General features: G+C 43.0%; 1 protein-coding gene and 1 pseudogene across 1 annotated transcript; both read left to right on the plus strand.

Annotated features, from left to right (window-relative positions):
- The first annotated feature begins 22,123 nt into the window (after positions 1–22,123).
- On the plus strand, positions 22,124–22,241 carry LOC126253795 (5S ribosomal RNA; annotated as a pseudogene).
- A 214,632-nt stretch (positions 22,242–236,873) lies between these two features.
- Positions 236,874–801,743, plus strand: LOC126253282 (delta-sarcoglycan). Its single transcript, XM_049954506.1, has 8 exons — positions 236,874–236,920; positions 275,982–276,091; positions 495,503–495,689; positions 690,290–690,479; positions 707,366–707,485; positions 749,509–749,581; positions 771,017–771,140; positions 799,526–801,743. Exons 1-8 carry the CDS (start codon positions 236,888–236,890, stop codon positions 799,712–799,714), a joined length of 1,026 nt encoding a protein of 341 aa, XP_049810463.1. The 5' UTR covers positions 236,874–236,887; the 3' UTR covers positions 799,715–801,743.
- The last annotated feature ends 351,690 nt before the right edge of the window (positions 801,744–1,153,433 follow it).

The raw sequence follows: 1,153,433 nt of genomic DNA on the forward strand, positions 1-1,153,433 counted from the left end.
GTGATATCATTTAGATAAAAAAAAGTGACCCAGTCGATAGGAATGCGTTGATCAGCATTTTAAAGGATTTCACCCTCTACAGTAAAAAAACAGAAATAGTTAAAGGAACTTTAACAAACACATCAATAGTAAAATTTACAGGGAACTGGCAAACCCTTTTGAAATGAAATCAGGAGTAAGACAGGGAGATTGTTCATCTGCCCTACTTTTTAACTGTGCATTAGAGAAGGAGGTGAGAGAATGGACAAGATCCATCAGTGCTAAGGGTGTTGAACTTGGAAGAAACCAAAAAAAGTCACCATAGATTGTCTAGGTTTAGCAGATGATATGGCGTTAATTACTGACTCACTGGATAGTGCTAAAGAACAAAGCACACAACTACAGAAACAAGCAGACAAAATAGGAGTAAAAATATAATTTGAGAGAAAACACATTTCGTGACAAATGTCAAAGATGCCCCTCCTGATCTTAAAATTCATAACTGCACAATACCTAAAGGTAACTGTTTCAAATACTGAGGAGAATGGATAACGTACGACACAAAGGAAAAGATAGCCTTAGGAAACAGAGAACATAAAATGGAAAGAAGATTATAAACGATAAAAAATAACAAAGAAAAAACAAGATTTGGGGAGATTTAAAAACTGGATACATTTGAAAGAAGAATTCTAAGGAAAATACTGGCACCTAGAAGTAATACAAATGAAGATCAAACACACAGCTCTGTTTGAAATTGAAAAGCTAACTGATGTAATGAGGACTAGAAGACTACAGTTTTACGGCCAAATATGCCGAATAGATAGTAACAGACTAATCAAACAGATCTTCAATTTACTAAACAGCTACAAATCCAAACCCACATGGTTCACTGAAATTGACAAAGATATGAAAAATACAGGAATGATAAAGGGCCTAACAGATAATGGAATACTTTTTAGAGGCGCAACACAAAAGGCAGTATTTCAGGAAAGAAAGGGGTCTCAAAACGGAAGGAAGTGTACCCACAAGGGAAAAGGAAGGACGCTTCCGAAGCATAAAGGAAGTCTGGGAGCACTGAAAATTAAATACAAAGGAGCAAAACCAAAGTTATCTTACCCCCAAAAACGGTTTTCTGATTAAAAAAGTACTACAAAGGGTCAGCATTTCAAAGCATAAAGGGAGGAGTGGTAGTATTTTATGAACTCGCACTTAAAGTACACGTGGGAAGCAAGTTTTTAACATGACTCGTACTCGGTTCAAACAGTACACGCTTAAATTGCCATGGTTACCCTAAATCACTTAAAAGAATACAGTGATGACTCTGTTCAAGGGACAGAGACTGCTTCCGTCGCCATCCTTCCGAAACCAGAGTAGATTTCGCTCCGCCTGTAATGAATTTGTCGTCTACAGGACCCTTAATTCTATTCTGAACCTCCTCCATAGTCACTAACTTTTTTTCTTTTTAATCAGCTACTCTTTCAGTCCTCATGTCGTCATCTCCTACACTGCGACAGCAGAGAAATGGTTGTCTGGCTCAACCAGAGTAAAAGTGCAAGGCCTTAAAACTGCAACAACAGGAAGAACAGCAAGTATGAAAATTTGACTCACAGTGCGTACAGAATTTAGTGTACAGTTTAGAACAATACGTTATTAAATTTGTAGGTGATTTTTAAGTACACACGGTACGAAATTTAATAAAGTGAGTTGCCACTTCTGGCACCAACAACGGTTGTACCACGGTTGGGCATCGAATCGATTTCTGAACACATGTGGGTACGTCATACACTGCTGATTCGATTCTTTACTAGACTTCATCAGTCGTAATGAATGGTGTCAAGGGCAGCGGCAACAGGCGTCACCACGATAACTGTCTGTGGAGCTCCGAATGTCATCCACTGTCTGCGTGGATACTTGTCTTCTTGCTAACAAGCCCATGTCGACAGGGTATGTGGCATGGCTGTTCGATCATATGGAGCTGATAAAGTAGATCTGTCCATTCGGACGCTAGTCATGTGTCGCATGATATTATAATTGCCAATTCCGAAACGTGCTGGTAGGCGTTTCTCGTTCTTACACAAAGCTTAACATGTGTCTTTTCACACATAATCAACATTCAAATGTGACATCTGAATGAGGAAACCACTGTGCAATCCCCCTAAGGTACAGAAAGTAGATGACGTTTCCCTAGCCTGCTACTTCCAGAGGCACTGAAATGATAATCATGTGCCTATCGAAACATGTAGTACACTAAATCTCAATTTTACGTTCGGTGCAAGGCGTCTTCATGGTGCAACAATTTTAACGGTCAGCATTGTATATACCAGAGCCATTCAATACATAATGCAACACTTTTTTTCTCGGCCTGTTCTGGTCGTCAAAATGCAGAATTTGTTGTAGGACGTAGTGGAATATTCCTACTTCAAACTCTAAAGTTTCATAACGTTCCGATATGTGGCGGCGACATAAGTAGCCTTCGAAATGGCGTCTGGAACGGATGTGCATTCCAAGAAGAGACGTGTCATTGAGTCTTTTCGCGGAAAACCAGAGCATCGTAGACATTCACAGGCGCTTGTAGAATGACTACGGAGAGCTGGCTGTGAGCAGAAACGCGGTGAGTCTTGGGCGAGGCGTTTGTCATCATCGTAATGAGGTCACACAAACCTGTCGGATCTCCCGCGTGCCTGCCTGCAGCATACACCGGTGACTCCTGCAGTGTTGGAACGTGCGGACACTCTCATTCGATATGATCGACGAATCACAACCAGATACTACGGCACTCAACTGAACGAATGCAGATATTGGAAAATATCCAAAAAATAATGGAGAAGGATTGGTGTAATTGGTATCCTGCTCACTCTTTCCACATAAAAAGATAGCAACACGGAATGTGTTAAAGTTTTTTATTTATTTATTAATTTTTTAAGAGAGTATAAGCAGCTAGCAGCTCTTCGCATTCGCTGCCTCACGATGTCAGCATCGTAGTTGGATGTCAATACGAGGTACGACTAAGAATATCCACTTATTGCACCTGACGACAACAGTCTTTGTAAATCCAAAAGAAAGCAAGACAATATACATAACGAGAAGAATTACTCCAGTCGCATCACCTTACAAGATTGATACATTACATAGCCTGTTAAATCATTGAAATAAGTACGAATTGATTCAAAACGGAATGAGCCGGTGAAATTAGTAGTACGAAGGACGAATGGAGGGGAAATGTACTGGGAAGTTTTGGAAAAAGTGAGTTACATCTTGTAATCTTAACCTCCCACACAGCACCAGTAAATTTTCAGTCTCTTCATTCATTTCAAAAGCTTCGAGAGGCGTAAGATGTACAAATAACTTTTTTACTTATCCTCATTTCATTTTCTCGTTGTTGGCTGCAGTTCTTCACGTCTAAGGGTAGGTTCTTGACGATCATTTTTTTTTAACTTTGTGGGTTCTCGATGACTAGATAAATATTAAGTAAGCCTGTTGCTTAATTTCTGTTTGCACGTGATTTTCTTATGTTACATTCTTCTATGTCACACTGACTTTACAATTTCTACTCCTATAAAACCAGAAATTACATTGTTATTTCCAAAACTAAAAACTCGTCCGATTCCATCAGGGGAATGCCCACCACTCCCAACTCATTCTGCCGTACTAACAATATTCCAAAAAGTTTACAAAACAAAAGAGTTTACGAAATTTCTCGACAAAAGAAACATCATCATCAACTTAATTCATTATTTTGTAAATGAAACCAGAAATAAATTTAATGATTAGCGTTAGATTGTGGAATTAATAGTATGAATTTTAATTATGCCACATATTTCGTAATTTCAAATATTTCTGAGAGAAGAGTAATTTTATCTGTACATACAGAGTTAATACACATCGATTGTAACATATTAATTTCTTTTTTAAATTTTAGCATGCACATCGTATACAAAATCATATGAAGCTCTTTTAGTGAAACAGCAGAGATAATGTTCACCTAGACAAGATTCGAAAATATTCCTGGTATCGACTATTTCTGTTAAAGAGAGGTAATGTTCGAACAGTGTGTCCCATTACAATCTGTTAAGCTAATCACACACAAGACGCTAATATGACAAATTCTGCAGTATAGCTGCAGTGTTTGGAGTCGCTCTTTAACAGCAAATACCGATCGACGGTGTAATGAATAAACTAAGTGAATTTTTGGTCCATCGAATCAGAATTATGCTGTAATTTAACTGCCGGTGCGAGCAACGTTCACCTGTAATGCTGACACTGTTACGTCGTTGTTGGCTCTATGAGCAGAACTTTTATCTCGCCTTCCAGGGAACTCAGAAATGCAAAATGGTAAATGAAAAACAATATGTGCGCTTTGAATGGGATATTTAAACTCTAACATTTCACTCATTACTGTTCTGCTGCTCGCTAAATATTTGTGATGACCGCTGCGATGGACAGCCTTTAGCTATCAGCGTTCTTTTCACTGGCCATCAACGCAGTGCCGCAGTTTGAAATGTTTACTGCGTGCCATGTATATTCAGTATCGCATACCACAGATAAGCTATTGGAATTTGATAGCGCTGAATGTAATTGTCATTTCCATTTGGCAGGTGGGAGTCGAACATCGCTAATTCTAAACAAATTTGCACTGACTCTGAATACAGAGGGACGGCAGGTGTGAAACTAACAGTCTGACGAGTACTTACACTACCTAGTGTTCCGTTCCTCACACGCTTTAGCTTTCTTGAAAGATTGTGTCTTGGAATCTGTTTTCGCGGATCCTTGTATGACAATATTATAATCAGCTCCCAGACCAGTTGTGTAGATGTGGTAGAATGTAACTGACTTTTGGCAGTCAGTGTCAGATAAATGTGATTATACACACCGTAACAGGAACAGTACACATGTCATGATCGCACAGCATTCATTACCTGATGTGTAATCCCTTTCACGAAAAATGAAACAGTGTTACACATTTGAAAAAGTAATGGTGATATTTTAAAAATGCTCTGCCGGGATGACATTCATAAACTAACTTCAAGGGCTCATGTACGTGAGTGGAAACAAACTCTAGACCAGCGTCCTAAGCGTATACTATGACGACAAAGCTACAATTACGCTCATCTGCCATAATTTGTCTTCATATCCACCTACGGTATGGTCCTCTTCCTTCGACTAAAAATCGTTTGTGGCTATACCTTCGTTTCGCAGTTAGTTTAATTCAGTGATTCTTTATTTTCCCTCTCCTATGGTTATCACATAATTACAGTACATCTACGATCACAAATGTACTCGATCTTCGTTATACGTATCTCAGTCGCTCTTTCCGTGTCATTTGTTGTCCCAGTTTATGTATTTATCTGATACACTAAAGAACCAAAGAAAGTGGCACATCTGCCTAATTTCATGTACGGCCCCCGCGAGCACGCAGAAGTGCCGCAACACCACGTGGCATGGACTCGACTAATGTGTGAAGTAGCGCTGGAGGGAACTGACACCATGAATCCTGCAGGGCTGTCCATAAATCCGTAGGAATACTAAGGGGTGGAAATCTCTTCTGAACAGCATGTTGCAAGGTATCCCAGATATGAAACTTTCTGGCAGATTAAAACTGTGTGCCCGACCGAGACTCGAACTCGGGACCTTTGCCTTTCGCGGGCAAATGCTCTACCATCTGAGCTACCGAAGCACGACTCACGCCCGGTACTCACAGCTTTACTTCTGCCAGTATCTCGTCTCCTACCTTCCAAACTTTACAGAAGCTCTCCTGCGAACCTTGCAGAACTAGCACTCCTGAAAGAAAGGATATAGCGGAGACATGGCTTCCGCAGGAGAGCTTCTGTAAAGTTTGGAAGGTAGGACACGAGATACTGGCAGAAGTAAAGCTGTGAGTACCGGGCGTGAGTCGTGCTTCGGTAGCTCAGATGGTAAAGCACTTGCCCGCGAAAGGCAAAGGTCCCGAGTTCGAGTCTCGGTCGGGCACACAGTTTTAATCTGCCAGAAAGTTTCATATCAGCGCACACTCCGCTGCAGAGTGAAAATCTCATTCTGGAAATATCCCAGATATGCTCAATGACATTCTTGTCTGCGGAGGTTGGTGGCCAGCGGAAGAGTTTAAACTCACAAGAGTGTTCCTGGAGCGACTCTGTAGTAATTCTGGACGTGTGGGCTGTCGCATTGCCCTGCTGGAATTCCCCAAGTCTGATGGAATGCACGATGGACCTGAATGGATGCAGGTGATCAGACAGGATGCTTACGTACGCGTCACCTGTCAGAGTCGAATCTTGACGTTTGAGGGGTTCAGGGGTCCCATATCACTCCAACTGCACACGCCCACACTATTACAGAGCCTCCACCAAGTTCAAAAGTCCTCTGCTGACTTGTGGAGTCTATGGATTCATGAGGTTATCTCCATACCCGTACACGTCAGTCCGCTCAATACAATTTGATAGGAGACTCGTCCGTCCAGGCAACATGTTTCCAGTCGTCAACAGTCCAATGTCGGTGTTGAATGGCCCAGGCGAGACGTAAGGCCTTATGTCGTGCAGTCATCAAGGGTACAGGAAAGGGCCTTCGGCTACGAAGGCCCGTATCGGTGATGTTTTGTTGAATCTCCCAGCATTGAAATCTTCAGCAATTTGCGGAAGTGTTGCACTTCTGTCACGTTGAACGATTCTCTTCAGTCATCGCTGGTCCCGTTCTTGCAGTATCTTCTTCCGGCCGCAGCACCGGAATCTAAATGTTAATCAATTTCACACTCTCCTCATTCCTATTAACGGCGTGAAATTGAATGACATTTGGATTCCGGTGCTGAAGAAGATGTGTACCAGTCCTCCACCGCGGGATGATAGAAACAGCGAACGATGGCCAATTGCGCTAACGTATTCAAAACGTGTGATTTCACGTCACTGTGAGAAAGCTCGCGGAAGCGGAATTTCACTGTAGTCAGTAGCGAGCCATGGTTTGAATGGGACCTTCGAAACGCTACGATCACCCTTGAAACTGTCCCCCACAAATGGGGACGAAACGTCGAGTTTTAAGGTGACATCCATTCGACCACGGAATAATGGCTCGGAACATTTTATTAATTGTGAAGAGGCTTTCACAGTGTAGACTAGCGTTCAGAGTTGAACCAAGTCAGATTTCGGATTAAAGACAACAATAACAGCAAAAACACAGATTTAACCACAATAGGCTAACAGCTTTAAAGGATCTCTAGGACAAGAGATTAACAAGCCTGGCCTGAGAAAAAAAAAATGAAAAGTAAAAACAACAAAAGAAGCCACAGATAGAAATTTTCTAAAAAAGGATGTGATAAATTTATTAATGTATAAGAGATAAGAGAATAAGTGTGAAATGGTCTAAGCGAAGGCAAGGGATACTTTCTGGAAAAATATGAGATCACTGTAGGAAAAGCAAACATCATTTGCGAACAAGTGAAACAAAGTTTGGTGGTAGGAGTCACTATTTATTTATTCCCACAAAACGATTCGGAGATTCAAATCTTCATAATCAGGTGGATTTATGTGGATTAATAGGGCATATATGTGCTGCATTAGGACTTTGGAGTAAACTGTGGCATTGTGCCACTCTCTACACAGTGCCACAGATAACCCCCAATCTCGCAATAGAACAGGTACATGTTATATGAATCCACATAATTCATCTGATGATGAAAGCTGAAACCTCCGAAACGCTTTGCGAAAGATAATAAATAATGACTAATAGTAGTAAATTCTTTGTTTCATTCGGTATCATTAGCAGTCATGGTGAAAACTAACTAAACATGTTCGCATTAGAGATTCATTGAGGCTGAACAGAAATTCGTAGCTCCCCATTAAGGAGAAGAAAGAAGACACTAAACTACAGAGAAATGCACCAATAGCCGTAATATTGAAGTAAGTACCAATAACACGTAACATTCATTTTAATGTGTAACCCTTCTTAGAAGACCGCTAAATTGTTTCTGTTCCTCACAAGACAGTTACAGCATTCAAATTGCAGTTGGGCAAAATGGTACATAAGCGTAGATGTCATAGTGGGTAGTGCTCTTACCACCTGAGCTGTCCTAACGCATATCGACTCAAGACATCGCACCACCCAGTCGACATGTGTGCGAGACGGAACCGTTGTCATGAGGGCGTCGCCCTGGAGGTCGTGGCAACACACACACACACACACACACACACACACACACAAGCACACAAACAGCAGCCACAAGGGACAGCGCGCTCTAATCGGCCTATCTGAATGGTAACCGAGTCGTGCTGCATTATTCGGCGCCGCTGTTCAAATATTAGCCGTTCAATTAACAGAGGGCCTCGCCCGACCGCGCCATCACTAATTCATCGCCCTTTCCCCCCCCCCCCCCAAACTTCCCGCCCCTACCACAGCCTACCTCGCCAGCCAACCGTTCCTCGCACCGCACTGCTGTTTCGCGTGCGTTCCGCGGCCATCGCGAATTATTTGTGACACCGCAAATAAATTTTAAAATTTACCTGTCGACAAAATTAATCGCAGGGAGGTGATCTCGCAGCCGCTCTGCGCCGATCCCCGCACTGCAGTGTTCGCATTCCTGCAAAGTGCCGCAGGTCGTTGCCGAAATTATTCAGCAGCTAATTAACCTGGCAGCATAGCCCGATTTTCGCTCTGACGGACGTCCGTCACGATGTGCTATACGTGTTACACGTATGAAAGCTTCTGCGACTATCTCCGCGCAAAGACAACAGTTCATTAGCTAATAGTTGGATAAAATAGCTCATCTCTTCAAGTCCTACGTGTACAGGATTCCTACACGTACATACAGATCCCAAGTCACTAGCGGATGCTTCTTGGTACCATAGCTATATGTTTCTTTCCTTCCGGAATTTGATACAGGAAAGAAATCAGTGATTGTACATCTCTCTGCAGTTCCTGATCTCTTTTATAGGGTTCCCTACCTCAGTCGGTAAAAACGGAATCCTTATGGGAACACTTGGTTTTCCGTCTGTTTGTCCTTCTATTTTGACCACTGTTTCTCAGGAACGGGTAGAGCTATTAAGTTGAAAGTTATGTAAAATACCATGGTCTACGATCCCTAAGTGATGTAAGAAAATTAAGCTTCTAACTAAGTCAAATCAAAAGATGCGGCCAATTATGTCATGTCTTTTATACTCGCAAACTCTCGCCCCAAACCCTATAGAGGAACTATCTGAATACAGAATTAAGTTTTTATGGAAGACTCAGAGCAAGTGTCCTACTAGCATTTGATCGGTATCTTCTTTTTTACTTTGCGTTCTACATGGGAAATTAACTTTAGTGGCAATAAATTCGTGACACCGTCTGCTGCAAATACCATTTCCCTGGTGTTGTTGTTGTTGTTGTTGTTGTTGTAGTCGTTGGAATTTTCAGTCCGAACACAGCTCTGATGCAGTTCTCTATGATAGACTGTCCTGCAAATCTCTTCATCTCTGACTACTGCTACCTACATTCTATTGTCAAGATTTGGTCTTACTCTACAGCTCACGCTACCCTCCACTACCAAATTGACTATTCTTCCGTCTTTCATACTATGCCTATGAACCAATTTCTTTTAAATAAATTGTGCCACCAATCTCTATTCTCTGGAATTCGGTTCGACACCTCTCCATCAGTTATGAGCTCTACCCATCTCATCTTCATCATTCTTGTGTAGCACAAGACAAATCGAAAATAATCCTCGAGCACCATTATTTAGGTTTGTCGGGGGGTAGTGCACAGGCGTTGCATTTTATGCGAAGTTTTATGTGGGATTATTTTCGAAATAGTAGTGCAGCATCCTTTCCTCGACATTCAATTCAAAAGAGATGGAGCGTCACTTCAGTTGTGAAGGACATATAGTAAGAGGTGTTAAGGATACGCTATCGATATTTCTCAGCAGAGGTCTAGAATATGAGTTATATAAATTTGATTGGAAGAAGGAGCCTGTACTCTCACTAACTGTGTTACAGTGAGCTGTTAATAGCAGTAAGTATGGCGATTCGCTGTATAACTATATCGTTATTTAATGTTCACCAAGTAAACGTCTCCAAAATCAAAATCAACTCTTTCCGTTGTTGAGAAACGAAGGAAGATTACAGTTTAACCTCCCGTCGACATCGGGGTTATTAGAGACGGGTAAAATCTCAGAATATTTCAAAGATGAGGAAAGATGTCATGTGTGCCCTTGTCGAAGGAACCACTCCTGTAGTGATTTAGGAAAATCACGCAAAACCTCTATTTTTGCCCGTCTGTTCTTTTACCCTTCCTGTATACCCGGGTCACCTATGTTTTTTATTTTTTTTATTTTTATTTATTTATTTTGTTCAGTCGCTTGTGACTTTGTGCTGGCGAGAGGTTCACAATAAATGCGGATTAGGTAAGGGACCAATGCCTTAAAGTACTCTTTGTAAAACTTTCCTGGCTATCCAACGTAATTACTTAGCCTAACTCGCAGCGTGCTGGCATGCGATAGAAGAAAGCGAACCAATTCGGGATAGAATCCGCGCGGTGGATTAACGACCGTGGCTGGTGCTCCATCCAGTCTGAGTGTGGTTTTTAGGCGATTTTCCAAGTTAGTTTAGGTAAATGATGACCTGGACCCCAATAACCACCTCAGAAAATAAGAATCACAAACACTTAAAATACGACAAAGCATGCAACGAAGTTCACACAGTTCAAAGACGGTAACGGTAAAAAAATTCCGTACTTTAGGTAAATGACTACTGCTCTGAGATAAAGAACATCCGACCGCAACAGAAGCTGCCGGACCGTGAGTACAGCGGAGCCCGTCTTCGACGGAGTAAATCAGAAGAACAAGGAAAACACAAGCTGTCCTAGTCCGAAGTGAGAGAAGGCCTGGCTGTGTCTGTGTCTCTACATATGAATGTGTCGGTCTATGTTCTAGGACACTTTGGAGCAATTAGAGCAATTTGCGCCGAACCTCAAAAATGGTTCAAATGGCTCTGAGCACTATGGGACTTAATATCTAAGGTCATCAGTCCCCTAGAACTTAGAACTACTTAAACCTAACTAACCTAAGGACATCACACCACCCATGCCCGAGGCAGGATTCGAACCTGCGACCGTAGCGGTCGCGCGGTTCCAGACTGTAGCACCTAGAACCGCTTGGCCACTCCGGCCGGCTTGGCCTGGTAAGAATAAATAATATAGCTGCAGCACATACTTAACTTTAGTGGGAGATATCCTAAAATCCTTTCTTATTGGAGGGGGGGGGGAGGGAGTGGGGAATTAGAAAATGGCAAGCTTTAAGACAGTAACGCCCGGTGTAGTTTTAACCACATTTGTTACATGTATGACTTACTGACTCTAAACAAGTATTTGCGAAGAAATGGCGGAATAAGGTATCCATAGAAACGCTGAGAATGATGGTGGCTGTGAGAATTCCTTAAAACGATAAAATAAACAGAATCGAATGGTTTTTGTGTCGAATTTATATTTTCCATCATTTTTTGGCTGATTGTTGACAGTTACGATGACGTTACAACCGTAGGAGTTTTGTGAGGATGGGGAAGGAATGACTCCTGGGTGACCTATAAGTTTGTGACACGTGGAACCATTTCAAGCTTGGCACCCATGCGAGGGAATGAGGGGAGAAGGGAGGGGAAAGAGAAGGAAGCTTAGGGCTTAGCGCCATGTACTTACAGATGACAAGGCAGCAGGACTCTGTGAGGCGAGAGTTGCGATGTGTTGATCCAAAATGACTAACACTACTGCAATTTTTAATTACCGTCGGCCTTGTTGGCTGATTGATGACAATCCCGATTATTTTGAACATTACTAGTAGGTCAGAGGTGGGTTCTGGTTGAGACAATCATATGTAACGCGCAGATACATCAATAAAAGAAATACGTGACCAGCATTGCACACTTGGGAGACACGTGTGGCAGGGGATAAAACAGTCACATCCTAAGAGTTGTTTTATTTAAACAATTTGCCTCTCTACTGTTCGTCTCTCAATCAGTCTGTGAGAAAAAATTGAAATAATTCTTGATCGTTTCTCGGAATAACTAGTTTCAAGATGAGCAGTCCCATTTTCTGTATGTTCTACATCACACACCTCACAATGAAAACCAACCAGAATACTTTGCGAAAATGAACAGATTATCATGATGACCGCACGTCATACGGCATATCCATCTGTAAGCGTCGATAAAATTAGAGAAAGCCTCGCAAGACCCATCACCAGTAGCCACAGTAATAAATGCTCATATCTCAGCATTTCTCGAGAAAGGCATATTGTTTCTAAATGTGAGAGAGTTTCATCGAAAAACGAAATCTGAGAGTATCCATAGCGAGAGATTTAATGTGGAACGACCACATAAAACATAGGACAGGCGGATTCCAATCTGAGGTGAATTCTAAAACACTCTAAGGAACAACGCTTAACTCAAGTAGGAGGGTTTTTCATGAGATTTTTCACTCTACAGCGGAGTGCGCGCTAACACGAAAGTTCCTGTCAAAATAAAACTCTGTGTCGGATCGGGACTCCAACCCAAGATCTTTGCCTTTAGCGGGCATGAGGTACTCAAGCACGACGCACGACCCTTCCTTAAAGCTTAATTCGGGCAATATCTGATCTCCAACAATCCAAACATAGCAGAAGGTAGGAGATTAGTTTCAAGTAGGACGTAACTTACAATACCCTCGTTTGACAAATACATTATTGCCTATCAGTCTGGGTATCTTACAAGGTACGACTGATAGAGAACATCCAAAGAAAAGCAGCACGTTATGTTTATTCAGCCACCAGTGCAGACGCTAAGTGAGAACCATTATTCACAGTGTGGTTTACTGTTAAAAATTCTAGTGCGTACCTCCAGTCAGGTAACATAAACCTCGCGTGAGGTCCATGAAGGTAAAATTAGAGACATTCGAGTTCATACACAAGCTGACCAAGAATCGTTGTTCCCGCACATCATTCTTGGCTACAAAATCAAAGAGGACAGACGACAGCGGTACAAGAAATAGCCTCCACCATATTCTGTAATGTGCTTTTTTGAGTATAAATAGAGATGAAAGGAGCTGGTGTACTTTTGATAGTGTAGAATGCATCAAATGGGATGGATTTTGTCTTAGACTGTAATGAAATGATTTTCACTTTATTTTGCAATTACCGATTTCGGGGCTTCCAGAATCATCATCAGATGTATCTGGTATAAAGAATGTTCTATAATCCACATTACACTCTGCAGAAGAGACTTAGTACGTAAAAGTTCTATTAGAAACCTATGCCCGGGAAATAGCCTTCCGAAATTCCTTCACCAAAGAAGACGAAGTAAATATTCGAGAACTCGAATCAAGAACAGCTGCTAACATGAGTAATTAAATATCCTCGAAGTAGTGAAGCAACTTGAAACACTTAATAAAAGCAAATCTTCCGGTCCAAACTGTACACCAGTTATGTTCGTTTGAAAGTATGCTGATCAATAGCTCCATACTTAACAATCATATACAACTGCTCGCTTGACGAAAGATACGTACCGAAAGACTGGGCAAGTTGCACATGTGACACCAGTATTAAGGAAATGAAATAGGGGTAATCCATTCCATTGCAGCTCTTCTAATTAACGTCGATACGCAGCAGGATTTTCGAAAATATGTTGTGTTGCAACATAAGGAATTATATCGAAGAGAACAGTCTATTGACACACAGTCAACACGGTTGTAGAAAACATCATACTTGCGAAACATAACTAGCTCTTTACTCACACAAAGTATTGAGTGCTAGTGACAAATGATTTCAGATTGATTCATACTTGTGAAATATGACTAGCTCTTTACTCACAGGAAGTAGTGAGTGCTAGTTACAATGGATTTCAAATTTATTCCGTATTTCTAGATTCCTCACAAGCGACTTCTAGTGAACTTGCGTGCTTATGGAATATCGTCTTAGTTATGCGAGTGGGTTCTTTATTTCCTGTTACAGAATGCACAAGTCCAAGTAACTGACTAATCGAGTCATCGAGTAAAACAGAAGTGATTCCTGGCCTTCCTCAAGATAGTGTTGTAGTCCCTCTGCTATTTCTTATCTATATATACGATTAGGAGACAATCTGAGCTGCCGTCTTGTTGTCTGTAGGGTATACTGTCGTTCACGGTCTAGTAATTTTCTCAGAAAATCAAAATAAATTGCAAAACGGCTTAGAAAAGATATCTGTACTGTGCGAAATTTGGCAGTTGACAATAAATAGTGAAAATGAGGTAATCCACATGAGTGCTAAACAGAACCCTTTAAACTTCTGTTACACGATTAATCAGTCAAATCTAAAGGCCATAAATTTAACTAAATACCTAGGAACTACAATCACGAACAAATTAAATCGGAAAGAATACAAAGAAAATGTTGTAGTCTAGGCGAACCAAAGACTGCGATATATTGGCAGAACACTTACCAGATGCAGCAGATCCACTAAAGAGACTGCCTACACTATGCTTGTACGTCCTCTTTTGGAGTACTGCTGCCGGTATGGGATCCTTACAAGATACCGTTAACGGAGTACATCGAGAAAGCTCAAAGAAGAGCAGCACGTTTTTATTCATCGAGACAAAGGTCAGAGAGTGCCACGGAAATGATACAGGATTTGGGGTGGGCACCGTTAAAACAAAGGCATTTCTTTTTTCGGTGGGATACTCGCACAAAATTTCAATTACCAACTTTCTCCTCCAAATGGGAAAGTATTTTGTTTACGTCGACCTACGTAGAGATAGACCATCAACGTAAAGCAAAAAGGAAAATCATATCTTTCACGGAAAGATATAGGTGTTGGTTTTTTTCCGCACGCTGTTTTAGAGTGTAGTAAAAGATAATTATTGTGAAGATGGTTCGATGAGCCCTGTTCCAGGAACTTAAGTGTGATTTTCTGAGAATCCATGTAGTTGTAGATGGACAGTTGTGATGGAAAGCAAGTCTGAAGATCGGGTCGCTTTGATATCTCCCGCTTCACAGTAGGCACACATCGGAGACGTTGGTCTGCAGTAGGGCATGGCAGGGGCTGTCTCTTGGGAACTTGTCGTCGGATTCTCTTCAAGTGACGAAGGACGTCCTCTTCAAGGTTTAGGGTGGGGCGTTTGTGGAGAACAACAGACAATCCTACTAGTTGAAAATTACCAGATTCTCGCGGTTGATGTTGTAGTCGGACTAAAACGAAATTTTATGTCGTAATCACAACAGAGAATGATATCGATGCCCCGTTGTCAGTTTGTGTGCTCACAGAGAAGCGGGATTTTGGAAAGTTGTCTGATATTTCCGAACTTAGATCCTAACGGTACATTTCTGTACACGGGTTCCTAAGGCCCCTCTTCATCCCTTAAACGCCTGTAATAGGAACTGTGAAACACTCTGGTTATGTCTACAGGATGTAAAACAAAAGAAGTGTTGAGTATTTTCAGAGGTGGTGGTAGTCGCCAAACAATAAAAATGTCTAGTCAACATGGGCTCTAAACGCATACCTGAAGATCTATAAGAACTTGTTCAATAGAAGAGATACATATCACAGTAATTAGGATGAACAAGTGCTCATAGCTTCTCTTTGCTAGCCATTTTTTCTTGTTTTGGTGGATATTAAGCCAGAAAAAGTGCTCGATACCGTTTTCTATCACTCTGTATATTAAATCGGAATGTGGTATATACAGGGTTATTCTAAATGCTGGACCCATTTTAAAAACTTGCTATTTATTCAAGTACAAATGCAGAATGAACAAGCTTTTCATTAATGAAAAGAGGAAGTTTCATTTTTTTTCATAATGTTTCATATAAATTTAATAAATTTAATGATTTGTAATAATTTGTAATTAATTAGCTTTTAATAATCAATTAATTATTATAAATGTGATAAATGTTATAAATGTTCAATGAGGCCACCGTAGACTTCACGGCAAACATCGACGCGGTAGCCAAACTCGCCCCACACACGCGAAAACGTATCTGCCATTACTGAGTGCACGGCAGCAGTGATCCGCTTCGGCAGATCTTTCAGAGCGCTTGTCAGAGGCAGGATGCAAACAGCTTCCTTCAATTAACCCCATAAGAAATATTCGCAGGGTGTGAGATCAGAAGTGAAGAGCCAGGTCCTCAAGTCCCCTGCCACGAATCCAGCGCTGATGAAGGGGGTCGCTCGAAAATCCTCGTACATCACGGTGCCAATGGGGCGGAGCTCCATACTGTTGGAAAATGAAGTCCTGCGAATCTTCCATAACTTGAGGGAACAGCCGTTGTTCCAACATGCCCAGGTACATTTCTTTCCGCAAAGAAAAATAGTCTATAAATCTTTGTACACGATACGGCGCAGAACACGTTGATCTTCAGTGAGTCTCTCTCGTGTTGCAATAGTGAATGCGGGTTTTTCAAACCCCATATGCGTACATTGTGTCTGTTGACTTTTCCACTACGGCGGATCGTCGCTTCATTGCTAAAAATTACACGCTGTAGAAACGCGTCATCCTCCATCTTTACTCACACATAACCGACAAATGCGAGACTCTTCTCTTTGTAATTGGCGTTGAGAGCCTGCACAAGTTGTAATCGGTAGGGTTTGTGCAGCAAACGACGTCTCAGAACATTCCATATAGTTGGTTGGGATATTCCCAGCTCTCGAATTGTTCTGTTGATAGTCTTATTGGGACTGCGCACATAACTTTCTTGAATCCGTCGCACATCATCCTCTGACACACGTGGTAATCCTGTGTTTTTTACTTTGCACACACTCCCAGTCTGTTTACATTGCTTTTGCGAGTCAGCGCTTGAACACCGAATTTGATACAAAATGCTCGCTGCACTGTAATTTGCGATTCACTTTTCGCGAAATCAAGAAAGCAGAAAACCTTGTGTTCCACAGTCGCCATCTCACTCATTACTGACAATAACACGGAATGACGACTCGATTGCCGCTCGAACTCTGCCGGCCGCTGCTGAAACCATCACCGCCCGCCTACTGCCGCCCGCGAAAATCTTTGAGACTTCCTCTAATCATTGGTATGAAACTTTTCCATTTTGGATATTTACTTGAATGCATACGAATTTTTGAGAATGAGTCTACCATTTACAATAACCCTGTTCACTGTAGAACCATGTAGTCTCAATATGAACAGTCCTACGAAAGTGTCCAGGATGGAGTAGCATGGAGAGCTGCATCAAACCAGTCTCCGTACTGAAGACCACAACAACAACAACAACAACAACGAAAGTGTCCACTGTCAAAACACCGACTTTTAGCACCAGTCACGAAGCGACAATCTCTGTTGCTGCGCTGTATTCTCTCGTGTGTATTGCCATAGAATTTCGTCCAAACACCGACTACAGAAAATACATGTGTATATTTTTGGACCGGATCAAAACCTTATGCAGCTGTGTAAGAAGTATCTGCTTCGATATAAAACGTCCTTTTGATGTTCACGTTTTAGGACTGGCAGTTTTGGCAACATTTTATTAGCATGCCGCAAGCCAAATCTGATGTGATACCGTCATAGTGGAGCCTAAGACGTCTTTCCCACTCTGTCACTGACGTTGTCAAGGACGTGGCGGCTACGACAAGAAGATACTTGGCCAATATATGTTTAGTCGGCGGCGTCGACCCCTCCCCATGGTTCAGGGCGACACCGCTAACCCCGGCCTTAATGAGCCAAGTTTAGCGGGCGGCACGCATTCTTGACACCGCCGACGGGACTTCGCTTCTCCTCGTGAACATTCCACGCCAGCGGTCGGATCGACGCTGCGGTAACGCTAAAGGCCGCTAGCGGAAAACCCCGTCTGAAGCATAACTGTTTCTAACAAGACACATTTATAGGCACAGGGTAGTTAAAATTCTCAGAAATTTATTTTGTATCGTCTGCTTATGTGTGGCATACCTCACGAGGAAGTGAAAGAAAAAACCTTGCAAAAATAAAAAAAAATTCATCGGCAAATAAAGTAGAACTTAGCTGCTACATTACGTGCCCTGTTGTACGTTTATATCATGTGTCACATGCTGTCCACAATATACTAGTGCGGAAAACTGTCCCAGGTTCCGACGCCCAGCCTCCTAAGAACTTCTACAATATTACTCGCTGATGGAGAATTCAGCTGAATTAACTAACTACTAGTGACACATGATTTTTATCCTGGTTGTCGCGAGCGGCCGCCTTCACTACTTCGGCTATCCGTGCACACTCCCCAGACCGATAATAACTTCCATACGCCACACTGTCTACATGCCCATATACTGGCACGTGATGTGATTCCCACAACAGGGAGAATGAGACAACAATGAAACAAGGTAGTTTTAGTAACGTCGTAGTGCCCATCCAAACTTGAAGTACTTATTCAACCTACAATTAAGTTGTAATTTAAATAATCCACGTATAGTGCCAGATAATTTATCTGCTTAATTTACACTTACGACGCAAAGCGTTATAACATCTGGTTAATAGCTTCTTAAGGACATATTTGGACACAAATACAGCAGACATTGTACGTGGCGTAGTTTTGAGAACTTGTTAGTAGGTTTCCAGAATGAGATTTTCACTCTGCGGCGGAGTGTGCGCTGATATGAAACTTCATGGCATATTAAAACTGTGTACTGGACCGAGACTCGAACTCGGGACCTATGCCTTTCGTGGGCAAGTGCTCTACCTAATGAGCTACCCAAGCACGACTCACTCCCCGTCATCACAGCTTTACTTCTGCCAGTATCTTTCCTGTCAAAGGAGTCATCCAGGCATTTGCCTGGAGCTATTTAAGAAAATCACGCAAAACCTAAATCTGTTTGGCCGGACGCGAGTTTGAACCGTCGTCCTCCTGAATACGTGTGCAAGCTACTGCCGCACCTCGCTCGGTCTGCTGTCCATACAGTTCTTTCAACCTGCGATAAATTTATGAAGCACGCTCCCCTTTTGCGCCAAGAAGCTGCATAACTACTCTTTGTACTGATCGGGAGGAATTCATCGTGCAACTAACTGCTGAAATAACTCTCCAGAAATGAGGAAATTGCTGCGAGGTATTTAGCTCCGCTTTTGCAGTTGGTAATACCACCTCGCCATCTCTCGGCAATCACATTCATGCATTGGGATTACGTAAGTGCCTCTACAGGGATGGTCTCCTTTTCAATAGCGAATTCCTTACAGAGTCAGCCTCTGTAGCACCGAGTTGTCAGACGATCCCGACCAAGATTCGATTCACGGTACTGCCAGGAATTTTTACTTTCTGAGGAAACTGACACGGGGAGCACTCAGCCTCTTGATGCCAATTGAGTAGTTAGTTGGCTGAGTAGTAGCGGTTCCAATGTATGGAAAGTCGGCAAAGGAACCGAGAGGGCAGTGTGCTTACCACACGCCATTCCATACCGCAAATGCATGACGCCCCGAGACACAGGGTGACATGGCGGCCGGTAGACGTCCCTTGGGCCCTCACGGCCTGAACGAGGAGCTCGTTATATCTTATACAAACTACGCAAGCTATGAGGGTGCTGCACAGCATTACTCGAGCAGTTTGCAATTACTGGAATTCAGAGTTCAGATTCAAAGTTGCTTAGTAGAAAACGCAGGCCGCGTACGTTGACATACGAGACGTCTGACCTGAATCCTCTGGATTTTTCATTCTGGGACGATCTTAAGAGAGGACTACTACATACTGCTGAATCACTGGAGCTATGAAGTAAACAGTCTTATCCAGAATTACGATATAATTCTCGAGTGATCCGCAACTCACTCCGGAGGCGGGTGCATCTAAATGGTAGTAAGACACGTGGAATAGTCACTTAACAGGCACGAAAGCACTTTTATTTGTAACATGAAACTTGCTGTAACAGCACTCTATTATTTATTAAGGCAGCTCATGGTTGAAATTTGAATCCATTAAGATACAGACTTGTTGCTAAATTTACGTAGCAAATACATTTGTATTAATTAGGATACTATTTCGTACAGATGTGAGTGGCGTATGGTAACTACACATTAGCAATAATCTTGCAAACAGGGTATTCGTGAACCCATGTTCTCAATGACATTTCATCTTCCTATTATATCCACAGGATGATTTCTTCAATCGTTCACAAATTCTATGGGCTGATCGGTGAGGGGACAAATGGTTCAAATGGCTCTGAGCACTATGGGACTCAACTGCTGTGGTCATAAGTCCCCTAGAACTTAGAACTACTTAAACCTAACTAACCTAAGGACAGCACACAACACCCAGCCATCACGAGGCAGAGAAAATCCCTGACCCCGCCGGGAATCGAACCCGGGAACCCGGGCGTGGGAAGCGAGAACGCTACCGCACGACCACGAGATGCGGGCGGTGAGGGGACACGAAACAAAAACGTTCAAATGGACGTATGTCCGGAAACGCATGGTTTCCATGCCAGAGACCATTTATTCAATCACACATTGTTACGAACAGTGCGGTCTATTACGGGCTGTACCATGCAGCCATAGTTACAGTACGCATGGTATCGTCCTAGAGGGTGGTACTGTTCATCTCCTAGCGACCTCTCCTGCCATAGCCATTGGCAATGTTGTGTCTGATTCACTTATGCTGGCTCACCTTGCCGCGGATGTGATACAGCGTCGTACAAACGATTGCATATTCGAATCGAGAATTTGGCGACATGGTGTTCGTTTACGGGAAAGCAGGTGGCAATGGGCGGTGGACAGTAAGGTTGTATCAGCGGACCTATCCCCGCCGACCACGACCACTGAATTCAATGTTTGCAACAGTGTTTCGCCGTTTGTCTGAGACACGCTCGTTTCAGGCAGCCGGTAACCATGAAGGACGTACCAAAAATGTTCGGACGCCTCACTTGGAGTAAAATGTGTTTAACACTGTGGAAGGCGACCGCCGTGTGAGTACCAAGCAATTAACCTGCCAGTACTGGGTAAGCCAGACGACCGTGCCGAACGTTCTCCATCACCATTGTTACGACGCTTATCATTTACATCTTGTCCAGGGCTGACTAGTGACAGACTTTCGACACTGGCAGCAGTTTTGTCACTGGTTTCTTCACCAGGCAACCTCGATTTCGGGATTTACGTCATGCATCCTATTGACAGATGAGGTCACCGAAGTGTTATCTTCGTCTTTGATAACAGTCACCTGTGGGATAGTACGCTGAATCCTCATGGTATGGTGACAGAGAGTTATCACCATCGGTGTATCCGTGATGTGTGGTCCGGGACAATTGGCAACCGTACTTTGGGACCAGTCTTCCTTCCACCTCTCCTAGGAGGAATGAACTCTGGGCGTTTCTTGCGGGTGACTTTGCCTCCACTGCTGAAAGAAGAAGTGCCATTGGAAGGGTTGTATGACTGTCACATGATGGTGCTCCAGCCCACTTCATCGTTAACGTCCGGACGCATCTCAATCGTGTCTTCCCTCGTTGAAGGATCGGACGAGGTGTCCAGGTGCATGGCCTGCTCATCCAACTAATCTAAATCCTTGTGAGATCTTGTTGCGGGGCCATCTCAAAAGTATCGTGCATGCAGAACGCATTCCAGATGTGGAGACACTTGAGCAGCGTATTCATGCTGCGTTTGACACTGTTCACATGAAGAAAGTCGTCTAACCCACAAATGTAAAAGCTTAGAGATAAGTGTTCCCATCTGTTTCTGGGTACAGAAACTATCAAAATTGACATTGTTCTCACCCATAACTGATATTTATGGATGAGACCAATGGCAATTTTGAGGGTTAGCCCGTTTTTCCGCTCATGTCTTCATATGCAGCCTCGCCGATGTGACGTGTGAGACAGAATATGCTACGGCGCGTACTCGCATGCTTTGAGGCACATGGAAACCATTTTCAGCACATAATGTAACTGTGATTCCATGTTACAGCGCATATTATTCCGCGGCCTCTGTAACAATGTATGACTGGATAAATGATCTCTAGCATGGAAACCATGCATGTCCAAACATAAGTTGATTTCAAATTTTTAGTTCCGTATCCTATCCTCGAGCAATCCCTAGAGCTCGTGCGCTGTGGAAAAATCACTTTTCGCTATTAATTATGATACTTCCTGTAAATATGTCTCTAGCTGTCATTCTCACACCACATTCCTATGTGGCCAAAATCCGCACTTCGTCAGACACAGTCGGTGAACGACTATAGATTTTGTGTCCACACACATTTGGCCATATCGGAGAAATATGTGCCACTGTAGTTCCCGTGAGAACCAACGGCCTTGCCGCATTTGTAACACCGGTTCCCGTCAGATCACCGAAGTTAAGCGCTGTCGGGCTGGGCTAGCACTGGGATGGGTGAGCGTCCGGTGGACCGAGCGCTGTTAGCAAGCGGGGTGCACTCAGCCCTTGTGAGGCAAACTGAGGAGCTACTTGATTAAGAAGTAGCAGCTCCGGTCTCGTAAACTGACATAGAGGTGGGGGAGCGGTGTGCTGGCCATATGCCCCTCCATATCCGCATCTAGTGATCCCTGTGTGCTGAGGGTGACACGGCGGCCGGTCGGCTAGGTTGGGCCTTCAAAGCGCTGTTGGGACGGCGTTTTGTTCCCTTGAGACGCTCATTCCATAAACTCACATAAAGCCTATTGAACTTCATGAATAATTTCTTCCTCATGTATCGTGAATGAAGCTTTCCACAAAACATGATGCGACAGCAGTATTGGGTAGCCCCCTTGTTCCATTTCATTCCAACTGACCGTTTTTAAGCCTGTTTGGTTGGTTGATTTGGGGGAGGGGCCAAACAGGGAGGTCATCGGTCCAATGGGATTAGTGGTGGATGGGGAAGAAAGTCGGAGGAACCATCCCCCTATTTGCCTGAAACGATTTAGGGGAATCACGGAAAACTAAAATCAGGATGGGCAGACGCGGCTTTGAACCGTCGTCCTCCCGAATGCGAGTCCAGTGTGCTAAGCACTGCGCTACCTCGTTCGGTGCTTTTAAGTACTATCTGTCCATTTCATAATAGCGAATGACGTTGATTGCGGGCAGAGTGATTAACTCTGCATATTCGATATTTTACGCTTAAGCATAAAAATTAAATTGCTATTCTTTGTGAAAAATATATTGCACCTTTCAGTACTTTTAGATACTGTCACGATGGAGATGTATATACCACTCATACCCTATTTTCCATAGACGCCTACCTCATCCTCTCTCTAAAGAAAGGTTGACGGCAGTAAGGGTGAAATTCATGGTCGCCAGTTCTTACAATCCTCGTTGTTTTCTAAAATCGAAGTTTTTAAGTCTCCGTCAAGTGTCTCGGCTGCTGTCCTTACGGATCTAAAACGATATGTGCATGCTTCCCTCGAAGTACCAATGCGTGGTAAAACCAGGTATAACAACCGACACCACGATATGATGACTGCTTATGACGGAAAGTCAGTTACCGGTCGGACAAATTATCAGCCATGCAAATATTAGGTCGGTGCATATGTTCGTAGCGTTTTTGTTCTGAATCTTGGTACTCCAGTTGCTAAGGATTTATTTGTCCATTGTCGTTTTTTATTTGTTGTTCATTGTTGCTATTTGAGTTTACATATTGTCATTTTGCCATTTAGAGACAGTGAGTGGAGCAGTGGACGCTAGGAAATGAAGTGAAAAGTGAAGAAATTGAAATATTTCTGACATATTCTTCTGTATGAGTTCGGTAGAGGTCTGACAGCAGCGGAGGCAACCAGAAACATATGCACCGTATATGGCGATGATGCCACAGGACAGCGCTCGATGGGAAAATGGTTTTCGCGTTGTATGAGAATCGTTTTGATATTAGTGACTCCCCACGTTCAGGAAGGTCTCCGTGGTTTGAAGAAGATCGTTTAGTCGCATTAATCCACAATTATCCAGGTCAGTGTATTCGAGAACTGGCGAATGTGATGAACTATGATCGTTGCCCCATTGTATGACATCTGTATGCAATGGGAAAGGTTAAAAAATCGGATATGTGTGTACCACATGCTCTACGCCAAAATCACAAAAATCAGCCAGTGACCCTGTGAACACCTGTGCTTGGTCGTTATCAATTCCCTCGTGAACAACACCAACCATTGATATGCTGTGTCGTTGCTGGAGGCGTGAAATGATGTCTAAAATAAGGAAAAGAAATGACTGGTAGAGTCCAAACTGATGCGGTGTACCACGAATTGCTTCTACGAGGTGAAAATATCATTGCTACATTTATTATCAATAACTGATACGTCTTGCAGACGCAGTCCAAGAACAACAACGAGGAATATTGCGTGAAGTGATGTTACTCCATGATAACGCCCGCACGCATACTATATAGGCGTTGTGTTGGAAGTCAGTCATCACCTACCTTATTCACCTAATCTTCAGCCATGTTCCTCACTTTCTATCGAACAACTTTGAGGGAACTTCCTTTCGGGATGAAAATCCGCTCCGAACACGGCTCAACGAGTTTGATTTCTACAGTCGCTGAACCGAAACAATGCCCCAGCGTTGGCAGACTGTTGTACATAGTAAAAATATATTACTGATGACTGAAGGCTCTGTAGTGTGTATCTGTTGTGTTTATTAAGGGCCCAAAGGTACCTACTGACGGCCATGTCATCCCAGCTTCACTGGGTGCGGCGATGGACGTTCATGTGGCCAGCACACTACTCTCCTGGCCGTTGTCAGCTTTTATTACGGGAGCCGCGAGTTCTCAGTAAAGTAGCTCCTCAACTGTCCTCAAAAGGGCTGAGTGCACCCTGCTTGCCAACGGCACTCGTCAGAACCGTACGGTCACCCATCCAGGTGTTAGCCAGGCTCGACAGCTTTTTAACTTCGGTGATTTGACCGGAACCGATGTTACCACTGTGGCAAGGCCATTCGCCATTGTGTTTATTAAATATATGGAAAAATTCACCATGCCAGTAATATTGCAGAATCGTCTGGTACATCAGCAATCACTGACACAAGTGATATTACTCTAGCAAAATGGCGCCCGTGAATTGCTATCATTCTTACGAGAAATCTGCTATGAGGTGATGTGATTCTTACATAAATAAATAATAATAAAGTGAAATAATATATTTGTAGACATCAGCAGCGTACACATTACATTCGTTTCAGGAATACACCCTTTTCCGTCCTACACCCCTTCCACCATAAACAGAAAAAGATGAACATATGACGGATTATTCATAGCAACTGATTTGCCTTGCTTGGTGGAAACACTTCACTTGTCACCATATTATGTTTATTGTTAAGAAATTGCTTATGTAAGGCGCTGGTAAACTTTAAATACATCAGCATGCCTTTTTTCTGCATCTGATGTATTCTGCACATCGCCGATCACTGCGTGTGTAGTTAGGTGCAAAATAGGCTGGTTGAGTCCAGTGATGATCCACCGCTATATGTATTCAATTAACTGGGCCCAATTATCGCCGGAATCCGTATGTATACAGGTGATAATCACCAGGTCCGTGTTACGTCCCCCGCTTAACCTGAGTGTATTTGCTCCTCTGCGTGGGTAGCGTAACTAATGCAGGTTCGCATCTGCTTCATTCAGGGAGTAGTCACAACGATATGAACTAGCTCAAGATATACTATTTAGCTGTAAAGGAGGGCAAATGTTTTGTCACTTCTTTCACATTATTATCTTCCGTTTTACTTAATTTTTGTTTCGGGGTACTAGACAATTAGTAACTTATATAACAGCTTGAAATATTGTGGTAGAGTGTCTGTTGGAAGTGGTTCTTTACATTTCTCAGTCAACTCTGTTACTATGTGCACCCTGTGGAGATGTCTTTCCGTCTGCCTGTCACCTTCTCTGTTGTACTCCTACGTTATTTCTTCTGTATTATTTCTAATACTTTTTCTCGAACTCTGTTGACAAGAGCATAAATTGGCTCTAAGGTAGGGCACGTTTTCCCAACATCAAGAGCTTTACGAACACTGTTACATCCAGGTGACGTATAAACAGTTCTTTTTGCAAATAAAAATCTGTACTCTATACGCCTCGAATGACATTTCCTTGTAATGTATGAGTGAGGTATTACCCTCGTTTGGTAACTGTATGACCGTTTCGGGGAGTATCACTATTAATAATAAAAAATGTTTCATGTGGAAAAATTAATCAATGAGCGCTTTTGTTAATATTTCACTATTAATGCCGCTATGTACATTTTTAAGAATGCCTGCTGCCATTTCGAAAAATGTATGGCCGTATCAGTTCCTGCAGATGCTCTGTTGTGAGCAAAATAAGTTTTGGATTGATGATTGCTTTACTTTTCGTAATTAAAAAAATACTAGCAAACACCAAAATGCTTCCCAGTTGCTAAATATGTATGGTAATTGGATACACGTTCTAAACCACTTTTTCCCTCTCTCTGTCCATCTCATTAACCCCATCTCTGTTTCTCCATCTTCTCCTCATCCACTTCCTCTCTCTGTATCACCTCACTCCTCCTCTCTCTGCCCATCTCCCGTATGATCTTCTCTATGTCCACTTCTTCCCTTCCTCCTCTCTATTCACTTCTTCTTCCCCGCTCTCTCTGTCCATGTCTTTTTTATTGGTATTGCAAACAAAACTTTCATTGGGAATTGAAGTCGCTTAAAATGAGTGGGTAAATCGGTTGGGATCACTGGTATATAGGGTACGAGAGACACATCTCCAGTTGCCTGATCTGTGAGGATAGTTGCTTCAGTGGTGGTATTTTTATAGATTTAATCTGCAAAGTTTCGAACGATTCAGATTCTGTAATACTATTTTAATAGCCTATGTCTGTCCGAATGTCCATTAGAGCATCCTGTCAACATTTAAATTAAATCTAAGAATTTTTCAGATTTTTGATAACAAGGTCTCCCCTTTATAGCATATGTATTCATTAAAAATATATTTACTCTGTGTCAATCGAATTGTTCATTAAAGTGTCGCCGGTCGGCGTGACGAGCGGTTTTATACGCTTCAGTCTGGAACCGCAGTTAATTAGGTTTAAGTAGTTCTAAGTTCTATGGGACTGACGATCTCAGATGTTAAGTCCCATAGTGTTCAGAGCCATTTGAACCATTTGAAACATTAAAGTGTCGTGTAAATATTCGAAGGTAATCGGCCAAGAATTTTTCGAGATATTTGTTAATAACCTTTCCCTTTTGTATATTACATATACTATAATGTCTTGTATATATCAAAAATATGGTACGTATTACCGTCCGAATGTTCATTACAGTATCTTGTAAAAATCCGGAGTAAATCGGTCAAGTACGTTTCGAGATTTTTGGTAACATCGCGAAACGTTAATAATTTTTCTTTGACGTGGAAGACAGTTTTACTTGAGTCTCATGAACTCATGCAGATAATGCATCAAAAACCAATGAAACATAAACAAGGAATGCTCAAGTCAGTTCTTAACAAGTGTACTCCAGAGTTTATCAGTTTGTGCTGCTAAAATCAGTCTATCAAGACGCGAGAAAATTACTCACAGTTTATCATCCGACCGTAGAAACAGGAGAATGCAAGAGCATACACAGGATTTGAACGTCTAACGTGAGGGAATTGAGGGTGGGGAGGAGGGTGACCTCATATTAGTTCCACGGCCAATGGAGAAATAGATTTGAGATTTCACAACAAACAGTAATTGGTGGACTTGCTACTAGTCAATAATATCCGTCCTGCCTTCCTTCCAATATGGTTAAATGATACGTCTGTCACTGTACCACAGAAGCATTCGACTTCGGTTTGTAAAGGTAATTTGTCTATGCAACCTCGCTGGATACATCCAAGTGAGCTTCTCCCATACAGAACTTCACTAGCCTATGAGTTATTGTTGATGAAACGAGCTCAGATACAATCATACTGTTGTTTTGCCACGAGAAACAATTAATAATGGACACAAATTAAAAATAGAAGCGATTACAGCACAGCTTGGCTTTTATACACTAAATATTATCAGTTTTGGAACTATGGGGTGGGGGTGGGGGGGGGGGTAAGATACCTATGATTCAGTAATAATTTGCCACCAAACACTCAGGTCAAATTTTACTCACTCAGATCCTTACCAACAACATCATTACCATTAGTAACCACGGCTGCTGAATGGCATCTTAATATTTTTGAGATACATTATCAGCATGGTTGTACAAAAACTGCATGTGAGACTTTTCCAAAATCCGGAAAGTTACGATTTAAGTGAAGTGTTTCTTTCACTCAGAAAGAGTTCCGCTATTTAAAATCTGATTCACAGGAAGACGGATATCACCGAGTCACAGACACGTAGGGACAATTCGTGAAAGCACGGGTGTTTTCTTTAGCAACAAGTAGATTTGTTGTTAGGTCTATACTTTATTGACAACTTAGGAATGCATACAAATGCTTGAAGAAAATCGGTAGCAGTATTCAGTAGCCTAGAGATTCAGCAGTCAGCACTAGGAAGTGACACAACTAGTATCTCCGGAGCGCGACGTGATATTTCCGAGATTTCACACCAGCCACCGCAAGGCCAGAAAGTTTCACTGTATGAAGGTTCAGATGTGTAGTTACACAGGGTCGATCATTCATTAGGTGAGAATGCAGTTTCAGGGTATCAATGACAAAGATGATGCTGAGGGAAATTCAGTGCCCTGGAGGACGGAGAAGGGAGACAAGTAACATAAGTGCCAAGCAGGAGCAGTGAGTAAGCAGCAGTCAGTCTGACGGGTCAGTCAGTCAGCAACCAGACAGAGAAGAATCAAAAAGCAGGAGAGAGACTTTGAGTTTGCCTTATGGAGGCATGCTGACGTATCGTAGACTCAGTTGTAAGACATGAGTCAGATCCCGCATTCATTCCGATATGTATCGTCAATTTGTGACTTTCTAACTTTCCATTCCTTGCCGAATAGAGTCCCTTGCAGTTGATGCTCAAATCGTGTAACGTCCTCTTAGAAAAATTAATGAATTACTGTGTTGATAAACCTCTTACATTATATGCTTTTCAAACAGCTGAGCAAAACTGAACGTACTCAGACGTTAATCTCTTTACTTATTCTGATCAACACTAAACTGACACACAATATACTTAGCGCAACGCAATCTGACTTTTAATAATCCCTACAAAAGGATGGCCCTGACTAACAATAACCTATATCTTTCATCAGTTCTTACCTCACAAAAATCTTCGTTACTCGAACTACTGCAATACAGCGAGCGCCAATACTGCCAGCTAAATAAAAGATTCTAACTACTGAAGGCACTAACTACTGATTGGCATAGTTAGCAAATGAAAGATTTTGATAAAGAACAAACAATGTATTTACCTTAATAGTGTTCTAAATTCATAATGTATATATCAGTTCATGACATCCAGTCTTACAATTTTACTGTCTCTGATGGACACACGTCCAGAACATCCGCTCTCAAAACTCCGCCATCTCTCTACCCACATCCACCACTGCTGGCGGATCACCTTCAACTGCGCATCGCTACGCGCTGTTAACAGCCAACTGCCCAACACTACAATAGCAACTTTCAACAATGCGAACCAGCTACAGACTGCACACAGCACAGCCAGTGATTTTCATACAGAGCGCTACGTGGCGTTACCAATATAAAAACCTAAACAGCCTACTTACAATCGTGAAGCATTCAAGTCTTCTTTGCCAGATGGCACATTCAAATTGTTACATTGACAACGCCTATGAACGATAGCCAGATAACATTCACTAAGTGCAGTAACAACAGTACCACATTGGCCATCTGGGCCATATTCTATGTAAAGGGATGAAATCAGCCAGCAGTGATAAGGGAACGAGTTAAGCCGTCCTAAGCGTCACCTCCCAGCCGCAGAACGCGGAAGATGAAAATGACCAGCTGTCACTCCACAGCCACAGAAACGTGGAGGGATGATCGATGCACTTCACCAACAGCATATTCATTTCACCCCCACCCTTCTCTCTCTCCACCTACAGTCAATTGTTGGGACGTGTCTGTATCTACTCAAGAAGCCCCTGGGAATATATATGTATTGTTGATTGAATAATAAAGGTGAACAATTTGTTTGTATTAATTTCCTCATTGATTTCCTTTTGCGTTATGTCTTTGGTGCCCAGCTTGCCAATATGAAGCGACATCGTTTTCTACGGCACAAAAAAAAATTCAGTTTACTAGAAGTGGTATAGGATTTATGTTTCGAAGTTGAAAACTGTACTTTTATCAGACAGGGTAGAAAAGCTTCGCCGGCCGCAGTAGCCGTGCGGTTCTAGGCGCTCCAGTCCGGAGCCGTGCTGCTGCTACGGTCGCAGGTTCGAATCCTGCCTCGGGCATGGGTGTGTGTGATGTCCTTAGGTCAGTTAGGTTTAAGTAGTTCTAAGTTCTAGGGGACTGATGCCCACATCAGTTGAGTCCCATAGTGCTGAGAGCCATTTGAACGATTTGAACCAGATAAGCTTCAACAATTATTTAGCGTTTTCATTGTGTTTGAGAACTGTTATAGCACCAGGATTTTTTATGTCAACGTACTGATAATGTGTGGAAACCCTCATGGCAAATATGCTAGACCTTGTGAAACTCAGTTTTCGGCGGTATCAAGTGACTTCAGTTACGAATGACAAGCAATACAGTTTTTCACCGTCAGCTATGAGCAGGTCACAACTTTAGGATGTATCGAAAGCCATAGTAATTTTCTAGGAGACATAATGGGGAAGGAGTACCAGATGTGAAATGAGATTCGCGAATAGTATTCAGGAAGGGATGTAGGTCCGTTACAGCTCATAATACACATGAATGTTCTCTTGGCGACCTCGAAAGCCCCATGGAGAGGTTTGCGGATGATGCTGTTTTATGTACTGTGCGGCTGATCCCAGCGGAGGTTCGAGTCCTCCCTCGGGCATGGATGTGTGTGAATGTCCTTAGGATAATTTAGTTTAAGTAGTGTGTAAGCTTAGGGGCTGATGACCTAAGCAGTTAAGTCCAATAAGATTTCACACACATTTCAACATTTTTTTATGCTGTAGTGTACACAGACGTCAAATTGGCAGAAAGCTGTAGCGAAAAGCTCCTAAAGTTCCCTAGGATCAATATTTCGCGCAGGATCTGTTAACTGACTAACAAACACAACTGTATGTATTCGGCCTAAGTAAGTAGGAGAAAGCAAAATTTTACAACTGGACCTACACAGTTAGACTTAACAGATTGGGTTTTAATCACTAGTCGCATTTACAACCATAACGTATTACACCGTCCAGGCACACTGATGTCACCAGCTTTCAAAAGCTTCAACTCTTGAAGCACACGCCGCTGAGAGAGGAGGATGAAGAAAGATGATGAAGTTCTGGAAGGCACCAACAGGGATGTGGAGCTATGCTGACTCCAGTGCCGTAGTACCTGCGCTGAGTTTCTCGGTTGAGCATCCAGTGGGCATCCAGACCTGCCCACAGATTCTCCATCAGGTTTAAATCTGGGGAGTTTGATGGCCAGGGAACAACAGTAAAATTAATCTGTTGCTCGTTGAACACATGTACACGGTGAAGTGAGTGACACATTACATTGTTCTTGTGCCAAATGCCATCGCGCCGAGGAAAAAGAGTTGGGGTGGTCCCTAAGGATGGATGTATTGTTTGTGGATCTATAGTGTTTCCCAGAATGACTATATCACCAAGGGAACGCCACAAAGAGTTCCCCAGACCATAACACTGCCCCCCTTCGATCTGGGCCCTTACAGCAATTGTTGCAGGGTGTTTGCTTTCAGACGTTTCACACCAGACATGCTAACGGCGATTTGTTCCAAGGAGCATAAAACGCGATTCATCTGAAAAGACTCCCTGTCGCCACTCCGTGAACGTCCAGTTGCGGTGTTGTTGTTGTGGTCTTCAGTCCAGAGACTGGTTTGCTGAAGCTCTCCATGCTACTCTGTCCTGTGCAAGCTTCTTCATCTCCCAGTACCTACTGCGACCTACATGCTTCTGAATCTCTTGAGTGTATTCACCTCTTGGTCTCCCTCTACGATTTTTACCCTCCACGCTGTCCTGTAATACTAAATTGGTGATCCTTTGATGCCTCAGAATGTGTTCTACCAACCAATCCCTTCTTCTAGTCAAGTTGTGCCACAGATTTCTTTTCTCTCCAATTATATTCAGTACTTCCTCCTTAGTTATGTGATCTACCCATCTAATCTTCAGCATTGTTCTGTAGCACCAGATTCCGAAAGCTTCTATTCTCTTCTTGTCCAAACTATTTATCGCCCATGTTTCACTTCCATACATGGCTACACTCCATACAAATACTTTCAGAAACGACTTCCTGACACTGAAATCTATACTCGATGTTAACAAATTTCTCTTCTTCAGAAACGATTCCCTTGCCTTTGGCAGTCTACATTTTATATCCTCTCTACTTCGACCATCATGAGTTATTTTGCTCCCCAAATAACAAAACTCCTTTACTACTTTAAGTGTCTCATTTCCTAATCTAATTCCCTAAGCATCACCCGATTTAATTCGTCTACATTCCATTATTCTCGTTTTCCTTTTTTTGATGTTCATCTTATATCCTCCTTTTAAGACACTGTCCATTCCGTTCAACTGCTCTTCCGGGTCCATTGCTGTCTCTGACAGAATTACAAAGTCATCGGCGAACTTCAAAGTTTTTATTTCTTCTCCATGGATTTTAATTCCTACTCAGAATTTTTTGTTAATTTCCTTTACTGGTTGCTCAATATACAGATTGTATAACATTTGGGATAGACTACAACCCTGTCTCACTCCCTTCCCAACCACTGATTCCCTTTTATGCCCCTCGACTCTTATAACTGCCATCTGGTTTCTGTACAACTTGTAATTACCCTTTCGTTCCCTGTATTTTACCCCATGCCACCTTTAGAATTTGAAAGAGAGTATTCCAGTCAACATAGTCAAAAGCTTTCTCTAAGTCTACAAATGCCAGAAACGTAGGTTTGCCTTTCTTTAATCTATTTTATAAGATAAGTCGTTGGGTCAGTATAGCCTTACGTGTTCCAACATTTCTAGGAATCCAATCTGATCTTCCCTGGGGTCGGCTTCTACCAGTTTTTCCATTCGTCTGTAAAGAATTCGTGTCAGTATTTTGCAGCCGTTACTTATTAAACTGATTTTCACATCTGTCAACACCTGCTTTCTTTGGGATTGGAATTATTATATTCTTCTTCAAGTCTGAGGGTATTTTGCCTGTCTCATAGATCTTGCTCCCTAGATGGTAAAGTTTTGTTAGACCTGGCTCTCCCAAGACTGTCAATAGTTCTAATGGAATGTTGTCTACTCCCGTGGCCTTGTTGCGGTACTGACGCGCAATTCCAGCCTTAGTCGCTGATGAACAGCAATCAGCATGGGTGCATGAGCCAGGCGACTGCTACAGGGGCTCAAACGCAACAACGTTCGCTGAATGGGCGTTTAGCAAAAGCTGTCGGTAGCTCCTTGGTTCATTTGGACTTTCGGTTGCTCAGCAGTTACATGTCTGTTCAGCCGTACATATCTCCACAGCCGTTGTTCACTTCTGCCATATAGGCCCTTGGTGCTCCTCTACATTTGCCTCGGCGTCGGTGGAGGATGGCGTCATTCCGCGATACACTTTTACCCCGCTAGCACGTGAACTGTTTACAAACAGCTTAGAGATTCGGGAAATGTTTCCACCCTTGGCTCCAAACCCAACTGTCATTCGTTTTTGGTGGTCAGATAAATCGCTGCGTTTATGCATTATGACAACGACAGAATTGTTGTCCTCATACACTACTTCCCCCTCCCCTCTCGCCCCCCCTCCCCCAACCAACACGCCTTATATACCCCTCACTGCTAGTGCTGCCACCTGACGTTTGGGAGTGATTATTGCACGTTGACGTCGAACATAGGTCGTGGGCACGGTAATGGTACTGGGTCGTGTGTTAAGCGATAAGCACGATTTAAAGTGAAAATCATTCGTAAATGAAGTTTAAGAATAACTGAGGCCAGTTTGATTATTATTAGAAACAGCTGCCCTGGTTTTCTGTGCAGTTCTCAATCCTTATGTTGCGCCTCACCTCACCTAAGAAGACTGTCGCTACATTTCTGGGCCATCCTGTAGAGGAAATGTGCCTAATATGAGACACATTTTTGTAAACCCATTTGAAAGAGTTAAGAGTAAGGGCAATTGTATTTTTATAATGTTAATAATATCTTGCATTATTTAATTTTATCATACCATTATCGTATTTGCAATAATAAACAATCTTTGAGAGTAGTTATTAAATCTTCATAAACAAGGCAGTTCTTAGAAATGAGATGAAGGTTTCCTAATGTGAGACAGTAATAATATTTTGGTTTAATTATTTTACTACAGGATAATGACATATGAATATACAATTTTTACATATTTATTCATTTCAGTTATCCTTCACTCAGTTGACAGTACTTAGGTTTATATTTACGACTTCCGGGGCAAACAAAATTGTCTTCTGTGACACCGCAATCTTCATGAGCCCAGCGATAACATTTCGTGCGCTGTGCCCATTTCTCCCTGTGCTTGTCTTCAGAATAGCGCTCAGTACAGAACAGACACTCTGCGTCATCGCCATCACTGCTGTCTGAATCCCCACTGTCATCAAGATGGACATGGGATGTCGAGTCAATAGACGATTCTTCTGCTTTAGGTCTACCATTTAAAGATTTTCCACTCTTCTCCCCAAATAAATTTCTGGCCGCTTTCTTAGCTTCAGCCCTGATTTCTTCTGTTTAGATTCTTGCAGTTGCTTCACATAAGGAGTTGAAGTTTGTAACGCAGCAGATCACGAACGCGATGTTTGACCTGTCTGAATATCTCCAGGTAGTTTTGCGATGTGTGGGAGAGGTCTGATGTCTGCCGGGCTGACAGCTTGACCATCACCATCAGTAGTTTCATTTTCGTTTCAGGCATCTCTTTCTTGAAGAGCGTCAGCACTGCGATGAATTTAAAAATTCATGTTCCCTAAAGATGTTTTTGTTACGTGGGATGAGACGTGTTTTTCTGAAGACTCGATGCGGGTTGTAGCTGACTTTAGATAGCACAGATTTGTAAGTATCAAAAATCTCCACACATTTTCTGGAGTAAAAGCTTTCACTCTTGCAGCTGAAAGACCCTGAGGAGTTCTCATGGATAAGATGGGATGTCTCTTAAGGAAAGCTCGGAGCCATTTCTTTACTGCTGAAGCCTTTTCTGGATTGAAGGGATTCTTCAGCCTATTCCTGACAGATAACTGGAAGGCCATGCCTCGTGTGTCTTCCATTGCAAGGCAGTATTTCACTAGTTCGTTTTCCAGTAGAGATGAGAGAACAGGCCTTCTGCCAAGATTAACACCAACCAGCTTCTCGGGTGTACGAGTTTTATCCTTCACGTACCTTTCCAAACTACGTTTTGGTACAGCAAAAACTTTTGAGGCTTTGAAGTACTCCATCTCGCAGTATCTCACACATTTAATGGCACGAACCATGGCTTCTTTATCCCACGTTTTCCTTTTAGGTACCAATGCCATGTGCAAGGAATAAGTACAATAATATAACATACTTCATAAAGGACTTCAACGTCTATGATTTTATTTGTTAGACTATTTTTTATAATTAGATCCCCATACTATCGCATATTAGGAATTTTGCCATCTTACACAAAGAATCACGCACTTGCTAACAACGTTCGCTGGAAAATGAACCTAATTGTCAATAATTATAGGTAATACCGCCACAAATAACAACAATAAAAGAGTGCAGTAATATCCACTCACCTTTAAGCTGAAATATTGTCTTAACAGCGATGTCACAAAAACTCGAAACAGAAGAAATTTTGTATCAACCCCTACTTACTATGTGTGGCTCAACTACGGCGTCCTACTCGCTGTGTCATCGTCTGGCACGCAATAGACGTGTTTAAGAAACTCTCCACCAGAGTGCAACCCCTAACATGAGCACAGTTGGGGTGTCTCATATTAGGGAACTATCGCATAATAGTCACCTTTCCGCTACATACTTACACTTACCAGCTTACTTTCCGTGGCAACCACCAAAATAATTAAGAGATATAGAATGCCAAAATCACAGTTTTTCCAAGCCACAGTTTGAAACCGAGAGCTTGTCCAGGCTGTTGCAATACCCTACCCTTGGCCACTGCCTTACCTCAGAAGCCTCATAGTTGGTGAGACACACAAACACTCCCGCACGCAGGCACGCATGCACACGCACACGCAAACATTCAGCGGGAACGAGCAGTGATAACACTGCATAGATTTCAGGTGCCAAGAGCGTGCGTAAACGGGCTATTAGACGACGATCCTCCACAAACGATACAGGTCTTGCGCGGCAGCCATCTGGCGGTAGAACTGGTGCAACTAACAGAATTAGCAAACGAATTATCCGCACGCGGAAACTGATATCAGCTCTAAAGTCCTGCGAATCCGCGCATGCGAGCTAGGAGGTAATAGCGTGTGCATGCACAGAATGGTGTACTCATAGTATGCTTTCTGCTTGTTATTGTTTGTGGTGTACGGTTATAGTTGACGTCTGTGGCGAGCAGCTAACTTCACGTTTTCATACTGAAGATTTTTGAGCATCTTTCAGTGAACAAATTTGCACAAATGCAGTAAGTAAACAAAAGCACCATTTTCTTCAGGCACCCTTCTTTCACACAATCTCTTTGCGAAAAGAAGTATTTGCCTGGATCGTTTCATGTTCTAGAAATGGAGCGGACCAAACAAGAATTAAGCGTCCAAATCCAGGAGTATAGAGAGTAAAAGTGTCTACATGACCCTCAAGAACCGCTGTATCGTAATTAGGTATGTTAACAGCCTTATTTCTGAGTACATGTGGCACAGCTCTACATGCTTGATTTCCGATTGTATACGTAATACCTTAATTAACGAAAGTTCACATTTGATTTGATCACATATTTTGGTTTAGTTCGCCCTTCTACGAAACAGTAACTGGCTATAGCTGGCGAGAGACTCCGCTGACGAAGTGAATGAATAAATGATTTAATTCCTACTTCCGACTAGGTCAAATGCCCTCCTACATTACTGTGGCACTTGTGCGAATTTCTTTTAGTATCTCTGACAGCAGCTTGTCACATCAATCCACGTCCTCTCTGGAAGTTCTGAAATTCCTCCTGATCTTCGGCCCTCATTTCTTTCATTAATAGTAAATATATCACCCTGCCATGTTCCCTTCGACTTAGGCAGAGTCGAATGCAACAAACCTTTTCGTCGTCGTCGTCATTACGCCCTAATCGTAAGGGTTACAGACAGTGTCAGGGTAACAGCTCCAAAAGCAACTCCGCCCCCATGTACAAGAAGCTGTATAAACGTAAATTTAGATAAAATGACATCGTGGAAACAAGAGACGCAATGTAGTACGAACAATTGAGTCCATAATTTTAGAATTATAATAAGATAATTACGTGATAGGTAAGTATTACAACAACAATCACTCAATAAATAAGAACCTTGAGTTCTCAGAAATTATTAATCCCAATGAACGACTTTACAACGACTACTGCTCCTCCCAGTTTCGCCCGTTATTGGCGTTTACTGCGCATGCGCAGATTCGCGCCCTACATATCGCGCTTGTATCGTGTAATTGGTCAACGTGACCCAGCCGCCAGTCCCAGACATGTAGGCTTGGGGCACTGTTGCAGAGGTGTACACTTTGGGTGCATCGTGTAATAGGGCCGGGCACGCTTCGCGGGTAGCATACATAGCAGGGGAGCCACCACCGGCGACTACTGACTCACCCAGAAGGACGAATTAGCTCAGGCGGGAACAGAGTATCTATATTGAGACCGAGTTCTCCAACATCAGCTTAGCTATTCCCTGCAAGAAAAGCGGTCAGCGTGAGGCCGTCATTGAAACTTTCTATACATTCCAGACTGGGATCTCTAATACAAAAGTGCTGTTTATCGCGGGGAGGCTTAAGCTCGGAATTCCGAAATGATACGAGCCAATATGAGTCAAGGAAAATGTTATTTCTTTCAGTATACGAGGGGCAGTGATGAAAGTTTTATTGTTACTTGGGAAAACACTAAATAATTAATATTTGCAATCATGGTCTGCTTTCTTGGTTCACCTTCCGAAAGCAGTACAGCAGTGATTCTGGGTGTCTTAGCTTTAACAAAGTCTTGGTAGGTTTCCGGATGTAAGTGGCACCAGAAGTCTACGCACAGATCATGCGATTACTATAAATTACTGCCCGTTGGCTTGTCGGCGTTGAGCTAGCACCCGTTAGCGTCCAAGATGTGTTCTATCGGGTTCACATCAGCCGAATCCGGCGCCAAAGACGTCACCAATAGCTCGTTATCATGTTTCTCAAACTACTGTTAAATGATTATGGCTTTGTGACATGGAGAGTTGTCCTATTGGACGATGCCGTCGCCGTCAGGGATGACATTAAGAACGAAGGGTACAGATGGTCACGTGTACAACAGGAACACAGTAGCTGCTATTACTACCACAGGTCCTATGGAAGCACAGATGAATATCCTTCATAGCATACCACTGCGTCCAACAGCCAGCTTCCTTGTCATGGAGCATATTTTGAGCAGTCTTTGGCCTGGTTGATGACATATGCAGATACGACCATTGACCTGGTTTAAAGAAACAAAAACGTGATTCGTCCGGCCAGAAGACACGCTTCCATTGATCCTGCGTTCAATCTAGATTGCCCCGTGCACACTACAACAGTAACTGATTATGTAGTTGGTTCAACATGGCACCACGTAAGGCTCGCCTGCTGCGGACCCCAATGTTCAACAGTGTGTCCTTAATCGTGTTCCGCGAAACACTTTTGTCCACAGCAGCATTCCACTCTGTCGTCACATCTTTCTTTTTTATTACTGGCTTCGGTAACGTGCGCTACACCCATCTCAGCAATAGAAATGTTACACAACAGTTGGTTTTGATTATGTCACAGGTTGCACAGAGGTAAAAATACTACTGGCAACACAATAAGAAATGATAAATCGTGATTGGCACACATTCATTTGGCATAGTCCTGTTCAATACATATTAATCATTATGTATCTAAATTAACTATCCCTAAACCTGCGGACAGTGAATTGAATATTTGTGCAAGTCTACCATCTAGACAGAACACGAGAACAGTACAGAAGAAACAGATTTGGCTTTTACAACCATACGCATAGATACAGCAGTACTCAGACACATAGACGTACATTTATAGTCTGAGCGTTTTATATCCTGCTGAGAAGTACGTGGGGACGTAGGAGCGTAGCCAGCTGACTGTGCTTTGGTCGTTCCCTGGAATTCTAATTATAAAGACCATTAGATTATCAGCACATTGAACTATATCGGAATGTTGACAGAGTTGACGAACTCGTACAAGATTTTATATGTTGCTATATCGTAGGATGCTAACAAGGTTTGGAGGCTGCCTAGGAACTAATGACCAAGAGCCAGAAGATCACTTTCAAGTACGTATATGTGATACATGCTACGAGGACATTGCAGGAATATGAGATTTCTATCTTTGTTCTCTACGCAAACCCAGCGGGCGGTGGCGCTGAGGTGAAGCCTATAGAGGTGTTTATTGAACTTCCAACGATACGATCTCAGACGTGCTATAACTGTCGTGATGCTCCTCGATGTTTGTATCTTATTATACTATGATACTGTTGAAATCTTGGAATAAATTAGTACTAACGTTGATGTTAGAGGTCCTCGACCATTCCTCTTGCCAGTCCGATGACAGCCGCTTTCTGAACATGGGTATCTTATCGGTGAGAGGGAGTTTAACACAAGTAATAGTTCCATGTAGAGATGCTTCCTTTCCTAGGACATCTAGTATCCCGCAGTGGCCTTTCTTCATGATCTTGTGATAGGTCCTCTGCCCCCGAAATAAAACGTCAATAATTCCTGCCATTATGGGATTAGTATTCCTATATGACGGATTCCCATTAAGTGTAGGGCAGACATACAATCAGAGCTGACGGGAGTTTGGCTGCAGATCTTGTTCAGGGAGAATCTTATGAGATGGTTCGGTAAATGAGAGACCGTCCAAACTTTGTTAAAATGAAACGAAATAAAAGAATAGAACATGTTAAATGGAATGCAGTGATAATCCACGTATTCCACATGTTGTAGATGAAAATTTTAGCGGTAGATGGAAAGAAGAGATGAAGTAAGGCTTGACAGTATTTGATACGGTCACGACTTGAGAATAGAGAAAATACTTAACGTTCAACAAATTTCAACTTTACCTCCTACATGTAAACTGTCCTTATCGTTTGATATTCGTGTAAATGAATGAGATAAGCAAATTTTGGCCAACATTTGCAACCATTAAACAGCCTCGCTTTTCGTTGCGGTTCTCTGACCCGCCTTACCACAGCAAAGCAAGTTCAGAACCTAACATTTCCGTCCGGTCGTGCTTCGTCGGAGCAAGTATTTCTGCTGTAACGAGACCCTCACATCAAACATGTAGGCGTCGCGCTCGTGTCCGTATTTCCGCCGCTGCTGCAGACGAGAGAGCCGTAGCGACTTACAGGCCGTCGCCCAGGGCCCAGACACCGACGGCGCGCATAATTACTTATTATCCCCAAGAATGGCCTTTAAATAATTCAGCCGCTCTAAGGGCGTCACAGGATAGTTGCGGCAACTGCGCCGCCAACTCAGATTACACGCGAATTCCTCGAGGACAGATTCGCGGCTGCCACACGCTGTCGGGACGCCGTGTCGCCGGCAGCACTGGGACCTTCCGCCCCCTCCTATCGGGACGCGGAGCAGTCGGAACAATCCTCAGCCAACGCCCCCGCCATGAATATTTAGCGCGGGGCGCCAGTTTTGCGGCACGCGGCGGTCGGTCGCTCGCTATGTGGTCAGTAGTCGGCTCCCCTCAAAGCCAACCCTTCTCCGCTCCTCTCCTCTCCCCTCCCCAACACCCCCCACTTCCCCCCACCGCCATCGCAAACGACTAACCCGAGTGATCGAGCAGACGTGAGCGCTAATCCCAAAGACCGACTTAACCCTGCAATCCCGGCCGACTCAAAACTTAATTAAAGAGTGATACCACCCTCGCCTGGGTGAAGATTCCGATCCTACGACTCCGCAACAGCCTCTCGTGTCCCGCAGGGGGCGCTGCTGCCTCTCGGCGCACCCCCGGACTTCATTAAGGGACCGATATTAGAGCCGGCTGTCTTTGCGGGCCTCTTGAGGAGGCAGGGTCCTCTTTCCCGCTCTAAAGGACCGGCCAGGGGCAGAGGGGTGCGGGGAAGTCTTCCGCGTACACCCTTAACAGGAAAGTGGCTTTAAGATGTTTGATGTGGCCAGGCCCACCTTAGAGAGCCTCTGTTAGACTGGCTTTTATGTCAAAAGGTTGCGACAAAACTTTTATCGCTTAGAGGAAGATGTGACACATCAGAATCACATTGTCGCTGGAAATACAAAATGAGCTTATTCCAGAGTGATAATATTCCTTTTGTAATCTCGTTCTCCACATTAGTTTTTTATGAAGATCTGAGAGGAGCAAAGATTACAATGAACTTTCTAGTTTACTTAGCTCGTCATGTGGGGTTGGCTCCACTTCTTGCCTAGGGTCTGATTCTTGAAGCTGAAATTCTCACTTTTTAGGTCCTCGCGGTTGAATTGAACTAAATGAATTTGAAGATTGTTGCTGCAGAATTTTTGTTTTTACGTAAATATGTTTTGTCACATTTTAGTATACTTTGAAAAATAATATTGGTGTCGACAACTACTGTTGAGGAAAAGTAATACTAGAGGAGGATGTCCGGATACACTTCTAGCTCTCATATTTTATTGCTGTGCTACCTGACAAACACCACAAAGCTCAGATATTCATTTTGTCAATTTTATATTAGAAATGCCAACAATAATGAACTGTGTCTATGCTGTAATATCGAAATAATTTCATTTCCTTGCATTTGTGAAAACATCTTTTAAATTATGAAACAGTCATACAAAGAAATATGTATACAGAAAAAATGCATAACTACATCTGCTCCGTGTGTCAACGCGATTTTGTAAACGTCTCTATGGCAACGCCCCATCATTGCCTTATAGAAAGCTATTGTTTGCTCTTACAGCGAATTGTGCTTCCAGTTGTAAGCTGTCAGAAGCGCCGCCAGGTGTCAGGATCTGCTTAAGTTGCATAAACTGCAAGAGTGTCTAACTAGTAAAGAGTAAGTGTACTAAAGCTACATCCACGATGTGGCATTTTCTCACTCAGCTCAGTGTTCGTGACATCATATCTGTTGAAGCATGTGCCGTACAATGATGTAGTGCTGTAGTATATGGTTATACTGTCTGCGAAATCTGTTGAGAATAGGTTTAGTAGCAAAGAAGCAATAAATTTAAGTTTCATGCATGGTGTGGCAGTTTTTCACGCATCTCTGTGTTTATGATTTCATATCGCCTCTTCTATGTGCCATCCAATGATATATTTTTATACGAACATTCTGTGACATATGCGGATCCATTCTGCTAAATGTATTGCAAATAGAGATAGTAACAAAGAAAGTAATAAATTTAAACTTCACGCACTCTGCGGTAATTTTAGACGCATTTCAGTGTTCGTGACACTGTATCTACTGAACTTTGTGTGTTACTATGACATAATTTTATAGGTATAAGTAGCGGCCTATGTAGATATTGTCTGCCAAATGTATTGCGCACAGAGTTAGTATCACAAAAGTAATAAATTTAAACGTCGTGTATGATGTTACCGTTTTTGACACATATCATTGTTTTGTGAAGTCGTATCTCCTGAAATACAATAGGTAGTTAGTTTTTACCATGACAGAAATTGTTGGAGACAGTGAGGCAAATGTGTACCATGGTTGGTTGAAATCGGTCAAGTGGTTTACGAGAAGATGTGGCACACACAAAACCTATCATTTTTATAATATGTACGGATACTGTACTCAAAACGAAGTGACTCGTAAAGTCCTTCTTATTTTCATGTAGGAAAGGGTGTGGTATCTAAAAGATAGTGAACGTAGGAATAAGACGTTGCTTTGTCGGTGTTTCAATCTGGTGATCGATATTAGTATCATCCGAAGGAATGCGCACTAGAGACTGTCATAAAAAGTTTCCTACATTTTCTGCTGTTTTTGTTACTGTTTCTGTTTTTGTGAGACATGAGGTTGCGTTTAATACAACATTTGTAAATATTATGAGTCCTACACATTTAAGTTATGTGTGATATATTACAGCTGTTTGGATATACATGACTGATTTACCATTCGTAGAGTACTTAACAGCTGTTTTCTTACAGGCGTCAAAACATTTAAAATATGAAACTAAAAGAAAACCCCAATACACAATAGCTGTATTTATTGAAGTCGGTTAGAGACTCAGATTCGCATCTTCTAAGTTGCATCTTGTGGTGTATATCTTTACAGAAATTTTTATAAATTAACAACTTGATGATGAAAAAATGATGTTTTCTGGGATATTTTCAGTGTACTTGGGGAATTGATTTAAATAAGGCAGAAAGTATCGTGCATCTAGTTAGGAAACCAGGTGTGGATCACATACGCCCCACAAAGAGTGGGCATGTTCGTGTATGACAAATAATATTTGTAATTTCACACGAAAAGATGGTTACTTACAACGCTATATCATATGGAACAGGAAGCTATTAGAGAATGCCGCAGTCAGCTCGGTCAGGTAAGGTTCCCAGCCGTCTTCAACTGGTAAAATCATCATCAACCATGAATGTTCAATCTAAAAAGCGAAGGAATGAAATTAGGTATGAGAAACTGATCCTTGACTAAAAGAACGTATAGCAGTATGTTAAATATAAAAGGGATAAGGATAGTCCCATGTGACATGGAACAAGTGGCAAAAACGGGACTGACAACAGAACTGGCAAAATTAAAATATGTTCCAGCGCTTCTACGACCTGTACTCGTACATCCATTATGTAGATTTCCGTACAGGTCAGACGTTGTACTTGAAAGTCGCTTCCCCGGTGCTGGCAGATAAATATGTTATTGCAGTGCCTGTGTGATTTTGATTACGGTGCAAAGTTCCTTTGGACGTGCTTCCTTTGGACATGCATGGAACTGACAACACTTGACCAATTAAGATACGTTCCAGTGGGCCTTTCCCAAGCAATGGATCATGCTCACTCGTAAATATTATTCAGAAAAATATTGGGTCCTGGAGGTACTGAAGAATAAACATAAATAATGTTAATGAAGAAAACTAATAAAATTAATGAGTGAAAGTAGACCAATATAATTATTTTTACAATGTTCTGGGGCCACTAATGATCGAAAGGGAGATCATACTGCAAGTCAAACTTTCCGGAAGCCGACACGCTTGTATGTGTTTTTCAGCAACATAATAGTAATCATAGCGCCAATTAATTATGAATAATTACTTCACCTGTGGCTGACATATTTGGAATACATTGTTAAGTCTTCAGTTACAGATTTTAATGCTGAGTGAAACTCTATGCATTTTTAGATCTAGTTGTACAACATGTGGACAATTAAGTTATGCTTCGTCACTCTTCCACCATCTTCTATTTCTAAACGTAACGGCGTCTTCTGTCATGGGGTGTGTACTATTTGCAAATCGACATAATTTTTTAAATGTCTTACCTATTTTACTTGTACTGAAAATGGAAGTATGTGTTGGTTCCTAATAGCATTTATTTCAAAATAAATTTACCTTGTAACTGGTTTTTGATAATACTTCTACTTACGTTTGTGTCACTCGCTGATTATTGGTATGTAATAGATTAATAATGTACCATACAGACTATTAACTATAGTATTTTCAAAATTTTCTCCATTGCAACACTTTTAAGTTTCAATAGAATGTTTGTTCGTAGCTGCATGACGATATTGTATCTTCGAACATTTTTTCACATTTAGATAAACCTTACTGTACCAAAGTAATTTTTGTAAGGGCTGATCTGTCATGCTTTAAAAATGGAGTAGGAAAATACGTTAAACTTCTGTAGCAGCGGAAGCCTGAAAAGCGTTCCAACATGCAGCACTCTCCTCTACTCAGTACTTTAGATTTGGAACTTGGATCAACGACGGGAGCCTTTTTCACTACATCACGAAATACGAGTATACTGAAACCAAAAAGCCAAGAACACATGTTAAACGACATATTGGTCTGCAGTTGCAAATGCGATAGTATAGGTCAATAGCAAATCAGTCCTAAATTTCCGGCACTGTAGGTATTTCGTGGTATGCACAATAGTAACACCAAAGCAAATGTCACAGAAAGGATATCGGTAATTCAAAGAAGATTATGTTATCAACAGAGCGTACTATAAGGACTCTACTACTTACAGTTATGTGAGAGATGTATCCAATATGATGAAAGATAGTTTCATTTTAATATTATTATGAGTCAGTGTGGTAGTAGGTCATATACTCAATCCTTATTCCTTAGTGGCATTCATCATATTTTTAAGCATTGAGTAGGAACGTGTATTGATTTATCACAGTGTATTGTGCATGTCACCAACATCAAACGGGGTTCGTCATCTGACTTAAGTATTATTCTGTAACATTTCACTATGCGCCAAAAACGAAACTTTAACGTTACAATAATTTTCCCTGTTTCAACACTTTTATTCATTCGGAACAGGTATGGTGAATAATTATTCCTGATTCCTGATGCAGATGAAAGTCGAAATATGTCAAATGAGGCAGTTTTGCATTTCATGTTGGAAATACACTGCAACGGATTGGTTGTAGTTATCATACTATTAAGAGAGCATATATATGTATCATGCGAAGGAACTACTGAGACTGTGGTATATGGATCTTCCCTTCAGGTACACTTTGTCGAAAAGTGTACACACATATTGATTGGCAGCAAACCACCACATTACCTAATTCGTCTAGCACTTTGAAATATGTGGCCACACAGTCACGTAATACTTAAATAAGCTGTGTCTCGTTATTTTCCAACGTATGAAGTGTCTCTTACTAGTGTGGTAACTACGACTAATCCCTTCTTGCATTTGTCGTATAACAACAATAACGTGATCCGAGCTAGGAAACTAGTTGCATACAAGCGAAACGTCCTCACGATTGCCTCTTCAAAGCTTTAAGCCAAGATAATTGCAAATATCACATACAAATAAATCAAACTGGCTATGAATCGTGTGAACAAAATTCGAGACACTTTTGAACCGAGTATGTCTATACCAGGGATGCAATGACACTCAAACTCTGCAGGGCATTTACCAGCAAATCTTAGTTTGCATCACATTCGTGTGACTTCGTAGGCAGTGATTGCAGGTGACAAGAATGCCGATGATGGGGACTACGAATTTCGAAACACTTCGCTGTGTTATGCGAACTACTTTAAAGTTTGACCTATAAAGAAACTACCTGCAAAACACTTTGGTCATTTACTACCCCAATTTTCTGAGTATTGCCCTGAGAATGTATTCCTTTACCATTAGTAGAAAGTACAACCCCTAAGTACCTGCTGTGGTGCAATAGTTTAAGTGCAAAGCATCCGTTAAACTGAGTACTTAATTTTGTTGGTTCCAGTTCTACGGGGAGAGGCAGAGAATTCAGTGCAGACACTTTTTTAAATTGCCGTGATATAGGTGTCCAAAACAAATAATATAACATAATAACATATACTAAATATAATTTCAGTTCTGAATTTGAACTTTCACTGACCGTCGTTCGTTCCACGATTTTTAACACATTTTCAACATCTACAGTCAAATGTATCCATGGTTGTTTCGTAATAATACAAACTGACTAAATATGGCTGTTCACCAACTTATGCCAAAAATAATAAGCCCCTCCTAGCACTCAGCCCAAAGGGACTCTAAGCTTTCTTATAAGAACCCCTTATTAAGTCACGCGTCAGTTCAGACCGATATATAGATCGATGGGCAGTAAGTTATTCATTTATGTGCCTCATCAAAAAACATCAAGACATAACTTTTCGAGTACCTCAGACAACAGATGAGCTTACAGCAGGCAGCAGTTTTGGCAAGACAGAAAGAGTAGTATTAATTTGAAGATCAGTTTGAAAGAAAATCTGTAATTTTAAAGTATAATGTTAACTACAGAACTAACATTTACGACACTACTTTACAAATAGTTCTATACCCATCTTTAACCTAGGTTATACTGATATCTACGTATGTTATAAAAAATAGTCAGTATTTAGAAATCCTTCTGAAATTCTTATTTCTATTCTGAAATCTGTAGATTTCTGTCACAACAATGAGCACGAATGAGTTCTTAAGGTACCATAGACTTGTATATAAAAGCTTAATGGTTTCCAGACAGAAATATTTTTCAACATGTGCTTCACGTGAGACAGCATGTAATACAAAAATATCATAAAATTATAAAATAATTATAATTTGGTCAGTTTCTTTATAGTAATGGAAAGCTAATATGTAACAGAAATGTTTATTCTGAATAAGATGTGACGTCATGTAACATTGAATGAAAAGTGCACAGCTTAGTTCTTTCAGCTTATTTTCCTTCAATGCCGTTACTCATTTAGAGAGCACACATGATCTCCGTACACAAACATTTTTATCACAGTTTAAAATGGAAGATGATGGTTAGGTCTACGTAATTCATCGTGGATTCTCTGTTGTTAAAGCTCGTGGATTTTATTATCACTTGTACTTAGGAACACTTGTAAAACTGACAGAAAACTCTCCGTCTACTGCTTTACCACCCTCCTCTCGTCACACATCATCGTCGTTCAGTTCTTCTCGGTCATTTCCTTAACATGCGGCTTGGTGCGTGCTGCGGAGGCGTTTGTTGCAGCTTATATAAGAGGTGACCCGCCACGAGTGGGCACCGAGAGATAACTGAAAGCCCCTGTAGGGCTGTAATGTACGCCAGTCCACTCAGCGATCCACAGAGCTCTGCAACAGTTTGACCTGCCTCTCAAATAGTTCAAAGACTTTTTACTTTCTCAAACAAACACCGAAGGAGACAGACGTCGTTAATACTTATAACTGAAGGAAAAACATTATATTTTGTATCTGTTTCCCTGATTATTTATTGTTTTAAAATGTACAGCCTCGGCTGCCATTTGTTAACCCTCTGCAACACAAAGACACTATTGTGTAACCTGGTACAAAGTAAATCAAACTTAATAATATGGAACTGTGAAAAAAATTACCGGCTGATATTAGACAAACAAAATAATGCATGTATTTATGTGTGTAGGTACACTATGTGATCAAAAGTACCTGGACACACCGAAAAACATATGTTTTTCATATTACCTGAACTATACTGCCACTTACTGCCAGGTACTCCATATCAGCGCCTCACTAATCATTAGCCATCGTGAGAGAGCAGAATGGGGCCCTCCGCGGAACTAGCGGACCTCCAACGTGGTCACGTGACTAGATGTAATTTGTGTCATACCTATATATGCCATATTTCCACACTCCTAAACATCGGTAAGTAAACTGCTTCCGATGTGATAGTGAAGTGGCAACGTGAAGGGACACGTGCAGCACAAAAGCGTGCAGGCCGACCTCGTCTGTTGACTGACGGAGACCGACGACGGTTGAAGAGGGTCGTAATATGTAATAGGCAGACATCTATTCAGAACATCACACAGGAATTCCAAACTGCATCAGAATCCACTGCAAGTACTATTGACAGTTAGGTGGGAAGTGAGAAAACTTGGATTTCATGGTTGATCGGCTCCTCATAAGCCACGAATCTCGTCGGTAAATGCTAAACGACGCCTTGCTTGGTGTAAGGAGCGTAAACATTGGACGATTGAACAGGGAAAAACGTTGTGTGGAGTGACGAATATAGGTACACAATGCGGCGCTCCGATGGCAGGGTCTGCATATGGCGAATGCCTGGTGAACGTCATCTGCCAGCGTGTGTGGTGACAACAGTAAAATTCGGAGGTAGAGGTGTTATTGTGTAGTCGTCGTGTTTTTAATGGCGGGAGCTTGCACCCCTTGTTGCCGGCCGATGTGGCCGAGCGGTTCTAGGCTCTTCAGTCAGGAACCGCGTGACCGCTACGGTCGCAGGTTCGAATCCTGCCTCGGGCGTAGATGTGTGTGATGTCCTTAGGTTAGTTAGGTTTAAGTAGTTCTAAGTTCTAGGGGACTGATGACCTCAGATGTTAAGTCCCATAGTGCTCAGAGCCATTTGAACCATTTTTTGCACCCCTTGTTATTTTGCGTGGCAGTGTCACAGCACAGGCCTACATTGGTGTTTTAAGCACCTTCTTGGTTCCCACTGTCTAAGAGCAATTTGGGGTGGCGATTGCACCTTTCAACACGATCGAGCACCTGTTCATAATGCACGACCTGTGGCGGACTGGTTACACAGCAAGAACAGCCCTGTAATGGACTGGCCTTCACAGAGTCCTGACCTGAATCCTATAGAATACCTTTGGGATGTTTTGGAACGCCGACTTCGCGGCAGGCCTCACCGACCAACATCTATACTTCTCCTCAATGCAGCACTCCGTGAAAAATGGGCTGTCATTCACCAAGAATCTTTCCAGCACCTAATGAACGTATGCCTGCGAGAGTGTAAGGGTGGGCGAACTCCGTATTGAATTCCTGCATTACCGATGGAGGGCGCCAAGAACTTGTAAGTCATTTTCAGCCAGGTGTCCGGATACCTTTGATCACAAGGTTTATGTTCACACATCAACAGAAGTTTTGCATCACCCCGGTTCCCAAAACTCCTGAAGACACACGTTGACTGTGGACAGTGTATCACAGACACAGTCCCTTTGACTGTTCAGAGATGTCACTAAACCCGGCCAAAGATGTAAACCATACTCAACCAACGCCTATTACACGGAGGGAGTCCGACAGCCGATCAGTTCCAGTCCTTTTACTACGAAAGAGGTAGATGGCTCGTATTGTCTGTAGTTCAACCTTGCCTTGGTGGTCAATACCACGGTTCGATCGCGTCCGCATTTTTAGTTTGTGCCAGGAAGGGTTCTCAACAAGCGAAGTGTCCAGGCGTCCCAGAGTGAACCAAAGCGATGTTGTTCGGACATGAAGGAGATACAGAGAGAAAAACTGACGATGACGTGCCTCGCTCAGGACGCCCAAGGGCTACTACTGCAGTGAATGACCGCTACCTATGCATTATAGCTCGGTGGAACACCAACAGCAACGCCACCACGTTGAATAATGCTTTCTGTGCAGCGACAGGACGTCGTGTTATGACTCAATCTGTGCGCAATAGGCTGCATGAGGTGCTGCTTCACTCCCGACGTCGTTTGCGAGGTCCATCCTTGCAACAACGACGCGGTACAGATGTGCCCAACAACACGACGCATGAACTGCTCAGTATTGGCATCACGTTCTCTTCACCGAGGCGTGTTGCATATCCCTTTAACCAGACAATCGTCGGAGACGTGTTTGTAGGCAACCCGGCCAGGCTAAACGCCTTAGACACACTGTCCAGCGAGTGCAGCAAGGTGGAGGTTCCCTGCTGTTTTTGGGTGGCATTATGTGGGACCAACGTACACCGCTGGTGGTCATGGAAGGCGCTGTAACGGCTGTACGATACGTAATTGCCATCCTCCGACCGATAGTGCTGCCATGTAGCCAGCATATTGGTGAGGCACTCGTCTTCGTAGACGACAATTCGCGCTGCCTACGTGCACATCGTGTGAATGACTTCCTTCAGGATAACGACATCTCTCGACTAGAGTGGCCAGCAGGTTCTCCAGACATGAACCCTATCCACCATGCCTGGATTGAAAAGGACTGTTTATGGACGACGTGACTCACCAACCACTCTAAGTGATCTACCTACATTCGCCGTTGAGGAGTGGGACAATCTAGACCAACGGTGTCTTGATGAACTTTTGGATAGTATGCCATGACGATTACAGGCATGCATCAATCAAAGCCGACGTGATAATAGGTATCAGAGGTACTGGTGTGTACAGCAATCCGGTACACCACCTCGGAGGGTCTCGCTGTATGGTGGTACAACATGAAATGTGTGGTTTTCGTGAGCAATAAAAAGCGCGGAAATGATGTTTATGATGACCTCTACTCTAGTTTTCTGTACAGGTTCCAGAACTCTCGGAATGGACTTGATGCTAAACTTTTTTTGATGTGTTATGTATGTATGTGTATTTCTCATCTCCTCCTAATCTACTGGACCAGTTTCAATGAAACTTCGCTCATATATCTTTTTTTTTCTGGAAAGAATCGCTGTGAGGGTAAGAACCACCCACCTTTCAAAGAGTTGGATATTCGGATTAAAGACCAGTGTAGCCAAAGACGCGAGAATACCCATGCTTTTGTCTTACAATATGTGAAAATGAGAGCACTTGGAGGCTTGCATCAAACGTTACACATAATTTCCAACCATTTCGCAAGTTTATTTCGCTAAAGAACCCCCAAAAATAATGAAAGGAAAAATGCTTGTTAAATGGTTCAAATGCCTCTGAGCACTTCAAAAATGGTTCAAATGGCTCTGAGCACTATGCGACTTAACTTCTGAGGTCATCAGTCGCCTAGAACTTAGAACTAATTAAACCTAACTAACCTAATGACATCACACACATCCATGCCCGAGGCAGGATTCGAACCTGCAACCGGAGCGGTCGCTCGGTTCCAGACTGTAGCGCTTAGAACCGCACGGCCACTCCGGCCGGCAAAATGTTTGTCGCTTACTACGTTTTCGCTGTTCATGCAGTAAAACTCTCCCACAAAGGACCTTTTAATTTATAACTTGTTTGTTACTAACTCCATTTGCAACACATTTTTCAGGCAGCATCAGCATTTGCCGCTGTATGTACTTAGGAAAATATGTCATTTTATGGCCATAATTCAGGAGGTATGATGTCATACACAGTGAGATGAGTGAGGATCTGACACTTCATGTATGATGTTTTAATTTATTACTTCAATATTGTTATCTCTAGTCACATTTCTCAGACAGTCGGCATGTATACTACTGGATTTGCCTCCAAAATTATATCATTTTAGAGCACATAGTTCAGGAGATATGACGTCATGAACCTTAAACTGCATGAAAATGAAACTACTGGGTGAAATACGCTAGACAAACTGGTGGAATATGTGTACAAATACGCGTGAAATATGTTAGATAAGTGTGGAATACGTTTATAATGTGCGTATGCGAGCAAAGCCACGAGTAGATGCCGCGTCCTGAACCCCTGGAAAGATTTCAGTCCAATTTGGTGCACGTGTTAGTTACAATCTGGTAAGAAATACTGTAGCGGTAGGAATCACCACCTTTCTATTTCAGTGAGTGTGATAACTTGGAAACAAAGGGGTGAATGAGGAGATGGAAGGATAGTGAGGGGGAGGGAGAAGAGATGAACAGATAGGAGGTGGAGGGAATGGGCAGAGATATGGGAGGGGGAAATGGACAGAGAGACAGAAGAGGAAGATATGGACAGAGATAAAAAAGGAAGTGATGGATGGAGACAGGGGCAGTCAGAGACAGGCAGGGAGATGGGGGAGGATTAGATGAATGGAAAGAGTGAGTGGAGCAAGTGGACAGACGAAGGGAGGAGGAGAAGATGGATAGACTGGAGAGGAGGAGATGTAAAAGGAAAGGAAAGCGTAGGAGATGAACAGTGAGATGGGGGGAGGTGATGGACAGAGAGAGAGGGGCAGGAGGAGATTTAGAAAGAGAGGGGGAGAGCAGATGACCAGATGGGGAAGGAGCAACTGGACAGGCGGGGAAGGAGCAAATTGATATAGAAGGGGGAGGAGCAGATGAACAGAGAGAGGTGCAGGAGTAGATGAACAGAAAAGGGGGAGTGGAGGAGGGGAGAGAGAGGGTGTGGTGGAGGTGAACAGAGAAAGGGAGAAGTGGAATTGCTGGGGAGGAACTGGGGGAGGCGCGTAGAGAGAGGAAGGAAGAGAGGTGGATAAAAAGAGAGGATGTATGGCTACTCGACTAGTATTAAATAAAGTACTGAGATATCTATTTATACTAGAGCTCAAATTTCATAGGTGACTTAGGCAAGTAGTGTCACAGCTAGCTACTTAGTCAGTACAGGTGGTGGAGAGGAAGTGTAGTCAGTTTTCTGAAATCAGAAGTGTTCACGATGGTGCCTCTCGTACTTCTTGATGTTCAGTATTTGAGGAAGAGACTGTTTCTGCCCGTTACACCAGAAATGTAGTATTCCGAAGTCTGTTACAGAACTGTGCCTAGTTACTAACAATGATGCACGAAGGTGGCTGTTTTCTTCATCTCCTAGTGTCTCTGGTGTTCTTTAAGTTTCTGTAAACAGTTGTATTTGAATTGTTATGCTGTACTCAACGGGCAAACGGTTTTATCGCTGGTGCTGAATTGTGTCGTATGGCAGTGCAATCTGAAACTACCGACAGACCTAAAAATGCGACAAAATTTTTGTCAGTTACTGATAATTCAAAAAATGGTTCAAATGGCTCTGAGCACTATGGGACTTAACAGCTATGGTCATCAGTCCCCTAGAACTTAGAACTACTTAAACCTAACTAACCTAAGGACAGCACACAACACCCAGCCATCACGAGGCAGAGAAAATCCCTGACCCCGCCGGGAATCGAACCCGGGAACCCGGGCGTGGGAAGCGAGAACGCTACCGCACGACCACGAGATGCGGGCTACTGATAATTAACACTGAAATTGTTAGTTTTTGTATTTTCAGTATTCCATCTTTCGTTTGCAGTGATGATATCGTAGGGAAATTCAGATAACACACTTTCATATTTCGTAGGCACTGCTGCCGGGTTCCATTACTTCCACTGTAACTAATGACGTCCTTCTTTTGCGTTTTCTGTTTTGAACAGGAAGGAAGAAAAATGTGAGTTTAACGCTTGAGTGAGGATGAGATGATTAGGGGCGGAGCTGAAGTTTGAATCGCATGTGGGTGGGATGGAAATCGGCTGCTTTTTCAACGTAACCGTTCTGGCTTCTGTCGTCAGCAGTATACTGAAATCACGAGGAATATTGATCCACGATAATATAAGGTAATACAGTATCAGGTAAATATATTGTCATAGTCGCTGTCCCCCCACACTCGATTGCTGTATATCGGGGTGGGAAGACGATTGTAACGCAGCTGGTCTGTATGTAGTTTTTCTAAAACTGTACAGTAGTAAAATCGCTGTACAGGGTGACTATAATTAAAGTTCCAGTTTTAAAACGCTGTAGAAAAGCTGCTGCTGAAAACGACGTCAAATTTGAATGGGCTGTTATAGCAGAGGGGTGAAACGTTATAGAAACAAAAAAAAATAACGCAAATTTTCCTACTCGTTTGCGCTGTAAGCGTCATAACGTAAATGGGTTCGGACAGAAATGACATATGAATCGCAATACGATGGCCATGGCGAGAGCTGCACATTAAACCAACCGTACTGCGCCATGTGCATGACCTCAAACGTTTTGTATTCAACAGTTGTGGCACTGCTAATTAGGCAGCTAAACCCATCCACCACGGCAAGGTCGTGCTACATCGGACGGGGAAAGTCGATTTTTTACTGTCCTGAGACCGAAAAATGTAATTTTTTTCTTTCCATAACGTTTCCGCCATTCTCGATAATACTGTATATCGCAGAAATTGTACGTCATTCGGAGCATTGGTTCTTTTTTTACAGCGTTTTGAAAGTGTAATTTTACTTTTATAGTCTACATCAATATACACTAGAGGTGTCGATAAATATCCATTGGATTCATGATATAAACGACATATTCCGAACATATTCTGTGTACGTACAGTTTCTCATCTGCTTTTTTGTTAGTGTAAGAAATAGTGATAGAATGAGTCACATTTGACCGGAAGCCATATGAAGTTTCTTCACACATACGTTGCGAATCATTATTGCTTTTTGCCACATTACTGCTCCTTTTATGGGACCCTACACGCAACGAAACACTTGCTACCCACTTCGAAGATCACGGGGATAACAAAACACTCTACCATGTGACTACTAAACGTACCTGTATTTGCACGTGATGCCCTTCTGCCACCTCGCCCCATTCTATGTATTCCAATTCAGTGTAGTACTATCTACACTGCAATCCGACGTAGTATAAGTTGCTAATTGCAGCAAGGAGACGGTAATTGCAAATAAGAATCATTAATTGTGACATAAACTGTACATAGCAAGGCAAAATATATATTCATCACTATCTGAACTTACATAGTTCTTGTTACAAAATTCGGTCTCGCTACTATTTACACCACAGGATATCACTAATTACAATCGCCATCGTCTGTGTTACGGTGATAATGATGATTCTACAGACTAAGTACGATTCAGTAGAGCGTACTGCGCCTGTTATCACAGGCGAGAGGGTGCGGTATGTGATCCCTGTTCCCTATTTGAACATGCCTCGACGCGTCATTTCAAATTTAGACGGTGCACAATGTCGCTCAGAGGATGTGCCTTATAGTGATGGCTCGTGGTCGCCAATACAAACTGATTCTCGATACGAGGGTCGTTTCATGTGTCTGGCAAATTTCCATGAAAGAATGAAACATATTTGTTGCGCTTTCTTGGTTGGTACGCTTGATTATTTCAAGGATCGTATAAATAATTTCAACCATGTGCAACTACAGTTCATTCGTAACAGCCCTGTGTATTGGTCGGTGTGTCGACTGTGAGTGAAAATGGAGAAAACCCAGTTTTTTGCTATTATTTCACATTTTCATTTAAATAGCAGGAGTAGAACTAAAACCAGAATTGGATGAAATTCACGCAACCTCTACACCATCTCTGAAGACCATTTACTTATGAAGTATTGAATTTTAACGTGGTTGGAAAAGCACCGAGGACGAAGCGCGTTTCAGCTGTTCAGCTGGGGTCGCCATAAAGGAAACCACTGCCAAAGTCCACGATATGCTAATAAAGACCGCCGAATAAAAATTCTAGAGATTGCTGGGACCGTAGGCATCTCGTCTGACTTAGTGCGTTAAGAATTGGCTATGAAGAAGCTGTGCGCGAGAAGGACCCTGCTATTACTCACAATCAACCAAAACGCATCCGGCTCACAATTTCAACAAAATAACTGGTTATGTTTAACTGCAATCTACAAGACTATTACGCCGATTTGTGACTGTTCATGAAACGTGGATTCATCATTACACACCAGAGTTAAAATGGTAGACAAAACAATGGACAAAGACTGGTAGAAGTGCGCCACAGAGGGCAAAGATCAGTTTGTCAGCTGCTAAGGTGATGGTTACCGATTTTTGGGATTTAAAAGGAACAATCCCCACAGATTACTTGGAAAAAGGTAGAACAATAACTTAAGCCTATTATGCGTCCTTTGTTGGAATGTTTGAAACTTTAGACTTGCAAGCGGAAAAGTGCTGTTTCACAAGGAGAATGCGCCTTCCTAAACATCAGCGATAAAAATGGCGAAAGTGCATGAGGTGGTTACTGAATTGGTTCCTCATTCACCCTATTCACCAGACTTAGCCCCAAGTGGCTTCTTCCTGTTCCCTAACATGAAATTTCGTCTTGCTGGGGAGAAATTTTCATTAAATGAGGAGTAGATAGAGTCAACGAGTATTTTGCTCAAAGAAGGCTTTGTCGAGAAGTAAGGTGAGTTGCAACCGACACAAGAAATTTTTCTTGCTTTTTTACCAGTCTTGTCAAACCACATAGTTACTGTGTAACAGAAATAAAGGTCATTCTGTAGTGTCAGTAAGGTTGAGCAGAGCAGTCTGTGCCTGCTATCACCGACGGGAGGGCGCTGCTTTTGATCACTGGTCCACCGCTGGTGCGCAATATCTTGCGGAAGGTGTGGCTAATAGTGATGGCCCATACTCGTCAACACAAACTGATTATCGCTATGTAGGAACTATCCGTCATACATGCCCTGTGGGGAACGCAACATAACAGTTTGATGACTCCTTGGAGGAAAGTGCGAGGAGTATATGACCTCAGCCGCGCACGTAACCATCCCCGAACGAACAGACTAGCCTCTAGGCGTGATTGTAACAACGGTAGAACCATTACAGCAGCATGTTATGGGAAGCAGATAGCGAAGGAAATAAATCTAGTGGAACATGAACTAATGGCGTCGGAACCTTTTACCTTAAGAGTAAAAGAATACAACCTATTTCTATCCAGCTATTTACAGTTCAGTCTTCAATCTGTTTCTAACTGTATCATGTTCAGTGTAGCGTTAAACTCACATATTTTCTCACTGTTCAAAACAGAAAACGCAAGGAGTGAGGGACTCCAGTAGATACTGTGAACGCCGTAAAAGCGTGGATATGGCCATGCGCCGCCGCATCTCTCATTGGTTTAGCAGGAAAGTGTACCAGTCACATTTTCGGCATGTACAGTGTACGAATATCGCACAAATTTCATGGCTAACGAGAGTACCTCTACAGTTGTTGTGAAATATGCGATTCAGCCACATTAATGTTGTTGTGTCGATTCCCTAAGGTCTCGACACAATGAGTGGCTAGGTGCACGCGAAACTAACGCAGACGGGCGTAAATTCTGAAACAGGAGACGGGATGAAAACTATAAAGAAAAGAAGAGAGATTGTCATCTACTTAACTTTTAATGATGTTCTTCTTGTTGAAATACATCTCTTGCATAGTAGTAAGCAATTAGCAATGATACACATGGCGCCTTGCTAGGTAGTAGCGATGGACTAGCTGAAGGCTATTTAATCTGTCTCTCGGCAAATGAGAGGAATACTTGGTAGGTCTAGTCGCAAGCTATGTCGTCCGTACAACTGGGGCGAGGTCATGTCCGTGTCTTGTGACCTGCCCTGTGGTGGCGCTACGTTTGCGAATACACAGTGGCGACACGCGGGTCCGACATGTACTACAGGACCGCGGCCGATTTAAGTTACCACCTAGCAAGTGTGGTGTCTAGCGGTGACACCACATTCCTCCCCCGCAAATCGGCGAACGGTCGTGAGATAAGGCTTCCGCCCGCCGTGGGGAGGACCCCATGTTGACGTATGCGATGAGGTGGGGAGCCTAACAACAGGCGAGGCTGTGCCACCCGCACCCGGCCATTCGGTCCGAGGGGAGCTAGGAAACGCCTGCAAACCTAGTCCAGGGTGCACGTCAACATGAGGTGTATGCGCACGTAATGAGACAGAAGGGTCGACCTCCATGTGGTCGGAGCACCCGACGGGCGAAGACGACATCTGGTCCGGAGCGGGCAAGAGGTCCATGGCGGAGGACGGCTGGTCACGGGAAGCAAGCGGCGGCGCGTGACCCAGGGAGGCGCGAGGCGGCTGCAGCGAAGCGTCCGCTGCTGGCGGCGCCGGCGGCGGCTGCGGCGGCGCGACGCCATGAGGCAAAATGGAAGGCATCGTCGGTAACACCTGGGGATGAGGCGAGCCAGTAGATGGGTCCCCAGGGCGCTGACCCGACGGCTCCGTCGCTGAAAGCAGACGGGGAGCGGCAGAACCCAGGCGACGACAGAGGCGCAGCTGATTGAGATGCCGACGCACCTCACCAGAGGCCCCCAAAACCAAATACATCGCGCGGCCGAGGCAGCGAAGAATGCGCCCTGCGAGCCAACGCTGTGAACCGCGATAGTTGCGATAATAGACAACGTCGCCAGGAGCAAAAGCAGGAGTCTGCCGCTGCACAGGAACCTGATGTGGCGGATGCAGCAAAGACATCAGAGTTCGATGAGATCGACCATGGAGCAATTCAGCCGGCGAGCGACCATCGCGGGGCTGAGAGCGATACGAAGACAAAAAGAGCAACAAAGCGTCCTCCCGAGAATGCGACTCTTTCAATTTCAACATCTGGGACTTGAAAGTCCGGACCAATCGTTCAGCGGCACCGTTTGACTGAGGCGAAAACGGCGCGGATGTCAGATGTTGAATACCATTGGCCTTGCAGAACGACTGAAATTCTGCGGACATGAATTGTGGGCCATTGTCGGAAACAATAGTCTGCGGAAGACCCTCAATGCAAAAGATAGCAGACAAGGCTTGGATTGTGGCAGAAGACGTCGTGGAAGACATCCGGACAACAAAAGGAAAATTACTGAAAGCATCGACCACAACCAACCATCGAGCATTCCAGAATGGACCAGCAAAATCGATGTGCAAGCGTTGCCAAGGGGAAGTGGCTTTCGGCCAAGCAAAGAATTTCCGCGGCGGTGCGGATTGTTGTTCGGCACACGCCACGCAAGAGGAGCACATATTCGCAATCGCAGCATCGATTCCGAACCAAGTACAGTGCTGTCGAGCAAGTTGTTTCGTTCGCACTATACCCCAATGTCCTTGGTGAAGAAGCTTTAAGACAGATGACTGTAACGAACGTGGGACTACGACTCGAGACTGATCATTATCGGAACGCAACAACAAAACACCACGTCGTACAAAAAGTCTCTCCTTGTGAGCAAAAAAACGGCGAACCAAAGGATCCTCGATCCGTGACTTTGACAAGGGCCAGTGCGTAGCAACAAAACGCAAAACAGTAGCAAGGACAGGGTCAGCAGCTGTGGCTGTAGCTACACGACGAAAATCAATCGGAAACGATGCGACCACGTCATCGGTTTCCGAATCAATGAACATGCAAGCAGTTCGGAAGAATCGAATGCTTTATCCTCAGCAACAGGCAAACGGGACAACGCATCAGCGTTTCCGTGCTTAGCAGTGGACCGATACAAGATATCGTAGCGGTACTGCGAGAGAAAAAGAGACCAGCGAATGAATTTCTGCGCTGTACGAGGAGGTACAGGCTTGTTCGGATGAAAAAGCGATGTCAAAGGTTTGTGGTCCGTGATGATTGTAAAGTGACGACCATACAAGAAATCGTGAAACTTTGTTACACCAAACACAAGAGCCAAAGCTTCCTTCTCTATTTGGGAATAATTTCTTTGCGCAGATGAGAGCAATTTTGACGCAAAGGCAATAGGGCGATCATGCGAACCATCTTTGTGCGCAAGCACAGCACCGATCCCGAAATCCGATGCATCGACCATCAACAAAAGGGGTTTTCGGGGATCGAATGGCGTAAGGCAAGTATTTGAAAGTAACGCCGATTTCAACTGGCGAAAGGCGCGTTCGCATTCCGTCGTCCAGACGAACGGAACACCTTTACGGCGCAAGCGATGAAGCGGAGCTGAAATGGAAGAAGCATTGCGCACAAATCGATGATAATAATTTACCTTACCCAGCACACTCTGTAGCTGTTTTAAGTTCTGCGGTGACGGCAAGTCCTGAATGGCACGAAGGTGCTCTGGACTCGGATGGATACCTTGGGCGTTAAGGACATGGCCCAGGTACGGTAAGTCACGAGCAAAAAACACACATTTGTCCTTTCTCAAGCGAAGACCATTCTGACGCAAGACCTGAAATAATGTCCGGAGATTCTGCAAATGTTCGGCTTCTGTCTTTCCTGAGATCACAATATCGTCCAGATAGTTCGCAGCCGTAGGGACCGACGCACAAATAGTTTGTAAATATTGCTGAAATAAAGCAGGGGCGGATGCACACCCGAATGGCAGTCTTTTGAAGCGATACAAGCCAAGATGCGTGTTAACCACTAAGACGCGCTGGGATTCTTCGTCCACAGGGATTTGCAAGTACGCATCTGCTAGGTCCAATTTTGAAAAATATTTTCCCGGGCACAGTTTGTCAAAAAGATCTTCCGGGCGGGGCAAAGGAAAAGTAGCAGTCACAAGTTGTGGATTCACAGTTGCCTTGAAGTCCACGCAAAGTCTCAATTTTCCGGAAGGTTTGGGCAAAATTACTAAGGGTGAAGCCCAGAGAGAAGCCTGCACACGTTCAATTACACCTTGAGATTCTAACTCGGCCAATGTTCTTGCGACCTCATCACGCAATGCGTGGGGAACATTGCGCGCTCTGAAAAATTTCGGTTGCGCGTTGTCTTTCAATTCCAAATGCGCTTCATAGTTCGTAGCGCAACCAAGGCCCGGTGCAAAAATGTCTGCAAATTCTTCACAAAGACTAGAAACACTGGCAGAAGGCACAGTCTGATTCACTGAGAGGACCTGATTCACTATAGACAAATTAAACAATTGAAACAAATCTAAACCAAACAAGTTCACTGCACTAGAAGAACGAAGAACATAAAATGACACAATTTTTGTCTGTCCCTTGTATGTGGCAATAAGGCTGCACTGTCCTAACACAGGTATATGCTGTCCTGAGTAACTAGTTAACTTAACATTTGCGGCACGCAATGGCGGTTGGCCCAGTTGTTTGTACGTGTCGTGATTGAGCAATGAAACTGCAGCTCCGGTATCGAGCTGGAATGGTAGCACTTTTCCTGCAAAGTCTAAGTCCACAAAAAGTTTATTGTCTTGTTGACGACAAGAGCGACTGTCTCGTGCAATTTGAACTGATACAGGTCCAGAAGCACTTGCAACTTTACGGGATTTCCGGCGACGTCGACGCACACTTTGGGTGGGACGAACACAGTCACTGTTAGCTAAAGTGTCACTGGACGGGTGGAAATGAACTACATGAATGTCCATGGGCGAAGGTCCACGAGCCTGATTGTCCTGGGTTCGATTCCGGCGCGAAGCAAAGGGCCTGGAATTTGTGTGATTGTCTGATCTTAACTTTTTCTGGCAAACACTTTGTACATGTCCTTTCTTGTGACAGTAAAAGCAAATAGCTTGGCGTGACGGGCAATTTTCACGCGAATGTCTAGTTGCACACCGCGGGCAAGATTTCACTGCATTTGCTTGCTTACGCGGCGCACGTGGTTGCAAGCTAGGCGGCCGCAGCGAAGTCGGGCGCGAGGGCCGCTTAGCGTCCCGTGCAGCGGGCCGGGCGGGCCGATTAATGTGACACACTGCTGGCGAAGTTTCAAATGATGCCTGAGCAAAGTCAAGTGTGTCTTGCCTGTCCAATCTGTCTATCACTTGTTGCAGGGAGGGATTAACTAGCTTCAAAATCTGTTCCCTTATGCGAACATCAGAAACGTTCTGTGCAATTGCATCACGCACCATAGTATCTGAATATGGGAGGCCACATTCACAGGCAAACGCGCAGTCTCTAGTAAGTCCTTGCAAAGTTGCTACCCACTCCCTGTTAGTCTGACCGGCGGTACGTTTTGTACGAAAAAACGTATACCGTTTTGCAACAACATTAACTGTTTCTTTGAAATAGGCATCTAAAGCCGACAAAATTTCCTCGTAGGTCAGAGTTGCTACGTCGCGTCGGGGAAACAATTTCACTATCACCCGGTAGGTAGACACACCGACACAAGAAAGCAAAAACGGCTGCCGCTCTTTACCTTGAATTCCATAAGCAGTGAGGTGGAAGTTGAACTGATCGGCCCACTCAGTCCAGCGTTCGGTTGTGGCCTCGAAGGGCCTAAATGGCGGTGCGACAGCGTTGTGTGGCTGCGGTAGCGAAGAAGCGGCTGCCGCCGCATCGGTTTGCAGCGCACGTTGACCCTGGACGAGCTGTCCAAGGGCTTCCAATAACGCCTGCGTCTGCTGATTCTGCAAGCGAAAAAATTCGGACAGTACATCTGGAGAATGCGGCGAAGCCATGACACAAGCAAATTAGAGCAAATATAACACAAAGACTGCAACGTGGGCGCGGCACCACTCCTCGGCGCCAAAATATTTGTTGTGTCGATTCCCTAAGGTCTCGACACAATGAGTGGCTAGGTGCACGCGAAACTAACGCAGACGGGCGTAAATTCTGAAACAGGAGACGGGATGAAAACTATAAAGAAAAGAAGAGAGATTGTCATCTACTTAACTTTTAATGATGTTCTTCTTGTTGAAATACATCTCTTGCATAGTAGTAAGCAATTAGCAATGATACACATGGCGCCTTGCTAGGTAGTAGCGATGGACTAGCTGAAGGCTATTTAATCTGTCTCTCGGCAAATGAGAGGAATACTTGGTAGGTCTAGTCGCAAGCTATGTCGTCCGTACAACTGGGGCGAGGTCATGTCCGTGTCTTGTGACCTGCCCTGTGGTGGCGCTACGTTTGCGAATACACAGTGGCGACACGCGGGTCCGACATGTACTACAGGACCGCGGCCGATTTAAGTTACCACCTAGCAAGTGTGGTGTCTAGCGGTGACACCACAAATGTAACAACCGTCAGTGTTCTACATCAACGTGCAATAACCTCCGACAAACAGTAGCAGCGGAGGGAATATAAAGCGTGACGGGGGACGTGGAAAACGCCACAGTTGTTGTCCTAATGCAGAAACGGAGCCAAAGTGCATGATCATTGCCTTTCGGGAAAAGGGTGGAAGATTCTTCGAAACGGCTGATTTTTTAAACTGCTTGTGTGCCGCTGCGGTTATTGTATACGGTGCACGGCAAAACGGCGCTATCCAGAACCAGCGCCGATGCAAATAGGTTCACCACAGACCGTAGATGAGAGGGGTGAACGATGGCTGTAGTGATGTGTATAGGCGAATAGACGTGCAGCTGTTTAGTAACTGACCACCCAGATGAACCAAGGGCTACCAACAGAGTCTTCTCAGCGACGGTTCACGGAACTGCGTAAGGGCCTCCGCAGCAGGCGCCTGATTCACGCATGCATGCTGACTGTTGTTAAATGAGGGCTTGAAAACCCAGTACGGCAACATATCTGCAATTATGGACCTCTGCAGAGGCAGAATCGCTCAATATTTCTGCAGAAATCTTCCAACGACTTGTTGAGACCATATAAAGTCGATGCATTACACCAGGCAGAAGGAGGTCCGATAAGATATCGAAAGGTATCCCATGACTTTCGTCACATCACTGTACTACCATTAAATCAAGTAGATCTTCTGGCTGTCGACAATTAGTGCTGTCCGTGCGGAGCCAGTGCAGGCCGCTAGTTTTATATAAATAATTCGTACTCCTCTCGTATTTGTTCCAAGTGTCAGAACAATTTCAGGCAAACAAGCGTGAAGGAGCCTTGTTTCCTTTCTGCTAGAAAATTAATTTTCAAATGTTAGCAGTTCGGAATAGGCCACGTGCAAATAGGCTCAGATCATCGAGTGCCTGGTTTAGCCGTTTAGTAGTATAGATACTGCCTACCCGCAGCAAATTAAATCGTATTTTTACCCCTTTCGGTGTCACTACGAGGCTTGTCCAGAAAGTAACGCACCGCATTTTTTTTCTTCAAGAATTCTTTATTGAACACAATGAGAATAATACACAGGAAAGAAGGGTGTTTATCTACTTCACTGTGTGAATCACTCCCCCATCGTCCTCAAAACGTCTTCCACGAATGGCATCCTACCCTAGGTCAGGGTTGTAGTGTGGATGGGATGCCACCGTCCAATCCCGTTTTGCCACCTGTTCAGCAGTCCGCAGTCTTGTGTGGGACAGAGCGCTATCGTGTTGCAGCAAAACATCTCCTGGGTTGATGTGGCGCTTAAGTCACCGGAAGCGCCTCTCGAATTTTGTAAATGTGTGGATATATGATTTTTAATTAATGGTACCACCTCTTGGCATCAAATCAATGAGAATCATGCCTTCACAGTCCCAGAACACGGTGATCATGACCTTACCGGCGGAAGCAGTTATTTTTTTAAATTCTTTCTTCTGTGGAGAGTGGAAATGGCGCCATTCCATCGATTGTCACTTTGTTCCGAGCTCAAAAGGGTGAATCCAGGTTTCATCACCTGTCACAATCCAGGACAAGAAGGCCTTCCTCTCAGCTTCAAAACGTTGCAACAAATCACGAGATTTTTTTTTCTGTGCGATTTGTGATCCACCGTTAGACACCGCGGGACCCAAATTGCACACTCTTTTGAATATCCAGAAGTGCAGATAACTGTAGCCACACTTCCTGTGCAGATCGACAGATGCAGCGCCAACTTCTGTGTCATAATCTGTCTGCCCTCGTGAATGACAACATCAGGTGGCAGCAACATGTCACTTGTGACAGCCGTGAATGGTCTCCACGGCTTCTCCACTTCGTGGAGCTCCGCGCTGCCGCATTCTGATAACCTCACCCTCCGTACCCAGTGACTAACTGTACTTCTGTCGACAGCAGATGCTCCGTAGCCTTTGCATAAGCGTTTGTGAATATTCCCCACAGTTTCTTTCCCCGCAGTGAGACATTCAATGACGACACGTTGTTTGTAACGTACATCACCTACAGACGCCATTTTGAAGTTGTCCTGCAGCTATGCTATCTGTCGGAAGTGGTGGAAACTTGGCGCGCTCAATCAGGATACTTCAGGTAATTCATACACTCTGTAATCAAAAGTGTCCGGACACCTGGCTGAAAATGACTTACAAGTTCGTGGAGCTCTCCATCGGTAATGCTGGAATTCAGTATGGTGTAGGCCCACCATTAGCCTTGATCACAGCTATCATTCTCGCAAGCATACGTTCACTCAGGTGCTGGAAGGTTTCTTGGGGAAAGGCAGCGCATTCTTCAAGGAGTGCTGCACTGAGGAGAGGTATCGATGGCGGTCGGTAAGGCCTGCCACGAAGTCGGTGTTCCAAAACATCCCAAAGGTGTTCTATTGGATTCAGGTCAGGACTCTGTGCAGGCCAGTCCCTTACAGGGAGGTTATTGTCGTGTAACCACTCCACCACAGGCCGTGCATTATGAACAGGTGCTCGATCGTGTTGAAAGATGCAATCGCCATCCCCGAATTGCTCATCAACAGTAGGAAGCCACAAGGTGCTTGAAATATCAATACAGGCCTGTGCTGTGGTACTGCCACCCAAAACAACAACGGGTGCAAGCCCCTGCATGAAAAACATGACGACTACACCATAAAATCACCACCTGCGAATTTTACCGTTGGCACTACACACGCTGGAAGATGACGTTCACCGGGCATTCGCCGTACCCACACACTGCCGTCCGATCGCCATAACGTCCACCATGCATTCGCCATACCCAAGGTTTTTGCACTGCTCAATCGTCCAATGTTTACGCTCCTTACTCCAAGCGAGGCGTCGTTGGCATTTACCGGCGTTATGCGTGGCTTATGAGCAATCGCTCGACCATGAAATCCAAGTTTTCACGCCTCCCGCCTAACTGTCATAGTACTTGCAGTGGATCCTGATGCAGTTTGGAATTCCTGTGTGATGCTGTGGATAGATGTCTGCCTATTACGCACTACGACCCTCTTCAACTGTCGTCGGTCTCTGTCAGTCAATAGACGAGGTCGGCCTGTACGCTTTTGTTCTCTACGTGACCCTTCATGTTTCTACTTCACAATCACATCGCAAACAGCGGACATAGGAATGTTTAGGAGTGTGGAAATCTCTTGTAGAGACATCTTACACAAGTGGCATCCAATCACCTGACGTTGTAAGTCCACGAGTTCCCCAAAGCGCCCCATTCTGGTCTCTCACGATTTCTAATGACTACTGAGGTCGCTGATATGGAGTACCTGGCAGTAGATGGCAGCACAATGCACCTAATATGAAAAACATATATTTTTGAGGGTGTCTGGATGCTGTTGATCACATAGTGTACCTATCGTTTCGCATTTGTAGCATTGTTTTCGCCTGAGAAAGAAAATGCGGTGCGCTACTTTCTGGGCAACACTCGTATTGTAATGGCCAGTATTGTGGCTCCGCTCCCACTGTCCAGGCGCCAGACACTTGATGCGCTATGATGATGTGAGTAAACGGAATTACACGTCCGCGCTTGGGTCCTACAGTAATACTGAGCCGGCCGGTTACTCCAGCGGTGTGAGTGGGTGGGGGGGGGGGGGGGGGGGTGGTCAGCGCAGGCTCGGGTGACCTGTGTAAGCGCTTGCGCCCTCTGAGGCGGGGCCGGGCGGTCGCAAGAGCAGTCGCCTGCCATGCCTGTCCGGCTTCGCTTTAATCTCTGGCCGCCGCTCAGGCGTCGGTGCGGCGCGTCCATTAGCTGTCTGTGAGCCGCCGCCAGCGCGCGTGTGCGTGCGTTCGCGATCGTTCGCAAGCGTTCGCGAACGCTCGCCGGCGACGTCGCACGCGGGGCGGCTCTCACGGCAGCCGTAAGACGTGCCTCGCCACGCCGCCGCTAACGCGTTTAGGCGCAAGTGAGGGCGGCGCACATCAAAGCCGACGACAGCGGCCGTCGGCGCGGCGAATGTTGTAACAACTCGCAATTACGTATGCCGGCCACGAGTGGGTTTCGCAACTTTTTTTCTTTTTATTCCGGCTTTCGTCTAAATTCAGTTAAAAATTATCATTGCAATTTGCAGTGACCGCCGCGGTCCGGTGAATATTTAAAAACCTGCTCGCTGACCATTTGCCGTCGCGCTCAGAGTTCACCTTGACTGCGTCCGAATGCCTCGCCTTTTAATGCTCTTCGGTGTGTGCTCAAAGATGGGAAAGAGAAGTAGTTATCTCTTGAAAGTGGGCACTTGTAAGCTTACAGTACTCTCAAAACAGTCACAAGTATTCAGACAAACCAGTAAATAATCCACATGGGTGCGTCAGAAGGTAATTTTAAACCCACAAAGCTAGTATACTTCACTCTTTCATCATTCTAACGTGTACGCGACAAGAAACACAGAATGACCATAAAGTTTTTCCCCGTGCAACATCTCCACCCTTACAACGAATCACGTTAGTACGAGGTCGCTACTTCACTCTTTAGCAAGGTTCTCCTCAAAATGGTGTGTTAACTAACACGAAAAATATTAACTGATAATGACTCACCATGTCTATCTGGAGGGAGACAGAAAATCAGTGTCTGGGAGGTGCAGAGATCAACATTCTGTGGGATGTATGTATTCCACTTCACAAAATGGACATCGTCGACATTCAAGAAATACTCGAAACTAACCAACAGCTGGCACCATGAACCTGAAATGAAAAATGGCGCCGGTCGGAGTGGCCGTGCGTTTCTAGGCGCTGCAGGCTGGAGCCGAGCGACCGCTGCGGTCGCAGGTTCGAATCCTGCCTCGGGCATGGGTGTGTGTGACGTCCTTAGGTTAGTTAGGTTTAATTAGTTCTAAGTTCTAGGTGACTGATGACCTCAGAAGTTAAGTCGCATAGTGCTCAGAGCCATTTTGAAAAATGGCGCCCTAGTGATCACAAAAGACACGCACCGCCAACATCGAAGGCGAAGTCCTCGGGAGTTATAAATCGTGCAAGACGTTCAGCTAGGTATCTACTATTAAAGAATTGATATAGAAACATAATGCTGAAACGGGGTGATGAGAACGGATGGAATGTGATGGCACGCAACAGAGCGCAAAATGGTTCAAATGGTTCAAATGGCTCTGAGCACTATGGGACTTAACATCTATGGTCATCAGTCCCCTAGAACTTAGAACTACTTAAACCTAACTAACCTAAGGACAGCACACAACACCCAGCCATACGCACGACCACGAGATGCGGGCAGAGCGCAAAACAGTCTTCCGTGGTGCTTACCGTGAAATTGGCTATCCTTTATGGCGTAGCTGCAATTTGTGCGATAACGTATTTTATAGGCACGGAAAAGAACAGAGATCCAGAGGCTCACTTTGTCCATTGGTTTCAGGTTGTATGAACTGTAACGTCACAAACTTTTCGGGAGGGACAGTTTGCAGTGAAGGACACCTCTCTTGCCTTTAGCAGACACCCCTGTCGTTGTATGGTACATAAAACGTGGGGCCTCGAATGTCGTGAATATCATTGGCCTTTAGCGATTTCGCACTCAGAAGGTTCCATGTTAGTCTGATAGGCCACTGTAACTGGTTGTAACAGACTGACCGTACATCAGGGTTGGTGGTGGTACGTTCCTATAGGACCAAACTGCTGAGGTCATCGATCCCTATTCTTACACACGACTTAATCTAACAAACTAACTTACGCTAAGGACAACACTCACACCCGTGCCCGTGGGAGGACTCGAACCTTTTACGAGGGAAGCTACACGAACCTTGGTGAGATTCCTGAGACCGCGCTGTTACTCTGTGCGGCATGTGATGTTTGTCGTTGTAGATATACAACAGTAACACTTCAAAATGTTTCTAGTTCTCCTATCTGACGTCTTCTAAACATATCCGTCTCACTACAAAAGATAATACTCGGTCGTGGCTTCGTTTATGATGTGGTGCTGAATTGTGACAATCGTAGGAAAATACAGGAGCACTTAAAATTTGTTGCAACGTGTTGTAACCAAACGAAAACAACTGTCATCCGGCCATAACTCTGGATTCTTGGATTCCTTTTGGAGATGGCTCATCAAACTAGAAGACATGAAAGGTTGGTTTGCTTTCTTACATAAATTAATAAAAGATTTACTTAACTTTGACACACTTTTATGCCACAAGAGTATCACATAATTAACAACTGTCGCTGACTATGAAAAATCAGTTGATGGACTAATAAAAAACTGCTCCCTAGATGTACAGTGTTAAACATTTTCTTAAGTACAAGGTCACCAGAAACTTTAGAAACTCATTGGCCCCACATTAAGATGTTGCCTCCTTCGGATGAGGTCACGAACTGGGGCTGAGCTCGCGCATGCTCGACGCTACAATGACCTCTGTGTGAAGAAACTGCTATGCTGAGAAGGAGGCAAGTATTGGTTCCACTTCTTGACACAGTAACTCTAACTTTGTACGTGAGATATTAAACAACGTAACACTTGGGTACATCAGTATATGACACTTGTGAACAATAGTAATAAATTAACACAATCTTACATACTCGTTTATCACATGCGAACACATTAGGGCTGCCCATTTATAAGTGTCTCTGATAAAAGTTTAACAAGGTTTTTCAAAACAACTACTCAATGATTTATGATTCAGGACCTCTCCCCCGCCCCTCAAGGTTCTGGCCTGCATGTCAGTGCCTCTGTTACGGAAAGGAAAATGTTTATGTGTTGAGCGTTTCTGATAACCACAACCCAGGAAAAGCATACTGCCTTATGTGGTGGAGCCTTAGTCAATCTACCAATGGTGAGGACATTGTTTCCACGTGGTTGTGACACTGTAACTCGTCATGACAACGCCCTTCCCAGACAGTTCGTCTTCTGTCATATTGCACCATATTGCGATACACCCAATACCAGTTTCGTTTATGATGAGTATCCATCTGATTACAGTAATTTATTTCTGAGCAACAATGCTACTTATAGTAATCCACTTTGTTGCAAATGATAGCTTAACTCATAAGGTTTTTTTTGTGGGTACACTTGCACACATACTCCGTCTGTTGGCCGTAGAACATCTAGGAGATACTAAATTTCTCACGCTGTTTTGGCCAACATCTCTACCGTGACCGCTTCTACAGCATATCGTATTCATGCTCTGAGGGTTTTCTCATTATCAGCTAATTGAAGAGTGTTTATGTTTGGTGAACGTGGTGGCATGATGGTGGACTGTCTCTATCGATCTATCATTCCGGGAAGCTTTCATCCAAGAATTGGAAAACAAACAACCCTCAGCGTGGTGGTGCACCATTGCGAGCTGACATCCCGAAGACGTTCGGGCTCACATGCGGTTCCTCTTCGTCGAAATGTCTTGGTTCAAACTCGTTTAGGGGTTGAACAGCACGTGTCGCATTACACGCCCTAAATTAGACACTTGTGACCCTTTGGTTAAATTGTCTGGCTGATGGCAAAATTCGCGAGACACAAAGTTAATATAACATATAATGTGGCACGTTTGCTAAATAAAAAGTTAATATAAAATTTAATAACAGTAATAATAATATCGGGAACTAAATTAATGACCCATAAATGATGTAGGCCACACAGTTGCGATTTTGTTAGAATAATGTTTACCCATAAAGCAAAATAATATCGACAGTGGTCGTATTTAGAGTTAGTGTTGCACTCGAGCGCATATCCATTTGACACAGTTCGATCACTCACAGTCTCTTCGCGTGTTACGATTTCGATACTCCACCTCGTTATTTACACGAAAAGTTAGAGTTCACACCAGGCGCGCGGCTGCTCACCCCTCAGAGACGAAGACCTGCGATTCCATACAACGCGAAATTTTCTAAGTCGTTTCACTCCCTAACTGCCTACAGAACGACCGTCCGCTTTCTCGTCTCAATCAGAACTGTACCATTTGGTGTCTCCAGCCCAACTGTCCGTTTTCGCGTCTCCATTCGAACTGCCCCTTTGGTGTCTCGACTAGAACGGTCCCTCTATGCCAGTCTCCGGTCGCGTTTTTCAGCGCGCCGAACATCGTCGCTCAACTGACTAGGGCAGTTCCCTTTAATAAACCCGTCCATCTGATTGTCTACACCTTACTCTACATTATTTTAGGTTTTAACATATTTAAATAATCAGAGCTTGACCACTTTCACGTTCTAAATAAAGTAACAATAATGCTATTTTGTCGAAAGTCGACATGTTGAGAAACGTGGCTGTTGTACTTAAGGTTTATAATTTATAAAAAACAGCTACCAGCCACATGTATGGTTTAAAAAGTTTTATTATCACTAATAAACCTTTTTAAACCATACATGTGGCTGGTAGCTGTCTTTTATAAATTATAAACCTTAACTAACAATAATATCCATTACATAAAAAGGTTAAATTCTATTACATAAAACCAATACAATTTCGTTCTTAACTCTGAATGCCACGGCCAGTAGACTTGCACCAATGTGCCTTCTGATAAATAAATAAAGAACAAAAGTAACTGTTGTGCTCTAACTCTTACAACAAATATTCTATTACCTAATGATTCAACAAGGTGTTATGCTGTCATAGTTCAGTTGTTTTCTGTGGAGGAAATGATGATCTGATGCTTGACTGAAAAAACTGATAATTTAAATGTACTACATCTTTTAAACAAATTAACTTACAGAGTTGATATTTACAACGTTTGTCATTTTAATGATCCTCTTCTATACGAAATATCGATATTTAAGATCGACCAAAGCGTTCAGATTTTAACATTCAGATCTTTGTTACAAAACTTGTTAATTTCACTTTAACAGTAAATCCTAAACTGATCAGTATTCAAGTTTTATTGTGATCACCATGAAAGTTAATGAAGGATGATAGATTAAATTTACTGTGGCTCCATTCCCTGAATAACTACAGAATAAAATAATTTTCATAAGTGTTTCCCTTTAAGGCCGATCATAGTTCCGCCATATTTAATACTGCTACGTTTCTTAGCCTCAAACAGCTCCTACGAGGTTTCCCTATGATGTAGGTTCTCGTCCGTCTCTTTCGCACACTACAGCGTTTAGGCCCCATTCAGCACAACAGACGCCTGTGAATTTCCCCATCTTGTGGCGAATCTGCGCTCTTTGTGGCACACGGCTCGTTAACTCACAACATTTATGTTCCTAACTTTGAATTTAATCAAGTAAATAAGACAGAGTAATTCAAGGGTTAGCACTTCTTTCTGCCGAACTCAGGTTTATGTTTAGGTACATTCACTTTTTTACCCATCATTCTTGAGTCATGCTCCTAAGTGAATTGCAGTGGCCGCGGTGTGCGACGTACCATAGCCAAACTGTTTTAATGATTCGGTTTCTTTGCCTTCAGCGCTTTGTCCAGTTATAATCCTTCGCGCATATGTATCTCCATCTAGCATTTAATGCCCAAATATGTAGTGTGCATGAAATTTAATCCTTGTCAACAGGTTTTAAAGCTGATGCACAATTATTCATTGTTACTTAATATTCAAGTTTTCAGAGACTTTTTGTTTCAGTAAGTTCAGTTCTCAGTGATTTGTAGGATTTTTTTTGAGATGACACATTTCAACATGCATCAGCTTCATACTCTGTTGTGTAATCGACGAACATAAATCAGCCACGTATTTAACTATCTTTTCATTCTCTAACCTATTCTTCCTCCTCCGCAAATGTAATTGCAATTAGGGAAACCGTGAGATATGATCTAGGTTTCTGCGACCAACTTAAAACTGAATAAAACTATAATATCATTGACCTGGAACGTCAGTTTTTTTTTTTTTTAAATTGTTGTTTCTTTCTACAGTATAGCACTTTACTGAGGCAAATAAAGATTTCCTGTAATGAAAATTTTTGGGTTGAACGTTATCAGTAGTATCGTACACTTGCGAAATATGCCGAAAATTAAAAAAGAAAAATCGATAGGACTGCCGCACGATAGAGCCTAGGAGATGCAAGCTGGGAGAATAGACTGAATATGCAAACGCCACCGGACAGTTTTCTTTAACGCTTTTATTACTACTGACAGCATACATTATCTGCATTCCATTCCAGTTAGCCCTGAATAATATCCTTCATGAGTGATAAAAATGAAGTACCATCTAGCACATTACTCTCGAACAGAATGTTTCTGTGATGAATGTGGTTGAAAAGTCACCTTCACTCTCCAAAGAAATCCCCGTCCCATACTATCCCATCTTCCACGATCTCTTCCTGCATTCACTGGTGTCATCACAGAAGCGTCACGAATGGAATTAATGCACATCCACATTTAGCAGTCACGAACACTGAGCATTCCCAGCAATTCTGCTGAGAAATATATCAGTATGGTTCCAGAATGAGATTTTCACTCTGCAACGGAGTGTGCGCTGATATGAAACTTCCTGGCAGATTAAAACTGTGTGCCGGACCGAGACTCGAACCCGGGACCTTTGCCTTTCGCGGGCAAATTTTGGAAAGTAGGAGACGAGGGACTGGCAGAAGTAAGGCTGTGAGGACGGGGCGTGAGTCGTGCTTCGGTAGCTCAAATGGCAGAGCACTTGCCCGCGAAAGGCAAAGGTCCCGAGTTCGAGTCTCGGTCCGGCACACAGTTTTAATCTACCAGGAAGTTTGTTATCATTATGGTCTTTACTGACTCATCCACCAATACTTATCACTTAATTCTAAACAGTAAATTCATGTATCATCGTTGGCATAGGTTCGAATCATCTAGAGCAGACAATTGCCAAAGTTACCTGACATACAACGATTACTAAACAGAGAACTACAAAAACCATCCCATAAGCCTTCACTGCAAAGAACGTCGCTCCTCGTGAAATGTCCAAAGCTCAACTTCTCCTCCCGCCCTCCCTCTTCTGCACCAAAACCGGTAATACATATGACCAGTGTTATCTTACCTATTCCTACATGTGGTTGTTGTTGTGGTCTTCAGTCCTGAGACTTGTTTGATGCAGCTCTCCATGCTACTCTATCCTGCGCAAGCTTCTTCATCTCCCAGTACCTACTGCAGCCTACATCCTTCTGAATCTGCTTAGTGTATTCATCTCTTGGTCTCCCTCTACGATTTTTACCCTCCAAGCTGCCCTCCAATACTAAATTGGTGATCCCTCGATGTCTAAGAACATGTCCAACCAACCGATCCCTTCTTCTAGTCAAGTTGTGCCACAAGATCCTCTTCTCCCCAATTCTATTCAATACCTCCTCATTAGTTATCCTCTCTACTTCCCACATATGTAAATCATAACCGTACCTATCCGACAGTTGACGTTTTTCTGAACCCAAACATTTCCTGCAGCACTCCTCGTACAGAAAAATACATTATCTGCTTTATGACAGAAGTTCTTCAGAATATGCATCCCTTCGAAAAGCCCGCATCCTATCTCAAAAGCTCTTTCTGCTAACACAGTTTTTACTATAAAGGCAACCTACTCTCAAAACAAATCTAATTATATTTTATGGTGGCAAGACACAGTAGTATAGCTAGTTTCTTCCTCCCCACATATCTACTGACTCCACAAAAACCACAGCATTTTCACCCTTAAACATCCCATAACTTACGTCCAGTTCGCACTACAATACACTAGTCCTCAAACATCCACTAGTAATGCCTCAAAATACCGCAGTACGCAGCTCCCTCCTCCCACACACCGTCATCCTCGTCGTTTGTCCACAGAGACCAGGAGCCTTTCATGTAAAATAAAATGATGCTCCCTGCACAACAGCATCACACAGACTACCTGCAGCAATTTCACTGATAACGAACTGTAGTACCATCATCACCTGGCGTACCTGTAGGAGCAACACATCATCATCAGCAGCAGCAACAAGAAAGATAAAATCAGCATCACATAACTTCATTCCATGTACTTACAGCCACTCCTGTTTTGTTCTCATCTACATACATGTACCTTTGTGAACTTATCATTTCTGAGAAAGCATGCTGTTACAGCGTGATTACCTGCAAATACCACATTAATGCAATAAATGCTCAAAATGATGCCCGTCAACCTCAATGCATTCGGCAATACGTGTAACGACATTCCTCTCAACAGCGAGTAGTTCGCCTTCCGTAATGTTCGCACATGCATTGACAACAAGCTCACGGTGGATCACGATAGCAAATATCCTTCAACTTTCCCTACAGAGAGAAATCCGGGGAAGTCGGACCCGGTGAACGTCCGGGCCATGGTACGGTGCTTTGACGACCAATCCACCTTTCATGAATATGCTATTCAATACCGCTTCAATCGCACGCGAGCTATGTGCCGGACATACATCATGTTAGTACATCGCCATTCTGTCATAAAGTGAAACATCTTGTAGTAGCATCCGTAGAACATTGCATTGGAAATCAGCATACATTGCACCATTTAGATTTCCATCGATAAAATGGGGGCCAGTTATCATTCCTCCCATAATGCCGCACCATACATTAACCCGCCAAGGTCACTGACGTTCCACTTGTTGCAGACATCGTGGATTTTCCGTTGCCCAATAGTGCATATGATGCCGTTTTACGTTACCGCTGTTGGTGAATGACGCTTCGTCGCTAAATAGAACGCGAGCAAAATATCTGTCATCGTCCCGTAATTTCTCTTGCGCCCAGTGGCAGAACTGTACAAGACGTTCAGAGTCGTCGCCATGCAATTCCTGGTGCATAGAAATATGGTACGGGTGCAATCGATGTTGATGTAGCATTCTCAACATCGACGTTTTTGAGATTCCCGATTATGTCGCAATTTGTCTGCTACTGATGTGCGAATTAGCCGCGACAGCAGCTAAAACACGTACTTGGGCATCATCATCTGTTGCAGGTCGTGGTTGACGTTTCACATGTGGCTGAACACTTCCTGTTTCCTTAAGTAACGTAACTATCCGGCGAACGGTCCGGACACTTGCATGATGTCGTCCAGGATACCGAGCAGCATACATAGCACACGTCCGTTGGGTGCTTTGATCACAATAGAAGAACATCAACACGATATCGACCTTTCCCGCAATTGGTAAACGGTCCATTTTAACAGGGGTAGTGTATCACGAAGAAAATACCGTCTGCACTGTCGGAATGTTACGTGATACAACGAACCTATACGTTTGTGACTATTACAGCGCCATCTGTCACAAAGCGAAAAAAGGTTCAAACTAAAACATTCATATTTCTTTACGTACTAGAGGAATATGTGATAAAAATAGGGGTTCCTATTAAAATAAAACGCAGTTGATATCCGTTTGACCTATGGTAGCGCCATCGAGTGGGCCAACCATAGCGCCATCTGGTTTCACCCTTCTAGCTAGACGAGTTTCCTTCTTTAAAGTTTTTAGTTTGATGTTTATTTCGTGAGATATTTGGCCCGGTCACTATCAATGGACCACCCTGTATATGTCTACGTTTTATGTTCATCATCTTGTATGGCTCAAGAGCAGCGTCCTCGCTGGTTCCAATCCATCATCGTTCAGGGAAATAAACTAACAACAAAGAGAATAAAAGACCTTACACAGCGTTGATTCAATGAGTACAATAGCGCTATATAATAGATTCTCAGTTTTCTGTTCATGTTTGTTTTGAATTGCCCTTCGAAGACGTTTCAAAGTCTGGCAGTATGCAGCAGCATTTATTGTCGTTCCATGAGGCATAAATTCCAACAGAGGAATGCCTTGTCTGTCCCAAAAAGTCCCATTCTAACATATTTTTCAATAACAGGAAAAGAATAAAGTTACAAGGACACAGATCAGGAGAATATGGGGCTGTGGAACAACACGAATACCTACTGAGGTAAAAAATTCCTTGATGGAAGTGGCCATGTGACATGGAGCGTTTCATAATTCAACATCCATTTTCTTGCAATGTGTGGTCTCACTTAATTCACCTTTTTACTAATCCTTTGATGGACATCTTCGTAAAATACTTGGTTGATAATTTGTCCAGGAGGAACAGCCTCACAGAAGCAAGCACACGTTCGACGTTTTCGTAGGTTTTCGGAGTTCAAGGTTTTCCTGGACGGCGTTTCAAAATTGATTTTTGTCAGCGAAAAACTTGGAATGTTGATCAGGCATGCTCCCCGAAGGCTTGTTTATACACTCCTGGAAATGGAAAAAAGAACACATTGACACCGGTGTGTCAGACCCATCATACTTGCTCCGGACCCTGCGAGAGGGCTGTACAAGCAATGATCACACGCACGGCACAGCGGACACACCAGGACCCGCGGTGTTGGCCGTCGAATGGCGCTAGCTGCGCAGCATTTGTGCACCGCCGCCGTCAGTGTCAGCCAGTTTGCCGTGGCATACGGAGCTCCATCGCAGTCTTTAACACTGGTAGCATGCCGCGACAGCGTGGACGTGAACCGTATGTGCAGTTGACGGACTTTGAGCGAGGGCGTATAGTGGGCATGCGGGAGGCCGGGTGGACGTACCGCCGAATTGCTCAACACGTGGGGCGTGAGGTCTCCACAGTACATCGATGTTGTCGCCAGTGGTCGGCGGAAGGTGCACGTGCCCGTCGACCTGGGACCGGACCGCAGCGACGCACGGATGCACGCCAAGACCGTAGGATCCTACGCAGTGCCGTAGGGGACCGCACCGCCACTTCCCAGCAAATTAGGGACACTGTTGCTCCAGGGGTATCGGCGAGGACCATTCGCAACCGTCTCCATGAAGCTGGGCTACGGTCCCGCACACCGTTAGGCCGTCTTCCGCTCACGCCCCAACATCGTGCAGCCCGCCTCCAGTGGTGTCGCGACAGGCATGAATGGAGGGACGAATGGAGACGTGTCGTCTTCAGCGATGAGAGTCGCTTCTGCCTTGGTGCCAATGATGGTCGTATGCGTGTTTGGCGCCGTGCAGGTGAGCGCCACAATCAGGACTGCATACAACCGAGGCACACAGGGCCAACACCCGGCATCACGGTGTGGGGAGCGATCTCCTACACTGGCCGTACACCACTGGTGATCGACGAGGGGACACTGAATAGTGCACGGTACATCCAAACCGTCATCGAACCCATCGTTCTACCATTCCTAGACCGGCAAGGGAACTTGCTGTTCCAACAGGACAATGCACGTCCGCATGTATCCCGTGCCACCCAACGTGCTCTAGAAGGTGTAAGACAACTACCCTGGCCAGCAAGATCTCCGGATCTGTCCCCCATTGAGCATGTTTGGGACTGGATGAAGCGTCGTCTCACGCGGTCTGCACGTCCAGCACGAACGCTGGTCCAACTGAGGCGCCAGGTGGAAATGGCATGGCAAGCCGTTCCACAGGACTACATCCAGCATCTCTACGATCGTCTCCATGGGAGAATAGCAGCCTGCATTGCTGCGAAAGGTGGATATACACTGTACTAGTGCCGACATTGTGCATGCTCTGTTGCCTGTGTCTATGTGCCTGTGGTTCTGTCAGTGTGATCATGTGATGTATCTGACCCCAGGAATGTGTCAATAAAGTTTCCCCTTCCTGGGACAATGAATTCACGGTGTTCTTATTTCAATTTCCAGAAGTGTACTTTTCAAAGGCCATACTCGCGAATTCACAAAGTTTAGCAGAAAATTTGTTGACATGACGTTGGTCTAGATTCCGCTCTCCCATTTTCGAAATACAAACAAAGCCACATCTTTACTGGTGTTGGTCTTATGATTCACATGACGGCTGTACGGAGATGAAACTCGGACTCAGCATCCAGAAAGGATGAACACACCGGTCTGCACAACTAGAACAGCGCAGCGTTGCCATATCGCTCGCAGTGTTGATATCCTCATGACTTTTCCCACACACCTTGTACATGTAGTTGGCCATCCTTTAATCTATTTTCTATGAAAAGGTGACTGAGAATCAGTAGCGAAATAAAATTCACTGTTGTAAATTGCGAACACGGTTGTTTCCGGAGAGAGGAATGTCGCACTTCATCATTGATAGTTTGTGATCTCACAACGAAAGTATTTTCCTGGAGCAGCTTTTACACTGCAGGCGCTCCCAAACTTGCGACGTCTCGAGGAGACGGCGTCGGTTCCTCAGTTTCGCTTCCACGGAGCACAGCCCAGCCCACCCTCGGATCCCTACGCAGGTCTACGCCGCCTCATTACGGCACAAAGCGGACAATGCTGGCGCCAAGATTAGCCGCCTTGTCTGCCATCTTCATTTGACTTGGCCACGGGGCCTGGCCGTCTGTGGTGGAAATGAGCGCTCGTTTAGATATGTTCCCGCTCCGTGCCAGACCCTCACCCCACCCCCTCCATTTCCATCCCGCTGAACCTACCGAGCCACCTTCACCCGACCCCCGACCATTCCCACCCGCCACAACCAACAACTTAACGGGACCCCTTCCCCGGGAGTCACCGTTCTCTGCGACTCTACGTGATCACGTCTAGGGATGCACCGACCCATAGCCTCCGGAGTATACGTTGTCACGTCCGAAACTGCAGAATATCCACAGTGCCAACCTCCTCTATCCTGTGCAAACCTCTTCGTCTCTTCATAGCTACTGCAACCAACAGAAATTTGATCGTGCTTACTGTAATCATCCTTTGGTCTTCCTCTACAATTTTCACTCCTATGAAGTATTTGATTTTATTATTGTTATAATTCTACTCTGGTAACTAATATGTAGTTATTTGTAGTAATAAAAAGATGATCCACTTCTAAAAAAAACTAATGTGTCATAAACATGTTTGCTAAATATTCAATGATCCCATTTAAGACAAAGAAACTTCCAGAGAACATAAAGGTGGTGTACGGAAAGCCACTGAGAGCACTGTTCATCTATCTTCAGCCACCTCTTGTTCTTAATCTCTTGAGCTGTGCAGACCTAAGATGTATAAGCAATAACTGTTTGCTGAATAAATGTTATTTATATCTATATGTTTGAGCCGATTCCATAATTAATCCAAGTCACTGCCTTGTCTCATTACCGCTGATGCAGTTTACGTTGTAGCTAACATACGTTTCAGGAAACAGCTGGCGAGGTTGGTTTCGGATTTTCCGGACACTAACGATTGGACACAATTGGTGTTCTTTCGTTAATTACTTATCAGCTAAGTGCTCAAACCCTCCTGAGATAGCCGACCGGAGTGGCCGAGCGGTTCTAGGCGTTACAGTCTGGAACCGCGCGACCGCTACGGTCGCAGGTTCGAATCCTGCCTCGTGCATGGATGTGTGTGATGTCCTTAGATTAGTTAGGTTTAAGTAGTTCTAAGTTTTAGGCGAGTAGTGACCACAGAATTTAAGTCCCATAGTGCGCAGAGCCATTTGAACCCTCCTGAGATACTTGTTCCGATCATTCCTCAGCTGTATGCAACATTTTTCAATCAAAATTATGCAGGTCTGATCGTTCGCATAAAAAACACGAGGGTGAATTTCTATAATGTTTCTTTCCTGCGATGCACCAAATTGTGCGCATCTCAGTAGAATTATCCATCCTTAACAAGGTTTGCTTCCATGTTGCGGCTGTTCTGTTGTATGAAGTTGCACTATTTGCAAATTGTTAAAATGTCGACGCATCTTTAGTAAACCTTTTATTTTAATCCACAAGGAGGGAATACAACAAACCTCACACGATTTAATGCGACGATGCTTGGTGACTTGGGATGTCCCCTTTCAAGTGGTCCCAAATTTTGGTCAAGTTTCAATGTAAAATTCTTTTCTGACATATTCGATTTAGTAATCTTCAGTAGTTATTCTATCTACCCATCTAATCAGCTTTCTATTGTAGCACCATACTCCATAACCATCTATTCCCTTCTTGTCTGAACTGTTTATTGTGCGCGCCTCACTTGTGAACATTGCTACTCACCAAAGAAATACATTCCGAGAAAACTTTTTAATATTTAAATTTATATTGGATGTCAACAAATTTGTTGTTCTCGGAAACGGTTTCCTTGCTACTGTAATTCTGCTTTTTATATTCTCTCTACTTCGGCCGTTGTCAATTACGAGTATTTTGTTGGCATACTTTAGAGCTTCTATACTACTTTCAACGCCTCATTTCTTAATCTAATACCCTCGACATCTCCTGATTTTATTAAACTCATGCAACTTCTCTTGCTTTATTTATGTTGGTATTCATCTTCTAAGCTTTTTTCACGGCACTTGTGAATGCACTGCAGCGCCTGACGGAACTCCGAAGTTGTTTACTAACCTGTAAGTTTCGGATCGTGTTATTTCTGCTCCGTAACTATAAGTGTTTTTCCCAAATTTCACGTTTTTTTTTTTCTTTACTGTTTGCACAACGTACTGACTGAATAGCGCGGATGTTAAGCTACTGCCCTTTTCACTCCGTTATCAACTACTGCCGGAGTTATTCTAACGTTTTATACGCATACGAAGTTGTTGTAATGAGAGAAACACTGTTCAGTCGTCCAATGTTTACGCTCCTTACACCAAACGAGGCGTCATTTGGCATTTACTGGCGTGATGTGTGGCTTATGAGCAGCCGCTCAACAATGAAATTCAAGTTTTCTCACCTCCCGCTTAACTGTCATAGTACTTGCAGTGGATCCCGATGCAGTTTGGAATTCCTGTGTGATGGTCTGGATAGATGTCTGTCTATTACACATTACGACCCTCTTCAACTGTCGGCGGTCTCTGTCAGTCAACAGACGAGGTTGGCCTGTACGATTTTGTGCTGTACGTGTCCCTTCAAATTTCCACTTCATATCGGAAACAGTGGAATTAAGAATGTTTAGGAGTGTGGAAATCTCGCGTACAGACGTATGGTACAAGTGACACCCAATCACCTGACCGCGTTCAAAGTCCGTTAGTTCCACGTAGCGCCCCATTCTGCTCTGTCTACTGAGATCGCTGATACGGAGTACCTGGCAGTAAGTGTCAGCACAATGCACCTAACATGAAACACGTATGTTTTAGGGGTGTCCGGATACTTTTGATCCCATAGTGTAGCTTCATGAAACCAGGACCTCACATAGGAAGAACTTCTACAAGCTAGAAGAGAAGGTGACTGAAAGAACCACGTAATGAGACGAAGAGAACACTGAGCGTAACTACGATTTGTGATTGTCTCCTAGACACAAATAGTTGGGACATGGCTCTTAACAGGGTACGTGGTCAACATGGTGAGCCGTACATACACTTCATCGTTCCCCTCTGCTGGACACAAGGTTCGAAAAGAGTCCCTGTGTTAGAGCGTTGCATACTTACACCAGCGCGACTGAGGACTGTGGATGGGCGTTGGCGTAGGTGAAACTGCTGTAAGTGGTCTCGCCAAAGCATCCGATGCTTGTTCGAGGTGATTTCAGTCGGGGAAATGGGCAGGCCAGTCGATGCGCTGAATGTCGTCTCGTCCCAAGACCTCCCTCACCTGCACAGTTCCATTGAAATCAGGGCCGAATGCATCGACATGCACGCCCATGCACAAGACTTATGGTGTCACAATAATGTTCACCGGTTACTGTGCCGTGTTAAAAGATTTTATGGTCAGTAAATCATGCAAAATTGTCCTTCCCACACAATAACACTTAGACTGCCAAAACGATCACGTTCGACCATCGTTCCTGGGAGAAATGCAGTCGCTCATTTGGCGAGAGACGGGAACACGTAATGCACCCAGGATGAGAGACTTTCAGTAGGACCCCAAAGCAGGGTAGCCATGACACACTTTTTAACTGGACTTCAAGTAGATACCGCGCGCTTCCGCGGTCGCTATAGCCTGCACTGAGATACATGCACGTACGGCTGTGACGCCATGTTGCTATGAGTACTCACAATGTGCTGAAGCCTCAGAAGAACGAAGAAAGCAACTAACTCGATGAACATTTACTGTATTCTTTATTTCATAATTGTGTCTCAATATCACACTTGCTAATTTAATTATAGAGGCATGGATATAGGTCTACCGTCGACGCCGGAGAACAATCAAGCTTCCACTCAGGCAACCGCCAAAAATAGTCTACTTACCACCGTATCATGATGTGCCAATATCTCCATTTTTCGCTCTCCTGATTATCTAATCTGTCGTGCTGGCAGTTCATTTTTACTACTGTGTCATCCAGGCGAAGTCTGTCGAAATTTTTCTCATGTCTTTGCGTGATTGTTGATGTATCATGTCAGTACTATTTTCGTTTTCAGTCGGTGTGATCTACTCACAGATATATTACAGTACTATAGTATTACATGTATGCTATATTCAGGCACGACTAACCTTCAACCATTATTTGTAAATAACGGTTCTTGTACTACGTTTTATATGCATCGTTAATCATGTCAAAGTATGGCAGAACAAAAGTACGGGACACAAATTTATCCAATAATTATGGACAGGAAACTAATGCTCTGGTGTAACACATTCCGAATATAGCATTTCGTATTGGTTTCCGTTTTATTTCGGAGCTTGGCTAACGGCATAGGACTCCGTTGAGGAATGTTTTCTAAAATGTGTTCCGTGGAACTCTCGTTTTCCGTGACAAATGAGTAAGTACTCCACGGAAAACCATTAGTAAAATGGATTTTCCTCTCCCGACGTTTTTCCTCATTTTTAAAAGTTATCATGATTCCTGTGTTATTAGTTATGATTAAAACTGAAGTAATCACAAAATAAAACAAGTCTTTTTTTCTAATTTTAATTTTTTAAAATTATGTTAGCCTTGAGAACAAACGAGTAGCTGCATCAGAGTACCAGGCTTCTCAAATGTTGCACCAGAGGAACAGTTTGAGATCCTGAGCTCTTGAGGCTAACCGTAATAGCAGTGGGTGCATTTATACATTATAAAATATGTAGAACTCACAAGTCGCAAAATAGCAACCGAGTATTGTTGCGATGAGAATCATGTCGGTTTTGTTTCTGCGTAGCAGTTAACTCGTTAACTAATCCCAGTACCGTTAGTTTGAAACGAAAACTGCAACGTGCATTTTATGCATTATTCTGTATCTGAATGAGCATCCTCCTTTGTTTAACGTAGCTTTGGACAATGTATGGCATCTTCTTTGATTCGATGATTGTTTTGGCCACGACTGTTCTGATTCTTAAGGACAAAAAATTATTATTTGAATTCACTAAGCATAATATCTTTCTGAACACCTATTGTACGTTAGGAAATGTGTGTTACCCTAAATCAGAAGGTTGGGACGAATTGTCAATTAAGCCTGGGCGTAATTTCACATCTTCGGTGAAGTGCAAGTTTTCCTGGAGCTTCTTCCACGTTCCACTGACATTAGGTAAGATCCTACACGTTATAACTGAAGCAGAGGCTGCACGAACGTAACACACTTTTATTCAACTTGAACCAGTTTTTTAATTGTTTGTGCTGGTACTGTATTTCGAAATACAACGGTATTACTAACCAAGCTACTTAGATAAGTTTGCAAATTTTAAAAGTGATTAAGTAAGGAAACTACACTACTAATTTTACTCGTATTTTACTGCCGTCGTTATCTATGTATAGTTTATAATAGGAATGATTTGTGGGAGGTGTCCATACAGCCATAGTTTTTATTTATGTTTGCAGATTAAAAATCCACACGTTGCGCCAGATTTCCAACCAACTCACGTAAGTACATCGGCGAAGTTTGAGACGTGTTTGTCATTTTAATCACTAACTCCTATAATAAATAAAGCTTACAGATTTTGTCTTGAGTGAATGCTCATGTTCAGCTTTAAGTTTTCATTCACAAATTATTTTTCGATTAAACATAGCATTAAATGGCTAGCAGTCTAGTAGGAATTTCTGATCTTCGCGTCAATGATGAACCTTGTAAAACATTTAACCCCAAACCGTTAGGATCTGTTCAGACGTGCTGCTGTTCATTATTTTGACTAAAAACAGGAATGGTTCAACAAACCCCGACAGAACCTTAAATGCTTTTATTTCGTGTATTGTCAGGGGAACTATTTCTTCCGTAGCATCGTATGTTCATATTATCAACAGTGGACAAATGTTCGGTTTTTTTGTTTCAAAAACTTATTTCAAAGCCTCCGTCAAACTAAGAGTCCCGATGAACGTAGTCTTATGAGCATTTGTGAAGGAACTAAAATGAAGATACAAAAAAGCACGTAGGCACATAATATTTTATAACACGAGAAATACAAATTTGAAATCGGCGATGAGTTTAGCGCTATACTATACTGGACGTGTAGAAGCTATTCATCTATTCAAGGCCATAATATTCAAATACTCTCAAACCGCCCCCCGCCGCTCCACACGCACAAACACACAACACAGGCACACACATACACACATAAACACGCGCGCGCGCTCCATTGATACATGCAAACGCTGGTGGACGACAGAAAGGTATAAAAACAATTGTTTACAAGAGAGAGACATTCTGTACGTAATGAGACATTATCACGAAGCTTCTGGTATTACTCGAGCGAAATAGGATAAGTTTTAAGCAGATATCTTGCTTTCCTATCATAACATTCATAAAGATATTAGAAGAGATATAGACATGTATCGTTCCATGCAAGTAAGAAGAAAATGACATCGCAGGGAAGCAATTTCAAAGGATATTCCCTCTTACATAATTGTATTTATTTTATCCTACATACCTACTTTAGGGCGCTATTTGTATTGCGTGAGCTATCTGGCAATTGCTGTGTTCTGCTTCTTGTAGCGGAAAAGCTGATAAGTGGTTGGTGTATGTGAAAGAAACACAACAGCTTTTGTACCGTGCCTTCTATCCAGTATGCAGAGTGTAACGACGTCAAGTGTAGATGTTTTTATATGCTGCACCTTAGTATGTACACACATCAGTGTAATGGTCGTTTTTATTTGCGTCGAACATTCTTCCCACAGACACTTCACAAACATTACGACGTGATATTTTCTCCACTGTCGTATTGCAACGCCCTTAGGTGTCCTATGCCTGTCAGTATAGACTGACCGTTTAGCGTCCACACGTACGCAATTCAACACCTGACCTACTGCCCAGAAGAAAGTAAACATTAATGACTTGCTTTTGTCTCATGTCTCATGTACCAACCAACCTAGGGGCATACTACTTAGATTGGCTACAGTTATTAATCTACGAATGACGTAAATACTGATGTAATATTTCTCAGTATACCATCCACAGTCACTAACAGAAACATCTGCTCTTATACTGATTATTTCTATAAGAGGCATGAGAACAATATGAGCATGCTGTCCTAATGTAGCTGTCAGAAAGGTGTGACACTGTCAAATGAAATAGAAACCTGTTTTACAAATGAGTTCATTCCGATGTCACGTGACCATATTTTGAGTGCATTTTATCAAAAGTTTGATTTTTAACTTTATTTTGTGCTACCGTTACTTTCCTTCAATTGGAGATAATACCAAACTGCTAGCAGTCAAATATCTACAGATTTAACAGACTGCTGTAGCGTCACATAACATGCTATATCTTATTGTGTGGCGTTGTGTTTAAGGACCGATATTTTATGTGACATCAGCAAAATAGAGGAGGACGAATATTAATTGCTGCCATCAGCTGCAAAATGTGAGTAGTCATGGCAGCACTGATGGACAAAACGTAGGCATACTTAGTCGTGGAAGGACCACAGACAAACGCAGTTATCGCTTCCCGCGCCCGAGTTCCCGGGTTCGATTCCCGGCGGGGTCAGGGATTTTCTCTGCCTCGTGATGACTGGGTGTTGTGTGATGTCCTTAGGTTAGTTAGGTTTAAGTAGTTCTAAGTTCTAGGGGACTGATAACCATAGATGTTAACTCCCATAGTGCTCAGAGCCATTTGAACCATTTGAACACTCACATAAATTATATACATTTATTCCATGGCAAATTACGGACAAATAACACTTTCAATAGTTAACAAAAATTTACAAATTACAGTAATATTGTTATTCAACAAACTGCATAGCCTCCAAACAAACAGCCCCTATTGCTTTGCTGAACTCTGTTTTAACAGAATACGTTAACGAATGTTGGGTAGAGTCAAAATCTGAAACACAAACATTAAAAGAATCGCAAAACTTACACTGGCTTGTAACCATTCACCATAATTATAGGAAACCTGCTTGAAACTTATGTAGCCCATCTTAGGGTGGAAATCAAATTAAACTAGAAGAGTTTAAGAATCAGCAATAAAATTTAATATTCACTGAAAGGATTATGGCGAGGTGTTCCAAAGAAAATTTTTAACAGCAAATTCACATAGTTTGAGGAACAATTTCAACGATTGCAACCTGCGTAAACTCAATTTAGACTCAGTATAACCAAGTGACAGAACTACAAGGCTTTACAAGTTATCCGTAATCTTCCTTAACTTGCCTCCGGCATAATAACCATTAAAATTCAAAAGAACTACAGAAAGTTTATCCTAATAAAATAACTTTGCTCACACAATAACAACTTTAAAGGTATGTGTCAACAAATACACAACAATATTTAAACCGTTGAAGCTCTATTCTTAAAAGAATCAATTCTTAAAAAAAACAAAAGCCTTATGCCCAATTAAACTGAACATCTTCAAGGCCCAGACACACACCCAAAAGTTGAGAGCACAAGGGAGTCTCTTGTCCTAATACCAGTGAACAATCCATTGGCATCCAAATGTGATGCTCACCGTACACTGAAGTGATGGTTGTGTGTATTGTGCATGGGGACCTAGAAACGACGGAGAGGGTTCGTCCCTTCGTAGCGCTCAGTAGTTCACAACCCCACAACAGTCCACAGCAGTCCACACACCTCACCGCCGCCCCACACCGAACCCAGGACTATTGTGCGGTTTGGTACCCAGTGAACCCTTCCCCTCTTTCCCCCTCTTCCCCCCCCCCCCCCCCGGAGAACGTCTACCAGACGAGTGTAACCCCATAACGCCAAATGTATACGTGGTAGAGTAATTATGGTGTACGCATACGTGGAGACAGTGTTTGTGCAGCAATCGCCGACATAGTGAAACTGAGGCGGAATAAGGGGAATCAGCCCGCATTCGCCGAGGCAGATGGAAAACCGCCTTAAAAACGATCCATAGGCTGACCGGAACACCGGACCTCTACACTAATCCCCCAGGCTGGGGACTGGCAGACTTCCCACTCGGGAAGCAGCGCGATAGACCGCACGGCTACCCGGGCAGGCAAGTGATGCTTTATTCTCCATCAACAAACACACCTCTGGAGACTTACACAGTGGGCAACTGATGTCAGGAGTTTTTCTATGTCTACAGTTCTCACTGATGGTTTGAGGGACTTCGCTCGTTCACTTACGTAATAAAATGGAACAACTACTGCCATCCTTCCTATGTTATTTATTATATGGCTACCAGTTTCGGTGCTTCAGTACACCATCTACAGGCCTTAACTGACGCTGAGGGGGTAACTCCAGTCGTATACACGATTCCATCAGAGGCCAACATATGTGAAACTGTTGTAGCACACTATCTGTAAAACTAATTTGTGTCTGTATCCATCAACTAAAACAATTTGAACATTTACAGAACTTGCACGCTTGCCAATGGAAAGGTTAGGATCGTCACGAACAGACCGACTTGCACTCTCCACGAATTCGCCCATTCTTGATGATCCGATCGGATTAAAGGAAGAGATAGAAGTAATTCAGAGGCGAGTTGACAAATTTGTTACTAGTAGGTTTGCATAACACGCAATTGTTCCGGAGATACTTTGTTAAGTCAAATGGGAATCCCTCAAGGAAAGGCTACGTCCTTTTCGAGGAACACTGTTGAGAAAATTTAGAGAACCGGCATTTGAACCTGACTGCAGAGCGATTCGTTGCCTCTAACATGCAATGCGGATGACGAAGATAAGAGATGAGAAATTAGGGCTCATACGAAAGCATGTCGACAGTTGTTCTTCTCTCGTTCTATTTCCTGATTTCGGTTTGGCTCATGTTGAACCACATGTAATAAAATGCAATAACAGCAGCCGTCATTACAATGTGATTTATTATCCAGCTACCAGATTCGGTGCTTCAGTACAATATCTTCAGGCATTAACTGAATCTGAGAGAGTTAAATCTAATTTAGTTGGTGGTTGATGGTTAGAGAAACAATACGTTGTCTGCGAAAACCAGTTCTTAGATTTTGGCCACTAATGCAATCGTGTATGTCATTGGAGTTAGCCTCCTCCCAGGCCGGGAGATGATACACTGAAGTACCGAAACTGGTAGCGCCGCGCGGGATTAGCCGAGCGGTCTTAGGCGCTGCAGCATAGACTGTGCGGCTCGTCCCGGCGGAGCTTCGAGTCCTCCTTCGGGCATGGGTGTGTGGGTATATCCTTAGAATAATTTAGGTTAAGTAGTGTGTGTAAGTCCCATAAGATTTCACACACATTTGAAACTGGTAGCCGCATAATAAATAACATCGTATGGACGGCTGTAGGTGTTCCATTTTATTACATAGCGATATGAGAAGTGACTGACAACCCTGTCTGGTGTTACTGCTCGCTGGCGTGCAGTGCCCCTGTTAATAGACCGCATGAGACAACTATACACTATGCCTACCAAGCGTACTCCACTGTTAAGTGCACTATGTCAACCATGAAGGACACCAGGCATCCAACCACGAGAGCCTACTGCACAAACCCTGCAGTATCTCCCGTCAAAGCACAACGACTGCCTCGCCGGTGCAGGCATGACTTAAACCACTGCTCACAGACGGGACCCACAGACCATTTAGCCAGGCCGTGCGCGTGCCTTTGTTTGGCTGAGCAGCGACTCCACCGCCTTCTAGCGCAGCAGCACGGTAGCGAAGTCTCTAGCGCCGCAGAACGTCTTTAATAGTCGATCACTGATCGTCTCAGAATGTACAGAAAAAAATACGATTGGCGTACTAAGGAGATCAAATCTTTTGTCTCTGGGAACGTACTTTTCTGTTAGGTGGAAATGTCAGGGCCCATAGCAAGAGTCAACAGGTTAGAGAGGAATGGAGAGAAGCGAGCGTGGCTGGAGGGGAGGTTCATGGCTGTCGGATGAAAGTCGGATAGAAATTAGAAGGGGAGCCCCACGGCGATGAAATATAAGGGTCGGCTGCAGCCGCTGCGTGCCCGGCAGAGCCGGCCCGGAATTTAGGGTGGGTGAGCGGCGCGGCGCATACCAACGAGGCCAGCCGCAAGAAGAGCGGCAGCGGCAGCCGCAGCTAGAGCCGCTGGTAGCGCCACGGCGCGGCCAACTTGCTGCCATCACGTGCTGCATGGCTTACCGTCCCCAAAAGTCTCCCCGTTGGCGGAGAGGGGGGGGGGGGGTGGCTGGTAGTACTTGTATGCTTTCGACCAACTCTGCTGAGACAACCGCGTGGATACTATGTCTATCTTATCGAGTAGGGTGCGGAACTCGGCTGTTTGATAGTCGATGTCAAAACACCTTTCAGTAGTCTACTTTCCAACCTTATTTTATTTCGCAACCAGTTTCAGCGTTTTACTGCGCCATTTTCAGTCCCCTGACCGACGTGTAGGAAGAATCTACTCTACTGGCCATTAAAATTGCTACACCACGAAGATGACGTGCTACAGACGCGAAATTTAACCGACAGGAAGAAGATGCTGTGATATGCAAATGATTAGCTTTTCAGAGCATTCACGCGAGGTTCACGCCGGTGGCGACACCTACAACGTGCTCACATGAGGAAAGTTTCCAACCGACTTCTCATACACAAATAGCAGTGGACCGGCGTTGCCTGGTGAAACGTTGTTGTGATGCCTCGTGTAAGGAGGAGAAACGCGTACCATCACGTTTCCGACTTTGATAAAGGTCAGATTGTAGCTTACCACTATTGCGGTTTATCGTATCGCAACATTGCTGCTCGTGTTGGTTGAGGTCCAATGACTGTTCGCAGAATATGGAATCGGTGGGTTCAGGAGGGTAATACGGAACGCCATGCTGGATCCCAACGGCCTCGTGCCACTAACAGTCGAGATGACAGGCATCTTATCCGCGTGACTGTAACGGATCGTGCAGCCACGTCTCGATCCTTGAGTCAACAGATGGGGACGTTTGCAACACAACAACCTACTGCACGAACAGTTCGACAACGTTTGCAGCAGCATGGACTATCAGCTCGGAGACCATGGCTGCGGTTACCCTTGACCATGCATCACAGACAGTAGCGCCTGCGATGGTGTACTCAACGACGAACCTGGGTGCACGAATGGCAAAACGTCATTTTTTCGGATGAATCCGGGTTCAGTTTACAGCATCATGATGGTTGCATCCGTGTATGGCGACATCGCGGTGAACGCACGTTGGAAGCGACTATTCGTCATCGCCATACTGGCGTATCACCCGGCGTGATGGTATAGGGTGCCATTGGTTACACGTCTCGGTCACCTCTTGATCGCATTGACGGCACTTTGAAAAGTGGACGCTACATTTCGGATGTGTTACGACCCGTGGCTCTACCCTTCATTCGATCCCTGAAAAAGCCTACGTTTCAGCAGGATAATGCACTACTGCGTGTTGCAGGTTATGGACGGTCCTTTCTGGATACAGAAAATGTTCGACTGCTGCCCTGGCCAGCACATTCTCCAGATCTCTCGCCAATTGAAATCGTCTTGTCAATGGTGGCCGAGCAACTGGCTCGTCACAATACGCCAGTCACTACTCTTGACGAACAGTGGTATCGTGTTGAAGCTGCATGGGCAGCTGTGCCTGTACACGCCTTCCGGGCTCTGACTCAATGCCCAGGCGTATCAAGGCCGTTATTATGGCCAGAGGTGGTTGTTGTGTGTACTGACTTCTCAGGATCTATGCACCCAAATTGCGTGAAAACGTAATCACATTTCAGTTCTAGTATAATATATTTATCCAATGAATACCCGTTTATCATCTGCATTTATTCTTGGTGTAGCAATTTTAACGGCCAGTAGTGTACTTCGGTTGTGATCAAAACAGAGGCCAGCAATACTGGTATTAGTAGATTTTTGTTATATTGATCACTTCAGCCATCACATGGCGGCAGCCATAGCAGCAGCGCTAAAATTTTTCGTAATTTTCCGTTTTTAAATTAACCATTTTTTAAGGAAATAATTTAATTTCAGTTCGTAATACCTGTATTTTCGTTTGAAATATTGCGTTATTACAGAAGATGGGGAATAATTTAATTTCAGCTCGTAATACCTGTATTTTTGTTTTAAATATTGCGTTATTACAGAATACGGGGAAACCGATCCGTGCTGTTTTGATAACAATGTCGACAGAAACGAGCAACAAATGCATGAAATAACAATTGGTACCATATGTAATAAAATGCAATAACTACAGCCGTCCTTGCAATGTGATTTATTATCCAGCTACCAGTTTCGGTGCTTCAGTACACTATCTTCAGGCATTAACTGTTGTTGTTTGTTGTGGCGTAAGGTACGCGTGTGCTTGCAGTGTTCAATATTTGCCATCTCCTGTACCGTACGCCCGCTCTTGCCGCCGGACCAATTATAGTCTGGAAATGTTTTTACGAACTGACTTAGCAACGAAGTACAGTGCATCATTTGCTTTAAAAGACTGAAAATTTGTCTGCTGTCTCTATGAAATAAAAGAAGAGGAAGGACATTTTGGTAACAATAATAAATTAAAAACTTAACAACAGTTCATTCACGGTATACAATAGAAATTGAAAGTAGCTGATTTGCTGCCCCTGTCTACATAATATGCTATTATCTGCTTGTACCACTATTAAACGGACAAATTAATACGAAAAACAGAATTGTTAAATTTCAGTTTTCACCCTTTAGCACTCACTATTTGCAGTACCAAAGTAGTGATATGACCCTCTATTACAACATGATTTTTGAGCAGAGTTTCCAAAAATTATAATCACAGGGAGAATACTGGTGACATTTTATAATAGTCTACCACTTATCACTTTTAGAGAAAAACTGAGAACTGTTAGTGGAATAAGTTTCCTTTTATTTGCCTATTTAATTTAATATTATGATTCTATGTATCTTGCAACTCAGTCAGTCAAAAAATTTCCATCCCGTAGACTGATTTCTATGTTTCTTACAGGAAGTAATAGGAATAAAAAACGAAAATCTGTTATTCCAGAAACTAAGTATTTTGAACGGTTGTAATAGCCAAGTTAAACTGGAATGAAAAAAATAATCGATGTAACCGACAACCTGTTGTTTCAAAGACGACCGCTTTCGCTATGTGTCCATCCACTGCTCACGTAAGTTGCGGCATTGAAGTGGTGTTAGGGCGCCTGCCAGTCGGTTGTATGACGTAAGTACGAGGAGATTTCATTGAACATGCATCACAGTCTCTTTTTATGAAAACACGTCCATCTTATTGAGGATTCCAATACAAAATCCCGCTTTTGAGTATAATCTCCATTCAACGCGACGGCCTGATACTACCTTACTGGGAGGGCCAGAATGCCCTCATAGTACCCCTCTACTGATCGATGTAGCATCCAGCATCTTCTGCGAATAAATTTAAATGTAGCTGAAGTACTAGAATTGTAATTGTACCTACTACTCTCCGAACGAGGTTGCTTCGTTTTGATACACGACTACTTGGCGTACTTTTCATGGAGTTTGTCTTACTGCAAAATACGAGTACAAAGGCAGTAACGCGCATTGCTTTTAATCCTGTTTCCTAGATAGTTTAAATTTAATCAGACACGATATTCTTTTTTTAAATTCCGTAACGGCACATAAAATGCTATTTACAAATGCACAAGCATACACGACTTATTAACTTATAACTAACAGTATACATTACTCGGTTATTCATTTTGCTTAGATTTAAAGCTCATCTTGACGTTCTTCCGTGTTTGCGATTTAAAAATGGCGTTGCTTTTAAAATCCGCCTTATGCACAAGCAAATACTTTTTTTATATATATATTTACCCAGACATGTTTCGACACTTGTATGTCTGTGGTTCATATTTTGTTTCTGTAAAATACAGTATCAAATTTATAATAATTTAACTGTCGTGGGCTTCATATTTACAATATGTGCAATTTGCTTTATTTTGTTTAGACGTTCACGTCAAAATTGCTTCGCGAAATAAACTGCATTATTATATACTGTTTTTGTCCTCTTTTTCGTCGTTTTCTTGACAGCATGTCATATTCAAACTAACCATGAAGAAAATTATTGCGTATTTGTGAAGAACTGTTTCGTGGGTAGAGGTTATGTGCGTTTCTGTACTTGCATTGTCCATCCTGTTTCGCGCCTCTGGTTGGTGTCTCTACCAACTGCTCAAATTTTCGCCCACCAGTTCACCTCACATGCACTTTCACAAAATGTGGCGACACTTGATCCGAGCAGACACTTCTGACTCCATACTCAGTGAGAGGTGTTAATGTGTGTGTGTGTGTGTGTGTGTGTGTGTGTGTGTGCGGAGTAAGAGAGAGAGCTGGAAAGAGGGATGGGGATGGAGAAATGAGAAGTTCCTTTTCTTTAGACTGTTTGATTGTTATGTTTTATGTGGGGAGGTGCCTTTGTATGGTTCTTTGAGAGATCCAAACAGTGTTTTGTTCCCCAGTGTTGTATTTTGATTTAGGACTCTCTTTCCTTGTATTAAAAGTTTTTGTATATGGTAGTTCTCCTCTATTGTTAGTTTCTGATAGAGGCTATTGCTTTCTCTGAGGATCCTAAGACCAGTCTTCATGGTTTTAGGTGCTCGTTTTCCTGTATTAGACGATCTGCAGAACTGGAGTCTGTACTGTCACTTCTTAGGGCTCCGAGGTGTTCAGAGTACCTCGTTTTGAAATTTCTGCATGTTTGGCCTATGAAGAAACACTGGCATGAACTATCGGTTAACTTATTCTATCTTTGGAGTGTGCGGAATGATATTTGTAGCCGTTGTTTCTTCAAGTACGTTTCTCACTCTGTGGACGTTTTTGTTACTGTACATTAGTATGTGCCATGCTGTACACTTTTTAGGGTGTTCCTCCTACCCTGTGTTTGGCTGGAGGCTCAACAGAGCTCCACTGCATCAACTCTGCTACACATAGGAAATAAACACAATACAACAAATAGCCAGAGAGAATGGTTCCGATGCACAAATCATAAACAAACTGAATAACCAAATTAAAAAATAAGTTTAAAAAGAACAAATCATGAACGCCTCACCAGCCACAACAGAGAACCAAGAACACAAACTCCAGCTGCAAGAAGTGCTCTCAAATAGCGCAAATGGTAGCGTCCTAACCATGCAGTGGAATGATCCTAGCTGTAGCAACTGTATCGAGAATAGTCAATACACACAATGTCAGGGGAGGCCACCTACGAAGACCACGCTGACATTGAGACAGAATGTTTGATTTTAAATAGGTCATACCGTTTGTAGGTCTATTTGTCCTACTGTGTTAACAGGTAACACTACCACATGACACTTGTTCTTAATTGTTTTGGAAAATTGGTTAATCACATCTCCGTAACACGTGACCACATTAAACCTTCGTAGGAACATCAGTGAGTACCTTGCAAGTCACTCGCCATATCAAAGTATAGGTCACAGATTTTCAGCTGAGAACACTTTCTACACAACACTTCCTCACTCTCCCCATTTATTCGCTCTAAATCTATTGGCTTTGGTGAAACTGAGGGAACACGTGACCAAATTAAAATAGACCATCTCACAAAATCTGAGAGTTTTTGGTGGTCATGGCACTGACACCATAATGTCCATCGCATGAGATATCCGGATCGTCTCTACACTCTCTAGTGTCGATAAAATAAAGCTGTAGGCCTCTTTCATTGTTCTGAGGTAAGATCCCTTATTAATGTTGAATACTGATAAAAATATAATCTCCTGGATTTACTTAGTACTTCTTCAATCATTATCTACAAAGAAATCACTACATAACTATAGCTTTAATAAATTTATGCATTTGTTTCCTTTTTTGGGATTCTAAAGACTCTTACATACCTACTGATTATTATTTTGCTGAGTAACCTTACCACTACAGAGACCTATGCATATTCATGCATAATTTATTGGTATGTCTAGTTCGTAGGCATTTTTCATAAATTCTTCAAACTATTGAGGTACTAGGTTAGTCATGTTACTACGGGAAAAGAATGGTATACACGCAGCATACAAATACAATGAAATTTAGTGAGACAATGTCGAAATTTATTTGGTTTTTAGCAGTATTTTAAACCGACCGAGTCGGCTTCCCTATTGTTGTTGTTGTTGTTATGGTCTTCAGACCTGAGACTGGTTTGATGCAGCTCTCCACGCTACTCTATCCTGTGCAAGCTTCTTCATCTCCCAGTACGTACTCCAGCCTACATCCCTCTGAATCTGCTTAGTGTATTCATCTCTTGGTCTCCCTCTTCGATTTTTACCCTCCACGCTGCCCTCCAATACTAAATTGGTGATCCCTTCTTCTAGTCAACTTGTGCCACAACCTCCACTTCTCCCCAATCCTATTGAGTACCTCCTCATTAGTTATGTGATCTACCCATTTAATCTTCAGCATTCTTCTGTAGCACCACATTTCGAAAGCTTCTATTCTCTTCTATTCTTCCCTATAAAAATATCTTATTTCAAACAAGATGGATAAACAGCATGCATTTGGTAAATCTGACCACTAAAAATTTGCCAATTCTTCAGGTGCAATGTAGGCTGAAGGTTTAAAAACATAGCAGTCTCGTACGGAATTCAGTTTATTCCCGAAAATTAGTGTTGGCTTGTCTCTAGTATTCATTCATTTAAATATGGAATGAAACAGAACGGAACTGAGGAAGCAGATTCCACTGTGTGTTTCGGAACTACAACTATCAGTTCATTTGCTGATTTCCTAACACGACAGAAAATGTTTGCAGAAGGAGACAGTAGTTGTAGATTTGCTGTAATGACATGTTGTGATGTCAACAATATGTACAACTTCGAGATCTAACGTTGACCATTGCAGGACCGAAGTTCCACCTGGTTAAAACAGTGACTGTAAATCAGGTGGGAGGGCGATTATAAGAAAGATATTGTTGTAAATCTGCATGTTTGTCGTTTTGAATCTTAGTGTAGGACTGTGGTTCTCAGAAAGTTCTGGGTTGTAGGTTCGTGTCCCAGTCTGACACATACACTCCTGGAAATTGAAATAAGAACACCGTGAATTCATTGTCCCAGGAAGGGGAAACTTTATTGACACATTCCTGGGGTCAGATACATCACATGATCACACTGACAGAACCACAGGCACATAGACACAGGCAACAGAGCATGCACAATGTCGGCACTAGTACAGTGTATATCCACCTTTCGCAGCAATGCAGGCTGTTATTCTCCCATGGAGACGATCGTAGAGATGCTGGATGTAGTCCTGTGGAACGGCTTGCCATGCCATTTCCACCTGGCGCCTCAGTTGGACCAGCGTTCGTGCTGGACGTGCAGACCGCGTGAGACGACGCTTCATCCAGTCCCAAACATGCTCAATGGGGGACAGATCCGGAGATCTTGCTGGCCAGGGTAGTTGACTTACACCTTCTAGAGCACGTTGGGTGGCACGGGATACATGCGGACGTGCATTATGCTGTTGGAACAGCAAGTTCCCTTGCCGGTCTAGGAAGGGTAGAACGATGGGTTCGATGACGGTTTGGATGTACCGTGCACTATTCAGTGTCCCCTCGACGATCACCAGTGGTGTACGGCCAGTGTAGGAGATCGCTCCCCACACCATGATGCCGGGTGTTGGCCCTGTGTGCCTCGGTCGTATGCAGTCCTGATTGTGGCGCTCACCTGCACGGCGCCAAACACGCATACGACCATCATTGGCACCAAGGCAGAAGCGACTCTCATCGCTGAAGACGACACGTCTCCATTCGTCCCTCCATTCACGCCTGTCGCGACACCACTGGAGGCGGGCTGCACGATGTTGGGGCGTGAGCGGAAGACGGCCTAACGGTGTGCGGGACCGTAGCCCAGCTTCATGGAGACGGTTGCGAATGGTCCTCGCCGATACCCCAGTAGCAACAGTGTCCCTAATTTGCTGGGAAGAGGCGGTGCGGTCCCCTACGGCACTGCGTAGGATCCTACGGTCTTGGCGTGCATCCGTGCGTCGCTGCGGTCCGGTCCCAGGTCGACGGGCACGTGCACCTTCCGCCGACCACTGGCGACAACATCGATGTACTGTAGAGACCTCACGCCCCACGTGTTGAGCAATTCGGCGGTACGTCCACCCGGCCTCCCGCATGCCCACTATACGCCCTCGCTCAAAGTCCGTCAACTGCAAATACGGTTCACGTCCACGCTGTCGAGGCATGCTACCAGTGTTAAAGACTGCGATGGAGCTCCGTATGCAACGGCAAACTGGCTCACACTGACGGCGGCGGTGCACAAATGCTGCGCAGCTAGCGCCATTCGACGGCCAACACCGCGGTTCCTGGAGTGTACGCTGTGCCGTGCGTGTGATCATTGCCTGTACAGCCCTCTCGCAGTGTCCGGAGCAAGTATGGTGGGTCTGACACACCGGTGTCAATGTGTTCTTTTTTCCATTTCCAGGAGTGTAGTTCCAGCCTGGCAGGAAATTTCAAAACAGCGCACACTGCACTGAAGAATGACATACTTGTTCTTAAAACCATCTCCTGTTCTTTGTGTAAGCCAATTCTCGGTAAAATCCCTCCTTCCTCCAGCGCTAGTCCTGCTAGGTATGCAGGAGGACTTGTGTGAAGTTCGCAACTGGGAGACGGGTAGCGGCGGAAGTAAAGCTGTCAGGATGACTTATGAGTCTTGCCTGCGTAGCTCAGTCACCGTGGGCATTTCCTGCAGAAGGCAAGGTGCTACGATCTAAAAACCCACTGATGCAGTTTCAATCTACCAGGAATTTTACAGGATTGTACTCTGTTAGACAGTTAAATCTGCTTCAGATTGCAGTACTTGTTCTGGAACATAGGATACAATCATTATAATGATATGGTATGCTAGACTCCTTCTCAAAGATTAACAGCATACGGTACTCATTTCCTTTCTACTACCAAAACTTACTTTACGCCCTCCGGTTACCAAGAGGGGGTGGTAAGGTAATCCTGGGTCTACATTGTAAAACTTATTGTTATTAAAGTCAGTCACAAAAAAATCGGAACGCCAATTATTAACGTAAACTGATGATGTACTAAAAATCTGAAGCATTCATTAGTAATTTATATTCCAAACATGCACAATTTAGGATCCAGTTTGCTGACAGAACAGAAAATTATAATTCTAAACAAAAAACAAATTTAATCTTATTTGATCAATTCTTCTAAATTGACAATATTTTTCGAAAAATGTGTCGCTTCTGAGGTTTTGGCAGTCTCTTTTTTTGCACTTTACGCACATTATCTATTTTTCCTGTCTTCCTTTGTCGGATACAATGCACTTCTTTTCCTTGTTGGTAATTTTGAAGCCTATTATTTGGTACTTTCCGTAAAATGTATCTTCTTCATTTCCAAAAGCGTTAATGTTTCTTAGAGCTTCTGTGTGCGGTTGAGTTGGATTTATTACTCGTTTTTCCACGAGACGTTTCGTTAACTTAAGGCCAATTTGTTGAAGGAAATACCTCCTCCCTCTTGTGGAAACTTTCTGACAGTCTGTATATTTTTGTGACCACAAAATATATGCATTAAGATCTGCGATGTCCACCATTTCCACGAATATTCAGGGTAACCAGTGATTTGTAGTATGTACACAGCTGCATAATCTTGTCACCAAATCAGTCTCATTATAGTGGGCAATAATGGTAAGGGTCTTGCTTTTTTTTTCTTCAACAGAATCATCACAGTGTTGGGTTGAAAGCAAAATAACACAGTTCATTTGCTTTGTAGCATTTGAGGCAGTGGTCATCTTTTCTGCGAACCCAGATAATGAAGATTTGCCTCTTTTGTTGTATTAGGCAAAGACTTTTGTGATATTTCTCCACTGTTTGCTCTAAGAGTTCCAACTAATGTTAAACTGTGACCCAACCATAATTTGCATGCAGGCAGAATGCGCTTTCATCGCTGAAGATTATGGCGCGCCACACCATCTTGTAAGTGATCCTCTGACGTCACCAGTCGAGCTGTGCACGTCGATGCTGTGGTATGAGAGGAAGACGGGCTAGAGATCTGTGTGCCTGTAATCCCACTACAAATAACCTGTTCACAACAGTTCGTTCAAAAATGGTTCAAATCGATCTGAGCACTATGGGACTGAACTTTTGAGGTTATCAGTCTCCTATAACTTAGAACTACTAAAACCTAACTAACCTAAGGACATCACACACATTCATGCCCGAGGCAGGATTCGAACCTGCGGACGTAGCGGTCGAGCGGTCCCAGACTGTAGCGTCTAGAACCGCTCGGCCACTCCGGCCGGCGCAACAGTTCGTGTTGATATGTCTGGGCTCACACTTCCTCTTGTCAGTGATGTGATGGCTGTGTGATTGCGACTACACTTACAATAAGACGATCCTAGCGGGAGTCTGTACTGCGTTTCTCTTCAGAAACTGATCCAAGGATTTGAGAATGACAAAGTGACCTCTGATACCAGCATCGTTACAAAATCCACTCAGAAGGCCTTTCAAACTCATTCAGTTGGCTGTAAGAAGCATGAGTGCGTCTGTGTGGTATGGTAGCCTCCTTTCTTCAAATGTTTGCACTCCAATGAGTCTTCTGGCTGTGAGCATTCAATACTAAAGGCTAGAGGCAAGTGGCACACTAGTAGCTATGCAACTACGCTACCTGCTTTCGGGTGACGTTGAAACATTATCAGTACATGTGCTATGCCCCAGGTTGCATATGCCATCATCGGATCAAACCTGAGGTCGTCTTTCCTGGTGCATTAATTTTTTTCCAGCAGTTTAAACAGAGAAAGTACACAGCCTTTCAAATTGTAGACAGATCTTAAAGTATAAATACACGTGAGAAATTGTAACTGGGTTAATTCCATTACCCTCCATTGGTACCAGAAGGGTTACTTGCGAGGATCTGAATCGTAATCCAGTCACACTTGCTGCGGTGTATCCGCCGCCAATGTCTTCCGGCCGGACTGTAGCGCGCTCTGGCGCCCCCTGCAGTGCAGCATCTGGCGCGGCGAACTGCTTGAAATGAAAATTGTAAATGAAAATACAGTTCGCCTGTCGGGGCGCGTGGCTGGCGCCGCCACGACGGAGACAAATTGCGGGGGTGCGTGCAGCGCGGGCGGGTATAAAGCGCAGGGGCCGCGGGCTCCGCGCCTGCGCAGCGTGATTCATACTGCAGGGTGAGACAGGGCGGTGGGCCGGCCACCCGGGCGCACAGACTGATTTGTTGCTCACGCGCCACCTGGCTGTCAGCGCGATGACAGATAAATTCACCGCGCCGGGATAGCCGCGAAATGGTCTTCACCTGTGATGAAGCCGGCACGTCACCCATTTCATTCGCGAGTTCCATGGACCAACATCGGTTCTAAGCAGTAATTTAGCTTTCATGGTTCACTGTGTGCCACTCCTACCTTTCTGAATAGCAGTGCACCTACATCCACACATATACATATCTATTCAGCAGTACACCAATCAATGGGTTTATCCACGATTAATAGTCCTCTTTCTTAATAACTACATCAGAGTTTTGATTGCAACATGGAAAAAGTGAAGCTGTGAGCATGAAACTTGGTAACGATGTTATTTCTTCTCTACATATTCACCTTTCAGTGCGACATATTTTTCACATCAATGGATGAAATGGTAGACAACTTCATTGTAGAAATATTTTGGCTGTTTAGGGCTGGTTCCAAATTCTCGTCACATTGGAGTGTTTCCCCAAGAAATGGTTTCGCCGTCCGAAGAAACAGAAAGAAAATGTTAAGCATAAAGAAGTCTGTGGTAATACAATTGCGGAATGAATGACATAATGCTAAGCATTAAAGTATCTGCCACAGAGAAGAAAAGGGCTCCTTCTTTTCTTCTTCTTTTCTTTCACCTGTCCCACATCAGTACAAGGTTGGAATGGTTATTAACGAATTTAGCATGGTTAATTTAAGGAATGGCCAGATGGTCTTCCTGTTGCCAGTCTGTAACTCCCTGGGACGGAGCATATATACCCCAACTGTCTACGTATTCATGGGAGAGTGAGAAATATGTCCTAAATGTTTGCAAATCATTTCACAGGGGCGGCACTTGGATACCTGCCCAGTACTCACCTATTGGGATGTGGAAAATTGCCTAAAAACCACATCCAGCTAGCCTGCACACTGACGCATTTTATCCAATTCCAGCGCACTTCCCCATCCCAGAAGTGGGGCCTCAGTATGCATAGCTGTCCAGACTCGTCACAGAAGAAAGAAAGAACACATAAATACCGCATTCACCATGAAGATTAACGTGGTTGTATGTAGTGATACCTACTTTTTATGACAAATGAAAAGAAATTTCTACCATTCAAAAAAGTTCCAGCTTTTATCTAACAGCAATGAAACTGAAAAAAATTTGCTGTCTGTGGGATGTGAGTTTAGAAATTTCCTACAAAGCTTAAAGAATCACGATTAAAGCAGCCAGTGTTTATTCATATGAAAGATATGTTTTATACTGAGAATAAAAGCTATGACAACGATAGTGCATGAGGAGTAATGTTAAACAAATCAGCAGTTCAGTGTTTAACTGATATGTTATACAGGGCATTGGCATACAGATGTACATTGTATGCCAGTACATCATTTGTAAGAACACTAGACATTATGCTGTTGCTATCTCCCTCCATTTTTCCCTGGAGTACACACGACAGTGCTGCCAACCTAACCTACAGTTCCCTTTGGTGGTTAATATCTCCCTATGCCAGCTGTAATGTGTATTTGTTGACATACATATCTTTCTGCGACTGCAGCAGCTTCAAACTACTGACCTGTCAAACACAAGTCACATCGTGAGACCTGAGTTTCCCCTGGCGTATACAATTTTCAAATAACTTCCGGGAATTCAGCCAGGTAACACTTTCAGCGACCGCCGATATTTCGGCGGGAGAACACCCCGCCATTTTCAAGGCAAACTGCAACGGACAGGCGGCGTACATGCAAATTTAATACCTCGGTTTTCGGACAGAAGCAGGAAAGATAACACACACACACTAAACATTAGTGCCACCAAAGATGACCAAAATCAGAGCTATCAATAGTGAGACTATGAATTCGCAGGTGAGGCAGCATTGACTCTGTTCCTCTGTTTTTTGACAAGGGAGAGAGCCGGATTCCAAACAGAGTTTAAACAGAAACCTCCATCCCTGTTACCGAGGTTGCTCGCTAATTTAATCTCAACTGCCTCCCTAATGACACTGTCCCAATAGCTGGACGTGCATGCCAATATCTCGGTGTTATTATATAACATGGGGTGACCAGTATCCAAGCAATGTTCGGCAATAGCAGATCTATTTGGCTGCTGTAATCGTGTGTGCCGTTTATGCTCAGTACATCTGTCCTCCACGGTCCTGATAGTTTGACCAATACATGCCATGCCGCAGCTACAAGGAATACGATATACACCCGCCTTACGCGGTCCAAGATCATCCTTAACGGAACTCAAAAGTGCTCTAATTTTAGATGGAGGTCGGAAAACACATTTCACATCGTATTTCCGTAAAATACGACCGATCTTATTGGACGTGTTTCCTACGTAAGGCAAAAAGGCAGTAGACTTAGGTTCAAATGGTTCAAATGGCTCTGAGCCCTATGGGACTCAACTGCTGAGGTTATTAGTCCCCTAGAACTTAGAACTAGTTAAACCTAACTAACCTAAGGACATCACAAACATCCATGCCCGAGGCAGGATTCGAACCTGCGACCGTAGCGGTCTTGCGGTTCCAGACTGCAGCGCCTTTAACCGCACGGCCACTTCGGCCGGCAGTAGACTTAGGTGTTGACTCAGTATTATCATCAATCACCCGATGTACAGTTGGTCGATAGCGCATCGCACGTTCAATCTGTCTATCGCTATAACCATTTTGACGAAATGTAACTTCAAGATGGGACAGCTCAGCTGGCAAAGTCTCAGCGTCAGAAACGACATGTGCCCTGTGTACCAAGGTACGAAGTACCCCTTCACGCTGAGCCGAATGGTGATAACTATTAGTTTGTAAGTACAAGTCGGTGTGAGTACGTTTCCTGTAGACTGCGTGTCCCAATGATCCATCATCCTTCCTCCTAACCAAAACGTCGAGAAAGGGAAGGCAACCATCCTCTTCCACCTCCATCGTAAAACGAATGTTCGGGTGGATCGAGTTCAGATGTTCTAGAAAGACATTCAAATTCTCCCTACCGTGAGGCCAAACAACGAAGGTATCTTCAACGTATCTAAAGAAACAGGCGGGTTTAAAAGGCGCCGACTCCAATGCACGTTCCTCGAAGTCTTCCATAAACAAATTTGCGATCACAGGAGACAACGGACTACCCATCGCAACTCCATCTGGCTGCTCGTAATACTGGTCTGATTCGTTGCGGTTAATTGAAGCCAGGTTTGGTGCCGATTTAACTAATCTCTTTAGGCATGTGTTGACATCCACTTGCTTTTTATTTAATGACCAGTATTACGAGCAGACAGATGGAGTTGCGATGGGTAGTCCGTTACATTTCGTCAAAATGGTTATAGCGATAGACAGATTGAACGTGCGTTGCGCTATCGACCAACTGTACATCGGGTGATTGATGATAATACTGAGTCAACACCTAAGTCTATTGCCTTTTTGCCTTACGTGGGAAACACGTCCAATAAGATCGGTCGTATTTTACGGAAATACGATGTGAAATGTGTTTTCCGACCTCCGTCTAAAATTAGAGCACTTTTGAGTTCCGTTAAGGATGATCTTGGACCGCGTAAGGCGGGTGTATATCGTATTCCTTGTAGCTGCGGCATGGCATGTATTGGTCAAACTATCAGGACCGTGGAGGACAGATGTACTGAGCATAAACGGCACACACGATTACAGCAGCCAAATAGATCTGCTATTGCCGAACATTGCTTGGATACTGGTCACCCCATGTTATATAATAACACCGAGATATTGGCATGCACGTCCAGCTATTGGGACAGTGTCATTAGGGAGGCAGTTGAGATTAAATTAGCGAGCAACCTCGTTAACAGGGATGGAGGTTTCTGTTTAAACTCTGTTTGGAATCCGGCTCTCTCCCTTGTCAAAAAACAGAGGAACAGAGTCAATGCTGCCTCACCTGCGAATTCATAGTCTCACTATTGGTAGCTCTGATTTTGGTCATCTTTGGTGGCACTAATGTTTAGTGTGTGTGTGTGTGTTATCTTTCCGCTTCTGTCCGAAAACCGAGGTATTAAATTTGCATGTACGCCGCCTGTCCGTTGCAGTTTGCCTTGAAAATGGCGGGGTGTTCTCCCGCCGAAATATTGGCGGTCGCTGAAAGTGTTACCTGGCTGAATTCCCGGAAGTTATTTGAAACAAGTCACATCCACGGATCAGTGTTTGGTGTGTGACTGAATGGCATACCTTTGGATAACTCTTCCTTGGGTTTTAAGATGTGTATGTAGAAGAGAATATCATAAGCTTTACTTCAGATCTTTTAGAGTCCTTTGTAGCAATATAATTCCAAAATCTTGAACGGCAAGAGTAATCAGAAAATTCAGTTACTATTGGGCATGATAATCAGTGAAACATTAGAAAATTCAAAAATAGCTTTCTTGACTTTCACTGCCACTTTCCTCGGTTTTCTGGAATCTGATGACTGTCCCAATTACAGCTGTTTTAAGCTGTGAAGTGACTAGGATCGATATGTAAATTGATAGATAACCAGCTTCCTTGAATACATGCAATCCATTATTTATTTTCTCTAGATTCTCTTGTGAGTAGTTCTTTAAATAGTTTTGTGTACTGACAATAGTCTCAGAGTACCTTTACTCACTTGAGACTATGTTCTCAGTAGTCGATTACAGTTTCAAAACAAAAGCAACACTAAATTTAGATGGCATTTTTCCATCTAAGGTGCAATGATGATCTTTAAAACAACAAGAACTGTACATTTTGTTAACAAAATGAATAGAAGCATACTATGTGACAAAACTACCATTTTCATATGTCAAACATTCAGTGATCCCCTAAAAAACCAAACTAGTTTGGGTTTGAGGAACGTGTTTAAATAAATATAGACTCTATGGGAAAATTCTGCCTCATTTAATAAATTTGTTACTGTAGTCCCCACTATGAAGAACACCAATTCCTAAAAATTTAATCCTAGAAAGAGACATGCCTTACACAATACATCACTCAGCATTATTATATTACAGAAATGACGGCATATTATCTCACAAAGGATTTGATACAAGGAGTCTGACTCAAAAAATGTAACCTCAACTGCGTATAGAAAACATGCTTGCTTGACAATAGCTTCTACTTCATAGACGAATGTCTGAAAAAGTAATAATACAGTGCATGGAGATGTGGGAGGGGACTTTTAGGAGAGCAGAGAGAAAGACAGAGAGGGACTGAATTCAGTTACAGGTAAACTATGTTTGTTGTTGTTGTTGTTGTTGTTGCTTTTTGGGAGAGGAGACCAGACTGTGAGGTCATCGGTCTCATTTGATTAGGGAAGGATGGGGAAGGAAATCGGCCATGACCTTTGAAAGGAATCATCCCGGAATTTGCCTGGAGCAATTTAGGGAAATCACAGAAAACCTAAATCAGGATGCCCAGAGGTGGGATCGAACTGTCGACCGGTGTTGCTGTGCGGTTCTAGGCGCTTCAGTCTGGAACCGTGTGACCACAACGGTCGCAGGTTCCAATCCTGCCTTGGTCATGGATGTGTGTGTTGTCCTTAGGTTAGTTAGGTTTAAGTAATTCTAAGTCCTAGGGGACTGATGACCACAGATGTTAAGGCCCATTTGAACCATTTTCGAACAATAGTTTCGCTATTCAGTCTGTATAATACCGAAATATTGTAATTATGACCTATGGAAAGTGCAAACACCAAATTTTGTGGTAGGTCTACAGTTTCAGGATGTAACATTTCCGAAAGTACTTATTAATCCATTGTACAACTGAAAAATGTCACAACATATTAATATATAGACTTCAAGACAAAGAAGTACAGGGAAGTTAACTACCTAAGAAACGACATGCGATAAGTTGGAAGGTAAAAACGTCATCAATGCAAGGCTACAGGAGATGAACTTAGCATTTCCCATTACAAAACTTTCACAGTTTTGTTGGAAATAACAAAAAGCTGTTAACTAGGAAACCAAAAATCCATGATTACACTACGATAATTCGCCAGAACCCACATAAGGATTTGAAACACTAATTTCAGGATTAATGAAAGAAAATGAAAATATCTGAAAAAGAAAAGTAAATTGCTGTTTCAGCTATTAGGAGACAAATCAACAGTACTAACATTTAGTTTAAGAGTAGCACAAAAAGTACAATCATGTAGCAGAAGTCGCAGATGAGATTAGGAAAAGAAGACCGATGCTCCATGGGCACATTCAAAGATGAGTCTTAGAAGTCTGACTAGAAAGAGATGTAGAGCTTATTGAAAAATCAAGTGAAATCCGACAGCCTTAGCAGACTGCATGAAGACCTAGAAGAATCTGGCAAAAAGGAGAACGATATACAGAAATGAAATTAAAATTAGGGAACGTTTTCAATGCTAAAGTTTCCAAAAGGTAGGAGAAAATGAGGAGCGTAATGAAAGCGTAATGCAGCAAGTGTAAAGCTGTCTCAGTGGCGTAGGCGTGTTCATTAGCTGGGTTTTAACCCAATGAGGTGACATTGTTATGCTATGAATGTGTTTTTAACTATAGTATTTGCGTTGGTGAGAATTATTCGAGACGTGTTACCGACGACTTTATTAAATTCATGTGGAACCCCATGTATGCTTCATGAGAATGAACCTATGTCAGATCTTGACGGTATGCTCAAATTTACTACCGTAAATGCTTATGAAGATGCAACAAAGGTTGTTACTGAATGGGGAACATAATTGTATCTCCCGAGAAAGTAATAATTCTTTCATGTTTCTGCTTCTCACAAAACAACTTAACGAATATCGTGAATGGTTGAGGACATTGCAGAGACTTTGTCGTAAAAATTAGGCACCTCTGAATTTCGGTTTTCATTCCTCAGAATATTAATTCTGATATTAAACAAAGGAAAGTGCATGTAACTCCCTATACTTTGCTACGAAGCACTATTCTTTCGAGAGTGGTGGGACAAAACGAAAACAATTGTGAAGAAATGTGACACAGAATTCCAATGTATTATTAATACCGTATCTTTAAGCCAGTTATGCGACTATTCTAGGAATGTGTTTTCTGTTTCCACACTTTTAAAAATTGAGATCTTTTTAACCGACACGAAGATTCCCAGTAACGAATAGTTGAATTCTGTGAGTTTCGTGAACATTTGGTGTTCATTACTATTTGTTATATTTTTCGAGAGATTAGTTGCTTCTAATTGGTACCTTACTTAATTATTGCAATTCCGTGCATTCGTTCATTTACTACAATATTGTGGTTTCCTCTGTCAGTTACAATACGTATATCGGTGATACCTTAATACATCTTTCTCTCTGGTATTTCTTTCCCTTTCTTATAGAACGAATTTTGCTCACGACTTTCTGCTAGTGATTGGCTGCTGTAATGAATGAGTATTTGGTAGTGTATTTTCCAGAAGTAGGTTTTTATAGCCATATTTCTAGCGACTGTTATCACATAATTTACGAGATTTTTGTGGAGAATAACACGTGTGTTCTGCAAATAACTGCGGAACTCTTTTGTAGATCTATAACTACGGGTTTTTCTTACATAAAACTCTAATTAAGAAATATAGCGTCAATTTTCACACAATTCAACAAAAACATGCTGGGTGATCCACATGCCACTTCCTTTGAGTTTTATGTAACCCGCAACGTCTTCAAAAACCATTTGCGTGATTTTCGTATTCTGTCACTCGCTGTGGGCCAACTATTAGTCCCACAGAAAAAAAAAATGGACAGTCCATTTTTGTAGGAAATTTAATGTAGTTATGTTTTTTTACGAGGATACGTTTTCACTGGAGACCAAGGGTTTAAGTTATTCAAGAAAAACGCGTTAAAAGGTCACTTTTGTACGTTTGTCTTGAATAATTTCAGAACTACGGCATCTAGCAAAGAACTATCTCAGCAAAACATTTGACTACATTAAATTTCGTCAATAAAGGTCCTGTTGATTTTTTCAGCAAGTCTTATACTTTCCACGTAGCATGCGAGAGAATATGAAAATGTTGCTGGTAGTATGTGACGGAGTTGCGGACTGCATAAAACCCGTGGGTATGGGCAGCTGAATCAGATTATATAGGGAGCTGGAAGAGTAGTATCGAATCCTTACGTAAGTAAACATACAATGCATCAAGGAATGATATATAATGCAATCCTGAAAGCAGGAAGCTAGTATTATCAGCCTTAGTACTTCGTGCATTAGCTACAGTACTGTGGTATGCTCTATGACCAGGTACCTTGTATCGATGATTCCCTAATATATCTCTCTCCCTGATGAAGAATGAGTTTTGAGTAGCGTATTTCCCAGAGGTAGGCGTATATATCCACATTTCCAGCGACTATTATCACATAATTTTTGTGGAGACTAACAAGTGCATTCTGTAAACTACTGCAAAACTTTTTTGTGCGTATGTAACTACGGATTTTGTCTTCATGACACATACCGGCTTCGTTCTGACTTACAACGTACTACCGTATCAGCGGTGAATAACCTTGTGTTGCTTTCGTTCACTGCAGTGGACAGCTGTTAATGTCACTACTTCGGCGTTTTCAGTCAGTGCTGGGGCGGCAAATGCACGCAGTTCACTGGTGTGGACACTTCTTACTGATGCGGTAACCTGAGTGGATTGCAGTCTTAAGACTAACAGGGAACACCAAAGAGGTGACCATTAACAGCTGTCCCTGCATTGGACATGTACACCACAAGCATAAGACAACAAAAATATTCACACTAAGACCGACGGAGAGTTTTTTTAAAGAAATATACTGTAAGTTTTCCAGTGATATGCAATGCGCCGACACTGCTGACTGTAGTAATGAATTCTTTAAGGAAATTTCTAATTATGTGTGACATGTTATTCAAATAACAATCATTGACAATGGTAAGGTTGGCAGGTGACGTTAAGAATATCATTATGCTAATTAATGAAACTACTTTAGATTTAAAAATGGCAGATAATGTATAAGTCCTGTTCTTTAGAACAATTTTAAAATTTTTGTGTTCCCCATGTCTTACGACTTTTATTTTAATGACTCCCATTAATATTTTACCGTGTGACACTAATCACTTACTAAAATTAATTTTCACCTTAATTTCTGTATGTCATTCAGTATGTGATAAGACTGTATCTTCTATGGGTCCCAGGTTGTAACATGCAATTAACTGACTGTCTCAGAAGTCTTTTAATGTCATTACTGAAAGAGCATCTCGTTTACACAAATATTCATTCTGTGTGGGGTGATTTGTTTTCCATTAATACATTCATGCTTTACCGTCAACAGTCCTCTGTTTGCCGCTGCAAGCGCAGGAACCATCAGTTACCATAACGACCAATAGATCGCCCAGCTACGTATAAGACGTTACGTCTTTATGGCTCCTGGGGAGGGCCGTAGCCATTTTACTACGTAGCACCGTACAGCCAGAAGCACTATTTCTGCTCCATAAAGCATCACCAACGACAGGCAGAGTTTAGTCTACCTCTGTCCCGTTGTCGGAATTCAGAGACCAACTGCACACCGAGATTAAATGGTAGCAGCGTCCAGAAATTGTTATTCACACTGCCACACTCCAATCCCGTGAGCGGGTTTGCTTGAAATGTTAGCTGCATACAAACGGATAGAATACCAAATTATACTTGATCCTCTAGTGCTTCCGAAGCACCGAATGTCTTTTTATGTTGATATCACTTCGGAGAAATGGTGAATCATAATTTTATGTCATATATATATATATATATATATATATATATATATATATATATATATATATATATATACTCCATTTCCCAGTTATTTATTTTTGCGACGTAGCATAAATGCAGCAGAGGGCCACAAGCATAGACAACACAGTGAACTATATCCTGTAAGATATGTATTACTCTATATTTTAATCAGTTTTACGGAGAAACCATTGTTATCTAAGAGACTTATGTTGCAAAATGATTAGGTACTAACATAAATTCGAGAACAGATACTAACTATGCACTGAGGTGACGAAAGTCACGTACTAGCGACGTGCATATATACAGACAGCGATAGTATCGCGTGCACAAGGTATAAAAGAGCAGTTTATTGTCGGAGCTGGCATTTCTACTCAGGTGAGTAATTTGAAAATATTTACGACGTGATTGCGGCCGCACGAAGGGCAGTAACAGACTTCGAAGGTGGAATGGTAGCTGGAGCTAGACGCATGGGACATTCCATGTCTAAAAATCGTTAGGAAATTCAGTATTTCGAGATCCACAGTGTCAAGAGTGTGCCTACAATACCAATTTTCAGGTATTACCTCACATCGTGGACAACGCAGTAGCCGACCGCCTTCGGCCGGCCGAAGTGGCCGAGTGGTTCTAGACGCTACAGTCTGGAACCGAGTGGCCGCTACGGTCGCAGGTTCGAATCCTGCCTCGGGCATGGATGTGTGTGACGTCTTTAGGTTAGTTAGGTTTAAGTAGTTCTAAGTTCTAGGGGACTGATGACCTCAGAAGTTACGTCCCATAGTGCTCAGAGCCGACCGCCTTCACTTAACGACAGAGTACAGCAGTGTTTCAGTGGAGTTGTCGGTGCTAAAAGACAAGCAACACTGCGTGCAGTAAACGCATAAATCAATGTGGGGTGTACGGCGAACGTATCCTTTAGGACAATGCAGTGAAATTTAATGCGCTATGGCAGCTGACGACCAATGCGAGTCTCTTTACTAGCAGCTCTACAACACCTGTGACGCCTCTCCTAGGCTCTTGATCATATCTGTTGGATTCGGAATGACTGGAAAATAGTGGCCTCCTCAGACGAATCCAGATTTCAGTTGATAAGATCTGATGGTAGGGTCCTAGTGTGGCACAGACACCACGAAGCCATGGATCGACGTTCTCAACAAGGCACTGTGCGAGTTGATGGTAACTCCAAAATGGTGTGGGCTGTGTTAACGTAGAATTGGCTATCCTCTGACTTTCGTCGCCTCAGTGTAAACATAGACCGTACACAGAAGGTATATCAAATAAACACTGAATTCACATTTCTATTTTGGCCAAACACAAGAAAAATGGTTCAAATGGCTCTGAGCTCCATGGATCGACGTTCTCAACAAGGCACTGTGCGAGTTGATGGTGACTCCAAAATGGTGTGGGCTGTGTTAACGTAGAATTGGCTATCCTCTGACTTTCGTCGCCTCAGTGTAAACATAGACCGTACACAGAAGGTATATCAAATAAACACTGAATTCACATTTCTATTTTGGCCAAACACAAGAAAAATGGTTCAAATGGCTCTGAGCTCCATGGGACTTAACTTCTGAGGTCATCAGTCCCCTAGAACTTAGAACTACTTAAACCTAACTAACCTAAGGACATCACACACATCCATACCCGAGGCAAGATTCGAACCTGCGACCGTAGCGGTTGCGCGGTTCCAGACTGTAGCTTTCAGAACCGCTCGACCACACTGGCCGGCAACAAAAGAAAATGTAGGAAGTGAGGACGTTCACTTATTACTACGGACTTCTATTTTAGCCTTGAGGAAGCTCGTGTTGTACAGTTCGTATATTGTCTGTGTTACTGAATAATGATGAGTATATTTACGGCTACTGGTGTCCACATTTAATGTTAACCTTTATCAGTAACAGATAAATTTTCTTTTGTTTATTTTGTGTGTTGCAGTAATAGGGATTTGTACTCACTGTCTGAAGGCAGAACGACGGCCTACTTATCGTGTCGCGTCTTTTAAGTATTGTGTTCTCAATACGACAAACCTGTAGATTTATTATACACAGTCCGAATTAATATGCTGTACCACTTTTTACGTGAAAGTCAAGACAGTATTTTCACGATCAATGGATCTTCAAATATTGACGATGTACAATAGCCACCAAGGTCTGATACATCAATAGATCATGATACAGTAGGAAACCTGATTACATCTCGATATGTGAAACATCATTATCAAAATCTCGTCATTGAGCTTATAACGAGTCTTTCCCCAGGCAAGCATTTACTCATGTACTGAATACTTTTTTGAAATTATTAATTATTTCTTTCACTTCTTATCTGCAAGTCTAGAAAGATCAGTTACAACAGATTTCAAAAGCATCAAAGAAATTAAACGCTATTTCTAAATACACAGATTGAATCTCTGCGCAGCATTGTCTGGAGACTAGACGCAGCTATGTAATAAATACAGGAATACTATAGTCCGGTTGCAATGGGGAGAAACTGTCACTGTATGACATACAGGAGTTCAAAATGCGCTACAAGAAAAGCTACGGAAGAGAAAATCGACTTCAGGTACACTTCGCATCTTGATATTGCCTGATTTGACTGAAATATTTTCACACTAATTTATTTATTTTGGCGTCCTATGATCGTGTATTTATTAATAGCAATTTGTTTCTTTATTATCAATAACAATATACACTGAACAGCCAGAGAAACTGTTACACCGGCCTAATATCGTGTAGAGACCACGCGAACACGCAGAAGTGCCGCAACACGCCGTGACATGGACTCGACTAATGTCTGAAGCAGTGCTGGAAGGAATTGACGCCATGAATCCTGAAGGGCTGTCCATAAATCCGTAAGAGTACGAGGGTGATTGAGATCTCTTCTGATCTGCACGTTTCAACACGTCCCAGATATGTTCAGCAATGTTCGTGTCTGGAGAGTCTGGTGGACAACGGAATTGTTTAAACTCAGAAAAGTTTTTCTGCAGGTACTCTGCAGCAGTTCCGGTCGGGTGGGATGTCCCATTGTCCTGCTGGAATTGGCCAAGTCCGTCGAAATGCACAGCGGACATCAATGGATGCAGGTGACCAGACATAATGCTTACGAACGAGTCACCTGTCAGAATAGTATCTAGACACATCAGATGTCCTATATCACTCCAACTGCATACGCCCCCCACCATTACAGAGCCTCCACCAGCGTGAAGAGTCCCCTGCTGACGTGCAGGGTCCATGCATTCATGAGGTCGTGTCCATACCCGTACACGTCCATCCGCTTGATACAATTTGAGACGAGTTTCCAGTCATCAACAGTGCAGCGTTGGTGTTGACGGGCCCAGGCGAGGCCTAAAGCTCTGTGTCGTGTAGTCATCAAAGGTACACGAGTGGACCTTCAGCTCCGAAAGCCAATATAGATGATGTTTCGCTGGATGGTTCGCACGCCGACACTTGTTGATGGCCCAGCATTGAAATCTGCAGCAATTTGCGGAAGCGTTGCATTTCTGTCACGTTGAACGATTCTCTTTACTCTCATTAGTTGCATTCTTGCAGGATATTTTTCCGGCCGAAGCGATGTCGGAGATCTGATGTTTTACCGGATTCCTGATATTCACGGTATATTCGTGAAATGGTCGTACGGCAGAACCCCACTTCATCGCTACCTCGGAGATGCTGTGACCCATCGTTCATGCGCCAACTATAACACCACTTTCAAATTCACTTAAATCTTGATAACGTGCCATTTTTGCAGCATAACCGATTTAGCAACTGCGCCAGACACTTGTTTTATATAGGCATTGCCGACCGTAGTACCGTATTCTGCCTTTTTACGTATGACTGTTTTTGATTACATATGCTTATACCAGTTCTTTGGCTTTTCAGATTATTTGTCAGTTCTGTACTCCTGTTTTTCTCTTTTCCCACTCTCGTTCCCTCATGCATGGAATGATTTAATTCAACTACATTTATTAACCCTTGATTTACTGTTGTTAATATACAACTTACAACCACTTTTTAAGGCACTATCCATTCCGTTGGACTTATCTTACAAATACTTTGCCCTCAACGAGAAAATTACAGTGTTACCGACTAAAGTTTTATTTCTTCTCCTCCAAGTCCAAAGGCTTTTCTGTACTTCTTTTTCAGTTTCCTTCACTGTTTGATCTCTGGACTGAATAAAATCGGGGTTAGGCTACACTCCTGCTCACTGTCTTTTCAACTACTGCTTCCCTGTCCTATCTTTCAACTCTTACAGCTACAGTTGACATTACGGTGACTAGTATTGCAGTAACGGGACGCCTCAGGACAGTTTCTCAGAGTACACCGGTATATTGTTCATTTAAGGTGAAAAAATGTTTCAAATGGCTCTGAGCACTATGGGATTTAACTTCTAAGGTCATCAGTCCCCTAGAACTTAGAACTACATAAACCTAACTAACCTAAGGACATCACACACATCCATTCCTGAGGCAGGATTCCAACTTGCCACCGTAGCGGTCCTGCGGTTCCAGACTGTAGCGCCTAGAACCGCACGGCCACCCGGCCGGCATTTAAGGTGAAGCCCGTCTTAATGGAAGAGGAGTTCAACGTCTGTACGAGGAGTATTTTCAAAATCGTGTGACTCCATATCATCCCACGTTTGCCAGAGTATGACAACGGCTACAGTAAAGTGGGAAATTCGCAAGAGATAGAGAAAACTGTGGGGCTCCAAGAAGGTGGCACGCTGTCGTATTGGAGGAAGAAATGCTACATCAAGTTGGGGACAAACCATTAAGAGTACTCGAGCCACTGCATGTGTCTTGCATGTGTGTCAGTCGTCTTTCTGGCGTGTTCTGCTTGAGCACCTACGCCACCGTTATCACCCTAACAACATTCGTTCCATGCACCCCTTGGATTTTGTAACATGTGTCAACTTCTGTACTAGAATTTTACATCCCTGTGTGGATTTTCCTTAATTTCCAGGGCGAATTTCGTTCAACAGCGAAGCGCATTACAACATGGAAGGTGTTTTGAACGCTGGAAATAGCCACGTTTGGGATCGAGAAAACCCCAAAGGCACAAGTGCGTGAAGATTTCTGCACACGTTCGGCATCAGTGTCTGGGCAGGTATCTGCAATGGTCGTGTTATTAGGCTGTACATCCTCCGTCCCCAAGATATTAGCAGTAAATTTTCAGAGTATTCGGAATATAGTTCGTGAATTTACTGCCCTCCAGGAAGCGTGTGGCGCGCAAATTATTCTCGGGACTGAGACCTGGCTGCACCCTCAGATAGGAAGTTCAGAAATATTTTGTGAGGGTTGGAACGTGTATCGGAAAAGACAGATTAGACACCGTAGGAGGTGGTGTCTTCATTGCAGTTGACAAAAATATTGTGTCTACTGAGGTAGAAGTAGAGTGTGATTGTGAAGTTATCTGGACCGTTTAACTGGGCTAGGAGAAATAAAGTTAATTGTTGGGTGTTATTACCGGCCACCAGGTTCCACCGTGACAGTTCTAACATCATTCAAAGGGAGTCTACACTCTGTATCGCGGAGTGCCCAGATCATGCTATATTAGTCTGAGGTGACATCAACCTACCTACTATAGACTGGGATGTCTATGGATTCATTACAGGTGGTACAGACAAGCCGTCGTGTGAATTACTTTTGAACACATTATCCGAAAACTGTCTTGAGCAGCTAAATCGACAGCCAGCGCAAAATGGAAATATTTTAGATCTGGTAGCCAAGAACAGACCAGACCTCATCGACGGTGTCAGTGTTGAGACAGGGATTAGTGATCATGATGCTGTCATTACGACTATGGTTACGAAAGTTAAAAAGTCGGTCAAGAAGGCTAGGAGAGTATTCTTACTAGAAAGAGCAGATAAGCAGTTGTTAGTATCCCACTTAGTAAATGAATCGACTTCATGTATTTCCGGTGCGAAGGACGTGGAGGAATTTTAAACACATTGTAAATCACGCATTGGAGACGTATGTGCCGAAAAAGTGGGTTACGGACGGAAAAGACCCACCGTGGTTTAACAGCGCAATTCGGAGAATGCTCAGGAAGCAAAGACAATTGCACTCGCGGTACAAGAAAGATCGGGAGGATGAGGACACGTAAAAGTTAGTAGGGATTCGTGCTGCTGTAAAACGAGCGATGCGCCAAGCATACAACCACTACCACCGTCATACCTTAGCAAAAGATCTTGCTGAAGACCCAAGGAAATTCTAGTCTTACGTAAAATCGGTAAGCGGGTCGAAGGCTTCCATCCAGTCACTCACTGGTCAGTCTGGCCTGCCAACGGAAGACAGCAAAACGAAAGCTGAAATTTTAAATCAAGCATTTGAGAAATCTTTCACGCAGGAGGATCGTACAAACATACCGCCGTTTGAGTCTCATACAGATTCCCGTATGGAGGACACTGTGATAGATATCGCTGGGATTGTGAAGCAGCTGAATGGGTTGAAAATAAATAAATGGCCAGGTACTGATGGGATTCCAATTCGGTTTTACAGAGAGTACTCTACTGCATTGGCTCCTTATTTAGCTTGCATTTATCTCTAATCTCTTGCCCAACGTAAAGCCCCTAGCGACTGGAAAAAAGCGCACGTGACGCCTGTATATAAGGGTAGAAGGACGGATCCTCAAAATTACAGACCAATATCCTTAACATCGGTTTGTTGCAAGATCCTCGAACATATTCTCAGTTGGAATATAATGAATTTCCTTGATACAGAGAAGTTGCTGTCCATGCATCAGCACGGCTTTAGAAAGCATCGCTCCTGCGAAACGCAACTCGCCCTTTTTTCACATGATATCTTGCGAACCATGGATGAAGGGTATCAGACGGATGCCATATTCCTTGACTTCCGGAAAGCGTTTGACTCGGTGCCCCACTGCAGACTCCTAACTAAGGTACGAGCATATGGGATTGGTTCCCATGTATGTGAGTGGCTCGAAGACTTCTTAAGTAATAGAACCCAGTACGTTGTCCCCGATGGTGAGTGTTCATTGGAGGTGAAAGTATCATCTGAAGTGCCCCATGGGAAGTGTGGTAGGTTGGCTGTTGTTTTCTATCTACATAAATGATCTTTTGGATAGGGTGGATAGCAATGTGCGGCTGTTTGCTGATGATGCTGTGGTGTACGGGAAGGAGTCGTCGTTGAGTGACTGTAGGAGGATAAAAGATTACTTAGACAGGATTTGTGATTGGTGTAAAGAATGACAGCTAACTCAAAATATAGATAAATGTAAATTAATGCAGATGAATAGGAAAAAGAATCCCGTTATGTTTGAATACTCCATTAGTAGTGTAACGCTTGACACAGTCGCGTCGATTAAATATTTGGGCGTAACATTGCAGAGCGATATGAAGCGGGACAAGTATGTAATGGCAGTTGTGGGGAAGGCGGATAGCCGTCTTCGGTTCATTGGCAGAATTTTGGGAAGATGTGATTCATCTGTAAAGGAGACCACTTATAAAACACTAATACGACCTATTCTTGAGTACTGCTCGAGCGTTTGGTATCCCTATCAGGTTGGATTGAGGGAAGACATGGAAGCAATTCAGAGGCGGGCTGCTAGATTTGTTACTGGTAAGTTCGATCATCACGCGAGTGTACGGAAATGCTTCAGGAACTCGGGTGGGAGACTCTAGAGGAAAGGAGGCGTTCTTTTCGTGAATCGCTACTGAGGAAATTTAGAGGACCAGAATTTGAGGCTGACTGCAATACAACTTTACTGCCGCCAACTTATATTTCACGGAAACACCACAAAGATAAGATAGGAGAGATTAGGGCTCGTACAGAGGCATATAGGCAGTCATTTTTCCCTCGTTCTGTTTGGGAGTGGAACAGGAAGAGAAGATGCTAGTTATGGTACGAGGTACCCTCCGCCACGCACCGTATGGTGGATTGCGGTGTATGTATGTAGATGCAGATGTAATGTGCGCCAAGTACTTGATATTCCTGCAACGAGTTCTGGCGTAGTTTTTAAAAGATACGCCATTGGATATTCGGGTCCCATTGTGTTTCCAAAATGATGCCGCGGCAGTTCACGTCAGAAACCATCTGAATGTAGTCTACTTGGACCGGTGGATCCGTCGAAGTGGACCTCATGCTTCGACATCAAGATTCCCAGATTTAACCCCTTTGGAATTTTTCCTGTGGGACCACATGAAGAGACTTGTTTATGAGATCCCTGTCTAGTCGGAGGAAGATTTGTTGGCACGAATTGTGACTGAATCACAAGTGATTAACCATACGCCACGCATGTTGGACAGAGTTTATGCGAATTTAGTGCGTAGACTCACTGTGTGCATCGAACTTGATGCTCATCATATCAAACAGCTGTTGTAAATCACAGTAAATAGGAGTGAAATCTGTGCATCTTGTTTTTCTTGTAACATGGAAACTAACCATTTATGCACATGGGTTTCTATGTAAAATTGATCACTAAGTTCCCTCTACAACCTCTAAAAGTTGTAACATGATTTGTGAAACAGTCTGTACATAATGTGCGAGATTAGGTTGTCACCCAAGAATGACCACTAATGGAAATTTGGTCGAGATTTGTGTATGGATAGTGGAAGCAGTTAAGGCGAGCACCCGCCTAATGTGAGGAATATGAGTTCAAGGCCCAGTATGGTACTCAGTTTCACTGTCGTTATTCTGAATAGAAAGGAAGATGATTCATATTTGTAACTGCTAATACATTTTCTGCATTTCTTGATGGTTATAACCGCTGCTGTGGCTGTTCCTTCGGACGTGAATTGTACATCTTTATAACACGGGCTATATCGTATTCGTAGTCAATTATGGTCAGATTCCACAGCTTATATTTTAAAGCTTAAAATATGTTACGAAATCTCTGCCCAACTATTATATAATCTATTTGAGATCTTCCCATTTCTGCTGGGCTTATCCTCTTATACTACCTTCTTTTAGGTTTCTTAAGCAAAGTGTTACCCATAGATAAATTGAAACTTGAGCTGTATTCTACAAGACGTTTCCACGTGTCATTCAGTTCCCAACAGTCCATAATCTCCTACAATTTTCCTTTTCTTCCTTTTCCAACTATCAAATTCAGTCTACCATCACGATAAAATTTTCGCCTCCTTCGACGATCTGAATAATTTTATTTATTCCACCACCCATTTTTTCAGTATCACAATCTGCGAAACTAGATAGCATATAAAAATGTTCTACTTTGGTTTTTTAACATGATATTTGTCTTGGCTATGATGGTTTGTTCACTATGCAGTTCAACTACCTCACCTGCATTCCTATTTTGTTATTTATTACTGGACCTACTTTTTCATTACCTCTCATTCGTTTTGTATTGATGACACTGTTTTCACTTAAAAAGAAGTCGTATTCTTGCTGCTACCACATTTCACTAAATCCTTTTTCATTCTATCCATTTCTCCTTTTAAATTCTCCATTGTACCTACTGGAAAAGGTGATATGAGGTTCCAGATTACATTCTCCAATCTTAGGAAACTAAATTTGTTTTTCCTGATCATAAAAATCTTCTGAACAGTCTTTCCTTGGAGATACGACTGGAGGATTACTTTACCTCCAGAACATTTTACTCAAGAGGATGTCATCATTGTTAAGCTGATCAGTACAGTCGCATATCTTCAGAAAATCTAATGGCTACATTTTCCCTTTGCCTCCAGCCTTTCACAGTACCAACATATGAATATGGCAATATTGTCTAATACTAGAAGACCAGATGTGTCAGCAGCAGCTGAAAAGATTTTGTCACCAATTTCAAATCCTACAAATTGTTCCAGGCAGATTTTTCTGTGGGTTCGTCTAGCCTCAATTGCCTCTCATTTATATTGCAGTAACAGGATACTAGGTTTATGGCAGTTTATGAAGTGCATAATTTCAAACATTTAAAGCAAGTAGCCAAACTTTACACTACTTCGAAATTTTATCAATATACCACTTGAAGACACACGGCAACCAGTCATATTGTACACAGTTTTACTTATTCCGTAACTCATTTCAGGCTTTTACCCTTCTTCCGTTGGGGTAATGTTTCTATCAACAGCATTTTGAATGCTAAATGTGCCTTTTATTCGGCTGCATGACGAATGCTTCGTTGGATTGGTGCATCGGTGCCATGCACACAAGTGTAAAAGAAATCATCTACAAGTTACAGAAATAAAGGCAGATACAGTTTTGGAACTGCAATCGACAAAATGCTGCAGTGATTAGTCTGAAAACTGCTGCTACCTGTTAGACTTTAATGAGAGAGAGTAACTGTTGTGACTCAGGTACTGATGTCACAAAAATGTTCCCATTCTTGTACTAAGTTTTGGACGATGAACGAAAAATGCAATCTGTCTTCTGTTAATGAAATATTACCTAGTAAGCATACTTTCGCAGTGCAAAGAACTATATATGTTCAAGTAATGCAGAATTCTAAACAAGATATTCAGCCACTCTAACACAACCTTCAATTGTAGCTTCATCTGTTCTTGTAGAGACAATGCGTGCACTGCAGACGTAGACTCTACTTTGCATTCCCTAACACCTAGCGAGAAGCATCAATCACAAAAGAACCAACTACCTATGCATTTAGAACTGCAGCATTTGTCTCGAATTTCTTTAGTGATCAGATCTGTCTTACTCCGACTGAAATATACACGCAAAGAAGAAAAATGCTCTGTGTGCTGAAAGCAGTTTATCACACTAATCATTCTACAGAAAACAGATTATTTTCAGTAAGCTGTGCTCGCATTAGCTATGAGGCTGGAACGAGGATAAAAAGGAAATGTGGACTTATGATTCGTATAGCTTGAAAGTGATTATGAGACGAAAAAGGATAAAGGCGGTCTTGAGGTTAAGACCAACAAGAAAGTATGAAAGTTTGAAAGGAAACAGTTTGTTGCATCTCATTACAATTAGATTTTTGTTGCATTATACGTTCAACATTTTTTTAGTTTAAACAGTGTGATATCTCGAGTGAAGAAGTGGACTACCTGTTTATTTAATTCAATTCATAATTACATAAAAGCACTTCCTTTCACTAATCCCACTACGTTGCCTTAGGTTGATTAAATTTGGGGTTTGTATTAAGAGTTCGTCTGCAGGTAGTGCCAAGTCAGAGATGTGGTCATTGTGTAGGTCGGTTAGTGCCAACCTAAGCCTGGAGTAAAGACAGAGATGATGTACCTGTTTGCCAGGGTGTAGTCCGGGTTTGGTAACAGGTCCCCCTCGCCTCCATGTAAGGAAACGACCGTTGAGATCCGCCATGATAGAGTCATTCTTGGGGTAGCGGCTGAACTGAGCGGATGGAATCGAGGGTAATCTCCGCCTTTGCCTCCAATTTCATCGTGGGATGAGGTATTATGTCTTACGCTGTTATTAATCCGCTCTTCTTCAGGACTGAAATAGTTAGCGTGTCGTTACGGCCATTCATTCATTTTTTTAGAAAGTTTGCCTTTACAATGAAAGTTTTCAGTTAGGGTTTCTGTTTCAGAGGCGAGCATGGGGGCTCGCGTTATCCCTTTAAGTGCAGCAATCACTTGATGCCTTCAGCACACGAGAGCAGCAATAGCCCTAATAAAGAATCGTATAGTTTCACTTTTAGAAGCAGCATTTTATTTGCAATGTTAAAGTAACCTGGGGCCTCACCCCGACTAGTTAACACGTGGTCGTAACGGCAGATGAGTAATTTGGATGACTATTACGTGTGAAACCTGGTAGGAGGTGCGTGTTTGACACATTTAAGGTGACGTAAAATTTTTCTAGGCCATCTCATAAATTTTGTTCACGGTTCCTTTTTAACCCCCCTTTGCAAGCAGCACGTCCTAACTACTTTGTTAAAGATTTGGTTGAGCGTGTGAATGATTGTATAGTATGGAAAGCAAGAAAGAACAGAGGGGTGAGTACAAAGAAATTAGCTGTTGGTATCGGTCACCAACGTGGTGCCGACTTGCACTACCAGCGAGCTACCAGTTCGTTCTTGGAAATTAGTTAACGTGAGGATGGTTACGTGTGCTGTTAATTGATTATTTGCGTGTGCCGTATTTCACAGGATGTTTTATTTTAAGAATTTGCTTTCTTTTGTGAATATGGGAGATGTTTGTGTCTGCTTTGTTCCTCCGTTTTTCTGCCAAAGAGAATATTTGTTATTCGGTCCTAGTAGTAATATTGGGTGCGAATTTCGATCACTATCCCAGCAGACGGACCACAAGGGCAGCAACATAGTCCCATCCTCCTTCCCAGTGCTAAAAGATATTTGACTTAACCTTGTTTGCTGCAATCATTAAATTTGTAACGTTTTGGGGAGTATAGATAATAAATATCATATTACGTTTGTAAAATTTCTGGTATCTAGGCAATAAACGACCTACAAAATGGATGTCGTGGATTTAGTGGCCATTACAAACCCCAATCCTGCTTCGAGAGCAATGTTACCAACAAAGTGGTGTTCTTATATATCGTGATAGATCGTGCCTTTCATTGACGTGCCCACTTGGTTGTTTGAGCCCTCCCCCGCCTTATCCGTTGCGCAATATTAACATAATAATCATCAGATCAGTTAACTAAACGTCGGCCGGCCTCTTAAATTCAGTCCTTCCGAGCAATGTATCAAGGGGACTAGCACGTGTCAATGAGGCGATTTGGCCTCGCAACGTCCGGCACGCTCTAGCATATATATAAGGAAAGAGAGGAAGAGAGATACAAAAAGGTAACGATGCATAACAAAACAGAAGGAACCTTCCAAGTTCACAAATAACAAATAGAAATGTCCTCCAGGAAAACACAATAACACATATTCAAAATAGATAATTTAATAAACTGGGGAAGCCTTAGTTAAGATAATTATACATAATTGATTGACAATTCATACAGTACAATAGGCTTTCCAACTCAATGCTTTCCTGGAAAACATTTACGAAGAGCATAATGTGTTACTTGATATAGGCCGACAGGAGCGTTGTTTAATCGATAAAGTGTAGACAGTCTTCATTTTTAACACAGAGTGGACATCCATCATTTATGATGTTCTTTATCAGTTGACGAGGGTTACAAACTTCGCCTAGACACGTCTACTGATCCTCTGCGACATTGTGGAATTTATATACATCAGAAGACGCATCTTAAAAGTTTCGAAACCGGTCGGGTGTGTCTCTAATCGACTTAAATAAATACAGCTACAACGGACTAGTGGGCTTTTCATTGAATTTTGTTTTTTATAGGCCTTAACATCTGTATTTACGGACATGTTGTACTGTATGAATTGTCAATCAATTATGTATATTCTGAACAAGAAAAAACACCCCTAAATGGGTGGTAAAATAGTGTAAATTATGATCTATATCGGCGGATGGCTTAATGTTGACGTTTGTCCAATTCACAAAGTCTTGATCAAGACAGAGATTTTATCTTCTATACAATTAGAACACATATACAAAACTGAAAAATTGTTTGAAATACAATTACACCGTTGCAGCGTTAGCAAACAACGATCCCGCCAGAAACCCCGAATGCTGAAGCTTAGAAACACTCACCTAACAGTCCCACTTCAGAGAAAGATATCCTTTTTCCGCATTGGCTGGGGCAACCGAACTCAAGCCCTACTCTCCTGGCCACATGGAGGGTAGTCAAGTCTCTGCCTTCAAATCAGAGAATGCATATATGCTTCACTGTGCAGCCAAATACCTGAGTTCCGTTGCAGACGAAAACAGCAAACTGACAGCCTTTGAACCATTCTGGTGACTTATAACTTGTGTACCGATAAATAGTATACAAGACTTTTTACAGAGGTTTTTGAAATATAGATTCATTTGCCAACTAAAAATGGGTGAAGGCCTGAAATACGGTAGCATAAATAAAACTGTATAAATAATGGCTGGTTGCTGAATTTCTTGAATTAATTGATTCCACAGCCACAAAGATAAGTCTTCAGTCTTATGGATAAAATAATGTCATCAAGATCTGCATGAATGTTTGTAAAATTTTTTCCCATCATCATCACCGTAGTCGTCGTCGTTGTCTACCAAGGATTAGATGCTATACTCATCTGTTCTGGTCTCCTGTCAACCATTCACCTTTCATGAGGTGTACTTTGTTTTCTCTTTCCCATCTTCTGATAATTCATTACTTATTTGACAATATATTTTATACCATTCTATCAACATTCTATTCTCTCCTCTCTAGTCATTAACTGAAAATGTTTTTAAATCTGGTCTTATTGTTAAGTATTTTATTTTATCCATTTTATTGCAGCCTTTTACATATCTCATAAATTCCATCTCTGCTACATGTACACGTAGTTTTCCTTTTTCCATTACAGTCCGTGATTCGGGACCATATTCAAGAGTAGCTGGAGCCATAACTTTATAGAATTTCATTTGCGTTTCCTTTCTTGTTTTTCATCCTAAAGTTCTTAGAATTTTTCCACAGATAACTTGAAAGTTATTAACGTTCTTTACAATGTCTTCACCGTAGTTGAAATTAATATCACATACTATGTAACTGAAAAGGGACATTTGTTCTAAAATTTTCTTATTTATTATTATTTTCGATTTGGTTGCATTCTGCTCTTTGAAAGCCATTATCTTGATCTTACGTGCAGATACAGTTAAATCGTACCATGTAGTGTTCTATCTCAATATATATAGCATTCCTTTTAAACCATTTTGTATTTCCTTCATAGTTATCTGGTCATCAGCATATAATAATGTATGGATATTCTATATCCAATTTTCTTTGTAACTGTATTCCATACTTCCACTACATTGCTAGATAGGCAATATACAAACTATGTAAAGTGGGTAAACTATCTTTGTATATTAAAATCTGACAGTTTTGAACATGAATTTCTTAAAACTATTTTCGTACTTACGTATAGACTCTTTAAGGTATTAAGAAGATATTTAGGCTACATTTTATTTCTCATATACTTCTCAAAAGGGGTTTTCTTAATTTATCTGAGACTTTTTCTTTACCTGCAAATCCTAAATGCGTTTCTAAGCCAAATTTCCCACGTTTCTCAATATTTTGTTTCATTATAAATACAATACAATTGCAAGAATGTGCGTTCCTGAGGCCTGATTGTTCTTCTGAAATTATTGCATCAAGAATAGTTTGCATTCTTTGATTAAGATCTTGTGTAAATTTTAGATCCTCCACTTTGTGAATTTACTCCTCTGTAGTTCCCTGTGTGTTTCCTAATGCCATTACAGGAATAATTTTACCTGTGTTTCATTCCTCTGGTATGGAACAGTCCTTCCAACACATATTTAAATAATGCGAAAGCAAAATTCTAAATGGACTCCTCCATATTTGATTTATTCAGCATTAATCCATCAATTTTTGTTACATTTAGGGCTAGTTTTAATTCTTTTGTATCTGTTTGGTCTACAGAGTTAATGTCAGTTTCAATATAACGGCTTTCTCACTACCTTTATCACACTATAAATTTTTCTAACTTTATATCCAATGAATTTCTGTTATGTTACTGTCTGCAGAATATTTCTCCATTTTTCATATGATTATTAAGTTTGAACGCTATATTCAATCTTCCATGAATGCTGCGTTCAACATTGGCGATAAATTTTTCCCAGGATTTACTACGATAGCCTTTTCTTAACATTTTTGATTTATTTCTTTTCCCTTTATTTAATTCCTGCCGTAGTAAATTGGTTTTTCTAAACAGTATTGTAAGCATTTTGTTTTTCTTTAATATTTTTTGCTGTTTCGGTATTCCATATTTTTAAACCAGTTTTAAAGCAGTTCGATGCATTACATTCCCTAGTACCTGAAAAGCCATCTTCAACATGGTCGATTTTAATCTTTCCTATTCGTCTTTATTATTGTCTTTAGTTTCAGCCATCTGGAGTTCACATGTGACTCATTATTGGAACGATTTCTTTATGCTTCCTTCCTGTAGATGATGAATGTTAAATTTCAAGTTTTGGCTTTGGGTTTTCGTTACACATGTCTGTTTTCCACCATCTTGCTCACATCTTATTAGATATTACTGAATTATGTGTAACTGCACAATTTCCAAAAAATGTGAGGTTGCTATTAACATTGTCTGCTAGGTCATTAATGTACAACATTAGCCAACTAGGCAATTATTTCCAATTGTTAACTCTATATGGAGATTGGATATAGATTCTAATAGTCTTATGCCTCTCTCTGTCCACCTCCTCCTTCCCCCCTCTCCTTGTGCATTTGTCTCCCTGCCCTCTTTCCATCTCTCTCTGATCTTGAGCCTTATTTATTATTATGGCCAACGGCCCCTTGATTGTGATCTGAATTAACTTAAAATGAATGGGTAAAATGGTTGGGATTACTGCTTTGTGGGGTATGATAGACATCTACTACTGCTGGATTTCTGAGGATAGTAAATTCAGTGATAGCATTTCACATAGTATCATTGCACAAAGATGTAGGATTACTAAGTTTTGGATGACTCATAATCTGGAACGATATTCTAATCATATGTCAAGGAGCTGTAAATACAACTTTTCTGCTTTCTGTGAAAATCAGTTGTGAGGAAGAAAACAAAACACCACATAATTCTGTACACAATTTTTGGAGAAAGAATATATATGGGAGGAAAAAAATGTCTAATGATTAGAATACTGTGTACAAATTTGAAGTAAATCCGTCTACCAAAGTTTCCCTTTACATGTTAAATTATATAGTTATGTAACATATGTTAAAATATATATCTCCTGTCCATCTGAACATTTTCCGAACGTAATTGAAATTCTGGGCGTCAAGAAATTTTCAGAATGATTTATAACAACGTTTTCCTTTATAGAATGTATATTTATTTATATATCACATATATTAAAAATGTATATTTTAGACTCACCTAAATGTTTATTAGAACATCATGTAAATATATGAAGTAAATTGATCAATAACTCTTCGAGATTTTTACTAACAATGTCTCCCCTTTACCTATATTAAAATATGTGGCCCCTGACTGCCCAAATTTTTTAGGGTACTGTGTTAATATTTGGGGCACATAGCGCAAGAAGTTTTCGAGATTTTTTCGTAACAACGTTTCTCATCATGTAGTACGTACATATTAGAAATATGTAGCATTTATCTGTCCAAAGTTTTATTAGAGTATCGTGAAACATTTCAAGTTAATCAGTCAAAAACGTTTCGAGATTTTTGTCAACAGCATTTCCTCTTCATAAGGGTATATATTTTTATATATCTCACATATTAAAAATGTGTATCTTTTGTCCATCCACACACTTAGTAGAGTATCGGGTAAAAATTTGAAGTAAATCGGTCAAGGAATTTGCGAGATTTTTGGTAAGAACCTCAAAAAATAACTTGTCTTTGTATAGTAGTATGAATAGAAAGGGTCCCTAAATTTACCTCTACCACTGTGCGTGACTGTCCATTCTTCCCCACAAAAACATCGTTAATGCAGTCACGGTTTTCTTTTGTGGCCCGATTCATTTCTTCATTCCGTTAATATGCGTTGGTATCGTGTTCAGTAAATTTTTTTTGCGAGGAATTTGTCAATACACGTATTACTGTGTCTGGAGGAAGTAAAATATTTCATCGTAAAAGTTTATTTGTTTCCTTAATGTCGGGGGAATCTAATTAGAGGAAAATCATAAAATGTGTACAGGGCGATGCAGTTCACTGTTGTGCAATGATGAGCCTTCCGACACCAGGCAGCGTTCCCCTGTTCGACGACGCGGACTCCAGAGCGGATATAAACGTCACGCCGCCCTAATTCAGAGGATTCCTTCCTGGAGTTAGTGCCTCATTTACATTCAGAAAGAGATCTGAGACGCCAGTCGGGCCGCGTTCGTGTCTCGCGAACCACCAGCAGCGGTGTACACGGCTGCACGGCCGGTCGCGCCTTAGTTCCTAAGTCGCCGGCGCCGCCGGGAACGGGGTTTACGGCTGACAGTAACTGGGCTGCAGTAACGCCAGCCGGTCGCACCGGTTTCATAGGACGATGAGACAGCCGGAGTCGTCTCCCTGCGGTGGGTCCGTAAAACGCCGGCGCTCCGGCGTCCCCTTAGTGTTCCCGTGCTTACGTCTATTAGGAGCGGCGAGGAAGGAGCGGTGTAAGCTGAGTGCATCACAAAGTGAGTCGACGCGTATAGGAATGTCAATGCAATGAGCGTCCAGAAGTGCGCAACAGAGATTTTGTGGCCAACTTTCGTCACCTACAGAGTCATGTGGTGACGGTATAAGGTGTAGTTAGCCAATAAGCGTCCCGTGGATTTTACATCTCTTACATCTATTGTACAGACAGTTCCTCTTCAAAAAACAGGGATTCTGTGCATAACATTCACATAACGTTTAACAATTTATATTCGGTATACGAAATAATTGGGCTTGAAGCTATGAAGATTACAAACACAATTGAATTTTGGATCTTAGCAGCAAGTGTTACTAATCCGGGGCTGTTGTTTTCCTTACTGTAGGAAAAGGAAGGATAGATAACGCTACTTTTTAAAATTTTTGCTAGACCTTGTTGTGTTTACGAGTTATAATAATTATGCTTCGGCAGCAGTACGAAATGGTTTTAAAGTACTCGAAAGTGGAAGTGCCCCAGTTAGGATTTACAGCTATAGTAGGCGACAAATTATTTAAACACTTTGAAATATTTTAATGATAAAATTCCTCATTTTTAAATATCCAGTCCATGTTTTCATTGAGTGCTCATCCTTGTCGATACTAAAATATTAATGAAACATTAATCGTACCTAAAGTATTCTTGCATAAGTATGTAAGTATTGGTAATACAGTTACTTGTTGAGACTACATTCAAAATTATCAGAGCGGCTACACGACCTGAAAAGACGATATATATATATATATATATATATATATATATATATATATATATATATATATATATATATATATGGTGTTACAAAAAGGTACGGCCAAACTTTCAGGAAACATTCCTCACACACAAATAAAGAAAAGATGTTATGTGGACATGTGTCCGGAAACGCTTAATTTCCATGTTAGAGTTCATTTTAGTTTGTTCTTCCACCTACGCTCAATGGAGCACGTTATCATGATTTCATACGGGATATTCTACCTGTGCTGCTAGAACATGTGCCTTTACAAGTACGACACAACATGTGGTTCTTGCACGATGGAGCTCCTGCACATTTCAGTCGAAGTGTTCGTACGATTCTCAACAACAGATTCGGTGACCGATGGATTGGTAGAGGCGGACCAATTCCATGGCCTCCACGCTCTCCTGACCTCAACCCTCTTCACTTTCATTTATGGGGGCATTTGAAAGCTCTTGTCTACGCAACCCCGGTACCAAATGTAGAAACTCTTCGTTCTCCAGGGCTGCATCAGCGCATCAGGGATTCCATGCGACGGAGGGTGAATGCATGTATCCTCGCTAACGGAGGACATTTTGGACATTTCCTGTAACAAAGTGAAGTCACGCTGGTACGTTCTGTTGCTGTGTGTTTCCATTCCATGATTAATGTGATTTGAAGAGAAGTAATATAATGAGCTCTTACATGGAAAGTAAGCGTTTCCGGACACATGTCCACATAACATACTTTCTTTCTTTGTGTGTGAGGAATGTTTCCGGAAAGTTTGGCCGTACCTTTTTGTAATATATATATATATATATATATATATATATATATATATATATATATATATATATATATATATATATGGGACGAATCCAAAGATGTGAAGCACTAAGGTCTTTGAAGGACAACGAAGGTCACAAAGGTGGCATGAACTTCGATTTACAGAAGGTGTTCTTAAAAAGAATTCTCTAAAACTTCATTTCCAAAGCTTCATATTGTTTCGTGTCCCTCTTTTCCGTTTTTCATATTTCATAGTCATAAAGAGCTGCGTCAGCAACGAAGTTTCTAGTTGTAACTTCCTGTGACCTTTGCCTTCCGCCGTCATACACAGTTCTGACTGAGCTATCCCATCATTACACATGGCCAGCACTACAGCGTTATGTCGGCCAGTACTATCTAACTTGTCTTACAGACTCCTACATATCTCGCCTTACAAGAATTCCTTTCTTCCACAATAAATAGTCTTGCAAAGTACGTAGAAGAACTGCGAGGTTTGGACAGGAGGTGAATGGCAGCAGCTGTTGCTGCTGCTGCTGCTGCTGATTATGGGCTAAAGCACTACGTCTTCAGGCCACAAGTGGCCCATCCTCAGCTGAGGATGCGGATAGGAGGGGCGTGTGGTCAGCACACCGTTCTCCCGATCGTTATGATGGTTTTCTTTGACCGGAGCCGCTACTATTCAGTCGAGTAGCTCCTCAGTTCACATCACAAGGCTGAGTGCACCCCGAAAAATGGCAACCGCACATGGCGTCCCAGATGGTCACCCATCCAAATGCCGGTCACTCCTGACAGTGCTTAACTTCGGTGATCTGACGGGAACCGGTGTATCCACTGCGACAAAGCCGTTGTTCCATGGACTTAAGGACACTAAACAGTTAAGGTCATCAAGCTCCTATTCAATTTCGTGAGAAAATGTGCGTAAATCTTGTAAGGGTTTGCTTATCGTGTAGCTGAAGGAGTCATGTGTAGCATCCAGGGATTGACCCATTGAGTTGTGGTAAACCGCCTAAAAATCACATCCAGGCCGGCTAGCATATCGTCAATTTCCGTTAATCCGCCGAGTGGATTCTAAACGGGATCAGAGGCCTTCCCGTCTCGGAAGCGGACCCTTTAACGCTCATGGCTATCCACGTAATGAGATACCAGTGGAAGTGAATCTGTGAGGGCGGGTACTGAATCATGCTTGTCTTCCTTGCATATGAGAGTAAAGATCCCGGAAACAAGAAAATCAGTAACACGTGGAAACTTACTTGACAAATACTCAATGTTTGAGGCAGTCTAAATTCGAGATTTAACGTTTGGGGCATTCCACATTCAGGGAGAGGTGTTTAATAAAAGCGAGAAATTTGAACTGGAGCAGATTCAAAGCAAGTAGCGCAATAAATCCTTGAAACACACCTTGAAAGTTTTATAACTCCTCTTTGCGAACATTAATTACAACCATTTGTTACCACAGCTGCGTCGTTCACCGGTCAAGACTGGATATACTGTGTCAGTCTTACAAGGTTAAGATTACACAAGCATTATAATAGAAGAACAATTTAGAAAAAGTATACATAAGAATACAAGAAGAAATTTGCATGAATATTGCATAACAGTTAATGACGTATAGAATGAGAACTTTTTCACAAATACACGTTCACTTCGTTCCATATCGTAGTGCATTGTTTAACCAGTCCATATTCCTGTTTCACTCTCAGAGAACTCATTTAAACTGTGCAGTGGTCTTTGGCGTAGATTTTGCGACATCGTTCCTCGAAATTCCACCAAGCCCAAGGACTGAATTCTGGTTTATTTTTGTTTATTTACTTGCAACATGCTCTATTACAATATTTGTAATACTACATGTACGTATTGTTTGTTTGCGCGTGTGTGCGTGTGTGTGTGTGTGTGTGTGTGTGTGTGTGTGTGTGTGTGTCTGTGTGTGTGTAGTGTAAATAATTTTGCAGTGGACCAGTTTTCTGCTTGATGTTGTGATCCCTATTACTTTTTTCTAGCAGTGGTAACGTCTTCTTGCTGCGTGTAGAGTGACGCTATAGGCCATAGCAGATGTGGCTGGGGAACTGTGAATAATCCATCATCGCTGGCCGGAGTGGCCGAGCGGTTCTAGGCGCTTCAGTCTGGAACTGCGCGACCGCTACGGTCGCAGGTTCGAATCCTGCCTCGGGCATGGATGTGTGTGATGTCCTTAGGTTAGTTAGGTTTAAGTAGTTCTAAGTTCTAGGGGACTGATGACCTCAGATGTTAAGTCCCATACTGCTGAGAGCCATTTGAACCAAATCAATCATCAGCAGGTATTGATCACTTGTGACATGCTTCAGTTTCCTCAGGAAGTATATCACTCCTGACATATTGTCACACACATATCCAGTATGATCTTGTCATGTAAGTTCACTATCTACCACGAATCCCACAAGTTTCACAGTGCCTGCAGGCTTTAGGTATCTGTTGTCAGTGATGTTATATCCCAATTTCTGGGTTTTTTCTTCATTTATATTCATTTTGTTTATAAGAAACCATTTCTTTGTAACATCAAAGAAAGCATCTACTTTTTATTGAGCTTAGGTGGCATCAGTGTCTTTCGAGTACAAAGTTGTGTCATGCGAAATGCAAGCTTGTCCATGAGGGCTTCAAATCATTTAAAAGAACAAGGAACAGGAGAGGCCCCATTACTGATCCATATGGCACACTGTATTCCTACCTCCATTTGCATGATGTGGCCCTGGATCTGCTTTTCATTTTCCAAATAAAATGTGACGGCTTCCAGAACAGTGCCTACAATTCCATATTTGCTGAGCTTGTTTATTAAAGTCGCAAAGTATCGATCTAGACATTGTTTTTTTTCTCAAAACTGTGCTTTTCCCTGTAACCAGATCAGTTCTGCTGTTGCAGATTTGCCATTCCGGAAACCATGCGCTGTATCTGTGAAGAGTACATTAATTTCAAAGGTGTCTGATATTTGTTTTTCATTGCAGTGTCAATGACTTTATCGAAGAATGGAATTACTGAGATTGGTCTGAAACTTGGTATCATGGCTAGTTCACCCTTTTTATGAACTAGCGCCGTACAGGCATGTTTCAAAAAGTGTGGAAATACACCAATAGTGAAATACTTACTGATTACCACAGTTAATGGTTGAGCACTTTCATAGACAATTGTCTAGGCTACATTACTCGACATACCGTATGTATCCTGACTATCAGATGGTTCATATTACTTTACAGTCTTTATTATTTCAAATTTTGTAATCCCCTCCATTTCATCATGGTACACAATTTGTCATTTGTTACACTAGCTGCAGGGTCTATTTTGAGATCTGGGATTATTTTCCACAATGTTAATAAAATAACTGTTAAAATAACCTGGACTACACAAGCTTAAGGAACAGGTGGTTTTCTTCCTACATTCATTAATCATGTTCCAGGCTGCCTTGCATAGGTTTTGAACTCATTCAATGAACATATCATTGCTTTTTGGCTTCTTCTGCATCCTTTCTATGCCTTTTTGTTGGTAAATACTAACAGCAGAACACTACCTTTGCAGTGGGCTCTGTAGTTTTCTAGCAGTGACCATGTAAGAGCAGTACTACGCATTCTGATATCTTTTTTTTCAGTTTGTCATTGCACCACGTTTTTCCTTTCACACTGCAGCTGTGTGGTGACATGCTTGCAGAATATTTTTTTTTCTCTTCCGTGAAGAGATGTACTCAAATTTGGCTCTGATGCTCTTGAAAAACTCTATAAATACATCAGTTGCTGCCATTTTCTGCAATCCAGGCTTCCACTTTACCGAAGATACTGCTGTCCGAAAAGCGTTAAATGTTTCATTATTTATGAGCGTTTTTGCAAATACATAATTGGAACTCCAAGTAAGAGTTGACTGCTTTTTTTCTATTTTCGTATTTAGCTCCATAGCTCATGCACTGTGGTCGGAGACCATTGGGTTCACTACAGTCATCTCATAGTCCTAAGGATTTAGATTTGTGATCACAGTGTCAAGGCAGGCACCAGCTCTGGTTGGTAGATGGTTTGCGCATAACAAGTAGCGCATAACTGAACATTAATTTCTTAAATTCTCTTTCCTTAGTTCACTCTTTACCAAAGTGTGTACTGAAATCATCACACAACGTAATTTTTGATTTTAGGACCATTAAATGGTACAGGCACGTTTCCATTTGATTGACAAAATTTTTGAAATTGCCATTTGGAGAATGGAGTTCTGAGACAACAACTACATTAAGATCTGATAACTCAAAAGCAGCCAACACTAAATCTAGGTCCATAGAGTAACTTCTTAAATTAATTTCTGTAATACTGAATTTTCCTTTGCCACATAAAACTACACTAACAAAGGATGCAGTTCTTCTGTACCAAGCACGTTCTAAGTTTGATTATTGAGTACAGTCGTAGTACTCAGGTTTCTGAGCTGATAATCACTGTTCACGTAGATACAGCACATCTGGCTTCATTTATTCTATAAAGAATGACAACTCGTCGAGTTTAGTACTAAGACATTGTACACTGGCATTGCTTATAGCTATAGGAATGACAGCCTGAGTAGTATAAGATCAGTTTCCACTTAGTTGCTCTTGGTACCATTTTGTCACAGAGGAGCCTATTTCGCAGGGATATTGGTCATTCTTCGGAATAAGAAAAAAACGCTTATAATATTTTTGGGCCGTATACCATTGCCCGTTACGTTATCTCTTTGATCGAAGCCAGCACTAACTCAGAAACTGTCATTAACTCCCTTAGTTTCAAGCTTCTCAGATGTAAATTTATTATCTTTAGTGCTCAGGAAACGTGTTTTACAGGAAAAAGAAGAGAGACAGTTTTGGCAGCCTACTTCATATGGTCACAAGAACCGTCTGGTCTGCACGCATGTAGTATTTGAATTTGTAGACAACGCCGTGACAGACTGTAACATGGAACGTAGAATGTATATAACACTTGAAGTCATATTTTGCAAGACCAGTGATAAACGGACAGTGAAATATTTCACAAATTGTCAGTTTCGTCGTACGGTGCTAATGTGTAACTGAGGATTGTCTATGTTAATGTTGTTACTCCAACTTGAGATCATAATAGATACATCCTTTATACTTCAAAAAAGAGAGTTGGCACCTTTAATGGAACTTGAGCAATGTTTTAACGTTATGTGCTCCACTTATTAACTGGTATGTCTCGGCGTATGATACAATGTAGTACAAGTAATTTAGTCGTAATTATTACAAAGAGAACATTCGTGTTTTGAGCGATAGTAATACGTAACATGTTCTCAGAGCATACAAGTACTGCCGTAAGCAGCTGTTAGACGGGAAGATTACGCTCATATTAGCCGTAGTTGGGCTCCTTTGGCTTTTCAGTTGGCTCTTTCCTCATTAGGCGGCAACATTTCTTGCAAATGCTGAGATTCCTTCTGTGAGAAGCACTACGTCATTTAATCTTTAATTAAGAACACACGCGCAAAGGACGGGCAATTAACTTCAGCTTCAATTTTGAAACCATTTTCTCAGTTTTAAAATCAGTGTTTGTGATGAAAGTAATTTATGTAATTACTGTCTTCTAATGTGTATTAAGAGATTACATGAAATAATAGTAAAATACCATAGCAACCGAGGAGCCAGATCACATAAACAATTACACTTAAACTAAAAAGGCAATTTTATTTTGAAAAGATGCACCAAATAGTTATAATGTATTTATTTAACATGTGAGGTGTGAATTCAAGCCAATGAAGGTTACATGTTCCATAATAATAGATCCAACATCAGTGAACGTTAATTCTAAGATTAGAGCAGACAACTGGCCACTACAAAAAACGAAAAAAAAACAGTGAACTAACTGGTGAACGGCAACGAATGTACCCGGATAAGTACAGGGAATTACCAATAGATATTTAGTAAATAAACTTGAAGTTAAATAGAGATACGCGAAATTATGCAGACGTTGATCTCACTCAGTTGGCTTTGCCACTACATAAATCCATTAAAGCTTAATATGAATTCAGTTACTGCTGGAACAAGCAAAATATTTGTAATCAACACATGTTCCCAGACTATAAATAAAGCATCACAACACAGTCGATGGTTCAGTTAATCACTGTAAACACAGCAAATCAGAAGAGGCTAAGAACGATTCTGAAGAGTGTGAACTACTGTTTTTGTGCCAAAATAAGAAAACACCATGAGAAACGCACATGAATACAAAGATGCTAGCCAAACATACAGCTTGGGTTCTTATTTTAGCACGAACGGAAACAGTGAAACGTCCTCAAAATCATTGCAAGTGTCAGTCATGAAGCCAGTCATGCAGTTGTGAATGCATTATGTCAGAGCTAAGTGAATTCTACCACCGGCGAATTGTTGGCGATCGTATGGTGGATACACCGCCGCCGAAACGTTTCGCATTTCGAGAGGTGCCGTACTGAAGATTTATACCACATACGGGAAAAGTCGGGAACCGTCATCGGCTAAGAGACATCGCGGACGAAACTGTGTGTTGTTTGATTGTGACAGACAGGTCACTGAAGTGGATTGTGACGAAAAATAACTCGATAACAGCTTCAAAAATAGCTGAAGAACTGAAGTCACAGTCGCGAACTCTATCATCATCGAAATTCGAAGGGTGCCCCAGAATCAGGGAATTATCGGGCGAGCTGGAAATCCAAAACGAATCATTTGTGATGAAAATGCTTGAAACAGGAAAACGTGCTGCGAAAGTTGTAAATCGTGGAATATAATCCAATAGAAGAATGTATTTTGGCCGGAAGATTCTTTCTTCACACTGCTTCCAAGTTCTCGTCATGTTTACTTACCAATAGTGAAACATGGCGCGAGTTTGGTGACGATTTGGGAAGCCATTGCGTTGAAATCTATGGGGCCCATGGTTACTCCAAAAGGCCGTATGACTCACGAGAATTATGTGACCATGTTGGCTGGTCAGGTCCATCCCAAGGTACAATGTTTGCTCTGCACTTGTGATGCTGTATTCCAAAACGACAGGTATCCTGTTCATAAAGCTCCAGACTAGTTTCGTGAGCACAAGAATCAAGTGTCACATCTCCCCTGGTCACGACAGTCACCAGATCTCAATATTCTGGAACCTTTGTGGTCTGCTTTGGACAGAAGGGTGCGTGATTGTTATCCACATGCATCATCGTTACAAGAACTGACACTATTTTGCAAGAGTATGGTATAAGATTACGTGCAAAACCTTACAGGATCTGAATTAATCCATTAAGAGACAAATGGAAGCTGTTTCGAATGCCAACTGTTTTCCTACATCGTATAAGCCACTGTAACATGTTACGTTTGTGGTGTTTCCATATTTTCGTCGATCCCCTGTATATTACTTGGAACCTGGTAAACAATCAAAAAAATGCAAATCACAGTCAAAGAAAAGGGTAGAAATGAACGTCATTCGATTTCTAAATCAAGATTACTCACGCTAGCTCCCTAAAAGATAAATAAATTCAAAGAAAGAGTCAATGTCTTCCCTTAAAACAGCAAGTAGTAAATGGGCTGGTGGGTATCACGCCAGATGAAAAATTTCAACAATTTACATACCGGCCTCATATAACACAATGAGAGAATGCCTTACCACTGTAAACCAGGACGACCGGTAAATTCCTTCAGATAACAGAACTTGAAACTTCCTGGCAGATTAAAATTCTGTGTCCAGAAGAGCCTGAAAGCGCAGGATTGCACTATGCACAACAGGACGAAGCGTGTCCGTAGGTATGCTGGCTACCTCTCTACATATGCTGCCCTTCGTATCAGCTCATGTATAAATCTTCCCCTGGTAAACCCTGTCCTTCTGGTAGCTCCACAACCAGAAATCACAGGGAGTGGGATCAGGGATCATGTCGGCCAGGCATTTAGAAACGATCGGCTGAAAATTCGATCGTTTGCAAATGTTTTTCGGAGAAGCAGGTGAACTTCAGGATCGACGTGCGTTGGGGCCCCATCTTGCATGAAAACTGTTGGCTTCAATGCGTCTCTCTCCTGTAAGGCAGGTATAACATGCTGGCGAAATATATCGCGGTAACGCTGGCCAGTCACACTGCACGTCTTTGGTCCTCGAGTGCCAACCTGTTCAAAAAGAATGGGCCACTGATGAACGTAGCCGTGAAGCCACACCATATGGTGACGGATTCACCACACCAGAGAAACTTCACGCACAGCCACTGGAGGTGAAGATCCCCACTCTCGGCAACTCTGTGTGCTCTCATCACCCGTCACTGATAACAGAGTTTTGTCTGTCCATAGAATGGTCCAGGGCCAGCCTCATCAACTTCAGTCATTGTGAGAAAGTGGAGAGCGAAGTCAAAACGTCGCTGAGCGTCCTGTGGTGCAAGCTGCTGCACGATACGGATCTTGTACGGATACCATTTAACAGTGGCCCGAAGCACCGTCTGTAGAGTGGACCGCGGGATGTTCAAGTGTCATGGCACAGCACGCGCACTGCCTGACGATCGGGAACTGCGCGCAGCGTTGCGTGCCATAGCAACAGCGATTTCATCAATCACCTGTACTGCAACAGGTCGTCTGTCTCTTCCGAAGCGATGACCAGTTCTCTAGTTGATTCAAACTTCTTCATCATGCTCCGGACAGCAGGTGGAGAAAGATGATCCTTCCGTAATCCTTCCAGCCGGAAATATTCTTGAAGTGCAGCTGTCGCATTCTTATTTGTTTTGATAAAAGAGCTTCACCAATATTGCCCTGCTTCTTTTGTCCAAGCTCATGTAGACACGTTACAAGTGCACTGTGACTGGTCAGGTGCGTGAGTCTATGAATCGCCATGACTGATCACGGCTCCTGGTGGGCATAATTGGAACTGGACTGCGGTGCTATGACGCATGGAAATCATGCACCCCATACTCTGGACACTATTGCTGCCAAATTTGGTAGTCGTGCTGTGATTAGTTTCTGAATTATAACGTATTAAATAGCGAAAGTTTAATTATAGCCACCCGGTACCTCCTGTTGTGATGGACTACATTTCCTGAGGCTTCTTCGAATGAATATCAGCCTGGCATCTGCCTTACCCGCGATTAATTTTGTTTGTTCGTTCCATTGCAAACCCTCTCGCTCCAGTTACTCTCAGATATTTTATGCAAGTAACTGCTTCCAACGATTGTTCTCCAGTTGGTCCATCATACAACAACGGTTCTGTCTGTCTATGCATTCGCAATACTTTATATTTGCTTATGTTGAGGGTCAGTCGCCACTTTCAGCACTAAGCGTCGATCCTTTGCAACTATTCCTGCATTTCTCTACAATTTTCTAACATCGCGGCTTCCCTGTACACAATATGTAAATTGACCGGTTAGCAACGCACACTCTCTCTCAAGGTAACATTCAATCCTGACAGTTCCTTGCAGCGTCCATGTCCAAGATGACCGCTAGCGGTTGACATTCTCCAGTTATCGGTGGTCAGCGAGTGAGGCTGCGCTCATGGGGACCGCCGTTAAGTCGGGGGAGCGCCTACCCGCTGGCGTGGCGCGAAAGAGGCGTCTGCTTAGCTACCGGCAAACAAGTTATATCTGTCTTTGGATTCCATATTGAAGCAGCGCACCTGTCGAATAGATTGGATTCTCCTATTTTGAGAGAGATGGAGGGCGATCTTTTTAATTGTTAAAAACCATTCAACAGGCAAGATCGCATAAAATACTGTCTTTCTTAGAAAAACCGGTTTTCAACAGTTTATGCTTTCATCTTCAGGTCTTCTTTTCTTGAAAAACGAAAAGACTTTCCAACCTGGAGATGAGAGCATTGATTGTTGAAAGCGACTGTTTTAAAAAAAAATGCAATCTTCGCTGTTGAATGGTTTTTAAGGGTCGAATAGGTGTTGTGTTTAAGGTTTTTCTTTAAAAATTAGGTTAGAGGCAGATTGTAGTTGCTTGGCTGCTGTCAAAAAATAATGCATTACGATGAAACTAAATCCGAGAAGACCTTTCACTTTGGTCAAGTTACGTACTAGAGCTGCTCAATAAGTAATGCACTATACGTTTTTTCTGAAATCTGGTTGGTTTCTTCACGTTTCCAATACCACATATAACTCCCCACACTGTTGGCTACAGAACCCTAATTTTCAACATAATTTCAATTCAGTGCAACCGTCTTACGTCGACTCACTGGAAGGATCCGTATGCTCTCATCGTACCACTCTACTGGTCGACGTCGGACCCAACGTCTTCCTGCATCATAAAGTCAACTTCCTACACGTACTGTTTCCCACGGAGTGCACCCTTCATTAGATCAAACAAAAGGGAGTCGGAAGATACGCTATAAAGGCTGTAGCGTGGATGAGGAAGGACAGACCAAAGAAGTTTTATGAGCTCCTCTTGGGAACGCAACCTTGTGTGAGGCCTTGCGCTGTCACGGAGAAGGGAAAATTCGTTTCGATGTTAGAATTTTTGGAGCGACGAATACGTTGAAGTCGTTTCTTCAGTTTCCTGGCCGTAGCACAATACACTTCAGAGTTCATTGTTTCACCGCGACCGAGGAGATCAAACAGAACAACCCCTTTAGTGCCCCAGACGACCGTCGCTGCCACTTTAGCGGTTGAGGGTGCGGCTTTGAACTTCAAAGACGAGTGGATGTGGATGCTGAAGGAAAAAGTGATATAGTTCATAGACACAGCATATGTGCAAAAGGCAGACGTAGATGCCGGTACAGAAGGAAGAAAACGATGTTATTTATTGCTTATTTACAGACACACAGTCCTAGCAGAAGACGACAGTCGTATATGCAGATGCAGAAAAAGAATGCAGTTTAGTTTAGAGACACAGTTCCTTTGCAAAAAAAGGACAGATGTAGATGCAGATACAGAAGGAGGTGCCAGATGTAGACGCAGATGGAGATGTCGATGTAGAATGACGAAGACGATGGTATTTATAGACCTACTGTCCTTGTAAAGGAAGACGGACATACATGAGATGGAGAAGGAAACAAGCTACCCATGCTATTTCCCAACAGAAAGATGTTCCCATTGCAGCACAAAAAATGCGAATATGTCCTGCTTATGTAAAAGAGTATGACTGGAAAGTCTGATGCCATCTGCACCATTCTGTCTAGTTCAGGACCTTTAAAAGTTTTCCAAACAGTTACAGCATTCGAACACATTCGCTTTTTTTTTTAACGCACAACTCACCTCTAACTCCCACAAGCTCCCCTAATTCCAACTAACACAAACGCGCTGGTCCATTGCTATAAGTCGCTCATGTTGATGTATCATTCCTTTCTTCCTGATGCTACTGTCTCTTCTCACTGTCAGCATATCTGGATTCCTCGTTGTCGTTACCATATCCTCTGTCTCATTATTACTAGGTCTCACTCACTTCCACTTTCTCTTTCTCTTTATTCCTACCTCCATCCCCCCCCTCCACCACACACACAGGAGTGGCTCCCTGACGCTTTTTCTAGCACTGTTCTGTCACTGTCAACTATGTTGTGCTACTAGTGTGTCCGTGTATTTGTCCCACGCTGCCTTTGTCTCCTTAGCTCTTTCTACTGTCTACTGTCTTCTAATATTTATTACTTTCTCGTCTCTTTGCCACTCCTACTGTTTCCTTTTCCCTCAGCAGAAAAAAAGCGCAAATATTTTCGCGTGACAAATTTCCGTGAGAATTTTTAAAGGAGCCGGTTCCCCACTTTTCGGATAGAGTCCTTTAAACAAACATGAATACATTCGCATTTTCCGATAGGAGCATATTTCCTCTGGTTCCTTTCTTTTCCTTGCTGCAGCAGGCACGCAACTCAGATGAAAAGAAATGTATTGGGTAGTAAAATTTAGATAGTTTATTTACGTGAAATTGAAATAACGGAATCTAATGTTACACCTCAGATGGGATTTTACGAGCAAAAAAGTTTGGATCTGTTTTAACACTACAATATGCGGCTCCCAAATGATAACAAAGACACTTTACGGCACACGTCTATGTGCTACGTCACTTTGTCAAATACCTTTTTGTCTCACACCGAATTTTACTTGTGTAGTTTATATGTACAAGTTGGGTGTCATTATCTCGGGGACGGGCAAAAATATAATGAACAATTTCAAGGATGCTTGTCATCTGGATCTTAGGAATACATCTTAAGAATTATAGCCAATTTCTGGGCATATTTGTCTCCGAATCAGCCGCTGGGTTTCGGTAGCAATAAAATAAGTATGGGATGTTTTTCGACAACGGATACAGATTTTTTAAAACTGGGAGATGGCTCTTCTAGACAAATGTCGAGAGAATATACCGTTAAAATTTGAGCAATTTGTTGCTGTTATTTATTATTTACATTTCGCCTCATACCGGATCTAGGATAAGTTTGAAAAGGATATAGATAGTAAGAAAATTTTCAGTCTTGTTATAAACCGGGATCTTCGGTATATATTGTGAAAAATTCAGCCATTTTCTGTGCGTAGCTGCCTTGGAATCTTCGGCTGGGTTTTAGTCCGCTAGTGACGAAGAAAATATAGTAAAGAAACCACATTTTTGTGGCGTTTTCCGAGAAACAACACATGACCTAAAGGTGCATCCATAAGTTCAATAATGTCCACTGTAGACCACATGAAATGTAACATGAAGCAACCGAATCTCTTCAATTACCGAAGAAGGAGGAAGTGTATACTCTTCACATTTTGATCGTGTACTGGAAGATTGTGACACTAAGACGATCCTTCTGTTGTGTATACAAACGGTCCATAGCCAATTGTCTATGGGAAACACTCGACTTTACCTTTTTATCACCAGTAGAACCCGATGTATGAGCACTGGAAGACCAGTTTCTACAGGCAGTGTTTTGGAACGTGTCGCATGCATAGCAATAAACTCAATGTGATATGTCTGCGTAAGCAGAAGGAACTAATGGTCAAAGTCCGAAAACAATTTCTTGGACTGTTCAATTAGCCAAAACAAAGTCTCCGAGAATAACACCAACACAAAACAGTGATCCGTCCTTGAATCACAACTACATACAAGAATAAGAGAGAAAACAACTGAAATAATTTCCTACTCGTCTCCGCCAGAGACTTCTCCGATACACCAAGCCAAATCCAGAGATCAGCGAGAAGATCCAAGCCGGGCTGACGGGGCGGCAGCTATCCAAGTCTGCTGGCGGTCGATGAACTGCCGATGTGCGGCCGAGCGCCGGCCTTTATAGCGCTTCGGCAGATGAGTACCTCGGAACTATTTTCCATCACGTGGTTTGACGTTTGAAAAAAGTTACGGGATCTTCAGCGACCTCTTCCTTATGTTTATGTGGGCCGGTAGTAGCCCCTGGTGGCCGCTGGTGTCTTTGCAATGGTGTTTTTGTTGTGGTTGTGGCTGTGGCCGTTCATCAATATTGCCTGTCGGTTGTGTAGTGCTTCGGTGTGCCTGCGAGGCGGGCAACCCGCGGCTGCAGGCTGTCAGTCTGGTTGCTGATACTCTAGGCGCCGTGATGTATGGTGGAGAAGCCCACAGCACACTGTGCTCGATAAGAAGACAGTGGTAGATAGATGCTGAAGGATGGAAACGATGTTACTTATAGGCATTCTGTTCTAGCACTGATCCGTCGCTTTATTTCTACTGGAACTGAAGCGCGAGTAAGTTGTGAACTCGCGTGAGAAGGGCACCGGTTGTGGTCTCCTGGCTGGTGCTAATGGCGGCCCCTTGTAGCGGCGAGGGCAGACGTAGACGGCGGCTGCCTCCTGCGACGCACAGCAGCCGCGGGAAGACGAGACGAGACAGCCGCAGGGCGGCGGCGCGCGCGGAGATTAGGCGGAAGGCGGCGCCGCTCCTTCACAGAGGCATTGTAATTAAGTGGCACTTAGAAAAGTCATTAAGAGCCGGCGCGCCTCGCCGCCAGATTGCACCGCCCAGATTGCGGCGGCGGAAATCATATGTATGCAGATGTGTAAGGCGAGCAGCGAGCAACGAGCAGCGGGTAGCGGGTAGGCGGCTCGGCAGGGGCAGGTGAGGCGCTGCGCTGTGTTTCTCAGAGCGCCGACCCGCTCTGGCCGCGCACTTAATAAGAATGCTGATGAGTGGCTGCAATACCCCGCGCTTCCACCTGCCGCTTATATTTAGCATGGCCAGGTATTTTCAGAGCGCGGTCTGAGAACGCCGTCAGCGGAGAGTTCCGCCGCGACCTTCCATCCCGGCAAGGCGCCCTCTATATATTTCATTTCGCTCAAGCGGCGCCCAGCTTTGCATTGCCTTTCGCGTCTCCGAGATTATTCTTCCGAAAATTCGTCTACGAAGAGTCTCAGCCGTGGTAGCTGGTGTTGACACATCAGAGAGCTTCAGTCCGGGTTGACATCTTGGTTTAGTGCAAGGTTTTAGACAGTTCGACAGCTGCCGCGGAGAGCAAAAGACGAACGCCATGAATGAATTTGTCCCTTCTGAGACAGCAGTGTAACTTACAGGGTGACAGTTATTGACGTATATGAATAGAAACGTAGATTAATGACAAACTACGGTGTGCACACATTATTAAACATGTAGACTGAGCCGTGCACAGCTCGCGTTTATCCTATTGTTTGTCATATTCTATTACGGTACTGCCGCCTCGTTTTCTAATTCCATTTACTGGTGTCGCTAACTTCCTGCCGTAGTTGCCCGTGTGCGGCAGTAGCAGCACGTATCGATAAGGGCACTGTCGTACCATCTCTGGAGCGACCGATTGTATTTCCGGGTCGTGGTGTGTGGCAGTCAGTTGGAAGTTGGAGACGGACCAGCAGTGCAGTGGCACGCAGCAGCAGTGAAGTCGGGACGAAGCGCCGGTGAGGCGCGGACAGCCAGTGCTCGCGGACCGCTGGCGACACATATGAACTGTCCGACGGAGGGAGATTGGAGCGGGACGACCGTTGGTTGGTCGTTCTGTTGATCGTCTCATCGGCCGACGTATACTTGGTCCTTTCACCGTTTCCCGACCTGGAGTTGGTCGGTTGGTGCGGAGCAGCGAGGAAATCTCCGCGGCGCGTTGTTTGGCCGAGGCCGCTGGCGGCGTCCACACGCAGTCGGAGTGTTTGGTGCTGTTCCCATTGCTAAGAGGTCTGTGGCTCACCGATCCTGGACACGAAACTTGAGTTTTGATTCAATCTACCAGAAAGTCACGACTGTTCACATTGCGTCTTTTTGATTTCGTTGTCGGCTGTTGGTACATTCCCGCGAGCAACAACGTGTGTTTTCAAGTTGGAAAATTTTAGCCACCCTCCGGTGGAGGTTAACTGTACTTGCTTATTCTGAATTGAAGTCCACCAGCGGAATCTTCTGCCTTGTGGCCGTTAATGTTCCGGAAACCGGGCCTGAGCGTTGACGTGAATTAAGGCAGTGTATAATTGGTTGTGGGCGCCAATACCTTCTACGTTGTTCCATTGAACTCTCTGTTGTGTACTGGTCGGGTGAAGCGGAACTTATCTTGTTGGTGGGTCCGTTGACTGTACGTCGGTTGGGTTGTCGTCGGATCGAGAATGGTAGGGCCGACTGCCTGTCTCACCTAAGCGAGTGTTAGTGTTTAAATTCCAGGCCGACCCTCGGAAACTTCTGTGCGCCGTTGGGTGTACTGTTTTTTCTTATTTGTTCTTTTTGTTTGTATTTGTATGGGTTTTAGCCGATTTTTAAATTAAGGTTGTTTTGCCCTTAAGGCGTGAGATTGTATGGCGCATTCATCCGGTAGTTAAGTTACAAAAATTAATGATGTGGTTTTTTTAATTTTCTTGGCTCTTGTAATGTTTGGTCAAATAAATAAAGTTGTATGTTCCAGTGTAACTGACAGGCGCTTATTTGGCCCCTTTCCACAATTTAAACTACCTGTCCTGTCCTGCCGGTTTAGCAGGCCGTCTCATAGACATAACTACAGATAATTGGATTTAGGTTATGACGTGTTCGATACGCCTGCCGTCATTGGGGATGACGTAGCGCAGACGAATAACGAAATTCTGTATGACCCGCTGAAGTGTAGGAACATCGATGTTGTCGATTACCTCCTGTATGGCTGTTTTCAGCTCAGTAACGGTTTTGAGGTTATTGCTGTACATCTAGTCTTTAATATAGCCCTATAAATAGGAGTCGCATGTGTTCAAATTCGGAGAATATGGTGGCCAATCGAGGCACATGATAATGGCCTCTGGGTGCCCCAAAGCAAGAATACGATCCACAAAGTGCTCCTCCAGTTTTAATCCTGCCTAGTCGTCACATATGGGGTGTCTAGGAAACCTGCCTTCTCGGATCACTAGACAACAATTCAAACAGATCATATTAATGAGTTCCATTAAGACAATTACTTCAAAATACTTAACTTTGAGAATTACATACACTGCTGGCCATTAAAATTGTTACATCACGAAGATGACGTGCTACAGACGCGAAATTTAACCGACATGAAGAAGATGCTGTGATGTGCAAATGATTAGCTTTCAGAGCATTCATACAACGTTGGCGCCGGTGGCGACACCTACAACGTGCTAACATGAGGAAAGTTTCCAACCGATTTCTCATACACAAACAGCAGTTGACCGGCGTTGCCTGCTGAAACGTTGTTTTGATGCCTCGTGTAAGGAGGAGAAATGCGTACCATCACGTTTCCGAATTTCATAAAGGTCGGATTGTAGCCTATCCCGTATGCGGTTTATCGTATCGCGACATTGCGCTCGCATTGGTCGAGATCCAATGACTGTTAGCAGAATATGTAATCGGTGGGTTCAGGAGGGTAATACGGAACGCCGTGCTGGATCCCAACGGCCTCGTATCACTAGCAGTCGAGATGACAGGCATCTTATCCGCATGGCTGTAACGGATCGTGCAGCCACGTCTCGATCCCTGAGTCAACAGATGGGGAAGTTCGCTAGACAACAACCATCTGCACGAACAGTTCGACGACGTTCGCAGCAGCATGGACTATCAGCTCGGAGACCATGGCTGCGATTACCCTTGATGCTGCATCACAGACAGTAGCGCCTGCGATGGTGTAGTCAACGACGAACGTGGGTGCACGAATGGCAAAACGTCATTTTTTCGGATGAATCCAGGTTCTGTTTACAGCATCATGATGGTCGCATCCGTGTTTGGCGACATCGCGTTGAACGTACATTGGAAGCAGGTATCCGTGATCGCCATACTGGCGTATCACCCGGCGTGATGGTGTGGGTTGCCATTGGTTAAACGGCGCGGTCACCTCTTGTTCACATTGACGGCACTTTGAACAGTGAACGTTACATATCAGATGTGTTACGACCCGTGGCTCTACCCCACATTCTATCCCTGCGAAACCCTAAATTTCAGCAGGATATTGCACGACCGCATGTTGCAGGTCCTGTCCTGGATACAGAAAATGTTCGACTGCTTCCCTGGCCAGCACATTTTCCAGATCTCTCACCAATTGAAAACTTCTGGTCAATGGTGGCCGGTCAACTGGCTCGTCACAATACGCCAGTCACTACTCTTGATGAATTGTGGTACCGTGTTGAAGCTGCATGGGTGGCTGTACCTGTACACGCCATCTAAGCTCTGTTTGACTCAATGCCCAGGCGTATCAAGGCCGTTATTACGGCCAGAGGTGGTTGTTCTGGGTACTGATTTCTCAGGATCTATGCACCCAAATTGCGTGAAAATGTAATCACATGTCAGTTCTAGTATAATGTATTTGTCCAATGAATACCCGTTTATTATCTGCATTGCTTCTTGGTGTAGCAATTTTAATGGCCAGTAGTGTAAATGTGTCGCAAGCAAAGGGCGACATCCGAAATAAACCTCTTCAGTATATACAATTCCTAATTCGCTGCTTTACAAGTTCCTAATGTTGATGCCGTGACCAGTCAGGCGTGGCACTTATGTCCTCTTCGCATAGAGGCCGCTGCTGTCGTGTTGTCATCCTGGAGAGGGGTCGGTCAGCGCGCAATCGACTGACCTCTTGTCACAGCCCTCTGCACTCTGTCGTTTCCGACTGGCGTGGAGAGCCCTTGACTTTACGCCGTAACATCCAGGACATCAAACACTCTCCTGCTTCGATGAAATCAAGCTCCGTCTAGTATGATCCACATCTCGTCGAAATCAGCGTCGCTTTGGATGACGGAGTAGAAATTACCTTCTAAAACCTTTAAGTACCGTTCGGTAGTCACTGTGCCATCAAGGAATATCGCACCGATTATTCTCTGGCTGCACACTGCACACCACACAGTCACCCGTTGAGGATGAAGAGACTTCTCGATCGCGAAATACAGATTCTCAGTCCCCCAAATGCGCTGATTTTGATTATAGACGAACCCATTCAAATGAAATTGGGCTTCGTCGCTAAACCAAACCATGCATGCGCATACTAATTCCAATCATACCCCGCATTTGGACGTCCTAACGCAAACCGTCCAGAACTTAAGACAATTTTATTTTATGTAATTCAATAATTGTCACCCGGTTTTTCGCTGCAGGGTTTAAGCTTTCCTGATGACTGGAAAAATGGCACAGGTTATTTCCGTTGTCAAGATGGGTCGTCGTACAAACGCGAGAAATTACAGGCCTGTACCTATAATGAAAGTATACAGCGTGTTCGGAAATTCCTGTTAAATACCATTACCAGGTACCAAAGTTTCCAGTCTATGTTTTTAAGATTGTAAAAATAAAACAATTATGCTACTTTTCAACAATCTAATCCGTTATTTGAATGCACTTTACACATCCGTTACTTAACAACTAAATGCTTTTCAAAAAATTATCTCATTCTTTCCCGCCAAAATGTCCCAATATAGCAACTTTCACTTGATCACCATCATCATCATCATCATAACACTTCCTTTCTCGAGGATCCTTTTTTAGATTGGAGAAGAGATAATAGACACCTGAGGCTACATCTAGACTAAAGGGTGGGTGGTCAGTCTCCTGGAGGCCACATTCCTTTACTGTAACCTTCGCAATTACCGACGTGTGCACTGGAGCATTGTCATGGACAACACGAACACCGCGCGACAGTCTTTCCCCTCCTCTGAAGATTCATGGTGTCGCGTAATATGGGCAGACGTGAAGCATGGTGTTATGCGTCCACAGTGAAATTCCTGTCTTTCAAGTCATCCTGGAGAACTCCTCTGGAATCCCAGAAGATTGTAGCCATGACCTGCCGGCCGGTGTGGCCGTGCGGTTCTAGGCGCTTCAGTCTTGAACCGCGCGACCGCTACGGTGGCAGGTTCGAATGCTGCCTCGGGCATGGATGTGTGTGATGTCCTTAGGTTAGTTAAGTTTAAGTAGTTCTAAGTTCTAGGGCCCCCCCATGAACCATGGACATTGCCGTTGGTGGGGAGGCTTGCGTGCCTCAGCGATACAGATGGCCGTACCGTAGGTGCAACCACAACGGAGGGGTATCTGTTGAGAGGCCAGACAAACATGTGGTTCCTGAAGAGGGGCAGCAGCCTTTTCAGTAGTTGCAGGGGCAACAGTCTGGATGATTGACTGATCTGGCCTTGTAACATTAACCAAAACGGCCTTGCTGTGCTGGTACTGCGAACGGCTGAAAGCAAGGGGAAACTACAGCCGTAATTTTTCCCGAGGACATGCAGCTCTACTGTATGATTAAATGATGATGGCGTCCTCTTGGGTAAAATATTCCGGAGGTAAAATAGTCCCCCATTCGGATCTCCGGGCGGGGACTACTCAAGAGGACGTCGTTATCAGGAGAAAGAAAACTGGCGTTCTACGGATCGGAGCGTGGAATGTGAGATCACTTAATCGGGCAGGTAGGTTAGAAAATTTGAAAAGGGAAATGGATAGGTTAAAGTTAGATATAGTGGGAATTAGTGAAGTTCGGTGGCAGGAGGAACAAGACTTTTGGTCAGGTGATTACAGGGTTATAAATACAAAATCAAATAGGGGTAATGCAGGAGTAGGTTTAATAATGAATAAAAAATAGGAGTGCGGGTTAGCTACTACAAACAGCATAGTGAACGCATTATTGTGGCCAAGATAGACACAAAGCCCATGCCTACTACAGTAGTACAAGTTTATATGCCAACTAGCTCTGCAGATGATGAAGAAATAGATGAAATGTATGACGAGATAACAGAAATTATTCAGGTAGTGAAGGGAGACGATAATTTAATAGTCATGGGTGACTGGAATTCATCAGTAGGAAAAGGGAGAGAAGGAAACATAGTAGGTGAATATGGATTGGGGGGAAGGAATGAAAGAGGAAGCAGCCTTGTAGAATTTTGCACAGAGCATAACTTAATCATAGCTAACACTTGGTTCAAGAATCATGAAAGGAGGCTGTATACATGGAAGAAGCCTGGAGATACTGACAGGTTTCAGATAGATTATATAATGGTAAGACAGAGATTTAGGAACCAGGTTTTAAATTGTAAGACATTTCCTGGGGCAGATGTGGATTCAGACCACAATCTATTGGTTATGAACTGCAGATTGAAACTGAAGAAACTGCAAAAAGGTGGGAATTTAAGGAGATGGGACCTGGATAAACTGAAAGAACCAGAGGTTGTAGAGAGTTTCAGGGAGAGCATAAGGGAACAATTGACAGGAATGGGGGAAAGAAATACAGTAGAAGAAGAATGGGTAGCTCTGAGGGATGAAGTGGTGAAGGCAGCAGACGATCAAGTAGGTAAAAAGACGAGGGCTAATAGAAATCCTTGGGTAACAGAAGAAATATTGAATTTAATTGATGAAAGGAGAAAATATAAAAATGCAGTAAATGAAGCAGGCAAAAGAGAATAGAAACGTCTCAAAAATGAAATCGACAGGAAGTGCAAAATGGCTAAGCAGGGATGGCTAGAGGACAAATGTAAGGATGTAGAGGCTTGTCTCACTAGGGGTAAGATAGATACTGCCTACAGGAAAATTAGAGAGAACTTTGGAGAGAAGAGAACCACTTGTATGAATATCAAGAGCTCAGATGGCAACCGAGTTCTAAGCAAAGAAGGGAAGGCAGAAAGGTGGAAGGAGTATATAGAGGGTTTATACAAGGGCGATGTACTTGAGGACAATATTATGGAAATGGAAGAGGATGTAGATGAAGAAGAAATGGGAGATAAGATACTGCGTGAAGAGTTTGACAGAGCACTGAAAGACCTGAGTCGAAACAAGGCCCCGGGAGTAGACAACATTCCATTAGAACTACTGATAGCCTCGGGAGAGCCAGTCATGACAAAACTCTACCATCTGGTGAGCACGATGTATGAGACAGGCGAAATACCCTCAGACTTCAAGAAGAATATAATAATTCCAATCCCAAAGAAAGCAGGTGTTGACAGATGTGAAAATTACCGAACTATCAGTTTAATAAGTCACAGCTGCAAAATACTAACGCGAATTCTTTACAGAAGAATGGAAAAACTGGTAGAAGCCGACCTAGGGGAAGATCAGTTTGGATTCCGTAGAAATGTTGGAACACGTGAGGCAATACTGACCTTACGACTTATCTTGGAAGAAAGATTAAGAAAAGGCAAACCTACGTTTCTAGCATTTGTAGACTTAGAGAAAGCTTTTGACAATGTTAACTGGAATACTCTCTTTCAAATTCTGAAGGTGGCAGGGGTAAAATACAGGGACCGAAAGGCTATTTACAATTTGTACAGAAACCAGATGGCAGTTATAAGAGTCGAGGGGCATGAAAGGGAAGCAGTGGTTGGGAAAGGAGTGAGACAGGGTTGTAGCCTCTCCCCGATGTTATTCAATCTGTATATTGAGCAAGCAGTAAAGGAAACAAAAGAAAAATTCGGAGTAGGTATTAAAATTCATGGAGAAGAAGTAAAAACTTTGAGGTTCGCCGATGACATTGTAATTCTGACAGAGACAGCAAAGGACTTGGAAGAGCAGTTGAACGGAATGGACAGTGTCTTGAAAGGAGGATATAAGATGAACATCAACAAAAGCAAAACAAGGATAATGGAATGTGGTCGAATTAAGTCGGGTGATGCTGAGGGAATTAGATTAGGAAATGAGACACTTAAAGTAGTAAAGGAGTTTTGCTATTTAGGGAGTAAAATAACCGATGATGGTCGAAGTAGAGAGGATATAAAATGTAGACTGGCAATGGCAAGGAAAGCGTTTCTCAAGAAGAGAAATTTGTTAACATCGAGTATAGATTTAGGTGTCAGGAAGTCGTTTCTGAAAGTATTTGTATGGAGTGTAGCCATGTATGGAAGTGAGACATGGACGATAACTAGTTTGGACAAGAAGAGAATAGAAGCTTTCGAAATGTGGTGCTACAGAAGAATGCTGAAGATAAGGTGGGTAGATCACGTAACTAATGAGGAGGTATTGAATAGGATTGGGGAGAAGAGAAGTTTGTGGCACAACTTGACTAGAAGAAGGGATCGGTTGGTAGGACATGTTTTGAGGCATCAAGGGATCACAAATTTAGCATTGGAGGGCAGCGTGGAGGGTAAAAATCGTAGAGGGAGACCAAGAGATGAATACACTAAGCAGATTCAGAAGGATGTAGGTTGCAGTAGGTACTGGGAGATGAAGAAGCTTGCACAGGATAGAGTAGCATGGAGAGCTGCATCAAACCAGTCTCAGGACTGAAGACCACAACAACAACAACAAGTTCTAGGTGACTGATGGCCTCAGACGTTAAGTCCCATAGTGCTCAGTGCCATTTGAACCATTTTTGGAGTCGATAACGACGAGAATGAAGACAATGAACCAATCACTAGAGTTTCACGTATATATGCTAAAATTGCATTTGATATAGCCCTTCAGTACATCCACCAAAGATGTAGAAAACTATCAAGGATTCAAATCATAATAGACATTTTGTGGATTAGGAAATGGCGGCACATAGCGGCAAAATCAATGTCGTTGTCTGCCAAGCAAGAGAGCATTGCAGAGATTTCCGTCCTGATTACGAAAATAGCATTTTTACCGTGTAATTTCTCATGTTTTAAACTCCTAAGTGCATATCAGTTGTACGTCAGTGCAGTATCGTTATATGTAGAGATGTGCTGTTTGAGGCTTTCCCGGAGCTGCATCTCCTTGATAGGTTCCCGGGAATTACGCCGAATAATACTGTAAAACCCGCACAATATTTCCACGAGACAACTACCCGCCATCTCCAGATGCTACAATCGCGTCGCTGAGAAGCTCGCCAATTTATATGTTGGCTCTCTAGATCAGTTCAGGCGCCAGCGGGGGCCTAACGTCATCGAAGACCAATCGTAGACGGCGTCGAATAGCAGAGCCCTCTGCTGGAGAAACGGGTCGCGGTCTGCGGAAGCGCACCGGGGTGCGGGAGAATGCGCCCGGGAGCGACGGAACCCGTTCGCGCGCGCGAGTCGTTCGCGCGCGCGAGTTGTTCGCGCGCGATTTAAGCATCTGCGCTAAGGTTTCCCATCTGCGTTGACTCGGTGCAGTTGCTAATCTGCAGCTAACGATTCATTAGTGCCGCCAAGGCTGGCTCCCAGGCTTTGCTCAGGTGAAACCCCGTGTCTCTGTTTATTGGGTCACTGCATATACGTATTTCGACCGCCTCTTAGATGATGGAGTCCCAATATGTGAAAGCATACGAGAGGATCTTGGTTTCTTAATAGTTCATGCCGTGACCCGTGTCAAGGCAGTGTTCAGCAACCGCAGATTTCTCTGGCTGACCCAACCTCGTGTGGCGTTTATGTTCGTCGAATCTGTCTTTAACCGTACGACACGTCTGGCCAAAATATGACTTCCTACGGTGGAACGGATTTAATATATTCCTGGTCTTCTCAGCATCTGTAACAGAGCCCAGCATTGACTGCACTCGTGCTGGAGGCCGGAAAATACATTTAATCCGGTAGTTCTTGAAAATTCTGCCCATCTTAAAAGACACACCGCTGACATGCGGTAGAAAAACCAATCCCCTTGTGTTCTCTGCTTCTTCAAGCTGTTCTTGAGGTTTGGAGCGTGCTGGTCGAAATGCATTCCGGTTCTGCTTCTCGGAGTACCTGCTCTGGGCAAACACACAGCGGAAATGGCTAAGCTCTGCAATAAGCTGTCCTGATCTGAGATGGCTCTAGCCCTATGCACTAGCGTACGTAATACACATATGTGCTGTGGGGGATGATGACAGCTCGTAGCTTGAAACTTCCTGGCAGATTTTAAACTGTGAGCCCGACCGAGATTCGAACTCGGGACCTTTGCCTTTGGTAGAGCACTTGCCCGCGAAAGGTAAAGGTCCCGAGTTCGAATCTCGGTCGGGCTCACAGTTTTAATCTGCCAGGAAGTTTCATATCAGCGCACACTCCGCTGCAGAGTGAGAATCTCATTCCAGCTCGTAGCTTGTAAATACAAGTCAGTGTGCGTTGGCTCCCGGAACACACTGTGACCCAAGGAGCCGTCTATTTTTCTACGAACCAAAACATCCAGAAACGGGAGCTGACCATCTTTCTCCACCGCTATGGTGAAGCAGATGCTTGGATGGAGGGAGTTATGATGTTCCAGAAAAGAAGGAAGCGTTGCTGTCCCATGCGGCCATACCACATACGTATCATCTACATATCTCCAAAAACATTTAGGTTTCAAAACCTCCGTCTGAAGTGCTATGTCCTCGAAATATTCCATAAAAGATTAGCTACTATGGGAGACAGAAGGCTATCCATAGCAACACCGTCAGTCTGCTCAAAGTACTGGTCGTTGAATGAAAAGTAAGTCGAGGTAAGCGAGTGTTAGAAAAGGTGTAAGATGTCCTCTTCCAGCGTAGCTCCTACGAGTTGTAATGACTCCATCAGAGGCACTCGTGTGAACAAAGAGACCACATCGAAACTCACTAGTAAGTCGGTAGATTCAAGGCGCAGGTTCTTCAGTCGCCGTATAAAATTTTCCGAGTTTCGAATATGGTGTTCACATTTCCCCACCATGGGACTCAGAAAAGAAGCCAGATGTTTAGGTAGATGGTATGTTGGGACACCTATATTACTCAAAATGGCTCAAATGGCTCTGAGCACTATGGGACTCAACATCTTAGGTCATAAGTCCCCTAGAACTTAGAACTACTTAAACCTAACTAACCTAAGGACATCACACACACCCATGCCCGAGGCAGGATTCGAACCTGCGACCGTAGCAGTCCCGCGGTTCCGGACTGCAGCGCCAGAACCGCTAGACCACCGCGGCCGGCCACCTATATTACTGACGATAGGGTGAAGCGGAACAATCTCCTTCTGTATCCTTGGTAGGCCATAAGGTCGTGGCGGAACTGTTGCTCGTTCTCTTAAACTCTTCTTCAAAAAAAATGGTTCAAATGGCTCTGAGCACTATGGGACTTAACTTCTGAGGTCATTAGTCCCCTAGAACTAAGAACTACTTAAACCTAACTAACCTAAGGACATCACACACATCCATGCCCGAGGCAGGATTCGAACCTGCGACCGCAGCAGCAGCGCGTTTCCAGATTGTAGCGCCTAGAACCGCTCGGCCACCCCGGCCGGCAAACTCTTCTTCAGATGGTCAGGAAGTTGGGTGGATTTGAGGAGAGTAGATCTCTTCCGTTGTACGGCATCCGTCAGATCTTTCTGGAGATGACGATAAACTGTGTCCAACTTCGGCATGAGGAGACCAGGAATCTATATAAAATCCCGTTCCAGTGTGGGAAGTCTTATATTGGCCAGACGTGTCTTACGGTCAAAGACAGATGCGACGAACATAAACGCCACACGAAGTTGGGTCAGCCAGAGAAATCTGCGGTTGCTGAACACTGCCTTGACACGGCATGAACTATGAAGAAACCAAGATCCTCTCGTATGCTTCCACATACTGGGACTCTGTCATCAAAGAGGCGGTCGAAATACGTATAAGCAGTGACCTAATAAACAGAGATACGGGGTTTCACCTGAGCAATGCCTGGGAGCCAGCCTTGGCGTCAGCCGCAGATTATCAACTGCATCGAGTCAACGCAGATGGGAAACCTTAGCGCGCGAACGGGTTCCGTCGCTCCCTGCCGCACTTTCACGCGCCGCGGCACGCTTCCGCAGACCGCGACCCGTTTCTCCAGCCGAGGGCTCTGGTATTCGACGCCGTCTACGATTGGTCTTCGGTGACATTAGGCCCCCGCTGGGTCCTGCGCTGTTCTAGAGAGCCAACATACAAATTGGCGAGCTTCTCAGCGACGTGATTGTAGCACCTGAAGATGGCGGGCAGTTGTCTCGATGAAATATTGTGCGGTTTTTACAATATTATCCGGCGTAATTCCCGGGAACCTATCAAGCATATGTAGAGATGTTAAACTGTTACTCGAAGTAACAATATCTTACCGTACGATACAGACGTATTTTACAATATACGTACTATTGTACATTACACTTTTGTCTAAGATGTTTTAGTGTGTCGTCGTTTCCTTTTCGTTTTGTTTCTGTTTCAACATGGAGCAATATTTAAGACAGCATTTCCAGTTGAAATTAAAGTTGTACTGTATTGTATAGTGATGCTACAGGTTACAAAGTGCTTTTGCTCTGGAAGACGACAGATTCGCGCCCTTCCATGGGCATGATGAATAAGATACCGAGATTCATCAGATCATGCAGCGCTCTGCCACTGCATCAACGTCCAGTGCCCACGTTCACGTGCCCATTTCAGTCATCGTTGCTAATATCGTGGTCTTAACACTGTTACGTGCATGAATCGTCGGCGACAGAGACCCATCGTTAGGTGTGTTCAGTGCACTGTGTGTTCACACACACTTGTACTCAGCCCAGCATTCAAGTCTGATCTTAGTTCCGCCACAGTTCGCGGCCTGTCCTGGTTTACCATTCTGACCAGCCTACGACGTCAGACATCTGTAATGAGGGGTGGCCGCCCAATCTCACGACGTTTGGATGTGGTTTCTCCTTGGTTTCCCCACGTGTCGAAGACACTCACCACAGCACTCCTCGAACATCCGAAAATTCATGCAGTTTCCGAAATTACAAACTGCCTATTGACTTCTGTCTCGGGTTCTCTAGCCGACGTTCATCTGCTGATTTTACTGACGTTTCCGAAATGCTCGTGCTGGGCCTCCAGGCCATCACAGTCTGCCCTCGGTCAAACTCAGATAGATCGAGCGCCTTCCCTATTCTACACACGTGCAGCACGCACACTGGTACTGCAGGTACCGCGCACGTGTCTGACTAGCAGTCATTCCTCGCCAGGTGACGCTGCTACCGCCTGGACGAGTTTATATCGACGGAAGGTCAGTGGTCAGATACTCTCTCTCTCTCTCTCTCTCTCTCTCTCTCTCTCTCTCTCTTACAGCACCAAATATTCCTCTCTTGTCCAACATGCAACTGTCTTCTATGTATAGGTGCTGTAAGCGAATGAATTGCAGGTGATATACTTGTGGGTTCTTTGTGTAGTACAAACTATCAGTTTTTATGTGGCTTTGTTGAGCAACACTATTGTGACAATCTATATTACTATATAAATACAGATTATTGTTTAACGTTGTTACCGGAAATCTGGAAACTGTATTGGCAGATTTACTTCAGATCCCACAAGATACTCTACTGAACATTTGGAAGAACATAGGCTACACCTTTATTAAATATACGTGATAAATAAATGTAGCTGTATTATGTAAATGGAAAACATTGTTACCAAAAGTTCTTGATTAATTTGCTTCAAATTTTTACAAAAAAATGGTTCAAATGGCTCTGAGCACTATGGGACTTAACATCCATGGTCACCAGTCCCCTAGAACTTAGAACTACTTAAACCTAACTAACCTAAGGACATCACACAACACCCAGCCATCACGAGGCAGAGAAAATCCCTGACACCGCCGGGAATGGAACCCGGGCGTGGGAAGCGAGAACGCTACCGCACGACCACGAGATGCGGGCGAAATTTTTACACAACACTTAAATGTACATGCATATGGACATAAGCTATATATTGCTAATATGTTAATGTATAAATACACATACAATATATAAAGGAGAAACGCTGTTACCAAATGTCTCGAAAAGTAATTGACATATTTAATTCACATTTACGCATGGTACTCTAATGAACACTTGGAAGGACAAGGGCTATAAATTGTTTTATTACCGACACCGAGAAGTAAAAGGCTGTACAGTACTCTGCTATGAAAAAGTGTAGTACTGTTTTCTTTCTCGCACTTAGTTTTAACTAAGACAGCAGAGCATTTTAAAACATTAGACAAAGTGTTTAGCCCATAAATATTCTTCCTCATTGTATATATGTTTTTAAACAAAAATTATATAGACAGTTTTGTTTTCTTCGTCGCAGTCGGTTTACACAGAAAACAGGGAAGTTTTGTTTCTTGTTAATCGGCATCTCCTAAGATCAGAGGAGAAAGGAAGAGGGAAATGGACAGAAAGGGGGGAGGGCGGAGGGCGGAGGGAGGAAATGGACATATAGAGGTGGAAAGAGGAGATGAACAGAGAGAGGTAGGGCAGGAAGAGACGGGGAGAGAGTGGGAAGAAGCTTGATCGACAGAGGGAGGTAGGACAGGGAGAGACGTGGAGAGAGGGGGAAGAAGGTTGATGGACAGAGAGGGGTGGAGGATAAGGAAATGGACAAAGAGAGGAGGAGGTCGAGATTGGCAGAGGCATGGAGGGAGAAGGAGACTGGGAGGTATATCCAGTTCCTAAAGAAATTTAGCGGTTGTGAAGCATTGTCATGTTTACCAGTAGCGCATAAAGCATTGGCGTCAATTTGTTAATATTCTCCCGAGTGGGGACTGCTTTTTGCGATTACTTCCTAACTATAAAAAAAATCAGCATTGTTGAACCGCGGAATTTGAAAAATATGATGAGGGACTGTTACTTGTGTTGCAAAATATTATAGTCACACTCTTTCTTACGGCGTGTCTTTAGTTCGCATACAGTGACTCTTCTACGTGTTTTCTGCTTTCCAATCGCAGTCGTTTGCTAAGGATTGGATGTTAAGCTATGTGTCAAGCAGCTGGCTTCACGGAACTGATGGCCGACATACTTTATCGACCTGAGACTATGAGTTTCAGTGGTTAGCGACTGTTGATGTCTATCTGGAGCAGCCAGTAAGAGCTACTGGTCACGCATGCGCCGTACAGCCCACAGCGACAATACCTGTCGGCTATTATTGCTCGCCTACCTGGCGCTGCGAAGGTGGGAACAAGAAGGAAAAAAAAAAAGGAAATCGAAAAAGGAATAAAAGACGACCTTTGGCCGGTCGCTAAATCACAGGGAGAAGAAATACGGGGCGAGAAAAGAACCTTGCAGAATGTTCTGTAATTTGCGGTGTGGTGTTTCGTGAGCCGGCCAAGTGCCGGTTGGAGGAAATCCGTGTACTCGAGTGTGTCATTAGCGTTTCTGTTTTCTACGCATTCGAAGGCTTCGAAATGACCCCGGAATTAATCGACGCTCCTATCAGCATCCATCGTTCCATAATTCTCGTCACCTGCAGTTCTGAATTCGTTGCGCAACGTACCGAATACGGACAAGTAACGTCACTCAGAGCGGACGGAGGACAATATTTTCTGAAACTCACCTGCGTTGTTACGCACATGCACGATCTTATCTTCCCCATTGACAGAACAAATAATGCTCCCAAAATGCACACTGCTACGTCGGCAGATTGGAAGGCGAGACAGAAACGAGTAATGTGTTACGAGTCATACGCTGTAATGAGACGACCTGATTTTAAACTTACGTGCTGAAGACTGTCACTTCAAGCTATAACTTTGAAACAGATAGCAATGCACTTTCTGGGTGAGCAAAACGAACTGCTCACGGAATGGCTTCAAAGTTCAGTCTGTAATTCATCCAGTCCGCCCACCTCGAGATATTTATTTATCAAGTTTAAAAACTACGTTATAAAATACACAGCTATGCCAATATCTTTTATTGAAGACAGTTGACTTCTGTTCAGCATCAGGCCACCTTCGGGGGTCGTACGCGAAAATAAGAAAACGAGATAAGAAATGTGTACAATTCTAACACATAGCCATTATGTGTGTAGACATTACATGCAGACCTTCACATATTAATACAAGAGAGTTATGTCATTTAATTGTGCGTACTTGTTTTCTGGCTTTCTCCTTTTCGTCAAGGAGACCCGACGCCGGTCTGCTGTTCGCCCGAAATAGATTTTAAAAAGCAAAAATGATGTTACAGGTATCTACTTTATAATGAAACTTTTAACCTTCCTAAAACCTGTTCAACATTGCCCATACAAAATACTTATTTATCAGGTTTCTTGGCCCATGGTCATGGGACGAGTAAGATCGTAACTTACACAGTGCTGATCAGAAAATTGATTTACAAAATATGGATAAGATTCTTTTGTGACGTGCTAATAAAAGAAGTATTTGGACCCACATATATCTCTTTCACACAACGTAGGAGACGGCATCAATTACTTTTTACAGTGGATTTTGCAAAGGGATAACTCCTTTCAGTTCAGCAGTACCAAACTACATCAACGGTGAATATGCAAAACGATTCAGTTCGAAACGCAATTCTAAACCACCTGGTTTAAATGAATTCGCTTTTTTTTTTTACTTTGTGGATTCAGGTTAATGTTTATTCAAGAAATCACTACGAACAGCTATTTAGATTACATTGCTAGTCTAGCTTCAGCTAAGAGAATTTAAGTCATGCTCTGCATTGTTTCCCTGAGCGAAATGACGTAAAAAAGTATTTCTGCGTTCGGTAACCAGTCTTCCACTGAAAATGGAAGTGCATTCTGCTACAAATCATTCTCCTGTGTATAGAAGCCTACAGCACATATATTCAAACCACCACAAAACAAAAATTAGGAATAAGACAAAAGATGTATAGTGAAAGCACCATAACATTCTTTTTTTTGTCAGCAAGTGCATGCTGAATTGTTAGCATTCATTCTTTATTTTCCATACCTCTGCTCTGTTTCCAAACTTACATAGATCTTGCTGCAAGTATATATATATATATATATATATATATATATATATATATATATATATATATATATATATATATATTATCTTTACGGAGTTTCTGTAGAGACCGAGGTTTTAAATTCGCTAGCACAGCGCTTACTTGCTGCAGTCTTGACTTGAAAATGATAGGGTGTGCTCCTGTCGAAATATTGCTGGTTTTCGAGCACTTCACCCTACTGCATTCCCGCAAGTTATTTGAACATTGTATACACCGGGAGAGACTAATGTCATACATACATTAAAATTATGTACCAACTGGTGATGAGCTGCTAGCCAACTTCAAACCACTAATGCTAAGGTTAATAAATAAATAAATAAAAATAAAAGATAATGTACCAACACAAAGCGCGAATCGCTTTAGCCACTTTTATAAACCTTTATTTATCACAGTCGCAGTGTTCACATTTATAATGGACAAAAGTTTTATTTTTTTATGTCTTCATGACGAAGAAGTTTACAGTTGCTAAGATCAAATTGCAAATTGTAATATGTTTCCCGAATTTCATACAGCAGTCCCTGAGTTTTCTTGCCTTGAAGTATTTAGAACAAATTACGAAAAGTTGTACAGAGCTGTTTTACTGTCTTTTATGACCGAGTTGTACGGTTTGAAAGTATTGAGTCTGCTGAAGAGCGAATTACTTCGTCTTACACAAACATATTTTACAGTCATCAGGGAATTAACAGCCAAAATAAGGAACATACAGAAGATATACAGTGAAAAATTCAGTGACTTGTTCCACTCTCGTTACCTTTCTATTCTCCAGTATCTCCAGAAGTTTTTCTTTCTTTTTATGTCAGCTATTTTAGTTTCTGCCAAGCTACTGCACGTGCCACAAATCTCGTGCTGCATGTAATTGTAACCTCGCTGAAAATCGCAAATACACCAGAGACGTCCTCATTACTCACTGATTTAATTTCGTAGACTATGACAGGTCACAAACTTTCACGGTAACAGCAGTCTCCGTAGTTGACTTTTCCATCTTAGGAAAACGCGTCAGCTGATCAAAGAACAGATGGAAGACAATATACTTGACCAAGACAATTAGTTTCACTTTCAAGTTCGAGTAATTTTTATGCACAAGAGCTTTCAGATTTGTCAGTCTTCAGTCGCCTGTCGCAAATCTTTCTCTTTGACTCCGCTACGGGGACTTGCGCGTCAATGAATATGGGATGAAATGATTCGCACAACAAAAACACCCGGTCGCCGAGCGAAGAAAATCAATGACCCGGTCGGAAATCGAATCCGGAACCCCACAATCTAGAGGCACTGTCTTTTTCTTCAAGATCCTTTTCTTTGTAGTTGTTGTTTCTTCGAGCATATTGCATGACATGTTTCATATTCCACATTCTATCGATGAGAAATTCACGCAGTTTTTGTTTTATTACAGGGGAATGACAATCCCCTGATCCCAAAAGCGGAACTAGACCACGCGCTGCCGCCTTTCAGATAATTTCTCGGTAACACGTTGTGTATGGCATAACATGCTAGTGTGAGTCACCTAACGTTACCGCTGGATGTATTTCGTAAACCACATCAAATACTGACGAATCGATTCCACAGACCGAACGTGGGGAGAGGGGCTAGTGTAATTGGTTAATACAAACCATAAGAAAATGCACGGAAGTATGTTTTTTAACACAAACCTACGTTTTTTTAAATAGAACCCCGTTAGTTTTGTTAGCACATCTGAACATATAAACAAATACGTAATCAGTGCCGTTTGTTGCGTTGTAAAATGTTAATTACATCCGGAGATATTGTAACCTAAAGTTGACGCTTGAGTACCACTCCTCCGCTGTTCGATGGTATGTATCGGGGAGCTCCGAATTACGTAGGGATCCAAAGGGAACGGTGATGGACCTTAGGTACAGAAGAGACTGGAACAACACATTACGTCCACATGCTAACACCTTTTTATTGGTCTTTTTCACTGAGGCACATGCACATTACCATGAGGGGTGAGGTACACGTACACACGTGGTTTCCGTTTTCAATTACGGAGTGGAATAGAGTGTGCCCCGACATGTCAGGCCAATAGATGTTCAATGTGGTGGCCATCATTTGCTGCACACAATGGCAATCTCTGGCGTAATGAATGTCGTACACGCCGCAGTACATCTGGTGTAATGTCGCCGCAGGCTGCCACAATACGTTGTTTCATATCCTCTGGGGTTGTAGGCACATCACGGTACACATTATCCTTTAACGTACCCCACATAAAGAAGTCCAGAGGTGTAAGATCAGGAGAACGGGCTGGCCAATTTATGCGTCCTTCACGTCCTATGAAACGCCCGTCGAATGTGTACCTCACCCCTCATGGTAATGTACATGTGCGTCAGTGAAAAAGACCAATAAAAAGGTGTTAGCATGTGGACGTAATGTGCTGTGCCAGTCTCTTCTGTACCTAAGGTCCATCACCGTTCCCTTTGGATCCCTACGTAATTCGGTGCTCTCCGATACGATCGAACAGCGGAGGAGTGGTACTCATGCGTCAACTTTAGGTTACAATATCTCCGGATGTAATTAACACTTTACAATGCAACAAACGGCACTGATTACGTATTTGTTTATATGTTCAGATGTGCTAACAAAACTAACGGGTTCTATTTAAAAAAAACGTAGGTTTGTGTTGAAAAACATACTTCCGTGCATTTTTTTAAGGTTTGTATTAACCAATTATACTAGCCACTCTCCTCACGTTCGGTCTGTGGAATCGATTCGTCAGTATTTGATGTGGTTTACTAAATATATGCAGCGGTAATGTTAGGTGACTCACCCTGTATATATTCACGCATATGAAAAAATTAGCGCCATCACAAACCAGAGATGAACGATGTCAGAAATTATCGATAATGAAATTAATAGTCAACGGTTGAGGTAACATAAACTCTGTCTCTTTGTTTTTTGAGAAGTGAGAGAGTAAGCTGCCATACAGAATTCAAACAACAGCTATCATGGAAGACATCGAGGAACGTGCCATGGAGTCGGTGGCTCTGAAACCTGAATGTTTTTTTAGATATGTAGACGGTACTTTTGTTGTCCGGCTTCATTACAGTGAAAATTTTAACGACGTTTTTGAACATCTGAATTCAATCCACCGGAATATTCGTTTCACGATGGAGAAGGAAAAGGATGGCTATCTTCCCTTCTTTGATGTGGTGGTCACGAGGAAGTTGGATTGTATGTTGGGACATGCTATTTATGGGAAATTTACACTGATTTGAACCTGCAGGTTGACAGTTGTCACCATCCGTCTAAATGTGAAGGGTAACTTCGTACCTCGATTCACAGGGGCCATGTCATCTCGGATTCTGAAAGTTTGTCAGCTGAGTTAGCCCATCTCGAAGTCACCTTTCGTCAGAATGGTTATAGGGAAAGACAGATGCGACGTGCGTTGTGCTATCGACCGACTATGCATCGTGTGAGTGATGACAGTATCAAGGTGGCACCAAACTTTGCGGCCTTTTTGCCTTGCCCAGGGAGCATTTCGAACCGGATTCGTCGTATTTTGCGTAAATATGATTTGAAAAGTGTTTTTCGACCACCATCTAAGATCAGGGTCCTTCCAGGTTCCGTAAAGGATGACATTGGTTTTCATAAGGCTGGTGTCTACAGTATTCCTTGCAGTTGTGGCATGTCGCTTAATGGTCAGACCAACAGTACTGTGGAGGATCGGTCTACTGAGCATAAGTGGCACACAAGCTTGCAACAGCCGAGCAAATTCGTCATTGCAGAACATTGTCGTAGCATCGGTCACCCTATGGAATATAAAAACACGGAGATTCTGGCATGTGCATCCAACTATTGTGATAGTGTTATTAAGGAAGCGGTTGATATTATATTTGCAAGTAATCGTATAAATGGAGATGGTGTTTTTTGTTTGTATTACGCATGGAATTCAACTCTCTCACTTGTCAAAAAACATAGGGACAAGGTTTATACTATCTCACCCATTGGTTATTGATGTCACTATCGATAATGTGTGAAGTCGGTCATCTATGGGTGGTGATGGCGCTAGTGTTTACATTTGTGTGTGTGTGTGTGTGTGGATTTGTGTGTGCTTTGTAAGTAGGCTGTTTAGGTTTTTATGTTGGTAACGAGATGTAGCGCTCTATATGAAAATCACTGACTGCTGTGTGCAGCCTGCGGCTGGTTTGCATTTTTGTTTGCTATTGTAGTGTTGGGCAGTTGGCTGTTAACAGCGCGTAGCGTTGCGCAGTTGGAGGTGAGCCGCCAGCAGTGATAGATGGGAGAGAGATGGCGGAGTTTTGAGGGCGGATGATCTGGACGTGTGTCCGTCAGAGAGAGTAAATTTGTAAGACTGGATATCATGAACTGAGATATATATATATATATATATATATATATATATCTAATGACTTTTGAACACTATTAAGGTAAATACATTGTTTGTTCTCCATCAAAATCTTTCATTTGCTAACTATGCCTATCAGTAGTTAGTGCCTTCAGTAGTTTGAATCTTTTATTTAGCAGGCAGTAGTGGCGCTCGCTGTATTGCAGTAGTTCGAGTAACGATGATTTTTGTGAGGTAAGTGATTTGTGAAAGGTATAGCTTAATGTTAGTCAGGGCCAGTCTTTTGTAGGGATTATTGAAAATCAGATTGCGTTGCGCTAAAAATATTGGGTGTCAGTTTAAGCACAGTCATTTATAATTTATCTAAGGTTACGTTTCATTTTTCTTTACGAAGTTCGTGCGGAAACCGAGGTTTCAAATTCGCTTGTGCAGCGTTTAGTCACAACTATTTTGCCTTGAAAATGGCAAGGTTTGCCCCCATCGAAACATTGACGATTGTCATCGATGTCATTCGGATGCATTCCCGTAGGTTATCTGAAAATTTTAGTGGTTGTTTGTAACATCGTGGGGATCGTTGCGTGGCTGTCGCTAAACAGAAATACGAAACAAGTAGACACTGGATGTGACGAGATATCTAGAATTATTTACATTACAAGGTTTGGTTCAAAATGGTTCAAATGGCCCTGAGAACTATGGGACTTAACTTCTGAGGTCATCAGTCCCCTAGAGCTTAGAACTACTTAAACCTAACTAACCTAAAGACACCACACACATCCATGCCCGAAACAGGATTCGAACCTGTGACCGTAGCTGTCGCGCGGATCCAGACTGTAGCGCCTAGAACCGCTCGGAATTACAAGGTTTACTTGAAGTTATTACATACAGTTATTTGCATCTATGGGCTCAATCCTAGTCCATAATCAATATTTAGTAAGCAAGAATAAACCTGTTAAACGTCATTTCACTACCAATGACTATAGAAGAGCACGTGTTAATTTTGTAATAAAGAATATGTACGTGTTACTGCTGTAGTAAAGAAAGTAGTTTACATAGATACTTACTGTCCTTAACAATACACGAGCTACTTTCGATGTTTGGTTTGTGGGGCGCTCAACTGCGCTGTCATCAGCGCCCGCACTAAGTCCAAATTTTTACGCCGTTCAATTGTTACACAATCCAATCTAGCCACTGTCACGAATGATAATGATGATGATGAAATGATGAGGACAACATAAACACTCAGTCCCATGTCTGAGAAAATCCCCAACCCATCCGAGAATCGAACCTGCGATCTCATGATTCAGAGGCAGCAGGGCCAGCCACTAGACCACGAACCGCGGACCTGAAACTTTCGAAAATGCGAATTTCAACCAACGAAAACATATACTCCATTGCAATATCTTTCTATATTAGCTTAAGTCACACTCATTGTCTTGTTTAAGGTCTGTAAAGTCCTGAGGACCTATTACCTATGGCAAAGATTGTATCGTGCTGAGTGAACAACATAAATCATTTTATCCAAAGTGATTTGTGCATCAGCATTTAACTCACGGATGCAAATAACTATAAGTCAAGTCTCCAAGTCGACCATGTGACGTAAACAACTCCAGATACATCGCAAAGTTCAGAGCAAACTTATTCCGCACTTTCTCTCTTGCAACAGCTTCACGACGACCTCCAAAATGCTATAAACATTTATTAAAACTACTGTGTATCATCTGATAATGAGTCGCTAGGACACTTGAAACGGGTCTTGGCAGAAATAGTACCATAGCGAAACGCCACTGGTCGTAGTTATTTCTAAAAATCCGTAAAAACAATTAACAGAAAAACGTAACACAAAAGAAAAATATATTGTCTCTCAAATTTTAACTTTATACCGCATAATAAACAAAGTAAATTAGAAAGCAAGAAACAATGAAACATTTAAATCAACATCAAAATTACCGTTTACGAAGTACACTGAATTTAAAAATGTAACAGCAGTCTTGACTGGTGGAAGGAACCACTGCCAAAAGTAGCCAAGAAATTAAAAACAAGTCTGCTGTTTTTTTCTTCGTCAAACAAAAAACTACTAAGGTACAAGCAATTCTGCTCAGAAATTCCATTCATGGCGAGCATTTATTGATAGCCTTGTTCTATGCTTTTCATCTATTAATGACAAAAATCTTCTTCAGCATGTTACCAGACATAAGAAATATTGCTATCCAGCGCAGGCTAACACACTGATGTTGGACAGTAATCACATTTAGGATAAAAATGAGTAATGTTTCCGAGACAGTAAATTAAAAAACACCAGCTTATTTTTCTCTGTATTCATTCCGCGTTGGACACAGAGTATAACCACATGATGTGTAGAACCAGACAGATCAGAAAAACACGTCTTCTTTTTATGAAATTCCAAGTCAGACTCGACATGTGCTTTCTTTAAGATTTGAGATCACACTTTTTTGACTGCATATCAGTTGCACTTTGTCTTTGTTCTTCTACCAATATAAACGACAAAAGATGGGCGCCAGGATGTTATAACACGCTGTTTATGCGGGAGTAATAGAACAAGTTGAAAAAAAAATTAGCACTATGGGACTTAACATCTGAGGTCATCAGTCCCCTAGAATTTAGAACTACTTAAACCAAACTAACCTACGGACATCACACACATCCATTCCAGACGCAGCATTCGAACCTGCGACCTTAGCGGTCGCGGGGTTCCAGACTGAAGCGCCATGAACCGCTCGGCCACACCGGCCGGCAACAAGCTGAAACTTTTATTATTTAATTGCTATATTAAAACGACTCCCACCCCTACCGGATGCAGAGCGATATTACTGAACGATGAGAAATTCGGTATACATTACGAACTAACTTTTCAATCCGACGATGTATTTCTTTAGCAAGAGTCCTTCGTTGCTGAGCGTTAAGTTGAACTCTGAAATCGACACACAGAAAAAAATTTTAAAAAATTGTAAATGTAGCAAAGTGAAGTGAAATATCTACATCTAGCTCATACTCCACAATCCATCTAACGGTGTGTGGCAGAATGTACTTCTGTTACCAGTAACTTATCCCATCTACATTCGCGAATGGCACGTGGGAAGAATGATTGCCGGTAAGCCTCTGTATTAGCTCAAATTTCTTGAATTTTTTCGTCTTGGTCATTTCACAAGTTGTATGTGGAGAAAGTAATATGTTATCCGACTCTTCCCGGACAGTACTCTCTCGAAAGTTCAATAGAAAACGTCTCTAGGATGCACAACGCTTCTGTTGAGTATCTCTGTAACGCTCTCGCGCCGACCACACGATCCCGTTTCCCGTGCCGAAACGCGCCCCTCTGTGTTGGTTCTTCTCTCTCTCTGTCTCTCCCTCTCTCTCTCTTTCCTTCTTCTATCAGTCCTATCTGGTAAGGATCCCATACTGACGAACAGTACTCAACAGTCGACGGAACAAACAAGCGCCTTATAAGACACTTCCTTCGTGACTGAGTTACATATCCTTAAGATTCTTCCCATTAATCTCAGTTTCTCCTCTTATTAACTACTATCTGTTTTATGTGGTCATTCCACTTACAGAGAGTTCTCTCTCTCTCTCTCTCTCTCTCTCGCCCCCGTCTTTTTTCAGTCCTACCTGGTAAGGGTAGTTGCTCCTATATATTTTACGGTAGGTACTGTTTCCAGCAGTTATCAATAGTGTACTTATACAGCAGATGATTTCTTTTCCTACATATGCGCAATATGTTACATTTATCTACGTTCATGGTCAGCTGCCAGAGCCTGCACCATTCGACAATCCTCTGCAGGTCATTCTACAGTACGAAGATAGTGCATATCCGAAATGAAAGGTTTAAGTTCGACATATTCATTCCTATGACAGGATACACATTGAAGCCCAAAGAAACTGGTATACTCATGCGTATTCAAATACAGAGATAAATAAACAGGCAGAATACGGCTCTGCCTATATAAGGCAACAAGTGTCTGGCACAGTTGCTAGATCTGTTACTGCTACTACAACGGCAGGTTATCAAGATTTAGGTAAGTTTGAACGTGGTGCTACAGTCGGTGCATGAGCGATGAGACACAGCATCTCCGAGGCAGCAATGAAATGGGGATTTTCCAATACGACCATTTCACGAGTGTACCGTGAATATCAGGAATCCGGTAAAACATCAAATCACAGATATGGCTGCAGCCGGAAAAAGATCCTGCAAGAACGGGACCATCTCGACTGAAGAGAATCGTTCAGCCTGAAAGAAGTGCAACATTTCCTCAAATTGCTGCATATTTCAATGCTGGGCCATCAACAAGTGTCAGCGTGCGAACCATTCAACGAAACATCATCGATATGAGCTTTCGGAGACAAGGGCCCACTCGTGTACCCTTGATGACTGCACGACACAAAGTTTTACCCCTCGCCTGGGTCCGTCAACATCGAGACTGGACTGTCAATGACCGGGAACATGTTGCCTGGTCGGAAGAGTCTCGCTTCAAATTGTATCGAACGGATGGACGTGTACGGATATGGAGACAATCTCATGAATTCATGGACCTTGCATGTCAGCAAGGAATTGTTCAATCTGATGTAGTCTCTGCAATTGCGTGGTGCGTGTGCAGTTGGAATGATATGGGACCCCTTATACGTGTAGGTACGACTCCGACAGGTGACAGGTACGTAAGAATCCTGTCTGATCAACTGTATCCATTCATGTTCGTAGTGCATTCCCACGGAATTGGAAAATTGCAGCAGAACAAGGCGAAACCACCACACGTCCAGAATTCCTACAGAGTGGCTCCAGGAACACTCTTATGCGTTCAAACACTTACGCTGGCCACAAAACTATCCAGACATGAACATTATGGAGCATTTCTGGGATGCCTTGCAATGTGCTGTTCAGAAGAGAGCTGCATTGCGTTGTATTCTTACGGGCTTACGTACAGCCCTGTAGGATTCATGGTGTCAGTTCCATCCAGCACTGCTTCCGACTATAGTCCAGTCCATGCCACGTCGTGTTGCGGCACTTCTGTTTGCTCACTGTGGCCGTACAGGATATTAGACAGGTGTACCAGTTTCTCTGGCTCTTATGCGTGTTTTTCAGAAATATAATTGAGCAGTGAGACACAGAAAAAGAGAGAGATCGAGAGAAATAATCTTTATTCTGTGAAGACAAACAGAACAATCATGTAGCCAGAAGAGACGCGGAACAAAGGAAATAAGGATTCCGGGGCGATGGGGAGATTGCAGTGTGTCTGATAGTGGCGCGGCCTTTGTCGCCTGGCCAATACAAGTATACAGGGAGGGTGGGAGGAGGTGTGCCGCTATCGGCCTGTTGTACGACCTCTGCGAGAGGCGCTAGAGGGCCTCATTAGTGAACTGGGAACTGTCTATGCTTACGGCCGAAGCGACCGCATTTGCATTCAGAGTGGCTGCTTAAGACGGCCGCGTCTCCTCTATCGCGCCGCCGGGAAGAGCCGTCGCGGTTTCTTAAAAACGGACGTAGTTAGGGCTTGATGGTATCTTTAGATGGACTCCCGCTGTACTGACGCCGCTCTGGGGCTTGCGGGGACCGCGACGGTCTAATTCTGGTTCCACGATGGCGGCCGAGGTTGCCCGCCACGCTTCGCAAAGGAGGAAAGAATAACTGTTTCCAGGCTGAGTATGTCATGGAAACAATGTGTAAGTGTATACGACATGGAGCGAAAGAGAGCGTGTGGGAGTGTATGGAAGAGAGAGTGAGATAAAGAGAGACAGGGGGAGTGAGAGAGAGAGGGAGAGAAAGAGAGGGGGGGTGGGTGTTGGGAGAGAGAGAGAGAGAGAGAGGGAGGGGAGAGAGAGCGTAGTTTCACACAGTTCTTGAAAATATAAGCAGTCGGATGGGAGACAATGTATTAGTAGACTGTAACAGAAGCTCTACTCAACATCAGTTCGAGAATGTAGAATCCAAAAATCTCATCAGACATGCCATAGCCAACTATAGCCATTCATTAAGAATTAGATTCCGTAGATAATCCATTATGAAGCCGTCGTACAACTGTCTCACACACCAGTGCTGGCATGTGTGATATACACTCTAAAAACAATGCGGGAAAAGACATATTGCTACTTACTTACCCTAAAGAAGACACGTCAAGCTCTAGTCAGACATTCACACATACCTTTCAGTCACAGACTTCGTCAGTAAAAGAGACACACACGCACAATTGACACACACATACATACACACACACACACACACACACACACACACACACACACACACACACACACACACATATGCAAGTATACCTCACGCACACATGACCAACTCCAGCATCCTGGGCTGGAATGGCGGTAATTAGCAATCTGTCTTTTCTACATTGTTGATATTTCTACCTGGAATTTCCATTGTTTGAATTTTGCTGAACGGCTTTCTTCCATCCTGCAACGCTGTGAGGTTTTCCTTTGTTACTCTTCTCTATAGAATTATTGTTCTCAGTATCCATTCTCTCTCTCCTTTCTTGTGTTGGTCACGACGGCTCAATGAAGGATGCACTATGCAGGATGCAGTACGTGAATGATGGAGAGGTTGCTGACGCAGCAAAGCATTGTCTACGACGTCGACCAGTACAGACGTACGATATGGGCATACGGGCCCTCGCAGAAAGGTGGCAAAGGGCGTCGGAGGTTATATTGAAAAATAGGGTTTTGTAGCCATCAGAGTGACGAGCAACATGGTGCATTGGAATCTTGAATAAAACCAACCCGCTACCAGAAAAAAGTGTTGCATTTGTTACTGAACGCCGCTCATACAAGCGCACACATTGGCATTTTAGCAATCACCCATTCTCAATTCCACGTGTGAATGGAATCGGGAGAAATCGTGAAACGTGGTGCAATAGGAAGTACCCTCTCTAATGCACTTTGCAATGGCTTTCAGATGTAGATGCAGATCTGTGAATTGCATCGAAAATACTGTCAAAATGTTGTGTGTGCCTGACAAGACACTCATCAATGGAGCATTTTCGTCTAATAAGTCCTACATCAGAACCACAGCCGGCCGCTCTGCCTCTCGGGGCGTATCTCACGACGTCGCTCTCCTCTCCAAACTTTTCGACTTGAAGCAGTGTTCGTTTCGCCAGTAAAGGGCGAATTACATGTGCAGTCCTTCTGCAGACATTCACTTTGGAGCGAGTTCCACTTGTCTGTTCAGTTCAGCACGAGCAAGTAGCCACCGTTAGAAGCAGCACCACTCGTGACGTTCATTTAGTCTACGTTTGGGAACAACATTAAAACATACAACTCGGATAAATAATTTAATTCGAGACCGCTTGAGGTCCGTCATAATTTCTGCTCAATTACCGCCGCAGGGGTGCGACCGAGGGAGGAGGGCCGTGAAATTTTAATGATATTAATTTTACACGCGGCATGCCAGCGCGGCCCGCCACAGCCCTTTCTTTTTTTGGAACGGGCCCAGCTGCCGCTACCCAAGGCACAGCCTATCCCGCCAACTCCAACTCAAAACCTGACGCAGGTATACAAGCTGGGTCACTCCTGCCGTGTTCTCATTCCACTAGATAACCCGCAGAGGTCGCTAGCGGATTTAATATTTTTCTCTCAGTTATGTACATCAAACCTGCTGCCCTTCGATAAACACTGTCAAATGCGTACAGAGGTCCATAGCGCCATTTGAAGGTGAGTATGTGCAATGTAGTCGAATTACGTCGGGTGATGCTGAGGGAATTAAATTAGGAAATGAGACACTTAAAGTAGTAAAGGAGTTTTGCTATTTGGGGAGCAAAATAACTCGTGATGGTCGAAGTAGAGAGGATATAAAATGTAGACGGGCTATGGCCAGGAAAGCGTTTCTGATGAAGAGAAATTTGTTAACATCGAGCATAGATTTAAGTGTCAGGAGGTCGTTTCTGAAAGTATTTGTATGGAGTGTAGCCATGTATGGAAGTGAAACGTGGACGATAAATAGTTTAGACAAGAAGAGAATAGAAGCTTTCGAAATGTGGTGCTACAGAAAAATGCTGAAGATTAGATGGGTAGATCACATAACTAATGAATAGGTATTGAGTAGGATTGGAGAGAAGAGAAATTTGCGGCACAACTTGACTAGAAGAAGGGATCGGTTGGTAGGGCATATTCTGAGGCATCAATGGATCACCAATTTAGTATTGGAGGGCAGCGCGAAGGGTAAAAGTCGTAGAGGGAGACCAAGAGATGAATACACTAAACAGATTCAGAAGGATGTAGGTTGCAGTAGGTACTGGGAGATGAAAAAGCTTGCACAGGATAGAGTAACATGGAGAGCTGCATCAAACCAGTCTCAGGACTGAAGACCACAACAACAACAACAACAACAACAACAACAACGTTCTGCAGTAGATTAATTCGCTGTTCGGACTTAAGTTGGAAGTTTTGCTATACAGGATTTTCACATGTAGTGTGATTCTTGCATTGAATGAAAAGTAGGAGTGGCTTCAGCAGTTCGATACATTTCCTTCTCAAAGTGCGCTTTATACGATTCGCAGCCTTAAAGCGTTCATTATCACCTAGCGGAACTAATGTTGCGTAAGTAATACAGGGTGGGTCAAAAAGAATCATCTGACTCGAGAACTTCACATTTATTGATAAAAGCATACTACAAACAAGGGATGGATTGCAGAATACTCATAAAATTTTAAAGCCTTAGCTATCCTTCTCTAAATGCTCTGTGTGTCCACAAGACAACAGCAGGAACCGCATCTAGACGACAACTAAATTTGTCATAATCCTTAGCCAATGTATCTGCTTTTACAGAAGTTATGACGGCTGTTATTGTGTTCGTCACTTCTTCTACGTCAAGAGGTAAAGGGGCCACACTTTGCGTCACATGTACCCATAAGAAAAAATCGCATGGGGTCACGTCTATCGATTTTGGGCAGTTTATTGGCGTCCCATGCACCCTATGAAGCGTTGAGGCAGTGTGTAGTTGCGAAACCGACGTACGTAGTTGTGCCAGTATGGTGAAGCTCCATCCTGTTGGAAAATCAAGTCGTCAGTATCCTCCTGAAGTTGTGAAAAAGCCAATTCTACAGAATTTGAGCCGGAGGGAGTGGCCGAGCGGTTCTAGGCGTTTCAGCCTGGAACCGCGTGATCGCTGCGGTCGCAGGTTCGAATTCTGCCTCGGGCATGGATGTTTGTGATATCCTTAGGTTGGTTAGGTTTAAGTAGTTCTAAGTTCTAGGGGACTGATGAGCTCAGACATTAAGTTCCATAGTCCTCAGAGGCAACAGCATTTGAAGAGAGCTCATTACAGTCACTGTATTCTCCTCAAAAAAGATGGGACCGTACACTTTATCACGATAAATGGCACAAAAAACGTTCACTTTAAGTGAATCTCTTTCGTGGTCAGCAATGTTATGAGGGTTCTGTAGTGGCGCACGTTACCACTAATATGAAATGTTGCTTCATCACTGAAAATTAACCATCGTAAAAATGTAAAAGATGCTTTTCGTGTTGTTGCTGGTGGGCACGCAGACAATTCGTCGTAGGACAGCTAAAACTTTAAGATTTTGCGAGTATTTTCTATCCAACACCCGTTTGCATTACGTTTTTATCAGTCAATATGGAGTTCTGAAATCTAGTCATTCTTTTTGAAACACCTCGTCTTTTGTTTGTTTGCATGTACATATCTGCAGTCCCGGTACACATTGAAATTCTCGCATTACAGTATCGAAGCTCGACGTCAAATGAACAAAGAAACGGGGGAGGAGGGCGATGGATAAGAGTGAGTCTACAGTCGGGTGGAAGTTCACACATGAAACACGAGGCACCTTTTGAAAATAAATTTACAGTGTCCAGAATGAGATTTTCACTCTGCAGCGGAGTGTGCGCTGATATGAAACTTCCTGGCAGATTACAACTGTGTGCCGGACCGAGAATCTAAATCGAGACCTTTGCCTTTCGCGGGAAAGTGCTCTACCAACTGAGCTACCCAAGCACGACGCACGCCCCGTCCTCACAGCTTTACTTAATCTTCCAGGCAGTTTCATATCAGCGCACACTCCGCTGCAGAGTGAAAATCTCATTCTGGAAACATCCCCCAGGCTGTGGCTAAGCCATGTCTCCACAACATCTATTCTTTCAGGACTGCTAGTTCTGCAAGGTTCGCAGGAGAGCTTCAGTAATTACTTTTGAATACATTATGGGCACAACAGTGATCAATGTCATAAATAATAACTATTAAAAACAGTCTTGATCACAATTTATTTAACAAGGTGACCGGTTTCAACCACTACTGTGGTCATCTTCAGACCATTGAGTAGGAACCTCTTTCCTTGAAGAATCACTACTCAAGGAAAGAGGTTCCTACTCAATGGTCTGAAGATGACCGCAGTAGTGGTTGAAACCGGTCACCTTGTTAAATAAATTGTGATCAAGACTGTTTTTAATAGTTATTAAGCTTCAGTAATGTTTGAAAGTTAGGAGACGAGGTACTGGCGGAAGTAAAGCTGTGAGGACGGGGTGTGGGTCGTGCTTGGGTAGCTCAGTTGGCAGAGCACTTTCCCGCGGAAGGCAAAGGTCCCGATTTCGATCCTCGGTCCGGCACACAGTTTTAATCTGCCAGGAAGTTTCAAATTTACAGTGTGTCTCTGAGGTGGGCAGGCGTGTGGGTACCTCGCATGAACCCCCGTCTCTCAACAGCTCTAAGGCACAGAGCCACCACGTCAAGTGACCATACCGTGAAAATTAAACGCAGCGGATTTTAACGCAAGTAACTACGGAATGTGGCCCTGTTCATTGAAACTGTAGACGATATATTGTATTTCTTGCTGCAGGACTATTCCTGTTATCTCCCACACAAGTAAACAAAATGATCACAGGTGACTATGGGATGTTTTGAACATGAGTGATGGATGTAATTAAATATCACAACAGATTTATTCATGAAAACACGAGTTATATGCAACATGGGTCAACATGATACATCATAGTCTATCTCGTATACCTAAAGTAAGCGTTATCTGGTTGGCAGTTGACAAAGTTGAAACACACGTGATGACTGGCCTTTGACTGTGACTTTAAACTGATGACGGAATCTCACTATTCTTAATACGAATGTCAGTGACTGTAAACTGGACCCAGCAGCTGACTACTACAGTGTGCTCGAATCTGACAACTGCTGCTGCCGTGAGCGTGCAGTTAAACAAGAGAATTCACTGTAAGGATTCGCAGTTCTGGTGCTGCGAAATGGTCACGATGCACTTGTAGAAAACTCACGACTGAGTGCCCACTGCACCTCTGCGTCGAGTTGCACGGTGGACCTCTGTCACCTCTTCTCGTTCAGGTACACATTCGCACCCAGACTCAAAGTACAAAAAACAAATTGCCCTCCATGTTACCCGACCGAGTATCGTGTACACTCTTCCACGGTTTGCCTCCGAATCGGCTCCTCCTTACTCTATCTGTCAGACCACAGAAATGCTCTGCACGGAGTTTTTGACCAATAAAACAGAAGTCGCCAATTGAACACTCAGAAAGTTCTCCTGCTCCAATTGCACATAACTTCACGTTCCTTACAACCACCCACCATAACAAAGGAGGAAACTGTACCTTCAATACCAGCACATCGACAGGTATCTGCTGTGACGATTTCAACGTCACGGACCGTGGTCTACTCAACTGTTGCAAGCACGGAAAGTGTACAAACCGGATGTCTATGTGTGACCTGGGAAAAACGCCACAGCATTCTCGGCCACACGGTGTCTGGCCACCAACAGTGCTTCCACGAAATGTTTTCGCCAGTCAAAAAATGTTCAATTGTGTGTGAGTTCCTAAGGGACCAAACTGCTGTGGTCATCGGCCCCTAGACTTACACACTACTTAAACTACGAGGTGCATTCAAGTTCTAAGGCCTCCGACTTTTTTTCAAATTAACTACTCACCCGAAATCGACGAAACTGGCGTTACGTCTCGACGTAATCGCCCTGCAGACGTACACATTTTTCACAACGCTGACGCCATGATTCCATGGCAGCGGCGAAGGCTTCTTTAGGAGTCTGTTTTGACCACTGGAAAATCGCTGAGGCAATAGTAGCACGGCTGGTGAATGTGCGGCCACGGAGAGTGCCTTTCATTGTTGGAAAAAGCCAAAAGTCACTAGGAGCCAGGTCAGGTGAGTAGGGAGCATGAGGAATCACTTCAAAGTTGTTATCACGAAGAAACTGTTGCGTAATGTTAGCTCGATGTGCGGGTACGTTGTCTTGGTGAAACAGCACACGCGCAGCCCTTCCCGGACGTTTTTGTTGCAGTGCAGGAAGGAATTTGTTCTTCAAAACATTTTCGTAGGATGCACCTGTTACCGTAGTGCCCTTTGGAACGCAATGGGTAAGGATTACGCCCTCGCTGTCCCAGAACATGGACACCATCATTTTTTCAGCACTGGCGGTTACCCGAAATTTCTTTGGTGGCGGTGAATCTGTGTGATTCCATCGAGATGACTGGCGCTTTGTTTCTGGATTGAAAAATGGCATACACGTCTCATCCATTGTCACAACCGACGAAAAGAAAGTCCCATTCATGCTGTCGTTGCGCATCAACATTGCTTGGCAACATGCCACACGGGCAGCCATGTGGTCGTCTGTCAGCATTCGTGGCACCCACATGGATGACACCTTTCGCATTTTCAGGTCGTCATGCAGGATTGTGTGCACAGAACCCACAGAAATGTTAACTCTGGAGGCGATCTGTTCAACAGTCATTCGGCGATCCCCCAAAACAATTCTCTCCACTTTCTCGATCATGTCGTCAGACCGGCTTGTCCGAGCCGTAGGTTGTTTCGGTTTGTTGTCACACAATGTTCTGCCTTCATTAAACTGTCGCACCCACGAACGCACTTTCGACACATCCATAACTCCATCACCACATGTCTCCTTCAACTGTCGATGAATTTCAATTGGTTTCACACCACGCAAACTCAGAAAACGAATGATTGCACGCTGTTCAAGTAAGGAAAATGTCGCCATTTTAAGTATTTAAAACAGTTCTCATTCTCGCCGCTGGCGGTAAAATTGCATCTGCCGTACAGTGCTGCCATCTCTGGGATCTATTGACAATGAACACGGCCTCATTTTAAAACAATGCGCATGTTTCTATCTCTTTCCAGTCCGGAGAAAAAAAATCGGAGGCCTTAGAACTTGAATGCACCTCGTAACTTAACCTAACTTATGTTAACTACAACAACACACACACACACACTCATGCCCGAGGTAGGACACGAACCTCCGGCGGGAGGGGACGCGCAGTCTGTGACATGGCGCCTCAAACCGTGCGGCCACTCCGCGTGGCTTCTCCATTCAAGCTGATACTTATCTTAGTGGAAGCAGGAAACGATGTGAGTCCCATTGCCGAAACGGTGGAATGTGCTTCGCCTTGTCCGGAAATAACCGCCTGTCTCACATTCCATAGCAACTCTGCGAAAGACGTTGTGACAACTTTTTTTTTCTCTCTGGTTGCAGGAACAATACGCCGGACTCCTCTGCTCCTGGATCTTCGCTTCCTTTGGCCAGTGAGCCCCCCTGACCTGCGTCGAGTCCTCTGCAGCAGGTTTTGCCTTGCAAAAGTGCTGACCCGGCTGACCTCAGAACTGGCACCATTAACCATCAACTGCTGCAGCATTTGGTGCCTGACTAAAAGCAAGCACACCTCTCCTCCACATCAAGCAACAGTATGCATCTAGCTACGATTGAATTCAGCAATACAACCACTGCCGCCGCCCGGTGTGGCCGAGCGGTTCTAGGCGCTTCAGTCTGGAACCTCGAGACCGCTACGGTCGCAGGTTCGAATCCTGCCTCGGGCATGGATGTGTGTGATGACCTTAGGTTAGTTAGGTCTAAGTAGCTCTACGTTCTAGGTGACTGATGACCTCAGATGTTAAGTCCCATAGTGCTCAGAGCCATTTGAACCAACAGCCACTGCCAACCCTCTGTAATAATCTCATTGGTCGTTATTCGTAGCAGGACCCCTTTCGTTGTCATCTGCGCCACCATTACAACGCAGCAGTACGTGGATGATTTTCTATGCCCCGTTTTGTTGCTCTTCATGGCAAACCGTCCTCAGCTTGCATTTGAGTAAGATAATGCACAACCACACACGTTGAGAATTTCTACTGCCTGTCTGCGTGCTTGCCAAACCCTAAGTTGGCCAGCAAGGTCACTTTCAATATATACCCATACAAATAATAGTATTTAATATTGTAATTGTTGAATGCTATACATACATCAGGTGGAGCATGCCAATTTTAGTGTGTGCCAGAGTAAGGTCTGATTCCTGTTTTGTCTGGTTAGCCTCTGGTGAGTATATTTACAAAGGTAAATGCAAATCGATATCAGTATATGGAAGAACATACACAATACAGTGATCTAGTAATTTATTTTGTGCAGCAACTGGGCAGGCAAAAATGGTTCACATGGCTCTAAGCAATATGGGGCTTAACGTCTGAGGTTATCAGTCCCCTAGACTTAGAACTACTTTAACGTAACTAACCTAAGGACATTACATACATCCATGCCCGAGGCAGGATTCGAACCTGCGACTGTAGCAGCAGCGTGGTTCAGGACTAAAGCGCTTAGAACCGCTCGGCCACAACCGTTGGCTATAAATTACACTTCCCCGAACCGAGTATCCACTCAACAAATAAATTTAGTTGCGGGTTGCCGTTCAGTGCGTTTGTTTTTTGCTGATGAACATTGTCAGTATGCAGAATGAGATTTTCACTCTGCAGCGGAGTGTGCGCTGATATGAAACTTCCTAGCAGATTAAAACTGTGTGCCCTGCCGAGACTCGATCTCAGGACCTTTGCCTGTCGCGGGCTACTTCTCTACCATCGGAGGTATGCAGGAGAGCTTCTGTGAAGTTTGGAATGTAGGAGACGAGGTTCTGGCGGAATTAAAGCTGTGAGTACGGGTTTTGAGTCGTGCTTGGGTAGCTCAGTTAGTAGAGCACTTGCCCGCGAAAGGCAAAGGTCCCGAGTCTCGGTCCGGCACACAGTTTTAATCTCGCAGGAAGTTCATTGCCAGTGTGTTTCAATCCAATCATGTGCAGCATTTTGAAAGATTGAATTTATATTAGCGACTTTTCTTAAATCAAAGACTGGTAACTTAACAATATCAGTATCTCTCCTACTTAAACGTTTTTGTTCGGCTTGATACACATACACACACACACACACACACGTGCACACTGATTGAGCTGCTGCTACCATCGGGTTTTATCCAACCCAAAACGCCGTCACATTACACACTCAAAGTTTTCATACTACCTTGCTCACTACACAAAAACGATTAGTCCTACAGAAAAATTAAACGGGAGCTTTTGTAGGAAATTTGATTCCGTTAAATTTTGTAGTGGAATGTCTTTTCGCTAGATTACGTAGTTAAAAAAAAATGGTTCAAATGGCTCTGAGCACTAAGAGACTTATCTTCTGAGGTCGTCAGTCCCCTAGAACATAGAACTACTTAAACCTAACTAGCCTAAGGACATCACACATACCCATGCCCGAGGCAGAATTCGAACCTGCGACCGCAGTGGTCGTGCGGTTCCAGACTGTAGCGCCTAAGACCGATCGGCCACTCCGGCCGGCCGTAGTTTTCAAATTGAATAGAAAATTGTAGAAAAGTAACGTTCAACCCTGGTTTTTATTGAATAGCTTGAAAACCATGGCCTCCAGCGAAAACGTATCTCAGTACAAAATTTATCTACATTAAATTTCCTACAAAAACGTCCAGTTAATTTTTTGAGTGGAACTAATAACCTGCACGTAGCGAGTGAGAGAAAATGAAAATTTTCCACACGTTAGTTGAAGGTTTTGTGGGCTACCTTAGACGAAAGCGAGGTCACAAGTCAAAGGAAGACTTAAATGAACGCATATTCTGTCAACAAGAGATCTGAAAACATTTATTTTGGCAACGATGTTTTCTGAAAATATGTTGCAAAGGGTAGTATTTTCTTAATTTGCTAATTTCCTATGTCCTGCATCGATAATCTTCTTGATATATTCCAACGTCGGTGTCTCACAAAGAATTGAGAAAAGAGCATTTCTTTAGGACACTTTCCGTAATGAAAATGTTCAAAATTATTGACGGTTAATGTATGTAGGTTTCTTCCTGTGACTCTCTTATGTCACTTGTCTTTAGACTGGTCAGTTTACCTACATGTCACTCAATACACAGAAAATACACTTACATGGGAGGCCACAATGATCGGATCATGAATTTCTTCAGTCTTTGTACACCTTTAGCAATCCATTAGGAAAGTATAATGTGCAACTAGTAAGGTGCACTATTTAGACGAATTCGAGAACATCGGAAGAGAAGTTGTACGAGGCAGCGATGCATCGGTGCGCTGCCGTGCTGAGCACGAGATGGCAGCTGTCATGTGGTTAACGCCTAAGCTCTGTAATTGGAGGATCGCTGGATCGTGTCCCACTTTTTTTTACTTATATTTTTTTCTACACTACAGACATTATTTCATACATATTACATTTGAAAGGTAATGCGAGGAAAAGACACGTGTATTTGCAAGAACATTTATTGAATTTCCAATGTCATTCGGTTGTTCGCTAATTTTTATTATCACAACAAAAATTGTATCTATAACTATCGACAAGTGAAGAACAAAACGCACGAAGTTTTCCTACAAACGAATGTCTTTCGTGATTTTCGAAACCCCTTATACATGGAGTACAGTAAGGTACCGAGAACTGCTTTGCACCTGGACGCTTCGACATACAGACACAGGTTTCAAGGGCGTGGGACAGACCTGGAAAGCCCAAGGCAAATATCAATAAATAAACATGTAAATAAATTAATTCAATAAAAAACGAGTTAAAATACGCCAGTGAATGTGAGTAATGTACGATTATTCGTCGGATGCGTTTTCGACATTACAAGCTGCAGTACAACGATTTTCATAGATACAAAGAAAACGTAAATTAAAACGGCATCTATTACATCGAATGAATGCAATTTACACGCATGCACAAGGTTCAAATGGTTCAAATGGCTCTGAGCACTATGGGACTTAACATCTATGGTCATCAGTCCCCTAGAACTTAGAACTACTTAAACCTAACTAACCTAAGGACATCACACAACACCCAGCCATCATGAGGCAGAGAAAATCCCTGACCCCGCCGGGAATCGAACCCGGGAACCCGGACGTGGGAAGCGAGAACGCTACCGCACGACCACGAGCTGCGGGCCATGCACAAGGTATCATCAGAATTTCTAAGGAGAAACAAAGCTTGTGGAAATTTTCAAAAAATTCTCTTTATTCCGACAATTTCGATGCAGACCATGCGTAACGCAACATTTTTGTAAATATTGGTGCCGAAAGGTAGCAATGTGCGATTGAATGCATTTTAATACCATCTTACGAAAAGCAGTTTCTCTTTCGTTGTCAGGCAAACATGAACAATTTTGAAGGCGATTGATTAGGTTTTTACCTTGCCTATACAAACACAAACAAAATATTTGCTGTAATAATAGAAATTAGGGGACAGGCAAATAGGAATGAAAGTTTAAAAAAAGTTCATGCAAATACCAGTGTGTTTACATCATATTACCTTTCAATTGTAATATGTATAATATGTCTAGCGCTGAAGAGAAAATGTAAATTAGAAAAATAAGAAAAGGGATACAATGGAGCGATCCAGCGAATACAGACCTTGAACGCTAACCCATGTCCGCCATCACTCGTGCTCAGCGTCGCAGTGAACCGATGCATCACTGACTCGTAAAACTTCTCTTGTGATTTTCTCGAAATCTCGTAAGTAGTACGCCTTACTACTTGTACGTTATGAACAAAACTAGGCAGTCCTAAAGGACTATTGAAGGTCTACAATGTTTGAAGTTCATCCGCGTAATCCGAGTGTCGTGGCCTCCCCTTGTGAGATAGGCAACCTGCCACGGAGTCTGTGACCTGGCATTGTCAGCGTCGTAAGGAGTGACCAAGCAGCCACACTCCCTTCACGGTGGGAAACTTTCCAGTAGGGGTCATCGCTTAAAAGGAAAGCGTGCGAAGCGTTTTCCCGCTGTGGCCAGCATCCAAATAGTGAAAAGTGACCGAATGGACTGAGACCCGCAGATGGAGATGGGTCGTACGTCAAATTTCCGCAGAGGTATCACGGAGAAACAGCGAGGCCGGGAGGCGCGCGTCGGAATATTCGTCTTTATTTGGAGCGCTATCTGGTGAGGCAGTTCCCCGAATGGCTGTGGGAAGGGTCTTGGGGAGGGGGAGGAGGGAGAGGAGGGAGAGGGAAGGGTCGCGCGCTGTAAATCCACCGACGCTGCCGCCGCCGCCGCCGACGACGGCGACGACGACGACGCCTCCCAACCCACACCGCCACGACCGCCGCCACCGCCGCCGCCGCCGCCGCCTCCGCCGCTTCCGGCGTCGCGCGCCAAGCTGGCGGCGAGCCAGCCACGGTGTGAAGCCGCTAGCATTCACTTTGCTCCCACTCCTGGAACTACCTGCAACTGTATTAGGGGCAGGTGCACAAACAGCAGCACGTTACCAACGAACCCAGTCGTACTTTCCTCGACTTAGTAGTCACTCAAGCACTTGTAGCGACTGCAGAGAGAGGTCGAGAGAGGTCGGCAAAGGTCGAGAGAGAGAGAGAGGGGGGGGGGGGGGGGGAGAGAGAAAAATGCAGATTCGTTTGTATCTTGTCTGCCCTCACGTTTGTGGGTTAGGGGTGGAAAAAACCGACTGGTCAGAACCGATACCGGTATTTTAGTTGTGAAAGACCAGTGTTTTTCGGTATTCGTTTAGTCTCGGTTATAACAGGTGCTTTTTTGCTATGTTTTACTAACAATCTGATAAAAAGCCGAAATACACTGGTGTCCAAAATTAAAGCAACGAACCGCTGTTTCCTCTCTTGTGTCTAATTAACTGTATAATGATTCAAACTGTCACAGTTGTCCGTACAATCGTCTTCTGCAGGGAAGAGGGTAATGCGGTCAACGGACAATCACGCCAGTCATGACGTCAAAGCACCCATCAAAGTGGGTAGTCCAGAATGAGATTTTCACTCTGCAGCGGAGTGTGCGCTGATATGAAACTTCCTGGCAGATTACAACTGTGTGCCGGACCGAGACTCGAACTCGGGGCCTTTGCCAATCGCGGGCAGTTGCTCTACTAACTGAGCTACCCAAGCACGACTCACGACCCGTCCTCAAAGCTTGAATTCCGCCAGTACATCGTCTCCCACCTTCCAAACTTCCGAGTTTGAGTCTTGGTCCGGCACACCGTATTAATCTGCCAGGAAGTTTCATATCAGCGCACCCACGGCTGGAGAGTGAAAATCTCATTCTGGAAAGATCCCCCAGGCTGTGGCTAAGCCATGTCTCTGCAATATCCTTTCTTCCAGGAGCGCTAGTTCTGCAAGCTATGTAAGAGAGCTTCTGTGAAGTTTGGAGGGTAGAAGACGAGGACGGGTCGTGAGTCGTGCTTGGGTAGCTCAGTTGGTACAGCACTTGCCCGCGAAAGGCAAAGTTCCCGAGTTCGAGTCTCGGTCCGGCACACCCTTTTAATCTGCCAGGAAGTTTCAAACTGGGTAGTGTTTGCTGTGTAGTCCTACATCCACACTCGCTGTGTACACAGTCACCGACGGTGCAGTATGGCGCGAAGGAGACGCCTACCAGACTCTCTGCGGTGGAGGACTATAAGAAGAATGCAAGCAAGACAGTTGCAAACTGATGAGGCCCGGTGGCTTAATGTGAATCATCCTATTGTTTTCGGATGTGGAAACAATTTATAGAGACCGACACAGTACCCCAAATTGTGGGGCAGGGCCGACGACTTGTGATATCAGAAGATCCCTATTAAGACTACGTTGAGAACTGCAGCTCGTCTAAAAAAGAAAAAAAAGTTAAATGTTCGTCAATTGTTTGTGAAAGCGTGAGGTGCTTTGTCTTTGCTTGTCTTTGTCAGAACTAAAAACAACAGCTAGTGCGGGTAAACAGAATTTCTATAAATAAAGTCACGGGAAAGCGTACGTATTGTTTGTAAACATCCGCCACTGAGGACACCCGCTGAGCGTGTAGTATTACAAGGCGTTTATGACTGGGTCGTATATTTTCAACCTACTGGCTGTTTTCCTTGGACGTTGCAGCACGCAGCAGCCGCCGTGTTAAACTTATACGAGCAATGTCTACGGTTCTATAAATAACTCATTGAACCGACATCTACAAAAGTATGCTGAAATTCAAGTAAACAGGCGAAACAAATATGTTATTCCTATTATAATAACTAATGACAACGTTACATGAATTAGTAGTTTTCTGCTGAAAAGAAATTAGATATCACAGTTTCCAGCCAGTCAAATGCTGTTCTATTCGCTTCGTTTTAATAAGAGCAGACAGATACATTTACTTGAAAATAGTTAGATATAGAACTTATTTCCAGTTTCAAGACACCTGCATCATTACTGCAGTTCAGCCTTGAAGTAGACACAGTAGATTGTAACTAAATAGAAGGCTCTGTAATAGGAGATGCAAGTTGAAACGGCTTTTCTGAAGATAGCGGAATCTTTAATCTCACTTTCAGGAGAGTAACACCTTAACGGCACTCGTGGTAAATGATGAAACTTTCCTTCCACAGTCAGATTAGCCATAATTAGCAAAAACCTAGTGCGGGATAGACATTACGTGTGGTTCGTATCTCGTCGTTTACGGCATCGTTCGCCAATCTTCGCATAAATTATCGTATTATTTAAGTTCAAAAATTTAAGATCACAGGCACTAACACGAAAAATAAATGTTACGACAGTGTATACCCATATCCCTTATTAATATATGAATTTTGTATAGTTATTTTTATATTATTATTACATTCGTATTATTATTATTATTATTATTTATATTATTTTTATAGTTATTTTTTATAGTTATTTTATAATTTGTCGCCCTCGCACAAACTCTGGCATTTAAGGAGGTATCATCAGAGATTTCTTCAGAGAATGGCTCTGAGCACTATGGGACTTAACTTCTGAGGTCATCAGTCCCCTAGAACTTATAACTAGGTTTACTAACTAACCTAAGGCGATCACACACATCCATGCCCGAGGCAGGATTCGAACCTGCGACCGTAGCGGTCGCACGGTTCCAGACTGAAGCGCCTAGAACCGCTCGGCCACAACCGCCGGTAGAGATTTATTCATCCATGTCTTCATCTACAGGGTGGTGAGGAACAGCCTGGAAAGCTTGTAAGGACGTTTAAGGGGAGGATGGCATGAGAAAAAACTGTTCGTAAAAAAAGTCCGCACGTTGAGCTGTTTCCGATTTATTTAGCATTGAAGTTATCCAGTCAGGTCACTGTGAGCACAAATTCAAGCACTTGCACGCTCTAAAATGGGGGACAGTCCAGACATCAGTAAGTCTGTGAGTTACCCCTTGCTGAAATGTGCATTACTAGTTGAAATATGCCTTCTTCGGAAGTGATACATTTAAACTAGGTGAGCAAAAACTACGCTTCATCGGTCTGAGGAAACCAAACGAAGAACACATATGGCTACAATGCCTACGGCAAGAGACTTGAATTCGTGCGCTTGACGATCTGATTGTCTAACTTCAGTGCTAAGCAACGGCAATGGCGCAACACATCGAATTTCTGTCTTGACAATTTTATCTCTGTGTAACCTACCATGCAACAACATTACAAGCTCTTCAGACAGTTTCTAACCACCCTGTATCTCCACAAGTCACTGTACGGCGTCTGGCGGAGGGTAACTTGTGTACCACTGCCGCTTCCCCCTACTCCAGTCGCAATGGTTAGCGGGAAGAAGGGTTGCTGGTAAGTCGCTATGTGAGCTCGATCTCTCTGACCTTCATGGCATTTTTGCGAGATATAAGCAGGAGGAAATAATTTGTTAATGTACCATTTCAGTTAAATTTTGATTGTACACTACTGGCCATTAAAATTGCTACACCAAGAAGAAATACAGATGATAAACTGGTATTCATTGGACAAATATATTAAACTAGAACTGACATTTGATTACATTTTCACGCAATTTGGGTGCATACATCCTGAGAAATCAGTACCGAGACCAACCACCTCTGGCCGTAATAACGGTCTTGATACGCCTGGGCCTCTGGCCGTAATAACGGTCTTGATACGCCTGGGCATTGAGTCAAACAGAGCTTGGATGGCGTGTACAGGTAGAGCTGCCCATGCAGCTTCAACACGATGCCACAGTTCATCAAGAGCAGTGACTGGCGTATTGTGACGAGCCAGTCGCTCGGCCACCATTGACCACACGTTTTCAATTGGTGAGAGATCTGGAGAATGTGCTGGCCAGGGCAGCAGACGAACATTTTCTGTATCCAGAATGGCCCGTACAGGACCTGCAATATGCGGTCGTGCATTATCCTGCTGAAATGTATGGTTTCACAGGGCTCGAATGAAGGGTAGAGCCATGGGTCGTAACACGTCTGAAATGTAACGTCCACTGTTCAAAGTGCCGTCAATGCGAACAAGAGGTGACTGAGACGTGTAACCAATGGCACCCCATGCCATCACGCCGGGTGACACGCCAGTATGGCGATGACGAATACACGCTTCCAATGTGCGTTCACCGCGATGACGCTAAACAGGGATGGGAGCGTCATGATGCTATGAACAGAACATGGATTCATCCCAAAAACTGACGTTTTGCCATTCGTGCACCCAGGTTCGTCGTTGAGTACACCATCGCAGGCGCTTCTGTCTGTGTTGCATGGCCAAGGGTAACCGCAGCCATGGTCTCCGAGCTGATAGACCATGCTGCTGCAATATTGTAGCAAGCAGTAGGAACCGTCCAAAACTATTCGACGAAATTTCAAAGTGATCCGAATCAGCAAAGGGTTATTATGCTTTTCAGCCCTCCTACTTTGTGTCTTCCAGCAGCGTTATGCCAGGTGGAACCGACATTGTGACATGCGTGAATAAAACGGCAAACGGTCTCTCTAAACACCCCCACTTTCGGAAGACGACGCTCTTCCTGTCAATTACGACGACACAAACTTAAGGACAACACAATACATGTTCTCAAAGCGTACATAATGTCTGATACTCCCGGGAATCGAACGCAGGCCCCGTCCTTTAGGAATCGAGGCTCTGACCGCGCGGCTACCGAGGTCGATGCCCGTCCACCTTTATTGAGCATTTTAAAAATTCAGCTGTACGGACGCAAACGGTGACGACGTACGAGGCGCTCGCAGACCGGCAACTCTTTTGGCATTCTGAGATTCCGGATGGCCTACTATCAGGCGCAAGAACAGCGCTGTAGCGGAGAAAGAGCTGTAGCGTAGCCTGCCTGCAGGCGCCTGGTACTCTTTTCACGGGTTCTTTCGGTGCAGGTGCATTTTTAAAACTCTCAATGAATGTGGACGGGCGCCATCGAGGGTTTATCTGAACTGGGCGCTTTGGGAGGGATTCTAGGACATTTTATTCACACATGTGTCAATGTCGCATTCCCTCCTGATTATACCACAGGAGAAAAGAAATAGGAGCGCTGAAAAAGCGTAAACACCCTTAGCTGCTTCGGATCACGTTTAAATTACGTCCAATGGTTTCGAGCGGTCGCTATGGTTCCAACCTGTACACGAGAGCGCAAACTGCTGTCGCACTGCGCTCGAAACAGGTATTACCATGTCCCATGGGGATGCAGCCCTACAATGTCCTTACTAAGGACTGAAACGTCCCAAGGTGTCAGTACTGTCAAAGGTAGTCAATAACGTGTTCCTGTTTCTCACCACACGGCGAACTACCGTTTTCGACAGCGAAATGTGTTGTAAGCCCCATGGAAAGTGGTGGTAGCATCCACGCACTTCATACCACCCTCTGCCACCTTTCCGGCCGATTCTGAGACGCAGGATGTCTGAAACGTTATCCTGAGCCACCCAAAGGAAACCGGTGACTTTAATGCTGACAACGCGGTTCAGATCTCAGTCATAGAGGCGTCAAATGACGGGGTGAAATGTGGGTAAGACGGGGTGTGACGACCTTCCGTTCGTGTAACATGTCCACGACAGCATTTGGAAGATTAGTGGTAAAATATGGAGCCAATGTGATATCATTACTCACATGAACTACTGAGCTGAGACCTTTTCTCCTCAAGTATCGACACCTTGCCGTTTGAAATGCTCTCGAGGCCGAGAGTGATATTGCAGGGCGCCACGCTTTGGTACCACTACAAATGTAGGCTATAACCACATTTGAGCCAAAAATCTAAACTAGATGGCGCTGCAAGCATCGTAATTTAATAGTAGTCGACTAAACATGACAAATGAATCATTCAACAATGCCTAAAGTGTTCGTTTGACGTTAAAAAAACATTAGTACTCAGTGTGCTTATGTGTACAGGGGTGATGCTGTTAGTTACGTACGCTCATCCACCATTGGCTGGGAAAAATCGGTTTTTAACTGTCCTGAGGCCAAAAGAGCCATAAAAATTCATCACTCACATCAGTTTTTAATTGTCCTGAGGCCAAAAAGCGCACAAAAAGCATCATTCAAAATAAAATCGGATTATTAATTTCCGTGTGACTGGAGCAAAACAGCCGGCCGGAGTGGCCGAGTGGTTAAAGGCGCTACAGTCTGGAACCGCACGACCACTACGGTCGCAGGTTCGAATCCTGCCTCGGGCGTGTATGTGTGTGATGTCCTTAGGTTAGTTAGGTTTAAGTAGTTCTAAGTTCTAGGGGACTTATGACCACAGCAGTTGAGTCCCATAGTGCTCAGAGCCATTTGGAGCAAAACATGTTCAATATGCTGTCCACCGTTTTCTGCAACAAATTGAAATCGAGAAAGTGCATGTTCCGAAACTGATCGAAGTGTTTCCGGGGTCACGCTCAGAATGTGTTGCGCAATGCGTGCCTTCAGTTCAGCTAAGTTCGCAGTCGGAACACTGAATACAACATCTTTCAGAGAGCCCCACAGCCAGACGTCACACGGATTATGATCAGGTGATCGTGACGGCCAGGCTGTAGGGAAGTGGCGACTCGTAATTCTAGCATTTCCGAAATGGCGATTCACCAGCTGCTTAACGGGATTTGCAATGTTCGGAGGTGCACCAGCTTGCAAACAAATGATCCCATCCGTACATCCACGTTGTTGGAGAGCTGGAATGCCGTGGTTGCGCAAAAAAATGGCTCTGAGCACTATGGGACTTAACATCTATGGTCATCAGTCCCCTAGAACTTAGAACAACTTAAACCTAACTAACCTAAGGACAACACACAAGACCCAGTCATCACGAGGCAGAGAAAATCCCTGACCCCGCCGGGAATCGAACCCGGGAACCCGGGCGCGGGAAGCGAGAACGCTACCGCACGACCACGAGCTGCGGACTGTTGCGCAAATGACACTCATAGCGCTTACCAGTGACTGCACAGGTAACAGGAGTGGAAGCACCTGCATCTTCGAAAAAATATCGCCCTATGATAAATGATAACGTAAACCTACACCGTACAGTGCAGTTTTCAGGATGAAGTGGTACCTTGTTGATTTGCATGTGAATTTTTCGTTGCCGATATTCGACAATTCAGTGTATTGACATATCCTGTCAGATGGAAGCAGTCTTCGTCTGTCCACAAAATCTTCACAGCCAATCACTGGCGACTTCCATGCGAGCCAGAAATTCTAAAGCAAAGGTCTCTCTTGCTGGTAGGTCAACAGGAAGCAACTCTTACACATCGGTAATTTTGAATGGATACCAAAGAAGAATGTTTCGTGGGATTTTACGCACCGTGTTCACTGATATGTCCAATATTCGGGCAATTCTTAGTGCACTGCACGTTTGCACACCACCACTCGCCTCCTCTCGCATTGCTGTGGCCACTGCTTCCACTGATGTTGAATCAAATCGTTTCCTCCCTCTACCAGGTTGCACACCAAAAGAAACTGTCGTTTTGTATTTCCGAATTATTTTGTCCATACCCACGGCAGTCATCGGACCAATGCCGAGCCGGCCGCGGTAGTCTAGCGGTTCTAGGCGCTCAGTCCGGAACCGCGCGATTGCTACGGTCGCAGGTTCGAATCCTGCCTCGGGCATGGATGTGTGTGATGTCCTTAGGTTAGTTAGGTTTAAGTAGTTCTAAGTTCTAGGGGACTGATGACCACAGATGTTAAGTCCCATAGTGCTCAGAGCCATTTTTGAACCAATGCCGTTTTTTGAAAACCAATCAGTGTCCGGAATTTCAGCAGAGCGACGTGTGCACAGTCGTCATTCTTGTAATACGCGATCCTGCGTTGAGACAGTTATAGCGAAAGTCGCTGACAAGAAAGGAGGAAAAGCTGTGTACCCGGCGTGTTTATACCAAATTCAATGGGTCGTGCGCCTGACAGGTGTTTTCATTAAGTATTCTGACACATACAGCGTCATCTATAGATCAGTTTTCCCCCTATTTTTTTTCTTCTGACGTACGTTTTCCCCCTTCTCCGATAATATTCCGTTGCAATTTTACGTCATTCTGACCATTGGTGTTATTTCTACAGCGTTGTGAAAGTCTAACTTTAATTGTAATCATCCTGTAGATATAGATTCGTTTACATTTGAAATGTTTCAGAAATAACTACTTTGACCTGAACTAACTACACCGTTTGGTGCTATGATGTATGAGTAAACTGTAGTTACTATGCCGAATGGTATGTTGTGGATGGTAGTCCCAAAGGCTGAATGCGACGTGTCATGATTACAACCGTACTGAGGAACACAAGACGTACCAAAATATCGGTTTGAGATTCAGGTAAGTAGTGGTTTAAGTATTACCGGACGATTCGCTGAAATTAACGCCTTTAGTGATCATCTGATCATAATATCTGATTATAGATAGGCATACAATTAACACGATTCTTTCTACACACGTAGTGCACAGGTACGAATTACATCGTGTTTGCGACAGGCTTTTTGTTCTTTGTTTTCTCAGTCCGAGTACATTTTTCACCTGGTCGCATGAGGGAAGTATTACTTCCATTTCCTTGAGCCTGGCGTCTTACTTCAGCGTCTTCTTACGTCAAGTAAACAGGAACTCAGATCTCAGTGGGAAGAGGAATGTTATACTTTACCTGCAAATAAAGAAAAATATTATGGTAGGTTGAACACCGCGGAGTGTAAAGCTTACGATGAACAGAGTGTATCTCATCAGCTTTTCAAACTGAATTACGTAAACTAAGCAACAAGCAACAAAGAGATTACTCAGCCACAGAGATTTTACTTGCAAAATAACAGAATTAGAAGTAGGTGAAAATAGTACCAACATTCAGTAGCGATGAAACGTTCCCATTTACATGTCTTGATTCCTTTTTCAACTTGACACATGGGGATTAAGTCATTAGTCTCATGCCGCTAAAGTAGTGATTACATTCCGATTCACAAGACAAACGATTTTCCGTGTGTTTCATGACCTAAATCACTTGAATGAAGACAACAAAACATCTACATCTACATACATACTCCGCAATCCACCATATGGTGTGTGGCGGAGGGTATCTCGTACCACAACTAGCATCTTCTCTCCCTGTTCCACTCCCAAACAGAACGAGGGGAAAATGACTGCCTATATGCCTCTGTACGAGCGCTAATCTCTGTTATCTTATCTTTTCCGCGAAATGTAAGTTGGCGGCAGTAAAATTGTACTGCAGTCAGCCTCAAATGCTGGTTCTCTAAATTTCCTCAGTAGCGATTCCCGAAAAGAACGCCTCCTTTCCTCTAGAGACTCCCACCCGAGTTCCTGAAGCATTTCCGTAACACTCGCGTGATGATCAAACGTACAAGTAACAAATCTAGCAGCCCGCCTCTGAATTGATTCTATATCCTCCCTCAATCCGACCTGATAGGGATCCAAAGAGCTCGAGCAGTACTCAAGAATAGGTCGTATTAGTGTTTTATAAGCGGTCTCCTTTACAGATGAACCACATCTTCCCAAAATTCTACCAATGAACCGAAGACAACTATCCGCCTTCCCCACAACTGCCATTACGTGCTTGTCCCACTCCATATCGCTCTGCAGTGCTACGCCCAAATATTTAATCGACGTGACTGTGTCAAGCGCTACACTACTAATGGAGTATTCAGACATTTCAGGATTCTTTTTCCTATTTATCTGCATTAATTTACGTGACAATGTAGCTTCCTGACAGATTAAAACTGTGTGCCGGACCGAGACTCGAACTCGGGACCTTTGCCTTTCACGGGCATGTGCAGAAGAGCTTCTTTGAAGTTTGGAAGGTAGGAGACGAGGTACTGGCAGAATTGAAGCTGTGAGGACGGGTCGTGAGTCGTGCTTGGGTAGCTCGGTAGAGTACCAGCCCGCGAAAGGCAAAGGTCCCGAGTTCGAGTCTCGGTCCGGCACACAGTTTTAACCTGTCAGGAAGTGTCATATCAGTGCACACTCCGCTGCAGAGTGAACATCTCATTCTAAATGACCATGTAGGTTCATTGATGCATCGTATATGAAAGCATCGACGCATCGGATATATCGAAGCTTCCACAATATATCGGTTTAATTCGATGCATCTATACTGTAAATCCAGTGTTTTTGATACATCGATGTATATCGTACATCTCTAACGGGAACTGAGAGAAAGCAACGGTATTTAATCAAGTTGATTCGAAAGCGGGCCGTAAAGCAGAGGGCCCATGTTTTGGGAGGCGCACAGTGTCAACAGTGGGCGAGACGTGGAGGGCGTCGATGCTGATTGCCTGCGCTGTCTGTCCCGGGCGGCAGGGTTCGCGCGGTGGCCCGATAGGAAATGTCGCCGGAAATTACCCCTCCGGGCGCCGCACAAAACCCGGAGCGCCAGCCGCTGCCGCCGCCTAACGAAATAAGCAATCAATTACGCAACGCATGCTTCCGGCAGGCAAATGACGCGCAGTCGCGACCCGCCGCGAGTCACAGGTGGCTGGTGGCCGGGATTCGCACCTGTGCGCTGACCTGGTGGATCGATGATATTGGCAACGGGCGTAACAGGGCGCTTCCAATATTTGTGCGTTCCGTCTAGTAAGCTGCAGTTACGGTAACTACACTTAACAGCCAAATAAACAGTTACACCTGCCTAACATCGCGTAGGACCCCCGCGAGCACGCAGAAACGCCGCAACAGACGTGACATGGACTCGACTAGGGACTGAAGTACTGCTGGAGGGAACTGACACCATGAATCCAGCAGGGATGTCAGTAAATCGGTAGGACTACGAGGGGGTGGAGACCTCTTCTGAACAGCACGTTGCAAGTCATCCCTGATATGCTCAATCTCTGGGGAATTTGGTGTGCGTCGGAAGTGTTTTAACTTAGAAGAGTGTATATGTTGGGTGTCGCATTCTCTTGTTGGAATTGCACAACTCCGTCGGAATGCACAATGGCCATGAATAGATGCAGGTGATCAGACAGGATGCTTACGTACATGTCACATGTCAGCGTCGTATTTAGACTTATCAAAGGTCCCATATCATTCCAACTACACACGCACCACACCATTTCAGCTCATCCTCTTGAACAGTCTCCGGTTGACATGCAGGGTCCATGGATTCATATGGTTGTCTCCTTACCCGTACACGTCGATCCGCTCGATACAATTTGAAATGAAACTCGTCCGTTTCCAGTCGTGAACAGTTCAATGTCGATGGTGACGGGCCCAAGCGTAAAGCTTTCTGCCGTGTAGTCATCAAGTGTACACGCGTGGGCCTTCTATTTCGAAAGCCCATGTCGATGATGATCCGTTGAATGGTTCGCACGCTTACACTTGTTGATGCCCCAGCAGTAAAATCTGTAGCAATTTGCACTTCTGTCACGCTAAACGATTCTCTTCACTCGTCGTTGGTCCCGTTCTTGCAGGATTTTTTCCGGTCGCAGCAATGTCGCTGATTTGACGTTTTCCCAGATTCCCGATATTCACGGTACACTCCTGAAATGGTCGTACGGAAAAATTCTCACATCATCGGTACGTCTGAGGTGCTGTGTCTCATTGCTCGTGCGCCGACTATAACACCACATTCAAACTCACTTAAACCTTGATAACCTGCCATTGCAGGAACAGAAACCGATCTAAATACGGCGCCGGACACTTGTTGTCTTATACAGGCGTTGTCGACCGCAGCGCCATATTCTGCCTATTTACGTATGCTTATATTTGAATACGCATGCATATACCAGTTTCTTTGGTGCTTCATAGTATATTCAACGAGACAGAGAAGTCAGAAGATCAATCTGGCGCGAAACCAGCTGCCAAGTTATTGAATGAGTATTGCGTAGGATTCTATGCTAATAACAAACCACCGCATCGAACTGGACAAGGGAGAAACAAGTGCTGTTGATGCCCGCAGCATAACATGTAGAGTGGGTGAAATGTCAACTACCCTGGAAAATATTTACCATTAATAGTAAATTTTTAAAACTCTCTTGTCTGTCTGTATATTTCTCTGTTTTAACACGCTTCTCCAAAACTGCAAGATGGATTTTCAGTGAGTTATCGCAGACCACTTGAGCACAGTTTGGGGCATCTTAGAGGCTTCATTTCATCAAAACCTGGTCATGGAAAAAGAGATATCACTATTAACAGATTTATCTAAAACAGTTCTATCAGTCTGCTTGTTCGAAAACGCCAATCTCTTTTACTGGAGCATAACTCGGGGCACCTCACTGGGTTTAATATGTCAAATCAAACACTTTTCATTCACCTAGTTTTCAAACTTATTTTATTTGGCTATCAGTTTTGGCGATTTTCTACATCGTCTCCAGGCCTCCATGACCAACGCGTAGGAACATTCCAACCTCGGTTCCGGTCAAAATAGGGGCCAGCATTAAAATACTGGTATCTGTAGATAGCTGCTTGATATCTGGTAGCCAGATAAAATAAGTTTAGAAATTGGACGACTGAAAAGTGTCTGACGTGACGTCCTGCACCGAAAACCCGAGTCTCGAAAAAGATGGACACACAAACACTCACTGAGTTTATTTCATTAGAATAGGATCACGATAAATGAAGATATTGCAATTAAAAGTTTTATCATTATTTATCTTATAGATGCCAAAGTAATTATCTCTGTTACTTTGTCATGAATAACTCATTGAAACGATTTTCATGATGTTTTGTATGGAGGCAGCTTCAATACTGAGGAAGAAAATAGGGTACTATAGGAAGTGTACAGTACAAGATACTTATCGACTTGAAGAATATTACACGCATTAGGGTAAAATACCTACTCTTTGAAAAAGGGATTTGCTTGTTGTCTTTTGACCTTGATCATATTTGTTAAAATGTTTTTACTTGTTGATAAGTCCTACATGATGTGATTCAGAGTAATGAATATAACGTTTACATGTTTAAACCACACTTCCAAACCATTTGTTGTATTATTTACACATTGTGTAATGTATAGATACTTCAATAGTACAATGCATAGATGCGCGCTCTTGCCCTGTGTACCCACTGCTCCGCAACGATGTTGATGCATCGTGTGTTGGGACACCTTGTGAGGGGGAATGATGATGATGATATTTGATTTGTTGGGAGCTCAACTGCACAGTCATCAGCTCCTGTACAAAGTCCCAATCTTTACACACTCCAATCCATCCGCTTTCACTGATGATGATGAAAATGATGAGGACAACACAAACACCCAGTCCCCGCGCAGAGAAAACCCTCAACCGGGCCGGGAATCGAACCTAGGACACCGCTGTCCAGGGGCAGGAACGCTAGACACTTAGACCACGAGCTGCAGACATGGGAAGAGGGAGAGCGGGGCACATCATGAGCTATGTTAACCGAAGCAGGCAAACAAGTGAGGGCGGCTGATGTTATTTCACTTACAGTACCTTACTTAGTCACCATAACTCATCATAACAAAGCTACAGAAATGCGAACAAGCTGGGTAACTTCTACTATTTACAATTAAACTGATACGGGCTGTATCCTTATTGAAGAATGTCACAGAATAAACTGGAAATAGCTATCGTTGACGTCTATGCTGCGCTGTGTTCGATATATAAGACTTTAGGCATGCATAGCGCTCCGGGACAACAGGTTTTTCAGTGATCTGCTGCAGATCTTCTAATTTTAGAAATTTGTTTGAAGACACCTCATCTTTCAATTTACTCCACAGGTAAAAATCAAAGGGGGAGCTGTCAGGCGACCAAAGCGACCACATCTGTGCATTGTGTTATTGAAGTAGCTGTACATTTTACAATGTCTGTACTCAGTACCCTCTCCTCACCGAACACATCTCGCACTCGTGGCACGGTTGTTATGGCAGCATGTATCTTTGCTCTGTCTTGCTTAAAATACCCACAAAGTCGTAGATCTTTCGTCAGTTGATCAAATTGTGGATTAAATGGTATCTGGACACAAAAGTTATCCATTAGTATTAACAGTTTCTTGAAGGAATCGTGTTATGATGCAGACATGAGATATTGCGCACCAAACACCAATCTTAGAGTAATGCAACAGCTCCTCAGATTACTGACGGGGTTTTTCTGATGCATAGTGGGGCTATTTCTGAGAGATCACATACCCTGACATATGGAACCTGGCCATCTGAAGAAATGAGAAACTGCAGATACGAAAGTCCTGATTCCACTTCACTGAGAAACCACCGAAAGAACTCAACACGCATATGTTAGTCTGGACCCTTCAACTCCGGCACAACAATAAATTTGTAACGGTACAGATCAATCTCATTCTTCGTATTGTTAAATATTTTCTGCGCTAGTTTTATCCTCCATTCTCTATATGGTTGAAATAACGTGCAATTTTAAGCCATGCTGGTGACATTTCCCGAAGGCCAAGAATAAGAGTTGCATATGGTTGACACTGCCTATGTTTAAGCCAATCAGTAACATCCAAGATCTTTTTGATTCAACACTCAATACAAAATTGTTAAATAGTGAATCAATAGCGTAACTTGGAAGTCACTCTTCTGAACTACGGTTCCCAGTCACGTGTCAGATGCCTAAACAGCCAACTTTGGCAGTGCAGACCGCTGCAGGACGTGCAGGAGGAATGTCAGTGAGGTTCTGGAAGGTACCAAAAGGGTGTTGGTGTCATGCCAACTCCAGTGCCGTGGCCAGCTGCACTAGGCCTTCTGCTTTCGGATACATGACGTGAATAGTGCCATCGTGGTGGTCCTACAGATTCTCAACTGCGTGTGATTTCGGAGACTTCGCTGAGTAAACAGACTATAGTAAATTCACCCTGAAGCTCCTCGAACCACGCACGTACCCTATGACCTGTGATACACGTTGAAATGTCCTGCTAGTGGGTGCCATCGTGCGGACGAAAACAAAACTGCATCCAAAAATAAAGGATGATTAGTATTTAACATCGCGTAGACAACGAGGTCATAAGAGACGATGGACAATATCGGAATAAGGTAGTACGGGAAAGGAAAACAGCCGTATCATTTCCAAGAAACCATCTCGGTGTTTGCCTTGAGTGATTTAGGGAAATTATGGAAAACCTTAATCTGGATGGCCAGACGCAGATTCAAACCGATGTCCTCCAGAATGGGAATCACCCAGGGAATGCAAAGAAAACATCCATAGTTGCGGGGTGTTTGCTTTCAGACGTAACTTGCAGTCACGATTACAGCCATCTGGCCGATGGAGTACAAAACGTGATTCACCCGAAGAAGCAACTTGGGGCGAGACAGAGGATATCCAGTTGCGTTATTGGCGTGCAAATTGCAGCCTTCGTCACCGAAGAACACTCAGCACTGGTGCATGAACTTGGCGACTGCTACAGAGACGCTTACACGGCAAAGTACGCTGAACGTTCGTTGAGGAGAGACTCCTGGCAGCCCCTTGGTTCATCTGGGTGGTCAGTTGCTCAATAGCTGGACGTCTGTTCGCCCGTACACATCTCCACCGCTGCCGTTCATTCTTGTCATCTATAGCCCGTGGTGCATCACGATCGCATAGGAGCCGGTTTTGGATGCCACCATTATGCCATGGACGAGAGACTGTAACCACGGAGGTGTGCGAACTTTTTACTGATTTAGCCGTTTCGGAAATGCTTCCACAACTCCCTTGAAAGCCAATGATCACGCCCTCTTGGACGTTAGATAAATCGTCCCGTTTGCTCATTACGACAATGACATCATTGTTTTACGGGTCCACCCCGACACGCTTTGTATGCCCTCGACTTCCAGTGCTGCCACCTTCCGTGTGAGAGTGGCTATGGCACACTGATGTCGAACATAGGCAGTGATCACATTAATGTGACTGGACCCTGTATTTACATATTAGTTGATGTAACGTACAATTGTATGGGTTTCAAAATAAAGTATTTCAGGACGAAGAAGGGAACAAAATTATATCATCATTATTATGTAAATCAGAATTTTCAAGCTTACACTGTTTCGTATTCAGTCTTTTTTCTTTTTTTATACTCTCATTATTCAACGGCCACTACTTATATCATCTTTTTCTCTGCTAAGTCGATCTAAAAGAAAAAATAAATACAGTTAATACAAAAAGATATCTTAATTTCAGCTTAAAATTGTGACGAAAGAATAAAATACTTAAGAAAGGGGGAGCAGTAGTGGAGCAAGTGGCTTAGTATGGGAAAGCTCTCTTGTTCAGATTAACGTATGCTCTTTCATATTTATCTCCGTGGATTCATAAAAGCATTTGAGGGAAATTCTGCATCCGTATGCTTCCAGTCTTCAGGGTAGGCAATTGATTGGTTGGTTGGTTGATTTGAGAGAGATTAGGGAAGGACGGAGAAGCAAGTCGGCCGTGTCCTTTGCAAAGAACCACCCCAGCATTCACCCGAAGCGATTTAGAGCAATCACCCAAAACCCAAATCAGGATGGCCGGGCACTGGTTTGAACAATCGTCCTCCAGAGTGCGAGTTCAGTGTGCTAACCACTGCGCCACCTCGCTCGGTAGACAGTTGTTCACTGTTGAGACAGAACGATGCGAACATTTTAATAGTGTGTGGGTGCGCCTTTGGATCGCTATATAGCAGCGATTCTGTGTTGCATGTATTTGACATCTACTTGGCAAGTTTCAGAAGGTATGTGGCATAAGTGTCTAATCACTGGCCTCGCAGTTGCCACAAATTACGCGGCGGTGGTGTCTCAGCGCAGAAGAGGCCCCCAATACCGTCCGAAAGTGTTAGTTCCGTTCACATCAGGCAAATGTTTTGCCCTACGCATCGTCATGAATTAACTATAACTCCTGAGATTGTGATATGGGCAGTTATCCTGTTGGAAAATGTCATCGCCTTCTGGGAAGAGATCAAGCATGAAAGGATGTGGGTTGTCCACAATGTACTTCACGTATTCCACAGCTCTCATTGCACGTAATACTACTACAATAGGACCTATGGACGCACAGGTGAATGTTCCCCATAACGTGATTGTGCCCACGTTGGCCTCAGTCCGTGGCACGGTGTATGTTTCGAGCAGCCGTAAGCCGGATTGATGGTATATCTCGACACGATCATCGACCTTGTCTAATAAATAACATGGTTAATATGACCAGGTGACACTTTTATTCATTATATCGTGTCCATTGCAGTCGTGCTCAACGTGCGAAAAGGTATGAGTAGCATTGAACGGTGTGCAACGAAATACCTGTGACTTCATTAGCATTTTAGTATATCGTGAGACCTGCCACATATCACCGCCTATCCTCTATACAGAATGCGTCTACGTTCTGTGATGGGACGTGGCTGTCCAACACCTTGTCACCTACTTCTTATTTCACCGTCATCAACCAATTTCGAAACATGCTCACGACCGTAGCTTGCCACCACCCGACCAGCTTCGTCGTTTCCGATATGTGCACCCAGACGTGCTGGCCCACAAAAGTCTGTTCCCTATCAAACTTTCTTGTGTTTGTTGGTTTTCCGTGTGCGGTTCGTATTGTCGGTAGAATGATTCGTCATAAGGCTTTACTCTGCTTATAAACTTCGTGTACCATGCCCTGTGCCCCCGCTTAGTCTCGAGGTCGGCAGTGTTCGTAAAGTTTTGAAGCACAGGTGTTGTTCTACGTAGATGTAATACACCAGAACAGTGAACAGAATTGCTATCGCCTTATCTTTGCATCGGTGATAGTCCATCTTGGCTTAAGGCAACCACCACGATCTCCACTCTATCAACCACTTTAGTGGCACCTACCTGGCACGTTCTCAGTTATGCTTTATGTGCATTCTCGTCTCTGTCTTTCCACCTTAAGACACTCTCTAGTACGATGGTAGTTACAACTTGTTGGTAGAGAATCTCATTTCTTATTATTGTGTGTTATTCGGTACATAATAGCCAGAAGAGATAGGCTACAGTGTAGTACAGCAGCTGTCGTCGTAAGGAAACTGAAGAGGAGTAGAAATAATTAGTAGAACCATAATACAGTAAACAGAAGCTTTGTTTAACTTTTAGCTTTCTTCCAGCATTGCGAAGAAACTTTACAAAAGAACAGCCAGCAATAAAGTAGAGCTATTACAAGAATCAAACTAAGTGCATCATGCGGTGCGAGGCTCCCGTTACTAATGCATCAGCGAACTGTTCCAGGCTAAGAGTGATGACTGTCAAAAAGTGTGGCTGAGAGTGGGCCGTGTAGCTGTTACTACAGATTGCACTCGTCGTCGGAACTGCTGAAGGCATGGCCAAGTGGACGCGCATCATTGTATCCACTGGGCTCCAGCGCTATCGGCGTCTGTCGGGAACGTACGTTTTTGTTGCCAGTTGTGAGACGCCAGCGAGAGTGGTCTCGATCTATAACACCACACATGTCAGTAAATTACATTTCGAAAACATGTTACGACATTCGCTTGGACTCCCTTTTTTTCCGATTCTCCTGGAGGCAGTGGTAAACATAGCGAGTGCAGAAGGTGCCCGTTCAATTCCATTTTGATGCCATAATTGAGAGCTGCATACACGCTATTATCTACAACTGCGAGAGCGGTAGTGCAAGAAATTGGTGTGACTAACAGCGATCATTGTAGGTGTACGACAGATTGGCTACGAGTAGCCGGGACAAATTACGACCTCTCTTAACACAACATGAGGCGCCAATAACCCAGGTCCATAACGAGGAAGTCGCTGATTGTTGGTTAAATATTTCCGTTCAAATTTCGTCCTCCATTATCTTTCACGGAAGCAATCACTTCACTGCCTCACTTGGTGTAGCAGATGGCTATAATTGAAGTGCAGTTACTCACGGAGATCCAATGGGGCTGTAATTATCGGATGGCAGCGAAACTTCGTAGATTTGCTAATGCGTTAACGCGGAACCGGTTTACGCTGGAAAACACAGTTGTGGGCACCAGGTGCCAATGTGGCGATTTACTGTGTTCGTACGACGGAATGTCATCCATGCTGTCATTTGAGAAGCCACATCGTGATTGAACACTATGCCTATCGAGAAGGGAGTCAGTGCGCTGTTAGTGTAACTGTTTCATGTAAACGGTAGCAATTGCTGTCCTCCACTGAAAGAGTATAGCCGACTGAAAGGTACAGGAAAGGCCCCCAATGCCATTAAACGGTTTAAAGAAGATGTAGTTTAAAGAATATCGTAAAGAAATCCGAAAACTTGGGTGAGATTGACGTGGCACCTGGCAGGGGAAGGAGTTATATCCCGGTGGAAGTTACTGACGAGGTCACTGTTGCTGTAACTGACCATGCGGCACATGTCCTGGAGATGATAGTGGTCGTGCAGTATCACAAGAATTGTTCATCATATAATCAACAGTACAGAAAATTTTGAGGTCTCTTTTACACTGGTACCCGTACAGCATACAGATGGTGCAGTAATTAAACCTCATTGTTTGCAGAAACGTTTTGAATTTGCTCTTCGGTTTCTGGCACGTTCCGAAGTTGATGATGTATAGCTGGGCAATATTCTATGGAGTGGCGAGGCACATGTTACACCACAGCGGCAGTGAATACACAGAACCGCGAAATTGTTCCCCCTCATACTGTTAAACCACTTGTTGCCCAGGAAGAGCAATTGCACTTGCCGTATGCGACTGTGTGGCGTCGATTCACTCTTCTTTGAAGGGAATACATTCAGAGGTCCTGTCAAGTGTATCATGACGTGGAACGTCATCGAAACTTACTTGAGTAAGTTTTCCTTGCAGTCACAGTGCCACATTTGCACCTGGTGGCCAAAATTGGAACTATTTTTTTCCAGCATATCTGCCAAGTTTCACTGTCATGCCATAGTTAAAGCCAAAACTGGACCTCTGTGAGCAGCTGAAATTTAATTATACCCATCCAGTACTAAATACCTTTGAGGAGAATTCCACTGTTGTAAGCAGGCATTTTTGAACGATTCACTGCAATATGTACAACTTTGCTCAGCAAAACATATATCCACCTACTGCTCACAATACTTCATTCAAGTCTGTATTGATTTGTCTCTGCGGTCCTAAATCCGCATATTGGTTTCAACCAGTTACCGATGGTAGTGTGTCCTCCGCAAGCCTCTTGCCTCCGATAACTTCTCCAACCTAAATGCATCTTAACATACTTACTACAAACAACTCAGTCTATCTCTTTACAATTTGTGCCATCCATGCTTCGTTTACTGAATTAACTATTTATTGATGCTTCAAGATGTGTCCTATCAGTTCACAAATGGTTCAAATGGCTCTGAGCACTATGGGACTTAAATTATGAGGTCATCAGTCCCCTAGAACTTAGAACTACTTAAATCAAGCTAACCTAAGGACATCACACACATCCATGTTCCAGGCAGGATTCGAACCTGCGACCGTAGCGGTCGCGCAGTTCCGGACTGTAGCGCCTAGAACCGCTTGGCCACTCCGGCCGGCTATCAGTTCACACTGTGCTAAAAAAAATCGTTTCTACCAAACTCGATTCAGTACATCGTTGGACATTTGACTCACCCGCCTTATCTTCAGCATTCTACTAATTTTAAAAACTGATAGTCTATTACTGTCTGACCGGTTTATCATCAATTTTTTTTATCCCTGTACGAAGCTACACCCCAGAAGAATGTTTTCAGGAAGGACTTCCTAACATTTAAATACACTTTCATGACCATAATTTCTATTTTTCAGCTACGCTTTTCTTGCGTTTCCCTATTCGCATTTTATCTTTTCCATTTCCTCCATCGACAGATATATTGTTGGCCAAGCAACTGAATTATACCACTTCCACCGCCTCGTTTCCTAACTTGATGTTTCCATTATCGTCTGATTTAATTGGACTAAATCTTATTCCCTTGTTTGCCTTTTTTGACATTTATCATGTAACTTTCAAGATACAATCCAGTTCTTTCAACTGATGTTTAGCGTCGTTTACTGTCTCTGAAAAAATTGCAGTGTGATCGTCAAACCTCAAAGTGTTTACTTCTTCTTCCTGACCTTGATATCGCTTTACAAATTTCTGCTTGGTTTCCTTCACAGATTACTCAATGTGTAGTTTGTATAACGTCGGGAAGAGCCTACAACCATGTCGCTTCTTTCACAAACACTGCTTCTTTTCCATACCCTTCGCCTTTTATATACACCCATCTTCTTTTCCAAGCCTTTTGCCTATTTTAATTGCACTATTGTTCCTGTATAAGTGGTAGATAACTTTTAACTCTGCGTATTTTATCCCCTCTATCTTCTTCGCTTGTCCGTACTCGAAATTTTAACGGCGACTCTCTAGTCTCGGAACGTCTTCCGTTAGAGTTTTATGAAAGCACACTCGTGAAGCTCCCTCATCTACAAACCGGATCCGTCGTGAAAGTGTGGCTAGTCCCTAGCTCCTCTGCCATTCCTCCGTAATTAGTGTCCCAGACAATGCTCAACAAGCGGTGGAACAACGGTTTTGAAAGTTACATCCTTCGAGGATGAATTACCGGTACCATTCGTTCCGCTTCTTCCAGTGAATGCAAACCTTTTTCAGAACTAGTTTGATTTGTATTTCGCCCATTGCTTCGCATGCAGACCTCTGGATGTTGTAGAGTTGCCGAGTATTAAATTTCACTCCCCGTGTTAATGCTCTGCAAATCTTTCTGCATTTCCTAGCGATGTTTTGAGTTCAGTTTTCTTATATACCACAGCACCATCCGTAAACCGCTTCACACATCTTCCAGCGGTATCGACGATGACATTAAATATACAGTAAACTGTAGCGGTGCCATAATACTACCTGGTAACACTCCCGAAGACAATTTTACATCTGGTAGTTTCATCAGTTTCAGAACTAGGTAATGTATTCTATCTGCTACCATTTTGGTCGTTAGGCAACAGCGCTGCAATGTGGAACTGTTTCAAATGCCGTACACATAAAGACACCACAATTATAAAAAATTGGTTTTATTTGTTGAACGAACATAATCAAACGGTCCCCTATTAATTCACTCCCGAAGTTTTTCATAAACAGTAACTTCGGATAACAGACGGGGTGTCACATACGCGATACTAAAAGACATTAATATACAACTCGAATCATGATAAAAATGAAGTAAAACGATATTGGAAGAAAAACAGAATGTATCATTTGTTAGTGTGCCTCACAATACGATTAGTCATTACTGCGGGCGGAAGAAGAAAATGATACTACTACACTAGCCTTCGAGTCTTTGAAATGATACGCTAATCAGTCTGATAAAAGTAAATTAACTTATTGAGATAATTATTCACATTAAACAGTTCTCCGGGTTCTGTCACTTTTTTTCTTCTTTTATTGTTCCTCACATAGGCCCTGACATACTCTACTCAGACATGACATTTAGCCTGATTTTCCTGTACAATTCGATTTTTTTATAACTCTTGTGGCTATATCGTTCTCATATTGAATTGAAAAGTTATATATAACTCAACAAAAATTTCATTGGCCCACAGCAGCAAACCTGGACTTTCAACCGATAAGCACTTTCATTTACATGTGTATCACAATCACAACAAAAACCAGCTACACCTTAATACCATTGACAGGATTTCACACATTGTCTTGTATGCACAGTTGACCACCTCATTCTGCTCTGTTCTTCATCTATCTATAAGTATCTTTCGTATTTTCTTTACAGTTTTAAGAACAGACGATAGAAAATATCTGTTTCTGACTACGATTTGTGTAAATGTAGTCCTGGTTAGCGTATTCTTCACGCTACTGTCTCCTGCAGTGGAAGAACGTACTGTCTGCATAAATAAAATGTTTCTCTGAGAGAGACTCAGTAATTTTGAAACGAAAATGATTTAGGTTTCTGTTTCCGTAATTTACAAAAGCAATGCTATATTAATAGAGAACGGTTACGACGAGAGAAGTAGAATAGTAAAGTGCATTTTGTCTTCTTTGTTTTTGTTTTACGACTCGTTTTCCCACAGTCACAGTAATAATAAACGTCTTATTAGTACCAAACGCGTTTCACTTAGTTGTCGCTGTAATAATGTCATTTTTCTTACAACGTTTGTACGACCGTGAAACGTTTTCCTTCAATATTGAGAGGCGCGCACGTGTTTTGTTTCTTTCTGTTGGTAGTGGGATTGTCTGTTATGGCCTCTCTCTCTCTCTCTCTCTCTCTCTCTCTTTCTCTCTCTATCCCACTCTATCTCTCTCCCCCCCCCCTCTCTCTCTCACTCTGTGTGTGTGTGTGTGTGTGTGTGTGTGTTGTAACGGGAGGTAATACGTCCTAACTTCCGTGTATGTACATTATTACTCCTGTATGCTACAGTGGTGGGTGGTGGAGAGTGCGCACAGTGCCTAGTTTGCGTATTAACAACGTAAGATACGAAAAAAATATGAGCAGTGATAATAATTTAATGTTGTTTACAGTAATAAGTTAAAGCATGAAAACTCTTCATGGTCCAAGCGAACAAAATTGTAAATATATATGTATTTCAACAGTGAACGCTGAAGAAGCTTCGAAATAAAGCGAAACGCGTTTGGTCTCTCCTAAGACTTTTATCACAAAAACAAAACACGATATTAACACACATAACTTGATGAAACATTCTACCATAACTATTAACGTCTTTCCAAGCACAGCAAACAATCGATTAGTTATCCTCAGTAGACAACACCCTAACAGCAAAACATTACCTGTAGGCGATGTCCACAATTCTATGAGAATCAACAAGTTTTTTGAGAGATGTTACACACATCAAAAAAAGGTTTGCATCACCTCGGTTCCAGGAGTTCCTGAACTTGTACAGAAGATTGGAAGAGAGATCAACATAAACATCGTTTCCGCCCTTTTTATTGCTCAGGAAAACCACACATTGCTTATCGTACCACCATACAACGATACCTTTTGAGATGGTGGCCCAGATTTCTGTATACACCGGTACCTCTAATACCCAGTAGCACGTCCTCTTGCATTGACGCATGCCTGTAATCATCGTGGCATACTAACCACAAGTTCATCGAGGCACTGTTGGTCCAGATTGTCCCACTCGTCAATGGCTATTCCACGTAGATCCCTCAGAGTGGGACACGTCGTCCATAAACAGCCCTTTTCAATCCATCCCAGGCATGTTCGATAGGGTTCATGTCTGAAGGACATGCTGGCTACTCTAGTCGAGCGACGTCGTTATCCGGAAGGAAGTCATTTACAAGAAGTGCAAGATGGGGTTTCGATTTGTCGTCCATGAAGACGAATGGCTAGCCAATACGCAGTCGATATGGTTTCATTATCGGTCGGAGGATGGCATTCACATATCGTACAACCGTTACGGCACCTTCCCTGACCACCAGCGGCATGCGTCGGCGCCACATAATGCCACCCCAAAACAGCAGGGAACCTCCAACTTGCCGGCCGGTGTGGCCGTGCAGTTCTAGACGCTTCAGTCTGGAACCCCGTGACCGCTACGGTCGCAGGTTCGAATCCTGCCTAGGGCGTGGATGTGTGTAATGTCCTTAGGTCAGTTAGGTTTAAGTAGTTCTAAGTTCTAGGGGACTGCTGACCTCAGATGTTAAGTCCCATAGTGCTCAGAGCCATTTGAACCATTTTTTGAACCTCCAACTTGCAGCACTTGCTGGACAGTGTGTCTAAGGCGTTCAGCCTGACCGGGTTGCCTCCAAACACGTACCCGACGATTTTCTGGTTGAAAGCATATGCGCCACTCATTTGTGAAGAGAACTTCATGCCAATCCTGAGCGGTCTATTCGTCATGTTGTTGGATCCTTCTGCAGCGCGGTGCATCATGTCGTGGTTGTGAAGATGGACCTCGCCATGGACGTGTGCGTCGTAACACTACGTCCTGCGGCTCCACGAAAAGCATTATTCAACATGGTGGCGTTGCTGTCAGGATTCCTCCGAACCATAACCCGTAGATAGCGATCATCCACTGCAGTAGTAGCCCTTGGGCCCTTGGGCCACGTCGTCGACAGTTCCTGTCTCTCTGTATCTCCCCCATGTCCAAACAACACCGCTTTGGTCCACTCAGAGATGCCTGGACACTTCCCTTGTTGATAGTCCTTCCTGGCACAAAGTAACATTGCGGACGCGATCGAACTGCGGTATTAACCATCTAGGTATGGTTGAAGTACAGGCAATACGAGCCGTGTACCTCCTTCCCACTGGAGTGACTGCAACTGATCGGCTGTCGGACTCCCTCCCATGCTCATGCATGGTTGTTTACATCTTTGGGCGGGTTTAGTGACATCTCTGAACAGTCAAAGGGACTCTATCTATCTACAGTCAACGTCTATCTTCAGGAGTTCTGGGAACCGGATTGAAAATATGGCTCTGAGCACTATGCGACTTAACGTCTGAGGTCACCAGTCGCCTAGAACTTAGAACTAATTAAACATATCTAACCTAAGGACATCACACACGTCCATGCCTGAGGCAGAAGTCGAACCTGCGACCGTAGCGGTCGCTCGGTTCCAGACTGTAGCGCCTAGAACCGCACGGCACTCCGGCCTGCCGAACCGGATTGATGCCGAACTTTTTTTGGTGTGTGTATATTCATCTGAATGCACTCTTTGGTAATTATACCCGGTAACGTTCAAAATTTCTGTGATGTGTCTGTGATACAATATCAACAGTCAACGTCTATCTTCAGGAGTTCTGGGAACCGGATTGAAAATATGGCTCTGAGCACTATGCGACTTAACGTCTGAGGTCGTCAGTCGCCTAGAACATAGAACTAATTAAAGCTAACTAACCTATGGACCCCCCCCCCCCATGAACCATGGACCTTGCCGTTGGTGGGGAGGCTTGCGTGCCTCAGCGATACAGATAGCCGTACCGTAGGTACAACCACAATGGAGGGGTATCTGTTGAGAGGCCAGACAAACGTGTGGTTCCTGAAGAGGGGAAGCAGCCTTTTCAGTAGTTGCAAGGGCAACAGTCTGGATGATTGACTGATCTTGCCTTGTAAAAATAACCAAAACGGCCTTACTGTGCTGGTACTGCGAACGGCTGAAAGCAAGGGGAAACTACAGCCGTAATTTTTCCCGAGGGAATGCAGCTTTACTGTATGATTAAATGATGATGGCGTCCTCTTGGGTAAAATATTCCGGAGGTAAAATAGTCCCCCATTCGGATCTCCGGGCGGGGAATACTCAAGAGGATGTCGTTATCAGGAGAAAGAAAACTGGCATTCTACGGATCGGAGCGTGAACGTCAGATCCCTTAATCGGGCAGGTAGGTTAGAAAATTTAAAAAGGGAAATGGATAGGTTAAAGTTAGATATAGTGGGAATTAGTGAAGTTCGGTGGCAGGAGGAACAAGACTTCTGGTCAGGTGACTACAGGGTTATCAACACAAAGTCAAATAGGGGTAATGCAGGAGTAGGTTTAATAATGAATAGGAAAATAGGAATGCGGGTAAGCTACTACAAACAGCATAGTGAACGCATTATTGTGGCCAAGATAGATACGAAGCCCACACTTACTACAGTAGTACAAGTTTATATGCCAACTAGCTCTGCAGATGACGAAGAAATTGAAGAAATGTATGATGAAATAAAAGAAATTATTCAGATAGTTAAGGGAGACGAAAATTTAATAGTCATAGGTGACTGGTATTCGAGTGTAGCAAAAGGGAGAGAAGGAAAGGTAGTAAGTGAATATGGATTGGGGCTAAGAAATGAAAGAGGAAGCCGTCTGGTAGAATTTTGCACAGAGCACAACTTAATCATAGCTAACACTTGGTTTAAGACTCATGATAGAAGGTTGTATACATGGAAGAACCCTGGAGATACTAAAAGGTATCAGATAGATTATATAATGGTAAGACAGAGATTTAGGAACCAGGTTTTAAATTGTAAGACATTTCCAGGGGCAGATGTGGACTCTGACCACAATCTATTAGTTATGACCTGTAGATTAAAACTGAAGAAACTGCAAAAAGGTGGGATTTAAGGAGATGGGATCTGGATGAACTGAAAGAACCAGAGGTTGTACAGAGTTTCAGGGAGAGCATAAGGGAACAATTGACAGGAATGCGGGAAAGAAATACAGTAGAAGAGGAATGGGTAGCTTTGAGAGATGAAGTAGTGAAGGCAGCAGAGGATCAAATAGGTAAAAAGACGAGGGCTAGTAGAAATCCTTGGGTAACAGAAGAAATATTGAATTTAATTGATGAAAGGAGAAAATATAAAAATGCAGTAAATGAAGCAGGCAAAAAGAAATACAAACGTCTCAAAAATGAGATCGACAGGAAGTGCAAAATGGCTAAGCAGGGATGGCTAGAGGACAAATGTAAGGATGTAGAGGCTTTTCTCACTAGGGGTAAGATAGATACTGCCTACAGGAAAATTAAAGACACCTTTGGAGATAAGAGAACCACTTGTATGAACATCAAGAGCTCAGGTGGAAACCCAGTTCTAAGCAAAGAAGGGAAAGCAGAAAGGTGGAAGGAGTATATAGAGGGTCTATACAAGGGTGATGTACTTGAGGACAATATTATGGAAATGGAAGAGGATGTAGATGAAGATGAAATGGGAGATACGATACTGCGTGAAGAGTTTGACAGAGCACTGAAAGACCTGAGTCGAAACAAGGCCCCCGGAGTAGGCAACATTCCATTGGAACTACTGACGGCCTTGGGAGAGCCAGTCCTGACAAAACTCTACCATCTGGTGAGCAAGATGTATGAAACAGGTGATATACCCTCAGACTTCAAGAAGAATATAATACTTCCAATCCCAAAGAAAGCAGGTGTTGACAGAAATGAAAATTACCGAACAATCAGTTTAATAAGCCACAGCTGCAAAATACTAACACGAATTCTTTGCAGACGAATGGAAAAACTAGTAGAAGCCGGCCTCTGGGAAGATCAGTTTGGATTCCGTCGAAATACTGGAACACGTGAGGCAATACTGACCTTACGACTTACCTTAGAAGAAAGATTAAGGAAAGCCAAACCTACGTTTCTAGTATTTGTAGACTAGGAGAAAGCTTTTGACAATGTTGACTGGAATACTCTCTTTCAAATTCTAAAGGTGGCAGGGGTAAAATACAGGGAGCGAAAGGCTATTTACAATTTGTACAGAAACCAGATGGCAGTTATAAGAGTCGAGGGACATGAAAGGGAAGCAGCGGTTGGGAAGGGAGTAAGACAGGGTTGTAGCCTCTCCCAGATGTTATTCAATCTGTATATTGAGCAAGCAGTAAAGGAAACAAAAGAAAAATTCGGAGTAGGTATTAAAATCCATGGAGAAGATATAAAAACTTTGAGATTCGCCGATGACATTGTAATTCTGTCAGAGACAGCAAATGACTTGGAAGAGCAGTTGAACGGAATGGATGGTGTCTTGAAGGGAGGATATAAGATGAACATCAACAAAAGCAAAACGAGGATAATGGAATGTAGTCGAATTAAGTCGGGTGATGTTGAGGGTATTAGATTAGGATATGAGACACTTTAAGTAGTAAAGGAGTTTTGCTATTTGGGGAGCAAAATAACCGATGATGGTCGAAGTAGAGAGGATATAAAATGTAGACTGGCAATGGCAAGGAAAACGTTTCTGAAGAAGAGAAATTTGTTAACATCGAGTATAGATTTAAGTGTCAGGAAGTCATTTCTGAAAATATTTGTATGGAGTGTAGCCATGTATGGAAGTGAAACATGGACGGTAAACAGTTTGGACAAGAAGACAATAAAAGCTTTCGAAATGTGGTGCTACAGAAGAATGCTGAAGATTAGATGGGTAGATCACATAACTAATGAGGAAGTACTGAATAGGATTGGGGAGAAGAGGAGTTTGCGGCACAACTTGACCAGAAGAAGGGATCGGTTGGTAGGACATGTCCTGAGGCATCAAGGGATCACCAATTTAGTATTGGAGAGCATCGTGGAGGGTAAAAATCGTAGGGGGAGACCAAGAGATGAATACACTAAACAGATTCAGAAGGATGTAGGTTGCAGTAGGTACTGGGAGATGAAGAAGTTTGCACAGGATAGAGTAGCATGGAGAGCTGCATCAAACCAGTCTCAGGACTGAAGACCACAACAACAACAACAACCTATGGACATCACACACATCCATGCCCGAGGCAGGATTCGAATCTGCGACCGTAGCGGTCGCTCGGTTCCAGACTGTAGCGCCTAGAACCGCACGGCACTCCGGCCGGCCGAACCGGATTGATGCCGAACTTTTTTTCATGTGTGTATATTCATCAGAACGCACTCTTTGGTAATTATATCCGGTTAACGTTCCAAATTGCTGTGATGTTCATTGATATCTTCCAACTGGATTGATGCCAAACTTTTTTTGGTGTGTGTATATTCATCTGAACGCACTCTTTGGTAATTATACTCGGTAACGTTCCAAATTGCTGTGATGTGTCTGTGATATAACATCTACAGTCAACGTCTATCTTCAGGAGTTCTGGGAACCGGATTGAAAATATGGCTCTGAGCACTATGCGACTTAACGTCTGAGGCCATCAGTCGCCTAGAACCTAGAACTAATTAAAGCTAACTAACCTAAGGACATCACACACATCCATGCCCGAGGCAGGATTCGAACCTGCGACCGTAGCGGTCGCTCGGTTCCAGACTGTAGCGCCTAGAAGCGCACGGCACTCCGGCCGGCCGAACCGGATTGATGCCGAACTTTTTTTGATGTGTGTATAGTCATCTGGACGCACTCTTTGGTAATTATATCCGGTAAACGTTCCAAATTGCTGTAATGTTCATTGATACCTTCCAACTGGATTGATGCCGAATTTTTTTTGATGTGTGTATATTCATCTGAAAAAATGGCTCTGAGCACTATGGGACTCAACTGCTGGGGTCATTAGTCCCCTAGAACTTAGAACTAGTTAAACCTAACTAACCTAAGGACATCACAAACATCCATGCCCGAGGCAGGATTCGAACCTGCGACCGTAGCGGTCCTGCGGTTCCAGACTGCAGCGCCTTTAACCGCACGGCCACTTCGGCCGGCTATATTCATCCGAACGCACTCATTGGTAATTATACCCGGTAAACGTTCCAAATTGCTGTGATGTTCATTGATACCTTCCAGCCGCTGTTCTAAATTGCCTGACACTTTCTTTTGGGTTTAAGATCAGTTGTTTAGTAGCCCAGTCTAGTTGCGAGAGGGCGCCCCGAGTGTCCACAAAAGCTGTGTTTGGAGCCATGTAGGCGATGCAGTTATCATACTGGACGGCTGTACACTTCGGACTGTCTAAAACATACTCATCATTATATTGTAGAAGAAAGGGCAGGAGTTAGTCACCAAAAATGTTAAGAAAAGTTAAAATTTCTATTGCATTTCACGGTATAATGAATAAGTTGGTCGAGTTGTCACAGAATCACATCCGACCTACTACCGACTCTTCCTACAGGTGGTAAACGCCGCAATATGGCGTCGGTGCACTCAAGAGGTAACATCGCGGGCTGTACGACTCCAGACATCTAGTGTTCACAGCTCCCTTCGCAAGAAGTCGCGAAGAGTGGCTGAGATATAACTGAGTTCCCTGACAGCAGCAACTGCTGTCATGTCCGAAACCGCTGGCCTGTGACAAGGAGTGACGCTCGTCTCCTACCCCTTACGTATGGGAGGTACTTACGACCACTATTGTTACGCCTTGTTACACGGCTACGAGTGGTACTGCATTGCTAGTAGCCACTTTGGATAACTTCATTCAGGGTTGGTCATGGTCCCGTCCAAATACTCTAGCTCCCTGTTGCCGTTCTATCAGGTCGACATGTGGACGCGCTGATTGCATGCAGCTGACTGGCACATAAACACCTGTTTATCGCCACGAGTTGCGTCACCTGCGCAGAGTCACGTGACCGCTTGGTACCAGTCTGCGGCGCTCCAAATCCAGCAGTGTGCCTTTTTATGTGGGTGACTAGTATTTTGTCACCGACTTTAGCTAGAAGAACAGCAGTTTCTATGCAGCTCACCGCTAGTGGAGAAGTCGTGTTAATGAGTGTGTGACGTCGGTCAGGGATGTGGTTTGTATACAGGGGCGACTTCGGAGCGGCGCGACGCTGCCGGACCAGCCTGTACATAATGGTACCGAGGCGATTCCAATCTCTCCCCGCACTGCAGCCGACTGCTCCGCAGCCGCACGCATCTGTGCCGGAGGGAAAAACCCGCAACGAAATTTCAAATGCGCTTACTTATTCTTCCCCGTGGACGTCTTTTTTTTTTCTCTGCCGCCCGCTGGTTCTAGTATATCAAGTATTTTCCCTCCTCCTCTTCCGCCCTCTCCCTCTTTCTCGACTGCCCGCGTTCCCTCCCACCCCTTCCTTTACATTGGGACCCTTCACTGCTTCTTTGCTCCCTAAAGCGATTCCGAGGTAGCATCCGCCGAGATCCCCTTTCCTCCGTCCCCTCTCCGTCAGCGGCGAGCCATCTGTAAAAACAAAAACACGCCGTCCGGGATACCGGCAGTACCGCCAATGGCCTGCCGTGGACAAATTCTGGAATTATGCAGCCTGTAGAGACGGCGGCAGCTCCTTGATAGCCCTATGCTCACGGCTTTGGAATTCATGGATGGTCTTTTCGACGCAGAGAAAGAAATAATATCAGCCGCAAGGTACTGACTTCAAAATGTGTACTTTGGAAGACGTGCATGATTGTTGTCTACTTGGAACTTGAAACGGAGTTCGAAGCACTACTTGTTGCTATACTGCAACGAGAAATAATATGGAGCATATCAAGAGTCAATGATATTTAACATTTTTTCAGCCTGTTCCTGCAGAATTGTTTGCATTTATTTACATTTCCTCCTTTTCCTACACTACATGCATATATTCACCGTCCAGTTTCTGCCCTTAAGCCCATTTCCCTCCCCATCCCCTCATCCTTCCAACCCCTTTCTCTCTCCCTCCCTCTCTCTCCCCCCCCCTCTGTCACCCGCTCCCTCTCGGCCTCCCCTCTCTCTCTCTCTATCTCTCTCTCCCGCTCCCTTTCGGCCCCCCTATTTCCCCCTCTCTCTCTCTCTCTCTCTCTATCTCTATTTCTCTCCCCCCTATCTTCTCTCTCTCTCCTTCTTCCTCTCTGTCTTTCCCCCCTCCCTCTGTGTGTCCATTTCTGTTCTCACACGCGCGTGTGTATGTATGTGTGTACGCGTGCGTGTGCGTGTGCGTGTGTGTGTGTGTGTGTGTGCGTGTGTGTGCGTGTGTGTGTGTTTTGTGTGTCTGCGTCTGTGTAATCTTAATGCCACCCTTGGAGTTTATAAACATACACATTTAATGGCTTACGATTTCTGTCAACTGTAAAAAGACGCGTGATACACCTGCTTTAAAAACTTAACTATTTCGTATTTTGTACTCCAATTAGAGACAACCACTCATCTTTTCTTATGATTGCAATAGGTCAGAATGCCACGTATTGGACCTGCTGAGCGGTTAAATATACGATCCTCGTTATTGTGGACAAATAGTTTAGTGTGCCACCTCCCATATTGCCTGACAATAATAGGTCACGAAGTGGACGAGAAAACTAAGTGGAACTTCAAGTGTTGAGAGGGTATGTGATGTTATTTCAGTGGCTAGAAAATTAAGTCAAATTTACAGAGAAATTGGCTGTATCAGCCCACTTTATTTGCACCTCCTCTAGTCTTGATGCATGCAATGATTCGGTTGGTATGGGTGTTTACTCAAAATATGCAACTTTCGGTGCAATAGACCGATTTAAAAACTAAAAGTAAAATGTTGTGTAAACTTTGTTGATAAGTCAACCATTTTGATACAAAACATAACAATTAGGTAAATTCGTTTGCGTGAAATGATTTTGTAGAAATTGGATCGTTAATCTTCTATCAAAATAGTCCTGCAAATACATGTCCATTTTGTATTCGTTCTTCATTGCATTTCATCTGGCGCCAGCAAAACTTTCATATTTTGCGCCGTTTGCTGTTTCATCATTGAATTAATAAAATAAAACTTAACAGAAACTTCTACAGATACATGATTACTCAGTAATTCATAGTTTAGTACCTGGCAGAGGGATCATCAAACCTCCTTTAAGCAACTTTCCTAATGTTCCACTATCAAACGGCGTGCGGGGAAAACGAACGCTTAAATCTTACCGTGCAAGCTCTGCTTTCTCCTATTTCATTATGATGATAATTTCTTCCTATGTAGATGAGCGCCAACAAAATTTCTTCTCACTGTAAGGGGAAACTTGGTGACTGAATACATAAGAAGGTCCTGTAGCAGGTGAACAACGCCTTTGTTTTAATGACTGCCACCGCAGCACGTGTATCATATCCGCGGCACTCTCTTCCTTGTATCCCGATAATATAAAGAGCTGCCCTTCTTTGAACTTTTCCGATGTTCTGCGTCAGTCACATCTGATGTGGATCCCATACCTCACAGAAAGACTCCAAATGAGTGTGGAAGGAAGTAGTGCAATCAGTCTTCTGATTATTCCTATTACATTTTCAAAGAGTTCTGCCAACAGAACGCAGTCTTTGGCTAGCTATATCGACGACATTACATATGTAAGCGTTCCAATTTAACTTATTTCTAATTTTAATCTTTAAGTATTTAGTTGAGTTTACAGTCTTTAGATTTGTGTGATTTATCGTGGAACTGAAGTTTTGGAGATTGCTTTTAGTTCCTCATGTGGATGACTTCACACTTTTTATGATTTAGAGCCAATTGTTACCTTTTGCACCGTGCAGATATCTTGTCTAAATCATTGTGCAATTGGTTTTCATCATCTGATAATTTTACAAAACGGTAAATGACAGTAAATCTAGGAGACTGCTCAAATTACCTCCTAAATTATTTACATAGACCAGGAACAACAAAGGTCCTTAACACTTGCTTGCAGAACGCCAGATATCACTTCTGTTATTTTCCGTCAGTTATTACGAACTGCGATCTTTCTGGCAGAAAATCACGAATCCAGTCACACAACTGCTACGATACTTCATAGGCACGCAATTTAATTGGAAGTCGTTTCTCAGGAACGCTGTCAGTTGCCTTCTGGAAATCGGAAAATATAAAATCAATAGGGCGTCCCCTGTCGATAGCACACTACGTTGTGAGAATAAAGAGCTATTTGTGTTTCAGAAGAACGATACCTTCTGAATCTATGATGGCTATTTGTCGATAAATAGTTTTCTTCGAGGTGATCCATAACGTTCTTGCACAATATATGTTCCAGAATCCTACGGCAAATCGACGTTAGTGATATGGGTCTGTAGTGTAGCGTATTACTCCTATTTTCTTTCTTGGATATTGGTGTAACTTGTGAAACTTTCCAATCTTTCGGTATACACCTTTCTATGAGCGAGCGGTTATATATGATTCCTACGCATGGAGCTCTAAAATGGTTCAAATGGCTCTGAGCGCTATAGGACTTAACATTTGAGGTCATCAGTCCCCTAGAACTTAGAACTACTTAAAGCTAACTAACCTAAGGACATAACACTCATCTATGCCCGAGGCAGTATTCGAACCAGCGACCGTAGCAGTCACGCGGTTCCGGACTGAAGCGCTTAGAACTGCTCGACCACCGCGGCCGGCACGCATGGAGTCACTATATCAGCGTACTCTGAAAGGAATCTGATTTGCATACAATCTGAACCGGAAGCCTTGTACATGAAATGAAAAGGATGAAAAGGATAAAAAGAAAAGGAATCTCTAACCGCATTCGTGCTTTGTTATTATTTATTTGTTAATACTACTCAGTGTTTCTTACTACAGTATTAATATTATTTGCTTATAATAATGGCGAAATAAATATGTTTATCCAGAACATCGTTCCGTCATTTGCTAGCGCTTCGCACCTGAAGACACTCTGCTGATCTTGTTTCTGCTTTGGTCCAAAAATAATAAATTTACCCATGTAGTTCATTACTCAAACAAGAACAATTTTAGCTTTTAAAATAAATCAGAAACAGTATGGTTCGATATATTAATCTGCGTGAAAATATAAATAAAATATTGTTTCTACTTTCTCCAGATCTCTGCATGAAGCCAAGTTATTGATGACTTCACTAATAACACTATAAATTACTCTTGAGATAACACAAGTTGTGTAAAGTTATGTTTCGGGAGAGTTGCTTGCCAGTCGGCAAACAGGAACACCAACCAGCCACCTACGAGAACTTTCAAGCCTCTTCGGTTTCATAATTTCTTGTTTCCGCAGTCAACCTGCACTTATTTCCTTTGAAAGCATCCGGAGTGTTACGCGCTGTCAGTAAACTCTTCCACTGAACGTCCTTTCCTCTTAAAATTCTAACGTGTGTACCTCCCACCTTTCACTGCGTTCATCAACTAACGCAAATTATAAATACTACTTTTTTTTCTTTAAAAGAGTGTGATGGTGCGTGTATGTGGCGTTAGGAGTTTGATATACAGATACTATATTGTGCTAATCTGCTTTGTAATCAATGCACCAGCACACCTTTCCTCTAACTACAACTTCACCTCTGTGCCCTGTCACACGACTGATACACCCAATACTCTGCGAAGACCATGTTCAACAACGTCTGTAAGATTTTATAAAGAACCTTGTCGCCATCGCGTCCCAACCTGGAATAAACAATTTTATTACAATAGCCACACCCCGTTTCCAACACATGATGCATTTGCTTTTAGGAAACGCTAGTGAAATCTTACGCTAATTATTTACATTAAAACGGCTACACCACAAACTGTCCCAGGACATGGAAAACCAATGGAAGCAGGGTAACTAATATACAACACCTCATCAATACTGTGCACTACTTTACTCAAATCGCATCCGCCATCTCATGAGTGTCGATGGTAATGTCTTGCGTGCCAGCTGCTCCAGAGGGCCCAGGAAGTAGTATTGCTTTCCAGTGGTGTCGTCTACAGACTGGCTCGCACAACAAACGTCTGTGGTTGCCAATCAAGTGCCGTTACCTCCCTCCACGCCACTTCAGCTTTTTATAACACTCAACCGGAACTAGGACTTATAAAAGTAGTTAATCCTCCCAGATAACTTTGCGGGAAAAAAGAAACTCTTTGCCTGTATATATTGTATATACTAATAACTTTATACAGTAAACACGACATATGCAGTTTAAACGCAGGTCTGTGATTCGTTGACTGTTTTTGGGGGACTTGAGTACATTTTCAGGTGCGTCAAGTGGGAAGGAGTGGGAAGAGGAATTCCGCCTTATGCAAGACACCTTTTTTGTGTTTTGTTTCACGCAGACACGTTTCAGCACATTTTGTGCTATCTTCAGTGGGTTATTTTTTAGTTTGTAACTGTACAATAGTTGTTACATATTAACATTTAGCGAAACTTTTGGTACATATGTGCTGAAATATTTCTGGGTGAAACAAAAGAGAAAAGAAGGTGTCTTGTATAAGGCGGAATTCCTCTTCGCATTTCGTAGCAAGCACGGACATAACAAGAAGAACTACAACACCACAAGACGATTATTGGAAGGAGTGTTTCGTCTGGAACCAGGGGTGACCTACGGTGTTTTATCTAGTGCCAGCCGTCGGCAGCTGTCACCGTGTTGCATTACATCCACGTTTTTACAAATGGCTCTTGTATCTCTCCAAGCCCTGGTCATAGCTGGCTAACTGCTTTCCACCCCAGTATCCACACGTACGCCAGTTCTCATGGCAACAACAGCAACTGATATCGAACTGGCAGTAATCTTATTTATTTGCTTCGGCCCATCACAGCAGCCTACAAGGTTGAATACAAAGAGCATCAGGTTACACAATATAAAACTGCCTTCTGTTTATTCGGTGAACTGATGTCTTTCCTACATCAGCGAGCGTACAAGCTCCCGAGGCCTGCGCTGTACTCATCAGCAGCAGAATTAAGTATTTTGGTGATTCTACTTAGCGAGCTTGTCACATGTTTCTATGCGGACGTGAGCTGCGGGTAGCATTCAACAGTGTGAAGTGTTTTTAATTAGTGTAATAATTTTTCATATAATTAAACCGTACTGTTGTCAACCCGTGAACTCTATGTATTGACTATTCGAGTAAAAGAAGGATATCATTTAACATCCTCTCATCACTGAGCTCACAAGAAACTTAGCACTGGCTCGATGGATAAACATTACCCTCTTCTGGAGGGAACGATAGTGGCTTTAAGTTGAAGTTATCTGTGTATCAACTGAAACTCTTAATCCGGGCGGGCCCACAAGAATCTGGAACTCACACTTCCTGAATCGAGTGTAGTACAAATTATGAGTCAGTTTCGAGTAAGGGTTTACCAGCAAGATAATAGACTTGAAACTATGTTCTGAGGTGAGAACAAGAAGAAATCTAAGTAGTGGCAAGAGGAATGTTCTCTCTGCACCCATACACAACGAAGCAATTTTCAGTTCTAGTAATATCATCATATGAAATGAAGTACCAAGCGAACCAAATACAAACGAACTGAAGACAACAGCGACCGAGCCGTAACATCAGATGAAAGTTCATGATAGGAGTCAAACAAACGTGCTACGTTTTATGTGGATATGATGGCGAATAATCTTTCAGTACAACTATGACCAGAGGGCTCTACAACATCAGGGGTCCCAAGCCACGTCCAACATGCTGGATGTGTCAATAGGAATGTTGATATTCTGCAATTGTTAATTAATTTATTCAACACACTATATGTTACAGAACCCTATCTTTTATCGTATTGTCAGTTGAATAATTTTACTGTTTCCTTAAATTAGTTGTCCAGATTACCAAACTCCATGATGTAGGCTACCATTATGTAGTGTGTGGTGAATAATTATTTAAAAATTGTAGATGTTGAATGTTCTTGCTAGTAGGCCACCTTTGCACTTGGATAATTTTGTGGTATATAAATCTATAGTAATGAAAATTTCATTCATTTGTTTCCAACTATTTTCTATTATATATCGTTATCTCACCGAACCTTGCTAAAACAATCAGTACTTGTGGCAGTATTCAGAGTTTCGTTTAGAGCCACCAGCTACATGACTGGCACGACCTCGCCATAATGCAATCAGTATCTGCCGAAGCAATACGGAAATGGTCTGTGATCATTTTATTCTCGTCTTGCCGTTGCAAATATGGTGCGCGTTTTAGCAAAGCGGAGAAGGCGAAAACGCTTCAAAGGCCACATTCTCGCATCTTACTCCGACGTAGAGTCGGCAGTATTTCTCCTCTGCGACACAGAAACGCGCGCCCCGTTGCTTTCATTTCCGGTGCGCGTCGCGCAGCCCACCGTGTTGTTCGCAGGGAGGCTTAATTTAGGGGTCCGCCACTTGCTGGCCGCGGCTCTACTTGTGCACCGCGGGACAGCCTAACCCGACACGGCAGGCGCAGCGCCAGCGAGTGGCTCGAGGCAACGCAATCTCCTGTGACGGGGCGGAGGCTACGAGGCTATCCCCTTAATAGATTCCCGCCTTCGCACGCCTCTGCTTCGCTTCCTTCAGCCGCTGGGCTCCCTGCTTCGTTTAGCAGTAGATTTTTGTCTCGCGTATTCAGGGAAAAACAAAATGTGTGTTTCAAGTCCGCGTCTAGATTTGTCATGACTAGAGACCGGCTTATATGCATCATAAAAACCTTAAAATATTGATGAAAATATGCATTAAAAATGCTTAAAATGCATGAAAAGCGTCGAAATATGCAAGATCAAATCTTAAAAAAGACATGGTAGTTAATGTGTGCATTTTATCTCAAAGTCGAACCTGTACATATCAATTACGAGGAAGAGCACCGCCCACGCGAAAAATCGGTACATTTAGAACGCTGATATTATTTTCTGAAAACATTGTCGTAGATGTTAGGAATTGGGCCTTTCTGGGATTATTTTCTAAAAATTTGCAAAATGAGAATTCATATCGTGTTTCAAGAATTGCTCCTTCTTTGCAATTGTTGCCGGTAACATGCGGATGCGATGTGAGCTAGTCGCAGCGAAACAGACGATATGTACAGGACCCACTTCGAGATATATCGCACCCTCAAAACCTCTGTAATATTTTTTTTAAAAAACAACATGCAATCATGAATTTTTTAATAGCACTATTGAAACAAAGTATAATTTACAATTTATTTTACATTTTTCTACTATTTTAAACATAAACGACCAGGTACTGTTCCAAATGTTCGGTAGTAAGGTTGTGCCTTCGATCACTCAAAACATTTTTATAAGCAGAAAAGGAACGTGTTGTGTCGATTCCCTAAGGTCTCGACACAATGAGTGGCTAGGTGCACGCGAAACTAACGCAGACGGGCGTAAATTCTGAAACAGGAAACTGGATGAAAACTATAAAGAAAAGAAGAGAGATTTTAATATACTTAACTTTAATGTAGTCTTGTTCTTGTTGAAATACATCTCTTGCATAGTAGTAAACGATTAGCACAGATACACATGGCGCCTTGCTAGGTAGTAGCGATGGACTAGCTGAAGGCTATTTAATCTGTCTCTCGGCAAATGAGAGAATGACTTGATACGTCAGGTCGCAAGCTATGTCGTCCGTACAACTGGGGCGAGGTCAAGTCCGTGTCTTGTGACCTGCCATGTGGTGGCGCTAGGATTGCGAGTACACAGTGGCGACACGCGGGTCCGACATGTACTACAGGACCGCGGCCGATTTAAGTTACTACCTAGCAAGTGTGGTGTCTAGCGGTGACACCACATTCCTCCCCCGCAAATCGGCGAACGGTCGTGAGATAAGGCTTCCGCCCGCCGTGGGGAGGACCCCATGTTGACGTATGCGATGAGGTGGGGAGCCTAACAACAGGCGAGGCTGTGCCACCCGCACCCGGCCATTCGGTCCGAGGGGAGCTAGGAAACGCCTGCAAACCTAGTCCAGGGTGCACGTCAACACGAGGTGTATGCGCACGTAATGAGACAGAAGGGTCGACCTCCATGTGGTCGGAGCACCCGACGGGCGAAGACGACATCTGGTCCGGAGCGGGCAAGAGGTCCATGGCGGAGGACGGCTGGTCACGGGAAACGAGCGGCGGCGCGTGACCCAGGGAGGCGCGAGGCGGCTGCAGCGAAGCGTCCGCTGCTGGCGGCGCCGGCGGCGGCTGCGGCGGCGCGACGCCATGAGGCAAAATGGAAGGCATCGTCGGTAACACCTGGGGATGAGGCGAGCCAGTAGATGGGTCCCCAAGGCGCTGACCGGACGGCGCCGTCGCTGAAAGCAGACGGGGAGCGGCAGAACCCAGGCGACGACAGAGGCGCAGCTGATTGAGATGCCGACGCACCTCACCAGAGGCCCCCAAAACCAAATACATCGCGCGGCCGAGGCAGCGAAGAATGCGCCCTGCGAGCCAACGCTGTGAACCGCGATAGTTGCGATAATAGACAACGTCGCCAGGAGCAAAAGCAGGAGTCTGCCGCTGCACAGGAACCTGATGTGGCGGATGCAGCAAAGACATCAGAGTTCGATGAGTGCGACCATGGAGCAACTCAGCCGGCGAGCGACCATCGCGGGGCTGAGAGCGATATGAGGACAAAAAGAGCAACAAAGCGTCCTCCCGAGAATGCGACTCTTTCAACTTCAACATCTGCGACTTGAAAGTCCGGACCAATCGTTCAGCGGCACCGTTTGACTGAGGCGAAAACGGCGCGGATGTCAGATGTTGAATACCATTGGCCTTGCAGAACGACTGAAATTCTGCGGACATGAATTGTGGGCCATTGTCGGAAACAATAGTCTGCGGAAGACCCTCAATGCAAAAGATAGCAGACAAGGCTTGGATGGTGGCAGAAGACGTCGTGGAAGACATCCGGACAACAAAAGGAAAATTACTGAAAGCATCGACCACAACCAACCATCGAGCATTCCAGAATGGACCAGCAAAATCTATGTGCAAGCGTTGCCAAGGGGAAGTGGCTTTCGGCCATGCAAAGAATTTCCGCGGCGGTGCGGATTGTTGTTCGGCACACGCCACGCAAGAGGAGCACATATTCGTAATCGCAGCATCGATTCCGAACCAAGTACAGTGCTGTCGAGCAAGTTGTTTCGTTCGCACTATACCCCAATGTCCTTGGTGAAGAAGCCGTAAGACAGAGGACTGTAACGAACGTGGGACCACGACTCGGGATTGATCATTATCGGAACGCAACAACAAAACACCACGTCGTACAAAAAGTCTCTCCTTGTGAGCAAAAAATCTGCGAACCAAAGGATCCTCGATCCGTGACTTTGATAAGGGCCATTGCGAAGCAACAAAACGCAAAACGGAAGCAAGGACAGGGTCAGCAGCTGTGGCAGTAGCTACACGACGAAAATCAATCGGAAACGATGCGACCACGTCATCGGCTTCCGAATCAATGAACATGCAAGCAAGTTCGGAAGAATCGAATGCCTTATCCTCAGCAACAGGCAAACGGGACAACGCATCAGCGTTTCCGTGCTTAGCAGTGGACCGATACAAGATATCGTAGCGGTACTGCGAGAGAAAAAGTGACCAGCGAATGAATTTCTGCGCTGTACGTGGAGGTACAGGCTTGGTCGGATGAAAAAGCGATGTCAAAGGTTTGTGGTCCGTGATGATGGTAAAGTGACGACCATACAAGAAATCGTGAAACTTTGTTACACCAAACACAAGAGCCAAAGCTTCCTTCTCTATTTGTGAATAATTTCTTTGCGCAGATGAGAGCAATTTGGACGCAAAGGCAATAGGGCGATCATGCGAGCCATCCTTGTGCGCAAGCACAGCACCGATCCCGAAATCCGATGCATCTACCATCAACAAAAGGGGTTTTCGGGGATCGAATGGCGTAAGACAAGTATTTGAAAGTAACGCCGATTTCAACTGGCGAAAGGCGCGTTCGCATTCCGTCGTCCAGACGAACGGAACACCTTTACGGCGTAAGCGATGAAGCGGAGCTGAAATAGAAGAAGCATTGCGCACAAACCGATGATAATAATTTACCTTACCCAGCACACTCTGTAGCTGTTTTAAGTTCTGCGGTGACGGCAAGTCCTGAATGGCACGAAGGTGCTCTGGACTCGGATGTATACCTTGGGCGTTAAGGACATGGCCCAGGTACGGTAAGTCACGAGCAAAAAACACACATTTGTCCTTCCTCAAGCGAAGACCATTCTGACGCAAGACCTGAAATAATGTCCGGAGATTCTGCAAATGTTCTGCTTCTGTCTTTCCTGAGATTACAATATCGTCCAGATAGTTCGCAGCTGTAGGGACCGACGCACAAAGAGTTTGTAAATATTGCTGAAACAAAGCAGGGGCGGATGCACACCCGAATGGCAGTCTTTTGAAGCGATACAAGCCAAGATGCGTGTTAACCACTAAGACGCGCTGGGATTCTTCGTCCACAGGTATTTGCAAGTACGCATCTGCTAGGTCCAATTTTGAAAAATATTTTCCCGGGCACAGTTTGTCAAAAAGATCTTCCGGGCGGGGCAAAGGAAAAGTAGCAGTCACAAGTTGTGGATTCACAGTTGCCTTGAAGTCCACGCAAAGTCTCAGTTTTCCGGAAGGTTTTGGCAAAATGACTAAGGGTGAGGCCCAGAGAGAAGCCTGCACACGTTCAATTACACCTTGAGATTCTAACTCGGCCAATGTTCGTGCGACCTCATCACGCAATGCGTGGGGAACATTGCGCGCTCTGAAAAATTTCGGTTGCGCGTTGTCTTTCAGTTCCAAATGCGCTTGATAGTTCGTAGCGCAACCAAGGCCCGGTGCAAAAATGTCTGCAAATTCTTCACAAAGACTAGAAACACTGGCGGAAGGCACAGTTTGATTCACTGATAGGACCTGATTTACTATAGACAAATTAAACAATTGAAACAAATCTAAACCAAACAAGTTCACTGCACTAGAGGAACGAAGAACATAAAATGACACAAGTTTTGTCTGTCCCTTGTATGTGGCAAGAAGGCTGCACTGTCCTAACACAGGGATATGCTGTCCTGAGTAACTAGTTAACGTAACATTTGCGGCACGCAATGGCGGTGCGCCCAGCTGTTTGTACGTGTCGTGATTGAGCAATGAAACTGCAGCTCCGGTATCGAGCTGGAATGGTATCACTTTTCCTGCAAAGTCTAAGTCCACAAAAAGTTTATTGTCGTGTTGACGACAAGAGCGACTGTCTCGTGCAATTTGAACTGATACAGGTCCAGAAGCACTTGCAACTTTACGGGATTTCCGGCGACGTCGACGCACTCGTTGGGTGGGACGAACACAGTCACTGTTAGCTAAAGTGTCACTGGACGGGTGGGAATGAACTACATTAATGTCCATGGGCGAAGGTCCACGAGCCTGATTGTCCTGGATTCGATTCCGGCGCGAAGCAAAAGGCCTGGAATTTGTGCGATTGTCTGATCTTAACTTTTTCCGGCAAACACTTTGTACATGTCCTTTCTTTTGACAGTAAAAGCAAATAGCTTGGCGTGACGGGCAATTTTCACGCGAATGTCTAGTTGCACACCGCGGGCAAGATTTCACTGCATTTGCTTGCTGACGCGGCGCACGTGGTTGCAAGCTAGGCGGCCGCAGCGAAGTCGGGCGCGAGGGCCGCTTAGCGTCCCGCGCAGCGGGCCCGGCGGGCCGATTAACGTGACACACTGCCGGCGAAGGTTCAAATGATGCCTGAGCAAAGTCAAGTGTGTCTTGCCTGTCCAATATGTCTATCACTTGTTGCAGGGAGGGATTAACTAGCTTCAAAATCTGTTCCCTTATGCGAACATCAGAAACGTTCTGTGCAATTGCATCACGCACCATAGTATCTGAATATGGGAGGCCACATTCACAGGCAAACGCGCAGTCTCTAGTAAGGCCTTGCAAAGTTGCTACCCACTCCCTATTAGTCTGACCGGCCGTACGTTTTGTACGAAAAAACGTATACCGTTTGGCAACTACATTTACTGTTTCTTTGAAATAGGCATCTAAAGCAGACAAAATTTCTTCGTAGGACAGAGTTGCTACGTCGCGTCGGGGAAACAATTTCACTATCACACGGTAGGTAGACACACCGACACAAGAAAGCAAAAACGGCTGCCGCTCTTTACCTTGAATTCCATAAGCAGTGAGGTGGAAGTTGAACTGATCGGCCCACTCAGTCCAGCTTTCGGTTGTGGCTTCGAAGGGCCTAAATGGCGGTGCGACAGCGTTGTGTGGCTGCGGTAGCGATGAAGCGGCGGGTGCCGCATCGGTTTGCAGCGCACGTTGACCCTGGACGAGCTGTCCAAGGGCTTCCAATAACGCCTGCGTCTGCTGATTCTGCAAGCGAAAAAATTCGGACAGTACATCTGGAGAATGCGGCGAAGCCATGACACAAGCAAATTAGAGCAAATATAACACAAAGACTGCAACGTGGGCGCGGCATCCCATCCTCGTCGCCAAAATATTGTTGTGTCGATTCCCTAAGGTCTCGACACAATGAGTGGCTAGGTGCACGCGAAACTAACGCAGACGGGCGTAAATTCTGAAACAGGAAACTGGATGAAAACTATAAAGAAAAGAAGAGAGATTTTAATATACTTAACTTTAATGTAGTCTTGTTCTTGTTGAAATACATCTCTTGCATAGTAGTAAACGATTAGCACAGATACACATGGCGCCTTGCTAGGTAGTAGCGATGGACTAGCTGAAGGCTATTTAATCTGTCTCTCGGCAAATGAGAGAATGACTTGATACGTCAGGTCGCAAGCTATGTCGTCCGTACAACTGGGGCGAGGTCAAGTCCGTGTCTTGTGACCTGCCATGTGGTGGCGCTAGGATTGCGAGTACACAGTGGCGACACGCGGGTCCGACATGTACTACAGGACCGCGGCCGATTTAAGTTACTACCTAGCAAGTGTGGTGTCTAGCGGTGACACCACAGAACGTTCTATATCAGCTGAGGTAATTGGGCAGTATTTGAATTTGTGTGCTATGTTGGTACTTATTGTTTCTGGTAAAAGTTCACCCGTCCCATTAATAAAGCTATCAATTTGGCACAAGGGTTCAAAGCCTGGGTTATTGTTTAAAATTTTTTCAAACATTTTCTTAAGTGTCTTGGGAATACCTCCAGCAATGAGGAATCCAATAGAATAATTTTATTCACTAACTGGATAGATTCGTACAACGCCAGGCTTTTTAATGCTTGCAGGTATATGGGAAAATGAGAGCTAATCACAGCACTGTCTTTGTCTATACTGGAATCATTAAAAGCTCCCTTGCACTGGCTAACTGCCAAAGCCTCTGCACTATCGAAGTCGTTTACTACGCCACTAATGACCTCGAAATGTTCATTGTAAAACAACATAGCTTCTACCCATGTACCCCAACGAATTATCGGGAGGTAAAAGAACATTTGTTAGTGTTTCTTTGTAGGTCCTGATGCTATTATTTCCGCATGGAGTAAAACGCCGCATGCAATGGTGCTTTACTTTGTTTAGATAAAGAAAGTTTTGCTGCAGCTTGGCTAATGACTCAACTTCCAGCATTTTGTTTTCCTTGAATCAACCGTGGTTGTGGACACGATTCTTTGCGTCCTACGGCGAAGACTTCTTCCATAAAGCGTCCAAGACCAGGAACTGCGACAATGAGTCTAAAGAACGCACTCGAGCGCGCACTTAGCTTCGCAAGACGAGTGCTGTAACAGGAAGTAAACATGTACATCATGCACGTTTTCTCCTTTCTTTTCCTTTTATCTGCGCCACCTCAATCATCCTGCAATGCATATTGAACCACACACACACACACACACACACACACACACATGCACATGCACATACACCCGTCATTCGCATAAAATATGTACATAGGTTGTAAACATACAGGTTGGGGCAAATAAGGGTGGCTTGGAGAAAAGAGTTCCAGGGTACAAAGAAACACGGTAATTGGTTTGAAAAAATGGTTCAAATGGTTCTGAGCACTATGGAACTTAACATCTGAGGTCATCAGCCCCCTAGACTTAGAACTACTTAAACCTAACTAAACTATGAACAGCACACACATCCATGCCCGAGGCAGGATTCAAACCTGCGACTGTAGCAGCAGCCCAGTTCCAGACTGAAGCGCCTAGAAGTGCTCGGCCACAACGGCCGGCCGTTGGTTTGATTTGTCGGGATTCTGGCGCATTTTCTGGTGAAGTGCAGCCATATTTCCTGACGTACAGGTACGTTTTGGAATGTTTTTTGACTTGTCCAAAGCAGATCCTGTTTGGCGCCATTTTCAGACTGAGCGTTGCTTGGCAATCTTTCCTGGCACTTGGACACCATTAAACGTCTCAGCAAACAAATATCCACACTGTTTCCACGAGTTTGTTGTCACGTTACTTCCCACAACGAACACCCACTACTCCACTGTGAATACCATCATCCCCCTTCCATTGCTCCACCCATACTGACAGAGCCAGCACTGTACTTTGAACCGGTGTGGATCACGTGACGGACGTACACGTATTGGGGGCGTCACGGAGTGCGGTTATATGCTTACCGGTACATTCACATCCAATCTTATCCACTAGTCCGGGCCATTTTTATTTGCCCCTAATTGTATTACTTACATTACGATGTGCTTCCATCACTGCCTTGAGATGTCACACCAAAGACTAATTTATATGTAACACACAACGTTTATGCCTCCAGACAACTTTCCTCGCGTATGTTATATGAAACGGATGATATTCACTTGCTTAACGATCTTCTCTGAATATTATTCGTGGCCCCCAGATAAAATACGCCACGCCAGTCGAGTCGTCGGGCCGTAGACTGTTAATGCTATCCTTGTGAAACTGGGTCTTGTCACTAGTAGAATCATAAATACCGGGTGATCAAAAAGTCAGTATAAATTTGAAAACTGAATAAATCACGGAATAATGTAGATAGAGAGGTACAAATTGACATACATGCTTGGAATGTCAGGGGGTTTCATTAGAACCGAAAAAAATACAAACGTTCAAAAAATGTCAGACAGATGGCGCTTCATCTGATCAGAATAGCAATAATTAGCATAACAAAGTAAGACAAAGCAAAGATGATGTTCTTTACGGGAAATGCTCACTATGTCCACTCAACAATAGCTGTAGTCGGGGAATAATGTTGTGAACAGCACTGTAAAGCATGTCCGGAGTTATGGCGACACATTGGCATCGGATGTTGTCTTTCAGCATCCTCAGAGATGTCGGTCGATCACGATACATTTGCGACTTCAGGTAACCCCAAAGCCAATAATCGCACGGACTGAGGTCTGGGTACCAAGGAGGCCAAGCACGACGAAAGTGGCGGCTGAGCACACGATCATCACCAAACGACGCGCGCAAGAGATATTTCACGCGTTTAGCAATATGGGGTGTTTTTTTTTTTTCTAATAAACCCCCATGTCATTCCAAGCATGTGTGTCAATGTTCACCTCTCTATCTACATTATTCCGTGGTTTATTAAGTTTTCAAATTTATACTGACTTTTTGATCACCCGGTATTTCCAATACGCCCGACATGTTCCTTCTAAATGTCGAATGTATCTCGTAGTAGTCATCAGACTCATTTTCTCTGGTGTTTTGGCAGGTAGTTTCAAGTTAGTTTTTGCTGTGTAAATGGAGACGGCCCAGGTAAATACCGTTCATTGGATGTTACATGCGACGCCCAGTGCTAACGAACAACTTTTGCTTGATCCTTGTTAGAAACCAAAATCATTTTCAAAGCGGAATTTTACCCTCCCATTCCACAAGCGGTTCCAAGTTAGTCTAGTGGGGTATTTGGTTCACCGCTAAGAGGGATAGTAAAATACAAAGAATAAACAACAATCTAGCAGTGATTGAGTAGCACTGCAGCATGGCTCTAGGAGCTAGCGTGGCGCAGGGAAAGATGGACAAGTACTGCTGCTGGAGTACCTTTTATCCTTCGTGTTTTGAGTTGCCTTTTAATAAATATAGATAAAACGAATATTGCACTAGAGCAATTTTGGACCACATTATCGAAAAGACACATAAACTCCCGCATTAAAGGTCTTTTAAGCAGTAAACAAACCAACAGTTTCCTTTGACCCTGTGATTCGCAAAAGAGACCTGAGGACTAGTGTTTGTTTGAGATGACTCCGTCTGCACTTTGCGGGAACTAAATTGAAACTGTTGCGGAAATGTGAGATAAAATGCGGCTCATAACTGAGTAATTCTGTTTCCTTTGATGGTAAACCTCATTTGCCTCTGTTTCTGTATTTCGCTGAAAATATCTGCACTACAGTGCAGACGTCGACCATAAGCACTGCGTGTCTTGGAATGTCTTAGCAGATTAAAACGGCGTACCGGACTGGGGCTCGAACGCAGAATCTTGCCGCTCAGACAGATGCTCTTACCAACTGACTCTGTCAGGCACGTCTTCCAATCCACCATCATAGCTTTACCTCTATCCACTCATCAAAATTCAGATCAGTTCCCCCACATAACACGTGGGACAAACGCTCTCGCAGTTAGAGGTAAACTGCAGAAGGAATTCTGCATTAGTTCGTTCGAACAAATCAGAGAATGCTGGAAGAATCCCTGACAAAGTGATTTTAGTTTTCAAAGTATGAGAGAGATCCTGGCGGAAAGAAGACTGTGAGGGTGGCTCGTGAGCCATGCTTGGATAGTTCACTGGATAAGACAATGTCCCGTAAAAACAAGGCTCCAGTTTCAAACCCCAGTCCGCTGAGTCGCTTTAATGTGCCAGGAATGAAAGAGTCAGGCTACCTCTACGTCTTGTTCGGAAACAAACTTATTGCATTCCCTCACAGTACTCTCTTGACAATCGTAATGTCCACTCCACTCTTCGCCCTCATTCTTGCGTTCAGTACTCCTCGTCGCAATCTCGAGGTTGTTTTTCCGTTAACAATGATGCACGGCAGCGTGTATAGATTTATTGATGGAGTGTTGACCAGTACATATATCTTGTATGGGTTCACTGATCGCAGTGAAAGAATGGAACAACAACGATAACAATGTTCAAATGGCTCTAAGCACTAAGGGACTTAGCATCTGAGGTCATCAGTCCCCTAGAACTTAGAACTACTTAATCCTAACTAACCTAAGGTCATCACACACATCCACGCCCGAGGCAGGATTCGAACGTGCGACCGTAGCATCAGCGCGGTTCCGGACTGAAGCACCTAGAACCGCTCGGCCACACTGGTCGGCGGACCAACAAAGCTCTCCTAATTTCTTCCCGCACTGACGGCAACAGCATCTTAGTACTTTTCCGTCTGTACATCGGAATACCCTCTCTGTGTTGTATATTTACGAGTTTCCTTAGTAAAGGCATTAAGCTATTGTTTAGATATTTTCACAGAAACGATTGTAACAGATAAAAACAGCGGATCATAATTACACTGGAACTTCGCAGCAGATTAAATCTCTGTGCCTCTGACCTTTGCCTTTCCCAGGAAATTTCTCTACCGTATGACCCGTCAAAACACGACACAATCCAATCTCATAGCTTTACCTTCGCCAGTACTTTCTCTCCTACCTTCCAACTTGCACAGAAGTTCTCCTTCATATCTTGTGGGATTAGCACTGCTGGAATAAAGAACATTGCGGAGAAATGTCTTAGGAACAACTAGGTGCTTCTTTCCAGAATGAATTCTCATTCTGCAACTTTATGAAAGCTCATTTAAGGCATCCGGGGAGATTAAAACCGTGTACAGGAACTGAATTAGACCCCTGGACGTTAGTTTTCTGAGCCATCTGCGCACTACTGTTCGATAAGACTCAGAAATCCATTACAGTTGTAAATGACGTTTTATTAACACGGCAAATTTCGGAGAATATAGGTCCATCATTGGGTGCTACCCACTGCAACAAGAAAGGGAGGGCATGGTATATGACCGAGCTAACATACAGGACGGACCAGCTGAAGCCTCGAATAACGCGTACTTACTCAAACGGTTCAAGTCATGTGTAAGTTAATCGCAATTCATTTGACTCACGCATATGTGACATTACACTCTGCAAGAGACAGCGCAAGATAAAAGTTATAAGTAAAAAAAAAGTCACGCACTGTAACTGCGAGAAGAGCGCCCTTATCACCAGTACACAGGAAACTAAATGGCGTGATATATTTGGCTAAACAGCTTGGGGATGGCATCGCAGGCTTCCGCTTCATGACCCTATGAGTTTGGTGATAGAAAGCAACTGGACAATCATTTTTAGTTATTGTTTTGAGTCATCAGTCATCTGATTGCCTTGATGGAACCGCAGGTTATCTGCAGTGCCAACTTGTTCTTCTCAGAGTAGCACTTGCACGGTACGTCCTCAACCGTTTGTTGAAAATATTCCAGTCTCTGTCTTCCTCTAGAGCTTCTACCGTCTACAGTTTCCTCTGTACCATGGAAGTTATTCTCTGGTGTCCCAAATCACGTACTATAATCATTTTCCTTCTTATTGCCAGTGTTTGGCTTGCGTTCCTTTCTTCGCCCATATTCTGGAGAACCTCCTCATTCCTAATATATTAGTCCACCTAGTTTTCAACATTCTTCCACACTGAGGTGACAATAGTCACGTCACACCTCCTAACATTGTGTCGGACCTTCTTTTACCCGGTGTAGTATGGCAATTCGAAGTGGCGTGGACTCAACAAAACGTTAAAAGCCTCCTACAAAAATACTAATCCATCATGCCTCTACAGCTGTTCATAATTGCAAGTGTTGCCGACGCAAGATTTTGTGCACGAACTGACGTCTCGATGATCTTCTCTATCTTTCCAATTTATTACGGCGCGCGGAGAAAGCGAACACCTATATCTTTCCGTTTGAGTTCTGGTTTCCCTTATTTTATTATGAAGATCATTTCTCCCTATGTACGTCGGCGACAACAAAAGATTTTCGCATTCGGAGGAGAAAATTGCTAACTGTTGTCCAACTAGCACATATGCCCGTAATAGCTATTCGAGATCAGTTAATGGCGCTGCTACATCTGTAACACGAAGGTTACTGGATTAGAGTAATTTTGGCCTGAAGATGACGCAGTGCAACGTCGAAACTGGTTGCCTAGAAATGGACCTATATAACGGCGATTGGTATTGTTTATATTGATCAGTAAACATTTCCAGTAAAAAATCTGTTCAGCTGATCCAGAGGATCTAGTCCATTCCATGGAACCACTGCCTACACCATTATGGAGCCACCACCAACTTGCACAGTGCCTTGTTGGCAATTTGGGTCCATGCCTTCGTGAGCTTTGTGCCACATTCGAATACTACCATCAGCTCTTACGCCGGAGTGGGTGTGCGGTTCTAGGCGCTACAGTCTGGAACCGCACGACCGCTACGGTCGCAGGTTCGAATCCTGCCTCGGGCATCGATGTGTGTGATGTCCTTAGGTTAGTTAGGTTTAAGTACTTCTAAGTTCTAGGGGACTGATGACCACAGCAGTTAAGTCCCATAGTGCTCAGAGCCATTTGGAACCATCAGCTCTTACCAACTGAAATCGGGATTCGTCTGACCGGGCGGGCGTTTTCCAGTCGTCTAGGCTCCAACGGATATGGTCAAAAGCCCAGGAGAAGCACTGCAGGCGATGTGCTGTTAGCAAAGGCACTCGCGTTGGTCGCCTGCTGTCATAGCACATTACCGCCAGATTTCGGCACACTGCCATAACGGATACGTTCGGCGTACGTCCCACATTGATTTCTGCCGTTATTTCACCCAGTGTTATTTGTCTGTTAGCATTGACAACTCTACACAAACGCCCCTGCGGCATTCATTATGTGAAGGCCGTCGGCCACTGTTTTCTGTGGTAATGCCTGAAATTTTGTATTCTCGACCGACACATTCTTGACCCTGTGGATCTTGGAATACTGAATTCCCCGACGATTTTCTAAACGGTGTCTAACTAGCTTCAATTACCGTTCCATGTTCACAGTCTGTTAATTACCGTCGTGCTACCATAATTACTTCGGAAACATTTTCACATGAATCACCTGAGTACAAATGACAGGTCTGATAATGAACTGCCCTTTTATATCTTGTGTACGTGGTACTACCACTATCTGTATGTGAACATATCACCAACCCATGGCTTTTGTCACCTCATTTTACAACTGTACTTCTCAAACGCTTCGATTACCTTTTTTTCCGGTTGTCCACATATCACTATAATACACTGTTGCGCTCCGAACGCACAATCTCAGAAATTTCTTCCTCGCCTTAATTGCTATGTTTGATACCAGGGGGATTCTCTCGCCCAAAAATGCCCTCTTTACGAGTATTAGTCTGCTTTTTATGTCCTCCTGGCTTTGTCCATCATCATTTATTTTGCTTCCAACGTAACAGAATTCCTAAGTTTCGTTTGCTTCTCGCTCACCAATTTTGACATTAAGCCCCTCTCTATTCTCAAATCAAATGGCTCAGAGCACTATTGGACTTAACTTCTGAGGTCATCAGTCCCCTAGAACGTAGAACTACTTAGGCCTAACTAACCTAAGGACATCACACACATTCATGCCCGAGGCAGGATTCGAACCTACGACGGTAGCGGTCGCGCGGTTCTAGACTGTAGTGCCTAGAACTGCTTGGCCACTCCGGCCGGCATCTATTCTCATTTCAGCTACTTATTACGGAGCGTGTACCAGAGCGAAAAGTGACTGTACGAAAAAATATTGTTTTGTTTGTGGAATCTTCTTTATTTATAAACTTTATTTTCTGTAATATAACATACAGTCACCATTAATCTTTAGTTTACAATTTCCATTACCAGCTTTAGCCCAGATAAACAGGTATTCATCTGCATTCAATTTCTTCTTCCTTCTAGTACTCAACACAAATGGCATACTTGGAACAAGTGTACCATATGGAACTTTTGCTAAGAGTCCTGTTGTCTCTGCTATACTCCACGTCTTCCATGTAAGAATATTTGCATCTGGGAAGGCTTCAAGGCCACCATAATCACAATGATTGCCCCATACTACAGCAAGTGTAAGCCATGTACTACCTCCAAACACGGCTTGTACATCACATATAAAGTTCAGGCGTAGTCCACGAAATACATTTGGACCTCCAATTAATTGTTGTTTATTAAACTGTCCAGCAAGATCAATGTCTATCGCCTTCAAAGAACGATAAACAGGAACATTATTTATAAAGACGGCTTGAAGATGTGAGAAATGGGACTGTTCTGTTGATGCATCTGTGTCTGTTCTGTTAAAATTCCCTATCAACGGCAGCTTCCTCAGGCGGGAGTAGTGCTTTGTGCGGGTGCTACACGTACTCGTTGAGGAAGCAGCTGACTTAGCGCGGTTTACCGTAAGCTCTTTCTGGCTGCCCCCTCCCCGCCTCCCAAACACTGGCTCGCCCGCTGGCAGCTGGTGGCTATTAATAGGCCGTCCACGTCTGCAGCAGTGTGGCCGCCGACGCCCGACGCCGCGCCTTCCGCCATGCTGTCCAGCTTCAGGCGCCTACGTAGACGGGTAAGCGTCTCTGCCGTTTCCACACACGGCTGTATTCGTAGCCCTAATAGAACTAGCATCATGCTACGGCGTCCATTGAAGAAAACAAGTGCACTTTTGTCGCACTCCGCACGTCAGATTGCATCAGGTGTGTCCGCCTGCGCCGCCATCATCGCATTCTGTGATGTGGAACTGTGACGCACGCGCGTCATAGCCTTGAAAATGACGTCATTTAGTACGCTGCAACTTTTTCCGGCTACTGAAGGCATCGTTTTTAATTATATAAAATGTATCGATACAGTTAGTGCGTTTGCATATCATTGTCATTCCCGAAAATCCCTGTGTATATAAAATATATTCATGAATTCGCGTACGTCTACTACAGCCGACAACACTGTCTATACATCTGAGCATGAAGGAACGAAAACGTGCAGTTCATGTCGGTTACTTTTCGGTACATCTGCAGCCTTATCGTTAGGTCGTAGTTTCAGGCTGAAAGTAGTACTGGTTTTTCCGTAAAGAAAAACATAATTATATATTTAATTACCGTCTTTGCATTAACACGATTACATTGGTTCTGTCCTTATTTGCTAGGGAATAATGATATATGTAGCATTCTGAAATGCAATTACGAGGTTGTGCACCTGTATAAGTAATAAATGTAGCTGTACTGCCATTAAAGTCAGTTATCATTCTTGGTATTGCTCCATAAAAGAGATTATTTATTTGATACGTGGATAGTTATTACTCTGGGACCATCTGATTACAACTGAATAAAACAATTTTTTTGCGTTTCGTCTTTATTTTTTGTAAGGCACCTCCAGTAGCCAGGATATGCACATATTTTTGTTCATACTAAAAATTTAGGACGTTTCATATAGAGTTTATAAACAAAGCTGGTGCTTTTTGTTTTCCTATTATGTAGTAGTAATTTAAAATTCTGCTCAAAGATTTTGATCTATATGTTGATCTACGTGCTGTGCACTTATTCCTTTGTTATAGTGGTTTTCCTTGTGATAATGCCATTTGAGATCTCGTTTTTTACACTTCGCAGCCTTAAGAGTCGAACACATATTTTGGTTATATGCTTTGTATGCCGTTGCTAACTGTTGAACTTTATGGGCACCAACTAAACTTGTTTCTGTGGTGTCTGTGACCTGTCATCTACATGCTACACCCAAAATTATGTGCACGTATTCCAGGCCACTGAAGATGCGTTACAAAGAATAATGGCGAAAGGCGAATGGCACAAAAACTGTGCTTTATTCAGTTATGTTTAGACCATTCCACAGTAGTAATTCACATAGCAGAACACTGTACGCATGTGGGAACGACAGGACTTAAAAGGCTGGAGCTATTACTTACTTGCTTACCTTGCTTCGACCTTATTATATATTCACAGAAAAGTCACATATTCTTCATCATTTTGATACCAGTTGAGCCATGTCACACGATTAGGTTTAGACGACACGTGGCACGGTTTACTGCAAGTCTGTATTACGGTAGCCCTATATTCATTATCATGTTCCTAATTCATGTTTTGCAATGTGTTAATGAACCGATAAGCGACTTATCCGGCAACGTTAAAGTTTTGTTATAATTTCTACGTCATAACTAAGTGACTTTTAGGCTTATAACTACCACAAATCTGCTAAATTCTTTATTGCCCTACAACAGGTTGCGATAATATCTCATCATCGTAACAGGGCTTAGACGTAATCTTAATAAGAACATTCAGTTTTATGAAGGAAGACATTTGTATAACATTATAATTTTATTACTTATTTCTGTATTTTAAATGGCATGTGCAACATATCGACAATTTGAATATATGTTTTGTATCTGTTTGGTGTCGTGAAGGTGAATGGACATATAAATTTGAAACTCATACGTCTGAAGCAAAATTTAATTACAGCAGATCTGTGTATGGTGATTGTTATTAAATCTGGAACGTGTACTGCTATATTGAAAACAGTAAGATGTTGACCAGCCTGCTGTCTTGGGTATGTAAACAGACAACGTTTTGACACTGATTAGCATCAGCATCTTAAAAAACTCCTCACTCCTCTTTACACTCCATAGCTATTCCAAAGTTTATAAGTGTGGAGTACACTCTGAAACAGGGTGTGGGAGAGACTTTAGCAATTATGGTTGTAAGACAGATTTCATGGAGACTGTGTTTTTAATAGAAATAGGGAATTTTCAAAATCTGGTGAAAATATACAGTTTGTTCTACGAAACGTTCCTACCGAGGTAGGTCTGTCATTGTCAAGACATTCAGTAAGATGGAAGGATCTACTTAACAACTGAACAACTGGTACGTAAACAAATACAATTCCAGTAACGTGAAAGAAGAACACAAATTTTAAGTCGTCATTCCGATGGATGGCCTTTTCTGTTTTTATTTACTTATTTATTTTTTAGGCGTATTTCGCCACAGATGCCGGTTCAACTTTTATTAAACCTAATACTTTAATACTGCAATAATATTGCTGCTAGGGACACAGTACATTTCAGGCATAAATATTTCTGCTATACGACAGGACTCTCGCTCGCTGTATAAAATTCCTGTCCTCTCTCTCCGATTTATTTGCACCTGTTTTTAATCTGTTTTCATTAACTCCTCTTTAAGACGGTGTCGAGGACGAGGAATACTGTAACACTTAAAATTTGACATTAATTATCGAAATAACAAATTAGAACCACACAGTAACATCAATGAATTCAAGCTTACTTGTTTTAAAATGCAGTAGACATCATGACGTGTTAGAATCTCATCAGAACAATTATCATATTTTGTACCAATAAAGTGATGTTATTTAGATTTCCTTATTTCGTCTCGGAGATGGAAAATGAACAAAACATGAGCAGTATAGTGTCCGACGGAAAAGTTTTAGAAGGCAATGGTTCAAAGAACAAATGATATATTGTTTAACAGGAACTTTTTATTGTTTTTTCAGTCGACTGCTGTGTAGTTCGTACAACTTGCTCTAATAATTTATTAGATAGCTTCACTTGGATGTTTTGTGGAGACATTTCCGTGTCATAATTTCTTAAGATATTAAATCGTCATTAACGCCTAAACAGTCTGAAGTTCGGCTTGGAAATGCATTTGACGAAGAAGCTACATCTAAGGCAACGATTTATAATTGGTACAAGGAATTCTAAAGATATTGATTTCCTTCTTAGTGGTGAGTTTTCTGAAGAATGCCTAAGAATCTCTAATACTGATGATAATACTGTCACTGTTCGACCAACATTTGAAGAACACTGACGGACATGTTTCGAATTTATTCCGGAGGCATTGGGCGTGGCAGAATTTGTTGTCGATGGAGTCAACATAAACTGACATCCAACTGAAAGTAACAACGCTCTGATCCGTGCATAAAAACCCCGGAAAATTCCAAGGTGGTGGTTCAAACTTGGTTACAAATATCATTACTGCTTACGGATCTTGGATTCGTCGCTATGAGTCTGAAAAGAAAAAATTTTTCGTGTCAATGGAGCTTTTGAAGAGAACCTAAGCCTGCGAAAGGCATACGAATGCGCAGAGCTGGTGAGAAGATGGTTGCTATTTTTCCCCTCTAAACTGAGCCGTATTGTTACTGTAATTGTTATACAAATTTCTGAAAAAAGTTTCTGAAAAACGACCAAAAAAGAATAATTTTACATTACGATAAAGTCTCGTCCCATATAGCAAAACTAATAAATGAATACTTGGATGCCCTAAAGGTCATGAATGGATCCTCCACCATACAGCACTCATCAAAAAATTTTTTTTTCAAAAATTAAAGATGAAATGCGTGGAATCACTTTTTCGTCACCAGGTGAAACAGTAGAACATTATAAAAACCCGTTTTAAGATGGGCTTGAGCGAGAGTGACATCCTTGCTTTAAGGATTGGTTTCAACGAAAGCAAAAATGTGTTGATGTTAAAGGCGGCCACTTTGAAAAACAAAGTAATCATTTAATGTGCTTTTAAAACCAAACCTTTTTTGATTTTCTAAACACTTTAAGTGCTGCACTCGTATTTAGTGGATTAGCATTCAAGTTGTCGCTACCATAAAATAACTTCCACGTGTTCTACGAAACGTACCTGCACTCCGCTTGGCATATTTTGCTTTTCATCACTTCCAGCAGTAACTACTCACTACTGCTGTTAGTAGTAGGTAATGTCTAAAAAGCAGGATATAAACAGTGTGATTCCTTTAGGGATGATGGAGACGGGAAATTATACCAATCTGAGCCTGGTCCATAAACGAATGAATCGAAAGTTATAAGTCAGAGTCGTTCTGGTACCTCTGACAGTGAATTCTTGTACTTCAAGCTCATTGTTTCCCATATTTTGGGAGGATGCAGTATGGAACAAACCAAGAAAAATTTCCAATTAACACGGACTCTAAGGTGCATACCTTAAAAGCTGACCACTTGTTCATCTTTCCTACTGTGAGATACAGCTCTTCTACTGAACAAGTTCCCATAGCTCTTAAGAAATGCACTTTACAGCCCATGTGTACAGGACATTGTTTTATTGTTTCGGTCCGTACTACCACTTTCCAAAGCATGGAAAGCAAAGAGATTGAAGTAGAAAGATTCTCCGTCAGAGGTTTGGTGTGTAAGTTAGTAGTGCTTTTCCATAATTTTTATAAACACCACAGATACACATAACAGGGACTTCAGTCATGAATATATTCTGTTCCACTATTTTCAACAGCTAACAAGGCTGGGGTAACTTTTCGATTCCGCGACTGTAGGAATCATGTTTTGAGACAAAGAACTCGTTGAGCCATGTTCGGAGCGCGTTTTCATCCAGAAACGAAGTTCGTTGAAGATCGTTCTACAGAGAGAGGAAAATTTAAAAATACGAGGGCGCAAAACCAGGTGAATAAGGCGGGTCCGTAATGAATACCCTACCCAATTTATAATAGTCGCAGCCCTCAAGGAATTCCACACAACCTGGGTAATTTTAACAAGTGCTATTTGTTTGGGGCTTTTCCGGAGCTTGCTCAGAGGAGCTACGTTTTTCTACCTCGTTTTTTCTAACCAACGAGAGTTTTCATCTTACTTTGATTCGATACTCTATTTCGTTCCCACTGATGAACCTGGTCTTCTGTGGCTGTGGTGAGTTCATGTGGTCAATTGCAGTCCTCTCCGCCGGGACCAGAAACAGACGCCGGTCGCTCACCGCGGGTGTATCAGGCGGCGAGTCCTGTCATATTCTAGGATCCGCTCGTTGCCGAAGCAAAAGCACTCTCGGCGTCTCCTGGGCGCGTGGTTTATTTAGCGCCATGTTTTACTGCTTGCCTGCGCGATGCCGGCGGCCCTAAATGTTTGAGCGGTTGTCGCGAGCGGCGCAGGGGCATCCGGCCGGCTGAATTGTTGAAGCTGCGCCGAGAGGGAGTCGTGTGTCACGGCGAACACGCGTGCTTTCGTGAAATAAACACGGCCGCACGCCAGTCGCGACGCCGGGCCGCCAGCGCTGGCGCCAGGCTCGCTGGGGCGTCAACAGCTGTCGCCAGCGTCAGCGTCTGCAGGGGTTCAGCCGCCGCGTCATGGCGACAGGTGCCACCGCCAGTAATAATGACCGGGTAATGGGCGGCACCAACTACCGTGACAGAGCGCTGGCCGTTTAGCGCCGTGAATAACTGTCCTGGCTGTGTGTGTGTGTGTGGCTCCTCTTCCGGGCAGGTATGTTGACCGTGTATGTCTCTACTGCCCAGCGTAGAGTAGGAGTATACCTCAAAGTGCGTGCCCCAATATCAAACCAGAAGTTATGTGATTTCACTGTTACACTGATTGTTCACATTCTGTCCGCAGCTCGTGGTCATGTGGTAGCGTTCTCGCTTTCCGCACCCGGGTTCCAGGGTTCGATTCCCGGCAGGGTCAGGGATTTTCTCTGCCCCGTGATGACTGGGTGTTGTGTGATGTCCTTAGGTTAGTTAGGTTTAAGTAGTTCTAAGTTCTAGGGGACTGATGACCATAGCTGTTAAGTCCCATAGTGCTCAGAGCCATTTCAACCCTTTTTTTTTTTTTTTTTTTTTTTTACATTTTGCGCTAAGAGCGAAACATACAGGATGATAACGTGATGGTGTTGCGAAATTTCTCGGATGACAAAGAAGGGTAAATGTATTAGTTTGGGATAAGGCACCCTGGTCCGGAAATGACCGAGTCGAAAGCTTTTAGCCTGGTCTATACCTTCGTGAAAGGAGTATATAGAGGGTCTATACAAGGGCGATGTTCTTCAGGACAATATTATGAAAATGGAAGAGGAGATAGATGAAGATGAAATCGGATATATGATAGTGCGTGAAGAGTTTGACAGAGCACTAAGTGAAAATAAGGCTCCGGTAGAGACAACATTCCATTAGAACTACTGATAGCCTTGGGAGAGCCAGCCCTGACAATACTCTACCATCTGGTGAGCTAGATTTATGAGACAGGTGAAATACCCTCAGACTTGAAGAAGAATATAATTCCAATCCCAAAGAAAGCAGGTGTTGACAGATGTGAAAATTACTATCAGTTTAATAAGCCACGACTGTAAACTACTAACTCGAATTCTTTACAGACGAATGGAAAAACTGGTAGAAGCCGACCTTGGGGAAGATCAGTTTGGATTCCGCAGAAATGTTGGAACACGTGAGGCAATACTGACATTATAATTTATCTTAGAAGCTAGAGTAAGGAAAGGCAAACCTACGTTTCTAGCATTTGTAGACTTAGAGGAAGCTTTTGACAATGTTGACAGGAATACTTTCTTTCAAATACTGAAGGTGGCAGGGGTAAAATACAGAGAGCGAAAGGCTATTTACAATATGTACAGAAACCAGATGACAGTTATAAGCGTCGAGGGGCATGAAGCAGTGGTTGGGAAGGGAGTGAGACAGGGTTGTAGCCTATCCCCGATGTTATTCAATCTGTATATTGAGCAAGCAGTAAAGGAAACAAAAGAAAAATTCGGAGTAGGAATTAAAATCCATGGAGAAGAAATAAAAAGTTTGAGGTTCGCAGGTGACGTTGTAATTGCGTCAGAGACAGCAAAGGATTGGAAGAGCAGCTGAACGCAATGGACAGTGTCTTGAAAGGAGGATATAAGATAAACATCAACAAAAGGAAAAGAGGATAATGGAATGTAGTCGAATTAAGTCGGGCGATGCTGAGGGAATTAGGTTAGGAAACGAGACGCTTGAAGTAGTAGATGAGTTTTGCTATTTGGGGAGCAAAACAAGTCATGATGGTCGAAGAAGAGAGGATATAAAATGTAGATGGTCAAGGCCAAGGAATGCGTTTCTGAAGAAGAAAAATTTGTTAACATCGAGTATAGATTGAAGTTTCAGGAAGTCGTTTCTGAAAGTATTTGTATGGAGCGTAGCCGTGTATGGAAGTGAAACATCGACGACAACTAGTTTGGACAAGAAGCGAATAGAAGCTTTCGATATGTGGTGCTACATAAGAATGTTGAAGATTAGATGGGTAGATCACATAACTAATGAGGAAGTATTGAATAGGATTGGGGAGAAGAGAAGTCTGTGGCACAACTTGACTAGAAGAAGGGATCGGTTGGTAGGACATATTCTGAGGCATCAAGGGATCACCAATTTAGTATTGGAGGGCAGCGTGGAGCGTAAAAATCGTAGAGGGAGACCAAGAGTTGAATACACTAAACAGATTCAGAAGGTTGTAGGTTGCACTAGGTACTGGGAGATGAAGCAGCTTGCACAGGATAGAGTAGCATGGAGAGCTGCATCAAACCAGTCTCTGGACTGAAGACCACAACAACAGCAACATAAATTCGTAGAGATTTTGTTTTGCAAGTTGGTATTCTAATTGATATGTTTTTGTTTATCGACTCTCATTTTTTAAATTCTAGTTCTCTGTTGCTATTAGAGTTCACATTTGTCATGTCTGGAGGGAGTGGAGCTGTGGGCGTTTGAAAATGCAGTGTCAAGTCTAGAAATCTGACCATTTCCAATACACAGTATATTCTGTTTGAGTTCAGTAGAGGGGTGACAAAAGCGGAGACAGCCCAAAACATTTGCACCGTGTATGGGGGTAATGCCATTGGACAGAGCAAGGCAGGAAAATGGTTTTCTCCTTTTGAGGAGGATATTTTTGACATTAGTGGCCCTCCAATTTCAGCAAGAGCTTTGGGGTTTGACGAAGATCGTTTAAACGTATTAATCCGCTATGATCCAAGTCATTGTTAACTGGAAAATGAGATGAATTGTGATAATTCCACTATCGTGTGACACTTGCATACAATGGGAAGGTTCAAAAATCGGATGCATTTGTACCCCATGCTTTACGCCAAAATCACAAAAAGCAGCGGGTGGCCATATCAGCATCTCTGATTACTTGTCATCAACTAGCTCGTGAACAACAAAGACCATTCCTATCCTGTATCGTTTTGGTATCTCTGTGCTTACAAAATGAAAATGAAGGAATGGTTCAGCCCAAGCAAAGCAGCAACTCCCCGTACGGAGACCTGCGCACATGCGAAAAACATAATGTAACGCATCTGGTGGAACAGCGACGGTGTGGTGCTCTACAAACTGCTTCCACGAGGTATAACCATCACTGCTGACATTTACTGTCAACAACTGAGCCGTCATGCATACACAATCCAAAGAACAACCACCAGGAAGACTGCATGAAATGATGCTACTCCACGATAACGCCCGACGGGATTCTGCTAGACTGGTTTCGGTAACATGCTACCATCATCAGGTGCATTACAGTTACATCTTCATTAATGTGAAGTGTGATGAGCAACATTTGCTGGTTGTACCACTCAGGTTGTGTACCGAAGTTTAACCCTCTACGGAAAGAGTACTTTATTTGAGTGAATACTCAAATAGACTTGAATTTTTACATAATTTCAATAATGCCTTTACTTATATATTTGCTGGAAATTTATTAATGTGGCACACAGAGCATAGGAATACATCTACATATACGTGATTACTCTGCTATTCACTATAAAGTGCGTGGCACAGGGTTCAATGAATCACCTTCAAGCTGTCTCTCTACCCTTCCACTCTCGAACGGCACACGGGAAAAACGAGCACAAAAATTTATCTGTGCGAGCCCTGATTTCTCTTATTTTACAGCGATGATCATTTCTCCCTATGTAGGTGGGTGCCAACAGAATGTTTTTTCAATCGGAGGAGAAAACTAGTGATTGAAATTTCATGAGAAGAGCCCGTCGCAACGAGAAACGCATTTGTTTCAATGATTGCCACTCCAATTCACGTATCATGTCTGTGACACTACCTCCCCTATTTCGCGATAATACAAAACGAGCTGCCCTTCTTTGTACTTTTTCGATGTCATCCGTCTGCCCCACCTGATGCGGATCCCACACCGCACTGCAATACTCCAGAATAGGGCGGAAAAACGTGGTGTAAGCAGTCTCTTCAGTAGATGTGTGGCACCGTCTAAGCGTTCTGCAAAGAATCGCAATCTTTGGTTTGCTCTACCCACAATATTATCCATGTGATCGTTCCAATTTAGGTTATTTGTAATTGTAATCCCTAGTTATTTAGTTGAATTTACAGCCTCCAGATTTGTGTGACTTATCGCGTAATCGAAATTTAGCTGATTTCTTTTAGTACTCATGTGAATAACTTCACACTTTTCCTTATTCAGGGTCAATTGCCACTTTTCGCACCATACAGATATCTTATCTAAATCATTTTGCAAGTCGTTTTGATCATCTGATGACTTTACAAGACGATAAATGAAAGCATCATCTGCAAACAATCTAAGACGGCTACTCATATTGTCTCCTATGTCGTTAATATAGATCAGGAACAATAGAAGGCCTATAACACTTCCTTGGGGAACGCCGGATATTACTTCTGTTTTACTCGATGACTTTCCGTCTATTACTACGAACTGTGACCTTTCTGACACGAAAGCACGAATCCAGTCGCACAACTGAGGCGATACTCCGTAGGCACGCAGTTTGGTGAGAAGCCGCTTGTGAGAATCGGTGTCGAAAGCATTCTGGAAATCTAAAAATAGTGAATCAATTTGACATCCCCTGTCGGTTACACTTATTGCTTCATGTGTATAAAGAGCTAGTTGTGTTTCACAAGAACGATATTTTCTGAACCGTGCTGGCTATGTGTCAATAAATCGTTTTCTTCGAGGTATTTCAAAATTTTCGAATAAACGTAGAAATCATCTCTTAACTTTTTCCCGTTGGGATTTTCACATGTTAATAGTTATGAGACTTTGAATCGAAACATTCGAATGTGAAAGTGTTAATTCATGCTATTACGTTTGTTACCATGCTCTGTGTGTCAGGCACGTAAATTCCTAGCGAAAATGTAAGTAAAGTCAATCAATGAAATTATTTAAACATACAGCTCACTTAAGATGTACCCTGACATAAATTAATGTTTCTGTACAGGGTTAAATTTCGCCACATATACTCACTGACACACGCAGCAAGTACAGTTAGTACCACTCAAACCTCACTGATTTAAGGGTCCTAGGATAGGAAAACTACAGTAGATACGACAATGAAAAATGCACCACATTGTAGAGCATCTCAAAGAATTTATACTCCCGCGTCAGTAAGTGCCAAGTATCGTCGCCAGAGTCGCATGAAATGAAAATGGCGACTCCACAGCAGCTTGCGCAAGCAGTAGTGTGGTTTGAAGAAACAAAATCGCCGATTACTGTGCAAAGAAATTATCGACGTGTGTATCGATGTGATCAAAAAAATGGCTCTGAGCACTATGGGACTTAACATCTGTGGTCATCAGTCCCCCAGAACTTAGAACTACTTAAACCTAACTAACCTAAGGACATCACTAACATCCATGCCCGAGGCAGGATTCGAACCTGCGACCGTAGCAGTCCCGTGGTTCCGGACTGAGCGCCTAGAACCACTAGACCACCGCGGCCGGCTCGATGTGACCCACCTGATGTGATAAAAATTAAGGAATGGCAGTTTCTGGCAGTAGGAAGTGTTTTCGAAATTTCCGGCTCTGCACGTTACAGAATTTCAGAAGAGACAGACGAGGACATCACACAAACGTTTCTCAGAAGCCCACGTAAGTCAATTCGTCAAGCACCTGGATTAATCTCGATCAGCATTGCAACGTGTACTTCAGCAGCATCTTCGTATGTGTGTTTACAAAGTGCAAATTCTGCAACATCTGACGGCGAACGACAAACCACGCCGACAACAATTTTCTGCAGATATGCTGCAGCGTATTGATATGGATGCCAGCTTCCTGGAAAGATGTTTATTCTCAGATGAGGCAGCCTTTCATCTTTTAAGAATGATTAATAGGCATAATGTTTGGATTTGGGGATCGCAAAATCCGCACTTTGTCATTGAACATGTTCGTGATAGCCATAAACTAAACATCTGGCGCGGCCTAATGCATGGCAGGATTGTTGGATCGTTCTTCTTTGCTAGCAAACAGTAAATGGGTCAGTGTATCTGGACATTTTGGAGACTTGCAAACCATCATCATTTTTCAACAAGATGGAGCTCCGCCGCACTGGTGAACGGCTGTTCGCAAGTTCCTGGATTGGAAATTTCCCAGTCGTTGGATCGGACGCGGAGGACCCATAGCCTGACCAACACGTTCACCCGACATTACGCCACTTGATTTCTTCATGTGGGGGTTCGTGAAGGACCGCGTTTATGCGACCAAAGTGGACGATATTCCTACGTTGCGACATCATATCACTAATCCGATTGCAAGAATAGCAAAGGAAATGTTACAAAGAACTTCGCAAGAAATTGTATATAGACTCGATATTCGTTGTACTACAAACGGTTCACATGCAGAGGTTTATTGATGATAAACAAATAAGTTCTTTGAGTTGCTCTACAATGCGGTGCGTTTTTCCTTGTCGTATCTATTGTGTTTTTTTTCTGGGTCTTTGAAATCAGAGAGATTTGAGTGAGACACCTTGTACTCTTTATCACATACACTGATGAGCGAGGCTGGCCGCTATGGCCAAGGGGTACTAGGCGCTTCAGTCTGGAACCGCGCGACCGCTAAGGTCACAGGTTAGAATCCTGCCTCGGGGATGGGTATGTATGATGTCCTCAGGTTAGTTAGGTTTAAGTAGTTCTCAGTTCTAGGTGACTGATTACCTCAGATCTTAAGTCACATAGTGCTCAGAGCCTTTTGAACCATTTTGATAAGCTAAAATGTTATGACCGCTTGCGAAATACACTACTGGCCAATAAAATTGCTACACCACGAAGATGACGTGCTACAGACGCGAAATTTACCCGACAGGAAGAAGATGCTGTGATATGCAAATGATTAGCTTTTCAGAGCATTCATACAAGGGTGGCGCCGGTGGCGACACTTACAACGTACTGACATGAGGAAAGTTTCCAACCGATTTCTCACACACAAACAGCAGTTGACCGGCGTTGCCTGGTGAAACGTTGTTGTGATGCCTCGAGCAAGGAGGAGAAATGCGTACCATCACGTTTCCGACTTTGATAAAGGTCGAGATGACAGGCATCTTATCCGCATGACTGTAACGGATCGTGCAGCCATGTCTCGATCCCTGAGTCAACAGATGGGGACATTTACAAGACAACAACCATCTGCACGAACAGTTCGACGACGTTTGCAGCAGCATGGACTATCAGCTCGGAGACCATGGCAGCGGTTACCCTTGACGCTGCATTCCTGAATTAATGGATGTAGGATCCATTTGTTAAGCAATATATTTTTTTAAATATATAAACCCAAAAATTTCAGTGAAGGACGACTGAGAATGCAACACGAATGAGGGCTCGCTTTGATACATTTTCGTGAATGACGATATGACAGTTTGACAGCTGTGACAAATTGTGGATTTTATTATTTGGCGCGACTGATTTTGTCGTCTAGTATGATGCTGCAGAAGTTTCATGTTTATGGTATTGGTCCGTAGACCGATACTGACTGTTCAATAAAGAAATTTTGTCAGCAACTCTTGGCAGCAAATCATGACGTTCTCCAAACATTTGTCAGCGTTGTGTGCTGCGTACACTAGATAAACAGAAGTCGAATCTCTGAGGCAACGATTAATGGACGATAACATTCCTGAAACTGACTTTCCTGTCCAGACACCTGACTTGAAACCTTTGGAACGCCTTTGGGATGAATTAGAACGTTAACTTAGCCACAGATCCAATCGTCCATACATCACGAGCTTCCCTTGATTCGACTCTTGAGAAAGGTTGGGCTGCCACTTCTCCAGATAGACTGAGACACCTAATTTAAAGTGTACCCAGCAGGGTTGAAGCCGTCCTAAGGGGGGAGGGTGACTTGTGTACAGACTGCGCGCGAAATGGTTTAGTGTGCACAACTACGTGCGAGTAGGTTTAGTATTACTTCAGCAAACACGTCGACTGCGCGCAACTTTTTTATTTGAAACTTGGTAATACTTACACAAAACTGTTAGTAGCACTGTTGTGATTAATCTCATTCTCCGAGTGCTGTGCTCTATGTGCCCGTTCCTCCTACTTGTATGTGACTAGTAAGTTACAAATGGATTGTAATATTACTGTGGTGCATCTGACAAGTGAAAGAGGCCATAAGACGATCGTTGTTACAAGAAATAAGTTTCGGAAAGACAGAGAAACACGACGTAAAGCAGCGTGGAGATGCACAACAAAAACGTGTAGGTTACGATTTACTTAACCGTTTATTCAATGAGCATTAAATCCGAGAGTAAAAATGTTACAAGTGTAGTTGATTATTTGAATATAAACTTTCCATACGCAGATTGGGGTTTCCACCTTCTAATACTATATATTTTTAATGAACTACCAATACTTGTGTTTCTTAGGACTCTCGAGCATAAGTTTCAGAGTGCAGTTCCATCTGTACATTGAAGCGCAAAAAAAACTGATATCTCCATGCGTATTCAAATACAGAGATATGTAAATAGGCAGAATACGGTACTATGGTCGCAACGTCTATATAAGACAACAAGTGTCTGTCGCAATTGTTATATCGGTTACTGCTGCTACAATGGCAGGTTATCAAGATTTAAGTGAGACTGAACGAGGTGTTATAGTCGGCGCACAAGCGATGGGACACAGCATCTCCGAAATAGTCATGAAGTGGGGATATCCCGCACGACCGTTTCAAGAGTGTACCGTGAGTATTAGGAATCCGGTAAAACATCAAATCCCCGACATCACTGCGACTAGAAAAAGATTCTGCAAGGAAGAGACCAACGACGACTGAAGAGAATCATTCAGCTTGACAGAAGTGCAACCCTTCCGTAAATTGCTGCAGATTTCAATGCTGGGCCATCAACAAGTGTCAGCGTGCGAACCACTCAACGAAACTTCATCCATATGGGCTTTCGGAGCCGAAGGTCCACTCGTGTACCCTTGGTGACTGACGCAGAGCTTTACGCCTCTCCTGGACCCATCAACACCGATATTGGACTGTTGTTGACTGGGCCTGGTCGGTGTGGCCGTGCGGTTGTAGGCGCTTCAGTCTGGAACCACGTGACCACTACGGTCGCAGGTTCGAATACTGCCTCGGGCATGGATGTGTGTGATATCCTTAGGTTAGTTAGGTTTGTTCTAAGTTCTAGGAGACTGATGACCACAGATGTTAAGTACCACAGTACTCAGAGCCATTTTTTTTTTTTTTTTTTTTTTTTTTTTGGTTGATGACTGGAAACTTGTTGCCTGGTCGACGAGTCTCGTTTAAAATTCTGTGTGCATTACATTTGGTGCACTGGATAGAGTTTTGAGACTGGGTCGGAGATTTTATCTGCTTAGGGACTGGGTGTTGTGTTATCCTAAACATCATAGGCACAGTAGCTCAGCGTGTTTAGTCAGAGAGCTGGTTGGTCTCTGTAATAAAAAAATCTGAGTGAAAGGATCAACAACGAACTTCAACGGATGTCATGTGATGTCCGCTACCAAATACAAAAATAAGCATGCTGTCTGGTCACCTGCATCCATTCGTGTTCGTTCTGCCGAACTTGGGCAATTCCAGTTGGTCAACGCGACACCCCACAGGTCCATGATTGCTATTGAGTGGCTCCCGGAACACTCTTCTGAGATTAAACACTTCCGATGGCCACCAAACTCCCCAGACGTGAATATTATTGAGGGTATCTGGGATGCCTTGCATCGTGCTGTTCATAGGAGTCCTCCACCCGCACATATTCTTACGAATTTATGGAAAACCCTGCAGGATTCATGGTGTCATTTGCCTCCAGCACTATTTCTGACACCATGCCACGTCTTGTTATGGCACTTCTGCGTGCTCGCGGGGGCCCTACAGTATATCAGGCTGGTGTACCAGTTTCTTTGGGTCTCCAGTGCATATCGTTTTTTTTTTTATGTTATCGTCCAGAGATGGACAGTCAATTAAACCAAAATGAGTGATACAGACGTCACCTAGCTGACAATAAAAGTGAAAAACATGTGCAGTATGTACAAGAATCGATTTCAAACTATAACGAATACGAATGTTTTTGAAAGCCGTTCTTACTCTTATCATAAGGAATAAAAATAGTTTTGGTTTCTTGCCATACATATTGCTGGTCGAGCATAGCAATCGTAGAGAGCTGTAAGTATCTGAACATGGAGACAAACATACTGTAGTGCCAATTTAACATGTGTTTCCTTCCAGTTGACTTCAATCTAAAAATGTCCACCATGTGCAGCTGACCAATTTCAAAAATTGGCTACACGCGCAACTGACCACTCCAAGAGCAATTAATATTTGGTGTCTGCGTGCATTCTCGATCACCCGGATGGGCAGACACGTTCCAAATCAATTTCAACTAGTATGCAGCCAGATAGTTTCGATGAGATAGTGTAAATGCTGCCGTTTGTGTTGTAATGCGGTGGATTATATGAAATTATGTTTTAAAAGACACTAGGGTCAACATATTTCTTCAAAACTTAGACAATTTTAGTAGACCTAAAATAAATAACAAGCAATTGTAGTTAGTCAAGAGTGGTCCCTCCAATGTCATTATGGTTAACAGGAGGAGCCAGCTTACAGCATACTACAACACTTCCCATTAAAATTGCTACACCAAGAAGAAATTCAGATGATAAACGGGTATTCATTGGACAAATATATTATACTACAACTGACATGTGATTACATTTTCACGCAATTTGGGTGCATAGATCCTGAGAAATCAGTACTCAGAACAACCACCTCTGGCCGTAATAACGGCCTTGATACGCCTGGGCATTGACTCAAACAGAGCGAGGATGGCGTGTACAGGTACAGCTGCCCATGCAGCTTCTACACGATACCACAGTTCATCAAGAGTTGTGACTGGTGTATTGTGACGAGCCAGTTGCTCGGCCACCATGGACCAGACGTTTTTACATTGGTGAGAGATCTGAAGAATGTGCTGGCCAGGGCAGCAGTCGAACATTTTCTGTATCCGGAAAGGCCCGTACAGGACCTGCAACATACGTTCGTGCATTGTCCTGCTGAAATGTAGGGTTTGGCAGGGATCGAATGTAGAGCCACGGGTCGTAACACATCTGAAATGTAACGTCCACTGTTCAAAGTACCGTCAATGCGAACAAGAGGTGACCGAGACGTGTAACCAATGGCACCCCATACCATCACGCTGGGTGATATGCCAGTATGGCGATGACGAATACATGGTTCCAATGCGCGTTCACCGCGATGTCGCCAAACACGGATGTGATCATGATGATGCTGTAAATAGAACCTGGATTCATGCGAAAAAATGACGTTTTGCCATTCGTGTACCCAGGTTCGTCGTTGAGTACACCATCGCAGGCGTTCCTGTCTGTGATGCAGCGTCAATTGTAACCGCAGCCATGGTCTCCGAGCTGATAGTCCTTGCTGCTACAAACGTCGTCGAACTGTTCGTGAAGATGGTTGGTGTCTTGCAAACGTCCCCATCTGTTGACTCAAGGATCGAGACGTGACTGCGCGATCCGTTACAGCCCTGCGGATAAGATGCCTGTCATCTCGAGTGCTAGTGATACGAGGCCGTTGGGATCCAGAACGGCGTTCCGTATTACCCTCCTGAACTCACCGATTCCGTATTCTGCTGACAGTCATTGGATCTCGACCAACGCGAACAGCAATGTCGCGATACGATAAACCACAATCGCGATAGGCTACAATCCGACCTTTATCAAAGTCGGAAACGTGATGGTACGTATTTCCCCTCCTTACACGAGGCATCGCAACAACGTATCACCAGGCAACGCTGGTGAATTGCTGTTTGTGTATGAGAAATCGTTTGGAAACTTTCCTCATGTCAGCACATTGTTGGTGTCGCCACCGGCGCCGGCGTTGTGTGAATGCTCTGAAAATCTAATCATTTGCATATCGCAGCATCTTCTTCCTGTCAGTTAAATTTCGCGTCTGTAGCACGTATCTTCGTGGTGTAGCAATTTTAATGGCCAGTAGTGTACTTTCAAAGAATACTGGTCTCAACTTTCCTGTTTGATTGGCTTCTCCCCATTAACAGTATCATGTACCGGTGCTACAAGACAAAGAGAAAAGGCCAGAGACATAGCGCCATCACTGCTACTCGTGTTACGGGCTACATGAGAACAATACAATTTCCTCGATTATCAGAACTTGAACGGGCCACGTACGATCCGAGTCACATTGGGCAAGTGACTGACTGTGATCCGAGGACTCGCTGAAATCACCGACAGCAGATGGCTCGCGAGCAACGAACAGGCCTGCGAGCAGTGTGTTCGCGAACATATCGACAGCTGCTAATCACGATACTTTTCTGTTCAGCCAGGGATATGTAGCTATCTTTCTCAGACAGTGCCATAGGACTTCAAGCTTTGCGGTTTCGCGGAACAGCAATGTGTGTTTTGAGGGTTTGATGGTTGTTCGCTTGTAAACAGCTCGTCTGTGATTCTTCTTTATATTGTGCATCTACATATGAGACATGCGCATAATAATAGCGCTGAGTATTGTATAGAAATTTCTATTTTATGCAAGTTTATTTTTTCTGAAGCAAATTGTATTGAGAAGTACAAACTAACGTGAGTTATTGTTGGGACACAAATATTTTGAAATTACTTCGGATTTCGCTGTAGCACGTGTGCTTAATGGTAACAGATTCGATTGACGAGTATAGGTGAACATTATTTACAACCGAAATTTATACAAGGTGTTGCACAATTGCTATTATAGGTTCCTAGAGCGACGGGAATTAGTAAATAAGGTTTTGATAAGCACTCATGTCCGGAAATGCACCATGTGGATATAAAATAAAAGATCGCTTTCAGATATACAGCTTCACGGCGCGCTAACAAACGGAGAAGAAGGTGCCGTCTTCCGTCCCTGTTGTAATTTTGGCATCACATATCATGTCCGTCCCACTACAACAGAAAGCGAACTTTTTGGAACTGTGGAGAGTTGATTGTAATACTCCAGAGACACGGTTCACCTCGACTTTGAGCGGTGCGTCCATGGTCACATACAAGCGAACCCGACGATGGGTACTTGAAACACTTCCTACGCCACGGGCTGCTGTATAACTCACAGCCCAGAACTGATTCTATCCGCTGTGGGCGCACGGTGCCTCTACAGCCATTTCCGGACATGGATTTCTCGTCAAAAATTTATCTACTACGTCTCCTCTACAACCCGTAGACGGCTCTGACAAAAATTTTCATACTCACTGCATAAATTAATGTGAACTAATACTCAAATTTAATTCTCTGTTAGTGGATTAAACTGTATGAAAGATTTCTGATACCACACTGAGTGTGCATTACTTAAATCAATTAGGAATATTGATGTGTGCTGCTATACATATTCCGGCCGTGGTGGCCGAGCGGTTCTAGGCGCTACAGTGTGGAACCGCGCGACCGCTACGTTCGCAGGTTTCTAATCCTGCCTCGGGCATGGATGTGTGTGATGACCTTAGGTTAGTTAGGTTTAAGTAGTTCTAAGTTCTAGGGGACTGATGACCTTATAAGTTAAGTCCCATAGTGCTCAGAGCCATTTGAACCATTTTGCTATACATATACTCAAAACAGAGAAAATCAACTAACAAACTTTTCTTATCCTAAATTTTTCCAGTGATTTAGTACAATAAATGCTCTAGGGCTTTATTTAAGGAACGCGGTATTTTGCTGTGCGCAAATACGTTTAACGGACGTGATCCTTTCTACTAGCTAATCGTGCAATACCTATTATATTCTTTCGCTAGAGAAAGCTTATAGTGACGTATCTGTGATATCTACTCATTATTCGGTCTTTATTCTAGCAATTCTCCTCCGTAACATACACTGCGGTGACAAATGCCATGCGATGCCTCCTAATATCGTGTCGGACGGCATTTTTCCTGGCGTCCTACAGCAACTCGACTTGGCACCGACTCAACAAGTCGTTGGAAGGTGCCTGGAGAAATACTGAGCCGAGCTACCTCTATAGCCGTCCATAACTGCTAAACCGTTGCCAGTGCTGGTTTTTGTCCACGTTCTCCAAATGTTCAATGGAACTCATCTCGTGCGATCTAGGTGGCCAAATCATTCACTCGAATTGTCCATGATGTTCTTCAAACAAGTCGCAAACACGCGTGGCTCAATAACATGATGCGTTTTCATCCACGAAAATTCCGTCGTTCTTTCCTGCAAATGGTCTCCAGGTAGTCGAACATAACCATTTTCAGTCAATGATCGGTTCAGTTGGATCAGAGAGCCCAGTACATTCCATGTGAACACAGCCTACACCATTCACGAGCCACCACCAGCTTGCACGGAGCCTCGTTGAAAACCGGGGCCGAAGGCATCGTGGAGAGTCCGGCACACTCGAACTCTATCAATAGGCAGTATCAGCTGAAATAGGGACTGATCTTATCAGGCCACAGTTTTACTGTTGTCTACGGTCCAACCGATGTGGTCACGAGGCCAGGAGCGGCACAGCAGGTGATGTCGTGTTGTTAGCAACGGCACTCGCGACGATCGTCTGTTGTCATAGCCCTTTAACGCCAACTTTCACCACACTGTCCTAACGGATACATTCGTCATACGTCCAGCGTTGATTTCTGCGGATATTTCACGCAGTTTTGCCTGTCTGTTAGTACTGACAGCTCTACGCGAACGCTGCTGTTCTCGGTCGTTAAGTGAAGACCGTCTCTCACTGGGTTGCTCGTGATGGGAGGAAATGCCTTAAATGTGGTATTCTCGGCACACTGTGGATAACGGAATACTAAATTCCGAAACGATTCCCGAAATTGAATGTCCCATGCGTCTAGCTCCAACTACAGCTTCCAGTTCAAAGTGTGGTAGCCGCCCATGATAGCCGCGTTGAAACGTCTCCTTTTGAAAAATTATACACGAGACTGTGCTTAACCTGACACACAATATTTTTTTGGCGCAACGCGATCTGACTTTCAACACACAATATTTTGTTAGCGCAACGCAATCTGACGTTCAATAATCTCTACAAGAGAATGGCCCTGACTAACATTAAACTATACCTTTCGCAAATCACTTACCTCACAAAAATCTTCGCTGCTGAAGCTACTGCAATACAGCGAGCGCCACTACTGCCAGCTAAATAAAAGATTCAAACTATGGAAGGCACTAACTACTGATAGGGATAGTTAGCAAATGAAAGATATTAATAGAGAACAAAGAATGTATTTACCTTTATATCATCATATATATATCTATATATATAGAGCAGTTCATGACAACTTCCAAAACTCCGCCATCTCTCTCCCCACATCCACCACTGCTGGCGGCTCACCTCCAACTGCGCAACGTTACGCGCTGTTCACAGCCAGCTGCCTAACACTACAATGGTTGAGTATTACAACAATGCAAAGCAGCCACAGAGTGCACGCGGCACAGCCGGTGATTTTCATACTGAGGTGGCGTTACCAATAAAAAAACCTAAACAGCCTACTTACATAGCCCCCATGCTCCCCACAAAAAATTTTACAAATTTTGTTGGGCAGTGGCCAATACAGATTTAAAAAATTTTTCATAATTACAATAACTAAGAAATCAAATGCACACACTTATTGAGACAATGTTGGTCAAAAGCTCAAATTTTCTCACAGTCCGTAAAGACAGTCCTAATCGTTCATCACAGTAAAATATCAGTGTTTTTCTCAAAGTCTGAGCAGTAAAAGAAAATGCACACGGAAGTAGTGGATATCCATGCAGTCTTGAAGAAGTAGTATTGTCCTTCCAACAGAAAGACAGTGCTGGCTCTTGACATGCTGACAGGTAATGGGCCACAACAGAGCAAACCCACAGCAGAGTCAGTCGAAGTTTTGAAGAGTATTGGTGGGTAGGTCATCACAGAGCAGACCCACTGTAGTCCTGGTAGAGATTACGGTATTGGTGGGCCACCAGAGGCGCAGACCCACTGCATTCCTTGTAGAAATAATGGTACTGGTGAGTCATCAAAGATGCAGACCCACTGTAGTCCTTGTAGAGATGGCCAGCAGCCATCCGTTGTGACTGTGCAGGTGCACAATCACCATTGAAGAGTCTTGCGGATAATAGAGCAAGTCCATAACCACCACTTGTGCACTCACAAAGTTTTTGGAATTGTCCTTAGAACCAGCAATGCTGTCATCCAGTCCCTTGCTGAATTATTAACACACATACAAACACTAACAGTCCCTACTTCTCACATATTGTCCATATACTATGACCAACAAAACGTGTGCAGTGAAATGTAACTTACAAGTTAATAATATGATGAACTGGTGTCTATACAATTTTATAACATAAGAACACAATAACAAAGGTACAAAACACATCATTAAAGAACATAACAATACAGATAACATTTGTAGTACAGGCTTTACAACACAATAGAAATAAACATATACATCAATGTTACAGGAATTATGACATGAGTACAAACATAAAAGATCAGAATAGCTTTTGAAACATCAACTTTACACATGAGCATTAGAACAGAACATAATAAATAATATCTAAGCATATTTACAAGTTAAATAACATATTATTAATATCAATTCTATTTGAGGATAGATTCCTCATCATAGTGAATGCAGCTTAGTATTAGAAAAATTCCACAACTTAAGTCTTATCAGATAAACACATAAATACAGGAAAAACATAAATACACAAGGGAACACAAACACATAGTGGGGTAACACAATGGAAAGGACAGGGTTCGTTATCAGTGTAACCTTTGGTACTGCAGTATTTTGCGAACAAAACCTTTTTTGTTCTTGGAGATCTCCCTTCGTTCATCATTATTCCCAATAAGTCCCATCTATACCTGCTTTCTCTACTCTGTTCATATTTCTTTCGAAATAATTATTTCTTAGTGCACAATACTCATTTTTGCCAAATCCGTTTCTTATATAGTCTACCCCTCTTAATCTAACTTAAATCTACTGATCTCAGATGCTAAACTAATGGACGAGGCAATGTAGCATCACATAAAACAATTAATATAAACAGCAATAAAAAAAACGCAGATTTGCGAAGCAAGCAGCATTAAGAAATTAGCAAAGCAATTGTAATATTACAACTAATCTAAGGCAATGTGCAGCAAATAATAAAAATAAATCATTAGTAAAACTGGCTTAACAGAATAATACAAAGTCAAATTCAATAACACTATGCCTGGCAAACAGCAGCAACTTATACCTAAACATGACATAGCTCAAGCAGAAAAAATATTACAGTAAAAATGGCCATGTCTAATACCTATGTCACATCTTAACACTAGAGTGATGCATCACGATAACTTACTCTACCAAAAAATTACCAAGTAGTTGAAAAGAAAATTATGTATGCAGTTCCTGTTACTAGTCCCTTCTTATTGTTCTTTCCATTCCAATAGCTCCTTTTTCGAAGAATGTGGATCATAAAGTAATTATTTAATAGATCTGTTGACAGAAAGTGTTCACATTAGCAAATGCATTTAATTTTATTTTATGAAACCAATGCTGCAAGACAGCTGGAAACCAGATATCAAATGAAATAAGCAACTATGTACAAAGCAAAGCATAAAAATATCATTCAGTAGTCATGAGGTATTTCATAAGTTAGTAGAAAAATCTCTCAACTAGAGAGACAGTAGTCATAATCAGGTGTACAGACATAAAAATATTTCTCGTCATTTCATTAGGCATTTCTGTCGCCATATGGCATTTCTCTCAATTAGCACGACAATAGCAGTGAAATGTTGCGATGCTTTCTACAAAGGAACGTCAATAGCGATTATAATGGCCTTCCCTTTGTTTTTTTTCTACCTGTGCCGCTGGAAGGCTAATGGCTTTTTTTTTTTCGGGCGGCTGTCGCCCAGCTGCGTGCCCACGACGCATTACGTGCAGGTGGTCACTGAACTTTCTTACCGAAATATTTACGACAGCAGTTTCCGCTACGACAGTCTCACATAAAAATATTTCACAGGTCAAGAATTAGCGTTGCAAATCTGTAGAAACAAAATCCTATAAATATAAGTGTCAAAAAAAAAAATTCGTCAGCATTGTAATACATTCACGCATTTACACACATTTCACAACTCTTAAAGTACGATTCTTGGTTTCCAACAACCTTTATCACAAATCAGAGTCCCTAAATTACTATTCATTACTCCTTACCTTATTACACATATATATATCGTCGACACATAATCAAATTCCTCATATAGCATCAGCTTATTGTTCATAAACGTACCTCAACAGCATAAAACATATCGTCGTCGTAAAAATAACATCATAATACCTCAGTCAAATCTCAAAATCGTCGTAGCTTCCTCCAATAATTTCAAAACCTAAAAAAATTCTCTGCTCATGTCAAAAGTGTCATCTGCCTCAAACGTACTTCAAAAATCATGATCCCATACCAAATATATCATTCAAAGCTCTCATTGTATCACAATGGTTCCGAAAAAAATATGAACAGTTTACAAAGTACAGACAAAATACATTTTCATAAGTGTGAAGTTATTCAACTGTGTAATTACGTAAACATCTGTCACTATTGCAGTAAAAAAATGTTTGTCTCTCTCAGGTAAATAATCAGATAGCTGTGTAATTTCTGTGTTACAGAAATATGGTACCGAAGTGTAAAGTTGTGTAAGCAAATACCATATTAGCTAGGGCTCCTTGTGCTTGCCAAACACATGGTACACAAAGTAAGCGTGTACCCCCCTGAGGATCAATGTAATTATACCCTCAGGTGTTACAGATTACAGCAATGGAATGAAATGTATCACGGAAAACTTTCTTTGCAATATAAAAATCTTTAAAAATAAATGTTTTAAGTACAAAATTAATCAGTCAAATACGTGTCCTGTAGCGCTAAACTGTGCGTCATGTTGTAAGATAGTCTCTGTGGAAGTCTCGTAGTTATCGTCCTCCGAAAGCTAAGTTGTGCAAAAGTCAATGTGCTTACCTCATGATAAACAAAAGTAAAATGCTTTGCGTATAGATATCTTAGTTATTACGCTTATTGTTGTGATGAAGAAAGTACTGTGCTGTGACGTATTGTTGTGCCACGGAAAAGGCTGTCTCATTGTAGCTATACAACAAAAGTTACTACTAAAACCTGTTTTACTTTCCAGAAGAATTCAGAAAAACTGTGCAGATATAAAACAGAAACACTGAAAAAGCAACATTGTAAATTGTCACTCATTAGTAGCATCGTGATAAAATCGTGTAGCTGTCAAATAAACTAACCACTGTGTCACCTGGTATCTCTCAGAAAGCACCTTGAATCCATAATGTATTTGCAAGTAAACCAAAATGTTGCATTAAAAAAAAAGCAGATTATCTTTCAATAAACGGTTTTACGTGTGAAATGTGGTGTAATCCTTTACTCTTCATAGTACGCAGACTTTCAACTGAAAAGCAATTGTCATGTTTTATACGTCGGTAAAGAATGCTGGAATTTTTCTCAAGGCTAGCGTCTTATGTTATTTTTCTCGGAGCCAGCGGGCGCACGCGGCTGCCTGCTGTGCGAGTCATTGTCTGTCTCTTTGTTGCCGCGCGCCGTTATTGGGATTAGGAGACCTAACTTCTACAAATTCACTCCGACGAGAAGGCCCTGCCCCGTTTGAATCCCGCCAGTTCTGATGCAATTCAAGTCTGTCGTTACGAATATATCGTCTGTCGTCATGTCGGTAGATTCCGTAGTTTCTTCCTTGTCCGTCACGTGGTGGAGAATTTCTCCCTGAATCGTAACTGTGCGCCGAGCTGTTGCGTCTGAAGTTATTCTGCCTCCCTTGATAATAATTGTTTTGGTTTCCATATCGTCTGTGTCTCTGGCTGTCTCTGTGATAGTCATTACTATGGAAATGCAATCTTTCTCTGTAATTATTTTTACCCTGCCAACGGTTGTCATACGGGTGGTGTCTGTTTTGGTCACGATTTGCGTTATAAGAATGGCCTTATCGTGTCCAGTTATTGTTTCTGTCGTCATGGAATTGTGACGTATGTGATCTGTAATTGTTGTGCTCGTGCGTTCCGCGATTGTCAGTGTCAATTTCCAGTTCTTGTAAGAGTCCTTGAAATGCTTCAATGTCGTCTTTGCAACGTCCTGCCAAAATAATGTGTCGCAAATGTTCAGGCAGTTTGATTAAGCAAATGCGGATGAGTTCTGAGGGGCTGTATGGGTTTGACAGGTACTGATTCTTGTGCAACATGTCTTCAAAATATTTCACAAGACTGGAGAATTGAGATTGTTCGAAATGTTTCATCATTATGATGCCATGTTTTACTCGGTCTTGTGTGGCTTGAGACCAATATGCTGAGAGGAAGGCATGGTAAAATTCTCCTTCATTATGACAATCGTGAATGACCGAACGCATTCTTACAGCTGGTTCATTCTCTAAATAGCCACACATAAATTCTAATCTGTGTTCTAATGACCAGTTGGGGGGAAAACAATGAGAGAATTGATCGAGCCACGCTTGTGGATGAATGTCGTTGGCAGAATTTTTAAACGTTTTGAATTTACGTGTAGTAATGAACAGCTTATAGTCAAAGTCATCATGTCGGCGAGTCGCATATCGGTCATTGTTACGTCGTGTCGGCGGTTCCATCTCAAAATTCGGTGTGCCTTGCCAATTTCTTTCATAACTTCCGAAATGCCCTGTGTTATTATTTTGCGTCTTTTCTGTATTTCTAAGTCCCTCTTCCCGTGTTGGAGAGCGAGTGTCTTCTGAAATATGTAATTCTTGTATTACTTGAGTCAGCTGATCTTGTACTTCGCGGATTTCTCTTTGGTGTTGCGTATTAATTTGATTTTGATTTTGTTTGAATTTTCTAATTTGTTCATACTCTTCTGTGTCAGTGAAGGCTACAGGTCTTGTGTCATTCAGATCATCATCTACCTTTGTAGATAAGTTAGTGACCTGATCCGAAAGTTCGGCTACTTTCTCCGATAGTGTACTTATTTCCTCAGTGTGTTTTTCTGAACCAAGTTTCAGAGTGTCCATTTGTGTTGAAATCGAATCTACTGTGTCCTTCAAGTTTTCCTGAGTTTTTGCAAGTTGCATAACCGAATCGGTAGATGCAACTGAGTCAAATTTAGCTTGCAAGGTCTCATGATTTTCATGAACAGTAGTTTGCAGTTCTTTTATGGCTGCTTCGTGATTCTGTAGTGCATTTTCATGACGCGAAAAAATAGGTTGGAAATGTTCACAAATTTGTGTTTTTACATCATTACAGACCTTTTGACATTTCGATTCAATTTGATGTAACTCAGTAGTTAAATCTTCACGTGTTTGTTCAACCGTGGAGTCTAACTTTTGAAGATTTTGTTCCATTTGTTTCTGATTTTGCTCAATTGTGTCTAATTTTTGAAGATTTTGTTCCATTGTGTCTAACTTTTGAAGATTTTGTCCCATTTGTTGCATTAATTGCAATAATAATGTATTAGTGTCTGGAATCTGTTCCTCTACGCTTTTCGGCAGTGCTTTTGCACCGGCAACATTCACATTTTGACAAGCAGAAAATGTGTCTTGACTTATTTGAGAAAACGGTGAGGATCCAAAACCTGAATCTACAGTATTTGTGAGATAGTCTCGTGTCATTTCGGATTCCTGAGCCGAGCTATTGCCGACCGATCGATCGATAATGCTTCCCTGTTCTCTAATTGTTTCGCTGTCTACACCATTGTTTGCCGCCCGCTCCATTTCCGTATGCACAATTACCAAATTATTACTTTGAACATCAGTTAATTCATTACTCGGTGGCGCTAACACACTGCTTTCGTTTTCACTGTCATTTCGCAGTTTACTTTGGAGCCTAGTATTACGTTTTTCACACGCCATTATTGTCACAGTATTTCACACGACAACACAGAAAAACACAATTTGAAGAGCAAAAATAAGAGAACGCATTAACATAACACTGAAAATAATATCTAGTTAATTGCAGCTGCGAAATACTTGGTGCAAATCTACATGCATGCCACAACTATTTTACTATACAACAATGAAAAACTGCAACTACAAAGGAAATTCTCTCTATAATTACGCGCTAGCAATAAACAAAATCTACACTAATTACACAAACTACAAGAAAAAATCAGAAGATTCCAGTGAGGTATCCTCGGCTAAGGGTCGACATATGAAACGTCTCCTTTTGAAAAATTATACACGAGACTGTGCTTAACCTGACACACAATATTTTGTTAGCGCAACGCAATCTGACTTTCAATAATCTCTACAAGAGAATGGCCCTGACTAACATTAAACTATACCTTTCGCAAATCACTTACCTCACAAAAATCTTCGCTGCTGAAGCTACTGCAATACAGCGAGCGCCACTACTGCCAGCTAAATAAAAGATTCAAACTATGGAAGGCACTAACTACTGATAGGGATAGTTAGCAAATGAAAGATATTAATAGAGAACAAAGAATGTATTTACCTTTATATCATCATATATATATATATATATATATATATATATATATATATATATATATATATATATAGAAAATAATTTTTCGTCTCTCCCACCAAGCACGGGCAACGGCACGGCCGCGGGAAGGCCACAGCACAGCACACCGGCTGCCTGCCTAACCGCCGAAACCGTACAGGGTGCGCCCCTGCCTCTTCAGGGCGTACACCACGTCCATGGCCGTCACAGTCTTGCGCTTGGCGTGCTCAGTGTACGTCACCGCGTCGCGGATCACGTTCTCCAGGAACACCTTCAGCACTCCGCGGGTCTCCTCGTAGATCAGACCAGAGATGCGCTTCACGCCGCCCCTGCGAGCCAGGCGGCGGATGGCGGGCTTCGTGATGCCCTGGATGTTGTCGCGCAACACCTTGCGGTGCCGCTTGGCGCCACCCTTGCCCAGCCCCTTTCCTCCCTTGCCGCGGCCTGTCATTCTTCCTCCTCCTCAAGCAAAAAAGCACAAGCGGCAGCTAGAAACTGAAATGTCCAAAATTCCAGAGGAGGATGTAAAAATTCTTCTAGGGGATTTCAACGCGCAAATTGGCAAAGAGAGGAAATATAAAAAAACAGTCGGTAATTACCCTGCACACAAATTCACAAACAAGAACGGCATGAGACTCATCGAGTTATGTCAGCAAAACAACCTAAAAATCGTGACAACATCACTTCGAAAAGACCCCAAGAAACAAAAAACATGGAGATCACCAAACCTTCAGCTTGGTGAATTTCAAATAGACCATGTTGCGATCTCCTATGACTTCCAGAAAGAAATACACGACGTTCAAGTCCGCAGAGGGGCAAATATAGATTCTGACCACTACCTTACCAGAGTTAAAATTAAATTCACTCCAAAAAGGAAACACCAAAGGAAATCACCACTAATTCCCAAATTTGACTTGAAAAATATCAAGGAATCAGAAATTACAGAAGCATGGGATAAACAACCAACAAACAACTGGAAAGATTTCCGAACGAAAATTATACAGAAAGCAAGAGATTTGATTCCGTTAAAGAAAATATCCAAGCATCCATGGTGGGATTCGAATTGTGATAACGCATTAGAAGAGAGACAACAAGCCTTTTTAAATTACAATTGTGACAAATCAGAAACCACACAACAAACATTTTTCAAAGTGAGAAAACAAACAGCTAAAATACTTAGACAAACTAAAAGAAAATACCTTAATGAACAGCTAAACACAATTGAAGAAAACTTTAAGAACCACAACACTCAAGATTTTTATAAAATATTCGCAAATCAAATCAAAGGATACACTCCACAAAATCTCTGCTTCCGGAAACAGAATGGAAAATTGGCACTAACTAACAAAGAAAATTGCCAAGAACTAGCTAAATATTTCTCACAACTCCTAAATTGCCCACAACCAAGTACAAGATTCCCCAGATTACAACCAGAACACACGAATGAGACTTCACTACCACCATCTCAAGAAGAAATTTATAGTCACATTAGAAAACTCAAAAATAATAAATCATCGGGAGAAGATGGGATTGTAGCTGAACTACTGAAAAACCTTGGTCCAAATTCGTTAAAAGAGATCACTAGCATCATCCAAGAAATTTGGCAGACAGAAAATATCCCAGAGGAGTGGAAGTGTGCACTAATTCACCCATTGCACAAAAAGGGAGAGAGATCAGACGTAAACAACTACAGAGGCATTTCACTTTTACCAGTTACCTACAAAATTCTATCTGCATGTCTCCTAAAGAGGGCACAAGAACAACTAGAACATACAATTTCAGACTACCAAGCAGGCTTTCGTCCTAATAGATCATGCCCGGAACAGATATTCAACCTTAAAACTATTTTAAAGATTAAAGCAATCAGGTCAAAACCAATAATCTGCACATTCGTTGATTTCAAAAAGGCATACGATTCCATAGACAGACAGTCTCTATGTCACATTCTCGAAGAACGAGGCCTAGACACTAAAACCCGAAAACTAATTGAACAAACACTAACAGAAACCAAATCAAAAATTAAATTCAGAGGGGAAATTTCGGAACCATTCTCAATTAAAACAGGAGTAAGACAAGGAGATGGGATCTCACCACTATTATTCAATATAGTTTTGGACAAAGTTATGAAAGAGTGGGAAGTAACACTAAGGAAACAAAGCTTGTGGAAACCAATTGAACTAGGAAGAGGTAAAGGAAAATTGAACATCCCTTATTTAGCGTTTGCAGATGACTTGGCAATTATAACTGACAGTGAAGAAACAGCAGTAAAACAAATTGAGACACTTAAAGAATGTGCTGAGAAGGTTGGCCTGCAAATCTCCTTTGAGAAGACAGAATTCATCTGCTCAAAATTAGATATTTCGAAACTAAAAACAAAGTATGGTGAAATAACTAGAGTCAAGCACTTTAAGTATCTCGGTGAAGTTATTGAACCAACAGGACTTGAGAAAATAGCACAAAAAAACCGATTACAGAAAATCAAGAAAGCATTCGGACTTATTCAAAATATATATAACAAGAAATGTCTATCAAAAGGCACTAAAATCAGACACTACAACACAGTCATCAAACCAACAGTCACATATGCAAGTGAAACACTCTCCCTGAATAGAAAATTAGATTTACACGAAATTAAGAAAGTAGAGAGAAAAATTATTAGAAAAATCCTAGGACCACGATACACACAAGATGGATACAGGCTGCAGACTACCGAGACAACCGAAAAAATATCAAACATCGAGGCAGATATCAGGAAGAGGCGGATGAAGTTTTATGGACATATAGACAGATTACCTGGAAACAGGTTAACTAAACGTCTATTGGACTATATGACATCACTTAAGGCAACAATACCCTGGGTAACTGAAGTTAAGAAGGATTTGAAAAAGGCAAAAATTGACATAACAAACACATCAGACCGGGATACATTCAGAAGAAAAATCGACAAGTGGAAGTTTACTCCAGAGACGGAATCTAAACCTTTCCGACCAAAGTGGACCGAAGAAAGGAAGAAGGCCTTTGGGGAGGCAATGAAGAAATACTGGGAAAATAAGAAGAACATTAAGAAATGTTAATCACCTGCTTATCGTTCTCCCATGGGGACATTCGCTAATAATAATAGTAATATATATAGAGCAGTTCATGACAACTTCCAAAACTCCGCCATCTCTCTCCCCACATCCACCACTGCTGGCGGCTCACCTCCAACTGCGCAACGTTACGCGCTGTTCACAGCCAGCTGCCTAACACTACAATGGTTGAGTATTACAACAATGCAAAGCAGCCACAGAGTGCACACGGCACAGCCGGTGATTTTCATACTGAGGTGGCGTTACCAATAAAAAAACCTAAACAGCCTACTTACAGCGTGGTCTAGACGCTTTGTCACCGTTCGTGTGGCTCCCCCTGTCGGAGGTTGTGTGTGTGTTGTCCTTAGCGTAAATGAGTTTAACTTAGCTTAAGTAGTGTGTAACCTTAGGGACCGATGACCTCAGTAGTTTGGTCCCATAGAACTTATAACAAATTTCCATTTTTTAAAAAAAATCTGTTAATTCGCATCATGCGGTTATAATTACCTCAGTACAAATGACAGATCTGCCAATATACTGCCCTTTTATACCGCGTGCAGGATACTACCGCTATCTGCATTCAATTATGTGCTTATCGGTGTGCCATGACTTTAGTCACTTGCTGGTAGTTTTTGGCGTGATGTACCATACCGCTGATGCCAGAACTGAGATACCGTCTCTAAAACACCTTTAATACCTAATATAATGCCATTTTGGCAGTGTTCGCTAAGGCTTACTCCCTATGGTTTCTTCCAAAATTTAGGCGTCTATACCTAAGAACAAGGGACCAATCTATTCATGTACACCGCACTGTCTGACACAAGTATGGGTCATATTATCCTATCAAGATTTTACAGGGAAGGTCGTGTGTCATATCAAGTCAAAAATAAATATTAGTTTAATATTATGAACACGCCTTCTAGATATAAATACGTAGCACTTACATAGTTAACGTATTTTGTTTCATACACATTTCCGTACTAAGAAAGGTACAAAGTAAACAAAATACAATCTGCCTCCAAGCATACATTGCAGTGTATTCTCCGCACGTAAAAGATCAACTCTACTGCTAGCAGTACGGTTTTTAAGGTTTCGGCCACAGCTCGACTGTCGGAGGTTACGTTTGTAAACATCCCATCAGGCGGCTTAACTCGAGATAAGTAATTTGTAGAGAGCCAGACGGAAAACAAACTACCACCGATGTATATCTAGGGCACGATAGTGTAGGCGAATCACTGGTCGAGGTTTCTGGTGCGCTTGCAAAGCAATAGTGGTGGACGAAGCGGCAAAGTATGAAAAATGGCTGATGACGGTGTAGTCAGACAATAATTCCAAATGTACCAGGATGGTTCTGAGAGTGAAGTTTGTTTGTTTCTGATTCAATGATCGATTCACGTTGTAAAATACGAAATTTTCATCTGTCAGCACATATAAATATTATCCACAATCCAAATGAATTAAGTAACATGCATTGAAAATATTTACAAACTCTGTATCAAGCAGTATCTGAGAGAGTGAGCTTTGATCCTCGAGTTTTTGTCCGTGTTGATCTCGGAGCAATTTTGGACTTGTATTACTCTCGCTGTTTCTCGATATCATCTCTGATGTGCTTCAAAGACGTTAACTTTTTTCGTGTACATTCCATCTTAATGCAAATAGACATTGAACATTTTCGTGATATGGCTACAGTATTTTTGGTAATTTGTGTTGCTTCAGGAATTTGTATTTGAGCACCTTTTAGGTGGTTGCCTACATATGGGAATCTCCGATCATGTGTACCTTATATACACAATGTTAACTGTACAGGTGATTTTTCATAAATTTCAACAATACTCCATTCATTTTCGAAAATTTCTTTGTATGGCCACCATCAGTTGATGTACTGGTAATGATACTGTATACAAAGAATCATTCGCCTTATCTGAATGTTCCTCCATTAAATTGGATACCGTTATAAATGTTTTGGAGTTACACCATCTATTTCATATTTTGGAAGCACGCCTAACATAGAAATATGTTCTATAATAGCATCCATATTCACCAGGTTAACCGTGTTAAGAATCAGGAAATAGTAAAAATTCCAATTATGCGGTGTTTGATACTGGGCTTAATTTTGCCAGCTGATACACTTTTCCGTTAGTATTACACGATACGTTTCGTTTCATAACGTTACTTTGAGCAGATAATTAGAGAAACAACTCTAGATTTTTCGTCTCAGGCCTCCTAGATACAAACAGATCTGAACTTATCGAATCAGTTAGGAAGGAACCAGTGACCATAAAGTTGCGACAGCAACAACCACCACAGGTATTACAAGGACTGTTACGAAAGGTGGGGAAATAATTTTGCTTAGCCAGAGTGACGGGATACAAACTGCAGAATATCTGATGAGTCAACAACAAATATTCAGTACTGAGGACGAAGATATGGAATACAAGTGGAAAAAAATTCGAAAGCATCGTTCAGTATGCCTTGGACAACTATGTTCTGAGTAATGTCTTAAGAGATGGAAAAAACTCTCATCCGTTTAATAACCGTGTTAGAAAACTGCCACGAATACAAAGAGAGTTTTATCACGGATTCAAGACAAGTCAAAACCTACCAGAGGCGGAAATGAGCGCAATGAGAGTAGTGAGACAAGCGTTCAGTGATGCTGAAAGCAAAATTTTTCCAATCGATCTAACTGAAAACCTGAACAGGTTTTGCTCTTGTGTACAATCACCAAGCGAGTTGGAATCATCCATACAGTCAGTCACAAACTCTGCAGGTACTTAAATGTAAGATAACGTAGAGGTAGTCGAAATACTGTATTCTGTTTTCCGAAATTGTTTCACCGTGGAAAATCGTAATTCGGTCCCGTCTTTCAATCATCGTACGAACGTCGAAACGACAGATACTGAGATGACCGATCTTAGAATAAAGAATCAACTGTAATCATTTAGTAGTGGAAAGGCATCAGGACCGCACGGGGTACCTGTGAGATTCTAGAAAGTTTCTGCGAAAGAACTTGCTGCCCTTCTAACAGCAGTAGATATTGGTTCGCTGGAGCAACAACAGGTAGCTAGCGACTGGAAAGAAAGCAGGTCTTTTCCGTTTGCAGTGAGGGTTGCAGGACAGATTTACGTAACTACAGACCCATATCGTTCACGTCAATCTATTGCAGAATAATGGAACATGTTTTATGCGCAATAATTATGAAAGTTTTTGCAGAACGGAAATCTCCTAAGAAATCAATATGGATTCCGCAAACAAAGATGTAACGAAACTCAGCTCCATCAGTTCCTCCGCGAGAGCGCCGGCCGGAGTGGCGCTGCGGTTCTAGGCGCTACAGTCTGGAACCGAGCAACCGCTACGGTCGCAGGTTCGAATCCTGCCTCGGGCTTGAATGTGTGTGATGTCCTTAGGTTAGTTAGGTTTAATTATTTCTAAGTTCTAGGGGACTATTGACCTCAGAAGTTCAGTCGCATAGTGCTCAGAGCCATTTGAACCATTTGAACCTCCGCGAGAGCCATTGCGCTGTTGACAACAACGCTCAAGTTGATGTATTCCTTGATTTCGGGAAGGCGTGTGACACCGCCCGGCACTGACGTGTAGTGAAAAAAATACGTGCTTACCCTGTATCAGTCCAGATCTGCGACTGGATACGAGACTTCTTTGCCGATAGAACTCAACATGTCGCTCTTAACGGAACAAAATCGACAAATTTGTAGGTGATTTCTGAAGCATCCCAACGAAATGTGATAGGTTCAAGCGGTTCAAATGCCTCTGAGCACTATGGACGTAACTGCTGAGGTCATCAGTCCTCTAGAACTTAGAACTACTTAAACCTAACTAACCTAAAGACATCACACACATCCATGCCCGAGGCAGGATTCGAACATGCGACCGTAGCGGTCGCGCGGTTCCAGACTGTGGCGCTTAGAACCGTCTCGGCCACCCCGGCCGGCGAAATATTATAGGTCCTTTACTGTTACGACTTATACAAATGGTCTAGTAGGAAGCACCGGAAGCCCTTTAAGACTATTCGAAGATGATACTTTTTTCTATAAGATAGTAGTAACGCCAGGAGACAGTAAGGATGTGCAAAATAACCTGCCGGCCTGGGTGGCCGAGCGGTTCTAGGCGCTACAGTCTGGAACCGCTTGACCGCTACGGTCGCAGATTCGAATCCTGCCTCGGGCATGGATGTGTGTGACGTCCTTAGGTTAGTTAGGTTTAAGTAGTTCTAAGTTCTAGGGGACTGATGACCTTAGAAGTTAAGTCCCATAGTGCTCAGAGCCATTTGAACCGAAATAACCCACTTAAGACTGATGAATTCTCCATTCTCTATCATTTGACCCTGAACATAAATAAATATATCACATTGCGCATATACAGGAAAAGAAATCCTCTATTATACAACTACACTACTGATGAGAAATTGCTAGAAACAGTATATACCGTGAAATATCTCTGAGTAACCATCCAGAGCGATTTTAAGTGGAATGACCGCATAAAAGAATTGCAGGAAAAGCAATCTTCAGGTTGAGATTTATAGGAAGAATGTTAAGGAAATTTAACTAACCCTTGAAATAGGTTGCTTACATGGAGCTTGTTCGACGGATTCTTGACTATTTTTCATGAATCTGGGACCCTTACTTGGTTAAGGATGATAGAAACGGGAAAGAGAGAGAGAGAGAGAGAGAGAGAGAGAGAGAGAGAGAGAGAGAAGATCCAACGAAGAGCTGAGCGTTTCGTCACGGGATCGTTTGGTCGGTGGGAAAGCGTTACAGGGATGCTCGAGAAACTCCAGTGGCAGAAGCTAAAAGATAGGTGTTGTGCGTCACGGAAAGGCTTACAACTGAAATCTCGAGAGAGTGCCTTCCGTAAGCACTAGCACAACATATCACTTCTCTCACATACATCAGACGAAATGATCATGATGAAAGAATTCAATGAATATAGCTATTACAGAGGTCAACCGACAATCATTCTTCCCAGGCATCATTCGTTATTGGTTCAGGCCAGGGAGCATTAGTCAGTGGTGTCAGGAGTTCCCTAAGGCATCCACCCTCAGATGGCTTGGGGCGTACAGTTGTAGATGTAAATCAAGTTAAACATTTTTTTTATAATTGGCAGTAATTAACGTAAGCATTATTATAGAGGTCCGTCATCTTTTCATTATTTTTGTAACAGATCAGAGTAAAGAGAGAGGTAATCTTCGACACAAGTATTTGTTTTAACAATATGTTCTTCTACTAATCAAAACATTTAACTCATATTATGAATTACACGTAGACTTATGAAACTCTGACACTTTTATTTAAGTTCATTTTGAGTAGGATTTATTATAAAAGAAGTATGATACATATCTGGTAAAAATAACGTAATTACTTTCTTCAAAAATGTGCATTGAAACAAAATTATCAAAAACTTATAATTTAAACAAATCAGATTGTTTAATATTTCTACAAAGATAAAAATTATTTACATTAATTACTTATTTAAAAGCCCAGAATATCTTCGTCTAAACAAACGTTATGGGAATTTATGAAAAACTGTTTTATTGAATATATATATATATATATATATATATATATATATATATATATATATATATATATATATTGAGCAGTTTTTTCATAAATTCCCAGATTCCAGAAATTTCTGACCTTAAAATGAAATTACTTTGAAATTATTATTATTAAAAGGCTTAGTTCCTTGATTTTTCTTGTGGCGTAATTCACGTTATAAACACTTATGGAGCTGGCGATGTGTTTCTCTGTCTCGGAGTATCTTTTGACCGTGTTATGTACACATTGTGTTGAATCCGTCAGTACCGTACTTTCTAATATGTTTATGAAATAGTTACTCGGAAAAACATAAATGTAGAGAGAATGAGTGCAAAATGGCATTTCAATTTAGAGAGTTGAATAAATAAATAAAAAGAACGGAGCGTAATTTGTTCTGCGAACAGGCTTTTAGGCAACGACAAAGAAGCTAAGAAGAATAGCTTTTATTTGGATATTTCTAATTATTACTTCCCATAGAGCGACATCAAAATCTCACATAGTTGTCATTTATGTTCAAGATGTACCAAAATTGTCCATGTTGCATGTTGTCTGTAATAGTGCTTAGCTACATGAGATCATTTGGAAGTTCTACGGAAAAGCTAGTTTAGGAAAAAAAAATTTCGAGTGCCAGGGGGTACTTATAACGATGTGAAAGTCACCCGTACGTTGGAAGAGGCGACCTTCCCGCACATAGAGTCTCACATTTGTCCGACCTGACCATACGAATGTTCAATTGTGTGTGAAATCTTATGGGACTTTACTAAGTTCATCAGTCCCTTACCTTATACATTACTTAACCTAAATTATCCTAAGGACAAACACACACACCCATGCCCGAGGGAGGACTCGAACCTCCGCCGGGACCGGACCATACGAATAACTTTGTCTACTTGTTTTTATCTAAGTCAGGCTTGCAGGTAGGCTATATCGGGCAGCGTAGTATAGTACTTCATCCCTGCAAAAATACTAGAGGTGGATCTCTCTACCCGCGGGGCCGTATCATCAGCCACTACTCTAATAAAAGTGTACTGAATGTTATGTTATACTTAATACTAGAGCGCGCTGAAAAGTATTGTCTCCGAATTTTTTATGTGGAGAGTCTTAAAGCTTTTTAAATAAAAGTTATTAACGTTCTACATTTTTATTCCGTAAGTCTCCATATTTCTAACCCTCTACCGCTAGAGGGCTCCGGACTGCAGCCTGCAGAATAGCAGAGTGTAGTGTACCTATTTAGTTGTGTCAGTAACAACGTACTGCAATCGAGTTCCGAATTCCAGGAGAACCCTCTCCTAAAGCACGACAATACCAGACCACGCACGAGCGCTGCGACATCTGCACCAGCCCGACGCCTTGGGTTCACTGTCAACGATCATCCTCCAACAGTCCCCACTTGGCGCCGTCTGATCATCATCTGTTTCCCAATTTAACGAACATCTCGGAGGACTTTAGTTTGACGCTGATGAAGCTGTGTAAGCAGAGATGAATCCAGAATGAGATTTTCACTCTGCAGTGGAGTGTGCGCTGATATGAAACTTCCTGGCAGATGAAAACTGTGTTGTCCGGACCGAGACTCGAACGCGGAACCTTTGCCTTTCGCGGGCAAGTGCTCTACCAACTGAGCCACCCAAGCACGACGCCCCGTCCCCACAGCTTTACTTCTGCCAGTATCTCGCCTCCTACCTTCCAAACTTAACAGAAAATCTGCTGCGAACCCTGCAGGACTATCACTCCTGAAAGAAAGGATATTGCGGAGACATGGCTTAGCCACAGCCTGGGGGATGTTTGCAGAATGAGATTTTCACTCTGCAGCGGAGTGTGCGCTGATATGAAACTTCCTGGCAGATTAAAACTGTGTGGCGGACCGAGACTCGAACTCGGGACCCTTGCCTTTTGCGGGCAAATGCTTTGCCAAATGAGCTACCCAAGCACGACGACCCGTCCCCACAGCTTTACTTCTGCCAGTACCTTGTCTCCTACCTTGCCCGCGAAAGGCTAGGGTCCCAAGTTCTAGTCTCGGTCCGGCACACAGTTTCAAGCAGAGATGAAGTTATCGCTCCGTCAACAGAGTCAGACATTCAGCAACTGCTATCAACAAACACGTCGTTCGGGGAGGGGGGGAGGGGGGGAGCAGAGGGGGAACTTTTAGTCGCTAGGGTGACTATGTTTGCGTGGTAGAGTAATGGTGATGTACGCGTACGTGGAGAACTTGTTTGCGCAGCAATCGCCGACTTAGTGTAACTGAGGCAGAATAAGGGGAACCAGCCCGCATTCGCCGAGGCAGATGGAAAACCGCCTAAAAACTATCCACAGACTGACCGGTTCACCGGACCTCGACACAAATCCGCGGGGCGGATTCGTGTCGGGGACCAGGTGCTCGTTCCCGCCCGGAAAGCCGTGCGTTAGACCGCACGGCCAACCGGGCGGGCTTGTGGAATATTAATAACGTTTGTTTTATTTAAAAGGCTCTAAGCTTTTCGCGTTAAAAATTCGGAGCCATTATTTTTCTGCACGCCTCAGTAGTTCTCGTCTTGTAGGCGCCAGTCCTCCGCTGAATGGATGTGTGTGTCTTTCTGTTCCCAGAGCTCGAGCAACGGCCCCAGCAAACCTGGAGGCGGCGCCGCTCCCGGTTCTTCGCCCGCTGCGGGCAACGCGGGGACGGCCGGCGCCGGCGCGGGCACCGTCGTCAACAGGTGAGCCCCACCAGCAGCTGCCCCTCTAAGCACAGTAGTAAACAAAACGTAAATCATGAAACTGTACCAACGGTAGCTTTTATTGTCACCTCATCAAACTCTGGTCACCAAATTTCGTGATACTGTTGAGTAATGTAACGCATTTTTTTTTCTCAGCCAGTGTCGTGCATTATTTCCGCTTCAGGATCTACAATTTCATGAAGTTCCGATAAGTGGTGGCGTTATACCATACTTCAAAATGGCATCTGTAACGGAGGTGCGCGTCAAGTGAAGAGCTTTCAATGAGTTTCTTTTGGCGGAAAAGCCGAGAATTACAGATATTCATAGGCGCTTGCAGAATGGAGACTTGACAGTGAACAAAAGCACGGTGAGTCGCTGAGCGAGGCGTCTGTCATCATCGCAACAATGTCGCGCAAACCTGTCCTACGTCCTGTATACAGCTGTGACTCTTGCAGAGCTGGAACGTGCGGACACTCTCATTCGAGTAGGTCGATAATCACAATCAGACACTTCGCTGCTCAACTGGACGTATCTGTTGGCAGGTAGAGTAACCAATGATGCGCACCTACCGGGTTCCTTGCCGCCTACAGAAGACCCTGAACAGCAACAGAGGACCGTCCTTGCTGATCGTGACAATTTTTTTGTCGAACATCGTCACAGGCGGTAAAACATGGATTCGTTACTTCGAACCGGAAACATAACGGCAGACCATGGAGTGGCGCTGCACTACCTCTTCTCCGAAAAATGTCAAAGCCGCAGCCTCAGCTTGTAAAGTCATACTCACGGTTTTCTTGGACTCTGAAGCGGTTATTGTCTGTAATGTACCCATTCGGCGCAACGGTCAACTCTATAGTGTACTGTGCTACCCTCAGGAAAATGAGGAAGCGTATTTAGCGTGGAGGTCGCCACAAAAATACAAACAAACTTCTCCTTCTCCGTAACAACACACGCCCCCACACAAGTCTGCGCACCTGGCAGGAGCTCAGAAAACGTGATGGGACTGTTCTTCCTCATCCACCCTGCAGGCTCGGATCTCACACCTTCAGACTTCCATCTGTTTGGAATAATAAAATATGGACTCCGCAGGCTGCAGTACTTGGATGATAGCCGGCGGCGGTGGTCTTGCGGTTCTAGGCGCTGCAGTCCGGAACCGTGGGACTGCTACGGTCGCAGGTTCGAATCCTGCCTCGGGCATGGATGTGTGTGATGTCCTTAGGTTTAAGTAGTTCTAAGTTCTAGGGGACTGATGACCTAAGATGTTAAGTCCCATAGTGCTCAGAGCCATTTTTTTGAACTTGGATGATAGCGACGTTGTTGGTGCAGAAAGACGTTGACTCCGAAGTCGAACAACACTGCGATACCATGCGGACGTATAGACCCTCCCAGTAAGGTTGCACGACGTCGTCGCATTGAATGGATGTTACGTTGAAAATAGGGTTTTGTAGCCAACAGCATGAGGAATAATACGACGTGTTAGGATGATGAATACAACCAACTTGCTTTCGAAAAAAAAGTGAGGCATTACTTACTAAATGCCACTCGCAGTTCTTCTTCAATATTCACCCTTCAATATTTCTCAGTTTTAAAATACTTTTCGGAGACATTTATTAGAGAAGTCTGTATCATGGCTCTTCAGGAAATGTGCCACCTCAAAAACCAACCTGTCGTCATTCTGGAAATTCCTGCCACACAATCAAGTTTTCATTCAAGAAAAGAGGAAAAAGTCTCTGGGTGCCGTATCAGGAGAACATAGATAGCGAGTGAGCAAAATTTTACGTCCCAGAGATGCAGCATGTGTCAGTGCATCCTGTTCAGAATAAGGTGGTGTGTCGTCGCGGAGGAGAAACATCCCCTTCGACAGTTCTCGCCGGCACTTCGTCTCGATTTGGCAGGACACTTGGAAAATGTAACAGACCTACTAAGGAGACTGCCTACACTACGCTTGTCGGTCCTCTTTTAGAATACTGCTGTGCGGTGTGGGGTCCTTACCAGATAGGACTGACGGAGTACATCGAAAAAGTTCAAAGAAAGGCAGCACGTTTTGTATTATCGCGAAATATGGGAGAGAGTGTCACAGAAACGATACAGGATTTGGGCTGTAAATCATTAAAAGATAGGCGTTTTTCGTTGCGATGGAATTCCAATCACAAACTTTCTCCTCCGAATGCGAAAATATTTTGTTGATACCGACCTTCATAGGGCGGAACGGTCACCACGATAAAATAAGGGAAATCGGAGTTCGTACGGAAAGATATAGGTGTTCATTCATTCCACGCGCTGTGCAACATTGGACTAATAGAGAATTGTGAAGGTGGTTCGATGAACCCTCTGCTAGGCACTTAAATGTGGTTTGCAGAGTATCCATGTACATGTAGATGATAGCCTCCCGTAACATCATCAGAAGATTTTGATGGCATGCTGCTGTAACGGTTTGCCCATTGCCAGCAGTGCTTAATGGAAGTCCCAAATAACATTCAGCATCACCTAGCCCGATGAAGACTGGATCTTTGCTTTATTCGTCGGTCGTGAATGCACGTGTTTGCACTGCTTGTTTGCTCCTTTTTCTCGGGCATTAGTGGTTAATAGGCGGTAAAGAAGTCTTCTGGGACGGCCTGATGCTGCTGTTGCTTTTCCGCTGCTGCTTTGGTTCCGCGGGATTCTGAAAATAATGTGATCAGTCGTGGAGTCCACCGGGCGACGACTTGTGTCGCTTTCAGAATGTCGTGCAAGATGCTGAAAACAGTTTAATTACAGATTTCCATTGTTTTACACCGACGCCTTGATCATGACACACCCGTATTCGACCACCAGAACGAGTACTTCTCTTACGATTCCTCTTTTTTTTACCAGTAGATGATGTGTCATCTCCTTGTTCATCATTCCGAATAGTTTGACCACACGAGACGCATTTGCCTTACCTGCCCGCATCTCGTGGTCGTGCGGTAGCGTTCTCGCTTCCCACGCCCGGGTTCCCGGGTTCGATTCCCGGCGGGGTCAGGGATTTTCTCTGCCTCGTGATGGCTGGGTGTTGTGTGATGTCCTTAGGTTAGATAGGTTTAAGTAGTTCTAAGTTCTAGGGGACTGATGACCATAGATGTTAAGTCCCATAGTGCCCCGAGCCATTTGAACCATTTTGAACCATTTGCCTTACCTAACCAGTACGACAAATGATAATAAACTTTTGTCGTACACTTTCACCAACTCAGTATGAATTGTGGCACCCTTGTTTCGCTATAAACGCAGAAAATAAAGTAGTCCACCATACTGCACTTCATGAATGTTCTGCGTCAATTTGTTTTGGATCCTGTAACGATTTTCTGGTGTAATGTGGCGGCAGGATTTCGATGTGTTCCAGGACTGAAGATAAGTACCTCCATACAAACATTAAATTAATTCAGGATCATTATTATCTCTAGGAGATAATTAGCACTTCATGACGAGGCCCTCTCGTAGTGAAAAGCACAGTCACCGTCTAAAGCTTGTATGCTGTTGACTTGTTCCAAACCGTGTGTCAGACTAGCAGTAGGTAACTGGAGCCTGTACATTCACAACAGGAGAAAATTTAATACCGGCGCCCCAGTAGCAATTTATAGCAAGAAAGGACAGCGAAGTTTCTGTGTTATTTTTTTGTGTGTAGTGTAATCGTGAAATTCATCACAGTATGGAGGTCTCGCAACATGGTTCATGTATTCACTGCAGCAGGTAGGTGAACCTAGTCGTAATTTGCAACCGGCTTCATGTTGTTGGGAGATGCCTTGTGACTTCATTGGATGCTGAAGCTGCCTAAATCTTATTAGCTGGCTGCCAAATGACACTATGAGTCATTGCAGTAACTTCAAACGTTACTCATAGTACGAGATATCACAGTAGGTATTATCTGTTGTTGTTCCACGTGACTGAAACACAGAAATGAAGAAGCTGTATGTTTACGCCTGTCAACGACTTATACGTTCAATAGGCGCTTAGCTTAGTTCCTAGCTTCACTTTGAAATCATTATTGTGTTTAAAACATTGTTTCACTACGAAGAACTAGAAATGAAATGAAAATGAGAGAGAGAAAAAAGGAATGGCCGCATGTTTCGTTATCCAAACTGTAAAGGTATCGAACACGGGCATGAACAGAGAATATGTGCCAGACCCTTTGTTTCATTGAAAATTACAGCATTTTGAAGCTAGACAAGACGCGAGGACAAATATCAGCAGTAGAAATTATCGGCCAAACGAAAACAGCTTCTGCCACCAATGCCACATAAACCATGTAAATTGGTGTCTGCTGCAGTTGTGTTGCGACAGAACACTTTTAGGCCTAGCATGGGTAGTGTGCAAGTTATGGCTGCGATTTACTCTGTGTCTGTGTGAGTACCGCAACCATCATCCTACCATCCTCGCCGAGTAATGAAGAGGCTGATTTACATGTGTTCAAATGACTCGAAGATGTAATAGACAGCAATAATTTTTCTTTCTGAGGGTAGGATTCACCACATTCATTTTCCTGCCCAAATGGCAAAATCTACGCACAAATTTAAGTTTTTGTACGTCCATCCATGTGCTTGGAGTTCAGGCGGACTACGGTAGTTCGCTATTGTAACAAAATCAAACAACGTTCTGGTGTTGTTTAATGTGTAGGTACCAGCTTCGGTGCTTCAGTCTTTGCTGAAGGGGTTATCACGACCCATATGTGGCCAACAACTGGCTGAGTTGACGTTGATGAGCTTGCTTTTGTCGATGTTCATCTCTTATCTTCCTTTCAATACACCGTCATTTCCGTTACCAGAGAGGATTAACGGAGTATATCGAGAAATTTCAAAGAAGAACGACACATTTTTTATTATCGCGAAATTGGGGGAAGGAGTATTGCTGACATGATTCAGGATTTGGGGAGGACACCAATAAAACAAGGGCCTTTTGCCTTGCGGCGGAATCGTCTCACCAATTTCTATCACCAGTTTTCTCTTCAGAATACGAAAATATTTTGTTTACGCCGACCTAAATGGGGAGAAACGATCATCACAATAAAATAAGGGAAATCAGAGCTCGCACAGAAAGATATTGGTGTTCGTTTTTTCCGCTCGCTGTTCGAGATTGGAATAATAGAGAATTATTGTGAACGTGGTTCGATGAACCTTCTGCCTGGCCTTTAAGTGTGATTCTGCAGAGTATCCATGTAGATGTCGATCTAGAACCACTCTTCCAAGATTTTTGGTGTCTGTTACAGAATTATGATGTCATCGTCAAACCTCAAGGCTTTTGTTTATTCACCCTGAACTTTAATTCCTACTCCAAATTTTTCTTCGTTTTCCTGTTTCTGTAATTTTTCTTCTTCTTTTTGTGCTTTTGTCCTGTAGGGTCGGTATGGCTATGAAAGGATTTGGCATTGTTAATGTTAGAGGGTGGGCATATGCCCTTTCTGTCGCCACCCCGTTACTCCCGGGGCGGAATATGTGTACCCTAAGAGTCTCTGTGTAGTGTGGTTTATGTGAAAGTGAGCGAAAGTTTGCTAAATGTTTGTGAATCGTAGAACTTGGGTATAACCCCGGTATTCACCTAATTTAACGGGAAACTACCCAAAAACTACATCTGGGCTGTGCAGTGCACGGACCTTTGCCGTTAATTCACCGCGCGAATGCGATCCAGGGCTGGCGGCTATCATGGAGAAGCCTTAAAAACTGTACACATCTGTTGAACTAAATATATAAAAGACCTTGACTGGTGGTACAACAGACACGTAATCGCATTTAAAATCATTTTTCTTCGGTTTCAGCTGGTATGTTAGTTATTAGTGGAATATAATACATTGACAAAACTAGTTGCGGGTAGCAAATCGATAAAACTTCTCTGTAATGATAATACAGTACAGATATTCACAACTGGTATATACATCATTGGTGATTTTAGATAAATAAGCATCAGTTCTACTTAAGGTAGATACACACTAGCCCAACGAGGGCAAACGAATGATAGCCAGTGGATTTGGCCGAAAGTTGGTCGCCAACGCATTGGCGTTCGATCTGTCATATCACCAAACCAAGAGGTTGTGACCAAGGGATTCGGGGTTTTGGAATCGCAGTTTGCTGCGATAACTCGTGGAGGCTGCACCCATTTTGTTACTGTTATAAAGTAGGGTTTTAATAGGAGTTTCACTGGCCGACATTATGAGGGAAGAAAAGAATTTAGCAATCGCTGCATGTGTAGCATTTATTGCACTGCAAGAAGCTGATCACCAGACAACAAAAGGACTTTGGTGGACGACCTCTCTCGTAAAAAAATAGTTAGCAGTGTGGTGAGACCAAATTAATGTCTCACCTCAAAGCTTAATTAAAGTATGGGCTATTTCACAGTTTTTGCGAATGAGAGATGCAGATTTCGAATTGTTATTGAGTTGTGTAGGCCGTAAAATTACCGAAGATGACACCTCTATTAGAAGTGCTCTACTTGCAGTACAACGATATCTACTAAGATTCCATTTTGTTTTTCACATCGTCCACATTATTTTCTAACAGCTCAGTTATTTCTCTCAAAGCGCCTATCCTTTTCAATATCTCTTCTTTTTTTTCAATCGCGCTACTTAAGTGTCACTTAAACATTCCCATCCACGATAAAAGTATCAGCTTTAATGCTGTCACGGTATTCCACTCAATATTCCAATATGTATAAGCACAATAATTACATATCCGTTGAACATACACAGCAAATCGCTACTGATGTACGAAGATTCGACCCGGCGTCCGTACTAGAGGGTGGATCCCATGGCCAACTCACCGCCAATGCTTCGAAGTTACCGCCGGCAATCCTAACAGCAACCAAGGTTAACGGCTTCATTGTCTCCGATTTTCCGCAGGGCATGGGAAACACAGTCCGGTTTAAAACGATACCGGTATTTTAGTTCTGAAGAACCGGTATTTTGCGGTATTTGTTTGGCCCTGATTATAACAGATATCCTTTTTATTATTTTTTACTAATAACCTTTCTTTTTCGAAAACAGTATTTATTAGTGAAGATAAAATTGGGCTGAAATATCGCGTTATTATAGTAAATGGAAAAAGTGATCAGCGCAATTGTAATAACCGTGCCGAGAGAAACGAGCAACAAACACTTGGTATAAGAGCTGGAACAGCATTGTTGAGACAATAATGTCTCCGTTGACGTGTGTCGTGGCTTAAGGTACACGTGTACGGGCAGTGTGCAAGACTAGCCCCCAACTGGCCTATACCGTAATTTCTCGCTGTCGCTTCCGGACATCCGTTGTGTTGCAGAATGGCGGCATCCCAGCCTGGAAAAATTTTCACGAAGTGACTTAGCATTGAAGTCGAACATTTTATTTACTTGAAAGATGGACGATTTTTCTCCCATTTCTATGAAATAATGAATGAGGAAGGATATTATTGCAGCAGTAATAAATTAAAAACTTAACAACATTTCATTCATGATATACACTAAAATGAGAAATTAAATGATCTGCTACCTGTATGTACATAATATGACTTTACCTGCTTGTAGCCCTTGAAAATGGAAAAAGAAAGACGAAGAACAGTCTTCAACCTCAGTTGAGAAGCCAAAATAGTGGCCTGATCTCCAATTGCATCATGATTCCAGAGCAAACTTTCAGAAAATTAGGATCAGTAGGAGAATACTGGTAACATTCTTTTTCAGTATTCAGCCACTTAACGCTTCTCGAGAACAGCAGTGAACGGTGAACAGACGGAATTTTCTTTTATCTCCCCAGAAACTAAACTCCGTCCGAACAGGCATGAAGGCCCAACGGTACCGACCGGTTGCCGTGTCATCCTCAATGCTCAGGCGTCACAAGATGCGGATACGGAGGGCATGTGGTCAGCATACAGCTCTCCCGGCCGTACGTCAGTTTACAAGACCGTTTTACTTACCCACTTAATTAAACATTTTGATTCCATGTGTCTTGAAACTAATGTAACTAACCTGTTTCTATGGGTTATTACGTTATGATTAGGGTCGCCACCGACTCTAACCATACAACTAATCGAAGGTTTGGCCGAGCCGGAAAATAAATTAATTTGATCGCAGACCAAAAAATCATAAAAATGCATACGTCGTGATATCGCTCATAGAGGATGCGATGTAATCAATAGTATTGTCCGTGCACTGTTCACGAGAATCAAACATTTAAAATATAATAGCACATGCATGAACACTGTGCGGAAGATCAGCTCCCAGCAACACACCTGAAAATAAGACTTAATCTAAAGAATTTATTTTAAAATAAAAGGGGAAACTAATCATTGAACCTGTGCGTAACGAAACGCGTTGGATCTGCTAACGGGAAAGCTATGAGGTGAGTGGCTTAGGTGCAAAAACGTAACCTTGGAATACAAGAAAAAATTGTGGATAAAATATTTTTTTTTCTATGATTTTGATGTGAGGCATGTACACAATCCCTAATAATATTAATTCCTAACACAGTAAAGAAAATCATCGATACACTCACCGTTATAATCTACACCTAAAAACATGCTTTTGCCTGATAACTGATCGTAATAACTCGTGAAACGGTACACGTTTCGCAGTACACCCGCGTGCTCACGTGGTTTGTGGAGACCCAATTTCTTGGTATCGTGGCCAAGTTGCAACAATATCCCATCACACAACTGTGAACAGTTAACATTCTTTAAAACAAACATGAGATCGGACAGTTAGTGATGACGGTAGCCCAACAAACTCTAATGTTCAACCACGTGGTTGGCTCCACACGGACGAAAGCAGGGAAAATTTACGAGCAGGCAAAGCTACTAATATTTAGAAAAATAAAAGCTTATACAGGCACAGCTGAAGGCAAACAGACATTCATACAGAAGCGAGTGCTCACTTCTTATCGACACCTTTGTGTGGCGATCTTCCGGCGGATCCAGAAATTTACTAAAAAAAAATCTTCCAAAGTTTTGCATCGCTTGCTGAGACAAGGTAAAGCAATCTTTCAGAGTTGAAAAGCGAGACCAAAAGCTAACAGCTCTCCTCTCGCCAAGTAACAACGCGCCACACGGTCAGTCTAACTCACCCTTCTTCGACTGGAGCACAGCTGTGGACGCTTCCCGTACCGGCGGCAGACTGCCTCCCTTTTTCATCTCCAGTCTCCTCCACGCTCCGCGTGGCCCGAAAAACCCAAAGATGCCATTTCCGACACAAACCTAACGCAGGTGGATTTCTCACAAGTAGCGCAAACCTCTTTGCCTACTTGACCACTACCAGAGTTGGCTATTTTGTACAACTGCTGCTGAATCTGTACGACTATCGCAGACTTTCTGCAGCAGACTAAGCCACCCTCTAGCAACGTGACACACAACCACATTCATTCAATGACACCACTATGAGAGTCATGAGAAAAGAGAAACAAGGAAAAGAAAGAGAAATGGTAGTGTAAATGGCCTACCAGACTAATCAAAGGTGGCTACAGGACCCTTTCACTAAAAGTTAAAATTTTAGAGCCTTTGTTCGATTACTATGTTTATTACAGGAGATAATAGGAATCAAAAATCCAAAATCGGTTATTTCAGAAACCTGTTATTCTGAGCGGTTTTAACATTCTTGTTAAACTGGCGTTGAAGAAACCTGATTTAACCGAAAACCGGCTGTTTCAGAGATAACTGGCATCCCTATTTGCCGCCAACACACGCAAAGCAAATTTCGGCCAGTAAAGCCGTTGGTTGTAGTTCGTTGGCCTTCGTTGGCCTAGTGTGCATCCGCCTTTACTGAGTTTTTTTGAGTTTGAAAATACCAGCTTCTTAGGTGAGGCGTCTGACGACAAGTATGACGCACAGCAACACACCTTGCTCTGCGGCCTAACGCCCGTACAACAAAATTCATCACGGAGGACACACTGTAATGTCCCACTGGAACCAACAGATCGTTATGTTTACAGGCCGAGCATGGAACCATGACTAAGCTTGAGAGGCACCCACATGCCTTGCTCATACTGTGGCATCAAGCAGTCAGGCCTGCAAGATGAGTGGTCTGCCAAGCGAGTGGATTTGTTGTTATTTCTCGTGTATCATCAATGACTGATTATGAGCTCTAGTACCTACAATTAAGCTACACATTATTCTTCTGCTTGAATATTGCTCAACGGAAACGAATAACGCACATCAGACTATTATTAATTTACACAACTCTGATTGTTCACTACGCTTTGGCAATACCACATTTTCTTTCTTACCCAACGGCTTTGACCAACACGTGGCCATCGCACTGAATATGAATGGCGCACACATTATAAGTTCTGGGTATCATGACTACACACTATTTGGATAACAAGGCCACCAATCTTTTTCCTTTCACTATATTTTTATATTCCGATAAATTCTATTATGCTTCAAAGATAATCTAAACATACCACTACATGTTATACAACAATTACACATGAGAGACTCCACCCAGTGGGCATAGCCTTACATTGGTGATTCTCTATCTTATGGTCTCGTAATCATCTAACGCTACATTGCACTTTCTGGATAGGAAGGTGGATCTTTTGCTATATCTCACACTTAAACTCTCACACCCATTATCACGAAAATTTACTCCAGACCGAGCGGTACAAAAAGGAACATGCATGACCCACTACCTCTGTACCTATCTTGCTATTCTCCCATGCAAACCACACATACTTAAATTACATGACATACATCACACTGGCAACACACATCACAAAGAATAGTCACAACGTTAGAATCACTTCACTTTCAGCTTTCCCACTTCAATTAGTATTCATCCCAGTTTCACACGACACTGCCCCACTTCGTAACTTTTCTTTCCTACTACGAACTCTGGAGGATATATGCACGTCTTGCTGTGCAATGCAAGCCAAGTGGCGTTGCTGGATAGACGGCTGACTCACCTTGCTTCTCTCTCAGAGTATCAGAGTTTGAATCCAGCGTCACACGGAAACATAACACGCAAAGTAATAGTAAGAACATATTCGTCACACACGCGAGTCCTCAACTGATACCTTGGACGAGTACTCCTCTATATCCTCTGTCTCATACACAAATTGAGACTCACACAGTACTCACCACGTGGAGGTACTCGTCTCTAATTTCAAGTCCTGCACACGCCATTTCTTAAATGTTTCCAACTTATAGTACACACGCCAGTAATTCAGCTTAACTTTAGCATTCGAAACTATTTCAACTTAATACCAGCACTCGCAAGTATTTCATCTTATTGCTACACGTGGTTTCACTGTGACCGTTGGTCACTTCCGAACATTACTACGATCCCCTTAATATTACCTGCCTGTCATTTAGTTCTCCCCCCAAAAGTTCCTGAAATAGAGAAATAATTATTCCAAACTACTCTTAAGTATTTCACATGCATACCATTCTCTCCACACTTTTGTCTTTACGGAGCACACCTAAGACAGTTTTTACCAACACAAGATCCAGCGGCAGGGTGCTGAAACATGGCCGTTCTTTCGGTCATCTCGCACCTCCGCCATGGTGAGGGAGCACCATGCTACTGTAATGGTCAGCCACATTTCAGGCGCTCAAAGCTCAGGTAAATTTCATCTCTTTGGTTCCACCAAAGGTGACCAAAGGACTGTCTCAAAGATGATCATATATTGCACATTCACTATCTGCGGTTATCAGCCGACCATACATTCATTCATTTCACAGATCTCACCAAATTGGATGTAGGGATTTATTTTGTGGGAGTGCACATATGATCAATCAAATAAATAAATCGTCCTTCTTTCCTACACTGGTATCCGGCTTCGGTGTATTAAGTGAAATTGAGTTATTATTACAAAAAATATGTTGTTCTGACTAGAAAAACGAAGAATGTTGTACCTATTTTCAATGTCGGGCGGTACTGTACCCTTTCAAGCTAAGAAACACTGACGTTAGCTTCGTGGAACAAGTTACGACTTCACACTAAGGCACACACGACCTCCTTGCGAAAATCCTCCGTTGAGCCCACTGTATGTGGCGTGGCCGCCCCCTCCATCTTTATTTGACTGCGGAGCGTGTCGCCGCGGCACGGTGCGACTGCCAGTCTGGCTCTCGGCCTCGGGCATACGTAGCGAGCCAGCGACGCAGCCGGCACCTGCTAGGGCGGGTCTGGGCGCGGCTATGACGTTGAGGGACGGCGTCGGGAATATTGCCGGCGCTCACGTGCGAAACAAATTGGGTCACGTGACCGGGGTGCGCGGCGGCGCTGAGCCTCGGCGCCTCGGTCCTCGGCCCTTGGCCCTGCCTTTACTAATGCGAAGGGCTACCGGCAGGCGCTCTCAGCCCTAGTGTAGCTCACCGAGGACACGAAGTATTTCGCCCTAGTTCACGATGGTGTCAGTGGCTCAAGGTGGTGTATTTAATCCGCCATCATTATCGGCTTCTGCTGTTTTTTCGTTATCAGAATACTTGCGCCAGGTTGCTGCCGTGTTCAGTGACTTCTGCAGGGCGTTCCGTAAGTTCCGCTCTGCCTCATAACGAACAGGCTACGAGCGTACGGAATGTCACGGGATAACACACGAGTTGTGCGACTGGACTGAGGAGCTTCGACCAATGAGAAAACAGCGTGCCATTCCAAACAGAGAGGATTCTTCAGGAGTAGCTTATGACGTATCCCAAGTGAATATTATGCACTGAAGCTCCAAAGAAACTGGCACGCGTATTCAAATACAGAGACATGTAAACAGGCAGAAAACGGCACTGCAGTCGTCAACGCCTGTACAGGGTGTTACTAAAAGGTACGGTCAAATGTTCAGGAAACATTCCTCACACTCACAAAGAAAGCAAATATGTTATGTGGACATGTGACCGAAAACGCTTACTTTCCATGTTAGAGCTCATTTTATTACTTCTCTTCAAATCACATTAATCATGGAATGGAAACACACAGCAACAGAACATACCAGCGTGACTTCAAACACTTTATTACAGTAAATGTTCAAAATGTCCTCCGTTAGCGAGGATACGTGCATCCACCCTCCGTCGAATGGAATCCCTGATGCGCTGATGCAGCCCTGGAGAATGGCGTATTGTATCACAACCGTCCACAATACGAGCACGAAGAGTCTCTACATTTAGTACCGGGGTTGCGTAGACAAGAGCTTTCAAATGCCCCCGTAAATGAAAGTCAAGATGGATGAGGTCAGGAGAGCGGGGAGGCCATGGAATTGGTCCGCCTCTACCAATCCATCGGTCACCGAATCTGTTGTTGAGAAGCGTACGAACACTTCGACTGAAATGTGCACGAGCTCCATCGTGCATGAACCACATGTCGTGTCGTACTTGTAAAGGCACATTGTAAGTAGGCTGTTTATGTTTTCTTATTGGCAACACTGTATGAAAATCACTGGCTGTGCTGTGTGCAGTCGGTGGCTAGTTTGCATTGTTGTCTGCCATTGTAGTGTTGGGCAGCGGCAGCTGGATGTGAACAGCGCGTAGCGTTGCGCAGTTGGAGGTGAGCCGCCAGCAGTGATGGTTGTGTGGGAGAGATCTGCGGTACAACTGCAGGTTCGGCCGCTTCGTGACCTCAGGAGCGTCCGCGGTGCCTTCGTCGACCTGTGGACTCAACAATGATGGCTGTGCAGAGTTGATTCAGCACATCGTTAATCCAGGGCTCGTCTTCTCGAAGTTCTGCTTGCGCAGTGTTACCGATCAATCTTGACCATTGTCACGGAATTTCCGTCAGTTGAGTTTGTTCTCCCGAAGGAAGCTTCATCTGGCTGCTGCGGTTTCCCGAGCGTGAGTTGCGTCTTCTGTAGCTCTGGGTCGACGATTCGCCGAATCACAGCCCGTGATTTTCATACAGTGCGCTACGTAACGTTGCCAATAAGAAAACATAAACAGCCTACTTACAACATGTTCTAGCCGCACAGGTAGAGAATCCCGTATGAATTATGATAAAGTGCTCCATTGAGCGTAGGTGGAAGAGCATGGGGCTCAATCAAGACATCACCAACAATGCCTGCCCAAACGTTCACAGAAAATCGGTGTTGATGACGTGATTGCACAATTGCGTGCGGATTCTCGTCAGCCCACACATGTTGATTGTGAAAATTTACAATTTGATCACGTTGGAATGAAGCCTCATCCGTAAAGAGAACATTTGCACTGAAATGAGGATTGACACATTGTTGGATGAACCATTCGCAGAAGTGTACCCGTGGAGGCCAAGCAGCTGCTGATAGTGCCTGCACACGTTGTACATGGTACGGAAACAACTGGTTCTCCCGTAGCATTCTCCATACAGAGACGTGGTCAACGTTACCTTGTACAGCAGCAACTTGTCTGACGCTGACAGTAGGGTTATCGTCAATTGCACGAAGAATTGCCTCGTCCACTACAGGTGTCCTCGTCGTTCTAGGTCTTCCCCAGTCGCGAGTCATAGGCTGGAATGTTCCGTGCTCCCTAAGACGCCGATCAATTGCTTCGCACGTCTTCCTGTCGGGACACCTTCGTTCTGGAAATCTGTCTCGATACAAACGTACCGCGCCACGGCTATTGCCCCGTGATAATCCATACGTCAAATGGGCATCTGCAAACTCCGCATTTGTAAACATTGCACTGACTGCAAAACCACGTTCGTGATGAACACTAACCTGTTGATGTGCTTGATGTAGTGTAGAGCAATGAGTCGCATGTCAACACAAGCACCGAAGTCAACATTACCTTCCTTCAATTGGGCCAACTGGCGGTGAATCAAGGAAGTACAGTACATACTGACGAAACTAAAATGAGTTCTGACATGGAAATTAAGCGTTTCCGGACACATGTCCACATAACATCTTTTCTTTATTTGTGTGTGAGGAATGTTTCCTGAAAGTTTGGCCGTATCTTTTTGTAACACCCTGTATAAGACAACAAGTATGTGGCGCAAGTGTTAGATCGGTTACTGCTCTTGCAATGGCAGGTTATCAAGATTTAAGTAAATTGGAACGCGGTGTTATAATCGGCGCATGAGCGATGGGACACAGCATGTCCGACGTAGCGATGAAGTGGGGATTTTCCGTGCGACCAGTTTACGAGTGTGCCGTGAATCTGGTAAAACATCAAATCTCTGACATCGCTGCTGCCGAAAAGGATACTGCAAGAACGGGACCAACGGCAACTGAAGACAATTGTTCAGCCTGACTGAAATACAGCCCTTCCACAAACTGCTGTGGATTTCAATGCTGGGCCATCAACAAGTGTCAGCGTGCGAACCATTCAACGAAACATCATCGATACGGGTTTCGGAGCCGAAAACCCACTCGTCTACTCTTGGTGACTGCACGATGCTGTGGCCCTAACCACCAGACATCATGGCGCCTAGAGTATCAGCATCCAAACTGACAGCCTGCAGCCGTGGGTTGCCCACACGCAGGCACACCGAAGCACATCACAACCGACAGGCAATATTGATGAACAGCCACAACAGCAACAACAACAACAACAACACTGCAAGCACACCAGCGGCCACCAGGTTCCACTACCGGCCCACATAAACATAAGGAAGAGGTCGCTGCAGATCCCGGAACTACACTCCTGGAAATGGAAATAAGAACACATTGACACCGGTGTGTCAGACCCACCATACTTGCTCCGGACACTGCGAGAGGGCTGTACAAGCAATGATCACACGGACGGCACAGCGGACACACCAGGAACCGCGGTGTTGGCCGTCGAATGGCGCTAGCTGCGCAGCATTTGTGCACCGCCGCCGTCAGTGTCAGCCAGTTTGCCGTGGCATACGGAGCTCCATCGCACTCTTTAACACTGGTAGCATGCCGCGACAGCGTGGACGTGAACCGTATGTGCAGTTGACGGACTTTGAGCGAGGGCGTATAGTGGGCATGCGGGAGGCCGGGTGGACGTACCGCCGAATTGCTCAACACGTGGGGCGTGAGGTCTCCACAGTACATCGATGTTGTCGCCAGTGGTCGGCGGAAGGTGCACGTGCCCGTCGACGTGGGACCGGACCGCAGCGACGCACGGATGCACGTCAAGACCGTAGGATCCTACGCAGTGCCGTAGGGGACCGCACCGCCACTTCCCAGCAAATTAGGGACCCTGTTGCTCCTGGGGTATCGGCGGACCATTCGCAACCGTCTCCATGAAGCTGGGCTACGGTCCCGCACACCGTTAGGCCGTATTCCGCTCACGCCCCAACATCGTGCAGCCCGCCTCCAGTGGTGTCGCGACAGGCGTGAATGGAGGGACGAATGGAGACGTGTCGTCTTCAGCGATGAGAGTCGCTTCTGCCTTGGTGCCAATGATGGTCGTATGCGTGTTTGGCGCCGTGCAGGTGAGCGCCACAATCAGGACTGCATACGACCGAGGCACACAGGGCCAACACCCGGCATCATGGTGTGGGGAGCGATCTCCCACACTGGCCGTACACCACTGGTGATCGTCGAGGGGCACTGAATAGTGCACGGTACATCCAAACCGTCATCGAACCCATCGTTCTACCATTCCTAGACCGGCAAGGGAACTTGCTGTTCCAACAGGATAATGCACGTCCGAATGTATCCCGTGCCACCCAACGTGCTCTAGAAGGTGTAAGTCAACTACCCTGGCCAGCAAGATCTCCGGATCTGTCCCCCATTGAGCATGTTTGGGACTGGATGAAGCGTCGTCTCACGCGGTCTGCACGTCCAGCACGAACGCTGGTCCAACTGAGGCGCCAGGTGGAAATGGCATGGCAAGCCGTTCCACAGGACTACATCCAGCATCTCTACGATCGTCTCCATGGGAGAATAGCAGCCTGCATTGCTGCGAAAGGTGGATATACACTGTACTAGTGCCGACATTGTGCATGCTCTGTTGCCTGTGTCTATGTGCCTGTGGTTCTGTCAGTGTGATCATGTGATATATCTGACCCCAGGAATGTGTCAATAAAGTTTCCCCTTCCTGGGACAATGAATTCACGGTGTTCTTATTTCAATTTCCAGGAGTGTATTTTCACACGTCAAACCACCGAAGTGCTATAAAGGCCGGCGGTCGGCCGCACATCAGGCCGATGACACCGCCTTCCTTGCTCTTGCCCCCACCCTACAGCGCTCCCAACACCTTCTCCAATCCCATCTTGACCAGTTCACCGCTTGGTGCAACCAGTGGTTGCTCAAGGTCAATCCCTCCAAAACCAAGGGGATGATTGTAGGCAAAACCATCCCTTCCTTCCGCCTCCTTGATTTCTATCTCACCATCTCGCCTATCGCATTTGTCTCCCCTCCCCCATGTGGATCCGGTACGATCTCATCCCCTTCCCCCACCTCCTCCTTTTCCTTGTAAGGATACGGATCCTGTACACCTCCCGCAAACTCGATCCTCCTCACCCGCTCATCTCCCCGATCCTCTCCCACCCCCGCCCGCTGCCGCGCCTGTATTCGCACGTCCCACCCGGTCTCCATCTCTCCACCCTCCTTACCCTCTCCCAAGGTGGCTTCCACCAGCTCCCGCTCCCTGATGATGCCCTCCTCCCCTCCATCTACCCCTCCTACCAACTTTGATCCTCCCGCCCTCCTCCTGTGCTTGCTCCTCTGGGCACCCTCCCTCCCTTCTCTCCCTTTTCCTTCCCTCCTCCTTTTCTCCCCCCTCCTCCCCCGGGCCTCCCCTCCCCTGTCCCTCTCCTCCTGCTCCTGTCTCCTCAGCCATTGGCATCCTTTTTCTCCCCTCTCCCCCACCTCACCCCTGTTCCCCTCTTGGCAGGTCCCCGGACTCGCACACGCTAAGTGGACATTCGCGCGCCGGAGATCACCGCCATCAGTGTTTCGTGTGTGCCGTCATGTTTAGTGTTCAGTGTTCACCGTCACACTCCATCGTTCACCAGTGCCATCGTCTTCTTCAGTGTTTGTGCGTCGTGTCAACAGTTCGTAGTGTGGATTGTCATCGAGTGTGAACGGCTTCGTGTTTTTTTTTATGTTCGTGTGTCTACTGTTTTTTCCCGCCGTTTTTCCAAGTGCTGTATCTTCTCTGTTTATATCATTGTACTCTATTCGGCTGAAGAGCGGCGTATTGTGCTGCTTCCAGCCTACCTGTTCCACAGGTTTTAAAATCACAATAAAGAAAAAAAACGCACATCAGCAGTTCATCCACCGCCTGTAGATGTGGATAGCTGCCGCCCTGACAGCCCGGCTTGGATCTTCTCGCTGATCTCCGACTTAGGCTTGGTATATCGGAGAAGTCTTTGGCGGAGACTAGTAGGATATTTGTTCTGTTGTTTTCTACATTATTCTTGCCTGTAGGTGTGATTAGAAGACGGATCACTATTTTGTGTTGGTGTTATACTTGGAGAATTTGTTTTGGTTAATTGAACAATCCAGTAAATTGTTTTCGGACTTTAATCGTTAGTTTCTTCTGCTTACGCAGACATATCACACGACACAATTTTTTGCGCCTCGTTGGGCCCGTCAACATCGACATTGCACTGATGACGACTGAAAACAGTTGGACGGACGAGTCTCGTTTCAAATTGTATCGAGTGGATGGACATGTAACGGTATGGAGACAACCTCATGAAATCATGGGCCCTGCATTACAGCAGGGGAATGTTGAAGTTGGTTGAGATTCCGTAATGATGTGGGTCGTGTGCAGTTGGAGCGATATGGGACCCCTGATATGTCTCTGACACGTGACACGTACGTAAGCATCCTGTCTGACTACTTGCATCCACTGATGCCCACTGTGCGTTCCGACGGACTTGGTCAATTCCAACAGCCCAATGTTACACCCCACAAGTCCAGAATTGCTACAGAGTGGCTCCAGGAACAATTGTGCTGCCCACCCATACTCCCCAGACATGAACATAATTGAGCAAATCAGGGATGCCTTGCAACGTGCTGTTAAGAAGAGATCTCCACCGTTTCTTACTCTTACGGATTTCTGGACAGCCCTGGAGAATTCATGTTGTCAATTCCCTCCAGCACTACTTCAGACATTAGCCGAGTCCATGCCACGTCGTAAGGCGCTGCAGTCATGGACTGTGCGGCTGGTCCCGGTGGAGATTAGAGTCATCCTTCTGGCATGGGTGAATGTGTGTTTGTCCTTAGGTTAATTTGGGTTAAGTAGTGTGTAAGCCTAGGGACTGATGACCTTAGCAGTTAAGTCCTATAAGATTTCACACACATTTGACCATGCCACGTCGTGTTGCGGCACTTCTGCGTGCTCGCTGGGACCCTATACGATATTAGGCTGGTGTACCAGTTTCTTTGGCTCTACAGTGTAGGACCATTCCTCTTCGTAAAATGCATAAATGACCAAGTGGATAACGCCGCAAATTCCAAGAGGTTTTCTGTTGATGATGTTGCATACAGAGAAGTAGCAAAGCTTGAAAATTGTAGCGTAGTGCAAGAAGACCTGCACAGGATCGAAGCTTAGTACAGTGATCGGCACTGCTTTCAACATAGACAAATGTAAAATATTGTTCATAAATAGGCAGAATGATTCATAAATTACACTATTCCAGAACAAAAACTGTAAGCATCACATCCACGACATATCTGGGAATATGTGTACACAGCAATTTAAAGTCGAATGACCACATAAAAATTAATTGCTGGTCAGCCAGAAGTCAGACTGAGATTCATTTGAAGAATTCTCGAGAAATGTAGACAAATGTACTTTACAAATCCTTGTTCTACCACCGAGCGAGGTGGCGCAGTGTTTAGACACTGGACTCGCATTCGGGAGGACGACGGTTCAATCCCACGTCCGGCCATCCTGATTTAGGTTTTCCGTGATTTCCCTAAATCGCTCCAGGCAAATGCCGGGATGGTTCCTTTGAAAGGGCACGGCCGACTTCCTTCCCTAATCCGATGAGACCGATGACTTCGCTGTCTGGTCTCCTTCCCCAAAACCAACCAACCAACCTTGTTCTACCAACACACAGAGGTGACAAAAATTATGGTATACCGCCAAGTACCGTGTCGGACATCGTTTCGCCCGGCGCAGTGCAGGAATTCGACGTGACACGGATTCGATAACTCATTGGAAGCCCCCCCCCCCCCTGCAGAAATACTGAGCCATGCACCTTCTATAGCCGTGTGTAATAGCGGAAGCGTTGCCGGTGCAGGATTTTGTGCAAAAACTGACTTCTCGATTATGGGCCATGAACGTTCGATGCGTGGCTAAATTATTCACTGGAGTTGTCCAGAATATTATCACACCATTCATGATAAATTGTGACATGGCACATTTTTGTCCATAAAACTTACATCGTTGTTGGATGCAAATGGTCTCCAAGTAGCCGAACATAAACATTTTCAGGCAATGTTCGGTTCAGTTGGACCAAAGGCCCCAGTCAGCTCTATGTAAACGCAGCCCTCACCATTACTAGCTTTCACAGTGCCTTCTGGACATACTGGGTCCAAGGCTTCCTGGGAATCACACCATTACCTCTCAGCAACTGAAATCAGTTCTCACCAGGAGACGGTCTTCCACATTTACATCTACATCGATACTCCACAATCCTACGCACCGCATGTGGTGTAGGGTACCCTATACCACTACTAGTCGTTTCCTTTCCTGTACCATTCGCACAGAGAACGGGGGAAAGCGACTGTCTATATTCCTCCATATGAGCACTAACTTCTCGTATCTTTACGCACAGTGTATGTTGGAGGCAGCAGAATTAATACACAATCAGCTTCAAACGGCGGCTCTCTAAATCTTCTGAATAGTGTTCCTCGAAATGAATATTACCTTCCATCCAGGGATTCCCATTTGAGTTCGAGAAGCATCTCTGTAACACCTGCGTGTATTCGAACCTATGAATAAAAAATCTAGCAGCCCGCCTCTGAATTCCTTCGATACCTTACAGTAATCCGACCTGGTACGGATACCATACAATAGAGTAGTACTCAAGAGTATGTCCAACTAGCGACCAGTATCCAGTCTCTTTTGCAGATGAACCACACTCTCCTAAAATTCTCCCAATAAATCGAACTCGACCATTCGCCTTTCGTACCTACATTCCTCACATACTCGTCCATTTCATATCACTTTTCAACGTTACACCCAGAGACATAAACAACGTAGCTGTGTCAAGCAGACACTGCTTAATGCAGTATCCGAACAACGTTACCGTATACCGTACACCACAGCATCGTCAGCATATGACCACAGATTTCTGCCCACCCGGTCCACAGAATCATTTGTGTATAGGGGGAATAATAAGGGTCCTGTCCCACCTCCCTGGGGCACTCCTGATGATATCCCTGTCTTTGAAGAATACTCACCGTCGAGGAGAAGATAGTGGATACTATTGCTTAAGAAGTCTCCGAGCCACTCACATATTTGTGAACCTCCGGTGGTGTAGGGTTCAACCGATATGGTCATGAATCCAGGAGAGGCGCTGCAGACAATGTGCTGTTAGCAAAGGCAGCCGCGTCGGTCGTCCTCTGTCATAACCACTTAACGCCAAATTTCGCCGCATTGGTCTAACGGATACGTTCGTTGTACGTCCCACGTTGATTTCTGCGTTTATTTCAAGCAGTATTGCATGTTAGCACTGACAACTCGACGCTTACGCCGCTGCTCTCGGTCGGTAATTAAAGACCGTGGGCCACTGCTGGTGAGAGAGAGAGCCTGAAATGTGGTGTTCTCAGAACACTTAGGACACTGTGGATCTCCGAATATCGAATTCGTTAACGATTTCCAAAATGGAATGCCTCATGTGTCTAGCTGCAACTACAATTCCGCGATCAAAGTTTATTAATTCCTGTTGTGCGGCCAGAATCACGTCGGGAACCTTTCAACACGAATCACCTGAGTAAAAATGACAACTCCACCAATGCACTGCCCTTTTATACCTTCTGTACGAGATACTACCGCCGCATGTATATGTGCATATTGCTATCCCATGACTTTTCTCATCTCTTCGTATTACTATGCAAATTTTGCTATTAGTGATAAATTATTCCAAACAGAATCGAGAAGTAACCAGCCAGCGAGACGTAAAAGTGAACGACCAGAAAAAAACTACTTTCAGGAGAAGGAAAAGCCAACCTTATATTCGTTGGAAGAATTCAAACGCAGAAGAAGAGAAAACAAAATAACAATTGAAGTAAATAATTAATGTACTGAAGGTACAGCCATTAATTGAAAAGGTAATCCTTCGGAAGCAGGGTTCGAAAGAGCGTGTGTTGGCTTTGTCACTTTAGAGAATCCTACGACAAGCGTTGCAATGAAATCCTGTTGAAGGAAGGTGGGTGGAAAGGCCGAGGAAAAGATGGCGAGGCTGCAAAGGACCGTAAGGTCAAATCCTGAATCATCAGACAAAGAAGAAGAAGAAGAATCCCAAGTAAATAAATTTCATCGAGAGTAGCGGTAGCATAAAAAACACTGCTAGGCCAATTCCTGACTAATGTATGTCAGTCTGGAAATCTTACCAGCAGAAATAAAAGAGGAGGTAGAGAAGATCGAAAGAATGGTTATTTGGTATGTATCACATAAATGTGTTTCGGGAGTCAAACTCCCGTATAATGGCTTTCTGAGTTCAAACCTTCATAAAAACACACATAAAAGCACAAAATAATCATGAAATGAAATAAAATAATGATATTCGGACATAAAAACCTTGTCTTACTTAAGAAACTGGAACTGGCAGGAGTATATAGGACGTAGCGTGCGTCATGTGATGTGAAGCAAAAAAAAAAAAAGTTTCATCCTTTTAGAGGTTTCCTATTCAGTCAAGATTTATTCTTGCAACAATGCATATTGAGTACATGAAATGACTACGTTGACAGACCAATAACATAAGCGGTTCTGAGGTAACAGTTATCGACCCATGCTGAAAAACCTGTATTAGTACGTGCTGTAGCCTCCAAACGCAGCAATGCAGGCACTAACTCTGGCGTACAGTCGGTGAGTACTGTGCTGGGACATGTTATGCCACACCTGCTCGTTCTGTTCACGTAATTCTGTAAGAGTTGTTGGCTGACAAGTCTCTCGAGTCACTTCTCGTCCCATCCTATCTCGCACGAGCTCTGTTGGAGACAAGTCCGGAGTTTGTGCTGGCCAGCGAACTTGCTGTACGTCTTGCAGAGCACGTAGAGTTTCACGGGCAGTGTGTGGGCGAGCGTTAGCCTGTTGGAACCACACATCAGTTTTCTGTCGCAAAAACTACAAAATAATGAGTCTAACAGCATTCTGAACGTACCGAGCGCTGATTGTCGTCCCCTCAAAAACCACCAAAAGTAAACGGGAGTTGTAGCTTATCGCACCCCGGACCATAAGGCCAGGGACAAGGCCAGTGTGTCTTGGACAAATACACTCTACGAGACCGCTCACCGGGTCTACGTCGTACGCGCAAACGACCATCTCTTGCGCGCAGGCAGAATCTGCTTTCACCGCTGAAGACCTCGGCGCGCCATTCCATCTCCCAAGCGATCCTCTGACAGGACCAGCCCAGCCGTGCATGTCGATAGTGGAAGACGGGCTAGAGCTGTGCGTGCCCGTAGTCCCACTGTTAATAACCGGTTGGCAACAGTTCGTACTGATACATGTGGGCTCACAAGCACTCTTATCTATGGTAGCTGTACGATCTGCTACTGCTGCCCCTACAACACGACAATCCTGGCGTGCGTCTGTGCTGCCCGGACGTCCAGAACCTCCTCTACGCGTGTGGGAATGTTCACGTGACCACTGATACCACCATCGTTGCACAACTGACGTAGCAAGTCCTACTTGTGTGTCAGTTCTCCGGAAAGACCATAATTCTCCGGAAAGATCACAATTTGACCCCTTTCGAACTCACTCAGTTGGCTGTCTCCTAGCATGGTTGCTTGCTTGTTTTACACATTTGTACCACACTGAAACTTCTGGCTGTGAACATTCCCTATCGAAGTGAAGACACAGATGGCGCTTTGGTAGCTATGCTCCTAAGCTGCGTGTTGGCGGAGGACGTTGAAGCCATTATCAGTACGTCTGGTACCCCCCAGGTGGCATATGCAGTCATCGTGCCAAAATTAACGTCGACCTGCCGGTGTAAACGTTTTTCGGCAGCGTACAGTGTATAGGACAGGGAGAAGAACAATTTTACTATCATAAAAATAATTATTTCTAATTACTGATAAGTAAAAGACCAGACGCTTGAATTTATCCTGAAAATGTATGCCTCTCGTCTTTTCCGAAATCATTTATACCTGCAGCCTGGTAAGGTATTGAGAACTGCTTTGCACCTAGACGCTTCGATCTGCAGACATTGCTTTCAGGAACTACGGACAGGCTTGGAAACCCAAGTCAAAAATCGATACATAACTTTATTCAATAATACAGTGAGTTGTAATGTGCCAGTATATGAGGGTAATGCACGATAAATCTCTGGATTAGCTTTCGATATTGATGATGAAGTCCTATACTCCTCGACAGAGCGTAGTGGACGATGGGGGAGACCCGCGCCGCTGTACTAGGCAAGGTTCTAGCGGAGGTGGTTTGCCATTGCCTTCCTCCGACCGTAATGGGGATGAATGATGATGATGATGATGATGATGATGACGATGACGACACAACAACACCCAATCATCTCGAGGCAAGTGAAAATCCATGACAACGCAGGGAATAGAACCCGGGACCCCGTGCTCGGGAAGAGAGAACGCTACCGCGAGACCACGAGCTGCGGCCTTTCCCTATTACAAATTGCTGAATGATATTTTTCATAGAAACAGGGAAGTATAAATTAAACGTGGTTTACAGCATCGAATTTATGTAATTTTTCTTCGACCACAAAGAGTCTTTAGAGTTTCTAAGGAAAAACAAAGTAGTTGACATTTTGAGTAAATTCTCTTTCTTCCGACAATTTGTATGGAAATCATTAGTAACCCATTTTCGTACATATCAGAACCGAAAACTGGCTATGTACAATTGAATATATTTTAGTAGCATCTTCAAGAGAAGCAATTTCTCGTTCGTTTTCAATTAAATAAGAACAAGTTTGAAGGGGCTTGATGAAGTTATCAATTTGCCTACACAAATAAAAATGACATCATATTTGTCGTCATAATAAAAATTTGTGAAGAGCCAAATAGCAATGTATATTCTTTAAACTGTCATGGAAATACACGTTTCTTCTCATCATATTATGTTTTAAATGCAACATGTATGAATTAATGACTAGTGTTAAAAAAAATATATAATTTAAGAGAGAGACATGAGCGGCACTCAATCCAGTCATCCATCTATTCCGCAGCTTTTTTTTAATTGCTAAATTACAGTCAACAGCCTATTGCTTTAAAAGGTCAATTGACAATAAAAATTACTCACAAACGTGTATGTAGCAAAAAAGTCGTTTCATCAGTAGCAGCTACATTTACACCTTTAGCAGCTCTGGTTTTCAAAAATAATATCTGGTTAACTTTTATCATAATATTCCGTTATGGATGGAAGACTCTCATTAACGTAATGTAAACTTGATTGTGCACAAAACTTTGTTGCGTACATGTAATTAAAACCTGATGCTAATCCGCGCTTTTATGTGTTGAAAAAGTATCCCATGTTTTGATGAGGTGAACCAAAAGAAGACGACAATGGCCAGTAAACATGGGTTACACAGTGCGTACCTTAAGATCTATGAGCACTTTTTCATCTTCGCTAGTGTGAAACTGCTCATAGCTCTTAAGTCATGCATCTTAGAGCCGATGTTTACTGAACATTTCCGTCTTATTTTGTCCATACTACCACATTTCAAAACATGACATACTTTATTTTTGACACTCTGGATATTTTTTGGTGAAGAGCATAATACATGGGAAGGCCTTTAATAGGATGTCAAATGTCTGACGATGTAAATGATGACGATGATAGATCATATACATACATAAAAACTGAATTATGCCTTGGAAATTCAGTAATCATCGAAAGAAACGAATTATGTGATTCTGTCTCCCAACTACCTACTGCACCAATGGGTCGAGAGATACGTATTTAGCGCATAGTGTGAAAGGCTCTGGACAGAAACATGTACTTCTGAAATACTTTTTTTCATTCTTACGCCTATGGTAGTGGTCAAGAGTCTTTTTCTAATGAAAAAATATCCGTCTCGTTTATTGTAGTGTACTTGCAACATACTCTTCTCTCAAGGCTAGACAAAGGTAAAAGTAACTAAATATATTCAGCGAAATTTTTGGTTTACCAAATCTATGTGGAATACTTAATAGGTCCTCTTGCGAAGCCATACTCACAATGGATGGTGATAAAATTTCTAAATTAATTAGGCTAAGAAAAATAAAACACTTGGGGATAAAAATTAGTCCAGGAACATCAGCTATTAATGATTGGAAAAATTTACTATCAATTTCATGAGTGATGGAAGGCAACCAAGAAATGATAAACAAATAATTCTGGTACTTAGGAAAAGAAATACTTTTCTACGATTTTTTCGAGTCGATACCTAGTTGCGTTAAAAAGCTATAAAACCAAGTCATTGTAGGAATTTGAAAGCTTTCATGCACAGGAACACCTGGTCGTTAGGACGATGCCAGTACCTGGCAGTTTAACGTACCAGAGTGGTCCTTCCAGAAGACGTTCAGCACCAGGCAGGCGGAGGCAAAGAGGGCAGGGGCCGAAGATCCGAGGCCGGGCCACAATGCCTCCCCCATACCTGTCACTGAGTAGCTCAAAAATGTTCAAATGTGTGTGAAATCTTATGGGACTTGACCTTAGCAGTTATCAGTCTCTAAGCTTACACACTACTTAATCTAAATTATCCTAAGGACAAACACACACACACACACACACACCCATGCCCGAGGGAGGACTCGAACCTCCGCCGGGACCAGCCGCACAGTCCATGACTGCAGCGCCTTAGACCGCTCGGCTAATCCCGCGTTGCACACTGAGTAGCTCCATTATTCCCATGTATTCCATGTTTGTTCCCATATATGGCTTAAATGTAGAACAAAACTGAACTAGTAATTAAGGTAAAATAAATTACAGTTTGCCGCTTCCAATGGCGTGCGTTCCTTGTAGAACATAACTTATAATAGGCAAAAGTGTGACAGAAAAATTCATAACAAACATTCATTCAGAAACATAGTCACAGTTTAAGTCATTATGCACAGGACGCAAATGAGGTCTGTAAGGAAGCCATATATTTTTCAATAAATGAAAGAAATTACGGAGCCGGAGCGATTTTGCCAAATAGAACAGTTCTCATTTGAGAACCAACATAAAAGAAGATTACAGGAATAAAAAAAAGACAGAGAATAGTATTCTGCTTCTAATCAATAAAACTGTCCTCCTCTTTGTAGCCCACATAAAGCAACAGATAAAAAATTTTGAAACCATTCCTTACATTTGTTAGTCTCCTTCAACTTAAAATGTTGTTCTGCAATATAAAACATGTGCTCTTCTAAGTTCGAAGTTTTGTTTGTTAACACGTAAAACACAAACTGTCCCAGAAGCCACGAATAACCGTTATTTTTTTGGACGAGTAACGTTTCCAGGCGGGTTGCAAAGCTTCAGGTATCGGTATAAGACTTTCTTCGGTTCTGTTGATCAGTGCTGATTTCTTCCTAGTCCAGTCCCAAATTCTGATTCTATTTTCATGTAAGAACATGTGCGCTACAGTTTCTACAAGCCGACATTTGTCGCTGAATAGATATGGTCTCAATTTGAATTTCCATAATCGTTCCGCTGTGAGTAAGGTTTCAATTACAACGTCGTACCATACGGCACTGCCTCTGGTTGGTAGAATTTTACTGTTGATATTTTTCCAGACGTTAATCCAGTCTGTAGTAGAATATTTTACCTGAATTGGGTTGTGAAAACGATGTCTGGTAATGTAATCATAGACGGTTCTAGTATTGGTTTGTGCTCGGGGAAGTCTTAATAGCTCCAATCGACATAGTACTTTCGGACGTAATTTAGGCTGGCATGTATAAGTGCTACATTAACAGGAGCGTTACTATCCCCAGGATCTAACGAGAGGAACAGAATTTTCTTGATGCCTGTCTCAGTGGCATGTATTAGTCTAATAGCACGAGTTAGAAACAATACGTAACATCTGGATTTAACGTCTTTATTTCCCAGTCCTCCGTTTTTCCTCTGCAAAGTCGCCCTGTGGAAGGATACTTTGAAGATATTTTGTTTCCACACATACCAACACGCTGCAGCTAGTATTTCATGTGCGGTGACCTGCGGTATCAGTACCACTGCTGCGACATGATATATTTAGCTAAGTATGTATGTATTTATAAACTGAACTTTCTGCAGTCTGTCTAACGGTGGCATATCATGGTACTTCAATAAGGCTCTGATGACGTTACGTTTCCGCTCCCAACTGTTCGTAGTCATGAACTTGGAATTCGCCCTTAAACGCAATCCGAGTTGGAGTCTCTCTTCAGTTACATCCAACCAGTGCGAACCTATTGCACTACTGAACGGAGATACATTATTTTGGATTTTTGAAGATTAAGTTTTGCGCTAGAGGATCGTGAGTACTGGTGTACCAAGCGTCGCACTTAATAGACCTCATAATTCGAATTTACAATAACGCTTATGTCGTCAGCATAACCGTGACAAACTGTCTTAATACTGAAGATCTGTAGTCCTCTCAACTGGTGGTGCATTGTCGAAAGCAAAGGTTCCACCGCGATCGCATATAATGTCATAGGCAATGGACAACCTTGGCGTACTGACTGTTGCACTGGAAATGTCTCAGTTAGTTGTCCATGGCTTTTGCTCCTTGAAAAAACACCACTGAAACATTTACGAATGACAGTTATAAAGTGGTCATTGAAACCCATTTTATGCATGGTGCTGAATAAGAAGCAATGAGTGATCCTATTAAAGGCTTCATCAAAATCTAAAAAAAAAAAAAAATAAGAAAAGACTATTTTAACTTACCCAAGTGAGCTTTATGACGTCCATATACTCACATAAGGTGTCTAGCATTGATCTTCCCTTTATTGCACTAGTTTGGTAAGGACCTGTGACAGTTTGCAGTAGGGACTTCATCCTTCTATTCAGGAGACGAGTGAGAATTTTAAAGTCAACGTTGAATAAGGTGAGTGGTCTTAAATCGTGAAGCCGCTTGCTGACTATTTTTTTTAGGAATGAGTACAATCATTCCCTCCGTAAATAAAGGGGGGAACGCCAGGTTAATAAATAACTCGTTGTATATATCTGTGAGCTCATTCCCTATTACATCCCACATGCGTACATAAAATTCGACCGGGAGCCCATCGGGACCAGCTGACTTGTTCCTCGGAGTGTCATTAATTATGGTTTTTATTTAGTCCAGAGTTATATGTTCGATTAGATGCCCATTATGCTACTCACGTATTCCCGTCGTAACGTTTGCTAAAACTTCTTCACCGTCCAGTCGATCTACTTCCGTTCCAGCATAGAGATCTTCTCCACATATTGTTTTATGGCGGTCTGAGTAGTGTACTCTCCTCCGTCACCGTCCACCAGTGCGGATATTATTCTGTGTTTCCCTCTACGCGTCTCCCTTATCTCATGGTATAACGACGTACGTTCCTGCACAAGATCGTCCTTGTCTCGAGCTCGCGTACGCACCCCGTCCATAAGCTGCCGGTCTAGGGCCGTTATTTTCGACTTAAGGCGTTTCAGTTTGATTATGTTAACTGAAGGCCCATCTGGTTGTTGGTCAAGGTCTCGCAAACAAGAGAAATAATATTCCGGCGATTGTTTCGCCAATATGCTTGGTCTTTTGCTTACTGTATAATGCATTTACGAAGTGCAGGGTTTGCGTATTTGGTCCACCAAATGATCCGCTCTCGATACCTCGTTTGGGAGCGTAAGCATTTTCACCAAGTCTGTTTGGTCTGTTGCTTAAGTTCAGCATCCTGCAATAGAAAGACGTTAAGGTGCCATACCCCATGGCCACGAAAGGATATACCTTAATGAAATACGGCATGCACAATGGTCGGAGAAATTTATAGGCCTTATCTCACAATCATCGGTATTGAGCATAATTCTTTAGTAACATAGATTCTATCCAACCTGCTTGCTGACCTGCTTGCTGACGTGCTACTGACGTAAGTATATCGGGTAGTGTGGGGATTCAAGTAAATCCAGATGTTTTGTAGTCCTAATTCAGTCACCAATGTTTGTAGCTCTTGACAAGTGTTAAAATTGTGGTTCTGATCAAGGCGTAACACACTGTTAAAATCTGCGGCAAGCAAGGCGGCGATCCCAACGTTCTTTAACAGTTCATCTACACCATTCCAATAAAAGTTACTTCTGTGTCGTCTTGCATTAGTACCAGATGGCGCATAACCATCGAGGACACAGAGGACAGTGCGACTGGAGGGACTCATCTCTGGCACGCTCCCCGTGAGACCCACATTTCCAACTTACTGTCCACAAACCACATTTGTAGTGCCCCTGCTCACTATACTTATTACTCGGGGCAGTCAATGTACCGATTCCCGTAAGAGTGAACGCCTATAAGCAGCTAAAGGTCTGCACTTTATTGTAATTTAATTCTTCGAGAGCTGCCAGATCACCAATGGTATCTGTTATTTCGGACATGTCTGAAAGAACAGATACCATCTTCATATAGATAAGGCTTCCCGGCTAATGATCTTCTTCAGTGCGGATGGATTCACATTGCCCGAACTCTTACGGAAATCGGTAGATTGACTGCCGTGAATAATGAGTATAGTGGACAGGGGTACTACAAATGTAGTACGTGGACAGTAAGTTGGAAATGTGGGTGTCATGGGGAACGTGCCAGAGATAAGTCCCTGCAGGCGCATTATCCTCTGTGCCCTCGATCGCTCAGACGGATAGAGCGTCTGCCATGTAAGCAGGAGATCCCGGGTTCGAGTCCCGGTTGGGCCACACATTTTCAACTGTCCCCGTTGGTATTTATCAATGCCTGTAAGCAACTAAAGGTCTCGATTTCATTGTAATTTTAATCTTCGAGAGCTGCCAGAGCACCAATGGTATCTGTTCTTTCAGACATGTCTGAAAGAAGATATCATCTTCGTACATATACTCGTACTTCTCTATATTGTCGCCACTCCGATTTAGACATTTGTAATAGCGTTGTAACGACTATAGAATAACTTCGCCATACAAGGTAGCCGCTTGTGCTTTCCGCCACTTTTCTACACTGGTCTGCAGTTCGTTGTGTGTGCCGAAATGTTGTCTTCATAGCCAGATCTTTGTGTAAGCAGAAATGAAAATCAGAGACAGCCACCTATTGATTATGTCGTGGGTGACTCCGTGATGAAACACAGCCCATGGAAAACGCTGCAGGGACGTCCTCATTGCCTGTTCAGTGTGCAGCCTAGAATATGCATCACAGGTACGTCATGTGGGTTGCATAAAATTAGGTGAAATCCCGTAGCAACCACGCATACTTGGGGTGAGACACTATTGTTTTAGGGATCTTTACGTGCTCACTGTGTGTTCAGAACTGAAAAGAGAGACGTGATGTGATCCACGAGCATACCAAACAGACTGTCCAGCACTCATCGCATTTTCTCTATATTTTCCATTTCGCGACGTAACAAACCTAACTTTCCGAACGGCCCTCGCACTCTGCAGGACCTCCTGCACAAATTAACGTATTAACTAGCTTTTTTCAGTGTGTTGTGAGATTGCTTCCCATGCAAGGTTCATCTAGCTGTATAAAACGCAGTGGGCTGTCAGTGGTGGTCATTACATCCCTCCACAATCTCCAATTGTTTCGCGCGTCACTACGAGTAACCCAGGCCGCCATCGCTGCATACCTGGGGTTAGAACGCGGCGCGACAACTGCAAATCCACGCGACCGGACCTTTCCATTTAGCACTGCCGTCATTTTATCGGCGACTGCCACAGGCGCGCGAGTGCATTCCAACAGGACACCGCCGGCTGCATCTATTTGCAGAGGGCAGCGCCGGACGTCACCGAATTATTCAGACCGGGCCCAAAACGTTAAATATTAACCCGCGAGGACGCCACAGGCACGCGCACTGTACTTGGAATGATTTATTCGGTTTGCTGTTGCGCCAGTTCGATAGACAACTGGCGCCACGCAGATTTCTTTGACTGCGCCAGCACTGATTTGCGGCCGACACGTGCCGGCCAGAATTAAATTCCGCGGCTGGCTTCGCAGCCACGCGCGCGCGGGCTGCGGTAATGCCCGTCCGCGCCTCGACACTGCCTGGTTAGCGGTCTCGTTCATTACCGGCGCTAATCAGGTTGTGCCCGGCACGCGCCTGTGAGTGAATTCCTGGACTCGCGTCTACCTCACGCAGAGCAGCAGGCAGCGGGGGAACAAGTGTGACGCTGGACACTACCCGACTATATTCAACCTTCTTGTCTGAGGAGCATTCGCTGGCGACGTTACTGTACTGTATGAAAGTGAGGAAGAGTTACGCCACCTGTTGAATGGAATGACAGGTTTATCGACAAGGGAAACTCCCTATCGCACGACCTCAGATTAGTGGTAAGATGGCTCAATGGATAGCTCGTCAAATACTGTACGTACACTACTAGCCATTAAAATTGCTACACAACAAAGATGACGTCCTACAGACGCGAAATTTAACCGACAGGAAGAAGATGCTGTGATATGCAAATTATTAGCTTTTCAGAGCATTCACACAGCGTTGCCGCCGGTGGCGACACCTACAACGTGCTGACATGTGGAAAGTTTACAACCGATTTCTCATAGACAAACAGCAGTTGACCGGCGTTGCCTGGTGAAACGTTGTTGTGATGCCTCGTGTGAGGGGGACAAATGCGTACCATCACCTTTCCGACTTTGATAATGGACGGATTGTAGCCTATCGCGATTGCGGTTTATCGTATCGCGACATTGCTGCCCTCGTTGGTCGAGATACAATGTTAGCAGAATGTGGAATGGTGGGTTCAGGAGGGTAATACGGAACGCCGTACTGGATCCCAATGGCCTCATATCACTAGCAGTCGTGGTGACAGGCATCTTATCCACATGGCTGTAACGGATCGTGCAGCCACGTCTCGATCCCTGAGTCAACAGATGGGGACGTTTGCAAGACAACAACCATCTGCACGAACAGTTCGACAACGTTTGCAGCAGCATGGACTGTCAGCTCGGAGACCACGGCTGCGGTTACCCTTGACGCTGCATCACAGACAGAAGCGCTCGCGAAAGGCAAAACGTCATTTTTTCGGATGAATCCAGGTTATGTTTACAGCATCATGATGCTCGCATCCGTGTTTGGCGACATCGCGGTGAACGCACATTGGAAGCGTGTATTCGTCATCGCCATATTGGCGTATCACCCGGCGTGATGGCATGGGGTGCCGTTGGTTACACGTCTCGGTCACCTCTTGTTCTCACTGACGGCACATAGAACAGTGGACGTTACATTTCAGATGTGTTACGACGCGCGGCTCCACCCTTCATTCGATCCCTGCGATACCCTACATTTCAGCAGGATAATGCGCCACAGCATGTTGCAGGTCCTGTACGGGCCTTTCTGGATACAGAATATGTTCGACTTCTGCCCTGGCCAGCACATTCTCCAGCTCTCTCACCAATAGAAAACGTCTGGTCAATGGTGGCCGAGCAACTGGCTCGTCACAATACGCCAGTCACTACTCTTGATGAACTGTGGTATCGTGTTGAAGCTGCATGGGCAGCTGTGCTTGTACACGCCATCCATACTCTGTTTGACTCAATGCCCAAGCGTATCAAGTCCGTTATTACGGCCAGAGGTGGTTTTTCTGGGTACTGATTTCTCAGGATCTATGCACGCAAATAGCGTAAAAATGTAATCACATATCAGTTCTAGAATAATATATTTGTCCAAAGAATATCCGTTTATCATCTGTCTTTCTTCTTGGTGTAGCAATTTTAATGGCTAGTAGTATAGATCAAGCATGAAAACAGGAAAAAATGGTAATGAACTTTGAAAAAAGAAGAATACTCGAAACGGTACAAGTTGAAGTTGTCCAACATTTTAAGGAACTGTCCATTTGGTCATTGAGGTCTCTGTTGGCTGTATTCAAATTTTTTTCTGTGTCGTGGTGTAACGGCCCATTTGCAAACAGCGAGGTGTAAGGGACCTACAGACGTACGTACCTGTTTAATAGGTTGGTTCGGGGAAGGGGACCATAGGATTATGGATGTATGGGAAGGAAGTTAGACGTGCCCTTTCAAAGCTACCATCGCGGCATTTACCTTAAGCGATTCAGGGATATCAAGGAAAACCTAAATCAGGATGGTCGGAAGCGGGTTTGAACCGTCATCCTCCCGAAAGCGAGTCCATTGTGCTAATCACTGCGCTATCTATCTTGGTGACTACGCAATTCGTGTGTGTTCTACACAAGTACCACATATTATGTCTCTAGAGTTCCGTTTTGTAGGTTTTTACTCTTGAACTGCTTTTTTATAATGTAGTTCACACCAGATTATTTGTTGTTTTAATTTCTGTGAGATATCTACGCGAAATCTCGCCTGCTATCAGTATTCATCACCTTAACTTGCGACCGTAATATATTCTTACCACATGACTCATATTCTGTAACCAACGTACAGTATGACAATTGTCCAGACTACAGAAGGAGAACAGACACCTCAGTGACCGAACTGGTGGTTTATCATTTTGTCATAAGAAAAGGGGCCACGAGGAGGATTTGAACAGGGATCTCCCGCTTCACAGTCCAACACTGTGACCACATAACCACGACGCCGTGATGCTTGCAGGGCGCTCTATGTTACACATCTTTAAGCCTGGATCGATCACGTTTCTATTTTGCTTCCTTTTTCACATTTCAGTACACCTTCTGCTTTTCATGTTTGGCCTGCGTTCAGTTTTTGACGGGCTACGTACTGGGCCATTTTACCACTAAATCTGAGGGAGGTGTGGGTACGATAGGGAGATTGCCTTGTAAGTATGGAATATGTGTGGAGTGAAACAGGACACAGTTGTAAGAGGGATTCTATTTTAGTAAATTAAGTACATGTGTAAGTACGAGAGTAAGTCAAAAGTGATCCACAATGTAGCTATAACTTTTAGTGCAATACAAATAGGACTCCTGCGTTAACGTAATTTTTGAATATAGTCCCCTTGCTGTTTAACGCACTTGGTCCACCGTAGCACAAGCTTTCTGATGCCCTGAGAAAATTGTTTTCGGCAGAGTTGCAAGCCACGGATTCACTTATTGTCCGAGATGAATCTACGTCCACTTAATGCCTCTTCGAGTGGAGTAAGGAAGTGATAGTCGTATGGGGCAAGGTCAGGACTATACGCACGACGAGCCTTTACTTCAAATTAGAGTTTCCGGGACGCTTCAGCAGTATGGGCAGTGGTATGTGGATGGGCATTGTAGTGCAACAATACAACGCCTCTCGACAGAAGTCCTCGGGCTTTTGCTCCGAATGACAGGCTTCAGAGTGTCAGTGAAATCCCACTGCAGCACTCACTGTTTATTGTTGTGCCACCCTGCTCATGCGTCCCAAAGACGGTAAGCATCAATTTCCCTCCAAATGTTTGGGATTTGAACTTCCCGGCTGAGAGATTGTAAATGTTTCCATTCCATACTCTGCTGTTAACTCTCCGGCTCGCAATGGTGAATCCACATTTCGTCACCAGTGATGGTTCTGCCTAAGGAGCCGTCAGGTTCGTTACCACAACGATGCAGATGTTCCTGGCAGGTGACCAAGCGCGTTTATTTATGCAATAGTGTGAGTTGTTTCGAGACCCATCTTGTACAGACTTTATGAAACCCAAGACTGTTGGGGATGATTTCGTAGACAGAGCCATGATCACTTTGAAGACGATGTGCCACTTCGTCAATAGTAACACGTCTGTCTGCCGCAACCACGTCACGTGCACCCTCAACGTTGTCATCTTTGTGACCGTGAATTGTCGTCCGTCTTTTTCCTCAGGTGAACGTTTTTTAATTTTGCAATCCGCTCGAGGACACTCCGTTGCGGCAAGACATTGTTCCCGTATTGTGCCCAAAATCTGTGTTGGACTGCGGTCCACGATCACCTTCCGACCATGAAAACCTAGTCACAGCCCCTTGTTCCTCTTTGATGCAAACTTCTACTAATGGAACGGCCCTGTACTACGTCCAACACATGAGGGATTTACTATTATACTTCCATACCAAGATCACAACAATATAACAACAATTAACGAAGACTGAAGTCTATATGAACAATGTAAGAACCTTTGTAAATATTGACGATACTTTTTGACTTACTCTTGTAGAAGCATTAACCCCTGATTTAGTGTAACTATGTCCTGTTATAAACAAAGTCATGTCCAAAAAAATGAGGTAGGAATATTAGTGTTTAACGTCCCATCGACAACGAGATCATTAGAGTCCTTAGGAAGGAATCATCCCGGCATTTGCCAGGAGCGATTTAGGGATATGACGTAAAACCTAAATCTGGATGGACTCACGGGGATTTGAACCATCGTCCTCAAGAATTCGAGTCCAGTGTGCTAACCGCAGCGCCACTTCCCTCGGTATGATACAAAAAAATCATATGAGCAGTTCTGGCCTAGGAAATCACGTAACTTAATGGATGGCAGGAATGATAATTCAGCATCATTGAATAGGAAAACCGCCGGTAAGATATTACCAAAATTACTAAGGTGTAATCATGATTATTTTATATACGAATACCGCGCAGTGAGGACCCCTTCCTGTAACTGCAGTAGTCAAATCAGAATAACAAGTAACTGCTGATAATGCGTCTCTGAGCAATTTCTATGGCGTGGAATTCAAGTAGGTATATGACGAAATAAAGCAATACACACATCGAGCTAATACACTCTGTTGTTTAGTTTCTGGTGCGTGACCAATTACACATTAAACATTACAATATTAACCACACTATCCCTTCACTTAGCTACAGCTGTTAAGACCTACTATTACAGCTGATATTATCGTGCAAAAGACCGTTCTTTTCCAAATAACATCGACTGTAGTAGTAGATCTTAACGGCGGGTGCTAAATGAATATATATTTATACTGAGATAACAAAAGTCATGAGATACCTCCTAATATTGTGTTGGACTTGACTTTTTCCCGGTGTAGTGCAGCAACACAACGTAGCACGGACTCAACAAGTCGTTGGAAATACGCTGCAGACATACTGAGCTATTCGGGCGGTCTGGGTGACCAAACCATTCGCTCGAATAGTCCAGAATGTTCTTCAAAGCAATCGCGAGCAGTTGTCGGCCGGTGACACGGCGCAATGTCAGCCATAAAATTATATCGTCTTGGAACATAGAGGCTATCAATGACTGCAAATAGTCTCCAAGAAACAGAACAAACCATTTACAGTCAACAGCCCACACCATTACGGAGCCATCACCACCTTGCACAGTACCTTGTTGACTACTTCTGTCGCCGACCGGGGTGGCCGAGCGGTTCTAGGCGCTACAGTTTGGAACCGCGCGACCGCTACTGTCGCAGGTTCGAATCCTGCCTCGGGCATGGATGTGTGTGATGTCCTCAGGTTAGTTAGGTTTAAGTAGTTCTATGTTCTAGGGGTCTGATGACCTCAGAAGTTAAGTCCCATAGTGCTCAGAGCCATTTGAACCATTTGAACTACTTCGTTCCATGGCATTGAGGGGTCTGCACCACACTCGAATCTTATCACCAGCTCTTACCAACAGAAACCGCGACTCAGTTAAACAGGTCACTCTTTTTCAGTCGTCAAGAGTCCAACCTGCATGGATCACGAGCCCAATAGTGGCACTGCAGACAATGTCGTTCTGTTAACAAATGACCCTTTAACGCCAAATTTCGCAGCACTCTCGTAACGCATACTTTTGCCGTACTTCCAACATTGATTTTTTGCCGTTATTTCACGCAGTGTTGCTTGTCTGTTAGCACCGACAACTTTACACAAACACCGGTGCTCTCAATCGTTAAGTGAAGACCGTCAGCTACTGCTTTGTCCTTGGTGAGAACTAATGCTGGAAATTTGGTAGTCTCAGTACGCCCTTGACACTATAGATCTCAGCATATTGAATTCGCCAACGACTTGCGGACTGGAATGTCCCTTGCGCCTAGCTCCAGCTACCATTCCGCGCTTTCCGTGGGTCCATAATTACTTCGGAGACTCCACATGAATCACCTGACTACAAATGACAGTGCACTGCCATTTTCCACCTTGAGTACGCGATACTACCGCGATCTGTATATGTGGATATCGCTATCACGTGACTCAATTTATGACTGTCGTGTGACTAGAGCCTCCCGTAGGAGAGACCGTTTGCCAGGTGCAAGTCTTTCGATTTGACGCCACTTCGGCGACTTGCGCGAAGACGGGGATGAAATTATGACGATGAGGACAACACAACACCCAGACGCTGAGCGGAGAGTATCTCCGACCCAACCGGGAATCGAATCCGAGCCCTTAGGATTGACATTCAGTTGTGCTGACCACTCGGCTACCGGGGGCGGACACTCAGTTTATGAAAGCGAGGAACTGTATAGCACCTGTTAAATGGAATGAGCATTTTACTAAGCTTCGAAAACGGATTGGGTGAAATAAAAGAACACAGCTGTAAGGTGAGTGCTCTTTCAGTACAAGAACTACTTGTGTAAGTAGACTCATTGAGTCCTCTTTCAATGAAACTATTCCTAGTTTCGAACAAATTCATGGCCCCAAAACAAGAAGGAAGATTAGTGTATAACGATAGGTTGAAAACGCGGCCATTAGTGACGAAGCACAAGCTCGGATTAGTGAAAGATGGGGAAAGGATAATCCCAGCATTTGCCTGGAACTATTTACAGAAAGGTCGAAAAAAATAAATTCTGATGCCCAGACGGTGATTTGAACCGTCATCCTCACGAGTGCTCGTCCATTGTGTTAAACACTACGCCACCTCGCTCGGAATGACTCAGACAATCAGTTTTAGAGCGCTGCATATTACAAAGCTGGTTATTTCAGTCATATACAGAGCACGGAACGCCGTATAATCAACGAAAACAAAACAACAATAATGGAATGTACTCAAATTAAATCAGATAATGCTGAGGGATTTAGCTTCGAAAGAAGACTTAAATTAGTCGATAAGTTTTGCTATCTGGGCAGGAAATAACTTATTATGGCTGAAATAGAGAGGTTATGGAATGTGGACTGGAAATGGTAAGGAAAACGTTTGTGAGGAAGAGAAATATGTTAACATCGAAGATAGGTTCAATTTCCGAACATATTTGCATGGACTTTTCTCGTTTATGGAAGTGAAACATGGACGACAAATAATATAGAGAAGAATAAAACATGTTCAAATGTGTGTGAAATCTTATGGGACTTAACTGCTAAGGTCATCAGTCCCTAAGCTTACCCACTACTTAACCTAAATTATCCTAAGGACAAACACACACACCCATGCCCGAGGGAGGTCTCGAACCTCCGCCGAGAACAGCCACACAGTCCATGATTGCAGCGCCTTAGAACGCTCAGCTAATCCCACGCGGCTTAGACAAGAATAGAACAGAAGCTCTTGAAATGTGGTGTTACAGAAGAATTCTAAAGATTATGTGGGTAGATCACGTAACTAATAACGACGTACTGAACAGAATTTCTGACACAAGAAGGTTGTTGCACAAGCTGACTAGAATAAGGGATCGGTTGATAGGACACATTCTGAGGCATTAAGGGATCATGAATTTCTTACTGGGGAAAAGCGTGGGGGGTAAATATCGTAGAGGGGACCAAGTAACGAATGCAGTACGCAGCTTCAGAAGGATGTAGGTTGCAGTGGTTACTCGGAGATGAAGAGGCATGTTCAGGACAGAGTAGCATGGAGAGCTGCAGCAAACGAGTCTTCGGACTGAGGAGAACAACAACAAAACTTCAACAACAGCAGCGTCGCCATATGAAAAGAGAATCAGGTATCACATGAGTAACACCAGTAAATAGAAGACTCACTGGTAAGGTCCTATGGAACTTAATGAAGTACAACAGAGTTCAACTTACAGGCGACCACCGTGAGTGGGTATCCGTTTGTGTATCTGCGACTGTCCTACATGAAAAACGTATAACTGCTTCTAATACGTCTCGGTGTCATTGAAAGATGAATATGAATTAGTATGATCTACAAAATATAAGTACCCAATCCATGCAGTACGCTCTGTAATTCAGTGGACTGCAAAGATATGCACATTATTCTGCCAGCTGCAGCATCCTTTCGCTCAGTGGCCGCGGTTAGGACTTACCTTCACAGCTGGACGGTTATAAGTAGACAAAAAAACCACTCACGATTTCAACGACGTGGTGCTACTTTGCACACACCTACAAACACTATGCATCTTTTGGGAGAAGTTTTTTGGAAACGTATCGTCTCAAAAAGCCTATGATTCCCTCGTTCGCTGGACCTTATTCCAACAGACTTTCTCTTTGCATGCAGCATAATCCGTAGTGTATCGCAGTCCCCTACGGACCCTCTGTGACTCAAGAACTGATGTAACTACGTACGTGAAAAGGACATCACAATCAGTGTATAGACGCCAGTGGAGGTTATTTCCAACGTATATTGTAATTTAACAGCAGCTTTTCTAACAACCTGCACAGTAAAACTGCACGAGTAATAATTATTAATTGGTAAATTTGTCATTGTCATTCATAATTCAATATTCAAACGAATAACATCACAACACTTTGCGTGTTCCTATATATCATACACTTTTTTCCATAGCATTTCTGTACAAAGTCAGTATAATACCGGAAACAGAAATTAAAAGGATAACACCTTTATTATAAATGAAACAAAAAAGAAGTATAGTGTTAAATCTCAATTTCTGAACAAGATGACAGTCTACAAATAAGTCAGCCATGAGAGACTGTTCTCAACAATTATTAGCTGTCGAACGGGTGACAACCATTTCATTAGTCCATGGATTTCACAGACACGTACTATGTTACCAAAAGTATCCGGACACCCCCAAAAATATACGTTTCTCATATTAGGTGCATTGTGCTTCCACCAACGCCAGGTACTCCACATCAACAACCTCATTACACATCGTGAGAGAGCAGAAGGGGGTGCTCTGCCGAACTTCAAATGGTTCAAATGGCTCTGAGCACTACGGGACTTAACATCTATGGTCATCAGTCCCCTAGAACTTAGAACTACTTAAACCTGACTAACCTAAGGACATCACACAACACCCAGTCATCACAACAGGAAGTAAGGAGACGAACTACTCACGCATCAGTTGTGTATTGCATGCCCCCCACATTTTTCGTTTTAAATGTTACAAATATTTTCATCTCTACTACAAATTCATTATTACAAATTTTAAGGATTGGGATTAAGAACATTTATGGGGCTGGATGAAACTGTTTTATACATATTAGTGCAATTGAAAAACGTAATACATTGAAAAGTCATTTTCATTTCAGTAATTATTTTCTGCTTATTAGCTTTGTGTGTATGAAGTTTTTCAGTCGACTTCACACATTTTGGTGAGATTAAATCAGAGACATGTGGTAAATTTTGGGATTATTTCAGTTCCTCTTTACCTGACTCGCCCAATATACTGCTTCCTCCAACATAAATCACGCGGAAAGACTGTGATCGTAAAATTTAGAGAGATTCGAGCTCTCATGAAGGCTTCCTAAAAAAAATTTTCAAATGTGTGTGAAATCTTATGGGACTTAACTGCTAAGGTCATCAGTCCCTAAGCTTACACACTACTTAACCTAAATTATCCTAAGGACAAACGCACACACCCATGCCCAAGAGAGGACTCGAACCTCCGCCGGGATCAACGCTTATTAGCAATAGTTCATTACGCGAACCATTTGGAACAGGACAAGTAAGAAATGACAGAAAAAAACATTAGCCTGAAGCGATTAGGAAAATCACGAAAAACGTAGATCAAGATGACCGGACGCGGGTTTGAACAGTCGTCCTCTCGAATGCAAGTCCAGTGTGTTAACCACTGCGCCCCCTGCTCAGCGGTGGTTGTGACTTTCTTTACAGTACGTCCTCAGCTGGAATCATGAGGCTGAGTGCACACCGAATCAGTAGTCACACGAAGGAAAAATCACCGGCGGTACTAAGAATCGATCCGGGTGCCTTCAAATGGCAACCAGTGAAGCTGACACCGGAGATACGGAGGCGCACTTGTACACTAAAGTGCCAAAGAAACTGGTGTAGGCATACGTATTCAAATAAGATATATGTAAACACGCAGATTACGGCGCTGCGCTCGGCAACGCCTATACAGGCTGTTACAAAAAGGTACGGCCAAACTTGCAGGAAACATTCCTCACACACAAATAAAGAAAATATGTTATGTGGACATGTGAGCGGAAACGCTTACTTTCCATGTTAGAGCTCATTTTATTACTTCTATTCAAATCAAATTAATCATGGAATGCAAAGACACAGCAACAGAACATACCAGCGTGACTTCAAACACTTTATTACAGCAAATGTTCAAAATGTCCTCCGTTAGCGAGGATACACGCATCCACCCTCCGTCGCACGGAATCCCTGATGCGCTGATGCAGCCCTGGAGAATGGCGTATTGTATCACAGCCGTCCACAGTACGAGCACGAAGAGTCTCTATATTTGGTACCGGGGTTGCGTAGACAAGAGCTATCAAATGCTCCCATAAATGAAAGTCAGGAAGGTTGAGGTCAGGAGAGCGTGGAGGCCATGGAATCGGTCCGCCTCTACCAATCCATCGGTCACCGAATCTGTTGTTGAGAAGCGTACGAACACTTCGACTGAAATGTGCAGGAGCTCCATCGTGCACGAACCACATGTTGTGTCGTACTTGTAAAGGCACATGTTCTAGCAGCACCGGTAGAGTATCCCGTATGAAATTATGATAACGTGCTCCACTGAGCGTAGGTGGAAGAACATGGGGCCCAATAAAGACATCACCAACAATGCCTGCCCAAACGTTCACAGAAAATCTGTGTTGATGACGTGATCGCACAATTGCGTGCGGATTCTCGGCAGCGCACACATGTTGATTGTGAAAATTTACAATTTGATCACGTTGGAATGAAGCCTCATCCGTAAAGAGAACATTTGCACTGAAATGAGGATTAACACATTGTTGGATGAACCATTCGCAGAAGTGTATCCGTGGAGGCCAATCAGCTGCTGATAGTGCCTGCATACGCTGCACGTGGTACGGAAACAACTGGTTCTCCCTTAGCACTCTCCATACAGTGACGTGGTCAACGTTACCTTGTACAGCAGCAACTTCTCTGACGCTGACATTAGGGTTATCGTCAACTGCACGAGGAATTGCCTTGTCCATTTCAGGTGTCCTCGTCGTTCTAGGTCTTCCCCAGTCGCAAGTACAGTACATACTGACGAAACTAATATGAGCTCTAACATGGAAATTAAGCGTTTCCGGACACATGTCCACATAACATCTTTTCTTTATTTGTGTGTGAGGAATGTTTGCTGAAATTTTGGCCGTACCTTTTTGTAACACCCTGTATAAGACAACAAGTGTCTGCCGCGTTGGTTAGATCGGTTACTGCTGCGACCATGGCAGGTTATAAAGACTTAAGTGGGTTTGAATGTCGGGTTTTAGTGGCGCACAAGCGATGGGACACAGTATCTCCGAGGTAGCGATGAAGTGAGGATTTTCCAGTACGACTATTTCACGAGTGTACCGTGAAGATCAGGAATCCGGTAGAACATTAAATATCCGACATCGCTGCGGCCAGAAACAGATCCTGTAGGAAGTGGACCAACTACGACTGAAGAGAATCGTTCAACGTTACAGAAGTGCAACCCTTCCTCAAATTGCTGCAGATTTCATTGTTCGACCATCAACAAGTCTCAGCATGCGAATCATTCAACGAAACGTAATCGACATGGGCTTTCGGAGCCGAATGCCCACTGCTGTACTCTTGATGACTGCACGAAACAAAACTTTACGCATCGCCTGGGCCCGTCAACACCGATATTGGACTGTTGACGATTGCAAATATATTGCCTGGCCAGACGACTCTCGTTTCTAATTATATCTATCGGATGGATAGCCTGATGAATCCGTGGATCCTGCATGTCCGCAGGGACTGTTGAAACTGGCGGATCCTCTGACACGTACTTAATCATCCAGTCTGATCACCTGCATCCATTCATGTCCATTGTGCATTCCGATGGATTTGGACAATTGCAGCAGGACAGTGCGACACCCCACATGTCCAGAATTGCTACAGAGTGGCTTCAGGATCACTCTTTGAGTTTAAAAAATTCCGCTTGCCACCAACACCTCAGGCATGAACATTATTGAGCATATCTGGGATGCCTTGCAACGTGCTGTTCAGAAGAGATCTCCACCCCCTCGTACTCTTACGGATTTATGGACAACCCTGGAGGATTCATGGTGTCAGTTCTCTCCAGCACTACTTCAGACATTAGTCGAGTCCATGTCACGTAGTGTTGCGGCACTTCTGCACGTTAGCTGGTGCCCTGCACGACATTAGGCAGGTTTAGCAGTTTCTTTGGCTCTCCAGCGTACAAGACACACGCATTAAAGAACAGCTGTCTCTTCTGAGAGTAGAACCTTTGTAGTCGTCTGTACAGGGTGTTACAAAAAGGTACGGCCAAACTTTCAGGAAACATTCCTCACACACAAATAAAGAAAAGATGTTATGTGGACATGTGTCCGGAAACGCTTAATTTCCATGTGAGAGCACATTTTAGTTTCGTCAGTATGTACTGTACTTCCTCGATTCACCGCCAGTTGGCCCAATTGAAGGAAGGTAATGTTGACTTCGGTGTTTGTGTTTACATGCGACTCATTGCTCTACAGTACTAGCATCAAGCACATCAGTAAGTAGCATCAACAGGTTAGTGTTCATCACGAACGTGGTTTGGCAGTCAGTGCAATGTTTGCAAATGCGGAGTTGGCAGATGCCCATTTGATGTATGGATTAGCACGGGGCAATAGCCGTGGCGCGGTACGTTTGTATCGAGACAGATTTCCAGAACGAAGGTGTTCCGATAGGAAGACGTTCGAAGCAATTGATCGGCGTCTTAGGGAGCACGGAACACTCCAGCCTATGACTCGCGACTGTAGAAGACCTAGAACGACGAGGACACCTGCAATGGACGAGGCAATTCTTCGTGCAGTTGACGATAACCCTAATGTCAGCGTCAGAGAAGTTGCTGCTGTACAAGGTAACGTTGACCACGTCACTGTATGGAGAGTGCTACGGGAGAACCAGTTGTTTCCGTACCACGTTCAGCGTGTGCAGGCACTATTAGCAGCTGATTGGCCTCCACGGGTACACTTCTGCGAATGGTTCATCCAACAATGTGTTAATCCTCATTTCACTGCAAATGTTCTCTTTACGGATAGGGCTTCATTCCAACGTGATCAAATTGTAAATTTTCACAATCAACATGTGTGCGCTGCCGAGAATCCGCACGCAATTGTGCAATCACGTCATCAACACAGATTTTCTGTGAACGTTTGGGCAGGCATTGTTGGTGATGTCTTGATTGGGCCTCATGTTCTTCCAATCTACTCTCAATGGAGCACGTTATCATTATTTCATACGGGATACTCTACCTGTGCTGCTAGAACATGTGCCTTTACAAGTACGACACAACATGTGGCTCATGCACGATGGAGCTCGTGCATATTTCAGTCGAAGTGTTCGTACGCTTCTCAACAACAGATTCGGTGACCGATGGATTGGTAGAGGCGGACCAATTCCATTGCCTCCACGCTCTCCTGACCTCAACCCTCTTGACTTTCATTTATGGGTGCACTTGAAAGCTCTTGTCTACGCAACCCCGGTACCAAATGTAGAGACTCTTCGTGCTCGTATTGTGGACGGCTGTGATACAATACGCCATTCTCCAGAGCTGCGTCAGCGCATCAGGGATTCCATGCGACGGAGGGTGGATGCATGTATCCTCGCTAACGGAGGACATTTTGAACATTTACTGTAATAAAGTGTTAGAAGTCACGCTGGTATGTTCTGTTGCTGTGTGTTTCGATTCCATGATTAATGTGATTTGAAGAGAAGTAATAAAATGAGCTCTAACATGGAAAGTAAGCGTTTCCGGACACATGTCCACATAACATATTTTCTTTCTTGGTGTGTGAGGAATGTTTCCTGAAAATTTGGTCGTACCTTTTTGTAACACCCTGTATAAGTTATAATTCAGCAAACGTTTCTGTCGTCATTCAAGCAAAAGATATAGCTTCTGAAAATGTATGAATTTTTTGAAGCGCTCTGTACAGTACTTACACACTCAAAATATCCAGTATTCTGTATGAGTACTGCCTTCCTACGGAGCCACAACACGCTGAACAATTAAGTATATAAAAGGCCATGAAAAGTGGTAGTGTTTATCTCAGAGCGTGGCCATAATGTTCAACGTGTCAAGACAGACGGAGTGAGACAGCCGCTGAAGTGCTAATCTACTCCGAGTCTGCGGCTGAAATCTTTAGACTGGCGCCCCTTTCTGCTGCTCAGACGAGTTTAAAGAAGTCGGAACGCGGCGCGGGCTTAATCAGAGTAAAACGCCGGTAATATTTCAGGAGACGGTAAGGGGCCTAAACAGCGGGCAGGCGGCGGCGCTAACGGCGTTAGGAATCCATCCATTACCGCGGCGGCTGTGCGGCTGTGGTGTGCCGTGTTCTGGCGTGGGGCTAATGAACGCTGGCTGGCTCGCTGGGAGGCGGACGCGGGCTGGCAATTGTGGAGGCCGCGTGGCACTGCGCATGCGTGAGCTTTTCTCAGGGGTTCTACAGCTGCTGCTGCTGTCGCGGCTACTGGAGTTAACCTCACCGCAACAACACGGACGCTTTTCCAGAAAGTATTGCCTCTCCTCAAGCTTGTTTCACAGTATAAGCTGGAGCCAAAACTTCCTGCCTCCTTACACACTGCATCAGCAGGTCTGGATCCCGTCTAATTGAGGAATGTAAAACGAATTTGATTAAACACCTCTGTAGTGTCGTGGCAGGGATCATATTCCCTTAACACTCTCTTCGCATGAGTTATATGCAACACGCAATGCCTTGAAATCCACACGTATTATTGTAATATTCTCTCGCTGCCTATGCACAAACCATTAGTCCTACAGAAAAAATGAACGGGGCGTTTTCGTAGGACATTTAACTACATTAAATTTTTTACTGATATACTTTATGCTGGAGATAGTAGATTTCGTGCTATTAAAAAAAGAAAAAATTACAAAGGTGACCAAAGAACTCACATTCCTACACTCAGCTACTACCATCCATGATTTCTAGCAACTTGTGCATGTTATCCCCTCCTACACTCTACAAAAATTTACGACTCCACTAATTGTTACCTACATTTAACCTTTTTTGGTCATCATTAACCGAACTTAGTCGAGCACATACAAACTGTAATACCAACAATTTTGTAAATTTTTATTAAAAATTAAATTCCACCAGCTGTTCTTACGATTTTATATTTACTTCGCCACTAGTTTCGACGTTGCGTCAACGCCATCTTCAGGCCCGTACACTTCGATGAAATCACTTGCGCACGTGCACATGTTGGTCTCACCGCGGACTGCTATATTGAGCCACACACAACTGATTTCATCAAAGTGTACGGTCCTGAAGATGGCGTTGACGCAACGTCGAAACTAGTAGCGAAGTAAATATAAAATCTTAAGTACAGCTGGAGGAATTTCATTCTGTATACAAATTATACCATTTGTGTCCCACCTTCATCCAGTTTAACTATGGATGTATGACGATTTTAGTAAATTTTACCTAACTTTTTCGTATTATAGCACCATAAAACGAAAGAAAAATACATCGTTGTGTTCATCAGGCCATCTCACAACGAAACTACTGTGCCTATAAACGTTATGCTTAGAACGACCTGTCAACGTAATTAATTATAACGTGTCGTTTACCAAAGTCGTTTTCCTTTCATCGATCTCATGGGCATGTTTAAAATAATAATGCTACCGAAATAGCTGACAATGCAGATAGCCTAATAGCTCAATCGAACAGAGACCAAAAAAAGTCGAACATCGGGAGTAGTTCGTTTTGGAGAATATTTCTGTACAGTGGTAGCAGGGAGTCCCACTACTATAAACCATAACAGGTGAGGGACGAGTGTGGCGGTGGAGGTCCGTTTGAAGGCCACTTGTACACCTTTATCGTGAAAAACTCGAAAACCTGTCGCCTTCAGCGAAAACATGCCCCAATAAAAAATTTAACTAAAATAAATTTCCTTTGCTCCTCGTCGTACTCCTGGTCATTTCCTCTGTAGGGAAAATATTTTCTGTGTATGAAGCGAGAGCATATGTAAATCTCACACACGGGTTTTGAAGTTTTCGGGCTTGCATAAAATCCATCGTTATGGGCAACTGAATTATACTCAGATGTTTCACGTGTTCATGTGAAAAGGCTTCTGACGAGGTTATGGACACACGACGGGAATTAAAAGACTTAGTAGTTGGAGCATAGGACATCCTTCTTCGTATTCTGCATTCCGTGATTCACAGTGTCAAGAGTGCGCCGGTAACACCAAATTTGAAGCATTACCTCTCACCACGGACAACGCAGCGGCCGACAGCTTCCACTTAACGACCGTGAGCAGCCGCCTTTTTGTAGAGTTGTTATTGCTAACAGACAACTAACACTGTGTGAAATGACCATAGAAATCAATGTGGGATGCACGACGAACGTACCTGTTAGGATAGTGCGGCGAAATTTGGCGTTAATCGGCTATAGCAGCAGACGACCGACGCGAGTGCCTCTACCAACAGCTCGACGCCTTCTACAGCACCTTTTATGGGCTGGTGACCATAACAGTTGGACCCTAGACGAAAGTAAAGCAATGGTGTGATCAGATGAATGGCGATTTCATTTGGTAGGAGCTGGTGGTAGGGTTCAATGGGGCGCTGGCCCCACTGCAACAACTATAACGGCTTCTGATACCAAATGTAACAGTTGTCTTACTAAATGTGACACTTCTGTCACTAAATGTAACTGGGTTTTCTCTTTTGTCAGGATGAGCATTCTAAAGCATTCTGTCAGGGTGAAAATATTAAATAAATTAACTTTTCCCTCTTAACAACATGTGGGCAGGGTGGGTTCTTCCTTGGCTCGGGTATGATGTCGAATGAAAGATCATTTTTACATAAGATAACTTTTATTGAAGATTTGTACAACTGTATCTTACGGGATGTTCTGGTTCGGAGAGCGGCAGCTGTGTCGTTTGTGAAGTCTTCTGCTGCGGCAGCGGCGGCGGCGGCGGCGGCGTCTGATTACGCGTAGCGGTGTGTATCTCGTGTCGCCGTCTCGCCCAGTTGACTGGAGACGCGCAGCGCGAGGTGGCCCGTTTAATTATTGCGAGCGAAATCGTGCATCGGATGATACCTTGGGTGTCGCGTCCCAGTGTTTCTCTTCTCTAAGCGGCCGCGTGTGTTCTGCGTCGGCCAGCGGAGCGGCGCGGCGGGGGAAGGCCAGTGTCCCGGACTCGAACCACGGACTCCCGCTTGCCAGTCTTCGGCTGTCAGGTCTTCATCCCAGCTCACAGGTGACTGCTGAGGTGAGGCCGTCTCCTTCCCGTCCACACGAGTCACCCGGGTACGTCAAAATCAGACTTCAAATACCTTTTAACATCTGTCTTCTGGCGCCGCGGCTGCTGCTTGCTATTCCATTACAGCGGCGGACTTGGTGCGTCTGTGCATGATGCAGTCTCTTCTTGCATGACGGTCTTCAGCACCGAAACTGACTGAAAACTTCTTCGTCTTCTTCGTCTCTTCTCTCCGTCTCCGTCTTCGTCTCCGTCTCCGTCTCCGTCTTCATCTGTCCCCGTCTTCATCTGTCTGGCCCACTGCGTCTTGCGTATTTATTCACTTCAGTTTACTGGAGGTGAACGACTTCACGGTCATTGCCTCGTCTGTCACGTTGAAAAGCTTCTCGAAGAATCTTCTTAATGTCGGTCGTTGGCTCTTGGAATGTAGGTGAGGGCCTTTGATCACATGTGACGACTGAGAAACACGTGAGCCGGTCATTGCCTCTTCTGTCACGTTGAAAAGCTTCTCGAAGAATCTTCTTAACGTCGGTCATTGGCTCTTGGGATGTAGGCGAGGGCCTTTGCTCACATACGACAACTGAGAAACACGTGAGCCGGTCGGGCGATGCCCTGACGGTTGAATCGACAGCGCCCGCTTATGTGGAACTTGCTGACTTCATGGTCATTGTCTCTTCTGTTCTGCTGTTTTGCCCGCTGAATGCCAGTATGTAACTCTCTAAACTAAACCAAGTTTTTCATTTATATCCTAATTTCTAGTTCACTTTGATTTCACTGATTTATTTACTTAAGTACCACTCAACACCACGACGCCATGGACCCAACTTGTCTGTAAGGCGTTGTACAAGCTCTATAATGGTGTGAGCTTTGTTTACATGGAATGTACTGGATCCTCAGCAAGTTCGGCTACTTGGAGACCATCTTCAGCTATTCATACATGTTATGTTCCCAAACGACAGTGCCACGCGGGGTGGCCGCGTGGTCTGTGGCGCATTGTCACGGTCCGTGCGGCTTCCCCCCGTCGGAGATTTGAGTCCTCCCTCAGGCTTGGGTCTGAGTGTTCCCCTTAGCGTAAGTTGCTTTAAGATTAAGTAGTGAGTAGGCTTCAAGACGGATGACCTCAGCAGTTTGGTCCCACAAATTTCCAAATTTTCCAAACGACAGTGGAATTTTATTGGATGATATTGCGCCATGCCACCAAGCCACAATTGTTCGCAGATTGTTAGAAAAACATTTTGAAAAATTCTAGTTAATGGTTTGGCCGCCGAGATCGCCCGACATGAATTCCATCGAAGATTTATAGGACGTAACTGAGAGGTCAATTCACGCACAAAACTCTGGACCAGCAACACTTTCGCAATTATAGACAGCTATAGAGACTGCATGTCTGAATATTTCTGCATGTGACCTTCAATGACTTCTTGAGTCCATGCCACGTGGAGCTGCGGGCAAAAGGAGGTCCAGTAACAAATTAGGAGGAATCCTATGATTCTTGTCACCTCAATATATAACGTGTCAATTGTACCGAAGTCTTTGCGACGAACGTCTAGTTGTGATATATCTCATTATGGGAAACAACTTTCGTTAGAGACGAAATGGTCGCCATCACTTCCCAATGACAATATATTTAAGACTGATTATGTCCCTGGGTGTAGGCACAGAGTGGCCCTCTGCGGTGTTTAGTATGCAGTGCGTGTTGGCGATCACCCAGTCATCTGCTCCGCGTAGAAGACAATAGTTGAGCGATATTCAAGTTCGAGATTTGGTTCTAAAATACCCTTCTCTTCCTAGACACGCTCATTCTCCTGGTTTCGTTGTTGAAAATCCATCTGTTAATTTCCTAGGGTAGGTATCATGCTGCACACCTGCTGGTTCATTGAATTGTCGTAGTCCCAGAACTGGTGAATACTGAAGGATGCCTTCCGTTGCTGGGTAGTGTCAACGAACATTTAGTCTCTAACAAAAGTTGTTCCCCATTATGTGATCCGTCACTAATAGGCGTTTGTCTACCTTGGAGTAGGCTATGTACACACAGCTTTCCAAAAAACGTGAAGCACTCAGATGTGATTGTAACTTGGTACATGTTCTTGCCATCAGGGAGGTATAAGAATGATCAGAGTTGCAGTTCTCTGTGACAGGTAGTATGGCCTGTAGAATGTATTAGTTTTGTTCTTGTTTACTGTTGTCATCAGGCGTGGAAGTGTATTCACTGAACCGCCAAGAAACTGCATATTCAAATACATAGACAGGCAGAAGACGGCACTGCAGTCGGCCACGCCTATATGAGACAGCATGTGTCTGGCGCAGTTGCTACAATAGCAGGTTATCAAGACTGAAGTGAGTTTCAACGTGGTGTTATGGTCGGCGCACGAGCGACCGGACACAGCATCTCCGCGATAGCGACGAAGTTAGGATTTTCCCGTGCGACCATTTCACGAGTGTACCGTGAATATCAGGAATCAGGTAAAGTATCAAATCTCCGACATCGCTGCGGCCGGAAAAAGATCCTGCAAGAACGGGACCAACGACGACTGAAGAGACTCATTCAACGCACAGAAGTTTAAACCTTCCGCAAAATCCTGCAAATTTCAATGCTGACCCTTCAATAGGTGTCAACATGTGAACCCTTCAACGAAACATCATCGATATGGGTTTTCGGCTCCGAATGCCTACTCGTGTATCCTTGATGAGCGCAAGACAAAAAGCTTAAGGCCTCACCTGGGCCTGTCAACACCGACATTGGACTGTTGATGACTGGAAATATATTGCCTGGTAGGACGAGTCTCGTTTCAAATCATATCAAGCGGATGGACGTTCACGGGTTTGGAGACAGCCTCATGAATCCATGGACCTTGTATGTCAGTAGGGGCTGTTCAAGCTGGTGGACGCTCTGTAATGGTGTGGGGCATGTGCAGTTGGAGTGATATGTGACCCCTGATACCTCTGTATACGACTCTGATAGGTGACACGTACGTGAGCATCCTGTCTGATCATCTGCATCCATTCATGTCCATTGTGCATTCCGGCGGACTTGTGGAAATTCCAGCACGAGAATGCGACACCTCACACGTCCAGAATTTCTACAGGGTGGCTCCAGGAATAATCTTTGAGTTTAAACCCTTCCGCTGGCTTCCAAACTCCCCATATATGAACATTATTGAGCAAATCTGCGATGTCTTGAAACGTGCTGTTCAGGAGAGATCTCCCCCTCCCCCCCCCCCTGGTACTCTTGCGAATTTATGGACAGCTCTGCTGCGTTCGTGGTGTCAGTTCTCTCCAGCACTACTTCAGACATTAGTCGAGCCCATGCCACATCGTGTTGCGGCACTTTTGTGTTCTCGCGTGGGCCCTACACTATGTTAGGCAGCTTTACCAGTTTCTTTGACTCTTCAGTGTATAAGGTGCAAGATCAACGTCAGTTGTTAGATGACACTGAATTTATACGGCGATACCTTGTACTCGTGTCAATCATAGTTATCAGCACCTAATAGAGTTTGAAATTGACATCATTGTGAGTCATCATTTGGCCGGCTTGTCGAATCATCCAATATAATTTTTTTTTTTTTTTAGTTGTGGGATTGGCATTACGATGGATAGAAAGGGAAAGTAAGAGCTGTCCTACTCGTCGACCAGGTGCCGGACGACGACATCTGACCACCACAAGAAAGAATCGCCATGTTGTGCTCAAACCACATTGTCACCCTTCCACCTCTCCGTCTGTCATCCGAGATCAAGTAATGGACAACCGGCAACTTTCCGCGTCATCCAACAACGTTGGTCACAGACTAGCGGAAGCCAGACTTGGTTATACCTGCCCCATGCATAGGTTGCCGTTAACACCACAACCATAACTCTAACGATTGCGTTTGGAGTGTTGCAATGAGCAGGGAAAGTAAACTTCTGATTAATGACGTCGGATTGTACTCAGTGATGAACCGTGGCTTTTCAAAAGCCCGGATGACCATTGTCGACCAGTAATGCAGCTACCTGGGGAGGGGTCACATTCTTCCAGTGAACTGGAGAGACCCAGCGGTGTTACTCCTATCGCCTCTTGTGTTAGGCCTCAAGCGACAGCATCGCTGACAACGCTCGTCCACAGATGGTCTCTATGAACTGTCTGCGTGATGTTGACGTATTCCCCCGGCGAAAAGATCCTATAATTATTTCACTATGGAATTTGTGTGAAACCATGTTGGGCGTCAGCTCCGTCCTACGGCCAATATCCAGGACATCAAAGAGCCCTTAGAACAGTTCTGGGGCAGCTTGTCTCAGGAGGGAATACGACGGCATTATGACACCCTTAAAAACCGAATCAGTGCATGCATCCATGTCAGAGAGGGTGCAACGGCATACTGATAGGCGGGCTCATAGTGTCAAGTACTTTGTGAATCTTAGTTAGTCGATTTTATAATTAGTGAACTGACATAGGAGACCCGCCCAACGCTTTGTTTTATTTCGTTTCCTCGCGTGTTTCTCGGTGCTTCATGATTTTTTTTTCTTTTTGTCGTTCAGTGTTTCTATGAACCTTTTATGTTCTGAAATTATGCGCCTCTCTTTGGCCAATAACGTAGAATTCAGTTTCGTATGAAGATTATTTAATTTTCCATCGCCGCAGCTTTAACTGAGCTACTTTCCAAATAAATTATTACTAACCATTTAACATTATCTCTTCTATACTGCCGTAGTTTCCCTAATCTTCCGAAGACATTGCACGCCATATCATAACTGAAGGAAGGTGTTCCACGGTTTGTTGCACATCATTGTCGTGGTGTGCCTCTTCTAGCCCTGGTATCACGAAATGGATCCCCTCAACACAGAAAGTGGACTCCCGCTAAACTACCTCTGAGTGGAGAAAGGCATCCAACGATATACCAGACTGGACTAGTGCATCGCAAGATACTTTTTCGAAATTAAAAAAAAAAGAAGACAAATTTATGACAATAACAAATTAATACAATGTACGGCCCCTAGAAAAAAACGAAAATCTAAATTTCAGAGCACTTCCTCCATATCTCAATGGTTTTCCAATTGCGTAGGTCACATAAGGTGCTTGAAGAATATAGAGGGTGGCCACGCAAACAAACATATTCATTTGTGTTTTTTTCCAGTAATTTGTGTTATTATTGGACTTTTACTATAGCGACATATACACTATGTGATCAAAACTATCAGGACGCCTGGCTGAAAGTGACTTACAAGTTCGAAGCGCCCTCCATCGGTAATGCTGGAATTCAGCTTCCACTCTCGCAGGCGTACGTTCAATTACGTGCTGGAATGTTTCTTGAAGAATGGCAGCCCATTCTTCACGGAGTGCTGCACTGAGGAGAGGTATTGATGTCGGTCGGAGAGGCCTGTCACGAAGTCGGCGTTCCAAAACAACCTAAAAGTGTTCTGTAGGATTCAGGTCAGGACTCTGTGCAGGCCAGCCCATTACAGAGATGTTACTCCGCCACAGGTCGACCATTATGAACAGGTTCTCGATCTCGTTGAAAGATGGAATCACCATCCCCGAATTGCTGTTCAACAATGGGAAGCAAGAATGTGCATAAAACATCATTGTAGGCTTGTCATTTGATGGTGCCTCGCAAAACAACAAGGGGTGGATGCCCCCTCCATGAAAAACACGACCACACCATAACACCGCGCCTCCGAATTTTACTGTTGGCACTACACACGTTGTCAGATGACGTTCACCGGACATTCGCTATAACCTTACCCTGCTATCGCATCCCCATATTGTTTTCCGTGATTCTTCACTCCACTGTTGAATCATCAGAAGTTTACGCTCCTTAAACTTAGCGAGGCGTCGTTTGGCATTTACCGGCATGATTTGTGGCTTACGAGCAGCCACTGGGCCATGAAATCCAAGTATTTTCACCTTCCGCCAAATTTTCATAGTACTTGCAGTGGATCCTGATGCAGGGTGGAATTCCTGTGTGATATCCTAGATAGATGTCTGCCTATTACACACTATGACCCTCTTCAACTGTCGGCGGTCTCTGTCAGTCAACATGGGGGTCGATCTGTACGCTTTTGTGCTGTACTTGTCCCTTCACGTTTCCACTTCACTATCACATCAGAAACAGTGGACCTAGGGATGTTTAGGAGTATGGAAATTTCGCACATATTTATTATTTAGCTGATGGCATATAACACATCATATAGAAAAGACATAAAAATCATAAGACACAGAAATAAAGAGTAGTCACAGTGTGTAACATATAGTTGTAGGTATAAAAGTGTTTAAAAATAGTGTATATAACAAACAAAAGTTCACAAACAAACATCCAGATTTGTGACATAGTCTATTGCACTTTCAGTCGCGGTCAGAAACTCATTGGGGTCTCCTGCAAAACGTCTCAGAGGGCAATCTTCCACGATGTGACGAATCGTCTGCCGGTCCGCACCGCAGTCACATCTCGGGGTGGTGATTTTACCCCACCTGTGGAGGCTGTCTGCACATCTGCCGTTATTTGTCCGAATTCGATTCAGGGTCGTCCAAGTTTTCCTTGGCAAATTGAATCCTGGTGGTTGGACATTGATGCATGGCATATTCTGCAGGTTTTGTGGCACAGATTCTCTCCACCGCATTTTCCAGAGGTTGCCATAATCCGGGTTGAGAGGATGCGTATTTTTTGCCTTTTTTAAAGAGGGGTGTCTTGAGTGCAATCTGTTCATCTCCAGGGCAGGAACATCCTTATGGATTGGCAGTTTCTCGTTGTTCAGCACTTTTCCATATTCGCGTAAGAGAGCGTTCTCTCTGCGCAGGTCCGGTGGGGGAATGTTGCTCAGTATAGGTAGCCAGTGTAAAGGCGTTGGCTTTATTGTTCCTGATATCATCCTCATTGTGTAGTTTAGTTGAGCATCGATCAAGCCTGTGTGTTTAGTGTTTAGCCATACCGGTGCGGCATATTCTGCTGTTGTGTAGACAAGTCCCAGAGCCGAAGATCTCAGTACAGCCGCGGGAGAGCCCCACGTGGTCCCACATAGCTTCTGTATGATATTATTTCGAGTTTTAAGTTTTGCGGCTGTATTACGTAGGTGTTCCTTGAATGTTAGGGTTCTGTCAAAGGTGACGCCTAGATATCTGGGGTAATTATTATGGTTTAGCTGCCTGTTTTCGAAATGAATGTTGAGCTTTCTTTTTGCTTGGGCATTGTCGAGGTGAAAGCATGTCACCTCCGTTTTTGTCGCGTTTGGCCGTAATCTCCACCTTCGGAAGTAATCTCCCAGCTTTGTTAGATCCGCAGTTAATGTGTTTTTCGTTGCCTCCATTGATCTGCCTCTTGCAGCTATTGCCCAGTCGTCGGCATATCTGAATTTTTGAGAAGTGGTTTCAGGTAAGTCAGATATGTAGAGGTTAAACATCAATGATCAATGGCGCCAGAACGGAGCCTTGTGGTAAACCATTGTTGAGCTTTATTTGGTCATTTTTTAAGTCTCCCATTATGACTCTGATACTTCTATCTGTGAGCATGTTATCAATGAGGTTGGCCAGCTTATTACATGGTATGACCCGCAGCAACTTAAATATCAGACCTTGTCGCCAAACGGTATCATAAGCGGCTGATAGGTCAATAAAGGCTACTGATGTTTTGAGTTTTTTCTGAAAGCTCGCCTCTATATGAGTTGCTAGGGAGAGGATCTGGTCGGTGCAACTGCGGATGGGTCGAAAACCTGCCTGTTCAATCGGTACCACTTCAAGAATTTTTCCGCTTATTCTATAGTAGATGATGCGTTCCAACAGCTTATAGACACAGTTCAGCAGAGCGATAGGGCGGTAGTTTTGGGGCATGTCATTAGGTTTGCCTGGCTTTAGTATCGCTATAATCTTTGCTCGTTTAAGCTGGTGTGGGATATTACCCAATTCTAAAATATATGTTAAGAAGTTTGCGATCCATGTTCTAGTATATTTTCCACAGTGAAGTAGGAATTCCGGGTGGATGCCATCGAAGCCGGGAGCCTTGCCACTTTTGATTTTTGACAAGGCTGCTGCAACTTCTTCCGCTGTAATAGGCTGGGAAAATTCGGAGGTAGGCGATGCCCTTTGTTTTAAGGATCTTAATTCACGTTTGACGGTCGTGGTGTGTGTTCTGTCCCTTGGTGCTCTTGAGGTTCTAACTATGTGTGCAGCCACATTGTTATGGGTTATCCGGTGGGTGTCTTTTATTTTACGTTTACTGCCTCCCAGGTTACGGAGTAGGGTCCATGCTTGCCTACTGGATTTAGTGAAATCTAGATTCTCCACGGTGTCCATCCATTTTTCCCGTCGAGCTGCGTCTAAGCTGTGCAACAGTTCGTCCGCGATTTCTTGGTTGTTGGTTTCGGTAAATTCCTGGTACAGGTCTTCACATCTCTCATTCCAGCCAGGGATGTACTCTTTCCGGTAGCCTCTGGGTACATTCCTCTTAGCCGTGGCGATGACTGCTCCCACAAATCTGTCATAGTTGTCCCTAGTCGGGGGTATCCAACCTAGACATTTGTCAAGGTTTTCTGCAAAGGAGGCCCAGTATGCCATCTGGAAATTCCATCGTGGGCGAGGAAAGGATTTTATGATTGGGATATTAATTCCGACTTTTAAGATAACAGGGCGATGCTGGCTATGTGGGAAATCAGACAGGACTTCACGAGTTGCGGCTAGCGGTTCGTTGTTTTTGTTTTTAGTGACAAAACATAAATCAGGGTTATAATCTCGTCTCCATGCTGCTGATCGAAATGTTCCGCGGTCCTTGGCGTCGAAAATCAGGTAGGTGTTAGTCTCCTCACTCCAGCTCATCAGGGATTCACCGTTCTGGTCGTTTCGTGCGTACTTCCAGTTCTCATGGTGACTATTAAAGTCTCCTACGTAGATAGCAGGGTGGGGAAATTCTTGGAGTACTTCTGGAGGCCATGGACAGCCGGGAGGCTTATAGATGTTAACTATAGTGGTCTCGCCAATTTTGACAGCAGCTTCATGTATGTTGTTGTCTGTAGATATCTTACACAGGGAAGCATTTTCTATCTTATTTCGTATGTAGGTTGCCACGCCGTAATTGCGGTGATAGGTGGCTCCCAGTATCTCGAATCCAGGGATTTTTCCTCTAGAGGCCAGCTGATCTTTGTTTTCCGCGTGAGTCTCTTGTATCGCGACTACGTCGATTTTGTTCTGAGTGAGAACTCTCTGGAGAAATTCACATTTGCTCCTACTTATGCCTTCAATGTTTAGGTGGCAGACTCGGAGGCACGGTCCGAGTGCTCTAGTCAATTCTTCATCGTTCATTTGGTCGGTATCATTCATGGTGTGTTTACCAGGAGATCCAGCACAAGATTATCTGGATTATCTGGTTGCCTTTGGTGCTAGTTCATTTAGCGTTACCCAGGGTGCACGTGTAGTATTCTACTACGGACGCGAACTAGCCTTACACCCCATTTCGCACATAGACGACGTATGACACAAGTTGCACCCAATCGATTGACGACTTTCGAAGTCCGTGAGTTCCGCTGAGCGCCCCATTCTGCTCTCACACGATGTCTAATGGCTACTGAGGTTGCTGATAGGGAGTACCTGGTAGCAGATGGCAGCAAAATGCACCTAATATGAAAAACTCATGATTTTGGATGTGTACGGATACTTTTGATCACATAGTTACCTCCCCTCAAAACAACTCTCGTCAAAAGGACAGTTTGGGAGTACCGTAAATTCGTTAAGAGATGTTAACAATTCTAGCAAAAATAAGTTGTTCATACCTCTATAACATGTTTGTATTTCCTTACTTGTATTAGATTTATTACTCACACTGCTTACCATCCCCTTCTAACTTCACCGTCTAATTTGTCGATAACCATGAGAGCAAATTAGTTTACTATGCATTTTTTCATTCACTGCTTTCTTATGGCATCATATTTCGCGGGAATTCATCATTAAGGGAAAAACTATTCATTACACAAAAACGGGTAATCAAAATAATAGCTGGAGCCCAGCCAAGATTATCTTCCAGACATTTATATCTAAGGAACTAGGGGTACTTGCAGTAGCTTCGCAATGTATATGCATTCCTTAATGGAATTTCTTGTTAATAACCTATCCCAATTCAAAATAGCAATTTGCAAAGCTTCAACAATAGGAGAAGGGCTGATCTTCACTACTTTGGATTAAATCTAACTCTGGCACAGAAAAGAGTGAATTATGATACCACAAAAATCATGTGTCATTTAAAAAATAGCGTGACAAGTCTGACATTTAAAAACAAATTAAAAGACTCTCTGAATGACGACTAATTCTTGTCAACAGATGAATTTTTAGATAAAAGTTCGTAAACTCAGAAGTAAAAGAAGTGAAAATAAGAAATAAAACTCTTGCATTATGGCATGTAAAGAAACTTTTGTGAAACACACGTTCCATGTCATCACGAAGTGCCTTATTATTGACCTATCGAACAACTATTAATCTAATTAATCTAATCTCTTAATTTTTTTAAGACTGTAGCTCTAATGTTTTTCATTTGTTTGAGCATTCCTCGAATTTGTTTAACATTGTATTATCTCCTTCCCAAGATGCATTAGTATAAACACAACAGGCAGCTTGTATATTGTCTTATTATTCAGATTGTCTATCTATATTTATTATTTATCGTATCTAGTAACGCATTATTCCCTCCTTTCGCAGTTCATAGTGAATACACTACTTCTTGTCTCCTGCGAATTACAGTTTTTTATAATAAATATCACCCACTCTCTTTGCACTTGATGTACCCATATAAACATTTACTTCACATATTAGCACTCTGCTATAGCTCATCATAAAACTTCTAATTCGAAAATAACGAAACCGAAAATTACTATTAGAGGCGACAACCTCACTCAGTAGTAAAATTAAGAAACGTTTTGCTTGAATCCAATTCGGCAATAACATATCCCGACACGTCACAGTAAAACAGATCATCTAAAGAAAGCGGGTGTCGAACACAAAATTTCGCTGCATAAACTCCATGTAACATAACAGTGTGAATGATAAATAAATCCATTTATCAAAATGGTTCAAATGGCTCTGAGCACTATGGGACTCAACTGCTGAGGTCATTAGTCCCCTAGAACTTAGAACTAGTTAAACCTAACTAACCTAAGGACATCACACACATCCATGCCCGAGGCAGGATTCGAACCTGCGACCGTAGCGGTCTCGCGGTTCCAGACTGCAGCGCCAGAACCGCGCGGCCACTTCGGCCGGCAAATCCATTTATCCTTTTTCCCACATGTAAGTTGAATTCTTCTTTACTGCTGGGCATAAAGAAAAAACTACTTAAGATTGTACACTTTAGGAGTTTGGGCGAATGATCTTTTGTACAAGATATGAAATACTTAATGACACAAGCATTGCAGAGTATTACGACTGATAGATTTAAGCTGAATGACACGCGAAACTTGAGTAACATTGTCGGTAACATTTATTATACATCAAAAAACGCTTTGCATCACCTCGGTTCCGAGAGTTCCGGAACTTGTACAGAAAATTGGAATAAAGATCAACATAAACATCATTTCCGCCCTTTTTATTGCACATGAAAACCACACATTTCTAGTTGTACCACCATACAGCAAGACCTTCAGAGGTGGTGGTCCAGACTGCTGTACACAACGGTACCTCCAATACCCATTACTAAGACCTCTTGCATTGATGCACGCCTGTATTCGTCGTGGCATACAATCCACAAGTTCATCGAGGCACTGTTGGTCCAGATTGTCCCACACCTCAACGATTCGGCGTAGATCCCTCAGTGGTTGGTGGGTCAGGTCTTCCACATATAGCCCTTTTCAATCTATCCCAGGCATCTTCGATAGGGTTCATGTCTGGAGAACATGCTGGCCACTCTAGTCGAGCGATGTCGTTATCCTGAAGGAAATCATTTACGAGATGTGGACGATGGGGGCGTCCTCGAAGACGAATGCCTCGCCAATATACTGCCGATATGGTTACACTATCGGTCGGAGGATGGCGTTCACGTATCGTATAGCCGTTACGGCGCCTTCCATGACCACCAGCGGCATGCGTCAGCGCCACATAATGCCACTCCAAAACAGCAGGGAACCTCCAACTTGCCGGCCGGTGTTGCCGTGCAGTTCTAGACGCTTCAGCCTGGAACCGCGTGACCGCTACGGTCGCAGGTTCAAATCCTGCCTCGGGCATGGATGTGTGTAATGACCACCAGGAGCTTACGTCGACCCCACATAATGCCACCCCAAAACAGCAGGGAACTTCCACCTTGCTGCATTCGCTGGACAGTGTGTCTACGGCGTTCAGCCTGTCTGGGTTGCCTCCAAACACGTCTAGGACGATTGTCTGGTGGAAGGCATATACGACACTCATCGGTGAAGAGAACGTGATGAGCGGTCCATTCGGCATGTTGTTGGACCCATCCGTACCGCGCTGCACGGTGTCGTGGTTGCAAAGGTGGACCTCGCTATGGACGTCGGGAGTGAGGTTGCGCATCGTGCAGCCTACTGCGCACAGTTTGAGTCTTAATATGACGTCCTGTGGCTGCACGAAAAGCGTTATTCAGCGTTGTGGCGTTGTTGTTGTTGGTTGTGTTTGATGGTTCCTCCCCTTTTCCTGTACCAATATGACATTGAGGACTGTCTACAGCGCCATATTTTCGCCTAGTGACAGATAGTGGAAGTATTATTTTTTTAGTATCATCCGCGAGCACACCGACCAACAATCGAACCTACGGCGTTTCAGCTCCTGCTAAGTTTCCAGCCTGCGCTCTAGCACTCGAAACACGATCAGTTTATCTATTTATTTTACCGTTTGAAATTATTATTATTATTATTAGGCGAATTCTCTACAAATGGAAGACGTCAAGTACTTAACTAGATCCATTTTTCTTTGAGCTCTTCTTGTTCACCCAGTATGCTTTCATTCTTTCCGAAAAGGCTTGTTTACGTCCATCCGACCACTTTCCTCTGTATTGATTTCCTTTTAGTAGCTCTGATACAGCATCCCATTTTCCTACTTTGTGTCTGAAGGTGTCTTTTTCTAGAATGTCGCCTGGTCTTGTGTTCACATTATTTAGGTCATTTCGAATATGATCTAGCCAAAGTGTGGAATTCTTAAGTGACGCTATATAGTCTGTTATTCTCTTTGGCAATCGATTTTCTGGTGGCTGAAATGACCAAAAATTTCGTTCGCCTTTTCCTAATATTATTTTCGATGATTGAAAACTTTTCTGTTGTTTTAATTGATAGCCTATAATAGTCTTAGGTATGTTTTCCAGCTAGAATTTTCCTGATGATTTTCTTTTCTTTTTTCATGTCTTCAGGTTGTTGTTTTCTGTTAAGGGCTAGTGTTTCACTTGCGTAGAGGATTACTGTTTTTATGACAGTATGTAGCGTCGAATTTTTTGCCCCACTTGACAGCATTTTTTTGTTGTAGAGATTTTGCCTTCACCCTAATCCTTTTTCAATTTTTAGGAGGCGATGTTGCTGTGAGACTTTTTCAGTACCTATCGGTTCAATGAATTCTGTAAGGTATTTAAATTGTGGGACCATGTTAATTTTACGATATTTTGTTTTCAAGCTTATTATAAAAGTTATTATTTTTAGAAATCGTTGTGGTGGTGGTAGGCAGTATTGTGTAGGATAAAATTAAGCATTGAAGTCCACTGCATAATTTCTGTAAGAATCAATACAGTCGGTGTTTCAATCGTAGGTAAGAGGCTATAGTAAACGAAATGTGCCTTTGCAGACCTAGGCCCCAGATAGAAAATTTATATTTCTAGTGTGATCACCTCTCGTTCAGACCAAGACTAGTTGGAGGTATTACAAACCAAACTGGATAAGAGTAATTGTACTCCTTACAAGGTATAAAAACTGCCTTACAATCCAATAAAAATAATAATTATTATAGATCGACATGTAGAGATGCCCATGACTTGTCTATGGTTACGAGGGTCACTATGCACTTTAATAGTGGTACAGTTCTGTGTATAAAATTTCACACTCCTCCTACCCTCACGTCACAAATTTAATCATACATTGGCGGAAGAAAGGTTAGCACATCCGGGAAGACGACATAGATTTTGGTTCAATGGCGGCATATGCCACCTGTGGGACAGCAGGTGTACTGGTAATGGCTTCAAAGTAGCACGCCAACGGGTAGTGTAGTGGCATAGCTACTAGGGTGCCAGCTGTGTCAACCGTCCAATAGGGAAGCCAGAAGAATCAGTGTGGTGCAAATGTGTGAAGCAAGCATCCAGTCATACCCCGAGGATGTACTCATAGTTCTACACTGAAATGAGCGAGTTTCAAAGGGTCAAATGGTGACCTTCCGAGTGGCGGAATGGCCCTTTCGGAGAACTGCCACGCAAGCAGGACGTGCTGCATCACTTGTGCCACAGTCGTCGTATCAGTGGTCACAAGAACATTCTTACACTCGTAGAGGAAGTTCTGAACGTCCATGCAGCATCATCGTATAGTAAGGACAGCAATGGCAGATCGTACAGCTACCACAGCACGGATAAGAGGGCTTGTGAGCCCAAAGGTGTCAACAAGAAGCGCTGCGAACAGCTTGTTAGAACTGGGACTACGGGTACGCACACATCTAGACCGTCTTCCACTCATATCACAGCATCGACGTCCACGGCTCGAATGCTACCGACAGGTGATCACTTGGAACATGGAATGGCGCACCGTGGTCTTCAGTGGTGAAAGCACGTAATTGATGTTCATTAGCCCGTACCACGTAGACTGTTGGGCGCTGTATCTTAAAGTAGGTTCGTCCAAGGCACACTGCCCCCAGCCCAGGCCTAATTATTTAGGATGCTATAAGCTACAAATATCGTTCACTTTTGGTATCTCTGGAGGGGACACTATCCAGAACTCGGAACGTGCAGAATGTTATTCGATCCATTCAGCCGGCCGGGGTGGCCGTGCTGTTCTAGGCGCTATAGTCTGGAACTGCGGGACCGCTACGGTCGCAAGTTCGAATCCTGACTCGGGCATGGGTGTGCGTGATGTCCTTAGGTTAGTTAAGTTTAAGTAGTTCTACGTTCTTGGGGGCTGAAGACCTCTGAAGTTAAGTCCCATAGTGCTCAGAGCCATTTGAACCATTTGATCCATTCCTTTGCCATTCTTTCAACAGGAAGGTGACATGTTGTTCCAATAGAATACTGCTCGCCCACACACTGCCCGTGAAACTCAATGTGCTCTGCAACTTTCCTGACCAACACTACCTCCGCAGTTGTCTTCAATCAGGCATATATTGGACACGATGGGACGATAAGTGAGACTTGCGAATCTTATAGAACTACGTGAACACGTCGTGCATGACAGTATTCTTCATCTGTACCATCGACTGAATGGTAGAGTTAGTGCCATGGAGGCTACATCACGTACTAATAGGAGTGTTTCAGCATGCGTCGATACCTGGTACCTCAGAACAGCTTGTGCTATTGACCTGTAAATGTAATTATATCATGTACTCGATACACACTGTTGCGGCAATAAAACTATTTTTTTTTCAGCAGTGTATGCCCTTCCTATGTCATTCTCTATAAGAAAATTCTGGTACTGCAACGTTAATGGCTAGCAGAGTGTAACTCAACTGACCATGCATGTAGTACTTTCAGGAAATGTAGCAAATTACACTACTGGCCATTACAATTGCTACACCAAGACGAAATGCAGATGACAAACGGGTATTCATTGGACAAATGTATTGTACTAGAATTGACATGTGATTACATTTTCACGCAATTTGGGTGTATAGATCCTGAGAAATCAGTACTCAGAACCACCACCTCTAGGCGTAAAAGCGGCCTTGATACGCCTGGGCATTGAGTCAAACAGAGCATGTGGCGTGTACAGGTACGGCTGCCCCTGCAGCTTCAACACGATACCACAGTTCGTCAAGAGTAGTGACTGGCGTATTGTGACGAGCCAGTTGCTCGGCCACCATTCACCAGACGTTTTCAATTGGTGAGAGATCTGGAGAACGTGCTAGCCAGGGCAGCAGTCGAACATTTTCTGTATCCAGAAAGGCCCGTAAAGGACCTGCAACATGCGATCGTGCATTATGCTGCTGAAATGTAGTGTTTCGCAGGGATCGAATGAAGGGTAGAGCCACGGGTCGTAACACATCTGAAATGTAACGTCCACTGTCCAAAGTGCCGTCAATGCGAACAAGAGGTGACCGAGACGTGCAACCAATGGCACCCCATACTATCACGCCGGGTGATACGCCAGTATAGCGATGACGAATACACGCTTCCAATGTGCGTTCAGCCCGATGTTGCCAAACACGGATGCGACCATCATGATGCTGTAAACAGAACCTGGATTCATTCGTAAAAATGAAGTTATGCCATTCGTGCACCCAGGGTCGTCGTTGAGTACACCATCGCACGCGCTCGTGTCTGTGATGCAGCGTCAAAGGTAACCGCAGCTATGGTCTCCGAGCTGATAGCCGATGCTGCTGTAAACGTCGTCGAACTGTTCGTGAAGATAGTTGTTGTCTTGCAAACGTCCCCATCTGTTGACTCACGGATCGAAACGTGGCTGCACGATCCGTTACAGCCATGCAGATAAGACGCCTGTTATCTCGACTGCTAGTGATACGAGGCCATTGGGATCTAGCAGGGCGTTCCGTATTTCCCTCCTGAACCCACCGCTTCCATATTCTCCTGACAGTCATTGGATCTCGACCAACGCGAGCAGCAATGTCGCGATACGATATACCGCAAACGCGATAGGCTACGATTCGACCTTTACCAAAGCTGGAAACGTGATGTTACGCATTTCTCCTCCTTACACGAGGCATCACAACAACGTTTCACCAGGCAATGCCGGTCAACTGCTGTTTGTGTATGAGAAATCAGTTGGAAACTTACCTCATCTCAGCTCGTTGTAGGTGTCGCCATGGGCGCCAACCTTGTGTGAATGCTCTGAAAAGCTAATCACTTGCATATCACAGCTTCTTCTTCCTGTCTTCGTGGTGTACCAATTTTAATGTTCAGTAGTGTATTGAAACATAACAGAAAAATGTAACATGACACAGAGTCATTATACAAAGTGTCGCTGATCAAAAAGAATGATGGTGTCTCAACACAATGTATTAATGCACTTAGAACCGTACGTTGTAAATTCAAAAGCTCCGTGAAATTGGATAACACGCTATCGAAGAAATTCCAAATTAACAAAGAGATTTAATGTAGACAATATATTCTAATACCTAGTAGATGGCAGTTCATTTGGATCAGTAACCTATACAGTAGCACAGTACACTATTGAGCGTTGATGTTTGTGCACCGTAACTGTAGCAGTACGTTTTATGGGCACATGCAATTATTTTTTGTTTATTGCAGTCATAAAAGCGAAATAATCACGGTCGATAGCTCTGGCCTGCTACCTGCACAATTACTGGTGAAAGATCTCCAGTATTACAACATAAATTAAAACAAATTCCATGGGTTTCTTCCAGTACTGATATAAACCTCATCACGCTAACGTGTATAATCTAGGAGTACCGATATTTTATTGTTTACTTGTCCTGTTACTTTCAGATCAAACTGCACATTACATGAAGTGCCTTAAACATTTGAAAACCGCTTTTTCTAGATGGGAGCAGGTTGTGGCGGTCTTACCCTTGATGTACGCGTATCATTAAAGACATTAAACTTGTCACAATAATTAATATTAACGATTTTAATCCGCATAGTTTGGCCCACAGTAAGTGTCTGTAATGAACTGCAAGTAAAAGAGCAATAAAATACCCAATCCTTAACGCTAGTAGTCACTTTTTCAAAGTATAGCCTCATTATTACTGCGATTTCCGTACTTCCTTCGTACATACGACTGCCTAGCTTTCTAGGTAAGATGTGAAGAAGAATTAAATTTAAGAACCTTGACTGACTGGCTTTCTGGTATTTACATCCAAAGTTGGGAGACGTAAAAGGTGCCGAACTGTTGGAGTTACCGCTTTCGACTATCCGACGCTCCTGCTAAATAATATAAAGTGGGACAGCAGTCGGCTATTAGGGGGATCGAAGCCGTTGGCCACTGCTACTGACAACAGAGGTTCGTACTAAAGTTTCAGTCGAACTTTCCAGTAAAGCTTCAAGTTTCACGGAGCGATTCCTGCACGTCTCCTCTTCCACCACGTTTGTTGCGGCTACTATTATTGGAAGCGTCATTAACCAGTCGGTCACAAAACTAAATTTTGCTTGCCTATACACCTAGAGCCGTACCTGACAAACCACTTTGACGTACATGGCAGAAGTTCACTCCCACTGAACACGTCAGTAGTTCCTCTTCTTCTTCCGTTCACGTACGGGGCGCGGGGAGTCAGTGTACGTACAAGTGCAGAAGTAAAAGGATTTCCTAAACAATGTATTTTTCCATTATGCATCATTTGCATTCAGTTGTCCCCTTATTCACGATGATGGATCATTAAATTTGGCTGATACTGTGTATTCATTTACGTATTTGTTTCAATGGCGAATTTGTACATATTTGCAAATTTGTTGAATAGCGATTCTTAGCAAAGGAGAGGAACCCCTGAGAAACCAAAAATATCGCACTGACATGAGAAAATGTTAAACACAAAATTTCAGGACGTACCTCCTTCGAGAAAACATAATTTCCCATCGAGGTAACGCAGTTCCCAACAGTAGGCAAAAATCTTCAGTCTACAATAGTAAATCCACCTGGTAATATGGCGCCACAGTAGCAGGGATGCACCGAGGGTTTCGCAAGATGGGCTCCCGCCAATGCCAAAGGCAGAGACAGCTGACGGGGGAGAAGGCTACAACAAATAATACATATATATTGTAGGCTGTACTTATAATTTCTGAGCACTGAAACTGTACATTAATATAATGTTCTGAATACTTTATTAAAGCTTTTGCAAAAGTTGGTTGGGCTGGTGTGGAAGATATGGCCAATTTGATCTGTATACTGAGCTTTGCATTTACTACATATGACTTTATATAACATCATAAGTAGTAAATGCCGAGCTCAGTACATAGATCAAACAGGACAGATTCAAAGAATACACCAAAACCTTCCCATGCAACGCATCACGCAAATACATTTTTATGTAAATACGAAATATTCTAGACTGTTTATGTATTTACAGGCATAGGCACGTGAGTTCTCGTATCTCTCTGCCTATGAGAAGAAGCCATTACCTCGGAACGCGACCGTAGACGCTCCCGTTTTTGTCACGGTTTCATTTCTACTGTCATTTCGTCCTAGCAGCATCATAAAGAAACGACTAACACACAACAGACGATAGCATATGTAGTAATAGTGCGCTTGCATCAGACAGCTGTCGCGTACACAGATCGCTCATGTTCATCAGTGCAGTTCTTGCTGGTACTTCGCTATGGCACTACACGACCTCACAGATCGGTGAGTGTGTGTGCAAGGAAATGTGATATCTGACCAAAGACTTCAGGTTATTGTCGATTTCTACTCGGGTGAGACCCAGCAGTGGAGGATGGAAACAAAAATTGTAGAGGGGGTATGTAATTTACTTACAGCCCTGCCAGTACATTTGCAGGTCCTAATTTTCCGTTGGTAAGACATGAAGTGCAAAGAAAACAGAATTAGTACTATTACAGTACACAGCTGTACTCTGTTCATCAAATAATAACCTGAACATTCGTTGAAATTGCCATTGGTCATCAGCTGCATTGCTCAGTCATCTGGTGTCCTAATACAGTGGAAGTTGGTTTTACTAGTGTATAATGTATTACTTTTTATTTTAGAGCGAATAAAACTCTGACATAAGCTAAATCACCGAAACTCTGATGTTTCTTGGACAGTCAGTCGGCTGAACGTTTAACACAGGAAGATTTTGTACCAAATCTCACAGGATAGTCGGTTTTGCGCTTTGCCTGTCATTTGTGTCACTATGGACGTGTATCCGTGAATCCCAGCGTGTATAAAATTGAAGAGAGTTCCGATATTGCAGTGCCTGTGTTATTTCGAATGCGACGTTTACGCATCGTATTAGGAATCATAGAGGCTCTGCAGTATCGAATTTATCTGCAGATGCCGGGCAAGCGACTTTCACGTACAACGTCTGATCTGTTTGGGAATATACATAATGGATGTGCGAGTACGAGTTCTCGACACGTGGTTGACGACATCTGGATGTTTCGCTCTGATAGTGAGTCGTGAACTGACAACCAAACGGAAACGCGACCGTTCGCTGTAAGCTGCAAATCCGGGTTTGAGTCCCGATCCGGCACAAATTTTCACTGTCGTCATTCCATTCCTCAGTTGATGGTTGTCCATATTCGCTATTCTGAAGACATTTATTGAAGAAAGTTAGGTCAGGCGGATGGTCAGCTCTTGCAGTTCCTCCAGGGGCAGACGGCCGTTGTGGCCGAGCGGTTCTAGCCGCTTCAGTCTGGAACCGCGATGCTGCTACGGTCGTAGGTTCGAATCCTGCCTCGGGCATGGATGTGTGTGCTGCTCTTATGGTTCAAAAATGGTTCAAATGGCTCTGAGCACTATAGGAATTAACATCTATGGTCATCAGTCCCCTAGTACTTAGAACTACTTAAACCTAACTAACCTAAGGACAGCACACAACACCCAGCCATCACGAGGCAGAGAAAATCCCTGACCCCGCCGGGAATGGAACCCGGGAACCCGGGCGTGGGAAGCTAGAACGCTACCGCACGACCACGAGATGTGGGCACTGCTCTGATGTTATAGTTGAATTCTTTTATCTTGGCGGCTCGCGTATGCCCGCCCAGACGCGGGAGATTGCTGCGTTGTCAGTTGCACACGACGCACGCGCCAAGAAAAGCAGCTCCATAGTATAGTATAGTTCGCAAGCTTACGTTTAGGGGGGAGCGCGCAGTTTATGAAGTAAAGCCACCACGGCCGCATTAACCCTTTCGCTGCTACAGAGACGTGCTCCCCGCATTCCGCGCTGTGCGCGATTTTGTCACTGCACTGCTCGCCTGTGCTGACACATGGTGTTTCCGACTGCTTTGACACACTTATCATTCGATTCTACAAAAACTATTTGGCCAAAAATTAGATTTTTACGCATCTTCTTGACTGATACCTTCCCCCCACTTCCTTTGACTGATTGAAGTGCTTTAAAATAAAGGCAAACGCGCCCAGTGTAAATAAAACTTTTAATACAGTCGCGAAAGACGGAATATTTCTCAATATTACATACGACACCTATGTGGCACTTAAATTAAATGAGATATTGTTGTACAGTAAATTTTATATGAAATTGAGGTACCTTGTCCACATTTCATTCTCAACATTGTGGCAACTAAAATCGACCATACGGAAAGTATACGCTATGGACTTTTACCTTTACAAACTCTTCAAAATTTCATGCAATGGTTTACTACATTTAATGCTGCACAATAACTGGGTTGAACATCGAAACAAAATTAAGTCATTTATGGGGGGAAGGTATCAGTCAAGAAGACGTGTAAAAATCTGATTTTTGGGCCAAATAGTTTTTGTGAAATCGAATGATAAGTGTGTCAAAGCAGTGGGAACACCATGTGTCTGCACAGGCGAGCAGTGCAGTGATGACAAAATCGCGCACAGCGCGGAATGCGGGGAGCACGTGACTGCAGCAGCGAAAGGGTTAATTAAGAGACAAAGCACTAGAAATTTCAAAAAATTGCATTCAAACGAATAAACTTCGTGAAGTAAGACATTTCGACATTGTTTTTAAATAAAGAAAATATTTAGCATCGCACAAGGTTTGAACTCTTTACTATTCGTTTTCTAACCCAACGCCTTAACCATTACGCTAGCGCAGCTCGTCAGGCAATGTCTCTCCATAAGGACTGTAACAGGTCACGCAAAATTCTGACAAACACTGTTGGTATGCCTATGAATTACTCGCACTTCGTCGAAGTACAATAGGAAATAAACAATTACCGCTGTTCTTTATTGCGAAAAAGCGGTTCGTGAAATTGATACAAACACCTTTCCTTGCTATCGCCTGAATTAAGAGTCTTATTGCTTGTTTGGTTTAATTAATTAATAGAAAATGAAGCAATCGGTATAAAGAATGATTTTTCCTAACTTTCAAAAAACAAAGTCTGCTATCAAGACATTGCTTTTGTTCTATTACTTTATTTATGACTGAACGTTTCTAAAACTGAAGACACTCGTCCGTGCTCTGCTCTGCAGTCGAGATCTGGCAACGTCGTTCTCTGTTCATTGGCTGACTGTATTTTTTGACGTCAGATGCGCAGAACGAACCTAAACTCGGCCACCAACATAAATGACGCGCACTTTAGTTAGCTTTAAGTAGTTCTATGTCTAGGGGACTGAAGACCTCAGATGTTATGTCCCATAGTGCTTAGAGCCATTTGAACCATTTGAATTCCGCCAGGGGCACAGGATCACCTCGGTACTCCTCTGCATAGCAGTTGGTGATAGTTAAAGGGAGTAAGTTGCTTAACGCAAATGTACACTCCTACCAAGTGGGGGTTAGCGGTATAGGGTCAATACTGCTCGCAGTACGCGTTGTTTCCCTCACGACGTGAAGGTGTGTCCACCGCTGTTAAGAGTGCCCGTAGGGACGAGATAGGTACGGATCACAGCATGCACATAGGCCCGTTCTGCGGATTTCTGAGGTGATATATCAGCTTTAGCCCACCTAGGCAAGTGACGACCGGTTCTGTAAAGAAGTCCGAGAAAAATCTTTGGGCAATTTGGCACTAAAGGCTGTTCACGAACTGTAGCCTTGTGAAGTAATGTCAGTTCATCTACTGACCGTTTCAGGTACTGTTGCTTGATGTCAGTACTGAAACTGGCTACCGCAGACACAGTTTGTTAACACTGTGTAAAGTATGTGATGTTGATGTAAGTCTACTGTAAGTTGTAAGTCACCAGTCGTGCTTAACATCCGATTACATGCAAATGTGTATCTCGAAACTAAGAGATCCAATACAATGGTATTATAACGTATATTACTACAATAATTGAAAGAAATAGAACATATTGAATAATCGATACGCTTACCTCACAGAACGAATTAATAATTGGAATCAATAACCTCATAACCGAGTTTCAAGAACACATAAATAACTCGCCTTGCAAGCAAGTTACAGGCAGTGAGCATACGTGACTCAGTCTGATGCTCTAGCTTTTCTCATTTAGAAATCGCAACAACTGAATACAAGCAACAATCATATCGTGTATGAAGTGATGCATGTCAGTTCTCTGCACCTCCACCTGATGACTTATATTACACCAAGAAACAGCCTATGCGTACTGTTGGGGGTAGTTTTGAGAAACGTAGACAGTGATTGTGATAGTGGCTCAGTAACACTGGTGTCAAGGCCGAAGACAGAAAGTCTATTCCATTACATGAGATAACTCGGTGCAGATTACCAAGTACACACTTTGCCGTAAACATACCAGCATGTAAAACAGCAACAAGGGACTACGAATAAAGGCCGGCTGGTGTGGCCGAGCAGTTAAAGGCGCTACACTCTGGAAGCGCACGACCGCTACGGTCGCAGATTCGAATCCTGCCTCGGGCATGGATGTGTGTGATGTCCTTACGTTAGTTAGGTTTAAGTAGTTCTAAGTTCTAGGGGACTTATGACCACAGCAGTTGAGTCCCATAGTGCTCAGAGCCATTTGAACCATTTTTGAACTACGAATAAACTTTGATTCAAGAGAATATAATTTCATCTAAAACATAAACATGGCAATAGTGAAGCACGCAATCATCCGTACGTGAAACACGTCGTACACTAGATCAACAGAAAAGAAAGATTCGACAACAACAATTTCATATGCGCTAGAAAGTGTTCAGCACCGTTTACCTGACATTGGTGTAATGACTTGGATTGCCCTAGAATTCGGATGGTCTAACGTAAACACGGTTCGCCGAAGTGGCCGTGCGGTTAAAGGCGCTGCAGTCTGGAACCGCAAGACCGCTACGGTAGCAGGTTCGAATCCTGCCTCGGGCATGGATGTTTGTGATGTCCTTAGGTTAGTTAGGTTTAACTAGTTCTAAGTTCTAGGGGACTAATGACCTCAGCAGTTGAGTCCCATAGTGCTCAGAGCCATTTGAACCATTTTTGAAACACGGTTCTGTACTACGCCTCGAAACCCAACCGTCTCACTGCAAAGCCAGTGTTAAGACTGAACATACCTAAATCCCCACTTAACATCTATAAATGCTGCAAACATTGTAACACCAGGCTGCGCGATGCAAATCAGAATGATGCTGCACATTTATAGCACGATATCTGAAAATGATCGACAGAGAGTGACTTCATTTGTACTTGATGGGTGGGTTACTCAACTATGGTACGTTGCACCGTCTCTGCAATACGAAACACGCCGGTCACAACCCCGAGACAGGCTGGCTCTCGCTTTGTACTTCAAACGGCTACATCCAAATGGAACCCGTGGCTCTGTTTGCCTCTCACTGGCCAGCGCAACAGCTCACTAAAGTACTTCCACCTGAGGTATCCATTCTGACTTTAGTCAGCGACTGTGACACTTTCAGTGATCGACTCCTCGGTACAGACACGTCTTTGTAGAGCGACTGTGACTTATCACTCCTGGAAGAAAAATCTATTCTGAAAGTTGCGATTGTGCCAGGTAACTTTCAACATAAGCAGACCAATTTTCTTTAGCGTGGTATCTGCGATGTCACGTCTCGACATGGGTCTCTGTGTATTAACTGCAGGGAAGTAGCTTTTTGCATCTTCATATGTAGAGCAAGTTCGGGCAAGTATTCGTTCTTTAACACGACAGCATTATTTTAGGAACTTGCCTGCCTGTTGAGAGTAATCTTGGGGAATCATTTATGTAATGACGAAAGAAGAAGCAATTTGTGACGACCGATCAGGTGTATTCAATTTATTTTGTCACCGTAGCATGTTACTCTGCTGCCGTTTGCCTTGCATGAATAATAGCTGCGAGAAAGGTCGCCTAGAGAACATTGTCGACTTATTTCACTTTTACTGTAATGAACATCATCATCCTGTGCTATCCTTTCACCATATTTCGCTTCAGTACTAAGCTCTATAGTACGTGGATGAGTGAGTGATTGGCCAATCATTCGTAACAAGACAATCAGGGTACCTTGTCATATTCCTCCTTAGTAGAGGCTCAATAATTTTGCTTGTCGTCATTTTCACGTTCTCATCTAAAAGGGAGAGCAACCGTCTTTGCTTGCAAGCATTTTCTAAATATCGCTGTTAAGCCAAAGTGGATGTTTTTCGTCCTTTATCAACTTATTAGGCAGATAATTCTGCAGAGCACGATTTACAATGTGCTTAAACTTTGTCCACAGTCCCTCTACGACCATGTTACTCTGTAACCTCAACCTTACCAATCGGCCTACTGGATTGCGATGTAACTGACCGTTATCGCATATGCCTAATGAAATTTTACAGCGAATATGGCTATCGTTACCGAAGGAAAATAACACCGGTTAGTTGGAAGAAAGTGTACATCAGGCTCTTCTGAAGGAAGAATCTATTCTAAACTTAACCTAAATACAGATGATAATTTTGAAATGGATGGAATATAGTGCAATCACTCACGAATAGCACAGAAGGAAAAAAAGGGTACCTCGTAATATTTAGTACAAAAATCACCGATAATACAAAGGAAATACTGATTTGTTGAAAAAGAGGATAATTAAACGTTCGCCAGCCCGCTGGGGCAATGAATCATCAGAATCTTCAGAAAGGTAATGGCAAAGAAATTTAAGCAAATAATAACTGGCATGGCAACAGAAGGTTGTCACGCTTTTCCACAGCACAAGAGTTCAAGAGAAAATAAACGAATCAGGTAGCACTGAGATTGCACTTACTTGTTCTAAATCACTGAATTTAGAAAGTAAAATTAAATGGAGTTACTGGTTAAATAAATGACTGGCTTAAAACATGAACTTGGTGCCGGAAAAATTGACTTCCAGTGACCTCGGTGTAACGTAATGCAACATTTATAAAAAAGCAGGCAATTTACTTTTTACTATCGTAATATTGAACTAAATTCACTGTAAGCAAATGATCAGCTGATTTTACTTTTAAAATAACAACACCAAAGTACGTACGAAGCCAGCAGAAGTCTCTCGCTAAGCTCAATACAGAATAAATAAAACTACACAGTCTTAGTTTGCGCTGTATCTTTAGTTATTAGTTTTGCAAGCGAAATTTTACATTACCTTAAGTAGCCTCTCTAATACAATACAAGAATGCACAGTTAGTGAGGCAGAAAATGTAGTCATTGAACTGGCGTTGAATAGTTAACAGGTTTTCATATTCTTCAGACACTGGGTAATTTCATGGAAAGGAAAAGGGACCATGCCTGGTAATAATGTGTGAGAACAATGACAGCACAGGTGCCCTACAAGTTCAAACTATTGCAAGTTATTATTCAAGTTGATCATACTTCGTAAAAGACATGAAACTGGGTAATGCATCTACATTCCTGTGTCTGTCAGTTAACAGTCTTACGATGTTGTAGCTGTGCGGACGAGCAAGAATGTTGTTATTGTTGTGGTCTTCAGTCCTAAGACTGGTTTGATGCCGCTCTCCATGCTACTCTATCCTGTGCAAGCTTCTTCATCTCCTAGTACCTACTGCAACCTACATCCCTCTGAATCTGCTTGGTGTATTCATCTCTTGGTCTCCCTCTACGATGTTTACCCTCTACGATGCCCTCCAATACTAAATTGGTGATCCCTTGATGCCTCAGAACATGTCCTACCAACGGATCCCTTCTTCTAGTCAAGTTGTGCCACAAACTTCTCTTCTCCCCAATCCTATTCAACACCTCCTCATTAGTTATGTGATCTACCCATCTAATCGTCAGCATTCTTCTGTAGCACCACATTTCGAAAGCTTCCATTTTCTTCTTGTCTAAACTATTTATCGTCCATGTTTCACTTCCATACATGGCTACACTCCATACAAATACTTTCAGAAACGACTTCCTGACACTTTAATCTACACTCGATGTTAACAAATTTCTCTTCTTCATAAACGCTTTCCTTGTCATTGCCAGTCTACATTTTATATCCTCTCTACTTCGACCATCATCAGCTATTTTGCTCCCCAAATAGCAAAACACCTTTACTACTTTAAGCGTCTCATTTCCTAATGTAATTCCCTGAGCATCACCCGACTTAATTCGACTACATTCCATTATCCTCGGTTTGCTTTTGTTGATGTTCATCTTATATCCTCCTTTCAAGACACTATCCATTCCGTTCAACTGCTCTTCCAAGTCCTTTGCTGTCTCTGACAGAATTACAATGTCATCGGCGAACCTCAATGTTTTTATTTCTTCTCCATGGATTTTAATATCTACTCCGAATTTTTCTTTTGTTTCCTTTACTGCTTGCTCAATATACAGATTGAATAACATCGGGGAGTGGCTACAACCCTGTCTCACTCCCTTCCCAACCACTGCTTCCCTTTGATGCCCCTCAACTCTTGTAACTGCAATTTGGTTTCGATACAAATTGTAAATAGCCTTTCGCTCCCTGTATTTTACACCTGCCACCTTCAGAATTTGAAAGAGAGTATTCCAGTCGACATTGTCAAAAGCTTTCTCTAAGTCCACAAATGCTAGAAACGTAGTTTTGCCTTTCCTTAATCTAGCTTCTAAGATAAGTCGTAGGGTCAGTAATGCCTCACGTGTTCCAATATTTCTACGGAATCCAAACTGATCTTCCACTAGGTCGGCTTCTACTAGTTATTCCATTCGTCTGTAATGAATTCGCGTTAGTATTTTGCAGCCGTGACTTATTAAGCTGATATTTCGGTAATTTTCACATCTGTCAACGCCTGCTTTCTTTGGGATTGGAATTATTATATTCTTCTTGAAGTCTACCAGATGGTAGAGTTTTGTCAGAACTGGCTCTCCAAAGGCCGTCAGTAGTTCTAATGGAATGTTGTCTACTCCCGGGCCCTTGTTTCGACTCAGGTCTTTCAGTGCTCTGTCAAACTCTTCACGCAGTATCATATCTCCCATTTCAACTTCATCTACATCCTCTTCCATTTCCATAATATTATCCTCAAGTACATCGCCCTTGTATAGAGCCTCTTTATACTCCTTCCACCTTTCTGCTTTCCCTTCTTTGCTTAGAACTGGGTTTCCATCTGAGCTCTTAATATTCATACAAGTGGTCCTCTTTTCTCCAAAGGTCTCCTTAATTTTCCTGTAGGCAGTATCTATCTTGCCCCTAGTGAGATAAGCCTCTACATCCTTACATTTATCCTCTATCCATCCCTGCTTAGCCATTTTGCACTTCCTGTAGATCTCATTTTTGAGACGTTTGTATTCCTTTTTGCCTACTTCATTTACTGCATTTTTATATTTTCTCCTTTCATCAATTAAATTCAATATTTCTTCTGTTACCCAAGGCTTTATACAAGCCCTCGTCTTTTTACCTACTTGATCCTCTGCTGCCTTCATTACTTCATCCCTCAAAGCTACCCTTTCTTCTTCTACTGTATTTCTTTTCCCTGTTCCGTCAATTGTTCCCTTATGCTCTCCCTGAAACTCTGTACAACCTCTGGTTTAGTCAGGTTATCCAGGTCCCATCACCTTAAATGCCCACATTTTTGCAGTTTCTTTAGTTTTAATCTACAGTGCATAACCAATAGATTGTGGTCAGAGTCCACATCTGCCCCTGGAAATGTCTTACAATTTAAAACCTGGTTCCTAAATCTCTGTCTTACCATTATATAATCTATCTGATACCTTTTAGTATCTCCAGGATTCTTCCAGGTATACAACCTTCTTTTATGATTCTTGAACCAAGTGTTAGCTACGATTAAGTTGTGCTCTGTGCAAAATTTTACCAGGCGGCTTCCTCTTTCATTTCCTAGCCCCAATCCATATTCACCTACTACGTTTCCTTCTCTCCCTTTTCCTACTACCGAATTCCAGTCATCCATGACAGTCGTCTCCCTTCACTATCTGAATAATTTCTTTTATTTCGTCATACATTTCTTCAATTTCTTCGTCATCTGCAGAGCTAGTTGGCATATAAACTTGTACTACTGTAGTAGGCGTGGGTTTCGTGTCTATCTTGGCCACAATAATGCGTTCACTATGCCGTTTTTAGTTGCTTACCCGCATTCCTATTTTTTTATTCATTATTACACCTACTCCTGCATTACCCCTATTTGACTTCGTATTTATAACCCTGTATTCGCCTGACCAATAGTCTTGTTCCTCCTGCCACCGAACTTCACTAATTCCCACTATATCTAACTTTAACCTATCCATTTCCCTTTTTAAATTATCTAACCTACCTACCCGATTAAGGGATCTGACATTCCACGCTCCGATCCGTAGAACGCCAGTTTTCTTTCTCCTGATAACGACGTCCTCCTGAGTAGTCCCCGCCCGGAGATCCGAATGGTGGACTATTTTACCTACGGAATATTTTACCCAAGAGGCCGCCATCATCATTAACCATACAGTAAAGCTGCATGCCCTCGGGAAAAATTACGGCTATAGTTTCCCCTTGCTTTCAACCGTTCGCAGTACCAGCACAGCGAGGCCGTTTTGGTTAGTGTTACAAGGCCAGATCAGTCAATCGTCCAGACTGTTGCCCCTACAACTACTGAAAAGTCTGCTGCCCTCTTCAGGAACCACATGTTTGTCTGGCCTCTCAACAGATACCCCTCCGTTGTGGTTGCACCTACGGTACGGCTATCTGTATCGCTGAGGCACGCAAGCCTCCCCACCAACGGAAAGGTCCGTGGTTCATGGGGGGAATGTAGCCGACGACAATGTTGAGCTTCAGCTGTTGCTGCTGCTGCTGTTAGAGAACCCCGAGCCGTCTCCAGAGCCACGGATAATTATGGGACTGGCAATAGTTGGAACTGCAGCTTCCTCCGCCTGTCCACTCCCACCGTGCTCTCTACAGTTGCAGGTCAACGAACCAGGCGCGCCTACACTGGCGCGAGCACAGCTGCACACCGCGTCGGCGGGAGCGACCAACAAACACTTCCGCACTCTTTCGTCACCCGAGCTGCTATCCTTCCTCTTTGCTCGCAACGCGACAGAGACTCTCCATACGGCAAGATATACCACGGCACAGCTACTGCCATTTCGTCGTTGCTGTCGACACATTGTATAAAGTTCCCTTGGCTGTTACCCAGCGACGTACAAAGACTCATTATAATTACAATCAATTACATACAGTCGGAAATAAATACACTATTACATCGATTACTTATTAAATATAGTTTCTGTAATACGGCATACAGCTTCAGAATCAGAAGCACAGTACATCTACATCTACATCTACACGGATACTCTGCAAATCACATTTAAGTGCCTGGCAGAGGGTTCATCGAAACACCTTCACAGTTCTCTATTATTCCAATCTCGTATAGCTCGCGGAAAGAATGAACAATTATATCTTTCCGTACGAGCTCTGATTTCCCTTATTTTATCGTGGCGATCGTTGCTACCTATGTAGGTCGACGTCAACAAAATATTTTCGCATTCGGTGGAGAAAGTTGGTGATTGGAATTTCGTGAGAAGATTCCACCCCAACGAAAAACGCCTTTCATTTAATGAAGTCCAACCGAAATCCTGTATAATATCAGTGACCCTCTCTCCCAGTTTTCGCGATAGTACGAAACGTGCTGCCTTTCTTTGAACTTTTTCGATGTACTCCGTCAGTCCTACCTGGTAAGGATCCCACATCGCGCAGCAGTATTCTAAAAGAAGACGGGCAAGCGTAGTGTAGGCCTTCTCCTTAGTAGGTCTGTTACATTTTATAAGTGTGCTGCCAATAAAACGCAGTCTTTGGTTACCCTTCAGCGCAACATTTTCTATGTGTTTTCTTTCCAATTTAAGTTGTTCTTAATTGTAATACCTAGGTATTTAGTTGAATTCATGGCTTTTAGATTAGACTGATTTATCGTGTAACCGAAGTTAACGATTTCCTTTTAGCACTAATGTGGATGACCTCACACTTTCCGGTATTTACGGTCAACTGCTACTTCTCGCTCCATTCAGATATCTTTTTTTCTAAATAGTTTTGCAGTTTGTTTTGATCTTCTTATGACACTATTAGGCGATAAACGACAGCATCATCTGCGAACCACCGTAGACGGCTTCTCAGATTGTCTCCCAAATCGTTTATACAGATGAGAAAAAGCAAAGGGTCTATAGCACTACCTTGGGGAATGTCAGAAATCACTTCTGTTTTACTCGATGACTTTCCGTCAGTTACTACGAACTGTGACCTCTCTGACAGGAAGTCACACATCTAGTCACATAACTGAGACGATATTCCACAAGCACGCGATTTCACTACCAGTCGCTTGTGTGGTACAGTGTCAAAAGCCTTCCGGGAATCCAGAAATACGGAATCGATCTAAAATCCCTTGTCAATAGCACTCAACACTTCATGTGAACAAAGAGATAGTTGTGTTTCACAGGAACGATGTTTTCTAAACCCATCCTGCTGTATATCGACGTTAATAATATGGGCCTGTAATTTAGTGGATTACTCCTACTACCTTTCTTGAATATTGGTGTGACCTGTGCAGCTTTCCAGTCTTTGGGTACAGATCTTTCGTCGAGCGAACGGTTGTATATGATTGTTAAGTATGGAGCTAATGCAGCACCATTCTCCGAAAGGAACCTAATTGGTATTCAGTCTGGTTCAGAAGACTTGCTTTTATTATGTTCAAATGGCTCTGAGCACTATGGGACTTAACTTCTGAGGTCATCAGTCCCCTAGAACTTAGAACTACTTAAACCTAACTAACCTAAGGACATCACACACATCCATGTCCGAGGCAGAATTCGAACCTGCGACGGTAGCGGTCTCGCGGTTCCAAACTGATGCGCCTAGAACCGCTCGGCCACACTGGCCGGCTTTTATTAAGTGATTTAAGTGGCTTCAAGTTACTTATGTTAGCAGCTGCACTTGGCTCCAATTCTGGCATATTTACTTCGTTTTCTTTCGTGAAGGCATTTCGGAAGGCTGTGTTTAGTAACTCTGCTTGGGCAGGACTGTCCTCTATAGTATCTCGATTGCTATCGCGCAGAGAAAGCATTGATTGTTTCTTGCAGCTAACATACTTCACTTACACCCATACTGGATTTTCTACCAGGTTTCGAGACAAAGTTTCGCTGTGGAAACTGTTTTAATCATCTCGGATATCAAACGCCGAAAATTTTTGGATGGTGCAGAAAGAATTTTACGTCCATTTTCGGTGTTACGACTGCAACTAAGTGTGTCAGTTCACGTCAGTCAACTCAAGATACAGAGAGGCGTCATCTACTTTGCAGAAATCGTCCTGTATCTGCAACTACTTCATAGGATAAGGGAGAAATGTAGGTGTGGCAGATAGTGAATAACAGGAATTAAATTGCAGTACGTAAATGTAGGAGGATCTTTTGGGAGTGATGCTCGTGCAAAGTTTTGCGTTTTGCATGTTTGCCTATGTTGCAATTGTACCGATACGGTGTCGGAAGCAGGAAAAGTCTGCCCGGCTTGAGTGGCATAAAAGAGTGGAGGATGGGAGGAAGGGAGGGAGGGAGGGCGCGGCCGCGTTTCGCCGTCAGGGCCGCCGTAAAGGCGTCTTCATGGACGGCGGCGGCCGCCCGTAAAGAACGCGATTGCCCGAGCGCCGGTCCCCGGCGTGATGCATTGGCCGCCTAATGGACGTGGAAGCGGCGCAGCAGCCGCCGCGCCACGCACCCAGCTGCCGCCGGCTCCGACACGGGGGCCGCCTTTCTCTGAGAGCCGCCGAAATCTCTTCGTTCCGACACCGCAACGTAATTTGCAGCAAATGAACGACGCGCGAGGCAGCAGCGCAGGGGAAGCAGAGAGGGCGGTGACGAGGGGGGTGGGGTGGGGGAACGGGCGCTGGCTGAGGGGAAGGGGTGGAAAGTGAGGGTGTGACTTGCGCCCTCCCTAAGGTCACCACGTCGTGACCCTTAGAGATTTCTCTAGAGAAAGCAGCGCTGCACCGTATCGCACCACAACGTTGCGAACGTTTTCTGTGGAATGGTCAACGTAACTCCACATTTCCACAAAACAATGCTCCGTGCAGCGAGCTGGGGCCACTTGCAGAATGTCACACGCAGACACAAGCACTGTGCAGTGCGATCCAGATGAAGCACTACTGCCACATATCCTCTAGTTCGTTGTGAATGGTAGATATAAAAATAAATAAATAATCTCTAGCTTTAAACTCGCTAGCGGGTCCTATGACGTTATCCTGAACTAGCCGTCTCCGTTGCAGTTCTACATGGTCGAGTAAAAGCATTCAAAAAGGAGTAATGGTGCGAGTGCAGTCGAACTGGATAGGCTGCCCGCACCAGTTATTGTGGTCGAGCGCTCAAGCCATGACTAACTGTTCCGCTGTAGCGAAATATTGTTTGGTAGCTGTGGTGCAGTACATACATGGTGCAGCAAATAGCTGGATTATCGGTAGTATTGATAGCATTGGTAGGGAAAGCAACGTAAACGAATGTGTGAGAGAGGAACTGGGAGATGACAACTTCTCTTTCTTCTTGTTTGTTTTGCACGTAATTAGAACTGCGTATCGTTCAACATTGGTCCATTGTGAATTTTATATTCTCACAAAATAAAATCTACAGTTCCTAAGTAATAAGAAGTAGTTTATCGCGTAATTTCTGCGCTTTTATGTAAGCAAAGCAATTAACTTATATGCAAGTACAGTTTACGTATACAAACATAAAAAAATCTATAATTATTGTTGTTGTTGTTCAGTACACAATGGAAAGATCTTCGTCATACTCTAAGGAAAGAGTTTTCTTTTATTATTGAAAAATGTGAAAGTTGTTTATGAGTAACACAAACATGTTTTATATAGGCTCGACGAAGTGTTGAAACGATGTTGATAATTTTTGATTTGCGTTCTCTTTTTCATTTTATCGTTCTTTTGAGGAAATTGCATTTTCTGGTGCTATATGATAAATATATACTTTTTTATTTTTACTACAACATCTCGCTGTTTTACGCTACAAAACAATTGTTTTCGAATAACACATGTATTTAACATTGACAAGTTCAATTTTTCTATAAATACTGCTTATTTTTCAGCAACAGATAGGACGATTACTATGTAGAAAAAAATTCCGTAGGTTATATGTCCCCACTCCGTTTTTGGACCATCTCTTCTGATTTGTAGGGAAATGTAGTAAGACACTGAACACGCAGGCAAAACAAGCGATTGAAGGGAAGTAACTACCGATAAGTATGCAACACACCTGACATAAAGGTAACGCGGTTAAGATCTCAACTAACCAAGAATAAGTTATTACGAAATCGACCATAGTCTACGCTTTCAAAGAAACATTGTTGTGAGAACCCGACACTATCACAGCTACTTCAGGGAACCGGCAGTGATGAAAAACACACTGACGGGAAAAAATCGCAGCATCAGAAAATAATTAATGTAAATTAATGGAATTAATTTGTATAGGTAACCTATATTTAAGTGATTAACGAAGCAAAATCAGATGTTAATGTAAGCGCGAGATAAGCCATTGCAAATGTGAAATGCTGGCACACCAATAACTGGTGTAACAGCCAGAATGTTGAGTGCAAGAACCATGAAATTCCGCTTTCATTGTGTTGTATAGGTGCCAGATGTCTGTTTGTGATATGGAGTTCCGTGACTGTTATATTTGAGCGGCGAATAAAGAGGCGGTCAGTGCTGTTTGAGGATGACAATGGTGTTCCATATGCCTTCGATTGGAGGCAGATGTGGTGGTCGAGCTGGCCAAGGCAATGTGTCGACAGTCTGCTCTGCATGTTGGGTTATAACAGAGGCATGTGGGTGAGCCTTAGCCTGTTTGAAAACAATTGCAGCGCAACAGGTCGATTCGCCACACTGACGTAAAATTTGCAGTCAGGGTGAATGGGATACCGAGTGTGCTCCTGCGGTCAAACGTAACCGCACATCAGACCATTTGGGGTTAGCGCTACAGGGTGTGTCACCCGAAGCTGTCCTTGAAGCAACCGATTTGAAACAGTTTGTTGTGTCACTGTGGTGCCAGCTGCTGCTCAGATTGCAGCTGCAGATGAAGTACAATGCTTCCGAGACATACACTGATGATCTTCCCTCTTCGCACAGTCACGTGTCCATCCGAAGCCCGATCTTCTAGTGACCGTGCATTCTCGTAATCACCGCCACTAGCAATCATGTACAATGTCTACATTACTGCCAAATATTTCTCCAGTATCGCAGAAGGAATATCTAGCTTCTCGTAGCCCTGTTACACGACCTAGTTCAACCTCAGTGAGTTGTTGATAGTGGCGTCTTTGTCGCCTTTAAGGCATTCTTGATTAACAACAGCTCCCCCACATCCACTCTCATAGGTAACTAACGGTCACGACCACTACAGCGTGTATTTATAGCAAACCCAATTCGCATCGTAGAGGAGCTATTAACGCCACTCTTATGAGACTATTGCGAAATTTGAACAGACATCATCTTTCAGGTGTAGAAAAACACCTACCAGGCTTCGTTTATGTCACACAACTGTTTCTTGGTGTTCTGTTGTTTTTCCGTAGTGTAACAGGGAAGTGTGTGGCAATTTATTGCGAAATACGCGTATACGTGAACTTCTAATGTTTTTCTGGTGAAGGATTCCAAAAGCTAGGCCTCGAATGTCTATGGGCACATTTTAAAGAAGTCAGTGTTTCACATATGCTACATCCCTCTAGTATAAGCAGAAGGCTCAAAGAACAAATTGATGCTATTTGAAACAGCATAATGCCTTCCGTTACAAACGAAGCTGTTATTAAACCGTGTCCTGCAACAGCTGATATGTGGACTGGTTACCAGAACCAGGTGAATTATTTCACGCTTACAGCACATTGCGCAAACACGAACTGGTCTCGTGAATAATGTTTGATTTACAACTTAATTTCCGGACGTTGAAATGATGGGAGGAGACGTTTAGAAAGAAGCAGAAAAAATATGGCTGATTGGAAAATTTCGCAGGACATGTTGCATAATTATCATTTGTCAGTGATCAGGTTGCCAATATAATACAATTTTTGGAAAAATCGCAAACGGCTCCAGTCTGCTGCTCATTGTATTAACACGTCACGCACACACACTCTTGATGAAGATATGACTTCTTGTTAAATGATCCTCCGAATGCCGTAGCAACAGTAAATACTGAAAAACGCACTTATGGTAGTCTCTTCGTATCTTCTAAATCATCTTTGAACCAAGTGGTCAGCCTACACTGGAACTGCTTGTACACAAACATAGCATTGTTAACATTCATTTACCTAAACTGCTACTTTATTCGCGGAAGAGAATTCCGCTGACAGGTTACAGGGATATGATGAAGAGCTTGCAGGAAGAGTTATGGATTTCCTGAATCCGCTGACAGAGGGGACAGGCGAAAAAGAACCTAAAATGTAGTTAGTTATTTGATTTGACAGCAAATCTGCAGCCTCAGTAAAAATAACTGCGAGGTCAGTTAAATTACTGCAGTTACAAATACTGTTTCATTATGACATGAAGAAAGAGTAGGGTTTTAATTAACTAGGCTAAATGATCCCTATTATATATTTAATAAGAGTTCAAACGTATCAAAAACTCGAGCACTCGTTTTCCTACTCGAGAGGGTTGTTATTAATTCCAGCCGTAAAAGAGCTACATTCCTTCGGTCTATCCACGATGGCGATATGCTTGAGATGAAAGGAAAGCAATAAATTGTTACAGTGTACGACAATGTTTCGCACTACTGCATGCAACAATAAACGTAATCGTTCTTGTATCGTTAGTGAATAATGTCTTACAATCAAACAGCAGTATTATAATTCGTATAATTTTTCGTCAATGTAAAGTACACTTTTGCGTGCACCTTTATGGAATTCTGTATTACTTCTGTATATGTTTACGTAGTGCCATCAGGTACAGTATCACCCGGCACAGAAAGACAGTTCGTTTCAAGAACTAGAAAAATAACAATTTTACCGCTGCAGATGAAGGAGATGTCTAGATTTTAATGCACGTTGGAGATGATGATGTCGTGTTAACATAGTAGAGCAGGCATGGATAGGATATACCAGGGATTGCTGCAAATGCATAACGTATTTTCTATACCCCAGCAAGAAGCGCACCTAGTGAATGATGATGATGTTTGGTTTGTGGGGGCGCTCAACTGCGCGGTTATAAGCGCCCGTACAAATTCCCAACCTTCTCGCAGTCCAAACTCGCCACATTCATGAATTATGGTGAAAATGATGAGGACATCACAAACACCCAGTCATCTCGAGGCAGGTGAAAATCCCTGACCCCGCCGGGATTCGAACCCGGGACCCAGTGCTCAGGAAGCGAGAATGCGACCGCGAGACCATGAGCTCCGGACTCCTAGTGAATGTTGCTCTGGTAAAGCTGGCGTGTTACTAATATTAACCACTCGTCGAAACCAATTAAATACAAACTGCGATAGTGATCTATTGCTGATCAAGACTAATTTTAAATTTTCTTCAAGTGACAAGTGTGGATAGTTACAGCTGTGAAAACGAGGCGCGTAAGTAAGGTAATGAAACTGGCAGCACTGCGACCGATCTGTCAACGCTATGTTGTTTTACTTCTGTAGACAGTCGTGTTCATCCCTTCCAGATGCTCAGCCCGAGTTTTAGCTCCGTACATCACTCACGTAATTTTTGAGAACGCCATAGGTGAAGTTTTGGTTTTGTTCTATTTTATGAAAATTGGAGAGGGGAATTATACCAATGTTATGCAATCAAGTTTTATGTTAAACTTGGGGAACCCGCGACTGTGGCCTTTGAAAAGTTGAAATAGACCAATGGGAAATATTCCTTATCAGTAGCACAAGTGTTTCGCTACCACAAATCATTAAATCAGTTTTGGAATGCCGAAAACACGTTGTAGATGCACCACAATCAGGGAGACCTACAGCGCTATAAGCCGACGAAAACGTCGAACCTGTACGTGCTCTTGTGGGACCAGACTGATGTTTAGCAACAAGGATGTTACACAGTTTCACCGCATCAAATTTTGACCGAAGATTTGCACATGTGAAAGGTTTGGGCGTAAATGGTCCCGACAGCCCTCACAACTGTGCAGGACGACAATCAAAGAAGTACCTTGATCTTCTTGAGAGGATTGCCAATGGTTCAGTCGTGTGAGCACAGGTGACGAAACCTGGATTTCTGAGTACGATCCCGAGACAAAGTAGCAAAGTGAGGAGTGGCACACTGAGGCATCTCCTCGACCCAAAAAATCTCGAATGAGCCAATCAAAGATCAATCCAATGCTGATTTGCATTTTTGTGCTGTTGGGGTACCGTGAATAATGAATTTTTTCCTCCAGGACAAACTGTCAACGAAGTGTTTGAGGAAGATTTCCTCGAAAGGCTTAAAAATAAAAAAAGTTGCATGGAGAGAGACCGGACATTGCAGACAAGTGATTGCTGCATCATGACAACGCCGAATGTGACACGGCCACTTTCATCGCGGAATATTTTTCCTCAAAAGAAGAAAGAAATCGAACCAATATGAGGCGGACTGCTAGATTTGTTACAGATAGGGTTTTACAACACGTAAGTGTTACTGAGATAATTTGGTAATTCAAATGGATGTCCTTTGCGGGAAGGCGACGTTCTTTTCGAGATACATTATTGAGAAAATTTAGAGAACCGGAATCTTTAGGTGACTGCCGAACGACTCTACTGCTGCCAAGATACATTGCGCGTAGGACACGAAGGTAAGATATGTGAAACTGCGGCTCATACGGAGGCATGTAGACATTCCTTTTCTGCCTAGGTCTCTTTGCTAGTGGAACAGAAAACAAAATGACCGGTAGTGACAAGGGTACCCTCCACTACGCACCGTACGATGGCTTGCAGAGTACCTGTGTAGATGTAGATGTAAATTAAAACTGTGTGCCGGATCGGAACTCGAAACCGAGACCTTTATCTTTCGCAGACAAGTGGTGCATCTCATATTCGAAGATCAGCGTTTATTTTGAGAGTAAATATATTTCAATTCTTACACTTTGCGCTTGCAATGATCTTGTAATTTATCCACCTTTTCAAAACCTAATGCATTTCCTACAACTCGTCAAACGAAATATGATTCCGAGATTCGCTCATTTCCGTCCTGTCAGTGAACACCGTAACAGCAAGATCGTGAACTAAACTTCCGTCCTATGTCACATGTTTACACTACTGCATGCTTCAGTAACAGAAAACGAGTCAACCAGTACGAAGCGACCACAGCAACATGTTTCTCACTGTCAGACTTGATTACTGACATACAGTGGAAGCCATAGAAACTGGTACACCTGAAAAACATCGTGTAGGGCCCCCGCAAGCACGCAGAAGTGCCGCATCACGACGTGGCATGGGTTCGAATAATGTCTGAAGTAGTGCTGGAGGAAACTGACACCATGAATCCTGCACGACTGTCCATAAATCCGTAAGAGTACGGGGGGTGCAGATGTTTTCTGAACAGCACTTTGCAAGGCATCCCAGATATCCTCAATTACGTTCATAGCTGTAAGTGTTTATACTTAGAATAGTGTTCCTGGAGCCATTCTGTAGCAGTAGTGGACGTGTGGGCTGTCCCGTTGTCGTGCCGGAATTGCCCAAGTCCATTGGAATGCAAAAAGGACATGAATGGATGCAGGTGATCAGACGGAATGTTTACGTACGTGTCACCTGTCAGAATCGTACCTAGACATATCACGGGTCCCATATCATTCCATCTTCACCTCTCCGCACCATTACAAAGCCTCCACCAGCTTGAACAATGCTTCGGCTCCGAAAGCGTATATGAATGTTAGGCTGAAAGCTTTGCACGCTGGCACTTGTTGATGACACAGCATCGAAATCTGCAGAAACACCAGAGAAATCGAGCCTGACGACCATTAGGAGAGATGCCAGGTATAAGGGGAATGAACAGCGTTAGGCGTCGAATAATCAGTGTGAAGATGATGGCAATTCCACGTATATGTGTGAAACGGCGTTATCAGCACCTGACAGAGTTTGAAAGGAGCTTCACTCTTGGTCCCCATTTGGCAGGGTCGTCCAATCGTTCTGTATCAATTTGTGGACCATTCGGATGTGACAGCGACCCGGTCTTGGACTACACAGGGAAGTTACAGCCGGCGTACTCGTCGTCAATATTCTAGCCGATCATGTCTGACCATCACAAGCGAGGTTCAAGCGCATCGTAGCAGCGTCGCGTCTTCACATGCCACACGAGAACCACTAATGGGCTCCCTGCAATATTCGCTGTCGTCCTGACCCACTGATCGGATGTTAGCAGCAGCTGGACCAGCGAATTACCTTCCACGTGCCGGCTTCCGTTAACGTCATATCACACAGGGCTACATTTGGACTGGTGCCGTGACGGAGAAGCATGCACTGCTGATGCAATCAGTGATGAACAGTGGTTCGGTGCTGCACATTTCAACGGATTCTTTTATAATGGAGACCCAAAAAGATGTTGGTGTGGCCAAAATCAATGTTTTGTCGCACTCCATTGAACGTCCATTGGAGATACAATGTTCCGCAATCGCAGACTTGCTGGGTTGCAGAAGGCGGTTGCAACGAACGTTTATGTACCGTGCAAAGTACCTCCACTGTGTTTGTTGTTTGTCCTATAAAGGCCATACCACACTGGCAAGATATTTTGTAAATTGCCATCTTCCGCTGAAATAAATACGCATCGCGGAAAATCTAATGTACCGTGACAGAGACTACCAGCTATATAATGCATGGAATCCCGTCATCTCCGAGATTTGCTCTAGACGAAGACGCCAGAATCCTCTGATAACTGCGGCGAGGAGCAACGCCGAAGACAGTTGATTTTTTGCAGTTCCACCAACGAGGATGCTCCCGACGGGGGGGGGGGAGTGGTGCTCCTGTGGTGCTCCTGTCACCGTGACTGACTCTGACGCATGCGCACCAATACTCTCAACGCGCTATATAAGGCGAAGTGGAGAACGTCTTCGTCATTCTTCGATGGCTCAGCTGAAGATGACTTGCAGGTGTCCAGTCGAAATATCGTGAAGTTACGACGACCGTCTGCAATCCCGGAGCACTCATTACTTCAAAAGAATAAAGAGCTAGTTGCGTTTCTGAAGAACGATATTTTCTGAAACTGTGTTGGCTGTTTGCCAATAAACTGTTTTCTTCGAGGTGATTCATAGTTTTCGAGGACGGTATATGTTCCAAAATCCGACTAAAAGGCAACGTTAGCGATGTGGATCTGTAATTCAGTGGATTACTCCTCTTTTCTATGCTGAGTATTGGTGTTACTTGCCCAGCATTCCAGTCTTTGGGTACGGTCATTTCGAAGAGCGAGAGGTTGTATATGATCGCTAAGTGTGGGGCTACTGTGTCGGCATACGCCGAAAGGAACCTGGCTGGAATACAATCTGGACTGGAAGCATTTCTGTTCTTAAGTGTTCTAAGGTGCTTCGCTACACCGAGGATATTTACTGCTATGTTACCCATGGAGAGAGTATGCTTCATTGACTGTATGTTACAAACTGAAACCACTGGAACGGAATCAGTAACGGGATCCTTACCGTTTACGGGCTGTAAACAGGCAGTTTGTCAATGTAAAATGGTGCAAGATGTTCTAAATTCTGAGAAAAATGGGGGCAAGCTATAGGGAGAGGCGACTAATATACAATATGTACAAGAGGCAGGAGGAAATAACAAGAATGGACCACCAAGAAAGAAGTGCTCGGATTAAAATGAGTATAAGACAGGTATGTAGTCTTTCGGCGCTAGTGTTCAATCTGTACAACGAAGAAGCAATGATGGACATAAAAGAAAATTTCAGAGGATGGAGTTCAAATTCAGGGCGAAAGAATGTCAATGATATGATTCGCAGACATTGCTATTGTGAGTGAATGTGAAGAAGAATTAGATGACCTGCTGAATTGAATGAACATTCTAACGAGTACAGAGTACAGATTGAGAGTAAATCGAAGAAAGACGAAACCAATGAGAAGTAGCAGAAATTAAATAAGCGAGAAACTTAACATTAGCATTGATGGTCATGAAGTAGATGATGTTAAGGAATTCTACTACCAAGACAGTAAAATAACCAACAACGGACGGAGTAAGGAGGACATCAAAAGCAGACTGCATTTTATAACCTCCCTACTCCAACCATCAACAGTTATTTTGCTTCCGAAACAGCAAAACTCAATTACTACTTTAAGTATCTCATTTCCTAATCTGATTCCCTCAGCACCACCTGATTTAATTCGAATACATTACATTATCCTCGTTTGGCTTTTCTCGATGTTCGTCTTATGTCATCCTTTCAAGGTACTGTCCGTTGCTTTCAGATGCTCTTCCAAGTTCTTCGCTGTCTCTGACAGAATTACAATGTCATCAGCACATCCCAAAGATTTCATTTCTTCTCCATAGACTTTAATTTTTCTTCAGTTTTCTTTACTACTTGCTTAGTATATAGATTGAATATCGTCGGGAATAGTCTACAACTCTATCTCACCCTCTTCTCAACCACTGCTATCCTTTCGTGCCCATCGACACTTATAATTGCCAACTGGTTTCTTTACAAGTTGTAAATAGCATTTCACCCCTGTATTTCGTCCCTGGCATCTTTAGAATTTGAAACGGAGTATTCCATTCAACATTTTCAAAAGGTTTCTCTAAGTCTACAAATGTTATAAACGTGGATTTGTCTTCCCTTGATCTATGTTCTATGGAAATCGTAGGGTCATTATTGCCTTGCTTGTTCCTATATTTCTCCGGAATCCTAACTGATTTTCCCCGAAGTTAGTTTCTACCAGTTTTTCCATTCTTCTGTAAAGGATTCGTGTCAGTGTTTTCCAGCCGTGACTTATTGAAATGATGGTTCGTTAACTTCCACACCGGTCAGCACCTATTTTCTTTGAATTTGAGATTATCATATTCTCTTGAAGTCACAGTGTATATAGCCTGTGTCATATATTTTGCTCATCAGATGGAAGAGTTTTATCATGGCTGGTTCTCCAAGGCTATCAGTAGCTCTAGCGGAATGTTGTCTACTCCCGGAGCCTTGTTTCGACTTAAGTCTTTCAGTGCTTTGTCAAATTCTTCACACAGTGTCATATCTCCCTACTCATCTTCCTCTACGTCCTCTTCTGTTTCAATAATATTACACTAAATCACATCTCCTTTGTATAGTACCTCTGTATCCACCTTACACCTTTCTGCTTTCCCTTCTTTGATTAGGAACTGGTTTTTCAATTCATACAGGTGGTTCTCTTCTCGTCAAAAGTCTGTTAAATTTTCTTGTAGGCAGTATCTATCTTACCCTTAGTGATATACGCTTCTACATCCTTACATTTGTCCTACCTGCTTAACTATTTCGCACTTCTTTTCAATCTCATTTTTTAGACGTTTACGTTCCCTTTCGCCTGCTTCATTTATTGCACTTTTATATTTTCTCCTTTCATCTATTAAATTCAATATCTTTTGTGCTACCCAAGTATTTCTACTAGCCCTCGTCTTTCTACCTGCTTCGCCCTCTGCTGCATTCACTATTTCGTTTCTCGAAGCTACCTATTCTTCTTCTACTGTATTTCTTTCCCCCATTCTTGTCAATCGTTCCCTAATACTCTCTCTGGTTCTTTCAGTTTATCCAGGTCCCACCTCTGTAAATTCCTAACTTTTGCAGGTTTTTCAGTTTTCATCTACAATTCATAACCAATAAATTGTGGTCAGAGTCCGCATCTGCCCCTGGAAATGTCTTACAATTGAGAACGTTGTTCCTAAATATCTGTATTACCATTATATAATCTATTTGAAACCTTCCAGCGTCTGCAGGCCTCTTCCACGTGTACAACCTTCTTTCATGATTCTTAAAGCAAGTGATTAAAATATGCTCTGTGCAAAATTCTACCAGGCGGCTTCCTCTTTCATTCCTTACCCCATTTCATATTCACCTAGTACTTTTCCTTCTCTTCCTTTTCCTATTATTGAATTCAAATCCCCAATCACTATTAAATTTTCTGCTCCTTTAACTATCTGAATAATTTATTTTATTTCACAATACATTTTCTCAATCTCTTCCTCATTTGCGTGGCTAGTTGGCGTATAGACCTCTACAACTATGGCGTGTCTATCCTGGATACAATAATGCGTTCACTAAGCTGTTCAAAGTAGCTTATGCGGGTTCTTATTATTATTTTTTGTTCATTATTCCACTTACTGCTGCATTTTGTATCTATAACCCTTTATTCACCAGATCAGAAGTCCCGTTCCTCTTGCCTCCGAACATCAATAATTCCCACTGTATCTTACTTTAATCTATCCATTTCCATTTTTGTATTTTCTCACCTACTTCCCTGATCAAGGAATCTGACATTCCACGCTCCAAACCGTAGAACGCCAGTATTGTTTCTCATGATGACGACGTCTTCCTGAATAATCCCCGCCCGAAAATCCGAAGTGGGGACTATTTTACCTTCGGAATATTTTAGCCAAGAGGATGCCATCATCATTACACCATACAGCAGAAATGCTTACCCTCGGGAAAAATTACGGCTTACGGCTGTAGTTTTCCCTTGCTTTCAGCCATGGCGAACCGCGTCAAACCAGTCAGAAGAATGATGAACAAAATTAAAAAAAAAGAAAGGCTCTGACGTCATTCTCACGAAACTGCTCCCCTTTCCTCCAGCAGTACTATTAAAATAGTATGTCCTATGGACAGAAGTAAAGTAGTGTTTAACTTTTCAACGAAGCTGTTTCTTTTTGTTGTTTTAGTGGTAGTCAAAACCCATATCGCAGAAACTAGACGTTGAAGCTTTCGAGCGGAATTGCTTTATCTTAGTGAAACCAGACCGTCTCTCTATTTGTATGTGCTTTGGCAATGCATCTTATTGAATTTAGTCCTCTACACGGTTAGTCTGCTCACGATGTTATTGACTGCAACGGAATGCGTCTGCAGATCGACTCTGCAGCTCGCGGGTTCGCGTGCGGTAGGATCCTGGTTTTCGGACTCGGGGAGGCTCTCCGACGAATGTAAATAAAGTTCGAGTGATATTTCACGTTTTATGTAGAGCTTGTGGACGTTCTAGCGTCTTATTTCTTTTCCATTCTTTGTTTCATGTAACTTTTTTTCACACACTTGCAGCGATTCAAACAACCGAACAGTTTGGTGTTGTGATCACTTCTGCGTCGTCACTTACTTCAAAAACTGATATTGAAGGCTTCAGTGACAGTATATGTGGACTGGTAGTATTGCAAAGTTTGTAACAACTCAGATTCCGGAGTACCGCTCAAGTCATAAGCCGATTAGCCCTAAGCAGAACTTCCCTGTTTAATGTTAAAACAGACTGCGAGGAAGAAAGCAAAACATCGTACTGTTGTGCATATAATTTTTGTTTAAAATTATGTCTATAGTAAGAACTAATAGATATAAGGAAACAAACTGTCTAATTGATTAAATGCATTTCTGCCATGTACTTCTATTGGAGTTAAAACTGACCATGAGCAAGAAAACGATTCTGCCATTTTCATAGCATGGCGTTTACTTTCTCGTGATCGTTTTTAAAAGAAAACCTCTGCCTGTCGGAATTTTTATTATTGTAACTATATATATACCCACCTGAATGTTTATTACAGTATCGTGTAAAAATCTGAAGTAAATGGGTCAAGAACTTTTCAACATTTTGGAAATAACGTCAAACAGTTTCTTGCCGTTATATAGTAGTGTAGATGTCAGTAAGCAAAACGAATATTATTGTTTAGAATTTTTATGCCATTAGAATACTCTGGAAGAGTGGAAGAATAATTATAGTCTTCGGGACAACTCTATATAGTAGTTTCAGAAACAGAACTCCAGAATTTTTATGTTAAATTGATGAATGTGGAAGACAGCTCATGTGCTTTGCAACAGCAAATTTTTAAACACTAGAGTTACGAACCCCTTCCGTGTACACAGATCCTGTTTCACCAATTATTTTTAATTAATACTAAATAATTTTGGTTCAAACACCACTCAAGCACAGGTTAACACTCTTCCCTATACTTCCTCTGTGCTGTCCCAGCGAGCGATGAGGCTAAAGCAAAGAACGTTATTTTTACCAGGACGTCGTTTACGTAACTTTTGACCTGAGCAGAAACGTAAGCAAATTACAGCTGCCAGCAGTCTACTGTTTATCTACCAGGGAAGTAGAGATACAGTGTCTCCCACACATCGGTTCTAACTTAACGGTGCTGGCAACGGAAAAATGGGGCACGTTGGAGACGGAACGTCTGACCCGAGGGCCCAATACTGCATTATATTTCTGTTTTTCAAAAACCTACGTACAAAGATAATAATTTTCTTTCGTATAATGTACGAAGATGACTGAATTGTCCTATTTTGTATTAGAAAAACTAAACTCCGCGATAAAGCCCAGAAACTCGCTGTCCCGTTATCCTCCGTCATATGACGTCATTCGGTTGCGGTATGGAGGGGTGTGGGTTTATCAGACCACTCTCCCCGCAGTTGTCGGCTTTCTAGTACTTAAGCCGGGTTCAGACACGCATCTAATGTGGCGCCACAGCTTGTGGCTTTCTGTAGTGGCATCATGAACTACCGTTCACACAAGACGCCACAAATTCTACGTAGTTGCACAGTTTTCAATACGGCGTCAGTTGTAAGCATATGAGCGGATATGAATGTTATAGTGTATGTTATGGCCTTTTAGAGCTGTGGCAAGAGTTAAAGGCGAGTAAGACGAACCCCTAATGTTGGATCCGACAATAGATTTCGCACAGGGATAAATCGGTGGCCTCAAACACATTTAAGATAGAAATAATATTTGGAGACGAAAATGCTGTCTCCAGTGGTAAACTAACCAACAGCTGGCATGTAAATATTATCTGCAGACACACCACCCATCCAAATTTTTGGAATCTTGTTGTATTGATGTAGACATTTCGAATCACTAATTTTTAGTTTAACAGCTGTCCTATCACACTCTGGGGCTATTTCCAGCTTATAATCTACAATACATAGAATGTTTGGTGTCACGAATCACCAAGTTTATATGAGCCGCTGTTTTAGTTACGTATACTACGTTTACGTACTTACTTACCCAAAACGTAGGTTGCTGTTTTTGTAGTTCCAAAAGCTGTGAAAATGTACCTGCCGGCACTGTTTACACTTTTTTCAGAAATAGAATAAATATCCACTGAAATCGAATGGAGTAGAGCTACAATTACTTCGTATTCGAAACACTGTCACCAGGGAGCAGTGGCCGTGAGAAAGTAACGCAACAAAATATAGCCAAGGGGAACTTTTTCTGGCATCACAAATGTTGCGTCTCTAAAGTTGCGCCACTAAAAACTGGGACTTCACACATGCAACTACATTTAAACTGCAGTATGCCTTTAGCCGTGGAAACACTTTAGTTGCGTATGTGAACCTGGCTTTAGAGGCGCTGCTTTTTGTCGTCTAGTGCCTTCAATTGCTGAGCGCTCGGCGTCCCAGTGCCCCCATGATAGGAAAAGTCCTTGGAAGTGTTGTGAAAGAAAATCGGGTCCTATGCATGGCAGTTAAACATGCTGGCGATATATCCACGAATTTTTACATAGAATCATTGGCTATCATATACCAACGTAGTATTTAAAGCTGGAGATTGATCCACTCTTTTTTCTGGAGTTATTATAACGACATTAAGATTCATACTTAAAAGTACCTAGGAAGCGCCAACGAAGAATTTCGTAGGAATCTAAAAGATAAGAGTGAGGAAACTGTCTAATGAGAGACGCGTAGACGCCATTAGAAACATGCACGAGCGGTATGTTACGTACACGGGCCTAGAGCTCTGCTGCATATACATGTCTGAAACGACCTTTTTCATTAACGCATGTCAGATGGCGGTTGACAATTACGTAAACTACATTTCGCTTTAAGTAACAAATTAGCTGGGTGTAATTGTAACTCGATGTCCACATACTGTGCTCTGTTCATTGTTTATGGTAAGTACGCTTCTCATTAATTGGGGATCTGAAGTTTTGATGAGTCGAGCTGAAACTGGGGTGTATCTTTGAAGTTAACGTTTAACTGTCGACAAGTATATCTTCCCCTTTGATGAGTTCATCTTACTATAAACCTTCTTCAATTACGTTCTGCTATTGAAGAATAAATTAAAAATTAAGTGTACACGCAAGATACGAAATTTATGTATTGTACGACCAAACCTCATAGGAGCGAATACGGAAAATCATTGTCATACATGAGTATGTACTAAACGTACATCAGCTGTGGCGTTTCTTAACTTGTACCGATGCCCATCATTACTTATCTCTATTTAATCCGTAGTTTATCCGCCCATTTCGCTTTAATATTCCTCTTTCGACACCGTACTCGTTCTTGTGTCAGTTTTTTTCTCACCATTAGAGCTACCTTTCACACTCTCTCTCCAAAAATCTCTCTTCGATCCCTTTGAAAGATAAATACTGCAATGCCCTTCCACTGGAAAATCTTGCTGTCCCCTGAACGAATCTACTCGTAATGTTTATTTCCCTTCGACCTCGTATATGGAAAAATACTGTCACTTCTTCCACAGAAGCATCCACATTTTAAATTTTTTGCGAAACACTCCCTTCAGCTACCAACTTCCACTTTAATTTTGCCCTGTACGTTGGACAATCAGTGAAGCAAGTGAAACCTAATTGCAGTAACTTGTGTCTCTGCCTTTGAGTCCTCTATATCTAATATTTTTCACATTCTTTGTCTCCTCAGTTCTTTACAGATACTGTAAATTATTTATGTGCATGCTTGCTTTATTCTATTTCTTAAAACATTTCTAGCATCCTTTTCATGTCATAAACGGCACAATGGTAACCTGATATATTTTTTTCTTTTAGTGTTTTCGAGATCAGACCTGTTTCTCTGGTGGCTTCACTTTTTCTGCAATTTATCTCCTCAATATACAGCACTTATTCAACTACCCTTCCTCTTGAAATCTCTAATCTGCTAATTCTATATTTCTAACATTGAATGAATTTTGAAATTATCAGACTGAAGTGCACGCTCTATTCTGAACAATACCTTTTTATTGCCAGTTGCCCTGATCGCATCTAGTGGACTCATGGCAGTTTATCAGTTTCGACTCCTGTAAGTCACCTACCTCTGAATCTACATCTGCATGGATACTCTGCAAATCACAGTTAAGTGCCTGACAGGGGGTTCATCGAACCAACATCACAATAATCATCTGTTATTACAATCTCGAACAGCGCGTGGAAAAAGCGAACACCTATATTTTTCATTATGAGCTCTGATTTCCCTAATTTTATTATGATTATCGTTTCTCACTGTGTAGGTCGGTTCGAGTAAAATATTTTCGCATTCGGAGGAGGAAGTTCGTGAGAAGATTCCGCCGCAACGATATACGCCTTTGTTTTAATTATGTCCACCCCGAATTCTGTATCATGTCGGTGACACTCTCCCCCTATTTCGCTATAATACAAAATATGTTGCTCTTCTTTGAACTTTCTAGAAGTACTCCGTTAATCCTAACCGGTAAGGATCCCACACCGCGCAGCATTATTCCAAAAGAAGACCGACAAGCATAGTTTGGGCAGTCTCTTTAGTAGATGTGTTGCACGTTCTAAGTGTTCTGCCAATAAAACGCAGTCTTTGATTTGCCTTCCACACAACATTTTCCATTTGTTCTTTCCGATTTAAGTTATTCGTAATTGTAATTCTTAGGTATTTAATTGAATTTACTGCCTTTAGGTTTGACTGATTTATCGTGTGACCGAAGTTTAACGGATTTCTTTTAGCACGCATGTGGATAGCCTCACGTTTTTCATTATGAAGGGTCAATTACCAATTTTCGCACCATACAAATATCTTTTCTAAATCGTTTTGCAATTTCCTTTGATCTTCCGGTGACTTTACTAGACGATAAAGGACAGCATAACCTGCAAACAACCTAGGACAGCTGCTCAAATTGTCTCGTAAATCATTTGTGTAGATAAAGAACAGCAGAAGGACTTTAGCACTACCTTAGGAAACGCCAGATATCACTTCTGTTTTACTCGATGACTTTCCGTCAGTTACTACGAATTGTAACATCTCTGAGAGGGAATCACGAGTCCAGTCACGTAACTGAGATGATATTCCATAAGCATGCACTTTCACTACAAGCCGCTTGTGTGGCACAGTGTAAAAAGCGTTCTGGAACCTCTAGAAATACGAAATAAATTTGAAATCTCTCGTCAATAGCACTCATCACTTCGTGTGAGTAATGAGCTAATTGTGTTTCACAAGAACGATGTTTTCTAAATCCGTGTTGACTGGATGTCAATAGACTATTTACGGCGAGGTAATTTTAATGTTCGAACACAATATGTGTTCTGAAATCCTGCTGCATTTTGACGTTAACGTTATGGGACTGTAATTTGGTGGATTACTCCAACTATCTTTATCGAATATTGGAGTGACCTGTACAACTTTCCAGACTTTTGGTTCGGGTCCTTCGTTGAGCGATGGAGCTATTGAAACAGCATACTCTGAAAGGAACCTAATTGGTGTACTGTCTGGACCGGAAGATTTGCTTTTATTAAGTGATTTAAGTTGATTCACTACTTCCACGATATATATTTCTAAGTTACTCGTTTTCTCAGTTGATCTTGATTCGAATTCTGGAATATTTCTTCTTCGGTGAAGGTATTTCGGAAGGCTGTGTTTGGTAACTCTGCTATAGTAGCACTGTCATCAATAGTATTTTCATTGGTATCGTGCATAGAAGGCATTGATTCCGTTCTGCCGCTAGAATACTTTATAAGAGTGAGTTTTCTTGTGGAAACTATGATAAGCATCCCGTATTGATGTCCGTGCTGAATTTCGTGCTTCTGTAAAAGATCTTCAATCTTGGGGATTCTGGGTTGGGTTAAGTTTGGCATGCTGTTTAGTTGTTTCTCCAACAGTGTTCTGACCCGTTTTGTGTACCAAGGGGGATCACCTCCGTCGTTTGTAATTTATTTCGTATAAATCTCTCAAGTGCTCTCGATACAATTTCTTTACATTCAAGTTACGTCTGGTGTACACTTACATTGTTAATTTGTAAGAAGTGGAGATTGTTTCTCAGGAAGGCAACAAGTGAATTTTTATCGGCTTTTTTTGAGTAAGTATATTTTTCGTTTATTACGGTATTCAGTCTAGTCGCGACGACAACCCTGTGTTTACTAATCCCTGCATACGTTTCGATCTTCGTTATTGGCTTAGAATTATTTGATACTGAGAGATCAAGTATGGTTTCACAACCATTTATTATTCCAGTGGGATCATTGACTATCTGCTCGAAATAATTTTCAGTGAATGCATTTAGCACAATATCGGACAAAGTTTTATGCGCACCTCCGAATTTGAACACGTATTTTCGCCAACAAATCGAAGTTAAACTGAAGTCAGCATCAACTATAATTGTACGAGTCGAGTAAGTGTTTGAAATTAGACTCATCATCAGGAACAATATCTCGCTACGAAAGTAACATTTCAAATTAACTATCGACCACGTGATCGCTTAAAATAAACTAATCTGATGATTGTCAATGACCGCGAAGTGCGCTAGATGACAATTTCACGTGTCACTTTCTTAATAAGACACTAGTTCTCAAGATGAATCTTAAGATTCAGAAATAGGCATGCTGCCATAGCCGCACCACAAGCTATTGCGACAATTGGGAATAACAATTAGTTCTTGCGTTCATACTGTGGTTTCTTCTTCAGTAGTGTGATGGCAATTCTTTTTTCGAGCTCTGGTTGATAGAATTTAGTCAGAGGGCCAAATAAGAATATATCCCATACATACACTCCTGGAAATTGAAATAAGAACACCGTGAATTCATTGTCCCAGGAAGGGGAAACTTTATTGACACATTCCTGGGGTCAGATACATCACATGATCACACTGACAGAACCACAGGCACATAGACACAGGCAACAGAGCATGCACAATGTTGGCACTAGTACAGTGTATATCCACCTTTCGCAGCAATGCAGGCTGCTATTCTCCCATGGAGACGATCGTAGAGATGCTGGATGTAGTCCTGTGGAACGGCTTGCCATGCCATTTCCACCTGGCGCCTCAGTTGGACCAGCGTTCGTGCTGGACGTGCAGACCGCGTGAGACGACGCTTCATCCAGTCCCAAACATGCTCAATGGGGGACAGATCCGGAGATCTTGCTGGCCAGGGTAGTTGACTTACACCTTCTAGAGCACGTTGGGTGGCACGGAATACATGCGGACGTGCATTGTCCTGTTGGAACAGCAAGTTCCCTTGCCGGTCTAGGAATGGTAGAACGATGGGTTCGATGACGGTTTGGATGTACCGTGCACTATTCAGTGTCCCCTCGACGATCACCAGTGGTGTACGGCCAGTGTAGGAGATCGCTCCCCACACCATGATGCCGGGTGTTGGCCCTGTGTGCCTCGGTTGTATGCAGTCCTGATTGTGGCGCTCACCTGCACGGCGCCAAACACGCATACGACCATCATTGGCACCAAGGCAGAAGCGACTCTCATCGCTGAAGACGACAAGTCTCCATTCGTCCCTCCATTCACGCCTGTCGCGACACCACTGGAGGCGGGCTGCACGATGTTGGGGCGTGAGCGGAAGACGGCCTAACGGTGTGCGGGACCGTAGCCCAGCTTCATGGAGACGGTTGCGAATGGTCCTCGCCGATACCCCAGGAGCAACAGTGTCCCTAATTTGCTGGGAAGTGGCGGTGCGGTCCCCTACGGCACTGCGTAGGATCCTACGGTCTTGGCGTGCATCCGTGCGTCGCTGCGGTCCGGTCCCAGGTCGACGGGCACGTGCACCTTCCGCCGACCACTGGCGACAACATCGATGTACTGTGGAGACCTCACGCCCCACGTGTCGAGCAATTCGGCGGTACGTCCACCCGGCCTCCCGCATGCCCACTATACGCCTTCGCTCAAAGTCCGTCAACTGCACATACGGTTCACGTCCACGCTGTCGCGGCATGCTACCAGTGTTAAAGACTGCGATGGAGCTCCGTATGCCACGGCAAACTGGCTGACACTGACGGCGGCGGTGCACAAATGCTGCGCAGCTAGCGCCATTCGACGGCCAACACCGCCGTTCCTGGTGTGTCCGCTGTGCCGTGCGTGTGATCATTGCTTGTACAGCCCTCTCGCAGTGTCCGGAGCAAGTATGGTGGGTCTGACACACCGGTGTTAATGTGTTCTTCTTTCCATTTCCAGGAGTGTATTTTAACATATTTTAGTGGCCCTGAAATTTAAAACAAATGTCACATTCAAACTATTTTCCATTGACTCATCTCCAGGAAAGAACTATCAAAGAGACTAGACTCGAGGACTCCATAGCATAAAGTTGCCTTCCACGTTTTCCGTGGGTCACGAAGATAGCGTCGCGTATTCGCTTCGCAACCCATTCCAGAGGACGGCTGTGCGCCGCGACATTTGCATCTGTCATTCCGGACTAATTCCGGACGGGGGCAGCTTTCGCAGGTGGCAGCGGACAGGTTATTGCCGCAGATCGATCTCTCCCCTGGTCGCGGTTAAGCAAACAACGCGCCGCTGTCCGCTTTCCGTCATCGGCTGCACCTTCTCCGGTGTCGACAGCAGGAAATAGTCCCGTGGGCGTCGTTTATGCAGTGAGATACGTTGAACTCTTACTGCTAATTTTTACTACTTCTCACTAAGCTATCTTTAGCAACATCTGCCTTCATTCTACGCCCTGAATGGAAACGATATGCGCTAATTCGTATTTTTACGACTCTGTCTCTCGTGACATCCTTAAGCACCAAGTCACTTATTATTCGTCTCCTTTCACAGTAATTTAAAATAATGCGTTTTCGCTTGTCTGCTTTACAAGATTCAGGTGTCAGCGAAGAGACAATCTATCTGGCGCACACACCATTACAAGAATGTTTTTACCTTGTGTTGATAAAGTTAAATTTAAATTGATTTGTCTCATTTTTATTATTTATTTACGCAGTACCGAGTGAAAATCTATCGAGTAAATTAGTCAATCTTATACAAGAGATTGGAGCAAGGAAACCTCTATAACTATGTCAATAAGCACAAGTGGAATGTGCCGGCTGGTGTGGCCGAGCGGTTCTAGAGGCTTGAGTCTGGAACCGCGCGACCGCTACGGTCGCAGGTTCGAATCCTGCCTCGGGCATGGATGTGTGTGATGTCCTTAGGTTAGTTAGGTTTACGTAGTTGTAAGTTCTAGGGGACTGATGACCTCAGATGTTAATTCCCATAGTGCTCAGAGCCATTTCATTTCAACAAGTGTGATGTCTATGATAAATGTTCATTGCAGGGAGAGAGTATTTTGTGAAAAATTAATAATTTCATGAAAAGTAAGACGTAGAAATGAATGCAAGCCTTAAATATACTGACTGTAACATTTTATGGGTATTACAACGTGTAATTCATTTAATCAAAACGGAATCATAAAGGTAAGGAACCCACCATGGGTTTTCGACCGCCAGTCTTCTGGATGGCTTCAAGGCGAGCACCGCAAGGGAGGAAAAGAACGGAAAAGCAGCGGCAGTTGCAGTCGAGCCTTGACTGCGTACGTATAGTGGTGCGCCATGTCTGGCGATGTGCGCCTTAATCCATAACAATTCTGAGTGAAAGTGCTTAATATTTGGTGTGGCAATGGTTTATACACAACTGTCCATTAAAATTGCTACACCACGAAGATGACGCGCTACAGACGCGAAATTTAACCGACAGTAAGAAGATGCAAATGATTAACTTTTCACAGCATTCACACAAGGTTGGCGCTGGTGGCGACACCTACAACGTGCTGACATGAGGAAAGTTTCCAACCGGTTTCTCATATACAAACAGCAGTTGACCGGCGTTTGCCTGGTGAAACGTTGTTGTGATGCCTCGTGTAAGGAGGAGAAATGCGTACCATCACGTTTCGGTCAGATTGTAGCCCATCGCGATTGCGGTTTATCGTATCGCGACATTGCTGCTCGCGTTGGTCGAGATCCAATGACTGTCAGGAGAATATGGAATCGGTGGGTTCAGGAGGGTAATACCGAACGCCGTGCTGGATCCCAACGGCCTCGTATCACTAGCAGTCGAGATGACAAGCATCTTATCAGTATGGCTGTAACGGATCTTGCAGCCACGTCTCGACCCCTGAGTCAACAGATGGGGACGTTTTCAAGACAGCAACCATCTTCACCAACAGTTCGACGACGTTTGCAGTATCATGGACTATGAGCTCTGAGACCATGGCTGCGGTTACCCTTGACGCTGCGTCACAGACAGGAGCTCCTGCGATGGTGTACTCTACGACGAACATGGGTGCACGAATGGCAAAACGTCATTTTTTTCGGATGAATCTAGGTTCTGTTTACAGCATCATGATGGTCGCATCCGTGTTTGGCGACATCGCGGTGAACGCATATTAGAAGCGTCTATTCGTCATCGCCATACTGGCGTATCAGCCGGCGTGGCGGTATGGGGTGCCATTGGTTACATGTCTGCGTCACCTCTTGTTCACATTGACGGCACTTTTAACAGTGGACGTTACATTTCAGATATGTTACGACCCGTGGCTCTACCCTTCATTCGATCCCCGCGAAACCCTACATTTCAGCAGTACAAAGCAGGACCGCATGTTGCAGGTCCTGTACGGGCCTTTCTGGATACAGAAAATGTTCGACTGCTGCCCTGACCAGCACATTCTCCAGTTCTCTCACCAATGTAAAACGTGTAGTCAACGGTGGCCGAGCTACTGGCTCGTCACAATACGCCAGTCACTAATCCTGATGAATTGTGGTATCGTGTTGAAGCTGCATGGGCAGCTGTACCTGTACACGCCATCCAAGCTCTGTTTGACTCAATGCCCAGACGTATTAAGGCTGTTTTCTACGGCCAGAGGTGGTTGTTCTGGGTACTGATTTCTCAGGATCTATGCACCCAGGTAGCTAGCGGTACACTCGCGAGTACCGTAAACACAACTGCTAAATGGATTCACTTTCCGTAGCGTGGCCTCTGCTACAGAACGATATAGAAATTATTCTGCAGATTGTTACTTCCATTTTAAGCAATATTAGCGGGTCATACAGCTAAATATTGTCACGATCATAGTTAAAAAGAATTTTTCTCCCTACTAAATAACGTAAAAAAACGATTCGATTATACACGATTCGGAGATTTAAAATACAAAAGCGAATCAGTCACACGTGGATTAGGAGGGTAGGGTTACAACCTGAGTGGGTTCGCAGCAGACAGAGTTCAATTCAAAGCTACCTTTCAATTCATTCGTCACCCATGTGGCCAGTATAGAAGCTCATCGCATTCGCATTTATATTCTTACTGCGAACTGTCTAAAGTGTCGGGACAACTGTAGGTAACGCAGAATTGACCAGTAGATGTCATGAGAGGCGAACCCTTCAGAATAAAGGGAGGCGGCGAGTATTGTGTTATCAGTAGTAGAGGAGGGACAGCAGCATGGTCGATTAGGAGAGCTCAGTGTTCTCGAACGTGGATTAGTCATTGAATTCCTTCTGAGTAAAAACTCTATAAGGAACATTTAAACCCTTCTAACCCTGTCCACACCCACTCTTGGCGATCTGATTTGAAGTGGAAATTCAAAGGAACAGTCACAGTTATACCAAGACCAGGTAGACCTCATGTACTGACGGACGTAGAGCGTCGAGCACTCTGGAGGGTGGTTGCAAGGGCTTGCAAGAAATCAGCGGAATGAATCCTCGTGAGTTCCAAATTATCAGGAGAAGTCCAACTAGCAGAGTTACTGTGCGTAGGGACTTAAAGAGAGTGAGGTAGAACGGCTGAGCATTTCGTCATGAGCAACCACGCTAAGCGACGCTTGAGGTGGTACAAAGAGCAACGCCACTGGGCAGTGGATGTCTGTAGACGTGTGATTTGCAGCGATGTATGCCCTGTGCCAATCCAGTGGTAAGGTTTCGGTTTCGTGAATACCAAGAGAACTTTACCTGCCGTCATGTGTAGCGCCAACAGTGAGGTATTGAGGAGATTCTGTCATGGTATGGGGGTGTTTATCGTGGTTATAGTTCCCCCCACCCCTTACAGCGCTTCAGAAAACGCTAAATGCCACACGATGTGAATGCATTGTACAGCACTATGCCCTGCACTCACTAGTGGAACAGTTCCGAGGCGGTGACTGTATTGAGCAAGACAACACAAACTGTCATTAAGCGGCATCTACGAGGCAATGGTTTGTGCACAGTAACATTTCTCAGATGGACTGGCCTGCCCAGAGTCCCGATCTGAACCCAGTACAACACCTTTGGGATCAGTTAGAACAGTGCTCATCAAACCTTCCCTCAAGAGCAAATAGTGAGATTGTGGCCAGCATGTCGGATCGCATATGTACCAATCTTATTATCAATTTGTAACCTTTATTATTAACCTTACTATTCATTTGTAAACTTTATAAATAAGTATATCGTGAGCTCCCACTAGAGTAGTTGTGGTAAGGGCTCACAAGCACTGATCGTTAAATGTCCATATCAGTTGCAAAACTTTTATAGACTGTTCTCTGCTTCAGATTGCTGCCACCCTAACCGACCCAAGAGCTGTGACACTGTAGTTGCGTAATAGAGGGTTGTTGTGTTGCCTATGTGAGTGGAGGGTTAACTAATTAATGACAGTAACTGTACTTCTATTTAAATGCGTTCTGCAATATATGAGACACAATCACAAATGGTTGCTGAATGTTTTTTGTGTCATCATTCTTTTACCCAGTTGCATTCTATTGCAAGAGCCTGTTTAATTTCATATTCCTTGCCAAAAATATGCACGGCGTTCTAGCATGACCGTCTCTACATAAAGTGCATTGACGAATTCATATTTTTTCCATAAAAAAATTAATATCAAAGCAGCTGTTCGGTATGAGGCGCTACCGTCCTTCAGTTGTCGGTACTGCAACACAAATAATAAAACATACCCAGTCTAACACTCTCAAACCCTGCCGTAGCCACGCTGCTTATCGCTCTGTTCCTGACATAACACAGTACTTAAATCACGGTCGAATTCGCCTACGTTAGTTAAAATTAAATACACCTAAAATACAACAGTTTTTGCTGATATCTTTTTCTCCTACTGAGCAGGACAACTTCATTCTGAAGAAACTCTGACCGTTACCTGACGTTTTTAGATTTGGTATCACAAAGGCTATTCGGAAAGTAAGGTCCGATCGGGGGTAACATGGAACCACAGCGAAAATCCGATAAAGCTTTGTACAGATGTGTTGGGCAGTGTCTCTAGTATGTCCGTCGATCGTGTCACGTCGCTCTTTTCAGTTCTCACCGCTCAGTGAATCACATAAAGATGTCTGGCTACACAGTGTCTGCCGCAAAGCATGAGCGCCAAGTGAGGGATATCGCCTGATGTCATGCAGCCCACATAACAGAATTGTCATGCGGTTCCTTCTTCAGAACAATTCTCGGCCACACTCTGCAGGGGCAATGAAGATGCTCCTGCATCGTTTTCGATGGAAAGTGTTTATCACCCACAACTGGATGCCCCTGAGTTTCATCTCTGGTCGTATGAACTGATGGCTTTGAAAACAACTTTTTGACACCGTCATCTAGCTGTAGACAAGCGTGGAGAATTGACGGAAAGCACAGGTGGCTGCCTTCTATGACGACGGTACTGGTAAGGCGGGACAGCGCTAGGACAAGCGTGTAAGTTGGATCCGCGACTATGTAGAGAAGTAGCTGGAAGGTATAGGTAGCTGTAGCAAATAAAACATTTTTATTCTCATAGTGGTTTTCCATTTCGCGACCGATTGGACCTTACTTTCAGCATACTCCTGATATCAAATACGACTGCCAACAGCAGGCCTCATGAATGCTTGATTTCGGCCGAATCCCCCGGGACGCAGTTTGACGGCCACTGGGTTAGAACGTCGACTTCGCTACCATTCCTCCACAGACATTCAGAAACGTCATTAAAACTACCCACAGCTGAGGTCCAGACACTATAAAGGGGAGACGTGCACCATACTGATGCCCAGTGGCAGGTGTCCAAATGCTTTTGAACGTATGGTATGTGTACTTTGAAAACACTATCACTAGTGTGCTGAATGCCCCATGCCTTAGAATGCATTTATACGTTGATCCATCCTCACAGGAACATACTCTGAGTTGACAAGTCTGGGATACCTCGTAATATTGTGCCCAGCGTAGTGCAGTAACTCGATGTGGCGTCGATTCAACAAGTCATTGGAAGTCTGTTGCAAAAATATTGCCGGCCGAAGTGGCCGTGCGGTTAAAGGCGCTGCAGTCTGGAACCGCAAGACCGCTACGGTCGCAGGTTCGAATCCTGCCTCGGGCATGGATGTTTGTGTTGTCCTTCGGTTAGTTAGGTTTAACTAGTTCTAAGTTCTAGGGGACTAATGACCTCAGAAGTTGAGTCCCATAGTGCTCAGAGCCATTTGAGCCAAAAATATTGATCCATGCTGCTTCTATGGCCGTTCATGGTTGAGAAAGAGTTACCAGTGCACAAATTTGTGTACGAGCTGACATCCTGATTACATTGATAAGCAAAACATTATGACTACCTCCGTTATAGCTTGTCTGTCCACCTTTTGAACGAAATACATAACTGATCTTGCGTGTCAGGGATCCGACAGTTTATTGGTAGGTTTGTGGAGGTACGTGACATTAGATATCTACGCACAGGTCATGTAACTCTCGTGAATAACGGGCCGCTGATTTGCGTACCTGGTTATAGCGACCGACAGCGACCCAGGTGGGTTCCACAACATTTACATCAGACGCATTTGGTTGCCGAGATATCACCGAGATTTCACGGTAATGCTTCTGAAACCATTGTAGCACAGTTATGGCCCCGAGATATGGACAATTATTCCTCTGAAAGATGACATCGCCGTCGGAGAAGACCTTAAGCATGAAGGGATGCAGGTGGTTCGCAGCTGCCAGGGCAGGAGAATGTCTTCCATAGAATAATATTACTGCCAACAGTCACCGTCCGTGGTGCGCTGTGCGTTTTAAGACACCGTTTACCTGGATGACAGCGTTTTTGGAGACGACCTGCGACCTGGTGTAGCAAAAATGTGATTCACTCGAAGAGGCGACACGTTTCCATAGCTCTACGATCGAACACTGATGGTCCCGTCGAAATTGACTATGTCTTTGGGTCAACATGACAACACGTAGGGATGGTCTGCTGCGGAGCTCCATGGTCAACAATTTGCGATGAACGGTGTGCTCCGAAACATTGTGCGTTCGTTCACAAGCATTGTGCTCTTTCGATAGAGATGCCACATAACACCATCTATCCTACTACAGGAAGCTGATAAGACTTCAAACCCCACGTTCTGTGAAGATTCGTGGACGTCCCACCATTTAAGCACCTTGTGGTAGTTTCACTGTCCTTCTACCTCTTTCCTTAAATGCTGATGACAGTAGTACGTGAACATTCGACAAGCTTCGCCGTACTCGTTCACAGGCTCTGCGTGATAATAATCTGCCCTTTGCCAAAGTCTCTTATCTCGATGAATTTCCCCATTTGCAGCCGATATCTTCGCTATCGTGTTTCCCCGTCTGCGTCTGCTCCTCTCCCATACTTTAGTTACCGCGTCACGTGCCTTCAACGCCACCACGCGGCATCCAACGTCGCGAAGGGCAGTGGTCGAAACGTTTTACCTTCTCAGAGTATGTCCCATAAATACTCGATGCTCTCACGTCGGGCGTCTTAGGTGGCCAAATCACTCCCTCGAATTATCCAGCATGTTCTCAAACCAGTCGCGAATAGTTGTGACCCAATGACACGACGCATTCTTATCCAAAACAAATCGTCGATTTTTGTGAACATGAAGTTCATAATAGTCTGCAAATGGTCTCCAAGTAGCCGAACATAACCATTCCTACTCAATAACCTGTTCAGTTGGACCAGAAGACAGTTCACACCATTATAGAGCCACCATCGGCTCCCACAGTGCCTTGTTGACAATCCGGATCCATGTCCTCGTGGGATCTGCGACACATTCGAGCCCCATCATTAGTTCTTAGGAACTGAAATCGGGACTCATTTGACCAGGCCACGGATTTCCAGTCATTTAGGGCGCAACCGACGTGGTCAGAGCCCGGGAGAGAAGCTGCAGGTGATGTTATTCTGATAGCAAAGTCACTCGCGTCTGTCACCTGCTGCCACAGCCCATTAACGCCACATTTAGCTACACTGTCCTAACTGATACGTTCGTCGTACGTTCCACATAGATTTCTGCGGTTATTTCACTCAGTGTTTCCTCTCTGATAGCACTCCCAACTCTACGCAGACGCCGCTGCACTCTGTCCTTAATTGAAAGCCGTCTGCCACTGACTTTTCTATGGTGAGAGGTAATGATGGAATTTTGTTGTTCTTGGCACACTCTTGACGTTGTGGAACTTATAATATTGAATTCCCTAAAGATTTCCGGAACTGAATGTGTCATATGTCAGACTGAAACTAGAATGTTGCGTTCAAAGTCGGTTAATTTTCGTTTTGCGGCCATAATAAAGTCGTAAACCTTTTCACATGAATCACTCGAGTACAAATGCCAACTCCACTACTGCACTGTCCTATTACACGATGTGTACGCGATAATACCCCCATCTGTATATGTGCATATCGCTATCTTGTGATTTCAATATGTATTCAAGAATAATCGAATATATCTGTGGTGGTGGTCTATCAGCACCTTGCGTATTCTTCATGGAGAGAAAGAGTGGTAGGTTGTATTTCTGGATTTGCTCTAACTGAAGAGCTAGTTACATTTACATATAGAAGCTTTTTGACACAAATCACACATACAGATTCTGAAATAAATTGCCTTGCTGCTGCTCATAAAGTTCAATAACTATAACCGCTGATTTTATAGAGCTTGAAGGAGTGGGCGTTGGTTTCACAAGGAAAAGCTAAATCTGTACATGTTTACTGCGTTGCTTGGCAAATGATACATGGTACGTGTTTGTGATAGTCTCTTACATGCAATCAGTAACATACAACATGCCCTTCAGAGCAGTGGTAGATCTTAAATAACCATTAGTGTCGCAGATATTTCCAGATTATAAATTTGAATCGGTCGCGTAGTAGTTGTTCAACCCCGGTCCTTGCAACTGACAGATTAGCAGATGCAGATACCAGTGAAAATCGTTTATAAAAGACATAAACTCATTACACGTGCCTGCGACTATTGCCGCTAATTAATGTAACTATCGGACTTGATCTTCTTTATTAATTTAGTTTTTAATTTATACACCTTATCGCATTAAGGCCTTATGCATTTTGAAATTCCGCCAGATAAAAAAAACAAATTAAAAATATTACAATGAATTATTCACTCTGCAGGGACTTGTGCTTTCTTATGAAACTTCCTGGCAGATGCTGTACTGGGAGAAGTCTTGCTTGAGTAGACCAGTCTTGTTGCAGCTCATATTTTTAATCTGTAAGGAAGTTTCAACACACACACACACACACACACACACACACACTGAACGTATCGCTGTAGGGTGGTACAACATGCAATGAGCAATAAGATTAGCGGAAATGATCTTTTATATTGATCTCTATTCCCATTTTTTGTACAGGTTCCGGAACTCGCGGAACCGAGGTTAAAGATTTGCATCACTTCGGTTTAGAGGGTTCCGGAACCTGTACAAAAAATTGGAATAGTGATCAATATAAACGTAATTTCCGCCCTTTTTATTGCTCATGAAAACCACACATTGCATGTTGTACCACCATACAGCGAGACCTTAAGAGGTGGCGGACCAGATTCCTGTACACACCTGTACCGCGAATACCCAGTAGCACTTCTTCTTGCATTGATACATGCGTGTTTTCGTCGTGGCATACTATCCACAAGTTGATCAATGCACTGTTGGTCCAGATTGTCCCACTCCTCAACGGCAATTCAGCGTACATCCGTCAGAGTGGTTGGTGGGTCACATTGTCCATAAATAGCCCGTTTCACTCTATCCTATGCATGTTCGATAGGGTTCATGGACATGCTGGCCTCTCTAGTCCAGCGATGTCGTTATCCTGAAGGAAGTCTTTCAGAAGATGTTCACGATGGGGGCGCCAATTGTCGTCCATGAAGCCGAATGCCTAGCCAATACGCTGCCGACGTGAATTGTCATCCAAGAAGCCGAATGCCTAGCCAATATGTTGCCGATATGGTTGCACTATCTGTCGGAGAATGACATTCACGTATCGTACAGCCGTTACGGCGCCTTCCATGACCGCCGGAGGCGTACGTCGGCCCCATGTAATGCCACCCCAAAACGGCGAGGTACCTCCAACTTGCTGCACTCGCTGGACAGTGTGTCTAAGACGTTCAACCTGACCGGGTTGCCACCAAATACGTCTAGGACAGTAGTCTGGTTGAAGGCATGTGCGACACTCATCGGTGAAGAGAACGTGATGCCAATCCTGAGCGGTCCATTCGGCATGTTTCTGGGCCCATCCGTACCGCGCTGCATGGTGTCGCGGTTGCAAAGATCTCGCTGTGGACGCCGGAAGTGACGTTGCGCATCATGCAGCCTACTGCGCACAGTTTGAGTCTTAACACGACGTCCTGTGGCAGCACGAAAAGCATTATTCAACGTGGTGGCGTTGCTGTCATGCTTCCTCCAAGCCATAATTCGCAGGTAGCGGTCATCCAATGTAGCAGTAGCTCTTGGGCGGCCAGAGCGAGGCATGTCATCGACAGTTCCTGTCCCTCTGTATCTCCTCCATGTCCGATCAACATCGCTTTGATTCACGCCGAAACGCCTGGACACTTCCCTTGTTGAGAGCCCTTACTGGCACAAAGAAACAATGCGGGCGTGATCGAATCGCTGTATTGAACGTGTAGGCATGGTTGATCTACAGACATCACGAGCCGTGTACCTCCTTCCTTGTGGAATGACCGGAACTGGTCGGCTGTCGGACCCCCTCCGTCTATTAGGCGCAGTTCATGTATGATTGTTTACATCTTTGGGCAGGTTTAGTGACATCTCTGATCAGTCAAAGAGATTGTCTGTGATACAATATCCACAGTCAACGTTTATCTTCAGGAGTTCTGGGAACCGGAGTGATGCAAAACTTTTTTTTATGTGTGTATATAAACAGTTGTAGTCAGTTTACATGAGAGCTGTGAACTTAAAAGTCTGTACACTATATCTCGTCAGCTCTCATGTAAACGTGACTAGAACTGTTTAGTTGCCTTCAATAAAAATCTGTGCCTGTTAGGCTGCTGTTAAATGCAAATGGAATAATCACATCAAAATTGAAATTAACATCTAAAATATTTTTTCTTAGTGCCAAATTTAAAAAAAATGGACTTGAAGTAATTCACAACAAAATCAAACATTGCAGAGAGATGCAGTATTTGAGATTACAGCTCGAATAAGGCTGCTTAAATGTCGGCCCTAATTTTGCACGGAAAATTCTTCCTCACCACAGCGTCCACAGCCGAACAAGCTGCGGTGCCACGAATGATATCTGAGAATGAAATGAGTGAATAAGGTAAAAATGAGAGCCAATCGTCCCAGGCGCCAAAGTTTTGTTGACGGCAGGTGACTGATCAGAATCCTTAACTGGTTTGCACGCAGCTGTTTGGAAAGGAACTCCAGTCCAACGTGCAGCACAATGTCTTGATAATTGGAGACATCGCCTGGCCATTACAGCACACCACGTCAGCATTTCTAGTCATCAGGCTTCCAGTCAGCCAGCGACCACCGAATTTTTGCACTTGCAAAAACGAGAATATCATAAGGGATGACTCAACGGATGAAAATACTTAAGGTCATTATTTGTAGGGCTGCTGATGGTAGCTGGACAGCTCACTCACAGCTGAAAGGTGGTTGAAACCTTAATTTATTTACTAACAGTTTGTTACCGAAGATTTGTGCCCGCATGAGGCCAACGTTAGATAGTGGACGTAAAGCTCACAGTCCACAGTGCACGATGTGTAGATAAAAAACAGCCAGCAGTCACTAAGGTCATCTCGGCTCGATGGTGGGGCAACGTCGTAATGTCAGTATTGGTAGGTGGCAGTACTGTGCTGCGTCATCTGTTGGCAAAACAGCCCGACCTGGCTACACTGAATCCAAAACAGGCTGGCAGGTGAATGGCTGGCTGCGAGAGCCTCAGTTCCACCTTCAGCCAATCAGTGCTGTGGCTGAACCCTCAGGCAGGGAGTCCTGCCTGGTTGTCCCAGTACCCCAGTCTGATTACACAGACAGTGTTTATACATGCCAGGATACTCTTATTATTGAGTAGATGACTCAGGTGTCACTTTCACCACTTGCCGCAGTGCCGCTGAAGCATTCCAGGTTACGGTAATACCATTGGTCATTGTTCAGATGGGCATGCAGGAATACTGAGACGGGCAGGGTGGCAAAACGCAACGACCCTTGTCTTAGTTCTCGCTGCTACAAATTACAGCTTCGAGCTTCTGTATGTAATGCAATGCCCAATACACACTCAGGTCACATTATAGATCATACGGTTGGAGTACATATTAACGGGGACAGGAGGAAGTGTGAACTGCCCCGCTGCTGGTAAACTTCCTTAGCTCATCCTACGCGGCGCCGGCGTCTTTCTGTCTCTCTCGCCGCCTCAGATGTTCACCATTCTGTTGTTTAGCTCTGTACGCCTCTCAAGGTGCAGGAGGTTACACATCCCACAGTAGAATGTCGATTTTTCACTTCCACATCGCACAACAGAACGCAAAAATCTTCGTTCCTGTGACCACACAGGATCGCTTCGTCCCACTTTCTCATCACTTGGCTTCCAAGTCACTTGGTAGTTAGGATTTTCTCTCACGGTTGACGAAGACGGAGCTTCGTGTAGCTAGAGCGTGACACGAGAAATTGGCTGTTGATTGCTTTCATGGTATGAGGTGGAATTCGGCGGTGTTTCCCGTTAGCTTCGTGTCGTTTCCACCAGCACGTAGAATTTCCAACGGCCGTTTATGATAACTGGAGAACTCAGCTTCGATCACCGAAGTTCGCTGCTATGGCGAATCTCCCACTCTTGCTGTGCCAAATGTATGGTCTCCTTGTTCAGTTGGCCTTCCAAGTGACCGAGCAGTGTGGGTCTGAAACAGGACTCCTGCTGGCCGGTGCGCCTTCTTCTCGCACCACAAACCGTAACCTTGCTGCTGACCCACTCCACGAAGGCGTAATTAATATTGAATCAGTTTCGATTTTGACTTATTTTCTTCTTCGGGTATCATTACAGTATGGCTCTCGGGTCTTGGATACTACAGACCGTCCAAATGAAAAATACCTTTTTGCCAAATGCAAAAAAAAGGAGGCCATGAGCTTAGATACTTGCCATTTGGGCCAACGCGTATAACCACTCAAGAAGTTTACTACAAACTATTAATACACTTCTAAATGGTTTGCTTTCATAACTCGTAAAAGTCGAAAAGCACAAGCGATACTCTATCTCATCCTGTCTGTGGGGATGGAGGCAATTACATCAGAAATCATTGTGCATATATTGTCAAGGTCAAATAAAGGCGAAGCACACGTCTTGTCATAATCCCATATGAAGAAATCCAGAGGAGCCATGTAAGGAGACCGCAGTGGTTACCTGATTATTCCATCACGTCCTATCCCGCGCTGTGAAAATGGTCAGTCCAGGAAGTCATGAACATGTAAACTCTAGCGCGGTGTTGCATTATCCTGCTGAAAGATGATATTTGTGTGAAAAGGAAAAAGATAAAGGACAGAAAATTGCTCAGGCATGTTGAGGTAAGCGGTACCTATTAGTTTTGGCTCGATAAAGAAAACTGGTCCAACTATGCTGCCTTATCATTGACGCACATCACACATTCACGTTTTCACTGTCTCTGACATATTTCCGAATACTGAGTTCAGGGCCGGGGTGCTAGAGGGGTGGGAGGCGGGGGTGTTTCGAACCCGTGGTACGAACATAGTACCGATCAACTGCCCCACATGGATAGAGCTTTGTCAGAGTAAACATTTCCTACAGTTTTGCCCAATCCAGCCCAACACTTGAATACCAGATTCGTGGTGAAGTTGCAGTTCATTTTGCTTCAATATGCGCAAAGTTGGAACGTCGTACGCAAGCAAGTGAAGCAGCTTGTGAACCGCTACGGATGTTTAGCTCTTGTGATGCTCGGCGATCTGACGCTGATGGGCTTGTTTTGGGAAATATCTCTGACCTCCTGTACCATTTCATCAGATGTGCGTTTTCTGCCAGAATCTGACTTTCTGTTGACACTCTTAGGGAACTTCATACCAAGCCTTAACTACCTCAACGTCTGGTGACTTTCTTCGGAATTCACCCCGGTAATTTCTTTGGACCTGCAATGGGTGATTTCGTCTCTGCATACCACACCAAGCATGGGGCTCTTTCCTGTGGTGTAGGCATTTCTGGAAATTACGTAACATATGAACCAAAATAAAAGGCATTCTTTAAAAGAAATCTATACAAAACTTTGTTAGTTGTCTTACATGATGCAGTAAAGCGCGTGTATCTTTGTCTAACATTTCTCTCTAGCGGCATTTGCAAATCAGAGAAGATTCGTATCGACACACTGTACTAGTTAACTGTTATTTCCCCTTTTTTAAAAAAAAATGAGTTATAGAAAAGTACTTACCACGTCATAGAGATAATTAAACATCACGTTAAGACAGATTAAATAGAGGGTTATGCTTTTTTTATTGTACTGCAGAATTCCACCTGCTGCTTCGATTTCTCTGTCACTTCCGTCATGAAATCGTGTGATATTCAGCAACCGGATTTTTAAATGTTAAAAATGAAGGATCATACTGTTTATTTACAATCATCAACTTAAGTTGAATTTACGCTGGAGATAACATGAGTAAAGGAATTTACTGAATGGAAGTAATGCGGTGAAGGGTAGTAAAATGTTGTTATTCTTCCCTCGTCAACGAATGTACTTGCGTGCATCAAAATTCTTATGACAAAGCAAAGCCCAGTGTCGCTAATCTCTTCTTGTAAGGAAAATAAATCGTGCAGAGCAGTATAATAACGACTCTCAGAAATGGAAACGAGCGTTTGGCGTCATTGGCCGGGAGGCCCTTTGCGGGGCAGGTCCGGCCTCCTTGGTGCAGGTCTTACTACATTCGACGCCACACTGGACGACCTGCGCGCCGGATGGGGATGAAAAGATGATGAAGACAGCACAACACTCACTACCTGAGCGTAGAAAATCCGCTACCCAGCCGGGAATCGAACCCGGGTCCAGTGGATGGCAATCCGTCACGCTGACCACTCAGCTATCAGAGCGGACTCTCAGGAATATCAATGTCGCTAACTGAATAAATTTTGTACGAAAAGTCGGTATTCACTTGCAATTCGTTAGAGGTAAACATAACTGGTGCACACACACACCAAGTTCGCATTATCTTCGGTATATTACACAATAACATTCAAATGGTTTGTCGAATGCTATTGCCAAGTTTATAATCAAATATTTCACTCTGTGAAAAAGTTGATTGATTACATAACCCTGTTACTCTTTCACGACCTTTAGTTCCGATTCGGCTTGTTTCTCGTAAGTGGAGCTTGATATACGAAGCCCGTAATAGATGTACTCTCTTTTTTGGTCACCGGTGAGTTTCGTGAAACACGAAAGGGATGTCAGAGAAGACACACCTACGGATGACGTAGCCTCGCTGACGCTGCAACAAAATCTGTGACTGCATCAAGAAAAATTGGACGATCTTGCAACGAAGTATCTTTAATGTTTTACTTCAGCAAAGGGTAGATTAGGAAGCCAGTGATTAACGATTTCTGCGCTGGGAGTCCACCGTTTGACAGGAGGCGACATGATGAAAGTCTCAACAATCAAGGACAAGCGCCAAGATGGGAGTATGATCTCCAATTAACGCAAAACACTGTGGTTAATACAGTCAACGGTACACGCCTGTACCAAGTTTATTTCGTCATAGAGTGCATATTTAATTTATTCCACACACACTCACTACACGTAAAACGTGCGCATGGCCCACACAATTCGTCTGCTTCCGCCTATTTCAAATTGAGTCGATTGTTTAAAACCTTAGTTTATGAAATACAAATCATAGGTCTATGAGCTTCACTATCTAATTAACACAGTTCACAATTCTTATGAGAATTTCTTACTAATTTAATTTCCGCCGCCCACGTAGTTCCACGCATCGATTAACAACCTTCGGGTTTAACAAATCTGTAACGTCCATTTTCATAATAAAGCAGCCTACAAAACTGCTCTACCATAGAGAAATATAACCAAAAGGGTATCTGCGGAACCACTTTCGAAATTAATGACTGTGCGAGTTCCAATTCGTTACAAAAATATCTCTCACAATTAAATTAAAATGTTGACGTAACGCTTGTACAATACTGAAGGGAGTCCTCCTCCCGACACGAAAGCTTACATTCTCTTGTTTCAACAACGAAATATTCTCAGTTGTGACAACATTTCTCATTGATTAAATATTACCATAACTGAGCAATCGCATTACCTTACACAGAAAATAACGTTTTCAGATCGTATTATAAGTACAACCTAGGCAATATTTACATACGTGAAAAACAGAATATAATATTACAATTTGTCATAAGACATCAGGGAATGTTATGCAACAAAATTCGAGAATGAACAAATGATTTTCAATAGAAACCTGGTGTAGATGTGTGAGCCACGTGTGGGTGTTATTCTGTTATTCTGAGCAACGGATTAATCTGAGATGTACCCCTTACCCTATGGCTCTTTCAAGATGCAATTTCCACCCCCACAGTACTACAGAAGTCAGACAGACGGTCCTAACGTTCTAAAGAGAAATGCCTGAAAAACTTTCAGCAATAAATATTTTCTGGAGTCGTTCGCTGTAATGAAATGACACAAAAATTCACAAAATTTCTTACATAACTTGTGGGATACTTGGGTACTGGAGTAGTGCTAGTTAGTGTAAGAGAAACATGAAACTAACGAAATTTATTATTTATTTTGCAAAAATTCTGAGAAATCACAATGGCACTTTTAGTTATGAATTGAACAAGTTATATCCTGGTTATTTTCGGAATGTGAAGTTACCTCTCAAGGATAGGATTCGCTAATGAAATTTCTATACAAAGTTTAAGATGGTTGTTGACTTGGCAGAATGGCTGAGAGGCGTGCCTACTCAACTTGAATAATTATCCTTTACAATGTTGCTAGGTACGATCGAGGCTGTCGCGTGTGAAATGCAGTGAAGTGTACTGTTGTGGAGGAAATATTGGGCTCGCAATAGCTGTAGCGCACAGTAATGTAAGCTGCGATAACTGCTGTCTGCGCCGCTCGCTGCTGACAAATAAGATAACTCTCGTTCTATCTGGATTGACCTTCGCCAATCAAACTCTCCCTATGCCTTGATGAAGTCAAGGATTCCTATTCGCCCCTAGTCTAACTATTGGCGTGGTACACCAGTCAGATGACCAGTCAACCGCGATGCCACTCAAAAATTCGCTTGCCAGCGTTTAACTATAACTCTGTCCGTTTACAGCGCACAATAAGTGTGTCGGCCAACACAGTGAACAACGATTAATCGCAAGGACTCAATATAGAGAGTCGCCCTTCGATTCGCTCTCGACAGAGATTCTCTCCCAGTGAAGTACTGAGGAGAGGTTTGTTCCTCGCTCTTTGAGTACACGTAAAAGCGCACACGCTCTCGTTACGTAATCTCGCTCCAAGAGCGACAACATAACGGGCAATCTCCACGCCAGACGTGTAGGGGTATATATTTTGGTCCCTTTCATTACTCCTTCAGCTCAAGGCATCAGGAATATCGTCTGCCAATCAGCATTGCTCTTCTAAAACGGGAGAATGACGTTTCGTTTAAGGCGACGAATCTGGAAACCTGTAGCATTGGCGTTTGACATTTTCTGTCTCCCTGTGAAAATCTCTGAAACTGCACATTTAAGGCGACCAATCTGGAAACCTGTAGCATTGGCGTTTGGCATTTTCTGTCTCCCTGTGAAAATCTCTGAAACTGCATGCTATGTTTGTAAAGAATGCGTAGGGTGGGTGCTCCCACACAATGTAGTGGAATTTGCTTTCAAGCCGAACACGGAGTCGTTCTCCCTTTCACTTGGAAAAATGCTGTCTGCTCTACGGGCGGTCGCCAGCTGACGTAGATAGGTTGACTCGTCCTCTGAAGGGTCCGGCCTCCTGGCATTTGGTTTGCCTCTCCCGAACTAAAAGCTTTTGTGACTGTTATGTCTTGAATGTGTGTTTGTACACCAGCCTCGAGTATTTCAATCTTGGTGTGCACTTGCGATTTACTTGTTATTTGCATATCGTTTACATGAATTCATACAACATTGACTTTATCTTATCGAGTTTGAGTTCGAATGAAGCGTCTTGATGTGCGGAATATGATTGTGAGGGTGGAAATGTAAGCAATGAAGGTCAGGAGACCACAACATCTTACACATGTTACTGAAAAAAGATCAGTTCCAATTGAACCTAGAGTAAATCTTCGAAGGAGGAAGGGCCATGTATGCAAAAAAAAACAAAAAAAAAAGTGTTAAGATATCAGAAGGAGCGCTAAAGTGAGAATGTAGTAATGGAACTGAAAAATTGGTATCCAAACTGATTGTGGAATATATTTGGCTGTGAAGTGATGCTGAGATGAAATGGCAAGTGCAACTTTCATTGGCGTTATCAAGCCAACACAGCTGTGTAGACACTGCGACTCCACAATAATTGCAATAAAAGTGGTTTGATAAAGAAAATCGTACACACTACTGCCTTGTGTAAAAAGGAAAAAGACGTACCACAACATTGCAGAATTCAGAATCTAAAACCGTTACCTGTCGATTCTGCGATTTACCGTTCAGTGGTACTGCTGCTAGCCTTTATCAACAACCCATAACTGTCAGAGAAACATGGAATCGATGTGTTCAAGATAGCCGTACTCAACACAATAGGTGAATCCCTATGGCATCACGCGACCTGTGAGCGAGAGGTCTAGCGATGGGAAAGGCCGACTGGTTAAATCCGATACCAGTATTTTAGTTATGGACAACCGGTATTTTTCGATATTTGTTCGTTCTCGGTAATAACAGGTTTTTCCGTTTTTTGCTAACAACTGGGTAAAAGGAAATGGTATATTAAATATCTATAGCAACAACATTAAACTTTTTGGTTTTTATATTAATGATTTTATCACAGACGACTAATGTTCATTCGTAAAATTTTCATTGATTTGATATATTGGGTTCATATATAAAACGGGGAAATTGATCGGTACTATTTTCAAAACGACACCTACAGAAACTAGCAACAAACACAAGACATTAGAATTTGTGCAGCACAGCTCAGACAGTTGTGTACCTGCCGCCATTTCTCGTAGCTTGTTAGATGGTACTTGTATATGTGCAGTGTATATGACTTGCCACCATCTGGTCCATATGGTGGTTTTTTGCTGTCATCTCCGGACACTGGTTTTATTGCAGAATAGCACCATCGTTAATTTTCATGCATTTTACGAGTTGCGGTAGTAATGAAATTCAGTGTTCTATTTACTTAAAGAAAAGACAACGACAAAGAGGCGCAACTAATTTGCAAGACTTGCACCGTCAAGTGCATAGGGGACATCCACAGTGTCCCTTGGAAGAGGAGGTAAATTTGATTGATGGGGGTACCTGTAATTGTATTGGGGTATAATAAACTTCGGATAATAACTGAACACTTAGTGTTATGGTTACTTCAGAGTGAAATATTGATATCACGTGAAAGTGATGATGCAAGGAGGTCCTCAACTTGTGACCTTTCGCTCCTGGCGCCAGTGCAACCGTTTCCTCCATCATTGCCACCTTCACTGGAGACGCTGAGACCGATTTCTGCCACAGCCTCAACCTCATATCGTTCGAGGTCTTCTACTCCTTCGCCTTCATTACAATTTTGTAATCTTTGTTCCAAGTCGATGTTTATTGCTCGAAATAACAAAAATGAAAAAACGAAAGACGATTATTTCAGAATCCAGTTGTTCTGAGTGGCTCTAATAGTCAGGATAAAGTGAATCAGAAAAAAACGGTGTAACTGAAAACCAGTTGTCTCAGCTACAACCGCCATCCCTAGAAGAGACTGACTTATTGTTGACATGGACGTGCATTGTTGTACAGCTAAGTCGCATAACTTGAGTCAAAAAACGCGAATGTTTCTATTAACACAAGTATCCACACATACAATGTGATGACACCTGGAAACAACAGCAATAAATACAACGAACGTTGGTTATTTCAGAAACCGGCAATTTTGAGCGGTGTTTAGAGTCAGGGTAAACTGAAGCCGAAAAAAAACAATATATAGGAAAACCGGTTGTCCCAGTTATAACCGCTATCCCCAGAGAGGTCTGACATATTCTTTAAACGGACATTGTCAATCCTACAGCCATGTCACATACGTTGTGTATGAAAACAGGACTCTTTGCATTAACAGAAGTATCTACATATACAATATGATGACAGCTGGCTATATTAGCAATAAAAAACCGATCATTGGTTATTCCAGAAACCGGTTACTTTGGATGGTTTTTTACAGTCAGGGTAAACTGGAGACAGAAATATCGGTGTAAGGAAAAACTAGTTTTCTCTATTATATCTGTTACCGCTAGTACGTACAGTCACATTACGTGCTTTGTGTCTGAAAACGGGACTGATTGCACTGAGACAAGTGTCCACACGTACAGTGTGATGACATCTGAAAATAATATAAATAAAGAAACGAACTTCAGTTTAATCTGACTGTAAAATGAGCTTGAAGTTGCTGAAGTAACAGGAGACGAAACAAAAACTGTATAAGAAAAAACCGGTTGTCTCAGTTATAAGTGACATCCATGGAGAAGTTGACATATTGCTCATAGCGATGTGCAGTATTGTACAGTAACGCCATGTAGCTTGTGTTTAAAAATTTGACTGTTTGCATTAATACAAATATTCACATGCACAGTGTGACTATATGTGCAGTGCTTCGAATTCTTACCACGGCGACCATTGTTGCGGCTTTCCTTAATGCAACACTAGAGACAGGAGCGACCAAAGACATGCGCCCAAAGACCACACTCGACACAGGTGTGACTTCTCAGATGTGTCTCTGTTCTGCTTACAGCTTTGCGATGGACATAACCGTGTGTGGAGGTTCCCACGATAACGAAAGCTCCCAGAGTGCATTCGTCATTGTAATACGTGCCCATACATTATGGTATGAGGTACTACTGCATACACATGATCACCTACAATTCGCATAACCACTGATGTAGACAGCATGCGTTGCACGTCTGATATTTTAAGGCTGGCGGATATACCCTTCCTTCTGCATTCCCGTGGCTTTACCTCTCAGCAAGATAACACAAGACCGCATGTTGCTTCTGATGTCCTAATCTATCTGAACGCAGGGAGTGTTAGAGTGTGGTTCTGCCATGAAAGATCTCCAAACTTCTCATCCAATCAGAACGCGTTATCTTGGGTTCGGAGAGGTTGGCGTGCTACAAAGCAGAAACGACTTTGGTGACGAACTTTGCAACAGAATTGAAGCGGCATGGAATAACGTGACGCCGTCTATAATACTGTCTCAGTTTGACTCAGTAGGTATCCAAGTTAGAGCAGTCGTAGCTACCAGATGTGGCAGGTCTGTGCACTAAGTTTCGCACTCAGTATACCTACAAATACTTCCTACGATAAAGTATCACCAGCATAAGAACAATAGTGAAATTTCGTTATTTGCTATCCTTCCTGAGGCTTCTCAAGAAAAACTATGTCGACTCCTTCATAGAACCAGGAACGTACATGTTGACAGTAAGACAGGCAACATATCTTTTAATTTAAAAATAAATATGAAGAGTAATAGCTACAAGAAATTTCTTTTTCATGAGGTCGCCGGTTTCGGTCAGTTTTAGACCATCTTCAGACCTCACACCATGATGACAGACGGTGGCAGTGAACAGAGCAGGAGCTACTACTCCTCGAACGCTAAAGTGGATTCACAGTGCCTTCTTCGTTCCCTGCTACAGTTTACCATCACGGTGTGAGTCCTGAAGATGGTCTAAAACAAACCGAAACCGGCAACTTCATAAAAAAGAAGTTTCTTGCGGTTGTGACTATTCATGTTCATTTTTAAGTAATAAAAAACCGCTGTTCTCCAAGAGAAATGTTCTCAAAACTATCTTTTTATGTATGATACAGATGTCCTTCAAGAAGAAATACTTTATCAGCTTGCCATCAAAACGAAAAAAATGGAGGATTTAAAAATGCTGCTCTCACTTGTGACTTCCCTGAGGTGTGGCGTTAGCATTTTCTTGTAACACTACAGCGCCGCTGACAGAGTCCTCTTCAAGATTTTTTTCCCTGACGCTACTGCTTTCCCTAATTTATGATGAAAGTGCGTACCGCCATTTACCAGGAACGTCTTGGAGAGGAGGTAAAAATTAAACGCGTTTCCTAATTACCGCCCTGTTAATAACGGAGCCTAACTGACGTATAAACACAGGTGTTTCTTGTTCAGGAGGTCTCTTTAGTACTTCGACATCTTGTGTTTATACTTTCTACATCTCCTCTGCAATATGCAGTTTAGTGTCCATTAAATGTTTATAAGCAATAAAATTGTTAAGTGGCTTCAGAATAAGGGCAGGAAGACGGATGACGTTAATCCCCCGAAGCACCCTCTTCCGCAGTGTGAAGACGGTACGAAATGTGCGTGATGCGGGGCAACCGCTGTATTATTCACAAAGCACTATGTGGCTCCCTGGATGAAATGGGACACTTTTCTTTCCTGAGTCACATGACGATAAGCAAGTATGGCACAAATACGGCTAAGTAGTTTTCAGACTCAATGGCAACCTGAAATATGCCGCTGTTCCTTGTGTAAAAAGAAAGTATCAACTGACTAGAAAGTATATCCGACTTCTAATGCATAGAAAATCAGTGTGTGTTGCTGCATACACCCAAGCTGTTAACTGCAAACGAAGTTCCTGTATGTTTTCATGGAGCGTGGTGAAATAGCTGAAAAACCCTCTACGTGACTGCGATCAAGTCAGAAAGTAATACAAGGTGCAGGGTACGTCATACCAAATATTGGCCACGGTCTATCCAATTCATTCTGAAACGGAGCGATAAAACTGTTATCTTATTTTCATGGCCACTATGCAATGTAAAGGAGAAATAAAGCTGTTTAGTCAACAAGGTAAAAGTGGATAAAGGAAGAAATTGGAACGTCCCCTTTGAAAAATTATACAAGACTGTGCTTAAACTGACACACAATATTTTTTAGCGCAACGCACTCTGACTTTCAAAAATCTCTACAAAAGAATGGCCCTGACTAACATTAACCTATACCTTTCACAAATCACTTACCTCACAAAAATCTTCGTTACTCGAACTACAGCAATACAGCGAGAGCCACTACTGCCAGCTAAATAAAAGATTCAAACTATGGAAGGCACTAACTACTGATAGGCATAGTTAGCAAATGAAAGATTTTGATAGAGAACAAACAATGTATTTACCTTACTAGTGTTCAAAAGTCATAACATATATAGCAGTTCATGACATCCAGTCTTACAAATTTCAAAACTCCGCCATCTCTCTCCCCACATCCACCACTGCTGGCGGCTCACCTCCAACTGCGCAACGCTACACGCTGTTAACATCCAGCTGCCCAACACTACAATGGCGAGTATTACAACAATGCCAACCAGTCACTGACTGCACACAGCACAGCCAGTGATTTTCATACAGAGCGCTACGTGGCGTTACCAATAAGGAAACCTAAACAGCCTGCTTAAATAGCCCCCATGCTCCCCACCAAAAATTTTACAAATTGTTTTGGGCACTGGCCAATACATATTTGTTAAAAAATTTATCACAATTACAATAACAAAGAAATCATATGCACACACTTATTGATACAATGTTGATCAAAAGGCAAAATTTTCTCACAGTCCATAAAGACAATCCTGATCATCCATCACAGTAAAATTGCAGTTTTCTCAAACTCTGAGCAGTAAAAGAAAATGCACACGGAAGTAGTGGATTTCAATGCAGTCTTGAACAATTAGTGTTGTCCTTCCAACGGAAAGACAGTGCTGACTCTTGACATGCAGACAGGTAATGGGCCACAACAGAGCAAACCCACAGCAGAGTCAGTCCAAGTTCAAGAATATTGGTAGGTGGGTCATCAAAGAGCAGATCAACTGTAGTCCTGGTAGAGATTACGGTATTGGTGGGCCATCAGAGGTGCAGACCCACTGCAGCCCTTGTAGAAATAATGGTATTGGTGAGTCATCACAGGTGTAGACCCACTGTAGTCCTTGTAGAGATGGCTAGCAGCCATCTGCTGTGACTGTGCAGGTGCACAATCACCATTGAAGAGTCTTGCGGAGAATATAGCAAGTCCATGAACCACCACTTGTGCACTCACAAAAAAGTTTTTGAAATGTCCTTAGAACCAGCAATGCTGTTAGCCAGTCCCTTGCTGAATTATTAACACACGTGCAAACACTATCAGTCCCTACTTCTCACATATTGTCCATATACTATGACCAACAGAAACGTGTGCAGTGAAATTTAACTTACAAGTTACTTAATTTGATGAACTGGTGTCAAATACAATTTTATAACATAAGAATACAATAACAAAGGTGCAAAATACATCATTAAAGAACATAACAATACAGATAACATTTGTGGTAATGCAGGCTTTACAAAAGAATAGAAATAAACATGTACACCAGTGCTACAAGAATTATGACGTAAGTACATACATAAAAGATCAGAATAACTTTTGAAACATCAACTTCACACATGAGCATTAAAACAAAACAGAATAAATAATGTCTAAACATCTTTACAAAGTAAATAACATATTATAAGAAAAATTTTACTACATAACTCTTATTAGCTAAACACATAAAGACAGGAAAAACACAAATATACAAGAGTACACAAACACATAGCGGAATAATACAAAAGGAAAGACAGTGTTCGTTTACAGTGTAACATTTGGTACTGCAGTCCAACCCAAAACTTCGTTCTGTAGATCTTTCCCCTTATTTCAACATTTGTTTCCACCAAAAAAAAATCCTATCCAAGCATGCTATCTGTATTCTGTTCACATCCTCTTTCAAAATTCTTTTTTGGCCAAACCATTTTCTTATAGCTTCCCAATGCATTTCTTCCAATTCATCACAACTCGTTCTCACATATAGCCTACTCCATCTTAAGTTAACTTAAATCTACTGAGCTCAGATGCTGAAGTAAGGGACGAGGTAATGCAGCAGCACAAAACAATTAACACAAACAGCAATGACAAAAAAATGGAAATTGGCAAAGCAAACTACAGTAAATCTAAATTACCAAGCAAATGCAACATTACAACTAATATGAGCCAATGTGCCGCAACAAGAAAAAATAAATCAATAGTAAAACTAGCTTAAGGGGCTCCGGAACGCCCTATACTTGCAATGTTAAAATAACGCTTATAAATTACATCTTTCCTCACAAAGTATTTGAGGTAGGAAGTTGAACTTTTTACAGATTATTTATTGGAATATGGGCTACAACTTAACACAGGGATTTTACAAAATTTTAGTTCAGTTATTAAAGATGATTTTTTTTCAATTGTAATGAAAATTCACATCATTTTTTTGCAATTTTTTATTTATATATTCAAAAATATACAGTTTTTTGGAAAAAGGCTGTGTTAAATTATGCAGAAGGTACTGTATAACATTTACTGAAAGTTTGAAACAAATATGTTTGGAAGATCCTTAGAAAACATGTACTTAGTATGAGAAAATAAAAGTTTTGGGAATCGAGCGACAAAGATTGGATTAACTTTTTAGTGCATTCCAGGTCCATAGGATGGATTATCTTCATCCTATGCAAACTCCTCCTCCAGCTTCCTCTTGTTCCTCCTCCTGTTTACTCTTGCTTGTATTTCTAGACTCTTTACAGCCCTGTCTGCAGCCCAAAGGCGTTCCTTGTCTAAAGCAAGCATCGCTCGTTGTTGTGTTCGTAGATTTTGCAACCATTTTCTTCAGTTGCAGTTACTGCAACACTGTTCCAAGAGGTGGTCATGTATGAACACTTATCACATTTCAGTTGTATTTCACTAGCAAGTCCTACGTGCTTTATTATGGAGAGTTCCAGACCAACTTCACTACAATGAATACATCTTACACAGTTTGAAAAAATTCCTTTGAGAACCGACATATCAAATAATTCATTCACATCCGATTCGTCCATAAAACATTAATAGTTTTCACTCATTGAACCAAGCTTCTTCTGTGAAGTATTTTCTTTCCCACTTTGACTGCTATGGGCAGGTGTACTTGAGAGGTTAGGTTCACTCACTTGGTTATCGTCTTTATTGTTTACAGTAATAACACATACCTTTGGCTTTCCAACATTTCTCCTTTTCTTAAAAGCCTTCAGAGGATTTCTAATAACATTAATTTAACTCATTATTATACTTCAACAAAACAGAGACTCAAGAAACAGAATTAATTACGAATATTTTCGAGATAACGACAGAGTAAATAAACATGAAACAATCGACAATCACACCAGCGATATATATTGAAACATCACAGGTTAGCCACAACACATACTTTATCTCACATCACTAAAATGTACCTGATGAACACGGACGTTAATAATAACACCATTTGACAGCAGTTTAACAGCGCCACAGTGGGTCACGCCCATGTAGAACACATTTCAAAAAAAATTTAAAAATAGTTGTAGTCTTCGGAATTGAATAAATTATATATCTATTAAAAGGTAATAGTCTGCAGATTCAGAAAACGCAAAAAAAATAAAAATTGAACTTTTCATGATTATGAGCCTTTCCGGAGCCCCTTGTTCTCACATATAGCCTACCCCATCTTAAGTTAACTTAAATCTACTGAGCTCAGATGCTGAAGTAAGGGACGAGGTAATGCAGCAGCACAAAACAATTAACACAAACAGCAATGACAAAAAAATGGAAATTGGCAAAGCAAACTACAGTAAATCTAAATTACCAAGCAAATGCAACATTACAACTAATATGAGCCAATGTGCCGCAACAAGAAAAAATAAATCAATAGTAAAACTAGCTTAACAGAGTAATACAAATTGAAATTTAGTAGCACTGGCAAACAGCAGCAGCAATTACAATAACTTATATCTAAACATGACAAAGCTCAAGCAGAAAAAATATTACAGTAACAATGGCCATTTTTAATACCTATGTCAAATCTTAACACTAGAGTGATGCATCACAAAAACTTACTCTGCAAGAAAGTTACCAAGTCATTAAAAAATTATTTTTGCAATTCCTGTGAAGGGAAATGTCTATTTGTGCTCTCTTTTTAAGAAAGTACATCATAAACGTATTCTTTACTGTGTCTGTAGACAGAAAATAGTGATATTAGTACATCTATTAAATTTTATAATAACCAATGCTGCAGTGCAGCTAGAAACTAGATATTAAACAAAATGAGCAAATATGTACAAAGGAAGGCATGAAACATCATTCAATAGCCATATGGCATTTCATAAGGCAGTAAAAAAATCTCTCAACTAGAAAGACAGTAGTCATAACCAGGTGTATAGACATAAAATATTTCTCGTCATTTCATTAGACATTTCAGTAAATTCAAATGGTTCAAATGGCTCTGAGCACTATGGGACTCAACTGCTGTGGTCATAAGTCCCCTAGAACTTAGAACTACTTAAACCTAACTAACCTAAGGACATCACACACATCCATGCCCGAGGCAGGATTCGAACCTGCGACCGTAGCGGTCGTGCGGTTCCAGACTGTAGCGCCTTTAACCGCTCGGCCACTGCGGCCAGCGACATTTCAGTAAATATCATAAATTAAGAGCTCCACAGTGTTATTATATGTTTTCAAGTTTGAGCGTGTCGTATTTGCGATGTTTTCTACAAAGGAATGTCAATAGTGACGATAATGGACCCCTTTTATTTCACCTGTGCCTCTGAAAGGTACACACAAATGGCTTTTTTCCAGGTGATTGTCACACAGCTGGGTGCCCACGACGCATTACGTGCAGGTGGTCAGTTAACTTTCTTACCGAAATATTTACGACACCAGTTTCCACTATAGTGACAGTCTCATATACAAATAAAGTTTCACAAGTCGAGAAACTACAGTAGAAAAGTGTAGAAACAAAATCCTATAAATATAACAGTGTCCAAAAAATGTTCGACAGCATTGTAATACATTCACGCATGTACACACATTTCATAATTCTTAAAGTACGATTCTTGGTGTCCAACATCCTTTTTCACATATCAGAGACCCTAACCACTGTTCATTACTCCATACTTTATTACACATATACATATTCGTCGACACTTCTTCAATATTTCATCATAAGAAATATGTAGCATAATCAAATTTCTCATATACGGTAGTATCATCGTATTGATCATAAAGATACCTCAGCAGCATAATACACATCGTCGTCGTAATAATAACATCATAACACCTCAGTCAAATCTTGAAAACGTCGTAGCTTTCTGCAATAATTTCAAAACCTAAAAAAAAATTATCTGCTCATTTCAAAAGTGTCATCTACTTTAAACATACTTTAAAAATTATGATCCCATACCAAATACATCATTCAAAGCTCTCATAGTATCACAATGGTTCCGAAGAAATATGAACAGTTCACAAAGTGCAGACAAAATACAATTTCATAAGTGTGAAATTATCCAACTGTGTAATTGCGTAAACATCTGTCACTGATGTAGTAGAAAAATGTTTGTTTCTCTGTTAAATAATCAGATAGCTGTGTAATTTATGTGTTAGAGAAATATGGTACCGAAGTGTAAAGTTGTATAAGCAAATTCCATATTAGCTAGGGCTCCTTGTGCTTGCCAAACACATGGTACACAAAGTAAGCGTGTACCCCCCTGAGGATTAATGTAATTATACCCTCAGGTGTTACAGATTACAGCAATGGAATGAAATATATCACGGAAAACTTTCTTTGTAATTCAAATATCTTTAAAAAATAAATGTTTTAAGAACAAAATTAATCACTCAAATACGTGTACTGTAGCGCTAAACTGTGCGTCTTGTTGTAAGATGATCTCTGTGGAAGTGTCGTAGTTATCGTCCTCTGTAAGCAAAATTCTGCTGAAATCAACGTACTTACCTCATCATAAACGAAAGTGAAATGCTTTGCGTATAGATATCGTAGTTATTAGGTACCTTACCGTGATCAAGAAAGTGCTATAATGTAACGTATTGTTGTGCTACGAAAAAGGCTGTCTCATTGTAGCTATACCACAAAGTTACTATTAAACATGTTTTACTTTCCAGAAGAATTCAGAAAAACTGTGCAGATATAAAGCAGATACAGCACAAAAGCAACAATGTAAATTGTGTCACACATTATTAGCGTCGTGATATAATTGTGTAGCTGTCAAAGAAACCAAACGCTAAGTCATCTTTAATCCCACAGAAAGTACTTCATATAAAGAATGTCTTTTCAAGTAAACCAAAATCTTGCATGAAAATCTCATTAGCAGTGCCGGTATATGTTCTAAGTATGTGAGCCTTATAGTCGTTACGTGATCGTGCAACTAACAAGCAAGAATGTACAAATAACAACACTGTGTTGTCTGTTCACTATAACAATGCATTCGTAATTTCTGTTTACATAAGTTCTCTTGGTTCTTGACTGGGCATTTAACTTCAAACATTGTTGCATGTTAACAGATTCTAAGTCTGACAATGCCTACAAGAAATGTGAAGTGAAAAGTTTTTGGCAAAGACAATGTTAAAAAGCAGATTATCTTTCAATAAACGGTTTTACATGTGAAATGTGATGTAAGCCTTTACTCTTCCTAGTATGCAGAGTTTCAGCTTCAGTGGAATTATCATGTGGTATATGGTACATCGGTAAAGAATGCTAAAATGTTTCTCAAGGTTAGCGTCTATGTAATTTTTCCCTGAGCCAGCCGGCGCACGTGGCTGCCTGCGGTGCGAGTCATTGTCTGTCTCTTTGTTGGCGTTCGACGTTATTGCGATTAGGAGACCTAACTTCTACAAATTCACCTTGGCGAGAGTGCCCTCCTCTGTTTGAATCCCGCCAGTTCTGATAAAATTCAGGTCTGTCGTTATGTCGGTAGTTTACATAGTTTCTTTTCTGTCTGTCATGTGGTGGAGAATTTCTCCCTGAATCGCAACTGCGCGCTGGACCATTGCATCTAAAGTTATTCTGTCTCCCTTGATAATAATTATTTTGGTTCCCATATTGTCTGTTTCTCAGATGGTCTCTGTGATAGTCATCACCGCAGAGAGGTGATCTTTCCCTGTAATTATTACTACTCTGCCAACGGTTGTCAAACGGGTGGTGTCTGTTTTGGTCACGATTTACGTTGTAAGAATAGCCTTGTCGTGTCCATTTATTATTTCTGTCATCGCAGAATTGTGATGGATGTGACCAGTAATTGTTATGCTCCTGTTTCGCGTTCAGCGATTGTCAGTGTCAATTTACAATTCTTGTAAGAGTCCCTGAATAGCCTCAATGTCGTCTTTGCAACGTCCTGCCAAAATAATATGTCGTAAATGTTCAGGTAATTTGATTAAGCAAATGCGGATGAGTTCTGAGGGGCTGTATGGGTTTTACAGGTACTGATTCTTGTGCAACATGTCTTCAAAATATTTCACAAGACTGGAAAATTCAGATTGTTCGAAATGTTTCATCATTATGATGCTATGTTTTACTCGGTCTTGTGTAGCTTGAGACCAAAATTCTGAGAGGAAGGCATGATAAAATTCTCCTTCACTGTGACAATCGTGAATGACCGATCGCATTATTTCAGCTGGTTCAGTCTCTAAGTAGCCACACATAAATTCTAATCTGTGCTCTACTGACCAGTTGGGAGGAAAACAATGAGAGAATTGATGGAGCCACGCTTGTGGATGAATGTCGTTGCTAGAATTCTTAAATGTTTTGAATTTACGTGTAGTAATGAACAGCTTATAGTCAAAATCATCGTGTCGGCGAGTCGCATATCGGTCACTGTTACGTCGTAGTAATGTGTGTGCATCTCTACCACAAATTCCAAACAGAAGATTTCATAATACGTTTTTATCCTGTGAAACACGTATGTTGTGCGGCAGCGATGCTGAGGCATTGTAGAATCTCTGACCAGAGCAGTTGCGCTCAAAGCGCAGTGCAGTACAGTTGTCTGTCGCGTGCAGTTGCGAATAGTAGTCTGTGAGTAGCAGTAGCGGAGAGCAGTCGGCGGGCGTCGGCACCGCAATGGTCGAGATACAGGATAAGGTATATTGTTAATCAGCCTCCCGCTCAACTAGCAATATTAATTAAGTGTAATTTTCTGTAAAAATCGCCCCCAATAATAATTTTGATTTTTTTTCGAAAGCAATTTTTTAACAAAAGTATCATTTGATTCCCTTGCATTTCCTTAAACAAAAAATTTCAGTTAACTTCAAAAAAAATTTAGTTATGGCGATACATCTATTGCAAGCTGTGCCGCAGAATAAGAGCAGAATTTTGACATGCAGTTTTAATAAGGTAAGAAATTTATTCTGAATTCGCACAGGGCAAACACCGACATTTCGGTTTAATTGACTTTTGGTTATCACTGTAGTTTCATTGTCATGAGATTATCGTTCATTATTTTATGGGAACTTGTACTTGAGTCAGATAGCGAGCTTTCATTTAATTGTCTTTGCCATTAATATTCTTGTGGGGAGTTTATACTTGGCTCTGGGCCCATTTCTAATAATTATTGTCCTTTTTTCATTTTTCTTGTGGGGAGGTTACACTAGGCGACACCCAGTCCAGGATCGTATTTCGTGAGAATCTTTTGAAACACAGTCAGATATCTGCTCTTATTTGCTTAAATATAATTATAATTTGGCGCAACGCGTTTACTAATTTGTGACTTTCTTTCATCAGGTCAACGGCAATTCGTTGCTCTGTTGTAATTTTGTTTGTTGCTTTTTGCATTGTGTTTATTTGTTTTGTGAATAATAGTGACTATTGTAAAAATGCCGCGAAAGACTGTGAATAGTGTATCGCGAGGTATTATGAACGAAATTACCGACTTAAACAACGTGACCGATAGTAATCGTAACACGCAGTGTAATGATGACAATCCTGCGTTCACTAACAGTCAGTACGTTCCAACCGCGAATGACGACTTTTACCTTAATGATGAACAAGCAAACTCAATTGTCTCCTCTGTTAATTTGACGACAATTGATGACGCGGGGCGCCCTATTATAATGAGCGCTGCCCAACTTAACACACCCAGTTTGGAAAATTTAAATAACGTACAGACAAATTTCTCAAATGAAAAAGAACAGGATACACAAAGTACGCCGGATTTATTTAATTCCGAAATAATGTCTGACAGTACACATCCGACTGACAAACCTTTTAGTAAATCTCAAAATAACCAAATGGTTACAGAAAGCGAAACAATTCCAGATCTACCATTAAACAGCACAAATAATAGGATAAGTAATGTTACTGAGGATCCAGTCATGGCATTATTGCGACAAGTTCTTGAAAAACAAGACAAACAGAGTGAAGAGTCCAAACAACAGAATGTAAATCTCAAACAACTTAATGAACAGGTCAGACAACAGAGTGAAGATTTCAAACAATTTAAAGACAGTTTCAGACAACAGAGTGAAGATTTCAAACAACTTAGTGAACAAAACAGACAGTTGAATGAAAAATTAGACAACAATTCCAGACAGCTTAGTGAACAAATTAAAGCCGTTGCCGCGCAGTGTCATGACACTAAGGAACAGTTACGCGAGGAAATTGAGGCGTGTTCAAAAAAAAGTAGTGAAGAAATTAAGTCTGTTGCTCATGAATTAAGAGAATTGCAAAAAGCTGCAACAGAAACACTTAGAGCGGAAATCAGTACAGTCGCTAAACAATGCTCCGAAAAAGCTACGCAATTACGCGACGAGTTTAAAGTAATGACGGTAGAACTTTCGCGCACAATGGATGAAAAGATTGATGCGAAGTTCGAACAACAGAACACACAAATTAACGAACGTCTTAGTCTTCACATAGAAAACAGTGATACGCGTTTCCGCAAATTTATTGAGGATCAAAATAAAGTCAAACGTCAAGTTATGGAAACAATCACTGCTCAGAGACAGGAAGACAAACGTAAAATGTTTGCGAAAGCAAAAACATACGTAGACAACAATATTGCTACAGTGTCCGACAAAATTAGTACCATCGAACAGTCAAACACAGAATTAGGTGATGAGATTTCGGATCTTAAATCAAAAACAGATACACACGCAGTAGATATTCAATCAGTGACCGATAGACTCGAACAATTAGAACTAACACAGGATTCCGATGTCGTGAAAGCTGATGTTAAAAAACTGAACGAAACAACGCGTAAATTGCAAAACCAGATTAATGCCACTGACACTAAAACCGATGATCAGGTTAAAATACTGACTGAAAAATATGATGAGTTGGCCAGTCGTATTGACGTCATCGAAAATACTAATGACAATAAATCAGACGATACTTCACCGGTTTCATTCAACCAAACACCTGAATTTCAAAATTTACAGCAGACAATTGATGAGATCGATTCGTCTAATAACACGTTGCGTAGAAAGTTGTCAAGTCTACAGCAGGAGGTAACAGAGATGAAAAACATTTCAGTTAATAACACATCACAGCAGATGCCACTTTACGAGCATTTGTCAGAGTCACGCAGCGCGTATAATGTGAGCAATTTACAGAGACTACGCGACTTAAAATCCGAAAAGCTACGCGACTTAAAACCTAAAAAGATACGCAATTTGAATTCCGAAATGACACAGACAAACAGATTCACACACAAAACTGAACGTGTTCTCAAATTCAGTGGCGAGAACGTAGATTACGAGCAATTTTTATCCGTAAGAAAGTGTAAGGAATTTAATAATGACAGAGCACAGATACACGATTTGCACTGTATGAGACAATTTATGTTTGTATTTTCACCGCTATTGCCTGTAATGCAGAAGCTGGCTTTGAACTGGATACGACAATTTATTTTTGTATTTTCATCAACATTGCCTATTTTACAAAAACTGCAATTAGCATGGATACAGCAATTTGCTATTGGATTTTTACCGCTATTGCCTGTAACACAAAAACTAAAATGTATTTGCAGTGCGTAATTGACCTCAGGGGATTCATTACGCTTTAATGAATATGTGCCGTAGCGAGCATAGGGCCCCGAGCTGTAGTAGTGCTGTTTCATCTTTAGTTTTCTGCACTGCTGCCTTCTCTTCTACTATCCTTTATATCTATCAAAACAGCTCTTTAACTATTGCTCTATCTAGTATTAAGAAATAGGTAAAGAAAACCCGATAAGACAAAATTTTACCGAATGTGACAATTTTCAGTAGGCACTACCGTAATGACAACTAACAACGTAATTTTAATAACAGATAAAATCGTAATCATCAGTATGTGTAAAATTAACAGCAAACGCAATTTTTTGGTAACAATAGACGTTTTTCACTGTAACAGCATGAAAGTCAGTCACTTAGCATACGTAACCAACAATGTAGTCTACAAGGTTAACCAAGCTCTGATGTTTCGCCGCGTGCACGTATAGTCCCAGCTACAACAAATGGTAGCGTACAGCGAAGAAATAACTACGTACAGAGAAGACAGTTTTTCAATTCCAATCGGAATGCGCCGTATAGGAATGAGTATTACGATAGACGTAAAAATAATGACGATAATTTTCAGCGTACATTTAATAACAGTCGATCCTTTCAGCAGCAAGAACATCAGCAACAACATATTATAACGAATGAAACAGACAATAGGTGTCATCCATAGCGTAAGATGTCAGGAAGAAATAATAGTACAGTTCAAATAGTCGAAATGCCACAGCATCCTCCCGTAAATAATAACACGTACGACAGAATTTGACCAGACACAGTACAGGTAGCCTATTCCAGTAACGTAAGCAATACTTATTGACACGCAGAATTTTGTTCACGAGAATGTTATTTGAAACATGCTTTGTTGAATGCTCCACTTTTATCGCACCCAGATCTTACCAGAAATTTTTCCATTGCCACCGACAGTTCCAACACAGCTTTAGGCGTACATATTTTTCAGGAAATTGAAGAAGATGGTTCTACAGTGATTAAAAACATCGCATTTGCAAGCCGCATTTTGTCACCTGCTGAACGAAATTATTCCGTTACTGAACTAGAAACATTATGTGTTGTATGGGCTTTTACGAGATTTAGACACTTTCTTTATGGCAGACATACGACCATTTATACGGATCACAGAGCTATTCAATTTTTACTTTCAGCTAAATTTACTCATGATAGATTAAGTAGATGGAAACTTTATTTACAGGAATTTAATTTTACGATTGTTCACATTCCCGGCACACAAAATGTTGTAGCAGACGCACTTTCTCGTTCTCTCAGCAACAATCAGCAAGACGTAGCAACCAACTTCTGCAAAGCAAATTTCAGCGTCATGTACATTCAGCAAGTCGCATTTGAAAATTTTATTTCATCTTCATTACAGGATATAGCACGAGAGCAAAGCAAAGACAATGTGTGGAAAGAAATTAAACACCTTTGGCAAGATAAGAATAATGTTACGATTAGAAACCACTACACTGTACGCAATGACATTCTGTTTCGCCGCTCTCATCCAGACAGTAACAATTGGTTATTATGCATTCCTGACGAACTGGTTAACAAATTAATTTGGTACACGCATTTAAGCTACGCACATTATGGAGCAAGAAAATGTTTTCTTATATTGAGACAGAACTGTTATTTTTCAAACATGGAAAAACGTATACGACGAGTTTTAGCGTCATGTAAAATTTGCCAGAAAGCTAAGTCTGACACCACTTCACACATTCCTCCATTATATCCCATTGTACCTGTTAAATTAAGACATATGGCCGCAGTAGACATTTTTGGTCCAATTCCGAGAACTAATAGAGGTTTTTGCTACATCTTTGTCGCTGTTGAACTCACTTCAAAATTTGTTACCTTCACTCCGTTACGCAAAGCTACTGCTAAAACTGTTTCGAAAGCATTTGTAAAGCATTTCTTATTTCATGTAGGGCATGTGATGAAAGTAATTTCTGACAATGGATCACAATTTCGTTCTGTCATATGGACACGCATGTTACGAGCTAGAAACATTTCTCCGATTTATATATCTAAGTACCACGCCTCTTCGAACCCTTGTGAACGACTAATGAAAGAAATTGGTAAACTGTGTAGAATATACTGCCACAAAAGACATGTTAATTGGGACACACACGTACACTCATTTCAAGATGTAATTAATTCCATTCCAAATGAATCCACTATGCTACCTCCGTCTGTTATACTGAAAAACGTTGAACCACCAAACAAAATCAAAGAATTAGTAACATTTCCTACATCTCGTCGATTACGACACCACGAAATAATTGACATTGCGCTGAACAACATCAAACGTGCCGCAGAGCGCCGGAGAAGACAGCAAAAACAGGTTTGTAGACACCAAGATTTTCACGTTGGACAGAAGATATTAGTACGTACACACTATTTATCCAGCAAATTAAAAGGTAAGTGCAGTAAATTTGAACTTCTATACGCAGGTCCATATCGGATTCGCAGCATTCCTCACCCCAATGTTGTACACGTCGAAACTCTGAGAACCAGAAAATCGAAAGGCAACCATCATGTGTCAAACATTAAACCCTTTATCGAATGAAACCACTTTACGATGTAACATGCTATGAGGCCGTTTACACATTTTATGACCACTTATGCAATTATATTCACATGACTAATTACTGATGATTATCGTATTTTTTCTTGGCAAGTGCCCGGCAAGGTAAGGTTAGCAGGTCGCTTTTCTTGTCGTTACACATCAGACCGTGCACATTTTTTCAGATGAACTTACACATTTTGTGACCACTTATGCAATTACATTTATGTGACTACCTATTGATGATTATCGTATTTTTTCTTGGCAAGTGCCCGGCAAGGTAAGGTTAGCAGGTCGCTTTTCTTGTCGTTACACATCATACCGTGCATTTTTTCAGATGAACTTACGCATTTTATGAATAATTATGCAATTCTCTATAATGACGCATTAATTTTATCAAATTCTCTCTCCATTGAAGTCTTTAATTATCGCATCTATTAACTACACTACATATAAGCTGAACACAACGAATGTCACATTTTGTCTTTCTTATGTATGTACGATTGTTTTCATGTTTTGTTTGTATGCACTGTGAACTAGTTAAGGTATAACACACACCATTTGACTTTGACATTTTGCCTTGTGATATCTCAACATCGTGACTGTTTTACATTTTCTTTTTTTGCTGCTGCATTACGATATTCTCTGTACACTTTTTGCCTTTAAACACTGTCTGTGCTTTGAGATATTACGTTTTCTGTCATGTTATGTTGTATGCTTAATTGAGTCACCATTAACCAGTCACTATTTAATGGGTATATGATTTAAATGCAAGACATTAATCTTTGTTCATCAATTTCAGAAATAAATGATGCGTACAGGAAATGAATTAAACAGAAGTGGGAATTTCACCTATGGAATAAACGAAAGAAGATGCAATAAGCTAATGAGGACGAGTAAATGGATCAGAATTAACAAGCATTAACCAGAATATATTATACACATCACAGAATAGCAGTCTTAACTAATTTTTTCTTTCAGAATACAAAGCGATTGATGCAAGCTGTCAGACAGAACTACACATTTTAGTTTTAAGTGATGAAATATGCTAGGGATTAGGAATAGTTGTATGATGAATAATGAAATGATTTTTGCAGATGATAATGAATGCTGATAATGAACAATGATGAAGAATATGGTACTATGAATAATGAAGTTTTTGTTTACAGGTGATGATAATGATGAAGTTATGATGATATGAATAATGAAGTTTTTCTTTACAGATGAGGATAATGTTGAAGTTATGTATTTATGCTATGTAGTTATTTAAGTATTTGTTGCAGTTTACTTTGACAGCAGGTGTTATATTGCGTAGTAGGATGACTGAAGGTTTTGGAAAGGACAGCTATGGAACACATTTTTTATACACATTTCACTACCTGTTAATTCGAAGTTCACTACTTTTCAGCATAGTCTGCGTTTCTTCTTTCAGCTCAATAATCCATTTTGTATTTTTCTTTCAGGAGAAGCTTTTTATGATACTTACTAAACTTGTTACCTATTATACCTGTTCTAGTACTTGCATTTTTCTTACCCACTTGTGTCTATCATTTATAAATGTGATAACCTTGCTACAGCTGACTCATGACGAATGACGTTACACAATCTTTTCATTTATAGGAACAACCTAGAAGCAATTTTTTCTCTTATTTCTTCTTGCTTTCCCTTGTAATTACCCAAAGCAATGCATTGCTAGCAGAAAAAACAAAATGTATTAACAGTCCCAGATAATGTCACTAGTTTATGATAATTCTGAATAACACTGATCAGCTCTGAATAGTATGTCACTTGAATAATGACTTCTTAATGATACCTAAACATAATTGCCACTATCTATTGTAATGAGAGTACTTATTATGCCCATGCTTATTAATGCTACTAATGTTTTATACTATTCAATACTTGCTGGCCACTGAGTGCCCATAATTAATGTAACTTATAATGCCCATGCTTATTAATGCTATGACTGTAATTAACTGATTTTTCTAATAATGATTTCTTAATGATATGAATAATACTGAATGATGAATAATGTTTTATACTATTCAATACTTGCTGGCCACTGAGTGCCAATAATTAATGTAACTTAACGTTTTGTTAGTGTTTTGAATGATGACTTCCCATATTAATACTGAATGATGATAAATATTTTGTACTAATCGAAAGTTGCTAGGCCACTGAGTGTTAATAGTTACTTGTAAATATGTCATTTGAATGAGGAAAAATGTTTTGTAATACTCAATACTTGATGGCGATTGATTACCACTCTTGTCTTTAAATTAATTAATGAACATTTTTCTGTAATACTACATTCATGGTACAGAAATGTTCAATGACTAGAGTATGGATACCGCAAACTACTTATGTAATCACTAATCAAGACTTGTGTGTTAGTTATTGTCCTTCACCTTCTGACCTAACTACCTGAAATTATTGTAACATCCATTTGTCTTGTCCATCCTCATTATCATGGAGCACTATATTTGGTTTTTGCACTAATTCTACGTTGGTGTGCCGCCTCTTAAAAGCGTGGTGTTGACACGACATGCTGTCCACCACTGTAGGCGAAGAAACTACTTATGTAATCACTAATCAAGACTTTGTTATGGAGCACTGTGTGCCGCCTCTTAAGAGCGTGGTGTTGACACGACATGCTGTCCACCACCGTAAGCGATGAAGACGTTATTCTGGTCCCACTGTTTGGTGTACCTGGTATACTGCCAAATGATAGTATGGAATACTACTACGACGTTTCACTGTCTTGATACGCTGATAAATACTTCTGGGAACGGAACTGCAGATTGTATCACTTAGTTGTGATTCTGTGGAAAGATATGGACTTTCAGTGCAGCTATGTGCAAACTAAAGTGCTACAACCATGATGCAATCCTTCCTTTCCTATCCTAATAGTGAAAATCATTTTTTACTAACACCATTTATGTTCATGGCCTATACATTTTTTCTCGATTTGTTGAACTCTAGTGCGAGTACACTTGTGTCACTTGTCGACATGATTTTTGCCATTTGTTGTCAAAATACTAAAGACATTTTCGATTTGTTTTGAAGTGCAGTATGTATGCACTCTTGTCATCTATATTGTATATACTTTTTGTGATTTGATGATTTTTTCTACTCTTGCGTTTATTTGTTATAAAAATGTTCAAAAGTTTTCAGTGCATGTGCACTTATGTGAATATGTTTTCAACTGAACTACAGTGCCTGTGCACTCTTCTCAATTTTCGATATGATTTGTGTTCATTCTGTATACCTTTTATGATTTATGTCATTTGTTACTCTTGTATATACATTTCGTCTTTTACTGATATGTTCTCCACTGCAGTGCATGTGCACTCATGACACTTGTCAACATGATTTTTTTTTGCCTGTTATGAAACTGCTAAAGAATTTTTCAGTGTGTGTACACTTTGTTATCTGTCAAATAATTTGTATATACATTTTTTCTGATTTGTTTTGTACTTATATTTTGTCTTGTCTGTAATGTTTTGTAATTGGTGCATGCGCACAACATTTAATTCATGTGATACATCTAAATATTTTGTAAATGTTAATTAATTAAAAAAAAAAAAATTTGTTACGATGGCAAGTCCAAATGACTCACCATCGCTGCCAAATTTTTGCCCCCCCAGTGGAGGGTTATGAAACACGTATGTTGTGCGGCAGCGATGCTGAGGCATTGTAGAATCTCTGACCAGAGCAGTTGCGCTCAAAGCGCAGTGCAGTACAGTTGTCTGTCGCGTGCAGTTGCGAATAGTAGTCTGTGAGTAGCAGTAGCGGAGAGCAGTCGGCGGGCGTCGGCACCGCAATGGTCGAGATACAGGATAAGGTATATTGTTAATCAGCCTCCCGCTCAACTAGCAATATTAATTAAGTGTAATTTTCTGTAAAAATCGCCCCCAATAATAATTTTGATTTTTTTTCGAAAGCAATTTTTTAACAAAAGTATCATTTGATTCCCTTGCATTTCCTTAAACAAAAAATTTCAGTTAACTTCAAAAAAAATTTAGTTATGGCGATACATCTATTGCAAGCTGTGCCGCAGAATAAGAGCAGAATTTTGACATGCAGTTTTAATAAGGTAAGAAATTTATTCTGAATTCGCACAGGGCAAACACCGACATTTCGGTTTAATTGACTTTTGGTTATCACTGTAGTTTCATTGTCATGAGATTATCGTTCATTATTTTATGGGAACTTGTACTTGAGTCAGATAGCGAGCTTTCATTTAATTGTCTTTGCCATTAATATTCTTGTGGGGAGTTTATACTTGGCTCTGGGCCCATTTCTAATAATTATTGTCCTTTTTTCATTTTTCTTGTGGGGAGGTTACACCTGTCAGACTGAATCCTTTAGAATGAAAAGAAAACAAAATGAACTTGAGAAAGATGTTTGATGTGATCCTTCAGGTCCTCTATCCGAAGAACGACTAGATTTAATGAAGGTACATATTGAGTAGACTCTGGTTTGGGCTAGTATTCTGTTACTCATGCCCTAACGGAAGCACAAAGACTGTATATTTCCACATCCTCAAGATCTTTAAAACGTAATTACGCGAGGAACGTACCATTCCCACATAATAAGATGATAAGATAAAAGCCGCAACACTGTACTTTTGAGCAAGCATAATTCTTTGAGACAAGCCAATGATTTCCTTACTCCCACACATTTCCGAGCACTTCCCGAAGACCTTATGAATTTATTGAAAGATAAGATTAAATATGCAGCTAATTCCTGCAAAATTGTATTTTCTGATTTTGTAAAAAAAACTATTAGCTGACATGAACCGAGTGCCTCCTAGACTGTATGAGCTTCAAGAACTACTTAAGCAAGGCGTATGAATGTGTCCAGTTGTATCCTCATTCACACCTACATCCTACAAAATAGCAAGCACATTGGACACTTTAATTAAACATAAGAAAAGTTCAGACAAATATTTTGTGTTTCAGAATCAGTGGAGCTATCAAACTCACACAATAGTATAATCAGTTTAGTATGCTCTGATATCTGCAGTTTGTTTTCCATAATACCAGTAGGGGAATAAGTTGGTATTCTGACGGAGTTGACATACAGTTCTAATGTCGATCCTGTGGACATGGTTGACTTGAGGCTGGCCATTCACACATGCTTAGATCAAAACTATTTCCGTTCAAGGGACTCTGTGTAAACAGTTAGATGGCGTAGCTATGAGATACACTCTTAGACGACTTGCATGGTCAATTTAGAACATTTCTTCAATAAATAACAGCTGAGCACTAATATTAAACATTAATTTGGATATGTGACTTGATATAGGTACACCCAGACAGCTCAAAACATTTTGTCGTTATTTATTCAAAATAGAACCATTCAGCTCACAATGGAAATTGGAAACGAATCCATGAACTTCCTAGATCCAACAAATGACATCAGTACAAAAGCACATTGTCTCAAAATGGAGCAAAGCTGTACTCACAAAACAGCAATACCTTCTTGCTAACAGCACCCAGTAACACACAAACATGCGGCTTTCCAATCAATGGAGCTAAGTCCCCTATCTGTTCGTATGTACAAAGAAGATTTCAAAGCCGAATTAGAGACAATAACATTTATAACTTCAACCACTGCCTACAACGTTTCCATGAGTGATCACATCTTCGGTCTGTAAACTGACGTATGGCCGGGAGAGCGGTGTGCTGACCACATACCCCTCCATATCCACATCCAGTGATGATTGTGGACTAAGGATGACACGGCGACCGGTCGGTACCGTTCAGGTGGAATTTAGTGTTTTGGATCACATCCTACATAGGAAACAAAAATTGAAAATAAAACCCCATCTCTATAGTCTTCCTCCTGTTCTTTCCAATATTTATAAGAAATGGTGTACAATTCTATATCTAGAACATGTATCACAGAGTATAGCCAAAACACTGATATCCTACAACTATAGGATCTCCTACTATGCTAAGAACACCGCAGTCTAGCAAATTTTAAATATCAAAGTTAAGACCCGATTAACCGACAGTAGGGTAAACAGAACTGACACGCCTTTTACGGGATTCGCAACGGTCCTGGATCGAGTCCGCTTGGCAAATTAACGACACGGCTTTGCATGCTGGCCAACCTGGATGTGGTATTTAGGTGATTTCCCACATGCGACTAGGTGAATACTAGGTTTGTACACTCGTCTCGTTTCAGTGACGCGAGTGGCAAACATTTGGAAAACATTAGCACTCTTTTACATGGATAGCGCTACATACAAATAGTTGTGGTATACAAATTCCCTCCGCGGTAGGTGGTTACAGGAAGGTCATCTGGCCACCCTCTAACATTAACAATGCTAAATCCATTAATAATCACGCCAAACCCATCAGGGTATAGGATGAAGGCACAAGGGTAAGAAGAAGTATTGGCAACAAAGTTACTGCTTTGTTGCCAATACTTATTGGTCTATCAGGCAGAGACACAGCAACTATACTGGTGTCCAAAACTAAAGTAACAAATCACTATTTCCCCGTCCTGTGTCTGATTCACGATATAGTCATACTGTCAACAGCTGTCCTTACGATCATGTCCTGCACAGAAGATGGTATTCGGTCAACGCACAACCACGCCAAAGATGACGTCAGGGCACCTATCAAACGGGGTAGTGTTTGCAGGGAAGTACCACTTCTACAGTCGATGAGTACACAGTCATAGACGGTGCAAGATGTCACAGAGACGATGCCTGCCAGGATTTCCACAGTGGAGGGCCATGGGAAGAATGGAAGCTGGACAGTCGTAAACTCATGTGGCCCGATGGCTTGAAGTGAATCGTTCTGTTGTTTTTCGGATGTGGCGACAGTCAGGCGACAGCCTGAAACTTTATCCGGAAGACCAGGGCGGGGCCGACCACGTGTAACATCACAAAGAGCGGACCGTTATTTGAGTGCAAGGACACGATGTTACCGCCTTAATACTGCGCGGCAACCGCGACCTGACCACACTGCATCCACTGGACGTGTTGTATCGAGACAAACGGTGTACAGAAGACTTCGACTGAGGGGGCTTTTCTGTCGGACACCTGATGTTTGTGTACCTCTGATGCATCTTCACAAAAGGGAATATCTAGAGTGGACCCGTCAACATGCCATCTAGATGATCGAACAGTAGGAAAACGCTCATTTCACAGATGAGTCACAGTTTGATCTGGACAGTGATTCTCGACGGATTTGGATCCGGAGGTATCGTGGAACACGATTTCAGGACCCAAACATTGTGGAAAGAGATCGAATTCGAGGAAGATCCCTAATGGTGTGGGCATGAATTATTTTGACCCCTTGAACACCTCTTCATGAAACTGTACCATTAAACAGGCAAGGTTTAACTGCAGTTGGGTATCGTGATGAGATCTTGGGGACCTCATGTGCGCTTGCTGCGAGGTGCTGAGGGCCAAGACTTCCTATTGATGGACGATAATGCTCGAACTTATAGGCCACGCGTGGTTGATATTTTCTTGGAAACGAAGGATATTGCATGCATGACGTGACCTTCTCACTCTTCCGATTTGAATCTCACAGAGGACGTCTGTGGTGCGCTAGTGACACGGGCTGCATCACGTCGGCGTCCACCAACCACTCTCAAAGACTTTCGAGCAGCTCTACAGGAAGAATCGTCGTTATTGCCTCAAAGTGAGACTGATGACATAATTCACAGTGTGCTCCGTCGTTGTCAGGGCTTTATTGCTTCCAGAGGCGGCTACACCCCACACTGAGCGCATTAACAAGTTTCGCAATGTATTTGCAAAACTGTTAAATTGGACAAAACGAAGAACGATTTTGTTTACAGTTATGCATGTTGCAGTTGCTTACATTGTGTGTTATTTAATTGTTTCTACTGTACTGTCACATGTTTTTAGTCTTTTGTGGCCAAATAAATGCCACCTTGCAAAATTTCGGTTTGTTGCATTAATTTTGGACACCAGTGTTCATTGGATGAATATCGGCTCAGCTGGAGGTTGCATAATTATGACTGGCCGTTTACTGACCGTATACTCATCGTCATACAGGTGCTGTCACATTACTATGTCCTCGATTCACGAACCGAAGGCTAAAACTTGATATGTCGGAAGACCTGGATATCGTGGCCGAGCGGTTCTAGGCGCTTCAGTCTGGAACCGCGCGACCGCTACGGTCGCAGGTTCGAATCCCGCCTCGGGCATGGATGTGTGTGATGTCCTTAGGTTAGTTAGGTTTAAGTAGTTCTAAGTTCTTGGGGACTGATGACCTCAGATGTTAAGTCCCATGGTGCTCAGAGCCAGACCAGATTTAATATGAAATGAACAAAGGCAGCTGAATACTTCCCCTTATAGATGCTACAGGATATCTACGTTGGCTTTGGCAAGATGAAATAATCAGCTGCGATGCCTGTTGCTTTTTCCATGTTAGCACATAAAAGAATTATAACCTGCAATCTTCTGCCTTCTAACCGTGGAGATGTTAAACCAATTCTCATACTACAAATATCTCGATTGCCAGAAATAATCGTATAAAGAAACGAAGGGACAGGAGGAAATTTGAAAAAGTGTATTGTTCGTATAAAACAGAATAAAAGTAAGGTAGAGAATTACAACACAATATACCTATAATTCTGGATTACTAAGCATGCAGCCATCTTATTGTAGGTAAAGGAAGTACTTGAAACGCAAATGATAATTCGTGCAATCCCTATAGAGTGTTATTAAGAGACATGAGATGTGTGGTAGGAGGTAAAGTAGGCAGTTAGCCACGAGGAGTAACGGATAAGAATGCAAAAACTGTGGTCGCCCAACAATGCTTACCACTCTAATGAATCTAGCCCCATCAGCACTTCTGCTCAGGTAGTAAAATGATCGATACCATCTAAATTTTGGAAAGATTTAAGTCGATTTTCTTACGTAAATTGTATGTCTCATCTATGGATGTTCATAGAGATTTCTGTCACATACAATTTTTCCGCAAATACATTTGTCTACTTGTATTTCATTACCAGCCGGGTATCGTTGTTACACCATGAAAATTAGTAGTCACAACTTGAGAAGTATATGATCTGAAAAGAAGTCCACGTGAGGTGTAATAATTTGTATTCTTCATTATTATATGTAAAGAAAATTTTTGTTTCCATTTATAATTTATGAATTTTACAATCAATATTGAAATCGATTTTGTGATATAACAGAAAATTTCTGTTCCTCATATTTTCAAAGTTTGCAGCCTTTGTTATTAACCATTAGGTCAGTAAATTTTCACTATAGTAATTATTTTGAGACACAAGATATGAATTAAACTGATCAACAATTTCAATAACTTAAGTCATCTTAATGTTCATTTTAGTCACTGCCTGTTCTAGAAGGTACTAGATGTTGGGTTCGTGAAACACTCTATTTTTTGACGCCAAGAGTGTCCTGGTTTTATTAGTGTTCACCAGAATAGGATTTCCATTCTAGAGTTTGCTTCATATTGCTTTCTGTTTACGATTGGACAGTTTTCGATTAAAAATGGTTCCAATGTCTCTAAGCACTGTGGGACTTAACATTTGAGGTCATCAGTCCCCTAAATTTCGACCTACTTAAACCGAACTAACCTAAGGACATCACACACATCGATGCCCGAGGCAGGATTCGAACCTGCGACCGTAGCAGCAGCGCGGTTCCGGACTGAAGCACCTTGAACCGCATGGCCACAGCGGCCGGCTTTCGATTAAAACCTTTGCATTGTGTGAACTAGGTACATTTTCTGTGTTTTGTATTTGAAAGAGTACACAGCAGTATATGAAGAAATACACTAACAGAAAAAAAACATTAGTTCACGTGGAAAGTCAATGTTGATTTTGATCCGAGGACGGCATAGTACGTGTGCTGATAATGGTTTCAACGTCGTGCTCCAACAAAAAAAAATGGTGCAAATGGCTCTGAGCACTATGGCACTCAACATCTGAGGTTATAAGTCCCCTAGAACTTAGAACTACCTAAACCTAACTAACCTAAGGACGTCACACACATCCATGCCCCAGGCAGGATTCGAACCTGCGACCGTAGCGGTCGCGCGGTTCCAGACTGTAGCGCCTAGAACCGCTTGGCCACTCCGGCCGGCCGTGCTCCAACAGATAGCTAGTATCATAGCTACCAAAGCGCCATGTGTGTCTACGCTTTAATAGGGAATCCTCACATACTGAAGGCTCGGTGTGGTGCAAAAGTGTAAAGGACACAGGCAACCATGGGATGGAGAAACGCTCGTGCTTCCCACAGCCAACTGAAAGAGTTGCCAAGTGGTCAAACTGTGGGCTTCGGAGTGATGGGGTGGTCCTTTCGGAGAGTTGCCACTCAGGTTGTATGAGGTGCTCATTTGTGCAACAACGCAGGTACCAGTGGTGACATGCACATTCTCATACTCGTAGACGAGGTTCTGGACATTCACGCGCTACAGCCGTCCGCCAGAATCGTCGTGTTGTAAGGGCAGCAATGGCCGCTTGTACTGCTACCACAGCAGAGATAAGAGAGCTTGCGGTAATGTACAACTCTCGCTCACTTTCTGTGTTCCTGGAGGGTATGTTAACCAGCGCTCGGAACATGCAGGATGTTGTTGGGCCTGTTCTTTTTTCTGTTTTTGCAACAGATACGAGATGAGTTGTCGCAACAGGACAATGTTTGCTCACACACTGGCCGTGAAACCCAGCATGCTCTGCAAGATATGTAGCAACTTCCTCGGCCATCATGTTTTCCGGACTGGTTTCCAGTCGAGGACTTATGGGCTGCGATAGGACGAGAATTGACTTATGCGCCTCGTCAACCAACAACTCCTACAGACTACGTGAACACGTCGAGCAGGCGTGTAATAACGTATCCCAGGATACTATTCGTCATCCTTAATAGCGACTGGATGCCAGAGTCAGTGCCTGCATTGACGCCTGAAGGCGACACCACGTACTAATATGGGTTGTAAGTAGGATGTTTAGGTTTTTTTGTTGGTAACGCTGTGTGCAGTCTGTGGACGGTTTGCATTCTTGGAATTTGCTATTGTAGTGTTGGGCAGTTGGCTGTTAACAGCGCGTAGCGTTGCGCAGTTGGAGGTGAGCCGCCAGCAGTGGTGGATGTGGGGAGTGAGATGGCAGAATTTTGAGAGCGGACGATCTGGACGTGTGTCCATGAGAAAGAGTAAATTTGAAATATTGGATATCATGAACTGATATATATATGATGACTTTGGAAGATTATTAAGGTAAATACATTGTTTGTTCTCTATCAAAACCTTTCATTTGCTGACTATGCCTATCAGTAGTTAGTGCCTTCAGTAGTTAGAATCTTTTATTTAGCTGGCAGTAGTGGCGCTCGCTGTATTGCTGTAGTTCGAATAACGAAGATTTTTGTGAGATAACTGATTCATGAAATGTATAAGTTATTGTTAGTCAGGGCCATTCTTTTGTAGGGATTTTTGAAAGTCAGATTGCGTTGCGCTAAAAAATATTGTGTGTCAGTTTAGTGTTGATCAGAATAAGTAAAGAGCGAAATGTCTGAGTACGTTCAGTTTTGCTCAGCTGTTTGAAAATCAAATAACGTAAGGGGTTTGTAAGCACAGTCACTCATAAATTTTTGTAAAGGGACGTTTCAGGGTGTTACGGCATGGTACCTTTGAACCGCTAGTGCTATTGACCTGTAAATGTAATAATTTCATGTACTCAATGTGCACTATTAGAACAATAAATCTTGATGGAACTGAAAAATTTTAAAAGGCTGTAGTAATCCTTTTTTTAGGCAGTGTGTGTATGCTCAAATAAAAAGGTGACAATAAACGTCCGTTGCAAACTGAAGCTGTTAATTATTCAAAAAATTTAGTCGTAACACCTAGAACGTACTTAATAGAATATCACGCAACGGGAGAAGAGACCTAGACGCTGAAATCATCTTGAATAGAGAGGTATCAACTTCTTACTGCAATGTAATGAATCCTACCTTGATCCTAGGAAATCATCGTTAAAACATGGGAGACTTGCGCAGCAGTATTATTAGGAAGAAATAATATAATTATTGTCCAACATTTAAGGGTGGATTTATTACACAACATCAGCACTGAAGTTACTGAAGTAGCGACTATTCGCAGCAGTCATCAGCACACTATAGCAAAGCGTCCCGAGTAAAACTGGACTGTATCTGCACAAGGCTGTTCCCATGGGGAGAGAAGCTAGCACATCTTGGATAAAAATGGCGGCCCTTCCGCACTGCAACCAGTAACTAAGTAATGCCTTTTAAGATTTTCACCCGAATGGGGGTCGGAGGGCGTCTCTTTGTATTTTTACAGACTCAGTCGCAGCACAATAGTGTGCCTCTTCAGGCTAAAAAATTTCCTGTCACTATGGGCGGCAGTGAAAACAATTCCGGCGGCTTCTGGTTGATATAACATCACTACCTCCTGGCGCAGATGCAGCGTAAACTGCTGTGGTACCAAGTGAACGTGCGAGCGACTAACAAGTACCCCTATGCAACGGCATGTCTGATGCAGAGATTCGAAGAGGACGTCGCCAGACTTTACTGATTTCGGCCTTCCTGCATTTCTTTTAATTTAACTGATCGGTGGACATAAGAAATTATCCTACAACACCACTCGATTGTCTAACTATGCAATACATCGGTGGATTCCGATGGCTGGGAAAGTTGATGTTAATGAGTAAATTGCTCACTAATTTTATCAAGTTTTAAATTAATCATGCATTAAGCTTGTGCTTACTTTCGTCGAAATCGTGATTTCATATATTGTGTAAGTCAACGGTTGGAAAAATGATTATTATACAATTATTGATTCGTTAATTATAGACTGAAAATACTCCTTGTGTGTTGATGTATGCGTGTAAATAGATTACAGTACTGTCTGCTGCCACCAGAGGTTGTTGCTGTTTCCCTTACGTGGTGCAGTGCAGCAGCACTCGTTCTGGGTTGCGGAAGCAGACAAGCTTGGGTGGACATTGTGATTTGCCTTAGGTGCACTTTCAGTCTGATTTGTTGACGACAAACTACCCATCGTGGGTAGCCTGTGAGTATATTCTTCTCAAGCAGCAGGCTGGATTATCATACATCTTACTGATAAGGTAAAAACAAGCAAGAAGTATATTTCCTTCATACGGTTACATGACAACAATAATTAATATAATACAAACAACGAATCTCCCACTTCATTCGCCGCTTACTGTCTGATGATTATAACGAGGTACTCAGCACCATTCTCGTGGGATCAATAGACATTACGTGGTCACCTTCTTAACTTGCGTTTCTCTTCTAAACTGTTTGCGAGTGTTAACCCTTGGACTTTTACAATTGGGCGTATTGCAATGGACAACAAGATTCTCAGTATGATGGTATCTTTTACTCCCTCACAAGTCTTCCTTTTTCAGAGTGTTCCAGATTAGCTGGCAGAACTAGAAGCAAGGCCAACACAATCCACCTAACAATCAAGTCACTTTGCTCTGTGGTGTCTCCTGCCTTAAGATAGCATAATTACTGTTCCCAACCTATCTTCCCCTATAAGTATGGCCTGACTGGACAGCTTAATATTCTAGTCCCCATATGTGCCTTAACTACTTCTAATACTTACCGTTTTCACCACTTTACGCTCTCTTTTGAAAACTTGTTAACCCTTCTTATGTAAATCACTCTCAGTCCCTTCTTATGTTTTACTATTAACATTGAGTACTGAATCGACTTACTCCAGCCTTAGTACTTATGTGGCTGATATCAAGCGATGAAAAATTTTGTTAGTGGCCTTAGTGAGTGTCAGAATAGTGTTTGCGTGTGTATGTGTGTGTGTGAGAGAGAGAGAGAGAGAGAAAGAGAGAGAGAGAGAGTGCGTGTGTGTGTGTGTGTGTGAGAGAGAGAGAGAGAGAGAGAGAGAGAGAGAGAGAGAGTGCGTGTGTGTGTGTGTGTGTGTGTGTGTGTGTGTGTGTGTGTGTGTACGTGTGTGTGTGTGTTCAGAGTCGAATAGGTAAACTTAAGCTAGCTTACTGAGAAGGAGCACAACGGCATCACATATCGATCACCAGATCTGATATAACATGGGAAACTTTTTAGCTGATGGGGAGGCTGAACAGTTATCTGGTTATGTCCAGCCATACATGTCAGTCACCTAACAAATCTCATACTGTCACCACTCTTGCCAACAACAGGCACCATAACAGGACATGAGCCCTTTCTCCTGCCCTTCTCTCTCGCTACTGGATCATATGTCACTCACACCTAGATATTTTGAAAGCTCGTCATTGTCAGAGGTCTCCTCCATTCTCCTCCAGCTCTCCCTTAGCGGCAAAGGCAGTGACTTCACCGAATGTTTCTGTGTGGGGAGCCCCTCCTCACAAGACATCTGGCCTCTCTTCTTTAGTGTCCACTGGACTGCCTGCTCTGCTTTGCAGTCTGTCCCTCTTGGTTGGACTGTAGAGGACAGCAATGTCTGAAAACGTCTCTCTATTTCTCTCGCTAAAGGAGGGCGACAAACAGAATATGGTTGCAAACTACGGTCCCTCTATCACCTGGGGCTAGACCAAGTGTGGCTAACAGTGAATTGGGGTGTAAAACATGAATAGGGCTGCCTCACAGATGTGACAGTGGAACCGCCCATTCACAGGCTGAATGGGCGGAAAGATTGGGTGTGGGGTGGCAAATAGATGTAGGGGCTCACAGGTAGCAGTGCTACACTTGAGTCGACGCACCTGGGAGCTGGACTCGACACAGAGGCAAACATGTCAGAGCAAAGCTGTTCGGCAGGAACGTTTGCATAATCGTGGTTCAATGCAAAGCTTACTGGGAGGGTCTGTATTCCCACAAGGAACCACTCTACTGGTCGATGTTGGAGGCAACGTCTTGCTGCATCAATAACTTCCCCATCATCCACTTTCTGCTTCATATAGAGTGCATTCTTCATTGGACCAAAGAGATGAAAGTCGGAAGGTGCACGAGATCCGGGCTGAATTGTCGATGCTGAAACTCTTGTGAGCTCGTCTTGGAATTGAATTCTTGTGTGAGGCTACGCGTTGACATGGAGGTGTTTTCTGTGATCCGTCGATCACCTCGAATGAGAGTGTCTGCACGTTTCAACATTACAGCTGTTTATGCGGCCAGAGGGCACACGGGAGATTGGGCAGGTGTGTGTGACCTTCTTGCCATGATTACAGACGCCCCAGAAAACGACTCATTGTCCTTTTGTTCACTGGTCAGGTCTCTGTAGACATTCTGCAAGCGCCATTTTGAGGGCTATATATAGCGTCACCACCTGCCGGAACTTAATGAAATTATAGGGGCTGAACAGGATACTCTATGATGTCCCTCAACAAATTCCGGATTTCTTCAAACGAAATTGACCCCTAAAAATGTGTTGAACGTCCCTCGTATTTTATTTATGCAACGGCGTGTCTGCAGTCGAAATTTGAATATAACGGTCCCAATCATTATTGATTTTCGCCATCTTGTCGTTTTTTAAATTTAATTGATCTGTGGGCATTGGAAGTGATACTTCTTTTCCGAGTTTAATATTAATCTTTATTCTGATTGATTTACTATTTAACTGCACTGTCAAAGATGGCATTAACTCTGTGTTGCCCCCTGGGGTAACCGAGCGGTCTAGGGCGTCTTGTCGCTTTTCCCGCGGCTCCACCCGTCGGAGGTTCGAGTCCTGCATGGGGCATGGGTGTGTGTGTTGTCCTTAGCGTAAGTTAGTTTAAGTTACATTAATTAGTGTGTAAGTCTAGGGACCCATGACTTCGGAAGTTTGGTCCCATAGAACCTTACCACAAAAAAAATCTCTGTGTTCGTAACACACCCGTAATGTGTAATACATTTTTCGGTGTTGTTAACGAATACTGCACCTTCTGTGAAGACAATGGTTAGTTAAAGCCTAGCCTGTAGAGTAATGGATTCTTTGTAACGGGAGCGTGTCTGTACAATGCCGAAAACATTCAGTACAAAATTCAGCCATTAAGCAAAGTATGCACGTTAGAGTTTTTCACTTTCAGAGAGCTTTTTCGTGTAACACGTGTCGTGTACACAATGCCGAGAACCGGCTCATCGGCAGTGGTCGAAAGTGGGGCAGGATCTGAATTAGTCGCACTGTGCGAGTATAGACCTCTCGTGTAGACAGCAACCTCCTCCTCTCGAGAGCTGCTCGCCGTAGCTCTCAGACAAAAAAAAAAAAAAAACTATACCAGCATTGTCGGGAAAGCTGAGAGTATTCTTAGAGAGCTGAGCGGCCATATTCCGTTACAGATTTGTGCCATACTTCAGAGTTTGTACACTACCGCACCTTGGTGATATATTTTCCTGTACTCATGCTCTCATTAAATAAAAGTACCTCTGAAAAGACTCGATCCCATGTTGATGTAAAATGTCACTGAAAAACTAGCACGCTACCCACTGTGTCGCATCTGCACTTCAACAACACCTCCTATCAGCGTATGATGGCTGTGTCGGGACAGCTGAGACTACTATTGCGATTGGTAAGCACTGTGAGTTAATTTCAACGATGTGTCGGCAACTAAAGGTAACGAAGAAAGCTGCCAAGAAGTGTACTCACGACGAAGTTGTGCATTTAATTAGTTTGTGCGAGGGCAGGCAAGCGTTTTGAACTGTACAGTTACTGGGTTACAGGAACTGAGATAAGAAGCGAAGTTTATAGGCTGAAATGGCTATAGTTCTAACACCTTCACAGAAGAAATTTACCAGAATGACCATAACTGAAGGAATCGGGTAAAGTAGTTTTATAAATAGGTTAATTAACGCAGAAAAAAAGGGTAGATATGTTTGACAGTAATCGCTTCGAAACTAGGAAAACTGCCACTTAACTTCAAGCAATACAGCTGTATCTATAATTTTATATGACGTACTACTTATTGATTATATTCTTATATTGGGTGTTGAAGAACAGACCTCAAGGAATTTACGTTTTGGTTCTTTAAGTCAGTACAAGTAAAGACGTTCAAGTAAATGCACATCTAGAAATGCTTCACTTACCAGATACTCACCTCCCCCCTCCCACACCCCCTGTTTGGCTTTTGAACGCTTATGGATGGAACATGAAATTGGTGTAATGTCACTTCACCGTAATTGTTACTTTACCAGAATTAAAGAAAATAAACATAACTGATGCTATAAATATTAGTGTCACAGGCAGTCTGTCCTCAACACTGACTGATTTACGCATAATAGTATGTAGGTTAGCAACCCGCCAGGATAGCCGAGAGCGTCTGTTCGCCGGCGGACGGCGTGGAGGTAGGACGTAGTGTGGTGTTATCTGCGCCGTCTGTGCTTCCGCGTGGTAAGTCTTGCGCTTGCTGCGGCTTAAAACTCTGTTTATAGAACACTTCGAGAAGTAATGAGTAGCATGCAGTGATGGCTCAACCAAGTCGAAAAGATACGTTGAAACTTGCCTTTGATCCTCGATATGCCAGACCCAAGTCGTTTGAGGTAGAAAATTGGTTAGAAGAAGATGTGAAGCTCTCCTTCAATGATGTAATTGGGATCCACCTGTCGATTGTAGCTTGTGTCGTGTTTGTTAAAATGCGCAATTCCGAGTTGTGCGAGAAAATTGTTGAGTCTTCCGGAGGTGTCATGAAATTTAAGCACTCAGATGGAAACGTTGGTGAAGTCACCGTTGCACATGCTGGTTTTGGCATTCGCACAGTTCGAATCTTCGAGATGCCTTTTGAGATTACAACAGACCAAATTAATGCCGTAGTTTCACCCTTCGGGAAAGTGCTCAGCAACTTTGCAGAATGTATACAGCGGCGCGTTGCACAGCTGCCGGCCGGCGAGGCTGCTGGCCACCTGTGATGACAACACTGCCTGGAACTTACGCCGCCGTGGCACGCGAACGGCCGACTGCCTCCTCAGCCCCTGAATCGTGTGCAAATAGAAATTCTCCAGACACTGAAATTCCGATGGACGTCAGTGCCGTCATAGGTCACGACCTACAAGAGTCCCGCCAATCTACGAAAACAGTTGAAGTTCCACCGAAACAGGCACCTGCAACTGTAATGGCATCAGATCCGCCGGAAGTTGAAGACCGACACACCTTGCAGGAAAGCGACACTAGCTTGGATACTGAAGAAAGTCCGCCGAGAGGCAATTCTCCAAAGAAAAATAAGAAACGCCGGCTGGCGCGCAAAGGTGCAGTGGAGACAGCTCCCACAATCCGACAAAAAGCGAAGGAAATAGGTAGTACTTTAAGCCTACAGATCTATAGGAACACGAAAGCGACACCAGTTTTTGAGGAGCGTTCCCCTTCTGCGCTGGAAAAACGTGACGTCCAAGCAAAGCCAACAAAGGAAGCATCCACCCACACCCAAGAAACGAGTCACTCTAGTGAAGCTTCACTCGTCCCACCCACGACGACAACCTCAACCACCTGGGCAGATGAAAGCGACCATAACAATGCCGACGAAGAAATGACAGAAGTTTCAGAAACTAAGACAGACTGTAAGCTAGCCCCACAGGTGGCTGATTTCTTCGACGAAGACGTCTCCGTGAACGAACATTCTAAAAAACAAGGACTCACCACTGAAACATTTGCTACCGGTGAATATTATTAAAATGCGTTTTAAAGCTGACGCTTGCGAGACAAAACGGAAGAATGTTTTTTAAAGTTTGATCAAGTAGAACTAAGAATGTCTGACATACAAGCATACAAAATCGCGACAGTAAACCTTAATAAGATTCGTAGTTCCTTTAATGTGAAAGTATTTGTATGGAGTGTAGCCATGTATGGAAGTGAAACGTGGACGATAAATAATTTAGACAAAAAGAGAACAGAAGCTTTCGAAATGAGGTGCTACAGAAGAATGCTGAAGATTAGATGGGTAGACCACAAAACTAATGAGGAGGTATTGAATAGAATTGGGGAGAAGAGGAGCTTGTGGCACAAGTTGACTAGAAGAAGGGATCGGTTGGTAGGACATGTTCTGAGGCATCAAGGACTCACCAATTTAGTATTGGAGGGCAGCGTGGAGGGTAAAAACCATACAGGGACACCAAGATATGAATACACTAAGCAGATTCAGAAGGATGTAGGCTGCAGTAGGTACTGGGAGATGAAGAAGCTTGCACAGGATAGAGTAGCATGGAGAGCCCCATCAAACCAGTCTCAGGACTGAAGACCACAACAACAACAACAGTTCCTTTAAACTACAGAACTTTAAAGATTTTATATATGCTTCTGCCAGTGGTATTATACTTTTACAAGAAGTGACAGACATTGAGCTTGGTAACGTACCTGGCTTCAACGCCATTACAAACCCAGGGCATGGAGCGGAAATAGGCACAGCTCTGCTCACAACGGAGGGTATAGTAGTCCAAGATGTAGTAAAACTACCACACAGTAAAGGCATAGCGGCCACAATAAACAAAATACGACTCATTAACGTGTATGCCCCTTCAGGATCCAGTAACAGGCACCGCAGAACGGAGTTCTTTAAAGAAGAAATTGTCCCACTGTTTGGAACTCGATATGAACACCTTATCCTGGGAGGATATTTTATCTGTGTTTTGCATGCCAAAGACCAAACTGCCAATTTCAACAAGTGTACTGAACTGGAAAGTATAGTTAATGACTTAAGACTAATAGACTCATGGGAACATATGCACGCTGCAGCCCCTGGTTTCACCCACGCCACAAGTCACTCGGCGAGCCGTCTCGACAGGATATACAGGGTGTTACAAAAAGGTACGGCCAAACGTTCAGGAAACATTCCTCGCCGGCCGAAGTGGCCGTGCGGTTAAAGGCGCTGCAGCCTGGAACCGCAAGACCGCTACGGTCGCAGGTTCGAATCCTGCCTCGGGCATGGATGTTTGTGATGTCCTTAGGTTAGTTAGGTTTCACTAGTTCTAAGTTCTAGGGGACTAATGACCTCAGCAGTTGAGTCCCATAGTGCTCAGAGCCATTTGAACCATTTGAAACATTCCTCACACACAAATAAAGAAAAGATGTTATGTGGACATGTGTCCGGAAACGCTTAATTTCCAAGTTAGAGCTCATTTTAGTTTCGTCCACCTACGCTCAATGGAGCACGTTATCATGATTTCATACGGGATACTCTACCTGTGCTGCTAGAACATGTGCCTTTACAAGTACGACACAACATGTGGTTCATGCACGATGGAGCTCCTGCACATTTCAGTCGAAGTGTTCGTACGCTTCTCAACAACAGATTAGGTGGCGGATGGATTGGTAGAGACGGACCAATTCCATGGCCTCCACGCTCTCCTGACCTCAACCCTCTTGACTTTCATTTATGGGGGCATTTGAAAGCTCTTGTCTACGCAACCCCGGTACCAAATGTAGAGACACTTCGTGCTCGTATTGTGGACGGCTGTGATACAATACTCCATTCTCCAGGGCTGCATCTGCGCATCAGGGATTGCATGTGATCGAGGGTGGATACATGTATCCTTGCTAACGGAGGACATTTTGAACATTTCCTGTAACAAAGTGTTTGAAGTCACGCTGGTACGTTTTGTTGCTGTGTGTTTCCATTCCATGATTAATGTGATATGAAGAGAAGTAATAAAATGAGCTCTAACATGGAAAATAAGCGTTTCCGGACACATGTCCAAATAACATATTTTCTTTCTTTGTGTGTGAGCAATGTTTCCTGAAAGTTTCGCCGTACCTTTTTGTTATACCCTGTATGTAACGCACAATTTGAAACACCTCATTTTGCAGTCTGAAGTATGGCCTACCGTTTTTTTCGGATCATGCTGCGTACATATGCACAATCCATCTGATAAAACAAGGGACCTAAAGAGGTAGAGGCACATGGAAGCTCAACGTGTCACATCTGGAAGACCATGCTTGTCAGGAGGCATTTTGCAAGGTATGGAGAGAGTGTGAAAGCAAATTTAGCTCGTACAACTCTGGCACTGACTGGCCGTACCTTTTTGTAACACCCTGTATGTAACGCACAATTTGAAACACCTCATTTTGCAGTCCGAAGTATGGTCTACCGTTTTTTCGAATCATTCTGCGTACATATGCACAATACATCTGATAAAACAAGGGTCTATCGAGGTAGAGGCACATGGAAGCTCAACGTGTCACATCTGGAAGACCATGCTTGTCAGGAGGCATTTTACAAGGTATGGAGAGAGTGTGAAAGCAAATTTAGCTCGTACAACTCTGGCACTGACTGGTGGCTGAAACATGCCAAACCTAAAATACGGAGGTTTTTCATGAACTATTCAAAAGACAAAAACTTTTGGTACAAGTCAACTATAGAATTCTACTTTCAGTGTCTAAGGGATTTGTAACAGTCCGATGCAACAGTTGTGAACAACTACGAAAGAATTAAAAAAATTAAAGCAAAAATTTTAGCACGTCGGCCTAAACAACTGGAAGGTTACCAAATAAGGTTGCGTGCCCAGAATATGGCACAGCACGAAGTCACTTCCATTTATCATTTCATTCGTGAAAACAAAAGGGCGTCTTGCAATATATTATCTGAAATAACATCTGATGATGTAAGGAAGCTGACGAAGCAAAGAGTGATTAAAGAGGCAATCGTACAGCATTTTTAATCCTTACTGTCTAGTCAACCAGTTGACGAACAGCTTCAAGACGAGTTAACGATCAACCTCTAGGGCGAAGTATGCAAAGCGGAAGCACAAACTCTCATCTCGGAAGTGACTGAAGAAGACGTCGAAGAAGCTATATATGGAAGCATGAAAAATAAGGCTCCAGGTGCAGACGGAATTCCGGCAGAATTTTATCGCAGATTCAGTGGCCTCGTAAAAGGCTAGTTTACTCTCATCTGCAACGAACTGCTAAACCCTGAAAATGACATCCCGAAAGAATTTCGTGAGGGACTCGTAGTGTTAGTGCCAAAAACTACCAACTCGAGAACTGTAAGCGCTCTGAGGCCAATTACGCTTTTAAAGAGCGATTACTAAATCTTTGGCCGCATACTCGCTCGCAGGCTGAAAACCTCAATGACCAGCGTGACTGGCCCATATCAGACAAGTGTGGGAAAAGACAGAAGAATTCTCCAGACCTTCTGTGATTACAGGGACCTAATCTCAACGGCCGACGTCTGCAAAATAAAATGTGCACTCATCTCACTCGACTTTGATACAGCCTTCGACAGGGTTAATCATAGTTTTCTCCTTCGGACCATGGGTGCAATGGGCTTCCCACCTAGATTCATTGCAGTAGTAAGAAATGCATTAACAAACAACTATGCCAGATTTGTCATCAATGGACACATTAGCAGCCCGATTGACGTCACCAGCTCCATTAGGCAAGGGTGTCCAATGTCAATGGCACTCTTCGCCATCGCCATCGAGTCCCTGCTTGCCTTCCTTATGAAACATTTACAGGGACTACAAATCCATGGAGAAAAGATCGTGTGCAAGGAGTACGCTGATGATGTTGGCTTCCTGGTCGTGAATGGCGCTGAAGTACAGAGCGCACTACGAACAGTAACAAAATATGTACAGGCATCTGGTGCAAAACATATTTGAACAAAGTCGGGGATTTTCAACACCGGCCGTGGAATTGGGACGCAAACGCAGGATCTGTTACGCGAGCTTGTAACCATGAAATGTCTCGGTATACATTTTAAAAGAAATATCAAGGACACTATTGCTGCAAATGATCGAAAATTACTTAACAGCGTACGCGTCTCTGTACAAGCACGTAGTATTAGGAAACTCGATGAACTTCAAAAAGTAACAATGGCAAATGTGTACATCACATCCAAAGTTAATTACGTAGCACAAGTTCTGCCACCACCTGCGACTTTGTTGAAAAGCATCGCATCTGCATTAGAACACTTTGTGAGCCGCGGAGGTATTTTCAAAGTAAAATATGACATTCTGATGCTCCCTACGAAATGTGGTGGGTTAAATCTCACCGATGTCAGCAAAAAAGCGCAAGCCTTATACCTTCCTACCACATACTGACAATGGAAAGAACCACGTGGTACCCTTGTTGCACATTTGTTAAACGAAATAGCTCCTGCTGACGTCAGTGCACCTATAAATGTCCAACACATACCCAACGGTCTATACCACTCAAAATACTTTTTCGTAGAATACAGCTACATACAGGCAAGGATCCCTGAAAGAGACATCATGAAAGTAAAAGAACTTTACAATAACTTGATGAAAGACGAACCCAGAAACGCCATAGAACAAAAGTATCCTTGTTGTAATTGGGAAACAATATGGAAAAATATTCACTGCCGGAACCTGCCAACGTATGTCAAATCGACCTGGTACTTCGTTGTAAACAGAAAAAATACGACGAACTCTAAACTTTACTAGATTGGCCGAGTCACTGCTGTGTACATTATGTAATATACAAGATACCGAAGAGCAGAGATTGCTGTGTGACAGGGTGAAAGAAATATAGCTCTACATAAGACAAAAGATAGCGAGCGTCAGAAGAACTACGCCCATTGCTGTTACGACTGCTGAATTTTTAAACCCTGACGGTATACCTTACCCTAAAACAAAACGAAACGCAATTAACTGGTTTATAGGCCAAACGATGCATTACATCCTAACAAAAGAATCAAGAAATAGGGAGAACTTCTGGGTATACCTTACAACTGAGCACCACAAGTTGATGTGTACTAAAAAATACAAAGAAAATTACGCAATTTTTTTAACTAAAACAGTACTGTAACCAATAAAAATGCGTAATTTACATTTCACATCCAAGCATTTCGTATATTAGACGAATGATTTTTGGTTAAAGTTTGTACTTCAGGTAGGAAGAGGAGGATTTCCAACAGAAAGTAATCAGAGAAGATAATCAGTATAGACCAGTTAAGCCTGTCTGTATCTATTACTTTGTTTTGCGGGAAGCACAGTGATGAAACTGGTATATACCTTTTATTTAGTTTCTATCTTTCTTTCCTTTTCTTTTTATAGGAAGACACATTTATGTTAATTATGTGTAAAATCAAGCAGAAGAAGAATCAAGCAGAAGAAGCCTACTTTACTTCATTATCTTCTGAAGAAGAAAATTTTACTTATCAGCAACAATGACTTTGCCTCTTTCCGTTTTTCCACGCACAGAGAACGAAATTTATAACAGCAGTTACATTTCCATAGCAATTATGTGACTGCCTTCTCAATGGAATTTACATTTATTTTTATTCGTGCCATGTTGCAAACAAAGGCAACAGAAGGGACATACTTCGTTTGTCGTTAGGAAGAAGCGCGTTTCCACATCATCAAGTTACATTCTCTCTTTAAAGGCAGAGAAGCCGGGCAGATAATGCAAAACTTGGCGAGCGTAAAGGACAGGTTGAAGGGGTGGAAGGAGACCCAAAAAAATAAAAAAAAATTAAAAAAAGCGCTAACGCGCTGCTACCTGGACTCGGTTAGGTGCATTGGCCCCGGATAGAATCCGCCTGGCAGATTAATGACGACGGCCGGTATGCCGGCCAGTCTGGATGTGGTTTTTAGGCGGTTTTCCACATCTTCCTAGATGAATACCGAGCTGCTCCACACGTCCCGCCTCAGTTACGTGACTCGCAGACATTTTGAAAACACATTCCGACTATTTCACGATTTACACTAGATGCAGACAGCTGGGGTACACTAATTCCAGCCCGGGGAGTATAGGGTGGCAGCAGGAAGGGCATCTGGCCCCCATAACATTAACCATGCCAAATCCGTCCTTAACCGTGCAGACCATGCGCACAATGCATGATAGAAGCAGTAGCAAAAGCAAGGGGAAAAAAGTATGTAGATTAGCAATTTAGGGTTCTATTATAAAGGATATTTCTTCCATCTCGATAGCGGTCATTCTCGTAAAATTTTGATATTATTGTCGATTTTCAATCACAATCTCTCCAAACGAATTCTTGCTTGCTCCTGAATCACCGCGGTGCTCACCATGCTGTCCCATACCATTAATACCATACCATACTCTGCGTCTTCCAAGCGTCCTGGACCATTGTTGGATAACATTTCGTTTACAGTAACCCTACGCGATGTGCTATGTGAATTACATTGTTTTCTTTTGTTTACTTTATAAATATCTGACCATTCAGACGCGTACACAGACGACGACGATGAGACCCAAAGAGTTCTCTGTACGTTCCATGCAAGAGTGAACCAACTCTTGGAGTTAAATTGTTGTGGTTGGGAGGAGAGCCAACACCGTATTACTACAGGAGGCCGAAAGGCAGGCGTTTTAGCTCATGCAGGCTGGCGTGAGGTCTGGAACATGACAAGGAAATTAGAAGTTAGAAAAACGGACGTAGCTGGTGGAATACTTAACTTTAATCCATTAATGATGAACGTCGCTCTTGATGGTACATGATTCACAATATCAATAGTAACTGAATATGGCGCCTTGCTAGGTCCTAACAAAATGACGTAGCTGAAGGCTATGCTAACTATCGTCTCGGCAAATGAGAGCGTATTTTGTCAGTGAACCATCGTTAGCAAAGTCGGTTGTACAACTGGGGCGAGTGCTAGGAAGTCTCTCTAGACCTGCCGTGTGGCGGCGCTCGGTCTGCAATCACTGATAGTGGCGACACGCGGGTCCGACGTATACTAACGGATCGCGGCCGATTTAAAGGCTACCACCTAGCAAGTGTGGTGTCTGGCGGTGACACCACATTCCTCCCCCGCAAATCGGCGTACGGTTGTGGCATAAGGCTTCCGCCCGCTGTGGAGGACCCCATGTTGACGTATGCGACGAGGTGGGGAGCCTAACAACAGGCGAGGCTGTGCCACCCGCACCCTGCCATTCGGACCGCGGGGAGCTAGGAAACGCCTGAAAACCTGCTCCAGGGTAAACACCAACATTCGGTGTATGCGCCCGCAGAGAGACAGGAGGAGCCGAAGGATCATCGAGCCGGGGCACCCGACGGGCGAAGATGACATATGGTCCAGAGCGGGCCAGAGTTCCATGTCGGAGGACAACCGGTCACGGGAAGCGATCCACGGCGCTTGACCCAGGGAGGCGCCCGGCGGTTGCAGCGACGCGTCCACTGAGGGCGTCGCCGGCGAGAGAACAGGTGGCGGCGGCGGCGGCGGTTGTTGCGGCGCGTCGCCATGGGGCAAAATGGAAGGCAGCGTCGGTAACACCTGGGGCTGAGGCGAGCCAGTAGATGGGTCCTCAGGGCACTGACCAGACGGCACCGTCGCTGAAAGCAGACGGCGAGCGGCATATCCCGTGCGACTACAGAGGCGCAGCTGCTTGAGATGCCGGCGCACCTGACCAGAGGCCCCCAAAACCAGATACATAGCGCGTCCGAGGCAGCGAAAAATGCGCCCTTCGAGCCAACGCCGTGAACCTCGGTAGTGGCGGTAATAGACAACGTCGCCTGGGGCAAAAGCAGGTGTCTGCCGCTGCACAGGAACCTGATGCGGCTGATGTAGCAAAGACATCAAGGTTTGATGAGGGCGACCGTGGAGTTATTCAGCCGGTGAGCGACCATCTCGGGGCTGAGAGCGATACGAGGACAAAAAGAGCAATAACGCGTCCTCCCGAGAATGCGACTCTTTTAACTTCAACATCTGTGACTTGAAAGTCCTGACCAAACGTTCAGCGGCACCGTTTGACTGTGGCGAAAACGGCGCAGACGTCAGATGTTGAATACCATTGGCCTTGCAGAATGACTGAAATTCTGCGGACATGAATTGTGGGCAATTCTCTGAAACAATAGTCTGTGGAAGACCTTCAAAGCAAAAGATAGCAGATAACGCTTGGATGGTGGCAGATGACGTCGTGGAAGACATCCGGACAACAAAAGGAAAAGTACTGAATGAATCTACCACAACCAACCATCGAGCATTCCAGAATGGACCAGCAAAATCGATGTGTAAGCGTTGCCAAGGGGAAGTGGCTTTTGGCCATGCAAAGTATTTCCGCGGTGGTGCTGATTGTTGTTCGGCACACACCATACAAGAAGAGCACATATTCGTAATCGCGGCATCGATTCCGAACCAAGTACAGTGCTGATGAGCAAGTTGTTTCGTTCTCACTATACCCCAATGTCCTTGGTGGAGAAGCCGTAGGACAGAGGATTGTAACGAACGAGGGACCACGACCCTGAACTGATCATTATCAGAACGCAACAGCAAAACACCACATCGAACAAAAAGTCTCTCCTTCTGAGCAAAAAATCGGCGAACCAACGGATCCTCGATCCGTGACTTTGACAAGGGCCATCGCATAGCAACAAAACACAGAACGGTAGCAAGGACAAGGTCGGCAGCTGTGGCTGTAGCTACACGACGAAAATCAATCGGAAACGATTCGACCACGTCATCGGTTTCCGCATCAATGAATATGCAAGCAAGTTCGGAAGAATCGAATGCTCTATCCTCAGCAACAGGCAAGCGGGACAACGCATCGGCGTTTCCGTGCTTAGCAGTGGACCGATACAAGATATCGTAGCGGTACTGCGAGAGGAAAATAGACCAGCGAATGAATTTCTGTGCTGTACGTGGTGGTACAGGCTCAGTCGGATGAAAAAGCGATGTCAAAGTTTTGTGGTCTGTGATAATGGTAAAGTGACGACCATACAAGAAATCATGAAACTTTGTAACACCAAATACAAGAGCCAATGGTTCTTTCTCGATCTGTGAATAATTTCTTTGCGCAGACGAGAGCAATTTGGACACAAAGGCAATAGGGCGATCTTTGCGATCCATCTTTGTGCGCAAGCACAGCACCGATCCCGAAATCCGATGCATCTACCATCAACAAAAGGGGCTTCTGGGAATAGAATGGCGTAAGGCAATTATTGGAAAGCAACGCTGATTTCAACTGACGAAAGGTGCGTTCGCATTCCGTCGTCCAGACGAACGGAACACCTTTACGGCGTAAGCGATGAAGCGGAGCTGAAATGAAAGAGGCATGTCGCACATATCTGTTATAGTAATTTATTTTTCCCAGCACACTCTGTAGCTGCTTCAAATTCTGCGGCGAAGGCAAGTCTTGTATGGCACGAAGGTGCGTGGGACTGGGATGTATGCCTTGGGCATTGAGTACATGTCCCAGGTATGGCAAATCACGAGCAAAAAACACACATTTGTCCTTCCGCAAGTGAAGACCATTTTGTCGCAAGACCTGAAATAATGTTCTGAGATTAGCTAAATGTTCTTCTTCCGTCTTTCCGGAGATCACAATATCGTCCAGATAGTTTGCTGCAGTAGGGACCGACGCACAAACAGTTTGTAGATATTGCTGAAACAATGCAGGGGCAGATGCACACCCGAATGGCAGTCGTTTGAATCGATACAAAGCAAGATGCCTGTTAACCACCAAAACGCGCTGGGAGTCTTCGTCCACCGGTACTTGCAAGTACGCATCTGCTAGGTCCAACTTCGAAAAATATTTACCCGGGCACAGTTTGTCAAAAAGATCTTCCGGGCGGGGTAAAGGAAAAGTTGCAGTCACTAGTTGGGGATTCACTGTTGCCTTGAAGTCCACACAAAGTCTCAATTTTCCCGAAGGTTTTGGCAAAACTACTAAGGGTGATGCCCAGAGAGAAGCCTGCACACGTTCAATCACACCTTGTGATTCCAAATCGTGTAATGTTTTTGCGACCTCATTACGCAATGCGTGGGGAACATTGCGCGCTCTGAAAAATTTCGTTTGCGCGTTTACTTGCAGTTCAAATGCGCTTTATAGTTCTTAGCGCAACCAAGGCCCGGTGCAAAAATGTCTGCAAATTCTTCACATAGACGAGAAACACTGTCTGAAGGCACAGTCTGGTTCACTGATAGGACCTGATTTACTGTAGACAAGTTAAACAACTGAAATAAATCTAAACCAAACAAGTTCACTGCAGCATAAGAACGAAGGACGTAAAATGACACAAGTTTTGTTTGTCCTTTGTATGTTGCAAAAAGGCTGCACTGTCCTAACACAGGGATCGCTTGTACTGAATAACTACTTAACATTTGCGGCACGCAACGGAGGTGTGCCCAGCTGTTTGTACGTGTCGTGATTGATCAGTGAAACTGCAGCTCCGGTATTGAGCTGGAATGGTATTACTTTGCCGTTAATGTCCAAGTCTACACAAATTTATTGTCCTGCTGACGACAAGAGCGACTGTCTCATGCAACATGAACTGACAGTGGTATATAATCACTTTCGACTTGACGGGATTTCCGGCGATGTCGATGCACACTATTTGTGGGACGAACACAGTCACTGTTAGAGAGAGTGGCACTGAGCGGAGTGGAATGAACTACATGAATTTCCATGGGCGAAGTTTCACGAGCCTAGGTATCCTTGGTTCGAATCCGGCGCGAAGCAAAGGGCCTGGAATGGTTGTGAGCTTCCGATCTGAGCTTTTTCTGGCAAACACTCTGAACATGCCCTTTTTTATTACATCAAAAGCAAATAGCTTGGCGTGACGGGCAATTCTCACGCAAATGTCTAGTAGCGCACCACGTGCAGGATTTGAGCACTGCATTTGCTTGCCGGCGCGGCACACGTGGCTGAGAGCCTGGTGGCAACGGCGCGGCCGGGCAAGAGGGCTGTTTACTGCTCTATGCAGCTCGCCCGGAGGGCCAGATATCCTGACACATGGCTGGTCAAGTTTCAAATTAATTCTGAGCAAAGTCAGGCGTGTCCTGCCGATTCAATATGTTCATCACTTGTTGAAGGGAGGGATTGACTAGTTTCAAAATCTGTTCCCTTATACGAACGTCAGAAACGTTCTGTGCAACTGCATCACGTACCATAGTATCTGAATAAGGGAGTCCACATTGGCACTGAAAAGCACAATCCCTAGTAAGACCTTGTAAGGTTGCAACCCTCTCCCGATTAGTCTGACCTGCCGTACGTTTTGTACGAAAGAAAGTATACCGTTTCGCAACTACATTGACTGATTCTTTGAAGTACACTCCTGGAAATGGAAAAAAGAACACATTGACACCGGTGTGTCAGACCCACCATACTTGCTCCGGACACTGCGAGAGGGCTGTACAAGCAATGATCACACGCACGGCACAGCGGACACACCAGGAACGGCGGTGTTGGCCGTCGAATGGCGCTAGCTGCGCAGCATTTGTGCACCGCCGCCGTCAGTGTCAGCCAGTTTGCCGTGGCATACGGAGCTCCATCGCAGTCTTTAACACTGGTAGCATGCCGCGACAGCGTGGACGTGAACCGTATGTGCAGCTGAAGGACTTTGAGCGAGGGCGTATAGTGGGCATGCGGGAGGCCGGGTGGACGTACCGCCGAATTGCTCAACACGTGGGGCGTGAGGTCTCCACAGGTACATCGATGTTGTCGCCAGTGGTCGGCGGAAGGTGCACGTGCCCGTCGACCTGGGACCGGACCGCAGCGACGCACGGATGCACGCCAAGACCGTAGGATCCTACGCAGTGCCGTAGGGGACCGCACCGCCACTTCCCAGCAAATTAGGGACACTGTTGCTCCTGGGGTATCGGCGAGGACCATTCGCAACCGTCTCCATGAAGCTGGGCTACGGTCCCGCACACCGTTAGGCCGTCTTCAGCTCACGCCCCAACATCGTGCAGCCCGCCTCCAGTGGTGTCGCGACAGGCGTGAATGGAGGGACGAATGGAGACGTGTCGTCTTCAGCGATGAGAGTCGCTTCTGCCTTGGTGCCAATGATGGTCGTATGCGTGTTTGGTGCCGTGCAGGTGAGCGCCACAATCAGGACTGCATACGACTGAGGCACACAGGGCCAACACCCGGCATCATTGTGTGGGGAGCGATCTCCTACACTGGCCGTAAACCACTGGTGATCGTCGAGGGGACACTGAATAGTGCACGGTACATCCAAACCGTCATCGAACCCATCGTTCTACCATTCCTAGACCGGCAAGGGAACTTGCTGTTCCAACAGGACAATGCACGTCCGCATGTATCCCGTGCCACCCAACGTGCTCTTGAAGGTGTAAGTCAACTACCCTGGCCAGCAAGATCTCCGGATCTGTCCCCCATTGAGCATGTTTGCGACTGGATGAAGCGTTGTCTCACCCGGTCTGCACGTCCAGCACGAACGCTGGTCCAACTGAGGCTCCAGGTGGAAATGGCATGGCAAGCCGTTCCACAGGACTACATCCAGCATCTCTACGATCGTCTCCATGGGAGAATAGCAGCCTGCATTGCTGCGAAAGGTGGATATACACTGTACTAGTGCCGACATTGTGCATGCTCTGTTGCCTGTGTCTATGTGCCTGTGGTTCTGTCAGTGTGATCATGGGATGTATCTGACCCCAGGAATGTGTCAATAAAGTTTCCCCTTCCTGGGACAATGAATTCACGGTGTTCTTATTTCAATTTCCAGGAGTGTATGCATCTAATGCAGACAAAATTTCTTCATAGGACAGAGTTGCTACGTCGCGCCGCGGAAATAATTTGACTATCACACGGTACGTGTTCACCCCGACTGATGATAACAAAAAAGACTGCCGCTCGTTACCTTGAATTCTGTAGGCGGCGAAAGGGAATCCGAATTGGCGTGACCACTCCGTCCAGCTTTCCAGAGCCGCATCAAAAGGTCGAAAAGTTGGTGCAACTGCGTGTTGTGGCTGCGTTAGCGGTGGAGTGGCTGCTTCCACATCGTTTTGCATTGCACATTCACCCTGGACGCACTGTCCAAGGGCATCCATTAAGGCCTGCGTCTGCTGATTCTGCAAGCGATAAAATTCGGACAGTACATCTAGAGATTGTGGCGAAGCCATTACACAAGTAAATCAGGGCAATATCGATAAGAACGCGGTTTTGCCTCGTCGCGAATGTTGTGGCTGGCAGGAGAGCCAACACCGTCAAACTAGAGGAGGCAGAAAGGCACGCATTTTAGCTCACAGAGGCTAGCGTGAGGTCTGGAACATGACAAGGAAATTAGAAGTTAGAAAAACGGACGTAGCTGGTGGAATACTTAACTTTAATCCATTAACGATGAACGTCGCTCTTGACGGTACATGTTTCACAATATCAATAGTAACTGAATATGGCGCCTTGCTAGGTCGTAGCAAAATGACGTAGCTGAAGGCTATGCTAAACTATCGTCTCGGCAAATGAGAGCGTATTTTGTCAGTGAACCATCGTTAGCAAAGTCGGTTGTACAACTGGGGCGAGTGCTAGGAAGTCTCTCTAGACCTGCCGTGTGGCGGCGCTCGGTCTGCAATCACTGATAGTGGCGACACGCGGGTCCGACGTATACTAACGGATCGCGGCCGATTTAAAGGCTACCACCTAGCAAGTGTGGTGTCTGGCGGTGACACCACATTCCTCCCCCGCAAATCGGCGTACGGTTGTGGCATAAGGCTTCCGCCCGCTGTGGAGGACCCCATGTTGACGTATGCGACGAGGTGGGGAGCCTAACAACAGGCGAGGCTGTGCCACCCGCACCCTGCCATTCGGACCGCGGGGAGCTAGGAAACGCCTGAAAACCTGCTCCAGGGTAAACACCAACATTCGGTGTATGCGCCCGCAGAGAGACAGGAGGAGCCGAAGGATCATCGAGCCGGGGCACCCGACGGGCGAAGATGACATATGGTCCAGAGCGGGCCAGAGTTCCATGTCGGAGGACAACCGGTCACGGGAAGCGATCCACGGCGCTTGACCCAGGGAGGCGCCCGGCGGTTGCAGCGACGCGTCCACTGAGGGCGTCGCCGGCGAGAGAACAGGTGGCGGCGGCGGCGGCGGTTGTTGCGGCGCGTCGCCATGGGGCAAAATGGAAGGCAGCGTCGGTAACACCTGGGGCTGAGGCGAGCCAGTAGATGGGTCCTCAGGGCACTGACCAGACGGCACCGTCGCTGAAAGCAGACGGCGAGCGGCATATCCCGTGCGACTACAGAGGCGCAGCTGCTTGAGATGCCGGCGCACCTGACCAGAGGCCCCCAAAACCAGATACATAGCGCGTCCGAGGCAGCGAAAAATGCGCCCTTCGAGCCAACGCCGTGAACCTCGGTAGTGGCGGTAATAGACAACGTCGCCTGGGGCAAAAGCAGGTGTCTGCCGCTGCACAGGAACCTGATGCGGCTGATGTAGCAAAGACATCAAGGTTTGATGAGGGCGACCGTGGAGTTATTCAGCCGGTGAGCGACCATCTCGGGGCTGAGAGCGATACGAGGACAAAAAGAGCAATAACGCGTCCTCCCGAGAATGCGACTCTTTTAACTTCAACATCTGTGACTTGAAAGTCCTGACCAAACGTTCAGCGGCACCGTTTGACTGTGGCGAAAACGGCGCAGACGTCAGATGTTGAATACCATTGGCCTTGCAGAATGACTGAAATTCTGCGGACATGAATTGTGGGCAATTCTCTGAAACAATAGTCTGTGGAAGACCTTCAAAGCAAAAGATAGCAGATAACGCTTGGATGGTGGCAGATGACGTCGTGGAAGACATCCGGACAACAAAAGGAAAAGTACTGAATGAATCTACCACAACCAACCATCGAGCATTCCAGAATGGACCAGCAAAATCGATGTGTAAGCGTTGCCAAGGGGAAGTGGCTTTTGGCCATGCAAAGTATTTCCGCGGTGGTGCTGATTGTTGTTCGGCACACACCATACAAGAAGAGCACATATTCGTAATCGCGGCATCGATTCCGAACCAAGTACAGTGCTGATGAGCAAGTTGTTTCGTTCTCACTATACCCCAATGTCCTTGGTGGAGAAGCCGTAGGACAGAGGATTGTAACGAACGAGGGACCACGACCCTGAACTGATCATTATCAGAACGCAACAGCAAAACACCACATCGAACAAAAAGTCTCTCCTTCTGAGCAAAAAATCGGCGAACCAACGGATCCTCGATCCGTGACTTTGACAAGGGCCATCGCATAGCAACAAAACACAGAACGGTAGCAAGGACAAGGTCGGCAGCTGTGGCTGTAGCTACACGACGAAAATCAATCGGAAACGATTCGACCACGTCATCGGTTTCCGCATCAATGAATATGCAAGCAAGTTCGGAAGAATCGAATGCTCTATCCTCAGCAACAGGCAAGCGGGACAACGCATCGGCGTTTCCGTGCTTAGCAGTGGACCGATACAAGATATCGTAGCGGTACTGCGAGAGGAAAATAGACCAGCGAATGAATTTCTGTGCTGTACGTGGTGGTACAGGCTCAGTCGGATGAAAAAGCGATGTCAAAGTTTTGTGGTCTGTGATAATGGTAAAGTGACGACCATACAAGAAATCATGAAACTTTGTAACACCAAATACAAGAGCCAATGGTTCTTTCTCGATCTGTGAATAATTTCTTTGCGCAGACGAGAGCAATTTGGACACAAAGGCAATAGGGCGATCTTTGCGATCCATCTTTGTGCGCAAGCACAGCACCGATCCCGAAATCCGATGCATCTACCATCAACAAAAGGGGCTTCTGGGAATAGAATGGCGTAAGGCAATTATTGGAAAGCAACGCTGATTTCAACTGACGAAAGGTGCGTTCGCATTCCGTCGTCCAGACGAACGGAACACCTTTACGGCGTAAGCGATGAAGCGGAGCTGAAATGAAAGAGGCATGTCGCACATATCTGTTATAGTAATTTATTTTTCCCAGCACACTCTGTAGCTGCTTCAAATTCTGCGGCGAAGGCAAGTCTTGTATGGCACGAAGGTGCGTGGGACTGGGATGTATGCCTTGGGCATTGAGTACATGTCCCAGGTATGGCAAATCACGAGCAAAAAACACACATTTGTCCTTCCGCAAGTGAAGACCATTTTGTCGCAAGACCTGAAATAATGTTCTGAGATTAGCTAAATGTTCTTCTTCCGTCTTTCCGGAGATCACAATATCGTCCAGATAGTTTGCTGCAGTAGGGACCGACGCACAAACAGTTTGTAGATATTGCTGAAACAATGCAGGGGCAGATGCACACCCGAATGGCAGTCGTTTGAATCGATACAAAGCAAGATGCCTGTTAACCACCAAAACGCGCTGGGAGTCTTCGTCCACCGGTACTTGCAAGTACGCATCTGCTAGGTCCAACTTCGAAAAATATTTACCCGGGCACAGTTTGTCAAAAAGATCTTCCGGGCGGGGTAAAGGAAAAGTTGCAGTCACTAGTTGGGGATTCACTGTTGCCTTGAAGTCCACACAAAGTCTCAATTTTCCCGAAGGTTTTGGCAAAACTACTAAGGGTGATGCCCAGAGAGAAGCCTGCACACGTTCAATCACACCTTGTGATTCCAAATCGTGTAATGTTTTTGCGACCTCATTACGCAATGCGTGGGGAACATTGCGCGCTCTGAAAAATTTCGTTTGCGCGTTTACTTGCAGTTCAAATGCGCTTTATAGTTCTTAGCGCAACCAAGGCCCGGTGCAAAAATGTCTGCAAATTCTTCACATAGACGAGAAACACTGTCTGAAGGCACAGTCTGGTTCACTGATAGGACCTGATTTACTGTAGACAAGTTAAACAACTGAAATAAATCTAAACCAAACAAGTTCACTGCAGCATAAGAACGAAGGACGTAAAATGACACAAGTTTTGTTTGTCCTTTGTATGTTGCAAAAAGGCTGCACTGTCCTAACACAGGGATCGCTTGTACTGAATAACTACTTAACATTTGCGGCACGCAACGGAGGTGTGCCCAGCTGTTTGTACGTGTCGTGATTGATCAGTGAAACTGCAGCTCCGGTATTGAGCTGGAATGGTATTACTTTGCCGTTAATGTCCAAGTCTACACAAATTTATTGTCCTGCTGACGACAAGAGCGACTGTCTCATGCAACATGAACTGACAGTGGTATATAATCACTTTCGACTTGACGGGATTTCCGGCGATGTCGATGCACACTATTTGTGGGACGAACACAGTCACTGTTAGAGAGAGTGGCACTGAGCGGAGTGGAATGAACTACATGAATTTCCATGGGCGAAGTTTCACGAGCCTAGGTATCCTTGGTTCGAATCCGGCGCGAAGCAAAGGGCCTGGAATGGTTGTGAGCTTCCGATCTGAGCTTTTTCTGGCAAACACTCTGAACATGCCCTTTTTTATTACATCAAAAGCAAATAGCTTGGCGTGACGGGCAATTCTCACGCAAATGTCTAGTAGCGCACCACGTGCAGGATTTGAGCACTGCATTTGCTTGCCGGCGCGGCACACGTGGCTGAGAGCCTGGTGGCAACGGCGCGGCCGGGCAAGAGGGCTGTTTACTGCTCTATGCAGCTCGCCCGGAGGGCCAGATATCCTGACACATGGCTGGTCAAGTTTCAAATTAATTCTGAGCAAAGTCAGGCGTGTCCTGCCGATTCAATATGTTCATCACTTGTTGAAGGGAGGGATTGACTAGTTTCAAAATCTGTTCCCTTATACGAACGTCAGAAACGTTCTGTGCAACTGCATCACGTACCATAGTATCTGAATAAGGGAGTCCACATTGGCACTGAAAAGCACAATCCCTAGTAAGACCTTGTAAGGTTGCAACCCTCTCCCGATTAGTCTGACCTGCCGTACGTTTTGTACGAAAGAAAGTATACCGTTTCGCAACTACATTGACTGATTCTTTGAAGTACACTCCTGGAAATGGAAAAAAGAACACATTGACACCGGTGTGTCAGACCCACCATACTTGCTCCGGACACTGCGAGAGGGCTGTACAAGCAATGATCACACGCACGGCACAGCGGACACACCAGGAACCGCGGTGTTGGCCGTCGAATGGCGCTAGCTGCGCAGCATTTGTGCACCGCCGCCGTCAGTGTCAGCCAGTTTGCCGTGGCATACGGAGCTCCATCGCAGTCTTTAACACTGGTAGCATGCCGCGACAGCGTGGACGTGAACCGTATGTGCAGCTGAAGGACTTTGAGCGAGGGCGTATAGTGGGCATGCGGGAGGCCGGGTGGACGTACCGCCGAATTGCTCAACACGTGGGGCGTGAGGTCTCCACAGGTACATCGATGTTGTCGCCAGTGGTCGGCGGAAGGTGCACGTGCCCGTCGACCTGGGACCGGACCGCAGCGACGCACGGATGCACGCCAAGACCGTAGGATCCTACGCAGTGCCGTAGGGGACCGCACCGCCACTTCCCAGCAAATTAGGGACACTGTTGCTCCTGGGGTATCGGCGAGGACCATTCGCAACCGTCTCCATGAAGCTGGGCTACGGTCCCGCACACCGTTAGGCCGTCTTCAGCTCACGCCCCAACATCGTGCAGCCCGCCTCCAGTGGTGTCGCGACAGGCGTGAATGGAGGGACGAATGGAGACGTGTCGTCTTCAGCGATGAGAGTCGCTTCTGCCTTGGTGCCAATGATGGTCGTATGCGTGTTTGGTGCCGTGCAGGTGAGCGCCACAATCAGGACTGCATACGACTGAGGCACACAGGGCCAACACCCGGCATCATTGTGTGGGGAGCGATCTCCTACACTGGCCGTAAACCACTGGTGATCGTCGAGGGGACACTGAATAGTGCACGGTACATCCAAACCGTCATCGAACCCATCGTTCTACCATTCCTAGACCGGCAAGGGAACTTGCTGTTCCAACAGGACAATGCACGTCCGCATGTATCCCGTGCCACCCAACGTGCTCTTGAAGGTGTAAGTCAACTACCCTGGCCAGCAAGATCTCCGGATCTGTCCCCCATTGAGCATGTTTGCGACTGGATGAAGCGTTGTCTCACCCGGTCTGCACGTCCAGCACGAACGCTGGTCCAACTGAGGCTCCAGGTGGAAATGGCATGGCAAGCCGTTCCACAGGACTACATCCAGCATCTCTACGATCGTCTCCATGGGAGAATAGCAGCCTGCATTGCTGCGAAAGGTGGATATACACTGTACTAGTGCCGACATTGTGCATGCTCTGTTGCCTGTGTCTATGTGCCTGTGGTTCTGTCAGTGTGATCATGGGATGTATCTGACCCCAGGAATGTGTCAATAAAGTTTCCCCTTCCTGGGACAATGAATTCACGGTGTTCTTATTTCAATTTCCAGGAGTGTATGCATCTAATGCAGACAAAATTTCTTCATAGGACAGAGTTGCTACGTCGCGCCGCGGAAATAATTTGACTATCACACGGTACGTGTTCACCCCGACTGATGATAACAAAAAAGACTGCCGCTCGTTACCTTGAATTCTGTAGGCGGCGAAAGGGAATCCGAATTGGCGTGACCACTCCGTCCAGCTTTCCAGAGCCGCATCAAAAGGTCGAAAAGTTGGTGCAACTGCGTGTTGTGGCTGCGTTAGCGGTGGAGTGGCTGCTTCCACATCGTTTTGCATTGCACATTCACCCTGGACGCACTGTCCAAGGGCATCCATTAAGGCCTGCGTCTGCTGATTCTGCAAGCGATAAAATTCGGACAGTACATCTAGAGATTGTGGCGAAGCCATTACACAAGTAAATCAGGGCAATATCGATAAGAACGCGGTTTTGCCTCGTCGCGAATGTTGTGGCTGGCAGGAGAGCCAACACCGTCAAACTAGAGGAGGCAGAAAGGCACGCATTTTAGCTCACAGAGGCTAGCGTGAGGTCTGGAACATGACAAGGAAATTAGAAGTTAGAAAAACGGACGTAGCTGGTGGAATACTTAACTTTAATCCATTAACGATGAACGTCGCTCTTGACGGTACATGTTTCACAATATCAATAGTAACTGAATATGGCGCCTTGCTAGGTCGTAGCAAAATGACGTAGCTGAAGGCTATGCTAAACTATCGTCTCGGCAAATGAGAGCGTATTTTGTCAGTGAACCATCGCTAGCAAAGTCGGTTGTACAACTGGGGCGAGTGCTAGGAAGTCTCTCTAGACCTGCCGTGTGGCGGCGCTCGGTCTGCAATCACTGATAGTGGCGACACGCGGGTCCGACGTATACTAACGGATCGCGGCCGATTTAAAGGCTACCACCTAGCAAGTGTGGTGTCTGGCGGTGACACCACATAAATAATAAGTTATTTATGCTGAGGTTTCATTTGCAGAAAAAGCCAAACAGAATTCGCAGAAGCCAATCTGTCTTCTATTGAGAGAAGTTTAACGATCGCTCCTTTTCCAGTTTACTGGATCTCATGGTTATAGCACGACACCTTTGATAATAAATACTGCATATCTACGACGTACGATGAATATCTGCTGTCAATGGGCAGTAATCGTGTCGATAGCCGATTTTAGCCGTGTTGCCAAGTATGTCGCGTGCTGTATAAGATTAAATCTGAACCTTCTTCGGAGGATCCAAGTGTTATACGATAGAACTGAGTCCTGAACATAATTCAGTTTAAGATCTAATGTCTAATTGGATCTCCAGTCAGTGATGTTTTTACAATCAGCCTTAAACGTGTGTAAACGCTTCCGACACCTCTTGCAAGTCTCTCAGACACATGGAGAAAGTGCTTGCAAAGAACTATCAGACAGTTAACTATTAGCGAATATTTGCTCTCAGTGTAGATAATTCTGAGAGTACACTAGGGAGTAGCAAATTATGTGAGAGCAAAAAAAGCTCTCACGTGTATCTCAGTCTTTACTTTTATAGTCGCAGACCCAGGTGAGGGAGTTCGCGGCAACAGGTTCGCTCACCCACAGTGCGATGCGTCGCCTTGCGGCAACCTGATACGAGGGTAGCTGAGCGCGCCCAAGACAGCCGCCGCGTTGTTTACTGACGAAGGTCGCGTCGATAATGGAGATGAGTCACTCGCCGGAGAGGACGAGGCCATCGCGCGCAGGTGTCGGAATCAATTAGCCGGCGGGCGGAAGGCCGCGTCTCGTTTGACAGGCAGGCAGGAGCCGCGACCGCCGTGAAATACGAGCGCACCACCTCCGCGCCCCTGCGCGGCAGGCCACACACCGCTGCCCCACGCCCATAAATTTCCTCAGCGCTGCTGGCCGGCGCCCTGGCTGGCGATCTCTCCTCCTTCCTGCCCGCTGCCGGCGGCCCGCCCCACAGTAAAACACCGCAGCCGGCTCTCCAGCCCACGTAATGGGACCATCCCTCTTATCACTACACCGCCCCCCTTTCCCGGCGATCCGAGCTAAACTTGTTTTCAGAAGCGATCTGGCTTCAATTGAAAGGAAACAAAGACGAATTTGTTCCGGGGTTGTAAGCCGCTAGTTCCGTAAATAAGGGAAGCTACATTCATTCTTCCTGTCGTCTGGCGTTGAAACTATTGATGGCACCCGTCAATCCAAGAGCAGGTGAAACCGTAGGCATGCTATAAGAACGTAGGCTTCAGCGGCCGGTGTCATAGTGATTAAAATTCTTCTGGGTATTATGCCGCGTCATTGTTAAAAACTAACAACAATAATGAACTGTAACCGACGTTTCGGCAGAATTGCAACGGCCTTCCTCAGGGCACGACTTAAGTTAGCCAATTACGCCGTTTCATGAGCAAATTCAGTCGGCCTGTCAGATACAATTAGTGTCACTTGTTCTCACAGCGCATATGATAGCGCAAAATACTGCTTAGCCTTTGGTTCTGATACTATTGTCTCATGTAAAGTTTTCGTATCGCTACTCTTGTTCACTCGTATACATCGGACCGCTTGAATTTGCGCGAGCAGCGTCCTGACTGGCTACCTTCAGTGTTAAATAACTCGGAAACAGCACAAAGTATCGATTTCTTTTCATGACAGCCGACCGTTGTGGCCGAGCGGTTCTAGGCGCTACAGTCTGGAACAGCGCGACCGCTACGGTAGCGGGTTCGAATCCTGCCTCGGGCATGGACGTGTGTGCTGTCCTTAGGTTGGATAGGTTTAAGTAGTTCTAAGTTCTATGGGACTGATGACCTCAGAAGTTAAGTCCCATAGTGCTCAGAGCCATTTCAACAATTTTTCATGACAATTATTTCTCAGCGCAACCTAACTTGCAACACGCAAGATTTCTGACTACCCCGTACGCACCCAAATGAATGTTGGAAAGAGGAAACACTGTTTTGTACGCTACAAGAAAGTAAAAAAAGTATTGAACTTCAAGGTCGAAAAGATTTGAATACTTCCAAACTGCATCAGGTGCAACACAGCGCAACATGCAATGATACAGTTACAAAGCCTACCGGTGCATTTGGCATGGCTTTGTAATAACGTGTCAAAAATGGAGGTAAGGACTGTGTTGTTCTAGGCCCAGGCTGTTAAAAAGTTGGTTCTGCCGGACAATTTAAGGGTAGTTTAGGCTGGTTTCCCACATTCATTTCACTGAATGTTGACCCTGGGTCAAATTTCACCCAAACAACCCGATGACACATAGAATTCAAGGAGATTTCACTCGGTTTATATTACGCCTGTCGGCATTAGGAAACAGAAGATGTGAAAATAATGAATCAGTCCTTTAACAAGATCAAAAGATAACTTTCGTAAGGATAACACGTACAGCAGATCGGATCAAAGTATTTTTAAAGTTTCCTGTTTCTCTTCGCTAAGAGTATTAATCAGTACTAACTTTTGAGAATTATTTTTGTTGATATTTAACACTATTTCATCGGTCGATCAGATCTTTTCTCCGTCTCCGATTTTTACTTTTCAGTGCCAAACTAAAATTATTGACATATAAATATCAAGCACATTTGCGAATATTTTAGGTATCGGTAGGCCCTATCGTTGGATATTTTGCCATTAAGCAAGTACGAATAAGTAATTTCAGACTGTTTATTCAAAATGGTGGCATCCGCATTCGTGTTAATGATATAAATACGATATAATTCGCACATGTTAGTGAAATATGCTTACTTTTTTAGTATCAAAGTAATCGATCTTAAAAATATTGTTGGATAACTACACTCCTGGAAATTGAAATAAGAACACCGTGAATTCATTGTCCCAGGAAGGGGAAACTTTATTGACACATTCCTGGGGTCAGATACATCACATGATCACACTGACAGAACCACAGGCACATAGACACAGGCAACAGAGCATGCACAATGTCGGCACTAGTACAGTGTATATCCACCTTTCGCAGCAATGCAGGCTGCTATTCTCCCATGGAGACGATCGTAGAGATGCTGGATGTAGTCCTGTGGAACGGCTTGCCATGCCATTTCCACCTGGCGCCTCAGTTGGACCAGCGTTCGTGCTGGACGTGCAGACCGCGTGAGACGACGCTTCATCCAGTCCCAAACATGCTCAATGGGGGACAAATCCGGAGATCTTGCTGGCCAGGGTAGTTGACTTACACCTTCTAGAGCACGTTGGGTGGCACGGGATACATGCGGACGTGCATTGTCCTGTTGGAACTGCAAGTTCCCTTGCCGGTCTAGGAATGGTACAACGATGGGTTCGATGACGGTTTGGATGTACCGTGCACTATTCAGTGTCCCCTCGACGATCACCAGTGGTGTACGGCCAGTGTAGGAGATCGCTCCCCACACCATGATGCCGGATGTTGGCCCTGTGTGCCTCGGTCGTATGCAGTCCTGATTGTGGCGCTCACCTGCACGGCGCCAAACACGCATACGACCATCATTGGCACCAAGGCAGAAGCGACTCTCATCGCTGAAGACGACACGTCTCCATTCGTCCCTCCATTCACGCCTGTCACGACACCACTGGAGGCGGGCTGCACGATGTTGGGGCGTGAGCGGAAGACGGCCTAACGGTGTGCGGGACCGTAGCCCAGCTTCATGGAGACGGTTGCGAATGGTCCTCGCCGATACCCCAGGAGCAACAGTGTCCCTAATTTGCTGGGAAGTGGCGGTGCGGTCCCCTACGGCACTGCGTAGGATCCTACGGTCTTGGCGTGCATCCGTGCGTCGCTGCGGTCCGGTCCCAGGTCGACGGACACGTGCACCTTCCGCCGACCACTGGCGACAACATCGATGTACTGTGGAGACCTCACGCCCCACGTGTTGAGCAATTCGGCGGTACGTCCACCCGGCCTCCCGCATGCCCACTATACGCCCTCGCTCAAAGTCCGTCAACTGCACATACGGTTCACGTCCACGCTGTCGCGGCATGCTACCAGTGTTAAAGACTGCGATGGAGCTCCGTATGCCACGGCAAACTGGCTGACACTGACGGCGGCGGTGCACAAATGCTGCGCAGCTAGCGCCATTCGACGGCCAACACCGCGGTTCCTGGTGTCCGCTGTGCCGTGCGTGTGATCATTGCTTGTACAGCCCTCTCGCAGTGTCCGGAGCAAGTATGGTGGGTCTGACACAGCGGTGTCAATGTGTTCTTTTTTCCATTTCCAGGAGTGTATTAGACGCTCTAGGTATAATAAATTTCTTATAGTTCGTATCAAATTTAGTTGTTGGGTCATGACACAGTCTCATGCTTATCGAAGCACTTATGTAAGAAATAGCAATTTTAGAGTTTTGCCCGCTCTTAGATAAATTTATGCGGACACCAATAGATGAAGAAAAAAGTACGTGTATCATGAAGATAACAATTAATATGTTCCGTCTTTTGCATCTTTCTTTAAAACTTTCTTTTAACGAACATGTTTAGGCACTTCCACCGTTCTATAGACAAATGAGAGATAATTGGTTAATTAGAAATGTTTTACTGTGATATATGTTGTGATTCCTGGCAGCACATTTACGTTATCTAAATATTTGCGCAGTACTTGCAATTACGGGATTGTGATTTAGTCCTTACCTTTACGCCTACTCTGTTCTATGTTTATCTGGTTTGCATTTCATAGCAGCTAAAATCTTTCTGTGCCCCAGGAGTCCATAGGCCCCAGGTACTAAAATATTCCTGAACAGTCTCCGAAGTTTGGCCGGTGCAGAGCGATTCCATATTCGCATCACAGTTCTGGGGTCTCGACAAACACAAGCAGCAATTTGGCGCAACGGCGCTATATAGCTGGGCCACAATTCTGTTGCCGTTTAATTACCTCGTGTGCTTATACAACCCGTGAAGGATAAAAAGACAAATAAGTGGTGCCATCAAACAAGCGATTGCTGCACAAAGTGACATAAATGCAGGGTCGTGAATTAGAAATTTTTCAACCGCATACCTATACACGACGTACTTCGTTTTCATGCGGCGTCCGTCCTTGTGCTTCTCTCGCTGCCAGCTAAAGGCAAGGTCTCGTAATGTTATTTGTCGCTGGTTGGGCTAACACTCACAGAATAAGATCCGACGTTCTCTGGTAAGATCCAAACACACTTTAAGAGCCGGCCGGTGTGGCCGAGCGGTTCTAGGCGCTTCAGTCTGGAGCCGTGCGACCGCTACGGTCACAGGTTCGAAGCCTGCCGCGGGCATGAATGTGTGTGATGTCCTTAGGTTAGTTAGGTTTACGTAGTTCTAAGTTCTAGGGGACTGATGACCTCAGATGTTAAGTCCCATAGCGCTCAGAGCCATTTTGAACACTTTTAGAAGGGATAACGCACCATGAATGAATTATCCCAATGGGACGTGAACAGGTAGACTGGAAATTGGATGATCTATTCAAGATAAAAGGTCCCACAAATTGAACGAGATAGTAACATGTTGGTCCACCTCTGGCCTTTATGCAAGCAGTTATTCGGCTTGTCGTTGATTGGTAGAGTTGTTGGATGTCCTCCTGAGGGATATCGTGCCAGATTCTGTCCAATTGCCGCGTTAGATGGTCAAAATCCCGATCTGGCTCGAGGGCCCTGCCCATAATGCTCCAAACGTTCTCAGTTGTAGAGAGATCCTGTGACATTACTGGCCAAGTTGAGATTTGACAAACAAAAAGACAAGCAGTAGAAACTCTCATCCAAGCAGGCATTATCGTGTTGAAATGTGAACCCAGAATGGCTTGCCATAAGGGCAACAAAACAGGGAGTAGAATATCGTCGACGTACGGCTGTGCTGTAAGGGTGCCGCAGATTACAATCAAAGGGGTCATGCTATGAAAAGAAATGCCACCCCAGGCCATCAGTCCTGGCCGTGGAGCCGCGCGGTGGGCAGCAGTCAGGTTGTTATTCCACCACTGTCCGTAGCGCCACCAGACACGTCTTTGGCCTGGAGTCTCACTAACAGGAGTGTAATTGTCTTTGCTGATGAGTCCCGATTTGAACTGAGCTCCGGTATCCAGCTAAGACTTGTCATTTTATATTTAAATCACATCAACCGATTTCCGTCGCGTTCGGATGACTGCTTCGTGCTTTTTTCTCTTAGACTGTAAGACAAAAAAACTTCAAATTTCGGCTGTACCGTTCACAACCAATATTATCATATGGTCGACGAAATCATTTATTGATACTTCACTCAAGAAATCACATGGAATGAAGTGAAGTTTATTGTCATAATGTTCGAAACTCAGTTCAAATGCTTGAAGCACAAACGCATGGAATCCACTGTTCAAGTACGTTGATATGGGTTTAGATCGGTGCAACAGTTCTTGCAGTTAGCATTTATCCGTTCTTGAGACGTTGCTCCGAGGGCATGTTGAAAAGTAATGGCTCCGAATATTAATGTGAAAATGATTAAAACTTTTTAAATGAAGCAAACGATACTAACATTCTACATTTTTATTTTTCGTGTCTACATATTTGTTTCTCATTACTAACACATTTCTGCCTAAGAGAAATGTAGAATGTTTGACTTTGTTGACTTAGCCACAATCTCACCTCTGTCTACACCAATTCATCACCATCAAAGTGAAGTCCTCAAAGGTGTTCTTCATGTTTTGGAAAGAGATCATGATCGGTTACTGTCAAGTCGGGACGGTGTGGAGGATGATCGATGAGGACTATTGCAGATGTCGCAGCGCTCATGTGTGGATTGGCCTTGTCATGCTGAAGTAGAGGGAGGTCCATGTGAGGACCAACTCTTAGATTTCGAAAGCCAATACAGCACGCTGTTTCTCACGCACCGACATAGTTCTATAACACACGCCCATGTTACACGCTGCAGTTCGGAGCCGTTTAGCGACAAAGGGCTATAAATATGTAGGCATTAAGAAAAAAGATGTGGCATGGTAGTAATGTTCGTTTCATTTAAAAAGTTGTAAGAGTCTCCACAACAAAAATTCGGTAGCATTACGTATCAGCATGTCCTTTTAGATATTTTCACGAGCGTATTCGTGATCGGTCGAGACGCGGTTGTTTGATGATTTGGTGGCACAATATCCGAACGAAATGTATTTACGCTCATGATATTTCGTCAAACCGATGATATGTCTCTCCCTCACTTTTAATCTTCTTTGGGATCGTTGGACAGTACACATTACTTGTCACATAACCGTCGCGACGCGGTTGATTATTCTCAGGGAAGGACACACGATTTCGGAATTGTCGCTCTCAGATAAATTACCAACATTAAACCGTCAACACTCATATGAATTACACACATGGCCGTGCGGGGTAGGCGCGTGGTCTACGGCGTCCTGTCACGGTCCGAGCGGCTCTCCCAGTAGGAGGTTCGAGTCCTCCTTCGGGCATGGGTGTGTGTGTTGTTCTTAGCGTAAGTTAGCTTAAGTTAGGTTAGGTAGTGTGTAAGCTTAGGGAGTGATGACCTCAGCAGTTTGGTCGCATAACACCTTATCACTACTTTCCAACTAACCTAGTTGCTTTATGCGATTGCATTGAAAGCCAATCATATGCTTCTCCTGCCACGTTGTAGACTTGGTGCTAATTTTTGTGGTCGTTTCATGACGCCTTCGTCGTGTTAATATTTAAATGAAATTTCGTCTGCTAGCGAAATCGTGCTGGGTATTATCGAGACAGTGAGGTAGGGATCGACAGTACTCGTATTCAGGGTGGTCCATTGATAGCGACCGGGCCAAATATCTCAAGAAATAGCAAGAAATAGGCATCAAACGAAAAAACTACAAAGAATGAAACTCGTCTAGCTTGAAGGGGGAAACCAGATGGCGCCATGATTGGCCCGCTAGATGGCGCTGCCATAGGTCAAACGGATATCAACTGCGTTTTTTTTTTAAATAGGAACTCCCATTTTTATTACATATTCGTGTAGTACGTAAAGAAATATGAATGTTCTAGTTGGACCACTTTTTTCGCATTGTGATAGATGGCGCTGTAATAGTCATAAACGTATAAGTACATGGTATCACGTAACATCCTGCCAGCGCGGACGGTATTTGCTTCGTGTTACATTACCCCTGTTAAAATGGAGCATTTACCAATTGCTGAAAATGTCGATATCGTGTTGATGGCTATTTTGATCAAAGTGCCCAACGGGCGTGTGGTATGTATGCTGTTCGGTATCCTGGATGACATCATCCAAGTGTCCGGATCGTTCGCCGGATAGTTACGTTATTTAAGGAAACAGGAAGTGTTCAGCCGCACATGAAACGTCAACCATGACCTGCAACAAATGATGATGCCCAAGTAAGTGTTTTAGCTGCTGTCGCGGCTAATCCGCACATTAGTTGCAGACAAGTTGCGCGAGAATCGGGAATCTCAAAAACGACGGTGTTGAGAATGCTACATCAACCTGTTCCATATTTCTATGCACCAGGAATTGCATAGTGGCGACTTTGAAAGTCGTGTACATTTCTGCCACTGGGCACAAGAGAAATTAAGGGGCGATAACTGATTTTTTGCACGCGTTCTATTTAGTGACTAAGCGTCATTCACCAACAGAGGTAACGTAAACCGGCATACCATGCACAATTGGGCAACGATGGCTGCGACAAGTGGAACATCAGCGACCTTGGCGGGTTAATATATGGTGCGGCATTCTGGGAGGACGGACAATTGCCCCCCATTTTATCGATGGCAATCTAAATGGTGCAATGTATGCTGATTTCCTACGTAATCTTCTATCGATGTTACTACAAGATGTTTCACTGCATGACAGAATGGCGATGTACTTCCAACACGATAGATGAAACTTCCTGACAGATTAAAACTGTGTGCCCGACCGAGACTCGAACTCGGGTCTCGGTCGGGCACACAGTTTTAATCTTCCAGGAAGTTTTATATCAGCACACACTCCGCTGCAGAGTGAAAATCTCATTCTGGAAACATGATAGATGTCCGGCACAGAGCTCGCATGCGGTTGAAGCGGTATTGAATAGAATATTTCATGACAGATGGATTGGTCGTCGAAGCGCCATACCATGGCCCGCACGAGCACCGGATCTGACGTCCCCGGATTTCTTTCTGTGGGGAAAGTTGAAGGGTATTTGCTATCGTGATCCACCGACAACGCCTGACAACATGCATCAGCGCATTGTCAAATCATGTGCGAACATTATGGATGGCGAACTACCCGCTGTTGAGAGGAATTTCGTTACACGTATTGCCAAATGCATTGAGGTTGACGGACATCATTTTGAGCATTTATTGCATTAACTTTTTCTTTTCAGGTAATCACGCTGTAACAGCATGCATTCTCAGAAATGAGAAGTTCACAAAGGCACATGTATCACATTGGAACAGCCGAAATAAAATGTTCAAATGTACCTACGTTCTATATTTTAATTTATAAAACCTACCTGTTACCAACTGTTCGTCTAAAATTGGGAGACATATGTTTGTGACTATTACAGCGCCATCTATGACAAAGTGAAAAAAGTGGTCCATCTAAAACATTCATATTTCTTTACGTACTACACGAATATGTAATAAAAATTGGGGGTTCCTATTTAAAAAACGCAGTTGATATCTGTTTCACCTATGGCAGCGCCATCTAGTGGGCCAATCATAGCGCCATCTGGTTTCCCCCTTCAAGCTAGACAAGTTTCGTTCTTTGTAGTTTTTTCGTTTGACGCTAATTTGGTGTGATATTTGGCTCGGTCATGATCAATAGACCACCCTGTATAGATTATTGTATCATAGGTATTCCTGGTACTGAAACGTGACGAGTACGTCGAAAACACGTTTAATGGTTCTCGTTGTCGATTCTCGATGTGGGAAAAGTAACTTCACCGATTCTCTCCGGAACAAACGAAGTTTAGGTTTAATGTACTCCGACGACAAAAGGGTAAAAATGCGCAGTGTCTTACAATCTTGCTGTTTAAAATGTTAGTCAGAGGGTTCCAAACACTGGATTATATCTACCAGTCAGGAAAATCTACTTCTTCCTTCTCCTTCGACCGCTAAATTAGTCTTGCTTATGAAAATTCTCTTGGCGATAAAAGTTGCAAACAGCTACCTGTTGAATGGATTTATTTACCTCAGTCACGAAAGCAGGTCCCTAGGATGCGAATATGTTCACTCGACAGTCACGTTGCTGAAGAATGTGGAAAAGGCCTCGATAATTTAATGTTGTTTATGATTTCGGATTTCCAGTCGTTAGAAAACTGAACTTTCCTCACTTATAATTTTTTATGTTTTGCAGTTCTTCAAATACTAATCACTTACCATTAATCTGGTACTAGTTTATCACACAACGAACGGATTTCTCCGCTAACATAGTCACCATTCATCTCTCTTTCTACATGTACAAATTTTATCTGCAAGTCACCTTTTCTCTCATTTCCTCATCTTGGTGATTTCGGGAGGTGTATGTGGGAGGAAGCAATATTAAGTTCTCTGACTGTTCCTGGAACGTTCGCTCTAGGAAATTCAATAGCAAAGCCCTCCGTGATGAACTATGCCTGTGTTGTATCGTCTGCCGATCGAGTTTCTGGAGCGTCATCGTGACGCACTCGGTCCGACTGAATGGTTCCGTGACGAAAAAACGCGCCGCCGTTCGTTGGAATTTCGCTTTCTCTATCTATCTCTCTCTCTCTCTTTCTTTCTCTCTCTCTCTCTCTCTCTCTCTCTCTTGTCTTCACTACTAATCCAACTTGTTTATAAACCCAGACTGATGAACAATAAACAAGAATCGAACATGTGTTCTGTCTCGTACTTCTTTCGTTGATGCGTTACAGTTCCTTACGATTCACCGAGTGAATTTCAGCCTGATTTTCCTACAGTTTGTTTTCCACTCTAGGTCGTACCTGCCTTAACTGGTGCTTATTTATTTTTATTTATTTATTTATTTATTGTTCCGTGGGACCACATTTAGGAGAAGTCTCCATGGTCATGGAACGAGTCAATACATGAAATTATAACACGATTGTAGAAACAGAATGAAATGTAATATAAGAAACATATTCAGGCGACAAGTCGTTAGTTTAAATAAAGAAAATCAAGAATGTAACACTGGAATTTGCTTAATTTTTTAGCTCTTCCAGGAGCTCCTCGACAGAATAGAAGGAGTGAGCCATGAGGAAACTCTTCAGTTTAGACTTATAAGTGTTTGGGCTACTGCTAAGGTTTTTGAGTTCTTGTGGTAGCTTATTGAAAATGGATGCAGCAGAATACTGCACTCCTTTCTGCACAAGAGTCAAGGAAGTGCATTCCACATGCAGATTTGATTTCTGCCTAGTATTAACTGAGTGAAGGCTGCTAACTCTTGGGAATAAGCTAATATTGCTAACAACAAACGACATTAAAGAAAATACATACTGTGAGGGCAATGTCAAAATTCCCAGACTATTGAATAGGGGTCGACAAGACGTTTTCGAACTTACACCATACATAGCTCGAACAGCCCGTTTTTGAGCCAAAAATACCCTTTTTGAATCAGAAGAATTACCCCAAAAAATAATACCATATGACATAAGCGTATGAAAATATGCGAAGTATACTACTTTTCGTGTTGAAATGTCACTTATTTCAGATACTGTTCTAATGGTAAATAAAGCGGCATTTAGTTTCTGAACAAGATCCTGAACATGGGCTTTCCACAACAACTTACTATCTATCCATACGCCTAGGAACTTGAACTGTTCCGTCTCGCTTATAACATGCCCATTCTGTCTGATTAAAATGTCAGTTCTTGTTGAATTGTGAGTTAGAAACTGTTAAAACTGAGTTTTACTGTGATTTAGCATCAAATTATTTTCCACAAGCCACGAACTTATATCATGAACTACATTATTTCATAATGTTTCAATATTACACACAAGATCCTTCACTACCAAGGTGGTGTCATCAGCAAACAGAAATATTTTTGAATCACCTGTAATACTAGAAGGCATATCATTTATATAAATAAGAAACAGCAGTGGCCCCAGCACCGACCCTTGGGGAACGCCCCATTTAACAGTGCCCCATTGGGATTGAACATCATTACCACTCTCAATATTGCGGAGGATTACCTTCTGCTTTCTGTTCTTAAAGTAGGAGGCGAACCAATTGTAAGCTACTCCCCTTACTCCATAATGTTCCAACTTCTGCAGTAATATTTTGTGGTCAACACAGTCAAAAGTCTTCGTTAAATCAAAGAAAACACCTAACGTTCGCAACCTTTTATTTAATCCGTCCAAAACCTCACAGAGAAAAGAGACTCTAGCATTTTCAGTTGTTAAGCCATTTCTAAAACCAAACTGTACATTTGACAGCAAATTATGTGAATTTAAATGCTGCAGTAACCTTGTATATACAACCTTCTCGATAACTTTAGCAAACACTGATGGCATAGAAATAGGTCTATAATTGTCAACATTATCCCTGTCTCCCTTTTTATAAAGTGGCTTCACTACCGAGTACTTTAATCGGTCAGGAAACCGACCACTCCTAAAGGAAAAGTTACAGATATGGCTAAGTACTGAGCTAACATACGTGGAACAATACTTCAGTATTCTGCTAGATACCCCGTCATATCCATGAGAGTTCTTGGTCTTTAGTGATTTAATTATTAACTCAATCTCCCTCTTGTCAGTATCATGGAGGAGCTTTTCAGGTAACAGTCTCGGAACACTTTTTTCTAAGAGCGCTATATGATTCCCTGTTGGGACTAGGTTTCTATTTAGTTCACCTGCTATATTCAGAAAGTGATTATTAAGTACTGTACATATATGCGACTTATCAGTAACACGGACATCCCCACTACGCACTGATTCTATATTCTCGACCTGTCTCTGCAGACCAGCCACTTCCTTTACGACTGACCATATGGTTTTAATTTTATCCTGAGACTTAGCTATTCTATCTGCATAGCACATACTTTTTGCCTTCCTAATAACTTTTTTAAGCACCTTACAATACTGTTTGTAATGGGCTGCTGCATTTAGATTGTGACTGTTTCTAACGTTTTGATATAATTGCCACTTTGTTCTACAAGATATTCTTATTCCTTTAGTCAGCCGCCCAGGCTGCCTGTTTGTGCTAGTACCCTGTTTTGAACGTTCTAACGGAAAGCAACTTTCAAAGAGCACGAGAAAAGTCTTGAGGAAAGCATTATATTTATCGTCTACTGTATCAGCACTATAAACATCTTGCCACTCCTGTTCCTTGATAAGGTTTACAAAAGTCTGTACAGCAACTGGATCAGCTTTCCTAAAAAGTTGGTAACTATATTTAACATGTGTTGCAGCACAAAAATCTTTTAGCCTTAAAATTTGTGCATCATGATCTGAAAGGCCATTCACCTTTTTGCTAACAGAATGCCCTTCTAATAATGACGAATGAACAAAAATATTGTCTATGGTTGTTCTACTGTTCCCTTGCACTCTCGTTGGAAAGAATACGGTTTGCATAAGATTATATGAATTAAGGAGGTCTAACAGCATCCTTTTCCTTGCACAATCACTTATACAATTAATATTGAAGTCACCACATATAACTAACTTTTTGAATTTTCTATAAAGTGAACCAAGAACCTCCTCTAGCTTTAGCAAAAATGTTGTGAAATCGGAGTCTGGGGATCTATAAATAACAACAGTAAGAAGTTTAGCTCCACTAAATTTAACCACACCTGCACAACATTCAAACACCTTTTCAGTGCAGTACTTTGAAACATCAATTGACTCAAATGGGATACCGTTTTTCACATACATGGCTACTCCCCCACACCGCAAAGAGCTCCTAGAAAAGCAGCCAGCCAACCTGTATCCTGGTAAAGGAAGCCTCTGAATTATCTCCTTATTTAAGAAGTGTTCAGATATACCAATAATTTCAGAGTCAACATCTATAAGCAGTTCACTAACTTTATCTCTAATACCTTGTATATTTTTATGAAATATACTAATTCCCTCATTAATCGGATACCCAAGCTTTGTAGAAAGTGGTTTCTTTGTTAGAGAGACTTCCCTTAAGCAGGAATACCTATCAGCTGACTTCAATCTATACTATATAGTTCCTACTTTGGGTGATTTCTGTCCAACAGTATAATCGGACAGTTGTGCATCTCTTCGACATTTTACACATCAGTGTTTGCGTTTAGAGGCAACTCTTAGTCCACACAACAATCGTCGATCCTTTGTTGGTCTCGCAATATTTCTCTACAGTCTTCTAGCACTGCGAACTGCTTATAGAAAATAGGAGCCTTCTCGAATATCTTCACGGCCCTCCAACACCATCCACTAGATCATTAATATGAGCCGCGCGGAATCAGCCGACCGGTCTATAGCGCTGCAGTCATCGACTGTGCGGCAGGTCCCGGAGGAGGTTCGAGTCCTCCCTCGGGCATGGGTGTGTGTGTTTGTTCTTAGGAAAATTTAGGTTAAGTAGTGTGTAAGCTTAGGGACTGATGACCTTAGCAGTTGAGTCTCAAAAGATTTCACACACATTTTGTGGTGTCACCGCCAGACACCACACTTGCTAGGTGGTAGCTTTAAATCGGCCGCGGTCCATTAGTACATGTCGGACCCGCGTGTCGCCACTGTCAGGATCGCAGACCGAGCGCCACCACAAGGCAGGTCTCGAGAGACGTACTAGCACTCGCCCCAGTTGTACGACGACTTTGCTAGCGACTACACTGACGAAGCCTTTCTCTCATTTGCCGAGAGACAGTTAGAATAGCCTTCAGCTAAGTTAATGGCTACGACCTAGCAAGGCGCCATTTGTACCATTGCATGTATCTCAAAAGAGTCTCACTTGTATCATCAAGAATGCTGTATACCAAAGGACGATATAAAAGTTAAGTGTTCTAGTAGCTACGTTCTTTTCTTTATCACATTCATTACGAATCCTGTTCCAGACTTAACGCCAGACGGCGTGAGCTGACGCGTGCCCTTTCGGCTACTTCACTGTGGACTGGCTGCCTTAACAGTCCACTACACATTTGAACATTAATATGAAAAGCACTAACAGCCCCGCAATAATCCATTTGATACACCCGGAATTACATTCTTTTTTTAATTTATTGGCTTTTGTAATGGACCCATACAGCAATCTTAACACTGGAAATGTTATATTACAGATTACAGTTTGATAGACTACTGAAAGTAGACAACAGTTCAAGCCGTACCATGGTACGAAGTTATACGGGCTTAACAAAGGACTGATTGCGACATAAAACCAGTTTTACAACAGTATAGAGAAACGAGTAAACAAGACGAATATGTAACACAGGGTACACAGAAGTATTATACTATAAACATCCTACTCGTAACACAAATCATAAATCGTCGTGGGCACACGCAGGGATATTGCCAGTTCAATCCATATTAGGGACTACGTATCAAAGTTAACGATAAAATTTCCTTCGTATGAACTGCGAGAATTGTTTCAATACTTGGGGACAGAGAACGGAATATTTTTTAAGGTCTATAAGTATCATCTAGACAGTACAGAAGAACTGTTTACAAGAACCAAAGTTGTCTATTACAGCCACATTACACTACTATTCAGCCACATACGAGGCAGATAGTGACACACAATTGAAAGCTGAGTGTTCCATATTCTGCTGAGTAGCAGGTGGTAATATAGTCAATTAACTGAATGTTGGTTCCCGCCTGACATTCTAACTGCCGAGATCATTAAACTAGCAGCCCAGGAAACTGTACCTGGATTTTGGCACTGTTGACGAACTCGTGCAGCACTTTATACCTTGCCGTATCGTTGGATAATAACAAGGTTTGGAGACTGCTTGGGAACTGATGAGCAAGAACCCGAAGATTACTTGCAAATTCGTTTATGTGGTATGTATTCCGAAAATATTGTAGAAATATATTCTTCCTCTGCGCAAATGTGTACAGGGTGGCTATTAAGTTGAGCCGGTAGGGTGCTCGTTGAACATAGTGACTGCCTTTGATTTTAGATGTCAGCGACCATACCTCTTGCCAGTCCGAGAACAACTGCTTTCTGAGCATGGTACGTCGTCAGTGAGTGGGAGGCGAGTTTATCATGGTTAATAGTTGTATGCAGCGATGCCTGCTTTGCTAGGGCATCTACTTGTTCATTTTCAGGTATACCCGGCTTCTCCTTCATGTACAGCATTACGGTATTGCGACAGCTCCCCTGCACCCAAAACACAAGATCGACAATTGCTGCAGCTATGGGGCTGTGTAACCTCCCCCTCACTTATCGACCTTAATGACAGTGAAAAATTAAACCGCGTGTACCTAATGGAAATTTGGGAAAAGCAATCGTCACCGAAGTTAATTTGTCGGTAAAGAGGGAGGAAAGGGTTACATCTAAATGAAAAGAAAAATGCAAATGAAACTGGTGGAAATTAATTTTGAAAAGGGGTAAAGTTAATAAAGAAAGTAAATGTGCGGCCGTTACGTTATCAATTACTAGCGGTAATTAAATATTTGAGATTTGGGGGAAATTACGGTCGCCAGTCCTAGGGACAATTACTATAGTAACTGAAAAAGAAAGGTTATTATACATATAATTAGCACTAGAAGCGTGGCAACTGAAGGTTGACACGTGTAGTGTGAAAACTGAAAGTTTGTCAGAAGTAATAAATTTCGCTACACTCTGACTTAATTTAGCAAAAGAATTAATAAAACCGGAAAATCGAAAGTTAATTTAGTGACTGAAGTTAATAGTGAGCTTTCTTTCTGAAGTACATCGAAATTCAGTAAAATACGGTTATTCTTGGACCACCTCAACAATCACTTCAAAAGGTACTTGAATCTACGCAATTTAGAAATAAGAGATTTAACTTTGAACTTGAATTAAATGATTCTGAACAATTAACAATAGTAAAATTTAGTACGTACCAAGCTGAGCTGCAGTCACAGGTAAGCTAAAATACGGTAACAAAACTCGCACACTTAATTTGTGCTTGTGTAATCTAAATATTGTAGCCAGCTATGAATACCTTAACTGAACTTTGAAATTAAAGCAGTGAAATCGAATGATGCTGGCGTTTGAATTTCAACGACACTCGGGTTCATTCCGGAAAAGGAAGGGACCCTGCTTGGTAATGCAATTGGGACAATGAGCAACAAAGGTTCATGCTACGTTGCTGTAATTTAGTTATGAAAATGGAACAGTTTGAAAAGCTGAGGTCTGCCATACAGTTCTAAAACTTTACGTGCTTCCAGTCTTCCTTGTTGGTTGATTGAAGGTTTGAAGCCGTCGATCGAGGAGGTGGCGACAGTCACTCATTGTCGGCCGTCGCTGTTGCAGAAGCTGGATGTTGGCGCACCTTCTTCTCGACACGGTCACCAGGCGAAACGGGCTCTTGATGTGCGCCAGCTAATGCTTCCCGTCCGCGACACCGTGTCAGAAACTATCATAGCAAGTCGTGCGCAATTACATGCTGCCAAACCCCGAAAGCGCGGCAACTCGCGGGAGCGTCACACAACGCACCTGCTCCACCGCACTACTCCAGCCAGACTCCCTCTGCCCGCGCTCCACGCGGCAGGGTTAACACTACCAAAGATCCTAAACACTTTCGTTCTCCACACGACCTATCGATGTATTCGTTCGATAATATAGTTTTCCCTAGGCCAGACCCAGCGTATAAATACAAATAATATTCACAAAACAAACCAATTATACATCGACATAAATGCATATACGAGGTGTGGCTAGAAAAAAAACGGACTAGTACTGGTGAAACAATAAAACGAATGCAATAAGGCTGAAAGTCCCGTGGCCTGTCACGTGACTCTCGCTCCGCCTACTGCTCGAGTTTCATCTGCCTCCTGCACTCAGTCTGCCCGTGGCGTCTGTTTTAAGTAGTTGACGTTTTGTCTGTGCGTCGGAAAATGTTGAGTGTACAGAAAGAACAGCGTGTTAACATCAAATTTTGTTTCAAACAAGGAAAATCTGCAAGTGAAACGTTTGTAATGTTACAACAAGTGTACGGCGATGATTGTTTATCGCGAACACAGGTGTTTGAGTGGTTTAAACGATTTAAAGATGGCCGCGAAGACACCAGTGATGACACTCGCACTGGCAGACCATTGTCAGCAAAAACTGATGCAAACATTGAAAAAAATCGGTAAACTTGTTCGACAAGATCGCCGTTTAACAATCAGAGCAGTGTCTGAGTTAACAGGAGTTGACAAGGAAAGTGTTAGGCAGATTCTTCATGAAAGTTTCAACATGAACAAAGTGTGTTCAAAAATGGTTCCAAAGTGTCTCACAATTGAACAGAAGGAACGCCGAAGAATGATTTGTTCTGACATCCTGGAAACTCCTGTTAACTCAGACACTGCTCTGATTGTTAAACGGCGATCTTGTCGAACAAGTTTACCGATTTTTTCAATGTTTGCATCAGTTTTTGCTGACAATGGTCTGCCAGTGCGAGTGTCATCACTGGTGTCTTCGCGGCCATCTTTAAATCGTTTAAACCACTCAAACACCTGTGTTCGCGATAAACAATCATCGCCGTACACTTGTTGTAACATTACAAACGTTTCACTTGCAGATTTTCCTTGTTTGAAACAAAATTTGATGTTAACACGCTGTTCTTTCTGCACACTCAACATTTTCCGACGCACAGACAAAACGTCAACTACTTAAAACAGACGCCACGGGCAGACTGAGTGCAGGAGGCAGATGAAACTCGAGGAGTAAGCGGAGCGAGAGTCACGTGACAGGCCACGGGACTTTCAGCCTTATTGCATTCGTTTTATTGTTTCACCAGTACTAGTCCGTTTTTTTCCAGCCACACCTCGTATATGCAAATAGTAAAACAATTACGATATACAAAGACGCAGAAATGTTATATCTTCAGGTAACAAAATAAGGAAAAAATTTATAGTACAATAGATGGAAATAGGTGGATATGCATTTCCGGCGTTACAGCTGGTACAATTAGTGTGATCGTTTCCAATCAGCCATAGGCCTGACATACTATTGTTTATGACTATTGTCTTGGCTCTGGTCGTCCATACGAATAGTATGGGTTCCAAAACGACAATCATCTCAGCTGTCTTAATGGTAGTGAGTGTAACCAACTTCTGTAGACCTTGTTGTTTGCTTCACGGTGCCAAATAAGCACGACCAGCCATACCTGGACCCATGTGTCTACACCACGTACGTATCGTGATAGTGAGACAGGAATTACATAGACATTGCGTTTGTTGGGTCCTGGCTATAAAACGATGAACTGTTCTTGGCGAAATTATCTTCACGTCTATCGACTTTGGACCGTTAAAAAGAAAGTGTAGGGTTCTGTCAGTAAGGTAGTCCTGAACACCACACCAAATCTGATCCAATACTGCATTTCGTTCATTAGATGGGAGAGTGAAACTATACCGACTTACTTCTGGAAATCAAGGAATAGGGGATCAACCTGGGTGCCGTTGATGGCCGCGGTCTGGGTTTCATAGATGAAGACAGATGGCTTTCAGCAGTTATTTGTTTCTTTTTTTTATAGGTGACTTTCGTTCTCCAAATATGTCATAGTACGTGAGAATAAAAAAGAATCATTAACTGTACAACAAATTGACGTCAGCGATATACGCTAATAATTATGCACGTCCGTGTGTTTATCCTTCTTGGCACCATCAATCGTAAGTTATGGTAAACTGCGATCTGGATAATTTTTTGTTATTAGAGTTCGCAGCATTTGAGGTTATGGGAGTAACAGCGAAACTACAGGGTGTCCCAAAAAGAATGACCCAAATTTAAATAGAATTATTTATTATGAAGAAGGGCTTAACACCAACAAATTCCGTGCTAAATTACTCAGAAGAGACAGAAGTTTATAAAAAGCCATCATAAATGTTCAATATGTCCTCCATTGGCTGCATGAACGATGTCTAGCCGATAGTTGAATTCATTCCAAACTGAGTGTAAGGTCTTCTGTCACTGAAGCTCCAGCAGCTAATATTCTGGTTTTTAGTTCATGAATGTCACGAGGCAAGGGAGGAACGTTGGCACATTGTTTAACATATTCCCACAGGAAGAAATCACATGGTGTTAAGTCAGGGGACCTAGGAGGCCAAGAGTGTAAAACCTGGTCTGGCAGTCCTGTACGCATTATCCAACATTGAGGCACGCTGGCATTGAGGAAACTGCGCATGTTGTTGTTCCAGTGTGGTGGTGCTCCATCTTGCAGATAGATGAGATTATCAGAGTCAAGTTGTGGGAATAACCAGTTCCGTAGCGTTTCTAGGTATGATTGTCCTGTTACGATTTCTTCCTAAAAAAAGTAGGGTCCATAAACCTTGTTTTGCGAAACAGCATAAAAAACATTCACTTTTGGTGAATCACGTTCATGTTCAATTGTTTCATGAGGATTTTCAAGCCCCCATATACGCACATTACGACGGTGAACCTTATCGCTAATATGGAAAGTTGCCTCATCGCTGAATATAAACCCTGTCGCTAAAGTGTCATCTTCCATGTTCTCTAGAAAAGCACTGCTAAAGTCCACTCGCTTCACTTTGTCAGTTTCTCGAAGAGCTTGTACCAGTTGTAATCGGTATGGTTTGAGAGCTAAAGGACGCCGTAACACACGCCACAATGTCATGCACGGTAACACAAGTTCTCGGCTAACACTACGCGTTGCGGGGTCTCCGCTCAAATGCTCGTCGGATTTGTTCCACTGTTTGTTCAGGAACGTGTTCTCGGCCAGGACGCCGGCCGAAGTGGCCGTGCGGTTAAAGGCGCTGCAGTCTGGAACCGCAAGACCGCTACGGTCGCAGGTTCAAATCCTGCCTCGGGCATGGATGTTTGTGATGTCCTTAGGTTAGTTAGGTTTAACTAGTTCTAAGTTCTAGGGGACTAATGACCTCAGCAGTTGAGTCCCATAGTGCTCAGAGCCATTTGAACAATTTTTTTCGGCCAGGACTTTTGCCTTTACAGAGGCACCCTGTTTCTTCAAACTGTTTATACGACCGTCGAATGTTCTTTGGTGATGGTGGCTTGGCAGGAAATCGAATATGAAACTCCTGCTGAACTGCGATCACTGATTGAGAAACACCAAATTCAAAAAAATGGCTCTGAGCACTATGGGACTTAACTTCTGAAGTCATCAGTCCCCTAGAACTTAGAACTACTTAGACCTAACTAACCTAAGGACATCACACACATCCATGCCCGAGGCAGGATTCGAACCTGCGACCGTAGCGGTCGCGCGTTTCCAGACTGTAGCGCCTAGAACCGCTCGGCCACCCCGGCCGGCTAACACTAAATTCAATAACACAATACGCCTTCTTTTGCGCGAACGCCATATTGCGCGGGACTGGCTGCACGCTCCAGGTCAGCGCTCGCAGCGACACCTAGCGGATATTTTCTGAAACTCTAGCCATGCCGATTACATCTAGTCTGTTTCAGTTAGCTAATGACATTTGTCTCGATATTATTACAAGTTAAAATCGGGTCATTCTTTTTGGAATACCCTGTATTATTTATTTTACCTTGCAGATACTTACTGACCTAATACATCGTGTGGCTAAGTTTTCCAACTACTTTTCTTGAAGCTAGTTGTGAAATTCCCTGTGTGTGAAAAGTTACCGTGACCCAGGAAACCAATTAAGAGCCGGACACGCCTTTAAGACCCAAGTTACAAATCAGTGTACACAATTTGAATCAATAACGGAAATTTATTAAAGGTCCTTGCTATAGACCCTAAAGTGGAGGTTTGCACAGATAAATTATTTAATATGGATCGTCGGATTTTGAGTCAAACAATTTTCTGATTAACACAGTAATTTATTCAGTAAAAATGAAATTATTACAGATATCAAGAATTGAATGTGAAGTGCTTTACAAATTCTTTATGCAAACTCTGATGGAAACGTTGATTTGCAGAGTTACTTGAATCAACAAGAAACGACCCCTCTGATACTACCAGTGGTCTGAAATTTGCTCTCAAATCTTGTTATTCCCAAACGAAAAACGGGGATTGTTGACCAAATGGTAACTGAAACACTCATACATTCACCACACCAGTGCTGGACCTGAGGCAGCTGTTCTTACTGATTTTAACAAGTTCACAGCAATTAAATGAACTATCACGCTGGTGCTACTAACTATGCTCACTGTAATTATTCAGTGATAACCATGCAGAACGGTGCCGTTGCGCAAATGGTTCTGCGGTAGAGGCAGTGGGTCACGTCTTTGTCGCAACACCTCTGGACCCCACTCGTCGCCTAAGAAGTGCGCTGCTGTCTTTGTCCAGTGTACATAGCTGATATGTTTGACGATATACACAGCTCCACATCCCCAAATGAACTCTCAAAATGCGGTCATTAGCGCATCTTGTACCTGGCTATTTCTTTCCGACAAACCCATACGTGCCCTCCAATAGTGAAAAATGCGTGTGCAACCACCTAATAGTTGGATTCTTTCGGGCACGCAAAATGCCTGCACGGAAGCTTCCCGATATAAAACGCCAATTACTTTACCCAACACCTTACTACATTTGACATACTGCCGCTGCAGCTCCGTATCTGCGACGTCACTGACAAATTTACTAATGTCGCGTTTTCTTCTCAGCAACTAACTCACACCAGAGGGCCTCTGAAATTAGAAAGCTATTCATGAAGCTAAGACTTCATTTTCGGTAAACCATATTCTTTTTAAAAACTCTAAGATGATTGTCTTCTAAGTGCTCTATGCAAAACATGAGAAAGTGCCGCTCTCCTGCTGCTAGAGTCGCCCCTTATCCTCATTTCAGCCGCAGCCCAGGCTCCCGTTGTAAAATGCACAGAGGTCTGTTATCCGCATCGGCGGGCCTTGGCGTCCCGACTTCTGTCACAACAAACACCTGAGGTTCCAACCTGGGCTGACAGCAAAAACGGCGCTTTTGTCTCTGTATTCACTGCCTTGCCTGTCCAAAATTCAGCACATGTGAGAGTCCAGTACCCTGTCAAATGAATGAAAATGGAGCTCGAAAGAAATCGGTATCAACAGTCAATGTGATCCGTTATACGTTACTAAAAACATTGCTGTGGGATTCTGCTCCATTATATCCTCTAGTTACTGAATAAACTTCACATTAACTGAAATATGCATGCAAAATCGCCTGCCGCATTTCACAGTAATCACTTCAATTCACGGCTGTGGTTAAGAGCCAAATAGTATGATCTCTATTGATACGTAAGCAAGTTACATGACAAATTGTGTAGACACTGCACACACCGTTGCACATAGTGGCTTCAAATCTCCGAATGACGTGCCATTTAAATTTTCAGTGGTTTTCTTAAATGGAATGCTGGTATGGTTCCTATGTAAATAAACGAGGTAGAATACACTGATGACTGATGAGTGTGTTCTGTCTCGAATAGCCTCCTTGTCGACGGGACGTTAAGTCCTACTGTTGTTTCTGATTTGTGACCACCAGCAATCTAATTTGTGGCATGTATTCAGTAGAAGGAGAAATGAAGGCAATGTTAGCTGGAATTTTGTAGCAGAATCTGAGGCTTCTGTCCTTTCATCACCTACAGCAGAGCTCCAGCAAGCTTTACAATTTCCCATGCTACTCGCCTCTGTTTGATTCGAATATTCCCTGCATGTAATACATCATTACGAATTTCACCAGGCCTTCTGCTGCAGTTTTATCCTCCCTTACAAGCCACTGGGTACCTGAGGAGTACGTTAGCAAATTACGATATTTTATTTTTGTACTTTCCGCCATCCATGAAACGAATGTCATAACCAGAAAAAACATTAATAACATCCCTATAGGTTTATACAGCTGATGTTAATAATATTATAATTTCTTAACTAAAAGGATGGCAATTTGGACTGTTTTCAATTGTGGCAGAATGGTATTTACTTAGATCATAATCCTTATAGCAGTACGTGTCTGTGCGATTCAGCAAATCTACTTCCACACAGAAAAAGCATGCAAATTTGACAGTGGTACACTGTGTAGATTGAAACTTAATATTTGCGTTGTGCCTCACACAGAAAATGCTCTCCGTTATACTCAATTTTAAAAAATTACTGAAAGTATAAATCCGACTCCTTTGTCTGAGCTTCAGTTTTGCCCATTTTTGATTATTTAATGCTTAGGAAGTATATCTTCTTCCAGTTAACTTTTCACAATGTGATAAGAGATTCATAATTTGGTTGAAATCTTAAGACCGTTTCTGTGTTGCCATATTTAAAGAAAAACTCGTACTTGATTTAGTGAAACTGACAGTCAATTTGTAAATGGCTTTTGTTCTTTGACCCTGTTGCTGGCCCAACAGAAATACCGAAACGTCTTCCCTGAACTTTTATTATCGAGATAATACACTTTCCACATAGTTTTCCCATCGTTAAATAATTAACTCAGTTTTGCTCTTTGTCCTAAATTCATCAAGAAGAATTCTCTAACACGGGTTCGATTCCCGGCGGGGTCAGGGATTTTCTCTGCCTCGTGATGGCTGGGTTTTGTGTGATGTCCTTAGGTTAGTTAGGTTTAAGTAGTTCTAAGTTCTAGGGGACTGATGACCATAGTTGGTAAGTCCCATAGTGCTCAGAGCCATTTGAACCATTTTTTTGAATTCTCTAACAACCTTGTTTACGCACTAGAATCTTTGATATTAACTACAGATGAATTCTGTTTTTTGGAATATTTAAACTGAGACTATAGGAAGTAATATTTCTACGAAGTTACTATAACCACCTATACCACTATAATGTCATTCACTTTTATTTTACAAAATAGAAACTAAGTCATTAGTGAAGCGAACAATGATTATGAAAACCACATTTAAATTAAAATTAACCAAGGGCATTATTTCATTGCCTAACTCGCTCTCTATTCAAACTCCAAATACATTTCATTTTCATTACTCGAATACATCAGTTCATTAGTGGCAATATACCGTCTCATTTCTGTTTCACGCAACGAAATCAAGACTCCTGAGGAAGCGTGAATAATAGCTCGTACTCAGATATACAACTAACAGGCCGCATCGTGGGCTTGCTGCTATTCAGGATGAGATAAGGTGGTTCAAATGGCTCTGAGCACTATGGGACTTAACATCTGTGGTCATCAGTCCCCTAGAACTTAGAACTACTTAAACATAACTAACCTAAGGACATCACACACATCCATGCCCGAGGCAGGATTCGAACCTGCGACCGGAGCGGTCACGCGGTTCCAGACTGAAGCGCCTAGACCGCACGGCCACACCGGCCGGCGCTGAGATAAGGAATACACATGCACCCCTTTTGTCGGCGCCCATATAGCCGCTAGTTGGAAGATCCTCCTAAACGCCCTTAGGTTTGTACTGCCTTCCTAACGAGAGTGCTGGAGTTCTCCAGCTTCTATTATACCTCTTCGTGCCCGTAGGTCGTTCCCAAATGTGCACGCTGCGCGCTGCCTCTAATACGGATGGTTGGGGTATATCAAGGGCTTGCATTGTGCAAGGATTCACTGCGATCGACCATTTAGAATAGAACTACCATTGAAGAAGAAACCGAAGTATTGTGGCTTTATAAAAGGACCTCCTCGGATACTCTTGTACCTGGCGCAAAGCAGAGAAACCAGTACTGACGTTAATAACGTCTAGAATGTACTTTTCCAAACACGTTTCTATTAGCACTATTGATAAGGCGCTAGATGTCGTAACTTTCCGTAACAATTAAAAAATCAAAGATACTCTTCGCATTATTCCGTTTATGTCCGCCGCCGGTAGCTGAGTGGTGCCGGCACGGTAGCTCAGCGTGTTCGGTCAGAGAGCCGGTTGGCCTTTGTAATAAAAAACTGAGTGGAAGGATCAACCACCGAACTTGAACAGGATGTCTTGCGACGTCCGCAACGACCGAACACAACGATCAACAACGAACAAAATGAAAAAAAAAGTGGTCAGCGCGACAGAATGTCAATCCTAAGGGCCCGGGTTCGATCCTCAGCTGGGTCGGAGATTTTCTCCGCTCAGGGACTGGGTGTTGTGTTGTCCTAATCATCATCATCTCATCCAAATCGACGCGCAAGTCGCCCAAGTGGCGTCAAACCGAAAGAATTGCACCAGGCGAACGGTCTACCCGACGGGAGGCCCTCGTCACACGACATTATATTATCCCGTTTATTACCACGAAGGTCTTACACATTAACACTGATTAATGATATTTTCTTGGCTAGAGACTATTTTAAACGACGAATCACAACAAAATAAAATGGTTCAAATGGCTCTGAGCAGTATGGGACTTTACAGCTGAGGTTATCAGTCCCCTAGAACTTAGAACTACTTAAACCTAACTTGTGGTGTCACTGCCAGACACCACACTTGCTAGGTGGTAGCTTAAATCGGCCGCGGTCCATTAGTACATATCGGACCCGCGTGTCGCCACTGTGTGATCGCAGACCGAGCGCCACCACACGGCAGGTCTCGAGAGACGTACGAGAACTCGCCCCAGTTGTACGACGACGTTGCTAGCGACTACACGGACGAAGCCTTTGCTCTCATTTGCCGAGAGACAGTAGAATAGCCTTCAGCTAAGTTAATGGCTACGACTTAGCAAGGCGCCAATTGTCACAGTGCATGTATCTTACGAGTCTCATTTGTATAGTCAAGAGAGATGTACCAAAGGAAGCATTAAAAGTTAAGTATATTCCAAAGATACGTATTTTCTTTATAGTATTCAATACGTATCCTGTTCCAGACTTGACGCCAGTCGGCGTGTATGTACGCGTGCCTTTCGGCTTCCTCCTCAGTGTGGCGTGACTAGCTTGTTACGCCACAACATAACTAACCTAAGGACATCACACACATCCATGCCCGAGGTACGATTCGAGCCTGCGACCGTAGCGGTCGCGCGGTTCCAGACTGAAGCGCCTAGAAACGCTCAGCCACACCGGCCGGCGACGAACCACCCAGTCTAACTAAAAACCCGAGCGTTGATAGTGAAACAGTACCATTACAACACAGAAACTTCTAACGGGTGGGAACTTACTATGGGAAGTTAGTATGCAGCACAACCGTAAACACCAATGAATGGAGCTACGTCACCCGCTAAATTTCTTCGATGATGCTTGAGCAGCAATCGAATTAATGCACCGTGACAACAGAATACCGCATGGTCGTAGTGCAGCTATCCCGGATCTCTTGGAAGCATTAAACCTCAGATTCGCTTGACTAACAGACACATCGTTTTAAGTTGAGCACTCGGACAAAGATTTCTGTCAAGTGCTCCGTCGCAACGCAATCATCCACAAATTTTTTTTAAAAAACTACTCTCTTTCAAATTCTGAAGGTGACATGGGTCAAATACAGGGAGCGAAAGGCTATTTACAATTTGTACAGAAACCAAACGACAGTTATAAGAGTCTTTTCTTAAAGTATTTGTATGGAAGTGAGACATGGAGGATAAATTAATAATTTAGACAAGAAGAGAATAGAAGCTTTCGAAATGTGGTGCTACAGAAGCATGCTAAAGATTAGATGTGTAGATCACGTAACTAATGAGGAGGTACTGAATAGAATTGTGCAGAACAGAAATTTGAGGCACAACTTGACTAGAAGAAGGGATCGGTTAGTAGGACATATTATGAGGTGTCAAGAGATCACTAGTTTAATATTGGAGGGCAGCGTGGAGGGTAAAAATCGTAAAGGGAGACCAAGAGCTCAATACTCTAAGTAGATTCAGAAGGATATAGGTTGTAGTAGTTACTTGGAGATGAAGAAGCTTGTGAAGGATAGAGCTGCATGGACAACTGCCTCAAACCAATCTCTGGACTGAAGACAACAACAGCAACAACAAAAAAGTAGCACATCCATTTATAACCATTGTTGAATATTCAGCAGCAACGATTGTGAAATATTTGTAGCTCCTGAACATAACAAAGTTTCTTCTGGAACATTGTCATTCCTCAAGCTCTCCAACACTTCATAGAGCGCTCAAAATACAGGATGTAACAAAACGTTATGGCAAAAAATTCGGGAAACATTCCTCACACATAGAGAAATAAAATGTGTTCTATGGACTTGTGTCCGGAAACACTTTATTTCCGTGTTACAGACCATTTTCCACTTCTCTTCATAACGACATTAATCATGGGAAACGTGCACTAACAAATGTACCAGCATTGCATTAAACGTTTTCTTACATGAGGTGTTCGAATTACCCTCTTGACTACGTTGAATTAGAACGTACAGTAAATCGTAATTCTTAGGTTCTGCCAGTGTTGTTGTTGCGATGGAACGAAAGTAGTGTTAACATGTGACTCATTTCATTGTCTTGTGTTGGCATGCGACAAACCTCACTGCTCTGCTACGAGGGGTGTTCAATAAATAATGCAGCACCTTTTTTTTTTTTTGGCAGCCAATTTTTGTTGAAAAAATGTGTAATTTGTTGTGGGACATCCGTAGGGTATTCCTGCTTCAGTACCTATAGTTTGAGGAAGTCGCTATTGGTGGCGACGCTATGCGTAGATTCAATATAGCGTCTGTAATGTGTTCCAACCAGTGAGCTGTCACTGAGTTTCTTTTGTCGGAGAACCAGAGCTTCGCAGATATTCACAGGCGCTTACAGAGCGTCTAAGGGGACGTGGCAATGAACAAAAGCACGGTGAGTGGTTGGACGATCAGTCTGTCATCGCTCCAACAAGGTCTCTCAAACCTGTCCGATCTCCTGCATGACGGCCGGCTGCACGCGGCTGTGACTCCTGCAATGTTGGAACATGCGGACACTCTCAAAGGAGGTGACAGACGGATAACAACGAAACTCCTCGCCACACAACTGGACGTTTGTGTTGGTGGTGCTGACACACTCGTCCACCAGTTGGGGGAATTGATAGGTGTGCTCCTCGTAACCTAACAGAAGACAATAAAAAGTAACGAAGTACCATCCGAACGTAATTACTTGCACGTTACGAGGCTGAGCATAGCAATTTTTTGTCGAACATTGTCACAGGCGATGAAACACGGGTTCATCACTTCGAACCAGACACGTAACAGAAATCCATGCAGTAGCGGCTCAACTCCTGCCCTCCGAAGAACTCGTTCAAAGTCTCACCCTCAGGTGGTAACATCATGGCGGCGGTCTTGCGTGCCTCTGAAGCGGTTATTCTGTTTGATGACTGTTCTTATGGTGCAACGATCAGCTCTGTAGTGTATTGTGCCACAGGTACATCTACATCCAAACACATAATCCGCAAGTCACCGTACGGTGCGTGGCGGATGATACGTTTTCTTGCTCCACTCGCAAACAAGCCGAGGGAAAAACGATTATCTATATACCTCCACATGAGCCCAAATTTCTCGTGTCTTATCTTCGTGGTCTTTGCGCGCAGTGTATGTTGGCTGGAGTAGAATCGTTCTGAAGTCAGTTTAAAATGCCGGTTTTATACATATTCTCAATAGTGTTCTCGAAATAACGTCGCGTTCCCTCCAGGGATTCCCATTTGAGTTCCCGAAGCACCTGTGGAACACTTACGTGTTGTTCCAGCCTACCGGTAGCAAATCTAGTAGCCCGCCTCTTAATTGCTTCGTAGTCTTCTATCAATCCGACCTGATACAGATCCCAAGTAATCGAGCAGTACCCAAGAACAGGTCGCGCCAGTGTTCTATATGCGGTCTCCTTTAAGGGTGAAGCACTCTTTCCTAAAATTCTTCCAATAAACCGAAGTCGACCACTCGCCTTCCCTACCACAATTGTCACATGCTCCATTTCATATCGCGTTGCAGCGCTACGCACAGATATTTAAACGATCTGGATATTACAAGCAGCCGCGCGGAGTGGCCGCGTGGTTTGAGGCGCCATATTACGGATTGCGCGGTACCTCCCGCCGGAGGTTCGAGTCCTCCCTCGGGCATGGGTGAGTGTGTTCTCCTTAGCATAAGTTAGTTTAAGTTGTTTGTAAGTCTATGGGGCGACGACCTCAACAGTTTGGTCCCTCAGGAATTCACACACATTTGAACATTTGAACTTTTGGTGTGTCAAGCAGGACACTACTCATACTGTATCCGACCATTGCAAGTTTGTTCTTCCTACTCATCCCCATTAACTTACATTTTTCCACATGTAGAGCTACACTATGTGGTCAAAAGTATCTAAACACCCCAAAACAAACATTTTTTATATTAGGTGTAATTTGGTGCCACCTACTGTCAGGTACACCATATCAGCGATCTCAGTAATCATTAGACATCGTGAGAAAGCAGAAAGGGGCGCACTGCTGAAAAATGGCTCTGAACACTATGGGACTTAACATCTGTGGTCATCAGTCGCCTAGAACATAGAACTACTTAAACCTAACTTAAGAACATCACACACATCCATGCCCGAGGCAGGATTCGAACCTGCGACCGCAGCGGTCGCGCGGTTCCGGACTACAGCGCCTAGAACCACTCAGCCACTACGACCGGCTCGCACTGCTGAACACAGGGACTTCGAACGTGATCAGGTGACTGGGTGTCACTTGTGTCATACGTCTGTACGCGACATTTCCACATTCCTAAACTAGGGTCCACTGTTTCCGATGTGATAGTGAAGTGGGAACGTGAAGGAACACGTACAGCAAAATGGTTCAAATGGCTCTGAGCACTATGGGACTCAACTGCTGAGGTCATTAGTCCCCTAGAACTTAGAACTAGTTAAACCTAACTAACCTAAGGACATCACAAACATCCATGCCCGAGGCAGGATTCGAACCTGCGACCGTAGCGGTCTTGCGGTTCCAGACTGCAGCGCCTTTAACCGCACGGCCACTTCGGCCGGCACACGTACAGCACATAAGCGCACAGCCCGACCTCGTCTGTTGACTTTCAGAGAGCGCTGACAGTTGAAGAGAGTCGTTATGTGTAAAAGACATCTATCCAGATCATTACACAGGAGTTCCAAACTGCACCACGATCCACTGCAAGTACTATGACAGTTAGGCGGGAGGTGAGAAAACGTGGATTTGTTGGTCGAGCGGCTGCTCGGAAGTCACATATCACGCCGGTAAATGCCAAAAGACGCCTCGCTTGGTGTAAGGAGCGTAAACATTGGACGACAGAACAGTGGAAAAATGTTGTGTGCAGTGTCGAATCTTGGTACACAATGCGGCAGGATGTGGGTACGAGGAAAGCCCGGTGAACGTCATCTGACAGCGTGTGTAGTGCCAACAGCAAATTCGGAGGCGGTGGTGTTGTGGTGTGGTCATGTATTTCATGGAGAGGACTTGCACCCCTTGTTGTTTTGCGTGGCACTATCACAGCACAAGCATTCTTCCTTCCTATTGTTGAAGAGCAGTTCAGGAATGGCGATTGCATCTTTCTGCACGATCGAGCACCTGTTCACAATGCAAGGCCTGTGGCAGAGTAGTTACACGACAATATTCCTGCAATGAACTGGCTTACACAGAGTACTGACCTGAATCCTGACTAGGCCTCTCCAACCGACATCGACACCTCTCCTCAGCGCAGCACTCCGTGAAGAATGGGCTTCCATTCCCCAAGAAACCATCCAGCATGTGATTGAACGTATGACTGCGAAAGTGGAAGCTGTCATCAAGGCTACGTGTGGGCCAATACCATTTTGAATTCAAGCATTACCGATGGAGGGAGCCACGAACTTGTAAGCCATTTTCAGCCAGGTGTCCGGATACTTTAGATCACATAATATAGCTGCCACTCATCACACCAACTAGAAATTTTGTCTAAGTCGTCTTGTAGCTTCCTACAGTCACTCAACTTCGACACTTTACCGTACACCACAGCATCGTCAGCAGACTACAGCAGATTGCTGCCCACCCTACCCGCCAAATCACCTGCGTATACAGAGAACAACAGCGGTCCTGTCACACTTCCCTGGGGCACTCCTGACAATACCCTTGCCTCTGATGAACACTAGCTGTCGAGGACAGCATGCCTATGGTAAATAAAGAAGTGACTTCAGTGTCTTCGTTTCCATAAAAATGCAGACGAACTTCTCTTTCTCCAAGGCAATGGAAGACAGCACGCAAGTCCGCGCAACGGAGACAAGCTCACAAAACTTCATTGGACTGTTCTTCCTCATCCACCCTACAGCCCCAGTCTTGTACCTTCCTTCTGTTTGGTCCAATGAAGAATGCACACCGCGGGAAGCGGTACGAGGATGATGGGGAGGCTATTGATGGAGCAAGACGTTGGCTCCGACGTCGATCATTAGACTGGTACAAAGTCCCTCTCAGTAAGCTGGCGTAAGGCCGTTTCCCAGAATTGAGGCCGGCCGGTGTAGCCGAGCGGTTCTAGGCGCTTCAGTCTGGAACTGCGCGACCACTACGGTCGCGGGTTCGAATCTTGCCTCGGGCATGGATGTGTGTGATGTTCTTAGGTTAGTTAGGTTTAAGTAGTTCTAAGTTCTGGGGGACTGATGACCTCAGATGTTAAGTCCCATAGTGTGCAGAGCCATTTGAACCGGAATTGATATTATGTTTACAAAAAGAGTTTTGTAGCCAGAAGGTTTTAGAACAATAATGTGTACTGGACTCAATGAAATCTACCTACTTACAGATAAAAATGTGTTGCCTTACGTATTGAGTGCTCCTAGTAGCAACAAGCGTTTAGCATCAGCTGTTTAGTCTTCATCGCGGTGTTGATTTCCGGTACAGTGCCACGGAAATGTACTCAAATGCGGAGTTCGTAAACGCCCATATGCTGCTCGGACTAACAGATGGTTATAGCGGTGGCGCCCAACGTTTGTATCGAAGAGATTTCAGGAACGACATTTGTAGTACTGAATCGTCTTCTTTGGGAGCTTTGGACATTTAAGCTTGCTACTCGCATCGGGGTGAGGTCTAGAATGATGACTCCTCAACTAGAGGATGAACGTTTTCGTCCAGTTGACGATAACCCTAGCATCAGCGTAAGAAAATTATCTGCAACAAACAATGTTAACCACGTGCCTGCCTGGAAAGTGGTACATGAGAACTTGCAGTATCCGTACCATGTAGAGCGTGTGTAGGCGTTATCAGCAGCTGATTTTGCGACACCGGTACGCCTTGCGAATGGCTCACACAACGATGTCTCAAACCTAATGCGAATGAGTTGTTCACGGATGAGGTTTCAGTTCAGTGTGATCAGATTGTAAATTTTTACATATGGACTGTCGAAAATACACGGGAGTTGGTGCAGTTACGTTCCAACAAAGTTTTTTCTGACAAACTCTGGGCCGAAACTGCTCGTTACTCTTTGTTAGAGCCTCATATTCTTCGGCCCAGATCCAACGGAGGAACTTCTTTCTTAGAGACTACTATACGTCTTCCTTTACGAGTGGGAAAAACACATACTTCATCCACAACGGAGCTCCTCCTCATTTCAGTGTCAATGTTCGCAGGCTCCTAAATAAGAGATCCCATCAGAGATGAATAGTTACAGGAGGACCAATTTCTTGCCCTCCAGGTTCTCGGTACCTAACACCACTAGAATTTTAACTGCGGGGGCATCTAAAAGCTCTTGTGTATTGAACCATATTATAAGATAGAGCATTCGTGCCCGTATTGCGAAAGGCTGTGAAACAGTACACACTTCTCCAGGAATACATCAGTGCATCGGGGATTCAATGGGATGGCGGGTTGACGCATTTATCCTTGCCAGTGGAAGACATTTTGAAAATTTAGGAAAGTGTTTATTGTTTTGGTGATATACGTTCTTTTCCTGTGTGTTTCCCATGATTAACGTGTCGAACCGTAGTAGAAACTCAGCTCTACTTGTGAGGGATGTTTCCTGAAAGTTTGCCCACACCTTTTTGTTATACCCTGTATATAAAGACCTTAAACATTATTTTGCGTCTTCCACTGCTTGGTAAATGGACGGCCCTATTCCAGTCGCGAAGTTTTGCCCTCGCAGACAACCTGCACCACAACACGAGAGCTCAGCGGAAGTAACAATGCGGCCATGTCCTAGAGACACAATTATTCGTCATTCAGACATGTTTGACCACGGTGGTAGCGTATTTCACACGTAGCCACTGTGTAATGTGATAGTGGATTGTTTCTATAGACTTCCATCAACTCATCACGGACTGTGTGAGAGCTGTTCCCCGTCAAATGGAAAAAAGTGAAATTACTGCACAGTGCACCACTCCGTCAATGCGCAGTGCCATTACGTTTAAGTTCCTTTAGTGAAGGGCATTTAATTGTGAAGCAGGACTACAGACAATATGTATTTGCACACAAATAAGACATTAATTTTGTAACTTACCGTTCCGAAGTGATAGTTAAAACGTTAGGACAACAGCTCTTAGATGACGTTGTGGAACAACGGAGACATTTCTTGAGCTGGAAAATAAGTTCCAGTGTCAAGACTGTACCTTAGTCTCCGTATTCGTTAAACATAGCAATCATTATCTTGCAAGAAGACGCCGCGAGTAGTATATCTACATTTACATCTATATGGCTACTCTGAAATTCGAAGGTTTATCGAACCATCTTCAGACTATTTCTATACCGTTCCACTTTCGAACATCACTTCGGAAAAATGAACACCTATTTTTTATTTAGCATATGGCTAATACAGACATATCATGAAATTAAGTTAGATATACATATGTACGTATTGACACACAAGAAACTTAAGTTTGTCTTTACAAGTGAATATCCAGTCCTAGAATCCAGAGCACTGCATCTGGAGTTGCTAGCAGGAAGTCCTCTTCGGTGCCGTGATAGGCTCGAACCCTGCATTCACTGACAATGTGGTGAACAGTTTGGTATGGAGCCCCGCAGTCACAGGTTGGATCCGGCAGCTTCTTCCACTTACAGAGAGCATCCCTGCATCGGCCATGGACGGTAGGGATTATGTTGAGAGTAGTCCAGGTCTTGCGTGGTAGGTCGAATCCACTTGGGAGTTTAGCACCTGAGAAGATGTTCTGCAGGTGCACATCTATCACTGCTTCCCCCCGTTCTTTCCATTCTTCAAGAGATTTGAAATCCTTAGCAACCTTGTCAACAGCATCGCACATAGATGGCATGATTTCAGTCTCTTACGATTTAAAAGTGGCAGGTCGCCAAGCACGAGTAGGTTAGAATTTCTGGAGATCTTGTGGAATTCTCTCATAAGGTCAGTACACCTGCGTAAATCAGGAGGCATTATACCGGTTAACAGTGCAAACCAATAAAATGGAGTATATTTGATGGTGCCAGATACTATGCGCATTGTCGTATTGAGGTGGGTATCAACAAGCCTTGTATGATGACTGTTCGTCCAAGCAGGTGCAAAATACTCAGCACTTGAGTACACGAAGACTAGAGCTGAAGATCGCAGGGTGGTTGCTGAAGATCCCCAGGTAGTTCCGCATAGCTTATGGAGGATGTTGTTTCGAGTCCTCAACTTTTGAGCTAAGTTAAGAAGGTGTTGTTTGAAGCATAGTGTACGATCCAGGATGACACCAAGATATTTTGGGCTCCGATTATGACGGAGAATTCTACCTCTGAAACTTACTTCCAGTTTTACGTTCGTCTACCGCTTATTTAGATGGAAGCAACACACTTCTGTTGCTTCTCTAAAATATTTCCATTCGAGCTCTGATTTATTTTATTACGATGATGATTTGTCCCTATGTAGGACGGCGTGCGACCTAACGTGTTCTTTTGCACATCGATGGCGGTTCTGCAACATAAATTGTCAGCTACCTTGATACTGCTGCAGATCTGCACACGTAACTTCTGACTGCAGCTATTTAAGAGAGCTCAGAAAGGCAGTATTGAAGAAACTGAGATTTCATAACTACACGTGGGAGGCCGCTATAAGTACAAAAAGCTGAAAATAGTCTTGTGAATAAATCGGAAATGGGTTGCTGTTCAAATTTCTAAGTTCAAAGGTCCTTTTAAACTTGCATTAGGATTTTATTTTATTGCTATTAAGCAAGATCATCAGCCTACATGTGTTCAACTCATTAAAGCTCCTGTTCACAGTCCTTGTCACACTCAAACAGCCAGAATGTTTCCTATCCAATTCCGAAATCATTTCTGAGAGTAACACAGTCAATAAACTGCTATTTATTTTTGCACTCGGCAATCAGTGGTTGTCTTTAAATAAAGTTTTTCTCTCCATAAACACTCAGTAAAAAAAAATTACTTAGTACCGCCACGCTTTTAGTTCAAAGTTTACACACTCGATTTTCTCCAGAACGAAATATCTCTCGACTCTTAAAATTTCACAAATAGTTAATGGTAAACATCAGCTACCTTTATCATGTACCGAAATGTGGAAGTCACAATATCACTTCAATTTACACATAATGCGTTCGGACACTTTCAGCATGACCGGCTCCTTCAAAAGCTAGTCCACCAACTCCTTCTTCTCTCCCTGCATCTACAAGTCCCTCTATCTCATGCGTTAGTTGGCAAACCGTCTCACTTCTTATTGGCTGTACAGAATTACGGCCAATCGGAACTGACTTTCAGGGCGCGGCTCGCCCCAAAATCTAGCAAGAACCAACCACTGCTCTCAGCTCATTGACGTCATTAAATTAAGCAACTCAACAAATAAAATGAAATAACCTTTAAGCGGCACTTTTCGTCTGGAATTTAACTACATAGTCGTTAACGTTCTGGCTGTCTCTTACATATTCAAACACGCTTGGACATCCGTCATCCCCTAGTAAGGGAGCCATTGGTGGATTCGTTCCCACGATACAAAGCTGGAACACTTGCAAGTTCCTGTAGAGAATTACAAACTGAAAATTTAATATTGGCGGATGTCCCACATATACTCACACAAGTACTCTGTTTCACTCTCACCCAAACACAAAACATAAATATCTACTTGAAATTCTTAAAGTTATTACTACAGAAAAATTACGAAAGGTTTCCTAAAAAGAGAACCTTCGAAATTTGAAACTAATCACTGAAGGTGTTATCATATCTTTTCAAATAGTTACAGTTGGTGAACTATTAATATATATATATATATATATATATATATATATATATATATATTGATATAGTTTTTTAAGTGTCGGATAATTACGTTTTTTACTGACTTTCTTTTTGTAACTTCCAAATTATGACAGTTATTGACTTAAGATGTTGACAGACTGTTCCTTTACACAGCAGAAGGTTATGTACCTAATATGAAGTTCCTCAGGCTATTTCTAGATCAGTTATTAATTTTTATAGTTCCAGAGAATGTAACTACTCTGTAAGCGCCTCTCCGCTACTTTCACACGCTGCAGTCACGCCATATGGTCATGACGCACGTCTGCAGGACACAGCTCGCCCGTTGCAGATCTTATAAGATTCTGACTGCTTACACTGGAGCCCACATACATTCATACAAGAAAGCTTTCATAGACAAATTGGCTATCGCGGCCTAGCTGTGACGCCTCAGGCGTCAATAAAATGTTTTCGGATTCAGAGATTAGGACTTTTCCGATGTCCTCCTTCAGTCCTATATGGTAAGGATATGGCGGACTCTTTAGTAGACCTATTATATTTTCTTAGTGTTCTGCCGATAAAAAGCAAACATTGGTTCGCCTTCCCCACAACATTATCTATATAATTGTTCCATTTTAAGTTGTTCGCAATTGTAGTTCTTATGCATTTACAAGAATTGACAGCCTTTAGATTTGTCTGATTTATAGTGTAATCGAAGCTTGACATATTTCTTTTGGTACTCATTTGCACGACCGCACAGTTTTCGTTATTTAGAGTCTATCGCCACTTTTCACACCCTAAAGATATACTGTCCAAATCATTTTGCAATTGGTTTTGATCTTCTGTTGACTTAACTAGACGGTAAATGGGGGCATCATCTGCAAACAATCAAAGATGGCTGCTCATATGGTCTCCTAAACCATTTCTGTAAATTAGGAACAGGCGAGGGCTTATAATACTTCCTTGGGGAACACCAGATATCACTTCTGTTTTATTCGATGACTATCTGTCAGTTAGTATCAACTGTGACCATTCTGATAGGAAATCGCGAATCCAGTCGCAGTACTGAAACGATAAACCATAGGCACGCAATTTGATTAGATCTAGAAATATAACAATTTGAGATCCTCTGTCTATAATACTCCATACTTCGTCGACTTAAGAGCCAGTTGTGTCTCACAAGAACGATATTCTCTGAATCCGTACTGACCATGTGTCAACAGACCGTATTCATCGAGGTATTTATAATGTTGCAACACACCATATGTTGCAGAATCGTGCGGCAAATCACCGCCAATGATCCGTGTCTGCAATACATAGGATTCATTCCTTCTTGAGTTTTGGTGTGACCTGTGCAAATTTCCACTCTTTACGGATCGGATATTTCCTCGAACGAGCGGTTCTGTGTCATTGCTAAGTATGGACCTCTTGTAACAGCATACTCTGAAAGGAATATGACTGGTATACAATCTGGTCCGAAGACCTTGCATTCATTTATTAAGTGATTCAAGCTGCTTCGCTACATCGAGGATATCTTCTTCGCGATTACTCATGTTCGCAGCCATTCTTGATTCGACTTCTGGAACATATCCTTAGTCTTCTTTGGTGAAGGAACTTCAGAAAATCATGTTTGGTGACTCCACATTTGTGGCGCTGTCATGTGTAACATCACCATTGCTACTGCACAGTGAATGTATTAATTGCTTCTTGCCGTGGGTGTACTTTACGTACGACCAGATTCCCTTTCGACGGTCTACGAGATTTCGAAACAAAGCTTGGTTGTGAACGCTGATAAAAGCCTCCGACTTTGAAGTACGCCTATATTTCGAGATTTAGTGAAACATCGCGTCTTGGAGATTTTTGTGTTCTTTTAAAATTAGTATGTGTAACGTAACCGAAAAGTGGCCGTCAAAAGTAGACTATTGCCAATAATTTAGTCCGCCACAGACATGCAGTTCAAAGATTTCAAAGATTTTAACTGCACTTTGATCGGTTAATTAACTACAGTTTATGGCCAGATAGAATGTCACTCGTTAGAACTACGGTACAGAAGACTGGATAGCCACACATTACAATCGACTGATGTCTGATATTGTGACTGGCCGAGTGCAGTAATCTGACACTGATATGATTATTCACAACAGTTCTCGTGTAGCAGACATGTGTAATTGACACAGCAACCGATAAAGCTCTTAAATCACTGTGCATTAAGTCTAACATTCGTATTGATATGAAAACGATGTGCACAGTAACTAACTATTGGATGTGACATTGTTCGTGTGCTGATCCTACAGCCGCAGTGAGCACTGTTGATGTTTGACACAGTCGATGATACTAATTTCACATTCACTATCCAATTAATCATTTACAACAGTCACTGAATTACTAAATAAACTCCCGCACATGAAATCTAGAGAGACTGTGTTACTCTTTCTGACTTTTAATTTATACTACATCGTCTGCAGTACGTTTTCCCATACTTTCTGACACAGACATTACTCGTTTCGAAAAGGTTTAATGCTTGAAGTGAGCATGATTATGATGATGATTCGCAGACTTATCTCAAATGGCTTACAACACACCTCTTTCACAAACTTACAATAATTGAAACTAAAGATACCTATTGTTGTTGGCTGTATTTCTGTAAATTAAAATTGAAAGTTCATGGTTCTGAGTCACTGAATAAAGGAAGAAAAATCGTTTGTATGATGATTTTTAGATACAACAATAAATTATATTGAATTACACCGGCTAGTTTTCCCAAATATGGAATTCTTTCTCAGTAACGAAGTTTTAACAAAGGATGTTAATTACTTCAGCATTGAATGGTTCAAATGGCTCTGAGCACTATGGGACTTAACATCTATGGTCATCAGTCCCCTAGAACTTAGAACTACTTAAACCTAACTAACCTAAGGGCATCACACAACACCCAGTCATCACGAGGCAGAGAAAATCCCTGACCCCGCCGGGAATCGAACCCGGGCGCAAGAAGCGAGAACGCTACCGCACGACCACGAGCTGCGGACACTACAGCATTGAATGCGTGAAAATCTTGCATACATGTTTCCATCATTACCTGTATTAGTTCTGCAGTTATTTACATGCTTTTTCCATGTACTTATTCAGGTAGTTAGTATTCAGATATTTGTTTAAAAATTAACAATGACAACGAAATCCTAAATTACTGATGTTGTGTAATTAGCACGGATTTTAAACACACTAGTTCGGTCACTAAATCCTGATATCCAAAAGAATGTAACAGATAATAAACTTAAGTTTGTTAAGCCCTAGGTCAACATGTGGAATTTTAGGTACCGTACGTATGTCGTATAAATGACACTATTGAAAATAACACAAAATTTGCAGAAGAAAATAACAGTAATTTTGAGGAGACGAAAAACGTAACTGTGGAAAGGCACCATCTGCATTGTCACACATGCTTTAGTCATTGCTACTGCAACAGTATTCTAACGAGTTTAGTGTACCATGGGGAATCGGTAAAATGTCATTATTAATTTATTCGACATAAATCTCCCAACTGCTATCGATACTAATCTTTGCATTTAAGCGGCATTTGGTCTACACTCCTTTAGGTACCAGGGGCGTTCAGTAAGGAATGAAACACATTTTTTGGTCATTTTCGGTTGAAAAAGAGGGAAATTTGTCGAGGGACATTGTGGAACATTCCCGCTTCAGCCCCTATAATTTCGTATGTAGTCTCCAAAATGATATTTGTAACGGAGGTGTGTTCCAAGGAGAAAGCTGTCATTGAGTTTCTTTTGGTGGAAAACCAGAGAATCACAGACATTCATAGGCTCTTGCAGAATGTCTGTGAGGACACAGCAGTGAAAAAAAGCACGGTGAGTCATTGGGCGAGGTGTCTGTCATCACTGCAACAAGGTCGTACAAACCCTTCCGATATCTCTCACCTACAGGCCCGCCTCTCACAATTGTAGCTCCTGCAATGTTGGAACGTGCGGACACTCTCATTCGAGGCGATCAACGGATTACAATCAAATACCTCGCTGCACAACTGGACGTCTCTGTTGGCAGTGCTGACACACTCGTCCACCAGTTGGGCTACTCAGAGGTGTGTACCCGATAGAGTGTTGTACCTTCCGACTTCCATTTGTTTGCGTAATGATGGATGCACTCCGCGGGAAGCAGTACGTGGATGGAGAGGAGCTTACCGATGCAGAAAGACGCTGCCTCCAACGTCGACCTCTAGAATGGTACCACTTGGGCATACAGGTCCTCCTAGTAAGGTGGCTTTAGGGTGTCGCTTTGAACGAAGATTATGTTGAGAATTAGGAATTTGTAACTGCCAAAGTGGGGAACGATATGGCGTATTGGAATCCTGAATAAAACCAACCTGTCCAAAAAAAAAAAAATATGTTCCATTACTTTTGAACGCCCCTCGTAGTTTGGAAGGAGTTAAGACATAGATCCATACGTTTATCTGATTTCGAAATCTAATCCTCTTAGGACCACTGGTGCGAGTGAATGACAGACGCCGGTCTCTCGCTACCTGCTGCAGCTGACGGGTCGGCCTGTCCTGTGTCCTCAGGTCCGCCGACTGGGCCGACATGGACGCGCCGCTGCACCCGCCGCCACCGCACGCCTACAACTTCCGTGTCGGCATCTACGGCTGGCGCAAGCGCTGCCTCTACCTGCTCATCCTGGGCCTGCTCGTCATGGTCATCGTCAACCTCGCGCTCACGCTCTGGGTGCTCAAGGTCATGGAGTTCTCCTCGGTGAGTAGCCGCCGTCTTCCACGTTTCTGTCACGCCCGCGCCTACACCTCCATTCTGCGAGTCAGTTTACAATATGTGTATGGGAGGCAGCACTTCTGCAAGCACTATTGCCTCCCTTCCTGCTTCCACTCATGAACAGAGAAAATCTGCCGGCCGGTGTGGCCGAGCGGTTCTAGGCGCTTCAGTCTGGAACCGCGCGACCGCTACGGCTGCAGGTTCGAATCCAGCCTGGGGCATGGATGTGTGTGATGTCCTTAGGTTAGTTAGGTTTAAGTAGTTCTAATTTCTAGGGGACTGATGACCTCATATATTAAGTCCCATAGTGCTCAGGGCCATTTGAACCATTTTTTTTTTTTTTTTTTTTGAGAAAGTCTGAAGCGCAAGAAACAACGAGGCATATGAATTTCTCGCATATCTGCACTATGTGGCTCCAATTTCACCTACGCTAAAGTATACATCGATGAGCAAAGCCTTATGACCACTACACAGCGAGACTGAATGGTGGTGCTGCGGGCCTGTGACGTGGTAAGGAAAAAATATGAGCAGAGTTGGGACGAATGTGGAATCAGTCGAGTGACAATGTAGGTCACAAATGGGGAAATCTGCTGACTTAAGTAATGTTGTGAAGAGGTAGATTTCTGGGGTCTGTTGCTAGGGATCGTACATCTCAGAAACGTCGGAGCTGGTCACTTGTAATTTCCCTCCAGACACTGAGATGTAAACACAAAAATATTTTTAAAGAAATTGGTGTTCCTTTGGGTTCCATATGAACTGAGCCTGCTCACTTTAACTTTACACTTATCAAATGAAGTTTTGTTAATACTCTTATATAGATTTGTTTTTGGAGGGGGTCGAGCTTGAGCAAAACACAATTTTATGTTTTCACTTTACTAGTTTTACACATATAAATTTGAATTTTTAAGATACTATTTACAAATCTGAGAAACTAAGTTTTGTGGCTGTACTTGTTTCCAGGGTTTTTATGTCTTTTATTGCACTTGTTTTCTTTCGCAATTTGGCATCTGCAACCATAATTGTGAAATAAAAATTGCAATAAAAAACGTAAAAACCCAGGAACACGTCAGCATGTAACAACAACATATATACATAAGACTTTCTTGGGCTAGTTTACGTCTATCGCCAAGAGACTGCCAGTTCAGTTTCTTCCGGATATCTGTGACTCTCCCCCACCGATCGAACAAACCTGTGACAATTCGTGCTGCCCTTTTCTGCATTCGTTCACTATCCCCTTTTAGACCTGTTTGGCAAGTCCCCACACACTTGAGAAGTATTCTAGGATGCATCGCGCGAGTAATTTGAAAGCAATTTCCTTTGTACATTGATTGCATTTCCCAGTACTCTACCAATGAATCAAAGTCTACCAACTGCATTACCCAAGATGGGCCTATGTGACCATTCCATTCAGTACCCCACAAAGTATTACACACAAGTACGTGTATCGGTAGACCGATTCCAACTGTGACTCAGTGAAGTAACACTCGCAGTGTACTACGTTTCTTTCGTATTGTGAAGTGCACAATTTTACATTTTTGAACATTTAAAGTAAGCTGCCAATCTTTGCACCAGTTTGCAATCTTAATGATAAATGAATATTTATGCAGCTTCTTTCAGACTATTATAGACAACTGCATCATCTACAAATGTCTGAAGTTACTATTAATATTATCCAGAAGGTCAATACTATACTCCATAAACAGCAAAGGTCCCAACACACCTCCTCGAGCACACCCGAAGTTACTTCTACTTCTGTCGATGGGTCTCCATCAAAGATAACTTGCTAGTCCTCAATATCAAAATATCGTCATTTCAGTCACATATTTCATAACCCATGCGAAAGCACATTTGGTAACAAGCACAGATGTTGTACTGAGTCAAACGCATAGCAAAATGGTTCAAATGGCTCTGAACACTATGGATCTTCAGTCCCCTAGAACTTAGAACTACTTAAACCTAACTAATCTAAGGACATCACACACATCCATGCCCGAGGCCGGATCCGAACCTGCGACCATAGCGGTCGCGCGGTTCGAGACCGAAGCGCCTAGAACCGCTCGGCCACTTCGGCCGGCTCAATCGCTTGGTAGTCTAAATGCTTTGTCTAGTAATGTGACAACACACTCACATTATTCGCAGATACATATCGAATGATAATATGAAGCCACAAACGTCTCCACACCCTACTCTCTGAAGAATCGAAATCTCACATATAAAAGAGCCACGAACGACTAATTACTTCACAGACCAGTTAATGCGTTAATTATTTCATTTTTAGCGTAGAAACCCTTTATGGTTAATGATGAAAAATCCTAACTATATTGATTTTATTAGTTTCTGATTTTTCAACCATAGATTAATGTGAAAGTCACAGCGAAAACTCATATCTCGGAACTGTATATCGTACAGTGATATCATATCCGTGCAATGATAGAATTTTCCAGGTACATTCATTTTCATATGTGAATAGTATCTGCAAAAGTGCCGCAGATAGCGACAACAGTAAAAAAAATCATACATTTAAACGTCATGTCTGACGGTGAAGTTTTACTACATGAAAAGCGAAAATATAGTAAGCGATAGATACAGTAAGCGACCTTTTCTAAAAGGTTGTAGATTATGTGTAACGTCTGTTGCAAGTCTTAATTCTCTCAATCTCAAATACTGGATGTACATCATCTGGCTAATTTGTGCGCCGTTACATATATATTAGTTCTTGACTGTAGTACTTGGATTATTGTGTCAAGTTTATACGTCTTGAAAAGCAGCAGATAATGGCAGTATTTTAAAGTTTTATGTCGGCCAATTAGTACATGTAACAGTTAGTATGTTGTTGTTGTTGTTGTGGTCTTCAGTCCTGAGACTGGTTTGATGCAGCTCTCCATGCTGTGCAAGCTTCTTCATCTCCCAGTACCTACTGCAACCTACATCCTTCTGAATCTGCTTAGTGTATTGATCTCTTGGTCTCCCTCTACGATTTTTACCCTCCACGCTGCCCTCTAATGCTAAATTTGTGATCCCTTGATGCCTCAAAACATGTCCTACCAACCGATCCCTTCTTCTAGTCAAGTTGTGCCACAAACTTCTCTTCTCCCCAATCCTATTCAGTACCTCCTCATTAGTTACGTGATCTACCCACCTTATCCTCAGCACTCTTCTTTGGCACCACATTTCGAAAGCTTCTATTCTCTTCTTGTCCAAACTGGTTATCGTCCATGTTTCACTTCCATACATGGCTACACTCCATACAAATACTTTCAGAAAAGACTTCCTGACACTTAAATCTATACTCAATGTTAACAAATATCTCTTCTTCAGAAACGCAGTCTACATTTTATATCCTCTCTACTTCGACCATCATCAGTTATTTTACTCCCTAAATAGCAAAACTCCTTTACTACTTTAAGTGTCTCATTTCCTAATCTAATCCCCTCAGCATCACCCGATTTAATTTGACTACATTCCATTATCCTCGTTTTGCTTTTGTTGATGTTCATCTTATATCCTCCTTTCAAGACACTGTCCATTCCGTTCAACTGCTCTTCCAAGTCCTTTGCTGTCTCTGACAGAATTACAATGTCATCGGCGAACCTCAAAGTTTTTACTTCTTCTCCATGAATTTTAATACCTACTCCGAATTTTTCTTTTGTTTCGTTTACTGCTTGCTCAATATACAGATTGAATAACATCGGGGAGAGGCTACAACCCTGTCTCGCTCCTTTCCCAACCACTGCTTCCCTTTCATGCCCCTCGACTCTTATAACTGCCATCTGGTTTCTGTACAAATTGTAAATAGCCTTTCGCTCCCTGTATTTTACCCCTGCCACCTTCAGAATTTGAAAGAGAGTATTCCAGTTAACGTTGTCAAAAGCTTTCTCTAAGTCTACAAATGCTAGAAACGTAGGTTTGCCTTTTCTTAATCTTTCTTCTAAGATAAGTCGTAAGGTTAGTATTGCCTCACGTGTTGCAACATTTCTACGGAATCCAAACTAATCTTCCCCGAGGTCCGCTTCTACCAGTTTTTCCATTCGTCTGTAAAGAATTCGCGTTGGTATTTTGCAGCTGTGACTTATTAAACTGATAGTTCGGTAATTTTCACATCTGTCAACACCTGCTTTCTTTGTGATTGGAATTATTATATTCTTCTTGAAGTCTGTGGGTATTTCGCCTGTCTCATAAATCTTGCTCACCAGATGGTAGAGTTTTGTCATGACTGGCTCTCCCAAGGCCATCAGAAGTTCTAATGGAATGTTGTCTACTCCCGGGGCCTTGTTTCGACTCAGGTCTTTCAGTGCTCTGTCAAACTCTTCACGCAGTATCTTATCTCTCATTTCATCTTCATCTACATCCTCTTCCATTTCCATAATACTGACCTCAAGTACATCGCCCTTGTATAAACCCTCCATATACTCCTTCCACATTTCTGCCTTCCCTTCTTTGCTTAGAACTGGGTTGCCATCTGAGCTCTTGATATTCATACAAGTGGTTCTCTTCTCTCCAAAGGTCTCTTTAATTTTCCTGTAGGCAGTATCTATCTTACCCCTAGTGAGATATGTGGTGTCACCGCTAGACACCACACTTGCTAGGTGGTAACTTAAATCGGCCGCGGTCCTGTAGTACATGTCGGACCCGCGTGTCGCCACTGTGTATTCGCAAACGTAGCGCCACCACAGGGCAGGTCACAAGACACGGACTTCACCTCGCCCCAGTTGTACGGACGACATAGCTTGCGACAAGACCTACCAAGTATTCCTCTCATTTGCCGAGAGACAGATTAAATAGCCTTCAGCTAGTCCATCGCTACTACCTAGCAAGGCGCCATGTGTATCATTGCTAATTGCTTACTACTATGCAAGAGATGTATTTCAACAAGAAGAACATCATTAAAAGTTAAGTAGATGACAATCTCTCTTCTTTTCTTTATAGTTTTTCATCCAGTCTCCTGTTTCAGAATTTACGCCCGTCTGCGTTAGTTTCGCGTGCACCTAGCCACTCATTGTGTCGAGACCTTAGGGAATCGACACAACAAGATAAGCCTCTACATCCTTACATTTGTCCTCTAGCCATCCCTGCTTAGCCATTTTGCACTTCCTGTCGATCTCATTTTTGAGACGTTTGTATTCCTTTTTGACTGCTTCATTTACTGCATTTTTATATTTTCTCCTTTCATCAAATAAATTCAATATTTCTTCTGTTACCCAAGGATTTCTACTAGCCCTCGTCTTGTTACCTATTTGATCCTCTGCTGCCTTCACTACTTCATCCCTCAGAGCTAGCCATTCTTCTTCTACTGTATTTCTTTCCCCCATTCCTGTCAATTGTTCCCTTATGCTCTCCCTGAAACTCTCTACAACCTCTGGTTCTTTCAGTTCATCCAGGTCCCATCTCCTTAAATTCCCACCTTTTTGCAGTTTCTTCACTTTTAATCTACAGGTCATAACCAATAGATTGTGGTCAGAGTCCACATCTGCCCCTGTAAATGTCGTACAATTTAAAACCTGGTTCCTAAATCTCTGTCTTACCATTATATAATCTATCTGATACCTATTAGTATCTCCAGGATTCTTCCAGGTATACTTCTTTTATGATTCTTGAACCAAGTGTTAGCTATGATTAAGTTATGCTCTGTGCAAAATTCTACAAGGCGGCTTCCTCTTTCATTTCTTCCCCCCAATCCATATTCACCTACTATGTTTCCTTCTCTCCCTTTTCCTACTGACGAATTCCAGTCACCCATGACTATTAAATTTTCGTCTCCCTTCACTACCTGAATAATTTCTTTTATCTCGTCATACATTTCATCAATTTCTTCATCATTTGCAGAGCTAGTTGGCATATAAACTTGTACTACTGTAGTAGGCATGGGCTTTGTGTCTATCTTGGCCACAATAATGCGTTCACTATGCTGTTTGTAGTAGCTAACCAGCACTCCTATTTTTTTATTCATTATTAAACCTACTCCTGCATTACCCCTATTTGATTTTGTATTTATAACCCTGTAATCACCTGACCAAAAGTCTTGTTCCTCCTGCCACCGAACTTCACTAATTCCCACTATATCTAACTTTAACCTATCCATTTCCGGTTTTAAATTTTCTAACCTACCTGCCCGATTAAGGGATCTGACATTCCACGCTCCGATCCGTAGAATGCCAGTTTTCTTTCTCCTGATAACGACGTCCTCTTGAGTAGTCCCCGCCCGGAGATCCGAATGGGGGACTATTTTACCTCCGGAATATTTTACCCAAGAGGACGCAATCATCATTTAATCATACAGTAAAGCTGCATGTCCTCGGGAAAAATTACGGCTGTAGTTTCCCCATGCTTTCAGCCGTTCGCAGTACCAGCACAGCAAGGCCGTTTTGGTTAATGTTACAAGGCCAGATCTGTCAATCATCGAGACTGTTGCCCCTGCAACTACTGAAAAGGCTGCTGCCCCTCTTCAGGAACCACATGTTTGTCTGGCCTCTCAACAGATACCCCTCCGTTGTGGTTGCACCTACGGTACGGCCATCTGTATCGCTGAGGCAAGCAAGCCTCCCCACCAACGGCAAGGTCCATGGTTCATGGGGGAAGAACAGTTAGTATATGTACTACTTATTCCTCAGTTGACCACTACGGAAGAAATTATACGAACCATAAAAATACTCACTTAAGCAAAACTACTTTCAGTTTAAAAATACATTCTGTTTTCAAAATTTAGGTCTGTCAATGGGAACCCAATCTCGTACACAGTAGCAGATATCCAAATGAATCACACTGAAAACAGAATTTTTGAGAAATAATGGAAACAAACAATATAATGTGTTACATGGGCACAGATATGTAGGTCATTCATATGCGCCACCGAAGAACCACAAGATTATAGAAGCTTACGGAGACGGATAAGCAACACGCACCGCAACATTCAATTCATTACAGAAAAAGGAACAAAAGAGACAATACTCTACCTCACGAGACCGAACAACAGACACAGCTTCAACATTTTCAGAAAGGAAACAGGCATGAAAATACTCAGCAAATGATCCATTCTCAAAAAAAGGTAGCTGTCAGACATATGGTATACAAACTGTGCAGAACACCACTTAGAAAAAAGAACTATAAAGGAAAACTAAACACCTCGTATGTGGGTATTTCGAGTACGTCGGATGTTGAGGCGGGAGTGCGCTGTACAATCAGAAAGAATATATGGAAACGTAGGTGTCTGGTTATTTAATTGCCTCATTTTGATCCTATGGCTATGTAAGTTACACAACCTGTTGATACATTGAAAGTAGAATTCAAGTATGAGGATACATCTGTTGACACCTTTGTTGTTAATTTTTGTAGGACTGGCTAGTATAACATTAAGGATGAAATTCTGTTTTTCTTGTATATGTACAACAAAGTAATTTTTAACAATGTAGAGCACAAAATAGTGGATACAGCGAGATACATGATATCATTGAAGGTAAAACACAGACAAAATGGTGCAAAAATAGAAATAGTCCAGTTATACCAACGTATAACAGTAACTCGCAAGACACACTCGTACCAGAAAACACTTCTCTGAACACAGACACACCATTGTGCATCCTAACATATCACAAACAGGTCATACACAACGTGAGTAATATCTTCAAAGCGAATCCAATTTATACGCCTTGAAGACAAACAGCACAATACAAAGGGATTTATAAACTATGAGAAAAGGAAAACATAAATAAAACAGATCAGAGCTATATTCATTAACATTCAACAGTGCAACTCTATATATATTGGGATGATTGCAAGAAATATCAGGTAGAAAGAAAAATTGATATGTTGAGGAGTGAATACATCAACTCCACATATGCTGAACATTTAATTCACCATCATAAGTAAAAATATATTCTATGACGAAAGCAGTAATAACAGAATGACTGTATTCAAAGTGATTCACAATTTACTACAAAAAGTAGGTACACACACACACACACACACACACACACACACACACACACACACAAGTGTGCAGTGCCTCTCCACCCATTCTCCCTCCATCCCCACCAAGCACCCCACACTGCTCTCACCCTTGACAAGTCCCAACTAGCCTTAAAACATGGGATCAAGAACACTTTCAGTATGGTTTATTAGGAATCAGTTGGGGAAAACCTGTTCCATGTGCGTCTAATACATACAGAACAACCTCTGGATGCAATGAAAGGATATAAAATGAATGTATGTGTACAAAACATAGCAATGTTGTTGTAAACAAAATTGATTTGAATGAGTTACCAATAATCAATGCAGATCACCTATCGAAGTATGTATTGTAAAATTTATTTTAATTTTACTATAAATCACTGAAGAAGCCTTGCTTGAATAGGTGAAACATGTTCAGTACACACATATATAAACCATTCAGTTGCAAAAGATGGAATTTTTGTTATCTATATCATGAAGCACAATTACGTGAAATATGAAAAGTAAACTTTTTGGTTGCCCTGGAAGCCAGTAGACAACTGGAATGAGGTGATTGTTTTGCTGCTTACTAATATTCGTGCCCAAGAGCGAGAAGCATGTTAGTGCCTACATTAGGTTCCACGCTGCTACAGCTTGTGAAAACTGATCAAAGTTTGAATAATTAATAGCAAATTTGTAACGATTTTCTGAAAGTCATTGCTGCAAAATGCACAAGAGGTAGAAGTAATCGCATGCCCCATGAGAGTTGGTAATGCGAATCGGTACGACAGATATCAGCGAGGGCTCGCTGCAATCCACAAAGATGTATAGGAGGCGCTCCTGAAGTCACACCTCCCATCTGAACACAGCAGCGCCCTCACACTGAGGTCAATATGGTGTCGAGCCAGCAAGAGCTCTGCTGTGTTCGTGACCTCATATGAAGAAGTCAACATCATATTAAGAACAAATGTGATAGTTAAATTTCCAAATGGACTTGTTCATTTATATGTGGAACACTGTAACGCAAGAAAACAGCTTGTTAATCTGGCATCAAGTGATGCTTTAATAGTCAATAACAGTTGTAGCTTCTCAAGCAATCCTGTGGCAAAAATCTGTGTCAAAGTTCAGTAAAGCTTTTATTGATCTATGTAATAAGTGAAATAATGTTTCGTGTGTTCTATTTCAATATGGCACCTCACCAAGCAATCGAAGAACCCACGCTTAGGACCAGACGATTGTAGTTTCGCCTGGTCTGAACAGTTAGCTTGTTACTTACAACATTAGCTACATGAAATGAAATGAGCATATGGCATCGTTGGACGGGAGGCCCCATCCCGGAAACTAAAGCCGCCAAGTGCACGTCTTACTTCAGTCGACACCACATTGGGTGACTTGGCGTCGGTGATGAGATTGACATGACGATGAGGACAACACAATATCCAGTCCCCGAGCTGAGAAAATCTCCCACCCGCCCGGGAATCGAACTTGGGGCCATTTGCATGGGAAGCGAGCACGTTACCACGCAGCTAAGCAGGCGGAAACACTAGTTACAAATTTCCAATTCACTAGTGTTGAAAATGTTTTCTAACCAAGTGCTAATTTTGTAGGGTTATCGTGAAGTGGCACATGCAGGTTTCAGACAGTGCAAAGAAACATAGCAGTAAATGAGGACAAAGTGAAGCACAAATCGGGCCAGACTTGCGCTGTGAGAGCAGCTGAGCGACTGCGATGGTGTTGCGCTCGCACTAGACTTACTGCGGTTAGGGAGGGAGCGAGGTGCGACCGCGGACTCGTGAAACATTCAGGGCGACGACCTCAGAGACCGCAGGCCCACTGCCAGGACTGCAACGCACGATTCCCTGGGAGCCTCACCGCCAACCACAGACAGAGTGGAGGCGGCGGTTTTGTACGTACAGAAGCACGCCTTCGTGCGTTTCTGCCGCCCACAGAACGAACGTGCCTGATACTAGAGGCGATGTGCTGTTCGCTGGAAATGGTGAAAGGGAACTCATAAAGTCACTGCACTGTAGCGTACAGAGTGTAATCGTTAAGAACTGAGCGTTACTAAGTGCGTGCATGTGTTCCTGCTAGGTGTGAATCAAATGAAAACGAGACAGATGGTAAAAGGAAAGCAAACTGTTTATTATTGCTAAACTGATGGCCATAGCTCGTAATATACCGGGTGATCAAAAAGCCAGTATAAATTTGAAAACTTAATAAACCACGAAATAATTGACACACATGCTTGGAATGACATGGGGTTTTATTAGAACCAAAAAAACAGGTTTTGCTAGACGCGTGAAAGATCTCTTGCGCGTGTCGTTTGGTGGTGATCGCTTGCTCAGCCGCCATTTTCGTCATGCTTGGCCTCCCAGGTCCCCAGACCTCAGTCCGTGAGATTATTGGCTTTGGGGGTTACCTGAAGTTGCAAGTGTATCGTTCAAAATGGTTCAAATGGCTCTGAGCATTATGGGACTCAACTTCGAGGGCCATAAGTCCCCTAGAACTTAGAACTACTTAAACCTAACTAACCTAAGGACAACACACACATCCATGCCCGAGGCAGGATTAGAACCTGCGACGGTAGCAGCAGCGCGGTTCTGGGCTGAAGCGCCTAGAACCACTCTGCCACAGAGGCCGGCGCAAGTGTATCGTGATCGATCAGCATCTCTAGGGATGCTGAAAGACAACATCCGACGCCAATCCGTCACCGTAACTCCGGACATGCTTTACAGTGCTGTTCACTACATTATTCCTCGACTACAGCTATTGTTGAGGAATGATGGTCGACATATTGAGCAAAGAACCTCACCTTTGCTTTGTCTTACTTTGTTATGCTAATTATTGCTATTCTGATCAGAGGAAGCGCCATCTGTCGGACATTTTTTGAACTTCTGTATTTTTTTTTTTTGTTCTGATAAAACCCCGTGTCATTCCAAGCATGTGTGTCAATTTGTACCTATCTATATTATTCCATGATTTATTCAGTTTTCAAATTTTACTGACTTTTTGATCACCCGGTATTTCCCACTTTGTTGTAAAATGTTAACTTTCACGGCCAGAAATGTCACAATTAATAAAATATCCCGGACTATTAGGCCGTGGTCGAAGGAATTTCACTTTAATAAACGACGTTTCGTCACCATCTGCGGAGGACATTTTCTAGGGCGATCGTAGCTTTGTTGAATGTCGTATTAACACCCTGGATCGCTACTGACTACAGCAAAATCCCGCTTGCGCGAGCTCCCGTGCAGTGGCGCGACGTCACACGTCTTGAGCACCCGGTTGCAATTGGCAGTTGTCCGCTGTTACCATCATCCCACGGCGGAAGAGTGATACACATCTTCTTCTACATCGAAATCAAAATTTCATTCAATCTCTCGCTCTCCTGGGGTGTTTCACAATCTCAATGCCCTTGTGGCAGCCAGTACTTGAGTCCTACCAAAATATATGTGGTGGTCTCCTGGCTGTAAAGGATTTTTCGCAACAGCTGATCTGTCAGTCTCCCCTCTTCTGAAATTGCCCTTGTGCTCTTCGAGTCTTTTTTGACAGTTCTTTGTGTAGTGTGTGTGTGTGTGTGTGTGTGTGTGTGTGTGTGTATTGTGTATTGAACCGGGGACCTAGAAACGACGGAGGGGCTTCGTCCCACCGTAGCCCTCAGTGGTTCACAACCCCACAACAGGCCACAGCAGTCCACCCACCCTACCTCCGCCCCACACCGAACCCGGATTTATTATGCGGTTCGGCCCCCTTCCCCCTCCCTCCCCTTCCTTCCCCCCCTCCGAGAACGTCTCATACCAGACGATTGTACCCCAAATGTATGCCTGGTAGAGTAATTATGGTGTACGCGTACGTGGAGACAGTGTGTGCAGCAATCGCCGACATAGTGTAACTGAGGCGGAACAAGGGGAACCAGCCCGGATTCGCCGAGGTAGATGGAAAACCACCTGTAAACCATCCACAGGCTGGCCGGCACACCGGACCTCGACACTTATCCGCCGCGCGGATTCGCGCCGGGGACCGGCACGCCTTCCCGCCCGGAAAGTAGCGAGTTTGACAGTGCGGCTAGCCGGGTGGGCACTACTTTTGTAGTACACAACTATACGGGATGCTATAAATTCCAGATTTTTCCGGCGATTGGGGAGCATCCTTGACCGATTTTATGTGATATTGTATCTTCCATGTGGGTGTGTAAACTACCGTGACGATGTTCCGTTTTTCACGATTTTTCCAATACGGTCACCCACATCCTTAACGAATGGAGGGAAAACTTTCGATTTCACCGGCGCTTAGACATCACTATGATTTCTACGTGGTTGTCTTCACTCTCTTTTCACCTCATCGAACGAAAAACCATTCTTGAGCCACACATTATTGAGGTGTTTTAATTCTGCGGTTGTGGATGGTGGTTCGAATCCCGATGTAGGTAACAGTCTGTGTGCGTGGGTTTCCGGTAAACCGTGTGGCCCAAGCTACCATTTTCTTTCTCGAGAACTAGCACATCAGAAAATTCAGTTTACCAAGGAAGAGGAGACGCGTGGAAAACTAGATTTTCTTGGTGTGATAGATTTCAAGAAAGAAGATGATAACTTGGGCCACACGGTTTACCAGAAACCCACGCACACAGACCGTTACCTACAGCGAGATTTGAACCACCTCCCACAACAAAAGCGAATAATAATATAAACGTTGGCGAATAGAGAAACGAAAGTCTGTTAACTAGAGCTGCTTCACACCGGCCAAGGTTGTTCACCAACCGCGGAAAGTGCTGGAATTTATAGGATTCCGTGTAGTTATGGGGAAGTGTACGTGGGTACTACACAAAGAACTGTCAAAAAACGACTCGAAGAGCACAACGGCAGTTTCAGAAGAGGGGACACTGACGCATCAGTGTTGAAGAACATGATTTAAAGACAGGAGACCACCACATTCAGTTTGGTAGGACTCAAGTACTGGCAGCCGCAAGCGGATACAGAGAGAGCATTGAGATTGTGAAACACCCCAGGAATTTCAGCTGGAAAGAGGAGGGCGCGAAATTGAATGCAATTTTGATTCCGGTGCGGAAGAAGATGTGTACCAGTCTTGCACCATGGGATGATAGTAACAGCGGACGACGGCAGTCGACAATAGCCAATTGCGAATGGGTATTCAAAACACGCGAGGTCACGCCGCAGCACGGGAGATCGCCCAAGCGGAACTTTGCTGTAGTCAGTAGCGAGCCAGGGTGTGAATCGGACATTCGACACAGTTACGATCTCCCTTCGAAAATCCTCCGCACATGAGGCGAAACTCGGGTTTTAATGTGAAATCCCTTTGACCACAGTATAACAGGACGGCAAATTTTATTAATTGTGATTTATCCCACCGCGACATAAGACGATCAGTGCCTTCATGTACAAATGTTTGCCGTTGACCACGGAAAAAAGATTGTACCCAGGCGTGTAGGTCTTCACCCATAGTAAATCGACGGCCAGGAATGTATTGCCTCCGGGCAGGAAGAATGTGGAAATAGCATGATGCTAGATCGGCACTGTATCGAGGGTGTGTATAGGGTTCCTATCGAAATTTCTGCAGCGAAGTCGACAGAACCTCTGTTTCACAGAGGAAGACTGCACTGTAGTTCCTTCTCTAGATTGTCGCACAGAGGGATAGAAAAACAATTAAAATCTCTCAAAAGATGAAAGTCTGCTGGACCTGATGGGATACTAGTTCGATTTTACACAGAGTACGCGAACGAACTTGCCCCCCTTCTTGCAGCGGTGTACCGTAGGTGTCTAGAAAAGCGTGGCGTTCCAAAGGATTGGAAAAGGGCACAGGTCATCCCCGTTTTCAAGAAGGAACGTCGAATAGATGTGCAGAACTATAGACCTATATCTCTAACGTCGATCAGTAGTAGAATTTTGGAAGACGTACTATGCTCGAGTACCGTATAATGATTTTTCTTGAGACTAGAAATCTATTCTGTAGGAATCAGCATGGGTTTCGAAACAGACGATTTTGTGAAACCCAACTTGCGCTATTCGTGCAAGAGACTCAGTGCGCCATAGACATGGGTTCTCAGGTAGATGCCGTGTTTCTTGACTTCCGCAAGGCGTTAGATACAGTTCCCCACATTCGTTTAATGAACAAAATAAGAGCACATGGACTATCAGACCAATTGTGTGATTGGACTGAAGAATTCGTAGATAACAGAACATAGCAAGTCATTCTCAATGGAGAGAAGTCTTCCGAAGTAAGAGTGATTTCAGGTATGCCGCAGGGGAGTGTCGTAGGACCGTTGCTATTCACAATATACATAAATGATCTTGTCGACAACATCGGAAGTTCACTGAGGCTTTTTGCGGATGATGCTGTAGTATATCGAGAGGTTGTAACAATAGAAAATTGTATTGAAATGCAGGAAGATCTGCAACGAATTGACGCATGGTGCAGCGAATGGTAGTTGAATCTCAATGTAGACAAGTGTAATGTGCTGCGAATGCATAGAAAGAAATATCCCTTATCATTACGCTACAATATAGCAGGTCAGCAACTGGAAGCAGATAATTCCATAAAGTAGCTGGGAGTACGCATTAGGAGTGATTTAAAATGGAATGATCATATAAAGTTGGTCGTCGGTAAAGTAGATGCCAGACTGATATTCATTGGAAGACTCCTGAGGAAATGCAGTCCAAAAACAAAGGAAGTAGGTTACGGTACACTTGTTCGCCAACTGCTTCAATATTGCTCACCAGTGTGGGATCCGTACCAGATAGGGTTGATAGAAGAGATAGAGAAGATCCAACGGAGAGCAGTGCACTTCGTTACAGGATCATTTAGTAATCGCGAAAGCGTTACGGAGATGTTAGATAAACTCCAGTGGAACACTCTGCAGGAGAGACGCTCAGTAGCTCGATACGGGCTTTTGTTGAATCTTCGAGAACATACCTTCACCGAGGAGTCAAGCAGTATATTGCTCCCTCCTACATATATCTCGCGAAGAGACCATGAGGATAAAATCAGATTAGAGCCTACACAGAGGCGTACCGACAATCTTTCTTCCACGAACAATACGTGACTGGAATAGAAGGGAGAACCGATAGAGGTACTAAAAGTACCATCTGCCTCACACCGTCAGGTGGCTTGCGGAGTATGGATGTAGATGTAGATGTAGATGTAGACATGTTGCTGGAAATAATTCTGTACAAAAATTATGCCGTCCGTCAGTTAACTGCTCATTGACTCTCTGGAACACAGCGCCACAATTAGGTGTACACCTTGCAAAAACTGTAGCTCGTCATAAGTACAGACGCCAAGGAATTGTGAGGGGCGGCATCATTCTGTCGCAGAATAATGCCAGCCCACATGTAGCCAAGGTTGTTCCCCCTACGCTTCAGACGTTTCGCTGCGAAGCCCTTACACATATCGTCCATACAGTACTGAACCCTCTCCAGGCAATTTCCATATTTTTGGAGCCCGGAAGAAAGATAGACCTGGAGGTTAATTTGCTTCGGACGAAGAGTTGCACGCTGAATACTCTCATCGTTTCTTAGGCAACCGCTAACTTTTTTCACGAACGGATTGAACGCCTAGTTTCACTATGGGATAAAAGTATTAACAGTTACGGTGATTACTTTTGAAATAATTAATAATGTGCTTACGTTTTAGGGTTTACCTCAAGTGGTAAGAACGGAACCCTTACAGGATCGCTTTGTGGCCCGTATGTCTGTCTCTTTGTCTGCGACTGTTATGAAGCGCTTCTCTCAGGAACCGGTAGACGTTATGAAGTTGCAATTTATATCTCATATTAAGGTCTACGGTCCCTTGACGATGTAAGAAATGTAAAGCCCGTAACTCAATACAGTCAAAAGATACGGTCATTTATCTTACTTTTTCTGATAATCCCAGACTCAGTTATCAAAACCTACAGAGTACTTCTTATTCATCTAGAATCATGAAACTTGCCAATAATTATGGTTTCACGTTACAACCGACATAAAACATTAAAAAATCATTCATTTCTGATTATACCATAGAAAAATTGTTTGTCATTTGTTATCAGACTATCTCTCTACTCGGTTGTCTGTTAAACCTCCTTTTCCTCAGGTGTAGACGTATAAAGATGAAATCTACGTCCCATATTAATGTCTGTTGTCCTTTGGCGATATAACAAACGGCTCCTACGTCAAACCAATCAAAATATACGGCCATTTATGTCGCACACAGTGAGACTCGCAAACTCCCTTATAAAGCTTATGCGATACATCCCCTTGCGCGTAGAATTACAAAATTTGGCAGTAAAAAAGGTTTTGCAGTACAAGGAAAGGAAAAAGTCCGTAAATTGTTAATTTGTAATTATATCACACGAAATAAATATTTTTTTCTCATTTGTTATCCGTCTTTATAGTTGAAATTAAAAAAAAAAAAAAACATCGTCGTAAGTCCTGGACTCCTTGGTGTCGATATCTTGCCAGTACCAATGTCGATATCAGCCAAAAATCACCGAGATCTACAATTCCCGGAATGGTAGAATCGTGTACATACATAATCAAGTTCGTACGATCTCGTACCTGCCCAGTTTTCCCCTTCTGTCACATTTTTATTCGACTAGCACTTATGTATGGAAAGCAGTCTCACCGAACGATCAAGCTTGCAAATTATCACATATGCATGATATCCCATTTATCTTTACCTCCCTCAAATAACTTTTTGACAAGAAGAAAAACACTTATATGTATAAAGATAGTGTTCCTTAGGTACTAAGGGGGCATTAACCAGTTTTCATAATAACTTGGTTCATGGCGAACATATGGGCAGCAGCAACCTTTCTTCTTCTTTTTTTTTTCTTTTTTTTATAGCATTCTAGATTTTGTGTTGAGTAATATACTTCTTATCATCAATACTTGTTCGAAAACATATCACAGTGTAACATTCACGTAAACATGACGTTATTAGAAGCGTAACTAAACATTGATTTAGGCTCACTTGCAGCAGCACAGAGGGCAGGTATCCGGTCCAGAAGGAAAATGCTCACTGGTCATTCTGTCAACCGACTTCAATTCAAGCATTGTTCCAATGCAACGTTCACCGCCGAATAGAAGGTAGAAATTCTATGGAGAATGTAATCAGATCGTTAATTGCAATAATATTTCCTTATTTACAATTCGGTTACAACTAAATTTGTAATATCGCCTTTTCTTACTAATACTTTATTCTTTTGCATTTTCTTTAACTGAAACTCAGGCAAGGACGGACCGCATAGGGGAGCAGCATCAGCCATTTTACTTACTAGGCAACAGGCTATAAAGATGCTGTTCTACCATTCAAGTAGTTGGAATTTGTTCTGCTAATACTACGTATCTGAATTAGTCATTATTACTAATATTTTCTGCTAGCAGTGCGAGTCTGTAATTGTGAAAATATACCTATGAAAACAAGGAAAAAGTTATTACACCCGAAAGACGACATAGATTTCGATTGGCTAACGGTATATGCCGGGGATAATTGATGTGCTGATAATCGTTTCAACGTCGACCGCCAACAGATAGTCTGTGGCACAGCTACCAGAGCGTCATGTGCGTCTGTCCCCCTTAATAGTGAATGCTGTGAGCCAGAAGGATCAGTGCGGTGCAAACGTGTGAAACAAGAGGCCAACCCTGCCACGTAGAAGCACTCGTGGTTCGTAGAGCCAACGGAGCGACTTTGAAAGGGATCAAATTGTGGTGTTCCGAGTGGCGGGATGGGCGTTCCGGAGAACAGCCACGCAAGGTTGACGTGCAGCGTCGCCTGTGCAGCGATGCTGGTGTCAGTGGTCCCGTCAACATTGTCACACCTGCAGACGATATTCTGGAAGTCCACGCAGCACAGACGCCCGGCAGGATTGTCAGATTCTAAGGGCGGCAAGGACAGTTCTTACAGCTCCCACAGAATAGTTAAGAGGACTCATCAGCCGAGACGTGTCATTATGAACTGTTGGGAACCGATTGTTAGCAGTGGGACTACAGGCTCCTCTAGCCCGTCTTCCGCCGATGCAGCAGCATCGACGTGCACTGCTCCACTCGTGTCGTCAGAGGATCACATGCAAGCTGGAGTGGCTGTCCACGGTCTTCAGCGATGAAAGCAGATTTTGCTTGCACTTAAGACGTAGACCTGTGAGCGCTGCCTCGTAGAGCGCATTCGTCGAAGGTAAACCGGCCCCACCGTAGCCCCTATAGTCTCGGGTGCTGTAAGCTACAGCTCTTGCGCACCTTTGCTCTTTCTTGACGGAAGTCTAACCAGCGCTCGGTACGTAAAGAATGTTGTTAGACCCGTTCTTCTGCCGTCCTTGCCACAGGAAGTAACGTGTTGTTCCAACAGGATAGCGCTCGCCCACACACTTCCTGTGAATGTTACCATGTTCTGCAAGGTGTACGGCAACTTCTCTGGCCACCATAATTTCCGGACTTGTCGCCAATCGAATACGTGTGGGATATAACGAGATGAGTAGTGACAGGTGCGACGTATCAACCAACAACTCTTACGGAACTAGGTGGACAGGTTGAACAGGCGTGGAATAATGTCTCCGAGGACTGTATTCGACATCTGTATGATCGAATGGACGCCATAGTCAGAACCTGCATTGCCGCTCGTGTTTCAGCATGTGTCGATGCCTGTACCTCAGAATGGCTAGTGCAATTCATCTGTAAATCATTTGATGTACTCCACATGCACTGTTGCAGAAATAAATCTTCAGTGAATTGGAGACCTCTAAAAGTGTCCTGTACCTCAGAATGGCTAGTGCAATTCATCTGTAAATCATTTGATGTACTCCACATGCACTGTTGCAGAAATAAATCTTCAGTGAATTGGAGACCTCTAAAAGTGTGTAATATTTTATTTCTTTTTGATGTGTATATTCATACTCCGCAGCACACCGCACAGTGAATGGATGAGGATACAACCTACAATCACTAGTCATTTGCTTTCCTATTCCCCTCACAAACTGAGAGATGGGAAAACGACTGTCGACAAGCGTCCGTAGGACCCATAATTTCTCCCGTCTTCGTGATCCTTAAGCGAAATGTATGTTGGCAGCAGATGAATCGACCTTGAGTCAGTCTGAAATGCCGTTTTTCTAATTTTCCGCAATAATATTTCTCTAAAAGGGCGTAGTCTTTGCTCCAGAGATTCCGATTTGGGTTCAAAAATCATCTGCGTAATACTTGTGTGCTGATCGAACCTAATGGGATGGTCAGCCAGATCCGAATAAAATCTAAGCAGTGGAATAACGACCGTGGCTGGACACCGACAGACCTGCGTATGGTATTTAGGAAGTTTCGAACGGTCGGTAAGGCAAACGTTAAGCTGCTCCCCAATTTCCACCTGAGAAAGTAAGATGCAGGAACAGTTACGGTATGATCACAAGTAGAACGAAATTTACAAAGTTAACAGGTAGGTGACGAACACGACTTCCCTTCCTTAAGTAACTAACGACTGTAGCGAAAGGAAGGCTCATGCCAGCAATGTTAAGTAAACCTACCAAAACATGAATACAGCGGAGCTCTTAGCAGACAGGAGTATCGATAAGAAAACGAAGAGTACGTTTATGTGAATGGTACACTATAATACGTTATTCAACAGGTCGTGAAGAGAAGATGTAGACTGCTGAATAAAAAATATATAATTCTATTTAAAATAAGCGCACTGCTATTTCTACGGGTAGCGTTCAACAAATAATATAACACAAACATTTTTGGGTCAGTTTCGGTTGCAAAAGTGTAGAATTTGTTGCGAGACATTGGGGAATATTCTCGCTGCTCACGAAGTTCCGATTGGTGGCAGCGCTATTCTTACCTTTCAAAATGTCATCTGTAACGGAGGAGCGTTGCAAGCAGACAGCTGTCAAGATGCTTTTCGCGGAGAACCAGAGAATCTTAGATATTCATACGCAGTCGTAGAATGTCTATAGAGACATGGCAGTGAACAAAATCACGATGAGTCGCTGGGTGATCTGTCTGTCATCTTCGCAACAAGGTCACTCAAACGTGAGCAGGCCGGCAATGTTAGAACTTGCGGACACTCTCATTCGCTTCTCAGCTGGACGTCTCTGCTGGTAGTGCTGACTCATTCGTCCACCAGTTGTGGTAGCCCTGGGTTCCTCCCTGCCCAAGAGAAGACAATGAAAAGTTTCTGTCGGTTTGGCCAATTGAAGGATACACTTCGCAAGATACAGTACCATGGGAATGGGAAGGTTGTTGATGCAGTAAGACCTTGGCTCCTAAGTCGACTAGTAAAGTGGTGACGCGCAGGCATACAGGCCATACCAGTAAGGGCGTAAGGCCGTCGCATTGAACGGAGGTATTGTTGAAAATAGGGTTTTCTAGCCGAAGGAGTGGGGAAATGATACGGTGCATTGTAATCCCGAATAAAACCAACTTGCTTTCGTAATAATGTGTTGCATCACTTACTGAACGCAACTCGCGCCTTAGTAACGAACAGAGTTACAAGAAAGGCAATTCTGCTGGTTCATATGCTCCATGTACGTAAATAAAATATGCTGGAGAGAGGGATATTACTGAAACCTACTGTAACATTTTTTTAATGATTTGGAGTTTGTCAGGTCGGAAACCATTCGGTTCCCGGTAATAAATATACAGTTACATTTGTTTCTAAGTGTTTGATAAACGTTACCATTTCTACGTTGCTGCTAGAGTTTTCTGAACAGATGCTGGAAAACTATTTCTAGGCAGCTCGTTATCCAAAGAATTCTTCTCGCACACTTCACCCACCTCACAAAGTCCGTCGAAGAGTGGGATGATGATAATGATGATAATGCTTGGTTTGTGGGGCACTCAGCTGCGCGGTCATCAGTGCCCATACAAAGTCCCAATTATTACACAGTCCAATCTAGCCACTGTCACGAATGATGATGATGATGATGATAATGATGATGGTAGGATGAGGACAACACAAACACCCAGTCCCTGGGCAGAGAAAATCCCCAATCTGGCCGCGAATCGAACCCGGGACCCCATATCCAGTGGCACGAAGAGTGGGACACGCTTTAGCAAGAGAGTCCCGATGATCCTGCATTTTTCGTAGATCTCTCGCCCAGCACAAAGTCCCAAGAGTCTGGAAAAAAGCACTGTGGCTCCAATATATGAGAAGGGTAACAGAATGGACCAGTAAATTACAGACCAGCATGCCTAACTTCTGTTTTTGCGTAATGCCTGTTCATATTAAACTTTCTTTAGACAGAAAGTTCTGACAACGAATCAACATAGTTTTAGAAAGTATCGATCGTGCTAACTCAGCTAGCCTGCGAACTACCGATTAAGGGCAACAGGTAGATTCCATACTCCTAGATTTCTAAAAATCGTTTGACACGGTGCGCCATTACAGGGTGTTAACGAAGATACTAGCATATGGAATAAGTTCGCAGGTATGTGAGTGGCTCGAAAACTTCTTAAGTAATACGACCCAATATGTTGTCCTCGACGGCAAGTGCTCATCAGAGAGAAGTTTTTCGTTACGAGTGCCCCAGGGAAGGGTGACACGACCGCTATTGTTCTCTGTATACATAAATGATTTGGCGGACAGGGTGGGCAGCAATCTGCGACTGTTTGCTGATGACGCTGTGGTCTATGGTACGGTGTCGAAGTTGAGTCACTGTGGAAAGATACAAGACGACCTAGACAAAATTTTCAGTTGATGCAATGAATGGCAGCTGTCCCTAAATGTGGAAAAATGTAAGTTCATGTGCATGAGTAGGAAGAACAAACCTGCAATGTTTGGATACAGTATTGCTAGTATCCTACTTGACATAGTCAGGTCGTTTAAATATTAGGTCGTAACGTTACAAAGCGATATGAAATGGAACAAACGGTTCAAATGGCTCTGAGCACTATGGGACTTAACATTTGAGGTCATCAGTCCCCTAGAACTTAGAACTACGTAAACCTAACTAACCTAAGGACATCACACACATCCACGCCCAAGACAGGATCCGAACCTGCGACCATAGCGGTCGCGCGGTTCCAGAATGAAGCGCCTAGAACCGCTCGGCCACAGCGGCCGGCTTTGATATGCAACGAGCATGTGGCAACAGTGATAGGGAAGGCGAATGGTCGACTTCGGATTATTGAGAAAATTTTAGGAAAGAGTGGTCACATGTAAAGGAGACCGCGTATATGATGCTGGTGCGACCTATTCTTGGGTATTGCTTGCCGGCTGCTGTGGCCGAGCGCTTCTAGGCACCTCAGTCTTGAACCGCGCGGCCGCTACGTTGGCAGGTTCGAATCCTGCCTCATGCATGGATGTGTGTGATGTCCTTAGGTTAGTTACGTTTAAGTAGTTCTAGGGGACTGATGACCTCAGATGTTAAGTCCCATAGTGCTCAGAGCCATTTGATTGAGTATTTGGCCGTATGAGGTTACTGGTAGGTACGAAAAATATGTAAGTGTTAGAGAGATTCTTCAGGAACTCAAATGGGAATCCCTGGAGGGAAGGCGACTTTCTTTTCGAGAAACACTGCTGAGAAAATTTAGGAAACCGGCGTTTGCGAGTGACTGCCATACGATCCTACTGCCGCCAAAATACTTTGCGCATGAGGACCACGAAGATAAGTTACGAGAAATTAGGGCCCCTACGGAGACATATAGAGAGTCGATTTCCCCTCACACTGTTTGCGAGTGGAACAGGAAAGGAAATGACTATTAGTGGTACAGGGTACGCTACGCCATGCACCGACGGTGGCTTGCGGATTTTCTATGTAGATAATGGCGCATATCCTTTGGACAGCAAGCAAAGGGCGAGCCGTGGAAGACTCTATACATAGAATAGTGCAACGCGGTATTGTTTCTCTGCAAAGTGAAAGCGAGCAGGCCTGTCCTAGAGCCCTCCAGCTAACAAGAAGTGTTCTAGGCGCTAACAGTGTTATAGAGACCCTTCAACTGAGCGCTCTCTATATCAGCGGTGGTGCAGTGTGCAGGCACATCCAGAAAGTTTTTTTCTTGAACTCATCAACAAGAGACGGCAAGTTTTGCATCAGTGAAAGATTACGGGAACACAACAACAGCTTAAATTCCTCGCTCATTGACTAGAATCCCAAGTAAACTCTTCAGTGTAGTCATAATGGTCATGGAAATGCTCATAAATAGTTTGACATACTGCAATTCGTTATCGGACTGTTCTGAGAAGAAAGCTGGAATGAAGCACTGACACGGAAAAAGTAATAAAAATTGAAGCATCCGGAAGCTGACGAGTGATCAAACAAATTTTTAAAAGAATAACTTTATTAAGAAAACAAAACTCACTTATAATGCCTGTGGATGGTTATCCACACAGCTACACAGAACAGTAATCCCAGAGTCGTGGTAGAAGGTGGTTGAAAGACCTCGGACCATACTAGGCCGATGTTGCCAGCGTGTGACAGCTGATGTGGTGCTGGTCAAGACCAGGACAATCTGGGCCGGGTATGCCAGCATGGAGCGCCGAGACAAAACGGCTGGTACTGCCGATCTGAGGCGTAACTGACTTGGCTCGGTCCGGTGGTGTCCTAAATAGTCGGGGGTCGGATGGATATCCATGTGGCGCTGCGAGGGCACGTGACCTGACGTAACAAAGTAGTAAGTACCCTGCGACAGCGCTATCCGCCTTTCAGCGAAGTTGGCACACTCAGATGCTGTTTAGGTGACAAGAAACTCTGTGATAAACAACACAGGACGTACAAGGAAATATTTCTGTTTTGATGGGAGATGTTTACGCATGCCCCTGGCAGGGCTGTTGCCCACACAGCTTGCCTGTTGTGGAAAAGAATCGACTACTAACCGGATACAACAGAAATCAGAGAAGAAACAAATGGAAATATCACTGAATACCATCTAAATGTGCTGTAATATTCATGTGACCTATTTTGAATATGAAGTAATGGTGGTAATATTGGGAGCCACTAAATCAAACCACCATTAAAATAAGTGTAACATTCAATTTAAAAAGACAAAACACATGATTATGTAAAGGGAAACACGACTACAGAGCAACATAATAACCTTCATATAGAAAACTGCACTTTCAAGTACACTTCTAGCCTCAAATTCCTTGGTGTATATATAAATGACTGCAATGAAAGCAACTCGCACACTAAAGTAAACTACAGAACCCAAAAAGAGTTTGCTTTCTATCCATAAACTTATATCATCAAACCTCCTGTCCTGAAAAGTCAAACTGAAACTCTACAAACAATTATAAGGTCAGTACTGCTTATGGAGTGGGGCATAAAACGTGACCAAACGGGAAATCCCCTAAGCATAGCACAAAAAGGCTAGTATGTCCTGAACAGAGTTAGAGATGTAAAAGAAGTGAATTAGCTTTTCGCTTTATTTGGCTGCTACGTAGAAACTGTAATCAAAAAAACATGTTAACCCAATCGCGCCCTGTTAGTATTATTACCCATGTCATATAATATAATCCATCGCGTGAAGTAATTTAACAGGCTGGCGAATCCTCTGCATTCTGGGCTCAGGACCAGAGACTTTACCCAGGAAATTGCAAGATGCAGGTGTGCCAACACCTTTCAGCTAAGAGAACTCACTGCACGTGGGGAGTAGTAGCGTTAACCCGTAAGAAAGCTGGAATATGTCAAGAAGGTATCATTTAAATCTCTTTGAAACTGCCAGGTAAGTCGAAACGTTAGTTTCCTTTATGGGAACGTTTTTAATTCTGGTTCGCAACTTTTACTCTACAGAACTGTACCTGCTCGAAATTCGTACACCCTATTTGCATAGCGTTTGGAGAAACAACACAACACAGTTGCATAGCTTATTCTGAGAATTATCTGGCGTTACCTACTTGTCTATTAGCCATTTTGGATGACATTTCGATACGAGAAATGATCATGTTACTGCTGAACATTTCATAAAAAGACGAGATACTCCTTCACTGCTGTACACTACAAGAGATCCATCTGATGTATTTTTGAAACGTACACATTACCAGGAATTGCAGGGAGAACTTAACACTTGTCCTACAGGTGTTCGGTGAAAGGTTATTCAGAAAAATGTACAAATTACTGGACTCGAACGCAGTAACGGGGAGACTGGTAGTTATCCGGTTCCGCTAAAGTTGCTGCTCTACGGCTGGAGCGCTCGTAAAGTGTTTAACAGGCTCGTAAGACTTTCAGATTAAATATCGCGCCATCGCTTGTGAAGAGCATCATAAAAGAGCAGCATTCGTGACATTTAAATATTTAATCCAAATGGGTGATAGGTGAGCAAAGTAAGTGACTCACACATTTTCTGAGATATGCACGTGGTGTAACGTTCGTTATTGAACATTTGTCAGCTGTAGACGTGGTGGTATTGTTTTGTCATTACGCACACGTAGTAACGGCTCCAGCTTGACGTTAGGACAAGGCACTGGACTTGGTGCTGGAACGTGGCCTCTGTCCCTGGTGCCTGCTGGAGATATCGAAAAAGTGGGGGCGCGCAACAGGCGGTCGTGCCTAGGGGTGGGAGGGGTAGGGGTAGGAGTAGGGGTAGGGGGCGCTAATTGGCCGTGGCCGCAGGGTCAGCGCCAACTTGTGCCCAGCTCTGGCAGCGAGCCCACAGGGCTGCCAACTTCCAACAAGCGGCTTCGGCTACTCCACAGCGCCATCCCTCCACCATTCAGCTGGTTTTTCGCTCTCTCAGACGGTAACACTGTAAATACGGAACTTAAACATTCAAGTGCATCATTAGAGTTCTATAAATCTGTTTCAATCCTTGTTGGCCATTTTGTGATTTAATGACAACCTCAGACTTCTTGCAGATAATGTTGTTACCAGTAGTGAAATACTATCTAGAAAACGCTGCACTAATACCCTGTCAGAAGTTGATAAAATTTCAAAGTGCTATAAAGACGCCAGATTAATCTATGTCAACACGATAGTCCCCCACAGCTGATAAATATCTGAAGAACGTTGTCATTTACCACCTGGAACTGCTGATAAAATTTCTTTGTTTAACAAAGAGTGAAGTCCACAAAACATCATCAGGTTCAAGAAATATTCATAACATCATAGTAGGCGACAAAATCGATCACGTTAAATAATGAAACCCACGAATTCGTTACTGTTGTCAAATAGTAAAATATTACAGCGTCGATCATAAAAATGTGCCAAACAGTGCACTCGTACATGTTGTACCTGCTGCCTCCGTTCATAATGTTGATACCGAGTGTGCACTGTTTGGCGCGTTTTTGTGATTGACGATGTAATATTTCACTGTTCGACAACAGTGAAGAATTGTTGGATTTTATTATCTATCTCCATCGGTTTTGTCTCCTAGTATGATTCAGAAGGATATAGGTTGCAGTAGTTACTGGAAGATGAAGAAGCTTGCACAGGATGGAGTAGCATGGAGAGCTGCATCAAACAAGTCTCAGGACTGAAGACAACAATAACAACAACGTGATGACGTAAATCTTTTTATGAAGCTGATGATGGTCTGTGGGCTGAAACTGATTGCTCATTACGCACATGTTATCAGCAGTTTTTGCTGGTGAATCACGACGTTCAGCAAACTGGTAAATTACTTTAAATTGTAAAAGATGAAAAATTATGCACTTTAAAAAAAGGTGGGACACTATCTTATGACTATAAATCAATGAGCCATAGTGTGTACGGGAGTGAACTATGGACTGTGAGTGAACAGGAAAAGAAAGGAAATGAAGGGTGTGAGATGTGATGCAACACAAGAAGGTTGATAGGTGGACTGATAAAATAATAAATGAAGACGTTCTCCACAGAAATGACAGAAGAGGTAAATGTAGAAAACACTGACTAAATGAAGGGATAGCGTGATAGGGCATGGTTAATAGCATGAAGGAATAACAACTTCTGTGGTACATGAAGGAGCTGTAGAAGGAAAAAGCTGTATCAGAAGACAGGGAAGACAGAGGCTGGTATTTACCCAGCAAATAATTAAGGACGTTGGGACCAAGTGACGCTCCGAGGAAAAGAAGTTAGCAGTGGAGAGGAATTCGTGGAGGGTTGTATCAAACTAGTCATATGCTTGTTGATACTGTCATCAGCATATGTATGTCATCAGTATACATACAGGATGTTTCCGTAAGAGCATCCAAAATTTTAACAGAACATAGGGGACACTCTAGTGGACAATTTGAGGTACGGAACCTGGGGTCGGAGAAGCCACGTTAAGGAGATAATAGTAATAAAATCACGTTACTGCCCACCAACTTTATTTACATTAGTTAACTGCAAGTATCATTATTGACACAATTAACGTATCATTTGCACTGTATCCTACAAAATGCGCTGAAACTGACTGGCATCAACCTCAGTGCAAGCATGACATCGACGAACAAGATTCCGATGGACCGTGACAAATATTCCTGGTGTGTTTCAACTCACAGCACAGGCAGCTACAATTCCGGCAACTAATTCCATCTCCGTATACACTGGGTCTCATACACATAATCAACGGGATTCAGGTCAGGTGACTTCGCAGGCTATGATATAGGACTGCCCCTTCCAAGCCAATGACTAGGAAATACTGTACTGATAATGATCCATCGTATTGTACTGTAAATTTCTGAATAGCACTGAGTAATGAGCGGAGTAGTCGTTGATTCATAGCACGTTCTGTCATGGGACAGTGTATCTGTGAATTCAATACAGCAGAGCCACCTCATGGACAAGTAAAGTAAACAAAACCTGCATCATGACTTCCTGGTAATCAGGCTCGACTTCCTTGTTTCCTTGCAGTAAATAAGGAATGTACATTTTAATAAACAGCACATCACATGTAAATTTGTACGAATGTCAGTTGTAAATAAGCTGAAAAACAGTAATGCTAGATAAAGCGGTAAACAACTTTATTTCCATATCTCCCTAAGCTGGCTTCTACGACCCCAGAATGCTTACCTCAAATTGTTCAGTGCAGCATTCCCAGTGCCCTGTTACATTTTTGCACGCTCTGTATGTATGGTGTAATGTGGATAAAAGCATAATTTCTGGAGGTGAGTGTGGACAGTGTATTGAATAATATTACATCAGTATTTACGCTATTTGCTGATAGCTATTTCCAGTTGTAAGGTTTTAGGTTGGGTAGTACGTCCAGGTACATTTGACACAAGCAAGCCGCTAATGATATCTCTGATGTGTCCGGTATGCTGCCGGATATCACCGTAGTTCTTGCACGATATTCCGATAATGTAACTCGTTTCTTCGTCGGGTGCTACCCGTAGACTGCCCCTTGATTGGAGTGGGTCCAGTATTTATGTCTGTGGTTCAAATGGTTCAAATGGCTCTGAGCACTAAGGGACTTAACAGCTGTGGTCATTAGTCCCCTAGAACTTAGAACTACTTAAACCTAACCAACCTAAGAACATCACACACATCCATGCCCGAGGCAGGATTCGAACCTGCGACGGTAGCAGTCGCGCAGTTCCGGACTGCGCGCCTAGAACCGCGAGACCACCGCGGCCGGCTTATGTCTGTGGCCTTCCCACTCCACGATCGGTTCCAGGCGTTCGCTCTGCCGTCTGTGCCCACTGGAAGCTGTCTTTGGCGTTCCATGTTCGATCCTGTGCGGCTGCCGGTACGCTGGCGTTTCCTTGTCGGTCCGATGCGGTTCTAGGTGATCCAGTCGAGGGATAATCTCAGGTAGCACCTGTTGAAAATAACGAGTTACGTTATCGAAATGTCGTACAAGAAAGACGCTAATATCCAGCAGATTACCTGATACCTCAAAGATGTCAACGGATCGCCGGGAAAGCCTGAAGAATTACATCAAGCCGGCCGGTGTGGCCGAGTGGTTCTAGGCGCTTCAGTCTGGAACCGCGTGACCGTTACGGTCGCAGGTTCGAATCCTGCCTCGGGCATGGATGTGTGTGATGTCCTTAGGTTAGTTAGGTTTGTAGTTCTAAGATCTAGGGGACTGATGACCTCAGATCTTAAGTCCCATAGTGATCAGAGCCATTTGAACCAATTATATCAAGCCATTAATTCTTAGTTTCCCTTGGGGGGCAGGTCATGAGCTGAAGTATGGACGCGCGGAAGTAAAACGGTTAGTCTATACTGACATGCGTAGACCATTTAGCACTATAGTTATGACCACTCAGAAAACATATCGCAAAGTGTGAGACGAGTTTGTGGGAAGATTGTTCGACGCAGAAAAAGAACTAACGCATCGACGCTTGTACATATTAAGGTACCACATAGAAAATAATCTTCCTCATTACACTGCAAGCCCCTATACATCATTCCCATAGGTATTACGAAGACAGGTCAGACTAATTATTGTGCACACACAGACATTTAAGCAGTAATTCTTCCAATGTGCCATATTCGAATATGAATGGAAATTTAGAGTCATGGCACAAAGGGAAGTACCTTCTGCCATGCACTTCACAGTGACTTGCAGAGTATGGATGTAATTGTAAAGAGATGAATGAGAAGTAGTTATGTGCAATAATGGAAACAATAATATTTTGTAAGTATTGGTCGTGATGTGTAGATATCTACTCGAGATATGAGGAAAGGAAGGCTTCTTCTAGTGAGGAATTTCCAACAGAAATGATCATAATTGTAAGGAAAGTAATACAAATAGAAACTGGAAAATTATATGCACGATGTATATGATTAACATAATTTTCCAAACCTGGAACATCTAGTCCATGTCTAATCACCTTCTCATTCAAGGGATGTTATACCTAAACTTCCTGCTGAGCGAGGTGGGGCAGTGGTTAGCACCCTGGATTCGCATTCGGGAGGACGACGTTTCAGTCCCACGTCCAGCCATCCGGATATGGTTTTCCGTGATTTCCCTAAACTGCTCCAGACAAATGCCAGGATGGTTCCATTGAAAGGGCTCGTCCGATTTCCTTCTACATCCTGGACACAATCCGAGCTAGTGCTCCGTTTCTAATGACCTCGACGTCGACGGGACATTAAAGCCAAACTTCCTTCCTTTCCCAAATTTCCTTGATGTTCTCTTCGTCGTTCCCTCATTTAAACGCATTTTCGTTGACTTTACAAATTTTTTGATACAATACAATTAAACTTATTTCTGTGCATATAATACAAAATGTTAATTAAAAGAATAATTTTCTGAATCGAGACTACAGCCATCACTTAACGTTGTCCCTATTAATTAATTATTTTCTTGTATATGGCACGATTTTATTTCGTATTTCATGTCTCGGCTGTTGCCGATATCAGATATAAACGGTGGAAAACCTGGAAAGAAAATTTTGCGTCTCAGAGTATACGTAGTTGATACACAAACTAAAATTGGTATTGAGGTAAAAGGCGTTTGGCGGGAAAAAACCTACTTCCTTCTACAGTCAGTTAATGAATGCAGTGCTTACGTTAGTCGTTCTAAGATCACAAAACCGAGTTCTGTTTAATGTGAACGTCGTTCTCCATTCATCGACAGAGACTGAATCCGGATGAAACAATAAAAGCCAGCCTCTGTGGCCGTGCGGTTCTAGGCGCTTGAGTTCGGAACCGCGCTGCTGCTACGGTCACAGGTTCGAATACTGCCTCGGGTATGGATGTGTGAGATGTCCTTAGGTTAGTTAGGTTTAAGTAGTTCTAAGTCTAGGGCACTGATGACCTCGGATATTAAGTTCCATAGTGCTTAGAGCCATTTGAACCTTTTGAAACATTAAAATTAACATCCTGTCCTCATGGAGGTGTACGGAAATAAGTTTTAGACAAAGAAGAGACAGGGAAATCAGTCACGAAAATTAGTAGGGAACATTTGACGAGAAGTAATTAACGGGAGCCTCAGAAAAACTTGAGACAGGAAGACCGCTTCTCCAGCGTCCAGTAACTTAAACACTGCGTCACCCCGATCGGGTGTCGATCCTGTGCTAGGAGTAGTTATCAGGGTAGGAATTTCAGAATTGACTATTATTCAGTTTTTATCTATCCTTCGTAACATCAACAAGGAAATACAGACAGCTTGTTTCCATAGCCATATATGTTTGAACTGTAGACTCTCGTTGATGAGTATTATATTGAAGACTAGCAGCAATGCCCGAGACGTTGTCCAAGATGTTTAATGTCTGGCACACAAAGTGAGTGGCCCTGTGGCGTGTTGATACTCACAGTGAATGCAAACCGCATGGGAAACTGCAATCGCTTTAAATGGAAGGGCATATTCGAATCACTGGTTCTCAACGAAATTTCAGTTGTTAGGAATTTAAGCGTTCAATATCTTTTTTCGTTGTTTTATCTGAATATAGAAATTTTAAGTAAATCAGCGAAGAAAATCGAAATAAATCGGTCAAGTACTTTTCTAGATGTATGGTAACAACGTTCCTTCTTCGTACGCAGTCCGGCCAAATGTTCATTAGATATTGTATAGAAATTGGAAGTAAATCGGCAAAGGACGTTTAGAGATTTTAGGTAACTGTCTTTCCCCTTATATATATATATATATATATATATATATATATATATATATATATATATATATATATATATATATATATATCGAGTCAGATTGCGAACTCTTTTGTAGATATTGAGCTTCCTCTTGTCATGAAGGTAGAGTGTGCCAAGTTTTATCAATATTGGAATAAACCCGTAGATTTGCTTGAATTACATATAAACAAGCAAACGGACACTCTTCTTTACATATGTAGATGGAGCTCAAGCTGAAACAGGGCGACGATGAGACACGAAATCAAATCAACCACCCCCACATTCGCCTCGAGAGATGTCAGAAGGACACCAAAATTTTAATTTGGATGTAGTCCCACGGGAAACATTCAAATGGTTCAAATGGTTCTGAGCACTATGGGACTTAACATCTGTGGTCATCAGTCCCCTAGAACTTAGAACTAATTAAACCTAACTAACCTAAGGACATCACACACATCCATGCCCGAGGCAGGATTCGAACCTGCGACCGTACGGGAAACATTGCAACATCTGCTAGGATTGAACATCAACGTGTTTTCATTTCATACAGCCAGTAACTTGTATACTTCACGATCTAGGAAACTGGGCGAGTCTTGGGAGAGACAAGACGTTCATCGTATTAACCGGCTACCAAAGAAAGCAATGGATACACCACGCCAAAGAAAACGCATAGTCAGTGTCTGGCATACTAGAATATATACCATTTCTTGTCGTCATGATAGCTGTCGAGCTACACAGTGCCAAAGTGTTTCGCAGAACACATACGCTACGTTAAATATCGAGATATTGTTAAGCTATTTGTTGGTGATCATTGCTTCACAAACCAGCACGCCCTCCAGTTCCTGACGGTGACAAGAAGAAAAGTTTTTAAGAGCCTGACATACCAGTGAAACTCAACATGGCAAGAAAATCGAGAGAATTTTATCTGATAGTGTTATCACGAGAAACTACGATCCAAAGAATCTCGTTGATTATTACTTTAGAAATTGGTCTCCGTTCCATATAATGATGCCGGTGATAGTGCTTCTGTCAAAATATTAGGAAACTCAGTACTGAACAGAGAAATAGATATGTTGGCTGACTTAAATTTCAATGAGTCACACGATGTGGTAATGTGGGTCAGCTGAAGCAGACCTACCGAAAAAAAGTATTCAGTTGAGACGTAGTTTCATTACAATTTCCGCTCGTCTGGACTATTCAAGGTAACGGAACACCGTAAACCAAAAATAAAATAGCTTTGTTTTTATAGAAGTTTACAACACTTAGAGTATCACCGTTCCTTCGCGGTAGGAGTTAATAAGTATTACGTGATTTTCTCCTTCAAAAATGAATTGTTCATTTTATTTAATTCTTAAGAAATAAGCACTTAAAGATAAACGTTCCGACACATAAAAGTCAAGAAAAGTATGTTCGATCAGCAAAATATTCAGCTATTAAATTTCGGTGTATATTACAAATGACATTTGATGCTTCGTATATGGCTACATGACGATCACGTTGCGATGGCTGTTTCCGTCTAATATCCGATTGTACAGGTTCCACTTGATTTTGCAAGTCACAGTTCTTCTGAATGTTCAATGAAATTTGCAATGGACCAACTGGAATACTCTTTCACTCACAAACGCCTTGGTCGCATTTGGCGGCTTTGAGAGTTAACCGGTTTCGACTAACGAGTCTTCCTCAGTGAGATGTTCCACATCCTGGAGTCTGACACGTTCCACATCCTGGAGGACCTCCTCACTGTCGATCAATTGGAATGAAAGTAAATCTAATCTAATCTGTATATTGTTACATAAGTAAAAGGTCAAGTCATCACCTTCCGCTCATCGCGGTCGTATGAAATAGACCTTTAAGTTACCATGATGAGAGCTAGATGACGTCTTACTGTGTTACTTTCATGACAAGGTATTGGTCCTGATGACAGTGGAAACCGATTGCCACTTCTACCAAATGGAACCAAGATATTTGTGAATAAAAGATTCTTCTTAATGCGTTTACCCCAATCGTTTTCCACCTATATTTTATTTAGTCTCCTTACTGTTACTCCTTTTCGCCTTCTACTTTGGTGCTAGTAGCAGGAGAATGGTAGGTACTACAGACACATTGAGAATTCGCGTTCTGTTTAGATAAGATGCAATCGATCTAAAAACTCTAAAATCACGGGATTTACCGTCAGGCTATCCTCTCTCCTGTTTGGAGTTTTACATTCTCGCTGGACGAAAGGAAAGCTTTTAAATAATCATTAATAAGGAAAATATGCAAGTGCTCATTGTGCCAGATGGGTTAGTCCACAATACCATCATAGCTAAAAAGGGCTAAATAAATTGAGAAACGCTTAAAAAAAAAGTACTGAGTGAAAATAGAAACTAACCATAAAACAAAATTGAATGTTTTGGGTAAAAAATTAATTACGTAACATAATTATCATTTTTTTCAAGAAAAGCTCGTTATTACTGTCTACAGAAAGTAAAGTGATTCATAAAATTTAATGCAGATTTTGGCACAATTCGTCATCTCCGTCCTTACCAATAGGTGAGCTCTGTTCGTGCACCTCATATTATACATACTAGATACGTGGCTTCAACCGCATTGTACGAAACATTTTGCAGAAATCAGCAATTCATCCCTTTCCAGTCATTCTGTTCTTATTATTAGAACTATGAGGAAGATTTTCCGTCTCTGCCAGTTCAAATGACAATCAATGTGTCCTGGTATAAAAAGAAATGGCAACCCAGACCATCAGTCTTGGATATTGTGCCTTTTGGAAGGCAACTGTCAGGTTGGTACCATACTGTTGTCCAGAGCATCTCCAGACATGTCTCCGATCTGGAATCTCTTAAGAGGGGGGTAGGACAAACGGGCCTTCTTGGAGCAGGAGAGACACCACAGGACATTTTAATTTCCACTGTCTATAATTGTACGAATAAATTCATAAAACTTTGTCAGCATGACCAGAAACGATTCAGGATTCACAATCATAGCAGTGGAAGTTGAAAAACATAACAAAATATTTTTTTTTACATGTGAAAGTTCATCATTTTTTCATTTCTATTGGCTACGTTTGAGGCTGCAGGCACACCTTTCTTCATAAGTAAGAGAGATTCTTCGATGAATTTTGCACAGCATATAAACAATACTTATAGGTGTACGAAACTCTAGAAATTATTTAATTTACGAAAAAATGAATGTGCTGTTACATTTGAAACTTCATGTTTAGCAAAAACTCAAATTTCATAGTTAATTATCTCAATTTTTACCACAGGTTTTAATATATTTGGGAAATTCTAGAGTTTCATACACCTGTAAGTATGGGTTGTATGCTGTGCAAAATTCATCAAAGAATCTCTCTTCCTTACGAAGAAAAGTGTACCTATAGCAACAAATGCAGCCAATGGTAAGTGAAGAAAGATGAAATACAAATGTCAAAAAATATATTATATTCTTATATTTTTACACTTCCACCACTATAAGTGGTCATTCTGGTCATTCTGACAAAGTTTTATGAATTTTTTTTAAAGTATAGACAGTGGAAATTAAAATGTCCTGTGGTGTCTCTCCTGCTCCAAGTCGTCCCGTTTGACGTCCTACCCCCCCCATTAACTGCAGTAGAATTGTCTACAATAGTGTGTACCATTCCGAAATGAACCCCGTTAGCCAGCGATGACTTGTATGCAGACACCCGACAGCTGTGGGGTAACAACGTGACTGTCGCCCGCCATAAGGACTGTCAACGAGAACTGATGGTCTGAGATGCCATTATTTTTCTTAGCAGTACGCGTTTGATTATCATCCATGGCACCCATGCATAGTGGCACGATGACGATATTCTACGCCCCGTTTTGTTGCCCTTCATGTCAATCCATCCTGGGCATACATTTCAGCAAGATAATGCCAGTCCGCAGAAGGTGAGAGTTTTGGCTGCTTGTCTTCGTGTTTGTCAAGCCCCACCTTGGCCAGCAGGGTCACTGGGTCCCTCTTGAATTGAGAAGGTTTAAGGTTTTATTGGCAGGGCACACCAACTATACAATCACGTCGGCATTTTGACGACCTAACGCGCCAGTTTTACAGAATTTGGCACCATATACCTCTGCGGGGCATCCAACAGCCCCAAAAATCAATGTCAAGCCGAATAACTGGTGGTATAGCGACTAGAGTTGGACCAACGCATTATTGACTTGCTGAGACTGAAGTTCTTTCCTTTACGTTAATCGTCCAGTAGTGCTGAAATTTTGATCACTTGTTTTCCTGTATATGTACATCAATCAAATACACCCTTTTGCCTCCTAATCGGATAATTCCTTCGAATTTTCTTTTTCTCTATTTTTTCACTGGCCAGCCACTGTACTTGCCTAAACGGCATTCTACAAAAACTGTTCTTAGTTGGGGAATATCTGCCATGAAGCATTCGTCGACATGCGAATTTGTCGCTAAGGAACCACTCTTTGAACACAGTTACGTTAGAAAATCCAAACTTGTTGTGTCAATTTATAATAATTACGTAAGGTTTACTGTAAATTGGAAGGTGTCAAAACCACACAAAACGTGACTGCGAGGTAATATGATATCCTGAAACGAATATGCACAACTAAGGAGGTTTTGAGTCACACCTTTATGCAGTTTCCGTGAGATTGCAGCAGTGTATGCACTCACAATTCTAACAGTCGTCATGCCCGTGCTGACCTGTCGGTATTCATCGGTGTTGTTTAACCTTGAGTGACGTAGAGATCTGAGTGTCGCCAATTTGCGTGGAGTCCCATACTTCACCCCGTCACCACCAGCCCACTTCTGCAGACTAGCAGGCAGGCCCCCTGGTTCGCTATCGTGGTCGGGTAGCGGCACGCGGCGACGCGACCGCGTGCGAAAGCCGTGTTGACAAATTGGCCACGCCGCCGCTCTCGCCCGCGGCTGACTAATGTGCCAGCCGCTAATTGACTTACTAAATGAGAGATACGTCTACGACGACCCCGTGTTTAACACTTCAGCGAGCAACTCGTCCGACCGTACGGGCGCAGATAAAGCGCAACCGTGCAGCCGACATTGTGAGCACATGTTGTGCCCCTAATTGTGCGTAATGGAAACTCTAATTACACTTCTGATGGCCTCCTATATTAGAAGGGAAACACGCACCACGTTTTATCACTGGTGGAATAAGAGATAAAATGTAAAAAGCATACTTTCACAAACAAAACACACACACACACACACACACCACTTATATGCAGAGTGCGGTCGCCAAAAAGCAGCCGGCCGCGGTGGTCTCGCGGTTCTAGGCGCGCAGTCCGGAACCGTGCGACTGCTACGGACGCAGGTTCGAATCCTGCCTCGGGCATGGATGTGTGTGATGTCCTTAGGTTAGTTAGATTTAAGTAGTTCTAAGTTCTAGGGGAATGATGACCACAGCAGTTGAGTCCCATAGTGCTCAGAGCCATTTTTTTTAGCCAAAAAGCACATAGCACTAAATGTAAATGATCGAACGAATATTACTTTAAATTAATTAATTGTAACAGCAATAGAGAAATACTTCGCGTTGTGTGGGGCTACTATCTGCAACGTGCGCAGAACTGTTCGCCCACCTTGCGGCCAATTCTACTTCTGTAGTCCAGTCCACTCGCCTCACTCGTTAGAAAATGCGTAACGTACATCGGCTAGAGCAAGCTGTAGCGAAACTAGCCACACTTCGTGCTCCTAAGGTTGCATGAGATTTTTACTGGTATCTGATTAACTGAGCTATTAAACGGTACATGGTCTGTAAGGCCAAATACGTGCCGATCTTATGTTACAGTTTCGACACTCACACGCAATCGCAGTCACTCGTTATAGACAGCTTACTGTATCTAACCGATCCAGTTACCGAAAACGCACAAAACGTATTGTCTGTGACAGAATGGTCGCTAAAATATTACACAACTCGGTCCCTTTGGACATTAAGTTCTCGGCCCCGACTTCCGCAATACACCACATCGATTTTGATTACTTCGAACGTCAAATTTTACATTTAAAAACCGGAATTTTGCATGTTCGTCTTTCTCACTCGTTCGCGATTACTTTGCGGCACTTAGCGGTCAAGTGTAACTGGTAATTCCGTAAAATTATCACATCTATTCAGAGCTCCTAGTACATGCGTCCGAACGTTATGACGGCTGAACTCCGCCCTTGTTTTAGACTTCACGAAGCAGTTCTGTGGACCACAAAATACGCCCGAACTATTCTTTGATTGGACGACTGACAGCATATCAAATCCGATACCAGTATTAAACCAAGCAATCTCGCGTCTTTTACAGTTCACTAATCACAACCTAATTGTTTTTATGAGCATTTTATTAAAAAATCAAATTTATGAAACGGAAAATATTAAAATAATTTCGTCTTTAAATTAGTGAATTATCGTAAAATGTTTCTTCTTTCCCAGTGCCATAAACTGGTGAATTACTACTAACAAATTTTCCCTGACAGTATGATTCACTCTGTCTGTACGGCCACAGTTCTCACGCTACCATTTACTCATTTAACAGGCATAATAATACTCACTTATTATGTTACTTTGCACTCACACTATCATTCACACTAATAATTAGGCACATTCAATCATCAATAATTAATAGAAAACGTAATATTTACAGAAGATACTGCTTTTTTTTTTCAAAATAGACCATTTTGACTAAATGCGATTTAAGTCCGTAAGACGACCTTCCGGCCACAATAGTAGCTGTTAGGAACTGTGACTATTAGAAGCGTGACTCACATATGAAGGTAGAACAGTGACTCATATATGAAGCTATCTGCTCGCTACCGTCCCACTTACATATCCACGACACAAGGCGCTAGGCCACACCTATACTATGTTACAGTAACGCAGTTCGAACTCCTTTATTTCCCTCAGACACTGTCCAACAGTTTGGTGACATGATTTTAATTACGGCACTACAACAATGTAACTGGAGCTGCTTAACCTATAGGGTGCGGAAAAGCAATTTGACCAAAAATGTACGGGAGAAAGAGAGCATCAAACGAAGGAATTTGAGTATGGGAACTAGGTATGGCAGTTGAATACTTACCGTGCGCCGGCCGCTGTGGCCGGGCGGCTCTAGGCGCTTCAGTCTGGAACCGCGCGACCGCTACAGTGGCAGGTTCGAATCCTGCCTCGGGCATGAATGTGTGTGATGTCTTTAGGTTGGTTAGGTTTAAGTAGCTCTAAGTTCTAGGGGACTGATGACCTCAGATGTTATGTCCAATAGTGCTCAGTCATTTGAGCCATTTCAAATTACAGTGCTATATGTATCAAAATCAACTCCGGCTGTGTGACGGTCATGAAACTTGTTTGTGTTTGCCAGATGTAAATGAAGTGCACTGCTGCTAGGTGAGACTAATGTGCAATACAGAACGTATGTTTAAGTTCCCTTTCATCGTAATCAGTACGTACAATGGTCCGACTAGAGTACGTACCAACAAGTGGGTGACTTTTGTGAAGCTGCAACTTCGAATATGGTCTCAGATGGAATGAGCTAAGTGACAGCCACGTGGCCTGCGGAACTGGTCTTGGCTCTTAAGATTTATCAGGAACGTCATCCACATCGCAGGCTGCCTCAGAAAAATAATTTTGAGTCAATTGACAGATGTGCGACAAAGACAGGGTCTTTGGGGGCTAACAAGCACGAGGCAGGCAGGAGACGAGGAGTTGAGATTCACGAAGATGTGTTATGGCGCAAAGGGCGAGATCAAAAGGAAAGTGCCAGACGAATCGCTCATGAACGTGGCGAGGACTGGAATGTCGTTCATGAGACTGGTCTACATCCTTTCTAGCAACACAACGTAAAAGTTGTGGGCCTGTATGACTTCCCTAGGCGTCTGATATTTGTTGACTGGTTTCTACTACGAACAGCGTGATAGCTGAAGGAGAAACATACTAACTACTGAACGAAAGGGTCTTCAATAGTCTTTATCACCTAGAAAACAATGAAAGAAAATTCGGGGACTATCATGTCAAACTCCGAACAGCGGAACTGCACGTCTGTTGACGTGTTATTACGACGGCTGTACCGCGTGGCACAAAAAAACATTTCTTATTAGCATTTTACGCCTTAATACAATATAACATCAGTGAATATCCCTGGCTGTTAGTAACCTAAAACATTCACAATCTTACATGCTATTCCTATAACTAAGTTCCTTGGACAAGTTTATCGTCTATCAAGATGTAGTTGAGCGTGAGGTCCTGCGGTCAATGGTTTTTATCGCTCTGGCTCAAATGGTTTAAGTCATACCTAACTGGAAGAGTGCAGAAAGTTGAAATAAGCAGTTCACATAATATGAAAAAAACTGGTGATTTCTCAAACTGGGGAACAATCAAGAATGGGGTGCCGCAAGGTTCGGTCTTGGGTCCTCTGCTGTTCTTAATATATATTAATGACTTGCCATCCTATATTCACGAAGATGCTAAGCTGGTACTTTTTGCCGATGATACAAGTATAGCTGTCACACTCAACAAACAAGAATTAACTGCTGAAATTGTAAACGATGTTTTTCAGAAAATCATTTAGTGGTTCTCTGCAAATGGGCTCTCATTAAACTTTGACAAAACACAGTATATACAGTTCCACACAGTAAATGGAATGACACCATTAATAAATATAGACTTCGATCAGAAATAGGTAGCTAAGGTAGAGTATTCAAAATTTCTAGGTGTATGCATTGATGAGGGGTTGAACTGCAAAAAACACACTGAGGATCTGCTTAAACATTTGAGTTCAGCTACTTATGCTATTAGTCATTGCAAATTTTGGCGATTTACATCTCAGTAAATTAGCTTACCACGCCTATTTTCATTATCTGCTTTCGTATGGCGTCATTTTCTGGGGTAACTCATCATTGAGTAAAAGAGGGTTCATTGCACAAAAGCGTGTAATCAGAATAATTGCTGGAGCTCATCCAAGATCATAGTGCAGACTCTTATTTAAAGAGCTAGGGATCTTCACTGTAGCCTCAAAATATATATATATATATATTCACATATGAAAACTGTTATTAACAATCCGAACGAATTCAAAAGTAACAGCAGTGTACATGGCTACAACACTAGGAGAGAGGATGATCTTCACTACTCAAGGTTAAATCTAACTTTGGCTCAGAAGGGGGTAAATTATGCTGCCACAAAAGTCTTTGGAAATTACCTAATAGCATCAAAAGTCGGACAGAAGGCCATATAGTATTTAAAAGGAAATTGAAAGAATTTTTTAATGGCAACTCCTTCTACTCATTAGATGAATTTTTGGATATAGTAAGTGGGTAATTTCCCAACCACCAAAAAAAAAAAAAAAAATTGCCGTAACTCGGAGTAATATTCTGCAAATTGTCTCTGTTATCATCAAAAGGGTTCTGTGAACCACATGCGTCAGTATTAAAGCGCATGTGAAATTGTGAAATTAAAGTCCGGTCTGAGCTGTAAAATTAGTTTTGCGTTACTTCAATTTCACCTCAGCAAGCTATCGAAATTTTACTGGCGCATAGAGGCATTTATATATGAGGGACATTCCACGATGTAGTAGGGGAAAAAAAAGACAAACAGCGGAAAATTGCTGCTTCTACCGGAGGACGGAAAAGGCATACACTGTGTAAATGACTCTGACTTAAAAGCGGGGTCTCAGCTGCTCATTTTACTTTCCTCGGCACGTCTAAAACTTTAGGAAAATATTTGCGCTTCATTATGCTGAGGGAAAAGTAGCAGTGGGAAAGAGACGGAAAATTGATAAATACTGGAAAACAGTAGACAGTGGTTGTGCCATTGAAAGATCGAAGGTGACAATGACAGTTTGAAAGAAAGAGATGGACAAAGTGGCAGTGGAACATAGTTGACAGGTTTTTAACATGGCTGTCAATCAGCGACTGTTGTATAATACAAAATTTTGAAAAAACATATTTTTTAACCTAGGTTTCGGTGTCACAAGGGACACCTTCTTCGCACAAAATTAAAACTATATGTTACAACATAACGTACCAAAAAATACGAAAGCTGCGGTGATACCTGACAACGTCAGATAGTCAGAATTAAAATAAAATGCAACAGAGGTGCAAGCCACTAGGGGCTGCCATGTGTCCTCTGCTACAGTCAACCCAAAACTGAAACATCATGTGACTTGTGCGCTACGACAACTTCAAGACAATACCGCCATCTGGTGGCTAATTGGTAAAACAAGCTATTTTGTAAAAATCTCTCGTAACTGTAGAGAGGGAAATAAACAAACACCTGAACGATGTACGTGAAGTAATTACATTAGCGGGATACTGCATGATATAAATTACAACTAATGAATGACTGGCTGTAGTACAAAAATTCCAGAATAAATGCATACAGAAGACATATACGAAATAATCCATTAAATGACATTACTGCTTGCTATAATAGATACGTTATAAAAACCAAAAAAGGTTTTTTTTAATTTACGTATATGAGCCGTAAAAAGTAGAGAGAAAAGGTATCTATGAATCTGAAAGAAGTAGTTGGTACATCACAGTGTTAGATCTCGTCAAGCAGCGGCTTTATACCATTGAAATAACTTTTTCCACGAAACTGCACCTGCTCGTTGACAAAAAGCCCGTCATTTCGAAAGTAAATGCTTGAAAATTTCCAGCTCCTCCAAAAATATCAAGTTTACGCCCTTTTTTTCAATATTAAAAATTTCCAACTTCTCAACCCCTTTAGGAAGGTGTCCTGTGATTAACAGGTGATCTGTAAAAGAATAATTAGGGGCACGCGAACCGTTTTTCCTCAGAAAATGTTCTTTACAGCGAATTGAAAAGGCACGTCCTGTTTGACCAATATAATAGGCACCGCGAGTGTCACATGAAATCTTGTAGACACCAAAATTCTGCAGAGGGCTAGTAGTTGACTTTAAATTATGGATTACATTTTTTCTTAAGTTCTTATTTGTAGAAAAAGGCAATATTACATTTGTATTTAATCCGAAACAACCTTTGAATCTGGTATGACACTGGACCTAAAAATGGAACTGAGAAGAATTTTTTCTCCGATTCTTCTGGGACGCTGATGAAAGAACCAAGTGTAATACTCTTCTTGCCAATCTTCTTTCTGAGGATATCATCTACCAACAGAGCTTCGTAACCATTACTGACCGCCACAGTTTTAATAAGATTAATCTTATTATTAAAGTTTTCTTTCGAGAGGGGAATGGAAAGTGCTCTGTGAATAGCCAAGGAAAAGAAAGCATTTTTGTGAGAGGCTGGATGCGTAGAAGAAGCTGGAACGATTGGATCAGTTTGAGTCTCTTTACGGAAAATGTTGAAGGGAATTCTGTTTTCAATTAATGACAACGTAAGAACGAGGAAATTTAATTGACGATTTTTATTTTCTAGTTCACAAGTGAACTTAATATTATCATGAATATCATTAAACAGATTGAAAATGTGGTTGATCCCATCAGGAGGACCTTTGCAGACTACTAATATATCGTCAACGTATCTACATCTACATGATTACTCTGCGACTCACATTTAAGTGCTTGGCAGAGGGTTCATCGAACCACAATCATACTATCTCCGTACCATTCCACTCCCGAACAGCGCGCGGGAGAAACGAACACCTAAACCTTTCTGTTCGAGCTCTGATTTCTCTTATTTTATTTTGATGATCATTCATACCTATGTAGGTTGGGCTCAATAAAATATTTTCGAATTCGGAAGAGAAAGTTGGTGACTGAAATTTCGTAAATAGATCTCGCCGCGACGTAAAACGTCTTTGCTTTAATGACTTCCATCCCAACTCGCGTATCATATCTACCACACTCTCTCCCCTATTACGTGATAATACAAAACGAGCTGCTCTTTTTTGCACCCTTTCGATGTCCTCCGTCAATCCTACCTGGTAAGAATCCCACACCGCGCAACAATATTCTAACAGAGGACGAACGGGTGTAGTTGGTTGGTTTTGGGGAAGGAGACCAGACAGCGTGGTCATCGGTCTCATCGGATTAGGGAAGGATGGGGAAGGAAGTCGGCCGTGCCCTTTCAGAGGAACCATCCCGGCATTTGCCTGGAGTGATTTAGGGAAATCACGGAAAACCTAAATCAGGATGGCCGAACGCGGGATTGAACCGTCGTCCTCCCGAATGCGAGTCCAGTGTCTAACCACTGCGCCACCTCGCTCGGTGAACGGGTGTAGTATAAGCTGTCTCTTTAGTGGACTTGTTGCATCTTCTAAGTGTCCTGCCAATGAAACGCAACCGTTGGCTCGCCTTCCTCACCATATTATCTATGTGGTCTTTCCAACTGAAGTTGTTTGTAATTTTAACACCCAAGTACTTAGTTGAATTGACAGCCTTGAGAATTTTACTATTTATCGAGTAATCGAATTCCAACGGATTTCTTTTGGAACTCATGTGGATCACCTCACACTTTTCGTTATTTAACGTCAACTGCCACCTGCCACACCACACAGCAATCTTTTCTAAATCGCTTTGCAACTGATACTGGTCTTCGGATGACCTTACTAGATGGTAAATTACAGCATCATCTGCGAACAACCTAAGAGAACTGCTCAGATTGTCACCCAGGTCATTTATATAGATCAGGAACAGCAGAAGTCCCAGGACGCGTCCCTGGGGAACACCTGATATCACTTCAGTTTTACTCTACAGTAGGACAAAATGCCCAGATCTGTAGCTCATTGTGTTCGCGACTGAGGGCTGTGTTTTTCAAAACTTTGTTTTATAGTTGATAGGCACTCGACAGTGAGAGGAAAAGAGAGAAGAAGACAGTGCCAGTGGGAGAGGGATAAAGAGAAGGAGAAAATGGAAGTGTGTGAGAGCAAGTGATAATGAGAGAGACTCTACGAGTATGACAACGAGGAAGAGAGAGATAGTGACAATGAAACGAGTCAGCAGCTGTGGGAAAGAATGATGTATCATCACTAAGAGAGAGCAACAGGGAGACAGTGACGGTTAGGGGGTACAATAGCAGTGGGACAGAACGAAGGAGACTATGGATGTGAGACAGGAGGTATTGACAGAGAGACACAAAGAGATTACAACGGTGAGTTGGGCTGAATGAGTGAATGAAAACGGTCATGTGGGAGGAGAAGGGTACTAGCGACTTACGGGAACGGCTAGTGGGTTTCAGCAAGTAACAGTTAGGGGATCTTCTGGGAGTGAGAGGTAAGTTGCATGTTAAGAAGAACTTGAATATGTTCGCATGCCAGAAATTTTGGGAACATTTTTAAAGATGCTAATAAAGGTAAAATGAGATAGCTGGTACCGCACTTTACGGTCAGCGACTTTTAATATACAGGAACATATCTGCCCCATTTGTGCTCACGTAGGAGCATCTTTCCGCTGGTCTATACAGGGTGAAAAGTATTTAAACCGACAAACTCTGGGAGGTTGTAGGGGACATCAAAACAAATATTTTTCATCAATGTCATTTTTTTCTATGAGGAGTATTTAAACCGGTAGAGGAAGATTTCTCTGGTGGCAAATTAATGAAACCAACAAACACTTTTACATTTTTATGACGAAGAGACAATACATTAACACAACTCAATTCAATTCAATCAGGAGTATCCTGAATTGTTCCTGCTGCTGCTACTATCCGGGCAACCAGATCCTCTTCTGATGCAGCAGGAGCTGCGTAAACAAGGTTGCGCATCTCTCCCCACACAAAAAAGCCCAGAGGGGACATATCTGGGGATCGAGCAGGCCATGGTACACTACCACCTCTGCCAATACACGTTTCTGGGAACCGTCGGTCCAGGAATCGACGCACACGACGACTGAAATGTGCCGGCGCCCCGTCATGTTGGAACCACATGTAGAGAGTGGGACGTCTTCGAGCAATTCTGGCAATGCTCTGGCGAGAAAATTGTAATAGTGCCTGCCATTTAATGGCCTAGGTAGCAGATACGGTACAACTAAACAGTCCCCAACAACGCCGAACCACACATTAACGAAGAACCGCACTTGATGAGCGATAGTAACTGTGGCATGTGGGTTATCCTCACTCCAAACATGTGAACTGCGCATGTTGAAGACTCCATCACGTCCGAACGTTGCTTCATCGGTAAACAATACAGAGGATGGAAATGTGGGATGCATTTCACACTGTTCCAGGTACCACTGCGAAAACTGTGTTCTGGGTGGACAATCAACTGGTTCCAAGTTTTGGACACGATGTAAGTGAAATGAACGTAACAATTGTTCTCGAAAGGTTGTTCTTACATTCGTCCGATTCGTCCCCATGTTACGTGCAATTGCACGAGTGCTGATTGAAGGATCCCACTCCACATGCGGCAAGACAGCTTCCTCATTGCAGCTTTCTTACCGTGCGACGGCGTCCCTGTCCAGGTAATCTGTTAAATGACCCGGTCTCACGCAGACGTTGGTACACAGCAGCAAAGGTCGTATGATGCGGGATACGGCGATTAGGATATTGTTAGTAAACCCGCTGTGCAGCTCGTCCGTTGTGGTGTGCTACTTAGTATGCACCAACCATATCAGTGTACTCACTCCAGTTGTATCGCTCCATTAGCAAACAGAGACAATGCACTACTACACTGGCGGACAGCAGTTGCCTACAACTGAAGAGCGTAATACGCCCTCTAACAAATGAAGATCGTAATACGGCCTCTAACAACTGAAGAGCGTAATATGGCCCCCACCGGTTTAAATAATCTTCATAGGAAAAAATAACATTAGGGAAAAAGATTTGTTTTGATGTCCCCTACAAACTCCCAGAGTTTGTCGGTTTAAGTACTCTTCACCCTGCATACTACTTGATTCGAAACTGTTAGTAACAAATAGTTAAACCCTTCAAGATTTACTATATCCATTGTGAAATAAATTATAAATGCGATTTACTCATCGATTTTTCTTCCCTAGCTAATGAAAACCATGTCCGCAGGCGGAAGTAAAAAAAATCAGTTGGGACCTACTCAGGAAACAGTGCCGGCCGCGGTGGTCTCGCGGTTCTAGGCGCGCAGTCCGGAACCGTGGGACTGCTACGGTCGCAGGTTCGAATCCTGCCTCGGGCATGGATGTGTGTGATGTCCTTAGGTTAGTTAGGTTTAAGTAGTTCTAAGTTCTAGGCGACTGATAACCACAGCAGTTGAGTCCCATAGTGCTCAGAGCCATTTGAACCATTTGATTTGTACAGTTAGGGAGAACACGGTTAATACAATAAGCAGTACACGCCTGTGCCATGTTTATTTAATCATAAATTGCATATTTGCTTCATTACACACAATAAGTAAAACTGGTAATGTCCCAAAGAACTGGTCAGCTCCTGTCTCTTTAAACTTCTGTCGATTGTATAAAAACCTTCGAATCTCCGTAGTACACCCCGAAGAACAAATTATAGTTCGATACACTTCAGCATCTAATTAACACCGTTCACAGTTCTTAAAAGAAATGCTCACTTATTAAACTTCCACTGTAGAAGCACTTCCGAAACTATATACAGTACATGTTCAGATCCATTACCGAAACCTGTCACAAGCAACATGAAACGTCCACATAGAGCGACTGCAATACACAGGGCTGTTCCCCTCCCGACACGGCAGATCGCGTTCTCCGGTTTCAACAACAAAATCTCCTCCATGCTGACGACATTTTACTTAGATGAAACACATGGTGATTCTAAATTATTGGGACAGAAAGAAAGTGTTGCTTTGACTACAATAATGACTTTATTCCAGAAACAGACACAGACTGAAAGGTCTACTTTCACAGCCTAGAATGGCTACAATTAAACAATGGAATGTCGCCGTTGTCATTAATCGCTGGTGTTAGTATTCAAACTGGTAGCATGCGCGATAGAAAAGGTGTACTGTGTCGCAGAATACCCAAAACCATCATCAATAATCTTTGTTTATTTTCGGACCAAGTTTGGTAAAATGGCTCCATACCGTCACAACACTGTTGGATTTGTGTGTGTGTGTGTGTGTGTGTGTGTGTGTGTGTGTGTGTGTGTGTGCGTGTGTGTGTGAGAATTCCTAAAGGACCAAACTCCTGAGGTCATCGATCCCTAGACTTACACACTACTTAAACTAACATTAACTTATGCTAAGAACACAGTCTGGAGCCGAGCGACCGCTACGGTCGCAGGTTCGAATCCTGCCTCGGGCATGGATGTGCGAGATGTCCTTAGGTTAGTTGGGTTTAATTAGTTCTAAGTTCTAGGCGACTGATGACCTCACAAGGGAACCTGCCCATCGCAACCCCCTCAGATTTAGTTATAAGTTGGCGCAGGGATAGGCCTTGAAAAACTGAACACAGATCAATCGAGAAAACAGGAAGAAGTTGTGTGGAACTATGAAAAAAATAAGCAAAATATGCAAACTGAGTAGTCCATGCGCAAGGTAGGCAACATCTAGGAGAGCGTCAGCTGAGGAGCGCCGTGGTCCCGTGGTTAGCGTGAGCAGCTGGGGAACGAGAGGTCTTTGGTACAAATCTTCTCTCGAGTGAAAAGTTTAATTTTTTATTTTGAGACAATTATTAAAGTTCAGGCACTCACACATAATCAACTTCGCTCTCCAAAATTCCAGGACATGTTTAGATTTGCTTGGACATATGCAAGATTTGACGGTCTACACACGGAAATATTTGAAAACGTAAAAAACGTATGTTTTGACAGAGCACAGGGAAAACTGTGCGACTGTGAAACTGTTGCATTCATTTGTTGCATTTTATGTAACAAACTCTTATGTTTTCATCACTTTTTTGGGAGTGATTATCACACCCACAAGAAAACCTAAATCGGGCAAGGTAGAAGAATCTTTTTACCCATTCGCCAAGTGTGCAAGTTAGGTGGGTCGACAACATATTCCTGTCATGTGACGCACATGCCGTCACCAGTGTTGTATAGAATATATCAGACGTGTTTTCCTGTGGAGGAATCGGTTGACCTCGCGATCAAATGTTTTCGGTTCCCATTGGAGAGGCACGTCCTTTCGTCTACTAATCGCACGGTTTTGCGGTGCGGTCGCAAAACACAGACACTAAACTTATTACAGTGAACAGAGACGTCAATGAATGAACGGACAGATCGCAACTTTGCGAAAATAAAGAAAGTAAAATTTTCACTCGAGGGAGGACTCGAACCAAGGACCTCTCCTTCTGTATTAGCTCACTCTAACCACGGGATCACGGCGCTCCTCAACCCACATTGTCCTTGATGTTGCATATGTTGCACATGGACGATTCAGTTTGTATATTTTGTTCATTTTTTATAGCTTCACGCAACTTCTTCCTGTTTTCTCGATTGATCTGTGTTCAGTTTTTCAAGGCCTATCCACTGCGTCAATTTATTACTAAATCTGAGGGGGGTGCGATGGGGAGGTTCCCTTGTCAGAAGTTAAGTCGCATAGTGCTCAGAGCCACTTTTTCCTAAGAACAACACACACACACCCATAGCCAAACGAGGACACGATTCTCCGGCGGGAATAGCCGCGCATTCCGTGACATGGCGCATCAAACCTATCGGCCACATCGCGTGGCTCTGCTGAATGGAAAAGCAATTTGACGAGAGAGGATGCATATACAAACAGAAAACCACAGGACGGCCATCCGTCGAGAAAATGTGGTGGAACACATTCGTTCCATGGACGAAAGAAACCTCGGAAAATCCACACGGCGTGCCAGCAGAGAAGTGAATGTGTCGCTGACAACAGTGTAGTGTGTACTGCGCAACATCTGCAAATCAAGGCTCACAGAATTCAAATGATGTACGCGCTAAAACCAGTCGATAAACCAAAACGAAGAAAATTATGCATTGATCTTCAGGCATAGGGTTAGGTGGATGGTTTCGATGACAGGCGAATGTTCTCTGACGAAACCAAATTTCACGGAAGTGACTAAGTTAACAAGCATAGCTTGAGAATATGGGGTACACGAAACGTGTATGTTTCTCTGTAACATGAACATGATACTCCAAAATTTTAATGCTTTCCTCGTCGTAACAAACCGCTGAGTCTTGGCCCTATTTACTTCATAAACACTACCGTTACAGGCATAAACTATCTAGAAGTGCTTTGTGTCGGGTTGTTGCCCCAGTTGACAGAACAAGTACAGTCGTGCTCAAAACTATCCTAACGATCTGAATTGCATTTCGCCTGATTCGCATGCAACCCACATAACGCATCTGTCTAGCAGGTCCTCTAATCGCTCCTTGGTACAGTCGTTTGACTATTGAAAATGGTTCCAACGAGTCACCACTAGAAAACACTACTCCGTATCGCAATAACACAAGATGTAAGGTAATAACACGATACTACAAATATCAGGGAACATCTTATAGCAGATACGACTGTCCTTAAGGCTTGTAAGCTCACATTTATTACAATAAATGACATACCTGAAATGTTATCACTCTCATTGTTACGTCAGATAGATAACGCACGTAGCAAGTTCGTCGTATTCATGATTTCCTCTTCAAAGTAACATACCGTACTTACTATTTAACACAAAATGACAAAAATTTAAGTTATTCACGAGCAGCTAGTTGAGAATATGCATGAACTTCAAATGACACGACGAACCGTCTCGTTCTGCATATGGATTCAAACCCAGATCATGCAGACTAAGCAAAGACTTCGTGACTGACGGAAACTAACAGTCATTCCTGATTAGGCATACAGAGAGTGATATACCTCGACTTCAGCCAGTATCAATTAGCAAATACCAACTTTAAATTATATAACGCAAACATTTTTAATGGACCCGAATTCCTACCCAGCACTTACTGTCCCTGTTAACGAACTACGAGAGATGTTAAATATTGCTTCTTCACAAGTAACTTATTTGAAATGCCGTGAGGTAAAGCTTTGTGTTGGCCAGGGATTCGAATCCAGAACCTAATCGGATAGATATCGAAGCACAATCAACTGTGACATATCGCATTTTCTCGGCAGTAGCTAGATGTTTTAACTGAAATGACGACACAAAACATTAATTTTTTCCTTCCCAGGACTCCAACCCGGCACCTATCGCTGTTATATTCTAGAGAAAACGAACGTTAAATATAGGTTTGTTGCACCAGCAGCGACATGTGAGCCTGTTTGAACTAGAAATAATATGACGAAGAGTTCAGTGCTGACTGGGATTTGAGCCCCACACATATCGTTGTTGACTACACGCAAAGAGACGTCAGCTACCGAATTTTTCTCCACCAGCAGCTCGGAATAACATCTTGAACTTACAGTGATCTCGCCAATAGTTCTGTATCTCACTGGGAGTCAAAAACGTCAAATATCGTTAGTGTTGACAACGAATTAAAATACATTAAAATCGAAACTATTATCCACCAGCAGATAGGTGTTCTCATGCTAGATCTTGATAATACATAATGAAATCTTTAGTGCTGGGCCAGGATTCGAACCCATTCACGCGCAGTATGTGGAGATGTTGAGGAATCTGCAGTTTTGAACAAACAACAAATTGTAGCCGAGCTGTATTGTGACGAAGGGAACGAATTCCGCGTTAAGGGCGGTCTGAGTTGCATTCCCAGTTCAGAACTAATTTTATCGACATACAGAAGCTCAGGTAAAAGATGGAATAGGTGTCCTGTGAGGCTACATAGCGTTTGTTTCGTCACTAGAAATAAATAACTAGTATAAGAAAGGTTACTGGTGACAGAGTTTCTACATGTCGCCACTCCAGAATTTGTTGTGGCTCAACCTAACGTCTACTTGATACAGAAGGAATATCATTTTTAATGTGAATTTCAGACCACAATGCCATTATATCTTCTTCACTTGGTATAGCCAGAAGAGAATGGAATCTGTCTCTCCCTATCTAAAATAACTGACCGATGTTGGAATCAAACCCAGACCATAGATACATGAACCTCTCATCAGCCCAACAGACCACCAAACCCTTTTCTGAGTGGCTCATTTTCCTATCATAACGCCGTTGTACCACACTGGCTGAGAATTCTGACACACAGGCTCCCTGTATCAATTTGCAGCATGTTCAGTAAATTCATTTACTTGGTTGGCTGAATCACCATGAACTAGCTGCCTTGGCTACCCAGTGCATACATTCAACTTTATTTTGTAATCACCAAAATAAAATCACGTAACTGCCACCAACACAGAACTGCCAGTAGTGTAGGATGCAGAAATTTAAATAGGAAGTGTTCCTTTCCACTTGCGCTACTCTATTGCGCTATCTGTTTGTTGAATACGTCGTGCAGTGCAAAACAAAAGGTATAACTGCTTGTCTCTCAAAAGTATTGACCTGGCCATATGCATTATCCCACAGCGCTGTGGAATGCAGAAGTTTTGGAGGAATTGTTCTTGACTTCTGGAGCTGCTATAGTTCTGTGTCGGATAGTAGCGTAATGGTAAGTATCGCGCATGATAGATAAGGTGTGGTGAGATCGAGTACATTCACTGCTAAATTTTTTAAACGCAATTCTCCTGTCTGCTAATGTTATCAATCTAATGGAACTTGTAACATAATTCCCTTCACTTCTTAACCCAAAATAGTCGTATGTGGAAAAAGGGCTAACTTCTCTTGAATTACACTCATAGCTTCAGCACCGAGAGGAAAGGGGCGATAAAAACTTTGTCGACGTGTGCTTTTAGCTACCAGACGTCGTATTAGCTAGTCTGGCGTTTTACCTCAAGAGTACGGTCGTAGTCAAGAATAAAGTACTGAGACTGAAGTAAAGACTTCCTCTGGGAGGTGCCGCAGTCTACAATGTTGTCAGATCGAGCATATTGCCGGACATAAAATTCTGAGAGGAGCACGACTGTATTTCCCACCTTACGTGAACGATTCAGTGGTCAATTTTTTGCTCTAAGACTGTGTCTACAACACATATTGCACGCTGAAGACCCAGAAGAATTAAAAAACAAAAGTAGTTTATGAGAGCAACATTAACTATAGCGTTCGAAGTATTCATACTATTGTATACGTGTGTGTAAACGCCTTCCAATGCCCACTCAAGGAAGACAAGGTTACACAGTCTACCTTCAATTTTATAAATTCGCCTCAGTTTGCAGACGAATTCAGAATTAGGTTGATAATCATTTTGAATATTTAGCAGTACTGTAGCCATTGGTGTTAAACTCGTTTTCAACCAATGATTCCCACAGCTACAGGAACACTACTTGTGATACCTCATAGACGAAATACTTACGCAGTGCTATCAGACGAAAAGATCAACGTGACACAAACTGTGGGAAGTTTGGTTTACAAGCTTCCTACCGGGATAATGAGCTTTTTCCTATTTGAGATATCTGTGAACGTTGCTGCTTGAGATGATTTAGGATGAAACTAAATTCCTTCAGCTACGACAATGTTTAAAGAAATCGTCTTAACGGCACTAAATCGTGGTTTGTGAATCGTTTACCGGCCGTACTCTGCAGCATTTCGCTGACTGAAAGGCAAAAAGCTTACTGACAAATTTCACAGAAGGAAAAGAGGGACGAAATGTCTCCCACTGAAAGGTCATGTTGTTTTATTTGAATGACTACAAATTCAGGTAAAACGAACAGTCAGGTTGTCAGTATAAGCACATTACTGTTGTCAGTATGATGTTGCACTGCCCAGGACCTGTAATGACAAACGGCCTGTTTAGGTCAGGCATATTGTATACAGAAGTGGAAGAGAGAGCACCACTAAATTCTAATCCGTATGCATTGCATACACACAGAAATTACTGTTACAGTGTACTTATGGAGCCCAATAAGTGATTTGCGTATTTTCCGGTGAGAAAGAGGACTGACAAACAGTCTTCGCTACATTAGGTTACTTAATCAGGTGTCACTCTGTGCTAGAATTTATGGTCAGCGACTAAGTGTAAGGTCAATGAGTCGGATGCGAGTTTTGCAACTGTGAAATACTTTCCTACATTATAGAAGCAAATATTAAATTTGAACTAATATTCCGAAAATTTTGTACTTGGATACTTAGAATGAAAATCTTTCTGTTTATTGCAAAGGAAAACAATTGATTTTCTAAAACAATGTCTGTCATACACAACTTGAAACAGGTCAAGTCGACCAAATCATGTGGAAGAACTGACAGCGACGTATATCGGAAGGCAGTAAGATCTCTTGCCTTTGAGTTTGGAGGTACTCGATAGCCATTTCTAGGCGCAAGCAAATGAAGAAAGGCATCGCGTTTCTGTTATCAACTAACGTCTTCATCAACTATTTTAGTTTTAATGTAATCTACGAGTAATGGCTGATGTTTGATATTAACGTGAAAGGATTCCGTAGACAGGGAATGAACCGTGATGGGTCCGTATCTCTATCACAGAACTTCACTTCATGCACTTCATCTTTAAATGCATGCACACTTTGTTACTTCAGAATAGAGGTATATCAGACATCTTTCGTGGTTAATTAAGAGGGACGGAAGGGTTTGATAAAAGTCCCGAATTATTACAAAATCTGTCGTCTTTTATTTTCAAGTTTAGATTTGGTTACTGGTATTAGCAAAAATTTCGGTAATTCATTACTCTTCATGGCTAGTCATCAATATGATATAATTAGATTAGATTACATTAAATTAATTCTTGTTTCATCATGAATACGATTTTTCGTAATGATGTGGAACGTGTCATTTGAATGTTCTTTACATACCATGATTCAATTTCTTTACAAATTTTTACTCTCTCTCTCTCATTCTTTTTGATTTCTCTCTCTCTCTCTCTCTCTCTCTCTCTCTCTCTCTCTCTGTCACACTCACACACACACACACACATTCTTTTTTTTATTTGTTTGTTGTTGTTGTGGATTGGCAGGAGAGCCAACCCACGAATGTTAGAGGAAGCCGAAAGGCACGCGTTTTAGCTCACGCAGGCTGGCGTGAGGTCTGGAACAGGACAAGGAGTTTAGACTCTAGAAAAAAGGATGTAGCTTGTGGAATACTTAACTTTAATCCATTAATGTTGAACGTAGCTCTTGTCTGTACATTATTTACAATATCAATAGTAACTGAACATGGCGCCCTGATAGGTCGTAGCAAATGACGTAGCTGAAGGCTATGCTAACTATCGTCTCGGCAAATGAGAGCGTATTTTGTCAATGAACCATCGCTAGCAAAGTCGGCTGTACAATTGGGGCGAGTGCTAGGAAGTCTCTCTAGACCTGCCGTGTGGCGGCGCTCGGTCTGCAATCTCTGATAGTGGCGACACGCGGTTCCGACGTATACTAACGGACCGCGGCCGATTTAAAGGCTACCACCTAGCAAGTGTGGTGTCTGGCGGTGACACCACATTCCTCCCCCGCAAATCGGCGTACGGTTGTGGCATAAGGCTTCCGCCCGCCGTGGAGGACGCCATGTTGACGTATGCGACGAGGTGGGGAGCCTAACAACATGCGAGGCTGTGCCACCCGCACCCTGCCATTCGGACCGCGGGGAGCTAGGAAACGCCTGAAAACCTACTCCAGGGTGCACGCCAACATGCGGTGTATGTGCCCGTAGAGAGACAGAAGGGGCCGAATGGTCGACCTCCATCGGGCCGGGGCACCCGACGGGCGAAGACGACATATGGTCTGGAGCGGGCAAGAGTTCCATGTCGGAGGACAACTGGTCATGGGAAGCGATCGGCGGCGCCTGACCCAGGGGGGCGCCCGGCGGTTGCAGCGTCGCGTCCACTGCGGGCGTCGCCGGCGGGAGAACAGGCGGTGGCGGCGGTGGTGGTGGCGGCGGCGCGTCGCCATGGGGCAAAATGGAAGGCAGCGTCGGTAACACCTGGGGCTGAGGCGAGCCAGTAGATGGGTCCCCTGGGCGCTGACCGGACGGCACCGTCGCTGAAAGCAGACGGCGAGCGACAGATCCCGTGCGACGACAGAGGCGCAGCTGATTGAGATTCCGACGCACCTCACCAGAGGCCCCCAAAACCAGATACATAGCGCGGCCGAGGCAACGAAGAATACGCCCTTCGAGCCAACGCCGGTGGTGGTGGTGGTGGTGGTTAGTGTTTAACGTCCCGTCGACAACGAGGTCATTCGAGACGGAGAGCAAGCTCGGGTTAGGGAAGGATTGGGAAGGAAATCGGCCGTGCCCTTTCAAAGGAACCATCCCGGTAGTTGCCTGAAACGATTTAGGGAAATCACGGAAAACCTAAATCAGGATGGCCGCAGACGGGATTGAACCGTCGTCCTCCCGAATGCGAGTCCAGTGTGCTAACCACTGCGCCACCTCGCTCGGTGCCAACGCCGTGAACCTCGATAGTGGTGATAGTAGACAACGTCGCCTGGGGCAAAAGCAGGTGTCTACCGCTGCACAGGAACCTCATGCGGCGGATGGAGCAAAGACATCAAAGTCCGATGATGACGACCGTGGAGCAACTCAGCCGGCGAGCGACCATCTCGGGGCTGAGAGCGATACGAGGACAAAAAGAGCAACAACGCGTCCTTCCGAGAACGCGACTCTTTCAACTTCAACATCTGTGACTTGAAAGTCCTGACCAATCGTTCAGCGGCACAATTTGACTGTGGCGAAAACGTCGCGGACGTCAGATGTTGAATACCATTGGCCTTGCAGAATGACTGAAATTCTGCGGACATGAGTTGTGGGCCATTGTCGGAAACAATAGTCTGTGGCAGACCTTCAATGCAAAAGATAGCAGATAACGCGTGGATGGTGGCAGATGACGTCGTGGAAGACATCCGGACAACAAAAGGAAAATTACTGAATGAATCGACCAGAACCAACCATCGAGCATTCCAGAATGGACCAGCAAACTCGATGTCTAACCGTGGCCAAGGGGAAGTGGCTTTTGGCCATGCAAAGAATTTCCGCGGTGGTGCGGATTGTTGTTCGGCACACGCCATGCGAGAAGAGCACATATTCGTAATCGCAGCTTCGATTCCGAACCAAGTACAGTGCTGACGAGCAAGTTGTTTCGTTCTCACCATACCCCAATGTCCTTGGTGGAGAAGCTGTAAGATAGAGGACTGTAACGAACGTGGGACCACGACCCTGGACTGATCATTATCAGAACGCAACAGCAAAACACGTCGAACAAAACGTCTCTCCTTGTGAGCAAAAAATCGGCAAACCAACGGATCCCCGATCCGTGACATTGACAAGGGCCATTGCGTAGCAACAAAACGCAGAACGGTAGCAAGGACAGGGTCGGCAGCTGTGGCTGTAGCTACACGACGAAAATCAATCGGAAACGATTCGACCACGTCATCGGTTTCCGCATCAATGAACATGCAAGCAAGTTCGGAGGAATCGAATGCTCTATCCCCAGCAACAGGCAAACGGGACAACGCATCGGCGTTTCCGTGCTTAGCAGTGGACCGATACAAGATATCGTAGCGATACTGCGAGAGGAAAATAGACCAGCGAATGAATTTCTGCGCTGTACGTGGAGGTACACGCTTGTTCGGATGAAAAAGCGATGTCAAAGGTTTGTGGTCTGTGATGATGGTAAAGTGACGACCATACAAGGAATCATGAAATTTAGTAACACCAAATACGAGAGCCAATGCTTCTTTCTCGATCTGTGAATAATTTCTTTGCGCAGACATCAATTTGGACGCAAAGGCAATAGGGCGATCGTGAGATCCATCTTTGTGCGCAAGCACAGCACCGATCCCGAAATCCGATGCATCCACCATCAACAAAAGGGGTTTCTGGGGATCGAATGGCGTAAGGTAAGTATGGGAAAGCAACGACAATTTCAACTGGCGAAAGGCGCGTTCGCATTCCGTCGTCCAGACGAACGGAACACCTTTACGGCGTAAGCGATGAAGCGGAGCTGAAATGGAAGAGGCGTGGCGCACATATTTATGGTAATAGTTGATTTTTCCCAGTACACTCTGTAGCTGCTTCATATTCTGCGGCGAAGGCAAGTCTTGTATGGCACGGAGGTGCTCAGGACTGGGATGTATGCCTTGGGCATTGAGTACATGTCCCAGGTAGGGTAAGTCACGAGCAAAAAACACACATTTGTCCTTCCGCAAGCAAAGACCATTTTGTCGCAAGACCTGAAATAATGTTCTGAGATTGGCTAAATGTTCTTCTTCCGTCTTTCCGGAGATCACAATATCGTCCAGATAGTTTGCTGCAGTAGGGACCGACGCACAATCAGTTTGTAGATATTGCTGAAACAATGCAGGGGCGGATGCACACCTGAATGGCAGTCGTTTGAATCGATACAAACCAAGATGCGTGTTAACCACCAAAACGCGCTGGGAGTCGTCGTCCACCGGTATTTTCAAGTACGCATCTGCTAGGTCCAACTTCGAAAAATATTTACCCGGGCACAGTTTGTCAAAAAGATCTTCCGGGCGGGGTAAAGGAAGAGTTGCAATCACTAGTTGTGGATTCACTGTTGCCTTGAAGTCCACACAAAGTCTCAATTTTCCCGAAGGTTTTGGCAAAACTACTAAGGATGATGCCCAGAGAGAAGCCTGCACACGTTCAATCACACCTTGTGATTCCAAATCGTGTAATGTTTTTGCGACCTCATTACGCAATGCGTGGGGAACATTGCGCGCTCTGAAAAATTTCGTTTGCGCGTTTACTTGCAGTTCAAATGCGCTTTATAGTTCTTAGCGCAACCAAGGCCCGGTGCAAAAATGTCTGCAAATTCTTCACATAGACGAGAAACACTGTCTGAAGTCACAGTCTGGTTCACTGATAGGACCTGATTTACTATAGACAAGTTAAACAACTGAAATAAATCGAAACCAAACAAGTTCACTGCAGAAGAAGATCGAAGGGCATACAATGACAGAAGTTTTGTTTGTTCCTTGTATGTTGCAAGAAGGCTGCACTGTCCTAACACACGGATATGCTGACCGGAATAGCTACTGAGCTTAACATTTGCAGCAGGCAACAGAGGTGTGCCCAGCTGTTTGTACGTGTCTTGATTGATCAGTGAAACTGCAGCTCCGGTATCGAGCTGGAATGGTATCACTGTGCCGTTAATGTCCAAGTCCACAAAAAGTTTATTGTCTTGCTGACGACAGGAGCGACTGTCTCGTGCAACGTGAACTGACAGTGGTACATAATCACTTTCGACTTGACGGGATTTCCGGCGATGTCGACGCACACTATTTGTGGAACGAACACAGTCACTGTTAGAGAGAGTGGCACTGGGCAGAGTGGAATGAACTACATGAATTTCCATGGGCGAAGTTTCACGATCCGGAGTATCCTTGGTTCGATTCCGATTCCGGCGCGAAGCAAAGGGCCTGGAATGGTTGTGAGTGTCCGATCTGAGCTTTTTCTGGCAAACACTCTGAACATATCCCTTTTCATTACAGAAAAAGCAAATAGCCTTGCGTGACGGGCAATTCTCACGCGAATGTCTAGTAGCACACCGCGGGCATGATTTTAGCTCTGCATTTGCTTGCCTGCGCGGCACACGTGGCCGAGAGCCTGGTGGCAGCTGCACGGCCGGACGCGAGGGCTGTTTACTGCTCCGTGCAGCTCGCCCGGCGGGCTGGTTAACCTGATACACGGCTGGTGAAGTTTCAAATGATTCCTGAGCAAAGTCAAGTGTGTCCTGCCGATCCAATATGTTTATCACTTGTTGAAGGGACGGACTGTTTAGTTTCAGAATCTGTTCCCTTATACGAACATCAGAAACGTTCTGTGCAATTGCATCACGTACCAAAGTATCTGAATAAGGGAGTCCACATTGACACTCAAAAGCACAATCCCTAGTAAGGCCTTGCAAGGTTGCAACCCACTCCCTATTAGTCTGACCTGCCGTACATTTTGTACGAAAGAGGGTATACCTTTTTGCAACTACATTGACTGATTCTTTGAAATATGCATCTAATGCAGACAAAATTTCGTCGTAGGACAGAGTTGCTACGTCGCGTCGGGGAAATAATTTGACGATCACACGTTACGTTTGGACGCCGACGGAAGACAACAAAAATAGCTGCCGCTCGTTACCTTGAATTCTGTAAGCGGCGAGTTGGAATCCAAATTGACGTGACCACTCCGTCCAGCTTTCCAGGGCAGCATCAAAAGGTCGAAAAGGTGGTGCAACTGCGTGTTGTGGCTGCGTTAGCGATGGAGCGGCGGCTGCCGCATCGTTTTGCAATGCACGTTGACCCTGGATGGGCTGTCCAAGGGCATCCAGTAAGGCCTGCATCTGCTGATTCTGTAAGCTATAAAATTCGGACAGTACATCCGGAGATCGTGGCAAAGCCATTACACAAGTAAATCAGGGCATCATAGTTAAGAACGCAGTTTTGCCTCGTCGCCAAAATGTTGTGGATTGGCAGGAGAGCCAACCCACGAATGTTAGAGGAAGCCGAATGGCACGCGTTTTAGCTCACGCAGGCTGGCGTGAGGTCTGGAACAGGACAAGGAGTTTAGACTTTACAAAAATGGATGTAGCTTGTGGAATACTTTAATCCATTAATGTTGAACGTAGCTCTTGCCTGTACATTATTTACAATATCAATAGTAACTGAACATGGCGCCTTGCTAGTTCGTAGCGAATGACGTAGCTGAAGGCTATGCTAACTATCGTCTCGGCAAATGAGAGCGTATTTTGTCAGTGAACCATCGCTAGCAAAGTCGGCTGTACAACTGGGGCGAGTGCTAGGAAGTCTCTCTAGACCTGCCGTGTGGCGGCGCTCGGCCTGCGATCACTGATAGTGGCGACACGCGGGTCCGACGTATACTAACGGACCGCGGCCGATTTAAAGGCTACCACCTAGCAAGTGTGGTGTCTGGCGGTGACACCACAGTTGTGCTCGACTATCAGCGAGGCACGAAAACGTTTGTGAATGAATTTCTTAGTTTTGAGTACACTTCTGTTGGTTGGTTGGTTGGTTTTGGGGAAAGAGACCAACCAGTGAGGTCATCGGTCTCATCGGATTAGGGAAGGAAGTCGGCCGGGCCTTTTCAAAGGAACCATCCCGGCATTTGCCTGGAGCGATTTAGGGAAATCACGGAAAACCTAAATCAGGATGGCCGGACGCGGGATTGAACCATCGTCCTCCCGAATGCGAGTCCAGTGTGCTAACCACTGCGCCCCCTCGCTCGGTTTGAGTACACTTACGAAAACAATATAACAACAACTACGAGAGTTACTGATTTATGATGCTTGGTTTGCAGTCAGTTCTGAGTATTATTAGTAACTACGCTCCAGTCCCTAAACCTAGCTACAGAAATGCGAATCAGACGCATTACGTATTCCAAGCCGTTGCAGCCGCAACTTGGAGACACTAGCTATGGTCACTTCGCAGCCCGCTGTAAGATCACATAGGTTCGTCTTCTTCCTGCTGGTATTGTAACTGATATTTGGCAACAAGGTAATGTATGTTTGGCAACTCTGTGATCGACGAGTTACTTCCTGGTGTGCACGGAATTAAGCCTCAAAGTTAACTTGATTTTACCTGTCATTTCCATTGAATAAACTGAGTTATTATCGCTTGGGGTGTAAAAAAAAGATTGCAAATTTATGGTTTTCAGCCCAGGAAAGTCGTTAACGTGGAAATCGCAACTAATCTCGTCCTTCTAATAGCGGTTTACGAGTTCTAGCCAATATTCGTCTCGTAAGAAGAAGTTAAGACACATACTTCTTCGCCAGCTCTGTGGTAATGTGATGACCTGTGAAAAGGCGTCTGTTATGGTTCGCAGTGCAGTCTCACTGAGTGTAGCGTTTTTACACCTTCTAAGAAAGAGCTACAAACAGTCAGATCAAACATCGATAAGGAAATCGCAAGAAAATACTTTCGGCTCAAGTGCAATGGTGAAAAACTTACAATGCTGCACAACAGGTGACGCCTCTTTCCGCTGCTAGCCGGGGCCGGAGTGGCCGAGCGGTTAAAGGCGCTACAGTCTGGAACCGCACGACCACTACGGTCGCAGGTTCGAATCCTGCCTCGGGCATGGATGTGTGTGATGTTCTTAGGTTAGTTAGGTTTAAGTAGTTCTAAGTTCTAGGGGATTTATGACCACAGCAGTTGAGTCCCATAGTGCTCAGAGCCATTTGAACCATTTTTTTCCGTTGCTGACAAGCAAATTTTGGGTTTCTAGGAATACAGAACTTTATTTATGAAATACCACATTTGCATACATCTTGAGTATGACACAGCATACCAATTAAACACAGACCCAATCAAAATGTAAGTGAGTAGTATTTTACCAATTCATGTCGATAGAGGCACGCTTGAGTACAGATACTCAGTTTTATTAAAACAGACACGTCGTAAGGTTATTGTGGGCAGTTTTATTACGTTTCTTATAATACAGCTCACAATTTTCGTAAGGTTTCCTTTAGTGATGTTAAAACAATAGTAAACATGAGAGAGAAATTAATCATCAAGGATATATGCGAATTCTTTGATGTTATCTATAACAGTCTGAAAATGCACATGCTGTTTATTGATTACATGCATGTCGAAAACTTGTTCTGAGTTAAAGCTCTCAAACAAGGTGTGAAGAAGAATAAAATGCCACTGCCAGACGACAGCTAATGTAGAAAAAACTTTTCCGACGTATTTTGGCACGATGCGCTCTACCCATACATAATACAAAAGTTTCGAGATGCATCTACTGTCTGGCTGTCTGTTAAACCTGAAATGAACAAAATGTCGCAGAAGTTAGCCCTATTTCCACACACGACTATTTTGGGTTAAGAAGTGAAGGGAATTATGTTACAAGTTCCTTTACATTGATAACTTTAGCAGACAGGAGAATTGCGTTTAAAAAATTTAGCAGTGAATGTACTCGATCTCACCACACCTTATCTACCATGCGCGATACTTACCGTTACACTACTAGCCGACACAGAGCTATAACAGCTCCAGAAGTCAAGAACAATTCCTCCAGAACTTCCTATTTAAATTTCTGCATCCTACACTGTTGGCCGTTCTGTGTTGGTGGCAGTTACGTGATTTTATTTTGGTGAATACAAAATAAAGTTGAATGTATGCACTGGGTAGCCGAAGCAGCTTGTTCATGGTGATTCGGTCAACCAAGTAAATGAATTTACTGAACATGCTGCAAATTGATACAGGGAGCCTGTGTGTCAGAATTCTCAGCTAGTGTGGCACAACGGCGTTATGATAGAAAAATGAGCCACTCAGAAAAAGGTTTGGTGGCCTGTTGGGCTGATGAGAGGTTCATGTATCTATGGTCTGGGTTCGATTCCAACTTCAGTCAGTGATTTTAGATAGGGAGAGACAGATTCCATTCTCTTCTGGCTATACCAAGTGAAGAAGATATAATGGCATTGTGGTCTGAAATTCACATTAAAAATGATATTCCTTCTCTACCAAGTAGACGTTAGGTTGAGCCACAATAAAGTCTGGAGTGGCGACATGTAGAAAGTCTATCACCAGTAACCTTTCTTATACTAGTTATTTATTTCTAGTGACGAAACAAACGCTATGCAGGCTCACAGGACACCTATTTCATCTTTTATTTGAGCTTCTGTATGTCGATAAAATTGGTTCTGAACAGGGAATGCAACTCAGACCGCCCTTAACCCGGAAATTGTTCCCTTCGTCACAATACTGTTCGGCTACAATTTGTTGTTTGTTCAAAATTGCAGATTTCTCAACATCTCCACATACTGCGCGTGAATGGGTTCGAATCCTGGCCCAGCACTAAAGATTTCATTATATATTATCAAGATCTAGCATGAAAACACCTATCTGCTGGTGGATAATAATTTCGATTTTTAATGTATTTTAATTCGTTGTCAACACTAACGATATTTGACGTTTTTGACTCCCAGTGAGATACAGAACTATTTGCGAGATCACTGTAAGTTCAAGATGTTATTCCGAGGTGCTGGTGGAGAAAATTCGGTAGCTGACGTCTCTTTGCGTGTAGTCAACAACGATATGTGTGGGGCACAAATCCCAGTCAGCACTGAACTCTTCGTCATATTATTTCTAGTTCAAACATGCTCATATGTCGCTGCTGGTGCAACAAACCCATATTTAACGTTCGTTTTCTCTAGAATATAACAGCGATAGGTGCCGGGTTGGAGTCCTGGGAAGGAAAAAATTAATGTTTTGTCTCGTCATTTCAGTTAAAACATCTAGCTACTGCCGAGAAAATGCGATATGTCACAGTTGATTGTGCTTCGATATCTATCCGATTAGGTTCTGGATTCGAATCCCTGGCCAACACAAAGCTTTACCTCACGGCATTTCAAATAAGTTACTTGTTAAGAAGCAATATTTAACATCTCTCGTAGTTCGTTAACAGGGACAATAAGTGCTGGGTAGGAATTCGTGTCCGTTAAAAATGTTTGCGTTATATAATTTAAAGTTGGTATTTTCTAATTGATACTGGCTGAAGTCGAGGTATATCACTCTCTGTATGCCTAATCAGAAATGACTGTTAGTTTCCGTCAGTCACGAAGTCTTTGCTTAGTCTGCATGACCTGGGTTTGAATCCATATGCAGAATGAGACAGTTCATCGTGTCATTTGAAGTTCATGCATATTCTCAACTAGCTGCTCGTGAATAACTTAAATTTTTGTCATTTTGTGTTAAATAGTAAGTACGGTATGTTACTTTGAAGAGGAAATCATGAATACGACGAACTTGCTACGTGCATTATCTATCTGACGTAATAATGAGAGTGGTAACATTTCAGGTATGTCATTTATTGTAATAAATGTGAGCTTACAAGCCTTAAGGACAGTCTTACCTGTGATAAGGTGTTCCCTGATATTTGTAGTATAGTAGTATTACTTTACATCTTGAGTTATTGCAATACGGAGTAGTAAGCCGGAGTGGCCGTGCGGTTCTAGGCGCTACAGTCTGGATCCGAGTGACCGCTACGGTAGCAGGTTCGAATCCTGTCTCGGGCATGGATGTGTGTGATGTCCTTAGGTTAGTTAGGTTTAATTAGTTCTAAGTTCTAGGCGATTGATGACCTCAGAAGTTAAGTCGCATAGTGCTCAGAGCTATTTTGATACGGAGTAGTGTTTTCTAGTGGTGACTCGTTGGAACCATTTTCAATAGTCAAACGACTGTACCAAGGAGCGATTAGAGGACCTGCTAGACAGCTGCGTTATGTGGGATGTATGCGAATCAGGCGAAATGCAATTCAGGTCGTTCGGATACTTTTGAGCGTGACTGTACCTGACTTCATTTTGCAACAGGACGGAGGTCCGCCACATTGGCATTGCTTCATATGTAGTGGCCTCAGCCAACATCTTCCACAGCACTTGATTAGTCGCTGTGTGTTTAATGTTGTGCCACTGATGTTGTGGTCCTCTAAATCTCTTAACATTTCACCCACAGATTCTTTCTTTTGAGGATGTGGAAGGAAGTGTCCTGCGGAAATGGGTGTACCTAAACCATTTATTTATCGCAATTTCCACAGGATGTGTGATGGGTAACGCACCGGAGAGACATCTGCAATGCTACAAATGGAGCCCACATAGCATATCTGTGAATGTTCATAGAAATTTGTGAAAGTTAACCTTTCAAAGTTATCCTTTGAGTCTATATGAGTAGTTCTTAAATAAAGGCATTACTGCAGAAACAGAAATACTTCCTTTTCGTTTCATTCATTTTGAATCGCTCTATATATCCCCAAATGGACCATCACATTACTTTACATACAAAATAATATTTTCAGATCACATTATAATTGCAACACTGACAATATTTTCGCGTGTGAAACACAGTATAATTCTATAGTTTGTCACAAGTTTATCAGATATCAGGTGTGTGTGTCAAGATGTGTGGGTGCCTCGGAATGTTTATAAGATAAACAGTGGGTTTAAGAGATAAAGTCAGTGTAGTTGGTGGATCACTAGGGGACCATGTAACGACACAAGTATACGTCACACAGTGTAAGAAATATTACATTTCATTTCGTAGAAGTTGCTTCGTTATTCTCTGTCATAACTTAAAAAGTACGCTTAGTAGCAGGGTAGCTGTAAAAGCTTGTATAAAAGAAGCAGTGAGCACCGAGGACACATATGACATCTAACGGTAGCAGTGTAAAGTATGGCAGCTCGTCGCTAAGTGCTGCCACCAGGCTTCAAAGTACGCAACCAATAACCTGTAACTGTGTTTTGAATGTATAGCTGCAGATAATGTTTTTTGTATTAACCTTCAATCTCTATATATTGTTAAGTAGATCTTATTTTTGAAAGTTTTATGAACCTGTGTAGTTAAAGCAGTAGCGAGTCATGCCGGCAGCTGTGGCCGAGCGGTTCTAAGCGCTTCAGCCTGGAACCGCGCTGCTGCTACGGTCGCAGTTTCGAATCCTGCCTCGGTCATGGATGTGTGTGATGTCCTTAGGTTAGTCAGGTTTAAGTAGTTCTAAGTCTAGGAGACTGATGACCTCAGAGGTTAAGTCCCATAGTGCTTAGAGCCATTTGAACCATTTGTAGCGCTTCATGGCTTTAGGCTAAAGTTAAAATCTAAAGTGACTTCCCCGCGGAAGAGTAAGACAGGAGAAACGTTGCTACACAAAGTTCCAGAAGAGTCCTCTTTGTGAGTCGGAATGGTCGTGTTGCCCACGTATTGTATTCTGTGATGATTAAAATGAGCGCAATCTTTGATAATTGCCTTTGACGACGAGAAATTAATGCTATACGTAATTCTACAGTTTTCAGCAGTTATTTGTCAACCAAGCAGAAGTGGAAATGCTATTACAAGGGCCAGCTGAAAGTATTGTTTGCTGTGAAGGAGGCAGAAATTACGTTGCAGCCTTACCCACTTTACTGGCCAAATATTACGATGGAAATTACAACGTGGAAACCACTGTGTAAAAGCTGCTAAATCATCCATCGGCAGCAAAATCTCGACAGAAGCTGCAATACGTAGCTCAACACCACGAAAGGACTGCAGTATTTATTTCCAAGGTGAAGTTGAGAATAATTTATCTTTCACATTGACGGACATATTGTAAAGTCATGATTCGTCGTCCTCTTGCAGAAGTTAATACAAGTTAAGCGTTTAAAAGTAACAAGCTTTATCACAGTGTTGTTGTTTCAGTGGAAGTTTAGTGTGTCCTTTTCACTGACTGTAATATTTAATCAGCAACATTTTCATATCAGAAGCTATATGTGCGTAGGCCAATATAAAGTGATTAAAATTATATTTGTCACATTAAGCAAAGCATCCATTTGTCTATAAAGTACCAGCTATTTCATTACATTGACAAGCATAATAAAACCAGCTGCAGAAGAAGAAAGCAAAAGGTATTGAGCACATTTTCATTATTACAAAAAAGGTTATTACTGTGGTGTTCAGAATATATGATTTTACTGATTCATGGCGTGTGACGAACTAAATTTATGGTTCAACAAACGTATAGGGAAGCGCTTTTGCTACGTTGCATCGAAGCACTATCAGTTCAAAAATGCTTCACGTAGAAAAGTATCAGAAAACATGAGTGTAAGCCGGCCGCGGTGGTCTCGCGGTTCTAGGCGCGCAGTCCGGAACCGTGCGACTGCTGCGGTCGCAGGTTCGAGTCCTGCCTCGGGCATGGATGTGTGTGATGTCCTTAGGTTAGTTAGGTTTAAGTAGTTCTAAGTTCTAGGGGACTGATGACCACAGCAGTTGAGTCCCATAGTGCTCAGAGCCATTTTTTGAACATGAGTGTAAAAATTCATTTTCAGTCAGTGGTCAGTTCTGTGTAAAGATAATGTTAAAGAAATACGTTCATTAGTTACTAAAATTACAAATAACACAACCACGGTAGCTATGCATCCTCAAACTATCGGTATCTTTTCACTCAACATTTCAGTGCTATTTTGCATAAAAGTGTCTCAAGTTTAAAATGGATTTATTCTGTACAGATGAAAGTGTCTTTTGCTGCGGCAACGAAAGTAATACATGTGTAGGATCCATGTTGCCATATGCAGTGTACGTCGCTATTTCAAAGTGGTTATGACTTATATTGTGTGATATCCTCCCCCTTGTTTGCTTGTGAAGTTACTACATCGGTTACGGTTATTGAAAATTGTAGATTGTGTGGGCAGAGCTTAGCCCTGCAGTGTTTAGAGCGATTAGTGAAATCAACACTGAGGTCTCACTGCAAGCAAATGGTCGCCCATTGTAATTACGAGTCCGATCGCCAACTACGTTCATTTATAGGCGAAAACTAATCCGTATAAGGGTACAACTGGGTGTGGCATCGCAATCAGAGTCCGAAAATCAATTGGGGAGGGAGAGACATAGAGAAAGAGACAGAGAGAGAGAGATTCTCAGCCGACGCTTCTTCGCATTGTACGTGATTTCACCAACACGAATTCCATTGGTTAGTCAGGTGTGGCGCAGAGAAATTCTTTCACCATGCTGTACTGGAGTGCACCGTCTTCTTGCTGACGTGATGCTTCAGGCCGATACATTGGCTACGAGAGCTACTGGGAGTGAGAGTTCAGGTGGGGTAAAATTTTAAATCCCAATAAAATATCACCTTACCCTCACGCAAGACATAGGTTAACATCATAAGGGATACTTTGCTCAATACATTTAAAGACCATGTGCAACCGTGATCTCGGGGTAGCGCCTTTGATGCATAATGAAAATGGCTCCAGTCCTGGGTACGCATCCCGTCAATGCTTAAATTTTGATTAATAATCTGAATTGGCAGCCGAAGACTTCCGGCATAAGAAGTCACCCTCAACCTGCCAACGGCCTTGTGAAAGAGGGGGGAGGAGCTGACAGGGGTTCAGGGAACTCTCTTGTCCCCTAGATGGGAAACTGCCTCTAAAGGCAGAAGAATCAGCCGTGATCAACGGCATGAGGATGCAAAAGGCAATGGAAATTACTGCACTAAAGACACGTGACGTGTGTCCACAGGAAATGTGGCTTATAATCGAAGAAGTGTCATGATAATCTCTCCATTGGCAACAGATTCCGGAATAGTCCTCCATTCGGATCTTCGGGGGGTGACTGCTAAATGGGATGTTACCACGAGAAAAAGATTAAATAATCATCGAAAGGATAACGTTCAACGAGTCGGGGCGTGGAGTGTCAGAAGCTTGAACGTGGTAGGGAAACTAGAAAATCTGAGAAGGGAAATCCAAAGCCTCAATCTAGATATAGTAGGGGTCAGTGAAGTGAAGTGGAAAGAAGACAACGATTTGTGGTCAGGTGAGTATAGGGTAATATCAACAGCAGCGGAAAATGGTATAGTGAGAGTAGGACTGGTTATAAATAGGAAGGTAGGGCAGAGAGTGTGTTACTGTGAACAGTTCAGTGACAGGGTTGTTCTTATCAGAAACGACAGCAAACCAACACCGACAACGATAGTTCAGGTATACATACTGACGTCGCGAGCAGAAGATGAACTGTTTGAGGATGTTGAAAGGGTTACACAGTACGTAAAGGGGGATGAAAATCTAATAGTCATGAGGGACTGGAATGCAGTTGTAGGGGGAGGAGTAGGAGAAAAGGTTACAGGAGAATACGGGCTTGGAACAAGGAATGAGAGAGGACAAAGACAAATTGAGTTCTGTAACAAGTTTCAGTTAGTAATATCGAATACTCTGTTCAAGAATCACAAGAGAAGGAGGTATACTTGGAATAGGCCTAGTGATATGGGAAGATTTTAGTTAGATTACATCATAGTTAGACAGAGATTCCGAAATCAGATACCGGATTGCAAGGTGTACCCAGGAGCAGAACAGCCTCAGATCAGGAAGAATCAATACGCAAAGAAGTGGGAGACGGAAGTACTTAGGAATGACGAGATACGATTAAGGCTTTAGATACAGCAAAAAAGGAATAGCTCAGTAGGCAGTACAGTTGAAGAGGAATGGACATCTCTAAAAAAGGGCCATCACAGAAGTTGGGAAGGAAAACATAGGTACATAGAAGGTAACTGCGAAGAAACCATGGGTATCAGAAGAAATTCTTCAATTGATCGATGAAAGGAGGAACTACCAGAATGTTCAAAGAAACTAAGGAATACAGAAATACAAGTCGCCGAGGAATGAAATAAATAGGAAGTACAGGGAAGCTAAGACGAAATAGCTGCAGGAAAAATGTAAAGACATCGAAAAAGAAATGGTTGTCGGAAGGACAGACAGGATGACCAAGAACGAAGTGCTGCTATTAAGAAGAGTGTAAGGAAGGATGTAGTTTTTCGCCCCTACTGTTCAATCTGTACATCTAGGAAGCAATGATGGAAATAAAAGAAAGGTTCAGGAGGGGAATTAAATTTGAAGGTGAAAGGATATCAATGATACAATTCGCTGATGACACTGATATCTTGAGTGAAATTGAAGAAGAATTACATGGTCTGTTGAACGGAACGAACAGTCTAATGAGTACAGAGTATGGACTGAGAGTAAATCGAAGAAAGACGAAACTAATTAGAAGTGAAAAGGGAACAGCGAGAAACTTAACGTCATGATGGATGGTCACGAAGGAGATGAAATTAAGGTATTTTGCCACCTAGACAGCAAAATAACCAATGACGGACGGAGCAAGGAGGACATCAAAAGCAGACTAGCACTAGCAAAAAATGCATTCCTGGCCAAGAGAAGTCTACTACTTTCAAATATCGGCCTTAATTTGAGGAAGAAGTTTCTGAGAATGTACGTGTGGAGTGCAGCATTGTATTGTAGTGAATCATGGACAGTGGGAAAACCGGAACAAAAGAGAATCGAAGCATTTGAGATGTGGTGATAGAGACGAATGTTGAAAGTTACGAGGAGTGATAAGGTAAGGAATGAGGAGGTTCTGCGCAGAATATGAGGGGAAAGGAACACGTGGAAAACACTAATAAAGAGAATTGACAGGATGATACATGTTAAGACAAGAGGGAATGACTTCCATGGTACTAGAGGGAGCTGCAGAGGGCAAAAACTGTAGAGGAAGACCGAAATTGGAATACATCCATCAAATAATTGAGGACTTAGGCTGAGATGAAGAGGTTAGCACAGGAGAGGAATTCGTGGCGGGCCGCATCAAACCAGTCAGAAGGCTGATGATAAAAAAAAAAAGAATAAAATATCTGGAGAATGAGCAAATGATGGTACATACAGATCGATGTATACATCTTCATATAGTAGTTCTCGACTGGTGGTTGAACCGCATAGCACCGCCGCACCCCACCGGACGCCTGGGCGGCAGCCACTGTACAGTAGTTATAAGTGCGGAGCGCCTGTGGCGCTTTGCGGTGTGCGCGGCCAGCCGCGGTATTAATTTCTCAGCGGCCTGCGCTGCGCGAGCCGACCATGTAACGAAGCACTTTCAGTATCTGCGGCCCGGAAACGACCACCTGCGGTTACTCTCTACGTCACTAGCTTCATTTCCTCATAGCCGACGCCAATTATAGACATTATATCGCCAAAAACCTAGAACAAAACTGCTTCCACTGAATAAGGTAGATTACACAGAGGTATTAAATGTACACGCATCAACGAATGGTTTGCGCCACTCCATTATGCCATGCACGTGTATTGCTATTGTGACCTTTCCTGCATCGATTGGTAAACATACACACAGTAATCATGAGCTCTACGTACGAGTAGAATGTCGCACTCGAAAGGATTACAGCATTTTAGTTCAAATAAAGCAGTAGTATGGTTCAAAATGGTTGAAATGGCTCTGAGCACTATGGGACTTAACATCTGTCGTCATCAGTCCCCGAGAACTTAGAACTATTTAAACCTAACTAACCTAAGGACATCACACACATCCATGCCCGACGCAAGATTCGAACCTGCGACCGTAGCAGTCAAGCGGTTCCGGACTGAGCGCCTGAACCGCGAGACCACCGCGGCCGGCGCAGTAGTATGGACGGAGTGGAGACGTCTGTGAAGCGAACATCTGTCATGCCACATACTGATCGAGTCAGCATCATCGCGGAAAGCTTATCAACTACGGACGTTGCTCGACGTTTACACCAAAGTGAGGTAGTGCGGACATGAAATCTGTTTCAGCTGACAGGTGTTGCTGAGGACATAAATCTCACAGGCCGCCCACGTTCGACAGTTGCACAGGATGATCGATATCTACGACTTTTTAGTCGAAGGAACCATGAGCTGAATATTCCATAACTGAAACTTCCTGGCAGATTAAAACTGTGTAGCGGACCGAGACTCGAACGTCAGCGCACACTCCGCTGTAGAGTGAAAATTTCACTGTAGAAACAACCCCCAGGCTGTGGCTAAGCCATGTCTCCACAATATGCTTTCTTCCAGGAGTGCTAGTTCTGCAAGGTCCGCAGGAGAGCTTCTGTGAAGTTTGGAAGGTAGGAGACGACGTACTGGCGGAATTAATGCTGTGAGGACGGGGCGTGAGTCGTGCTTGGGTAGCTCAGTTGGTAGAGCACTTGCTCACGGAAGGCAAAGGTCTCGAGTTCGAGTCTCGGTCCGGCACACAGTTTTAATCTACCAGGAAGTTTCATTCAGCACACACTCCGCTCTAGAGTGAAAATTTCATTCTACTCCAAAACTGGTTTCGACGTTCTAAGAGGCTACAGGACGTCGTATATCTCACCGAACTGTTACGATGCGATTGCATGATGCAAATCTCCATTCCCGACGATCATGATGAACATCGAGTCGTACATCATAACACCACTTTATAGATGAGCATAAAACCTTGCAGAATGGATGCCACAGGATTGGCATCAGCTGTTGTTTGCGGACGAATCTCGGTACTGTTAGTTCCCTAATAATCGCAGAAAATCTGTTTAGAGACAACCCATGAATATTGAACACCTCCAACACTGTGTGCCTCATGAGCAACAAAGTAGTGGTGGAATGATTTTCTGGGATGCCATTACGTGGGGTCACAGTACGCCTCTCGTGGGTGTTGAGGATAATGTCACGGCTTTACGGTACAGAAAGGATATTCTGCAACCTTTGGTCGGACGATATCAGCAAAACATTTCATCTTGTTGGATGACAGCTCGTGTGCTCATCGTGCTGTTCTCGTGAACACGTTGCTTCAGCATGCTAGGATCACCAGAATGGAGTAGTCTGCCTGTTCTAAGGACATGACCCGAAACGAACGTATCTCGGATCGACTGAAACGAACTGTTTTCGGATGGCGACAACGACCACGTTCTCCACGCGAATCATCATTGGAGAGTGACAGCTAGATTGGCTTAATGATCTCTTCGATATTAAGCCAGGATGGATTCAAGCCTGCATTCAAACAAAGGTAAGTTCCACCGCCTACTGACATTGCTCAGGAGTGCTGTGAAATATCTCTCGTAGCTAGCAGACGATTATATCTTTACGCAAATGTTTGTTCTGTTTGATATGTTGATCTGGACACATGGCAAATGAATAGGTACACATGCCTCAGAGAACAGTTTTGTTTTCCGTTCGATGAACTTCGAAATTGAACTGCGAAGCTAAACTTTTTTGATGTGTGTGCAATGACGTTCTGGTTTTATTGTTGTTTTTCTTGTTGTGGTCTTCGTTCAGCAGAGTGGTCTGACGTAGGTACGAAACTTAATCTGTCTTGTGCAAGCCTCTTTATCTCCGTATAATTACTGCAACCTGCATCCATCTGAACCTTCTTATTGTATTCACTCATTGATCTCCCTCTACATCTTTTACCAAATGACGATTCCTTGGCCGCTAAAGGTGTTCTATCAAAAGGGTTCAAATGGCTCTGAGCACTATGGGACTTAACATCTGAGGTCATCAGTCCCCTAGAACGTAGAAGCACTTAAACCTAACTAACGTCAGGACAGCACACGCATCCATGCACAAGGCAGGATTCGAACCTGCGACCGTAGCAGTCGCGCGGTTCCGGACTGAAGCTCCTAGAACCGCTCGGCCACCCCGGCCGGCGGTGTTCTATCAACCGATCCCTTATTTTAGTCAAGTGGAGGCATAAATTTCTTTTCCTCCCAGTTCAATTCAGTACCTTCTCATCAGTTATCTGATCTACCCATCTCATCTTCAGCATTCTTCTAGAGAACCATATTCGGAAAGATTCTATGCTCTTCTTGTCTGAGCTGTTTCAGTTTCACATAAGTTTACATTCTAGGGAAATATCGTCAGAAATCATACCCTAACACTTAAATTTATCTTCGACGTCAACAAATTTCTGTTTTTCAGAAAACACTTTTCTTGCTAATGCTCGTTAGAATTTAATATCCTCTATACTTCGGCCATTGTCAGCTATTATGCTGCGAAAATACCAAAATACATGTTCCTGCTAGCGTCTATTTGCCTAACGTCATTCTGTTAGCATTACCTGATTCAGTTCAACTGAATTCAGTTACCGTTGTTTTACTTTTGTTGGTGTTCCTCTTATACCCTCTTTTCAAGACACTATCCCGTTCTTTCACCTGTTGTGCGTATGCTTTCCCGCCTCCTGCTTAGGTTAACTCATAAAGCGAAATGGCATTCGACAGCAGCTTTGTTCAAATCCCTTCCTCCCACTAACATTTACATATTCCATGGTTTCCCTAAAGTTCTCACTGTAAATACCTGGTTGCTTCGTATGAAAAGTGACGCACCTGATTTCCTTCTCCGTTTTCTCCAATTCCAATGACGTGCCACGTCTCTAATTACTAAGTCGTTGACGGGACGTTTAGCAACAGACTTTGTTGAAGTAAAAGATTTCTACAACCTGAACACAGTTGAGAAAAAATCGTACTCCAGGAACAGACGTAGCTTATATTTGGAAAAGATCGGATATCGCACTGAACCTGCGATTGTTGATGTGCTGGCAGGGGTTTATGGGACTATTTGCCAACGGAGATTAGTGTACCTTGGTTAGAGGTGTTGGCACACACGCATAGCGGAGCAGTAGCTCGCTTCCGTCGGTGAGTGGAAGACCGAGCTCTCATGACACCCACATCCTCAAGTTTATCCTATGTATCAGGACTAAATTGGCATGCAGGCAGCTTCGTGGGAACCAGAGGGGAAACTATGTGAAACAGGAAACGGGGTGCACTCAGGCTGGCGATGTCAACTGAGAAGCTACTTGCCAAAGCAGCAGCAGCTCCGGGTCACGAAAACCGACAGCGTATGGAAGGTCGGTGTGCATCCCCACACCTCTCCATACGGCATCCCATGACGCCATTGACAGAGGATGACACAGCAGTCGGTTGGAACCGATGGGGCTGCTAGTGCCTCTGGGTACAGTTTACGTGAAGCAGAAGCGTCTGCTCAGGTTTCTAAGAAGAAAACTAAATTAACCGCCGGTTATGCAGTGGGTCACCAACATATTCCTTTTGAATATGCAGTACCTGTACGATCAGCCAGTGTTTGGGAGCGATCGTATATTTCTCCAGAAGACGATAGCAAGATTAAGTTTTAACTTCCCATACATGCTGTAATACGAGGCGGTGTCCTTTCTAAAGGAATCACACCAGCCATTCGCTTCAATCGATTAGAGAAACGACTGAAAACCTAAATATTTTATGAATCTTGGCTCATTTGAAATCAAACCAACTGTTCCTCTTGAAAAGGAATGAACATTTAGGTTTAACGTGTCGCCAGCCACGAGATGATTCGAGTCAGCTAATCGCGATATACTAACTGCAGAAATAAAGCCCTGCAACCAGGTTTGGGACTTTACTTCTAATCGTCCTTGTTGATGACGTACTGTATGGAATCTACAATGGGGGTTTCCGGATACTTTTGATCACATGGTGTATACCCCCAAACAAAACCAAATAGTTCAAATGGCTCTGAGCACTATTGGACTTAACATGTGAGGTCATCAGTCCCCTAGAACTTAGAACTACTTAAACCTAACTAACCTAAGGAACTCACACCCATCTATGCCGGAGGTAGGATTCGAACCTGAGACCGTAGCGGTCGCGCTGTCCCAGACTGAAGCGCCAAGAATATACCCAAAGAGCCTGAGGAAAGTTATCATTGGAATTCAAGTTCACCATCTGTAAAGGTACCGTACTTTGATAACGTCCATTTTTAAAAAGCTGAGAGTAGGAACTGTTTATCATAGACTGAATGTTGGCGCTATTTTGTTCGCAGTGACACGTAGTGCTATTAACTACAAACTGTTTGTCTCCTGACGGGACACGTAGCACGCTTTCCGTTTCTAGGCACTTTGGAGTGCGGGCGCTCACGCTCATTGTTCACGACGGTAGCGAGCGCAGTCAGTTAGGAGTGGCAGCTGGTACAGTGCAGCGGTTTCTGTGGCGATAGGCGAGGCCGGTCTCTCGGTCTGCGCGAGAATTGCCCACGGGATGCGGCGCTGCGCTCTTAATGAGACGCCTTGCAGCTGTTAGGCCGTGGCCTTAGGCGGCCAAAGCATTCGGTTAATTGATATTAATTTCAGCGCACCGCTGCACACCACGACGCACCCCTCCCTGCCTGGCACCGCGTATACCCTGCGGCTACCTACATTCCACTGTACTTCTAGAGACTGGTCTCCACAGTCAGACAGGGCAGAGTCTGCAAGCTGTATGGCGTCTCTTGTTGGCTATTCCCACAATTTTCTGACTGAGAAAATGCACTAACTGGATGGAAAACCGCAACACCAAAAAATAATTAATGCAAGTAAAGAAATTTCAGGAGTACATTTGTCTAGATAACATACTTAAGTATTAAACATAGCAAGATCACAGATTAATTTAAATGCAAGGTGGGTAACCGGTGTAACCTACGAAGTATTGAATCCAATCATGAAAACGTGCCAGCATTGTGTTCTACAGGTGCCGTCTATCAGTTCCAAGCCCGTTGCACTTGATCGATCAATGCATGGACGCTTCATGGTATTTGTGGATGACGCTGGAGTTGTCGTCCGATGATGTCCCATATCTGTTCGACTGGAGTCAGACCTGGCGATCGAGTTGGCCAAGACAACATGTCGACATACTATAGAGCATGTTGGGTTACAACAGCGCTATGTGGGCGAGCGTTATCCTGTTGGAAAACAGCCGGTCGGTGTGGCCGAGCGGTTCTAGGCGCTTCAGTCTGGAAACGCGCGACCGCTACGTTAACACGTTCGAATCCAGCTTCGTGCATGGATTTGTATGATGTCCTTAGGTTAGTTAGGTTTAAGTAGTTCTAAGTTTTAGGGGACTGATGACCTCAGATGTTAAGTCCCATAGTGCTCAGAGCCATTTGAGCCATTTTTCGTTGGAAAACAAGCCCTGGAATAATGCTCACGCCGGCCAGAGTGGCCGAGCGGTTCTAGGCGCTACAGTCTGGAACCGTGCGACCGCTACGGTTGCAGGTTCGAATCCTACCTCGGACATGGATTTGTGTGATGTCGTTAGGTTTAAGTAATTCTAAGTTCTAGGGAAGTGATGACCTCAGAAGTTAAGTCCCGTAGTGCTCAGAGCCATTTGAACCAATACTGTTCACGAATTTCAACACAACAGCTCGAATCAGCAGACTGGAGCAGAAAGTTGCAGTCAAGGTGCGTGAAACAACCACGAGAGCGCTCCTGCTGTTACACAAAATTAGACCCCAGACCATAACTACAGGTATCGGTTTAGTGCGTTTAGCACGCAGACTTGTTTCTTGCAGGCCCTCAACTGGCCTTCTTCTAACCGATATACGTCCATCACCGACGATGAGGCACAACCAGCTTTCATCAGAAAACACAACAGACCTCTACCCTGCCTTACAATGACTCAACTGAAGTCGCAAATGTCGATGGTTCCGGGTTTGTGAAATACACGCTACAGGACGTCTGGCTGGGGGCTGTCCTTGAAGTAACCAATTTGTAACGTTCGTTGTGTCACTGTGGTGCCAACTATTGCTGAAAATGCTACTGCAGATACAGTACGATGTGCCAGAACCATACGCCGAACGCGATGTCTTCCTTGTCGGTAGTTCAAATGTTCAAATGAGTGTGAAATCATATGGGACTTAACTGCTAAGATCATCAGTCCCTAAGCTTACACACTACTTAACCTAAATTATCCGAAGGACAAACACACACACCTATGCCCGAGGGAGGATTCGAACCTCCACCGAGACCAGCCGCAGAGTCCACCCCTCTCGGTAGTGCCATGTGGCCGTCCAGCCGGTCTTCTTGCGACCGTAAATTCTCGTGACAATCGCTGCATGCAGTAATGTACGGTGGCTACATTCCCGTCAGGTGTTTCTGCAGTATAGAAAAAAGGAACACCCAGCTTCTCGTAGCCCTTTTAGACGACTTTGTTCAGACTAAGTGAGTATGTTGACAGTGGCGTCTTTTTCGCCTTGACTAAAAGCAACTCACCACGTCTAATCTCAAAGGTAAATAATGGTCATGACCGGTACAGTGTGTACTTAAAGCGTACCTTATCTCCATCGTCATATGCGACCGACACGAAATGGAAATGGGATTGGATGGGGTGTAAAAATGCGGCTACCACCTTTCGTTCACGTCGCATAGCTATTTCTTGATGTTGCGGTTTCTTTCCGTCAGTGTAGTTATCAGAGATATGAACTACCGAAATTATCGGGAAATATACCAGTCGTGAAACGGAAACAAAGAATTGTCACCAGGGGCAGTAAAACTGTGAGGAGTTCATGTTTCGATTTATGTTACATATATATGGCTCTGAGCACTATGGGACTTAACATCTGAGGTCATCAGTCCCCTAGAACTTAGAACTACTTAAACCTAACTAACCTAAGGACATCACACACATCCATGCCCGAGACAGGATTCGAACCTGCGACCGTAGCAGTCGCGCGGTTCCGGACTGAAGCGTCTAGAACCGTTCGGCCACCGCGGCCGGCATTTTTGTTACAATCTCATGAATTGACAGATTGCTAAATTATGTGGTGATGAACTAATGCGTACTATTTTCAATACTTTTGTTGAAACTTCCTGGCAGATTAAAACTGTGTGCCGGAGCGAGACTCGAACTCGGGTCCCTTGCCTTTCGCAGGCAAGTGGTACAGCACTTGCCCGCGAAAGGCAAAGGTCCCGAGCTCGAGTCTCGGTCCGGCACACAGTTTTAATCTGCCAGGAAGTTTCATATCAGCGCACACTCCGCTGCAGAGGGAAAATCTCATTCTGGAATACTTTTGTTGTTGTCGCCTTGGTTTGATACAGCACACGGTTCTATCCTCTGTAAGATCAATTCATTTGTCGAGACAGTCGGCTACCTAATTTCACCCAAGTAGAGCAGCAGTCAAGGCAAATGACTCACCTCTGATAAAATGGGGCAGGTAAGGAATATGATGTGGTTGGTTCAAATTTCTCTTCATATCTGCATCAGCTCATCGGACGAAATATCTCTTTCTTCCTCAAGACCCACACTGAACGCTTTGGAGCATTGTCGATTGTGTTGAACTGGTACCAAGTAGTCATCTAACGCTCTTTTGTTGACGTAAGGTGTATGCGCCAGTCATTAGCACGGAATCTGCGCAATAAGACGAGTTGACGTTGAGACGTGACAGGATGGCAGAAGGGAGCCCATGTGAGTGGATGCGACCGCGAAAATACAGCAAATAAAGTTGTTGAATCAACGTGGACTGTCTAGCGCATCTACAAAGACTGGTCTAACAGTTACTGATGTGTAACACGGACAGTGCACGTAAAAAGATCCCAACCGACAGTGACCTGAGACGAGTGTTAACACCTCTTCATGACAAATGGTTACAAATTCCGACAGGAATTTGCGCTGTCTGTGGATGTATATCCACTTGAACCAACGTTATGAAGAAGACTGCATGCTGTAGGCGTTTTGATTCGGGAACCTCGAAAAAGTTGGTTGCTCACAGCGTCAATAAAGCTGCACGCCTTCCTTCGGCAAGACAACATAGAAACTTGATAGTACCTGACAGTGGGAGTGTTGTCTGGCATATCGTGATTCGGCTCTTCCCAAGTGTTCCAAGCCACCCAGCGCAGCGTGGAGAGTATACCTCAGACCGTTCTGTGATGTTTTGGGAGTTTTTCATTCCTGTGACTTCGATCGAGTAACGCCGGTTACCGTGATTAGCAATCGTGATGTTTATTTCAACATTCTGCTCGTTCAGATGTCGCCATTCCCTCCACGTCTTCATGATGAGTATGCTGTGGACACTGGCGTCTTCCAAGATGACAACACTAGTGTCAGCTAGCTGTATGTGTGTGTTCCTGGTTCGGCGAATGCACATGCACTTCATCGCACCTCGATTGGCCTGCTAAATCAGCCACTCTTGGTCCCTTAGATTACTGCTGGGATTATTTAGAGCAACATAATTCGGTAATTCTAAGGGATTCATTCAGCTATGAGAGGTTTTAGCTGACGCCTGAAGCAACGAGTTGACTCTCTTTCTCGCCAAACTGATCTCATCATCATCGCTAGATGTGGTGTTATACGCTTTCAGGTGATGTCTCCTTGTCGGAACTTTCTGTTTTTCTTTTGGGTTGGCTACAGCACTCAAAACGTTTCTGTACAGTCTGGTAAAAAAAGTTCCGTTTTTTCTAAATAATTTTGGGTAAATGGGAGGATATTAATTCAAGAGGACAATGTCGTTTTCTTTCTCAATATCTCTCAAATTAGATGCTGCCTCACACCAAAGTCTTACCTCACTATCTTTTTTTTTTTGGTCATCAGTCTACTGACTGGTTTTATGCGGCCCGCCACGAATTCCTTTCCTGTGCTAACCTCTTCATCTCAGAGTAGCACTTGCAACCTACGTCCTCAATTATTTGCTTGACGTATTCCAATCTCTGTCTTCCTCTAAAGTTTTTGCCCTCTACAGCTCCCTCTAGTACCATGGAAGTCATTCCCTCATGTCTTAGCAGATGTCCTATCATCCTGCCCCTTCTCCTTCTCAGTGTTTTCCACATATTCCTTTCCTCTCCGATTCTGCGTAGAACCTTCTCATTCCTTACCTTATCAGTCCACCTAATTTTCAACATTCGTCTATAGCACCACATCTCAAATGCTTCGATTCTCTTCTGTTCCGGTTTTCCCACAGTCCATGTTTCACTACCATACAATGCTGTACTCCAGACGTACACCCTCAGAAAATTCTTCCTCAAATTAAGGCCCGTATTTGATATTAGTAGACTTCTCTTGGCCAGAAATGCCTTTATTGCCATAGCGAGTCTGCTTTTGATGTCCTCCTTGCTCCGTCCGTCATTGGTTATTTTACTGCCTAGGTAGCAGAATTCCTTAACTTCATTGACTTCGTGACCATCAATCCTGATGTTAAGTTTCTCGCTGTTCTCATTTCTACTACTTCTCATTACCTTCGTCTTTCTCTGATTTACTCTCAAACCATACTGTGTACTCATTAGACTGTTCATTCCGTTCAGCAGATCATTTAATTCTTCTTCACTTTCACTCAGGATAGCAATGTCATCAGCGAATCGTATCATTGATATCCTTTCACCTTGTATTTTAATTCCACTCCTGAACCTTTCTTTTATTTCCATCATTACTTCCTTGGTGTACAGATTGAAGAATAGGGGCGAAAGGCTACAGCCTTGTCTTACACCCTTATTAATACGAGCACTTCGTTCTTGATCGTCCACTCTTATTATTCCCTCTTGGTTGTTGTACATATTGTATATGACCCGTCTCTCCCTATAGCTTACCCCTACTTTTATCAGAATCTCGAACAGCTTGCACCATTTTATATTGTCGAACGCTTTTTCCAGGTCGACATATACTATGAAAGTGTCTTGATTTATCTTTAGCCTTGCTTCCATTATTAGCCGTAACGTCAGAATTGCCTCTCTCGTCCCTTTACTTTTCCTAAAGCCAAACTGATCGTCACCTAGCGCATCCTCAGTTTTCTTTTCCATTTTTCTGTATATTATTCTTGTAAGCAGCTTCGATGCATGAGCTGTTAAGCTGATTGTGCGGTAATTCTCGCACTTGTCAGCTCTTGCCGTCTTCGGAATTGTGTGGATGATGCTTTTCCGAAAGTCAGATGGTATGTCGCCAGACTCATATATTCTACACACCAACGTGAATAGTCGTTTTGTTGCCACTTCCCCCAATGATTTTAGAAATTCTGATGGAATGTTATCTATCGCTTCTGCCTTATTTGACCGTACGTCCTCCAAAGCTCTTTTAAATTCCGATTCTAATACTGGATCCCCTATCTCTTCTAAATCGAATCCTGTTTCTTCTTCTATCACATGAGACAAATATTCACCCTCATTGAGGCTTTCAATGTATTCTTTCCACCTATCTGCTCTCTCCTCTGCATTTAACAGTGGAATTCCCGTTGCACTCTTAATGTTACCACCGTTGCTTTTAATGTCACCAAAGGCTGTTTTGACTTTCCTGTATGCTGAGTCGGTCCTTCCGACAATCATATCTTTTTCGATGTCTTCACATTTTTCCTGCAGTCATTTCGTCTTAGCTTCCCTGCACTTCCTATTTATTTCATTCCTCAACGACTTGTATTTTGTATTCCTGATTTTCCGGGAAATGTTGTACTTACTCCTTTCATCAATCAACTGAAGTATTTCTTCTGTTACCCATGGTTTCTTCGCAGCTTCCTTCTTTGTACCTATGTTTTCCTTCCCAACTTCTGTGATGGCCCTTTTTAGAGATGTCCATTCCTCTTCAACTGTACTGCCTACTGCCCTATTCCTTATTGCTGTATCTATAGCGTTAGAGAACTTCAATCGTATCTCCTCATTCCTTAGTACTTCCGTATCCCACTTCTTTGCGTATTGATTCTTCCTGACTAATGTCTTGAACTTCAGCCTACTCTTCATCACTACTATATTGTGATCTGAGTCTATATCTGCTCCTGGGTACGCCTTACAGTCCAGTATCTGATTTCGGAATCTCTGTCTGACCATGATGTAATCTAATTGAAATCTTCCCGTATCTCTCGGCCTTTTCCAAGTATACCTCCTCCTCTTGTGATTCTTGAACAGGGTATTCGCTATTACTAGCTGAAACTTGTTACAGAACTAAATTAGTCTTTCTCCGCTTTCATTCCTCGTCCCAAGCCCATATTCTCCTGTAACCTTTTCTTCTACTCCTTCCCCTACAACTTCATTCCAGTCGCCCATGACTACTAGATTTTCGTCCCCCTTTACATACTGCATTACCCTTTCAATATCCTCATACACTTTCTCTATCTGCTCATCTTCCGCTTGCGACGTCGGCATGTATACCTGAATTATCCTTGTCGGTGTTGGTCTGCTGTCGATCCTGATTAGAAAAAACAGGTCACTGAACTGTTCACAGTAACACACCCTCAGCCCTACCTCCCTATTCATAACGAATCCTACACCTGTTATACCATTTTCTGCTGCTGTTGATATTACCCGATACTCATCTGACCAGAAATCCTTGTCTTCCTTCCACTTCACTTCACTGACCCCTACTATATCTAGATTGAGCCTTTGTATTTCCCTTTTCAGATTTTATAGTTTTCCTACCACGTTCAAGCTTCTGACATTCCACGACCCGACTCGTAGAACGTTATCCTTTCGTTGATTATTCAATTTTTTTCTCATGGTAACCTCCCCCTTGGTAGCCCGCATCTCGTGGTCGTGCGGTAGCGTTCTCGCTTCCCACGCCCGGGTTCCCGGGTTCGATTCCCGGTGGGGTCAGGGATTTTCTCTGCCTCGTGATGGCTGGGTGTTGTGTGCTGTCCTTAGGTTAGTTAGGTTTAAGTAGTTCTAAGTTCTAGGGGACTTATGACCACAGCAGTTGAGTCCCATAGTGCTCAGAGCCATTTGAACTCCCCCTTGGTAGTCCCCTCCCGGAGATCCGAATGGGGGACAATTCCGGAATCTTTTGCCAATGGAGAGATCATCATGACACTTCTTCAATTGCAGGCCACATTTCCTGTGGATACACGTTACGTGTCTTTAATGCAGTGGTTTCCATTGCCTTCTGCATCCTCATGTTGTTGATCATTGCTGATTCTTCCGCCTTTAGGGGCAATTTCCCACCCCTAGGACAAGAGAGTGCCCTGAACCTCTATCCGCTCCTCCGCCCTCTTTGACAAGGCCGTTGGCAGAATGAGGCTGACTTCTTATGCCGGAAGTCTTCGGCCGCCAATGCTGATTATTTATCAAAATTTAGGCAGTGGCGAGGATCGAAACCGGGACCGAAGACGTTATGATTATGAATCAAGAACGCTACCCCCTTTTTTTTTTTAATCTCATTTTGTTCGCTTCATCTGCTCGGGGCGGACATCGTAAGACATCCGTTTAAGTTCGTTGTTGATCGATTAACTCAGTTTTTTTATTACAGAGGGCAGCTAACCCTCTGATCCCTAGACCACGGTGTAACTTTCACACTATCTATAAGACTCCAAATCTTCCTTCTTTCCATTAAAGTACAATATTCAAAAACATGACATAAATGATGAGAATTGTGTTGTGTAAGACTTAGTACGCAACAGCAAGGAGAGGCGGGCTACAGAGAGGTGCAGCACCTGTTATCATTGGAAAACTGGACAGTAGCAGAAATGATTTGCGAAAATATTAACACACTAAACAGTTCATTTAACTTGTCACAGCATAGGACGACTCATTACAAATAATGGAGCAAGGAACACAGTCCAGCTGATACAACAGCAACGAGGATAAAGCTATCTGAAATGAAACACAAATGGAGGTGTCGGAGCCCAGACTAGGTGGCGTATACGTAGCGCCATGTAGCGAAAGGGTTCCACGTGTGAGTAGGGCCATGTCAGTGTCGTAAGGCAACGCATATTGCGGAGGCAGAGGGCGCTGGTAGTCTGGAGCCACTGGAACCGTGGCGCAGCAGGCGGGCACCACTGGGTTCGCAAGATCCTGTGCGACCACTATCGGAGACTGTCGGAAACTTGCAATTCCGTTAACGAGTTGACACCAGTTTTGTGGTATCAATGCGAGATACGGCACATCAAAATATCCCTACAATCTTATGCACTGCTGTCACTTGCACTACAGCCCTCCCTACAGTCGGCCACTGTGGCCTTGCTGTTCTAGGCGCTTCAGTCCGGAACCGCACTGCTGCTACGATCGCAGGTTCGAATCCTGCCTCCGGTACGGATGGGTGTGATGTCCTTAGGTTGGTTAGGTTCAAGTAGTTCTACGTTCTAGGGGACTGATGACCTTAGATGTTAAGTCGCATAGTGATCAGAGCCATTTGAATAAAACTGAGTATCAGTACACAAGCATGCCTCTATCGACACGAATTGGTAAAATACTACTCACTTACATTTTGACTGGTTCTGTGTTTAAATGGTATGCTGTGTCATACTCAAGATATATGCAAATGTGGTATTTCATAAATAAATTTCTGTATTCGTAGAAACCTAAAATTTGCTTGTCAGCAGCGGAAAGAGGCGTTACCTGTTGTGCAGCATAGTAAGTTTTTCACCATTGCACTATGAGCCGAAAGTATTTTCTTGCGATTTCCTTATCGATGTTTGATCTGACTGTTTGTAGCTCTTTCATAGAAGGTATAAAAACGCTACACTCAGTGGAACTGGAACTGCGAACCATAACAGACGCTGTTTGACAGGTCAGCACGTTACCACAGAGCTGGCGAAGAATTATGTGGCTTAACTTCCTCTTACGAGACGAATAGTGGCTAGAACGAGATTAGTTGCAATTTCCACGTGCACCGACTTTCCTGGGCTGAAAACCATAAATTTGCAATCTTTTTTTTACACCTCAAGTGATAATAACTCAGATTATTCAATGGAAATGACAGGTAAAATCAAGTTAACTTTGAGGCTTAATTCCGTGCACACCAGAATGTAACTCGTCAATCACAGAGTTGCCAAACGTACATTGCCTTGTTGCCAAATATCAGTTACAATACCAGCAGGAAGAAGACGAACCTATGTGATCTTACAGCGGGCTGGGAAGTGACCATAGCTAGTGTCTCCAAGTGGCGGCTGCAACGGCTTGGAATACGTAATGCGTCTGATTCGCATTTCTGTAACTAGGTTTAGGGACTGGACCGTAGTTACTAATAATACTCAGAACTGACAGCAAACTAAGCATCATAAATCAGCAACTCTCATAGTTGTTTTTATATTTCTTTCAAAAGTGTCCTCAAAATTAAGAAATTCATTAACAAATGTTTTCGTGCCGCGCCGATAGTCGAGCACAACAAACAAATAAAAAAAAGAATGTGTGCGCGCGGGCGCGCGCGCATATGTGTGTGTGTGTGTGTGTGTGTGTGTGTGTGTGTGTGTGTGACAGAGAGAGAGAGAGAGAGAGAGAGAGAGAGATACAAATCAAAAAGAATGAGAGAGAGAGAGAGAGAGAGAGAGGGAGGGAGAGAGAGTAAAAATTTGTAAAGAAATTGAATCATGGTATGTAAAGAACATTAAAATGACACGTTCCACATCATTACGAAAAATCGTATTCATGATCTATGAAACATTAATTAATTTAATGTAATCTAATCTAATTATATGATATTGATGACTAGCCATGAAGGGTAATGAATTACCGAAATTTTTGCTAATACCAGTAACCAAATCTAAACTTAAAAGACGACAGTTTTTGTAATAAATCGAGACTATTGTCAAGTCCCTTTCGTCCCTGTTAACTAACCATGAAAGATATCTGATATACCTCTATTCTGAAGTAACAAAGTGTGCATACATTTAAAGATGAAGTGCATGATGTGAAGTTCTGTGACGGCGATACGAACCCAACACGTAATCGGATTGTTAACTAAGTATAATCAAATGTTTCGTATCGATTATTCTTACCAGCTGCTAGGTGTTTGAATCTAAAATAAGGATACAAACTTTTGTGCCTAAGCGACATTCGACCTGCACACCTATCGTGCATCCACGAATATAGCTTAAGTATTAGTTGCTTGCTCACCAATAGTAAGATGTGTGCGTGTTTGACCAGAAATAACGGCACCTATTTCGATTGTTGGCAACACATGAACAGACATAAAAAATGTACGTTAATTTTCACTAACAGGCCGGTGTGCACGTGATAGTTGTTGAAATGAAATTATGAATATTTTTGTACCGTATCAGGATTCGGACCCACATACTTACCTTTGGAAGAGACCTAGAGAAGATTGCAGTCTTGAGAAAAGGAACTAAATGATTGAACTTCTCTGTTCCGACAGATTCAGATCCTCGAAAGAGGAGATACGAATTCGAATCACAGTCCAGCACCAAATTTTTCAACGTCTCTATCGGTTCATCAAATAAAATAAAATTTTCTAATGTAAGTAAGTTTACTGGCCACTATATTTCTGTTTACCATGACTTCCGCTATGTCATTTCCCAACGTAAACCGGCTCTGCCCAGTTGGTAATGAAGGAACGTGATGTTTAATGCGGATTCTGGATTATAACGTCTTTCTCTTGATGTTTCCAGGGGTAAAGTAAATCTGTTTGTGACTCTTAAAAGTAAATGCCTGAACCCACGCATTACACCTGTGATAGTTCGTTCCGCCAGACCATTGTGGCCACATTTCCCAGCCCCAGGAGTGTGCTGTAACAGATGATGTGCTTAGCTTACGAAATTAGACACGGTGGAAAAAATGCGAGTCTATTAAATGGTTAAGTAGAAGCAAGCTTCTGAAGCGGAGATTATGTTCTCATGTCAGTGGGATGTAAAGACTCTTCTAGGCATCATCGACTCGATGTGAAGCCATTTTGAAATTTTCACAAATTCAGCAAAATTCTTAGTTCGAGTAAATCCACTGTGAAGTGTGGAGTTACCGGATAATTCGATTATTACCGTCATTATAACCATCATTTTATCTATACCGCTGCTGGGACACTGTAATTGAAGATCATATGATGCCTTTTGGTCACTATACAAGTTGTTTCCCAAGAATAGGTTATTTCCTTGTCTACGGAATCCTGTTCATGTTAATATCAAACATCAGTAATTACTCGTAGATTACATTAAAACTAAAGTAGTTGATGAAGACGTTACTTGATAACAAAAACGCGATGCCTTTCTTCATTTACTTGCGCCTAGAAATGGCTATGGAGTACTACCAAACCCAAAGGCAAGAGATCTTACCGCCTTCCGATATACGTCGCTGTCAGTTCTTCCATATGATTTGATCGACATGACCTGTTTCAAGTTGGGTATGACAGACAATGATTTGGAAAAGCAATTGTTTTCGTTTGCAATAAACAGAAATATTTTCTTTCTAAGTATCCAAGTACAAAATTTTCGGAATATTAGTTCAAATTTAATATTCGCTTCTATAATGTAGGAAAGTATTTCACAGTTGCAAAACTCGCATCCGACTCATTGACCTTACACTTAGTCGCTGACCATAAATTCTAGCTCAGAGTGACACCTGATTAAGTAACCTAATGTAGCGAAGACTGTTTGTCAGTCCTCTTTCTCACCGGAAAATACGCAAATCACTTATTGGGCTCCATAAGTACACTGTAACAGTAATTTCTGTGTGTATGCAATGCATACGGATTAGAATTTAGTGGTGTTCTCCCTTCCACTTCTGTATACAATATGCCTGACCTAAACGGCCCTTTGTCATTACAGGTCCTGGGCTGTGCAACATCGTACTGACAACAGTAATGTGCTTATACTGACAACCTGACTGTTCGTTTTACCTGATTTTGTAATCATTCAAATAAAACAACATGACCTTCCAGTGGGAGAAATTTCGTCCCTCTTTTCCTTGTGTGAAATTTGTCAGTAAGCTTTTTGCCATCCAACCAGCAAAATGCGGCAGAGTACGGCCGGTAAACGATTCACAAACCGCGATTTAGTGCCGTTAAGACGATTTATTTAAACGTCACAAGACTGCACATAGGTGCAATCGATTTTGAGGAGCAAAGTGTTTCTTATCTTACTTTTGTGACTGGTGGGCATAAGTGATTTCCAAAGACCTTTTATGATATTGAAATAATATTTTGACACAAAGTAAGAAGGTAAGTGTTTTATCCGTATATATTTTGTAGGAAACTGTAATCGTGATGGAAGATTATACACCTGAATGTTTGACACAACTGGTACGAGAAAACGCTGCATCTTAACCAAACCCTACGCCTCCTCTCCATATCCTTCTACGACACGAGCACGGGATTCTCCTCGCATACCGCTACAGAGCTGATCCTAGCACAGCTGAGAATTGGTAACATCGTCACAAACATTTGGCAACACTGTGACAGTGGAATCACTTCCGCGTATGGTACTGAATTGACTCGCTAAATTCACTTGATATTCCCTTTCCATTTGAATGACTTGTGCTATATAATCCTCATGTAAACTAAGACACTGAGACAGAATATTCAAATTTTTGCCATATAAAATGTTATTCGTCACCAAGGTGACAACTTTTATTTTCAGGATGAGTTATGAGGCTGAGCGACAAATACCATTATGAGAGTGGCGTACAGGCGAACTGTGTCCGTAGTCCAGTGGCACCGCCCGTGTCTTGGGTCAGAACGGCTCAATCAGTCGTCAGTTCTAACCGTGGTAGGGGCCAGCGTATGTGAGCTTTTTTTTTCTGATATATTTTTTGGAGCTGGGAATTTCCAGAAAAAATTCGCTATCGAAATCGGAAGGAAACCTTTACACATCAAATCCTCTTGGTAGCTCGACTCAGTAAGTTGTCTTAATGGTCATAGATCTTAGCTTTCTGACTGCCAAGCTACTTCGCAATAACAGCGTCTCTGAAGAAATTCCAGTCGACCATCAGCGATACGAATTTCAGTATTGTTCTTCACTTAATACTCACATGCCAGGGTGATAAGTATGAAGGAAATGAACCTCTTGACTACTATAGGGCCTCTATGCTAAATTTCCACAGAAGCAATTAGGAACTCCCTGCAGACATTTGCTAACAGCGGCTCTAGAAACTTACTTTTTCTATGGGTAGCTTCAAATATGGGCAATTTTGTCGAATCCAATTGAATATTTTTAATATCACATGTGAACAGCGTTCAGTTCTCCATTAATTAAGGTATAGACCTCAAGCAATTTGCCTGAGTAGCTATTGAACAGGTTCTGATAGGTATTGACACAATCTTTTGCATCCATTTACCATAGAGAATCAAAGAAAGAAACCAAACACATTACATTGCATTTACTCTGTTCCTTGACTAACACATATGAATCTATGACAATAATAAATTACACTCCTGGAAATGGAAAAAAGAACACATTGACACCGGTGTGTCAGACCCACCATACTTGCTCCGGACACTGCGAGAGGGCTGTACAAGCAATGATCACACGCACGGCACAGCGGACACACCAGGAACCGCGGTGTTGGCCGTCGAATGGCGCTAGCTGCGCAGCATTTGTGCACCGCCGCCGTCAGTGTCAGCCAGTTTGCCGTGGCATACGGAGCTCCATCGCAGTCTTTAACACTGGTAGCATGCCGCGACAGCGTGGACGTGAACCGTATGTGCAGTTGACGGACTTTGAGAGAGGGCGTATAGTGGGCATGCGGGAGGCCGGGTGGACGTACCGCCGAATTGCTCAACACGTGGGGCGTGAGGTCTCCACAGTACATCGATGTTGTCGCCAGTGGTCGGCGGAAGGTGCACGTGCCCGTCGACCTGGGACCGGACCGCAGCGACGCACGGATGCACGCCAAGACCGTAGGATCCTACGCAGTGCCGTAGGGGACCGCACCGCCACTTCCCAGCAAATTAGAGACACTGTTGCTCCTGGGGTATCGGCGAGGACCATTCGCAACCGTCTCCATGAAGCTGGGCTACGGTCCCGCACACCGTTAGGCCGTCTTCCGCTCACGCCCCAACATCGTGCAGCCCGCCTCCAGTGGTGTCGCGACAGGCGTGAATGGAGGGACGAATGGAGACGTGTCGTCTTCAGCGATGAGAGTCGCTTCTGCCTTGGTGCCAATGATGGTCGTATGCGTGTTTGGCGCCGTGCAGGTGAGCGCCACAATCAGGACTGCATACGACCGAGGCACACAGGGCCAACACCCGGCATCATGGTGTGGGGAGCGATCTCCTACACTGGCCGTACACCACTGGTGATCGTCGAGGGGACACTGAATAGTGCACGGTACATCCAAATCGTCATCGAACCCATCGTTCTACCATTCCTAGACCGGCAAGGGAACTTGCTGTTCCAAAAGGACAATGCACGTCCGCATGTATCCCGTGCCACCCAACGTGCTCTAGAAGGTGTAAGTCAACTACCCTGGCCAGCAAGATCTCCGGATCTGTCCCCCATTGAGCATGTTTGGGACTGGATGAAGCGTCGTCTCACGCGGTCTGCACGTCCGGCACGAACGCTGGTCCAACTGAGGCGCCAGGTGGAAATGGCATGGCAAGCCATTCCACAGGACTACATCCAGCATCTCTATGATCGTCTCCATGGGAGAATAGCAGCCTGCATTGCTGCGAAAGGTGGATATACACTGTACTAGTGCCGACATTGTGCATGCTCTGTTGCCTGTGTCTATGTGCCTGTGGTTCTGTCAGTGTGATCATGTGATGTATCTGACCCCAGGAATGTGTCAATAAAGTTTCCCCTTCCTGGGACAATGAATTCACGGTGTTCTTATTTCAATTTCCAGGAGTGTATTTGAGGAACCTCCCTTGAAAGGAAAAAGAACAGAATGTGACGCTTTAATTGCAGTGCACTGGATCAGAAACAACGAAATTAACTCTGTGCCACATTGATGTATTGCATTCAAGTGTAATAAAATAATTATCAAATAAAAATGGTTTTGTGCCTCCTTTGTTATCAAGAGTGAAACAGAAATCGCAGGCGCTTCAGTCTGGAACCGCGTGACCGCTACGGTCGCACGTTGGAATCCTGCCTTGGGCATGGATGCGTGTGATGTCCTTTGTTTAGTTAGGTTTAAGTAGTTCTAAGTTCTAGGGGACTGATGACCACAGATGTTAAGTCCCATAGTGCTCAGAGCCATTTGAACAAATCTTAGACAGATTTTATGAGTCACCACTCAACAACATTAAAGCATTTTACATGGTCGAGAGTGCGGAGTGGAGCAGACGTTGTCGGCAAAAGGCGAGACAATGCAGTGCCTCAGCCCCCGCCGCTAGGCAGTAAACGGGTCCCAGAGAACTCCGACGCATGCGGTGTTCAGAGGCAGATGGTCGGCAAAGAAATCTTTCGCTAAAACATTATTGGACCAAACTGTTATTGCCAGAATCTATTGTAGATTCGCTTGAATTACACTCATAGCTTGAGCACCGAGAGGAAAGGGGCGATAAAAACTTTGTCGACGTGTGCTTTTAGTTACCAGACGTAGTATTAGCTAGTCTCGCGTTTTACCTCCAGACTACGGTCGCAGTCAAGAATAAAGTACTAAGACTGAAGTCAAGACTTCCTCTGGGATGTGCCGCAGTCTACAATGTTGCCAGATCGAGCATATTGCCGGACATAGGATACTGACAGGAGCACGACTGTATTGCCCACCTTACGTGAACGACTCAGTGGTCAATTTTTTGCTCTAAGACTGTGTCTACAACACATATTGCACGCTGAAGACCCAGAAGAATTAAAAAACAAAAGTAGTTTATGAGAGCAACGTTAACTATAGCGTTCGAAGTATTCATAGTATTGTATACGTGTGTGTAAATGCCTTCAAATGGTTCAAATGGCTCTGAGCACTATGGGACACAACTGCTGACTTCATTAGTCCCCTATAACTTAGAACTAGTTAAATCTAACTAACCTAAGGGCATCACAAACATCCATGCCCGAGGCAGGATTCGAACCTGCGACCGTAGCGGTCTCGCGGTTCCAGACTGCAGCGCCTTTAACCGCACGGCCACTTCGGCCGGCGTAAATGCCTTCCAATGCCCACTCAAAAAAGACAAGGATACACAGTCTAGCTTCGATATTATAAATTCGCCTCAGTTTGCGGATGAATTTAGACATAGGTTGATAATCACTTAGAATATTTAGCAGTACTGTACCCATTGGTGTTAAACTCGTATTCAACCAATGATTCCCACAGCTACAGGAACACTACTTGAGATACCTCATAGACCAAATACTTACGCAGTGCTATCAGACGAAAAGATCAACCTGACACAAATTGTGGGAAGTTTGCTTTACAGCCTTCGTACCTGGATAAAGAGCTTTTCCTAGTTGAGATATCTGTGAACGTTGCTGCATAAGACGATTTAAGAAGAAACTAAATTCCTTCAGCTAAGACAATGTTTAAAGAAATCGTCTTAACGGCACTAATTCGTGGTTTGTGAATCATTTACCGGCCGAATTCTGCCGCATTTTGCTGGTTGAAAGGCAAAAAGCTTACTGACAAATTTCACACAAGAAAAAGAGGGACGAAATTTCTCCCACTGGAAGGTCATGTTGTTTTATTTAAATGATTACAAAATCAGGTAAAACTAACCGTCAGGTTGTCAGTATAAGCACATTACTGTTGTCAGTACGATGTTGCACTGCCCACGACCTGTAATGACAAAGGGCCCGTTTAGGTCAGGCATATTGTATACAGAAGTGGAAGAGAGAGCACCACTAAATTCTAATCCGTATGCATTGCATACACACAGAAATTACTGTTACAGTGTACTTATGGAGCCCAATAAGTGATTTGCGTATTTTCTGGTGAGAAAGAGGACTGACAAACAGTCTTCGCTACATTAGGTTACTTAATCAGGTGTCACTCTGAGCTAGAATTTATGGTCAGCGACTAAGTGTAAGGTCAATGAGTCGGATGCGAGTTTTGCAACTGTGAAATACTTTCCTACATTATAGAAGCAAATATTAAATTTGAACTAATATTCAGAAAATTTTGTACTTGGATACTTAGAACGAAAATCTTTCTGTATATTGCAAAGGAAAACAATTGATTTTCTAAAACAATGTCTGTCATACACAACTTGAAACAGGTCAAGTCGACCAAATCATGTGGAAGAACTGACAGCGACGTATATCGGAAGGCAGTAAGATCTCTTGCCTTTGGGTTTGGTAGTACTCCATAGCCATTTCTAGGCGCAAGTAAATGAAGAAAGGCATCGCGTTTTTGTTATCAAGTAACGTCTTCATCAATTACTTTAGTTTTAATGTAATCTACGATTAATGGCTGATGTTTGATATTAACGTGAAAGGATTCCGTAGACAGGGAAGGAACCGTGATGGGTCCGTATCTCTATCACAGAACTTCACTTCATGCACTTCATCTTTAAATGCATGCACACTTTGTTACTTCAGAATAGAGGTATATCAGACATCTTTCGTGGTTAATTAAGAGGGACGGAAGGGTTTGATAAAAGTCCGGAATTATAACAAAAACTGTCGTCTTTTATTTTCAAGTTTAGATTTGGTTACTGGCATTAGCAAAAATTTCGGTAATTCATTACTCTACATGGCTTGTCATCAATATGATATAATTAGATTGGATTACATTAAATTAATTCTTGTTTCATAGATCATGAACACGATTTTTCGTAATGATGTGGAACGTGTCATTTTAATGTTCTTTACATACCATGATTCAATTTCTTTACAAATTTTTACTCTCTCTCTCTGTCATTCTTTTTGATTTTTATCTCTCTCTCTCACTCTCTCTCTCTCTCTGTCACACTCACACACACACACACTTTTTTTTATTTGTTTGTTGTTGTTGTGGATTGGCAGGAGAGCCAACCCACGAATGTTAGAGTTAAGCTGCTACTTTTCGGATTGGCTTGCGCTCTATAGTATGTACATTTCTGTGTACGAAATGTAGCTAAGATGCTGACAAAAAAATTTATGGTACCAAAAGACCTATTGTTGTGGATTGGCAAGACAGCCAATCCACCAGGAGGAAGCCGAAAGGCACGCGTTTTAGCTCACGCAGGCTGGCGTGAGGTCTGGAACAGGACAAGGAGTTTAGACTTTAGAAAAAAGGATGTAGCTTGTGGAATACTTAATCTATTAATGTTGAACGTAGCTCTTGTCTGTACATTATTTACAATATCAATAGTGACTGGTAATGGCGCCTTGCTAGGTCGTAGCAAATGACGTAGCTGAAGGCTATGCTTACTATCGTCTCGGCAAATGAGAGCGTATTTTGTCAGTGAACCATCGCTAGCAAAGTCGGCTGTACAACTGGGGCAAGTGCTAGGAAGTCTATCTAGACCTGCCGTGTGGCGGCGTTCGGTCTGCAATCTCTGATAGTGGCGACACGCGGGACCGACGTATACTAACGGACCGCGGCCGATTTAAAGGCTACCACCTAGCAAGTGTGGTGTCTGGCGGTGACACCACAACTGTGCTCGACCATCAGCGAGGCACGAAAAAGTTTGTGAATGAATTTCTTAGTTGTTAGTACACTTACGGTTGGTTGGTTGGTTGGTTTTGGGGAAAGAGACCAAACAGCGAGGTCATCGGTCTCATCGGATTAGGGAAGGAAGTCGGCCGTGCCCTTTCAGAGGAACCATCCCATCATTTGCCTGGAGCGATTTAGGGAAATCACGGAAAACCTAAATCACGATGGCCCGACGTGGGATTGAACCGTCGTCCTCCCGAATGCGAGTCCAGTGTGCTAACCACTGCGCCACCTCGCTCGGTTTGAGTACACTTACGAAAGAAATATAAAAACAACTATGTGAGTTACTGATTTATGATGCTTAGTTTGCAGTCAGTTCTGAGTATTATTAGTAACTACGGTCCAGTCCCTAAACCTAGTTACAGAAATGCGAATCAGACGCATTACGTATTCCAAGCCGTTGCAGCCGCCACTTGGAGACACTAGCTATGGTCACTTCCCAGCCCGCTGTAAGATCACATAGGTTCGTCTTCTTCCTGCTGGTATTGTAACTGATATTTGGCAACAAGGCAATGTATGTTTGGCAACTCTGTGATCGACGAGTTACTTCCTGGTGTGCACGGAATTAAGCCTCAAAGTTCACTTGATTTTACCTGTCATTTCCATTGAATAATCTGAGTTATTATCGCTTGAGGTGTAAAAAAAAGATTGCAAATTTACGGTTTTCAGACCAGAAAAGTAGTTGCACGTGGAATTCGCAACTAATCTCGTCCTTCTAATAGCGGTTTACGAGTTCTAGCCACTATTCGTCTCGTAAGAGGAAGTTAAGACACATACTTCTTCGCCAGCTCTGTGGTAATGTGATGACCTGTCAAACAGCGTCTGTTATAGTTCGCAGTTCCAGTTTCACTGAGTGTAGCGTTTTTATACCTTCTATGAAAGAGCTAGAAACAGTCAGATCAAACATCGATAAGGAAATCGCAAGAAAATACTTTCGGCTCATAGTGCAATGGTGAAAAATGCTGCACAGCAGGTAACGCCTCTTTCCGCTGCTGACAAGCAAATTTTGGGTTTCTAGGAATACAGAACTTTATTTATGAAATACCACATTTGCATACATCTTCAGTTTGACACAGCATACCAATTAAACACAGGCCCAATCAGAATGTAAGTGAGTAGTATTTAATCAATTCGTGTCGATAGAGGCACGCTTGTGTACAGACACTCAGTCGTAAGGTTATTGTGGGCAGTTTTATTACGTTTCTTATAATACTGCTCACAATTTTCGTAAGGTTTCCTTTAGTGTTGTTAAAACAATAGTAAACATGAGAGAGAAATAAATCATCAAGGATATATGCGAATTCTTTGATGTTATCTATAACAGTCTAAAACTGCACATGCTGTTTATTGATTACATGCATGTAGAAAACTTGTTCCGAGTTAAAGCTCTCAAACAAGGTTTGAAGAAGAATAAAATGCCACTGCCAGACGACAGCTAATGTAGAAAATACTTTTCCGACGTATTTTGGCACGATGCGCTCTACCCATACATAATACAAAAGTTTAGAGATGCATCTACTGTCTGGCTGTCTGTTAAACAGGAAATGGGCAAAATGTCGCAGAAGTTAGCCCTTTTTCCACATACGACTATTTTGGGTTAAGAAGTGAAGGGAATTATGTTACAAGTTCCATTACATTGATAACTTTAGCAGACAGGAGAATTGCGTTTAAAAAATTTTGCAGTGAATGTACTCCATCTCACGACACCTTATCTACCGTGCACAATACTTACCATTACGCTACTATCCGACACAGAGCTATAGCAGCTCCAGAAGTCAAGAACAATTCCTCCAGAACTTCTGCATTCCACAGCGCTGTGGGATAATGCATATGGCCAGGTCAATACTTTCGAGAGACAAACCGTTATACCTTTTCTTTTGCACTGCACGACTTTTTCAACCAACAGATAGCGCAAAAGAGTAGCGCAAGTGGAAAGGAACACTTCCTATTTAAATTTCTAGATCCTACACTGTTGGCAGTTCTGTGTTGGTGGCAGTTACGTGATTTTATTTTGGTGATTACAAAATAAAGCTGAATGTATGCACTGGGTAGCCGAGGCAGCTTGTTCATGGTGATTCGTCAACCAAGTAAATGAATTTACTGAACATGCTGCAAATTGATGCAGGGAGCCTGTGTGTCAGAATTCTCAGCTAGTGTGGCACAACGGCGTTATGATAGAAAAATGAGCCACTCAGAAAAAGGTTTGGTGGTCTGTTGGGCTGATGAGAGGTTCATGTATCTGTGGTCTGGGTTCGATTCCAACTTCAGTCAGTGATTTTAGATAGGGAGAGACAGATTCCATTCTCTTCTGGCTATACCAAGTGAAGAAATAATGGCATTGTGGTCTGATACTCACATTAAAAATGATATTCCTTCTCTACCAAGTAGACGTTAGGTTGAGCCACAATAAAGTCTGGAGTGGCGACATGTAGAAACTCTATCACCAGTAACCTTTCTTATACCAGTTATTTATTTCTAGTGACGAAACAAACGCTATGTAGGCTCGTAGGACACCTATTCCATCTGTTATTTGAGCTTCTGTATGTCGATAAAATTGGTTCTGAACTGGGAATGCAACTCAGACCGCCCTTAACGCGGAAATTGTTCCCTTCGTCACAATACAGCTCGGCTACAATTTGTTGTTTGTTCAAAACTGCAGATTCCTCAACATCTCCACATACTGCGCGTGAATGTGTTCGAATCCTGGTCCGGCACTAAAGATTTCATTATGTATTATCAAGATCTAGCATGAAAACACCTATCTGCTGGTGGATAATAATTTCGGTTTTTAATGTATTTTAATTCGTTGTCAACACTAACGATATTTGACGTTTTTGACTCCCAGTTAGATACAGAACTATTTGCGAGATCACTGTAAGTTCAAGATGTTATTCCGAGCTCCTGGTGGAGAAAAATTCGGTAGCTGACGTCTCTTTGCGTGTAGTCAACAACGATATGTGTGGGGCACAAATCCCAGTCAGCACTGAACTCTTCGTCATATTATTTCTATTTCAAACATGCTCATATGTCGCTGCTGGTGCAACAAACCCATATTTAACGTTCGTTTTCTCTAGAATATAACAGCGATAGGTGCCGGGTTGGAGTCCTGGGAAGGAAAAAATTAATGTTTTGTCTCGTCATTTCAGTTAAAACATCTAGCTACTGCCGAGAAAATGCGATATGTCACAGTTGATTGTGCTTCGATATCTATCCGATTAGGTTCTGGGTTCGAATCCCTGGCCAACACAAAGCTTTACCTCACGGCATTTCAAATAAGTTACTTGTGAAGAAGCAATATTTAACATCTCTCGTAGTTCGTTAACAGGGACAATAAGTGCTGGGTAGGAATTCGGGTCCGTCAAAATGTTTGCGTTATGTAATTTAAAGTTGGTATTTGCTAATTGATACTGTCTAAAATCGAGGTATATCACTCTCTGTATGCCTAATCAGAAATGACTGTTAGTTTCCGTCAGTCACGAAGTCTTTGTTTAGTCTGCATGACCTGGGTTTGAATCCATATGCAGAACGAGACGGTTCATCGTGTCATTTGAAGTTCATGCATATCCTCAACTAGCTGCTCGTGAATAACTTAAATTTTTGTCATTTTGTGTTAAATAGTAAGTATGGAATGTTACTTTGAAGAGGAAATCATGAATACGACGAACTTGCTACGTGCATTATCTATCTGACGTAATAATGAGAGTGGTAACATTTCAGGTATGTCATTTATTGTAATAAATGTGAGCTTACAAGCCTTAAGGACAGTCTTACCTTTGATAAGGTGTTCCCTGATATTTGTAGTATCGTAGTATTACTTTACATCTTGAGTCATTGCAATACGGAGTAGTAACCCGGTGTGGCCGTGCGGTTCTAGGCGCTACAGACTGGAGCCGAGTGACCGCTACGATCGCAGGTTCGAATCCTGTCTCGGGCATGGATGTGTGTGATGTCCTTAGGTTAGTTAGGTTTAATGAGTTCTAAGTTCTAGGCGACTGATGACCTCAGAAGTTAAGTCGCATAGTGCTCAGAGCCATTTCTGATACGGAGTAGTGTTTTCTAGTGGTGACTCGTTGGAACCATTTTCAATAGTCAAACGACTGTACCAAGGAGCGATTAGAGGACCTGCTAGACAGCTGCGTTATGTGGGATATATGCGAATTAGGCGAAATGCAATTCAGGTCGTTCGGATACTTTTGAGCGTGACTGTACCTGACTTCATTTTGCGACAGGACGGAGGTCCGCCACATTGGCATTGCTTCATATGTAGTGGCCTCAGCCAACATCTTCCACAGCACTTGATTAGTCGCTGTGTATTTAATGTTGTGCCACTCATGTTGTGGTCCTCCAAATCTCTTAACAATTCACCCACAGATTCTTTCTTTTGAGGATGTGGAAGGAAGTGTCCTGCGGAAATGGATGTACCTAAACCATTTATTTATCCCAATTTCCACAGGATGTGTGATGGGTAACGCACCGGAGAGACATCTGCAATGCCACAAATGGAGCCCACATAGCATATCTCTGAATGTTCATAGAAATTTGTGAAAGTTAACCTTTCAAAGTTATCCTTTCAGTCTATATGAGTAATTCTTAAATAAAGGCATTACTGCAGAAACAGAAATACTTCCTTTTCGTTTCATTCATTTTGAATCGCTCTATGTATCTCCAAATGGACCATCACATTACTTTACATACAAAATAATATTTTCAGATCACATTATAATTGCCACACTGACAATATTTTCGCGTGTATAATTCTATAGTTTGTCTCAAGTTTATCAGATATCATGTGTGTGTGTCAAGATGTGTTGGTGCCTCGGAATGTTTATAAGATAAACAGTGGGTTTAAGAGATAAAGTCAGTGTAGTTGGTGGATCACTAAGGGACCCTGTAACGACACAAGTATACGTCACACAGTGTAAGAACTATTCCATTTCATTTCGTAGAAGTTGCTTCGTTATTCTCTGTCATAACTTAAAAAGTACGCTTAGTAGCAGGGTAGCTGTAAAAGCCTGTATAAAAGAAGCAGTGAGCACCGAGGACACATATGACATCTAACGGTAGCAGTGTAAAGTATGGCAGCTCGTCGCTAAGTGCTGCCACCAGGCTTCAAAGTACGCAACCAATAACCTGTAATTGTGTTGAATGTATAGCTGCAGATAATGCTTTTGTATTAATCTTCAATCTCTATATATTGTTAAGTAGATCTTATTTTTGAAAGTATTATGAACCTGTGTAGTTAAAGCAGTAGCGAGTCATGCCGGCAGCTGTGGCCGTGCGGTTCTAAGCGCTTCAGCCTGGAACCGCGCTGCTGCTACGGTCGCAGTTTCGAATCCTGCCTCGGTCATGGATGTGTGTGATGTCCTTAGGTTAGTCAGGTTTAAGTAGTTCTAAGTCTAGGAGACTGATGACCTCAGAGGTTAAGTCCCATAGTGCTTAGAGCCATTTGAACCATTTGTAGTGCTTCATGGCTTTAGGCTAAAGTTAAAATCTAAAGTGACTTCCCCGCGGAAGAGTAATACAGGAGAAACGTTGCTACACAAAGTTCCAGAAGAGTCCTCTTTGTGAGTCGGAATGGTCGTGTTGCCCACGTATTGTATTCTGTGATGATTAAAATGAGCACAATCTTTGATAATTGCCTTTGACGACGAGAAATTAATGCTATACGTAATTCTACAGTTTTCAGCAGTTATTTGTCAACCAAGCAGAAGTGGAAATGCTATTACAAGGGCCAGCTGAAAGTATTGTTTGCTGTGAAGGAGGCAGAAATTGCGTTGCAGCCTTACCCACTTTACTGGCCAAATATTACGATGGGAATTACAACGTGGAAACCACTGTGTAAAAGCTGCTAAATCATCCATCGGCAGCAAAATCTCGACAGAAGCTGCAATACGTAGCTCAACACCACGAAAGGACTGCAGTATTTATTTCCAAGGTGAAGTTGAGAATAATTTATCTTTCACAGTGACGGACATATTGTAAAGTCATGATTCGTCGTCCTCTTGCAGAAGTTAATACAAATTAAGCGTTCAAAAGTAACAAGCTTTATCATAGTGTTGTTGTTTCAGTGGAAGTTTAGTGTGTCCTTTTCACTGACTGTAATATTTAATCAGCAACATTTTCATATCATAAGCTAGATTTGCGTAGGCCAATATAAAGTGATTAAAATTATATTTGTCACATTAAGCAAAGCATCCATTTGTCTATAAAGTATCAGCTATTTTATTACATTGACAAGCATAATAAAACCAGTTGCAGAAGGAGAAAGCAAAAGGTATTGTGCACATTTTCATTATTACAAAAAAGGTTATTACTGTGGTGTTCAGAATATATGATTGTACTGATTCATGGCGTGTGACGAACTAAATTTATGATTCAACAAATGTATAGGGAAGCGCTTTTGCTACGTTGCATCGAAGCACTATCAGTTCAAAAATTCTTCACGTAGAAAAGTATCAGAAAACATGAGTGTAAAAATTCATTTTCAGTCAGTGGTCAGTTCTGTGTAAAGATAATGTTAAAGAAATACGTTCATAATAAAATTACAAATAACACAACCACGGTAGCTATGCATCCTCAAACTATCGGTATCTTTTCACTCAACATTTCAGTGCTACTTTGCATAAAAGTGTCTCAAGTTTAAAATAGATTTATTCTGTAGTGATGAAAGTGTCTTCTGCTGCGGCAACGGAAGTACTACATGTGTAGGATCCATGTTGCCATATGCAGTGTATGTCGCTATTTCAAAGTGGTTATGACTTATATTGTGTGCTATCCTCCCCCTTGTTTGCTTGTGAAGTTACTATATCGGTTACAGTTATTGAAAATTGTAGATTGTGTGGGCAGAGCTTAGCTCTGCAGTGTTTAGAGCAATTAGTGAAATCAACACTGAGGTCTCACTGCAAGCAAATGGTCGTCCATTGTAATTACGAGTCCGATCGCCAACTACGTTCATTTATAGGCGAAAACTAATCCGTATGAGGGTACAACTGGGTGTGGCATCGCAATCAGAGTCCGAAAATCAATTGGGGAGGGAGAGACATAGAGAAAGAGACAGAGAGAGAGAGAGAGAGATTCTCAGCCGACTCTTCTTCGCATTGCACGTGATTTCACCAACACGAATTCCATTGGTTAGTCAGGTGTGGCGCAGAGAAATTCTTTCACCATGCTGTACTGGAGTGCACCGTCTTCTTGCTGACGTGATGCTTCAGGCCGATACATTGGCTACGAGAGCTACTGGGAGTGAGAGTTCAGGTGGGGTAAAATTTTAAATCCCAATAAAATATCACCTTACCCTCACGCAAGACATAGGTTAACATCATAAGTGATACTTTGCTCAATACATTTAAAGAACATGTGCAACCGTGATCTCGGGGTAGCGCCTTTGATGCATAATGAAAATGGCTCCAGTCCTGGGTACGCATCCCGTCAATGCTTAAATTTTTATTAATAATCTGAATTGGCAGCCGAAGACTTCCGGCATAAGAAGTCACCCTCAACCTGCCAACGGCCTTGTGAAAGAGGGGGGAGGAGCTGACAGGGGTTCAGGGAACTCTCTTGTCCCCTAGATGGGAAACTGCCTCTAAAGGCAGAAGAATCAGCCGTGATCAACGGCATGAGGATGCAAAAGGCAACGGAAATTACTGCATTAAAGACACGTGACGTGTGTCCACAGGAAATGTGGCTTATAATCGAAGAAGTGTCATGATGATCTCTCCATTGGCAACAGATTCCGGAATAGTCCTCCATTCGGATCTTCGGGGGGTGACTGCTAAATGGGATGTTACCACGAGAAAAAGATTAAATAATCATCGAAAGGATAACGTTCAACGAGTCGGGGCGTGGAATGTCAGAAGCTTGAACGTGGTAGGGAAACTAGAAAATCTGAGAAGGGAAATCCAAACCCTCAATCTAGATATAGTAGGGGTCAGTGTAGTGAAGTGGAAAGAAGACAAGGATTTGTGGTCAGGTGAGTATAGGGTAATATCAACAGCAGCAGAAAATGGTATAGTGAGAGTAGGACTGGTTATAAATAGGAAGGTAGGGCAGAGAGTGTGTTACTGTGAACAGTTCAGTGACAGGGTTGTTCTTATCAGAAACGACAGCAAACCAACACCGACAACGATAGTTCAGGTATACATACTGACGTCGCGAGCTGAAGATGAACTGTTTGAGGATGTTGAAAGGGTTACACAGTACGTGAAGGGGGATGAAAATCTAATAGTCATGAGGGACTGGAATGCAGTTGTAGGGGGAGGAGTAGGAGAAAAGGTTACAGGAGAATACGGGCTTGGAACAAGGAATGAGAGAGGACAAAGACAAATTGAGTTCTGTAACAAGTTTCAGTTAGTAATATCGAATACTCTGTTCAAGAATCACAAGAGAAGGAGGTATACTTGGAATAGGCCTAGTGATATGGGAAGATTTTAGTTAGATTACATCATAGTTAGACAGAGATTCCGAAATCAGATACCGGATTGCAAGGTGTACCCAGGAGCAGAACAGCCTCAGATCAGGAAGAATCAATTCGCAAAGAAGTGGGAGACGGAAGTACTTAGGAATGACGAGATACGATTAAGGCTTTAGATACAGCAAAAAAGGAATAGCTCAGTAGGCAGTACAGTTGAAGAGGAATGGACATCTCTAAAAAAGGGCCATCACAGAAGTTGGGAAGGAAAACATAGGTACATAGAAGGTAACTGCGAAGAAACCATGGGTATCAGAAGAAATTCTTCAATTGATCGATGAAAGGAGGAAGTACCAGAATGTTCAAAGAAACTCAGGAATACAGAAATACAAGTCGCCGAGGAATGAAATAAATAGGAAGTACAGGGAAGCTAAGACGAAATGGCTGCAGGAAAAATGTAAAGACATCGAAAAAGAAATGGTTGTCGGAAGGACAGACAGGATGACCAAGAACGAAGTGCTGCTATTAAGAAGAGTGTAAGGAAGGGTGTAGTTTTTCGCCCCTACTGTTCAATCTGTACATCTAGGAAGCAATGATGGAAATAAAAGAAAGGTTCAGGAGGGGAATTAAATTTGAAGGTGAAAGGATATCAATGATACAATTCGCTGATGACACTGATATCTTGAGTGAAATTGAAGAAGAATTACATGGTCTGTTGAACGGAACGAACAGTCTAATGAGTACAGAGTATGGACTGAGAGTAAATCGAAGAAAGACGAAACTAATTAGAAGTGAAAAGGGAACAGCGAGAAACTTAACGTCATGATGGATGGTCACGAAGGAGATGAAATTAAGGTATTTTGCCACCTAGACAGCAAAATAACCAATGACGGACGGAGCAAGGAGGACATCAAAAGCAGACTAGCACTAGCAAAAAATGCATTCCTGGCCAAGAGAAGTTTCTACTTTCAAATATCGGCCTTAATTTGAGGAAGAAGTTTCTGAGAATGTACGTGTGGAGTGCAGCATTGTATTGTAGTGAATCATGGACAGTGGGAAAACCGGAACAAAAGAGAATCGAAGCATTTGAGATGTGGTGATAGAGACGAATGTTGAAAGTTACGAGGAGTGATAAGGTAAGGAATGTGGAGGTTCTGCGCAGAATATGAGGGGAAAGGAACACGTGGAAAACACTAATAAAGAGAACTGACAGGATTATACATGTCAAGACAAGAGGGAATGACTTCCATGGTACTAGAGGGAGCTGCAGAGGGCAAAAACTGTAGAGGAAGACCGAAATTGGAATACATCCAGCAAATAATTCAGGACTTAGGCTGAGATGAAGAGGTTAGCACAGGAGAGGAATTCGTGGCGGGCCGCATCAAACCAGTCAGAAGGCTGATGATAAAAAAAAAGAATAAAATATCTGGAGAATGAGGAAATGATGGTACATACAGATCGATGTATACATCTTCATATAGTAGTTCTCGACTGGTGGTTGAACCGCATAGCACCGCCGCATCCCACCGGACGCCTGGGCGGCAGCCACTGTACAGTAGTTATAAGTGCGGAGCGCCTGTGGCGCTTTGCGGTGTGCGCGGCCAGCCGCGGTATTAATTTCTCAGCGGCCTGCGCTGCGCGAGCCGACCATGTAACGAAGCACTTTCAGTATCTGCGGCCCGGAAACGACCACCTGCGGTTACTCTCTACGTCACTAGCTTCATTTCCTCATAGCCGACGCCAATTATAGACATTATATCGCCAAAAACCTAGAACAAAACTGCTTCCACTGAATAAGGTAGATTACACAGAGGTATTAAATGTACACGCATCAACGAATGGTTTGCGCCACTCCATTATGCCATGCACGTGTATTGCTATTGTGACCTTTCCTGCATCGATTGGTAAACATACACACAGTAATCATGAGCTCTACGTACGAGTAGAATGTCGCACTCGAAAGGATTACAGCATTTTAGTTCAAATAAAGCAGTAGTATGGTTCAAAATGGTTGAAATGGCTCTGAGCACTATGGGACTTAACATCTGTCGTCATCAGTCCCCGAGAACTTAGAACTACTTAAACCTAACTAACCTAAGGACATCACACACATCCATGCCCGACGCAAGATTCGAACCTGCGACCGTAGCAGTCAAGCGGTTCCGGACTGAGCGCCTGAACCGCGAGACCACCGCGGCCGGCGCAGTAGTATGGACGGAGTGGAGACGTCTGTGAAGCGAACATCTGTCATGCCACATGGGTCAATCGCTAGCACTGATCGAGTCAGCATCATCGCGGAAAGCTTATCAACTACGGACGTTGCTCGACGTTTACACCAAAGTGAGGTAGTGCGGACATGAAATCTGTTTCAGCTGACAGGTGTTGCTGAGGACATAAACCTCACAGGCCGCCCACGTTCGACAGTTGCACAGGATGATCGATATCTACGACTTTTTAGTCGAAGGAACCATGAGCTGAATATTCCATAACTGAAACTTCCTGGCAGATTAAAACTGTGTAGCGGACCGAGACTCGAACGTCAGCGCACACTCCGCTGTAGAGTGAAAATTTCACTGTAGAAACAACCCCCAGGCTGTGGCTAAGCCATGTCTCCACAATATGCTTTCTTCCAGGAGTGCTAGTACTGCAAGGTTCGCAGGAGAGCTTCTGTGAAGTTTGGAAGGTAGGAGACGAGGTACTGGCGGAATTAAAGCTGTGAGGACGGGGCGTGAGTCGTGCTTGGGTAGCTCAGTTGGTAGAGCACTTGCCCACGGAAGGCAAAGGTCTCGAGTTCGAGTCTCGGTCCGGCACACAGTTTTAATGTAACAGGAAGGTTCATTCAGCGCACACTCCGCTGTAGAGTGAAAATTTCATTCTACTCCAAAACCGGTTTCGACGTTCTAAGAGGCTACAGGACGTCGTATATCTCACCGAACTGTTACGATGCGATTGCATGATGCGAATCTCCATTCCCGACGATCATGATGAACATCGAGTCGTACATCATAACACCACTTTATAGATGAGCATAAAACCTTGCAGAATGGATGCCACAGGATTGGCATCAGCTGTTGTTTGCGGACAAATCTCGGATCTGTTTAGAGACAACCCATGAATATTGAACACCTCCAACACTGTGTGCCTCATGAGCAACAAAGTAGTGGTGGAATGATTTTCTGGGATGCCATTACGTGGGGTAACAGTACGCCTCTCGTGGGTGTTGAGGATAATGTCACGGCTTTACGGTACAGAAAGGATATTCTGCAACCTTTGGTCGGACGATATCAGCAAAACATTTCATCTTGATGGATGACAGCCCGTGTGCTCATCGTGCTGTTCTCGTGAACACGTTGCTTCAGCATGCTAGGATCACCAGAATGGAGTAGTCTGCCTGTTCTAAGGACATGACCCGAAACGAACGTATCTCGGATCGACTGAAACGAACTGTTTTCGGATGGCGTTCTCCACGCGAATCATCATTGGAGAGTGAGAGCTAGATTGGCTTAATGATCTCTTAGATATTAAGCCAGGATGAATTCAAGCGTGCATTCAAACAAAGGTAAGTTCCACCGCCTACTGACATATTCAGGAGTGCTGTGAAATATCTCTCGTAGCTAGCAGACGATTATATCTTTACGCAAATGTTTGTTCTGTTTGATATGTTGATCTGGACACATGGCAAATGAATAGGTACACATGCCTCAGAGAACACTTCTGTTTTCCTTTCGATGAACTTCGAAATTGAACTGTGAAGCTAAACTTTTTTGATGTGTGTGCAATGACGTTCTGGTTTTATTGTTATTTTTCTTGTTGTGGTCTTCGTTCTGCAGAGTGGTCTGACGTAGCTCCGAAACTTAATCTGTCTTGTGCAAGCCTCTTTATCTCTGTATAATTACTGCAACCTGCATCCATCTGAACCTTCTTATTGTATTCACTCATTGATCTCCCTCTACATCTTTCTTTTACCAAATGACGATTCCTTGATGCCGCTAAAGGTGTTCTATCAAAAGGGTTCAAAAGGCTCTGAGCACTATGGGACTTAACATCTGAGGTCATCAGTCCCCTAGAACTTAGAAGCACTTAAACCTAACTAACCTAAGGACAGCACACACATCCATGCCCAAGGCAGGATTTGAACCTGTGTCCGTAGCAGTCGCGCGGTTCCGGACTGAAGCTCCTAGAACCGCTCGGCCACCGCGGCCGGCGGTGTTCTATCAACCGATCCCTTATTTTTGTCAAGTGGTGGCTTAAATTTCTTTTCCTCCCAGTTAAATTCAGTACCTTCTCATCAGTTATCTGATCTACCCATCTCATCTTCAGCATTCTTCTAGAGAACCATATTCGGAAAGGTTCTATGCTCTTCTTGTCTGAGCTGTTTCAGTTTCACATAAGTCTACATTCTAGGGAAATATCGTCAGAAATCATACTCTAACACTTAAATTTATCTTCGACGTAAGCAAATTTCTGTTTTTCAAAAAACGCTTTTCTTGCTAATGCTCGTTAGAATTTGATATCCTCTATACTTCGACTACTGTCAGATATTATGCTGCGAAAATACCAAAATACATCTGTTCCTGCTAGCGTCTATTTGCCTAACGTCATTCTGTTAGCATTACCTGATTCAGTTCAACTGAATTCAGTTACCGTTGTTTTACTTTTGTTGGTGTTCCTCTTATACCCTCTTTTCAAGACACTATCCCGTTCTTTCACCTGTTGTGCGCATGCTTTCCCGCCTCCTGCTTAGGTTAACTCATAAAGCGAAATGGCATTCGACAGCAGCTTTGTTCAAATCCCTTCCTCCCACTAACATTTACATATTCCATGGTTTCCCTAAAGTTCTCACTGTAAATACCTGGTTGCTTCGTATGAAAAGTGACGCACCTGATTTCCTTCTCCGTTTTCTCCAATTCCAATGACGTGCGACGTCTCTAATTACTAAGTCGTTGACGGGACGTTTAGCAACAGACTTTGTTGAAGTAAAAGATTTCTACAACCTGAACACAGTTGAGAAAAAATCGTACTCCAGGAACAGACGTAGCCTATATCTGGAAAAGATCGGATATCGCACTGAACCAGCGATTGTTGATGCGCTGGCAGGGGTTTATGGGACTATTTGCCAACGGAGATTAGTGTACCTTGGTTAGAGGTGTTGGCACACTCGCATAGCGGAGCAGTAGCTCGCTTCCGTCGGTGAGTGGAAGACCGAGTTCTCATGAAACCCACATCCTCAAGTTTATCCTATGTATCAGGACTAAATTGGCATGCAGGCAGCTTCGTGGGAACCAGAGGGGAAACAATGTGAAACAGGAAACGGGGTGCACTCAGGCTGGCGATGTCAACTGAGAAGCTACTTGCCAAAGCAGCAGCAGCTCCGGGTCACGAAAACCGACAGCGTATGGAAGGTCGGTGTATATCCCCACACTTCTCCATACGGCATCCCATGACGCCATTGACAGAGGATGACACAGCAGTCGGTTGGTACCGATGGGGCTGCTAGTGCCTCTGGGTACAGTTTACGTGAAGCAGAAGCGTCTGCTCAGGTTTCTAAAAAGAAAACTAAATTAACCGCCGGATATGCAGTGGGTCACCAACATATTCCTTTTGAATATGTAGTACCTGTACGATCAGCCAGTGTTTGGGAGCGATCGTATATTTCTCCAGAAGACGATAGCAAGATTAAGTTTTAACTTCCCATACATGATGTAATACGAGGCGGTGTCCTTTCTAAAGGAATCACACCAGCCATTCGCTTCAATCGATTAGAGAAACGACTGAAAACCTAAATCTTTTATGAATCTTGGTTCATTTGAAATCAAACCAACTGTTCCTCTAGAAAGGGAATGAAAATTTAGGTTTGACGTGTCGCCAGCCACGAGATGATTCGAGTCAGCTAATCGCGATATACTAACTGCAGAAATAAAGCCCTGCAACCAGGTTTGGGACTTTACTTCTAATCGTCCTTGTTGATGACGTACTGTATGGAATCTACAATGGGGGTTTCCGGATACTTTTGATCACATGGTGTATACCCCCAAACAAAACCAAATGGTTCAAATGGCTCTGAGCACTATTGGACTTAACATGTGAGGTTATCAGTCCCCTAGAACTTAGAACTACTTAAACCTAACTAACCTAAGGACATCACACCCATCCATGCCGGAGGTAGGATTCGAACCTGAGACCGTAGCGGTCGCGCTATCCCAGACTGAAGCGCCAAGAATATACCCAAAGAGCCTGAGGAAAGTTATCATTGGAATTCAAGTTCACCATCTGTAAAGGTACCGTACTTTGATAACGTCCATTTTTAAAAAGCTGAGAGTAGGAACTGTTTATCATAGACTGAATGCTGGCGCTATTTTGTTCGCAGTGACAGGTAGTGCTATTAACTACAAACTGTTTGTCTCCTGACGGGACACGTAGAACGCTTTCCGTTTCTAGGCACTTTGGAGTGCGGGCGCTCACGCTCATTGTTCACGACGGTAGCGAGCGCAGTCAGTTAGGAGTGGCAGCTGGTACAGTGCAGCGGTTTCTGTGGCGATAGGCGAGGCCGGTCTCTCGGTCTGCGCGAGAATTGCCCACGGGCTGCCGCGCTGCGCTCTTAATGAGACGCCTTGCAGCTGTTAGGCCGTGGCCTTAGGCGGCCAAAGCAGGCGGTTAATTGATATTAATTTCAGCGAACCGCGGCACACCACGACGCACCCCTCCCTGCCTGGCACCGCGTATACCCTGCGGCTACCTACATTCCACTGTACTTCTAGAGACTGGTCTCCACAGTCAGACAGGGCAGAGTCTGCAAGCTGTATGGCGTCTCTTGTTGGCTATTCTCACAATTTTCTGACTGAGAAAATGCACTAACTGGATGGAAAACCGCAACACCAAAAATAATTAATGCAAGTAAAGAAATTTCAGGAGTACATTTGTCTAGGTAACATACTTAAGTATTAAACATAGCAAGATCACAGATTAATTTAAATGCAAGGTGGGTGACCGGTGTAACCTACGAAGTATTGAATCCAATCATGAAAACGTGCCAGCATTGTGTTGTACAGTTGCCGTCTATCAGTTCCAAGCCCGTTGCACTTGATCGATCAATGCATGGACGCTTCATGGTATTTGTGGATGACGCTGGAGTTGTCGTCCGATGATGTCCCATATCTGTTCGACTGGAGTCAGACCTGGCGATCGAGTTGGCCAAGACAACATGTCGACATACTATAGAGCATGTTGGGTTACAACAGCGCTATGTGGGCGAGCGTTATCCTGTTGGAAAACAGCCGGTCGGTGTGGCCGAGCGGTTCTATGCGCTTCAGTCTGGAAACGCGCGACCGCAACGTTAACAGGTTCGAATCCAGCTTCGGGCATGGATTTGTATGATGTCCTTAGGTTAGTTAGGTTTAAGTAGTTCTAAGTTTTAGGGGACTGATGACCTCAGATGTTAAGTCCCATAGTGCTCAGAGCCATTTGAGCCATTTTTCGTTGGAAAACAAGCCCTGGAATAATGCTCACGCTGGCCGGAGTGGCCGAGCGGTTCTAGGCGCTACAGTCTGGAACCGTGAGACCGCTACGGTTGCAGGTTCGGATCCTACATCGGACATGGATTTGTGTGATGTCGTTAGGTTTAAGTAATTCTAAGTTCTACAGAAGTGATGACCTCAGAAGTTAAGTCCCATAGTGCTCAGAGCCATTTGAACCAATATTGTTCACGAATTTCAACACAACAGCTCGAATCACCAGACTGAAGCAGAAACTTGCAGTTAAGGTGCGTGAAACAACCACGAGAGCGCTCCTGCTGTTACACAAAATTAGACCCCAGACCATAACTACAGGTATCGGTTTAGTGCGTTTAGCACGCAGACTAGTTTCTTGCAGGCCCTCAACTGGCCTTCTTCTAACCGATATACGTCCATCACCGACGATGAGGCACAACCAGCTATCATCAGGAAACACAACAGACCTCCACCCTGCCTTCCAATGACACAACTGAAGTCGCAAATGTCGATGGTTCCGGGTTTGTGAAATACAAGCTACAGGACGTCTGGCTGGGGGCTGTCCTTGAAGTAACCAATTTGTAACGTTCGTTGTGTCACTGTGGTGCCAACTATTGCTCAAAATGCTACTGCAGATACAGTACGATGTGCCAGAACCATACGCCGAACGCGATGTCTTCCTTGTCGGTAGTTCAAATGTTCACATGAGTGTGAAATCATATGGGACTTAACTGCTAAGATCATCAGTCCCTAAGCTTACACACTACTTAACCTAAATTATCCGAAGGACAAACACACACACCTATGCCCGAGAAAGGATTCGAACCTCCGCCGAGACCAGCCGCACAGTCCACCCCTCTCGGTAGTGACATGTGGCCGTCCAGCCGGTCTTCTTGCGACCGTAAATTCTCGTGACAATCGCTGCATGCAGTCATGTACGGTGGCTACATTCCCGTCAGGTGTTTCTGCAGTATAGAAAAAAGGAACACCCAGCTTCTCGTAGCCCTTTTAGACGACTTTCTTCAGATTAAGTGAGTATGTTGACAGTGGCGTCTTTGTTGCCTTAAGGGCATTCTTGACTAAAAGTAACTCACCACGTCTAATCTCAAAGGTAACTAATGGTCATGACCGGTACAGTGTGTACTTAAATCGTACCTTATCTCCATCGTCATATGCGACCGACACCATATGGGAAAGATATCATCCGTGGGGTGTAAAAATGCGGGTACCACCTTTCGTTCACGTCGCACAGCTATTTCTTGATGTTGCGGATTCTTTCCGTCAGTGTAGTTATCAGAGATATGAACTACCGAAATTATCTGGAAATATACCAGTCGTGAAACGGAAACAAAGAATTGTCACCAGGGGCAGTAAACCTGTGAGGAGTTCATGTTTCGATTTATGTTACATATATATGGCTCTGAGCACTATGGGACTTAACATCTGAGGTCATCAGTCCCCTAGAACTTAGAACTACTTAAACCTAACTAACCTAAGGACATCTCACACATCCATGCCCGAGGCAGTATTCGAACCTGCGACCGTACCAGTCGCGCGGTTCCGGACTGAAGCGTCTAGAACCGTTCGGCCACCGCGGCCGGCATTTTTGTTACAATCTCATGAATTGAAAGATTGCTAAATTATGTGGTGATGAACTAATGCCTACTATTTTCAATACTTTTGTTGAAACTTCCTGGCAGATTAAAACTGTGTGCCGGACCAAGACTCTAACTCGGGACCCTTGCCTTTCGCGGGCAAGTGGTAGAGCAAAGGTCCCGAGTTCGAGTCTCTGTCCGGCACACAGTTTTAATCTGCCAGGAAGTTTCATATCAGCGCACACTCCACTGCAGAGTGAAAATCTCATTCTGGAAACATCTCCCAGTCTGTGTCTAAGCCATGTCTCCGCAATATCCTTTCTTTCAGTAGTGCTAGTTCTGCAGGATTCGCAGGACAGCTACTGTAAAGTTAGGAAAGTAGGAGACGAGGTACTGGCAGAAGTAAAGCTGTGAGGACGGGGCGTGAGTCGTGCTTGGGTAGCTCAGTTGGTAGAGCACTTGCCCGCGAAAGGCAAAGGTCCCGAGGTCGAGTCTCGGTCCGGCACACAGTTTTAATCTGCCAGGAAGTTTCATATCAGCGCACACTACGCTGCAGAGGTTAAATCTCATTCTGGAATACTTTTGTTGTTGTCGCCTTGGTTTGATACAGCACACGGTTCTATCCTGTGTAAGATTAGTTCATTTGTCGAGACAGTCGGCTACCTAAGTTCACCCAAGTAGAGCAGCAGTCAAGGCAAATGACTCACCTCTGATAAAATGGGGCAGGTAGGGAATATGATGTGGTTGGTTCAAATTTCTCTTCATATCTGCATCAGCTCATCGGACGAAATATCTCTCTCTTCCTCAAGACCCACACTGAACGTTTTGGAGCATTGTCGATTGTGTTGAACTGGTACCAAGTAGTCATCTGACGCTCTTTTGTTGACGTAAGGTGTATGCGCCAGTCATTAGCACGGAATCTGCGCAATACGACGAGTTGACGTTGAGACGTGACAGGATGGCAGAAGGGAGCCCATGTGAGTGGATGCGACCGCGAAAATACAGCAAATAAAGTTGTTGAATCAACGTGGACTGTCTAGCGCATCTACAAAGACTGGTCTAACAGTTACTGATGTGTAACACGGACAGTGAACGTAAAAAGATCCCAACCGACAGTGACCTGAGACGAGTGTTAACACCTCTTCATGACAAATGGTTACAAATTCCGACATGAATTTCTGCTGTCTGTGGATGTATATCCACTTGAACCAACGCTATGAAGAAGACTGCATGCTGTAGGCGTTTGGATTCGGGAACCTCGAGAAAGTTGGTTGCTCACAGCGTCAATAAAGCTGCACGCCTTCCGTCGGCAAGACAACATAGAAACTTGATAGTACCTGACAGTGGGCGTGTAGTGTAGTCTGGCATATCGTGATTCGGATCTTCCCAAGTGTTCCAAGCCACCCAGCGCAGCGTGGAGAGTATACCTCAGACCGTTCTGTGATGTTTTGGGAGTTTTTCATTCCTGTGACTTCGATCGAGTAACGCCGGTTACCGTGATTAGCAATTGTGATGTTTATTTCAACATTCTGCACGTTCAGATGTAGCCATTCCCTCCACGTCTTCATGAAGAGTATGCTGTGGACACTGTCGTCTTCCAAGATGACAACAGTAGTGTCAGCTGGCTGTATGTGTGCGTTCCTGGTTTGGCGAATGCACATGCAGTTCATCGCACCTCGATTGGCCTGCTAAATCAGCCACTCTTTGTCCCTTAGATTACTACTGGGATTATTTAGAGCAACATAATTCGGTAATTCTAAGGGATTCATTCAGCTATGAGAGGTCTTAGCTGACGCCTGAAGCAACGAGTTGACTCTCTTTTTCGCCAAACTGATCTCATCATCATCGCTAGATGGGGTGTTATACGGTATTCAGGTGATGTCTCCTTGTCGGAACTTTCTGCTTTTCTTTTGGGTTGGCTACAGCACTCAAAAGGTTTCTGTACAGTCTGGTAAAAAGAATTCCGTTTTTTTTCTAAATAATTTTGGGTAAATGGGAGGATATTAATTCAAGAGGACAATGTCGTTTTCTTTCTCAATATCTCTCAAATTAGATGCTGCCTCACATCAAAGTCTTACCTCACTATCTTTTTTTTTTTTTTTTTTTTTTTTTTTTTTTTTTTTTTTTTTTTTTTTTCCTCATCAGTCTACTCACTGGTTGGTTTGATGCGGCCCGCCACAAATTCCTTTCCTGTGCTAACCTCTTCATCTCAGAGTAGCACTTGCAACCTACGTCCTCAATTATTTCCTTGACGTATTCCAATCTCTGTCTTCCTCTAAAGTTTGTGCCCTCTACAGCTCCCTCTAGTACCATGGAAGTCATTCCCTCATGTCTTAGCAGATGTCCTATCATCCTGCCCCTTCTCCTTATCAGTGTTTTCCACATATTCCTTTCCTCTCCGATTCCGCGTAGAACCTACTCATTCCTTACCTTCTCAGTCCACCTAATTTTCAACATTCGTCTATAGCACCACATCTCAAATGCTTCGATGCTCTTCTGTTCCGGTTTTCCCACAGTCCATGTTTCACTACCATACAATGCTGTACTCCAGACGTACACCCTCAGAAAATTCTTCCTCAAATTAGGGCCGGTATTTGATATTAGTAGACTTTTGGCCAGAAATGCCTTTTTTGCCATAGCGAGTCTGCTTTTGATGTCCTCCTTGCTCCGTCCGTCAAAGTTATTTTACTGCCTAGGTAGCAGAATTCCTTAACTTCATTGACTTCGTGACCATCAATCCTGATGTTAAGTTTCTCGCTGTTCTCATTTCTACTACGTCTCATTACCTTCGTCTTTCTCCGATTTACTCTCAAACCATACTGTGTACTCATTAGACTGTTCATTCCGTTCAGCAGATCATTTAATTCTTCTTCACTTTCACTCAGGATAGCAATGTCATCAGCGAATCGTATCATTGATATCCTTTCACCTTGTATTTTAATTCTACTCCTGAACCTTTCTTTTATTTCCATCATTGCTTCCTCGATGTACAGATTGAAGAGTAGGGGCGAAAGGCTACAGCCTTGTCTTACACCCTTATTAATACGAGCACTTCGTTCTTGATCGTCCACTCTTATTATTCCCTCTTGGTTGTTGTACGTATTGTATATGACACGTCTCTCCCTATAGCTTACCCTTACTTTTTTCAGAATCTCGAACAGCTTGCACCATTTTATATTGTCGAACGCTTTTTCCAGGTCGACAAATCCTATGAAAGTGTCTTGATTTTTCTTTAGCCTTCCTTCCATTACTAGCCGTAACGTCAGAATTGCCTCTCTCGTCCCTTTACTTTTCCTAAAGCCAAACTGATCGTCACCTAGCGATTCTCAATTTTCTTTCCATTCTTCTGTATATTATTCTTGTAAGCAGCTTCGATGCGTGAGCTGTTAAGCTGATTGTGCGATAATTCTCGCACTTGTGAGCTCTTGCCGTCTTCGGAATTGGGTGGATGATGCTTTTCCGAAAGTCAGATGGTACACTCCTGGAAATTGAAATAAGAACACCGTGAATTCATTGTCCCAGGAAGGGGAAACTTTATTGACACATTCCTGGGGTCAGATACATCACATGATCACGCTGACAGAACCACAGGCACATAGACACAGGCAACAGAGAATGCACAATGTCTACATCTACATCTACATCTATACTCCGCGAGCCACCTTACGGTGTGTGGCGGAGGGTACTTATTGTACCACTATCTGATCCCCCCTTCCCTGTTCCATTCACGGATTGTGCGTGGGAAGAACGACTGCTTGTAAGTCTCCGTATTTGCTCTAATTTCTCGGATCTTTTCGTTGTGATCATTACGCGAGATATATGTGGGCGGTAGTAATATGTTGCCCATCTCTTCCCGGAATGTGCTCTCTCGTAATTTCGATAATAAACCTCTCCGTATTGCGTAACGCCTTTCTTGAAGTGTCTGCCACTGGAGCTTGTTCAGCATCTCCGTAACGCTCTCGCGCTGACTAAATGTCCCCATGACGAATCGCGCTGCTTTTCGCTGGATCATGTCTATCTCTTCTATTAATCCAACCTGGTAAGGGTCCCATACTGATGAGCAATACTCAAGAATCGGACGAACAAGCGTTTTGTAAGCTACTTCTTTCGTCGATGAGTCACATTTTCTTAGAATTCTTCCTATGAATCTCAACCTGGCGCCTGCTTTTCCCACTATTTATTTTATGTGATCATTCCACTTCAGATCGCTCCGGATAGTAACTCCTAAGTATTTTACGGTCGTTACCGCTTCCAATGATTTACCACCTATGGCATAATCGTACTGGAATGGATTTCTGCCCCTATGTATGCGCATTATATTACATTTATCTACATTTAGGGAAAGCTGCCAGCTGTCGCACCATTCATTAATCCTCTGCAGGTCTTCCTGGAGTACGTACGAGTCTTCTGATGTTGTTATTTTCTTGTAGACAACCGTGTCATCTGCAAATAGCCTCACGTCGGCACTAGTACAGTGTATATCCACCTTTCGCAGCAATGCAGGCTGCTATTCTCCCATGGAGACGATCGTAGAGATGCTGGATGTAGTCCTGTGGAACGGCTTGCCATGCCATTTCCACCTGGCGCCTCAGTTGGACCAGCGTTCGTGCTGGACGTGCAGACCGCGTGAGACGACGCTTCATCCAGTCCCAAACATGCTCAATGGGGGACAGATCCGGAGATCTTGCTGGCCAGGGTAGTTGACTTACACCTTCTAGAGCATGTTGGGTGGCACGGGATACATGCGGACGTGCATTGTCCTGTTGGAACAGCAAGTTCCCTTGCCGGTCTAGGAATGGTAGAACGATGGGTTCGATGACGGTTTGGATGTACCGTGCACTATTCAGTGTCCCGTCGACGATCACCAGTGGTGTACGGCCAGTGTAGGAGATCGCTCCCCACACCATGATGCCGGGTGTTGGCCCTGTGTGCCTCGGTCGTATGCAGTCCTGATTGTGGCGCTCACCTGCACGGCGCCAAACACGCATACGACCATCATTGGCACCAAGGCAGAAGCGACTCTCATCGCTGAAGACGACACGTCTCCATTCGTCCCTCCATTCACGCCTGTCGCGACACCACTGGAGGCGGGCTGCACGATGTTGGGGCGTGAGCGGAAGACGGCCTAACGGTGTGCGGGACCGTAGCCCAGCTTCATGGAGACGGTTGCGAATGGTCCTCGCCGATACCCCAGGAGCAACAGTGTCCCTAATTTGCTGGGAAGTGGCGGTGCAGTCCCCTACGGCACTGCGTAGGATCCTACGGTCTTGGCGTGCATCCGTGCGTCGCTGCGGTCCGGTCCCAGGTCGACGGGCACGTGCACCTTCCGCCGACCACTGGCGACAACATCGATGTACTGTGGAGACCTCACGCCCCACGTGTTGAGCAATTCGGCGGTACGTCCACCCGGCCTCCCGCATGCCCACTCTACGCCCTCGCTCAAAGTCCGTCAACTGCACATGCGGTTCACGTCCACGCTGTCGCGGCATGCTACCAGTGTTAAAGACTGCGATGGAGCTCCGTATGCCACGGCAAACTGGCTGACACTGACGGCGGCGGTGCACAAATGCTGCGCAGCTAGCGCCATTCAACGGCCAACACCGCGGTTCCTGGTGTGTCCGCTGTGCCGTGCATGTGATCATTGCTTGTACAGCCCTCTCGCAGTGTCCGGAGCAAGTATGGTGGGTCTGACACACCGGTGTCAATGTGTTCTTTTTTCCATTTCCAGGAGTGTATGTCGCCAGACTCATATATTCTACACAGCAACGTGAATAGTCGTTTTGTTGCCACTTCCCCCAATGATTTTAGAAATTCTAATGGAATGTTATCTATCCCTTCTGCCTTATTTGACCGTAAGTCCTCTAAAGCTCTTTTAAATTCCGATTCTAATACTGGATCCCCTATCTCTTCTAAATCGAATCCTGTTTCTTCTTCTATCACATCAGACAAATCTTCACCCTCATAGAGGCTTTCAATCTATTCTTTCCACCTATCTGCTCTCTCCTCTGCATTTAACAGTGGAATTCCCGTTGCACTCTTAATGTTACCACCGTTGCTTTTAATGTCACCAAAGGTTGTTTTGACTTTCCTGTATGCTGAGTCTGTCCTTCCGACAATCATATCTTTTTCGATGTCTTCACATTTTTCCTGCAGCCATTTCGTCTTAGCTTCCCTGCACTTCCTATTTATTTCATTCCTCAACGACTTGTATTTTGTATTCCTGATTTTCCGGGAACATGTTGTACTTACTCCTTTCATCAATCAACTGAAGTATTTCTTCTGTTACCCATGGTTTCTTCGCAGCTACCTTCTTTGTACCTATGTTTTCCTTCCCAACTTCTGTGATGTCCCTTTTTAGAGATGTCCATTCCTCTTCAACTGTACTGCCTACTGCGCTATTCCTTATTGCTGTATCTATAGTGTTAGAGAACTTCAAACGTATCTCGTCATTCCTTAGTACTTCCGTATCCCACTTCTTTGCGTATTGATTCTTCCTAACTAATGTCTTGAACTTCAGCCTACTCTTCATCACTACTATATTGTGATCTGAGTCTATATCTGCTCCTGGGTACGCCTTACAGTCCAGTATCTGATTTCGGAATCTCTGTCTGACCATGATGTAATCTAATTGAAATCTTCCCGTATCTCCCGGCCTTTTCCATGTATACCTCCTCCTCTTGTGATTCTTGAACAGGGTATTCGCTATTAATAGCTGAAACTTGTTACACAACTAAATTAGTCTTTCTCCTCTTTCATTCCTCGTCCCAAGCCCATATTCTCCTGTAACCTTTTCTTCTACTCCTTCCCCTACAACTGCATTCCAGTCGCCCATGACTATTAGATTTTCGTCCCCCTTTACATACTGCATTACCCTTTCAATATCCTCATACACTTTCTCTATCTGTTCATCTTCAGCTTGCGACGTCGGCATGTATACCTGAACTATCGTTGTCGGTGTTGGTCTGCTGTCGATTCTGATTAGAACAACCCGGTCACTGAACTGTTCACAGTAACACACCCTCTGCTCTACCTTCCTATTCATAACGAATCCTACACCTGTTATACCATTTTCTGCTGCTGTTGATATTACCCGATACTCATATGACCAGAAATCCTTGTCTTCCTTCCACTTCACTTCACTGACCCCTACTATATCTAGATTGAGCCTTTGTATTTCACTTTTCAGATTTTCTAGTTTCCCTACCACGTTCAAGCTTCTGACATTCCACGCCCCGACTCGTAGAACGTTATCCTTTCATTGATTATTCAATCTTTTTCTCATGGTAACCTCCCCCTTGGTAGTCCCCTCCCGGAGATCCGAATGGGGAACTATTCCGGAATCTTTTGCCGATGGAGAGATCATCATGACACTTCTTCAATTACAGGCCACATTTCCTGTGGATACACGTTACGTGTCTTTAATGCAGTGGTTTCCATTGCCTTCTGCATCCTAATGTCGTTGATCATTGCTGATTCTTCCGCCTTTACGGGCAATTTCCCACCCCTAGGACAAGAGAGTGCCCTGAACCTCTATCCGCTCGTCCGCCCCCTTTGACAAGACCGTTGGCAGAATGAGGCTGGCTTCTTATGCCGGAAGTCTTCGGCCGCCAATGCTGATTATTTATCAAAATTTAGGCAGTGGCGGGGATCGAACCCGGGACCGAAGACGTTATGATTATGAATCAAAGACGCTACCTTTTTTTTAAAAAAAATCTCATTTTGTTCCCTTCATCTGCTCGGGGCGGTCGTCGTAAGACATCCGTTTAAGTTCGTTGTTGATCGATTAACTCAGTTTTTTTATTACAGAGGGCAGCTAACCCTCTGATCCCTAGACCACGGTGTAACTTTCACACTATCTATAAGAATCCAAATCTTCCTTCTTTCCATTAAAGTACAATAGTCAAAAACATGACATAAATGATGAGAATTGTGTTGTGTAAGACAGCAAGGAGAGTCGGGCTACAGAGAGGTGCAGCACCTGTTATCATTGGAAAACTGGACAGTAGCAGAAATGATTTGCGAAAACATTAACACACTAAACAGTTCATTTAACTTGTCACAGCATAGGACGACTCATTACAAATAATGGAGCAAGAAACACAGTCCAGCTGATACAACAGCAACGAGGATAAAGCTATCTGAAATGAAGCACAAATGGAGGTGTCGGAGCCCAGACTAGGTGGCGTATGCGTAGCGGCATGTAGCGAAAGGGTTCCACGTGTGAGTGGGCCATGTCAGTTTCGTAAGGCAACGCATATTGCGGAGGCAGAGGGTGCTGGTAGTCTTGAGCCACTGGAACCGTGGCGCAGCAGGCGTGCAAAAAAATGGTTCAAATGGCTCTGAGCACTATGGGACTCAACTGCTGAGGTCATTAGTCCCCTAGAACTTAGAACTAGTTAAACCTAACTAACCTAAGGACATCACAAACATCCATGCCCGAGGCAGGATTCGAACCTGCGACCGTAGCGGTCTTGCGGTTCCAGACTGCAGCGCCTTTAACCGCACGGCCACTTCGGCCGGCTAGCAGGCGTGCACCACTGGGTTCGCAAGATCCTGTGCGACCACTATCGGAGACTGTCGGAAACTTGCAATTCCGTTAACGAGTTGACACCAGTTTTGTGGTATCAATGCGAGACACGGCACATCAAAATGTCCCTACAATCTTATGCACTGCTGTCACTTGCACTACAGCCCTCCCTACAGTCGGCCACTGTGGCCTTGCTGTTCTAGGCGCTTCAGTCCGGAACCGCACTGCTGCTACGATCGCAGGTTCGAATCCTGCCTCCGGTATGGATGGGTGTAATGTCCTTAGGTTGGTTAGGTTTAAGTAGTTCTACGTTCTAGGGGACTGATGACCTTAGATGTTAAGTCGCATAGTGCTCAGAGCCATTTCAACCATTTTGATATTGTTTGGGTATACACTATGTGATCAAAACTATCCGAAAACGACCAAACACGTACGTTTTTCATATTAGGTGTATTGTGCTGCCACCTACTGCTAGGTACTCCATAACAGAGACCTCAGTAGTCATTACACATCGCGAGAGAGCAGAATGGGGCGCTCCGTGGAACTCACGGACTTAGAACGTGAGTCATACGTCTGTTCGCGACCTTTCCACACTCCTTAAAATCCCTAGGTCCACTGTTTCCGATGTGACAGTGAAGTGGAAACGTGAAGAGATACATACAGCACAAAAGCGTACACCGGCCGGTGTGGCCGTACGGTTCTAGGCGCGTCAGTCTGGAACAGCAAGACCGCTACGGTCGCAGGTTCGAATCCTGCCTCGGGCATGAATGTGTGTGATGTCCTTAGGTTAGTTAGGTTTAAGTAGTTCTAAGTTCTAGGGGACTGATGACCTCAGCTGTTGAGTCCCACAGTGTTCAGAGCCATTTGAACCATTAGAACAAAAGCGTACAGGCCGACCTCGTCTCTTGACTGAGATAGTCCACCGACAGTTGAAGAGGGTCGTAATGTGTAATAGGCAGACATCTGTCCAGACCATCGCACAGGAATTCCAAACTGCATCAGGATCCACTCCAAGTACTGAGGTAGTTTGGCGGGAGGTGAGAAAACTTGGATTTCGTGGTCGAGAGGCTGCTCATAAGCCACACATCACACCGGTAAACGCCAAACGACGCCTCGCTTGGTGGTTCAAATGGCTCTGAGCACTATGGGGCTTAACTTCTTAGGTCATCAGTCCCCTAGAACTTAGAACTACTTAAACCTAACCAACCTAAGGACGTCACACCCATCCATGCCGGAGGTAGGATTCGAAGCTGCGACCGTAGCCGTCGCGGGATTCCAGACTGTAGCGCCTAGAACCACGGGGATGTTGGAGGCTGTTACATTCGCGGTAATTCATCAAAAATGGTTCAAATGGCTCTGAGCACTATGGGACTTAACATCTAAGGTCATCAGTTCCCTAGAACTTAGAACTACTTAAACCTAACTAACCTAAGGACATCACACACATCCATGCCCGAGGCAGGATTCGAACCTGCGACCGTAGCGGTCACGCGGTTCCGGACTGAAGTGCCTAGAAACGCTCGGCCACATCGGCCGGCTGGTAATTCATCATTCCGATATATGACAGCAGTTCCTATGACTTCAGCGACTCTCTCTGTTTCGATTATACCTGTTGCTCAACAGACGTCAGTATCAGTCGGAACGAACTAATCAGTCACTTGAAAAAAAAAAAAAAAAAAAAAAAAAAGAAAGCAACAATATTCTAATTAACAGTGTGCTTTCTCATTATCAGGTGAGTTTCTGATTCCATTTTTACGTTCTGGTACTCACACTTGTTTACACAAATTTACAAACTGCGCAGATGTTGCAGTAAAAATCGACTTGGACTGAGGAAAAGATTAAGACTGGGAAAGACACAGGAAAGGCGAGAGTTGTTTATAAGCCCTACGGTGGAGGGAATGACCGATAGACGCTTACTGAAATATGGTACATATTTCATTTCAGTCCTATCAACAAAGATAAAAAGTCTTCTCCGTAACCCTCAAGACGATTTACGTCTCAAAAAGCTGAGTGCTCGTGTGCACAGCATATACTCGAATGTGGCATGTCTTGTGTGAGGCAAATCGTTAGAACAGCCGTGGAGGAATGCAAAGAACAGAAGCGATATACGTGACTAAAACGGTATAGGAAATCGGCAGTCGCCGGCCACTGCCTCGAATATAATCACGAAATGATATACGACGAAACCAGTATCGTTGTGTAAACGACGAGTTTCTGGGACAACGTAATGTACATCGAAATAGAGATGGCGGGTAACTTAATGATGATGGATAGAGGGCTCGACCTAAACAGCGCTTGGAACCCAGGATACACTTTATTAAGATCTAGCCAACTATTTCATCCACCAAAGGAGGAAAACGCTGAGAGAATAAGCGTATCGCGGTATAACAGGGAGACCTCTGAAAAGCAAATGAGTATCAAGCAGCCTTGTCGAAATACTGTGCCCAAATATGTAAATATGGAACCTGTGAAACTATGGCACATCCTAAAGCGCAACATTAAGGATTCACGTCGGGAAAAACCTGAGAGACAACATTCTTTCTGAAGGAAGGTGATATACAAAAGTTATATTTGTTTCTAGACAAGAGCATGGATCTCGCTTTTAACTGTGACTTGTTTTGGCAGTGCAGTGCTCTCCTTCAGAGGTCATGTTCACCCATCCTGTAGAGTAAATTTTTTTTCATATTGGAACACAACCTCGAGGACAAGATTTTGCCTAATACTGCCTAGGAATCTGTGAATGTAAGAAAACGAGAGAGTCCTGGCCTATTGACGGGTGGGAAACCACGACACTAAGCGGAGCGCGATTTCTTCCACCACGCACAACAGCAGCTTTCCATAGAATATTTGTGTTGTAAGTGTATTTGTAGAGTAGAAAGCACTGTAATCGATGTATCTGCAGTTTGTGTTTCATGATGATGAGAAAAGGAAGACGGCGAAACTAGGTGCCGGCAGATAACCTACTTCTCTGGAATAAGACCAAGGGGCCTCTAAGGTGAACGTCCCCATCCGAAGGACGAAATATCACCCACAGTGTCACATGCTAACAGCTCATGACAAAAAGCGCAAAGGACGTGAATTAAATCTTGGACACTGGCGAGAAGTCGCCCGCCAGAGTAGCTGCGTGTTGAGCGTAGCTGACTGCCATTCTACATCTACATATACATTTACACTTATACTCCGCAAGCCACCCAACTGTGTGTGGCGGAGGGCACTTTACGTTCCACTGTCATTGTGGTGTCACTGCCAGACACCACACTTGCTAGGTGGTAGCTGAAATCGGCCGCGGTCCATTAGTACATGTCGGACCCGCGTGTCGCCACTGTGTGATCGCAGACCGAGCGCCACCACACGGCAGGTCTCGAGAGACGTACGAGAACTCGCCCCAGTTGTACGACGACGTTGCTAGCGACTATACTGACGAAGCCTTTGCTCTCATTTGCCGAGAGACAGTTAGAATAGCCTTCAGCTAATGGCTACGACTTAGCAAGGCGCCAATTGTCACAGTGCATGTATCTTACGAGTCTCATTTCTATAGTCAAGAGAGATGTATCACAAGGATTGATTAAAAGTTAAGTATATTCCAAAGCTACGTATTTTCTTTATAGCAGTCATTACGTATCCTGTTCCAGACTTGACGCCAGTCGGCGTGTGTGTACGCGTGCCTTTCGGCTTCCTCCTCAGTGTGGCGTGACTAGCTTGTTACGCCACAACAGTCATTACCTCCCTTTACTGTTCCAGTCGCGTATGGTTCGCGGGAAGAACGACTGCCGGAAAGCCTCCATGCGCGCTCGAATCTCTTTAATTTTACATTCGTGATCTCCTCGGGAGGTATAAGTAGGGGGAAGGAATATATTCGATACCTCATCCAGAAACGCACCCTCTCGAAACCTGGACAGCAAGCTTATCCGCGATGCAGAGCGCCTCTCTTGCAGAGTCTGCCACTTGAGTTTAACATCTCCGTAACGCTATCACGCTTACCAAATAATCCTGTTATGAAACGCGCTATGTACCGTTACATCACAGCTGTGTTGCAGGGAGGTTATTCTGGATCACGTCCGTCTGTTTAGGGGTGCGGTAGCTTCGGACTTTCTGTTTAGATGACAATGACCGCCCATAGGACCGCTGAGGTTTAGAGTAAAAATGTAGAACGTAAAAATGTTGAACATATGGAATGGACTGCGAACTACTCGGACTTAAATCCTAAAGATCATGCCTGGGATGCTGTTGGCAGACGTGTTTCATTGAACATCCCCTCCGGAACTACGCTAGAACTGCAAACAGCCTTGAGAGGGGGGTACGGCAGTATCCCTAAAGGACTTTTTAATCGTTTGGTAGCCAGCGCGACTAACAGGTGCAAAATGTGCATTAGTGCTAGAGGAGGGCATATTCCTTACTGAGAGCCCGATCACGACTTTTATGGTAGATTTCTGACCTGTACCAATCATTGATGTTATTTACCTGTGTTTTATCTTGATTTCTTATGTGATGAAATGTGTATCATTTTTCGTTATGAATGTACCACTCCACCTCTATTACGTCGCCCATCATTGCCTGTGATTATTCCTGTCTGTCGATGTCTATGTTCCTTGGCAGTTGTCAAGCAGTGTAAAAAGAGAAAATTTTCTTGATCATCACAGCGCGGTGTGGCGTGCGTACTGTAAGACCTTCGGTACACACACCATCAAATTATTTGACTTGTCGCTCTAACGAAGTAGGCGGGTGTCAGCAATATGTCTCGTGGTCTTATCGTGGCGTGTTTATCTTCTACCGTTAGGTCAGACGATAGAAATGCCACTTGCACGCTTAGAGTAGCAGATTGACGGTGACCAACTTTAAACATAACTTGATTTTCACACACATTTATTAAAATAATAAAAAGCATAGTTATTACGTAACTTGCTTCTGGATGCTGTTTACAATTGACAATCTGAAGTTCCTTTGGTCTTGGTACGTTAATCTTGTTCTCACATATCTGTGATACTTGAAAAAGAGTCTAGTCATTTATCTTCATGGCTATGTACAGGAATATGATAATCTTATTAGGCGCAGACTGAACTTGACTATAGACTGGTACAGACTAATGCAGACTGACTAATCGGAGGTCTGTACACTCGTTATAATACCTCGAGTGTTCAGGTATCACTGCGCGAGTGTGATCCGCGAGGAGAAAAGGTTCTACGTTAGCAGCAATCTCATTGGCTGCGTTACATATTAATACGCGGATCGGCGGAAGCAGAATTTGGTCCGTCTCTATGATAGCGCCATCTCGTAGTGCGGAGACGGACGAGCGCTGCGCCTGCGCTGTTGTGCTTAGCGGGGCGCGCTCTATTGCGAAAGTTGTGTACGCGCTGACTACGCGGAACTATGTACACAACACGGGATGACTGGGTATGCTTGTGATCAAGGCTATAAAAAAATTTACATCTGGTCATGAATGGCAAGACAGCGCCCAGTTTGCGCTACACAGCACTGTTCCATTTTATCGCGACACTTGTGCTCACCAAACAGTCTCCTGAACACACCTGATGTTTTGAAGCTTATTACGCACTGATTTATTGTTGAGACTCGATGCCGCAATTGTTTGTCACAGACTCTTCGTGGCAGACATCCTTGCCCTGAGAAGCAGAGAATTGTATCCACATCAGAATTTGATCCCAGGCGAAGCAAAAACTTGGAAGTTGAAACATCCGCGCTGCTCAGAAAATTTCTTTATATAAACTAAACAAGAAGAATGTAAAAAAATTAGATGGGTCGAACACGTAAGCAATGAGGATGTATGGAATAGAATTTGGGGGGCAAGAAATACTAGAGGGGATCGTGAGGGAGACGGTGGTGAAGGGGGGGGGGGGGGGTCTAAAGTCGTAGAGGGGTCCCGAGAGGTGAGTATAATAAGCAGATTCAGAAAAATGTAGGTTGCAGTAATTACTCGGAATGAAGAGGCTCACAAAGGACAGAGTAACGTAAACAGCTGCATCAAACCAGTAATTGGACTGAACACCACAACAACAAATAGTTAGCATGTAGCAAGGGAGAGAATACGAAAATCTTTCTCGTGGTATTTGAAGGAATTGCAGTTGCCATAAAGCTCATAGGTAGGGTCAGCTGACTCACACTGTATACCCTACCAGGCCACATCACAATACTATACGTCAACAACGTGAATATACTCTGAAGGTCGTTCTACCTGTCACAGAGAATTTAAACTCTAATAATTTACACATATGTCAACATCCAACCCTGTCCTCTGGGTTCACGACTTTTTTTGTCAGGGAGTGAATAAGTGCAACGTGCGAGTGCTAATCCGACGGAAGCTCATATTGACTGTCTGAAATTGTCGTCTTTTCAAATTTGTTCTCTAATGATCCCTACAAGTCTTTCGAAATCTTCTGTAGCCATTCGTAAGGAAATTGTGCATCCCATTTCACCCTTCATTTTTAAGGTATGGAAAGCATACTGCCCATGCCCGTTTCTTTGTTTAAGAAGGTCACGTGTCCAATAGCTTTCATGAGTTAAGCTGCTACTTTTCGGATTGGCTTGCGCTCTATAGTATATACATTTCTGTGTACGAAATGTAGCTAAGATGCTGACAAAAAAATTTATGCTGCCAAATGACCTATTGTTGTGGATTGGCAAGAGAGCCAATCCACTAGGAGGAAGCCGAAAGGCACGCGTTTAAGCTCACGCAGGCTGGCGTGAGGTCTGGAGCAGGACACTGAAATAAGAATAGCCAAAAACGTACGTAGCTGCTGGAATACTTAACTTTAATCCATAATTGGTGAACATCGCTCTTGACGGTATATGTTTTACAGCGTCAATAGTGACTGGTAATGGCGCCTTGCTAGGTCGTAGCAAATGACGTAGCTGAAGGCTATGCTAACTATCGTCTCGGCAAATGAGAGCGTAATTTGTCAGTGAACCATCGCTAGCAAAGTCGGCTGTACAACCGGGGGGAGTGCTAGGAAGTCTCTCTAGACCTGCCGTGTGGCGGCGCTCGGTCTGCGATCACTGATAGTGGCGACACGCGGGTCCGACGTATACTAACGGACCGCGGCCGATTTAAAGGCTACCACCTAGCAAGTGTGGTGTCTGGCGGTGACACCACACCTATCTCTCTGTCTTTCGCCAGCGAAGGTTCGTATACCAGTCCCATGTATAGTTTTAAATGTCCGAACTAGTAATATCTGACTCAAAAATTGTCTCTGAGCACTATGGGACTTAACATCTGTGGTCATCAGTCCCCTAGAACTTAGAACTACTTAAACCTAACTAACCTAAGGACAACACACACATCCATGCCCGAGGCAGGATTCGAACCTGCGACCGGAGCGGTCACGCGGTTCCAGACTGAAGCGCCTAGACCGCACGGCCACACCGGCCGGCGTAATATCTGACTGCATTAAGGTATGTCTACACTGAGGACACTGCAGTGAACAGATTTCACCTGTTCTCGGTACACCAAAGGAGACGGTTTGGTCGGGAGGGCTCATTTTGGATGGGCTGCACCGCAATGTGCAAAGCTACACGGAGCTGCACCGCGCCACTTACGGTGGTGGGTCAAATAATCCTATGGCCACACGTGATGCACTTCATTGTATGTGTCCCATATCCTCCCTCTAATTCCTGTCCGCGATGGACCCCACATACTTGAAAAATATTCTGGGATGGGTATTTGTTAAGCGCTCACCCACGTAGACTGACAGAATTTTCCAAACATCCTACCAGCGAACCGCTGTCTTCCACCCACTTTAGCTAGGTGAGAGCCAAAGTGATCGTTCCAATTCATATTCCGACAAATAATTATAATATTCAGGTTCCTTTTAAGAATCGACTGGGGCCAACTACGACTCGTTCATACAGGGAATAGTTAAAAGTTTTTGTTATTACTTCGAAGTAAAAACGTAACGTACATAATTTTTGTTCCTTTCCGGCTACATAATGTTTTATTGGCACTCCTGGTACAGCAGTGAAATCTCTGCACAAAAGTATCATAGCCCGCCGCTAGAGGAGCCAAAACAAGATAGCGTACCACAATGTTGAAGTGAATATAGGATGCGCCTTTGGCTCTTGTAGCGACATCCTACGCTACTGTGGCGCAGTGTTCACTGCGTACCAGTACAGCTGACCTGTACCTGCTAATACATAAAGGTGAAAATTAAAACTTAGTGACTACCCCTCAAATTTTTGTCATAGGATACTAGGTTTATTTCGTTTTGTGATGTAAATTTTATATTTTTGATCATTTAAATCTCAATATTTACATTGCTTCTTTTAGACAGTGCCTTATTACAGGTAACTGCATCATAAGCAAAAATCTGAGGTTGCTATTAACATTGTCTGTCAGGTACGAATTGGAAAAAACCGACTGGTTAAAACAGATGCCGGTATTTTACTTCTGAATAACCGGTATTTTCGACGCGTTTTTAGTAATAGTCGACTAAAAAGACCGATAAATCAATTAGCAATAGCAGCAGCACTAAAATTTTTCGTTGTTTTTTGGACAACCTTTTTTTCTAAGAAAAGAGTAACTTTTATTCGTAAAATTTACGTTGGTTTGAAATATTGCGTTACTACAGAAAACGAGAAAAGCGATCACTACTGTTTTAATAACAATGCCGGCAGAAACGAACAACAAATACATGGCATAAAAACTGGTACAGCATTGCTGACACAATAATGTTCCTGTCGCCGTGTGTCGCGGCTTACGGCACGCGTGTTCGTGCAGTGCACAAGACCTGCCCACACCTGGTATATACGGTGGTTTCTCGCTGTCGCCGCCCAACATCCGTTGTAATACAGAGAGACACCGCTTCTAACCTGGGAATTTTTTTATGAAGTGACATAGTAGTAAAGTACAATGCTTCATTTGCCTTAAAAGATTAACGATTTGCCTGCCATTTCTATGGAATGATAAAAGAGGAGGAAACAATACTAACAGTGTAAATTAAAAACGTAACAGCAATTCTGTCATACTATACAATAAAAATAGAAAGTAACTGACCTGCTGCCGGTGTCTACATAATATTCCTTTATCTGCTTGTAGCCCTCTAATGGGGAGAAATTAACACGAAAAACACAGTTCTTCAACCTCAGTTTTCAACTTTTAGCGCGGACTATTCGTAATGCCCGAATAGCGGTGTGATCCCCGATTCAAATATGATTTTTGAGCAGAATTTCAAAAATTTAGAATCAATACCAGAACACTGGTGATTTTTAAGGTATTCAACAGTTTATCACTTTTCGAGAAAAGTTGCGGATGGTAAACACAAGTTTCCTTTTTTTTTCCTATTTGATGTAATGTTTCGATTCTACACATCTTGAAACTGAGTCAAAATTTTTCAATTTTTGTTCAGTTTCTATTTTTGTTCCAGCAAATAATGGGAATAACAACTCTAAAATCACTTGTTTCAGAAACAGGTTATTTTGAACGGTTTTACGAGAGGGTTAAACTGACGTGGAAAAGAACTGATATAACCGAAACCCAGTCTTTTTAGCAGAACAATATATGTACTGAATAGTACAGGTGAAACAAACAAACCGAGTTGTAGCTATGACTCGCGTGTGGGAGGAGAGCATAGTCAGGGCGCGAGGTAATAAGAGAGGGGTGGCCCTCCTTATTAATGGCGGCGCCGGGCTGGGGCGGCGACCTTGGGCGGTGATCAGCTAGGATTTAGCGCGGGCACGTGGGCCGCCTAGACTCGGACTCAGACCTAGGCTCGCCTTATCGGAGGCCGCCTCCCACCCCCAGTTGCCTTCTGCTGAGTTAGGGGCGCCGTGCGCCACCGCCTAATGAATCTGGATTGCACTATCTGCGCAAGCGCGAACGTTCCTACCGCTGCCGGCAACTGCTGCACAGGCGCCACCTCCCTGAAAACTGACACTGTCTCCAGTTAAAGCGCTCGAGTACAGCTCACCTGCCACTGACCCCGGGGAAAGATGTAGTTGTCTGGTTGTAGCTGAGTGCATAAAACCCACCTCTACGCAACACTACCCAAGTCGTGCGAGTCGTTATATCAGTAAAAGTTTGCCCATGATCTTATTATAAGTACACTACTGGCCATTAAAATTGGTACACCAAGTAGAAATGCAGATGATAAACGGGTATTCATTGGACAAATATATTATACTAGAATTTACATGTGATTACATTTTCACAAAATTTGGGTGCATAGATCCTGAGAAATCGGTACCCAGAACAACCACCTCTAGCCGTAATAATGGCCTTGATACGCATGAGCATTGAGTCAAACAGAGCTTGGATGGCCTGTACTGGTACAGCTGCCCATGCAACTTCAACTCGATACCACAGCTCATCAAGAGTAGTGACTAGCGCATTGTGACGAGCCAGTTGCTCGGCCACCATTCACCAGACGTTTTCAATTGGTGAGAGATGTGGAGAATGTGCTAGCCAGGGCAGCAGTCGAACATTTTCTGTATCCAGAGAGGGCCGTACAGGACCTGCAACATGCGGTCGTGCATTATCCTGCTGAAATGTAGGGTTTCGCATGGATTGAATGAAGAGTAGAGCCATGGGTCGTAACACGTCTGAAATGTAACGTCCACTGTTCAAAGCGCCGTCAGTGCGAACAAGAGGTGACCGAGGTGTGTGACCAATGGCACCCCATGGCATTACGCCGGGTGATACGCCAGTATGGCGATGACGAAAACACGCTTCCAATGTGCGTTCACCGCAGTGTCACCAAACACGGATGCGGCAATCATGATGCTGTAAACAGAATCTGGATTCGTCCGAAAAAATGACGTTTTTGCCATTCGTGCACCCAGGTTCGTTGTTGAGTACACCATCGCAGGCGCTTCTGTCTGTGATGCAACGTCAAGTGTAACCGCAGCCATGGTCTCCGAGCTGATAGTCCATGCTCCTGCAAACATCGTCGAACTGTTCGTGCAGATGGTTGTTGTCTTCCAAACGTTCCATCTGTTGACTCAGGGATCGAGACGTGGCTGCACGATCCGTTACAGCCATGCGGATAAGATGCCTGTCATCTCGACTGCTAGTCATACGCGGCCGTTCGGATGCAGCACGGCGTTCCGTATTACCCTCCTGAACCCACCAATTCCATATTCTGCTAACGAGAGCAGCAATGGCGCGGTGAGATAAACCACAATCGCGATAGGCTACAATCCGACCTTTATCAAAGTCGGAAACGTGATGGTACGCATTTCTCCTCCTTACACGAGGCATCACAAGGTCAGCGGCGCCAACCTTGTGTGAATGCTCTGAAAAGCTAATCATTTGCATATCATAGCATCTTCTTCCTGTTGGTGAAATTTCGCGTCTGTAGCACGTCATCTTCGTGGTGTAGCAATTTTAATGGCCGGTGGTGTAGTTAGTTTAGACAGTTGAAGTGCAAAATAATTTTTCTTCTGCAGATGTACCATTGTAGTGCAAAAGAGAATGCCGACTGCAATCTTTCGTATTAGGTCACACAAATCTATTATTATGTATTCTAGCAAAGTAAAATTACGGTAGCCAGCCCCATTTGGGGATGACTTTCAGTCAATAAATAAACTACTGTATTAAACCCAAAATATCAATTACTATTCAAATAATAATGCTTAACATTACCAAGAGAGGAGGAAGCGATATTTATGTCCTTCGTTGAAGTTTTAAAGAAATTAGAAAAATCTGTTAACGCCTATATCGCATACACTTAAGATAATTCAAACATGATGAATAGGTAGTTTCGGTTTTAAGTAACAACCATCTTCAGATCATGCACATAATAAATCCAGACTGAACGCAGACTGGATGTAGCAGTAATAACCGTCATGGCGTGACGTGGGTTTGTGTAGAGTGCAACATCAAAAAAATTTGATGCTAATAGTGACAACAAAACAGAGTTGATGTACACCATGCTCACATAAGACGCAGGCTGGATTTACTAGTTGTGTGAGTAAAAATCTAATGAGTTATTAACTTGGCCGGCCGCGGTGGCCGTGCGGTTATAGGCGCTGTAGTCCGGAACCGCGGGACTGCTACGGTCGCAGGTTCCAATCCTGCCTCGGGCATGGGTGTGTGTGATGTCCTTAGGTTAGTTAGGTTTAAGTAGTTCTAAGTTCTAGGGGACTGATGACCTAAGATGTTAAGTCCCATAGTACTCAAAGCCATTTAAAAAAAAAAAAACTTATTAACTTGTAGTTGTATAGAAGTCAAGTTAAGTAAAAAAAATTATGCAGTGGCACAAAAATTGGGAATGATTCTAGCCTCTAGTTGATAAAATCGTAACCAACTATAAAATATGAAACGGCCATCGTTATATCACGTAACTCGTCGACAACGAAGTACCATGCTTGTATGTACAGCCAGACTAACTTGACTACCCATATTCAGTACAGAACATAACTATTATGCTCTCGCCAGTCAGGCTTTTCTTGCCGGTGTTTTCCAAAACCTGTTGGACAGCAACTTCCGAAAGCTCTGACGGTAAGCACACCTTACGTTGCCTTACTGAGAGCACTGATAGCAGAAGCATGAAACAGCCGAAGAAAATGCCTGAATGAATTTCTTGAGGTTCATTGGCTGTAGGGTTAAATCTGTATAAATAAAAATGAAGGGTTCTTTGTTTATCCCGTATGCATTCCTAGACCATTCATTCAAAGTTTTATGAGCTAATGCGCTTACGCTCGCGAAGGTATCTAAAGTAGTACATCAGTTTTATAGTAGGTAGCTTTTGATTCGTTTTCACGTATTTGTCTGTTTCATATAGTTGAGCGACAGTTCGTGTGTTTTTCGTACGTGAGTGTGTACACGTAACATAAATCAATTGAATCCAATACAAACTTCAGATACGAACAGTGACATCTCAGGACGTGTGTGCCATAACAATAGCGTTGATTGTGAAGTTCTAATTGTCGGATCGACATTAGATAATCTGCATGAGATGATTTTTCTTTTTTTTTTCGAACTGAGTTTGTATCGGTCATCACAAAACATTACTTCACTTTCAAGTCAGTTAAGCCACCCAAGCTACTAGCTCCTGGTCGATCTATATCTTAAGCACGAATGAAAAATGTTGCTTTGTTCACACTATCGATCGTACCACGAATGCGGTTGGGTTCCAGGGACTGTGACAGTGTCAGAGTTCTGTAACAGCTACACAAAATAAATCATATCCTGTACAATAATACGTATGCATTTCTTTCTGTCTTTCCTGGGGCCTTATCCCGCGTCACGCGAGGTCTGCCGTGTTACTACTGACTTGGCAGCGTTAGTTGCAGAGGGTGGCCGGATGCCCTTCCTGCCGCGACCCCGAAGCCCCCAGGGTGGAATCAGTGTACCCCAGCCGGCTGCATCTAGTGTAAGTCATGGAATAGTGCGAACGTTTTCGAATGTCTGCGAATTGTGTAACTGAGGCGGAACGTGGTGACCAGGGCGGCATGCACCTATCAGGATGTGGAAAACCGCCTAAAAACCACATCCAGGCTGGCCGGCATACCATCCCTCGTCGTTAATCTGCCGGGTGGATTCGATCCGGGGCCGGCGCGCCTACCCGATTCCAGGAAGAAGCACATTAGCGCTCTCGGCTCCGCTAGCGGGTAACAATACGTATGCATTGTAACACGCTAATAGCTCATCATCCAACTCCACACATTGCATGTAAATCGAAGGTGGAGGGCGGAGGAAGGAAAGGTACTGTGGATGTCAGCTGCCTGGGCACTTTATGGGGTGACGAGTGGAAATCTGTGCAGCACCGAGGTTCGAACCAGGGATCTCCTGCTTGTGAGGCAGTAGCGTTAGCCACTGCGCCACCTGAGCATAGTGTTTATCGCAATTACAAGGACTATTTCGGCACGTCTCTGCCGACCCACATTACCGCCACCTATCCACAGCTCCTATCCATGTCCTCCACGCTCGTCAGTTTGAGATTCCGGCAGGAGCTTCGACGCAGTTGTGCAAACGCATTGAAGTTGTTGAAATCATTGCCCATTGAGGTGAATCAAATATGTTGGTCCTAACTTCCTTCCATTTCCTTTTCTTAGCCTCGCGCCCCCCCCCCTCCTTCAGTTTACATAGTATGTATCATAGCTGTGGATCCCGTGCGGGGTCTATTCTATTGGACATGTCCGTAAGAACAAACATCACGCATTCATACAGTCCACACATTTCATCTGTTCAGATTGGGAGCTGAGTTCTGCAAATGATTGTCACTTCCAGTAGTAAACACCTGCCCACATACTCGAGTATGTAGCCATGTTACTGTTCTGTTGAAGAAGTTAGACTCCTTGCCGGCTGTTCATGGTAACAGAGTATTCCAATATGGCAGTTGCTAACTGCACACGAGCTTTGCCGAAGAACTGCGTCGAAGACAAGTGACTGTTCACTGTAGACTGAACTCACTAAACACTGTTGGCTGAAGTCTGTTCGCTGAAGACTGACTCGAAAACTGATGGGCCGCGGCTTATAGCACCGCACTGACTGATACACCAAATGCGCATGATTGGCAGTCACTGTTGGAGATCACACAGCTCATTGGCTCTCCAAGCAGATTGCTGGCATCGTTGCATCTGCCGCGATTCAGATGGGCGTGTACTCACCACGTTCTCATGAATTATACTCCCATACAATTGACAGGAAGACTACACGGCTGGGGTAGTACCCTGGGATCACAACATTAAAGACATAACGAGATTCAGAAACAGATATGAAATGGCGGGCATAATGGAAACCATTTGAATGAATACTGCTCAAGCCCATTCGTCTCAAACAGAGAAGCCATTGGAAGACAAGAATGGAAAACATTCGACTTCTCACTGCTCAAGCCTGTTCAGCTGAAGCAGTCGATTAGTGGCAAGCAACAGTAGTTACCATTCTAACACACACTGCTCGATAGAGACTAACCCTGCACGCTGGTTTACATCTCGGTGCATTCGGTTACAATGCTAATTATGACTGTAGTCTCCATCCACGAGTAGTTATTAGAAACATAGACAAACTTCGCATGTACTACAGCCTCCTCAAATATATGAATGGAACACCAGGAATGTGCTGCAGAGGTGGAAAAGCGAGATACAGACAATAGATTTTGTACATATAAAAGTACTTATATAACAATTTAAACAAAAACCGTTTATTTCTTTGAGTGGTACTGCAATACATTCTTGGTACGCATCGTTATTGTTAAATAATTTCGTGGTGGTTTTCCGGAGCTTACTAAATCGGATAATCCACCCATTTCATCTGTACAGCCTGGGAACTGATTTGTGTAAATGATTGTCGACAATCCTCTCTGGTGACGGCCATCTGTGGGCCCTCTGGAGTCCTATTGTTAGTTTTTTCGAAGTGTCATATCAAGTAGGAGCAGACCAGTCCTTAGTCACCAAAGAGGTTATATTTCAAATACGGAATATGGGCAAGAATTTTGTTCCTCGGCGATTGTTTCCTTTTAGAGAGAGTGCAAGTGCTCAGTAAGAATGGGAATCCTATATTGTCGTCTGGGAGGTAGGGTTTTCTGAGTAAAGCAGATTTGGCGACGTTTAATCGAAAGAAGCAAATTCCATTTGCTTCGGTAAAAATATAGCGTCTTCCCCAAAATATAGCGTCTTCCCCCCCCCCCCCCCCCCATGAACCATGGACCTTGCCGTTGGTGGGGAGGCTTGCGTGCCTCAGCGATACAGATGGCCGTACCGTAGGTGCAACCACAACGGAGGGGTATCTGTTGAGAGGCCAGACAAACGTGTGGTTCCTGAAGAGGGGCAGCAGCCTTTTCAGTAGTCGCAGGGGCAACAGTCTGGATGATTGACTGATGTGGCCTTGTAACATTAACCAAAACGGTCTTGCTGTGCTGCTACTGCGAACGGCTGAAAGCAAGGGGAAACTACAGCCGTAATTTTTCCCGAGGGCATGTAGCTTTACTGTATGATTAAATGATGATGACGTCCTCTTGGGTAAAATATTCCGGAGGTAAAATAGTCCCCCATTCGGATATCCGGGCGGGGACTACTCAAGAGGACGTCGTTATCAGGAGAAAGAAAACTGGCGTTCTACGAATCGGAGCGTGGAATGTCAGATACCTTAATCGGGCAGGTAGGTTAGAAAATTTAAAAAGGGAAATGGATAGGTTAAAGTTAGATATAGTGGGAATTAGTGAAGTTCGGTGGCAGGAGGAACAAGACTTTTGGTCAGGTGAATACAGGGTTATAAATACAAAATCAAATAGGGGTAATGCAGGAGTAGGTTTAATAATGAATAAAAAAAAATAGGAGTGTGGGTAAGCCACTACAAACAGCATAGTGAACGCATTATTGTGGCCAAGATAGATACAAAGCCCACACTTATTACAGTAGTACAAGTTTATATGCCAACTAGCTCTGCAGATGATGAAGAAATAGATGAAATGTATGATGAGATAAAAGCAATTATTCAGGTAGTGAAGGGAGACGAAAATTTAATAGTCATGGGTGACTGAAATTCGTCAGTAGGAAAAGGGAGAGAAGGAAACATAGTAGGTTAATATGGATTGGGCGGAAGAAATGAAAGAGGAAGCCGTCTGGTAGAATTTTGCACAGAGCATAACTTAATCATAGCTAACACTTGGTTCAAGAATTATAAAAGAAGGTCGTATACATGGAAGAATCCTGGAGATACTAAAAGGTATCAGATAGATTATATAATGGTAAGACAGAGATTTAGGAACCAGGTCTTAAATTGTAAGACATTTCAAGGGGCAGATGTGGACTCTGACCACAATCTATTGGTTCTTAACTGTAGATTAAAACTGAAGAAACTACAAAAAGGTGCTAATTTAAGGAGATGGGACCTGGATAAACTGACTAAACCAGAGGTTGTAGAGAGTTTCAGGGAGAGCATAAGGGAACAACTGACAGGAATGGGGGAAATAAATGCAGTAGAAGAGGAATGGGTAGCTCTGAGGAACGAAGTAGTGACGGCAGCAGAGGATCAAGTAGGTAAAAAGACGAGGGCTAATAGAAATCCTTGGGTAACAGAAGAAATATTGAATTTAATTGATGAAAGGAGAAAATATAAAAATGCAGTAAATGAAGCAGGCAAAAAGGAATACAAACGTCTCAAAAATGAGATCGACAGGAAGTGCAAAATGGCTAAGCAGGGATGGCTAGAAGACAAATGTAGGAATGTAGAGGCTTATCTCACGAGGGGTAAGATAGATACTGCCTACAGGAAAATTAAAGAGACCTTTGGAGAGAAGAGAACCACTTGTATGAAAAGAAGGTCGTACACACACACTGTGATATCCACACACCTAGGTACATATCTGCAATCCTTGCACATTCTGATATCCATACATTTTAGTACCGTAGCACATTACTATCTGGAGGGATGGTGCAGCCCGTCTGCATTTTCAGATGGAAACCCAGTTCTAAGCAAAGAAGGGAAGGCAGAAAGGTGGAAGGAGTATATAGAGGGTTTATACATGGGCGATGTACTTGAGCACAATATTATGGAAATGGAAGAGGATGCAGATGAAGAGATAAGATACGATCCGTTACAGCCATGCGGATAAGATGCCTGTCATCTCGACTGCTAGTGATACGACGCCGTTGGGATCCAGCACGGCGTTCCGTATTAACCTCCTGAACCCACCGATTCCATATTCTGCTAACAGTCATTGGATCTCGACCAACGCGAGCAGCAATGCCGCGATACGATAAACCGCAATCGCGATAGGCTACAATCCGACCTTTATCAAAGTCGGAAACGTGATGGTACGCATTTCTCCTCCTTACACGAGGCATCACAACAACGTTTCACCAGGCAACGCCGGTCAACTGCTGTGTTTGTATGAGAAATCGGTTGGAAACTTTCCTCATGTCAGCACGTTGTAGGTGTCGCCACCGGCGCCACCCTTATGTGAATGCTCTGAAAAGCTAATCATTTGCATATCACAGCATCTTCTTCTCGTCGGTTAAATTTCGCGTCTGTAGCACGTCATCTTCGTGGTGTAGCAATTTTAATGGCCATCATTGTATGTGCGAATGGATTACACACGACGTAATCATATTCGACCGGTCGTAACCCCATCTAAAATACAAAGTTACGTTATTAGTTGCTTTGTTTGTTTTTAGGTACATGTCTGCCGCTCTTGCACCCTCCGATGTCCTACACCTTGGTACATGTCTGCAATCCTTGCACCCTCTGATATCCACACACCAAGGTACATGTTAGCAGTCGCCGGCCGGTGTGGCCGTGCGGTTAAAGGCGCTTCAGTCTGGAAACGCGTGACCGCTACGGTCGCAGGTTCGAATCCTGCCTCGGGCATGGATGTGTGTGATGTCCTTAGGTTAGTTAGGTTTAATTAGTTCTAAGTTCTAGGCGACTGATGACCTCAGCAGTTGAGTCGCATAGTGCTCAGAGCCATTTGTTAGCAGTCCTTGCACCCACTGATACCCACACAGCTAAGTACATGTCTGCACTCCTTACACACTGTGATATCCACACACCTAGGTACATGTCTGCAATCCTTGCACATTCTGATATCCATACATTTTAGTACCCTAGCACATCACTATATGGTGGGATGGTGCAGCCCGTCTGCATTTTCATCAATGAACTGCGCCATGCTGTTGTGGCCCCTGTAGTGACATGCTACTGTACTGTCGAGGGAATTTTCGAATTACACTATAGCAGCACACACGTATTTGCGAACAAACCGAAAAAGAGGTGAATTATTTTATTTTTTGGAGGTGGTAATAAATCTTTATGGCTACTTCCACCACACTTTTTGTATGTCAACCCTTATTCACTGGAGCTCTTGCGGACCACGGCCGTTCATCATCGTAAGAAAATGAAACGCCTACATCGGCCCTTATGATCTTGTTTACTGTGTAGCTACCAGTTTGGCGCTTCTGTGCGCCACCTTCAGGGCTTAGTTGATGCTGAAGGGGTTATCACGTTCCATATATACGATGCATCAGTGGCCAACCTAACTAGTTTACACAGGCTGTAACTGTGATGTCAGCATTCCAACCATCAGCTGCCGAATTGGCTGTTGATGTCTGGAATTCTGACATCAGCCAGTGTGAAAAGAAAACTGGACGCATAGTATGCTGCCCATGAGATAGGCTCGGATGTAACTTCGTAGTTATCGTGTTCTCTACTTATTGGTGTAGTAAGTACTTTTTCTTTCTATTTCCTTTCTCCACCTGTCTTTATTATTACTATAGGTTTACTGATATTACATTTGGGTTCTTCTCTAATAAATTTGATAATTAATTGTTTTAAGGAGTAAATTACTAATCGTTAGTTAAGTGCTGTAGATTTCTTAGGAGAAACAATTGTAGATCAACGCACACTGCCAAAATGGTCACCCACAGTCAGTGAAGGATACTTTTATGCTTGAACTGTCAAAAATTAAACCATAAAAATACCGAATGGTTATGAATTAAAGTGCAGCTACTTATGGATGTCCAATGTGGGCTTTAATTATCACATGGCAGTGATAATTCGTAGATATATCAGGCCATAATGCGGAACCGATTTACGCTGGCAAAAAGAAGTGACAATTTTGGGACACCAGATGCAAATCTGGCGCTGTACAGCACCTCGTCAACACCCACGCGTTCTCGTATTGAACAAATTCCGTAAGCTGCAGTTAATAATAAAATCAATATTATGACTTTCTCACTTCTTTGATCTTTTCTGACCATGTCCCGTTCCTACCCCATTAAACATGGAAACATTTCCATACGTTTTTATTGCATTCACAGCGCCGTATTTGCTTCTGGTGGGCAAAACAGGAACTAATATTTTTTAGTTTGTAAATCACTTCCGTATTAAGGCATTAGAATATCTAACAAATTTCGCTGCCACACGATAATTGCAGCCCACACTGGAATTTTCAGTGTAGCTCCACTATACAAGTGCTTTTAATATAAATTCTTTAGAGTATGTTTCAGAATACGTTATTTCTAAATATATGTATCATATTACATAGACGATAAAACGTTAACAAAGAATGAATAAATCCAAGCGAATTTAAGAGAATGGAAATTTATGCTCGTTCTCAAATAGTTGGCATTCGCAGTCAATGTTGAGTATCACGACAACAATATTTTGGCACTCTGCAGAGAAATCATATCACCTGCGAAAGAGTGTAAAGCATGTTTACGATAACGCTGTCACCTTTCGTCAAAATTTCGTAAACATACGCCTGATTTTTACTCGATCTAGATTTTTCTGAAAATTGCATGACATAAAGAAGCTGAAGGTATTATTGTAATATTGGTAATGAGGCAGAAGAAGGTGAAGTAGATTCTGACTGATGTATGACTTCAAAAGACCCACACGCAGCTCGTTATGTGCGGTTTCCAACTTGCCAATAAAAAGTTGTCCTCGAACCACTCAGACAGAAGTCAGCCCGTGCAGTTCTCCCATCCGTGAGCTGCCTGTGAGGGAAGAGAACTCTTCTCATACTTTGGAAAGGATGTGAAGTTTTGTAGGAGAGTAAAGTAGAGGACGGACGGCTCCCGGAGTAACGAACAGCCCCCTCGAGAGCAAAGTACTTCAGATCTATTTATTTTACATAATCCTTATCCCCGATGGAAAATTCAACTGCGAGATGGCCTCGCTGGGAGCGAGTTTAGGGTGACTTTTCACGAAACAGGTCGGCGCACCATGCTTGTGGAGGATGCCGGGAAAGCGAGTGTTTCTCAAGACAAAAAGAGGAAACTCGTTGCCAGGAAATTAGAAAAGCGTTTGTCATAGAGTTTGTGACGTCATTAAGATCATGTTTTCCTAATGTACCGTTCTACTATTTAATGCGTAACTACAATGGGACCGAGCGAGGTGGCGCAGTGGTAAGACACTGGACTCGCATTCGGGAGGACGACGGTTCAATCCCGCGTCCGGCCATCCTGATTTAGGTTTTCCGTGATTTCCCTAAATCACTCCAGGCAAATGCCGGGATGGTTCCTCTGAAAGGGCACGGCCGACTTCCTTCCCCATCCTTCCCTACTCCGATGAGACCGATGACCACGCTGTCTGGTCTCCTTCCCCAAACCAACCAACCAACCAACCAACCAACTACAATGGAGAAGAAACTAAATACACTGACGGAAAACAAAAAATAATTAATGTAGAGTAATGAAATTTAAGGAATTTATTTGTCTGTGCAACATGTTTAACATTGTAAGATCACAAGTTAATGTAAGAGCGAGATAAGCCATTGCCAAAGTGAAATGCTAGCACAGTAATAACCAGAGTAAACGTCAGAATGTTGGATGCAAGCACGCAAATGTGTATGCACTGTGTTGTGCAGGTGCCGGCTGTCAGTTTTCGGGATGGAGTTCCAACACCGTGGCACTTGGTCGGTCAACACAGAGACGGTAATACCTTTTGTGGATGACGCCGGAGTTGTCGGCCGACGATGTACCTACCATACGTGCTTCATTGGAGACAGGCATGGTGATCGAGCAGGCCAAGACAACATGTCGACACTCTGTAGAGCGTTCTGGGTTACAACAGCGGTATGTGGCCGAGTGTTATCCTGTAGGAAAACACGCCCTGGTGTGTTATTCATGAATGGCAGGACGACATGGCGATTTACCGGATTGACGTAGAATTTTACAGTCAGGGTGTGTGGCATAACAACAAGAGAGCTCCAGCTCTCTTACCAAATCGCACCCCGGACGGTAACTCCAGGTGTAGGTACAGTGTGTCCAGCTTCCGCAGACAGGTTGTCCGCAAGCGCTCACGTGTCATCCTCCTAACCAACACACGGCCATTAATGGCACCGAGGTAGAACCAGTTTGCATCAGAGAACACAACAGGCCTCCACTCTGCCATCCAGTGAGCTCTCGCTTGGCATCACTGAAGTCGCAAAAGGCAGTGGTTTGGGGTCAGTGGAACGCAGGCTACAGAGCGTCTGGCACGGAGTTATCCTTGAAGTAACCAATTTGTAAGTTCGTTGCTTCGCAGCTTTGCCAACAGTTGGTCCAATTGACGAGTCAGATGCTGTACGATATGCCAGAGCCATCAGCGGGAAAACGGCGGTCTTCCCTCTCGCTTAATTCACTTGGCCATCCAGAACCCGGTCTTCTTGAAGCCGTCCATTCTCGTGATCACCGCTGCAAACAAGCATGCACAGTGGCTATATTCCCGCCAAATCTTTCGCAGAAGGAGCATCCAGCTTCTCGTAGCTCTCGTACACGACGTCGTTCAACCTAAGTGAGGCGATTATAATATGGTCTTTGTCGCATTAAAGGTATTTTTCACCAACACGAACTGACCACGTCCATTCTCAAAGGTAACTAACGCTCACGACCATTACCGGATGTATATAAAGGAACGTTGATCTGCATCCTCATAGTAGCACTATCTGCACCATACATGGTCTGACATAACGCATACCATTGTGAGTCAGCATTATCAGTAGAGTCTGAAAGAGACCTCATTGTCGATCTCATTTTGGCTGGCTGCTCCTTTTGTGCAGATACCGATTTTTGGAGCATTTGGGTGTGTCAGTGGCCCGACACTGGAGTGGATGGAAACGTGTGGGCAGTCATCAAGGATCTGGTTGACTGCATTTGGCAACCAACAGGAATGACCACCATGCTTGTCGTAGCCTGTTCACATCGTGGAGCATTGGGTGTGACAGTGGCCCGACATTGTACTGGATGGCAGCGTGTGGGCCGTCATCAAGGTTCTGGCTGACTGCATCTGGTAACCAACGGGAATGATCGCTCTACTGTGCACCAAGCTAGTCATAGCCAGTTCACATCTTGGAGCATTTGGGTGTGACAGTGGCCCGACATTGGACTGGATGGCAATGTATGGTCCATTGTCAAGGTTCTGGTTGACTACATCTGGCAACCAACAGGAATGATTGCCCCACTGTGCACCAAGCTTGTCGTAGCCTGTTCACGTCTTGGAGCATTTGGGTGTGTCAGTGGCCTGACATTGGACTGGGTGGCAGTGTGTGGGCTGTCATCAAGGTTCTGGTTGACTGCATCTGGCAACCAACAGGAATGATCGCCCTACTGTGCGCCGAGCTTGTGGTAGCCTGTTCAGATCTTGGAGCATTTGGGTTAGACAGTGCCCCCATGTTGGACGGATGGGAGCGTGTGGGCAATCGTTAAGGTTCTGGTTGACTGCATTTGGAAATCAACAGTAATATTCCCCCTACTGTGCACCAAGCTCGTCCCTGTTCTAATCTTTGAGCATTTGGCTGTGACAGTGGCCTGACGTTTGAGTGGAGGGCAACTTGTGGGCTGACATCAAGGTTCTGGTTGACTGCATCTGGCAAGCAACAGGAATGATCCCCCTACTCTGCACCAAGCTGTCGTAGCCTGTTCATGTCCCCGAGCATTTGGCTGTGACAGTGGCCCGACACTGGACTGGATGGCAACGTGTGGGTAGTCGTCAAGGTTTTGGTTGACTGCATCTTTCAACCAACAGGAATGATAACCATACTGTGAACCAAGCTTGTCGTAGCCTGTTCACATCTTGGAGCATTTGGGTGTGACAGTGGCCCGACTTTGGTCTGGATAGTAACGTGTGGGCCGTCGTCAAGGTTCTGGTTGACTGCATCTGGCCACCAATAGGAATGATCGCCCTACTGTGCACCAATCTTGTCACAGCCTGTTCACATCTTGGAGCATTTGGGTGTGACAGTGGCCTGACATTGGACTGGATGGCAATGTGTGGGCCATCGTCAAGGTTCTGGTTGACTGCATCTGGCAACCAATAGCAACGATTGCCCTGCTGTGCACCAAGCTTGTCGTAGCCTGTTTACATCTTGGAGCATTTGGGTGTGACAGTGGCACGACGTTGGACTGGATGGTAATGTGTGGGCCGTCGTCTAGGTTCTGGTCGACTGCACCTGGCAACCAACAGAAAAGATCGCCCTACTGTGCACCAAGCTTGTCGTAGACTGTTCACATCTGCACCCACCATCGGAGAACAAGTAGTGGACTCTCTGCAACATTCGAAGTCATTGCACACTATCCGCTGGAAACCAACAACAGCTTTACTAGGGAATTACCGTCTAATGAGTAGAGAGGCGTCAACACCACCACACAAATGGCTGCATTTGAAGTGGTGCCGTGAAGCATGGGCTGCTGATGAATGGCATCACATTGTGCTCAGCCTTGAATTGCCGTTCTGTGCAACCGTATATGGCGATCGAATGCGAGGGCAATCTAGGAGAGGGGAGATTCCGTTCTTACATTGTTTCGGAGACGCGCCAGAGATGCTACTCCTGGTGTCATCGTGTGGGAAGCCATCGGGAATGGGTGTAGGTCACAGCTGGCAGTGGTGATGGAAAAGAAAGACCGTATTACTATCTTCCGCGGTGGAACAGTTTCCGTAGACCGAATTCAGTATTTCCACCTTCTTATCTTCCATTTCGGTGCCATTATGGTCACTGAGCGATGTAATATCGAGTGAGTAGTAATCCCTGCTGTAGCCATGGTGAGAATTATTATGTGCTTTACGCGCGTTTTAAAACTTTGCCTCCCTTCCTACCTCGCTCTGTCTTTTTAAAAAAAAGGAAAGGAATATCATCTTTTGAATCATTCTCCATTTTGCTGTTGTCTGGTCTGTCCAAGATAGCTAGAAAAGATACATATATTTATTGGCACCAATATATGGTACATTCTAATACATTATCATCAATAAATTACTGAGCTTGAATAGCGATCAAGGGACAACTAAATAATGCATTCTTTGTTCACACCAGCTGATAGAAGTAATCATTCATTCATATCTTTTTTGTTACACTGTTGGGGGGTGAAAGTATTCTTGTAACGCACTGTATCTGTGTGTCTGTTGACGCTACATCAGATTCATTGAACGCTCATTTCTTTCACTGTACTTCGAACCTGTGACTTCGACATTTCTTTCCTAAATTTTATTATGACTTACAACGATCTTTTTTATACGTCAGTGTTTTAAGTCGTCAGGTAGGATAGGAAATTATTTCTTATACATTACAGCAACTGATTAGATTATTCCCGTATGCTTACTGATTTAATAGAAGACTAATCCTTCTTAGGATTTTTAGTCAGATTGGTTGGCAAAACTATACTTCCAAATTCGTTGAACGCTTCTCTCATTGCACTCCTCACCCTCATTTTCAAGTCATTCATCTGCAGTGTCGGCCAAACTTCTTCGGCTCCCACTTACAATTCTTCGTCAATATCTGAGGTAAATTTTCCCAAGCTGCTATGTAGCACTGAAAATATTTTGTTCCCTGCCACTATCGAGTCGATAAATCTGAAAAAGCGTACAACGCTGTGGAAAGAATAAACTGTGTTCTGAGAGTTACAGTGACTCAAAACGAATTATTTGATTTGAGGTACTAGCTATTGAATTTACTCACCATTGGAACATTGATGACGTAATCGACTTACCATGACAACAAGAAAGCAAAGAAAGGTGTTTTATGAGCAGTCTGTTAAGTACATAGCTCTGTTACTTTCATTTAATAACAACATGATGTCGTATATTGCCTGTTACCGTTACATAATTAAATCTTACAATGGGCGTACACTGTAGGTCGTGCATCCTAACTGCATTACTAAGGAGTGGGTTACTCATTGGAGACAAAACATATTGTTCTGTTCAAATAGTACGCTGCTTAATAAAGCAGCCCTTCTTTTGAGCATACAGTGAATGCATCCACAACTGGTGTCTACCTCGTTGCTGATATCAGTTCCGTAAGCTAGATTATTCTTTAGACCATGGTACAATTTCTGACTAATGGAAGTCATCAGTCAGTTTCTTTTGTCAGAGTTATTGCTCATAGCTCACTATAATGTGTAATTTCCTTACTTACATATGTAATACATCATTAATTCATGGTGTTTTCTCACAAATATTGAAATATGCCTCTCTAAATGGGGGAGGCCACATACGACATACTTCTAAAACCAGCACCCGGCGTCGCTTCTTCCATAATTTTCTAAAATACTTCAGAAGACAATGTTCCGACGCTGTCACCGAGCTGCATAATAATGGGATACACACCCAATCACAGACTGGATTTAGAAGGCGCTCTTCTACTGAGTCAGCTATTTATACATTTACTGAGAACATAAGAAAACCCTTGAACGATAAAACAACACCATTTTGGTTCTTCCATGAGTTATGGAAGGCATTTCATTGTGTCAGTCATAATCTTCTATTAGATGAAATACATTTTTATGGAATACTTAGTTCAGCTGATGCCTGGTTTCGTTCTTACTTAAGAAACAGTATGCGGAAAACACCTTAGGCCCTTCGAGTAATGCACGTCACAACATTTGCGTGGAGAGAAATTACGGTTGGAGCCCCACGGGGTTCGAACATTGGTTAATGCTCTGCACTGCCATTTTATTTTAATGGGAATTAGTTCTGCTTCCAGGTGTTTCAAGCATTGTTATGAAGCCGATCAAAGAAGCATCGCAAAACAAAATAGTAAATGTTGTTTTGGGAAAGTTACCGAATGGTTTTGCACAAGTGAGCTATCTGAAAGCTTTGAAAAAACGCATTTCATCTCATATTAACGTAGTACTGCTACAGGAAATAATAAGTGGGGCAGAAAATTGTAACTTTATAACTGAGCATATTGATGAAAACTTCAAATATTAAAGCAATGCAATAAATCTGACATAGTATTCAAGTTCGGCTACATTTTCTATTAGAATAATTGCCAAATTTGGGTGTATAGTAGTCAATAAGTTAATATATTTTGCATATTTTCATTCAATGGTGTCTTATGCGATAATTTCTACTCGCTTAGGCAAAAGGTATTCATTGCACAAAAGAAAGTTATTGGAGTTTGTGTGGATCTGACGCGTGCACGTCTTGCTGATACCTCTTTAAGCAATTGTGAATATTAACCACTGTCTCATAGCACATTTATTCACTTACGAAATATATTATCAACTATCCGTCTATGTTCAAGGGCAGCAAGATTTTCGCAACGCTAGAAGGAAAAATGATCTGCATTACCCTTTAAAGAATGGAACTCTCTCACAGGAGGGGGTGTAATGTGCAGCTATCAAACTCTTTGACATTCTACCCAGGGAAACAAGATACGTGACAGATAACAGAAACATTTTCAAATGTAAATTAAGTTACAGAGCTTCCTCCCTAACAACTTCTATACCATGCAGGAGTTCTTCAGTAGAGACAATTAGTCTTGTAAAAAGACACAACATGTGTCCATATAAATATTAATTTCTGTTGTTTTTATTTAGTTGTGTATAAGTGTTCTACGTGTGTTCTGTTGACACGTTCCACATCGTAATCGATATCGTGAATGTGATCTATGGAACAAGTAACTAAAACTTATAGCCCTTGCAAAAGAATAACAACGCCATGGAATACTTTCAGTTTCTACGAGGTCCATCAATTCGTATCCCAAGAATTGTCCTGGTTTATTTAGAAGCTACTTACAGCGTATGCACCTAATCCTTTTCATAGGTCGTATTCTCCCCTTTCTTTTCAGTACTCCGCTGAATTCTCATAGTCACTCCTTCCAAAACGTTCTCCCTGTTTTTCTCTGAGCGCTGTCGCCTGTGCCACAAAATGTACTCCCGAATCACTTTGCAGGAATTCCATTTTCTGCGCGCCTCGTAACAAAAAAGAACCCTCAGTGCGGTGGACAGCAGGCCGACCGGCTCCTGCGCATGCGCAGACAGCGGAACCACTTGTTGCTACGCTTCCCGCAACTCCGCCCCCCCTCCCCCCGCATTCCTCACCATTGTTAATCAGCCGCCCTTGTGCAAATTGAACCGCTCGCTCCGGGGACCATTACATAATCCATTTAGCAAGTCCTTTAAATTGACGTTATTGGAAATTACTCTCGGGGAAGAATGGCCCGGAACGGCACAGACTGGCTGGAGAAGGAAATTACTCTGTAAATGCTTCAAGGTTTTCCGAAGCCCTCTCGTCGAAGCTGTCTAGCTATTATTCCTTCCCAGCACTGCTTCTGATACATTTCACATCAGTCTACCACTTTAAGCTTACAGATGATTTCGATTTATTTTCCACCAACTATTAACCACGTTAATTAGCGCCAACCACTAAATGTCACTGGAACAGTTTGTGAATATCAAACCATAATAGGATGCTTATTTCAATAATATTTGGCCTACCTCCATGCAGATAACTAAAAATTTATCTCCTAAGATGGAATTATTCAACGAAACACTATCTGCCAAAACTGCTGTTAGTTTTCGTGTCTCTTTTCCCTTAATGAAATTTTGGGAAAATTAGAGAGATTTATATTTCGTGAAAGGTATTCTAAAGTTGAAACTGTTACGTCCTCTATATCGGCGGAAGTGAACGAAATTCGTTGATGATTCTTCCCAGTTTATTCAGTTGTTGCTGCCCGTGAATTTCAAACTAATGTGCTGAAGCAGGATTCACAGATTACAAGACTCTCAAAAGAAGAACTGTGGGCCTTCCGAGTTTTAATAATTCAGAATTATCATTACTCCTGATGCTACGCCGGCCGAAGTGGCCGTGCGGTTAAAGGCGCTGCAGTCTGGAACCGCAAGACCGCTACGATCGCAGGTTCGAATCCTGCCTCGGGCATGGATGTTTGTGATGTCCTTAGGTTAGTTAGGTTTAACTAGTTCTAAGTTCTAGGGGACTAATGACCTCAGCAGTTGAGTCCCATAGTGCTCAGAGCCATTTGAACCATTTGAACCTGATGATACAATAAAAATTAACTAAAAATAATGCAAAATTCAAAGCAAATTTGTTGCCGAACTGGTTTAAGTGAACGACGAGGTGAAGTACAATACTGGCCATTAAAATTGCTACAACACGAAGATGACGTGCTACAGACGCGAAATTTAACCGACAGGAAGAAGATGCTGTGATATGCAAATGCTTAGCTTTTCAGAGCATTCACACAAGGTTGGCGCCGGTGGCAACACCTACAACGTGCTGACATGAGGAAAGTTTCCAACCGATTTCTCATACACAAATGGTAGTAGACCGGCGTTGCCTGGTGAAACGTTGTTGTGATGTCTCGTGTAAGGAGGAGAAATGCGTACCATCACGTTTACGACTTTGATAAAGGTGGAATTATCGCCTATCGCGATTGCGGTTTATCGTATCGCGATATTGCTGCTCGCGTTGATCGAGATCCAATGACTGTTAGCAGAATAGGGAATCGGTGAGTTCAGGACGTAAGGACGTGCTGGATCCCAATGGCCTCGTATCACTAGCAGTCGAGGAGACAGGCATCTTATCCGCATCGCTGTAACGGATCATGCAGCCACGTCTCGGTCTGTGAGTCAACAGATGGGGACGTTTGCAAGACAACAACCATCTGCACTAACACTTCGACGACGTCTGCAGCAGCATGGACTATCAGTTCGAAGACCATGGCTGCGGTTACCCTTGACGCTGCATCACAGACAGGAGCGCCTGCGATGGTGTACTCAACGACGAACCTGGGTGAACGAATGGCAAATTGTCATTTTTTCGGATGAATCTAGGTTCTGTTTACAGCATCATGATGGTCGCATCCGTGTTTGGCGACATCGCGGTGAACGCACATTGGTAGCGTGTATCTGTCATCGCCATACTGGCGTATTACCCGGCTTGATGGTGTGGGTTGCCATTGGTTACACGTCTCGGTCACCTCTTGGTCGCATTGACGTTACTTTGAACAGTGGACGTTACATTTCAAATGTGCTACGACCCGTGGCTCTACCTTTCATTCGATCCCTGGGAAACCCTACATTTCAGCAGGATAATGCACGACCGCACGTTGCAGGTCCAGTACGGGTCTTTCTGGATACAGAAAATGTTTGACTGCTGCACTGGCCAGTGTATTCTCCATGTCTCTCACTAAATGAAAACGTGTGGTCAATAGTGGCCAAGCAACTGTCTCATGACAGTACGCCAGTCACTACTCTTGATGAACTGTGGTATCGTGTTGAAGCTGCATGGGCAGCTGTACCTGTACACGCCATCCAAGCTCTGTTTGACTCAATGCCCAGGCGTATCAAGGCCGTTATTACGGCCAGAAGTGGTTGTTCTGGGTACTGATTTCTCAGGATCTATGCACCCAAATTGCGTGAAAATGTAATCAAGTGTCAATTCTAGTATAATATATTTATCCAATTAATATCCGTTTGTCATCTGCATTTCTTCTTGGTGTAGCAGTTTTAATGGCCAGTAGTGTAGCAGGTGCGTCGTCGAGTGATCTAGTCGAAAGCCACATTGCTCGTCCGGCAGGAAATGTTCTTAGCGGATATCTCGCAGGTGATGTCGGAGATAGATTCGTTCGCTATGGTGGGTGTGCTCTTTCTTGATGTCATGTTCCAATACATGTAGTGCTAGCTGAGCGCTACGTGCAAGCATGCCAACTGTTAAGCCTTTCTACTCAGTTTAGGTGTTTTATTCATGGTATTAAACCATTAATATTCTTTCACAACAAAAAAAAGGAATAATACCGCTGAAATAAAAATTAGTACATCCTGAGAGACGAGGTCGATTTTGATCAGAAGACGGCGCATGCCACCTGGGAGATAGCCGGTGCACTGACTGTCGTTTCAACGTCCTCCACCAACAGATAGCATAGTGGCATAGCTACCGGGGCTATGCCACAGGTAGAAGGCTCAGTGAGGTGCAGATGTGTGACCCAAGCAGGCGTCTCGTGCTTCCTGCAGCGGACTCGGTGAGTTTGGAAACAGCAAACTGCGGCATTTCATGTGGCTGGATGGTCATTTCGGAGAAATGGCACAAATGATGGACGTGCTGCGTCAGTTATGTAACGATTCTGTTATCAGTGGTCACGTGAACTTTGTCACGCCTTTAGATGAGGTTCTGGACGTCCTCGCAGCACAGACGCCCACCGTCATCGTCGTATTGTAAGGGCTTCAGTGGTTGACTGTACAGCTACGCTTCTGAGCCCATACTTGTCAACACGGACTGTTGCGAACTGGTTATTAGCAGTTGTACTACGGGCACCACACTTCAGTACTTCTCCCACTCACGCCACAGCATCGATCCGCATGGCTTGACAGATGTCATCAGAGGATCACTTCTAATGGCGAAGATAGCAATGAAAGCTGATTCTGCCTGCACACAAGTTTGCGCTAATGAAGTAAACTTTATGACCGTTGTCTTCTAACGTGCACTCGTCCAAGACAATGACCTCATCCCAGGCCTTATGGTGTAGAGGGCAATAAGCTACAAATCTGGATCACCTTTGGTGGTACTTGAGGGGACGCTAGCCAATGCTTGGTACGTGCAGAATGTTTTTAGACCCGGCCTTTTGCCGTTCTTGCAACAGGAAGGTGGTGTGTTGTTCCAACAGGATAACGCACGCCCACATACTGCCCGTCGAAGTCAAAGTCCTCTGCAAGACGTTCAGCAGCTTCCCCGGCCAGCACGATCTCCTGATTTCTCTCCGATCGAGAAAGGATGGGATATGTTGGGGCGAGAAGCGACTCGTGCTACTCCTGAACAAACAATTCTTACAGAACAACGTAAAAATGTGAAGCAGGTGTGGCATAACGAGTCCCAGCACAGTATTCACCGTCTGTATGATCTACTTTATGCCAGAATCAGCGCCTACATTTCCACCCATGGAGGCTACACCGTATGCTAATATGGGTGACTCAGCACGGATCAATAACTGGTACCTCAGAATAACTTGTGCTATTGATCTGTAAATGTCATCATTTAATGTATTCCATATGCACTGTTGCAACAATAAATGTTAAGTAATTTGGAAACTTCTAAATGGTGTAACAATTTTTTTTTTTTTTTTCGACAGTGTACTTTAAATGAGAATGAAGCTGCTCTGGCGCACAGTTTCTAATTTGCCAGGAAGTTCAGATAAGCTCAATTTCTGCTGCTGTGTGAAAATTCATTATTTAAACAACCATCCAGACTGTGGCTAAGCCATTTCTCCGCAGTACCCTGTCTTTCATGAGTGCTACTCCTGCAAGGCATGTAAGAGAATACTGAGAAGTCTGGATGAATGGGATGAGGTACTGTCAGACGTATACTTGTATGGGCAGGCTGTCACAACTTCTTCGATAGCTTTGTCGGTAGAGCACTTGCCCGTGAGAAACAAAGGCCCCATGTTCGAGTCCAGGTCTGGCATACAGTTCTAATCTGCCTGGAAGTTTCATGTTTTATTTCGTTCACCACCGATTCCTTTTGATGCACTTTCTGGATGCCTCTGGGGTCTTATCAAACCGTTTTTAGTATTATTTTCAGTTGTTCTGTGCACCGTAATACTGTTGATACCGTAATTACCCACATAGTTATAGCTATTACAAGTCGTATGTTTTTAGGCTGGTTAGTAGCTACAAGTACATGTGACAAGACCAAGCCATTAGTGCTAATTCTCCCCTGGGCAACAGGTCAGGTGTTGAAGAATGCAAGCATGGACACAGGGTGGTTATTGTCTACTGGCAGGCATAACCCACTTATTGGTACAGTTACGTCCATGCAGGAAACATACAGTAGAAAATTATGTATTACAGGCAACTTCGGCAGAAAGGCACCAAAACACTGATGTTCGTACATATTAAGGTACCACATGCTAAGCCCGCATCTCGTGGTCGTGCGGTAGCGTTCTCGCTTCCCATGCCCGGGTTCGCGGGTTCGATTCCCGGCGGGGTCAGGGATTTTCTCTGCCTCGTGATGGCTGGGTGTTGTGTGCTGTCCTTAGGTTAGTTAGGTTTAAGTAGTTCTAAGTTCTAGGGGACTTATGACCACAGCAGTTGAGTCCCATAGTGCTCATCGCCATTTGAACCATTTGAACAACAGGGAAGATCAAAACCTGCAATCTTCGTTGTTGGGTTTTGAATTAAGTGAGTATCCTAAGCTGGATGTTAATCCAGCGTATTTTCAACTTCTCGATGCCATCAAAAACCTCTGTAACGCAGTACTACTTCCGTGGCTTCAGCGGTATAGCTGATGAGTTCTGGAGAACGTAATTTGAAAACAGGTCTTATGCGAGTCTCTTCCGTCACAGCTTATACGGAGTAGCTATTTTTGATGAGAGAGATAGTCAGCGAATACTGTGGATTCTATAATCGGGTGTGCGTTGGGCAACGATATAATACAGGCCGTTTCTTACAAATAGCTGACGATGCACAGCAATAGAGAACATGCAAACAAGAGTGCAAACAGTCCTTCTGATGACACAGCATACACAGCATACCGTAGTGGGAAATGCTATGGTCATGTGTACAAACTAGGACTAGACACGTTACCTCGTAGTGAAGGCCTGGAAAATGAGGACAGAAAAATTCCTTAGCAGCGCCCATGGTGACTTGCTATTAACGACATTAAATTTACTAACGATGAGGAGGAGAGAGGCATAACAGTGCTGACGGACAGTGTGACGCAACTTGCAAGCAAAATGAAGTGGAGAATTCCATAGCGTGCAAACCACGGCAGGCGAGATATGATGCCAAACAGATTGGGAGTCAAGTATCTGCTTCAACGGAGAAAAAGCTAAGTGCACACAGTAAATATCCTTTTCATGACACGGACAAGCGTTTTAGTTTGACAGCTATTTCTGCGATGTTATGAACAGCATAAAGTACGTACTTTTCGAATGCTTAACAGCTTTTACACAGGAGGTATTAATAATAATGCCTACACGCACAACAATTTCGTCTTTTGTGAAGTAATACGATGGATTTCGAACCGTGTGAGTCCATTTTCAGGTGCAGATCGTTTTAATTCGTAATTTACTTCTGGTGTTTATTGAGATTATGCGCAACATGTGGTCCTGTAGTGAGAAGGTTAGATGTTAAATGTCGTAATTCGAAAATAAATAAAGGAATATGTGATGACAAACAGTGAAAAACTTTCCGGAAAATCCAGGAATAACGTTTTTATTTCAATGACAGTACATATTGATTTATTCAGTATGCAATTGCACGTAGCAATAGACAACTCCTAACGCTGTACCATCCCTCACAAATATGTAGTATTTAGAGCAATACTACACAGAACACATTCACATAACTTAGAACACTGCCACAACAAGAAAGAAGAATAAGTATTTGCTAGCATCGCATATCTAGGCCAAACTTTTTCCAAAAAATGGTATCTAATTAAAAAATATATATACGTAACAGTTGGATTCCCCACTATAAATAATCTAGGACACGTCTTATTAGCTGACAAAATAATAGCAGATTCCCAAAAGTTCAACAACAGTGGGCTATATTAAGTACCATGACCAACCTTGTCGGCCTACTATGTGAGGAAAAGAGGTAGAAGTTTCAAAATTAGTTTCCAACAACACATGAATGCCTTGAGACTTATCCACTTTGAAAAACTACACATTACCGAGCGTATGCCGCAAACAAAACACATTACCAACAGAAAAAATTTGGTATTTCTATACAGTGAAGGCACTGGTAAGACTATGGATCAGTTAGTACAGCTGGAATACGCCTCTGTAAGATCACGGAGACTGAATCCATGTTAAATGAACAGACAGATTTCGCTGGCCAATTCTCTTTTAGTAATTTTAGCGACTTTTTTAAAATTTATTTCCTTACTTATGTCAATTTCTCTAAAAACTGTAATATCTAACACTACACAGTAAGCCTCATCTTTGGCCATTTATTAAACTGCATTTCTGAAGTATCATGAAATGTACAAACAAGTGTACGTCTTGAGTGACGCGTAATTGCAAATTGGATAAATCAAGGTCTGCTGACACAGAACATTAAAATATCCTTCTTGAGTATTTCGGTAAGTTTTTCACTGTTTCTCATCAAATTTCCCGTTATCTGATTCGCAAATTTCGGATCCTAACATTTAACCTTCTCAGTCGCACCAAATCGACGATTCCTTGATGACTCTAGATGCGTCCTATCAACCGACCCATTTTTTTACTCAGGGTGTCCCAAAAACTATTTTTTTGCCCAGTTCGATTCAGTACCTCTTGTCACTTATTTTGCTGCTCAAATATCGGAACGCATTGACCACTTTCTCTGTCGCACTCCATTATCTAATTTTATCAGGATCACATGATACATAACCCGACTAGATTCAGTTACCTCTGTTTTATTTTGGTGGGTGATCTTCTTATAAACACTTTTCAAGACGCTCTCCATTTAGTCTAACTGCATTTCCAAGTGTTCTCCTTGTACTCTAGTTGCATTTCAAAATTTCTTCTCCGTTTCCTCCACTTCTTGCTCGTTGTACATACTAAATAAAATCTGGGCTTTAGCGCCGTATCACTTCTCTGTCGAATACTGCTGTCCTCGTATGTCTAACGAATCTTATAATTACGGTCTGCTTTCTGTACTAGTCGTAGATAATGTATCCTATCATGTATTTATCTCCGCTCCCTTCAGAGTTATAAAGAGGTTTTTCAGTCAACGATGTTAAAATATATCTCTGAATTTACAAATACAATAAATTATAGTTCATGTTCTTACAACCTATCCTCTAGGATAAGTTGCAGGGTCAGTATTGCCTCGGAAACACAAACTGCACTTCCCTGAAATCCGCTGCTACCAATTTTTTCATTGTCCTGTGAACAACAATCAGTGACAATATTTTGCATGTACGACTTATTAAATTGACTGCTTAGTAGTGTCCAATCCTTTCAGCAACTGCTTTTCTATATATGATAAGTCCTGCTGTAGTTTGCTTGTATCATATATCTTGCACACTAGGTGGAATAGTTTTGTCATGGCTATCTCTCCCAAGGCTGCCGGTTATTCTGAAGGATTTTCCTCCACTCCATTGACTTTGTTTTGAGTTAGATCTTTCAGTACTCTATTAAATTGCTCTCACAGTATCATATCTTCCATCTCTTTCTTACCAGCTCTTTCTATAATATTTCCTTCCCTTCTGTTCTTTACGCCCTTTATCTATTCCTCCCCCCTTTGCTTCTATTAGTGTACCCTAAAATACAGCATAATTAAAACTCGTTGTCTGTTTGCGTGAGGGGAGTGGAGAAGAAGGAAGCTAACTTTCTTTACCGTGAGTAATTTTATATCCAAATATGGGCGTATTAGGAGAGATCAGCTTCTATGATGTGGTCCTGCCTCCGTGATGTTCGGTCTTACGTTGCGTGCCTTACGCAGAAGTGTTTGCAGGCTCAGGAGAGCATTCTGTGCGTGTGCAGCCTACTGTAGAGTAGTTCTTTCAGAACCTACCAAGTACTCATTTACTTTCATAAGTGAGTATGAAGCAGAAGTGTAGTACAACATGTGTTCGCTTTAGGGCTTCCTTGGTCAGCTGTTTCTGCGGAACACCTATCGTGGAAGATATAAAAAAACTGCCAGTTACAACTGTAGCGAAGTACACTCCACTCTTGTATCTATACTCCGTAAGCCCCCTTCCTGTATGTGGTGAAGCGAACTTCTGGTACCAATATCTTTCTTTTGTGGACGTATGACATTTTCTTAAGGTCCTTCCCATGAATCTCCTGGCATCTCATTTTCCTACAGTTTGTTTTATGCGGTCATTCCACTTTAGTTCGTTTCATATATTTACTCCTAGGTATTTTCGGTACTTAGTGTTTCCAGCGATTTTGCCGTCAGTAGCGTCATCGAACAGTAATACGAGGTAGATCTCTGCGTCTCTTTGTGAACAGTTCCTTACGTTTATTTACCATCAGCGCCACCTACAATCCCTGCACCGATCTTCGATGTTGTGAAGGTCTTCCTGCAGTTTCCTATAGTCCTCTTGCGTTGCAACCTTCCTAGAGGCCTTCGTACATGAACGGGTTCATGTAGTCTCTAACGTTACCAAATGGATCATAAATAAAAATACGTTAATGTGACTGCAACGGCTCAAAATGGTACAAATGGATCTAAGCACTATGGAACTTAACATCTGAGGTAATCAGTCCCCTAGAACTTACAACTACTTAAACCTAACTAACCTAAGGACATCACACATCCATGCTAGAGGCAGTTTCGAAGCTGTGACCGTAGCAGCAGCGCGGTTCCGGACTGAAGCACCTAGAACCGTTCGCCCACAGCGGCCGGCACTGCAATGGCACTGAAGTTTATATTTGTTCGGACTGTGCAAATCAACATTTAAAATGCGATTAAGCAATTATTCCTTTTTTTATTTGTCGATAGTCTTTTGAGTTTGGTTATGAGCACAAAAAATATTTTAGTCTAAAAATGTTGCACTATCTCTCTTGCTGCGTAATATGATAGAAACGCCCAAGATACGGGTCAGGGAGGTAATTTAACATGTTAGAAGGGATGAGCAGTGGTATACAAGAACACTGGACAACTGTTATGGGTCTGCGGGTAAAATAATTCGTTTGGCGTTGTGTTTGAACCTTTTTTTTTAAATTTTGAAGAGATTTATGAATCGCCTTTTACAAGACCCTCGAAATTATTGATACTGTCACCTAGAATGCGATGGAGAACATGCCGTCCGTAATCTTCAGTCCACAAATCCACAACTCAGCTCGCCGAAACTGAAATAAAATGTTCTAAATCTCTCAGCATAAACCAAAGGCGTCAGGGACTACTGTGATAATTGGACGCCTTCTGTAGATTAACGAATCAGTACATTCAGGTAAATGCTCACATGCACAAGAAATAGTTTTCCAGTTCATTAAGGTTTTTCTATTGTATTCAGCGTCCGACACAGTTCACAGACGATTTCTACTCGATGTTCCAAGTATTACTAATTACTTCCTGCCTGCTAATTAAGTATAATTAATTGTTAGCCTTTGAAGAGGAGAGAAGAGAGAAGAAATTTTTTTTTAACATCGAGTATAGATTTAAGTGTCGGGAAGCCCTTTCTGGAAATATCTGTATAGAGGGAAGCCAGGTATGGAAGTGAAACATCGAGATAAAAAGCTTATAGACAAGAAGAAAATAGAAGCTTCTTAAATGTGGTGTTACAGAAGAATCCTGAATATTAGACGGGTAGATCAGGTAACTAATGAGGAGATACTGAACAGAATAGGGGAAAGAGGAAACTGTAGTAAAACGTGACTAGAAGAAGGGATCGATTGGTAGGACCCAGTCCGAGGCATCAAGTTATCACAAATTTAGTACTGGAGTGTAAAAATCGTAGACTGAAAACAAGAGATGAATACGCTAAGCAGATTCAGAAGGATGTAGGTTGCACTAATTACTCGGAGATGAAGAGTCTTGCACAGGGTAGAGTAGCATGGAGAGCTGCAGCAAACAGTCATTGGACTGCATACCACAACAACAACAACAAAAGTAGAGAATAACATAGTGCTGCTTGCCATACGGTTTCCTATAACATAGCGGGCTGCACACGAATGAAAAAATCGAAAATGAAACAAAGGCTTTCGAGTAACAATCCATTAAAGTCCACTTTCACACGATTCACGTTTGAAAACTAAGCTGATGGAAAATCAGTCGTCTATAGCATCATCCGAAGATTAATGCACATAGATCTGGTGAATGACAGCATGTACTGAAGAAGAGAACAGTACAAAACGCGGATGATGGCGATCGAATAACGCTTTCCAGTAAAGACAGATCGTAAAATTTACTCTTTGTATGGGCAGGAAATGAAACCACTGCTGCCGGGCTCTTCCAGTGTCTGCAACAGTGTCCTCCTAGTACCCTCCTTCTCTATGATATTATTTAGATTGCTGTTAGTTAAAAACTAACAACGGTCCCAGTTTTTCTGTGTGTAAGACTGTGCTCTGTTTTTGTTTTATAAAATATCCGTTTTATAACTCTTAAAGTTGGTCCTCCAGAATCTTTCAGACGGAACTTGAGGTTTATTGTAACCTCTGAACTGTCTCTTTTGCACACTCCTTACCTTGGTCAAATTGCAGTATCATTGTAAATGCTCTTACAGCTTCATTATCACATATATTAAATATAGTGCTGTCGTTTTAGCCTTCTGTCTTAATTATGAAGATCAGTTAATCTACTTAGTTTCACTTGTTTTCGTTCGAAGGTCGGTTTTCACATAATATAAGATAGAAAAGGTAGCTTCATCAAAACGTATACAGAATATTTTTACAATAAACTGAACCTAAATCCCGAATCATAGCTTTCTAACTTATGCGTGCTTTTAAAATTTCGTAAAAAGTGGATTCTTGAGAAACCCAATCAACGGACAATATGAGACTCAAACCATTTAATATTTTTATAGGTTTACAGAACATGAACATGTTTCGTAACCTTTTTACAAACTTAGTTTGACTTAATATTGTTGCATAACCTATTGTTTGCTCTCCGCTGGCCACCGCAGACAGACAGACACGGTGCTTGCTACACCGCGATGTGTTATGGAAGTAAGCGAGGACAGATTCCGACGAATTATGGATGCCAATTTCCGATAGGATGCTTGTCTTCCACTAGAGCACTCAGTTGCTTCTCAGTTTACAGCATGGCAGCTTAACAGCGAGATATAGCTGAGCATTACTGTCCATAATGCACTCAATGTTCTCGCACAACCCCTGTTGAAAAGTTGTAACTTGTTCTCATTTTTTCTCCGGTAAACGTTGCTCATCAGTAAATATCAAATTGACAAGACAGGTCTTATTTTATTTAAATTATTTGAATTGACAAGGGAACCCTTTGTAGTGATAACAGATGATCAACAAATCAACGATATCTTCAAAATTTTTATTCTTGCCACTTGAAGCATACCTCTAAATGAATGTCAATTTACATGATAATTTTTTAGGAAATGATTACAAAATTTTCGGTGCAATTTTAACGTGGCACTGATTATCCATAAGGATCAGCGGGACAGATATTTCGATGACTACGTTTCACTTTATCTATCGATCATCAGGTCACCCACTACGGTCGTTCGAGTAGACCTCATCAGTAAGCGTACTGTACGGTGTGCAGTGACTTATGAAACGCGTGTTAATTAGGTTTCCTGCTGTTATACTAAAAGATCTAACGACAATTTTTAAATAAACTGTACTCTATACTCGCCATCTTAAATGTGTACTTGAGATGATACTGGATAATAAATATTCTATCGAAATAAGACGTGATCACCTTATTGTCCTAGAAACAAATTTTGCATAAAGTAGAGAAAACATTCTATATAAACTTTCTGGATGGAAATAAGAAATGTGTTTGGCCACTACCCGGGTGTGAATTACTGGGGTGATCGGAGCTTAGTAATTGCGTTCCTGAATACATAATTAGCTACACCATTGTCTGTCCAACACGCACTGCGGAACTGTCTGCTGGTAGAAAACGTAGTGCAGTACTCATACGAGCGTAAAAACTCTGCAGTTTTTTCCCCAACACTTTCCTTCACTGTTGTTGTTGTGGTCGTAGGTCCAGAGACTGGTTTGATGCTGCTCTCCACGCTACTCTATCCTGTGCAAGTTTATTCATCTCCAAGTAACTACTGCAACCAACATCCTTCTGAATCAGCTTAGCGTATTCATCTCTTGGTCTCAGTCTACGATTTTTACACCCCACGATTCCCTCCAGTACTAAATTTGTGATCCCTTCATGCCTCAGACTGTCTCCTACCAATCGATCCCCTCTTCTAGTCACGTTGTACCACAATTTCCTCTTCTTCCCAATTCTCTTCAGTACTTCTTCATTAGTTACGTGCTCTACCCATCTAACCATCAGCATTCTTCTGTAGCACCACATTTCGAAAGCTTCTATTCTCTTCTCGTCTAAACTATTTATCGTCCATGTTTCACTTCCATACATGGCTACACTCCCTAAAAATACTTTCATAAAAGACTTCCTAGTATTTAAATCTATACTCGCTGTTAAAGAACTTCTCTTCTTCAGAAACGCTTTCCTTTCCATTGCTAGTCTACATCTCTACTTCGACCTTCAACAGTTATTTTGGTACCCAAATAGCAAACCTCATTTACTATATTAAGTGTCTCATTTCCTAATATAATTACCTCAGAAACACCTGATTTAATCTGACTACATTCTGTTATCCTCGTTTTGCTTTTTTTTAAAGTTCATTTTATATCCTCCTTTGAAGACAATGTCCATTCAGTTTAGCTGCTCTTCTAGGTCCTTTGATGCCTCTGACAGAATTACAGTGTTATCAGCAAACTCAAAGTTTTGAATTCTTCTCAATGGATTTTAATTCCTACTCCAAATATTTCTTTTGTCTCCTTTACCGCTTGCTCCATATACAGATTGAATAACATCTGGGATAGTCTACAACACTGTCTCACTCCCTTCCCAACCACTGCTTTCCTTTAATGTCCCTCGAATCTTATAACTGCCGTCTGGTTTCTGTAGAAATAGTAAATAGCCTTTCACTCCCTGTATTTTACGCTCGCCACCATCAGAATTTGAAATAGAATATTCCAGGAACATTGTCATAAGCTTTCTCTAAGTCCACAAATGCTAGATACGTAGACTTGCCTTTCCTTAATCTGTCTTCTAAGATAATTCGTAGGGTCAGTATTGCCACACGTGTTCCAACGTTTCTACAGAATCCAAACTGATCTTCGTCGAGGACGACGTCTACCAGTTTTTCCATCTGTCTGTAAACAATTCGTGTTAGTATTTTGCAGCCGTGACTTATTAAACTGATAGTTAGGTAATTTTCACATCTGTCAACACATGCTTTCTTTGGCATTGGAATTATTATATTCTTCTTGAAGCCTGAGAGCATTTCACCTGTCTCATCTTGCTCACCAGATCGTAGAGTTTGTCATAGCTAAGTCTACCAAGGCTATCAGTAGTTTTAATGGAATGTTGTCTACCCGCGTGACCTTGTTTCGACTCAGGTCTTTCAGTGCTCTGTCAAATTCTTCACGCAGTATCATATCACCCATTTGATCTTCTTCTACATCCTCTTCCATTTCCATAATATTGTCCTCAAGTACATCGCCCTTGTATAGAACGCCGATATACTTTTCCACCTTTCTGCTTTCCCTTCTTTGCTTGGAACTGATTTTCCATCCGGGCTCTTCATATTCATACATGTTGATTTCTTTTGTCCAAAGGCCTCCTTAATTTTCCTGTAGGCAGTATCTATCTTACACCTGATGATATGCGCCTATACGTCCTTACATTTGTCCTCTATCCATCCCTGCTTAGCAATTTTGCACTTCCTGTCGGTCTCATTTTTGAGACATTTGTATTAGATTTTGCCTGCTTCATTTACTGCATTTTTTTATTTTCTCCTTACATCAATTAAATTCAGTATCTCCTGTGTTACGGAAGGGTTTCTACTAGCTCTCGTCTTTTTACCTACATGATCCTCTACTGTCTTCACTATTTCATCTATCAAAGCTACCCATTCTTCTTCTACTGTATTTCTTTCCCCGTTCATATCAATCGTTCCCTAATACTCTCTCTGAAACTCTCTATGACCTCTGGTTCCTTCAATCTATCCAAGTCCCATCTATTTAAATTCTCTTTGTTTTTTTTTTTTTTTTTTTTTTTTTGCAGTTTCTTCAGTTTTAATCTTCAGTTCATAACCAACAGATTACGGTCAGTCCACATGTGCTCCTGGAAATGTCTTACAATTTAAAACCTAGTTCCTCTCTATCTTCCCATTATGTGGTCTGTTTGAAACCTTCCAGCATCTCCTGGCCTGTTCCATGTATACATTTTTCTTTCATGATTCTTAAATCAAGTGTTAGCTTTGATTAAGTTATTCGCTGTGCAAAATTCTGCCAAGTGGCTTTCTCTATCATTCCTTGCCCCCATTCCATATTAACCTACTACTTTTCCTTCTCTTCCTTTTCCTGCTATCGAATTTCAGTCCTTCACGGCTATTAAATTTTTGTCTCCCTTCACTATCTGAATAATTTCTCTTAAAAATGGTTCAAATGGCTCTGTGCACTATGGGACTTAACATCTGAGGTCATCAGTGCCCTAGAACTTACATCTACTTAAACCTAACTAACCTAAGGATATCACACACTTCCATGCCCGAGACAGGATTCGAACCTGCGACCATAGCGGTCGCGCAGTTTCTGGCTTAGGCGCCTAGAATCGCTCGGCCACACCGGCCGGCTAATTTCTTTAATTTCATCATAAATTTCTCCAACCTCTTCATCATCTACGGATTTAGTTGGCATATAAACGTGTACTACTATGGTAGGCGTGGGCTCGGTGTCTAGCTTGACTACAATGTTGTGCTCACTAAGCTGTTCGTAGAAGCTTACCCGCGGTCTTATTTTTTTTATTCATTATTAAACCTACTTCTGCATTAACCCTATTTGATTTTGTATTTATAAACTTGTATTCACCTGAGCAGAAACCTTCTTCCTCCTGCCACCGAACTTCACTAATTCCCACTATATCTAACTTTAATCTATCCATTTGCCTTTTTAAATTTTCTGACCTACCTACCCGATTAAGGGATCTGACATTCCACGCTCCGATTCGTAGAATGCCAGTTTTTTTTCTCCTGATAACGTCAAGCTGAGTAGTCCCCACCCGGAGATGCCAATGGGGGGGGGAGTATTTTACCGCCGGAGTATTGTATCTAAGAGGAGGCCATCATCATTTAACCATACAGTAAAGCTGCACTATTTACGGCTGTAATTCCCCCTTGCTTTCAGCCATTCGCAGTACCAGCACAGCAGGGCCGTTTTGGTTAATGTTACAGGGCCAGATCAGTGAATCATCCAGACTGTTGCCCCTGCAACAACTGAAAAGGCTGCTGCCCCTCTTCAGCGACCACACGTCTGTCTGGCCTCTCAACAGATACCCCTCCGTTGTGGTTGCGCCTACGGTACGGCTGTCTGTATCGCTGAGGCGCACTAGCCTCCCGCCCTCCTCCCCCACCGAACGGGTCCATTGATTTCAAAGTAACTTCCCTATGAGCTAGAGTCCGGATACTTGGCTAAAATGGAATATTAACTTCCTTTCTTGTCTGCTGTGTGGGGGAGGGTATTTTGTTTACCACTGGCATTTCCCCCTGTTCCTCTTCCAGTCGTTAATTGTTCGTGAGAAGAAGGATTGCTGTGAAGCCTCTGTGTGACCTCGGGTATCTATAATGTTTACATTCACGGCCTTTGTGTGTGGTATACGTAGAACGAATCAAAACATTGGCTGACTCAGGTGAAGAGAACGTGAAATGAATCCCAAATTTACCCCGTGTGTTTGATGTAACCTCATGAGAATGTATGACATAGACTGGGAAATTTCACAGGCACCAGACTAAAAAGTAGACAGTAACTATTTAAACAAAAATAAATTTTTAACATAACACGTTTTACATCATACTAATTTATCCTAGTCCTATGCAGCTCCTAATCCTATCTAGAGTGTTCCGAAAATTTGTGATTATGAATTTTTAATAGCTGCGAAAATACCTGTAAGACTTACTGGTATAATAAAAAAACATGAGGTGCACGCAATACATATGGCACATTGATAGTTCATCTCCTAACTACACTGTCCAGTCACATTAATGTGAGTATGTGTCAAACGGCTGAATCTCCATCTTTTGCAGCGCGGACAGTTGAGAAACGTTCAGGAAGACAGTCAGTGAGATTTTTGAAGGTACTGATAGGGATTTGGAGCCGTCCCGACTCCAATGCCGTGGCCAGCAGCGGCACGTTTCTCTGTTGAGGATCCATGGCGTGGACAGACCGACCATGAGACTTTCGATTGGGTTTATGGTCAGGGAGTTTGGTGGCCATGGGAGTACTGTAAACTCATCCTGGTGCTCTGAGAGGCACGCGCATGCACTGCGAGCTGTGTGCCTTTTTGCATTGCCCTGCTGCTGGATGCCGAGAAGAAGACTTCATGTTTGGGGCACATCGTCCGCAGGGATTAATGCGCTCATGTGTTGGTCCAGTGTGCCTTCCATAACACCGAGCTCATTCAGGGATTGCCTCGAAAAGTTTTCTCAGACCATCTGTCTCCCTTGTGCGGCCTGGATCCTTCCCACTACTGTGGCAAGGTGTTTACCTTCAGACGTTCTTAGGTGTTTACCTTCAGACGTTTCACGCAGTACGCGCAAACGCCATCTGTGCAGTGGAGCATGAAATGTGGTTCACCTAAAGAGTCACCGGTAACCCAACAGTGGATGTCCAGTTGGGGTATTGGCGTTTAAATTCCAGCCATCATCGCCAACACAACAGCAGTCAGCATGGGTGCACTAACCAGGCACCTGCTGAGGAGACGTGTACGCAGCAACGTGCGCTGAGCGGTCGTTCGGGAAACACAGTTGGTAGCCCCTTGGCTCATCTGGGCGGTCAGTTGCTCAACAGGTGAACGTCTACTCGCCCGTACCCACCTCCGCAGCTGTCGTTTACCCCAGGCTCGTGGTGCACCAGAGTTTCCTCGGCTCCGGTTTTGGACAGCGTCATTTTGCCATGCACGGTGTACTTTAACACGGACAGTTTACAGATTTAGCCGTTTCGAAAATGCTTCCGCCCTAATTTCTAGAGCCAATGATCATGCCCTTTTGACGTTAGATAAATCGCTTCGTTTCCGCATTATGCCATCGACTGCACTGTTTCTCTGTGTTCTCGTCCCCCCTGCCCCACCGTCCACCCTCGACACGCTGTACATATCCTGTACTTATTCCATGATGACGTCGCACGTAGGCAGTGGTCAAATTAATGTTACTGGACCGTGCATTATCTATTTCATGTGCTTGGTAGCTATTAAAGATTCTCAAACACAAATTTTCAGAACTATCTGAATAGGGTTAGGAGTCCCCATGATGCAAATAGAATTATTTTACACTTCTTTGTCTAATAGCAAACGGCCTTGCCGCAGTGGTAACACAGCTTCCCGTCAGATCACCGATGTTAAGCGATGGGTTAGCACTTGGATGAGTGACCATCCCGTCGGCCGGGCGCTGTTGGCAAGCGGGGTGTACTCAGCCCATGTGAGGCAAACTGAGGAGCTACTTGATTGAGAAGTAGCGGCTCCGGTCTCGGAAACTGACATACGGCGGGGAGAGCGGTGTGCTGACCACATGCCCCTCCATATCCGCAACCAGTGACGCCTATGGGCTGAGGATGACACGGAGGCCGGTCGGTACCGTTGGGCCTTCATCGCCTGTTCGGGAGGAGTTCTTAGTCTAACATGAAAACTTGTTACGTTAAAAAGTTTATTTCTATTTAAATAATTATTGTACTTTACAGTATGGGACAATTATCGCAATTTTTTTTTTTTTTATTTTGAGCTTTTCCTCATTACAGAGGCTTATCTCCAACATAATAATTTACCTGGAAATGACAATACAAACAATAAACGTTCTTAAACTATACTCTCAAAATATTTCTCCAGGTGTTTCGATCTTGCGTGTCCTCTTCCTCTGCGCCCATTCTCCTCATTGTGTGCTGTACATTTTGGAGCCAGGTGGTCACAGGTCGTCCTCTTCTTCTTCTCCCCTCCGGTTCCCACTCCAGTATCAATTTTGGTATTCTGGCTTCCTCCATTCGTCGTACATGCCCATACCACTGTAATTTCTTCCTATCCATTACGTCATATATTCTTTCTTTTATTTCCATTCTCCTTATTACTTCGGTGTTCCTTATCTTTTCTTTCCTGGAGATTCTTGCCGATCTTCTCCAAAAGTCCATCTCTAGAGCTTGTAATTTTTTATTGTGATTCATGTTAATTGTCCAGGTCTCCGTTCCATACAGAACCACACTCTCTAATATGGATTTGTATATTAATTTTTTAGTTCTGCTCATTACATTCCTGCTCCATAAGACTGAGTTAAGCATCCCAATGACCCTCCGTCCGCTACTAATTCTTTTATTGATTTCTGAGTCTGATTTTCCCTCGATTTCTAAAATGGATCCCAAATAACAGAAAGTGTTTATCTTTTTGATTTTCTTTCCTTCAATGTAAAGCTCATCTGAATCATTAGTCAAGTATTCTGTTTTTTGGTAATTAATCTTCAAACCCCAAGTTTTGTATGCTACTGCTAGTTGATTGCACATATAGTTAGCATCCTCCCCATCTTGTGCTACGACTACTTGATCATCAGCAAATAATAAATGATGTAGGTAAACTCCATCTCTTATTTCTAATCCCATACTATTACATTTACGAGACCATGTTCTAAGGCTAATATCTATATAGATTTTAAATAATGATGGTGACATGGGACAGCCCTGTAAAAGGCCTTTGCTTGTTCTAAATTTCTGTGAAAGTTTATTACCAACTTTCACTTGGCAAATGTTATCTTTATACATCTGTCGTATTATTTTAATCAAGGAAGGGTTTATGTCTGCCATATGTAGTGCTCTCCAAAGTAATTTTCTTGGAACAGTATCATACGCTTTTTCTAGATCTATGAAAATTAATCCTATACTTTTTGATTTTTCCCTTGTTTTTCCAAAATCTGTCGTAATGTGAAAATATGGTCTACACATGATCTCCCAGCCGTGAATCCACATTGTTCTTCTTGGGTTCTAAAATTTTTTTCCAGTTTGTTTTTAATTACTTTCGCAAAAATTCTCATTAATGAGTTTGTAACACAAATTCCTCGATAGTTTGAACAAATTTTGCGATCCCCTTTCTTAAATATTGTATTAATGTAACCTAGCTTCATTTCGTTGGGTATTGAATCTCCATGTATCATTTTGTTGAAGAGCTGTGTTATCAGTTTCACAATTTTGTCACCACCATATTTCAGACACTCCAGATTGATATTGCCTGGTCCCGGTGATTTACCATTCTTTCCTGTTCTCAACGCCTGAAGTACTTCACTTTCTAAAATATGGATCTCATCATCTTCATGTCCTTTATCTTCCCCAATTATCGCAATACGAAGAAAAAAAAGGTATTCCCTGCTGTGTTTTGCAATTCATTTCCCTCTGAACATCTTGCTTAGGCTATGGTCAACAGCATGTGCAAGTTTTAGAAACTGAATAACACTGTGCTGTCTGTAATAATGTTATTTTATTTTGCTACCGGTTTCGGTTCTGAGCCATCATCAACGGCAGGAAAATTATGACTGATGTGTCACATGTCATACATGCTTTAATATAAGTTACCACCGAAAACCGTAATTGCCACGAAAAACAAACATTGTGACAAGATTAGAAATGATCGCACATTGACACAAGGACAACATATGATGTACACCAGTTTCAGTCGAAGCGCTTTGACTTCCGTTCCTGTACATCACATGTTGTTCTTGTGTCAATGTGTCATCATATTTTAATCGTTTCACTATTTTTAATTTTTCTGGGTGCTTATAGTTTTCCGGTTCTGATTTATGCCGAAGCATTTATGACGTGTGATACATCTGTGATAATTTTCCGGTCGTTGATGATGGTTCAGAACCGTAACCGGCAACAAAATAAAACATTATTCCTACAGCACAGTGCTATGCATCTTTTATCATTTCGCTCTGTTTGCGCTCATACAGTGTAATTTGATGTAATAATGGAAAACACGATGAACCCTTCCCGTCTCCTCTATAGCTCTTTTGTTACGGAACCTTCCCTTCTACAATAAACTATGAAACCTTCCCTTAGGATTTCTAATAACAAATGAAATATTCCCTTTGCAATTAATCCTCTTTCTCAATCTTCCCATACAAATTTAAATGATGCTTATTAAAAGTGATTTTCTGATTATTTTGACGAAACATATAATGTGTCGCCGTCGTGGCCCTGAGTCGTTACCTGCAATAACCCAAAACTGTTCCTTATCTATTTTACTGTTACTGGATCGCCATCTGACTGCTACATCGAACTGCGACATCAGTATACATACTCTGTTTTACTATACTCTATTAGGTGCTGGTGGGCTGTCATAATAAGTGGTTGTATTTATTAACAAAGCTGACGTTATTAATTAATAGCAAAGCTGACGTTATTCTTTAATTAATTTGACTGAAGTTACGTAATTCATAGTTACACTTTTCTTGACAACAATAAAATTTTGCAAAGTTTTACGTTTATGGTTTCTGGAATGGCTTATAATCAGTAATGCAATATTGTGGGCCAAAATTAATTACATTCTGAATGAAATGATTTTACAAACGTTCAAATGGGACTTACTTTTCAGAATAATCTTACACCTAGCGTTGCGCAAACATACCTTCAGCAGTCTTGAGTTTCTCAAAAAAATAATTCAAAAATATTAGTTCCTCTTATGATAATAGTTAGCTGATGTTTCTGTACATCCGTTTATGATCTCTTGTAAATCATAGCTGGTGGCTGGCAGGCACACTACTCCTCTCAACCTCTCGCTTCAGACCTTCTACCGACTCGACCCACTTCTCGCTTACAACTCCCTTTACATCTCGCTTACTACTGACTTCCTACCAACGCTAAAGTGCGTTCTCTCCCGCCAACAGTGCTTTCTGGTGCAGACAATCCCTGCTACCATTACAAAATGTATCAATGCGCGGTCTTTCCCGCTCTTTTTTTAAAATGTATCCATACGCGGTCTCTCCCGCCCTTTTTGAAATTATATCAATGTGCGGTCTCTCCTGCCTACAATACTTTTGTGCAGACATTCCCTGCTACCACAATTATTTCCAACATGACCAATATTAATCATTCCTATTTAATTCTATTAATAAAATATAAACATCTTTCATAAATTGTGGTTTGACAATAGAAATATACACGTCTTACAACGTCAGGCACTGAAATGGATTAAGAACAGGGCTATCGGTTGCACTTGTGACTAGATCAGGAATATGAGTGAGAAACAAGCCTTCTTCCCTTCGCGTTTATATGGCAGCGCCATCGGGTGGTCAGTGATTCCTCGTTCGGGCGGAACACGACACCATCGCCGCGTACCACTCTCCCGTGGGAAAACACGGAGAGAGCACAGTGGTATGAGGGGGAAGCTGGAAATGCCCGCCATCCGGCCGCCGGAACTGGAAAGCCAGCGGCGGCCCTCTACACTCTACACCACACTACAGCAGCCCACTCGCGACGCGCGCACGGCCCCGCTTTTACGCGCCGTATAAACACAGCCGTAAAGAATGCGCCTTACGGCCCTCGTGAGCATTCGCGGGCCATTCGGCGCCGCTTATGCCCGCCGCTACACGTCGGGCGCGCCCCATCCGCCGGCATTACCGTAATGCCGACGCTCGTGACGCGCGGCCAATCCCAGGCCCGCAATCCGACGCCACTCGCCGCGCGTCTCTGACAACAGGTACGTAAGGAGGCGCCGGCGAATAATAAAAGCTGGCGTCCTGTCAACGCGCCGACAGGCAGACGCACATCTTAAAATTTTCCAACAGCCCTCGCAGACAGATATGAGGCATTTTTACAGGTATAGAGGGCGGCCTCATGTCCTTCTCCGCTGAGCAGCGCTTTACGTCCTGTTGTGTAGTACGTATTCGCCTGCTCCATACCATAGTGTTTCGAACTTACCCTCAAAACAACCTCTAATATGTGCACTTCGTCTCAGGCTGCGACGCTACATTTTTCCTGAAGAATACTTGAGTGTTTTACGCGTGATGTGTCGTTCCATATTCCAAGTTACAATACTGCCCATTAAAATTGCTACACCAAGAAGAAATGCAGATGATAAACGGGTATTCATTGAACAAATATATTATACTAGAACTGACATGCGACTACATTTTCACGCAGTTTCGTTGCCTAGATCCCTAGCTGTACAGGTACAGCTGTCCATGCAGCTTCAACACGATACCACAGTTCATCAAGAGTAGTGACTGGCGTATTGTGACGAGCCAGTTGCTCGGCCACCAGTGATCAGACGTTTTCATTTGGTGAGAGATGTGGAGAATGTGCTGGCCAGAGCAGCAGTCGAACATTTGCTGTATCCAGAAAGGCCCGTACAGGACCTGCAACATACGGTCGTGCATTATCCTGCTGAAATGTAGGACTCCGCAGGGATGGAATGAGGGGTAGAGCAACGGGTCGTAACACATCTGAAATGTAACGTCCACTGTTCAAAGTGCCGTAAATGCGAACAAGAGGTGACCGAGACGTGTAACCAATGGCACGCTATACCATCACGCCGGGTTACACGCCAGTATGGCGATGACGCGTACACGCTTCCAATATGCGTTCACCGCGATGTCGCTAAACACGGATGCGACCATCACGGTGCTGTAAACAGAACCTGGATTCATTCGAAAAAATGACGTTTTGCCATTCGTGCACCCAGGTTCGTCGTTGAGTACACCATCTCAGGCACACCTGTCTGTGATGCAGCGTCAAGGGTAACCGCAGCCATGATCTCCGAGCTGATAGTCCATGCTGCTGGAAACGTCGTCGAACTGTTCGTGCAGATGGTTGTTGTCTTGCAAACGGGCTCACCTCTTGACTCAAGGATCGAGACGTGGCTGCACGATCCGTTACTGCCATGCGGATAACATGCCTGTCATTTCGACTGCTAGTCATACGAGGCCGTTGCGATCCAGCACGGCGTTCCGTATTAAACCCCTGAAGCCACCAGTTCCATATTCCGCTAACAGTCATTGGATCTCGACCAACTCGAGCAGTAATGTCGCGATACGATAAACCGCAATCGCGATAGGCTACAATCCGACCTTAATCAAAGTCGGCCGGCCGAAGTGGCCGTGCGGTTAAAGGCGCTGCAGTCTGGAACCGCAAGACCGCTACGGTCGCAGGTTCGAATCCTGCCTCGGGCATGGATGTTTGTGATGTCTTTAGGTTAGTTAGGTTTAACTAGTTTTAAGTTCTAGGGGACTAATGACCTCAGCAGTTGAGTCCCATAGTGCTCAGAGCCATTTGAACCATTAAAGTCGGAAACGTGATGTTACGCATTTCTCCTCCTTACACGAGGCACACAGCAACGTTTCACCAGGCAACGCAGGTCAACTGCTGTTTGTGTATGAGAAATCGGTTGGAAACTTTCCTCATGTCAGCACGTTGTAGGTGTCGCAACCGACGCCAACCTTGTGTGAATGGTCTGAAAAGCTAATCGTTTGCATATCACAGCATTTTCTTCCTGTCGGTTAAATTTCACGTCTGCAGAACGTCATCTTCGTGGTGTAGCAACTTTAATGGCCAGTAAAGTTGCAACGTGTTCGTATTGTTTGTAGATCTCAAGGGGTAGGTACAACTGCCAAATTCGTCAATGGCTACGTTCTATTACTTTTGAAGTAGCATAAGCTAGTACATTCTCTTTGATGGTGAGTGTTCATCGAATGCAACAGGGTCGACAGAAATGCGAAAGAGAACCGCTGTCGTTCTTTATATCGGGTGTTTCAGTTGCTGTAACCATTGGGTCTTATGCAACCCGAACGCCTTGAAATATCGTGTGTAAATTTTCATATTCAGTCGCACGATACATGCAAACTGTTAGTACCACGGAGAAAAATTAACAGGGCTTTTCTATATGAAATTTCATGTAGTTAAATTTTGCACTAGATACATTTTCGCTAGAAGCTGTAGTTTTCGAATTATTCAAGGAAATATGCAAAAGTGGCATTCAAATGCGTTTTCCTTCAATAACTCGAAAATCGAGGGTTCCAGCGAAAATGTATCCGAGTAAAAAATTTAATGCATTATATTTCCTACAAAAATGTACTGTTCATTATTTCTGCAGTATCGATGGTCTGCATGTAGTGAGCGAGAGAATATGAAAATCTAGTGAATTGTTTCCGAATGCGTTGTGGGTTGTATAAAATCCATAGGTAGGGGCAGCTGCATCACCATGTATACTACATTGAGCTGTCGGACTTGTGGTGAGCAGTAATCTCCTTTTTGCCGAGGGCAACAAAGTGTTTGGGAAATTTTCGTCTTTTAAAGCTTGTTGAAGGATACACAATAATTCGAAGAATTTATATCTGGTGTGGTAAAGGGAAGCCTGCTCTGAATATACGAAAATGTAACTTACTCAAGATGAGTAAGAGCAAGAATCCTCTAATGTTCGAATAGAGTGTCAGTTGTGCGCTGTTTCATACGATTACGTTGATTGAAATGTCTAGCCTTAACGGTGCCAAGTACCATCAACTACACTACTGGCCATTAAAATTGCTACACCACGGAGATGACGCGCTACAGACGCAAAATTTAACCGACAGGAGGAAGATGCTGTGATATGCTAATGATTAGCTTTTCAGAGCATTCACACAAGAGTGGCGTCGGTGGCGACACCTACAACGTGCTGGCATGAGGAAAGTTTCCAACCGATTTTTAATACACAAACAGCGTTACCTGGTGAAACGTTGTTGTGATGCCTCGTGTGAGGAGGAGAACTGCGTACCATCACGTTTCCGACTTTGATAAAGGTCGGATTCTAGCCTAATGTGATTGCGGTTTGTCGTATCGCGACATTGCTGCTCGCGTTGCTCGAGATTCAATGACTGTTAGCAGAATATGGAATCGGTGGGTTCAGGACGGTAATACGGAACGCCGTGCTGGATCCCAACGGCCTCGTATCACTAGCAGTGGAAATGACAGGCATCTTATCAGCATGGATGTAGCGGATCGTGAAGCCACGTCTCGATCCCTGAGTCAAGAGATGGGGACGTTTGCAACACAACAACCATCTGTACGAACAGTTCGACGACGTTTGCAGCAGCATGGACTATCAGCTCGGAGACCATGGCTGCGGTTACCCTTGACGCTGCATCGCAGACAGGAGCGCCTGCGATGGTGTTGTCAACGGCGAACCTGGGTGCACGAATGGCAAATTGTCATTTTTTCGGATGAACCCATGTTCTGTTTACAGCGACATCGCGGTGGACTCACATTGGAAGCTTGTATTCGTCATCGCCATACCGGCGTATTACCCGGCGTGATGGTATGGGGTGTCATTGGTTACACGTGTCGGTCACCTCTTGTTCGCATTGACGGCACTTTGAACAGTGGAAGTTTCATTTCAGATGTGTTACGACCCGTGGCTCTACCCTTCATTCGATCCCTGCGAAACCCTACATTTCAGCAGGATAATGCACGACCGCATGTTGCAGGTCCTGTGCGGGCCTTTCTTTATACAGAAAATATTCGACTGCTGCCCTGGCCAGCTCATTCTCCGGATCTCTCACCAATTGAAAACGTCTGGTCAATAGTGTCCGGGCAACTGGCTCGTCACAATACGCCAGTCACTACTCTTGCTGAACTGTGGTATTGTGTTGAAGCTGCTTGGGCACCTGTACCTGTACACGCCATCCAAGCTCTGTTTGCCTCAATGCCCAGGCGTATCAAGGCCGTTATTACGGCCAGAAGTGGTTGTTCTGCGTTCTGATTTCTCCGGATCTATGCACCCAATCTGCGTGAAAATGTAATCACATGTCAGTTCTAGTATAATATATTTGTCCAATGAATACCCGTTTATCATCTGCATTTCTTCTTGCTGTAGCATTTTGAATAGCCAGTAGTGAGAATGAGCGCGTTTGGATAATTGACCGGATGACGAATGATCGACTTAAGTTTATGGGGAGAATTCATCGAATGTGTAGCTCATCTGTAAATGAATTGAGAAGCTTCTGGCTAAAATATGGACAGTGTGACTACTTTGGGTTTTGATCTTCTGCTATCAGTTTGCGTACACAGGAAATGGCATAGCATGCAAACATGTTGCTTTTCTAAAGAGAGAATACTATTCCACTCTGCTGTGTTGTAACCGCTTCACTGAGACCCCATATTTGTGCTTCGACGACAAATTGTCTAAATTTTGTGTTATTCAAAGACGTGTGCTAAGCTCTTTTAGTATGATCCTTAATTTCGCTCTGTCTGTCTGTACCTCAGTTCGTTACATGAAAATTTGTATTACAGTATACTTTCTCTTAATGACAGTTTTTCATTATTTCTTTACATTTCTAAACGTAAGTGACGTCATAACGTTCTGTGAGCTGTTAGTGCCGTAGCACTGAGTAACATCCCCAGTACCCGTTTACCACTACATCTGTTGCATTTTAATCGATAAAGTCCTATGGTTCAACTTACAAGGCCACATCGATACTTGGTTTTGCTGCAGTATCTTTGTTTGTAGCTCTAGCCCATGTCACCACCATTCCACTGGCTCGACACTCATGGCATTTACTATTCAATGCTCCGCCTGTCATCAGGTACGACAGTTACTGAAAGGGAGGATACAAAACACAACCATTCTAAAGAACACGTACTGCTTATTTTTATTTTTGGTGAAAAAGAAGAATTTTTGTTACGAGTACAGATTTCCGTGACATTTTCAATAAATACACAGCCCAGAAAAGCAGCGTTCATTGTTATATTTATTTTGAAAGCGGCTCAGAGGAAAAATATTGCAGACTGCTTCTATTCGAGTCTAAAGTTTAGCCTGATTACCTACCGGCTGTGCGTTATGTATCGCTATTATTAAACGGCGAAGTGCCACTATTATATTCTCTATCTAACAGTTCGAACAGTAACAAAAACATGATGCTCAATATTTCTGTTGACCGAATTTAAAAATTTTAAATACTGTTATAATCTATTGCTCAATAGGTATAATGTTAAGATAAATGTTTAACCCAAAAGGACACCATCCAGTTACAATGTGTGAATATGTCTCGAGTTTGTGTTATTTCGTTCTAATCTGCACTTGAGCACTGGAACAGCAACAGTAGCCATAAGTCTTTAAATCTCCAGACAATAAGTCAACACAAAGGACATTCGAGAGTCGCATGAGGCTAAAGTTTAAGTAATGTAATCTGACACAAAAATCGTTTCAGACAAGTCATGTTTAACAAATAATGTATTTGCCAAAAATGGGCTTTACCATAAACAGGCTTTCTTCTTCGTCAATAAAATCGTTAAACAAACGTCGACCGAAGCACCTGAGACAGGAACCAGCAGGCAATAACGTCATGAAGAGTCACGGGAACCTCAAAAATTATGTACTAGATCTTTACGGAGAGGCTTACATTATCTGTCAATTCAGTGACAGCATGCATTCACCCTACTGATATTTGATCGGCAGCGTATTTCACAGGACGATGCAATACGATCTCGATCGCTGCACCCAGAAATGGAATAAAAAGTTTACAATATCCTGGAAGCAGATCGCAAAGTCGGTTCTTGATATGTCACGCAAAAGGAGGGAAGTTCATTGTCATCCCCAGAACTTTACCTACGAAGGATATCATTGCTAACTCTGAAGTGGCCATCTAGACCCATCCCTTTGAAAATTGTGATTAAACATACAATGAATTCACCAGGATGCTACGCCGAGCAACACACGGAACACACACGATACTCAACTGAACTAAGAAGGGGGCAAGTTGTCAACACAAGTGTAATATCTCTTTATATTCGATGAATTATTCTGATACAATTCTACCCTTGAATGACGTTTACTAATTTTCTATCTTCATACTCGCAGAATCCATGCGCAAAGTAGTTTCATACAATAGCTATGCCATGAGCGCATAATTATTCTTTGTAGTACTCTCTCTGGTGGTTGTTAGAAAAAAAGCTACCGAGATTGTCTTCGTGCCGATTAGCCTGAGCTTGGTTTGAAGAAATGTAATCTGAATATTGAGATTTATGACAAAAGGTAACTGAGACGAAATTGTACGATTAAAAGGGAAATATATATATATATATTGCTCCTTCATACAAAAGGTGTGTATTTGACATTTGAGAATTAATGATATTCATCGATATATTGCGTAGTTGTTAATCAGAAGGGAACTTCCGAAAGACTGGATACGAACCTGCATTTAATAATCCAAAAGCTCCATTACTTCTTCGGAAGGTTAAACTTCATCAAAGCCAAATATCCGCTTGATCTGAGGTTTCCCGACTGATTACACAACGCTCCCAAAATTACGAGGCATTATATTTGTACACATTAGCAGACTGCCGCAAAGCACGAGCCTGTAGAGAAGAAGAATCATCGCCTGATTTCATTCTAACAAGTAAAATTTCTGAATCATTGTGAGTGACTGAGCTCTGACTGTGTTTCCTATTATGAATGATTGATTGCTCGAACGAATTGAAAACTACATAATTACATAGATAGGAGAAAAAATTACACAAGCCGCTACGCAGGTGCAGCATTTTGAGTCACCAGTGTTGTCCGATCGACCATTCTCACTTAATACACCGAAAATTACTGTCAAAGGTGTCCGTCATCGGTAGCTGAGTGGTCCGCGCGACAGAATGTCAGTCCTAAGGGCCCGGGTTCGATTCCTGACTGGGTCGGAGATTTTCTCCGCTCAGGGACTGGGTGTTCTGTTGTCCTAATCATCATCATCATCATTTCATCCCCATCGACGCGCAAGTCGCCCAAGTGGCGTCAAATCGAAAGACTTGCACCCGGTGAACGGTCTACCCGACGGGAGGCCCTAGTCACACGACATTTATTTTACTGTCAAAGGTTGTATATCACGGTAGTACTCTTCACGGTAGTTTCCTGTTTGTTGCATGTCGTCTTCATGATGCTGTGGTTCTAATGCCCAGCAGTGTATTGTGAAATCAACTACGCTAAAATATGTCCAGAGCAGTGCCTTCTAATTTCATATACAACCTCCACTGCGATACTGTTTAATGGAGAGAGAGGAATGCTTGAATGTAGGGAGAGAATTTCACCTCGGAAGATTAGCCAGACAGGAAGCCACCGCCAGGGAGCAGCAGGTGTTTACTGGATAAGGCGAGGCGGCCTGCCGGGAGTGGGGCTGTCCCGGCGACGCGGCCGCCAACTCCTGCCAACGAAGTCACGTCTCGGCGGGTGGCTAACTCAACTCCGCGGGCGCGCTGAGTTAGCAGATAGTGCCCAACTCGCCGTATTAGCGCCGCCGACTACTCCTCTCCCCGGGGGAAAATTTCCCTGCGGTCTGCGGCCGGCCGGCCCCGACAGCGGCCGGGCCGGAACGGTGGCAGCCCTGCGCCGCCGCGCCGCTGCACGCCACACTGAGCGCAACAAATGGCATGCGCTGAACTTTTCTCGCCGGCACTAAATCACAACGGCTGTCGCGGCGCCGCCGACAGACTTCAAATGTTAAATCCTCGCAGGGCTAGAGTCCCTCGCGCTCCTGTTGTCGAGCATACGAGTTCTGTGTCTCGACACTCAGGACTAAAGGAATATTCCTCTGAATCGATACAAGCTCGTTTACTGATTAACGTAATACATCCATCATCTATGTACTACTCTATTATTGCATTGCAACTACGTGTTTAACTATTGAAGTATATTCATCGAGTTACTGTGGATTAACTTGTGTAGGTCGCAGTTTGTACTAGTCGTTGTGTAGTATTGTTCATATGATTACATTCACACAATTGAGGGGTGAGTCAGAAGATAAATTTCGATGTGTAATGTTCAGTCTGTACCTGCCTGCCGTAATATATTCATTCCTTACAAAAGGAATAATTCCCAGGATTCCTCGATCGAACTCCGAAGAATCGTTGTTTTCACTGTGCCTCCTTTTCTTAAGGTTCCTCAGGATACTTGGTTCCGAACTTGCTCTTTCCAGTATGTCAGCTTTACCATCCTTTGATTTCATGTCCGCCAACCTTCTCTAACGCCTAATATCCGATCTGCTCATTGTCCTTTTCTCTAATGCTCTCCTTGTCCCAATTTCACACACATACAAGGCTCAAGATAAATTACGTAGCCCAAAAGCAACTGACACCTGCAAAGCTCACTTTTTATTAAGGTAGCTTTCTTCTTATGCATTCGGGGTGCACTCGGCCTCGTGATGCCAACTGAGGAACTACTCGACCGAATAGCAGCGGCTCTGGTCAAAGAAAATCATCTTAACGACCGGGAGAGCGATGTGCTGACCACACGCCCCAGGTATCCGCATCCTCAGATGAGGAGGACATGGCGGTCGGATGGTCCCGATGGGCCTCTTGTGACCTGTAGACGGAGTGCTTCTTATGCATTAATGTACTGTTGATATCCCATTTGCTTCACCATCTTCTGTTTATGCAACTGATTGGCTTCATTCAAAGCCCATCTGTAATTTTGCTTTTCACGTAATCTCTTTTCTACCACCGTGCATCCTATATGTCTCCTCTTCTTCACGCAAAACGTAAACTATATGCTGATGGCATGAAAAGGATGGCTGTCTTCTTAATGATATCGCCAACTATTATTGATGCTTTATCTTTCGCTTTCTGTATTTGTTCGCAAGTTAAGCAGCCATTTCGACACTACTGACCTTCCAGTGGCAACGTTCGTGAAAGCGTCCAAAATTGTGAATGAATTTTTATTGAACGTTCATTTACTACATAGTATTGAAATTTCAATTCTTGAATATTGCGTTGCAATTCTATTTCTAAGTGCGTTGAAAATAATAACCAACAAAATACTGCACGGCTGTTTTATGCAGTCACAATGTGGCGAATATTTTGGTATTGAGCAGATCCGGAACTTCTACAAAAGCGTGTGTATGAAAACATTCCATCTCCTAACTCCCTACATCTACATATACATGGATACTCTGCTAAATCACATTTAAGTGACTGGCAGAGGGTTCATCGAACCACCTTCACAGTTCTCTATTATTCCAATCTCGTATAGCGCGCAGAAACAAGGAACACCTATATCTTTCCGTACGAGCTCTGATTTCCCTTATGTTATCGTGGTGATCCTTACTCCTTATGCAGGTCGGTGTCAACAACAAAAAATAAAAATAAAAATAAAAATACGCATTCGGAGGAGAAAGTTGGTGATTGGAATTTCGTGAGAAGATTCCGTCGCAACGGAAAACGCCTTTCTTTTAATGATGTCCAGCCCAATCCTGTATCATTTCTGTGACACTCTCTCCCGTATTTCGCGATAATACAAAACGTGCTGCCCTTCTTTGAACTTTTTCGATATACTCCGTCAGTCCTGTCTGCTAAGGATCCCACACCGCGCAACAGTATTGTAAAAGAGGACGGACAAGCGTAGTGTAGGCAGTCTTCTTAGTAGATCTGATACATTTTGTAAGTGTCCTGCCAATAAAATACAGTCTTTGGTTAGCCTTCCCCACAACATTTTCTATGTGTTCCTTCCAATTTAAGTTGTTCGTAATTGTAATACCTAGGTATTTAGTTGAATTTACACCTTTTAGATTAGACTGATTTATCGTGTAATTCAAGTTTAACGAACTCCTTTTTGCACTCATGTGGATGACCTCGCACTTTCCGTTATTTAGGGTCAACTGCCACTTTTCGCACCATTCAGATATCTTTTCTAAATCGTTTTGCAATTTGTTTTGATCTTCTGATCACTTTATTAATCGAAAAACGACAACGTCATCTGCAAACAATCTAAGACGGCTATTCAGATTGTCTCCAAAAGCGTTTATGTACATACGGAAATTCAAACGGCCTATAACACTACCTTCGGGAACGCCAGAAATCACTTTTATTTTAGTCTATGACTTTCTATCAGTTACTACGAACTGTGACTTCTCTGCAGGAAATCACAAATCCAATCACATAACTGAGACGATATTCCATAAGCAGGCAATTTCACTACAAGCCGCTTGTGTGGTACAGTGTCAAAAGCGTTCCGGAAATCCAGAAATATAGAATTGGTCTGAAATCCCTTGTGAATAGCACTCAACACTTCTTGTGAATAAAGAGATAGTTGTGTTTCACAGGAATGTTTTCTAAACCCATGTTGACAGTGTGTCAATAAACCGTTTTCTTCGAGGTAATTCATAACGTTTGAACACAATATATGTTCCACAATCCCGCTGCATAACGACGTTAACGATATGGGCCTGTAATTCAGTGGATTACTCCTATTACCTTTCTTGAATGTTGGTGTGACCTGTGCAACTTTCCAGTCTTTTGGTACGGATCTTTCGTCGAGCGAACGGTTGTATACGATTGTTAAGTATGGAGCTAATGCATCAGCATACTACAAAGGGAACGTAACTGGTATACAGTCTGGACCAGAAGACTTGCTTTTATTGAGTGATTCAAGTTGCTTCACTACTCCGAGGATATTTACTTCTACGTTACTCTTGTTGGCAGCTGTTCTCGATTCGAATTGTGGAATATTTACTTCGTCTTCTTTTGGGAAGGCATTTCGGAAGGCTGTGTTTAGTAACTCTGCTTTGGCAGCACTGTCTGATTTGGTATATTTTTTTCACAGGAATATGGAGAGCTGTAAAAATGTAGCAAAAGGTGATGTCAATATCCTGTTCAGCAGATATACGTAGTAAGGGTATATCAAAAGATATATCAAACTTCTGACAGATTTCGTTCCGATAGATTTCTCAAAAAAGGAACATTTTTACTCACCTAGTTGAGTGTTTTATAATTAAAAATGTATAACTTGAAGTATGAAAACGTAAGTGTTTATCCATATAATTTTCCTTAACAACTGTGCCTAATTTAGCTACATTACCTTGAAAACTTTGCATTTTATAACGTTTCCTTCTTTTTTTCCGAAGTATTTCCACCTTGCATACGTCACCCCTTAACACAAAGGTGTGGTTCCTGACCATCGTCTTTTGTTACTCCCACGTTTTTAAATCCTGCAGATTATTAGTGTTTTCAATATCATGTTGCCTATGACTTTCTCATGATACGTAAATTTCTTGAGAAAATCTTCATTCGAGTTGATTCTCCCTTTCGTGCCCTGTACACATTCAACATTACGTCACTGGCACAATGTCACTTTCAAATAAATGAGGTATCGTTCATTATTGCTTCGCGTTCTTTTTTATATTTCTTATCACAGTAACTGTCAATATAGTACTCTTCTTCTCAGGTTACAGACCGAGACCAGTTGCATTACATGTCACTATTTGCTCGTCTAGATATCACTGACCCCTTGAGTTACAATTTTCATCTGAAACCTATCGCTCTCTTACACACAAATTTTGTTTTCGTCATTTTCAATGTTTTCTAGTGTTACTCATTTCTTTCCGATAAAGACGTTCAGTTCTCCTTATGCAGTTGTTCCTGTGTTTGATATTATAAATCTTTCCGCTTATGGCGGGTGCACTTCGCTCTCCATAAAGTGACTGGAATCCGTTTTCAGGTGGAAATATCTTCACTTACACTTATCAAAACTATCTACTGTAGTGCTGCTTCTAACATAAAACACATAACAACACGATCTACATAACAACGACCACTATTCACGTAGTCATGATGGAGTATTACATTGAGTCCACTATTCTGCATTTTCAACAGTCTTTCGGTGTAACTTGCAAAATGTGGTGACTTGCAGAGCAAAAACGTAGATTTTAATATCTAGCATGAAACCGTATGTATTCTTAACAAGCTCCTTTATTTTAACTCATGTTAGTACATGCATACGTTGTGTGATAGACTAAATTAAACGTAACCACAAAAAGTAGTTTTCCTATCGCAACTAATATAAAACTGAAGCTACAATTTAATGAAACGTAAAGCTTCCATCACGTTAGTATCAGGTATGCAAAGTCAGGCCAAGGATACCACGTAGTTCATAGTCATATGAAATTAAACAGAATTGTTGTATTTCTGTGCAAAATTATTATTTCCGTTGTACTGGAATGATTCCAATAGGTACTGAATGCGAAATATGTTGACTGCGTCAGATTGCTTTCGTAAATGTCGTATCAGGTGTATAAGTGTGGCTCCCTTAGAATTTATATTTAAAATGTAATTCACTGACGTTATATGAGTTTTTTGATATGTAACTGCATTTTGATACATTCTTTGTTTCTTTTAAACACTTGTTTATCATTCTATATTTGTCCGCCAATTAACGCAATATGCGTCTACGTATTTACAACATTAGTGAATGACATCACATCTTTTACTTGTTGTGCTGTATTACATTTTTATCTTTCAAATAATTTTCAGTAGAACATAAAACTGTCTGATCTTTAGTGAATATGTTAATAAATATTTAAACTATCCTTAGAGATGTATTGCGTTGGCGATTTAATCTGTATGTAATGCTAATTTGTAATATCTGGGCATCATATCCAGTGCAACACAGTGTATAAAATGTATTTTATCTGTGATTTAAAATGAATTTACCATTCTCTAATTTTTCTTAGTGTAATCCTACAGAGATATGCTACACATAACCTCTTCAACACCTACGTAGTTTGCCTTTTACTGTTATTAAGCATTCTGTGTCATGAAATGTTAAATAACTATGTGTAGTAAATTCTCGACGTTTAACAGTTAGCATATTTATCACAAATTTAGCATGTATTGTTGTTTTTCTTCTGTTTATGATAGTCGTTGCTTGGTTGCTGATGTAATAGGATACTGATTTAGTAATAATCAGACAAATACATTTGTAAATCGACATTAAAGTTATGATTAGAATAATGTAGTTTCTTATAATTTCAGATATCAGAACTGAATTACCGTTCACCGGAAAGGAAAGCATTATCCTGTATTTTGTGAGCACTAAAGCTGACTTCTCATTGTTAATGAAAGGTATCGATTTCACCCATTGTTGAGCGCAAGTAGTGTTATGTATCCATAATTTGAGAGTTTTCCTTGCCGGCCGGTGTGGCTGTGCGGTTCTAGGCGCTTCAGTCTGGAACCGCGTGACCGCTACGGTCGCCGGTTCGAATCCTGACTCGGGGATGGATGTGTGTGCTGTCCTTAGGTTAGTTAGGTCTAAGTAGTTCTAAGTTATATGGGACTGATGACCACAGATGTTAAGTCCCATAATGCTCAGAGGCATTTGAACCATTTGAACAGTTTTCCTCGTACTTGAAAATCGAGTTCATCTACATTTCGAAATATTTTTTCCCGTAATGAACTCCGCCTTCCGATGACGTTATGGAACAATACTGTGACACTCACGTAGCGTCTCCCAATCTAAAAGCAGTTGTGCGAATGCAGGTACGATTGTCGCAGGTTCTTTCATCTTTCCCTGGCGCAATTTATTGCTTTGTCTGTAGACTATAGTCTTCTAGATGGTAACTCTTCCTTCCCTTGTGGATCGCGTAAAATTCACAAGTTCTTCAATATACATATCGGATATATTTGTGTACGAACAGCATAATTTTTTTATGTTGCCGCCATCAGAGTGATCCAAAAAGAAGGAACAGATTTCAATTGTTTATTATAGACAAACTATGAAAAACGTAAACACGTTGACAATGTCAGTGGGTAGAGGAACGTTCAAAGTTGTATGTTCTCACAGACAATAAATACACCACACACTCAACATGAGCACCATGCGTTGCTCGAGAAACATCGACACGTTAGTCCATTTCGTTCCACACACGAATGAACAGGTTCTTGTCTCTTCAAGCGAGACATTCAACAATTCGATTTATCACCTCTTACAATCCGTCGTAGATGGGACAAAGTCTCTGTCTGTATGCACCCCCCCGGAAAAAAATCGCAAGTTGTAAGGTCTGGTGACCTGGGAGGTGTAAGGTCTGGTGACGCCGCACCTGAAGGTGAATGTAAGGCGTAGGGTCGCTACGCACAAAAATGAAACCATTGGAACCTTCATGAGGCTGAAGAAACAATCAGTTCTGCAACGTTACCAGATACAAAGTTCCTCTCACAGTTTACTCCGCAAAGTGAAAGGTCATAAACTTTATGAACAGAACCAGCACAAAATACACTCACTTTCGGTGAATCTCTTTCATGTTCGAAAAATATTTTACTATCACCAAATTCTTAAATTTTGACTGTTTTCTTAACCCGATGTAGATGAATCATGGATTCGTCCTAAAAGTTAAGTCATTCCGAGAAAGTGTCTGCTGCCGTATCCTGGAGAATTGAAATACAAAATTTGTACCTTCTCTTATGGTCGCCGGGACGCAACTGCTGGAGTAACTGCTACTTGTAAGGAGGCTTCATAGGCCAGGCATCGATTCAGAACAAGCCGCACCGTTTGTTGAGGAGGTTGAAGTTCCTGGCCTACCCGTGTTGTGGCCTTCCGAGGGCTCTGTGCGAATCAATCTCGGATACGCTCGACATTTTTATCAGACGTACGTGGCCGACCTGTGCTCTTCCCTTTGCATGTGCAACGAACTTCCAAGAACTTTGTGTGCCTCTGCTTGGACAGAGGTGGCTTCTTGCCGAATCGACGGCGGAGTGCACGTTGAACAGTTAACTGACTTTGCACAAATTGCGACATACAACAACTTAAATCTGTTCTTTCTTTTTGAATCATCCGGTGTTTTTCGTAAACACTGAAGAAAAAGGAAATTGTTACACCCTTAGCGAATTCTACGAAGCTACTGCATAGATAGCTGCAGAAAGCAAGTCTTTGGACTGAAAACAACAACAACAACAACGAATCTGTTATCGTTACTGCAGTATTCCCTCATTATGGGAAATTATTTTCGGTACCGAAAGAAAAAAGAATCTACAGAGGACGAATGGTATCAGTAAATCATGACTCCTGGGTGTGTTTATCATTAATGGATCACCCTTCCTGTCGCCACAATGAATACAAGGGTGTAAATTGTGCCTGTTGGGGTCTAATGTCATACTGATACTGATAATGAACATCAGTTCGAAATGAAACGAAAATTTTATTATTGAATTCCAACTATACGATGAATACCTGGATAATATTTGATAAGGACTGGAGTGATGTTCGTAGTGCAATGGTTTCGATTCCTCTCAGTGTATTATCAGGAGAGTGATGTCCTAAACAACTGTATCATGGTAATATAGCACAAGCCACTATTGTATCTGTGACTATGGTTGAAATGGTTCAAATGGCTCTGAGCACTATGGGACTTAACATCTGAGGTCATCAGTCCCCTAAAACTTAGAACTACTTAACCCTAACTAACCTAAGGACATCACACACATCCATGCCTGAGGCAGGGTTGGAACTTGCGACCGTAGCGGTCGCGCGGTTCCAGACTGAAGCGCCTAGAACCGCTCGGCTACAGCGGCCGGCTATCTTATCTGTTACTGTCACTGGCACATATCACTAAGAGGGAAGCGAGCTGGGGTAGTCTGTGCAGCTGTGCAAATCCATTGTGCCAGTGTGGCGTATTTGATAGCGCATCTGTCTAGTTGATCAGGAGACCTGGGTTCGAATTCCGGCCTTCGCATAGATTTTGATTTATTGCTTCAGTCTTTGTGTATACATCACATATGTTTGAGACTTCAAAAGGGTCTCTGAAGTCATATAGATTCATTTGATTAAATCATCTTGGTGTGTGTTTTAGGCAGGATTCCTGCTTCATTCGTTAAGTTTCGTTTAATATGTGTAAGGGCACTGGAAACCTCTCTGATGAGAGCCCGTAAGATCCATACACACCATTTCATTCGATGGTGAGGTGCTATTCCAATACATTTGGAGAGTATCTACAATGCTGCTTGAGTCTAAGAGGAGTACCAAGTGTGATGAGACATCTATTGGGAATTTGGATTGAGGCGAGAGGCGTGCTAGGGTATTCCATGCAGTTGTGCAAAGCGACTGTGCCTGGGTGGTGTAATGGTCAGTGAGTCTGCCTAGAGAGCAAGAGACCTGGGTTCGAATCCCAGCCTTCGTAAAAATTTTTATTCATCGCTTCTGTCTGGATAAATACGAGGGCTATCTGAAAAGTAAGTTCCGATCTGTTACGAAATGGAAACAACAGTGAAAGTACGATGAAGTTTTGATCAAATGTGTTGGGCTGTGTCTCTAGTATGCCTGTCGATCGCATCACGTCACTCTTTTCAGTTCTGATTGCACACTGAGCACGTAAAGATGCCAAGGAAAAGGCGTCTCCAGGCAGTTACGAGGGACTGGTGAGAGATTTCGCCTGATGTCACGCAGCCTACATAGCACAACTGTCGTGCTGTTATTTCTTCAAGACAATTCTCGGCATCACTCCGCAGGGGTAGTGAACATGCTCCTTCAGTTTCTTCGATGGGAAGTGTGTGATCACCTACAGTACAGCCCATAACTGGCTGCCCCTGAGTTTCATCTCTGGTCACATGAACCGCTGGCTTTGAAGACGACATTTCGGCACAGACAACGAGCTCTTGACAAGCGTAGTGTACTGCCAGAAAGCACAGGCGGCTGCCTTCTATGACGAGAGTATTGGAAAGTTGGCACAACGGTACTACACATGACTAACAAGGGGAGGCCACGACGTTTGGAACACGGATTTACTGCAAAGTTCGCACACTCGTAGTACTCCATGAGGACAACTAAATGTGTAAGCAGTAGCGCGTACTTCTCAAGCGTTATTGAGAAAATCGCAAGATAATTTCGGTCGTCAAATACACACCTGTGCGTGGCCATTTTTACCACGAAGCGGCGGCAGCCGAATGGTTAGCGTTCAAGCCCCGTAATCGCTGGATCGCTGAATCGAGTCCCGTTCGTCAGTTTTTTTATTTCTAACACAGTAATTTTCTTCACTATTTATATTTCAATTGATATAATGGGAAAAATACGTGTAATCGGATGAACTTTTATTAAATTTACAGTGTTATTTGGCAGTCTACAAATTTTTATTATCACAAATAATATAATATTCATAACTATCGACTTGTAAACGTCCAAACGCATAAAGTAACTCTGAAAATCTATGATTGTCCATGGCTTCAAAATTGTTCGTATTTAATCAAAAGAGAACGAGAAATTGCTTCTCGTGAAGATGCTATTAAAATACAGTCGATACTTCATGACGAATTATCAGCGCCGATATTTAAGGAAATGTTGCGTTATGCATGGTTAGCTTCCTGATTATCGTCTGAAAGAGAGATTTTTGAAAATGATAAGGAGATTTGTGACGCAATGGCAAGGAAAGCGTTTCTGAAGAAGAGAAATTTGTTAACATCGAGTATAGATTTAAGTGTCAGGAAGTCGTTTCTGAAAGTATTTGTATGGAGTGTCGCCATCTATGGAAGTGAAACATGGACAATAAATAGTTAGGATGAGAAGAGAATAGAAGCTTTAGAAATGTGGTGCTACAGAAGAATGTTGAAGATTAGGTGGGTAGATCACGTAACTAATGAGGAGGTATTGAATAGAATTGGGGAGAAGAGGAGTTTGTGGCACAACTTGACTAGAAGAAGGGATCGGTTGGTAGGACATGTCCTGAGGCATTAAGGGATCACAAATTTAGCATTGGAGGGCAGCGTGGAGGGTAAAAATCGTAGAGGGAGACCAAGAGATGAATACACTAAGCAGATTCAGAAGGATGTAAGTTGCAGTAGGTACTGGGAGATGAAGGAGCTTGCACAGGATAGATTAGCATGGAGAGCTGCATCAAACCAGTCTCAGGACTGAAGACCACAACAACAACAAGGAGGTTTGTTGTCCCACGGAAAACCTCAAAAGACCTTGTTTTTACGGAAACATAGGATTTATTTAGCTGGTACCGTTTAACTTTATGTTTTCCGTTTTTTTACGAAAAATACCATAATGCAACTTGTAATGTCGAAAGGGACGATTAACTGTACATCTTTCCAAAGCAGTCTGTGCCGGTCAAAACTTGGAGGTAACAAGTCGTTTAGGGCTCCTTCCTGGTATAAGGGATTTCTCAAATCACTGACAAGCATACGTTTTCAGTATCACTTTATGCGTTTGGTCGTTTACTAGTCGATAGTTTATTTGTGATAAAAAAATTTGTAGACTACCAAATACCACTGTAAATTAAATAAAAGTTCATCCGATTACACGTATTTTTCCCTTTATATCAATTGTAATATCAATAGTAAAGAAAATTACTGTGTTAAAAATTAAAAAAAAACTTTTTTTTTTTTGTCGGGCCTCCTTCCTCCCCTACAGCCCGTCCTTCGGCTCGCCATTTTTGCCTTCTTCGGCTAGCTTCAGTGATGTGATTGGTCCATAGGAGATAATTGACTGACGAAGTAAATGTATACAAGTAAACAAAATCCCTTCTTTTAGGGTTGTGGAAAGAAAATAGTTCCGCTACATTCTTCCATCATTGTGCGGGAGCGATTTTTATAGGAGAGCCAGGCGTACTTCAGCCTGCTGGCGTCTCATGTTTGCGTCAGCAACCTAATTGCGCTTCTACACGAGGGCAAAGAGGAAACGAAATAGCCACCTTCTTGGCGAAAAATGAATGAGAAACTTAATAAATAATTTCATAAAAAAACGAATCCTGAGATTGAACAAAATATCGCTTTATCCTTCTTCAGCTCTGTCGCTATGACAATATTCGGTTCAAGAAATTTTCGTAATTTTCTTTGTATTTCTTTTGACGTTCGAGCTTTTGATGTTCTGTCATCAGGTACATCCAATAATCTGCTTTACTCTTTGTCATAGCCGTTGACATGTAATAGACTGTCAGTACTTGGAGCCATTTGGCTGACCTTCTTCTAGTGTTAGGATATGGCACGTCATCAGGCAGAAGGACGTGTGTCGGTGTAATCGTGTTAGGTGACGTGCGGAGCACATGTGCTAGTTTTTGCCTGAAGAGATTCCACACGTCTTTCACATCGTCACAGACGAAGCGATGTTCGTCAGTGTCGATGACAGGGCAGCTGGAACAGTTTGGTGTACGTGCCAGATGTATCACGTGCAATTTGGAGTTGGTGGGGATTTTTCTATTGATTGCAAGGTACCACGTCGATCGCACATTGGGTGATAGATGGGGTTTAGATATGTTTTCCCATATGTTTTTCCAATCATAATGTCGAAACTTGTTTTCTATTCGATTGCGCAGTTTTCCCTCCAGCAAGTTTTTTTAAACCTCCTTAACCTGATATATGTCCTTCTCCGGTATTCTATGGCGTACATAGCTGTATTCCACAAGAAAATGTTTATAGTGGTACAGCTCGTGGGAGATGTGATGCACATCGATTGGTGGATCTCTGCTGACTGGGGTGATTTCACGTAAGAGATGAGCCACTAAGGTCCGCGGTGATCGTTGCCACTGTTTATAAGTTTTCCTAACGTGTAGCGCTTGCGCTTTAAGGTAGATGTTTGTCAGATGTAGCCCGCCATTGCGTGTCGGTAGCGTCAAGGTATCATATGAAACCTTAAATATCTGACCTCTGCTGACTAAATAACAGAGCGCTGCTTGCATTTGGTGTGCTATGGTTCGTGGCAGAGGCAGCACTTGAGCAACATAGTTGACTTTGGAACTTATATAGGTATTGGCTAGTTGCACTTTTTGTATTGCATTTACATTACGCAAGCTGTGTTGTTGTATGCTCGCCCGTAATGTGGCAAGTAATTTACTATAATTGAGAGCGACAATGCGGTGGATATTACTCGTATGTTCTATTCCAAGGCATTTTATTTTTACCACAGTGTTCATAGGTCCAGCGGCTCTGATCTCTATACCCCGACCAAGATTCATAATACCAGATTTATTGCGGTTGAGTTTAGCTCCTGACGCCAGTTCGTAGGTCGCCACAACTTCAAGTACTGTTGCCACCTCGCTTTCGTCAGTCACAAGTACCCCTACATCGTCCGCGTAGGCTTGACATATGATCTTCTGTCCGTGTATATGTAGTCCACGGAGTTCCCGAGTCAGGGATACTAAGAGAGGTTCAAGCGCAATCGCGGAAGCGTCATGGACTTGGGGCAACCTTGTCTTACCGAACTCTGAATAATGATCGGGCGACTGAGTTGTCCGGGACACTGATTCTTGACGTGCTATTCGTCAGTATGTTTTTCACGGAGGCCATAATTGTCTGTGGGATGTGCATGGACGTCATACACCGGAACAGGTACGAATGATTAAATTTGTCGAAAGTTTTTTTCAAAATCAAGGGACACCAGAGCACAGCGAATCTTGCCGGCTTCCGATATCGCTATAATGTCTCTGTAGTCGCATAAGGTCTGCTACATTGTTCTATCCTTTCCTACACTTGTCTGGTAAGCTCCTGTCACTGTACGAATAACTGAATTGAACCTTTGTATCATGATACGGGCGAAGATTTTATAATCAATATTGAGAAGTGTTATGGGTCGAAGATTCCCCACGGTTTTTCCTCCTGGTGTTTTGGGGACTAAGACCACTGTACCTTCACAGAATTCCTTCGGAAGGTCAGTTTCGGCATTTATTATTTCATTGTAGACGAGTGTCAATTTGGCAATTATCTGATCGCGAAAAGTTTGATAAAATTCAGCGGGTAGCCCATCTGGTCCAGGTGATTTATTGTTGGGGCTCCTAGAGATGGCATCTTCGACGTCTTCGTCCGTTATCCTAGCTGCGAGCACATCAGCTTCTTCTGGAGTGAGTCGCTCTGTCGTCCTAGCAGTAAGAGCTTGCTGCGCCATTTCATCTGTCTGTGCATTGGCCAGCAATTCACTAAAGTGTCGATGGATCTCGTCTCGTTTTGCAGCTTGATCTGTCAAGAGTCTCCCGTCTGAAGTTTTCAGTTCCGTCAGAAAAAGTTTTTGTCTTTTATTCTCTTGGATGATGTGGTACATCGTGTACCGTTCTACAAACGCGTTCGTATGTTACAGCCTTCTAGATGTTGTCTCTGCAGGATGAGTAATTTTGCTTTTATTCTGTTGATCTGCCCATGATTTGTTATGACTTTAGCATCCCGAACGCACAAGTCTGTCAGACAGCCGAAGTAAAAGTCTAATGTCCGCTTCCGTCAGAGTACTTTTTCACGGGAGTAAGTTTTCATTGTCTTTATTATTGCGGGCTTCGCGCAGTTTAGCCACCAATTCAGCGCCGTACGGTACAAGTGGAACTTCCTTTCACATTCTGCCCAAGTGGTGTGGAAGGCTGCGTGACATCCATGATCCGAAAGATGAGCAACGTTTAGCTTCCACCGACCTCTCGCCCTGTAAGTTCCATGTTTCTCTAAATTTATCGTACGTATGTACGCGATATGATCAGAGAAAATAGAGGGCCATAGCTCGGACCGTAAAACGTGTCTCCTTAAATTGCATGTTGCGCAAATCCTGTCGGTACGACTGGCAGAATGGCTGGTGATTTCGGTGAAACCTAGCTTATCACCGTGTTTTAGTTCCCAAGTATCAAGCAGATGGAAGTCTCTGACGATCCAGAATGAGATTTTCACTCTGCAGCGGAGTGTCTCTGACGAAGTTCTCCAGCTCCAGAGATTTATTCAAATTTGGCGTCTGATCTTTGGGACTCAGTACGCAATTAAAGTCACCCTCAAATATTGTTTGTTCAAATCGCACTGCGAAAAGGGGGGCGATGTCCTCCTTGAAAAATTCGGCCCTGCGGCGCTTGTTTCCGGTTCCTGACGGGGCATATATGTTGATAAACCTGGTGTTTATCGTGACAGCGAGACCTCTACTGTTTGGCAGTTTCTCAACGTCTGAAGTAGGATCCCCTCTTTAGTCATAATCGCTGTGCCGAGGCCATTGTCATTGCGAGGATTGATGACGGCGTTGTAGCCAGTGATGTCGTCCAAACGGATAGCCGTTACTTCTTGCAGCATTAAGATGTCAATATCAGCGGCGTACAGAAAATCTTGGAGATTCCTCAGACTGAGGGTGCTGCTAATTTTATTTATGTTCAAGGACGTCATGTCGACTATGCCGTGTCAGGTCGGATACTAATTGCTCCACTTAGAAGAAGTCGGCGTTATCATTTGCTGCACGAGCGTCTTTGATGCTGGTTTGCCGCCGGGTGGACACATCTTGTCGATGGTCGGGTGCCGTCCGTCCTGAATGTTGTGGTATGTCAGCCATCTCTGCATCATGGCTTTGCTCCTCCATGTCATCCGCCCAATCTCGCGTGCACGTAACTACCCGCGTGTCCGTTTTTGGTACAGGTGGAGGGTCCTTCGGACTAGCTGTTCCGTCTGGAATGTGGATTCCACGGTCGGGTTCAGTATCCTCATTTCGGGTGTTCTTTTTTGTTGTTCGATTTTCCAGAGGAGTTGCCTGTGTCATGTCCGTCATTTCTTGGCCTACCTGTTTCGCCTTTTCACGCAGGATTGGCGCGATTTCAGCTGCTCTTTGACGGGCCATTCGACGTTTCTTCCGTTTCTTTGGTGAAACAGTTGTAGGTTGCTGGTCATTATCCTCCGACGTTGCAACCGTGTCCTCTTTGTGTTGCCCGACTTCTTCGAGTGGTTTACACATGCATTCTTCTGCCGTCTTAGCCTGGTCTGGTTCTGCACGCCTGTCAGTTTCCTCGTCTTGTGGGTGTGCTGGACCTGTAGCTTCTGTGCTGCTAGTATCCATGGATACGTTACGATCGGGAACGTCAGCATAAGCAACTACCGCCCTGAGCCGACCGGTGTGGCCGAGCGGTTCTAGGCGCCACAGTCTGGAGCCACGCGACCGCTACGGTCGCAGGTTCGAATCCTGCCTCGGGCATGGATGTGTGTGATGTCCTTAGGTTAGTTAGGTTTAAGTAGTTCTAAGTTCTATGGGACTGATGACCTCAGAAGTTAAATCCCATAGTGCTCACAGCCATTTTTTTGAACTACCGCCCTGCCGAAACACACGTCTGGGGCGACGTCACTGCGAATTGCGGCGGCGCACGTCACGGGTAGCGTGGCCATCTGACTAGGCGGGTCTCGCTCCCCAGTCGGCAGTTGCGTCACACGCCGTTGAACACACTGCGCGCGGACGTGTTGGCTCGAACCACAACCCGAGCAGGTTCTCGGCTGGCCAACGTAAATGATGATCGCTCGGTATCCACCGATCCAGAGATACGATGGGATATGTTTCAGCATGTCAATCTTAACTTGCCTGACTCCATTTAATATTGGATACTTGTGCAAGCTAGACCATTTTTCGGCGACATTGCTGATAATGGCGCCATAGTCTCTCAGTTTGTTGTTTATTTCCTCGGGCGTTATTTCAAAGGGGTGCTCAAAGATGCGAACCGTTCTTATCCCCATTCCAGCACGCGAAACCGTGACCTGTCTTAGTGTTTGGATTTGGCCACCCCACCACATGCTTCTACAATTTGGTCGCACTTGTCACAACTGGATAACTTATGAAACACAGTCGGACTGACAATCGACAGCTGAATTCCAATCAATTCATCCACTTTGATCTGAAATGTTTCTTCGATAAATGCCTCAACTTCGTAAGGTTTCGGTCGTGCGTAGTTCGGATCGAAAATAAACTTCAAAGTATGTCGTCGCGTTGTCTGTTCCATTACGTCATAGTAGAAATGCGATCGTGTACTATAACTAACGCAGAAATCGCACACTGACCACATAGCGCCGGCCGCTCGCACCGACGACGTTAACACCACAACAGCCGCTCCGCACGTCCGTACAGCACGGCCGCCGGCGGCGGAATACACCACTCGGCAGCCGCCGCTTCGTGGCAAAGATGGCCACGCACAGGTATATATTTGATGACCGAAATTATCTTGCGATTTTCTCAATAACGCTTGAGAAGTTCGCGCTACTGCTTACACATTTTGTTGTCCTCATGAAGTACTACGAGTGTGCGTAGTTGGCAGTAAATCCGCGTTCCAAACGTCGTGACCTCCCGTTGTAAGTCGGAGCGTTGACTCTACAGAGTAGTATTGGAAGGTGTGTCTAACTGTTGCAAATAAGACATTTTTATTTTCATTTTCACAGTGGTTTCCAACTCGTGACCTATCTGAACCTAATTCCCGAATAGCCCTCGTAAATCATACATGTTTGAGACCTGATAAAGGTCCCTGGAGCCACGTAGTTCCATTTGATGTAACAGGAGAGACTAGAACTCTAGACGGTGCGTGTCTTGTTTGGCCTGTTGCAGGAGGGCATGGGCTCGCTGCGCATCGTGTCGGGCGGCGTGCAGCTGCGCGGCCAGGCCCTCGTGATGGACACCCTGCTGGCCTCGTCCATCCGGTCGCGGCGCGGCTACCCGCTGCTGTTCGAGTCCTCCAGGAACTTCACCGTCAAGACCAGGGACCACAACGGCCGGGTCGCCAGCAGCCTCTTCCTCAGTAAGCCACCCTTCTCCTCCTCTGCTGGCGTCTCTTCTTTACCCAGTGGGCGCTGCTGCAAAGTCATTCTTTCACATTAATACAAGGCTAGCGGACACAGAGGTGAGCGTGTCTGGAATAGGAACACACGCCCATTGGTATCAGGGACCAGACTCAGTAGACTCGATTCACTCGGCACCTCGACTGGCGACGCAAGCGAAATGGGAACGCGTGACAACTACACTACTGGCCATTAAAATTGCTACACCACGATGATGACGTGCTACAGACGCGAAATTTTACCGACGGAAGAAGATGCTGCGATATACAAATGATTAGCTTTCCAGAGCATTCACACAAGGGTGGCGTCGGTGGCGACACCTGCAACGTGCTGACATCAGGAACGTTTCCAACCGATTTCTCATACACAAACAGCAGTTGACCTGCGTTGCCTGGTGAAACGTTGTTGTGATGCCTCGTGTAAGGAGGAGAAATGCGTACCATCACGTTTCCGACTTAGATAAAGGTCGGATTGTAGCCTATCGCGATTGCGGTTCATCGTATCGCGATGTTGCTGCTCGCGTTGGTCGAGATCCAATGACTGTTAGCAGAATATGGACTCGGTGGGTTCAGGAGGATAATACGGAACGCCGTGCTGGATCCCAACGGCCTCGTATCACTTGCAGTCGACATGCATCTTATACGGATGGCTGTAACGGATCGTGCAGCCACGTCTCCATCCCTGAGTCAACAGATGGGGACGTTTGCAAGACAACAACCAACTGCAGGAATGGTTCTACGACGTTTGTAGCAGCATGGACTATCAGTTCGGAGACCATGGCTGCGGTTCCCTTGACGCTGCATCACAGACAGGAGCGCCGGCGATGGTGTACTCAACGACGAACCTGCGTGCACGAATGGCAAAAACGTCATTTTTTTCGGATGAATGCAGGTTCAGTTTACAGCATCATGATGGTCGCATCCGCTTTTGGCGACATCGTGGTGAACGCACATTGGAAGCGTGTATCCGTCATCGTCGTACTGGCGAATCACCCGGCGTGATGGTATGGCGTCCATTGGTTACACGTCTCGGTCACCTCTTGTTCGCATTGACGACACTTTGAACAGTGGACGTTACATTTCAGATGTGTTAAGACCCTTGGCTCTACTCTTCATTCGATCCATGCCAAACCCTACATTTCAACAGGATAATGCGCGACCGCATGTTGCAGCTCCTGTACGGGCCTTTCTGCCTACAAAAAATGTTCGACTGCTGCCCTGGTCAGCACATTCTACAGATCTCCCACCAATTGAAAACGCCTGGTCAATGGTGGCCGAGCAACTGGCTCGTCACAATACGCCAAGCACTACTCTTTATGAACTGTGGTATCGTGTTGAAGCTGCATGGGCAGCTGTACCTGTACAAGCCGTCCAAGCTCTGTTTGACTGAATGCCCAGGCATATCAAGACCGTTGTTATGGCCAGAGGTGATTGTTCTGGGTACTGATTTCTCAAGATCTATGCACCCAAATTGCGTGAAAACGTAATCACATGTCAGTTCTAGTATAATGTATTTGTCCAATGAATACCCGCTTATCATCTGCATTTCTTCTTGGTGTAGCAATATTAATGGCCAGTAGTGTAGTAGGGGTAATTACATCAGAACAACCTGAATTGTGAATCTCAGGATGTATCTAGAGAGCAGGTAATGCTCTATCCACATTCCGATACAGTCGATTCATTATACGAATTATTACCACAAGAGAACACCTGGAACGGCTGCCGCGTGGGACCTGTTCCAGTTGTCATTATTACCGGAATATTGCAACTGTCAGAAAAACCGTTCCTACAGATGACAGTCTTTAACGTTTGCAAAGTCTAATTTTATGAAATAAATGACATTTCAAACATGTTACCACTAATTACGATCAGCTCAAATATCTGCAATCAAAACTGGTCCCTGTGTCACACAATTCGTTGCCAATGCCTGTACTCTGTCTAGAGTTACCTTAGGACTCACAGTTCACGAGAAGCAAGTGGAGGAGCGAACCGGTGTTGCCACATTCCGCATGGGACATCCGTAATCTTATACTTCTTGCTTTTCCTTCGGCTTTTTTCCTTAACTATGCGCAGTCAGCCGGATTAATTTCGGATTTGGGATGGTTAATTTAGTGGGTGACCTTCAGGTCGCCACTCCGTTACGCCCCCAGGCGGGAATATTGTCTTCCCCATACATCTGTCCGGTATCCATGGCAAAATACGCGAACGTTTTCAAAATTTTTGCGTATCGTGTAACTGAGGCGGGACTTTATTACCAGCCCGGTATTCACATAGTCTAATGCGGGAAACAACCTAAACATAATATTCAGGCTGGCAGACACACCACCCCTCATCTTTAATACGGTGGACGGGCTTGATCCGCGGCCGGCGCGCTTGATGGAATGCCGGAAGCCACGTGCTACGAAGCTCTTTTATCGGGGTAGGTATTTCATTCAACTATCTGAAATTCGTAAAAGCCATGCATATTATAAAGGGGAGTACGTACACATAGACATACACATCTGCTCTGTAACGACTGGACGGATTCTACCAAACTTGGTACGCATCCGCCTTAGTGTCGGGAAAGAATCGCTGTGAGGGTAAGAATCACCTAGCTTCACAGGGCTGGGGAAGGGGATGAAAAAGCTGTCTAGGCCATGACGCGTGAATGTCCATGCTTCATTCAGTAATTGAGAATGAGAGTAATTACTGGTTGGCAACAAACTTTAAGTAACGTTTTCTCGCTGACAACTCCCACAAAAAGATGAAAACAAAACAATGTGTCACTTACTACATTTCTAATATTCACACACCAAAACTGGCGCATGAAGCATGGCGTTGTAACTTATTACTTCTGTGATGCTAACTCTATGCACAACAATTTTCGCAGGCAGTATCCACATCTGCCGCTGAATGCACCTACAAAAATATGCGTTCTACAGCACACAGTTTAGGAGTATTACGTCAAATACTGCGATATGTGAAAAACTTCTGCGTCTTGTATGATGTTTTAATTTAATATTAGTTTACTGGCAACTATATCTGCAACACTTTTCTCAGGTAGTATCAAAATATGACGCTGAATATACCTAAAAAAACATGTGGTTGTACTACACATAGTTCAGGAACACTGAGATGCTTTAAAAACTGCCGCATCATGGATGACGCTTTAGTTTATTACTTCTTTCCTGTTATTTCTATTAATAACACATTTTGTACACAGTAGCCACATGTATGTGATATTGCAGAGCCTGTTTCGTTTGGAGTTCGGTGCAGGCAGGCACATATATACGATCCTGCAGTGGCTGTGCTGTTCAGAATGACCCGTGCATGTCCGAAGGAACATCGCATCGTACTCTGAACGACGGAAGCACTGCTGTATCATATTTATCTGCCGACACTGGGAAAGCGACTTTCAGTTGAAATTTGTTTCCTGTACGGAAATATACCTAATGGATGTACGAGTGCAGGTTGTAGACACATGGTTGACGACTTACAGAGATTTGGAACTGGCGTGAAGCGTGCTCGGATAGCCTAACGTAATCCGACCGATCGCGATAAGCGGGAAACCCCGGTTCGAGTCCTGGTGTGGCACAAATTTTCACTGTCTCCATTCCAGTACACAACTGATGGTTGCCCATATTCGCAACTGCGAGTACACTTCATTTAGTAGCTACATACTCCCCTGGCTGTATCTGCAAAATTGTATCATTTTGCGACACATAGCTTAGGACGTACGTCACAATCATTAAGCTCCATGCAAAGCCACAGGTGAAAAGCTAGAGGGGGAAGGTGGAGATGGACTAATAGAAGACTGCAATAAATACATACCTGGGTAAGGCCAAGTAGTCAGCTACTTCTTAATAAACAAACTGCAATACAAACGTATTTCGTGCAGAGGCATATTTCTTTCCTCTGATAAATATGGATTTCCTAAGACAAATTTCTTTTCGATTCATTCGCTGATGATGTAATTCCATTGGACAAAATTTACAAAAACTTAGCTTTTCTATGCAGGTATTTAAACTACACACAAAATATTCAGGTAAAGTATTTAGCCGTTTTTCTGTAGGGGCAGTGGCAAGACTCTGTGACATTACTCTCGACGTTGTCACAGGTTCCTGAGGTGTATCTGTCAATGTTTAATGACGTGATAATTTTCATTACTGAATTTTCTAAAACAGTTTCAGTATGTGCAGTTTAAGACTTACAGCTTTCTTCCAGCCTTCTGAGATGACTTCCCCTATAGCTTCAAATGAAGACAGAATAACATTTGTTATCATTATTGCTCTCAATTTGACCTTCAACGTGGCTCAAATATGCCCCATTGGGTTGAAATGTCAGTGATAAGAACAAAGGCTATTAACTATAAACCAAACTATTGTGCTAGCTCGTCGTTTCCTTTTGATAGTCTTCATTGTAACACAACATGCAAAATACTACAGTAATTAGAGACAGAATATTAACCTCGTAACCGTAAGAAACAAAAGCAAATAAAATCCCACAGTGTAACGGACCATCCTTAGAACAGCAATCTATCTTAAATATAGTTCAAGCCGCTAGTGTTCGGCAACTGTGCGTGGTTGCTGTGGGTGCAAGTCTCCTGATACTGGATGAATGGATGCCTTGGTTCCCTCATGAGCTTTTCCCCACTACTTCCTTCACAGGTGTCAGTCCTGAGGCACTCCTGAACAGAGGATAGTCTAAGCAAAAACCACGAGGGGTTGCAATGGTATGTCAGGGGAAGGAACAGAATACACAGAGTTGCACGAGACTGTAGGCTCGATAGCAAAAGCGGAGGAAGAGAAAGACCAAATGAGTTTTGCAAAAAATTACAGCTAGTGATAGCACATGCACTGCTGAAAAGTCACAAGAGGGGTTTGTATGTTTGGCAAAGATCTGGATTTTGGGCAAGATTCCATTTGTTTCACCATTGTAAGACACAGACTGACATCAAAATTTAGTAATGATAAAGAGAAGACTGAAGTTTAAGAGAATCGCTCGGAAGAATCAATGTGAACAGATGTGGCTTACTGAAGTACCAATCTCTGAAAAGGGCAGTTACGGAAGTTGTTCGAATATTCAAATGTGTGTGAATTTATAAGGTACCAAACTGATTACGTCATCGGTCCCTAGCCTTATACACTACTACTTAAACTAACTTACGCTAAGAATAACACGTACACCCATGCCCGAAGGAAGACTCGAACCTCCGGCGTGAGGGTCCGCGCAATCCGTGACACGGAAATTGTACAGAGAAACATATGTAGAAGTAAGATAACTGCAAAGAAACCATGGATAACGGAAGAATATATTCAGTTGACCGACGAAAGAAGGGAACATAATAGGAAGTGCTGCGAAGCCAAGGTGAAATGGTTCCAGGGAAAACACAAGAATGTAGAAAATGAACTGGTTATCTAAACGACTGATTGAGCATATTGGGAAGTTGAAAACAAATGTATCAACATCAAGAGTGCTAAAGGAATTCCACTGTTCAACGCAGAGAGAAACCGTGTAGGCGCAAAGAGTATATTCGAGGACTACAAGAGGTGGAGGAACTGACGAAGTGACAGAAGTACAAAACGGACTCGATGTAGGAGACATACCGAATCCAGTATTGAAATCAGAGTTTAACAGACCTTCGAGAAGTCTTGCGATGAAATACGGCGCAAGACGTACATAACATTCCTTCGGAATTTATAAAATCATTGGGGGAGTGGTAATCGAACGACTATTAAAGGTAATGTGTAGAATCAATGTGTCCAGAGACCTAACATCAGATTTTCGGAAAATTATCATTCACATAACCCCGCATGTAACGTCTGCGTCTTCATCTACACGATTACTCTGCAATTCACTGTTAAGTTCCTAGCAAAGGGTTCATCGAACAAACTTAAAACTATTTCTCTACCGTTCCACTGTCGAACAGCGTGCGAGCTTCGATTTCTCTTGTTTTATTATGTTGACGTAGGTGGGCGCCAACAAAATATTTTCGCATTCGTAGGAGAGTAATAGGAATCTGTAAGCATTTAGCTTAATTCACAGCCATTAGATTTGTGTGGTATATCATGTAACCGAAGTTTAGGGGATTCTGTTTAGTCTTCGTGTGAGTGACGTCACACTTTTCATTATTTAGAGTCAATTCCCACGTTTCACGCCATACAGTTATCTCTTCTAAACCATTTTGCAACTGGTTTGATCATCTGATGACTTCACAAGACGGTAAAGTTTGGTAAGTGTAAGAAATATCGCACAATCAGCTTACCAGCAAATTCATTCAAGTTCTTGCGCAGAATTAATATACAAATTACTAGAAAAGGAAACAGGATTTCTTATTTGACGATCAGTTTGGCTTTAGGAGAGCTAAATGCAACAGAGAGGCAGTTCTGTCGTTGCGTTTCATAGTGGAAGCAAGACTTACAGGAAAATCTGACTGCCGCTATTGTAATTACACTGTCCCAGTACGAAGAGAACGACGACTGAATAGTAGTACTTTTGTAGTCCATATTGTATGTCCCGTACTGCGGCAATGATCGGGCACTTGTCAGTGAGCCCCAAGTATTCCTGCAATGGTATCCAGTAAAAACTGAGACCACGTCAGAACTCACTATTACATATGATGATGCAAGTCATAAGTTCTTGAGCCGATCAACTATGTCTTCAGAGTTGCGGATATGGCGCTTACATTTGGTGGAAACCTGCCGACAAGTTGGAAGAGGAACTCGTAGACGTGTGCTAGCACGTGGTCAGCTCGACTTGTTTTTTATTCAGTGATCAAAACTTTCAATAGACTGAGCGTGTCACAACAAGCAGTCTCTTTTCATACATTTTGGCTAATCTATTTATGGAACATTGCTAGGAGAGACAACTCTAGTCGGCGATTTATAGATGACACCTCTGCAATGTGGTCCCACGGTAGTTCATCGCAGGATTTGTTTCTACAACATCTGAATTACACTACTGGACATTAAACTTGATACACTACGAAGATAACGTGCTACATACGCGAAATTTAACCGACAGGAAGAAGGTGCTGTGACATGCAAATGCTTAGCTTTTCAGAGCATTCACACAAGGTTGGCGCCGGTGGCAACACCTACAACGTGCTGACATGAGGAAAGTTTCCAACAGATTTCTCATACTGGCGTTGCCTGGTGAAATGTTGTTGTGATGCCTCGTGAAGGAGGAGAAATGCGTACCATCACGTTTCCGACTTTGATAAAGGTCGGATTGTAGCCTACCGCGATTGCGGTTGATCGTCTCGCAACATTGCTGTTCGCGTTGGTTGAGATCCAATGACTGTTAGGAGCATATGGATTCGGTGCGTTCAGGAGGGTAAGACGGAACGCCGTGCTGGATCCCAACGGCGTCATATCACTTGCAGTCGAGATGACAGGCATCTTATCCGCATGGATGTAACGGATCGTGCAGCAACGTCTCGATCCCTGAGTCAACAGATGGGGACGTTTGCAAGACAACAACCATCTGCACGAACAGTTCGACCACGTTTGTAGCAGCATGGACTATCAGCTCGGAGATCATGGCTGCGGTTATCCTTGACGCTGCATCGCAGACAGGAGCGCCTGCGATGGTGTACTCAACGACGATCCTGGGTGCACGAATGGCAAAACGTCATTCTTTCGGATGAATCCAGATTATGTTTACAGCATCATGATGGTCGCATCATATACAACCGCTCGCTCAACGATGGATCTGTACCTACAGATTAAAAAATTGCTCAGGTCGCACCAGTGTTTAAGAAGGGTAGTAGGAGTAATCCATCTAACTACAGACCTATATCATTGACGTCGGTTTGCGGTAGGGTTTTGGAGCATATACTGTATTCAAACATTATGAGTCACCTCGAAAGGAACGATCTATTGATACGTAATCAGCATGGTTTCAGAAAACATCGTTCTTGTGCAACGCAGCTAGCTCTTTATTCGCACGAAGTAATGGCCGCTATCGACAGGGGATCTCAAGCTGATTCCGTATTTCTAGATTTCCGGAAAGCTTTTGACACCGTTCCTCACAAGCGACTTCTAATCAAGCTGCGGGCATATGGGGTATCATCTCAGTTGTGCGACTGGATTCGTGATTTCCTGTCAGGAAGGTCGCAGTTCGTAGTAATAGACGGCAAATCATTGAGTAAAACTGAAGTGGTATCAGGTGTTCCCCAGGGAAGCGTCCTGGGACCTCTGCTGTTCCTGATCTATATAAATGACCTGGGTGACAATCTGAGCAGTTCTCTTAGGTTGTTCGCAGATGATGCTGTAATTTACCGTCTAGTAAGGTCATCCGAAGACCAGTATCATTTGCAAAGCGATTTAGAAAAGATTGCTGTATTGTGTGGCAGGTGGCAGTTGACGCTAAATAACGAAAAGTGTGAGGTGATCCACATGAGTTCCAAAAGAAATCCGTTGAAATTCGATTACTCGATAAATAGTACAATTCTCAAGGCTGTAAATTCAACTTAGCACCTGGGTGTTAAAATTACGAGCAACTTCCGTTGGAAAGGCCACATAGATAATATTGTGGGGAAGGCGAGCCAAAGGTTGCGTTTCATTGGCAGGACACTTAGAAGATGCAACAAGTCCATTAAAGAGACAGCTTACACTACACGCGTTCGTCCTCTGTTAGAATATTGCTGCGCGGTGTGGGATCCTTACCAGGTGGGATTGACGGAGGACATCGAAATGGTGCAAAAAAGGGCAGCTCGTTTTGTAGTATCACGTAGTATGGGAGAGAGTGTGTCAGATATGATACGCGAATTGGGATGGAAGTCATTACAGCAAAGACGTTTTTCGTCGCGGAGAGATCTATTTACGAAATTTCAGTCACCAACTTTCTCTTCCGAATGCGAAAATATTTTGTTGAGCCCAACCTACATAGGTAGGAATGTTCATCAAAATAAAATAAGAGAAATCAGGGCTCGAACAGAAAGGTTTAGGTGTTCGTTTTTCCCGCGCGCTGTTCGGGAGTGGAATGGCAGAGAGATAGTATGATTGTGGTTCGACGAACCCTCTGCCAAGCTCTTAAATGTGAATTGCACAGTAGTCATGTAGATGTTGATGTAGATGCATCCGTGTTTGGCGACATCGCGGTGAACGCACATTGGAAGCGTGTATTCATCGCCATACTGGCGTATCAACAGGCATGATGGTATGGGGTGGCATTGGTTGCACGTCTCGGTCAGCTCTAATTCGCATTGACGGCACTTTGAACAGTGAACGTTACATTTTAGATTTGTTACGACCCGTGGCTCTATCCTTCATTCGATGGCTGTGAAACTCTACATTTCAGCAGGATAATGCATGACCGCATGTTGCCTTTCTGGATGCAGTAAATGTCGACTGCTGCCCTGGCCAGCACATCCTCCAGATCTCTCACCAATTGAAAACGACTTGTCAATTGTGGCCCAGCAACTGTCTCGTCACAATACACCAGTCACTACTCTTAATAAACTTGTTGAAGCTGCATGGGCAGCTGTACCTGTACAAGCCACCCAAGCTCTGTCTGACGCTATGCCCAGGCGTATCAAGGCCGTTATTACGGCCAGAGGTGGTTGTTCTGGGTACTGATTTCTCAGGATCAATGCACCCAAATTGCGTGAAAATGTACTCACATGTCGGTTCTGGTATAATATATCTGTCCAATGAATACCCGATTATCATCTGCATATCTTCTTGGTGTAGCAATTTTAATGGCCAGTAGTGTATTTACATTCTAACGCCAGTTTTACCATGGAAAAGGCGAAAAACGGCGAATTATCGTTCCTGGAGGTGTTGGTGCGGAGAAAAAAGGATAGCACGATGGGTCACTCTGCCTACTGTAAATCGACACACACAGACCCACAGACCATAAACTGTCACCGTCCTTGGCAACAAACTGGCATGCTTTGGACGGTGGATCACAGATCACAGATCATATCGGATTTATACGCCTTATACGACGAACTACGCCGTCTCCACGCTGAATCTCTAAAAATGAATATTCCAAATGGTAGATTCGCAGTGCCTTACGCCCAGTGCGTGTTAGACAGTGTGAGAGTATAGAAGAAAGTCAAGAAGAAAGTGGAATCACCCTCTTGTCATACATCGAAAACGGGAAGATTATTGAAGAAACAAAGTCAAATGTGTCTTCCGTCCACAAAGGAAATTCTGAGATTTTCTAGGTTCTGTGTAGGACAGTCTCTGTTTGAGATGATCCTATACTTATAATGACTACAAAGATACCAAATTTCAGTCGTTGACATTACTGGGGCAGTGTAATTAAAGAAGCAGTGGAAATTCGCAGCTACACAGTCTTATGAACCAAGGTACAGCGATCCAGTGCTGGCAATATTAGTCATAGTTACGGCAAAGGGGATGTATTTGTCACAAAAGCTGTGATGTTTTGATGACGCCTTAAATACACTATCTGATCAAAAGTGTCCGGACACGTATTAGTGGACATAAATATGGTTTGTGTCAGCCCATCGCCTTTGTGACGGCTGAACTATGCTGTGAACACTTTCAATGATGTGTTCTAATGTCTGTGGAGGAATGGCAGCCCATACTTCCAGAAGATCTGAGAACAAAGAAACTAAGACGCTATGGTCTGAAGTAAAGTCGACATTCTGAGTGCAAAGATGTTCCATTGGGTTCAGTTAGAGACTACGGGCAGGTCGCTCTATTGCAGTAGTGTTTTTGTCCACTGGGAGAGACAGCTATGATGAAACTATTTCACATCGTCGACGAGATGTATGAGACAGGGAAAATACCATCAGACTTCAAGAAGAATGTAATAACTGCAATTCCAAGGACATTAGGTACTGACAAGTGTGACTATTACTGAAATAACGGTTTCATAAGTCATGTTTGAAAAATAATGACACGAATTACTTACAGAGGAATAGAAAAAAGGTAGAAGCCGACATGGGTGAAGATCAGTCTAGGTCCCGGAGAAACATAAAAACACGCGAGGCAGTACTGACCCTACGATTTATGTTAGAATACAGGTTACAGAAATAAAGCCCTCCGTTTGTAGAATTTTTAGACTTAGAGAAAGTTTATGACTATGTTGACTGAAATATGCCCTTTGGAATTTTGAAGGTAGGAGGACTAAAATATAGGAACTGTAAGGCTATTTACAATTTGTACAGATACCGGACAGTACTTTCAGTAGTGGATAAGAGCATGAAAGGGAAGTAGTGGTTGAGAAAGGAGTGAGAAAAGTTTCAGCCTATCCCCGAAGTACTTCAGTCTGTACACTGAGCAAGCATTAAAAGAAGGGTTTAAAGAAAAGGGAAAATAATTGAAAAACGTTGATGTTTGCCGATGACATAGTAATTCTGTCAGAGACAGCAAAGGACCTGGAAAAGCAGGTCAATGGAGTGCATAGTGTCTTCGAGGGATGATATAAGACGAACATTAGCAGCGCACAGTCGAAACGACCACCGTTAAGTCCTTGTTTCATCGTCCGACGGCGTAATTCTCCCTCCAGCTACCGCTCAGGAAGTCTTCATTACTGTTCACCGAATTTGGTGCCTTCACGACTGTGAGTCTCCTAATTATAGTCGCACAAATCGGAGGTTGTGTTTGTCGCACTTGAAGACGTCGATCAATTTAAGCGATGAAAAATTGTCAATCTCCAGAATGAGATTTTCACGCTGCAGCGGAGTTTGCGCTGATATGAAACTTCCTGGCAGATTAAAACTGTGTGTAGGACCGAGACTCGAACTCGGGACCTTTGCCTTTCACGGGCAAGTGCTCTACCAACTGAGCTACCGAAGCACGACTCACGCCCGGTACTCACAGCTTTACTTCTGCCAGTACCTCGTCTCCTACTTTCCAAACTTTACAGAAGCTCTCCTGCGAACCCTAGCACTCCTGAAAGAAGAGCTTCTGTAAAGTTTGGAAAGTAGGAGATGAGGTACTGGCAGAAGTAAAGCTGTGAGGACGGGGCGTGAGTCGTGCTTGGGTAACTCAGCTGGTAGAGCACTTGCCCGCGAAAGGCAAAGGTCACAAGTTCGAGTCTCGGTCCTGCACACAGTTTTAATCTGCCAGGAAATTTCATTGTCAATCTCGCTCAAGATCCTTTTTCACTATTAGTCTGTCGGGAAAGTGTCAAGTAACACATAGTATACTTTTATGGTTTCTAAATCTCTGCCTTACCATGATACAGGTGTAATGATTCTGAAATATTATAGTGTCATCAGGTTTGTTTCCATGTACACAACCTTCTTTCGTGATTGTTAAACCAGATATCAACGATGATTTAATTATGACCTATGCAGAATGCTATTAGACGGCTTCCTCTTTCAGTCCTTTCTCCCAACCCATCTGCCGACGTTCTACTGCTTCTCCTCCTACTCCTTTTCCTACTACCGAATTGTAGTCCCCTTCACAATTAATTTTTGTCTCTCTCAGTTATCTGAATATTCTATTTCGTGTCGTCGTACATTTTTTCGACCTGTTTATCATCTGTGGAACTATTTGGCATGTAAACTTGTGCTAATGCAGTGAATGTTGGATTCGTGCATGTCTTCGCTACAATAATGTGTTCATTATGCTGTTTAGAGTATCTTCCTCTCATCCTTATTTTCTTATTCATTGTTGTACCCACTCCTGAATTACCGCCATTTCATTTACTGTTACGTTTGATAACCCTGTACTGGAGTAACCAAAGATACTATTCTTCCTGCCACTGCACTTTACTGATACTCACTGTATCTAACCTCAACCTATCTATTTCCATTTTCGAATTTTCTAACCTATCCACACGATTTAGGGATCTGAGGTTCCACGCTCCGACCTGTAAATACCAGGTTTGTTTTCTCTGACTAGTCCCCGCCATGAGTTCTGAATGGGGGACTAATTTACCTGCTAGAACTACAATGAAGAGCTGCATGCCCTCAGGAAAAGAAAGTTTCTCCATGCCTTCAGCTGAACGCAGTACCAGCACAGCAAGGCTATTTTGGCTAATATCATTTCAACAAATACATAAACCAGTCACATATATTTATTCTCATTTACGTCAATACACGTTTCGAGCTTCCATCAACGTTCATTTGGCGTAATACATAGGCAATCTTCAGTTGTACGTCGTTAAAATATTGACGGTAACATGCTCCTCTGAAGATATCCGTCAGTTGTGGTTGCTGTGTCGTACGACTCAAGTACTAAAGTGTACAGCAATCAGTAGCAAATAATGTTTATTGTGTACGTAGAATTCAGTTGCTGTGTGGCCATCTTCAGTGCAATAAATTTTAGTTAAAACAATAAAACCACTTGTGTAGGCACATAGTACAGTTGGGACTATGTTCCTATACAAGAGGTTACATTTATTTACTTACATTTATTGCATTGATGACGGCCACATAGTTACCGAAATTCATTTGCGACTGATTGATGGAACTTTTTCTAATTGGAGTGAATACAGTCGCAGGGCACAACTGTTCAACTATGGAATCAAACCTGATATCATACGAGCGTCTGCATCGTTGAAGTACGGAAGCCATCTAACCTCGGCAAGGTCCGTGGTTCACACGGAGACGCATGACATATCTTACTCTAAGACGTCTTATGTAAACATGCCACATATTTACTTTTCTCCTCGTTTGTGTGTTTCGTCAGGACTGAAATTACAATTCCTGCAGTTGTTATGTCCTTAGGAATACAACTGAGAATGGTATTACATGAGAAATTGAAAAAAAAATCGAATTTAGGCAGTTCATAACAAAAATTACGAGAGATTTCCCAACCAATACTTTGACATGTGAATATAGAAGATATGCACTACTTGCCATTAAAATTGCTACACCAAGAAGAAATGCAGATGATAAACGGGTATTCATTGGACAAATATATTATACTACCACTGACATGTGAGTACATTTTCACGCAATTTGGGTGCATAGATCCTGAGAAATCAGTACCCAGAACAACCATCTCTGGCCTAATAACAGCCTTAACACGCCTGGGAATTGAGGCAAACAGAGCTAGGTTGGCGTGTACAGGTACAGCTGCCCATGCAGCTTCAACACGATACGTGAGTTCATCAAGAGTAGTGACTGGCGTATTGTGACGAGCCAGTTGGTCGGCCATCATTGACCAGACGTTTTCAATTGGTGAGAGATCTGGAGAATGTGCTGGCCAGGGCAGCAGTAAAACATTTTCTGTATCCAGAAAGGCCCGTACAGGACCTGCAACATGCGGTCGTGCATTATCCTGCTGAAATGTAAGGTTTCGCAGGGATCGATTGAAGGGCAGAGCCTCGGGTCGTAACACATCTGAAATGTAACGTCCACTGTTCAAAGTGCCGTCAATGCGAACGAGAGGTGACCGAGACGTGTAACCAATGCCACCCCAAACCATCATGCCGGTTGATACGCCAGTATGGCGATGACGAATACACGCTTCCAATGTGCGTTCACCGCGATGTCGCCAAACACGGATGCGACCATCATGATGCTGTAAACATAATCTGGATTCATCCGAAAAAATGACGTTTTGCTATTCGTGCACCCAAGTTCCTGTCTGTGATGCAGCGTCAAGGGTAACCATAGCCATGGTCTTCGAGCTGATAGTCCATGCTGCTGCAAAAGTCGTCGAACTGTTCGTGCAGGTGGTTGTTGTCTTGCAAACGTCCCCATATGTTGACTCAGAGATCGAGACGTGGCTGCACGATCCGCTACAGCCATGCGAATAAGATGCCTGTCATCTCGATTGCTAGTGATACGAGGCCGTTGGGATCCATCACGGCGTTCCGTATTACCCTCCTGAACCCACCGATTCCATATTCTACTAACAGTCATTGGATCTCGACCAGTAAATTAGAATTCCATGGTGTCACGGGCAGTGCTGCAAAATGGTTCAAGTCATATCTCACTAACAGGAAACAAAGGGTGTCAGTGCAAGGGACTGGTGAATTAAGTCATCAGTCATCATCAGAATGGGAAGATATTACATGTGGTGTCCCACAAGGATCCATCGTAGGGCCATTGCTTTTTCTTGTTTACATTAATGATCTCTCATCAGTTACACTGCCAGAAGCAGAGTTCGTTTTGTTTGCAGATGACACAAGTATTGCAATATATAGTATGTCAAGTGTAGTTCTAGAAAGATCTGCTAATGATATTTTCATGGATATTAATAAATGGTTTAAAGCCAACTCACTGACATTAAACTTCGAAAAGACTCACTATATGCAATTCAGAACCTGTAAGAGGTTTCCACCCAGCATATGCATAAAATACGAAGAAGAGCAGATAGAAGAGGTTGACAGTCTTAAATTCCTGGGATTACAACTTGATAAGAAATTCAGTTGGGAAGAGCACACCACAGAACTGCAGAAACGCCTTAACAAATCAGTATTTGCAATTCGAGTGTTAGCAGACATAGGTGACTTAAAAATGAAAAAGCTTGCATACTTCGCCTACTTTCATTCCATAATGTCATATGGTATAATATTTTGGGGTAACTCTTCAAGTCAAACAAAAGTTTTCAGAGTCCAAAAGCGTGTAATACGTATTATTTGTGGAGTAAATTCACGGACTTCCTGTAGAAACCTCTTCAAAGAACTGGGTATACTAACTACTGCCTCTCAGTATATTTACTCATTAATGAAATTTGTCCTAAATAATATATCTCTCTTTTCAACAAACAGCTCAGTTCATACATACAATACCAGGAACAAAAATGATCTGCACAAGGACTTAAAAGCACTTACTTTAGTTCAAAAAGGGGTCCACTACTCAGGAACACTCATCTTCAATAATTTGCCAGTAAACATAAAAAATTTGGTTACAAATAAAGATCAGTTTAAAAGGAGCCTGAAAGACTTACTAGTGGCCAACTCCTTCTACTCCATTGACGAATTTTTTAGCAGAAACAAATGATGTATTGTATATATTCATACTATTAGTATTGTAATTTCAGCTTTAAAAAAAATTGACATGTTCCACATCCACGACGATCTCCTCAGCACGGATCTATGGAACGAAAACTAATCTAATCTAATCTAATCTAATCTAATCTAATCCAACGCAAGCATCAATGTCGTGATACGATAAACCGCATTCGCGATAGGCTACAATCCGACCTTTATGAATGTCGGAAACATGATGGATACGCATTTCTCCTCCTTCCACGAGGCATCACAACAACGTTTCACCAGGCAACGCCGGTCAACTGCTGTTTGTGTGTGAGAAATCGGTTGGAAACTTTCCTCATGTCAGCACGTTGTAGGTGTCCCCACCGGCGCAAACCTCGTGTGAATGATCTGAAAATCTGTTCAGGTGCATATCACAGCATCTTCCTCCTGTCGGTTATATTTCGCTTTTGTAGCACGTCATCTTCGTGGCGTAGCAATTTTTATGGCCAGTAGTTCAAGAAGAAAATACCGCGAAACTCTGAGAGGTTGTCTTGAGGAGCAAAACTAAAACATAAGTCTGTGCACGGGAAAGTCATCCAACTTTGTTAAAAAGCGTATAAATTATGGAGGCCGACGTCTCTTGATAGGCCCCTCCCTCTATACGCAAATTGAGTTGAAATACTCTACGGTACTGTTGTGGTAGCTACTAATGTGTTTGACTCCATCCAACGTAATGCAATAAGTATCATTTTTGGTTCGTCAGTGTACGAACATTTTTCATTCCGAAGACAATTCGGCGCTCTGTAGCTTGATCAGATGACGTTTCCAGACATCGATTCCTATCCTCAATCTCTTCCTGACGTCTTTATAAGGCTTAGAAGTTTATCGGTGTGTTATGTTAAAGCTTTTGCTTACAGCTACGTGTTTAAGATTACCCACAGTCAGTTCTTTCCTGAAGAGGCCTGCTGCCTCTGTCTTCCACGCCGCCCTGTGACTTTGCCATCCTGTTCCAGACGGTGAACGCCTCGACGTGGCCTCCCAGTCGTTCCGCGTGACCGACCCCAAGGGACAGCTGCTCTTCCACGCCGACCGGCACGAGGTAGTGGTGGGCGCCGACTCGCTCAGGGTCTCCGGTGAGTAATGATGCATTTCTAAAACATGTGAACACTACGCACGGCATCACCTCTTTCACAGACACTTCTGTCATATAACATTACCACTGGCAACCTTAATCTCCACTTCCTCTACCATTTCAAGTTTCGTTTCTTGCACTAACAGCCGTTCCGCTGCTTCTCATCTTGAATCTATCACACATAATAAGATTCTCTCTCTCTCTCTATCTCTTTCTCTCTGCCTCTTTGTGAATGTGCATATGAATGTGTGATCTTCTCTTTCTCTCACAGAGCATGTTTCTAGATTGACTTCCAGTTTGTTCGCGCTCTAAGTCAGTTTGCCCCTTTCCACATCAGTATCCCAGTTTCTTCTCTTGTTTCGCTAAATCTTTCCGAACGTAGGATATCTACAACCACAATCATCTTCAATAAAATTTTATGGGGTAAGTCATCACGTTGATTTGTTTAATGACGTTTGGACCATCATATCAAATGGCTTCATCAGTGTGGCGCTGTACCGAGTACAGTGGGTGAAACATTTATCAATATAGCGATGTGTTTGCACTGTCACGCGTCCGCAAAATTTTCATTGAATATTTATCTCTTCTTTTCTTTTGCCTTTGATTACACATCTTCACTTACGTAACTCGAACGTGTACATCGAGTACCTGTACATGTTTACTTACTTTTTTCTATACTTAGTTCATTTCCAATGCATTTGAATTCCATTCAATAATCAGAAACCAGCTTCTTCTTTTTACTTGTTCACATACAGAGATCTGAAATAATACTATTTCAATCCCAGTAAAGTTATTGTTTGATACATATATGCTGATACCAGAGAATACTGATCAGGCCCTTCAATATAATGTTTCCCCATTCTCTGTTCCGTCTGACACTTTTCCCTGTCTGTAGGATCAGATGCTCACATCAAAATAAGAGGATCGTCATCCTACTGCTTGTTTAGCCAGCCTTTAAGAAGCTCTTGGTGCTGTGTTTCGAAGGAGATATTAGGCCGCTGCTTCCGTAAATGAACTGAGAACCACGCTTTCCTTTCACCTCTTATTAGGGGGAGAATTCAGGGATTTACCTTTCGTCCTGATTATACAGTCCATACTAGTTGTAATATGCGATGCTTACGTTGCTTACGCATCGATATCTGGCTATCTGACGTATTAGGTTGTTCGACTCACCGACCTCATTTACCTGTTTTCAGTTAACGTTTTTTGCTCCAATGGTTCAAATGGCTCTGAGCACTATGGTACTTAACTGCTGTGGTCATCAGTCCCGTAGAACTTAGAACTGCTTAAACCTAACTAACCTAAGGACATCCCACACATCCATGCCCAAGGCAGAACCGTAGCGGTCGCGCGGTTCCAGACTGTAGCGCCTAGAACCGCTCGGCCACTCCGGCCGGCTAACGATTTTGCATTTCCGTTAAAATTTTATGATGAACGAGGTTTGTTTATTTACATATGCTTCCAATCACAGACAGAAATGATTTATACACAAATAAATAGATCTTAGTAAATAACTCAACAGTGACAACACGAGGACCAGAATATTGTAGGTCATGTAACAGTAAATGGATCTACACCTGTTTTGTGTAATGTCTTCTGTACTGTTCTATACGTCGTATTGTCACTATTGAGGTACTTCGTAAGGTATATCTACTGGTCTCAAAATAATCTTTGCCTTAGGGCTCCCCGTTTTAACCAACCTCCCTTGTCTTTCATTCCAAATAGTGTACCACGAATGACATCTAATTACAATACATGAACACGTCTGAAGTCTGAATACTCAATAAAAATCTCATTTTACTGTTAGTCATTTGTGGAAGAAAGACAAGCGTCTAGCAGCACGTGTCGGGATTAGACAATGGCAACGAACGCCGCCTACTCTGTGTGTGGCTTATCGTTCCATGATATTGCTGTTCACGGTGATTTGGATTCCATGACTGTCACGTGAACATTGAATATTTGTATTCAAAAGGGCGGTGATCAACGCCTGGTACGATCTCCTCTACTACCTGTTGCGATTAGCGACCGAGAGGAAGGGTACGTCATTCTCTCAGACAAGTCCGATTGTACAGCTTCACCACGTAGCTTGAGTCCTGAAAAGAGTTTGTTCGCACCAAGATAAGTGTACACAGATACAGTGCGTCTATTCCTGGAGCAACTACTTGCTGTCTGCACGGCGAACATTGTTGCGACTTCTCTTGGTGCGGCAGCAGAGGAAGACGCGTAGACAGAGGTAAGCCCATCAGCAACATTGGATGCAAACGAGTGGCACCACGTTATCTCTCGAGCGGACTTCCGCCTTATCACACAACATCATGCTGGGAGTTTCGCTGTGTGGAAATTTCGAGGGGAACTAAAAGTTGCCCGATTGCATTCGTCACCAGAACACGGGTCCGGCACATGGCGTGGTGTATGCGAGCCACTGGGTAGAAACATGGTTACACCTAGTTCGCGTCGCCGGTAGCTTGGACAACAGCCTTTTCATTTCTGACGTGCTTAGGCCAGTGACTGAGATCTCGATGACGTTATCTTTCAATAAAGCCGCGCGATTCCCGCATTGTCCAGGCAAAGCCCAATCCAGAAGTGTTCTAGTGTTGCTCTGGCAAGCACTTTCTCTAGATCTCGCGCCTACTGAAAAATCTGCTCATGAGTCAACAAGACTCTGGCATGATCCTATTCGTCAGTCAGTAGAGCTGACGGATTCTGGTACAGATTTGAAGCAACACGAAAGATGTAGCTGTACATGTCATTCAAGCTCAGTTCGACTGGACGCCTTCGTGAGATAAGTTCATTGCTGTTGCCATAAGTGGCAGCTGTGTGTACTACATAACGCACACTATATACAAGAGGGTCTGTCAGTGGATAAATTCAGACCCCACATGGTTTTCAAGGGAACTTACACCATCATCCTCACAAAACTTTGGTGAATCCAGGTGACGATGATAGAGATAGATATCGATCACTCACCCTTCTCTCCAAAGTAGATCACAAACGCTTCATAATGTTGACATCTGGTGTCTGTGGTGGACGGGGGAGATACAGCAACTCATCCTCGTGCTTAGAAAAACCAGTCCTGTACGACACGAGCTGTGTGAACTGTAGCCCTGTCGTCTTGGAACAAACATTGTACCATGAGTTGGACACGATCACCAAAAATGGTCAGATAATCCTTGACAGTAATCCGACGATGGAGAGGTGTCATGAGATCCACCGAACCTCCGTCATGTTTCAATTTTGAGGTGTAAACTTGGTCAGAAGTTCGAAACAGCATGAAATTAAAATTCATGCGACCAAATACATTTCTTCCATTGCTCCACAGTCCAGATTTTATGGCTTCGGCACCACGTTTTTCCGTGCTACGGGCATTTCCATCAACGATGAATGCTCACGCAGCAATTCGCTGCTCATGCAGCTCCCTTCGTATCGTTTTAGTGGTGAAAGGCTTCGATAGTGTGATATTTAGTTGCTCAACGACTTTTTCAGTTATCGTTTTCTTATTTTTCGTCACAATCCTCTTCAGTGACCGTCCGTCACGACCACACAACACGCAATTTGGCCCGCTTTGTGTCTCAGTAGATATTTTTTTCCGCTTTCCCTGTATCAGGTATAAATCTTCGATCTGGTGCCTCTTGAAACACCAAACTCTTTGGCTATCTTGGTTACAGAAGCACCCACACCATACGAGCACCAAGAATTTGCCCATGTTCAAATATGTACAGCTCCGATATAGTGCATTCTCAGCTACACAGAACAGCAACACTTCCAATGTACTGGGCACACTGCAAAGGTGCCGTTCGTGGTCAAATACAACAGCGTATCCTGCAGACTCGGCTAACATCTGCATTTACATTCAAGCATACGTTTCCCGCGCTGTTTCGTATTTTTGTCCACCCCTTGTACGTCAATACTGCAAGAAAAATATAAAGTAAGCAAATAATTAATGGTCGGCCGAACGACTGATGTAGATTGCAGAAGAGTAAAAATTAACTCCAGTGAAATTAAAAGTAAAGGCGACAACATTAAGTACACAAAAGAAATTTCATTGTAAATCAAAATGGTTCAAATGGCTCTGAGCACTATGGGACTCAACAGCTTAAGTCATAAGTCCCCTAGAACTTAGAACTACTTAAACCTAACTAACCTAAGGACATCACACACACCCATGCCCAAGGCAGGATTCGAACCTGCGACCGTAGCAGTCCCGCGGTTCCGGACTGCAGCGCCAGAACCGCTAGACCACCGCGGCCGGCTCATTGTTAATCGCGGAGAAAGTAGCGTACAGGTGGAATGAATACATTGAAGGCCGCTACGAGATGGAAGAACTGATGTGACGGAAGAAGGAAAGGGACTTAAGGTGGAAACGCACAGCACATTCTATATTAAAGACAGGAGTTTAAAAGAACTTTGGAAGAGCTGCGATCTAATAGGGCGGAAGGCGTGCGCAGCAGTCCATCGGAATTTCCAATATCATTGGGGAACGTGGAAACAGAACGAGTATTCATGCTGGTTTGTAAAACCAATGTGTGTTGAGATATACCATCACATTTTCGGTAAGTTATCATCGACACAATCCCGAAGACAGGTACGAGTACTCTCGTAGATTCAGCTTATCAGCAAATGTATCCGAACTTCTGGCAATCTTCCTACTTGCAGGAGTTCCAGTTTCTCGTAGCCGTTTTTGTAGTCAAACGAATATAGATTTTTGTGATGGAACTAGGCGATCCGGAAAACACTCTCGGTAAATACGTTGTGACGCTCTGTCATTACGTATTGTACAGAGCTGCAGGAGGTTTGAAAGTGATCCGATCCCGAAACTTATTATCTGAATGGTACATTTACGGACCTGGTTTCCTTATCAGAAATTTATCTACCCCCATCACAACCCATAGAAAGCTTTAACAGCAACTGCCAGAACATCCTATATGGTTTTCACCGAGAGAAGTGGTGCAGTACGTACATCACAGTACTCGCTTTCCGGAGGATGACGATTCAAATCACTGTCTGGCCAGTCACATTAGGGTTTTCGCGATTTCCCTACATCATTGCAGGCAAATGCAGAGAGGGTTCCTTTGAAAAGTGCACGGCTAATATAGCTCCCCATTCTTTCGTAATATGATCTTGTGTTCCGTCTTTAATGATCGCGCTGTCGTCAGAATGTTGACCTCTAATCCTCCTTCCCTCTTTTTTTTTTGCACATTTTGCAGAGAAAGAAATACTGACATGAAACAAATGTGTGTGAGCAAAATGTGTTTATTTATTTTGATCGTTCCACAATATTCGCGCCCTCGGTAGAATGAGTGGTATGACGCTATCGATCGGCGGTCGGCCAGCTAATAAACGGCAAGGGGTTACCGCGGTGACGTGCGCTGCCCCTGCCGCCGTCACGGCTAACGACCCGGCTGACAGTCGTGCACGATGTGAGGTCGCCCTGCCAGGCGCCACCGCCGCTGCCGCTGCCGCCGCCGCCGCATTCCACAGGTTGCCCCTACGCTTACAGCCACGGGTCGGCGTTTTCACGGCGGTTTGACACGCGTCGCAGCACCGCCAGAGGTCGTTCTTCTGACAGCTGCGCGCTCATCTTGCGATACCGAAGTGCGGCTGATAAACAGACGCATTCTGCCAGAAAGTCACTTTGTTCTCTGTAGCAATTTACTACCTATTAGGACGCAAATGAAATTCGCTACAAAATGACGGCTAATGATGCTGTTTCAGAAATGCTTAATATTAAATTTTATAACACAGTAACAATTAGTTACTAGTAATTTATACCCGAAAACAGACGCCTTTAATACTATAATGATGATGATAATGTGTTTTGCTATCTAGACATGAAAATCATTGCGAGTTTAGCATTCTCCGTTCCTTCCGGTCTTATATCTGTCAGCAGTTAATTGATATCATCTTCTTCCTCTAGTTCTACTCCCACTCACAATTCTTTCTAGTGCACGCTATATCATCAAGGCTTTTCTCATCCAGTATGCTAATTAATTTCTTTTGATCCATTTAATTCTTTCCAGTATTAAAATTTTCTCATCTTTCTTATGTAGCACATTCTAATTCTTTTTTTAATTTCTCCGTTCACATCCTCAATTATTCTCCAAATCCACGTCTCAAAAGCCTCTAGGCCTTTCGCCCCTCTCCATCATAGATCCCATGCTTCTGCAACATACTCAGCAACACCCCTCACAAATTACTTCTCTAAGCTTTTTTTAATCATTTATTTACTCGACCAAAGAAAATACTCCCCTTCTGTAAAACAGTTTTTCCGTAGCTACCCTTGCTTTTAAGGCGATGTGTGATGAGATGTTACAGGTTCCTTTGTATCCTGTTTTCTTGAAATTATCAACTTGTCTTCTTCACTGTTATCTTCATTCCGCAGCGATCACAACTCGTGCTGAGTTACTTTAACACATTGTTAGTTTCGTTTCCATTTGAACTTAGTGATGCCATGTCGTCAGCAAGTCTCATACATTTAATTATCCTTTCTCTTAATGTCTTATCACTCCTTTTGTTGGAAGAAGTTTTTGATTAAAACAGCTAAATATATATTAAACACAGAAGAACAAAAACACAACAGCTTTATGTAAACTTTCTTCCGACTTTAATTCTACTGTCATCTCATCGTTTTCCCTTACCAGTACTTGTTAAAAAATCTTAGATATTCACTTTTGAAAACCGACGGTGAGGCATTAAACCAGGGACCAAATTGTAGCAGCAAGATTTTTCCTGAGGGTGTTGTTGTTCTGAGACTGGTTTGATGCTTCTCTCCATGCTGGTCTATACTGTGTAAACCTTTTAATCACTACACGACTTCCCATACAAGGCTACACTCCAGATAAAAACCTTCATACAAGACTTCCTGATTTTGAAATTTGTATTCGACTTCACCAAAGTTCTCTGTGTGAGAAACTTGCTATTACCAGTCTGAATTTTATATCCTCTCGACTTTGGCCATCATCTCTTGTTGTGCTGCCCAGATAATAAAACTCATCTCCTAATATTAGTATCTATTTCTTTAATCTCATTACCTCAGCGCCACCTGGTTTTATTTGATCGTGATATTAACACTGGATGTGTACCAAATACAATTTCGTTTTAGGGACGTGGAAATGTTGTTTCTATTTACGTATTTAACATTGTGGTAAAATACAAAATCTCAAGAAGTCGTATGTAGAAGATATAGCAAAGGCACAGTGATACTTTCAAAGCATAACAAAGGGTGACGTTTATAACATAGTACAATACAATTCGTATGTTATATAACTTGGCGAGATAACGGAACGTTGCGAGATAAGAGAACATCTCAAAAGAAGTGAGATAGATTTATTCTTGTTCTAAAAGTAGTCGTAGTGGCTTATTAAATTAAACTTTGTCGATGTGATGTTGGTAAGTACTGATCTAAAAATGGTAACGGTTTCTAACCAGTGACTCCAGTGTCTTCAGCAGTTAAAACTGAATTGAAACGTACCGTACCATGCTTGATGGCATTGTACTTGAAAGGCTTACCGAGACTGCAACCAAAGGTGAGAATACACACTTCAAGGGTATGCTCTGAAGTTGGACTGTCGGTGATCATTGTGCGTGTAACATCTAACGCTATAAAAGCAATGGGTGTTTTGTATAGTTCCAATACCACATTTCAATGATGGCATGTGCTGTATAGAAAAACGATGGATTAACTGTACTGACTTTTTATTTTACTACTTCGAATAATAAATGCATTGTTGATCTAAATCGTGTATCAGTGTTATCGGATAAAATTTTTCCTTGCCCTTATAATGAGATAATTAAAATACTTAAAAGTAAAGAGCCAAAATAGGATATCAGAAGCAGATAAATGGTGCAATTACCGCACATTCAGATTATTAGCTTATCTATCCAACTTGCTGACAACAATAATGTAAATGAGAATGGATAATAAAGTTGAGGGCGTGTTAGATGTTTTCCTTATGGAATCTGAAGTCATCAGAGATGCAGATCTGCTACTGTGAAATTTACAAAGAAAGTTTTTGGCTCAAGTAGTAGTTTTGACGGAATTAGATAGTTTAAAAGTAAGTTAATGACAGACGTAACAGATCCACAATGGTACGCAATGAAAGTGAGGACGCTTTTGCAGAATCCACGAGAAAGGAAGCCGGATTTCAAAGAAAGTTCGATTTTAAAACATAGAGACCCTGTGCAAATGTTAGAAACTTAATATGCAATTCATTTCAAAATGCGTTTCAAAGTTTCAACAACGAACCTCTGTCTTAAAATTGGGCAGAAAATCAACAGAGATGCTGGTCATGTGAAAAGCATGCCAGACCCAAGACACAAACTATACCTTCACTGTGTAATTTGGCTCAAATGGCTCTGAGCACTATGGGACTTAACATCTGAGGTCATCAGTCCCCTAGAACTTAGAACTACTTAAACCTAACTAACCTAAGGACATCATACACATCCATGCGCGAGGCAGGATTCGAACCTGCGACCGTACTGGTCGCGCGGTTCCAGACTGAAGCTCCTAGAACCGCTCAGCCACACCGGCCGGCCACTGTATAATAACAATGGTAAAGTTATCGACGAAAATACCAGTAAATTCTGATTTCCTTCACCAAATAAGACGTAGTAAGTATTCCAGTTTTTGAATCAAGAAGCAATGTAAGTAATTTCGAAGTGAGGTAAATAAATTAATGCAAGCCATCCAGTCGAGACTGTACACTTTTCAGAGTATTTTGATGCAATAGTTCAGTTTTTTTGAAATCACATACAATCACTCGCTCGACAAAAGATCCGTACCTAAAGAACAAAAAAATCACATAGCTCTCAGTAACACACAAGAAAGGAAATGGAACTAATCCCCTGTATTACATCGATTTCTAGTAGGATTTCGAAACATATATTTTTCCAACATTGTGGAGTACCTCGAAGAAAACAATCTATTGACACATAACCAGCAAGGATGGAGAAAACATCAGACTTCTGAACCCTACTAGCTCTTTACTCGAACGAAGTAAGGAGTGCTATCGACATGGGACCTCAAGCTGAGACCATACTTTTAGATCTCCCGAAGACTTTTGACAAAGTTCTCCGCAAGTTGCTTCTAAACAAAATGCATGCCTAGGAAGTATCGTCTCAGCTGTGTGTTTAGATTCGTGAATATCTGCCAGAAACGTAACAGTCTTTAGTAAATGACGGAAGTCATCGATTGAAACGGAAGTTTTATCTTGGTTTAAACAAGATACCTACATGATGCGAAATAAAAATCGATAGGTACTCAACATGAAATACTAAAGCATCTCCTTCAATTGTAGCTACACTATAAATGATACAAGCGTTTTCGATTCGATTAAATACCTAGGGATCACAATAACGAACGATTTACACTGAAACCGTCACAAGTAAAATGTTGCGGGGAAGGCGAAACGTATACTGCGTTTCATTGGCAGAACACTGAGAAGGTGCTAAAAATTTTCTGCAGATACTTTCTAAACTAAGCTCGTCCATCCTCTTCTGAAATACCAGGTGATCAAAACGACAGTATAAATTTGAAAACTTAATAAATCACGGAATAATGTAGATAGAGAGGTACAAATTGACACACATGCTTGGAATAACATGGGGTTTTATTACAAACAAAAAAATACAAAAGTTCAAAAAATGTCCGACATTTGGCGCTTCATCTTATCAGAGTAGCAACAATTAGCATAACAAAGTAAGACAAAGTAAATATGATGTTCTTCACAGGATATGCTCAATATGTCCACCATCATTCCTCAGCAATAGCTGTAGTCGAGGAATGACGTTGTGAACAGTACTGTAAAGCATGTCCGAAGTTATGGTAAGGCATTGGCGTCGGATGTTGTCTTTCAGCATCCCTAGAGATGTCGGTCGATCACGATACACTTGCGACTTCAGGTAACCCCAATGCCAATAATCGCACTGACTGAGGTCTGGGGATCCGGGAGGCCAAGAATAACGAAAGTGGCGGCTGAGCACACGATCATCACTAAACGACGCGCGCAAGAGATCTTTCACGCGTCTAGCAATATGAGGTGGAGCGCCATCCTGCATAAACATCGTACGTTCTAGCAGGTGTTTATCAGCCAGGCTGGGGATGATGCGATTCTGTAACATATCGGCGTACCTCTCACCCGTCACGGTAGCAGTTACGAAACCAGAATCACGCATTTCCTCGAAGAAAAAAGGCCCGATAACGGTAGATGTAGTAAATCCAACCCATACAGTTACTTTCTCGTCGTGCAGTGGAGTTTCCACGATAGTTTTAGCATTTTCGGTAGCCCAAATTCTGCAGTTGTGGACGTTGACAGACCCTCGGAGCGTGAAATGAGCTTCGTCGGTCCACAACACGTTACTCAATCATTCGTCGTCTTCCGCCATCTTTTGAAACACCCACACCGCAAATACCCTCCGCTTCACTAAATCGCCAGGTAACAGTTCATGATGCCGATGGATCTTGTACGGATAGCATCGGAGGGTACGCCTAAGTTCCAACCAAACACTAGTGTATGGAATGCCAGTGCGGCGTGCGACTGTACGAGCGCTTACTTCCCCGTTCATAGACGAACCCGCTACAGTCTCCGTTTCTTCCTGAACTGCCTCAGCAGCATTACGCCTTGTGCTCGGTCGGCCACTATGGGGTCTATCGTCTAAACAACCCGTGGCTTCGAACTTCTAAATCACTATCGCCACAGCTGTATTCGTCAACGGACCTTTACCCGTTCGAATCCCTTTCCTATGGCGATAGTATCGTAACGCTGAACTAGCACATTCGCCATTCTGATAATACAGCTACACTAAAAGCGCCCTTTCAGGTAACGTCAACATGCTGCGACTGCTGGCGCATCTGATTCTCTGGTTTTTTTTCTTTCTTTATTGTGATTTTAATACCCGTATAACAGGTAGGCTGGCAGCAGCACAATACGCCGCTCTTCAGCCAAAGATAGTACAATGGTAAAACAGAGAAGACACATGAGTTGGAACAAAACGGCGGGGAAGAAACAGTAGACACATGAACATAAAGAACATGAAGCCCGTACACACTCGATGACAAACGACACTACAAACTGTTGACACGAAGCACAAACACTGAAGATATCAATGGCATTGGTGAACGATGGAGTGTGACGGTGAACACTGAACACTAAACACGACGGCACACACGAGACACTGATGGCGATGATCTCCGGCGTGCGAAGGATCACTTAGCGTGTGCGAGTCCGGGGACCTGCCAAGAGGGGAAGAAGGGTAGGATTCTCTCTCTCATTACAGCTCCTTTTATACAAGATTGTCATGCGCAGTCACTGACGTTTTCCTGTCCAGCGCCATCTGTCGGACATTTTGTGAACTTTGTTTTTTATTTTTTTGGTTCTAATAAAACCCCATGTCATTCCAAGCATGTCTGACAATTTTTACCTCTCTATCTACATTATTCCGTGGTTTATTAAGTTTTAAAATTTATACTGACATTTTGATCACCCGGTATTTCTGCGCAATATAGAATTCTCACCAGATACCATTGATGGAGGATATCGAAATAATTCAAACAGGACATTATTACGAAACAGGGGAGAGGGTCACGGATATGACAAATGTATTGGGGTAGCAACCATTGAATTTTAAAATACGTGCAAATGGAGAAATAATCGTCGTAAACAGAATAATAGAAATTAGAGTACGTTTGGAAAGTTTCAGGTGTTCGTTTCTCCCACGTGGAGCCATCGACAAATAGTCTAGTCTGAAAGTAGTTATATCGGCCCTCTCTTGCATACTTTTTAAATGTGGATTGCAGATTAATCATGTGTAGGTAGATGTAGAAGTACTAATCAATGGATGGCCGTGTAATCTGTAGGCGTAGAAAAACATACACATGTAAAACTGCTGCCAGAGTTTATCAGTAAAATAGGTGTACAGATAAAGATAGTGTATAATACGCACAAGAACCAAGATAAACCGATGAGAATGGATAACCAAGAGAGTTTCGCTTGAATTAAATATGGCGTAAGGAAAGGGTACCGTCTTTTTCTCCACAGTTTAACATGTACACTTAAGATTCAATGACGGAAATTGGAGAAAGAGTCACGAGTGGGATTAAAATTTAGGGTCAAGAGATATAAATGATAAAAGTCGCCGATTGCATTGCTTTCCTAATTGAAAGTATAGAAGAATATACTACCTGTTGAACAGGACGTTGACTAGTGTACCAAATACAGAAGACGAACTGAGAGTAAGCCAAGCAAAGGCGAAAATAATGCGGAGAGGAAGAAATGAGACTAGCTGCAAACATATGAAAAAATGGGGAGACCACATAATATATGAAGTGAAAGAATTCTTCTACGTTAGGAGGAAGATAATGTATGACGGACAAAGCAAGGGGGATATAATATGCACACAAGCACAGTCTAAGAGAGCACTTTTGACTAAAATAAGTCTACTATTATCAAACAAAGATCTGAAACTGAGAAAGAAATTGCTGATAATGAATAATTGGAGCACAGCTAAACAAAGTGAGTCATGGGCAGTGTGAAAAGGAAAGGACAATAACAGATGGGTTTGATATGTGCTGTTAGAGAAGGATGCTGAAAATTGACTGATAAGACAGGAAATTAAGGGGTTTCCGTGTGGTCGGTAAGGAAAGTAATGTGTGTAAAACACTGAACTGAAGAAGGATATGTGTTAAGACATCAGGGATGACGTTCATATCATTAGAGGGAGCCGCAGAGTGCAAAGACTGTAGAAGAAGGCAGAGATTGGAATATCTTCAACAAATGTCTGCAGAAAAAGAAAGAAGGAAGGTTAGGGTTTACCGTCCCTTCGATATTCAGGTCATTAGAGACGCAGTACGAGCTTCAATTGTTTGAAGACTGAGGAAGGAAACAGGCCGTGCCCTTCTCAAAAGAACTACAGTGATCAGCTAGAAAAATTATGGCCACCTACCTAATAGCCAGCATGTCGGCCTCTGGCATGGATAACAGCAGAAACGCCTCGTGGCACAGCAGCAGTGAGGCCCTGATAGGTCGCTGGAGGTAGTTGGCACCACATCTGCGCACACAAGTCAGCTAATTCCTGTAAATTCCGGGGTGGGGGGACGAAGGGAGAGGACTCAGAAGGGGGGAGCAGGGTAGATGCGAGAGGGAATGGGGAATGGCAGAGGAAGGAAATCGCAAAAGGACTAGCGGGAGAGAAGGGAGGCAGAGAGAGGGTAGGCGGGAAAAAAACAGGATGGGGGGTAGGGTTGAGGGGAAGAGGGAGCCCGGTAAAAGGACAAAGGCAAGGAGGGGGCGTGAGGATCAAAGTGGATAGGAGGGATAAATGGATGGAGAGAGGGCGTTATCCGGGAGGGGGAGTTGACGGAAGCCACCTTGGGAAAGGAGATGAAGGGTGTAGAGATGGAGGGTAGGGGGGACACAACAGTGAAGGCGTGGCAGTGGGCAGGGGTTGGAGAGGAGCAACCAGGAGGTGAGGAGGATCAAGGTGGCGGGAGGTGTAGAGTATGGGGATATGTTCGAGGAATAGGAGCAGATGGGGGAAAGGAATGAGGTTGTAGAGGATTCGCGTGGGGGATGGGAGGTGTATACGGAGGCAAGACAGAGTGCATGGCGCTCAGTGATCTGGAGGGACTTAGAGATTTTTTTTTTGGGGGGGGGGGGCTGATATCCAGGCCAGAAAGTTCGATAGGCAATCTAGTACGTAAAGTGACACTAGGTGTTCTCGGGTGAGCAGTCTTCTTGTAGGTGGTACCACCAATTCACATATTATACTTCAGAAATTGTGGCATGTAAGTAAATAACGGGTCAAGCTGCAAAAAATGAAAATTTGAGTTATAGGTACAATTCCGCTGTAATCGCCAAAGCCAGTAACATATATTCCGATACAAGCGCCAGAATATCGCGAAACAGTATTTACAGCTGTCACAAGACGACACTCGAGTCGAACGCCAACATCGATGTTCAAGTAACGATTCATGCGCCTCTGTTCTCTGTTATTGTCTTGGCGCGTATTTGTGTGAATTGTTGACAACTGAAGTAGCTCTGTGGTTTGTTTACAACAGTAGGACACTGCTGAATAAATTATTACGGATATATAATACAAAATATTGAAAAATGTAAAGGAAAACTGCACCAAAACGGAGGAAGAGTGGTGACGGTAGTGCACAAAGTGAAAGGAAGAAATTACGCATGGAAGGAAAGGAATATATTCGAAAGACAGCACTGTGGTTCCAGCTAAAGAGACTCCCAAGCACCAGGTATGCCTTGATTGCCGTTGTAATGTTTATTACAAGGGTTGGAATCTGCATAAGTTATGTTCTAGTATTTTAATGCTTTCAACTTGTTATTGAAACGAATTACGTATGAAAAAAAACATCGTTCTGATTATGAGGTTATAGTTAATTCTACTTATGACCTACTTAAAGCCAAATTGAGGTTTGATCCCAGTAATAAAGACATCACCGAAAAGCAAAGAGAGCTATGGATTCCATGAAAGCTGACACACTCAAGAGCAAGGGCTTAACTCGGAAGTGTGTACAGCTGCAATGGATTGGCAAAAAGTGATTTCTCTTCCTTCATTGAGGCATAGTGAAATGTACTATTTACAACAGCTCTCAAATTACGACTTTTGGATTCAAGTTGGTGGTAATCAAACCAGTCACATGTTTCTCCAGCATGAGGCCGTATGTGGCAGGGTGGGAATGAAATTGCTTCCTGTGTGCACAAAGCTTTTACTTCGACACTTACTTGTATAAAAAAACTAATAATATGGAGTGACAACTGCTGTGGGCAGAACAAAAACAAGAAGATGATCTTACTATGGGTTTACAGCAAAGAGTTACTGTACTGAAATGCAACACAAGTTTTTGGTGAAAGGTCCCTCTTTTGTGTCTTACGATCGTTATATTGCTCACATTGAGAAAGGAAGGGGCTAACTGTGTATGAAGTTCCAAGAGATTTAGTTCACTTTATCACTGAAGCTACGCACACAACACCATTCATAGCGACTATTATGCAAGAAACAGATTTCTATGACTGTAAGTCAGCTACTAATATTGTATTTCAAAATCATGGATTTGTTCCTCCTACTCGTCTGCTGCATTAACTTATAGCCGGCCGCGGTGGTCTAGCGGTTGTAGGCGCTCAGTCCGGAACCGCGCGACTGCTACGGTCGCAGGTTCGAATCCTGCCTTGGGCGTGGATGTGTGTGATGTCCTTAGGTTAGTTAGGTTTAAGTAGTTCTAAGTTCTAGGGGACTGATGACCACCGATGTTAAGTCCCATAGTGCTCAGAGCCATTTGAACCATTAACTTATAGGTGGGGTTCATAGTCGCACATCTTGTAGGCATCTTATTAAAAGATTGGGAATTCTTACAACAGCCTCCCAGCAGGCCTGTGTGGCCGAGCGGTTCTAGGCGCTACAGTTTGGAACCGTACGACCGCTACGGTCGCAGGTTCGAATCCTGTCTCGGGCATGGATGTTTGTGATGTCCTTAGGTTAGTTAGGTTTAAGTAGTTCTAAGTTCTAGGGGACTGATGACCTCAGATGTTAAGTCCCATAGTGCTTAGAGCCATTTGAACCATTTTTTGAACAGCCTCACAAAACATCTACTCACTGATGAAATTTGTTCTCAACAACATGGACCAGTTTAAGAACAACAGTGACATTCATGATTGTAATACCAGAAAAAAGAAAGAATTACACCATCCTTTCCTCAACCTATCTTTGGCACAGAAAGGGGTGAAATATGCTGCTACAAAAATTTTCGACAAATTACCGGATAAAATAAGGTGTCTGACAGGCAGCTGTATAATAGCTTCCAAAATAAACTGAAAGCATATCTCCTTGACAACTCCTGCTATACCATAGATGAATTCTTGAATAGGAATAAATAAATCTATAAATATAGTATATGCATTTTCTGCCATTTAAGGGAATGGTGTAAATAATAGAAATATTAATCTTTAATTCTGTATTATATATTTTTAAAAAATTTACTTCGTATGTGCATTTCTTGTGCACTTGACACGTTCCACATCATAACGGCTACCTTACCGTGCAATTGATTAATGGAACAGGCAACCAACTAACTAACTAGCTAACTGGGGACTTCGTCTAACTCATCTTGTATCCTCCTACAGTCGCTAATCGACGACTCCCTCCCGTACACGACGGTATCATCAGGAAATCGTCGCAGATTGTTGCTCACATTGTTCGCCAGATTATTTATATATACAGGAAACAATAGCTGTCCTGTGACACTTTCCTGAGACACTGCTGACGATACCCTTGTCTGTAATGAACATTCGCCGTCGAGCACAACATACTGAGTCCCATTAGTTAAGAAGTCTTCGAGGAACTCACATATCTGGGAACCTTTTCTGTATGCGTGCACATACGTTAACATTCCCCAGTGGGGCACTATGCCAATTGCTTTTTGGAAATCTAGGAATATGGAATTTGCCTCTTGCTATTCATCCATAGTTCGCAGGATATTATTGGAGAAAAGGCCGAGCTGAGTTTCGCACGAGAGATGCTTTCTAAAATCGTGCTGTCCGTATACAGAAGCCCTTCCGTCTCAAGGAAAATTATTATTATGCTGTAAATGAGAATATGTTAAATAATTCTGCTGCAAACCGATGTTAAGGATATTGGTTTGTAGTCTTGCGGTCCTTTCTTTTACCCTTCCTGCAAACAGGAATCACCTCATCTTTTTTACAGTAGCTTGGGACTTTGCACTGGGCGAGACATTTGTAATAAATTCAGGCTAAGTAAGAGGCTAATGCTGTAAAGAACTCTTTGTAAAAGCGAACTGGGATTCCTTCCGTGCCCGGTGTCGTATTTGCTTTCAATTCTTTCAGTTCTCTCTCTACGCCAGGGATGCGACAAATGATAATGGGGTTTCCTCAAAGTACTTATGAGAAAGTGAACTACAGATTTCCACTTTTTGTATGAATATGGTCGCTGCCGGCCGAAACCCCAATTTCATGTTGAAATTACATGTGACTGTATCGCAAAACAAACCATTTTCAATTGTCTATTTTGGTCTTTATTGTTTGGATTTCACTGATTTAGTAATATACATTAAATGCATAGTGCTCTCCGCCACAGCATTATGTTGTTGAAAAAACTATATTTTTGTGCTGGGATAGGGAATCCCATCCATACAGATGCTAAATATATTTCGCAGGTCGATTTCAAAATATCTCAATCTGTGCAAAACAAGTGGTTTATGGCTGTACAAACAGACTGCAGAGGCCAGGACTGAGTTTTCTTGGATCCAAGAACACTGAAACAGAACAGCTGCTATTGAAAAATGTCAAAGGATGATGCCATAAACGCATAAAATAAAAGAAATAGTGTTGGCTACTTCCCTAGTTCTGAAATTGGAGACGCAATATATGAGTACACATAAACAACAATTGACTTGCAGGTATGTGGTAAATCATAATAAATGCTTTTTCATTCCTTCAAGCGACACAGAATCATAAATAAGAATAATGTGTAGCACAGTGCCTGAGAATTATTCTAGTAAGCAAAAGAATTCAATTTACAACTCCTCGTGGTAATAGTATTACGTTGCCGATTAATTTCGTACCGTTTTTCCTTAAGTTTAACAAATGGTTCAAATGGCTCTGAGCACTATGGGACTTAACATCTATAGACATCAGTCCCCTAGAACTTAGAACTACTTAAACCTAACTAAGGACATCACACAACACCCAGTCATCACGAGGCAGAGAAAAACCCTGACCCCGCCGGAAATCGAACCCGGGAACCCGGATAAGTTTAACAAACACAAACGTTACATACAGGGTGTTATGAAAAGGTACGGCCAAACTTTCAGGTAACATTCCTCACACACAAATAAAGAAAAGTTGTTATGTGGACATGTGTCCGGAAACGCTTAATTTCCATGTTAGAGCTCATTTTAGTTTCGTCAGTATATACTGTACTTCCTCGATTCACCGCCAGTTGGCCCAATTGAAGGAAGGTAATGTTGACTTCGGTGCTTGTGTTGACATGCGACTCTTTGCTCTACAGTACTAGCATCAAGCACATCAGTACGTAGCATCAACAGGTTAGTGTTCATCACGAACGTGGTTTTGCAGTCAGTGCAATGTTTACAAATGCGGAGCTGGCAGATGCCCATTTGATGTAGGGGTTAGCACGGGGCAATAGCCGTGGCGCGGTACGTTTGTATCGAGACAGATTTCCAGAACGAAGGAAGACGTTCGAAGCAATTGATCGGCGTCTTAGGGAGCACGGAACATTCCAGACTATGACTCGCCACTGGGGAAGACCTAGAACGACGAGGACACCTGCAATGGACGAGGCAATCCTTCGTGCAGTTGACGATAACCCTAATGTCAGCGTCAGAGAAGTTGCTGCTGTACAAGGTAACGTTGACCACGTCACTGTATGGAGAGTGCTACGGGAGAACCAACTGTTTCCGTACCATGCACAGCGTGTGCAGGCACTATCAGCAGTTGAATGGCCTCCACGGGTACACTTCTGCGAATGGTTCATCCAACAATGTGTCAATCCTCATTTCAGGGCAAATGTTCTCATTACGTATGAGGCTTCATTCCAACGTGATCAAATTGTAAATTTTCACAATCAACATGTGTGGGCTGAGGAGAATCCGCACGCAATTGTGCAATCACGTCATCAACACAGATTTTCTGTCAACGTTTGAGCAGGCATTGTTGGTGATGTCTTGATTGGGCCCCATGTTCTTCCACCTACACTCAATGGAGCACGTTATCATGATTTCATACGGGATACCCTACCTGTGCTGCTAGAACATGTGCCTTTACAAGTACGACACAACATGTGGTTCATGCACGATGGAGCTCCTGCACATTTCAGTCGAAGTGTTCGTACACTTCTCAATTACAGATTCGGTGACCGATGGATTGGTAGGGGCGGACCAATTCCATGGCCTCCCCGCTCTCCTGACCTCAACCCTCTTGACTTTCATTTATGGGGGCATTTGAAAGCTCTTGTCTGCGCAATCCCGGTACCAAATGTAGAGACTCTTCGTGCTCGTATTGTGGACGGCTGTGATACAATACGCCATTCTCCAGGGCTGCATCAGCGCATCAGGGATTCCATGCGACGGAGGGTGGATGCATGTATCCTCGCTAACGGAGGACATTTTGAACATTTCCGGTAACAAAGTGTTTGAAGTCGCGCTGGTACGTTCTGTTGCTGTGTGTTTCCATTCCATGATTAATGTGATTTGAAGAGAAGTAATAAAATTAGCTCTAACATGGAAAGTAAGCGTTTCCGGACACATGTTCACATAACATATTTTCTTTCTTTGTGTTTGGCCGTACCTTTTTGTAACACCCTGTATAACAGAGGCATTAGTCATCAATATTCTCCTTCACAATTTACAATATCCCGCCAACGCTGGGATTACTTTTCGATTCCGTGACTGTAGAATTCACGTGTTTTCAGGCAATGGACTCGTCGAGCCATGTTCAGAGCGCAACTTCTTTGAAGTTTATCCGATAGAGAGCGGAAAAGGTGAGCCAGCCGCTGTGGTCGAGCGGTTGTAGGCGCTTCAGTCCGGAACCGCGCTCCTTTGGTGTACCGAGAACAGGTGAAATCTGTTCACTGCAGTGTCCTCAGTGTAGACATACCTTAATGCAGTCAGATATTACGCCGGCCGGTGTGGTCGTGCGGTCTAGGCGCTTCAGTCTGGAACCGCGTGACCGCTCCGGTCGCAGGTTCGAATCCTGCCTCGGGCATGGATGTGTGTGATGTCCTTAGGTTAGTTAGGTTTAACTAGTTCTAAGTTCTAGGGGGCTGATGACCTCAGATGTTGAGTCCCATAGTGCTTAGAGTCATTTAAACCATTTGAAAAGGTGAAAATCGGAGAGTGCAAGATCAGGTGAATAAGGTGTGTGGGGAATGATTACGCCAACCCAACTCCTGTATAGCGCATTTTGTCAGCCTAGCAGAATGTGGACGGCTGTTATCGTGGAGTAGCATCGTTTCACTGTCTTCCTGGTCGTTGTTCTTGGGTTGCGTCTGCAAGACATCTCAGTTGTTGACAACAAACGCCAGCAACGATGTTTGCACCTCGGGGAAGCAATTCGTAGCATAACCGCATCTTTTGTGCACGAGCATATGTTTTTGTGTCGGGAGTTACTGCTTTGTTTGCGCTCAACTATTCCTTTCTTCTCCTTATGTTAGCATACATACACTGCTTCTCGTCACCAGTAACGATACGGGATATGAATGGTTGGTGTTGTTTACGAGCAAACAGACATGCATGTATGATCGCCCTCTGCGTTTTATGATATTGTCTTAGAGCAGGCGGTACGCATACGGCCGATTTCTTAACCTTTCTCAGTGCATGCAAAGGTCGCAGAATGGTGGAATGAGCACGATTCATCACATTTGCCAGCTTAGAGTGCACTGACGTGGATCGTTGTGGATTAACGCGTTTAAACGATCTTCATCAAACCCCGAAGGTCTTCCTTAACGTCGAGAGTCACTAATGTCTAAAATATGATCATTAACACGAGAAAACATTTCTTTGCTATGGTCTGTCCAATGTCATTGTCACCACACATGGCGCAAATGTTTGCGGCTGCCTCCACTGCTGTCATCCAAGTACTGAACTCAAACGGAAGAATGTGTTGGAAATGTTCAAATTTTTGAACTTGGCACTCCATTTTCTAGCACACACGGCTCCACTCACTCTTTGCGAACAATAAAATGACAATATGTAAATTCAAATAACAACAGTGAACTACAAATGAAATATGGCAATCGATAAATAAACCCTTAGAAACCTGAATATCAATGTAATATATGTTCTGACCTACCTTGGGAGAATTACATATAGCAAGAAATCTTGTCGTAACCGGCGGCCACTTTTCACGTAAGATCATATAATTATCAGAGAAATTAAAAATAAATTCTACTAATGGATCAACGAGGATTAAATAAAATAAGGGTCAATGAATCTGACCTTTGGAACTATTAATAGACGTGGCAATACGAAACCTTTTACTAGTAATCCACAAAAGTCTAATAATTATCCGGACGAATTACTCAGTACTGAAATTGTGGTATAAAAAATTAAATAAATGTGTGTAAAATCTTATGGGACTTAACTGCTAAGGTCATCAGTCCCTAAGCTTACACACTACGTAACCTAAATTATCCTAAGGACAAAGACACACACCCATGCCCGAGGGAGGACTAGAACCTCCGCCGGAACCAGCCGCACAGTCCATGACTGCAGCGCCATAGAACGCTCGGCTAATCCCGCGCATCGAAATTGTGGTCAGGGCAGCCATAATTAAATATTTTGAAATAAAACGGTGCTTCGACTTAATTGGTTACGTGAAATAGGAATTTTCTTTCCTTTTTCCTCTCGTGAGTTGGTAGACAAATGAACATGTAGCTTTGATAAACTATAACGGGTACTGAAATCCGCCGTAGTTTAATTAAGAGTACGTAAAATATAATGATATTAGCCTGCAGTGATCAGGGAATTCGTCTAGATACGAAACCATAATGAAGGGCAGGAATTAGAAGCCATTTCCTGCAGTAACAGTTCGACGTTGAAGCGAGTGTCTCGTAGCTCGGTACGAGTTCTGTTTTCAGCAACTTTTTAGTTGCGACAGGCTAACCGATAGTCCGCACACAAATAACGCTGCGCCATTCGAACTACTGCAATACGATATTTCTCGCGCGAAAATGTGTAAAACTAACGATGCTCGTCAATGGTAAAATCACATTTTTGTCATCCGCTGTGGCAGCCCTTTTTAATAATTTTAAAGCTATCAGTATGCTAACATTTTTAACAAACTCCGTTACACACAGCTTCCGTCTCCAATAAAAATTCATGAGCCTGTGGTAGGAAGACCGTATCTCCGAGTCACACATGTATCGTTCATTTCCAGAAAGCAAATAATGGACAATAATCTCGTTTCGTTCGCAAAATAACTCTTGTGGAAATTAAAAATTCCCTTTATATTTATTCCCGCGGAATCAAAAACACGTGACGCGGCGCTGATTCCGGGCGCACAAAACGAGGTTTTGTCGCTTCGCATAGCGTCGGTGTGACGTCATCAATCGGCGGCCGCGCTGACGGGAAATGTGTGTGTTGTTTAAGACCGCTTAACCGTGTAACAGCAGCCCAAGTATTCGGATTTGGAAAAAATTGTATCCAGTTGTGTTTATTCCCCGATAAAGGGCGGATTTTCTGTTAGTTGCAACATTACAATAACCGCGCGTATCTTATGTAAATGTGCATACAGCAGTCCAGTGAAGCCACACGAATAAAATATCGACATGCAGTCATCCCATGAAACATTAACAAGACAATGTTACCAATAAACAGGTAAAATAAACTTTCCGAGCACGCTATAATTACGCAACCGAGGGAGGTGTGGGTAAGATGCAGGGCCCCGTATTCCGGAGAACGGCTCTCAAAGCCCATCCTAAAGTCCAGATTTTGGTTTTCCGAGATTTCCTAAACCCCTAAGGAGAATGCTGGGGTTGTTCCTTTCAGTTTCCTACCCCATCCTTCCCGAATCGTCTCCTGGACATTAAAACCCTCATCTTCCTAAGGCTGGCTTAGAAAACACTTTCAGTGATGAAAAATTTATCAACAGAAACAACAGATGGAAAACATAATCATCATTTCCTAGACATAGTAGAAAGTATAGGGACAAGCAGTTCAACAGAAAAACCACAACGGAATGTTGAAAAAGTAAGTCTCATAAAATTCAATCATATGAATATATCACCAAGTTATCCTTCCGAAATTAAGGAAATTATACGTTCTCTCAAAAATAAAAGCTAGTCTGGTTTGGACGGTGTTTCCAGTAGAGTACTAAAGACTTGTTCCCATGTAATGAGCCCAGTCTTATCTGAAATATGTAATGCATCACTAACTTAAGACATTTTTTCCAGATAGACTAAAATATCCCCCTGCCAGATCCCTACTCAACAAAGGTGATAGGAAAGATATCAGTAACTACCGTCCCGTTTCACCGCTAAAACAGTTTCCCAAAATTTTTGACATGGTGAGTTCTCTGGAATAGTAACTCACCTTTGCAACGATAATATGCTCAGCAAGTCACAGTTTGGGTTTCAGAGGAATTGCTGTACTGATAATGACAATAACATGTTCACTCACCAAATTTTATAAGCATTGAAGAGTAAAATATCACTGGCTGGTATTTTCGGTGACCTATCTAAGGCATTGGACTGTGTGACAAACAGTATTCCCCAAGATAAATTGAACTTTTATGGGATTGAAGAATTATCCAGTGGACGATGACGTAACATAACGCAGAAGGTTGTGCTTAGTAATGCAAGCAATATAATCTCTGGATGTAATTATGATTGGAGAGAAATCACGTCTGGGGATCCCCAAGGCTCAATTTTAGATCCACTATTGTTATTGATACATGTAAGCGTTCTTCTGTCTGAAATGCAGGGAACAGAATTAGCTCCTTTTGTTGATAACACGACACTAGTTTTGTAATCAATTCAAGAAAAAGAAGAAATGTTAAACAGTGTTGTTAAAAGTGTCATCGACTGGTTTTCTGCGGATGGCCTCACTTTCAATTTTAAACAGACACAGTTCATTCAGTTCTGCACGATTAATAAGTGTAACACAAGGTGAGGAAGTAAGCAATATGGTGTGAACTTTAGAATTATTAGGTGTCCATAGTGATTAGAATTTAACCGGAAAAGTAGACTTTGGAACTTCTTAAACAACTTAGTTCAGTCACATTTGCGCTCAGAATCAATGCATGTCCTGGGGATATTGTTTTATTCAATAATGCCATATGGAATAATATTATAGCGTAACATAAGAAAGAAGCTCTTCATTCCTTAAAAAAGGTGTTGCACGGATAATACGTGGTTCTCATCCACGATCGCCTTGTAGCAATATGTTTAAGGAGTTCGGCATTCTGATTACTGCTTCACAGTATATTTATTCCTTCATGGAGTTTATTGTAAATGTCCATTAGAGTTCAAAAGGAACAATTATGTACACAATTAAAGCACGAGAAGGAAAAATGACATTCATTATTCCACATTAAGCTTGTGTTTGGCACAAAAAGTGGTACACAAAGCTGGAACTAATGTTTTTTATCAGTTACTCAGTAATATAAAATGTCTGACAGACATGCAAGTAAAATTTGAAATCAAACTGAAGAATTTTCTTCTTAACAACTCCCTCTACTTCGTAGAAGATTTTCCACAATTGCAACGTATATAAGGTGTGGGTAGGAATTACTAACACACACTTTTATATATAAAAATAATCAAAAACTTATAAATGTTCAGCATGTAGCCACATTTACTAATTAATCTGCGATGTGAATGTAAAATGTCTCGTTCGGTACGATTTATCGTGCAAAACAATGCAAGGGACATGAAACTAGCTAACTAGCCGATGTTGGAAATGGTGCTCATTAAGCTTTAGTGATATCCAGCAGTCATCAACGAAGTGTTATACGCCCTCTGATATTTTAATCTACCTGTATCAATATGATATGCTAGACAGTGCGAACGGCCCTCCGACAGCTGTCAATTGACATTGAAAGTAAGAAGTGTGAAGTCCTCTATACTTGTGCTAAAATTAATGTATTAAATTTCTGTTACACGATGAATAACACAAATTTAAAGGTTACCGATTCATCTAGGCGCTATAATTACTAACAGCTTAAATTGAATCAATCACACAGAAAATGTCATCGGGATGGCAGCCAAAGACTGTCTTCTATGTAAAGAACACTTACAATTAGGAGATGCTACAAATACCAAAGAGATTGCCTAAACTACGCTTCTCTTTCCTTTTTCTGAAGTATTGCCGCGCGGTAAGGAATCCTTACCAGATAGGAATGACATCATAAAAAGGCATCATAAAAGCGCCGCAGAAAATGGCACCTCGTTTTGTGTCGTCACGAAGTAGGTGAGTCATTCTCACAGATATTTACGACTTGGGATGGTAAAGAATAAAAAAGGCCTTTTTCGTTGCGGCGGAATCTTTTCACAAAACATCAACCACAATCTATCTCCGCATAATGTGAAAATATTTTGTTGACTTCCATCTACATATTGATAAATAATTATCGCAATGAGAGAAAAATAACTCAGAACTTGCAAGAGTAAAATGTCCATTTTTCCTTTGTTTTATACGAGAGTGAAACGGCCTAAAATAAGACTTAAAGTGGTCGTGTGAGTCCCCTACTAAGCGCTTCGATGTGAATTGATGAGTGCTGACGTAAATACAGATGCAAACACTGAAACGTCCCCTTTGAACAATTATACATGACTGTGCTTAAACTGACACACAATATTTTTAGCGCAACGCAATCTGACTTTCAAAAATCCCTACAAAAGAATGGCGCTGACTAACATTGACCTATACGTTTCACAAATCACTTACCTCACAAAAATTTTCGTTACTCGAACTACCGCAATACAGAGAGCGCCACTACTGCCAGCTAAATAAAAGATTCAAACTACTGAAGGCACTAACTACTGATAGGCACAGTTAGCAAAAGAAAGATTTTTATACAGAACAATCAATGTATTTACCTTAAAATTGTTCAAAGGTTATATTATATATCAGTTCATGACATCCAGTCTAACAAATGTACTGTCTCTGATGGACACACGTCCAGATCATCCGCTCTCAAAAATCCGCCATCTCACTTCCCATATCTACCACTGCTGGCGGCTCACCTCCAACTGCACAACGCTACACGCTGTTAACATCCAACTGCCCAACAGTACAATGGCAGACAACAATGCAAACTAGCCACAGACTGCACACAGCACAGCCAGTGGTTTTCATACAGAGCGCTACGTCGCGTTACCAATAAGAAAACCTAAACAGCCTACTTACATAGCCCCTATGCTCCCCACAAAAATTTTACGAATTGTTTTGGGCACTGGCCAATACATATTTGTTATAAATTTTTTCACAATTACAATAACAAAGAAATCAAATGCACACACTTATTGACACAATGTTGGTCAAAAGCTAAAATTTTCTCACAGTCCATAAAGACAGTCCTAATCGTTCATCACAGTAAAATAGCAGTGTTTTTCTTAAAGTCGGAGCAGTAAAAGAAAATGCACATAGCAGTAGTGGATTTCCATGCAGTCTTGAAGAAGTAGTGTTGTCCTTCCAACGGAAAGACAGTGTTGACTCTTGACATGCAGACAGGTAATGGGCCACAACAGAGCAAACCCACAGCAGAGTCAGTCTAAGTTTTGAAGAATATTGGTAGGTAGGTCATCACAGAGCAGACACACTGTAGTCCTGGTAGAGATTATGGTATTGGTGGGCCACCAGAGGTGCAGACGCACTGCATTCCTTGTAGAAAAAATGGCACTGGTGGGTCATCAAAGGTGTAGACCCACTGTAGTCCTTGTAGAGATGGCCAGCAGCCATCTGTTGCAACTGTGTAGGTGCACAATCACCATCGAAGAGTCTTGCGGACAATATAGCAAGTCCATAAACCACCACTTGTGCACTCACAAAGTTTTTGGAATTGTCCTTAGAACCAGCAATGCTTTTAATCAGTCCCTTGCTGAATTATTAACACATGTGCAAACACTAACAGTCCCAACTTCTCATCTATTGTGCATATAGTATGACAACAGAAACAGTGTGCAGTGAAATGAAACTTACAAGTTACTTAATTTGATGAACTGGTGTCAATTACAATTTTATAACATAAAGATACAATAACAAAGGTACAAAATACATCATTAAAGAACACAACACTACAGATAACATTTGTAATAATAGGGGCTTTACAAAAGAGTAGAAATAAACATTTACATCAGTGCTACAGGAATTATGACATAACTAAATACATCAAATAATGAGAATAGTTTTCGAAACATTAATTTAACATATGAGCATTGAAACAGAACAGAATTAATAATGTCTATAAACATCTTTACAAAGTAAATAACATATTATTAATGTAAATTATATTTGAGGATAACAGTATTCCTTATCATAGTGAATGTAGCTTAGTACTAGATTAATTCTACAACATAAATCTTAGTAGCTAAACACATAAAGACGGGAAAAACACAAATACACAAAAGTACACAAACAGATAGCAGAATAACACAGGAGGAAAGGACAGGGTTTGTTTTCAGTGTAACATTTGGTACTGCAGTCCAACCCAAAACTTCATTCCACAGATCTTTCGTCTTATTTCAACATTTGCTTCCACCAAAAAAATCCTCTCCAAGCATGCTTTCTGTATTTATATTTTCACATATTTCTTTCCTCATTATTTATTTTCCATTATCTTACCTCATCATTTATATCTAAGAAAATCCTACCTAAACCTGTTGTCTCTAAACCCTACTTTTTTTATTCATATCCTCTTTCAAAATACTTATTTGTCCAAACCATTTTCTTATACCTTCTCAATGCATTTGTTCCAATTCATCGCAACTCGTTCTCTTATATAGCCTACCCCATCTTAAGCTAACTTAAATCTACTGATCTCAGATGCTAAACTAAGGGACGAGGCAATGCAGCAGCACAAAACAATTAACACAAACAGCAATGACAAAAATGCAACTTGGCAAAGCAAGCAGCAAAAAATATAAATTATCAAAGCAAATGCAACATTACAACTAATATAAGGCAAAGTGCAGCAAACAAGAAAAATAAATCAGTAGTGGTGGTGGTGGTGGTGGTTAGTGTTTAACGTCCCGTCGACAACGAGGTCATTAGAGACGGAGCGCAAGCTCGGGTTAGGGAAGGATTGGGAAGGAAATCGGCCGTGCCCTTTCAAAGGAACCATCCCGGCATTTGCCTGAAACGATTTAGGGAAATCAGGGAAAACCTAAATCAGGATGGCCGGAGACGGGATTGAACCGTCGTCCTCACAAATAAATCAGTAGTAAAACTGGCTTAACAGAGTAATACAAAGTGAAATTTAGTAGCACTATGCCTGGCAAACGGCAGCAGCAAATGCAATAACTAATATCTAAACATGACAAAGCCCACTAGCAGAAAAAATAGTAGAGTAAAGATGGCCATGTCTAATACCTATGTCACATCTTAACCCTAGAGTAATGCATTACGATAATTTACTCTAGCAGACAAGTTACCAAATCGTTAAAAAATTATTTTTGCAATTCCTGTGAAGGGAAATGTCTAGTTGTGCTCTATTTCCTTTTTTTTGAGAAAGTAAATCTAAACATTATTGTTTACTGGGTCTGTAGACAGAAAACGTTTCTATTAGTACATATATTAAATTTTAATTCAAACAATGCTGCAGTGCAACTATAAACTAGATATTAAACAAAATAAGCAATCTCTCAACTAGAAAGACAATAGATGTAAAATGTTTCTCATCATTTCATTAGGCATTTAGTAAATATCATAAACGAAGGTCTCCACAGTGTAATCATATATTTTCAAGTTTGAGCGTGTCGTATTTGCGATGCTTTCTACAAAGAAATGTCAATAGCGAGGATAATGGCCTCTTTTTTTTCTCCATCTAATGGCTTTCTTTTGTCAGACGACTATCTCTCAGCTGGGCGCATAAAACACATTATATCAAGGTCACTTACCTTTCTTACGGAAATATTTACGACACCAGTTTGCACTACAGTGACAGTCTCATATAAAAAATTTCACAGGTCGAGAATTTGCGTTACAAATTTGTAGAAACAAAATCCTATAAATATAACTGTGTCCACAAAATTTTTGCCGGCATTGTGATAAATTCACGCATTTACACACATTTCGTAACTCTTAAAGTACGATTCTTGGTTTCCAACATCCTTTTTCACAAGTCAGAGTCCCTAACCACTACTCATTATTCCTTACCTTTTATATACATAATCGTCGACACTTCTTCAATATTTCATCATAATAAATACATAGCATAATCAAATTCCTCATATAGCATCAGCTTATTGATCATTAACATACCTCAAAAGCATAAGACACAGCCAAATCTCAAAAACGTCGTAGCTTTCTGCAATAATTTCAAAACCTAAAGAAAATTCTCAGCTTATTTCAGTAGTGTCATCTACCTCAAACATACTTTAAAAATCATGATCCCATACCAAATACATCATTCAAAGCTCTCTTAGTATCACAATGGTTCTGAAAAATTAAGAACAGTTCACAAAGTACAGACAAAATACAATTTCGTAAGTGTGAAGTTATCCAGCTGTGTAATTGCATAAACATCGGTCAGTGATGTAGTAAAATAGATGTTTGTCTCTCTTAGTTAAATGATCAGATAGCTGTGTAATTTGTGTTAGAGAAATATGGTACCGATGTGTAAAGTTGTATAAGCAAATACCATATTAGCTAGGGCTCCTTGTGCTTGCCAAACACATGGTACACAAAGTAAGCGTGTACCCCACTGAGGATTAATGTAATTATACCCTCAGGTGTTACAGAGTACAGCAATGGAATGAAATGTATCACGGAAAACCTTTGTATCATTGTAATTCAAAAATCTTTAAAAATAAATGTTTTAAGTACATAATTAATCATTCAAATACCTGTACTGTAGCGCTAAACTGTGCGTCTTGTTGTCAGATAATCTCTGTGGAAGTGTCATAGTTATCGTCCTCCGAAAGCTAAATTCTGCAGAAGTCAATGTACTTACCTCATTATAAACAAAAGTGAAATGCTTTGCGTATAGATATCTCACTTATTACACTTATTGCCGTGATGAAGAAAGTACTGTGCTGTAACGTATTGTTGTGCTACAGAAAAGGCTGTCTCATTGCAGCTATACCACAAAAGTTACTACTAAAACATGTTTTCCTTTCCAGAAGAATTCAGAAAAACTGTGCAGATATAAAACAGAAACACCGCAAAAGCAACATTGTAAATTGTCACTCATTAGTAGCGTCGTGATAAAATCGTGTAGCTGTCACATAAACTAACCACTGTGACATCTGGTATCTCACAGAAAGTACTTTAAATCGAGAATGTATTTTCAAGTAAACCAAAATGTTGTATTAAAATCTCATTAGCAGTACCAGTATATGTTCTAAGTAGGTAAGCCTGATAGTCGTTACGTAATCGTGCAACTAACAAGCAGGAATGTACAAATAACAACACTGTGTCGTCTGTTCACTATAACAATCCATTCGTAATTTCTGTTTAAAAATGTTCCCTAGGTTCTAGACTGGATAGTTAACTTCAAAACATTGTTGCATGTTAACAGTTTCTCAGTGTGACAAATTGTACTAGTAGCGTGAAGTGAAAAGTTTTATGGCAAAGACTAAGTTAAAAAACGGATTATCTTTCAATAAACGGTTTTATATGTGAAATGTGGTGTAAACCTTTACTCTTCCTAGTACGCAGAGTTTCAACTTCAACGCAATTATCATGTGGTATACGTCGGATTCTGTAAGGTCCATTGTAAACTAGAAAGAATTTGTGACTCAAGTGTTTCTTCTTATGTGCCAATGAATGAGCTTTAATGAGAACTTTCTGACCAATATATAATTTCTTTGCTTTTCCTTTAGCGTGTAGTTTTCTCCTTTTGTCTGCTGCAGATTTTATATTTTTAATAGTCAAATCAATTATGTCTTTGTGTCGAAGTTTACGTGTATTCGGGAAAGGTACAAGCTCTCTGATTCTGCTCGGTGGTTCTTCATTCTTCAGTACAAGAATAGGTGGTAAAGCAGTGGAGTCATGAGGCATTTCATTCAGCACGTTTTGGAATAAGTGTAAATATCTGTCCCAATGCTGATGCTTTCTGTGACAATAAAGTCTGCAAAGCTTATTGTTTTTTTTTTTTTCGTAATCCGTTCAGACGGGTTACAATGTGGTGAGTACAATGAAATAAAAATAGGTTTGATTTTATGGTTCCGAAGCATGCGTGACCAAACAGCAGATCTGAATTGCGTTCCGTTATCTGAAATGACTTTACTAACGTGTCCAACTTCACGTAAGAAATTTTTAACAAAGGCGTTGGATACAGACCGTCCAGTGGCTTTACGTAACGGAGTGAAAGAAACAAATTTTGAAGTAAGTTCAACAGCGACTAGAACGTACGAAAATCCATTAGATGTTCTGACAAGGGGTCCCAAGAGATCAACAGCAGCAAATTCTTTTAATTTAGAAGCAATGATAGGAAACAACGGAGCACGATGTGAGACAGTAGATGATTTAGCCTTTTGACAAAGTTTACAAATAGACAAGACTCTTCGAATTCTCTTTTCCATATTGTTAAAATAACAAGTCGTCCGAAGAATATGATAACATTTTCGTGGACCAAAATGTGCATAGCTGAAATGAATGTACCAAACGAGCTTATTAACAAAATCGTCAGGAATGCAAAGTACCCATCTCTTGTCATCAATAGTGCAGCGTTTGAACAGTATGTTGTTTCTAACCAGATAATAATGCCGAATCTCTGTGTGTGTCTTTTGATGCCATTTACTTTTGGTGTCTTTCCAAATCGGATGTTTATCTTGTTCATGAGCAATGTCCTTTAAGGATGAGGTGATGAAGTTTTCAAAGGCGACTTTCTGAATGTAAGGAATACTGAGATTTTTCTCTAGGTTGCCTTCTGTGCCTTTTCTCAAGCCCAGCCGGTGCGCGTGCAGTGCGTCCGCAACAATGTTCTCCTTGCCGGGAATGTAGACTGTTGTGAAGTGGAATTCTTGCAGAAACAATGCCCAACGTTTTAACGTGTCATGATTTAATTTTGAAGACATAAGAAATTGTAATGCACGATGATCACTGTATACTTTTACGTGCTTACCAGAAAGAAAGAAACGGAATTTGTTAAATGCCCAAACTATAGCTAAAGCTTCTAATTCAGTAACGGAATAATTTTTTCAGATTTTGTTAGCACTCTGCTAGCAAAAGCAATGGTTTTCTGAACAGTAGTGTCATTTTCTATGGCTTCTTGAAATAAATGGGCACCAAGACCGACTTTAGAAGAATCCATGCTAAGACAGAAATCTTGTGACAGATCTTGATGAGCTAGTAGTGGTGCGTTAAGTAACGCTTCTTTCAAAGAATTGAATTACAGCTGTGCTTGATCGTCCCAGTTCCAAATAGTATTTTTTCCAGTGAGAGAACAAAGTTTTGGTGTAACTAGAATTTGCATATTCAGAAAATGACAGTAAAAATTTACGAGACTTAGAAAACTGCGGACTTGTTTTTTTGTGGATGGAACTGGAATGCCTCTGATTGCTTCTAACTTTTCAGGATCCGGCTGAATGCCTTCAGAAGAAATAATATGTCCCAAAAACTTCAGCTTTGTCCTACCGAATTCAGACTTTTCCAAGTTAACTGTAATTCCAGATTCTGCAAAAGTATGTAACACGCTGTTGAGGATGCGATTGTGTTGTTCCCATGAGGCTTCTGCTATCAGAATATCGTCCACATATAAGGTGATGTGACGTTTTAAGAACTCAGGTAAGATGGAATTTAGTCCGCCAATGAATGCTGCCGAAGAAATGTTCAACTACTGATAGGCACAGCAAAAGAAAGATTTTGATAGAGAACAAACAATGTATTTACCTTAATGTTGTTCAAATGTTATATAATATATCAGTTCATGACAACCAGTCTTACAAATGTACTGTCTCTGATGGACACACGTCCAGATCATCCGCTCTCAAAAATCCGCCATCTCACTTCCCACATCCACCACTGCTGACGGCTCGCCTCCAACTGCACAACGCTACGCGCTGTTAACATCCAGCTGCCCAACACTACAATGGCAGACAACAATGCAAACTAGCCACAGACTGCACACAGCACAGCCATTGGTTTTCATACAGAGCGCTACGTGGCGTTACCAATAAGAAATCCTAAACAGCCTACTTACAACACCTTAAACAGCAGAGCTTATCTTTCCTCACATTCGCAAAAGACGGTTCGCGTAAGAGGGCGTTTTCTACATAAACACGTTGTGAGTGAGTCACCTAACTCGAGAAACTGAGATATTTCCAAATTTGCCAGGGATATCGCTTTCTGTTTTTCGCAGTGGCATGAAATAACAAGTTTAGTAATTAAAGTTGCACGGCACTGTTAAGCCCTGATCGTCTTTCCTAATCTCCTTGTAGAACAACACCACAAGGACTGTCGAATATCTTGTAAACATCCGGCAAACAGCCGTTTGGAATTTAACCCACGACATTGACACTAAATCTGCTGATGACAAACAATACGGCTACACATTTCCTCCCTCAGAGTCGGGCGCCGCGGTACAAACGTACCGTACTTACCGATTTCGGCTAAGGAGACTGCTTAAGTCTGCACTGGTTAAGCCTGCACTTTCAGTAAAAGTTGGTCAGGCGAAAGATGCTGTGAACAACTCGCTTTTTGCAAGTCTGTGCATAGTGTAACGAATAAATGGAGTCGAGAGTCGGTGTGTGGGGTTGGAGTTGGGTTGTTTGGGGGAGGAGACCAGACAGCGAGGTCATCGGTCTCATCAGATTAGGGAAGGATGGGGAAGGATATCGGCCGTGCCCTTTCAAAGTAACCATCCCGGCATTTGCCTGGAGCGATTTAGGGAAATCACGGAAAACCTAAATCAAGATGGCCGGACGAGGGATTGAACCGTCGTTCTCCCGAATGCGAGTGTAGTGTGCTAACCACTGCGCCACCTCGCTCGGTAATTGTGTGTTCTGAGATTAAGATCAGTTTGAGCCTCCTTATAATAGTTGGTAATGTAACATATTCAGTGCAGCATTCCGTACGAAATTTTGGAGTGAATACATTCAAAATTTTGATGCATCCTTTTGTTGCTAGAGCAAGCTGAATCCCACATCAACTCTAATTATATGTCGCTATCTTCGGAAATACGAACCACCAATGTAAGGTACGTACCAGGGTGGCGTAGCGGTTTGCGCATCTGCCTAGTGAACAGGAGACCCCAGCACAAATTTTCATCCGTGGCTTCAGTCTGCATGTATACATCACAGACGTTTCAGAATTGAAACGGGTTCTGGAATCATATAGTGGAATGTCAGATCACTTAATCGGGCAGGTAGGTTAGAAAATTTAAAAAGGGAAATGGATAGGTTAAAGTTAGATATAGTGCAAATTAGTGAAGTTCGGTGGCAGGAGGAACAAGACTTTTGGTCAGGTGACTACAGGGTTATAAACACAAAATCAATTAGGGGTAATGCAGGAGTAGGTTTAATAATGAATAGGAAAATAGGAATGCGGGTAAGCTACTACAAACAGCATAGTGAACGCATTATTGTGGCCAAGATAGATACGAAGCCCACACCTACTACAGTAGTACAGGCTTATATGCCAACTAGCTCTGCAGATGACGAAGAAATTGAAGAAATGTATGATGGAATAAAAGAAATTATTCAGATAGTGAAGGGTGACGAAAATTTAATAGTCATGGGTTATTGGAATTCGGTAGTAGGAAAAGGGAGAGAAGGAAACAAAGTAGGTGAATATGGATTGGGGCTAAGAAATGAAGAGGAAGTCGCCTGGTAGAATTTTGCACAGAGCACAACTTAATCATAGCTAACACTTGGTTTAAGAATCATGAAAGAAGGTTGTATACATGGAAGAACCCTGGAGACACTAAAATGTATCAGATTATATAATGGTAAGACAGAGATTTAGGAACCAGGTTTTAAATTGTAAGACATTTCCAGGGGCAGATGTGGACTCTGACCACAATCTATTGGTTATGACCTGTAGATTAAAACTGAAGAAACTGCAAAAAGGTGGGAACTTAAGGAGATGGGACTTGGATAAACTGAATAACCCAGAGGTTGTACAGAGTTTCAGGGAGAGCATAAGGGAACAATTGACAGGAATGGGGGAAAGAAATACAGTAGAAGAAGAACGGGTAGCTTTGAGGGATGAAGTAGTGAAGGCAGCAGAGGATCAAGTAGGTAAAAAGACGAGTGCTAGTAGAAATCCTTGGGTAACAGAAGAAATATTGAATTTAATTGATGAAAGGAGAAAATATAAAAATGCAGTAAATGAAGCAGGCAAAAAGGAATACAAACGTCTCAAAAATGAGATCGACAGGAAGTGCAAAATGGCTAAGCAGGGATGGCTAGAGGACAAATGTAAGTATGTAGAGGCTTATCTCACTAGGGGTAAGATAGATACTGCCTACAGGAAAATTAAAGAGACCTTTGGAGAAAAGAGAACCACTTGTATGAACATCAAGAGATCAGATGGCAACCCAGTTCTAAGCAAAGAAGGGAAAGCAGAAAGGTGGAAAGAGTATATGGAGGGTCTATACAAGGGCGATGTACTTGAGGACAATATTATGGAAATGGAAGAGGATGTAGATGAAGATGAAATGGGAGATACGATACTGCGTGAAGAGTTTGACAGAGCACTGAAAGGCCTGTGTCGAAACAAGGCCCCCGGAGTAGACAACATTCCATTGGAACTACTGACGGCCTTAGGAGAGCCAGTCCTGACAAAACTCTATAATCTGATGAGCAAGATCTATGAAACAGGCGAAATACCCTCAGTCTTCACGAAGAATATAATAATTCCAGTCCCAAAAAAGCAGGTGTTGACAGATGTGAAAATTACCGAACAATCAGATTAATAAGCCACAGCTGCAAAATACTAACACGAATTCTTTACAGACGAATGGAAAAACTAGTAGAAGCCGACCTCGGGGAAGATCAGTTTCGATTCCGTAGAAATACTGGAACACGTGAGGCAATACTTACCTTAAGACTTATCTTAGAAGAAAGATTAAGGAAAGGCAAACGTACGTTTCTAGCATTTGTAGACTTATAGAAAGCTTTTGACAATGTTGACTGGAATACTCTCTTTCATATTCCAAAGGTAGCAGGGGTAAAATACAGGGAGCGAAAGGCTATTTACAATTTGTACAGACACCAGATGGCAGTTATAAGAGTCGAGGGACACGAAATGGAAGCAGTTGTTGGGAAGGGAGTAAGACAGGATTGTAGCCTCTCCCCGATGTTATTCATTCTGTATATTGAGTAAGCAGTAAAGGAAACAAAATAAAAATTCGGAGTAGGTATTAAAATCCATGGAGAAGAAATAAAAACTTTGAGGTTCGCCGATGACATTGTAATTCTGTCAGAGACAGCAAAGGACTTGGAAGAGCAGTTGAACGGAATGGACAGTGTCTTGAAAGGAGGATATAAGATGAACATCAACAAAAGCAAAACGAGAATAATGGAATGTAGTCGAATTAAGTCGGGTGATGCTGAGGGAATTAGACTAGGAAATGAGACAAAGTAGTAAAGGAGTTTTGCTATTTGGGGAGCAAAGTAACTGATGATGGTCGAAGTAGAGAGGATATAAAATGTATACTGGCAATGGCAAAGAAAGCGTTTCTGAAGAAGAGAAATTTGTTAACATCGAGTATAGATTTAAGTGTCAGGAAGTCATTTCTGAAAGTATTTGTATGAAGTGTAGCCATGTATAGAAGTGAAACATGGACGATAAATAGTTTGGACAAGAAGATAATAGAAGCTTTCGAAATGTGGTGCTACAGAAGAATGCTGAAGATTAGATGGGTAGATCACGTAACAAATGTGGAAGTATTGAATAGGGCTGGGGAGAAGAGAAGTTTGTGGCACAACTTGACCAGAAGAAGGGATCGGTTGGTAGAACATGTTCTGAGGCATCAAGGGATCACCAATTTAGTATTGGAGGGCAGCGTGGAGGGTAAAAATCGTAGAGGGAGACCAAGAGATGAATACACTAAGCAGATTCAGAAGGATGTAGGTTGCAGTAGGTACTGGGAGATGAAGAAGCTTGCACAGGATAGAGCAGCATGGAGAGCTGCATCAAACCAGTCTCAGGACTGAAGACCACAACAACAACATAGTTTCATTTGCTTAAAAAGTTAGTTGAGAGACTTAAATCTTGGAGCGCCTCACGAAAGGGCTCCAAGAGAAGCAGAAATGTTTCCAGAGACGTGTCACATACAGCAGTCCTTTCGAAGAAATATTGTTTCCAGTCAAACAAGTTTTCTTTGGTTTTTACGTATTACCACCTCTAACTACATACAGGTTATGTAATAATAATAGCTATTGGAGTGACATATATTCACCCGATACTTTAATTAGTACAAATTATTCTAGAGTCAATTACAATTACTCCTTTGTTCTATTTTTAGCACTAAACCTAACTTCTTTTATTATCGATTTCCTTTTAGCATAAGCACGAAATACGGAATGTTTTTCTGTGTATGCGATGTAGAACAATAACGAAATACACTCCTGGAAATGGAAAAAAGAACACATTGACACCGGTGTGTCAGACCCACCATACTTGCTCCGGACACTGCGAGAGGGCTGTACAAGCAATGATCACACGCACGGCACAGCGGACACACCAGGAACCGCGGTGTTGGCCGTCGAATGGCGCTAGCTGCGCAGCATTTGTGCACCGCCGCCGTCAGTGTCAGCCAGTTTGCCGTGGCATACGGAGCTCCATCGCAGTCTTTAACACTGGTAGCATGCCGCGACAGCGTAGACGTGAACCGTATGTGCAGTTGACGGACTTTGAGCGAGGGCGTATAGTGGGCATGCGGGAGGCCGGGTGGACGTACCGCCGAATTGCTCAACACGTGGGGCGTGAGGTCTCCACAGTACATCGATGTTGTCGCCAGTGGTCGGCGGAAGGTGCACGTGCCCGTCGACCTGGGACCGGACCGCAGCGACTCACGGATGCACGCCAAGACCGTAGGATCCTACACAGTGCCGTAGGGGACCGCACCGCCACTTCCCAGCAAATTAGGGACACTGTTGCTCCTGGGGTATCGGCGAGGACCATTCGCAACCGTCTCCATGAAGCTGGGCTACGGTCCCGCACACCGTTAGGCCGTCTTCCGCTCACGCCCCAACATCGTGCAGCCCGCCTCCAGTGTCGCGACAGGCGTGAATGGAGGGACGAATGGAGACGTGTCGTCTTCAGCGATGAGAGTCGCTTCTGCCTTGGTGCCAATGATGGTCGTATGCGTGTTTGGCGCCGTGCAGGTGAGCGCCACAATCAGGACTGCATACGACCGAGGCACACAGGGCCAACACCCGGCATCATAGTGTGGGGAGCGATCTCCTACACTGGCCGTACACCACTGGTGATCGTCGAGGGGACACTGAATAGTGCACGGTACATCCAAACCGTCATCGAACCCATCGTTCTACCATTCATAGACCGGCAAGGGAACTTGCTGTTCCAACAGGACAATGCACGTCCACATGTATCCCGTGCCACCCAACGTGCTCTAGAAGGTGTAAGTCAACTACCCTGGCCAGCAAGATCTCCGGATCTGTCCCCCATTGAGCATGTTTGGGACTGGATGAAGCGTCGTCTCACGCGGTCTGCACGTCCAGCACGAACGCTGGTCCAACTGAGGCGCCAGTTGGAAATGGCATGGCAAGCCGTTCCACAGGACTACATCCAGCATCTCTACGATCGTCTCCATGGGAGAATAGCAGCCTGCATTGCTGCGAAAGGTGGATATACACTGTACTAGTGCCGACATTGTGCATGCTCTGTTGCCTGTGTCTATGTGCCTGTGGTTCTGTCAGTGTGATCATGTGATGTATCTGACCCCTGGAATGCGTCAATAAAGTTTCCCCTTCCTGGGACAATGAATTCACGGTGTTCTTAATTCAATTTCCAGGAGTGTATCTCGGTTGCTTTAGAGCGAACAGCAATAAAGTGCGTGTAGTAAATATATCGATCCTCTTTTCAGGAAAGTCGTTACTATGTTATTAACGTACATCTGTTGACACATACCGAGTGGAAGATAGACGTCAGACTGACAGACAACTTCGCACAAGGACAAGAAATGAACACGACAATCCACTGTATAATACACACATGTAGACTATATAACCATAAGACTACAGATCACATTCTTTTTTTAGTTTAACTGTATGTGCCTAATACGAACCCTTCCAACATTAAATACGACTTCCAAAAAACGCGAAACCTTATCCATTTTGAGTTTGCATTGAAGGTAATCTCTTCTAGGTTGTTAGGCCACGTTATTTTTCTCCTCAATTTCTTCTACACAATCGACGATTCGACCCTTTCGGTGGCATCTTCTTCAGGATCTTCTAATGTTAACGGTTAGTTGAACAACAGAAGTTCCTGAAGATTCCAGCAGAGGTGTGGGAACTTCGATCATGTAGAAGACACTGAAGAGATATATAATTCTGTCTGGAAACCTAGAAGAGTCTATCGCCTAAGTTGTTCGTAGTAATACACAAATATGTCTTCACCGACGGCAAATCCACAACCGCAGCAGTGCCCGCTAACCTCTTTGGAAGGGAACAACTGATACATTTATATGTGTTTCATCTAAGGAAACATAAACCAACGCTGATGCTCATGACACAATGACAATGATGTTTTTAAATTTTATGTAGATTTGTGTTTTAGTTATATTCATTCTGTAATGTTGGAATCGTCCTATAATAGCGAAATTAAGCTGTTTGTTTGACATTTTAGTGAAGATAGATGCCTTTGGCAGACCTTATAACCAAATTGCAGAACAGTAAAACGGTTGGCTCCTATTCTTACTTGCTATACTGTGGTAACCTTTATTCATATTTTAACTTTTGCAATAAATGTGTTAGCAAAACTATCTACATGATGAACTATTAAACATTTTATTGAGATATTAATGCTAAAGCTCCGACGTACTGTCATGTACCGAGTGGTTATAATTAAACTGTCCTTATTTAACACGTTATAAAGAGAAAGTAATTACTGCACGATTGCCAAACTTGGTAACAATGAGGTCCATAGTATGGAGTGCATGATTTCCACTCGTCACAGCGCCACCGTCCAGTTCCAACTGTGACCACCAGGTGCCGTTATCAGTCATCGTGATTCACAGTTTCACGCACCTAATCAGTGGCAATGCACTTGTTGACGTGTCAGCATGAGCATGGATAAAAGGAGCAGCGCATTACTGGTGAACCTGTCGTATCAAAACAACAGTAATGCTGCAGCTGCACTTCCAGAATATCGCCGGCTGAAAAGATTACTATAGGGTCCTCTTTCTCCACCTGGTGTGCGGAGCATGATGAAGAAGTTCGAATGAACTGGAGAACTGGCCGTGGCTCCGGAAAGAGGCCGACTACCGGTTGAACCACAGGTGGTTGATGATATCGCCGTTAGGCAGTGCACGTGCTGTGTCACGACAGTTGAAGATCCCGTTGTCCACTATACAGAAGGTGCTTAGAACCATTCTCAAATGATATATGTAGAAGATCCATATCGTACAGCAGCTCGCACCACAGGACGCACAACGACGTGTTGCCCTCGCTCTCGTCCGCAGCCCGTGGTCGTGCGGTAACGTTCTTGCTTCCCACGCCCGGGTTCCCGGGTTCGATTCCCGGCGGGGTCAGGGATTTTCTCTGCCTCGTGATGACTGGTTGTTGTGTGATGTCCTTAGGTTAGTGAGGTTTAAGTAGTTCTAAGTTCTAGGGGACTGATGACCATAGATGTTAAGTCCCATAGTGCTCAGAACCATTTGAACCATTTGAACCCTCGCTCTCCACTTTCGCCCAAGGACTGAAGTTGACGAGGGCTGGCCCTGGACCATCCTATGGACAGATGAAGCTCATTTTTCTCTGACGAGTGAGGTGAACACACAGAATTGCCGAAACGGAGGGGGTCACTGTGCATGAAGTTCCCCTGTATGTTGAACGTGTCACCGTATGGTGTGGCTTCACGGCTACGTTCATCATTGGCCCATTCTTTTTTGACACGTTGACGCTGAAAGACCATAGACGTGCAGTGTGCCTGGCCAGCATTTCTGCCATATGCTCCGCCAGCGTGGCTGGCCATGGTGGCCGTGCGGTTCTAGGCGCTGCAGTCCGGAACCGCGGGACTGCTACGTTCGCAGGTTCGAATCCTGCCTCGGGCATGGATGTGTGTGATGTCCTTAGGTTAGTTAGGTTTAAGTAGTTCTAAGTTCTAGGGCACTGATGACCTAAGATTTTAAGTCCCATAGTGCTCAGAGCCATTTGAACCATTTGAACCGCCAGCGTGTCACACCCACCCTACAGGAGAGAGACGCACTGAACTCAACAATTTTCGTGCGAGATGGGACGCCACCGCACATCGCTTGTGAAGTTCACCTGCTTCTCCGAAACATATTTTGAAACGATCGAATTATCAGCCGATCGATTCCAAGTGCTTGGCCGGCACGATCACCTGATCTCACTCCCTCTGATTTCTGGTTGTGAGGCTACCTGAAGGACAGGGTTTACCAGGGGAACATTCACACTTGTGCTGATCTGAAGCGCAACATATGAAGAGAGGTAGTCAGCATGTCTACTGAAATGCTTCGTTCTGCTGTGCATAATCCAATCCTGCGCTTTCAGACTCTTCTTCAGACTGATGGGCGTCATATTGAGCCTCTTTTGTACGAGTAATAAAACCGGTATGTAATGGTATGACGTATGACAGCAGTACATTAAGGGTATTTCAGTTTGAAATGATTCTTTCATTATTTCTCTTCTCCATGTCCTTGACATTAATGCTACCAAGTCTGGGACATATACGGTAATTAGCTTTCCGCGTTATAACGTGTTAAATAGGGAAAGTCTTTATTAAAAACACCCGATATAATGGCGGCGCTTACGGTGATTTCTCAGTCGTACCGACCCACAAGCTGGCGCCGTTCCTATACCAAACATCTTCCTTATTTTGGGTACCCTGTTATACTTATTTACGTATTTCTTTCATGTATCACTGTAAATAATTAAATGATAGAGAATAATTAATAGTTTTGTTCTTGTTTTTGATCTGAAAATAGGCTAATTCACCCGAAACTCGTAATTACAGCTAAATAAAAAGAACATGATGTAGAATGTGTTTTTTTCATAAAATTATAAAACAACGATGCTGTTCTCCCAGCGAAACAATGCTGCCTTAGTGTGCACATTTAGATACCTTGTTATTATGCCTGTATCTTCTATACTATTGTTTATATTCTTCCTTGCCTATTTAACTTCTTCATGTTAACCTCTACTGACGACGTGACTTCTTGTCGGCAGGTGAGGGCGGCGCTGTATTCGACGGCTCCGTCCAGACGCCACTGGTTCGAGCAAATCCCGGAGAGGAGCTCATGTGAGTAAACCACTGTAGAACAGTAGAACATGTACAGCGCTTCTTGTGTAAATACCGTGGTAGTTCAATCGCAACTGTAATAAATACAACGAAAAACTTTGCGTTAGTACAGACTGAACAGATGCAATGTACTATTTGGGTGACAGTGACCCTTAATACCGCAGTAACCGAGTTATTTTGACGTGGTACTGTATTGGAGTTGACTAAGTGGATTCATAAAATTCATCGAGCCGTTGAAAAATCACTTGACTACTCAAATCGCTCACTTGAGGGGTTTCGAATTTATTTCCATCATCAGATATTTGTTGCTTCAGAGTAATGCTTGGACTTATACCTCAAGCGAATTGCTTCGTGCCAAGCTGGGCGATTATGGAGGCTGAACTCCTGTATATCTTTCGAAGAGAAGTGCTAGCAAGTCAACTGAGAATTGTGTTTAACAGGAAGTATTTAGTTAATAGTGTGGTTCCTAATTACGGCTAGCATAAATTTCAGTCCTTAGCTTCGATGACAAACAGTGTCAAGGGCAAGCGTGAACATTTGTTCGTAAAAAGTGAGATTCGCTTGACGTATAAATCTAAGCTGTACGCTGAAGATGGAAATATATCTGAAACGCGCGAAGTGAGTAATTTGAGTGATAAAGTCATTTTTCACCGGCTCTATGATTTTTTTAAGCGACCTATTGAGCTCCATTACAGTATTACATTGTGATACAATCACTGTCGCTTGCCTCCTGCGAGCTTTCACGTCTCAACTGTATAAACGAGCTGCGCCCAATCGGTAGCAGACAGCTCGCTCTATCTGAACATTCTTCCAGTCAGCAGTTTAAGTTCCTGCCCTTTATTGTTCTTTAATTGATGCAGTATCTTTGAACACATTGCGTAGCCCGACTCAGTATCATGTAATATGCATACAGTAAAAATTGTATCATATCAACACACTAATCTGGAAGCGTAAATGTGTGATAACCTCTTCACTTTAGAAGCGAGAAGGCCTGACAGCCACGTTTGATGAAACTGGTAACACTATCTTCACTGTCTGAAGTACTTTCTTTCCATGAAGCAGTAAGGTAAATATTGGTCTCGTTCGTCATCCACAGCTTATCCAAATGTTCATCGTCCTCATTTCTCTTTGGACCAACGTGTTAAGGGGATGGTACGCAGAATCTCTTTCTGTTCCGGCACGAAATCCTCATTGCACATGTTAAAAAGCTGAAATTATCATGAGGGCTTCTGCTTACATATTGTCGAGATAGGTGAAACACCGTGTTATCCACCTCCGCAGGGTTCCTTTCCACAACATATTCGTTCTCTTTGAAAGTTAATGAACCACATTTCATCTGCTATATTTAAGGTACAGGATCACTACCACATAACCGAAAAAAATTCTCACACTCCCTCTGCGAACTACCACATTATTCCAGCTTTATCAACATACAGTATTTTCATTTTGAAACGAGACCACTGTGCTTTCCACAGCTACTTGACGGGCTTCTTCTCACAGGACGTTTTTTAACGATTATCTTCTAAATTACAGTCATATCTAATAAAATTGCATATGTGTACAAGTGCAAGGGTAAAATGTAGAATACTTCTTTATGAACTAAATCATAAATATTGATACGTAGGAAACGTAAAGGACGTGTTAAAGATAAACTCAGCCTAAGACTGCCAGAGATTTATAACATCCATCGCATGTGTGGTAGCAGTTATGCGGAAGAGTCTATACGGACTGCTGCCGATCGCTGCATTGAACATAGATGTTACCTTAAGAACAGAACTTTTGATAAATCGACGGCGGCCGAGCATAGTCTAATAAAGAAATAGAAGATTATATTTGAACATAGGAGAATTCTACCTCACGCGTCGAATTATTGGGACTTTGTGAATAGGGAAGCAATCAAAATTAGACTGTGTCATAACAGCTTCAATTGAAACACCAAGTATGGGCTTAGCAATACATGGAAGCGTGCACTCGATAAAAAAAAAAAAAAAAGAACACAGCACGGAGGAATAATTTACACTGCCGATAATAATGAGTTTTGACGCTGCAATGGACGCTGGAGGGGGAGCGCAGATGTAATCTTTCAGCACAGGGGGCACTATCTCCGTCCTGTCATCATGACGTCATCTACCCAATCAAATTCCGTTCTCAGTGCAACAAAGTGAGAATCTCGCCAGTTTCACGACGGCGATGAAGCAGTAAACGAAAGCGTGGCATATTACCCGTATTTGAGGCGATACGTTAATCGATAACTTTTTATTCAAGAACTTCGTATCGAAAGACCTACCTAGCATACTATGTATGAGAACGATTGAGGAAACGGACAGACGAAGAATAATAAAAGTACATTTCGCTTCAGAAAAACGGTGTTGCCTTTGTTCTAATTTTTGCACTTTCTTTCCATGTTTCTGTTCGTAGTAATTTTAACATTATCAATTCTGCTCCTAACAGTTTTCTCCATGGTGATACTATAACACTATAATACAGAAATACCTACACTCTTGAAAGAAATGTATGAGGTGTATTTGTAAATAGTTGGTCAGGTTAATTAACTGTTTGACAAAAGCTGCTTTGTGGTAGTATTTTATTTCACCCGTCTAATTTCGGGTGCTGCCCATCATCACATATTCCTTAGAATAAATTACAGCGTACGTTGTAGTATCTTCTGTATCTATAATTTTTCGCTTACTTCTAATTCAACTTACCGTATACATACTGTTCTCTAGCGTATCCCAGTGACAACATTTCGTAATGTTCATGTAATAATACAATTACACGATTCGTACATATATAAGTAATCAGCATAAAGAACTATCGAGATTTCATTTTTGTTTCTTAAATAGGTCTATTCATTTAAAATACTGACAAGATGTTTCGCTGTTTATGCGAAAAATTCTGTTTCTTCCAAAATATTTAGCAAAGTGACTTTTTGTCAATATGTAAAACTGATAGACATGTCACTGGCTATATATATATATATATATATATATATATATATATATATATATATATATATATATATATATATATATAACCGTATTATTAATTGGGATACGCTGGAAAACATTACACATAAGGAGAGTCGAATTACATTGAACTGAAAGATCAGAGATACATGAAACTCTGAGAGACAAGCTGTAGGTAACTTATTATTAGAAATATTTGTATTTCTCTAATGCAGATACCGCTGACGATGTGCAATGCCAGAAACAAATGAGGTGAAACAAAATACTATTTCGCCGAACAATTAATTAATAAGATGACATATTTACAATTCCTGCAAGCTGTAGAGATCAAATTTTCAAGTCATTCAAAACAAGCGAATCCTAACTCCACAATGTGGAGGTTGTTCGGGGATAGTTTCCAAGTATTTTGGTATAAGGAACCCATGGACTTCGGTTTTCGTCAAAATACCTTCGCAACCGTGGAAGAGCCAATAACATGCAATCAATAAAAGGTTCAACACAGAACACAGAGTAATGCTACGAACCTCATACGAGACACATGCACTCTATGTCTGTTGCTGCGTGAATAGGTTCGGCATAGCGTCGTTTGTTAATTCGTTCTGTGACTGTATTCTGTGAAGCCATACCAGAGATTGATATCGCTCAACTCTTACCAAATGAACGTATCAATACTGCTGTGTATCACTGTCAATATACAACCAACACTGCTGGAAAAACAATCTCGGACAGATCAGAACAGTTCTGATTGCAAACACGAAATATAGCCCATAACGTCGACGTCTGCACCGATGACCATATATTTTCACTTTAGTATAGATACCAAGATAAATGTTAGTAAGAAATCAAACGAGCCACTGGAGGCCTTTGGTCCCTAATGCCAATAAACTCAAAATATATATGTGAAGGTACCACATACAAGGTGTAACAAAAATGTACAGCACAAATTGCAGGACACAATCTTCACATGTAAACGAAGACATTATGTTGTATGAACATGGGTCTGGCAACGCCTTGTTTCCACGTTACAACTCATTTTCTCCCACTCATTAATCATGAGATTCAACTTTCCAAAATCGGCTTGTGTGGGCAGATGTCAATCCTCAAGCAACTGTTGAAGAAAATCATCAACAAAGATTTGCTGTCAGGGTTTGGGCCGACATTGTTTGTAACTGGTTTCTGGGGCTCAACGGACAAAGTTAAATGATTTCGTAGAGAATATTCTATCTGATCTGTTCGCAGAGTCTTTACCGGTGCGACGAAACACGTGCTTCATGCACGTTGGAGCACCTCCTCATTTAATTGTTAACGCCTGTCGGCTTCTAAATAAAAAATTCGGTGAAAGATGTATAGCAAAAGCTGGTCCAGTAGCCTAGCCTCCACGCTCTCCACTTGACTTTGACTCTGGGGACATCTGAAAGCTGTAGCGTATGGAAAACCAAATACAAGTTGCTCACAGTCACCGTGCCCGTATTACGGAAGGCTGCGAAACCATACGATACATCAGCGCGTAAGAGATTCACTACATTTGCCGGTTGATACATGTATCAATGCACACGGACGGCATATTGAACATCTCGTGTGAGAAACAGTTGCTTGGCGCATTCTGTTCGTGTGTTGTTCCAATGATTAATGAGCTGGAGAAAATGAGTTGTGACATGGAAACAAAGCGTTTCTGCACCCATGTTCATATAACATGATTTGTTCATCTACATGTCAGAAATGTCCCCTGCTGTTTGTGTCGCAATTTGGGTTACACCCTGTACATATAACTGACTTGAGGACAACCAATCAATCACTTCAGTGCAGATGCACACCACGTTCGAGCTCTTACGGGAATCAGCGAAATGCCACTAGTAATGAAGATAAATGACAAGGGGCACTCTACCAGTAGCGTGTGGATAAGTTGAATATTTGCTTCTGGCGGGAAGCGTGCTAGGGTGATCCATATGGAGGCGGGGGCAACCGTGTCTGAATAGCCTAGTGGTGACCGGCACGGAAGCTCAGCGTGTTCAGTCAGAGGGTTAGCTGCCCTCTGTAATAAAAAAACTGAGTGAACGGATCAACGATGGAATCAGTGTCCACTAACACCTAATGACGTTAATTTCTTTTTGTGTGTTCTCAAATTAGGTCCCGTAACAACCTCACAAATTTTGTGCATGCTGTTCGGACTCTCCTGCAAGTATTTGGAAGAGTATAATGTGGGTAAGTGTGACGGAGGAAGGGTAGACGAATGGCAGTTGACATCACATAGTCGCAGTATTTTTTTTAATCATCTGTTTCAATCTCTTCTAATGCATCATTCCTCGTCAAAAATGGTATTACGAGTGTCCATCAAGAAACGTCATTTACGTAACAGTTCCTGCATGTTGATTTTCAGTGTAACCAGAACAAGTTCCGTTATATTGTATATAGACCTGTTAATTTCGCTTGTAACGCTGTACAGGGTGTTTATTTAGAGACAGCAAAATATTCTGAAATAAATGCATCATACAAAAAAGTGTTCCGGTTGAAAAATTAATATTGTTAAAGGCGAAATCTGTCTCTGCTACACCTAGCCATCTGCCAACGTCTCATCCTGCATGAAAGGGTTCAGCTCTGTATTTTCGAATATTAAACGCCCATTTTTATTGTATGTTCGGATTCTACATCAACAAATACATACGGTTTGCTCAAAATATTATTTCCCATTCCTTGGAGATGCCACTGTAATTGACAAATATAACATGTGTCGGTTTTTGCAATTACGAACCTAGGCATTGCATTCTACATTTCATTTAGGATGCAAATGTAAACCTTTGTGTTGTAAAAGTTGATATTTACTTTCAACATCCAGAAAGAATGTTGTGGATGTAACAGTTTCTTGTTCCCATCGGGGTGCTTGATTTTGATTAGTCCCCTGGACTCTCACTGTTGTGTGCTTGATTTCGTTGAGTAGCCTTGCCTCTCAATTTTAGGGTGCTTGATTTTGGTGAGTGTCCTTGCCTCTCACCGTTGGGGGTGCTTGATTGTGGTGAGATCCTTGCCTCTCATTGTTGGAGTGCTTGATTTCAGTGAGTATCCATGGCAGGTTCACATGTCACTATCACTTCATGGACATTTTATCTATCCCAATGGTTGTGATTTATATTCCGCCGGTAGTCACGTTGTGACCAGCGCGGAGGTCACTGTGGTTGGATGGAAACAAAAACCGAAATAACTCACCCTGATGGCAGGGTCCAGAGTGGCCACAGAAATCAAGCATTCCGATGGTTTGTGGACTTGCCGTACTCACCCCCTAGGGAATAGAAAACTATGTCCCCATTCTAGAAGCTCATCTGCCAAAATATCAATGTCTGACCATAATATTTGTAGTGTACAATCAAAGTCAACTGTTAGAGACAAAGATTTACATTTACATCGCAAATGAAATGTGGAATCAAATGCGTCGGTTGTTAATAACAAAAATAAGCAGACTTGATATTTATCGACAAGAGTGCCATCTACCACGAATGGAAAACAATGATTTGATTTTTTTCACAGAATCAGAATGTGCAATAAAAATGGAGAGTTCCCATTTGAAATTATACACATTAACCGACCCACGCAGGAGATATAATTAGGAGGGAACCGGTTGTATAACGGACAGTGCCCCCTTTGTTAATATTAGCTCTACACACAGATATTTTTTTTTTTTTTTTTGTACGGAGCCTTGTTTTCGAGATATTTAGTTGTCTCAAATTGAACGCCCCGCATATGATAAACCACTGGCGGCGTGGTCATTAGAGCTATCGTATCCACCACAGACAACCATGGTGAGAGCTATGTGTAATGGGATGACAAATGGACATTTACGCACACGTACAGTTTCATGTTGAGTCTGCAGTATGGATTGCCGCGCAGGATTAGCCGTGCGGTCTTAGGGCACTGCAGTCATGGACTGTGTGTCTGGTCCCGGAGGAGGTTCAAGTCTTCCCTCGGGCATGGGTGTGTGTGTTTGTCCTTAGGGTAATTTAGGTTACGTAGTGTGTAACCGTAAGGACTGATGTCCTTAGCAGTTAAGTCTCATAAGATTTCACACACATTTGAACATTTTTTTGCTGTATGGATTGCCAAGTTAGACAAATGTTTCAAATGACTCTGAGCATTATGGGACTTAACTTCTAAGGTCATCAGTCCCCTAAAACTTTGAACTACACTCCTGGAAATGGAAAAAAGAACACATTGACACCGGAGTGTCAGACCCACCATACTTCCTCCGGACACTGCGAGAGGGCTGTACAAGCAATGATCACACACACGGCACAGCGGACACACCAGGAACCGCGGTGTTGGCCGTCGAATGGCGCTAGCTGCGCAGCATTTGTGCACCGCCGCCGTCAGTGTCAGCCAGTTTGCCGTGGCATACGGAGCTCCATCGCAGTCTTTAACACTGGTAGCAAGCCGCGACAGCGTGGACGTGAACCGTATGTGCAGTTGACGGACTTTGAGCGAGGGCGTATAGTGGGCATGCGGGAGGCCGGGTGGACGTACCGCCGAATTGCTCAACACGTGGGGCGTGAGGTCTCCACAGTACATCGATGTTGTCGCCAGTGGTCGGCGGAAGGTGCACGTGCCCGTCGACCTGGGACCGGACCGCAGCGACGCACGGATGCACGCCAAGACCGTAGGATCCTACGCAGTGCCGTAGGGGACCGCACCGCCACTTCCCAGCAAATTAGGGACACTGTTGCTCCTGGGGTATCGGCGAGGACCATTCGCAACCGTCTCCATGAAGCTGGGCTACGGTCCCGCACACCGTTAGGCCGTCTTCCGCTCACGCCCCAACATCGTGCAGCCCGCCTCCAGTGGTGTCGCGACAGGCGTGAATGGAGGGACGAATGGAGACGTGTCGTCTTCAGCGATGAGAGTCGCTTCTGCCTTGGTGCCAATGATGGTCGTATGCGTGTTTGGCGCCGTGCAGGTGAGCGCCACAATCAGGACTGCATACGACCGAGGCACACAGGGCCAACACCCGGCATCATGGTGTGGGGAGCGATCTCCTACACTGGCCGTACACCACTGGTGATCGTCGAGGGGACACTGAATAGTGCACGGTACATCCAAACCGTCATCGAACCCATCGTTCTACCATTCCTAGACCGGCAAGGGAACTTGCTGTTCCAACAGGACAATGCACGTCCGCATGTATCCCGTGCCACCCAACGTGCTCTAGAAGGTGTAAGTCAACTACCCTGGCCAGCAAGATCTCCGGATCTGTCCCCCATTGAGCATGTTTGGGACTGGATGAAGCGTCGTCTCACGCGGTCTGCACGTCCAGCACGAACACTGGTCCAACTGAGGCGCCAGTTGGAAATGGCATGGCAAGCCGTTCCACAGGACTACATCCAGCATCTCTACGATCGTCTCCATGGGAGAATAGCAGCCTGCATTGCTGCGAAAGGTGGATATACACTGTACTAGTGCCGACATTGTGCATGCTCTGTTGCCTGTGTCTATGTGCCTGTGGTTCTGTCAGTGTGATCATGTGATGTATCTGACCCCTGGAATGTGTCAATGAAGTTTCCCCTTCCTGGGACAATGAATGCACGGTGTTCTTATTTCAATTTCCAGGAGTGTAGTTAAACCTCACTTACCTTAGGACATCACAGATATCCATTCCCGAGGCAGGATTCGAACCTGCGAACGTGGCAGTCGCGCGGTTCCAGACTGTAGCGGCTAGAACCGCTCGGCCACTCTGGCCGGCCAAGTTAGACAAATAACTATAATACACATACCGAGAGAAGGCCCCTGACAGATACTCAGTTTTCAGCCACGATGCGCACAAGGCTGCCACGACACTAAGTGAAAGCCATAGCTGCCATAAACTGTGGTAATGCTGACACGTTGCCGTAGATAAACGCGTTACCCGATTGGTTGAGACACACGAGCAAAACTCCCGTTCTAAGTGCACTCTGTTACCGGTAGGACTATATAATGGCCGGCCGGCGTGGCCGTGCGGTTCTAGGCGCTATAGTCTGGAGCCGAGCAACCGCTACGGTCGCAGCTTCGAATCCTGTCTCGGGCATGGATGTGTGCGATGTCCTTAGGTTAGTTAGTTTTAATTAGTTCTAAGTTCTAGGCGAGTGATGACCTCAGAAGTTAAGTCGCATAGTGTTCAGATCGATTTGAACCATTTGAACTATATAATGCTTTTTGTTAATCACTCAAAGTTACAGAAAAAATAAATTCACTCTAACCATCTATTGGTCACCACATTTCGAAAAAGGTGGATTATAGATGAAATCTCCTCGAGTTATCATCAGAATTGTGGTCTTCGCCTAAGGATGACGAGAAGGAAACCCGTCGGAATATTGCGACAACACGACACCGTGACTCGGTTGCTAACCGGAGAAGATTTCGTCAACTAAATTCGATAATAAACCTTGCATTCCCCTACATGTCATTTCAGTTATTTTTGTGAAATTTAAGGATTTCTGGAGGTTTTGTTTCATTTTTACTTCGATTTCGAGCTGATAATTTGTTTGACCACATCTCAACAAAAGCAGTAGACATGTGAAATCTCCAAGAGGTGTTGAAGTCCGATGTCATTTTTATTGTGTACTGAACAATTTTACTACCAAATGTTTGAATGTGCCAAGTTTAAAATGTCGTTAGAGACGTGCTGTAGACTGCACAGGCCTCTCTCGCTGTGCGATGCTTAATTTCCCTTCCCTTCTGAAGGAGACGCGTCACTCATTTTAATAAAAGCGACACGTGACGCCAGAGAACAAACGATCAGATAATCTGCATGCATACGACGCCGGAAGGCGCGTGCAGCCAGTAATGGTCGTGGACATTACGGACGCCAGGGAACGCAAGCGTAGCTGCTCCCTCGTCCTACTAAGGCCCAGTCCTCGCCTTTATGTCATCGATTAGTCATCTGTCACGAGTATCGATGTATGCGGATACCAGACGCTGAAGCCATTTAGAAAGTCTCCCCGTTCTCTATGAAACCGTGTTCCGTGAGTAGCAAACCATTGTTGACCACCCTTTCTGCCGTACAGATGAGCAAAAGTGCATATACTTTCTACAATACCGAGATTTACAAATGTTTTTTCTTCCAATTTTCACCTAAAAAGAGAACTTCTCTTGCCTGGACGGCTAGAACGGAATAACATTATTTTACAATACGTACATGCGGCTGTTATAGCACCCAGAAAGGCCATAATCTGATCAATTGTATCCGGACAGCTATTAGTCGACATGAATAAGGGGAAGTGTCCACGTGTCACCTTTATGATGGCTTCAACTTTGCTGCGGACACTTTAACTGGTTTGTCTGAATATCTGTGGAGAAATGGCAATTCATTCTTCCACAAGCCCCTAAACCACATTACCTAATGATGTTGGACGCGGGGTTGTGGAGCAAAGCCGGTCCATTTCGCGAACGGTGTTGTCTGCAAACCATTGTCTAGTACATGCTGCTTTATGACAGTGTGCATTTAGTGCTCATAAAATCCGTCATTGTCATCGAAATGTTCATGCTAGCATATGCAGTGCACATGGCTTAAAATGTGTTAATATCCTTCAGCATTCATCGTTTTTTTTTTTTTTTTTTTAGGAAAGCAGTGGTTGGGAAGGGTGTGAGACAGGGTTATAACCTCTCCCCGATGTTATTAATCTGTATATTGAGCAAGCAGTAAAGGAAACAAAAGTAAAATTCGATGTAGGTATTAAAATCCATGGAGAAGAAATAAAATCTTTGAGGTTCGCCGATGACATTGTAATTCTGTCAGAGACAGCAAACGAATTGGAAGAGCAGTTGAACGGAATGGACAGTGCCTTGAAATGAGGATGAACATCAACAAATGCAAAACGAGGATAATGGAATGTAGTCGAATTAAGTCGGGTGATGCTGAGGGAATTAGATTAGGAAATGAGACACTTAAAGTAGTAAAGGAGTTTTGCTATTTGGGGAGCAAAATAACTGACGATGGTCGAAGTAGAGAGGATATAAAATGTAGACTGGCAATGGCAAGGAAAGCGTTTCTGAAGAATAGAAATTTGTTAACATCGAGTATAGATTTAAGTGTCAGGAAGTCGTTTCTGAAAGTATTTGTATGGAGTGTAGCCATGTATGGAAGTGAAACATGGACGATAAATAGTTTGGACCAGAAGAGAATATAAGCTTTCGAAATGTGGTGCTACAGAAGAATGCTGAAGATTAAATGGGTAGATCACATAACTAATGAGGAAGTATTGAATAGAATTGGGGGAGAAGAGCCCGCAGCTCGTGGTCGTGCGGTAGCGTTCTCGCTTCCCGCGCCCGGCTTCCCGGGTTCGATTCCCGGCGGGGTCAGGGATTTTCTCTGCCTCGTGATGGCTGGGTGTTGTGTGATGTCCTTGGGTTAGTTAGGTTTAAGTAGTTCTAAGTTCTAGGGGACTGATGACCATAGATGTTAAGTCCCATAGTGCTCAGAGCCATTTGAACCATTTTTTGGGGGAGAAGAGGAGTTTGTGGACCAGAAGAAGGGATCGGTTGGTAGGACATGTTCTGAGGCATCGAGGGATCGCCAATTTAGTATTGGAGGGTGGCGTGCAGGGTAAAAATCGTAGAGGGAGACCAAGAGATGAATACACTAAGCAGATTCAGAAGGATGTACGTTGCAGTAGGTACTGGGAGATGAGAAGCTTGCACAGGATAGAGTAGTATGGAGAGCTGCGTCAAACCAGTATTAGGACTGAAGACCACAACAACAACAACAACAACAACAACAACAACGGGAACACACCCTAACGAGGAAAAAAACTCCCGTACCAGAATACACCTCGTCTGAGCTTTACAGTTGGCACTACACCTGATGGCAGTAATGTTCTCTAGCCGTTCGCCAAAACCAAACCTGTAGGATTCCCACAGATTATAGCGTGCTTCGTCATTCCAAATCACTCGTTTCCCGTCACTCACCTTCCAATGGCTGCGCTCTTTGCTCCACCTCAGGCGTCCCTTAGCACTGACAGAAATCCGCGGCTTTTGATGAGGCGCTCGGCCGTTGCATCGCATTCCTTTTGATTCCCTGCGCACACAACTGCGGACATCAATTTGAGTCTCACGAGTAATTCCTTCCGCTGATTTCATGCGACTTTTGCAACCACTACCGCAATGCTCGACGGTCCCTCTGCCAACGTAGATTAGGTCTGCCTGGTGTCACTTTAGCTGTGGTTGTTTCTTCGCGTTTGGACTTCACAGCTACGTCATCAGCGTTTGACATAGACAGTTAGAGAAGACGTGAAATGTCCATTTTGCTTTCCTCGCCCAGGTGACATCCAGTGACTAGGCCACGTTCGAAGTCACTGAACTCTTCTGTTAGACGTGTAGTGATGTTCATGATGAAATACTGGTACCTGGACAATTTTGAACAGACAGTACGTCTAAATGTGTGCATTTATGTGGGACATATGTTTGGAGATTAACTATTCTAAAGGCTGTACAGGGCGCAGAAAATGTACGGTACAAATTGCAGGACGCATTCCTCACATGTAAGCCAATAAATTACGTTATTTGAGAGTGGTCCATACGTAGAATTGTCATGATGCATGTTACTTACGACAATTAGACATATGTTCTTCTTCGGAGAACAACTAACCAGTATTATTTCTTTCGTAAATGCAAATGGACTTGAATTTACATGTGCACAACTGCTAGGCTTCATCTCCTTCGGAATATCTCCTTTATTCATCCTCATTGTTACATCGACTGTTATGTTTTTGTTCTACATATCTCCGCCAATTGGACACTTGTAAAATAACTATCAATTTTAACATACCTGACTCTACCAGAACGGTCTTCACTGTGGCAAGCCCCAATTTTTCTGGCGTGGCTCACCTGGTTGTCTTCTTTTACACACGGACCCATTAGCTTCGCACATCCAGAATATTTTCATTCCATACTTTCTCTGCTTATTGGCATATATTGCAGGAATCCACAACGGTTCCTAATGATCTTAGTTGGCCATCCATTGTAACCTTAATTTTAAGTATGACTACTTTCCTGTACTGTCCTATAAATATTTTCCATAGGTGGGATACAGCAGCAAACTTATCTGTTTATAGCCTAGCCTCTCCTGTTCTGTAGTCATCCAATCTAATGAATCAATGAATCTTCTGATGGCCGCAAACTGGCTCACAGACATTGTAGCTCTGTAGAATGGATTGGAAAACTTCTCCAAAAACGTTGCCTGATTGGAATATCCCAGCCTTTATCTGCTCCAACATGAAGCAAAACTTCCGAGAAGGCTAATATTTGTTCTCTAGTTATACCAATCCACTTTATTTGTCTTGGTACACAAACTCTTCTGGCCTCTAGGTTTGTTGATCTCACAATTCCGTTGACGATGGCCAGAGGAATCACCATCATTGGGGAATGTAAGTTACCATGCCTCTTGCTCGTCTTTGCATAAATATCACTAAATTTTGTGCAGATGTTTTACTTTGCATAGGGGCGGTGGAGCGGGAAATGGTTTTGCTCCATAGCATATAATTTAGGGGATTGCCCATACGCATTATTACCTACATCATCATCATCATCGTAAACACTACCACTGCTCTGTTGTTCATGAAGAGAGTTGCATGCCACTGCCTGAGAGACAGCTTCACGGCTTAAGTCTGCAGCAGCACTCATGTCTGAAAGGAAATCGTAATCTCCAGTTACCCATCGAGTAACAAAGGATTAAAAATTTGGACATCAGAAACGTTGCTATCTTCTTTCTTGCTCGTTTTTTTTAGATATAGATGGTGACATTCTACCTGCGTACTCTCTTCTTCTATGGACTGCTGTTCACGTTATTGTTTAGTGTTACCTCTCTTCAAATGATTATCGAACATCATTTTCAACACTGTTCTATAGCAAAGTCTTTCAACATTATTATTTTGGTTCACACACCCGTAACCATCTATCGCAATGTTTAGCTCTCTTATGCAACAGGGCATAACGCTATCTGACAGCTGAACAGAGTTGCAACATATAATAAAGTCTTTTCTGGAATCACAACAATGCAAATGTGTGTCTATAATGCATTCTGTGATTTCCAAACAAAATTTTATTCATTATAACCCAGTCTAATTTAATGACACTCCAACTTAAACCAGAGTGTCCTTCGGACCCAGGTTATGTAAATGTGTGGTAAAGGAAGAAAATGCACGTGTCACTTACGGCTAATGACACAGATTTCTGCACTGTGTTATTGAGTACTGAAAAAAAGCTTTCTGATGGGTGGGGGATCAATTTTAAGTTTTTCTTACAGCAATTTATACTTAAAACCGTCTCTAGGTCCACTGGACCCAGGGTATGCACACTTGGGTTAAGAGACACTTGTTATGTCTGGCAGTAAGCCCTGAATTCACTAGCAAAACTGTTGTAGTATTCCATAAACACGTATATACTCACTAAGCCACAATGCGGAAATCTATTGGGCGTGCTCTTTATGTCATGGGATATGGAATCAGCATGGACGCCATTACATACACTTGAAGTCACGGAAGAAAAGAACGACATAATGACGCAGTGTCAGACGAAGTCTGGTGTCAGGTACTCTTGTGCGTTTTGAGAATGAAAACATGGTCCAAGTATGATACAGTTTGAGCGATTGACCAATTGGCGATTTTCCACTATAGGTAATTTTCTAGCACGTATTTTAAGCTTCACGCCTCATTTCACATTGTAATACATCGCTGGTACATGGAAACAGGAACATATTGTTTTTCTGTGCATATCTAAAACAGAAATAATGAAGCAGACTAAATGAGTACGCCCATTAGCCATTATCTGTGTAATCACGTACACTGTTGTTTTGCTTTTGTGCCACATTTGCACAGAAATACGATATATATCTGTCCACATGTAACAGAGATGTATTATAATGTGAAACGAAACATGAAGCTTTAAATATGTGCTTGAAAATGACCCACGGTTGAAACTGTCCAACTGCCCGGATAGTAAACAGAATAATGCATATTTGGACTATGTTTTCCTTCTCAAAACAAGTTGAGGATGTGAGCCTCCACAAAAATAAAATTTTAAAACATTTCGACGTGCTACAGGCTGTTGCAAATGGTTTCAGAGAGTCCTTTCTGAAACTCTGCGTACTTACGTGCTCTTAATTTTGCGTTGCAGCTGCCGTATGATTGGCAGTGATATCTCGTCTGATGTGGCGGTTCATCTGTGAATCAGAGTATAGCACTGCCTCCTGCAATCAGGACGGCGGGCAAGCCACCTCCCTCGCAGGACCGACACCTGCATCGATACACATGTCACCCCTCGCGTCCAATATCCTCGACAGTCCTCCTGAAGGAACATCCAGCCCCCGGCACGCTCACAATGCGACACCGCCGAAAATCGATTCACAGCGTGAACTGTGCTCGCCGAAGCCGCGATGGTGCAGCTACGATGTTTACTAACGCAGTTTGAATGTTTCGTCCATGAGACCTGCGACTGTTGATAAACACAAATAAAACAGTTTCTACGTCAGTCACTTGTTTATCACGCCACTAGGCGTTCTGATGTTCACACTACCATCTGCAGGTGGAAATTGTTTATTTACGTGGCTGGTGTTGGCGAAGTGTACAAACGTCTTTTTACAGTCGCAGACCAAGGGCAGTGAAGGTTATTTTGTGTCTTTTGATAACCTACACTGCCCTTGGTCTACGACTGTCAAAAGACGTCTGTACTCTTCACCATCACCTGCCATGTAAATAAACAATTCATCACCGGGAGATAATGATGTGAACCATCGAAACGCGTAGTGGCAGAGTATACAAGTGAATGACGCAGTAACTGTTTTATTTGTAACGCAGTTTGATTCTCGAACCACTTGCTTTTTAGCACTGCAAGTACAAAATTTGTCTTCAGTTTTTTCATGCTCAGTATGTGGTCCGTGCTAGATGATGTTATTACCTTTATAACTTGTAGTTACTGTAATGATTTACGAAACACATTAAAAGTGTTCCACTCACACTTAAGAAAAGTTTGACCTTCGTCACCACAGTAGTCAATACTGATTCACGCAACGTTCCCTTCAGTCCGACGCTCCTTTGCGACGCAGATCATCAAACGCGTCGTAAGGATTTCATTGGAAGAGAGATAATCGTTTCTTTGGTTGACATATGGTATTGACATTAGTTATAAACGTAGCATCTGAACACGAAAATGTCTAAGACATTTTCATGTTCGTTCACACTATTGCAAATACCAGTTAACAGTCGTAAGAATGTATCAGTTTTCACTGTACGGTATCGGCAAAGACAAGCGAAATAAATTATGATGACCGAGGTACAGGCATATAAAATGCACACAATCAGTAACAAGGGAAAAGATCCAGAAATACAGAAATCTGTTAATATCAACTATAAATTTATGTGTTAGGAAGTCTTCTCTGAAGGTGTATGTCTCTAGTATAACCTGGATGATGAGTCGTTCAAATAACTAGTAAGGAAGTGCTGAATCTAAATAAGGAAAAATGAAATTCATATCACGACTTCATTAAAAGAAGGGACTGGTTAATAAAACACATCATCAGGCTTGAATAAATCGTCGATTTGGTTGTGAAGTGTTTGGTGTACAAAATTGTATAGGGAGATCAAGAAATAAATACGGCAAGCAGGTTGAAATGTGTGTAAGTTGTAGCAGCTATAGAAAGGTTAAAAGCCCTGTACACGTTATAGTAAACGAAGATCCACAGCAAACCAGATTTCGGACACAGACCACTAAAGTAGCGTGATAGAGTGTCACTAATATAAGAATATAAGCCTTTCAGGTATAATGCTACGTCAGCCAGTGAAATTAGGTGAGTTAGAGAAAGAACTGGTTTTTTTTTGCAACACTCGACAACAATTTACAGGTAAAAATAAGACCCCTGAAATAAGGCCGTTCTGCCATTACACATTTTATCACTTTATAGAGTGATGAAAATGACATTTACATGCCAATTTTTGGAAAAAAATTTGTTCAAGCAAGTTAACTTCTAAATATTCCTGATTTCTAGCAAATTTTGCTATTACTGTTAAACTAATGAGAAGGTACTGTAGGTAATAGTAATGACACGGGCAAAATACGACCCATTGTGGTGTAACAATTCACTAGTCACAGAAAAAAGTTCTTCTAACGGTTCTGAGTCACCAAAGCGCCAATACTTTATTAAGTATTTTATTATATTTACATATAAAGTACTATAACATGCTTATGATCTGCGTTAGATTTTAAATATGTTGATCCAGTTTTCTGTGCAACAAAGATTGTTTTCGATTTCTCTAGGACAGTTGACTAATGTACAGGGTCATTGTAATTAAAGTTAAACTTTCAATCCGCTGTAGAAATAACATCACTGGTCCGAATGACGTCAAACTGAAACGGAATATTATCGGAGAAGGGGGAAAACGTATGGCAGAAGAAAAATAAATAGCTACAAAATTTAGCAACAGAAGGCGGTGTAAGCATCATAATTTAGTAGTGGTCGTCTACAAATGACAAATGGATCACACAGCAATGCCTAAGGCGTGGGTTGGCGTTAAACAAACTGTACTACTCAGTGTGCATGGGTGTACAAGTGTAATACTGTTAGTTGCGTAAGCCCATCCAACACAGCAAGGTCATATCACATCGGATGGGAAAAATCAGTTTTTAATTGTCCTCAGCCCAAAAACCGCATAAAAAGCTTCACTAACATGGGTTTTTAATTGTCCTGAGTCCCAAATTGAATAAAAAACATCAATCAAAATCAAATCGGATAATTAATTTCTGTGTGACTAGCGCAAAACATGTTCAGCATGCTATCCACCGTTGTCTACAACAAGTTGAAATCGAGTAACAGCATGTTCCACAACTGATCGAAGTGTTTCCGGGGTCACGTTCAGAATGTGTTACGCAATGCGTGCCTTCAATGCAGCTAAGTTTGCAATCGGAACACTGAACACATCATTCAGATAGCTCCACAGCCAAATATAAGGTGATCGTGACAGACAGGCTGTAGGGAAATGACGACTGATAATTCTAGCATTTCCGAAATGGCTCTTCAGAAGCTGCGTAACTGGACTTGCAAAGTGCGGATGTGCGCCATCTACCATAAAAATGATCCCAGCCGCACATACACGCTGTTGGAGAACTGGAGTGAAGTAGTTGCGCAAAAGACACTCAGAGTGATTACCAGTGACGGTTCAGGTAACGGGACCGCAAACCCCTGTCTCTTAGAAAAAATATAGCCCTATGATAAATAATGTCATAAACCAGCACCAAACAGTGACCCATTCAGGATGAAGTGGTACTGGTTGATTTGCGTGTAGATTTTCCATTGCCCATATTCGACAATTCTGTGTACTGACGTATCCTGTCAGATGGAAGTGGGCTTCGCCTGTCCACAAAATCTTCTGCAGCCAATCATTATCCACCTCCATACGAGGAAGAAATTCAAAAGCACAGGTCCCTCTTGCTGGCAGGTCAAGAGGAAGCAACTCGTCCACATGGGTAATTTTGAATGGATAGCAAAGAAAGATGTTTCGTAGGATTTTACGCTCCATCCTCACGGGTATGTCCAATGGTCCAGCAGTTCTCCTAGCACTACACGTTTGCACACAACCACTCGTCTCTTTCCGCATTCCTGTGGCCATTGATTTCACTGGCGACGAATCACTTCGTTTACTCCTTCTACCAGGTTGCACACCAAAAAGCCGGCCGCTGGTGGCCGAGCGGTTCTGGCGCTACAGTCTGGAACCGCGCGACCGCTACGGTCGCAGGTTCGAATCCTGCCTCGGGCATGGATGTGTGTGTTGTCCTTAGGTTAGTTAGGTTTAAGTAGTTCTAAGTTCTAGGGGACTTATGACCTCAGCAGTTGAGTCCCATAGTGCTCAGAGCCATTTGAACCATTTTTTTTGCACACCAAAAGAACCCACCTTTTCGAATTTCCGAATCATTTTCTCCAGACCCACGGCAGCCATCGAACCACCGCCATTTTTCAAACCCTTCAGTGTCCGGAACTTCCGCAGAGCGACGTGTGCAGTCACCATTCTTGTAAAAAATGGTTCAAATGGCTCTGAGCACTATGGGACTCAACATCTTAGGTCATAAGTCCCCTAGAACTTAGAACTACTTAAACCTAACTAACCTAAGGACATCACACACACCCATGCCCGATATCATTCTTGTAATATAGCTTTACAAGCAGAGTGTTATCTTGCATTGAGACAGGCATGGCGAACGTCGCAGACGCGAGAGAAGGAAAAGCCGTGTACCCGGCGTGTTTATACCGACTTCAATGGGTCGTGTGAGTGACAGGTGTTTTGATTTACGTATTCTGACATACACAGCGCAGTCTATTGATCAGTTTTCAAACTATTTTTTCCTTCTGCCGTACGTTTTCCCCCTTCTCCGATAATATTATGCTGCAATTTGACGTCATTCTGACCAGTGGTGTTATTTCACAGAGTTTTGGAAGTTAAACTTTCATTATAATCACCCTGAATATTTTACCACATATTCTGTAATGACGTATTTTTATTCATCATTTTGTAACCAGTTCCAGATGATGCTCACAATTTGTCATTCTCTCGATTATCTACACAACGTGTAGCAGCACACTTTCAGATGACTGGTGGAAGTCTTTCAATTGAGCATTACTTCGGCTACTTCCGATCCCCTAGCCGACCCAACCAGGGACAGGGGATCCGAATTACCTGTCCCTCCCGGCGCGTTTTCACGTCAGTGAGAGTCGAAGACTAAGGTAAAGCCAGACTGTTATCAGAATTTGAACCCACGACCTTTTAGTTTAAAAGTACGTACTTTACCATTAGAGAACCATGCCTGGCAGTTGGTGACACCGTTACTATCAAAATAAGGCTGACTAGTGTCCTGTACACGGGAGTGAGAATTTTGTTACTTTATATTCTTACATTATGTAATGTGTCTTATGTGAGATATAAAATTATATGCAGGATTTTTTTTTCATTTTGAAGTTAGAAAATGGCCATTTGAAGTGACGAAATAGTAATATTGAGACATATTTGATATTTTGTCAAGAAATAAAAACAGATGTACCAAAACTGGCAATCAAAAGCATCTCCACGGGGTTAAGACGTGAACGTTCATTAGAAGTCTCTAACGCATGGTGACACCTGCTGCGAAAAACCCGAGAATCGACATACATTATATTTACGCAGACGTAGTACTACAGAGACATTAATAACACCTGAATATACAACAACGATCTATTAGCAACTTAATGAACTTTTATCTGTCAGTCATTCGTCTACTTTCATCAAATTACACTGAGGTGACAAAAGTCGTGGGATTCCCCCTAATATCGTGTCAGATCTCCTTTTGGAAGGTCTAGTGCAGCAGCTCGACGTAGCTTGGACTCAACAAGTCGTTGGAGGCCCCCGGCAAAAATACTAAGCCATGCTGCCTCTATAGCCGTACGTAGTTGCGATATTGTTGCCGGCGCAGGATTTTGTGTACTATTGACCTCTCGACTACGCCCCATAAAAGTTCAATGAGATTCATGTCGGACGATCTGGGTAGCCAGACCATTCGCTCGAACTGTCCAGGATGTTCAAACCAACCGCGTACAGTTGTGGCCCTATGACATGAAGCCCATGAACGACTGAAAATCGTCTCCAAGTAGCCCAACGTAACCATTTCCAGTCAACGATAGGTTCAGTTGGACAAGAGCACGAAGTTCATTTCATGTAAACACAGTCCACTCCATTATAGAACCACCACCACATTGCTCATTGCCTTGCTGACAACTTGGGTCCATGCCTTCATGGGGTCTGCGCCACACTCGAACCCTACCATCAGCTCTTGTCAACTGAAACCGGGATTCATCAGACCAGCCCACAGTTTTCCATTTGTCTAGGATTCAATCAATATGATCACGAGACAGGGAGAGGCGCTGCAGGCGATGTCGTACTGTTAGCAAAAAACAGTCGGGTCAGTTGTCTGCTGCCATAGCCCATTAACGCCAAATTTCGCAGCACTATCCTAACGGATACGTTAGGCGGGTTGCTTGTCTGTTAACACTGATAACTCTTCGCAGAAGTCGGTGCTCTCGGTCGTTAAGTGAAAGACATTTGGACATTGTGTTGGCAGTGGAGAGAAGTAATGCCTGAAATTTGGTATTCACGGCGCGCTCTTGACACTTGATCTCGGAATACTGAATCGCCTAACGATTCCCGAAAAGGAATGTCCCACGCGTGTCGCTCCAACAACCATTCTGCGTTCAAAACCTGTTAATTGCCGTGCCTTAGTCACATCGAAAAAATTTTCACATGAATAACCTGAACACAAATCACAGCACCGTCGATACACCGGTATCTTATACCTTGTGTACGCAAAAACTACCGCCACCTGTTAATGTGCATGTCGGTATCCCATCATTTCTGTCACCTCAATGCATTTCCTACATAGAACAGTACCAGATGACATTTAGCTCCTATGGCGGACTTTCAGTCTTCTCGCACTTCTCTTGCAGGCTGGAGTCGCCGACTCGCTCCATAGAGATCCAGGCGCCGTACGGAGTGTCCATCGAGTCCAGGGCTGGCGACATCAGCGCCGCCTGCCTCACCAACCTAAAACTGCAGTCGCTGGCTGGAGCGGTGAGTTGCCACCTCAACCTCAAAGACTGAGCTGGTCGAATAGTTCTGGCGGAAGCGCACAGAAACACCCCTCATCGGCAGACTGTGGACTACGAAGATAGCCGCAGTGTCGATGTTCTGTGTGTGACAAAAATTAACGTGTCTCTTAAAATATTGGAAGTTTCAGAAACAGTGTCACGATGTAGACGTCATATAGTACTATTTCCAGTATGAATGGTGTTGTTGTTGCTGTTCTTCTTGTTGTAGTCCTCAGTCAGCAGACTGGATTGATGCAGCTCTTCACGATACTCTATCCTGTACAAGCCTCTCCATCTCTGCACACATACGGCCACTTCCATCCACTGGAACACACTTACTGTAGCCAAGTCTTGATCTCCCTCTACAGATTTTAGCCCCTACTCACACACTTCCTTCTATGACCAAAGTAGCAATTACTTGATGTCTTAGGATATAGCGTATCAAGCGAACACTTATTTTAGTCCAGTCAAAAATTTCACTTCTTCTCACTTCATCTCAGAACATCCCCAGTAGTTGAACGATCTACCCAATAATCATCAACATTCTCATGTAACACCACATTTCAGAAACTTCCATTCGCTTCTTCTCTGAAGTGTTTACCATCCACATTTCATTTCCGTACAAGGCTCAATTCTAGAAATATTGTGATGTACAGGGTGCCCATAAATGTGTACCCTGATAGCAAAACAATGTATCTCTCTATTAAAACATCAAATGAAACTCGCATTATTCCACACTCGCCTCTACTCATTAAATTCTGAACATTTAATACAGGCCACACAGTACAACATTTAAATCAGTTCAACATTTGCACTCCTGGTAAAACGCAAAATCAAGCCTGTATTCAGTCTCTTGTCGCACATTCCACAATGTGTGTCGTGTGATTGTGTCAATGGTATCTCTAATGCCTTGTTGCAAGGTCACAATATCGGGAAGTGCTGTTTTGTACACAATATCTTTCACGTAATCCCAGGGAAATAAATCTGTGAGGCTAATGGCATGTGATTTCGGAAGTGGAGGGCATGGAATTAGCTCGCCTCTCCAGTCCGCCTGTTGGGGGATGTTTCGTTAAGAAAATCGTGGACTTCTAGGGCCCATTGAGGGCCAGTGCCATCTTGCTGAAAGATGATGGTTCAGATGGCTCTGAACATTATAGCACTTAACATGTGAGGTCATCAGTCCCCTAGACTTAGAACTACTTGAACCTAACTAACCTAAGGACAGCACACACATCCATGCCCGAGGCAGGATTCGAACCTGCGACCGTAGCAGCAGCGCGGTTCCGGACTGACGCGCCTAGAACCGTTCGACCACAACGGCCGGCTAAAGATGATGGTGTCTTGCATATCGTTTGGCTGGGAAGCGGCGTAATTCACCAACATGTAGGTAAACATATCCACTCACATTGCTGTCAAGGAAGAAAATGGGGCAATCGCTCTATCCCACATTATTCAACACTACACATTAACCTTTGGACTGTCCCAAATGTGTTCTTGCACAACATGAGAATTTTTTTATACCCATATCCGGACATTATGGCGGTTAACTGGCTCACAAACTAGAAATGTAGCCTCATCGGAAAAACACACACGCTTCAAAAAATCATTGTCATCATTCAACCCGTTCAGCATGTCTACGTTTTGGGCGACCACCTGGTTGTAATGCCTGAACAATTTGGACCTTGCTCGCACCCAATTTAAGATGTTTGCAAACCACTTTATGCACTGTATTCTTTTACACTTGAAGCTCCCGCGAAGTTTTATGAATCGATTTCAGTGGCAACCTCTTGGATGCGGTTTGAACTGTTTGCATAGTCTCCTACGAAACAGATGGTCTGCCGCTGCTTGTCCGTTTCTGAACCGATCCCGTTGCTAAAAAAGTTTCCAAACATGTTGTGATGAATTTGACAATAACTGCTTTCTTTGCATAATAGGACACGAACTTTCGCTGCACAGTAGTAGATGATTTTGTTTCTGCTTGCCACACAAAACACTGAACTTTCTTCTAAGGGGAACCCAATTTTCTGATACAGCTCCCACAGCGCTCCTTGTGGCGACAGTGTTGACTCAGACACAGCTGTACAGGATTTCCATGGGCTCTCTAGTAGACCTGGAGCAAAAAACTAACGTTACCATAAAAAATATAATTAATATTTAATCTTAAAATACAGATTGAAGCGGCGAATGAAAATTTTTGCTAAGACCGGAATTTGCACCTGTGTGTCCTCCTCACTAGGCAGACGCGCTAACCACTACGCCATCCTGGCACAGTGTGTTTGTACAGCTGTGCGGACTACCCTAGCACGCCTCCCTCCTCAATCCAAATTCCCATTCACATCTCAGCCCACTTGGAGTTCCTCCTAAACTCAAACATCATTTCGTAGGCTCTCCAAGTGCAATCGAATAAGACCTCAGCATCAAATGAAATGGAGGATCCGGCCTGTAACCGTGTGTAGGTGCTTTAATCAAATTAAACTGTATTGTTACTGAGACCTTTTCAAGTCTCAAACATCTGTGATGTATGTATGCAGACTTAGGTGGCAAATGTAAATTCTTGCGAAGGCTGGAATTCTAAACTGGACATCCTACTCAATAGGCAACTGCACCAACCACTACACCACCCTGGCACAGTGGCTTTGCATAACTACAAGGACTATCCTAACACGCCTCCAGCCTCAATCCAAATTCCGAAGACTTGAAACCATATAGTTTCATTTGACTAGATACATATTTTCAGGAGACAGTAACAAATACTTAAATTTATATTCAATGTTTTTTCTCTCTTTCGCAAACGCTTCCCTCGCTATTGACAGTCTGTATTTTATGTCATCTATTGTTGTCATCGTTAGTTATTTTCCAGACCTCATATGTTACTTTTCATGTACCACTTCCAGATCTAATTGACTCAGTGCATCTATTGTATTTTTTCGATATTCATGTTATAATGCACAACTGATACATACCAAAAGAAATCAAGAGCTTCGTCCTACAATCAAAAATTGTTGGTACCAGTATATATGTGGCACATTCGGTCCATAGGCGAGTTGAGAACAGCTTTGGTCTAGTCCCTTATGCTTCAGCAAACAAGGTAGTGCCGTAAACTTGCCTTTGAAATATTCATTGTTTGTGAGTCTACTTTACACTACAGTTTCTCGTGATAGCTCCACCCTGATGATGACACAATCAGTTAAGCACCGGAATTAGTTTGAGATATGAATTCACAATCGTATCTCTCCTTTCGAACGTCTTACTGTAATATATGATTCCAACGGGATACTCCTCCTAACATATTTCTTAGGAGGGACAGCACAGAACAGATAACAGTCATCTCGAATGTTACGCTGTTTTTTATTAAACTACATGCTGAAAATCCGCTTCCGTGTCCCTGACTATGAATATGATTTCACAATGAAATACATCTATTTCATGTAGCTCCAGGTCTTCTCATTCTGGTGTATAACTTGACTTTGTGGACTTATGTCGCAATACAATAAATGCAGTATTAGTTTTACTTATTCCTTGAATCCTTAAATTGTTCATATGTAAATAAATTTAATAATCAATACAGCAAATCATAAAAAAGTCCTCCATTCACTTAAGACATGCACTAAATAAAGGTAGTTACATTACATTCAAATTTAGCTTTCGGCATCGGTTACTGAATTATGTGATTGCTCTTACGCGTTTAATGAACCACCATCAAGAGGGAAAGTTTTAATTTCACGAAACTGTAGTTAGAATGACCCTAAAAAACTTTCTACAACATATGTTTATCCTCTCCAAAATGTTACATATTATACAGCTATGGACACATATTCCAGAAAAACCAAGGAGCCTACTATCCTCCTTATAAAATGAATATACAATTTTTGTCACACAGAGAGTAATTAAACTGAATAAAACTCATAATGGAATGTACTAACAAATGCATGTGTTCGCCTTTACGTACATGAAAACCAAACATAACAATCTCAAGAATATGTAAACAACAGACTATTAGAATGAGATATTTCACTCTGCAGCGGGGTGTGCGCTGATATGAAGCTTTCTGGCAGATTAAAACTGTGTGCTGGACCGAGACTCGAATTCCGGACCTTTGCCTTAAGCGGGCAAGTGCTCTACCATCTGAGCTACCCAAGCACGACTCACGACCCGTCCCCACAGCTTCAATTCTGCCACTACCCCGTCTCCTACTTTCAAAACTTCACAGAAGCTCTTCTGCGAACCTTTCAGAACTAGCACTCCTGGAAGACATGATATTGCGGAGACGTGACTTAGCCACAGCGTGGGGGATGTGAAGTTTGGGAAGTAAGAGACGAGGTACTGGCAGAATTGAAGCTGTGAGGTCGGGTCTTGAGTCATGCTTGGGTAGCTCAGATGATAGAGCACTTGCCCGCGTAAGGCAAAGGTCCAGAGTTCGAGTCTCGGTCCGGCAAATAGTTTTAATCTGCCAGAAAGTTTCATACCAGCTCACACCCCGCTGCAGAGTGAAAATCTCATTCTGGAAACATCCCCCAGGCTGTGGCTAAGCCATGTCTCCGCAATATCCTTTCTTCCAGGAATGCTAGTTCTGCAAGGTTCAAACGGTTCAAATGGCTCTGAGCACTATGGGACTCAACTGCTGAGGTCATTAGTCCCCTAGAACTTAGAACTAGTTAAACCTAACTAACCTAAGGACATCACAAACATCCATGCCCGAGGCAGGATTCGAACCTGCGACCGTAGCGGTCTTGCGGTTCCAGACTGCAGCGCATTTAACCGCACGGCCACTTCGGCCGGCCTAGTTCTGCAAAGGTTCACAGAAGAGCTTCTGTGATGTTTGGAGAGTAGGGGACGAGGTACTGGCAGAATTGAAGCTGTGAGATCGGGTCTTGAGTCATGCTTGGGTAGCTCAGATGGTAGAGCAGTTGCCAGCGTAAGGCAAAGGTCCAGAGTTCGAGTTTCGGTCCGGCACACAGTTTTAATCTGCCAGAAAATTTCAATAGAGACTATTACTTTCATTACACGTTGGGTTCTGTTTTATTGTAACATTAAGACGTTAGGTACTCCTCACCTCAATGAAAGTAATTCTTGCCCTAGCAAACAATCGTTGCTTACATCAGGGATACAGCTTCGTTCATAGCGTCACTTCATACAGTAGAACACTTTCGCCTTATGCAAGACATGACTATAGTCTATTTTGCATCGTAGGTCAGGCTGTGGGGAGTACTCCTGAAGTGATATAAATATTCACTTTAGTTTCGTTGCATGGTCTTTATGGAGTATATAACATCAGAAGACAGGTGCGCGTTTATTACCACAATAATCATTAAATAATTAACACAACAAGACCAATGTGTAGCATACCATATTGCTCGTATTATACCTCGCAGATATATTATGCCCACCTTCTCAAAATATTGTAATCTAGTCAACTACTTTATATTTTTAAAGTTTGAAAAAACATTTATTGTTTTTAATGAACTGTTCTATCAGATCCCACATACGTTTCAAATTGTTCAGTTAAACTTAACTCAAGTAGTCACAGTAGTAGATATCACATTCCCCACTCAAGGTCGTATTCAGTATTTCCAGATTGACATCAGCATCTCTTTAAAACGTGTGTATAGACTGAAAGTCAACAACAATGAACGACATATGTGTTTTTAAATTTTTCAGTGTTGGTCATTAAGTCGTTGGTACACCTTAGTGAAACTGCATTGATGTTGCTAAGAGTTTGCTAAAATATATTTTCAGGTTCTGGACCCTACTTACCCATCAGTACCTATATAGAAAGCGTGTTGTTGATATAACTCAACAAAAATTAACGATGTTTTAAATTTTTTGTTTAGGGTGTCAGTGAAGTAACCCTTCTTGGTAATGTGCGTTATAGAACATGCCTGGGAATTGTTAGGATTAAACTGACATGTATTTAAGCATCTCAGATGATACAACTATTAATATAGTAAGGCTGTCAACAAAATATCTTTAATTATGTATCAGGTTTTCATGCTCAGTCCGAAACTCACTGTCTGACAAAAGAAAGAGAAGCTCCTAAAAGGCGCGGAGGAAACTAATGATACTTAACAGACTGACATAATATTTGATGTTATCCCAGTGATTACGAAATTTGGTCAAGTAGGATATCCGTCAGAGTTGCCTCAGCCTCTAGCAGCCGTGACCTGAAGTCATAACCGATCGCTCCCCTCACCATGACGCCGGGAGTAACGCTGCTGCGCCTCACCAAAGAATGGAAGAACGAGACATCTCAGCAGGTCGCTGCAACAGCCGGAGCAGTCCATGTTTCCTACTTACGGCATAACTACAAGCGCAGTCGTTTGTGTCGTTACGTTAACGCCAGTCAACCCAAGGGACGGAAATTATCTAGTCTGATTGCCGCTACTGTACCAATGGCTAGGGATGAACAGAACATTCTAAAGAGCCAATTACTTGTTCCCGGATGGAAGTCGAAGTTGTAAAAGGGCTTACAATGTTGTTGGTGCAAAATACGATGAACCTCCCTGGTGATGATCGAACACTGTTGACCGGAACCTCGACGACGAGTATTCCTGCCCCAGGAAGGAAGATTGGGTTTAACGTCCCGTCGACATCGAGGACATTAGAAACGGAGCACAACCTCTGATTGTGTCAAGGATGGGAAAGGATATCGGCTGTGCTCTTTCAAACGAGCCATCCCGGCATCTTACTGAAACGATTTGGGAAAATCACGGGAACTTAAATCTGGGTGGCTGCATGCTGATTTGAACCGTCGTCCCCCCGAATGCGAGTCCAGTGTGCTAACCACTGAGACATCTTTCTCGGTTATTCCTATCCTAACGTTCCTATGCAGTCCAGTATCGGACCACTGTCATATCCGAATGTCCGAAAAATTTTGATATTGCACGATTCGACCGGTCCGACCAATGGAGGCCCACAATAAGGAGCTTTTCAAACTTTGTCACATGCCGATTACGTTTTCCCACTCGAGTATGCGACATCTCTGAGTCCAAAGAAATCACACAACACTGGCAGCGTTCGTGGCCCTTACATACTCAATCAGGCGTGGTAAGAACAGTAAACAAAAACAACTCTAATTAACTGTGGTGGCCGTTCTACCAGCCGCAGAGAATTAGACCGCTAATCAATTACATATCCGCTGATGGAGCGGTACATTTAAGAAGTTATATTGACATCCGGCCAAATCGTCTCGGTGCTTTACTTTTGACAGGTAGTGATGTCGTTTTCCTTCCAGGTCAGATGTAGATCAGCTGCTCATGATATTTCCCAGTTTTCCAAGTAAGACGGTACAATTAGGAGGCTTCATTTCTTTGTAAATGACGACGATTTTTGCTATTAAATTAAGGTACTTCATGTAACTTCAGGATGACGGAACAGCATGGCATCTTGCCTTTGTCGCCTTTTACTCATTTAATTAAATACGATGGGACCTTTAATGTCTGAAACCATAACAAAAATGTAGAACAGGCCGTAGTCAGCATAATAGTGCCAAATAAAATTACATCCATACTGGATTAGGTTACGGATGACAATTTGTGCCTGATTTCTGAACCAAAAAGTAAAATTGACAGTTATATACCGAAATCAATTCTTTTCACTATTAGATGCATTTTACAACCGAAAAAAAGGGAAAATAGGCAGATAAGTTTCTTGGACGTTACCATAAAGATTCAGAACAATGAACATTTGGCGTACGAGGTTTAACAATAAAGTAATGAAACTGATGTGAAAAAAAATGTTGGTTACTGTTTTAGTTAAGTTTAGTGTTGTCTCCTTCAAAGTAGTTCCTTTCTGATTGCACACACTTTCTGCAGCGCTTCTGCCATTGATGGTAACATTTCTGGAACTCATCTTCTGTAATATCCTCCAAGACCCTCGTCACAGCTTTTTGGACATCTTGTGTTGTTTGAAAATGGTGTCCCTTGACCGCCGTTTTGACTCTTCGAAAAAAGTCACACTGAGCGATATCTGGTGAATAAGGTGGCTGTGGTAGTACTGAAATTGTTTTGAGTTTAAAAACTGCTGTACTGACCGGGCTGTATGGGATGGCGTATTATCGTGATGCAGAATCCAATTATCAGAATTCTTTTACGAAGTCTTTCTAAAATTATAAAATTTCTTTGTAGTAATATTGGTTAACTGTTTGTCCAGGAGGCACTCACTCTTTATGAACAATTCCCTTGGAATCAAAGAAGCACACAAGCATGCATTTCACTTTTGACTTTGACATGTGAGCTTTTTTTGGCCGGGGTGGTCGCTTTGAGCACCATTACGATCTTTGGCGTTTTGTCTCTTGATCGTACTGAAAAAAACAACTTTTATTACTAGTGATAACACGGCTCAACAATCCTGGATTGATTTCCGTTTTCTCTAACAGATCGGTTGCCACATTTTTCCGTGTTTCTCCCTGTTGTGGTGTGAGATTTTTGGGGACCATTTTTGCACAAACCTTTCTCATACCAAGATCTTGTAGTTCCGAGAACATACCTTCACCGAGGAGCCAAGCAGTATATTGCTCCCTCCAACGTATATCTCGCGAAGAGACCATGAGGACAAAATCAAAGAGATTCGAGCCCACACAGAGGCATACCGACAATCTTTCTTTCCACGAACAATACGAGACTGCAATAGAAGGGCGAACTGATAGCGGTACTCAAGGTACCCTCCGCCACACACCGTCAGGTGACTTGCGAAGTATGGATGTAGATGTAGATGTAGATGCAGATCTTCAGTTATTATTAGACGAACCGTTTCTCGATTCATGTTCAGTTCTTCTGCAATCATTTTCACAGATAATCTTCGGTCAAATCATACGAGTTCACGCACCGTGGCCAAGTTGACATCCGTCTGTGAGGTTGATGGTCGTCCACTGCGGTCTTCACCTTCAACATTCCTTCTGCCTTCACTAAACATTTTATGACAACGAAAAACTTGAGCTCTTGACATAACTTCCTCTCCAAAAGCCTTCTGAAGCTTACCGTAAGTTGTCGTGGTTTCATCCAATTTAACGCAAAAAGAAATGGCATACCGTAGCGCAATATAATGCGGTTCCATTTCTGTGACGAGAGACACAAACACGTGTTAACGTATTACAGCACAACTCACGACTGAGCAGTTGCATCGATATGGCACTTGGACTAGAAGCAGCTTATAGACCAAGGTCAAAGATATTGTGCCTAAGCAAGCCTGTAGGGTTGCCACACCTTGCAAAGAAAGTCAGTCTATTACTTTATTGTCGCACCTGGTATACCGAAAACCGACAACAACAGACGCAATAATACACAAGACATCACAGCACCTGCACTCTCAAAAGCAGGCAGCACTTAGATACATGCACCACACACTAAACACAGAGTCATTAGTCACGGACCACTGTCAAAAACATCCACCACCGTAGCTGAGTGCACAGCGCGCCAGCTTGTCATGCTGGGGAGTCAGGGTTCGACTCCCAGGTGGGTTGGAGATTGCTCAGCTCAGGGATGGGTGTTTGTGTCGTCTTCATGATCCTCATTTCATCCTCATCAACGCGTAAGTCACCAAAATGGTGTCACCTCAAAAGACTGGCACCAGGAGATTAGATCTACCCGTTACGAGGCCCCCTCCATACGATATTTCATTTCACTATCAAACGGAAATGAAGACCATAATAAAAATAGCCACAAACAATAGATACAATCAAATCTTAGTAAGAAAGCTGAATAATAAAATCAAGAAATAGTAATACATGCATACATTAATACTTGCTCCATAGATCATGAATACGAAATTTCGTAATGATGTCGTATGTGTCAATTTAGCATAAGTTTTCTTTACACAAAATAATTAATTATTTTTGTACTGTTGCTACTACATATCTAAAAATTTATGTATTGAGTAGAAGGGGTTGTCATTAAGAAATTCTTTTAATTTGATTTTAAATGTTGTTTGGCTATCTGTCAGACTTTTAATGCTGTTTGGCAAATGACCAAATATATTTGTGGCAGCGTAATTCTCCCCTTTTGTGACAAAATGAGATTTAATGCAGAATAGTGAAGACCATCCTTTCCTCTAGTGTTGTAGTTATGCACTTCGCTGTTATTTTTGAATTGGGATGGGTTGTTAATAACAAATTTCATAAGTAAATATATGTATTGCGAAGGTACTGTGAATGTCCTGAGTTCCTTAAATAAATGACTTCAAGGTGAACTTGTGCGGTGTTCGGCTATTATTCTGATTACACGCTTTTGTACAATGAATACTTTCGCTCTTAATGACGAATTGCCCCAAAATATGATGCTATATGAAAGCAGTGAATGAAAATAGTCATAGTAGGCTAATTTACTGATATTTTTATCAGCTAAATTTGCAGTAACCCTAACAGGAGAAGTAGCTAAACCTAACTGTTTCAACAGATAAATCATTGTGTTCCTTCCACTTCAATTTCTCATCAATGGTCACACCCAGAAATTTTGAGTATTCAGCTTTAGCAACAAACTTCTGTTTATAGGCTATATTTATCAATGGTGTTATGCCATTTAGTGTATAGAATTGTAAAACTGTGTTTTCTCAAAATTTGGTGAGAGTCCATTTGCAGAGGACCACTTAATAATTTTCGAAAGACATTATTTACAATTACCTCTGCAGATTCTTGTTTGTTGGGTGTGATTACTATACTTGTATCATCAACAAAAACAACTACCTTTGGATGTTCATGAATATAGACTGGCAACTCATTAATAAATATTAAGAACAATAAGGGACCCAAGACTGGACCCTGTGGTATGCTATTCTTGACACCTCCCCAGTTAGAGGATTCTGCTGATGTTTTCAGACTATCTGTGCTCTTAATTTCAACCTTCTGCATTCTTCTAGTTAAATATGAATGAAACTGTTTGTGCACTGTCTCACTCATACCAAAATACTTAAGCTTATTTAGAAGAATTTCATGATTCGCACAATCAAAAGCCTTTGACAGATCACAAAATATCCCAATGATGTTCTGCTATTCACTGCATTTAATATTTGATCACTGAAAGCATATATAGCATTTTCTGTCGAAAATTTGTTTCTGAAAACCAAACTGACATTTTGTTAGTAAAGTTTTAAACGTGGCTGCTGGTCAGCGACTGTTTACAAATTAAAATTAAAGCAATTAAAGCCCTTCGTCGAAAATATTATTTCTTTTGACCAGGTTTTCCTACTTCTATGAGTGCCTTTATCAGAAATAAAGTATTCAAACTAGCATGTCATGTATGAAATAAATATCAAGCGATAAAGCTTTACTCACAAAATTTCTTTAAGGAATACCTGGAAGGCAAGCCACTGAGGGCTGCTCACACAAGTCAAGGATCAGGTGGCAACAGACTTTTGAAACATCTTTCTCAAAATGATAACCTCACTCTTAATGAGCAGCTACAATTATGTAAGAAAAACTTCTTCAGTGGTAGAAAGCCGTTACTTGATATTTAATTCGGGTTCCTTCATGCAGTTACCAAAATGACTTTTCTGTCTAAGTCCACTCATAACTTTTCGTTAGTTAAATGGTTTATATTGGCTGCATTTCATGTTATATAGTTTTTCTACAGGCTGTGTCATTCAGACCTCATTGTATTTTCTATAACGGTGTTTTCATGCTTTTAATTGTACTTCTAATCTCTTATGCAGACGAAATGTTACTTTGTTTGCTGTTGTCAAAAAAATATTGTCTTTTACTTCACGTACTAAATTATGTTCATCATAATATTCGTTTGTCTATATTCTGAATATTAAGAAGGCAGTTTGTATCTGCAGCTACTAGATGCCACTCTTGGTGCAATGTTCACCTGCTGGCAGTTGTCAACGTGGGTGCCTCAGTCTGATGCTACCTATAACTCGATATATGTGAGTTGCCCACAGTGGCTTGGTTTCCACATATTCTACTTCAAAAATTTTGTGGCTAAAGCTTATCGCTTGATATTTATTTTACACGTGACATCTAAGTACTGTTTCTTTCTTGTACTGTTATCAGTATTTTTTATAAAAAAAATTTTCCCATGATTTTTTTACTTATGCTATAGGCCAGTTTGAATATTTTATTTCTGATGAAGGCACTCATAGAAGTGCCGAAACCAGTTCAAAAGGCTTAATTTTTGCGACCGAGGGTTGTAATTGCTTTAAATTTCATTTGTAAACAGTCGCTGACCACGCAGCCATCTTTAAAACTTTTAGCACTCAGTTGGAAATGGCCTCAATTTCATCTGAGCTTTTACTTTTGAGCGAATGTATTATTTTCCTAATTTCGGTAGGAGAGGTGTGAATTTCAGTTTTATCAAATTGCATAAGTATAGCCTCTTCCATATACTGCCTTGCATTTTCTAATGCAAAGCTGGATCCTATTTTCTCTACAACACTTAAAAATTGATTATTAAAAAGTTTTCTACTTCTGACTACTTGTTAACAAACTTTTTATTGAGTTTGATAGAAAAGAATTATCACCCCGCTGTTAGCAACACAAGACCAGAATGCTATACAAACTAACATACAAAACACAGGAACGGCAACAACACGACGTTAGGAAGAATCACAAAGAAAAGATATTACGCGGAATATCTTATAGTGTCAAGAAACAAGGCATAAAAACATCTCACCAAATCAACAATTTATTTCAGTTATACTTTCCGGAACAACAGGAATAACTGATCCATATCAGAAATCATGAATATACCGACTGATGTACAATAAATATGATGGAAGGCAGGTAGGTCAAACCAGGAGAACAGTTGACACCAGATACAAAGGACATGTAAGACCATGGTAGTATAGGACGAATCATTCAGCTTTTGCAGAACGCTTAAACCAAAACCAATATAAAATTACTAACAGACACAGGCATGGGAGTCATAAGGATAAAGAACAATAAAAAATACCTCCTCACCTTACAAGAAAACTACCACCTTCAGATAAGCAACAAAAAATCTCATAAAAATTATCCCAGCTATAATACTGGGCTGATTGAGAACACGTGTAACAGCAGTTATATATCCAGAACTGAGATGAAGTGAAAATAACGCCAATGCAGCGTAAAAGAAAGGGCAAAAAGGCAAAAACTGCCAAGTGCATAAGCGTAACAAAATTTGTTTCGACACCAACCTCCGCTAACGAAGAGGGAGAAAGCAGTGATTTGCGGTATATGTGAACAAGGGGCAGGAACATCGTAAATAAACAAACTACTGTTTTTAATCTAAAACAATAGAAGTGTAAAAACATGTATATCTATATTTTGCGGAATGAGCACAGAAAATGCTTTGCAAGTAAAAGAGAAACGTGTCGGGTGCGAAATTTTTTTTTAATTAAGTGCATCAAGCAAACGACGGGGGAAACCAATAATAACTGAATTAAATAAGATGTTACTGCTGGTCGTAGCGTTGTCCTCATAGACAGGCAGCTCATGCCACTGCCATCTTCCGTTTCCCACACCAGGCTGACCTCTGTCATAGCTGCGGGGATAACCCTCGATACGGTAGCGTTGCCAGTTGGGAAGCTAATACCGCTATCAGCCCGAATCTTGAGTTACGGCTATCGTTTCGTGAGCAGAGGCCTCTGAATATCTTCTCCACGTCTACAGAACGAAAATCTCCGATGCTTTTAGTATACCTTTTTTTATCCCGTTATTTAGTGACACGTCACATCATTCATATTTCAGCAATATATGTGTAACCTAAAGTGTTGTTTTAACTTTATTAATCAGCCTTACAAAACGCCAGACGTTATCAGCGGGCGGTGTCGTATGGAACGTACTCCATACAGCCTGTCATAGTTTTTGGCGTTGTTGTCTGGTATACCGCTGCAGTGTTTAGTATGAAGACAGGACAAGGTAACAATTAGCAATATGTACGACAGAACAATAAATGGGTAAAAGTAAAGAAAATTGTCTTTTGCATCTCGAAGTTTTTCTTCAAACAGATGAAGTGAATAAGCGCTGCGGTGTTTAAAAGACGTTTGTCGCTTTATGGTTGAGGCTGAGCTGGTACTTCGTAACAGAGAGCATATCACGAAATGTTTCTCAGTTCGACTTCAATGACAGTCGGGCAGTGGCTCGAACTTTCTAATTGTGGTGTATGTAGCTATGTTAGACTTATATAATTATCCGTTCACAACATAATACTTCATTCGGCCAGAATTTTTTAGGCATTTATCTCATGTATTTCCCGATCATATTTCAGGGACCGAAACATTTACACTTGGCCAAGTTCAGTGTTAGCCGTATCATCGGGTATAAAACAAGAAACTGCTCCTTTAGATTTTATGGTCTGAAAACTCGCGGTTAATTACGTTGCTCGTTTATCAAGTACACCAATTTTGTTTGTATTACGGATTAGATTAGCATCTGATTTGTAATGCAAACATGCGCGGGTGGTCTGCGTCGATTAAAAAGTTTATTACAACAGCTGAAGCACTCATAATTAAATTGGCATGCCCGTCAAATTAGGTTCAAATGAACAGAACAATCTGGACACGAAACAGAAGGCTTACGAGCAACCCAGAGACAGCTATAAGAAGATACGGAAAGGTGTAGGACAGTAGAGCAGCATCTTGTCAGTCACTTATTATTATTATTATTACAGTTAGTGACTCGAATCAGTATAATCTCTTTGAGATAAAAATAATTGTGAGCTATTCCTTCCGTTGCTAAATTTTTTTTCTTCCAAGTATTTATTCATTCATACGATACGTTGTATTTCTTTCCCTCTTACCAAGTGAAGATGGCACTGCCTTTATCTTTTTCTCTCTTTCTGCACGTGCATCCTTTTTCTGATTTTTCCTCAATCTTATACCATCTTATGCGTACAGATCGTTTTCCTGATTCATTTTTTTTCCACTTTTTGATGTCGAGACCCTATAAATTTTGTGTCCTTAATCTGTATTCTTCTGTTCTTTTCACACGCTTAAAATAACATTACATGTCTCTTCTGCTTTAAGATATAAGGATGTACCCACAAATATCTTTGTTACTCCCTAATAAGTAGCTGCCATTTGTATTCTGTTTTAAGTAAGAAGATATTCTGAGAAAGTTCATAGAGAGACTTCGTTATACAAAAACATTATATGTTCCTTTTTTATTAATTTTATTGATTGTGAGTGTCCTTGGACAGTGATTTTGCAAAGATGCTTTCCCGTAACATTAAAGAGGAGCCGCAAAGCGAGCCCAAGCCACTGAATATATTATTCACTGTCTCAAATGTATAGTGCTTGATCAGTTTTTTATAAACTGTACTAAGTCGAGTGTCCTCAAGATATTACCCATTCTTGTTCTTACACCAGTGATTTTTCTTAGGTAGGACTATAGGTATTTACTTTTCACGAATTATTTCTGCCTCTCTTTTTTCTGCATGGTCTCTGGAGATCCACTGATCTGTCGAGGTTATGGTTTTGTTTTTGTCGCAATGAGATGTGTGCTGGAGAATTTAGGTAAGGAAGTCCTCATGAGGACTTCTGTGCATAATGACTGAAGGTGACTGAAAATTAACGAAGGGATCGAAAAGACAACAGTCTCAGCCACCAGAAACCTCGGTAACCAATAAGTTCCTTATATGAGAACACTGGCAGGAAAGTATTTCCTCCCTGTTTGTTAGCGAAGTTCACGCATTCGTTGATGGTCCGCAGTGAGTCACCCTGCCGTAAAAACAACCAGTTTTCCAGCTAGCATTGCTGGATCACTCTCTCTCTCTCTCTCTCTCTCTCTCTCTCTCTCTCTCTCTCGCTCCCTCTCTACCACCTCAGTTGGCCCTGCTTTCAAAATTCCCTAGTATTTAGATCTCTGATTCGCTGAACGTAAACATCTTTCATAGGCTCTTTTTGATCTGGAAGAGTACATCTCCTTTACAGCGGCAGCAGGTCCATGGAGACATATTTTCCAGTGTGATGTAGGAATTACACACAGAAATACACACTTAAGGAGAATGCTTGGATCACCCAATTTCTTTCCTTCCTAACTCTCATGTTGATTATAAAACACATAAAACGTGATTGGCCATTCGAAGTGTTCAGCTGAGCAATGCCCACGAAATTAAGCAGTTTTTGTTCACGTTCGTACACAGTAGACAGTTTTGCTTTGTCTTAAATGACAAATACTCCGCCGAAAGTAAATTATTTTCATGCCCTCTGCATGCTCTTGTTTAAAATGCAGTATGTTCGACCTGTAGCAGTAGATTCACGTTAATGAAGCTCTATTAAAGATTTTGTACACTATATGTATGTCCACTGTCGTGGTGTACGATATCCATGATAGCTTTTCTATGTCAGCTCTTGGATAGAAACGACCATACAATTGTTAAATTTGTTGTTTTCGAAGAGTTCTTCTGCGTATTGTTGTAATTGTTCAAAAGATGTTACCGGAACTGTAGAGATTGATCAGTCCCATCACACCCTAAATTATACTCAGTGTGGAATACGTGTGATGACCATGTTGGCCAGGGAAATTAAAAACCTTGGAGAAAGCGCTGGGTAAGCAGTAAAATATGTGAAAGGGACAGCTGTCTGACGTTATAGAAACGGCAACGGAATTGGCTGTATACAGTATAAAATGTACGCAATGCTAACGTACTTGATCCCCTTTTCTGTTAACCACTAGATAGACAAAACATGTTTTAACAGAGTAAATGACGATTCATTCTTAATTGTGCCTACGATACATTTACACAGATTGCTAACTTCCAGCAATTGCTTTGTTTCATGCATTAACTCGGTGCACTTATCGCGTATCCATATCTATCAGCTGCCTGATATTCATAATCATTCAAAGCAAGTTCTTCTAGGATATTAGCTAGTCCTACAGTAAAGCTATTCCTTCATGGCCATGAAATTGTTTCCCAGTGGTCATGCTTTGCCCTGCTGTCCCACATAAAAATAAAGCAAGGGAATTTTGTGTAGCCACTTTGATGTCCGAGCAAAAATTTAACCATTTTTAAACCAACACAGGTAGGGCATTAGTGTTGACTATAATGAAGTTTCTGGAGAATCAGCTGGATATTTTCGTATTACTCATGAAGTTTCGTAGAGTGGCCAACTGGAATGGATGCATAGCAGTTACTATTATGCAACAACACACATTTTAGGCTTCTGGTTGAGCAATCGATAAAAAGCCTTCAGTCTTGAAGCTGATATTTTGGTAGTCCCACTTTTAGCAGTAAACCAGGGCTGTCACAGCAGTAAGCAGGTGCATCACCTTGACTGAAGTATGGAAGTAGATCTTCTTCTCTTGTCCTGTAAGCTGTGATTTTAGTTCCTGGTTGTAGGGAGTTCTTCTCATTTAGTCGTAAAGACGCCTCACAGCTTTTCTAACTTTATGAGGAGCACAATGTTTATCTTGGTCCCCCAGTTTAATCTCAAACTACGCAAGATAGTCCTGTTTGACAAAGTCAGTGATGTTCTTCCGTTGTTCTTGCAGAGCCGGCCGCGGTGGTCTCGCGGTTCTAGGCGCGCAGTCCGGAACCGTGCGACTGCTACGGTCGCAGGTTCGAATCCTGCCTCGGGCATGGATGTGTGTGATGTCCTTAGGTTAGTTAGGTTTAAGTAGTTCTAAGTTCTAGGGGACTAATAACCACAGCAGTTGAGTCCCATAGTGCTCAGAGCCATTTGAACCATTTGTTCTTGCAGAGTGTATTCTCCACAAATATAGCAGAACACATCAGGAGAGTTAAAAGAACCTCCACATGAAGAAATCATATTTATATATGAAAAGAATAAACTAAAATAAAAATTATATTTGCAAAAATATAGTATTATAAATATCATAAGGTGAAACTAATAAGACAGTGTTGTTTACAATATGATCTATAACTTACATTTAACTAATAATAAAGTAATAACTAATCGTTACATACCTTTTTCGTGATACAACTAACGAGAAATTCTTCACTAACAAAAACTTTTAACAGCTATTACACAAAGCACGTACTCTCGTACGCTCGTTCTTTGCTCGACTCCCACTCTGAGCACAAACAATGGGGTGGGGGACCCTGACTTGCGATGGAGCAGTGTGACCAACAGACTCTCCTTGAAATTGTGAGACACAAGAGGGTATCTCAAATTACTACCACGTCCCATAATCGCACATTCTCCTCTGTAACGTGTAACATATAAGATACTACATTTGTACATACGCAGTCACAAAATATAAAATGAATAGGCAAACAGAGTTATGGAATTCACAACCGATTTACTGATAATTTAACGATTAAACGCTACACATCAGAGATATCCTGTTTCTAAGAAACTAGAGCCAATTGGGGAAATCCGTTTTTGGATTCAGATTCAGCATACCAAGTATACCCAGTATACGTTCAAATATACCTGGCAAGAAGAAAAAAAATTATTTGTAGAACTGTGCAATTAATGTAGAGTAACGAAATCACGGAAGACATTTGCCTGGGTAACATATGTCAGTTATTAAAATTGCAAAATCACAGGTTAATATAAGTGCAAGATGAGTCATTGCAAATATCACATGCTGGTGCAGTAATGGCCAACTTAACCATATGCTTCGTCCTGTACAGGTGCCGGATCTCAGTTACCGGGATGGAGTTCCCGTGCCTGTGGCACCTGGTCGGTCAATACAGGGACGGTTAATGGTGGTCGTAAATGAAGCTGGAATTGTCGTCCGACAATGTCCCTCACGTGCTCGACTGGAAACACATCTAGGGATGGAGCAGGCCAAGGCCACGTGTCGATACTTTCTAGAGCAGTTGGATTACGATATCGGTATGTGGTCGAGCGTTATCCTATTGTAAAACACACCCAGGAACGCTGTTCATGAATGGCAGCACAACAGGTCGGTTCACCAGATTGGCGTACAGTTTTGCAGTCTGGTTGCGTGGGATAACCACGAGAGTGCTCCTACTGTAATTCGAAATCGAACACCAGAACGTAAGTCCAGGTGTAGGTGCAATGTGCCTAGCACGCAGACAGGTTGGTTGCAGGCCCTCAACTGGCAACGTGTTACCGACACACGGCCGTCACTGGCACCCAGCCAGAACCATCTTTCGTCACAACAGACCTCCACCATTCGCTCCAGTGAACTCTAGCCTGACACCACTGAAGTCGCAAATGGTGGTTGGTGTCAATGGAATGCACGCTACAGGGTGCCTGGCTCGGAGCTGTCCTTGAAATAACCCGTTTTCAACAGTTCGTTGTACCATTATGGTGTTGTGGTGTGCGTACTGTAAGACCTTCGGTACACACACCATCAGATTATTTGACTTGTCGCTCTAATGAAGTAGGCGAGTGTCAGCAATAGGTCTCGTGGTCTTATCGTGGCGTCTTTATCTTCTGTCGTTAGGTCAGACGGTAGAAATGCCACTTGCATGCTTAGAGTAGCAGATTGACGGTGACCAACTTTAAACAGAACTTCATTAATTTTCACACACATTTATTAAAATAATAACAATCATAATCCTTACTTAACTTGATTCTGGATGCTATTTACAACTGACAATCTGAAGTTCCTTTGGTCTTGGTACGTTGATCATATTCTCACATATCTCTGATACTTGACGAAGTGTCTATACATTTATCTTCATGGCTATGTACAGGAATATGGTAATCTTATTAGGCGCAGACTGAAACTGGACTGCAGACTAATGCAGACTGACTAATCGGAGATGTGTACACTCGTTATAATACCTCGCGCGTTCAGGTATCACTGCGCGAGTGTGATCCGCGAGGAGAAAAGGTTCTACGTTAGCAGCAATCTCATTGGCTGCGTGACATATTAATACGCGGATCAGCGGAAGCAGAATTTGGTCCGTCTCTAAGACAGCGCCGTCTCGTAGTGCTGAGACGAACGAGCGCTGCGCCTGCGCTGTTGTGCTTAGTGGGGCGCGCTCTATTGGGAAAGTTGTGTACGCGCTGACTACGCGGAACTGTGTACACAACAGGTGTCAACTGCTGCGCACATTGCTTTCGCAGATGCGGTACGTTTCGCCAGAACCACACACTGAGCACGATGGTCTTCCCTGCTGGTAGTGCCACGGGGCCTTCCGGAGCACGGTCTTCTTGTGCCTGTACATTCTCTGGACCACCGCTGCCAGCAATCATGTACAGTGGCCACATTCCTGCCAAGTCTTTCTGCAACATTGTGCAAGGAATATCCAGCATCCAGTAGCCCTTTTCACAACCTCGTTCAAGCTCAGTGAGGTGTTGATAATGGTGTCTTTGTCGCCTTAAAGGTATTCTTGACTAACATCAACTCGCCACGTTCAATCTCTAAGGAAACTTCGCTCACGACCATTACAGCATGTATTTAAAGCAAGCCTGATTTGCATTCTTACAGCAGTGCTGCTATCGTCACTCTTACACGACTGGTGGGAAACTTGAACAGACGTCCTCTTTCAGATGTGGAAACACGCCTACCAACTTTCGTGTATGTCGCACAACTCCTTTTTGGTACTGTGATTTTTTTCTGTCAGTAAAATTTACGCTCCTCTTTTCTCCATCTCATGATGAACTGTCGTCTTCCAACACTAAGATTTAGTCAGTCTGGAATATAAGACCTAACCAATTCCCATACTGTGTACTGACTTTGAAATTAATCGGACCAATACGCAATGTTTGCGACTTAATTTCGGTTTTCTATTGTTCCACTATTCATTCCAATACATATAACAGTACCGTTAACAAAGTTTTGCAGATGCGACATCAACACTTCTTACAAATCCAAACACTCGTTGGCTGTCGCAACGACTGACTCATTATAAGGCTACAACTCTGCGTTTGGGTTTAGGATCTCTTCTTCTTTTCAAACTTGCTTGCACTGCCTTGCAATGTCGTGTGAGTTCGTTAATGAACGTTGCCCGTCAAATTATATAAGAAAGCGCAACGTAAATTGAAAACAATGACTTCACACGATAGGCAGGGAATGGATTGCATCAAAATGCTGTTTTCAAGAAAACTCTCATTTCTTACAGCAGAAGTGCGGAAATAGCGTCACGCACGTGGAGGGGAGATTTAACATTTATTACCTTTCAAAGTCACTTCTCTCAACTCAGTCAGCAAGCATCAAAAACATGAAAAGATTATTGTTATGGCTCCTGAAGCTGCACTGCATGAACATTACACTCACATCAGCATTGGATAAGGGCGAAAACGTGGATGGAAATAGACACAAAATATCTCTAATAACCTCTCATTTACATCAAATAAAAAATCAACATTACAAGGAAAGGGAGAAAAACTAATGAATATTAGCATCACATGTGAAGTAGACCAAACCTAGAAATTATTTTCACTATGGTAGCGGGGATTCCAAGATAACCAGTGATTCTCAAATTACTTTTCCTGTATAGCGTTGATAACATTCGAAAGTGGTGTGGAAAACTGCAACTTAGCAACTTTATCACCGTGCTGACACCTCAATATGAGTTCGCGGAAAAAAAAGAAACTCCAGAGTAAAATTCGTAAAAGCCGTCAGAGGCAAATGTAGATAGATATCAGCCCTGATATTCATTCTGCTCAGTTTCAAAAGACCCGGCCAACTGTTGAAGAGATAATCTGATCCATGGGAACATGCTCAAAAATGGTTCAAATGGCTGTGAGAACTATGGAACTTGACATCTGAGGTCATCAGTCCCTTGAACTACTTAAATCTAACTAACCTAAGGACTTCACAGACATCCATGCCCGAGGCAGGATTCGAACCTTCGACCGTAGCGGGAACATGATCATGCCTTGCTAGCGGAAAAGCAGCTGTATTCAGAAATACACTACTGGCCATTAAAATTGCTACACCAATGATAAACGGGTATTCATTGGACATATTACACTAGAAGTGACATGTGATTATATTTTCACTCAATTTGGGTGCATAGATCCTGAGAAATCAGTACTCAGAGCAACTACCTCTGGCCGTAATAACGGCCTTGATACGCTTGGGCATTGAGTCAAACAGAGCTTGGATGGCGTGTAGAGGTACAGCTGCCCATGCAGCTTCAGTACGATACCACAGTTATTCAAGACTAGTGACTGGCGTATTGTGACGAGCCAGTTGCTAGGCCACCATTGACCAAACATTTTCAATTGGTGAGAGATCTGGAGAATGTGCTGGCCAGGGAAGCAGTCGAACATTTTCTGTATACAGAAAGGCCAGTACAGGACCGGCAACATGCGGTCGTGCATTATCCACCTGAAATGTAGGGTTTCGCAGGGATCGAATGAAGGGTAGAGCCACGGGTCGTAACACATCCGAAATGTAAAGTCCACTGTTATATGTGCCGTCAATGCGAACAATAGGTGACCGAGACATGTAACCAATGGCACCCTATTCCATCACGCCGGGTGATACGCCAGTATGGCGATGACGAATACACGTATCCAATATGCGTTCACCGCGATGTCGCCAAACACGAATGCGACGATCATGATGATGTAAACAGAACCTGGATTCAGTCGAAAAAATGACGTTTTGCCATTCGTCACCCGGGTTCGTCGTTGAGTACACCATCTCCTGTCTGTGATGCAGTGTCAAGGGTAACCGTAGCCATGGTCTCCGAGCTGATAGTCCATGCTCCTGCAAACGTCGTCGAAATGTTCGTGCAGATGGTTGTTGTCTTGCAAACGTCCCCATCTGTTGACTCAGGGATCGAGACGTGGCTGCACGATCCGTTACAGCCATGAGGATAACATGCCTATCATCTCGACTGCTAGTGATACGAGGCCGTTTGGATCCAGCACTGCGTTCCGTATTACCCTCCTGAACCCACCCATTCTATATTCTGCTAACAGTCATTGGATCTCGACCAACTCGTGCAGCAATGTCGCGATACGATACACCGCAATCGCGATAGGCTACAATCCGACTTGTATCAAAGTCGGAAACGTGACGTGCCGCATTTCTCCTCCTTACACGAGGCATCACAACAACGTTTCACCAGGCAACGCCGGTCAACTGCTGTTTGTGTATGAGAAATCGGTTGGAAACTTTCCTCATGTCAGCACGTTGTAGGTGCCGCCATCGGCGCCAACCTTGTGTGAACGCTCTGAAATGCTAATCATTTGCATATCACAGCATCTTCTTTCTGTCGGATAAATTTCGCGTCTGTAGCACGTCATCTTCGTGGTGTAGCTATTTTAATGGCCAGTAGTGTATTTTACCGTGCATACGCTTCTAAGGAGAATTAATACTCTTGGAGCTTGAATGAATGTAACTCAATAAACACTTACATCCTATTATGAATAACCGAACAAATCGTATCCAGATCTCATTACATTACGAGCGCCCGTAAAAGCGTGTCTTACCCACGTAGTGGTTTCATGTTCTCTGCCTACTTCCAACTTTTTAGAAAGCCATCTTAGTCCTCACCTGACTGCTGTATTCAACTAATCGCTAAAAATGCCTAACGGCTGCAAAAGCTCACTCAACCTTAAAATCTTTCTGCCCTGTTCACAACGATGCCTACCGGATGAAATTAGAACAGAAAACTTCGTGGAATCGTCCGCAACCTCCCACGTGTGTTCTAAACTGGCTAATCGAAGTGTACCTTTTCAAAAGGGCACGAAGGTCGATGTTTACGGCCAGCTCTGATCATAAACCAGGTTTGAAATGTAAGATTCAGCTGAATGTTACAGAGCTTCCCCAGCCGGCCGGAGTGGTCTAGCGTGTCTAGGCGCTACAGTCTGGAACTACGTTACCGCTACGGTAGCAGGTTCGAATCCTGCCTCAGGCAGTTAGGTTTAAGTAGTTCGAAGTTCTAGGGGACTGATGACCTCAAAGTTAAGTCCCATAGCGTTCTGAGACATTTGAACCATTTTGACAGAGCTTCCTCAAAGAAGAACTAAGACAAGCTATCCTAATTCTAAAGTTACGAACAATGCCCAATTACTCATTCGTTATAGACTTTGATGTGCATCTTCATGTTTTCGCGGCGTAAAGACCGTTCCATAACATTTCAGGAGTGCAGCCGCATAAAATCAGCTTCTTATTTTAGTATTTCGGCTGAATACCGTCCAGCCATCTCCAGAGTGAGCCGAGGTGACTAACGCTCCAGCACGTGCTCCGTCCTTTTTCACCCGAGGACCGAACCACTGCGTATGCGCCCAAAGATGTGATACACATCTTTGGCCGCATACCCCAGCAAATATTTTCGTCCAACTATGTGATCAGCAATGGCCATTCGTGTGGTGGCCAGCAGGAGGATCATACAAGCATAAACCTTACTGGGTCCATCGATACGAACATTCATTCACAGCACGTAACTCAAATGTAACATGTTTGCAATGTTTCAAGGCAGATATCCATCCTTCCTAGGCCTTCATCTGACAGTGAACTGAAGGAACTTTGTTCGTTAGTGAACCGTAAAGTTACTACTGGTTCACCAAAGGTTATTAACCTCAATCAATACACTAATTGTAAAGTGGAAGTAGGTGCCAAGGAATAACTGGTGAAATTACGCACAATTTTCAATAACACTCTTTATTTAAATTTGTTGCAAGACTTTACGATATTTTTTTTAAAAAAAGACCAACATTCATATAACAAATAAGACACAATTTACGGTAGCAAAGGACTTTTAAATTATTGAATTATTATAAAAAAAATTCTTATCAGTAAACGGCAAGTACAGGCAAGCAATTTAACGTATACAATGCGACGCTGTATAATATTTCAAGCTCAGCAAAATTACAGGTGAATTTCACTCAATTCATTAAATGGCGCGGTATCTAACTTGTCTGCAACATATAAAGACCATCATGTTTACAAAAGTTCTCAAAATAGTAAAACCAAACACATGAGTCATTCACACGGGGGATACACTCGCTGTTAATAACATTAACATATTTTTAAAAAAAAGAAACAAATTTTACAATTTCTGCCAGTCAACTTACGGCAAAAACACATGCTCGCCAGGTAGGACTTGCGAACTTTCACAACATTATCCTTTCAAGGCAACAATTTCTACCGGTAATGAAATGGCATACTTTTGCATGGCAAGAAAACACACTAATAACCAACTACCTGTATAAAACACATAAGCACGTTGAGTAAAAGCCTTAAAAGGTACTGAATTGGAAAAACACACAACAGTTTTTGCTGACTAGAAACAATATAAAAAATCCACTACGGCGTACATTAACAACCTTACTTATTTTAGACAAATATACATAACCACAAATTTACGTAAGTTACAGCTTCCAGATGAGCAGGAATTCGTTATGCAACTGACTACTTCTTGCCACGAGGCAAAAGGAATTTTTCTTCTTTCCTAGAGTATCTTTTACACGTGAGTCTAGTAATACTAGTTATGGCAGGCGAGAGAATGGATCAGGTCTTAGTGCCTTGCATTATAACAGTACAGTCATTGGTGCCTTAGAGTTTCACAGACATGGCAGAGGCTAACAGTCGAATAAACCCGTAGGGTGGTTCAAATAGCTCTGAGCACTATGGGACTTAACTTCTGAGGTCTTCAGTCCCATAGAACTACTTAAACCTAACTAACCGAAGGACATCACACAGATCCATATCCGAGGCAGGATTCGAACCTGCGACCGTAGCGGTCACGCAGTTCCAGACTGAAGCGCCAAGAACCGCTCGGCCAGCCCGGCCGGCAAACCCGTAGGTAAGGTGGGAGGGGAAAGAAGCAATCCGAACCACAGATTTACTCTGACTCCCCCCTCTTTTGTCCTCAAAGGGGACAAACGGACCTACCTCTCTAATATTACCACCTTCCTGCGGGTGGGCAGACGGGAATGAATGGCGGGAAACTCATATATATGGCTGGTATAATTAACAAGAATAAGTAAACTGAATTCAATTGAACTTCATAAAAACTGTTAAAAATCAATACTCAACTTCTGGTACGTTACGACTCCCAGAACTGAACCAACGCACTACCTCTAAATGCTCAGCCGAGCCGCCCGCTGCCAGCCGTTTTCAACGGACGCAGGATGGCGCGCCGATTTTCAGAACCTCCTCGCCGGTCGACAGCATACGGCCGAACTGCAGATTAGGCCCCTTGCGGACCTACTCTCATGAAGATTCCTTTCGCGACGAGCAGTTAACGCCCCATACCGCGGAGCCGCTGCTCGCGTCGCTTATGTTGATGCCGCGGTCTGCGTGCTGTCCCTCTAGCACCGGCAGAGAAGTCGCTTCTTGATGCCCCGACTGCCGACTCTCCCTGAGAGCCCATACCACCACTTCTTAAACCCACGCGAACAGCCCACTTTTCCCCTTTCCCGCTAGAGGGAGGCATCGAAGCCTTCAATTACGACAAAGGCGCCACCGCCAGAAAACGGAGGGCGACTGCTTCACGCTACGCGCTGCGGCGCGCTTTTCAAAGCTAATCCATCGAACTACAGAACTATATCATTGACTTCGGTTTGCAGTAGGGTTTTCGAGCATATACTGTATTAAAACATTATGAATCACCTCGAAGGGAACGATCTATTGATACGTAATCAACATGGTTTCAGAAAGCATCGTTCTTGTGCAACGCAGCTAGCTCTTTATTCGCACGAAGTAATGGCCGCTATCGACAGGGGATCTCAAGTTGATTCCGTATTTCTGGATTTCCTGAAAGCTTTTGACACCGTTGCTCACAAGCGACTTCTAATCAAGCTGCGGGCCTATGGGGTATCGTCTCAGTTGTGCGACTGGATTCGTGATTTCCTGTTAGGAAGGTCGCAGTTCGTAGTAATAGATGGCAAATCATCGAGTGAAACTGAAGTGATATCAGGTGTTCCCCAGGTAATCGTCCTGGGACCTTTACTGTTCCTGATTTATATAAATGACCTGGGTGACAATCTGAGCAGTTCTCTTAGGTTGTTCGCAGATGATGCTGTAAATTACCGTAGTAAGGTCATCCGAAGACCAGTATCAGTTGCAAAGCGATTTAGAAAAGATTGCTGTATGGTGTGGCAGGTGGCAGTTGACGCTAAATAACGAAAAGTGTGAGGTGATCCACATGAGTTCCAAAAGAAATCCGTTGGAATTCGATTACTCGATAAATAGCACAATTATCAAGGCTGTCAATCCAACTAAGTACGTGGGTGTTAAAATTAAGAACAACTTCAGTTGGACAGATCACATAGATAATATTATGGGGAGGGCGAGCCAAAGGTTGCGTTTCATTGGCAGGACACTTAGAAGATGCAACAAATCTACTAAAGAGACAGCTTACAGTACACTCGTTCGTTCTGTTAGAATATTGCTGCGCGGTGTGGGATCCTTACCAGGGGGGATTGACGGAGGACATCGAAAGGGTGCAAAACACGGCAGCTCGTTTTGTATTATCACGTAATAGGGGAGAGAGTGTGGCAGATATGATACGCGAGTTGGGATGGAAGTCATTAAAGCAAAGACGTTTATCGTCGCAGCAAGATCTATTTACGAAATTTCAGTCACCAACTATCTTTTCCGAATGCGAAAATATTTTGTTGAGCCGAACCTACGTAGGTATGTGATGTGTCGGCAGCTGGGCCAACACCTTGTAGATAGAGGTGGCTTAAGGCACGCTAGACTAACGCAGACGGGCGTGAAGTACTGGAACAGGATACGTAATTAATGCTATGAAGAAAAGTACGTAGCTGGTATAATACTTATCTTTACTCATTCATTGTGGTACATCGCACAAAGGAGACATTAATTACAATCACTGTAAGGCTAATGGCGCCTTGCTAGTTCGTGGCCATTAACTTAGCTGAAGGCTATTCTGTCTCTCGGCTAATGAGAGAGAAAGGCTTCGTACGTCTAGTCGCTAGCTCTGTCGTCCGTACAACTGGGCTGAGATCGAGTCAGTCTCTCGAGACCTGCCTTGTGGTGGCGCTAGGTTTGCGATCACACAGTGACGACACGCGGGTCCGACATGTACTACAGGACCGCGGCCGATTTAAGCTACCACCTAGCACGTGTGGTGTCTGGCTGTGACACCACAGTAGGAATGATCATCAAAATAAAATATGAGAAATCAGAGCTCGAACAGAAAGGTTTAGGTGTTCGTTTCTCCCGCGCGCTGTTCGGGAGTGGAATGGTAGAGAGATAGTATGATTGTGGTTCGATGAACCCTCTGCCAAGCACTTAAATGTGAATTGCAGAGTAATCATGTAGATGTAGATGTAACTTTACTCCGGCTCAGTTAGTACCATCTTGAAAAGTGTACTACGTTCACTAGTCCATTAAGAATCTTGACACGTGTTTTAGCAAGTCGCTCTAGTTACTGACTCATCATTTGACGCTCAGCACATTTTTCCAATACAGTTTATAGCGCTGCTGTCTGATCAGTACCTTCATTGTCCACTGCCAGTCTGCCATATCATCTTGTGTTGCACTACCGTTCCTTAACAGATTTCCAGCACTGTACTTTGGTCGTGTGTGGTGTGCCTGGTTTCCGTTCCCTATTGGCTGACGGTGGCTTCCCTGTTGCGCAGGTGCGGCTGGACTCACCCAACGTGTACATGCCGGGCCTGAAGACGGCGCACGTGCACGGGCACGGAACTCGAGCGCCGCCGCCCCCGCAGCCGGTGTACCAGCTGTGCGTCTGCGCCACGGGCAAGCTCTTCATGGCGCCCGCCACCGGCGCCTGCGCCATCGAGGAGACCTCCACTGTCTGCCGGTGAAGGCCCGACAGCTACTTCACTACCGCCTGCTACGGGTCCATCTGACACCACCACCGATGGTGCCTGCGGAAGCTCACAACATCAACTACGACCCACAATTTACATTCAGGTCCAAGTGCAGCTCTACCCTTCACTTCCACGGACACGAGTAAAAAATGCATTTAGCTGCTCAGCTAATAAATAGCCGTATATGGAACTACGACAGTTACCAGAATGATAATACAGTGTTAAGGATATAATTTTCGTTAAGGTTCACTATTATTGGTCATTCTGGTCATGCTTTATTATCCCCCCACATGTTTACGTGGCTCCGGAAACGTTAATGGCAACTCACGTTTTGGACCAATCCGTGCACTTCAACAATAAAATGTATGCTTCAACAACTGGGGCGTACTTCAATTAAAAGTTCTGGGCTCAGGGGCTGTGTTCGATGAATGCAAGTATTCACTGATATTTCGTCCTCATATGCGAGACACATTTTCAGAGATAGCTTTGCATACAGTGTCTGATTTATCTCCGAAGTTGTGTCATAAAGATGGGGAGGAAACTGCAGAGACTAGTTTTATACATCGATAACGGCCTCTCTGTCCGTTTAAGTGGCAACACACTTCGTTTCGAACACTCCAGGTTACACGGCTAGCATTAGAAAAAGGAGAACCCATGGAGTTAACAGTTGTTTCGTGATGTCCAACCGCATTCTCGACTTCACTCCTCTGTTCAATACTATGACAAATATGATATTTTTAATAACACCGTTCACGAGAATTGGACTTTTTTTAGCGTGTCGAACAGACATAAATACACATTCTGTCAATCACAGAAAGAAGACAGGATTCATCATTCACAATCCTATTTCAGTTTTTATTTTAAAACTTTCTTATTCAAACATATCAAGGGTACAGTATACCACATGAAAAGTAGACCATCTGGTTCGCTAGCTTCATTTTACTTTATTTCCTTGAGAAAGAAATCACACTCCATTGGTATGTCCAGCACTTCAACACTGGGTTTTACCCTTTCATATCTCTCCCGTTCCTGCAGATTCTCTCGCTATCCACATAACCACTTGTAACTTTTGATTATGTGCCATTATTGAGCTTTTTCCACCTTTTCGTCAGTTGATAGTTTCTGCAGCCTTTGGTAGTTGTGGTTGCTATAAAACTGTAACTTGTCAACCAAGTGATGAAAAAATCAGGAGAAGTAAACAGGCTCATAATTCCCTTACCACCAATTTTTTTTTTACTTTATATGTATATAAGTGAAAGGCTCATGTAATCTGAAGTATGATAACTCCTAAACGCTATAAACACTATGTGGTACTAGTCACTCCACTCTGCTCACACATTTCTCTGCATTCATTAATCTGCGTTTGTTGTAGATCACCATTTAATTTTTTGACTGGTTATAGTTGAAACCTCGTATTGAAATCTCAGCTAACATATGAATTTCATATTAAGAGCCATAAAGATTGTTCGGCAGCGGCTGAAACCTCTCAACTACCTTTCAGTTCTCTCTTTGGTTATTAGAAGCGTTATTTATGTTTCGCAACCAACAAAAAAATGTTCAGATGTGTATGAAGTATTATGGGACCTAACTGCTAAGGTCATCAGTCCCTAATCTTACACACTACTTAACCTAAAGTATCCTAAGGACAAACACACACACCCATGCCCGAGGGAGGACTGGAACCTCCGCCGGGACCAGCCGCACAGTCCATGACTGCAGCGCCTAAGACCGCTCGGCTAATCCCGCGTGGCGCAACCAACATTAAGAATTTTATTTCAGAAGTTTATACCAAGAGATCATCTGTCTTATAACACTTGCAGCTTTGTGCCTCAAAACTGTTGTCTTCTTTCGTGAAAGGTGCTTGGTGATAATGATTGCATTCCTTAATGGAAGGCTATAAACCTCTTAGTCTGTTGCGTTTCTCAGTCTTTATATATTTTATTATCAATTTGTTACCTATTGACCTTGATTGCATCTCACCATGTTATTCTTTATATCAATTACTTGGAATCATTTTTCAATATATTCTCATGTTTTAGAATTACTTCATTTTCGTGTCTACAGATTCAGCAAATATAAATTTTTTATCTACACGTAAAATTTCAGCAGTCTATGTTTGGTTTTTTCGGTATCTCCCTTTGCTATTATTCATGAATATGCATTTAACCTATAATTTTTAAGGCAATTGCAGATTTTCCAGCAAGCAATTTCACAAAGTAAGAAACATTCTTTTAAATACATAGCTACTTTTCAAACCTTTCGTAAGATGTTAATTTATTCCCTCAGACTAACGTAATACAATTAAAATACCTACAATGACAGAATCAATTTGCCTCTGCAGTAATTGGCAATAAAACGGGTAAAACATTTTCATTTCTGTTTTTCATCCAAGTAACGAGAATTTATTTAGTGGCGTAACTTCCGTTCTTCTATCTGGGTAGTATACAGTGCAAACACTTTCGCTCCGAACTTTCTCATGAGACCTTTCCTTTCTTCGTTTACTTTCAGTACAACATATTTATAAATTTGCCTCTTGTGGCGTTGTTACATTGACCTTTAGGCCTCGCTAAAGACTGAAATTCTATGGCGTACTTAACACGATTGTCAGCTCCAGCTCTCATTGTCGTCGATGATATTACTATGACTTACTATGAACATATCTGCGGTTTCAAAATCTCTTCCCATAGTGTTGCAAATAGTTATGTTTCCCTTATCTTCCTCCTGCGTACAAATTTTGAAACAATGTCTGATTTTATTCTCATTCTTTCGCCTCTTACTTTGTATCGCAACATTTCTTTTTATTTCCATCATCTGTCATTTTCTTTGTAGAGTCACTCTAGTGATAAACTAATTTACACTGCTAAACTTTGATGACTAGTCTGCGAATATCGTGTTTTTGTCTAATGTATTCCAGTACTTTTTTCCACACATTTTCCTCTGACCTATATAACAAATCGGGGCTCTGTTTGAATCATATTCGTCCAATCATCATGAAATCATTTTATTTTATGGAAAGTATTATGAAATTAACGATGTTTTCGTTTGAGTTTCAGAACTTTAAATTTAAAGTGAACGTAGGAAAAGTGAATTTACGTTGTTTTAGCTTAAAAATGTCACTTAATCATCCTGCAACATTGCAAACCTCTTCCTCACTCTGCTGCACGCAGTCCAGCTTATTGGTCTCACCTAACACCCCCAGTTATAATGTGCTCATGTATGACAGCATTCCTATCTACTCACATGCTGCTAGAACACCAGTTGATCCACAATCATTGCGCCACGATCTTTTAATTGAGAATTCCTGAAAATTTACTGACAGCCCGGTCTTAACATTGCTGGTCTGCAGAATCATTACACAACGCGAATGATGTATGTGTGACCAAATAACTTTCTGGCAATGTGGCTTGTAGTGAAACAAATACTATCCAATTCTGTGTTACGATGAACAACACCAGGAGCTAGTACTTCAAAACTGTAATTTTATAGTAGCAATGTGACAGGGTCATGACACATAGCCTTTCAATCAATAACGTCTTTGAAAGTTTCGTATTAAACTGAAACCTAACAATAATAATAACATGCTCCGTGCGTAATACAGATGCGATTCATAAGTGACAATTACGCTCACAATTGTTTATACGAACAAAATCTACTGCAGTGACCTGTAAAACTATTACATAAATGAGTGGATGAGGTTGTCTCCGACCTCTTTCTCATATGTTGTAGAGATCCTAGACACCCCATTACATGGCTATCACCAGTTAACATACTGAAAAGACGCAGATAATAAAAGGAGGAATTACACTGACACTAATTCGACGTAAAAGTATTTTAAGTTTTCTCTTTCGTCCTCTCTGTGCTCAGCTGAATTGAAAAGCTAGTGTAGATACGCATTGCCTTTAACCCTTCGAATGAATGTACAGTAGAATAAAAGAGAGTAAGTGTCAGACTTCATTTACCAATTTCATACAGTTCAAAATTCTGTTCAGCGTAGTAGAAGACGTGTAACTCTTAAAAGAATGTAATGAAAGAAGGGTACTACACTCTGTTGAGGGAATACGTTAGAGAGCCGCTTAGCATCCTCTGACCTGTTACCGCAGAAATATATATCTATGTGGACCTAATGCTGATTAATTAACAGGAACATAGGGACAGACAAACACAGTGTGACACTTGATACTTGAGATAATTTTTCACCAATCCGCAAAGAAAGTGAGTGGATCGCAGTCACGTGTATTGACTGCACACAGGGTTAAATTATTCTGTAAATAGTTGCTTATAATAAAAGAAATTTATTGTATAATTCTTGTATAAATATGCCTTCTAGCTAAGAGATGCATATATTGTATAGACAGAGAAAATGTAAATTTGTCTGTGTTACTATTAAAATGGCTAAATGTCATTAAAAGTATACAAAATCATGCAACATAAGTATACAAAAGTTCTTCGTGAAGCAGCTGTTTGGTGTATTTTCGAATTTTTGTTGAGAGCTATGTGACCTCACAAGAGAATCTATTAAAGTCTGATAATGGAATACATATACATATATATTTGCAGATTTATTTGTAGCAGGTCTCTGTGTCTAACTGTCGTCATGTTGAGTTTGCTAACAAATTAATTTAAGAGATATGTGGCTTTTTGAGGATGTATGAAATTTTTGTAGCAATGTCGATTTATTTTAATAACTGTAAATAAAGTAATTTGAGGTGATTTGCTAACAAACAATATTGTGTTACTGAGTCTTTGTTGACGGACACATGTGGAGTGAAATTTGGTGAAGTATAGACTTACAAATGTTTACGTTTGTTTCCGATCGCTGTCTCAAAACCTAACGTAAATACTCTTGTGAAACCTCCAAAGACAGTTCATTTAGATACACCACACGCATAAACCTACAATGTTGCTCAAATTATACTTACATTGTTATCAACACAGCATGTTCGAAAACATAGACACCAGGATCGTCTTTCGAACATGTGCTTGTAACCAGCTTTACCAACCAATTTTTTAGTTTTATTTATTTGTCCAGCAGAGCCTCTACTCTAATTAGCTGTCTAGAACACTTGTTTACGTTGTATACTTAACGGTAAGATGAAAATACATGTCTATTTACAAAATTACAAGTTCAAACGTTCACAATTTTCTGCGCAGTTTTTAACAAATTGCATGATAGATAAATTAGATATCACTATGTTACCAGTGGACACTATTTCTTAATTTTAGTCATAAGTGACACAGAGAAAGGAAAATACGAATACAATTAAAAATTAAGGAGTTTCTCGTATACGCTTAAGAACACTACCGATCAACATATAAAACTGAATGACTTTAGTAACCAAAATAGGTGAAGCTGATTGGGGGTGATGGTATCCCTAATTCATTAATTATTTTAAAAATTCCAATGCTTCAAAGTCAAATTTGGCTCACCAATCAAAATGTGGTTTACATTAGCTTCTGACACAGAATCACAGGCAATGCAGAAGAACCACAAATGTCGTTGCTGCAAATAGCGGTATTTCATGCTAAAAGTTGGCCAAAATTTATGTTTGGTATTTTCTTTACTTTGAGACCCTACAGAACATGAATGCTAAAAGGTATCCGTTAAACTTCGGTTACACGAAAAATCAATCAAATCTAAAGGCCGTAAAATTAACTAAATATCTAGTAATTACAATTATGAAACGAACAACTTAAATCGGAAAGAAAATATAGAAAATGTTGCAGGGGAGGCGAACCAAAGGAAGGCATTTTGTTGGTAGAACACTTAGAACATGCAATAGATCTACTAAAGAGACTGCCTACCGAATTTTAGCACCACACAGATATCATATCTAAATCGCTTTGCAATTAGTTTTGATCTTCTCATGACTTTACTACATCATAAACGAGAGCATCACCTGCAAACATTCTAAGATGGCTGCTCAGATTGTCTCCTCAGTCATTTATAAAGATGAGGAACAACAGAAGGCCTATTACAGTACCTTGGGGAACGACAGAAATCACTTCTGTTTCACTCGATGACTTCCTGTTAATTACTACAACTGTGACATCTCGTACAGAAAATCATGAACCAAGTCACACAACTGAGACGATAGTCCATAAGCACTCAGTTTGAGTACAAGCCGCCTATGACATATGGTGTCAACAGCCTTCTGGAAATCTAGAAATACGGAATCAACTTGACATCCTTTGTCTATAGCAATCAACACTTCGTGTGAGTAAAGGGCTAGCTAAGGTTCACAAGAACGATCTTTTCTTGCTGCATTTCAATGTTAATGCTATGGGCCTGTAATTAGTGAATTACTGCTACAACCTCTTTTGAATATTGGTGTAACCTGTGCAGGTTTCCAGTCTTTGTGTTCGGATATTTCGTTGTGCGAGCGGTTGTATATATGTTCGATAGTTAGGGAGCTATTGAATCAGCATACTCTCAGAGGAACCTAATACAGTCTACATCGGAAGGCTTGCTTTTGCTAAGTGGTTTAAGTTGATTTACTACTTCGAGGATATCTAATTCTAAGTTACTCATGTTGGCAGCTTTAGCAGCACGTTCATCGATGGTATTTCCATTGCTGCCGCACACAGAAGGCATCGATTGTGCCTTGTCACTAGCATACTTTACATACGATCAGAATCCGTTTTATTTTTCTGCCAGGCTTCGAGACAAAGTTTCGTTGTGTAAACTATTGTAAGAATCTCACATTGAATTACACGTTTTATTTCGAGCATCTGTAAAAGTTCAGTGGAAATTCTGTGACCATCGTACGTACGCTGGGCGAGGCAGCACACACAGCGTTGAGATAAATAATATTATTGGCTTGGTACATATGTACCCTATATTTGTAAAATTTTTGTATGTGGTCTTGCCGCTGTAGGTGTTCATTTTAGCCTTTTACTGTGCCTATTTGGGCAAGCTGTTTCATATTTGTTCTGAAGAAGGCGTGGTTATCCACGCCACGCTGAAATCTAGATATACACCAGGTAGTATACCCCCCCCCCCCCGATTTTGTTCATCTGAGCAATCTGTTTCTATTGGGAACTCCTCTTCATCATCATTTTCAGCTTGAGGGGTCTGTCTAATCCATCGTTCGCTTGAGAGCAGTAAATGAAATGCTTCTTTTAAGAGAGGTTTGCTGATTTCCTTTGGCTTCGGTCTTATCTCTGTACTAATGGTTCAGACGTCATTATTTAGTGCGTTTATTATGTCCAGACTGCGTTCTTTTCGTGAGAATTTTCTCGCAAACGTTTGTCTCTAGAGATGGAAGTGCTTAATGCGTGCGTCGGCTGCCACTTCTGATAAACTGCCTATAGGTAAGAGGGTGTGTTCAATGACAGGTGGACCATGTACTAAAAGTCTGCAAAAAATATTCTACTGTTATTTCCATTATTGCCTATTCCATAGCCTTTGGAACATTTACAATTAATCCCAACTGATTTCGAAACATTTATTGTGTAACTTTCTGCTTCTCTTGAACGAGTTTCTTTTCCTCTTTTGAAAGAATTTGTGACTTCTTGATGTTTATTTCATATGACAAATGTAACAAAAAAACGAGAACTCTAATTCGGGAGTGGAGTGTAGAAGGGTCGAACTCAAGAGCTCCTATATTTACTACTTTGGTTTTTGACAAGTCATTAAAGTTTACTGAGGCGGACTTGCAAATTTATGACCTCATTGTCGATGATGTCTTGTATCAGTGCTACAATGGACACTATCAAAAATACACGAAACTCACAGGTTAAGTAGTGAGTACTTTCTTTAATGACGCGTTTCGCATTATACATCATCAGATTAATCAAAAAAAGGAGAACACGTCGTACATAGATACTGAGTCTGGTATATTACCCATAAGGCTGTATGAAAATCTGTTGCTGCGTTGCAGACCTTTGCATATACCGTAGTCATAAGCAATTTGTGTTTAATGCATATATCACCGGTTGTTCTTGCAATTTTTGCTTCTCGTATTGTTTCAATTTGCCTATTGATATAACCAATTCCTTCATTGGTAACATCAGCTGTTTCATGAATAAATCTAATTCATATTGGTCTGCAACAGCGAAGAGATAATGCTGCAGGTTTTTTGTAAACAATTAGGACTTTATTCTTGCGACCAATAAGTTGGAGAGGCATTAAAGATGACTGAAATACGTTCGTATCAGAATGAAGGTTGTTTTCAAACTTCTGTGTAACTGAATCATTACAACCCCATTTATAGTTAAGTTGCAATGTATTTAAGCTATCTTTTCGAAGACCATTTAAAACATCTTCCAAATAATATTAATCGCTCACATGTGTGACTAAGCAGAGCTTGAAGTTGAGTCTCTGCGTATGTGGCAATCACCTAGTGGGATTGACTCACAGGGTAGCACGGCTTTTTAGCTTCTTGAATGATACTGTAACAGGTGTAGATCTTGTTATAAGATGTTCGGGTTATTTCGTATTGTCAGTGAGGCATCGACAATGATTGACACGGCTTGGATACGTGAAAATCGTTTTTCCTTCTATAAGTCAAGGACTCTGATTTAATGCTTGTCTGTATTTTGTTTCTCGTGTAGGAGATGAAGTAATATCTTTAAACGCTTTGGAACCCGCAACATTTTCAGATTCTCATTTGACTGGCATATGTTAATTCTATGGCTCCAATAGTGTTTCGCAATAGCTTTGTCTCATGCCTTTTACTGCGTTCGCGTAACTCTACGAGGACTTCGATGGTCTACCAATTCTAGTTCTGTAACATCGAATTTTTATGGAACTTTGCAGCCAATTACGGTTATTTTTAAGACGTTACTTACAGCTTTATGTGAATCAAACCATCGCCTCTTTAACCGTGACTTCAAATAAGGCAGTTAATGTTTAAAATATTTCTTTTCGTCATCAGAGTAGACAGTATCTGATAATCTATAATTTTCCATATAGTCCAATCTTCTAACATACTCTTCTCTAGAAGATGTCTTCACAAGGTCGCAAAGACCATTTTCATCGAATTTGTTACTTTCGAAGAATCTAGGACAAAACAAAAATGCTTTCAGGATATCTTTCGGAGATGGCACTGTTTATAGCTTACAACACACTGATATAAAACAGTCGTGCAAAATCAAACTGCGGTATTCAGTGGCTATTTTTTTTTTTTAACTTCCCGTAGAGGAATGATTTTTGTCTCTCAGTGGATTAACAAATATGAAGAGAAACACACTGAACTATAACAAAATAATGATTACTGATGAAAGTAATAAGTAAGATGATTGGAAATAATTATTATATAATAGTGTGTAACTAAATCTTCGGAATCCATATTGGTTTTCACCACAGTTCACGTAAAAACATATTTTAAAACAGTCACAAACTGCGAGCGATTTCAAGCTTTCAGATGCACTACAATCGAGTACAAGAGATACGTAAATACAGACCAGCACTACCATGTACCTGAGCACAGTAACCAAATAACACACCATCTCAGCAATGCCCCATCTACCAAACTATTGTAGGAAATTATGCATTTTGGAAACTACTCTCATCTGAGAGGTGAACTTTTGGCCAGCTTTTAGGGCAAAATACCCCCTATGTATGCCATGTACACTGATGAACAAAAACATTATGACCACCTGCTTAATAGCTTGTTTGTCCATCTCTGCAACGAAATACATAGCTGATTCGGCATATTAGGGATCCGACAGTTTGTTGGTGGGTTTGTGGAGGTATTTGGAATTAAATGTCTACGCACAGGCCACGTAAATCGTGTAAATAACGGGCCGCTAATTCGCATACGTGGTGATGGCGCCCGATAGCGACGCAGTTGAGTACTATAGGATTTACATCAGGCGAAATTGGTTGGCGAGACGTCAGGCCACTATAGCACATATCTGGCTCCGAGACACGGACAGTTATACTGCTGAAAGATGACATTGCCGTTGGGGAAGACACCAAGTATGAAGGGATGCAGGTGATTTGCAGCTGTCAGTGTGTCCTTGATTGCTACCACTGATCCCATGCAAGCGCATAGCATAATACTGCTCCCACCATCTGTCTCCGTGGCGTGCTGCATATTTCGAGCCGTCGTTCACTTCGATGACATCATTTGCGGAGACGGTTATCGACCTTGTGTAGCAAAAACGTGAGCTGCCCGAAGAGTCTATAACACTACAACATCGTTATTTACGTAGCTTATACTATGAAATACCAAGTTTGGTTTATTACGTAGTATGTCCCCAACAGCACAAATAGTCCTGTCTCGGAAAAGCCACGTATAACACTCCTGTCTGCTACTATTGTACCATAACCTTAAAGCTGGAAACAGGCTTTGAAATAAAACTATTTTGTTATAGTAATTATGGTATAAAGCAACAGAGCAGTGTTACCCTCTGGGAGGATTTTTGTTAAGTTGACCGTGTTGTACCTAACGGAAATGGCTTACCGGAAATGAAAGTCAGAATTACGTAAATATTTGAACAGTACCAAACAAAATTTTGGTTATCTGCACTGTTCAACGGATAAAGAAAACGGCCGCCAGCCTAACTAGGCAAGAGAATGAATAACATTCTCGTTTAAGAAAGTAGGTATAAGTAACTATAACGGACAAACACAACCTAGACTTGGCCTCACGCGAGTGCAATGAACTCTGACACACATATGTTTTAAGATTGAAGCTAACAACTGGAGCAGCACAAACTACTTGCTAAATTATAAGAGATTCCGAAACACCCTATTACTTTCAGGCTTACATAAAGTGAATGGTCTTTATGATATTACTATTAACATGTACTTCTAATACACAAGATACACAAACACTTAGCAAACATGAATATATAAAGTTTCACAACTGCAGCTTTCTCACTTTTACTACAGCGAAACACAATACTGACCAAATTGCAAGAAACTGACTCACCTTTTAGGATTTATTACAGACAATAATGTGATCATTTGCCTTATAAGTCTCAGTCTTAAGAACTTTTAATATAGAAGTTAGCAACAGCACTTTAAATAGCAGTTTTAATAGGAAAGTTATTTTGAGCAAATAATATTTACTTTAACTCACTCTATTGCCACATTAACTTTAACTTTCTTTTTACTAAGTTCAAGAGACATTCATTAGCAAAACTCTAGGCTTTAACTTCTTTTAGTAAGGACACTCGGATATCACTTTAGTTCAAACGGAGAGGACCCTGGGAGGTGTTATGATGAGGAGAAAAATCAAGGTAGGTACATAAATTCAGATATAAATTACCTTATATTTCAGCACAATAACACATCTACTAAGCTGATCCTTTACTGTACATCATTATAGTGTTACATTGCAATGATTGCGCAATGTGGTGGCAACTGCATGTTGGTAGGTGGAATTGCAGGCAGAATTGCTGGACTCTGTCATTTCTTGGTGCCGATGATAGATACAAATTCCAGAATAGCCCAGCTATTTATCCATCCATCCGAGGCATTGGAAAATAACAGAAAGGCCTCTCTTGAAACCAGCACTATGCAACTTTTACACGGCAGTGCACGGACTCGTAGCTCGTCTCTGATTGCTGGCTCGTCCTCGACTGACTCTTGTTCCATCTTTTCCACCTAGGCCACCCACAATTTGCGCGCGCTACACAGTTCCGTTCCCGAGGGGAACCACTACACCTTTTACATACAGAATAACTAAGAGCCCTAAGTGAGGATCAGCAGTTTACATAACAGCAAAGAAACACATTAAATAAAACAGAACATTTTCACATATTGACACTTCTACAAAAAATTATTCACACAGAATTACAATTATATACAGTAAGTTTTGTTCCCTCCAAATGGGACAAAGTATTTACAGTACAGATACACTACTTTGCATTGAAACAAACTACGACATCAAAGTTTTAACAAAGAAAAGAGTATACAATTTTGTGTTATCTATTCAATCAAAAACATTTACAGGTTCTTAACGATGTAATATTAAATGAAGAAAAAACAACAATATAGATGAGTATAGCATTAGAGCTATGGTGTTACACATGCCCCATGTTTCGTTGAAGTTTCCCGTCAGGGATACTTCAAGGAAACATCCATAACACCTAAGTGGTGTTGGCTGCAAAAAAATTTCATCCAACTTCAGTTGGGACAACAACAAAAATACACATATTACAAATATACAGTTTATACACTAAGGAGATTCATACACTTCTTCCAAATCCATTTTCAAAGTAAAGCATTCACAGTAATTTTCATTTTCAGACTGGTTTAAGGAAATTAATTTTCATCAATACACAGGATACCTTCAAGCATGTTCATTTCATACACACACAGTTCAAATAAAAGACAAAACAGTACACAAAATAAGCTTCATATTAGTAGAAAAGGTATAGCCTTCAAATAAAATAAAAAATGAATAATAATAAACACATAAACAACAGCGCAGCACATTTTAACATAACAAAACAGAAGTTTGTTTCTCAATAATTTTAAAGGAATGTAAATATTCAGACACACAAGCATGTTAATGATCATAGTACTTTTCACAGGGTTCAGTAGTTAATGTAACGTTTAAAATTTCAGTTTGCATCCACTAATGCACAAATATTTACACAAACAGCTATGAGAACTTTTTCCAACTGACTCTTTAAATACAAAAGTAAATTTTCAACGTTTTCTCAAAACAATTAACTTTAAAGCTGCTCTTCATTAATAGCAGTCCAAAATCTTTGTTGCACAAAAACACATTAACCTATTCAGAACCTATCTTTAATCATCACTGCTGTGTTATAAAAACAGACAGTCCAAAACTTTAAGTTATTCCAAGAACCCTAGCATCAATACATCTACATCCATTTGAATAACAATCCATATATATTCTATAATAAATTTTCACTGACTTCAGAAAGAATAGTCAGTTCATAACACATTGAGCAATAAACCTAACTAAGTTCACTGCTTGCCTCAGCACTAGCAGTCCATGTTACACATTCTGCCCATTATTGTTTTGGCAGTCTTTGTCTACATTTAGGCACAAAAACACAATTTAAATTAAAAACACTAAAGAAAACACATTTTTAAATTGACACACTGCCCCATCCTCTAGGTTTGGCAGTTCATGACCACTTATCAGCTCCTTGCCCCACAATGGCAAGTCCTTTGGCTACTGCTCACATAGCATATATGGTAGCCCTCAACTTCAGCACCACAGCATTTTTGTTGTTTTGTCTTGTTTTACTGCCCAACAACATACTTTTGAGCAGTTTATTGTCATCATCTTTGTGTTTTTCATCATTACGTCACATCTTTGGTAACATTTGCATTAATGGTACAAAAATATAAAACCTGCAACTTTGAAACAGTAATTAGACACTGGCAACAAAACCATTTCTTTTCACATGACAACATAAGAAAACATACCGGTATACATTAATCAAGAAAATTTTTAATGACATTTTTGGCATAATGACAATGTTCAGGAGTTATTTGAGAATCCCAGATTTGTGGTTTTCTCCCCTAAGTTTTGACACAGAACATTTTTCATCACCGTTCTTACCCATTTCTATACAACCATCCTTAGACCTTAACCATATTAGATTATTCACTTTAAACATTACCTTTATTCACACTTGCATCTTTCTGCATAGAACCATTTATTCATTTACTTTAACTGCATGTTCCTATTCCCTTTCACTGTACCCACTATACTTTCATTATTCTTGGTCATTTTCTAGTGTACCCATTTTATTTATCCATTACTCTTCTCAAAACATTTATCTCTAGTCATATTGCCCAAGGAAAAATTCAGCACTATTAAGATTTTTATCATCATTCAAATTCACTAAAAAAATTAAATAAATATATATATAGGTTTGGAAACCTTACTTTAAAATAACTTTGTTCTGGAGTTTGTGCCACGATTCAATATAAAAAGGGATGAAAGAAAGAAGATAGTCAAAGTTCCGAATGAAGAAGGGGAAGGTTGCCAACACGAAAAGAAACGGAAGTAGTGCTGGCAAAGACTCGGGTCCCTGGTGCTCGTCAGGCACCTGACAATGCAAAGAGTGCATTGCCCCCTGAGGGTTAACAACCCTCATCTGAGGACATGTCTACTTAAGTAAACCACATACTGCAAACATAAGCCCTTTCTGATTTTTAAGTATTTTAGAAATAAATTATAATCTTGTGGAGTTCTTTGCACTTTTATTAAGTTACCATAAGCATCATTATTCATAAAGTTTTAAGGTTTGCCTCACTACATGCCCCTAGCCTCATAATTAGGCTGGCAACAATAAGAATTCAATTGAAAATAAACGGTTCCTAAGCAAAGTCAAACAGTACACTACAATAAATAAACAACCTGCCCCAGGCCTCAAGGTCAACAAAACAATAATTAACTTTCAGGTAACACTCAGATACAATAATAATAAAGTCAAGCATTATATTAATATATATATATATATATATACATACAGCATCCTGCCCCCAGTCTCTTCATTAACAAGGCAGTCTTTTATGGTTCAAAAACAGTGACTTAAATCTGGTGGCTTTTTAGGCCTCCTATCTTCTACATCTTTCACTATGCTATTCAGATCTTGCCAACGTTTTGTTTCATCTGGTGGCTTTTTAGGTCTTGGGCTTTCAAAGTCTTTAGCAAGGTGCAACATCTCCTGTTCTGCTATCATTTTATCAGGTGGTTCTTTTTGTTCCTGTAATTCACATTCCTTCAAAACATTTGTTAAGGCTTGCCCCAGTATAGTATCATCTGGAGGTTCCTGCAAATTATGCACCTGTGTTACATTACTGAATAATTCATTCGGTTTTGGCCCAGTTCTACTTTCTGTATCCTGCTTTGGTAAAATGTCACTAATTTTCTCATACCCTCTTTCAGTAAATGTATATTCACTTTCGTTTACACCTGAAAATTCATCTTCACTGGAGTCATCACTACTCCCTTCCTCACCATCGGATTCACTTAAGTACTCTACTTTTGAACAATAGGGGAAGTTAGTATATTCATTCTTATCTGTATTCGTATACCCTTCATCATCTGAACTATCATTGATTTCATTTTCGTCATCAGATTCGAGCAGTAAGGCAACTTTTAAATAGTGAGGCAGATTATCACTAGGTGTTTCAGCCACTTTGTTTTTCGACTCATTTTCTACACAATGCACATCGTTTGGACAGTCAGGCACTTCTGTTATATCACTTTGAACGATTTCAGCCTTAACTTCATACTTAGTATAATCGTCATATATTTCGATAATTTTTATTTCATTTTCCCCTTTGTTATCATTCTCAGGTAATCGTGCGAAGTACATACTAGACCCTTCTGCATTAGAATCATAAAACCCCTTTCCATCAACAACAATTTTGTCTGCACTGCTTATAATGTCATGTTAACTAACGTCCATTTTACATCACTTTCACCTATTTTTAATTGTGCACACGTCTTTTGCGTGGCATATTCTACCTCCCTTTCCTCTTTATTCATCATGACCTCCCCCACATCTACCTCTTTTACCTCATATACATTATTAACAGTACCAATATTCCCTTTTTCACTCGCGTTTTCTATCTCTCTTTCGTTCTTTAATGAAGTCTTTTCGCACGTTTCCGATACTGAGTTATCTTTATCATATAACATATTAACTTTATTTTCATTTCTACATTCATCTACTACTGAAACCGGCCATCGGAAGTGTCCGATCCCGCCTCTTCTGTCTCTCTCTACGGCAGCCATCTTGTTCTGACGTCTGCCATTTCTGTGTGCTGCCAAGCGCAAGGTACGCTGCTCCAGCAACCGCTGGCCCGAGCACGAACGGTCACGTGACTTCGCACTGGGAACGCCACTATGTATCACTCCGCGCCCGTCTGCTATAGGCGCGCCCTTAACCTTCCTGCCCCGTAGTTTACATCTTTCCTTCTCGAATCTAATATTTGACATCTTTTCTTTGGGCCCAAAACCGGTTTCCGCGTGAATCCGGCCCGTAACACACGCGGTTTTTAGTTTTCCATTTCTTCTCTATTTTGGAAATTCCGCATCATGTAACCTCGTAACCTCTACCGCGCGTAGTATAATTTCCCCTGCCTCTCGCACGACCTCTTTGAATCGTGTTTACACGAAATCTATCGTTTTCAGATTGTTCATTTTGGTCATTGCTTTCTCGCGAATAATTGTTATTGTGGTGGGGGCGGGACCCACGATTTCTTCGCCAGTGATCTTCATCCTCTACTCTTTCCAGAAACGCCGAAAAACTTCTGTGTGTACTCCCAACATATCGTTTAGAATCCTCAGGCAGTTTCTGCCAAAGAACCCAAACGATCTCGGCTTCAGTTCTTCTAGCTTTTAGATGTATCAGTTTTCTGTACTATGATTCGCAAAATTCTTTCATGGTTTGCCTACCTCTGATGTCATACAACCTAGCAATTAGAAATTCACGCCACAACTGGTCTTGTTTTTGTTCTGACCAGTATTTGTCAATAAATTTTTGTTTAAAGGTCTCAAAAGACATCTGGTTATTATCCAGATTCAACCCCCATCTTTTTGCTTCTCCCGTTAATGCACTAATTACAACATTAATCTTTTCCTGGTCAGACAAATATTCAGGAAAATTTCTTTCGCAATTCTTTACAAAGTCTAGGGGGTGCCATCCGTTATGCTATCTTTGCAGGGTCGAATTTCTCTTCACCCTCTAATATTTTACTGAGAGGCATTCTTTCAGTAAAATGTGTAGGTCCGGTTTGTATTTTTCTTTCCAAGTCATACATTTTGCCTTGGATTTGTGAAGTGTTATGTTCACACTTCTTTTCGCAAGTAAGAATCTGTTTGGTTAGAGCTCTGCTCGTTTCTGTTACAGACTGTTTGATCAGTGCAAATTCCTCGTTACATTCGGTTTGTATTTCGGATTTAATACCGAATACCTTTTCATCCACTTTAGTACAGACTAAGGGTTCTATTTGATCTTGGATTTTAATTACTTCAGTGTCAAATCTTTCATTAATGTCATCAACTTGTCCCTGTATGTTGGCAATATTGCCATTGATGACAGTAATTTCGCTTTTGAGGTTTTTAATTTCATTACTCACAATGTCTACTTTTACATCAACCTTCTCAATCTGTTTACTAAGATTCTTGCCCTGCTCTTGCATTTGTTTACTAATATCACTACCTAGTGCTGCGTTTTGCGCTGCAATTTGTGCCTTAATATTGTCATTTTGTACAGCAAATTGCGCAGACAGTATTCTAAGTAAATCAGTCAGATCTGGTGTCTTTTCACTTTTGGTTTCAACTGCATTTTCGTGTTCAGATTCTACATCCCTCTCAGTTTCTGGTGATTCGAACATATCGCGCGATTCATTAACATAGCCACTGTCTTCCACAACATCGCTCATATTGCCTTCCTTAGTACGAGCGACATTCATAGCTTCTATCTGTTTATTGACATCGGCATGGTAGCGTACGTAACTTAACTCGCGAGTAATGCCATCTGTTGGTGTGCTCCCTGAACTGCTCTCGATTGCTTTCTGTTCTCGCGTGTCTAGATTTATTTCTAATTTCCTGTCCATTTTAGTTGCTATTAAGTATTGATACGTTTTATTTTCAATTTAAGCTGAACTTTCACTACCAGTTCTGCCAAATAAGTTACAGGTTCGTGCCGCTGGACGTTTTATGTTCACACTATGTTTGTAAAATGCTGAATAACGTCCTGTCACGCGGCGCCACGTATAACACTACAACAGCGTTATTTACGTAGCTTATACTATGAAATACCAAGTTTGGTTTATTACGTAGTATGTCTCCAACAGCACAAATAGTCCTGTCTCTGAAAAGCCACGTATAACACTCCTGTCTGCTACTATTGTACCATTACCTTAAAGCTGGAAACAGGCTTTGAAATAAAACTATTTTGTTATAGTAATTATGGTATAAAGCAACATAGCAGAGTTACCCTCTGGGAGGATTTTTGTTAAGTTGACCGTGTTGTACCTAACGGAAATGGCTTACCGGAAATGAAAGTCAGAATTACGTAAATATTTTGGTTATCTGCACTCTTCAACGGATAAAGAAAACGGCCGCCAGCCTAACTAGGCAAGAGAATGAATAACATTCTCGTTTAAGAAAGTAGGTATAAGTAACTATAATGGACAAACACAACCTAGACTTGGCCACACGCGAGTGCAATGAACTCTGACACACATATGTTTTAAGATTGAAGCTAACAACTGGAGCAGCACAAACTATTTGCTAAATTATAAGAGATACCGAAACACCCTATTACTTTCAGGCTTACATAAAGTGAATGGTCTTTATGATATTACTATTAACATGTACTTCTAATACACAAGATACACAAACACTTAGCAAACATGAATATATAAAGTTTCACAACTGCAGCTTTCTCACTTTTACTACAGCGAAACACAATACTGACCCAATTGCAAGAAACTGACTCACCTTTTAGGATTTATTACAGACAATAATGTGATCATTTGCCTTATAAGTCTCAGTCTTAAGAACTTTTAATATAGAAGTTAGCAACAGCACTTTAAATAGCAGTTTTAATAGGAAAGTTATTTTGAGCAAATAATATTTACTTTAACTCACTCTATTGCCACATTAACTTTAACTTTCTTTTTACTAAGTTCAAGAGACATTCATTAGCAAAACTCTAGGCTTTAACTTCTTTTAGTAAGGACACTCGGATATCACTTTAGTTCAAACGGAGAGGACCCTGAGAGGTGTTATGATGAGGAGAAAAATCAAGGTAGGTACATAAATTCAGATATAAATTACCTTATATTTCAGCACAATAACACATCCATTAAGCTGATCCTTCACTGTACATCATTATAGTGTTACGTTGCAATGATTGCGCAATGTGGTGGCAACTGCATGTTGGTAGGTGGAATTGCAGGCAGAATTGCTGGACTCTGTCATTTCTTGGTGGCGATGATAGATACAAATTCCAGAGTAGCCCAGCTATTTATCCATCCATCCGAAGCATTGGAAAATAACAGAAAAGCCTCTCTTGAAACCAGCACTATGCAACTTTTACACGGCAGTGCACGGACTCGTAGCTCATCTCTGACTGCTGGCTCGTCCTTGACTGACTCTTGTTCCATCTTTTCCACCTAGGCCAACCACTGCGCGCGCTACACAGTTCCGTTCCCGAGGGGAACCACTACACCTTTTACATACAGAATAACTAAGAGCCCTAAGTGAGGATCAGCAGTTTACATAACAGCAAAGAAACACATTAAATAAAACAGAACATTTTCACATATTGACACTTCTACAAAAAATTATTCACACAGAATTACAATTATATACAGTAAGTTTTGTTCCCTCCAAATGGGACAAAGTATTTACAGTACAGATACACTACTTTGCATTGAAACAAACTACGACATCAAAGTTTTAACAAAGAAAAGAGTATACAATTTTGTGTTATCTATTCAATCAAAAACATTTACAGGTTCTTAACGATGTAATATTAAATGAAAAAAAACAACAATATAGATGAGTATAGCATTAGAGCTATGGTGTTACAAGTCGACACGCCTATATTGTTCGACAATCGAAATTGACGGTCGAAATTGATGATGTCGTTGGTTCAACATGTGAACATTGTGGCCTTTCAAATACAACAATGAAATGTGGTGTGGTGCGAATTAATATAGAAATTTATAAATGAAAGATTGCAATTAAATAAAATCTGCAGGTAGTATTTTAACGACTTTAAACGATGAGTACGACAGAAGAAGTACTTTTGAGAATGCAGTATATTTCTGCAAAACGCTTATTGGTGTTGATGGTTCAGCAATTAAATAAAATATAAGTTGAATAACAGGGAAACAATAGATTCCTACTGCACTTAATTGGTTATGAAGAACAACATAGCTGACAAGATATTCACTTCCAAACGCACACTACGTCTTCACTGTAGAAGCCGTGGAAATCTCACAAATGAACAAGTCGGCACGCCAAAGTATTTCTATCTGCCGCGACCACGCGCAAACCGCTCCAATCTCCAAGTCCTTCCCACGACTGTGTGTCCGTCACGTCGAGCACTCCACATGTCCTGTGCGATTCTCCCTCTCGCTGCCCTGTTCGGAACTACCACGTGTCCTCTCCGGAAACGATGATCCTTCCCAACCTCTATACGTCTCTCTTACTGATAAGCACTGTGTTTGTTCAGAGCCCTCCCTCCATGCCTCCAAGCCAATGTACACTCACAAACATTTTGAAACACTTTCGAAATACTGGATTTACATTTAAATAACTTGAAATTAAATAAATATTCCTACGGCTGGACCATAAACACACTCTAACACGCATTATTAAATACATAAACAAATTAAATAACATATATCAAAGGAATAGCAACAAAAGATGGGCTAGTAGCCCAATTTATCTGTGCTTTCTAAAACACAGTAAATATTTAACTAATTTCTTCATGAATAGTATATATCGGATATAAACAAAGACACATATGAATAAATATATTTATATGCATGCTGCTAGCGTTTTTTCGTGTAACTGTAGAGCACTTATGGCCTGACGCGACCGATGGCCAATTTGACCTCCAATAACTGATCTATCATTCAAGTTACATGCCTGTAATTTACACCAGTTTAGGTTTACACAAATAGCTTTCTAAAGACACGTCGATCCACAAACTCAGAAGAATCGTTTAGATTTTGGAAATTCGTTGTTGGGTGTTACTTGTTTAATTTACAGTCAGGTACTAAACTTTAAACTAATAAAGATACTGAAAATCTGATTACACCATCAGAATCATCCTGTAAATACTGGTAATGTACATGTATCTTTTTGAGGTATCATGATTCATCTGGCCACTATTAATTTGAACTGTGAAGTGTCTGCCATTAAGCTTTCACAAAGTCCGCCACCTTTGGCACTCCCGGCGCGTCTCCCTCATCGACACAGCATCACCATGGAACTCCCAGCCACGCGGCTGGACCTTACTTGCTTCGGCCAATGTCCGGCACCATGTGGTCGGCCTGCCGAGCGGCCCGTGCCCGCAGAGCGGCCCGTGTGGCCATGCTAACTCCGAACTTTGAATATTTTCAGGGCGCTACAATTCACCCATTACCTCACAACATGTACATGTGCTCTGTAGCAGAGCTCCATGTTCAACAATGTACGATGAACGGTGTGCTCTGAAACAACTTGTGCATGCTCCAGCATTATGCTCCTTACACAGAGGTGCCACAGATCACCATCTATCCTTCTTTACATACAATACAACCCCCCGAAGTCAACGTTCTGCGAAGAGCCGATGACATCCAGCCATTTTGTGCCTAGTGGTAGTTTCACTGTCCTTCTACCTCTTCCCGTAGGTGCTCAGGATAGTAGCATGTAATAACCTACCAGCTTCGCCGTCTCTGAGACACTCGTTCATAGGCTCTGCGTAATAATCTGCCCTTTATCAAAGTCGCTTATTTCAATGGATTACCCCGTTTGCAGCCATATCTTCATTAGGGTGGTAACATGTTTGCCTACCATGGAGCAAGCAAGGATTCGATTTCCGGCTCGGTTGGTGATTTCCTCCAAGTGTGGACTGGCTGTTGTGTTGTCCTCATCGTCACCAACACGCAAGTCACCCAAGTGGCGTCAGCTGAAATAAGACTTGCAAACTGGCGGCCGATCTTCTCCACATGGGGCTTCCTGGCCATCAATGACACACGGTCGTTTGATTTTAAATACTGTTGTCACCTTGTCTCGGTGTCATGTGCCCCAAACTCCACCAGGCGGCAACTATCGTTGTGGTGGGCAGAGATCATAATGATTTGGCTGCTCAGTGTAGATGCAAAGGGAAGAGGCTTGGTTAAAGCAGAGTCGAATGAGATTGGAAATCGTTGACTGGTCCAAGTGCGTCCTCATTCTATAGTAAGAAAGATGTAAGTTTTCTTGATGTACCGCTACATTAATTTACCAACACAGCATCCGTTACGACTGTTATAAACGAAAAATCACTAAACACGGGGCAGAGCTGACCAGACCATTAGTAACCCTTCTCGAAAGAGAAAAAGTTGGTGGAACTCTCAGACTATATAATTCGGCGATAAAGTAACCAGCAGAAGAAGAAAACTACACAAAATTGCCATTTACAACAGATGTAAGGGACGCCGTTCGCCGGAGAAGCATGCAGATGTTAAGAGGACACGATATTATGCATGGGAAAGATATGTCAAACAAGTCGGAAGAAGTGTAATATGAAGCAAACAGTATCACTTGGACATTACAGGGCGTGCATTCTGCGTATTATATTCTGACGACTTGCGTCTTCCTGGTGGCGGAAGAAGTGTTGGAAACACGAGCGTATTTTGAATTTCTGCATATTATATATCTGGTGAAATAGAAAGACAAGTCTATAAAAACAATACAACCAAATAAACTATGTACTGGATGCCACTTTCTAGCAGTAAATATGGAAAAACTTACTAACAGCATGTGGTGCACTCGAAAACACAACATACTGTGTGATGAGATAAGTCATTAAATTGTGAAGTAACACTTTCTTTCGCCACCGCCCCCCCTCCTATTACCATAACTCTTAATTAATATAAACTATTGTTCCAAACACAGAGAAGCGTAAAATTATCTGAGAAGTTGCTGTTATTCATACGATTTTTTACATTCTTTGGCTCTTACATTACTTCAGGGTTTCGTGTCAGATGCAGTTAACCAGCGCTTATCTATGGCGTAGAACAAGCACTAGCTGATACTTTCTCGATCCGAGGCAGAAATGTCACTTCTTTTATTATCCTGTTTAATAACGTAATCAGAGTTTCAGCTGGATCTCAGAAATCTGTATGTTTCTGACAGTTTCTTGTTTACCGATTCATTCAATGTTGCTGAATGCTTGTAAGGGGTCTACTCGTACATTCTCAAGGAAATGGCATCGTATTCATCTTGAAGGGGATGCATGCGAGGAACGCTGCAAAACTGCAAAACCAAACGAAAATACTGGAAAAGTACACATTTGAGTATTGGAAAACGTATAAGCTACCGATTCCGTGGGCATTCAAAACGAAAGATCGTGATATACTCAGTCACTCAACAGGTCCTTCAGAGCCAGTCTACAAGCAGATATTACAGGGATGTAGAATGAGTTGTTGTTGTTGTGGTCTTCAGTCCTGAGACTGGTTTGATGCAGCTCTCCATGCTACTCTATCCTGTGCAAGCTTCTTCATCTCCCAGTACCTACTGCAACCTACATCCTTCTGAATCTGCTTAGTGTATTCATCTCTTGGTCTCCCTCTACGATTTTTACCCTCCACGCTGCCCTCCAATGCTAAATTTGTGATCCCTTGATGTCCTACCAACCGATCCCTTCTTCTAGTCAAGTTGTGCCACAAACTTCTCTTCTCCCCAATCCTATTCAGTACCTCCTCATTAGTTACGTGATCTACCCACCTTATTATCTTCAGCATTCTTCTGTAGCACCACATTTCGAAAGCTTCTATTCTCTTCTTGTCCAAACTAGTTATCGTTCATGTTTCACTTCCATACATGGCTACACTCCATACAAATACTTTCAGAAAAGACTTCCTGACACTTAAATCTATACTCGATGTTAACAAATTTCTCTTCTTCAGAAACGCTTTCCTTGCCATTGCCAGTCTACATTTTATATCCTCTCTACTTCGACCATCATCAGTTATTTTACTCCCTAAATAGCAAAACTCCTTTACTACTTTAAGTGTCTCATTTCCTAATCTAATTCCCTCAGCATCACCAGATTTAATTTGACTACATTCCATTATCCTCGTTTTGCTTTTGTTGATGTTCATCTTATATCCTCCTTCAAAGACACTGTCCATTCCGTTCAACTGCTCTTCCAAGTCCATTGCTGTCTCTGATGGAATTACAATGTCATCGGCAAACCTCAAAGTTTTTACTTCTTCTCCATGAATTTTAATACCTACTCCGAATTTTTCTTTTGTTTCCTTTACTGCTTGCTCAATATACAGATTGAATAACATCGGGGAGAGGCTACAACCCTGTCTCACTCCTTTCCCAACCACTGCTTCCCTTTCATGCCCGTCGACTCTTATAACTGCCATCTGGTTTCTGTACAAATTGTAAATAGCCTTCCGCTCCCTGTATTTTACCCCTGCCACCTTCAGAATTTGAAAGAGAGTATTCCAGTTAATATTGTCAAAAGCTTTCTCTTAGTCTACAAATGCTAGAAACGTAGGTTTGCCTTTTCTTAATCTACCTTCTAAGATAAGTCGTAAGGTTAGTATTGCCTCAGTGTTCCAACATTTCTACGGAATCCAAACTGATCTTCCCCGAGGTCCGCTTCCACCAGTTTTTCCATTCGTCTGTAAAGAATTCGCGTTAGTATTTTGCAACTGTGACTTATTAAACTGATAGTTCGGTAATTTTCACATCTGTCAACACCTGCTTTCTTTGGTATTGGAATTATTATATTCTTCTTGAAGTCTGTGGGTATTTCGCCTGTCTCATACATCTTGCTCACCAGATGGTAGAGTTTTGTCATGACTGGCTCTCCCAAGGCCATCAGTAGTTCTAATGGAATTTTGTCTACTCCCGGGGCCTTGTTTCGACTCAGGTCTTTCAGTGCTCTGTCAAACTCTTCACGCAGTATCTTATCTCCCATTTCGTCTTCATCTGCATCTTCTTCCATTTCCATAATATTGTCCTCAAGTACATCGCCCTTGTATAAACCCTCTATATACTCCTTCCACCTTTCTGCCTTCCCTTCTTTGCTTAGAACTGGGTTGCCATCTGAGCTCTTGATATTCATACAAGTGGTTCTCTTCTCTCCAAAGGTCTCTTTAATTTTCCTGTAGGCAGTATCTATCTTGCCCCTAGTGAGACAGTCCTCTACATCCTTACATTTGTCCTCTAGCCATCCCTGCTTAGCCATTTTGCACTTCCTGTCGATCTCATTTTTGAGACGTTTGTATTCCTTTTCGCCTGCTTCATTTACTGCATTTTTATATTTTCTCCTTTCATCAATTAAATTCAATATTTCTTCTGTTACCCAAGGATTTCTATTAGCCCTCGTCTTTTTACCTACTTGATCGTCTGCTGCCTTCACTACTTCATTCATCAGGGCTACCCATTCTTCTTCTACTGTATTTCTTTCCCCCATTCCTGTCAATTGTTCCCTTATACTCTTCCTGAAACTCTCTACAACTTCTGGTTCTTTCAGTTTATCCAGGTCCCATCTACTTAAATTCTCACCTTTTTGCAGTTTCTTCAGTTTCAATCTGCAGTTCATAACCAATAGATTGTGGTCAGAATCCACATCTGCCCCTGGAAATGTCTTACAATTTAAAACCTGGTTGCTAAATCTCTGTCTTACCATTATATAATCTATCTGATACCTTTTAGTATCTCCAGGATTCTTCCAGGTATACAACCTTCTTTTATGATTCTTGAACCAAGTGTTAGCTATGATTAAGTTATGCTCTGTGCAAAATCCTACAAGGCGGCTTCCTCTTTCATTTCTTCCCCCCAATCCATATTCACCTACTATGTTTCTTCTCTCCCTTTTCCTACTGACGAATTCCAGTCACCCATGAGTATTAAATTTTCGTCTCCCTTCACTTCCTGAATAATTTCTTTTATCTCGTCATACATTTCATCGATTTCTTCATTATCTGCAGAGCTAGTTGGCATATAAACTTGTACTACTGTAGTAGGCATGGGCTTTGTGTCTATCTTGGCCACAGTAATGCGTTCACTATGCTGTTTGTAGTAGCTAACCCGCACTCTTATTTTTTTATTCATTATTAAACCTACTCCTGCATTACCCCTATTTGATTTTGGAACCACATAAGTTACTAGCAGTGCCACTACTTTGAAAAGGAGCTAGTGGCCTCAGTTATATTATACAGCGGCATTTTAGCTCCCACTAGTATCTTAATAATTGTATGAATACACGGTTATTACAAATGATTGAAGCGATTTCACAGCTCTACAATAACTTTATTATTTGAGATATTTTCACAATGCTTTGCACACACATACAAGAACTCAAAAAGTTTTTTTAGGCATTCACAAATGTTCGATATGTGCCCCTTTAGTGATTCGGCAGACATCAAGCCGATAATCAAGTTCCTCCCACACTCGGCGTAGCATGTCCCCATCAATGAGTTCGAAAGCATCGTTGATGCGAGCTCGCAGTTCTGGCTCGTTTCTTCGTAGAGGAGGTTTAAACACTGAATCTTTCACATAACCCCACAGAAAGAAATCGCATGGGGTTCAGTCGGGAGAGCGTGGAGGCCGTGACATGAATTGCTGATCGTGATCTCCACCACGACCGATCCATCGGTTTTCGAATCTCCTGTTTAAGAAATGCCGAACATCATGATGGAAGTGCGGTGGAGCACCATCCTGTTGAAAGATGAAGTCGGCGCTGTCAGTCTCCATTTGTGGCATGAGCCAATTTCCGCGGGCTACGCGTGAAACTTGCCCGCACGCATTCAACCGTTTCTTCGCTCACTGCAGGCCGACCCGTTGATTTCCCCTTACAGAGGTATCCAGAAGCTTTAAACTGCGCATCCCATCGCCGAATGGAGTTAGCAGTTGGTGGATCTTTGTTGAACTTCGTCCTGAAGTGTCGTTCCACTGTTATGACTGACTGATGTGAGTGCATTTCAAGCAAGACATACGCTTTCTCTGCTCCTGTTGCCATTTTGCCTCACTGCGCTCTCGAGCGCTCTGGCGGCAGAAACCTGAAGTGCGGCTTCAGCCGAACAAAACTTTATGAGTTTTTCTACGTATCTGTAGCGTGTCGTGACCATATGTCAATGAATGGAGCTACAGTGAATTTATGAAATCGCTTCAATCATTTGTAATAGCCATGTATATTGAGGTATTTCAAAGAAAATGTTTACAACTATAGAAACAGAAGCTTATTTATTGTATGACATGCAACTATAAAGGGAACAACATAATCTGCCATCCACCTAACCCCAATTTACTTTCCTGAAATCTGTAGAGTTTGCCGGCCGCGGTGGTCTAGCGGTTCTAGGCGCTCAGTCCGGAATCGCGCGACTGCTACGGTCGCAGGTTCGAATCCTGCCTCGGGCATGGATGTGTGTGATGTCCTTAGGTTAGTTAGGTTTAACTAGTTCTAAGTTCTAGGGGACTAATGACCTCAGAAGTTGAGTCCCATAGTGCTCAGAGCCCTTTGAACCCTTTGTAGAGTTTGTGGGAAGAGTAGCAAACGAGGCCAATTATCAATTTCTTTCGAAGGAGCAGGTGTTTCTCAGGTTATTTCCAAGAAGGAATTACCTGTGAGAAAATTTTGTGCAATATCGGTGTTACTCGGGAAGAAATGTTGAAAATGATAGTCTGAGCAATGTTCAAAAAATTTTAAGAAGAATTTATCTAGCACTGCGCGCGAATTTGTTTCTCTGGTAGAGACGAGTTTCCCTCATTTAACGATAGAAATAAAATGTTAATCAAAGTGGTAGGTTTGTTGGTGAAAACTAAAGTGGATTTTACAGGGTGTTTCAAAAATGACCGGTATTTTTGAAACGGCAATAAAAACTAAACGAGCAGCGATATAAATACACCGTTTGTTGCAATATGCTTGGGACAACAGTACATTTTCAGGCAGACAAACTTTCGAAATTACAGTAGTTACAATTTTCAACAACAGATGGCGCTGCAAGTGATGTGAAAGATATAGAAGACAACGCAGTCTGTGGGTGCGCCATTCTGTAAGTCGTCTTTCTGCTGTAAGCGTGTGCTGTTCACAACGTGCAAGTGTGCTGTAGACAACATGGTTTATTCTTTAGAACAGAGGATTTTTCTGGTGTTGGAATTCCACCGCCTAGAACACAGTGTTGTTGCAACAAGACGAAGTTTTCAACGGAGGTTTAGTATAACCAAAGGACCGAAAAGCGATACAATAAAGGATCTGTTTGAAAAATTTCAACGGACTGGGAACGTGACGGATGAACGTGCTGGAAAGGTAGGGCGACCGCGTACGGCAACCACAGAGGGCAACGCGCAGCTACTGCAGCAGGTGATCCAACAGCGGCCTCGGGTTTTTCCGTTCGCCGTGTTGCAGCTGCGGTCCAAATGACGCCAACGTCCACGTATCGTCTCATGCGCCAGAGTTTACACCTCTATCCATACAAAATTCAAACGCGGCAACCCCTCAGCGCCGCTACCATTGCTGCACGAGAGACATTCGCTAACGATATAGTGCACAGGATTGATGACGGCGATATGCATGTGGGCAGCATTTGGTTTACTGACGAAGCTTATTTTTACCTGGATGGCTTCGTCAATAAACAGAACTGGCGCATATGGGGAACCGAAAAGCCCCATGTTGCAGTCCCATCATCCCTGCATCCTCAAAAAGTACTGGTCTGGGCCGCCATGTCTTCCAAAGGAATCATTGGCCCATTTTTCAGATCCGAAACGATTACTGCATCACGCTATCTGGACATTCTTCGTGAATTTGTGGCGGTACAAACTGCCTTAGACGACACTGCGAACACCTCGTGGTTTATGCAAGATGGTGCCCGGCCACATCGCACGGCCGACGTCTTTAATTTCCTGAATGAATATTTCGATGATCGTGTGATTGCTTTGGGCTATCCGAAACATACAGGAGGCGGCATGGATTGGCCTCCCTATTCGCCAGACATGAACCCCTGTGACTTCTTTCTGTAGGGACACTTGAAAGACCAGGTGTACCGCCAGAATCCAGAAACAATTGAACAGCTGAAGCAGTACATCTCATCTGCATGTGAAGCCATTCCGCCAGACACGTTTCAAAGGTTTCGGGTAATTTCATTCAGAGACTACGCCATATTATTGCTACGCATGGTGGATATGTGGAAAATATCGTACTATAGAATTTCCCAGACCGCAGCGCCATCTGTTGTTGAAAATTGTAACTACTGTAATTTCGAAAGTTTGTCTGCCTGAAAATGTACTGTTGTCCCAAGCATATTGCAACAAACGGTGTATTTCTATCGCTGCTCGTTAGTTTTTATTGCCGTTTCAAATATACCGGTCATTTTTGAAACACCGTGTATTAGGCATAACTGGCATGAAGTGTTTCCTAGGATGAGAAAGAGTTGTTATTACAGGGTATATTGCAAAGGAAAATACAGCTATTTAAGATAACGCGAAAATCTTCAGATCCAGTTAAATGCGAAAAGTATGAGACGCAACCTGAACTTTGGAACGAAAAAGTTATACACTGGGACAAAGCAGCTAACCAAAAATGTGCTTTGTAAATGTATAAACTGAGGGACTTGGGGAACCCCTTCAAAATTCATTCTTTTGGTTTCCAAATATGGCTAGATATGACAAATTGGTTATTGAAAAACTGTTTGAGTTCGAAGAAATGTCTGTAGCAACTTCAGATGTGTAAATTAGAGACCTAGAATCATTCTACGTGGATGGTATCTACACGCTGAATGAAAATTGGTTATCCTTCATTGATCTTATTGAGAAGGAAACGTATGTGTATTTTTTACCCAAAGATACGATCTCTCACATATCGGCCGAGTTATGTTCACCTTGCAGTCATATAAATGGTACTAAAAAATTATGCTTCATACATTACACATCAAAAATGTCCTATAATGTGTGGAAACAAGCCGGCCGTCGTGGCCGAGCGGTTCTAGGCGCTTCAGTCTGGAACCGCGCGACCGCTACGGTCGCAGGTTCGAATCCTGCCTCGGGCATGGATGTGTGTCATGTCCTTAGGTTAGTTAGGTTTAAGTAGTTCTAAGTTTTAGGGGACTGATGACCTCAGATGTTAAGTCCCATAGTGCTCAGAGCCATTTGAACCATTTTTTTGTGGAAACAAACAGTTGTTGCGGCATGGATCATCCTGTCTTGTGATAGGCATCTGTCAGTTAACACTACAGGAGGTGCCCACTGTGATAACCTCTCACAGTTAGGTGGGCTTCAGGCATCCTGTTCAAAGAATGACAGACTCATGTGTACACATCTGGCCACCCTTGGATTTCGTCACGTCCAGTGAACTCAAAAACAGCAAACAAACAAACACCGTCCGAAAAGGCCCTGAAGGCCCAACGGTACTGAATGGTCACTGTGTCATTCTCAGCCCCTAAGTGACATCGGATGCGGATATGGAGGGGCATGTGATCAGCATACCGCTCTCCTGGCCAGTGTTACTTTTCATGACTAGATGCAGTGAACACGCTCTGCTCCAAAGCACGCATGTTGCCGATGGGAGTGGAGCACAATAATGCCTTTAAATGTGTCGGCAAGCAAAAATCTTAGTGATTACGTTTAGGTGAACTGAGAGACCAGCCAACGGCCTTGCGGCAGTGGCTAGCACTTGGATGGGTGACCATCCAGTCTGCCGAGCGCTGTTGGCGAGCAGGTGCACTCAGCCCTTGTGAGGCAAACTGAGGGGCTACTTGATTTGAGAAGTAGCGGCTCCGGTCTCGGGAACTGGCATACAGCCGGGAGAACAGTGTGGTGACCACATGCTCCTCCATATCTGCATCCAATGACGTCTATGGGCTGAGGATGACACGGCGGCCGGTCAGTGCCGTTGGGCCTTCATGGCCTGTTCGGGAGGAGTTTAGTTTTAGTTTTAGAACTAAGGTACCACGCTTCTAGGTCTTCTTGATTCAGCCATCTCTCATTAATAATTCGTGTCAGATGCAGTCGTACGTGACGTAGATAGTGGGCACGATGCTCCGTCCTACACAAACCACATGCGTTGCCTTCCTTCAGTGGTGCTGTTCTCCAGTAGGTCCCTATTTCCAGTTTACATTGTCACTCCATGGAAACACTAATAATGTTACAATGCTTGCGCAACCCGAAACCAACACATACAGAATGGATGATGTTGGGGCAGTTGTAATTTCTATGTCTGACAGCACCAACGCCGTCAAACGATTAAGTGCAGAGACAAGAACAACTAATCAGATACGAAGAACGAACGTCAACAGGAAGACTGGCTGTAATACAGAATACTACTTGTCCTGGCATAAGTAAATTGGTTCGTATCAAAGACAATACCGATTCCCAGACCCAAATTCTCAACTTACACCACACTCTACTGATTACTCACGGCATCTCGCCATTTCCCGCAAGAGTTCAAGCTTGGGGTGCAACTGCACTAAAAGGATCACTGGCCTCATTGCCTTAATAACTTATGTGGTGCCTTTCCTTTCTGACATGTCACGAGTAATGATGTTAATGGGCAGATGCACTACACCAATAGTGTGTGGTATAAGTTGAGAACTTCGCTGTGACGGGAGGTGTGCTAGGGTAGTCAGTGCAGTTGCGGTGAGCGCAACTGCCCAGTAAGGTAGTCTGCCGTCGGCAAAGGACCGGGGAAGACGTATGCTTAGCGTCCCGCCGGTCTAGCGGCTCGTGCGAGATTGTTTATTTCCTGCAAGCGCTAGTCCCTTACTACAAGTTCATTGCAGGAACATGTTGAAGTACTTTAGAAAGAACACTGTCAACATTACGTTCCAAGTGGTATATCCACAGCCGCGAACATATGGAGTAGAAAACTTCTTGCATGATGAACTACATCCAGATCCACAAGACATCGTTGGTATTCACTTTTCGAACATGGCCAGTGTCGTCAGCGTTAAGATCATCAGCAAAGAAACGTGCGCGAAGGTGGTTACCGGCGCCTCCGGCAAGCTCTAGTTTAGGCACTCAGATGGACATACAGACCTAGGCATGAGGACCCTCTGAGTTTTCGAGCTACCTTTCGACCTTTCAAGGTCCCTACCCATTCCATTATCTTCGCTCTTAGTCTGTACAGGACTGACATTAGCCATGTGACTGTCAAGTAGCAGACTTTTACAACATATCACGTACTCAGCGGAGTAAGATAGGTCAAACTTAAAATCACGAAGCATGTTTCACATTTGCATGTCAGTGGGTGTTGTGCAGCTGCAGCTCATATAAATTTAATTCCGTTCGCCTGACCTCACTAGAATGTTAGGAAGCGGTGGATGACATATTCCAGATTGTGCATCCTAAGGGAATGTTCCCTTATGCCCCCAACACCGGACCGCCAAATGATTGTCAATCGATCGGAAACGAAGATAGTGACGTTGACACGTCAACATTTGGAAGTGTCAGGTATTCGCACACGTGAAACGGTCGGAATCGCTAACGAACGGTCATTTTTGTAGCACATAGCCATAGAACGGAAAGCACAGACATAGGACTTTGATCCATCAGATGGCGACAGAAGATGCCGTACGTCACTTCATGCAAAGAGTCACAAGCCATGCAAACTTTACCCATTATTATGACCTGTACGTGGAGAAGATGTGATGGAAGACCACATGTTTCTTCTTGTTTCTAGGAGCATATTTTCTAATGCATGCTGAAGGGTGTTCTGAATACTACCCCTTTATACAGCACCTGTAACACAAGCTTGAAGTACATATGCCCCTACCAGACAGTTACCTCCAAATCCTACCGAAACATGACTCTTACACTGATGCTGATATCTAGCCTATACTGTAAGACGAGGATTGCGATCAGCCTGTATGTGTTGGTTGTGGACATTTGTCACTCCATCTCTTCCAAATATTGCCTCGTTTGTAAACAAAACTGAAGAAACAAAAACAGGTTGGCCATTTGTGCAACAAAACATCGGCAGAAGTTCTCCCATGGTGGGTGATGGGCAGACGTAAGGTCATGCACACGTTGAAGATGGTACGGATACATGATCTCTTGTGAAGTATCCTCCACGCTGAACTTCAAGATGTACCACATGTCTTTCGCTCCTGGCGCTCCTTCAACAATTCGTAGAAAATCTACATCTACATCTACGTAGATACTCAGCAACCACCATACGGTGCGTGACAGAGGGTATCCTGTACCACTATTAGTCATTTTCTCTCCTGTTCCACTCCCAAATAGAGCGAGGGAAAAACGACTATATATGTGCTTCCATATGAGCTCTAATTTCTTGTATCTTATCTTCGTGGTCCTTACGCCCAATATATGCTGGTGACAGTAGAATCGTTCGGCAGTCAGCTTCAAATGCCGGTTGTCTAAATTTCCTCTATAGTATTTCTCGAAAGAACGTCGCCTTCCCTCCAATCATTCCTATTCGAGTTTCCGAAGCGTTTCCGTTACACTTGCGTGTTGTTCGAACCTACCAGTACCAAGTCTAGCAGCCCGCCTCTGAATAGCTTCGATGTCCTCCTTCAATTCGACCTGGTACGGATCCCGAACACTCGAGTAGTATTCAAGAATAACTCGCACTAAGAATAACTCGCACTATCGTCCTATATGCGGTCTCCTTTGCAGATTAACCACACTTTCCTAAAGTTCTCCCAATAAACCGAAGTCGACCATTCGCCTCCCCTTACCACAGTTCTTATATCGCTTTGCACCGTTACGCCCAGATATCTAAACTATTTCGCTGTGTCAAGCAGAACACTACTAATACTATATCCGACCATTACAGATTTGTTCTTCCTACCCACCCGCAAAAACATGCATTTTTCCACATTTAGAGCTGGATGCAAAGTGTCAAATCAACCAGAAATCTTGTCTAAGTCGTTTTGTATTTTCCTACAACGACTCAACTTCGACAATTTACCGTACAGAACAGCATCATCAGCAGGCAACCGCAGGTTGCTGTCCATCCTGTCCGCCAAATCATTAATGTATATAGACAACAAACGCGGTCCTATCACACTTCCCTGGGGCACTCCTGACGATAGCCTTGTCTCTGATGAACACTCGCCGTCGAGGACGACATACTGGGTTCTACTACTTCAGAAGTCCTCGAGCCACTCACATATTTGTCATCGTATTCCATATGCTCGTAGCTTCAGTAACAGCCTGCAATGGGGCACCTAGTCAAATGCTCTCCGAAAATCTAGAAATATGGAATCTGCCTGTTGCCCTTCACTATTGTTGGTTCAAATCGCTCTGAGCACTATAGGACTTAACATCTGAGGTCATCAGTCCCCTAGAACTTAGAACTACTTAAACCTAACTAACCTAAGGACATCACAGACATCCATGCCCGAGGCAGGATTCGAACCTGCGACCTTAGCGGTCGCGCGGTTCCTGACTAAAGCGCCTAGATCCGCTCGGCCACACCGGCCGGCTTCACCACTGTCATGTGAGAAATGGGCACGATCACTTTCTCCCGTGAGATGCTTTATAAAACCATGGTTATTCGTGGACATAACCTTCTCAATCTGCAGGAAATTTTTTATTTCGAACAGATAATATGTTCAAGGATTCAGCAGCAAACCGAAGTTAGGGATATTGGTCTGCAAGTATTGCGGGTCCTTTCTCTTACCCTTCTTATATAGAGAAGTCATCTGCGCTTTTTTCGTCCGTTGAGGCCTTTTGCTGGGCAAGAGATTCGCTATAGATGCAGGCTAAACTTACTCTTCTTGGTCAGACTTACGCATAGTCTTTCTAGATCCAGAGTGGGCAGTGCTATAGATCCCGTTTCGACAACGTGACGATACCAAACACTAGCGGCTGGATGACTCGGCTGTGTTCGGTCTGGAAACGCCGTCTGATACAGCTCTACAGGCAACCTTGTATCCATTACCTTTCGTGGGACCGTAAATAAAAATCTTCTCTGAATGCTGACGGAATGAATATCCTGTCACGTTTAAACGTAGTAGTTTCAAATAATTCCGTACCTACTGTATAGTAGACGGTAGACACTTTGAATAAGACTGAATGACGAATGTAAACAAGTCTCACTGTCAACACAACGCCACTTTTTAGGCTCAATGAGCCAAACGGATGCGTAGATGAGTGAAGTTGTTGTGTTGTAGCCGGAAAGGCGTAGAAGGTCATCTTTCGTTAAGAGTTCGAAAACGAAGGATTTTCGGACATACGTTTATATGATTCTTTCTTGTTTTAGCGTAAGGAACGTGACCCGAAAGATTGTAAGAGTATTTATGAAACAACCGGTACATGTCAACAAATTGTAGCTGATGGATTCAGTGTCAGTCTAATTGCAGCGAATTTCATCCCTCGTCTTCCGAAAGCCTACAAACGAGAACATCGAGTTCAGGTATGTCCTGAAATGCAAACAACTCTTCGAGGTAATCCGAACTTTCTGTACAGGATTAAAGGTGCCGATGCATAACGGGTGCACGGGGTGTTGCTCTGAACCAAAACAGAGGTCTTCAGAGTGGAAGGGATCAAGAAACGGCGTCAAGTCCGTAGCACCAAGTCATCGGAAGTTTTTTTAAAGAAAAGTACTGGTGGAATGCTCCATAAGTAATTTCTTCGTTGCCGTCACGTAGTCACAGGGAAGATGCTTGACGCAAATGGCCTTAGAGATGGGAGAACAAAGACTAGTTTCTCCATCAGGACAAAGCATCTGCACAAATCGCATACATAGTGAGGGAATGTCTGACAAGAAAACGACGTCACAAGTGTCTTCAACCCGGCCTACTCGCCTACTCACCTCGTGATTTTATACGATCCAACATGGCGTCAGGTTGGATCCGATCTGAAAGTCGCATTATCCTTGAAGAATGAAGATAGACAACATCGCTAGCGAAACTTTTTACTACTGTGACCGGTTCCGACAGATGTACGCTGTCATCACAGGATCTGGTAACATTATTAGTTGTACACGCTTATTACAAGACTGAATGTCACATAGTGATATAGCGTCAAATAAAACGTTGCAGGAAACATCAGCTTGTCACAAATAAAACAACACACAATCAAAACATGCATGCTGGGACATTAGAACAACAACACTTTGTACGTTTTACATGTGTGTTGTTTTATTAGTGACATGTTGATTTTCCCTGCAGCGTTTTATTTGAAGCAACATCACTACATGATTTTAAGAGTTGTAACAAGCATGTACAACTAATATTGTTACAAGAGTGACATGTTGACTTTCCCTGCAGCGTTTTATTTGAAGCAACATCACTATATGATTTTCAGAGTTGTAACAAACATGTACAACTAATAATGTTACAAGATCCGATGTTGACAGGGTAGATCGGTCGAAACTGGTCATACCAATAAAAACAAATTGCAGGCGATCTTGGAAAATTCGACTGTTCAAGTGTAATATACTTTATGATTTATTCCTCTTCCAAAAATGAAATTAAAATTGAAACTATGGCGTTTTGACTCCATTAATCGGATTCAAGTGGAATCACAGCTAATTCTGAGCATGACCCAGCTATCTGACTTCTAGCACTGCTACAAACTATGGGAAAATCGCTGGAATCGTTGCATACAAACGAGAGGAGAATACTTTGAAGATGGTACGGTACTGGAATTAAGATGTAGGGTAAGTATTACAATTTCATGCGGATATTCTCGAAACTTTTGGGTAGTTCGACATATTTCACATGCAACACAGGTGAGCAAAAGTTAATAACAACTTCGTTTCATGTGCCACTGCGAAATAAGATAGCTCGATGGAACTTGGTCCATCCATAGGAAGAAAAGTTACAGCATAGTACAGACGGTGACTGCGAGAAATAAGAAATGAAACGAATAGAAATGACATTTTTATTCAAAATCAACGAGCATATTGAGCTTACCGCGATTTATGATGGTCCCATCGACATAACAAAGAGAAAGACAAAGTTCTCAATAGGGTAAGTGGAAACCATGGATGGAGGGGCATGCTCTGTAACGTTCTCTCATGCTGGCTACAGGTGGTAAGGAGTTCTTGTGGTGTGGCCTTCCATTCCTCCACCACCAGGGTTGACAGCTGATAGACGGTCGCTGGTGCATTCGGATATGCTGCAATACATCTCCCCAAAGCAACCCACACATGGTCAATGGGACTGAAATCTGGGAAAGGGAAGGCCAGTCTATTCTCTGTGTATCTTTTAGATCGAAGAGCTCCTACAGCTGCGCTATTCGATGCGGTCGCGCAATGTCACAAATAAAAATGAAATCAGAGCTGAATTCACCCCTGAAAGGACGCACTTGGGGAAGGGGTCCAGATTCACAATGACGTTGACGCATGAGTGCACTGTGTTCAAAGATTTTGGGGTCACTACACCCACGCAAGATTATGCCTCCCCACATCGTAACATTTGGACTATCAAAATGATCAGGTTAGCTTATGCTGGACATAATGTCATTTGGCAAGAGCCGAGAACACGCAAATGCATCCTCGTTTATAACTTGCTACATTTTCTTCTGTGTGCTGTTCAGTCTTATGCACACTGGATACAAACAGTTTAACTTCGTCAACAGGAAGGAAGGTAGTAGTAGTGAAACAAATCCGACTATCGTGCATTCAGTAGCAAGCATTCATTCAGGTGCACAGGATCCCCATCCCTCTTCCCGTAACATGTTGTTATGCAAACTGATTTATGTTGCCCTCAGGGTTGATTTATGACCCACTTTGGATACTCTGGCCTTCTGAAGAACTCCACCCACCTCCTGCCACCTTCCTTCTCCCCCACCCCTGTGGGAAAAGGGATACCAATCCTGGCACATTTTTTGTCACCGCACCCCAGTTCAGTTCTGAGCCACTTACACATCTCCTGAAAAATCTCCCAGCCCTCCCATCCCTTCCCCACTTCTTCCCCCTCCTTCCCACTTCCCCACCACTCATCCTGCTTGCGAATTTTCGGGAAAAATACTCGGTCTGGGTTGAGCTGCTGGAGACGAAGGATCACATGACATGGAGATCAATGTAAATTACATTGCAGAGGCCTAGATAATATATTAAACTTCTGCAGAAGATAATATATTAAACTTCTGCAAAAAATAATGTATTAAACTGCCGACCGCCGTGGCCACACGGTTCTAGGCGCTGCAGTCCGGAACCGCGCGACTGCTACGGTTGCAGGTTCGAATCCTGCCTCGGGCATGGATGTGTGTGATGTCCTTAGGTTATTTAGGTTTAAGTAGTTCTAAGTTCTAGGGGACTGATGACCTCAGATGTTAAGTCCCATAGTACTCAGAGCCATTTGAACCATTTTGTATTAAACTTCTGCAGAAGAGCTTCTGTGAAATTTGGAAGGTAGGAGACGAGGTACTGGCAGAACTATAGCTGTGAGGAGATGCTGTGAGTTGTTCTTGAGTAGCTCAGTTTGTAGAGCACTTCCCTGCGAGAAGCAAAGGTCCCGATTTCGGGTCTCGATCTGGTACACAGTTTTAATTTGCCAGGAAGTTTCATATCAGCGCACACTCCGCTGCAGAGTGAAAGTCTCATTCTGGAGGTAGTACATTGTTTATTTATAAAATTAAATTTGAATGTTCTTTATTTAATATGTTTGTGGGTACCAGGGTTAGTCCCTCTCATCCCACATTTGTAAATGGGCAGGGAAAAAGCTGGAGAGGAAGGCAAGAAATGTGTTCAATTGAGAAGATGTTGTTGTTGGACAGAGAGGAGTTAAATATGTGTATTACGAGGGTCAGTCAAAAAGTAATGCCTCCTATTTTTTTTTCTACGTTTAATTGTCAGGAAATTTAAATGCAATTACATAGGTTGAAAACCACAACATTGAGGATCATTTTGTCATTTTTCAATGTAATCTCCGCCCATCTCTACAGTTTTGGTCCATCTTTGAACAAGGGCATGTATCCCAGCACGGTAAAAATCACAGCTCTGCTTCCTAAGCCATTGACGCACGGATGGTTTGACGGCCTCCTCATCTTCAAAATGAATCCCACGATGAGCTTCTTTTAGTGGCCCGAACAGATGGAAGTCTGATGGTGCCAGGTCAGGGCTGTATGGGGGATGAGGCAAAACTTCCCATCCAATTTTGACAATCTCGTCAGAGGTGTGACGACTGGTGTGTGGTCTTGCATTGTCATGCAAAAGAAGAACATCTGCCATTGATTTTGTTGGGCGAACTCGCTGAAGACGTGCTTTAAGTTTTTTGAGGGTTGTGACGTATTGAACAGAATTTATTGTGCATCCCTGCTCCAAAAAATCAACCAGAATCACACCCTCTGTATCCCAGAAAACTGTTGCCATAACTTTCCCTGCCGATCGCACAGTTTTGAATTTTTTCTTCCTCGGCGAGCTTGTGTGACGCCACTCCATTGACTGCCTCTTTGATTCGGGTTCAAAAAATGCACCCATGTTTCGTCCCCGGTCACAATTTTTTTCAGAAACTCATCTCCCTCCAAACGGAAGCGCTGCAAGTGTTGAGAGGCTATTGTTTTCCTTGCCTCTTTATTCTGATCGGTTAACATTCTTGGAACCCACCGTGCACAAACTTTTGAGTACCCCAATTGTTTAATAATCGTGATCACACTGCCTTTACTAAGAGAAATAATGCGACACACTTCATCTGCAGTCACCCGACGGTCACCACGAATGATGTCATCAACTTGCTGAATGTTGTGTGGAGTCACTGCACTCACCGGCCTGCCGCTCCGCTTTTCGTCAGTCAACGGTGTTTGCCCTTCAGCTTCCTTACAACGACGAACCCATCGTCTAACAGTGCTGACATCCACTGTCACAACACCATACACCTTCTTCAGTCTTTCATGAATGCGTATGGGCGTTTCACCTTCTGCATTCAAGAATTCAATCACACAACGCTGTCTCAAACGAACATCGATGTCGGCCATCTTACAAACTTCTGCTGTGCTGCCACCTGTTGACACAGAAAGTTACTACTGCAGTGGATTGCAGAAGAAGGTTTGAGGAATGGCGCCAAATTCAAATTTTTCACTTAACTTAATTTCTTTAAGTAGAAAAAAAATGGGAGGCATTACTTTTTGACCGACCCTCGTACATGTATGCATACAGATGAGTATCGTGTCCATAGCCTCCAACGTGGACATGAGAAATGGAAGGGTGTGATAATGGGCGAGCATAGGGGAAATCATTTTGAGAAAGTAGTGGTGATGCAGCAGGATAGGTTAAGAAAACATTTTGCAACTCATAGAGACTGTCTCTTACGCTGGAGCTGATCGTGTTTTTTCAAATGGGTGGTCAATCCATAGTACAGAATACAACTTCACCCTGCTCCCGCAATGCCGATTGAATGAGCCTGAGGTGTCCAAGTTGGTATATGGGTTCACGGACGCCAGTGGGGGGTGGGGGGTGGATACAAAATCGCCAGAAAACTGTGCTACTGCTGTTACTGGAAGAATTTTATTTCGCCGGGGAAATCGAACTGACAATTAGCCTGCAGCCTTGCTGTTGGAAATTCAAATAAACACAACTGCTTAAAGCCAACGGCCTTGCCTCAGTGGTAACACAGCTTCACGTCAGATCACCGAAGCTAAGTGCTTTCAGGCTGGACTAGCACTTGGATGGGTGACCATCCAGTCTGCCGAACGCTGTTGGCAAGCAGGGTTCACTCAGCCCTTGTGAGGCAAACTAAGAAGCTACTTGACTGAGAAGTAGCGGCTCCGATCTCGTAAACTGACATATGGCTGGGAGTTCGGTGTGCTGACCACATGCCATTCCATATCCGCATCTAGTGACGCCTGTGGGCTGATGACGACACGGCGGCCGGTCGGTACCGTTGGGTCTTCCAAGGCCTGTTCGGACGGAGTTTAGTTTAGTAACTGCTTAAAATTGGTGGGACGACAGAAAACCGTTGTCGTCAAAAAACAATTTTCCACACATAGAACAACAAGAACCGAAACAAAAAGCCATTTCCTGGCCTACACATCGAAAAACGTCTTGCAACTCACCGCAGATCGGGGAAAACTTCGAACTACGTGTAGGAAAACATGTGAAGAAGAAGAAGAGGAAAGAAGCAGTTCCAATAACACGCTGCATGCTGCAGATACAAAAACATATCTGTACAGGTATAAAGAAACATCGATTGGTCAGACAATAAAACAGGATATTGGCAGAAAAAACATCGATGAAAATTGTCCCAGTTACACTGTGGTAATAAACGACCATCGATGAAAACTGACCTAATTACACAGTTCTAAAAATGACAATGAAACAAAAGGGCAAACCAGATAACACATTCCGAACAGTATGGCGTGGAAAGAAAAATGCTCACCACTCGTAAACTGTTGAGTCGTGAGAAAACACCTTTTAAGTAACGTTTGTAAGACCCTCTAAGCAATACAAGTATCCACTTCTGCCGCTGCTCAACCACCATACTGGTTAGTTCGCTATTCAGAAACACAGATGATACCTTGAGAGCCGTCACTGAAATTTGTCTCCACCACAGTGGGCAGAAGCCGAAGCCCAGGGCCACAGAGCGGCGGATCGACAGACCAGGAACCACGAACTGTAAGTTGGCATCCTTTGATATCCGGTACCCAGGAAACCACCTCTACTCTCTCTGAAGTTGCTACTTCCTGTTGTAACACCTGGGCCTCAAACCCATAGACCAAGGTGTTCTCCCACCTTCCCCCCACCTCCCCACATGTGAAATGATAGAAAAAGCCTCAGTGTTGTGCTGCTGAAGAGGAAGGATGTAAGTTAGTTATCTGTTTATTTATTTTTCAGGGTGTTGTCCTGGTAGATTATCCTACAGCTGTCACCACACACCAAAACTTCGCTGCCCACACTTTCCGCCACCCACGACCCCACTTTTTCCAGTTTTGCCCGTTCTCGTATATTTTGTACCCTAGGTCAGAATACCACTCGAAATTGGTGGTAAACTGACCTACAACCACCCCCACTGTTCTTGATGACCAAGCTTGCAGCTGTGGCGGTTTTTGGAAGGTATATGCTTACAGAACAAAGACTTACAATGTGGATGGTCAAGTGCCGATTTGTTATTGATGGCAACGATTATGGAAGCCTCACACTACGCCTGCTTGTCTTTCCACCACCTGCACCAGAGGGTTCACCTTTGGGTAAGAGGCTCAACTGAGCTAGTTCACAGAGGGCGTTCAAAATTGGCGGGAATGCAGCATTCTGCCCTCATCCACCTGTGCCGGTGTGTTAGTAGATGAGGTGGTACCTTTATTTATTATCAATGGTATTATCCTATAGCAGACCCCTCCAGCACCTCACATGCATTCACACTGCAAGTTTGTCTCTGACACATTATGGCGACCAACATTAAGATAATAAAACAGTTGTAGATACAACGCATTTCTTTTACTCTGATGGACAAATTAGTATAGTTTGAAAGGGTTCCCCCCGTTCAAAATTAGCATCTGTGGATGTCTTGTAAATGCATGAAATATCAATACAGAACAGTACCTTTCACACACGTTCGACAGCAAGCTACAATGAAAATCTATTTCTCACCTCATTATTTTGTAACATGCAACGGAAAAAAACTAGATACTGTATTAGCAGCACTCCCTCCTCAATTCTGAAACGAGGTATCTCTTCATTGAACCTATCGGCTAAGGATTCTAAGCAAAACTCCAGACGGTCTCTCTCTCTCTCTCTGTGTGTGCATCTGTGTCCCTCCCTTGGACATTGTCTGTCATTTAATTAGGAACTGATCAGAAGCAGGAGGGCACTATACCCACTCCATTCGACATCTCGTGATCGACCTGAGCGAGCTGAATTTCTTGTAATCAAAACACATTTTGCTTTGGAAAAGAGAATAACACGTGTTCCAAACTGGTACAACTAACCAACGCTAGTGATATAGACTGGTATTCTCAGTCCAGTAGCATAACTGCAATCCTGGGATCACTGTTCCATATGTCTTACAGAATCCATCCATCTCTTAATGCATGTATGATAAGGAGGTTAGTAGTCCTTACTGTTGTATAGTACATATGAGCCTGAAACATTTGAGAGTGTAGTACTGGTATGGGAGACAATTAAGAAGAAGAAGAAAAGTATGGCTTATGCATGATGGATCTCCATATGGAAGGAGTTTTGGAACATTTTACGTAAATCACTTCTGCTATCGATTCTAGTATATTGTACAAATGTTTAAAGTCCATAGCGAGAAGGTTCTGGAAAGAGAGAAATGATCGTAGAAGGTAAACACATAGTCTTAAGCCGACATGGTTCTGTACTTAAACGCGCTATTATCTTAAACTCATGTCGTTTTCTGATACATTAGTCTTGTGGAATGCAACACTGTTGTTTCTCTAATGCAGGATATATATTTCCAACACCTGACATTCATTCAGCTCGCAAGTTTTCTATTACATTCACTACGGTAAACAACTTTAAGATCGTAAAACTACTACCTTTTACACAAAAAACATAGATTCTTTGTGATCCATTCGCCATATTGCTGGAGGTATATAGCGCCCACTGTCCACATCCATTTACAGTACGAAAAATATGTTACGCATGCATCTGCTAACAGGCAACGTACACTGCAGCGCCAAAGAAACTAGTATAGGTACAGATATTCAAGTAAAGAGATATGTAAAGAGGCAGAACACGGGGCTGCAGTCCGCAACGCCTATATCAGGCAATGACTGTCTCGTGCAGTTGTTAAATCGGTTGCTGCTGCTAAAATGGTAGGTTATCTAGATTTCAGTGAGTCTGAACGTGGTGTTATAGTTGGCGCACAAGCGATGGGACACAGTATCCTTGAGGTAGCGATGAAGTAGGAATTTTCCCAGACGACCATGCTGCTAGTGTACCATAAATAAAAGGAATCTGGCAAAACATCAAATCTCCAGCACCGCTGCAGCTGGAAAAAGATCCTACAAGAATGGGACCAACGACGACTGAAGAGAATCGTTCAACGTGACAGAAGTGCTACCGTTCTGCAAATTGTTGCAGGTTTCGGTGCTGGGCCATCAACATGTGTCAGTGTGCAAACCATTCAACGAAATATCATCGATATGGGATTTCGGAGCTGAAGGCCAACTTGTGTACCCTTGATGACTGCTTGACACAAAGCTTTACACCTTGCCTGTGCCCATCAGCACTAACATTGGACTTTTGATAACTAGAATCATTTTGCTCGGTTGGACAAGTCTCATTTCAAACTGTATTGAGCAGATGGATATGTATGGGTGTGAAAACAACCTCATGAATCCATTGATCCCGCATGTCAGAAGGGGACTGCTCAATCAGGTAGAGGCTACGTAATGGTGTTGAGCGTTTGCAGTTGGAGTTGTATGGGACCCCTGATATCTCTAGATACGACTCTGGCGGGTGGCATGTACACTTGACAGCAAGAAAAGTGGGTCGCTGCCGAATACAACCAATATAACGTAGCCGTGTTGCAGGTCCTCTAAACACCAAAACCCCGTGGGGTATAGTCGTTTGACTACACACAATGGTTACCGCAAGAGACTTCTAGAGACCAAAGGTCTTTATGGCAGTCAGTTTAAGCATCAACTAATATCGTCATACAAAACATATTAGAAAACACGTTCTTAGTGATGAGACACCCCGTATCACTCATAAACTAACCTTAATTACAAGTGACATTCCAGAAGTTCTGAGAAAACAGATTATTTTACATATATCGTACAGTAATCTTTAGTCAAAGTTGAATACTTGAGACAATATATGGAGTTAGAAAGCTGTACGGCAACTGGAAAAACGTTTTTCGCTCTCGAAAAGGTTTTCCATCCACGTGCTGAACGTCGCTCAGCGGCGAGTGGCTCTTGAAACTGGATATTGGGCGGACCAGTAAAAAACGCGATTAACGGCAACAAGCACTTTACGGAAATCTCAACATTAACAGCGGATCACCAGTAATATCATTGTTCTCGTAACACATCAACAGCTACGTGTACACAAATTTGAACTTTAAATGACTTGACCAACGTCGTCGTTCTGGACCTGGATTCAAACCCAGCACCTATAGCTATTCTAACAAAGCTAAGCTTTGTTTGTGACTTATTGAGACCCGATCACTAGGCATAAAGAGACGTGAAGTATAGACGTTTGCACCAGTATCAGTTATCAATTCAGATCCTGAAAATAAATGACGAAAATGTTTGTACTGAACTGGAAATCCTTTTAGAACAGTTACCTCCCTGGGAACTACCCCCAACGACGTTTAATATTGTGTCATTCACAAGGAACAAGATATGCCTGTAGTGTCGGCAGACTTGCCAACACTACGCACACTAATTGAAAGAGGCGGCCAAGATGCACGCGCTAACTCACGAAGGATGGAGTGAGGTCTGAAACAGGATTCGTAATGAATGTGATAAAGAAAAGAACGTAGCTACTAGAACACTTAACTTTTATATCGTCCTTTGGTATACAGCATTCTTGATGATACAAGTGAGACTATCTTGAGATACATGCAATGGTACAAATGGCGCCTTGCTAGGTCGTAGCCATTAACTTAGCTGAAGGCTATTCTAACTGTCTCTCGGCAAATGAGAGAAAGGCTTCGTCAGTGTAGTCGCTAGCAACGTCGTCGTACAACTGGGGCGAGTGCTCGTACGTCTCTCTAGACCTGCCGTGTGGTGGCGCTCGGTCTGCGATCACACAGTGGCGACACGCGGGTCCGACATGTACTAATGGACCGCGGCCGATTTAAAGCTACCACCTAGCAAGTGTGGTGTCTAGCGGTGACACCACAATGCCCATGTTTAAAATTGAAATGCCATCATGTAAATCTTGTGACAGGGACGCGAACCCAGCACCTAATCAGATTGTTAACGAAGTATGTAAAATCAGAAGCTGAATATCAAATGTTTTCACCAATAGCGATATGTTGGAACCTTAAATGACGATATAATTGTTTTTGCCTGACTGGGATTCGAACCCAGCATCTAGTGCCGTCGTTTTCTAGCCAGGAACAGACGATAAATAGCTATTGTTGGTTCACCAGTAGCGAGATGTGCGCATGTTTAGCAAGACATCAGGCGACGGAAAGTTCTGTGCTGAATGGAATTCAAACGCCGCACATGTGGTCATGAAGACACTTTAACTATCAAATTCTTTTCCAATAATAGCTAGGAGTGGCATGTTTGTACTTGCAATGATGTGATGGAAAATACTCTGCTGGCTAGAAGTAGAATCCACAACATATCGTCGTTGGTGATCACAACGAGCACGTCAAAACCTAATCCGTTTTCGCCAGTACGATGGAGAGGAATGTTTGAACTTGAAAAGATGTAAGGAAACGTTTCATCTTGTAATGTTGTGATGAAAAGCTCATCATGTGGCTGTGAGTTGAAACGAACACGTTACAGCAGACAACGCACGAAGAGACGTTGAAAATGCAACTATTTTTCACTAGTAGTTCGGAGTGCACATGCTAGGGCTTGAATTTAATGAATATTTTGTGCTGATCAGGATTCGAAACCAGATAGGTGCCTTTCGAGGAGGCCTAGAAGAGTTTGCAATCTTGGGGAACACAGTAAAATCGAATTCGAGTCCCAGTCCAGCACCACAATTTTCAACGTCTCAAATTAAGTAAGAGCCTTGTGAACTTAGATGGCCAGTAGTTCATTAAATGAAACACGTTTTCAAGTTTACGACGACTTGCTGGTAACAGAGTCTGTGCCTTCCGGGGTTTCTCCATCTGTCAGAGCTCAAACGAATGCCGCTCTGCCGAAGTCGGCAGCGAAGGGATATTATCTTTACTGCGGATATAGAACTACGGAGCTTATTGGTGTACTGCACTTGGCTTTACTAGGGGTGAAGGAGAGTTACTTGTGTGTGTTAAAAATCTACGCCTGACGTGAGATGTGAACCTATACGTTTTACACATCAATACAAGATTAATCCACCAGACCACAGAGCCGCCTGCCAAGCACATAATTATGAAATGCAGAGTATTCATTTAGATGTAGGTGCAGATGTCAAGGGACGGGTAACAGGAAGGAGGGCGGGATCTGGGAATGGATAGAAGTGCAAAATATAAGCGTGGAATGCTTGCAAAGTATTGCTTACTTAGATGTGTGCCACAGTTCGTTTTATCTTAGGACCGAGAGATAAGGAAGGGCTGTTTTCAGAACGAAGAATGGGTCACAGGGAATGGGAGATCAAAGAATACGGTTTCATAGGTGTTGAGAGGAATGATAGAGAGTACAGCAGCAATTGAAAGAGAAAATGTTGCGTCAATGGAAACCGCTAGATTTGTTTATAAAGTTTTGGGGGAATGGAATAGAAGGGCACTTGCGGTGATAGTGTCAGAGAGAGATAGTGTGAGAGAGAATAGATGAGATATTAACAACGAGTAAACATAGTATGAAATCGTTCGTGTATTGTGTGGAGGACGGAGGGTGTATTCATGGATGAAGGGAAATAGAGAGATGTATTTGAAATAACAAATCTACTGTGACAGAGTCCATCTACGCTGATTAGTTTGTAAGTATCTAGACAGGGTATAAATGAAATCAAAATAGAATATTTAACACAATGTATATTCAAAAGAAACCCACTTTAATTAAAAACTCAAAGTAAAACTAACCCATATTGTATCTTTTCTGTTGCCACGCGATCTTCCACTAGCTCCCAATGAGGAAAAATGACGAAAATGAAGAAATACCAGAACATTTTAAGGACTCTAATATTTTATCCAGAATCATTCATTATTTTGTACTTCTATTATGCGTCTTGGCATAGAATGTATAAGCCGTCGGACGTAACAGCCTGAAGAAGCAACTTCCTCCCAGGCTTCCAGGACGAAGTCCCAAAGAGCATCCTCAGTAGTTGGTTGGTTTCGTGGTCAGTTCTCTGTTAATGTTCTGGCGAACTCAGCCCATATGTTTTCCATGGGGCTCGTATCAGCCGCCCGTGGCGGCCAGTCCATGACATTGACGTCAATCGTGGAGAGCCGTTGCTGAACAAATGCAGACTTGTGAATGGGAGAATGGTCCTCTTGCAATGTGACGTCTCCTTCTGCGTACAGCATTCGCACTGACGGAAGCATCACATTTTCCAATATGTGGGCATACTGCACGCTGTCCTTCTATCCCGCGAAGAATTCCCGCCCCTCTCGCAGAAATCCAACCCCCGCAGGTAACTTCTTCTCGTCGTGGTTACATATTCGCGTTGATGGCGCGTCCCTTGCGACCTGTAAACGATTCGTGGACCGTCGTTACTGGTGAAAAACACCTTCTCATCAATGAAAATGACGTTGTCCCACGACGCCCTCAGATGGAGCTCCGCAAAAGCTAGCCGGTATAAAAAGTTGTCTTCGCTGAGGTCTTGTTTCACGGCGGAGCGTCGTGCATACAGCCCAGCGTCCCTCAGATTACGGCGAATCGTGTCACTGGAGCTTGGGAAGTTGATCTCCCGTCGCAACTGCTTCGCGTTCAGAAAGGGATTTTCTCTGCTCCTAGACACTAGGTCCCTGTCTTCCTGCTGCGAGCTCTCTCTCTTCCTGCCTGAGTCAGGAGTCCGTTGGTGGTGCCTCTTTCAAGGCAGATTCTCCACCATCTCGTTGCAGTGGTATGTGGTGGTACGCCATACCGTCTGCCAGCTTCTCTGATGGAACATCCTCCTTCTTCATTGAGAGCGACGACTCTATCTCGAATAGACCTATCCCAGTGAGCCATTACGGCATACAGCCTGATGTGTATTTCTGCTTGCCGCTCTTATACTGATGCCAGGAGAGGGGGTAAACAAATTTACGGAGCGGCAGAGGCAGAGGCATGCGGCGCAGCCGTGTTGGCTAGTCCCGGCCTGTTGGCCCACCAACGCCACCACCAGCTCGCTCACTTCCGTCTCGCCTCGGCCAGCCTGGCTGGCCCGTAGCTCGCGAGCCGCGGCTAGTACAGACCCGGGCCGCAAGGCCACGATCACCCCTTGAAGGATCAAAAGTTACACCTAACCTACCCAAGTCTGTAGTATAACGCAGCTACAGCTATTACGTTATAACATGTGCAGGCACACCTACAGTTGACGATTAATTCAAATATTTGACGAACAATACGTTCAAACATACATTCATTTTAAACATAGCTCCCACAAAATATTTACCTAGCCAGCAATAGCATGACGCAGGAAACTATTCTTTCTTGTAAGCGCTCTGCATTAGATGTAGCCTTAAGAAAACGTGTATTCAACCACGACAACTAAGCGGAATGTAAAAGTAAACAGGTTTGGTGACACCTTCTCCAAACAATAGTATATACGTAGTATATAATACACGTTTTGTGTACTTACAACATGTACTCAGTGTCTCTGAAACAATACGTGCTGCACAACGGAAATTACTTTCTGCTGAGGCACTTCATTTACATCTCAATGATACATGACTACTAGAGAACATTGCTCTTTACGGCAGTCAATCCATTGTAAATTAACACCATGATATCGCAGATACTAGGCAACACGTTACTAGGGATGAGAAAGGTCTTAAGGTTTGCAACTAAACATGCTACTCCTAGCTACTACTGAATAAGAATTTGATTATTAACGTGTCTTCATAACCATGTGTGCGGCGTTCGACTCTCAGTCAGCATAGACGTTTCGTCGCCTTATTTCTAGTTAAACGTGCGCACATCGCGCTAATTGTGGAACAACATTGGACATTTCTCGTCTGTTCCTGGTTAGACAACGACGGCGGTAGGCACTGGGTATGAATCCGGTACAACTTCAGTCGTCATTTAAGGTTCAAACCTCACAATTGGTGACAAACTGTGATATCTACATTCTGATTTTACATACTTATTCAACAATCCGATTAGGTGCTGGGTTCGCATCCTTGTCACCAGCATTACATGATGGCATTTCAATTTTAAACTTGTGCATCCTTTGTTCTTTGACAATGCAACAATATACAATATCTATCGAGGTTAATTACCACGAAGGTAATTGTCATGATAGGGTTCCTGGTTTCGTACAAACATTATCGTCATTTACGTTCAAGTTGAGAATTTATAACTGACACTGGTGCAAAAGTCAATATTTGACGCCTCTTTCAGCCTAGTGATCGAGTCTCGATGAGGCACAAAGCTTTGCTTGGTTAACAATGGCTTTACGTTCTGGGTTTGCATCCGTATCCAGAACGAAGTCGTTGGTCATGTCATTTAAAGTACAACTTTGTGTACAAGTAACTGTTGATCAGAAATGTGAACAATGTTATTACTTGTGATTCTCTGTTAATGTTGGGATTTCCGTAGAGTGTTTTCCTCCGTTAATCATGGTTTCTTTTAACTGCTTAGTGTTATATAAAGTTGATACGAAACCACTCCCCATTGAACGATGAACGACGTTCAGCATGTGTTGGGTAAACCTTTTAGACAGCAAAGAACTTGTTTCCAATTTCCATACAACTTTATAAATCCATATACTGTCTCAAATATTTAATTGTGCCTAAGGATTACTGAACGATTTATGTGACAAAATTAGTTGTCCCATAACGTTTGAAATGTCACTTATTGTAATTAAGTTTAGTTTAAAACGTGAACGACTGTCTGATTTCTTCTGTACTATCATGGTATTACTTTACATCTGGACGGACTGTCATAAAGGCTGGTGTTCTCTAGTATTCACTAGAGGTACCCACTGTGTATCTTACAACGACTGTACTGTGGAGGGTCTCGACGATGTGCGACTAAGATATGCTGTGTTGGTTGCATACATTCAATTGCAGCCTACACGTTTGAATTCAGGTGTGACCCACTTTTTTTGCTGTTGAGTGTACATAAGCATCCTGTCTGATCACCTGCATCCATTCATGACCATTGTGCATTCTGACAGACATGGCAAATTCTAGCTGGACAATGCGACACACCACACGCCCAGAATTGTTGCAGAGTGGTACCAGGAACACTCTTCTGAATTTTTTACACATCCGTTGATCACCAGACTCCCCAGACATGAACATCATCAAGCATATCTGGGATGCCTTGCAACATATTGTTCAGAAGAGACCTCCATCCCCTCATACTCTTACAGATTTATGCACAGCCCTGCAGGATTCATGGTGTCAGTTCCCACGAGCTCTACTTCAGATATTAGTCGAGTCCAGTGCTGCAGCACTTCTGCATGCTCGTGGGGATCCTACACAACATTAGGCAGGTGTACCAGTTTCTTTGGCTCTTCAGTGTACTAAACAACGTCATCTTATGAGAAAATTGACAAATACATAGCAGTAGTGTTTGACACGCAGCACCAACCCCACAAACAGTCTCTTCCACACACAGCTGTCAACCAAAGGTATACAAAGGGTTTACGGTGAGTCATTAATCCCTTTCACTGACTTAGAATCGCTGCTGTTATGAAACTGAAGACTCCATTTATGGCAGAGTACTTTGCAAATCGATCTGTTCTGTAACTGTCATGATTGAGTGTCACAAACACAAAGATTGTGGAAATACATTCATTGGTCAACAGTACAGTTATACCGCATCTGACAAGTTCAGGGAAGCCCAGTGGTAGCCCACGCCTTAATCCACATATGTCCATTCATTCCACTCACAATGAAGACCTCCGGCAGCACTACACAATGTCACACTGCAAGTCTTGAGCGATGAACTGGTCAAATTACCTCAATATATCGACTCATCTTTCTCTCTATCGTCATACTGACTCCATGTGTTGACGACCATTCTTCATTCTACATTGATTGTCATTCAAAACTCGGACTTCACACTTGAAACAATGGTTTACACATCATATTATTATTACGATTCCAAACTCGCATTCAATATTCAATGCTATCAAAATGTCTCATGATCTCTGTGGCCGATTCTGGCCATAAGTCCACACAAAAACCTGAAACACAGTATTACGTTTCTTATAAGCCAACCAACTCTTAGATGCACCAGTTTTCTTAATAATTATGCCCATCAACGAAGGAGGAAGTGTCTTACAAACTCAGTAAGAGAACAATGCCACCTCTAGCATTACGATGGGCTCTTGTATTGTAGTTCTGTAAGCAAGTTTGTACATTTTTTTTTTTTTTTTTTGCTGTAACGTATCCCAGCAATGGATGACAACAGCTATGTACACTACCACACATTCTCTTTTCATAGCACGACTTTGACATCTATGTCAGTGCTAGACCAACATTAACAGGTTTGTATGAATTAGCTCTCACAGAAAGCTGAACATCGCATGATGTAGGATGTGATACTTTGTATTGAACCAAGGTATATTAACACTGTTTCAGTGTCCTATGTGTTAGTCATCCTGACCTCCAGATCTCTGGGCAGTGCACCTTTCAATCCTATGACTTACAGTCTATACCTTCATGTGGATCAGTGTGTATTCCACAGGACATAAACCCATAGATCATGTATAGTATGTACCATCAGTATTCAATTGCACTGTTGGAGGAATGGAATGATTTTCATACAACCAAGTGAAGTACCTCATTTTTGTTGCATTTTTCTTGTTTTTATATTTCTTTTCATCAGCTTTCGCAATTTTATCCTGTTTTCCACATTTTTAACACAGTTAACCCAATTACTCAAGTGTCAAACCACTCCTCTCCATGGCTTGTCACATCAAAAAAATGTCTCCTCGGGTTGATCCTATGTTGCACTCAGCCAGTGATATTGCAGCATGGTTCTCAATTTCTATATCATTGTTAAACCACCCCTAATTACTGTGGGTGTGTGTGTGTTTGTGTTTGTGTGACGTTGATTGGAGTAACATGAAGAAGATCCCTCATGCAAACTGCTAAATGTAGAAATGTTCTGTATGGGAGATTCTAAAGATGCATGTATACTTGAACTTCATACATCGTCCCAAACATACTTGTGCTCGCAAATCCATAGCGAGGACTTCAGTGTCGTTCTTGCAGGGATCTGTCACTTCAATGTCACTCAGGACAACCTGAAATGCTCCATTGAGTGTACTAACCCAAAAATCCTGGGACACAGTTAACATTATTGCAACATTCGGTGTCTTTCAGAGTATATTAATTGCTGTTTGTTACAACGTGTAATCAAATGTAGGTGCTCTTAGTACGACAGCATTCATGGTATGCTGTTAGATAGCACTGCTCATGAGTAAGGGGAGACGACCTCCTCGTTTCTGCACTGCATCCTCCTTTCACTATTAAGATGTGTACATGTATCATTAGCCCACCACCCTCCCAGAACATGCAGCTGTCTCGATTTCAGACAGTACTTCAACACATACCCCATTTCCATTACTGTTTACTGTAGATGGTAATGCCCCCTCTACCACCATGCCAGCCCCCAGCTTAACCAGATTTCACCAACACAATGTATAAAGCCAAATGTCAACACTGCTCACAAAGCTGCAATTACTTCTTTTTTTCCAGCTGTCGAGCATTTTCGCCATATATCCCAGTTCTCGTTTCATTAATTCCATGTCGTGTAGCTCCAGTTTCATTTCTCATACATATACCACATTAACTGTACTTAGAGGAGTAATATTGATAACAGCTTCCAACTCTTGTAAACAAACATTCGACGTTGTTATTTTTTGCTACAAAAAAGCAACGGAAAAGGAGTCTGACTGGAAACATGCATTATCATTTTGTGCTAGAAGATTTGGTGTAATTATTTCACGAAAATCAACCCAAAAAGAGAGGCATGCGGCTCAGAAAGTTTTTGTTATAAAGAAAAACTCAGGGAGCTTATGAAATGAAATGAAATGTCGTGTGGCTAGGGCCTCCCGTCGGGTAGACCGGTCGCCTGGTGCAAGTCTTTCGATTTGACGCCACTTCGGCGACTTGCGCGTCGATGGGAATGAAATGATGATGATTAGGACAACACAACACCCAGTCCCTAAGCGGAGAAAATCTCCGACCCAGCCGGGAATCGAACCCGTGCCCTTAGGATTGACAGTCTGTCGCGCTGACCACTCAGCTACCGGGGGCGGACAGGGAGCTTATAATTCTGTGTTAAAGGAGCTCTGTGTTGAAGACAGGAAAGGTTTGAAGAATTCTGTCAGAATGACATGTCGGTAGTTTGAAGAACTCTTGAGGATAGTAGCACCTTATATTCAATGGAAAGACACAAATTTTAGAGCTGCAGTGTCATCAGCAGAACAACTTCTGGGAACCCTTCAATTTTTGGCAACAGGTGGTAGTTATACAAGTTCAATGTACTCTCATCGAGTATCATTGGCCACGATTAGTGAAACTGTGCCTAGAGTATGCTGGGTTATTGTGAATGTGCTCAAGGATTTTGTAAAAGTAAGTACTGTTATTTACTTACTACAAATTCTTAAGATATGCACTTACTATACAATAAGTCCGTTCCCAATAACCCACTACGTGAAGGCAAGGAGCTGAAAGTTATTGTTAAGGTCTCTTATTGCCGAAGTAGTTATCAGATACCTCAATCTTTAAGTAAAATAGTATAAGTTGCCCCAAACATTTGAAATAGATGCACTTACACTTAGATTCAGTATATCTTGCCAGCATTACCCTCTGAAAAGAAGCAATGAAAATATGTTTTACACATAAAATAGGAAGATTGATAAATTGAAATAATTTATTTTTAAAAATATTAACTGATTCTTTTTTAAAAACGGAAAGACATCACTTTGTTACCTCACTATGCATTGTCAGTATTTGTGTTTTATCTGCACCTGCAGCCTTATTTTCTACTGCGTTAAATAATGTCACTGTTTCTGCTGTAACAGCAGCAACAGCTTGGGCTTCAGTTTTCTCAGCAAGCAATTCTTTAGCATCATACATTATATCATAAATTTTTCGTTTTACTTTAATAAACACTTTCTCATCCCTTTCTTCTATCTGTTCAGCTGCAACCCAACCCGCTAATACAGAGTATTTGTCTGTTATGTTTGACTGTTTTTCATTTTGTAATGATGAAGCAACTGACTTCATGCATGTTACAGCTCGCTCTGTAGCAGCGCTCCTCTTTCTCTTCCTTGCAAAGTTGGGAACTTGTAACACCAGAAATGCATATCCTCCTATTTCCATCTATTGCACTGCAAATGTTTTTCCTTATTTTGTTACCTGAAGATATAACATTTCTGTGTCTTTGTATATTGTAATTGTTTTACTATTTGTATATATATGCATTTATGTCGATGTATAATTGGTTTGTTTTGTGAATATTATTTGTATTTATACGCTGGGTCTGGCCTAGGGAAAACTATGTCATCGAACGAATACATCGATAGATCGTGTGGAGAACCAAAGTGTTTAGGATCTTTGGTAGTGTTAACTCTGTCGCGTGGAGCGCGGGCAGAGGGAGTCTTGCTGGGGTAGTGCAGTGGAGCAGGTGTGTTGTGTGACGCTCCTGCGAGTTGCTGCGCTTTCGGGGTTTGGCAGCATGTAATTGCGCTCGAATTGCTATGATAGTTTCTGACACGGTGTCGCGGACGGGAAGCATTACCTGGCGCACATCGAGAGCCCGTTTCGCCTGGTGACCGTGTCGAGAAGAAGGCGCGCCAACATCCAGCTTCTGCAACAGCGACGGCCGACAATGAGTGACCGTCGCCACATCCTCGATCGACGGCTTCAAACCTTCAATCAACCAGCAAGGAAGACTGGAAGCACGTAAAGTTTTAGAACTGTATGGCAGACCTCAGCTTTTCAAACTGTTCCATTTTCATAACTAAAATTACAGCAATTTAGCATGAACATTTGTTGCTCATTGTCCCAATTGCATTACCAAGCAAGGTCCCTTCCTTTACTGGAATGAACCCGAGTGTCGTTGAAATTCAAACGCCAGCATTAAAGTAATATCATTCGATTTCACTGCTTTAATTTCGAAGTTCAGTTAAGGTATTCATAGCTGGCTACAATATTTAGATTACACAAGCACAAATTAAGAGTGCGAGTTTGGTTACCGTATTTTAGCTTACCTGTGACTGCAGCTCAGCTTGGTACGTACTAAATTTTACTATTGTTAATTGTTCAGAATCATTTAATTCAAGTTCAAAGTTAAATCTCTTATTTCTAAATTGCGTAGATTCAAGTAGCTTTTGAAATGATTGTTGAGGTAACACAAGACTAACCGTATTTTACTAAATTTCGATGTGCTTCAGAAACAAAGCTCACTATTAATTTCAGTCACTAAATTAACTTTCAATTTTCCGGTTTTATTAATTCTTTTGCTAAATTAAGTCAGAGTGTAACGAAATTTATTACTTCTGACAAACATTCAGTTTTCACACTACACTTGTCAACCTTCAGTTGCCACGCTTCTAGTGCTAATTATACGTGTAATAACCTTTCTTTTTCAGTTACTATAGTAATTGTCCATAGGACTGGCGACCGTAATTTCCCCCAAATCTCAAATATGTAATTACCGCTAGTTAATTGTTAACTTAACGGCCGCACATTTACTTTCTTTATTAACTTTACCCCTTTTCAAAATTAATTTCCACCAGTTTCACTTGCATTTTTCCTTTCATTTAGATGTAACTCTTTCCTCCTTCTTTACCGACAGATTAACTTCGGTGACGATTGTTTTTCCCAAATTTCCATTAGGTACACGCGGTTTAATTTTTCACTGTCATTAAGGTCGTTAAGTGAGGGGGAGGTTACAAACTCTGAGAGATATTGAAGGCGATGGGGAGTGTGCAGTTGACTGTGATAGTGATGACGGTGATGGCACTGCCGGTGCAAAGATGTTTGTTGTAACAACTGCGATTTCTTCATTAAAGCTTGCAAATTGGAGTTCAGTGGTGTTGATTAAAAGTTCATCTCACTCATCACCGTTACCATCATTACCCTCTTCATTCGTGGCCAAATGGTGCACATTAATTGTTTCTGATGAATTTTGAAATACACAAAATGTGAACTTAGTCAGACATCGATTAAATTTTAACAGTATTTTTTCTTATTTTTGTAGGAACCATCTGCAAAGCAATAATACGAAGAAGTATGAAATGGATCTGAAACAATATTGAATTTCCCACGTTGTACTGTTGCAGTAGATGGCCGACACATTGAAATAATGCAGCCTGCAGGAATTGGATCATTATATTAGAACTACACTGGAATATTTAGTGCTACGGTGCTAGCATTGGTAAACGCACATTACAACGTAATCATCTACGAAGTAGGTATGCAAGGAAGTATTTCAGATGGTAGGCGAGGATGTGTCATTTTTTATGGTGGGAGATGATGCTTTTCCTCTTTCAGAGTGCATGGTGAAACCAAATGCAGGGTGGGAAGAGAAAGGCAGCAAGGAAAGAACGTTTAATTACCGAACATCTCGCGCTAGAAGAATTGCGGAGAATTTTTTTGGAATATTGTCAGTAGTTTTTCGGTGTCTTAGAACAACTATGCAATTAGGTCCTGAAAAAGCAATATTAGTGACTTCTGCACATGCGTCTTTGCACAATTTTCTTAGAAGAAATAGATAACTGCCACAGTTTCCTCACCATCTGGCAGTTTTGATGTCGAAGATCCAGAAACAGGCAGCTTTCCAGATGTCAGTCGGAGGATGTCTCCACAAAGTAAATGTCTTCAGAGAAAGGGAGGAAAGGCAAGAAGAATCGCGAAGAATGTAAGGGGTGAGATTGCAATCTACAATGTATCGGATGTTGGTAAAGTGAAATGTCAGCGAAATATGCATAAATAAATATCGAGTGAAAAGACAAATGTAATTAAAGACTTCTGAACAAAACCATTATAGCTTTAGTTATTAACAATATAAGCCATTAATTAGCAAAGTACTTTGTACCATATGTTGAAAAAGTGATTCAAGAAGAGAAATAAATACATTTCCTGTGAAAATACAGATGTAATTACAAAATTTCCGCCTAAAAAGCTTACAACTTTAGTTATGCTAGTGAATGACACAATTGTAAATATTTTCTCCCTGGCTTGTTCACGCCTTCTAGAAACTTCATATGCTCCTAATATATTCATTTCAGTACGTAGATCTCAACTGTCCCAGACTCACTTTTCGTTTTGACCATTTTAGAGTGCTCACGATTGTACTGTTTTCACATTTGTCCATTTCCTTTCACACTCCACAGGGTGTATATAAATTTTGTCTAAACATCTTTCAACCAATCTTTCCTTTTATATTTGTCTTTATACGCAGAATCAGAAGGATGCCACAGGGGTTCCCTCATTTCAGTTTCTAACAAAAACTGTTGACCACTATTGAGTTACCATTGTCAAAAGAAACACAGCAGACAACACGGCAAATGCTCATACGCAAGTCACACAACTATAACGTGTTTTTGCTCACTGGCCATAAACTACAAAATCGAGACAAAACTTCCCTCAACTAGAAGTTCAAACTCGCTACTTCAAACAATTGTTGACAACAGTTGAAAGTTAAGTCAGACTTCGAGTTAAAAAAGTTGTCAACCGAGCTTGTTAGAGTTTGTTTTCAGTGTGAAGGCACTTTAATACAGAGCATTGGAGTCGGTGTTACGAATCCACACATATTTTACTGGTGGATAATTAAAACTGAATGCAGACAGGGCATCAACTATTAGCTTTTCTCGGTCTCGTCTTTCTGGGAGTTTGACATTGTACCAAAACGCTCCCAAAACGCATCAAAATGTCTATCAAAATATGTCGAAACTGCAATAAACTCTTTCCAAAACTACAACATCCATCATCACAACTCTCAGTTCATCATCACTACAGAACCACCTATAATGAGTTGGTATTTCTCCAGTACAGGTGACGGAACTTTACACAGGTTATCGATAAATCTATGGAAACGACTTCGATCACAGACCCATACATGTTGCACAATACGTAAAATTCCAAGCAGTTATTGTATGAATTGACGCGTTTCCACTGTACTCTAAGTATAAATATAGATATCCAGCAAGAACTGGTCGTAACAGAATTTTACTGATTTTGTGACGTCTTTCCATATTTCCGATATTTATCCTTATGTGTATACACTTATTGTTTACTGATGTGGCTTGCTATTTCTGTTGATACCATCCAACTCCAACATACAATCCCCAACCTAGACAAGGTATACACGAAGTATGGCAAAAACACAAACACATGTTAATAGATTGCTGTGGTGAGGTGAGGTATTGACGCTACTGTGTTGTAAAGCACACATATTGCAGGCCACAGTTACCCTATTTAGAATCTCCAAGTTAGGACCTCCCACCCACTCTCTCTGTCACTCTACTGACACATTAATCGTCGTTGGCCCCTCAGTGCTTGCAGTTCGCGGGTGAGTACTGACATGCATCCAAAAGGTGAATCCTTCAGTGATATGTATTCAGAAATATTTTATCAGGCAGAACCATCTGCACACACCCTGGTTTAACTGTTCTGGTGGATCCATCTGCATAATAATTTATGGATAAGGTATAGTATTCATCCAGTCCAATCTACCCCACCTATGATCCGAGACATCGCCCAAAATGTGGGTCCACCAGTGTTATGTGCTATTTATGAATGCGGGTCCATGCGTATTCTCTGGGATAACCGTTGTGGTTGATCCAGTTATAAACTAATTCATAGATAACATTTAGTATGGATTCATCCCACTAATGATCCAAGGTATTGTCCGAAAGATAGATCCTTTTACTTTCTGTTTTATGTTGCAATAACCACCGTAAACAGTTCATTGCAGTTCATATGTATTTCGACAGACATTTTGACGTGGTTTGGGAGCGTTTCGATACAGTGTCAACCTGCCAGACACGCAATAGCGAGAGAAGATAATAAATTATGCTCTCTCCGCACTCAGTTTTAATTATCCACAGTAAAACTATGAGGAGATTCGTAACACCATATTCAATAGGACGATATAAGTGTTACGCAGAAATACTATATTAAAGCAGGCGAAACATATTTTACCCAATCCAGGATAGTGTTCTCTGAATATAGATATCACCAAATTAGAGCTGGTTCTCGCCAACAATGTTCTCCCCACGTGTATGAAAGAGATAAAACAATATATAGAACAGATTTACACTATTCCTATTAAGGAAACTACTCCTCTAAGTACAGTTAATGTGCTATGTATACGAAAAAGAAAATGGGAGCTATATGACATCGAAGTCACGAAACGAAAATATCGTGTATTGGGGAAATCTCTTTAGACCTTGGGGCGGGAGTATGATAATCATTCCATTCCTCCATCAGTGTGAATGGCATCTGATTGTGCATACTGTCTGTGTTGTATGGGTTAAAGTCCTGCGCAACACACCCTACTACAGATGTGGGTATGTATTGTAAACCATAAAAATGGAAGACGCAGTACACAAAGATCTGTTCAGGATGACCTACACCTAGGACGTTGAAGTATTTACCTTGCACCTGTCTCCAATATGAGGATTCAATGCGCTTGATCTCCTCGAAAATGGAACACTGTGGTATCTGCTACCCCATCACTGTGGAACATGTGATTATATGTAGAGGTCATCATTTTCAGCCAACTGTTTGGAAACGCTCCACAATGCAGCAAACTCTTTCAGTTTCCATCTGTTACGATGTCTTCCTCATTTTTGTCAATAAGAAACACAGGCCTTATCTTGTATTCCAACCACCCCGTGTGTGTTATGGAAGCAGCACAACCTACACCATGCAATGTTCAGCTTTCTGTGAGAGACAATGGATCGAAACGTGTTGATGTTGGTTCAGCACCGGACATTGACCTCAGATTAGTTGTATGAAAAGAGAAGTCATGGCGGTATACAAAGCTGCCGAAATGCATTGCTCAGATGCAGCAAAAACAAAACAAAACAAAAAATCAAACTGCTTACGACAATAAACCACAGGAGCAATTCACAACGTTAGAGGCGGCACCGTTGGGTTATTGAGTTTGTGAGAGCTTTCCTCCTACGTTCAGGGGATGATATGACAACCGGTGTATTTTACATCCGGCTGGCCAATAAGAATGTAACACTGTTCATTAGGTACTTGTTTGGACTTACAGCTAGAACTAGACATGGGGATCATAAGACGTACTGATAAAATCGACCATCGTATATGGAGTATAAACTTTAATAATTCTGTAAACTGTTACGTCCGAGGGTGTATATGTTGGCCACTGTGTTCAGCCATGTAGCGAGGGTCCTGCTGACCTACGAATGTGTTTCCGTGATTTTTGTGGTGTCCGACATCCAAAGATGTAAACTACAGACCGGATCGATTTACAAAGTGCTGTTGCCATAAATGGACTCTTCAGTTTCATAACTGCAGTGATTCTAACAAGGGAACCTCCCCATCGCACCCCCTTCAGATTTAGTTATAAGTTGGCACAGTGGATAGGCCTTGATAAACTGAACACAGATCAGTTGAGAAAACAGGAAGAAGTTGTGTGGAACTGTGAAAAAATAAGCAAAATATACAAACTGAGTAGTCCATGGACCACATAGGCAACATCATGGACAATGTGAACTTAGGAGCGCCGTGGTCTCGTGGTAGCGAGAGCAGCTGCGGGACGGCAAGTCCTTGGTTCAAGTCTTCCCTCTAGTGAGAATTTTACTTTCTTTATTTTTACATAGTTATTATCTGTCCGTTCGTTTATTGACGTCTCTGTTCACTGTAATAAGTTTAGTGTCTGTGTTTCGCGACCGCATCGCAAAACCGTGTGATTAGTAGGCGAAAGGACGTGCCTCTCCAATGGGAACCGAAAACATTTGATCGCAAGGTCATAGGTCAACCGATTCCTCCACAGGAAAACACATCTGATATATTCTATACGACACTGGTAACGGGATGTGCGTCACATGACAGGAATATGTTGTCGACCCACCTAACTTGTACACTTGGCGAATGAGTAAAAAGATTCTTCTAACTTGCCCGATTTAGGTTTTCTTGTGGATGTGATAATCACTCCCAAAAAAGTGATGAAAACATAAGAGTTTGTCACATAAACTGAAAATAAAAAAATTGAATTTTTCACTCGATGGAAGATTTGAACTAAGGACCTCTCGTTCCGCAGCTGCTCACGTTACCGCGAGACTACGGCGCTCCTGTGGTCCTAGTGTCCTTGATGTTGCCTATCTTCCCATGAACTACTCAGTTTGTATATTTTGCTTATTTTTTCACAGTTCCACACAACTTCTTCCTGTTTTCTCAATTGATCTGTGTTCAGTTTTTCAAGGCCTATCCACTGTGCCAACTTATAACTAAATCTGAGGGGGGTGCGATGGGGAGGTTCCCTTGTAAGTCAGCGACAGGAGTTTGTGTGGTACTGCAAATTCTGTGAACAAATCTGATGTATTATTGTTGTATATCGAAGAGACGATATCCCTTTCATAGAGTTAGCACGGCATGGTATGTAATTCACATGTCAACATCACTGCTATATATTTGTTTATTTCCTCATAAGATATCGTTCTTTCATGAAACGTCCGTTGCTGACGATCATTTTAAAGAACTGATGCATACATAATACAATTATTGAGCTGTAATCGGACACGAACAGGGGCCCTAAACAATCTGAAAAGCTATACGGAGAATGTATCGCAAAGAATCTGTGTTTTTGGTGTAGAACGTAGTAGTTTTATGATCTAAAAGCTTATTACCATAGTGAGTGTATTACAAACCTTGCAGGGTAAATGCATGTCAGGTGTTGGAAATATATACCTGTGATTACTGGAGTCAGAGAGACACAATTTTTAGCTTAGAGTCAGGTTACACATAGAGAGTATTGAAAGAGATTAAAACAGAATATTGCCATAATGTCTGCAGTAGTATCCAGAGAAATAAAATTTGTGTATTTCATCAGAACATTAGAGGATTTAAAAATAAGACAGATGAGCTTCTTGTAGAAAATGGGGTAGATTCTAAAGGTACAGATGTTTTGTGTCTCTCTGAGCACCACGTAACCGCAGGGACGGAGACGTTACATGTAAGGACAGATTATCATCTTATTCATGTAGAGCCAACATGGATAAAGGAACAGTTGCTACTTATATAAAACTGGACACAATGTCAAAAATATTGAAACAAATAGTTTTTGTGTAGATCAGATCCGTGAAGCATGTGCTTTTGAGTTGCTACTGCAATGTACTTCTATAGTAATTGCAACAATCTACAAATCCCCTCAAGGTAACTTTCAACTAGTCATGAAAAATCTAGTGGCATTATTGAGCTACCTGTGAGATAAAAAGAAGTAGTCAGTGGTTTGTGGTGATTTTAATCTAGATTTCTGAAAAGATAAATATAGGAAAATTGAGCTAGAATCTTTGTTTGGTTGTTTCAATCGAGTATCTGTCGTAAATTTTCCAACTCATGTGCAGCAGGATAGTAGGTCACTTATCAATAACATTTTTATAGACAGTTAATGTGTACCCAGTTGTTAATGGGCTATCTGATCATGATGCACTGTTAATGGAAATAACACATATAGCATCTTACAGTGTTCAGGCGGGTTGATACAAAGCAGGGAGACTTATTGATGAGAACATGGTACAGATTTTTAAAACTGGCATAGAAGAGGTAGAATGGGATGAAGTATACACAGAAACTGATGCTGATGCCAAATTCAATTTATTCCACCGTAAATTTGTCTCAATATTTGAGAGTTGCTATCCTGAAACGTTATTCAAACACGCCATTACAAAGTCAAGTAAGCCATGGATTACTAAGGGAATTAAGATACCGTGTAAGAGGAAGAGGGAAATATATGGACAGGTCAGAATAAGTCACGATCCAACGTTACTTGCTTACTACAAAAGATACTGTAATATTTTAAGGAAAGTCATTAAGAAGTCTAGAAGCTTGAGTGTTCTGACACAAATTAATTATGTGGATAGTAAGATTAAAGTTATGTGGAATATTGTCAAATGGGTCAGCCTGACAATGCACAGCAAACCATAGCAATAAAGCTAAATGTTGATGTTGTGAGTGATAATTTACAAGTTGCAAGCATCTTTAACAATCACTTTCTGGATGTGGCAGCAAAAATAGGGTTAAAGGGTTCAGCTGAAGAAGTAAAAAAGTATGTTACAAATGCCATTCCCCAGGACTTTAGGCCTTTAGAAATAGCACCAACATCCCCCACTGAAATTAAGGGAATTATAAATATACTGAAAAACAAGAGCTCATGTGGTGTTGATGGAGTCTCTAAAAGAGTTTTGAAGTGTTGTTCTAATTTAATAAGTGGAGTCCTGGGCGATATATGTAACTCTTCGCTGTCATAGGGAATTTTTCCAGACGGATTGAAATAAGCAATTGTCAAACCTCTTCATAAGAAAGGGGACAAGAATGACTTACATAATTGTTTACCAGTCTCATTGCTGACTACATTTTCTTAATATTCGAAAAAGTTATGTAATCAACTGTAGTCTCACATTTAAGTGAAAATAATTTTCGGATTCTGGAAGGGTTACTCGACTGAGAATGCTATCTACACGTTTACCTGTCAAATAGCACAAGTCCTAAATAACAAATTACCGCCAGTTGGTATTTTTTGTGATCATGTCACACTCTTGGAAAAAAGATTTTATGGAATTTAAGGCTATACACACAGCTGGTTTGAACCATACTTAATGAACAGAAAGCAAAAAAATTGTGCTGAATAACACAAATAGTGTTGGGGGGTTGGTAAATTGTAGTGAATGGGGAGTTATCACAAAGGGAGTCCCGCAGGGTTCAATTTCGGGTCCTCTGCTGTTCCTTACTCATGACCTCTCACTTAACATTGAGCAAGCAGAACTAGTACTTTTTGCAGATGACACGAGTGTTATAATAAATCACATTCCAGAAAAAGCAGCTGAAGATATTGTTAAGGATGTCTTTCAGAGAATTATTAAGTGGTTCTCAGAAAATGGACTCTCCCTTAATTTTGAAAAAACTCACTATATCCAGTTCTGTACATCGAATCGAGTCATACTGACAATTGATGTAGCATATGAACAGAGCTGAGTTAAAAGGGTAGATTTCTCCAAATTTTTGCCTGTTCACATTGCTGACAACTTGAACTGGAAGAAGCATATTACTGAGCTTCTAAGAACAATTATGTTCAGCTTCTTTTTCTCTTCGTATAATTGCTAGTCTTGGTAACAAACAGATCAGCCTCCTAATGTACTTTGCACATTTCCACGCAATAACGTCTTATGGAATAGTTTTCTGGGGTAAATCACCACTTAGACATAAAGTATAGATTGTACAAAAGAGAGCAGTGAGAATAATTAGTGGTGTTCACCCAAGGATGTCATGTAGGCACCTATTCAAGGAGTTAGGTATTTTAACTGCACTATCAGATTACGTATATTTGCTAATGAAATTCGTTATAAATAATCCATCTCAATTCACGAAGAACAGTGACCTTCATATGTACAACACTAGAGGGAAAAATGACCTTTACTATCCATTATTGAAGCTGTCAGTTGCTTAAAAAGGAGTACATTATTCAGCAACAAAAAACTTTGATCATTTGTCCAACAACGTAAAGTGTCTGGCAGGTAGCAGATCAAGTTTTAAATCTAGCTTAAAATCATTTCTTTTGGGGAACTCCATCTATTCCATGGACGAGTCTCTGTTTTAGAGCTGGAAAATAGAGAAAGAAAATTGTACCTCTAAATGAAGTTGCATGTGTAGAACTAAAAATTTCTGGAATATTAATATTAGCACTATTCATGTGTCTATATATATCTTGTAATCTGTCTTGTTCCTCATCATAGCGATAAAATAGTCATAAAATGATCTACAGAACATGACATAACTAAACTAAACTAAACTATAATCCTCATTAAAGTATTAACAGGGTTACATTCCACATGACTAATATATTGGAAATGACATGGATTTAATATTACAGCATTTTTAAGCGAAGAACAATGTAGCCTTAGGACTGTGTGTTTATGTTCTATGATAAATTCTCTCTTTCCAAAACCTTTTTCATATGTACTGTAAACACTATTCCTGAATTGATAGCAGAAGTGATTTCCATAAAATGTTTCAAAATTCATTCTGTCTAGATCTCCATCATGCATGAAACACACATTGCTTCTCCTTCTTCTTCTTAACCTTCGCCCATATCAAATGTTTCGGGCTGCTATCTACTATGCAAAAGTGAGTACTAACCTCTACATCATGCACACATCTATAGTGTGTGTACTTGGGTGGATGCCGTGAGTAAGGCCGGTACTTAACATCCTTACATAATGGCAGTTATGGTACTGGATTGTGAATACCAATCTAAACGCTAGCGTCGGTCGATTATGCCTGTTTGGAACACTAGTTATGCCCTTTCCGAAAGAGAAATACGAAGTGTATTGATTATGAGGAACTCAGCTCGCTGTGGGCCATCATGAGATATCGAATATAGTGGGTATAGTGCCTTCCTGATTCTGATCACTACCAAATTAAAACAAAGACAATGTTAAGGGAGGTTTGGCCACAGACAGATAAACAGTTACAACACACACACAGAAAGAGAGACTGTCTAGTGTCCTCTCCAGGATCCTTAGCCGATTGGTTCAATGATGGCGCAGCTTGTTTCGAAGTCGAGGGGAGAGTGCTGCTATTACAGATCTTAGTTTTACGCCATTGGATGTTACAAAATAATGTGAAGAGAGATAGATCGTCATTGTAGCTCGCTTTGAAACGTAAAATGACTATATCTCTTTCATGAAATGCGTGAAAGACACTGTTCTGTATTGATACTTCATGCATCTGAGATGCATGTAATACCCTCGGGAATGACCATTTATTTACAAGACTTTCACAGACACTAATGTTGAACGTCAGGAACCCTATCAATCTATATCAATTTTTCCATCATAATGAAAGAAATCACATGTATTCGTTCTCTCGGAACCATGACTGCTTTACTACAATTGCGATTGTAATTTTTTTAATATGTGGTTGATGTTAAATACAGCTGTTCCGCTGAAAGTTTACATCATACAACAGCTTATAACATAGATGTTTTGGAGCTTAAAGTATGACCCGAAACGTTTCTCACTTTCCCTTTGATCGATGTTGCTAAATAACGCCGTCAAAGTAGTGGAAGTTTTCGAAGTGGTATCATTTTTACACGCAATAGATATGCACGAGAGATATGTGATAGGTTATTACATGTATGGCAGAGGGTAGACGCGTGGGCTGCTGGAAGCGGTGGTGTGTGGAGACAACTGTAGCATGACACCTCGAAATTAGTGTGTTTGTTGAGTGGTATTGTGGGGTAAAGCGTTTCTGTCTCTGTGGCAAAGACATGATGTTTTCTTTGACACCAACTTAAAGTTTCTCGCCTTAGTGTGTTGGAGTGAAGCTTGCAGGTTGTATGTATTTCAGACAGTGGAGGGGGCTGCTTAGGTATAATACCCTCAGGAATAAATAAAGACCCCACCTCATTTACTCACAGACCAGTACAGGTGGGTGAGGGCAGAATGCTGCATGCCTGCCAGTTTTGAAAGCACTCTGTGAACTGTCTCAGTTGTGCCCCATACCCAAAGGGGAGCCCTATGAGCCAAGCAGTGGAAAGAGCAGCAGGTATTGTACGAGGATCCCACAGATAGTTATCGTGAATAAAATGTCGGCATTGGACCACTCAAATTATGAGTCTCCTTCCTGGAAGCATGTATCTATCAGAACCGCCGTTGCTACAAGTATCGTCATCGGAAAAAGTGGGGGCCACCATAGGACAGTTTCCCGCCAATTTCGAGTGGTAGTGTGGCCTAGGACACACAGAAAGGTCAACATATATTCAAATGCGCGCAATCAGAAAAAGTGGTAGATGGATGTGGCAAGAAAGTGGGGGCACAGAAGTGGCGAACTGTGGAGGCAAGTGTAAGCCAATCAAGCAGGTTAACACCCTAAAAGATAAATAAAGTAAATAAATACCTTACATCCTTCCTCTGCAGGAGCTCAACACAGATTGGGTCTTTTCCCACCAACTCACAAGTGGTGCAGGATAGAGTAGTGGGGGGGGGGGGGGAAGTGGGAAGAACACCTTAATCTATAAGTATGAGGTGTAGGTGTTACTACAGTATGTAGCCAGTGAGAGAGAGTGGTGATGCTTTCCCAGATATCGAATATCAATGGAGGCCAGTTAATAGTCCATGGTCGCTGGACTGTGAAGCCGCCACCCTGTGGCTGTGAGCTTGGGATTGCACGCTCTGTGCTGGAGGCTAATCTCAGTGGCGGCGCTCATGGCGCCAAATGAGTGGTTGAGCAGCAACAGAAGTGGATGGTTCTGTTCCGCATATTACACCAGAGTGTTTTTACCAAAGTTATTTAATTGCTGTTTTCTCACTAAACTACAATTTACGATTGATGAGCGCTTATGTTTCTTCATGAAATGCTGTTGTCCATATGTCTCCTTGCTTATTGTTTTCTTTCACCATTATTTCTTAGTACTGTGTAATTAGGACAATTTTCATTGATGTCTTATTTCACAATATCATATTTCGTTGAGTGATCATGTTTTTCAATTTTTGTTTTTGTTTTTTTATATCTGTACAGAGGAAGTTTTTATATTTCTAACAAGCAGCTTGTTATTGGAACAGTTGCTTTCTTCTTATTCTTTTCCTTCTTCTGCTTCAGATGTTTTTCTACGTGTATTTCGAATATCTCCATGATACGTAGTGAGCTACGAAGCACTTTTCAATGTGTAGGTGAGAGTACGTTTTTACTTTTGGTTCCAGAAATTGATTTTTGAGCGTTTTTCTGTATATGGACGATTGAATTTTCATAATAGTGTTTTCCTATCGTCCTGTCAGTTTTACGCAGTTGTGTTTATTTGAATTTTTATCAGTAAGGCTGTATAGTAATTGAGAGTGCAGTTTTTCTGTCAAGATAAAGAAAACTCCTCCAGTAGCATTTGTAGGGCAATTTTCCTTCTATTTCGAACCATTTGCGGTTGGCGGCTGTGGCCCATACACCGAGGCGAGTACCTCTGATTCATTCCATCTGGGGTAGTGGAATTGGACGAAGTTGTCTCCTGTACTGTTGATTCACTGGCCATTTCTAAGAACATGAACAGTTCCAGCACAGGTAACATTCCTTATGTGTTGTGAAATGTATCCTCAGCCCATACCACTACATTGTCATTACTTCGCTCTTCCACTATGACTTACTGCATTCCTAGTGTAGGAGGCTATTGACGAAGTCCTCAGCTGTATACTTACAAGCAATACACATAATGAAAATCTCTCTGTTCAACACCAATATCGTGTCAATTGAAATCATATCTCCCTAAAAATAAAGACAGCACCTTCCTCTCCAGCATTTTTACAGCCAGTTCACAATTAGGGTGGAGACTATCTCCCAAAAACTCATTACATAAGGATTATGCTAATTATGTTTTGTAAATAAACTACTGTATATATTTCATGAACTCTGTAATATCGCAAACATTGATTTGATTTTCGTGTCATAGATTCTTCCCCTCCAGAGGTTCAGCACAGACAGTGTCTTTATCCTGCCACTTCACAAGTGGGAGGTGGGGAGGGAAATAGGTGGAAGGGGGGAAATGGGCAGGGGAGGGCTGCGGGGACCTGGGGACGCATGGAAAAAAGGTGTGTACCAGGATCAGCATCCCCTTTCCCTGAGGTGTTGGGGAGAAGAATGAGGAGGGAAACGGGTAGGGGTGGGGGTTTCTCAGATAGGTGGATTATCCCCAGGGGATTAGAAACCAGCCCCCAGGGGTCATTAATCAGTTTACATAAGAATAGGTTAAGTGGAGGGTTATTGAAATAATTTACCCCTGAATGGTTGCCTCTCACTGTATACAACCCAGAAAACCAATAGCACCGCAATCGGTTTTGCTCCACTACTGGCGTATCAGATATGATTTATTTCGTCATTGTGTCATTTTAGTCCTGGTAAGGATTACTTCTGTGACAAGAAAGTTTCTTGCCTGGCACTTTCATACTCACTTTACCAATACAGAAGTTATCACTGTTATTGCTATTATAAGTGTTTATTATAATTATTGCAATTATTATTTTCGATTATTCCCATTTAAAGACAGCGTTTGAACTTGCATTCCTTTGTGATTAGTGTTTACGTTTTTTCTGAGCCCAAATTTTCTTCATATGTTCACTGTGTTGTTTCTTTCGCTCCGCTGTCCATTTGCATCCTGGTCTCTTCTGTGTTGTGGTGTCAAATTTATGTTTTTTGATGATGTTCCCCAAATCAGTTCTATTTTCTGCATCGTTTACTGTTATGTGTGCTTGTTTTAGGTCCTCTTCAACTTCTTTCAGCCATTTTGTTTTTCCCCTGCCTGTGTTGATGACTTTAAGAATTCGCTTTGAAATTCTGTTTTCATTCATCCTGTGGATATGTCCATAGAACTGCATTCTTCTTTTCCTTATTGTATCTGTAATCTTGTCTGTGTATTTATATAGTTCCGATGTTGGTCTCTTCTTCCAGATTCCTTGCTCTCGTATCAGGCCAAAAATTTTCCTGAGAATTTTCCTTTCTTGTTTCTCTATTTCTTTGATTTTAGTTTGCCCACCTATTTGTGTTGTTTCAGATGCATACAGTGCCTCCGGAAGTACGACAGTGTTGTTGTGCCTCAATGTTGCGGTATAGGTTGATCCCTGATGGCTGGATGATTTCTCCCAGGTACTTAAAATGTCGTACTTGTACGATTTTCCCATGGGTTGTCACAATAGGCAATTTGTCTTGTGGCACTCCTTCTATGTATTGGGTTTTCTCATACGAGATTTGCAGGCCAGTTCTTTCTGCAATTTCGTGTAACTTCTTTATGGTGTTAGTGGCTTCTTTTCTATTATTTGTGAGGGTTGAAAGGTCATTTGCAAAAGCTAAACACTTCACATTGAATCTATTACATTTTCTAATGCCAATTTGGATTCCCTTTCCTTCTTTTTCCCATGTTCTTATAATTTTTTCAAGAATGATATTAAAGACTAATGGTGAAAGTCAGTCACCCTGTCGCATTCCAGTGTGGATTTCAAATGGTTCAGAGATATCCCCCATAAATTTAACCTTGGAGACTGTGTCAGTTAATGTTTGCTGAATGATTGCTCTTGTCTTTCTGTCAATGCTGAATTCTTCCAGCGTGTTGCAGAGTGCTACTCTGTCTATTGAGTCGTAGGCCTTTTTAAAATCTACAAAAGTGACCACGGTGTTTCGAGTGTTTCACATCTAGAGAATCATTTTCAGATTCCAGATGTGTTCTATGCATGATCGTCCCTTGCGAAAACCAGTCTGGTATTCTCCTATTTGTGGGTTAGCTTGTTCTTCTAATCTATTCATGAGAACTTCTGATTGGATTTTATATGTGACCGGCATGAGTGAGATACCCATGTAATTATTTGGTTCAGTTTTGTCCCCTTTTGTGTGTGGAGTGGATGAATGAGTGCGCATTTCCATTCAGAAGGGATCTGTTCTGTTTCCCAAATGTTTAATACGATTTTGTGGATTTTTCCTGTTAATCTTTCATCATTTAGTTTCCATAGTTCTGCAGTAATTCTATCTTCTCCTGGGCCTCTATTGTTTTTCAGTGTCTTGATAATTTCTACTAGTTCGTTGATGGCTTGTGGCTTAGCGCCGGCATTTGGTGTAGACGTCTGGTAGTGAATATCCTCTGTAGGTCTTTCGCAGTTTAGACGTTTGTTGAAATAATCTGTGAGAATTTGGCAGTTATTCTTCGCGGTATTTTCTAGTGAACCATCCGGTTTCTTGAAGCAAAGGTTGGGTGGCTGGTATCCTGCAATATGTTCTTTAAACGTCTTATAAAAATTCCTGGTGTAGTTCTTCTTAAAGTCCTGTTCTATATCATCTAGTCGCCGTTTGTCATAATTTCCTTTCTCCATCCGAATAGTTTTCGATGTTTGTTTTCGGATTACTAGAAATTGTTGCCATTTGTCTGATGTTTTGTGACTTTTGAAGCTTTTCCAGGCATTGGTCCTTTCTTCTATTGCTTGGTCACATGTTATATCCCACCACCTGTGTTTTCTCCTTCTCGGTGGTTGACCCAATCTCATCGCGGATTTTACAGATTTCTGTAGTTGTATATATACGTTTGGATGTAGCTGTATTGCGTTGATGTACTGGTGGATATTGTGTGGTATGACTCCTGTAGTTGATGGTATAATTGGTATAATGTCAACTTTATCCTGATGCCACATGTCTTTGACTTCCTCACCCAGTTGGATGTATTTTTCAATTTTTTCTCCTGTTTTCTTCTGAATATTTGTTGTATTGGATATGGATATTTCGATTAGTTGTGTTAATTTCTTCCTTTTATTGGTGAGTATGATGTCAGGTTTGTTATGTGGTGTTGTTTTATATGTTATAATGGTTCTGTTCCAGTATAATTTTTATTCATCATTCTCCAGTACATTTTGTGGTGCATACTTGTATGTGGGAACGTGTTTTTTTTATTGGTTTATGTTGTATGGCAACTTGTTGATGTATTATTTTTGCTGCATTGTCATGTCTTCTGGGATATTCTGTATTTGTTAGTATTGTACATCCGCTTGTGATGTGATCCACTGTTTTTATTTGTTGTTTGCAAATTCTGCATTTATCTGTTGTGGTATTGGGATCTTTAATAATATGCTTGCTGTAATATCTAGTGTTTATTGTTTGATCCTGTATTGCAATCATGAATACTTCCATCTCACTGTATATATTGCCTTTTCTTAGCCATGTGTTGGCTGCGTCTTGATCGATGTGTGGCTGTGTTAGATGATACAGGTGCTTGCCATGTAGTGATTTCGTTTTCCAATTTACTCTCTTCGTATCTATTGATGTTATGTGATCTAAAGGGTTGTAGAAGTGGTTATGAAATTGCAATGGTGTAGCCTATGTGTTTATATGAGTGATTGCTTTGTGTATTTTGCTAGTTTCTGCTCGTTCTATAAAGAATTTTCTTAAGTTGTCTACCTGTCCATAATGTAGGTTTTTTATGTCGATAAATCCCCTTCCTCCTTCCTTTCTGCTTAATGTGAATCTTTCTGTTGCTGAATCTATGTGATGTATTCTATATTTGTGGCATTGTGATCGTGTAAGTGTATTGAGTGCTTCTAGGTCTGTGTTACTCCATTTCACTACTCCAAATGAGTAGGTCAATATTGGTATAGCGTAAGTATTTATAGCTTTTGCCTTCTTTCTTGCTGTCAACTCTGTTTTCAGTATTTTTGTTAGGTTATTATTATTATTCTTATTATTACTATTATTATATACACATCAAGCACAATTTGCATCCTGGATACTGCAACTGCGACGGAGTTTATTTCCGAGCTGGTTCCACACATGATCTATTGGAGATGCTTCTTGGGATCTTGCTCTCCCCAGAAATACCCCACCATCACACAGACAATCAAAGAGACATGTAGACTGTGTGGAAGAGCATTGTTCTGTTAAAAAATGGCAGCACAATACTATCGCATGAGATGTAACATGTAAGGATGTACGATATCCATGACGTACGTTGCGCCCTGAAATTCACCGCAGTTACAACCAGCTGTGACCTAAAGTCAAACGAGATTTCTCCTCACTCAGTATCTGATGCCTTAAGGCCTGGTAAAAACACAAAATATGGATGATAATAATGCACTGTTGCAGCTGTTACACCTGTCACAGAGAATTGTAGCTCTAATCATTTACATATCCACCGATTGTGTGAACGTATTCAAAGTTACACTGACATGTTGGTATGTCTTTTGTGTATTTTTCTTTCTTTGCCAGGACTGCAATTTTAAAATGAGACTTAACATTAGCGATACTGTAGCATTTCATCATATTAACCGCAGCGCTCTGTTTTGCATAAACGGCAAGCACTTCACAGTTTTAATGATGCAGATTGGTACGTTAAGTAATTGAAGAACGTCACTCTATCAGCTTTTCCATCAGATAATGAAAGTACTATCGCTAACTCAAACGAAGAAATATCCACAATGTGTAAATGAATGTATATTACTTTGGCTTCCATAAACGCGGATATGTGCGAATTTGTGGTGGAAAAATAAATTATGCGATATTAGTATTCACAAGAGCTTTTTTCTAAGAGAGTCAAACCAGTTACCAAACATACGAAAGAAATTATACACTGTAACTGGTCACATTGTCGATGGAGTGCTGAAATATGAAATCACGTTGTAACAGTTAAGGAATATGAACGTAAAATACAGTTTAAAAACCCAGAGGCTATGCTAATGGATCGCTGAAATCAGTCGATGTAGTAAAAAAGTAGTATAAGAGGGTATTTTAGTCGTAACGCATACTGTTAGTGACTTAGGTCAGTCTCGCTTTACGGCAACTGATACGCGTCACATGGGGATGCCTTCTATGTATTTTTCATTTGAATTACTGTTTCGCTGTTATTTCTTATTTCTAATATCATTCGTTCGTTTTAGACATGATTCTTATCATTGAAGTTGGTATTCTTTATCACTTAACGATGGTTTTTTTGTCAGTTGAGAAGTGCTGAAATCATTACCTAGCGAGGCCAATAGTTACACGGTGGCATTCTGTAACACATGGCGTAGCGTTTGTAAGTACTTTCTTTTGCTATGAACTTACAAGTCGCTTTTGTATATTCCATACAAGCACATTCATATGGGGTGTATTTCATCCACACCAGTTTCCTACCTTAGTACTTAATATTTTCTTTGATGTTCGTCTAGTCATTCAGTATTTTAGGATATCTGAGGTAAGTACATTCGTTTTTAAAAACTGTTTTGTACTGCATAAATTTTTAAAAATCTTTCTTTACGTATATTTTTACGGATAGTTGCGGCTGTATGGGTTTTATGTGACCTGCAAAAAATACAGCTACAGTGGAACATTGGACATTTCATTCAGTGTCATTTTAATAGGTTTAACATCTGTATTAAAAAAAACTGTTCACTGTACGAAGTGTCAAGCAATTGTGTATAGAAATGTCTTTGTACCAAGAATCACCATTAAGTGCTTACTTCATTAATTTATTCAATATTCCTTCTGATCTATGTTTTCTTGGTTTTAAAATAATGAAAACGAAAAAATTTAACATTTCAGATTTTCATAACAGATTACTTTATCTGCTACTCTTTTGCACTCAGGCCTAATAACATGTCTAATATTTTATTTTATTTTCCCATTTTATTTCCTGTTAACGACCATTGTCGGTAGAAATTTTTGAGTTTATGTGATACTCAATGCGTGAAACAGCTTTTCCTGCATACACGATTCCATATTTGAAATTCATTCGTCGCTAAGCAGATGGCGAGGGGGGCGTCCTGTCTTTTTATTATTTACCGCACAGAAATAGTGAGTGTTGTGCCATGAAGAGTGAGTGTTGTAATAGGTATACTGCAAACTTCAGGAAACACAAGCATTGCATTGTATTCATTTTTAATTAATTAAGAGAGGTGGGAACCTTGTGAATTGCATCAGCAGCCCATTACTTTCAACGCAGAAATACGAAACTTCTTTTCGCTTTTGTACGACTGAGGAAATGAAGTACTTCAGCTTAACGTTAAAGGAGGCACAAAGAGACCGTCACTAGAAAGCATGAAGTCAAGTAAAGTACGGTACTTCATATCGACAGTATTACGGGGATTCATCGTGAAACGTAGTATTATTCTTTTTCCTGCTGTTCCACAGCGACTCAATGGCTGCCCACTAATAATTTCCAAAGTAGAAACGTAACAAATCTTAACATTTTCTGTCATGAACGTCCATCATGCAGCGCCTTACAAAGAAGTGTCGGTTAGACCGTCATTGAGAGAGCAGGTCGCGTTCCTGCTGTTAAGAAGGCGAGTACACAGTTCGTTTGTTATATATTTTGCTAGCTTCCAAGAGGAGCGACTTATTTACAGAAACCTGTGTAGTAACTAGATTATTTTTGTAACTTCTTGCGTCTTCGAGTGCTTTCTAGGCACAACCTTTTATTTTTATTTTAATAACACCGTGGCGTTCAGTACCGCCGTTGTTATCGATTCTCGTATCATACAGGCTTTCGTTTGTTTTGGTTAGTGTAGCTTAGTGTCAGATAGACCGTAAGTGAGAGCGCTTAGAATTCCTGCCGCTAATAAGCCGAGTACACTGTTCGTTTCACACATATTTCTACAAGCTTCAAACAGGAGGGACTGCAGTAATGGATAGGAACTGTGATTGCTGTGAACAGATGCGAGCTGAGTTGGCGACCCTTCTCTCACAGCTCCAGCCTATGTTGGCTTCCGTCACACAGCTTGAGGCTACTGCCACACGGCATCACTGTGCGGGGTCGGACACGGGGATGCGAGGGGTGTCGAGCACGTCCCATGTGTCCCCCGATCGGTCCACTGCTGTGCCCGCCCCATATACTGCCTGCACTGAGATCCCTAACCCGTGGTCGAGTGGGAGATCATTCCAAAGTTTGGCGGGCAGCGAAAAACTATTCGAGGGGCCGAACGTAGCGCCTCCCCAGTTCGTTTGACGAATAGGTTTCGGGCATTATCTGTGGCTGACGATGTCTCTAAGCCGGATATAGTCGTCCACCCTGTTCCAAACGAAGCTTCTCAGCCCGCCAGGTCTGGGCATTCACAGAGGGTGGGTTTGCTGGTGGTTGGGAGCGCCAACGTTAGGAGCATAATGGGACCCCTTAGGAACATGGCTCCCAAGGAGGGGAAGGAAGCCAGTGTGCACTCCGAGTGCATACAGGGGGAAGTCATTCCGGATGTGGAAAGACTGCTTCCGGATGCCATGAAGAGTACCGGGTGCAGCAAAGCGCAGGTGGTGGTTCATGTCGGTACCAATGAGGTGTGTCGCTTTGGATCAGAGGAGATTCTCTCCGGTTTCGGGAGGCAAGCGGAAATGGTAAAGACTGCCAGTCTTGCTTCCGAGATTCGGGTGGAGCTCACCATCTGCAGCATCGTCGATAGAACCGAGTGTGGTCCCTTGGTGCAGCGCCTAGTGGAGGGTTTGAATCAGAGGCTCTGGTGGTTCTGTGACCGCGTAGGCTGCAGATTCCTTAACTTGAGCCATCCGGTGGTGGGTCTCTGGGTTCTGCTTAATAGGTCAGGGGTCCACTACTCACAGGAGGCGGCTACACGGGTAGCGGGGCTGTGTGGAAGGGACTGAATGGGTTTTTAGGTTAGAGGGTCCCAGGGAACCACAGAAAGGGCGTCCATCTAAAAGGAGGTAGGTAAAACACAGTAAGGTAGTTGTAGAAGCGATCGGTATTCTAGTTGTAAATTGTCGTAGCTGTGTTGGGAAATAAACAGAGCTCCAAGCCCTAATAGAAGCACTGCAGCTCAAATATTCATAGATACAGAAAGCTGGCTAAAGCCGGAAATAGGTAGAGCTGAACTGTTTTCAAACGATCTAACAGTGTTCACAAAGGGTCGATTATGGTTCAAAGGGTTCTGAGTACTATGGGACTTTACATCTATTGTCATCAGTCCCCTAGAACTTAGAACTACTTAAATCTAACTATCCTAAGGACGGCACACAACACCCAGTCATCACGAGGCAGAGAAAATCCCTGACCCCGCCGGGAATCGAACCCGGGAACCCGGGCGCCGGAAGCGAGGACGCTACCGCACGACCACGAGCTGCAGACAAGGGTCGATTAAATACAGTTGGTGATGGTGTACTTATTGCTGTCAAAAGTAGTTTGTTTTGTTGTGAAATTGAAGTAAATAGTTCCTGTGAAATAATAGGGGTAGAGTTTATATCTGACAATTGCACTAAACTATTAATTGGGTCGTTTTACCCATCCCCCAAGTCAGAAGATGTAGTTGCTAAACAGTTCACAGAAAACTTGAGTCTCATTTCGAATAGGTACCCCACTCACACAATTATAGACGGTAGCGACTTCAATCTACCCTCGATATGCTGGAAAACTTATACGTTTAAAGCCGGCGGCAGGCATAGAACGTCATCAGAAATTGTACTGAATGCTTTCTCAGAAAATTATTTTGAACAATTAGTTCATGAGCCCACTCGAAGCGTATACGGTTGCGAAAGCATATTTGACCTCTTAGCAACAAATAATCACGGACAAATAGTGAGTATCGTGACGAATAGAGGGATTAGCGACCACAAGGCAGTTGCTGCTAGGCTGTATACCGTAAAACCCACAACCATCAAAAAGAAACGTAAAGTATTTAAACGTAAAGTATTTAAAAAAGCTGATAAAAATACTATTAACGCCTTTCTAAGAGACAGTCTTCATCCCTTCGATCTGATCATGTAAGCGTAGAAAAGTTGTGGAATGCCTTCAGAGAGGTATTATAGAGAGCAATTGAGAGATGTATACCACATAAAGTAATAAGTGATGCTACTGATGCCCCATGGTACACAAAACGGGTCAGATCGCTGTTGCAGAAGCAGCGAAAAAAGCATGCCAAATTTGAAAGAACACTAAATCGTCAAGACTGGCAAAGTTTTTCAGAAGTTCGAAACATAGCGCGTACTTCAATGCGAGATGCTTTTAATAATCTCCACAACGATATTCTGTCTGGAAATCTGGCCAAAGAGATTCTGGTCATACATTAAGCATACCAGTGGCAAGACGCAATCAATACCTTCACTGCGCGATAAAAACGGTGAAGCCACTGATGACAGAGCCACTAAAGCACTGTTATTAAATACGGTTTTCCGAAACTCTTGCTGCAAAGGAGACAAAGTAAATATTCTTGAATTCCAGTCAAGACGAACTGCCAAGGTGATAAACATAGAAGTACATATCCTCGATGTAACAAAGCAACTTAAATGACTTAATAAAGCCAAGGCCTCCAGTCCAGATTGTATACCAGTCAAGTTCCTCTCAGAGTATGCTGATACAATAGCTCCATATTTAGCAATTATATACAACCCCTCGCTAATAGAAAGATTCGTACCTACAGACAGGAATATTGCTCGGATCACACCAATACCCAAAAAGGGAAGTAGGAGTAATCCGCTGAATTACAGGCCCATATCACTAACGTCGATTTCCAGTAGGGTTTTGAAACATATACTGTGTTCACATGAGTGCTAAATGAAATCCGCTAAATTTCCATTACGCGATGAGTCACACAAATGAAACTAAACACTTACTGATTACAATGACAAATAACCTAAATTGGAACGATCGCATAGATAATGTTGTGCGTAGAGAAAACCAGACAGCGGTTCATTGGCAGAACACTTTAAGGTGCAACATTTATAAACAGACTGCTTACATCACGCTTGTCCGCCCTATTCTGAAGTATTTTTTTAACTTTATTGAAACAATACAATACAATGATAATCATACAAGATAACCCACCACCTAAATCAATTAGTGGGTCTTTAATTATTACAATGACAAGTGCAGCTTATACTTTAGTTGGTGGCTGACACTATTACTATAGACAAGTTTTATGAAAATTTATTAATCTACTCTACAAATACTCTACAAATACTAGTCTATTCTGCAGCGGTTACTAGAGTGCCAGCGAAAGTACAAACCCACTATTTTTGTCCTGCCCACCGAGCTAATCCCAGTTGGTGTGCCCTGGCACTGGGCTGGCCCAAATTACTTTGAGTCGCTGCAGTCCCTAATCGTGTTTGTGTTGTTAGTTTATTTCTACTGTCTAATTATTACTTCTAATACCTAACATCTAAATGGAAGTGGTGCAACGGGTAGGTATATTTTTGGTACACCTAAGGCAGGTGATCCTGAAGCACGACGGATCTCGGACGTAATGGCGACCGGCCATTCCGCGCCCGGCGGTATTGGACAGGTGCACCTCAAGAAGTTATAAGTTTCTATTCATTAACCATTATGGTTTCTAATGAATTCCCTCATGGTCTTACGTGACATCTCGTTTTCAAGTGTGTTTAGACCATGATAGGTATCAGCACGTCTAATAGGGAATATGTGTCACGATTCGGTAGCTGATGTCTAAGTTCAGTCTCCACATCGTTGTATATTGGACATTCATAAATGATGTGGTCGGGTGTTCCGTCCTGAGCGCCACAGTCACGCGCAGGTGTAGCCCGTTTACCAAATCGATATAATTATGTCGGATATGGTCCATGCCCTGTAAGGAAATGGAGCAGACCCCTATTTGGCTCGAAGTAACCCATCTGTAGTCCCTCCTTAATATTATGCAGCAGCTGAAATACGCTTCGCCCTGTTTCCTCTCTCTCCCATGACACCTGGCATAGCTCCTACCCCCTTCTTCTAATAGCAAATTTGTCGCCTACTTATACATCCATGATCTCCCTGGTCTTCTCAATCTTCCCTTTGGTTATCCAATACAATGCTGCCGTCTAATCCTGACGTCTAATGGACATAGCCCCATTAAAACTAATAATGCCCCCCACCCCTCCAGGAGTAGGTCGGTACGCCCCAACAGAGCGTAACAACATATTGCGCTGCACCCTTCTTACAGTCATGGCAGGCATCACGCTCGTGAACCTGTGTGCCCAAACGCCAACCCCGTATCCTACTATTGATGTTAAAATGCTATTGTGGTAAAGTTTAATGAGAATGGGTGGCAGATGGAATCTCTTGTGACCAATGTTGATGACATTACTTAAGATTTACAGGGCTCGTTGAGCTATGGTATCTATATGAGATGTGTATTTATATTTTTCGTCTATTAATACCCCTACATATCTAGCCTCGAGGAGCCGAAGAACTGGTGTTCCCTCAATTCTTACAGTTGGCTCAAATGGCTCTGAGCACTATGGGACTTAACATCTGAGATCATCAGTCCCCTAGAAGTTATAACTACTTAAACGTAGCTAACCTAAGCACATCACACACATCCATGCCCGATGCAGGATGCTAATCTGTGACCGTAGCAGTCGCGCGGTTCCTGACTGAAGGGCCTAGAACCGCTCGGCCACCGCGGCCGGCCTAAGTTGGATTCCTAACCAGGCTACCTTTCAACACAAGATAAATACATTTGTGTGGTGCAACCTTTATTCTGGAGTTTTGCTGTGCGGTATGGAATCCGCGTCAGATGGGACTGACGGATGACATCGAAAAAGTACAAAGAAGGGCAGCTCGTTTTGTATTATCGCGAAATAGGGTAGATAGTGCCACAGGTATTATACGTGATTGGAGTGTCAATCAGTAAAACAAAGGCGTCTTTCGTTGTGACGGGATCTTCTTATGTAATTTCAATCACTAGTTTTCTCCTCCGATTGCGAAAACATTCTATTGGCACACACCAACACAGGGAGAAATAATCATCACGATAAAATAAGAAAAATCAAGCCCCACACAGAAAAATTTAAGTGATCATTTTTTTCCGCGCGACGTTCGAGATTGGAACGGTAGAGAGACAGCTTGAAGGTTGTTCATTGGACTCCCTGCATGGCAATTCATAGTGAATTGCAGAGTAATCACGTGGATGTAGAGGTAGATGAAGTCCGACAGACTGTGCGCTATTATGTACTGTCACGTTGAAGTTCTTGATTACGATTCTCTTCTCGAAACGTGTATGTAACTTCATTTTGCAATTCGGGTCTCTCAAGCCTTGTTCGGAAATTAATCGAATCTTCACGTCTATGTGGTAGCACAGCTTTGTTTCTCAACTCCAAACGGTCGTCACGCGATAACGAAGTATGCTTTGTTCACAACGTCTGGAAGATGGTCTCCCAGGTTGTGCCATGGCCGAAGCCGGTAGGTGTCGGACAATTTCAGGCTACGAGCGTTCTGTGTCCGGCCGCTCCCAGCAATTGGGGGTCTAACAACACGCTGCGTTTGTGTACCGTACCATTGCGATGTGATTGTAGCGAAGTGCGTTGCCAAATCAGAAAGTACGTGTGCAGTGTCAGAACTGTGTAAGGAAAGCCCAGACTGTTACCACCACACCGCCTCACTGCCCCGGCTCTATGTTGGGCTTCTGTTGGAGGAACTTCCTTCCTCACATCCAACATTCCCAGAAGTCTCGGTAAGGACGTCGTGAACGAATTATACTGAAACGCCAAGGAAACTGATATAGGCATGCGCATTCAAATGCATAGACGTGTAAACAGGCGGAATATGGCGCTGCGGTCGGTAACGCCTATTCAAGACAAGGGGGGTCTGGCACAGTGAATAGGTTGGTTACTGCTGCTACAATGTTAGGTTATCAAGGCTTAAGTGAGTTTGAACGTGATGTTATAGTCGGTGTAAGAGCAATGGGACACAGCACATCCGAGGTAGCAGTGAATTGGGGACTTTCCCGTACGTCCATTTCACGAGTGTACCTTGAATCTCAGATATGCTGTAAAACATCAACTCTACGACATCGCTGTGGCCGGAAAAATATCCTGCAAGAACGTGACCAACGACCACTGAAGAGAATCTTTCAACATAGCAGAAGTGCAAATCTTTCCAAATTGCTGCAGACTTCAATGCTGGGCCATCAACAAGTGTCAGCGTGCGAACCATTCAACGAAACACCATCGATATGGGCTCACTCCTGTACCCTTGATGAATGCACGACACAAAGCTTTACACCTCGCGTGATCCCGTCAGCACTAACATTGGACTCTTGATGACTGGAAACATGTTGCTAGATCGGACGAGTCTCGTTTCAAACTGTATGGAGCGGATGGACGTGAACGGGTATGGAGACGACCTCATTAATCCATGGACCGTGCATGTCAGCAGGGGAGTGTTCAATCTGGTGGAGACTCTGTAATGGTGTGGGGCGTGTGCAGTTGGAGTGACTCTGACAGGTGACACGTACGTAAGCATCCTGTCTGATCACCTACATCCATTCATGTCCATTGTGCATTCCGACGGACTTGGACAATTACAGCAGGATACTGCAACACCCCCCACGTCCAGAATCGCTATAGAGGGAATCCAGGAACACTCTTCTGAGTTTAACCACTTCCACTGGCCACAAAACTCCCCAGACGCGAACATTATTGGGCTTGTCTGGGATGCCTTGCAACGTGCTGATGAGAATAGATCTCGACCCCGTCGTTCTCTGACGGATTTATGGACGGCCCTGCAGGATTCATGGTGTCAGCTCTCTCCAGCACTACTTCACACAGTAGTCGAGTCCATGCCACGTCGATTTGTGGCACTTCTGAATGCTCGCGGTGGCCGTACTCGATATTAGGCAGATGTACCAGATTCTTTGGCTCTTCGGTGTATTATACGAAACATGCAGCTTTAACAGTGATTTTCTACGACCCATTGTTGAAGTCAAGAGATAGTTATCCTTTCCTTCCATAAGCTGGATGTTATTTGACCGGGTATCGTTTACTCATCATAGACAGATAGCCAGATTTCACGTAAAAGGAAACGTAACTAAGTAATGTCACATAGAAATATCCATGTAAGATCTCACGGCCCTCACAGTATCTATGTGACAATAGTTGCAGAATTGCAGTTTTTTCTAAGATTTTATAATACAGTATAATACAGTATGACTAACTGTCGTGATACTAAGCGCCAACAAAAAGGCAGCATGATACATAAGATCAAACGACAGAAGGAATCCGATGATGCTGTGTATCGGTACTAAATCCACTGCACTATACAACATGCCGCAATAGATTAAGAAACTTGTGTGTTTATTTACATGATTTCCTCTTTTTTTTAAATTAATATTATCTACACTGATGAGCCTAAACATTACGACCACCTGCTTGAAAGTATGTTGGCCCACCTTTGGAAGGCAATTAAACAGGGATTCTGCATGAGATGGATTCTACAAGTACTTTATAGGTTTTCAGAGGTTTGTGGCACAAGATACCTACGCACAGGTCACACACTTCCCGAAGTTTACGGGCGGTTGGTTTGTGGTGGCCTAACTGGCGCCCAATAGCGTCCGAGTTGGTTTTCATCGGATTCAGATAAGCCGAATTTGATGGCCAAGTCATCAACATGAGTTCATTATCATAGTCCTCAAACCATTGCAGGACCATTCTAGCCTCGTGTCACGGAAAGTTATCCTGCTGGAAGATGCCACCGCTGTTGGGGAAGACATTAAACATAATGGGTTACAGGTGGCCCCTAATAATGTTCACCTAGTCCACAGGTGTCATGGTGCCTTCGATTCCTACCACAGATCCCATGGAAGCTCAGTTGAATGTCCTCCATAACATTCAACACTTGACCCACCAGCTTGCTTCGTGGAGCTCAGCATATCTTGAGCAACCGTTCACCTGTATGACTGCATATCTGGAGACGATCATCGACCTAGGTTAACAAGAAGTGAGATTCATTCGACCGGGTGACACGGTTATAATGATCCGCGGTCCAGTCTCGATGATACCGCGCCCACTGTAATCATAATTGGCGATGTTGTTGGGTCAGTAGGGGAACAAGTAGGTTCCTCTGCTGCTGAACACCTTGTTCAACACTGTGCGCTGAATGGTGTGCTCCAAAACATTATTGCCTGCGCCAGCACTGTATTCAGTCGCCAAAATTTCCACAGATAAAATGGCTCCTAGCACTATGGGACTTAATTTGAGAGGTCATCAGTCCCCTAGAACTTAGAACTACTTAAACCTAACTAACCTAAGGACATCGCGCACATCCATGCCCGAGGCAGGATTCGAACCTGCGACCGTAGCGGTCGCGCTGTTCCAGACTGTAGCGCCTAGAACCGCTCAGTCATCCCGGCCGGCCTTTCCACAGATAGCCACCTACTCCGCTTTAGAGAGCGGGCGACTCTCCGATCCCTATGCAGTGTCATAAGGTGTCGAAGTCCAACTTCTTGTCGCCTGCTCGCGGTTTCAGCGGGCTTCAGCCACTTTCCATAGATGATCACGACAGTAGCACGTGGACATCTGATCAGCTTCGCCGCTTCCGAAATTCTCGCCCCCAGGTAATGGGCCACAATAATCCAGCGTTTGTTAAGGTCGCTTAAGTCGCCGTGTTTACTTATTTGCGCCACTTATCGTCGCTAGAAAGGTTCCCCATTCGCCTCTACTCCGCTCGTATACTTCTATTACCACGCCACGTGTCCTCAGCACCACTAGGAAGCATACAACCTCTCAGTGGTAAGTGGTCATAATGTTTTGGCTCCTCAGTGTCTATTATCATAAATATATAAATTATTAAGTATGCAAGAGTGTACATTTACATTTTCTGTTGTATAGATACTATGCCAAGAGAGAGAGAGAGAAATATAGGCAGGGCAGTTGAAGGAAAGTGTAAGGACGGAGGAAAATAGAGTATTGGTGCAAGATCTTCTGGGCAGTTAGTGTATAAAAGCGATGATCTGAACGATTGAAGGGCTAATAGTTAGTAAAAAAGGCACATAAAGGTGAGTAAAGAACATGTGACTCCAAGTGATTAAAGTTGTTCAAATTTGCAATCGATTTCTGAGCGTAGAGGAGCTGCCATGTGAGTTGTAAGTGAAGAAATAAAATGACTTTTTATCAGAATCACGATGAGGATGATTAATTATCAGGCAATGTTTTTGTAAGGTCGCAGAACATATAATTTTTCAGTTTGATAAATGATCGCACCCCTAGTAACCCATATTGGACGTTGCGATCAAACTTGACAAACTCGGCGAGTGTAAGCAGACTGAAATTATTAATCCCATCTGGTTATTCCTTCAAATACTGCATGAAATTTAATTGTGCTTTTCAGTGAAGCCGTTTGATTAACCCATTTTTGCGTAAACTGTCGAAGCACATAAATTTTCCAGGTTTTTAGTGGATAACAGCAATAATTAGTAACAAAATAGCAGTGAATTTTGTCAGAATTTGTGTTACATTTTTTACCATTCTACGAAGATGATAATTCTGGTACAATCTGGCTTTCCAGTGGCTTGCCTACCTACAGTTTCAGCACATCAGTTCTCCTAAATAGCGAAACCTTATGTGTTTGAATGCACTAAGGCTACAAATCAATGAACGTTAGGAAGGTAATTACACAGTTACTAAATGGAATTCCCAAAATATTTTGATTTTCTTGCCAAAAGAGAAGTACTGCACAAAATTATAGTTTTAGCTTTGTTCCAGATTGAATCTTTCTTTTACTACATCAAATAGTCCTCTGTTTTCTGCAAAAATGACAACATTAAAATATTTTCTTTTCTAATTTCACGTCCTTTGGGACCAATTCCTTCTTTTTGTCGTATGTATTGCTTCCTGTTCGAACTTGGATTCCAGTTCTGCAACTGATGTTTTGCGTTCGTCCGTCCCATAAGTCTTTGAGCAACGTTTCTCCTAAACTCTAGAAATGGAATCTTTCTATACGATGATGATGATGATGATGATGTTTCAGATTGTGGGGCGCTCAAATGCTCGGTTATCAGCGTCCATACAAATTCCCAACCTTTACTCAGTCCAATCTCGCCACTTTCATGAATGATGATGAAACGATGAGCACAACACAAACACCCAGTCATCTTGAGGCAGGTGAAAATCCCAGAACTCGCCGGGAATCGAACCCGGTTTCTATACGACTCACAGCATAATTCATAAGCAGTTACTCATACTCTTTGGATCTTCTTCCCAGTCCACAAGCAGATTAAGTGTGTCAGCATTCTTCACAAATCCCAGAAGTTCACTGAATGTTGATTTGAATGCCATCCTCCTGCTTGTCGGAGATAAATATTACTTCCATACCATGGCAGTATCAAGCCTGACGCACAGTTTTGTTGCTTTCATCAAAGTACACCAATTTCAGAGAGTGATATAAATGAAAGTCACCTCGGTTCATTTCCTCAGATGCTGAATGGCCTGATGAGAACTTTTCCTATGTGTCCTCACTATGTCACAAAAAAATTCTCTCTTCTTTGACTTATGAGACAGCAGAAAAAAGTAATTAAAAAGATTTTCAGCGTCTAGTCTCCTGTTTTTGCCCCCAAAATTCTCTGAAAAACCTAAAACTACCATAACGCTCAATTTTTATATTACCTCTCCAAAGCTTCATTTCTCCCTTTCAGGTGTACAATACGCCACAGTTCGTTGCGTTGCGTTGCGTTGTTTCACCGAGTTTCTTTCTTTGAAGAAAATAACTGACTTATCTACGTTTCTTTCACCTTTTGTCAATTTCAGTTTCAGACATCTCTTTACTTTTGAGATGGATTTTATGTAACCACTCATGTAGCCCTTGCTTTTCGCATTTCTCTATAGTTTCAGGTAAACTGATTTCAAGTTCCACTGGTGCACATTCTATCAAAACTCTTTGAAAAATTGCATCAAAACCTAAAGCGTTTTCAAAATTCTGGTCGAAACCGAAACCAGCATGAATATTAGCATCACTCCACCAGTCTCATTGTCTTCATAATCAGCTACTTCTGTGGCATCATTATGATCTGGTGATTCTTTAATAAGAGCTGCAACAACTCCATCATCTGGAAAAATCCAAAAATGATAGTTATCTGTGGAATAACGTTTACAGTAATGATGACCGTGCTAACACTAAAAGGATCTGACGCTTATCCAGATGAACAAATATCAACGAATGCCACAAAACACGCTTGTGTATCGATACATGAAAAATGTACAAGTGGCTACACTATACTCTGAACTATACACGATTTTAGAATTTCGTAAATAAAAACTACAGACTTAACAAAAGAGCTGCACGAGAAGGAAACAGGACCTAACTTTCATCACATGTATACTAGCAAACACAACCAGTGCTAACGGTTGTACGACAGTAAACAAAACAAATATGGTCTCTCCAAAGCAAACCATCGGTTGTAACCAAAGATTACACAAACATACTCATTGAGTAGCAAGTGAGATCTTGAAGGCAGTGAAGTGCTTCCAGCTCAACATAAACAAGTACTTAAACGTACCATCAGCCCAGGACGTGGAAAATGTGTGTGGAATCAGAATAAACAAGGATGGAAGCAGGAAGTACTTAGGACTAACAGGCAACAAAGTGTTAAAACCAATTTGTCGTCTAAGAGCGTCAATAATTGTTTCGGTGTGCGTTCACATAATGGCTGCTATAGTATGTATATATCCTTGGGCATCGATAAACATTGACAGCAAGAATGAACAAAATAATCGAAGTGTGTACAATAAGAACCAACATATAATTTAAAGACTTCTTTCTTTTGAGTAGCAAAACCAAAATTATTTATTTGAAAGCAAACCAGCAGGAGAAATTAGCTCAACAGCTGTGTTAATTTGATGTTCTTGAGCACACGTACTGAAAAATGTAATAAGTACAGTTAATTAAGAAGTTTCATTACAACTTTCAGATAGCATTATAATCAAAAATAAAGTATTTTGGAACTAGCAATAAGCTAAGTAATAGTAAGCTATAATTTAAGTTAGTAGGTACTATCATCTTTTATGAAGTTTACATGAGTAGAACACTATTAACGCAGTGAAATAAAGTAAGAAGGATCACTGGTACAAAATGCTGATTACAGGATTGATTTGAGTGCAATGAACTTTCTGTTTTATCCTTGCTAATAACGTGGAGACACTATAAATAATGTAATCCTTCGGATCAGTGAGCTACGCCGTATCAAAAGTTCCTATCCTCTAAAAACGTTTCTGATCCCAAACGCGGCATACGTTAATGTTGCTGTCCCAGTGAAAACCACTAAAACAAAACAATAACACGTGTTTCTTTCCTCCTCTTATCTTTTCACCCTGTTCGACTGCTTTTAGTCATACACAAAGAACGTAAAAGACCAATGAGAACTACAACCTCGGTTGTATCAGTGTCCATACCATTTAATGTTTGTGCTGCCTATACTCCTTACGGTGAGAGCAGGGCTCTTGGCGGCTGGCAAACAATTGCGAATATTGGACATGGAAGTGTCAGTGTGTCAGCTACTAGTCGGATCGGGAGTGGCGTAACTGACCTTCCAATCCATCCTTCTGCCCTGCGGCAGCCAGTGCTACAGACCCTAACAATGCCGCACCATTCATAGCAGCATTCTTGTTGGCATCATTTTACTGAACGATGTGTTCCTTAACCTAATGATTTTTCTCATGCGCTAGGAGCTTTTGCCTCTTTAACACACGCACACAAACACACACACACACACACACACACAGATTTTTGACATGGGGAAATCAAAATATCGTCGTCACCTAATTGATCAGCTCTCGCCACGACCACACTGGCTTCGGTATCTTCGTTGCTGCTGTCCTCATCAGCTGATAAAGACATTACAGTAACTTGTTTTGATTCTTCGGTTCCGTCTTGTTCTATGTTTGACCTTGTAATCTCCACGTATAGTTAACTATTTTCTTCCAATTTTCTGGTGTTGTTCGTATGACAACCTCATTCGGCAGCCCCTCTGTGTCTCGCAACGGATAGGTTTTATTTCGCTGGATGACATTAGCTTTTACTTGAATCCTGACAATTCTGATTCCGTTGTAATGGCAGTGGTACGGTGGAAGACATTACGTCGTGCCAGTGGTTCTCTGTTAACGTATCAATTACATACTTCGTCTTCTGTGGCTTATGTCGTTTCACTAATTGAAGAATTTCCGCTTTCCGCATATTGCGTTCAAAGCTTATTTTACTATCTTACAACCAGCTGAATATTTCGTCTCTCCTTGCAGCAGCCGTTGGAGCGTTATTCAATTATAAAGAATGGTATGACGCCTTGTCCAGTACAAAAACACTACCAGAACTGATATTTGGTTGCAGACGGGTACCGTACCAGACTTTAAATTTATCTTCATTCCTCGTGGTAACCGACAGTTATTTTTCTGAAACGTCATCATGAACAATATTTAGTCGCCCTCCCGTACCGGTTGGCACATCTATAGTTCTGCGGTATGTGCCATCTGTCCGTGCGGCGGATCGTCCATGATGCACGTTGACCGATGTTTCGTCAGTCCATATTACGTTCTCCAGATTCGCTCCTAGCAACTGATGCAGGAAACGTCATCTCCATGCCACGCTGTCTCTGCGTTCTATTAGTATCTATCTCCCTGAGAGCGTTTTCCATCGGAAGCCAGGCTTTTTTAGAACGATAGCGAGACTTTTCATTCTCCCCGTGAACAGACCAATGTCCAGCAGCACTTTTATAAACTTTTTTAGCGTCTGGTACTCCTTCCTGGTGTAGCACGTGTGTATATGACGACTAATAGCATTTTCGTCAAAGTTGTTTCTTTCACTAACACGACACAGTCCGTACCTTGACTTTTCAAACGTCAAAATAACAGGGCCCACAGTGCAATTGGCAACCTCTTTACCGTTTTGTGACTGTCTTCACTGCAGCTGTAGAGATGTTCAACGTTTCTGACACCCTGTCAATCACTTTAGTCACTGGCATCAAAGGCCCGCCACTGTTCCTTTCCCTTTCAAAGTAGATATGCAATCTGTATTTAAATTCGTGAGTTTGAGATTTCAGCGTAGCTCATTTAACAATAGTCCACTTCTCTGCTCTACACAAAGCTATTTTCCACACGCATAGCAATAAATTCACAGAATTAGTGTAATGCACACCTACACACACAAACCAGAACGAAACACGTGGCACCACTGAATGGAAGCAGAGGTCTCCTAGCATTACGGCTACACTAGGGCGTTGCCACGGTAATGTAAACAAAATCTCATGATGTGATTGGCCGTCGTGGACGGACGAAGCACGTGCGCCAAAGCTACTTCAACCGTCAGAGCTCTTCTCCCGTTGTACGGAGAGTAGTATATTGCCGAAGAAGATTAAGTTGCACCAGCACAATGTACACACTATTGACATATAAAGTGCATACCTCGCTTAAGACGTTTTTCCTGCAGAAGCTAAAGTATTTACGTTGTGGAGATGATTACATGGCTATCGAAATCAGGAGTCTGAACCGCATTTTGTGATAAAGGCAAGCGCCATGCGCCTGCCAGAGAGCCAAACAAAATAATTCGAAATATCCGCAATGTAGCTTTATAATGTCCAACAGCACTATGGCGAACATAGGTGTTTAATGATTCTAGAACCTGGTAGCGCCGGCCTCTCTGGGAATATTACCTGTTTGCTAGTTAAACGCAGACCATTCGAGCCGAGCTTACATACACTACTAGGCACTAAAATGGCAACAACACGAAGATGATTTGCTACAGACGTGAAATTTAACCTACAGAAAGAAGATGCTGCGACATGCAAATGATTAGCTTTTCAGAGCATTCACACAAGGTTGGCGCCGGTGGCGATACCTACAACGTGCTGACATGGGGAAAGTTTCCAACCGATTTCTCATACACAAACAGCAAATGACCGGCGTTGCCTGGTGAAACGTTGTTGTGATGCCTCGTGTAAGGAGGAGAAATGCGTACCATCACGTTTCCGACTTTGATAAAGGTCGGATTGTAGCCTATCGCTATTGCGGTTTATCGTATCGCAACATTGCTGCTCGCGTTGGTCTAGATCCAATGACTGTTAGCAGAATATGGAATCGGTGGGTTCAGGAGGGTAATACGGAACGCCGTGATGGATCCCAACGGCCTCGTATCACTAGCAGTCGAGAAGACAGGCATCTTATCCATATGGCTGTAACGGATCGTGCAGCCACGTCTCGATCCCTGACTCAACAGATGGGGACGTTTGCAAGACAACAACCATCTGCGACGTTTGCAGCAGCATGGACTATCAGCTCGAAGACCATGGCTGCGGTTACCCTTGACGCTGCATCACAGACAGGAGCGTCTACGATGGAGTACTCAACGACGAACCTGATTGCACGAATGGCAAAACGTCATTTTTTCGGATGAATCCAGGTTCTGTTTACAGCATCATGATGGTCGCATCCGTGTTTGGCGACATCGCGGTGAACGCACATTGGAAGCGTGAGTTCGTCATCGCCATACTGGCGTGTAACCCGGTGTGATGGTATGGGCTGCCATTGGTTACACATCTCGGTCACCTCCTGTTCGCATTGACGGCACTTTGAACTGTGGACGCTACTTTTCAGATGTGTTACGACCCGTGGCTCTACCCATCATTCGATCCCTGCAAAACCCTACATTTCAGGAGGATATTGCACGACCCCCTCCCCCCCCCCACCCCAGGAACCATGTACCTTGCCGTTGGTGGGGAGGCTAGCGTGCCTCACCAATACAGATAGCTGTACCGTAGGTGCAACCACAACGGAGGGGTATCTGTTGAGATGCCAGACAAACGTGTGGTTCCTGAAGAGGGGCAGCAGCCTTTTCAGTAGTTGCAGGGGCAACAGTCTGGTTGATTGACTGATCTGGCCTTGTAACACTAAACAACAAGGCCTTGCTGTGCTGGTACTGCGAACGGCTAAAAGCAAGGGGAAAATACAGCCCCAATTATTCCCGAGGGCATGCAGCTTTATTGTATGGTTAAATGATGATGGCGTCCTCTTGGGTAAATTTATTTCGGAGGTAAAATAGTCCCCATTCGGATCTCCGCGCGGGGCTACTCAGGAGGACGTCGTTATCAGGAGAAACAAAACTGGCGTTCTCCGGATCGGAACGTGAAATGTCAGATCCCTAGCAGGTAGGTTAGAAAATTTAAAAAAGGAAATGGATAGGTTAAAGTTAGATATAGTAGGAATTACTGAAGTTCGCTGGCAGGAGGAACAAGACTTTTGGTCAGGCGAATACAGGGTTATAAATACAAAATCAAATAGGGGTAATGCAGGAGTCCGTTTAATAATGAATAAAAAATAGGAGTGTGGGTAAGCTACTACAAACAGCATAGTGGACGCGTTATTGTGGCCAAGATAGACACGAAGCCCACGCCCACTACAGTAGAACAAGTTTATATGCCAACTAGGTCTGCAGATGACGAAGAAATTGAAGTAATATATGATGAAATAAAAGTAATTTTTCAGATAGTGAAGGGAGACGAAAATTTAATAGTCATGGGTGACTGGAATTCGGTAGTACGGAAAGGGAGAGAGGGAAACGTAGTATGGAATGGGGCTAAGAAATGAAAGAGGAAGCCGCCTGATAGAATTTTGCACAGACCACAACTTAGTTATGGCTAACACTTGGTTCAAGAATCATAAAAGAAGGTTTTATACATGGAAGAAGCCTGGAGATACTGACAGGTTTCAGATAGATTATATAATGGTAAGACAGCGATTTAGGAACCAGGCTTTAAATTGTAAGACACGTCCAGGGGCAGATGTGGACTCTGATCACAATCTATTGGTTATGAACTGTATATTAAAACTGAAAAACTGCAAAGAGGTGGGAAACTGAATGAACCAGAGGTTGTAAAGAATTTCGGGGAGAGCATAAGGGAACAATTGACAGGAATGGCGGAAACAAATACAGTAGAAGAAGAATGGGTAGCTTCGAGAGATGAAGTAGTGAAGGCAGCAGAGGATTTAGTAGGTAAAAAGCCGAGGGCTAGTAGAGATCCTTGGCTAACACAAGAAATATTGAATTTAACTGATGAAAGGAGAAAATATAAAAATGCAGTAAATGAAGCAGCAAAAAGGAATACAAACGTCTCAAAAATGAGATCGACAGAAAGTGCAAAATGGCTAGGCAGGGATGGCTAGAGGACAAATGTAAGTATGTAGAGGCTTAACTCATTAGGGGTAAAATAGATACTGCCTACAGGAAAATTAAAGAGACCTTTGGAGAAAAGAGTACCACTTCTATGAATGGAAACCCAGTTCTATGCAAAGAAGGGAAAGCAGATAGGTGGAAGGAGTATATAGAGGGTCTATACAAGGGCGATGTACTTGAGGACAATATTATGGAAATGGAAGAGGATGTAGATGAAGATGAAATGGGAGATATGATACTGCGTGCAGAGTTTGACAAAGCACTGAAAGATGTAAGCCGAAACAAGGCCCCGGGAGTGGACAACATTCCATTAGAACTTTTGACTGTCTTGGGAGAGCCAGTTCTGACAAAACTCTACCATCTGGTGAGCAAGATGTATGAGTCAGGCCAAATACCCTCAGACTTCAAGATAAATATAATAATTCCAATCCCAATGATAGCTGGTGTTGACAGATGTGAAAATTACCCAACAATCAGTTTAATAAGTCACGGATGTAAAACACTAACGCAAATTCTTTACAGACGAATAGAAACACTGGTAGAAGCCGACCTCGGGGAAGATTAGTTTGGATTCATTAGAAATATTGGAACACGTGAGGCAATACTGACCCTACGACTTACCTTAGAAGCTAGATTAAGGAAAGGCAAACATACGTTTCTAGTACTTGTAGACTTAGAGAAAGCTTTTGACAATGTTGACTGGAATGCTGTCTTTCAAATTCCGCAAGTAGCAGGGGTAAAATACAGGGAGCGAAAGGTTATTTACCATTTGTACAGAAACCAGCTGGCAGTTGTAAGAGTCGAGGGGCATGAAAGGAAAGCAGTGGTTGGGAAGGGAGTGATACAGGGTTGTAGCCTATCCCCAAAGTTATTCAATCTGTATATTGAGCAAGCAGTGAAGGAAACAAAAGAAAAACTCGGGGTAGGTATTGAAATCCATGGAGAAGAAATAACAACTTTGAGGTTCGCCGATGACATTGTAATTCTGTCAGAGACAGCAAAGGACTTAGAAGAGCAGTTGAGCGGAATGGATAGTGTCTTGAAAGGAGGATATAAGATGAACATCAACAAAAGCAAAACGAGGATAATGGAATGTAGTCGAATTAAATCGGGTGATGCTGAGGGAATTAGATTAGGAAATTAGACAAAGCAATAAAGGAGTTTTCCTGTTTGGGGAGCAAAATAACTGATGATGGTCGAAGTAGAAAGGATATCAAATGAAGTCTGGCAATGGCAAGGATAGCGTTTCTGAAGAAGAGAAATTTGTTAGCATCGAGTATAGATTTATGTGTCAGGAAGTCGTTTCTGAAAGTATTTGTATGGAGCGTAGCCATGTATGGAAGTGAAACATGGACAATAACTACTTTGGACAAAAAGAAAATAGAAGCTTTCGAAATGTGGTGCTACAAAAGAATGCTGAAGATTAGATGAGTAGATCATATAATGAGGAGGTATTGAATAGGATTGGGGAGAAGAGGAGTCTTGGCACAACTTGACTAGAAGGAGGGATCGGTTGGTAGGACATGTTCTGAGGCATCAAGGGATCACCAATTTAGTATTGGAGGGCAGCGTGGAGGGTAAAAATCGTAGAGGGAGACCAAGAGATGAATACACTAAACAGATTCTGAAGGATGTAGGCTGCAGTAAGTACTGGGAGATGAAGAAGCTTGCAAAGGATAGAGTAGCATGGAGAGCTGCATCAAACCAGTCTCAGGACTGAAGACCACAACAAACAATGCACGACCGTATGTTGCAGGTCCTGTTCGGGCCTTTCTAGGTAGAGAAAATGTTCGACTGCTGCCCTGGCCAGCAAATTCTCCAGATCTGTCACCAATTGAAAACGTCTGGTCAATGGTGGCCGAGCAATTGGCTCGTCACAATATGACAGTTACTACTGTTCATGAACTGTGGTATCGTGTTGAAACTGCATCGGCAGCTGTACCTGTACACGCCATCTAAGCTCTGTTTCACTCAATGCCCAGGCGTATCAAGGCCGTTATTACGGCCAGAGGTGGTTGTTCTGGGTACTGATTTCTCAGGATCTATTTACCCAAATTGCGTGAAAATGTAATCACATGTCAGTTCTAGTATAATATATTTGTCCAATGAATACCCGTTTATCATCTGCATTTCTTCTTGGTGTAGCAAATTTAATGGCCAGTAGTGTATATTCTCCATAGTTCGTTCGAGGAACAAACAGATTTTATGGTTTGTCAGTACCTCGTGTGATGTTTTTTCACCCAATACGTTTGTATTGGAAAAAGAAATTTAGAAAGCCGTTTCTTTGCTGGGTAACAAGCCCTGTCGAACCTTGGAGACGAGAGTACTGACAAGGTAAGGAAATAACGAATAGTAAGCTTTAACGCCCGGTCGATGTCATAACACTACAAGGACATGATCGGTTTGGAGGGAGCTGGGCAATAAAAGCTGGCCGTGATTCACCGAAAGTGACTTCTGAAAACGACGGAAAAATTAAATCTAAATGCCTGTATAGGTATTTGATACGCTGTCCTATCGATACGGGTCCCGTCTCTTACGACTGCGCCACCTCGTAGACGTAATATATACATCAACAAAAGTTTGGAATATCTTAGAATTTACTACAATGATTTATTTTAGTACACTCATTGAGGTTTGAGCAATACCTTATTAATAAAGTAAACATAATTCCTTCTGAAAACAATAATGATTTTCATTAGTTGCAAAATATCATTTCAAAACAAAGCAGGATCTCTCCTAAGTGTACATCTTGCAAACAAAAACAGTGAAAATTTTTATATTATCATCAGTCTTTATTAGTCATTATCAGTCTTTAGTAGTGTGTATGTCTTCCCTGCACACGGATGAGTTCTTCCACTCTGCGGGGTATACTCTGTATGAGATCATCAACTTTACCTTGTGAGATGAGGTCCCATTCCTCAATGCCACCTTCAGCAAGATCATGAAGATTGTCAGTTGCATTCGGACTCTGTGAAATGGCCACCTTCAACAGATCCTAAGCATGCTCAATCGCATTCATGTCTGCGGATGGCGCTCGCCAATGCATTCTGTTGGTATTGCATCTCTGAAGACACCGAGACACTGCTACAGTACAGTGCAGTCTAGGATGCAGTCGTCAAATGTTCAAATGTGTGTGAAATCTTATGGGACTTAACTGCTAAGGTCATCAGTCCCTAAGCTTACACATTGCTTAACGTAAATTATCCTAAGGACAAACACACACTCCCATGCCCGAGGGAGGACTCGAACCTCTGCCGGGGCCAGCCGCACAGTCCATGACTGCAGCGCCATAGACCGCTCGGCTAATCCCACGCGACTGTAGTTGTCACCGACTTCACATCTGTAGGGCCTTACAGTCGTTTGTAGGACCTCCTGATGGTATCGGTGACCAGTCAAATTTCTCGTAGATGGGAGTTAGAGGTGTCCACCGTCCTATCATTATTGCCGCCGAGAACATTACACTGCAGCCTGCAAACACAAGGTCTTCCTCAACGTATCGGCGTTCCTGGTATCGTCTAGCGCTTCTCCAAACCCTGATATGTCTAGTGTCCGGTCGCAAACCAATCCTGGTCGCGTCAGCAAACATAACGTTACTCCATTCTGCAATGGTCCAATGTTGATAAGCAAAGGCCTAGGTTCTTCGATTGCATCGGTTCCATTGGTTGAGTGCAAAGCTTTTCTTAGGTCTTGTGGAATGATCGCCACCCTGATGCGACCTTCTATGCACTGTTCCTTCTGAGATACAAATCTCTGTTGCCTGGGAGAAGTCATTCCCAATATTTCTGCCAACTGATGTTGGGCGCCTGCGAGCTGATAGTTGGAGGAAACGATCCAACATTGGTGTCTTCATACGAAGATGAGCACTGAGAGGTCTATCGTTCAAATTTCCCGTCTCTCTGTACTTTTCTGTGTGTGACCTGTTGAAACCAAAGCCACTATCCTGACTATATCAAAGGTATCGTTCACATATCCCGTCTCTCTCTACTTTGCTGTGTATGACATGCGAAAACCAAAGCCGCTATCCTGATTATATCAAAGTGTTGTATGCCTGTACGTGGCATGTTACTGAGGTGCTGAACACACTGAATGAAGCTGTTGTTGATACTGGACTGTTCGCGGTGTGCTGCTGTGGCAGCGGCATGATCACATGACTGGCAAACAGCCTCAAATCATGCCAGTAGTAAACACCGTAGATATATCGGCTCTAACTGGATAATGCACGAAGTGCCTAGGTCAGCGAAACCACTAGTATCTTAGACTAACATTTCACGATAGTATTCCAAACTGTCTTTGAACAGTGCACTAAAGTTTGTGAAAGCGAACTATTTGACAGTCCAAACTGTTTAGTTTGTTAGTATGCTATATTTTCGCGGTAGATACTGAGACGTCTTTCGTTGAACAGTTTTCCAGTCGTTGAGTGTCATTTCTCACTGCCCCAACACAGAGAGATGTCTGGATCAGTCGACCTGCTTAGCTGAGTGGTTGCCGGCACGGTAGCTCAGCGTGTTCGGTCAGAGGGTTAGCTGCCCTCTGTAATAAAAAACTGATATAATGGATCGACGACGAACCGAAACGGATGTCTTGCGACGTCCGCCCTGAGCAGATGCAACGAACGAATACGAACAAATTGAGATTTAAAAAAAAATGGTAGCGTGTTTGCCCATCATGCAGAGGCTCCGGGTTCCATTCCCAGCCGTGTTCGAGAAATTTTTCCGCTCGTGAGTTGGGTGTTGTGTAGTCGTCATAATCCATTCATCATCATCGCTGACGTGCAAGTCGCCCAATATGGCGTTGATTGGCATGCGACTTGCAACCGGCGGCTGAACTTCCCCGGATGGGGCTTTCCGGCCAACAATGCTGCATGATGATTCCATTTTTTCCAGATAAAGTAGATAGAGCCATCTTACAAGCATCCTCATTTTTGCCTTGGAAGCGTTGTCATCGGCTGGCTGGAGTTCTCCGAAACATTATTGAAAAGAAAAACCAAGCAAAAAGAACCGTTAGTTGCGGCACTGAACTTTCATTCTTGAGGGAAAGGGTCTCAGAAACCTGCCAGGACATCATGAGCTACGGTTTCCATGATTTCCGAAAAATCAGTTGAGACAACGTCCGGGATGTTTCCTCCGACACAGCTGATTTCCTTATTCATCCTTAACTAACGTCATATTTTGTTCCACGTCAATTTATATCGTCGGCAACGGGACGATGAGCTTTAATTTCCCATCCACCCTTCTGTCGATCTCAATAATTTACTGATCACGTTTTACGGGTCTCGGGATTATTACGCACTGCATTCTTCCGGACAGTGTCCATTAAGCATACAAGAAAAACTGATTTCACTAAGACGGAAAAATGAATTTTGATATAATACCTCTACTCCAAACTAGTTGCAGCCAGAAACAAAATTCTACCCGTCCACTACATTCTGTTGCAAGATACTACCCATGTCACGGTTTGATTGCTTTTTCTTCTGCAAGAATGGCACATGTCACATGCGTCGCACGGTTTCTGTCCACAAATTATTAACAGGAGAAGGCCAACTCAGATTTGCTTGTACAATTGGTGCTTCATTCACCGGTGTTGACTGAACCCTGCTCGCTCGCCATGGCAACGTCCTAGAGCAAATCGTTACCGGTACTCCTTTGTGCAGTTTAATCAATGTCCCGGTTCAAGCGTGTCGCTGACGTTTCAGGGAACTGCTAGCCTCACAGATGTGACATCATCGATCGCTTGGATATTTGCTTTGTGTAGTGCCCGCAACGAAATTAGCCGGGTTCAGTGAACGGACCGTCACAGTAAAGTAGCTCTTACACCCTGATACTGTTTCCTGAACACAGATCTAACAAATAAAAGACACCTGGCCTTCTTTTCCACCTTGTCCCTTTCGTTAGATTCTAAGGAGTTTTCATTTTTCTTTAGAAAGAAGACTGAAGCCATGCCATTTCCATTTCTCAATTGTAAACAAAAGAAATCAGCAGCAAAAAACAAGGACAAGGTAGTAAATATACCTTCACTGTACAAAATTGAAGTCACCCCCTTAAGAGAACGCATTAGTCATATTGGAACGTTGCAGATGGTCCATAAATGATATCAGGCTGTCATGTGATCTCTGCTATGCATGAAGGGCAACAGGCGATTCCATATTCCTAATTTTCTGCTAAGCGTTTGACATTGGTGCCCTACGGTAGACTGCTAATTAAGGTCGGAGCATACGTACTAGGCTCGCTGGCAAATCTACCGCGATCACCAAACTACGTGAGGGATACTAAAAGACAGCACCGGACAGAAATTTCTCATCATACCTACTGATTTGCTGCGCAGTGTTGTTCACAAAATTGTCCCTCGGCTACAGGTATTGTTGATGAAAGATGGCCGATACAGTGAGCATTTGTTATAAGGAACATTGTCCGCTTTTGTTTCATACGAAACGCCATCTGTTAGTCATTTTGTGGACTTTCTTTTTAGTTTCAATAAACCTCCATTGTCTTTGCTTTTGTTTCATACGAAACGCCATCTGTTAGTCATTTTGTGGACTTTCTGTTTAGTTTCAATAAACCTCCATGTCAGTTCAGTCTTGTGAGTCGCCGGCCGTTGTGGCAGAGCGATTCTAGGCGCTTCAGTCCGGAACCGCGCTGCTGCTACGGTCGCAGGTTCGAATCCTGCCTCGGGGATGGATGTGTGTGATGTCCCTAGATAAGTTAGGTTTACGTAGGTCTACATCTAGGGGACTGACGACCTCAGACGTTAAGTCCCATAGTGCTCAGAGCCATTTAAACCATTTTAAGGAATGTGAGTCAATTTTTACCCCTTTACCTATATAATGCCATGAAGTATTGAATTTTCGGAAGTTAACGCTCGTTTGGGTCACCATTTGTAGTGGTATTCGGTGTCTTGGTGGCTGGGAATAACTAATAGTAGCCAGGCAAGAAGCAGGTAATAGCGATTTTGCTCAGTTTTCCATTACAAATAAGTAAGTATTTGATAGTATAATAAGTAACTATTGTCATAACTAATGATCGCCGAGGGCCGTATGTTGTAAAGCGCTGTGCCATTGTTTGTGTTGCCTGTGTGGGGAGAGATTGTGTTAAGTATTATAATTATTTCAAGAAGATATATTTTTATTACTCAAGCCATGTAGAAGTTCATTCGGTCCTCAAAGAATATCTTCTGTTTGTAATAGTATTTTATATCTGGTTAAATTGGTTGTGCAATGTAAATAAAGTGTCAGTAAAGTCTGCAGCACAGTCCGACCCCCCCCCCCCCCCCCCCCACAGTGGTAACCCCACGACACCTAAATCCCACACTATATCCACTGTTTTTCTTACACATATTAAGGTGGAAGAAGAATTTATGAGGACCAAAATTGTTCTCTAAAGCATATTTTTCGCTATTACTGCTCCTATGAGATGTTGTCGATGCCTCAATGGGGATCTGAACTTGTCGGTGTTTTTCAGTATTTTTTTTAAATTTGTGGTAAGATTCTATGGGGCCAAACTACTCATTTTATCGGTCCCACTAATTAAACTAACTTACTCTAAGGACAGCACACACACCCATGCCCGAGGGAGGACTTCACTTCTTTGATCGTCGAAGAACACACGTACTGAATCTCTGGCAGACCAAAACTGTGTGCCAGACGATAATGCTAACTTGATACTGGGTTCAAATTCTAGTCCAGCACAGAGCTTTGAAGTGCCAAGAAGTTCCAGATGAGTGCACTTTGCCCGCATCTCGTGGTCGTGCGGTAGCGTTCCCGCTTCCCACGCCCGGGTTCTCGGGTTCGATTCCCGGCGGGGTCAGGGATTTTCTCTGCCTCGTGATGGCTGGGTGTTGTGTGCTGTCCTTAGGTTAGTTAGGTTTAAGTAGTTCTAAGTTCTAGGGGACTGATGACCATAGAGCCGGCCGAAGTGGCCGTGCGGTTAAAGGCGCTGCAGTCTGGAACCGCAAGACCGCTACGGTTGCAGGTTCGAATCCTGCCTCGGGCATGGATGTTTGTGATGTCCTTAGGTTAGTTAGGTTTAACTAGTTCTAAGTTCTAGGGGACTAATGACCTCAGCAGTTGCGTCCCATAGTGCTCAGAGCCATTTGAACCATTGATGACCATAGATGTTAAGTCCCATGGTGCTCAGAGCCATTTGAACCATTTTTGAGTGCACTTTCCGCTACAAAGTGAATATTCATTATGAAATGGATATCCTGTACATTTGACTATGTTTTAATCCTCCATACAAATGCGTCTAGTATCAAAGCAGTCAGGTATAAAGCCAGCTAATAATTTTCCATTCATCTCTTTTAAACTATGTAAAATTTATTCTATTCTCAACGGCAAGGAACAGTATAACATTGTGAGAATGCTATTCCTTGCACATGTAGTTAAGTGTTCATAGGAACTCCTGTGTGAAGGGGATGGATGGTCTGTTGTGATGGTTAGTTGGATAGTGTGAGTTAAAGGCGGCTCATTGAAACCAGAAACCTTTATGTACTTCACAACAGTGCGGCACTGGCTGGTGGGTCTCCGATCCACGGTCCCTGGTAAATGGGGCTTAAGAGTGTAGAGCCAAGTGTTCTACATCGATCTCAGCACGACAAGGTGACCCTGCGACGTGTCTGTGCTGAAGCAGCACGCAACAGGCTGTGCTGCCTCAGCTGAGAGACAAGGCGGCACAGCTGGGCTTCACTGTAGGCAGGCTGCCTGGTGTGAGACGACAGAGCCATCTGGGTATGAACTGCAGACCTGCATTGCGCTGATGGTACCTGGCACTAGTAGAGAAGGCAGGGAAGGGATCAAGGAGAACAGAGTGGTGGAAGGGTACTGACAGGGAGATGAGGGAATTCAGAGATGATTAGTGAGAGGGGCAGTAGGAGGTGTGTACAACATATGTGTCGACGATGTATGTGGGAGTGCAATCTCCTAGTTGCAACAGAAATGAAGGTACTACTAAACTTGTGTTTTCTCAACCCCAGTCATACAGGCTGTGGTACACGATCAGCCCATACGTGTGTCACCGCAGAGCCGGCTACACATGAGAGACAAGAAACTGTTATCCAGTCTCAGACACACAGGTGTGCTGTGTTGGAGTAGTATTTGTGTGCTCAATTGATTACTTTTGCAGAGGCTACACGTGCGGATATGCATGGCTGAGGGAATGTTGATGTGGATATAGGAGGGTAGAGAGAGACCTGGCCAGAGTGATATATAGGGAGAGTGGGACAGAGAGGATGGAAAGAGTGAGAGGTTTGCAGAAGGGGATCGAAAGGGAGTAGGTGTTTCAGGGGGGAATGGGCAGAGAAAGATGAGGGAGGAAAAGATGCGTAGGGAGAAAGGAGGGATAACAGATGGACAGAATATGGGGAAAGGAGTGGAGCGAGGCTGAGGGGGAGGGAGAAGTAGAATATGGCAGAATGAGGGAGGAATATTAGTTGGACAGAGAGGGAGCAAAGGAAGAGATGGGCGGTGGTTTGAGGAGGAGTTAGGGATAAATGGTGTTGGGCAGAGAGGGGGTTGGAATTTGGAAATTTGTGGAAAGGTCTTATGGGACCAAATTACTGAGGTCATCAGTCCCTAAGCTTACACATTATTTAAGCTAACTTAAACTGAATGACAGTAAGGACAACACACACACCCATTCCCGGGGGAGGACGCAAACCTCCGACGGGGGTAGCCGCGCGAACCGTGACAAGACGCCTCAGACAACGCGGCTACCCCGCGAGAGAAGGGGTTGGAGGTGATGGATAAAGGGGAAAGGAATAGATGGGTGGATTATCTGTGACATTCACTTGCAACGACGAAGCTGTAGGGAAAAGGTTAGTTAAAATTAAAAGAAGCTTCAACTCTCAGCTGAAAGATCACAAAAGCATTTCTGATGGTTCAAATGGCTCTGAGCACTATGGGACTTAACATCTGAGGTCATCAGTCCCCTAGAACTTAGAACTACTTAAACCTAACCAATTTAAGGACATCACACAAAGCCATGCCCGAGGCAGGATTCGAACATGCGACCATAGCGGTAGCGCGGTTCCAGACAAGCGCATAGAAACCGCTCGGCTACACGCACTTCTGATCTCAGCAAGACAGCTAAGTCGGTAGCTCCAGTCAACCACCACATTCGATTCATTGATATCATAGTCTTATCAAGGTTCAATCATTCTATGCTAACATGAACAAGAATAATTCAATAGAAAAGAAAAATGACTAAATGTTTATTAAAGCAAACAGCGACAACTGTTCCACAGTACTATTTCCTGAATTTATGACTGCATATTCCGTGATCTATGGTATCTATCAGTTGTCGTAACTACCAGATCTCATAAATACTTTAGTTCGGCTTGCTGAGCTTGTCTGAGTTCGAAAAACAATTACAAAGTTCTTACATCCTTTGAAGACGTCTCCAGCCATTAGGAGATGAAACGTTAGGCGCATAAATATAACCATACAACTAAAACCACCACGAATTAAAGTATTTTGTATATGGAAATAGCCTCTGGAAACCGTCCGTTGCTACATTAGGCATCCGTGCCTGGACGTCGGAACAAGCAGTCGCCCAGGAGCCTTCCTGGTTCGTGTTGACAGTACACGGGAGATATGTGCAGGCTAAAGCACACCATAGCCCCCGACGATTGTCGACAGTATCTATAGAGGCCGAGGATTACGGTGATTCAGAGTTACGGAATTCCTACGCTGGGTTCGCGTCACAAGCTTTTCCGGCAAATGTATTTCTTTCAGACAGCGCATCCGAATGAAATTCTTATAACTTTCTCCCGACACATGAAGTACAGAAATGTAGTAATAGCCTCGAAAACATTGGTTTGCATGGTAAATTTTACATAACTCTTTCTTTGCTTTCAGCTTCATCAGTAGGGCCCAAATATTGAAACTTCATCATTACGTGGTGAGCATAGAGACTTTTCCTGATAGAAAAAATATTGTTTCTAAGCGGTTTGTTGCAAAGATTAAATCAGAAAGTTTTTTATGCAGACTGAAGTGTCGCTAGATTAACAGCGGCGTTGATTAACTGAAATCTCGGTCGAATACATCTACAAGGACGGTTTAATAAGATCACTTATGTCTTAAAATATGTGTTTATTCTGTTACTGTAAAAAGGTGCTTCTTATTCACGTCACTAGGTACACACGTTCAGTTACTGAAATTCTTCAGTAGGACGAAGGTGGATCGTTTCAAGAACTGTATTTAAGTTTTATTCTAAGAAAATAAAGTAAGGAATTCACAGTTTATTTAAGCCGAAGTAAAAATTACTTAAAGACGCAAATTTTATTTCCGTGCAGAAAGGAGGAACTTAACAGTTCTGAACATTTCACTGACTTTCCGCTTTACTCAGCAGCGATTGTCACAATTTTGGTCTACTTGACAATGTATTTTAAAGAACATTATCTAAAGTCACCATCCTATCTCTAATTCTTCTATAATTTTTTAATGCCATAACAGAACCCCCAAACTGATCTCCAAGATTACATCGACACCGCAGGGCTACATGGCTGTCGCCTTTACGAAGAAGGAGAAGTAGCACTACAATACACTTCCACGTGGTAAGCAATTTTTTGCAAATGTTAGCTTCACTTACGGATTTTTTTATTGGGTACACTTACACACGTGCCAGGACAAAATATTTTCTCTCTTCCTCTTGTTACACGTAATTTTAGGAGGGCTGTTGACAAAATTGTGTCTATGCGGGAGAAAGTGCTATCTTTTTTTGTGGTTTCATGAAACACGATCACCTATTACGATTGAGTGTCATTTCCCAAGAGCCTGTGGTCAGAATCAGCCAGATTTGAAGAGTATCAAAGTATGTTATGAAAAGTATTGGTTACAGAGAAACAAGTGGTAGAACTTGTGCGAGTGCGGACACTTTTGATACCGTGCGTACTGCACTGCACCTAAGTCTGCCGAAATTGAGGCGCCACGATCCCAGAGATACAGCTACACCGCACTGTAGTGATGGTTCTGCACACATTGCTGGATTTACTTGCATAAACAGTGCAACTTCTACAAACGTTGTAGCCAGACAGCCGTGACCACTTGGCTAGCAATATGCTGATACGAACTGAGGCAGACAATTTTATAAGGTTTGTTTTTTTCCGATAAAGCTACTTTCTGCATATCCGGGACACGAAACAGGCATAATGTGCGGATCTGGGGGCTGCAGAATTTTCATATTGTTATACAGCAGATGAGGCACTGCCAGAAAGTGAGTGTGTGATTGGACCATTCGTTTTCACTGGGCCTTCTGAGTTCAAAAGTGTATCTCTACGTGCTGGTATTTTGGTTCAAATGCCTCTGAGCACTATGGGACTTAATATCTGAGGTCATCAGTCCCCTAGAACTTAGAACTACTTAAACCTAACTAACCTAAGGACATCCATGCCCGAGGCAGGATTCGGACCTGCGACCGTAGCGGCCGCGCGGTTCCAGACTGTAGTGCCTCGAACCGCTCGGCCAGCCCGGCCGGGTGTTGGTATTTTATGTTGCACCTTAGTTACAGGAATATCAACCGAGGATAGTGTTTCAAAAAGATGGTGCACCCCAACATTGGATATTATTTCATCTCCAGTTCTTGGATGAAGCCTGTCTCCAGACGTGAGCCCCGTCGTTCTTTCTTTATGGGGTAACGTTTAGGGTAAACTGTTCAGTTCGCCAGTTCCTGATGTGCAAACTCCTACGACACTACTGCGAGGTGCTGCAGACGTGGTGACGAGATGTCAGCAAATACAAGGAGAGAAACTGAGAATCACGTAGACGATCAACGGACGGGAAACGGAGCTTATGTGGAAGTGTGTCCTGAAAAAAATTATCAGTTAAGCTGCCATTTGCCACAAACCGCGTACCTCTATCTAGCACAGTTCCTTACAAATAAATTTTTGTAATCGCGTAAGGCTTTATGCTGATCCTGTACACTATCTCATCAAAAGTATCAGAACACCCCCATCTTATACGCAGTTGATGTGTGGTGAGGTGGACCCCTACCCTCCCCCCCCCCCCCCCCCCCGTATGTAAATGTAAGAAGGCAGGGAATGTTGTGACAGCGACTTAGAACGTGTACTACTGACTGGATGTGAGCAAATCCATCACAGACTTTCAACCATTTTAATGCTGCCCACATCGACTGCTGCTGACTTGAATGTGAAGTGAAGACCCGAAGGAACAGCCGCCAGCCGCAGCTAAACCAAGACCAGGCAAAGCCACTGCACTAGTGAAGAGGTATCATCGCGCATAGCGGAGAGTGGATGTGTCAAAAATCGCATGAGAATCAGTGGAAAGAACAATTCGTGATTTTCAAAGCGCTACCAGCAGCTCAGCTACAGCAATGATTGTGCCTAGGGAGTTGAAAAGAATGGGGTGCTGTGGTATAACAGCTCCCCATAAACCATACATTTGTATAACAGCTCCCCATAAACCATACATTTCAGTGGTAGGTGACAGTTGAAGTGGTATTGAAGAACGTCGCCACTGGACAATGGGTTATTGGAACTGATTGATTTGGAGTCATGCATGACGCTTTGATTTGTGACGGCCCAATGGAAAAGTCTGAGTTTGGTGAATGCCTGGAGAACGTTAAGTACCATCATGCCAGATGTGAAGAGGTAGTGTCACAGAGTGAGGTTGTTTTACGTTGATAGGGTGTCTTCCCCCTTCTGCGCTTAAGGAAACGCATATTACGGCACTATGTACACTATACAGTAAAGGAACAGTTTGGAGACATTGATTGTTCGTATCAGCACGACAATGGGTTCTGTCATAAAGCAGTATTTGTGAAGCAATGGTTTACAGACAACAACATTCCTGACATGGACTGGTTTGCCCAGAGTTCCGACCTGAAATCAGCTTTGGGATGATTTAGAATGTTGACCTTGCTCAAGACCACAGCGTCCAACTTCACTATCTTTCCTGGTTCCGCCTCTTGAGGAAGACTGAGTTGTCACTCCTCCATAGACATTTACAAACCTATGTGGTAAGTGTCTTCAGCAGAGTTCAAGCGGTAGTAGATTACATACATTCTGTGGTCTCACGTATCGATACCACTCCACTGGCACCTCAGAGTTGGCAAAGGAATTGCAAGTTTTCGTCAGACGCCGATAATGGTAGCTTGGCACCAGGTGGACCCAATGGAGCACTCCAGCTGAGCCACGCTTCCAGGGGCTCTGGACTATGAGCGCCCTCTGTCTCCACAATATAGGACTGCCAGTGGCAGCCACACAACCGCACCCCGCTCTCGGAGCGTCTTCGCTACGTGACGCTATGCACACCCCACCTACTCGCAGCTCTGACACCATTGTTTATGCTTAGGTTCTGTAACAGTTCTGATACTAAACGTAACTGGGTTTTCTCTTTTGGTGCTAGTCAATTGTCAGGATGAGCATTACTGCAAAGGGCATTTGATTATAAAGCATTATGTCAGGGTGAAAATAATAAATAAATTAATTTTTCTCTCTTAACAACATGTGGGCAGGGTGGGTTCTTCCTTGGCTCGGGTATGAGGTAGAATGATACAGCATTTTTACATAAGATAACTTTTATTGAAGATTTGTACAACTGTTCCCTTACTCGATTGTTCTGGCTCGGAGAGCGGCAGCTGTGTCGTTTGCGAAGCCTTCTGTTGCGGCAGCGGCGGCGTCTGATTACGCCTGGCGGTGTGTATCCCGTGTCGCCGTCTCGCCCAGTTGACTGGAGACGCGCATCGTGCTGTGGCCCGTTTAATTATTGAGAGCGAAGTCGTGCATCGGATAGTGATACCTTGGATGTGGCGTCCCAGTGTCTCTCTTCTCTAAGCGGCCGCGTGTGTCAGTGTCGTGCGTCGGCCAGCGGAGCGGCGCGGCGGGGAAAGGCCAGTGTCCCGAACTCGAACAACGGAGTCCAGCTTGCCAGTCTTCGGCTGTCCGATCTTCATCCCAGCTCAGAGGTGACTGCTGATGTAAGGCCGTCTCCTTCCCGTCCTCACGAATCACCCGGGTACGTAAAAATCAGATTTCAAATCCCTTTTAACTTCTGTCTTCTGGTGCCGAGGCTGCTGCTTGCTATTCCATTACAGTGGCGGACTTGGTGCGTCTCTGTATGATGTAGTCTCTTCTTGCATGACGGTCTTCAGCACCGAAACTGACTGAAACTACTGCTACTCTCCTTCCTCCTTGTCGGGCCCACTGCGTCTCATGTATTTATTCACTTCAGTTCACTGGAGGTGAACGACTTCACGGTCATTGTCTCTTCTGCTCTGCCCGCTGTTTGCCAGTATGTAATTCTTCTAAACCAAATTTCGTTTATTTTCTAATTTCTATTTCACTGTGATTTCACTAATTTATTTACTTATCTTAAGTACCACTCAACAGTTCAGATAGCCTCATCCTTGTTGACACTGAGAGCTAGACTTATTTCTAGGTGCATTATTTACATATAATGAGTCTTCGTACTCTTGCAGAAAAAGAAGTTAAGTAAATCTTCCGTTAACTGTGTTTGCTCCTATCCAGCTTTTCTACGAAGACAGTTGCACATCACTCAGTAGCCTACCTCTCCTTACCGTCATGCACAGAGTCGTTCACAACACATCGTATATTAAGTTGCACCAGTAGATGCTTGAATCTTTTTGATCAAATTAAGTACCGGGTTATCAAAAAGTCAGTATAAATTTGAAAACTTAATAAACCACGGAATAATGTAGATAGGGAGGTAAAAATTGACACACATACTTCGAATGACATGGGGTTTTATTAGAACAAAAAAAAAACAAAGTTCACAAAATGTCCGACAGACGGCGCTGCACAGCAAAACGTCAGTAATTGCTACCGTGACGGGTGAGAGGTACGCCGATATGTTACAGAATCGCATCATCCCCAGCCTGGCTGATAAACACCTGCTGGAACGTACGATGTTTATGCAGGATGGCGCTCCACCTCATATTGCTAGGACGCGTGAAAGATCTCTTGCGCGCGTCGTTTGGTGATGATCGTGTGCTCAGCCGCCACTTTCGTCATTCTTGGCCTCCCGGATCCCCAGACCTCAGTCCGTGCGATTATTGGCTTTGGGGTTACCTGAAGTCGCAAGTGTATCGTGATCGACCGACATCTCTAGGGATGCTGAAAGACAACATCCGACACCAATGCCTCACCATAACTCCGGACATGCTTTACAGTGCTGTTCACAACGTTATTCCTCGACTACAGCTATTGTTGAGGAATGATGGTGGACATATTGAGCATTTCCTGTAAAAAACATCATCTTTGCTTTGTCTTCCTTTGTTATGCCAATTATTGCTATTCTGATCAGATGAAGCGCCATCTGTCGGACATTTTTTAACTTTTGTATTTTTTTGGTTGTAATAAAACCCCATGTCATTCCAAGCATGTGTGTCAATTTGTACCTCTCTATCTACATTATTCCGTGATTTATTCAGTTTTCAAATTTATACTGACTTTTTGATCACCCAGTATATCAAAGTACGCATCTGCTAACGAAGGAAGTTTCATAATTTATCAGCTGCTGATGGTTCTCTGTTCCATAGAAACTCCTCGTTTGGACTCATTCGGAGCATTATTTATGGGCGTTGTAATTTCCACAGAAGTAAATCTATTTACTAGCTAAACATGTAACACGGCGATATCGCGGCAGCCTCAGTGGCACGCCACGCCGTGCGGCTCGCGTGCCGCGACTGCCTGCTACTTGGCAGCCAGTCGCGGTTGCACGTGGCATTGCTCCGCCAGAGCGAAAGCCGCGGTCCATTAAGCCGGCGTTTGTCGGCGCCCACGGCGGGGCTCACGCGAGCGCCCGCAGCCCGAGAACCGGAGGACCGCGGCACAATGCCAGACCGTCGCTGCGCGGCGCTGCGTCGCAGGAAGTTTTCATTAGGCCGAGTACAAAGGCGCGGCGGCGTCTTCGCTATTGTTCCGCAGTCACGGTAGCGGCGGCGGAGCAGACGAGCAGGCCGCAACAACCAACAACCGGAGCGGCGCGCCATTGTGGAGAGCCCGCGAGCTAATTCTGAACGGCCGGCGGGACACCGCGAGGACCGGCACGCGACTTGCAGACTTGCGCGCGGGCGCCATCATTAATCACCAGATGACGATCTCGACGGCGGCCAGTTTTAATTAAGGAGTCGCTCGGCTGCCGGCGGCCGAGATAATGGCACCGCAGGAGGGATTCGTCAGCAAGCAGGCGACTGCCGCCTTTCTGCGACTGGGGTGACTTCTACAGCCCGAAGACTCGTCCAGACTCGTCAGACATCAGACTCATCACCGCATTACGTCCTATAAAGGCCCGAAACGTTACAAGCTATAGTAAACAGAGTGGACGGATAGGAAAGCAACATAAATAAAAAGTGGGAAACGTGGTGGGTTGCCCTGAGCGTGTAGTCCTCCGACAGACGTACGTCTGCATATACATCTAGATAAATACTTTGGAAGCCTCTTTACTCTGTATGATAGAGGGCTCATTATACCAGTATTATCAATTGGCGATCCTATTCCTATCGCATACAGAGAGAGGCAAACTGTGTGTACGCCTCTTCTTCTTCTTCCTCTTCTCCTTCAACTTATCTCAATCCACCTCTGAGTATAGGCCTCTTTCATACGTTTCAGATGTCTTCAGTTTTGAGGCTCCTGGTACCATCATATTCTATCCACCAGCTTCACGTCACCATGCCACCTATTTTGGGATCTTCCAATGCTTATCTTGTGGTCCCTCGGCCTCCAGTGAAAAATTGTAGCGGTTGACCTGCTGTCGTCTTCTCGAGCTACGTATCCAACCAGTAGCCAATTAGTCTTTCAGTTTTTTCTAGAACATCTTTTGCCTTTGCTCTCCTTGTAATATCCTCTGATCGAATCGTATCCCTGAGGCTGACTCCTAGCATCTGTCGCTGCAAGGCTAGTTGTTTTCGCTGTATTTTATGTTCACTTGCCTTAGTCAGAGTCATATTTTCCAGATCGTGGGTTCTAACTGGCCATATGCACATACTATAGATCTTAGATTTAATATTATTTGGGACTTCATTTTTGGTCAGGATTAATTTTAGTTTATGGAATGCTGTCCAGCTCAGTGCTATTTCTCGAGAAATTTCTTCAGTTTGATTGTTTTTCTCTGGTCTAATCTTATGCCCAAGGTTGTTGTATCACACGGCAATACCAACCCATTGGCATCCTACAGTAGGTAAGGGAATGGCAAGATTCCGCCTGACGCCGATAACGGTCGCGCGGCATCTGGCGGACCCAATGCTGCGCGGCCGTTGAGCCACGACTCCAACGGCTCTGTACCACGAGGGCCCTCTGCCGCCACTATATAGGTCAGCTGGCAGCAGCCCTCAGCCTACTTGTGCTTGCAGCCACTACGCTACAACACCTTCATTCGTGCTCCATCATTGTTGATGTTTAGAAAGGTGGACTCTGTAATGGCTCTGAGCACTATGGGATTTAACATCTATGGTCATCAGTCCCCTAGAACTTAGAACTACTTAAACCTAACTAACCTAAGGACATCACACACAACACCCAGCCATCACGAGGCAGAGAAAATCCCTGACCCCGCCGGGAATCGAACCCGGGAACCCGGGCGTGGGAAGCGAGAACGCTACCGCACGACCACGAGATGCGGGCATGTGGACTCTGTACCTTGCTGAATTATTTCTAACGAGTCTTCCTAATTTTGGAGAAATACAAGTTAAGTAAATCTTCTGTCTGTTGTGTTAACTTGTTCCGTAATAGTTTCTGCTGCTGTCCAGCTTTCCTATTATGAAAGTGGCCGCTCTATTCCGTAGCCCACCTCTTCCTACCACTGTGCAGGAAGTCATATACAACAAAGGTAGGTCCATTCAACAACTTCTATAACTACTGCAGTTGGTTGTCTAAGTGTAGTAGCTTGTTTTACTGATGTTCATTTCCAAGCTAGTCTTTGCAGAGGCAAGTTACAGTTCTTCCATCATACTCTTTAGTCCTTCCAAACCATGACTTACGAGCATATCAGTGACAAAGCTCCGATGGTTCAGATACGAGCCACTAGTTCCTATTTCTTTCTTATTGCTGTATAGTGATCTGAGTTCTTCTTCCAATGCAACAGCTAACAATTCGGAGAGATGGTGTCACCCTAGTGAACAAATCTGTCGACTGGGATCTTTCTGGTGATGAGGCAGTCAACCACTCATTGTGGCCTGCTCATAGAACTATTTCAGGTGCACTGCATAACTTGAATGTAAAAGCACGCAACAATGGAAGAGTGGATGAAGATCTTATCACCTGTCAGATCCCAGTTGGCAAAAGTGTTCGCCAAAATGATACCATCTCTACGGAAATTTCCCCCGTTGCATTGGAAAATGAGCTCAGATCACTAGATTGGAATAACAGAGGAATAGAAACCAATGACTCAGCCGATGATTTTGCCCTCTTATCTCCTCTAATCTTTGTCAGTGGTTAGCACACTGTACTCGAATTTGGGAAGACGACGGCTCAAATCCACGTCCGGCCATGCAGATTTAGGTTTTCCGTGATTTCCATAAACCACTTCAGGCACATGCTGGGATGGTTCCTTGTAAGGGGCATGATCGATTTTCTTCCTCATCTTAAAAAAAAAAAAAAAAAAAAAAAAAAAAAACATTCCGAGCGTGTGCTCCGTCTCGTATGACTTCGATGGTGACGAGACTTTAAACCATAATCTTCCTTTTCCTTTTTTCTACTCTCTGTCTGTCACAACCCCCATGCGAGATACACCATGCTAGCAGCTTAATGATGCACAGTGATCTTTCACTAAGTGTTCATATTTCACATTGAGGATTCCCTTGTAGGTTTCCTGAGCTTTCCTGGCACGTTTTCTTATGGACCATCTCCACCTGTTATTAACCTTGAAGCGCGTCTTTGAATTCGTTCGATATCTATTGCCATACCTATTTGATAAGTACTCCAGACAATGGAACAGTACTCCAGAAATGGTCGCACTACCGTCTAGTATGCGGTTTCAATTACAAATGTGTCCCACTTCTCAATCCAACAAGTCTAAGTCTTCATTCACCATCCCTAATGCTGATTTCCAAGTTGTCACCCAGTTCATATCGTTTCTTAGTATTAGACCGAAATGCCTGTACGATGTGACGCATACAAGAAGCTCGCCACTCAGATAAACCTGAAAGCAGATATTGTATTTTTTTATAGACATTATCCTACATCTATCCATATCCAAGCTAAGTGAAAATGTTTTCCAAACTCTTCTGTCATTCCTTACGACCGTCCAACGACGATACTACCCTGGCCCGCATCTCGTGGTCGTGCGGTAGCGTTCTCGCTTCCCACGCCCGGGTTCCCGGGTTCGATTCCCGGCGGGGTCAGGGATTTTCTCTGCCTCGTGATGGCTGGGTGTTGTGTGCTGTCCTTAGGTTAGTTAGGTTTAAGTAGTTCTAAGTTCTAGGGGACTGATGACCATAGATGTTAAGTCCCATAGTGCTCAGAGCCATTTGAGCCATTTGATACTACCCCGTACACAACAGCATCATCAGCTAAGACCATTATAGTGCTTCTCATCCTGTCTGATAAATAGCATGCGTACTGGTAACATTAGATATCCTTTAATGCTTCCTTGGAATACCTCAAATGATACATTCGTTTCAAAGGAACATCTTAAGTCCATTACGACACTGGGTTTAAATATTTCTCCAGCCAATCATATTTGTGAAGACACTGCATACGATCGTATCATGGCTACTACTCGACTTTCTGATACAGCGTCGATCACTTGTGAGAAGTCTCGGAAGACAGAATTTACCTGTCATTTTTCAGTTTCTCTCGTCACTCCTCGTGACGAAATAGTTCACCGGTAAACCGCTGGGTCTCAGCGTCCAACGGGCACGACATTTCATCTAGCGACCACGTCGCCATCACCAGGTGCGCTGATGAACTGTCCGCTTGGAGGCCGTCGCGGCGCTTTTATCTTTGCCGTCCGTGCGTCTGATCTGTTATTCTATCCACTGTCCACAACTAGCATGTCCTCCTACCTAGGGTGACCAAACGTCCCTGAAAACCGGGATTGTCCCGGTTTTCATCCCTGTGTTCCGGTGCCACGAAAATTTGTTTCGGGATGCTCAAAAGTCCCGGAATTCAGTTTTTAAATACATTTCGTGAAACTTTCTAAAATTTTGGGATTTCGCTATATTAAAGGAAATACAACACAAGAAATTATTATATTTTAGCTTATTTGTCTAAAACCTCCATTGTCCCATACTAGTAATTACAGTATCAGTATTGATACACTCAGGCAATAATTTACTTTGAGCGGTACTTTGGCCAACAAGTAGTAAGTTGTATTATTGTAACAGAGCTATGAAACCATCCGATTGTCGCGCCACTTACTCACATACTCATTGTCAGAACAGTGTAGTAGTTGATGTTTTGTCAGACAAACTGCAATAGTTTTTTCTCATATAAGTGATATTATTGCTGCAGTACGGTGAAACGCAATGCCGAAACGTGCCTGCAAGTTCAGTGACTGTTATTCCAAGGAATGAAATTTCACTAAGAAAGGTAGTTTTGATTATGAAGCAGAGTGTTCCGTATGTAACTGTTTTATTAGTATAAGTCATGGAGGACGTTCCGACATAGTTGATCACATCAGGTCAAAGAAACACATTAACAGATACAGTCCACCGAGCTGCAGTAAAACTCTACAAAATTATTTTGTGAAACATCAGTCAAGTGAAGAGACGAAAGTTCGAGCAGCCGAGCTTACACTAGCCTACCACACGGTAAAACATCACCAAACTTATAGATCTAGTGATTGTACTAATAAGCTTAACAGCATTATGTTTGATGATTCTTCCATTGAAAACGTTTAGTTCGGCAAGAAATAAAGTGTCAGCCTTAGTGAAAGGAGTTATTGCTCCCCAGAGTGTTAGGGAAAGCCTTGAATACATCAAAAAGTCTTCTTTCTGCGGGATGTCCACTGATGCCAGCAATCATAAGGCCATTAAAATATATCAGTTTATTGTTCAGTTATTCGATATTAATCAGGGAATTCAGACCAAACTTTTGAAGGTGAGTTCCCTACCTAATGAAACATCTGACGAAATTTCAAGATTTTGTATGAATACCATCGAAATGTTTGATCTTGAGAAAAATAAATGTGTGGCATTTTGTGGAGACAATACCAACACAAACTTTGGTGGTTTAAAAAGACAAGGCAAATGCCAACGTACTTACCAAATTAAAGGCAACATTGTATGAAAACATTGAAGGCATAGGGTGCCCTGGACAGGTTTTACACAATAGCGTGCAGACATCTGCTGACAGTTTAAGCTGTGATGTTGAAACTATCGTCATGAAGGTATACTCATACTTTTACATATATACCGTTAGAACAGAGAGGCTTAAGGAGTTCTGTGATTATGTGGGAACTGAATACATGAATGTAATGTGTCACTCGAAAACTCGCTGGTTATCACTGTATCCAGCAGTTGAAACAGTAATCCGCTTGTTTGAACCGTTAAAAGATTTTTCCTAAATTAAGACAAAGCCCCCAAAATATTGGTTCAGTTTTTCAGTAACCCTTTAAGTGAAGCCTACTTATGGTTCATTCACAGTCAGCTTGGCACTTTGCAGCATGGGATAAAGTAAATTGAGGGAAGCACAAAAAGTGTAATAGAGGTAAATGATGTTTTGAAAAATACTCTGGAAACTGTTACTAAGAGGAGAGAACAGCAGTTCGTTTCTTTTAACGTTAAATCTGTCCTTAAAAGAGCAGAAGTATCAGAAGCAGCGGAAAGGAGTTTTAGAGAAGAAGTTAACAAGTTTTATGACACTTGTGTAGAATATCTCAGCAAGTGGAGCGCCTCATATTTACCCTCATCGCCGGTGTTTGATTGGATGTTACTGAAGAGAGTGCCAAAATGGGAAAGTGTTTAAGAGAGAGTTTCTTATTTGAAGAGGAAAGAAATTGAAATCGATGATTCCATTCTCTTTCATCAGTTCGGCATACTGACAAATTTTGTTGAAGAAAGTCTTCACAAGGGAATGAAAAAAAAAACACCATTGGAATGTCATGAGAAGTGGGTGAGTTTTTTAAAAGCTCTGACTGTCTTCAGCATTACTCTGAGTTGGTAATAATTGCAAGGTATTTATTTGCAATCCCAGCCCATAATGCCAAAGTGGAAAGAATATTTTCGTTCATGAATATCCAGTGGACTCATGAAAGAAACAGAATGGAGGTGGACTCTCTTGAAGCAATCCTGCAGATTCTGTACAACTAGAAAATGGATTGTGCCGAGTTTTAGCACTGTGTTTCAAAGAACAAAGACATGATCAAGAAGGCTGGAGGCAGTGAAAAATACCCTTTTCTCCAAGGACAGTCAATTCCATCTACAAGTGCTCAGTAATATTAAAGCTCATGTTAATATTAATTAATTAAAAGTTTAATGGCTGTAAAATTTTGTAAAATCGTAATACATTTCTTTATTACTGTATACGTTTATTAAATGTCATTAATTATACAGATAATCTAGATTATATCAATCTTTTGTATCCTCTTATTAGTTATAATAATCGGGTTAACAAAATGTATCAACAAAACATTAATATTTAAAATTAAGAAACCTGGGTACATGTGGAATGAGGTGTCCATTGGCACCCGGATGAATGTGTCCCGGTTTTCACCGAAAATAATTTGGTCACCCTATCCTACACTCCTCCTGCCGACGTAATGCTCCGACCTAGGTCCGCGCCCAGGTATTTGTGCTGGCTTCACCTCTGCTGTTCCTCGATGCGCCGTGGTAAAAATTGCTCTTTTGAAGAGCACGCCGCACCGCGTAGTGTGAAGTAGTCGCCCTCCGTTTCTGGCGGTGGCGCCCCTGTGGCAATCGCAGCTTTGGTGTCTCCATCTGGTGCGAAAGGGAAAAGATTGCTTGTTCACGTGCATTTAAGGGGCTCAATGCGCTCGCCAGGGGGTCAGCCGGAGCCAGTCAGTCTGGGTCAGTCTCTCATCCGCATTTGTTAGGCAGTTAGTGTCTGTCTGTCGGTCCGAGTGCTAGTATGTCTGTCGTTCCGATCAACCTTTAAGGCTGGCAAAATGAGAGTCTTTCCATTCCGCCAGTAAGAGAACTCAGCGAGTGGTCGCCCGGTCGGGGGCTTAGTTCCTGCATCTGAGTCTGCGCGTTAGGCCGCCAGTCTGCTCGAGTTGCTGAGGCAACGGTCATGGGCGCTTGGATCGATCGGTTAGTCGGTCGCGCACTGAGACACAAGATGACTTGTCCGCCTTGAATGTCGGCGCATGTGAGGTCGCCAGGTGAGTCCAGTGGGCCGCGCCGTATAGCGAGGGGTAGTGGCTTCGCGGCCGACACGATAACAACAGGAGTCAACCCACGACATCGGTCTGGCCGGTGCGGGCTGAGACGCCGTGAGACGGGAGATCGGCTCGCCTTCCTGCGTCCGTTGAAGCGGCTGGCAGTGGACGGTTAGGGAGAGCGTTTTGGGGGTGCTGCGCCAGGTCTTCGCCAGAAATTGCAGTTTATTCGAAGTTACGTGATTGGTGATATGTTGTTTCATTTACTTGTTGAATTCTACTTGTTTTCGTGGTGAGGTCACCAGCCGCTTTGTTTTGGGGTCGTCCCACCATTCTTCTCCGTTTGCCCACCCGCAGAAAGGTGGTTATTTATAAATTGGGTGGTCCGTTTTTTCCTTGTGGAGTAGGAGCGGGTTAGAGCAACCTGCGGTTTGTGTTGTTCGGTAATCTCCCTATCAATCTGCCGTACGTTAATAGCTGCCTCTGTCATGTTGGTCAGATTCGGTGTGTTAACGAATTTATTGCTTGAAGTGTAACGGCCTAATTCCTGAAATATGTTTTCTTTTTTTTTTTTTTATCTTGCCTATAATCTTGAGAGGCGGTATATGCGTACTGTAGTGCATGTTTGGCCTACCTTGTATAATTATATGTAAGATTGCATTTCATGGGCTTTTATTTAAATGGTCATTTTAGTATATAAAGTTGCCACTCTTCCACCGTAAGACTTTTCTTAGAAGTTAAAATCAAGTTGCACCTTCGGTGGCAATTTAATCTTTTAATTTCAGTGTTTTGTACCATTCCCATCCCTCCTATTGGGTGCATAGTTTGTGTGCTTGTGTCAATTGTTAAAACTTTTACTTTAAGGTAATCTAGTGTGCTGCAGATTTGCACCTGTGTAGTCTTTCAGAGGTTGTTGCGAGCGGTCGTGACTACAGCCGTGTCAAAAGGGAGCGGCAAGGTTCTCAGCCCGAAAGCTCATACACTCAAAAATTTGTTTCTTTCTGCCTCTGAATAAATTGTAACTTGATATTTAGCGGGTGCTTTCTGCTTATAATTTTAAATCTGTTTCTTAAAGAAAAAAGTCTTTTAGGAATAAAATTCCCATTTGTTAAAAGCAATTTCATTTTGATTTCATCAGTTACTCCCTGGCAACTACTTCCCCGCTCACATAGTGTGATTAAATGTTATTGATTGGCGACCCCATGGAGTGCTGTGTGCACAACAACCATAATATTACGGCCACCGCTGACCTTCCTTTTAATTTAAGTGATTAAATGTGTTAATGTTCTTGACCAATCGCTATTAAATAAAGTAAATTCTTAAGCAAAAGTTTTGAAAGTAAATTCACGATTCACTCCACTTGACCTTGAAGTCATTTCGTTCTGGTCTATCTCCTTCCTCTTCTTAATAAGACAGTTTATGGGTTCCCAGGCCTTACTAAGGATGTAGCTGCTATCCCGATTGATCAGCGGTTCCCTTACTCTGGTCTCGATAGATTCTTTAGTTACAATGTCCCAGACGTTTGAGGTCAGTCTCACAATCTTAGTATGGTTGTAATCCATTCCGAGTAGCTCCGATAGACAATGTTCCATGATGGCCGTTGTATTAGGCTGCTGCAACCTGGTGTGCCATTGATGTCCTCGAGAATGATCATCTGCAGTTCTCACGGTCTTGTCACATTGGTAGTGCATCTGACACACCCGGATTTCCGTAGGCAGATTTCGTCTTTGACTTTGATCGGTGTGTGGAAGACCCTCATCACGTAGTGTTTCCCAATAACTTAATTTTTTAAATTTTTTTATTTACAAGTCTAGTAATGTAGGACCAAATGGAGGAGCCAATCTGCAAGTTCATGGAATGTGTCAGTATATGAAATAACAACATAAAAGTAATAACAGATTAAATAACGGTTTATGAACCCAAAAAAAGTCATGCCATAAGTTTAAGTAAACGCAATCACCAATATATCGTAGGAACCAGCTTAAATTTTCAAGGAACTCTTGAACAAAAAAATGGTTCAAATGGCTCTGAGCACTATGGGACTTAACATCTGAGGTCATCAGTCCCGTAGCCTTAGACCTACTTAAACCTAACTAACCTAAGGACATCACACACATCCATGACCGAGGCAGGATTCGAACCTGCGACGTTGGCGCAGCGCAGTTCCGGAATGAAACGCCTAGAACCTCTCGGTCACAACTGCCGGCAACTCCTGAACAGAACAGAAGGAGTGATCCATGAGGAAACTCTTCAGTTTCGATTTGAAAACGTGTGGATTACTGCTAAGATTTTTGAATTCTTGTGGTAGCTTATTGAAAATGGATGCAGCAGTATACTGCACACCTTTCTGCACTAGAGTTAAAGAAGTGCAATCCAAATGCAGATTGGATTTCTTCCTAACATTAACTAAGTGAAAGCTGATAATTCTTGGGAATAAGCTGATATTGTTAACAAGAAACGACAAGAAATGAAATATTGAGAGACCAACGTCAGAATACCCAGACCAGTGAACAGGGGTCGACAAGAGGTTCGCGAACTTACGCCACTTATTGGCCGAACTGCCAGTTTTTGAGCCAAAAAAATCCTTTGAGAATGGGAAGAGTTACCTCAAAATAAAATACCGTATGACGTAAGCGAATGAAAAGCGAAGTGACTAATTTTCGTGCCGAACGATCACTTACTTCAGATACCATTCGAATAGTAAAAATGGCAGCATTAAGTCTTTGAAGAAAATCCTTAACGCAGGCTTTCCACGACAGTTTACTGTCTGTCTGAACACCTACAAATTTGAACTGTTCCGTTTCACTAATGATATACCCATTCTGTGAAATTAAAACGTCGGGTTTTGTTGAATTCTGTGTTAGAAACTGTAAAAACTGAGTCTTACTGTGATTTAGCGTTAGTTTATTTTCTACAAGCCATGAACTTATGTCATGAACACAGCTAATGTTGCACACAACATCATTTACTACCAAGCTAGTGTCATCAGCAAACAGAAATATTTTAGAATTATCTGTAATACTAGAGGGCGTATCATTTATATAAAAAAGGAACAGGAATGGCCCCTACACTGATCCGTGGGTCAACCCCCCTTTGGCCGTGTCCCACTCACACACCACTTCACAGCCATTCTCAACACTGTGAGTAATGTCCTTTTGCTGTCTGTTGTTAAAGGAAGAGGTGAACCAATTGTGAGCTACCCCCTGTTTCCGATAATGGTCCAACGTCTGAAGCAGCACTTTGCGATCAATACAATCAAACGCCTCAGTTAAATAAAAAAATATGCCTAGCGTTCGAAACTCGTTTATCTTTCTGTATAATACCTTATACAAAAGGAAACCCTAGAACGTATTCACTAGAAATCTGACACAGAGACGACAAACATTTTTAAGCATGTCTTGACGTCAAAATTTTCTGATTAACTTTTAACCAGAATCTGATTGTAGAAATTAGATGCATACGACAAACGGGTCAAATGGCTCTGAGCACTATGGGACTTAATATCTGAGGTCGTCAGTCCCCTAGGCTTAGAACTACATAAAACTAACTAACCTAAGGTCAGCTCACACATCCATGCCCGAGGCAGGAATCGAGCCTGCGATCGCAGCAACAGCGCGGTTCCGGACTGAAGCGTCTAGAACCACTCGGCAACAACGGCTGGCTGCATACGACGCTTCTATCACCTGCTCCAGCATATTCTAATGTGTACAGCAGTTATTGACCAGTACCCGCTGTTACAAGCTGGCTTCGCCGGTTTGAGCATTGATCTTAAGTTGCCTGTTTTCTAATGCCCGCTATAAAAATTTGGGTTGACAGCTGAAAATTGTCACGCTAAAAATTGGGTCGTTTTAGCAAGTAATTTTCAGAGAACTCAACTAACTCTTTGCACAAGAACATGACGCCACAGGCTTTATCAATTTGTTTTCGTCGTATGACGCAAACGCCGATTTTTAAGCATATATTTACTTATTGCTTTCCATTATTTTACAAACGCAAGAATGCAAAATAAATTATGTTCCCCATTCTCGTACAATTCATAACACATCTAAGTGTGGGCATTAGTATTTACTAAAACACGTTGTGTCATCAAAAACATACAAACACAATAAGCATCGAGAAAATTGAAACAATACAAAGACAGTTGTGCAATTGTATTGTCAAAAAACTAGAAAACACTTCATGACTGACTTTAAAAATTTATGATCTCTGTAAACAACTTCATAGTGTTATTAACTTTCTCCTATCGCCATCTGTGCAGTATCTTTTGTAGCTAGCCTGTGGTTGTCTGTTTTCACAACATTCTACGAATAGTACCGTTAAACGAGGGTGAGTTTTTCCCCTCTTCGTCTACATAATTTAGAAATTTACAAGAGTTACGTCAACAGTTAAAATCTTTGTGAATGAGGTATCTGAATGAAGGTATTCTGAAGAGAGAAGAAGTAGCGATTTGCGCTATACTTATGGTTCACCCTTACTTGGAAATTAATCAGTAAATAACACTCTATAGAGCCAAGGCATTCACTTATAAAATAGTGCACCAGAAATAGAGTACTAAAATCGCGCGCCTATCATTCGATATCTGCACGTCGGCGGCGGCTCGAGATTAACGCGGTCGTTCGGACGATAGCATCAACGCGGCTCGCGTGCGTTCAGGCTATCCGCGCCGCCTGGACGTTGCTCTGGTTTATTTCCTACGCCCATCCTAGCTGAGGTTAATATTCTTTAAACTGCGGTAAAATATTACCTTCCATACAGGAATAGGCTGCCCGCTAAACTAGGAAGTTGTAGTTTCAATGAAGTACGCTGTTGCACGTTGTTCCCGCTATAACGCCGACAAGCTACGCTTTATGGAGAAAAATTAGGAACTAGTCGCCAAAACATGAGGATGGCAAACTTTAATTTGTATTTTGGGAAGAATTGATTTCCTAGCAGAAACAGTGTAGTCTTCCAGTGTAGACATTACATATGAGAACAACATGATTTAACATTAATGTTCGAATTTCTGGTTTTCTTTTCTGTGGCTGTTGTGAGAAACGTGGGATGATTTCACTGCCTGACTATAAATGGTGACGGACTTAGGAAGGGAGGAGAAAACTGAAACGCCCCCTTAGAAAATTTATAAATGACTGTGCTTAAACTGACACACAATATTTTTAGCGCAACGCAATCTGACTTTCAATAATCCTTACAAAATAATGGCCATGACTAACAATAACCTATACCTTTCATGAATCACTTACCTCACAAAAATCTTCGTTACTCGAACTACTGCATTACAGCGAGCGCCAATACTGCCAGCGAAATAAAAGATTCTAACTACTGAAGTCACTAACTACTGATAGGCGTAGTTAGCAATTGAAAGATTTTGATAGAGAACAAACAATGTATTTACTTAATAGTGTTCAAAAGTCATTATATATCAGTTCATGACATCCAGTCTTACAAATTTACTCTCTCTGACGGACACACGTCCAGATCATCCGCTCTCAAAACTCTGCCATCTCTCTTCCCACATCCACCACTGCTGGCAGCTCACCTCCAACTGCGCAACGCTACTCGCTGTTAACAGCCAACAGCCCAACACTACAACAGCAAATTCCAACAATGCAAACCAGCCACAGACTGCACACATCACAGCCAGTGATTTTCGTACAGAGCGCTACATGGCGTTACCAACATAAAAACCTAAACAGCCTACTTACAAAACGAAATAAAACTTCACGAGTTGAAAAAGTATGTAACATTAGTGCTGGATTCAGTGCGACACCAGTCAGTACTTTCCGATCATAGCAGCACTCCAAACGCAGCACCAATGGTGCCGGCTGACGCAGAATGTTGCATGAAACCCGTAACCTGTGGTGGGATCACGGGTCTATATGTGAAGGGGTGAGCAATACGGCGTTCCTCCATTATTGTGGTGAGACTTGGTCACCGGAGACAAGGCGACGATTATGCCTGCCCCTTACATTCCCCTACCGTCCATCATCGGGGCACTGCTATTTCCGAACGCTCCACTAATCTCGATATTGCACGATGTGACCAGCCGGACAAATGGACAAGAAGACCCCACCCGTACTAAACCTCCAGTAATGTCTCAGTTTAGCCGGGAGTCCATATACGTTGGTATAAGGGGCGTACAATATAACTGACCAAGCTTCATGACCCGAGATCTGCAATAATTAAGCTAATCCGACCTTGAACTGATTAGTAAGCAGCAGCACAGAAATTCTTCCTGCCTGTTATGTGGAGATACTCTCGTAGTTTTATGCCCCCTTGCCGAGCCGTAGCAGCGCCGTCGGATTCTGAAAGCGCTATACTACTGTCTATGTTTTACGTAATGAAGCGGGAAGAAAATTTTTTTGTGTAAATATTTTTTAAACAGCATGCCATTATGGTGCATTTATTTAAGAAACACCGTAAAATGAACTTGCTAAAATTGGTTATTAACGGTGCATGACTCGACCGAAAGGCATCCTATTGACGACTGCCGACTATTGCGCCCAGCCTGCAACTTGAGCGTACACTTGGTGTAGTTCGTATAAGATCGTATCTTCGGTTATTCCAAAGTTATTCATTTATATATTTATTTATTTATATTATATTATATTTATATTTATGTTTATTTAGATTTAATAATATCAACATTTCCAGGCATTGTAAAATTACTGAAAGATAGTATTTATAACCTGTAGAAACCTCCTATCTGAGTGGCAAAAGACAACTAACAAGAATTACTTGATCCACGCCAGACTAGATGTACTTTCCCTACGTACCTCTTTTTCTGATGTCACAAGCGATTTCTGCATCGGCGCCTCACCCCACTGGCTCTGAAAGAGTCAGATGGCCAACCGCCTCTGTTAGCCAGCGTGGGAACCTATCGCTCACTCCTTACTCCGTATGAAATACACCGCTGATACGTTCACTTCACGTATGTGAAGTATCAAAACCAGAAATAAAGTAGAACGAGCTCTTATCTGCAAATAAGGGATGCCTTACACCCCTTTCAAACTATATGAGTTGCTGATAACGCTGTCTCATACGAGTACGCAGTGTCTCCGTGTCCTAGACAGTGAACACTCAACATCTGACGCTATCAACGCCCCTATAGATGTTCCAGGACTGGTATCAACACTAAACATGAACAATAATGCTCCACCTCTCACACAGAATAGGAGGTTTAATCATTTACATAAACTTCGGCGATGGTGTTTACGGGGACAAAGTTCATCGACTTTGGACCCTGTCTTCTGAGTGATTCACTCTTTTCTTTTTTTCTTTTATCAGGCTGTGTACTTAAATCGAAGCACGAGTTACGCTTTGTCCCATTCTAGTAGCCGTCACAATTGGGCTTGATTAGTGTTGTGAACTAAATCATGAAGAAAGGAAATGCATTATCCTTCCTAATATTTCTTTAGTCTGAACAAATATTTTTGAAATATGACGTCATATACACGCTGAGAAGTTCAGAGTAACAATCTGGAAGCGAAAAATTAGTTCGAAAATTTTGAGAAACACGGTAAGCAACAACAGAGGTAAGGAACGCTAAACATTTTCATTAGCAATAGAACAGAACGTTCACGCAGAGTCTCAACCACCTCCAGTATCTGCAGTTCTCTCTAGTATCGAACGCTTTTAAGACGCGTTGTACTTCTATGAGATGCTTACAGACATAATTCCCACAGAGTACATCTAGTAGGGTCAGTCAGATTTGCCTACTGACTTCAAAAATGGTTCCAATGTCTCTGAGCACTATGGGACTCAACTGCTGAGGTCATTAGTCCCCTACAACTTAGAACTAGTTAAACCTAACTAACCTAAGGACATCACAAACATCCATGCCCGAGGCAGGATTCGAACCTGCGACCGTAGCGGTCTTGTGGTTCCAGACTGCAGCGCCTTTAACCGCACGGCCACTTCGGCCGGCCTACTGACTTCCACATACATCTCACAAACTGAGCATAACTTCATGGAAATTCTTTTACAGATGATCACCAGTAATCTTTCTTTGGGGAAAGCATTGAAAATAAGAATTCCAAATGAAAATAAATGGTTCCAGAGACCTTTTCAGGTTTCAAATATCTGTGATGTATATATGCAGACTGAAGCGATGAATGCAGCCTAGATGCAAATTTTCGTTCTTCGCTTCAGTCCGCATACCTAGAATGAGGACTCCATTCAGAATTCAAACGACTGCATGTGTTACATTTGTACTAACGCGCTGATGTGATGTTCTTGAACTGAATAAACTTAGTTATTTTATTTTAATAAATACAGCAACAAGTCACTTTTGCCCAGTTCCAACTATCGTAATACATATTTGTGTCTTCAAAAATGGTTCAAATGGCTCTGAGCACTATGGGACTTAACATCTACGGTCATGAGTCCCCTAAAACTTAGAACTACTTAAACCTAACTATCCTAAGGACATCACACAACACCCAGTCATCACGAGGCAGAGAAAATCCCTGACCTCGCCGGGAATCGAACCCGAGAACCCGGGCGTGGGAAGCGAGAACGCTACCGCACGACCACGAGCTGCGGACTTTGTGTCTTTACTCAGTACGTAGTTACTACATCAATAGCAAATTGGGTACTGCAGCTGTCCTGTGTAAAATAATAATTTCGTTTAGCTACTACATTTTCCGGGTTGTATATCTACAATGTATTGCTGTTAAGGTGTACTTACCACTACTCTGCTATTTGTTATTCCGATTTTCGCCCTTATGGATGTAGCAGAAACCATTTTTTACTTCTGTTTTACACAAAAAAGCCAGCTATCTGCCAATTTGCCGACTGACGTCATTGTTTGCACCCGAAAATACATGTACGGTCAGGTTCTTCTACGGTCAAAGTTATATTTTGCTTACAGCTCCTGTATGACTAAAAAGAACTGGTATGTTTAACGTGAATGTGCCGAGTACTCTATATGGTTATCACGTAAGCGCATTAGTAATTGTTTAGGTTATGAGGTACGTTTGAAAAAAAATAATGTAACACATTTTATTTGGAAGAATTAATATATATATTTTATGCACTGCACGGGTCGACATTGGATTATTCAGCACAGATTAACCGCAGCAGCCAATTTGCTGTTTATGTTGCAACTATATACTGACTGAAGACTGAAATACGTATTGCTGTAATTGAAGATGGGTGAAAGCCCGAAACGCCTACTGGCTTCAATAAAAGTACATAACAAAGTGGCTGGTTGCTGTATTTATTCAAATAATATAATCCACGGCCACGGAACTCAACAGCCAGTAATAGGAATAAATTATTCAACAAGCCGCATGCGCTGTGTAATTTCAACAGGGACCAAAATTTAGACAAATACACGGTATCTACAATTCATTCATCATATTTCAGAAGACTACTCCTCATGCTTGAATGTAAATCAAAACTTCAATAAATTTTAACTTACTCGTCGATCTACAAAGTTTTTATTTTTGAAAGAATCACCTAACTTTACCGGTCTATTTTACATAAATGCACATTCTGGAGATATTTTTTAGAATACACCTTTACGATCAAAGTTTTCGATTAACTTGCCTGTTGCTGGTAGCAAACACCCAGACAAAGCCAAACTCGTCCTCTAGCTGGCCTGCCAGGAGTTACGTCACATACTTGCCACGTACTACCGCAGCTTACGAAACAGTATTAGAAGTGGAGGCACAAAGACGGAGACCGTCATAAATTTCCACAACGAAACTCGCACGGTGACACTACTAATGTTTGGGGACCGTGGTGCTTCGCAGTATTTTGGCAATACGGGTTTCTATTTGACGGTAACTATCAGTAGCTAATCAGATATTGCTACTCCAACGGGCTATTGGCAATAACTGCTAAATCGAAAAGCTTACAGCGACAGTATTATCAGGCGAGTTGTTCCCTACCGTAAACTTTGTTGTAAAATTATAAGTCGCACCGTGACGGCTATGGTTCGTGCACTGCTACGTCGTAAGGAAAAATTAATTAACTTGACCTCTGATTTTGACACAGATAAGACAGCTACTGCGTTTAAACTCTCTTTTGAGTTTTTGCCTAGATGCATAGATATTAAAAATTTTTACCTGCCTAATATAAAATTTATGAAAAAAATTTACTGTAGATAAAATATGTTTTCTTCGTGGCTGCTGTAAGGAGAGAACGGATTAGGTACAGGATGAGTTGGCGGTCGGAGGTTTCCGTTTTTCCGGTTCTCAGAGAACGCCAGGCAAAGTCGGAGAAAGCTGTTACAGCTCGCTATGAAAACTCCGTCTCTCGTGGCAGCAAATGTACTCACAGTCGCCGTCAGATCTTCTGGAAACACTTTCAAAATGAGAAGGTTGACCAACAGTAGCAGTATGATATCTTCTTACTAACAGATTGATACCTTAGGGAACGTCTTTAACACACAAGATGATGGCGGAATATTTCGTAGAGGATTCGCCCAGTATTGTTAATTTTCAAAGGAATCACTCTTCACTGGATTTCTAAATACAGTAATCGTTTTGTGAAGGTCCGGGCATCCAACATCGAATAAAAGTTAGTGGACTATATTTATCTTCTTATTCACAATTTAGATTTTTTCTTCTCGATAACTGCGATTTCAAGTTGCATCTCCTCTGCACTTCAAATTACGTCTCTATATGCAAACATATTTGATCAAAAAAAAAAATCCTTTTTTCCAACAATTACCAAAAAGCATAGATGCCCTTTTTTACAGCAAAGAGCGCTGTTGTCTCAATTACGGTAGTGCGTCATCGCTGGTACTCGCAGCCGGAATATTACAATAATATTACATTACGTAGGGAATTTACAACCTGGTGTTGCAAGCAAGTGGCATTATCTGACATTAAACGAAACTTCTGAGTTTGGTGGGTTAAGTATTTATAGGCGGTAGACAACAAACTTTAACTGTGAAGCGGACTCGGATGCAGAATGCCTCTCTTGCAGTGTCTGCCACTGGAGTTCGCTGAGCATTTATAATACTCCGTGTGAGATAGAATACCTCTAGTTTTATCTTTATGGCCCTCTCACAGGTCATACGCGCGTGGAACTGGAGTTCGCTGAGCATTTATAATACTCCGTGTGAGATAGAATACCTCTAGTTTTATCTTTATGGCCCTCTCACAGGTCATACGCGCGTGGAAGCGTATTGATTCACTGAACTAGGAACGTACGCTCTAGGAACTTTAACTGTGAAGCGGACTCTGATGCAGAATGCCTCTCTTGCAGTGTCTGCCACTGGAGTTCGCTGAGCATCTCCACTCGTTATCTAACCGTTAACGAAACGTGCTGCTCTCGTTTGGATCTTCTCTGTTTCCTGTATCAATCCTGCCTGGCATGGATCCCACACTGACGACCAAAGTTCAACAATTGGTCGAATGAGGGTTTTGTACGCTACCTCCTTTCTGAGTAGGCTATATTTGGTGGGGTTTCTTTCAGTGAAACTGAATCTGGCATCTCCTTTGATGTGGTCGTTGCACTTTAAATTCCTCCATACCCATACTCCTAAATATTTTATGGGTGTCACTGCTTCCAGTGATTATTCTGCAGTTGTGTTACCAAACAATAATGGCTCTGTCTATTTATTCATGCGAAATACGGTACATTTGTTTATGTTGTGCTTCTGTTGACAATCGCTGTAGCCATCGTCACTCCTCTTCAGGTCTTCCTGCATCTCGCTATAGTTCTCTAGTGTTGTGACTTCTCTCTACACAAGAGCGTCATCCGAAAGAAGAGTCATTCATCTTCCGACATTATCCACTACGTCATTTATATACGATGTGAATAATAACGGCCCCATAACACCACCATGGTGTACGCACAAAGATACTATTACGTCTGAATATTCCTCTGTCCGCAGCTCGTGGTCGTGCGGCTGCGTTCTCGCTTCCCACGCCCGGGTTCCCGGGTTCGATTCCCGGCGGGGTCACAGATTTTTCTCTGCCTCGTGATGACTGGGTGTTGTGTGCTGTCCTTAGGTTAGTTAGGTTTAAGTAGTTCTAGGGGACTGATGACCATAGATGTTAAGTCCCATAGTGCTCAGAGCGATTTTGAAGATTCCTCTCCGTTGCGAATAACATTTTGTGTTCTGCTTGCTAGAAACTCTTCAGTCCAATCACATAAGTAGTCTAAAATTCCGTGCCCTCGTATTTTGTTCATGAGGAGGCATATAGCACTTTCGGAAGTCGAGCAGCAAGGCATCTACTTGGGCGCTTGAATCTGCTGCTTTCTGGGTCTCGTGGACAAACAAAGCGAGCTAGTTTCACAAGCTGCGACCTTTTCGTACGTTTTACACATTACTCTAGTATTTTCTTGTTCCTTCTCTGTTCATTTCATAGGCTGCATTAACCAGATAAGTTGGGTCATCCACTGTTTCGGAATTTTACCATTCTTTTCTTGCAACGGAGTGCCGCAGGGTACGAGGGGCCCTCTGGCGGTCACGTTCCTCGAACCACTTCCCGCATATGCGGAATTCTGGTGTTAGCGCTAACAGAAGGAGCTGATTGTGTTTTGTTTCATTGTGGCTTCTTTAGAGATTTGTTTTATGGGTGTTTTACATTATCCGGTGCACTATCATAGGTGTTTATTATTTATGTCATTATCTAGAGTATTGGCACTAGAGCATATCTCAACTACTGTTTCTTAATTCTTTTATAACAATCTTACTTTTGTCGTGTTCTTTTTCATTACTGTTTATTACTATAATGCCTTATATACGTTATAAGCTCATTACAGACATCAACTATTGTATCCCCTTTAACTTCGCTGTGCAATTAAGTATTGAAAACTAGTGTATGCCGACATTAGCGACATCTGGTGAACTTACAATACAAACAGCTTGTGGCTACTGTACGGCAGGTTGTTTTGAACAGTAGTTATACTGACAACATGACTCGTGCATATGATGTTATTTATATACACTCCTGGAAATTGAAATAAGAACACCGTGAATTCATTGTCCCAGGAAGGGGAAACTTTATTGACACATTCCTGGGGTCAGATACATCACATGATCACACTGACAGAACCACAGGCACATAGACACAGGCAACAGAGCATGCACAATGTCGGCACTAGTACAGTGTATATCCACCTTTCGCAGCAATGCAGGCTGCTATTCTCCCATGGAGACGATCGTAGAGATGCTGGATGTAGTCCTGTGGAACGGCTTGCCATGCCATTTCCACCTGGCGCCTCAGTTGGACCAGCGTTTGTGCTGGACGTGCATACCGCGTGAGACGACGCTTCATCCAGTCCCAAACATGCTCAATGGGGGACAGATCCGGAGATCTTGCTGGCCAGGGTAGTTGACTTACACCTTCTAGAGCACGTTGGGTGGCACGGGATACATGCGGACGTGCATTGTCCTGTTGGAACAGCAAGTTCCCTTGCCGGTCTAGGAATGGTAGAACGATGGGTTCGATGACGGTTTGGATGTACCGTGCACTATTCAGTGTCCCCTCGACGATCACCAGTGGTGTACGGCCAGTGTAGGAGATCGCTCCCCACACCATGATGCCGGGTGTTGGCCCTGTGTGCCTCGGTCGTATGCAGTCCTGATTGTGGCGCTCACCTGCACGGCGCCAAACACGCATACGACCATCATTGGCACCAAGGCAGAAGCGACTCTCATCGCTGAAGACGACACGTCTCCATTCGCCCCTCCATTCACGCCTGTCGCGACACCACTGGAGGCGGGCTGCACGATGTTGGGGCGTGAGCGGAAGACGGCCTAACGGTGTGCGGGACCGTAGCCCAGCTTCATGGAGACGGTTGCGAATGGTCCTCGCCGATACCCCAGGAGCAACAGTGTCCCTAATTTGCTGGGAAGTGGCGGTGCGGTCCCCTACGGCACTGCGTAGGATCCTACGGTCTTGGCGTGCATCCGTGCGTCGCTGCGGTCCGGTCCCAGGTCGACGGGCACGTGCACCTTCCGCCGACCACTGGCGACAACATCGATGTACTGTGGAGACCTCACGCCCCACGTGTTGAGCAATTCGGCGGTACGTCCACCCGGCCTCCCGCATGCCCACTATACGCCCTCGCTCAAAGTCCGTCAACTGCACATGCGGTTCACGTCCACGCTGTCGCGGCATGCTACCAGTGTTACAGACTGCGATGGAGCTCCGTATGCCACGGCAAACTGGCTGACACTGACGGCGGCGGTGCACAAATGCTGCGCAGCTAGCGCCATTCGACGGCCAACACCGCGGTTCCTGGTGTGTCCGCTGTGCCGTGCGTGTGATCATTGATTGTACAGCCCTCTCGCGGTGTCCGGAGCAAGTATGGTGGGTCTGACACACCGGTGTCAATGTGTTCTTTTTTCCATTTCCAGGAGTGTATATTTGACGATGCTGTATTTAACATTTGACGATGCCACTATGGCTGCAATACATTAGGACGTTGTTTTTATAAAACAGGTATGCCTCTTCATACTGAAGCGCACAAATGCATATATTTGTCACTAGTACTTTTCATTATGGTCTATACATTTTTTTAAGCTGTAGACAATCTGCGAATATATTTATGCTTTTTACCATTTTTTGCTGCAGATCTGATGATGGTTATTATCGACCGAAACCGGTAATCTGTTAACAAAAAGTTTGTCACCATAGACGTAAATTAAAGGAAACTTAGTGCGAGCTAGGATTCACACTATCGTTGTTTCCGGACCCAACGTTGATTCTTGCTTGGCAGACCTGCGCTCTCCAGAAATGTCTTAGCACGCGAAGTTAAAACATACCACAACCTTATACAACAGACAGCCATCAGAGATATAGGTCTGCAGTTTTGTGCTTCTGTTCGAAGACCTTCTTGAAAACGGAGGTGTTCCGTGCTCTTTCCAAATCCTTAGGAACGCTTTGTTCTTGCAGCGACCTAATGTACACTGCTCATAAAGGGGAATTTATTCTTTCGCATACTCTGTGTAGAATACCAGGGTCACTCCAAAAGAAATGCCCACAATTTTTGTAAAAATGCAGGTTTCATTCTGCATGTGTGAAAGTTTTACAGTGTGTAGACAGGGTGTTTCAAAAATGACCGGTATATTTGAAACGGCAATAAAAACTAAACGAACAGCGATAGAAATACACCGTTTGTTGCAATATGCTTGGGACAACAGTACATTTTCAGGCAGACAATCTTTCGAAATTACAGTAGTTACAATTTTCAACAACAGATGGCGCTGCGGTCTGGGAAACTCTATAGTACGATATTTTCCACATATCCACCATGCGTAGCAATAATAGGGCGTAGTCTCTGAATGAAATTACCCGAAACCTTTGACAACGTGTCTGGCGGAATGGCTTCACATGCAGATGAGATGTACTGCTTCAGCTGTTCAATTGTTTCTGGATTCTGGCGGTACACCTGGTCTTTCAAGTGTCGCCACAGAAAGAAGTCACAGGGGTTCATGTCTGGCGAATAGGGAGGCCAATCCACGCCGCCTCCTGTATGTTTCGGATAGCCCAAAGCAATCACACGATCATCGAAATATTCATTCAGGAAATTAAAGACGTCGGCCGTGCGATGTGGCCGGGCACCATCTTGCATAAACCACGAGGTGTTCGCAGTGTCGTCTAAGGCAGTTTGTACCGCCACAAATTCACGAAGAATGTCCAGATAGCGTGATGCAGTAATCGTTTCGGATCTGAAAAATGGGCCAATGATTCCTTTGGAAGAAATGGCGGCCCAGACCAGTACTTTTTGAGGATGCAGGGACGATGGGACTGCAAGATGGGGCTTTTCGTTCCCCATATGCGCCAGTTCTGTTTATTGACGAAGCCGTCCAGGTAAAAATAAGCTTCGTCAGTAAACCAAATGCTGCCCACATGCATATCGCCGTCATCAATCCTGTGCACTATATCGTTAGCGAATGTCTCTCGTACAGCAATGGTAGCGGCGCTGAGGGGTTGCCGCGTTTGAATTTTGTATGGATAGAGGTGTAAACTCTGGCGCATGAGACGATACGTGGACGTTGGCGTCATTTGGACCGCAGCTGCAACACGGCGAACGGAAACCCGAGGCCGCTATTGGATCACCTGCTGCACTAGCTGCGCGTTGCCCTCTGTGGTTGCCGTACGCGGTCGCCCTACCTTTCCAGCACGTTCATCCGTCACGTTCCCAGTCCGTTGAAATTTTTCAAACAGATCCTTTATTGTATCGCTTTTCGGTCCTTTGGTTACATTAAACCTCCGTTGAAAACTTCGTCTTGTTGCAACAACACTGTGTTCTAGGCGGTGGAATTCCACCACCAGAAAAATCCTCTGTTCTAAGGAATAAACCATGTTGTCTACAGCACACTTGCACGTTGTGAACAGCACACTCTTACAGCAGAAAGACGACGTACAGAATGGCGCACCCACAGACTGCGTTGTCTTCTACACTCCTGGAAATGGAAAAAAGAACACATTGACACCGGTGTGTCAGACCCACCATACTTGCTCCGGACACTGCGAGAGGGCTGTACAAGCAATGATCACACGCACGGCACAGCGGACACACCAGGACCCGCGGTGTTGGCCGTCGAATGGCGCTAGCTGCGCAGCATTTGTGCACCGCCGCCGTCAGTGTCAGCCAGTTTGCCGTGGCATACGGAGCTCCATCGCAGTCTTTAACACTGGTAGCATGCCGCGACAGCGTGGACGTGAACCGTATGTGCAGTCGACGGACTTTGAGCGAGGGCGTATAGTGGGCATGCGGGAGGCCGGGTGGACGTACCGCCGAATTGCTCAACACGTGGGGCATGAGGTCTCCACAGTACATCGATGTTGTCGCCAGTGGTCAGCGGAAGGTGCACGTGCCCGTCGACCTGGGACCGGACCGCAGCGACGCACGGATGCACGCCAAGACCGTAGGATCCTACGCAGTGCCGTAGGGGACCGCACCGCCACTTCCCAGCAAATTAGGGACACTGTTGCTCCTGGGGTATCGGCGAGGACCATTCGCAACCGTCTCCATGAAGCTGGGCTACGGTCCCGCACACCGTTAGGCCGTCTTCCGCTCACGCCCCAACATCGTGCAGCCCGCCTCCAGTGGTGTCGCGACAGGCGTGAATGGAGGGACGAATGGAGACGTGTCGTCTTCAGCGATGAGAGTCGCTTCTGCCTTGGTGCCAATGATGGTCGTATGCGTGTTTGGCGCCGTGCAGGTGAGCGCCACAATCAGGACTGCATACGACCGAGGCACACAGGGCCAACACCCGGCATCATGGTGTGGGGAGCGATCTCGTACACTGGCCGTACACCACTGGTGATCGTCGAGGGGACACTGAATAGTGCACGGTACATCCAAACCGTCATCGAACCCATCGTTCTACCATTCCTAGACCGGCAAGGCAACTTGCTGTTCCAACAGGACAATGCACGTCCGCATGTATCCCGTGCCACCCAACGTGCTGTAGAAGGTGTAAGTCAACTACCCTGGCCAGCAAGATCTCCGGATCTGTCCCCCATTGAGCATGTTTGGGACTGGATGAAACGTCGTCTCACACGGTCTGCACGTCCAGCACAAACGCTGGTCCAACTGAGGCGCCAGGTGGAAATGGCATGGCAAGCCGTTCCACAGGACTACATCCAGCATCTCTACGATCGTCTCCATGGGAGAATAGCAGCCTGCATTGCTGCGAAAGGTGGATATACACTGTACTAGTGCCGACATTGTGCATGCTCTGTTGCCTGTGTCTATGTGCCTGTGGTTCTGCCAGTGTGATCATGTGATGTATCTAACCCCAGGAATGTGTCAATAAAGTTTCCCCTTCCTGGGACAATGAATTCACGGTGTTCTTATTTCAATTTCCAGGAGTGTATATCTTTCACATCACTTGCAGCGCCATCTGTTGTTGAAAATTGTAACTAATGTAAATTCGAAAGTTTGTCCGCCTGAAAATGTACTGTTGTCCCAAGCATATTGCAACAAACGGTGTTTTTCTATCGCTGCTCGTTTAGTTTTTATTGCCGTTTCAAATATACCGGTCATTTTTGAAACACCCTGTACATCCTTCCCGTTTGTTTTCAAACTTAGTTCAACCTGTTCCCGTGAGTGGCGCCATCATGGGTGCTACACTTGACGTTCGTCAGAAGCAACGTGCTGTCATGGAATTCCTGTGCTGTGAAAACGAGACTGTGGGAGACATCCACAGGAGGTTGAAAAAGGTGTATGGAGATGCTGCTGTCGATCGCAGTACAGTTAGCCGGTGGGCAAGCAGGTTACGTGATGAAAGCGGGCACGGCAGCATTGAGGTTTGTCCTCGCAGCGGCAGGCCTCGTCTTGCACACACTCCAGACAATGTGCGGAGAGTTAACGAACTGGTGACTGCTGAAAGACACTGAAGAAACTTCAAGCTCAACTGAGTCGTGTTCGACCACATCGGCAAAAGCAGGATGTTTTTCTGTTGCACGACAATGCACGGCCACATGTCAGTCAAAAATCCATGGAAGCGATCACAAAACTCGGATGGACAACACTGAAACATCCGCCTTACAGTCCTGATCTGGCTCCGTGTGGCTACCATCTCTTTGGGAAATTGAAAGACTCTCTTCGTGGAACAACGTTTGAAGATGATGACTCCCGTGTGCACGCTGCCAAACAGTGGCTCCAACAGGTTGGTCCAGAATTTTATCGTGCGGGTATACAGGCGCTGGTTCCAAGATGGCGTAAGGCAGTTGAGAGGGATGGAAATTATGTGGAGAAATGAAAATATTGTTCTAAACGATGTAGCTACACACTGTGAAACTTTCAAAACATGTGGAATAAAAGATGGATTTAAAAAAAAAATAGTGTCCATTTCTTTTGGAGTGACCCTCGTGTATAAGCTTTCTGTCGTACATTGTCTGTATGTATAGGAAAACTGAATAAATTGATTTCAAAAACATTCTCCTCATTTAACATGTACTTCAAGTATCACATTCAGTAGCTGATCAAAACTAATTGTTCGTTCGCCCTGATTGGTCATGTGAAAAATGTCACGAAATTAAACTTTAAACTTCATGAAATTACAAATTTTAAATAAAGAAAATGAATGTAAATGTCAAAGAAAAATAATTGTGTGCTCAATGAACACTATATAACCAAAACTCGATACCGATAACTAAAACTCGATACCGATGTACATTATGAAAGTTCTGTGATATGAAGTGCAATAACGGTACATCATGGACTATACATACATCTACATATATATATATATATATATATATATATATCTACATACATACTCCGCAGGGCACCGTATGCTGTGTCGCCGGGGTACCCTGTACTACTACTAGTCATTTCCATTTCTGTTCCACTCACAAATAGAGCGAGGGAAAAACTACTCTCTGTATATACGAAGACAGTAACTTGTTCTCGAAAGAACAGTTACTGTTGATGACCGTGCAGCTTTTCCCTGGAATAAACGATGACTAATTCTTCACTGGTTTTGTCATGCAGCGCAGCGCAAATTGTGGTGTAATTTCCTATGGGACCCAACTGCTGACGTCAGCTGGCCGGTTTGGCAGAGCGTTTTTAGGTCCTACAGTCTGGAACCGCGCGACCGCTATGGTCGCAGGTACGAATCCTGCCTCGGGCATGAATGTGTGTGATGTCCTTAGGTTAGTTAGGTTTAAGTCGTTCTAAGTTCGAGGGGACAGATGACCTCAGATGTTAAGTCCCATAGTGCTTAGAGCCATTTGCCAATTTTTTCTTATTTTTTTTGCTGACGTCATCGGTCCCTTGGTTTTCACACTATTTAATATAACTAAAACTAACTTACGTTAAGGACAACATACACATACCCATCCACCAGAGAAGACTCGAACCTCTGACGGGGACAGTCGCGCGAACCGTGACAATGCGCCTGAGACCACGCTGTTACCCCGCGTGCCTTGGAACGTCCCATGCGAAGTGGGACACGGAACTAGAGGCGTCAGGCAGTAACTTAGCTGAACTACAGAGAAATCAGTGTGAGCGGCACTCCTACTTTCACACAAAAACTTTTCTAATAACTATTCACCAGCCAAGCTGCCAGTAGAAATGTTTGCTTATGATAGGTCCTGGAAAACACCATCGTTAAACAAATGACTAACTGTGTAGAAGGGGAAAATGTTATTTTCGGTAAAATCTTAATCGTCTTGATAACAAGATTTAAATTAATCAAGTGACTGGCCTTGTGCTCCTTCAATTGCATCCTTAACTCAGCGTATAGACTGCTTTAGCAGAAGTTTGGTACCTTTCAACAGGCTATTTTGCACTGATAATCTTTCAATAAAGATAGGAATGGGCAAATGCATCAGTTCAAGACTCGTCTGCAAATGACTGAGTCGAAATTGATAAACGTAAATTTCAGATTTGCCGCCAGTCTGATAACAATGGCGTAGAGGCTTTTTCGCAATAATTTTCTGTATCCTCACAGCTTGCAAAACATGTTACATATTGCCCCTACGGGATGAGAAATAATAACATTGAAATATCGTAATAAATCAATAAATGCTAGAAAAGCTGTTTCTGGGTTACTGAATGTATGGTTGTTTTTAAGTTATTTAGCTATGTTTATCGTCTAGGGGAAAACCAACGCATTCGCCGCAACATGTTTTTTGCTAGCGTATCATGTCATTCCTGGAAACCCAGAATCTACTCTGTAGGAATCAACATGGATTCCGGAAACAGCGATCGTGTGAGACCCAACTCGCTTTATTTGTTCATGAGACCCAGAAAGTATTAGGTACAGGCTCCCAGGTAGATGCCATTTTCCTTGACTTCCGGAAGGCTTTCGATACAGTTCCGCGCTGTCGCCTGATAAACAAAGTGAGAGCCTACGGAATATCAGACCAGCTGTGTGGCTGGATTGAGGAGTTTTTAGCAAACAGAACACAGCACGTTGTTCTCAATGGAGAGACGTCTACAGACGTTAAAGTAACCTCTGGCGTGCCACAGGGAAGTGTTATGGGATCATTGCTTTTCACATTATATATAAATGACCCAGTAGATAGTGTCGGAAGTTCCATGCGGCTTTTTGCGGATGATGCTGTAGTATACAGAGAAGTTGCAGCATTACAAAATTGCAGCGAAATGCCGGAAGATCTGCAGCGGATAGGCACTTGGTGCAGGGAGTGGAAACTGACCCTTAACGTAGACAAATGTAATGTATTGCGAATACATAGAAAGAAGAATCCTTTATTGTATGATTATATGATAGAAGAACAAACACGGTAGCAGTTACTTCTGTTAAATATCTGGGGGTATGAGTATGGAACGATTTGAAGTGGAATGATCATATAAAATTAATTGTTGGTAAGGCGGCTGCCAGGTTGAGATTCATTGCGAGAGTCCTTAGAAAATGTAGTCCATCAACAAAGGAGGTGGCTTACAAAACACTAGTTAGACCTATACTTGAGTATTGCTCATCAGTCGGGTTGACAGAGGAGATACAGAAGATCCAAAGAAGTGCGGGGCGTTTCGTCACAGGGTTATTTGGTAAGCGTGATAGCGTTACGGAGATGTTTAGCAAACTCAAGTGGCAGACTATACAAGAGAGGAACTCTGCATCGCGGTGTAGCTTGCTGTCCAGGTTTCGAGAGGGTGCGTTTCTGGAAGAGGTATCGAATATATTGTTTCCCCCGACTAATACCTCCCGAGGAGACCACGAATGTAAAATTAGAGAGATTCGAGCGCGCACGGAGGCTTTCCGGTAGTCGTTCTTCCCGCGAACCATACGCGACTGGAACAGGAAAGGGAGGTAATGACAGTGGCACGTAAAGTGCCCTCCGCCACACACCGTTGGGTGGCTTGCGGAGTATAAATAAAGATGTAAATGAACATTTTGGTAATTATTCACACTGGTGTTCAATAATTTAATAAAATATATGCAGGATTTACTATGCGATGATAAAACAATGCTCACAACTCACGATGGTTTCGGTGCAATATAAACAATTGTTATTGATTCCTTTCTCATAGTTGGATCAACAACAGAACTAAAGCCTGTTACATGAATAGACCGAAGCAATACACCTCGCCAACTACTGAATAGTTTCAAAAAACTACTAAAAATATTACTAATGTTGCCTCTGAGCAACCAGCGGGAACTCGCGGAAATTGTATACATTTCGCACCCGATAACATATATGAAATTATTTTGAATTCATCTCGAGAACTACTGTAAGTCCGAAATAGTCGATAACTCGCGGAATATTCTGCAATTTCCACACCGAATAACTTGTGTGAAATCATAATGAGCCTTCGCCGCCGACACGGGCAAGTTTTACAGTTCCCCGAAGTCGTGCTCAGAAAACTTGCACCACTTTGAACTCGCTACTCACACGTGTCTCATCGACACGTCTCCTCTCCATTAGTTCTAGAGGATCACTGATCGTAGGCAATATGGCCGCATTCGTTTGTCGTTGCGAAAATTGGCATGCGATTTTCTCAGCTTTCCGATGCTGTCTTCAGTTTTTTCCTGGGTGTGTTAGTTTCCCCAATGATTGAAGTTTCATCACTGTACAAGTCAGTTTACCATGCTATGTTGTTTTATAATTTGTTAACATTTATAGATAGATAGCCTAGCCCAATTTACTATGCTGCCACTACTTTTATCAATTTATTTCAATTTTTGTGAGAAATTGAGCTTTCAGTTCATATTGCAGCATTTATTCAAATAACTACCAGGGGTGCAGCCTGATGACGTCGTTGACAACCGGTGATTATTCGACAGGAGACCACCTTGTCATTATCAAAGCAAAACTGCAGCAGGAGAACGTTATGAAAGGAAATTTAAAACCTCGGTTTGCAGAGCGATTCCGGAAAGGTAACACAGAGATATTGTAAACACTAGCGCTCCCACGCCCACCAAGCATGGCCGACGCCAGAAGTTACCGACAGTTAAAATTACTGAACAACGAGTCAGTTTGAGAGAGCAAGATTCGACGCAGAATGTAAGTAAAGACACTCATCTCTATCTACAAATTTACTTGCTATTTTAATTTCAACTACCTCCTTAATAACACTATCCCAATAGCTGGAGCAGCGTATCAGATTCTCCATGTTGTTATGTTCCATTGTGTGACTGGCGCCAATGAATGTTCTGCAATAGCTATTTTGCTTGACTGTTGTAAATGTGTGTGGCGCTTATACTGAGCACACATGTCCTCCACGGTCCTGATAAAAGCCTAATATATGACATGTCACATCTGCAAGGAATACAGTAGACACCCGACTTACGAAAATTATATTATCCTTCAAGGAACCTAAAAGGTCCCTAATCTTAGATGGAGATCGAAAAACATATTTCACATCGTATTTCCACGATATAAAACCAGTCTTATTGGGAATGCCCCCTGCTTCAGGCAGAAAGACAGTAGACCTTGATGCCATTTTCGTATTATCATCACTCATCCGATGAACGGTTGGTCGATAGTGAAACGCACATCTGATCTGTCCTGCACTAGAACCATTGTGACGAACATGGGTTACCTCGGCTGACAATGTCCCAGGGTCCGCAATGACGTTGGACCTGCAAACAAAGGTACCGAGTAACCCTTCACCGATGAGCCGGATGGTGAATGGTTCAAATGGCTCTAAGCACTATGGGACTTAACACCTGATGTCATCAGTCTGCTAGACTTAGAACTACTTAAACCTAAACTAAGGACGTCACACACATCAATGCCCGAGGCAGGATTCGAACCTGCGACCGTAGCAGCAGCACGTTTCCGGACTGAAGCGCCTAGAACCGCTCGGCCACAGCGCCCGGCCTGGATGGTGACAGCCAACGAAGATTAGGGATCTTTTTGGTTCCTTTAAGGGTGATAGAATTTTCGTAAGGCAGTTGTTTATTGTTTTCTTTGCAGTTGTGACATGTCATATGTGACTGGATTTGCGATTTCCTGTCAGAGAGGTCACAGTTCGTAGTAATTGACGGAAAGTCATCGAGTGAAACAGATGTGATTTCAGGCGTTCCCCAAGGTAGTGTTATGGGCCCTTTGCTGTTCCTTATCTATATAAACGATTTGGGAGACAATCTGAGCAGCCGCCTTCGGTTCTTTGCAGACGACACTGTCGTTTATCGACTAATAAAGTCATCAGAATATCAAAACAAATTGCAAAACGATTTAGAAAAAATATCTGAACGCTCGAAATGTGACAGTTGACCCTAAATAACGAAAAGTGTGAGGTCATCCACATGAGTGCTAAAAGGAACTCGTTAAACTTCGGTTACACGATAAATCAGTCTAATCTGAAAGTCGTAAATCCAACTAAATACCTAGGTTTTACCATTACGAACAACTTAAATTGGAAAGAACACATAGAAAATGTTGTGGGGACGGCTAACCAAAGGCTGCGTTTTATTGGCAGGACACAGAAAATGTAACAGACCTACTAAGGAGACTGCCTACACTACGCTTGTCCGTCTTCTTTTAGAATATTGCTGCACGGTGTGGGATCCTTACGAGATAGGGCTGACGGAGTACATAGAAAAAGTTCAAAGAAAGGCAGAACGTTTTGTATTATCGCGAAACATGGGAGAGAGTGTCATAGAAATGATACAGGATTTGGGCTGGATATCATTAAAAGAAAGGAATCATCTCACGAAATTCCAATCACTAACTTTCTCCTCCGAATGCGAAAATATTTTGTTGACACCGACCTACATAGGGCGGAACGATCACCACGATAAAATAAGGGCAATCAGAGCTCGTACGGAAAGATATAGGTGTTCACTCTTCCCACGCGCTTTACGAGATTGGGATAATAGAGAATTGTGAAGGTGGTTTGATGAACCCTCTGCCAGGCACTTAAATGTGATTTGCAGATTATCTATGTAGATGTAGATGTAGATATACTGGTAAAACCATCAGGACCGTGGAGGACCGGTACCGAGCATAAGCGTCAGACTCAACAGCCGAGCAAATCGGCTATTGCAGAATACTGTGGTGGCGCCAGTCACCCTATGGAATATAACAACATAAAAAATAAAATGATTGTATGGCACTGTTGGCCGGGAGGTCCCATTTGGGTTCGAAATAAGTGTCCAAGGAATAGAAAAGCAACTGGAATCACTCAACAGAGGGAAGTCCACTGGACCTGACGGGATACCAATTCGATTCTACACAGAGTACGCGAAAGAACTTGCCCCCCTTCTAACAGCCGTGTACCGCAAGTCTCTAGAGGAACGGAGGGTTCCAAATGATTGGAAAAGAGCACAGGTAGTCCCAGTCTTCAAGAAGGGTCGTCGAGCAGATGCGCGAAACTATAGACCTATATCTCTGACGTCGATCTGTTGTAGAATTTTAGAACATGTTTTTTGCTCGAGTATCATGTCGTTTTGGGAAACCCAGAATCTACTATGCAGGAATCAACATGGATTCCGGAAACAGCGATCGTGTGAGACCCAACTCGCGTTATTTGTTCATGAGACCCAGAAAATATTAGATACAGTCTCCCAGGTAGATGCTATTTTTCTTGACTTCCGGAAGGCGTTCGATACAGTTCCGCACTGTCGCCTGATAAACAAAGTAAGAGCCTACGGAATATCAGACCAGCTGTGTGGCTGGATTGAAGATTTTTTAGCAAACAGAACACAGCATGTTGTTATCAATGGAGAGACGTCTACAGACGTTAAGGTAACCTCTGGCGTGCCACAGGGAAGTGTTATGGGACCATTGCTTTTCACAATATATATAAATGACCTAGTAGATAGTGTCGGAAGTTCCATGCGGCTTTTCGCGGATGATGCTGTAGTATACAGAGAAGTTGCAGCATTAGAAAATTGTAGCGAAATGCAGGAAGATCTGCAGCGGATAGGCACTTGGTGCAGGGAGTGGCAACTGTCCCTTAACATAGACAAATGTAATGTATTGCGAATACATAGAAAGAAGGATCCTTTATTGTATGATTATATGATAGCGGAACAAACACTGGTAGCAGTTACTTCTGTAAAATATCTGGGAGTATGCGTGCGGAACGATTTGAAGTGGAATGATCATATAAAATTAATTGTTGGTAAGGCGGGTACCAGGTTGAGATTCATTGGGAGAGTGCTTAGAAAATGTAGTCCAGCAACAAAGGAGGTGGCTTACAAAACACTCGTTCGACCTATACTTGAGTATTGCTCATCAGTGTGGGATCCGTACCAGATCGGGTTGACGGAGGAGATAGAGAAGATCCAAAGAAGAGCGGCGCGTTTCGTCACAGGGTTATTTGGTAACCGTGATAGCGTTACGGAGATGTTTAATAAACTCAAGTGGCAGACTCTGCAAGAGAGGCGCTCTGCATCGCGGTGTAGCTTGCTCGCCAGGTTTCGAGAGGGTGCGTTTCTGGATGAGGTATCGAGTATATTGCTTCCCCCTACTTATACCTCCCGAGGAGATCACGAATGTAAAATTAGAGAGATTAGAGCGCGCACGGAGGCTTTCAGACAGTCGTTCTTCCCGCGAACCATACGCGACTGGAACAGGAAAGGGAGGTAATGACAGTGGCACGTAAAGTGCCCTCCGCCACACACCGTTGGGTGGCTTGCGGAGTATGAATGTAGATGTAGATGTAGATGTAGATCGCCAAGTGCAAGTCTTATTCCAGTCGACGCCACATTGGGCGACTTGCGCGGCAATGATGAGGGTAAAATGATGATGAGGACAACACAACACCCAGTCCACAACATAGAGGTTCTGGCATGCATACCAGCTATTGGGATAGTTTTATTAAGAAAGTAGTTAAATTAAATTATCAAGTAACTATGTAAACAGAAATGGAGATTTTTCCTTAAATTCTGCGCAGAATCTTGCTCTCCCGCTTGTAAAAAAAACACAGTGGGTCAGAGTTAATGGTACCTCACTCGTTGTTCGGTGATTTTCACTGTCGATAACTTCTGGCGTCGGTCTTGCTTGGTTGGTGTGGTGGCGCTAGTATTTACAATGTCTGTGTGTTATCTATCCGAAATCGCTCTGCAAACCGAGATTTTAAATGTCCTTGCACATCGCTTTACTGCTGCACTTTCTCCTTGACTATGACATTGTGATCTCTTGTCTAAACATCGGCGGTTGTCGACGACGCCATCTGGCTGCATCCTCGTAAGTTATTTGATCATTGTATGCGCCGGGATAAACGTAGGTAGCGGCAGGTAGTTTAAAATAGACTGCATTTTCAAAAACTTCCGTTGGTATATTCCGAAACAGCTTCACGAGTTCTATCCATAGACATACACTTTATTGGAATCGCTCAACGCATTGGAAAGAGATAAATTTTGAATGTTTATTTTATCTGCAAAAAATCTGATGATTAATATCATAAAAACCACTTGTTTTATTGAGGGTGTGTTTTCATTCAAGCGCTCGTCTTATTTTTTTCATTTTAAAGATACTCTTGCTTATTCTGTAGCTGTCTTGGAGTAGTTTGTCCGATAGTCACGGTAAGTTGAGTGTGGTGTCCACTGAGCTGAGTGACTCACATGTGCCGCCATCTACTGGCGAATGCTGGGACTCCCGCGAAGCCACCTTTGTGTCGATCTACATGAAAAATGAAAGCTCAAAAAACTGCCTTCCTTTATCATAAATAATACACTTCTACTACGAAACAAAATTTAAGCTGGCCGATTTTGAAAATCGGTGAACTGAGGCACATGAGTCCCACGAAACTAAGCAGATCCGTGTTTTGGATTTTTTAGATTAAATTTTTAATTTTAGAATAATTTTTTCAGGATGTCAGTTATGGAAAGAAGTGCAAAAACGCAATCGCAAAAGACTTTTATGAAAAAAATTGCAAGAAAATCAGTAACAAACACATTTATTCTCGTGACAATGAAAAACATGAAATACGGCACACAGGTTTTCAACATAACATGTGAAGATGGCTTTGACATACCACACACCAACGTTTTCTAGACTCTATGAAGTTTTCTGGTGTGTATACGCATCACTATATACAAATTACGTATAAACCAGTGGAATTAATAAGGTGGGTAGTAACGTTTGGATGGTAACGTTTCAAACAATTTGTAAGATGTGTAGCAAAATACAGTTAACAGCAATGTAGGAAAAGACAGATTGCTATTTACCGTAAACTAGACACGTCAAGTTGCAGACAAGCACGATTAAAAGACACTCACATACAGCTTTGGACCACAACCTTCTTCAGGAAAGATATACACACGCACGCACGCACACACACACACACACACACACACACACACACACACACACACACACACACACATAAGCAACTACACCTCACGCACACACAACCGCCAACTCCACCGGCTTGGGCCGGAAAATACAGTTAGATATTTCAGATTTTCTTGGAATGGAGAAGATGGCAATTTGACTTGTTTTTCGTGACACATATGCGTTGTGGCACCTGGAAACACACGCCATCCCACTTGATCATTCTCAGCATTTTATAGATCAACTCCGCAGTCTGCAGTATTTTTCTTCAAGTTCCGAAAGCACATCGCTAAGTGCTAGCATTAGTCAGCTATGACACATAGACATCGCAAGGATCAAAACTGCGTTTTCACTTTAGTGGGACGGATGTGTCTCATCAAGCAGAAAAGGGTTAAAAGTTATGGTGTTCAGTCGTGTGTGATTCTAATCACACTATCAATTACTGTAATTCACATATTCCACAATACAAGGAATTAAGTTTTAAAAAATCTCATCAGACTGTAGCGTTTCTAACATGTATGGCAGCATATTTCCGACGCTTCCAGCTACACTAGACCATTTTTAAACAATTGAGTGCTTCTGCGCATTCCACAATCTAAGTACATGTCTGTAAACAATAGCTTAAACAATAAATTTGAACCTAGTAAACTAATCAGTCTATTCTCCCAGTATTTTGTGTGTGAGTGCATGTGTACACTTTATCTAGGTAACAAAATAAAAAAAATTAATTAAAACAAATTTATGTGGTCACAGTACCACAATCAGTTCGTTATTCCTTATCTTCTCTGCACTTAGTGTCGAATCAAGTATGTCATCTTATTATTGCACCTTACATAGTTTTCTTACTGCACAAAAAGAAACACAGTTTTCAAAACACTTCCGATCTCTTCATATGTATCTCTGAAGCTCGTTATAAGAAAGCAGCTCAAATCACTGGCGCTGGTTTTCAGACTCTTCTGCCAGCCACTAGCAATTGATGCTATCAAGAAACAAAAAAAGCACACGATGAGTCATATATCCTTTACTTGTGTCTGAATAACAAGGATCGTTCGAACCGAAACATATCCCTTTTCCCATCCAGATTGGACACAATCGAAGGCTAAACCTTAGTAGAGAGGAATGTTGGCAAGTAATACATTCTCAGTACAGACATTTCGTTTCGATAACAGCAATTCACACCGTTCAAGGACAGACGTACCCAAAGAACGGCAAACTTAATGCGTTGAACTGACGTTTCTTCAACCAGAATTAAGTCAACGTGTGGCGTAAATAATGCTGAAAAAAGTAGATGGACGTCATGAACAACCGTCAGCAATGAATAATGAATTATCCCACTTCAAACTCAAGCAAATAACTGCTGCACAGCTTGCTTCGTCAGCTACACGTTTAATTCAACAAATGGAAAAACATTAAACTACGCTGCATTAAAAATATAATGAACCATCAATCAATAAAATCCCCAGTATATCAGTTGTATCATAAGTAAACAAATCTACATTAACATTTTATGATCCCCCATGAACCATGGACCTTGCCGTTGGTGGGGAGGCTTGCGTGCCTCAGCGATACAGATGGCCGTACCGTAGGTGCAACCACAACGGAGGGGTATCTGTTGAGAGGCCAGACAAACATGTGGTTCCTGAAGAGGGGCAGCAGCCTTTTCAGTAGTTGCAGGGGCAACAGTCTGGATGATTGACTGATCTGGCCTTGTAACATTAACCAAAACCGCCTTGCTGTGCTGGTACTGCGAACGGCTGAAAGCAAGGGGAAACTACAGCCGTAATTTTTCCCGAGGACATGCAGCTTTACTGTATGATTAAATGATGATGGCGTCCTCTTGGGTAAAATATTCCGGAGGTAAAATAGTCCCCCATTCGGATCTCCGGGCGGGGACTACTCAAGAGGACGTCGTTATCAGGAGAAAGAAAACTGGCATTCTACGGATCGGAGCGTGGAATGTCAGATCCCTTAATCGGGCAGGTAGGTTAGAAAATTTAAAAAGGGAAATGGATAGGTTAAAGTTAGATATGGTGGGAATTAGCGAAGTTCGGTGGCAGGAGGAACAAGACTTTTGGTCAGGTGATTACAGGGTTATAAATACAAAATCAAATAGGGGTAATGCAGGAGTAGGTTTAATAATGAATAAAAAAATAGGAGTGCGGGTTACCTACTACAAACAGCATAGTGAACGCATTATTGTGGCCAAGATAGACACAAAGCCCATGCCTACTACAGTAGTACAAGTTTATATGCCAACTAGCTCCGCAGATGATGAAGAAATTGATGAAATGTATGACGAGATAAAAGAAACTATTCAGGTAGTGAAGGGAGACGAAAATTTAATAGTCATGGGTGACTGGAATTCGTCAGTAGGAAAAGGGAGAGAAGGAAACATAGTAGGTGAATATGGAGTGGGGGGAAGAAATGATAGAGGAAGCCGCCTTGTAGAATTTTGCACAGAGCATAACTTAATCATAGCTAACACTTGGTTCAAGAATCATAAAAGAAGGTTGTATACCTGGAAGAATCCTGGAGATACTAATAGGTATCAGATAGATTATATAATGGTAAGACAGAGATTTAGGAACCAGGTTTTAAATTGTAAGACATTTCCAGGGGCAGATGTGGATTCTGACCACAATCTATTGGTTATGAACTGCAGATTGAAACTGAAGAAACTGCAAAAAGGTGGGAATTTAAGGAGATGGGACCTGGATAAACTGAAAGAACCAGACGTTGTAGAGAGTTTCAGGGAGAGCATAAGAGAACAATTGACAGGAATGGGGGAAAGAAATACAGTAGAAGAAGAATGGGTAGCTCTGAGGGATGAAGTAGTGAAGGCAGCAGAGGATAAAGTAGGTAAAAAGACGAGGGCTAATAGAAATCCTTGGGTAACAGAAGAAATATTGAATTTAATTGATGAAAGGAGAAAATATAAAAATGCAGTAAATGAAGCAGGCAAAAGGGAATACAAACGTCTCAAAAATGAGATCGACAGGAAGTGCAAAATGGCTAAGCAGGGATGGCTAGAGGAGAGCCAGTCATGACAAAACTTTACCATCTGGTGAGCAAGATGTATGAGACAGGCGAAATACCCACAGACTTCAAGAAGAATATAATAATTCCAATACCAAAGAAAGCAGGTGTTGACAGATGTGAAAATTACCGAACTATCAGTTTAATAAGTCACAGCTGCAAAATACTAACGCGAATTCTTTACAGACGAATGGAAAAACTGGTAGAAGCGGACCTCGGGGAAGATCAGTTTGGATTCCGTAGAAATGTTGGAACACGTGAGGCAATACTAACCTTACGACTTATCTTAGAAGAAAGATTAAGAAAAGGCAAACCTACGTTACTAGCATTTGTAGACTTAGAGAAAGCTTTTGACAACGTTAACTGGAATACTCTCTTTCAAATTCTGAAGGTGGCAGGGGTAAAATACAGGGAGCGAATGGCTATTTACAATTTGTACAGAAACCAGTTGGCAGTTATAAGAGTCGAGGGGCATGAAAGGGAAGCAGTGGTTGGGAAAGGAGTGACACAGGGTTGTAGCCTCTCCCCGATGTTATTCAATCTGTATATTGAGCAAGCAGTAAAGGAAACAAAAGAAAAATTCGGAGTAGGTATTAAAATTCATGGAAAAGAAGTAAAAACTTTGAGGTTCGCCGATGACATTGTAATTCTGTCAGAGACAGCAAAGGACTTGGAAGAGCAGTTGAACGGAATGGACAGTGTCTTGAAAGGAGGATATAAGATGAACATCAACAAAAGCAAAACGAGGATAATGGAATGTAGTCAGATTAAATCGGGTGATGCTGAGGGGATTAGATTAGGAAATGAGACACTTAAAGTAGTAAAGGAGTTTTGCTATTTAGGGAGTAAAATAACTGATGATGGTCGAAGTAGAGAGGATATAAAACGTAGACTGGCAATGGCAAGGAAATCGTTTCTGAAGAAGAGAAATTTGTTAACATCGAGTATAGATTTAAGTGTCAGGAAGTCGTTTCTGAAAGTATTTGTATGGAGTGTAGCCATGTATGGAAGTGAAACATGGACGATAACCAGTTTGGACAAGAAGAGAATAGAAGCTTTCGAAATGTGGTGCTACAGAAGAATGCTGAAGATAAGGTGGGTAGATCACGTAACTAATGAGGAGGTATTGAATAGGATTGGGGAGAAGAGAAGTTTGTGGCACAACTTGACTAGAAGAAGGGATCGGTTGGTAGGACATGTTTTGAGGCATCAAGGGATCACAAATTTAGCATTGGAGGGCAGCGTGGAGGGTAAAAATCGTAGAGGGAGACCAAGAGATCAATACACTAAGCAGATTCAGAAGGATGTAGGTTGCAGTAGGTACTGGGAGATGAAGAAGCTTGCACAGGATAGAGTAGCATGGAGAGCTGCATCAAACCAGTCTCAGGACTGAAGGCCACAACAACAACAACCTTTAAGCTCTCCATATAACCTTACATTTTCCAAAATAGATGATGTGCTATGTCTTACTAGCAGGACTCAACAAACCGAAAATTATGGTGTGTGAACAAACCACAGTCACCATCCCCTGAAATACTGCTGCAATTACCAAACCTTGAAATCACAAATAAACAGAGTTTACGTTCTAATACTCTCTACACCTTTCTTTAATATCAAAAGAAACACACATTAGTGTAAAGTAGCAGCTATCTTTAGAGCCTGCTGCACAATTAACATCTGTCCCCATCATCTGTTGTTAACAATTAACGTCCCACCAGTTAAACAAAATGTATTCAGTTACCGTGACACAAAAGACGTTTAGGCCTTCCAAAAATTCTGAAACCTAACAGCCCATCATAAGTGTACCCCAAAATATGTTGACCATGATATATACTCATAGCAAACTAATCAAACTAACTCCCAAAATATTCTCACCATATACATGCTACCCAATCATCGCTTACGTTAGTGCTACCCACAACCATTAGTAAATAGGAAAGTTTGTAGCCCTTCTTTATCATTATCATTTGAAATATTATTATTATCAACGTCACTTTCATTACCTCCTTTATTTCCCATGTAATATTTTCTCAACATGCACATCTGTTGTCTCCCCAACAATTTAAAATCGGTATCCACAGCACTACTTTATTATCATCACTCAACTGTTGATCACTATTAATAAATAAATATGCCTTGACTACCTCTTATTCACAGTATCAACGACACAATTGACATCATATTCTTTCAGTGTATCATTAACTGAGTCTACAGCTAAGACATCAACTGCAACTGCGCTCTCGACAATGGGAACCACATAACTTAAAACACCTGACACAGGATGCACTGCCTGCACACACTTAGCCTCAGGCTCACTACTCGAACATCCACCTCCAAGTACGTCTGCCCCCACAAAAACATCAGGTGCAGGCCGTAATGGACTACATTCGGTAAACATACACTGCTCTGTAAAAGTTTACGGAGATATCGTTAAACATAACATGCTAACTTCTAGGTGCAAATTAATGACAGTGCGGGAGCCTGTTGTCACAGTTCTCCCAGTTGCATGCAGAAAGTTGGCGTAATATGGCACCGTGACTGTAGAGCCAGTTGGATCTGGCGCAGAATACAAAGCTACTGAAGTCACTTGAAAAGACAGTCTGTGTCGACCACAAGGCAGTTACAGTGCTCAATGGTGGTGTTTATCATTACAGCACGGACTGGAGACAAGATCTGGAGAATCATCAGGAAACGCAAAGACGAACAAAGTGTGACGTTGTAGGGAAGCAGCCTACTCACGCTGTAGTAAATTCATATCAGCCTTTCCATTGTGTGCCAGCCAGTCTGCTGTAACTAGCTCTGACGTCATAAATGTTGCGCAATACTTTAAAAAATCAAGCAAATAACCTAAAACTTTTCTGGCATGTCAGAAGTAATACTAAATTAATATGTGTTAAATATCAGTTCGATAACTTCAGCCATTTTCGAAATTTGGACGTTTTTCTGAAAAAATCATTGGCGCAACAGAAAAGAGCTAGAGACTTCAAAATTTATATTTAGATTCATCTTTCATAATGATTTAATAAAAACAGTACTTTGGATTTCACAAATTGAGATTTTAGTGGAATTTCATGATTTTGTGGTTTTCGTCTCAAAACTGAAGGAAGCGAGATAGATTAAGTAGGCTAATAAATAAGGCTAGGATGCTTAGATTTAAATAGGTTGGAGGTCCGCTATGACTATGAAGATGTGAAAAGTTTCTTTTGAATACCTATAAAATTATAGCGATAGCGGATCTCAAAAGGGCCAGTTCAGAGCTCATCTACTGCGTGCAGTGTAATTAAATTAATTCTCTCGCCCAAAATATTTAACTTAGCCACGTCAAAAATTTATTATCAATACTTACCTGCGTGCTGAATGCACATTTAAATTAAGAGCTTCATCGGCCATCAGCAAAAGAAGCTATAATTTATTATGTAACTTGAAGTGGTGCGTTACTAGCCCAGCGGCTAGTCGGGAGAGCCGATTTGATCAGGCGTTCCCTTAGCCGTCCGCACCGCGGCTTTATATATAAGAACGCTGCGCGAGGAAGCAAGGCCCCAGTTCTCTCCAGACGCTGAATAACACGCCATCTGTGTCGGGAGTCGCGTCGCGTCGGTATCACTGCGACAAACAGCCTCGGGTGCCGTATTAAGTTACTAGAGATACGCGTAACCATGAAATCATTTCAAGTGAAGTGTTAATTCTGGGTTGACTTCAATTATCGTTCTTCAGTTTGCGTATTGTCGTATTTTCACGTGCCGTCGCGGGACAGACATTCTACAAATTATTTAGCGTGGCGTTTGATGAAACTAATCATCAAATTATGGCGAGCATTCATTTCAACATTTAATTCGGACATTTATAGTTGCATCAGCGCATTAGACTCTGAACTGCTCTGTTAGTTAGGTTGTAGGGATACTTGTGCTTGTATCAGTGACTTTCAGAATATACTCAACTATTTTGGAAAATCGTTTTTGATTATAAATCCCGGACAATCTCCTAATTCCTCAGAGCTATAAGCTGCAGCTATAATTGTATTCTCAGATGAAGTGGGAACTAGGAATTCTAATTACAGGCTTCACGTTTTGTTAAATTGCTTTCTGGTTGCTAAAAGTAATTAGAGAGCCAGTGTTGAGAACGGCGAAAGACAGCATTAATAACATTCTAAATAATAGGAACTGATTTTACATTCAAACTTTTATACAGCAACAACAATATTTACAAACTCGCCGCCCCACAACGTGTGTAACGAGTTTGGTATTGCTCACAGCATTGCTTCACGTGCATGCATAGCATTCTGAACCGCAGGCACTGTGCTCCGAAGGAACAGCAGATGATATGTATATTATGGAAGGGACCCATGTCAAACAGCGAGTGCAGTTGCAACGGTCTGTAGAGGGACTGCTAGGAACGCAATCTCTACAGTGGCAGGGGGATTGCATGGGGGTGATCTCTTTGCCGACGACCAGTAGCTTGAGTTCCTCTGACACCCGCACATCGGTGTCACGGTTAGCGACTGTGCCAAGAGCAAAGGGCCATAGTGACTGAACCGACAAGGAGTGAAGTCGTGTGCTCTGAGAAGTGGTTCTGGGCGTGCGATCATATGGTGAGAGGTTGTAACACGTAAATCACCCACGAATGCTGTCGAACATGATCGTTTTGGTGCTCTAGGTGTTATGGTGTGGGGAAGCACAATGCTGCATGGGCGTATTGACGTATTGAACACGGTAGACTCATAGGTAAACGTTATTGTGACACAGTGCTCCTCTTTCTGCGTTTTTTCGGGGGTGCTTTGGACCACGATTTCATTTTTATGGATGCCGATGCACGACCGCCTCAAACAGGGCAGACGGAGGTGCTCCTGGAACAAGAAAATATTCAGGGAATGTAATGGCTTAACCGTTCGCACGATTTAAATACTACGGACTACATGTGGGATGCGCTGACGAGACGTATTGCAGCACTTCCGCGACCACTAACGATCATCCAGCAATTGCCATCTGCGTTGGTGCAGAAATGGAGCGGCCTACTGTTAGAACTTCTTGCCAATCTTGTGCATGGGAGCATGTTGCAGAGCGTGAAACGCTGTCTTTGGTGGTCGCAAACCCTATTGAGAACCATATCCTGCCTTTAGTAATGTCGAGGGGACCGTCATAAATCGTGATTACTTCAGTTTAATTCTATGCGTGGTCCAAGTTACATCGACCTATTGAAACGTCTATGTTACATTCCTTTTATACTAATGAACTTGTATTTCATGCTCTCAGGCTCAATTATTTGTAATTTAATTTTGTACTTTGTTTTAGTCCCCGTTCAGTGGTACACAATCACATCAAAGTGATTCAAGAAGGGACGTCGAATAGTTGTGCAGAACTATAGACGTATGACTTTTCTGGAGACTAGAAATGTACTCTGTAGGAATCAGCATGGGTTTTGAAAAAGACGATCGTGTGAAACCCAGCTCGCACTATTCGTCCCATGAGACTCAGAGGTTCATAGACACGGGTTCCCAGGTAGATGCCGTGTTTCTTGACTTCCGCAAGGCGTTTGATACAGTTCCCCACAGTCGTTTAATGTACAAAGTAAGACCGAACGGACTATCAGACCAATTGTGTGATTGGATTGAAGAGTTCCTAGATAACAGAACACAGCATGTCATTCTCAATGGAAAGAAGTCTTCCGAAGTAAGAGTGATTTCAGGTCTGCCGCAGGGTAGTGTTGTAGGACCATTGCTATTCACAATATATATAAAGGACCTGGTGGATAACATCGGAAGTTCAGTGGGGCTTTTTGGGGATGATGCTGTAGTATATCGAGGGGTTATAACAATGGAAAATTGTACTGAAATGCAGGAGGACCTGCAACGAATTGACGCATGGTGCAGGGTATGGCAATTGAATCTCAACGTAGACAAGTGCAATGTCCTGCGAATACATAGAAAGAAAGATCCTTTATCATTTAGCTACAATATAGCAGTTCAGCAACTGGAAGCAGTTAATTCCATAAATTATCTTGGAGTAGGCATTAGGAGTGATTCAACACGGTATGACTACATAAAATTAATCGTCGGTGAAGCAGATTCCAGACTGAGATTCATAGGAAGAATCCTAAAGAAATGCAATCCGAAAACAAAGGAAGTAGGTTACAGTACACGTGTTCGCCCACTGCTTGCATACTGCTCACCGGTGTGGGATCCGTACCAGATAGGGTTGATAGAAGAGACAGAGAAGATCGAACGGAGAGCAACGCTCCTCGTTTCAGGGTCATTTAGTAATCGGGAAAGCGTTATGGAGATGATAGATAAACTACAGTGGAAGACTGCAAAAGGGATGCTCAGTAGCTCGGTACGGGCTTTTGTTGAAGTTTCGAGAACATACCTTCACCGAGGAGTCAAGCATTCTCTCCTACGTATATCTCGCGAAGAGACCATGAGGATCGAATCAGAGAGATTAGAGCCCACACAGAGGCATACCGACAATCTTTCTTTCCACGAACAATACGAGACTGGAACAGAAAGGAGAACCGATGGAGGTACTCGAAGTACCCTCCGCTACACAACTTCAGGTGGCTTGCGGAGTATGGATGTAGATGTAGATGTAGAAAGTATCAATTGTAGGAGTAAACATCTAATCCTTTGTACATTACCTACATATTGTGCTCCCAAATTTCCTTTCTCTCTTTATCATCTGTATTAATGAGTGAGTGAATGTGTATGAAGAATTTGCCTTATTTATGGTAGCAGTATAGCATCTGGCTGTCTGTTGTGGTAGCAACAGTGTAGCCAACGTACTGCAGCTTTGCCAATCAAGTTAAAGAGATTTGTACCCCTTCGGTAGTCATTCGACAGTATTTAAGTTAGTGGCGGAATGACCCCTCTGGTCTCTTCCGGCTAGCTGGCTGGAAGTTCGTTACACGGAGAGCTTGTTGTCGTCACTCGGGACTGGACCTTTGTTGAGTGAAAACAGCACTCTTAAGAACGACTTGGCGCTGGTGAGTGTGTTAATGTGAAATGGTGTGTAGCTATTCCAACTAATGTACACGTTTGGTCTGCTAGTTGATTTTCAAATTCGGTAGTCCAATTCTCATGTTTTTCAGAGTGCAGTCACGAGCATATTTTCCGGGATGTAATAAGTTTTTCCGCTCCCCGCTTTGTCTAAGCAGAACATGTGGTGTAGGAAGTTCGTTCAAAATTCAGCCGTCTGACTTCACTTTTAACTGGAATGTATGTGTGAGCTTTCTCGTTTGTATGTGCTTTACTTCTTCTACTTTTCTTTTCATTTCAGTTTTAAGTATGTCTAGCTTTTTTCATACCACATGGTAGTGATTTCACAGTGTGTAATTACAGTACCATCTTAAACAAATCTTATTCTTGTCTCGGCGTGATATTTTATTCGCAGTTTTGTCTATACCGTTTATATCTTCTTGAGGTTTTCACCAGTCTTAGTAATTTTGCTTTGTTCATGAATATTCGGGACATTTGTGGGTGTTTCACGCCAGCGTACCTTAGTTTCATGTGCAAGGTGATGCAGATAAATTTCTTTGTCGCAAAGTGTTCCACAGCATTCTTATTCACAATAATTGAGTCTCGGCGATAGCGATGACCCTCTGAGCCTTTGAATTATTGTGCTGGGAAAAATTCTTTCTATCTCTATTCTTGTATGTGTGAATCGTGCATGTTTGTGTGAGCTTTCCCCATGCGTGACTAAGATTTCCTTTTTGTTTATCACCGCACTGTAGCTCAGCTCTCAGTATAATAAGTAAGTTAATTAATCAAATAAAAGGCAACGACAGATCATAGTTTAGAATTTTTATATGATGTTTTATTTTAATGAACTACGTTAAACTATGATGACTGTTACTCAGAGAAAACTCATCCCCTTTTGTAAGATTATTTTTAATACATCTCACCTGGTGTATCTGGTGCACAAAAGGCAAGCCTTGTATTAGTACACTTTTGTCTGATTACCTCATTTTTGTTGAGACTTAAGGTCCTCCTTGCTCTAATTATTTGATTTAACGTTTGTACTTAAGTCGTTCCCATATGCTCAATCCGTATATTCACTTGGATCTTTTCGTTAATATTCCTGCTTGCCCTGAATTACTTTCTTTAACGTTTGTAGTTAAACTGTTCCCATATGCTCATTCCATATATTCACTTGGATCTTTTTATTAATACCAAAGCATGGTCATTCTTAGCTGCTCAGTGATTAATTCATTTCTTATGTTACTATAAATTTTCCCAATTTTAATTAAGTTCTGTGGCGACACAGAAAAATTTTGTGGCACACGAAACTTACAGTAGACTGCAGAGTTCCACATTGGCTAATTTCCCCCAGTTTCCGTTTGGAAATCACTTTCCAGATAACGATTCACCCATTAATAATCATTTACTATGTTTCTTGGTAGTGACACATCGCGTGAAAGTTGAGTTTTTCACATCAGTGTATAACCATTTCGAGCAATTTTGGCCTGTAGATAAGTGTGATTCATTACGTCTGGATTATACGAATTTCAAACCAGTGAACTTATTTTAGTGACATTTGGAAACTAGTACTTTAAACTAATGTGTAAAGACTATTTACAATGAAATATATACAATCACAAGATAAAAATAGAATTATTTCGTTCCTGAAGACACTCCAGAATGCGACAAATCGCTAAAATGCTGCATGTGTGGTTCCAAGGGATTATTTACTTCGGCGTACAGGATAGCTATTTCACAGCGCCGCCGACGTAATTCATGCAACAGAGACTGAGTAATACAATCAAGTGTAGTACAAAACCCATAAAATAGTGACAGCTATACTTTTCTCCCATAACAGTTAGGAACAGCAAGATCTACGCTGTAACACATGCCAGGGAAATACCTTTGCGTTTACCTCCTCAAAGTTTTAAGGTTCATACCAGGTATTCAATGGCATCTTATTAAGATGCCTACGTAGGGATTGTTAAAAATTTACGTTACTTTTGAAAAGACTCTGTCCTTATTTGTCATGTCGTAACGTTCAAAATCTGCAGAATGATTATAAACTAGCTACAGCCACGTAACCTCTGAGGCAAAACATTTTGACGACAAAAATTCTGTTCTGTGCTTCTGAGTAGCAACTGTATAGATGTTCCTACCGTTTGGCTATATCCATACACCAGGGATATGTGTAGTGTCAGCAATAGCGAGCTGATTGCATATGTCGCCATCATCAAACGGGAATTGTCACGTGGCTTCACTACAACGCTCTTTGCTTACATTTAGCTTTATAACAGGAAATTTAATGTCACACGTATTTTTCTTCTGTTCACACGCATTTATATAGTAGTAACAGCAGTAGTGCATAGCTGCAGCTTCTACAGAAGTAAATCAAATTAGCGTGGTAGAAAGTGTAGTCGTTACGCTTAGTGGCCTCTACCATGACTTCATGCGACCAGAAAGGAGAGAATTGCCAAATGATACTCGACCTGGAAGAGTCCCGACAAATCCCGGTATGCCGCAGAGCACGACATCGTCTCGAATGCAGCTCGAACATTCACGAGACATCGAACTTGCGAGGCGAAAATGCAAGCGCTACGCGAGAAACTACTATCTACCCACAACAAGAAGCGATAGTTCGACAGCTTACCCAAACAAAGCAGGAAATAGCACTAACTGTTACCACCGTATTCACTACAGTTGTTTTTAAACATGTTAGTAATGACAGTTCTCAAATTGCGCGTATGGTGATTTTCAAATGAAGCTAACAGTCAAAAGTTGTAAATGGTGTTCAGAAAATATTTCTTCAGTCTGAATACAGCACAACCTTTTTTTGGTTATTAGAGACTACGATGCACCAAGTGGGTTTTAATGAGCACTTAGATCCCATTTCACATACACTGCCAAAGAAACTGGTATAGGCATGCGTATTCAAATACAGAGCTACACCATGTGATTAAAAGTATCCTGATACCTGGTTGAAAATGACTTATAAGGTAATGCTGGAATTCAATATGGTGTTACCCCACCCTCAGCCTTGATGACAGAGGAACTCTTGGAGGCATACGTTCAGTCAAGTGCTTTCAGGTTTCTTGGGGAATGGCAGCCCATTCTTCACGAAGTGCTGCACTGAGGAGAGGTATCGATGTCGGTCGGTGAGGGCAGGCACGAAGTCGGCATTCCAAAACATCCCAAAGGTGTTCTATAGGATTAAGGTCGGGACTCTGTGCAGGCCAGTCCATTACAGGGATGTTATTGTTATGTAACCACTCCGCCACAGGCCGTGCATTATGAACAGGTGCTCGTTCGCGTTGAAAGATGGAATCGTCATCCACGAATTGCTCTTCAACAGTGGGAAGAAAGAAGGTGCTGAAAACATCAATGTAGGTCTGTGCTGTGGTAATGCCAAGCGAAACACCAAGGGGTGCAAGCCCCCTACATGAAAAACACGACAATACCATAATACCCCGCCTCCGAATTTTATTGTTGGCACAACACACGTTGGAAGATGAAATTCACCGGGCATTCGCCATAACCACACCATGCCATCGGATCCCCACGTTGTCTACCGTCATTCGTCACTCCACGTAACGGTTTTCCACTGTTCAATCGTGGAATGCTTACGCTCCTTACACCAATCGAGGCGTCGGTTGGCATTTACCGGCGTGATGTGTGGTTTATAAGCAGCCGCTCGACCATTAAATCCAAGTTTTCTCACCTCTCCCCTGTCATAGTACTTGAAGTGGATCCTGATGCAGTCTGGATTTCCTGTGTGATGGTCTGGATAGATATCTGCCTATTACACATTACGACCCTCATCAACTGTCGGCGGTCTCTGTCAATCTACAGACGAGATCGTCCTGTACCCTTATATGCTGTACGTGTCCCTTCACGGTTCCAATTCACTATCACAAAGGAAACATTGGACCTAGGGATATTTAAGAGTGTGTAAATTTCGCGTACAGACGTATGACCCTAGTGACACTCAATCACCGGGCTACGTCCGAAGTCCGTGAGTTCCGCGGAGCGCCCCATTTTGCTCTCTCGCGATGTCTAATTACTGAGATCGCTGATATGGAGTACCTGAAAGTTCTTGGCAGCACAATGCACCTAATATCTAAAAAGTATGTTTTTGGGGGGAGGGGGTAGGGATACTTTGGATCACATAGTGTATGTAAATAGAGAGAAAACGGCGCTGCTGTCGGCAACACCTGTATAAGACAACGAGAGTCTGGCGCAATTGTAAGAGCGATTACTGCTGCTACAATGGCAGGTCATCAAGATTTAAGTGAGTTTGAACTTCGTGTTATAGTTGGCGCACGAGCGATGCGACACAGCATCTCCGAGGTAGCGATGAAGTGGGGATGTTCCCGTGCGAAAATTCACGAGAGTACCGTAAATATCAGGAATCCGGTAAAACATTAAGTCTCTGACATAACTGCGGCCGGAAAAAGTCCTGCAAGAATGAGACCAACGACGACTGAAGAGAAATGGTTCAAATGGCTCTAAGCACTATGGGACTTAACATCTGAGGTCATCAGTCCCCTAGAACTTAGAACTACTTAAACCTAACTAACCTAAGGACAACATACACATCCACACCCGAGGCTGGATTCAAACCTGCGACCGTAGCAATCGCGCGGTTCCGGAATGAAGCGCCTAGAACCGCTCGGCCACCGAGGCCGGCGACTGAAGAGAATCGTTCAAAGTGATGGAAGTGCAACATTTACTCAAATTGCTGCAGATTTCAATGCTGGCCCATCAACAAGTGCCAGCACGCGAATCATTCAACGAAATATCATCGTGATGGGCTCTCGGAGCCGAAGGCCCACTCACGACACAAAGATTTATGCCTCGCCTGGGACTCCCAACACCGACATTGGACTGTTGATGACTGGAAACATGTTGAGTGGTCGGACGAGTCTCGTTTCAATCTGTATCGAGTGGTGGACGTGTACGAGTATAGAGGCATCCTCACGAATCCGCGGACACTGGATGTCAGCAGGGAACAGTTCAAGCTGGCGGAGGCTCTGTAATGTTGTGGGGTGTATGCAGTTGGAGTGATATTGGGCTCCTGATACGTCTAGATACAACAGGTGACATGTACGTTAGCATCCTGTTTGATCACCTGCATCCATTCACGTCCATTGTGCATTCCGACAGACTTGTGCAATTCCAGCAGGACAATGCGATACCCCAGACGACCAGAATCGCTACACAGTGGCTCATGACACTCTTCTGAGTTTCAACACTTCCGCTGGCCACCAAACTCTATAGACACGAACATTATTGAGCATATCTGGGATGCCTTGCAACGTGCTGTTTAGAAGAGATCTCTACCCCCTCGCACTCTTACGAATTTATGGGCAGGCCTACAGGATTGATGGTGTCAGTTCCCTCCAATACTGCCAGCCGCTGTCGCCGAGTGTTTCTAGGCGCTTCAGCCCGAAACCGTGCTGCTGCTACGGTCGCAGGTTTGAATGCTGCCTCGGGCATGGATGTGTGTGATGTCCTTAGGTTAGTTGGGTTTAAGTAGTTGTAAGTCTAGGGTGCTGATGACCTCATATGTTAAGTCCCATAGTGCTTAGAGCCAGTTGAACCCTCCAATACTACTTGAGACAGCCGGCCGGGGTGGCCGAGTGGTTCTAGGCAGTACAGTCTGGAACCACGCGACCGCTACGGTCGCAGGTTCGAATCCTGCCTCGGGCATGCATGTGTGTGATGTCCTTAGGTTACTAAGGTTTAAGTAGTTCTAAGATCTAGGGGACTGATGACCTTAGAAGTTAAGTCCCATAGTACTCAGAGCCATTTGAACCATTGAACCACTTGAGACGTTAGTCGAGTCCATGCGACGTCGTGCTCCGGCAGTTCTGCATGCTCGCTGGGGTCCCACCCGATATTAGGTTGGTGTACCAGGTTCTTTGCCTCTTCAGTGTATTACGATGGCAAAGAAGTAACGAGCTTTTAATCAGCTTGAGAATGTTAACATTCAGATGGAACCAAGAACAATGTCAATTAGTTGTTAAATGCCCAATAAAAGAAATATTTCTTACGAAATTACCTGGAAATAAGATCACAATAATTAATTACAATGACCAGACCTCCACGAATATAGTACTCCAGATGTCATTAGATCGCGGGGTGAGCGAAAGGCCGAGCATTGGAGTGAATCGTGACTACTGGGAGGCAATGGATGTTGACGAAGAGTAAATAAATAAATAAAGTGCAACTGTGTGCTCAGTTTGGGTCCACGCCGTAGAGTTTCCGTGAAAATGTCGGGATAAAATCATTGAAAGTATTAATTTTAAGTAGCTATCTCTTTAATATAGTGTTTATGCAGAGTTATATAATGTTTACATAATAGATAAATCACAAGTCTGGACTTTCGCTGGCTGCTGTTTGTCCGATAGGCCAGCTAACTAATCACATTGTACCGTTTGTCTCGTTTCCTTTTGTACGATGCTGTAGTCCTCGAATTCCCTTGGGACTGGACTCTTTAGGCTTTTTGGATCCTTTTCGACGCTAGTTTTACTCTGACTTTCGTTTTCTATAATTCTGAACATATATGAGAGTAATACAGTACATCTTCCATTATTTTATTGCATTCAAGTTAATACCGATTTTCACTTATATTCCGGAGATTTGTATTGCTTACTTTGGTTCCAAAAAGTGCTCCACAAGTCCTTTACAATAACACTTGAATCAATATCCTAGCTAAACTAGTTTACAAGCTGCAGCAGTTTATAGCTTTACACAAAGCTAATACGTAATAATCGCTCTCACGCTCCTACAATGTACGATGACGTCACAGACAAAACAGATACTGCGCGATGCACACTTACAAATATGATCATTATTAGTTTCGTCGTTATTAGCGATTCAAATCCGACGAGCGAGTAGACGATTCTGCGACAAAATTCTGTCTGATGCATCTAAATGTTCACTCCACAGATATTCACAATCTGCTGCTGCCCTGGAGGTAACAAAAAGAAGGGAATTGTAATTACGTCACAAACTTGAAACCGACGTTCTCCGTCTCATATAGCCCAAAACATTAGGTTTTCGGCATTTATACCTTCGTGGTTCACCTCAGTGATACGTCCCCACTATTTCACTGACGTACCCGTGCTCAGTTTCGACCGTTGGTGGTATCTGTTGACTTTTTCAGTCGTATTGTAAGTAGCATTCGGGGCTTCGATTGTGTCGAGACGTTTAACCCATTTTTACTCGGTGTTCCCAATTAAGAACAACATTTTTAGTCTTACTATGAGGCATGTAATGGTTATTAAAACGCGAGTTTCTTTATAGATCACTGGTTTGGAGTCGTCGTTCTTTCTATGTGCTTTGGATTGAGCCTCATCGTTGTATGATGATTGTTGAGTGTTTACAAAGTTAGCAGTCTTTTCAGTTCGCAAAATGCCTACCAAAAGTAAGAATTGCACCGTAATGTAGATTTTTCCTAATCCCTTTTCGTTGTTCTTAATCTCTTAGGACTTTAAGGAAGTCTTCCATAAACAATTATTTATATAACTTTATTTGTTTATTAGTAAGCATAGTAAATATTTGCGTGTTCCCAAGTGGGAACACCAGACACATATGGTCTTTGTTAGTCATACGTTCACAAGTTTCAAATAACTTCCGGGAATTCAGCCAGGTAACACTTTCAGCGACCGCCGATATTTCGGCGGGAGAACACCCCGCCATTTTCAAGGCAAACTGCAACGGAAAGGCGGCGTGCATGCAAATTTAATACCTCGGTTCTGCGACAGAAGCAGGAAAGATAACACACACACTGAACACTAGTGCCACCAAAGATGACCAAAGTCAGAGCTATCGATAGTGAGACTATGAATTCACAGGTGAGGCAGCATTGACTCTGTTCCTCTGTTTTTTGACAAGGGAGAGAGCCGGATTCCAAACAGAGTTTAAACAGAAACCTCCATCCCTGTTAACGAGGTTGCTCGCTAGTTTAATCTCAACTGCCTCCTTAATGACACTGTCCCAATAGCTGGACGTGCATGCCAATATCTCGGTGTTATTATATAACATGGGGTGACCAGTATCCAAGCAATGTTCGGCAATAGCAGATCTATTTGGCTGCTGTAATCGTGTGTGCCGTTTATGCTCAGTACATCTGTCCTCCACGGTCCTGATAGTTTGACCAATATATGCCATACCGCAGCTACAGGGAATACGATACACACCTGCCTTACGCAATCCAAGATCATCCTTAACGGAACTCAAAAGTGCTCTAATTTTAGATGGAGGTCGGAAAACACATTTCACATCGTATTTCCGTAAAATACGACCGATCTTATTGGACGTGTTTCCTACGTAAGGCAAAAAGGCAGTAGACTTAGGTGTTGACTCAGAATTATCATCAATCACCCGATGTACAGTTGGTCGATAGCGCAACGCACGTTCAATCTGTCTATCACTATAACCATTTTGACGAAATGTAACTTCAAGATGGGACAGCTCAGCTGGCAAAGTCTCAGCGTCAGAAACGACATGTGCCCTGTGTACCAAGGTACGAAGCACCCCTTCACGCTGAGCCGAATGGTGACAACTATTAGCTTGTAAGTACAAATCGGTGTGAGTACGTTTCCTGTAGACTGCATGTCCCAATGATCCATCATCCTTCCTCCTAACCAACACGTCGAGAAAGGGAAGGCAACCATCCTCTTCCACCTCCATCGTAAAACGAATGTTCGGGTGGATCGAGTTCAGATGTTCTAGAAAGACATTCAAATTCTCCCTACCGTGAGGCCAAACAACGAAGGTATCGTCAACGTATCTAAAGAAACAGGCGGGTTTTAAAGGCGCCGACTCCAATGCACGTTCCTCGAAGTCTTCCATAAATAAATTTGCGATCACAGGAGACAACGGACTACCCATCGCAACTCCATCTGTCTGCTCGTAATACTGGTCATTAAATAAAAAGTAAGTGGATGTCAACACATGCCTAAAGAGATTAGTTAAATCAGTACCAAACCTGGCTTCAATTAACCGCAACGAATCAGACAGAGGAACACGAGTGAAGAGAGAGACCACATCGAAACTCACTAAAATATCAGAGTCATTCAGCCTCAGTCCCTCCAAACGACGTAAAAAATCAGCTGAGTTCCTGATATGATGTTCACACTGTCCTACTTGTGGACTCAACAGAAAAGCAAGATGCTTGGATACACGATATGTCGGAGCGCCGATGTTACTCACTATAGGACGGAAAGGAACCCCTTCCTTATGAACCTTTGGAAGGCCATATAACCTAGGGGGAACGGCACTATAGGTGTTAAGCCTCTTGATTGTGTCCTGCGAAAAACCACTTTTCTTCAGGAGGCTGTTGGTCTTTCTCTCAACACTTTTCGTGGGGTCAGCATCGATTCTGCGATACGCTGAATCAGATAGTAAACGTTGCATATTTTGTACATAATCAGGTTTATTTAAAACAACGGTGGCATTGCCCTTGTCAGCAGGTAAAATAACAATACTGGGATCAACTTTGAGAGAGCGTAAAGCAGCCCTCTCTGCTGCTGTTACATTACTCTTGGGTGGACGAGCCCTAGTCAAAACACGGCATGCCTCCCTCCTAACTTCCTCTGCAGCGTCAGGAGGTAGTTTGCAAACTGCCTGTTCAATTGAACTAATAAAATCAACTACCGGCAAATTCTTCGGAGTGGGTGCAAAATTTAAACCCTTCCCTAGCACGGATAAGGTTGCGTCGTCAAAAGATTTCTCTGTGAGATTTATCACAGAACGTCGAGATATAACATCCGACTCCGCGCGATGAAAACGTTCAAACTTTGCCAAATGCCGGGCAGTAACGGAGTTGTACTCCCAGTCAGCTTGGGTCCATGAGGCACCGTCCAACCAATCCCAAGTGAAATCAGACACTTCAGATGCAACCATTAAATGAAAACGATACAATTCTTTGGAAACAGAATCCAAACGTCGACGAGTAAAACGAATCCTTTCGCGAACAAGAGCCAAGCCAGCACGTTGCTTGATACGATTGGCGGCAGGTGAATTAATATGGTGCACAACCTTAGCAAATGTTGGGACATGATTTTCATCACGACACCTCAATAAAAACGACAAAGCACATTGCAGTCTAACTCGACAGCTACGAAGTTTATCCAACTTACGTAAACACCGATACATTTCCTCCCCGTAGAGGTAAACAATGTGAGACCTGAGTTTCTCCTGGCGTATACAACTTTCAAATAACTTCCGGGAATTCAGCCAGGTAACACTTTCAGCGACCGCCGATATTACGAGCAGACAGATGGAGTTGCGATGGGTAGTCCGTTGTCTCCTGTGATCGCAAATTTATTTATGGAAGACTTCGAGGAACGTGCATTGGAGTCGGCGCCTTTAAAACCCGCCTGTTTCTTTAGATACGTTGACGATACCTTCGTTGTTTGGCCTCACGGTAGGGAGAATTTGAATGTCTTTCTAGAACATCTGAACTCGATCCACCCGAACATTCGTTTTACGATGGAGGTGGAAGAGGATGGTTGCCTTCCCTTTCTCGACGTGTTGGTTAGGAGGAAGGATGATGGATCATTGGGACATGCAGTCTACAGGAAACGTACTCACACCGATTTGTACTTACAAGCTAATAGTTGTCACCATTCGGCTCAGCGTGAAGGGGTGCTTCGTACCTTGGTACACAGGGCACATGTCGTTTCTGACGCTGAGACTTTGCCAGCTGAGCTGTCCCATCTTGAAGTTACATTTCGTCAAAATGGTTATAGTGATAGACAGATTGAACGTGCGTTGCGCTATCGACCAACTGTACATCGGGTGATTGATGATAATTCTGAGTCAACACCTAAGTCTACTGCCTTTTTGCCTTACGTAGGAAACACGTCCAATAAGATCGGTCGTATTTTACGGAAATACGATGTGAAATGTGTTTTCCGACCTCCATCTAAAATTAGAGCACTTTTGAGTTCCGTTAAGGATGATCTTGGATTGCGTAAGGCAGGTGTGTATCGTATTCCCTGTAGCTGCGGTATGGCATATATTGGTCAAACTATCAGGACCGTGGAGGACAGATGTACTGAGCATAAACGGCACACACGATTACAGCAGCCAAATAGATCTGCTATTGCCGAACATTGCTTGGATACTGGTCACCCCATGTTATATAATAACACCGAGATATTGGCATGCACGTCCAGCTATTGGGACAGTGTCATTAAGGAGGCAGTTGAGATTAAACTAGCGAGCAACCTCGTTAACAGGGATGGAGGTTTCTGTTTAAACTCTGTTTGGAATCCGGCTCTCTCCCTTGTCAAAAAACAGAGGAACAGAGTCAATGCTGCCTCACCTGTGAATTCATAGTCTCACTATCGATAGCTCTGACTTTGGTCATCTTTGGTGGCACTAGTGTTCAGTGTGTGTGTTATCTTTCCTGCTTCTGTCGCAGAACCGAGGTATTAAATTTGCATGCACGCCGCCTGTCCGTTGCAGTTTGCCTTGAAAATGGCGGGGTGTTCTCCCGCCGAAATATCGGCGGTCGCTGAAAGTGTTACCTGGCTGAATTCCCGGAAGTTATTTGAAAGTTGTATACGCCAGGAGAAACTCAGGTCTCACGTTCACAAGTTTGATTATATCTATATTTCTTTCAGATCTCTCACTGCTACTGAATGTTTAGCAATTTTAGAGGAAGACGAAGACTTTGCAATGGCAGATATATACATTGATGCTCCAGACGATGGATGGGAGACGGAAAAAGTCAGTGGAGGTGAAGAAACATGCGGTACTGTTGATAATTTGTCTGGTCGACAACTTTCAGCTGTAGCTGAAGCGAAGTCATCAGACGGGACAGAACAGAGCATATGGGTAGAAGTGCTCTACCTGAATTAGAACCTCATTATAGTAATAATGAAATCAGTACTTCGGAAAGCTCAGGGGATCGCTCATCTTATTATTGGGAGAAAGCTGACATTATTCTCAGTTTCGAGCAGTTTACTCCACTGCAAGGAAAAGATATCTCCTCTAGTCCTGTTGAGTTCTCTGAACTCTTTTTTGACGATAGTGTATTGAATAACCTTCAGGAAATTACTACCCTATATGCATTCCAGAAAGGTTACCACATTTTGGAATTTCGTGTGACGAACTGAGATTTTTTAGCAGTTTTGATTCTGTCAGGATACCTAACCGTAGCTAGATGGAGAATACTTTGGGAAGTCAACACAGAGACATACAATGCATTTGTCAGTTCAGCAATGAGGCGCAACAGATTTAAAACAATAAAACGGCTTGTTCACTGTGCTGATAATTCAAAAATTCTCAGTGATCACGTTTTGTCGCATGCTCAACTAGCGGAACATCCTCCGGTTGACGAGAGTATAATACCATATTACGGCAGGCATGGAGCAAAGCAGTTCCTAAAGGGTAAGCCCATAAGATTTGGCTTCAAGATTTGGTGGCTCTTTGACCTACTTGGGTATCTTGTACAATTTTTTCCTTACAGTGGGAAAGATATTGAATAGCTGGAAAATGTTAGCTTAGGTGAGCAAGTGGTTCTGAAACTAGTGAAAGACTTGCCACCAGCTCCATACAAGATCTACTCCGATCGCTTTTTTTCCTTAATTAATTTGGCCAAAACAATGAGAGAAAGTGGAACAGGACTGACGGATACAATAATGAGCAATAGAATACGTAAATGTCCTATAGATGATCCAACAGAAATAGCGAAGTTCCCTCACGGTAGCTTCGACTACAGAAGAGAAAAGCATTCTGGATCAGTGATAGCTGTTTGGAATGACAACCGACCAGTTGACGTCGTATCAACGTGTGACTCAGTTCACCCCGTCAAAGAGGCCTACTGATGGTCCCAGGCTGAAAAGATAAAAAAAGTAGTTCACCAGCCTAACGTAGTCCAAGCATATAGCCGTTTCAAGGGCGAAGTAGATAGTATGGATGAAAATATTTCGTATTATCGGGCGTCTGTACGATCAAAGAAATGGTAGTGACCGATATTTATTTTCTGTATTGATGTGTCAATGCAAAACGCGTGGAACCTTTACAGGACAGATAAAAATAATCAGAATCTAGACAGCCTCTCATTTAGAAGGAACATCGTACAAACATATCTGCAAAAATATGGCAGACCAGCAACGTCAGGAGTAAGACTGAAGACATCAAAAGAATCACTAGAAAAGACTAACGACACAGTACGCTTTGACAACGCTCCATGAGGATTGTTCCAAGGATTACCATTGTAAGTATTAACTGTTAGTTGGAGTATGTAATCAGTTTTTTTACTAAAGCTTCTTTTAATAAATAAATCAATATTATTGAAAAAAATATGTTCTTTTTTGTGTTAACTTGCGGGACCCATCCTATTCCTGATGATCCCATTTGGGAATAATGTTCTTTGCCAAAATCAATGGTAAAAAGTCAAAAATTACCTTAAGGATATCTCAAACAATTTATTTTAAGTTCATTTTAAATGTTTATACAAAATAAAACAGAGAAAAAAAACTCTGGCGAAAATGGGTTGTTCAAAAATACCAGCTTGTGTCGTTTACGAGTGTACTAATCGATCCGAGCGTAATCTAAAATTTAAAGGAAACTTATTTCATTCGTAAGTGCACACGTTCAAGCAATGTCTTCTTTTACATACTTGAATTATGGTTGCGCTGTTTTCTATTATTATTTCCTGCGTTTGTCATTGCGTTCTAAATCTAAATCCGACATCTAAGCCACATTCTAACAACGGTCTCGTTCCGACACTACCCACAGTTACGTGAATTCGCTGATTGTTGGTGCAACGTCTCGTGACCTAAATTCCTCCCACCGATAATTAGTCGTTGTTCACATTTACTCCCACTTTAAAAAATATTCTGGCTGGAACAGCCGGAGACAGCGGTCATGTGCGTGTATGAATATGTGCATGTGCGCTTTGCTTCCTTTGTGAAGAAGGCTTTAAACCAAGGTATACGTAATCACTCCTGCTGCTCGGCGTGTGAGTAGCAGTCCACACTCTACACAGTATAGTTATTCCCTCACGAAGTTTGTTGTAAATAGTCCACTGCACTTCAACCGGAAAAATGATGTACGTAATTACAATCCCAGGAGTAAAAAGCGACACTCATTACGCCCCATTAAGGTTTGTCTCTAGCGAAAATCAGAGGTTCACAGTGCCGTAACCGGAAGTTTTGATCACTTACCCATTGACATAAAATGCCTGACAGATACCAAAGAAAGCTTCTAAACTCAACTGAAAATGTTTCTCTTTGGCAACCCTCCCTAGTCCGCAGAATACTCTCTATCATTGTATTGCGTATATGGTGATGGGTATGATTTATTGACAAACATCTGCCTATCTTTAACTAAAAAAAACGAAAAGTTAACAAATGGTCAGCATTGACAGCTACTTACAAAAAATTGGTGTTAATTTAAAGGATTCATTCGACATCATTGTGATTTATCGTGCAAATGACACAAGTAGCATAAAACTAACTTATAAACTATTGGTATATCACAAAGCATGGACCAGACTTATTGGTATGCACTTTGAAAATCTCAAAACATGATTGAAATGTAAAATGAAGCAAATGATTAAAGAAGACGTACCTTAAAATTGTGTTATGTTTGATTATTCGCGAATAACTGGGAGAGCTGCTGGCGAGGAATATTCCGGGAAAAGAAGCAAATACAGGACGGCTACTGTTGGAAATGGAAACCTTCATTTTTCACAGGTTAGGTAATCAGTACTAAAAAAAATGCCTTACACACACGTTAAACCTAAATATCCATATTACGGGGTCTAAGGGTTTGAAATAATTCCCTTAATTACATGTGCGGCATTGCAGAAAGTTGGAATATACACTCCTGGAAATTGAAATAAGAACACCGTGAATTCATTGTCCCAGGAAGGGGAAACTTTATTGACACATTCCTGGGGTCAGATACATCACATGATCACACTGACAGAACCACAGGCACATAGACACAGGCAACAGAGCATGCACAATGTTGGCACTAGTACAGTGTATATCCACCTTTCGCAACAATGCAGGCTGCTATTCTCCCATGGAGACGATCGTAGAGATGCTGGATGTAGTCCTGTGGAACGGCTTGCCATGCCATTTCCACCTGGCGCCTCAGTTGGACCAGCGTTCGTGCTGGACGTGCAGACCGCGTGAGACGACGCTTCATCCAGTCCCAAACATGCTCAATGGGGGACAGATCCGGAGATCTTGCTGGCCAGGGTAGTTGACTTACACCTTCTACAGCACGTTGGGTGGCACGGGATACATGCGGACGTGAATTGTCCTGTTGGAACAGCAAGTTCCCTTGCCGGTCTAGGAATGGTAGAACGATGGGTTCGATGACGGTTTGGATGTACCGTGCACTATTCAGTGTCCCCTCGACGATCACCAGTGGTGTACGGCCAGTGTACGAGATCGCTCCCCACACCATGATGCCGGGTGTTGGCCCTGTGTGCCTCGGTCGTATGCAGTCCTGATTGTGGCGCTCACCTGCACGGCGCCAAACACGCATACGACCATCATTGGCACCAAGGCAGAAGCGACTCTCATCGCTGAAGACGACACGTCTCCATTCGTCCCTCCATTCACGCCTGTCGCGACACCACTGGAGGCGGGCTGCACGATGTTGGGGCGTGAGCGGAAGACGGCCTAACGGTGTGCGGGACCGTAGCCCAGCTTCATGGAGACGGTTGCGAATGGTCCTCGCCGATACCCCAGGAGCAACAGTGTCCCTAATTTGCTGGGAAGTGGCGGTGCCGTCCCCTACGGCACTGCGTAGGATCCTACGGTCTTGGCGTGCATCCGTGCGTCGCTGCGGTCCGGTCCCAGGTCGACGGGCACGTGCACCTTCCGCCGACCACTGGCGACAACATCGATGTACTGTGGAGACCTCACGCCCCACGTGTTGAGCAATTCGGCGGTACGTCCACCCGGCCTCCCGCATGCCCACTATACGCCCTCGCTCAAAGTCCGTCAACTGCACATACGGTTCACGTCCACGCTGTCGCGGCATGCTACCAGTTTTAAAGACTGCGATGGAGCTCCGTATGCCACGGCAAACTGGCTGACACTGACGGCGGCGGTGCACAAATGCTGCGCAGCTAGCGCCATTCGACGGCCAACACCGCGGTTCCTGGTGTGTCCGCTGTGCCGTGCGTGTGATCATTGCTTGTACAGCCCTCTCGCAGTGTCCGGAGCAAGTATGGTGGGTCTGACACACCGGTGTCAATGTGTTCTTTTTTCCATTTCCAGGAGTGTATTTAAAAAATTATATCGCTTTTTTGCCTTGTAAATTGCTACTATTGGTCACACACTGAATGATGAATGATAGGTAATATTTCAGAGTGAGAAGATGTGCAAAAACATTGATTCTAATAAACAGACAACCTAATAAAACAAGAACACTATTCTGCATGGAGGTATATCGCTATGCAGTTCTGTTTCTTTGACATTTCAATAATGGTTCGCTTTGTTGACATACGATAGCATGCCTTGCTTCTTTCCTCACTGCACATGTTTATGGGCTAGCACAGAACGCGTAGATAAGTATTTTGCAAACGTAAACATTAAAAATGTTGTGGATAAAAATTGAAAGGCGAAAATCTAATGAAAAAGAAGCAGTAACATTGAGCAAACAGGTATTGGTTTCGGAGTTCCAGCTTGATTTCCTATCGACACAAATACAGTACAGTAAAAGTGAAATCAAATGGACTACGAAAGCATGCTTTTCACGTCACTTCCTTCGTTTCTTGCTTATTTGACATGTATCAACAAAAGCAAGTTACCAGAATGAGATTTTCTCTCTGCAGCGGAGTGTGCGCTGATATGAAACTTCCTGGCAGACTAAAACCGTGTGCCCGACCGAGACTGGAACTCAGGACCTTTGCCTTTCGCGGGCAAGTGCTCTACCATCTGAGCTACCGAAGCACGACTCACGGCCGGTACTCACAGCTTTACTTCTGCCAGTATCTCGTCTCCTACCTTCCAAACTTTACAGAAGCTCTCCTGCGAATCTTGCAGAACTAGCACTCCTGAAAGAAAGGACTCTCATTCTGGAAACATCCCCCAGGCTGTGGCTAAGCCATGTCCCCACATTATCCTTTCTTTCAGGAGTGCTGGTTCTGCAAGGTTCGCAGGAGAGCTTCTGTAAAGTTTGGAAGGTAGGAGACGAGATACTGGCCGAAGTACAGCTGTGAGTACCCGCCGTGAGTCGTGCTTCGGTAGCTCAGATGGTAGAGCGCTTGCCCGCGAAAGGCAAAGGTCCCGAGTTCGAGTCTCGGTCGGGCACACAGTTTTAATCTGCCAGGAAGTTTCATAAAAGCAAGTTACATTAACGAGGCCAAATGTGGCGCATTAGAAGAGTAAATACGCATTAAAAAACAGAAAAACGTTCTAAATTGCCTTCCTGACACTATGGTATTCACGTAAGCACTGTAGTTTTTAGTATTTAAAACAGTTGTTGCGTGCACACGACAGAAGTAATGAACAAGAAGCAAACGTATACAGTTGTCTGCTATTGTTTTCTGCTACTTAAAACGGTGGCAGGCCCCGCCCATTCTGACTTCAAACAATGTACAACGTAAGACAATAGCGCCATCTTCCTTCATTTTTTACCTTCATGGTGGCTGTATCTACGTTGTGTCTTTGCTTGTATGACGTTCCATGAAGAGCGGAAAAATAATCGTGCTACGTTACTTATCACGATAATCTCCAAGAATGATTGCCTATCGAAGTCGGAGGGGTCCAAACGATGCATACCGAACTTGCGATGGTAAATCGATTATGGAAGTCTCGCGGCTGGCGTGATGATCAATTATTTGTGATCGTCATTTTTATTAGTTTTCCGTTGTTCCTTTAGTTCGTGTACATTACATCCCCGTTGTAATTATTTGTGATTTGGTTGGGAAACCTACACCGTTGCTGTCGATAGCGAGTGTAATGTCTGCTGTTTCTCAAGTTTCTTCTGCGGATTGTCTGACATGGGAAACTCTAATTCCATGCATATCCAAAATAGACAAATGTTTGACTTATTGCCGCAAATATGGACTTCTGCCGGACGAGGAAAGGAGAGACGTGTTGACTGTGCTGCTGCGAAGTCTGTAAAACTCCGTAAGAGGAGTGTCGACACTGAGATACCGTAGCAATTTCATTGCGGACTTTGCGGAAAGCGACCCAGCATCAGGAAAAATACGTGGTTCGAGTCCTCCAAATTATGCATTCAGACGAGCGTAATTCTTGTGTCGTGCTGGATTCGGGATTACACGTTACAAGTCACAGCATCAGAAACTGAGTTATCCTCAAATACCGTGTGTGACTGTTTCGGGTTTTGCCGAGAAGTGTGTTACGTGGTAGTGACAAATGATAGCGTGCCAATTGATGGAGCGAATAAAATTGTAGAAGTAGACGAATGTCATATTGCTATACGAAAGAACCAGAGATGACGACCTTCTAGAAGTGAAATAGATCATATTTGTGTATTCGGTGGGATACAAAGAGAGTCCCGCAAGTGTTTCGTTGTGAGGGTATTGTCCCGAGACAAGGTGACTTCAGTGGGTCTCATAAAACACTTCATACTGCTTGTAACAAAAGTCATCACAGATGGGTTTCAGTCGTACAAGACTCTAAAAGCTGAAGGGTTTGACCACGAATTCGTGAACCGTTCTGTGGATTTCGTCTCTTCGGATGACGCCAGTGTCCACAACCAGAATAATAAGCTGCTGTGGAAGTCTGTCAAGTCTACCATAAAAAGAGAAGGGCGTCCAGGACAAAGAGACGAACTATACTTGTTCCAATGCCTATACTTCCACGTCTTGCATTTGCAGGGAAAAGTTGACGCATTCGACACTCTGCCGATATTCCCGCGCGATATTGGCAGAGTTTACCCTGGCTACGGGAAAAAAAGAATTGCCCTTGTAGCTTATACATCATACGGACTGTCACAAGACGATAAGACCGACGACGAGTAAAGGTAAGTCGTCTCCTTTGAACTTATAAGTGCTTCTCTAACGCTTTTCTTTTCTCGTTGCTTTAGTGACAACTTCAGACAAACTCATAACGCCAGACACGAGACTTCCATAATCGATTTACTATCGCACGTTCGATATGTATCGTTTGAACCCCTCCGACTTCGATAGGCAATCATTCTTGGAAATTACCCTTATCACGATCACAAATACGAGGCATGTATACAGAATTAATTCGAAAGCTGGAAGGATTCAGAACCCAGGTCGAACTGCGCACATTGCAGTACGGAGAGGATAGTGCTGACTGAACACGCTTACGTGCGCTGCATCAGAAAATAAGGGAATTGTAACGAGCAGTCGCGCCACGCATTCGGCGGATCATGAGACATCTCTGGTTGCTGATAGTCACTTTGTGATGCGTATTTTGAACTGCTTGTTTTATAGCGTTATTCGCTGTGATATTTACGTTGTTTTCAAGAGAAGTCACTTTTTTTATCTTTTTGTGTAAGAGAAAGAGAATACTGCTTCTTCTGTGTCGTGAGTAACTCATATCTTTCGTTCATTTCTTACTGTTTTTTCTTTAACAGGAATTTGGTTTAGTTCTTACTATGCGTGTGGTCTTCACTGCAGCCATGGAACCTTTTTACGATACGTGAGTCGTTTACTTCCCAACTAGCACTTAAAATGATTCTTAAAAATTTTGATGCAGACGCAAATTTCGTGACTGTGTGTCACAGTATTGACATGAGGTATATAGATAAAATGTAATTTTCTGTACTTTGTTTCGATTTCTTTCCGATATTTCTTTTTTAGTTTGTGCAGTGTCCCGTGGAATCCACTACAGCAGTAGATATTTTTTACGATACTCGTTTTTTCCGACAAATGTTTCTTTTGTCAATCTGTGTTTAAACAACATAGTTGTAACGGGAAATATTTCTTTTTTCCATGCATTAGTTTCTCACGATCAGAAGCGTCTGTTTTGTTTACGTCTCAAAATACGACCGAGGATGTGACTTTATAGTCGCCTTGTTGTTTATGTTGTCTGACGTATGTTCATTTGTTTACTACGTCCACTTGTCGAAGCCGACGGCATTTCCACCCTGTCCCTTTCAACAACCTCTAAAGAGCTCGCTAAGATCTGAATCTCCATCACTTAATAATTGCTTTGGTTCTGAAATAAGACTTGTGGATTAGGAAGCATCATAAAAATATCTGAAAGTGCTGCATTCTGAAAGATACGTATTGGCGTTGTTTCGCCAGCAGTAAAGCTCAGCCACTAGCAATAATTCATATTTCACGCAGACTGAAATTCTGGGAACAGGTCTACTTTGTTAAAGGACTCCACAAGCGAAACGATGTATCGGTGGCCATCTACGTACGAATATCTTGCGTTATTGGGCACTCTTTACGACACCATGACACACGAACAATTTTCCAATCAATTTCAATCAGTTTTTGTAAAGGCACTGTGTCGTAAACTTCAGTTACGCAAACAGATATGTAATGTACGGCAGCGGAGTTAGTTATTTCGCGTTGACTAGCTGATGTAAAAAGATGCAATTCATCAAACTTGTTTTCGGAAATTCAACACTCTAAAACTCCGCAACTCACGCAGACTGAAATTCTGGGAACAGGTCTACTTTGTTAAAGGACTCCACAAGCGAAACGATGTATCGGTGGCCATCTACGTACGAATATCTTGCGTTATTGGGCACTCTTTACGACACCATGACACACGAACAATTTTCCAATCAATTTCAATCAGTTTTTGTAAAGGCACTGTGTCGTAAACTTCAGTTACGCAAACAGATATGTAATGTACGGCAGCGGAGTTAGTTATTTCGCGTTGACTAGCTGATGTAAAAAGATGCAATTCATCAAACTTGTTTTCGGAAATTCAACACTCTAAAACTCCGCAACTATAAAATTTCATTTTATCCATCAAGTACAAGAGCTTATACCTGGTTCAGCATAACAAATAAGACAGGTTTAATTAACAATAGCTGAGCTTGTGTTGACTACAGCAAAACGTGTAGTGTGTCCCAAAAAATGTACTAACACTTTGAATGAACATAAAAACTTTATTTGTGAACATAGAGACAAGTTCAAAGGCTTGAATTACAGAAGAAAGCTGTACTTAAAGAATCGTGTTGTCAAATATTGAAACTGATAACTATCATTGTCTAGACAAAGGTGATAACGCGAACCAATGGATTCGAAAATCGTAACGACACAGTTCTTTTGGAATTTCGCGACATTGCCGTTCAGTTTCCAATTTCAGTGCATCAATTGTTCTGGATTTTCTGTGATAAACTCAGTCCTTGAGGTACCCGATAAAAAATGTCTATTATCCTGAGGTGTGTGGAACGCGCAGGGTATTCAATGCTACCTTTTCGTTCAATCCCTGTGTTTGGAAAAGTTCTTACATTGCGCTTGCTGAAAGTAAATCTCATCATCATCAAACATCTCCTCGATGTGTGGACCGACGGATTCCTGCGGTAAGGTTAGGTACCTGTCACCACTGACATTTTTTTTAATTACCCTCTGAAGCCCAATGACGATATCCCACACCACACTGGTACCCCTGGTACGTTTAAATGTTGTTCAACTGTAACATGGGGATTTATGGGATCCTAGTAGGTACAATTATGCCAATTAATTGTGCCATTTAATTTAAAGGTGGCCTCATCGCTCGAGGCAATTTTGTGGGGATACCATGCATCTCCTGCACATTTTTCCAGCTACCATCCGGTCTGGATCGCCTTCATTGATACAATGGATTAGTGTTAGTATGCAGCATTTCCAGAGCAGGCACTTCAAGATGCGATGAACGCTGTCTTTTGTGATGTGTGTCTCCCGAGCCGTTTGTTGTAGAGATTTCTGTGGGAGTCTCTCCTGCACCTGCTATTGTTTTCTAGGGCTCGTGGATTCCCGAGACCGTCCAGAACGATTCTTGTTGACCTTGCGAACGATTCCATCTGCTTCACAATTTATCTCTGATGTGAGCATTTGTCTGGTGCATTGGTGGTGGTTTATCGAACTCCCTTCTGAACCGACTGTGCATTACTGTGGCGTTTTCGGTTTTCCAGTAAAATTTAAGAATAAATTTTCTCGCTTCAAAGCTAAGTTATTCCAAGAGTTACATCTGGAAAAACAAAAAGGCAGTATGTTATGGACAGCCAAAGTGTTAGTAAATTTTTTGACACACCCGTATAATTGTCAAACACGCAGGGCTATAGCATCCAGCATGATAGTAGATGAACGTAGCTGGAGATTACAGAAGTCAGATTTCTTATTAGCTGTACACGTGATCAGGGAATGTTACATGCACATAGTAAACACATCAGTCTTGTCTATAACCAGCAAAGACAAAAGCCATCATCTGATTCTGAGTGATCTGTTACAGCTGAGCACAAATTCCACTGCTAAGCTTCAAATGCTTGAAAACAACCTCACACACATACACACACACCCTGACCTCAACCACTATGGATCATGTTTTTCTCCACACACCACAAATTTATAATGAAACATGAATGGCGTTTGTACCGAACTTTGTATGCATTACAGTCCTCTGTCTCACAACTTTATGTGTCCTTAGCTCGTGGTCTAGTGGCTAGCGTTGCTGCCTCTGGATCAAGGGGTCCTGTGTTCGATTCGCGGCTGGGCTGTGGATTTTATTTGCATGGGGACTGGGTGTTCGTGTTGTCCTCGTCATTTCACCATCATCATTCGTGACAGTTCCTAGATTGCATTGAGTAAAAATTGGACTGTGTAAAATTTGGGACTTTGTACGGGCGCTGACAACCACGCAGTTTAGCGCCCCACAAACCAAACATCATCATCATTCAACTTTTTGTCTGTTGCAGCCTTTCTCTTATTGTAATGTCATACATACTTTTCTAAGCTTTAATTTTAATACATCCTGAGAGGGGCCTATTCTAATTATGCTCTTAAATGTGATTATTATGTTCATCGTAACATAATCTATGCCTTCTCTTTTTCACTGTTACAATGTCAACGCTTCCCTTCTACGTCGCCCTATGCTATCTAATTGTATGTGTTCGTTCTGTGTTGTTTTGGTATTATACAATTTAACACTCTTGTATAACCATACTATCACAAATATGCCAAACACACAAATACTAACAGACCATGTTCGCAATTTCTCCAAGCTATAGAGCAGCGAACATAAAAAACTTACTTACACTACCATTATATTACTATAATCCTGCCTAATATATATATATATATCGCTATAAAAAGCTACGGTTGTGGTTTCATTTAGCTGTAGATAATAGTCTCAGTATGTGAAAAAACTTCAAATCTAAATAGCTTAGTAGCCATCCCGCTGAAAAATCGTGGCCGGCCACTGTGGACGAGCGGTTCTAGGCGCTTCAGTCCGGAACCCCGCGACTGCTACGGTAGCAGGTTCGAATCCTGCCTCGGGCATGGATGTGTGTGATGTCCTTAGGTTAGTTAGGCTTAAGTAGTTCTAAGTTCTAGGGGACTGATGACCAAAGATGTTAAGTCCCATAGTGCTCAGAGCCATTTGAACCAATTTTTGAGAAGAACTTCAACAACGTAATTAATGTCGCCTTTCAGTTAAAACACGGAACTGTTTGTGTGTTGTGTTCCACGATTAAATGAAGAGTACATTGTGACATGATTCTGGATAACGCACGTCATAAATACACTTGTAATAACTGACAGACTGCTTCAAACGGTATCGTTGTGGTTGGAACATAAAGAGAGAATATGAAATTAATGATCTGATAATCCAACACTTAAGTCTCTGCAACGGACCGACCAAGAAGCAAAAAGTAACTGTTTTCGATCGTTTACGGACAGAAGGATCTACATCTACATCTACATGACTACTCTGCAATTCACATTTAAGTGCTTTGCAGAGGGTTCGTCGAACCACAATCATACTATCTCTCTACCATTCCACTCCTGAACAGCGTGCGGGAAAAACGAACACCTAAACCTTTCTGTTCGAGCTCTGATTTCTCTTATTTTATTTTGATGACCATTCCTAATATGTTTAAATTATGACTTAAGCGGCCTCAAATTTTTTCTTAGCTGCATTTGTATACAAAATGTTCGAGTATTGTTGTATACAAAGTGTTCGAGTCAAGTCACATTTCAATGGAAAACGAGCTACAAAGATTTGGATCATTGTCATCGTCAGGAGACAACTGACTGCCGGCTAGGAAACCAGTTCCTTTCCTGGATCTACGTGAAATGCAGAATCGTGGTGAAGGCTTAAGGCTGTCATGTTTTTCCTCATCAGTCCACAAATTTTGGTTCTAGGTCTTGGAACTTTATCAGCAAGCTGTCGTCTGATCATATTGTTTCTTTCTTGTCTCTGAAGTAACGACTGCTGGGTTGAATGTGTGCCTCTTGCTTCGTCGTCATTTCGCTTACTGTCAAATGCGGGACATGATACGCACGCGAAAACGAAGGATAGCAACAAAGAATGATGTCAGTCTTCTTTCTTCCCCTAGCGATTTCTCGAGTTGTAAAAATAAAGGAACCCTACTGCCGACATATATTAGTTGATCTGAATGTACTAACTCCCTAAGTATTGTTTCATTATTATTATTATTATTATTCTTTTCCTACCCGTAGAAGAAGTGCAAGCACTGAAGTGTCAGACTTTTCAGCCACATATGAGGCGAACTGGTAATGAGACTAATGGAAACCGAGCTGGGAACATTTTCTTTACAACCAAAGGAGACATTCAGAAAACCTTGGATAAAACTAGTTGGTGGAAACTATTTTTAATTTATTAGTGAAGTGATATATCTCATGCAAAAAAAAAGAAATGTAAATGTGTATTTTGTTCACATGTGTAGCCAGTAAAGTGGAGGACATGCTGGAAATGTAAAGTCCAGGTGACGTGCAAATTAAGCTGTGAAGGACGTAAGTTATTCCCTACGTCAAGCCACACGCAGAGCTTAATTTCTGCCGGAACACGCTGGAACGGCGTTCCGGAACCTGCCAGATAATTTTTTTTTTCATCTCTTTGGAACAATTCGGGACCCGAGATGGAAATGGTATTTTTGTGGCTTCTAACGCCGCCTCTTTTTAAAGGTGTCTTTGGCCATATCTAGTAGTATGACGAAATATCCTGTTATGTGTGTCAATCAGAAGTAAACAACATAAGGAGTGTTTGAAATGAGCGTCTGTATAATGTGCTAACACGAAATCGTGTTTCTTCCATGACGTAATTTATGTCATTAGCTGCTGATCGTAGTCTTCCACTTCCAAATTAATGGGAGCCCATTCGTTTCACCTCTTGTACAGTTGTTTTCATAGTATATATACTTGACTAAGTAATTTTGGGACTCGCAACAAGAATATGTAGGTAACCAGTGGTTAAATTACAAAAAGAGTAATAAAATGTCACATACATTTATTACTAGATTGGTCACATTTTATATTTAGAAGTTTATTTGTTAATTATCTGTGTACATAAGAATTGTGACTTGTTTCTCACGCACTAATACGAAAGTTACGAGCAAATAAAATCCGACTGAAGAATATTACGTGCAGTATGACCCTATAGCAGTGTCACATGACGTGAGAAGGAGGAGCAGGAGGAGAAGAGGGAGGAGGAGGAGGAAGATCATGATAGCCGTAGAGTGATGAGGAGAGAGAGGGGTTAATATTTCTTCCTTATCTTGCTTTGCGACCAACTCAGGCACCAAGCATTAATCAGCTACTGTGGTACAAATGGCACACGCAATTAACGTTTTGTAAAGACGTATTATAGGTACGTACGTGTTCAAATTTCCCTTCTTTATTGTGGCAATGAATATGAACATAAACCAATCCAACTGGAAAACAATTCAGTGAGCAGAAGACATTTTAACATATAACTCTGGTCTCATGTCACGCCATGTTTTCTTTTTCTTAACTCTTTATGAAGTCGGAACTGTACGTGACTCCGATGGGTCAGGAATATCTTCGTCATTCATTGCTAAAGGCCTTATTAATTAATACAGTACACAGTGCAGCGAGACACGTTAATTTTTACAGCCCTGCCAGTGTCCAGCAATGTTCATGTGCCTAGCTAAAATCTGTAGTAGAAAATATTAGACCACTACTGTCTATTGCAGGTCGCAACATACATATTGTTGTACGGTAAACGGGATGTGGCTAGCTACTGAAATAGAAGTTTTAACTTGGCAATGTAAATTTTCAGGTGTATTTTTACGATTAAGATCACAGTTAATACTGCCAAGTCCGTACTAAGTGGCAACACAATGTAAAGTTCACATGCACACCACAATCACACACCTAGCTAGTTTATGGTATTTACAACTGTTACTGAAGTTAATAGAGTGCACCGGATCGTTTAGCTATGAAAATGCTCGCTCAAATGTTGTGCACTCTGATCTACACGTAACACCTGTTCCAGTCATAGATCTCACAGCATGCCACGCGGTTTTAAATAACAGTCAAAAGCAATAATTTTGATATTCCGTCCGAAATTCCACACGACTTCCACTATAACGTTCACTTGAATACACTTTGTACTATTTCACGAACTCGTAATTAGCATTTTTCTGCGATTTTACAGTACTTTCGTCGCAGCTTTTTTCAATAAGATGTTAGTCGTTCGAACCCTCATCCCCGACCCCCATAGATCACACCAAAGGCCTTGTTCCCCAGCATAGATTGGCGCGAGCCTGCATTTTACTGATTGGCTGATATCACAAGCAGCAAATCAGGTTGCAGTATCATCCCGCGCTAACCCGCGCTTTACTTCAATGACCAATCATAGTAAAACATTTCTTTCTATGGCAATTGCTAAATAAATAGAATTAGAAAGGTATGAAATATAAAATTACTCCTTCTGAAATTACCGATTAATTTGTGTTCTACTCACGATTTATTAGTACCATAAACTGACTGCACATTTAATTACAGTAAATCCCCTGTATAGTTTAACTGGTACTTCGTGAATAAACAAAACAATTTTCATTTACTTCTGTTCTTCTTCACTCATACAACACTCACACTGCTAATTACTACTCATATGAAACAATTATAATTATGCAAATACATTAAATATTAATCAAACATAACTTTACAACATTGTTTTGACTACGACTGCTAGCACTGTCCGTCACCTGCTGACCTCTGCTGCCTACTAGTACAACTACGTGCAGCTCTGTAACTCAGGTCCATGTCAGCTGGTGACATCTGTCGATGACTCATGTCTATAACGATATTGTCCTAACAAGTGACAGGAGCGATGCGAAGGCGCTACGCCGCAACACGTCGACCGATAAGGTACAATGCTAGTATTTGAATGTTGCGGCTGGCAGAGGCTGCAAACATGACGTCATAATCACGAAGGCTACCGATTTGTGCCGATATCTGTCGAGCAGACCTAGGGAGCAAAGTGACACAGCTACATCTTGTGGTTGTATTGTTTCGATCGCAAGAAATTTTGGTTTAAAAACTTTAATTTCCAATCAGTATTTTGTAAGTCTTATCACAAGTTTCCAAAAATCATAACTTGTGATTTTTATGGCTGTGGGAAAGGGGCAAGGGTGGAGGAAATGTTGCATGGTTGAAGAAGTGTGTTGTGGCCCTTAAAATATTAGAAATCAAGTACTGGCTACATGTGGAGGTCTGTAATTGGGTAATTGGTAAACCGCAGGAGTAAATCCTAACAGTGTGCACTCGATGGTTCACTGATTGTTGGAAGAGAGGCCTGCTAACCTCATGTCTTCTAAAGGTTTCAAGTTACCCGTTTTGGAATCCTCCGCACTGTTTGTAACGTGCCTATTTTTGACAATGAAACTAAGGATCGGCGCTGGTAGGATGACCAGATGCAGAAGTATAAAAAAAGAGGACAAACAGCTTTAAAAAGAAGGACAATGTTAGAGAAAAGAGGACATATGGGAACATACGTTCAAATTTAATAATTAAATAAATTAATCGACATAACATACATTCCTTAACTTTTATTGGTACTTCTCTGAAGATCCAGTTTTCAATAGAAGTGTAGGCCTCCTTAGCAGACGGTTGCAAAAAGATATGAAAGAAATGCATTTAAATTATACTGGACCATCAACATACGTTTAACAGATTCAAGATTCAACCTAATCTTGTCATCCGTCCACTGTGTTGTAATGAGCGAAAATACTCTTCCTGCATTTACATTGTGTCCTGATATGCTGAAAAAGTATTCGGCAAGCTTTAACAATCCTGACTGACAGTCAACAGACCTACTGTCACAAAAACACTTGACCCATTTTTTACCGAATGATAACTCACTAAATTCAGAATCATTATTGTTCTGTTACAGAAATTACCTAAAATTACAGAATTTGTCAAAACATTTTACATCTTTCAATTTTCGAAAGATATACATTTATTATGTAAATACAAAAGCGTTTTTACAATATCACTGTAGTTAACATCTTTTTTAAGAGACATCCATTTGAAGCAGGAAAAGTCGTCAGACATAAAGCAATCGTTCTAAATATTCATGGATCGATAGCTTCCTTCATAAAAAGTTTAACTTCTTTATCAAAGCCTTCATCTAATTCAGCTTCTGTTTAACCTTTATGCAAATGCGTTATTGATTAATCGCGCCTTAAGCACCATTTGTTCAGAATGTAAAATTTCAATCGATTCAAGCATGCAGCTCTCCTCTTTTTCCACTTGCAGAATATTTCAGCTGAACCCAGACATCAAGAATCCAAATGCCCTAAGTTGGGTTAACTTAAACTACTCTCAAAAAACTGAAACAAAACCTTTGGTGGTTTGCTTTCAGACTAAAAGTAAAATTTCAGAGCAGAATACATTTCCAGTATCTTTTCGATAGCTGGAAAAAGAGGCAACCACCTATTTTTCCATGAGACAGGACTTGTCTGTAATTTACCTCAGTAAATTGACTGAAACAGAGTAACTTTTCCGTCCTAACAAAGTAAATAAAAAAATAATTATCAATTTTCACAATGACACACTTCAATCTACAGAAAGACCATCAGCACCCTGCGGAAATGCGTTATACAAAATATGAGCTGGACATCCCAAACTGATTAAATTCTCATTGTTTAAAGATATCTAATCTGCTATCCATATTCTTTTCCTTCTTGCGATTTATACTCATAAAGTTTGCGTTAGCATTATCGCCGGTAAATGATACACTGTTATTAGTAATACAAAAATGTTGTAATATTTTTGTTATATAATGTGCAACAACAGTCTCAGATGTTCCATTTGGAGTAGACTTTAGCTCAATTACTTTTGTTTCCAAACCACCAGATTTGTAGTCAAAATATTCAGGAAGACTGTGGAACATTTTTGTATTTCCATGGTTACTTCCATCGATCGAGACACCAAAACAAGATATGCCACTCAAAGATTCCATGATTACAGTCAAAGGCATGAGGAGCAATTACATTGTTTATAAAACTTTGAGTTTTTGTTCTGCCTGAGGAGATCTTTTTAGCAACATCTGAATCAAAATAAATGGCTTCATTTAATTTTGGCGTGCAATCCATTGAACTATGGCTAAAATGATGACTAACATTACGGAATGCTAGCGCTCCTTCCCTAGGAGGAATTCGGTGACTTAAGGCAGAAGTAGACGGTTGTTGCTGACATTATGTGCTTATCCCAAACAATGTACTGTAACCTTGAACATTTTGCTTATGCATCTGAGTAGTAATATGATGTTCGAGATCTTGACCACCTAGAGCAAGATTCAGTTTTCCGAATATAAGTAAATTGAATGACTAAGAAACAGTGAAATAAAACCACGACATTAAAACAATGTATAGAGCTATTTCTGATCTTTTTTCGCCACTGAGACGTAAGTTCCAGCTTCACATACGGTGCCACGCAAGAACCTGTAAAAGTCCTTAAGTCAATGTTATTTTAAGTTCGCGATGTTTAATCACAACATCGAATACGATAACAGTAATACATAATACCAGTGTTTTTTCCCAGAGAATCATTTAAGATCACATCACACATTGCCCGGGGCACTTTTCTATTTCTCTTTCAGGTACAAAAGTGTAACTTGTTCGTCTGAGAACGACTTCAGTGTTAACATCACAGAGCATCGAGCAAGATTGTTTAACGACAACATCTAAAACTTTCTCACTTTGTTTCTTTCATTGCAGTCTATAATAACAAAAACTGGCGTCAGACTATCTATTTCGGTGTGTAAAACAAAATAAGCATAGCTATTTTCTGACAGAACTATTGATATAGTGCGAGCTAGGCAGTAGTGCAGGCCGGGTCGTAATGATAATTACGCACTATTGACATGAAGCTACTCGATATATTTGTCCGCGGAGATCACATTTCCGTCATACATCGGCAGTCTCCACCGACATTGTTCATATAAAAATATTCATTTATGTATCTAGCGAGTTTTCTTTTTATTAAATAGCATTGCAGATATGAAATCTCAGCATATGGATTCCTGTCCTGTCAGTTTGGGTTATAGCTAAGTTATTTGTTAATTATTATCATTTGAAGTTATTCATACTGTCCGCAGTTTCGTCCCGTAGTTTTTACACCTGCCGTAGCTCAAGGACAAAGTCACCTACCGACTGTAACTTTCCACTACCCCAGGTTCGGGTGTATACTGACCATATGTCACAGTAGAGTGGGTAACCTGCACATATCTTCTGACACAGCCATAGTAGTGAATGTAACTACGTACAGAAATTAATGTATGACCCGCATATTACCCAAGATATCAACATCCTATACCACTATTCATCTTACTGGTAAAGCAAGGGGCAAAGTTGCGCATGTACACCCTTACACACATTATACAAGCAGTTACTTGGCTTGGCATTGATTGACAAAGTTGTTGAATTTCTTCCTAAGGGATGTGTTGTTGTGGTCTTCAGTCCTGAGACTGGTTAGATGCAGCTCTCCATGCTACTCTATCCTGTGCAAGCTTCTTCATCTCCCAGTACCTACTGCAACCTACATCCTTCTCAATCTGTTTAGTGTATTGATCTCTTGGTCTCCCTCTACGATTTTTACCCTCCACGCTGCCCTCCAATGCTAAATTTGTGATCCCTTGATGCCTCAAAACATGTCCTACCAACCGATCCTTTCTTCTAGTCAAGTTGTGCCACAAACTTCTCTTCTCCCCAATCCTATTCAATACCTCCTCATTAGTTACGTGATCTACCCACCTTATCTTCAGCATTCTTCTGTAGCACCACATTTCAAAAGCTTCTATTCTCTTCTTGTCCAAACTGGTTATCGTCCATGTTTCACTTCCATACATCGCTACACTCCATACAAATACTTTCAGAAACGACTTCCTGACACTTAAATCTATACTCGATGTTAACAAATTTCTCTTCTTCAGAAACGATTTCCTTGCCATTGCCAGTCTACATTTTATATCCTCTCTACTTCGACCATCATCAGTTATTTTACTCCCCAAATAGCAAAACTCCTTTACTACTTTAAGTGTCTCATTTCCTAATCTAATCCCCTCAGCATCACCCGATTTAATTTGACTACTTTCCATTATCCTCGTTTTGCTTTTGTTGATGTTCATCTTATATCCTCCTTTCAAGACACTGTCCATTCCGTTCAACTGCTCTTCCAAGTCCTTTGCTGTCTCTGACAGAATTACAATGTCATCGGCGAACCTCAAAGTTTTTACTTCTTCTCCATGAATTTTAATACCTACTCCGAATTTTTCTTTTGTTTCCTTTACTGCTTGCTCAATATACAGATTGAATTACATCGGGGAGAGGCTACAACCCCGTCTCACTCCTTTCCCAACCACTGCTTCCCTTACATGCCCCTCGACTCTTATAACTGCCACCTGGTTTCTGTACAAATTGTAAATAGCCTTTCGCTCCCTGTATTTTACCCCTGCCACCTTCAGAATTTGAAAGAGAGTATTCCAGTTAACGTTGTCAAAAGCTTTCTCTACAAATGCTAGAAACGTAGGTTTGCCTTTTCTTAATCTTTCTTCTAAGATAAGTCGTAAGGTTAGTATTGCCTCACGTGTTCCAACATTTCTACGGAATCCAAACTGATCTTCTCCGAGGTCCGCTTCTACCAGTTTTTCCATTCGTCTATAAAGAATTCGCGTTAGTATTTTGCAGCTGTAACTTATTAAACTGATAGTTCGGTAATTTTCACACCTGTCAACACCTGCTTTCTTTGGGATTGGGATTATTATATTCTTCTTGAAGTCTGTGGGTATTTCGCCTGTCTCATACATCTTGCTCACCAGATGGTAGAGTTTTGTCATGACTGGCTCTCCCAAGGCCATCAGTAGTTCTAATGGAATGTTGTCTACTCCCGGGGCCTTGTTTCGACTCAGGTCTTTCAGTGCTCTGTCAAACTCTTCACGCAGTATCTTATCTCCCATTTCATCTTCATCTACATCCTCTTCCATGTCCATAATATTGTCCTCAAGTACATCGCCCTTGTATAAACCCTCTATATACTCCTTCCACCTTTCTGCCTTCCCTTCTTTGCTTAGAACTGGGTTGCCATCTGAGCTCTTGATATTCATACAAGTGGTTCTCTTCTCTCCAAAGGTCTCTTTAATTTTCCTGTAGGCAGTATCTATCTTACTCCTAGTGAGACAAGCCTCTACATCCTTACATTTGTCCTCTAGCCATCCCTGCTTAGCCATTTTGCACTTTCTGCCGATCTCATTTTTGAGACGTTTGTATTCCCTTTTGCCTGCTTCATTCACTGCATTTTTATATTTTCTCCTTTCATCAATTAAATTCAATATTTCTTCTGTTACCCAAGGTTTTCTATTAGCCCTCGTCTTTTTACCTACTTGATCCTCTGCTGCCTTCACTACTTCATCCCTCAGAGCTACCCATTCTTCTTCTACTGTATTTCTTTCCCCCATTCCTGTCAATTGTTCCCTTATGCTCTCCCTGAAACTCTCTACAACCTCTGGTTCATTCAGTTTATCCAGGTCCCATCTCCTTAAATTCCCACCTTTTTGCAGTTTCTTCAGTTTCAATCTGCAGTTCATAACCAATAGATTGTGGTCAGAATCCACATCTGCCCCTGGAAATGTCTTACAATTTAAAACCTGGTTCCTAAATCTCTGTCTTACCATTATATAATCTATCTGATACCTATTAGTATCTCCAGGATTCTTCCAGGTATACAACCTTCTTTTATGATTCTTGAACCAAGTGTTAGCTATGATTAAGTTATGCTCTGTGCAAAATTCTACAAGGCGGCTTCCTCTTTCATTTCTTCCCCCCAATCCATATTCACCTACTATGTTTCCTTCTCTCCCTTTTCCTACTGACGAATTCCAGTCACCCATGACTATTAAATTTTCGTCTCCCTTCACTACCTGAATAATTTCTTTTATCTCATCATACATTTCATCAATTTCTTCATCATCTGCAGAGCTAGTTGGCATATAAACTTGTACTTCTGTAGTAGGCATGGGCTTTGTGTCTATCTTGGCCACAATAATGCGTTCACTATGCTGTTTGTAGTAGCTAACCCGGACTCCTATTTTTTTATTCATTATTAAACCTACTCCTGCATTACCCCTATTTGATTTTGTATTTATAACCCTGTAATCACCTGACCAAAAGTCTTGTTCCTCCTGCCACCGAACTTCACTAATTCCCACTATATCTAACTTTAACCTATCCATTTCCCTTTTTAAATTTTCTAACCTACCTGCCCGATTAAGGGATCTGACATTCCACGCTCCGATCCGTAGAATGCCAGTTTTCTTTCTCCTGATAACGACGTCCTCTTGAGTAGTCCCCGCCCCGAGATCCGAATGGGGGACTATTTTACCTCCGGAATATTTTACCCAAGAGGACGCCATCATCATTTAATCATACAGTAAAGCTGCATGTCCTCGGGAAAAATTACGGCTGTAGTTTCCCCTTGCTTTCAGCCGTTCGCAGTACCAGCACAGCAAGGCCGTTTTGGTTAATGCTACAAGACCAAATCAGTCAATCATCCAGACTGTTGCCCCTGCAACTACTGAAAAGGCTGCTGCCCTCTTCAGGAACCACATGTTTGTCTGGCCTCTCAACAGATACCCCTCCGTTGTGGTTGCACCTACGGTACGGCCATCTGTATCGCTGAGGCACGCAAGCCTCCCCTCCAACGGCAAGGTCCATGGTTCATGGGGGAAGTCCTAAGGGATATAACGCCAAATTCTGTACAACTGGCACATTACATCGTCAAAATAAAGAACTCGTTGGAGGGCAATGACCTAAGTGCTCCAGAAATTCTCAATTGGAGAGAGATGCGGCGACCCTAGTGGCCAACGTTGGGTTTGGCAGGCAAGAAGATAACCAGTAGAAACTCCCATCGTGTGCAAAAGGGCATTCATTATCTTGTTGAATTATAAGCCGAGGACGGCTTGCCATGAAGGGTAACAAAACTGGACGTAGAATATCGTGTGTCTCACTGTGTTGTTAAGGCCGCAGCGAATGACAACCAAAGGTGTTGTGCTATGAAATGAAATGGCATCCCAGACCATGACCCCTGGCTGTCTGGGAGAACGGCGGGTGCGAGGCAGACTGGTATTCCATCGCTGTCCGGGGGGTCTCAAGACATGTCTCCGATGGTCATATCGGAGACTGGAATCTCATTGGCCAGAACAGAGTTGTCTTCATTGATGAGTCACGCTTCGAACTGAGCCCCAATGATCAGCGAAGACGTGTCCGGAGACTCTCTGGACAGCGGTGTGATACGAACATGACGGTGGCCCGACGACCGAGAGGGATGGTCTGAGGTGCCATTTCATTTCATAGTAGACCCTTTTGAGTGTCATCCGAAGCCCGTCACAGCACTGCGATTCGTCGACGGCACTTCACGCCCCGTTTTCTTACCCTTCATGGCAATACATCCTGGACTTCCATCGCCAAGATAGTGCCCTTCCACACATGATGAGAATTTCTAATGCTTTCCTTCGTACTTGCGAAACACTGCCTTGGCCAGCGAAGTCGCCGTATTTCTTTACAACTGAGTACGTCTGGAACGTTATAGGTCTCCAACCAGCTCCGGATTTTGACAACCTAACGTGCCAGTTCCACGTAATTTGGCACTGTATCCCTTAGAAGGAAATCCGACAGCTCTATCAGTCAATGCCAAACCGAATAATTGCTTGCCTTAAGGCTAGAGGTAGACGAAAGCGTTACTGACTTGTTGAATTTGTGAATCTCTTTCTCCTGAATAAATCATCCAATTTTTCTGAAATTGTAATCATTTATTTCTCGGTACATGTACGTAAGATCTACCGACTTCCGTCTTAGAATGTATTTGCCAGAAACTATAGCTATAATGTTAGTGGAGATTTAGGACAAACGCAGGACACAACAGTTCTTAAAAAAGAAAAACTAAAACATTTATGTCAGAGAGGAGGGTAGGTATAGGGCGACTCACTTAAACAAATTCCAGGGAGGTATGTCGTTGTTGCCTTCCTTTAATTTCTGGCTTCCTGCGTTTACTGAGGCGACGTCTGTTTACCGGGTAACGTGATTCCGCATCTAGAAAGTCAGATCGTCTCTACATAAGGTCCAGAAAGCTATCCTGGCAGTCTGTCACCTCGTAGCAATGAATATGTCACGATTCTTTGTAACTTCGTGGATCGGCTGGAGCAATGAGAGAGTTTTAGTTACTTTTTGTTTTTTAGTCAGTTACTTGTCCCATGGGCCACTTGCACAATAAATAACAATGACAGGAATGGAACAATTTATTAATATAGTCCTACACTACACACGTTATTTTACGGGGTGACAGTTACTGAACTGTGTGAAAAAACGTAAATTAGTTACAAACTACAGCGTGCACACACTTTGTTCAACACTTAAACGTCACCACAAATATTCGGATTTAGGTTGTGATATGTTCGATATGTCTGCCATCTTTGGCGATGATGTGGCCCAGACGAATAGCGAAATTCTGTATGACCCGCTGAAATGTCGGAACATCGAAGCTGTCGATGACCTCCTGAAATGCTGTTCTCAGCCCAGCAATGGTTTAGGGGTTATTGCTGTGCACCTTGTGTTTAAAATAGCGCCATTAAAAGGAATCGCGTATGTTCAGATCCGGATAATATGACGCTAGGCTAGAACGTGGTCCCCAGAGTGCTCTTCCAAGACGTCAAACACCCTCCTGCTTCGATGAGGTCGAGCTCCGTCACGTATGAACCACATCTTGTCGAAATGAGGGTCACTTCGGATAATGCGGAAGTGTCAGGAGGAAGTGTTCTCTACATCCGAGATATTCTAGGATTGTGTGAGCCTGTGGTCTAGAGGTAATCGTCGTGCATTCTACACTTATGGTCGCCTGTTCGCGTCCAACGATTTTTTTTTTTTTTTTTTTTTTTACGAAATTTCGGCCCTCGTCTAAAGTTATGAGTCTGATTGAACATCGAAGATCTACATACATCTACATTTATACTCCGCAAGCCACCCATCGGTGTGTGGCGGAGGGCACTTTACGTGCTACTGTCATTATCTCTCTCTTCTGTTCCAGTCGCGTATGGTTCGCGGGAAGAACGACTGTCTGAAACCCTCCGTGCGCGTTCGAATCTCTCTAAGTTTACATTCGTGACCTCCTCGGGAGGTATAAGTAGGCGGAAGCAATATATTTGATACCTCATCCAGAAACGCAATCTCTCGAAACCTGGCGAGCAAGCTACACAGCGATGCAGAGCGCCTCTCTTGCAGAGTCTGCCACTTGAGTTTGCTAAACATCTCCGTAACGCTATCACGCTTACCAAATAACCCTGTGACGAAACGCGCCGCTCTTCTTTGGATCTTCTCTATCTCCTCCGTCAACCCGCTCTGGTACGGATCCCACACTGATGAGCAATACTCAAGTATAGGTCGAAGGAGTGTTTTGTAAGCCACCTCCTTTGTTGATGGACTACATTTTCTAAGGACTCTCCCAATAAATCTCAACCTGGTACCCGCTTTACCAACAAGATAATTCGCTTCACATTCTACCCACCAGCAATAACAAGTACTTCCAGAAACAATTCCGCAGGACAGCTCGTGGCTGCGTCGCGATCAGAACAGCTTACGCTCGAGCATTTCCTCGTGCTGCAGCGGCTACCGACCACCGGCCAGACGCCACCCACCGCCTGAAATCCGGCGCCGCCCTGGTGAACGCGGCGCGACGCTGCCAGCTAAAAAGATTTGAACTGTGTGTGTAGCGAGTGCTTTTGGGAAAAATACGCCAGAAAAAGATATTCTTGTTTCAACAGAGATCGTTCTCGCATGAATGATTTTCCACATTAAGGAAGTCTCGACTACTGATATATGTGATGGATTACCATTTAACTATCATGCGACATTTGCATTCAACAGGAAAAGTTCAGAAGTCTGGTGTAGGAGTACTGTATGCTCTAATTCGATACAACAAAACTCAACGGAGTGACTATTATTGAACGTCATCAGGTCACTCATTGAGCATTCCTATGCAGTACTGTTACTGGTGACGAGTTATGATGCCTTTATCGTTAACTTCCTAAGAAGAAATGAAAGGGGGAGCCCCACCAAAAGACGTAAACTCGAGAAAAAAGTAGTGTGAACGTAATATTTTACGTCTGATAGCTCCAAAAAATGTTTTTCGAGCTACGAATTCTGCCCCATGGAGTGTGTGCATCACAGCTGGATTTTGTTGCCTACAGCTGAGACACCTTTAGGTCGCAGTGACTGACAAAACTACACCACGTGTGGTACTGCATGATATCGCACTCTCTTGATTTGAGAAACAAAACTATCCAGGAGATTGATAGGAGTGTCGTCTCTCAGGCACTTGTATTGATAGGGCAGTCCTCTCTCCAGCACTTGCCCCTCTCGGCATATACTCGTCAAATTTTACCTTTCCCGCTCTTGATCGATCAACCGTCAAGGCAGTTCATTCCTAGACGAAAATACTCTTCAAACTACACTGGTTTAATGACAACGTTAGAACCAGTAGGTTTCCACGGGCGTAGAGTTTGTAAACTACTTTATCATCATCAGATTGTTTTAGATATTGTGAAAGAAAATTCTGCTGCTGATTAATTTCTATTTGATGATTACTGTTCTTTCAGTAAACAAATGGAAAACGCAATTAAAATATTCACTGTACTAACACAAATTAAATTCAGCTTACTACAGAAGCATCACGACGGCAGTCTATCTTAATAAAGCATTAAGTATCTGTAAGACGATTGTGCCTATTTTAACACGAATTAGTAGGATATTACCGACTTTTGACTTCGAAAAGATCTGTGTTTACTTCATTTCCTGTACCATTAGCAAGCATTATGAAAATGTGGCAGTTCATAGATAAAATTATGTATTCACAACAATAAAAAATATGTCGGCAGAAAACAAAAGTGGCATTATTAATTTGGCAGTACCGTAAGGTTTTCGCTCTGACACTAAGGGTTACTAGAAGTAGCAAGACGAATTTTGCTCGAGCGTTGTCCTACGATTCCCTTATTGAGTTTGTATCTGCCTGCTTGTTGCTCTGCTACAAAATAATTAAAAACCTGGCTTTCAGCGAGTCTCGAAAGGCGAACGAAAGCAGCTTGAACCTGGTAGCCATGCATGTTACCTGAGAACAGGTTATTTCCTAAAGTGGGTAGACATCATTTTGGTGTTGAGTTGTTGGAAAATGTCAGTCAGACGTCTGCCGTTGGTGTAAGTGTTTCGGTGTGTGGAATTTGTACCAATGATTTTTCTATAGTTTTTTTCTGTCCCAAATGGAGAGTTGAAGTCTCCCATTAGTATTTTCACGTCATCTTGGTGAATTTTGCTCATAATTTTTTCGAGAGTGTTACAGAATTTTTCGACATTTTCGGTGTTTTTCTTATTTACGATGTCTTTGGGGGCATGTGCATTGATGAGCGTATATTTTTTATTGGGGCTCTGAATGAGCGTAGTCATAAGCCGATTGTTGATGAGAGTGATTTCTGTGACAGAGTTGATGTTCTGTGTTCGAGAAATGTCACTCCGAAGGTTGGTGCGCATTTCGCTACCTTTTGTTGTGTTTTGCTCTTGAAGATGCGATGGTTTCCGTAATGCATGGTTTCATTGTCAGTTAGTCGTGGTTCTTGAAGAGCAAGGATGAGAATTTTTTTGTCGGTCGATTTCGTATGTGAGGTTATTTAGTTTTCGTGTTTGGATCAATGTATCGATGTTGAGTTTTTAAATGCATGCTTTTTGCATGTAGGGAAAATTACCAGAGATCTCCGATATTCTCTGCTGTGCTAGCCTGGACTCCCCAGTATCCGAAAATCCAATTGCCGCCGGTCGACGGGCGGGTTGTGTAACACCTGGGGTAAAGTTGACTTTGCTTGCACAGTTCATGTTTGTTTGTGTTTCACTGGTTTGGCCCGGGTGATACCAGGACCAGACAAGACCAGAGGGTGTTGAAGCCTTTTGAAGCAAATATTTTCAGCCGAGCTCATTGAGCTAACAGATGGTGACCAGAGTACCGGTGATTTTCACTCAGACGTTTCTGTATTTTGTGTTCAACGGATTGAGTAGTCGTTGAGGATTGTGTTAGTATTTGGTTTACCCCAAGTATTTGATTTCCTCGGTACCACCAACATGGGGGAGGGTTTCCCCTATCGGCCCCATGGGATAATTATAATAATAATAATAAATATTATTGTCATTATGACATCAGCAAATCCGATATGGTGCATCTTCCAACCACTGAAATAGATGTGTATTGTTCGATTCAATATTTCCATCACATAAATGAGGGTTATAATTACGTTACATTGCTGCTGGTAGACATATTTCTCACTTTTTCTTAGACAGTTGCTAAATGTTACTCCATCAAAGGAATTATGTGGACAGCATTGTTGCAATACAGACGTTCAAATTATCCGACTTCTGTAATTTGATTTCGATACCAATTCGTTCTAATCGGATTCAGCCAGTCAGTCTTAATGTGGATATTCGACTACGGCTCTCATCATATAACGGACTGGGTAAATCACATTCTTAATCGGACTGTTGAATCTAGATCACTTATCTATGACAGGGCCTCAATTCTTAAACATTATGGAAAATACTAGGACAATGTGCTTATTACAAATACGTTGTTTAAATAAAAATATATGAAGTAACGAGATAACAGTTTATTTACAGGAGAAGAGCCCCATTCATTATAGCAGAGCAGTGCAAGATTGGTTTCAGAGCCAAGATAGGATATAGCTGTTGAAGTATGTTCCACGATCACCGAACATCAACCAGATAGAGAATATGTGGGAAGAGGTAGCAAGGTCATTGCCATGTGGACCTACAAATGCAAGCGACCTTTGGATGAAAACTTATGGTGGGAAGTAAACCATCACGCTACACTATAGACGACTTGACGAAATCAATGCCCCTACTCCTTCGAGAAATCTTAGTAATGATGGTGGGTGGGTTGGTTACTAAAAGTATAATGGTCCACAAAACTCATGTGGACAATTATCTGATAATCTGTCAAATTTTGCTTTGTCGCAGCTCTTTAGCATACAAGTCCATTTACCTTCAGTCTCCTCCTTACAGTTCTTGCAAAGCAAGGTAATTGAAAAATCACATTCACTCGACGCCAACAGAGGAATTTATTGGTGCATGTGTTGTTCAATACACAGAAGTCGTCACTCTCACTGGAATCGATGACTGCTTGTGTGTGTGAATGTGTGTGTGTATATGTGAGTGTGCGTGTGTTTTCGTGTTCACGTACAATCTGAATCAATATTATTAACATTAGAGAGACAACCAACAATAAATATTGCATCAAATATGACTGTAAAATATTTTAATGCGATGGGAAATTACAAACAAAATTTTTACCCTACCCACCTCCTGCATATTACGTTAAGTAAGTAAGATGTATTAACTATATAATGTCGTTAGGAGAGACAGTGCGCTCTTGTTGTCGCGGCTCGCGACAAGTGCAGCGATTAGCAGTGCCCAATGCCGCCGCGATTTGTGAATGTTGGCTGAGCGTGGACACTGCAGCAACGCTTCGCCATAAACAGAAAGAAATCACCTTGGCTCTGACTGCAATGAGCGGACATCACTGCCTGCATGTTATTATAGTAACAAACGTGAGACTCTGCTCACAGGTGCGATGGAGGAACTGCAGCGGGTATCATGTCATTAGTCATCAGAATATTTACCGGTGATGAAATGTCCACTCTATTTGAATCCCAAAAAAATGGGAACTTTCTCACAAAGTAATGTGAGATGATACCAAAATGTATCTAAGACGCAAAAATTAACTGCTGAGCTTTCATGCACTCAGTAGTAGCACACAAGGAAATATTATGTCTTGGAAGCGTATATTTCATTTCCTCTTCTCATATCAACGCCCTTGTTATAGTATGAAGTGAGAAAATAGACACGAAAAACTAAAGTTCCTGAGAAGCATATAAGTCATTTCCTCTTCTCATATCATAGCTTTTGTTTTAGTATGAAGTAAAAAATAAACAGTTTAGGGTTCTGAAGCATAATATGACACCAGATTCTTATCGTAGGCGCTATCGGAAAAGCAAAAAGCAGGGAGCTGTCCATTCTTTTGTCCAACAGTCTGTTTCCCTTCATGCATTACTACCGCTCGGAGATTCTTATTTAAGGACTTGCGGGAATCAGGTTCTTCAGCAGAACAAGCCTTATGTTTTTGTGCTAATTACGGCATGGGAAAAATGCAACAACGACGAGTTCCCCTAGAGCAGTGAGGATATTTGCACATGTCTGTATTCAGCAATGACTGCTAGCTGCCATAACACTTCACAGAATACATGTGTCAGGCAACACAACTGTGCGTGCACTTCAGACTTCATTCAGTAAGACGTCAGGAGATGGACGGAAACGTCGAATTAACGTCACTTTACGAGTCGTATGCAATCCAGAATGAGGTGTTATTAAGGTAGTTGAGCGTTCTAGCAATTACACTTTGATAATTCCCATACGAGTATTCCGATAGCCAAAAGAACCCGTTAGTGTGAAACCATCGGGAACTGCATTAATATCAAACTGCAAGAACTTGAGACAATACGTGGACTCTTCTCTTCGCTGGGTGACCTATTACTGTTATTTAGGATTCTCCCCGTCCTAGGCGTAATGCAAATGGAATTTCATATCCTTGAGGCCCTTTCCGCTATTCCTGACAAACATCAGAAACTTGTAATCACTGCGGGTTACAACTGTGGGATGATAATGGTACAGGTTGACAGTAGTTGTGGTGGTGTTGTTGTCAAACAGCTTACAGTAACGTTAATGGTGGCGCACATAATTTAGCGCTTACTACCTACTTAAGTAAAGATAGTGTGGTGGCGTCGTCGCTTCTCTTTATTTGGCATCAGCTTCAGTCATCCGATTTAACGAACATAGTACTCCATTCGCGAGATGCTAATGATACAGTATGACTACAGAAATCATCGTGCGGGTATCACATTAATTCTGCAGTGAGTGGCTTAACAAATATTACCCTCAGGTATACAGCTGGGATGACTCATTACACAGGTACTCTACGTTGCACTTGGTTAAGTGATCAGTTCGCTGCAATCCTGCTTCTATAGTTCGTAAATACTTGTATACCGACCATTCGTTATTTGACTAAATATGCGCTACAATCTGATTCGCATATATATGACATGAGTTAGCGCCGGTAGAAAGCAATGACTAAGGGTTGGATGTCGTTGAAGTCCCGTTACATTGATGGCAAGACAAATGTTCGCAAATCACCTCTATTGCCTCAAAAAACAATTGCATCTTAAATATCGAAGGACCGACGTACATACTGTCACAGCGCGTTGAAATACAGCAACGACGGCAGATGAAAATTTGTGACCGACCGGGCTTCAAACCTGGACTTCCTGCTTACTAGACATTCGTGTTGACCACTGCACTATTTTTTATTTAAAGCTTGAGAAGACTTTCAGCACCAGGTAGGCGGAGGCAAAGAGGGCAGGGGTCGAAGATCGAGGCCTGGCCACAATGCCTCCCCCATACCTGCACTGAGTAGCTGCATTATTCCCATGTATTCCATGTTTGCACCCATATATGCCTTAAATTGTAGAACAAAATTTAAGTAGTAATTAAGGTAAAATAAATTACAGATTGCCGCCTCCAATGGCGTGCGTTGCTTGTGGAACATAACTTATAACAGTCAAAAGGGTGACGGAAAAGTACATAATAAATATTCATTCAGAAATATATTCACAATTTAAGTTATTTTGCGCTGGATGCATTTGAGGTCTGTAAGGAAGCCATATATTTTTCAACAAATGAAAGAAATTTAGGAGCCGGAGTGGTTTTGCCAAATTAGAACCAACGTAAAAAAAGATTCCAAAATTAAAAAAAAGTGAAAGAATAGTATTCTGCTTCTAATCAATAAAACTGAGACCACCACTTTATAGCCCACATAAAGCAATAGACAAAAAATTTTGAAACCATTCATTATATTTGTTATTCTTCTTCAGCGTAAAATGTTCTTCTGCAATATAAAACATCTACTGTTCTAAGTTCTGTTTGTTACGACGTAAAACACAAATTGTCCCAGAAGCCACGAAAAACTGTTATTCTTTGCGGACGCGTAACATTTCCAGTTATCGTTCAGTTATCGTTTTATGACTTTCTGCGGTTCTGTTGATAGTGCGTATTTCTTCCTATTCCAGTTCCAAATTCTGATTCCGTTTTCACATAAGAACATGTAAGCTACAGTTTCTACAAGCCGACATTTGTCGCAGTTTGGAGATGGTCATCCAGTTTTTAGTTGGTTAATTTACCTGAATTTGGTTGTGAACACGATGTCTGGTAATATAATCATAGACGGTTGTAGTGTTGGTTTGTGCTGGTGGAAGTCTTATACAGCTGCAATCGACATAGTCTGGAACCGCTCTACCGCTACGGTCGCAGGTTCGAATCCTGCCTCGGGAATGGATGTGTGTGATGCCCTTATGTTAGTTAGGTTTAAGTAGTTCTAAGTTCTATGGGACTGATTACCTCAGCTGTAATGTCCCATAGTGCTCAGAGCCATTTGAACCAGTTTTTGCAATCGACATAGTACTTTAGGACGTAATCTAGGCTGGCATGTATATGTGTTACATTAACAGGAGCGTTCCTATCCGCAGGATCCATAGAGGAACAGAAGTTTCGTGATGCATGTCTTAGTGGCATATATTAGTTTGAAAGCACGTCTTTAATTCCAAGTCCTCCGTTTTGCATCTGCAAAGTCGTTGTGTGTAAGGATACTTTGAAGATATTTTGTTTCCACACATATCAAGACGCTACAGCTAGTATTTTATGTGCGGTGACCTGCGGTATCGGTAAGACCGCTGCGACATAATATATTTTGCTAAGTATGTATCTATGTATAAACTGAACTTTCTACAGTCGGTCTAATGATCGCATGTCATGGTCCTTCAACAAGGCTCCGATGACATTAAGTTTCCGCTCCCAATTGTTCGTTACCATGCGCTTGGGATTCGCTCAAATCACAATCCGCGATAGAGTCTCACATCTAACCAGTGCGCACCTATTGCACTATTGTAAGAACCGAGATGCAGTATTTTGGATTTAAAATTTTGTAAATTTGTGGTAAGATCTTACAGGACCAAGCTGCTTAGGTCATCGGTCCCTAAGCTTGCTCACTACTCAATCTAACTTACGCTTTGGATAACTCACACACCCATGCCGGAGGAAGGACTCGAAACTCCAACGACAATGACTATCGCGACACAACAGCAAACCTCTCTGCAGCACCTCCCTACACACGCTCCTCGTCAGACGCGAATTCCCATCTTTGCCACATACCACATGGCGGTACCTGCCGCCCTCCACCCTCTCCACCCCCCCCCCCTCCACCCCTCGTCCATTATTCCACTCGCTCGCGGACACACTGTATTCCCGCGAGGATTCGGACGATGACGTGCGTCTAGCACTGAAAACTTTCGATGATCCGTCGAGACCTGAATAATTATACAGGATGTTACAGGAGGAATAGTAAATATTGTAGGAGGTGGTAGAATAGACAAATTGCAGAAAAATTCCATATAACATGTGTCCAATTTTTATTGAGTACATATAGCTGGGTTCAATGCATTTTCGTTTCGTATGTTGGTCCTTACAGGACTCAGTTGTCTACACTTACTTGAAAATGAGCTTCCAGCGTTATTGGAAGATGTTCCTTTGGCTACAAGAATGCGTATGTTCCTCCAGCATGACGGGGCTCCTGCACATTCTCGTCGTCAGGTGACACATTATCCGAGCCTAACATTTCCCGGAAGATGGATCAGTAGATATGGGCACTTTTCTTGGCCAACAAGGTCCTCGGACCTTATCTCTTTGGATTTTTGCCTGCAGGGATGGTTAAAGGCGTAGTCTACAAAGAAAATGTAAACCCAAGAGCCGATTTGATCGTTCCGATTATGAATAGTGCAGCCTCATAAAAGAACGCAAAGACGACCTCAAGAGAAGACAAATGTGCATTGAAGCTGGTGGGGAAATTTTTGAAAATCAACTTTGAACGTCCTCATTTGCCTTTCCTTTAAGTTTGTTACGGTTACGTACTAACAGCAGTATCTCTGTACTTAATAAAGAGTGCACGCCGAGCGGGATTAACTGAGCGGTCATGGGCGCTGCAGTCATGGACTGTGTGGCTGATCCCACCGGAGGTTCTAGTCCTCCCTCGGACATGGATGTGTGTGTTTGTCCTTAGAATAATTTAGGTTAAGTAGTGTGTAAGCTTAGGGACTGATGACCTTAGCAGTTAAGTCCCATAAGATTTCACACACATTTGAACTTATTTTTTTTTTAAAGTGGACCCATTTATTTGGAATTTTTTATACAATTCGTCCGTACTACCACCTGCTAAAATATCTACTATTCTTCCTGCAACACTATGAATATGGATAAATGTGTGGTGTCTGTTCTTTCGGACATGTCCGAAAGAAAAGACACTACGAATCCGTGTTCGAACCTGATCAGGCACAAATTTTCATCTGACGCCGTTGTTCTATTTTAACGCCAAAGACAACCTGGACATCTGTCCTTCGATATTTAATTGATTAACAAAGCTGTCTATTTCGATTCGTAGTGTCTGTTCTTTCGGAAATGTTCGAAAGAACAGACAGACACACACACACATTTTTATCTTAAGTGCTACTGTTTTCCTATTTATTCGTCATGTGTGACACTGCAGTAGAGCGACGCCCACTACAAAAGACGTATTCTTTACATTCAATTTCAGCGTATACGTCACGACTGCCATATGACAGGGCCTGTCTCTCGATGTCCATTTGTATTTGGTGTCTCTTAAGTGTCGGTCTGCAGTGGGCCGCTGTTGGCCGAGAGACGTGCATTAGGAAAATGTTTGGCAACTCATTGATATTGCCGGACTGCAGGTGCATCAACCTACTCATTTCATTAGATATAGTTGTAATTTCCTGAACAATTCCTCTTTAACAGATGACAGCTACAGTGACCCTCATCGTTTACTTTGTCGGAAACCTGCTTATTTCTGCCCTAGCCTATACTACAGCAATTAATGATTGCTCACATTCTTGATACCTCACTGGACGTGCTACTGCAACTGTAGCCAAAGATTCAAATCCCACTGGAGAAGTATGTTTTAAGTCAGTTGGTTTTGCTCCTTCCCTACCGTCATTGAAAACGACCACAACGAAATTAAGTATAGGTATCCTATGAAACCCTTGAGTTGATACTGCGGTGCTGTGCAGATGAAAAAAGAAGCTGTTCACAATTATCAGATGACAGATGGAATTTGTCAGATTCCACTAATTATGACTGCATTATTAATTGTTGGTTCACAAGCGCTTTTTCTTGCCGTTTATTGTAACTGTTTTTTGAGTGTTACAGCTGGAAGAATAGAAACATCAAATTTTCGTCATATGGAATATTCTAATTCACCTTAAGTGTTCACGTTTGGAACAAATGCAGAATATCCGTCAGAAAAGCTGACAACAAAATGCAAGGCCATGCCTGTCTTCTGGTGGATGTGCCAATGGCAGTGATCTCAATAACAGTATTGCACAGCAAAGATACGTTGCCAGCTTAACCACTGGAGAAGCTCCAAAATTGTGAATCGCATCTGATGAATACGCTATCAAGGTTTCGGTCCGATTAAGACAGTAAAACACAAATAATTGTCGCAGTTATTAATTTATGACATTTAGTTTGCACTCAGTGTATCAGTGTATACAAGTAACTACATTCTAGCTCCTAAACATAGTTACAGAAATTCGAATAAGACTCATTGACATATAATGAGGATATTGCGGCCCTTGCTACCCGCAACTTTGAGACGAAGCTATAGTTAGTTCCGAGGTCACTCACAGAACACATCTACTGGTATCCTTCCTGGCAGTATAACTGAGACTTGGCAACAACGCAGAATATGTTTGGCAACTCTGTGACCGATGAGTTACTTCCTTGATGACACAGAAATATCGTGCTAAATTCACTTGATATTAGCATGTCATTTCAATTGAATAACGTGATTTTCTCTTGAAATGAGACATAAGGATGTCAGTGAATGCTTTCGAGTCAACGAAAGTCGTTCCACACAGGAAATACAACTACTCTCGTCTCATACGTTGCAATTTATCTGCCATAGCGGCTACTGGGCCAATAAGTAAGTCAAAGCCACCCCACCTGTTCCCTAGCTCCTAGGTGACGTGCTTGCCTGTCACGTGTACGCTGACGGAGTATGCTGCCTTTGTTCGTCTTTCGCGACTCGCTGAAAGCCAGATTTTTAATTCTTTTGTAGCAGAGCTACGAGCAGACAGATACAAACTCAATAAGGGAATCGTTGGAGAACGCTCGAGCAAAACTCGTCTTGCTACTTCTAGTAACCCTTAGTGTCAGAGCGAAAACCTTACGGTACTGCCAAATTAATAATGCCACTTTTGTTTTCTGCCGACATATTTTTTATTGTTGTGAATACATAATTTTATCTATGAACTGCCACATTTTCATAATGCTTGCAAATGGTACAGGAAATGAAGTAAACACAGACCTTTTCGAAGTCAAAAGTCGGTAATATCCTACTAATTCGTGTTAAAATAGGCACAATCGTCTTACAGATACTTAATGCTTTATTAAGATAGACTGCCGTCGTGATGCTTCTGTAGTAAGCTGAATTTAATTTGTGTTAGTACAGTGAATATTTTAATTGCGTTTTCCATTTGTTTACTGAAAGAACAGTAATCATCAAATAGAAATTAATCAGCAGCAGAATTTTCTTTCACAATAACTAAAACAATCTGATGATGATAAAGTAGTTTACAAACTCTACGCCCGTGGAAACCTACTGGTTCTAACGTTGTCATTAAACCAGTGTAGTTTGAAGAGTATTTTCGTCTAGAAATGAACTGTCCTTGACGGTTGATTGATCAAGAGCGGGAAAGGTAAAATTTGACGAGTATATGCCGAGAGGGGCAAGTGCTGGAGAGAGGACTGCCCTATCAATACAAGTGCCTGAGAGACGACTCTCCTATCAATCTCCTGGATAGTTTTGTTTCTCAAATCAACAGAGTGCGATATCATGCAGTGCCACACGTGGTGTAGTTTTGTCAGTCACTGCGACCTAAAGGTGTCTCAGCTGTAGGCATCAAAATCCAGCTGTGATGCACACACTCCATGGGGCAGAATTCGTAGCTCAAAACGCAAATGTAAAATATTACGTTCACACTACTTTTTGCTCGAGTTTACGTCTTTTGGTGGGGCTCCCCCTTTCATTTCTTCTTAGGAAGTTAACGATAAAGGCATCATAACTCGTCACCAGTAACAGTACTGCATAGGAATGCTCAATGAGTGACCTGATGACGTTCAATAATAGTCACTTCGTTGAGTTTTGTTGTATCGAATTAGAGCATTCAGTACTCCTACACCAGACTTCTGAACTTTGCCTGTTGAATGCAAATGTCGCATGATAGTTAAATGGTAATCCATCACATATATCAGTAGTCGAAACTTCCTTAATTTGGAAAATCATTCATGCGAGAACGATCTTTGTTGGAACAAGAATATCTTTTTCTGGCGTATTTTTCCCAAAAGCACTCGCTACACACACAATTCAAATCTTTTTAGCTCGCAGCGTCGCGCCGCGTTCACCTGGGCGGCGCCGGATTTCAGGCGGTGGGTGGCGTCTGGCCGGTGGCCGGTAGCCGCTGCAGTGCGAGGAAATGCTCGAGCGTAAGCTGTTCTGATCGCGACGCAGCCACGAGCTGTCCTGCGGAATTGTTTCTGGAAGTACTTGTTATTGCTGGTGGGTAGAATGTGAAGCGAATTATCTACGATGTTCAATCAGACTCATTACTTTAGGCGAGGGCCGAAATGCCGTAAAAAAAAAAAAAAAAAAAGTTGGATGCGAACAGGCGACCATAAGTGTAGAATGCACGACGATTACCTCTAGACCACAGTCCGAGAATATCTCGGAAGTAGAGAACACTTCCACCTGACAATTCCGCATCTGAAAGTGTTGCCAGATTGTGCAGGTGGCCGGACTTAAGAGTTGTCAGGGGCGGTCAGTTTTATTGGCCACCTTAAGTGAACGATTCGGGCTTTGTCTCTGTGGCGGCCGGCCGGCTGTCAGTTTTTATGTCTAAGACTGTACAAGCGTTTCACTGCCTGTTATCTTCAGTTTCTTTTCCTCACACACTGCGTTTACCCTGTGCCTAAATTAATTGTATGGGGTTATCCAGATAGAGATATGTTGCTACACGCAAAACTGTGTGAGCTCTAGAAAGTCAGGTTTGTAGGTTTTGTCGCGTGGTTTGTAGGTGTTCGGAACGAGTCTGGTTTATACTGTGAGGAATATTTTTATGTTAGATCACAATATCCGCTTTACTAGTGTTTGCACTTGATGTTTTCTCTGTAACAACTGAATGGTAACTGGCATGGTACATTATAACGACCGACTTTTAAACAACAATAGTTCAATGAGCCACTGCTTGAAACTGACAGCGCTCATTTCCTAATGATAGACACTGTAGTTTTTCTTATACTAAAATAGGCCCTACTTTACTCCCAGGAAAAAAAAAGACAGAAGAAGAGTCAGCATGCAGAATAATTATCGGAGAAACTTTGGCTATGGCAACTTTCAAGCAGCCAATACCAACACTCATTTACTAACAGGTATTCCTGGAACGATTCTCATTCACCCATGTTTCATCAAGGTAATACACTGTTGAACTATCTCCTTCTCTGCTTAGTGCTGCACCTGTGCCACTTCTTTCAATTAAAAACCCACACCTTAACGTATGTGAACCAAATATCTTTTGAAATTCTTTGCATTGACGAAAGGCTACCTTTGAAGCCAGTTTTCTCATGCATAACTGAACCAAGTTTTTGTAACGTCAGGTGTTCACCACTTGTATACATTTCAAACACTGTGGGCTTTAAAACATCATTGTCAAAACCATTCATTTGTCTTCGAGGTTTCTTCCGATTTCGATCCTTTACAGACGACACGAAACCAACATTCCCTTATGTTTCTACAGCTCTGACATTTCTGTTTGCAGTTCTTGGTAAAGTTCTCTTGCCGACACCACAGGTTTCTGGAGTCCGTTTTTGTGTCTTCAAAGGTAAGCAGTAAGAGTCTTGCTTTCAAATCCATGTCGGAAAAGTTATCAATACGGTAAATAATCCCACGTATGTTTGTGAGGTGCTTTACGTTTATTGCCGTCACCTGACATTTTTATTTTGAAATCGGACTAACAAATTTACAGATACGCAATCACAGTTATATTGCTGAAAGAAAATAATATCGGAAATTGAATGTATAATTCGATTCAAGCGGAGTTTGACAACAGCACGGTATTCGAAAAGAGAATGAATCGTACTGAATCCTAGCGGTTAATAAAGGGCGATGCGCATAACGGATGAAAATTGGTCTGCCTTCCTTCATGACATGGACTTCAGAATCCAGCAACATTTAAGTGCCTGGCAGAGGGTACTCTGTTTTTTTTTTTTTTCTTCTATATTGATTTTCAATTCCACCCGAAGGGGGCGGGCTGGCAGCAGCTTAGTACGCTGCTCTACAGCCTACAGACTTTTTTTAAAAAAACGGAAGAAGAAACAAGAAAACAGGCAATAAAACGGTGACTTAAAGTGTAAAATGGCGGAAAAATGCGGAAAGTTAAAACAGAAAGCAAAAGGGGTTGGCAATGTTAATAAAAGACACAGGAATCAGACAAGTAACGTGGTACACACACAATTAAAAAACATGGTGAGAGTCTGGTTTCTGTTCGCAAGAGATAAAAAGCACACCCAGCGACAGTATGATGACTGTTCGCAACACTTCCCAAAAAAACACAACACGGGACGCTCACTGTAAAACACTGCACAAAAATGGCGGCACAAAGATGACACTCCCGAGCCAAAGGCAAATTGGGGGGGGGGGGGGGACCTGGAGGAGGGGGAAGAACAAGGAGGGAGGAAGAAAAAAACGAAAAGGGGGGGGAATCAAGGAGGGAGAGGACTCATAAAGGGGGAGAGGGGCAGGGCAGACGTGAGAGGGGATGAGAAGAGGCATAGGAGGGAAATGCAAAAGGACTCAGGGGAGAGAAGGGGGCTGAGAGAGGGGAGGTGGGGAAAAAAGAGGATGGAAGGGTGGAGAGGGAACCCAGGAAAAGGACAGAGGAAAGGAGGGGGAGTGAGGATCAGAGTTGATGGGAGGGATAAATGGAGAGAGAGAGGGCATCATCCGGGAGGGGGAGTTGAGGGGGATCAAGGCGGCGGGAGGTGTAGAGGATGCGGATATGTTCGAGGAATAGGAGCAGATGGGGGAAAGGAATGAGATCATAGAGGACCCATGTGGGGGACGGGAGGCATATACGGAAGGCGAGGCGGAGTGCGTGACGCTCAAGGATCTGGAGGGACTTATAGAATTTGGGGGGGCAGATATCCAGGCAAGACTGGCATAACAGAGGATGGGACGGATTAAGGATTTGTAGGTGTGGAGGATGGTAGAGGGTTGCAATCCCCATGTCCGGCCAGAAAGGAGTTTGAGGAGTCGGAGGCGGCTGTGGGCTTTGGATTGGATGGAGTGGAGATGAGGGATCCAGGTGAGGTCACGGTCAATGGTGAGGCCAAGGTAGGTGAGGGTGGGGATGAGGCGGACAGGACGGGCGCAGACAGTAAGGGAGAAATCCAGGAGCCGGAGGGAGCGAGTGGTACGACCTACGATGATTGCCTGGGTCTTGGAAGGAGGTAATCTGTTGCTTGGCTGACAATATGAGCCCCTGACTACCAATCCATTCTGTGAAAACCGCACTTCAATAGCACGTTCCGTTTCCCCAATATTTGCGGTACAAGTTTTAGATGATTCACCCTGTATACGCTGAGTGATTATAATTAAAGTTCCAGTTACAAAACCCTGTAAAAGACAAAAAAAAATGCTCAATATGACGTCAAATTTAAACGGAATTTCTCGAAGAACGGAGAAGTGCTAGGGAAACAAAAGAAGTTTTACGAAACATTTCCCACTAGATGGCACTGTAAGAGTCATAATATAAATGGGCTCGGCTGCAAATGACGGATAATTCGCAATACGACGGCTATGATGTGACTTGCACATTAAACCAACTGCACTGCGCAATGTGCATCGCCCCACAAATTTGGCATTCAACAGTTGTAGCATTCTTAGGTAGGTAACGCCACCCACTACGACATAGTCTTACCATATCGGATGTGAAAATTCTGGATTTAATTGTCCTAATGGAAAATGGTTCAAATGGCTCTAAGCACTATGGGACTTAACATCTGAGGTCATCAGCCCCCTAGACTTAGAACTACTTAAACCTAACTAAACTAAGGACATCACACACATCCATGCCCGAGGCAGGATTTGAACCTGTGGCCGTAGAAGCAGCGCGGTTCCGGACTGAAGCGCCTAGAACCGCTCGGTCACATCGGCTGGCTCCTAATGGAAAAAAACGCTTAAAAAGCAACAACGACACGACCTCGAGTAGTTACGAGGCAAAACTAACAAACAGCCATGCACCTGGCATCTTTTATTCCTTTGTTTCCACTTCTTCGCTAATAATCCGTTCAAACATGACGTCATCTTGTGCAGTGACAACTTTTTACAGCGTTTTGAAGCTGGAACTTTAATTATAATTACCCTGTATATCGCTTCGTTGTGACCTTGAAGATGTAATCGTACTAACAACAGCTGTTGCAAAGGCATACAAGCAACCATTCTTATCATGCTTATTTCAAAAAGGTATGAGGCTCAAATGTAGTAGATGATTGAATAAAAAATAGCCTCTTATGTACACTTTATAGCTGCTCATTGGGTTTGGACGAAAACGTAGATTTTTTTATTACGTTTGAGAGGTTTCCCTGTCACTGTTTGAGTGCCATCTTACATTCTGAGTGGATTCATCTCATTTTTATATTGTACCGTACTTCCTATATCTCAGAAAGCGATCAGGTGAGGAGTTAGATACCGCTGTCTAGAGGAACTAGCTCCAGCAGCCGTAGCCAATAGCGCTATGTAGCAAAGTAGGAACTTGCGCATTACAGCGAACACTGTCTCGCTCCCCTCTGATGCGCAGTCGATAGCGACCGCAAGCTTCAAGAACTGTCCGACAGGCGTTAATGCGATTGTACGCAACTCTCGAGGTCGCATACGGAACTCGGTTGCCGCTAAACAGGATTTCCTCCGGTCTGTTGCGCGGACAACAGCCAAGACACGAACTGAATTACGCCGTTCTGCAATCTCCCCTGAAATTCCCTTCTCCAGTAAGCGTGATGTGCCTACGCCGGGGAATATGTAACATGCTTGTGTTTACCGGGTCACAGCCTAAAGTAGGGCTACGTGTGAAGTTTGCCGTCTGACGGTGTTAACTAGAAGTGGACTAACAATATTTCGCAGCTACTTTAGAGCATATATCATATTTCAGTAGAAAATAACTCGTCTAATTTACTAGTTATTCGATGAATATTGAAGAAATTCTTGAGATTTATTGAGGTGTACGAGTATAGAATGCGGATTTTTTGCCTAAAAGCATGTTAAATTCAGTAGTATGATAAATAGTGCTGTATTCAAAGTATGCTCCATCGTTTGTTATACATATTTCCCATCGTTCGGGCAAATTTTGAATACCACACCAGTAAAAATTTTCCTCTTTTGCTGCGAACCATTCATCGAACAATTTTTTCACATTTTCGTACGAGCCAAAGTGCTGCTCAGCAAGTGCGTCACCCACCGATGCAAAAAGTGGTAATCGGAAGGAGCCAAGACTGGTGAGAAAGTCGCATGGGGTAAAACTTTCCAGGCAAGTGTTTCCAACGTGTCACGAACTGGTTTTTCCGTATGTGAAGGAGCATCCTGATGAATGAAAATGACTTTGTGTTGCCTCTTTCGGTATTGTGGGCTCTTTTCAAGCAGCTAACGGTTCAAATCGGTCAACTGTTGGTAACGTTTAGTATTAACGGTTTCCCCAGGTTTTAACAGCTCATGGTAGACCACACTCATCTGGTCCCTTCAAAACCCCATGAATTTCTGCACTTGGGATTCTCAGAAGAATCCACTTTCCATCTCCTGTATACGATGCAGAAATGACTTCGTTTTGTACCGTTCGAGCAAAGTCTCGCTTGAGTTTTTGCGCTTTTACATTTGCCTGTCGTTCAACTCATGTGGTACCCAACTGCAGATCTTCTGAGACTTGTCCATCTCTCGTAGCCGATTTGGAACAGCTTGTTGAATAACGCCCGATTCCTCGGCAAGTTCTTTTTAAGTTTGCGAATCATCTTCAGCCAACAATGCTTCCAATTCCAAATCTTCGTTTTTTCTGACGGTTTTTCACGTTCGTTGTCTGAAACATCGAAATCACAATTTTTGAAACACCGAAACCATCACTCACACGCATCATGCGATGGAGCACTTTCACCGCTTCTCGAAGTAATCAGTATGATTCAGCAGCAATTTTCTATAGCGAAAAGAAAACATTAATGCTGTGCGTGAATGCTCTTTGTTCGGTATATATTTCGACGTGTTGAACGTAACAACACAAAACTATGCACACACTTTTCCAATTTATCACTCGTGCGCGTCTGACCCTTGTTGATGACTCAAAAAAATGGGGCAATGTCAAATCTTTATAGTACAAATTGCATTGGTGCGACATCTATTGTCTGAAATCGGTATTTCATACGTGTAGCCTTGCGCAGACACACTGTCAGCATCCGAACAGAAGTAACAGGCAGACCAAGAGTCACTTGAACCGATTCGACGCTTCGTAGTGTGTTTAATAGATAACAGTATGTTACCGAATGGTAAATACACTGTCGAAAATATTGTAACACTCTCAAGGACAAGGTCACTCTGTGGACGAGTGATGTGAGAAGTAGTTCATCACAGCAGGAATGTATGATAGTAAATTCAGACCAGACGAAGCACACATGTCACAGATAAGGATGCCCAAACAGTCGCATCAGTACATAGTGTAGTCCTCTCTAATAACAGTCTACATCTACATCTACATGACTACTCTGCAATTCACATTTAAGTGCTTGGCAGAGGGTTCATCGAACCAAAATCATACTATCTCTCTACCATTCCACTCCCGAACAGCGCGCGGGAAAAACGAACACCTAAATCTTTCTGTTCGATCTCTGATTTCTCTTATTTTATTTAGATGATCATTCCTACCTATGTAGGTCGGGCTCAACAAAATATTTTCGCTTTCGGAAGAGAAAGTTGGTGACTGAAATTTCTTAAATAGATCTCGCCGCGACAAAAAACTTCTTTGCTTTAATGACTTCCATCCCAACTCGCGTATCATATCTGACACACTCTCTCCCCTACTACGTGATAATACAAAACAAGCTGCCCTTTTTTGCACCCTCCGTCAATCCCACCTGGTAAGGATCCCACACCGCGCAGCAATATTGTAACAGAGGAGGAATGAGGGTAGTGTAAGCTGTCTCTTCAGTTGACTTGTTGCATCTTCTAAGTGTCCTGCCAATGAAACGCAACCTTTGGCTCGCCTTCCCCACAATATTATCTATGTGGTCTTTCCAACTGAAGTTGTTCGTAATTTTAACACCCAGGTACTTAGTTGAATTGACAGCCTTGATACTTGTACTATTTATCGCGTAATCGAATTCCAACGGATTTCTTTTGGAACTCATGTGGATCACCTCACACTTTTCGTTATTTAGCGTCAACTGCCACCTGCCACACCATACAGCTATCCTTTCTAAATCGCTTTGCAACTGATACTGGTCTTCGGATGACCTTACTAGACGGTAAATTACAGCATCATCTGCGAACAACCTAAGAGAACTGCTCAGATTGTCAGCCAGGTCATTTATATAGATCAGGAACAGCAGAGGTCCCAGGACGCTTCCCTGGGGAACACCTGATATCACTTCAGTTTTACTCGATGATTTGCCGTTTATTACTACGAACTGCGAGCTTCCTGACAGGAAATCACGAATCCAGTCGCACAACTGAAACGATACCCCATAGGCCCGCAGCTTGATTAGAAGTCGATTGTGAGGAACGGTGTCAAAAGCTTTCCGGAAATCTAGAGATCCCATGTCGATAGCGGCCATTACTTCGTGGGAATAAAGAGCTAGCTGGGTTGCACAAGAACGATGTTTTCGGAAACCATGCTGATTACGTATCAATAGATCGTTCCCTTCGAGGTGATACATAATGTTTGAATACAGTATATGCTCCAAAACCCTACTGCAAACCGACGTCAATGATATAGGTCTGTAGTTAGATGGATTACTCCTACTACCCTTCTTAAACACTGGTGCGACCTGCGCAATTTTCCAACCTGTAGGTGCAAATCTATCGGTGAGCGAGCGGTTGTATATGAGTGCTAAGTAGGGAGCTATTGTATCAGCGTAATCTGAAAGGAACCTAATCGGTATACAATCTTGACCTGAAGACTTGCCTGTATCAAGCGATTTGAGTTGCTTCGCAAACCCTAAGGTATCTACTTCTAAGAAACTCATGCTACCAGCTGTTCTTGTTTCAAATTCTGGAATATTCCATTCATCTTCCCTGGTGAAGGAATTTCGGAAAACTGCGTGTATTCTCTCAGGCAGACGACCATAAAGATTGCTTTTCGGCAATGGTTCATGCAGCCCTGGAGAAAGAGTGATTCCGAATTCATAATGTCTCACACGTGTTCAAATGGAGAGGGATCTGGCCAGTTCCCTGTCAGGGCAGTTGTTGTTGACCAAGTAGGAGTGCCAGAACAGCCATATGTGGAAGTACATTGTGCTGCAGAAAAAGCACATCACCATTCTGTCGAAGAATTGGTAGTGGCACGGGGATGAAATCCTGGCGGGAAATGGTTACTTACACTGCGGAAACAGCAAATGTGATCGCGAGTTGTAACTGACCCTCCCCCCCCCCCCCCTCGAACACCATAAAGCGTGGGATGGAACCTGCGTGTCGTGTGCGAATGCACTCAGGAACAGCCATCTCACCAGGCTTACGCCACACCCATCCACGTCCATCACTCGCATGAAGACAGGAGTTACTCTCATCACTGAAGACAACAAAGCACCATTCCACTCTCCACTCAACTCTTTCAGCCCACGAGAGTTTCCCTGCGTGGCGAAATTCTAGTGTCAGTAGCAGGCTGGCCAGACGCACAGGTGATCTTCATCCGTAGCAGTCAGACGATTCCCGGGACTCCCTGATGATACAACAAATGCCACATGTGCCCCTCTTTCATCCCTGGATGGCATCGGTCGGCCCCCACTGCTCGCACAATGCGTCGATATCGAGCATTGTTCCACAGACCACAGTAGAAAGCAGCGACGCACCGGTGCACTGTGCCCAACATATGCAGCAATCCAGCAATCCATTGATACACCCGTCGAGCTTCCAGAAACCCGACAATGCGACCCCGTTCAGATGGATGAAGCCGTTCAGGAGGAGTGCGTACACGTCGGTGGGTCAAAAAAAATGGTTCAAATGGTTCTGAGCACTATGGGACTTAAGTTCTGAGGTCATCAGTCCCCTAGAACTTAGAACTACTTAAACCTAACTAACCTAAGGACATCACACACATCCATGCCCGAGGCAGGATTCGAACCTGCGACCGTAGCGGTCGGGCGGTTCCAGACTGTAGTGCCTAGAACCGCTCGGCCGGCACGGTGGGTCAATGAATGTTTTCAACACTGTTTATCTCTAGACTCAGCACAGTTACTGCCTGCAGAGCCAAAACAGTGCGTCAACAAAGAGGTCTCTGGAGCGCCATTTGATCATCCGATGAATCGTGACGAATGAACCACTAACAGTACGACCCCTCAGTATGCAGATAATGTATCCCGGTGCCACTCGCTGTCCTTGAGGAAGTTACATTTTTTCCGGTAGTGTATTTACTATTCGGTAGGATCCTAACTGTTATCGTTCAAAACTAGATCTGGGATACGTAGGCCGGCCGGTGTGGCCGAGCGGTTCTAGGCGCTTCAGTTTGGAACCGCGCGATCGCAACGGTCGCAAGTTCGAATCCTACCTCGGGCACGGATGTGTGTGATGTCCTTAGGTTAGTTAAGTTTAAGTAGTTCTAAGTTCTAGGGGACTGATGACCCCAGATGTTGACTCCCATAGTGCTCAGAGCCATTTGAACCTTTTTTTTTTTTTTTTTTTTTTTGGATACATATAGACACTTGCGCACTCTCCTCCTGCCAAAACTGAAGCTTCAAGGTTAGAGTGGACACTGTGGGGTACGTTAAACGGCTTAGTATATGATTAACGTTTTACCGCATTCTAAATTCATTTTCATTCAATGTTGTGGGATCTTACCACTCGTTGCTTGTAGGGTGCCTAAAGGATGCTGCGTTCTCGGAATGCTATACAAAAATTCAAGCAAATAGCATTAGTAGTTTTATTTCTATAAAGCTATTGACACTACTTTGGAGTTACATCTTCGTCGCAAGTAACATGCAAACTGTAATAGTCATTGCTATAGGCAAATTTCAGACAAGTAACTGATAAGGATCACAACTAGTTGTTCTTGTAGCACGCTCCACAAATACGTTCCACTAATGTCAGTGCAATGAGGTGATCTGAGCGGCCGAGGCTAGCAGGAGCGGCGTTTATATTCACTTTGTACAGGTGTCGCTCTTGGCGCGGCGTGGTCCAATTCCGCGCACCATTGGCCAAAGTTTCCTCATCGCCTTCTCTGGTCCTGCATCCTTCGTTCCGACGCTTGTGGTTACGCCAGTATATACCTCCCCCCCCCCCAAAAAAAAAAAAAAGAAACAGACTGTCATCGTGTAGGGAGTGCGACCACGGCGGGGGATGCAGGAGTGTGGGCGCAACGTCGGGCCGGAAGCTGTGGCTGCAGGGGACATCAAGCTTCCGGCCGTACCCCGCCATCCAGCCCGCCGTCTGGCGACAACGTCCCCAAAACCACCAGAAGGGTACGCGTCCACCTCCTGCTGCCATGAACCAGATGAAGAAGGTGGCAACTGATGCGGTGTGAGCGGGTCCAGTTCCATCGGTAGGACGAGGGGAGGCGGAGGAGGCGAACACTGTCTCCATTGGGTCGTCCCGCAGAGTCCTGATGACACCCTCTGGTGCCTGCTGTGGCAGCGTGTCCTCGGGATTCGTGAATCTGGGGGAAGAGACAAAGAAGGATCACCGTGCACGTGACAGTGGCGAATTTGATTGTGATGTCGGTGTTGCAATCCGTCGGGACCTGAAATGAGATGTATCCATGCGCCAAGTCGACGAAGGATCTCGCCTCGCGTCCACCGTCTGATTGCGCAAAAGACCTGTAAAAGACAATATCATGCAGCGCGAAGTGATACTTGCGGCCTTCCTTCGGCGCCGGATGCTGGGGAGGTTGGAGCAGGTGGAGCAGTGTCCGATGGCGGCGGCCGTGAAACATTTCCGCCGATGATGGTTCATCTCATGGGTGCGAACGATATCAGACGAGAAACAGTTGCAGTGCTTGATCTCTGGTGTGTGCAGAGCGAAGTTTGGCCATATGATGCTTGAAGGTTCTGACAAAACGTTCCGCTTCGCCGTTTCACCGGGGATGGAACGGTGCACTAGTTAGATGCTGTATGCCACTGCCTTCACAGAATGTTTCAAATTCATTTGACATGAACTGAGGTCCGATGTCTGACACTATTACTTTAGGTAAACCTTCTAGGCAAAAAATCGATGACAACACTTGAATTGTGCTACGTGACGTTGTCGAGTTCATTGATACAGAAAAAGAAAACTTTCTATATAAGTCAACCACGATCAACCAACGAGTGTTGCCGGCCGCGGTGGCCGAGCGGTTCTAGGCGCTTCAGTCCGGAACCGCGCGACTGCTACGGTCGCAGATTCGAATCCTGCCTCGGGCATGGATGTGTGTGATGTCCTTAGGTTAGCTAGGTTTAAGTAGTTCTAAGTTCTAGGGGACTGATGGCTTGAGATGTTAAGTCCCATAGTGCTCAGAGCCATTTGAACCATTTTCTCAAGAAATTCACAAAACTTAACTTTCCAGTTTCATCGTCGTCGCAAGTAACAAGCAAACATTAATAGTCATTGCTATAGGCAAGGTCCATACAAGTAACTGAAAAGGATCGCAACTAGTTGTTTCAGTAGTACGCTCCGCAAATACGTTGCACTAATGTCAGTACACTGAGGAGATCTGAGCTGCCGATGATGATGGTGATGATTGGTTTGTGGGGCGCTCAACTGCGCGGTCATCAGCGCCCGTACAAAGTCCCAGTTTTTCACAGTCCAATGTATACACAGTCCAATCTATCCACTGTCACGAATGATGAAGATGAAATGACGAGGACAACACAAAGCAAACACCCAGTCACTGGGGAGAGGAAACGCTCAACCCGGCTGAGAATCGAACCCGGAACCCTGCGATTTAGAGGCAGCAACGCTAGCCACTAGACCACGAGCTGTGGACCTAAGCAGCCGAGGCTAGCAGGAGCGGCACTGACATTTACTTTTTTCAGTTGTTACTCTTAGTACGGCACCGTCCAATTCCGCACACCATTGGCCCACGTTTCCTCACCGCCTTCTCTGGTCTTGTGTTCCGCGTCTTCGTTCCGGCGCTTGTGGTTATATCAGAACATAATTTCCTGTGCCTAAGAGTAACAGAAAGAAAATAATGTCCGTCTTGCTATAGAAGAGCCGGCCGGAGTGGCAGTGCGGTTCTAGGCGCTACAGTCTGGAGCCGAGCGACCGCTACGGTCGCAGGTTCGAATCCTGCCTCGGGCATGGATGTGTGTGATGTCCTTAGGTTAGTTAGGTTTAATTAGTTCTAAGTTCTAAGCGACTGATGACCTCAGAAGTTAAGTCGCATAATGCTCAGAGCCATTTTGAGCTACAGAAGCATGATGGCTGTAAGCAGGATGAATATTGAGACTGATGTACACTCATTACAGGCAGTATCGTCCTACATAGTTCTGCACAGAGTTAATACTGAATTTCACTGCCTGGCATACTTCACCAATAGATCTGTTGGAAGATTATGACTTACGAGATTGCAAAATCTGCCCTTGTCGCTGAGCAAATTTAGACTTTCTGTTTTGTCGAAGATTTTTAAGAATTTTTGAAACTTATTTTTAAAAATTAATAAAAAAACAAATTTTCTACAGTGATATAAAAAGGTATTTATGTATAAATTATGTTTCACGAACGTTGCACCTGATTTTGCAGACAGTTCTTTAAAACTGTAGAATACTGACTTGGTTTGTATTTTATGATACTAATTTACGCAGATATAATTATATGGAATAGTGGACCCATGCCTTAATCTAATGTGAGATGATAATATCGATTTTTTCCTACCATTGCACCATCTGTTGTACTTACATATTACCATGAACGTTTACTCTGGGATCTGTCAGTTGTAAAGTGGTGAAGAATGAGAGCACCTGTAATCGGTGCAACAACATATGTGTACGTAGTTCTTGTTTTAAAATTGACGTGCCGACTCCTAGTATACCTCACGATACCAAGATAGACATGCATTGTATACCACCACTTAGTGAACAGAAATATAAGATTGTGTAATGATGTTAACATAGGTATGTTGTTATTCGAATTGCAAAGCTTGGATATAATTATTGTGTGCTGCTACATATTAGTTGCTGTGTCCTAGTATTTTTGATCCCATCAGTTGCACATGCGAAGATGGTGACAGTGAATTGTTGAAACCGCTGGCCGGAGTGGCCAAGCGGTTCTAGGCGCTATAGTTTGGAACCGCGCGACCGCTACGATTGCAGGTTCGAATCCTGCCTCGGGCATTGATGTGTGTGATGTCCTTAGGTTAGTTAGATTTAAGTAGTTCTAAGTTCTAGGGGACTAATGACCTCAGAAGTTAAGTCCCATAGTGCTCGGAGCCAATTGTTGAAACCGGTAATCCATATGAATAAACGATTTTATAGGTCTGGACAGCTGAAAATGTTCATAATTCTAGAGACCGCCGGAAAGTGTATGGGGTTGACTGTGTCTGTGGAACTTATCACAGGCGAAGGGGATTCAATGAAAATAGCTGTATATATTCCGCAAAGTATACAGTCCTCACTTTTACTGAGCTGCACACAGAATGCCCTTACACGTGACTACAAACAGAACGCCTTCGATGGTGACGGCTAGTTTGCACGAAGGCGCGTGCGATAAATTCTCGCCCACGACTTTCGCCGAACATCTTTCAGCGTCGACGGGCACGGAAACATTTAGATTAACGTTTGCAGACGGAGGGCAGTGAGTAATCGAGAAGCGGCGATATCGCAGTGTTCCGGCAGCGCTTCATTCAGCGGGCGCGGTTGTCCGCACTGCACCCCGGGGGTTCCCCGCGCTGAGCGATGACCCGCGCCCACGAGAGCGGCCACCTCATTGGCTGTCGGCGCGCACGCCGCGCGATCACCGGTTCGCGTGCGCCTTATCCAGAGCTGACTAATAGAGCGCGCTGGCTGCATCGCCAATCTCGCGCGCGCCGCGTGCCAGTTACCAGCGGCTCAGGCGCGGGGCGCTTCCCTCGTGTCGAAGTTGAGCGGTGGGTTTCCCAGGCTTTGCGAACTGGCTATCACTTTCCTTAGAACACCTCCAGGGAGGCCAATGGCCATATAAATCTCCCAGCAGGCAGACCGACTGCAATGCGGCAGGCCGTTGGTAATACCGTCTTGTTATTGCCAGTCAGACAGCGACACCGACTGCAACATACGGGATGGTGTAGCTAAGAAAGCTCACTCTATATACTACACTACTGGCAATTAAAATTGCTACACCAAGAAGAAATGCAGATGATAAACGAGTATTCACTGGACAATTATATTATACTAGAACTAACATATGATTACATTTTCAGGCAATTTGGGTTAATAGATCCTGAGAAATCAGTACCCAGAACAACCACGTGGACATTGAGTCAAACAGAGCTTGGATGTCGTGTACAGGTACAGATGCCCATGCAACTTCAACACGATACCACAGTTCGTCAAGAGTAGTGACTGGCGCATTGTGACGAGCCAGATACTCGGCCAATTGGTGAGAGATTTGGAGAATGTGCTGGCCAGGGCAGCAGTCGAACATTTTCTGTATCCAGAAAGGCCCGTACAGGACCAGCAACATGCGGTCGTGCATTATCCCGCTGAAATCTAAGTTTTGCAGGGATCGAATGATGGGTAGAGCCACGGGTCGTAACACATCTGAAATGTAACGTCCGCTGTTCAAAGTGCCATCAATGCGAACAAGAGGTGACCGACACGTCTACCAATGGCACCCTATACCATCACGCCGGGTGTACGCCAGTATGGCGATGACTAATACACGTTTCTAATGTGCGTTCACCGCGATGTCGCCAAACACGGATGCGACCATCATGATGCTGTAATCAGAACCTGGATTCATCCGAAAAAATGACGTTTTTCCATTCGTGCACCCAGGTTCGTCGTTGAGTACACCATCGCAGGCGCTCCTGTCTATGATGCAGCGTCAAGGGTAACCGCAGCCATGGTCTCCGAGCTGATAGTCCATGCTTCTGCAAACGTCGTCGAACTGTTCGTGCAGATGGTTGTTGTCTTGCAAACGTCCCCATCTGTTGACTCAGGGATCGAGACATGGCTGCACGATCCGTTACAGCCAAGCGGATAAGATGCCTGTCATCTCGACTGCTAGTGATACGAGGCCGTTGGGATCCAGCACGGCGTTCCGTTTTACCCTCCTGAACCCACCGATTCCATATTCTGCTAACAGTCATTGGATCTCGACCAACGCGAGCAGCAATGTCGCGATACGATAAACCGCAATCGCGAGAGGCTACAATCCAACCTTTATCAAAGTCGGATACGTGATGGTACGCATTTCTCCTCCTTACACGAGGCATCACAACATTTCACTTGGCAATGCCGGTAAACTTCTGTTTGTGTATGAGAAATCGGTTGGAAACTTTCCTCATGCCAGCACGTTGTAGGTGTCGCCACCAGCGCCAACCTTGTGTGAATGGTGTGTGAATGGTCTGGAAAGTGTAACACCTCCGTTTATTTATCCCGACCTGACCTGATCGAATAGCAGCCCAATAATTATTATTAATGTGACCGTGTACCTAATGGGGCTGACAATCGGAATTGACTGCTACGGAAGTTGTTACTTTCCAGTTCGTCCTTCTCAATACTGTAATAATGAAATGTCTCGGCCGGCCGCGGTGGTCTCGCGGTTCTAGGCGCGCAGTCCGGAACCGTGCGACTGCTACGGTCGCAGGTTCGAATCCTGCCTCGGGCATGGATGTGTGTGATGTCCTTAGGTTAGTTAGGTTTAAGTAGTTCTAAGTTCTAGGGGACTGATGACCACAGCAGTTGAGTCCCATAGTGCTCAGAGCCATTTTTTGAAATGTCTGGTAACAAGAAAAACACCAACACAGTTTCACTAATTACGAACCTATATTCGTCTCAAAAACACAAAAAGGAGGAGACAGCCACTGCCTTCGTCATACATATCTAATTACGGCTAATCTCAGCACAGGCTTCTTCATTTTCTATTATAGTCACACGCTAATCCATCACTGCATCCAAAGCTGCAATCCAACACTGCAATCCAAGGTTATGCCGGCGCGGTAGACGCGAAACCAAAATATCGGCACTAGAACTGTCACTGACCACTTCCGTAATTATACTTCTTCACTTTCCCGGTATTATTTCTAGTACAAACGGGTTTAACCACGGCGATGGCAACTCCCTTTGTCGTTAAAGCCTTGCATTACAACAACTGGCCTCCACACACCCCTACCCGCAACATGGCACTCGCTCAACTCCACACTCGCTCTCGCAACACGACACAATCGATTGTTCTCCCTATCGACTTGTGCCGAGTGCAAATTTATAGTAAGGGCCTACAGACCCCTTACATCCCCGCCCTCGAAAACTTCTTTGGAGCCTTTGGCGTAAAAGAATCGGCAAAGAAATTAAATATTATTACATCTGAACAAAACACACAGTGTAAATAATTAATGAAATTACAAATCACCAAATAATCCCTCGACTCCGGTAGTGGGCTGCCTCCACTATAATTTTCTACAAAAGGTTATTACATCTCACAAACATGGCATTGTCCAAATCACAACTTTTTATCAAGCAGCAATAATCCTCTATAGTCCATACTGAATGTCACACACAACATACAATCAAAAATTATTACGTGAACACATGACATATGAGTTATTATATTACAAATTAGTTGTTACAGGTTTTACACCCATTCTCAGGTAATCGTCGATATGAAATATGAAGTTCTAGTTATAATACATCAGAAAATACAATGCGGATAAACATTCCCCTTTTTCAAATGTCCGTTTAACAACTAAATGTTCTAAACATGTCTTAGTAGGTTTATTCTGGTCCTTGTCGCTCTCACTCCTGACCGGACTTCATCTGGAGTGTCATTCAGTTTTCCCGTCTCTCCGCCTCTTCTATATGCACTGTGTCATTCATTCGCCTATCCCTTCCTCTCTCATGATCTCTTGGTTCTTCTTCTCCAATCATTTCTCCATTGTCGTTCACCACCATGGTTCCTATACTTATGGCCACCACCTCTTCCTCTATAATCAGACGAATTATTAAAATGGTTCCTTTGGTCACTACTTCCATCTCGGTTTTGATCATTAGCTTGATTGTGTTCCTGTGATCGAACAGATTCCAACTGTTCCAGTATCTCCATCAAGGCCTCCCTATCTTTAATTAGGCTCCCGGATACAGTTTCTTGCATTCTCCGGCTCAATCTTCTTTTTATCGCTGATATCATTATGTCATCACTCAGGGGTTGTTCCAGGGTCTCGTTCAATTCCCACAAATGTCCGGCAAACTCTCTCAACGGTCCTCTCCATGTATTAAGTGACTTGCGGTGTAGTAGGTCCTCAAGTGCTGCACACTGATGACTTTTGGACCACTATTTCTTCAAGAATTCCCCTTCAAACTAATCATAACTAGTAGTCCCTTCCTTCTTCCTGACTCCCCAAGTGAAGGGCTCACCTTCCATCCTATCTATTGCAAATTGAATCTTGTCTGCGTCTTTGAAATGTGCTGGGAAAACTCCTTTTAACCATTTCATAAATATCACTGGGTGCAACCCTCCTTTCGGTTTAAACTTCTGCCCTGTATTATTATGGACGTACCAATTATCACTGCCCATCAAGGTAACGACTCTACCTTCCCCAACGGTTAAAGTGGCATTGCTAATTCGTTTATCAATTTCTTATGTCTTGCTCTCCAATTGTTGCACTCCCTGTTGTAATTGCCTGACCTCCATTGCAACCCTCTTGTTATCCTCTTCTCGTTGCACGGCTATAGCATTTCTCAGATTGACAGCCAGTTGGTTTTGCCTATCTCCTATCCCCTTAACCGCATCATTGCATTGTTCTGCATCTGCGTCACCTTGGCGATTCGATGATTGCAATTTGTTTCCACTTCGGTGATTCTTTCTCCCAATTCGGCTTTAGTTTCTTTAATACTGTCTTCTATCTTTTTTGTTAACTTTCCTTCCATCTTCTCCACGTCTCCCTGGACTTGGTCTATGCTCTTCTGTAGCTTACTCTCTCTCTCGTTGATGACCATCTTCAGTCGTTCTTGTAACTCCTGCATTTCCTTCTTCAGATTATATTCTATCTTCATTTGCGATGTTTTGATCTCTTGTGCTAGAGTTTCCTTAAATGATTTTTCTAAGCTTTCTCTAGTTTCTTGTAAACCGTTCTCTAATGATTTGCGGAATATTTCTTCCCTTTCTCTAGTTTCTTGTAAACTTATCTGCAATGATTTGCGGAATATTTCTTCCCTCTCTCTTGTTGCCTTGGTTTCCTTTAACAAGTCTGCTAACATCGACCGTATATCCTCACCCTCTGAAACTGGCTTATCTCTCGTCGTTTGCCCCGGTGCCTCGGGGTAACTAGTTGATGCGCTAATGGACTTTCTAATGACAATCCATAATCACTGATTCCTGAATCATCTCTGTCTTCCTGTCCTATCCCTTTCCTTTCAGCTAATGCCTCACAAACTTTCTGCTTATCTTCGGTAGACATGTTTGGTTTATTTTTAATGCACAGGCAAGTAATATAAAATAACCTCTAGTAACCCAAAACACTCCTAATTACCGCGAAACTAATCAAACAGTAGCTGCAGTATCTTCAGTTAATCCCAAAATTGATACAATACGTATGAGTACTGAACATAATGACTCTCAAAACCTAATAATTTCAAATATCAATTTTCACATACACAGTTTATGTAAAATGTTTTAAATAAGACAAACCACACCATTCATTAAATCTATAAATGTAAAATCCCCAAAAACAATGAGCATATCTGTATAATCACCATTTAGACAGCGCAGCATGCATCAATAAGTATGCTATATTTCAGAGTATGTTTCGCAAACTTTTCGGAAATTACTGTAATTGGGCACTTCTCCTAAGGTGAAACACAGTTTAAAACTGTTTATTTATCGTGAAGACAGTATACTGCAATTTAATGTTATGCTAACCAGTTGTCTTCACTCACCAACTGACATTACCACGAGTCGCGATGTTTTGACGTTTGAAGTGGGCGTGGCGCTGTACTGCCGCCGGAGCCATGTGAAGTCGTGCTGAAGATCTGTGGCGAGTCGTCGTAGTTCTCAGTCGGCCGCTCCGTGGCGCTGCAGGCGGGCGTAGTTTATAATTCGGCCGCTAGATGCCGGGTTGGCGCCCGGTGTCTCGAAGTCGCACTGATCGAGGTCAGTGTAGTGCATCTGCGCCTGACCTACTCTTTGCACAGGTGGTTGGGATGACGTGTGAAATCACCTCGCAGATTGAAGCTCTTTGGCGCAGCTGCTGCACGGGTTTGCGTGACGTCATTCAACAATTGCGTCGCCACATAAATTGTCGCCTGCATAACAGTTTATGGGTCCACATGAATTTGCTCGATTTTCACTATTCAAAAAGCAATTTCGATCATAACATTACTACTAAACACTTCTTCAAAGCTTTCGTGACGAATTCTTGGTCCGTTTTGTTGTGGTATTGTTCACACGTGTCTTTCTTTGGTGTTCACTTTTCACAGCTTTTCGCGCGGATTTACGCGTTTGCACATTATAGCACAGTTTATCGACACTATTACTCTTATCTAATATGGCGGAAAAACAGTTTATTCACAATCGTAAGATGCTATTACTTCGTATTGTTGAAAATGCACTGTTTCTTGTCGCGATTTTAAAGTTTATGCTCTGTCTTGATCCGAAATTGGAAAATATTTTCTCGCGTTAAGCAAGATAAAATTACCTATTGTTCTTACTATTCGTCCGAAGATTGCACTTGTCCTTTCATGGTAAGCCAAGGTGTAACACCTCCGTTTATTTATCCCGACCTGACCTGATCGAATAGCAGCCCAATAATTATTATTAATGTGACCGTGTACCTAATGGGGCTGGCAATCGGATTTGACTGCTACGGAAGTTATTACTTTCCAGTTCGTCCTTCTCAATACTGTAATAATGAAATGTCTGGTAACAAGAAAAACATCAACACAGTTTCACTAATTACGAACCTATATTCGTCTCAAAAACACAAAAAGGAGGAGACAGCCACTGCCTTCGTCATACATATCTAATTACGGCTAATCTCAGCACAGGCTTCTTCATTTTCTATTATCGTCACACGCTAATCCATCACTGCATCCAACGCTGCAATCCAACACTGCAATCCAAGGTGATGCCGGCGCGGTAGACGCGAAACCAAAATATCGGCACTAGAACTGTCACTGACCACTTCCGTAATTATACTTCTTCACTTTCCCGGTATTATTTCTAGTACAAACGGGTTTAACCACGGCGATGGCAACTCCCTTTGTCGTTAAAGCCTTGCATTACAACAACTGGCCTCTACACACCCCTACCCGCAACATGGCACTCGCTCAACTCCACACTCGCTCTCGCAACACGACACAATCGATTGTTCTCCCTATCGACCTGTGCCGAGTGCAAATTTATAGTAAGGGCCTACAGACCTCTTACAAAAGCTAATCATTTCCATATCACAGCATCTTCTTCCTGTCGGTTACATTTCGTGTCTGTAGCACGTCATCTTCGTGGTGTTGCAATTTTAATGGCCAGTAGTGTGTAACTGATCAAAAGTGTCCCGGTATCGAATAGTGTTTAGTGATGTGAGGTGTGCCCACACTTCGTCTTCGGCTTTAACTTCGCTGGGGAGAGTTACAATGAGTTGCTTGAATGTCTGTGGAGACATGGCAGCACGTTCTTCCTCAAGAACCGAAACCAGAGACAGTAATGGTGTTGGACGCTTGGCTCTGAGTGAAGTCGACGGTCAGAATCGTCCAAAAGATGTACCTTTGGGTTCAGATCTAAAGTGTTGGCAGGTCATTTGGTTTCAGGAATTTTATTGTCCACAGACTCTTGCGTCGTAGATGCTGCTTTATGACAGGTTGCATTGTCATGTTTATTGAAATAACCATCTTCCCCACAGTATTCAGTGGTGTAACATGCGTTCATATCCTTCTCCATTAAGGGTTTCCCTAAGCGCAGTAATGAGGCCACGTGATACTGCACTGCCTGTGTTGTTAAGAACTACGATCTAGTGTTACTTCGGACATGCATGCATGTCCCAAAGAACAATGCCGACATTAATGACATGAAATTTATTCTCAGTTGCGAATACAAACAACTGTCAGCTGTGTAAGGAAATGACGACAGTGAAAATTTATACCGGAATAGTATTCGAACCTCGATTTCACACTTTACGCTAGCGATCGCCTTAATCGCTCTGGCTATCCGTGCACGACTCACAGCCACACCCAGACTCCCATATGCTACAACCTGTGTTCATACACGTATTATATAATTCCTGCAAATGGGAGGACATTTTAATTGCAGTCACTGCCTTTTATCGGTGGATTAACATAATTTTGCAGTGTCTGTTGTGAAAAAAACGATGCAATGATCCTTCGGATATCCGTGTATACATCGTATTTATCCTGCGATCCGCAAAGCGACTTTTAATTAAAATGCCCTCCCCTGTACGGGAATTGCATAATATGTGTGCGAGTAGAGGTTGTGAAGCAGGAATGACGTATGGTAATTTGGGTCTGGTCGTGAGTCGCGCACCGATAGCCGAAGTGGTTCAGGCGACCGCTCGATTAAAGCGTGAAATCTGGTTTCGATTCTCGGTCTTGCAGTAACTATCATTGCCATTATTCCCTTATACAGTTGATGGCTGTACGCATTCCCAACTGTGAAAACATTGAATACAAGAAAAATACACTCTACTAGCGAAAAACACTCTCCAATTGTAACGTCCCCTCCGTACTTCAATACTGTCATACATACTGTATGGTGGTAGGTAATATTCTTCGGCATTCACCCAGACCAAACCATTCCATAGGATTGCCAGAGAGTGAGTTCTGCAAAGTTTTGGGAGGTTGGGGGAACACTCACAATAACAATCACGAGCACTGTACCCATAAATTCTGATATTTGGGCAGCACTGTTCACAAGAAATATGGCTATATTTACCATCATCCACTGTAAATATAATGAAACCTATTGTCGAAGTGTTCAACACTCATTTTGACCACTTGGAGAACAAACACGCAAAATCCACTGTTCAGATAGGTTTTTATAGGTTTACATGTGTGGTACAGTTCTTGCAATTAACACGAGTCCGTCCTAGTAGCGTTACGAATGATTTGCACAAACGTCTATCTGGCCGTTCGCGACGCCGCTGTTTGACGATTAAGCGGTACGATATCCGAACGAAATGTTCGACGCTCGAAGGATGTAGTCCAACACATCACATGTCTCTCTTTCACTGGGACTATTCACTCAGATTTAATACTATCCACGTTATTCGTCACGCAACCTTCACAGTGCTGGAGATTGTTGTTGTCATGTCACACGACACACGAGTTAGGAATTATCACTTCTTAACCTTCCGATAGGCGAGCGTATGTGTCAGATACGCAGCGACAATGTTCGTTACAGTTTCTTGTAATGCGGGAGGGCGGAACCCCCCCCCCCTCCACCCTTTGCTCAAGCCACCTCTTTCGACCCAACTCTACTTCAGTCCTGGCCGCTGCCCGATACAGTAAACAGCAAGCTAGTAACATGTGTTTCGTATCTGAGGAATACGAGCGACCTTCCGTGTAAGTTTTTAACTTTTCATTTTACAGTATTTATCGTTAAATGTTTAATGCTTATTAGTAATTTAAAGTAGTGTACATGGTGAATTTACATGTGTCCCAAATCAACAATGAAATTAATGTTATTTATTCAGTTTCGTTTCATATCTATTTCTTAGGTACTGTGGAGGACAAAGAGACGTATAATTTAAATAATCCTTTGGATACTAAATCTGTGATACCGACGATGAGGATGATAAGGACAAAAGTTGCAAAGAGGACAGTGATACTGATGAAGAAGAGCAGGTATCAGAAAGACATGGTGATTCTCATACGGAACTGAGTGTCAGGCGTAGCGCCATATACCGATCCTGCCTTGGAGGCGGTTAAGTGGGAAATGTGTCTCAGAGCTGGATAGCGACAGATGGTGACGCAAGACTGGATGCGCACGTAGATTGTGTATCAGCCGATAGAGGACAGTATTGGATAGGAGACTGTGATTTAGTTTCGATTTAGTTCAAATGGCTCTGAGCACTATGGGTCTTAACATCTGAGGTCATCAGTCCCCTAGAACTTAGAACTAATTAAACCTAACTAACCTAAGGACATCGCACACATCCATGGCCGAGGCAGGATTCGAACCTGCGACCGTAGCGGTCGCACTGTTCCAGACTGTAGCGCCTAGAACAGCTCGGCCACTACGGCCGGCTTTTCATAATCTGTTCTAGTATTTTCATAAAGTGTTATTATGTCTTTTTGTGTATGTAAAATGTTACAAATGTGTTTTAACAGTATGAATGATGTGTGAGGTTAATATGAAGATAATTGTTTAACGAGTTATGTAGTGGGATTTAGTGTGGGAACATTTCGAAGAAGTATGGATGTTGACAAAGGGGATTTTTGTAGAATAGATTTGTTAAGTAAGTTTATGGTAAAAGGAAAGTTAATTCAGGTATAAATAACAATAGTAAATAACTTTATGCATAAACAAAACTTCAGCATATTAGATAATTACGTCTGTAAAAAGTGCAGTCGTTAGGTTTACTATTTTGCGATTGGTTATTGATGAGAAGCGGGGACTGACACGGGAGAATGTTGTTTTGCTATTGGCTGTTGAGTAAACTGACCAATGGTAAAGCAGTAGTCTTCGCGCGCCTTTCTCTCCTCTTAGAGAAGACTTAGAGTATTCTAGAGATGAGTCGGAGCCTAGCCATGAAACAGTTCGGACGTGAGTAGTAGTAGTTCCGATGGAAATGATAAGTTGCCGGATCTAGCAGTGTTTCATACATCATAAGTGTTGTAAAGTGACGGTATAATTATTCCGATAGGTGTGTAGAAATTCCGGAATGTTTAAGTGAATTTTGTGACGAGAAAAGGCATAAATTCCGCGTGGTGTATTAGGCTGGTCGGTGGCTAAAAACCGTGACTGCATTAGGTACCGACAGACGTAATATTTGCCGAACATTCTCAGTCAAAAACAATCCGTATTTTTGTAGCTATTACGTTTTCGGGAAATGCAACACCATAAACTTGGTAACGTGAGTGAAAGGGATTGTGAGTGACTGTGTTAAGACTAGCACGGGCTTGGCAGTGATATTTGTTCACCTAAGTTTCAGAATATATTAATTAAGGACAAAATTTCCAACCTTTCATTTCTTGTGAAAACTTTCTCCCGAAACGTAGATTAGTGACTTTAATTGCAGCCTGGTTCATATCGAAGTACAGTAAGTTTCTCTTGGCTTCCCTACTGATGATCTGCTGAGACAATGTTCACATGTAGGTGCAGGTTCGTCGTAAAGGGACGGAAGGAACCGCGCCGCCGCAAGGGCTCAGTCCAGCTCAGAAGACTACGAAGATGAGAGCACCAAATCGACATTTCAAACTGTTCAAAAGAAAAATAAAAAAAAATAATCGAGGCTAAGAAGAGGTAAAAAAATATTTTACTTCATCTGCCCAGAGTAATCGGACCTGCGAAGAACCTGACAAATATTCTAGATTCATGAAAATGCCTCATCTCTGACACAATGATTCAACGTATTGTAGATAATACGAACAAATTCTTACAATACAAGGGACGCCCAGCAGACAGACACAGTGAAAATGAAAGCCTTATTCTAGCTGCTTTATCTCGCTGGGGTGTACCACGCGAATCGTCTGAATCTCGACGACTTATGGCGGGTGGATGACTTCCTTACCGTCATGAGTCCAAAAAGATTTCAGTTTTTTAAGTGATCTTTTTGTTTGGATGATGTGGAAACAAGAGGAGAACGAAGAAAAACTGACCGCCTAGCTCCTATAAGAATTATTTTTGAAGAATTCATAGAGTACTGCCAAAAATGGTGCTCATTTGGTGAAAATATCACGAGCGATCAAAAACTCTAGGCTTTTCGAGGTAGATGCGGTTTCATGCAATATATGCACAAAAAAAGCAAATACGGCATAAAATTTATGCTTTGGTCGACTTTCGGCTATCTTATACATATAATATGGAAATATAAGCTGGAATCCAGCCATAAGGTACATTTAGTCTAAGCAATAAACCATCGGACGTTGTGAAAAGGTTAGAAGCACATATTTACTACAGTGGGATAAATATCACGCCTGACAATTGATTTACGGATTACGATTTGGTAAAGGAATTGCCAGCAAAAAATTTATAAGTTGGCATGTTACGTAAAAATAAGCTTCAGATTCCTCCAGAAATTTCAGCGACCAGAAAGGGAGCGCCCCACTCAAGTCTGTTTGATTTTGGCAAAGCGGCGATGCTTGTTTCATACGTGCGAAAAAAGTACAAGAATGTTTTGTTGAGACAAACTTTGTTCGTCTTTCAACGTTGCGAGAAACACATAGCAATGGCCTCCGGTGGTGTTTTTTCCGATGATGAACGTTGTTGCCAAAATTAATTTATAATCTGGAACGGAAACACCAGCAATAATCTCAAGAGAAGAAAATATTTCAGATATCTTTCGAACGAACGTATTCAGGAATATGTGAAAAGTAGAAGTGCCAAAGTAACTGGAGACCTCCGTACAAAAGTTTTAAATGTGTTGCAAACAGAAGATGAATACCAACAGCAACATGGAAGCGGAGAAGAAGATCCACACAGGAGCCTATGAAGAAAAGATGTAGGCCATGTTTAGTTAGTAAGAAAACGAGAATCACCCGTTTCGAATGTGAAATATGTGGACAGTTCATTTGTTTACAGCATCCAAGAAATGTTTGCAAAGATTTTATTTCAGCTTCTAAGTAATCACCCGTTTCAAATGTAAGACATATAGACTGTATGTTTTGTTTAAATAATTCAAGAAATTTTTACATTGATTGTATTTCAACTTCTAAATAACTGTAGTATATTGAGAAACCAAAATTTCAAGCACATCCCGTATAAATTTGACATTCGTACACGGAAAGAAAGTTTGAGTACCCCGAGAAGCTGTGGGAACAAAATGTGTTTTGAAACACAACTTTATTTTTGAATAATTTTTTTACCTTACTTTTGTTTGTATAACCCATGAATAGTACCTCATATTACTTTTATGATAAAAATTTAATGTTTAAAAAGACAAACTTTATTAACAACTAGTGGTATTTGCGAGATAATGCGACAGCCCTTGTCCGAATAGAAGGCGCGCCTATCGGAAGGTTAAATAAATCGCCATATATCGAGCCGTCAACACTGGTGTAAACTCACAACTTGAGGCGTAGCGCCGTATACCGATCCTGCCTTGGAAGCGGTTAAGTTGGAGATGTGTCTCAGAGCTGGATACTGACAGATGGTTCAAACGGCTCTGAGCACTATGGGACTTAACTTCTAAGGTCATCAGTCCCCTAGAACTTAGAACTACTTAAACCTGACTAGCCTAAGCACATCACACACAACCATGCCCGAGGCAGGATTCGAACCTGCGACCGTAGCTGCCGCGCGGTTCCAGACTGTAGCGCCTAGAACAGCTCGGCCACCATGGCCGGTTTCATAAACTGTTCTAGTATTTTCATAAAGTGTTGTTATGTCTTTTTGTGTATGTAAAATGTTATAAATGTGTTTTAGCAGTATGGATGATGCGTGAGGGTGGTTTAAGGTTAATATGAAGATAATTGTTTTACGAGTTACGTAGTGGGATTAGTGTGGGAACATTTCGAAGAAGTATGGATGTAGACAAAGGGGATTTTTGTAGTATAGATTTGTAAAGTAAGTTTATGGTAAAGGGAAAGTAAATCAGGTATAAACAACAATAGTAAATAACTTTATGCATAAACAAAACTTCAGCATATTAGATAATTACGTCTGTAAAAAGTGTTGTCGTTAGGTTTACTATTTTGCGATTGATTATTGATGAAAAGCGTGGACTGACACGGGAGAATGTTGTTTTGCTATTGGCTGTTGAGTAAACTGACCAATGGTAAAGTAATCTCTTCGCGCGCCTTTCTCTGCTGGTAGAGAAGACTTAGAGTAATCTAGAGAGCAGTCGGAGCCTAGCCATGAAACACTTCGAACGTGTGTAGTAGTAGTTCTGATGGAAATAATAAGTTGCCAGATCTAGCAGTGTTTCATACATCAAAAGTGTTGTAAAGCGACGGCATAATTATTCCGATGGGTGTGTAGAAATTCCGGAATTTTTAAGTGAATTTTGTGACGAGAAAAGACAAATATTCCGCGTGGCGTATTGAGCAGGTCGGTGGCGAAAAACTGTGACTGCATTTGGTATCGACAGGCTTAATATTTGTCGAGCATTCTCAATCAAAAACAATCCATATTTTTGTAGCTATTGCGTTTTCGGGAAATGTAACACCATAAACTTGTTAACGTGAGTGAAGGGGATTGTGAGTGACGGTGTTAAGACTAGCACGGGCATGGCAGTGATACTTGTTCACCTAAGTTTCAGAATATTAAGGACAAAATTTCCAACCTTTCATGTCGTGTGAATACTTTCTCCCGAAACGTAGATTAGTGACTGTAATTGCAGCCTGATTCACGTCGAAGTATAGTAGATTTCGCTGGGCTTCCCTACTGATGATCTGCTGAGAGAATGTTCACAGGTAGGTGCAGGTTCGTCGTAAAGGGACGGAAGGAAACGCGCCACCGTGAAGTTTCGTGGTAAAAACGTTAATCAGTTCATCAAAGTACCGCAATCTGCATTCAGTAGCCGCGACGTCGACAGTGCATGATACAGAGTTTACGGAAGGTGAACCACCAGTCCAGGCAACCCCGGTCAGCGCTCTCCGTGGAAGCTACTATCGATACTCCCGCAGGACAGGCAGCAGCATAACAGTACGCTTACGTAACATAGTCTAGTGGAGTCACACTTTACACCGCGTCGAGCGTCGCATAGCACTAACTGCAGATATAAATCGCTTTCATAGCGATGCGACAAAAGTTATGGGATGCCTACTAATTCTTGTAGGACCTCCTTTTGCACGGCGTAGCTCAGTCACTCGAACTGGCATGTACTCAACAAGTCACTGGACATCCGCTGGAGATATACTGAGGCCATGCTGCCTCTGTAGCAGTTCATAATTGCGAAAGTGTTGCCGGTGCAGGATGTTGGACACGAACTGATCTCTCGATTTTGTCCCACAAAAGTTCGATGGGATTCATGTTGGGCGATGTGGGCAGCCAAAGGAGTCGCCAGAACTCTCAATAATGTTCTTCAAACCTATTGCGGACAAGTCTGAGCGGGCGACATGGCGCGTTGTCATCCCTTAAGAATTCTATCACGGTTTCGGAACGTGGATGGCTGCAAATGGTCTCCAAGTATCCGAATATAATCGTTCAAAGTCAATGATCGGTTCTGTTAGACAGGAGGGTCCACTCCAAACGATTGGAACACAGCCAACACACCATTATGGATCCAACACCAGCTTGCACAGTGCATTTTTGACAACTTGGGTTCAGGGTTTCGTGGGGTCTCCGCCACACTCGAACCCTACCATCAGCTCACTCATCTGACGAGGCCACGGTTTTACAGTCGTCTAGCGTCCAACCGAGATGGTCACGATGCCAGGAGAGGCGCTGCAAGCGATGTCGTGCTGTTAGCAAAGGCACTCGTGTCTGTCGCCTGCTGCCACAGCCCATCAACGCCAAATTTCACCAATGGATACGTTCGTCGTACGTCCCACACTGATTTCTGCAGTTGCTTGTCTATTAGCACTGACACCTCTGTGCAAACGCTGCTGTTCTCGATCGTTAAGTGAACGCCGTCGGCCGCTGTGTTGTCCGTGGTGAGACGTAATGCCTGAAATCTGGCATTCTCAGCACACTTTTGACACTTTGGACCTGAATTCCCTAACGATTTCCGAAATGATATGTCCCATGTGTCTAGCTACAACTACCATTCCGCGTCCAAATTTTGTTATTCCCAATCACGCCGGAGACGTTTTCACATTAATCGCCTGTGTACAAATGACATCTCCGCTAATGCATTGCCCTTTTATACTTTGTGCAAGCGGTACTACCGACATCTGTACATGTGCATATCCCTATCCCATGACATTCACCCCAGTGTATGGGGCAGCTCACCATTGTACGTCATTCTTTTCAGCTCCGTACCTACAGTAACTGTGCTGGCTGAACTGCCGCTGGTACCTCTTTGGAACTAAGGAGTGATTCCTGCCGCTGATTTGATGCAATTTTTTGCAACCACATTCCGAAATGCTCGACAGTCTTTGCCGACAATACATGTTTGCCGGGTCTTGGTTCAACTGTAGTTGTTCCCTCGCGTTTCCATTTTACAGTCACATCAACCAACCGTCGTCTTGGGCAACTTTAGAAGCGTCGAAATGATGGCACTCTTACTCATGAAGGCGTTTTACAATACTACGATCTTTAATGTTCATTTGCGCAAGTGTTCATTGAATGTTTGTTCTTTCAAGCATCATGCACGAGCGCCAGATAGTTGAAATGAAGTGCTTTCAGCGGAATTAATACTTTTACATGTCGCCTCATGCAGTTACATTTATTTTCAGATTTTATGTAGAATTTTCAACTAAATAACGTGAGTGGAGATCACAGTGAACTTCAGGAGACGTGCTGTAGTAATGTATGCTCTTGACTTTGCGTTCAGATAAATGACACGTTGTTCAATTGGACGTGTCTCTCTTACAAAGATGGATACATTTACGCAGATAGATTTTATTATGGCGGCAGAAAATCTTGTGTACAATCTATAATCATTTGCTTTTTGTTAAGGGCTCCTTCATTTTCCCATTGCGCTATGAAATATTGCTCACTATCTCATATTTCACTAAACAGTAGTCAGATTGTCTTTTTTTGGTGCATGCGTCACATTTCTTACAGAGAGGTGTATTTCCACGGCATTAACACTGGAGTCATAATTTGCTATGCACTAACACCTAGAATTGCTCTCTACCAAACTTATCGTTCCATAGTTTTGGTACAGTACGTAAATGATGTAGTAAATGGTAGGATTACTGGTAGCATTGGTAAAGAAAGAAACATAAATGTATGTACTAGAGGGAAACTAGGAGCCGGCGACTTCTCTTTGTTTTGCACATTATTAAAACCGCACATCGTTCAGTGTCAGTCCGTTACTTATTTTGTATCCCTAGAAAATATAAATTACATTCTGTAAGTAAAAAAAATTAGCCGATCATGCATTTTCTGCGATATTATTATACCAAAGAAATTACTTCATTCATGCGCCGGCCGGGGTGGCCGAGTGGTTCTAGGCGCTACAGTCTGGAACCGCGCGACCGCTACGTTTCCAGCTTCGAATCCTGCCTCGGGCATGGATGTGTGTGATGTCCTTCGGTTAGTTAGGTTCAAGCAGTTTCAATTTCTAGGGGACTGATGACCTCAGAAGTTACGTCTCATAGTGCTCAGAGCCATTTCAACTGTTTGAGCATCATACATGCACAATTTATATGCACATACAACAGAATCTCGATGATTATTGTTCTTATTTTGAACTCCATGAAACGTTCTTTATCGTGATCAAAGCCGAGAGTTTCCTGTTATTATTGGTAAGTGCGAAAGTTGTTTATGAATATCAGGATTATGTTTTACATAAACTGGATGAAGTTTTGAAGCCATATTTCACATTTGTTTCTGAGGAAATTGCTTTTTCTAGCTCTACATGATAAATCTTTATTGTTTTCTTTATTTTCGCTACAACATCCCTCTGGTTCACGTTACAAATGAACAATTTTCGCATAAACCCTGAATTATACCTAGAAAATTTCACTTTTACTATAAATGCTATTTGTTTTATATACTTTTTATAATACACTCCTGGAAATGGAAAAAAGAACACATTGACACCGGTGTGTCAGACCCACCATACTTGCTCCGGACACTGCGAGAGGGCTGTACAAGCAATGATCACACGCACGGCACAGCGGTCACACCAGGAACCGCGGTGTTGGCCATCGAATGGCGCTAGCTGCGCAGCATTTGTGCACCGCCGCCGTCAGTGTCAGCCAGTTTGCCGTGGCATACGGAGCTCCATCGCAGTCTTTAACACTGGTAGCATGCCGCGACAGCGTGGACGTGAACCGTATGTGCAGTTGACGGACTTTGAGCGAGGGCGTATAGTGGGCATGCGGGAGGCCGGGTGGACGTACCGCCGAATTGCTCAACACGTGGGGCGTGAGGTCTCCACAGTACATCGATGTTGTCGCCAGTGGTCGGCGGAAGGTGCACGTGCCCGTCGACCTGGGACCGGACCGCAGCGACGCACGGATACACGCCAAGACCGTAGGATCCTACGCAGTGCCGTAGGGGACCGCACCGCCACTTCCCAGCAAATTAGGGACACTGTTGCTCCTGGGGTATCGGCGAGGACCATTCGCAACCGTCTCCATGAAGCTGGGCTACGGTCCCGCACACCGTTAGGCCGTCTTCCGCTCACGCCCCAACATCGTGCAGCCCGCCTCCAGTGGTGTCGCGACAGGCGTGAATGGAGGGACGAATGGAGACGTGTCGTCTTCAGCGATGAGAGTCGCTTCTGCCTTGGTGCCAATGATGGTCGTATGCGTGTTTGGCGCCGTGCAGGTGAGCGCCACAATCAGGACTGCATACGACCGAGGCACACAGGGCCAACACCCGGCATCATGGTGTGGGGAGCGATCTCCTACACTGGCCGTACACCACTGGTGATCGTCGAGGGGACACTGAATAGTGCACGGTACATCCAAACCGTCATCGAACCCATCGTTCTACCATTCCTAGACCGGCAAGGGAACTTGCTGTTCCAACAGGACAATGCACGTCCGCATGTATCCCGTGCCACCCAACGTGCTCTAGAAGGTGTAAGTCAACTACCCTGGCCAGCAAGATCTCCGGATCTGTCCCCCATTGAGCATGTTTGGGACTGGACGAAGCGTCGTCTCACGCGGTCTGCACGTCCAGCACGAACGCTGGTCCAACTGAGGCGCCAGGTGGAAATGGCATGGCAAGCCGTTCCACAGGACTACATCCAGCATCTCTACGATCGTCTCCATGGGAGAATAGCAGCCTGCATTGCTGCGAAAGGTGGATATACACTGTACTAGTGCCGACATTGTGCATGCTCTGTTGCCTGTGTCTATGTGCCTGTTGTTCTGTCAGTGTGATCATGTGATGTATCTGACCCCAGGAATGTGTCAATAAAGTTTCCCCTTCCTGGGACAATGAATTCACGGTGTTCTTATTTCAATTTCCAGGAGTGTATATGGGAAGCTCACTATTTAGAGCAAAAATGTTCTGTAGGTTACTTAGTCATTTATATACCCACTCAGTTTCTAAACAGTTGACCACTTCTGCTTATAAGGTGAATCTAGTAAGACACTGATCACACACCCAAAGAAAGCAATAGAAATGAGGTAACGCCTGATAGATATGCAACGCAAATAATGTAAAGGTAATGCGGCTACGATCTTGACTGACCAAGGCTACCAGTAAAACTAACGTAGTCTACACTTGCATATAGAAGTGTACAGGAGCCTATGGTAGTTTTACAATACTAGGAACTTATAAGGTAGTGGCGACTTTCAGAATTTATTTATAGGTGCACTCACAACAACAGACATCAGCAGAGATGAAGCGGAGGGGGTGAGGTGCCACAGGCCAACGGAGTACTGATCAATGTGTGCGAGCTACGAGCCGGGGGAGTAAAATTATACCAGTGGCAAATAAACCGTGCGTACGACTCGCAGCTCCAATAACTCCAACTAGGCAGCAGAATCAGCCGTGGTTACCGCTATCCAACTTCGCGGTGGCGAACGCCCGTAGAGGAGGCTGAATGGTGCTCCACACGCAGGTGGTACTCATTTGGAGGCGGGCAGATGACAATCAGCAGCGCGGACCGAACCGTGCGGGATGTGTGGCGCACGCCAGCGCACCGCGACACAGCCCTAGTGCGGCGTGGAGACCTCCGCGGTGCCACCTGCTAATGAAACAGCGGCCTGCTGCCAAATTAGCGACTTTGCGCGGGTTTGTCGCGTACTTTGTGGCGCCGGATCTGCCCTAATGAGTCGCAGCGGCCATTCAGCTCACCGTCGGCCGCGCTGCCGCCGCATTCAACGCTGCACGCGCTTCGCGGCCGGGGGCAGACGCGGGCGCGTGCAAGCCGTCCCAACTTCCCGTACAGCTCTGCGTTAGGATTACTACGTCACTGGACGAAATCATTCCCCAGTGCTACCAGCTGCAGTTTAAATACGTTCACTCGTGTGGAAATTTTAACAGCAAGAATGGCTCTCACAAATTGTACCTCAGGAGAAAAACACTGTCGACACTAACTCCCATACCCAGGTGAAATTAAGTTTCACTACTAGCGGTGACCGCGATTCAGTCAGTAAACTTATTACATATAAAGCGATAACTGTAATTTAAATGCTTCTGTGTTGATACAAAATGCCAAATTATATATCTCTAATATGTACACCAGCTGCATCTAAAAGCAGTTTTATACACGCTATGAGAGAATCTTAGACATTTATAATACCCTACTAATTTTTTTTCTGTTTCTAGCATAAATTGAGAATGAAGATGAAACACACAACCTGCACAAACGGTTCTAAATCCCCGCGCATTATTATGGCAGTCACACATGTACTAGTGTACCACCATTCTCTCATCCGAAATCTGTGGAAACAGTAGTTAGTACTGTTCGTCAACAGTGGTACTAAAAACTATGATTGGTCTGTGCCCGTCCGTTATTGGTAACTTACTGATACTCGCTTCATAACTACACTACTGGCCATTACAATTGCTACACCAAGAAGAAATGCAGATGATAAACGGGTATTCATTGGACAAATATATTATACCAGAACTGACATGTGATTACATTTTCACGCAATTTGGGTGCATAGATCCTGAGAAATCAGTACCCAGAACAACCACCTCTGTCCGTAATAACGCCCTTGAAACGCCTGGGCATTGATGGGGTGTACAGATACATCTGCCCATGCAGCTTCCACGCGATACCACAGTTCATTAAGAGTAGTGACTGGGGTATTGTGAGGAGCCAGTTGCTCGGCCACCATTGACCAGACGTTTTCAATTGGTGACAGATCTGGAGAATGTTCTGGCCAGGGCAGCAGTCGAACATTTTCTGTATCCAGAAAGACCCGTACAGGACCTGCAACATGCGGTCGTGCATTATCCTGATGAAATGTAGGATTTCACAGGGATCGAATGAAGGGTAGACCCACGGATCGTAACACATCTGAAATGTAACGTCTACTGTTCAAAGTGCCGTCAACGCCAACAAGAGCTGACCGACACGTCTAACCAATGGCACACCATACCATCACGCCAGGTGATACGACAGTATGGCGATGACGAATACACGCTTCCAATGTAAGTTCACCGCGATGTCGCCAAACACGGATGCGACCATCATGGTGCTGTAAACAGAACCTGGATTCATCCGAAATAATGACGTTTTGCCATTCATGCACCCAGGTTCGTCGTTGAGTACACCATCGCAGGCGTTCCTGTCTGTGATGCAGTGTCAAGGGTAACCGCTGCCATGGTATCCGAGCTGATAGTCCATGCTGCTGCAAACGTCGGCGAACTGTTCGTGTAGATGGTTTTTGTCTTGCAAACGTCCTCATCTATTCACTCAGGGAACGAGACGGGGCTGCACGACCCGTTACAGCCATGTGGATAAGATGCCTGTCACCTCGACTGCTACTGATACGAGGTCGTTGGGATCCAGTACGGCGTTCCGTATTACCCTCTTGAAGCCACCGACTCCATATTCTGCTAACAGTCGTTGGATCAAGACCAACGCGAGCAGCAATGTCATGATACGATAAACGGCAATCGCGATAGGCTACAATCTGACATTTATCAGAGTCGAAACGTGATGGTACGCATTCCTCCTCCTTACACGAGGCATCACAACAACGTTTCACCAGGCAACGCCGGTCAACTGCTGTTTGTGTATGAGAAATCGGTTGGAAACTTTCCTCATATCAGCACGTTGTAGGTGTCGCCACCGTTGCCAACCTTGTGTGAATGCTCTGAAAAGCTAATCGATCGCATATCACAGCATCTTCTTCCTGTCGGTTAAATTTCGCGTCTGTAGCACGTCATCTTCGTGGTGTAGCAATTTTAATGGCCAGTAGTGTATATCTCTAAAATGTCCTTCAGCTGCATCTAAAAGTAGTTTTATACGCGATATGAAAGCATCTTAGACATTTATAACACCCTAATGACAAATGTTCTGTTTATAGCATAAATTGAGAGGAAAGTTAAAAGACGCAACCTACACTTACGGTTCTAAATTCCCGCGCATTATTATGGGAGCCACATATGTACTAGTGTACCACCATTCCTCTGATCTGACACCTGTGGAAACAGTATTTGATATTGTTAGTCAACAGTGGTACAAAAAACTTTGATTGGCCTGTGCCCGTCCGTTAATGGTAACTCTTGCTGATACTTTATAACTATTAATAATTACTGCTTACGTATTTTCACTTAAATTGTCACTGAAATTGCAATCTGAAAAAAATGGAAATTGCAAATGTGCAGGAATGCTATACATTATTGCAAGCACTACCAGAAAAATAGTAAAAAGACCACACAGGAAGAAACAGAAAACAGGAAATAAATGGCATCATTCTGTTATGTATGTCACAAAAAAACACTTTCTGCAGCTTAACTTCGCAATTTCATATTTGGATTACACCCTTGTATCACAGTGACGAACCTAAACTGTTAGTTTAGAGAGTGATTTATCTTTGCTGCTGATAAAATATTAATATTGCTCTCAGCCCGGGGAATCACCCAGGGCGTGTATTACATCTATGCTTGTCGTCATTTACGACACAAATAATTACTTTTGATTGCAGATTCAGTTCAAAGGGTTGACCTCTCATCTAAGAATCGGAAGCTGAAGCTGGTATTCTCTGTTGAAATTATGATCAAGGAATGACAGATGTTTGATTAGTGCAAGGATGAGTGATCTCTATAGGTTTTTAATATAATTTATCCATTTAATTGATTTGTGATAGTGTTTCAAAGTATATATACTTATGACAAACTGCTAATACCTCTGACAGATCATTGCTTTCCAATTATTACAGTCCTGCGTGATGCCTCGTAGCTAGATTGCGCAGTGCTGATTCCATCGTGAGCTTATAATAACACGCGTGACAGAAGACGCTAGTAATGGCTCCAGGCTATTTTCTAGTCCACTCCAAACGAACCTCCAGGTCTTTTCTGCTTGTGGCGTTACAAGCAATAAACGTAACTCCAGCTTTCTATTCTGCGATGTGGGACTGGTCGACGAATTGAAAAAGTAATATTACAATAGTTTTTACAGCTTTTTATTTAGGTTACCAATTGTGACTCCTCCGTCAAGACGTCTTCAGGCCCTGCAGCATGAACGACAAAAAGCATTCAGTCGTACCTGTATATGGGAACCAATATTACTGCCTGGTTACCGTAGAAGACTTCACGAGAAATATGTGCTCTTCATACACGTAATGTTCTGTCGAAACTGCTAGCATAAATAAAAGCTATAAAAATCATGGCTGTTGGGATATTATTTTCACAATTTACAAGCAGTAGGTCAAACATGTAAATTAATCATAAAAAGAAAGGGTGAGTTCAGTATCATGTTTCTTGCAAATTGCAATGTGGCGGCGAAACCTGGAAGTCGAGGTACTGCTGCGAAACGTACTATGTGATATAGTGTAAGCGCAGCCAACCGTGCTCGTGCTTCTTGGAATTCCCATGTCGTTAAAAGGTCGCTTGCAGGCAACTCAGTAAAAAGACGAGAATTTGACTGTACCAGTATATTATGTCTCAAATATTCACCAACAATAATGAAATTGTATCCAGACAGACCAGAACATTACTCAATACTGCTTTGAAGCCGTAATAAAGAGATGATTTCTACCAAATTATAATCACACTTGTACAACCAATGTAAGTAGGCTATTTAGGTTTTCTTATTGGTAACGCCACGTAGCGCTCTGTATGAAAATCACTGGCTGTGCTGTGTGCAGTCTGTGGCTAGTTTGCATTGTTGTCTGCCATTGTAGTGTTGGGCAGCTGAATGTGAACAGCGCGTAGCGTTGCGCAGTTGGAGGTGAGCCGCCAGCAGTGGTGGATGTGGGGAGAGAGAGATGGCGGAGTTTTGAGAGCGGATGATCTGGACTATGTAAGTAGGCTATTTAGGTTTTCTTATTGGTAACGCCACGTAGCGCTCTGTATGAAAATCGCTGGCTGTGCTGTGCGCAGTCTGTGGCTAGTTTGCATTGTTGTCTGCCATTGTAGTGTTGGGCAGCTGAATGTGAACAGCGCGTAGCGTTGCGCAGTTGGAGGTGAGCCGCCAGCAGTGGTGGAAGTGGGGAGAGAGATGGCGAAGTTTTGAGAGCGGATGATCTGGACGTGTGTCCATCAGAGACTGTAAATATGTAAGAATGGATTTCATGAACTGCTATATATATATTATGACTTTTGAACACTATTAAGGTAAATACATTGTTTGTTCTCTATTAAAATCTTTCATTTGGTAACTATGCCTATCAGTAGTTACTGCCTTCAGTAGTTTGAATCTTTTATTTAGCTGGCAGTAGTGGCGCTCGCTGTATTGCAGTAGTTCGAGTAACGAATATTTTTGTGAGGCACGTGATTTGTGAAAGGTATAGATTAATGTTAGTCAGGGCCATTCTTTTGTAGGGATTATTGAAAGTCAGATTGCGTTGCGCTAAAAATATTGTGTGTCAGTTTAGTGTTGATCAGAATAGGTAAAGAGCGAAATGTCTTAGTCCGTTCAGTTTTGCTCAGCTGTTTGAAAATCAAATAATGTAAGAGGTTTACCAATACAGTAATTCAATAATTTTTCTAAGGGGACGTTTCACCAATAATGAGAAAAGTTATTAACGTTTATTTAAAAATTATTTATAACAAAACTAACAAAAACTACACACACACACACACACACACACACACACACACACATACACAGGAATGTGTTACGCCAGCTGAAACGTAATGACGTCAGCTATAAAATGAACACATTCAAGATACCGACGTACAAACAAACGTTCTGTTATAAATAAATTGTTGTGTCATTGATTATTAACAACCAAAACGAAGACTTCTCCACAGGTCACGAAAGGTAAGACTCAGCATGAACTATTTATACTGTTTTCTATTTGGTTATGTTTATTGAACAAGGAAGTTGTGAATCAAAGTTAATAAATAATCCATTTGACTAATGTCGTGCGAAATTGACAAGAAAGAATAAAGATGGACAGTTATCTAGTAACCGCTGTTCCCGTTCGTGGAGATATAAAATGTCGTTTGTTGTTAGTAATTTAATGAAGTGTAACTACAATGAAACGATATTCAGTTACTGCTGTTCCAACATATATATTTTACATATCTGCAGTATTTGAAAACCTGTATAGAATTATATTTATGTAATGGTGGTCAGATTTACAGTAAATCCTTTGCCTAAGAATGTCAGTGAAGTGAGAGAGTTGAGGAGGGAGCAGGCCGAGCAAGAATTGCGGTCTTTTGGTCCCTGTTATTGGTTGAGGTAATATGGTAAGCGATTTTGTGCTTGTGTTGGCGTCGTTTGCAACTATATCGGACACTTTCATTTCAGTGAGAAAGTTTGCAACATTATAATGTCTAGTCAATGTGAGCTAACATTGACTTTGGATAATGAACAATGTTGTTGGTGAATTGGTAATTCGGACAGACTGGAGTGCACTGTTAAATGAGGAGAAGTTATTCAGGTTAACATTCTTCTGTAATGCACGCTGCCATTGGAACAAGTTCAATGTTGCTTGTGTACGCTCTGCTTACTTTGGTGTGTACAATATTATCCTCTACAAGTCCACCATTCGATGTAAATTGTTTCCCTTGCATTAAATAAAAATAATATTAAATATTAATATAACTGTCGAGATACATTCTTGTCCTAACAGACTATTCTTATATCAACTTGTTTAACATTTCACATTTATTTTTGTTTTTCTATTAATTCGTTTATTGTTCCTTAGGCTGAGTTTTTATGATACAAAAGTTTCCGTAAGGGCACAGTGCAACAATGCACAACCAGAGCCCTGAAATGGCAGTCGAGCCATTAAATTATATATCATTGTGTGTCCGCCCTCCGGTGGTTGGAAGGTAACATGTTAGTTTCATCTGAAAGTCAATTTTACCTAACAATTTTGCTAATATACAACCCAACCGGTATATTGTAGTTGGTTGGTCTTGTCCGGGATTAGTCAGTAATGGCCTGTCACCTTGCACTCTCACCATTGACCGGGACGTTAGCAAGTGTAAATACGTGCGTTGCCAAACTACAACGGACTGTTGCGTCAGAGCACCAAAACCATGGAAAGCTGTTGGACTCTGTACTGCAACAGACAAATAGTTTCACGTTTTTATTTTCTCTGTACTGTTCAGTCACTCATTTGCTGCACAGCACTTTCTTTCCATTTGACATGAGAAACAAATTATATTCTGCAAAGCGTTCAATTACACAATGTGAGTCGGTACTACCCAGCCATACTACGTTACCTCCGCACTCCATTGTCCAATCTAGCCACTGAATTGAGATTCGCATCGCAAACAACGTATTTCGAAGAGAAATTACTTCATTCTTATGCAAAATTCTTGGAAAACCTTCAGCACAATCTGTTGTTCACTAAATATCAAATGCGGCAGCAACTTTATAGTATACAATGAAGATACCACATAAGGAAGCCATTGAAGCTGTATTATAATACTGTATTCGCGCTGTCATGATCTGTTGTGCGTGACTTCTAGTTCCAAACTTTTTATTAAAACAATAACGTTTCGTGTCTGATTTGAGACTGAGAAGGTACCAAATGTGTTATTCCATCTTGATTGTCGTCGTATGAGGCAAAAAGAAATTTTACGATGCTGTCTGCGTACCATACTTACGGAACATACCGCTATATATACCAGTAATAGCATCACAGTGCAAACTCCTTTCGGAACTAGGATGTGTCTCATGTTGGAAGTGCAGAGAGTAGTTCTAACAAAATGGATACAGGTGACGAGGAACCGGACACAGTCAAACCCCACTCCTATGCAATTGACACAAGACAAAGCCCCTCAGTAGAAGGAGGTCAGTCAGCCTCGAACCTCAGGCCACACGAAATTCGTCGGCTGAAGATACCGAGGAGTAACTGAATCATCACATGCAAACCTACAAATTTCTCACCTTACACCGATCAGACAGGGCATTATGATCACCGGCCTGGTATCAATATAAACCACTCCAGGCGATAGCAGCGTCACCTGGCGAGGAATGTCTTCTAGTCGGATATACATACGATTCATGTAGTATCAGTAAACATGCTGTCCATGTATACTGTGGGGAAGGCGTATGATCTATCTGAGTCTGGCCGAGAGCAGATTGTGATGGTCCGTACGTTCGGTACGAGCATTTCGGAAACTGATAGACTTGTCTCTTGTTGGAGGAGCGTTGTGGTGAATGTCTTCAACACGTGGTGAAACCAAGGTGAGACCACTTCCAGACGTCGTGGAGATTGGTCGACCACCCGTCGTTACAGACGTCGTAGGCTGGGCAGGCTAGTAAAACAGGACAGGCGGTGAACTGTGGCGAAACTAACATCACACTTTAATGCTGAGCAGACTACAAATATATCTGAAGACACAGTGCACCGAACACAACGCAGCCAACGACCCATGCGCGTGTCAAATGTTAACAACATAAATATCGGCAACTACGACTGGAATGGGCACATGACCTTCGCCACTGGAAGTTGGCGCAGAGGTAGAGTGTTGCATGGTCTGATGAATCCCGATATCTTCTTCATCATACCGAGGGGAGGGCACGAATCCGGCGTCTTCCAGGAGAACAGCTGCTTGACACCTGCACTGCCGCGAAGAGACAAGTTGGCAGCGGTTCCATTATGCCAAGCGAAACTCATTTGGACATCAATCGGTCCAGTAGAGCTCGTGCAAGGGACCATAATGGCCAAGGAGTATCGTACACTGGTTGCAGACAAAGTACACCCCTTCGCCTCGACCTCAGTGGCATTTTTCAACAAAATAGTGCGCCATGTCACAAGGCGAGGAGCGTGATGGCTTGGTTCGAGGAACACTATAACGAGTTTCAGTTGATGTGCTGCACCCCCCCCCCCTCTCCCACCAACTCGCCAGATCTGAACCCGCTTGAACAGATTTCGGATGTGACTGAACGTGGCGTCAGAGCTCATCGCCCGATTCCCGGGAGTTTACGGGAATTATGTGACTTGTGTGCGCAGATGTGGTGCAATCTCTCTCCAGAGACCTACCAAGGTCTCAATGCTTCCATGCCAAGATGCTTTACCGGTGTTATCACTTTTAGCGAATGAAGTCCTTATGAACGAGATGAAAGCCCCCTTTTCATAACTTCTTCCGCATTATAATGTCAGCACCTCAATCAATGACTAAACCCCACCTACCTACATCTCCTTCCCTACACTCAATCCCCCCAATCCACTTTCTACAAACTTCGGAAGAGAATTTTTCATTTTAATGTCTGGTGTTATTGTTCGTCCCTTTCCAACATCATTTTGGTCTATGAGAGAGGCCAGTGACTCAGGCAGCATCAGGAGTGCTACTCATACACAATATTCAACTTACCAAGATATTAAGGAAATAGAAGAACACAGTCGCAATCCCACTGGTTTTTTATTAGTCTTGTATATTCAGATTTCAGATATAAATAGCCATCTTCACTGCTAAAATGCAACCAAATTACAGAATCACAACTGATTTTTACAAAACAATAAATAAAACACTAATTTATACAATAGCAATGTTCCCTTCTAGCCATCATACGATTTGAGTGAGTTACCATCCAACATCTCACAGCAGTACATGTTGCCATGACTTCATTGATGTATGAGTAGAAGGAAATTGATGTTTTGTGTACAACAAGTACAGAAGCCTCCGTTTGCATCATGCCCTGTGTATTACAAAAATAGCTAACCCAGTTTCATTCCAATTTATTAGTTACAACCCTTTTTAATAAATAAAATCAGCAAGAATATTTGCAAATCCCTTTGAAATACATTAAGAAATGCCGATTTACGATGTTTTTGTGCATATATTAGCGATGAAACGACCCAGCAAACGTTACGCAGAATGTCGTTAGTAGGTTCACAGATTTTTCATGTACAGAATTGTGCATCACGTTAGAAACAAAAAAAAATTTTTTTTGAAGATCGTCATCCTAAAATAAAGTTCAATACCAATTTGAAATTCGTCAAAAGCTGAAATCAAGCATAGTCGCTCGTATTATGGTAGTAAAGTGATTCTCTAAATAATTAACGCAAAAAAACATAAAAACTTTCATACAGATCGTTTTTATGAAGAATAGTTAACATCACAGTAAAATACTGACAGCACGAGAAGGCTAATTTAACCAGGTACATTTAATAAAAACATATAAACGTCGTCTACTGACGTAAGTTTCTTACATAAAGTATGGTGTAGCTCCAACTGCGGTATACTGCTTGCAAAGAACGATATAACAAATTACCTTAAATCTAGCCCTTAAGGCTAACAGTTGAATAGTGTTTCAAATGATTGATGGTAAAACCGACATAACATTGGACACTACCAACAAATGAAGTTTAAAATGATGCACTGATAATAATATGTTCTTATATACTGTCTTGACTGTTGCTGTCATATTAAAGGCAGGAGATAAGTAATGTGGAAATATAGGGCTGCCATTAATACGACAAATCTAGACATGACGGTATGTGAGAGCATAACTTATTAACAGTGGATCGTTTTTCTTCCATTTTGTTGATCTATCTAATGTTGTATCCGTTTTACCATAAAACAAGTGCAACATGACCCAGATTGAGGCACCTATACTTGTACAGAACAACCTCACTTCCGTTCTGCCTATACACCAGAAAAGTCATTTGGTGACATGTACTGGTGCGAGTTTGTTGGATAGTAACTCACTAAAATTGAACGTTGGCTAGAGTAGATCATACTACTGGATAACGTCGTCTCTTATTCACTATTTTATGTAAATCAGTTGCGATTCTGCAAATTTCTTATATTTTAGCACATGTCTGTGCCTGTAAACTGGATATGAAAGAATTATAAAAAACCGGTTGGATTGCGACTGATTGGTGAGTTCCTATCCCTCCTTAAGTAATCGGTAATTGCTGTGTACATAGGTTTCTTATGGAATAAAAGTTTGCTACTTACGTATGAGTTACTTTGTTCAGTTTTAAGAGAACATTCCTTTAATTTCATCACCCTCAAATCACAGCGACAATGACTCCCTTTGACGTTGGTGGAAACCATCAGTGCGGATGACGGATGTACTTTTCAACAGCGTATATGGGAAAACAATGGAAAGTGTAGAATGGCACAAGAAGCCGACACCAATGAACGTAATTCTGGTGAGTGATGGAGGGGCTGCACACAGTTGTAATCTGCGAAGAAATTTCAGATAGTCGTACACTCCGCTGGAGTGTGAAAATTCATTTCGGGATCAGAATGCATTTTTTCGAATCTCCTTTCAATCCCTAGTAACTTGTTAGCAACACGCGCTTTAGACGATTCAGTGAGAAACGCTATCTGGCATACGGAATTGTTAAATGAGTGATCAAACCTGCTCCCAGTTTCACGATTTAAGCCGTAGTTTAGAAATAATGCTGGACTCCTACACACTGGACGTTGTCTCAACAACATTCATGATATCAGAGACGTTTAGGCATTCGAGATACCTCCACTCGATTTCACAACTTGACGTGCCATTTTTCAGCAGACGTTGATAAATCTCGTTCAGAGAACGATTCCTACCTCGGCTACTGTGGATGGAAGATCGCTGACATGTCTTCTAAAGAAGATTCTGCTCGTCGACAGTTTGTTCGTTATGGTCCTGCAGCATACACTGCTCGTGCAGAAGTATATAGTATAGGCGGCGTTTCATCCCATGGCTAGTCATCTAGGGAAACTGGCCTTAGAATATGATCTTACTGAATTCTGTGATATCTCATTAAATTCTCAAATTGTGACGTCATTTACAGCTCTGATTTCCTATTCATTTGTGTATTCCAGTATACCTAATCTAAGGTACATATCATACATTGCTACATTTGCAAATATCACTCCGTCTTCAGGCCACAAGTGGGCCATCGGGACCGTCCGACCGCCGTGTCATCCTCAGTGGAGGATGCGGATAGGAGGGGCGTGTGGTGAGTACACCGCTCTCCCGGTCGTTATAATGTTTTTCTTTGACTGGAACCGCTACTATTCGGTCGAGTAGCTCCTCACTGGCATCACGAGGCTGAATGCACCCCGAAGAATGGCAACAGTGCATGGCAGCCCGGATGGTCACCGATCCAAGTGCCGGCCACGCCCGACAGCGCTGAACTGCGATGATCTGGCGGGAACCGGTGTGTCCACTGAGGAAAGGTCGATGCCTACATTTGCAAATGCCAACACTTATAATGTAATATAACTGTATTATAAACGTATTCATCACAACACATAATGCATACAACGTATTCTAACGGTATCGTGATAATAAATATCATCAACCAAAACCTCACTAAAACGACACTATTACTAGTTAACTTTATTTTATGTATTATCGAATGTGTACATAATAGTAACATCATTCCTATTTCTCTGGGTGCATTTAGATCTATAATCTTCTAGACTGTCTTTAGATGCCCACGAAATTTTTATTCAAAGTGGCGTGCTACGGACAGTATGAGAACCGAGTACTGCTACTGAACCTGTGAAAATTGGACTAATCCACGCCTTTTTTTTCCAATCACTAGGAGCGCTTCGCTTCTGCAGCGACCTGCAATACACTGGTGTTAGAAGAGGAGCTAGGTCATTCTCATAGTCTGTATAGAATCATAGTGGTATACGTTCATGTCCAGTGGCCTTTCTTCTGTTTAGCAATTTCAGCTGCTTTTCTGTCCCATAGTCACATATTTTGATATTTGTCATTTCGACGGTTCTGCTAAGATTTAAGCTATAACTACAGTGCGTCCTGGAAAAAAGGAGGCACTTGACCTGTGTAGGGGTAGTAGCACGAGACATACCAATACCTGCATGACCGCAGCCCAGAAGTTACCGTGCGAGGAGCAGCTGCGATTAAACGTGTTGAAATCGTACGACTTGCCCGTCATGCTTTGCTATTTCACACCGATAGCTAGTAGCATCCGGACGTCGCAGTCATCCCTCAGCATCACCCGATTTAATTCTACAACATTCCATTATCCTCGTTTTGCTTTTGTTGCTGTTCATATTATATCCTCCTTTCAAGACACTATCCATTCCGTTAAACTGCTCTTCCAAGTCCTTTGCTGTCTCTGACAGAATTACAATGTCATCGGCGAACCTTAAATTTTTTATTTCCTCCCCATGGATTTTAATACCTACTCCAAATTTGTCTTTTGTTTCCTTTACTGCTTGCTCAGTATACATATTGAATAACATCGGGGATAGGCTACAACCCTGTCTCACTCCCTTCCCAACCACTGCTTCCCTTTCATATCCCTCGACTCTTACAACTGCCATCTGGTTTCTGTACAAATTGTAAATAGCCTTTCGTTCCCCGTATTTTACCCCTGCCAGCTTCAGAATTTGAAAGAGAGTATTCCAGTTAACATTGTCAAAAGCTTTCTCTAAGTCCACAAATGCTACATACGTAGGTTTGCCTTTTCTTAATCTAGCTTCTAAGCTAAGTCGTAGGTCAGTATTGCCTCACGTGTTCTCATATTTCAACGGAATCCAAATTCATCTTCCCCGAGATCAGATTCTACAAGTTTCTCCATTCGTCTGTAAAGAATTCGCGTTAGTATTTTGCAGCCGTGACTGATACTGCAGTAATTTTCACATTTGCCAACACGTGCTTTCTTTGGGATTGGAATTATTATATTGTTCTTGAAGTCTGAGGGTATTTCGCCTGTCGCACGCATTTTGCTCACCAGATGGTAAAGTTTTGTCAGGACTGGCTCTCCCAAGGCTGTCTGTAGTTCTAATGGTATGTTGTCTACTCCTGGGGCCTTGTTTCGACATAGGTCTTTCAGTGCTCTGTCAAACTCATCACGCAGTATCATATCTCCCATTTCATCTTCATCTACATCTTCTTCCGTTTCCATAATATTGCCCTCAAGTACACCACCCTTGTATAGACTCCTTCCACCTTTCTGCTTTCCCTTCTTTGCTTAGAACTAGGTTCCCCTCTGAGCTCTTGATATTCATACAAGTGATTCTGTTTTCTCCAAAGGCCTCTTTAATTTTCCTGTAGGCAGTATCTATCTTAGCCAGAGTGAGATAAGCCTCTACATCCTTACATTTGTCCTCTAGCCATGCTTGCTTAACCATTTTGCACTTCCTGTCGATCTCATTTTTGAGAAGTTTGTATTCCTTTTTGCCGATTCATTTACTGTGCTTTTATATTTTCTCCTTTGATCAATTAAATTCAATATCTCTTCTGTTACCCAAGGGTTTCTACTAGACCTCGTCTTTTCACCTACTTGATCCTCTGCTACCTTCAGTGTTTCATATCTCAAAACTACCCATTCTTCTTCTACTGTATTTCTTTCCTCCATTCCTGTCAATCGTTCCCTAACGTTCTCCCTGAAGCTCTCTACAACCTCTGGTTCTGTCAGTTTATCCAGATCCCATCTCCTTAAATTCCCACCTTTTTGCAGTTTCTTCAGTTTTAATCTACAGTTCATAACCAATAGATTGTGGTCAGAGTCCACATCAGCCCCTGGAAATGTTTTACAATTAAAAACCTGTTTCCTAAATCTCTGTCTTGCCTTTATATAATCTATCTGAAACCTGCCAGTATCTCCACGCTTCTTCCATGTATACAACCTTCTTTCATGATTTGTTTGGAGGTATATGGTGAATATATCAACTTTCCTATCGTAAGGGGACAATAAATCGACAGGGTGTAGTCTGACTTAATTTTATAGGTTTTGAGAAATTTCCTTACGAAACTTGATGATGTCGCTTGGTAAGTAGTTGATACTCAATATGAATTCTATTATTTACAACCATTTTACACAAATGCAGTGTCTCCTTCTAGCACTCTTAAACTTGGACCTGTTATTCCAACTGTCGACGAGTTGGATGCTAGCATTAAATACACTGCTGGAAATGGAAAAAAGAACACATTGACACCGGTGTGTCAGACCCACCATACTTGCTCCGGACACTGCGAGAGGGCTGTACAAGCAATGATCACACGCACAGCACAGCGGACACACTAGGAACCGCGGTGTTGGCCGTCGAATGGCGCTAGCTGCGCAGCATTTGTGCACCGCCGCCGTCAGTGTCAGCCAGTTTGCCGTGGCATACGGAGCTCCATCGCAGTCTTTAACACTGGTAGCATGCCGCGACAGCGTGGACGTGAACCGTATGTGCAGTTGACGGACTTTGAGCGAGGGCGTATAGTGGGCATGCGGGAGGCCGGGTGGACGTACCGCCGAATTGCTCAACACGTGGGGCGTGAGGTCTCCACAGTACATCGATGTTGTCGCCAGTGGTCGGCGGAAGGTGCACGTGCCCGTCGACCTGGGACCGGACCGCAGCGACGCACGGATACACGCCAAGACCGTAGGATCCTACGCAGTGCCGTAGGGGACCGCACCGCCACTTCCCAGCAAATTAGGGACACTGTTGCTCCTGGGGTATCGGCGAGGACCATTCGAAACCGTCTCCATGAAGCTGGGCTACGGTCCCGCACACCGTTAGGCCGTCTTCCGCTCACGCCCCAACATCGTGCAGCCCGCCTCCAGTGGTGTCGCGACAGGCGTGAATGGAGGGACGAATGGAGACGTGTCGTCTTCAGCGATGAGAGTCGCTTCTGCCTTGGTGCCAATGATGGTCGTATGCGTGTTTGGCGCCGTACAGGTGAGCGCCACAATCAGGACTGCATACGACCGAGGCACACAGGGCCAACACCCGGCATCATGGTGTGGGGAGCGATCTCGTACACTGGCCGTACACCACTGGTGATCGTCGAGGGGACACTGAATAGTGCACGGTACATCCAAACCGTCATCGAACCCATCGTTCTACCATTCCTAGACCGGCAAGGGAACTTGCTGTTCCAACAGGACAATGCACGTCCGCATGTATCCCGTGCCACCCAACGTGCTCTAGAAGGTGTTAGTCAACTACCCTTTCCAGCAAGATCTCCGGATCTGTCCCCCATTGAGCATGTTTGGGACTGGATGAAGCGTCGTCTCACGCGGTCTGCACGTCCAGCACGAACGCTGGTCCAACTGAGGCGCCAGGTGGAAATGGCATGGCAAGCCGTTCCACAGGACTACATCCAGCATCTCTACGATCGTCTCCATGGGAGAATAGCAGCCTGCATTGCTGCGAAAGGTGGATATACACTGTACTAGTGCCGACATTGTGCATGCTCTGTTGCCTGTGTCTATGTGCCTGTGGTTCTGTCAGTGTGATCATGTGATGTATCTGACCCCAGGAATGTGTCAATAAAGTTTCCCCTTCCTGGGACAATGAATTCACGGTGTTCTTATTTCAGTTTCCAGGAGTGTATTAAGTGTCAGCATGTGCTGGATTTCGAAAAGACCTATCTCCCTTCATTAACGACTGTAACGAGCCAGATGCTGACGGAACGATAAACTCTAGTCTTCACGATGTAAAACTTCTCATTGTTTTCAACTCGCTGCACATTTGAGTAGGAACTGGCTCATTTGTAGACTAGTACAGTCCTCACCGTCTGGAGATGAATGGAAGCCAGGATATATGCGTGCGTGTTCTGTAGAAGCAAAATTTCGTCTACATGCACCTGAAACAGCGATGAATGCGTCGGTACTGTGAAGATCATATAATGGGTTTGCAACTGAAATAGATGACGCCAATACTGGTAGAGTATTAGCTAAGGGACGAACCTTTAGAGTCACAGAATATTGTCTGTGCCCCAGTACTCAGAATTGAGACCATATCGCTATACAGTCAAAAGCTAAGCAAAACGCTTTCACGATAGAGATGTTTCCAAATGAGTGGCTTTAATGAATCCACGAGATATGTTTAATACAGAAGTATGTTAGGACTCAAAATAAGCTAGTTTCACTGTTTCGCTGTCTTTCCAACATCTCGTGTAAAACTACACAGCATGTTTGTTACCATATTGCAACATCCTGTAGGCAAATTTCTTAGGAGAAAATCTACTGCCACAGTCGAGCTCTTGGCTCACTGCTTACATAGTTTCTTAACAATACAGGTTATTTGAAAGAATTGTTGAAGAAAGTCACATTAATTGAGTTACTATTGAAATCGGTTGTTTCGTAAGAAATTAGAGATATAATTTTGAAGATAATAAATGAGTGATTATAAAATGTTATTTCTAAAATAGCTTTTCAAATTTAGTATCAAAATTCTGCTTCATAAATGTGACTAGCAATACTTAGTGCAACATAGTTAATGTCGCGTTAATTACAACAATAATTTCGATGCTAGCATATTTTGGAGTACTTTATACAATGCAGAAATAAATTGTGAAGCTCAAATTTTACATAATAATCTAGTCTTGACGAAATGATCGAAATAATAGTTTGTTTACAATAAAAAGTTCCAGAACTCGTAGTTACAGAATTAATTACAATGAATATCTGATTTGACGTTTTATAGAAACAAAGTATCTTGAGAATGAATGTAACTTTCAGTACATCAGTTAGCCAGAAATCTACACAAAACATTAATTTTCATGTTTTATGAAATAATCGAATTTTGTCAATTAATTTCCCATTTTAAAACTTAACTGATTTTAACACTAAGATTTCTACGTAGTTATTGCCTGATAGTTACACAAATGAAATAATTAGTTTGTCTTTACATTTCGTAAAACTGATGATTATAATACGATAGTTTTCAAGCAATTGAAGATTTCTGTAAATTGTATTTATGTGAGCAGTATCTGACGAATAGAGTGTGTTACATTTTATATATCTCGTGTACAAAGCTACCTGACACAATACAGAGCACCAAAATTTGTATTTTAACATTTCCTGTACAGTGAAATGGATATTGTATAACACATAAAGGCCTGGTATCGAATATTTCACATAAGGGTGCACATAGTATATCCTAACACACGACCCCCATCATCATATTCATGTAGGGTATGGAAGGAATGATGTCTGTACACATTCTGATCATTCAAATAAATGTTACATAATCTAATATTTCATGAAATTCATTATTGAATTTTCCATTAACGAATGTAGTTTTTGGTATCTTTAAAAAATCTATGTACAAAAACAAATAGAAAACTTTTGCATGAAATTTTTTGGTATCTTAATTTGTCTAAGTGATTAATTGATTTAACTGAAATCTTTACAACTTTTTTATTTTAATTCTTAAATATTAATGTTCAAAATGTCATGTAGCTTTACTTTCTTCTTTCTTATTTATCAGCTGCAACGTCTGGTATCACAACAGCAATGCAGTCTCCGTCTGTCTCACTTATGGCAGTGAGAACTTTTCCAACATTAGAACGTCTCGTAGCTCATCAGAACTGCAGTCGCTACCTGTCCCGCTCATGGCTGTCAGTAGTTATCACATCGTTGGCACCATCGTTGCAATGGCACCTCGTACATAGTAATATCTAGGATAAATCCGGAATGGCATCAGTAAACAATCTGACATAATAAAGTTACTTAATTGGGAGATCTGTTTATGTTACAATCAGTAATCTTTTGTTAACTGTCTTTAATTGCATCATTGACTTATGTGTCAATCATTACATGCCTTGGCTTCATCTATTATATGTATAAATTTCAAATATTTAAGACCTTATTATCTCGAAGAGTACTATTTTTCATAGAAATAATGGTAATTTATTCCAGTTACTTACAGGAGAGTTACAGAACAAAATTTATCATACAAATAATTAATAAAGTTCTCTTATTCGGTTACTTCTTGATCTGACTACCTAATGTAAGGATAAAGGTTAGCATATGAGAGTAGAACGTAATTGTTTTTGACAGACTCACAAGATGAAAAAAGAAAAAAAGATGTAGCGCTTGAAACACAAAATCAGGAAGTAATGTGCTACATAGCTATGAGTCCTAGTGCTCGCCACGCACTTGGCATTTAGAGATTGTAATATCCTCCAGAGGCACACATGACAAAACAGATGTACATAATGAACTAAACAAAATAATATACAAGGGTATACATATATAAACATATAACCTACAATTTACAGAATGTTATCTCTTTCTTGTCATCACTGATCATGGTTATCATTCTGTTTTTCTACAGGGTTTCAATTCGAACACATTCTGTAGGCCAAACAGTTTGCCAGATCTTGAATACACAAGTCGTTACGTATATGGATGAGTGTCCTCAGTCATCTGCAAAACTCACTTCTCTAATCTGGTGTCTAGTATCAGCAGAGTTTTTTATAGGCAAGTTTGTCACTAAGTAAATTCCTGATTTTTTGCCTGAAATATTAATTTCCTACTTGTCCAATCAAAGGTTGTGCTGGTCTTAAGAATCCAATTCATCCATATCAGTACATTTTCATTTAAATCACTCTACAAAACAACCTTCTGTAAAGTGGATAACATTTATACCGAAACATAAAAGTACCTGTCTATTAATAATTTTACTTACCATGCCAGTGGAGCCTCTAATTTCGATCCCTACGGATGATATTCGACAAATTCTGCACTCTGTTTGATTTTATCTCTAAACTTGCTTGAAATAGCACATACATGGCTCCCTGTGTCGAATAGACTGTACCCTTCCCAGTTTTCAGTTTTAACCTGTGTATATGAAATCCAATAGCGTTCAGTTTCCCTATAATCCTTATTTTCATATAATAAGTCTCCTACTATTTCTTCAAAGCTAATTCTTTGTTACATTCTCCCTTTTAGATTTTATTTCGCTTAAAGACATACCAGATTCCTCTACATTAAGGCAATTCTCATAATTATTCTGTGTAGTTGTTAAGTTCACCTGTTCGTTTGAATTTACCTGCTTAGGAGGATAAAACTGCTCACAAACTCTTTTATCTTTAATTTGATCTGCCGGCCGCTGTGGCCGAGCGGTTCTAGGCGCTTTAGTCCGGAACCGCGCGACTCCTACAGTCACAGGTTCGAATTCTGCCTCGGGCATGGGTGTGTGTATGTCCTTAGCTTAGTTAGGTTTAAGTAGTTCTAAGTTCTAGGGGACTGATGATCTCAGATGTTGTCCCATAGTGCTCAGAGAACCATTTTTTTTAAATATGATCTCATTACTGTCACTATAATCTTTGGATCTTTTTTCCTAATATTGTTTCAGATATGTTGTCTTTATTACTAACCCCACTGTCTACTGATGAATTACTGACTTCTCTGCCTACTGATGCGTTACTAAACTATATTGACACAATCTAATTTTCATGCTGTACAGTTTCAGCTTTTCTGTCCCTGCCACCTACTTCACACTCATTACTTACACCTTCCGTAATTGCAACAAATATCATTCCATCTAATTACACTCCTGGAAATTGAAATAAGAACACCGTGAATTCATTGTCCCAGGAAGGGGAAACTTTATTGACACATTCCTGGGGTCAGATACATCACATGATCACACTGACAGAACCACAGGCACATAGACACAGGCAACAGAGCATGCACAATGTCGGCACTAGTACAGTGTATATCCACCTTTCGCAGCAATGCAGGCTGCTATTCTCCCATGGAGACGATCGTAGAGATGCTGGATGTAGTCCTGTGGAACGGCTTGCCATGCCATTTCCACCTGGCGCCTCAGTTGGACCAGCGTTCGTGCTGGACGTGCAGACCGCGTGAGACGACGCTTCATCCAGTCCCAAACATGCTCAATGGGGGACAGATCCGGAGATCTTGCTGGCCAGGGTAGTTGACTTACACCTTCTAGAGCACGTTGGGTGGCACGGGATACATGCGGACGTGCATTGTCCTGTTGGAACAGCAAGTTCCCTTGCCGGTCTAGGAATGGTAGAACGATGGGTTCGATGACGGTTTGGATGTACCGTGCACTATTCAGTGTCCCCTCGACGATCACCAGTGGTGTACGGCCAGTGTAGGAGATCGCTCCCCACACCATGATGCCGGGTGTTGGCCCTGTGTGACTCGGTCGTATGCAGTCCTGATTGTGGCGCTCACCTGCACGGCGCCAAACACGCATACGACCATCATTGGCACCAAGGCAGAAGCGACTCTCATCGCTGAAGACGACACGTCTCCATTCGTCCCTCCATTCACGCCTGTCGCGACACCACTGGAGGCAGGCTGCACGATGTTGGGGCGTGAGCGGAAGACGGCCTATCGGTGTGCGGGACCGTAGCCCAGCTTCATGGAGACGGTTGCGAATGGTCCTCGCCGATACCCCAGGAGCAACAGTGTCCCTAATTTGCTGGGAAGTGGCGGTGCGGTCCCCTACGGCACTGCGTAGGATCCTACGGTCTTGGCGTGTATCCGTGCGTCGCTGCGGTCCGGTCCCAGGTCGACGGGCACGTGCACCTTCCGCCGACCACTGGCGACAACATCGATGTACTATGGAGACCTCACGCCCCACGTGTTGAGCAATTCGGCGGTACGTCCACCCGGCCTCCCGCATGCCCACTATACGCCCTCGCTCAAAGTCCGTCAACTGCACATACGGTTCACGTCCACGCTGTCGCGGCGTGCTACCAGTGTTAAAGACTGCGATGGAGCTCCGTATGCCACGGCAAACTGGCTGACACTGACGGCGGCGGTGCACAAATGCTGCGCAGCTAGCGCCATTCGACGGCCAACACCGCGGTTCCTGGTGTGTCCGCTGTGCCGTGCGTGTGATCATTGCTTGTACAGCCCTCTCGCAGTGTCCGGAGCAAGTATGGTGGGTCTGACACACCGGTGTCAATGTGTTTTCTTTCTATTTCCAGGAGTGTATTTTTCAAATTCCTCTACAATATAATCACCATCATCATCGTTATCATCATCACCGTCATCACCATCAGAACAACTTTCAGTAACAACATTATCACAATCGTCAGCATCAGTACTACAGTTAGAGATTACTTCATCACCGCCAACACTTAACAGTAAATTATCATCAACTACATCCAGCAGATCGTCAGATTTAGCAGCACCAACATCAGGACTAAATAAGATTTTCAGTAGTATCCTTACCGTAATTCAGATTCATTGTATCTTTATCCACAGTATTTTCCCCATTGTAGTCAGATTTATTACCCTGTTCATACAAAATTGTAGTTGTTTCATCCTCTAAAGCTACTTCTTCAACAGATTTGTGTCTATCAATATAGTTTTCCTCTCTGCTACTTCTAATTACATCCTAGAATTGTCCGTTGAAAAGAATCTTAAATATCTGATATGCTCTGTGTTGACTACTATAAACATTTGATTTTAAATTATTTTTGTCTATTACACACAGGTCTCTGCTTGTTATTTTGTCGAGTCCGGTTACTACTAACCTGCTTTGGTACCAGGATTTCGCTCAAAACCGTCATGCTCCCAACGGGACATCTATGTTCTTCAGTGCCTATTTCTGTCGTCACGCGGATCCTGATTGTCATTCGTTCTGTTTCCATTCCATGATCCATTTCTGTTCTTATGATCTCGATTCCCGTTTCTACTCCTATCATTGCAGTAATTGCCAGTTTTACCCCCAGGAATCCATGTGAATTATTGCCAAAATTATTTCTACCTGGTTCTCTCTGTTACAGCCTCCCATGTGGTGGACCTCTGAAGTTTCTCCGATTAAAAGCTAGTCCCTCATTACGTTCGAACGTCCTACCCAATTTGTCAACGTATTTAAGAAACTGTTCCACTCACTCATCTGCTCCATAGACCAAATCCCATGGAACCATTATAGTAATCTGCGTTTCAATGCTTCAATCTGCGTTAAATTATCAAGTAGTTAGTTTAAATTTATTAATTTACTAATTTAAAGCATGGACCATTAAGAAATTAGCTTTTTATTCGCACCAGCCCTGACCAAAATTTATTAAAGATACTTTTCTGGAAACTTTAAAATCTCATACCAGAACTGCTGTTCTGGATGGCCCACGAAAGTGCTTCGTCATCTAATAGTTTTTTTTACAAATTATGTTTTCATACTATCGAAGGTGAAATTCTCTGTACAATATTGGATGAAATCAGTTGGATGCAATTTTCCATGTCCAGGAAAGATCTTTTTGGGCAAATTTCCCCATATACCACCAACACTACTAACATTAATAGTTTTCTTCTGCAGTTGTCCTCTTTTACTGATGTTATTTACACTGCTTTTACTGTTGATTGTGCTACCATTTACGTTCTTTTCTATGTCACAAACGCAACTGCCAATGTGTGAAATTTTCTCATATGCGACTCTTTTGTAAGTATCCACTTTTTTTTCAAAAAACCGTTTTGTTAGTGTCACTTCTGTACTGTGTTAAGAATTTTCGTTTTTCACGAACGAGGTTGTTCAAATGGTTCAAATGGCTCTGAGCACTGTGGAACTTAGCTGCTGAGGTCATCAGTCCCCTAGAACTTAGAACTACTTAAACCTAACTAACCTAAGGACATCAAACACATCCATGCCCGAGGCAGCAGTCGAACCTGCGACCGTAGCGGTCGCGCGGTTCCAGATTGTAGCGCCTAGAACCGCTTGGCCACACCGGCTGGCAAACGAGGTTGTATTTTCAAACTTCTCATCAATTTTAGAAAGTGCTAATTTCACTTCACATTCCCTATATGATATTCTACAGTTTCCACACAAGTACTAAGCTGTTTTTGCCCAGAATCAATCGCAGTTTCGAATGTGTTGAATTCCTGTCTCATTTCTACGATCTAAGTAGTGTTTGGTGACACTTGGCTTTTACGTTTGAATACTATTTTTCCCATGTCTTCTTTCAGTTCTTTTTTATGGTGTAGAATTCCGTCTTTAGCTGCGATCCTCCTTCATTTCCTAATTAGAACTGCAAACTTTCGATTCAGTCTTCACTTGCTGTCCTAACTTCAACAGCAAGCTTCAGGTTTTGGTATTCAGTTGCCGTCCTCATTGCGACTGCAAACCTTCGATTTTGGTATTATCTTGCTGTAGATTTCGAGTTTATTTCTCCTAACATTTGCCTAAAAATAGCGCGCATGTTTCCACCTGATTCTGCTTGTGAACGATTAATGGTTACGCTTGATCCTGCTACTGATGTATCGATCTCAACTTCTGTCTTCAGTGCTGGATTGCCGACATCTACACTAGACATGTCCCCACTGAAACTCATATCAGTGACACTTTCAGAGTTCGCTACTAGATTACTGACGTTCTCGTCATACATGCCTTCATTAAGGCTCTCAGTAAGGCCCGACTCTACACTATCAAACTGATGTCCCTGTACATTCATCATTGTGTTTCATACACAATTTACAATAACACCTATTCACTGTCACTGACAATAAAATGAAAGAAAACAGAGCACTTATCTTGCAGTTGCCGGCGTCGTCAGTCCAGTCCATCTCAAAAACGTATTTTTATAATTTCTTCCTGTATTATCTTTCAGTGGAGACACAAGCTGATTTAATTAATATTGTCCATTCATCTTTTGACCACATTCTGACATTCAGTTCACGTTTCCTGACATGAAATACTTTCTCTTTTGGTACATGCAGCTGACATATGTTAAACACATTTCAATGTCGCAGCTCCTCCACCACTTTCTAACACACTCTTTTTACCAGATGCTAGCTAAAAATGTTCAAATAACACACTCGTAAAGTACGAGTCTGTTTTAAGTTCAATGAAATACTTCGAGTATGTACTTACCTTCTTGGTTTCAACAACTTTTCTCTACCAGTTCAGGTTGTTAATTTGGGTGCATAATATTAATTGCTTCACTCCATAAATCTCAGAAGTTGCTGTAAAAAGTCGATGATATTAAACAATTAATTAATGATATTAATTAATTAATGATATTAAATAATTAAATAATTAATCAACACAGAGGTTTTATTTTGTGTTAATGTTTGTATTGCTTAAGAACTTTCGTGCAATGCACATCTCAAAGAAACTGTCTCTAGAGATTGTGTACTTGAACATTAATTGAGTTACAATTAAAATCGATTGTTTCGTAAGAAATATAAGTATCAATACTTGACACAAAATAGTTAATATCTCGTTAATTACAAGAAGAATTTTGTTGCTAACGTACTTTGCAGTACTTTATATAATTTAGAAATAGATTTTGAACTTCAGATTTTACATAATAATCGCCTTTTGACCAAATTATCGAATAATTGTTTATGATAGAAACTTCTAGAACTTGTAATTAAAGAATTAATTACAATAAATGTGATTTGAGTTTTGCTAGGAACATAATCTCTTGAAAGCGACCGTAACTTTCAGTGTATCAGTTGGCCAGAAATCTATTCAAAACTTTAAGTTCAGCATTTTATGAAATAATCGAATTTACACAATTAATTTCTCATTTAATGACTGACCTGTTTTAAACTAACATTTCTACATTATTACTGTCTGATAGTTACACAAATAAAATAATTAGTTTTTCTGTAAATTTTCTAAAATTGACGACTGCAGTAAGATACTTTTCCACTAATTAAAGATTCCTGTTAATTGTATTTAAATGAACTGTAGTTGACGAAATTGGTGCGTTATATTGTATACATCTCGTGTACGATGCTTCTCGACACAATACAGAGCACCAAAAGTTGTTTTTTAACATTTGCTGTACTGTGAAATGTTTATCGTGCAATACATAAATGCGTGGTACCGAATACTTCATATAAGGCTCACGATACTATGTCCTATCGCAAGGGGTATATGTGAATATTGCCTGCGAAATATGTTAGTAGCAAAGAAGTAATAAATTTAAACCTCATGCATGATGCTTCTGTGTTTTCACGCATCTCATTGTTTATAACAACTTGAACTATGTGTCATACAAGTATATAATTTTGCAGGTACATTCAGTGGTAAACTATCAACAAAATCTATCGCGAATGAAAGAACCTTCAACATTGCAGCGTGTCAGCAATCGTTGGTTAATATATTAAAAAACTAGAAACCCGCCTCGATTGCGAAAAAAGTACGTAGTGGTAACCTAGGTTTCGGCGTAGATAACTACACCTTCTTCAGAACAACAAAACCCATAAGTGCCTAAGACTCATTGACAAAGGTCTTCTTAGGCACTTGTGGGTTTTATTGTTCTGAAGAAGGTGTAGTTATCTACGCCGAAACCTAGGTTACCACTAGGTACTTTTTTCGCAATCTAGGCGGGTTTCTAGTTTTTTAATATATCGCGAATGCAATTAGCAGTAAAAAAAAGTAATCAAACGTCATGCTTCATGTGGCAGTGTTCTGCATGAACAGCAAAAATGTAAGTGATAAACTCATTTTGTGGGGGTTTCAGCGAGAAAAAGTTTCCTAAAAATTTGAAATTATGTGCAAAGTTTGTTGAAAGCACTAAGTGCTCTCATTCCCAAATACTGGATGGGATTCTTGTATCGTTACTACACTCCATTTTCACTCACACGCCCAAACTCACCCCTTTGATAGGCTAGGCAGGTGTTTCTTATCCTCACATTGATACTTTCCAGGTAGTAAGTGATAGGTGTTCATAGATTGATTAATATCTATCCTGTAATTTAGGAGGAGATGTGGTGGTCATCAGTCATCTGACTCGTTTGATACTGTCCGCCACGAATACCTCTCCTGTGCAAAAATCTTCATCTCAGAGTAGCACTTGCAACGTACGTCCTCAGTTATTTGCTGGATGTATTCCGACCTCTGTCTTCCTCTACAGTTTTTGGCTACAGCTCTCTCTAGTACCATGGAAGTCATTCGCTCATGTCTTAACAGATGCTCAATCATCCTGTCCCTTCTCCTTATCAGTGTTTTCCACATGTTCCTTTCCTCTCCTATTCCCCGCAGAACCTCCTCATTCCATAACTTATCAGTGCATCTAATTTTCAACATCCGTCTGTAGCATCACATCTCAAATGCTTCGATTCTTTTCTGTTCCGGTTTTCCACAGTCCACGTTTCACTACCATACAATGCTGTACTCCAGACGTAAATTCTCAGAAATTTCTTCCTCAAATTAAGGCCGATATTTGATATTAGTAGACTTCTCTTGGCCAGGAATGCCCTTCTTGCCAATGCCAGACTGCTTTTCATGTCCTCCTTGCTCCGTCCGTCATTGGTTATTTTACTGCGTAGGTAGCAGAATTCCTTAACTTGTCCTACTTCGTGACCATCAATCCTGATGTTAAGTTTCTCGCTGTTCTGATTTCTATTAATTCTCATTACCTTCGTCGTTTTTCGATTTACTGTCAATCCATATTCTGTAGTCATTGGACTGTGCATTCCGTTCAGCAGATCATGTAATTCTTCTTCACTTTCACTCAGAATAGCAATGTCATCAGCGAATCGTATCATTGATATCCTTTCACCTTGAATTTTAATTCCACTCCTGAACCTTTCTTTTATTCCCATCGTTGCTTGCTCCATGTACGGACTGAACAGTAGGGGCGAAGGGCTACATCCTTGTCTTACACCCTTTTTAATCCGAGCACTTCGTGCTTGGTCGTCCACTCTTATTATTTCCTCTTGGTTCTTTTACATATTGTATATGACCCGTCTCTCCCAATAGCATACCCCTACTTCTCTCACAATTTCGAACATCTTGCACCATTTTACATTGTGGAACACGTTTTCCAGGTCTACAAATCCTATTAAAGTGTCTTAATTTTTCTTTAGTCTTGCTTCCATTATTAAGCGCTAAGTCAGAATTGCCTCTCTCGTGCCGTTACCTTTCCTAATGTCAAACTAATCGTCATCTAGCCCACACATATGTACGTCAATCTCTGTAGTATTTATGGGTATGTGACACCTGTTATTAACAAAAACTGTGAGTGTTGTGTATAACTTACCACGTTTCTGATAACTAACAGGAATTTTCAAATATCCTTTTCGCTGAAACTTGTCCTCTATCCATTACGTTGTACAACAGATACTGGAAAACGCTCTCGGACAGAAACTGGTCGTACAATTAAAAATAAATTATTCGGGAGCTCCACGTGTTACACAATGTCATTTCTACGATTGATCAAAGCTGTGGAACAGTTACAACGAAACTGTTTTGTCAACACTGTTTTGGGAGTTTATACAGCAGATCGGTTTTCAATAGTTCATCGTTGACTGGAGTAATAAGCAGTTCACTATTCGGGACATAAATTGTAATGCGTCTACTGCACGATGCAGGTATTCGAAAGTGTTTCCAAATGGCATATTTCATGGCGAGACAGTTTGCTCACATATTACTAGTAGCTATTGTTGGTATTTGTTTTCACTGACCACCCTGTTTAGAGTATGAAATGCCCTAGCGACTATTCGTGTGCTGCCCGTTGTTTAGCGATAACAAAGGTCAATTCATTATGCTCTGTCGTTAAAGTACAGTGGCTGACATCACCGTAACTTGGGCATACTTTACCTGTTTCACGCTGCACCCTATGAATAACAGCAGATGAACATGCTTCCTGTACACGTTGAGTGGCGAAGGTGTTGGCATATCGCCAGTATGCAGACAACAGAAGAATTAGACTTTGTTTTGCTATAATTAAGCATTCTGTACAGTTTTGGAAAAAACTACTAAAAATTAATATGTTCACATATCAGTAAGTCTGTGTAACCTTGAACATAAAAATATCGTTTAACTTGAAATTATGTAACGGACGTTACTTTAATGACGTTGATACCTGCTATTCATATGCATATTTCCCTTTTTATTGCATTTTTACCTATTTGTCTTCCTTGGTCGCTCATTTTATGGAAGCGTTGATTTCTTCTATACGTTCCAGCATCGCTCCATACTATTCCCATACTAGTGTATTTCATTTACTGACTTTTAAACGCAGCAACAATGATCACATTCAAATTTGAAGAGTTTCCTTTTTCAGATTTAACTTAAAATTGATAGTGAAGTAAAGTACTTTAGATCAATTTAAGAACTGAAGTAAGATTTAATCATAGTGTATGTGTATTCGTGTGTGTGTGTCTGTGTGTGTACGCGCGGGTGCGCACGCGCGTGCTTGTGTGTGTGTGTGTGTGTGTGTGTGTGTGTGTGTGTGTGTGTGTGTGTGTACGCGCGCGCGATGCCTTACCGACCTTATTACCAATCGCTGGAGTAATATTGAACTCTTGAGCAGCAATGTTACAATTTATAATGCTTGCTGGCTTCCTGAATAGTTTCATTTCTTTACATTTATAAGGGAATGTATGGTCACTTAGTGCTAGCTAAGTCGTTTCAAAAGGGAATGATTTTAAAACGCAAGAAATTTTTTATGTTGTCATCAAATTTTCAGTGTAAGTCTTCGGAGATGAAAGATGTAAACACCTGAACTGTCATTCGGCTCTCGACATAGCCCTCAAACCGTTGTATTCGTCCACATTTCCTCAATTTTCTTTGTTTACGTGGCATAATAATAAGTTTCGCGTAGATGTATAAGATGATGGAGTCAATGTGTCCCAGAACAGAACTAGAGTTCGCCATTTCTTCTGATACCTGACGGAAGCTCAAGCTGCATTCAGGAAATTCGTTTGATCCCAAGAACTGAGCCCCATAGCCAGCGATGGGTCAGTAAATCTTTCACAATGTAAGTTTTATGACCGAGAGGGTCCTTCTCGGCGTTATTGGACAACATGATTTACTGGCAAATAAATCATCATTAAAACGGAAAAATCACTTTATTCCTTAAATATTTAATGTCGTAGTAATGTCGAAGCTCTAATAACATCAGAAATTCACAATATTGCTCTCCGTAAGACCGCCTTAAATGATAGACTCATTTTTACAATTGCATAAATAATATTTCTGGAAATATGACGTTAGCAATGAGTGAATTTTTTACTCTCAGCGTTTACATGATCATACTGAAACACTGGTTTACTGCACAAAGGGTTGTCAAGGTTAAAATTCTGGAGTGTTAAAAAAACAGTGGCATAATAAAGTGATTAAAATCATAAGGAAACTATTGTGAAGTTCTGGGGTGTAATATACTCGTAGAACTATATGAACCATGTTTAGTACTTGAGCAGATTAGTGAAGTAGACAGGTGGATAGGATTTAGACTTTACATTTTGCAGCTTCTCTCCAATGATTAGCGATTAGATGAAATCACTGATGAATTCACCTACAGACGACTGTGCCCCTCAGATCATTTTGACAACACCGGAACGATGGGATGAAGGTCTGTTTCGCCTGTGGTAGATATTACTTACAGTGTGCTTTCGGCGAACAAATGGATGCACTATAGGTGCAGGTTCTGGCTGCTGGTCTTTGCTACCAACTGTTGTTCTGGCGGTAACTCTCTCGGCATCTTTCTCAACTTCTTCAGATATTACTCGCGTGACGGTAACACTGGACTGGCAACTCATGTAGCACTAAAGATGAACATCTTCCTGCAAACGCATCAGCTCCTCTCTATAGTCCCACATACTATGTCCTATCGGCTGTATAAGACTCCTTAACGTTATTAGTGCGTCTGAAAATTGCATCCGTGCTTGAACTGGCTCTAAAATCCCAGTTCAGAGTGCAATCTCTGTCTAAGAAAGCATAAGATGTACAACACGCCGCTGTCCAGACTCACAATCTGCATGGAACACCACGCTACAGCCGCCCTGTTGCCCTCTGCCATTCTGTTGCGGCTTCTCCTGTTCTGTTCCGCTCGCTTATGTTTTGTGCATTTACTGTCTCGAATATTGTCTGGAGTATCAAGCCTTCTGCATCTATTCACCATATTTTTATCCTTTGTGACTTGTGCACCACTACTCCTACTACTTCTTGCGTCCGTTCCTTCAATAGTGCATTCACCATGAGTAACTTCTTGCATTCTTTCTATACCTTCTTGTGTACTCTATTACTATACGGTAACTGTTTCAAACTCGAAAATACCTCTTTCAGGCTCCTTATCTCATTTCACAGTTCCCTTTTACTGAATGCCAAACATAAATACCATTTGCGACTAGATAATACCACATCCTGCTGCCTGAAAAACAAAACCCCTCCGTCCAGGTGACGACCTTGGAGTGCTCCCACACCACGCGATTCAAAGATACAAAGCACCGCCAAAACTGGTGAAATATTGGCACATTGTTTTAAAATTCTGAAATCTGAAACTGTGCATTTAACAAAACAAAAGTACTTAGTATCCCAAGAGTAAAATATCATCTAGTCACAACCTGAAGTGGTCAGTTCATACAAATACCTGGATATAATATTTTTTTGCATATAAAATAGAACGTCGTAGGTAAGCCATGTGACATATTTAGGTTTCTTTCCAGGGCACTAGGAAACAGCAATCGGTATATAAAAGCGATTGCTTACAAATTGCTCTTGCGATCCATCCCAGAATATTGTCCAAGTATGTGGGACCTGTGTGGTTCATATGGCTCTGAGTACTATGGGACTTAACATCTGAGGTCATCAGTCTCCTAGTACTTAGATCTACTTAAACCTAACTAACCTAAGCACATCACACACATCCATGCCCGAGGCAGGATTCGAACCTGCGACCGTAGCGGTCACGCGGTTCCAGACTGAAGCGCCTAGAACCGCACGGCCATACCAGCCGGCGGACCTGTGTGAATAGAACTCAGAGAGGATATTGAACGTGTTCAACGAACAGCAACAGGAGTACTCATAGGGTTTTTTTAACCCACGGGAGACACTGAGAAAACTGAACTGACAGGCGCTTGAAGATAGACCCAAACTATCTGGTGAAAGCCTACTTACAAAGTTTGAAGAGCCAACTGAGGTATGCATTGCAACCCATTACACGTTTCGTTATCCTTGGGCTCGCGAGTACTAGATTACATCAATTGCAACACGCTCAGAGGCGTTTAAGGAATCATTGCTACCGAACTTCGTACGTGAACGCAACGGTAACAAAACCGTAGCATCTGTGCTGATAAACCTCTTACATTATTTGATTTTCAAACAGCTGAGCAGAACTCAATGTACTCAGACATTTCGTTCTTAACCTATTCTGATCAACACTAAACTGACACACAATATTTTTAGCATAACGCAATCTGACTTTTAATAATCCCTGCAAAAGAATGGCCCTGACTAACATTAAACTATACACTTCACACATAACTTACCTCACAAAAATCTTAGTTACTCGAACTACTGCAATACAGCGAGCGCCACTACTGCCAGCTAAATAAAAGATTCAGACTACTGAAGGAACTAACTAATGGTAAGCATAGTTAGCAAATGAAAGATTTTGATGGAGAACAAACAATTTATTTACCTTAATAGTGTTCAAAAGTGTATATATATACATATATATACATACATATATATATATATATATATATATATATATATATATATATATATATATATATATATATCAGTTCATGACATCCAGTCTTACAAATTTATTGTCTCTGATGGACACACGTCCAGATCATCCGCTCTCAAAACTCCGCCATTTCACTCCCCACATCCACCACTGCTGGCGGCTGGTGGCTCACCTCCAACTGCGCAACGCTACGAACTGTTAACAGCCAAGTGCCCAACACTACAACAGCATATACTCCAACAATGCAAACCAACCACAGCCTTCACACAGCACAGTCAGTGATTTTCATATAGAGCGCTACGTGGCGTTACCAACATAAAAACCTAAACAGCCTACTTACACATTCTTTTGTCGATTCAATCTTTCCAATTCTACGACTATAATGACTACGTTGATTTTATTGACGAAAAAATAATGAATGTTTGTTGATGCTAAATTTCGCGGTGACATCACCCAACATGTTGGTAGATTTGTATATCCACTACGACAAAATTTAACTTTTAAAATGGAAGGCAAAAAGATTATGTCTTTATCCATATATTTTTAATACTTACATATTATATTGTGTACTTGTCACGAATATTAGCAACTGAATACTAGAATTTCAAAAGAGGCTATGTACCAAATAGAATGTTTCGAAATATTGAAATAAAACTAATTTATTCCGTGTAGAATGTCTTGATACAAATAAGTCATTAGTAAGTCAGACTGTAGGCCGCTGTCACCTAGTATGCAACTCAGAGACTTAACTGAACAACTAGTACGCCCGTACTATCACAAACAAAATGACAGTTTGGAAAAGGGTGAACTCCATTGTTCCTGTGCTGTCTTTCAATGATTACAATAGCAAGGTGACCCTGAATAAAAGTACTAAGTGCGATCTTGTGACATTTTACACATATTTAACCACAAATATCCTGGTAAACCTACATATGTTTTCCGGGTATACTTGGTATTATACTGAACAGGCCCTCCTTATCTTTCGCAGCAAGCACTGACGGTTGTCAACTTGCTTTAGTTTCATATTTTGGAAATCAGAGAGTTATTTGGCCTTCTTCGGGACATTGAACGGTGTCCACTCTTCCAGCACGTTACAGGTCCTTCGCCTTTTGTCCTCTCCAGGGCAGTCATTCGAATACACGATGCAGTTGATATCGAGAGTTTGTTGCTGGTGATCAAGTTCTCTGATGCTGTGGAATGTCAAGAAAGGGCGAGTCTTGTATTTCCAGCACTTTGAATGGCTTTGCGTGAGGTGATGAAGTCACTAATTTTATAAGGTCATCCGGTACAAAAGATTTCACTATCTTATTCCTCTTTTCATCGGTTGCAAAATTAGATTAGATTAGATTAGTACTTTTTCCATAGATCATGAATACGACACTTCGTAATGATGTGGAATGTGGAACGTGTCAGGTTAATAAAAGGTGTCTATACAAGATATTACATTAGACAAAATATTACATGATACTCAACTTTTTTTAATTTTTTTTCTGTGTTTGGGAAATTACCCACTTACTATATCCAAAAATTCATCTAATGAGTAGAAGGAGTTGCCATTAAAAAATTCTTTCAGTTTCCTTTTGAATGCTATATGGCTGTCTGTCCGACTTTTGATGCTATTAGGTAAGTGACCAAAGACTTTTGTGGCAGCATAATTTACCCCTTCTGAGCCAAAGTTACATTTTACCTTGAGTAGTGAAGATCATCCTTTCTCCTAGTGTTGTAGCCATGTACACTGCTATTACTTTTGAATTCGTTCGGATTGTTAATAACAAATTTTATAAGAGAATGCATATATTGTCAGGCTACAGTCAAGATTTCTAGCTCGTTAAATAGGTGTCTGCAGGATGATCTTGGATGAGCTCCAGCAATTATTCTGATTACACGCTTTTGTGCAATGAACACTCTTTTACTCAATGATGAGTTACCCAGAATATGATGCCATACGAAAGAAGGGAATGAAAATAGGCGTGGTAAGCTAATTTACTCAGATTTATGTGGCCTAAATTTGCAATGACCCTAATAGCATAAGTAGCTGAACTCAAACGTTTCAGCAGATCCTCAGTGTGTTTTTTCCAGTTCAACCCCTCATTAATGCATACACCTAGAAATTTTGAATATCCTACCTTAGCTACCGATTTCTGATCGAAGTCTATATTTATTAATGGGGTCATTCCATTTACTGTGTGGAACTGTATATACTGTGTTTTGTCAAAGTTTAATGAGAGCCAATTAGCAGAAAATCACTTAATGATTTTCTGAAAAACATCGTTTACAATTTCACCAGTTAATTCTTGTCTGTCGGGTGTGATAGCTATACTTGTATCATCGGCATACATTCCAGAAAGCTATGTCCAGAAATGAAATATATGCGATCAGCACACTCAAACGTACCATAAGACACTAGAAACATATACCTGAATAAAAGAATTTAGTTTTTATTTCATGCGCAGCAGTTTTCACTCCATACATAGTTTTTTCTTCATTGTGATGTGAGACACTTGGTTGAGAAATGCAAATAAACAAGATGCGACTTCTCCGGTTCCCCTGCCACCTTCCGTCTCGTTCCACATACACATTGTTGTATCACCAGCGCATAATCACACTGAAACTGTAACATGAGAGTTGCCTCAGACAGACCATATCTAAATGTATAAGGAAAGGTACGAACATAACCTCTAGGAGATCTTTGGATAGCGTGCAAGTATCACTGTTTGGTAACATTGCAACAAGCGCACAGTTCTTAACTGTGATGCCGCCCTGTCGGCTTTGAGACGGTGTAATTCTAGTTCTTGGTTAGCTTTGTCAGTGTTATGGTGGTTTGCCGTACCTTCTAGAACTAATCGGTCACGTGTTCGGTATGTATCTAATGGTGACGTTCTGAAAGACACGTGCGGAAAATCCGCACGGAAAACTTTTCTGTAAAATTTATACTTCACTGTACCGTTGAGATATTTTACTTTGAACGCATATTGAGACCGGGGCTTAACTACTCCTTCGGTGTGTGTGAGACTCACATCTATAGGCAATATGTCAATGTGGGACCGAAAAATCTGCCAATCTTCATCTGCGAATTTTCCATTAAATGCGCCACCGGTCTTTTCCTTCCGTGCCATTATCTCTACTTTTTTCTTTGAAATAATACGGAAAACAACCGTAAAGGTCTTCTGACATACCTGTTCGTGTGCACCTTCACTTTCGGGAACTGCGAAAATCAATGTACAGTGTACAGCGCCGGCAACTTTCCGCTGTATCGACCATTTCGCCGTCGTTGTACTGGAATAACGTCCATGAGCCCAATTAAGTTGTACGTTGTGTCTGCCATCTTGCTGGTAAACAAGTTCGCCTTATGTTTCGCTGACAAGGAATGATGATAATACCCACATCTTCAAGTAACCTCAAACCAAATATTGTGACACATTTTAATAATACAATATTATTTGTTTTCAGTCATACGTCTTCCGCTGATAGTCTTATTGAGGAGGATTAAGGTTTGATGTACTAACCCCATACCTGCGAGCTTGGCTGTTGCTTGGGAGGTCCCTCTTTTCCTTTCCCTGTCTTGTATGATAAATCAGACACTCTTCTTTTCTTCTCCACTACTCTCTTACTTACACTTTCACATTGTCTCTACGTTGCTTTTGGACCACCACGGTGTTCAGTCTCACAAGGCATCAGTAACTCAGCCCTCTTCATTAAAAAATGTCAACAGACGAACAGCAGAAAGCCAGTGGTAGAACGTAGACTTAGCTCATATCGACGTTACTAGTGGGTTGAGTGCCATTTACGAGCGACCATAGAAAACGAACGGTACCACGTGCCGACATAGCATCTTCTTCAGGTAACGACCATGATACATACCTCCTATCGACAGCAAAATCTCGTTTTTCACTTAAGTGCTACCTATCCCCTTTCTAATTTCTAGTCATTTCTACGTGTCTCAGGATAATAAACGGAATGTTCTTCCAATTACTTGATGTATTTTGTAATGTGCAGAAAGAGAACGAGGTAGTGTGCAGAAACTATACCCCTACTTCTTTACGCAAATTCGTCTTGCGCAGCCTGAGATGCAAACAGTGACACCTACGAAGCAGGGACAGACAAAAAACCACCAGTAACTAATTTAGAATCTTATGAAGCAAAGGCTTGAAAATAAATCATTACGTAAAAGTTATCAAATTCTGGAGGCTCCTTTGCCTTGTTCATACTTAGTTTCTGTTTTGATATTTCATGCATTTCATAGTTCTCTTCATTTCTGACGGTAACTTTCTATCAGGATGTACGTCTGCTCTTCAGAACTTTTTAATGCACATTGATAATACTGTCTGCGCCAAATTGTGGAGAACTGTTCCATGCAACAATGTAAGTCAGCTTGGAATTTATCTCTGTGTAGCATACACTCATCATGACTTACACTTACCGCAAATATCGACATGTCATTGTACATTCGATTAGCATTCGAGATCTTTTTCCGAAAGTAACTTTACCTTTCTGCCTCTAATTTAGTTCACGCACTTTGATTGTTCCTAATGGAAGAGGGAGAGGTTTGGTGCATAACATACTCCAACGTTGAAGTCTCTAGATAAGGAGCACTAAATATGATTATATCAGGATAGGTGACTATTCTGGCCTCACCATACTGACTGTAGCGTGGTAGGTCCTCTCCGACGTGTTTAGGTAGTAATGTTTCGAAAATGTTACTTCTCGTTTAACATGAGCACTTTGTTCTACTTTGTTCAGTCTTAGTGCATAATTCCATGTTAAGGACAGGCTTCACTTTTAATATATTTATTCTGTGTAGTTAGAACTTATTGTTTTTTCCTTACTTAATTTCATGTTTCCGCAAGTAAAGGGTTGGCCACTGAAGTGGTATAATATTACAAAGCGCTCTTCGCTGTAATGGTTCCACGAATTGATTAAAGTAAGCTATCAGCCTGTATCCGCTCTTTGTATGAGCTCATAAAGCTGTAATTAAGACATTTTACAAATTGCTTTGACCAGAACCTATAAGTGGGAACAAAGCGGGACGCTGATTAACAAACGGTCCAGCAATAACGACATTTTCACTTACGAGGTTTAGATTATCCAACTCTCTATTTACATCCTCCCCAACGTAGTAATGTAGTGTCTAGGATATTGTACTGGTTGCTTTTCGGATCCGTTGGTTACCTAAATTACCTGAAGTGAGATCGTAGTTCATCAGAGAACTCGAAAAGTTTATTAGCTGCTACCACGTTTCTTCTTCTTCAGTTTTCTGACTGGTCTGATGTGGCCCGCCAGGAATTGCTCTCCTGTACTAATCTCTTTAACTCACAGTATCGCATAGAACTACTTCTTAACTGTTTCTTGCTTGTATTGCAGTTTCTCAAAGTTCTTGCCCCCTACAGCTCCCTGTAGTATGACGGATGTTATCCCTTGATGTCTTAACACGTGTCCCATCATCCTGTCCCTTCTTCCTGTTAGTATTTCCATACGTTCCTTTCTTCGCCGAATCTGAGGTGAACCTCGGCAGTCCTTATCTTACCTCCCTACCAAATTTTCAAATTTCTCCCGCTGCACTTCATCTCAAATGCTTCGATCCTCTTCTATTACGGTTTCCCCACAGTCCTGGATTCACTGCCATATGATGTTGTGTTGCAAAGGACATTCTCAGAAATTTCTCCCTAAAATTACGGCCTATGTTTCTACTAGTAAACTTCTGATAGCTAGGAATGCACTATTTGTCTGTGGTAGGCTGCTTATTGCGTCCTCTATGCTTCGTCTGTCATCTTTCTTCGGTTTACCCTCAGTCCCTATTCTGTACTCAGTAAACTGGTCATTCCAGACAACGAATGCCATGACTCTTCTTCACCTTTACTGAGTACGGCAATATCATCAGTGAATCTTGTCATTTGTATCCTTCCACCCTAAATTTTAATCCCACTCTTGAACATTTCTTTTATTTCCTTACTTGCTTCTTCTGTGTGTACAGTAGGAGCGAAAGACTGCGTCCGTGTGTTACATACTTCTAAATCTGAGAACTTTGTTCTTGGTCTTCCAATCTTATTGTTCCCTCTCGAGTCTTGTACATATTGCATATCACCCATCTTTCCCAATAGCCTATTAGGAGACTTATAAACAGGCTAAGTGTGTCACAATCCTTCAGCAGTAGTCGCTCAGAAGCCAATTTCTGCAGCTCTGTCGTAGAAAAATAAGTTGCATTTCGTAATAAATGATGAAAATGTTTAATTCCAAAAGTTTCTTGCAGCATTGTACCAATACGAAGCTTAAGCACATCGAAATAATTCATATTCCGCAACTGACAGCCTTTCCATCGAGGCTAACCTGCGTCTAGATATTCTTCCGTGTCCAGCTGGCAGCTCATGCATATCCTCGCTGCACTGCTTAGGATTGCAACCGGAAACGTCGGAGACGTCTTGCATCTGCTGAATCCATAATGTCGCCCCCAGCTCTACTATCTGGGAATCTGCAGTCGTACATTTTCATCCCACAGAGTCCCATCACCACAAAAACCGGTTTCTCACTTCTGCATCCGTAACACTATCTGAGGAGGAGTCATTGTCATAGCTGACAGTTTTTGAATACTTTCCAGCACATGGAACATGAAGGTATAGTGTGGCCAACTGTAATAATTACTTAGAATCAAATAACAGCAGCAGCTGCATTTTTATTTTCGATCAGCATGACTGGTATCTCTGTGGCACTGGTGTTGTGTAGAGTAGGCGCCGTCCAGCTGATTACAGTGTCCACAGAGGTTAGCAATGGTATATGGCCTCAGCAACTGAAAACATGAGACGTAGTGCTGTGCTGCCGTAACGCTGCAAACGCTCAAGCCGATAACTAACAACAAATCATTAAGAATGATGATTAAGAAAAGTAAGTAGTTGGAAAAAAACTGTTAAAAATGCAGGATGTTATGAAATTAAGAAGAGTGAAAACAGCATAACGACTGGCTTATACAGAGTAGAGATATACAAGTTTCAGTTAAGAACGCCTATCAGAATTACTGAGAGGAAGTTGGAGCATGGGTAGGCCAGGACACTGGGCCTCCACAATACAGTCCACTTCCACCACCATTAGTTTGTCTTTGTTAGTAGTTTATTCCAATTCCCCAACTGTATTTGAGGAAAAGATTAATTAGACAGAACCCACATGCTAGACTAGACAGCAGTGTACTGATAACTGAACTAAAGGTAAGGGCTACCTGAATTTCACAGTAGTGTGGCCTGCTTTCAAGGGTGCATTACTGGCGGATAGGTCAGTATCACCATAGTACCATGCAACCCAGTTAACTGCCACCTACTATAACAGTGAGTTATGTCCAACAGTACGCTTTCGAGTAGCGTTTGTCTATCCATATTCTCTCAGAATTGGACGATGTAACATTTTGTTTTCAGCGCCAACACAGCTGTCAGATTCAAGGTATAAATTAATTTGACAGTGAGAAGATATCAGAAATGTTACAGTCAGTTGTGGTGATCGAAAGTAAAAGGGAAACTGGTGCTGTCATTTGACTCCAGGTCAAATCAACAAATTATCACATTCACCAACGTATTTATTTTAGAACAATCCAATTTGACACAGTATTTTATAACAATTATAAAAAATTAATAACTGCTAACTCGTCAAATATGAGAATGTCGCACTGAAGAAGGTAATTTACCCAAATCTGACAGATTGTTATTTTGGGGAATACCTGCAATCAATGGCTACAAAAAAATTCATTGTCACTATAGATTCCATGTATTTGTGTAATGTTATGACCAATTTCTGTTTCATCAAACCACTTTTGGATCCATAGAGATGATAAAAATGAAAGAACTAGTCATCATACAACCCAAGATATCCAACACTGCCATACCACCATATCTAAAACTAAATATTCAACAATAAACCTTGCAATGGAACAGCATTGCTTTTTCATATACGTAGTGTATTTTCGATATCTGATCTGGTTTGTTAGTGGTTAATTAAAGATGATTATGTGGAGAGAGATGTTACGAAACCATTATAAATTGTATTGTGATTAATAGTTTAAAACAGTCATATCTGCAACTTCTGAGCTCTTCCTAAGGATGCTATACATTAATATTACGAAAAGAATAGTATTCTGCCAAAGAAATGAGGAAGGCATTAGTCTACAGTGGGACCTAGATTTTCCCCTTGTCGATCCGTTTTCTGAACGCTTTTTACTCGAAACGATGAATACCACCAACAGACTGAACAGTAAAAAAATTATCCAGCTAGCTGTCGTTGAGTGAGGTCATGTGTTGGTGCATTTGTCAGGATATTAAATATTTTGTGTTAGCCTTGGTACATTTTATGGAAGAAGGCGATAACAGGCACTTCTGCAATAATAAGTCAACTAATCGTTGATGCAAGATTTTTCCAGGCCAAAATATGGTTCTACAAGAATAGCATCAGCTTACTTGAAGAACTCTTATGAATGCTAGAATTATGGTGCCTTTGTTCTACCTGATTAATTAGAAGAATCTGAGGAATTATTTGTTCACAACATTCCCAACTGCTCTGCTTCTGACACTGCAAGGTACAGACCAATTTATTGATTTATAGTTTAATCTCATGGATAGAATTCTGGAAGACGCAATCGTTTCAGTGCTCGAGAAATGCTTGAACTGTTCAACAACACCACGGACAGCTCCAGTCAGAGATGTCGTAGCTGCCATAGAACAGGCAATATTGAAACTTCTCAGTGAAGCTGCAGAAATGTTCAGGAGAGACACCTGCCGAAGTGGCCAAGAAAGTTTAACATCAGCTCAGCAGGAAGGAAGGTTCTGTGAAACTTGAGGCAGGAAAAAGACCTCATCATTTCACCTGCTGACAATGTGAACGACACCGTCCTTCTTTAACGAGCTGAATAAAACAGCGAGATAGAGGTGCTGCTTGACGATCCTGCTTGTCGTAAGGTAAGAGAGGATCCGACTGGAAAGATCCTGAGAAAAACATTAGATCTTCTCAAGATGAGTTCTGTTCCATCTAAAGTCATTAAGAGCATACGCCAACAGGCTGCAGTTCCCCCAAGACTGTACGGTCTACCAAAGTTACATAATGAAGTGTCTCCTCCCAACACTGAGCAAAATTGGAACTCCTACCGGTTTTCTGACCAAACATCTTACAAGGTTGTTGGGACTTCTCATAGGCAAGTGTGACCACTATATCCTGAATTCAGAAGACTTCCGAGGACGGTTGAAGACACTTAAGCTACAATAATTGTATCTTTTGATTAACAATGAGGAAGTACCTTTAGTTACGAAATTGCCTCTGCAGGATTCGTTCGAGCTTATAAGCTTATAAACATGTGCTTACCGCAACTTATTTCTTATTCAATGACCAGTATTTTGAACAAGTGGAGGGTGTCGCCATTGGAGGTTCCCTGTCTGCCATGGTTGCCATCTATTATATGGAAGACTTTGAGGAAAAAGCACTGCAGTCGGCAAATCTCAAACTTTCCTGCTTGTGGAAGGAATGTAGACGACAAATCTGTGGTGTGGCCCCACGGAATGGAAACATTACCTGCGTTTCTCCGCCATCTGAACGCGCTCCATCCGAATAAACAGTTCACAGTGGAAGTTGGATGTCGTGGTCAGAAGAAAAGCCGCTAGTATACTGGGGCATAGTGTCTATCGCAAACGAACTTACACAGAACTATATTTGCAGGCCACAAGTTGTCATTACCCTGCATTATGTGGTAGTGTCTTACGCTCTTTGGTGCATTTAGCACATCTGGTCTCGGATTCTAACAGTCTACCTGGTCAGCTACGACACGTAAGAACGGTATTCCGGTAGAATGACGTCATGCATTCCATTATGAGCAAATTCAAAGGTGGGATGTAAATGAAGATGTGAAGGCAACCTTTGCAATGGCGTTCTTGTCCTATTTTGGCGGCATGTCTTCAGAAAAGAATTTTCAAAAGGCACGACATCAAGTGTGTTTTTCGGCCATCAGCAAAATTTTAATTTATTGATCTCGGCGAAAGACGTCATCGGCGTTAGGAAACGTTGCGTGTATAAGATCCGATGCCAGTGTGGAATCTTTTATATCGGGCAGATATGCCGAATAGTGCAAGAACGTCGCGTCGAACACCGTCCTCATACACGTCTGGGGCGACCTGATAAATCAGCGGTAGCGGAGCATTGCCTGGACACGGGCAGTCGCGTGTTTTACGAAAAGACCGAAGTTTTATCCCCAGCGTCATCTTTCTGGGACTGTGTTGCTAAGCAGGCCATACATATTCATACGGCGGACAACCTTATCAAGGATGCAGGTATTCAAGAGCAGGTTTTTTTTCTGAACAACTGTTTAGAAAGGGAGTTATTTAAGATCTTGTTGGTTTCAGCCTGGTACAAAAAGGAATAATTACGTTATTTCAAAAATGAGTTTATTAGCTGGTATGTGTTTAATGAAAAGCTTACTCTCAAAATTCGGCCCTTCTAGATGTGATACCTGTTATTAGCAAGCGGGATTGTTAATTTTCGGGGCGAAGGATATCAGCATAAATTATGGTGTAACTACCTTCCTGTTGTTATTGGTTTAAAGTTAATATACGTCGCGAGGAGGCGTGATTCGCCTGCGCGAACGAAATATTTATTCCTTAACTTAGCGTTGCTCCATAGCGAGCGAAGAAAAGTAAGAAAATCGGAATGTGACGGGACTTTGTTACGAGACAGGGTAACGAGAGATTGTAAGCCGCAATATTGTATAATTTGTGTTTTTTGAGATTCACAAGCGATATGTAATGTTAATGTGGAGTTTAGTAACGGTCATAATACATTATGTTGCATTTCAATGGTAAATGGCGTATTTAATTATTATCAAAGAATTCTGTGATAAACTCTTATGTACGAGAAGCTTGTATAGGACTTGGAACATTTGGTGGTCGATGTTTGCTGTAAAAGCTGCTGCAGTAACACGGTCAAAAGAATTGAGAATGTTTTCTCTGCTAAAAAGAACTCATTTCACTCGCAGACAATCATACAATGACCAAATGCGAACGGCAGTGTTCCAATTCGAGAAGAACTTGTAGAAGTTTTCTTTCTCTGACATTTTACAGACAACCGTTGGAGTCGGCAGCTGCTTCTCCATCACGAGGGTAACTTGTCTACGTATACGAGACTGCGTATGCTGAGGGAGAAGTCGACGTCGTTTGGGATATTGTCCTTTACGGAGATACAAACAGAGACACTACACACACTAGTTCAATAACAACGAGTTTGATATTACCGTCTTGAAAAACATTAATTTCTTCTCTTGAGCAGTAATATTATAAAAATGGCTAAAACCTGACAGGACCTACAAGGAATGAAACGTAGACACTGTCAACTATTTCATGACCAAACACAAATTACTGCATGATCATTCAGTTATATGTATTTAGTATATATATTGTGATTTGTTGTGATAAATGTGTATTTTATGTTACGTATATGTACTAACGTTGTGCTTTGTATAATTTCATGTACGAGTAATTCAATCATTCTATGTGAGCTACATACGACATCAGGCAGCCACGACAACGTGAGACCATCACATATGAACTTCATGAGGCTCTACTCTGCAGTAAGGGCAAGCACAAGAATGACATGTTAATTCATTGTACGCATTAGTCTGGTCTTTTTAGATAACGACTGGGTTAGGAATATTTGTAACTTTAGTTATTATATGCTTTAGTACATGCAGAGTGATTTGTATTTTTTGTTGATGATTTCACAATTGGGGAGAGATATTCTGAGGTATAGATTCTGGTGTTTATTTTCGTGGGGTAAAATTGAATTGTATCCAGAGTAAAGAAATTAAAATAATAGTGAACAATTGAATTCCTATGGTTAAAACCAGATTACAGTTTAAAATGCAGAGGGAACAGGAAGCGAATGCGCAGCCCAGCGCTGATGAACAAAACCCAGATTCTGTCCAAGAAGACTCCAAAGATCTTATGGCAACGCTCTTAAATCACATGAACCTTTTGATGAATACCGTAGCTAGTTTAGCTGCAGTACAGTCTCACATGTCTGCTATTCAAATGACTATGTTTGCTACGCAAGCGAATATTTGAATATCAGTTGAAAATTTAGTTCTGAACACTCTCACATACCTGCTACCGAAGCGAAATTTCAACAACGTTGAGAATTTACCTTCGGAACAGTCGAACATGTCTGCTACTCAGACGAAACTGTTTGCTGAGAAAGCGAATATGTCAGCTGTGCAGGCGGCTATTTCTGCAAATGTAGAAACCATAGCTGTGGAACAGGTAAATGTAGTGGCTAAAGTAACGAATCTGACCAACACTGAGCAATTTAGTTACAGAACAGCAGAGTTAGGCGAGAAAGTAAAGGGTATAACAAATAAAGAGAACGAACTGCCCACAAGGGAAGATTTTGTTAAAGTATTAGCTGATGTGAGTACTTTGACTAATGAACAGACAGAAATCAGGAAAGAAATATATAGTATGAAGCAACCCACGAACAATTTACAATCGAAATAAATAGATTAAACGGTGAAATTGAAACCGTGGGGGGGAGACAACAAACGGTAGAAGTAGAGGCACAAAACCAGACCTCAACAGTGAAGGAATTAGCGTCCGAATGTGAAGGAAAAACGGAACAAAAGTTCCACGAAAAAACCCAGCAGTTTAAGCAACAATTGGATGACTAGATGGTGGATAAGGAACAGCAAGTGATATTGTCTGTTAATAGAGGTATCAAGGAAGCGGCAGGGAATATAGTGAGTGAAGGCCTACCGTTACTTCGCCAAATAGATCAAGAGTTGAATGAAGTTCGAGAGCAGATACGAACCGAGTTCCAAAGATGGAAACGAGAAATTACACAGAATTTGCAAACGTTCACTCAAAGGACAGAAGAACTGCGGCGGGCAGCTACGGAAGAAAGAAAGCCAGACCAGAAAGGAGATCTAAAGGTAGAAATCGGGGCTCGATGTATAATTATGGGGGGTGATAAGTAGTACCCAGATACAAGCCCAAACTAACAGATGTATGGAAGCATGTCACCTATGAATGATTATACCAGATCTATCGTGGAAGAGAAAATGTTAAAGCATAGGCAATTCCCGGAAAAGAAGACATTAAATTCTGTCATATTTATCAGACGATTCAGAGGAGTGCTATACCACGAGCTTGGTCTGATCGACAGAAAATCGAATATGTATCAGGATACATCCAAGGTGATGGCAGTTTGTGGGTGACTGACGTAATAGACAAGTGTCACACCTATAAAGAATTTGAAAAGGTATTCCTCAATAGATACTGGTCAAGAGGCATTCAGGAGAGATTGAAGAAGGAAGTACATAAAACCGGAACCCCTCTCTTACCGAAAAGAGAACTTAAGGCGATACTTCGAAAAATATTTGAATGAAGCAAGATATTGGGATCAACCCAATAGATCACAAAAGAGGGATAATGATATTCAAACCTCAGCTTCCGATAGAGATCAGGGAAAAACTGCTGCACCTTTCAAAAGATAATCTGGAAGAATTTATGTCTGCAGAAGATTCAATCGATTTGCTACAGGAGGAACTAAGACTAAGAAATAATTACAATAAATCCTGTCAAATGGAAAATAGGTAGATAGGTTATAACAAATACAGTCAAATTCATTTCATAGAGCCAAGTACTTTACCAGTATTGACCTCCAGTTTTATATTGGCAGATCAAATTGGATGAACAATCAAGACAAAATACAGCCTTCACATATGCCGGAAAAATTTACCCGTTTAAAGAGTTGCCTTTCGATTCGAATTTGAACGCAGGAGTCTTTATAATGGCATTAGATGCAGTGTTAGGACCAGAACTAAGAAGTCAGCTCACCCTGTTTGTCGATGGCATCTAAATCGCTACCGCAACATGGGAACAGTACATCTGCTTATTATAGAGATTACTGGAAACTTTTAGCAGACCTGGAATAACCGCAAACCTGCAAACGTCTGAGTTCGGGATGAAGAAGATAAAATTTTCGGGTCATTTAATTGATGATCAAGGAATTTTGCCGGACAGTGCCAAGATAAGCGCTATTAAGAATTTTCCTACACCTATGGATAAGACAACTTAAGGCATTTTTGCGTTTAGCCTCATTTTTCGGCGGTTCATAGAGGACCAAATCATGACTGCAGAGCCATTAGTAAATTTGTTAAGAAAGAATGTTTCTTGGCAATTGACAAATGAGTATCAGTATGCATTTGAGAAAATCAAATACGCCCTGGTAAATGCGAAATTGTTGCATTATCCAGATATGGACTTAGGTATCAAGCAAAGTCTTCAAATGTTGGATTAGGATCTTATCTTTTCCAGATTAAGACAAATAACGGGGAACAATCGTTCTGCCCTATAGATTTTGCAAGTAGAGTATTGTCGAGTTGTGAAAGGGCATATACACGACTGAGCTGCAAACATTAGCTATAGTTTGGGCTTTCAAGAAGTTCCATTATTACTTATATGGGCACACACAATAGTTATTGTGATCACCAAGCCCTCAGCTTCTTGCAATTGCGCAAGGTGCTCACACCGAGATTATTATGGTGTTCAGTGGCGTTACAGGAGTTTCGATTGCACATCCGATATACTACAGGAAAGAACAATGAAACTGCAGACGCACTATATAGGCTGCCAGAAGGATCAGATCAGAAAGAACAACTAGGTGATCGCAGACAAGAATTTACTATCATGTTAATGACAGAACCAACGGCAAGAAGGTATTATTTGGAATTATGCCAGGGGAGGGAGAAGTTACAGAAAAAGTATATACGCTGGTGTGGTGTCCAACAGAAATTGGAACAACCTCAGTATGCCAACCTGAAATACTATTTTAAGGTGATAAATGCAGTTTTATTCCATCGGGGAAATACAAAAGGAGATAAATGGTGTGTATGTATTCCAGAAAGCCATGAATTCAAGTTGATACAATATACACATCTGGCATGGGGCCACTTTGGATTGATTGAGGGTGCAGATAAGCTACGAACATTTTGCTACTTTCCTAAGTACAGAAGGTCATTCGAATGTGTGCAACATGTCAAAAAGTGAAACCTAATAATAAAGGTAGCTGGAGAAACGACTAGCTTTGGTATCCACAGATGTCTGCGGGGAGTTGCCTAGAGCGCGGGGAGAATGTATATACATCGTAGACTTCTTGGGTGTATTAACAAAACATGTGAAGTTATAGCCAATGAAAACTGCAACGAGTAAAACCATCTTAAGGAAATTATTGCTGGAATATATACCGCAAGCAGGGAAATCACAAGGTATTGTATACGATAATGACAGTAATTTGACCTCATATACGTTGAGGAACACAGTGGAGCATCATGGAACTAAACAAATACTAACATCAAGACAAACGAGCCCGATTGAGTGTGTTTTCCGCGAGCAAAATCGATTGATGAGGACATATTGCCCGAATAGTCAAACATGGTGGATAGAATATGTGCAAGAGTTCGAAGACATTGTAAATAATTTACCACATATCTCAACGGGTTTACACCAGAGGAATTGATGTTTCAACAGGAAGAAAGGAATGACTGGGTGAACAGACTACCAAAGATGCCGCATGATACGCCCACTTGTGAAGAAAAGATTAAGTTTGCTTTAGTAAACATGGCCGGAAAGGCCAGAAATAGAAAGGTAATATATGACAATAAGTTAAAGAAAGTAGAAACTTTTGCTGTAGGGAATAGAGTGTTGTTGCGTACTCATCCACAGGCTTTTTTATTGAAGAAGAGGAACCTGATGTGGCAGTTGTTATGTGCTGGACCGTTTGAAATAATAAGGATTGAACATCCTGGGACATATCTATTGGCCTACCCAGTGACGTAAAGGGACTCTATCATTACCATGACATTAAAAAGTACTATGTAAAGTGAAAACTAGAATTAGTCCAGTTTCTAGTAAAAATTGTATATATTAAGGAGATTTTGTTTCATTGAGTTTTTAGGTGTAGGTAGGTTTAATTAAATAACTAATTCTATTGATGTTTGTTTTCAGCAGAACCACAGAAGAAGAGCTGATGCTGATTGCATACTTTTATGTGTATATGAATAACTTTTGTGTTTATTTCTAGAATGAATTTTAATTTTGTGTGTGTTCATGTTCTCGATTAAGTATGGAGAATAATGTAGTTCGTGAGTGATAGTGTCAGTACTTAGTGGAAGCAAATATTTTGATGGGAAACGAGTCTAAGTATCTCTGGACATTGAACTTCACGCAGTTGTCTGAGAAGTATGCTAAGGCATACAAGCAAGACCTATAAAAAACACTTAGTATCGAGTGTTTCAGAATATATCGATATTTGGGTGTGATGGATTTGAAACTGCCGATTCCTGACATTCTATGCTATGTCGTAATCTGCAGTAACTGTTTGTTATTTCTCAAACTCTTGTTCCCTAGTATTTGCTGCACCAAGTGGTCATGCTCTGTAGGCAGACTACAGATCACAGTTCCATTGCATCGTACCAGCTGCCAGAGCTTGACATGAATTGGCAAAAAACATTGTACAGAACTCACCAATCTCCAGTATCTGTCAACTCCCTATGCTTCAACATCCACTGAAAGTTTTAGATCCAACTTTCTTCAGTGATCTACATCTAATAGCCTACTGATAACTGATATATCACTGATGGTCAAATTTTACAAAATTACCATATTTGCATTAATGGCCAGAGCTTTCTTTATATTAAAGAGAAATAGGCGAAACAGGTTTTGATATCATCATAGAAAAACTATTCAGAAGACAATCGTAGCTGTTCTAATGTACCCAAAAAATTAACCGGAATATCGTTTATAATCTGTAATACTATATAAAGACAAATCATTGTTTACCGTTGTTAACAAAGATCTGCCGGCCGGGGTGGCCGGGCGGTTCTAGGCGCTACAGTCTGGAACAGTGCGACCGCTACGGTCGCAGGTTCGAATCCTGCCTCGGGCATGGGTGTGTGTGATGTCCTTAGGTTGGTTAGGTTTAAGTAGTTCTAAGTTCTAGGGGACTGATGACCTCAGAAGTTAAGTCCCATAGTCCTCAGAGCCATTTGAACCATTTGAACCAAAAATCTCGGAAAGTTCTCCACCACTTTACTTTAAATATTCCCGTGAGCGCTAATGAACATTCAGATGGACATGGGCCACATAATTTTTAAATATATATAAACCTACATACAACAATATCTAAATGGGAAACGCTGTCAGCAAAAATTTCGAATAGTTTTTGACCAATTTACTTCATATTTTCACATGAAACTCTAATAAATGTTTATAAATGTTTATCAGCGTATCATGTTAAAATTTGGAGCAACTCAGCCAAGAACTTTCAACACTATTTTTAAACTCTCACAGACATTTTGAGGGACATAGACCATATATTTTAATATATACACTCTCTCTCTCATATATATATATATATATATATATATATATATATATATATATACACTCCTGGAAATTGAAATAAGAACACCGTGAATTCATTGTCCCAGGAAGGGGAAACTTTATTGACACATTCCTGGGGTCAGATACATCACATGATCACACTGACAGAACCACACGCACATAGACACAGGCAACAGAGCATGCACAATGTCGGCACTAGTACAGTGTATATCCACCTTTCGCAGCAATGCAGGCTGCTATTCTCCCACGGAGACGATCGTAGAGATGCTGGATGTAGTCCTGTGGAACGGCTTGCCATGCCATTTCCACCTGGCGCCTCAGTTGGACCAGCGTTCGTGCTGGACGTGCAGACCGCGTGAGACGACGCTTCATCCAGTCCCAAACATGCTCAATGGGGGACAGATCCGGAGATCTTGCTGGCCAGGGTAGTTGACTTACACCTTCTAGAGCACGTTGGGTGGCACGGGATACATGCGGACGTGCATTGTCCTGTTGGAACAGCAAGTTCCCTTGCCGGTCTAGGAATGGTAGAACGATGGGTTCGATGACGGTTTGGATGTACCGTGCACTATTCAGTGTCCCCTCGACGATCACCAGTGGTGTACGGCCAGTGTAGGAGATCGCTCCCCACACCATGATGCCAGGTGTTGGCCCTGTGTGCCTCGGTCGTATGCAGTCCTGATTGTGGCGCTCACCTGCACGGCGCCAAACACGCATACGACCATCATTGGCACCAAGGCAGAAGCGACTCTCATCGCTGAAGACGACACGTCTCCATTCGTCCCTCCATTCACGCCTGTCGCGACACCACTGGAGGCGGGCTGCACGATGTTGGGGCGTGAGCGGAAGACGGCCTAACGGTGTGCGGGACCGTAGCCCAGCTTCATGGAGACGGTTGCGAATGGTCCTCGCCGATACCCCAGGAGCAACAGTGTCCCTAATTTGCTGGGAAGTGGCGGTGCGGTCCCCTACGGCACTGCGTAGGATCCTACGGTCTTGGCGTGCATCCGTGCGTCGCTGCGGTCCGGTCCCAGGTCGACGGGCACGTGCACCTTCCGCCGACCACTGGCGACAACATCGATGTACTGTGGAGACCTCACGCCCCACGTGTTGAGCAATTCCGCGGTACGTCCACCCGGCCTCCCGCATGTCCACTATACGCCCTCGCTCAAAGTCCGTCAACAGCACATACGGTTCACGTCCACGCTGTCGCGGCATGCTACCAGTGTTAAAGACTGCGATGGAGCTCCGTATGCCACGGCAAACTGGCTGACACTGACGGTGGCGGTGCACAAATGCTGCGCAGCTAGCGCCATTCGACGGCCAACACCGCGGTTCCTGGTGTGTCCGCTGTGCCGTGCGTGTAATCATCGCTTGTACAGCCCTCTCGCAGTGTCCGGAGCAAGTATGGTGGGTCTGACACACCGGTGTCAATGTGTTCTTTTTTCCATTTCCAGGAGTGTATATGAAATACCCTACTAACTCTAATAAACATTTTATAGGAGTCCAATCCTAGTTTCTTACAGTCATGAGGAGAGAGCCAGGTGGGATGCAGGGGTGAAGACCTAGTTATGCTCCAGAATATCAAGAAAGTATCATTGTCAATAACAAAAATATTAGGCAATAATACAGTGCCATAACACAGCCGGGTTAGCACAGCAGCGGAAGGCCAGCACGTGCTCGACTAGCGCCTGTTACGTCTTGGGGCAGCTGTCGACCCCTGCGTACTGGCAGCCTCCAGCTCTACGAATTGATAACCAAAGACCACTCGCTGTCGTCGAAGATCTCCACGCAGAAGTCAGGTTCCAGGTCCGCTTGAAGTACTGGATGGCTGACAGGAGGCGACTCTCAACCCCCATTTAGTAGACAGGAGCCGGTAGCGTTGCTGTCTGCCGCACGAACAAGAAGAACAGGAGCAGTGACCCACATTCTCAAAGGCATCTGATGGACTGTAACAAGGTCAAGCAGGTGAAGACTCCAGCAGACATAATGGTGGCCTGTGCATACCATCAGTGTAGCCTCGGGGCAGCTGGCACCAGCAGCATCATTCCAGCTAGAGCATGGTTCCATAGACGATTGAAAATAGCCAGGTGTACCGAATGCCGACCTTCACAGACCCCTCCCTTCTGACAGGATAGTCGCAATCATCACTCTAAAATCTGTCACTTGTTAAGAAGGGTGCGTTATTTATGTTTACACAACTTCATCTTCCATAGTTACTTTTCTGCTGGTTCGGCATGTGAATCCGTATTGTTGCACTGTACCTATCCATCTCTAGGACACTCTGTTTTGTAAATAGTATGACGGTATCGCTTGGCTGTCATAATGTCGATGTGCTTCTCTTCAGACTTGGGTGCTCGATGGTTACCATGGGGTGCGATAGCTCCCATGTTTGCTGCAACTCGCTAGTATCTCCCCATAGCTGGCAGTCTATTGGTAATTGACATAGACCAAGCCTTCGCAACGTGCGGTCCGCGGACCCCTTAGGGGTCCGCCAGCTCTTTCTATGGGGTCCGCGACCACCTTTCACCAAATCGTGTAAAATAATGAGTAAAATTATTGAATAAAAGTGTGAAAATCAAATTCATCACTATTTTTTTAGTGTGAAAAACATGTATACTTTTACTTCAGGTCGTATTCCCTAGCAGCCTTTGCGGTTCCTACGTGAGAACGCATACACAGTTTAGTGCCGGTGAATGCGGCTTCTCTGATCGACTGTTTCGCAACAATACGGGGGTCGTTTGTGCGCCGGCTCACGGCGCTAGATGCACTGAAACATTTTTCGCATGCGTGGAGCGAGGTTTGTCGACCAATCACAGCGCTCGCTGGCACGTATGCGGCCCCAGGCATCATTAAATGTTAAACTTGCTTTGTCAGTGCACTACCTATTTCACAAGTCGATTTTTGACCAGTTTATTACTTCTAACATGGATCGGTGGCTGAAGTCAGAATCATTGAAGAAGGATGCAATTTCTCCATCGCCTTCGCAACAAGGGAAGTTTCCAGTTGAAATGAATGAGGAGGGAGGACGACCAAAGGAAGAACAATCACAAGAAGCTCCACAGCCGGATTTATTATGTGTAAACGCTGCAAGTACTCCATTAATTGCAATGTCCTGTGGAAGTGGAATAACCAAGAAGCGTAAGTACAACGATAGCTATTTAGAAATGGACTTTATGGAGACAAAGGAGGGTAAAGCTCAGTGTGTAATCTGTGCGCTAATCCTTCCGAACAGTTCAATGGTTCCAGTTAAATTGCGCCGTCATTTTGAAGGTACTCACCCGGATTTCCAGGCTAAAGACATCGATTTTTTCAAAAGGAAGAGCGCTGAACTAGCTGCTTCTCAGCATTGCATGAAAACTCATGTAAAAACAATTATTGAAAATTCATTAAAAGCTTCTTTCTTGGTTAGTTATTGAGTGGCAAAAACATGAAAAGCTCATAACATTGCAGAAAATCTCATAAAGCCGTGTGTTAATAATATTGTTCCTTGCACGTTAGACGAAAAGGCAGTAAAGCTTGTATCTTCGGTGTCACTATCAAACAATACTGTCAAGAGACGCATTGTTGACATGTAAAATGATGTGAAAGACACTCTTGTTTCTCGCATCCAACACAATTCATTTTCTCTGCAGATAGATGGATCCACTGATGTTACAGGATTAGCGATTTTATTGGCTTTTGTCCGTTATGAGTATTCTGGATGTTTTGAGGAGGCCCTCTTATTGTGCAGACCACTACCTGCCAACAAAACAGGTGTTGGTCTATTGGATGATTTTTTAGGGACTAACGAAGTTTCATGGTATAACTACACAGATTAGTGCACAGATGGTGCAAAAGCTATGACAGGTCCTACAGTCGGGCAATAACGAAAATAAAAGAAAACGCCAAGAAAATAATTGTGCTCTCCACAGATACGATTTAGCTACTAAACAAATGCCTGTTTAGTTCAAGAAAGTTTTAGACAAATCCATTCAAACCATTAACTACATAAAATCGAGGCCGTTGAAGTGGAGACTCTTCACAATTCTGTGTGAAGATATGGAAGCCTTCATCGTTCCCTGCTTCTCCACACAGAAGTGAGGTGGCTCTCACGTGGGAATGCACTCTCTCGGTTGTACGAACTAAAGATTGGAAGTCTTAGCTTTCCTTTTGGACCATAACACCAAATTAGCAGACCTTATTAATGACGAAAACTGGCAGTGTATACTTGCCTATTTGTCAGATATTTTCTCGAAAATGAACGAAATGGATATTTAACTACAAAGGGCAAAGTGAAACAAAGGTCTCTGCTGTAGACAAAGTTCGAGCATTCAAGAGGAAAATCAATTTTTGGGCAGAGAGTGTCGAGGAGGGGGAGGTCGAGTGCTTTCCTCTTCTCAAGGAGTTTTTGAAAAACAAAATATTGGCGCTTGGGAATTCTTTGTTTCATCAAATCCTGGAACATCTCCGAAGCTTGATGTCATTGTTGGAGCATTATTTCCCAACAGCTGAAGATGAAAAGGTGCAGAAATAAGAATGTGTGGTCAACCCATTCACTGTATACAAAAAGCCGAACATTCTATCATTAAATGAATATGAGTTGTTGATAGAAATTGCCACAGACCCTACCTTGAAATCAAGTTTTGACATTGACGGTTACTCACACTTTTTGATCCGTTTGGATAACAAGAAATACGTGTACTTCTTTCGTTTGCCACAACATACATGTGTGAATCTGGATTCTCGATCTATGCTGCCCACAAAACTAAGTACCGAAGTTATCTAGGTGCGGAACCAGACATCCGTCTCCAGTTGTCAAGAACTTTTCAAAATTGTGTCAGCAGAAGCACTTTCAACCATCACATAAGGATTTCATTATTATTCCTACAGACTCATCTATAGTAAAGAAGAAAGCAGTTTTCTTCGTAGATGCTCAGTGAACGTACCTGAACTAAACTCTGTAGGAATTTTGTTTCTGTCTTCTATCATTTACAAAATAATTATTAATTGCATTCTGTTGGCATTGATATTTTTGTTACGAAAATTAAAATGATCTCTAAAGGTAATTTCTATTCTTTATAATATATTCCGTCCTCTCAGTTAAAAATATGGCTTGCCTATACTTCAATTAAAATTACTTGCTATTACTCTGACACCATATTGTGGCAACTGCCTGCGAACGTAAAAAAATTAGAACTTTTCACGTGCCGCCTTGTAAAAGGTAAACTTCCTCTGCCAGAATTGTTTCCTTTCAGAAAAAAAGTCTTACGTTCTGTGAAATGCTTTGTCTTCTTATATTGAAATAAGAGAGTCTGTTTGTTTGTTTTCCTAATTCCTTTACAGTCGAGGCTGACTGCCACGATATAGTGTCCAACTAGTAGTTGAAGTTGTCAGCTGTGGATAAACTGCTACCCCGCCGCCTGCCAGTTGCCAGCTACCAACTGACAGTTCACTGTTGCAACGCCGCCTGCTAGCTGCTGGCTATGGACCGACAGCTGCCGTTCAGTGGATAATCAAAGACGTGAAAATAACTAGCCTTCCCGAGCTGTTTACATGGGCACGAAAATTGATTGTGGAACTGGAATACGGCTTTATAAAAGCAGATTTCCAGAATCGATTTTGAAGTGCTTACCTGACCAACCAAAAGCGGAACTGGGATATCGGCTTACGAAATCCGATTTTGGAAACGCATGTAAACTAGGTGAAAGTATTCCCTCACATTGCACAAGAGATGTCACAATAGTCCTTTAAAGGCAATTCCTTGGCCTCTTTTCTTTCGTGATGTGTTTGTATCCCGAATCATGGGTCTGCTTCTTCTTTTCACAGCCTCGCGGAATGGCCGCGCAGCCTAGGGCGCCATGTCGTCATGGATTGACGTCCTCCATCGGGCATGTGTGTGTGTGTGTGTGCGTGTGTGTGTACGCAGGTTCGAATCCTGCCTCGAGCATGGATGTGTGTGTTGTCCTTAGCGGAAACTAAACTTAGGTTAATAGTGTGTAAGACTAGGGACTGATGACCTCAGCTGTTAAGTCCCATAGACCTAACATACATTTGAACATTTTTCTTCAGATTTCACGAAAAACCACGCACACACACACACACACACACACACACACACACACACACACACGACTGTTACGAAATATGCATGCTCCTTACACAACAGTAGACAAACAGTGGAAGAGAACAGACCACAAGCGGCAGCTTGTCAACAGCGAACAGTTTGGACGTGGCGTTGATTGCTCTTGGAGGAAAGCAGCTCCAACGCGTGAAATGTCAATTACCAAGTAATATAATTATAATTATAATTGTAATTAATTATAATTATAATTAGTGTGTTGAACAACGGGAGTAAATCCACTAGTAAGTGTCTGGATAAAGTGGGAATTCAAATTGGATCGCTAATTTCAAGTTGTTTTCATTCATCTCTAAACCAAAGACCATTGATACTTAAGGGGCGAGGGTCTGGGGTCTGCATTAAAATGCTTTCAGTTCCCATGGGTTTCGCTCTGAAATTTAAAGTTACTGTGCTCTTGACTGACTAGGGGTCCGCCATGGATTTTCGACTGAAGAAGAGGTCCGCCAGCTGAAAAGATTGGGAAGCCCTGACGTAGACAATACAGCTTCAAGGACGTGCCACGGTAGAACTTGGACAAATTTTTAGTGTCCGCTGCTGATACCAACCTGGGGCGTAGTATCTCCCCATTGCTTCAGAAAATTCGTCTCTTTCCTTCAGTTTGGAGTGCCCGTAATAACTTCATCCTACATTCCTTGCACAAGTTGTTGCACATTATACAGTTTTAATTATTCCTCCATTACCATGCTCCTAATTTACATGATTTTCAACGGTTGATGTATCAAAGAGTCTACGTGTGTCTTTGCAGAGGACATTACTTACAAACAAACACAATTATTCATATACTTTTAGGTTCATGTATAAGTTTCCACTTATTCCCTTTACTGTGTCTGAACTTTGTTTACAAAACAATTAACGGGCGCCGGCCGGTGTGGCCGTGCGTTTCTAGGAGCTTCAGTCTGGAACCGCGTGACCGCTACGGTCGCAGGTTCGAATCCTGCCTCGAGCATGGATGTGTGTGATGTCCTTAGGTTAGTTAGGTTTAATTAGTTCTAATTAACGGGCGCCGGCCGGTGTGGCCGTGCGTTTCTAGGAGCTTCAGTCTGGAACCGCGTGACCGCTACGGTCGCAGGTTCGAATCCTGCCTCGAGCATGGATGTGTGTGATGTCCTTAGGTTAGTTAGGTTTAATTAGTTCGACTGATGACCTCAGAAGTTAAGTCGCATAGTGCTCAGAGCCATTTGAACCAATTAACGGGCACAGGAAAATCTGAGCGATGCACTGACTTGTTTAAAAAAGAAGTAGATTATACAAATCGCAATGAGAACCACGACAGTACTGGTAGATGCCACGCTTATCGTCCTGATACTATGATGTTTTCTATTGCAGTATTTCTGTATGTTGTGGAACGTTTCTTTGGCGGTAGTTCTACCTTTTTACGTTGCTACTAGTTCGTCTAATGAGCATAGGGTGTCTGATTTTATTGTATTATTTACAAAGATTAAGTTTTTGGTAGGCAGCACCTCTAGTGCTTCTAGGACCAATACAACATATATTGTTCCCATTTGTGGTCGTATCAGAGATCGTAGCTAGTAGACGAAATGTCACCCCAGTTAATTCACAAGTCATACCGTTTATTGTTATTCCGCTTCCCATAATTGCACTCTGTTCATAGCTGTTGGTTTTTCGTATTTGTAACAGTTTACTATGACTGCTCCTGATAAAAAAAAAAAAAAACTGAGTCTCCTTGTGGGTGCCGCCTGTCGGAAATATGGATGTGTCGTTAATACCTCCCTTTGACATTCACTTGCTCTGGCTTTCCCCAGGTATAACTGGACGCTGCATACCTGTACGCTGGTCTGTATCATCCTATTCGGGCAGATCATAGCGTTTTTCCTCTGCCATCTCTGTAGCTACCCCCATGAACCATGGACCTTGCCGTTGGTTGGGAGGCTTGCGTGCCTCAGCGATACAGATGGCCGTACCGTAGGTGCAACCACAACGGAGGGGTATCTGTTGAGAGGTCAGACAAACGTGTGGTTCCTGAAGACGGGCAGCAGCCTTTTCAGTAGTTGCAGAGGCAACAGTCTGGATGATTGACTGTTCTGGCCTTGTAACACTAACCAAAACGGCCTTGCTGATGTGGTACTGCGAACGGCTGAAAGTAAGGGGAAACTACAGCCGTAATTTTTCCCGAGGACATGCAGCTTTACTGTAAGGTTAAATGATGATGGCGTCCTCTTGGGTAAAATATTCCGGAGGTAAAATAGTCTCCCATTCGGATCTCCGGGCGGGGACTACTCAGGACGACGTCGTTAACAGGTGAAAGAAAACTGGCATTGTACGGATCAGAGCGTGGAATGTCAGTTCCCTTAATCGGGCAGGTAGGTTAGAAAATTTAAAAAGGGAAATGGATAGGTTAAAGTTAGATATAGTGGGAATTAGTGAAGTTCGGTGGCAGGAGGAACAGGACTTCTGGTCAGGTGAATACAGGGTTATAAATACAAAACCAAATAGGGGTAATGCAGGAGTAGGTTTAATAATGAATAAAAAATAGGAGTGCGGGTAAGCTACTACAAACAGCATAGTGAACGTATTATAGTGGCCAAGATAGACACGAAGCCCATGCCTACTACAGTAGTAAAAGTTTATATGCCAACTGGCTCTGCAGATGATGAAGAAATTGAAGAAATGTATCATGAGATAAAAGAAATTATTCAGGTAGTGAAGAAAATTTAATAGTCATGGGTGACTGGAATTCGTGATTAGGAAAAGGGAGAGAAGGAAACATAGTGGCTGAATATGGATTGGGGCAGAGAAATGAAAGAGGAAGCCGTCTAGTAGAATTTTGCACAGAGCATAACTTAATCATAGCTAACACTTGGTTCAAGAATCATAAAAGAAGGTTGTATACATGGAAGAACCCTGAAGATACTAGAAGGTATCATATAGATTATATAATGGTTAGACAGAGATTTAGGAACCAGGTTTTAAATTGTAAGACTTTTCCAGGGGCAGATGTGGACTCTGACCACAATCTATGGGTTATGAACTGTAGATTAAAACTGAAGAAACTGCAAAAATGTGGGAATTTAAGGAGATGGGACCTGGATAAACTGACTAAACCAGAGGCTGTACAGAGTTCCATGGAGAGCATAAGCGAACAATTGACAGGAATGGGGGAAAGAAATACAGCAGACGAAGAATGGGTAGCTCTGAGGGATGTAGTGAAGGCGGCAGAGGATCAAGTAGGTAAAAAGACAAGAGCTAGTAGAAATCGTTGGGTAACAGAAGATATATTAAATTTAATTGATAAAAGGAGAAAATATAAAAACGCAGTAAATGAACCGGGCAAAAAGGAATGCAAACGTCTCAAAAATGGGATTGACAGGAAGTGCAAAATGGCTAAGCAGGGATGGCTAGAGGACAAACGTAGAGGCTTATCTCACTAGGGACAAGATAGATACTGCCTACAGGAAAATTATAGAGACCTTTGGAGAAAAGAGAGCCACTTGCATGAATATCAAGAGCTCAGATGGAAACCCAGTTTAAGCAAAGAAGGGAAAGCAGAAAGGTGGAAGGAATATATAGAGGGTCTATACAAAGGCGATGTACTTGAGGACAATATTATGGAAATTGGAGATGAAATGGGAGACACGATACTGCGTGAAGAGTTTGACAGAGCACTGAAAGACCTGAGTCGAAACAAGGCCCCGGGAGTAGACAACATTCCATTGGAACTACTGACGGGAGAGCCAGTCCTGACAAAACTCTACCATCTGGTGAGCAAGATGTTGAGACATGTGAAGTACCCTCAGACTTCAAGAAGAATGTAATAATTCCAATCCCAAAGAGAGCAGGTGTTGACAGATGTGAAAATTACCGAACAATCAGTTTAATAAGTCGCGGCTGCAAAATACTAACACGAATTCTTTACAGACGAATGGAAAAACTGGTAGAAGCCTACCTCGGGGAAGATCAGTTTGGATTCCGCAGAAATGTTGGAACACGTGAGGCAATACTGACCCTACGACGTATCTTAGAAAATAGATTAAGGAAAGGCAAACCTACGTTTCTAGCATTTGTAGACTTAGAGAAAGCTTTCGACAATGTTGACTGGAATACTCTCTTTCGAATTCTAAAGATGGCAGGGGTAAAATACAGGGAGAGAAAGGCTATTTACAATTTGTACAGAAACCAAATGGCAGTTACAAGAGTCGAGGGGCTTGAAATGGAAGAAGCGGTTTGGAAGGGAGTGAAACAGGGTTGTAGCCTGTCCCCGATGTTATTCAATCTGTATATTGAGCAAGCAGTAATGGGAACAAAAGAAAAATTCTGAGTAGGTATTAAAATCCATGGAGAAGAAATAAAAATGCTGAGGTTCACCGATGACATTGTAATTCTGTCAGAGACAGCAAAGGACTTGGAAGAGCAGTTGAACGGAATGGACAGTGTCTTGAAAGGAGGATATAAGATGAACATCAACTAAAGCAAAACGAGGATAATGGAATGTAGTCGAATTAAGTCGGGTGATGCTGAGGGAATTAGATTAGTAAATGAGACACTTAAAGTAGTAAAGGAGTTTAGTTTTTGGGGAGCAAAATAACTGATGATGGTCGAAGTAGAGAGGATATAAAATGTAGACTGGCAATGGCAAGGGAAGCGTTTCTGAAGAAGAGAAATTTGTTAACATCGAGTATAGATTTAAGTGTAAGGAAGTCGTTTCTGAAAGTGTTTGTATGGAGTGTAGCCATGTATGGAAGTGAAACATGGACGACAAATAGTTTGGACAAGAAGAGAAGCATTCGAAATGTGGTGCTACAGAAGAATGCTGAAGATTACATCGGTAGATCACATAACTAATGAGGAGGTATTGAATAGAACTGGGGAGAAGAGGAGTTTGTGACACAACTTGACAAGAAGAAGGGACCGGTTGGTAGGACATGTTCTGAGGCATGAGGGGATCACAAATTGAGCATTGGAGGGCAGCGTTGGGGGGTAAAAATCGCAGAGGGAGACCAAGAGATGAATACACTAAGCAGATTCAGAAGGATGTGGGTTGCAGTAGGTACTTGGAGATGAAGAAGCTTGCACAGGATAGAGTAGCATGGAGAGCTGCATCAAACGAGTCTCAGGACTGAAGACAACAACAACAACATCTCTGTAGATCTCACAACGACATTAGAGCATAGCCATCGCCTCGCTCTGAAATTATTAATACACATTGGGTTGTACCTGTACCCATTTTGGTACGTGAGCTGAGCGGAAGAAACCTCTGCCTCCCATTCCCTTCAGCAGGCGAGATTACCTGGACAAAACTATTCCCTCATACACAAAAACAACATTGTATCCACTCCTCGATAGTGCAAAATAAAGAAAAATCACTTTATAGCATACTATAAACGGAAGAAAATAAAGAACAAACGAAGTGTAATAGAGGCAAATAACAGTCTTAAATCTTATCTATCGATGTGGCCTAAGGGCGTAAGCATTTTACATGTATCCTGGTAACAAGTCGTCTGTTTCATTTTGTTGCACGAGACTTCACTTTCTGTACTGCAGATGCTACTGGTATCTGTGGCAATGCATCAACAGCTCCCTTAAATGGTTTAACATCTCCCACGTAAATAATCGAAATCTTCCTTGGCGTCTGTGCTCCTGACAGAGATGTCACAGTTCTTAGTAACTGATGCAAAGTCATCGACTAAAACAGAAGTGATTTCAGGCGTATTCCAAGGTAGTGTTATAGGCCCTGTGTTTTTGCTTGTCTACATAAACGATGACAGGCGACATCAGTTCCACTACTTGGTATATCTGTCATATACAACCTATCGCTCGACGGAAGATCTGTACCCGAAGACAGCAAAGTTGCACAGGTTATATCAATATTGAAGAACAGGAACAAGAGTAATCCGCTAAATCACAGACCCATATCATTAAAGTTGATATACAGCAGTATGTTGGAACATATATTCGAACATTATGAATTGTGCTTGTGTAGTATCGCTTCAGATATGTGAATGGATTCATGATTTCCTGACAGAGATTTCACAGTTCTTAGTAACTGACGCAAAGTCACCGACTAAAACAGAAGTGATTTCAGGCGTATTCCAAGGTAGTGGTATGTGCCCTGTGTTGTTGCTTGTCTACATAAACGATGTAGGAGACAATCTGAGCACAGCCGTCTTAGGTTGTTTGCAGATGATGCTGTCGTCTATCGTCTAGTAAAATCATCACAAGATCAAAATCAATTAAAAAACGATTTAGATAAGATTTCTGAATGGTGCAAAAATTCGCAGTTGACCCAAGAATAATGAAAAATGTGAGGTCATCCACATGAGTGCTAAATGGAATCTATAAACTTCATTTACACGATAAATCGATCAAGTCTAAAGGCTGTAAATTCAATTACGATTACGAACAGCTTAAACTGGAAACAACACATAGAAAATTTTGTGAGGAAGGTGAACCAGAGATAGTGTTTCGTTGGCAGAACACTTAAAACATGCAACAGATGTACTAAAGAGACTGCCTACACTACACTTGTACATCCCCTTTTGGAGTACTGATGTGCTGTATGGGATCCTTACCAGATAGGATTAATGGAGTACATCGAGACAGTGCAGAGAAGGGCAGCACGTTTTGTATTATCGAGAGTTAGGGGCGAGGGTGTCACAGACTTGATAAGGGTCTAGGGCGGACATAATTAAAACAAAAGCCTTTCTCGTTGCGCCAGGATTTTCTCACGTATTTTCCATCTCCAACATTCTCCTCCGAGTGCGTAAATATTTTGTTTGCGCCGATATTCACGGGGATAAATTATCTTCATTGTAAAATAAGGGATATCAGAGATCACACAGAAACATTTAAGTCTTCATTTTTTCCACGCGCCGTTCAAGAGCGGAATAACAGAGAATTATTGTGAAGGCCAATCGATGAACGCTCTGGTATGTGTAACATCATAGATTAAGGGTCGACCTGCGACAGCAATCGCACAACTTGCGTACGGGCCGCTAGATGCCGCAGCGAGCGCTAAGAGTGCATTGCGATCGCAGGCCAGCGTGTTGCGTACGGGCCGCGAGGTGCCGCCACGAGCGCAACCGTATATAAGTGCCGACGGAGTTCGGCCAGCCCTCATTTTGTTGGCATCTCATTTTTGCCTATTTGCTTATTTGCTTAGCTCTTATTCGTTTATGGCTCTTGTTATTGTGCTCTCTTTCAGCCATTCTGATTGTTTTGGTTTACTCCCAATTGAGAAGTGCTCATTTTGGCACTTCACTTTTGCATATTTCTTATTTTGCTAATAATATGCTCCTTAGCTTTCTTTCAGTTGAATTGATTAACATAGTCTCATGTACTGTTTGTCCATTTCAGGCTGTTCTTCTGTAAGATTTTTGTGAGGTAAGTGATTTGTGAAAGGTATAGGTTAATGTTAGTCAGGGCCATTCTTTTGTAGGGATTTTTGAAAGTCAGATTGCGTTGCGCAAAAATATTGTGTGTCAGTTTAAACACAGTCAAGTATAATTGTTCAAAGGGGACGTTTCACTTCATATTTAGATGTTCTTTAAATACTGTAATAATTATCGGAAGCATTTCTTCCCTTAAACTTGTGTAAAGTATTCTCGATGTAGGATTTGTTCTGTGACACAGGTGTAAGGTTTTGAATATAAATTATATACGAAACTGTACTTTAAAAGGAGTTTATTTTTTTCAGTTTGTACTACATCAGACGACAATTTTGTGATATGAGCGAGAAATTTGAGGGGCGAACCCATGGAAATAGTCTTAAGTGTTTCCCTTTGAAAATAAAAATTTGTGTGACGCTGAAAGACGTTACACTGTAGGCACCGAAAATTTATACATATAAAATTATACGTCACATAGGCACTTAAGTGTGATCCGCAGAGTAACCATGTAAATGTAGATGTAAATGGTACTGGGCCAGTAATTTCTTTGTTTTGCCTTTTGGTGTATATGCATCCGTCACTAATACGCATTGTCCTATCTGCTCTTGTCGTTCTAAGACTTTCGTATTTGGGCGTTTTACTTGTTGCCAAATGTCTTGCAATTTCTTAGCAAATGTTTTTACTGATTCAGTGTTAGATCCAAGCTCTGAGAGATGAAGCCATTTTTCTGCCCCATGTTACACCGCACGGCGAAAGGCTGGTAGCCGTATGGAGTTTAGAATTGTATGCAGCAGTTACAAAATTTAAATGAACGTCCCAGTTTCGACGATCACTACTCAGACAATAGCTCAACAGCTTCGAAACTATGAGTGTTGAAGGGGCTTGCTAACGACTTGTGAATTCGTAGCAATTGACACAATTTCTTGATAAGAGCAAACATAATATTCCTATCCTGGTATGCAATTAGTGTGTCTGAAATGTCATATATGATAAGCCAATTATTTACTAACACTTGTGCAACAGTACTCCATTTTTCGTCACGAATTGTAGCCATTACTACATAACACGTGAAATGGTCAATTACAGTAAATTTGGATTCATTTCCTTCAGGTGTTCATTACATGGGCCCAAAATGTCGACCAGGCATTCCAAGTGGTTTAGATGCTATCGTTAAATGCCGTAATGGAACCTGTCAGTAGCTAAGATCCTGTCACTGCGAACAAGGTACGCAGTACATGACATATTACTCGACTCCTCGTTTTCTACTCCTCCACCAAAGTTTTTAGACAATTCGTCTGTCAGCTGCTCTTCGTCCACTATGGCCAGATAACATGATCATGTGCTTGTGCCAAAACTTCATTCCAGAAAGCTGCATGTGTGTAATTCGCACCTTATTGTCCTGCACAGCAAGCCTTTGTGCATCGTGAACTGACGTTCTAACTGGAATTTTTAACAGTCAGCATCAGCACCATGAGCCCTTCACTGTTCAGCAACGCGCCTGCCCAAGTTTTGTAGAAGTGCTATTTTCATGCTGAAACTGTCAGTGTTGGCATGCCTTCCTCTGTCTTGTGTATTACCTCATAATCAAATTCACTCAAATGGAGAGCCCATCTTGTTAATCTGCTGGAAGTGTCCTTCACTCCTAGTAACCAGTTGAGAGCAGTGTGGTACACCACTGCTTTAAACTTTTGGTCATATAAATAACGCAGAAGTTCGTATTACCATGTAGTACTGCCAGCATCTACTTCTCGGTAGTGGAATAATTTTGCTCTGCATTGTTCAACTGTCAGCATGCGTACGTTACAGGACGTTCTTTACCAACTATATTCTGGCCTAGGACAACCGCCAGAGCTGTATTGCTTGCACCGCAAAACAGAATAAATTACTTTTCAAAATCAGGGAATATCAGAACTGGGTCCAAAGACAGTTCTCACTTTTTAAATTATCACTCGCCATGTGACATTTGTTAGCCCATTCAAATTTTGCCCCTCTCAGTAACAAACATTTCGAAGTTTCAGCAAATTCAGCGAAGTCCTTTATGAATTGGTCATAATAATTACAAAGACTGATGGAACCCTGCATCTGTTGAAATCTTATGGGACTTAACTGCTACGGTCATCAGTCCCTAAGCTTACACACTACTTAACCTAAATTATCCTAAGGACAAACACACACATCGATGCCCGAGGGAGGACTCGAACCTCCGCCGGGACTAGCCGCACAGTCTGTGACTGCAGCGCCTTAGACCGCTCGGCTAAAACCGCCGGGGGAACCTCCATGCTAATTATATGGCCAAGATGATCTACTTGTGTTGCTGCAAAATGATATTTATCGGTGCTTAGCGTTAGTTGCGCCGTTCTCAGTCTCAGTCTCTCTCTCTCCAACTGTCCTACATGCTCTTCCATGTCCTTTGGAAACATTATTATGTCATCCACATAGATCATACTTTATTTCAGTTTTAGTTCCTGAGTACACCATCCAACAATCTCTGAAAGCTGACAGATGCATTCCTGAGCCTGAATGACATTCGACAACATTGAAATGACCCACTGATATGGGAAAAGCTGTCTTGGGCGATCCTCTGGTCCTACTTCAATTTGATGATATCTCCTCTTTAAATCATTGGAGAGAAATAGTTATACTAATCCAACCTGTTGAGAGTATCTGTTATTTTTTATATCTGATATGCACTGGTGATTATGCATGCACTGAAGTATCGGTGGTTACAGCATAATTTGTATTTTTTAGTGCAATCTGATAACTTTTTTGGGACCAAAATTATGGGTCCCCCAGGAACTATCACTAAAGTCAATAATACTGTAGCTAAATGATGTTCGATAAATTCTTCCATTATCGGTTGCATGCACTTTGAAACTCGAAATGGGTTCTTGTAGGCATGAGCATTATTGCCTCTTGGTATTACGTGGTGTGTAAGTGGTGTTGCTGGTAACAGACCAATCAGATTAAACAAATCCATGAACTTCAATAAGAAAGCTTCCATTATTTACGTATCACTTCCCTATAAATGTTTCATTTTCTCAGTAAATGTGTATGCACTGACAGTTTGCTTGCGTCAGAGATCCTCACTTGACCTATCCATGACATCTTCCTTGAAAACATCCAGATTAGCAATTAGTAAACCCTTTGGCAGACTCTCTTTGTCCCAGCCAAAATTTTCAAGACTGACCGGAAACATAAATTCTCCGTCCTTGTCATTGACGTACTCATACCATACTTCCGCATACAAAACAGCGTCACCTACACAATTCTTCGTTAATTTCCAGTGGCTCTACAACATATAATAAATCCTTAGGTAGATCCATATCTGTGCTCAGCCAGATCAGCTTCCCTGTACCTTGTATCGTACCACGGGGATTGATCTGTAGTGCCTATGTCTGCAGTTTATTGGGTACCACTTTCATGGTCTATAAATCTTGTTGCAGTGTAATACTTGTAGCTCTTGCTCCTAGTAGAACAATGTTTCACTAATTTCAATTTTATGCTGCAGAAAAACAATTTTTGCGTGATATTTAGCAAGAAAGTCGAGTCTCAGGATCACACAGTACCTCTCACCAACACGTGGCAATACTGCTACACGCTCTCGAAAAAACTTATTTCCCACGTTAAAACTGAACAGCGTTGTCTCAAAGGACTGCATGTTATTATCTCCTACTCTGTGTAACCTATACTGTGGCGACTGCTTTCCTCCCGAGAGATCCAGACTGAATACTGTCGCGTGAGCCCCTGTGTCAACCAGAAATTTGTGTTTCCTTCCCTTTTCTTTGGCTAGGAAGCAACACTCCGTCTCTCCATACGTTTCTGCAGTCTTGTGTTCTACTTCGAATACCGTTCGACGGATGAGGCACGCCTGTTCACGTTTAACGACCGATTATTAGGATCTTGCGTGTCCCATGATTGTTCCCGACAGTCACGCGCTTTATGGACCACCTACAATAATTCATAATATTCGGGCTGACGACATTGTTTCCTGATGTGGTCAGTACGCCCACATCTAAAACACTGCAGTTCAAAAGAAAAAACACCACGATAGCTCTGTCTTCGTCTAGCAATGTCGATCTTCTCCAACTACATAGCAGCCCTAACGGCAGCAGGTAAGTACTTGAGTTCTCCATTCTAACCCTCCTTGACATATCAGCAGAAGTACCTGTTGGAGATAGACCCAGTGCTACATCGTGTGCCTCACGCTCTATCGCCCCGCATTCTGTATTCTGCGACAGTCCTTTGAGCTTCTCCGTAAACAAGTCCGCGCTGTTCTGCTTCCGATAGCGCTCTATTAGATTGTTAGCCTGTACATCAAATATGTGCGTCTTATTGAGAGTGTCGTGGTACATAACGTACGTTTTCGTGCATACCGGCTAACATTTTTAGAGCCATATTCTACGACGCTTTTTTCGTTCATTTTTCCATTCCGGCGGCAGCTTTTACGCCACTAATTAGATACATATCCAGTTGCTTTCTCCGAAAGTGGCGCTATGGGATCGATGGAATGGGTGGTTAAACTCAAAACAGTTTTATTATCTCCAGAATCCAGGAGTCCCTGGCCCCCAACGGCTTCCCGTTGCTCTATTTTTCTACGCAATGCGTCACTGTCTTGCCCTGTTGCGCTGTCGTTTGTAACAAAGCTGCTATCTGCCCCTTCAAAGCTTTCATCGTTCCACTCAAAGTCACTGCTTGTGTGACTGGCATTTGTGTAAACTCTATCTGCCATTATACCAGAAAGAAGAAAAATCCACACACAATAGGCAAACAGACAGGAAGGAAACGACACTTATTCTTTATGCTGTGTCATAGCCCAACGAGATCCTCTGCACTGGCGTGTTTCGTGACGAACCATTCTACACATGCCACAGGTAGAACTGATGGCTGGAACAGATGGCAGGTAATGCCCAGAATAATTACAGTGTAGATACATTACTGACTGCAAGTAAACTTCTCTAGTGTTCCTACAAAACTGAGACAAGTCTGTAGGTTCCTGTGGTTTAAAAAAAGAAACTTTTTAAGTGTTGTGAAGGTTCCCACGGCTGAACTCGGCCATAAGAAAATACAGAACAAGAAAACAAACAAATATCTTTCTCTCACCATACTACATTGTTACGAACTTCAGCTCATAGCTTTTGACCTCACATCGAAGCTACGTAGATGGTCAGCTGCTGTCGTCCCTTATGTGCGACTGTGACACCAGGTGTAGCACTTGCTGACGTCAGATACAGAACTCTGGTCCCAGACTCATACTGTCATCAGGAAAGAGCCAGGTGGACCTGGTTACGCTCGAGAGACGTGATGCCGCAGCCTGGCGGGCGGAGCAGCGGCTTATCACCAGAGGAAGGCCGGGGCGTGCGCGAATTTGCAGTACCGCCAGCACAGCCAAGTGCCAGGTGGCAGTCATCACGTTGCGGTGTGGCCATCGACTCATGGATTCTGGTGGCCTCCAGGTCTACGTATCGATCTCCAAAATGCACTCGCTTACGTCGAAGATTGCACCCAGGGGTCGCGTCTCATATCTACCTGAAATACTCGCTCGCTCACAGGGTCGGCTCTCAACTCCTGTTTAGGAGACAGGAGCCGGCACCATTGGTGTCAGCCACAAAAACTGAATGAGCAGCAGTGACCCACACGGTCAAAGGTGGGTGACGGACAGCAACCAGGTCACGCAGAACAAGCCTCCACGAGGCCTGCAGGGTGACAGTGGCCTCTGTGTCCCATCAGTGGTGCCTCGGAAGGTGTCAGTGGAGCTGGCAGTGGCAGCGCCCTTACAGCCGGATCATGGTTCCATAGACTATCGAAGACAACTACTATGCATACTGAGGGCCAATCTCCATGACACGCTGCAACTGTCACAGCGGGCCATCAGCATTTAGCACTCAGCAATCTGACAGTAGTTAAGAAGAGTTGGGTATTTACACTACTGGCCATTAAAATTGCTACACCACGAAGATGACGTGCTACAGACGCGAAATTTAACCGACTGGAAGAAGATGCTGTGATATGCAAATAATTATCTTTTCAGAGCATTCACACAAGGCTGGCGCCAGTGGCGACACCTACAACGTGCTGACATGAGGAACGTTTCCAACCGATTTCTGATACACAAACAGCAGTTGATCGGCGTTGCCTGGTGAAACGTCGTTCTGATGCCTCGTGTAAAGAGGAGAAATGCGTACCATCACGTTTCCGACTTTGATAAACGTCGGATTGTAGCCTATCGCGATTGCGGTTTATCGTATCGCGACAATGCTGCTCGCGTTGGTCGAGATCCAATGACTGTTAGCAGAATATGTAATCGGTGGTTTCAGGAGGGTAATGCGGAACGCCGTGCTAGATCCCAACAGTCTCTTATCACCAGCAGTCATGACAGACATCTCATCCGCATGGCTGTAACGGATCGTGCAGCCACGTCTCGATCCCTGAGTCAACAGATGGGGACGTTTGCAAGACAACAACCATCTGCACGAACAGTTGGACAACGTTTGCAGCAGCATGGACTGTCAGCTCGGAGACCATGGCTGCGGTTACCCTTGACGCTGCATCACAGACAGGAGCGCCTGCGATGGTGTACTCAACGACGAATGGTATGGGGTGCCATTGGTTACACGTCTCGGTCACCTCTTGTTCGCATTGACGGCACTTTGAACAGTGGACGTTACATTTCAGATGTGTTACGAACCGTCGCTCTAGCCTTCATTGGATCCTTGTGAAACCGTACATCTCAGCAGGATAATGCACGACCGCATGTTGCAGGTCCTGTATGGGCCTTTCTGGATACAGAAAATGTTCGACTGCTGCCCTGGCCAGCACATTGTCCAGATCTCTCGCCAATCGGAAACGTCTTGTCAATGGTGGCCGAGCAACTGGCTCGTCACAGTACGTCAGTCACTACTCTTGGTAAACTGCGGTATCGTGTTGAAGCTGCATGGGCAGCTGTACCAGTACACGCCATCCAAGCTCTGTTTGACTCAATGCCCAGGCGTATCAAGGCCGTTATTACGGCCAGAGGTGGTTGTTCTGGGTACTGATTTCTCAGGATCTATGCTCCCAAATTGCGTGAAAATGTAATCACATTTGCCGGCCGAAGTGGCCATGCGGTTAAAGGCGCTGCAGTCTGGAACCGCAAGACCGCTACGGTCGCAGGTTCGAATCCTGCCTCGGGCATGGATGTTTGTGATGTCCTTAGGTTAGTTATGTTTAACTAGTTCTAAGTTCTAGGGGACTAATGACCTCAGCAGTTGAGTCCCATAGTGCTCAGAGCCATTTTGTAATCACATTTGTCCAATGAATACTCGTTTAACATCTGCATTTCTTCTTGGTGTAGCAATTTTAATGGCGAGTAGTGTATGTTGACACAACTTCGCCTTTCAGAGACTCTTTTCTACTGGTTCAGCACGTGTATCCTTATTGTTGCATTGTACCTAGCCTACCTTATAATACTCTGCCCTGTCACGGTTATGGCAGTATCACTCGGTTTACATGACGTTATTAAACTTCGCCTGCTGACTTGGGCGCTTGGTTGTTTCCCTAGGCCGCAATAGGTCCCGTGTTGGCTGCCACTCGCTCAGCATTTCCCCGTAGCTGGCGGTCTATTGGTCATTCACATAGCTGGTCAGCCTTCCGGCAACTGCTGAGGTAGAATTAGTAGAAGTTTCAGTGTTCGGCAGGGATACAACACTGCAGCATAACGCTTTGGACACACACACACACACACACACACACACACACACACACACACACACACACACACACACACACACACACATGCATATACACATACACTATGTGATCAAAAGTATCCAGACACTTGGCTGAAAATGACTTACAAGTTCGTCGCGCCCACTATCGCTAATGCTGGAATTCAATATGGTGTTGATCCACTCTTAGCGTTGGTGACAGCTCCCACTCTCGCAGGCAGACCTTCAATCAAGTGCTGGAACGTTTCTTGGAGAATGGCAGCCCATTCTCCACGGAGTGCTGCACTGAGGAAAGGTATCGATATCGGTCGCTAAGGCCTGGCACGAGAACGGCGTTCCAAAACATACCAAAGGTGTTCTACAGGATTCAGGTCAGGACTCTGTTTAGGCCAGTCCATTACAGGGATGTTATTGTCGTTTAACCATTCCGCCACAGGCCATGCATTATAAACAGGTGCTCGATCGTGTTGAAAGATGCCAATTCCATCCCCGAATTGCTCTTCAACAGCGGGAAGCACGAAGGTGCTTAAAACATCAATGCAGGCCTCTGCGGTGATAGTGCTACGCAAAACAACAAGGGGTTCAAGCCCCCTCCATGAAAAACACGATCACACCATAACACCACCGCCTCCGAATTTTACTGTTGGCACTACATAAGCTGGCAGATGATGTTCACTGGGCATTCACCATACCCACACCCTGCCACCGGATTGCCACATTGTGCACCGAGATTCGTCACTCCACACAACGTTCTTCCACTGTTCAATCGTCCAATGTTTACTCTCCTTACACCAAGCGAGGCGTCGTTTGGTATTTACCTGCGTGATGTGTGGCTTATGAGCAGCCGCTCGACCATGAAATTCCGTCTAACTACCATGGTATTTAGAGTGGATCCTGATGCAGTTTGGAATTCCTGTGTGATGGTCTGGATAGATGTCTTCCTATTACACATTACGACCCTCTTCAACCGTCGGCGGTCTCTGTCAGTCAACAGACGACCGGCCTGTACGCTTTTGTGCTGTACGTGACCCTTCCACTTTACTATCACATCGGAAACAGTGGAGCTAGGGATGTTTAGGAGTGTGGAAATCTCGCGTACAGTCGTATGACGCAAGTGACACGCAATCACCTGATTACGTTCTAAGTCCGTTGAGTTCTACAAAGCGCCCCATTCTGCTCTCTCACGATATTTAATGACTACTGAGGTCTCTGATATGGACTAGCTGGTAGTAGGTGGCAGCACAATGCACCTAATATGACAAACGTATGTTTTTGGTGGTGTCCTGTTCCTTTTGATCACCTCTCAAAACCTCTTGACCATCTTATTGCAGATTTGTACGGTAGTTTAGTGAATGTTCACACAGCTACATACAATTTAAACAAAAGTTTATAGGTTTTCTGTTAAGAACGTCTGTAAGAAAGAAAATGCTGTGCTATCAAAATGTGTGGTTTAGTTCTCTTTTTCGGAGTCAATTTTAACTACGATAGAAGGACAGTTACACATTAGACAGACTTTCCCCCATGTGAATTGTTTCTCTTCATACATGATTTTAATCAAAAATTGTGTAGAGCATAATGCGCTATTTGGGTTTCTTCCTTGCAATCTGTCTTAACAGGAAATCTTTACTTATAGCTTATTGGCTTATTATTAGAATGCTACTACAGAAACTGAATCGTTAAAAACTTTGTAATCCATTCCGTTTGCTGAATGAAACTACGCGATATATTGTGACTGAAGCTGCTGTACTCACAGATCCAGCTGCAGGACAAATCTCTCATATCCCGTATACCAATGATCCCAACCAATTTGCCTTTTCATTTCAGACGTCTTTAATTCGGAATCGAGATTTCGTTGGCAACAACAATAAACAAGGCTCAAGGTGAGAGAGAAGGGGAAAGAGGAGATCGACAGGTGTGGGTACAGGGAGTGGACATAGGGAGGGGAAAGGAGGAGATGGACAGAACAAAAGTGGAGATGGAGAGAGATAGGGCGAAGAGGACATGAGCAGAGATGAGGGAGGAGGCGGACAGAGAGGGGGAGAGAAGGGCGTTAATACGTGTGTCGGATTACCAAGCATACTTAGCAATTACGAAGCATTTCCAGGTTTGCTACTAGTTTTACAACCCTATTCCTACAGCAGGTTACATTTCTTTCCATATCGTTTCTTTTTTCTAACCACAGTTCGTAAGACATACGAACTTGAAATGCAAAATGAGCCAGAGAAAAGCTGTAATAAGTATCTGAAACTAAGTAATAAACAACATTCTGAAATTCTCAGTTCTTTATGTTCTATTCACAAAAATGCATTATACACTATCTGGAATAAAGTTTCTCGAGTGTCATTACAAACAATGAAATTAATGTGAGTGCTATGCAGCCCGTAGTTGTTGCTCATTGAAGTAAATACCCATGAAATTATATAATTTCTTCCTACCAGTGAAACCAAACATTGGCAAGAATATTCTAATATACATGCACGACATTTTCTGAAGCAGACACTGCATGTACCACCGGAAAATTTTATTTTTAATCGTACAATCCCAGAAGAGAGGAGAAATTCTAAAATCTCTACGAAGTGTTAAAGAGACTGGGTACAGCAGTGTTTCTGACGGACGACAGTTATTTTGTGCTGATTTTGCATAAATTCCCTCCAGCCTTGAATTATGTTTCTCTTGCCGAAGAAACAAAGTATGTTTTTTCACAGGCTTACAAATGTAGAGGTAACATCAGTCAATGTGAACCTCTTGAGGGCAAAAGAATACATAATATCCTTTTTGTCATTTTCCTAAGACTGTTATTTTCATGGACCACGACATTAAACGCAGAAAATCACACTTTTAGGTTTTAACGACAGCCCTCATGCACGCTTAATTTTAATATTCACAATGAAAATAAAAAGATGCCATTGGCAATTTGTCCCTAATGGTAAAAGAATTAGTCGAAAAGGTTGTTTCTTTATAAATACCTCCACCTCCCTGGTAACTACGCACGCCAGCATGCCGATCCCGGATATTACGAAGGTTGGCGTGTCGGCCAACCTGGATATGGTTTTAAGCGGTTTTCCACATCCAAATAACAGTATTGTTAATAGCTGGCTGGTACCCACGTTTTGCTCAGTTGCAAAAATTCATTTCGAAAACGTTCTCTCACTTTAAAATAGAATAACACTAGACGCAGACAGTCATATGGGGGTTGAGGATGAAGGGTGGAAGGAGAGGGTGGCGACAGGAAGGCCATCAAGGTAGCCTCTACCACTAACATTGCCGACCTCGTGAAGACACGGGATAAGTCCGGAAACGGAAGAAGTTATTTATTGATAAGTAACAGTGCAGCTATCTAGACGGAGGTAGCAGATAAACAGCAAGTGAATATCAGAATGAATATTTCACTTTGTGGGACAGAGTATGTGATTTTGGCACTTCCTGGAATATTGCAATTGTGTCCTCAACCAGGATTCAATCCCAGTACCTTAGCTTTCGTGGGTAATGCTCCTAACAAAAGAGCCATAAAGGCAAGACGTGCAGATTTTATTGTTTTTTTTTACAGCCCAACAATCATGAAAAAAAGTAAATCCTATAGAAATGGGCCCCACTGTGAGATGTAATTGATTCGTTCCACGTTGCTAAGAGCTTCCCATTATGCTGTATCTACGGAGCTCGGTGAATCAATGAATGAATTAATTAATCGCCCTTCTCTACGATCCTCGACCTCAATTATCAGACTAATGGGTATAATGGCCGTAGTTAGGATTCCGACCGCGAAGAGTTCTGAAATACTCCTCATTGCCCGTTCTGCTTGTGGTTACAGTTTACCAGAGCTCTGAGAAGGATACCAAAGTACATTACTTACTTTTAGAACAATTAAAATATTGCAGCTTATATTTTTCACATACTTATTTCTTATTATCTGAAAGTGTGTGGCAATCGCTTACGACGCAGAAACTACATTCTTATTACGTAGGCTACAATTCTTAATACGTAAAAGGAATACAAGTATCACGTTTACCTGCTTCCTTTGTTTTCTAGAATTACTGGTGTTCATACCAGACGATACCCTTTTTAAGGCCACACGTGATACTGAAGCAACCTTTCCATGAGAACGCTTCACCGTCAGATATTACTTTCAGACTTATATGTAGATTTACAAGAGTGGCAGACACCGCAATGCTGTAACTGTTAAGTGTACAAATCGTAAGGGAAATGAGACTTCGTGATCTTTTTAACACTGTAATCTAGACAATCTAGAACTGTTTAGCGAAAAGCTTTTTTCATAAATTGTGCATAGATAGTAACGTAATACAAGGCGAGCACTAGGTGCACAACTTGACAAAGAAAATGCATCAATTAGTCATGACATAAAAATCATGAACTGTATGATATCAGTAGTGCTGATAAACGACTGAACGTACAGGTTAATACACCTAAGAAAATTTAATAAGGTAAGGGCCGCTGGATTATGTAAAATTATGAAACAAACTGATGAAAAAATGGTTCTTCTATCCACACAGAAAACGATTTCAGCATATTTTTGTACATAGCATTAGTCTGAAAACAATTTTCGAACCATGAAATAGACTGTTTGATGGACCCCTTTATTTAATTCCACAGAAGGGTTGTCCAGCGAGCACATAAGGTTCCCGATATTATCTCCAAACTCTTTAGTACAAGGTACTTTACCTGGTGATGTAAGGAGTTTATAGGAATAGATGCAAGTCCACGCTGTTGTATCTGTCATCTTCCGACGAAACTAATAGTTGTGGCACATATGGAAACATTACGAAATTTCATTGCTGCAATCTGCCTAGAATCTCTAGAGCTTTTCAGATTACTTTTAAAATTAGTGTGTTACTAAACACAGAAAAGTGGATCGTCCTTCAAAAGCAGTAATAAATTAGTTAAAATTTTATGTCATAGGTTTCTGTCATTTGCGTCATCGACTGGACCTACTTTCTCCTCCATTTCTTTAGGTTTTCACTTAACGGAAGCTGTCAAAGTGACCACGATCATTTCACAATGTCTAGAATTCCATGATCGGGCTCTTAGATTCACAGTTTACCGTTAGGTGTATTTGACAATGTATCACACGTTTAGGACTACCTCAGATTCGTAAACTGATTGACATGCAGTGAGATAATCCACACTAAAAGAAGATTATCGCCCAAAACAAAGAGACATCTTAAAGAAAGTGAGATGAGTAACGGTCTACTTCTTATCTCAAAAAATATTTACTTTCTCATAAGAAGTGCGGCTCATATAAATAAGTTTTCTGAACTGATCGTCATGGTATAGCTGTTTCTTCTTATTTTTTTAATGGGTCCCTTTCCTCCTCTTCAACCAATCCATGCACTCGCCATACTTGCTTCGGCTTGAATGTCATTTGTTTTCACGTTTTATCAATTTACAAGATGTAATATTTCTATTTTTTTCTTCTTTTTATTTCTTTTTTTTAATTTATCTTCTTCTTAGTTCCTATGAGATGACAGACATTCCTTGCTTGGAAACAGCCACAGCTTAGTGACTGCTTTAAGTTAAGCTTCTCGGAGATTTGGTTTTCGGTTTATTTCTCAATCGTTTCCTGATTTTTCCTGTATGCAGGTTTCCTGATCTTTGTTTTCGTTTCCATTTCAACTTCTCATAACTTGGAGTGCAACAAAGCTATGCACTTCTATCTTGGTTGCTCCATATGACGATGAAGGTACTCCTACTCTCCAATTTCTCTATTTTATTTTATTTGTTTATTTTCTATTTGAGCAAATGTCCCATTCAATACTGAAATAAAATCAAAAGTTTATACGGCAGTTAAACAGAAATGGATACAGGCATTCCTGTTTCCTGATAACTGTAATGTGTCCACATATTCCTCAGACAATAAAACACGTTTTTAGGGAACTCAAAGAGTGTTATGCACCCCTCAGTGAATAAATATTTGGATGATATAAACATAGTCTTCGTGCAGAAGTAAAATAATACCCAGAAAATAAATCTTACTTTAAGAAACGAATGCCTCTATAAATTGAAATGTTTTCTCTAGTGCTAGACACAAATAAAATAATATGATATATGTAAACAGCTCTCTTTGTATTGTCACTTTAAGTTAAGAACTGCCGGTAAACTGCCGCCCATCATTGTTTTCCATTATCTGTGATAAGAAATTTTTTTATACTCTCGTTTGATGCTATCCTGAAATCCCAGTAGAGACCTGCTCTACCTGCCCAACCAGAACTCAATAAACCTACCCATAACCAATTGGTTGGCAGCTGTTTCTGCTTCATGTAAGACCATCTCGTCAGAGCTAACAGCTCCTCAGAAGTTATATTGTTCTCAGAGATGCATTGCGGCCCGTGGAAGCTACACCACGTACTAATACGAGTGTTTCAGCATGGGTCGATACCTTGTGCCTTGTAACCGCTTGTCCTACTGATCTGTAAATGTAATCATTTCACACACTCAATCTGCACTGTGGCAACAGTAAAACTTGAGTAAACTGGGAACTTCTAAAAGGATATGCTAAATTTTTTCCAGCAGTATATTACTTATTTACTACTAACTCTATAAGCAACAAATTTTGCTGACATTATTATTCATACGTCGTTGAGTGTATCTGTAAATATACATCGTTGACGTTCGATTCTTTGAAGGATCGAGGGTGGGAGGGGAGTGGGTTGCTGGTAGATAAGTCGAGACTAGAACGAAGAGATAGAATGACCCTAGTTTTCGTCTTGACGACTGCCACACCACTTCTGTCGGCAGGGGTGCGAGACTCAGTGGGTAGCCACAGTGGCCACCCCGTGAAGTGGTCAGCAGGGGTGCTCGCCGCCGCTGTATCAGCACTGCATCCCCCAATTAGCGCAGCATGCATACTGCACGCGCACCTTGAGTGGCCGCCATGGTGACAGCTGCGCGCCGGCTGACGGCCCAGGTTAGGCCACCCCGCGACACACACAAAGGGCACCGCGGAAATGCGAGGGACGCGGTGCTGCTGGCCGTGTTTCCAAATGGGACAGGTCGCACTGGAAGTAAAAGGAAGCAAAGGTCCTATCGACGACGAGCTCATCAGAGACAGGGAAAAAGCCCGGATTAGTTTCAGTCACTCGTCGACCACTCTGATGCGCCAATGAAAGACAGCAAAAAGAAAGAGAAAGTATTAAATTTCGCACTTGAAAAATAATTCACGAAGCACTGTCCTAAAGATATACCAACATTTGACCGACACGTAGTCTTCCATAAGGAGGATATAGGAACCGGTTTCCCTCGAATTGCGAAACAACCGAAAGAGTTTCAAATAAATACGTCGCCAAGGCTGGATGGAATCCCCATTCGGTTTTACATAGAGTACTCTTCGATATTGCCCGATTACTTAAATTTATCGCGAATCTCTCGCCCACCGCAAATTCCAAATGACTAGGGAAAAGCGCAGGTGACTCCTGCAATAAAAGATTTAAAAGGACGGACCCGCAAAATTACTGGTCAACATCCTTAACATCGGCTCATGGCAGAATTCTTGGACATCTCAGTTCGAAAATAATATATTTCCTTGAGATTGAAAAACTTCCTTTCACAAATTAGCACGGATTTACTGGAGTGTCACTTGTGCGAAACGCAGCTTGCCCTTCCTCACATGTTATCCTGCGAAGCATGAATGCAGGGAAACGGATGGATTCCTAGATTTCCGAAAATCGATTGACACGTTGCGCCACAGCAGACCTTTCAGGGCATACAGAATAGGATTTCAGATATGTGAGTGGCTCTAAGCCTTCTTAAGGAACAGACGGCAAGTGTTCATCAGACACAATGGTATCGTTAAGAGTGCCACATGGAAGTCGTATGGGACCATTTCTATTCTTATAAACGATCTAACGTATACGATTAGCAGCAACCTGCGACTCTCTGCTGGCGACAGTGTAACTGTGCGAGTAAGTGTTGTAGTTGTGTATCTGTAGTGTGATACAGGTCGACTGAACCCAAATTTGTGATGAATGGCAGCTATTTCTAAATGTACAAAAATGTAAGATATGCACATGACTATGAAAATTAACCCTGTAATATTCGAAGACATCATTGCTGAAGTGTTGCTCGACAGAGTTACGAAAGGCAAATGTCTAGACGTAACATGGCAAAGGGGTATGAAATGGAATGAACACGCAAGGACATTAGCGGTGAAAGCGAATCACATACTTCGTTTATTTGGAAAATTTGAGTAAGTGTAGCTCATCTTTGAAGGAGATTGCGTAGACAGCTGCTCAAGTGTATCGGATCCCCACCAGGTCGGATTAATGAAGACATCGAAGCAATGCTGAGGTGGCGAGCTCTAGCCTTGTTACTGGCAGGTTAAACAAACACACGAGTATTACAGAGATGCATTGTCAACTCAAATTTCGTTCTTTTCGCGAAACACAGTTGAGAACATGTAGAGAACAGGCAATTCAGGCTCCCTGCAGTACGATTCTACTGTCGCCGCCTTATATTTCGCCCAGGGACCGCGAAGACAAAAGAAATCATGGCGTATGTGGAGGAATATATATTGTCGTTTTTCCCTCGCTCCATTTCCGAGTTGAGTGGGAAAGAAATGAGTAGTATTAGTACGTTGTGCCTCTCACCATACACCATACTTTGGCTTGTGGAGTATATACGTATACGTCAACGTAGATTAGGAAACCTGCCATGATCTTTCGAAGTAACGACTGCAGCATTTACTGTGAGGGATTTAAAGAAATCACAGAAAAACAAAATCTTGATTGCCAGACGTGGACTTTAAGCATCAGTCGCCTGAATGCGAGTCCACTAAGTTAATCACTGCACCATTTCGCTCATAGTTGTACTGCAGGCGTTGACTTCAAAAGACATGTGCTGTGTTTCCCATCACATCTCCAGTACTCTTTTTCTCATCCCGAGGAGGGAAAAGAAGGTAGGTTAGGTGAAGATTGGAATAACTAAATACATGGTAAAAATTTGTTTTCTCAGTTAGTAACAAATAAAACCAGAAAAACTCCATATTTAATCGTTTTAAGGAGAAAAGTTAAAATTATATTTTCAAAGTACCTAAACTGGGAACTTGACAATTACTATTTCATGCCACATGTGTGATTCTCTGCATGATTACAGAACATTATTCACACACTCATTTGTCATTAATTATTAACAAATTCCAGGATTGATGCGTCACATACATACACATTCACTCCTCACAAACTACAACAGTATAATAAATGAAAATAATAATGTCAGACAACTGAAACAATCGTTACAACTTGAAAACAAAGACATTAAAACACATTAGATAACATATATTTTTAGGAACAAGATACTGTTTGATTAACTACCTACCAATGAAGTTTGAAATTCAAGTTCATCTTTCGCATATTCGCTGTAATATATTCACGTGTCAGCAAGTTCCTTGTAATGGAATTTTATAAAATTTAGGTTATATGTTATTTTGGTATCTCAGGAATTACTTGAAGTATATAAGAAGCAGTCAAATGAAAACGAGACAGACAGGAAAAAGTAAGCCAACTGTCCATTATTTCAAAAGCAATAGCCGTAACTGTTAACACATCTACCCCACTACAAGACAAAATAGTCAGTGCTCGATGGAAAGATGTTTGCAGTTCCTACCGAAGCATCATTGTACCCAGGCGCGTATCTCTTCATCCGAAACAAATCGACGGTATCAATATCTTTCTTCAGACTCCAAATTTATGAAAATTGCGTGGTAAGAGATCGGGACGGTGTGGACGATGTGTAAAGGTTTCCCAGCGAAACGTTCGGAGCTAGTTGAAACAGCAGGCAGGCAAGCTCCGTGGAAGTCATGATGACCTTTTTCTTTGACTGCAATGGCCCGTTGCTCGTTTACTTCCTGGGACATGGCACAACAGTTCGTGATCACTTTACAAAATTTGTAGAGCGCCTTCAAGTCCAATAGCCCAAGAATGACGACGGACGGCATCATTCTGTGGCAGGAAAATGCCCGCCCACATGTTGTCAAAGTTGTTTCGCCTACGCTGCAGAAGTTTCTTTGGAAGCCCTTACACATACTCCATACAGTCCCGATTTCCCTATTTTTGGAGCCCTGAAGAAACACAACCGTGGCCGTAGATTTACTTCCGACAAAGATGTGCATGCTGGATACTATCAGGCTACTGCAAGCAGCCGCAAACATTTTCCATGACAGCATTGACTATCTTGTCTCATAGTGGGATAAATGCAGTAACAGTTACAGCGATTACTTGCTAAGCAATAAACAGTGTCTGGCGTGAGGTCAGTCACTTGACGGCGCGTTTCGGCGCGGCCCTGCCCCTTGCCCGCGCGCCGTAAGGCACGGAAACTCGCACTAGGGCATATCGTTTCCAGTCGGGTGCGCCGCGGCAGTCCTCACTCGGGGAAGTGATGCGTCTCTCATAGCCTCTCCTTCCCAAGTGGCTCTTTCCGCCTTCCCGTGGTGCCAGATGTTAAGCTCGGCATTCTGCCTTGCGACCCAACCCGATGCGAAAGCGAAGCGTGCGTGGCACAGGGGGAGCTGTGTCAAGGGACCGAACACCAGTCCCTCTCTGTTCGCAGGGTACAGACCATCAGGTGCTCTGCATGCCGGAGACCTCGTTTGTCGGCGTGGGATCGCGGCGCGACTCGGCAAGGGTGCTTCGCCGCGCCCCTGGGTAACCGGGGCGTGTTCTGCCAAACCCGGGAGGTGGTGACATCGCCTGGGCTAGGTTAGATGGGTCCAGACCGCTGAACGACTGGGTGACCGACCCACCACCTCAGTAGGAGTGGGTCCTTGGCCGAGAGGTGGAAGCTCGAGCAAGTAGGCGGCGAAGGGCGAGAGGTGTATCCGCCTTTCCGGAGTGCGGGGTGCACTTGCCGAGAAGCGTCGGGTGAAATCGACGATGACGGAGCCACTGAAGGGGACCAGTGCGCTGGCAACGGCGCGCTGAACCCTGCAGTTCGAAAAGTGCCCTTGGCCTTGGGGCAGGCTGCATCAGTCCCCCCCCCCCCCCATGCCAGAGGAGCCGGTCCGGGGCAAGAGACGGGCTCCCAAACTTTTTTCACTCGTCAATCAACATGGCTGACCAAGAGGCGAGTGATTCGAGTGCGACTTCGAGGGCGAGTATGTCTACCGTCCCTACCTCGCAGGAGGAAATGGGACATGACGATGAAAATGTGTACGACAGACATTGTAGAATTAGTCAAACTCTAGACTCCAGTATAAAGAATGGAAAAATAAGCCAGGCTGCGGTCCTGGCAATAAAGAATGAGCTCGCTGCCTGGGCTATTGCCAATGCGAATCTTGAGGGGTGTCTCGAGGAGCTGGAAAAAGAAAATGCCAGACTAAGACAACAGCCAGCCAAGACATGGGCCGGAGTGGTGGCGCAAGCCGCCACGAAGGCTCAAACAACAAAAGAAACAATAGCTAAGATCTCTAAGAAACCAGACACGGCAGTCTTTCTAAGAACCCTGCCTGGTCAGACCATTAAAAAGGTGCAAGAGATCTTTACAACCACAATCGACCCAGCAAGAGATAAAATCAAAATTGACAAGGTGAAAGCCACAAAAAATTTAGTAGTTGTAGATTTTGCCACCGAGGAAGACAGGGACAAAATATTAAACAACTCCAAATTAAACAAGGCTATCAGATGTGAACCACCCAAGAAAAGAAATCCGCTGGTAATATTGTATGATGTACCTGTGGCTTTAACAGAAAGTGACATATACGAAACAATGTATAACCAAAACTTTAAAGATATCGAATGGGAAACGTTTAAAAATGAATTCAAACTGCGTTTCAAAACGGGACCTCTGGAACGGGATGTTGTCCATCACGTCGCCGAGGTCTCTGGCAAGATGTGGCGTAAACTTACCGCTATGGGGAAAATATACATTGGATTTCATGCAATCAATGTTAGAGACTACTTAGTAGTCCCCCGATGCCACAACTGTGGCGATCTGGACCATGTCCATAAACACTGTGATAGGAAGCCGGCTTGCTCCAGGTGTGGGGCAGAGGACCACACAAGAAAAAATTGCAATAAGAACGCACCTGCATTCCATGCACAAAAAGGGGAAGAAAACCCTGTAATACAACAGGTAGGAACTGCCCAACGAACAGGATGCTAGAGCAAAGACTAATGTCCCGAATTGACTATGGCTGAGGCCACACCTGAACTCAGGAAGCCAAAAAGGAAATCCCCAAGCAAGAGGCTGAGGGACGCTCTGAGGGCGAACAAATTCAGAGAATTTATTCAAAAAATCACGCAATCACGATCTCTGACAATAACAATGAAAGACGTTTGCATACAAACTGACCCATGTGAAGAAGACGCTCCCTCTCCTCCCTGCTGGGGACCTAGCTCGAACCAAGATCATTCTCGACCACGCAGGCATCCTGTACTTGGGAGTTCACAATCTCACTGCACAGTATCAGTAACAACCGAACATGTCCAAAGTAATGACGTCAGCAGCACAAATCCATCCTCAGACTCACCATCTCAGAGAGGAATGGGAATTGATCCCCTACGAATATACCCCAACCTGGAGCATGCATTGCAACTATCAAGATTAGAGGAGCCGGCAATCCTCACTACCGCACTGAGACATGTAGTACGTGTCGGCCACGAGTACGGGAGGCTGTGGACAGAATCCAACTCAAGACAATGAATCTCCCCACCGACTTCGGAGCCCTGCGAGACTTAGTCAAAAAGGTTTTTGAAAGAAGAAATGAAAAATTTGACATAGATGAATTATTCTATCAATCAGTAATAACAAATGGCAGAGTAGCCCACGATTGGTCCAAAAACTGGCCATAATCACACATTCATACCTACTTCCCACGTGAGCCAACTGAAGTAGGTCAGATCAACACCCACAATAGCAAACCAGTCTTGCAGGAATTCCGGAAGGTGGTGGAAGAGAAGAGTCTAGAAGTACTCTGTATGCAGGGACAGTACTCCCAAGCGGGGCGGATCCCATTCATGGCTGCCAACTGGCTAGTTATACATTCTGACACAGAGCCAAAAGCTGCAGTGGTAATTATCAACAGAACATTTAGAGCCACAGTTCTTGCGCAGTTTTCTGGCGAACACTGCAATGTCGTGGAACTGCAAACACCCACAGGAATGTTATACATCTCCAATATATACTTTCAATATGGAAGGGAAATAGACGATTTTTTGGAGAAACTCATACAAGTTGCCACGGCATTGCAGGGACGCAGGATGCTCGTGACGGCAGATATAAATGCAAAGTCCCCCCTATGGTTCAGTGGCACACACGACGATCGGGGCCAAAAGGCTGAGGAGACAATCATGGCATTGCAACTGCAACCTCATTACAAAAGTCACCAACTGGAAAGTGTGGGACAGAGCAACCACCAGTGATCATAACTTAATTACCTTTACTGTTGGGGAAAGGGAGTGCCACTGGGACATGGGGTGGGAGCTGCAGCTCAATTACAACAAGACCAACTGGGACCGTCTTGTGGAAGAGTGCAATATCCCAACATTGCTGGAGGGTGGCGAAAACGTGGAAGAGTACGCCGAAGAACTGGTACAAGCGATCACCAGGGCGGTGCGAGCTGCTGTACCAACCAAGAGGAGAGCCGTTGCGGCCACCCCTACACCATGGTCGGTCGAATTAGGACAGATGCGCCAGGCTGTAAGGAGGGCGAGAAGGTACTACCAGCGGTGTGTCGTCTGGGGAGAAAAACAAAGATCGCTTCAGATCTATAGAGAAAGTAAGGAACAATTTCAGCGGGAGCTTAGGGCAGTAAGGTTTGGAAGTTGGGAAAATTATGTGAAAAGCCAATTGGCTACAGACCCTTGGGGAGTCCCGTACAAACTGGTACGGGAAAAAATAAGGTCACCCATGATGCTATGCACCGTCAGGGACGGTGACCGGATGACTGGCACATGGCAGGGAACTGCTGAGGCCCTCCTTCGGGTCCTGTTACCTGACGATGTGGATGAAAATGATACAGAAGAGCAGAAAAGAATAAGGAGAGAAGACCTAAGGGATTATGACAATAACATCAGAACTTACCCCTTCTCTGAAGGAGAGGTTGCTGCCCAGATCAAGGCCCTCAAGAGGGGAAAAGCTCCTGGCCCGGACGGCATTACTGCGGAGGTAGTGCAATTCCTTGCCGCACAGCTCGTAGCTCCTCTCACTAAGTTATACAATGAGTGCCTGAGACTCGGGAAATTCCCAGCAATTTGGACAAAAGCAGATAAAGACCTTACCGAAATTAAGTCATACAGACCCATCTGTTTGTTTGACATACTGGGCAAACTTTTTGAGAGGCTACTGGCAAACAGACTGACAGCACACCGCATGCTGTGCGGGATGAGTGACAGACAATTCGGTTTCCGGTCTGGGCGTTCTGCGTCTGACGCAATCGCCCTGGCCGCCGAGGTCTGTGGCTCCGCCCCGCACAAGTATGTCGTCGGCATCATGGTGGACATCAGTGGCGCCTTCGACAACCTGTGGTGGCCCTCACTCTTGTCCTGCTTGCGGGAGAAGAACTGCCCAGGGCTACTATATGGCTGTCGGAGGAGCTATTGTGCAGACAGGGAGGTCTGGCTATCGGCCCCTAGCGGCATAGTCAGGAAGACTGTGACCAAAGGATGTCCTCAAGGCTCTGTCCTAGGACCTCTCTTTTGGGATATCAACATGGAGCAATTACTGGAAGACCTGAAGACCGGTGACGATGTGCTAGAGGTCATAGCATACGCAGACGACCTCCTCCTGCTGGTTGGCGGCCATAGCCACGAGGACTTAGAGCCCGAAGTGGAGAGAGCCATAACCATACTTACATTATGGTGTCAATGGTGTCATAAAACCAAAATGAGGATTGCGCCGGCCAACTGGTCAGATACCCTACTGTAAGAATAAATGGCTCGCCAGTTCTTCGGCGCCGCGAGGCCCGATATCTAGGTGCAATCATCGATGAGAGGTGGAACTTTGCATCACACATTGATACCGTATCTCAAAAATCCTTGGTTTTACTGAACAATCTCATTGGAGTTGGTCACAAATGATTTCACCTTCCACCCAACTTAATCAAATTTTATCATAATAGTATCTTGACCTCAATAGTAGGATACGGATCAGGGGTCTGGGCACACAGACTCACGAGGGTCATGCCTGCCATGGCCGTAAGAAGAGTGCAGCGGAACATGCTCCTACGTTCAGCAGGGGCCTACAGGACAACACCTGGGGGAGCGCTTTTAGTGCTAATGGGGATCTGTCCACTGGACATAAAAATTCGTGAGCAGGCCGCCTGGTACTGGGCGAAGAAGGAGAAGAGGGATAAAATTAGGGAGATACTTGGGGTTTATGCTGGGGATAAGAACGCCATTAAAAAGAGAGGGATCGAAATGTGGCAGGAACAGTGGAGCAACGAGGATACGGGACGCAGAACCTATGAGCTGCTACCGGACATAGAGGAACGGATAAAACTCACATTTTTTACGCCTACGAGAGGAATGCTGCACTTTCTTACTGGACATGGACCATACCCAACATATCTATGTCGGTTTGGGAAGCAGGCTACACCCGCGTGTGACTGTGGTGCTGTGCAAGGCACCCCAGAACATGTGGTGTACGAGTGCCACCTCTTCGATGACGTAGCCAATGACCTAAGACAACAGCTACCAAACAATGACACGTACCACCTACTAAGGCACGACAACACTTTCGACATCTTAAACAAACTCACAGACGAAACATCGAAAAAAGTCCTTAGGAACTTTTTAAGGGACAATCAATAAAAGTAAAAATTTCTTCACCGACTCAGACTCCGTGCACCCTTCCTGTACCGCAGGGTAGGGACTTGGCCAGCCGCTTCACGGATGGAATCCGCCTTGTCCTGGACTAGGAGGGAGGGGGGTACAAAAAACACTGGACTGGAACACGCACCAATTATGACTTAAGTAATTTAGATTAGCTGTAGAAGATATGATAAGGCTTTTAGGATAGACTGCAGCGATACCAAATTGAGGGCCAGCCCAGTGTCAGGGCATCCCCACTGGGATTAGCTTAGTGGGCCTGGCCAACATCCATCAGGTTTATAGTAGCACTGGCACACCTGTAACGCTGCAGGTAGCATTAAGTTCCTTGTAGATTAAGTAGATTAGAACCACATAGCAGTAAGATTATAGTAATAATAATAAAATCACCTGTAGTGTAGCATAGAGAGCTGAATTTCTTTCTATCATTATTAAGATCCACTAATGTAGTTAGGTAGTGGGTTAAATATGTATAATGTAATGAATGGAATAAAGAATTTTTTTAAAAAAAACAATTTACTTACTTTTTCCTTCTGTCTCGTTTTGATTTGGCCACTTATTATAAAATGGAACCACGTACAACAGTTAGCCTCTCTTGTGCGGGAAGACTACATAGTGTTTCACAGTGTGAGAAATGATATATTTTTGTTGAAATATACGTTATACGAAATGTATACCAGCATAAATAGGCATGCAGAAAGTGAGCACAGAGCAACAGATGGCAACTTCACAGGGCAGGAATGCAATTTTAGGACTCATGGCTTGCGAGACAGCAAAAAGAATGCTACAGTTCCCCAGTTATCAGTTCTGAAGCCATACCTCAGTAGTAAGAGTCGAAGGACATGAAGAGGGAGTCGTAGTTGAGAAAGGAGTGACGCAGGGCTGTAGCTTATCCCCCATATTATTCAGCCTGTGTAAAGAACCTGCAATATGAGTTGAAACAACAGACATTGACTTGAAAAGAGCCGGCCGGGGTGGCCGAGCGGTTCTAGGCGCTACAGTCTGGAACCGCGCAACTGCTACGGTCGCAGGTTCGAATCCTGCCTCGGGCATGGACGTGTGTGATGTCCTTATGTTAGTTAGGTTTAAGTAGTTGTACGTTCTAGGGGACTGATGACCTCAGAAGTTGAGTCCCGTTGTGCTCAGAGCCATTTGAACCATTTTTGAACTTGAAAAGATTTATAAGACAAATATAAACAAAATTACAACGAGGTTAATGGAATGTCATCAAAATAAACCAGACGATGCTGAGAGAATTGTATCAGGAAACAACACACTAAAAGTGCACGATGAGTACTGCTACTTGTTCAAGAAAGTAAGTGAAGAGGACCGAAGTACAGAGAATTTAAAATGCTTACTGACAAATGCAAGAAAAGCGTTTCTGAAGAGAAAGACTTGGTTAACATAGAATATAAATCTAAATTGGGGGAGTCTTTTCTCAAGGTATTTGTCTGGAGAGGTGAGGATGAAAGGTCTTTATGACACAACTCGAATAGAAGAAGGGATCGGTTGATGATGGCTAACCTAAGGCGTCAAGGTATCATCAGTTTAGTGACGGAGGGAATTACGGGGACTCATCGGACTACCGTGAACTTGTCGCATCTTGACTGATCCGCTAAATCACAGGAACATAGTCCCATGGAAAAGACTGCGAGTATTTGCAACAGCAAGTGAAACGAAGTGATTAGCATCACCACAGTTTGGTAGCACTACGGGATACGAAAGAGACCAGTTGGCTTCATCTGGATGTGGCATACCTGAAAAAACTTATGAGTTCTGTTCCTTGCCGATCGGAGACCGTTGTCCAGTACACAGGCTCCGTTAGACAGTACTGAAGATGTCTCTCCGGAGTGTTTATGGTAGACGTTCTGCAATGCACACCATTAACGGTTGCAATACAGGCTGCTCCTTCCACTCGCCATGATGCACCGATCCCTTGACTTTCGGTTTCTCACACAACCAGTTGCAGTATTTACCTCTAGTAAAGACCTTTTAGACGAGCTGCATTAGCAGCAGCACCAAAACTTGTAAACAGTTGCCTGTGGGGCTGGAATACCGAGAATCTACTGAAATTCTGACATGTATTCTCGTGCAGGTGGCCAATGCTTATTTGGTCTTTGCAGTAACTGACAACTGATCAAGTGCCAGTAGACTGACATTATTTATGACGTGTATGAAGTCATCAGTCCGCTGTATAGCACACTTTACTTTATTCGTTTTGTTACCTCGTATTAAAGTTTAAAATCTGCAGCATTAAAAGTAGAATTTATTTAAGTTCTTTGTTTACAGGTGTATAAACGCACTCACGATTTACGAAATCGCCATTACAACTTATAAAGTGTGGTTAACGAAATAAGCCGGATGACAGAGGTCAGTACGACGATATCTTAACAACGCACTAGCGAGTGCTGGAAAGTAATGACTCCGAATTTTTTATACGAAAACTCTTATATCTATTTAAATAAAGAAATCGTTGTTAACATTACACATTTTTATCCTCCATGTCTACATATTTATTTCTCAACATACTCACTCTTGCGAGGAACACATTTCTTGCAATGAAAGACCAGAATGTTTGACTTCTTTGACGGAGTCACAACTTCACCTCTGGCTGCACCGCTTCGTCACTATCAAAGTGAAGACTTCGAATGTGTTCTTTAAGTTTTGTCAACTTATGAAAATCGGATGGTACCAAGTCGGGACTGTATGGAGGATGCTGCAAATGTAGCGGCGCTCGTGTGTGGTATGGCATTGTCGTGCTGAAGAGGATGGTACTCCAAAGGCGAACAAACTATTCAAACTCGATTACAGCACGCTGTTTGTCACGCACCGACGTAAGTCCGTTACACACCCCCGTGTTACACGCTGCAATTTTGGGCCCACCAACGGCAGAGGGCTATAGATATGTATGCACGAAGAATAAGGATGTACACTCCTGGAAATGGAAAAAAGAACACATTGACACCGGTGTGTCAGACCCACCATACTTGCTCCGGACACTGCGAGAGGGCTGTACAAGCAATGATCACACGCACGGCACAGCGGACACACCAGGAACCGCGGTGTTGGCCGTCGAATGGCGCTAGCCGCGCAGCATTTGTGCACCGCCGCCGTCAGTGTCAGCCAGTTTGCCGTGGCATACGGAGCTCCATCGCAGTCTTTAACACTGGTAGCATGCCGCGACAACGTGGACGTGAACCGTATGTGCAGTTGACGGACTTTGAGCGAGGGCGTATAGTGGGCATGCGGGAGGCCGGGTGGACGTACCGCCGAATTGCTCAACACGTGGGGCGTGAGGCCTCCACAGTACATCGATGTTGTCGCCAGTGGTCGGCGGAAGGTGCACGTGCCCGTCGACCTGGGACCGGACCGCAGCGACGCACGGATGCACGCCAAGACCGTAGGATCCTACGCAGTGCCGTAGGGGACCGCACCGCCACTTCCCAGCAAATTAGGGACACTGTTGCTCCTGGGGTATCGGCGAGGACCATTCGCAACCGTCTCCATGAAGCTGGGCTACGGTCCCGCACACCGTTAGGCCGTCTTCCGCTCACGCCCCAACATCGTGCAGCCCGCCTCCAGTGGTGTCGCGACAGGCGTGAATGGAGGGACGAATGGAGACGTGTCGTCTTCAGCGATGAGAGTCGCTTCTGCCTTGGTGCCAATGATGGTCGTATGCGTGTTTGGCGCCGTGCAGGTGAGCGCCACAATCAGGACTGCATACGACCGAGGCACACAGGGCCAACACCCGGCATCATGGTGTGGGGAGCGATCTCCTACACTGGCCGTACACCACTGGTGATCGTCGAGGGGACACTGATTAGTGCACGGTACATCCAAACCGTCATCGAACCCATCGTTCTACCATTCCTAGACCGGCAAGGGAACTTGCTGTTCCAACAGGACAATGCACGTCCGCATGTATCCCGTGCCACCCAACGTGCTCTAGAAGGTGTAAGTCAACTACCCTGGCCAGCAAGATCTCCGGATCTGTCCCCCATTGAGCATGTTTGGGACTGGATGAAGCGTCGTCTCACGCGGTCTGCACGTCCAGCACGAACGCTGGTCCAACTGAGGCGCCAGGTGGAAATGGCATGGCAAGCCGTTCCACAGGACTACATCCAGCATCTCTACGATCGTCTCCATGGGAGAATAGCAGCCTGCATTGCTGTGAAAGGTGGATATACACTGTACTAGTGCCGACATTGTGCATGCTCTGTTGCCTGTGTCTATGTGCGTGTGGTTCTGTCAGTGTGATCATGTGATGTATCTGACCCCAGGAATGTGTCAATAAAGTTTCCCCTTCCTGGGACAATGAATTCACGGTGTTCTTATTTCAGTTTCCAGGAGTGTATATGTTATTATCGTTTGTTTTGTTTAAAAAGCTTTAAGGCATTTAAGATAAAAATTTAAGATACATTACTTTTCAGCACGTCTTCATAGTTGCCACATCTAGCTAATACCGCATTAGTAATAAAAGAGGGCGCACTGAAAGATTTCAAACAACGGGAAGAAACCAAGCAGCCGTACATCATACCGGCTGTTTCCTAAGGATTGGTCAATATTTACCACCAAAACTTAAAATCAAACACTTGCAGCGATAAGCACCTGACGTCTTCCCCCCCCCCCCCCCCTCGGCCCCCACCACCAACCAAGTTATCCAGTCAGTACAGCAACAACCACGGGAATGGAAGACTGGAAGTCCACCAGGTTTTCTATAACTGCAAGAAAACCACGGTAATAGTCGCCTTCACGAAAGCTGGCTGTAAGAGTATCTGAAATGTTGGTGCTGTCATTTACATCATTCTGTGGTCACACAACCAAACATATTTACCGAAATATTCTCTGGACCAGAAGAAATAATCATACTTTGTGATCAGTTCTGGATGTTTGGGTTTATTTTTGTAGAGTAATAAGTTTGTGGAAGAAAGTAACGGCCGTCCGCAGTGGCCGAGTGGTTCTAAGCGCTTCAGTCTGGAACCGCGCGACCGCTACAGTCGCAGGTTAGAATCCTGCCTCGGGCATGGATGTGTGTGATGTCCTTAAGTTAGTTAGGTTTAAGTAGTTCTAAGTTCTAAGGGACTGACGATCTCAGATGTTAAGTCCCATAGTGCTCAGAGCCATTTGAACAAGTTAAACAGAATAATCGAGTAATGTTCTCAGAATCCGGCAGAGTCGATAAGGCCTGAGGACTAAGAAATTAGAAGTAGTTGGTAACTCCATAGGTAGTGTAGTATATTGGAAGTGTAGGACTTAGCGTCTTTGCCGGCCGGTGTGGCCGAGTGGTTCTAGGCGCTTCAGTCTGGGACCGCGCGACCGCTACCATCTGTTCTAGGGCACTGATGACCTCAGATGTTAAGTCCCATAGTGCTCAGAGCCATTTGAACCATTTTTAACTTAGCGTGTTATTTGAGTTGTCGACAAATATCTGCGAAATAGGTGACATGTCATACGAGTGCTATTCGGAAACTAAGCATCGATGGAAATCAGTGTAAAAATCAAAAATGTTTTGTTTGCAACACTTAGCTACACTTTCCAGGCACTTCTCTAGATAGTCACCTCTCCGACTTACAAGGAGACGGCACGACCGTGGGGTCTGGGAATTGTTCGAAATTTTGTGTGGTGAAAGAGGACCCGTAACACCTCACGTGGTTAAAATATTAGGACGCACTACCTGGAAAATCCCGGGAAAAAATCGACCCAAAGTTTCTTAGATGTCGTATGACTATAAAACGTTGGTCCATTGCCGAGCCTCCGTCTGGTCTATATGGTTAGGGCTCGGACTTATACGAAAGAGGTCTTCGGTTCGATTCCTCCTCTTGCAAATTTTTGTTTTCCTTCTGTTTCATTTTCTTTTGTTATTCCACCAATTATTCAGAAAGTTTCCCAAACCTACATTATCTTTAACAAATTAGTTACATTATTGAATAAAAGTTATTTTCTTTTTGTCCAACAACACAATTCATGGCGGTGGGTTTTCCAGTTTTCCTTGTAAAGTATATAAGGAGAAACATTGGGTTGTTAATCAGAATAACAAAGTCGATTGGGAAACATTCAATTTTTATACATATAACAATTATAAACAAGAACCTCAGTGGTAATTATCGTAAAAACAAACAAAACAATAATTTTTGCGACATCATGCGCAACATATAAAAGCGCATTTTTTACAATCACAGGGCGTTTGCAGTAAATCTGCACAAAAACATGCCCCATTAACATTTACGAACATGTTTCTAGTTGTTGATAATTTTGAGGTAAACCAGGCATATTGAATCACGTCTCGGAATATTGGTGACGATAATTGATGGTGAATTATGGAATTAGTTCTTATACAGTCTTCCCGGGTATTAGTTTCACGATTCTCCCGTAACAATGCGCTGCAATTTTGCAAGCGCTTTATGAAATTTTTAACTTGCTTGTAAAAGTAAACATCACAAGGTTGCACCAAAGAAGTGCATTTTGGGGGTATGACTTTTACAGACCAAGTTGGCATATTTTCGTCATCTTGAAAAATTGCATCATATATCTCCGGATTCGTTAGACCTCCCCAAGAGTCAATGAGAAGTAAAAATTTTCCTCTCCGACGTAAGATTTTAAACATTTCCGGAGAAAATCCATGTATAAAACTGTTGTTAATTTTCCGGACTTCGATGATGTTACGATGACGTTCGTATAAGTATTGGCATAGCCATGTATTAATTTGTGAATACGAGGTCCGAAATGACCTGTCGCTTCTTGTAAGCATATGAAAACATGTGGGACCTGTTTTCCTGAAAATGTTATTGAATTTTGTGCAGTGTACGAATGCGTCACTTTACTCAAATCCGACTTTTTCACGAAAACTGTTTTACTGCCTTTTTCAGTGAGAGTCCTATTGAAAACAGATTGATATTGGCATCCTGAAACAATAGTATTTTTAATATTAAACAATATTCGAATGTGTATGTAAATATCTTTTTCCTTAATTAATTTTGAATTCATATATTTTACATCGGTAAAAACATTTTGTACGCAGAAAACATGTATTTACCTGTTTGGTCAGTATTTATCACATAATCCTTATGGAATTGAGGGATTAAACGGCACGTGTTCCAACGAAAGGTCTTCGCTGACGCCTGGATGTCCTCCATTGGCGCCGCTACTTTTTTCGAAACCAGTTTCGTGATCTTGCGTTGTGAAATTTTGTGCTTCTGTTTAAATGCCGTGACCCATCGATTAGACGACTTAAATTTGAAATCAATGAATTCTGCAGCCGCAGCCAATGCCCATTGCTGTAAATTTCTTGTCGTGACTTGCTGAGATTGCTGTCTTGCTTCCACAAACTGGTTGTAGGTCCACGAATCTATCGCCTAAAATTTATCCATTCGCGTACCACCATTTTTAATATCTTTCTCCCATTGTGAAAGATATTCTTTTCTCTTCAATTGGCGGCATCCTTTTTTTTGCAATATCGCCAAGGACCATGTGGGGTGTGCTTTAGCAATATTCACGACTTTGACTTTGTAGACAATGGGAATCATGTCACTTTTAAATCTTTTCGGTGACGGTTTATATTCGCCAGGAGAGGAATCACTTTGTGGCACTTCGAACTGTTCGTCGTTCTCCTCACATTCTTCGCAATCTTCATGAGCGTGAATTAATTCCTCTTCAGTTACGAATATTTTTTCACCCAAAAGTTCCAGTGTATAATTATAAAGTTCTCCGGCCAATAACATAGCATCGCGAGAGATTTCTTCCGAAGATGTCGATGCAATTAAATTATTTTCCGTCAATAGCTTTTCATAATACACCACTGCGTCCTTCAATCGTAATTTTGATAGGTCACTATGAATGGATTCTTCAGGAATTTCTTCTCCTATTCCAGATGAGCCAGCAACTTGTTCAGTCGACTTTTTTAACCTCGGATCGGAATAACACATTGACATTTGAAACAGGCACGTCTGTTCACGACGAAATCGAAAAACAAACCGCCGTTTACTTCTCACGGCTCGCGCACAGTCCTATACGCAGATGACGGTTATAATCCCAAGAGGGCCCTTACAAAGCCCCTTTAAACCCTGGAACCCCATAAAACGAAATAGAACAACGTGCACGAATATTTTTCAGTGAATGAAAAACTTTACGTTATTGAGCCAAAATAATGTTTTAAAACTAATGTAGGTTTGAGAAACTATCTGAATAATTGGTGGAATAACAAAAGAAAATGAAACAAAAGGGAAAAAAAGACGTACTGGAGGAGAAATCGGACTCGAGACCTCTGGCGTAGGAGTCCGAGCCCTAACCGGGATTTTCTGGGTAGTGCGTCCTAATATTTTAACCACGTGAGGTGCTAGGGGTCCTCTTTCACCACACAAAATTTCGGACAAATCCCCGACCCCACGGTCGTGCCGTCTCCTTGTTAGACTTCTGTCGTAGTGTTGTACCAACTCACTAATACCCCAGTCATAGAAGGCAGCCGCCTGCGCTTTCCGCCCAGTCTCTACGTTGACTTCCGCAGCTCGTTGTCTCGCGGTCGTGTTCTCGCTTTCCGAGCACGGGGTCCCGGTTTCGATTCGCGGTGGGATCAGGGATTTTCATCTGCCTCGAGATGACTAGGTATTCGTGTTGTCCTCATCATTTCATCATCATTCCTTAAAGTGGCGTGATTAGACTGTGCAATGGTTGGGAATTTGTAAGGGCACTGATAACCGCGCGCCGGGCGGAGTGGCCGTGCGGTTCTGGGCGCTACAGTCTGGAACCGGGCGACCGCTACGGTCGCAGGTTCGAATCCTGCCTCGGGCATGAATGTGTGTGATGTCCTTAGGTTAGTTAGGTTTAAGTAGTTCTAAGTTCTAGGGGACTGATGACCATAGATGCTAAGTCCCATAGTGCTCAGAGCCATTTGAACCATTTTTGAGACACTATTTTCTAGGCATCTTTACATGCTCACCGTGCGCTCAGAACTGAAAAGACGCGTTCTGGAGATACTGCCCAACACATCTGTACAAAGTTTCATCGGGATTTCACAGTTGCCTACATTTCGTGACGTATCGGAAATTATTTTCCGAATAGCCCTCATCTTTCCAAATAAGTGTTTCCATCACATTAGCAAAGAACAGACTTGTGGATAAAAGTGAAAACAGCCAGAGACTAGTATGGCATGTTACCCTTCTAGACGTTTGGCGAAAAAGCGCACAAAGAAAAATTCAAGGTGTACTGGATGACGATCAGTTAAGTTTCAGGAAGGGAAATGATACCACAGAAGCAACTATTGAGTCGCGCTTTCCACTGGAACTAGCGACACATTCGGGTTTCTCGCGGGTGGCACTAAGTACCTACGCTTATTTGGCGTAGGGATCATAAATTACACACACCAACCCTGCTCGTGCTCCTGTCTACTAGGGAAAACAATATCTAAATCCGTAAAGTAATTCCTGAGATTAGCCTTAAAATACAGACAGTACGTATAGAAGAAGACGATATGTATACATTCTGTCTGTGGTGTCACCGCCAGACACCACACTTGCTAGGTGGTAGCTTAAATCGGCCGCGGTCCATTAGTACATGTCGGACCCGCGTGTCGCCACTGTCAGGATCGCAGACCGAGCGCCACCACAAGGCAGGTCTCGAGAGACGTACTAGTACTCGCCCCAGTTGTACGACGACGTTGCTAGCGACTACACTGACGAAGCCTTTCTCTCATTTGCCGAGAGACAGAATAGCCTTCAGCTAAGTTAATGGCTACGACCTAGCAAGGCGCCATTTGTACCATTGCATGTATCTCAAGATAGTCTCACTTGTATCATCAAGAATGCTGTATACCAAAGGACGATATAAAAGTTAAGTGTTCTATTAGCTACGTACTTTTCTTTATCACATTCATCACGTATCCTGTTCCAGACTTCGCGCCAATCGGCGTGAGTTGACGCGTGCCCTTTCGGCTACTTCACTGTGGACTGGCTGCCTTAACAGTCCACTACATTGGCGACGAGTCTCAAAAGGGACTTTCGCGTTCGTATTGTATTAATTTGCTTGTGTCATGGCTTCGCCACATTCTCCAGATGTACTGTCCGAATTTTATCGCTTGCAGAATCAGCAGACGCAGGCGTTATTGGATGCCCTTGGAAGCTTCTGTGAAGTTTGGAAGGTAGGAGACGAGGTACTGGCAGAAGTAAAGCTGTGAGTACCGGGCGTGAGTCGTGCTTCGGTAGCTCAGTTGGTAGAGCACTTGCCCGCGAAAGGCAAAGGTCCCGAGTTCGAGTCTCGGTCGGGCACACAGTTTTAATCTGCCAGGAAGTTTCATATCAGCGCACACTCCGCTGCAGAGTGAAAATCTCATTCAGTAAATGTCGTTGCAAAAAGGTATACGTTCTTTCGTACAAAACGTACGGCCGGTCAGACTAATAGGGAGTGGGTTGCAACTTTGCAAGGACTTACTAGGTAGTGTGCATTTGAGTGTGAATGTGGACTCCCTTATTCAGATACTATGGTGCGTGATGCAATAGCACAGAACGTTTCTGATGTTCGCATACGGGAACAGATTTTGAAACTAGTTAATCCCTCCCTTCAACAAGTGATAGACGTATTGGATAGGCAAGACACACTTGACTTTGCTCAGGAATCATTTGCAACTTCGCCAGCCGTGTGTCACATTAATCGGCCCGCCGGGCCCGCTGCACGGAACGCTAACCTGCCCTCGCGCACGTCCGCGCAGCCACGTGTCCCGCGCAAGCAAGCAAATGCGGTGAAATCATGCCCGCGGTGTGCAACTAGACATTCGCGTGAGAATTGCCCGTCACGCCAAGCTATTTGCTTTTACTGTCATAAGAAAGGACATGTTCAAAGTGTTTGCCAGAAAAAGCTCAGATCAGACACTCACAACCATTCCAGGCCCTTTGCTTCGCGCCGGAATCGAACCAAGGACAATCGGGCTCGTGAACCTTCGCCCATGGACATTCATGTAGTTAATGCCACTCCGCCCAGTGTTCCTCTCGCTAACAGTGACTGTGTTCGTCCCACAAAAAGTGTGCGTCGACGTCGACGCAAGTCCCGTAACGTCGCGCGTGATTCTGTTCCAGTGTCTGTTCAAGTTGCACAAAACAGTCGCTCTTGTCGTCAGCAGGACAGTAAACTTTTTGTAGATTTGGACTTTGCCGGACAAGTGATACCGTTCCAGCTCGATACCGGAGCTGCAGTTTCATTGCTCAATCACGCCACGTACAAACAACTGGGCGCACCTCCGTTGCGTGCCGCAAATGTTCAGTTAAATAGTTATTCCGGACAAGCTATCCCTGTGTTCGGACAGTGCAGCCTTCTTGCAACATACAAGGGACAAACAAAACTTGTGTCATTTTACGTTCTTCGTTCTTCTACTGCAGTGAACTTGTTTGGGTTAGATTTATTTCAGTTGTTTAACATGTCTATCGTCAATCAGGTGCTATCAGTGAATCAGACTGTGCCTTCAGCCAGTGTTTCTAGTCTATGTGAAGAATTTGCAGACATTTTTGCACCGGGCCTTGGTTGCGCTAAGAACTATGAAGCACATTTGGAACTGAAAGTCAACGCGCACCCGAAATTTTTCCGAGCGCGCAATGTTCCCCACGCATTGCGTTATGAGGTCGCCAATCGCTACGATTTCTTGTATCGGTCCGCTGCTAAGCACAGCAACGCTGCTGCGTTGTCCCGTTTGCCTGTTGCTGCGGATAAAGCATTCGATTCTTCCGAACTTGCTTGCATGTTCATTGACTCGGAAACCGATGACGTGGTCGAATCGTTTCCGATTGATTTTCGTCGTGTAGCTACAGCCACAGCTTCTGACCCTGTCCTTGCTACTGTTTTGCGTTTTGTTGCTACGCAATGGCCCTTGTCAAAGTCACGGATCGAGGATCCGTTGGTTCGCCGATTTTTTGCTCACAAGGAGAGACTTTTTCTACGACGTGGTGTTTTGTTGTTGCGTTCTGATAATGATCAGTCCAGAGTCGTGGTCCCACGTTCGTTACAGTTCTCTGTCTTACGGCTCCTTCACCAAGGACATTGGGGTATAGTGCGCACGGAACAACTTGCTCGTCAGCACTGTACTTGGTTCGGCATCGATGCTGCGATTACGACTGCAGTCTGGAACCGCAAGACCGCTACGGTCGCAGGTTCGAATCCTGCCTCGGGCATGGATGTTTGTGATGTCCTTAGGTTAGTTAGGTTTAACTAGTTCTAAGTTCTAGGGGACTAATGACCTCAGCAGTTGAGTCCCATAGTGCTCAGAGCCATTTGAACCATTTGATTACGACTATGTGCTCTTCTTGCATGGCGTGTGCCGCACAACAATCCGCCCCACCGCGGAAATTCTTTGCATGGCCGAAAGTCACTTCCCCTTGGCAACGCTTGCACATCGATTTTGCTGGTCCATTCTGGAATGCTCGATGGTTGGTTGTGGTCGATTCTTTCAGTAATTTTCCTTTTGTGGTTCAAAAATGGTTCAAATGGCTCTGAGCACTATGGGACTCAACTGCTGAGGTCATTAGTCCCCTAGAACTTAGAACTAGTTAAACCTAACTAACCTAAGGACATCACAAACATCCATGCCCGAGGCAGGATTCGAACCTGCGACCGTAGCGGTCTTGCGGTTCCAGACTGCAGCGCCTTTAACCGCACGGCCACTTCGGCCGGCTTTTCCTTTTGTGTCCGGATGTCTTCCACGACGTCATCTGCCACAATCCAAGCGTTGTCCGCTATCTTTTGCATTGAAGGTCTACCACAGACTATTGTTTCCGCCAATGGCCCACAATTCATGTCCGCAGAATTTCAGTCATTCTGCAAGGCCAATGGTATTCAACATCTGACATCCGCGCCGTTTTCGCCTCAGTCAAACGGTGCCGCTGAACGATTGGTCCGGACTTTCAAGTCACAGATGTTGAAGTTGAAAGAGTCGCATTCTCGGGAGGACGCTTTGTTGCTCTTTTTGTCCTCGTATCGCTCTCAGCCCCGCGATGGTCGCTCGCCGGCTGAGTTGCTCCACGGTCGTCCTCATCAAACATTGATGTCTTTGCTGCATCCGCCGCATCCGGTTCCTGTGCAGCGGCAGACTCCTGCTTTTGCTCCTGGCGACGTTGTCTTCTATCGCACCTATCGAGGTTCACGGCGTTGGCTCTAAGGACGCATTCTTCGCTGCCTCGGCCGCGCGATGTATTTGGTTTTGGGGGCCTCTGGTGAGGTGCGTCGGCATCTCAATCAGCTGCGCCTCTGCTGTCGCCTGGGTTCTGCCGCTCCCCGTCTGCTTTCAGCGACGGTGCCGTCCGGTCAGCGCCCTGGGGACCCATCTACTGGCTCGCCTCATCCCCAGGTGTTACCGACGATGCCTTCCATTTTGCCTCATGGCGACGCGCCGCCGCCGCCGCCGCCTGTTCTCCCGCCGGCGCCGCCCGCAGTGGACGCTTCGCTGCAGCCGCCCAGCGCCTCCCTGGGTCACGCGCCGCCGATCGCTTCCCGTGACCAGCTGTCCTCCCCCATGGAACTCTTGCCCGCTCCGGCCCAGATGTCGTCATCGCGCGTTGGATCCCCCGACGCAATGGAGGTCGACCCTTCGGCCCCTCCTGTCTCATTACGGGCGCATACACCGCATGTTGACGTGCACCCGGGACTAGGTTTTCAGGCGTTTCCTAGCTCCCCTCGGACCGAATGGCCGGGTGCGGGTGGCACAGCCTCGCCTGTTGTTAGGCTCCCCACCTCATCGCATACGTCAACATGGGGTCCTCCCCACGGCGGGCGGAAGCCTTATCACACGACCGTTCGCCGATTTGCGGGGGAGGAATGTGGTGTCACCGCCAGACACCACACTTGCTAGGTGGTAGCTTAAATCGGCCGCGGTCCATTAGTACATGTCGGACCCGCGTGTCGCCACTGTCAGGATCGCAGACCGAGCGCCACCACAAGGCAGGTCTCGAGAGACATACTAGCACTCGCCCCAGTTGTACGACGACGTTGCTAGCGACTACACTGACGAAGCCTTTCTCTCATTTGCCGAGAGACAGAATAGCCTTCAGCTAAGTTAATGGCTACGACCTAGCAAGGCGCCATTTGTACCATTGCATGTATCTCAAGATAGTCTCACTTGTATCATCAAGAATGCTGTATACCAAAGGACGATATAAAAGTTAAGTGTTCTATTAGCTACGTACTTTTCTTTATCACATTCATCACGTATCCTGTTCCAGACTTCGCGCCAATCGGCGTGAGTTGACGCGTGCCCTTTCGGCTACTTCACTGTGGACTGGCTGCCTTAACAGTCCACTACACTGTCAATACTAAGTTCCTGTCCCCAGTAAAGCGGCGTATGTCTTTCAACTAACCGCCACTTCGATTACTTACATGTTCCTAACCTAACCCAGTTACACAACCAAGGAAAGGGGGCTCACAGTTCGCTTTGAATCCGAAACATGCGAATCTCCCCATTATTGAGAGATAAAAGACAGATTGAAAAATCCGTTCTCCGTCCGGCCTTTCGGTTTCCATAGACACGCTTTATTACGAGACCATCCGGTCCGACGTAGATTCATTTCAAGTTTCGCAGCACTCTGGAGCTATAGCGGCTGCTTAATGCTTTTCCCGTCATAACCCGCCTTCTCTGTGACTACCTAGCTCAAGGCCCCCATTACCACGAAAAATGGTTCAAATGGCTATGGGACTTAACATCTGAGGTCATCAGTCCCCTAAACTTAGAACTACTTAAACCTAACTAACCTAAGGACATCACAGACATCTACGCCCGAGGCAGGATTCGAACCTGCGACCATAGCAGCCGCGTGGTTCCGGACTGAAGCGCCTAGAACCGCTCGGCCATCGCAATCGGCCCCATTACCTTGGCATGCCATTCGAAACCTCAGTTAAATATGGAATTGATAACAATACATACCGTAAATTACACAAGTAAAGGGTGCGGCAGCGTTCATAGTAGAAAACTAAAAACACACCATGTAACAACAACAACGCTGTACTATTGTACATATAAGTAATTTTTTTTTTTCATCTGATTTTTCGATAAATTAGTGTAATCGATGTTCTGATTTCATTTCTTTTTTGTTTCATGTCATTGTGTTAAGAAAACTGTAAACAAATTTCAATGTGAATATTAAGGTTTATGTCAAATGTCAAACAATATTGTAACAGAATTGAAATGTAAGAAACGTTGAAACTGTTGTAAGATGTTTAAAATTGTAAATGTGCGTCTGGTCCTTACGTAAGCAATGTGTTAGAATATGTAGAATGCTAAACCTCGGGTGAATACCCTGTCTGTAAGGGAGCGGTAAAAGGTGGATGGCAGGCGAGCGCGGGAAAATGCGCATGGGCACTGCACGGCACAACGGGCTCAGCAGTAGTAGTTGGAGTTTGGCATTAGTCTGAGCCACACCTTCTGGAGCGAGGAGGCTTTCCTGGAAGACGTAGTTTCATTGAGCCTCGGGTATGCCGTTCCAACGCCCACACAGCATGGCAAAATTCCATAGGCACTAAATGGAAAAGTATTGCTACGCTAAGAAGAATTAAAGTGCCGATACGTCAAGAGCCATAGCTGTGGTTGTATGTGTGCTCTGTGCCTCGCCATCTCGCCGCCCGCCGACCGCCGCATCGATACAAGCAGGTTGAAACTTTTAGTACTGTATTCGTATGGACCAGAGAGTGAACTGTTCAATAACAACTTAAATTTTACCAGAACTTTCCTATCATTTAATTATCCTCACAAGTAACCTAGATAGGGTCCTTTCCAAATGTTGTGCAATCCGAGTGTCCCGAAATGAAAAATTAAATTTTGTGTTAATAATAATTACTTGCAGACCTAACTATGTAAGAATGGTGTTTAAAGAACTGTTTTGTTAATGAACCGGTAAATGAATAACGAAGGTCTGACAAAGTTGGAAGATAACTTTAATATTGATTTAGTAATGAAGTTTAATTATTTCGAGACAGATATAAAGGTATTTAAATGGGTAGGAAATAAGATAAAGAGTGTAGTAACTCATATATTGGAAATTTTGAGCGCATAATGGTGTCAGTAATTAAATTTTTTAATACAGTGATCATAACAGTTTCAAGGTCCCCCCCCCCACTTTTTTGTTTTTATTCATTTGAATTCTGAAGTGTTCTAAATTGGTTTGACCAGCAAAAGTTAAAGACAATATAAAATCCAAAATTTATCAGTGTTTTTAATTTTATCAAAATTGACATTCTATGTGTGACTCGAAAGTGCTATTTCTAGGGTAACCTATCCCGATTTTAATCAGATCAATAGACAGCACGAAGTTTTGTAGTAAACATTATAGTGTAGTGTTATGTATTTATGGTTTATCCATATCAGTACAGAACGTGAAACTATCAGTTCAATAGATTTTCTGGTTCTAAAATTCTACTATATTATGCAGTGTTACTACTTGTTGGTTTGCACGAATATCTGCCAACTTGTACAGGGAAGAAACTCAGTTAATGCCTAATTAGGCTGGCGACCGTATTATTAACAAATTGGTAGCATCTTCTCTGTTTTTTTTTTTTCTTGTCCGTCCTGACGTGTAGTTGCATTTCAGACTTACTTAACGTATCATTGTAATTACAGAGTGGGCGTTAGTCTGATTTGCCACCATTCAGGTACACGCGGTCAATATCTATACAAAAATCCTGTCTCGTAAGGTAAACCCCACTCACTTACCATAGTACAGGCTTTAATGAGTATTGTGTGCCACAAGCGCACGTTCCAACCATCAGACAGTAACTGTAATTTATTTATTACCTCTTGTGTCAATTAATAGTTAGAGGTATGCCATTTACTAATGTGTAAGTCATTGTCCATTGTGTGAATTACTTTCTGAATATGACTCCTGTCAAATGATGCCCCTCTGCACAACAAATTCATCTAGGCGGCGTTGGAAGCTTTCCATAACTCGGCGTAACGTATTACCTGGGACATTGCCGACAGCAGTTCTGATGCGATCCTTCAACTCAGGAATGGTGGCACAACGTGTTCGGAAAACTTCTTGCTTCAGGTAGCCCCGAAGGAAAAATTCTGCACATGAAAGGTCAGGTGAGTGAGGCGGCCAGGAAATGTCACCAAAACTGGAAATTACTCTACTGGGAAATGTCTGTCCCAAGAAATCCACGCAAATTCTGGCTGTATGCGAGGTCGATCCGTCTTGTTGAAACCATAGTTGTTCCACATCTACATCGACCGTACCTAACTGGGGAAGAACGAAGTCTTGCAGCATCTGTAGGTAGCGTTCACTGGTGACAGTTACAGCCACAGCGCTGTCATCCTCAAAGAAGTAAGGGCCAATAACCCCAAAGGAAGCAACTCCACACCACACCGTGACACGAGAGCTGTGCAAGGGCTTGATGTGCAGTTCATGCGGGTTTACATCACGCCAATAACGCATATTCTGTTTATTCACTGAACCACGTAACTCGAAATGAGCTTCATCTGACACCAGGATGGTGTACACCGATTTGAGGATTTTGGCGAAGGAGATCACGCATGGTTAAACAGAATGTTTCGTATGAAACCCAATCGCGAGGCCTAATTCCCTGAACAATCTGCAGAATATATGGGTGAAAATGGAGATCTTCGTGCAATATTCTCCTGAATGAGCGATCGTACATATGCACAGTTTGCGCATGACGACGAGCAAATCTTTTTGGGCTACGCAGTAGTGCAATACGAACATTTTCCACGGCTTCTGCAGAACTTGTTGTTCGAAATACACGTACCCATCTCACAATGTTGCCGAAATAGACGCTGGGTAGAAATAACAGTTTTTCTTGAAATAACTTTCAACAGCAAAGGCACGATGCTGTGCACTCCACCACTCCATATCACTGTCACACTCGAAATGGCAGCTCATTAGTACACGAATGCGACACGAGCTGGCACGCATTCCTGAAGTACGTCATTCTACTACGCAAGTCAAATTACGTTACGAACGCTGCCGCACCGTGTAATATTACTTACTGGTACAAGATTATATACATAAACATTCGTCGTGAACCTGTCTGTCTGTTAGTGAAAACCGTATGAAAATTCGTAAAACAATTCCTGAGATAATCCCGATTATACAGACAGAAACCCAGGTGGCGACTTTATTTTGTAAGTCAGTGGTTCGCAAAACCTAACGATAAAAGTATCTTTCGCATGATGTGTCACTGGCAAGTAACACAGCTCGATGGAACTTGGACCGATTACAGAAAGCGTAGGTTAGGTACCTTACAGAAGGTAACGGAAATAAATACGCAATGAGACGAACAGGAATGACATTTGATTCAAAGACAGTGTTTACACTGAAGTTACCGCTATTCGTGATGGTCCCCTGAACATTACAAAAGGTGATGACATTGTTGTTAATAGAGTGTCTGATCACCACAGACGGTAGTGCATGCTCTGCAATGTGCTCCCATGCTAGCCAAAAGTTTCGTAAGGAGCTGTTGTGGTAGGGCGCTCTATTCCTCCAGCAGTGCGGTTGACAACTGCTGGATGCCAGTTGGTGTATGTCGACGTACTGGAGTTCGTCTCCCAACGCATCCCACAAGTGTTCATGGTGTTTCAGTCGGAGAAAGGGGACGGCCTGTCCATTCGCAAAATATCCTCAGGTTGCAAGGATTCCTCCACCTGCGCTGTTTTGGCGGACCAGGTGTTATGTTGTTGGGAGGCAACACTTGTGTGGGCATACTGACCTCAAAATCTTGGAAGACAGTACACTCACCGGTTAATGTTATCGTGAGGCTGTATTCCTTCCACATTTGTGAATTTTCAGTGGTGGGTTGGGCCATAACATGCGTGATCGCATCGAATAGCGGAAGTGGAGGAGCACTTGGTATGAAAAAATATTCGATGAATGTACTGGCCCACCTGTCATCTTATCGAGCGCGTATGGGATGCATTATGGAGACATATTGCAACACCTCCACATGCACTAACGCTCTTTCAGCAGCTGCCAATCTCGCTGGTGCAGTGGAATGCCCTACCACAAGGACTCTTTAACAATCTTGTTGCCAGCGTGGAAGTTCATTGCAGAACGTGCGCTGACGTCCAGTTATCAGACATCCTATTTAAGAATCATGTCTTGCCCTTTTTACTGTCCACGGGAACATCATGAATCAGGATGGCTTCAATGTAATTAGTGTTTGGGCACAAGTGCTATTTCTTTTTGTCTCGTAGCGTATTTCTTTCAGTGATCTTTTATACTACACCGTAGTATTTCTGTCTATGTAAGAGGCAAGTTTCATCGAGGTATATTACTTGGCAATAAGACATCATGAGAAATTTACTTTCGACCTTAAGTTTTGCACACCACTGGGTGTAGATAGAAGAAAATTTTCAATAGCTGCCTAGCTCTCGTGGACCTACAGTGTAGAATCAGAGGTTCACAATCCTTAGAAGACTGGAGTTAAGGTACACATACAGACCTATGCCGTATGACACGTAAAAAATGTAAGTGGCAGTAGTAGAGCATGAGATGAACGAATTAAGAACGGTTGCAGTTTATCAGAACAGTTGAGAGCTTCAACGTCTAGAAATGATCGAGAAAATTCCATAAGAGGAAAGAAACTGCTAGGTTTAGAGCCGTCATGACCCTGCTTGTTGCATATGTGAAAGATTTAGAGATGTTGAGAGACATGAGCAGCATACTTAGCAGAGAATTTTGCTGAAGGATGAACAAAGCAAAGACGAAGTTGATGATGAGTAGTGCAATAGACGGTAACAAGCAGCTTTGATTCAAAGTTGGGTGGAACGTACTAGTGGAAGACTCGAGAGATTTATCTTGTCTATGAGGCAGTATTACACGAAAGGACATCAGAACTCGATTGCAAACGTGAGAAAAGCTTTCTTCAGTAAAATAGGCCTACTGTTGTCAGATACTAACATAGAAATGAGGAGGCAGTCTCGGAAAGTGCACGACTGAACCACAATACTCAATAGACTGTGCTTCTAATGTAAAACGTTAAAACTTAAGGAAACAAATAAATTACGAAATAAAATAGTACTGAAAGGAACCGGGCAGGAGAAAAGTCAATAGCAGATGCGTTACAAACAGAAGGAGCGTATTAGTGTCGCGTCTGTTATGACTTGCAGTGACAATCATTCTGGCAATGGAAGAAACGCTAGAGAGAAAATTGTTGTGAGATATATAAAACATGCTAAACACTTTATAGGGAACTTTTAATGTACCAGATCTGTAGAGATAAAGAGATTAGCTCAAGAGAGTGAACGTTCAGGACAACTTCAAAGTAGTACATCGTAAAAGAAACTTTCAGTTCTGGGGGCAGCTACAAGAAGCGAGGCACGTTTTCAACTGCTAACAGGATCTGATAAAGGTCTTTCTACTGATTCAGTCTGTCGTTTGTATCAAGGGTATGCCGCGGACGAGACGTGATTAGTGGAGGACGCACATTGCCTGACAAAAAAGGTGAACCACCGTGTAGATATGGTAGCATTGTACACGTGCACATCAGTGGATGTGTAAATGACTGTAGTTATATTTCTCTGTGACAGGAAGAACAGCCACCAGATTGCATTAATGTTGATCGTATTTCGTTTGTTAACAGGCATGGTAAATTCTATAAAGGGCATAAACAGCGTCAGAATTTGAATGATCCCTGAGAAGGGCACGGAGATGGCGCGTACTCGTCAGAGACAGCGTTATCAGCACTTCACAGACTTTGAAAGGGATCTCGTGGTGAGCCTCCATTTTACCGTTTGATCGAAAGGGACTGCATGGGAACGTGAGGACAGGCATAGTCGTCGTCAAGGTCCACACCGACCATGTCTTACCATTTCAAGGGAGGATAGCCGTACCATGCGCCGACCTCATCGTAACCCCTTTACTTCTGTGTTTACGATCCGCAAACAAGTAATGGACCCACTCTAACGTTCTGTGTCACCTTGCACCATTGGTCAGAGATTAGCAGCAGCCGAACCAGTCCCATGACGTTAACACCGCAATACACACGACTGCGCTTGGAGAATTGCTGCGACCAGGAAGCATGAAATGCTGATGAATGACATTGCGTTGTGTTCACCGATCAACGCACTACCCCAGATGATCATCGTCGGCGAGTATAGTTGCGACCTGCAAAGAGGTTCCATTCTTCCAACGTTCGGGAGAGGCACAGTGATGTTACTTCTGGCGTCATGGTGTGGGGGCCATTGCTTATGACGTCAGGTCACTTCTGCTAGTGACTGAGGCACAATGGCACAACAGTACATCACGCACATCCTACGTCCTCATGCATCGTGGTGCAAATTTTCAACAGGATAACGCTCGTGCACACAAGGCCCATGTGTCTATGAACTCTCTCTGTGATGGTGAGGCACTCCACTGGCCAGCAAGCACCCCAAATCTGTCCCGATAGAACAGCTGGACCAGTCGGAAGTCAGTTCCGTCCCCGTACCATTATCCCATATATCAAAGACCATTTACAACACTAGTGGGCCATCTTGCCTCAGGAGAGTATTCAACGGTTTTATGACAACATTCCCAACCGAATAAATACATACAGTCAAGCCAGAAGGGTTCATACCACCAAGTTCCTTGTAAATGAGAATCTGTTCTGTAATCAGTGAAATTATGAAGAACAGCAACCATCAGCCATTTATTAGTTGTTTAGTTTATTACTTTGTTCAGTTCAAATGGTTCAAATGGCTCTGAGCACTATGGGACTCAACTGCTGTGGTCATCAGTCCCCTAGAACTTAGAACTACTTAAACTTAACTAACCTAAGGACATCACACACAGCCATGCCCGAGGCAGGATTCGAACCTGCGACCGTAGCAGTCGCACGGTTCCGGACTGCGCGCCTAGACTTTGTTCAGTTGTGTCTTGAATAAATATGATATTTTTACCAGAGCACAGGCTTTCGTATTCCCTCGCAAACCTCCATTTTTACGACCTACTTGTATCCGTTGTGGAACAGATGAATGTGGCTACGTTATTTATTCACTGTTACTCAACGATCGTAAATGTGCAGATCCGGCAACTCAGTTCAATTTAACATCAAAGATTTTTCTTTCATGTATATTCAGATACTACCATCCCACTTTCCATGTTAATAGATACCGCATTTTTCACCTTCATCACGAGCACCAATCCCCAACAAGATCCTTCACGTGTAGATACCCTTCAACTGGAGGACAGGGTGGAAGTCTGCAGTGTTTCCTGAAGAAAGCTGGTTCTGCCTCGTTGCGAATTATGAGCGTCTGTAGGTCAGTAGGCCAGTTGAGGGCCTCCAACTAATCCGTCTGCTTGCTACAGTCATTGGACCTACATCGGGAGTTATGGACTAGGGTGCGATTTCATTTGACAGCAGGAGCACTCCCGTGGTTATCACATGCACACTGGCTGTAAATTTGTACGTCACTCTGGTTGTTTGAGCTGTTGTGCTGGCATTCGTGAACAGCATTCGAGGCATTTCTAACAGGATAACGCTCGCCCGCATACTGCTCTTGTAACCTAACATGCTCTGCGGCTTGTCGATATGTTGCCTTGGCCTGCTCGATCACCAGATCTGTCTCAAGTCGAGCACATATGGGACATCATAGGACGAGAACTCCAGCGCCATCCACAAACAGCATTAAGCGTCCCTGTATTGACCGAGCAAGTGCAACAGGCAGGGCTCTCCAACTCACAAACTGACATCCGGCACCTGTACAACACAAAGCATGCACGTTTGCATGCTTGCATCAACATACTGGTGGTTATACCGGTTAGTATCGCACCAGCATTTTACATTTGCGATGGCTTATCTTGCGCTTGCATTAACCTGTAATCTTGCAGTGTTAATTAGTTAAATATGTTACCTAGACAAATGTAATCCCGAAATTTCGTTACTCTGCACGAATTATTTTTTTGTGTTGCGATTTCTTCCAGCTGTGTATAAGATGCATCTTACCACACTTTAAGTTGTTGTATTGTGGAGTCTGTAGTTTCTACTACTGATTCAGTGTTCAAATGGTATTACGACTGAGCAATTTTCTCTCGTTTTTGCGCATCGCGGAAGCTTTGGAATCTCCTCACTACTAACCAGACGTGGGATCGCGTTATGCATAATCAGTGCTTTCTGTCTGTGGGACATATATCAGGGCATGAACGTTGCTCATATTCATATACGAGGGTTGGAACTTAAGTAGTGGCAACTATTTATTCACAACCGATACAAAAGATTTACATGTTTACACCTGTTACTGTCCTTCAGAGTGCCGCGCGGGATTAGCCGAGCGGTCTGAGGCCCTGCAGTCATGGACTGTGCGGCTGATCCCGGGGGAGGTTCGAGTCCTCCCTCGGGCATGGGTGTGTGTGTTTGTCCTTAGGATAATTTAGGTTAAGTAGCGTGTGAGCTTAGGGACTGATGACCTTAGCAGTTAAGTCTGATAAGATTTCACACACATTTGTCCTTTAGAGTAGTCACCAGCGTTCTGCAGCACCCGTTGCCAGCGATGTGGACCGCGTAGTATACCGTTAGTAGAGCCTGTTTTGTTAATGGTGCGAATGGAGCGGTCTGCTGCCTGTCGAAACTCTGCAACAGTTCTGAAGCGGATACCACGAAGTGGTTCCATCATCTTCGGAATCAAATCAAAGTCACAAGAACTTAAGTCCGGGGAGAATGGTGGATGGTACAGTACTTCCCAGTCTCATCGACCGAACAGAGCAGCGACAGCTTGTGCAATATGCGCCCGCGCATTGTCGTGCAAAATGATGGGTTGCGCAGAAAGTGTCGCCGCTTCTTTCGCAAAGCTTTTTTTGGAGACTCACCTGCGACCAGCTTTGCGAAAGAAGCGGCGACACTTTCTGCGCAACCCATCATTTTCCAAGACAACGAGCGGGCGCATACAGCGCAAGATGCGGCTGCTCTGCTCGGTCGATTGGACTTAAAAGTACTGTACCATCCACCATTGTCCCCGGACGTAAGTTCTTGCGATTTTGATTTGATTCCGAATATGAAGGAACCATTTCGTGGCATTCGCTTCAGAACTGTTCCAGAGATTCGAAAGTTAGTAGACCGCTCCATTCGCACCAACAGAACAGGCTCTGCTAACGGTATACTACGCCTTCCACATCGCTGGAAACGGGTTCTACACACCGCTGGTGACTAGTTTGAAGACAGTAACAGGTGCAGGCATGTAACTCTTTTGCCGCGCGGGATTAGCCGAGCGGTCTGATGCGCTGGAGTCATGGACTGTGCGGCTGGTCCCGGCGGGGGTTCGAGTCCTCCCTCGTGCATGGGTGTGTGTGTTTGTCCTTAGGATAATTTAGGTTAAGTAGTGTAGACAGTGTCTTGAAAGGAGGGTATAAGATGAACATCAACAAAAGCAAAACGAGGATAATGGAATGTAGTCGAGTTAAATCGGGTGATGCTGAGGGGATTAGATTAGGAAATGAGACAATTAAAGTAGTAAAGGAGTTTTGCTATTTGCGGAGCAAAATAACTAATGATGGTCAAAGTAGAGAGGATATAAAATGTAGACTGGCAATGGCAAGGAAAGCGTTTGTGAAGAAGAGAAATTTGTTAACATCGAGTATAGATTTAACTGTCAGGAAGTCGTTTCTGAAAGTATTTGTATGGAGTGTAGCCATGCATGGAAGTGAAACATGGACGATAAATAGTTTAGACAAAAAGAGAATAGAAGTTTTCGAAATGTGGTGCTACAGAAGAATGCTGAGGATTAGATGGGTAGATCACATAACTAATGAGGAGGTATTGAATAGAATTGGGGAGAAGAGGAGTTTGTGGCACAACTTGAGAAGAAGAAGGGACCGTTTGGTAGGACATGTTCTGAGGCATCAGGGCATCACCAGTTTAGTATTGGAGGGCAGCGTGGAGGGTAAAAATCGTAGAGGGAGACCAAGAGATGAATACACTAAGCAGATTCGGAAGGATATAGGTTGCAGTAAGTACTGGGAGATGAAGAAGCTTGCACAGGATAGAGTAGCATGGAGAGCTGCTTCAAACCAGTCTCAGGATTGAAGACCACAACAACAACAACAACAACAGTGTGTAAGCTTAGGGACTGATGACCTAGCAGTGAAGTCCCATAAGATTTTACACACATGTATCGGTTGCGAATAAATAGTTGCCAATATTTAAGTTACAACCCTCGTACAACACTAGTGGCTAGTTCGGGAAGTAGTGTCGGCTTTCAGACTATCTATTCTTTCGGCAGGACAGCTGATCGTGACGGCACGGCGGACGCTACAATTAGGCAGTCTTCGCGGGAGCCGTCCCGCCCTGCAGGCGCGTCGTGCGTAGCGCGCAGCAGCGGCTGCAGGCTGGCGCTCAGCACGCGATAAACAGCGCCGCTGATACACGCGACGCCTCGGGCGCCTTATATTTAGAGAACTCGGAATTAACTCAATCTGGCGCGCGGCGCTCGCGGAGAAGGATTTGGAGACAATTGCAGCGACGCGGCGCGGCGCGCGGGCTCCAGCTCCAGGCGGACTGGCGCGCCGTAATCCCCCGCGGTTCTCCACCTGCCGCTGGAGCGCAGGTAGCGCTACTGCCTGGGCCCGCATTAAGGCTCGCGCTGCTAAGGCGATTACCGCCGGTCCCCACTCTGCCACTGCCCGTCCTCTTCTCGGGTTCTCCGGGCCCTCATCTGTTAAGCACTCCACCTGCTACGGTATTCTTCAATTAATGGAACCTCTCCAGGATTTATGTCGAATTGACTCGTTTAGGCAGCACAGTGCCTGAACGGTAGCAAATTGCTTTTGTTATCGTAAACTGTGGCACCTGCTCTCGTGTGGACTGTACGTTAAGCAGAAATTGAATCCAATCCTAAGATATTCATTAGTGACTGTAACCTCTTACGAGCAATGCCTGCAGATACGACCGTAGTTTCCAGTCTCAACATCGACCTCTACAAGCTTTTAATTATTTTAAGGTTTCTCATCAGGAATTTACATTCGGCATCCAACTGCAGCGACAATCCCTCAGAGTTGCTGAGATTCTGATGTGAATCTAACGATCCCGCCAGCGATCCCAGATATATGAGGCAAGCGAATTACCTTCAGATTACAAGATAAATGTAAAGGATAAAAGTTCAGTCTGTGGCGCAAGCCCATGACCAAGCTGTCGATCTGAATTGAGGAGAAGTGCATGTCCAATCACCAACATTGGAAGAGGGTGTGCCTGAATGGGGCTATCAGGACGTTGGCGACAATGTGGGCTGAGGTCTGCTGAGCTACCCTTAATGGGGTGAGAGGGAGAAAGCCTCCTAGGTTCCACAGGTGATTTTGGAACTGAGAGAAGCCTGCCGTTGTGGCCGAGCGGTTCTAGGCGCTTCAGTCAGGAACCGCGCGACCGCTACGGTCGCAGGTTCGAATCCTGCCTCCGGCATGGATGTGTGTGATGTCCTTAGGTTAGTTAGGTTTAAGCAGTTCTAAGTTCTAGGGGACTGATGACCTCAGATGTTAAGTCCCATAGTGCCCTGAGCCATTTTGAACTGAGACGTTGTTCGCTTCACAGCAAGTGAATAAGTGTGCAAACATGTAAGAATACAATTTAAGATTCCTTTATTCCCCAGCAGTTCAAGCTTACTCAGAGAGATGTTTTACACACGCTTTATACCTTTAAACATCAAAGATTACACCTAGCCACTCTACATGTTAATCCCTTCCAGCAGCTTCCGTTTCCTGAGTTCTGGCTTTCTCTATGAGAAATGAGTCTTCTCACTCCTGGTTGTCGAGCCGTATGGCGGGCGATGGTCGGGTTGGTATTCCACCCCTGCCAAGGGCGTGTTCAGACATCTCTTCGCTGATCATATTGGGGCTCATCTCGAAGCGGGACTCATCACTGAAGACAGTTTCAGTCTCTTCAGAGAGATTCCACAACGAAGACATTTCAGCAAGGTTCTGATCAATATGGGACTTAACATCTCAGCTCACCAGTCCCCTAGAACTTAGAACTACTTAAACCTAACTAACCTAAGGACATCACACACATCAATGCCCGAGGCAGGATTCGAACCTACGACCGTAGCGGTCGTGCGGTTCCAGACTGAAGCGCCTAGAACCGCTCGGTCACCAGCGGCCGTCTTCAGCAAGGTAATAACGTATACAGCGAGAGTTTCTACTGCTTGTATTCGTGCTTGGAAATTCCTACCTTGGCCAGCAACGTCGCCGGGTCTCTCCTCAGGTAATAATGCTTCGAACACCGTGGACAGGGCCCTCCAAACAGCTCGCGATTTTGACGACAGATCGCGCCAGTTGGTCACAATTTGGCACGAGATCCATCAGGAGGACATCCAACAGCCTTGTCAATCATTGCCAAGTCGAATGACTGTTTACGTAAGGGCCAGAGGTTGATCAGTTTGTGGAGCTCTCTTCAATAAAGCACGCCGTCTTCAGGCCACGAGTGGCCTACCGGGACCATCCGACCGCCGTGTCATCCTCGGTGGAGGATGCGGCTATGAGGGGTGTGGGGTCAGCACACCGCTCTCCCGGTCGTAAGATGGTATTCTTGACCGAAGCCGCTACTATTCGGTCGAGTAGCTCCTCAATTGGCATCACAAGGCTGAGTGCACCCCGAAAAATGGCTACAGTGCATGGCGACCTGGATGGTCACCCATCCAAACGCCGACCACGCCCGACAGCGCCTAACTTCGGTGATCTCACGGGAACCGGTGTATCCACTGCGGCAAGGCCGTTGCCATTCTCTTCAATAAGTCATCCAATTTTTCTGCAATCTTAATGTCTTATTTGTATCTGCATGTACATTACCCCTACCTATTTCCGTCCCATTTGCATAAATCCTTTGTGGTGAGTCGTTTTTTTGTGTGTGTTACTGTACATCAAACGATTCAGTGCGCTGAGAGGATTACAAAACTGTAATCGGCTTTCATCTACATAAAGTAGTATGAATATTTTTGATGTTACTTTATCGATGTGTAAACAAACAAGTAGATATTAAAACATAGATTTTAAAGTGAAATTAGTCCTCATAGCGAGGTATTTTGACCTCCTGATTTATTTAAAAAACATCATTTGCTTTGACAGGCTTTTCTTAAAAAAATATCAAAATCCATATCAAGCTTTGCGGTATTAGTTGAAGAAAGCCATCCCCACAAAATCGATAATGTCACTGCGAATAGAAGTTGCTTTTGTACATATATGTTAGTAAAGCCGGAGATAATTTGTGAAAGATAAACAAAATAAGAAAGACGCTGATAAAGTAAAAGGATCACTATGAAAAAGTTGATGAAAGCCATCCTCACAAAATCGATAGTGTCACTGAGAATACGAGGTATTTTGTCCTTCAATATATGTTAGTAAAGCCGGAGATAGTTACTGAAAGATAAACAAAATACGAAGGAAGCTGATGAAGGAAAAAGATCACTATGTAAATGGATTGATATTTTCAAGTAACGTTATGTAATGCCCGAAAGAGTGTTGATTTAGACAGGAGCAACAGCAAGGGGCAGTTAAATGAAAACGGGACAGTTGGAAAAAGTAAGTAAACTGTATATTAGTTCAAAAGGAATCGTCATATGTGTTAGTATATTCATCACACTGTGAGAAAAGACGGTCAGTGCCTTCATGAGGAAAACCATGATTGTATCCAGGCGTGGACCTTTCCGTGCGAAGCAAATGGATGACCACACGTGTCTTTCTTCAGAGCTCCAAAAATGTTGAAATTGTAGTATCGTAGCTTAAGGACACTGCCGAAGCCAGATTGAAAATTTCTGCAGGCGCCGCTAGTGGCCCTATGAACATTTACAACAATGAAGAACCTCCTGCCCACCGCCCAATGAAGACCACCAGGACAGTATTATAAGTAGCGGGCATCTGGGCACCTTCTTCTAGTTCGAGGTTAGTTCCGTGTTACTAGTTGGTGCCGAATGTTCCGCTTAGCTCTACCGGCAAACTCAGTGTACGCAGACACATTTCTGTGTTTTCGATTTTGCAGTGCCTTTGTTATTAAGGAGTACGATGCAATGTTTCTTCGAACATGCATGCATAATCGAAAAAATGCTGGTTCGAGTCGCGGCCCGGCATAAAATTTCACTGTCGTTATTCCATCATACAGCTAACGGCTGTCAGTATTCGCAGCTGTGAATATATTTCACGTAAAGCAGTTTAAGTCGGAAGCAACCGATTGGTATTGGTCGATTGGTTGTAATCGATCTTGGATTTACGAAAACTGAAGCGAGTTGAATAGAATTATACCACAACCCTCAGCGTGGGTTCTCCATACATCTAGGTACTGACACACTGGATATGGATATCAGACTGAATTAAGTTGTATACTTTCAAGAGAACAACGAAAATAAACGGTTTCATCAGAACACTGCCACTAGTAATTTAACCATCAGGCATCCCGTTGAGATAAAATACGCACAGTAGAACATTCACACAAAAAAATTTATCATGCTGTGTTCATATTGCAAATGTTAACCGCAGTATTAATGCCGTACAGCACGTGCTCATAAATTCTGAGAGAAACCAAAATTTTCGCCTGCTGCTGTGGACGAGCGGTTCTAGGCACTTCAGTCCGGAACCGCCCTGCTGCTACGGTCGCAGGTTCGAATCCTGCCTCGGGCATGGATGTGTGTGATGTCCTTAGGTTAGTTAGGTTTATGTAGTTCTAAGTCTAGTGGACTGACGACCTCAGTCCCATAGTTCTTAGAGCCATTTCAACCATTTTTGAAACCACAATTTTCCCTTGGGATGATTGTAGCCGGAATAGCGTCATTGCCGATGCTAATAGATTAGGCAGATTGCCTATTGCGAGTATTAAATCTCGCCACCACAAAATTGAAATAAAATTTTATACCTGTTGAGCCGTGGAAAAAATTGCTGTTTTGAAGAGCGCGCCGTAGCGCGTAGTGTGAAGCAGTCGCCCTCCGTCTCTGGCGATGGCGCCACTGTGGCAATCGCAGCTTTGGTGTCCTCCTCTAGTGGGAAAGGGGAAAGGTTGCTTGTTCACGTGCATTTAAGGGGCGCTATGAGCTCGCCAGGGGGTCATTCTGGAGCTAGTCTGGGAGTCCGTGCAGTGAATCAATAGATTCAGTCGGAAGGCAGACACTCGCATGTTAGTCAGTCGGCTCTAAATCTCAGTCGCTGTTGGGCTGTGGACTGAGTCGGGTTCGTCGTTACTCCGCTGTTGGACGAGTTGGCAGTCAGCAGCAGGGAGGTTCGCACGGTGCAAGTACGCGCCGGGACCGTGGTCGACACAGACGGAAGGCCTTTGGTCGATCGGTCGGCTGGTCGTCGGATGGCGACATGTGGTCAGCTGAGCACTGACACCTGTATCAGTCGGGAAGAGTTGGCAGCCAGCAGCAGTCGGAACCGTATGGTGTTAGTATTCGCCGGGACCGCTGACGGCGAAAGCAGGCTGCCGTTGGCCGTTTGCTCAGCCGGTCGTCTTAGTCGATGACATCTTGGATCCTCAGGATGAACACCATTTTCCGAGTCGGGATGTGGTTGGGCCTTGTTGGTTCGTTGGAACTGGGCAGCGACCTAGTCTTCACAGCGCGAAGGCAGGCCGGGGCTTTTGGCAGCGGGCACGCACTGTTGCATTTGGAGGCGCTAGCTGCGAGAGCGACTTTTCGCTTTCCTCCGAAGCAGGATCCTCAAGTTGAGTAATTAGTTACTTCCTTTTAAATCTCGACTGTTACGATTTGTTCGCTATTTGTCGATTGTTGTTTCCTCAGCCGTTCACGTGTGTGATAACAAGTGGTGTGTGTTGTTGTCTAGAACCCGCAGCCTTCTTCCGTAGTGATTTGACAGTTGTGACTTGTGTTTTCTGTCTTCTTTTAAACTTGTCTTGAGTGCTGTTTTATGCTTTGATCTTGGTGAGTCCGAGTTAGAAGGTGTAGG

Source organism: Schistocerca nitens, chromosome 4 (genome assembly GCF_023898315.1).
Source record: "Schistocerca nitens isolate TAMUIC-IGC-003100 chromosome 4, iqSchNite1.1, whole genome shotgun sequence".
Lineage (NCBI taxonomy): Eukaryota > Metazoa > Arthropoda > Insecta > Orthoptera > Acrididae > Schistocerca > Schistocerca nitens.

Coding starts and splice junctions, on each gene's coding strand:
- LOC126253282 (XM_049954506.1), top strand. CDS start 236,888: ATGCTGTCCAGCTTCAGGCGCCTACGTAGACGG. Junction 276,092..495,502: donor GCGGGCACCGTCGTCAACAG/GTGAGCCCCACC, acceptor CTGTGTCCTCAG/GTCCGCCGACTGGGCCGACA. Junction 771,141..799,525: donor TGCAGTCGCTGGCTGGAGCG/GTGAGTTGCCAC, acceptor CCTGTTGCGCAG/GTGCGGCTGGACTCACCCAA.